This window comes from Lathamus discolor, chromosome 6 (genome assembly GCF_037157495.1).
Source record: "Lathamus discolor isolate bLatDis1 chromosome 6, bLatDis1.hap1, whole genome shotgun sequence".
Classification (NCBI taxonomy): Eukaryota; Metazoa; Chordata; class Aves; order Psittaciformes; family Psittacidae; genus Lathamus; species Lathamus discolor.
In genome coordinates this window covers 58,412,045-59,565,477 of record NC_088889.1, presented here as the reverse complement: position 1 = coordinate 59,565,477, position 1,153,433 = coordinate 58,412,045, and the positions used below count along the sequence as shown (strand labels likewise).

At 39.3% G+C, this 1,153,433-nt stretch overlaps 17 protein-coding genes, 6 long non-coding RNA genes, 2 other non-coding genes and 1 pseudogene across 58 annotated transcripts; 16 read left to right on the top strand and 10 right to left on the bottom strand.

The window, feature by feature from the left end:
- The first annotated feature begins 45,327 nt into the window (after positions 1-45,327).
- On the top strand, positions 45,328-45,446 carry LOC136018019 (5S ribosomal RNA; annotated as a pseudogene).
- A 24,950-nt stretch (positions 45,447-70,396) lies between these two features.
- On the bottom strand, positions 70,397-88,036 carry LOC136016223 (uncharacterized). The gene is made up of 4 exons (XR_010613542.1): positions 87,545-88,036; positions 86,758-86,887; positions 85,198-85,345; positions 70,397-70,525 (listed from the first exon to the last, which is right to left on the bottom strand). It is a non-coding gene; the product is annotated as an uncharacterized LOC136016223 (long non-coding RNA).
- Positions 73,569-85,597, top strand: LOC136016222 (uncharacterized). The gene is made up of 2 exons (XM_065683064.1): positions 73,569-75,265; positions 85,533-85,597. Exon 1 carries the CDS (start codon positions 73,645-73,647, stop codon positions 74,740-74,742), a length of 1,098 nt encoding a protein of 365 aa, XP_065539136.1. The 5' UTR covers positions 73,569-73,644; the 3' UTR covers positions 74,743-75,265; positions 85,533-85,597.
- A 99,745-nt stretch (positions 88,037-187,781) lies between the features above and the next one.
- On the top strand, positions 187,782-201,869 carry EIF4G2 (eukaryotic translation initiation factor 4 gamma 2). The gene is made up of 23 exons (XM_065685808.1): positions 187,782-188,051; positions 188,165-188,203; positions 190,001-190,065; positions 190,207-190,272; positions 190,676-190,801; positions 191,174-191,276; positions 191,814-191,945; positions 192,033-192,099; positions 192,183-192,334; positions 192,750-192,860; positions 193,275-193,358; positions 193,469-193,567; positions 193,794-193,935; positions 194,022-194,182; positions 194,619-194,732; positions 195,523-195,648; positions 195,787-195,891; positions 195,977-196,192; positions 196,888-197,146; positions 197,439-197,643; positions 198,085-198,296; positions 198,441-198,562; positions 198,828-201,869. The coding sequence occupies exons 1-23, from the start codon at positions 187,782-187,784 to the stop codon at positions 198,891-198,893; spliced, it is 3,042 nt and encodes a 1,013-aa protein (XP_065541880.1). The 3' UTR covers positions 198,894-201,869.
- LOC136018032 (small nucleolar RNA SNORD97) lies at positions 194,774-194,931 on the top strand. Its single transcript, XR_010614196.1, has one exon. It is a non-coding gene; the product is annotated as a small nucleolar RNA SNORD97 (small nucleolar RNA).
- A 14,431-nt stretch (positions 201,870-216,300) lies between the features above and the next one.
- Positions 216,301-237,210, bottom strand: CTR9 (CTR9 homolog, Paf1/RNA polymerase II complex component). Its single transcript, XM_065683044.1, has 25 exons — positions 237,074-237,210; positions 235,356-235,454; positions 234,480-234,719; positions 233,923-234,040; positions 233,174-233,263; positions 231,539-231,687; positions 229,503-229,610; positions 228,920-229,027; positions 228,565-228,801; positions 227,722-227,811; positions 227,493-227,621; positions 227,213-227,396; positions 226,109-226,197; positions 225,639-225,824; positions 225,375-225,462; positions 224,978-225,126; positions 222,783-222,899; positions 222,530-222,675; positions 220,968-221,039; positions 219,639-219,774; positions 218,974-219,120; positions 218,343-218,500; positions 218,094-218,190; positions 217,659-217,771; positions 216,301-217,393 (listed from the first exon to the last, which is right to left on the bottom strand). The coding sequence occupies exons 1-25, from the start codon at positions 237,116-237,118 to the stop codon at positions 216,985-216,987; spliced, it is 3,504 nt and encodes a 1,167-aa protein (XP_065539116.1). The 5' UTR covers positions 237,119-237,210; the 3' UTR covers positions 216,301-216,984.
- Positions 237,211-237,326: 116 nt separating this feature from the next.
- On the top strand, positions 237,327-351,043 carry IRAG1 (inositol 1,4,5-triphosphate receptor associated 1). 9 transcript variants are annotated; one of them, XM_065683039.1, is made up of 21 exons: positions 237,327-237,484; positions 305,909-306,095; positions 310,732-310,832; positions 313,620-313,690; positions 319,546-319,719; positions 320,683-320,760; positions 321,156-321,205; positions 321,650-321,691; positions 325,838-326,425; positions 328,568-328,646; positions 331,260-331,380; positions 335,052-335,082; positions 336,151-336,291; positions 338,392-338,523; positions 339,300-339,441; positions 340,085-340,134; positions 341,985-342,092; positions 343,237-343,304; positions 346,283-346,402; positions 347,321-347,452; positions 348,762-351,043. In XM_065683039.1, the coding sequence occupies exons 2-21, from the start codon at positions 306,027-306,029 to the stop codon at positions 349,000-349,002; spliced, it is 2,538 nt and encodes an 845-aa protein (XP_065539111.1). In that variant the 5' UTR covers positions 237,327-237,484; positions 305,909-306,026; the 3' UTR covers positions 349,003-351,043. The 9 variants fall into 9 exon arrangements, with proteins under 9 accessions (XP_065539111.1, XP_065539112.1, XP_065539108.1 ...); XM_065683040.1 differs by lacking the exon at positions 237,327-237,484 and adding an exon at positions 243,553-243,571; XM_065683036.1 differs by lacking the exon at positions 237,327-237,484 and adding an exon at positions 277,095-277,324.
- Positions 351,044-354,136: 3,093 nt separating this feature from the next.
- Positions 354,137-365,047, top strand: LYVE1 (lymphatic vessel endothelial hyaluronan receptor 1). Its single transcript, XM_065683028.1, has 6 exons — positions 354,137-354,385; positions 359,188-359,347; positions 359,453-359,592; positions 362,078-362,377; positions 363,151-363,229; positions 363,960-365,047. Exons 1-6 carry the CDS (start codon positions 354,304-354,306, stop codon positions 364,141-364,143), a joined length of 945 nt encoding a protein of 314 aa, XP_065539100.1. The 5' UTR covers positions 354,137-354,303; the 3' UTR covers positions 364,144-365,047.
- A 1,326-nt stretch (positions 365,048-366,373) lies between these two features.
- Positions 366,374-368,432, bottom strand: LOC136016215 (uncharacterized). 6 transcript variants are annotated; one of them, XR_010613536.1, is made up of 3 exons: positions 368,028-368,432; positions 366,687-366,846; positions 366,374-366,604 (listed from the first exon to the last, which is right to left on the bottom strand). It is a non-coding gene; the product is annotated as an uncharacterized LOC136016215 (long non-coding RNA). The 6 variants fall into 6 exon arrangements; XR_010613537.1 differs by lacking the exon at positions 368,028-368,432 and adding an exon at positions 367,758-368,021; XR_010613534.1 differs by lacking the exon at positions 368,028-368,432 and adding an exon at positions 367,667-367,751.
- RNF141 (ring finger protein 141) lies at positions 367,768-380,420 on the top strand. Of its 5 annotated transcripts, none has more exons than XM_065683030.1 (6): positions 367,768-367,874; positions 369,740-369,940; positions 371,430-371,538; positions 372,603-372,784; positions 375,935-376,042; positions 377,681-380,420. In XM_065683030.1, the coding sequence occupies exons 2-6, from the start codon at positions 369,798-369,800 to the stop codon at positions 377,829-377,831; spliced, it is 693 nt and encodes a 230-aa protein (XP_065539102.1). In that variant the 5' UTR covers positions 367,768-367,874; positions 369,740-369,797; the 3' UTR covers positions 377,832-380,420. The 5 variants fall into 5 exon arrangements, with proteins under 5 accessions (XP_065539102.1, XP_065539101.1, XP_065539104.1 ...); XM_065683029.1 differs by having other exon boundaries at positions 367,784-367,874; positions 369,737-369,940; XM_065683032.1 differs by lacking the exon at positions 367,768-367,874 and adding an exon at positions 368,086-368,210 and having other exon boundaries at positions 369,737-369,940.
- A 3,374-nt stretch (positions 380,421-383,794) lies between these two features.
- On the bottom strand, positions 383,795-417,792 carry AMPD3 (adenosine monophosphate deaminase 3). Of its 3 annotated transcripts, none has more exons than XM_065683026.1 (15): positions 417,566-417,792; positions 414,165-414,390; positions 411,779-411,974; positions 411,168-411,333; positions 408,740-408,959; positions 406,153-406,282; positions 397,340-397,534; positions 396,966-397,097; positions 395,927-396,090; positions 394,646-394,772; positions 393,689-393,852; positions 391,718-391,838; positions 389,608-389,781; positions 388,422-388,532; positions 383,795-387,525 (listed from the first exon to the last, which is right to left on the bottom strand). In XM_065683026.1, the coding sequence occupies exons 2-15, from the start codon at positions 414,383-414,385 to the stop codon at positions 387,349-387,351; spliced, it is 2,298 nt and encodes a 765-aa protein (XP_065539098.1). In that variant the 5' UTR covers positions 414,386-414,390; positions 417,566-417,792; the 3' UTR covers positions 383,795-387,348. The 3 variants fall into 3 exon arrangements, with proteins under 3 accessions (XP_065539098.1, XP_065539097.1, XP_065539099.1); XM_065683025.1 differs by lacking the exon at positions 417,566-417,792 and adding an exon at positions 416,988-417,382; XM_065683027.1 differs by lacking the exons at positions 383,795-387,525; positions 388,422-388,532; positions 417,566-417,792 and adding exons at positions 389,122-389,387; positions 416,988-417,383.
- Positions 417,793-456,130: 38,338 nt separating this feature from the next.
- Positions 456,131-459,247, bottom strand: ADM (adrenomedullin). The gene is made up of 4 exons (XM_065683023.1): positions 459,127-459,247; positions 458,396-458,506; positions 457,997-458,137; positions 456,131-457,489 (listed from the first exon to the last, which is right to left on the bottom strand). The coding sequence occupies exons 2-4, from the start codon at positions 458,491-458,493 to the stop codon at positions 457,180-457,182; spliced, it is 549 nt and encodes a 182-aa protein (XP_065539095.1). The 5' UTR covers positions 458,494-458,506; positions 459,127-459,247; the 3' UTR covers positions 456,131-457,179.
- Positions 459,248-460,187: 940 nt separating this feature from the next.
- Positions 460,188-464,481, top strand: LOC136016208 (uncharacterized). Its single transcript, XR_010613531.1, has 3 exons — positions 460,188-460,470; positions 462,297-462,617; positions 464,022-464,481. It is a non-coding gene; the product is annotated as an uncharacterized LOC136016208 (long non-coding RNA).
- Positions 464,482-465,354: 873 nt separating this feature from the next.
- On the top strand, positions 465,355-737,519 carry SBF2 (SET binding factor 2). Of its 5 annotated transcripts, none has more exons than XM_065683018.1 (42): positions 465,355-465,671; positions 521,448-521,536; positions 586,641-586,778; positions 600,540-600,650; positions 602,328-602,438; positions 604,187-604,292; positions 621,260-621,392; positions 623,128-623,236; positions 623,856-623,969; positions 624,752-624,829; positions 627,119-627,232; positions 627,745-627,873; positions 628,631-628,729; positions 632,477-632,681; positions 634,830-634,939; positions 636,441-636,590; positions 662,117-662,185; positions 675,464-675,634; positions 677,756-678,018; positions 679,229-679,401; positions 679,669-679,742; positions 680,132-680,327; positions 681,509-681,636; positions 683,953-684,128; positions 685,036-685,181; positions 689,047-689,245; positions 691,178-691,374; positions 696,433-696,570; positions 697,651-697,746; positions 703,453-703,637; positions 706,368-706,544; positions 710,065-710,166; positions 711,381-711,566; positions 720,684-720,810; positions 722,170-722,297; positions 724,202-724,435; positions 730,808-730,912; positions 732,315-732,508; positions 732,887-732,974; positions 734,530-734,661; positions 734,956-735,102; positions 735,239-737,519. In XM_065683018.1, exons 1-41 carry the CDS (start codon positions 465,617-465,619, stop codon positions 735,052-735,054), a joined length of 5,634 nt encoding a protein of 1,877 aa, XP_065539090.1. In that variant the 5' UTR covers positions 465,355-465,616; the 3' UTR covers positions 735,055-735,102; positions 735,239-737,519. The 5 variants fall into 5 exon arrangements, with proteins under 5 accessions (XP_065539090.1, XP_065539093.1, XP_065539091.1 ...); XM_065683021.1 differs by adding an exon at positions 700,768-700,839 and having other exon boundaries at positions 734,956-737,519; XM_065683019.1 differs by having other exon boundaries at positions 521,451-521,536; positions 734,956-737,519.
- A 7,157-nt stretch (positions 737,520-744,676) lies between these two features.
- LOC136016201 (uncharacterized) lies at positions 744,677-806,925 on the top strand. 3 transcript variants are annotated; one of them, XR_010613530.1, is made up of 12 exons: positions 744,677-744,706; positions 776,165-776,241; positions 778,211-778,314; positions 790,089-790,222; positions 795,434-795,541; positions 795,774-795,868; positions 795,958-796,461; positions 796,833-796,978; positions 801,853-802,028; positions 805,873-806,009; positions 806,095-806,239; positions 806,472-806,925. It is a non-coding gene; the product is annotated as an uncharacterized LOC136016201 (long non-coding RNA). The 3 variants fall into 3 exon arrangements; XR_010613529.1 differs by lacking the exon at positions 801,853-802,028 and having other exon boundaries at positions 795,774-796,461; XR_010613528.1 differs by lacking the exons at positions 744,677-744,706; positions 776,165-776,241; positions 778,211-778,314 and adding an exon at positions 789,563-789,731 and having other exon boundaries at positions 795,774-796,461.
- On the bottom strand, positions 797,891-844,631 carry SWAP70 (switching B cell complex subunit SWAP70). Of its 2 annotated transcripts, XM_065683007.1 has the most exons (12): positions 844,433-844,631; positions 836,058-836,198; positions 828,581-828,754; positions 816,559-816,786; positions 812,228-812,374; positions 811,859-811,967; positions 810,398-810,579; positions 807,055-807,162; positions 805,317-805,483; positions 804,335-804,533; positions 802,654-802,750; positions 797,891-801,931 (listed from the first exon to the last, which is right to left on the bottom strand). In XM_065683007.1, the coding sequence occupies exons 1-12, from the start codon at positions 844,529-844,531 to the stop codon at positions 801,822-801,824; spliced, it is 1,761 nt and encodes a 586-aa protein (XP_065539079.1). In that variant the 5' UTR covers positions 844,532-844,631; the 3' UTR covers positions 797,891-801,821. The 2 variants fall into 2 exon arrangements, with proteins under 2 accessions (XP_065539079.1, XP_065539080.1); XM_065683008.1 differs by lacking the exons at positions 836,058-836,198; positions 844,433-844,631 and adding an exon at positions 830,711-830,830.
- A 9,984-nt stretch (positions 844,632-854,615) lies between these two features.
- WEE1 (WEE1 G2 checkpoint kinase) lies at positions 854,616-865,586 on the bottom strand. Its single transcript, XM_065683003.1, has 11 exons — positions 864,789-865,586; positions 862,546-862,754; positions 862,050-862,116; positions 861,794-861,966; positions 860,729-860,850; positions 859,924-860,070; positions 859,298-859,393; positions 859,132-859,217; positions 858,719-858,889; positions 858,483-858,628; positions 854,616-855,997 (listed from the first exon to the last, which is right to left on the bottom strand). Exons 1-11 carry the CDS (start codon positions 865,362-865,364, stop codon positions 855,847-855,849), a joined length of 1,944 nt encoding a protein of 647 aa, XP_065539075.1. The 5' UTR covers positions 865,365-865,586; the 3' UTR covers positions 854,616-855,846.
- A 7,826-nt stretch (positions 865,587-873,412) lies between these two features.
- On the bottom strand, positions 873,413-917,097 carry ZNF143 (zinc finger protein 143). 2 transcript variants are annotated; one of them, XM_065682999.1, is made up of 16 exons: positions 916,945-917,097; positions 903,769-903,899; positions 902,903-902,995; positions 902,359-902,442; positions 901,896-901,976; positions 900,602-900,798; positions 896,689-896,763; positions 892,339-892,458; positions 891,282-891,357; positions 889,597-889,722; positions 886,513-886,692; positions 885,176-885,403; positions 883,816-883,964; positions 881,958-882,119; positions 876,564-876,710; positions 873,413-875,386 (listed from the first exon to the last, which is right to left on the bottom strand). In XM_065682999.1, the coding sequence occupies exons 2-16, from the start codon at positions 903,890-903,892 to the stop codon at positions 875,303-875,305; spliced, it is 1,926 nt and encodes a 641-aa protein (XP_065539071.1). In that variant the 5' UTR covers positions 903,893-903,899; positions 916,945-917,097; the 3' UTR covers positions 873,413-875,302. The 2 variants fall into 2 exon arrangements, with proteins under 2 accessions (XP_065539071.1, XP_065539072.1); XM_065683000.1 differs by having other exon boundaries at positions 903,781-903,899.
- Positions 917,098-919,285: 2,188 nt separating this feature from the next.
- IPO7 (importin 7) lies at positions 919,286-959,540 on the bottom strand. Its single transcript, XM_065682998.1, has 25 exons — positions 959,307-959,540; positions 950,537-950,618; positions 948,791-948,944; positions 948,284-948,442; positions 945,435-945,591; positions 944,733-944,822; positions 944,181-944,275; positions 943,993-944,077; positions 938,373-938,507; positions 937,758-937,857; positions 936,643-936,719; positions 936,166-936,282; positions 935,271-935,360; positions 934,581-934,746; positions 933,761-933,921; positions 932,757-932,885; positions 930,462-930,528; positions 930,258-930,383; positions 929,867-929,964; positions 928,395-928,490; positions 927,186-927,406; positions 926,875-927,080; positions 924,992-925,198; positions 924,517-924,633; positions 919,286-922,264 (listed from the first exon to the last, which is right to left on the bottom strand). The coding sequence occupies exons 1-25, from the start codon at positions 959,388-959,390 to the stop codon at positions 922,167-922,169; spliced, it is 3,117 nt and encodes a 1,038-aa protein (XP_065539070.1). The 5' UTR covers positions 959,391-959,540; the 3' UTR covers positions 919,286-922,166.
- LOC136018021 (small nucleolar RNA SNORA23) lies at positions 934,901-935,082 on the bottom strand. Its single transcript, XR_010614186.1, has one exon. It is a non-coding gene; the product is annotated as a small nucleolar RNA SNORA23 (small nucleolar RNA).
- Positions 959,541-959,761: 221 nt separating the features above from the next.
- On the top strand, positions 959,762-971,029 carry LOC136016196 (uncharacterized). Of its 2 annotated transcripts, XR_010613526.1 has the most exons (4): positions 959,762-960,337; positions 961,504-961,587; positions 968,270-968,359; positions 969,164-971,029. It is a non-coding gene; the product is annotated as an uncharacterized LOC136016196 (long non-coding RNA). The 2 variants fall into 2 exon arrangements; XR_010613525.1 differs by having other exon boundaries at positions 968,270-971,029.
- An 11,573-nt stretch (positions 971,030-982,602) lies between these two features.
- Positions 982,603-989,321, top strand: LOC136016197 (uncharacterized). Its single transcript, XR_010613527.1, has 3 exons — positions 982,603-983,251; positions 984,558-985,049; positions 988,619-989,321. It is a non-coding gene; the product is annotated as an uncharacterized LOC136016197 (long non-coding RNA).
- A 1,069-nt stretch (positions 989,322-990,390) lies between these two features.
- TMEM41B (transmembrane protein 41B) lies at positions 990,391-1,002,957 on the top strand. Its single transcript, XM_065683001.1, has 7 exons — positions 990,391-990,605; positions 992,186-992,303; positions 993,425-993,553; positions 995,290-995,383; positions 996,234-996,338; positions 998,253-998,391; positions 999,292-1,002,957. Exons 1-7 carry the CDS (start codon positions 990,512-990,514, stop codon positions 999,459-999,461), a joined length of 849 nt encoding a protein of 282 aa, XP_065539073.1. The 5' UTR covers positions 990,391-990,511; the 3' UTR covers positions 999,462-1,002,957.
- A 6,024-nt stretch (positions 1,002,958-1,008,981) lies between these two features.
- Positions 1,008,982-1,081,374, top strand: DENND5A (DENN domain containing 5A). Of its 3 annotated transcripts, XM_065682996.1 has the most exons (25): positions 1,008,982-1,009,243; positions 1,028,933-1,029,004; positions 1,029,643-1,029,752; positions 1,030,427-1,031,087; positions 1,039,410-1,039,597; positions 1,048,306-1,048,623; positions 1,050,797-1,051,012; positions 1,051,938-1,052,172; positions 1,052,670-1,052,820; positions 1,053,510-1,053,603; positions 1,055,699-1,055,806; positions 1,057,131-1,057,262; positions 1,058,855-1,059,007; positions 1,059,816-1,059,920; positions 1,062,179-1,062,263; positions 1,063,674-1,063,758; positions 1,064,718-1,064,846; positions 1,068,773-1,068,894; positions 1,071,046-1,071,191; positions 1,071,759-1,071,877; positions 1,073,059-1,073,240; positions 1,074,108-1,074,190; positions 1,075,167-1,075,290; positions 1,076,297-1,076,465; positions 1,077,206-1,081,374. In XM_065682996.1, the coding sequence occupies exons 1-25, from the start codon at positions 1,009,135-1,009,137 to the stop codon at positions 1,077,387-1,077,389; spliced, it is 4,080 nt and encodes a 1,359-aa protein (XP_065539068.1). In that variant the 5' UTR covers positions 1,008,982-1,009,134; the 3' UTR covers positions 1,077,390-1,081,374. The 3 variants fall into 3 exon arrangements, with proteins under 3 accessions (XP_065539068.1, XP_065539066.1, XP_065539067.1); XM_065682994.1 differs by lacking the exon at positions 1,055,699-1,055,806 and having other exon boundaries at positions 1,008,983-1,009,243; XM_065682995.1 differs by lacking the exons at positions 1,055,699-1,055,806; positions 1,059,816-1,059,920 and having other exon boundaries at positions 1,008,983-1,009,243.
- A 4,719-nt stretch (positions 1,081,375-1,086,093) lies between these two features.
- On the top strand, positions 1,086,094-1,125,650 carry SCUBE2 (signal peptide, CUB domain and EGF like domain containing 2). 4 transcript variants are annotated; one of them, XM_065682990.1, is made up of 22 exons: positions 1,086,094-1,086,213; positions 1,088,424-1,088,546; positions 1,088,999-1,089,124; positions 1,092,309-1,092,443; positions 1,099,106-1,099,231; positions 1,099,648-1,099,764; positions 1,100,664-1,100,753; positions 1,102,457-1,102,561; positions 1,103,512-1,103,634; positions 1,105,476-1,105,592; positions 1,108,032-1,108,154; positions 1,108,647-1,108,763; positions 1,109,381-1,109,467; positions 1,110,054-1,110,158; positions 1,111,350-1,111,505; positions 1,111,861-1,112,064; positions 1,118,425-1,118,592; positions 1,121,166-1,121,327; positions 1,122,487-1,122,684; positions 1,123,301-1,123,453; positions 1,124,489-1,124,568; positions 1,125,329-1,125,650. In XM_065682990.1, exons 1-22 carry the CDS (start codon positions 1,086,111-1,086,113, stop codon positions 1,125,479-1,125,481), a joined length of 2,871 nt encoding a protein of 956 aa, XP_065539062.1. In that variant the 5' UTR covers positions 1,086,094-1,086,110; the 3' UTR covers positions 1,125,482-1,125,650. The 4 variants fall into 4 exon arrangements, with proteins under 4 accessions (XP_065539062.1, XP_065539063.1, XP_065539061.1 ...); XM_065682991.1 differs by having other exon boundaries at positions 1,102,445-1,102,561; positions 1,123,358-1,123,453; XM_065682989.1 differs by having other exon boundaries at positions 1,102,445-1,102,561.
- Positions 1,125,651-1,141,198: 15,548 nt separating this feature from the next.
- On the top strand, positions 1,141,199-1,152,907 carry NRIP3 (nuclear receptor interacting protein 3). Its single transcript, XM_065685906.1, has 6 exons — positions 1,141,199-1,141,372; positions 1,148,149-1,148,328; positions 1,149,109-1,149,191; positions 1,152,085-1,152,224; positions 1,152,654-1,152,706; positions 1,152,806-1,152,907. Exons 1-6 carry the CDS (start codon positions 1,141,199-1,141,201, stop codon positions 1,152,905-1,152,907), a joined length of 732 nt encoding a protein of 243 aa, XP_065541978.1.
- The last annotated feature ends 526 nt before the right edge of the window (positions 1,152,908-1,153,433 follow it).

Below are 1,153,433 nucleotides of genomic sequence, written 5' to 3'. Positions count from 1 at the left end.
CCCTTCAGTACCTTTTTCTTGATATAACTGAAGCGCTAAAATTATTTCATTTTAAGAACTACAAAACTGAGAGAAATACTAGCAACTATCTAGGCCGCCTCCAAGAGTGAAAAGTACCCTGTTTTACAGGATAAAGCAAGACAGTCTGCACCAGTCTGTTCCAGACCTGCTTTCCAATCACGTAGGAGTAGTCTTTCCCTAAAACTTAAAAATTTAACCTACCCGGAACTTGGAAATCAAAGTGACATATTTTCATAATAGTGACAACTGAAAATTTTAGCTACAGTTTTTAGATAAGTATATGGCCCATTTGAGGAGACTCAATTACGATTTGCTAAAACACTGAGATGCAGCCCTCTTCACCCTTTGCACTCACCTCCCAAATTCCCTGAAATACAGTAGCTCAATCAGTATCATGTTAAATCTCTTATTTTCTGTGTTCAGCATCTTCATATATTAATACTAGTCCAGTATTCAGAGAAAAGCAACCATTTTGTTCTTAGACAGTAAGCTTCAAAATTGGTAACACAGATTCTGTTTTATTTGAAAGAACAAAACACAAGCCACTAATACCAAGAAAATAAAAACAAAGCAAAAGAAACCCCAGCTCTGAAATGCTTTGTAAAAACGAAATAAACTACCTCTATACTCTAAAACCCAAGGAAGGCGTTACATCTATGGAATGGTTAAAAGCCTTGCCTCCGTAACTGCTCGCTACTATTTCCTTTCCTGTTGCTTTGTATCTTAAAGCAAATTAAAGATTCCTCTGAATGAATCAAGAGAATAAGTGTTTTAAAAATCCACACTTACTGATGTATTTTTATAACATTCTTGTTACAAACCATCCTTCTTTAATCCTATTAACACCACTTAAAGAAAAACACTCCAAAGCACAGCAAATAAAAAAAAGTCAGGGTAACAGTCCTTTAGAAACAATACAAGGACATCAGAGTAATAGACTGGGTTTGGTAATTACTGCCTTTTAATCCAGTGTCCCTGCTCCAGCAATGAGGCAGGAGATTTAAATGAGATGTACAAACACTAAAATATAGGAAAGCAAATTTTTCCAACAGTCACTAGTCACTAACAAACAGTCACTACAGTTTGTAGGAAGAATATTAGTAGCTGCCTGATAGCCTTAGCAGTTTGACAAAACAGCTCTACTGTTAAAAAATACATACACATGCATAGACAACCTAAAGCCTACAGTTCATCACTATGATCCAGTACAGAATTTTCTTCCAAATTTGCCTTTCCATATTGGAAGAGGAGAAAACAGTGAGAACTTGAATGTACGGCAGAGAGCTGATAGGCAGACACAGAAGACACATAATCCATCTTTTGAAATTAAGTCTCAAAAACACAGGAGTTAATTCTGCTACAAGGCAGTATGGAGTATTTAAAAAACAGGGTCTTCACCATGCCAGCTTATTATCTGAGACAGACCAATAATTGCAGCCCCGTCTTCCCAGGAGTTTGAGCTACAAGCCCAGATCTTCAGAACTTGCTACATTTCTTATTTATGAATTGAGACACTCTGATCAGCCATGACAGTTACTCTTTCCTCCTTCCCATTTTAATCTTTCAACAGTCCTGTGACAAAATTCTGTTTCAGACAAATGTATGGAACAACATTATATCCAGGGCAATTCTCTGAAGATTATTTCTTATACTAATTTCAGAGACAGATAATAATCAAATAGATGCTGTCACCAAATTTTCATGACAGCCCCTTCCTACTTACAAAAAAGCCTAACCACACTCTATAAAGATTAAAAAAAGCTACATCCTTGCACCCACTTGGGGAAAATGTTCCTCATCTTTCAACAGAGAGAATATGTAACAAATTACATGATTCTAAAAGATTTCACCAAAACCTCACATAAAAATCTATAAGAGCTATAAAAGCTCTCCAAAAGCCTATCTACTATGTTGCCTCTGAAAGACTGCAGCTTTTATTTTACTGTTTCATAGAGCTCCTGTATTTTTACATGTTTAGTTAACAGTATCAACTCATTATGTTTTGTTAAATTCAAGTTGATTTGTTATTGTAATGAGTAATGAACACCAGATAGGAAATGTTGCAGTTTTGTAGAAAAAATCATCAATTTCAGCTACTTTCCCCAGGAAGAATCTGAACTTTACAAATTGCCCAAATGAAACACTGCAACATAAAATACTTTGGTTTTCTCACTTTCTGTTGGCCATCAAAAAACTGTTCTTGTGAACTTTGTGCTTATATAGCATAATTGTTGATACCCAAGTGCTCTGAGTTATCTACATTATCATTTAATTCTATACATACCTGTGAAGTATCTAGCACATTTTTGAATGCTACTAAAATTAACACTTGAAGAAGCACAGTAAATGACTGTCCTGGGTTCAGCAGTAGCAGTCATTTTTTCTCCTCCTTAGTGGCTGGTGCAATGCTGTGTTTTTGATTTTTGGCCTGGGAACAGCACTGATAAGGCCGATGTTTTCAGTTGCTGCTCAAATGTTTGGTCTGGCCAAGGACTTTCTGAGCCTCATGCTCTGCCAGGGAGGAGGGGAAGCTGGGAGGAAGCAGAGACAGGACACCTGACCCAAACTAGCCAAAGGGGTATTCCGTACACAGCACGTCATGCCCAGGATGTAATGGGGAGTTACCCGGAAGGGCTAGTGGGACAGGAAGGTTGGACGAGGTATCGGTCAGTGCTTGGCTGGAGGGGGTGGGGCAAGTTATCGGAAGGCTGGTGCTGAGGTGTTGCATTCTTTCCTCTTGTTATTTCCCTTATCATTATTATCATAGGTGGTAGCAGTAGTGGTTTGTGTTATACCTTAGTTACTAAACTGTTCTTATCTCAACCCATGGGAGTTGCATTCTTTTTGATTCTCCTCTCCGTCCCTCCAGGAATAGAGGGAGGGAAAGAAGGGAGGGAGTGAGTAGATGGGCTGTGTGGTTTATGGCTAACTTTGTTTAAACCACGACAATGACTGAGTTAGCAAAGTACGATAACCCTTTCATAAGTGCAGCCAGTTTATAATGCTATGTGACTATTATAGTGTAGTGTCGGTAGATAGCTGAATAGTTGAAAGTTAGTTCACTTGGTAACACAGTTCCGTTATTTTCTTTCCTTCCTGGGGAGCAGAAGAGAAGTAGAATGAAAGAGAATGAAGGATGAGAAAGATGGAGCAAAAAATCAAGCTTTATTCTGGAAATTCTGAAACAGATGTTCTGCTATTTCCTTCAGATGTCATTAATTGCCAGGGAAATGACTACTGGAGATAGAATGTATCTGAACAAGTTCTTGGTCCTAGAGAACTTGCCAAGCTACAGAAGGTAATAGTCTCTAGAGAAAGGATTCAGGGCAGGCTTTGGCTCTCTAAACACTTCAACAGACCATGTTACCCCTGAAATTTGAAATCAAGTTGCAAATACTAGAAAAATATTTGAGCGGTCACACCACTTCATTATCAGAAATTAATGTTATTTAATGCTAAGCAGCGTAAAATACAGATTCTACTAGATCTGGATAGAATATTTCAGCTATTGCCTAATGCATGAAAATTGCTTGTAACTTAAGATTGGTCTTTTCCCTTTTGAAAGGCAAGAACTTTTTGTCCAAGCCTTGTAATGATAAAATGTCATAAAATGCCTCCTCATCTATGCATTTAGCCTAGTATGACTTTGGCCAGTACCATTTTCAGACAGCCAAATGGATTAATTTCTCTCTGCTTGCAATTTATTAAGAAAAGCACAGTGTTCCCAAATAATACCTAAGATTGGTAGTCCTGAAGGGCTGTGTATTGACATACACAAATCTAGTCATAAATTAGCAATAGTCAGTAATTTGCAGACAGCAAAATGAAATACAGTTACTCTTTGCAAGTCACCCAGCATGAAATTTATCATCTCTATATAAGTAACAAAGATTGATGGCTTTCTTATGCATCAGGTGCCACATATCCATACTCTGCTGAAGCTCTTAGACAGGAAGGCACCACTTGGAAAAATGGAACAGTGTGCACAGTACACTGAAACTAGTCTTAGATAAGAGTCTCCAACCTGGCCCCAAAGTAAGGTTCTTCTCTGTCCCAGTTTCCTCTGTTCTTGTCTCCTTTGTGCTTCTTCCCTCTCGTCCGTCTCTGACTCTTAACCCCATATTTCCCTAGGTATTTTATTGACTTATAATTTCCCCAAAGTCTTACCTGTGGACTTCCACTTCAGCCCAGCAGTTAAGGTTAATAGGTTAATACTGATTCATAATAAGATTAATACTGATTCATGACAACTAAACAAGAATCTGTCAAAGGACAATGACAACCTCATTCTTATGAACTTCACAGAAGACAGTAGTACCCTTTCTTTTTTAGGCTATTGATTCAGAATGTGTAGACAAGAATAAAACAGCTCATGGCTGCAGGAAGAGCTGCACAGAGCCAAAAGGCTATTTTTCTACAAGATTATGTTTTCTTGTGGAAGACAGCATGGATGTCTTTCTTGCTGCTTGCATGGTATCTCTGAGCAGAAACACACTCAGCCATAATTTCACCAGTTTCTCTTTCCTGCATGTTGAAATCATTTAACAATGAATCAGTGGTTCTAGGAAGGCTGTGGCACAGAAGGGAATCTTGAGATGGAAAAATGAGCTCAGATCCCAAGCCCAGCTCCCGTCCTGATGTACTGATGGTATTTCATGCAGTACTCACCAGCTATTCAGCTATATGAATAGACTGACTAAATTCATTTCATTATTCTGTTTGGCATTATTTAAAAAAAATAATAGCAATAAAAAACCCCAAACAAACAACCCCCCCAAAAAACCACACCCTGTAAAGAATTATAAACATTTCATGCATTCTAAAACCATTGAATATACTCAAAAGAGTCCTCTGGAACAGAAATGTTTTATACAGGGAGAAAAAGTAAAGGGTTTTTGATGTAGGTGTTGTTTCAGTGTTGTTTTGTTTGGTTTGATTGGGGATTTTTTTGGGGGGGTCACGTAGTAATCAAAAAGAAAACATTACTGCAGTTTCACAGACCACAAACTTCCATAGCTTTCCCTGGAGTTTTGGCATTTTGCTAGCACTTGAAATCACTATTTATCTGAGCAGGGTTTTTTCTTTTATGTGGGACAAAAGAAATAATATTCAAAAGTGTCTGAATATATCACCAGTTTTGCTGAAGTATTGCCTTTTCTCCCTAAGCATTAACATACTTCATAAATAGACACGTGAATGGAAAAGATATAAAAATGCTCATAAAGTCATACAGCAGAACAGGAAAATTTTTAGGTTTATTTTCCCCATTTTCCCATATTTGGAATAAGCTTAATTTCTTATCCCTCTGGAAGTTTCTAATTCTCTTCTGGCATTCACTGCAGTCTGTTCAGAGTTGATATTTCAAAGTGAAAGACTACTGCAAATCAGAATATTATATTGGTTAATATCTGAGAAATTAATTCATGCACTGGGAAAGAAGTTGATTTCACTCCAAAAATTATCTTGTATTCAAACTACAATTCACCTCCATAGTTTATACGTGATACAGCCCATCCTCTTCAATATTGTTTATTAGCACATCACATCTTTCCCCTTTAATTTTTTCATCAGCTTGCTGCTACATCACATCCCTGCTAACCTCTCTCATATAAATGAGAGAAGACTCTAGAACTTGAAAAACCTTCCTTGAAGATAGAAGCTGCTTTGGAGAAATTGGTTACCCCTAGAGAAAGCTCTCTAAATGCAGAAAAAATGGAGACTTGTTGCAAAGGAACTACACAGAATTGCAGGTGTCTATCTCTGAAATCACAACCTGTCCAATAAAGCCACCCAACCCAAAAACACCTATAAAAAAGCCTCCACATAAACTGAATATTAGCTTTATACCCAACATTATTCATCCTCTGGATGCTCATGTGAATTGAGTACTGTACCATTCATCAAGTGCCTACAAATCACAGAATCACAGAATCCCAAGGGTTGGAAGGGACCTCAAAAGATCATCTAGTCCAACCCCCCTGCAAGAGCAGGGTAACCTACAGTACATCACACAGGAACTTGTCCAGGCGGGCCTTGAATATCTCCAATGTAGGAGACTCCACAACCTCCCTGGGCAACCTGTTCCAGTGCTCTGTCACTCTTACAGTAAAGAAGTTCTTCTTGATGTTAACGTGGAACTTCCTATGCTCCAGTTTACACCCATTGCCCCTTGTCCTATCACTGGATATCACTGAAAAAAGCCTAGCTCCATCATCCTGACACCCACCCTTTACATATTTGTAAACATTGATGAGGTCACCCCTCAGTCTCCTCTTCTCCAAGCTAAAGAGACCCAGCTCCCTCAGCCTCTCCTCGTAAGGGAGGTGTTCCACTCCCTTAATCATTTTTGTGGCTCTGCGCTGGACTTTTTCAAGCAATTCCCTGTCCTTCTTGAACAGAGGGGCCCAGAACTGGACGCAATATTCCAGATGCGGCCTCACCAAGGCTGAGTAGAGGGGGAGGAGAACCTCTCTTGACCTACTAACCACTCCCTTTCTAATGCACCCTAAGATGCCATTTGCCTTCTTGGCCACAAGAGCACATTGCTGGCTCATGGTCATCCTCCTATCCACCAGGACCCCCAGGTCCCTTTCCCCTTTGCTACTTTCCAGCAGGTCACCCCCCAACCTGTACTGGTACATGGGGTTGTTCTTCCCCAGATGCAAGACTCTACACTTGCCCTTGTTAAATTTCATCAAGTTTCTCCCCGCCCAACTCTCCAGCATGTCCAGGTCTCGCTGAATGGCAGCACAGTCCTCTGGTGTGTCAGCCACTCCTCCCAGTTTTGTGTCATCAGCAAACTTGCTGAGGGTGCACTCAGTTCCCTCATCCAGGTCATTGATGAAAATATTAAACAGCACCGGTCCCAGCACCGACCCCTGAGGGACTCCACTAGTCACAGACCTCCAGCTAGATTCTGCGCCATTGACCACAACTCTCTGCCTTCTTCCTTTCAACCAGTTCCTGATCCACCTCACTACTTGATCGTCAAGCCCACACTTCCTTAGCTTATCTATGAGGATGCTGTGGGAGACAGTATGAAATGCTTTACTGAAATCAAGAAAAACCACATCTACCGCTCTACCATCATCCCTCCACCTAGTCACTTCCTCATAGAAGGCTATAAGGTTGGTCAAACATGACTTTCCCCTCATAAAACCATGTTGGCTGTTCTTAATGACCCCCTCATCCTTGATATGCCTAGAGATGGAGTCAAGAATAAGTTGTTCCATCACCTTTCCAGGGATGGAGGTAAGGCTGACCGGTCTATAATTACCCGGGTCCTCCTTTTTGCCCTTCTTATAGACTGGGGTGACATTTGCCATCCGCCAATCCTCAGGCACCTCTCCCGTCTCCCACGACTTACCAAAGATGATGGAGAGTGGCCTAGCAATGACCTCCGCCAGCTCCCTCAGCACCCGTGGGTGCATTCCATCCAGACCCATCGATTTACAGATGTCCAGATTGCATAGCTGATCCCTAACCCAATCCTCATCTACCAAAGCAAACTCCTCCTTTGTCCTGACTCCTTCTGGGGCTATAGGAATCCAGGGCACCCAGGGAGAGTCTGCAGGAGTAAAGACAGAGGCAAAGAAGGCATTCAGCACCTCTGCCTTCTTTATATCCTCTGTCTCCAGGGCACCCACTTTGTTCAGCAGTGGGCCTATATTGCCTCTTGTGTTAGTTTTATTTGCTATGTATTTGAAGAAGCCCTTTCTATTGTCCTTAACCCGACTAGCAAGATTAAGCTCCAAGGAGGCCTTAGCTGTCCTAATTGCCTCCCTACATCCTCTAACAACTGTCCTATATTCCTTCCAAGTGGCCAGCCCCTCCTTCCATAATCCATGGATTCTCCTTTTCCATTTGAGTTTGCCCAGCAGCTCCTTGTTTAACCACGCCGGTCTCCTAGATCCCTTACTTGATTTCCTACTCATTGGGATGCTCTGATCCTGAGCTTGGAAGAAGTGGTCCTTGAATGCTGACCAACTATCTTGAGCCCCTTTACCACCTAGTACCCTTTCCCATGAGACTTCCCTTAGCAGTTGACTGAAGAGGCCAAAGTTGGCCCTTCGGAAATCCGGAACTGTGGCTTTGCTAGGTATTCTATTCCTCCCACACAGGATCCTAAATTCCACCATCTCATGGTCACTGCAGCCAAGGCTGCCATTGACCATCACCACTTCGACCAAACCCTCCTTGTTGGCGAGTACTAAATCTAGCAGCGCTGCTCTCCTAGTTGGTACGTCCACCATTTGCATTAAGAAGTTATCATCAATGCACTGGAGGAACCTCCTAGACTGTGAATGATTGGTGTGTGAGCCTTCCAGCAAATATTGGGGTAGTTAAAATCCCCCACGACGACTAAGGCATGTAGTCGCGAGGCTACTTCCAGTTGCTTGTAGAAAGCCTCATCAACTCCTTCGTCCTGATCAGGAGGTCTATAATAGACCCCCACAACTGTATCACCCGTGCCAGTCTGTCCCTCAACATATTACTAAGGTCTTTTGTCCTTCATACTTATTTATGCTACAAAGCTTCAGTGAGTAAAAACAGCTGCATATGGGAGATACATCTTGTAAGGCTGATAGTCTGGTAAGGATTACCCATTCTTATAAGGGCAGTGAGCCTGAAGTCTCCATTTCTATGAAAAGAACAGTCCAGTTCACAATACTGTCATGATTCGTGATGCCACCTGTATTTTAATTGGAAATCCAATTCAGATTACTCTTTTCTAGTATTTTTACATTTTTTCTATGTGATAAATAGATTCCAGGGTTTCAGATGCTTAGACCATGGGGCTCGCTTTGAGAAACCTGTTTTCCTGGGGCTGATGGGGTCCATCTATCAGAAGAAGAGCATCTTAGATCATAGGCTTGCCAAGCTGGTGCCAAGGGCTTTAAACAAACTTTTGCCTTTTCAGAGATCTGCTTAGTATAGAGTACCATGACATAGAGCCCTGGAGGTAATTAGGGTCCCATGAGAACTAGGTAATACTCAAGGAACATGTTCTCCACTGCATCCTGACAAGGAGAAAGTCAGGCAGAAACACCAGGAGGCCTGTTTGGATGAACGAGGGGCTCCTGGACAAACTCCACACAAAAAGGAAGCCTATAGAAGGTAGAAGCAAGGATAGATAGACTGAGAGAATACAGAAAAATTCTCTGAGCAGCCAGGGATCAGATTAGGAAAGCTGAAGCCCTGACAGAACTGAATTTGGCCAAGATGTGAAGTGCAACAAGAAAAGTTTCTATAGGTACATTAGTGATAAAAGGAAAACTACAGAAAATGTGGGCCCCCTCTGGAAGGAAATGAGAGACCTGACTACCCAAGACATGGAGAAGGCCAAGGTACTCGGTAACATTTTTTGCCTTGGTCTTCAGTGGCAAGAGCTCCAGCCACACAATCCCAGATTGCGTAAAGTAAGTGCAGAGACTGGGAGAATAAAGAACCACATACTGTAAGAGAAGATCAGGTTCAAGACCATCTAAGGAACCTGAAGCTGCACAGATCTATGGGACCTGACAAGATGAATCCACAGGTCATGAGGGAACTAGCAGATGAAGTGGCTAATCACTGTCCATCCTATTTGAGAAGTGATGGCAGTGCAGTGAAGTTCCCACTGACTGGAAATGGGGAAAGATAATCCCCATTTTTAAAAGGGGAAATAAGAAAAACCCAGTGAACTACAGGATAGTCAAATCTCAGAAACATCATGGAGCAGATTTTCATGGAAAGAATGCTAAGGCACGTGGAAAATAAGGAGGTGACATGATTTCCTCATAGTATTTTAAGAATATTGCAGGGCTGCAAGCAAAGACAGAAGCACTCAGAAAACAAGTTAAATATATTAATACAATATATTTACAACACCAGAGAGTAAACATTTGTAGAACTGAGAATAATAAACTCATGTATCTTCGATATATAGGGATTCAATGGTGGTGACTTGCTCATTACGACAGTAGCTGCAGTGACAAAACTTTTATTCTTTACCAATGGATTATCTAGTCAAATACTCAATTGGAAAGCTGGCTAAGATATTCTAATTTCAACATGTATTAGCTACAACTCAGACTTGTTGAGGAATAGGAAGCAGAAGTATAAGTGAAGGAAGACATTAACACATTAATAAAAAAAGGACCCATTAATGTTACCAACTTGGTTGGGGAATTTTGAATAAGGTTACAGAAGGAATGGTAAAATATATATATTTTATATATATCTAAAATGGAAGCGGTTATAGGCCTCCAGGGCATGATGAAAAAAGAAAATCTGCCAATGTTTATACATCTAACAGAGGCTTTTAAGGAGAGTGTATCATTGATCATATGGTATTTCAATTACCCTGAAACTGACCTTATGGATAATGGCATAATATCTTAGGCAGGTTCATGTTTCTAAATGTAAAAAAACCCCTAAAAAACAGTTTTCCTGCACAGTGTATTGAACAGTCAAAAAGATCAAATGTAAATTTTTAATTCAGTCAGTTCTGGAGAAATAATATGGCATGACAAAGAGGACATGCATCAAGGAAAATCAGGGGTCCAGATTATCACATTGTAAATTTTCTTGCATACAAAGAATGGAGTTTCTTTGCCTTTGAAAAGGCAATAAAAATGGTTGAAAAACTGACATTGAAATACAAGAAACATTCCAAAAGAAATGGCAAATGTGGGTGACAGAAGTGTGATGCTATCTCCACAAGGAATACCTACTAGCAGCAAAACAAAGTGGTTGATTTTTATAATTTGCCTGAAGTCTGTATTGCTGGAAAGGTACCAGTTTCTGCTTCCTGACTATCTTAGGTAGATCTCTTATAAAGGAAGAATCCCAATTTTGCAGCAAAAAAAAAAAAAGTGGACAGCATTACTGTTTTGAAAATTATTTTTTCTCACATTTCAGGGCGATCAGACAGACACCTGCTTTCCTTTTTTGTTAATGCAGAAAAGAAATAAACATGTAAGATACCTTAAAATAAAAGGTCTCCACAGCATTCATGACAAGGATAAAAAGACAGTACTGCAGTTCCTCTGGCTCTCTCCAACTGGATAGAAAGAGTAGGCCAGTTCTAGCTGCCCTTTGGGACTTTGTGGCTTTAGGCAGAAATATGTGGAAGAGAGATTTCTGCTTCTGGCCTGAATTCAGCCAGTTGCTCTTCAGAGTTGATGCTTCACACCATTTTGCAGACCCAGTTTCTACAGTAAATACATCTCTAGGAACCTGTTCCCAAGATGGCTCATTAGCATAAAATTTGTCCCTTTAAAGGTCATGTGGAAAGAGCAGATATATGTTGTACCTGTCTCAGACATACTATAAAGATGTCTTGAGGAATACTGCCCGAGATAGCTATTTAGTCACAAAATTAACTGCAATAGTTTGAAAGGAAATCAATTCATGCCAAGGAAACTGTACTGCTAACTGCAGCATGGACCCACTCCAAACTATTTTTTCTACTGTGATGACATGAACAGCTTCTTAGCCACCTCCATATGTGGGCTATCACTGAGAATGCTACTAATAGGCCTTCACTGTTGAGTCAGCTTGAATGCCAGAACAATACAAAATGCATAAACCTTGATACCAACCTACTACTGGGAACACTAGTGGGGGGGGGAAGGAAGTGAAGAAATAAGTGAGGTGCTTTCATATATCCTTAAATTACCACTCACTTTATCATGTTTTCTGATAATGCTTTCCTAGGATTTTGAATCTTCAGTAAGGCAGTACGACACCAAGCACATGGCTAGGATCTCTCTTGGCTCAGAAGGTAGAATAAAAGTGAAGAGAAACTTAATGAGCACCAGTGGATTCGTGTGTGGTCTGTAAAAGTTTTGTCATTCTATGAATAAGCTTGAAAAATGGGAAAATCCAACAAGTGTTGTGTTGGTGGTCAGGCATTATCTGACACTATTACCTGATTCTTTCTACTTCACTACAAGACAATTCTCTTCTTCCATAGATGAAGAATAGGTGTATGCTAAACCAATTAGCTTCATAAAGAAAATCCGATAAATACGAGGTCCGGATTATAACAGTCTAGAATAACTGTTACCATAAACACAGTTTACTTCCAGATATCAAAAGGGCTTTTAAAAGCCCAAGTGAGAACAAAGATTCCCTAGCTTCATAACTGCACACACACACACCTAAACAACAGGTTCAAGACTTTTTAAAAAATTCTTTCTTTCTACACACCAACAAATTTCATACATTTTCATGTAAGTTTCTACCCTTCATATCATTTACTTAGATGGCTTAAAATATCAGTTTCCTAGGCACAGCAGTGGGAATCTTTCAGAAGTCAGGAACTTCAGCATTCAATTCCATTTACACAGTAAACTGGACAGACATTGCAGTCCACTATTATGTCGTCTGACAAGGTCATCTGTACAATATGAGTTATGGGGTAATAGGAAGTAAGTAGCCTCCTGGAAAATCTAAATATTCTGCCTTTTAGCTGTATCTGAGCAAACTACCCAACCAAATTCTTGGATATCCACATTTTTTTTTCTCTGCAGTATAAAATAAACAATGAGAGGTTTTGTTCCTCTCCCATCCCCTGCCAGGTTCATTGTGATTAAGAAAGCAACACTAGGGCTAGGTGTCATGTCACATACAACCAGATGTCACAGTCTGAGCAGATGAAAGTTTGTCAGATCACATTCTGATGAAAAATTAAATCCTTGACTCAACAAAGTGTTTCCTTTGTAGTGCAATAAAATCCCACCACAGAGGCCAAGCTCAGAAACCTGCCCTATACAGCTTTCCTCTGTAACTTACTCTGGCTGGATTTCAGCTCAGGACATTGTGCAGGTATCAGTAACAAACCGAAACCAAGCAAAAATTACAGTAGATAGGTGAATAGTTTCCCTGAATATTATTGCTGGACATAGTTTATACATATAAGTTACAGGGCTATTAAATTAATGAAAATTCCAAACTTACTGCTACTACGCAACTTACATTTTTCTTTTGGAGAACAACTCAACTTCAAATTTCCCTGCACAGAGGTTTTGCTTGATGTAGCAGCAGAATTTTGAGCATTTGCCATTCCTTCTTTCCAGTTGTCTACCACATCTCTGTTGCATCCACCGTATGTGAATTAAATAATCCTTCTTATCCAATTTCTGTAAACATACTGAAAGCTTTTTCAGAGTGTCATCCTTACTGTCCCTTAAGGGAAATAAAAAAAAAAAAAAAAGCTGTCTGGATTTGTTCTTATATTTCATATTTAATAATTAATTTTTATTAAAGTCACTGTATTTTTGAAAAGTTTAACAACATACCTGCATAACTCTTCGCTGACAACCGTACTACATACAAACGCAGTAAGAAATAGTAAAAAATGCATGTAAAATCGTACTACAAACTTAGTAAAAAAATAGGTGTCTCACAGTTTTAACTGAAGAACAGAAGTATCACAGTAATAAAATGCCACACTACAGCAAAGAAATCTCAATGAAATTATGATTTCCTCAAGCCTTCTTTGGGCAGGAGTAGAATGTTATGGATCATCTCAAAATCAGTTAGGACATTCTGGGAATAAAAGTAGCTATTATGAACATGGCATTCCCTCCCCTCATAGTAGCCTTACTGAGTGAAGGAAACTGGTTTATACTGCAGATTTAAGGTTGGCAGATGGATGTAGTCTTATAAATTACAGTTACTAACTGCAGAATGCTACATAATTAAAAGTCGTATTTTTATGCAAAACAACTGTTCTTCCAAATATTACTTGGATTTTCTTGATTAAATATTTACTTGATTTATGTGATTACTTGATGTAATTCATTTAATAGAGAACAGGAACAAGATCTTGGCAGTATAAGAAAAAAATCTCTTACCACATTGAAAACTGCAATGATTTATGATTCATATACACAGAGTAATCAGATCTGAATAACTAAAAACACTCTGAAATTACCTGAACTATGCAGCAAGGAAAAGCTCACAGCTCTAACACCAAGTTCAAACTGGCAGCTTCGAAAGAGCATGATGCTGTATTTCCAAGAAAGGATAGTATATGATGGTGTTCACATCTCAGCCTTAGTCAGAAACCTCTTAATGTGATTCTGACTATCTGAACAGAAAGCACCAAGAGAATGCAATGCTTCTTCCTCATAGTGCCTGAAAGGATACCTCACACATTCAGAGGGAAGAAGAGAGATTACCAGGCCATTAAATTTCCTCAGAATTGATCCCCATGACACTGGAAATGATTCTCTTTCTGTTTTGTGTTCTGCTGCTTTCAGCTATCTCACAAGAGAGTTAAAATTCAGGTTAAGATCTCACAGTAGTTCCTAAAAAAAAAATTGCACTCTTGTTCCTCATTTCTGCACGTCTATTTTGAAGCAACTGCTTCTGCCTCAAGCAAGTTACTTGCTCAGAAGAGGCAGACAGGCCTGTAAACTCTGCTACTTAAATCAATTGAAAGCAGGTCCATTGATAAAACTTCCACAGTCCTTATCCAGATTAAAGTGTTTAGCACTTACTTCGTTCAGGCACCACTCCCTTCTCCCAGACTAGACACTATGATTATCAGCAATGCCTTGATACCATCGTTCAAGATTCTCTCTTCTAAGGAATTTTTTTTGGCCCTCCTGTAACAAATTACCAATTTCCTCAGGTACTAGGGAAATGCAGAAGCAGAGTCCTGTCTCCAGCTCCCTGCACCATAATTATCGTGTTGCCTTGCTGCCTTTGTTTGGTAATCCCACTATGTCAACTTTAGTACATTCCCCAGTTATCTGGAGGCTGTTAACCTAGTACCACTTCTTCATTTAAACGCTTGAAAGCCAAGTCAACAGTGGATTCTTTCATCATCTTAATGTAGTCTTGTTGTATTTGAACTGACATCATAGAACTGGACATATTACTTGCTATTAATGTATAGCTACAATATTGCAGTTGCATAAGCCCATATAAAAGTGATTTTGAATGCATAAAAAATTAATCATTTACTAATAACCACATTCATTCTGGTGCCTTCCGATTTTGAAGTGTACTAATACTAATATTGCTGTGGTGACAGAAATTACTGCTATCTTGGGGTATCTTGAGAGCTGGTTAACTGACTTTTTACTGGCAGGTAAGTGTCATTAGCTTGGGATGAGGACGCACTAATTGTGCAAAGTAGTCAATTGCAGTAAGTAGCTTTTCCTTTCTGGAGTATTTAAAAGTAATTCAGGGATTTATTGCCATAAATGGCAACGTTTGTGCATGCCGAGTACAAACAGCACTGTAGAAGTATCTCTGTCTATTTGATGTTATAATTGGAACAGGGAGAGTGTTATGAGCCAGTTTATGAACCAACCTCTGATTTAAAATCTTAAATTAAAGAAAAAAGTAAAAAGAAAAAAGAAAAAAAATAATTTTATATGCCAACTGAATCTTATTTACATTATAGACAGAATCAAATAATTTCAGGTAACTCTGGAAATGCTTAATATATCTCACTAGCAGCTGTAAACATTATTCTTCAAAGGCTAATTTCTGCGTAACTGCACTTAGCATTAAGGGCTGACTGAACCACTGTAATACCAGGCAAGTTTAATTTGGCCTAATTTATGCTTGAGGAACTATTCAGCCTGTGGAAAGCTAACAGTTTTACACATCCAAGAAAGTGGCAGATAAATACACAAATTTAAAAATCATTTTAACAATGACACTTGTTTATACAGTTTGGAATGAATTTGACTAATATTTCAGATAGCTGTTCACTATGTAGTTCATCATGAATCTGTGCTCATTAATCCAAGTACTCTAAGCAAAGGTCTTCAGAATTCTACTGATCTGCCCATCACTACCTATGACTTCTATAGGAAATTGTAAAATAACTTAACAAAACCTATAGTAAAAGGAATTAAATGCCTTTAAAAAACAGTAGGCCCCGATTCAAAAAGCTCCAGAGAGATGTATTTGAACCAGGTGTGTAAGTAAAAACTGCAGGTAATTCTTCAGGAATTTAAGAAATCAGAGTCAAAGTTTCCCTACAACCCTAGAAAGGATTTTGGTGTAAAAAAACCTACTGTGTTAAAAGGGATTGCTTTAAAATGCATAAAATGCGTGCATGTATGACTGGGTTTCCTAAAACTATGAACTATGATATGATTAAAGAATTGTTACTCATACAGTTCACCACAGCTGCAGATCAACTGAAGTCTAACAGACATGCTGGGATTCTCATGCCTCTATTAAAATATAAGCACCACTCAAATACTTACAATATTGTTTATATTAGAATTTGGATTCTGGGGATGGTTGAAAAGATGCCTGGTTTGAATGCATACATTTGTTTTTACGATTCACACAAATCGATTTTTTCTGAGAAGAGCTCACTACATGCTGACCATGCCTCAGATGTCATCAAGCCTGCCTATTAGAACATCACCTGCACACACATTTTCTTTTAAATCATCCTCCTACAGAAGACCATGCTTTAAAAAGAAACCACACTCCAAATCCCTTCAGATTCAGAGCAATTACCTTAAAAGCATTTATGCTAAAGAAAGTACTATCGATTGTTGCATCAGCTTTCAGGTCATGTACAGTCAACAAAAGCAGGATTAAATTTAGCTGTCTAATTACGAGGGATGGGCTGAATTACCAGAAAACAATGCAGCAGCTCATTTTCAGAGCACATATTGCTTATCTATGATATTTGACAGCTGGAGTTCAAACTGTGTATCTATCAATACGGGTGTCTCCATTTTTAAGACAGTTGTAACATGCTTTTTACATGTCCTATAACTTATAATATATGAAGCTACTGCTAGAAGCTAAAAACTAGGACACAAATCTACCTAATATAAGCATTAACTAAATATGCCAGGTTATTTAAAACTGAATTATATATATTATATATTATGTACCTTTGGCTTCGCATTATCGAGAGACAGTGAAAAACGACTGGCAGAGACACTTGTTGCCTAATAGGCTTCAGTTTTGAAGCAAACTTGATGATAAAGTTTTATTTACTTTCATGATTTTGGCATGGAAAAAAATAGTTTAACAAACAGTGTAATTCAGTTTTGCTCATCAATCAAATATCCTATATTAATGGTGTTTCTCTGATTACCCCCATTGTAGGAGGTACCAGTGATTGAAGAATATCTGAAAATGTATAACCTTCCTATGCAATAGAAACTTTTGACAAATGACATCTCTAGTGTCTTTCTTTTAGGCTGTAAGTCATTCATCTTCCAGCTATCTTAGGTGTAAATGAATACAATGAGTGGACTCCAGTGTGAAATTAACCAACATGCAGGATCATACTCTGGTTTTAACCTCCAGTAATAACTAATGCATTTTGATGGCTACACTTCAGTGCTAATTTGTAATTAAATTCAGGTGCTTCTTTGATCTTGCTGATATATTTTGTCCCTATTTTCTTATCAAGAGTCTCCATGCAGTCTGTAATTATGCTCCTTAGTGTGACAGCAACTTTGAATAAGTACATGCATTAATATATGCTCTGGGAAAACACCGTCTGAGCCAAAGCAAGCTCTTATCACTGAGCTGGAGTACCATCTGAAACAGTGCTGATTAAAAATGTAGTATTATATATTTTATCAGCTCATAATAGATTTACCATAAAAATAAAACAAAGATTCTCAGTTTTAAGGTAATGGATGATAGAAGCAGTGCAGCTAGCATCCTTCCAACGATACGTACATTAATGCAAACAGAGCATTAATATCACAACACTGCAAAAATGCAAGTGTCATGTTTTATGTTCCCAATGTGGTCACCACCTTTATACTTTGGGAGGTATATAATAAAGGTGCTTAGCAATTTCACATCTTTTTTCTCCTTCTCGGGTGGTCAACCTGTGAAGGAGACATTCTTTTACCCTCCTAGCCCCCCTCTCAGACCATTTACAGCATCATTTGAGAGTTTTGAAGTTCTTGAATGGCCTTTTAATATTGTTGAGACCTGTTTGCCGATTGTGATGGGGATTACCATGTTGGCATGCATACAGAGTGTGTTTTGCCCACAGCCATTTCGTCTGATTTCAAGAGTTAAGCAGAGACAGGTTTGGGCCTTGTCTGGGGTTAAATGACGATATAGGAGGACCAAGAGATTTTCCCCGGGGCTGGACAGCCATGAGTGGCAGGGTGTGTGGGATAGTATGGGCAAGTATCTAGGTCAGTGGGCTCCTCCAGTACTTTGGAATTTCACCACCGAACAAGTGCAAAATCCAGAAGAATTAGTAAAACACTTAAATGAAGTGTGTGGTCAGTTTGGCCATACCAGAGACGGACAAATCACGGCAACGTGCTGGGGCTTGGCCCCTTACAGGGCCTTGTTCAACACTATCCAGCACCTTCAAAAGGAAAAAAATACCCCTGCATCTGAGGGCAAAGCAACAGTCAGCGCAGCTACTCCAGCTCCAAGCACAGCAGCTACACCACCCCCAGTGACAAGTACAGTGGCTACCCAAACTCTGGCTGCAACAGACAGCACAGCTACCCCAGCTCCAAGCACAGCAGCCACACCACCCCCAGCGGCAAGTACAATTGCTACTCAAACCACAGTGATAATCACTGCAGCTAAACCAGAGGACCAATTTGTACCAATATCAGTTGCCCCTGTACGCAAGAGAAAAAGCAAAAAGGAGGCAAGAAGGGTGAAGCAAGATGAAGAAACAATGTATTCACCACCTGGTCCAGTATCTGAGGAGGAGTCATCATCGCATGATGACGAAGAAGAAGAAGAGGTGACTTCTCGACCTCGGACCTCAACTGAGCTACGGAATATGCGAAAAGATTTTACCCGTCAACCAGGGGAGCACATCATCACCTGGTTGCTCTATGCTGGGACAATGGGGTCGATGGTCACGAACTAGAAGGTAGTGAAGCCAAGCAGCTTCATGGGACTCTTAATCTCAGGGTCATGGGTTCAAGCCCCACGTTGGGCGCCAAAAAGAACTGTCGTGGTTTAAACCGATCCACACAGCTCGTCCACTCACCCTCCCCCCCCCACCCCCGACCCTCCCTGCTCCCAGAGGGATGGGGAGGCGAATCAAGAGAATGTAACTCCCACGGGTTGAGATAAGAACAGCCCAGTAACTGAGGTATAACACAAACCACTGCTGCTGCCACCAATGATAATATTGATAAGAGAAAATAACAAGAGAATACGATACCACAGCCAAACGAGTTCGACCCCCTCGAAGAGAGAGTGTGCCCTTCCGGGTAACTCCCAGTTACCTCCCTGGCCATGACGTGCTGTGGTATGGAATACCTCTTTGGCTAGTTTGGGTCAGGTGTCCTGTCTCTGCTTCCTCCCGGCCTCCCTCGTCCCCAGCAGAGCATGAGACTCACAAAGTCCTTGGCCAGAATAAACACTACTTAACAACAATTAAAAACAATTGGTGTTATCAGCTCTCTGCCCAGGCTGGAAGTCAAAACACAGCATTGCACCAGTAACTAAGAAGGAGCAAAACAGCTCCTGGTAAACCCGGGACAGTATCCATCTAGGCTTTTCCTCTAAAGAGGAAGATATTTAAAACTTTTTCTGAATAATGATATATTGAACAGAAAGATATTTTAAAAGTGTTAAAATCTATTGTAACAATACAGTGATACAACCTAAGCCTCCTGAAGCAACAAATAAATACATAATGCAAGGAAGCAGAGACATATAACTCATCTACCCAGCTAAAGAAACGATCTGTAATCCTGAGAAGACAAACTCTAATCTTGTATTTTCAACACATAAATAAGACATACACCAGAGACAACATAACTGAGATCCTTTTATTAAGCACTTTCTATCTGAGAAACATGAAATAAAAATTGCAAAAGTGCTAGGGGGTTTTTGTAAACACGTCAATCTACAGGTACAAATTGAGGCTGCTACGACTGTCCAGTCATGAAACTGATGCTTTACTGATATGCTACTCCAAAACTCAAAAATGGCCACAATTATGGATGCATAACTTTCCCCAGACAGAGAAAGTCTGACTGCTCTAGGACACTTTTATGATAACCACACGAACTTGCAGCATGGATGCATGCACAATTATATCTGGCTAGTTGGAGAGGACAAGAGTGGAGAGGTTGGTAGTACTGTAACATTGTACAGTACAATCTTCTACTGCATAAAAGTTGCAAGAAAACTAGATTTACACATGTATTTTGTGATGTTATTTCATGAAGTTCTGGCTTTTTACTCATTGCTAAAAATTTCAGCAGCACAGGTACATACTGATCTAGACATACTGCATGACTACTGTTTCAGCTAACACAACTTCCCCAATCTAGGACCACTTCAATTCAAATCAGTACTTGTGACAGCACTTGAGAAACCCATGAATCAACTTTTTGAGCTCTGACAAAAGGATAACTGCATCATTTGTGTGTTCGTATCAAACAGTATCAGTACCTACTCTGTCCTACCTCTCCTACCAGGTTCTGAGATACAATGCAGAAACTGGACTGAACCGTATCAGCGTTGAGTTCCCTTCCGAAAGGGAGAAATGTCTGATGCAACAGCACTAGATCCCTTCAGCCTCTGACTCCTTCGCAGTAGAAATGGGAGGCAACTTAACTAAAACCAAAGCAAAATAATTACATTTTCACTGCTTATTTATCATCTGGAGTACCCCACAATTGTGCCTTCCAAAACCAGCCACAGAATCATGGTCAGGAAGTACTGCTATATTAATATGAAACACCAATATGCCTACTCCACAAGAGACTAATGCTTTTTGTGGAAACAAAATCATTCCATAAAAGGTGGAGAAAAAAAAAACAAACACCAGAATGTGTGAAATTCATAAGCTGAAGCTAAGACTGATGGGTGGCTAAACATGAAGCCACATCTTCCATTTTATTAATTTTCCTTCTGCACAGCTGAGATAAAATCAGACAAAGTGCCACAGAAATTTTCTAACATCACAGATACAGCAGTCTTCTTTCCCATCATACATCATCAGATGAAAGGCATGTTGTGCTTATTTTACTGCAGATCCATTCACTATTCTACCTGGCAGCAATCTGGGTTTTTTTAAAATAAATGTCTCTAGTACAGTTTTATAGTCATGCCACACAACACAAACTGGAGTTCTGCCAAAGTGCAAATCAAGTAGTTTGAGGAACCTTTTTCCTATGCCAAGGGAAGCAGCTGTCCATCCTTATAAAATCTATGCAGGCTATTATATTCTTCTGCCTAAGAGACAGTATTTTGTTGTCTTTCAGATAAAAGGTTCAGTGTTGTCCATCATGGAGCTCCCTCTTTCACAGAGCAGTACTCAAGTACCCTTATAAGAACACCTGAAAGGACCTTGCCAAATATATTTTGAGAGTGAGAATCTTTTTAGTCTATTTAAAAACAAATCCATTTGCTCTTTTCTAAAGTGCTCTCAAAACCATCACAATTCTTCTTGAATTATCACGGCTCACATTTTGATATTATCATAAAAAGCTTTTAATAAGTATTAAGAAAATCCACATGACAACCTATTCAGAATGTCTTCTTGTTATTGACTCTTATCTTAGTCATTGTAATTTCTTTATGATTGTAACATTAATTTATGTTTACAATGTTTATTTTCTTATGGTATGACAACCTTTTTCAAAATACAAGTGATACCTCCATGATACATGTGCATGCAAAAAGAACTCCATTCATATTTTCTGGAACATCTCTTAGAAATGTATCAGCTATAGTATATTTTTACATATGCAGATTTTTTTAGGAGACCTTCAAACAAACAACTGTGTAAAACATCTGTGTTAGAATGTACAAGAAACTATGCATATCATCAATAAAATTATTATATATTCACACAAAATTAAAACCAAGTATGCTTACTTTTAATCCTTTTGGACTTAAGCCTTTGTTGAAGAAGTAGTGTTGGGAAAATTACACTTAACACTATTATCCTTCAGTTCAGCTCTTTCATATTTTTCACAGCAAATTTGGTCTATATCTGTTACCCTATACCACTAGAAATTCACTGAGATCTGGGATACTTAAGCATCACATAGATAGAATGTTTGAGGGTTTTCTTACAATTCAAATCTGTACAAAAGTATCTACCCAGACGGACAGTATCTCAACCCCCCCACAATTAACTATTCCAGAGCAGAGCTCTGAGCAGAACAATGTAGCTAGCAACCATACTGCTATGATGATCATTAATGGTAAAACCGTCTGATGTGTCTTGACTACTTCTACACAGCCAATGTACATAAACTTTGCCCGGAATTCTTGTCTGTGTGTCTAATATAGTTCACTGTTGCTGTTAACACCAAATAAATGCTAGTAATTTTGATCTGTCAATGTTCAGAAATCTGTACCTGGGGTTTTCTTTACCACATTTTCTTTCAAAACACTCTTTCATGCAGCTGCACAGGGATAGAGAAAATAGGGAGAAAATGGGTTTTCATCACTACTGAACTTGCTACAGGTGACTGCATTTCCTATTCAAGTAGTTTTGCCCTATTCCAGTATCTAAGAGGAGAAGATCAAGAAGACAGAAGCAGGTTTTACTGAGGTGCACGGCAGGAAGTTCAAAGACAATAGTCATAATTTGACACATGGAAAATATTCAGCTAGAAGACAGTCAAACACTGGAACACACTGTCCAAAAAGCTTGGGGAATATCTGTCGTTTGAGGTTTTCTGATCCAGGCTGGATAAGGTCCTGAGCAACCTGCTCAGAATTCACTTGTTACCCTGCCTTGAGGAGATGGTCTGGATATTTAAAAAACCAACAAACAACCTCCCCCCAAAAAACACCAGGAGAGCAACCAACAACAACAAAACAAACTATCAAAGAAAAATATATCAATCATTAACTGAAACTAAGACAAATTCAAATGAGATATCAGTCTCTAATTGGTAACAGTGAATGTGACATTTCCTTAGGTTTTCTAAGTCTATTAACTACACAATGCTAAAACCTGTGATGTGGGTTTTTAGATTGCCTTTTTTACAAGTGTCCTCTTTTTCATAACTAACTTTCAGTAGTCACTGTCCACCACAAATATTTTTGTTGAAACCAATCATATGAACAAAACAATGTTTGAGCAGCATCTGCAGAAAGTGCTGCAATATAGAAAAAAAACTCCAGAGAACTGAACAGATTACCCATAACTAGAATGGCTCATTTCCTTAGCGAATTATACAACAGTCTTTTGGGACAGAAAATTTCAGCTCCTAAGTTTATCAAAATAAATGCTTGTTTTCTTAAATGCATTACTACAAATGCAGTACTGCATACAAATGCAGTAATGCATTTAAGTAATGCATTTAAGTAATCTTAAATGCAGTACTACAAAGCACAAACCAAGAACTAGAGTGAAATGAAATAATTCAAATAATCAAATTAGTTAGATTCAGTATGGTAACACTTTTGTGGCTCAGTAAGGATATGATCACCTGAAAAGTTGTCATGACCCAAACAAAGGTATGCATGTACAGCACCTCAGCTAGTTAGTTATAGACTACTGTTACTTACATGCTACTGTTCTGTGGTAAGAAATGTCACATTAGTCATGAGGTGAAGCCAAGCACATAGGCGGTTACCAGAGACGACTAGCACAGTAGAAAATCCATACTTCACTTTACTCATGAGGTCTGCTTTATATGTTAATAACTTACTGCATATTTTGGAAGCAAAAGCTTCTAATTAAAGCAAATTTCTTCTCCAAAGTACTTGTAGCTCTGGAAGCATGAACACCTTATCATAATGAACCTCTGCCTCCTCTGAGGGAAAAGGTGTACACACAACAGTCAGCAACAGAAAACAATGCATCCTCTTTGCACGTGTGGTACTAACAAAACTTGTAAACACTGCAGCGATCTTATGCATTTCTGCAGCTAAATTTTCAAGAGAACAGATCAAATACTTTAGAAAAATTCTTGCAGCCCCATAAAGAGGAAAAATGCAGACTGAATCCTTGTGGCTAAACTAGAGGGCCTCAATATAGACATATACAATTAGCATCAACTGAGACAAATAACTGATTAGACTGACATCACCAGCAACCCAGTATCTTTGAAGACATATGAATACACATTTAAATCAAGCTATTCAGGAAAAAAGTAATTTGTCAGCAGCAAACATTAAGGTTACAATTTATCCATAAAGCAACTGAATACTTGCCTTTGAATAGAAGTCCCCATAAAAATCTAGTTATCTTCCTCCAAAAGTGGTGTCATTGCTGAAGAAGAAATAATCATGAGACAATAAAGCAAGGCTCAAGTTAGCTCTGAGGGCCTTCCACAAAACCTGTGATAATATTCCTGCTGAGTTCAACAGGGCTGCATCTTCACTTGCACCTTTGCCTGTAGTCTGCATCTCTGGGCATCACTTTGGGCTACAACTTAAAATCATTTGCAAACTCAAGCCACAGCAAAATCATCCTATGCGTTACTACAACAAACTTCTGCCTAATTCCTGAAGCCACGCTGCCTTCATGAGTGTTTCCACTGTGCAGCCTCTCTGTGAGAGGTCACTTCTCCATTTCATATGTATTGACAAAACAGAAGTGCTGTAGAACAGTGGCACTAACAGACCCTCAGTTTAAAACCTGGAAGGGGCGGGGGGTAATACATGAATACACTGAACTATAGGTTTATTTCCATTACAGTTGACAGTGAGTTGTTAGAGGCTGTACCTCTAAACCTTACAGTTTCCTTTGTTTAGCAGAACCATGTGAAAGAACTCTACAGCTATGCGGATAGCAGCTGAACATGTTGCAGTCCTACAAAAACAAATGGACTAGAGAAAAAAGCAGTATGACATGAAATGCTACAAACCATACACGTTTCTTTGTAAGGGGCAGACAAAAGCAGCACCCTCCAGTATACCTATTTTCATCAACTGCTTTCCCAGTGTTCATAAAATCCCTACTTAGCAACAAAACACTATGCATCCAAGAGGCAGTTAACACAACTGTTTCTGCAGCTTTTCATCATCTTTGGTTAGCAGGTCAGAAGGAACTACTATCATTAGAGAGGAAGACCTCTGTCTATGGGGTGGCTGTCTCCCTGCACAGCTGTAGCAAAATATGATGCTGCTATCTTTATTCTGCCTTAACGCTGCAGATAAAACTGAAATAGCTGCCATGAATAAAAATACATTCAAACCACATCTCAAATGTGAGGTTAAAATTCAATTTTTATTCCAGAATAGAATTCATATTTTCAGCAACTCTGTAGAGGACAGCCCTTTTTTCACTCTCACAGACAACTATAGAGAGAGCTTTGCTTCACACTGCCCCTTCTCTTCAGAGACTATTCAGCTGCAGAACATTCTATATGCTCACACCTTCAACTTGAATCCCTGTATGGCAGTATGTCACTCCACAAAGACAGTAACCGTAGCTCCACAGCATTTCTGTGTTTCATATATGTAATTCCAATCGCATTAATTAAAATAAAAAGCAAACTATCTTTTTCGTACATCATCCAGTCACATCAAACAAGTTTTTAGCAATATGTCTATTTGCAAGAAATGCATATTGAGCCACAGTCTACCTCCAGCTTCCAATAACTGAGGGCAGGTATGAGGCAGTGTAAGATAGGATGTGACACACCATGGAAGTTTTAGGGAAGATTTATAAATAGGGAATCCTTTGTACCTACACCTGGAGTGCACAGAGTATACAGACTCAATGCACCTCACAGCATGCTGAAGGCTGCCTTACTTAGCCACCTGTGTCCTGCTTTAACACACACACTGATGTAGGAACTGATTTTTCCTACAGTGATCTCCCAAGTACTCTTAATGCAAACCTCTACCTCCCATACCAGCTTGGGCAACATGCTTGCTTAACACATTAAAAAAAAACCAACAAAACAAAACAGGCTTGAACCCACTTCCCTGGGTTCCCTGCCACAAGGCAGTGCTGCAGGCCTAGTACCACAAAGTTCCTCCCTATCTGTCTACTCCACAGCTTCTCACTATAATGCATATGGGCCTGGGAGCAGAGGACCTTGTGGCCCACGGTGACAGCACACCTCAGTGAAGCAGGTTGCATGCTGCAGAGCCCTGTACACCAGCCTATGGGGGAAGCCACAGCAGAGCTGGAGCTGTGCTCCTGAACCTTCATCTCCTCCCCAGAGGAGCAGAGATGCAAAAAGTCACTATAGAGCAAAATTTATGTCTGTTGGTTCTATAGTTTCAGTTTTGCTGGGAAACCACCATTTTATGTGCACATACTGGAGGATATTTGCATTCAGAACTGTATCTACTCCCCGCTGGAGGGCTGTCAGCCATCTGTTGGTCATGAATTGGCCACATTTCCTGACCCCAAGTAGTATTTCATTTCATCAGGGCATAGCAAGGGTTACCTGCTCATCCCATGGGCTTGCACGCTTACTCTCCTGAGCCAGCTGACAATGTATCCATGCTGAGCCTGTCCCCTGCCCCTCGGCACTGTGTGCAGGTGGCCTCGCATGCCTGCCAGCTGCGCTGCAGGTGTGCTGGCTTGCTAACCTGGCTCCATCACAATAAGCCACCAGGCAAGGTCTAACTCTGAGAATCATAGAATCTACTAGGTTGAAGACTTGTAAGATCATCAAGTCCAGCTGTTACCCCAGGAAGTCCAACCATTACCCCCAGGAAGCAATCAGGCTCAACATCCAAAACTGAAGTTCCTATTCAGCCCTATGCAGACACAAACTTAGACATTAAAACATTTTGGTATAGAGAGTTTTATTCTTATATAACTAAAACCTCTGTGTGTTATCAGCACTGTTCTCAGACTGAAGCTAAAACACAGCACTACAGCAGCTTCTAGGAAGGAGGGAAAAAATAACTTACAACTGAAACCAGGACATTTTGTCAATTTAAGATTTTTCTGAGACTTTCATTCGGTGAAAAGTTTTGATACTTGGGACTTTTTTGTTAGTTCAGGCTGAAAATGATGTTAAAATAGCATTTCCATCAGGAGAGATTCTACTTTTTGGTCCTTTCTGGTTATTATATTAATCATGACTCTTTAAAATGGCCTAGCTAAGCATCAAACTGGGAATTGTTAGAGAAAGTATGCTCTCACTGTTTCACCATTTCTCAAAAATCCATTTACAGGGTTGCAAAGGTATTTGCTTTTATATGCAGTCAGTGTTTCTTTCTGCTCCCACAGCAATTTTGCTCTATGTCTGAACCAGCACTTTAGGAAAATGAAAATCGAAATGCTTATTTTCTGCCCTTAGAATTAGTCTTTAAACTTTGAAACATTCTCAGTCTTACGTTTTTAAACAAGAAATGGTACTTGGTTCTTTAAGACCTACTTTCATTTTACTGGGGGTATCTTGTGTTTCTTTGAACTCTACTTTTACTAAGAAAGTGTTCCTGAAGTGCTTTCATAATAAAATGCGTTACAGTTCAGATGCAAGAAAATATTTGGCTTTCTTCTTTTGATACCAACACTGAATTATAACCTACACAGAAACTTGGAGCCAAAGCACTTCAGTGAAGCTGGCCTGGTTCAGCAAAACACAGAATAATGTATTTTTGGCTCACTGAGCCAAAGTGAGGACAGTGGGAAGTGTAGACCTGAAGTAATATAGGTACAGATATACTTAACCACTCATAGCACATAGCTAAGTACCTTTTCCCGTAAGCTGCACTGGCTCATTTGCCATTCCTATCCAAAACAGTCATTTCTCAGGAAACTGAAAAAAAGTTGGTCCTTGTATCTACATAGTTTAGAGTTTGAGTACTTGCACTTCCATTTGTGATACGCAACTAGACCTAATAAAAATGGTGTCTTAATATATCTATGAATGTAATATCTGTAAAGAAATGTCATTTACAATGCAAGAAAAGAATTGCTAAAAACTTTCCTCTGTCCGAGTTATTCCAGATCAAAGCTATGCAGTGAAAACCTGTTAAAAGAGAAATAGATGAAGAATCACAGAATCACAGAATCACAGAATCCCAAGGGTTGGAAGGGACCTAAAAAGATCATCTAGTCCAACCCCCCTGCAAGAGCAGGGTAACCTACAGTACATCACACAGGAACTTGTCCAGGCGGGCCTTGAATATCTCCAGTGTAGGAGACTCCACAACCCCCCTGGGCAACCTGTTCCAGTGCTCTGTCACTCTTACAGTAAAGAAGTTCTTCCTGATGTTAACGTGGAACTTCCTATGCTCCAGTTTACACCCATTGCCCCTTGTCCTATCACTGGATATCACTGAAAAAAGCCTAGCTCCATCATCCTGACACCTACCCTTTACATATTTGTAAACATTGATGAGGTCACCCCTCAGTCTCCTCTTCTCCAAGCTAAAGAGACCCAGCTCCCTCAGCCTCTCCTCATAAGGGAGATGTTCCACTCCCTTAATCATCTTTGTGGCTCTGCGCTGGACTCCTTCAAGCAATTCCCTGTCCTTCTTGAATTGAGGGGCCCAGAACTGGACACAATATTCCAGATGCGGCCTCACCAAGGCTGAGTAGAGGGGGAGGAGAACCTCTCTTGACCTACTAACCACTCCCTTTCTAATGCACCCTAAGATGCCGTTTGCCTTCTTGGCCACAAGAGCACATTGCTGGCTCATGGTCATCCTCCTATCCACCAGGACCCCCAGGTCCCTTTCCCGTTCACTACTTTCCAGCAGGTCAACCCCCAACCTGTACTGGTACATGGGGTTGTTCTTCCCCAGATGCAAGACTCTACACTTGCCCTTGTTAAATTTCATCAAGTTTCTCCCCGCCCAACTCTCCAGCCTGTCCAGGTCTCGCTGAATGGCAGCACAGTCCTCTGGTGTGTCAGCCACTCCTCCCAGTTTTGTGTCATCAGCAAACTTGCTGAGGGTGCACTCAGTTCCCTCATCCAGGTCATTGATGAAAATATTAAACAGCACCGGTCCCAGCACCGACCCCTGAGGAACTCCACTGTCAGGCAAATCAAACCAGCCAGTGGTAAAATGATAAAATACCGAAATAACTATTTAAAAAATGCATCCCTAAAACCTTCAGCTAGATGAATACATATTTTAATACTGCTTGACAAAGTGTGCTGTCTTTCATTTTTCTTCTGCTACATAGTATGTATAAAGAAATTCTTTTCAGAAATAAATGTGTTCACCAGCGTCTTCATTTTTCATTGCCATATGTATCTCAACACTCCATCCTTTTGGTATGAAAGAAGCTTGTTGTATTCACAGAAATTTGGAGCTGGAACCTAACGCTTTATTTATCCGCATATCATAAAAAGTTTCCCCATCATTCTTGTATGGTGACCCCTAATCCTGTTCCCAGAGAGGAATGTACTGGTGATGGTAGACAGCAGCCCTCTCTGTCATCCTACCTTTTCTTTTTTTTTTTTTTTTTTGGTAACTGTTCACGCTTTGGAAACTTCTGTATGTTCTCTGAGAGAAAGTAGGCTACCCAGGAAAATCTGCTATTAGAAATGCCCTTTTTCTAGAGCCTAATCAGAAATATCCTATTAGAAGCTCTGTGTGATCATTACATCATTGCCTAAATGTTATTAAATAGCTGCAATAATTTTATAATGATATTTAATTATTAATAATTTAATATTTTTATGTTATTAACATATTTTTCATTTCCATTAAAAAATGTTGGTTCCTTGTTGGAACAGATTTGATTTCCCAGTTGATGACTTAGGCCACAGTCTTTCTTCACAATTAAGTCTTAAATTTGAATTAGCAAAGACAGGAGGATTTTGATCCTCAAAGGCAATTATTTTTAATAAATAAGAACAGTGTGTATTTGAAGTAGTTTTATGACTCAACATAATGCCAAACACCTAAGTACTGTAGCATCCTGGTTTCCCTGTACATTGCACCTGCTGTACATAAGCTGTTTGTCTGTGAGTGAACAATATATTCTCTGAAAAGCGTGCACGAAGTGGCCTCCTTGCCTTTTTGGTTCTGCATTCAGAACTGCATGTTGCCAGTAATTAGATACACAGACAGTTACAATGATTAGGAGGCAACTTAGAAACAAGGTAGCACTGGAAGACCTGAACCCTCTAATTCCAGTAAGTCTCCATTTAAACCAGATGACTTGGAATTTGTGTTCCCTCAAACAAGTAAAACAGGATTAATGATATAGTTGAATTATTAATTATTAATTATAACTCCAGTTTACATGTTGTTGGGATACTGTCTTAACTCATTAGGACATAAAAACTGTGCATCTAAATTCAATATATTGCATATTCACAAGTATTAGCATACAAAAAAACCTACTAAGTTTTCTGAAGTTATCAACCTTATTTCAATACAAGCTCATTACTACCAGCACTCCAACTGACATCAGTGGCAGTGCTTTATTAAACTAGACTGTAGTCTATTAAACTAGACTCTCTGTACTTGCACACAGGCACATACATACAAACAAACATACAAGCACAGCTTCAGGTAAAAATTATTTGTGTTCTCTACTCTCCTCAAACATGAGATAGGTAGCAGAAAACAGGTTCTTTCCCTCTCCAAATGGAACAGAGAAAACAATGAGTCCTCTTGCTTCACTGTTTTATCTCGTATTCCAAACACAAACTCACATTCAGCTTTATCCAGTTTACTCATTAATTTGAGTTAAAATTGTAGGTATTTTCACATGACTCTTAGGAAAATCAAGCCTATAAAGACAACATGTAATGCATACATTAATAATCTAATGTATACATGTAACGCATACACGTACTTTGCAAAAATAGCATGAAGAGTGATCACTCACACATCTGCTATTTTTAAGTCACCTATATTTTCCATCTGAAGGGGTTTTCATTATTCTTATTACTGTTATTCTTATGTTCACATCTGCTATTTGTAAGTCACCTATATTTTCCATCTGAAGGGGTTTTCTTTATTCTTATTACTGTTATTCTTATGTTCATTTAATTACCATTATAAGCTGCCTCTACCAGGAAAACTTTTAATATTCTATGCTTGCTGGCCCTAGCAGAAAAAAAAAAAAATCACTTCTATGGGATGGAGATGATAGGTTTGTTTTCAGGTCAAGCAATCAGATGCACTTCTTAAACATATCTTCCAGCTTCATCTATCACTGCTAGCCTTACAGGAACTTTGTTGCAGTGGGTCAGCCCCACTGGGCACTTTTGTTACCACAGACCCATAGTACGTTTAGCATCAATATCGCCAACCAGACTACACCCAGTTTTCTAGTAACTTATTAGGAATGTCATGTTAGCTAATCTGTCATAAAATATTTATTCCCCTAGAGGGATTAAGAGAATGACATGCTCCTGTTGTGAAAATATGAACAAGAAAAGCAGCGATTTCCCTGACAGGCCTGGATGGCTTTCATCAGTTCAGCAATATTAATGTATGGAAAACAGATTCTATGCTCTACTTTGGCTAGAACATGTCAGTCTATCATGTTAAAAATATCCATGACTAGTCAGCAAACATAAGTACCTTATCCTCCTGCCTCTGATCTTAAAGCCATATTCCGCTGGACTACATCTGCGGAAAGACTGGACAGAATATTGAGTAAGCATAAAATTACTCAAAAACTCTGTGAGTCTCTGTGTGTCATATTTCTTTGACTACCATTAGCAAATCCCTCCTGTCTATGTCAATGTCAGCTATGTAAGCATACCTTAATCTAGAAAATTCACTTGAATACCATGGTATTTCCATGCCTTATGCAAATAATAAGGACAGTAAAAGAACTGATGTATACAGGGCACATAATTCTTCTGGCAGATCCTGCCTCTTAGGGAAAGTAAGAAAGTTTTTTTAATAATATGTGTATATTTCCTACTAGCTATTTTTACATTTTAGCTGTCAGAATGAGTAAACCAAATACTTTTGAAGAAGGAATTAGAGATCCATTTGCGAAGCTGAAGGCACTTAGCATTCCTGTCATATCATATCTTTATTGGAAAGCCAGGAAAGGATAACAGTTATTAGACATTGCTCTTATTTCAAACCTTATGCTGTTAGAAATATTTCAAATAACTTTTCTATCTCAAAAGACCTCGGAGTTTCTAAGATTTTGTCAGAGATTAATGAAATAGCTTCTGAGAAGCCACAGCATTTCTTTTCTATTCCTATAACCACTGAACCTGAAACCTACAGGTTTTACAGCATGGGAGCCCAACACCATGTATGCTTCTTGTATAAAACACAGTTCCAATTGGGATCAGATTCGTAAACAAATAGCGTAGCCAGGGTGATAAGCTGTTGCCACATCACCCACTGTTTGAATAATTACTTACAAGACATTTTTATCCCCCAGTGTTCCCACCAATCCTCAGTAAGGCATGGAGTAACTTGAAAACCTACTGTCTCAGTTCCCTCAACTATAAAAACCTCACTCAAGATCTTTTAAAGAGTCGGGGGGGGCCGGGGGGGGGGTGTGTTACATATTTGTGAGAACATTCATTCATCTCACCTAACTTTAGCCATTTAACTGAAGCACCCGTGTTGAGGATAAAGTCCAAGCTAAGACTGTCCTGCACGACTGTTTGTAATGTTACAAGAACCAAGAAGAAAATGCCAGAACTGTATCTGTAAGTCAGTTCCACTGGATAGTGTACACTTACAGGTATCATTGAAATTAAATGTCTCAGATAAACCATGCAAATAATAATGCAGCTGTCTCTATCTTAAGAAAAAAAAAAAAACACCACAAACAACAACAACAAAAAAAAAAGACAAAAAAAAAAAACAACCCCAAAACCAAACAAACAAAACCCAAAGCAAACAGAAAAACCCACAAACAATAAACTGTTTAAATTTTGCAGGCCTTGTGATCAAACGCTGTGCTTGAATCTTCTTCCTTGCAGGCAGGGCAGATGTGAGAATGCTTAAGGGAATGCAAGGGTCTGCTCTACACACTGCGTTATTCCTGAAAGTAAAGAAATGTTTCTGCTTTAGGATATCCATGCATAACTCAGCCTTCTCTGTTCTTCTACTTAGGTCTCCTCATATTTCCTACTCCTAGATATTTCTGGACTCTGCTCAGTTTGGCTGAGCCCCTTTCTGATCCTCTCTGTAGGCCAAAAGGAGCACAGTTCATACATCACTCTTGTAAATTAATTACCTTATCGGTTGAACGAATCGTATCGTAAAGTGTGTATGAATGCACCTCTGAAATCACCTAAGCCAAAAGGCTCTTTCCTTACACAAATAGGGTCGCTGTTTCTGAGAAAGCCTGAGGCAAAACCCGCAGGACTGCTGGGGTTACATCCCATTGGCTTCCTTATTCAGTAAGTCAGCGTCAGAAATACTAGCAGCTCTGTAGCACATGGAACCCCCCATAGAGTCACTTTTTTTTTCTTTTCTCTTTTTTTACCAGCTTCTGGCTCCACTGTCTGTTAGTGCAGTCATTCTGTGTTTCTGCTTGTTGAACTTGCTGTCCCCTGTTCTCTGCCTACACCACAGATACACACATGCCAAACCACAGCAGTTATTTTAAAATCCTTTCTAACCTTACTGACCTTGTAACAAATAATACTGCTCTAGGCACTGAATAGCCACACTGTTCCTTGTATACATGTGGCCAAGCAAGGTGACTAGGTCAGAAGATGCTCAGATGTGTTGCATCTGGGAAACTGCATCTGGCCAGCCTGTTTCTGTGGACCCCAGCAATTGATATATGTAACTACTGTTTTAAGGGCCACTGCAAAACATAGCTTCTGAAATTTACTATTGTACATTTTCCAGACACAAGGGTTCCCTTAATAAAATGTACCATTTTAAATGTACTTTCTTTTCAAGCCAGATTCCTGGGTAAGTTACCTCTCTAACAGTAGTATTTACTTTTTCTGCATGCCAGGGAAATAAAGCAGAAAGGGTAAGAAAGCTAGCGTAACTAATAAAATCAAGTAAGAACAGCATAGCACAATTTATCTCCTTTGATAGAAGGAAGAATCAGGAGGGATTTAATTCTTGAGGAGTGGTGACCATTTTACTTGGCATCCTAAGGCTATTCTTACATTGCAGGAGATTTTCCAAAATGAGAATGAATCTTTAGTCGAACTTTAACTATAGGGAATCAAACTACAAGCTGAGGGAAATGGAGAAATAACATGACAACACTGCCAGTTCTTTTTGCAAGAGACCTGCGGCATGTCATCGCAAATGAGATGTCAATCCTGTAATTAGCAATTCACTCAGTATAAATTGTGTGTATGTTACTGCACATCAATCACTGTCATTTCCATGTAGTCAGGATGTTTTATAGAACCTAATTTGTAAACAATATGCAAAAGTTTAGCCCTCTTTAAATTAAAATTGTCAAACATCTACATAACCTTCAGTGAACACAGAAAACTATGCGCAATTTGGCTCCTAAATGGGAAAAGGGAAAGTTTTATCTCTTTGTTTCTACAAATAGACTTTTAAAATCCTAGTAGGTCCTAAGGGAAAAACAAGCATGCATTAAAGGCTACTAGTCCACATCCAAAACAACTGCAACCAATATGTAACACTTACTTTCTTGTCAAGGAAAACACAAAAACTGAAAAAGCAGGGGTATGAAGTTGAAAGTCAAAACTCATTCCAGGAATACATATTCTTGATTTAAGATGCGTCCAGTGAAGCATAATCCATGGCTTCCTTGGCAAACAGGGGGGTCCATTTGTTTAAGTAATATTTAATTCCCCGATTCCCAATTTGTCAACTGCAAACATCATAACTTGCTTTGATTTTCATCTGACAGATATCAGAAATCGCTCCATAGGAAAATTATATTTGTAATACATTATGAGAAGATATAAATTATATTTCTCATATAATGACTACACAACCACCCTTCCACCTTAAATTTGATAGATTAAGAAACTGAGCTCCTGGAACTCTTCCTTTTTAATACATTTTTTCTTATGCTTTAATTATTCCACTGGCTCTTCTCACCAGTGATCAACAACCTTTCTGAACTGTGAACATTAGTCTTTCACTAAGAGACCTCTGAAAGTGCCAAATGAAACAAAACTTATCCTGAATATTCTCAGGATTGCATTAAAACCTTTGCTGCAGATTAAATTCTCTCCTAAACCATAGCTCCTGACTCAAAATGAATTGCTCATCCATTGCTTGTAAGTCACTTAGATCCTATGCTTAATATGGTCAGCAGGTTGCTTAGGTATGTTTCTCGCTGTGAGATTCATAAACACTGAAGCACAACAACCGTAAGAAAAATTTTCCTGTGGCTAAATGAATGTCATGAAATTAAATGAATCACAAATTGTGACTCTGTCTTCAGTCTGCCTCCTCTGGAGGGCTCAGGCCAGACCAAAAACTGTAACTCTTGCACGAAGCTGCCAAAAATGCAAATTCCAAACTGGCTACCAGCTTTTTTTTTTCACTTAGATGCAAGCTTAATCTAAAAAGCATATGCAATGCACAGTTTAGGCATGGTTTGCACAGTTTTCAGGTCAACTACTTCTTTACAAGTCAAGCTTTTAAATAATCTATTGATTTTATGACAGAAAATACCTATCTACAAAAGTTGCCAGAAACAGAGGGGCAACTTTTTATGTGTGGTATCATTTTTCAATACCTTATGCCCTTTCTTTACCCCCAGTTTGGGACTCAGAAGCCATCAGGTTAAAAATGCTACCTAGAAATAGTCGCCCTTCATTGGCTTCAGACAGAATGAAGGTGATGCACCTCACTGGTCCTTTAGCAAATATGCATTTTCTTTTGACAATCTAGCAGATATGCAAAAACCAAAAACTGTGCTGTATCTGCTTAAAGCATAACAAACATACAATGTTCATAAACACCACTGCCGTTATAATAAGAAGGTGCTCATACAAAGAAGACTACACACCAAGACTTTAGTGTATAGAAGTTTTCACCACAGGCCTAAGCTCTGAATTCTTTACATGCAAATACAGTGTTCTCTTAATTAAATGGTTAGTACTGTACAAATGAAATTAACATTAATCTGAGATTAGGAAAACAGATCAAGGCACATGTCACAAAGTTAGAATAACGATGTACTGGATATGCTCACAAAAACAAAACTAAGATTTGAAGCGGGATGGCTACAGTCAAAGTACCCAGCTCCCACCAAGGCTGATGATTTTCTCCATTACCTACATCTGGAACACATATGTGTTTCACATCAACGCAGGTGGTTCTTGGAGCTTCTCCAAAGAAGCTGTTCTTTGCAGAATGAACAATCTCCTTGATCATGTACAGAGCTAATGAATGAGAAAGGATAGAGCCTTCCACAATAGAATAAAATCTATCCATGCTGACACCTTGCATTATACTCACATATATTCTAGAAGGAAAAACACAGGATATAAAACTTAGTATGAGATGAGTAAAGTACCTTCCCAACTAAGGAACAGGAACATATTCAGTTTACTTAAATATTTTGTATTCTGATAGGCATATGTATCTTACACCAGTTTTTACTGTTACCTATAAATAACTAATGATTTACTTATAAAACACCCTTACAAGCTTTGTAATCTCTTTTAAAATATAGATAAGATAATGGAGGATATGACTGTACTGAATAAAATCAAAAAAGCTGAAAAAAATACGATATTTTTTTGATGATGCAACATTCATGGGAAAAAACATATCAGATCAGTAATTTACTGTGCCTATTTTGTACACTAGATGTAGTATTGCAAAACAAAAGGCCCCCAAGGAAGCCTGAGCCAATATTGTTCTACATTCTGGGGTAGCTGTTTAGGAAGATACTTAAGCATGTGGTTGGCTTCCAGCATGACTAACCTTATTACTTTCAATGGAACTATTCAAATTCTTCAATTAGGCCTCCTGAATGAAAGTATGTTCACACAAAGTAAGAGGGGAAATAAAAAATAGAAGATCACTGCCTTCCAGAGTATCACTTGTTCACAAAAGTCATTAAACTAGTATTTTGCTATTATAGTTTCTGCAACTGGCTGGCCTCAAAAAGCAATACAGTAATCTTACCCCACTGAGCTTAAAGCAACCTCTAGTCCCTCCTTTTAGTTATTTTATTTTTTTTTTCAGAACTTTTTTCATCTGTTATGATTGGATTCCTTGCATTTTCCCTACTTCTCACTTTGGCCTCCTATACTCAGAGGATGGATCTCCACTGAGAATTAGCTTTCTCATGATTCAGAGCTGTTTCTCACCAACAACTCAAGAGAGCTGAAAATACGGTAATGAAATTCTGCTCTTCTGAAATTATGGGCTCTAAAAGGAGTCATGAATTAACACAATATTTTTTCACTCTGCCCCCATATACTGATGTCTGGCCATGCATATGTTACCAAGTGAAAAGTCTGGTAACACACCTGGCTGTTGCTTTGGTATGCCAGGATCCATCAGTAGAACTGTGGCATCACCTCCAGATATAATCTCCATGCTTCCGCCCCCTCCTCCAAAATTAGAAAAGTAGATTTTGTCCTTTTGTTGGTTAGAACACATGCTGTTTCACAAGTGATAAAAATACTGCATCCAAATTGCTCATCTCAGACAGGAATATCAGAAATCCACTGAGGCAAATTCTTCCTTGAGTTCAGATTAAATTCCACGAGATAGAAATATTGACATTCTGCTCTAAGTGTAAAGACAGCTTTCCAAGGAACTAGAGGACTCACCTAGAACATAATAAAGTGAACAATAAGCTATTAAAATGTCCTGGAAATTTGTAGCAGCTACTTTACATGGATGCTGTGGTATTAATAATCTTGCCTTGCATATACAGTTGAGTGACGTTGCGCACTGCTTTGCAACATTCCTTCTTCAACAACCTTGTCTGCATAAGCTGAAGTTGACATCGGAGCTAACAAAAAACTTTTAATGCAAAGGTTTGTGATTAGCTTTTGTATCCAGCAGCACACACAAATACAGTAACAGATGGAGGATTACTAAAGAGTAGAAGAGAATGAGTTTTCCATGTCATTATCTTTCAGAAATGAGAAGTACAAAGCCACACCTATTCTATTACACGTCTGGCACAATGAGCTTCTGTCTTTGAGCCAGATGTGATTTACTTTTTAAAGAAAAGTGGAAATCTAATTAGAACATACTGTGGATAGACTGACCTTACACTCATCTGAGTTTTCATTAAAGTAGCTATATAAAGCCCTTGATATGTTGCAGGCTGCAGCTGTCAGCTTCAAGAGGTACTTCTGAAAGCCCTAAAGAATTAATTGCAAGGTAATGATCGCAGCAATGTGGTTAGTGCAGCTTGCAGTTCCATTGCAAGAATAACCATTTAATTACCAACAGTTAAAAGAGGCTGCTCCTCCAGACTCTGAGTCAAATTTGAGGAAGTGTTAAGCACCCACAATTCCTATTAATTTCAGAGGACTTTGCAAGCGTTTATCACTATCCAGGATTTCACCTAGTAATTGGATTTTTAGACCAATACTTTCTTCTGAAGTTTCAGATATCCAGCCATTCCTCTAGTAGGGCACTTGATAAGGTCATTTGCTTTTCTCTCTCTCTTATTTTTTTTTTTTTTTTTTTTTTAAGGAGCATTTGCTATTAAAAAAGGTTTACTTTAAACAGCCTGCAGGTCTTCATTTAAAAATGCAGTGTATTTTTGGACAATGACATCAATATGTCTTATCTGCCAATTTTGCCCTTCATTATGCAAAATGCCTTGAGAGGATGTCACAGAAAGAACTAAGTACAGAGTATTTGCCAGCTCATCTTCCAATTAAATTCATAGCTTTAGGAATCCAGACCTTTTCCTTGATCTGACAGGTAGCAGAATAAAGCAGTTGTATTTTAGGTGTTGTCTGTCACGTTTTATCTGACAAAGACATTTACATACCTCAACAATGCCAAGAACACAGGCTTCCAAAGTCATATACAAACTGGTTGCTTTCATTAATCACCAATTAACTAGGCAGCAATCCAGAAGAGTAGCTTGCTCTGAGAGTTTTATACCAACTGAACATCCATCAACAGATTTCTAATATGTCGGAGAACATTTTGTAGTCCCACTAAAAATTTCAGCAGCAGAAATGTCAAGAAGAGATTGTAGTAATGAATAATTATTTATTGCTGCCAGTGAGTTAATATACTAATGGATCTCTATGTTATTACTCACTTGTAAGCTAACTGATTGTTAATGCATGTTTTACTGTAGTAACATTACTCAAACTCCAAAACATGACATTACTTTAGCAAGGAGATTCTGATACTTTGCTGAGTAAAAACACTGTAGTGTAGAATAAATGCTACCATTCTTTTATTGCAACACTGCAGTTCTGCAGTAACCTGTTTTAAAAGCTGGTGTCTCATGAATATTGAGTTTCTAAATTAAGGTGTATACTGTAACTGAATGCAGAAACATAAAATAAGCATGCAAGAAAAGTTTATTTGTTCTATTTTCCACACAAAAAGTCTCAAGAGAGATGAAATAAGTCCTTTACCAGCACATAGTGTCCTGTAGTAAAGGCAGATGAGCCTAAGCAAGGAGTACAGAATTGTCAATGTGGGTAAGAGTGATATAAAACTTGCCAGATGCATAGTGATATTCACCTGTTCAGCAGGTCTGCAGCTTCATTCTTTGAGAAAGCCTGTTTCTTGAACAAACCAAGCCACTGCCATTGAAAAACATTTATTATGCTGTCCCTAACACTAGTACTTCACGGCTGCATATTGGTAGCTATGGGCACAATGTTAACTAGAAGTTTGCCCTCTACCTCTTTGCTAGGTAAAAAGCTGGCTAGATGGTCAAGCCCTAAGTGTGGTGGTGAATGAAGTTGAATTCAGTTGGCAGCTGGTCACAAGTGGTGTCCCCCAGGGCTCAGGACTGGTGTCAGTTCTGTTTGGCATCTATCAATGATCTGGACAAGGGGATCAAGTGCACCCTCAGTAAGTTGGCAGAGGATACCAAGCTGGGTGGGAGTGTTGGTCTGCTTGAGGTAGGAAGGCTCTGCAGAGGGATCAGAACAGGATGGACTGCTGGGCAAAGGCCATTGGTATGAGGTTCAACAAGGCTCAGTGCCCGGTCCTGCACCTGGGTCACAACCCCATGCAACATTCCAGACTTGAAGAAGAGTGGCTGGAAAGCCATTTGGCAGAAAAGGACCTGGGGGTGCTGATTGACAGCTGCTGAACACAAGCCAGCTTGTGCCCAGGCAGCCAAGGCAGCCAGCAGCATCCTGGCCTGTATCAGAAATAGTGTGGCCAGCAGGACTAGGGAAGGGATTGTCCCCTTGTACTCACACTGGTGAAGCCATGGACCTTGAATACTGTGTTCAGTTCTGGGGCCCTCACTACAAGAAAGACATTGACATACTGGAGTTTGTCCAAAGAAGGGTAAAGAAGCCGGTGAATGGTCTCAAGAACAAGTCTGAGGAGAAACAGCTGAGGGAACTGGAGTTGTTTAGTCTGGAGTAGAGAAAGCTCAGGGGAGATAGTATCACTCTTTGCAACTACCTGAAAGGAGGACAGAGAGAGGTGGGTATTGGTCTCTTCTCCCACATAGCAAGTCATAGGATGAAATGAAATAGCCCCAAGTTGTGCCTGGGGATGTTTGGATTGGATATTAGGAAAAATGTTGGTTTTAACAACTTGAAAGGGTTGTCAAGCATTGAAACAGGCTGCCTAGGGAAGTGGTTGAGTCAGCATTCCTGGAGGTATTTAAGACGCATAGATGTGGCACTTAGGGACATGGTTTAATGGTGGACTTGGCAGTGTTAGGTTTACAGTTGGACTCAATGATGTTAAAGGTGTTTTCCAACCTAAATGATTCTATGATTATATAAATCAGAACTGCATTCAGTGTCATCCTTAAAGCACTTTTTGATAACTATGCTGCCTCTTCATATCCATAAACCAACAGCTGCTTGTACCTTTATGTGTTAGCATATTTTTCTGTATTATATTCTTCTGCACTGATACTTCATACACTTCATTTCCATCAACACAAGAAATAAACTTCAGCTACCTGAAATACAAACCAAGAAACATTTGTGTGTCCTGAAGCACTTATGATACATACTTCCAAGTAGCCATCAATCTAGCCAGCATAGCTAGTTTGGCTGAGGTAATATAGGTTCTAAGTTGTGCTTAGTGATGATGTGAAACACATCACAAAGATGCTACAAGAGTTTTATGAAAGAAGAAAGAGAGAAAGAGAGAAGGAAGGAAGGAAGGAAGGAAGGAAGGAAGGAAGGAAGGAAGGAAGGAAGGAAGGAAAGAAGGGAGGGAGGGAGGGAGGGAGGGAGGGAGGGAAGGGGGAAGGGAGGATAAGCTTGTCTGGCACAGACAACAGCAGGAATTCCAGGAAAACAGTATTTCACTTGGGTGGGAATTTTCTCCATTACTGGGAGGTGACAGATACTTGCAAATCACTTTAGCTCTGATTATAACCTGACCTACCTCTTGATGGAAAAGAAGCAGATCTTTTCTATTTTACATTTTTTTTAATAAACACATGGAGTTTGTGGATGACTATAGGAATGGTTAGATATGAACTACTACTTAACTATACCCCAAGAAGACGAGTGGTCAAGAAAGGGAAAAGACTAGAGCCTTAACGTCATCTTCCCATTGCACAGACTAGTACAGAAACTCCCTAATTTGCAGATTTTACAGGCCAGAAATTAATGGGTCATGTAGGGATCCAGGACTGGTTCTTGAGAGAGCAAATACTTTGTTTGGCAGACCTGCTGTATAGCACAGCTCTTGCATCACATACCTCCTGCTTTAGTTCAAGCCTCACAGGACAGTCCAGTCCATCAACTAGTGAGGAAAACCAACATTTTGTCCAGTGAGCAGCAAAAATTATTCTAACTGCCAGCAAAATAAACCAGCAAGTTTTTCAGCCCTGTTGCACCTTCTTCATAAAATCACAGGCAATTCTGCAGAGGTAATTTTGCTCATCTTTTTTAGAAGCACTGAATAATCCTCATATTCCTCCTGTGGGCAGGAAACTATTAGTATCTGCCAATTAAAACAAGTACAGAAATAGAGGCATGGAGAAGCTGTAAGAGCACAGTTCAGACGTTCTGAGTCAGTAAGACTGCCCACGCATTCTTGAGCTACAGAACATTTTTCTTCATTTGAAGTTCTGCTTTTTTCCTGTGCTTTGCCAAGAGCCAGTGTGATTTTTATAAAGATGGGGCTCTTACTCTTCTTCCCTTCCTAATGCAGTTGATGGTAATAAATACTTAGAGAGAAAAAAACAAAAGGCTCTGAGCAGCATTTGGAGCATCAGCTCTGTTTTGCTATCTTTTAAAACTCACTGATAAAGGGTGCCTGGCCAAACATCAAAGAGAAACTCAGCTGTGCCTTCTTTGGAAACACAGTGAATTCATTGCAGCTCAAGAACAAAAAAATAGAAGAAATGGGGCAGCTCAAGAACAAAAAAATAGAAGAAATGGGGCATGCTTATCTCTGAAAGTTATATCCATAAACATGTCTCAATGTACTGCTTCCTGCAATAAAGGACTTTATCCTACTTCGAGTGCATCAGTACTGAGAAAATACATGAGAATCCTTAAATATTTCCTGGCTGCAGTATTCTGAAAGATAAAAAAATTATGATAACTGTGTGCAACTCACATTTCTGAGAACCTATGGTCCATCATGCTAACCTGCTCTTCAGAAAAAGGTATTCATTAACACACACAAGTCAAATCTTGCCTGCCAGTTGTAACAGAAGGAGGAGAACTGGGGGAAGATACTAATTTTTCACTGTTGAATCCTGAATCAGACTTTGGACAGACGGGGAAAAAAAATTGGAAGTGAAAGCCAAATTTTACTGCCTAAACTACAACTTCTGCCTCACAGCGGAAAGAAAAAGAGCTAAGATTCACCTCCCTCTGGCTACAGATGTTCAGTCAGAACTTCCATCACAGGCACTCACTTCTCCCATAGGAGTTGTAAAAAAGACACCTAAAAGTGTTGGAGAGCACATCAAACTGATCCTGACTTCTCACATTGCCCCAGTCAGATAGATGTGTGATCACTCTTTCATGGCTTTCACTTCTTTGTAACAAGAAATAGTTTGTCTACTTATCTTCGCTAAAAACGGAACTATTTCCCTACTCCTGAAGGTGAGATCTTTCATGATCATGAAAGTTAGGTTCAGGCCTGCTTCCACCTAGCGTGATCAGAGGTAATAGTAACAATCACTGAAGGGAAACACCCAGAAAATCTTAATCTAATTACATCTTAATTTAATTACAAACTTATCTTCCAAAACCTTTTTTAAAATACGAACAACAGCTTCAAAACCTGCAGTCTGAAGATATTTGGGGAAGCATGGACTATTTTCCATGTCTACAAGACATACCACCAAAGGAAACGAGCTTATGCCAATAAGATAAAACTAATTACAACACAAACCATCACTGAGAAATGGTCAGAGGTATGTACACCTAAGAAGTTTGAAACTTTCGCGTTAGGGTACTTTTTCATCAAATAATGCTATTAGATATACAAATCACTGTATTTAAAGATGTATCAGGTCTTACTAGTTTCATGCCAAGTTAAAGTACTTGCATTTTTGTTGCTTGCTGTGTCACCACAATTTTACTTGCTGTATTTTTACATCCAAATGATTCCACAATGCATAGCAGATCTAGGTGTCATATACAGTTTCACAGATCACTGAAAAAAATAAATGTATGTTACTATAATGAAATCAGAGGAACAGCTGGAAGCTCCAAACACTTACTCTAACATACATCTCAGTTGGAAAGGATCTGGAAAGAACACTTGCCTTGGAGGGCTGGTGGGAGTGTGATATTGTCAATCTGCCAGGCCTCCCCATATTTATACTTCAGCCATCGTCCTCCATTCCAAAGAGGCTTTAACTGTTTGGCTTGTTTAATTGCAGCTCATGTTTCACACTCATTAATAACCTGGGCAATAGTGTCTATTGTTAAGTCCACCCCTCAGTCGAGGGCCCATCTATATGTTACATCTCTGCCCTGATGGCCTGAAGTGTCATGGGCCCACCGGGCCAAAAATAATTCACCTTTATGTTGCTAATCTAAGTCCATCTGAGCCACTTCAATTTTAGCAGCTTTATCCACTTGGTTGTTCTGGTGTTCCTCAGTGGCCCGTCTCTTGGGTACATGTGCATCTACATGGTGTACCTTCACCAACAGGTTCTGCACCCGGGCAGCGATATCTTGCCACAGTGCAGCAGTCCAGATGGGTTTACCTCTGCGTTGCCAGTTGCTTCGCTTCCATTGCTGCAACCACCCCTACAGGGCGTTTGCCACCATCCATGAGTCAGTATAGAGATAAAGTACTGGCCACTTTTCTCATTCAGCAATGTCCAAGGCCAGCTGGATGGCTTTCACCTCTGCAAATTGACTCGATTCGCCCTCTCCTTCAGCAGTTTCTGCAACCTGTTGTCGAGGACTCCACACAGCTGCCGTCCATCTCCGATGCTTTCCCACAATATGGCAGGACCCATCAGTAAACAAGGCATACTGTTTTTCACTTTCTGACAGTTTATTATATGGTGGGGCCTCTTCAGCACGCATCACATCCTCCTCTGGTGACATTCCAAAATCTTTGTCCTCTGGCCAGTCCATGATGACTTCTAGAATGCCTGGACGACTGGGATTTCCTATTCAAGCTCATTGTGTAATCAGTGCAGCCCATTTACTCCATGTATCATCAGTTGCATGATGTGTAGAGGAGACCCTGCCTTTGAACATCCAGCCCAGCACAGGCAGTGAGGGTGCCAGGAGGAGTTGTGCTTCAGTGCCAATCACTTCCAAAGCAGCTCAAACCCCTTCACAGGCTGCCAGTATCTCTTTCTCAGTTGGGGTATAGCTGGCCTCAGATCCTTTGTATCCCCGACTCCAAAAGCCGAGGGGTCGACCTTGGAGTTTTCAACTTATGATAGTTTCTTTGCCACTTCTTTTACTAGCTGAGAGAAAGGAAGTTAACATAGCAGCCTTCCAGTATCTGAAGGGGGCTTATAAGGATGCTGGGGAAGGACTCTTCATCAGGGACTCTAGCGATAGGACAAGGGGTAATGGGTTAAAACTTAAACAGGGGAAGTTTAGATTGGATATAAGGAAGTTCTTTACTGTGAGGGTGGTGAGGCACTGGAATGGGCTGCTGTTGTGTATGTTCGACTTCATCTGGGTCTATGGGTATATTCCCGTTATTTGGCTTGATGTGGTGGATCATCTCTATGATGGCTGATTCCCTCAGAGACTGGATGCCTTTGTCTAAAGTAGTCCACTTGGCTGAACAACTCATAACATTGTCCTTGTATGGAAAACTTTCTTTCATAGCTGCCAAGAGCCGCCTCCAAAGACTGAGGGACTTTTTCTCTCTTGCAATTGCTTTGTCAATTCCCCCTTCTCTAGCAAGTGATCCCAGCTGCTTGGCTTCCCTACCTTCTAGTTCGTGACCATCAGCCCCAGTGTCCCTGCATCTGAAGGCAAAGCAGCCTACAGCCACACAACCCTGAAAACACCCGATCTCGTCTGATCTCAGAAGCTAAGCAGGGTCAGGCTCAGTTAGTACTTGGATGGGAGACCACCTGGGAATCCCGGGGGCTGTAGGCTTTAAAAGAAGTGTCGTGGTTTAAACCAAGCCACACAGCTTGTCCACTCACTCCCCCCACCATTTTCTCCCTCTTTCATTCCCCACCCCGCCTCCTCCCCGCTCCCGGAGGGATGGGGAGAAGAATTGAGAGAATGTAACTCCCACGGGTTGAGATAAGAACAGCCCAGTAACTAAGGTATAACACAAACCCACTACTGCTACCAGCAATGATAATAATGATAAGAGAAAATAACAAGGGAAGAGAATACAATACCACCGCCAAACGAGTTCGACCCCCCCTAAGAGAGCCCATGCCCTTTCAGGTAACTCCCAGTTACCTCCCTGGGCATGACGTGCTGTGGTATGGAATACCTCTTTGGCTAGCTTGGGTCAGGTGTCCTGCCTCTGCATCCTCCTGGCCTTCCCTCCTCCCTGGCAGAGCATGAGACTCACGAAGTCCTTAGTCAGGGTAAACACTACTTAGCAACAATTAAAAACAATCGGTGTTATCAGCTCTCTTCCCAGGCTGGAAGTCAAAACACAGCACTGCACCAGCTACTAAGAAGGAGAAAAACTGACTGCTACTACTAAACCCAGGACAATTGAGAAGAATGGTATTCTACCTAACAGGGAGAGGCAGTACGTTTCTCAAGAGCTTCACATCACATAGCAACCAGCACTGACCACATGGGATACCTGGGATGCACAGCATTGCTTAGTTACAACTCTGGCATGAAATAGATCTGTCACCTAAAAATTGCTTAGTTGTGCCATTATTTTCAGTATTGTTTTCCAGAATGAATATTCAATCTTTCTTTCTAAGTGAGAATGGAAGATACACACACTGTGTGTGTGTGTGTGTGTGTGTGTGCATATCACATGTTTCTTGTCTTCCCTCCCTTCTGCATTCATGATATGTGTACTTGAACTCCATGTCAGTCATTTATACCTCTTCATTTAGCTACTCCTCAGAGGATTCAAACCAAGGCCACTTACACAAATCAGCTCTCCTGGCCAGCTGCTATGCATGGTCCAAAGGCATTCTTATATCCCAAAGTTTTCTTGCAGAGCCTACCAACACAGAAGTCACACAGTGATAAATATATTAGAACTACAACTTAAGTCATTAAGAAGGCATTTCTCACTTTCTTTTGTGCAGCTAGATCCCCAGTCAATAGCCAGGCAGAACATAATCCTAAATCTGCTTTCTACTGCACTTGGCTTAGCTCTTTATGGTGTGGTCTTAAAATCAGCTAGAAAAGAAATGTATTTGAAACGGCATAGGCAGAACTGGAACAATTCCATCAAGAATTCTTGAAGCAGGAAGTTTCATAGAGCATTCTGCCCTGATGCCCTGTCAGATTCTGAGAAATGGAAAACAATAAAGTGTAAAACCAGAAGAATTTAGCATAAACTTTAATACATATTTTAAAATGGAGTTCACAGTAACTCATCTCCAGCCTTAATGGCAATGCTTGTATTCACTGTGCAAAGAATTCTACCTCAGATGAAATTTGTGGTACTGCCAGGTTCTTGCAGATAGTGGAGTCTACTAAACAGTGGCAACACTGAATTTGTTTTTATGATTCCTATAATAACAATGATATTTTTACAGAGATGCAGCATGAAAAGACACACTATTAGACTATTTTCTCAACATTTTCACTCAATTACTACACTAACCAAGGTCTGTGGGCTTTCTGTCTGAAGTCACGAATCATAAAATAACATCTTCCTGTTTGGTCTCCCCACTTTCCTTCCCTGAATGTTTATTTTAAGGTGAAGATACACTCAAGTATCTGCATTACGTACATCATAAGCCATTTGAATGATAAACTTTGAAAAGAAAATAGGATGGTCCAACAACCAACGTTATAACTCAGACTTCAGTGCTTATCAGCCTTACTATACCTTGACCATCTAACTAGTCAGAACAAGGATGGTCTGACAAGTATCATAGCACGATAATGACTAGAAAAAAATAGCATTAGTTTATGATCCTCTAGTTTAGTAAACTGGTAAATGGACTGATTAATTGATTACTGTTCATTCTATTGCACTAAGGCCACAAGCAAGTGAGCATTGCCCTGTAGAAGATATGTAGTACATTAATATCTTGCAAGACAGTCCTCTCTCCTTAATTAACAAAACAAGCCACAAGGTAGAAAACAGAAGAGACTTACTGAAACCAAACAGCAGACAAATGACTGAAAAGATCCTAAGGCTCCTAAAGTCTAAGTCATCAGTGTGGCTACCAGATACAAGGTGCTCAAGATAATTTTCTGTGATTACAAACTACCATCTCCAATCCCAGTACTAACAATCAGTAAGAACAAACAAAACAAACAAATAAACCCCAACCACCTTCTAGAAATAAACTCTGAAAATGCATTGGGGAAATCTAGCAACGGTTATTTACAAGCAGCCAAAGTAAATGCTTTATGTAGTTCAGTCTGCAGCAAGATTGTGTCGTCTTTTACTGCATAATAGTTTGCACAGCTACAATAACACAAAGCGAAAAGTGAATTGCCTATGTACATTTTGGCTAATTTATTGCTGAGAAATGTGTGCTCTGTTTACTGTGAATTCCATGCTATCCTTTGGGTTGCCAAATGCATTTCTTCTCAGGGAACTGCTTTGTTTGTTACTGTGCTTTTGTTTGGTTAACAACATGTCCTCATCCTGTTCCTTTTGAAAACAGTGATAGGTTGCAATGTAATCGATAAATACACAGTGAAGTTTGCAGACCTGTCCCAGAATGCCACAACACAGAGACGGTAGAAGTTTTACCATATAATTACTTCGAATGCCACTGGAATCCTAAGAACATACTTCACAGAACCTCCCTGACTGAAAAAACTGCTACAGTTATCTTAAGAGTAAAGATTTTGAAAAAGAGTAAATCTTTGAAATAGATTTGTTTTCCTTCCATAAAATTGGGAAGATCCCTCTGAAACCACCCTAATATACTTCATGGGAAAGGCTTGATTCCTGCAGTCATTCTCATCTGAATACCTGCCAGTGTTCTGCAGCTTTAACAACCATGTGTAGAAAAAGAATCATCTGTCAGCCCTTTCTAAAACACTAGTTTAGTAGCCTGTCATGAGGTATAACAATCTCTGAATCTCAGCATCTACCCCCAGTTATGACATAGCAATATCTAAGATAACACAGGGAAAGAGATACCACCATGTACCAGCTGCAAGCATAGTAGGTTTTTATGGTGATAAAGCTAGTGAAAAATCCTTATAAGAAAATATATGTACAAAAAGGAAAAACAGAAAACAGGAGAGAGGAAGATTAGAGGGAGATTTGTAAGAAAAATAATGTAGAGAAAATGGCAGCTGGAATAAATCTTGAAATAACAGGAGGAAGATAAAAGGCCAAGTACAGGAAAAAGAAAGAAGAGGGTTTGGAATGGAAAAACAGGCAGAGGCCAACAGGAGGTGGGACACTTTTTCTTTCCTTCTGACTAGCTTTTGGACCAACACATACGAAGTTAGGATTCATTAAGGGATTTTGAATAGTCTAATACATTAGGAACATTATCTAGTCTGTAGGGTACATATGGCCGATGTATATTAATCATAATCTTTCAGTCTGTGCTGACTCAGCTGGCATTCTGAATCACTTACACAAAATAGAAAGGATTTTGCATATATATCTAGGCGTACACAAGCATCTATCAGATTCTCCCTTTCCCTTCTACCAGCAAGAAAAAAAAAACCCACACAAAAAAAGAACCAACAAAACAAAACAACAACAAAAACATTACAGATTTTGCATTACAAAAAGTTATACTACTAGTAATTTCTTTAAGTGCCTTCTCTATTTCCATTTGGATATATAAATTAATGTTCTCTCCCATTATTTCCTCTGAAAGTGTTTTGTTTTGTTTTTTTTTTTTAAAGCTCAGAACAGTAAGAGAAATCCTCAGTATGTCAAAAGGCTTAAACTAGGATCTAGAAATACATTTATATCCAGGAGCTGGAATTTCAGAAGAGCTGAGCTCTGTTTCAAGTAACAAAAGAGGGCTGATCGCCACATAAATTCACTGTAAAGAGTGAGTACCTTGTAACAGCATCAGATGCTGAAAGATGAACAGGCTAATATTTAGCATTTGAAAATCAGACCTATAACGTTTGCTGTAGGACAGGGCTTTCTAAAGTGTTCTGTATATGCCACTAACTATATGTGAACCACACCAAAAGTTATACACAGCTCAATTATCCAAAACCTGCCTCAACTGCCTAGTGTTGTCTCCTAAGACTGCCCAGAAGCAGGCAAAGCTGAAATCTGGGATCTCAAAAGAGAGTGGGTAAAGGCTCACTACCTTTTCTCCTTCCTGCTCATCATTTGCACTAGTCACAAAATTGAGGAACTTAAGTACACAAAGTGCAGAAACCCAGATGAAATGTGTTCTTAAAGGTTTGCTAGTGAACAACTAAAACAACTTGTAATAACAGAACTATTAAATACACTAGACTTCTGCATAGCACCAACTAAAAATTTGAGACACATCACAGTCAATCCATGTATCATTAGCCTCAGCCACAGCACACAGTGAGGCAACAAATACTTCAAAGCTCATCAAAACACAAAGTCATTTTTCCTCAGGTAGCTGTAAATGAGTTTTCAAAAATGGTGTCTGCTTCAAAATGCATACATTTACCTACTATACAAAATTATTCAAAAGTTTTCTGGATGTCCAGCCTGTGGTACCTGAAAAGAGCCTAGTTTTCAGAGCACAGGTTTAATACTGAGATCAATTCCTTTACTCAAAATGACAGTTTTGGATTCCAGTGACCGGAAGCTTATATAACTATCTATTGTATCAATAAAGATACAATAATCATGGTCGTTATTATTCCTGTTACAGATATCTCTAGTTCTTTTTTTGCTATGATAGGTCACAGCATACCAGAGCAGAACCTCCTGAAAAACATCTCCAAGTAAGAGGTAGCACCAAAAAATGAATTTCTGCTACTGCAGGGAAGGCAAGAAGGCAATGGATCATGAAAAAAAGGGTCTGGAATCAATTTCAAGAAGTCATGTAGACCATCTCTCTGCCTGAAGTCAAGGTCAGCTATGCAGAAGCTATTTCTGACATACTAGAAAACCAGCTTTAAATGCTACTGGTTTAAACACTTCAGCTGACAACCACCATCAACAGCTATCAAAAATATAGGCCTTAATTTTTACCACTAATATTTACAAAGCTGTCTCGGGTTCAAAATAAATAATTACCGAAAATGAAACCAACTATTTCCACTAATAGCATCGTGACAGATTTGTGGGCCAAATTCTGATTTCAGTCAAAATTAAATCCAATAGAACTATTCTGGATACATGCTGGTTACTGAAGAACAGAACGCCTTCCTGCAACTTAGGTTATATGTCCATCTCAAAATGCAATGGTATATGCACGTGTGTGTGTAGCATAGAGTAAGATTTTCCCAACATGTTCTCATTCTGCGCACCAACCTGCCCCCAAAAATACCCATGGAAAATGCACTTGTACAACCTCTCATCTATTCTGATTACTGAAACAATTCCATGGAATAGTTTTGCATGCCAGAAGCATACCTGTTACACTAACTTACAAACTAGTAGCCTTTCAAAGCTGTTTCAGAACACTGCCATGTAGACATACACACACAATCTTAGCATGAAAAACAACTTTTCTGTATTAAAAATAGAAACAAGAACAAATCTAGTTTACATGTTACACTGTTCTGCTGTATTTTTATAACTTCCATATATGCATATTTATTTTATTGAGACCATTTTTAATGTAAGAGTAACAAATGTTTGCCTCTCTAGAGGAGTCTTTTATCCCTTTGCACAATGCAATTTATATACACTAATTGCTAAACAAAGAATAACAGAATATGGTGCTTGTCTTTCTTGCACAATTAGTTACAGATTATGTGAAGAAGCTATGCATTCACAGCTAGGAATGAACAATAAAACTCATAAAGGAAGATACAGCAAGTCTTACAATAGACATTCTCTGTGTTGTGATAACTGAGTTAAGCAGAGATGCAGATTGCATATGCAGAAAATGGAATAACACATAAGTAAAATTAAGGAATGGCAATTACTTGACCAAATTTAGATTAAATTCATGCTGCATGTATCAGGGGAACTGCAAGTTCTCTGTTGGAATATTAATTCCCAGTGGCAATGATGATTCAGAAGTGATTCAGGGTGTCCAGGACCGAAGAACTGACAATAACAGCACAAAGTGTGAGCATAGGCAGCTGCATTTCAAAACATACAGCATATTTTATGCTGCCATTATGAAAGGTTTACCTTTGGGCAGGTTTAACTGTAGAGGAACAGCTGGTGCCTGTTAAAAGTCAATATCCTTCTAGATGAAATATCCTGGGTAAACCAACAAAATATAGAATAAAAATCTGGCTTCAAACTTGTAATGCTGTGAAATATGATCACCTGAATGGGACCTACATCACAAAAAGAAAGTGTGATCTATGTCTCAAAAAGGCTCCTATATGGTCAAAGTGATGCTTCGGATTTGGTGCAAGAAATGTACCTGAGATTGACTTCCTTGTCATTTTGCAGGTTGCTGAACATCTACTCTGTGAGAATTTGGCCCACAATGGAGCAGTATAATTAAAGAAGTTTTTCTGTCCCATCACAGCATAGAAACAAGGTCAGAGATTTTTTTTGTTTCTGATCCATCTTGTAAGCCATAATGTGCTTCAATAATGGGTGAGTCCATGATTACAATATTGAGTCAGTATGAAATCCTGTCAGTGGAAAGAGAGAATTTGCTGAGCTATAGTTCTTTTCTTATCATGACTCATGCTGCTGGTGTTACAAACTATCTTCAGGCAAGCAATATGTCTGCTTTATGATAATTTTGCTACAAAAGGAGGTGTTCTATTTTTTGCTGATTAAAATACCTATATAGTTAGTCAAGAATCGTTAGAAGAGGCAGCATCTTTTCTTACACTGATTGACAACTGCTGGAAAAAAAGTCAGATTTTCAGATACACACCCTCTCAGATTTGCTTCCTCGCTATCTGCCATTTCATCATGCCACTTAGAAAAGCATTTTTGACTTCTGGCTATCATCAAAAACAACAGCTTGATATGCAGTGTCGTATTTGCCCAGAGTCTGTTGACCAAACCAGGCTGTGAGCAATGCAAAGAACGTAAAGAACACTTAACCCCTGCATATACAAGTTTATGTGGGTAAGTTGCATGAAGACCAACCTTTAGTGAGACTTGCTGAAGTCTTATTGTTAAGTTCAATTAAGATTTTCCATCTGAAACATTACTAGGGAATTGTCTTTGGGCTTTAAGTGCACCCAAGGGCTTTTGTCTCACAAAAAGAGTTATCACCAGGTTGTGCCAAATGCTGCACATAGGAAAGAGGCAGACCCTACACTGAAAAGCTTATAATGTGTGGAACATGACAAACTGTAAGAGAATCCCCGTCACCCTTTTGATGCAGGACACTGAGGCACCACAGATGAAAAGACTTGCCCAAGGTCATGTTGAGAAATTCCTACTCGGTTGGGAATTTACCTTCAAACATCTTGAATCGTAAGCTTGTGCTTTAATCTCCATACCTTTCTTCTGCTGTACGTAAGCAGGCAAAGCTTAGGATCCAGTAGTGAAGTGCTTCAGGACTGAAACAGAATTTTTGCACATTTTGCCTCCTGCTTTTTGCCGCAGGATTTGAGGTCTTGGCAATACAGGTGATAGTTTTTGTTTAGAATATATTTATGATTCCTAAGGTTAAATTCTTTCATTACTACTCAAGCAATATTGTAACTGCATTTGCCACTACACAGAAGCAAGTGCTCAGTGTTGTTATTGTAAATAGTTCATCCACTTTAAGCTATCCACTCCCTTTATCAAGTGTATATACTTGAGTAATAGTCCATATTTTATCATTTTCTCACTATTCTGTGTCGTATTTTATTAATCAACATACTTTATTTTCATTTCTAGAAAAACAACTGAAATGTGTTTGGAAAATATGACTACTAATAACTTGAATCTTAAAAAAAATCCCCAAACCCTGGTCAAAAGGAATATTGAGATATGCCCCTATATCCTTGCAGAAGATATTTAAATCTATTTTTAGATTAAATCAGTCAAATGCTTCTTCCAATTCACTGATTAAAATAATCACTGTCTCTAACCAGTGCAGAAAATTCAAATTATTCCCAACCTAATGATTTTATTGTTTAGCATAATCATCTTTGAGCTATTCCAGGAAATCACAAGCCTACTGCATGCTTATGTATAATCTGACTCAAACCAGGTGTCTTGCTAAAGAAATCCATATAGGAAGCTGGCATAGAAAATAAATTCCAAAGTAACAACCACTATAGAAAAAAAAAAAAAAAAAAAAAAAAGAGACAACATCTGGGAAAAAAAATTGTGCCTGGAAAAACAGAGGAAGCTTCTAGCAAAGCAAAATACATGTCGGCAGTGGGCCCATTAGTTTCAATACTCATGCAACAATAAAGTATACAGGATAGACAAGACAGCTTTTTTTATATAGCATACCTGGGCCTAATTTTCCCCTACCTGGGAAAAATTTGAGCCTCTGAAATAATTAACTGGTGGTAAGAAGTCACTGGTGAGGTTTAACAGGAACAATGTATTTTATATATATATTTCTCTTAACTAAAAAAAGAGCAACAGAGAGATGTGCATGTTTAGATGATAACCTTAGTCTTTAACTTTCAAATGCTCGCTTACCTTTTAGTTTCTAGTGGTATGCCAAATTTGTGTCCCATCTGAAGCATGCAGACTGTCCCACGAAGTCAAGAATCTTCACTCAGCAATGACCGTATGTACTATAGCCAAACAGAAAACGGCACTTCCAGTCACTCATATTTTCTGCATACAAATAATGTGACAAACCTGGATCTCACAAAGATGGTTGAGCTGAGTGTTATTCATTGCTTAGTACCAATTACTTTTTTAAAGCTTAGAACCTGACACTTTCAGAAGAGCAAAGATTTTGGAAAGCATACTTGTTAGCTTGCATGCATCTCAGTTATAAATGTATTTGAGGAACTTATTTATATAAAATTTAATAGAAATATTATTTTACATTGAAGCATTTCAATTAACATGACCATTTGCTGTCTGGCATAGAGCAGAACTAATACAGCACAGTATCTGTAAAAATAGGTTGTCTTTATTCATTTTGAAACCATATAACTACTTCTTTGTATAAAGTAGATATATTTTCGTGTTAAATATAACAAAAAAACCAGGGTTACACTATAGTCTCATAAAGCTAATTATATAGAAAATCAATTTAACTGACTTTGCATTGCTTGACTTGATTCAGATTTAGAAAGAATTTGCTTTATGTTTAGTTTTCTAACTCAAATGAACAGGAAATGCACACATACACAATTTTTCTCTAAACCTCTAAATCAGTCTGTTGAGCTTGAGACTGTTGCTGTTCAATAGGCAAAGAATCGCAGTGACCTCCGTGAAACAGCACAAGCATAAGGAGCTCTGTGATAAGCAATAACTGCAGAACAGGGCTTTACTTCATCCTGGCTTTTACTTATCTGGCTATACTTCTAACTGAATTACCACACTTGTGTATGGTCCTAATTACAGTATATGAACTTTTGGAAGCCCTGCAGTTACACATTTTTTCTGTCATTGAGTGTAATCCTAATACCATGAGCATGAAAACCGACATACACTTCGTGTTTTACAAATGATCTCTCAAGAAACTACATGAACTTGATGGATGGGACATGCTGGTTTGTTTTTTTTTCCTTACTTGAAGAGTTCTGCCTATGGATATTTTCCTCTTTCACAGATAAAACAAGATGGGAAAGATTATGGAGAAATCTCCTCTCTCCCCCACCTTTAGGAATTAAGACTGCTTATTTTACAAAAAGCATAACTTAAGAAAGGCTCAAGCAAGTCTTAAGGGACTACCACTGGGCTAGTCTTACAAATGTTTTGATCTCTCCAAAGTTTCTGAGGCAGCATGTCATATCACAGCCTTCCCAAAAAATAAAACAAAACCAAAAACTGAAAACAACCAAACAAAACCCTAAACAAAAAACCCAAAAAACTCCACCACAATATTTTTGAGAATTGACCCTCTCAAATCTAGCAATTTTAGACTCTTTTATAAGGGAGGGAAGACTAGGGTGAATAAGCTCTATAGTGAAAGATGTTATGCTACCTGTTAAGATGAGATAACATCAATTTGTTTACAGATAAGAAATGAGATTATATATTCTCTGTACATTATAATGCTTTGTAGAAACCTTGAATATATGTAGTGAATGTGTGCAGGATACATACAGTAATTATTGAATGATTAAAGGTCCTCTAGTTCCAACTTCCCTTCCACAAGCTGGGACACCTTCTACTAGACCAGGTTGTTCAAAGCACAATACAGCCTGGCCTTGAACCCTTCCAGGCATGGAGCACCCACCTCTGGGCAACCTTGCCCAGTGCCTCACCGTCCTCACAGGGAAGAATTTCTTCCTAATATTTAAATACCTAATACCAAAATCTCCCCTCTCCAGTTTAAAGCCATTACCATTCTCCTATCCCTACATGCTGTTGTAAAAAGCAAGTTGAATTACTCCAAGTGGCTACATTGCAAAAGAATAGAGGAAGGTTTGTTTGTGGAAATGAACTTTAGGAATAATGTCCTTCATGAGGCATTTAAGGAAAACACATTAGTATTAGGTTTGTCGTATCTGATATTACAGTTGTGATAAAAATATCATTATTTCTGATTAAAACTTTCACAAGCATTCACAGGTACCCAGAAAATCCCTCAATAATTGTTGACTCAGGATATAAATGCGCTGTCCAGAATCTTGAAATAGAACAGGGGGGAAGCTTTGACTCCTGCCATCTTTTGTGAGAACAATGGTAGCAGCAGGTGATGTGAATTTCTGAGGAAGCCAATGTACAGATATGAATTCCAGATGGTAGTCAAGAGCTGCTCTGAAGATGACAACTATAGTAACAGGAAAACTATAATGACACATTTGGAATATAATCAGTGATCGAGTCAAAAGAATCACAGAACAGACTTCTGCAAGAAATTCAAGAATAAAAAGAAGTGGGTATGGTTTAAGACTTACAAGAGAACTGAGTGTGAGCAGACAGGCTGGCATGACCTCCTCAAAATAACCATGATCTGTTGCAGGAATCAAGCTACACAAAACAATAGTACAAACTAACACACAAAGTCCAGAATTATCATGACGTCTTGGAAAAAAAATGAAGTGTAACAGAAGGAAAAATACTGCAAAACATTATACAAGTACTAATATGTGAATAAAATTACACTGACTGAAGGGAAGACTGGTAGAGAATGGGGGGAAATTTTCAATTTCAAAAAATACATCCCTAGAAAGCTCAATCTAGTACTTTGACAAGTTATTTGATACTGAGATTGCTACAATGCAATTACAAATAGCTATTTTTCATTAATTATCCTGAGGAAATACAGCTTCAAAGTGATCAAAATACCTATCAGAAATAGCAAAGCATCTATTGTTGATAGTGTTCCCATTGAAATAGTAAAAGCAGTAATAAGGAGAAATAATACATAGCAATAATGAGTATTAATAGGTAAAAAAAATTTTACCAATTAATTCTGGGAGCCTACACTACAGAAACCAAGCCAAATTACAGTACCACTACAGAGGCATCCTCTCTTTACAGCAGCTTTTAAAATCCTAACTGAATAAATAGGCTATGCAGTAAAGGCAGAGGGAATATCAGTCTGGTAGATGTCTTAGCACAGTGTTGTGGAAATGTTTTAAACTCATGATGATTCAAGGAAGGAAAGGAAAATGTCAGAATACACAGTTGTCAGGAGAGAAATAAAAAAATAAAACAGAACCAAACCACAAGCCAAATATGTTGTGAAATAGTCCTTATATCACAGCAGGGTATCAAAGAAACATTATTATATATTAAGAAAGCACAACTGCTTGTTTATGAAAATTGGTGTGTGGGAAAGTAAAATCTTCTCCTATTTAATACCATGTCCTGGGTTCAGCAGTAGCAGCCATTTTTTCTCCTTCTTAGTAGCTGGTGCAGCGTTATGTTTTTGATTTTTGGCCTGGGAACAGAGCTGATAACACCGATGGTTTTAGTTACTGCTTGACTGTTTAGTCTGACCAAGAACTTTGTGAGTGTCATGCTCTGCCACATAGGAGGGGAAGCCGAGAGGAAGCAGAGACAAGGCACCTGACCCAAACTACCCAGAGATATTCCATACCACAGCACGTCATTCCCAGGGTGCAACTGGGAGTTACTGGGAAGGGTTAGTGGACTGCGGGGTTGGACTAGGTATTGGTCGGTGCTCAGTCGGAGTGGGACAAGTTATCAGTCGGCGAGTGGTGAGGTGTTGTATTCTCTTCCCTTGTTATTTCCTTTATCATTATTATTATTGGTGGTAGCAGTGGTGATTTGTGTTATACCTTAGTTACTAAACTGTTCTTATCTCAACCCATGGGAGTTGCATTCTTTTTGATTCTCCTCTCCGTCCCTCCGGCAGTAGGGGGAGGGAAAGAAGTGGGGAGGGAGTGAGTGAACGATCTGCATGTCTGGGTTTAAACCATGACATACCAGTATAAAAATAATGAGGAAAGATTCCCTATCCTTGATACTCCTGAACATGACCATGGAAAATGTAATGCCTTCAGTACGTCATTTTCAGAATGGGTGAATTCAAGCACATTGAGCTGACAAGTGCTAATGAACTGCCTGCTTTAGCAAACTGAAAATACTATGCAGGCTCCAGGTAAAGGTGAAAGAAAAAATTACTTAAGATCGAGATTGTTGCTGTTGACATAATTAAGAACTATTAAACAAGTAACAATCAATCAACAACCAAAAATCTTAGCATGTTACTTTAAACACAAAGAAGGAACAATTACTAATAACAGCTTGGAAAGGAAACTAAGGCAAAAGTTCAGATCAAGGCAACCGACTATTTTTCCTTTATATACAGAATGTAAGACATGGACACTTACTAAAATGGGAAGAACTGTAAAGACTTTTATAAACAGGGTGAAAGGGTGATAGGTGGAAGAGAAGTTCCAAAAATATATAGCATAAAAATATATATATCTGTCCATCATATTGGAAAAACCATGGCAGTCAGGTAAAGTTCCTGATGACTGGAAAAAGGGAAATATAACCCCCATTTTCAAGAAGGGGAAAAGGGAGGACCCAGGGAATTACAGACCAGTCAGTCTCACCTCTGTGCCTGGCAAAATCTTGGAGCACATTCTTCTGGAAGGCATGCTAAGGCGCATGAAAAACAACAAGGTGCTTGGCGACAGCCAGCATGGCTTCACTAGGGGGAAATCCTTCTTGACCAGTTTGGTGGCCTTCTATGATGGGGCTATGGAACTGATGGACAGGGGTAGAGCAGTTGACGTCATCTACCTGGACTTGTGCAAAGCGTTCGATACCGTCCCACATGACATCCTTGTCTCTAAACTCGAGAGATATCAATTTGATAGATGGACCACTTGGTGGATAAAAAACTGGTTGGGTGGCCACATGCAAAGAGTTGTGGTCAATGGCTCAATGTCTGGCTGGAGGTCAGTAACGAGTGGTGTCCCTCAGGGATCGGTGTTGGGACCGGTCTTGTTCAACATCTTTGCTGGTGACATGGACAGTGGGATTGAGTGTGCCCTCAGCAAGTTTGCTGACGACACCAAGCTGTGTTTTTCGGCTGATACGCTGGAAGGAAGGGATGCCATCCAGAGGGACCTTGACACGCTTGTAAGGTGGGCTGGTGCCAACCTCATGAAGTTCAACTATGACAAGTGCAAGGTCCTAAAGCTGGGTCGGAGCAATCCCAGGCACGGCTACAGGTTGGGCAAAGAAGAGATTCAGAGCAGCCCTGCAGAGAAGGACATGGGGGTTCTGGTCGATGAGAAACTTAACATGAGCCAGCAGTGTGCACTCGCAGCCCAGAAAGCCAACTGTATCCTGGGCTGCATCAAAAGGAGTGTGACCAGCAGGTCGAAAGAGGTGATCCTGCCCCTCTACTCTGCTCTTGTGAGACCTCACCTGGAGTATTGTGTGCAGTTCTGGTGTCCTCAACATAAAAAGGACATGGAACTGTTGGAACAAGTCCAGAGGAGAGCCGCAAGGATGATCAGGGGACTGGAGCACCTCCCATATGAAGACAGGCTGAGAAAGTTGAGGCTGTTCAGCCTGGAGAAGAGAAGGCTGCATGGAGACCTCATAGCAGCCTTCCAGTATCTGAAGGGGGTCTATAAGGATGCTGGGGAGGGACTCTTCATTAGGAACTGTAATGATAGGACAAGGGGTAATGGATTAAAACTTAAACAGGGGAAGTTTAGATTGGATATAAGGAAGAAGTTCTTTACTGTGAGGGTGGTGAGGCACTGGAATGGGTTGCCCAAGGAAGCTGTGAATGCTCCATCCTTGGCAGTGCTCAAGGCCAGGTTGTACAGAGCCTTGGGTGACATGGTCTAGTGTGAGGTGTCCCTGACCATGGCAGGGGGGTTGGAAGTAAATGATCTTAAGGTCCTTTCCATCCCTAACTATTCTATGATTCTACAATTCTATATATGAAGAACTAAGCTTAGAAAATGCATACAATCCTACTGACTTCATAGACAAGGCTTACAATAAGGATAACAGAAAGCTGGTGTCCTTGCAATCCTATGTGCCTCTTGCCAAAAGTGCAAAACCACCCAACCAAACTCAAACTGCTCTTGAGCTTGCAAACAGGAATATATGCTTCCTGGAAAGGTTTATATTCTTCATGTTTTCAAAGGCAAGCCTAAAACATCGGAATTTATCAGACTACTTACTCAGATTTTGCTTCAGATTGAATATCCACATAAGGCAATCACAGAATATCTAAGGATTTTAACTTTTTGCTTCGTTAAACTTAGGCTCAATTTATGACTTCAGCTAAAGAGAATTCCCAATATTCTTACATTTTAACTATAGAAGTGTCAGATTCGTTTGACCAATCTTGTGACACTTAGAATTTAGACATCTAGCCTAAGCTGGATGCTTCTGCTTAGGGAGGAAGATCTCCCTCTCTAGTCAACAGAGAAAGAAACACCAGACACTTACAGAGCAAGACTAGTGCCAGCTTTCTCTGACATTATTGTGGCTCATTAAATACTCAGTAATGTATGGCTACCTACAAGTAAAATCTAGACTCTAACTATAAGCATGGCTTGCTTATAAAACAGTGTGCCTATCAGGTCTTTCTTCCATTAGAACAGTATTTTATATCTCAAGAAGAATGTCATGGATGTATTCACTTTCTAAGCTGGGTTATTGCATACCATTACAATACATGGGCTCAGCACTAAAATGTCCATCATTCTAATGTGTTGCTATTTATCAGACAATAATTAACAGCTTTTTGGTCATCTTAAATAATAATACATTCAAAAAATAATTGTCACTAGTTCTGCTCCTTTTTTAATTTATTATTTTCGTTTAGAAACTTTCAACTTCAGCAGTATCTTGTGACAATATCTTACTACACTGAAAGCAGAACTGCAAATTCAGCTGGAAACAGACAAATAGGAGTTACCCTTTCTCCCTTAAACACAAGCTGACATCTTTCAAGTAAATCAAAAGCTAGTGCTAAAAATTTCCACTATCATTACTCTTGACACTCAAAAGTCAGCAACTTGTGTTGACAGTGAAGACAAAGCAACATTTTAAAAGGCAAAAATAAAGGGTGGCTGTTTAGCAAAAATTGCCACATGAACTTTGGTGTAGTGGCTTCAGGGATGCTAACTACCTACACTGAACATGCAGTGCTGTTGTAGTCATAGATAGTGATATGTCAAAAAAGTGAATTCAATTAGTTTATGTCAAAATAAACAGCATTTCTGTTACTTGTTCTCTTCCTACACTTCCCTCTGTTGGCTTCATTTGTCTGCTCTACCTAGTTGTTCAGACTGTATCTGTTGAACACTGAGAAATCTTTCTTATATATGCCTAGTGCATAACTACACAGGCCTCTGACCTGGATGCAGCTCTGATACATCCAGCTCAAAAAATTGAAATACTAGTTAAAGAGTTAAAGTGGCTTCCCATTCTTGCAGCCTCTCTTTAGTCTTTGGAGCCAGCTGGCATGTGCAGCCCTTTACACCTCTCCTTGGGGCACGAGATGCTTTCAAAAGAACTATCTTCTCTCAGTTTTAAAGGTATTCCTATTAAAGCTTTAATCTTTCTAGAAAGTAACTTGAATCTTGAATAAAGAAGTTCTTGAATTTGGGATCAAACCGGTCAATATGTTCAGCAGATACAGGAGGTGTAAAAAGCTGTGTAACTAGAAAGCCAACATCATTTGTCAGGAACTTTCAATATAATACTTACCACAATGGCCATGGAAATTTAAAAGGTTATCAACCCATATCACCATAGGCGTGGAAAAGAAAATGTATTTTTTAAGCACTGGTTTTTTTTTAATCACTCCTTAAGATTTTAGGTTGAGCAATCACTGCTTTTATCAGCACTACTAAACCCAATTGACAAATTGCACTCCATTAGATCCAGCAGACTCCCTTTCAACCGTGTTCCTTCTAATATTACATTTCCAGTGTCCCTTCCTATCTGAAAGATCTCAGCAGAATTTGACTCATAATACCCATTCCTAAAGCAGGCCAGAGCCTAAATATTGCCTTTGTAAAAAGTGGGCTGACACTTTACTCTCTGAACACATACATGCCTCTAAATGGAAGCTACCTAAAACTGTGGGTTAACAACAACAAACAAACAAAACCCCCAAAACCCAACCAAACAAACAAAACCCCCCAAAACCAACCAAGCAACAAAACAAACCCCCCCCCAAAAGCCACCCCCCCCCCCAAAAAAAAAGCCCAACAAAAAAAAGCATTTTATTAAGCCTCTAGTGGAATAAATTTGCTATTAATTGAAGCCTATTTTTTCTTTTGATCAATAGATTCTTGATTCTTAGAAAATAACAAATGGGATAAATAACTGTATAAGCACATATGTCCAGAAGTGCCTCAATTTTATGGAATTAGCTATTGTAAAAAACAAAACTAAAATAGATCCATCAGACATAACATAATTTATAGTGTCTGATGATAAAGTGGTTAATAACTGTTCTGAATTGTTTTTTTCCTTTAAATCACAAAGTCACCTTGATCATATAATACATGTTCAGTAATATTTAATATCTCTTCAGAACAGAGCCTGTCTTTGATACTAAAACACAATGTACTACTAAACAAGGTAAGACTGTTTCAATGTGAAGAGGAGGAGTTTTTTGAGCATTATCTATTGAGCCCCCATTATGTTAGTTCTGTGATCCACATAAATTACAGAAACATTCGACATCTCCATCAGAATCTGCTGAAGAGTCAAAGGAAACTGAAGAGTAAAATAATACAGAGTGAAACATATACTGCTCTCATCCGTCCTGTTTCAGCCTGTTAACATTTCAAATTTTTGTTTAATTCCAGAGCTACTGAAATAAAGATTAAAAATCAAGCAGGGAAGAAAATGTAATTTCTGCCAGCCAAAAATGTGCAGTTTCTGAAATGCTGTTCATCACAAACAACTGTCCTCTCCACCTGAAGACAGTTTTTCATGAAGTTTAACTTGGCAAAAAAGTTTATTTTGGAAGTAGCAAAGTATTCAGAGGGGAAAGCGTTAGCACAGACTGCTTGGCTTATTTTGAAACAGCTGAAGACAAGGCCAAAACCTACTAGGCTGTTGGGCTCTGAATATGAACAGCATTTTCTTTCTCACTGCTTTGTTGTAAGAAAAAAGTAAAGACCTGGACTGTAGTTAGCTCTTAGGAAAACCTTTCCTTTGAACACTCTCTGGAGTGCAGTGCCAACAGACCCACAGACACAACAGGCTCAATTAGGTCCTGACACAGTGCTGTTCTGGCTGAATATGGTTTCTAGATTCTATCATGAATTTAGCCCAAGATTAATAGAATAGTTTCTACTTTGTTTTAGTACTGCCATCGGGTAGAATGTACAGATGAACGAATAATAACATTGCAGAAAATAGTTTCTGATTCTATGAAAGTCTACTGCAGCTACCAGCATCTGAATATTCAGTTTCATTGTTTCTGCATATTGTCAGAATTATACAGAAGTGCCAGCTTCACAAACGTGCTAATTCTTGTAGTAAGACATTACTTTCTCAAATGTTAGGGGGAAGACAGCCATTTACCTCCTTTGATGTCTGACTATTTGTCAAACACTTCAGCACATTTGCATTTTGTTTCCCCAGGTGATCTCACATACTTGCTTGTTAAGCTCAAATCTGGGAAAAGACAAATATATTACAAAAATAAGATGCTATGAAACAAGTATGCGAGCTAAATGGAGGCATGTTGGTTCTGAAGCATTGGGAAGACCCATAAAATCAATCTTCAATATCATATACACTGGCTAGGCAGACATTACACAGTAAAAATGTTTCCACTATTCGGGAAGAAAGATATAAGACTATGAGAGTTTAAAACGGACCAAAAAGGGATTTGTTTTTTAATAGAAAGAACAAGGAGTTCACAGTACCACATCAGTAAGCATTTTTACATAGAAATAAAGCAAAATATTTAATTAAAACATCAGAGTATTTAAATAAAATTTCTAAAATAACTTTTTAAAGATAGTATTTTAAATGGAAATTTCAGAACAATAAAGGCAACAAAATAGTGTAAAATGTGGAAAAAAATCCAATAAAGGATACAGCCACTTCAGACACATTTTCTTCACTAATCATTGTACCAGCTATGGAATATATCCCACTAAATGTAATTTTAAGCTGATCTTTCTTGGAAAATTAAATACAGCCAGCTTAATCCACCCAGCTGTTCACAGTAATGTGTCTCACTTGGAGAGCCAGACTTCAAAAAAATGCAAATGGATGTGAGCACTGGAATCCTAAGAGGACACAATGCATGACACACAGAAAGACTAAGTAAGTGCACAAGGCATTCTATAATCTAAACAGGAAAGGATGAGAGGAGACAAGATGTCAAATTTATGAAGAGAAATTAACAAATCTCCTTGTCCTGCTTAGACAGACAAGAAATAATGTGTTTCAAATGCAAAGGGGATGGGGTGTGTTTAAAATCAGGCTACATAAAAACATGACAATGGAAAGAATAAGGAACTACAAGACAACGCTGCCCAGCAAGGTTGTGATTCTCCATTGCCACATGTTTTTAGAGAGCAGACCAAACACGTTTCTGTCGCAAGTTCTGTACGAATAGCTCATCTTGCCCTAGAGAAGAGGAATAGACTATATGATTTCTTGATGTCCTTTCTAAACATATATTTCACCTAAGACCATACAACACAGGCAATCTTTTTTACTGCCCTTCTGCAGTACTTTCATAAGCCAGGCTGTCACAGATTCTGCCAACATAGGGTCTGAAATAGAATTGTCATTAAAGTTATATTAAACTATCTGAAATATTGAATACATTACTGAACTATAGAGTTCTAGTCCCCCTCTGTAAAGGACATGATCACTGAAATTAGACTCTAGCATTCCTTCAACACAGGAAATGCAACATGTGCTGTCCAGATAATACCCCTATGTAGCATATATTTACTATTGATTCAGGCAATTGTAAACCAAGAAAACCAGACAGACCAAAATCTAGTTCTCTTCTTACATCATTAAGAAATTATAAACACTTCTAGTTGCTCTTCATTGTTAATTTTTTCAAGAGGTTTCTTTACAGAGGGAATTTAGGAGTTCAGTGTACTCCTATGTTTTAGCCACTTCAGAAGGCGCCAAACATACTAGCGCCGTGCAATGTTCCATTTCCTGTCTCCATCAATGTTACCCTTACTTAAAGAAAAAAAAAAGTATCTAAACAATGACCAATTTTCTCTTCACATATGGTAAGCATCCCACTGAGAGTCTATCATTAGAATATTAGTTTTCCCATCAGAACAACGTCTTATTTATCAATCCAGTTAGAAGAAATATTTTCTAATCCTGCTTATTCTGTTCTTCCATTCTCATCCTGTGCAAACCTTTCTTCAGTACAACAATATACAGTAGTGGGATTCAAGTTTGTTATTACCCTAATCTTTATAATGAGTTTGGAATTTACTTAATATACCTAGAAATGCATGAACATTTGTGCATAACAAAATCACATGTGGAGAGTAACAGTGCTGCTTCATTAGGAACAGAGACGTTTAAGCCAGTTTAACTACATCCAGATATTATTATGGCATGAGTATTGAAAATTTTGTTGTAGTCAAATTCATGATCATTTAATTCAGGTCAAGTGGAATGTATCCACAATGAAAGGAAAATATGAGTCACTGTACTGCAGAACTAGGCAACATAGACTATTAACATGGCAGTTAAAGAGCTGAGAATATTTAGGAGACTGAAGGTTGGCTTAATGGGTTTGGAATCTGTACTATGGAATTGAGACTGTATGTGCCCCTCCCCAATACCTCCCTCAATATTCTAGATGCAATTTAGGTTTTTGCAGCCTCCTCACTGTAATTCTGTGCATGTATACTTCTGTTCAGGATTCATGTCAGGGTATATCTAGTATCATTTTGTCTCTAGTTCAGATTGCAGGGCAACATTAAAAAATGCAAACCATTATAATCCATTGGGATCCCAAGAATTTTCATCCCCCCCCCCCTTTTTTTTTTTTTATGCTGAAAATAAAATGTTCACTAAGTTCAATGAAAACCACACTATAAAGACTGAGGCTATGAAGTGGGCTGATGAAAGTCCTGCAAAGACTTTTACAGAAGCCAAACAGCCTGACTCATGTAATGGTCCCACTGCAGCAAACACAATTACTTAAATGTATAAAGTTGTGTATGTGCATAATGACTGCATATGCCTCTACAGAATGTAGCAGCTATTATGGTAAGATTGAAAATTTAGGTATGTATTAGTACTTTTCATCTTAAGCCTTTGTCACATATTGTTTGAAATTTTTTTTCAGTAATTTTCCCAGAAATAACGAATAAAGTAATGCAAGTTTCCATCAATTAAATGATTCAGAAAATTCGAGCATTTATGACATAAATATTTTTTTGAAGAAATCCATAATGGCTGAGACTTCAGATTACTCTGAAGCTAAAATGACAGAGAACTGGAAAGCAGAAATCTGGCCTGAAGAACTACTTTTTGAGAATAAAAGGTCTTTCAAACATTCAGAAAAAAGATGGTTTTGACTTACTAAGACTGAAAGCTGTTTTCCCACTAAATTCTTATAGTACTCAGCTAAGAATGCCAAACAGCACATGAAGCTAAGTGAAACAGTAAGTTAAAAAGCTATAAAAAAATATAAGCAAATATGTTCAAAACAGAGTTAAATAAAGCCCTAATCTTAGCCAACGAGTATTATCATTACCTCTGTGATAATTTATATTTCAAGATTTTAATTCAAACTATTTACATCAAGAAATCCTATGGGAAGTTTTAGTTTATTTCTCCTTATAACAACATTTTCTCACAAAAACAGGGTTTAAATTAAAAGACTTTCACCTTTCTAAAGCAGAAGCTGCAAAGTAAAAATATGCTTTCATATCCACACACACCATTCCTACATTAGTTTGCTGTATGTCTTGTGAACACCTCAGAACAGCGTACAATTTTTTCCCTCACCTGCAGCCTGAGAGCTATGTTTAAGATGAAATTTAACATTCTCTATCCAATCTGCTTCAAACCAGAATGACCCCAAAGAACCACAGAATACCAGTGCAAAGCTCAACAAAGTAAACTCAAGATGCATCTGTGCACACCCCACCATGGCCTTCCTGCGCCTGCAAGACAGTAATGATGAGAGAGCAGTCTTCCAGAGTTTTGTCCTCCTCAGTAACAGAATGTGACTCCACCTGTTAACTAGAACTTCTCTCTGTTTAACTACAAGGGTGTCTTAAGTGTAGAAGTTTACACAGATGCCACAGAGGACATTCATCCTGGATGAATGTTATTTTACATCTCTCTAGCAATATAATAAGGTTTTCATTTACATGACAATTAGGTCCTAATCACACTTTACCTCAAGGAGTTAAACAACTGTAACATGAATATAACGCACATGGCTATATTAAAAGCATTTTTTGACCATAAAACCTTGAAAAGATAACAGAGTAAGGGAAGTTTTTCTCCCACTGTCAAACTGACTAGTAAGACTGAAGTTAAAAATAAAATCCTGCTTTATACCCTCTACCTTCTCTCAGCTGAAAATAAATTACAGCATAGATGCAATGCTGGAGCAGCTAATATTGCAAGACATTTCTACCAGGTTTTATGCAGACAAGAGAAGATACAGAGACACTTTATCCCCCTGCAGGAGGCTATTTTTATCTTAATTCCCTGGATGCATACACAACAGATGCTGCTGCAGTTTTGTAAAATCATTAAAAAATATTTGGATCTACAAAGATAGCAATGCATTTACTTTATATTGCATCTTGCAAAGCTCAAACATCATTGGTTACAGTATCTTCCATGCTGTAGGTACTTTAAAGGGAAGAGAAGACATACATTCTGCCTACTGTTTCCAGTCTAAACATACAGAAATAATCTGTCAAATAACTGCATGGGCAGAGAGAAACAATTTTGTTTGCGTAAAGCACTGTCTGGAACTATGAATATATATGTACACACACACACAGATACATACTTGCTCCTTCAACTGTTTGCACAAAGTTTTTATCATGACAAGTTCTGTCCCATACTAAAACTATCAGGTTAAAATAAATACAGCACACGCTATTCATTGCTGTTACATCCAGTTTGAACCTTCCAGACCCATGACAAAGAATAATGCAGAGAACTGATATTTAAATAATTTAAAAGAAAAAGAAAATAAATGAAAGAAACCACTTTGCTGAAATCTGCTGGAGTTCTACCAAGAGCTGTAGATTTCTTCACAGTTGTTTAAGATACAGCTTGAGATGACAGGCAAAATTTTATTGGGTGTATGTTTCTGCAACCAAGGTAACTGCTGAATAATTCAGTCTCTCTCTTTAGAGAGCTGGAAGTGTCAAACAAGTACACAAGGTACTTTTTTTCTGTAATATTTTTAAAGCTACCAAATTTTTGTTTTGCAAAAGACCTCATTCTCCCTCTTCCTACATCACCCTATCCCCCCCTCGCCCCAAGCTCCAGAGTTATAATTCACACAACACCATATCCTGATACTTTTAAGATAATGGCAGAACTCTCACCAATTTGTACAGGGACAAAATTTGATCCATTAACAAACTACAACTGTAAACAAATAAAATTAACATGTCCTCAAAATCAGAAATAGGACCCAGCAAACAAACCTCCTGGAGTTATTTTTCATTTCAGTATACAGTTATCTGTAGAAACTAAATTGGATTGTCTCAGTCTAAGTGAACAAAGAAAGTTTTAAAACAGTAATGCCAAAATAGCCCTGCATTCTTACGATTTAGAAATTTAGAAGATTCTCTCCTGCAGCCAAGTGTTACTCAACACCTCTGAGGCCAGAAAAATCTTTGACAGCAGGTTGCTGATGGTGTATAGCCCAGCCAAAGTTAAAGCATCTCTCAATTGCTTTTAAGCTGGTATCAGCAGAGGCACAGGTCCCAAACATATACTGCCCTTTGCCCCTGAGGAAAGCCTGGATTTCAACTGACAATACTTCAACAAATTGTCAGTAATAGTCTGTTTTCACATTCTAGTTCCATAGAAAATGTGAAGCAGATCAACCACAGTGATAGTGATGCTGCATTTACCCAGAGGTCAGAGTATGTACATACATAATTATTGTGGACTAACTGATGCAATATATATTTACTTATTGTATGGAAAGCTAAGGTGCATTCACATGCACATAAATCTTAAATCCTGAGGATGTCTGCTGTTTAAAACTTCTTAGTGTTGCTATGCACAAGAACAAAGTGTTACAGTGAAGTCCAAACCCTTACTTGAAAGGTCTTGCTTTTGTAAGTACTTAGTGCTGACAAATCTATTGGCTGCTTAGTAGGTCTACTCTGAATAGTGTAAAGGTTATTCAGTGCTTTCCTACAGGAAACAAGGAGTCAATAAAGATCCTAAAATAGCGTAAAGAATTGTAATACTGAAAGAATAGTTCATTAAAAGCAGCACTGGTTTGTATTGTGATCATCAGATATCTAGAAGTCTTAACAGTCTACAGTAAATTTCTAAAAGAGTAGGCAGATGCCAATAAAATTATTAAAAGCTATAAAGACCATCAGACCATGTGTCTTAAAATAGTGTTTTGCATAGATTTGACTACAGAAACTATCACAGAAATGTTCTAGAATGAGTGATCTCTAACATCAAGTTGTGTCAGTTTGAGGAAAATAAACAGAAGCTTGTTTCACAAAGATAAGTTTTGCCTTACCTTGGTTGCATTCACCTAATTTTCAAGGCATATTCTTTGTATCTGTATATATTCTGTTGCCATATTAGCCATGTAGAAGGAAAAGGGAGGTAAATATAGAACAACTTGTACAACTTTCTATTTCAACTCTTCATCCTTTTACAGGACACAACAAAACCCAGGTCTTTAAATAAATTTGCAAAGGTATTATACTGCCTTTTCCAGTATTCTCTGGGAAACTATATTTTTTGTTAGATATTCCACAAGGCACTGAGTCTATAATTGTTTATCCTGTGTGCATTCAGAATATGAACTAATGAAATGTCTATTTTGGCCCATCAGATATCATAGGGTGCTTGCTCTACTGAAAAAATTAAATCTGTTGAGCTGAATGCCTGATTAGGTTTACATTTTACAAATTATTGAAACAAACAGAATCAGAAGTACAAACAAATTAATTTTACTTCTAAGACCGACAAGTCTATTCTGATAAAGCAGTAAAGCTATGGCAATATTAAAAGCATAATTAAACTGTAGTTGGAAAGTCTTGATATTATTTTCAATTATTTGAACATATTACAATAAGCCTGGAATGGAGACTATAACTTTTAGAAGCCTTGATACCACCTATTTTCATTAATTATTCAGTGGCAAGCTTCATTAGGTTTTCTGGAAAGCTGGCCACTGCATGGTTCTTCTTTTTCTCATTTTAAGGATGTCCTGGGGGAAAAAAAAAAAAAAATGATTAAGGAAAAAAGCAAAAAGGGATTTACACTAAATGAAATTTTGCTTTTGGAAATGAGCGAGCTATGCTGTATCACTCTCTTTCTGCCTTTTCTGATGGATTGTTCCTGCATTTAACACCATTTAAATTTTGTCATTAATTTTCAATGAGCTTGGGATAGAACTTAAATTCCCAAGGCAACAAACCCTGAAGCTCTTAACAATCAAGAGTTAAATTTGCAAGGATGGGCCTGGTTTTTCACAGCAGGAAGTTTCAAATTCTTTTTCAGAGACAGACATAAGACTTCTTGCATTCAGTATAAGATAGAAGATACATTACAATAAAAGCAAAAAATCAGGAAACAAAGGAAGCTAAAATTATTGGCACACAGAAAATATAAGAAACAGAAAGAGATGGACAAATGAAAGAAGAGGAAAACCCAAAACTCTAAGTGGCATGTAAAAAGCAGAACTGTAGCACAGAATCAGCAGGTACTTAGACGTTGTTACTTTGAGTGCTCTGAAACAATGCTGACCAATTAATGGACTTTTCACAGAATCACTGAATGGCTGAGATAGAGAGTGACCTCTGGAAATCATCTTGCTACCTGCTTGCTCAAGCAAGGTCACCTACAAAAGCTCACTATGGATTATGTCCATGTTCCACTCTGGGAAACCTGTGGCAGCTCTGTCACCCACTGTTTTCAAAAGAAATACTTCTTTTCAAATTAAAATGGAGGAGAGTCTTCCTTAATGGAGTGCAAACTTCCTTAATGAAAGTCGCTTCAAGTGAATGAACAAGAAATGTTCCTTTTCAAAAGAAACAATTTTCAAAACAAGACATGCTTTGAAACATTGCCACTGTAATAAAATTATTTTGAATTTCTATGAAAATGTAAAGCCAGAAATAACATTTAAAAGCAGCTTTGACTGTCATTGCGTCGTACAATAACCCTGACTATTGGAGTAATAACTGTGAGTTCCCAATTAATATTACATGAATACGGAAAATGGTTAAAGTGTTAAATATTAATATTTTTCATGAAAAGGCCACTGGAAAAAAAAAAAGGAAAAAGTTCACTGGAAACATTCTGATCACTTCTACAGCAAATAAAGGAATTGTTCTCCTTGCAACTCAGGTCCATATTGCTCATTTTCAGTCTGAAATGCAACTCTTCTCCAGGAAGCATACAACTTGTAGAACTTTTCAAGGAGTGATAGTTGCCCTGTATTCAGTTTGGTTTAGTTTCCTTAGTTTTTCATGGTCACAGCATAACTTCCACCATTTAAGTGCTGCTTAATCTCTTTACCACATTGTAACGGTCTAATTCGATTGGATTGTCTCCATAAACATCTATAGACGTTTGGCCTCTGGAAAATTGCAAACTATTAGAAGACTTTGAGGCTATCTCTTATCCCCATAGCTGTAGAGAATATTTCAGTTCTTGCTCATATTATCACTTATGTTAGCACTCTAAATATATTATGTTACATTAATTAGAAGCCAAAACCAGTAAGTGACAAAATCAGCTGTATTAGTATATCTGGAAAAAAAAATTATGGAAAGCTGTGGGATTATAAGCAATTGTTTAAAACTGAGCATAGTTATCACATTGCTATTTCGCAGTCTACCCTTTTCAGCTTTGTTGGCTCTTATCACATCTGCATTCTTCATAAAATATATTCACTGATTTTCATACAAGATGGAATTTTCATACAAACATGATTTACAAGATTAGTCAAACTGCACACAATAAGCTGTCTAGAACAGGATGGGATATAAATGCTGCTTCCTTAATGCAAGTGTTGTTGAAATTGCTTGATGCGAATGAACAAATTAAAGCAAATCCTAAGGAAGCTAATTTTCAGGCAATTCTGGAAATTATTGCTGATGACTAGGTAAATTGCTCCTGGCTGCAGATTTAGTTAATATAACATACATGATAAACTAGGTGTGGTACCAGGAGACACCGAAGTTCAAATAAGGCTATGTGGCAAGGAGACGGTTCTTTTTCACCTTTTTCATCTACATATCAATAGCTTTAATTCTAAGGCAATGTTACAGTTTTGTCAGGTGGTTAGGTGGCAGCATGCGTGTCAGTGACAACAGATACTGGTCCCTGGTGAAACACACAAAAAGTAGAAAAGTACTGTTTGGCATGGGTTGTGGGAACATAACCTTGAAAATAGGGGAGTTAACACCACTGTTAGCCAAAGGGAGTCTTATACCAGTAAACATCTGTTCACACACTGGCCCCATATGCACTGATGTTGCAACAGGTAATTTTCCAGTCCAGCCCAAGAGGGGATATAAGGACCTGTGCAGGGAGGGATGGGTGAGAAGGCCATTTGCGCATCCTGATTCGGGGGACGCCCTGACAACACACTGCCTACCAGCCCTCTGACTGGACAACATGTTCCACCTCCTTCTCCTGCTTGGCAGCATGCCATGCAACCAGGGGTCGGTATGTATGTAACCTGCTGTCCTGGGTTGAGCAGCAGCAGTCATTTTTCTCCTTCTTAGGAGCTAGTACAGTGCTGTGTTTTGATCTTTTGGCCTTGGAACAGTGGTGATAACGCCGATGTTTTCAGTTGCTGCTCGAATGTTTGGTCTGGCCAAGGACTTTCTGAGCCTCATGCTCTGCCAGGGAGGAGGGGAGGCCAGGAGGAAGCAGAGACAGGACACCTGACCCAAACTAGCCAAAGAGGTATTCCATACCACAGCACATCATGCCCAGGATGTAACTTGGAGTGACCTGGAAGGGTTGGGTCGGCAGGGTTGGACGAGGTATCGGTCGGTGCTCGGCTGGGGGGAGTGAGGCGAGTTATCGGTTGGCTGGTGTTGAGGTGTTGTATTCTTTCCTCTTGTTATTTCCTTTATCATTATTATTATTGGTGGTAGCAGCAGTGGTTTGTGTTATACCTTAGTTACTAAACTGTTCTTATCTCAACCCGTGGGAGTTGCATTCTTTTCGATTCTCCTCTCCGTCCCTCCAGGAGCAGGGGGAGGGCAAGAAGGGGGGGAGTGAGTAAACGAGGTTTGTGGTTGGGTTTAAACCACGACAGTTCTTTTTGGCGCCCAACGTGGGGCTTGAAGGGTTGAGATAACGACGGAGATGATCAGATTAATAGTCGTCACAGTGCTGATTTATTGGCTCTCAAAGTTGTTTCTCTTGCTCTCAGAGCTTCAGAATGTAGTACATTACTTAGAGCCGGTATTCCCTGTGTTAGTGTTTATCAAGTGTGGGGCTTGGGCTAAGGTTTTTGTTTCACTGTACTTTATGGCAATGGCTTGTAATACGGTTGGGCTCCAGCAGCAGGGAGAGATGGACGTGGCCGTGGACTTGTACCCGGCCGTCCCGCTGCTCTTCACCGTCCTGGCCCTTGTCCTCGCCTCCGTCTTCGTGAGGCTGCGGGGAGCCGAGGGGGAGCGGCCCCGGGAGCCGGCGGCGGCCGAAGCGGCCCGGGAGAGCGGCCCCGGGGACCAGGCGGCGGCGGGAGCGGGGCCGGAGGCCGGGAGGAAGGCGGCTGCTGAGCGGCGGGAGGAGGCGGCCGAGGAGCCGAGCCCAGCGGAGGAGCCGAGCCCAGCGGAGGAGCCGAGCCCCGCGGAGGAGCCGCACCCTGCGGCGGCCGAGAGCGTCCCCCGGCAGCCGCCCGTAGAGCCGCAGGAGGATGCAGGAGCCCAGGCAGCATTTCCCAGCACGGCAGGGGAGGAAGAGCTGCACCCGGGAAGAGAGAAGCCGGTGGTGGGAGAGCCGGCAGGCACAGCAGCGACACCAGCCCCAGGGACAAGTACAGCAGCGTCATTGGAGAGTTCTGAAGGGTTCGAACGGCCTGTGGGTACCCTTGGGACCTGCCTGCTGATTGTGACGGGGATCAGCATGCTGACACACACACAGAGCGTGTTCTACCCACGGCCATTTTGTCTGATCTCAGAAGTTAAGCAGAGTCAGGTTTGCTTCTTGTCTGGGGTTAGACAACAATATGGGAGGACCAAGAGATCTTCCCCAAGGCTGGACAGCCATGAGTGGCAGGGTGTGTGGGACAGTATGAGCGAGTATCTGGTCCACTGGGCCCCTCCAGTGCTTTGGAAGCATTGGAGATGGAAGGCAGCTCTATGGAGTCCCCAGCAACAAGCTGCAGAAACTGCTGAAGGGGACAGTGAATTATTTCGAGCCTGGTGGGCCATGACACTTCAGGCCATCAGGGCATAGATGCAACATAGAGATGGACTAATGATCGAGGGGTGGACTTAGCAATGGACACTATTGCCCAGGTTATTCATGAGTGTGAACACTGCACACAGCCTCTCCTGCTCTGAGAGACTGTAACAAGAGATGGAGCCTGACATCATGGACCAGATGGACTCAGCAGCTTTATAGGTCCATGCACTAAGAAATGATGTTTTTCTCTGTGTATATGTAGATGTATATATATATGTAAGAGTGATGGCATATTGAAGATGTGGGATCTGAGCATGACGTGAATGGTATGGAATAAGGGGTGGATAATGTCCTGGGTTGAGCAACAGCAGTCATTTTTCTCCTTCTTAGGAGCTAGTACAGTGCTGTGTTTTGATCTTTTGGCCTTGGAACAGTGGTGATAACGCCGATGTTTTCAGTTGCTGCTCGAATGTTTGGTCTGGCCAAGGACTTTCTGAGCCTCATGCTCTGCCAGGGAGGAGGGGAGGCCGGGAGGAAGCAGAGACAGGACACCTGACCCAAACTAGCCAAAGAGGTATTCCATACCACAGCACGTCATGCCCAGGATGTAACTTGGAGTGACCTGGAAGGGTTGGGTCGGCAGGGTTGGACGAGGTATCAGTCGGTGCTCGGCTGGGGGGAGTGGGGCGAGTTATCGGTTGGCTGGTGTTGAGGCGTTGTATTCTTTCCTCTTGTTATTTCCTTTATCATTATTATTATTGGTGGTAGCAGCAGTGGTTTGTGTTATACCTTAGTTACTAAACTGTTCTTATCTCAACCCGTGGGAGTTGCATTCTTTTCGATTCTCCTCTCCGTCCCTCCAGGAGCAGGGGGAGGGCAAGAAGGGGGGGAGTGAGTGAACGAGGTTTGTGGTTGGGTTTAAACCATGACACCTGCTTTGCATTTTTATATATATATATTTTTTTCTTTTTTTTTTTTTTTTGCTTTGCACTAATAACTCAATGAATAGACTAGAGTATTTGATTGTTTACATTGTGTTTGGTGTACAGTCTTTGTACATGGGAATCCCACGAACCTAGAACAGTATGAAATCCTTTTGATTGTAGTGAATGAATACATTTCTTACTGCCATTTGTCTCAAAATCTAGAGAAAAGAGCAGCGTGAAAACCTACATCTTTCCATGCAAAAATCTCAATAAAAGAAAATATTAAATCTGGCTAATGTTAATAGACCTGACTACCACTCTATTACACCAGCTTAATGCAGACTTCACAAAACTAATACACTGACTCCACACCACAAACGTGAATTTAAACTTAAGATTTAAGATGTAGCTAAAACACTGACCTCTCTTCCACTCACAAGCTTGTGAAATAAACCTTCAGCATGGTATTAGAAATAGGTGTGTTGATTACTCATGTAATTCACCAGCAAACCTAAAAGGCTACACTGATATCATGAAGACAGCTAAGCATATATTTAGGGCTTTAACATTTCTTATCTGCCCTGCCTTTTTAAAAATAGTCATCAAACTCAGGGCCAAACGCAATTCACTGGAAGTCCTTCTTCTCCCCTTAGCTCTGGCTTCAGTGTGGTCCTACTTCTCACATAACATCATGTGTCTGCCCCTCAGGAACCACTTAATGACACAGTTGTTTTCATTTGTTGGAAAAAAATTGATTATGCCGATTTTTAAGGTTTTGTTTTTCTTTTTCCCCTATTAGCTAAAGGCAAAATTGAGTGAGTAAGCCATGTATGGTCATACAGAGAGGATAGCTAGGAAAAAAGTATTTCAAAAGTCTTGGGGTACCTTAGAACAATCCCCCTTGAGCCATGGAGTTCAAATCCCCACTGCGCCACATTCTGGTTATTCCCTTTCTGTCTGATGTTGAAAATCTCTTCCTGATGTAATATAAGAAATATTTTAACACCTTGAAAAATATTCAAAGCATATAAAAAATACTCTTCTCTGCTTTCATTTACCAGTGGTCCTGCATTATTTAGTCTCACCTATTTCATTGCTTGTTTAATTTAACACAGCAAAATGCGTTAACACAGCAAAATGCATCAACACAGCAAAATGCGTCTTCCAGGTTGGGGTACACTAGCCTTTCCAAACAAACATTCAATTACATAAGGTAAAGATTCTATTCTCATGAGTCTGTTTATTTAATCTTAAGCATTTGCATGTTTGTTTATTCAAAATTCATGTTCCATTTCAAATACATATGTCTATGGAAGAAGTTTTTTTTTAAATATGATAAGGAATTGATTCTCTACTGACAATAAAGTAAATAGAAGCAGCTTAATATTTTTCCACTATTTCTGTGGCCTGCATCTCAAATTCAGAGTAACTATCAAAAAATTATTTCACCACAGGCAAAATCCCCCTTAAATTGCAGCAACCATCTTACTTTACTGCTTATCTGCTATTAAAAGAAAGGTTTATTTAACTTAGAATCATAGAATAGTTAGGGTTGGAAAGGACCTTAAGATCATCCAGTTCCAACACCCCTGCCATGGGCACAAACACCTCACACTAAACCATGTCACCCAAGGCTCTGTACAACCTGGCCTTGAGCACTGCCAAGCACTGCATTCACAGCTTCCTTGGGCAATCCATTGCAGTGCCTCACCACCCTCACAGTAAAGAACTTCTTCCTCATATCCAATCTAAACTTCCCCTGTTTAAGTTTTAATCCGTTACCCCTTGTCCTATCATCGCAGTCCCTAATGAAGAGTCCCTCCCCAGCATCCTTATAGACCCCCTTCAGATACTGGAAGGCTGCTATGAGGTCTCCAGGCAGCCTTCTCTTCTCCAGGCTGAACAGCCTCAACTTTCTCAGCCTGTCTTCATATGGGAGGTGCTCCAGTCCCCTGATCATCCCCGTGGCCCTCCTCTGGACTTGTTCCAACAGTTCCATGTCCTTTTTATGTTGAGAACACCAGAACTGCACACAATACTCCAGGTGAGGTCTCACAAGAGCAGAGTAGAGGGGCAGGATCACCTCTTTTGACTTGCTGGTCACGCTGCTTTTGATGCAGCCCAGGATATGGTTGGCTTTCTGGGCTGTGAGCTCACACTGAAGGCGGCTCATGTTAAGTTTCTCATTGACCAATACCCCCAAGTTGTTCTCCTCAGGGCTGCTCTGAATCTCTTCTCTGCCCAACCTGTAGTTGTGCCTGGGATTGCTCCAACCAAAGTGTAGGACCTTGCGCTTGGCATGGTTAATCCTTAATCCTCTTCGTCTTTAATCCTCTTAATCTTAATCCTCTCATCTTTGAATCGTAACAGAATATCAAGTCTGAAGTCAGTTGAAAACCTGGAATAATCTATAATTTAAATGCACCTCTGCATACATCATTTTCTCTTCAGAGATCAAGGAAAGACAGGCAGAAACACAGCCTTGTTTCTAACAAATTATGCCCAAACTAGCAGAATTCAAATGATCTCTCTATGGAGCATAGAGGTAGCTATGTTGGTTCCCTTATAAACATTTCTGGACTGATTTGGACAAAAGATTTTGTAACAAGGAACCCAACATTATCTAAAATATTGGTGCATATTTTAGAAAAAAAATTAAAAACAAACAAAAAACAACTGAACCAAATGAAAACAAAGAAGACAGTCCAACCTCATAAAGCTATCACAACATATTTATATAAACAGATGTGTTAAAATTACGTTTAACATGTCCCAAATATCTGTCATTCTAGATAAGTATTCTCCTTGAAGTGCTAAAATTCAGGGGCTCCAGCGAAGACCAAGTTCCCAATTTGTTCTAAGCACACAGTGAAAGAAAGTCCTTCTCTAAGGAGATTACTCTCTGCAGGAGAGATGGCAGGGTATGGGTCAGGATCCTCATCCTGCCCCACTTACATGTATCAAGGAAAACAAATGTTCTGCCAAATAAAATTACTTACAAAACATGACAGCTGTGATGTCTCGAGATATTGACACCAGTGTCTAGAGTTTGGATTAAGAAGTCCCTGACGTTTCTGTGCCTGAGCACTCATATCTCCTGTTGCATTTCAGTTTTCTTCTCTTGGCTGCAGTGACACAGCTGTTTCTGAAGCAATGTTGTAAATCAAATTACTGAAATGATTCATACTAAATATAACCTGGTTTGTGTTTGAAAAGGTCTGAAAGGTCCTTATAGTTTTAATGGTAGAAGAAGGGGAAGACAAAGTAGGAGGGGAAAAGTCCAGCTTTGAGTGGAAATGTTACCTAAGTTTCAACTGGAGAATTCAGAGCCAGCATATTTCAGCCTCTCACAGCTTCATTACACTTCCCCTCCAGCCCTACACCTTTCTATAAAACAAGGGAGGAAGAATAACTAATTCAAGTGATTGTCACTTTTCCGTTCTGAACAGCCTAATCTGGTTTGACACAGCTAAAACAGATGTCCTTAGACAACTGCCAATCTATTCAATCCCAGTTTTAGTATTCTTTCTGATAGCATTATAATTTTCATACCTCTGACTATAAGGGGTGTGACAGGAGTGTTGCACATTGTAATCATAAAACATGTTAGGGATATCTTTATTTTAGGCCAACGATCAGTTCTGCAGATTTCAAAGCAGAACTGATATTACACAGATGGTTTTCATGCTCATCAGCAAGAGCAGCGGGTCCCAATGGAATTCTAAAAATGCACAATGGGAACACAGAAAAAAGCTTGAATCTACAGTATCAGTAGTTATGTTGCTGGGAAGGGAGAATTTTTACATTCTTCACCCAAAATGCCTAAACTCAGAAAAATTATTCAGCTGCTAACATAGAGAAAACTTGTTTAGCTGAAATTCCAATCCTATAAGCCTCCCTTTCTAACGTAGGGATGATTTCATAGCCTCTTGCTTCATTGGGTTTAAAATTCCCTCTGTTGTAAAGACTTCTCTAAGCTGCTTCCCTTCATAAACAGTAGATTGCAGGGAAATATTTTCTCTGCAGTATTTTCTTAATGAAAACATCCACAAATTGATTTTTCACACTTTGCTCCCCCTTTCAAGATACAAATTGAAAATAAACAAGCCAGACTGTCACTGAACATATGTACATCTTATTCCTCAAGTGGATTTATAACAAGGCAGCATAAAGTATTGGACTTAAATTAATAATAAAACCTACATTAATTTCTCACAGAAGCATTGGGTGGTTTTATAAAATTTCACATAAAAACTCCAAAAAAATTAAAAAAGAACACTACACTGGGAAACCTGAGAAGATTTAAAGTGTTTCCTCCATCATAAACTAAAGGAAGGAGTTAGATCTCTTGATCCAAAAACAAGTCCAAAACAACCAAAACATTTTGCTATGACATTCTTAACATTGTAATAGTTTTACAAATCTGCTTGTGCTATGTATGCTCCGTACTTAAAATATCTCATCCTGCCACTATGAGATAGGAAAGAGTGCACTCTGAGAGCAAATCAGGACTCAAACAAATCAAAGCATTTCATGCACTTAAAGAAATTTCTTAAATGACACCTTGAACTGAAGTCCATGGATAGAATATATTCCCTCAAGAAAAAGTACTTGTAACTGTCAGTTGCATTCCAGTGAACTTCCTGACTGCAGCCTAGACAGTTGATAAAATCTGTTAACGAAATGCCTGTTTTTGAGCTAAGCAGCTATGACAACAAAATGTTTGGAGATATTTTCAACATACATGACATTTCTTCACAAATAGATCTATTCATACACAAAAGCAAAAAAAAAAAAAACAAAATAAAAACAAAAAAACCCCCAACAAAACAGAAGTAAAACACCCCCATTTGTTACTGGATGACTTGATGACTTTGCACCTGATACTTCATTTTAAAGAAAATGTAAAATGCAAACCGTATTCCTGTGTTACTATGCATAAGATTTTCATAGTGTAAGAGACATCCCAGTTTTACATAGGTCTGAGGATCATCCTAGAAAGAATGCATTGAAAACTGACACTCTGTGCTGCTGTCCACTGACCTAGCTCTCACTCTCATTTTGTCCAAGTCATTCTCCCTTTTTCTCTCTGAGTGACTGAACCTTTGTACCTGCAAAAATGAGATTATGATAAATATGTACCATCACAGAGAACTGGTGCGACTTAATGCAGCATTTGGAAAGCCATCTGTAGTTCTAAAGCACTACCAATTGCTAAAGTCACAGTTTTTTCTTGTGCAGAATATGTAGTGACCTGCAGTACTTGAGAAGAGAAATACGTGAGGCCACAGTTGCAGGCACCCACTGTTTCAAAAATATTGCATGCCATAAGTAAATGGCATTTTGCATCTCTATGACCTACATTATTACACCTGATATTCAGAATAGTTGCCTCAAAAAAAGCATGTGTATGTAACCTGTAGTTTGCTGAAATATCTTCCTATTGCAGCAGCCTATAAGTGGTCTGAATTTGACAACTCTTATGACAACTTATTAAGTGGGAAATCACTAGTCATTTCAAACATTCAATTACACAAGCTAAGGATTAGATTCTTACAAACTTTCTATTTAAGACTGAGCATTTGCATGTTTATTAATTTTATATTAGAATTCAGAGCTCTGTCTGAACACCGAAGCTGTCAATCTTTTGATACAAAATAAAAAGGTCTTTAGTCTCTTCACTATTTGTACTGTCCACAAGTCTTTCATTTTAAAGCCTCCCTCACCCAGTTGGCCAGCCTGCTGCCGAAGATTCCCTTGCCTCTTCTAGACAGCTGGATCCCATCCCTCCCTAACAGGCTAGAGTCAAAGAATGTCTCGTTGTCATCAAAGCCAAAACTCATGATGGCAGCAGCCGCGAAGCCAGAAGTTGCACTGTGTATGTATTTCTGGCTGCCCCTTTCCTCTAACTGGTAAAATGGAAGAAATTTGAGCACCACTATTCTTCACTTTCACCCTCAGGGCTCTATGTCATTCATGCCCATATGAAAGAACAGCAGTGGACAGTAGTCTGTGCTCTTGAAAAGTTGTGGCACCCTCTCAGCAACATCCTGAATCTCACCCGATGGAGGGAGCACACCTCACGTGACTCCCTGTCAGGCCAGCAGATGGGCACCTCAGTGCCCTTTAACAGTCACGCACTACAAGCACTTGTTTCTTTTTGCAGCGTCCACTGTGGGCTGCTAGTGTGGTTTCTCCTTACAGGCCTTGCTCGTGGATGTCTACAGCTGTCAAAGCTTCATACCTGTTTTTGCTTGTGCTACTGGAGGGTGGAGACTGAAGCAGAGTCCTGCTTTCATGGGTCACCAGGGTCCAAGGTGCCTCTTTATCTGTGGTATCCATTACAGGAGAATGATTCTGAAATCATCTGTCTACATCTCAACTCCTCTAACATTGCACAGCCCTTTAACTGTTTCCTGCAACTAGGCCACCTAACATAACAGATTCTCAACCTGGGCACACCTTGTGCAGGTACTTTACCTTTTCTCCAGAAGGGTCTGGGCATTTGTTGCAACTACCAGCTGTACTGCTCCATCTGTGTGGAAGCATCAGATGTCTCAGGGGGCCTTTCATTGCCAGATCCATATAGTAATCTGAATTCCTCCAACTGCTTTCAGAAGTTTAAAGACTCTGTACCATACTGCAAGGAGTTCCTCAATAGGCTGAGTTTTACAATTCCTGCCTTCTGAAACAGAAATGTGATCCTTTACAATACTTAGTGTTCTTTTAGTTTCACCCAAAGGTTCTGAAGGGCGTAGCAAAAACAGATGTGGAAGAGCCTTTCACACACTTTCCTTCACTTTGCTAGTGAACCGTCTCATTCAGATTTTTCTTTTATTGACAAACCCCAGTAGTCAACACTATGTCCCATCAATAAATTCACTTCAGTTTCTGCATTATCATAAGATGCCAATAACTGACCTATTTATAGCAGTAGGTGCCCTAAAATACTGTGAACCTCACTGGTATCTAACTATTTACCTGAAGCCAAATTCTACTGTTAAACCCATTATGACATTTTTCAAGTACTAGCTTTCACTGTAGGTATTTGCTATGGCAAATAACCAAACTGCTAATCTTCAGATTCCCTCCCACTATCAATTTTTTTGACTCTCTAGGACATCAAAGGCTGTGATTTAGAGGCAAGGGGAGCATATTAAATATATGCAGAAAACCTGTTTTAAAAGCATGTATTTACACCAGTACTCTACACCCAAGCATTATTTTAATCAGGTGAGAAAAACAGAAAAGAAGGCTTGTGTGACCAATTAGAACTAACCAACACTATTTAAATATTGTGTGAATAATAGTTACCATGCACTGAAAAGTTTGCAAATCATAACCTATTCCTAGATATTGATAATTATTATTGAAAGACTGATAATTTCAAGAGAATACTGCACTCCTACACAAATTGCAAAAAAAGAAAAGCGATGTTGAATTAGTTAGAGCTATAGGATAAAGTATGAATTATTTACTAAGCTTGATTCATATGTGCGTAATTCTTCACAGTCAAGCACGTAAATCAGATCAGGTAATTTCACACAATCATATGATTACTAATTCCATATGCAATTACTTCATCAGTGTCTGTGTCTGTAGCTGCACTATTTAGAAGTACAAATTTAATATATTCTTGCTTACATATTATTCAGACAGACAACACATTTTTAGAGTCTATGTGGATGTATAAAGAGTTTTAATACCCAACTTTGATACTTCAGCTATTAAGATGAGGCTATATACTCATAACATGCTTTCATCTAACTGCAGAAGAGTACTTGCAACTTCTATCTTTCTTTGGTTTGTAACGCAAAAATAGTAGTGTTACAGAGCAGAGGGATTTTTCTTAACATCAGATAATGTATTTCAATATTCACTGGAGGGAAGGCGGATAGCAAATGCAGAGTAGCTTTCTACTGAAGACCTAACATTTGCTACCATTATGAATTAAGTAACAATCAAATAGTTGTTGTTTTATTTGATACATCACTACACAGGTTTTTTTAGAAAATATTCTTTTAAACTTCCTATGTAGGTAGGAACTTGATAAAACTAATCAATATTCAGAATTTCTGCCCATGGTTTTATTCAACAATCTGTTCTTATTCGCAGTTTCTATGACTACAATAGCAGCACTAATTTCTTCAGACTGAAAGGAAATGGAATCTAATTTGAGTATTTAAGCAAGACCATGCACAATTTTCTTTGAAAGCTATTCCAGCAGAAAGAGGATATATATACGCATACATGCATACCAAAAAACACTGGTATATATCATCAAGTTCACATTTAACAAAGAAGAGAAAAAACACATTCAATTTTAACTACATATTTTTAATGTAATATAAGGAAATTTTAGCCAGCATTTAAAGAATTCTACTTTTACCTTTTCCAAATGTTTACTACAAGACATGCAATTATTTAATTTTTTTTTGTGGGTCAGAATAATACAAAGACCAACATAAACACTGTGTTTCTTTTTCAAAGACTTTTCTACGCATTCAATATGCTTTCATCTCGCAAAGCTTCAGATCACTTCTTTTTCTTCTGCATCACTTCCACCCATTACTTAATTTTAATTCACTGACTCTAACACAAGGAAACACTAATATATATGCAGATGTTGTGAGATTATGATTCATCATATTGATTTCAATGGTACTACTCATACATTTGTGTAATATCTTTCTTAGTAACTCCAGTTCTTTTAAAAATATTGTGATCTTAGCCACAAGAAGTTTAATGACACCAGGAAAGCATAGTGCCAGAACAAGCAAAATTTATCATACCTACTGAAGGAATTTTTAACTGAAGAAACTAGTTCTCTCTCATGCTATTCCTATATTTTTTACTTTCCTTTAATCCATCAGCTTTTAAAATAGATTTACTTCAATTTAAGTATGCACCTACTAGTTCCACATTCAAAAGAGTCCCTCAGACAAGAAAATTTTAGGTACAAAAAAATTATCTCTTTAATAAGCCTCTCTGCTAAGCAACTGGGCAGCCACACAGGCCCTACCAGCTAGGCAGCCAGCACACAAGACAACTTGCAGCACTGGATGGCCTGCACAGCTGCTAGTTAGGGAGCTCTGGGTTCTAGATAATCACAGAGCCTCTCAGCCAACTAGCCTGACATCCTTGTTTCATGCCAACTAGCTCAGTTTCATACCTTCTAGCTCACCTGTCCAGTTTCCCTTCAAGTATTGATAAATTGACATAAAGCGTCTGTTAAATCAACATTTTTCAAGGCACTGCAGTTCTGCCAGCAAAATCATGACCGGATTTAAAATTAAGTACTGGAAAATAAATTAAGATTTAATTTTCTGATTTAAGTCAAAACATTATTGAATCTATCCTTTGTCCTCTAGTAATTCTCTCATCCCAGTTACCGTTTGTGTCAAATTACTTCTTAAACATCATTCTGCAACCCTGAGTCTGACTATGTACTTCCATATATACATCTTAAGACACACAAAAAGCTTTCCCGGCTAACAGTAAAAGATAGTTTCTTCTTTATCAACCCCTAAACTATCCATTTCATGTATCATTTGCACAGTTATGTGGAGATAGCTCTTACCTTTTGGTTGTCCTAAGAAAGAAACGTCAAGGCCAGTCACCTCAAGAAAATACAGTCACACAACACTTGGAATCACTGCTCAACAGAACGGAACACTTCAAGTTTAGTTGGCTGTTCTGAAATAGCTCTCAACACAGGTCTAAGCAAGCTAAAAGCAAAGAAAAGAAATATTTTTAAGAACAGGTAATAACCATTACAATAGCTAGGAAACAAAGAAAGGGAAAAGCCACATATTTTTACAAGCGTTTAGATGAGTGCTTAAGTTAGATCACTAGGTTTCTCTTACCCTATAAAATTTAGCTTATTTGCTAACAGATGCTTCATATCATTCCTAGGTGAAGGCTGTGATATGCATCCAGTCCTATGCCTTCCAGTTACAGGAATGGAAAACAGTTCGGACAGAGAAGCCTAAATCTCATCTAATTTTGGTAGAATTGAAATAAAATCCCTTTGCCTTCCATTCTTGTTCCTCTCCCATCATTTAGCATGCAAAAACCTTACCAGGCTTTATAGAATCATATAATGGTCGGGGTTGGAAAGGACCTTCAGATCATCTAGGTCCAATCCCCCTGCCATGGCCAGGGACACCTCACATTAAACCATGTTGCCCAAGGCTCTGTCCAACCTGGCCTTGAGCACTGCCAGGGGTGGAGCATTCACAGGTTCCTTGAGCAACCCATTCCAGTGCCTCACCACCCTCACAGTAAAGAACTTCTTCCTTATATCTAACCTAAACTTGCCCTGTTTAAGTGTGAATCAATTACCCCTTGTCCTGTCACTACAGTCCCTAATGAAGAGTCCCTCTCCAGCATCCTTGTAGGCCCCCTTCAGATACTGGAAGGCTGTTATGAGTTCTCCATGTAGCCTTCTTTTCTCCAGGCTGAACAGCCCCAACTTTCCTAGTCTGTCTTCATATGGGAGGTACTCCAACCCCCCGATCATCCTCATGGCCCTCCTCTGAACTTGCTCCAACAGTTCCATGTCTTTCTTTCTCTTCTCTCATGTCACTTTCCACCTTAACAATAGTCAGGTAACATTGGCTGAACTATTTTTTTTTCCTGTCTGCTCTGATGAACAGAAAACTTGGTAAATGCATGGGAGAAACCAGTGTTCTTTTCACTTTATTATGTCCATCCAATAGTCTTATTCCGACTAATATGGAAAAACCAGTTTTTGGTAAGAACTGTCCATATATTGTCTTGTCACTTCTCTAAGCGCTCAGAGAAGAAACTCTATATTTGACATTTGTTACCACAGTGCAGTTCACTCCAATCTCTACAAACACTCAAGTATTTTTTTCTAACAGAACTAAAAGCTTAAGCAACAAAATTTCCCTTTTTTACAGATTAAGTACCAATATACTGTTATGAAATAAAGAATAATCAAACTATGTATGTATATTATCCACACAGTGACAGTATTACTGTGGTCATTAAATATTAATTTTATTCCCCCTATATTTCTTACAAGTCAGAGTAAAATCCATGCATTTCAAAATATTTTTGTCCCATTTATTTTAATTATACAAGTTAAGTATCTTCTATTGGATTGGAAACTTACTTTGCAACTTACTTTTGTCATCCACATCTCTTTCACTGGTTATCAAATAGCTCCTGAATCTGGCAATTCTTTGGGGAACGGACCAAAGCTAATCACTTGCTCCAAGGAAGAATAAGGTTGCTGGGTTTGCCTATATCACATGTAATACATGAACCTAGTTAGCACCATTCTGATATTGTATTTCCAAGATACACACAAACAATTTGCTAGCACAGGCTTATCTCTCACTCAAGGCCTAAATACAATTATGGCTCTAGGGTAGAAACGGAAGAGCTTTCTTTAAGCATTGCAATTGTAACACAGGCTTCATTGAAGAGGAAAGTAGGAATCTTGACAGATATGAAATACAAGAACTTCTCAGGCAATAATGGCATATCATGAGTATTAAAACAGCTAATGGAAGTTTTTAAAAAGCAAAGTCGCTCCTTCACAAGTCAAAAAGAATAACACTGACTACTGTTTAGAATTTGCTGTCTTAGCAATCTAAATAATAAGCTAACAGGAAAAGCACATGTTATTAATTACCATCAAAAATAAGTATGCAATTTTCTTTTAAAATGCATCTACTTAATGTGATGTTATGCTTTACTCTGAAAAACCTTAGAATTTTGCCCTTTAAAAAAAGACCCTTAATATTGGAATTTCATAGGCAAGAAAACCTATGATTATCCAGGAAAAGCAAACAAACAAAGCTAAATGCAAAGAAAGAAACAATAAAAAGAGTTGTGAAATTAATCAGTCAAATGGTTAATGTAAGGATAAACAATTCTGCTCAATGTGGACTCACAATGGTAGATGACTTCCATTGACACAAACATTGTTTTAAATATATTCCAAGAGCATTAGGTGTTTCCCGTGAATCTTCATCTTCACATGGCAGAACTTCATCTAAATCACAGCATCATGGGCAAACATCATAAATTGATAAGACCCATTCCTACCTGACAGTGTATTTCATCAGTCTAGATAGGTTGTCATCTACTCTATCTGAATAATCAGTGTGTAAAAGTTACACATGGATGATGGTGATGGGACTATGCCATTTTGAATTATTGGGTGGGAGAATCCATTAATTTACCCAATTGTAGTGGAGCATAATTATTGTTAGGACATTTAGGACAAAATCTATTTCAAAACTCTAAAGGTCACAAGAATTTACAGCTGGTACATCTGGCATAAGTTCCGTACTCTCCTAAGATAAACTTTATTGATAAACTTAGGCAGAGGGACCTTTCTTGCAGATAACTGTTGATATTCCAGCAGCTAGGTTACAATCTGTTACAACCCTTTGATGCTTTTTGGCTTTATGCTATGCTGCTTGTACTATTCTATATTCTTAAGTCTATGTCCTTTATATGTTTTCAGAGATTAACAATTCAGTATTACTGACCTTCATGAGATACACAATAGAATGGTCACTAAGTCACACATACTATACTACTTATTGTTTAAGGCCAACAGGTTCACTCTTCAATGAATTGTTCCTGATCCAGTGATACATCAAAACCAATCTGTTTGCTATCTCTTGTAGAAAGACTCCCTCCGGTGACTACCACAGTTACAAAGTAACTGAGGCGGCACACATTTGATGGTAAGGATGAAAACAGCAGGCAGGAAAACAGAAAACAAAATGGAACTTCAGTTAAAATGTTAGCTTTCATTTCCATTTCACATTATGATTGTATCACTGGCCCAGAATGTGTCTTTTCCACTTTTTTCCTCATTTCTTTTTACTCTTATTTTGGGGGGGGGGGGGGGGCTGACTGCCCAAGGAAGAGCTATTTTTAACAAGACTTACTTGTTCCAGCTTCTCTTTCCAGGAGTCTGGTTTACAGCATAAACATTCACAAGCAAAAAGCAATGGAGTATTCTAATCATAATACACACCGGGTGAGACAGAGATGAATTCTGAATGGTAAATCCACAAGAGTCTGCCCAGGTTTCCTGATGGCACCATTATCCACCAAATTTATTAACAAAAATGAATGACAGGTATATTTCTTTAAGTAACTAAGAAAATATCAGTCCTTCCCAAGGACTCTCTTCATTAGGATATGATTGAGGCATCTGTAAGATTCTTCAGTATTTGTCACTATAAATCACAAAACATTCCATGAACTGATGTCTTCTAGCCAGAAGAATTAAGACAGGACCAAAGTACATTTTCTCATCACGAATGAGCATGGTTTACAACACGCGGCTCTTTCTCGACTCAGAACGAGCATGTGTTTTCCACCACAGCCCGACGCCTGCACAGCTGTGTAGCTACGAGGGACCCTGCCTGGGCCGCCAGGTCCTCCCTGCTCAGCAGAGGGGAAAGACCTCGCTGTCCCTGCTCCTTGCCGAGGGTACGCCCCTCCCGGGCCCCCTCCCTTAGGCACGGGCCGGACCCTGCGCCCTGAGCGCCGGCCGCAGCCGCTCCCAGCGGAGTGCTTTATCCGCCAGGGGGCAGTGCCGTCCCCGCTGCCGCCGCCCCCTGCCGGTCACCGCTCGCACAGCGGCGCTGCGACTCCGGTCGGGGCCCGTCGCGGGTCTGCGGCTGCCCCACGGCGCTGGTACGGCAGGAGCGGGCTCCCGAGTGCTGTCAGCCCCACGCCCCGGTGCTCGCGGTGGCCTCGCCGGAGCTGCTCGTCTCGGCAAACGCCTGCTGACGGCCGTCGATAACCGTTCAATCCGCCGCCGTCCCGCCTGGCAGCGCCAGAGGCTCATGCGCGTCAACTTCCCGTCTGGCACAGCAGGGTCATTCCTGCATTCTTAAATGACTTGGAGAAAGAATGAAAACGTTGCTCTCTCTGAGCACCCCAGGAGTCATCACTGAAGCTCTGATTCAAAAACCTTCGGTGTCTGACTCCCGTATCTCCCAGAATTCCCGTTTCAGCTCAATTTTTAAAAAGGTTGATGCTCTCAGTCAGCGAGGAAAAGATTCTAAATAATTTTACCCTTTAAACTTACAGCATTTAAACCTTGCCATGTTGCTGCTTTCCACTCTTTATTTGCGGCTGTTGAACACTCCATTAAAATACACAGGCCTGCTGTGAGTACATTAAATTGTTTTACCCTCAGACTACTGGCACAGTTGTAAAGTATGAACCAAGATACTTCTTTTTTTCTAAGTTTCTTAAATTGCTAATAAAATATCTTAAAAATAATAATGAAAAAAAAATTAAAAAATATATCTTTTGGGATTGTAGAATCCCAAAAGGAAACAAAAAGACTGCATTTGTCTGGCTCCCTTTCCCCAAAGCAACAATGTATGTAGGGAGGAGGCTATAAGATACTTGAAAAAGAGCTGGGGAGCTAGCTGGTCTATAGGAGGCTGAGTGCAGAGCCAGCAGTGTGGCCAGGTGGACAAAAAGGCCAATAGTATCCTGGCTTGTAACAGACATAGTGTGGCCAGCAGGACCAGGGCAGTGAGCATCCCCCTGTACGTAGGCTGATCTAAGTGATTCTATGAAATTTGAAGCTGGTATTCAGCTTCTCAGAAGTGCATCAGGACCAATAATTCACAAGTGAACAGAAAATAGTAAATATATACAGCTTTTGAAAATGTATAAACTGGTTCAGTTCTAAACATTCAGCTACAGTTTCAGTTATACACCATTCTACTTACCTGATCACAGAGTAGAAATGGATCAACTTCAAAGAGGTTAGGGTAGCATAAAAAAGTAGAATTATTAGGAGTCTCAGCTTGTGAAGAAATGTGTCAGCAGTTCTGGCTGAACTGATTTCTTGGGTAAAGCAGCAAATCCATTTGTAGCATTAGCAAGGTTTAAACATAAATAATGCTTCTTTAAATGATATACTGTTAAGCAAGCAGTGGCAAATAACAGTGCTTACTCCTCCAGATGTGCACTTCATACACCTACATTTACTTCCGTGTATTATTCTCAGTGCACAGCTAAGCTCAAGTTCCATCATTATCAACAAAGTCACACATAACCAGATGACTCCTTTACATTGCCAAAATAATAGTGAGGAGCAACATGTACTTCCTGCTGTTATGACTGTGAAAGAAATGCACACTTCCCATGTCATATACAGACTTTGCCACAGAAGGGGGAAGATAAATACTGTTTTTAAATGTATCCCAAAAACTAGGAATGGCTCAGAACATAGAAACTAAATTCAGGGCTTTCATAAAATCTTTTCAATAGCTCTCTGTTTCCCTTGTACAACATTTACTGCACATAAGATCATATTGCAGACTTTACACTTTGTTGTAATCTGCATCACTTAGCAAGTAGGGAATAGATTCCAATTCTTGAAAATGGTGAGAAAGACTACTCCTTTTGACCAACTAGCCATGGTCAACTACAATTAGCCCTGAAAAAAAATCAAGTTTGTGTCATCAGTAAAGCACGTATTATAAAACCTTACCTGCTCCCACAGACTGAATTCAACAATAATTATATTTGATTCTCATTGAAGTCTGTAAGAGTTGTCCCGAGGCATTTAAAAAAGTGTAGCTATAAGTTTAGGTTTAACAATAAATTGCAATGAAAGAAGGAGAATTCGTGTTACCATGAGATAAAATGGAAATGTTATCCCAAGAAAAATAATAATAAATGCAGGCTGAGAAGGAACATGTGCCCTTTCATTTTTCTCTTCTAATTTGTTGAGAACTTTCTCATTTCATTCATTCTAATTATTCTAAAACTTCTGCTGCCATTATTAGCCATAAGCAGGGAACTGATGAGTCCAGACAGTCAAAAGCTCAGAGAAGCAAGTTTCTAGAAGATAATTTCCAATTCTTAATGTGAGTCTGGCTGTTACTTACGTTGATAAAGAAGTCTTTCCTCTTATCATGCTCTTATTTTATCCTCCCTGAGGAGCTAGGCATATCTGAATCCTTCTGGGTCTCGTATCTTTTTTAATAAGGAATAAGTCTCGATGGTGGAAAGATACAACATGAACTAGACAAGGATAGGAAGAAATCCAAAGATATGAGAAATCCGAAATTCATAATAAAAACCTCTCACTCTCTACAGCTATATATCAAAAGTACATGTTGCATAATTTGGAAGTCAGCTCATTATTAGATCTGCATTATACAACGAAGCATAAATTTACTTTTTTATAGACCACAGGGTATTTGATCTTTTTCTAACAGATCACCAGAACTGAAACACATCTGGTTCAAACACTTCTGAGATTTCTTGAAAATATTTCATAACTCATAAATGTCACTTAGCAAAGTGCAATTACATCACTTCTTTGCCAGCATCATCATTTGTCCTCATCAGTAGTTTTCTGCCCTATTCCAATCCTTTTTTCTTCCCCTCTCCCCTCCCCCCTTATTCCTTATTAACCCATAAAACAACAGTGAATCAGAAACACTATGACACATTGTTACTTGGCTAAATATTTTGCAAAGACCTTTCCAGCTAAGCAACTAAAGTAGAAAGACATTAAGTTCCCAGGTGCCCATCTCTCACCACTTTGCAGGAAATTACTGCCCCCCTGCAGCCCTGCTTCCCAAGTTCTCCACATAGTATGCTAGTACCAGCTTAGTATCAACTGAAAAGCTAAGCTGTGAATGAGAGTGGCAGAAGTGCTGGCACACAGCTCACACTTCCAGGGCAGGAACTTCTGGCAAGGGCTGGAATGCAGAAGGGTGACAGCAGAACTCCTCACTGCTCCCACTAAAATCACCCAAGTCCATCTGTCAAAGTCTCCAAATTGCCCGGTATGTCTCTAAAATACTAGTCCAAGTTTTGGAAGCAGAAGAGCCAACAACCATGACACCCAAAGGAAGTTTCTCTTTAGAGTTATCTCAAATGCTGACACCATGACTGCTACCAGCATAAAAGACAGTTTTGAACTGTGGTACTTTACAGGACAGTGAACTAAAAAGCCTGAATGCCACTGTCCACGGAGACTTCAGTTCCCCACTGCTGATCTAAAAACACAGCAAATTCTTAAAATCACTGTGTTTTTGGGGAAAAAAAGATAGCCCCTGTGTACTGGGAAATGCAACTTTAAACAGTCAACATTTCTTAATGATGAAGTGTCCTAATGTGCATTGTCGGAGACAGGGGGAAAGAAGAATGGAGGGGAACAGATCCAAAAGAATTGTTACCCTCTTTTTCCTGTCTCTCGTCAATTTTAGACAGCCCTCACTACCGTCTCCTCTCACACACCCTTTGGGACAGGCAACACTGACTACACTACTTGAGGAACAAGCCATATAGAGACTGCATGCCTGCAGGCTGGTGTATGTAATGTGAGAGAAAACTTCCATTTCTGTAGAACAAGGAAAAATACCAAGAATTTCAGGAGACAGGCTCATCCTAGCATAACTGCTCCATCTGCATAAACACCTTTAAGCTTCTGCAATGTAGAAAAAACTCTGACATTTCAGACAATAAGAACCTGCTTATCTTTCAGAATAGGAAGTTCCTTTATATCTCAGAAGAATATGCTGATCTAAATCTTTTAAGGATTCTTAGACTTTCTCACAGTAGGTATAGACAAACACAATAAAGACATTTTTATTCTACAATAAAATCTGAGTTTTAATAAAAAATTGAACATATTCTATAACTGATTGACTATATAAAAATCTTTTCAATGTTACTCTGGTGCATCTCTAATGCAGAGGTACTTCTTAAAATATTAAAAGCAACATTAAACCATGTCAATAACAAAAGCTTTTATAATAGACTCAGTTCCCAAGAGTTTATTAAATAAATGTTTGTTCAAAAGTTCCACTTCTCCAGTCTCATAAAAAATTGCAGTCAAGGTACTCACATGTAAAGGTACTCAAATGCCCAGAAAAGCAAACCAGAAAAGATGGAGAACACTAACTGGATATTAGAGATGTTGATGCTCTATCAGTATGGGAAAAGACGTTTTCAGTACAAGCGAAGCGAACACTCAGACCAGCTGCTCTACGTTTACAACCTATAATTAATCTCATTCATATATGGATATTTTTGGATATTTTTCCTCCACAATACTAGCCTTCTTTATTGAATGGAAATAGATCATCCTCAGAGTAGCTAAAAAACAAGTGCAGCTAAAACAGATTTTCTCTGATCTTGTACTGCAGTTATAATAAGTTAGATCCGACTTTATGCCTCAGAAAGCCAAAAGTGTGTTAACTTTTCTATTTGAAAAGCTGTTAATCAAACGTCTAGCTTTCATTAGCACAAAGTCAGCATTTGCTAACATTTTAGAAAAGATAAACTACTTCCAAAATTTGATTCAGGGAAGTAGTCAGATGCGAAATCCAATTCATTGGTACCACAGCAAATTATACAAATACGCATTTCTTGCCATCAACACCTGAATATAAATAAAAGCCAAAGATACACATCAAAATGCCTAAAAGACCCTTTGAAATATTGAAACCAGTAATAGGAACCCTTCTGCATCAATTTTTTTTCAGGTAGTGAAAACATTTTGACAGATTTTTTGTCATGTTATTCAGTTTTAGAATTGCTTGGTTTGGGTACAGCAGATGCTGCATTAATAGAGTATCACTGCACATGTTCAATCTTCTCTATATTCTCAGTGTCCATTCCTAAAAGGTGAGATTTCTATGTTATTAAAATGCTTTCATTTCAGTCATATGGGTAAAAAATTAATTTGGTAGGATAGCATTACCAGAGTGGATTTGAAATGCATTTACTTTAAAGAATATATTTTCCCCTATGTATTCATCCATGTGCATGCACACCAGCACAAACATTTATGTTTTATAAAAGCACAGTTGTTTACTCAGCTTGCCATAGTTACAGATGCCTCCCAGAGAGCCATATATAACCACAGCTATATACCTCATAACCAAACCTATACCATCAGGAACTTCTTACAACAGCTTTGATTGAAAGCATCATCAATGTAAAAGATGAGAAGCAGACTTAATCTTCCCTTCTCCTTCCGATATTTGTTCATGTAATCATAGACTATCTAGAAAGTACTCTTTGTTTATCTTTCCTGGCTGTAGCCCAGCAGACAAGCAAAGCTAAAACACTAGTTTTGTCTCCTGGTGCACAAACAGTACTGTGGTTTTGGTTCAGTTTTTGCTTGGGGTTTGTGGGGTTTTTGTTTGGTAGGTTTTGTTTGTTTATTGTTGGTGTTTTGGTTTTTTCCTTTTAAGAGCTTAAGTCCAGAGCTTATCAGATTGTTACTTTGAGTGGATCCCAGTTCTCTCTCATGAGAAACAAGTTTCTTAAGCCTTGTGTTAAGGAATACCAGGGACATGAGAAACAGAAAACTGCTGTGATGATGTTTCTGTTGTGTGAATAAAGGATGAAGATTCTGATGTTTTCTGATCTAGTGGCTTTGCACTCACTGCAAGGATTTTAATTAAAAGATAAATCAATAATATCCCTTTGTCTACAATATAATTAACCTGCTTTTTTCACAAATTAAATGCACTGAAGTAGAAATTGTTTTGTTGTTTGGGGTTTTTGTTTGTTTGTTTGTTTAATGAAGCTATTACTTTCATTCTCTTGGATCTTTCCCATTTCTTGCACAGATTACTTTCTTGCATTACTTTCAGTTTCATCCTTCCTGAGAGGTGACCCATTAGGTGAGTTACTTTTAATAATGCTTAGGTGTGAAATTAGTTCTAAAGCTTCTGCAGCACTCACAATCCCTACCACAAGACAAAAAGCTGGTACATCTAGATCTGAAATGGTGTTCAAAAGGATGCTATCAATTTAAAATTCACACTGAGCCACATCCAGGAAGCAAGAGTTTCTTTCTGTCTAAAGCATGTAGAAAAAACACAGAAGTACAAGACTGAAAAAGAATAGCCATAGAAGAAATTGGACGAAGACTACCATGGAAGAGGGAGTACGCCAGATTAAATTATGAGCTGAATGGAGATGAGCTGAGAAGAGGGGATGAGAATAAGAAAATGGAATATACTGCAGCAGGATTGTGGAAAATACTGAAGACAAAAAAAAGGTAAAAACCAAAACAACAGTAATAGGAAGAAAGTCATCTATGGAAACACAAGACAACACTACAATGTGAAAAAAACACTTCCTCACATTGCTGACTGGTTATAAGTAGTAGCAGTGGCTTTTTGAATGACTGATAAGCAGGACTGAGTTAAGGGCATTCCTCACTTGTCCTTCAGAAGTCATGTATACTATAGATGGAAATGATCCCATTATATTCTGTTAGCTTCCCTACAATCTATCAGATCTCTTTTCTCCGAATCCCCTTCCCTTTCTCTCTTTCTTATTGTTACCAAAACTCTGTTGAGTGCCTCACAAGAGAATGCTCTTGTATAGGCACGATGCAAATTCACACTCAAAAGAGCGCCTCTAGCTCACACCACTAACCCCTAGTGACCTGCAGTTCTTAATCCAGCAGCCATCATCATAGACAGTTCCATCAGAGACAGAGGCTGTTCCATTTTGACAGCATACTCAGCACAACTTTCAGTCTAATTTCTGTGAGAAGTGGCACCTGTCAATCTGAGTGACAAGTCATCCAAAATTTTACTATTGCTCTGGCACCAATCCCTTCTATGAGGTTAACAAACAACTGCTTCAGCTTTCTCCTTGTAAAAAGTGAGAAATTATCCCACAGGAAGAAATATGGGCCAGTAGAAAGTACATGCCAGAGCAATTATGTTACTTGATAAATCTTGAGAAAACAGCAATGCTCTTCTGATCGGTTTTATAATACTTCACAGATACAGGTCTCTCCATAAGCAGAAGGACCCTTGAGCATGACTGCTTATAGTATTTTATTGTGGTGGCAAAACCTGTGTACAGCAACCATGAAGGAGTTAAAATGAGGTCAATTGTAGAGTTAAACTGAAAATTGTAACAAATTAAGTCCCAAAGACACGTAAGCCAGTAAGAGTTAGAAAGGTCTGAGGGTCAAGCAAGTCTCAAATCTGGGTGGACTACAGTCAAGTCTAAGCCCTGCTGTCACATATTCTCAAGATTTCATAGAAAAAGTATTTGGCTGGTTTCCTGAGTCTGTACTTTTCAGTGCCTGTTACAAGATACTAAATGCATATCCAACTTAAATCAGCTACCTTTGTTTTCCCTCAGAGACTATTAAGGATGTGCCAGTGGCTACAATATATTGCTTTAGAGACTTGAAAGTAAATTCCTGGTCAAATATCAAGCTTTATTCATCTTTTTCTTGTTGTCCTTAAACAGAAGAGAGTTCTGGAAAAATCTTTTGGGAGGCATAATAAAGACCATGCAAGCACCAACAGGGTTGATAAATCATTTATGAAAAAAGAAAAGGGAGAACATTCTCAAATGCCAGTGAAAGAAGTATTTCCATTAATATATGAAGCATAATAAATACACTCCATTTTAAAGCAGACAATTAGAATCATAGAATCATAGAATAGTTAGGGTTGGAAAGGACCTCAAGATCATCTAGTTCCAACCCCCCTGCCATGGGCAGGAACACCTCACACTAACTTCCATACCCAAGCATGCAAAACAGTGGGAAGATGTGAATTATGACTAGCAGAAAGCAAGCAATCCAGTGATCATTCCTTAAGAGGTAACTTTTCCAGTGGGAAAATAGGAGTCCACCTATCTATTATGATACAACTCAGTGGATGAGTTCAAGCTCCTTGAGAAACACCCTCCAAAGTTATTGATACAGACTACTGAGCTTCATTAAAAAATGAACCATACACTTGCCTTCTTTCATCAGCTGAGGAGACTGATGTTCATCTACTGATACTGTCCACCCATAGCAATCAAGAGATATGGGTTATTTTTATTTTCAGAATTTCCTTCATCAATAAAGCTTTTTTTTTTTTTCCACAGGGAGTAAACAGAGTACAGACAGTGCCATAAGAATCGCATTCTTTCAAAGGTCAGATCTTGCTGTCTCAGATGGTATGCTTTAGCACACTCACACCGATTTCAACAGTATCACCAGTTCACTCTTATAAAGGATTCAGCCCATGACTTTACAAGGTCACATTAACTCCAGAAAAAAGAACTGTCCTTTAAAAAGTTTCATCTGCTGTGAAATACCAAGAGAAGCCTTTAAAAGAGTTACCACAGAAGTGGATGTGCAGTTACCATCTTTGAAAATTCTTATGCTCAATGGATATTCAGGAGTTAACTGCAGACTCAGCATCAATTTCTTTCACAATTAATCAAAGACTTCACATTAATAACATTGGCAATATGTAGAAACAGTTACCCAATTTCTATGGACAGTGTTACATGAATGGAACCGTTCCTGCCTTTGCATATGTGCTGAATGGTGACTTTTACAGAACATAAAATCTTTGTTGGGTATGTTTAGTTTTGCATGTTTTATAAATATTAAAATTTACTGAACTTTACACAATTGGTCATGACATTGTAGAATTATTTGCCCTTTGTGTTGCCCTCCATCAACCACTCTGATTTTGCACACAGTGAAGCATTTAAATAAATTTCAAATGTATTCACAGACCTAAAGCTATTGATAGGATTTTGTTCAACTTTCAATACTTCATGAGTAAAACAAGTTAACTCACCTAAGAAAACTACAGGAGTCAGCTGACAATCTGGAACTGGGATTAGTTTGGTGATACGTTCAAATTCTGAGGTTCGTTTGTAACGAGTCTGATCCAAGCTCTGCTTAAACCGGTGAAGAGAGTATCTTGTTCCTCCAGATGCATTTTCTATCTGGCTCTATATTCTCTGTGAAGAGAACAAGCCCATTTTTTACTTTAAAAAATGAAACACTATCTCTAAGCAGAACAAAATAAAGCTGTCCTCTACATTCATCAGCTGGAATTGATAGAAAGACATTAAGTAATTTGTTAACAAAGCAATGAAACAACTGTGATAGCAAGTTGCAACCAGTAGTTGGGCTAGAAATCCTTCTACATTTTTTCCTGCAATGTGAGTATCTGTATTGTACAAAAGCCCGTAGCCTGTTTGAATTACACAAAATTGACTGTGCCTTTTTCAGAAGGAGCCTTCCAGGAACCTAATAAAGACTCAGGAAAAGATCACACAAACAGGCTTGACCTCTTTCCTACTTAAAATCCATAATTTCACTGCAGTGTCAAACAGCAAACCAAGCTTAAATAATATTCTTCTTATGAGGATTAAACAAATGAGTAAGTATAATTAGTAAAGCTATAATTACCAGTACAATGTTCCCATTACAGCAATAAAGAGAGAGTGCCTGTGGAATGAACTTTAGTTTCCTTCCTTCCAGGATAACCAACCACTGAAAGAAATGAGAAAATCATGAATAATTCAGGATTTTGCTTGGTTTATGTAAAAAAGGTCCCTGCATGTAAATTTCAGATGAATTCATATTCACTGACAAAGCAACTAATTTACTTTCAGAATAGTAAATGGAGAAAATAATTTCTTTTTAGACAACTGTATGCTTGTTTTCACACTATTGAACAGTCAGTGAAAGATTAACTGGTGTAAATATCTCAGCCCCTTACTCCAAAGGTGTGAACAGCACTATTAAGAGCCTTCTTCATCTCCAATTTTGTTTTTTTTTATTAAATAAATGTACTTGCATAGACAATATTGTCAAAAATTAGACAGCTGAACATATTAAACTATAAACAAGTATAATTAGATCATGTATGAATACCACTTTCTGTAACTTCAATGAGTGGAAGCAAATAGTGTGACAAGGTCTCCAATGCTTTTGTCCCTGAATCTAATTCTGTTAAGCCATTTATTCGCTTGCAAACAGCTACCAAAAAGTGAAAAAGAAAAGCATCCCATATGATGCATGATTTGTCCTGAAATAGAGTCTTACTGAATACACGAGGGAAAACATCAGAGGACTTGCTAATACATCCTGGTGTCCTTTTACAGCAATCACCAAACTGGACCAGGTCCAAGAATGACCTCTTCCACATGTCTCCGGCAGCAGATCTGGCAAGTACAGAAGCCTGCCCAGTCAGAATACACTATTGCTGCTGATGAATTCTTTAGTTCACATCTCTGCAGGATTTTACACTAAAAGCAAGCATCCTGTGATGTGCTTTAACTTTTAAACTGCTGTGCTAAACGTGGATGTAACTGTCAACATGAGAGGCTGCAGCACATTAAGTGCCATCAGTACAATCCCTAGGAGATAACCCCAGAAAGCATTTTGGGTTTTCTTCAGGATTAAGGCCACAACATTCTCTTAGTCACGATGGAGATTTCTCCATGTCTACAATTCAAGGTGATTCTCTCAGCCATGCCCAACAGACCTTATTATGTTCCTGAAAAAAGTCTTGTTTCCAAATGGACGAGTCTTGTCACTTGTAATTCTAAGCGTACTCAGGAGTCTGATCTTGTTTTCAAACAGTTTGAACCAGTCTTAGAAACTCTGAACCCTAAACTTTTTATGGCATCCTACAATTGGTGATACAATCTCATACCTGTTGCTGTAGCATTGGGATGCATGCAGAATCCAAGACACATTTTTGCAGTGCAGGAAGTGAGAGGCATTAGCTCCATCATATTCTTACTTCCTTTGGTTGCAGTCACTAAAGTTTAATTTTTACTTGACAACATTTAAAAATATCTGCAAAAACTCATATTTTGTCCAAAATCCAATCACTATTTTAATCTGTTTTGAAAATACCTGTGCTCACATGAAAAAGAATCATTAAACAACTGAAATAGTTTCCCAGTTGCAGGATTCCTGGATATAAAAGTTATCGTCTGCATCCTGAGGCAAAAATAATATACAAGCTTAGTTCATGGGACAGTGTCTGAGAAGGTATTCCATTAATGCGTTTAACACAGGTCTGCAGCAGAGAACTAATAAAACCTAAAACATATTCTGGGCTTCCTATTCAGAACTACACCATTCTACTGATCCATACGGGTCCCTTCCAACTTGAGGTATTCTATGATTCTACTCTGGAATGCAGCTTACAAATTGACCACAATGACCATTATGATCAATGGCTAAGTCAGGTGAAAGGAAAGTCACAACAGCAATCAACAGTACTTTTTACATGTCTATTTATTGTTTAAAAACAAACATAATAGAAACTGTCTTTTGGCTGAGGACAATGGCACCTGAAAGAAGGTTGAAGAATACTTTATTAAATGAAGATTAAGGGTTCTCATCCCCTTAATTTCCTCTCCATGCAAGAGTGTTGCAGGTAGGAAGGAATGACAAAGAATTCAAGCACATATCAAGCGGCAATTTCTTCAGACAGGAAAAGGCAGGCCGTATGCAACACATTTCACAGTATTTCATCTGTATCACATACAACTTAAAAATTCGAACATTCAGATAATGAAGAAATGATAGCTGCTTAGGAGAGCTTCCTGTTGTAAACTGTCTGCAGCTGCCTGCTTATGTATTATCTGCTACTCACTGTCAAGTGTTAATAGCCTCCATCACTTAGGTAAAATAGGACAACCAAAAATTATAGGCACATTAACAGAGAGAAAGAGTTCTAGGTGCCCTAAAATACAGAAAAGGACTACTGGGGAAGGAAGGGAGATATAGAAATTCCATCATCTTGGTTCTGTCACTTTGTATATGCTTAAAAGAAAGTCAGAGGCACACATGCTAGATATTTTTTTCCTATAAACACCTCAGGAAGTCTTCAGAGCATAAATAGACTGTTGCTCCATTTCATTTGTAAGAGCTCAACAAAAAGGCCAACTGCTTATGGATTTGACTCACTGAACTCAAAAAGCTACAGCGAGTCAGATGTTCCACACTCACTGTGGAGTTGTCAAAGTAATGATTTCTTCTGGTCATTTTTCACATGATTCCATGGGATGGACTATGCTTAGTTCAGCACTATATATCTACAGTAGGCAAGGGAATAGCTTTGCAACTTTTGCTTTTCCCTTCACTCCATAGAAAGCATTCTTCCATTCAAACAACCGTTAGAGTTCCTACAAGAAGTGATGCAGTTACTATAGACACATCGGCTGGCCCAAAGCAAGAGAGAAAACCTAGTTTACAGGGCCACAATCAATTTATACCACCCAAGAATAGTAAAATACCTAATTTATACTCAGGTATATGCATACGTATTCCAAAGTATAAGTGAATTGCAACTTGCCTTTAGGCATAAGATCACGATTCTCTTCAGTCTTTTGTAGAAGGCCTATCAACTTCAGAAACTGCTAAGTATGGTGGTATGGTACAGTTACACCTTCACCATGGTTCACACCCTTACATTAGCTCTTGTTAACTGAAAAGAACGGGGATACACAGTGAACATTTTCTAGCATCATGTTTTTATTTACCATGTACAGAAAGACTTAGAAGCAGCACATGGAGAATTCCTTCCAGATGCCGCAGTTATGGTCTTAGCTCTTTCAGCAGTCTAATATGCTGGCATTGTTGGACTTTTCTTGTCTTAGCCCCTAACTTTCTCACCTTGGAACTGCCCAGACCAAAGATCTTAAAGTATGTACCCTGGGCATAACTGTTCTTCACAAAAAAAGAAACTTCAGGTAGGTTTGCCTGAATCCAGTTTTGATTGAAGGCCTTAATCAATGCAAATTCTCTCTGTGATTATCAACATTCAATTATTCTGTGGGTTCCCTCATGTGAAGATGACTTGGTTTAACATTAAATGAGGGCTTGCTGTTCAAATATTTTTTAAGACTGAACATTTACTATGGGATTCACACAAAAATATCTGTCCATTTAAAATCAATAACAATAAACTAAGGATTGAATTCTCTCTCACTAACTCTGCTTGCTTTTCACAACTGAAACAGTTGTGAAACTCCAGTGTCAGAAAAGAAACTGTCAGGGCAAAGTTAGAGAAACAAAGCGAAAATAGACTTAGTTACTGAAAGAATCATGTACTTCAGGAAAAGAAAGAACCTTCTGGGTCATGTATCTTATATCCCTAGACAACAGGATGGCTGCTGCATGGTCTCTAATGTGTTTTCATTGATTTTTTTTTTTTTAATTTAATACTCCAGAGAGACAGCATCTCACCAAATCACCCATGAGAAATTTCTCTTTGTCCACTTAATTTACTATAGAGCTAGAAAACATTTCTTAGTGTCTGCAAGCTTTCTCTTCATTTATTATGATATCTTCAAAGTAATTAAAATAAAGTTCCTTTCTTTTCTGATTGTAAAGTATATTCTGACTTCAGAATGCAGCCACACCATGTTTCTCACATGAGAATATTTGTGATCTGGAGTTCATGAACTGCGCTGCAGTTTAATACAAGAAATGGTACTTTAGAACGTTCTTTTTAGAAGGACAAGCAATCACATACTTATTCAACTGTATTAACGATCAAATTCACCTGAGTGTTACTTATTTAATTTTACATTTTCCTGTCATCCTCATTATAAAACGTTTCCCTAAATAACAAATGTTGCAGACATGCAAGATTTAAGAGCCTAAGGCAGTATCCAAAAGCCAGACATTTTCAAATTTGGCTGTTCTCAAAGATTTAGAGGCTGCGCACTGGCAGTTTACTTCACAAGTGATCGCTGGTTCATAAACTGAAAACCACAGTTTCATATTCACCCCCAGTTAGCAGTTAATCCAGTATAACAGTGGCAACCATTACTGACAACAGTACAAGAAACGATAAAAATAGGTGTCTTTAGCAGGTACAAGTCACCTATTCAGGCAGGAGAACACAGCTCAAAGTTCCTACCCATAAGCAACCATGAGATGTAGAGACTCAGTTTAACTTTGAAATGTTTCTATATTAAATTATTGTTCCATAAATGCAATAAATCAGCTTTCACAATCTATCAGAATTTAACATCAACTGTTATTAATATAAAAGCACAGAAATTGGTAATATGCAGAAGGTCTAGAATAAAAAGGAAAGAAAAAGGCTAAGACAAGCAAGTAACAGTGAATTATTCAAACTTACAGTCAGACTGTGTCAGTTGATTGACATATTAGACTAAGCTTTCCTAACTTGTAACATAAAAATCTTTTCATATAGCTTTTAGAACATGAGATTTTCTCAGGCTTTTGAGAAGTTTGCTGCCATTCTAGTAGCATGTTTCTTAATCAGAGTTACAAGAATCTTCCAAGCCTACTAATGCTGCGTGGATCCAGGCCTTCAGTATTACACATCATAATGTAGACAGACTTATTCCAAGTCTTCAGGAATAGAAAAACACAGTTTACCATTTTGCTGCTTGAAAAAGTACATCAGCTACCTCTTAGAAAATTTTCTTAGAAGAGATAGAAAAGTGTCAAGCTGCTTCTTAAGCCAGACTTGAGAGAGGAGATGGAGCATCTGCAGAAATTTTCAGGGCAGATATATGCTGCAACCATTTTGCAACACACATGAAAAACACCTGCTGCTCCCAATGAAAAGCATGAAGTGTCCTAAACCACTTAACATGATATAACCACCCTCAAAGTAGATATGCCATCCCTCAACAAGGCAATTCGAACACCAGATGAAAGCCCAAACAGGGAGCAAATACCAGTTGCGCTTCTGTGACTGGGAAGCTCAACTGTGAGAGGGACAATTACCGAACACCAGCATGGGGCTTCTGTCTTGTTCTGAGATGTGCTTATAGCAAACAGCAGTGTCCAAAGCAAGTTGTTCAAATTACAGCTTCACATTTTTGCTTATGAAGGACTTCATCTTTTCAGCCACATATTTCAAGCATTACTGTAAATTTAGCACCTGGAAAACACGCATACTGCATACACAAATGGTCTTACAAACATTTCAGTATGCAAGTTCTGCAAGTGCTCATTCTCTGTTGACTGAAATTAATACAATAAACTGGAACTGTAATTTTTTTCTTTTCTTCCCACATAACTCAAACATCATAATTGAAACCTTACAAAACCTGGCAAGTTATTAGACTCAAGACAATAAATGATGACCCAAAATGCTTTTGAGACATAATCCCCTGAAGGTAAATATTCCATATAAAGCCCCATAGTCCAAATTTCAGAATTAATTACTTTTGTCATTTCTGACAAGTATCATGAATCTGATTTAATTATATTAGGAATGTCTGTAAGCAGAGCAGACTCAAAGGACATTAATCTTTTTGATAAAATTTGCTGTGCATTTTTTATGCTGAAAAAAGGGTCTGGTTGGGGAACTAAGCTAAATTTCTAGAGAAAATTAATTACACAACATTGCCTCTGCTGGTTAATACATTTAAGAGTCTGGCTTGTAACAGATTGTCGTGAGAAAAGTGATCTATCTGATTGAAAACAGTACAACAAGCAATACTGAGATCCTAATAAGCATATTGCCATCAGTCCTAGAGCAACTCCGGTACAACACTGATAGTATTTATCAACTTCAAGGCTTGTAAAAAAGCACACTTTCTCTTTGAGAAAGGATGCAAGTGTCCAAACTTCCTGCTAGAACACAAGCACAACAAGTGCTCTGAGGTACAGAAAATAGATTTATTTGCATTAGTATACTTAGAAGTCCTACTATAGTAAAAACATATGATGGGCTTAGACTGTTCAAATAAACACTTACAATGATCTCAGAAATCTGTCATTGTCTCAAACCGTGCCATCAGCACATAATATTTAGTCCTGGACAAACGTTTCAAGATTTGACTCATTACAGCAAGCAGAGATTTTTTATTCTTTTTTTTAACTGAAAAATTTAAGTGCAGTAACTTGAAATTATTCATCAATCCTCAGAGCAAATCTTTCTTTTAACAAGTATTTTAATTAGGTGCCATTTTAATTAATTTAGCAGCCAACTCAACTAACTGATCTGGGGAGTTAGCCTAGCCTTTTCCAAGCATTGTGCTGGAACTTTATGGTAAATTCTAAACACTCAGGTCCTCAAACAGAAGTCTGTTGAGATTGCATTAAAATTTACAAGTATATTAGCCAAATTAAGATGACAAACCTCTGAAGTAAAACATTCTATGCCTTAGCTGGATCCAAACTGATGAAGCATCGATGTTCATAGAGGCTCAGCACTGTCTATATGAAATAAAGATCAGGTGTGTAAGACCCAAACTGCAAAACACCAGAAATGACTGAACAGATTCAAATTATCCTCCTTATTGTGAAATCCTCAGTACACAGCTCAACTGCAGAGGACATGGTTATGTCCCACTGTCCACAAAGATATCATTGCTAGGTTTTAGAGGTGTAGAACATACAAGAAGTAGTCTGAACGTCAAAATATTTGGACTTAAGTGATACCGGAGAGCACACCAGCAAACTGCCAGTCTTCTTGCACAATATAAATGAGATTCAAGGCGAATCAGTTCACTATAGTTCTATCCTAATTTTAAATGTCTTCTATTGTGCAGTATCTTTCCTCTTTCCTTAAGTGGGAAACCTAAAATATTGAAAAATGGCTATTAGTCAACCTGAAAGTAAGTTAAATTTCTTTTGACTTCTTTAAAGGAAAATCTAAAGGCCATTTCTTACAAATTAATGGAATAGTCAAATAATTTACTTTCTCATTTTTTGAAAAATCAAACTATTCAGACTATTACAGGTGATGACCTAAGTCTCCGTTTGTCACCTGTGGTTTCCCTAATGCAAATGGAATAGAGTTTTCTGGGTTGGAATCAGAGGACATAAGGAACTTCAGAACAGCATAGAAGCTATATGGAATTTTTACATTAAATCCCAATAGCACTGGCCAATGTCATAGAATCATATACTGGTTTGGGTTGAAAAGGACCTTGAGATCACCGAGTTGCAGCCCCCTGCCATGGGTAGGGACATCTCCCACTAGACCAGGTTGCTCAAGCCCTGTCCAACCTGCCAAGCACTGCCAGGGGTGGATCATTTGGTTATCATCAAGTTTCCCCTATCTTCAGCAAAAATTATTTCTGCCCCTGTATGTCAAAAAGTTCCTAGTAGATTGCTTATTTGTATAAAACAAAGCCCTTCACATGGGTATGAAGAACTTGGAAAAAAAAGCAAGATCAAGCACCCAGATGAAGATGAAAGAAGAGTCTGCCTGCCTTCTTTTTCAGTCACTGGGGATGAAAATCAGTGCTTATTCATCTAGTTTCTCTCTCATTGCAGAAAGTAGTCTCAGGAATATACTTTTTATGGAGTAGCAAGCAGATCAACCTCATACACTACGGAGAAGTACAGTGATTCCAAAAATTATGATGAGTCTTGCACTGTAAACATGAAAACACCCCAATGAAGTGTGTATCTCCCAAAGCAGAAACCTTTTTCCAACATTTTCTTCTCCAAAGATGACCTATTAATCCCTGGCTGCTGTCAAGAAAGATTCTCTATAATTTGTTACTCTTTGCTTTTTCAACAAATATTTTACAAGCATCTATCTGAGACAGCCCATTGAGCAGTCTTACTCATCAAGATTTCAAGTACCAAAGATCAACTTCTGCTCTCTCAACAGCATAAGTTAATTATATGCCTCAGTGACAAGAAATACACATGTAAAACGAAAAAATCAGGATACACATAAATATATTTTAATGTTAGATGTTTGCGCCAGTAGCTTCTTTCATAACTGCTAAATTTGTCTTCAGAACATGAACCTATTCATGCAAATTATAATTCATATGTTCTTTCATTCACCCACTTGTATCCATTTCTAATATATAATAAAGAATTATCCATGGGATAAAATGTCCAGTTAAAAGTCCAGACTAGTCTTCCAAAGCTATTGCTGCTATCTCATTAGTACAACGTAGTTTGCATTTTGCAGTACTGTTCTATCAGAATTAAATCAGGGCCACTTTATTTACTTGTCTGCAAAACAGGAATGGAACACCATCATTTTGATTGCAGTCTCTTCAATGCTCAATACACATTTATGAAATATGGTGAGTACAGTTTTAAACCACCATTAGTAAATGCAACAATTTGACTTTAAGAAGGTTCTAAATAGGATGAATCTAGGTTCTCATACTTCATAAATATAAATAATGAAACTTTATTATTTAAATAATAATACTTCCATTACATGCCAAGCAAACATCCCAAAGAACAACTGAGTATTACTGCAGATCAAAATATTTGCTTACATCTAGGAACTATTGGGACCAATTTCCGAAAAAATTCAAAATGCCACATTCTTATAGTCCTACTATGGACGCTAGTAATTTTGTATGTCAGTGATCAATAAAGATACAGTTGCTCAAGCCTCTATCATCTCACCAAGTCTTAAGACTACATATATCCCCCAAATTGTTATTTGAAGAGCACCAGAGAAAAAATGGTGACGTATTTTGGGAATCCAGTGTGTGTATATTTCTGGTTTGGGTGGTTTATTCCTTTTGCATTTAGTCCAACAGCCAAATTGGCCTGAGGCAATTCCTATGTCTGCAAGACATCACAGCCTATTGTAATATATTTCTTTCTATTGCCTTGCCAGCTTTTCACCTTTCTGATCATTGGGTTTTAGTTTCCAGAGAAAATGGGAAAGAAAAATAAGGAGAACTTAAAGGATCTATTTGTTTTGGTTTGGTTTTTGCTCAGTCTGCCATTAGGCTATTGCTCACTACATCACTTGCAAACCCATTCAAAATTTGTATTACTCCTCATACCACTTTGAAAACTTTGAAATTAATGATCATAATGGCATCTCTAGTCCAGTATCAGTCCCATTTGTTACCCCTACACTCCATTTCCAGTTTAGCAGATTTTATTGATGAGGGAACCATCTATACAAATCTTATATAATGACAATGGGAGGGCTTTAAAAAAGAAATAAAACTACTTCTAATTTATTTCTTTCAATTAGTTCCTTTGCCTCTCATATTCCACTGATTCTTTTATCTTCATACACCTACTTTAACATTAATGAACTTGACCTGTAACATCAGCTGCTGCCCTTATGCTATTGTTTTTTTCAGCCTCTAATGGTGTACTCAGTGGTTTAATGCAGTGGATTTATATTCTCCACCTTTGTTCAGGGACTTGCAAATACTTTATTATAAGAGTTGTTTCAATGTCCAAACTATTTTTGGAATATGTGACACATTAAAGTAAGCCAAAGGCTGAACCTCCTTAGGAGAATTAATCAAAGAAGAGAACGACTTTTCAGGAATGATGAAAAGCCTTTCTTGTCTATGAACATAGATCATACATCATTAAGTCATCTGGTCAGACACAGAGCAGTACATGTGCAAAAGGCTTCACTGTAGAGATCACTTTAATGACATTGTCAATATGGAGGTGGGAGGAAATTTAGTAAAGCACAGGGGTTGAGAAACATGATTCACATTAACAATTAAGGAAGGCCAGTCTTGGAGCTTAGCTTTTAAAACATAACAGCCCAGTATTTTCTCTGAATACTTTGCTTATTATACTAGCATCACTAAACTCACTAGCGCAGCACAATGGATTCACACTAGTTACCCTTCAGTAGACATGTTATTTCAAATGGTAATATAGTTTTCTGGAATTAAAAACAGGCTTTTAAATAAGCAGCATATAGAAGCCTACAGATTTTCTATGTTGAAAGGTAACAAAGTTTTGAATAAATCAGTATGATCTTGTTGCAGACTGTTGAATTTGATTTCCACCCAAGTTCACCCATTAGAAACCAGCATTATTTCTTAGAGAAATTTGTCTTAACAACGTTTTGCTTCATCACATTTGAAATTTCCTTTTTTAACAGACAAAAGCTTTTGAATAAATCACCAGTAGTGAAACTATGGCTTTTGAAGAGTACTGAGGATTTTAAAAAATAAAATAAAATAAAATAAAATAAAATAAAATAAAATAAAATAAAATAAAATAAAATAAAATAAAATAAAATAAAATAAAATAAAATAAAATAAAATAAAATAAAATAAATCTGTGATCTGAAATTATAAAAACACTCAATTATTTTTAACAAATGTTGAGGAGATTATGTTTGTTCTACTGTCAATGATGGGATAACAATTTCCTTTATTAGGAAAAAATTAAATGCAGAGATACCAAAGATGATAGCCAATAAATAAAACTCAAGCTTTGTCTTTCAAGAACAAAGACTATTGCCAGATCATAATAAAAAGTCTTAGTCACTAAATAAAAGCTCTTTATTTACCTGCCAGGCCATACACAAAAGGCTAACTCCATAAAGGAGTGGCTAATTTCCCTTAGTATTCCAACAAGCAAAGTCACAGAACAGCTCAAGTATTGTAAACAGACTGGTAGCAATTCAAAGACTTTGTGAGTATGTCATGGTTTAAACAAAGTCAGCCATAAATCACACAGTCACTCTCCCACTCCCCGCCCCTTCTTGCCCTACCCCTACTCCCAGAGGGACAGAGAGGAGAATCGAAAAGAATGCAACTCCCACGGGTTGAGATAAGAACAGTTTAGTAACTAAGGTATAACACAAACCACTGCTGCTACCACCAATAATAGTAATGATAAAGGAAATAACAAGGGAAGAGAATACAACACCTCACCACCAGCCAACTGATAACCTGCCCCCACCCCACCCAACCGAGCACCGACCGATACCTCATCCAACCCCACAGTGTATTAGCCCTTCTGGGTAACTCCCCATTACATCCTGGGCATGAAGTGCTGTGGTATGGAATACCTCTTTGGTCAGTTTGGATCAGGTGTCCTGCCTCTGCTTCCTCCCAGCTTCCCCTCCTCCCTGACAGAGCATGAGGCTCACAAAGTCCTTGGTCAGACTCAAACATTTGAGCAGTAACTAAAAACATCGGTGTTATCAGCACTGTTCCAAAGCCAAAAGTCAGAACACAGCACTGCACCAGCTACTAAGAAGGAGAAAAATGACTGCTACTGCTGAACCGAGGACAGAGTACTAAAGCAATACTCCAAAATAGTACTAAGAAGCTGTTCCATGAGTTCTCCTTCAAATGAAACTGGGAAAGCACTCCAACAGTTACTTCAATTAGCAGTAACACACATTTTCAAGGTTTTTTTCAGTGCTCCAACTTGTGTCCCACAAAAGGTGGGGATTATAGAAATACAATAAATGTTAACTGCTGTAGTGCACATATGACATTGGTTAATAACAATCTGTGGTGTACCATTTAGAAAGAATCCACATACTTTGGATTACAAATCAAGCCCACCTGGACAGCATGCTTACCCTTCATTTAAATAGCTGTCAAAAGCAACATAGAAGCATGTCACTACCCCAAAATATGAAACTATTCCAGTATTTGGATGTTATTCAGGGGACTTTCCCGCTGTTCCTGAGCACAAGAGACACATTTTGATTCATGCTAAATAATGTGTTAGAGATAAGAATCTATCTGGCTTAATTCCTGCTGTTTCGATTGCACAGGTTAAAATATCAGAAACTAGTACATAATTCAAATCAAATCAGACGAACAAGAGTTAACCCTTTCTGGAAAACTGAGCCAGGTCACACTTGGCAGATCACTGGGTTTGTATCCAAAATCACCATATTGAGAAAGTTACTCTGAAAGTTACAGTGGAAAGTTACAGTGGAAAGATGTATACATAAGCCATACAGGATTTGAGGTAACCTTCACTTTTCAACCTAAAATTAATATTCACAAAATGTTATTGCTAGTGACAGAAAATAATGTATTAAGCTTGCTGGCAGGTCTCACAATTTTGCAACTCTTGTCATTTTAGTTGCAATAGAGCTAATTTTCTTCCCAGTAGCTGGTTAAGCGCTGTGTTCTTTGGATTTAGTAGGAGGACAACGTTGATAACACACCACTGGTTTAGTTGTTGTTAGTAGCATTTAACCTGGTCAAGGACTTCTCAGGCTCTCAGGCTCTGCCAGTAAGGAGAGGCACAAGAAGCCAGGTGGGAGCAGAGACAGGACACCTGAGTTGTGCTGGATACAATAAAGGCTCACTGAATGCTTTTCAAGTACTTTTGATTTAAAGTTTTCCCTAGCTGAGGTGGAGGTTTGTTTCTAGGTTTCCTAGTTATTCCTCTGTTAAAAATTAACATTTTTTATATGAGGAGAGAGGTCTTTTCATGTTACATTTGTGTCCATAGTTCTTCTCTCCCCATTAAGTCTTCTTTAAAAAAGAAAACAAAGACAAAAACCAAACCACGAAACCACCCACACTGTTCTGAGCCTCAACCTGAACTCTCATAGCATCTTTTCTACCCCTGTCTCATAGCAAAAATAGTATTCCATTAGTTTGTTTCTTGCTCAAGCTGCTTTCCTTTATTTCAGTGATTCTGTTGCTCAAGTTTAACCAGACTTGTACTTCTTTCAGCATGACATTGTGACAGCTTCTGTTTGATTGTTTCAATTAATAGAAGTGTTTATATGCTTTAACCATTTAAGATGTGGCAGATCAGTGTGTCAGGTCTCCTCAGACTTTTTTTTTCTTAGCCTCTATCTCCTTATTTTAAATTACACTCACATTTGGAAAGATTTCAAATCACCGATAAGCTTTCCCTACTTAAGTCCCTACCCTCTTCTCTTATTCACTTAAGAAATGTCGTGCTTAAGGGAAATGCTTTGCTATTGAATAAAAGTAGGAAAGAAAGTCTTAAAAAAAATTTATGTGTACATGGCTTAACTTTGATATTTGGTGTTCTTAAGCTATAAAGCATAAAATATTGTTTTGTTGCTGCAGCTCTGTAGCAGCAGAAGTGCTCCTCTCAGAAGAAATATTTCACTAAGTTTGGTTTCAACCCAATACAAAAATAGTGAAAGTTGATTTATACTTGAATTAATTCAGAAGCCTAATACAGCTGATCACAGAATGACTGAGGTTGGAAAGTACCTCTGGAGGTCACCTACACCCTCACAGTAGAACAGTGTTCCCATATGTTCTGACAGAGCCTCCCGTGTTTCAGTCTCTGCCCATTACCTCTTGTGCTGTCAGTGGGCACCAGTGACAAGAGTCCATCCATACATCAGCTATGCGTATTTTAAAACATGTGTGACAAACATTGTTCTTTACAGTGCTTCAGTCTACAAATTACTGCTATCCTCAAAACATGAAAACATGCTTTTCCACGTAATTTTCAACTGAAGCTAGGCTACAATATTTTGAGTTTGAAAACCAAAGTAAAGAAGATTAAACACAATAAACCAGAAAAACACTACAAACGCAAGAAAATGTGCAAAACCCACTAACCTTCAAAAACTCACCACGCAAACCCACTGCAAACAAAAGCAAACAAAACCCCTCTACCCCAAATTTCCAGGATATTTTTTTGTTTGTTTCTTAACAAAGACACTCATCATTTCTACAGACTCTGTGGCATTCTTTAAATATACTCTGTGTTCCTGAAAATCAGAAATCTAAAGATATTAACCACAGAAGTCAGCAGACAAAATAGCTCACCAGCACTTAGACATAACAGCCAGAAAAACCCTCAGCCTCCTCTATTGGATCCAGCTTCAAGTTAGAACTTTAAGACTTTTTTTTGTAGGAAAAAAAGTACACCTTATTTCCCCATCATCTGCACTCAGATGCCTCCTGAAGCCTGGGTTAGTGTATATACACCTATTTTTCTAATTGTTTACAATTATTTGTACACTATTAACTTGGCAGAGCTGAATTAAACCAGTGCTAAAGCACTGATCTTATACCTTTATAACTTTATGAGAGCTGAATTTCTCATAACCTATTTAGAGGAACACAGTGCGTGGCCAGAGGGGTGGGTAGCACACCAGGGAGCAATGTTCAGTTGGCAAACCATCATACTGCAATATAAACTTTTGAAACAACAAACAAAAAATGACAGTAGAAAAGCTTCTTTGTTATCTCTTCAATGCTCACCTGGTGTGAGTTTGCCATGGTTTCAAATAATTTCTGAAAAACTATTAGGACCAATACTGGTGTTTATTGCTCTGTTACTTGTTTGTTTTCAAGTTTAATAAATCTTTTTAGTAGTTCTTCCTTCAGTGTAAAGGAATATCACTATTATCCCAGCTCATATTTCCACCAATTTCTATGTTACCTTCATCCTTCCACTAAAAGGACATAAACAATACCAGAAATGTTCAAAATGAGGTATTTGAACTATTACCTTTCTGTGCTGCCTCAAACACTGTGCTTTCCTACTGAATCACCAAAATTGTAATTTTAACTTTGCTGATTAAGTCAGTTTAAATCATCTCAACATTAGTCATATATAGGAAGAGGTCATGAAGAAGATGGAATCGACCTCTTCAAATGGATGCACAGCAGGAGTACAAGTCACCAGGCATAATCTGCAGCAACATAAACCCTGACTGGATATATGAAAATGAGAAACTCTCTCCCCATTACAGCAGTAAAGCACTGGAACGGGTAGCCTAACTTACAGTCTCCACCCTTGGACATCTTTAAACCTGACTGCATTTTGTGTTGTTCTAGGTTTTTTTGTGCTTTGTTGTTTTGTTTTGTTCTGTTGTTGTTGGTTTTGTTGTTTGAGGGGTGTTGTTTGTTTTATTTGGGGTTTGTGTTGTGTTTGTTCTGTTGGGTGTTTTTAGAAAAAACCTAATAGCCGAGCTCCTTAGAAGCCTGAAATCTGTATACCCTCACTGTGTCTCTGACAAACAGAAATGGGGAACAGGAAAGCAGGAAAACCTAGGACTGTATTTTTAAACTATTCTGCTACCCAACATACAAATAAGAGTCTACCTAGAACACTAGCTTACCATGACTGGACACCAGTGACTTTATAAATTCACCTATGCTGTTTGTGGTGGGAAAGAGGCAGAAGTTGAAACTTAGTCTATCTACTTGATGAACCAAATCCAGAGCCGCCTCAGCTAACATTGTTCACCACAGTGGCGTAACACAGCAAAAATGGGACACAGCTGTGTCACTTGTATGCTTATTTATAGCTTTCCAGTATTCTCCATAGAAATTAGTAACAACTACTCTGATTCCCAGATAAAATGACTTGTCCAGAAAGCAACAGGTGCCCCAATACTATACACACTATTTTTTTGTTGCTGTTTCTGTGGCATCTGGCATATAGTCCCATCAGCTGCAAAATTATCATGCAGAGTATTTTACCCAATGCATGAGCCCCTTCACATGGAAATGGTGGAATTAGAGAGTTAGATGTATCCCTTTACCCTTTCCTCTCCCATACTTAAACAGGGCCTAATTCACCCTTCATTATCAGCAGTCCTTATGTGAAAACTTAAAGATGCTTACATGAAAAATATTATGAGTAATAAAAATTTAGCTTATAACTTCCGAATATATTACAAATACTCTATGATTCACTGAAGCTTTCATCCAAGGAAAGAAGAGGAAAATATAGTCATATACCTATTGAAAAAAACCCAAACCAGATATAAATAATTTCTAATTTCTTAGAAGCTAAAACAAATAGTAGCATAGAAGTGTTACAGGACACTATGAAGCATTACCGTTGTGCTATTTAATTTTTACTACAGAATCTAGCACAGAATAGCTATAGATTAAGTAAATAGCTTCTGCTTCAGCCTCCAAGTCTGTACTTTAGATATCATGAATTACAAACCAAACTTAGAAGTCGTAATTTGGTAAAAGTCACACAAAAAAAGTTAAAAGTACAAGCCACGCGAAGTCTGGGAGACTCAACCTTTCTGCTGGCGACTGAGAACTGGAGTTTCACAGTTGAGTTCAGGAACATACAATTAGCGCTATCATATGATGGCTTGGCTTGACGAACAAGGATTTGTGAAGGTCTTTACCCACACTTACTACAAGTGCAATGATGACTAAGAAGGCAATGTGGGATAGGCAAATCCAGTTGGAAAAAAAGGCTGCTTAGTCATTCAGGATGTTTCCAAACAAGACTGTCATCTCCTGGGTCAATCTTGAGCAACCAATGTCCTGAACCGCTATCATAACTCTACCACATAGGAATGCATGGAACAACAAAAAAAGGTGGCAGTAGCTCTGACAGCAAAGTGTGCCAGTACCTTACCCAGCTGATACTCCAATACACTCCTCTGAATTCACAGGACTAAAATACATCTTGAAGTAGTTTGGCATTACTACAGGATTTTAGCTCCTCTGATCAACCTGGCAACATAGATTGCCAATACAGTTCTATGGAAAAGGTGTAAATGACTTCTGATCACCAGGCAAGGTCAAGTCCAACTGTCAGAAAACATGATAATGTTTAATCACTGTGATTTGCATTGTGAAAGAGCATTTCTCATACCACTTACCTTGAACTCTAAACAAAGTACAACATCATATCTTTCAGTATATGTATTAGCGAAGTTACCCATATGTTGTGGTTTAAGACCAGCCGGTAACCCAGAACCACGCAGCAGCTCACTCAGTCCCCCACCATTCTTCACCCCTGCTCCTGAAGGGATATGGAGGAGAGTCGAAAGAATGCAAATCCCACAGGTTGAGATAAGAACAGTCCAGTAACTAAGGTATAACACAAACCACTGCTGCTACCACCAATAATAATAATGATAAGGGAAGTAACAAGGGGAGAGAATATAAAACTAAAAAGGGAAAAGGAAAACAATAAACACAAGTGCTGGACAAAAGTGCTCACCACCTGCCAACCGATACCCAGCCTGACCCGAACAGCGATCTGAGCCTTCAGGGTAACTGCCCCAGTTTATATACTGGGCATGACTAGTGCTTTTGACTAGTTTGGGTCAGGTGTTCTGTTTCTGCTTCCTCCCAGCTTCCTGTGCCCCTTCTCACTGGCAGAGCATGAGACTGAAAAAGTCCTTGATCAGAGTAAACATTACTGAGCAATAACTGAAAACATCGGTGTTATCAGCATTGTTCTCAGACTAAAGTAGAAAACACAGCACTGCACCAGCTACTAAGAAGGAAACCACAGCATATGTAAAATTCTGAACCCTTTTTTCAGACTTTCCAAAACAGTTCCATTAAATACTTTTTTCTAGCAAACTCACGAAGCCAAAAACTACAATAATTAAAAGCTGAATTAAATTATTATTAATAATAGCTCACTGCCCTGGACTTCAAGAGAGCAGATTTTGGCCTCTTCAGGAACCTGCTCAGTAACGTTCCAAGGGATATAGACCTGGAGGGCAGGGGGACCCAAGACTGTTGGCTGATATTCAAGGATCACCTGCTACAAGCTCAGGAGTGCTGCATCCCAACTAGAAGGAAGTGCAGCAGGAGGGCCAGGAGACCTCCTTGGGTGGATAAGGAGCTGCTGAGGAAACTTAGAGGGGAAAAAGAGGCTTATAAAAGGTGGAAGCAAGGACAGGCGGCCTGGGAAGAACACAGGGATGTTGTCTGGGAAGCTAGGGACCAGGTTAGGAAAGCTAAGGCCCAGTTAGAATTAAACTTGGTTACAGATGTTAAGGATAAAAGGAAGGGATTCTATAGGTACATTGATAATAAAAGACAGACAAGGGACAACGTGGACCCTCTCCGGAAGCTCTCAGGAGAACTGGCTACCCTGGATTTGGAGAAGGCTGAGGTTCTGAATGAGTTCTTTGCCTCGGTCTTCACTGGCAAAGGCTCTGACCACACCACCCAAGTCCTGGAAGGCAGATGCAGGGACTGTGAGAATGAAGACCTCGGGCCCATTGTAAGAGAGGATCTGGTTTGAGACCATCTTAAGCACCTGAACATACACAAGTCCATGGGACCTGATGAAATCTATCCGTGGGTCCTGAAGGAGCTGGCGAATGAAGTTGCTAAGCCACTGGCCATCATATTTGAAAAATCATGGCAGTCAGGTGAAGTTCCTGACGACTGGAAAAAGGAAAATATAACCCCCATTTTCAAGAAGGGGAAAATGGAAGACCCAGGGAATTACAGACCAGTCAGTCTCACCTCTGTGCCTGGCAAAATCTTGGAGCAGATTCTCCTGGAAGGCATGCTAAGGCGCATGAAAAACAACAAGGTGCTTGGTGACAGCCAGCATGGCCTCACTAAGGGGAAATCCTGCCTGACCAATTTGGTGACCTTCTATGATGAGGCTACAGAACTGATGGACAGGGGTAGAGCAGCTGATGTCATCTATCTGGACTTGTGCAAAGCATTCAACACTGTCCCACACGACATCCTTGTCTCTAAATTGGAGACATCAATTTGATAGATGGACCACTCGGTGGATAAAGAACTGGCTGGGTGGCTGCATGCAAACAGTTGTGGTCAATGGCTCAGTGTCCAGCTGGAGACCTATATATAGGTGTCATGGTTTAGTGTGAGGTGTCCCTGCCCACAGCAGGGGTGTTGGGACTTGATGATCTTAAGGTTCTTTCCAACCCTAACTGTTCTATGATTCTATGATTCTATGACAGTGGAAATAAAAAGACACTGTAATGCAAAACTATAGGACAAGTACCTGCTATGGCAGTTGCGACTCAAAATCATAGAATAATAGAATAGTTCAGGTTGGAAGATCATCTATTTCCAGTTTCCCTACCATGGGCAGGGACACCTTCCACTGCACCAGGTTACTCAAAGCCCTATCCCACCCGTCTATGAGCACTGCCAGGGATGGGGCTTTCAAATGTATAATAGAAACTCAGCATTTATTACATTATCAAGCTATTTCAAAACAATAGCTTCTGCTGTCTTTGAACTGGAAGTAATTGTCATGCTTTTGTACAATTTACTGAAATAATTACATCTGTGTAATAAACATGCATGGGATGGGAGTGTGGGGAATGTACTGTATCATTAAGCTTCTTGTCCTGCTAACTTTATCCTGTGATCTTTAAAATAAAGGTTTCACCAGGCTGTTTATTTCTTTGCGATCAGCATGGCTATCTCTTTTCTTAAAAACAATCACTCACAAAGAGAGGACAAAGCTTTGACAGTCTTGTCTGAATTGCGTAAGTCTTTGAACTTTAAGGAAATAATTGTTTTGATTTTTTAATTTAACTTGAACAAGAGTAGTCTCTTGATTTTTATTTTATTAAATAACAATGTAGCCTGTAGCCTACATACCTGATCAAAAATGAGAAGAAATAATTGTTTCTAGTGAATCTTGCAAAGTTAGTTATATCAAGTGATGGTTATTAATGCTGTGTGAACAGCAAAAAACACTGCATGGTTTCTCTTTAGGCTAATAATTATAAAAATGTATAGTAAATTTCACAGCTGCATAGTTTTCTGAATTTGAGTAGGCTTCAAGCACAGAAAGAGCAAGCATTCATAGATTCCGTGTAAAGTTAAACTCAGGTAAAGTGCATTGAGAAAGTAACGAGATTCCCACCACCCCCTGCAATAAGGGATGATGCTATGTGCTGAAGTTTAATAAATGCATTGATTAAAACCAGCCTAGACATTTCAGTCCTAGTCCCTCTAGGTGACTATCATTGCATTTTTCATACTCACAGGTTTAATTACTGGAGTTTAAAATGCAGCACAATTTTTTCAAAGGAGAAAAGTAGATTACTGTGAAGAATATTATTGTTTAACTCAGAGATATAAAAGTAAGAATTAGGTGTGTAGTTTGTCACAAGAACAAAGACTAGGTAACCAACCAGTCCGACATCCTATTACTGAAAGAAGATATTGTCAGAAAGAGTCATGAAACCACTGCAGCAGTGAAATATTGAATCCTAGACAATGAAAGACTTCTGTCTGGCATTATTAGGAAGGGGTATTTCTTTGAGATCTCCTTTCTTTTATATGACTAATTTCCCCTCTTACTTTAAAGAAGAAGAAGAAATATAATGTATCATGGGAACTAAATCTCATTACTTTATAATAGAAATATTAGTTTAATTCCAGTAGCATCTCTTATCTCCAAAAAGAGATCTATTCACTCATAATCATAAAATCAGAATCATGGAATAGTTAGGGTTGGAAAGGACCTTAAGATCATCAGGTCCCAACACCCCTGCCATGGGCAGGGACACCTCACACTAAACCATGTCACCCAAGGCTCTCTCCAACCTGGCCTTGAACACCGCCAGGGATGGAGCATTCACAACCTCCCTGGGCAACCCATTCCAGTGCCTCATCACTCTCACAGTAAAGAACTTCCTTCTTATATCCAATCTAAACTTCCCCTGTTTAAGTTTTAACCCATTACCCCTTGTCCTGTCACTACAGCCCTAATGAAGAGTCCCTCCTCAGCATCCTTGTAGGCCCCCTTCAAATACCGGAAGGCTGCTATGAGGTCCCCACGCAGCCTTCTCTTCTCCAGGCTGAACAGCCCCAACTTTCTCAGCCTATCTTCATACGGGAGGTGCTCCAGTCCCCTGATCATTCTCGTGGCCCTCCTCTGGACTTGTTCCAGCAGTTCCATGTCCTTTTTATGTTGAGGACACCAGAACTGCACACAATACTCCAAGTGACGTCTCACGAGAGCAGAGTAGAAGGGCGGGATCACCTCCTTTGACCTGCTGGTCACACTCCTTTTGATGCAGCCCAGGATACGGTCGGCTTTCTGGGCTGCGAGCACACACTGAAGCCGGCTCATGTTCATTTTCTCATCGACCAGCACCCCAAAGTCCTTCTCCTCAGGGCTGCTCTGAATCTCTTCTTTGCCCAACCTTTAGCTCTGCCTGGGACTGCTCCAGCCGAGGTGTAGGACCTTCCACTTGTCATGGTTGAACTTCATAAGGTTGGCATCAGCCCACCTCACAAGCATGTCAAGGTCCCTCTGGATGGCATCCCTTCCCTCCAGCATATCAACCGAACCACACAGTTTGGTGTCATTGGCAAACTTGCTGAGAGCGCCCTCAACCCCACTCAATCCATGTCACCAACAAAGATGTTGAACAAGACCAGTCCCGACACCGATCCTTGAGGAACACCACTCGTTACTGCTCATCTGATGCTTTTATTTATTTAAATACACAGATGTGCTCTCATCCCTTAAATTCATCATCAAGCCACCTAGTTTATGTAACCAAACAATCCCACCACTTCTAACGCTTACCCATTTTGCATTTGCAATACCCACTCACTATCTGTATTTACTGTGTTTAAGTTTACAATAGCAGTTCCCATCCCATAGCCAGCTCTGCTCTACTTTCTTTCCCAGTGTGCTGACACCCACCAACTTCAGCAGATCGGAGACACAGATCTCAAACTCTTTCTGCATGCATATGTTTACAGAACAAAGGCCAATGACTTAAAAGATCTGAGATACAGACATTTGTGTGATCACATTGAGCTCTTGGAAGTCTGAGCTCTGCCTGGACAACCAGGACAGGAGCTAGAATAACTGATAAAGCTCACATGGATTTCTTATCTAACCCACCTTTCAAACATTTGCAAAGTGTTTTAGCTGTATAAAGACACGAGAACTAGCTGACAGCTACATTAGATATGGATCATTTATCCAAAGCCCTAATGTTGTCAGAATTGTTTACAACAAGTAGTTCATTGCTTCACAAATTTTCCCTGACAGTTTCAATCAGTTGCTCAATGATCAAGTTTAATGGTATGCAATAGATATCAAGTACAGTAGATAAAATCTGTAGGTATAACTGAGCTGGATAACAATAGAGGCAATTTTTGCCTTCAGATAATTTTAAGAAATTTTCCTAAAGTTTATGTTCTCCATAATCAAATCTTGTGACTCTCTAGGGGAATGACTTGCTAGCACATAAACTGAATGAAATTCTGTCCCCTTCTGACGTACCTGCCATTCAAACGGGCTACTGATTAATCCATTAAGGCCATATATCAGCACTGTTTCTCAAACACGCAGTCCAGGCTGGCTCAAAACCCTTGGTGAGCACCCACAGCTCAAACCAACCTCCGATACAGGGGTAAATTATTCTTAGGATTGGTCACTGTGCACCATTTCATGAGGTGTTACCCCAAATTGTCCCTTTTTTATATAAAACCAGCTTGGACTAAGCATTTTTATGTCCTGATAACGAGAATACCTTCACAAGCAAGATATTTTGTCTCACTTCTTCCTCCCAAAATATTCAATGTAAAGCCAAGCCATGTTAATTAAAAAAATAAATACAAGAGCTTCAGTCTTTGCCTAGTTTCTATGATTCTTCCCTGGGCTTGATTCTGTCCATATAGCCCCTAACTATATTTTTAACAGCCCTGAGACCATTATATGTTTTATTCTGACAACTATTATCCTTAAGGTAAGGATAAGATTGTATTTTTTATTATTATTTATCTTTATTCAGATAATATATAATAAATAGATAAAGATTAGAAAATCAGTTGGCAAGCATCTCCAGTTTAAGTGTTCAGCATTTATGTGATGCTTTTCCCATTAAAAAACCTCCAGTAACGATGGGTATTACCTTTAACCTTTACATGTCACTACTGTTCCCATCAAATTTCACAGTTCAGATTCTATACTCAGCCACAGTTTTGAGAAAAAGGAGTAATTTGACTCAGATCAGGTTCTGAAAGCACTAATTTTGTGACAGAATTGAAGCAGGATACAGTACATTTCTGATATTTGATAAGTTAACAAAGAAATGGGGGATATTTTCAAAAAATATTAAAAAGATAGAAAAGCTCATCCCTAGAATATTATCAGCTGTATTTCTAAAGGTATTTCCATCCTAACTGATAGCTAAGCAGATTTCCATTTCTTAACACAGTCAGTCATACTGCAAATAACACCATTATTGGCTCACTAGAACTTAGACTGAGGAAATAAACTCATTTCACAGATGCTACTCACAATTCATGACCAAGCTATCCCAAATCCCAGGCCTGGAGTGGAAATAAAGATCTCTGTAGCTCATAAGAAGCCCTTGTAACAGCCCCATGTCATTCATAAGAAGATTTTTTAATTTTGCATTTTCCCAGTAAGATTTACACTGTAATAAAGAGCCAACATTTTCAGAAAATCATAATTTTTTGAAAAGTATTCATGAAGAATAATGGATTAGATCCTAGAACACCCCTGCTAAGCCAGTTGTAGGTTTAACATAAATCTCAATGCAATCTATTTTAATCTAAAATACTTATTTCAGTGCATTCAGTGAATATAAAGCAATATCCAAGCCTTCTGCTCTTCATGACAAACTGTACTGCTTCTATTTAGTGGCTAGCTGGCCAAAACCCTTCAACAAGTCTTTAATTAGTCCTGAAAAAGAAAGCAGCGCTGGATAAGCATGTTAACATTTGGCCAGCTCAAGGCTTGTCCAAATACTCCTGCCAGGAAGAAGTCTTTTCCTGGAGGGTCACAGAAAAGTGTCTTTAAACAGAACATCACATAGAATTTAATAGAAAATTCCACATTAAGCTATGGCTTTGCAAAATTAACCCCCATTCCTTTCATTCTATGTATAAAAAAAAGGGGGGGGGGGGGAATTTGATTAAGTGTTTTATAAAACAAAGAAATTTCATTAATTTCTTCAATTTTAACTACTTTCATTTATTTTAATTGTAATTTCTTTAATTACTTTCTTTATTAAAAGAAATCAATGAGTCTTTCCTCTATTTAGTATCACAGCATGGAGTCATAAAGAAAATGAACAGAGTTCAGAAATGTACTTCTCTGAGCCTTTAAAGAAATAGCATTAAAGACAATATCCCATAAACATATCTGATACTATTAAGTTCAGAGGGTTTTGCCTAGCTCATCTGTTGCCTGAGCAATGTCTGATAGTACGATCCTCATACAAAGAAAAGAATAGTTAGACTTGGGGGGGAAGGGGGGAGGAGGATTGGGGGAACAGACAGCACACTTATCCAAATAAATCCACAATCCAAGAAAAATATCTGGATCTGCTGACTCAAAGAACATCAAGAACTTATGATGTCAGTGACCCAGAAGATTAAATTCCTCTTTGAAGACATTTAATCATATTTTCAGATATGCAAGGGAACTTTCATAATATAATAAAGGAGATACAATTTTTTTTATTTAGAAAATGATGTTCCAAACCTCTATGACCCAAGGCAAAGATACAAAACTAAAATGACTGTGCTTTCATGAATAACAGTGTATAGCATTATGTCATTTAGCACAGTTATTAAAATTCATTTCAAGCGCTGATATTGACTACAGAGAATACACAAGTTCTTCCCCTTGCATGATTTAACTTTCACAGTTAAGAAAATAGCTATTTGATTAAAAAAAATACATGACATCTTCTGCTCCTACCCATGTCAGCAGAAGCTACAAATGTCTCTGTATCTTGAATTAATTCCAATTAGAAGCTTAATGTATGCTTATTGATGTCTACATTTTGTACAATGTATATAAATTTACCCTCTAAGTGCCATATGTGGAGTGATTTATGAACCAGGGATTTTGCACATTAGTTATATTAAGACATCCTTTTTATCTTCAATGATACGCAAATAGGTATCATAAGCATGTAACACAAAATATATTCATCTCATATAACAAAGGCCAATACATTTTATACTTAGTCCTTGGCACTAACATTAACTACTGTTTGGGAGTAAAATATGAACATTTTAATATGTGTCATCTGATCTGACAAGAGGTCTGACTACCTTGCAAACAAAACAAATTTTTACTGTCTTTCATAACATAGGCTATTCGAGCTATAAAAAAAGTAATTTATTACAGAAAGATGCGCATTTCCCAATCTGACTCCTTTGTCCTCTATGCATTCATTTCAACTACTCGCTCTACCATCACCACCATCAAGCACACTGTGAAGAACAGGGTGTGACATGTTGGGGCATGAAAGTCAGAAGGCTGACTTTCCAAGACAGGGTGTAACATGAAGACAACACACGTCAGAAAAAGAAGGTGGAATTTTTTTTTAGTCAAATGCTAGGTGGAACATTAGCAACTGTTGTTTGTTTGGGTTTTTTTCCCCAAAGGAGCTGGACTTCCTATTAGTCCAGAAACACTGCACTGGGATGTTTGCTATGTAAGTTCTGTCAGCTTCAAAGGCATCTGCTGTTCCACGTCAGTGGTAGGTGCTAAAAACCCCAAATCAAACCAGCACAACAAAACCCAAAAACAAACAGGAAAGCCCAACAAGGCAAGGCAATCTTTGAGAAAACTTTGTGGCACTGAGCCACAATCCCATTCACACTCACCTAGCAAAGCAGACAACAAAAATTCTGGATAGAAACTATGAAAATAAGGGTCAAGTAAAAGCCAGGAGCATAACAGGTGACAAATTATGCTAGCTTTTAATTTTACTACCCACTCATATATGCATTCTTGTGAAGTGTTATACAGCTGCTGATTGCATTTTTGGTTTAGATTAAGTTCATCTTACTGATGCCAAATTCAGACAGTTAACCTTTACTGTTTATTTTTAATAGATTTGATGCAATACATTTTTATTGCCGAGATAAGTATTGATTAAAGCCTCTGCTTCCACTCATTTTGATTGCCTCATGTAATTAGGAAGTCTAATAAGATTATGAAGTACAAATAACATTTTACATTTGCATGTAGATTTGTGAATGACCTTTACGAATTGAATATACTTGGAAATACACCTGCCCTTGAGGTAAAGGACAGCAAATATACAGTAGACATCTCAAGGTATAAATAAGGAAGACTCTGTTAAGTGATGTGGAATAGCAAAGTACCTTCAAGGTCCAGACAGAATAGAAAGGTTTCCCATGAATCAAGTCTAACCTGCCCTGCCTAATGCAAAAAGCTAAGTTTATACCATTTAAGAGGCTATACTCCTGGTATTTTAAACAGTGATTTGAATTTTTTTAAGCAATGTATCAATTCCAAAACTCCAGTCATACTCAAAGCTGTAAGATGTGCGTGGGTAATCAGGCAGCTACGCTAAAATAGTCAAGTGTTTATGTAAGTGCAGAAACACAACCACAAAAAGAGCAAAGTCAAGGCCCAGGATTTTCAAATAGGCAGAGATTTGCCATAACTGACCAGACTGTTTATTCATGTTAGCCAACATCTTGCTGGCAGCAACTGCCAACACTTGTTCATTCAGCTGGGAGTATGAAGAGGAGGAATGCCTGATGATTTTTTTTCCCCCTATCTTCTGAAAAATATATATCAGGTTTTCTCAGATATAATCTCATTTGTTAGATGATCTCCCAAGTGACATAAGAAAGTTTAATGGCATTTAGCTTTTATGGACTGGCTGATTAGACTAATTACAAGTGTGAAAAAGAAGACTTGAAAATATATTCTGTGACTGGATGCGGATTTTTTTTTTTTTCAGATAAAGCATTATTATTCCCCAAAAAATGTTTAATTCATTTTATAAGGTCTGCGAAATCAGGTTTGGAAAGTGCCAAACAGGTCCGTTTTCATTCTCTCACCTGGGATGGGATGCATTAGTCATTTACTGTACTGCACTTTTTAGCCCTGTCTCATTTTAAGCACAACTTCAAAGATATGAAGCATCCCACATGTCCCTTGGGAAACTATTCCAAAATAGTACAGAGGTTTATTTCTGACATTTAATATAATCTCTCCTCCTCAGATTCACCCTGTTACACTCACTCCATCACCTTCTAAAAGAGTCTGAAAATAAGCAGAGAGGGTTGTTCTGAAATCTTGTTTAAGTTTTGGACACTGCCATCCATATTCTGAGGAAAACATGTTACACGACCCCAGATCTATCTTGACTTATTTCTGAAATGCAACCCCCAAATCCACACAGCCGGACTTACAGCCACTTTCCTCTCTCAAGGAACTTCAGTGGAAAAAGGATTTTAACAGCTTTCTTCTATAGTTACGGTTAGGAAAGGCTATAGAAATATGATTGCAGTCATGACATTTTTCTATAGCCCTTCATCAATCCAAAGCAAATTCACCTACTAGAGACTTCTGGTGATCCATAACAGAGCAGGAAAACTTGGTATCTATTTTTCACATCAAAACGTTTGGTTATCCTGCTGTATGAGTGTCCTGAATTGTTTTTCCAAAGGAAATACGATACATCGCATACTCTATGACAGATTCATTTGACAACGGTATCCAATCATGGGGTGGGGGTGGGAAATCAATGAGATAGGTTATGGGGACATCTGCTCAATATGAACAGCTGAGGCTTCCAGCTCCCTGACCGTGTAACTGCTGCATATTGTACCACAAGTTATATAGCAGAAATTTTGCTTTTTACATCTGACGGACAAGAAAACAGTATTGTTCTATCCAAACTACAAGTGAAATCAGGAGATAAAAGAATTACAATGACATTTCATGTGGAGGATTTTTAAGAATTTATTCCACCATTTAAGTTATCCAAAATGCCATCTTTAAAGCAGCATGCAGGCTCTAGGATACCTTTCTCCACTGTGCAAATGTTTATGGAAAACAGAAATGAAAAGCCCTTTAATATGTAACTGTTCTGTAAGCTCCAGATGTGCCACAGGGAGAACCTACATACTTCTGCTCCATGTGCTTGATAACTGCATACCTTAATGGGGATTTGAAGGCACTTTAGTGCACTGAGTTGCACAAAAAACCTACAGTGAAACACAGCATTTATTTACAAAACCTACAAAACCACCAGACAACAGTTAGTAAGGTCTAAACAGCCTCTATATAACCTGGTTGTTGTGGTTTAAGCCCAGCCAGTGACTCAGAACCATGCAGCCAAAGTCAAAACCATTCTATTGTTACCCATGGAGCACAAGGAAGAAGACTATCATCTGAGATTTTCTTCTTCCTCCTCAGGGAAAAAAAAAAGGTCTATCGCAATTCTTCCCTGTGTATGTTGTCTGACCTGCTGCTGTAACTACAGTGTGAAGCATGCAGGCAGAGAGGTATCATCAAGGTTCTGCCCATTCTCTGCCCTCTAGTCCTTTCCACATTGACACACAAAAAGACAAAGGTCTATGCAAGCAAAAATGCAGCAGCTAGTAACTGACATAGTGACATTTTCCTGAGATATTATAGAAATCCTATAAAATAAGAGAATAAAGAAAAAAAAAACAAAGCAGACACTATGAATCCTTGCATTGGGCAGAACTCACTTAAAGGGAGTAAAGTTTGATCTTGCTTTCCTTAATGGAATTTATTTCCTGCTAATACCTCTTTACCTCAAGGAAACGAGTGTCATGAGATGACAGAGACGAAGGTTTTCTCTGTCAGAAGCATGGCCTTTTATTGTTTTTCAGCACTACCACTGAGCTCAGAAGAAGTTCAGGAAGAATGCCTGTACATTTTCAGAATCATTATGGGTTCAGCGAGGGACTGGTACCAGATTTGGGGTGAACTGATGGCCCTCTCAAATTTTAAATTAATTCTGCTAGGAAGCAAGAACTTCACCTAAAGACACAAAATAAAATAAATTTTTAAAGAATTAAAAACTAAAACCAAACTTTACAAATAATCTGTTGTCTGACTTACCCGTTGCTTTTACCCTTGAATATTTTTTTTTCTCTAAAAGAACAGCTCAGACGCTACCGGTTGCAATAACTTCTTCTAACACAAAAAATGATGATCCAACTGGGAATTGTTTCAAGGGCTACAGCAGTGCACATATGAGGTTTCCAGATTAAGAGGCAAACAACGTATCTACAGGTACTAAACAAAGTTAGGGATTCAGCTACATCAGTGGAGGTTTTTAATTGTGTGCTAGTACTATACTGGAGTAAGATTTTTCTTATAAGACAGGAGATGAAAAAGAGTAGTATTAAAAAAAATAAATTAAAAAAAATAATTACCAAGCACAAGATGACTGCCCAATGTTTTTTCCAGGAAGACATCCTGACTCTACACGGAGGGCCTTCAGACATGCACATGAAAGTGATCAAATTATATGGCTGCCTATAATGGCTAAGAAAGATATCTAACATGGTATGCAGTCCCTTATAATGTAAAGTTCCTCTAGACATTGCAACTTTGATAATAGTTTCTAATTCAAAAACATTTTCTTCACATAATATTATTAAAGTGGACTGCTTTGGAAAGGATTCGGAGCACAGAAACGGAAGCTGTGTTTCCGAATTTCTGAGATGTTTTAGTTGTCTAGATTTACCAGTCAGGGACAATCTGAAGAAAAAGTCACCACCTGTTACATATTTTCACTTAATCTTAACATTCACATTAGCTTTTCACTGCTTTTTCATACCTCCTTGTTTCAAATATGCCTGCGTGCAGAAACAGAAATATACTCAGAAGTACAAATATGCTCAGGCATACTTTGAAAGATCAAGCTTTCAATGGGTATGGTATTTAAAAGCTTGCTCACACCTATCCGTGCAATATTCTGTGAATTCTTTGAGGCATGATTGTGGGCTGTGATATCTTTACCTGAAATACACTGGTACAGACACTTGGTACTGACAAAATAATACTGACAAAGTCAAAGTTATACCATGCTATGAAAATAGTGCTGAAGACAAAAACTAAAATAATCAGAGACAAGTGTATACCACCTGCAAAAGACTGATGAACATGTCAAAGGTAAAAAGCCTTATGGACACTTACAGACTTCCAGCAGTCTGCCTACAGATTTTGTCAAATCAATGGGCATGGACTGAGAAACTAGTCACGAGACTGGTTTCCAGAACAGAGACAAGTCTGTTTCACTGGTTTTGCAGCCTTTGATGTTTAATTCTTAGCCAGGCTGAAGGTTGGAAAGACTCAGTTATCAGCCACCTAAAATTCACACACTCAGCTTGGAACTCTCTACATTCCCCAGAGATTGGGTTGATTTCCCTTAAGTGTAGGCACAGATAGTCACAGCAATGAAGAATTAAACATTATGACATATCCCAAATAAAATCAGACACACATCAAAAACACTGCAGAATTTCTAAGTGAAGAACTGCATGCTGGTGCACTGAGCTAGGCTGTGTGCGCTTTGGGGCACTCTGATAAAATTAGGGAGTAACCTGAGGTGGAAAGGACCTTGGAAGATCTTGCAGTCCAGGGCTTTGGCTGCTCCAGTGCTTAACTTTCCTTGTGGTGAACCTTATGATCAGTCAGAACGGCTCTTATTTCTATTTATGCCCATTCAGTCATGCCCTCCCAGACTTCGTCTTAAACACATGGTTTTAAAGAATCCACCTCTGTTCCAAGTTTACCTTTGCATTTTGAAATAAAATACTTAACACAGTGTACAAACCTGTATATAGAAACATATGCCTTGACTATAGAATAATTCCTTCTTTAATATCCAATACTGATCCTAGGTCTTGGGGCTTAGCTAGTAGCCTACCTGTACTGCTGCCAAAGGGTTCCAGTCTAGTTGCTGCTTAGGTCACCTCTTTTCCCAAGAAACAGCTTGACTTTCAGGACAATAGAAGCAACAGTAGAAGGAGATATTTTTCATTCAAGAATTGCTTCCTGGAGAAGTCATTATCTAATTTGATTAATGTCCCTATACACATGGATAGTGCCTTTTTCTCTTATCCTGTTTCCTTATATATAACGTTGCGATATATTGCCATCCTTCCTGAATTTTGACAGATAACACTGATGCAAATTATGCATCTCAGTAAAACTGCACTGCTGAAATTGAGATAACTGATACACAAACCTTTTTTTCCTTTTCCCGCATTAAAATTCCAGGGTTTACATAACTGTTATGTCCAGAGACAGAGATAAATGGATGAATACATAGAAAGCTCTGTAGAACACATGCATGAAATAACTTTAGAAGACAAGACAGAATTAATAGTTGTTCTCAAATTGATAACAGTCCTAAAATGCCAGCAGCGCTTTGCCTCTGCACCCAGCTCATCCTTTTATTTATGCATCTGTAGCCTATAAAAGAAAAGCTAATTTTAAAATCCACTCATGCAGAAATTTTTAAATTTCTTCAAAAGAGCTTCTAGAATACTAAACACGCCTACACACGGAGTTTTGGTCTGATGGAACTTTTCTGTTCTTTTACTAATCCTCAGTATTAACATAGTTAACTTGAAACATGTAGGAATGTTACATTTCAGTGTAATTATGTGATTATAGACATCTCATGCCCATGGACTCTTTGTACACAGATAGTTCCAGTTTATAAAGCTAAGAATGCAGACAGGAATCTGACAGCTGGGACTTCAGAGAGAAGCATTTGTGAACTAGCACGCAATTTTCGTGAAGTCTTAAGCTATGTTCCAATAAAGCAGCTGTAAGTTCGGATGCTGAACCAAACTTCATCCAATGTCTCTGCCTAAAAAAGCCATCAAAACATTTACTGTAAAAGCATGATGAATATCAGTTACCGTCTTTTGTGGGAGAGAAATTGCACAGTAATAAAAGGGAAAGAACCTTCCTCATTTCCAAAACACACCCAACAGCTGAGCAAACTTCTGAAAATATTCAGGACTCGATACCTACCTCCTTCTCTGGAGGTTGAATAAATTCAAAAAATACACTCTTTCATGAAGGTTTTTGTATTATTCTTTTTCTTTCAGCAGTAGCATGCAAGTGCAGACTATCTTTTGGTTTAGTTAAAAAGCAAGACAATTAAAACAAGCATTTTCCTTTAATATCTAAATTGTCAATGTGTAAAATCAAGGTATTTTGCTTGCAGCATTCCCATAAGTAATGTTTTATTATCTTTTTTTTAAGAAATCCTTCTCACATCATATAACAAAGGGTCAAGACTGAAACCACCAGTGTAATACTTATTTGTGCACAAGTTCCTTTAGAGGAAAAAAACAAAACAAAAATGAAACTCAAAGATGGGTTTTCAATGAAGTAGCTGAAGACAAAGTAAGTAAATTAGTTTGGGGATTTACCTGTCACTAGTGGAGAGTGTTCTTTCAGAAATCAAATCAGAAGACTGAAACATTAGAAGAGCACACACATTCCCCTTCAATTTGCTGTTTTATCAATCACAGTTTTCAAGCCGTTTTTCTGTAATTGTTTAAACTTAAGGAATAAGCTGACACCTGCTGTAATAACCACTGCAGAACACAAAGTGTAGTAGGGAAATTGTAACCATACTACCAGCAGTGTCCTGAGAAATACGTTCTATAAGCAAATCTGTTCTTTGCCTGTTAAAGCTCACGATCCTGTCTGCCACAGACCTTAGTGTTGTCTGTCTCCATGTTGGCAGTCACAACTTCCTACTATATCACAGTGTTGAAAGGGGATACTGGGTCATACTGATCTTGCAAGATGTAAATCAAAAATGTATTCCCCCTTTGCAATATTTCAGCACTAAATTATATAGGAAGTGCCAAGAACAAAAAGTAATTCCCAGTATATGTTAAAAATAAAATATAAAAAAACAATGAAATTATATTACACAAATTTATGGTGTAAGATAACTTTTTCCCAGATGAGGTGAATAAACACATGCAACTTCTTTTACTTATCAACAGAAGAAAAACATTTTGCTTGGGCCCAGCCACACATTAATGTGCAAAAGCATTTGTGCTAAATGACATTTCTTGCATTTTCAATTGCGTTCCTAGTATACAGCCAAAGAGATAAATCCACTTATTCTGTCCTTTGCATGTTGTACATGAAAGAAGGAAGTATACCAAGATTAAAAAATCCCATAAAAGATGAAGTAATGTCTTCAAACAAGGAAGTCAACTCCTTTTATTATTCTGGAATGGGTTGTAGGCAAACATGTTGATTCTTCAGGCTAGTTCCTATAAGTCATTACATGCAAGTAGTTGGATTCTACTGACTACACTAGTAGGCAGTATATCTAGTGTACACAGAGTAATGCTATTTGCTATTTACATATATCCGAGTATAAATCTGAAACTGTTACACCACAGAGTATGTAATTTTTCATAGTTACTGATGCATTGAGATTTCTAGAAAAAGGAACCATTTAGGATAAAATCTGTCCCAAGACAGAGGAAGTAATACTCCCAGTTTTGTATTCCCTAACCTTTAGGATAAAAGAAGTAAAGAGCTGTAGCAGGTGACAGCCATCACAGAAAGACACAAGCAAGGAGATGCATCATCCCATTTCCTCTTTCAAAAAATCAGTCAGCATGGGTCAAAGCAAGAAGAGCTGTTAAACAGATTTTTGCTGTTGCTGTTGCTCTGCTTCCTTGACTTTGCTGTCTGAATCTCCAGGCTGTCTCTTCTGTCAATCACAGTAGGTGACCTGCTGTCACTCCTCTATCATCTGTTAGGAACAGTACGACATCAGAAAGCTTTATATTATTCAGCTGTATTTTATTAGGTGATTCCACCTACAGTATATTTACTGTTACATTTTTCATTTCTCCCACATGCATCTCATGGGGCTAGGATGTTCCCTTTTGTACAGGCTAGTTTCACCAGGTATCTTGGACTCCTAAAGTCATTCAGCTAGGGGTTTGAGTGGGTTTTCACACTATTTCAGTGCAAAGTTCTATTGTAAACCATCACCACACAAATTACTTCAATTCTCAGCAACAACACCTATCAAAAAAATAGTCTCCTACTTCACAAAATCATCTAAATAAATATTTTCATGTGGCTTATAGCTTTACTGCTAGTGTTTCACAGCACAGCAATCCAAAACTTCAATGTCAATGACTTTCCAAGACTACTGACACATTATTACAAAGATGGAAAAACTGAAGTACCAATATTAGTTCATCTATCCCAAAGCATACAGGCATCCAAAACACATATCTGGGATGATCTTAAGGTCATTTCCAACCCTAACTATTCTATGATTCTATGTTATACAATATAGTCTGAATTTTAGAGGAGTAGGCAAATACTTTTTTTAATAGTCAGGGAGGGAAGATGAAGACTACACTGAATAATCATGTACCCTTGTGGCACAGATGGTAACTTATCAGGTGGTCTACAGAAAAAAGAATCCAGAAGTCATTAACAGTTAAACAATCCTAGACCTCAACACAGCAAGACTTCTTCCACCCCATCTAGCTAATTAGTGTTGTAACCGCTGCAGCACTTCGTTCTTATGATGACATCAGTTTACATAGCAAACAAGGTCAAAATCACAGTACCTAGCCATCACTACGAAATTAAAATGTAATCTGAACACAAAGGAGCCAAACCAGAGTCAGGCTTCAGTTAGGTGAATCTCTCAGCTGCACAAAGGTGAATCCAAGCCTCTTGGAAACACCCTCCTGGCAAATTGGCTGGCTTATGTCTCCCTCTTCATAGCATAAACACATTCTTCCCAATATGCCACTAAAAAAACCCCAAGTTCCTGAACAGTTAGCATTAGAAGTACTGCCTGTCTATACAATGCAAATTTTGAGAAAGCAAAACACACTTCCTAAAAATTATTTGAGAAGTAAATCAAGTATGTTTTCACTTTTACCAAGTAGTCACAGGATAATTATGGTACTTAGCTTGAAGCCAGGCTTAATCCATGTAAAACACCTTTCTTGATTTATCTTTTTGCAAGTATGTACTACTGTACAGTAGTGGAACAAAGAATATATATCAAAAGCTGTCGCTTTGAAATAAAAGCCTAACCTATTAGACACAAACACATTCCGCTAAAAGGCACAATTCAGATGCTTTCTTTCCCCTGTGTACAGTTTATCTGCATTAAAAGTTGTCTTAGTTTCAAAGCTGTACCAAAGCCTACCCAGAATCATAATCTGACTCTTGTTATGTGCCAGAAAACATTCTAGATTCACATGCAGAAAAATAAAACTATGTGTCTTTGCTAGAATGGCCCTGATAATCTCTACTAGTAAAGTAACCTCCGAACTGGAGTGATTATTTGCTTTCATACTCCATAGAGCCAACTTGCAACTTTCTGTCCCCAGATCCTTTACGTCCTGCTTTCAGGAAAAAGGAAATCACAGATCTATCATCTGAGAAGCCATTAGCTTATCCCTAAAAGTAGTCATTCGTAACACTTTGACAAGAACAATCTCTCTCTTTTACTGGAGCACAGGAATGACAGTGAGAAGACGTAGCCCAGAGAAGATGCTGCATGAACATTTTGCAGAAAAATGCGTGTTATTGGAAAGACCAGAAAACCAAGGTATGACCTGTTTGCATAACATCACTTCCCTGGAACTGCGCATAAACAGAAAGGCTCACCTGAACCTCAGCATAACAGCATTTAGTAATGATTATGAAACAGGAAAAGGCACACTCTCAGTGACACAGCAGCTTCACAGAAGGCACCACTCAACAGCTGACATGTGAGAAATGTTTGTGTATGCACAGCTTATGTTAGGGGGTGAAAACACAGTGGTAGGGACTAAGTTGTACTGCCAGTCCATTATTCAGACAGATCATAGCACATAAGAAGAGATCTTAAGACTCTCACTTGACATCCCCAGCACTACAAGTGATAACTATCCCAGCAGTCTGTTAATGATGCAGCAGCCAGATCAGCCCAGCGAGAGCCAGAAGCCATCCCTGCACCACAGAATTTTTGAACAATTAGGATGTACTTGAAATAATAGGATTGTGGCATGCAAGGTCACAAAAGCACAGTCCTTACCACTTTTTCTGGTTACCAACAGTATCTCTTAGAGAGAGTGAATCTAAGGACAGGGTGTCCAGACTGCAGGAATACACAGGAACACCCCAAGTAAGCTGCCTGCACCAAACTTTCTAAAGCTAAGACAATGTGGCTGTTTCTGGAACTTGTTCCCAAAGAAACCACCACGAAGGCTTTGAGAAAGGAAAGTAAACACAGATCAGTTGTACAAACTTTTCTCCGTGACCCAATGGCTAATGTTTTCTACCACTGAAGGGAGTTGCAGGAACAACCTAAGGCACAGGTTTTATCATCTTTTCTGTCAGTACTAAAGCAGGTCAGTGAGAAGATTAGGGTCATTCATGCTCTGTTATCTTTCTTCTATAACAATGGCATAATAGGCATAAATATGATTCCAAGTGGAATCTTAAAGTCCCTAAGTCTCCCTTCCAAAACAGGAACTCTTGAGAAGCAGCCAGCTGATAAAACTACAGTTTTTAAGTGCAAGAAGCATTTTGGCAGTCCAAAAGCTTGCACGGAGAATTACAGCCAAGTCAGTGTTTACACACAAGCTATAAAAATCAAACTGAAGCATGGCAGTAGGCTTAGCCGCCACAGTGAGAAGGATTGTGCAGGAACACACTCATAAGTTGTCAAACTAACTTACAGAAAATCACCAGATTCTCAACTCTTCCCCCAGCCCCAAAAAGCTTACACAACACCAGCCCTTTTTGTTCTGTTAGATGAATTGGTGCATCGATTTTTGTGTTTGAATTCCACAGTCTCCCACTGAAAAGCTCTTTCAATAATAAATCCAGTTTCACAACAGACTTAAAGTCAAACTTCCATTGTCCTGAAAAAAAGAGGTATGATTATCTCAAGTATGCCTTTTGCATAAGTATTAAACAAATTGAAGGCCTGAACTAGTTTGAAGTCACTTAAGAAATAAAGCATAAGGATACTTCTTTAGCAAGAGTCTCCCTATCCACATGTGCACTGAACTTTGTCATTTTTGTGTCACAACTTTAGTCAGCAGTCAGGTACTCTGTGCTGGATTAGTACATGCCAGAGCGCATGCAGAGCTATGACATGATCTTTCTTGCACTTAGCATGGGATTGGAATTCTTGTAGCATCATGAGAGGATAGATTTAGGCATCCTTCTGTATCATTCTCTGATTTTATTTTGAAAATTACTTAATGTGTATAAGCCTAGTAGCCTGAGAGAAAAAGAGAAGTGCCTTCTTAGGAACACCCTTACAAATAAAATCCAGTTCTCACTGCTGCTCATCAGTGCCCAGGAGGGTTGCACATGACATCTGACACTATAGCAACTGCTTTGCACTTCAAGCAGCCTTGAGCTTTGTAGTTGAGAGATTCTGTTAATTGTAAGGGATGTTAGTGTTATGACCTTCATATGACACTTTAGCTATTAAAAGAAAGGCACCTTTCAAGCGTGTCAAGATCCCTCTGGATGGCATTCCTTCCCTCCAGTGTATCAACCGAACCACACTGCTTGGTGTCATCAGCAAACTTGCTAAGGGCGCACTCAATCCACTATTCATGCCACCAACAAAGATGTTGAACAGGATCAGTTCCAGTACCAACCCTTGAGGGACACCAATCATTATCCTTCTCCAGTTTGACATTGAGCTGTTGACCACAACTCTCTGCATGCAGCCATCCAGCCAATTCTTTATCCACCACATGTTCAATCCATTAAACTGATGTCTCTCTAGTTTAGACAAGGTAGTCATGCAGTACAGTCTTGAATACTTTGCAGAAATGGAACAGACATCTTCCAGTCCTTCCTACGCCTGTTCCAGCATTCATCAATTCTACTTCTGTCTCCTGACAGTTCTCTCATCTTGTAATTTGCTATGGATTAACTACGCAACTTTAATGTTATTCTCAATTTTTGCCTAAGTAGTCATTGGTATAATTTGACCAGAATCAAACATACGCCAACTAACTGCAACTGGGTGATGTGTCAGTTTGTTGGGAGTGAAGTTCATTTTCTTAGCAGTTTCTTGACATCACTTATTTCTATGATGAAGATCGTGCTACAGCTGCCTCAGCTGGCAGTGTGCTCAGGTGGCCAAGCAGGACAACAGCATCCTGGCTTTTATCAGACATAGCATGGACAGCAAGACTAGGGAAGTAATTGTCCCCCTATACTTGGCACTGGTGAGGCTGCACCTAAAATACTATGTTCAGCTCTGAGCCCCTCAAGACAGACATTTAGATGCAGGAGCAGGTCCAGAAAAGGGCAATAAAGCTGACGAAGGGTCTGGAGCATAAGTCTTACAAGGAGTGCCTGAGAGAACGGGGGTTTTTTAGCCTGGAGAAGAGAAGGCTCAGGGGGGATCTTAATGCTTTCTACAACTACCTGAAAGGAGGATGAAGCAAGGTGGGTGTCAGTCTCTGCTTCCAAGTGACAAGTGATAGGACAAGAATAAACAGCCTCCAGCTGTGCCAGGGAAGGTTTAGATTGAGTATTAGGGAAAATCTCTTCCCCGAAAGGGTTGTCATGTATTGTAACAGGCTGCCCATGGAAGTGGTTGAGTCAGCATTCCTGGAGGTATTTAAAAGACCTACAGGTGGCACTTAGGGAAATGGTTTAGTGACGGACTGATATATCTAATCTGAGTTCTGGTAGAACAGATCAAATTGGATGTTTGCACGGTTTTAGTGCTCACTGGCAAGCCATGAGTTTTATGTCACTTCTCCAGGTTGTTGGGCAAACAGAAAGCCTTTTGTAGACTTTCACATGATCAAAAAATATGCTCTTTCCCACAGAAGCCCTTCCATGTGGGAAAGGGCATGGCAAAAGCACAGAGTTTGTCCCATATACCACCTAGGGCGGCAGGCAAAGGGCTAGGCCACTGCCTACACCCTGTCATGAGATTAAGCCAACTGCAGAAGATGTGGAAAGCTGCTGACCTCAGCTCACAAATGGCAAAGGTGAGAAGCTGATGAGTTACAGACAGTGCTGGAAAGAATGACTGGTCTTCACAGCTGGTGACAGGGAAGATTCATGAAACACAGACGGAGTCCACTGATGACTGAAGGAAACTGCTGCAGACTGGACAGCAGAATTGTGCTATGCCAGCAGCATTTAGGTAACTATCAGTAACACCACAAAAGGCTGGGATTATCTAGGTAATGCTATCAGGAATGACAAATCTGGATATAGATACAAAAAAAACAGGGCAAAAAAGCAGGGAAGGAATAAGGCAAGGCAGGGAATGCAGAAGACTAGGCTGGAGAAATGGAGGCATGTGGGCAGCAAAAAGGAGGTCTAGAAAATGGGAAAATGGATAATAAGGTATGAAAGTCTTGCTGCCTTCATGTCCTGGTTTCAGCTAGGATAGAGTTCATTTTCTCCCCAGTAGCTGGTGCAGTGCTGTCTTTTGGTTTTAATCTGAAAACAATGCTGATAACACACTGATGTTTTAGTTGTTGCTCAGTGGTACCCCAATCAAGGACTTTTCAGTCTCCCATGCTCTGCCAGTGAGGAGGGGCACAAGAAGCTGGGAGGCAGCAGAGACTGGACACTTGACCCGAACTAACCAAAAGGGTATTCCATAACACAGCATGACATGCCCAGTATATAAACTGGGGGGAGTTACCAGAAAGGACCGATTGCTGCTCGGGTAAGACTGGATATTGGTCGGCCGGTGGTGAGCAATTGTATTGTGCATCACTTGAGTTTATTGGTTTTTTACATTCTGCCTTTTAGTTTTACATTCTCTCCCCCTTGTTACTTCCCTTTTCATTGTTATTATTAGTCATAGTATATTGTACTTTAGATATTAAACCACTCTTACCTCAACCCATGGGGTTTACATTCTTCCGATTCTCCTCCCCATCCCACCGGGGCAGGGTGGGGGAAAGAAAGGAAGATGTGAGTGAGCATAGTGCCGAGTTACCAGCTGGGGTTAGAAAACACCACTTGTGTGCTTGCTGGGAAGCATTGTGTTCGATCATCTCAGCCTAAATCAAGACAATAAAATAAAACCTGTTGCTCTGGCCATGCCACACATGTGAAGCCAACTCCCATGGTTAGGGGACAGAGGAGGAAAGAAGTACTTTCCATAGCAAGCAAGGGAACCCCCAACATACAGAGTAAACATGGTACTATTGTGAGGGTGCCTGTTCCAGCAACACCTCATAGTATTATCACTTCCTTAAGAGACTATCAAATGTCTTCTGAGTCCTGAAACTCTTGGTTAAGTAAACACTATTGTGACAATTATTCCAATGCTGCTGAATCCAGCTACAATACAGAAACTAGCCAAAATATGTTGCTTTTATCCAGTCCCTAAATTATCAGATTAATAGAGGTCTTAGAAAACTTCCTACCCAAAATGAAAGGAAATCTAGACTCTGAAATTTTCTGCACTGCAACCATCACTTACTGTCACGAGCATGCAATTGGTATAAAGACCCTCTTATCTAACACACTTGCAACCAGGATGAGGACAACTTGAGGTCCTTACAACATAACTTGCAAAGCAGTGAAAAGCTGCATTTTGAGATCCTCAGAACTAATTATTTACAGATTAACTTTTTGCCTCAATGGACAAAGCATGTGACTAATTCAGTGCTATAACCATCACAGTACTGAGTTTAACTACTGGCTCAATTTAGAGTTCTACCATCCAGCTATACCTGACACACGGTTGATGGCTGTATATAAATGCCAATTTTAACACTCTCTGACTTGGATTTTTTGTACAAACATCATTTGCTTCTCACTCTCTGAAGCAGGAGGAACTGCTAGTGGCTGTGTGTGCCAGACATTAACATAATAATAACATTCACAGGTATTCCACATTTTCCTCTGCATTTCTAAAAATCCCATTTTATGGAGCTTGTATAAATATATGGGTGAGCATCTGCATCACAGGCCATATAACTGCAGAACTGTTAGACAGTAATAGTGAAAATATCTTTTCATCTGAAAGAACCCATTCTCACACTTTGCTCAGAAAGGATCACTTTCCATAATGGAGGCTGCTGTTGGCCAATAGCCTCTTTTCAAGCCAGATTGCAAAGCAACAATATAAGCAAGAGACCTGCTTATGCAGTCACATAGTGTTAAGTGAAGAAGAGATTTATACATACATATATATATATATTTTTTTTTCTTAAGAAAGGCAAATATAAACCATTCAGTATGCCAGGAGCTTGCATGCACCCAGCTATTTTAGGTTACCTAAGCAATGACATACAAAAAGGTTCTAAAACAGGGCCAGCCTCTAAAGGACCACAATAAGAAAGAACACAAAAGGCAGCTGTTTCTCCTCTAACCACTGCACACAGCTATCAAGGCAACCATAGTCTCTCCCAAGGATCCTCTAGTCATAGCTCAGTGATCAGCTGGACCTGGGTTGACCAGGAAGATGTAAAAAGATTGAATCACACTTTAGCTTCAAGGCTGGCAGCCTAACCATGTTGGGGGGCAGTGGTGGGGAAGGAGGAAGTCTGGAAAACCTGGAAAGGAGGAGAACATAGTTAAATTAATGGAGGAATATACACAGAAACTCATAAAAAAGTTGTACACAGGAGAAGTGTGTTTCTAAATTCATCTAGGAATGGTAACCTCAAGGCTTCTGCAGCCATTTTTCCTAACATACTTCACTGTCAATCTTTATTCTTTACATGAATTAATATAGAAAATCACAGACCAAATTAATGAAAGCAACATAGTAATATTAATATTTCATGTTTGATGCAATGAGACTGTTTCCTGACAGTGCTTAGTTGAAGTGGAATGATCATTTTATTGGAAGTCCACCAATTGCCTTTCCAGTTACAAAAGAAGGCAAGTTTGTCACGCCCCATTTCACTTTTACGAAGCCAAACAAACCCCACATAAACAGTTTCATAAGACACCCTGCAGCATAGCCCTTTCAGATGCTGCAGAATCAGACGCATTACTTAAATGTCGTTTTAAAATAGTACTGGATACAAAAGCACTAAGGTATGCCATCTCCACTGTTTGAGGAACAGGAGTCATTCTAAATACACTATAAACCAGACATTTATGCACCAGCATCAAGCACTGGAGACAATCTTCTCACCTAGCAAGAAACCATCAGGATTTCTCCAGGGTACAATATAGGGTTTTGAACCATCAATCTGGAAATACTGCAGACAGACTCCCTAACAGGAGTACTGCTGCAGCCCCACATACCTTTTCTTGAACGCTTTGTGCAACAACTGCTACTAAAAAAAAGATAAAAAACTGCTTTCTCATCCTTCATCTCCAACCTCACAGACATTTTTCTTAGGTCCAGGAAATGCAAACAAAACCAGAGATTTCAAGATTCTTTTTGCATGTTGAAACGTTGCAGATACTCAGTAATCCTCAGTTCAGACATTGAGAAGTGGCCTTAGGCAAATTTAACAGAGCTTCAGTGTTCTTTTTAAAAAGCAGCATACTACTGAAACAGGAAACTGCTATGTACTAGTTGCCAAGAGTACATTATTAAGGAAAAAAAGGAGTTGAGTTCTTGAAATGTAATGAGAAGGATTATAGCAACATGAAGCCACCCTCTTATAACAGATTATATCTGGAAAAGAAATCAAGTCCCATTAGAAACCAATGGGAGCAAGTTTAAAAGAGATTGCAAAGTAATTTTCTTTCAAATTACTTAGTTAATTTAAACGTATTAAACCATTAAATTAACAGAACACATTTTCAAGTGATAGAACCTCCTATAAAGTAACTTTGAAATCAAATCTCATTGGATTCAAGTATGGTCTAAAGGTTATTTAGTTTTAATTACCACAAAAAAAAATAATAAAAAAGCAAGCCTTTAAGCCTGAACGTGTTAGGGCCCATTATCCCATTCCATACTATTTGATTCATTTCTTGGTCACACCAAGATCACCTGATTGAATAAAAAATGAGATAGTACACACTAACAATACAGTCTTCATCTCCAGTAAAGCCAGCGTTGAGAAAACAGGACTAGAGCAAAACACTTGGATAGCAGAACTAAGAATAACAATCAGAATCATATATATAAAAGTATGAGGAAACAACTGAATTTTCATTCCATCAAATATACCTAGTACCTTAGATAATATCTAAGAACAACTATTTTTCAAAAAACTATTCCAGATGAAAACACGTGGAAACAGATAATTCTAGGATTTATGTTCACATACACATCCATTAAAATAGAATGAGGGTCTCCAATGTAAATCACTAAGTTTAGCTTTATTTTGTTTTCTACCTATGCACACTGCAAAGCAAAAAGAGAGAGATCTTTAATAATTTTTTGCATTGTGCAACAAAGGATCTCTTACAAAGGTAAATTAAGTGATGTGAGCAGTGTCGTTCCTGTCAGTGGCACCATTAGGAACAGCACTGAAATTAATGAATCTCACAAATTTAAGGCAGATTTTCCCAAATGCCTGGCTGTGCTCTCACTATTTCAACCTGATTAAAATCCATTGACATGGAAGCTAGTTTGCTGAGTGCAGACTCCTACACCTGCCTGTAACCCCTTCTATTATTATCTGGGATAAACGAGGTCATTCCTGTCACAGGCAGTTTCCTGAACACTTGCAATTCCCAAGCAATTCTTCAGTTTCTAAGTACAGCTTTAGTAACATCTGAAAATATAAGGAGAAAATGATGCAAGCTAGCTGTTCTAGCTACCTGTGTTCACATTAATTGATTTAGGACCTTCTATACTGGAATCAGAATTACCTGAAACACACCAAAGATTACAGTTTAGTCGTGTTCTGATTGAACAAGAATTTCAAAGCTCAGAAACCAAATAGGAAATAGGCTTAGAATGTCTTGTTACTCTCATTTGGGTTAATAGCGTAGTTATGATTCACTGTCTTTGCTGTTTGTTGGACTCGATCTGCAGCTTGAGCAGCATCACAGTCATTTAATTAATATAGTGCCAAGGAAAATGTAAATGCTGTTTAATCTTATCTAGAAAAAATGAGTTTGTAATACTATTGTCAGCAAGCAAGCTTGGCTAACATCCTTTGGATCAACACACTAGGAAACTTCAAGTTGACTCAATTGCACTTCTCACAGCACTAGCAGCAATCCAGACATGCATCACTGCACGCAAGAACGTCCACAAAATCTTCACAACAGCAAGTTTCTCTAGAAGTCAACTGCAAACCTTTTAGGTTATTTAACATTTAAATTCATGCAAAAATCAACGTAACTTCAACAATTAAGTCCAGCTTTTTACAGAGTTAGATTATTATTTTCAACAATTCTAATTTTAGATGTTCCTTAGAGCAAGTGTGAGCTTTGGCTATGAATGGAGGCCATTTCTCACTTTTTCTAGAGCAGCTAGTATACATACCCTTCTCTATACAGAGGGAGTCATATATATGTATATATCCTGTAGGTTCTGATCATTTCATAAATATCCTGCTGCAGCAAGCCAGCTTCATAATCCAAGTAAATTGGTCATCAAAGGAAAAGTCAACACTAAAACCAGTACGATAACCCAGGCAATGGCACTGGATGCACCTCTCAGCATGACAAATGCCACTTTATTATCAGAGGTACAGATTAGGACCATAGCCTAGAAAAGTTCAGTGGTTAAATCATCTCCTCAGAATGCAAGAGAAATGCTGAACAAGATTTACATCCAAACATTCTTCTCCATTGTACATCATATATCAAGCAGTGATTGACTTCTTTTTTTAATCCCAGGGAATATCCAGTTTGAGAGGTTTTTTATTTAAAAACAGAGATAAACTGGGGGGGGGGGGGAAGAAGGAGGAAGGAAGCTATCCAAGAAACAGCAGATGAACAGGGAACTAAGTCTTTAAAAATCCTTAAAAGGTCACAAGACAGGAATGTAGGTTTTCACCTGGGCCTAACTAGCAATAATTAACTAACTAGCTTTGATAACATAGACCCTTCTATCTTCAAGATAAGATAGGTGTTTAAAATGTTTTCACTCATTTGCCTAGGAACAGTGGCAATCTCTTTATAAACCAAGTCAGCTAGAAAAAGAAAACTCCCATAGTCTTATGAGGGAAAAAAAAAACCCACAAAACCAAACGCACAAAAAACCCAAACTAGTGCCAAACAAATCAAGACTATCATTCCCTGGTATTCTATGAAGATAGTAAGATAGCATTGTAAGAACATTGACAGAAAAGCTGCAGTAAGAAGAGTTCAATCTCTTTTTTAGCTATAAAAAATGACTAAAAATGTCAGAAGTTGATAGCTTTCCCGAAAGGGATTCTAAATCTTCTGAATTTATGTCAGTTGGTATTTCTGCATTCCTAGAAGACCAAAGAACTCTGATGTTAAACCCTAATTCCACAGCACTGCTTTGATGATCCCTGTTTAATGAGAAAAGCTCAAAGGTACTCACTGCAGAACATATAATGCAAACTAACAACACAGATGCCATAATAAAGTACCAACAGAAGTGCTAACTGTTCCATGTGAAGAGAACAATAGTAATGCAACACGGATAGAAAATTAAGTAAACTGATTTTACAAAGCTTGATTCAGTAGCAATCCATCAGCCATTTTCTTACTACACTATCATTTAATTCCACACTCATTGGAAATCTTGGGAAAAATAATAATGTTGGCACAGTAGGGTCATTGTTTTTTGTTCTACAGTCTACTTCAAAACAGAGAACCTGTTTCCTCTTCTTTCTACTGCTAACTTCCCCATAGCATAAAGTGATTAGTAAGCTGTCAACTTTTCATGATAATAAAGAAGAAAAAACCTTCAAGACTCGCAATCAGTTGCTGAATGTACCTTAGGAGGAGAAATAATGAAGCAAAAAAGTAAAAATAAGTCAATACTATATTTAGGGCATTTTCAAGACAGAAATGGTGCTTTTTTTAATGCAAATAAAATGCAATTTTAATGCAAAATGTCCTATACTTCCATCTCTTCAGGAACCCCCAAGCAGAACTAGGAGTCTGATTCTTTTTTTCTTTTTATTTTATCCCTTTGCTTTTGCCGCCTTTCCATCTTTTAATTCTCTAAGGGCTCACACTGCTTAGAAGTAACATATTCCTGGACTCCTGCCTATACTTAATATTTCAGATATTTCCAAGGAAACCAGAAGTACATAGATTCCTATTGCTGTATTTCCTGTTTCAGCTCTATAAAACACAGCATTGATTCCTGTGTGTTGTATTAGATTTGCCAAACGTAGAAATTCTCCTTTTCTTCACACATTTAGCACCTGCTAGAGAGCAGCAATTCATTTAACCCATGTGTCTTAATCCTGGCTCAGTGAGAGCATTTCTAAGATGACCCCTATACACAATTCAAATTTTAACAGTTTAATCTGTGAAGTAGTTAAAAGTGCTAGTGAGAACAGGGCTTGTCAGAACAGGATTTCAAGTACCTGCAAACAAATTCAGTGCCTAAATATAGTGTCAACACAGTTCTTGCACCCTACTGTTTCACATTTCCTAGAGCCACCATAGACAGTACCTACAGTTCAGGAAATTATCTGATACTTCAGTTACCACTGCCTTCTTCCTTTATATGATGTCAAAAGCATAGATGTGGTTAGCTACAGCAACTAAATAATTTCTCAGACTGGTATGTTTCATTCATAAATTGATTCCCACAGTGAATTGGGACAGCATACTGGACCAGTCTGGCTCTTAGCAACAAACTACTGCACTATCCAAGATACACTGTGCTACTGATTCATGTGTTTGGATCACTATCCACAGCAAGAAAATTTACACATTGCCAGTGGGTAAAAACATCTAAATGCTACTCCAGTATTTGTTTATGAATTGTAGTGTGATTCAAGAGAAAAAAAAAACCTGCTGTTCAGGGAGATTCTTGCCATTCATTTCCAGAGTAATAGATAAAACACAGTCCTTTATATACACTGTTTCCTGTGAACCTATTTAAGCCCTCTTCCTTCCACACTTTCATTTATCTGGATATTTCAGATGATTTACATATTTTTTCCAGTACCTAGACACAGTCTGCTGTTGCTACCACATTTGCTTTACTGCAAGACGCATTCCCAAATGTAAGAAAAGAGAGTGCAACTTCTTCCAGTTTAAAACTATAACAAATCCATTACAGTCTAAACAAAATACTAAATACCCTGTTACTGAAGCATAATCAAACTTCAGAAATGAGTAATATTTAATGGAACAACTGATCTAAGTGAACGCATTGGAAAGCATCACTGTATCTCCCGTTAAGCTCCAGGCCTGCATGACTCCATCAGCTCCTTAGGCTTCCCTCAGGCAAGGTTCTGACAATAGTCACACATTAAGGGATGCTATTTCAGCATAGAAACAAACACAAAGCACAATCTGTGATATTATCCTTAAATTGCATCATTTTTCTTTTTATCAGTGGTGCAGAGTTTTGAATTCAATACTGGAAATTTAAAGAAGTTTACATTAATTTTTTTTAAGTCTTAACGAGCATATAAATGAATCTACAAGTATTGCGAATACAACAGAAGAGCCTTCCTCTACTAAAACTGATACCAGAACAGTTCCGTAAAGCTATAATATGCCATTCAACTCACGTCTCTCTATTTTTTGCCAGGGGGAAGGTGAGAAAACTTCTTTCAACAGGATGAATGGTATTATGAGATAATCATACAATCAAACCCATCAACAATGTGCATTTCAGTGTCTCAAGCAAACATATTCAGGATAAGATGAAATAACCACACTTTATTAAAAATTAAGCAATTACGAGTGGACACAGAGAAAAGGGGTTTAGGTTTACTATCATACATACCAAATGTCTAAAAGAACCTGAGGGAGGTATATTTTCCAGGTGCACAAATACCTACATATTCAAAGTGTCTCTTCTCATCAGTAAATGCCTGTTTGATCAGACTGTATATCAGCTTCCCATTTTCAGTGAATGACCCAAGCTGCCTTGTACTGTCTTTCACCTCTAAACTGGACAACTCCTTTTTTAGGAAGATACCAGGCATGAAAACATGCTGCAACATTTGCCCTCCCACCCCCTCCAAATTAATCAGGCTATAAGTTATGAGGTGCATTTGTAGATCCTGAATCTCTACATACTGAATACTATTAAATACAGTAATCGTTATAATTGCCAACATTTTCATCAGAAACCTCAAGGAAAATGCAATATTAATATTAAAAGTATATTCTTCCAAGCAGGAACAAAAAGTCTGTATAGGAGTAACATGAAACCAAAGTACCAGAGTACCAAATCAATTCACAGAATGACCAAAAAGATCCTAGATTCCTCACTGCATTTAGTAGAGCAGATGCTGCAAAAATAATCCAAGTTGCTGCTCTCTGGATAGGATGTTTCTTGGTGTTCATGCAGATGTTTTACAAGCACGGGTTCTAAACCCCATTTGCTTTTTCATTATCCTTTCATTTGTTCCCCATTCCAGAGGCTGTACAGGGTGTCAGATGACCATACACAAACTGTCAGCCATCCCTTTAGCAGACACTAACAAGAAATCAGCCTTGTTAGTGCCTAAAAGACCGAAGCAAGGAAGGCAGCCAAAGCCTGTGTGTATAAGCTGCAGTAATTTAGACCTGCTTATGTTTGTATAACTCACAGATGAGACTGGAATATAAACACGTTGATTTGGCATTTATGGCACACACATGGCATAAGCATTACTGACAACTGAAAAACTTTGTAAGTTAAAATAGACTGGCATACTTAACCTCTGTATTGTTTCTAGCTGTTCAGACTAGCTCTGTGAGAGCCAAAGCCAGCCATAGTACACAACTTCCAAACTCAAGCCTTGATGCTTCACTTTCAGCTCACGTGTTTACTGTAATATGCAGTCACAGGGAAGGGAGAGGAGGTTCCTGCATCCATATAAATTTTGTCCCCTCTGCTCTGACTTTGAATTAAAGCAATGTGACATTTAAGTATCAAAGACATGAACTTCACAAATCACCTTAAAGGAATGTTCATTTCAAAACTCATTTGTGGCTAATATATGCTGACATTGTTAGCATCAAGCCAAAGAGCCAAACACCCAGGTTCTGTCATTGAAATGTAATTACAGAGGGTCAGCTATGTGCTGGTTTGTGTGACCCCGAGGGGCACTGCAAAATAAAATGCCACAGAACCAGAAGCATCTTGTGACAGCTTAATAGAACACACGCTAACAAAACCAATGTATAATATATTTTAAATTGCTGCTTCTAACAGATCATTACAGAATGTCAACTAATGAGCAGTTTAGCTCATTGGCATAACCTAAAATGACTTTCAGGAGTATATTTATGAAGGTCACATCTCTCACGTATACTGAATGTACGAAATGGGCAGCAAGTGATAGAAAGGAATGCAATTTTGCCTACACCAGCCACTTCTGTCTTGGGACTGTAGAAAAGCTACATCTCCCACATGTCACTTCATACTGGAGAAAGGAATGGCTTTATTTGTGGATGCTTCAAATGAGACAGATAAACACATACTTGTGTATGCAGAGACTCCGCTGGGGATTAGGAGATGCAAACACTGTACTGGCATCCTCTCATCCCACAGTATCCCACTATGATCCACAGAGATCCAAGGGCATTAAGCAGAAATAGGATTGGCAATGCTGAAACACTCTTTAGTCTAGGGAGGATGCCCATTCTGTGTCCACAGAATAATGCTCCCTGCAACCACTGGAAGCCATTCTGTAAGCTATAAACTAGGAAGTTCGATGTCAAGGATTAGTGAGTATAGTGATATACTGTATGGCAGGCTGCTACATTTTCCCCCTAGAAACAGGTAAAAAAGAAGCTATCCTTTTCTTTCTGAAAGCCATGTCAGACAACTAACATTTTTTTGTCTTATTACACATTATTTTATCCACTGATAAAAATAAAGATGAATAATAATGAACACAGCATTTAATTTACTTTTTGAGATTAAAAGCACATAGAATTCATGAGAACACAGACGAGTTTACAAAGCTTTAAGACAAAATTGAGTTTTCCATTGATATCCATCTGTATAGCTAAAATATCATGTTTTAGCAGACATCTTTCTAGCAGAATCTTTTTATTCACCAGCTCCATAAAAAAAAAAAAAAAAAGCCAAGGAGACTAAATAAGAAAACCTTAAATGTCAAATGAAAAAGAAAGCCTGTTATGGAGTATCAGGTCTACCAAGCACAGAGGCTTGCAAGCCTCATATTAATACATCCTGTTCACCCCTGAAAATCTTATCCAAGTACTTTGCTATATTATTAAGTTCCACAAATGCATCCCTATTCAAAAACACACTAGAATCATGCAAGTAAAAACTAACTCCACAGATCATCATTAACATTTCAAGCTCTTTTTCCCCCTAAAATACAATTTTTATACATATATATACATATGAAATCTTAACAGTTTCTATAAGGTTAAATAAACCTCTTTAAAAAACACTAACCAAAACCAAACAAACCAGGTATCAGGTTTATGTAGACAATGCCTTAGCATAAGGCTACCAAAGTTCTAAGCTAATAGTGACATCCAGTGGAAAGACAGTAAGACAGTCTATATTCTTTCCTTCACGCTATTGTGTAGGCAGTTTTAAGTCAGATAAAACCCATAATAATAACTTTAGGTTATGAATATTCAGAAAGGTAGGCCTATCTTGTATTATATATGTCACTGGGAAGGCAGAGGTGTGCCACAATGACAAATATGGCTGGATTTCCACAGAGGTAAAAGTTCTGCCGCACCTTGATTTATTTGGCCCAAGAGACAAAATTCCTAACACTGTTTCACTACAACAAATAATCTGTCTTAGAGTTAACTATTAAACCAGGGAGCAACTGGACATTTTGCATTAAAGAGTTTACAGGCGTCTGATAACACATTTGCACAGGTATTTATTGTCTTAACTAATCAAGTTATCCTCAGGCATACTCTATCCAATATCTTAGTGGCAATTAATTTTACAAGGAAAAAGAGATACTATAAACACAGAAGCTGCTGTGTTTTGATCTAATGGAAGTGAACTATGAAAAAGCTAGGTGAAGGTTGACAAAATGAATTTTTTTCGTAACAAGATGGAAGCTAATCCCTTGCATATGAACAAGACTGTTTCTCTGTTTCTCTGACTCAGCTCTTTGGATGCACACTCTTCTTGAGTGAAGGGGAGAAAAACAAACAAAAACAAAAACATAAAACCCTAGACACCATGCACAAAAAAACCCTGCCTCAAAACAAAACACAGACACACAAAAAGCACAAGAAGAACACATCCCATCCAATCCATGTACACTTGAGATGTGGGAGAAGTGAATATTTAACAAAGCGAAATGTGCTTCACATCACCAGAATCCTTTTCTCTACTTTCTTTCCTATACACACAAGAAGGAAAAACAGGCACCCATGATGCTATTCTCCCTCTTCCTCTCTGGGTTTCCCAATGGTTCCAGCAAACACCGGTTCTTATTCCGTTATTGTCTGATCAGAGTGGGAAGAGAGCTTCCCACTATTCCGGCTCTATTTTAACAATCTCTGCCTTCTACCGTGCAGCAACTAGTTGTGGGAATAAGCGTAATGACTAAACAATATTGCATAATAAAGTGTATTTTAAAAGAGACTAGAAATCAAGTAAAACAGAACACTGAAATAACCCCTTGTAACAAATAGAAAGTATGCATATCTTCTAATTATTGGAGAAGATAGAGCTGGTTAAACCAGAACACGACTGGAAATGTGAAATATCTGAAAGATCTTTCTTCAGAGACAGAAATAGTTGCTATATAATCGAGAATGATTATGTCATAGGACATTCTGGACTGAAAATATAGAACACAACATAGATAAAAATAGAAGGGCATGCCTTGATGCACTGGGTATGCTATAATTATGAGTGGAATTTTCCTCAGTAGAGGAAAAAGAAAAACTGTCCCTGATTACTGAATCTTTTGAAAGCAGATTGTCACTTCCCTCCACTCCCCATCCATTTATACCTCAGTCCTGCAGCTGGAGCTGCATGAAGAGACATTTATTCTTTTTGTATTACATCTTTATTGGAGATTTCATTTCCTTGGAAAATATATCAGCCTTAATATCTAGCACTTTTATGCAACAGCTCAAGAAATATTCTTCTTAAGGACAGAAAAAAAAAGAATATATAGTCCTACTTCTCAAAAACAGAAAAGTAAAAAGAGATTATGAACCTAGTACTGAAATCATCGAGCACAACTTAAATCGCAAGCACTGCAAATAGCCCCAGTCATTTTTCTGTGGCTACTTTAGTAGCTACAACATAGCATGTACAATTTGAGAATCACAAAACATTAAAAGCAGAGGACAGTTCTTTCATTGGTTTAAAGCAAAACAATTTCATTCAAGTCAATAAAACTATGAATACTGCATCAGTTCAAATGAGAATCTGTCATATTGAGACAGTTCATTACAAAACTGTTGTTTACACGTTTTACCCTACCACACCAAAAAATTACATAAACAGGGAGCTGACACCACTCCAGTAGCCAAAGAGAAGACACAACAGATTAAACAAGCTTCAAGCTACAAACAACAATAACCAGTTCCTGAACCCAGGACACTGAATCAAACAGCAATCCCTACAAAGCCAATATTGTGAACGAAACAGAGGAACAGAGCAACAAGACATTAGGAGTGACTTGCACAGGCAGCATAGAGCAAGGGACTAGAGTCCCTCACTACAGAGTAAGAAGAGGTCAGAAAGAGTAAGCAGTAGACAATAATGTTTCTGGTCCTCAAACCTCTCTTAACAACAGAAGAACAAAATTTTCCCTCTGATCCAAATTCTGCAATGAGCAAAGGGAGGAAAGATAACTGTCTGCACCAAACTTCCATCAGCCTTGGCTGAGCTTCTAGACACCCAATGATTTGTCAGTAAAAGCTGACAAAAAATGTAAAGAGTAACTATGCAGGGCAGAGGGCAGCAAATTAATAGTAAAGAAAGAGTTTAGTAAATAGATTTAAATTAATACTTAATAATATCAATTTAAAAATATATTTAATTGTATATTAAAAGACAAAAGGAATTAAATTTCACAGTGTAAAGCACACCACCTAGGGACAAACCAAAAGAAATAACTAGATATTAAATAAGACAACTGTACTGCAAAGTTGGTAAAAAGAACAAATGAAGCTCCCTGAAGGCAGTTACAGTAAGTTACCAGCTCACACTGACAATATGAGAGGAAAAATGGGTACAAAGATTCACTGTCTTCACAGAAAAACAGTTACAGAATATAATGCAATTCTCAGGGTAGGTTATGTTGTTGTTAAAACAAATTCTGGGTAAGCATGATCTGTGTTTCCTTACTTGAGGTTCTGAAGCTTTGAGGGACAAGTAGTCATTAAATTCAGAGCTCTAGGTTTTCCCAGTACCTCATGCAGCATGACACACAAATCTGAACGGGGACCCTTTAGCTATTCACAATAAAAACAGGAGGAAGGAGAACTTTTAAAGTATCCATCTTTTCCCTCAATTATTTTTTCTGCATCAGGAATGTGGCCTGAAACACTGTGAAAAACACTATGCATTAAGTCATTGTGTTTTACTTGTCCAAACAGTTTCAGAGGGAATGCAAATCAGACTTTCCCCTCTTACAGCAAGAATTCCACAGAACTAGAATTAAAGACGGAAGCAGCAAGATAAATCTGCCATTGGTACCAGGAAAAGCTTAAAAAACATCATGAAAATAAAAATAAAACAGAAAAGAGGACACGAGCCTTCTAACAATAGAACAGTGGGGAAAATTGTCAATTTGCTGTAAATTATAGCCTTGATAGAATACTGCACATTAAGTAACAACATTGAGTGACTGCTATAACAGGCATGAATTCTCTAGAAGTGTCCAGTACTACAGCACTGACAAGCAAAGTGAGCATCTCTAAGGCACTCAGGAACATACCATTACAGGAATGGTCACTGCAGATTCCTTGTGCACAACAAAACCTAATGAATTCAAGTAGTAAAAAAAACCTTGATCTGCTGCAATTGCCTTACAATTAATGGTCCAGGTTAATGCACACCATGAGGATCATAAGGGCATCAAGAAGTTCTGGCATGCTGGGGTGGAATTCGGGGTTTCTTGATGTTGTTTGTTTGCTTGTTTATTGTTGTCTTGGTGTTTTTTTTCTATATGTACAGCAGCATTTAGAAGCACCAGTAGAACTTACAGCTCCATCAGAGCAGCAGAGCACAAGGTAAAAAAATTAATTTTATACATAGATATTTATTTATATATAAATAAAATTAATTATATATATATATATTGGTGTTGGGACTGGTCTTGTTCAACATCTTCATCAGTGACACAGAGAGTGGGATGGAGTGCACCCTCAGCAAGTTTGCCAATGACACCAAGCTGTGTGGTTCGGTTGATACGCTGCAGGGAAGGGATGGCATCCAGAGGGACCTCGACACACTTGTTTGGTGGGCTGATGACAACCTTATGAAGTTTAACCATGACAAGTGCAAGGTCCTGCACCTGGGTCGGAGCAATCCCAGGCACAGCTACAGGTTGGGCAGAGAAGAGATTCAGAGCAGCCCTGAGGAGAAGGACTTGGGGGTGTTGGTCGATGAAAAAATGAACATGGGCCGGCTTCAGTGTGCGCTCACAGCCCAGAAAGCCAACCGTATCCTGGGCTGCATCAAAAGGAGCGTGACCAGCAGGCCGAAAGAGGTGATCCTGCCCCTCTACTCTGATCTTGTGAAACCTCACCTGGAGTATTGTGTGCAGTTCTGGTGTCCTCAACATAAAAAGGACATGGAACTGTTGGAACAAGTCCAGAGGAGGGCCGCAAGGATGATCAGGGGACTGGAGCACCTCCCATATGAAGACAGGCTGAGAAAGTTGAGGCTGTTCAGCCTGGAGAAGAGAAGGCTGCGTGGAGACCTCATAGCAGCCTTCCAGTATCTGAAGGGGGCCTATGGGGATGCTGGGGAGGGACTCTTCATTAGGGACTGTAGTGATAGAACAAGGGGTAATGGGTTAAAACTTAAACAGGGGAAGTTTAGATTGGATATAAGGAAGAAATTCTTTACTGTGAGGGTGATGAGGCACTGGAATGGGTTGCTGAATGCTCTATCCCTGGCAGTGTTCAAAGCCAGGTTGGACAGAGCCTTGGGTGACATGGTTTAGTGTGAGGTGTCCCTGCCTATGGCAGGGGGTTGGAACTAGATGATCTTAAGGTCCTTTCCAACCCTAACTATTCGATGATTCTATGACTTTACATATATATATACATATATATATATATATATATATATATTTCCATTCTGAGTTGATTTCAATGAAGGGAGAGGTAACTCCTGTGAAAAATGTCATAAAAGTTCCAAAAAAATAGCCCAATTTATCTTGAAAAGATTTCAGATCCTCATTTAAAAGCTACAGGTTTCATTTTTTGCCTAAGCATGTGGCAGAACAGGAGACTTCTGCAAATAATTTTAATTATGATGAAAATAAGTTCTGTGCTTAATCACTGGTTAGAAATTTCATAATCTTATTTAAAACATGCTCTAATTACAGAATGGAACAAACACTAAGGAAGCACACAGAAATTGATAGCATAACTATTGCAAGTATGAACTAAGTTGGTACTTAATCATCTTTTGCAGCATTTGTAATATTTGCTTGTTGCAGCCTACACTTCACTTAAACTGCCAGTTTACAGTCCCTCAAGGACTGGTAATTTCTAACCTCAGAGCCATGGTAAAATACAAAGCAGTAGCATTTAGAGAATTTAAGTTGCTTAATAAGCCAAATTTGGAGATGCATGAGAAAGATCTCAGTAAAGGATTAAACCCATCTTTAAGGGGAAAAAAAAAAAAAAAGTCAGATGAAGGCACATTTCACATTTTCTGTGTACTGAAATGGGACACAGACTGAGTCTCCAGAGACCCTGGAATGCTTGTTCCTTTGACATTGTATTCCCTCAATCATTTCACTGCCATGATAATTCTGAAAGTTTATACAATTAAATATCAGTATCACTGTTTTCTTGCTAATTATTGTACTTTAAAAAAAAAATCTAGTTGAGGACATCAGCCACTGTTTGGGATGCCTTCACTGTGCAGACATTGCAGAACACATACTACTGCAGGATTGCGATGGTAAGAAACTGGGCGTTCAAGACATTATCTTTCATTCTAGCACAGAATGATGCAATTTGGTAATTCACATTTGAACAAGGACTTGATCCTTCAAATAACCTTTCTTCCCCCTGCCCCCTCCATTTCAACACTCGGGAAATAATTTGGTGTTCTGTGATATAACCACAATGGAAATGTTGAAAGTGACAGAAATACAACTTTTCTGCAGAGAGCGAAGGGTGGGAAAGCTAAAAAAGGCTATAAGAAAGCAAGCTTACTTTTAGAAATTAGTATCTGCTTTTCTGGAGGGTTCTTTCACCAGATATCAAGTAATTTAATTTATTTTTGTTGGCTTGTCTGAAAGTTTCTTCCACTGCAATTTCCCCTTTCAGATGTATTAAAAAGAAATCCAAATATTCAACAGAAAGCAAACTAATTGCTTGGTAATGACCTTTTAAGTGCCCAGATTAACCTTAATGGCTTTAAATGGAATTTTAATGAGTTATTTTGAGTATAAACAATTATTTACTATTTATATGCATAGACATGGTCAGAGTATTGTTGATTAAATTAATTTTAGATGTTGTTTTAAGCTTCATTCTTTGCAAAGAGATATACCACAGGAGAAGCATACATATATATATTTTCACATACACTTGTGCTCTGACTTGATAAGCCTGTCTAACAGCATGATTTGAAACAGAGGATCCATATTCAAGTCCATGCTCTGCCTGACTCTGGATAATGCAAGATAAACTGCTCTGAACCAAGAACAGAGATTTAAATCTAAATCTCCCACATTTCATGCTAGTGCTCTATGCACAATACGCATATTGGTGACAGACAAAAGCACGCTTCCCAAAATGAAAAAGCTGAAATTCTGACTTTAACAACCCAATTTCATGAAAATGGTCAGAGCGTTTCATAGTACTCTGGCATGAAAAAGAACCTGAAACACCAGGAGCTCCTGAAAAAATAGAAAATAAGTGTATGGAGTGTAGATTTGCACAAGTGCCTGACTATGAAAAAAATCCATTTTATCTTCTGGAGGAAGGAGTTAAGCAAGCCACACCTGCCAGAGTCCTCATTTATTTACCCTCTCAGTCAATTGACAACATCAAGACATGAGGTTTTGCTTTGCTTTTGATGTGGGTTTATTTTTTCAAAGGGATAGTAAAGCTATACCTCTTTTACAACTTTGAATTCCAGTCTCGGCAATTCCAAGGGTAAAGACTGAGGCAACAGACTGCTACTAATAAAATTTACAAAAGCTAGAGAGAAGAAAGAGAAGATACAGCATTAGAAGTTTGCTTACAAGCTTGGGAAGGAGCTGAAGAACAGTGGATGTTTTGAAAAACTGGCTTCCTTCAGAAGTCTATAAAATCAACTCCGATATGTGCTATAGCACAGCATAAATGTGGACATAAGTACTAGTATTCTTGAGTCTGAGCTTGAACATTTCTATATCTTCCAGACTGAACTGTCAAATGAGCTTCATCCACCTTCATTTCAGCTACCCTAAAAATAAGTATCAAAATGTTTTAAATAAGGCTGCATGAAATTGCCTTTAACTGAGAGCATTTCACCTCACTATCACAGAAGTTCAAGATGAAATAACCCCAAAAAATTGCAGATAATTGAGTTCTACTCTCTTGGTCTTAATTTAGATTAATTCGCTCATTTTTATTCTACCTCTCATTAAAACAAATGGAATATCTCATCTTGTATGACATCTGCCATCTAAGATGTTTATATACAAACACTAAAAGATCTGAAATTTACTTAAAATATCTATGAGAAAGTGACTTTTTCCCATTGGTTTCCTATATGATGAAAGTTTTTACACACCAAAACAAACCAAAATCAGTTTTTAAGCCACATTTAGGAAAACTAGTAAATAGCTACATTAATTTCTTCTCAGGAAGGTAGACTCAGCAACTAAAAAACAAAAAAAAAAACAACCAAAAAAAAAAAAAAACCAAACACAACAAACAAACAAAAAAAAAAAATCCACACACAGGTACGCAGGTGGGATTATTTTACAGGATTTCAGAAAACAGGTATCAAATTTGGGAACCTAGGGCTAATCACCAGACATTTAAAACATAAAAACAGACATTTGCTTCGATTACAGGAGCATTCCGCTCTGCTTTTCTGGCAAGATACCACCCTCATTGTATTTCCTAACAACAAAGGAACCAGGAACAGGAGTCAGCCACAATCATTCATACCCTCACCTCTTCAAAATTCTTAATTGAAATTATTTACAAAAATATTTGGGGGGTGAGGGAGGAGATTTAACTGTAGTTCAGATTACAGTAACATCTCAAGTCAGGTATTCTACCATGATGTCTAACAGGTATATCACACTACACTAAAACCAATGGCCAAGTTCCTTTATCACTCAGATGACAGCTTTTATGGGCAAGATGTTTTATAATGAAGAGCCTAGCCACAACAGAAGAATATAATAAAAAAAATACAAAACAAAATCATGCCCTTGAGACAGAGTGGGAAATATGAGGGCAACAAAATACAGTTTGCATGAGTTAAGACACTGGAAGAGCAGAATTCAAATCTTATAAATTATTATAAAAATAAGATACCACCCCCCAGACACTACCAGATTCTTTTTTTTTCTTGGTCAGTGTATTAAAACTTAGTTCTGCATAGAAACTTTTCAAACAGAACTGAATTCAGTGGGAATTACAAGATCTGTTCATCCCTGTAACAGTTAAACAGAAAATCTTCAGAGGAAAACTGTGACTAAAATCCAAAACTTGAGTTTCCAAAGATGAAGTGTTCCATTTTTGGCTTCGAAAGTGACTGAAGACATTTCAGCAATTTCAGTATTAGTGCAGGCTTTTCCTCATTGCTGCACTACCCTTAACTTTTCATTAAAAGACTTAAAATTCCTTCCACTATGGATTTTTTTTCTGTTGTTTTTCAATATTCATACGAACAGTTTCAAAATCCCATGAGTTTCATGTTTTATCATTAAAAAATATTCTAATGGAAACGTTACTTTTCTGTATGTTACATAATTGGTTTTGCATACATAAATTTGTTACTGTGTTCAGCAATCTTCATCCCTTTATCTTTTCATATTTATAAAATATGCTTCTGGCTACAGTAACTTTTCTTAATTACCCTCCAAAACACATGCAAATGTCAAACAGAGCTCTAGTTTTAGTAGTTCTATTAAAAATCATGCACTGACTGAAATAACAAAAGAACTCAAGTCTTATTTTCACAAGCTTTGTAAACTGGTTCATACAGTTCTCTAGAACAAGAATGTTAAAGTAATTTCTCATACCTTTAGGTAGCTAACAAAAAAGCAATGCAAGTTTAAGAGTCAGCTTTATAGACTCTTTACAGTAACTGTCAGCAGAATTCCTCCAAGTAGCAGTACTTGCTACATTGTTCTGTCATATTTCTGAGAGTAAAGTTATCTTTGAAGTCTGAGAAGTTCACTGGACAAATCTGGGTGCAGAACCTTTCTAAAAATAAAATAAAATAAAATATAATAAAATAAAATAAAATCATAATATAATACTTTGGAGCACAAGTAGTGAGCAGAGAAGAAGGACATCTAGCCTAAATCCTATGAGGACCTAGGTTCTCACTTACACAGATCCTGTATAGTCATTGTTACTGATATATCCTGATACCCTTAATCTTCAGCAGGGCTGATTATGAGGCTGCAATGTACAGAATACTTTTTTATTTATTTGGAAGTAGAGCTGTTCCTTAGACAAACATGTATTTGCCATCATGCCAGACAGTACAGCAGTACATGTCCTGATACTAGTAACAATAAAAATAGCTGACTAGGTCTTCTATTTTCCTGTTCAGTGAAGGCAGAAAACAAACAACAAAAAAAAATTCAAGCTTTTTCATTTGCAATTCTTCTAAACATAGATACAGTATAACCTGAAATTAAAAAAATAAATAAAAATGGATACTCATACACTCAGAAAAAGTTGTAAGTCTGTACCAACATTTGAAGAGCTATAACACTGCTATATATCACAGAATTCCCATACAGTGAATACCAGTACAGTGCTATTAATACCACTTTCAATTTCATGGTTAATTTATGAAATCTTCATTTAAATCTCCTTGACACCAAAGGGCTAGCAATTCCAGATTAATAGAGGTTGGTGGGGTTTATTTGTTTTTTTGGGGTTTTTATTTTCAGTACAAATTAGTCATATCTTTGGTAAGTGGATCACAGGAATCTGTACGGCTTGGGGGTGGGTTGGGTTTGGGTTTCTTTAAAACACTCCTTAATATCGTCTCACAATTTCAACACATCAGCCTGTGAGGAAGAGCATCTGAAAATCACGACATGACAAAAATAAAAGCAGTTCAACAGTAGCTGCAGAAGATTCCACATTAAGTAAGCATAATTAAAGTGTAAACAGAATAAAGTGATAAATACAATAAAAAGCTTACATACAGATGCTGTAATAGGTATATTTGCCATTGCCCTCAAATCAGAGTCCATGACCTTCAGAGAAGTTGTCACATGACCTACACAGGGCTCAGGAAGGGATAAAACAAACTTAAGTCACCAGGAAAAGAGTGGCATTGCTAAAAGCTAGTATAGACAAAACTTTTTTTATAGACAACAGTATGTCTCTAAATATCTTCTTCAGGTTTCATGGAAAGTATTTCATTCTCTAGAGATCCATAGCCTACATCTCGCTCCCCCAAGAAATGTACGTATTTCTTAAAGAGCCGATTGGCATCTGTTCTACTCCTGCAGAACATGACTTAAGGAAAAGTTTCTAATGTTCATGGAAGAGCCTCACTATCACCTATGAAATAAAAAGCTCAGCTCTGATTTTCTCCTGAGAATGAGGGAGCTCATATTCACATCCTCCATTTTCCCAGAGAATGCATTAACAAGCAAGCTGGAAACTATTCTACAACATTCAGCTGAAGCTGCACTACTGTGAGGAAAGTAATTCAAGACTTCTCAGGCCAGGCAGAAGGATCACGTGAGAGAGTGCAGTTCAGTGTCTCATTAACAATTCTTACATTTGTTCTTAGTCATAGAAACTTCACCAGAAGCCAGAACAAACACTCAAGATATTCCTCTTACACAGATGCTCTATTGATGGGAACACAAAAATAACTTACATAGGCCTTTAAAGCCTACTCACCATATGCTTACACAAAAGAGTAACAATACCTTTCTGTAGTGCTCAACTGGTCAAAACTGAAGAAGTTTTAGTTGTACCAAGGAACAAAACAAAACCAGACTCCACATGCCACCAGGAAACACTTGAAAGCATTTTCAGAATTACAATTTAAACATGCAAATTTGACAAAAATAACATCTTTAAATGCCTAATGTTTTGAGAAAAGGAATAAGATTCAGGATTTTACTCTAAGTGAACATGCACAAACAGAAAACAGTCACAGAAAAACAAACAAACAAAAAAGCACAAAATCCAAAATGTTACAGTATGCTATAGTCTTCCACTGTTAGTCTTCTGACAGGGGTTTGGTGTTTGAAGAGATTAAAGGTCAAATAAATCTTATAACATTTAGCAGGACCAGAGATGGGTCAGTCAGGAAATATGCAAGTTAAATTTCTACCTTGTGTAGTCTCATTTTCAACACAAAATGCTACAAGGAAACAGGCATTTTTCCATGTCTAGACCTTAAACACCATCCTTCCTCCAATATAAACTTATCAGGGAGAAAGACGGCACCAAACTGACATCCTCAGGTGCTAAAAATACGTCATTTCTGCTTCCCTACTGCAGCTCTATGGCAACTGAAGCACGGACTCCAGTTGTGATGCAACCAAAATCATTTATTGAGCAAGCTTATAAGCTTTTTATAGACCCCTGCCCAGCGGTTAGTAACTGTTAATATCAGTTAGTTTCTTTTTAGTACTTTTTGCAACATCATACACTTTTCTCAACCAATCACATTATTGTTCATGCGCCTTTGCTTGAACAACTTATTTGTTCTCAGATGTATAAGCACATTTCTCTCTTACCACTTTCTGCCACATTATTACTTTCCATTTTCCTTGAACACACATACTTTTGTCCCCTTAGTCCACACCGGAGACTTTCATTAGCTCCTGGGAAAGTCCCAGGCACATTACATCTTTGTCTTCAGTAACTTCTTTGTTTCAACATCAACAGTTCTCAGAGATTATCTTGGTCTTCCAACTTTGACTCCTCTTGACTCCCAACGTTTGCAGCTGATGAGGGTCAGGATGTTCGCGCTCTCATTCAGGTCTGCTGCTGCAGCTTTTTGTGCAGCATTTCCCACACAGCTCTAAGCTTGACACTGTTCCATAATATTTGTTATCATCTACTGGATAATGGTATTCTTTCTCAGCCATAATGATGAAGAGAGTTTTGAAGCTAACTTTCTGGAACATCTAAAATAACCCTGTATTTGACAATTGCAGCAAAGGTGCTATGTGGAGGGGAGACAAAACTATGCCCTGTACCCCTCGCAGGTAGCAACTCCAACATTTTAACCTCACTTGTAGAATACCTGCAGAATGGGAAAACAAAGGGTTTTATGCCCTGTAAAAATAGCAGTGTAAGATCATTAACAGTAGACCAGACACAGACTTCCTAAAGAGGCAATACAACAGAAAGTTCATTTAAAAATCTCCCCCAGTTAAGTGTTCTTACTTCAGGTTATTAGATAACTGCCTGACTAGTAAAGATATCCAAGAGAGTAATCAAACAATTGGACTAACAAGGAGATAAATACTACCATTGTTTGATGGAAAGTTAATTTAAACCCAACAAAATTCATATATATATATAAAAATAAATAAAATCTGTTGATGCTATTAAACTAAGGAAAATATTTGGCATTAAACATGCTCAAACTGTTTACATTGCTTTGTCACAATAACATTCTTGATAAATAACTGAATAAATCTCAGTCAAGCTCAGTGTACTGCCTCTAAGGAACTAGAGGCTCATTACCAATATCATTATCTAAACCTAATTAGTAGTTTTATTGATGATTGGTGATTGTAGCCTGCTGGCACTAGGAAGCTGATTAACATTCCTCAGAAACAACAGGGCTGGGATGGGAAGCAGGTATTTCCCTTTTGCTCAGCCTCAGTAGAAAGGGAATTAAATAATTAAATATTATACCTGTGCACACTGAAGCTCAGTTTCTTTCATTCATCTATAAAACATGGTGACATTGAAAGTGCTCGAGGCATTTTCATTGCTTGACATCTATTGAATTCTGAATATTTTTGCCTGGTTGAATGACAGAAATAGAAAACTTTAAGTGTAATTAAACATTTCATTACCATTGTCTAATTAAAAAAATACTGGATTAACTTGTCAACGCAGATTTCATTGGAATGCTAGAACAGCATATTCATTTTTCTCCTTGAATGTAATCTGTGCCTAAACACTGTGATGATTAGTATAATTACTTTAAAAGTACTAGCTGCATTCAGAGGAGAGGGATGGACCAATTACTGGGTATTCCACGGAAAACACTTCCTTTCATTTCCCTAATATTACCCTATGTAACCATTTTCCTCCTTTCTTAATTGAAGAATGAGTTCATTTAAAACTCCTAAACTGAAGTTTAGCTTAAACTTAAGTTCTGTTTCAGAAGAAAGCCCTGTAGTGTGACATAGAATCATAGAATCACAGATTTGTGTGGGTTGAAAGGGACCTTAGGGCTCATCTAGTCCCACCCAACCCTCTGCCACGGGCAGGGACACCTTCCACTAGAGCAGGTTGCTCCAAGCCCCGTCCAACCCGGCCCTGAACACTGCCAGGGATGGAGTAGCCACAGCTTCTCTGGGCAACCTGTGTGCCAGGGCCTCACTATCCTCATGGGGAAGAACTTCCTAAAACGTAAGCCTCAACATCTTATTTAGTGGACAAAGAGTCAGTTTGCACAGAAATTTTTAAAAATTTAGCTATCTGTATTGGAAAATTTTCCATTTGCTACTATCCAGCCACCGTGTAAAACTTATAAATAGTTTATGCCCAATGTAAATCCCTACTGTAGTAAAAGATCAGATGAAAAGGAAGAGGTGAAGTTTTACTTGTATGTCTGTTGGTGTCTATATGGCGAGAAATACGAATCTATGCACATATATTAACATACATAGACACATATGGATAAAGTATGCAAAGAAAACACATCTGTCACCTCTGCCTCAGACAAAGCAGGGTGGGGCTTAAACTCCTTTTTTTTTTTTTTGACAAAAAAGCACTAGATTTAATCACTGTGACACAGCTGGGAGGAGTCAGTGCTAAGCAGCACACTGCGGGACATTACTGACCTCCAGTGGATGCAGGTGTACCGCACTATCATCAAAATTCTTAAGGCTTCTTCTGAAGGAGTCTTCTTTAGTTTAAATATTTTCCTTTACTTGGGATGGGAAGAGGTGGGATTATCTTTTTATTTTTAAGTACTGAGAGAAAGCTACCATTCACAAAGTTGTAAGTACACAAAAATATGCTACATTAGCATTATAAAGTACACTTGTTTTGATAAAAAATTAGAGCAAGAAATAACCATGACACAAACTAAAGGACAAGTAGTATGCTGTTATCTAAATCTAAAGTCTGTATTTGTGATATACCTCAGCTACAAGTTCTAGAAATTTTAGTCAAAGTCATTTATTTATAACAAGATTAATTACAACTCACATATTGTGTACAACATTCAAATCAGGCCCTAGCGCTAGAAATACACAACAAGAATGAAATATTTGTATAATGGACTTTGTTCATCAGGTTAGAACAAAATTAAAACCCTTATGTTTCTTAAGCTTTGGATTTTAATGAAGGTATTTATAAGGCTGCATTTGTACTGTTCAGAATCAGAAGAAATTCAACATTCATATGCAGCAACTGAAAAAAAATTTACATGGATCTTTCTGATTAGTCTGTAAGCAGATTGCTACCTTTCATATAAACACACATGTGAAAGTTACAGAATTTTCCAGTCTAAATCGGACTGCCTGCATTCAATTATTCTAACCTAGGTTAGGAGGACATCATGTGGCAGAATAACATATGAACGGACCCTGTAATTCCCACACTCAAAAAAACTTGTCTACAGTTGTTACCCCTTGCAACCAAAAATATGAAAACCTGTTGACAGACTCTGTGACGCTAGGTAAAAGAGAGGATTATTAAAATGACCTACAATTCTGTTACAAATGTGTGGATGAACAATTGGACTCAGAGGAGGTTTACTAAGCCATAAGCAGACATTTTAAAATTTTACAAGTACACAGTTCCACTTACAGGATAAAATTTCACCGTTCTATGCACTTAGCTCAAACCATCTTTGCAGAGCCCTGCCAAAACCAGTAATTAGTGCATCTGTGACCTGAAAGCACCAATAAGCAACTCCAACAAATACATGAAAGACTCCCATCCCACCTCATCAGCAAAATCTCCCCTGAACGAACCCCATGATTACTAGCACATGAACTCAAAAAATACAGTGCTAGACAGGTATTTCTGAAGCTATGTGGTTTATCTTGCATTTCTCTAAAAAAAATCCATATTATTTCCCTTGTCAGAGTCTGATAATAAATCCTTAGAATATCAGATGAAGATGCAATCTACTTAAACCTTATTTTTTTAATGAAAAATAAAGCAATTCATTTTAGTTAAAATAGTCATAAATTATGGAATCTATTCAGATTGTTATGGTACCAGTTCAGGAAATCAGACAGAACTGAAAGAACAGAGAACAATTTAATAGCATGGCTAAGGATGGACAAACCTCTACATGTTTAGAATCTCATTGTAGATAATCACTGAAGACAAAGGAAGATGTGAATCAGAAAAAAAGCTGGAAATCAGAAATTCTAAGGAGATTTTTCTGTTTCCCATTTCTGGCCAGAAGACATAGGCTCTGGTTATGCTATTTCCTTTCACAGAATCTTAGAATTGTTCTTGAAGTTTTGGTTTCTTTTCACTGAACTACAAAAGCTGACTTAGCGGTAGTGCTGTTGGAGATAGGGAAGTTCATTATGAAGAGCTAGCAGTGAGCAGAGCTGAGGCCTTTGGAGTTCAAGAACAGCATTTTTAAGAGTAAGATATCTCAGTACAGGTGAGGTGGGTGTAGAGGTAGTTTCAAGACTGAGTTTGGTTGATTTTAGAGGGATTTATAAAATGTGATGCCTGCTGCATCAGAGAGGTGGGTTCTATGATTCAAAGAGACACTTCCGATCTCATATTCCTATTCTACATGCAGAAACTTCGGAAGTATTGGGAAACTAACAGTAGCAATTTGCACCAAGATCATAGTTCTTCACTGCTTTGGTCAGAAACAGACTTTAATACAAAAGAAACCTGCTTTTCAGATTACCCTGACAGGGAAAAAAGAAAAAGTGCATGACTAAAATCACACCACATGAAATGGGTCATAAGTTCATGATATCTCCCAGTGGCTACATAAAGAAAACTTCTGACTCAAGAAAAAATTATTATATTTACCTGCTCTCATCAAACCTGCCATTGAGTAGTCAACAGTATAAAGGTGCTCTTCTGACATACTCACTTCATCTCTTCTACTTTATCTGCTTTTGCTTCTCCCTAGACACATACATCAGTAGACACAATATAGAAAAAGGAAAAAATCAGTATAAATGCAATCACATTGGTACATTGGTATTGCAGAGGAGGCATGTACTTGAGCAACAGATCCCTCCAGATCAATTCAAGTCACAGAGGGATTACAGAGAATGTACCATCAGCGCATTATTTTCCTAGGGAATGAGGAATGGAAAAGAGGTGTATTTACAAATGAACATACCAGTTTTAGAACATTCAAGGAACACCTCCCGAGGTCCACCTACCAAATACTTCCTGTAAGGGACAGAGGACTCTCTGCATGCCAGCAAGGGAGTTTACACAATGGGATTTGTCTTGCCTGCTCACTTCAATCCTGTCTGGTAAAGCTAGCTGGGTGAAATGCAAAAAGTAGGAATGCAAATTTCTTCAGTCACAGTGTTCCGGCAGCAAGGAAAAGGCTTCTATCAGCCAGCATCTAAAATAACCTAAGGTCAGATTTCCTGGAACTCAGCTGCAGTGTGCATGCACTTGAGCACACAACCCTCTGCCATTCTTGTATCTCTTGATTCTCTCCAGGCTACTGATTTACATCTCCCACCTGCTGGGTAATCATATGCTATCAGTAAGATCAGTAAGATTTGTTCACACTGTTGCATGGATTGCTGGTTTTAATCTCTGGATTGTTAAAGTCCAAAATCTCAGGTGACTGCCCTCTGATACAGTTCCAAATGTTAATCTGAAAGGAGTTTCCAGTTGCCTAAGTCACGATTGTACAGGCTTGCTTGGCAGGTATTTTGAAAGGATTTTCCATTTCATCTTGTTGCCTGTCATCAGTCAGATGAAAAATTTCTTGAGCATCTGGGATGACATATATTTGGGGTTTTACACTTAGTCAAAAAATATTTATCCAACAGATGGAAACATGATAAACTAGTCTCTAAAGTAAGTACGCCTTTTGAAAATCTCATGCCTGAGTCAACATCCATAGCTGGCAGTAGGCTGCTACAATCTCAAAAGCGTCACTGCACACAACTAAGAAAATGTCAGAATCAATCTTCCTTCTTTTTTATATAAAAAACAATGTGTTTATACCCTAAGAAACATATGGGTAATCTGAGTAATTGAGAAAAATCTAATACCTTAGAGGAGCTATATATTCACAGAGTGAGTCAAAATTACATTTGCTTTATGTACTGTAATAAATTAACCCAATCTTTGCTAACATCCTCAGTAAGGCCTGATGTAAAACTCAGAGTTTTTGCCATCCTAGCCAGGTTGAGTAGGAGGATGACAGAAAAAATCACAACCCTATTCAGTACTTTTATGCATCAATGTAATACTTCAGGCACTCCATGAAGACATAACTGTATTTGAGAAAATAAAATTGCTTTTGAGTTTATTCTATTAAGCTATAGAGGCAAAAAAATTATCTGTTTAAGTTGCTTTTATGTGAGTGGAGATGGCCAATATAAGCACAGAAAACTATGTCAGGAAACAAAACTAAACACTGGACCTAAACTAAACAACAAATGTAGCATTTTTGTTAAATTGGTCATCTTTGGTATTTAGTTCCAGATTTGAACTTTGCAGACAGAATTTTTATCTAACTACTAAGAGGAGGTACAGCTGTGTTTGTATTAGCAGACGCAAATTATTACCGCAATTTCCTTTACTTCCATCACATATTGTGGCCTTAGAAGTACAGAGAACTTAAAAACCTCCTGGGCATGAAGACATAACAAACTCTCTCCTATAATAATGAACAAAGATTACAGGGGCAAAAAATGTTGTGAAGTTATTTGTTCTCCTAGGTCTCAGGTCAGCTGGCAGTAAAATTCCTGGCCCTTTCTGTTGCAGTTATCCTATGAAAGGTTGGGGGAGGGAAATGCCATTTTGGTATTTTACTGTGACCATTTTTGATTTTTTTACCTATAGTTGCTTAGCTGCTGAATACATATGAACATGCAGAAAGATCCAGAAAACCAGAGTGGGAGTTGAAAAGAATACAAAGACCTGCAGGGAATTAATTAATTCTTACAGATGTTATGGCCTAAGGTGGGGTTTTTTTCCAAAAAACAACCCTGAGGGACCAAGCAGTACTTAATAATCAAGCAACAGTTAGAATTACTCAGGCCCTAAATATGATTAAAAAGTAGATGTTCACAGTAAGATATTAAAGCTCAAATATTCAAGAGGTCAAAGACTTTTCAAATGTGTTGCGCTAGACTATGCTCTTCTTTGCCAAATGAGAAGCTGAGGATGCTGGCAGAAACCTAGCAGAATTTTAAAACTCTTCCAACTCAAACAAATGAAACACTGTTCACCAGACCAAATGATCTTAAAATCAGCAACATGATGAAGGGACTTTCCAACTCCTAGATTTCTGCTGAGTTCTGAAGAAGATACGGGTTTTCTTAGCCAACTCCCTCAATATATTATGGCTACTAATCCCATGTTAGCTCTGCTGCCAGCCTTTCAATAATATGCAATAATGGCTTGATGCTCTAGACTGCAAAACTCTGGCAAAACTCCCACTGACCAGCAGACATGCTGACATACTGTGGAAGAAAGTACCACACATGGAACCAATATATGTGGTTCAGAAAATGGGAAAGTTTGAGTTTAAAGAAAGCGTGTACAACTTTAAAATTATGGATTGATTTCCTTTACATAAAGCCAATAATACTCATGTTTAAAGCTACATAAACGCTTCAGCTATTGTGTAAAGGTTTGTAAAAGGCTTGGTAACAAACTTCAATATGGTTCATTATCTCCATTCACTTGATCAACTACCTCTTTTTAGCAAAGTCTGCATAAAAAATAAGATGGCCTCTCATTTTTGGTTTTACCTATGTAGTATATATTATGTTACCAATTTCCACTGAGAACCATACCAAGCGTAAGTGCAATAAAGCATCGTGAATTCAGTTATTTCAATAGAGTTTGAACACTGAGATGGAGGGTTCATGCTTTAGTATTCCATTATTAGGCTACCTCATGAAAATGAATGCATTCAGTGCTCAGTCCTGATTCATATGAATAAGATTGCAGAATCAGCCTCCTCATATCATCTTTCTTCATGGCTTCTGTACTAGAGCTCCTGTAAACAACCACAGTCTCAGAAGACAAGCCTTGGCAACAAATACATAATTCTACTAATTTCACAAGTGTTTGCATTACATGACCTTCTTCAGTTCCATCATTATTACAGAACTATCATATTTCTCTGCATTCACTGCTGTAGCATTTTACAGTAAGGACTCAGAAGAATAAAGTTAGCAATAGTGTCCCTGTATTGTCTGCGATTAATGTTACAGAATTACGTGGTGTACTGGATTTAATGTAAGGCCTTAAATTTATCAGTTTTCAGATTGTGGAAATTAAAAATTTCAAAATTAGGGAAAGTCCTCTTAATTGTAGTTTATAAAAAAAAAAAAGGTAAACAGTGAAGGCTTTCAAACAGTGATATCACTTACACAGAAGACGCATTTCTGCCCATGAACCCTCCATTTTAGTTTTGAAACAGAATGTCTTCACTTATCAGCTTAGTCCTTTGTTATTAACCTAACAAGTAGCTTCCATTGTGAACACCTTTATATTCTGTTTCCCTCTCTCACCCTAGCACAGAGAATTCATACTGGCATAATTTCTTTCTTTAAGCATCAGTGAATACAGAAATAATTTATTTTCAAAGGGGAGAAGGTACTAATTCCCTGCAGCCTGGTTGAATGTGTTAGCTTTTCAAACCATCCAATCAATGGATGCACCTACATGACTCTGTAAGTTCAGATCACGAGTATGCTTTTGAAGTGAATCTCCTATTCAGTCCCTCTTACCTTACTTTGTTTTATGCAGCACAGGTTAGTGTACAGCTAGATGTCCCCAAATGAAACAAAGCTGAAAGATGTCCTCCACAGAGCATATAATGTGCTCCAACTATTGATGGTCTTTCAGTTTACAGGAGCAAATTGTAGCTAGTTCAAAGCAGATTCCCATCTTTTACCCATTCACATATAATGTGGATATCAGGTTTTTGGCACCAACTATAGATTGGTTCTTACTGCACAACCCTATTTGTTAATATAGACATGGCAATATTAAGCTAATATTGGTGGTGGGAATGCTGGAGACAAATTTTGTGTGTCAGGATGTATTTCCTTCTTCCATCTCAGCTTTCCTCTTCATAAAATTTCCTTTGATGAAATGATTTTAAAAATAGAACTTTTTGTTTGCATGGGAGTAATGGATCCAAGTTAGATTCATATGTGTCAGGAAGTCTGAGATGAAAAATCCAAGTTTCAGCAATCACAGCCTGACACATTATATGTATATGCATGCTACTGGCATGTATGAAGACGGGTGGTTTACACAGTTCTTTTTATCATGTTTAGAATCTGCTATGACGCTTATCCTGTGACTCCACTACATTTTACCTGAAGTTTAAAAATCCAGTATTTATTTCAGAATATTTTGTGGCAAACAGATTCATGTCTCCATTGAAGTACTGTATTAAAAAACAAAACAAAACAAAAAAAAAAAACCACAAAAACACAAGTTTGGAAATCACAGCTATGTCACTGAGAGAGAACTAAGAAATCTGCTAGATTAATAAAATGCACTTATTTAGTCTGGGTGTGAAGTCATGATTGAGATGAGTTTTGCCATCTCTGAAGCACCATCATGGAAAGGCGGAGGAGGGTGGATGAACAAGCTCTATTAGAAGACTCAAGTGTTTTTTGAAAATAACATACATTTTTCTCTCAAACCGTAAAATAAATGTATGAAAAGAACAGAACAGCACATTTCAATTGGAAGGAACTTACAATGATTATCTAGTCCAACTGCCTGACCAATTCAGGGCTGCCCAAATGTTAAAGCATGATATTAAGGGCACTGTCCTTAACACTGACAGGCGTGGGGCATCAACCACCACTCTAGGAAGCCTGTTCCTATTATATTTTCACAGAATCTTAGTTCACAGAAAATGTAGATACAAGTTTTTATGGTCTATAGATATGGTGATGTAGTTAAGAAAATTGTTCTTTAAGAAAACAAAACCAACAGGCTTTTTTTAAGTGAAACCAAGCTAAAATCACAAAAATATTGGGGGTTTATGGCATAAAATATAAAAGTATTATTAACATTGGAGGTGTTATATGTAATTATTTAGTAGTGTACTGTTTTCATGCATTCATCTGTAACATCTTAGAAATAGCTACAAAATAGCCAGTGTATAATATTGTATCAATAATAACATTTATAGTAGATGCAGCCTGGTTGGATGTAAGAACATGAGATTTAAATTTATAACTGAACAAACAATATGAAATATAATAACCTCATTTTGTGGATATTGGGCAGCCTAGTGGATTCCTAAATGGAGGATGCAAGCCTCTCTTTAACCTGAAAGCTGTTTGATGGCTTATATAGAATACACCTGTGTTTGTCTAGTTTACATCAGAGATGTACATCGCCACAACCAACATGTTTTGCAGCTCAAGGAAAGGCTAATCCCACAGATGTATGTAAGAGTGATATTTCCTCTTCAGAAGTGCTCTCTTCCATGAAGAAATTGAAACTTAATTTCCACGTGTTCTGTGCCCTCTGCCTTCTTTAGGGACTCAGACAACTGATACATGATGACCACAAACTGTCACATGGACTAGCCTGAGAAACTGCGCTGTCACCGCAATCAGCACACTTAGCCCCATCAGCCTGTGTTTTCCTCCACTCAGGAACAGTGTCTCTCCAGTACAAACACCTGAGTCTGCGCATACTGCCAGTAGAGGAAAACTGAGTGGGCTTCAGCATCTCCCTTCTAATCTCCCACATCCTTGGCACAGCTGACAACATTACTAAATACTAAGTATAGTGCAGACCTACAGTTTTCCCACCTCTCCTCAATGGTACTTGCCAGATTGCCTCAGTTCCTAAATACAGCAAGTGAGATTGAAGAGGTGAGAAAAGCAGTGGTGCTGTGTGGGAAATGCAAATAATACTGGCGCTATGACAGCAAAGCAGAAAAAAAGGTTTAAACCCTACCTCCACCTGAAGCCCCATTCCATGGGATCACCCACAGCATGCGATCATTTCTATTTATAAATGCTATATTTTCTAACATGAGTCAGTTACACATCTATTTCTGATCAGAACAGGAAGGACAGGGGAACAACTTTAATCACAGCTGAACCAAAATTAGAACTGAAGATGGATCAGTTCAGTTCCTTTATTTATACTAACCAACTCTAGGTGTGCCTATGTAAGCCAGTCAGAATAAAAAAAAAGAGCTGCTTCTGCAGATACCTGAAGATCAGAAGTTGGCTTAAAGTGTAATTCAAACCACAGAACAGGGCATTGGAAGGCTCCTGTTCTCTCCAAAGCTTTTTCTTAGAAAACTGGCTATGTAATTCAGCCAGCTAAATCAAGCGCTCATCTAAGGGGTGGTGACAGTAGCATGCCTAAGCAGCGCCTGTAAGATCCACCTCTCCGTCACCTTGGTTTCATCACAGTGTTTGTGTGAATCCAAGCACACTGAGGCCCTGGCAGAGGTGGGAGCTTCTAAACAACAGTACAGAACAGGGGAGCACGTTGAACGTGAGTCAGCAATGCTCTTCCACAGTGATGATGGCAAATCACATACCCAACCTCTTTAGCACAAGCATAACTAGCATACTGGGGGAAGCCATTATTCCCCTTTAATCAGCACTTCTGAGGCCACCTCTAGAATATTCTTACTGGAATATTGTGTCCAGTTTTGGCACTCAGTATTAGACGAAAGAAAGACAAACTGGAAAGAGTGCAGAGGCAGCCTCCTCCAATGTCTAGGGGACTGCAGCACATTACATGAGACAAGACTAAGAGAAATGGGTTTATTTTATTTAGCAAGAAAAAAGAAAAAAAAGCTACAAGGAACCCAAATGCATTTTACTGCCACCTGGGGAGCAGTTACAGAGAAGACAAAAGCAGACTCTCCAGTGGTGCAGAGGGAAGAACAAAAGGCACAAGGAAAAAAGTCTTCATCACAGGACCGCAGCAAAGTCCTGGAGGGGCTGCGCAGACTTCATCTGTGGAGATTTTCAAAAATCGAACAGGAGAAAGCCCTGAATCTCTAAGATTAAGCATGCCTTGAGCAGGACTGTGAATGGGATCACCTCCACACATCCTTTCTGACTTTAATTCTACAGTTCTAAAACTGAGACTCGGACATCACACATACGAATATACACATTGAAAACATGACATGAACTAGTTAAAAATCAATATAAAAGTTTTTTTTTAAAAAGGCCATGCCAATCTATGACATCAGAAGCCTTTTTTTCCATGGCAGAGCAGTGATTCTCTAGCTACAAAATGATGCTGATGAAAAGAAGACTAAATCCTTAGTAATAAGACTATGATGTTAATGAGAACATCTTATCAGAAGATCAACAAAATAAGATGGATGGCACTGGAAATGCAATCAAGTACCAAGATAACAGATATGAACTCATTAAAATATTAAATATATAGGCTTTCTTAAAACTTCAGAGAGGCTGCTGTCTGTACAATCTGAAGCCCTGCTGTTGGGTTTTCAAACTAACTCCTCAGCCTCATAGTTGCTTTTGAAAACCTGCAAAAAGAGAATTACAGTAATCAAAATCTTACAGAGACATTAATAAAACTGTGGAGGTATCCTGATATAAGAAAACAAAGATGATAGTGGTTGATATATAAATAGCTCTCCTTTTAATAGCCCAAATACAAAAGTAATTTTCAGCACTAACAGTGCCCTTACAGCTAGTTGCACATGAAGGAAATACATCTAAAAAGGGGGAGGTAAAAATCCATGTCTTTTTCCAAGCTATTTTGACCACTAAAAACTCAGTTTCAAGATAAATTCAATATGTGTAATATATACAGCATGTTTACATTTGGTGTTTACAGCTGCACTTAGGTAATTTTACAGATGCATGTATAGATAAGCATAGGGTCAGACACGGATACAGCAAACTGCTTAATACAGAGATGGAGCCTTCTTGTTTAGTTGCCTAGCAATAAGATCTGACTCCTGGAAGCTAACAAATATGGATTAGAAAATTTAATAGAATTATTTCATGTATCTAATGCATCATACAAAAAGGAACATAAGGCTATTGAAGAAGGAGAAATGCTAGGGCAGGAAATAAAAAAACCAAAAACCTCACAATTGTGTCCAGTGGAATCCATTCAGGAAATATGTGACAGGAAGAAACTACAGTATCTAAATTAAAGAAAGCCTCAATCTGTTCACTCTGTCCATATTTTTCATTGTTATTTTTCTTTTAACAGAAAGTCTAATTCCATCGTGGCTAATGGATCTGGCTTTTGAATTGCTGTCTTTAGTTTTGTCCAGCCCCCTCAACAGTGTTTGGAAGCTGGAGAAAGAGATTTTTTCTAATTGCACTCTGTGAACATGATGGCATTTCTCTTCTTGGAAAACACAGCATGATACTAATGGAAAGTCAGATGACATTTACTATACTGGTGAAGAGGCAAAAATCCACACTTGCGTTTTATTTGTTATGAAGAGCTTTAAAATTGCACTGATGCCTTTTAACACATTTACAAGGTCTCTTCTCTCATTTCTTTCAGTATTACAAACGTTTTTCTCTCAGTACCTCAGAGGTAGAACAGGAAGGTCACAAGCCAAGGATAGGTAGCATAATACAAGTCCAACGCACTGGAAGTACTTCATTTTTTTGAGCAGTACTGACATTGATCTTAGTCCCTTACAATCTAAATTTAAATAGATTAATCTGCATTAAAACTGAGAAAACAGAGGCCACTGGATAGTATTCCAGCATTATAAGCAGTGTGGACTTGTCATGCACTCTTCATGCATTATTTAAACTTGAAACACTCTTTCTGCTATTTCCAACATTTTTTAAAAATCTTCTTTAACAAAGCCTTTAAAAGAGTACCTCCCAAGACCTGCTTCTATGAGATCTGTCAACAGTATTCCATCTGCTTGGGAGAAACAGACTTAAAATTTCTGTCAAGTGTCCTGCTACACCAGCATAAATCTAGAGGAACTCCACAGACTTCCTGTGTGACACACTTAGTTGGGGTTTGTCTACACAAGGAAGCACACATACAGGAAAATCAGCCTCAGTTCAGAGCACAGTACCAACTGTGAACTAACTCCCAGTATAAACATTCTTACCACCCAGAAAGCAAAGGCAGCTTTTCCCACTCAGAAATTATGATTAAAATACATTGAACAAAGACAGCCCTAACAAAATTTAAAGGTGTAATCACATTCCACAACACAAAAATAAATTAAAGTTTTAATATCAGAAGCAGCATGTCTTCCATCTAGTCATATATGTCCTGCTTCTCAAATGTTCCCTCTTTTATTTAGGGGTAGTTTTAGATACTATACACAGCTTTGCATTTTGGCATGAAAATACCCTTTCACTGCCCATAACATACACTTGTACAGAATAGCCCATAACTTCCTACTTAAACAGCACTCATTTTTCCATTAAGACAATGTCTTTATTTTTTAATCTTCCTTCTCCAGTTGCAGAGACTGCTACACAGACTAATTAACTACATTTTGATTTGGTCTTGTATTGTGGCTCCTTTGTCCTTCTTACAGCAATGTGAAACATCCTTCAACAGGACATAAATTATATTTACTACATGAAAAGTCTTGATAAAAAAGGAATTTATATTAGCAATTTTTCTATGTTGTGCAGACACTATGATGATAGAAACTACAGAAATACCTAGAAAAGCAAAATCAGATTAAAATGCAGGACATGCAAGTGAACATTACCATGATATGAATCACGGTAAGCAATTCAACTAGTGTTAATTTCCTGAGATGCAAATTCATTAATGTTTCATTACAGTACCTTCTATATAATAGTAATTTACAGGTTTCTAATAATTGACTCACTTATGCTCCTGCCATCTATATGTTAAAAAAGCTAAGAGACAATAATACTTACTTGCACACATCCCTTAGCAGACACTTGCTGTTTACGGAGATCTGCCAAAAAAGAATAGATGGTTTGGGATGAAAAGCATTGCTCCTAGCCCTTTCTACACACATATGCCATTTTGAGACTGTACAAAAGCATGCAGTCAACCATCTCTTCTCATCTCTCTCACAGATCCCCACAACAATCTGGCACTAAGGATAGCCACATGCTCAACATAAAAAAATCATCTCATTGGAGAGGCAGTAGGGACAGAGTTGGTTCTGATATCTTGCTGATTCTCACAAGTTTCATACACATTCCGTGGTATAAACGGTGATTTCAGAGTTTCTGAAATAGAAAAACTTGAATAAAAATCCCCCAAGGTGGAAGTAATTAGTTTCTTTATCTGAGGCATTGAGGCAATCTTTGCAGCTATTCTCACACTGTTAAGTAAAGAGTCCAACTTTCACTTTTTTTCTTATGCCATAAGAAGTAATAGCTTGAGCTGCTAATGGGTATGCAATTCACACCTGTAACTGAGCTCTGCTCTTTACTCCTTATTTTTTCATCTCTTTTGAAAAGTCACAAGGAATTTAACATACTGAGTTAGAACTCAAGTGAATTGTGAATTAAGAGTTCTGTCTACCCCACTTCACTGTCTACCCCACCTTCCTATTTCCGCATCACTATTAGCTTAAACAATATTCAAAGATCTGCTGACAATTACATAGCAAAAGATCATGTCTAATTTGTAAAATGAATTGAAAGGAACTGGTGTTTATGAACATATTTACTCACAATACTACCACCTGCAAACAAATCTGTGTTGCCAATGTACAAAACACTGTTTCTTGGTGTACTGTGACAGTAACAGGTTATTCTGCATTTGACATTTTTCAATGTTTCACACTGCATGAGAAGTAAAAATGCTTCATCTTCCCAACCAAGATCCAGTAATCCTGGTTACTTATGATTACTCAAGTGTGGAAAATGTGAAAAGGAGATGTGCTGGTTAGCATGTATACACCCCTTGTACGAAGTGTGACTACTCTTCCCTATCTTTTTTCTAAATTATACACCAACAAATAGTAAAAAAAAAAACCCAAAACCAAAAACACCTACAAACCAAAACCTGTTATCATATTACACATATATATATATTTATACACATATATACCGAGACATTTTTTAGTCTGGCTTAACAGCAAAGGTTATCAAGCTAAATGCACCATACATTCTACCTACTCACAGTATCATAAACAAGGTAGTAATGCCACTGTTTCTTCAATTAGATGTCAATATGGTGCATATCACTTCAAGTAGTCTTACTGTCTTTCTTTTTTACCACCCAAACTACAGACCTTGCTTTCGGTGTCTAAAATTTCTTTCAAAAAAAACAGTGATTATAAGGCCTGCATAAATTCAGCAACTGAATAACAAAAAAAAAAGACATTTTGGAGCAAGCATATCTTGTATACTTTTATCTACAGATTTGGAAATTTACATTCCTTGTCTAAGCAAGCATGCTTAAAATTGATATAAAGCAAGTGGCGTACTTTCTCACTCTAAGTAGGAAATTCACATCCCACTTTTTGTGTTTATTGTCCTCTTAGCAAGGTATGAGGCAAGATGTTGTCCTTTAAGCAAACCCCTTTGAATTCTTCCTCTTAAGAAACAGTCCATGAAAGCAAAAAACAATATTACAGTAGTCTGACTGTAATTTTTTAGATTACAGTTAATTACAGTTGTTATCTGCAATAGGTTGTAACACCATACAGAGGAGATGGCATCATGAAGCGAGATCATCAACTGACATCAAAAGGAGGCCAACAGTGTTCTCAGTTCTTTTTTTTTTTTCTAGGCAGCCCCAGTTGCATTAGTAGTGATCTCCCTTCATGAGCTAAGTGACAGCAATTCAGAGAGTGGACAGTAGAAGTGACAAATTCTTGCATCTTGTAAAAGCACAAACTGTTTGAAACATTAATACCAACCCTTTTAAGATCAGCTCTAGCAAGACTGAGGAGTGAGACTTCTGACACCAGGTTTTTTTGATATTTTGCAGGAAAATTGTACATGCAAAAGCTTCTTTTGAGTCCTGAGGTTCACCGATTCTGAGATCTTCCTGGCCTAGAGTATAAATACTGAAGCTTTTTTTTTTTCTTAATAGCTGGCTAAACCCCAAAGAAAACAACAAATGCTTCTTAGTGATATTTACAGGGATTGGGGGGGAAAAAAGATTACATTTCACTGATATAATAAACATGCAATATTCTTGATATTAATTCATATCTCAAAATTTAAATACCATAATGGTTACATTTTTAAAAGAAGCCTAAAGACTTCTTTTGGATTCTTTCTGCCTAAAACATGGAAATCAATGAAACAGCAGTCTCAATAAAGGAGCAATAATTTATAAAATTTTCCCATACTAACTAGGATGTGCTCTCTGCTGAAACATCCTAGATCTTGATAAAGACTTGCAGCTTGTGAAACACATCTGTCCTGCAAAGATTTAAGGAAAGAGACCACTACCAGTATAAAGGAAGTCACTAATGAGTTTAGTATATCAGCGACACAAGTATCAGGTCTTCAAATGCTTTATCCTACTCAGAATTTCTGCCAATCCAGGGAGTCACTGTACCTGAATGTGAATTACAACTTCTTTTAAAAGACTTTTTGTTCTTATTTCCATTGAGGAGTGACAACAATCTCCAGCAAGTATAGAGTTAAATTTCCTCTCCTCCTTTCACACAGGTGCTCCAGGTAGGTTAAAGAGGCTGCACTGAAACTAGATAAGATTATACTCAAAGGTTTATGGTGTTTATTCAACTTTGATAAGAGAGAAAGGACTTCAGAAGTATCCAAAACATAGCTGCTAGAAGGTAGAACACGTGCTCATGTGAGTTGGGGGTTTTTCTGTCTATATTCTATCTGATGTTTCTGTAACATTTATGACACAATTTGGGCAGGATGAAGCTTGCTACAGATAAAATCTGTCTTCTGTAACTTGGCTTCTACTGCTTTGCAACTTTCGCTAACACATAAAGAAAAAACAGTTAGAGTACTCTGCACCCAACGTTCACCTTCAGTCAATTCAAATGGAGTATATCTGTTCTTGGCATCTTTATTTGCCTTGACTCTTCAAAATTGCAAAGCAATTACATTTGTGTGCAGTCCTCTTTAAAAAAAATAAATAAATAAATTACGTTACTTGTTAGACCAGTAAGGAGTGGTGACCCTCAAGGATCGGTGTTGGGACCAGTCTTGCTCAACATCTTTGTCGGTGACATGGACAGTGGGATTGAGTGCACCCTCAGCAAGTTTGCCAATGACACCAAGCTGTGTGGTTCAGCTGACACACTGGAGGGAAGGGATGCCATCCAGAGGGTCCTCGACATGCTTGTGAGGTGGGCTGATGCCAACCTTATGAAGTTTAACCATGACAAGTGCAAGGTCCTACACCTGGGCCAGGGCAATTACCCAGGCACAGCTACAGGTTGGGCAGAGAAGAGATTCAGAGCAGCCCTGCAGAGAAAGACTTGGGGGTGTTGGTAAATGAGAAACTTAACATGAGCCAGCTTCAGTGTGCGCTCGCAGCCCACAAAGCCAACCACATCCTGGGCTGCATCAAAAGGAGCATGACCAACAGGTCGAAGGAGGTGATCCTGCCCCTCTACTCTGCTCTCGTGAGACCTCACCTGGAGTGTTGTGTGCAGTTCTGGTGTCCTCAGCATAAAAAAGACACAGAACTGTTGGAACAAGTCCAGAGGAGGGCCACGAGGATGATCAAGGGTCTGGAGCACCTCCCCATATGAAGAGGGGCTGAGAAAGTTGGGGCTGTTCAGCCTGGAGAAGAGAAGGCTGCGTGGAGACCTCATAGTAGCCTTCCAGTACCTGAAGGGGGGCCTACAAGGATGCTGGCAGGGACTCTTCATTAGTGACTGTAGTGATAGGACAAGGGGTAACGGGTTAAAACTTAAACAGGGGAAGTTTAGATTGGATAAAAGGAGGAAGTTTTTTACTGTAAGGGTGGTGAGGCACTGGAATGGGTTGCCCACGGAAGTTGTGAATGCTCCATCCCTGGCAGTGTTCAAGGCCAGGCTGGACAGAGCCTTGGGTGACATGGTTCAGTGTGTGGTGTCCCTGACCATGGCAGGGGGGTTGGAACTAGATGATCTTAAGGTCCTTTCCAACCCTAACTATTCTATGACTCTATCATTTCATAATAATAGGTATCTTTTCTGTGAGTAACCCTCCTGGCAATGCACTATCTCTAAATACAGTTGTGTGTTAAACAGGAATAGTACCACGTTGGCTGATTACAGGTAGGAAGACAGATAATCTCCTATACATTATACAACGTAGTTTTGTACTAGTTCTTCCTCATCTTAGTCAATTGATGAGACTACACCTGTTGCCTACCAACCTTAATTATCTATTGCCTCGAAAATAATGCTACCACTGAAGAAATTCATGGTATCCATGGTACATACTAGGAAAATACAGAGGTTAAAGATCCCACCCTAAATCAGTTGTTATAGAAACAAATGTACATTAAATTTTTACTATTAACTGAAAGGCACAAATATGAAAATAAGGAAGCTGTATCCTTTGGTTATGAGGATAATTTAAGTCAGGAACAGACAAAAAACATAAAAGAAAATTGAAGTTCATGCTAAAAAAAGCACAAATGATATGTTTTCCAGGTTTAGTGCACACAAACACCATAGCCTATGTCATTAATACTTCTGAAGGAACAATATACCACTTGTTTTCCCTCTTGCATATGTTACTATTGCAAAAAAAAAAAAAAAAAAGGCATTTTTCCCTGTACATATGCTATCTAAAATCAGTCCTTTATAGGTTCTAATTGCCATGAAAAGTGAAACTAGGAAACATAGCTTAAAGTAGTGAAAATAGAGAAAAGTTTTATAAATACTCCACAGAATATAGCTGTTGTTTTACTCCACTTTAAAGCCCGACAGCTTCAGCCCTTGTTTACCTATCGCAGGTGAACTGCTTTTCTTAAGCCCTTGGACTCTTCTCTCTGGTTTCTATGTAGGTGTACACAGGAAAAGTACTCTTGGTTATCTTTTTTTTTTATTACCAGTTAAACTGTGCGATATTTCTAGATATTACTATTGCTCAAAATTAATCTGGTTTAACTCTTGGGTTGTTTTTAATTTATCAGCAAGTGCTTTAATAATTTAAGACACCCAGCTTAAAGAATCAAAGTTCTAATTTTAATTAATCCATAAACTCTGAGCATTTGGACTCATCTTCCAGAGTGTTCTGATGACACATCCTCAGCCTTGTTCTTTTTCTATTTGTCACTGTGCTATCATGATTCTGTATGTTTGGCAAAAAGACATCATGTGAGTATATTTGCAGTGTGTTTGCTGGAAGCGATATGAATGGGGAGCTAGCTAAGAATATATTTATTACTTAAGCAAATCAGGACCAAGGAAGAGAAGGACGAGTGTAAGGAACACCAGAAAGCTTTTACCAAGCTGACTGAGAATGGAAATACCCATTGACAGGAATAGCTGTGACACTGTTTCTATATGTTTTGGCTTCTCTAGGTATTTTAGCCCCTTAGAGGAGTAAGAATCTGAACTCTTACTGAAGTTTCCTACTGCTTCTAATCTGCAAAGCTGGACAAAGCTGTCTCCTTTAATCAGAACAGGCTTTAAACTTAAATTATTGACTCCTATTTTTCTTTAGACATTCCACGAATGTTCATTCAGCAATGTTTAGGAAAACAACTGTAATTAACCTGTTATTTTCTAATAGAGCTAGATGAAAATCAACTTGTATCTTTGAAGCAACCACCCTATAGCTTTGCTCCCAGCTAATTGTCTGAAAGCTGCTGCATTCAATAAGTGAGTCAATAAAGTATACAATATGGATAAAATGCTGAGTCAAATTAATCCCTATGAAAATTAACATTAAGTCAGTAGTTATAAGGCTATGCCCTTTTGTGTTTGTTTACGGCCTAAACAGAGGTCCACTTGCCAGAAATACAACAGTAGGAGTCTATAGAAGGAATAAAGGCTTTTGATTAGCTCAAGAGTGGTTTTTAGGTCAGTCTTTAAATACTTTAATTCCAGCAGGCTCAGCTCTCAGTATCTGAACAATACTGAAACCAGAAATTATCCAGGAACTTAATCTCTAGAAAATGTTATAATTCAGCCCACTATTATCTCAATCTAGGGATTCAGCTATTTACATCTAAAACAAACACGTGCGTGGGCAGATGTGTTAACCTGGGATTCACTGTATGTGGGACTTCTGCTTGACACACAGCATGTAAATGATAAGCCTGAAAGGTTTGTAAAATGAGAATAACTTCGGATTTAACATTGTCATAGAACGGGCTAGATTGGAAGAGACATTTAAAGGCCATCTAGCCAAAACACCCTGCAATGAGCAGGGACATCTTCAACTAGAGCAGGTTGCTCAAAGCTCCATCCAACCTGGCCTTCAATGTTTGCAGGGATGGGGCAGCCACAGCTTCTCTGGGCAACCTGTGCCAGTGTCTTATCACCCATCTCATATTAAAAAAATAAATAAAAAAAATAATTATTATCTTCCTTAGCGGCTGAGTCTCTCCTCTTTTAGTTTAAAACCCTTACCTTCTGTCCTATTGCTACAGGTCCTATTAAAAAGTCTGTCTCCATCTTTCTTACAATCCACATTTAAGGACTGAAAGGCTACAGTGAAGTCTCCTTGGAGCCTTTTCTTCTCCAGGCTGAACAACCCCAACTCTCTCAGCCTTTGCTCACAGGAAAGGTGTCCCAAACTCGCATGCGAAGAATGGCAATATAAAAATAATCTGCAGAAATTTAAAACAATTTTAACACACTAAGTAAACTGGATCTAATAAATAGGTCAAACAACGGAAAACCTGTTTATCACAATCTAATGTTCTTCAATCTATTTAAAAATACGGGTTTGTAATAACATATGTACAAGCATTCATCTTTTCATATTAAGGACAGGTTTTGAATTTTTCAGGCAGTTAACAAGGGAAAACACACGGACTTCACTGACTGCCAAAAGGTTAACCTGGATTTACTATCTGCCTGATTTCCCTGTATTTTTGCTTCCTCTTGATGGCTGAAAATGCTAAGTAGCTTTTCCTCACCCTTCTAGCTCAAGTGCACTTTTGATCACTAAGTAACAGAAAATCTGGCCCTTACAGAAACCTAACAAGAGTATTAATGCTATCCTTTGTCATTAACAGAAATCGTATTAATAGCAACCATTGGTAACTGTTATGTGTGAATATACTTTAAATTGTGAGAAGACACACTACGTCTCTGCCCATGGGTAAACAGCAAGGAGTAGCTCACGATGTTCAACAAAAGCCCTTTTCTACAAACAACTAAAAGTATATACATGTTCTGTGGTATATTCCAAGTGTTTTCCACACACACAAACCATGACACAACATTTTCTGCTATGAAAAGGTAATATGAAATTATTTTGATAATTCCAAATGCAGCATTTTAATAACAGTAATATTTCTATCCATGTTTCTGATTTCATCAACAATCTATTTTTATAAAGTAATGCAATGCAGCTATAGGACACTGATGCTCTTCCAACTCAATCAACTGTAATTTGTGTTCAGCTCCAGCAGATGTTTATGAATATGATAAATATTTCATATAGAAGATGACTGCCACAAAACCACTTAAGCAGGCAGGTTACAGTGGAATCAAGCCAATACTTTTTAAAACTGATAGGATTATCACTTCTTAAACACCACACAATTAAACCACAGAACTCACAAAGACGTGATACTGGTAAGACCCAAAGGGTGCCAAAATTGGATATCAACCTAGAAAATGAAATACTACTAACTATAAAATATGCTTTAAGGTAATTCAAACATGAACTGGCAGTGGTTAGGAGACAGAAAAGCTCTTCTCTTGGCAAATGATGAAAACGATAAATTTTAAAGCTTTCTCACTTTACTGTAAATCTGGTGCTAACCAATGTCAGAAACAGAACATTGCAGTATAGCGCACTCACTCTCTTGATGCTAAAGAGTATGAACAAATCTGTCATTTTAGAAGACTGGAGAATGTAGAACTTTTGCAGTTTACGTCTTCCACTGAATTAAACCTGCTGAGAAGACAGCCACCGTTGGGTTTGCAGGTTTTTGTGGGTTTTGGAGGCGTATTTGTTTTTTGTGGGATTTTTTTTTGTTTGTTTGTTTTAGGGTTGGGGTTTTTTTATTCCCTAAACCACTCTGGTAATACATATGCAATCTTCCTCTTTGAAAGATATTATTATTATGCATTAACATAATTGTATTAGCTAAAAATATTAACTGTTCTAAGTAAGACTCAGAAAGCAAAGCAAGCTGTATTGTTATGAGCACCGCCTCACTTTAGCTGCCTGTATAAACATGTACTGATCAAGTATCAGTATCTCTGACACCTGAATATTCTAGGCAGTTTTCACTGGCTGACTATAAAGTCACACCCCAAATATCTCTCCAGCTTTCTGAAAAAGAACCACCATAAGAGTCCTGTGCAATTGTAACTGCAGACTAATTGTTATACTTAAGAAATCCAGCTGAAACCAGGACAAGGGTCTTAAACAGAGAGTAAGATTTATTTAATGTGTCTGGTAAAAGACTGGTTCTGAGCAGCAGGAAATCCAGGTCCTAAATTAAGCTGTAGGAAAGAGCATTTCAGAAGACAAACGGATGAAAGCAAAATCATGGGTTTCATTAGACAGAAGACTCACTGAAATCTACAAAGGATTTTCCAAAGAAAGGGAAGAAGAGAAGTGACCTCCCAGGCAGTTAGAAGTCCACCACTGTTTTGAAGGGTTGGCATGCTTTTGCCTCAGTGAGTATTGTTAAATCGGCCACACTAAAACTCTACAGATTTTCAGCAGTTCAATACCAACGTATACACTGCAAATTAAAATCCTGTAGAGTACAACATCAATGCTTTCTGCAACACTTTCACACCATCAGTGCTATACTGCACAAATTAGGCACATAACCAGTGTATCAGTGCATTTTTCCAAAACATAATGCAAATAAATCTTATAATAGTGCATCTGGACAGTATAAACGAGTTTTTCGGTAACAGCATTCTGCTTCAGTAGAAGTGCCAAAAAACCTGTTTAAGTGACAAATATAGGTGTGTTTTTTAGTTGGGGTTTGATTTTTATTGTGTCGTTATCTCCCCCACCCCCCCATCTGTCCCCAGGCCTTTTTTCTACAGAACAGCTCTCCTTGAGACAGACTTCTATCACAGCGAAAAAACTGTATGCACACATTCGGTTAAATGTTCATGACTGCTTCATTCATGAGGTGGGTCACGAATTATATATGCATGGCTTTGGAAAAAAATTAGGCTCACTTAGAAAGGCAGGCAGAAAAACTATTTGGAAAGTAAGAAGGTGCAGAAAGTGTTTATGTTGGAGAAATTAGCATGGAGTAAACTAGGGTGTGGATTTTCAGTGAATTACTCCAGATTGGTTCACATTACATGCACGTCTATACTACATTAACTGGGTGCTCTGCATAAAACCCAACCTAGGAAGATCCACAACCAAGTACAGTGATGAGATGCAGTATTTACTGGAGATGGTACAGTGCCACTGCTACAGCTACCCTGTCATCAGCACTGTCTGGAATCTCCACCCAGCAGGGCTCAGCTTTGTAATCACTCCAATGCCAACATACTACACAGGAAAAGTTATGGCAATTGCAGCTTGGCAATAGTAACAAAAAATTCCAGTTCTGCAAAGCTCTTTTCCCAAATTTTATGGCTTGTTTTGGTAGACGACAGCAGCCAGTTCTGGTTCTGAGCAATGCCATATGCACTGCAAGAGATATTCCTCTTCCTCTCAGACAGATGCTGCATCTGTGGTAGCAACTCCTGCATCTGTGCTACACAGTCTGCAACACAGCAGGTTCCTCATGACACTTCACAGACAACCTTTGTCCATCAAATAACCAGTGGCAGTGCAAGCAAGTTGGAATTATGCTTAGATTCTGCAAGTTCAGACTTGTAGAAACAAATCCAGAACTACCACTATGTCAGTTGTAAAACAGCTTATTTGAATTAAAGCATCACTGGTGTTCAGGGCAAGCAGAAGAAAGAAAAGGGAAAAAGAGGGAGTGGACACTAAGGTGACTGATGGATGCAAAGTGATACTGAAACTGATAGCTATTAAATGCCATTTGCTGATTTTTTTAATTATTTTGTAAATCAAGGAGACATTGAATAAGATTCTGTAGGTAAATTTGTTACTGAATAATCATATGAACAATTGGGCTGCGGCATTTTCAGATACAAATAATGGTGTATTCCACATTAGTTCATGGAATATAAAAAGCAGACGAAATGTATAAAATAGAAGTTATTTCACAATTTTTCTTTACCTCTGTACTACAAATCATTGCCTTCATCAATTATACTAGTGCAGTTGGTCTGAGGCTGACAAAGCATGACACAGATGTACAAGAAAGCTATGTGCAGCCAAGCACTGAAGCTTCTTAGGCTCCCTCATGCCAAAGTCAGTGTGAGATGCAGAATAGCATATATCCTGCTGATGCAGGATTGAGTCCTAAAAAAACAATTAGAGTTTTAAGAAAACAGTGATCATTTGCTGCTATTCTCTTACTGACCAAATGTTGGTGTTTTTTTCTGTTGTTATGGGAATAAGTATTTTATAGTATGCTTTCAAACAAACAAGATGATACTCTGGTCTGTCAATATGTACCTACCATGTTTTGCAGATTTTCTATTCTCTTCTCTCATGTCCCCTCCCACCCACCACTCCCCCCCCCCCCCAAAAAAAAAAAAAGATAAATTCTCCTTGATTTTCACTCATGGGTTCTCTAACCCAAACAGTGTTGGAATGCTTATGCTAGAAATACTTTATGAGATTATTCTGCAACCCAGTGCAAAACAAAATCCTTACTCTCACTTCTGTTTTTAAGATTTACAAGTATTTTTATTAATTTATTGAACTGAGAATGTTTTGTTCAATAATATTAACTGGGTTTAATATTGGTTTAAATCTTGACTTTGCTGCTTTCTCTGTGCCTATTGACACCGTCTTTCAAACCTGATTCCATTGATTTTGACTGATATCCAGATGGCTCTGTTCTTGCAGATTCACATCCAAGGTCCAAGCTCTTGCAGTAATATGACTATGGTTAAATGCAAGAAAGTGTCATTACATAAAAGTTCTAGTATGACAAGTACCTGTCATAGTTATGTTCACCCTTATGCAACATATACATGACTCAAAACTTACTTTCAGGTAGTTTATTCAAGATTTTCCATAACATAATCTGGTAAGTAAACCGTCCTTAATGCTTATGGGTATGAGATAGGGAAACCTACCTTGAACAACCTTCACCCCAGATAAGATGCAACATAAGAACTCCTGCATGACAGCACCCTTTAGGTCTTACATAACCCTTGGGACATTGTGGCACAGTTTGTTGAAAGCATTAGGAATGAACCTGGCTATGGGAAGTCCAAGTTCTGAAATATCATTTGTTTGGACTCGCTGTGTATATGCTTCAAGAGTTACTACCTGGATCACTTTCTCCCAGTCATCTGAATTATGAGTCATACAAACCGAAAGCGGAAGGCATGTGTGAGAACAAAGCAGATGTGGATGTTTGTGGTTGTAAGGTTTACTTAACTCTTGTTTTCTGTCCTGCCCCATCTAGGGCAAATAAGTCTGAATCTTCGGCAAGTCCAGGCAGCTGCTACCTCAGTGACAATCTAGGACTGAGACCTTACTGTTAAAGAATAAAACCTGACATTGATAAATCTCTGGAGATCTCCCAAGACTCAAACTTCCACCTAAAGCGTAAAGCCTGGCCATCTTTTGTTTTCACTGAGCAAGACTAAAAAAATCCCACCAGCTGCATGCTTAGCATGATAAATCTATAAAAATTACTCTACAGAATCCTGGTTGTCCATGGGTTGCCTGCAGGATGCCCTGCCATGGACAGGCCAGTTACCAGCCAAAAGCACATGCAGAGATAGAAATAGTTTCCAAATCCAGAAAGCAAACCTGAAATTGGATCCATAGAGACAGGCTCTAGAATCTCAAATGGCAAGTCTCCTTCTTTGAAGAAGCTCAAGACTATAGTCAACAATCCGCTAAATTCTTACCTCAACCAAATTTGAAATGTGGTCTGACTGAGGGAAAACCTAAGCTTAAATAAATTTACAATTAAAAAAACCCCACAAAAACAAACCCCAAGCCAAAAAACCTATATATATATATGTGTGTGTATATATATATATATATATATTAAACTAGCCTTCTGTGAACGTGACAGAATTGTAACTCACACTCTAGGCCTCTAGAAGTGGGGCTCTCTGAAGGCTGAAGCACAGGACCTAACAGCGAAAGCAAGACGCATCCAAGCTGCCGCCATTAAGCGGCTACGCCACTTGCGCAAATTTCCCTTCACTTCTAGACCCTATCGCCAACAACGTGGCGTAATGGCTTTCACGAATACGGATGCTGCACTGCGGCGATGGTACAGTTCAACCAAACTTCCTCCCTCATCTGCCCACTTGGGCGTTAAGGCCACCCCCTTTCTCGTTTGTGATTGGCAAGACGGGCGGAGCCCTTAGCGGCGATTGGTGGGTGGTAGAGGAAGGTGGGGTAGGTTGCGTGAACGGTAATAAAGTTAGTGGGGCTGGCTCGGTGCGCTTTAGACGCGGCAGCGAGCCGGCTCTCTATGGAGGTGGCGGAGGGAAGCGTTGTGCCGTTGCTGCTCCTGCTGTGGTGACTCGGAGGCTCGCCCTGTCTCGCGCGCTCCCCCCTTCCCCTCCCCAGCCCCGGTCCCCGGCTCCCTTCCCCTCCCCCCCCTCTCTTGCCTTTTCCCCTGCCCTTGGTAGCCGCCGGGACCCGGGGAAGCTGACAAGGCCTTAGAGAAGGTGAGCAACGCACGAGTGGAAGAATGATCTGGGGCCGGGAGGGGACGGGTACTGTTGCAGCTGCCGCCTAAAATGGCGGCTGCCCTAAGCGGCCGCCATTTTCTCGTCGTCTTCTTGCTTTCTTCCGCACAAAATGGCGGCCTGGGTCGATGGCTACTTGTGCTTGTCGCTGTCTGGTTGCCGCGGGTGTTAAGCGAAAACGTAAAGGAAGTCGGCAGCCCCCCTAAGTGCGGAGGGGAAGCTGAGTAGAAACGTTTGAGGTCGGAGCTTGCATATTTGCAGCGAGAGAGATGGGGTCGGATCGTGCTGTGCCGGTTGGTAGCTCTGCTTTTCGGGGGATCGGATCAGTTGGTACATCCTGGTCCCTGCCTGAGGTCTTCGGCGGTCCCAGTGCCCGAGCGGTTTGCCCTTGAAGGGGGATAGCTTGGGGCCGCGTAGCTGTTTGCCGTCTTAAGATCTTTCAGAGTAGGTGTTGGGGGAAGAGGGGGCTGCGGAGGGACAAGTTTGTATGCAAGAGCCGCTGGTGAAAGCATACGTTTATTTCTTTTCACTCGTTTATTTACTTCTGTTTCTCGGTGGTGGGGAAGCAGACTAGTGGAGAAGCCGTGTCTGCCGGCAGCAGCCTCGCCCATGTTTCCTGCTCAGACTTAGGCGACGAGTAGCGTGAAAGCGCTGCTTGAGCGGGGGCGGTGATACGGGGAGGCGATACCGGCAGCTGCCTTCCCCTCCTTTTTCCGGGCTGACTGGGGCGGGTGCCGCGAGTGACGGGCGCCGTTTTCCGCCGGCGGCGGAGGAGGAGCGGAGCCCGCTCACCTTCTTCGCGGAGAACAAAGAGCCGGCTGGCCTCCTGGCGGCGCCTGAGCCGGGAAACGGGCGGCGCCTGGCGGGGGAAGGGGAGGTGGCTCGGTGCGCCCGGATCCGCCAGCTCCATGCGGCAGGGAGGGCGCCGCCTCCTGCGGGGGGCGCTCTTCCCGCTTCCGCAGCCCTTTTGTTCGGTGGCCGCCATGTTGAGAGCCGTCCCTCGTGCCCCCGCGGGCGGCTTCTCCGGCAGGTTTTCAGAGGAGGTGACTCTGCTCGGTGTATAGTGTCTCGGAGCAGATCTGGGATGGAGGCTGAAAATGCTTGTGGGGTGCATTTATATGATTCTATCCCCGTGACTCGCTTTCTGCAGCGTTAGCAGGGCAGTGAAAGTCTGATGCCTGTCGTGCAAGCTGAAATCCGGGGTGGGGAGGGGTGATATTTTTTTCATTATACAGAGACATAATTGGCCGTTTGGACTTGGATGTAGAATGCATCACTCTTGCTATATTAATAGTGTGTATTTTGTGGTCTGGAACTTCTCACTTTGAAAATTGACTACTTCGTGATGCTGCAGTTAGTCATAGTTTGTAAAGCATGGCAATAAAGGATTAATTTAATTGTATTGTACTAGCAAGGGAAAAAAACCGCTTCAGTTCTTTTCTGCAAGTGCTTTTGGGGGGGTTGACAGGGTGAATTCGAGGCACTTACTTTCGCGGTCTGTGATTCCATTAGCTCTGCTCCCTCACCCTCGTTGGTGAGCATGGTTATAATGAAACTGGCCTTTCTGTGAGTATCCCAAGTACTGCACAAGTAAGAGCTTTATATGTGTTATGAAGTTTAGTGCTTGAGGGCTCTCCTTCTCTAACTAACGTTTGTATTTTTATTGTAAGGTCGATACTATGGATGCTGGTAAAACAACTATAATATAAACGCTTGATTTGTCTTTCTAGGTTTTGTTTTTCCCCACCCCGTCAATTTAATTTTATTCTTTTGAAGATTCTTCGTTGTCAAGCCGCCAAAGTGGAGAGTGCGATTGCAGAAGGGGGTGCTTCTCGTTTCAGGTACGAGTGCATTTCTGTTTTGTTTGAGGACGCTTAGTAGTGGGCACTGTTATTTGGGGAGAATTTAAATTTATCTTAGGTTTATACTGAAAGTGACATGTAATTTGAACTCATGCAAGATTTCATGGTGGTTTTTAACAGTGCTTCTTCAGGCGGAGGAGGTGGTAGGGGTGCACCTCAGCACTATCCCAAGACTGCCAGCAACAGGTATATCATCTTGCTTTTTGATTTGGCATGGTTTTAAAAGCAAAGACTACTTGATGGTGAATGCTGAATTGAAAATTAAGTCTTCTCAGAGTTCTACAAGGAATATCTAAGGAGTTCGTGACATCTTAGTGTTCTGTTGTCTGTGGCAGGATAGCATGTGATCTGTTGAAAGTGTGTGTCATGAGTGGTACCAGGTGCTTAGGCTTTTTCATGCATTTCACTTTAGAGGGTTTTCTGTGGTTTATTATTGTTGAGGCAATACTATGCAATGGATGTTGCAGTATTTGTAAGTGCATGCTCTTAACAAAGCTAGCAATGGAATTAAAGTAAAGCAATACTGAAAGGCTGGACTGCCAGTTCTTGAAATTGTTTTTGTGTGACAATCATATTAAAAATTTTACAGCGAGTTCCTGGGAAAACCCCCAGGGCAAAACGCTCAGAAATGGATTCCTTCACGAAGCACTAGACGAGATGACGACTCCGCAAATGACAAAGAACGACATGATGCAATCTTCAGGAAAGTAAGAGGGTAAGTTCCCTAAAATTATTTTTCTAACTGTTTTCCTTAGCAGCATGTATCTAATAAATAAATGGGCTGAATTAAAGGAAGACATCTGAGTCTTTGAGTTCTGTGGTGGGTGGGGGGCGAGTATGTGATCTTCTTTGGAAGGAAGAAGGCAGAATTTAATAGGCCAGCCAGCAGCAAACACTGGTGAAGTAAATCTTGAGGATTAGTTTTTTTAGTAATACTTTACACTATAAAGATGTCTCAAAAAAGGGGAAAACCACACTACAATTTGTGTTACATAGACTGAAGAAATAAAAATAAACTTCAGTCTAGTGTTATTTGTAGCATGCTCGTAATATCTGTAAATTTTTATTTTTGTTTGATCCTCTTTAGCATACTAAATAAGCTTACTCCTGAAAAGTTCGACAAGCTATGCCTTGAGCTCCTCAATGTGGGTGTAGAATCTAAGCTCATCCTAAAAGGGGTCATACTGCTGGTAAGCTGGTCGCATTTCTTTTAACTACGCTTTCCTTGCATGTTAAAAATGGAGATTGGCTGGTCTTGAGATACAGAAGTAACATTGCTAGTGTTAATAACCTACGTATACAGAAGAATCACACCTGCTTTTTATGTGAAAAGGATATGCTTGGGAGGAGGTGGACTTAATGCTCTAACTTACTGTTATAGGAGTCTCAAGAGTCACCAAGCATGATTGGGTGGGGTTTTCTTTAGGGGTGGGTTTTTTTTGTTGTTCATTTGTTTTGTTGGGGGGGGAGGTGTATTGGTTTGGGGATTTTTTTTTTTTATTTATAACCTCTTTGTAACACAGAGTGGCCTTTATCTTTTGCTTCAGCATTAAGAGTAGTGTTAAAACAGAATCCATTATTTCTGTGTGTTTGAAATAGCAAAAAAGAGATGTTCAAGATCATATAGAGCGGTAATACTCCATTGTGTGTCTGGCAGCTCACTTAGCTAATATTAGTTTGCATCCTGCTACATCTACCTACATGCTACCTTACTTAAATTTATTTAGATCGTAGACAAAGCCCTTGAAGAGCCCAAGTATAGTTCACTGTATGCTCAACTATGTCTGCGACTGGCAGAAGATGCACCCAACTTTGATGGCCCATCAGCAGAGAGTCATCCAGGACAGAAGCAAAGCACAGTGAGTTCACCTTTCAACCTGAATGATAATCTTGCTAGTATGTGTAGTTGCAGTGACTAACTTGTTTTCTTTGTTCTCTCTTTTTAGACATTCAGACGCCTCCTAATATCTAAACTTCAAGATGAATTTGAAAACCGAACCAGAAATGTTGATAGTAAGTTTTAAAACCATTCTAATATAGAATTAATTGATCTTGTCTTTCCACAGCTGCGTTAAACAGGCTTCTTTGTTTTCCAGTCTATGATAAGCATGATGGTCCCCTCCTCCCTGAGGAGGAGGAACAGAGAGCCATTGCCAAGATTAAGATGCTGGGGAACATCAAATTCATTGGAGAACTTGGCAAGCTTGATCTTATTCATGAATCTATCCTTCATAAGTGCATCAAAACAGTGAGTATTCAGATCAAGTGTGAAATAGAACTTCTAAACAAGCAAAAAAAAGCAAGTAATGTCTGTGTTGCTTTGGGAATTTTGAAGCATAAAATACCACAAATATTTTCTGTAAATTGTCTGCCCCTCGGTGTTCGAAGTAGTCTGTTGATGTGAATAGAAAGTAGTCTTAGTTCAGTCATGGGAATTGTCTCCAAGTGAAGATGAAGCTTGCTCTGTACAGAAGCACCACAGGCACTTCAAAGCATAAGCACTTAAAAATACTTCGGTATCAGTTCTTGAAAACGAGTTTAAGTCCATTTAATGTCAGAACAAGATGACATTTTTTTGCAGGTGCTTGTATAGAAATTTGTCAATCATTATAAGTTATCATTTATAATACGGTGAAATACCTAATTCCCCTTCAATGTTTCAGCTTTTGGAAAAGAAGAAGAGAGTCCAACTCAAAGATATGGGGGAGGATTTGGAGTGCCTCTGTCAGATAATGAGGACAGTGGGACCTAGATTAGACCATGCAAAAGCCAAGGTATGTGTATATCCACTGCAGTCAGTCATTTAACCGGTTAAATTCTATGGCAAAGACCTGTAATTGTCTCAACTTCTATGTTCAATAAGTATAAATTGAGGTCTGAATTCCACAGAACAGGAGTGCCAAGTACTGCTCCTGCATCAAATCTCTTGATTGCAAAAGGAGCTGATCGTTTAAATGGTTTTAAATGTCTTTACCGAATGCAGTTAGGTTCATTGGGGAAGTGATGAAGCTGAGAATGCTGTCCTCTAAATATTGCCTGAAAAGATGTGCTGAGGAACTCTACTCTGAGTTCCTGAGTGCAGTCTTACATTTTATGTTGGATGTCTTGAATGTGGTCACCTTTCCTGAAAATACTCAAGACATTGATAGATTTAGTCCTCACTTGTAGTCTCATTTCTGTTCCTCCAGTCCTTAATGGATCAGTACTTTGCCCGTATGCGCTCCTTGATGTCAAGTAAGGAATTGCCAGCAAGGATTCGTTTCCTGCTGCAGGTAGGATGATAATACAATTTACTATTTCCTTTTTTTATTTTTTAATCTTTTTTTTATTCTTTCTGCAATGTTGTCTTGATGATTTTTGTAATAACTCATTATGTCCCAAGGATACTGTGGAGTTGAGAGAACACAACTGGGTTCCTCGCAAAGCTTTTCTTGACAATGGACCAAAGACTATCAATCAAATCCGTCAAGATGCAGTAAAAGTAAGTGTTGCATGTAAAGTCCTCGTGCTCAGCTTTTGCCTAAGTTAAAGGTGAATCCTTATGCTGCTTACTCCATGTCACAAAACTTAAGCTGTGCACTTAGAGTGGTTCTCACAGCAGAGTGTAACAGTAGAATCAAATGGACTTTCATAGTTCAGAGTTAAAGTTTGACTTCTGAGGGACCATTACTCCAGACTGACCCAAAATGGTAATTCCTGTTTTAAAGGATCTGGGAGTTTTTATTCCTGCTCCTATGTCTCAAGGGATGAGAGGCGACTTTTTTCTGGAGGGACCCTTTATGCCACCCAGGATGAAACTTGACAGGGACCCACTCGGAGGACTTGCTGATATGTTTGGACAAATGCCAGGTACACTGAAACTGCAAGGCTGTTTGGGATGACTCTGGGTGTGCTGTACTTAAGAACTAAAATGGTCTTTTGTCTCTATAATACAGGTAGCGGAATTGGTACTGGTCCAGGGGTTATTCAGGATAGATTTTCACCCACCATGGGACGCCATCGTTCCAACCAACTTTTCAATGGCCATGGGGGTCACCTCATGGCTTCTGTTCAATCCCAGTTTGGAGATCTAGGCAAATCTTTTCTGAAAAATCAGGTAAGGAAGATGGTGTTTGCAGGATGACTTCAGCTTGTTTAGAAGCTCTTCTACAGATGCGTGTGCTATGGATAATAGTCTGCTTATGTTGGGAGACTTCCTCAGAATTTATTCTGATAAGAACTGATGCTCAGCTGATACAAAAATTCTAAACCACTTTTTAAAATTGTGCAAGCGATTCAAGGAATACACTTTTTTTTTCTTTTTACTGCAAGAAAAGGTGCATGTGGCTTTGGTGGGTCAGAAAGGTGTGTTTTAAATAAGATAGCCCTGTTTTTAGGGATAGATGCTACTCTCCCACCACCCCTGCTCCTTCTTTCTCCCTTCCTGGCCAGTAGAATCTTTGTGCCTCTGGTCCCTCTGGTACTACTTACCATATGATGTACGCCACTCCATCATCTGCACTTCTTTCTCTATATCTCCCTTTCTGAAATAGGGGCAAAGCCAGCTCTACCATAACCAGAATCAGGGACTCTTATCCCAGCAACAAGGACAGTCGAAGGATATGCCACCTCGGTTTTCTAAGAAAGGACAGCTTAATGCAGATGAGGTACATGACATGACTACATTACTTAAAGATTATTTTCAATATTGCCCAATGATTATAGCAAGACGCGTTATTATGAGGACTAATGCTGGAACTCTTTCTCCTCCTCTTCCTCCTCCTTTGTCCCTTTCTCTTTCACCTTACCCCTCATTTTCCTTGGGGTATCCAGCGTCCTATGAGCAAGACTGAGATATGAGGGCAATTTCTTGGGGTGTCCCTTCCTTCCCCTACACCTCCCCAAGAGCACTACTCTGACATCATTTCCCATGCATCGTACTGAGAACAACACATATAATTAAAACTTCAGAAAATCCTGAACTTCATAAATCCTGAAATGCTGGACCAGGCTAAATTTTTTTTCTTGTTTTGTTTTTTAGGATTGGTTAATAGGCAAAATTCCAAATGCATAGTAAACTGCATTGTTGTTTTTAGTGTTAACCAGACATGTATCCTGATTTCTGAGCAATTGGTAGAGTTTTTATCTCTGCTGTAAAATACATCAGCAAATGTGTTAAGTATGTTTTTAGGGTCTGTAACACACTGCATCTAAAAGGAGCAATTCCAGGTACACCAGCGGAGCTAAATACTAGTAACTTCCACCAAGCACACAAATCAAGTTGTGCTTTTGGGGGGAAGTGAGTACATGTGGCTTAATCTGTATCCAAGTGTTAACATTGTAGAAATGGAAGAGTCGTGCTTCAGTGCGATCAGTTGGTACTTTGTCCATGGCTGTGTATTCTTAGTCAGAATAATTGAAACAGTTTGAGGTTTTCTCTGACTTATCTGTTTACAGATTAGCCTGAGACCTGCTCAGTCTTTTCTAATGAATAAAAGCCAAGTGCCAAAGCTTCAGCCCCAGATAACTATGATTCCTCCCAGTGCTCAACCACCACGCACTCAGACACCACCTTTGGGACAGGTAAACATAAAAACTTACTTAATGCTGGTGGCTGTATTTAATTGCTTCATGCATTTAAAACTTAAGTTAGTGTTCTTAAACTTCATAAAAATATAGGTAGATGTACTGCAAAGAAACAAGTTCTGGTATCTTTTTCAGCCTCCTCAACTTGGTCTTAAAACAAATCCCCCACTTATACAAGAAAAGCCTGCAAAGACCACCAAGAAACCACCTCCTTCTAAAGAAGAGCTGCTTAAACAAACTGTAAGTTAAGTAGGTAGTGGTGCTTCTTGAAGCCTTGTGTATGTATGCCTTTAAAAATGAGGGTTTAACTATACTCTTTTTCTAGGAAGCTGTTGTGACTGAGTATCTGAACAATGGAAATGCTAATGATGCTGTCAACACTGTGAGAGAAATGAGGGCTCCAAAACACTTCATTCCTGAGATGCTGAGCAAAGTAATCATTCAGTCCCTAGATAGATCAGATGAAGACAAAGAGAAAGCAAGTACACTGATCAGCTTGCTCAAGCAGGAGGGAATAGCCACAAGTGACAACTTTATGCAGGTAATGTGGTTTTGTAGGCGCACAGTCCTTGTGCTTGGCTGTTTGTGGTGCTTACAGAATAGAATCATAGAATAGTTAGGGTTGGAAAGGACCTTAAGATCATCTGGTTCCAACCCCCCTGCCATGGAGAGGGACACCTCACACTAAACCATCTCACCCAAGGCTTTGTCCAACCGGGCCTTGAATACTGCCAGGGATGGAGCATTCACAGCCTCCCTGGCAACCTATTCCAGTGCCTCACCACCCTTACAGTAAAAAAACTTCCTCCTTTTATCCATTCTAAACTTCCCCTGTTTAAGTTTTAACCCATTACCCCTTGTCCTGTCACTACAGTCCCTGATGAGGTCTCCATGCAGCCTTCTCTTCTCCAGGCTGAACAGCCCCAACTTTCTCAGCTCGTCTTCATACAGGAGGTGCTCCAGTCCCCAGATCATCCTCATGGATGATCTTGCACAAAAGTATGCAAATTCTTTAAAGTTCTGAGTGGTGACATAATGTATAAACATATGAGGGGCATAAGAAATGATGAAAGGAAGAAATGCAGGTACAGGACTTCAGGAACTGGGAAGGGAGACTGTTCGGCAAGTCACTCAGTGCAGAAGAGAAGCATGAAACTCCTGTGTGTAGTAAGAGTGTTACTGTGCACAAGGATAGAATTGCCCTCAGAATTTCAGCGTGTGTGTACTGTTTCTTAGGCATTCCTGAATGTATTGGACCAGTGCCCCAAACTGGAGGTGGACATCCCATTGGTGAAATCCTACTTAGCACAGTTTGCAGCCCGTGCCATTATTTCAGAACTGGTGAGCATTTCCGAACTGGCTCAACCACTGGAAAGTGGCACCCATTTCCCTCTCTTCCTGCTTTGCCTTCAGCAGTTAGCTAAGTTACAAGATCGTGAATGGCTAACAGAATTGTTCCAACAAAGCAAAGTGAATATGCAGAAAATGTTACCAGGTAAGAGTTACCACATGGCTCTTCTGACACCTCATAGTGATGAGTATGCTGGATGGTTTTTCACTAGCTTTTTACACCAGAGTGAAATAATACACAAAGTTAAATAACTTTGATACTCAGTATGATGTATGTACTCAGTATATTTACTCATATGAGTATAACTTGGTATAATGATAGAGTGTCATAATTAATAGGAGTGGTGTTTCTTAATAGGTTGTTAAACCCATGACCCATTGACTATATCTTTTGATTAGCACTTCAACTAAGTGTGTCTGTCTTGTTTACTTGTCAGAAATTGACCAGAACAAGGACCGCATGCTGGAGATCTTAGAAGGGAAGGGGCTTAGTTTCTTGTTCCCACTTCTGAAACTGGAGAAGGAACTGCTAAAGCAAATAAAATCGGATCCATCCCCTCAAGCCATCTATAAGTGGATTAAAGATAACATTTCACCGAAACTTCATGTAGATAAGGGATTTGTGAATATATTGATGACCAGGTGAGATGGCATCTTGATGTAGTTCAGTAAATCTCTTAGGTCTATAAAGGCTGACATGTAGCTCTGCAGAAAAACATGTAGTACACAGGAAGGTAAATGGGTCTGAGTGAACCTCCCCTATATTTAACAGCTATTGTACTTGATACATAAAGCAAGTCTCCAGGTTTGCGTCAGTGTGAAGTGTTGTGGCCTTTCCTTAGGAAGGAAAAGTCTAGACTAGCATTTTTTTTTTTTTCCAGAATGCTAGAGCCATAAGGGAAGCAAAGCTAGGATTTTCATAGTGCAGTCAAACTACAGTGCTAATCCACTGTGTATGCACCTAACTGCTGGTACAAGTGGGAGGGTATTTTTAGTAATAGCAGACTAAATTTGAGAGTACTTGCTGGTTTATAACATTGTCTAGATGTTACATCTTGGTTTACAGAACTTCTTTTTGTCCAGTTTCTTGCAGTATATTTCTAGTGAAGTAAACCCACCTAGTGACGAATCAGATTCTTCATCTGCTCCATCTAAAGAGCAGCTAGAGCAGGAAAAACAGCTGCTTCTTTCCTTCAAGCCGGTAATGCAGAAGTTCCTCCATGACCATGTTGATCTGCAAGTGAGTGCTTTGTACGCGCTCCAGGTGCACTGCTACAACAATAACTTCCCAAAAGGTATGTGCATCAGATCTTGCCAAGATTCAGTGTGCGTCTGCTTGGCTTTCTGTATGGCTTTCTGGCTTGTTGCCACATTTCTTGAAGTTGGTTAAGCTCTTCAGAAGGTTATAAAGCTAACAGAGTTCACATTTACTTCCATAGGCATGTTATTGCGCTTCTTTGTTCATTTCTATGACATGGAGATCATTGAAGAAGAAGCCTTCTTGGCATGGAAAGAAGATATTACTCAAGAGTTTCCAGGGAAAGGCAAAGCTTTATTCCAGGTAAATTTGCTAATGAAGTAGAGATTTGTCTTCCGTACACTGTCAAAGTATTTAAGACTTGTTAATACATAGAAACTTCATGGAGTGTTCTACTAGGAAGGAGTGACAAAAGATGAACTTCCATCTTTTTTCATTTTGCCAGCAGCCTGCATTTAGTGCAAATTGACTGAAAGATTTTTAAAATCAATTGAGGGCGGGAAGCAGTGTTTTACCAATGTACATAGTGGGGAATTAATTCCTGTTCCCTTAAACCAATTCTTTGTAGGTAAACCAGTGGTTAACCTGGTTGGAAACTGCTGAAGAAGAAGAATCTGAAGAAGAAGCTGACTAAAGAACCAGCCAAAGCCTTAAATTGTGCAAACATACTGTTGCTATGATGTAACTGCATTTGACCTAACCACTGCGAAAATTCATTCCGCTGTAATGTTTCACAATATTTAAAGCAGAAGTATGTCAATAGGATATTCTCTGCAAAAGGTTTTTGTAGTATGTCTTAATAGTCTACAATAAAAATATTTTAGAGTATCTTTAATGTTTAGGTAACAGTGTATTAGCAGCATGCAATAATTACATCATAAGTTCTCGAGCAGAAGCAGTCTCTTGCAAGGGTCTTCTTTGCTGCCAGTTATCATAGGCTGTTTTTAAGTTAGAAAACTGAATAGCAACACTGAATACTGTAGAAACGCACTTTGCTCAGTGTAATACTTGAGTTGTTGCAATATTTGATTATCCATTTGGTTGTTACAGAGAATCCTTAACTGTAATCGATGGTTGTTGCCGTAATAGTATATTGCCTGTATTTCTACCTCTAGTAATGGGCTTTATGTGCTAGGTTTTAATATCCTTGAGCCTGGGCAAGTGCACAAGTCTTCTAAAAAGAAACCTTTTACTTGCACAGAACTGATCAGCTGAAAAGATGGTTTAATGCCCTTTGGAAGAGGTTTTCGTGGGTGTGAAACATGGCATGGTGAGAAATTTGAATTGGCCCCTCTATAGTACTGAAATTAAATTACTTAATTTATCAAGACATGTTCATGCCCTGATTTTATATACTTGTATCTATCAATAAACATTGTGATACTTGACCTGTTTCTGAATGTCTCCCAGTAGAAAACCCTTGACTGGCAACCAGATTACTTACGGAGGGACCCAACAGTGGGAGTCAGCTAAGACTAGGACTATCTTAAGATTCTTTCTATAACAGTTGTCTGAATATGCAAACAAATTTAAGTAAGGTCACAGACAAGTTTTAGACACTACAGATGTGTTGTGAAGGGAGGAAAACTTAAGAACTTCTGCAGAAGAACTGGTAGGACTTTGCCTTGTGGTCCAGTGTATGCTTTATCAGTGAGTATGTGCTTTTTAACTTCCTAATGCTTTGAACTTTCCCCAGGGCAGATGCATGTTTTTTAATCAAGTGGCATTGACTATTAGCTGTTTCTCAAATTGGCAAAAAAAAACGCAGAAGAGTTCAATATTGTTGCATTGTACAGGCTTAAAAGTGTCATCTATTAAATACTCCAAAGTACCTTACTTCCTAGAACCTCGTCCCTAGTGAATTTTTTCCTGATTGATACTCAGACTAACTATTGAAAAATGTATTTGTAACAGCAAAGCAGTAGGGTCTCCTTGACTGAAACCTGGTGTTGCCAGTGGTGGAAATGCTTCAGGCTTGAATACTGTCCTCTGCATCATGGGAGATGGAGGGAAGTATGAGAAAACAGATCATAAAGGGGCTTGCTTTGAGGGGAGTGATCGTGTGCATTTATGTACATTAAAGTGCTATGACGGGGGTAGGTCTGGTTCTCCAGTTTAGCTGGCAGTTGAGTATGAAAGACTGTCTTCCTAACTATAATTACAAAGTAGTGGCCCCATGGATGTTCAGTTCCTGTAGGGAATTTCTTCAGATGCCTCAGTAATTTGCTTTACAATGTGTAGCCCAGTAAATCAAGGTACTGTGCTTCTGTAATCCCAATGGCATTTGTCTAGGATATTGAACTTCTTGAATTGCTGACAAAAATTGTGACGCTGAAACAACTCTGTATTTCAGAAGTGTGGTGTATCTAGCAGTCCTTGTGGATTCTAGCACTAACTACAGTTAGCTTGAGGTCAGGAGCTGGCTGCCTTTTGATAGAGCTGTAATTTGTGTGTAATTGGCAAGCAGCAACATTGTGGGGTCTCAAGTTCTTGATACTGTTGCTCCTAGTCATGTTGCAGAGTAATCTTCATTTTATGAAAGTATTTCCTATCTGTAGAATAATAGAGTTGATTGGTGTATCTACAGGGCTGCAGGGTTTACTGCTCACTTCAGATGCTTCTCAAGTGGATGTCCTTGATAGTCACTAATGTTTTGCAATTAAATGCACTTTATTGTGTTGGAAGAACATGAGTATTAGTTTCAGGGTTTCATTTACTCTGAATTCTAAATGCTGCTGTTTCAGAATTGCAGTTTTGAGTGTACTGACATGCAGCATTGTTTCAGTAACAGGGTTGTGTTTCTCTTAAATCTGCTAGTTTTATTGGGATTTAATCTTTGCTGTGTGCCACTATAATACTACCTTTTGTGTGCTTCAGCTACAGGTTGTTAGATAAACAATGCACTTCATTCCCATGTGCTGCAAAGCTGAAGATGGGAAAGTACCATGAGTCACAAAAAAGTCCTAACCAGTAGTTTCCAACTAAATTTAATGTAGAGGTGAGAGAAGAGGTAATAGTAAAATAAGGATGTGCAAGTAAAACAATTCCTAGTCAAAACATACGGAAGTATAGCCACATCCTGCAACTAATTTTTTGCCAAAGCCTTGTATTCTTGCCCAGTCTAAAGTGTAGTTACTATCTTAGGCACCTGTGTACAGAGGCTTTGCTGCTTGGCTTGTTTGTAACTAATCACAATGTTAGGACTGAAAACTATAGGATAGAACCATGAACAAAAATGTGGACTAGAGCATAGGCAGTAGAAAAGCCACTAAACTGTAGAACTACTCTCCATGAGACACTTCTGCAAAATCTACATGCAAATAATATAAGCACATCTGGTTTTATAGAACTGGTCAAAAGGCTTTTGTAACTGCAGTGATACATCACAATGGTATTTCATAGGAAAGGGGAGCAGCTTAACTCTGTTAACTATTGTTTTCAGTGGTTGACTGCAGTGCTTGTGAATAAGTCAGTCTGGAAAAGGGGATGGGTATCCAGTTGGTCTGACTTACGTGTGGCTTTTAACTGAGTTGCATTGTACTTTAAATAGAGTGTGCTCAAATAGTAAAGTCACAGTCAAAATTAAACCAATATAACTGATCAATGATAATGGCTTTTATTAGTGTTTTGTTAACTGTTGGGTGTAACAGCTGCGCTCACAGGAGCGCTGGAAGAAACTGCACACATATTAAGCACATTTCATACCAGCTAGTCACAAAATTTTACCTTCTGAAATGCTAACTAAACTGCAGTCCTCATTTGGGAAGCACCCATTTCCGTTATGTCCTGGTTGCCTGATGTACTTGGCAGCCATGTGCTTGAAGAGCACGTCTATCAGATTTAAAGGTTCCTGCAAGAGAAGATACAGGCTGTTTACTGGAAATGGTCACCTTTTCCAAGAAATAAGCAGCATAATAGTGGGATCCTGTCAATTCTCACTGTCATGCCAGTAAAGGATTGTTATCTCACTTTTTCGAGCTGTAATTGTACCTAGTCCTTTGTTATATTAAATTTGGGTATTTAAGGAAAGTGGTCTGATGAAAGCTTCTAAAAGTCAAAGCATCATAACACCATGTAGATGCTTTATTTTGGGGGAAATTGCAGGAAGAGAGGCCTGGGGGAGAGGAGGTTGGGAACAAAGCAAAATCAGGGTGAGCTGACCTGCCTTTTTGCAGAAGGAAGTTTCCACAGTAATGTGATTTGGATGTGTTTTTCACATAATTTCAGCACAGTCTTGAAGAAATGATGCTGTAAGTTTTAAAATGCATCTGAAACAATTAGCAAAGCTTACATTGAAGTCCAGGTTAGCAGCTGTAAAGACTAATAATTTATGCCTAGTTCTCCAAGCATAAATTGGTTCTCTAAGATGCTGGAGAGAGGTGGTGCAGTGAGGGGGAGAGCTGGAGAAACCTCAGTCTATTAGCTGTTGCTACAATGTTCACTTCAAATACTGCTCACATAAAGCTTTGGCTATTTGGCTATACAAACATGCAGGTGTGGAGTATCCTTGTCCTGTGTGCAAGGGTGGTTGTGCAGCAATGGCACCACTGCTGTCATGAGTACTCCCCTAACCTACAATTAGGAGGAAGCGGTGGATGGTTGGAAAGCTGATGAATAGCAATAGTGCAACTTGTACGTGCCCCTATGTTTCAATTTGCTCTACCTCACCCCCTGCAGCATGGGAAGTGCTGTGGGGCTGTTGCAGGAGGTAGTACTGGTCCTGCTGCGTGTACAGCCAAGGTGGGCTGCAGCACCAACCTGTGTGAGGGAAGCTAGGGTGACTGGGGAGAGAGCGAGCAAAGCAGCAGTAACTGCACCCTCCTGAAAGAGGGCCAGCTACAGTGGAAAAGGAGGGTGGTGGTGGATGTCACATTATGTTGAAGTAATGCAGAATTGCTGAGGTGTAAGTACACCCTGATTAAAACTGGCTATACTTGAGTGTTTTTTGACTGTTCTTACCATTTGAGACCCATATGTTAATTTTGAACAGTTGCTTAAGTAATTGCAGTACAAACCAGTTTTGAAATCGGTGACTTCATACAATTACGATTTGAACAAATACAGAAAAATGGAAATTGGAACTTGAGACTTAGTGACAGAATGTGTCCAGATGTCACATGACAGAGGGAGTACTTAGTTATCAGATGCATGTGTGTGAAGCTGCTTTTCTCCTCCCCTCACATAAATTGCTGTATCCTTCTAAATCTGTTGCTGCTTTTTATCTTGAGTAATGTTGGCCACAGACCAGAAATATTCAGGAGTTGTCTTGATTGTACAGGCAGATGTGGTCTCAGGTTTAGGGGAGAAATACCTGCTTATAGGCACATTGAATAGGTGTGGTTACTCATATCTTCAAATGTAAACTAGAAATAACTATATATATGCAGTTGTGATTTAAGCTGCTTACTGTAACAGGAAAAGAAGAAGAGGAATTGTATGGCAGAGTAGTAGTTGTAGGTACTGGGGTCTAGTAGAATGAGTGATAGTCATTTAAAGGAGACTATCAGCATGGCTCTTGAGATTCCTGCTGAGTTCTTCTGCATCTGCTTGCAGAAAAACCAAGACAGGCCATCCAAGAAGAGCTTACTGTTGCTTAAAAAATAGTTGCGTGGAAAAACTTGGCTATCTAGTAAGGTACACACTGGTTACAGGACCTCCCTGGATCCACTCCTGTCCAGGAACATGAGAGTAAGCTTCACTTATAAATGGCCAAGAATCCTCTGGAACAAAATTGGGCATTTACCTTTGAAGTTCAGGCCCTAAGATCCTTTAGGTGGAAGGGGCTCCTTGAGTGGTGTGGCTTTTGATGTGGTGATGTTGAAGCAATAAAGGCTTATCTGGATTCGTTTTATAGAGCCCACATCCATTTTCTCTTAACAGATTCCATATGGCTGGTAGTTGGAGACTAGTGAAATGTTATTTTTAATGAGCTGGCTAAGCAGCCATGACAACAGTTACACTGGGCATAAATACAGGGCTGGAGCGAGGAAAGCAACAGTCTCAGTGGGATATTTATCTTTAAATATTTTGAAGTTTATAACAACGTAAATCTTACATTTAGTTTTTGTTTGTGGTAGGAGTGGAAATGCCTGAAGGATCTGATGTGTGAGGTATTCCCAGAATTTTATTATCTAAGCAGCTCTGCAGAACACTATGATCCCTTTTTCTTTCACAAACTTAACTGGTTTGATAAGCGTGGGGAGGATGAAGAGGTTATAGAATTTGTGCTGATGAAAAATAGGATGGTTTTTTTTGGTAGGACACGGTGAAATTTGAGAAATGAAGGGTTAAAATATAAATACAAGTGAAGGCTTGATTTGTGTTCCTATGGTGATTCTGTTTAACCCTTTCAGGAGTAAGTGCATATTCTTTCAGACTTCATGGTCAGTTAAATATTTTTCTCCAGAGTGTAGAATACCGGGCAGCTATCCTTTCTGAGAGAGGAATCTTACAGAGTTGAACTAAATTACACCAAATTTAGCTTGCTTTACTTGTGCTGTTGGCCACGGCTAGTACTGTCATCTGCATCAGCTCAGGGCCCCTGTGGTGTAATCAGATACTTGAAAATGCATTTAACTGGAACTGGTCTCTTACAATTTTTTGCATGTATCAGTCAAGTTATAAACCCAAAGTCTAACATGTCTTTGTGTTGGGAATTTACACTCTGAGGAAATTAAAGTTGCAGCTTCCTGTGACCCTGCACTGCTGCTCTGATTCGGTGATGAGGTGACATCATACAGATACGTGGATGGAGAATCACTTCACAGCTGCTGCTTTGGAAAACAGTTGCTCTCCACAGCAAAGGAATAAACAGGGGACTAAGCATGCATGTTAGGCCCTCTCTGTATTTCTTCCAAGCCACAGGCATCAAGCAGAGGAAGGCCCCATTCTTTTTTCTGTACATATATAAACTCACATAAATGTATATTTATTTGTTATGTACATATCTATCCCCACTTATTCGTGTTTTGTTCCTTTCAGACAAATGTTGTTCACTTACTCAGTTATTTTCAGCTTACATTGCTTGCTGGTTAGTAGTACAGATTTTGATTAACAGTAGAAGCACTCATACTAATCCCCTCTTCCAGTCGTGACACAACAAACCATCAGGAACTCTGTGTTCCTGCCATTTTAACCTTAGATATTCTCAAAACACGTAGTGTGGTGAGCCAGCCTGAGAAGTGTAGGACCATCTCAGTTTCATATGAAGAAAACTGCTTTAAACTAGAGCCTGAGCTAGGGTCAGCGCATGGCATTTTTCAGGAATATCTCTGATAAAATACATCAGTATTACAAGTCATGTGGAAGAATACATTATTTTACCAGCCATCCTCGCTGAATTCTTGCCATTTCAATTCCATAGTAATCATCATCAAGGGCTGAAACAGAATTCAGGATGTGGTCCAACATGCAAATAACGTAATATTTTACATGTTCTCCTACAAAACACTGCACACAATCTGGTTTGTAAGAGGAAGTTTCATTGATTCACACTCTCCCTCTTTCTTTTACAAGATGGGCTTCTCCTTGGTCAAACAATATAAATTCAGGTAATACTGTTATTTCTGACATCATACAAACTTCGGATTTCATCTTTAAATAGGGAACATTCAAATAAAAAAGGTTGAGTTGAATCCTGGTAATCCCCCTATTACCTGTGCAGTAAAAGACATAACCAGCAGCTGGGAAATCACACACTGTGCCCTGGAAACACATGCTAGAACCTCAGAGACATCAGCCTGGGACCTCTGTGACACCAGTACATGCACACCCACACTCAGAGGAGTTGTTCCCCCACGCACTGCCACACTGTCAGTCTGGGTAAGTTACGTGCTGCACAGTCTGTGTACTTGCCACAAAACATCCGAGAGTTCCAGCTTGCTTCCTCAGACGCTAGTTTGCTAGATACTGTAGGAGATGCGCAAGAGGTAGTTCTTCAATTTAGCAGATGCTATGAGAAAAAAGCTTGCTGTTGACTGAAATAGAAGACCTAACACGTAATTTGGGAAAAACCTCCAATGTAACAAGAAAAAGCTATCTCAAAAAAAAAACAAAATATGAAGGGATGTGGCAGAGGGATACCACCTGAGTGCAAGCTTGTTCTTGGAAAGCCCCCCTTAAGTTTTAGAGTGTGATCAAGCCTCAAGTAAACTTGATCCTACCCAATTGTTCTTGGGGCAGAGAGGGGAAGGAGAGAGGCAAGTTGAAAATAATAGAAATGTCTGAGCTACTGTTTTTCTGGCTGGGATTCCTCTTAAATTTAACTATCCAAATGCTGAGCCTCTAGACATCTAGACACGCCTTAGGCAGCAGACAGAAACAGGTTCCTCAGAAGGCGAGTCATTCCACCTCCCTTAGGTAATTATCTCAGGATAGAACGATTAGTCCTGCAGGGATGCCAGTCCTCGTGCCTGTACAAGGTTTCTAGACTCCTCAGTTTTAGATGTCTGAAGATAAATTCTATTTATCTAAATCACCTGGCCATAGAGCACTGAAACAGAATGTACCGTAATTCCGTATTAACACGTAACTGTACTGTACGCAAAGTGTGTGCTGCTGTTGAACTCTGCCATGAGGCAGCACAGCCGTATTTTTGACACCTGCTGAAGGCACATGAGCAGGTGCCTGCTGGTTATCAGGACTGAGTTGTTAAAAATACATTTATTGTGGTTTGATGAGATGAAATTAAATGTGGGAACACAACAGGAAAGAATATACATTGAAACCCAGTTGCAAACTGTGTCGGTGGAACCAGCTAAGCCTCCTGCTTCTAGCAGTGCTCTAGAAAGACGAATGTCTCGATTTCCAGAATTGCTAGAAATTTGAACAGTTAATTCACAGAAGTTGTCATTTCTTTTAAACTTTGTGCTCTGGAAAACCTAAGACCTTCTCTGGGGCCTGGCTGGGAACTCTTGACATTTTCCTACTTGGGTGTTCTCCACCAGTTTTTAATTACTTTCATTCTTAAGAACTCGTGCCTTATTTCCTGCTTACGTGACGTTCAGCTTTTAATCACTGAGCCTTGTCTTCCTTTTGGTGGTAAAGGAAAACTCAAGAATCCAACCGATCCAACCTTCAGTTTCTTTTATTTTTTTTCTGATCACAGTGTTAGATTGACAACTCGGCTTTAGATAAGAAGCTTAGAAATCAACACGGGAATTTTCTCTACACAGCACTTACAGTAACCCATTTAATTAGCATGTGAAATTCAGATAAATGACCTATAAGAGAAATGAGATGTGATGCAGGAAATGCATATATCTACAGGAGAGAAAGAATAAGTAGCAATACACACTAAACCAATCTTGACTATAATGGCCTTTAAAATTACTATTTTGAAGTATCTCCCTTGCAATGCTCATTTTATTGAATTAGTAATCATTATATAGAGACTTACTTTGTCTTCTTGTTTTATCTCCTTGATTTTCCTTCTGGAGACCTCAGGAGTTTATCCGAAACAGCTACAGGGCTACTGCACTCTGCCTCTGTGGCAGTGTGCGTGCCAGGTCACACTGCTCACAGTATTGGTTGTTTGGTAGGTTGGGTTTCTTTTCTTGTTAATACAATATCCCATGAGCTACTTAAGGCATATACAAGGAAGTATCTTCCACATGTCAGCCAAAACTGTCATCCCCATCAGAGAGATGCAAATCCGAAGGATTTCTGCTTTTAGAGAAAGAAATCTATTTGCTACAGAACAACCAGCCTTACTGTATCATTTCTCCTACATGCCTAAAGTTAGAACACAAGCTCATTTTAGTCATACCAGATTGCTAATTCTTAAAGAGAGATCATAAAAACGCATTCTCAACACAAATGCAGACGTCACATGGAAGTGATGCCTGCATTTGTAGCAATTTACAACATCCTAAGAAACTTGACTGGAGAGTTCATAACAAGATTACAAGTAGGTGTTAAACTAAATCAAACTAGAAGGCAGGAGGAAGGATACAGGGATAAGCCCATAGGTCTAGGGAGATACATTCACTAGGCTGCATCTAATGCGGTTATAGTTTACTGATTCTGCTATCATCTGTGATCTTGTAGGTTTGTCTAGTGAAGTTTTTGCAGCTAATCCACATAACAGAATTTATATCAGGCAGGATCTCTACAGCTGTTTGAAAGTATTCTTGATGTGAAGGCTGCTCCTCTCTGTTCAGCTGCTTTCTTCTTTTAAACTGTCCCGAGCACAGTTGTTTTTCTCATCTCTGCTTCTGGTTGTAAGCTTCTGCCCAGAACTTCTCTGCCTCAGCTAGAGACAGAGACACCGCCGTTAAGTGCAAAGCACCAATCTGCTTTCTGCTGGGAAGCATACAGCTCTGGCCTCAGCCACAAGAGGTCCAAAAGAGAAGATGAAAATTTCTATAACCCAGCCTCAAGCATGACACAAATACTGAGAAGAAATCTAGGTAATTGTTCAGTTGGGTAGCTTCTTCAATGAACACTTAAAGAATCATTTAAGCTCAAACACATCTGCCACGTCCCCTGCTGTTGGGCAGGACTGGAGCCCTTTTTATCAGCTATCTCTGAAGTGCTGCAGAGCACTGCAGACGCCAGTGCCAGAGGAACTGGAACCTTAAAAGCCTTGGTTACCTCAGAGAAGGCTTAGTGTGCTACTGGCACCAGGAAAACATCTCTTTCACCTCTACACTAGAAAGCTAACTACAGCATGATACTTCCGATGCAGTAAGTTGGCCAAGTTTCCCAGTGATTTACAAGCCACTCTGTCATAGTCATCTGCTTTTTGGGAGGTTTTTTTGTGGGTTTTTGGTTCAGCATCTCGTCTCCCCCCGTGACTGTTTCGGGGGGTTGGGGGGGTGAGGTGTTTGTTTGGGGGGTTTCTTTATTTGTTCTTTTTTTTACCAAATCATCATGGGAAATTTCCACAAACAAAATAGACACATGGTGATTTGGCAACCTCTGTGATTATGTAACTATAACCACAGCCTATGCTGAAGCTTTCCAGAAAATATTGATTAATTGCCTACAAAAAGTATTCTGAACAAACCAAATATATTGTAGCAGTTTACTTTGGACAGGAACTGAATCAAGGCACTGCTGGGCCAAAACCTAGCTCTTCAATGTGGAGATCAGCAATGAAAGTTAGCTTTTAGAAATAAAGTTTTAGTTTTGCAAGACAATTCTGACCCTAATTGGTTTACAAGTCAGAGTCTTGGCCAGGACATCGACCTTTCTAATTGTAAAATTATGTGTTTATATTATATTTTTCTCTTTTTAAATTAAACCATACAAAACCCAACCCAGCTCATTTTCACTGGCCTTTCCCCTATGCAGAAGAAGTTGTAGTACATGTTGGAGATAGTAATCTATTATTAATCAAACAATGCCTGTGATTTTATAAATCAAGAAAGATACAGTTTATGCTCCAAGGATACTGTAGATCAGTTAAAAAAGTGTCTGATATGAACTACGGGACACTGCATTCTCCTGTTAGGAATTAATGGCTAAAAAAGATTGTCATCTTAGAATCGGAGGGAAAACACTGACCCAACATGTATTCTACTTTTTGCAGTGATTTTTTTTTTCCCTTTGCCCATGGTAAAGCTTATACATGCTTTCAATAGTCTAATTAAAGACAAGAAAATAAAATGGTTATGAACAGTACAATAGTTTAAGAAAAGATGTTATTGCATTATTATTAAAAACAATAACCATAAAACTTTGAGAAATAAATACCAGTTTAAAATAACAATTAGGTACTGTACAACTCAGTAAGAAATCATCCTGGCCCAAAGCAGCCTAAATTCTACTCAAGTCACATAAACTGTGAAAGGGGCAAAAAGACTGATTGCTCCTGCACACAGAGGTATCAGCCAGAACATACTACCTGCAATTCAGGTCTCCTGACGTACAGGATGGAGCCCACCTCCTTGCCCACTATGCTTTCTTACACATTTCTTAAAAGAAACATCAGACAAACATATGGAAGCAGTAAGAAATACTACATCACTTCATCTGGGATAACAAAACGAGACATTCTGAGGCAGTACAGTTGAAGGTATCTGCTAATGTTTTTAGACAATTTAGACCAAGACAGTGGACAAATTAAAATCTGCAATTTCTTTTTACCAAGAAACATTTCTACGTAAATATCCTACAGATATTACCAACCTTCCTCTTCTGTACAAGCTTGCACTGCAGCCAGCTGATGTGAGCCTTGAGTTCTTCTTGGATGTCAGCACAATTTGACTGAACTGGAAAAATCTGCTTAGATCCACGATGTTGACAGACTATGGCAGTTGAAACAGGTGGCACCAAGGTGTGTTTTAATCCACATTTTTAATTCAAACTTAAATTTCCTTTACAAATGCATGTGACACCACTGATAACTCTGCTGCATACACAAGTACCTCTGCAACTGCATGGAGTGTTGTTCCTGCATGCTAATGACTAATGACTGCCTGTCTCTAGACCATGTATTTTGTGATAGATTTCTAACTTTTTATGTGTATTTTGCTTGATTTTACTGTTCAAGTTCCACTGTCTGACAGTGTCGTACAGTCTGGTAGACCAATAGCTCTTGCAGCTGAACTGAAAAAAAAGTAAAAAATCCTTTCCTTTGCCTTGTTTAAAGACAACAGTAATGCCTGGAAAGGGTCTTGAGGAAAATATGTGTCTCTTTGGGCATAGTTATAAGTAAGTGAGTGCTGGGCAAAAGAGTCAGAATGGAAAGTCCAAGTTTGAAACATGGAGACCCAAGTAATTAAGTAAGAAGATCATAAATAATATCTATTTCAGGCACTGATCTGAGACATTGTTTCTTTCCTTCCCTGTTCAGTAATACCATTTTGTTTATATAGCAACACCTAGTTACCTTATATCCCTAACTCAGCCAATGCCTGTAGGACTCTCCTGCCTTGGACAAACCACAAATGGCCTACAGACTGAAGGAAGAAATAAAGAACACTTTGAGAAAGAGTTATGGGTTAAAACTCCTGCACGTACACATTAATTCCCCTGATGCTGTGACCATAAATCAGAACAGATGTATGAAGATGAAGACTAGTCTGTATGAACACTAGGCGGAAAACCCAGTGCATCCAGGTATACTTCTGGGGAAATGTTTTCTATTGTCTAACCAGAAAAGTCACCCTCTATAAACAGCATTTAATAGAAACTCAAGTTAAGTGATAATAATCTGAAAGAGATAAGATCTGACCAGAAGTAACAGCTCTGATATTGAGGGACAAATTCCAACTTCTTGTAGCTCATGAGGAGAGCGAGCAACTTGAGTACCTCTTTTAAGACATCATCAAAAGCAGATGAGTATTCCCCAGAAGCACTCTCTACCTATCACAAAGTGTAAGAATCCTTAATAAGGATGTCCTTGCTGAAATCTAGAAATAGGTGTGCAGGTGGTTAAAAATGTGCCTGGAAAGTCAAGATCATTTTGACTAAAATCACCAACTTGAATTTGTGCATGAATATGCCTAGTTCCTGCAAACCCAAATGAGACATAATTCCGCCTTCCTTTTTAGTGCTAGAAAATAGCTGCTGACAATAATTCTTCCTCTCCCGCTGGTCCAGGACAGCTTCCCACAAGAAAAAAAGAATGCTACCTTTTGCTTAGTCAGAGTCCCACGAGAATAGGACATGTACTAGACATCATGTAGTACAGCAGGGCAGATACAGACAGAAGAGCCAGTTTAGAGCAGTTTGAACAGTATAGAATTGGAACAAACCAGTTATCTGTCTTGAAGGAATGGAGATGGATGAAGAGATGTTTCGTATTATCTGATGCATCTACAAAATTGGTAGTAAACTGTCACCACTGCAGGGAAAGTGAAGACTGGTATTTATTAGTATCTTGCCTCTGCTTCAAAGAGTCCTGCTTAAAACAGCCTATTGATTTAGCAGATAATAGTCAGAACCTTCAGGTACAAAGGTGAATCCAAAGACAATTCTCCTAACAGATTTGTAGAAAACAGCCAGAGGAAATGCAGCACTGCTACGACCTCCTCTGTCCTACTGTTACAGAATGAGCAGCTACCAAAATTAAGTTCTCTCTTACTAGCTCTGTAGCCTGAATTAGAAAGTCACTTATGCATTAGAAAAATCAGTCTAAACCAGAAAGTTCCAGGCTGTATCTATCACTGAAGGAATTATGCAACCAGTGAACTGCACTTTTGACAGAGATCAGTGATCTGAGCCCCAGATGCTGGAGTGGACCCATGTGTCCAAGAATGTGCTGGCTGTTGCAATTAGCTTTAGGATATCTACACAGTCTTCAAAAGAGGCCAGAGAGCATATTTATCTACTAAGAACTCTGAAGGGTTAAAAAATGTTCAAAGACCCAGAACATTGCCTGGACCCTTTTAAGGTTACAGAAACCACGACTGAAGTCACTGCCATGTGACTAGGTGCTAACAGAAACTCTCTGGTTAAAGCAGGGTATTTGTATTTTAATTGACAGAGAATGGGTAGGAAGGTACAAGACTTGCACTCTATTGAGCCAAACACAGCACATACGAAATTCAAGCAACACCATAAGACATTCAAGGCCAGGCTGGATGTGGTCCTGGGCAAGCCGCTCTAGTTAAAGATGTCCCTGCTCATTGCACGGGGGTTGGACTAGATGGCCTTTAAAGGTCCTTTCCAAGCCAAACAGTCAGATATGGGACATGCATAAGATAAAGATGATACATAGTTAGAAGCAGCAACACAGACTCTACAGCATGTATTGTTTCAAATGGAGCCATCAGAAAAACAAACTCAATCAAGTCTGACAATTTGACCCAGTTTGCAGGACAAATACTTTGCCAGTCCCAAACTCTGGAGGTTGCAGAGAAAGGAGGGGTTTTGGCTAAGAGTGAAGGAAAACTATAGAAGGAAAACAGAACAACCCAGGGGGGCACGTCTATCCTTGACAATGAAATAAATTTAATTCAAAGAACATAACTATGATAAGCATTCTTAATCTCTCTTGCACTTACAGACCACAGGAAGAAAAATACATGAGCTACATGACTAATCAACTGTACTTTCTACAGGTTCTTCCAAGACTAAAAAAAATAAAACCCCATTTCTAGTATCAACAGCACGAAGTTTGGGTGGATGTGGACTGAAATTCACAGGTAGAAATACTATAGGTTGCCAGTATACTTACTTTCAGTTTTCCTCTTAAGTAATCTCATATTTGGTATTCCCTTAGATTCTGTCTTCAAATCCTCTTCTGTAGGGCAACTACTGTCTTTAGCTAAATAATAAAAGACTATTACTAGGAGAGTAGTAAGTACTACTAGCTATGAGAAGAGTAAGTATTTGGTTACATACCCTTTTTCACATTCCCTTTGTCAGCTTCTTTTGTTACCCATATTAATACTGAATTTGCCCTTGCTGATGGCAGCTCCAGCTGTAGGAATTTTTCCAGGTACCTTCTGAATTCAACGTTCATTTATTGCAAGCTAGCTACTATCAAACAAGTAAATCATCAGAGCACTATATCCTCAGAAACTGCACACAACAAAAAAGGGAGGAAACTTGTTTCAGAAAGCCTGCAAGTTTTAATATGTTGACAGTGTAACTAATCAACCCCTAATGTGACAGTTTAAATCTGTGCAGGAGGAAAAGGCCTTGCTACAATAAACATCACCTCTAAACAGTGAGATACTTAACATGAAAAGCAACTTATTCCCAGAAAGAGGCTCTTCCTTGTAAAAAGAACTGATAGCATTTTAGCTGCAGTGTTCCCACCCTATGTTTTTCTTTGTCCAAAGCTTTCCTTGGCAGCACATTCCCCAACACATTCCTGCACCTTGCTTCTTCTACGTGTACAGACTACTGTTGTTGAGTTAAATTAGCAGGAAGTGAACATTTAGAAAGACAATGTATTAGTTTACATACAAATGCCTTGCTGTTCAGCAGCGACCCTACTCCATCCACCAAATACTGACCTTGAAAAGTTTCTGAAAGGGAAAAACTTGAGTAGGTCAATTAAAATAAAACAAAACAAAAAAAAAAAAACCCACAAAACCCCCCAAAAACAAACAAAAACCGACAAAAAAACCCAAAACAACAACAAAAAAAAACCAAACAAAAACCCCCACACCCTGAAACCCACAACTCCTCAGCAACTTTTTTAAGTTATATTTGAAGTCTTGTTCTGTGAAAGGCCCACTAAAAATTTCTATTTCAGGAATAGGATAATTTTTTTAATGCAGCTGCTTGCTAACAGCAAACTCTGCACGATCCTTTCATGTATTCTAGAGCAGATGAGCTCACATGTGAGGAGAAAAAAATGCCAAGCTGCAACAGAGCTCAATAGGAAACACTTTTCATACAGTCATGCAACTTGTTACTGGATGCATAACAGAAACTAGGAATAACACACTTCTATAGCAACATAGTATTCCACTTTTAAATCCCTCTATTTTATTCTGAACTAGTTTACTGCTATAAATAAAGGAACGTAATAGCTGCAAGCCAACCACCTACTTCAGAAAGCAAAGAATGTTGCCAAGAGAGAGAATGACAGCAACATTATTCCACTACTGCACTTTCAAAAAACAAGCATTAGAAACTATAAATTAAGCTAAAACACTGCTTTCTCTCCAATTACAGCAACATGTGACTTTTTAAATAACCTTAATCCTCCCACTAACACTCCTAATCAAAGGGAAGGAAAAAAAAAAAAACCAAAACAAAACTGGAAAGTGGACTTCTGGGGGGTTTGTGATTTTCTGTTTGTTTGTTCCCCCCTCCTCCTTTTACTCAGGAAAAGCAGAGGAAGAGAAGCAAAAGCATCCTGACCCTTTTCTTTGCCTGCTCATTGGTCTCTTGTATGTCTTACTGTTTCAGTTACTGAAAATATTTCTCTCCAACTGGATGTTAGACCTGAAGACCCATTCAGCATTTTATCTAGAGCGAACTTTTACCTGCAGAAAATATGTTCTGCTATGTACAGCACCAAACCAAGACCTTTAGACCTTTCAAGATACAATTAATAACACGATAGAAAAGGCTAAGGTAGTGGAGACATATTTGGGACAGAAAAGTTTCTAAGATCCCACAGTAAGTACTATATATTTCTTTCCTTCCTGTTGTTAACAACTGGTTACTCTCATACTTGCCACTGCTCCATTTGTTTCACCTTGCATGTATTAATTCTTCTTAGTTGTACTGATTTCCTCACACTTCTTCATAAGTAGTGGCACATCAAGCTTACATACCTCATTTATCCACTGCTTCTTTGTGATTCTGAAAAAGGTGAGCACTTGTGTCGTAATTCCCTTGACAGGAGAATCACTTCCTACAAGGGTCACAAATTTTCCTCAGGTGCATGTTTTCAAAGTTATCTAAGCTTCCAGTCTTAGACTGTCACAAGTCTTCCAGCTAAATGACTATATCAGCAAGAAGACTGAGTTAACATTCACGACAAGCACAATAGCTGTTCTTCTACTCTAATGTTACCAAGCATCTAAGTTTAAGGTAACACCATATACAGAAACTTGATACCAAAGTGAGCCATGAAGAGGGACATCTCAACTGCTCTACATTCTGCTCTGTCTGCTATGGTTACCAGCAGCCCATAAACACATGAAAAACTCCCTTACACAATGAGAACAGCTAATGCTCACAGCAAACCAGAAATAGCACCATGGGAAACTTAGCTTTCAGTTAGTAGAAGTGAAGTATCAGCAGAGACCATCTAGACCTTCTAAAAACAGAGCAACAGAGTTGCGGCTGTACAGTCCATCAAAAACAGTAGAAACCACTACCCAGATCTACTTAATATTCTCTTAGCAAATGCTTAAGATAGGACTTCAGCAATGAAAAGAATTAGAAAAAAAAAATTTTTAGAACTGGCACGAAATGCTGACTTCTTCAGAGCTGCAGGGAGAAATCAGATTCACTTCAGTCTACAACATAACCATTTGCCACTGTTGTTCCTGTACACATTACATGAAAGTACTTAATTCCAAAAGCCACGTAATTAAGCTAAGATAAAGCTAAAACTACTTCCTCAAAACAGATCCCTTTGTCAAATTTAACATTTTAAAATGAAAATAAATCAATCAAAGTAAATAAGCAGGAACAGTTTATTGTGATACCGGCAGCTTTACCCTTCTCAAGTAATACGGAGTTCTCTAAATCTATTCCTTTTTTTTTTACTTGCCAATTTAAATACTTCATCAACATCATTACTTTACAAAATTTCTTTTGTATCTGCATCTTTTCAACTGATTTAACACAAAAACAGAAGGAAAAGAACAAATTCTTGTAAACACAAGGAATTGCATCATGGCAAATGTATTTTTTAATAGAAAGTAAGAAAAACCTCCCTACCGACCTTTAATCAGAATGAGGACAAAGAGAAGTATCACAGCTCTTTGTTCCATTTGGTAAGATTTAAAGATCCATCTATGCATATATAAGCACAGAACACACAGTTTTAGTCACACTGGAACCACCTAAGCAGAGATGTCATGTTCCATAGTTTTTACATGCATTCCATCCTTGGTGTGCTGATTATAGTACAGGGATTATGTTCACTTACAGCAGTTGTAATTTAAGAATATACCACAAGCCAATTCAGAAACATCCATCAGTTGCTAATAGAAAGAACCACAGGAAGGTCTCACAACAGTCTACTAAAACATTAAAGGTTTTTTAAATCACAGTTTTCAAATATAAAAATCAGATTTTCCCCTACAACTGAAATATATTTACAGGAACATTTTTGAAAGATGGTCTCTAATTCAGATCTAATCACTCTCATCTGAACCACCTTCAGACCCCTCATCATTGGATCCTTCCGGTTCAGATTCGTTACCAGATCCTCTGCCAGAACCCTCGTTGTCAGATCCTCTCTCAGAATCTCTGTCTGAGTCAGCACTGCGAGAAGCTGGGCGAGACTCATTTTCTGAACCACCAGAACGACTTCTCCCCGACTGCACAGACTCATTGTCAGACTGCTCTGAATCTGACTGCCTCCTTTTTCTGGCCGATCTGTCACTGTCAGAGTCTTCCTCAGATGGGTGGACACTGGACCTTCTCGGACTACCTGCTTCACTACCAGATTTGTTTCTGTTATCAGAATCACTATCAGAAACAATGCGCTTACTGTGCTGCTGTTCCCCATCATCTGAATCACTGTTGCTATTCCTAGCACGTCTGTAGGGGAAAGAAAAAAAAAAAGAAACAAAAATAAAGCATTAAAAGATGTTATCTTTAGCTTAAAACCAAATGAGACACCTAGATTTGAGTAATGCCAGCGTTATCTGAATGGGAAGAACGAGTGGAATTAATCTGCAATGGAAAGTGATGCTCTGACTACAATGAAAAGCTTCTCATAACCTTCACATTGCCTTATTAATATTGCAGCTCCTACTGAAAGCATGCATAGAAACTTCAGTACAAAGTTAATTAAGGTTCTCACCCCTCATCAGCAATTTTGAGTTTATCCTCATCAGAAGAATCATCACTTGATGAAATGATGGCTTTTGATTTGATCTTCCCTTTCATTGAAGGAGGCAGACGTTCTGGTTTGGGCTGTAGAGTGGGATAAAAAAAAAGGTTGCTTATTCATGTGGCTGGCTAAAGTACAGCCCAAATGTAGAAACAGACTCAGAAAACCAAACATGCTTGTAAGAATTTTCCATTTACAGCCACTTAATTCTAGATGGCTTCAGAAATACCCTTTTTATCCCTGAAGTAGCAATAGCAGCAGTGAAGGAGGATAAAAATAAGGTCAAGGGCAGTTACAACAAGAAGTTTTGTGATTTTCAACATTAAATAAATCTCTTGAAGAGAGTAATGCTGAATTTCAAATGCATACTTAGAAAGTGATGCAGTTACTCAGGGTTTAACTTACAGCCTTCTTTTTCTCTGCTTTGGGTGGACGTCGTTTTTTAGGTCTTGGACCATTTTCGTGTTCTTCATCATCACTCCCCTCATCTGCCTTCTGGGGTCTGAAACAGAAACATATTTTATAGGATTTAAGGAGTAATATCACAGAAAAACTTAACACATGCAAAACTACAGTCTCAAGAAATGTCCAGTTTATCACGTTTTATCACGTGTTACTCTGTTTTTCCTCAGAGAAGTCTGAAGCATCAGTTACCTCCTCCTCTTCTTCTTCTTCCTCTCACTCTCCTCCTCTTCCCCATCCTGTTCACTTCCACTGCCCTTCCTCTTCTTTTTCTTTCTAGATATGGGCAAATCTTCATCACTGTCATCATTGACGAACTCATCAAATTCCCCTGCTCCTTTTTTGGAACGCTATAATAAATAAAAGCCCCATATTACAGCCCATTATTCACCTTCCACTTAAAAAGCTGTCAAAAAAAAAATTCAAAATAGAAACTTTATCTGAACACATTTTCAAAGATATGAAAATACAGACATTCTTATGCCAACTTTCCCATAGTCTCTAAACTGATATAATTTAGGAACTGATTCCAAATTCACACATAATAAAATAATCCTCTTCTGTTATTTTAACACTTGAATAGGGCAGATTTTGGGATGCCTCCATGCTGGATCTTTTAAGTATTAGCTTCCAATTATTAAACCTGAGTATTAAACCTGAGCAATTTCACTCAACAGCACCTAGGATCTTGAAATTAAAAACCTGTGCTATTGCAAGAGACCATATACAAAGAGGTGAAAATCAAAGAAATTTGAAAAAAAAAAAAAAGAAAAAAAAAATAAAAAAAAGGAAAAAATAAGGAAAAAAAAGCATTGTGTTCTACCCTGCCTCCACCGCCACCACGTTTTTTCTCCTTTGATCCTTCTACTTCACCAGTGAACATCAGAATATTCTTGGTTTTCTCCACATATTGAGCTCTTTGTTCCAGAAGTTTCTTCTGTTCTTCTTTTTCTCTTAGACGCTTCTCTTCCTGAAACAAAAAGAAAACAAAACATTACTACTGTATATGCAGCATTGTGGTGATTATAATCACAGGCATACAAGTGATTTGCTGACAATAAATTGGGAAGCTGACTTTTGACAGACTATGTCATAGCAGAAGGTCCACATGGAAAACAAAAAAAAGTTGTTTTCTACAAGCCCATGCTAGAGTAGGCAAAAGTCTGCAGGAGCTGTCGCACCAAGTGCTTCCTCATCCAGCCTGTCAGTACAGAAATCTGGTGGCAGAGCTTCTGGAGAACTAATTTTATTTCATTATAAAAATAAAAATCTAGTTCTGAGACTATGGGGAAGAAATAGTTATCACCTGTCAGCTATAACATTCTCTGCTAGCTCTTACTGTAAGAAAAATGGTTACTAGATGTTTTATCTGTAATGCCAGGTACCACCACAGAGCAACAACAGCATATGTGATTGTAATATGTATACTTTTTGTAAGTAAAGCATACCTAAAAAAATATATAGTATATGAATATAACAGAATAAAACCTGTTCTTTAAGTAGTTTTTGGCGAAGCAGCTCCTTTTCTTGCTCTTGCTTTGCACGCAGCTCCCTCTCTTCTTCATCCTGCTTGCGTGCCCGAGCTACATGGTACTGGGCTTGACTCAGTAAATCAGAGCATTGCCTGTAACATGCAATGTTTTCAAGTCAAGGAAGGTGACAGACACATACTACAAGAATAAACAGTCTTATAAAAGGCATGCGTCACAACACTATATTCATATCACCAACAAACAAAAAAAAGCTACTTAAAATAGCACAAAATAAGAGTAGTACAGATTTTAAGTAAATTAAGCACTTCCTAGTAAGCTAATTTTTCTTGCAATGTACAATATTAGAACATATTGCTCTGAGCTTAAAATTTAGCCAGTTCATATACAGAAAAAAAACCACACGAACATCAAAAGAATCATCCCAACTAATTCGGACAGATTTGGAAGTATAGTTAATAACAACTTGTATGTAACCACAACATACTTGCAAATATAAGCAGGAAAGTAGGTAGAAATTCTATCTTAAAAATTCCCAACTGTTTAAAAGTTTAGGTTGCATAAAGTGTTCAAGTCTCATGAAACATTAAAGGAAGGCACTTTCAATACCCTTTTAGCTAATGTTACAATAACAGTTCTTTTAATATTACAATTTTCTTCTCTCTACAAAGTGCTTTAATGATGCCCATTTAAGATGCCCAGTGCATGATGGCCAACAAATGTTACTTGCATATGGCTATAAAAAAAATCTCAGAAGAATGTGCAATAAATGAAACTTAGGACATACTGAGTGAAACCCTAAGAAATAAGCTTACAGTGAAAATGGTTTGAGTAGGCTTGTGTACAAACTCATTACCCTGAGCAAAAGTTAAAGAGGACCAGTCTCTGCAACCCAAAACCTTTTCATGTTTCAGTAACTGTCCCATGCTACCACCCATGAACTACCGCAAAAAACCTCCAAGAAATCAATCTCATTGTTCAATTACCAAGTTTAAAGTCAAAACAGTAAAGACTAGAGATGTTTAAGTAAATGTCTCTGCACTCTCATTGATGGAAATTTTGCCATTAAAGCAGTGTCGTATTTTGCAGGCTCCAGCTAATAGTATATACCACAAGCTGAGGCCCGCAGGCTACGCGAAAACGTTAGAAAGCGAAGACAGGGATAGGGAGGAATCCTGCACTTGTATTTCTACTGTTCTAAGAAATTCCCATTTTAAATTTAGGAATCCAGTTTTAGTATGAAAAAAACCCAACCAAGACAAAAATATTCCACTTGGTATCTGTATGAAGGATTTGTTTGTGGTTTAGTTGTTCGGGGCTTTTTTACCTGGCTTCCGTAGCAGCAAGTGCCAAATCAAATCTCATCTTATCACCTACTTTACTCAAGTAACTGAAGTATCTGGAGGAAAAAACAAACAAAATTGAGCATATATGGCTTTATTTACATGTTTATTGCAATTTTGCCTTAAAACAAAGCATTTGCTCCTGAATGACAATCCTCTAAAACTCAGCAGATGAAGAAACCTCACCGATTTTCCCTGTGCGCAGCCCCTTTTAATACAACAGTGTAAAAGTACAAAGTTCTCCAAACATGAAACATTTAAAACCACTCCAGAGCAGAACAAAAAGACAGAAACATTCTGGCTTATTAAGAATTAAATCTTAAGAATTAAGACTTCATTTACTGTTTCCAAGCAGTGAGTACATTGGTGACCCCAGCAGATTTATTCCTTATCTGCCATAGCTTAAGTGCCTGAAACCAGCATAAGGAAAGAAAATTAGAAAAAAATAAAAAAATCCTTCCTGAACAGGCTCCTTGATCCTACCTGACAGGCTCTTGTGAATGTAACAAGCCTTCAAGTAGATGGGTAAGCTATGATGACCAGAGTTCTGAAAGCAGTCTCTCCAACCCATTTAAAGGAAAACAGCTTTCTAATTTTCAAGATTGACAGTTTCCTCCCACATTCCACAGACATTTTAAATGACCTGATTTTGTGCTACTCTGAACTCAGATTCTTGTGCATATGAAGAAAGTAATTCCTCGCTCAAGTTTTAGATTATGGAACATATTTTCCAAGATGTGATAGATATCTGAATTTTTAGTTAATGAGTAAAAATAAAGGCTTTCATGCAACCTTCTCAAGATAATAAATAACAAGCTTCTAACTTGAATTCAAGTTAGAATTTGTGTTCAAACATTTAGTCTGCATTATGTAAAGCACTAGAACTGTGAAATGCTTGCTTGTATGAACGGCTTGCCTTACTTGACAAAATTACTGAAAAGCAGTATCTACCCTCCACATAAAAACAGCTAAAAATGTATAAAGCAAGCATCAGCTACCCCAGCTACACCTAGGAGCAGAATAAATGATTGAAACTTTCTGTTCAATGACAGCGATGATTGCATTGGATTAATCACAGTTTTCTGACCATGAAAACACTTTGGCTTTACTTGGCAAAAGGAGGGTGAAATTAGTTATCAAGGATTATCAGTCATTAAATAAATGACTTATATAAATAGATACTGTTTCGAGCCTTATAGTTTGTTTTGAAGGAAATCATCAAAGTAGTAAAGAGTATTGATCGAATATTTTCAATGGCTTTTTCAACTATTCTCTTCCAGGAAGAAGTACATCTTGGTCACAGTAACACAAAGCACTTTGAGAAATACATTTTGGCCACATGGCCAAACACAACTGGCTCCAGCACAAAGCCTGAATGCACAGTTTTGTCAGGCCCAATCCTTGTTTTCCTGCTAGAAACTCCAGAACTGCATAGTGTTTCACAGAAGATGATTGCTCTTCTAACCAGTCTTGAGATGTATAACGCAAATTCACGGTAAAGGAACAACAAAATAGATTTTAATAATTAGAAATGAGTCATCTTTACCTGTGGGCTAGCTCCAGTTCCTTCACAGCATTAAGGACCTCCTTTAGATTGCTTTTTTCATCTTTCAGGACAGAGGTAGCTAGTCTTTGTAGCACTAAAGCCACATTAAACATAAGGACTGTGTCACTTGGCGCTACATGCCTGGCCTGTCAATGAAAACCATGCTTTAAAAATATGCTACAAAGAATAAATATCATCATTTCAATCCCACACTACTGAATTTAAAGACACACATGTTGGTTTATATTTGTACCTTTAACAAAGTTTGTTTGCACTCCTGTAATTTGCCACACTTGAAGAGAGCCCGGGCCAAATATAACAATACTTCTGTATTTTGATGCTTATAGAACTTTCTGAGGCAGTTTTCATACTGAAATGAGACAAAAAAAAAAAATTAAAATTCAGAGGTGACAATGGTTATTTTAGTGAGCTAACTCCAGCAACTGTTTCTATTCCTAAAAGCCATTACTGCTAATGTACAATGCACTAAAATATTGCCTTTTGTTTTTTTTTAAAGCAGCATGTTCTGCTAAATGGATGCTTCCTTTTCACTGGTCAGAAAATTGTTTCTGCTATTCCATAGCAAAACCCTGATTTTCTGGAAACTGGCAGTATTCCAGGAGGTTCTGCAGGTCTTAAAATACAGTAGAATACTTTGCAAGTACCATCTATTGTAATAAAATCCAATAAATCTGACTCATTTTAAGAGAACTCCATTATTCAGTGCAGTATGTGGAAGAAGTCTATTTTCTTTATTCATACAAGATATGTTACAAGTTAAAATACATTTAATATAGTAATTCCATATATCTGATGCAATTAGTTAAAAAAACCCACACTTTTCTGATATATCAACATCAGATTTGTCCTCTCCACCTAGCTGAGTAACTTGGCATGCCAAGGGGTATCTGGTTGTTCTAAAATGTAAAACTAGACTTGTCACTATAGATTTTGTGGGGCTAGAATGAAAGCTTCAAGCAGTGATGAAACCTTTCATTAACGAGCATCTAGTTGTTTGACATACTCTTTTCTCAAGGAATCATTCAACCTTTCTAAACTTCTAAAATAGCAAGAAATACAAAGTAATTTTTATTTCCAGCTCAAATACAGAAACTGCCCTGAACCATAAAGCCTGAAGTCACTACTCTTGGATCACACTCTTTTGTGAGCAGACAATTTTCACTCAGCTTTATTGTAAAGGATTTTGTATTTAGCTTAAGTCTTCCCCAGATTTGCAGGCTTTATGATAGAGAACTCACTAGGGTAGTTGTTGTGGCTGCAGTTAAGCTAGGGTATTAAATCCAATTCATTTCCCTTTGGGTCCAATATTGTGGCTTGTACTGACCGCACAGCAGAACCCAGGGAACAAAACACCTCAGTGAATAAACACATTTCTATTAACAGTTTTACTTAAAAACATTAGTAAGTGAATACAGTATTCTTCAAACAAATCAAAAGGTGAAAGTGATACCCAGTTTCCCACTGTAACTGACGGGTTAAACACTGCTAAAATTAGACTTTGCATTAGGCTCTTTGTCAATAAAAGTGAGAAGGTGTTAAAACAAACAGACCCCACTCAAACACAACAGAATGAATCTGATTTTGTTACCAGAACTTGTTCACTGAAGGATAGCAACTACTCAGGTCTTGATCAGATAAGAAAGGCTCCAGCATCTCTTCCTTACAACCATCACAAAAAGCTTTAAGATGCCTCTGAATTAAGTATTTTTGAACCTCCATGTGAAGTCAGTCTTACTGAAACACATCTGTTCTGAGCTTCTATCATGTCCCGCAATTTGTTTGTTTTTTCCTTTTTTTTTTTTCTGTTTTTGTTAAGCTTACTTGTATGCTTTTGATCAACTAATTGAGTCAACTGAGTTACAAGAGGTTGATATTTGGAAGCTGGCTTGCTTAAGCAGGTTGAACTAGATGATATAAACAGATTTCTTCCAACATCAATTACTCTGTGATGTTAACTGTGGTGAAGGAAATCATGGCACATTCAGCTCTTCAGACATCTCTGTTATTTATACAATCATTAACAAGAACAAAAATAAGAAGTGTTGCTATTAAAAAAATCCCAGCAGAAAACTGTATTTGCTTAGTTCACTAACATCTGAATTTAAATCACGTACAGTAATTATACTGACCGAAACCTCTCCAACTAAAACTTAATTTGAAGACCACAATGCTAAGCCAATTACGGTTTGACTCTGCTACCAAAATAAAAATAAAAAAATTCTCCAAGTTGGTAGGTGCTTTGTTACTCCTTACCCACATTTGGCAGTTTGTTTTTAAATCTAGACTTGACAGCCAATGGCAAGCTAGAAACAGAACTTTAGCTTGTTAAAATGTTATTCAGAAACTTTTGCAGCTGCTAGGACAGCAGAGAAACATCCAGAAATCATCTAACCCAACATATTATATAGTCCAATTTAGAGATGTTACCATCTGCACAGCACTGATGTACTGTTTCTGTTCTACGTAGATATGTGCCAAATTCAGCCACACATCACTGATATCTGCTGTTGCCTCTCTCACTTGGGCAAAAACATCACGAGCTTCACGGAAATATCCTTTGTGTGCCAAGACAGCTCCTAAGGGGAAAGTAATATGTATATCATAAGCTTCCAGGTTCATGGACTATGTCCTTCTACCAAAGAAAATGAAACATTGCCTGAATAAAGTTACCCATCAAAAACTAAGTGTGATAGCTGCCATGCAAAAGCTATTCTTTCCTGTGCTCCAGTATGCAGCATTCAGGGCCTGCAAAATCAATTCTGCATTAAAGCATGAAATATAAGAATATCAACACCTCTGAAGGAAAACAGAGTCTAATATTCACCTATGCCATTAGCAGCATACAAATTTTTTGGATCATTTCTGAGTACTTGCTTGTAGATTGCTAATGCACGGTCTTGATGACGCTTCTCCTACAGAAAAAAATATACCCCAATTATTACTCATTTCTATAATAGGGTACTGCAAGATCTACATGGAAGTTTTGTGTACTATAAGATGCCAAATACGCATCAAGTAAAGGTCTGAGTAGATAACAGCATATAAAAATTAAATAAAACCATACAGAGGGCAGAAAGACGCCTATTACCTTTTCTCTGTCTCTTGTGGGTTGATGAAGAGTCTGCAACCAGACATTGCCAAGAGCCAGCATGGAGTAAGTATCATTTTGTGTGGAAGGCTGTTTCAATATTCTTTCAAATTTCTTCTGTCCTGGACCCCACTCTTGTTTAGCCAAGTGAAGATTGCCAATCAGAGACCAGGCATCTGGATGGTCCTAAATAAAAAATGAAAAGCACTCAACATTGCAAAAGCACCGTTTTCGCTTCCAAGCTTACTTTTCTAAGAATAAAATGCTGTTTTTCTTAAATAGAATTTCATACTAAAAAACGAACAAACAAAAAATAAACCCCTAAAAACCAAAGCACATAGTAGATTACGGTAGTTCCCTCCTAATTCATATGAACAAACAAAATGAAAACGCAACAAAAGGAAAATAAAATTTTAAGTTGTTAATATTTCAAGCGTTTTAAAACTTTAAACACTTAAAGGGTTACAAACCTGATTTATCTGAAGTGCTTCTTTAAACCAATCAGAAGCCTCATAAAAGTTTCCTTTATCCCTAGCCATAGCTCCCAAGCGTAAGTAGCCTAAAATAAAAATAGAAAATACTATAAAAATCAGGAAACAGGTTAAAGTCATCTCAAACAAAGAATTTCAAAAGCAATCTTCTCCTTGATCAGCTAAGGTCAGCAAACATTAAGATACCCTCCATATTCTATTCATACTGAGACACACCACGTGAAGAAGAAAGTCCATCCACAACAGTGATAAAGTTGCAGATTTCTAACAGTTAAAGTAATATAAATGTTTTTAATTGGCTTCCTAAGTTAAAGACAACTGAGAAACCTCAAAGGAAGGATAAATCAGTTACATTATTTTCTGCCCTTCAATTTAAACAGCTCTCCCTTCTCCACAAGCTTTGAGAAGAGTACCAGCTAGCAAGGTGACAACAGAAAACAAGTAGGGAAAGGGCTATAGATTAGGCTGGGGCATGCTGTGTGCTGCAGCTTGCTGAGCAAGGGATATTACCTCACCTTTGCAGAAAATATCACGCGGCAGCTACCTGGGGGCAAGATGAAGAGCTGAGTGAGGACTAAAAACAGGTATGCCATAGAAGGTGCGCTGAGACTCTCAACAGCACTTCGTCCCTGAAGGAAGGTCAAGGTCCAAGACATAAAGTGATTCTCCGAAAGTGTCTCCATTTCCACCCATGTAGGTAGAGCTACAGAGCCTGGGCATATCAATTCGATGGCCTTGACTGCACCCGAGTGCTGAGGTGCTAACTCTTTGGTGTGGGTGCGGAGCAAGTAAGCAAAGGCATGCAAATCTAGAGAAGCTAATAATGCCAGACTTCTGGAGTATAGTATGATTTACCGAATAATCAGAAGGCTTAAAGCTGGAGATTAGACTGTAAGGATGATGCTGGCCCAAAAAAAAAAAAAAAAAAAAAATCCAAAACCAAACCAAACCAAAAAACACACAACAAAACTGCTATGAAATAAAGTGAAGACAGATACAAGGAGACCAGATGACACAGAAAATGGGAAGTTTTTTGGGTATTGTAAGGAGGACTGTGCAAATAAAATACCAAATGTTTCTTACAATCAACATAATTAGGATGTTCTCTTAAGATGTTTTTATACAGCTTTTCCGCTTCGTGAAATTCACACATAGCCTCATATAGTCTGGCGAGGTTATAGGACGTTGTTACAGAGATAGCATTGTAGTAATGCTCATCATGTTCAGCTTCTGCTTTCGCACGATCCAGTGATGCCAAAAAATATTTCTAAATTATAAAAAGAAAAAAGAATGAAGCATTCCAGAATATTCTTAAAGGAAACCTTCTGGGTGAACTCAACTCAAACTCAGAGCAATTATATACCTTTGCTTCTCCCAGGTTTCCCAGTCTGAAGTGCAAAGCACCCACGTTATTCAGTATCTCAGGTGGGACATCAGCCTGTACTTTCTCTTGAAGAATGCGTGTAGCTGTACCATAGGCTGACAGTGCACCCTTCACAAGGAGAGAGAAAATGGATAAAAGCATTAAGAGAATGAGCTCTGTATGCTCTTATGAAAAGCACACAATTTATCCAGTATATATTAATAAATACCTGTATATCTGTCTGTTCTAGAATTTGGGCTAGCTCAATCCATGCCTCTACATCGTCAGGATACTGTTCTGTGACTTTTTTTAGATGCCCCTGAAAACCAGCAGAAAACAATTAAGCCTCTTTGTGGACACATAAACTGTTTAAAGGAAAAAAAAAATCAAAATCAAAAGAGTAAAGGTATTAATCTTAATACTAAAATGGACTGCAAAAGAAACTATCCTAAACATCTGCACAATTTGGTCACAAAAAATTGCATTAGTTTCCTTCCTTTGTTACTGTATTTTCCTGTAGAACATAACACCTTATGAGTACATATTTTCTTAAGCTTAAAGTCTTCGAGAAACAAACTACCACACCAATATGGGAAACTAGTTTAACAGTGATATCTACGATTCTTTGCATTTATTTACCTGAGATTTTAAAAACCGTTTCATTTTAAAAAAATAACAACACTGTCATTCCATATAAGCTAAGATAAATATTTTCTGGAAATCACTAGCTAATTTGCTGTCTTCAGGAAATCACTGGCTAATTTACCATCTTCACAGAATTTTAACATATATAGGAAGAATTCTGCCCTTTTCATACTACTAAATACAAGCATGAGGCTGGGGCTCCTCTAAGTTCCTGGATTTGCTTTAGCTAGAGCCCAGTAGGAGCCTCAGTTCTGTTCAGAAGTGGTGACTCTCCACAGTTCAGAGAATCCCTCTTATGACAACCAATATTAAATATTCTGCACCTACAGCCAAGTAATCCTGAGTTTCATGCAACATAAGATACAGTCCGATTTTCAAGCTCTACTCTTGTATGCAAAAGTACAATGATGGCAGAAGCAAAACTCACCTTCGCAATGTCCCGTTTCTCCTGATCTTCTGAAGCCGCATAAAGAGATCCAAGGATTTTCATAGTCTCATAATTGTTAGGATAGGCTTTCAAAACTTTTTCAAAACATTGTGATGCATTCTCTTTGTCCCCTCGATAAATGTACATTTGACCCAACCCAAAAAATGGAAGTACAAAAGAAGACGAGGCAAACTGAGTGGCCTGGTAATAATACTGGAAAGCTTGATCATAATCTTCCTGTTAAAAAGAAGTGAATAAATGACAGGTAGTATATTCACAGGTAAGCTTTGTGTAAACTTTTATAACAGATATTTTTAACTGTAATCTCAGAGGAGGCTTTTAAAAACTGCCCTACCTGTACATGAAAAGACCTAGCCAGCTGATAACAACTCTCTGCTTGCATTGCTTCAACTTCTGTATTATGGAAAGCGTGAAGAGCCAAGTGTTGTACTTTACCATAGTCCTGAAAAAAAGGAAGTTAAACGAGATTAAAAACCTTCATTATTTATGGCAAAGTGCTTTATTATTTAAACAAAAATAGCTTGCAAAGACAAGAAAGCTTTAGCCATAAAACTGACTAAATTATGACATTTAGTTTTAGTGGTTGTTTTTTTCTCTATCTCATATTTTAAAGCATGGATGGCTAGCGGGGATCAGGTGGGATGACACCCAAACAAAAAAAAGACCAACCAAAAAACCCCACATCTAAAACCCCAAATGCATTCAGGACACAAAGGCCACCTTGAATTAAGAAATAAGTGTACCTTTTTCTGGCTTTCTTGAAAAAGATTTATACACAATTTACACTTGTCCACCTAGGTTAACAGTTCCATATTAGACACCACTTTGCCTGATGAGATGAGACTGAATCTAACACCAGAACCCTTGCTGTTCAGAGTTATCAAGTATCTAACTATAAAATTCCATAGACTTTTTACCTTCTTGAAGAAGAAGTGATTAGCCAAGTGATTCAACACCATTGGATTACTGGGATCAATTGTGTAAGCCCTAGAGAGGAGCTGAACACCATTCTTGATGGAATCAGCCTAAATAAAACATTGACAGGTATTAGAAGCATCTCAATAGCTGTATCTTATTAACATCTTCAAAACTATTCTTCAGTCTGCACTGCTGCAAGAAATCTGACAAAACCTTGCTGGGCTCACAGAAGTAAATTCAGCTATTAGCTTTTCTCCCTGCAGCATACAGATAGAAAATGGAAAATTAGGCCACTACACAGGGATGGAAAAAAGCAGAGCAGTGAAAAATAAAATGCAACCTTTAATCTTGGTGTCCTTTGACATTTCATACTCACACCCTGAAATCCTTCCTTCTACTCTCCAATGTTCCTAGCTCCTGTTTGGTGTCAGTTTCAACCTTTAACACAATTCATTCAAGAGTGAAATGAAAATATTCACATACTTGAATTCTAAACAAGAATTTCAGATGCTGAATTAAGAGCTACTAGAACTTAAGTTCTGATTGAAAATGGCAGAAGTTTGCGGTATTTACACAGGGATATCATTATATCAACTTAAGTCTTTTCTGAAGAAATTTTAGTTTAAAGAAAGTTTTCCATGGATACAAATTTTACCTACCAACAAGTTCAAACCCATAACTGATAAAATAGTTGCCATTTATTTGGAACACCCATGAAATCTGTATCACAAGCATGTCAACTTAATTCTGTATTTATTTCTTAACAGAAACACCACAAATGGTATCTAATAATCATGTAACATCTGTGCTTTACTTTGCAATTGTTATCAGCAGAAAGCTATCTTATTGAACAGATCAGATCTTATGAGGTTGAGACATCAGATGAAGTCAAACAGGCAGCAAAAAAACGCACTACAAGTTGTGAAAACACAAGTAGAAAGGCACAGATACTATGTTTCTTACAAAGAACACAAAGCATATTTGGGTGGTTCAGCTTTTAATCACAGCTTTTGAAAGCTTAAGGTGAGCATGCTCATTCCTTGACTTCAGTCAAAAGACCTTCAGGAAAAAAAAACCAGAAAGGAAGATACCAGGTTTCATTAGTTTCTCACCCATAAAATTACTTATTAAAATCTGACCTAAGAATATTTTTGGTTGTCTTTGCAGTTTTATGAAAAAAACCTCTCTACCCATGTATTCTGGAATTCTTGATGGAAGTCTTCACAGTTGTTTTTTTCCCCACCCCCCTGTGAAGCAATGAACTAAGTAATTTTCAGACAGTCTGTGCTAACAGAAGACCTTTCTAGGGATGTATGTGTTCTATAGATAGCATAACGCTAAAGTTTGGTGACATACAATTATATGTATTTTTTTTATTACTTAAAAGTCTCATCCTCCACTGATAACTTCCCTAGCACAGATTAACCATCTCAGATCTCATGATCCCAACTAAGATAAATGAGCATACATATTTTAGTAGTGATACAACATCTGGAGAGGTAGGATAACCACTTCGCTGTGGTTTCATCAGCCTAGTTATTATTTTTTCTTGTCTACTCCCTGTTTTACCATGTGGCATACATGCCAATGTAGCTTGAGTGCATCTTTAACACTTGTTTGAAAGCTTATGCTCCTGAAAGCCCAGGACTAACCCCCTGAGACTATATCTCAGGAGTGATATTTTGAAATCAGCACTTTTGGATTTTTTTTTTTTCCAGTGACATGAATTCACACAGATATCTCACCAGGGATTTTTATTATTTTAATTAATATTGTTAGCTTAGCACTGCTTTTCTTAACACCTCTACAAGAAACAGAGTTTAAGATTTAACAACAGAAGAAAGCTATTCAGAATATGGTGCTCACATAACAAGTATATACCTATATCATCATTCAGTAGTGACACAGACTTAAAACAATTTAACCACAAAGGTTATTGCCCATTTAAAACATGGACTAAATTTCAAAGGATAAAAAGTTTGCTTTTTCAGATAAGAAGTAAACTGAGTATGGATTCTTGTTAAGCCAGACACACCTCTTTATTATTGAGTTCCAGAACAGCCAGTCCAACCAAAGCCCCAACGCATTTTGAATTCAGTTCCAGAGCCCTGCTGAACGCTAAGCGAGCTTTTTCCAACTTGTTCAGTTTCACGAAGCAGTGGCCCATACCTAATCGAACCTCAGCTAGAGAACAAAATGACATCATTAAGAATCCCAAAACTTCAACTTTAAGACTTTTTTTCTTTTACATTCTGGACATCAATGAAAGTAAAAGCAGAATTTTTAGTATTTCTTTAAAGCTGGTAAATCCATCTAACTACTTGCTGGTTTTAAAGGCAGCCTCCCATACTTGGCAGCAAAACTAATATTAACAGATTAGTAGGACTTTATTTCTTCATCCACTCTGGAACACTGGCCTAGTATCTCCAAAAGACACTGATACTAAATAAATAAAAAACTGCCATTATGGAAATTTACTTAAAAGTTAAATAAAGACATTAAAAAAATGCCAGATCAAAGAACTGGAAATTTCTTAGGCAGGGTAAGTTCACCCCAGACTAGACAGCCTTCAGAAATCACAGACAAGTAAGTTAGCTCATACAATCAACTGATTCACTGCTAACAAAATGCTGTCTATCATCCTCTAACTTCCATGATCAAACAAACTAATACAGAGAATTTACATCATACTGCCCTTTCAGACTGCTTGTGAACTAAGAATGCAGACATTTATGAACAGCAATGTGTGTCTGTGTGAGAAATGGGAGTAAACCATAGAATCACAGAATACTTAGGGTTGGAAAGGACCTTAAGATCACCTAGTGCCAACCCCCCTGCCATGGGCAGGGACACCACACACTAAACCATATCACCCAAGACTCTGTCCAACTTGGCCTTGAACACTGCCAGGGATTGAGCACTCACAATTTCCTTGGGCAACCTGTTCCAGTGCCTCACCACCCTCACAGTAAAGAGCTTCTTCCTTATACCTAACCTAAGGCAAGGCTTGCATTTCTAAATGCACTGTTGCAGCAATGATTCTTGCACTAAACCAGACTATAGAGTACACATCAACTTTGTAATAAATTTTTTTTCAGATGGGTTATGGCTAAGTATACCACATCTCTCAAGAGACTTTAGGGTATTTATGATTCTAATGCAAACATCCTGGACTAGTATCTTCAAATTCCATGCAACACTTTTACAGCCATTACTAATAGCTTTCCCAGATTTTTGCATGAAGAAAAATCATACAACACCAGGAAGGTCACATCACATACTATAAGCAGACTTTTAATTTTCCTCTCTTGTTTCACTGTTAATGCTAACATGTAATTTTCTTAACCCTTATTCCAAGGGCTCAGAGACAGATTCTGCAAAAATCTTGAACAGGTCAGTTCCCCCAAAGTTTTTACTTCTCTTACATACATCTTCTCATTTTCAAATAATTATTTTCAAAAGGTAATAATTAGAAAAAATGAAAAGTATAAGTATTTTCCTAAACACAATTACCTTCTCTAACAACTAAGGAACAATTCAACAAACACCTTAACTCCTCCATAATGAGGGTTGGGTCTTTTTTTGACAGCCTAGGTATTTGAATTAGGAGGACCTGAGTTAGTTTGCAAGCACAGCAAATACTTCCACTCACGAATACTTTCTGTGTTACCTGGGCAACCTGGATTGGTACGCAATGCTTTCTTGTAGTAGGCGAGGGCTCCTCTATAATCTTTCTTGTTGAAAGAAATGCATGCTTTACCTGTTAATAACATACCAGTTACAAATAAATCAGAACTATAAACATAGCAGTTACAAATCAGAAGCTCCTAAGTATTAAAGTTATACTGTGCTGATTTTCAAAAGTTACAGTTAAAACCAGAAAATTCAGACAACTACAACTTATTATTTATGACAATGTTAAGCATATGGAAAAAAAAATAAAATAATCAAACACGGGAACATACTAAGTTACTAAATTTACTTCTTCATGGGTTTCTGCAGAAACTTAATTCTTTCCTGGTCCAGAGGAAAGACATTTACTAAAACTAGATTAATTAATGAAGAAATTGAAATCCATGTGTTACAGCCCATCACTACTGTTATCGTCACCGTCAAGAGAGTCTACAGCTTCACTTGCACCATCAGGGAAATACAAGTAGTTGGACTGGATATACACCCATGGGTCTCAGAAGATGCTAGCTAACAGTATACTTTTTCCTAGCTCTTACTCCCCAAGTTTAAAACTCTGTCATGTGTTTCTGGTCAAAACTGCACACTTCTTGTTCACATTCTCATCTCACATATGTACTCTTCTTAAGCACATGATTCATTCCAAAACTGGAGAGACTAAGCTTTTACACAAATACACAAAAATTACACAAATACAAATTTTACACAAATACACAAATACACTCATACCAAGAAGGGCGGGAATATTATTTGGAGACTGGTTGAGCACGAAGTGGAACTGTGCATCAGCTTGGTCCATCTTATCTCCTTCGAGCAGACAAAAGCAGGCTCTTCCCAACAAGTGATTCTATATAAGGAAAAAAATTGTGACACATTTATCTTTGTAAAATATGAAGAATTAAGGCTACCTGAAACATTAACTGGCTATGCCATAATGTCTTCTACGATTAATTTCTCTTACATCACGAAGGAAAACAAAACAAAAAGGGTCTTTATCATCCACTTCTAAAGATCACATATTATCAAAATAGTAACAACCAATCCTTCCTCCCCAACCAACCAAAGTTGACTGACATAGTTTATCAGGTGTCCCAAGCTAGAGATAATTATTCCTGGTGGCACTGCGCACATTTCAGATACTTAAAAGTTTTGCTTATATATGCTACACTAACAGACTTTAAAGCCTAAGCAGTTTCTATTTTTCTTTTAGTGAATCAATACTTGCTTTCTTTACAATCACTAGGTAATTTAAAACTAGGTATTTTTAAATTTACTTTGGTTTTTACCTGATCATACATGATAATTTTGTCAGCCATAGTATACAACAAGGTAGCTTGTGTGATGAGCTCCTTCTTGTTATCTTTGTTCTTCTCCTTCCGAGCCTGCTGTACATAGTATGCTGCCAGAGTATCCAGACACGTCATTTGATCTTTTTCATGGTCTCTGTAGTCCAAGTTACCATCTATACGTGCAGCTTCCAACAGCTTTACAAAGTCTTCTGTTTTGCCTTGTTTGTAGTATTCCAGCTATAAAACAAATAGTTTTATCAGACAACACTACTCCAGACAGTAAGTAATATAGCGAGTTGATGTTTTAGGTGCTACACAGATTCTTTTTCCAAAATGTAGAAATAAATCAGACATAAATGTAGGGATAAATCAGACATAAACATATGGATAATCATACAAAGGCATTCTGATACCACAAAATATTTTTCTCTCATAGTCCCAACTTTGTATTTTTACATTAAAACACAAGTCTTACAGCTATTTATATGTGAAGAATGAACCGGTTTTCCTCTGAACTTCTTTGACTTTTTGCATATTTCACCATATCTATGGTATAGATACTGCATCCTCCTCTTTTATGAGGTGCGAAATCAAAGGTACAAACCAGAAAACTACGGGTTGAGGGAAAAAAAAACCCACAAAAAAATCAAACTTAAAAATCAGGCCTCGAACAGCACTGTTTCAAGAAAAAAAGTGAAATTAAAATCTTTATATGCATATGTCAAATCCAAAATATCTGGCCTAGAACCAGCAACTGAATAACTCCATTCAGTTCCTTCAGAGTTCAATTATCCCTGGTCATAACAGTAAGCAAGTTGAAGTTATTATTTGATTATTTGAATATTTAAATATATAATCTGCATATATACTAACCGCTAAGGCAATCCATATGTGCAGCTGAGTGTGTTCCTGTTTCAGGATACTTATAACTTCATCACCCTCAGGTAACTGATCGAAGTCGAGCTCAATAACCTAGAACCAAACAATACAGATTTTCTTTTTAAAAAGCATTAACAATCATAAAGCTCAAAGGAGCTGAACATTTCACAGCACAAACCAAACAATTATTTGTGTTTAAACAAGGTTATGGACAAAGAAGGAAGTGATAATATATCATATTCTGTACAAACAAAATTGATGGCTTTTCACAAATGTCAGAGCAAAGACAGCTCCATGCTTAGGATACTAGTTAGAGAGAATAAGCAGAAATGCTTTCATATTAGTCATCTATGTTACAATTTAATTTTACAGCAAGGAAGAGGTGCAGTTGTTGTACGCAGGCTTGTACCCCAATTACCAGCGCAGGGATTCTTTCTCCAAAAACTGGATTAGACCAATCCAGTTCATAAGGGCTTACAGCTTTGACTATGTAAAACTTGAGAGTACCAGCAAAAATATTTCTGCTACTATTGGATCCACTGTTTGACAGATAATGACGTTTTTAAATTGGGGCAACTCTTGTTCACAATCTAAAATAATTATTAATGAGAAATAGATATCACCAACACAGGAAACAAATGCGGAAGTTAAAAAGGGCTGTAAAAAAAAAAAAAAAAGGGATTTTATAGCAATCTATAGCGATTAATTCAGAACTTCAGCATCCAAACAGTCCTAGCCATAACTCGAACAGCAGCTCCAAGAACAACTATTCATGTTGACACCTGACATAGAAATTCCTGTCACAGAAGAAAAAGCCCTCCAACATGTAGTCTCCAGACAGCAAAGTACCTTTCTGAGACTTAACTCAATGGAAGTTATACAGAAATTTGTCAGAGTACGGATACACATGTTCACAAAAATACATTCTTCAACTTTGAGGCAGTATATTGCATTACATTATTCAGCTATAGTATTAATTTAGTACCAGCTATGGAACGATTTAACATCAAACTTTGTAATACCCTGTGAGCTTCCAAATATTTTTCTTAAGTGTTTTTAACCTTGGCTTGTGACAATCTACCTTAACTAAAGAAAAATTAAATAAATTTCTAAACCAACACTGAAGTAACTTTATAGAGTGGATCAACTGTTCTACCTGCGTCTATATGCTGATTTAGGAACATGCACACTAGTTACAAATCAGCACAGTCAGGAAAATCAGCATCTAACGAACTAGGGAGAGAATTTAGCTGGACAAGGCCACTATACACAAGCCCAAACTGAAGATTAGACACTGTTTCCTGCAGGGCCATCATTCCTGAGGGTTGCGTATGCTTTAAGTATGTATTATCGGAGGAGAGACTGCCCCTTCCTCACCAACGTGTGGTACCGATAGATTCCGGACAGACTGACTGCCCCCCGCGGCTCTCCGCCACCAGCAAGGCACCAGGCAAGCAAAGAGATGACTCAGAGAGAGATGGGTCACCAGGTGAACCGAGGTTTCGATTTCTCTCCGCAAAGCAATACACCTGTTTGAAGCAACTTCTTCCGCTCAGGGAAGGGAGCGACCGTCTCCCTCGAGCCCGAGACCCAACTAGAAGAGAAAGCGACTACAGCCTGCGCCCCATCGCATAGCACACAGCGCGCCCTTTCCTTCCTCCTCCTCCTCCGGTCCAGGCCGCGCTACCGCCACCCGCCAGCCCCGGACTCGCCTCATCGGTGTCCCGGAGAGGGATCTCAATAGACCCCCGCGACATGATGGCGACTCCACTGCCCACCGAGCCGCCTGCCCGCAGCAACCACCACGCGCGCACTTCCTCTCACAAGCACCGGCTGACCCGGACGTGTTTGGGCCTAGCGGTAGGGCGGAGGGGGGAGAGGAGGGGGAGGAAGGCTCCGCCCCGCGAAGCGCAAGAAGCCAATCGCAGCGAGCCTCGGGGGTCGCTTTGCTCCCGTGCGCGTGCGGGGCTTTGTTGCTAGGGCAACGGCGGCCTCGCGGCCGCCCCTCAACAACGAGCCGGACTGCTGGCGGGAGTGTTGCGTTTGGAGGAGTGAGGCCGCCGCTTAAAGCGGGAGCAGGCTCCTCAGGATGGAGCGAGGGCTTCCTGGGGCCTTGCAGGCAGGTATTAGTCCCGCTAATTTCTGCATATAGACCGCTTCCCTACAGAAATACGTACAATACCCAAAAGTAATGCTGTGGGTTTACACGCTCGTTAATTTAATAGATTTACACCCGGTTGCTCTCTGGTCTTCATACCTTGACTCCCTCAGGCTGTGCCTCATCTCATGTAATTTTAAAATCGTTAAAGATTTCCAACTAAGGGCATTAAAATGTGTGATTTTTCCCTGTCTTCATGGAAAACCAACCAGTGTATAAATCCAAATACATATCTGACTAACTTATGTGGTGTAAAATTGTTATCATATGTTCGCAAGATTTTTAGCCACAGTTTGGCCACCTCTTTTCAAATTGTCTATTTTTTAATTAAAAATACTGAATCTGATAAAATTCTGAATCCTGAACGTGGGTGCTGATCCTGAAGCTTATTTTCTGCGAGGCCTTCAGCCATATGGAGCTGCATGAGTAAAGAAGGAATTATAAGATGGGGTTCCTAAATTATTTCTTCCAATGGTGATGGCAGATGCGCTGATGTATTTAGATAAAACACGTTGTGCACAGTAACATACAGCCAATCTTAGTTATTTTTGCAGCTGTATTAAAGGAAAAAGAAAAAAAGGTAGTAAGACTAAAAGATCCTCTGGCACATTTCTACTAAGAAGATTTAGAAAAAACCCACATCTGTGATGTATTAGTTAAAAAGCCTCTTAAACCCTAAAACAAACTTAATTTTGTCCCACAACTAACCATCCACAGAATACTGAATTTTGACTGAACTGATAGTCAATTATATTATTACATATATTATATATAATTATATATTTATATATTATATAAAGCATTAAATTACTAAATTTTATTATAAAAAATAATTATGGATTACTATGGTACTATATATTATAATAGTAATGACTAGCCTACTTGCAATGTCACCTGTTCTCTGAAGCCAAAGCAAGTAGTATTTTTAATTATTTGACGTTTTGAAGCTCAATTTTTTATTGTTCTTCATGCACTAATTACTCTGAACTAAGTTACCTGGTCCAGTGAAGTGTAACTAGTACTTCTTTTACTCATAAAGTCTTGGAGTAGGTATGTGCTGTAAATACCTTTTGTAAGGAAACTTTTGCCTGTGACAGGAATGCAGGATGACACTAAAATTAATAGGAGTCAAATAGTACATTTCTTTCATTAAAAGCATGCCAAAACCAACATTATGCAGAACAAGAGGCTAATTAACAGAGTTCCTAAGCCTGCTTTTCTGATTTATATGCTGATTTTTCACAAACAAACTACTTTTTCTTTTTTTTTATTTTATTTTAATTATTGTTGAAGTAATTTGGATGGAAAAGGCAATCTGTCCCAGAGGTTTGTTAATCAGTTAGTGTCTGTAGTAAACTGCCTTTCCTCATGGGAAAAAAAAGAAAAACAAAAGCCAAAGAAACCCAAACCCCAAAACCCACCAATAAATGATTATATAAAGTCAGGCCTTAAGAATATTAAACCAAAGTTAAAGAGGGAAAGCAATTCTTACTTCCTGGTATAAACCTACTAGAAGCATTTTAAGTTGTTTCAAGTTTTATTACTCTACTATGCAAGCTATTGCCTTTATATTGTTTGAAGGGAGATTCATTTTTTCTATATACACTTATAACAATAAAATGTTTGCCAATTAACTGGTTGCTAGCTTTTATTAGAACTCTAATTTCTATTACCTGTATGCTTATTTGAATTCCTAGCATCAGAAACGCTAACAACAAAGTGATTTGAATGGCATGAAAAGTTTCTTTTGTGCACTGCAGACTGAAAAGGTGTTAACTACCCTCACTAAAAAGGGTGTAAGGTTGGCCTTGGTCTCAGTACTTTGGTATATTTTGTAACACATAAAACTGTTATCTTGTAGATCCCCCTCCTGAGTACTAGCAAGCCAAGTGTTTAATCTCTGTATAGGTCTACTTCTATTTATTATACTATTGGTTGTAGTTTACTGGGTTGCATAAAATGTAAGCTCTTTCTACTCAGGAATATTGTAGAGCTGAGATTAAAGCTGCACTTCTCTTTGGTGCTCTTTTTTATGTGGGGTATAAGGAAGCCTTTCTGTTTTTCTGTGGATACAGAACCTGATCTGACGCCAGTACAGTTCGTGGTTGGTTTTCGAAGTATGATTTTTTTTTTCTTTTGCGGGGGTAGTTTTTGCCCTGATAGCCTTCCAGCTTCTGTGCATTGCATTTAGCTGTGATTAGTATGTATAAAATGTGGTTTTAAAACAATCACAGAAAATGTACGGTCTTGCTTTGCTTTATAGAGTTTACCTTTTAAGAGGCAGCTGTAGGATGCAGATTTTCATTCTGTTCTTTGTGGTACTAATGGGAAATGAACAGTGTTTTAAAAAGTTAGCAGTAAAAGTGCAATTCTATAATTTTAATACTTAAAAACTTTACATTTCTAAACATAAAACTGTTGATGTAATGCTTTGTAAGTACAGTATCATTACTGCCATCTTCAGGCAACAAAAAGAGTGATTCGTTATCAGTCACAATCCAGCATTCTATGTGGAGCATACTGTGGAGTACAGTATTTTTCCTAGTTACAACACTGCATTTACCTATTGGAGTCATCTTTTTTTCAGCCATGCACTTAGTTGTTCCCGCAAGCTGTAATTGATAAAAAGCTGATTGTTCAATGATAGATTTCATTTAAATGATAAAACCCTCATGTATAAAGTACTTAGAAAAGGCAGATTTTTTTTACCCTTTCCCTTCCTGGTGAAGGCTTTTTCAGGGATTATGTAACAGCATTACAGATTTAAAATAGATGTCAGCAATTAATAGGACAAGTGAGAATTATGCATAAGATTGTAGAGGTATCAGATAAAATTGCAGCGCTGAAATGTAAAGAATGAAAGTATAGATGGTTTGCTAGGAAAAAACAGTGTCTTTAATGAGATTTAAACCTAGAGATTATTTTTTTCTTAATTTATTATGAACTTCAGGAATCTTGCCATTCTGTATTCTATCTCTTTTAAACATACTTAGTTTTAGTTAGTTTGTTAGTTTGAGATGGAGACTACAATGATTATTCTTTGCCGGAGCTTTCTTCCAGGAGGATTCTTAAGTTCTGATGCCATGTTCTTTGAAATGAAATAGCTCAATGCGTAAATCAAAACTACTAGTGTTTTAACAGAAATATCAGTAGCTAACCCAAGAATGTTGGGATCTAGCGCCTCCATCATCCTCTAGTCTCTTTGATATATTATTTTTCATAAAATCTTTTTTAACAGGTACTCTAAAATAAAATAATGACATTTAATTATGACCGTTATATTCCATAAAATGGGTAAAATATGCTATCCATATTCAATGGAATGTTATTTGTGTACTGAAAATTGAAGGTAAGAAAAAGCTATAGATCAGGTACAGAAATCAGTATCTTCTGCTACTAAAATGGTAACTTTGAAAATGTTATGGAAGTAGTGGACAGGCTACATCAGTTAAAATATCTTCTCCTTGCTTTGTATCATTTTTAAAACAAGTTTTTCATTCTGAAATCTGTGCATGGTCCATAAACCCCAGGCTTTTAACAGAAAGTTTAAGGAAAGGAAAATGCATTATACAAGCAAGTACTTGAGTGTAGAAGTTGGTTCCAAAAATAACAATGAACACTTGAACTGAAATTCTCAGGAAGGATGAAGCCTGAGAATTGGCCTGAAGATGAAGAAAGCTTTTGGGAATATGTCAACAAATCTTTCTCCATTTCCTGGGGTTGGCTAGTTGCTTTCAACATCCTTTTTGTTAATGTGATTCATAATATAAACTATATGCTGACTTCCATACATAGAAATTGAATAGAAAAAGCAATTAATTTTCATGTCTATAACATTCATATGTATAATTATATGTACATGGAGATATAGTTCCCTTCCTTACACATGCGTACATAATATTTAATGTATAATATGCTTTATAATATTCTGTGTAATACATTTATATATACATTTAAAACAATAACCTGTAAGTAATCTATGTCTTCTAGTTACATATCCACGAATGTTTCCTTTGACCTTAATAGAAACACTGCTAGAATACATAACTACAGATTGAACAATATTTACTCCTAACCATAGTGTTAGTTATCAGAGATGTTGGGACTTTGTTAAAGTTTACCTTATGTTCTCACCAGGGCGTTTTCATGTAACTTTGCCTACAACAACTCTTACTTTTTAAATACAAGCACCTTCAATTTTGTTAGGCATACTAGTAATTTTAGGTCCTGGGGAAGCAGGGAATGTTTTGGGGGGGGGGGAGGGGGGGAATCCCTCTCTCCTTTTTTTTTTTTTTTCCCCTCTTATGTCAGAAGCAATTGTTCTACTGGGTCTAATTACAAGCTGTTAAGTAGGTATATTTCCTGTAATTTATTTCATCCCAAGAGGAAAAAGTGAACTTTTTAAACTTTGCCTATATGCTAGTGATTATTTGTAGTATCTTAACATGCATTCTCCTAATAAAGGAAACCACTTTATTTTTTATCATCTTACCTTGTGAATGAAAAACATAGATCAGATTACCTTTGAAATCCAGTGTAATGGCACAATGTGTATCTAGCTGTTAACTTACTGAGGAAATGTCTGTTCTGTGTTTCCTTCTATCACTTGATGTGCTTATTTCTACATTTTTCTTAGAAGGCCAGGGATGGGGTTTTTTCTTCGTTATTTGAGATGTAGTGTGGATGGATGGCTTACTTAAAGACTGTTTTCATACCTCCTAACAATATGTAACTTACATTTAAAATTAACTTGATCATGCAAGTAGAGCCATTGATTCTTGACTAGGCATATGTCTAGTTATCTTCTTGAATTAAGGGCTCAGATTGGAAGAGAACCAGTAATTGTTATCAACCAGAAACAAATGTTATTTCAAGATGCAAGGAAGTATTCCAGGCTCTGGTCCACTAGATAATTTGGAACCTATTTCCATGTATTGCTCTGAGTATACTTCATGCTGGACTTCTAAAGGCATGTGGCAAGTGGATAATGCTGATGTGTGAGCAGCAATGAATATGTTTAAAAGTAATTTTACAGTGCAAGTACCTGTTAAGTGTTAAGTTCCCAGAAGAAGGTAACAACACTTAGAAAGAAAAATAAATAAAAATAACAAAAATAAAAAAACTAAAAAATTAGTTTTATGTTTTCAGACATTCCTTCCTCCTTCTGAAGGCATATCTTAAAACCAGTATTCCCTGATATGAGATACAGGACTTAATATTCTCATCCCATGTTGTTAATGGAGTCTAGGCTGGAGTTCACAGCAGCAGCAAATACTAGGCTAGAAATACTGTATTACAAACTGCCTGTAAATTCTTGGGTTTTCATATTAATAGAATAATATCTATCATCCTCAAAGTAAGACTGAATAGTGGGAGGAACAAAGTTAGCCTCTTGGTAAGTTGCATATGGATGTCTGCCTGGGGTTCAGAGGTGATTTCATTTGCCAAAGAGCAGTAGTGGTACTTGTTAGTGTTTTCTAGTCCTCTACTGCTGGAATGGCTATCCATGATGCAGTATGTTTATAAATAAAACTGTTCCTATCTGCAAGCTCAGCCTGGGATGTAAAGTCATGCTGTGTTCTTTCAGGCTTGAACATCACCACTAATAGAGCTGCTGCTGGAACTTAGTCAAGAATTCTGTTGATTCAGAAGCCAGTAAAGACTCCCAGAACTATGTTGCAAGTATGAGTAAAAGTTTATTTATATCAGCCAACTGATTGTGCATGCATACAGATCAGATCATTTAAATGAAGGAAGATGCAACTTTCACAGGTTATTCCTTCTGGTTATTATCTTGCTGGGTAAAGAGGGGCTCCCATTTGCACCTCAGGGGATTATTTTGCAATTATAAGTTGTATGTATGGTAACTATTAATGTACTGGAAACATAAAACTTCTAAGAGAAATATTTTTACCTAATAACTAATTATTGTTCAGGAATAAATCCTGTTTGTCAAATGTTACACAACTCAAGTACAAACTCAGCAGCTCGTGTAGGCAGAACTGGTAAACAAAGTACACTTTAGCTATGTGACTCAAGTCTAGAAGAACAGGTATGTATGCCTTGGATTGTCCTGGTTTTGTGGGTTTTTGTTTTTTTTTAGTCAGATGTACTTCTAATATGTCATTTTTAATAGTGCCATGGGTGGTTGTGTTTTCTAATGTGATCCTAAAAATATATGCTTCTTTCTTAATTTAGTTGTGCCATTTCATGCTGAAGCTCTACACAATACTGATACTAATCTGTCTGAAACTAGTGCTGGAAACCCTTCAAGCCTTGTCATGATCCATTTCATTATTTAACTTTGCTGCTCAAGTTTTTCGGGAAGCTTAGCCTACATTTTCTTTGCTGATGTTTAATGCTGTTATGTCCCATTCAGCAGTACATAGAAAAAGATGAAAGATGTCTCTCTACCTTTTTTTTTAGGATAATCTGTGTTTTACCATGGCCACATAAATGGAGCAGTCTGTTTCTTTGTAAACAGATGCTATTTATGAAAGCCTTCTATATACCATCATAGGAGATGTGAAAACCATGAATGCTTTGAATTCATATGCATGTGATTGGTCATGTCACTTCAGCAAACATTTCTTGTAATATTTTAACTCTATGTGACTCTATTACTTCCCTACACAAAAGTTCAATCATGGTGATTTCCAAAAGGCTATTATTAACTAGGGAATACACTCAGTTTAATAAGATCTCTTATTGGACATTGGGATTGTAGAAATACACAAGAAAAAAACAAATTTAGGCACAAATTTAGCAATGATATGTCTAAAATAAGAAAAACACTTCTGCAGAAAGCTTCAAAGATTGGATATTAAGCATTAGAGAAGAGAATATTATGGAAAATTTTAATAGAAATTAAGTAGATTAGAAATTTCAAAGGGAAAAATTTTGCATCCTCTTGCAAAGCTTTATAGCAGTTTTAATAAAATTTAATTCTCGTACAACTGATAAATCTCTAAAATAGCTGCTCATGATCCTGCTGAGTGTTTGGGGAACCTGATATTCTGTTGTGTGTTGCATTGTTTTGTTTTTTACATATGTCCAGCTTAACTGAGTCTTAAAAGCATTTTTGATGTTGCCCTCTTAAGTGACCTGTAAAGAGTTAATGATAATAAATTAGACTAAAATCCTTTCTTTACAAAAGATTATAAGTAGTTTACTAAGTTCTCTATCATTTACATGGTTTTGTATATGTAAAATCATAGCTCAGGCAGCTGGAAATGAATGGCTGCTAATTCATCTGGTTACTCTGATCTTCCAGGTTTGTGAGGTTTCTCTACCATGTGCTTTTAAATCTCACCCTCTAGGTTGAGGATTATGTTCATCCTGCATCGACTTGCTATTGTTGTAGCAAGGAAGGCTCATAGTTCTCTTTGGAGCTTTTTACATGCTCTGGATAGGGTTTTGTAGCTCTGAAGGTTACCCTGAAGCTTTCTAAACCTTTTTGCCATGAGGGAGAAGAGACCTACCTTGACCTTAAGCAGATGTATATATACTTTCCAAACTGACCTGGCAAAGGTGTTGATCACCTCAGTCTGCTGTACTGATTTGAATACAAGAGAACAAGACCATTGTTCAAATGTTTTCTTCTTTCATTTGCAGGAAAAGTGTTAAAACACTCAAGTTAAAAAAAAAAAAAAACCCCTCACAATTTTTCTATGCAAATAATTAAGCACCAAATCAATCAGCAGAGGGCAGTATTGAGGTATAAATAAAATAATGAAAAAATTGACATAAAAAAGTGTTGCCATGTGTTTTCAGTTTCCCTTCATAGATTCACAGAATAATTTATGATGGAACGGGTCTGTGAAGGTCATTGGGTCAATCCTGTCTCAGAGAGCCAAATTCGAAGTTAAATACAATCAATATGGTCATGATAATGTGTCTACATTTTTGAATATTGTGTAGCAACCTGCAGTCAGATTAGTTTTCTCTCCAAACCACTTTTATATCCAGTTGTGAGACTGGATGGAAAGCATGCCCAGTGCTGAAGTGTAATTAATTTGTCTGGATAATACTAGGGGAGGGGAAAAAACCCAAGTGTAGCTATTTTTGTTTACAAGGTCTTTAAATAGTCTTTTTTAACAATTGCTCTTATGTGTTCCATCAACTTTAATAATAATAGGCAAGCTTGTTAAAAAAAATAATAATAAAAATTTCAGTGAGTATCTTGTCTGTTGCTTCTGCAAGGCAAGATTGAACAGCATGGTTGTATCTACGTAGCTTCTGTTGAAACTATGTCTTATTGTTGGTTTGGGGTTTTGAAAGTATAGTGTCTATAGTATTTGCTACTAAATAGTGTGATTTTGTTGGTGTTGTGAGATTTTTTGTTGTTTTTGTTTGTTTGTTTTTCCTGCACCTTTGAGAGCTGAGATAGTGACAGGAATAATTTATAAAAGTGAACATTGCTGTCATGTTTAAAAACTTTTTCAAGATGTGCTGTACTGTATTTGTGAACAGATTTATAGAAACTGGAGGCTTCTCCAAATCAGCAAGTTTTAATAATGATTTTTTTCTTTTTTCAGTATAAACACAGTTCTAGCCTGTCATCATTACTTGAATTGATTCCAGTTCCTTTTTTTCCAATCTACTTGCTTATATTAGCTAACATTTTATTGGCTAAAATGGTGAACTGTTGAATTTTGTAGGATACAGCATTTTCCTTTATACAATTCTGCAATGCTTTTCAAGAGTGTATTTGAGTCAACATTGCAGATTTCTGAGCTGTGGAACAAATGTCTATTGTAAAATACTAAGCATAATGCTACATTACTGAGTTTAGTGACACTCATGTCACATAAAAGCAATTCTGACATTTACTTAAACCATTTAGATGCACTAGTAATTTGTATGACTGACTTTAAGACTTTAAGATGAATGTTTTACTACTGTCTTCAGGCTGAGAAGCAGTATTGCATCTCAGCGTCTAGTTTTCAATCTTTTTTTGATAAACTTATTTACAGTGTTTATTCAGAGAAAATATTTGTGACTCTACATATTAAATAGAGCTGCTAAAAGGAGAACATGTGTGTTTAAAATTCTTTTTGCTCCTGGAAAAGTGAATGCCAAGAGTATTTTAAAATCACTCCTATGAGTAACACTAATGTTGGCTTGTTCCAGTTTACCCTCATTAGGAGTAAGTCACAAAGAGCTTGTTGGCATCTTAAAAGTACTTTCCCCTCTCAATTAAATCAACTAGGTTTGAAAGCTGTTTAGTTAGAATTCTAGCTCTTCTCAAACGGTTAGCTACCCCTTTAAGATAAGCAGTTGGGGTTTAGTTAAATAGGCAGTTTAGATTCTTGGCAACTATCCAAACAAATTAGTTTCAGCTAGCTCAGTCAAATGGCCACAGGAACCACATGCATTTTTGAGTGTTGCTGTGCATATCCTTGCAAGAGAAAATACCAGTTGGTGTGGAATTTGGTGAACCCTATAAATTGCTGCAGGGACCTTAGGTGGATGCAGACAGAGCCTGAAATGGTGTGTTATCAGTGTCCAGCACAGCTTCAGTATGGTATGTATTTTGGCTATGATCAGAACTTTGTCAGGGATTATGTGATGTTTTATAATTGTAGTTACAGCACTTCAAAGCCTGTACAGCTTGGGTGGGCCAAGCTCACATATCAGTGCTGTGCTTCCCAGTATCTCCAGTTCCTGAAGCAGCATGAGAATGCTCTTTCTGCCACTGTTAAAATATCTGAGTGTAGAAGTGAGGCAGGTCCAAAATGAGTAGACAGTATATTTTTGCCACTGATAAGGAGTCTTCATCTTTGTGGCTGGGAGTGTTTGTCATGTAGGAATAATAGAAAGTCAGAAAATGTACTCCCTATTAGTATGCTTTTTAAAAACATAACAAGTATTTTTTAAAAATCTGAAATATTCTTAGTTTCAGAATGTTAAATTTTTTTTTTGCATTTAGATAACATCAGTGGGGAGCTTTTTTATTTTATTTCAGTAATAAATACTTTGTATTAAACATGCAGATCAGTAATACTAGCTGTAGAACAGAGGTAGGCATCAACATCTGTGAAGGTAATGTAATAGTAGAGTGTGATGGAAGATGATGGCATGGAAGTGAAAAGTACTTCTGCAGTGAGTTTTAAACGGTGTACAGTGTGGAAGATTTTGGGCTTTGCAAGGTACAAAAGAGGAAAAATCAGTTTAAGACAATGCTAATGACAATACTGTCTTTTCGGAGTATGAGACTATATGATGGCTGAGCTTAAAGCAACACAATTCACAACTTGCTAGTCCCAGTAGTGCTAATGTGGGAAGGGCCCCTACTGTAAACTTGTATCTCTCCTGCACAAAATGCGGCTCAAAAGGGTTTATCAGGGGCAATGATGAGGGGCTGACCAAACCTTAACAACATGGACCTTATGAATGGCCTTTGTTTAAATTATTGCTCTTAACTCCCAAGGTACAGTGGTGAACATGATTGTAAACAACAGCACATTTAACACTCCTGCTGACCATCCTTGCTGTGGGTGTTTGGAGTGTTCTTGGTGAAAAGGAATGCAAGGTTGTGCATTTTATCATTCACTACTAAAAAGAGTTGGGATGCATGAAATTAAGTGGGAAAGTGGCAGAATTATACCTGGTAGACTGCAGAAGGAGGATTTCCCTAGGGCTTTCAGGCATCTTTCCAAATCCAAGTACCTAATTATCTACAGTGAACTTTCTAAAAGCAAACAGATTAGATCAGTGTATCTTATAAGAGAATTATGTGTGTGCTCTGCCTCTGATCTGGAAACAGAATTGGTGTGATTTTGCATTTATTTTGGTTATACTGACTCTGGTAATGGTGGGGTTTCTTACTAGTGAAATGTAGTCAGAGCAACTGTATAAAAGAAGCAAGCAAGCCTTTTGCTTTGCATTCATTAACTTCTTTGTAAGAAATGGTGAATTACTTTAGTAGTTACGTTTCCAAAAGTTAGAAGGCATGTCTGTACTTGGCATTATACAATGCCTGTCTTAAGGGGCTTCTGAGCTTGGATCAGGTTTGTAAACTCTATTTAATTCTTTCAGTCAAGTTCTTAACCAGTAACTCAGCTCACAGATGCTCTAATGGCATTTTTTTTGCAACACTGCAAGTAGAAATGGAGGTTTAGTTCTGAGCAGATGGTACAGCACTCAGGAATAATTGGTGACTTTATGTTATTTAAGTGATCTATTTTTAAAGCAGTATTATTTTTCTTATTCCTGAGATTCTGTAAAAAAGAAATCCAAACCTGAAATTCTGCAGTGGTTGAATGCCTGGGTATTTTGTGTATAACTAGAGCAGTGGGCATAGGCTACCTTATCTTGCTGTGTGGCAGTAAGCTTGAGTTTTGTGTACTATCGATAGCCAGATCAGTTGTGGCTTTTTCCTAGCATTTTTTCATGTCTGTGTTCTGAAAACTCAGAAACACCACCAGTTGAAGGACCTTCCAGCAAGTGTGCTGTATCTTGACTTGGTAGTTCAAACCCATAAATTTTCAAAGGCCAGTGCTAACCCTGCTTGCTTGTGAAAAAGGTGGGCCCATGCATAAACCTGCTAATATATTCACTAACTTCATATAAGTGCTTTTGCACTTAGTATGTTCTATACAGTACATGTTCTGTGTGACATCAGAACAACCAAAATGTATGTCATGGAAAGAATCAATATTTTGGAGGGAAGATTAGGAAAACAAGATGCTTTACAGTCAGGGAGAAAAGGGCTTACATGGGAGTTAAATGCTTTGGAATGTAGTGCAACTTACTGCAGCTCCTAAAATCTAAATGTGTACATGAACTAAGCTCATGTAATCCATGAGCAGCCATCTCAATGATGTCTTGTGATGACTACGAAAATACTAAGGCTTTTATTAGCATATTCACAAACTCTTGTCAACTTTGTAGAGTTATTGCAATGTTACATGCAGTGCTGCAAGCACTGTATTTGCTTGAAAAATGCAAACCTACTACTGATGAAGGGGTGGGGGGGGTGGGGAAGATGGATTAAATTCTATGCTGAGTGTTTCAATGTTGCACCTTCTTGTTAAGCATATGAAATGATAACCAGTTTGTTAAATGCAAATCTTTCTACATGGGCGTGGCTTTTAGCCAATGCCCATGCTGGAGGCTAGGAAGCGTCAGGCAGCTGCTTCTGCAAGCAAGAAACTGGAGCCAGCAGTACAGAATATTCAGAGTATTGGCATCTATTATATTGTTTGTCTGGACCATGTTTACTCCCTCATTAGGTCAGGTCTGAAGAATGAGGCTGACTGTGGTTTAAAAATGGCTTTGTTTCCCAGATGCAGAAAGCTTGGAAGAAAAGGACAACAAAGCAGTAACATAGTAGACACACTTTTCTGAAGAGGGATAGGAAGGGGAGTCTGGCTTCTTGTGGGCAGGCAAAAGATGGGAAATCCTACCTCATACATATACTCATATATATATATATATATATACACGCAGACACATATATATCTCACACATAAGCATATGTATATATATGTGAGGGAGGTGGGGAGGAAAAGCTTCTCAGAGAAGGAAAGCTTTGTGCAGAGAGGTGGTAGAGGGTGGTGGAGCTAATTTTGTTGTTCTGGGAGATTGGTTGGGAGATGTTATTTTATACTGGTCAGATATGTTTGGGAAGCTGAGGCTTGAGTTTTAGAATCTTAAGCCTAGAAATTTAGTTCTGTTCTAAGATTAGATCTGCCATAGCCATTTTGTTCTTGACAGTATTCATGTTTGCATGAAAATAATTGGATGCAAAAGTTGTAGGTATTCTAGCAGACTGTGCCTTGCCCCATCTTAAAAATCAATTAAGTGTATTGGGGGCTGTTTTGCTGTTGATGGTTTTTGTGTTGGATCTTTTTGTTGCTTGGGGGTTTTGTATGTGGTTGGTTTTTGGGTTTGGTTTTTAGGTTGGTTTGTTGTTTTGTGGGGTTTTTTTTTGGTTTTTTGTTTGGTTGGTTGGTTTTTGAGGGGTTTTTTTGGTGGTTGGTTGGTTGTTTTTTTTCCCTGGATTGAACCGTGGAAGCTGAATTTTCGTTCAATTATGAAGCATCTGTGAAACCATTAATGGCATGGCATAGCCTTAGCCTCCTTTTTGATTCTGCCATTTCTATTCACATGAATGTTAGACATTAGTGCATAAATGGCTGCTAATGCATGTGCTGCCTCATGGTTTATAAAATGCCATAGGACATGTCTGCTAACCTTTGTGTTTGTTTTTGTTTTCTGATTTTTTTTTTTTTTTTTTTTTTTTTTTACTTAAGTTTCTGGGTAAGGCTCTAGCAAAGGAGCAACAATGAGTACACACGCTAGGGGTATTGCATGACTAGTACATTTTAAGGACTGCATATTATGAGCACTCCATTCTCTGCCAGCTAATGCAATTGAATTGCAAATTTATGCCTCCCAGTTTGGGGTGTGCCATTGGGGGACTTATGTAGGTAGATTGCTCTCTTCACACCTCCCCTTCCTCTTTTTTTTTTTTTTTTAGGCTCTTACCTTAGTAGTGGCTGCTAATCTACTTCAGTCTTTCGGTTAAGCAGACAAGTGCTTTGTACCAGCATAGAATTTTATTAAACTTACAGATGGCCAGGTAATTGCTTCATGGTAATAGCCTATGTGGATGCATTGTTCTTAACAATCTGAAAAATTCATAGTACTTGCCTGAATCTAGAAAGAGAAGTGTGCAGGTGTCTTTGGGTGTTGCTATTTGATGTTTTATTTGTCTTTTTGAACAACTAGGAGCTTCAAATGGACATCAAAGGAGCATTGGTCATTTCTACTAATAGGCCCTTTTTCAACAATCTGACTGTCCAAATATATCAGGGTAGGCTACTTACTTGAGTACTAAATGGTGATATCTGAATGGAAGAAAGAAGTAGAGACTTACGATCTTGAAGGCAATGCAGGTCAACCTAGAGAGATGTGTGTGAAAACAGTGTTCGCAGTACTGTTTAATTTCATTAACCAACACCATTCATACTGTATAAATTCTGTAGAGGCTGCCTCCTGGGAACAAAGACCTGGAAAAAAAATTATAAACTTCAGAAGCACTCAGTTTTTAGTAATTGGATATTTGTATTTTCTCCAAAACTATAGGAGAAAGAGGCCTACGCCTGTGAGGAATGCTATGGAGGGATTCAGGTGTATCAGTAGTTCATCCCCTTTAAAGGCACGGGAAGTAGGTGGAGTGAGAGACCTTGGCTTAACTGCAAGCTTCTGAGTCTTCTGAAAACTGAAAGAGAAGCATACCAGAGATGGAAAAGTGGATGAGGACCCAGTGAGAACTACAAGGACATTGCCAGGATGTGCAGAGAGGCAGTTAAAAAAGCAAAACCTCAGCTTAAATTGAAATTGGCCAGAGATGTCAAAAACTACAAGAAAGGGTTCTTTAGAATGTAAACAACAAGCAGAAACAGATGGAAAATATTGCTGGAGAGGGGAATTAGTCACCGACAACACTGAAAAGGCAGAGATTCTTAACACTTTCTTCACCTCTGTCTTTACCAGCACTGTTGAGCCCCAGGTCTTGGGAGCAAATATCCAGGTTGATGCAAACATAGATCACAGTGAAGGAAGAGTTGGTGTATGAACTATTACAGAAGCTTGACCCCTACAAACTGATGGGCCCTACATTAGCCACCCAAGGATATTAAGAAAGCTGGCTGATGTCATTGTCGGACTGATCTCCATGATCTTTGAGAAGTCGTTGAGATCAAGGGACATCTCAGAAGACTGAAAGAAGGCTAATGACACTCCCATCCACAAGAAGGGTTTGAAGGAGCTTCAGTCTCTGGGAAGCATATGGAAAGAATCTTCCTAGGGGCTATCACAAGTCAAATCAAACACATCATCAGGAAAATCCAGCATGGATTCACCAAGGCCAAATTGTGCTTGACAAACCTGATTTGTTGATGTGGGGTGAGCAGTGGTTATTTCCCATCTGGATTTCTCCAAGGCTTTTGATAGTTTCCCAAAGCCTCCTCCTAGAGAAACTGGTACATTACAGTCTAGATAACTAGTTTGTGTGGTTGATGGAAATGGTTGACAGATACAGACATAGCAATCAATAGAAATAGTAATGATTCTATGAAAGCTTAAGGCAGACAAATTTACTGAAAGTTCACAGTGATTATCTTTATTAGACTGAAAGCTTTCTCTTTTTACACATACCAGAGACTAGAAGTGCTTGCATGCTTGAAGGCTCATTTTTGCTCCTTTAAGTTTTCAGAGTAATAAAATATGTCTTGCCCAGGAAATTGAGTAGTAGCTAAAGCAGTTGCAAATCCAAAATAGCAGTAGGGCTTGTAAAGCTGTCAGTATTCTCTGTAAAGGGAAAAAGTCCAGAATTCTCATTAAGAGTGATATTTGTCAGACAATGGCTTGATGATGATGAGACTGAACATTCAAATACCTTGCAGCCCAGATATAACAATAGCTGCACCCCACTGGAGTAGGGGAAAAAGCAGACTCTCAGATGGTAAGCTATTTATGACAATTTCAACTTACAATATAGTGAAGCAAAAAAATGTAAGGAAGTGAATAGTAGAGCTACAGCTGAGAAGTTAAGAAGACTGTTGTCTTTCAAGTGTCACAGGGTGCAAGTTTGATCCTCTGACTGTTGTATTGATTGCCCTTTTCCTTTTGCTAGGTATTCATGAGTAGTTTAATTCTCAACATTAAAAAAAAAACCCAAACCAAAAACAACCTCTCAAAAAAAAAAGCCCCAACCAAATTACTAAAAAAGACTATCCCCCCAAAATATTTGAAAACATTAAAATGAATTCAGAATTTTGCTTATTTTTGTCAAGACAGTTTTTAAAGCTTTCATTGGCTTAAATTTACTGAAACAGTTACAACTCTAAGCATTTGTAAAGGGGGCCTATCATGATTGGATTAGTAAACACATTTTAATGATTCAATGCTTAGCTATCTTCCCTGCCACTGCTGTCTCCCAGCCTCCCACCCCATGCATGGTCTTCCTGACATTACCACTTAGCAGGATACTTGTAAATAAGCCAAGATAGCTTTGCCTTGGCACTCTTCCATTGACTTCATTTGGGTTTCAATGCTGAAACCCAGAGATTGAATAGAACCACAAGAGTTTACCAGTCTGCTAATAGCAGTGCTGCAAAGCATCAGATGTATAAAGAATCCTACTACAGTAAAGTAACTTTCTGACACAGTCCTTGTTGAAGAAGTTGTTTCTGTGGGTCTTTTTGTGTGTTTGGATTTCTTGGTTTGAATTTTTTTTTTTAAGCTTCGAGTTGAACTGCAAAATCTGTAGCATGTTCAAACCTTAGCTCTTGTAACTGAATGTAAAACAGCAATGTAAGAATTTGTGTATCAAGCTAGTAGAGAAAGGCAGAAGCTGTAATTAAGTAGGGGTTTAGAAATCGGGTACTCTTAGTTTATAGCGAAGAGGGGATTTGTTTGTTTTTTGTCTGGTTTGTTTTTTGTGGTTGCATAGATATTTTTGTTGTTGTTGTTGTTCTTGCTGTTAAGCAGTCTAATATTTCTCCTGCTCATAACTGTAATAGAATGAATTTTTCACAGAAATACAATTGTGTTACAGCAAGTGTAACAAAACCCGGGAGTGCTAATTAGTGTTACAGCCAGTTTATTTGTAGCTGGTAAGGCACACTTTGCACCTATGTTTTAGTTGTCCTATCACACGCTCATTAACATAACAGACATGCTTGTATTTTCCTAAAGGAAGCAGTTTGATAGATAGTAGACATCTCAAGCAGCAAAGGGTGAAACTTAATCCACTGTTTAACTGCTCTCACTTTTTTTTTTTTTTTATGAGAGGAGAAAATGAGTGATAACTAAGGGAAGAATAAGATAAATAAAAGCTGCTCACAACAGCTAATAATAACAGCTAATAATAAGTACCATTGTGGTCTTAGGATCTGGCCGTCGAGAATAGTACATTTAGTAGCAACATATCTTGTAAAATCGTGAGAATGAGTGAATGCAGGTATTCCTGCATTTTGAAAAGTGTGGGGTTTTTTGTTTGGTTTTGTTTGTTTGTTTGTGTAGTGAGCTTTGCATAAGACTGTGAACAGGAGAGTAATTTTCAAAGCCTCAGGTGATGAAGTACATATCCAGCTCTCACTAAAATTCTGGCAAAATTCTTTACTGACTTTGTGAAATTGTGAAATTTCTAAGTTCCAAGCACCATCATTTTTTCCTTCCTCTTCTGCTTCAACTGCCAATAGAAATGTTCAGTCAGTGTATCCATATGTGTCTATTCCAGGCATGAATTTATATTAACTTCATTTAAAGGTACCATAGTGTGTAAGCATATATTATGATAATTGCAATTCCCTCCACTTAAATTTCTTATTACCTTAATTTTGTAGAATGTGTAAGTTAGTGTTTAGTAGTGAAATATGGTTATTTATTTTCCAAGGCCAGTGACAAAAGGGAAAATATTTTAAGGTACAATTACTCTTTTCCATTTTGGTGTACAAGATAATCATAACAATTTTGATTAAAAACTTGTTGGGACAGCTATACATAAATGCTAAATGATGTGGTCTGAATATTAATAGAAACGGCTTTGTTCTAATCAAGCTTTGCTTCTATTTAAAGTGAAGAGTGGTGATGCAAGCTTGTTCAGTCATTTTCAGGAAAAAAAAATACATTTACAACTTTGTCATTATTGCTTTTTTGAAAACAAATCCAAACAACTTAAATAATGAGGGAGAAGGAAAAACAGGAGAGTGAAAACTTTTGATCCTACTTCTTCATCAGTGTTCCTTATTTAATTAACAGTAGGACACAAAGATCCTAACACTGTCTTTTCTGACAATGTAAAAATAACACTGTCCCTGTCCTAAAGATCTTGTAGACTAAACATGCTCCCTCTGATATATTTATTTGTTATTAAGTTGAAAAATATCTACTTAATTTTACCAAGCAGATGGCATTGCCAAGTAAAGCCGCTTTAAATACTTAAAAGTAAGAGGAGGCATTATCAAAGGGACATAGATGGCACGTACTGGCTTCATTCTCATTCTCCAGCAGACTCTTTATAGGTGACTCATGGAGATCATCCAAATACCTAGTTTATTGAAGGACTTCAGTATTGTTGGGTTAAGTCTAATCAACTACAATATAACAAGCCATTGGAAAAATACCTTAAGCTAACGAAGGTGTCATTTGTGATTCAAAATGAGCACATAATAGTGTGCTCAGAGGGCTCACTTCTCTACTTTAAGGAGAAAGAAGATTTTTTTTTTTTTTTAATGAAAGTAACTACTGATAAATAATTTTGCGTTATTTATACACCAGCAAATATGTCAAAAACCAGACTCTGTTCTTGGTAAAAATCAAATGCAACTAAGGATTTACCAGAACAAGGTAGAACAAAAGCAGAAAATCCAACCATTACTTAGACTGATAAGAAAAATTTTCTTCTGCCATCTTCTTAGGCCATGTGAACTTTAGTTATCAAACTAAAATTAAAATCCAAGATCAATTGTCATCTCTATTTCACACCAGATAAAATCATATAGGAGAGTTCTTTAAAGCTGTAGAAGGAAAAATTGAAGACTGGTATGCAAATGTTTCAAGCAGCAGAGTTGTGGCTTTCTGACAGGGAAAAACTTAGACTTCCACAATGCCTGATAAAGGTCAAAATCCTTTTCAAAACAATAAGGAAGGAGAGCAGGTGTATAGCAAGTAGAATGTATAAATAAGGTAGAAATATGTCTTCCACTAAATTATTGCCAGATACGTTAATTTGTAGGACTTCAGCTAGTGTAAATTAAAAATATGCATTCACTGGAATGGACAATAGAGTTTAGTTGATCTCATTGAAGCCATAACATCTTAAGGAAGCAACCAATTTCTGAATATATCTAGAAAAGACTAATGTGCTGAAATGTTTCAAGTAGAATACTTATCAAACAGGTAATTTGAAATATGTATAAAGATTTTTACATAAAACTTTGCAAATAAAGAAAAAAATTGAGTGGAAATACTTTTTTCCAGTCCTAGCAGAAGTGTAATATTGCTGCTTTTTCACTATATAATAGCATATAAGGCTTAAATTGTTATGAAGCCTGCTTTTTTCAGGTGACAAATGCTACAACAGTTTTCCCTTGGAGATATTTCCTTCAACCATCAGCATGCAGAAGGTTTAGCCGCAGGTATTGTATGTGATTAGTAATAATTTCATCCCCCAAAACCTTCAAACAAAACTAATTTTCAATGAATTCAAAGACAGTAAAATCAGGCCCTCAGCTAGGAAGTGATATTTTGGTTGCATTTTTGTTAACATCTGCTTAAAACCTCTTTAAGTAGGTGTTAACTAGTGCAGTTGCAAACTCTTATTTTGTGTGTATGTTGTATAGCTTATATTGGTACCCTGAATTTTATAAACAATTACAATTCAAAGACATTCTGACATCATACTGTTACTCATTGTCAAGCATACATTTTTATTCTCAGTGCTTTTGCATTAGTTAATATTATCTCTGTTTAAAAGGAAGGAATATTTAACTAAGCCTTCAAAATCTCTGTTAATGTCTTTTATGGTACTTGCTGGTCCTATACCCACACTGCTCCATATCTTTCCAAGACATATCTGACCTTGGGCAACCTTCCTAAGCTATTGAATTTTCAAGTTTTATAGGGGGGGGGTTAAAAAAAAATAAAAATAATTGCATGCCATTTCATGGTTTTGGTTTTGCTTGCACCATGACAAAAGAGAAGGTCTATTGATCACATCTTTGTCTTCCAAGCGTCACAGGCCAACGTTTTTGTCCCCTCAGCTTTCAGCTGAAGAAGATTTATGCAACTGACCTTCACAACTTCTTTTAAAAGAAAATCTTTACTTTGGGATCTGGCACAAAACCTAAGTATTGAAATGAGTGCTGTATTCCATTTGGATCGTTGTCCTCCAAAACATGAATAAAGCTGGAAATTAAAATCAATACAACACACTAGCACTTAATAACAGTTTTAAAGAGGAAAAAAGAATTAATGGAGAATTTTCAAAGCACTTACTATTGTAAAACTGCTTTTTTTTTTTTTTTTTTTTTAAGAAAGGATCTAGCATTAACTTGATTATGGTGGAGGCGTAACTGTGGTGCAGCATGAATTTCCTGTGACTTCCTTATTTTTCTGAGTATCTTTTAAGTAAAATCAGTTTGCTGAAAATGTAAATGAGTTTTATAATTTCTCTCTGCTTTGCAAAAGCAATTTTGGCAATACAGTGCAGTTTTAATTTGTGAAGCAAAGTAATACAGTGCAGTTGAGCGAACACCTGAGATTCCTGAGCTATACTTTTAATCTTATGGTCAGGTATTCAGCTTCTGTGTATCTTAGAATGAAGCTTCCACATGTATGGTGGTGTTCAAAGTAAATATACTCAGTCTGCTCACTGGGTTTGTGTATGTGGGGAAAAAAAATATCAGCATGTAAAATGGTTTGACTATTGGAAGAGTACTATATAACAAACAGGCAACCCTGTTCAGATCTGCTTCAATAAGTACTCCTTCTGCCTATAGTGAAGTTTTAGTCCCCTAGGGATAGATTGCTAAGTACCAAAAACAATTTTCAGGTTTTCTGAGATAAGTCACAGTTCCGAGTTTAACAGGGACTTTAACAGTACTTTAAACTTTGAATTGGAAAACCAATTGTTTAATTTGAAGTTGAAAACTATGCTGTCTGGAAAGTGCAAAGAAGTTGTTTATTCTGGGTAAAATAGTTAGAAAGCTGAGGAAAGGCAAATAAAGAGAGATGAAATCATGAAGAATTATATAAACCAGAAAATGGAATACTGTATGGGATGGCAAGCAATATTAGAGAAACTATTAAAGGTCAGAGTTTCAAATCATCTTATTTTGAGCTAAATGTATGAGTGATACAGTCTTGTTGGGGAGAAAGGTAGACATCTGCAGTAAAGTTAATTAGTGCAGTGACTTGAGGGGAAGTTCAGGTTAGATGTAAGGAAGAAGTTCTTTGCTGTGAGGGTGGTGACATGCTCAAGCAGGCTGCCCAGAGAAGTGGTATATGCTCCATGCCTAGCAGTGTTCAAGGCCAGGTTGGACAGAACCTTGGGCAACAACATGGTCTAGTGTGGGGTGTCCTTGCCCATGGTAGGGGGTTGTAACTATGGCATGGTAGCTGTCCCGTTGCTTAGGTTTGGGGTTTTTTTTTGGTGTGCTGCTTATCTGGAGCTGCATCTTCACTGAAAGAATATATGATGTGGTATGGATAATATAACCCAAAAAGCCAGGTCAGTGAGATGGGATATTCTGTATTGTAGAATTTATGCTCTGTGTTTCTGGCTCCCAACCCACTAGCTACACATAAAGTCTATAAAGCCACCTTCTATGGTCAGAAGGGTTTGAAGAAAGGGTAGGATGACTGAAAAGCATGTGATGGTAACTCTCCAGGCTCAAACACGCAGCAGTTGTCACATGCCAGCTACTTGAAGTAATGAAGTATGTGCTTACCTGCAGCTAATGATAGTGAAACAGTGAAACAGGTAGTAAAACAAATTGCCATGTGAGCTAAAAATGATTTGCTTAAACCTCATTGAGGTATAATGGATATTTGATTACTCATTAAACTATCATAAGACTCATAATAATTTTTTCTTTGAACTGAGTCTTTAGGAGAAGTCTAAAATGTCATAAGAATCAGTAAAACCTTTTACGAAACATGTGTCTGAATAATATTCTCATATAAGGGTATGGCAGGCTAAATTTTGAACCAGTTCTCAGACCTTTTTTCATTCGGCTGACGTAATGGCTGTTTGATTTCCTTTTTTAGTTGCTTGCTACTTCAAAGCATGCTATTGCTCTGTTCTAAAATTCACAATTATTTATCTGTTGCTGCCTTTTATAGTCTAAAAAGAATGTCAGGCTTGCTGTGAGAAATGCAAGTACTACAAGGAGGTGATGAAGCAGTGACTTCTCTCCTAAAGACAATGCTGTATGTTCAGTCTTTTCTTAGGCTTGCCTTTCTATGTGCTCACTACAGAAATATATGTGAAAACAACATGCAAATTTGCCTCTGTATCAAGCATACACAAAGGCAATAGCTGGTTGGTGGTAATTGTAGCTGTGTAGCTTACATCAAAGTGAGGGTTTGGTAGAGTGTTGTGGCAGTAGTAGACTGTTTTTCCCTCTGAGAACTACTGCTAATAGTTTATAAATGTGTTTTCTCCTTCCGAGATCATCTCTTTTTATTATGAAGTAGAGAGAAAATAGCATTTGCATCTTTAATTTACTATTCAAGTCAAATCTGTTGAATACACACTCAGGGCTAATAATAAAAGAAATTGGCCAGCTTAGCATGGATGCTACCTGCAATCTCTTGGCACCACTCATATGATGCTTATTTTTATCCATTATTCCCTTCCAAATAACAATACCACCAATATGCCTATTCTGTATTACATCACTTGTTTAAGAGAACCTTAGTAAAAGATAGCTTTCAGCAAGCTTAAAGAGATCATTGGTCATTGTAACCACCGAGTCTAACAGCTGACACAGCTTTCACTGGCTTTTTCCTAGTCTTTGAAGTACTGAAGTTGTGTTTCCCAGACTGGAAGTTTGTGCTCCCTTCTTATTGAAATTTCAAAAGCAGTTGAAAAGTTCATTAGGTAATGCTTGTTCTTTTTCTGTGCTGCAGGGGCTGCTGTGTAGATTCAGTTAAATATAGTTCAAGAATTGCAATACTTAGTGCATAATCAATATAACCTTGTCTAACACCCTCATATTTATATAAGGTTATTAACTTTGATTTTTAATGTTTGTATTAATGCATGCTTTATTAAATATGTTAGTAGTCTCTAAGAAGATATATTTAAGACACATCTTCCCCCCTGGACTTCGCAAATGTGCTGCCACTTTTTTTCCCTGTTTTTCTTTGCTCTGTGTGTGATAGGTAGATGCAACCCATTTGTTGTCAGATTGGTGCTGTTCATTTTCTATGTGAAGAACTGCTTGAACACTGCAGCAGAACTGAGTAACTTTCAAAACACTAGGGTTTCTGGAAGGAAATGAGACCTGTAAATAAAATAAAAAAGGATATTGAAAAGAATTAAATCTTAAGGTACATTAAAAGCTAAATTAAAAGTAGCCATGGGAAAGTATAAAAGGAACCCTTTAACTCCTATCCATTCTTTTTTGCTAGGCCATTGTAGTCTCTTTAGATGGGATATCCCAGCCATTTGGAGCAATCTTTGTATTTGCAGAGATGAAATGGGGAAGTATGAGCTATCTTTCTCAATCTACAGCAAAATCGGCTCTAATGCATGATTTGTGATAAAAATATTCTTGCCCTTTCCAAATGCTAGAAGGGTGTCTTCTGTGCAGACACTGATAGCAATGTATTGTTCCTGTTGGCATGTTGTGTTTTTGTCCACTTGAGTAGCAAGGGATGTTTTCTATGTGGGTGACTTCCTTTTCTGCTATAGGTTTGAAGGAGACTATCAGTTTTTTTCAGTCTTATGTCTGAAGTTTCAGCACAGGAACTAGGCAGTGAACACAAGCTGGTGGTGATTGAGATGTGTAATCAAGCCGGGAACAATATTTGTACTTTATTGGCAAGGTATACTGCAAGGTAAATTTTGAGACGAGAATAGCTAGACAGATGTGGTCAGACTTTCAAAGCTGTGTTTTGTCTCCAATTCAGTAAGAAAAATTGGCACTGTGCGTCTGTGTGTATTTGCAGGGCTATGTTTTGTACATAATGCAAAGCTAAATTTACTCACACATAAGACCTGTTGTTAGGCTTTTTGTTATTCACAAAGTCACAGGAAAAATATAATGAAGGGAATACAATCTATTGCGCATGAAATGTTTATGTAGCTTCGCAGCTCTGTTGTGCCTGCTTGTGAGGGTGCTATCACCATAAGGCCTGTTTCTTAACGTTTCTTCTAGTGTTTCTTTCAGGACAGTGAGATCATAGCATAGTATCTAATGCTGAGTATCAAATCTTGTAGATAATGAGTTTGAATCATAGCATCAACTGTTTTGGAAAAGACCTTTAAGACCACCACATCCAACTGTTATCCCAGGGCTGCCAAGTCCACTGCTAAACTGAGGGCTTCATTTACACGGGGGTTTTTTTTGGTTGGCTTTTGTTTTGGTTGTTTTTTTTTTTTTTTTTTTTGGACACTTCCAGGGGTGGTGATTCCACTACTTCCCTGGGCAGCCTATTCCAATGCCTGATCACCCTTTTGGCAAAGAAATTCTTTCTAATATCCAGTCTACACCTCCCCTGGCACAGCTTGAGGCTGTTAGCTCTTGTCCTATCACTTGTTACTTGGGAAGCCAGCCACCTCCTCGCTTCTCATCTCATTTTCCTTTTCAGAGGAGCCGTGCGACTGCTGAAGTTTCCAACAAGCCATAGTAGTTGCTCCCGTGACCATTGAAATAAAGTTTATCCAAAGCTCTTTATTATTGAACTCATGTTCTATAGTTTGATTTAGTAGAAGTTTGGCTTCCAAAGTGGGATTAAGCTCTGCAGTTGCAGAGGTAGGGAAGCCAAGATTTTGCTTAGCAGTACTAGGAATCTATTAAATGTTTTGAGTGAACATAATGCAGGATGTAGTGCATCAAGTGGTTTATTGGTGTAGTGATTTTAATCCTTATAGTTTTTATATACAAAATACAAACCTTGACAGGACTGTTTGTAAAATATTAATGTAATCCACCCAACGACATATGTCTAAAAGTTATAACGTGCAAAACAGTAAAGGTAATATTTTAAGTTCTCAGAAAGGTAGTGTTGTGTAAGAGCTAACTGGATCATTGCGAACAAAAATAGAGGTCCTATAGTTCAGTGACACGTAACGTCTTACTTAACTGTATGTAGCAGATTTTTGATCATCACTTCCCAAATGAGTAAATCTGGCCTATCAAGTGGGATGATAGAGAGATGGATGCTAGATCTAGTAATTTTAATTACCTGGATTTCTTCCATTGAAATGTGGTTGCCAGGATATTGTTGCCTGAGATATAGAGAGACAAATACAGATGCTATATTCTTGCTCATACAGAGTATAAGGATGACGTAATTTACGTAAAGTTTTCCCATCTGAACATTTTTCATACAGTTAAAAAATGTTTGCCATATCTGTATACTTGAAGTGTTGTATTATGTCTGCTTCTTAATGTGAACAGAGAAGTTATTCTGTATGTGAAGAATCCATCTTAAATGAAAGAAACAAGAGAGACCTCAGCAAGGTAAGAGATTAAATTTGAGACAGGTTTTTTCATTTTCTTTCTGGTTTTATACTGCTATAAATCAACATATTCAGATCATTAACTGAGCATACTGCTCCACCAATCTTAAGAGTTTTATAGACTAATGCAGGATTATACAAGGGCTAAATTGAAGTAGAATAGTTCAAGCTGCTTTTTCAGATTACCTGCCTTGCAAGAATTTATAAAACTGTAGCCCCTGTGCACTGTAGGCCGGAGTGTGGTTACCAGTACAAAGGCAGCACAAATAACCTAGCATAAGTTATGAGCAATGGCAGCACAAAGCTAATTAGGTTATTGCAATGCCCAAAATGTCTTCAATATCTCACTTAAAACTGGCTTAGCTATATTTGGCCTAGGGTGTTAGGACTGTACAAGTTTGGAAGAGGAGTTCTTTTTTAAAAATCAATTAATGACATTGTGTTCCTAGGGAAAAGAGTGAAGTTACTCCTGCAGGACGAACATGCAGTTATCCCATGGTAGATAAGACAGCACGTGTGTTCAAATGCTAATAGGCATTAAAAAGAACATCTTTAGTTTATTTCTTCCTTCCCTTTCTTAAATTTGCATATATAGATTATTTGAATGTAGAACATATGTGGGTTTCTTTAATCATGTTTTATTAAAAAGAGCATAAAATGTATCCTGGGATTAGAAAACGTTGAACTGTCTTTGATCAGTGTCGTTTAAGGTCTATGCATTTGGATCACACTTCAGTGATTTTAGATTTTTCCTCTTCTGGTTAATAATTCTCATGTTGCTGAAGGCTTTTGGGGTTTGGTTTTTGGTTTTGTGGTTTGTTTTGTGTTGTTTTTCTCTTTCTTTAATGCTTCATCAGTAAAGCATTCCATAATCTTACTTTTTAAAAAAGTTTACTTGTGGTCAGGATTTCTAATAAAATTCAGGTTGTATCCTGGGAATTATGTCTGATTAACATTCTGTTTTGCAATACTGTAGCTTCATTCTCCCATGCATATGCAAACAACCCTTCTTCCTCACTTCTTGGTCCTGTTCCTTGCAAAAGATAAATTCTTCTTACAATCAGAAGAATTGTCCTGAAATTCCTGTGATTTGCTTAAGAAGTAACATCTTATTAGCATAAGGCTTTCCTCATGGTCAGGTTAAAGGAGATTTTTATTAAAAAAATAAAAAAATTAACAAATTGTAAAATTAAAGAGCTCATTTTATAGTTAATCTACTTGACGTGTTTGTACGTTATATTTTATCAGCATCGAAAATTCTTTCATGCAGTTTATAGAAAATGGGGGGAGGGAGGGAAGGGAAAGAGCTTGGAGGCTTTCCGTGGTTGTTTTTCTATACTTTGGAGGGATTTGCAGCTTTCTATTGAAAGTCTGGATTTCAAAGTGATGCCAGGGGACTGTATGTTTTGAGGCATCTTTAGTATTCCAAAATATATACACAGATATGTCAATATTTCACATTTCTCTCTGATGCAATTTGTTAATTGGTGTGTTTTTCCTGTCTTATGTGGGCCTTTCCAGCAGCACTGGGACATCCATGTGCTGAAGGGTATGTTTTGTCATTCTCAGTAGCAACATGTTGGGATCAGGTTTTTCATAAACCCACTTTATTGTCTGGGTAGTGAAGAAATTGCAAAATTTTCTTCTGTTAGTTTGGCACTGTTCTGATAAGGGAACCATTTTGTTTTTCTATAGTGCAAGTGTAGTTTGGTTTAAATCATGTTGAAACTTGCACCTTTTTCATTCTTGGGAAAGCTGAGAAATAGACAGGAATTCGTGTATGTTTTAGCAAACAATATATACTTGTATGAGGTGCCTCATGACTTACTGCTTATAAGATTTTAAACGTATGATCTGCTCTTAAATTGTGATACAAATGTGGTCATACTCTTCTTGTTCAGGCTATTGTTAGACTTCTGTACTAAGCCCACAGGGCCTGTGTACAGTGAGCATCCAAGGATTTTGGTATGCACTGACAAGCTTTCCTTTGGCTCTGGCATTTTTTCTTTGCTTCTGCTTCACAGTAGTTGGAGTCTAAATCCCAGATGTTTTGGAAACATCCTGCATGTTTGGTTTTTCTGTCTTGTTTGAGGGCAAGTAATTGACTAACAGATTCCTCACATTACTCCATAGATATGTTGTCTAAGGACTATAGTTCAACACTTCCAAAATTGATAGAAACAGTACAAGAAACAATAGTTTTGAGGGAGTCCTAAACCAGCATGAAGCTTTATTTAATGCCATGAAAATACTCAATTTCAGTATTCCTTTGCCTTTGTCTTTTCTCATTTGCCTGAAACAGTCTGGGGGATGAAAGATGTCCAGAATCTCTGTCATCGTTATTGTTTTCTAAATCATGAAGTTCATCCAACATTTTATCATTCATCATTTATCATCAATATTATTTAGTACATTTTATTCTGACTAGGTTTTTGCTACTTACTTGCTTGTTTCTTATTTTCTTTTCCTATCATTGTGAAGTCTCTTCTTTGTTTCTGTGCATTTAGTGCATGACTTTTTTTCTTTTTCCTTGTTTAAGAAAAGGTGATTCCCATCACATCAGTGATAAAAATAAAAATATTAGCTCTCTCTAACTCTAGCCAATATCCTTAACATTCTACTTTTTTTTAGTCAGAGCAGTGGAGAAACTTCAGCTTTTTCCATTGTTCCTAGGTTGATTAATATATATGCTACTAGCAGAAATAAACTTGTTCTATGGATACAGTAATTTTTATAGTGATATTTTATGATCTATTGTTCCTCAGTGATACATGTAACAGTTCCCCAAATCATTACATATGGTCCATGGACTTCCACTTAATTTGCATGTGTAAACTTGGTATGTAGTAAAAAATGTAGCAGAAAAGCTTAAAAAGACTTTCTAAGCAGCTTTTTTTGCTTGTCATAAATTCTTTTTTTTAATCCGTGACACAAGAACAATCGCACATCACTCCAGCTGGATTTATATTGGTAAAAAGGCTTATTGCCACAAATCGAAGGAACCTCAATAGAATTTTGTATGTAAAATTCAAATTACTGAGGCAACTTCTGCACCTTTTCTGTTGCCAGCTCCTGATGTAAGGTGTTTTAACAGTTTAATCACTAAACCACATGTGTAAACATCTGTTTGTTGCCTCTTCTATTTGATGGTCAGCTTCTCCCTGGAAGTAGTAGCTGGCATTGTATTTATAGTTTAAAATTAAAAGTATGGGAGGGATAGTTGGTCATCTAGTGATAGATGGTACCAATTATTAATTATGGTCACTCTACTTAGTTTAAACTGGCTACTAAATCTGGATTTGAGAGGAATTTTCCCTAGAGTCTACAAACAAGAACCTTTTGTTCTTTTGTATGTAAGTTTTATTGTTTCGACAGAAGGAAAAGCTGCTAGTTTGTGTTTATTGGTTTTGGGGGGTTTTTTTGGTGTTTTTTTTTTTTCTTTTATTCTTGTGGGTTTGTTTTTGGTTTTGTTTTTGTTTCTGTTTCAGGTGGTTGTGGTGGTAGTGATTGCTTGTCCTTTCCATCCTGAATTTAGGATGACAACGTGTAACTGTTTAAGAGCAGAGCCCAGGTAGGGGCCTGAATGCCAGCCCCCACTCCCCTTCTTTTATTTCTGTTACCTATATAGTAGGTTACTGGGTATTTCAATTTCAATTTCAAAACACAAAAGATGCTTTGTTGCAGATTTGAATGAATCCCTGTGAAATTCAGGCTGATGAAAATCTACTGAAGCTTCTGCAGAAGTCTAGTGTAGTTTAGACTCTTTTATATAGCTATATCTAGCTCTATCTAATGTATCCTTACCAAAGGAAAATGATGGAATTATGCAGAGCATTGACTTAGCTAAATATATTTTCTAATTTCTATATCTTGTAAAATTGCATGGTATTCGTACATGATTAATTAAGATTTCATTTCCTATTTTACAGGATATCAAGCTGATAATGAGAATATGAGATTCCACAACTTTTTTTTTTGTTTAATTGCCCAATGTCAGATAATTGTGCATATTCTCTCCTGTAGCAGAAATAGCTTCTCTGAACTTCATTGTCCTATTGACTGAATCATTTGCAATTAATCCTCTTCTTTCTCAATTGGTTACTTTCTGCTGAATGTTTTCACAGCTTTATTTCAGTTGGTGTAAACTCAGTCACTTTAAGAAACCATGTGTGAAAAGAGAAATCTTGAGTTAAAGATTTTTTTTTTTTTTCAATGCATTTTTGGCTATAAAATTTTGTCAAAATAGAAATAAATCAAAAGCAGTTGGGAAAAACATTTGCCAAATAGAGCATTCCATTTTTCTCCTGCAAACAGTGTAGAACAGCAATAGCTGCGTCAACAAATACCAATACACATTTTTATGTGATCAGACTTTGAGGAGCTGGTAAGAAAATACAAGAATCTATCACTGATTCAAGAATACAAGGACTAGCTTTTAGAGACTAAAACTGGAACAGAAAGGAATCTAAGAAATCTAAGTGTGAAGAACATATAAATCATTGAATAGAACAGAATGAGCATAGTAGGTTTTTCTGAGGTGGCATCAAGGCAGGAATAGAAAGCAAGTTTTAAAAAGTTTATCAGAAGGTATTAGCCAGCTGTGCATTTCCCAAAAGAAGGATCAGATACTGGAGTGAACAAATGTCCCTTTGAAGCCCAATATTTTAGTATGGATGCTTAGCATGCTCTTTGTTGTTGTCCTCTGGCAAACTTTGCCTTACAGAAATCAGTAGTTGAGGTCTATAAAAAAGCAGCTGTCCCTATAGTCTAAAAGGTAGATATATAAATCATGTTATTTAGTATGAATTACATCACCCAACCCTATTTTGCTGGGATCAGGGATGGGAGGATGACTTTCATGCCTAATAATACCCTTGATTTTTATTGTCTCTTATTCTTTTAAAATTATAATTGTTTCTTGTCAAAACTGCAACTGTGTGGTTTTCCAAGAGGACTAAAATTTCAAAAGAAAGAATTGTTTGCTTAGTGACATATTTTTTAGGCAAATGACTTTGGTATGTGGTATTTCATGCTTATATCTGAGTGTAATAATTATTTTATATATGTTTTTAAAGACGTAGATGTCCAGATAAATAATCATATGTGAACTGCAGTCTATAGCTGCATAAATCATAGAATCATAGAATAGTTAGGGTTGGAAAGGACCTCAAGATCATCTAGTTCCAACCCCCCTGCCATGGACAGGGACACGTCTTACTAACATTAATTAAAAAAACCAAAACCCAAACAAAAATATTGTGATACCAAGCATCATCACAGTTTTAAAGCAATTTTAAAATACTGCAATACGCAAAAATACAAAAATACAAAAACTTTCAGTTCATGGCATAATATCCAGCATAACTGATTCTGGTATGAAAGACCACCATGTGGATTCTGAAGATGAAGTCAAGAAATGAGGGTTATTTTACTGCATTTACACTGAGGAATCAAACAAGAAAAAGTATTTCTCTTGGCATCTTGGGCAAGTTCCTTTATCCTGTGCAACTGAACACTTTCTAGTATTAATAAAACTTTAGAAGAAATATGCGTTTGAATGCACAAAGAGAGGTAAAAATTATCAGGTAATCTCCTTGATGAAATAACTGTTTTTCAAACTCTGTATTACAGTTAAAAAAAAAAAAAAAAGTCAACTTACAATTGGTGTGGGGGGGAATAAAATATATGTCAAGCAAGGTTTAAAGTACATTGCCTGAAGCAACAAGCTGGGGAAGGGTGAACTGCATTTAAATCTCAGGCTACCTGGGATGCTATAATTCAATAGCTATATAATTTGTCTCTCTCATAATGTCATGCAGCTCTGCATTTTGGCTATGAAATTGGCTACTTTATAATTGATACTGCTCCTTCGTTTATTTCTCTGCCTGCAGCTGCCTTTTATTGTCCAGGTCTTCCCACAAAGAACATGTACTTGAATTGCATTGTACAGTAGCCAGACTTCAGAGGGAAGGGAAAGCAGAAATACTTTGCAGCTCACAGTAAGGGAGGGAATCATAAGCTTCAGTTGACAAGCTGCTTTTGAAAATTATGTAAGTACCTAGGACAAGTATATGAATTGTCTGGAAAATAGAGACAGTACCTAGGGTGCTGTGAAGTCATGCAATTAACTCAGAAAAGAGTGGGTGCATTTGTAGGGAAGAGGAATGCTGATAGTCATTTGTCCTAACTGAAGCAATCCACTGCAAATGCTATTAATTCTGTCAGTCAAGAGAGAACTATGAAGCAATACAATAGTTTTCTTTTTTCCCCTTGTGAAAGCTGTGCAGCTTGTTCTAGAGAAAACATTAATCTTTGAAAGCCTACACCACCATCATCTCCATCACTGTGTGGAGGATTGAGGCATGTCTTTCTCCATGCTGTGTTTACATTCCAGAGTATAATGAAGTGTTTCAGGGGATTTGAGCACATGCTTGTATTTGAATCCCTTTCAGGGTGGAAAAAAGGGGCTTTAGATGTCAAGCTGCTACCAGCTTTTCTTGTCCTTCTGGTAAAAGACTAGATGTTCTGATGATGAACATATGTGGGATAGGAGGGCAAAAGTGGAATGGCTTTCAACCTGCTGTGTTTGATCTGTATTATATAATTAGGAAAGCTGTTTCCACTCTGTTCCAACCCTACTGGAGGAAGAAAGAGGTAATGTGAGCTTGCTACCAGCCTGGGACCTGGAGTACTATGCACTTGTGAATATTGATAACTTATGCTACAGCATCGACTTCAAAGACGCAACACCCATCTTTAATTCATATATATAGGTATACTTGTTGGCACAGTTGTATATCATACTGTCTTTTCTTTTTTTTTCTTGCTAAACTGTATTAATACGGCAGCATCTGAACATAAACTGGCCAGACTCAGTGCTAATTAATACATTCATGTTTAGCTAAACTCCTTCAGTTCCATGATTATTATATATTATCAAAGTTATGGGATTCTCACATATCCCCTATAATTTATATGTTCTCTTCAGGAAGATACCTCTAAACAATATTGGACTTGTTTTGGATTTATCTTGAATTTGTTGGGGATTTTTTTCTGTTATGGGATAGTAGGTGAAAGGTCTGAAGCAGTTTTGGATGGGCATTGTATATTTTCAATAAAGCAAACACTATCTAAAAAAGTGGAGTCACTTTCTCTGATGAAAACACAACACTGATGAATGTTTCATTGCTTTATTGCAGTATGGCATGATCCAACTCTGAATATGGATTTCCTACTAAAAGCATGTCAGTCTCTAGTTTTGTAAAAGTTCAGTATATCATAAGGTGACACCAATTTTTATATGTAAACATAGGTTAGGGTATCTGCTTATCAGAATTTTTTTTTGTGCTGATTTTCTTTATACAAGACTGCTGTTAGAATCTTTACATTTCTTTTGAAAGAATAGAAAAACAATTTTTATTATGCTGTGTGTGATGAACTTGTCTATAAAAATAGGAAATCTTGCTAATAACAAAATCCCTTGACTGGTGTTTCTGAACAAAAACACTTGTGTCTTTTAGAACTAGGATATTCGCTTGAAGAGAATCCTAGAAATAGAACTAACAGAAAAACAGGTCACCTACTTGCCCATTAAAAAACATCCACCAGGAAATTATTATCAGACTGAAGTACAGGAAGAAATGTAGAGAGGGGCTATTAGGTTTCAGATTTGAGTTGAAAAACAGTGTTAACCAGATGTCAGAGTGTTAAGCAGATGTAAGGATGAAAAGGGGAGTGTGAAAAGGAGCAGTCAGAAAAAAAGATATTTTAGAGTTTCATGTTCTTACTGGTATATCTTTGCAATAAGTCATAGAACTGTGATTTAGCCAGCTCTGGAGGCAAGACAGATATGCAGTGTGTTTTTACAGTGATCTGGCAAAAATTCTTGCTGGAAATGCTTTCCTTTAGACATTGGCAAAGAACAAAGCACCAGTCTTATGCCCAACAGCTACTTCTCTGTGAAGATAGGAAAAAGTAGAAATTAATGATGCTGTTAATTCCAGCTTTCTCCTTGCAATGCTTAAGGCAGCCAAATATTTAGCTGTGTGAGCATGTAGTGATACTGAGTATGCACAATCAGTTAATGTTGTATTCTAAAACTGACAAACTCTTAACACATGCTTAGTATAAATGTGTTGAGACTTCAAAAAACTAGAAGATTTGATAATTCCAAAAGGGCAAGCAGAAGTCATGGTTGCATTCACAGGGTGAATGACCTTACTGTAAAACATCAAATAATTTTAAAAGTTACCAAAAATGTTCATACATATTGTCATGGTTTAAGCCCAGCCCGTAACTCAGAACCACACAGCTGCTCACTCAATCCCCTCCTATCTTCCTCTCTCTGCTCCCGGAGGAGGAGAATGAAAAGAATGTATCTCCCACAGGTTGAGATAAGAACAGTCCGGTAACTAAGGTACAATACAAAACCACTACTGTTACCACCAATAATAATAATGATAAGGGGAGAAAATACACTTTCTCACCACCCGCCGATCGATACCCCGCCTGACCAGAGCAGCAATCTGGGGCTTCTGGATAACTCCCTCCAGTTTACATGCTGGGCATGACATGCTGTGGTATGGAATACCTCTTTGGCTAGTTTGGGTCAGGTGTCCTGTCTCTCCCTCCTCCCTGCTTCCCCTCCTCCCTGGCAGAGCATGAGACTGAGAAAGTCTTTGGTCAGAGTAAACATAGCAACAACTAAAAACATGGGTGTTATCAGTGTTGTTCCCAGGCTGAAAGTGAAAAACACAGCACTGCACCAGCTACTAAGGAGAAAAATGACTGCTACTGCTGAACCCAGGACAAATATATTCAGCATATATAAAATTTTACCTTTTTGGGGGCAAACAGTTGAACCATGCTGGCTGAAAATCAGTGTTTTATAGCAATCATTTTAACTCAATCACAATTTTGTCATATCTCAAATAACTGAGACTGAAAAACTGCAGTGTTACAGTGAAAAGTGGGAATTTTATCTATAGACATTGCTATTGATACTTTTCTTTTGCTTTTAAGTGCCCTCCATTAAACTTTGAGGAAAAGTACAAAGAGGCAAACTATTTCATGAACACTGCAACAGTGTAGCAGCAGCAGTCTTCCACTCAACAGAAATGTGATTTAGAGCTTTTCTCTAGTATTCAACTGGTAGAGGTGGAATAAGTTTCCTATTTTTTTTTTTATTTTTTGTTTTGTTTTGTTTTGTTAACAAGCTGCTGGAAATATTAGAATAAATGACAAAGAGTGAAATTCCAGCATTGAAAACAAGTATCAACCAAAATCCGTCTCTGCTCGGGTTTTGTACGTACTTTTACTTTCTGCTGTAGGAATGGAGAACACTTATTCTGTCCCTGATAAAAGCCTCTCTTCTTACCTCCTAATAAGTTTATTTTTACCATGTGGTAAATGTACTCTTAATTCTGCAACTGATTCTCAAAATCAAGGGTTCTTAATTGAGTCTGCAAGCATTCTGGATCAATTTGGTACAATATATGCTGATATCAAGTGTGATTAAGAGTTACTGTTTAGGTTAATTCAGTGAGGGAATGTCATCTCAAAGCCTAAAAAAAAATGTCTGGTTTGGGGTGTCAAAGTCTTGCTTTTCTTTCTATGGATTAAAGTACCTTCTTGTAATATTTTAGTTCCCCATTTCTTTGACTGGAATAAGATAAGAAGTTCAAACTTCAATATGCATACTGAATTCAAAAGAAGTATAGCTTTACCATGTTGGCCTAGATAGGAAGTTAGTCATAGTGAGTATTAACCTCTTCAGGTTTCTGAAAAGATCCCCAGAAAAGCAAATACAAAATTTCATCCCTCCTTTTTTCCTGTAATTGCGCTATTGTAGATCCTTTTTCACACAGCCTCACCCACCCCAAAATCAAAACAGAAGATGAACTCCAACAGAAGGTGTTCTCTATGCATAATTATTCACCCTACGGCCATGATTCTGTCAAGTCTTCTGAAGTACTGTCTGTGATGGAAGAACTTTTTAAACTTCTTCCCCTTCTTTGTTTTTTTTTTTCCCACCCTTCCAAAAGTATCAAAAGCACGAGGGCATTTTTTGTTTTTCATTTGCATCATCTTCCAAAAAGGTTTCCCATAGAACACAGGACAATCGTTTAACAATGTATTAAACACATTACTTGTACCCATGCTAAGTTTTCAATTACTATTAACAGAAATTAAAGCTGAACCTCAGAAAATAATGCATGAGAGTAAGGGAAATGCATCAGTGACCTTGGAAGACTCTATGTGCTAAAAAGTATTAGATATGTTTAGTTTCTTGGCAGGCTAGATTTAAGGTAATGGAAACAGAATAATTTCCTTGCCCACAAAGGTTTAGAATTCTGATACTGTTTTGCTTTCCTGTAATCTACTATAAATGTCTTAATATGGTGCTTTTATTGGAACTTCACTTTTAAAACCACTTTCTTAAAGGGAGAAAAAAAAAGATAAGGAAATGATAATATGATGGTTTCTGTAAATGTTTTGTGTAACACTTAGCCAGAAGGACTTGGCTATTTAAACTGTGTTCATCAGTTTGGATCATTTGGTTGATTATCTGGCAATGAGTGCTGGTAAACAGATTGACATTTTGTTTCTTGGACTTTGTTTCTCATACAGAAATTATTAGCTGGCTATTTTGAGACTGAGAAAAACATTAGCTTTATAAATAAAAAGACTCGTTATGGTTTAATTAGTAGAGTTTTTGCAAGCGCTTTGGGTACTTCTCTAAGTTCTCAAATCTCCGCATAACATGGGCTTGTTTACAGGATCATCTGTTCTGCATGCTCTTCTTTTATTCTGCAATTGTATGGAGATTGAAGGAGGTGATCCTCCTTCCAGGTCGAAGGGGGTGATCCTGCCCCTCTACTCTGCTCTCATGAGACCTCACTTGGAGTACTGTGTACAGTTCCGGTGTCCTCAACATAAAAAGGACATGGAACTGCTGGAACAAGTCCAGAGGAGGGCCACGAGGATGATCAGGGGACTGGAGCACCTCCCATATGAAGATAGGCTGAGGAAGTTGGGGCTGTTCAGCCTGGGGAAGAGAAGGCTGCGTAGAGACCTCATAGCAGCCTTCCAGTATCTGAACGGATGCTATAGGGATGCTGAGGAGGGACTCTTCATTAGGGACTGTAGTGATAGGACAAGGGGTAATGGATTAAAACTTAAGCAGGGGAAGTTTAGATTGGATATAAGGAGGAAATTCTTTACTGTGAGGGTTGCCCAGGGAAGTTGTGAATGCTCCATCTCTGGCGGTGTTCAAAGCCAGGTTGGACAGAGCCTTGGGTGGCATGGTTTAGTGTGAGGTGTCCCTGCCCATGGCAGGGGGGTTGGAACTAGATGATCTTGAGGTCCTTTCCAACCCTAACTATTCTATGATTCTATGATTGTCATTAGATTCATACGAAGTGCACCTCTTGCTGTGGAAAGTTGGAAGTGAAACTTCTGCTTTTCAGAAGACTAATCTAGAAAAGTTGCTGCATAAACATTATTACCAATACCATAAAGTTTTGTTACATTTTCCATTAAAAAATCTAGCATAGCTGCTCAGCTGACTGGCAAAGTGAATACTGACTAATATCATCCTGTGGAACCAGTATACATTTTAGTTCAAGTATTCCAGTTGTAATTTAGTATTCAGTAGAATAAGTGACTCCCAGATGTAGAAAGCTTATTGCATGTTTTGCCTTGGGTTTTGTTTTAGTTTTTTGCTGGTTTGGGGTTTTTTTTTTGTGTGTTTTGTTATCAGAGCTGTTCTTGTTGTGTGTTTTGTCTCCTGTCTGGATGAAGCTGGCTGATCAGTTTGCCGCACAGTTTTTGTTGCATACATAAATGAGATCTGCATGATGGATACCAGTGTGTGAAATAAGATGACTTCACTTTTGTGTTTCATTATAGCAGTAGCAACATACAAGCCAGAAAACCCACTGAAGCCACAAACATGATGCAAGATTGAATGTTTCAAGTAACAAAAAAAAAAAAAAAAAAAAAAATCTGTGCAGGAAAATGAAGGCACGCAGGATCATAAACTTGAACTTGGTTAACTAATTTTTCTACACAGTTTAGGAGAAATGAGATGATGAGGATGGCTGATACAATTGATTCAATAAGCAAAATTATCAGTGTTCATTAGCATTTATGCGGAGGACCTGCAGTTGACAGAAATGCATTCTAGATGTGGTAGGAAAAAAGCCCTAACTGATAAAAATACTTTGGGGATGTTTTTAAAATTAAATATGGAAATTTATGTCATAGAACTCCAGTTTTAAGTGTAAATATAATTTCTGCTGCAATATTTAGCCTGATTAATAATTTAATATTTTAGTCACTGAATAAAGAATAGAGAATATAAAATCATGTGTTGTCACTTATATTTTGTAAGCTATAGCATGCTGCTTTATTGCATGGATAGCAATTATGCATAGGCAGAAAGGATAATAACCAACATTTTTAATACAGTGTATTTTGAAGTCTTGAAGCATAAATTCTTCAAAATAATCACAGAATGGCTGAGGTTAGAAGGGACCACCAGTGGTCATCTAGTCCAATCTTCCTGCACAAGCAGGGTCCCCTGAGCGCATTCCCCAAGGTTGTGTCCAGATGGCTCTTGAACATCTCCAGGGAAGGAGACTCCACCACCTCTCTGGATAACCTATTGCAACGCTCAGTCACCCTCACGGTAAATTTCTTCCTTGTGCCCAGGTGGAACTTCGTGTGGTTTAGTTTATACCCACTGCATCTTGTCCTGTCTCTTGACACCACCAAGAAGAGTCTTGTCCCATTCTCTTGACACTCTCCCTTCAGATACTTACGCACATTGATCAGATCCCTCTAGAGACTTCTCTTCTCTAGGCTGAACAGGTCCAGCTCCCTCAGCCTTTCCTCATAAGAGATTCTCCAGACCTTTAGTCTCCTGTCTGGACTGGAGATCTTGGCTGGACTTGGTCCAGATGCTCCATGTCTCTCTTGTACTGTGGAGCCCAGAACTGGATGCAGTGCTCCGGGTGGGGCGTCACTAGAGCTGAGTAGAGAGGAAGGACCACCTTCCTTGACCTGCTGGAAATGCTTTTCCTAATGCAGCCCCAGAAACCATGTGCCTTCTTGGCCACAAGGGCATGCTGATGGCTCACGGACAGCTTGATGTCCACCAGGATCCCAAGGTCCCTCTTCTAAAAGAAAACAAGCAAAAAAGCTCAATGAAGAATGTTTAGTATGGTTCATGTTACTATGCCATGCTTATGCAAATTTAACCATCTAGTTAAAATTTTTAGATGCTAAATTTCACTCATTTAAAAGCTTAGATTTTTTTGCTAGGAAGTTTCACTGCATTTGGCCCAAGATCACTCATGTTAAATCAAATCTTGAGCAAAGCACCTGTCAGCGCATGGAGCATGCTATAGGATATAAAAATACACAAGTAGTTTCAGGAGCTGAATATTGATGGAAGCATCATGTTTCCTTCATTACTCCGCTATGGAATGTGTTTTCCAAATGAAATAATCAAATCCTTACTTTGCTTTATTTGATCTGTTTCTGCTTTGCTGCTCTTACTAACCATTATGAAAAGGAAGTTAATTTAGTATCATTGTTTGCTTTGTTCTCTTAAAGCATCCCTAATATGTCCTCACCAAACTTACTATATAATGGTTTTGCATACATTCTGATGCAATTTTTTGGCATATCCCACCTTCAACTCTCTTATCTGTACTTGAATTGTGACAGTTTTTTTAAACAGGGTTTGGCTTACTTGTATTTAATAACTTTACAACACCTGGTGTAAGTAGAACTCTTACTTAGGATCTGTGGATGTAATTGTAATACTTAAAAATGAAGAAGCTGAATTGGTTAAAGGGCTGCAGTAAGATCTATGTGTGTTTCAGAGCTGAGAGCTCTGAATCATGTGCATGTGATTCTTCTGCAGTTACCTGAATATTGTGTGGTAAATGTTTTGCGTTTCTTTTCCCTCTTCATGCCCCATTTGTAGTTACATTTTCTCATGGGATACAAACAGCTTCTGTGGACATCAGTGGGAATTATTCATACTCTGCGAGTGGAGAGCAGAGCCCATGACTGGACTGAAGCCAACATTCTTTAAAAGTTCACATCTTGTATTGGCTGTCTAATTTAGAATCCTTCTGACCAACTAAGGGGGGGGAGAATGTGAATAATAGCAGCTGTTTCCGTAAAAAAATACAAAGGGTTAACAGAACATGATGTAAACTGTTTCATCTGTTCTTCCTACTTGTCCATTTTAATCAGAAATGAGTAAGTAGAGCTTATATGCAATGAACTTGAAGAATGCTGGTGGGGTGCCTGCATCATGTTGTACTCAGAGTACTTACGCCAGAATAGGAAAGCCTTTAATTCTGTAATTCTCTGAGGCAAGAAAGAGGCTTTCTGAAGAGTTACTTTAAATTTAAACTCTCATTCTAATGTTAGACAGCCTGTTGGATCTCTGAGTTAAAAATTGCTTCAGCTTTAGTTACTAGAGCCAGATGTAACATTGACCTTAAATGGTAAAAGCTCCCAAGAGTGAAAGAGAGGCTGGCCTGAGGGGAAAAAGAGGAATAACTGAAGTTTTAGGTAAGCAATCTCTGTAACTGAGAATAAGCTCTTTTTCAGCCGTGAAACAGAACGGAACCATGTTCCCTCCTTAAAGGTACAGTACCTTGTTGTTGTGATACTGAATAGTTGGTTCTTTCCAACTTTCCTCCCCTATGCCCTTCAAATTCTACCTCTTCTTCAGATTTTAGCTGTTTAAGAAGTGAGTGTAGTTAATGAAACCTAGTGCACTGTATGTACTGTTTGGGAATGTACAAGAATGAAGACGAAAAGGCTGTGTTAAGTATACCGAGACTTGATTACTGAAAGTTCGTAGTCAGTAATTCAAGGCAACCTGACTCACAGATACGGTTAGCTGTATTGTGCTAGAGAGTCTTAGTTAGCAGCAATACAAGTTATAGGGAAACAGATTTATTTATTTATTTATTGCATGACTTTCCTTCCCACAAGCTTGCTTTTAACAGTGCCGGTGTTCATTTTGATGGATTACCTACTTGTTTCTGGAACTTATCTTTTAAAAAGGCACTTCCAGAGCTTTTTCTTTATGCCCTGTGTTTGGTTTTAATCATATTAGATGTAAATTAATACCATTAAGTGTGTCTAATTGGAATGTTGTACAGAAAAAAACCCAGAACCAAATCAACCTTCAAATGTTACAGCATGTTTGCTCTAATATGAAAAATCACAGTATTTACATTTCCTGGTATTTTGTTCTTTAGTTTTATCTGTGCCATTTGGTAGGTGCTCTGCACTGAAGCGTATTACATTTTCTTGGCAAATTAAAAAACTTTGTCTTACTAATGTGTATGTCAAGCTTTTTTTCTCAGACAGTAGTATGTAAACAACATGAAAGAATGAGGTCAGTTCAAGGAAAGTGGAGGCTGGGGGTTCTGTTACTAACTGATATTAGTAACAGCTTGTGTTAGTTGATTTTTCAAATTGTATATAGAATGATTGCATCTGGTGAAAAAGTCTTTTCAATCAGCTGCAAGATTCCATCTTTGAGGAGTGATTAGACAGTAGACTTTAGTTTATGCTATGCAAAGATCAGATGAATTTGAAGTTCTGAGCATAGACAGTGTTTCTGCAAGTGCTAACAGTTGCTGCAATTATATTTGATATGGTAGGTGTTTTGCATACTTTGAAGAAAGGTTACTTCATCCAGGTTCAAGAGAATGTGGTAAATGAGTCTTATTTGTTAAAGCATTTCAAATCCAGTTGCAAAACTTATTTCATTTTCCTTTTCTTTTTCTCTGGACTATCATTGGTAAATATCTTAGTTTTATGTTTATCTCCTACCTAACCTTTATGGTTTAAATAAATAATTCAGATCATTATTAAGATAAAATAATTCAAATTTAGATCAACAAAATATCCAAAATCAACAATTATACCGAACTTGCAGCTTGACAGTCTAACAATGCAACCCATAGAAATCTAAGTTTATTAGAACTAACACTGGAAATGGCTTTAGGTGCCCCTGCCTTGGCATGGGGGTTGGAACATATGATTGTCAGAGGCACCTTCCAATCCTAACAATTCTGTGCAATTAAGAATCAGCCCAATATAGTAAATGCTGAATACTAGAGAACCCTCCCTATTTTAATAATCTTGTGGTTTTGTAGCCTCCAAAGCCACTTGTTCTGGTTTGCTGGTCAGGCATGTGTTAGTTTACTTGTGACATTTTGTGCACCCCTTGTGCAAGGATATGCAACTTTAGATGGTGTTTAGAAGGTGTTTAAGTTTTAATTAGTTATTTTTAATTTTGTATATGGACTGAAATAACTATTCAGTGTCTAACTCCTTCACTTCTGAACTAAATATATGTTTCTAATATATCTTGTAGCATTTCAGCAAGTATAGTTCTTAATGCATCCAATCCTTTTTTTTTGTTTGAATATATAATATAGTGCTATGTGTAAATTTCTCATCAGTGAAGATGTTGTAATGACAGTAAGTGTAATTTAATACAAAAAGTACAGGTTGTTTATTTGTACATAGTGAAAATTGTGTGTTAACATCAGCACTATGGTAAATTACACAGGATTATCAACGTGTTTCATTTATATAAATTCCTCTGCTTTACATCCATCTGAATTAAGCTCTAAATTGATTGAGGACATTAAACCTGAATACGTCACTACCACCTATCTTCTTATACATTTGAGTCAGTTTTAATAGTTTTAATAGTTATAACTTTTTTAATAGTTTTCTATAGTCCTATTTATTTGGAAGCAAAGCAGTGGAAGTTAAGTATTACCTAGCAGTCAGATTCATAGTTCCAATCTTGAGCACCAACCTCTTCCATCCTCCTTTCAATCAGTCTGCTTTCTGACAGCTTCTAGTCATAGTATGGTGTCAAACCACTTTTTGAAAAGCTGAGTTAGAGTATGGCAAGTGAGGTATAAAGAACTGAGAAGAGACAGATGTTGAAAGCTTCGTATTTCAAGGATCATATATGTATGCTCTTTACATGCCATGTAGTTCTTTTGCTTTGTCTATTTGCTCTTCTTAATGAAGTGTGTAAGTCCAGGAAAAAGAAGCATCAAATGGCTTGTGAGTGGAAGGGGAAAGAAAATCCTTCCTGTTTCAAGGTTTGTGGGCTATTAAAAGACCTGGGGGATTTGTGGGCAGAGAGAGATCTTTTCTGACCTAACTTGCAGCCTTCCTGTAAACTAAGCAGAATTTCCTTGTGGTGTGTTCTCCACTGGTACATCCTTTGAAAAGTGGGTCAAAGAGATGGTTTGGATCTCAGTATCACTGATAGAAAATCTGAGTGGGTGATGGATCTTTGTAAGCTTATAAACTAGTGACGCAAGACATGAATTGTTGCTTATGTACATGTGGAGTTGTATGTTATATAGAACTGTAACTGTTATGGTAGCACTGAAAAATAATAACTCAGTTTCTCTCCCTGGAAAGTAGGTCCTAAGAATTCTGAAGAGGATAGAATGATCTGATACTTAGAACAAGCGGACTTGTAGCCTCAGGTTTTGTTGGAGAGCTTAGGCTCTAAAAGCATTCCTGGATTTAATTCTCTTCATTAAGTAGATGCAATATTTTTTTTAATTTTTCTTTACTTTTGTTTATTTCAGTGTTTCTATTGTTACTTTTACAAAATAATTTCAGAAATTCGATTTTATTTATGAATTACCAAATGTATTAAGTACTGAAAGATTTAAACAACAGTATACCCAACAACACTGACACGCCACACCCACACTCCCCTCCCCGCAAAAACTCAGAAGTGCCATCTGCTAGAACTTTCACCTGCCCATAAAATGTACAAAAAACCCGAAGTTTTTTGGTATCATAAGTCATGAGGAACCCCTAATGTTGTTGATGTGATCACCTGTGGGTTTGGATAAGTCAATCCTGCAGATTTTTTTAATTTTATTATTGTATTTTATTTTATTTTATTTTATTTTATTTTATTTTATTTTATTTTATTTTATTTTATTTTATTTTATTTTATTTTATTTTATTTTATTTTATTTTTAATGCTAACGTGAATTGCTTGGATCAGGGAGCATGAGAGAGGCAGGGAGGGATAGGACAAGGGGCAATGGGTGTAAACTGGAACATAGGAAGTTCCACGTTAACATCAGGAAGAACTTCTTTACTGTAAGAGTGACAGAGCACTGGAACAGGTTGCCCAGGGGGGTTGTGGAGTCTCCTACACTGGAGATATTCAAGGCCCGCCTGGACAAGTTCCTGTGTGATGTACTGTAGGTTACCCTGCTCTTGCAGGGGGGTTGGACTAGATGATCTTTTTAGGTCCCTTCCAACCCTTGGGATTCTGTGATTCTGTGATTCTGTGAAACATGCAAACCTGGCAGCTGATGTGTGTCAAGTTTGTATGTAAACCTGAAAGTTTTTTTCCCAAGCTAATGCTGAATTATGTTTTGTTGAGTTCTGTCATGGCACGAAGTTACACTTTGGTTATATTTTAGTTATACTGTGCTGTCCTCTAATTTACCTGCAAATGCACTTGGTGGATGTCCAGCACAGCTATCTTATGGCTATAAAATAGAGTCCATTGGGCTAGTTACTGCAATTTCAGCAAAGAACAAAGGAGTTAAAAAGTTCATATTACAAAGGGCAGCATGAGGGAGCAATTTTATTTTGGAGTTGCACACTTTTTTTCTTACCAGTTGTAAGGATTTGCATCCTGGAAATGAATACGTGGTAGAAATTCTGTGCTGTTGGGTCAAGTGCAGCAATTAGTTTGGCCTAGGGGCTTGCCCTCAGAGTAAAATTACTGTTGTTTATATAATTCTGCAGAATGTTTTGTAACACTGGAGTTATACATGGGGAATTTGGCTCTGAGCCTTTGCTTTTAAAATCAACAGCAAAGTTTCCATTGACTTCAGTGGTGACAGATCAGGCTCTTCGCAAATACCATAAAGGTAAAGGATACATTAGTTCTCATGAAATAAAAGTCAGAAGTCTAGGAGAATTTGAGTAGAAGCAGTGGGTCTATTTTCACCTATCTTATATTGGACTTAGAGGGATACACTAATAAATGGTAGGATCTATAGAATGAGACCTGTTTCTGAAATTTTGGAAGGAAAAAATCTGCTATTTCATTTTCAAGTGTTCCCCTAGTTTCTCTGAAGTGTTCTCTGAAATGCCTTTTCAGGCCTTTTTTAGAATGCGGTGTGTATGTGTGCAAGTAGTAGAACATAAATCAAGTGTGATCCGTCTATTGACATTTCCTGTTAAAACTTCTGAAGCTGTGCTGAACTGCGCTCTAACTGCTGAAGAGAAAAAATAGAAATAACATGTCCAACCTTAATTTGAAGGAGAGCTTGTGGAGAGGAAGAGAAATAATTTAACAATGTATAAAAATACACATATGCTTCACAATTTCAGCCACTGAATTTCCCATAGTTTTCTTCTTCAGTAGTGAATTAATGTGACAGACCTCTGGGCTTATGAAAATAGCATGATTAACTAGGGGCATAAATCACAATGGAGGGTGGAGTTCGCCCCCAGGAGGAGGTGCTAAGTCAATTTGATGCCATCTCAGACTTTCCAATGCAAGTATAGTTGTGCATATCATCTTGACTTCTTTGAGGGCTATTGCAGTTAAACTTATCATTCCTATTATTTGATAGGTGTAATTATCAGCATTGCTGTAAAAGCTGTTTTCAGTAAGTGCCATAGTGGAGCAGACTGTAGAAAACCAAGCAGATGTATCAGAATTCCTAAGTACCTTAGACTCTTAAAGCAAGATTAGAAGACTTGAAAAGTGTTCTGTATGAAAATATCTGAGGGATAGGGAGAAAGAATTTGTGGGATATATTCTAAAACCTCACCATATAAACCTCAATTTTTATCTGCATGTTGAGTTTCTAGGACTTGCCTGAAGTCTCTTCTACATAAACCGCAACATTAAAATGTCCCTTCCAAAACATATATATTGTGTGCTAATGGAATAGATTGACTGGAATATTAACAACCTTATACCCTTAGAAGAAGCTGTTGACATTTCCTGTTGGATTCATTTTTTAAGAGTCTTTGACATTTCCTGTTTAAAATGTTGGGGGGGAGGGGGGGGTGGTGGTGTTGGTAAAATGGCAAGCATCAACCATTACACTCTCTAGAAAGCTGACATATAACTGTAACAGAAAGGTGAATAATACCTAAAGATTCCTCCAGGAAATTGTCCTGTTGCTGCTTGTCATTTCCATGTCTAAGGATGTGTCCAGAAATTACATTAAACACCAAGCAATGTTTTTCACTGATCACTTGCAGAAATGATACAGAACTTAAAGGACGCAGAGGAAAATACTATACTAGAGAAAAACAGTCTTTTTTATTATGAAAATGATAAATTGTATTTCCTTAAATCACATAGCAAGTCAAACTCTCACTATTTGTAAATAACTGTTGCTGTGTTTGGAATGTACACAGCTTTGCCAATGTGTGTGAACTAAGGGTCTGTCTCGGTGGATTTTAATCCCTCCTTGAGAATCTGACTCCACTTAATATGAAGACAGTTTCCCTTTTCCTGTTGCTTGACAGGTAAATATCAGAGTTGACGGAAAGTTCTTCCCTTCAGAAAAGGACCTTGTAAATTTCTTGCATATCTTTTTAGAAAATGGGCACAAATCAACAAACTTTTCACCTAAACTTGTTCTCTGCTTTCTCAGAACAAAATCCTTTAAACTCACAACATGCCTTACACTTATCTGTCTGCTTATATGATTCAGAGGTTGTAAAGTTGGGAGTTTTTTAAATTTATTTTGAAGGTGGATACTGTACGATCATCTTGTGTACTTATCTCCTGAGCATCTGCTTAGAAAATAAAACAGCATGCCATTTTGACATCCAAGAAAGAGCTATAAAAAGTCTGTTGCTATGTTTAAATGCCTACACTCAGTTGCTATAGCAATAAAAATATCAAAAATTATGTACGAACTGCATAGTGCATTACCAGCCCTTTCTGGGACAGGAAGATTTTGGGACTGAGAGTATGAAAAAGGTGCCAGCATATTAGAGTGTGGAGCTGCCACAGATTTCCGGGTGGCCTGTGCTGTTATTTGTGTGCAAAATGCGAAATGTGTCCAACTGTATAAATCCCAGTGGCTCTGTCAAAAGGGAAAGTCGGACCCCTTCTAATTCATTTTTTTCTTCTTGGCTTGTGTAACAATTCAATACTTTGAGCAACTTCCCATTTGTCTGCAAGAGAAGTTGCTGAAAACATTGACCTTTCTCTAAATTCTTACAGTCCCATGATATCAAGTGTGAAAATCGGCATACAGAATGCATCGGACTGTATAGATTTCCTCTCTGTAACATTGCAACAGTCATTCTGAAATGCTCTTGCTGCTGAGGCAGCTATGGGAAGCCTATCAAAGGGAAAAGAAATAGTAGCTAATGGATTCCTTAATATCTCTCTGGGGCTCAAAGCCTTGAATGTTAGATTGCGTCTTGAAGAGAGCAGGAAATTTAACTTCCCTCATAAAATATAGCAAGTAATGGAAGGCGTGTTGTTTTGGCAGCTATAAGTTTTCTTACAGAATTGGATTGTTACTTCAGGCATCTCTATGCCTTGTTCTGTCTTCTACTGAGGAACAAGTTAGGGGAAAAAATTGGAAAAAATGGAACCTTGTTTGAAAGCAATATAACTGTTCTGTTCTCTTTATTCCTAGTTGCTTGAAGAATCCTCAAAGTTCAAATGAGATTGGCTCATGCTGCATAGCAGGGTACTGTTCAGTTTTATGGTAATGCAGAACAATCACATAATTATTGCAAGTGCTTTCCTCTAACATACAGTTTGAATTCTAATGGAGACATCTGGTATCAAGACTGTATCAGTTGTAGAAATACCTTTTGTTTTTTTTTGTTTTTTTTTTTTTTTTTCCAGGTAGTGATCAGTGCTGTTGTCCAAGGGTCATTATGCTGGTAAACATACAGATGAGGGGATTTAGATGAGGGAATTCTTAGAGGCACTATGGTACTCTGTAGTTTGAGGGCACACCTAAATCGTCTAATATTTCTAAGTATTTTTGAACTACTTTATTTTTGTAAAAAGTCTGAATAAACTACTACAATGTACAAGGCAAAAGAGTTTTTCTTGAAACAAGAGTTGAGATGTCACATAGTAGCACCCGTCTCATTTCTACTACAAAGTAGCTTGTATTTGCAACGTAATTACAGTATTTTTATGCAATGAATTTTAAGTATTTTTGGAATTAAATTTTAATGTTTCAATTTTGCTTTTAACTTTTGAGAAATTAGATGTTTTGTAGCTTTATAGCTGCCCATGTAGAAGCTGTGTCTTTCACAACCTCTGTGTGGGTTCTTCATTTACCTTCCTTCTGGACTGTTCTGTGTGAAGTACTGGAAAATCACTTTCCAAATGGTTTTATCCTGAATAGGACTGAGTGTGGTTTTGGTTTGGTTGTTTGGGGTTTTCTAACAGATCTCATGGAGGAGTCCAAATGTTAGATCCATAAATATTTATTGATAGTTGTTTGTTACAATTTTCTTAGAATTCCAATTATTATCTTTTAGGTCAAGCTCTGGAAATGCTCTTGTGGTTACACACAGTGTGCCTGTAAAATTAGCACATCTATGTTTCATTTACAATATTGTAACTTTTACTGTTTACAATATGTAGTTATATGAATAACCAGATCAAGGAGGGGAAGAAGACAATGGGAGGAGGAGATGTGTGAAAATTATCAACTGTAGCTTTTATGTTTCGTTAAACTGTCAGGTACCTGAAATACAGAAACCTGATTTTCCTTAGAACTGTCCTCACCAAAATTGTTATGACATCAATTTATTCTAGATTTCAAAGCTATTCTATACAGTCTCTGTTTCTGATGCTGTACCTCTGAACTTGCATCTGCCATGGAAAAGCAAACTGACTGATACATGCCATACCTGGGTCAGCTTTTGCTGAAGCTGGTCGCCAGCTTCAAAACCTATTGCAGTGCAGGAGTCGAAGAGGGAGAACTGAACAGATAACATAGCTACATAAGCTTTTTTTCAAAGAATAAAGAATTATATGGCTATTGGTTAGAGACACATTTCCCATTATGTGTTGTCCACTAGCCTTCTTTAAGTGTTAGCTATGTATTTATTCTTTCCAAAATCTATTTTTGGTCTTGTTTTCCTTGGAATAAAAATTATTCTGTTATTCTGGTTATCAGTCAACTATCCTTTCCCCTTCTTCCCTGCCCTCCCTTCATTCCCTCTCAGTAGCCTTTGAACTTATCCAACTTGTTGAATTTGGCAGGAGAGGATCTCAAAAGTATTAGATTCCTACAAGTGAAAATCAGTGGTGTGGTAAAAGAGGAGAGACACAGCTTCGTGCTGCTAAAGGGGAAAGGCTCCACTGTGAGCTGATATTATCATTGATTCTGCTTGATCTGCCAGCTGGCAGCCTGGCACGTGTGAAGCTTAAAACCAGTCACAGCAAATGCTATTTCTTGTCCCTTCAGACTGTCAGGAGGCTAGGAGACAAGTGAGCTTGTTATGAAGGAGATAAGATATAAAATCATTAAAATCAAATACTTAAAGAGCAGGTTCTGTAAGCTCAGCTGCTTAGAAAGAACTTGATTCTTAATGTAGAGAGACATAGGTTATAAAAGTGTCTGTTTATGCACCGATAACTTTATTTTGGAAAACTTTTGCACATGTCTTCAAAACATTGTGAAAGCTACATCATGTGATTTCATGCTGATTTCTAATAGTTAGTGGCAGTCCATATGTTTGACTTCTTCCAAAGCAGTGCAGAGCACTATTAGGTTGTAAAACAGATCCTCATCTATTTTGCAGACTTTTCCATCAAGGCTGCAGTCCCTAAAGGGAAAAGATCAGAGGTTTCTGCAGTCATCTGGAACAGGCTATAGCCTCTACTCAGTGTGCTCTTCAGGCATGTCAGTCAGACTCACGGTAATGTTGTTAGTGGACAGGTTCTTCCCATGGTGAATAAATGTCAGCTGTCTGGGTAGAGGCAGCCATTCTGATTAGACTTCCCTTACGCAACAGATGGTTTGAAGTTCAGCCAGGGAGAATACAGTATTAACTAGAGACAGCAGCTCTTATCTGCTTTATGGTCATTTGAAGAAGGCAGCTGAGGCTCAAGAATCTGTTCTCTGAAGATTTCCTTGCATCTGAAGTAGTTTCTCCACTAGTGATGTCCCTTTGTGCATATAAGAGGTCAGTGCGCAAGCTTGAAGGTTGATGAAGCTGCAGGAGTTGCACATCATGGACACTGCTCACTTGCACCTGCTCCTTTAGGTGCCCTTTTAGTCATCTGTCATATATGTAGTTTTTGTCTTGAAAATATGCAGCAAAATACTGGACTCCTTCTCTGAAGATTACTCAGAGTAATGGATCAAGTTTATGGATAAGATCCAGGTTTATAAATCAGATCATGTGTACACCCATGATTCATGGCTTTTAAAAAACATTGGGAAAACCAGAAACACTATTCAGATGCTTACAAAACCAAAAAGAGATACTAAACCAAAGTGCTACTTCATAAACAAATTTTAATTAAATTGTTCATGAAAATAGTATGAAAACTCTAGATGAGAATATATGGAAAACTAAGAAAATATTTATATAACACCCGTTTCTGTGTTAGTGCACTATTGAGGCCAACAATGATAGCTTACTGCCTCTGAAAATGTTAATCCTTTGCAGTTCCAGATCAGAAACTTCAGTTAATGAGCTAGAAGATACAGATAAAAATTGTTGAATTGCCTAACTAATAACAAAAAGCTGTATTTTTGTCCGTAACTTTCAAACATAATTCCCACTGAGTTCAGTGCTCCACCTAGACGGATGTAGAGGGATGGAAGTTATGTCATAAAACTCAGTTGTAACTATGCATTCTTTCTAACTGGTAGTGCGGTATGGTTTGGGTATGTGACATTTAGTTTAGAAATGCAGAAGAATGGACAGTTACTGTTCAGTAATGTAATGAGTTTTGCCATAGTGAATTTAATAATTAGGACCTATCCTGAAGCAGTATTACACAATAGCAACATCTGATAAACAGTTCAGGTGAAAAAGTAAGATATAGTGGCTGGTTTTACTTAAGAGCATTTGGGAGCGATCATTGCTTCTTCACAGTGATAAATCTTGGCTGCATTAGCGAATGTTTATTAGGAAAAGCTGAAGAATAGTGTGGCTAGTATTTTGAATGTTCTATGGTTCTTATATAGGTCTTCAGAAAAACAGAATAACAAGCCTCCAAAAACCTCAGCTTTCCCAAAATATTTGCAGGATATAGTGAAAGATGTGCTGTTATACAGTGAAAATATACACTGAAGAACCAGATCTCCTGAATAGTTCAGAACTGAATGGTTGCATCGCTCGTTTTCTTAAACACACTGTACTAGTATTTTCTACTGCATCTGCGCTAAGAAATAATGATTTAAATTGGTGACATTTCAATGTTCTGCTCAGCTTTAAAGACTGAGTAATGTATGAATGCAAACCATATTGAGCATGGTTTCAATATACTGACCTCCCTAAGCAATGTTAATGCATCATAGTAAGGGTTACAAATATGTAGCTTTGTGGAAGTCAATTGAGCAAATAATTCTGCCAGCCTTTGCTGGGTTAATTGACTAGAAAGTTTATGTGACTTACTAGTGCCTGAGTTTTAGCTTGATATAGTTGCATAAATACAAAATAAGACAGAGTATGCACCCAATGAGTAAACTAAATAGAATACCATTACTCCACTGCTGCAAAAATTGAGGAAGAAATACTAAAAGCAGTAATACTGTGTAATTGGTTACTTTGTCATTAAATATTCATGAAGCCCTGCTGTACAATGTTCAGTTAAGGTATTGGTTGCAATTAAAATGAGCTATGTGATTGAAATTTGCTTTTTTGTTTCATCTTAGTTCAAAAGCATGCTTAACATGCATTTAGAAGTGTTTTTTTCTCTCACGTGTATGACAGAAAAGTGTGGTACCATTCACCCAGGTTAGCAAATTAATTGTCATGGAAAGTATTGTAGTTGCTTTGTTTGTTTATCTTCTAGATTCTGTTGTTTCTTCAGAAAATCATTTCTGTGTTACCTGGATAATGAGAATACTGGGGGAAAAAATAAAAATCATAGCTGGCTCTAAACTTAAATTTAAATATTTCTTTTACCAAAAGACCGGCATGTTCAGTGAAGTAACTCTATCTTCTTCATTCTGTGAAAATATACTTTCTTTTTTTTTTTTCTCTGAGAGGATTAAAAACAAAAGCCTTAGAGGGAACACTTAGAAATTAATTTCTAGGTTGCAGTTGAGCACCATGGAAATTAAAATAAATATTGTTCTAACTAAGAAGCATTAACAACAACAAAGAAGTTTGTGTTGGAAAAAATCTTTACATGTCTTAGAAACATGTTCAACACAATTTGACATCATCTTATTTACACAGATCAAACAGTATAATTGCTATTAATTTATCTTTACGTAGATCTTTTTTGCATATATATAGACATTATATACCTTGCATGTTAAGCTAGTTTGGCAAGCATTACTTCTTTGTAGTGTGTTATTACATATTATAAGAAAGAAATAAAGGAAAGATGTGAAAAAAGATTAGTGGAACATACATTGTTTATGAAAAACCTAGTAACTCTAGTTGTAGCTTTCTTATTTCTTGCAATTTGTGAGGCAAAACTATTAGCAAGATGGTTTCCTAATAACTGCAGCCTGGGATATGGATAGAAGACTAATAAAGAGAATTAAGATTTTACTTCTTAAGAATTTAGTTGCCTGGCCAATGAAATTAAGAACTAAGACAAGGATAGAAGTGCTCTCTCTTTAGCCCAGTATCCCTTCCCCTGCCCCAAGCAAGTTATTTGGAAGGTAATCTGTAGTAAGTAATTTCAGGAGAGGATGTTATCTAAAAAAAGGTTAATTTTAGCCCAGTGAAGTTTATCTCCCTGGTCTTCCCCTGTAGTCAGCTGAGAAGAGAGAGGTTCCTCCAGAGTACAATTCAGAGAGCCTAAATTAAATTCCTAATTTTAGGGTAGGATCATAAGTCGACTTAAAAGCAAACAAAAACCCAAGCCAAGCAACCAAGCAGAAAACATAGGGAGACAATGTCCTTAGGATAAAGTGAGTCTCCATGGAAGTTCCCCTTTGTACATATTGTCATGCCTTTCAATCTTTTGAAGGCATGTGGTATTACGATAAGTTTTATTAAAGATGATGTACAGAATGGAGTAAGTCTAGGCTGGTTTTCACCTCTTTTTCCTTACCCCACAGAGAACATCAAATTTGGCATTACTGCGTTGGGTAGAAACATTTGAAAGAAATCTTAGATAAGTATTTAGCAACTGTATCCAGCTGTAATGGTTTGAGCCCAGCCGGCAACCCAGAAACCATGCAGCCATTTGCTCACTCCCCCCCCTTCCTTCCTCTGCTCCCAGAGGGACGGGGAGGAGGATTGAAAGAATGTAACTCCCATGGGTTGAGACAACAGTCCAGTAACTAAGGTATAACACAAACCACTACTGCTACCACCAATAATAATAATGATAAAGGAAATAACAAGGGAAGAGAATACAACTGCTCACCACCTGCTGGCCGATACCCCACCCAACCTGAGCAGTGATCTAGCCCTTCCGGGTAACTGCCCCCAGTTTATATAGTGGCCATGACGTGCTGTGGTATGGAATACCTCTTTGGCTAGTTTGGGTCAGGTGTCCTGTCTCTGCTTCCTCCTGGCTTCACCTCCTCCCTGGCAGAACATGAGACTGAGAAAATCTGTTGCTTTAATGACATAGAAAAAATTATTTTGTAGCGTAATTAAGTGGAATTTTTCTTAAGACTGTTTCTCTTTACAGCCAAAAAGAATAAATATGGCAAAACTCTAATGGAAGCAAATAATTTTTAATAAATTAGTGACATAAGGCTATTTTCTATCCTCAGACATAAATTTACAGTTTCTGTTTTGAGAATGCATGTGCAAAAAAGATCAAGCCTGGCCTTAGCTCCTCTATCAGTATTATGAAAGGAGTGCTGCAGTTTTGCAGGACAGATTCTCACCACTGAAAAATTTATACTTTGTGCGCTATAAAGGTATAATTCAACCTGTGTTTGACCAATCTCAGTTGCAGAGGCAGTGAATTTGAACAGTGTATTCCTGTCCAAACAAGTTCTGTGTAAATACTGTTATTCTATTTTTGTATGTCCTCTACCACAATACATTTTAAAAGCTTTATCACCAGGGTTTGAAAATATTTGTTCTCAAAGCAAAACTTTAATTGCTTTCATGTGCTGTTTCATGTGTAGCTACTAGCATGCAATGTGATACACAGCTGAGGTTGTTCTGCAAGGTAACAAGGGCCATAGTAGACAACAGAATGCACGTATATGGTAAAAGCATGGAAAATTACATTTTTTTTATCTCCCTGTTTATCCCCATGTTTTCCTAGAAAACATGATGTTTCGTGTTTCATTATTTGGTTGAAAAAGGAGGCAGTTTTGTAGCTCCTTATTGGTCTGTTATCAAGAGATGATATTTTCTTTCCAAATATTTATACTGGCTATATCCTGAGTAGTCAATTGAAGCTCTTGTGATGTCAGTAGGTAAGAATTTTGGCTTTTCATATTTTAGAAATTATTAATCACTTTAAGTACCTTAATGTACAATTATTGTGCTTATATCGAGAAACACTCCCCTTATACCACCCCAAAAGACAGATACTTGCTGCTTTCTAGTAACTGTTTTCTGAGTGAAGGTGATCATGTTATTCAGAGACCATGAATGAAGCATAATAGCTCTTTAAAAATGAGAGTCATCCCTGCTTGGTAACATTGCTGTGCTTGTCTGTACTGCCAGGATTTGATGTTAATAAGCTTTCCTTGCTTGGTTCTGTCCTACAGGCCTAACAACAAGAGGACAAGATGTTGTTAACCCCTAAGGTTAATGACATGATATTTGACTTAGTGTTACAGTGACCCAGCACAGGGAAAACTTAGATGCAAATGAAATGTACTTTGAAGAGTCTCTGTCTTCAAATCCTTTCTGCAGTGAGTGGAAGCTTTGATTGTGCTTTGATTGTGATTACTGGAAAAGAAAGCAGATGGCTTAAAACGTTTGATAGACAAGAATTAAATTCAAAGTAAATTAAAAATGAGTTTGCTTTGATCTTGTTTATCTATGATGTTAGAATCTAGCAGTAGCACATGAAACATTAGAATGATATGTATTATGTATTTGTTATTAAAACAATCTCCTTGTGGAGTTTTCCTTATATTACTTATAGTGTGAAACAACTTTTAGAGTTGTAAAATCTGTGGCTGATATATAGTATGTGTAATATTTTTTTTTTCCAGAATTTGAATGCCTTAAGAGGGAAGGCTCTCCACCCTAGCTGAGACCAATCTACATTTCCTTGCCTACTGAGATCTGATTTTTATAGTGATTTGAACTAGAAAGAAATATTTGAGAAAGAGATACTTCCAGATTCTGTCTCAGAAAGTTTAATTTAGTTTTTTGCACTCTCCTGGTATAGACTCTGTGGAAGAAAAACAGTGGGAGTTGCAACAGCATCTTATAACATTCTCCCAGTTTGTATTACTGATTTGAGAAGAGATTATTTTCATGTTTTTTTCTGACTCAGCCACATGTGAGGCATTGGGAGCAGGAGTGTGGGCAGTACTGTGCAGCTGAAGGTATTTGATAGGTAAGGGGATGGCAAAGGAAGAAAATGGTAGGCTATGATAATAAGAATGAAAAAAGACAGAGAATGGCAATAATCCTTTGTGGTTGAGGGGTGTGTAAACTTTTGTGCCAGTTTCTTGATCTTCTGGGAGAAGACGACTATTGGTCATACTATTAAATACTATTAAATAGTATTGCAATCAAATAGAATTTTCTTTATACAGCTATAAAATTGGGAATATCATTTGGTGTGTCTGTAAGCAAATGTGTGTTATGTATATGTAAGACTGCAAAGTTTGAAAAGTGCTGGCTCACTGTCTTTTTTCCCTGTAAAATCCAGTACTTCTTGGATTCGTCATACAAGAATTCAACATTCTTGTATGATAAATCTTAAAGAACTGAAAACACTTTCAGTGGCTCGCAACCCAAACAGCCTCTTAAAAACATCTGAAGCTTGTTCATATGCAAGAATCTAAAATGTGACAAAGCAGGGAGATGCCAGACATTCTTCAGACTGAGTTATGTTTACTTCTTCAAGAAGGCTACTTTAGGAAACCAGCGTAGTTCCATCCTATGGCAGCAATATCTTAGTCCTGGCTGTGATCTTAGCATGCATTGTCCTGTATTGACTAGAAAAATGGAAAAAAACCCAGAAGCTTTCTCCACTACTTTCTTCTCTATATTTTTCTATCCATCCCTTCATCATTGGTAATTACTCATAATGGGCATAAAGGCAATTTTTCTTTGTCAATTTTTCTCATAATCAGTTTCTTTCAGAAATGAAACCTGCTTCCACCAGAGAACATTAGAACTGCATATGCATAAGCAAACCATTCACTTAATCCCACATGAGGATCATGTTTACATTACTCTAAAACTCTCACTGTTTTCAACCATCTGCAGGTTAGGGCTTTCCAGATCCAGAGGTTGTATAGTTAATTACCACTGTACCTCTCCTCTGGATACATTTAATCTGCCTTCAAACTTGCTTATATGCTCTTTTTACAACTTTCTGTGATAACAAATTTGGTTATTTAATTATATACTGTTCTGAAGGAGCTTCTTTTGTACTTGAACTATTGCCTTTTGACTGCTTTTGGCATCTTCATCCTTGTGTACTGAGAATTGTGAGCAAGTAGTGGCTCACCCTTTCCAGTTTGTCTGTAGCTTTCTAAAATTTCTATCCTGTTTGCTTTTTGAATTTGAAGTGATCTAGTTTTGTTTTTTTTTTTTTTGTGTGGAAACATTTTGCAATTTCTGAAAATTCTTTCTTCTATGTATCTTTTTTATTTGTGTTGTGCTTTTTTTTTTTTTTAGATATGATTAGAACTGTTTTGAAAATCTGGGGATAATATGATCCTAGTCTGTCTTGTTCTCAGTTATTTTTTACTAATTCATAATATTTTTGCATTTTGGGCTGCTGCTGAATGCTATTTTCAGAGAGCTATCTAAAATTACTTAGATATCTCTCCTTACTGGTAAAACATAATGATGAGCTCTGACTTAGCTAAGCAGTAAACAGACTACAACTGGAGTGGTATCTTAAATTTCTATTGCAAATTTTGACCCGTATATGTATGTCCTGTTTCTCTTTTAAAGTCTCTTCTATGAGTAACTCTGCTCCTTTTCCCCCCTTCTCACCTCTCCCATTTTCATTTTAGGTTTTGAGGGCAAAATTGTAAACCCTAGGAAATAAAATGTAAATCCCAAAGTAATTTTCTGATTTAAGCTCACCTTGTTGTTAGGGGCTCCCTGTGCACAACACAAATAAAACCATAATAAATGTGAGGGTTTTTTAGGTGTTCACGAGATTATATTGTGCATAAAGCTGGTATGTCAGGTTTTGGATCAACTCCTGGATATAATCAGTTATGGAATGCTGTTGGCTAAATAACTTTATGGATACCATAATGTGGGCTGCTTGCAAAAGGGTTTGTCTGACAAAGCTCACTAAATATTATTAATGACTGTGGTTTAGATCAGTGCTGTGGTTGCATTATGAAATACCCTTCTAAAGAATGCAAATGAATATTTTAATGTGTAAGATGTAAGAATACCCACATCATGAGCATGCCTAATGGTACAATTTCTGTGCTAACACACTATTTCTGCATGATGTGTGAAGTCTGGAGTATTTATTTTACCTGAGTCTTAATTGCTGCGTCATCCTGTCTAATAGAATACCTATGCAGGCTTCACATAATTAAATCAAATACTTTTTGTTGGTTTCACCTCAAAATTAGCACAGTTAGCAGGAAAGAAAACACAACTAAGGAACTTGTTACTGTTTCACCCAATATATGTACCTCATTGGAGAGTCATCCAATCCATTGCTGACTTGGCCAGTGAAATGCATATAGAATTTCTTCACCAAATTCAGCAGTAACAGTGTGGTCTTTCTGTCGCTAGATGTTGTGGCTCTTTGTTTTTAAATCCCAGTATGAAAAAACCCACCTTCCTCCAAACTACTGAAAGTCTGACTTTATATAGTACATAAATTGAACTGTCCAGTAAACACTGCCTTTTCTCATCATACCTTTTAAAAATTAATTTTAAATTAAAACCAAATTGCTTAGGGAATACTTACAATAACAACTTCATAGTGTAAAAAAAATACTATATGATCACATCTGAAAGGTACTCTTCAATATATTTTTAGTATGGTCTCAGAAGCATACTGTCAGGAGCAAACAATAACACAGTCCACATCAAACAGCAGATGTGGACAGGCAAAAGACCTTCTGCAAAGTATGTTTGCAAAATCTTGTATTGCTTGAATAAATCTTTTGATCAAGAACAGGATTTTGATCAAGATTCTGCATTGACATCACACCCAAGTGAGACATAGAAATTAGAATCATAGAATGGTTAGGGTTGGAAAGGACCTTAAGATCATCTAGTTCCAACCCCCCTGCCATGGGCGGGGACACTTCACACTAAACTATGCCACCCAAGGCTCTGTACAACCTGGCCTTGAACACCGCCAGGGATGGAGCATTCACAACTTCCTTGGGCAACCCATTTCAGTGCCTCACCATCCTTACAGTAAAGAACTTCCTCCTTATATCCAATCTAAACTTCCCCTGTTTAAGTTTTAACCCGTTACCCGTTGTCTTATCACTACTGTCCCTAACAAAGAGTCCTTCCCCAGCATCCTTACAAGCCCCCTTCAGATACCGGAAGGCTGCTATGAGGTCCCCACGCAGCCTTCTCTTCTCCAGGCTGAACAGCCACAACTTCCTCAGCCTGTCTTCCTACAGGAGGTGCTCCAGTCCCCTGATCATCCTCATGGCCCTCCTCTGGACTTGTTCCAGCAGTTCCATTCCTTTTTATGTTGAGGACACTAGAATTGCACACAATACTCCAAGTGAGGTCTCACAAGAGCAGAGTAGAGGGGCAGGATCACCTCCTTTGACCTGCTGGTCACGCTCCTCTTGATGCAGCCCAGGATATGGTTGGCTTTCTGGGCTGCGAGTGCACACTGCCAGCTCATGTTCATTTTCTCATCAACCAACTTAGCCCCATAGCTCCTTTTGGGTAATACTCAAATGAAAAATCATCCTTTGTATGAATAATTTAATATATGTTTTAATTATTATGACCTTTTTCCGAAGATAGTGATAAGAGAAATTGTTGTAGCTGCTGGCTTTTAAGTTGTTTCTGTTTCCAGCAAAAGAGATTAAACTACATTACAAAATGTTATTGCTTATGCACAGTTCTACATCTAGCTAGCAGAGGGAAGAGGTGTATGTGCTGGCTTTTGCTTCTTCACAGACAGCCAGGCCTGCAGAATCAATGTGTAATTGAGGGATAAAGTTGGACTGTTTCTAGCCAAAGCAGCAATTCTTGTGGTCTAAGATATAGCATCCCTGTATTCAAGTTGGGACACTACAGTCTACCAGATCAGTGGAAAAAGCAACTGAATAATTGGATTCAAATAATGTACTTCATTCATACTACTTGGCATGTACTGGCCAAGTGCAAAGTGTTACACCTGGGTTGGAGCAATCCCATGCACAGCTACAGGTTGGCCAGAGAAGAGATTCAGAGCAGCCCTGCAGAGAAGGACTTGGGGGTGTTGGTCAATGAGAAACTTAACATGAGCCGGCTTTGGTGTGTGCTCGCAGCCCAGAAAGCCAAATGCATCCTGGGCTGCATCGAAAGGAGCGTGACCTGCTCCTGGTTGAAGAAGGTGATCCTGCCACTCTACTCTGCTCTCATGAGACCTCACTTGGGGTATTGTGTGCAGTTCTGGTGTCCTCAACATAAAAAGGACATGGAACTGTTGGAACAAGTTCAGAGGAGGGCCACGAGGATGATCAGGGGACTGGAGCACCTCCTGTATGAAGACAGGCTGAGAAAGTTGGGGCTGTTCAGCCTGGAGAAGAGAAGGCTGCATGGAGACCTCGTAGCAGCCTTCCAGTACCTGAAGGGGGCCTATAAGGATGCTGGGGATGGACTATTCATTAGGGACTGTAGTGATAAGACAAGGGGTAATGGATTAAAACTTAAGCAGGGGAAGTTTAGATTGGATATAAGGAGGAAGCTCTTTCCTGTGAGGGTGGTGAGGCACTGGAATGGGTTGCCCAGGGAAGCTGTGAATGCTCCATCCCTGGCGGTGTTCAAGGCCAGGTTGTACAGAGCCTTGGGTGACATAGTTTAGTGTGAAGTGTCTCTGACCATGGCAGGGGGGTTGGAACTAGATGATCTTGAGGTCCTTTCCAACCCTAACTATTCTATGATTCTATGATTGTCATCAGATGTGGTTTACCACATTGGGCCCTCAGGATGTTGATAAACTTGAGCAAATTCAGGGAAAGCTACTCTGTCAGGAGGCACACATTCTGGGAGGGTATCGTGAGGGAATGCACTGGTGCTGCTTACCCTGGAGAAGGAACTAGTTGCAGTCTTGCAGTACTTAAAATGTTATTACTAAAAAGACGGACTCAGGCGCTTAACAGAAGTGCATGCCAGGGGAATGAGACAGTGATCGTAAAGTACAAGGGATGTTCTGACCAGACATAAGGCGGGGGGGGGGGGGGGGGGGGGGGGAGGGGATCGCTGTGGGTGTAATTGAACACTGGATCAGATCTACCATAAATTCTGCAAGTTTTGGCCTTGGAAGATTTCAAGTTCCAACTGGGTAAACTCTAAAACAACTTAGTCTAGTTCCTTCAGTGCTGACCCTATGTCAAGGAGGAGGTTGGTCCAAATGTCCTTCAAACTTGAAGAATTCCATAAGTCTGGAAATTGAGCCTTCAGCCTAGCCATTGCACAGTAACATAAAAGATACTCTCGTCAAATGATCAGTCAGCAGTCAAACTCCATACAATGGCTGAGTATTTGAATAAGTTGATAGTATAGTTATTGCTTTCTTGGTGTACAGCAGTATTTAAAAAAAGAACCTCAGTGGAATTTAATTCATAATTCTTTTTTTCATAAAAAAGAAATGAGACTTTCATGCTTTTTTGGGTATATTGATTTTGCAATGCAAACAAAAACATGTACATCTGGCCCTAAAGTAAGCAAATGTGAATCCGATTTTGTCCAGAAAGCATAAAAGGAGAATAAAATACTTGCCTTGCTGCTTTGCTATTTATCTATGCAAGATGGAAAGCTGACTATAATCTGCTTGCTTTAAAGACCACAATTGCATTTTAGAATCCTAAAGAAAGCTATTTATTGTGCCCTCTGGGATTACACTTTGTAACTGGGAAATAAAGAATTTTGATTAATTTCTTCATTTGGAAATTGTTTTGCTTGACTAGCAACAAGACTCTTGGGTCACTGAGCAATAGTGTTCTGCCCTAATTGCCTTCAACTTATTTGCATTTCTAAGTTAGGCTTTTGGTACTCATTTTTTCCAAATTATATAAAGTCAATATCCAGTGATCCTGGAAAAGAGAATAGTTTGTATAATGCTTCTATGTAAAAATTGCATTTAAAAATTTTACTTTGTGTAATAACCTGAAGGTTTTTCTTAAAGAAGAATGAATTGACACCAAAGGATACACATTTCCCCTCCTCCCACCCTGATCTTATGTCTCCCTTCCCCACAAGCCAATTTATTCTCTTTTTATATTAACGCAGGATATAGTCAAGTGGCAAATTGAGAAAATATCATCTCAAGCTCCCAATTCTGCCTACATGATGGACAAAAATAAATGTGTAACTAGAATGTGATGTATAATGCATGCAGTGCAGACAGTAGAAACATAGGTTTCTCTGAATCTGTGAGGAGAAGAAAAAGAAACCCAAATGACTCTGTGTTACTTAGTGTATGATGCTTATTTGGGCAAAAGTATGTTTTGTGGTAATACTACCTCTTGATATTCTTCATACTACTATCAGTAGCAATATCTTTTGGGTGATTTATCAGTGCCTAGGTCTTTCATGACCGTAACGCTTGGTCCAGTCTCCTAAACAAATTCTCATGCTTCTTTCAAATAGTAAGTTGTTCAAATAGTAAGTTGGAGGAAGAAGAGAGCAATATTTTTACTCACTTGAAATTTTTTTATTTTCTTCTGTTTTATGGTCACTGCCTTTCTGTTGTAAGACAATAAGTTTTTTCCAGATACTTTCTAGTTCTAGATGCCTTTTTGAACTACCCTTCTGAATAACACTCAATGTACTGTTCTCCCGCTCTTATCTTCACACTTTCTTATACGCTGTTTGTTTTGCTTAGAAATACTTATTCTCCATGCCAAATATCCACCCACTCCATGTTCTCATTTTCCCTTTAAATTGCATTTCCTTAACGTCTATCAAAAATAATCTGTAAGTTAAGAAACATAACTCTGCCTTGGGTTCTGATACTCTTTTGATTGTCAAATTTGCTACTGCAGGCTGAGTACTTCAACTTGTGCTGCTGTTCTTGTCACTTTAGGTGATGGGAAAAAATGAGGTCAGTAAGAAGTAGGATGAGTTAAAATTTTTGTTTGCAAGGTAACAAGGGAAAGAATTTTTGAAATGGTAAAAACAAATTTATTTAGGAATGATTAGTTGGGGTTTAAAATGCAGGAGGCATACCTAAACACTTCAGGATGGTAAGATCCGTTAGGCAGTTGTGACTATTTCATGACGTAGTCTGGTATACGGCATGCTTGTGCAAAGGTTTGTTATGTGGTTTGGAAGACACTTTCTTGTGAGGTAGAGGATCTACTGTAATTAAAATTTGAACTGGTTCAAGTCTGGAGAGCTTTCACTAGGGATTTGAGCATAAACCTTCAGTAAGCTCAGTGAAAAAAAACATATAGCTTTCTCTGGTATATTTTGAAAGACTGAACATATGGCTTTGTATTTACTTCAGCTTCTACTTTCTGAAGAAGCTTCCTTGCTTTCGGCTAAGAAATATGCATGAGTATTTGGAGAGCAATAAAAGAACAAAACAGGAGATAGCAAAAAAAAAAAAAAAAAAGAAAGGAAAGGATAGAGATATGTGCATTGTTTTCTCTTTTGCCACAGAGACACAGAGCCACAGAGTCCTTGGCCATATTAGTTCTCTGCTCTGGAGAGTATGTCTTAAAAATGACCCTGGAAACAGCTCCCAGTTAAATTAATGTAACATTAGTTCATGCTGGATGCAAACCGTTGAATGAGAAGGAATATTCAAGGCCCGCCTGGACAAGTTCCTGTGTGATGTACTGTAGGTTACCCTGCTCTTGTGGGGGGGTTGGACTAGATGATCTTTTGAGGTCCCTTCCAACCCTTGGGATTCTGTGATTCTGTGAATAGATGAGTAAAAGTCTTCAGGTCTGGAATCCCTGAGGAAGTGACACCTTCCTTTGGTTCTTTTTCCACAGCTGTCCTGTTGTCTCCAGCACAGGGATGTGGGGAGTGCCAGGTTCTTGCAATGGCATGACTGGAAAGGAGCCCGTGCTCTAAAAGCCTTGCAAATCTGTTCTTTCCCGTAACTCCCTTTGGCTGTTCTTTCCACACAAGAGCTGTGTTCAGTATCTTAGGCACATACTTAAACAGACAAAATTGTATTATTGGAGTTTTGTCTTAAGCTGATTAGTTCAAAGAAAAAACCCAGAATGTATAAAAACTAGAACATTTTTTTTTTTATGAACTTGTGTACTATTTTTAAAACCCTGTTTTCATGGGGAAGAAATGCTACTTATAACTTAATTTCCTTCAATTCTTTTTTGTGCTAAATAAAAACAAAAAAATGGAACTAAAGACTTGCATCCAAACCAGAATAATTTATAGGAGTTTGATTCATGAAATATTAACTCCTAATTGCCCCAGAAACAGAGGAGAATCAGGAAACTTTCAGGCTGCCAGAAATACAGTTACCTTACAAGAAAAGAAGTGGTATTGTCTTCCATGTCTTTACTGTCAGGGTGGTGAGGCTGTGGATGCCCACTCGCTGGAAGTGTCCAAGGCCACGCTGGACAGGGCTTGGAGAAACCTGGTCTAATGGAACGTGTCCCTGACCATGGCAGGGGGCTGGAACTAGATGAGCTTTAAGGTCTCTTCCAATCCTAACCATTCTATGATTTTACTTTCTACAGTTGTATATATATAACTCAGATTATTATAATTATCACAGAGAAGCCTTTTATTAGTCCTGGAGCGATGACTTTTGTGTTTTGGTAAACTGAAGCAACATCTTATTATCTTGCAAGCTTCAATATCTAATATGAGAAACCACTCTCAAATTAGATGCAGTAGGAAACAATATTTTCTGTGTTGCAGACAATAAAGAGTATTCCAATTTCCATGTAGTATCTGTCATCATATAGGCCAAGAATGTAGATGAGTCAGATTTAGTTGTGGTTTTGTTTTTTTCTTTTTGCCTTTTTTTTTCCCAGTGACTGTATCTGTTATATCAAAATTTTGAGGTCCTACTGCAAAATCTTAAAGATTTTCTGTTAAGATATTCTGGATCTGTTTGTTTGTTTTGTTGTATTGTTGTAGTTTTAGATATTTTTGAGGTAGCTAATGAATGCCAACAATTTCTTGTACTCGTTTATCGTAAATTCTATAACTGTGCTTTGTGTTTGAAAACTTATTTTATGGTACAAATGTACGAAAGACCCTGTTTTGCTCGTGCTCGGTTTGCATGAAGTAAGTTTAGTGGGGTTTTTAAGTACTTCTAAGCTGCAAAACATAATTCAAAATACGATGTGAATTCCATATGCTTTTACAGCTATACAAAAGGAGTGCAAAATGATACCTTTTTAATACAGTAATGTTTTACAACCACTTTGCAGGACAATAAAGAAAAAAGTTATAAAAAGCAGCTCAGAATTGTGCAGTTCAGCTGTGTTCATGAGTATGCAACTCCCATTGTTGACAAATGACAGTTTCTTTACTTGACCTGGCACAGTATGAGGTCAAGAAATATTAATAAAATGCTTTCTTAACTGTTTATTTCTGCCTTTTTATATATATCCTTGTTGTGACATGGCAGAGCATTTGAGGTTAACTGCCAGGCTACCAGTGGGGTATGGAGTAAAGCACCTTTAAGCTTTTGCTAACGTGGTGCTTGGTGGTGATTCAGAGAGGGTAAGTTAACTGATTATAATTAGCTTTCTCTGCTATGGTAAAATGAGTTGCATAGAGAACACACTGAAAGCCAAGGGCCTCTAAATACTTTTCCCTTTTATGGAATGGAGCTCCCAGATCACCATTTCCTGGAGATTGTACTCTAAGCCTACACAGTGGTAAAAGAAAGTTCTCTGTATTCACTGGTCTATATCTGACTATGTATTTGAGCTCATGGGATCATTTTTTTCCTAACTATTTTAAGCAGTAAGTTCACAATAACAGAGCAAAACATTAAGAAGCACTTCATCGTCTTTTCTTTCTTTTTTTTTACTTTTTTGTCATTACATTGTCTCATCTTAGTGTGGGAATATGCAGAATTTGGTGAATAGGATAGGTTATTTGTTGTTTGGGGGTTTTTATCTCATTTTGTAGGTACATAAAGCTCGTGCAGACTAAGATTGTAGATCTTTGCCCACATCCACTTTTCTTGTGACATGTGAGTTAATCTCTACAAGTATTTAATTTCAAAAGGTAATTTTGAAGCTCTTGCAATTTCTAAAAGACAGGAATTTGGGTGAGGGGATTATTTAAGCTGATAAATCACTACAATAATAACATGACATCCTTTGGTAGGTTAGAAGTAGGCCAGGCAGTGTTTGATCAATGCCTAATGAAAGAAACAACAGTATCTTGAAACTGTTGTATTGACTAGATGCTAACATGTGCTTATACATCTTGACTGTTTTTGAAGTGCAGATTTTTTTTTTTTTTTTGTTTGCTCTTTCAGTATCTTCAGGGACAGTAATTACAGTTGTTTCAGTTGGTTTCTCACTGTATTGCATGTATTGTTAACATATCATTTCCTTCTTTGACTGAAACATGTTTATGCTTGTGGAAGGGAGATAAAACTGGCAAAGCTAATGGTAGTATGAGTCCAAAGGTGGTTCAGCTGGCAGATGAGCCAGGCTTAGAACCAGGATAGTCATGCCCTTTGCACTGTGGTTCAGGGTTCAGTAAGGCTGTAAGCTGCATTTGTAGATAGTGGGAATTTTGGGTTCAAAAGCTGTAGTCCTCCCTAATGCTCTACTGAAGAAGTAAAAAATGCAACTTCCAGGAAATGAACTTTCTAAGGACATTTCTTTCTTTTCGTCCCACATTTGTGAGATGCAGATAAGCTCCTCTAATTCTTGTTAGAGTGTTCTCATGAAGCCCCCTTTTCTTATGTTTTGACTCTCACTGACATTTACTGGGGCTATTTTCATTGCCCAATCAAATAGACATAAGGTCACTTCAGCAGTGATGGAAGATCATTTATTCACTAGTATCTTAAGGATCTATCATTTCTAACCATTCGCCTTTCCTACTAGTATCAGAAGGCAGTAATTGATTTGGAAGATAGCAGAACTCCTTGCACGGTAAATGCACAGCATGGCGCAAGAAGGTGGCTTCATTGAATATCTCCACTTATATTTACAAAATTTGATGTTTGTGCTTGTTAAGCACCAGAAAGTCTTTAAGAGATCTGGACTACTGATTTTAAGAACACTGCACAGTTTAAAAATAAGCTTTTAGATTGAAAAATAATAATTCAGGAGTTATAAATCATAAAGCTTATGAATTGAACAGTGCCCATATATATTTTGTTGAGATACCAATAAGTACTAACCCTTGCTTTGGCACCATAAAGGACTGCAGCAGTGCAGTCAGCATGTGCAAAGGCAGAATGTGTTTTAAGAAGCCTCAGAATATGAATAACCGTATGCAGCCTTTTGGCTGCTCCAGTAGAGTCCTCAGCACTGGGGTTATCTGGAGACATGTTAGGGAAAAATGTAAAGTCAGAAGAGATTTTCCTACTGATCAGCACCACACAGATATGGAGCTTTTTCCTAGTTGCAAGATAGCTCTGTAAGGAAATCAGAGAAAGGTTCTAATTGTGTCACAGATGGACTGAACTCCATCCACTCCAAATCTGGGACTTGTTAAGGTGGCGTAAATTCATCTTTCTACCCTCCGTTCTCTCTTGGCTGTACTTTCTGTGCTGCATCTCTAAGACAACATAGCTCGGGATTTGTCCCTTTCTATTCTTAGACAAGACTGCTGATTATTTTCTTTTTCTTTTAAATTTTTGTTTTGCTTTTGAAATGTGAAAAATGACCTGAAACATGATGGGCTTCATAGCTCTTTCTTGTTTCTTTTCTTTTCTTTCTTTTTTTTTTTTTTTTAATTTACTATGTACTAGGAACTCAGCTAAGACTAGGAATAAACCACCTTGATGCAATAGCTTATACAGCTCCACACAGGACTGCAGACGCTCATTGGTCATGACTTGAAATAATCCTGATTTTTCAGGCTCAACATTCATTATCAGAATCCTTATAATTTCATAAGGCAAACATTAAGAGGGATTAGATGAACAGCCAAATTTCTATCTTCCGTGTTAATACTTGTGTAGAGATTGTTTTTACAGTCAGATAGATCTACATTGAATTTCATGTGAGGTGGCCCTGTATTCTTCTTCTAGTAAAAGAGAAAATTTAGTTTCTAATATAACGTGAAATAAATCTAATAAAAGCATGGGTCTTAACTGCTTCTGTAGTCCAAAGTTTTCATGCATTCTCCAGGTTTTACAACACCAAAATTTTTCTGTGAAAGCTGAGGTGAAGAACTTGTCACTACTGAGGCTGTTTTAGTATTTCCTGTGAATGGGTTTTTCTCTTTTTGTTGGTGTTGTTTTATTTGTTTTTAAATCAACATCATAAGTATTTCGACAGTTTTGTCAGCTTCAATAAACTGACATGTTCCTGAATACATTCTAAATACATTTCTTTTCCCTTCCCTGAAATCAAAAAGAAAACTCTAGAAGGTTAATCTTTCAATGCTGCTAAGTGCCTTGAACATCAAATCGTCTCTTCATCTTTAACCTCCTTGCTCCATCTATCTTGATTTCCAGAAAAGTAGAAGAATTGAGATGAGATTAGTAATACAGATTTGGGAGAAGATAACATGTTTTGGAAGTTGAACTCTTTGGCATACTGTTAAACTTGTTATGTTATTGTTTGAGTGTATAACTCCATTCTGTACACAGCTGTGAATTAACTGTAAAGAGAATATAGTTAACTATTAGTAGTCCAGACAGAAACTTTGCACCAGATTGTCTCTTTTAACAGCGTCGTCTGTCATCTGTAGGCATTGCCAAGGAGCCGATTATGAGAGCTGTTCCTTAACTAGCCGGTAGGTGTCATAGTAAATCTTGTAATACGTAACACTGTAGCTACAAGGATTAGTTCTCAAAATTTCGCATGACAGAGTGCTGTGCAGGCTTTAATGCTAACAATATCCTTGTGAAGGCAGTAGCTCCCATATATAATAATAAGAATCTTCTCAGATAGTGGGCAGTGATTTTTATTTCTTTTTTTTTTTCTTCTTTTATTTGTGCATTACAGCCTTTTGGCCTCTGAAATGTCCGTCACAGCATTGTCTTGTGCAGATGCACACCAAGTCTTTGTACAATCCACTTAGGCCTTGATCTTGCTTAAAGGAAGAGTGCCACCATCTGGGTTTCCAGTTTTACTCCTTTCTTCGATATCTGAGCTCATGCTATGTCGCATTAGGACTTTGCTGGTTACTAAAAGGCACATTACATATATCCGGGGTGCTATTTCCCTCTTACAGGATTTTTAGAGGTAGTTTGATCACAGGCAAAACAGTCATAGTAACAACAACAACGAAAAAGAATAATCTGTAAAATAGAGGAAAGAGATGGAAATAGTTTCAAAATGGAAGGTTATCCATTTTTAATGTTTTTACTAAGTTATACTTGACCTTGAAAGCTTTAGGTAATAAACCAAAAGATAGCATTTTTAATTTTAAACTGCAATTCTATATGTTATTGTAAGTGATCTTGGCGAATATAGAGTTTTAACCAGATTTTATTTGTTTACTTGTCATCTCACACAGCCTGCAGATCACGAGGCCTCAGTACTAATGCCTTCATGCTAACTGGAACCAAATATTCTCAGCAGTGCACGGTCCTGTTAGTCCACCTTGCAGTTCCACGTGCCTCACACTGCCCACCATGCCAACCTTACCTGAAGACAAGGGACAATCAGAAGAGGCACAACACAACATTTCTCCTCCAGCCAAAGTAAGCACTCTTACAAAGGTGTTTTCTGACAGTTCTTGGAAACCTGAGGTTGAAACCTCTGTGTGTATTTAGGAATGCATAAAATAAAATCTAATCATTGCTGTGTATTAGTATGTTTTGATTAATTGATGAAGCTATGAATGACCTTTCAGCTGATATTCTTAGAATTCTTCAAATATTTTATAGACTGAGGAATGTGAACTGAAGTTGCTCAAGCATTTGTTTATCAAATTGATCTAGAGACTTATGTGGCTGGCTGTTCTGAACCAGTTATATATGAAAGCTGTCCAAAAATGTCCATTGTGGTGCTATTACAGAAAACTTCAACCTCTGAGAAAGGAACTTAGACTTGTACAGTAGCCTTCAAACATCTAGTGTTGTCTTTACAGATTTAGAAGATGCTATGCAATTCATGTGTGTGTGAAAGATGGGAATCTGCTTTTTGGTTTCTAGTCTTTCTCTGTGCTTTATTTGCCACAGCAGTAGCTGAACATATACTGGAACTACACAGAGAGCAGGTGGGTGCTCCCCAGATTTTGCTACTAAAATTTGTGGCATCTGCATGTTTTTACATATTTTATGTGCAGGTAAATTTTTAAAAAATCAATAAAACAGTATCATTCTCCCTTTTGAATAATTCAGACCACTGCTAAAAAGTAATTTTATGTTCTAATAAAGTGAGAGGGTTTTTTTTAATTGTTAGATTAGGTGAAGTAAAGAATCTTACTGTGATTACAACATCACTGGTTGTACAGATCATCCTGTTTAATGCATACTGGTATAAAGAAAGAAAGGATTTATAATCTGGCACATCCTCAATTCAAAATGTATGACTGTCACTGAGGACACTATATTCTACATTTTAGGTGAAAACATCCGCTACTTTAACATTGTTGGAAAATATTGTCAGCAGCGAGCCCTACACTGATTTGTCATGCATTCCATCCAAATTGCACATTGTGCTGAGTATTAGTTTCCTGTCTTCAGATAAACACCCCAGATACATGCAAGTTAATTAGACTATTAGCTGAGAACATATATTAGGTCAAGAAGATTTTAAGATTTTTTTTTTTCCCTTTCCCTCCCTTTTTTTTTAACTCACCCATGTGAAGAGTATTTTGGTAGAAAAGACTTGCTGGGTCAGATATACCCAAAGAGAAAAAAAATGTGAAAGGCTAGCAAACATTAGTGAATCTAAGGCTGAGTGTGCTTGTCAAATGGGAGACATGAAAAATTCTAAACACCTAATCTAATATATATATATATATACATTATGCAAGCCTTTTAGAGATAGGTCTTGAATGAACTATGATAATGTGATAGTTTGTGAATCAGTTAACTGTGCAAAATGCTTCTTTTTAGATAAATTGGGATTTTTAGGCACAAAGTAACAGTGAAAGGATTTTAATCAACACACCGTTCATGAGCCTACTTAAGGACTGCAACTAGTCAATGCTGTGAAGTATTCCATCTTGTTCATACATTTTACCACTCTTGGGTCTTGCTGCAGTCCAAGTTGTACAGCATGGCTATATAATATGGAAAATAGCTTATCATTGTGTGATAAGGACTTGCAAGCAAGGGGAGGTCATCAGAGGGCACACACAACTGGTGAACTTGTTTTCTGCATTAAACAAAACTTTCCAAGTCTGGAATCTCATCTTATCTAAAGTGGTGTCTGGTGTCTAACAATTTCCTCATTCTATTTCAGGAGATACTTCCCCACCTTTTCCCTGCATGCACAAATGCGCACACATTCACAAAACAGTTCTGAGAAAATGAACCTTAAATCACATGTAGTTTCTTGTTTACTCCACGTATCTTTTACGTGATGGGAAGATCTAAAATTAAAGTTATGTAAAACTCCATCTCATTTAAAAGACTGCTTTCTGAGATATATAACTTTTCTGAGGCCTTTCAAATAAGTGCCTGTTTCAGGCCAAATTTGTTCTGAAATTCAGCTGAGACCTTTAATTAATTTCTCAGAATATGGCCAGCTGGCAGAGGGTTTTCTTCTTACTATTATCTTAATTTTTTTTCCTTAGTGCTTTAAAGAACTGAGGTGGTGTTACAGGAAAGCTTTCTCATCTGACTGGCCTGGCGGGGTAGCTCTTTTAGCAGAGATTTTATTTTTTTTTTCCCCACCATTACTGTTCAAATCCAACCAAATTTGGATGGATTATAAAACACCTAAAAATGCATTTCATGTATGCTTAATGAGGACTTGGTAGAGCTTAATAGCTGGAATGTCTGCAGATCCTATCCACCCTGTGTATCCCTGAGCCTTTTGGTTCTTCTATGGGCCATACTGCTTTTGCCATCAGCCCTGCAAAAGCCTCCCTGGTAGACTAGATGCCACATGACCATCTTTGTAGAGCATGTGGATCAGTTCCCACCTAAGTGATAGAGGTGGAGTCAGTTTTACCCTACATTTTTATAGAAGCGGATTTGGACAAAAAGGAAGCAAAAACTTGGTAGCAGGCAGTCAATGGGAGGGTGATGGAAAACTTCTGTATCATCTTTGTGTAGATGTACAACTCTAAGCTGTGAGACAGCTTAAGCTTCCTGTTAAAGCTTCTCTTCCAAGATCTGCATATAGTAATCTTCTGAGTACTCTTCAGAGTATAAAGATATCTTTTGGGTCAAGCCAGCTGGCCCTGCAAAGAGCTTCATGCTCTAGCTCTTCCTGCCCCTCTCCTGTGCAAATGTACAGTAGTTCTGGACAGTGGGAGGCATGTGTCTTCACCTAGAAGCTGAACTACTGTAGCTGTTGACCGAGGTTAATAATGTATTCTACCTGACCTGAACTAGCCTTGACTACAGCAATTTTCTTGGGGTTTTTTTTGTTTGTTTTTTATTCTTTTTAATAGGCTGGTTTTAGAGTCCTAAAATGGACTTGGTTGGCTTTAAAGCCGATGTTACATCATTCAAAAGCTTTTGCTTGTTGGTAGTCATGAGATTAGTATCAACAATGTGCTTGTGTACTCAGCTGCTTTGCCCTACAAGCAGGGCAGTCACCTGAATTTTTGTCATTGACTGTTAAGCAAAATACATTGTTACTTAGTAGCATTTTCTATAATATTACTAAAGATTGCTTTCAAACTATTATCATACAATGTCAGCTGTGAACTTGGATCACATATCATGCTTTTACATTCTAACATTTCCAATATTGCAAGGATATTTTCCTTAAAGTTTAAACTTGTTATTGTTTTCTTGGCATATTTCTGATTGTTCTCTCTTGTGACTGATAATCTGGACTTGCCAAGGAATGTCATATAAGAATTATGAGCATAGAAATGTGGAGCTGTCCAAGCAAAGCATATTTTATTGCCTTTGAGAGGAAGAAGGGTTATGTTATATACTTTAATATTATACCACTTTCAAAATGCTTCTCTAGTTCTTCAATGTTATCAGAAAATTATTTCAACAAGAATAAAATGCAGCACTGGTCGCGATGGTGAAAGGAGTTCTGTTGTATCTGATATATATTAGCAGTCACATAATCATTAGCTTTCTGTGTGTATGTAATTCCATTTCAATTTCTAATCTTGGCCACTTGTTCATTATGACAAACCTTATGACTATGCTAATTTCTCCACATGACAGTAGTAGACCGAAATATTCATTGATAGATTTTGTTTCAAATAACTGAAATTATTTAATTTTCTGTGTTCTAAAATGTGAACTTCTGAAACTGTGAGCCATTTTAGATGCTTCGTTCTGTAAATGCCTAAAGTAGTGCTTGTAACAGCTTTATTACCTGCCTACTTAATGTTACTAAAATAAATGCTATTCTGAATTCATTACACTTGTGTCAACTTCTAGTAGGCAAACATCCTTAAAAGGAGTAATCAGAATAGAACAGCAAATGTTCTATCAATAAAAATAAAATTAACGGTTGAAGGTAATTGGCTTTTTGCCATGGATAGCAAACATGCTCTTTTAGAAAATCAGAAGCATCCCTTCCTTGAGTAGTTCATGCCAGGCCTGTCAGTGTTTAAGAGGCATTTGAACAAAGCCCTTAATACCATACTTTAACATTTGGTTATCCCTGAAGTGGTCAGGAAGTTTGGACTAGATGATCATGGTGGGTTCTTCCAACTGAAAATGTTCTGTTCTGTAATCTAATCCAACGCCCACAGAAGTAAAAATTTCTTATGAAACTTTGGGATGCTATTTCATGAAAAACTGAGATTTTAATAATTAAATAAAATACTTGTATATACAAGTGCCTACCAGGAGCAATTAGTATTGAAGGATTTAGAAGTTATTCTGTAAATTTTACAAGTTGACTGATGGCAGTCCCCTGGCACTTTTGGGAATCTTTCCCTCCAGCTATAAATACTCACAGTACTATGACATGTTCTACTTACTTCATGATTGTACCCTAAAATAAAAATTGCAGCTTCTAACAGGTACCTACCCTCCCTCATGATTTTATGTGAATCGCTTTTCAACTTCTTGACTAACTGTAAACACCAGATTGCTTCTGTAGCCTTTCAGTGGTGTAGGTTGATTTTTTTTTGGGGGGAGGGAATCTGAATGTAGCAGATGCAGTACAAGTACTATTTTTTGACTACATACTTTAAATTTCTGTTGAACTGCATTTCTGTATTTGTCACAAACCATCCAGGACACTATTGTTGAAGGGACAGCATGCAGTACACCTTCTATTGTTCTTCCAGAGAATGCTGTAGCACCAGACATGGAAATTGGTAAAAATCTGGTTAACAGGTACTGTGTAATACATTACTGAACTATGCATGACTTGTGTTTCTAAAATATTCTTTGAAGTGTATATTCTAATAAAACATTATCACTGTATCTCTATTTGTAATTTTATCATATTGTCTTTGCATTTTGATGATTATTTTTTTGATGCAGGAAAGGGGGAAGGAGCAGGAATATTATTGATACTAAAAGAGTAGTTTCATATAATACAAAGCCTGCCAACCTGACTCAGTATACTTTCAATTTACATGTACTTTCCTATCTTTCAGAATAGTATAATTTGAAACAAAAATTAAAATTAAAATTTTGTGTAATTTGGACCAAAAGCTGTAACTTTTGAAGTCCATCCTTGTGCTAGCAAATAGAATATAGCCTGATGAGGGGAAAATTGTTTGGTCGAATCCTTTTGTAGGCATACAGTGGTGTGCATGTGCGCTACAATACTACACCTACTACAGGGATGACTGACAGTTTGATCCTTGTGTTCTGTGCGTGGTAATGAGCAATAATTTCCTTCTGTCCATTTTAACCTTTACTTAGATACAGTCAGTGAGCAACTGGGACCAAAAAAAGTACAACTGAGCATTTTTATGTTTCCTGAAGTATTCCCCACCTTGGAAATTTTTCAGTTCAGTAGCTAAATCTTAATTCTGGTCTACTAATTATATAGGTACACCAGTAGTGCTGCCTTTACTCATATAAACATTTCCACAGAACCAATAAGATCTTTGTAGACTTATGGACATTTAGGCAATTAATCATTATAAGACTTAAAAAATCTACTGTTTTTTAAGTACCGAAGATGTTAAGTTCCTCAAGGTATGGTCAGCCATCAGTGTTAACTCTCACAATTGAGTGTATCTTATATACAGAGTCCGTGTTGTCTGGTTCCTTCTTGGATTAAGGAACTAGCTGTATTACCATTGTATGACAATATTTTTAGTATCGCACTGAAAAATAGACATTGTAGCAATAATATTTGCTATCTGTTGAAATTTTTTTGTCTATTGAAAGGAAAATGCAGCAACAAACTGCTGTTTGCTGTGTTATTCCTAAAAATAATCTGTTTGAATGATCAACTGAAGTTTGTTTTAATGAAGAAGGAATGGTTTTGGCAAAAGATAAGCTTGCAATGTATTACAGTTTGTATGATAAGGCTTATTTTTGAGGGCAGAAAATTTCTAAGGAAGGCTTATGATCATAAGGTGCAATTTTTGCTAACAGTTTTTGCAAGTATTTTATTCTTTATACTTAGCATTTTATAGTTTTATGAACTGCTGGAAATCTTCTTGACAGGTTTAGCATATTATACATATCTTTCAGAATAAATTTACCTTCCAGTCAGTCTTGAGGATATTATCTTGGTATTGACTTAGAACACACACTGTTTTACATAACTTAAGATGATGCTGGTGAAGCTACTGAGCAGGGATATCTTCAACTAGATCAAGTTGACCAGAGCTCCATCCAGCCTAGCTTTGAACATAGACTGACACTGCTGACTAACTTTGTTTCGTAGGACAGTATTCTGAGGTATTAGAGTACCACAGTATTATTAGCCAGCATCTTCTAATTTTTTCTTCTAAAGCCAGTTAAGGTTGCTCACTTCTTTTAAAGTCCTGAATTAAAAGCATTGAAAAATGAATTACTGGACTATTTTTTTTTTTCCTATCTAAAAAACAGGTGCAACAACTGCAGGCTTCTTTTCCAGCTCTCTTCTTTCCCTTCCTCCCTTGTATCTGTTCAGTCCTCCTTACTGTTTTAATGAAGCTGCAAAAAAACCTTCTGCAGCAACTGTAAATTGGGATAGGACCACATTCCTGATTGCTTGAAAGAAAATAGGTATCAGCTGAAGATTCAAGAAGATAATGTTTCTGAGCTAGACTGCTGGACAACTTAAATGACTAGCTTGAATATTATAGTGCAGTAAGTTTTAAAGCAGATATTTGAGCCTGCTCAGGCAGACAGGGCAAGAATACCACCTTGAGGTTAAGCATATGTGAAAGTAAGCTGTTGAATGGAAATAATAATTCTGTTTGAAGTTTTAAACTTCAATTAAATTTTGAGTTGCTTTAAGGTTATTTTCAGTCTTCTGATAACGCATACTTCTTGACTGGGATTCTTGAGTTATTGACCTGCCATTAGACTTAAAATATGGGAGAAAATTGATCAGAAAGTATTGATCATAAATCTATACTATAATATCCTTTTATTTTTAAAGTGTCCTACACAAAATCTCAAGATTATTTAAGAGTGAGTGTTACAATGCAGCCATTTAAAAGCAGCATTATTTGCTGGATCAGTGTTTAATTTTCTGCAGTCATTTGAGACCTTCACCTGGTTTTCAATCTAGAAAGTTCCTAGATTGCTATATAGGATTGACAGTGTGGGGGCAAAAGAAATTCTTCCAGTCATAAAACTTAGTTTAGGAAGCACTAAAAATTTACGAAGACTTTGTTTTTTTTCAATGTACCATATTTACATGAGTTCTAATTAATGATAATGAACTAAAGAAAAGTAGATTTTTTTGAGAAATCAAAATTCGCAGTGTATGAGTTTATCAGAACTCCTTTGTGAGAGCAATTTCTATAATTTTCTTTCTTTCTGCAATCTTCCTCCATTTTCCAGTTGTTTGGATATGAGAGGATTTACAATAAATTCTTTTAGTTTTACTATTTTTTTAATCAAAGAAAAGTGCTTTCTTTTTATTGATACTCTTTTTTTAAAGAGAAGTAGAACGGGTTTTGGTGGCATACTCCTATAATTTTGTTTGTTCTTTTTTCTCTCTAGGCCTCATAGTCCTCATAGGAGACATTCTAACCGTGCCACTAGGAATCCAACAAGTTCATTGACTTCTGTTGGTAAGAAGTAATTCATTTAAGCCAGGATGTTTTCTCAGAAAATGTGATGTGCAAAAAAGGCCTAAATATAGAGTCTGACTGTGTATTGGCTACAGCCTTTTTCCTGTGCATACTGACTGTAATTGCGTACACAGGGAGGGAATACTGCTAGCATGTTGAGTTGTGATAATGAGTTTATGATCTATAGTGGATTTGCTGCAGACAGAAGCAGGGAAATATGCATATTGTTAGTTTCATAAAGTTGTTAGGTTAGTGTGTTAGCTTAGCAATTTTAGATGGCTGGAGATCTACATGCTTAAAATTCTTGTTGTATGCAAAATGTTTAATAATACTGGTTTTGTTATTTTTGAACACCTGGAATTTTATTAGCGAGGACCTTAAAAGACTGTTATGTCTCCAGTTAGAATCATAGAATAGAATCATAGAATAGTTAGGGTTGGAAAGGACCTCAAGATCATCTACTTCCAACCCCACTGCCATGGGCAGGGACACCTCACACTAAACCATCCCACACAAGGCTTCATCCAACCTGGCCTTGAACACCGCCAGGGATGGAGCACTCACAACCTCCCTGGCCAACCAATTCCAGTGTCTCACCACCCTAACAGGAAAGAATTTCCTCCTTATATCCAATCTAAACTTCCCCTGTTTAAGTTTTAACCCATTACCCCTTGTCCTGTCACTACAGTCCCTGACAAAGAGTCCCTCCCCAGCATCCCTACAGGCCCCCTTCAGGTACTGGAAGGCTGCTATTAGGTCCCCACGCAGCCTTCTCCAGGCTGAACAGCCCCAACTTTTTCTACCTGTCTTCATACTGGAGGTGCTCAAGTCCCCTGATCATCCTCGTGGCCCTCCTCTGGACTTGTTCCAACAGTTCCATGTCCTTTTTATGTTGAGGACACCAGAACTGCACACGATACTCCAGGTGAGGTCTCACGAGAGCAGAGTAGAGGGGCAGGATCACCTCTTTCGACCTGCTGGTCACGCTCCTTTTGATGCAGCCCAGGATACGGTTGGCTTTCTGGGTTGTGAGCACACACTGACGGCTCATGTTCATTTTCTCATCAACCAGCACCCCCAAGTCCTTCTCTGCAGGGCTGCTCTGAATCTCTTCTCTGGCCAACCTGTAGCTGTGCCTGGGATTGCTCCGACCCAGGTGTAGGACCTTGCACTTGTCATGGTTGAACTTCATAAGGTTGGCATCAGCACACCTCACAAGCGTGTCAAGGTCCCTCTGGATGGCATCCCTTCCCTCCAGCATATCAACCGGACCACACAGCTTGGTGTCTTCGGCAAACTTGCTGAGGGCACACTCAATCCCACTGTCCATGTCAGCGATGAAGATGTTAAACAAGACCGGTCCCAACACCGATCCCTGAGGGACACCACTCGTTACCAGTCTCCAGCTGGACATCGAGCCATTGACCACAACTCTTTGTGTGCGGCCATCCAGCCAGTTCTTTATCCACTGAGTGGTCCATCCATCAAATTGGTATCTCTCCAATTTAGAGACAAGGATGTCGTGTGGGACAGTGTCAAACGCTTTGCACAAGTCCAGGTAGATGACGTCAGCTGCTTTACCCTTGTCCATCAATTCTGTAGCCCCATCATAGAAGGCCACCAAATTGGTCAGGCAGGATTTCCCCTTAGTGAAGCCATGCTGGCTGTCACCAAGCACCTTGTTGTTTTTCATGTGCCTTAGCATGCTGTCCAGGAGAATGTGCTCCAAGATTTTACCAGGCACAGAGGTGAGACTGACTGGTCTGTAATTCCCTGGGTCTTCCATTTTCCCCTTCTTGAAAATGGGGGTTATATTTCCCTTTTTCCAGTCATCGGGAACTTCACCTGACTGCCATGATTTTTCAAATATGATGGCCAGTGGCTTAGCAACTTCATTCACCAGCTCCTTCAGGACCCACGGATGGATTCCATCAGGTCCCACAGACTTGTGCGCGTTCAGATTTTGAAGATGGTCTCGAACCAGATCCTCTCCTACAGTGGGCCCAAGGTCTTCATTCTCACAGTCCCTGCGTCTGCCTTCTAAGACCTGGGTGGTGCAGTCAAAGCCTTTGCGAGTGAAGACCGAGGCAAAGAACTCATTCAGAACCTCAGCCTTCTCCAAATCCTGTGTAGCCAGTTCTCCCGAAAGCTTCCTCAGGGGGTCTATTTTGTCCCTAATCTGTTTTTTGTTTGCTACGTACCTGTAGGATCCCTTCCTGTTATCCTTAACATCTCTGGCTAGGTTTAATTCTAACTGGCCCTTAGCCTTCCTAACCTGGTCCCTCGCTTCCCGGACGACATCCCCGTACTCTACCCAGGCCGCCTGTCCTTGCTTCCATTTTTTATAAGCCTCTTTTTTCCTTTGAATTTTCCTCAGCAGCTCCTTATCCATCCAAGGAGGTCTCCTGGCCCTTCTGCCTCACTTCCTTCTAGTTGGGATGCAGCACTCCTGAGCTTGTAGCAGGTGATCCTTGAATATCAACCAAGAGTCTTGGGCCCCCCTGCCCTCCAGGGCTATATCCCATGGAACCTTACTAAGCAGGCTCCTGAAGAGGCCAAAGTCTGCTCTTTTGAAGCCCAGGGCAATGAGCTTGCTGCACGCTCTTCTCACTGTCCTGGGGATCTCAAATTTGACCATCTCGTGATTGCTGCATCCAAGGCTGCCCTGGAGTACCACATTCTCAACAAGCCCTTCCCTGTTGGTGAGCACAAGGTCAAGCGTGGCACCTCTGCTTGTCGGCTCCTCTATTACTTGCAGAAGGAAGTTGTCTTCCACACAATTGAGGAACCTGCTGGATTGCTTGTGCCGTTCAGTGCCATCGTTCCAACAGATGTCAGGGTGGTTGAAATCCCCCATGAGAACAAGGGCCTGCGAGCGTGAGGCTGTTCCTATCTGTCTGTAGAGTGCTTCATCCACAGGTTTTCCTTGGTCAGGCGGCCTGTAACAGATCCCCACAGTAATGTCTCCCACGGCTGTTTTCCCTTTAACCCTGACCCACAAACTCTTTGTAAACTGCTCACCTGCCCCCAGACAGAGTTCCATACTCTCCAGCCTATCCCTAACATAAAGGGCAACTCCCCATCCCCGCCTGCCAGGCCTGTCTTTTCTAAAGAGCCTGTAACCTTCCATTCCATTAGTTTGGATTTAACTTCAAATGAAATCAGGCTATCCAGGGAAAGATTTTCTTCAATTCTTCACTTTCTAATTAATCTCTTATGAAGTATTTAGTTCTGTTAGTTTTCTGGTAGCTACCTGTGGAGTAAATTGTTATTCAAGGGGACTAATGTTGTGGATGCAGGTTTGTGCGTACAACAAACTGAGGTAAATGCTTATCCTGTTAAGTGAGTGGCAGAGCTCCCATTAGTTGTTAGTCTTGGTATGTTTGCATTTGGAGTGTTACTTGTCTCAATTTATGTATTTAATGTAAAATAGAAGTTGAACAGGGCGGACGGAATGTTTATTCTATCATATATAAAGGATGAAGGAATAAGGATATGAGAGCTCTTGCCAATACAAGATGGACTGGAGGGGAAATCAGAAATACAGAATAAATTTTTTAAATTCTTTTTATCTTTCCAACAATGTTACTTTTTCCCAGCAATTAATCTGACTTGAGCCGTTATCACTGCTGTATGCTGTACGTATAAAGAACAACTTTACACTCACTACAGAGTCAAGCATTGGAACAGTTTGCCCAGACACGTTTTGAATCTCAATCCCTTGAGGTTTTTCAAGTCCAGATTGTCCTGAAAGACCAGTAACCTGGTCTGATTGCACCAGTCATTCTGTTTTGAACTGGTTGGACTAGATGACCTCCAGTAATCCTTTCCAATGTGCATTACTCTATGATTCAAGATGTTGCTTTTCAAAGTTAGGCATTTTCTAATTGAACCTTCTCAGAGGAAGTCTGACTTGCCTGAAAGAAACGTAATTTCATGGACATGTACAAAATCATAAACTTGCAGACCTGAAATAATCAATAACTGATTCTTTGAACACTTGTCATTTGTAACTAGCTGCTGAGATGGGACACAGGAGGAGAAATTAAAGGGAATTTGATGGGGAAAAGAGAAAATGGCAGCGAAAGGGAAGGGAAACAGAATTGTGGTGACGGGGCAGAAGGCAAGGCAAGTATAAAATGGCAAAGATGTTGAGTATAGTGAGGAAAACATATCTGTTTAAGGAGGATAGAAATTACCACACCTTGCAGCTTTCCTCTTTTTCTGGCCCAAGGAAAGTGGCATGGGAAGTCCTTCTCTCAAATTTTCAACACACAAATCTTAGTATAAAAGAAGACAGATATTTCATTAACAATAGATTGCTTTAAGAATACCCTGTGTATGGGCATGCTTTCTGACAGCCTTGAAATTTGAATAAATCTATGGAAATTAGAAGCAACCTCCAAAAAAAAAAAAAAAAACCATCCCAACAAACAGCCCCCCTCTTCTGTCTCCAAATAAAAATCCCTTGACTTTTTGCTGCTTACTTATGTACTTAGCTTTTCTGAGGACTGATTGTTCTGTAATTGATCTTGTCAAATCAAAAAATGTTTTTCTTGTATTACCTGATGACTTCCCATCCCCTCACCCAAGCTGTTCTTTAGTAAGTTGTTCTTATTGCAAAACAGTGTTAGAAATTCCCTCGTCCCTAATGGAGGCATCTGGCTGCGCAGAGACAGTCACAACTGGTCTTTCTCTTTTTTCACAAAGCTGTTGTTAATGTGATCAAGTTGTTATTAATACCAGATAACTCTTCACACAATACAGTCATTGATTCACTCATACAGTTCACAGATTTTCTCATAGTTACCTGAGCATAAACATCTGACTTGCAGTCTGTTGTTGATGCTAGCGTGTGTCAGTGGCCTTGAATGGATTGAGCAGACTCTTGGTCATCTATGCAGATCGAAGAAGCTTGTTAGCCTGTAGAGTTTTTCAGCCCCTAAAAACCCTTTGCTTAATCGTAGTCTGGAGAACTGTAAAAATCAGTGTTCTAATTTAGTGTTTTTGACCAATTTGGAAGCCAGAAATTAGTGGGTTCTTTTTACAACTAAATAAAAATTGTTCAGAAAATAATGTACTAATCTAATGATCTAAGTGTAAGGCAGTGGCGTTCAGTTTGTGGTCCATGTATTCTCTAAAATATCAACATAAGTGGGCATGAGGAAAAGTAATCTTTAACAATCTTTAACCATTGGATATTCTAATGAGATGTGCAATTCCTTTGGAAAATTCTTGCGTGTCCCCCACATAGTAAAGTTTGATTAGCATTTTGAGATAGCTTTGCAATTCTCATGAGTTAGCTATTCAACTTCTGCCTGCATCTTTGCCAGATGCAACTTTACTGTTGTTTCTTGCATCTGTGCGAAAAGCTCTTCTATCTTCATAGAATAAAATCTTCGTACTTTCAAACTCTTCACTTGATTTTATAGGTTATTTGATGGCATCACCTCTATGTTAGAACTAGTTGCAAAGTGAGTTTGTAGGACCTCAGCCTTAAAAAATGACAAAGAAAATCCACGCAAAAACTGGGTCTCTGGAAGAAATGATGTGACTGCTAGCTGAGATGAATCTTACGCACTTTTACTGATAAATTAGAAAAACTTTATTAGAGACACAGCCAGAAAAGCCAGTTTCATATATCAGAGCATCTTTGGTCATAGTGACTTAATCTTAGCAAGTTACCAGTGGTTTTTGAGGACTTGCTCTAAACTTGAGGATGTAAAAATATTAGAAATGAGCAGACATTAATTCTTGTGAAATGCAGGCTCAAAGGTGTGCAGATTTGTTTCATAGTTGTTACCCCAAAATGCCACAATGTATCACAATGTTTTTATTCTGATGTTTCAAACCAGATAACAGCGGTCATGTGATTGACCTGGTAAATGATCAGTTACCTGATGTAAAAATATCAGAGGAAGACAAAAAGAAGAACCTTGAATTACTAGAAGAAGCAAAGAAAGTGAGTGAGAGGTTTCTCATGCGCAGAGGCAGAAAGTCAAGAAGCAGCCTTCCTGAGTCACCCACAGGTAGGTTAAGATTCTGAAAACAAGATTTCACATTCTACTTTAAAGATCCTCAAAGGCAGAAACAAGCGTCTCCTGTAATACATACACAGCTACTGCGTACTTACACTTTATGATTTTAAGGTCAAAATCCTTCTGCCCTTCCTCGCAATTCCATATAAAACAGAGCTGACCAATCTCTATATTCAGATGTAAAAGTGGAAGACAATGTAAAGTTTTTAAGTGCCCAAATGACACACTGCAGACACTGTAATGGGAACACATGCAGTATTTCTGTTGAAATGTGAAAAATGGTCACAAGTTCTTGTTTGTGAAGATTTTCATCCTAAAGTTCCTATTGCATATAAAATTATATTTAAATGGCAAGATACATGCTGCTGAAAAAAACTTTCCCATAGTTACACAGACTTTTATTCTGAGCTTATTCATAAACTAAACTGAATGGATCAGATCCTCCTCTAAAAACAGCAGAAGAAAATTTTTTTGTTTGAGATTGTCAATCGAAATTATTTTTCCCCTCATATGAAGTGCTTGAAAACTAGGAGGAAATGCCATTTTATCGTGGAGTAGGGCTTTCATTTAGCTTTGAAATACCATTTCAAAACAAAGTTATGTCTTAAAATCACTTGACACTTTCTGGAGGGGGGAAAAACAAGAAAGAAAGAAAGAAATACACTTCAAACTAAATTTCGCTTTTTTTTTTTTTTTTTTTTTTTATTTCTTGTGAATCCTTCTCTTATGTATACTTCTCTGCAGAACTTCAGTCAGAAAAGTGAGGAGAATAAGGATTCTGTATGCCAACAGAATCTCAATTAAAATGATTTGTCAGGTTCTGGACAAACACACGACTGACGACAATGCGATTCATGTTTTAATCTTAACTGAATTTTGAAAATTCAAAAACTAGAAACTTGGAAAGTAAAATTACCTTGTTTTGTTTTTGTTTTTGTCTTTGTTTTAATGAAGCAGTTTCCCCTACACTTAGTCCTAAAGTTTCACCAGTAGCATCTCGGAGCAACTCTCTCACTCTTCCAGTTCCATCAGGTAAAATGATCTATGCAGGCTCAAACTTCAACTTAAAAGCTCACAAAAAATGTATTTTTAAATATTCCTTGGGAAGTCAAAATCGGTAGATTCAAGGATCTCCTGAATATGTCAAAGCTCATGAATGCCCATATATATATTTTTACATAAATATTTAATTGTATTACATGTTCTGGTTTTTAATTCTTTTCAATAATGGAGTTTTGAGAAGCTTTAATGATCTTTCACTTACTATCTTTTAGATATTTTTCCCTCCATTTGAATGATATTTTCCACATTTAAATTTTTTCTTAATATATTATGTGGAACTGCGTATCTGTGTGTTTGATAATGCTGTAGTAGTAAAAATTTTGGGCAAATTAGGATGTGCCCTAATTATGTGTGTGTCTCTCTAGGGTCTGATGGATGCACAACCACTAGTGTCGAGTCAGTATGTCTAGGGCAGGTAAGAAAGAGCTGAATAGTCTGTACAGTAACCTGGTTATTACAGTACTACATTACACTATGCTTGTCCCTGAGGAAAATGGGATGGGTTTAATGCCGTTTTATTTACCTGGACTGTATTACTAATATGTTGGTTTTTTTCTGCAGAGTGAGGGACTAGTAAATGTTTATTCTAAAGACAAAAATCCATGAGGTAATAAGCACAGAAGGATCATAGAGATCTTTTAACTGTAGAAATGGAAAGAGATCCAATATAATCCTAATCCATGGAAAAAAACTAACCACTAAAATAACATCATAAAGAAATAAATACTTCTTAAATAAATGTGACAAGTGTAAAAGTTAAAAAATTCAAAGTTAATCTATTAATGTCTGTATCTAACATTTACAGCATAGATGTGGAAGATAACCTTGTAAGGCAAGTTTTTTCTTTCTTTTTTGCTAGAATAACAGAACTGTGAAAGAGGATGAGAGGCAAACTGTAGAGGTAAGTGTTTCATATTGTTTTGAACAAAATTCACCTGTTTGTCTTGACATATATGATTTATTTATGTGACTAAGAAGGCTAAAAGACTGTTTGCTGAGTGACAAGAAAAATTATGCCATTCATTTGCACCTGAAAATGTAGCAAAGGACAGTGGATAGGAGGATGACCATGAGCCAGCAATGTGCTCTTGTGGCCAAGAAGGCAAATGGCATCTTAGGGTGCATTAGAAAGGGAGTGGTTAGTAGGTCAAGAGAGGTTCTCCTCCCCCTCTACTCAGCCTTGGTGAGGCCGCATCTGGAATATTGCGTCCAGTTCTGGGCCCCTCTGTTCAAGAAGGACAGGGAATTGCTTGAAGGAGTCCAGCGCAGAGCCACAAAGATGATTAAGGGAGTGGAACATCTCCCTTATGAGGAGAGGCTGAGGGAGCTGGGTCTCTTTAGCTTGCAAAAGAGGAGACTGAGGGGTGACCTCATCAATGTTTACAAATATGTGAAGGGTAGGTGTCAGGATGATGGAGCTAGGCTTTTTTCAGTGATATCCAGTGATAGGACAAGGGGCAATGGGTGTAAACTGGAACATAGGAAGTTCCACGTTAACATCAGGAAGAACTTCTTTACTGTAAGAGTGACAGAGCACTGGAACAGGTTGCCCAGGGGGGTTGTGGAGTCTCCTACACTGGAGATATTCAAGGCCCGCCTGGACAAGTTCCTGTGTGATGTACTGTAGGCTACCCTGCTCTTGCAGGGGGGTTGGACTAGATGATCTTTTGAGGTCCCTTCCAACCCTTGGGATTCTGTGATTCTGTGATTCTGTGGAGTTAAGTAAGCCTTTACATCCTATCACGCAGTTTGCTTTAGATCTATTAAAATCAATATATTAAGTAACTTTATAAGTAAGTTTAAAGTGCCTACTGTAGCTACTTTGGTTTATGCTGGTGTTTTAGACAGACATCCTCTTCCTTTGATTCAGTGGAAGAGGTTACTGTACCTCACATTCTGTACCTCTGATGGGATGTTACTGCTCCATACAACTACTGGTGAAGCAGTTTATATGCATGTTTCCTGATTTGTTTTAGGTAATATCAGATGGCACTTTAAAAAGATGTTGCTGTGAGTGCATTGATGATAATTTCTTAATGCAAATGGTGGACGTACCAACTAGGGGAGCAGCGCTGCTAGATTTAGTACTCGCCAACAAGGAGGGTTTGGTCGAAGTGGTGACGGTCAATGGCAGCCTTGGCTGCAGTGACCATGAGATGGTGGAGTTTAGGATCCTGTGTGGGAGGAATAGAATACCTAGCAAAGCCACAGTTCTGGATTTCCGAAGGGCCAACTTTGGCCTCTTCAGTCAACTGCTAAGGGAAGTCTCATGGGAAAGTGTACTAGGCGGTAAAGGGGCTCAAGATAGTTGGTTAGCATTCAAGGACCGCTTCTTCCAAGCTCAGGATCGGAGCGTCCCAATGAGTAGGAAGTCAAGTAAGGGATCTAGGAGACCGGCGTGGTTAAACAAGGAGCTGCTGGGCAAACTCAAGTGGAAAAGGAGAATCTATGGATTATGGAAGGAGGGGCTGGCCGCTTGGGAGGAATATAGGACAGTTGTTAGAGGATGTAGGGAGGCAATTAGGACAGCTAAGGCCTCCTTGGAACTCAATCTTGCTAGTCGGGTTAAAGACAATAGAAAGGGCTTCTTCAAATACATAGCAAATAAAACTAAAACAAGAGGCAATATAGGCCCACTGCTGAACGAAGTGGGTACCCTGGAGACAGAGGATATAAAGAAGGCAGAGGTGCTGAATGCCTTCTTTGCCTCTGTCTTTACTCCTGCAGACTCTCCCCGAGGGCCCCGGATTTCTATAGCCCCAGAAGGAGTCAGGGCAAAGGAGGAGTTTGCTTTGGTAGATGAGGATTGGGTTAGGGATCAGCTATGCAAACTGGACATCTGTAAATCGATGGGTCCGGATGGAATGCACCCACGGGTGCTGAGGGAGCTGGCGGAGGTCATTGCTAGGCCACTTTCCATCATCTTTGGTAAGTCGTGGGAAACGGGCGAGGTGCCTGAGGATTGGCGGATGGCAAAGGTCACACCAATCTATAAGAAGGGCAAGAAGGAGGACCCGGGTAATTATAGACCGGTCAGCCTTACCTCCATCCCTGGAAAGGTGATGGAACAACTTATTCTTGACTCCATCACTAGGCATATCAAGGATGAGGGGGTCATTAAGAACAGCCAACATGGTTTTATGAGGGGGAAGTCATGTATGACCAACCTTATAGCCTTCTATGAGGAAGTGACTAGGTGGAGGGATGATGGTAGAGCGGTAGATGTAGTTTTTCTTGATTTCAGTAAGGCATTTGATACTGTCTCCCACAGCATCCTCATAGATAAGCTAAGGAAGTGTGGGCTTGATGATCAAGTAGTGAGGTGGATCGAGAACTGGTTGAAAGGAAGAAGGCAGAGAGTTGTGGTCAATGGCGCAGAATCTAGCTGGAGGTCTGTGACTAGTGGAGTTCCTCAGGGGTCGGTGCTGGGACCGGTGCTGTTTAATATTTTCATCAATGACCTGGATGAGGGAACTGAGTGCACCCTCAGCAAGTTTGCTGATGACACAAAACTGGGAGGAGTGGCTGACACACCAGAGGACTGTGCTGCCATTCAGCGAGACCTGGACAGGCTGGAGAGTTAGGCGGGGAGAAACTTGATGAAATTTAACAAGGGCAAGTGTAGAGTCTTGCATCTGGGGAAGAACAACCCCATGTACCAGTACAGGTTGGGGGTTGACCTGCTGGAAAGTAGTGAAGGGGAAAGGGACCTGGGGGTCCTGGTGGATAGGAGGATGACCATGAGCCAGCAATGTGCTCTTGTGGCCAAGAAGGCAAATGGCATCTTAGGGTGCATTAGAAAGGGAGTGGTTAGTAGGTCAAGAGAGGTTCTCCTCCCCCTCTACTCAGCCTTGGTGAGGCCGCATCTGGAATATTGCGTCCAGTTCTGGGCCCCTCTGTTCAAGAAGGACAGGGAATTGCTTGAAGGAGTCCAGCGCAGAGCCACAAAGATGATTAAGGGAGTGGAACATCTCCCTTATGAGGAGAGGCTGAGGGAGCTGGGTCTCTTTAGCTTGCAAAAGAGGAGACTGAGGGGTGACCTCATCAATGTTTACAAATATGTGAAGGGTAGGTGTCAGGATGATGGAGCTAGGCTTTTTTCAGTGATATCCAGTGATAGGACAAGGGGCAATGGGTGTAAACTGGAACATAGGAAGTTCCACGTTAACACCAGGAAGAACTTCTTTACTGTAAGAGTGACAGAGCACTGGAACAGGTTGCCCAGGGGGGTTGTGGAGTCTCCTACACTGGAGATATTCAAGGCCCGCCTGGACAAGTTCCTGTGTGATGTACTGTAGGTTACCCTGCTCTTGCAGGGGGGTTGGACTAGATGATCTTTTTAGGTCCCTTCCAACCCTTGGGATTCTGTGATTCTGTGATTCTGTGAGTGGGTTAGGTAATACTTATAAAAAATAGTGTGGCAGCAGAATTTTGGAGCAGTAACTAGAAAGGATGGGAGAGTAGCAACATATCAAAGGCAGAGATCACAACTAGGTTTTATGTTGGTTGCCTTAAATTGCTCACACAGGTGCCCTTAGGCAAAATACAGATTCTGTACCAAAGTAGCCAAGGTATAGGCAAACATTCTTTTGCCAGCTGTCCTGTGGAGATTGCAGCCAAATTATAATTTGTGGTAGTGCACACAAAGAGAGAAATGACAATAGTGTACAAGTCCATGCTTTTTTTTCCCTTGGGAGGTAAGAGACTAATGGAAAACAATCAAAAGAAAGTACCAGGGCTATAAGATACAGCCTTAAAGGCATATGCTCAGACAACCTTACATTAAGATGGTGAGAGACTTGGCTATATGAAGATTGATATATTGCTGTAATGGACTCTAGGATAAGAGGACATTCTCTCAAAAGTTCAGAAAAGAGATTCCCAATTCAGTGTTCTGTCAAGTGCATTTTAAAAATTATTTCTCTCATCAGCAGCACATGTTTAAAAGCAAAAGTAATGGCTTTTTATAGTGAAATTCTATCCTTGGGCAGAGAAAAGAGAAATCTGCATTTGTTTCTCTATCTTATGTGTGTCCCTCTACTTTCAGAATGCTGCAAAAGGACTAATTGATCGAAGGCAGAATGATCAAAGAAAGATTTCTCAGGGAAGGTTGGTTCCTCGTTCTGCTGGTTTTGAAAACTCTAAAGAGAAGCTCTCAGAACAAAAAGAAAACTTCGATCCACGTAAACACATGGATACTTCACCTAAATGCTCCCCTTCAGGTGGTGATGGTGGGAGAATGTCTCTTAATACTTACTTAAGTGTTTGTGAAAATGAACTTGGAAAATCGTTCCTCAAGAAAGCAAAAGAAAATGATGTTCCTCTAAGAACCCATCTACCAACATCAGGAAATATAGACTCAAAGCTAAAAATTCCTGTTCAAGAAATGAGGGACCATAAAGTTTCATTTAAACCAGAATTTAAACTGTGTGGACTTCGTCCTCCTCTACTACGGGCTGTATCATGGGATAGCTTGGAGCCTGGACAGAAAGATAAAACACCTTTAAAATTACCATCTGAGGAAGATAAAAGCTTTGTCATTAGTAACAAATCCAGCAATCAGTTAAAAGCGTTCAAAGACCTTCAAATCCAAGTTCAACCAGTTCGAATGCAGAAATTGACAAAGCTCAGAGAGGTGAGTCCCAGTCATCAGTCATTTCCTGGTTTAAACTTATTTTCCTATTTTACTAAACTTTTGATTTGCTTAGCATTATTTTTATAATTGCAAGAAACATACAGTAATATAATGGGAAACAGTTTCAGGAAAATTAATACAGAATTGTATCATGTTTTTACTTTGCAACTTTAATAAATTGTAACCTGTAGCTAAATTCCATGGAATTGTTCCATTTCTTAGTTGTCTTTAAATATGCATCAACTGCACTGTGGTATTGTCAATATGCACATATATGAATGTGCATATGCTCTTCCACGTGCAGGTTTTGGCTCCCAGGCATTAAAAAAAATATAGTATTGGTGTCAATAAAGTAGTAATTGCTTGCATTGTGACAGAAAGGTGAGTCTAAACCACAATACATCTCATAGTTGCATCATCTACATGACCTATAAACAGGAAATGGTTGATTAACAGTCATGTCATTTGTAAAATGTACTTGGGACTAAAGTGATCTATTTCGATTTCAAAAGTATTTTAGATCCGAAGAGTTTTTCCTTCCTTAGGATGTAACAACATTCTTTTTAAAAGTGTCTCTTATGCTCTTTTACTTCCTTTGCTTCCCTGTAATATGCTTTTTCTGCTCCTTCAGAATTGTCCTCAAATTCACAGTCTCCCACAGTATATTTGAGTAATTGACAGATTTCTTTATGTGTGGGATGAGACCTGTGTATGAACAGAAATCTTTAACTGAAGTTTGTAGACAGTTACTATACTCTCGTTTAAGTGCTTACAAAGTCTCTGCATATCATAAACTATTGTAAACTTTATTTGGATTTTAAAAATCCAAATTTTCAGCTGAGTGGTTTCGAGCCCTTTATTGGTTGGTATTCTCCCTTCTAAGGGCAGTAGTCCTGTATTTCAAGAATACTAGCTTTTGCAATAGCATTACATTTGCAAGTCTCAGGGGACGGGAAATTGTTTTGGTATGATCTTTTGCTTATTGAACATTCTCAGAGAATGTCTTAGTGTCCAGGGTTGTAAAACTTTACATCGTGCAAATGTGTCAGCTTCTTGAAGGGTAGAATTGGACTGTGAAATCTATAAAGTAATCTATTGTTAAAAAAATGTCTATATGATTGGTTAAAATTAAGAATTGAACCCTAATAATTAATCAGGGTATTGAAAAAAAGTCAAAATGAAATGATAACCCACCATCATAAAGTAACCACCATGTGTATAGCAAAAATTACTTCGAAAGGAAAAAAAGAAAATAGTAGTGCTTACTTTACTTAACAACCTAATAAGACTATTTTCTTTGACTTCCAGTAGTTAATACTTTAAGATGAACATAAGGCTGACAGGTGAGGACCTCAAATTCTGTACTTTGGTTAATTTGTTCCTAGTGTATTGCTTGGAAATGGTAGCTTAGTTGTTCATGTTTTTCTGTTGCTATTGCACACAACTTCTTTGCATATGTGTACTGGAATTCTTGATTATAGAGACACGTGAGCCATATGATTTTGAAAGTCCTAGAAGGTGTTAAGCACAAATAATATTTAGAATCAGAAAAATAATACATGGTACATGATTCTGGTTAGGTGAGATTTGAACTCTGGTAGGAATTACCTACTTATTAGCAAAAGCAGGTGTATGTGTCTTTTAAACATATTTGAGAATATTAAGGTAGAAAATCAGAAGATGTGTACACTTTTCCTTACCTGTAAGGAGTGGAAGCAGGGTACAGTAACAGTGAACTATTAGCTTGCAGCTGTAGCATTCTCTCTCTTTTCTGGGATACTTAATTATTGCTGTAGCTATATTCAAAACTGCTTTTTTTGCTGTTATTTACTAAAACTCTCATTTACCAAAACCTCTTTGAGTAAGGGGCACCTGCTGCACACCTCTGTCTGCATGACAGGAATCTTTCTAAGTAACAGGTGTATGAAATTTGAAGTATGTAGTATTTAAGATGTGTTTGTGAATGTATATGTGTCCATGCAATGTAGCATGTGACTAAAGCAATATAACTATAACAATATAAAAATATCCATTCTGTTTATTAGCTCAAATAAATGTTATATTTAGTGTCCACATGGCAGAGATCTTTAAATTGAGATTTCTAGTAAAGTTACTTAAAAATGTTATTGTTTTTCTTAACAGGAGCATATTTTGATGAGAAATCAAAATTTAGTTGGACTCAAACTTCCTGAACTTAGTGAAGCTGCTGAACAAGAAAAAGGTGCAGTATCATAAAACCTGGAATGAGTGTCTGTTATACATGGATTTTTATAACTGACTAATATGGAAGGGAATTCAGTTGCAATAATTGTGTAATGAAGCAGCCATGAAGAAGGGGACTAGCAGTAGAAATACCTGAGTTTCTTGATGATCTGAGGCAAGAAGATGCTGTAGGTATTATTACAACCAAATTAAAAGATTCATGCCTGGAACAGAGTCTAGGTTGTACCTAATAGATGAAGGACTGTCTCAAACTTCAGCCACATTCTGAAAAAAGTTTCAGCATTGATGGATTCAACGGATGTGACCTCTGCAAGATATTCTGGCTATAAGGGGGAATTTGATCCTTGAAAGTATTAATAAGAGATGGAATGCTTTATTCCTGCTTTATTATTCTACTATATGTGTGGCAAATATTGATATGGCATGTCCACTTTTGGTCCACAGCTCTACATCAACGTGGACAGGCAAGAGTAAGGCCAGAGAGGAGACATAAAAGCGATTGAAGGATTGCAAAAATATGCCTTGCAAGAAGTGGGGCTAGAGGGTTTTTTTAACTCAATTAATATGATTTTTAATAAGAATAAAGCTAAAACCTCTACATAGATTTTCAAATCCAACACAAGCAAATGAGATTTGATGCCTGTATGCTGCATCTAAAAAGATTCAGAATAGAAATAAAGAGCAAAGATATAATCCTGAGGACAATTCAACAACTGGAAGAACCAAATAGCAGTAGCTCTGAGTGATCAGTTGAAAATATTTAAACCAAACCTGTATATTTTCTTGCAAGTAGTTAAGTCAGAACTTGTTCAGAGTGTTTCTAAGGCCACATTAAGTGAAATGGAGAAAGTGAAAGGAGCTGAAACTGATTATCCAAGATATAATCCAAAGAAAATTTCCATTTTTCCTGATGCTGTTCATTTTGCTAATTCATAGATTTGCTTTGGGACTGTTTCATAAGGCCTTAGAGATTCTGTCACACAAGATGACAGAGAAATTACATTTCATGTTAACTCTGGAAACAGACTCATCATGAGTCTGAATGAAACAAGATTAAAAGAGGCTTCTTGTCTTCTTCCTGTATTTAGTAATCTTTGAATTCTTAGGTATGGTAATATTATTCCTGTCACTATGCTAATTTATTGTTTCCCAGAAATTATTTAGCATGCTGTGTTTAAATGTAAAACAGTTGCCACTTTAGCAGCCTGTTACATAATTTTGGCAGACTTGAAACTTCTGAGGAAGCCATTATGAAAAGCTAAGCATTATTTTATCCAACTTTTCAACCAAGATCTCATGAGCCTCACAAGTTTTTTTAAACTCTAGTAATTTATCTAAATGATAGCCAGAACATTAAGAGTCAACTCCTTGTCCCTGGTGGGGAAATCAAGTGAGGGGTCAAATCCTTAGTTCATTTGTTAGGGAGACTTACTTCCTTACATTGTCATAAAAGCCACCTTGTAATTTTTAACTGGAGTAGTAATTTTGCTTAAACAATAGGAAGTAGCCAGATACTTCATTATTACTGTTATGAATCAAATATACTGGCTGCATCATGCCAAGTTATTGTGATCTTCTGAGTAACATTCGTGACTGTTCTCAAGTCAATACTGAAATTTTTATGCATAGAACTAAAATGCAGCTAGAAAGAATCTCCTTTTCTGTCTTTCATTTGAATACTTTCCACCTTTACAAAACTTGAACTTTGTCACACAATTTGTTTTGCAAATTTAAGAATCTTTGTGTTATACCAAACATCAAAACAGCTATACAAAGATATCTTCCCAAGTCTGAGATTCAGACTGAGAAACCTGACTTTCCTATAGAAGAGTCCTTCACTAAGTTCTGGCAAGATAGGAGAATGTAAGGAGTTACTATACGTGAAATTAAATAAAATGAAAAAAATTAAGTAACATGAATTAAAAAAAAAAAAGTATTAGCTGTATGTTGGTACTTCTTAAAGTTACAGAAGTAGAGAATGTAATTATAAACTTTATGTGCTGTTTCAGTGAACATGTACTGCAAACAAATACATGTTGTAGACGCATCAATGTAAACCATGCACAAAAATCTATAGTATAGTACTAGGCTTCATCTTGGCAGGTAGCATTTGAAGCCTTAGAAAATTACAGTACTCTATTAAAAAAATCTACTCTAAAATATTCCAGAAATTATGTAACTGTACTGGTAATGCAAAATGTTAGGTTAGATGTTCCAGTAACAGAATTTGGGTTCCATTTGAATTCTAGGAAAAATATTAATAAAATAATTATTTTTCAGTGCATTAGAAACTGTCAGGGTACTTATTATTTCAGTCTTTCTTCATAATGGATGACAATTGTACTGATTACTTTTGTTGCCAATGCTTGAAAGTAAGGGAGTAAAGGCGAGTGATGTATCATCATACGCAATAAAGGAACTATCATTCTCCATGAAGGAATGAACCTTTTCTTGTCACTTTGCTCCCAGTACAGCTGGGGTGAAAGGCTCGTTGACTTTAAAATGATACAGGCTAAAAGGTCTTATTTGGCTCTGAGATGCTGCCTATTAACAGTTAATGCATGACTTTTCAAATATCCTAAATAGTTTTTTTGTCCGACAATGTCTTTAGGCCCTTCACCTCTCCCTTCCCCCACTGAAGAGGAAGAGACAAAGAGTAGCTCTGATGTCATGCCCAGCATTCCTGATGTATTGCTGCGAAAACTACGAGTGCACAAATCACTTCCGGGAAGGTAAAAGCTCATTAGAAGTAAAAAGACATCATCTGGGGGAAGGCACACTAATGGTTTCCAGTGAACACCCTTTATGGAGTTCCATTCATATGGGATCCATATAAGTAGCGACTGAAAATGCACAACACAGATTTTTCAGAAAAATTTGGGGAATGCACGAAGTTTCAGTAACTGGCCAACTTTTAAAATTAATTTATAAGGTCTGTGTAAAAAGTCTAAAACCTAACTTGCATGCTACAAGTACATATTTGTACAGATTTCTTCCACTGGTCTGTCCACTCCTGGTTTTCAGGATTGCTGCTGCAGATACAAATTTTTGTTGAAAATGTTACTGTTTCTTTTCCCCAGAAAAATAACCAGGTTAGATAATGCTTTTCAATGGTAACATTTGGGCAGAGAAGAATTCTGCAGTTTTTTCTGCAAGTGACAGTTTTTCAGGGAATTTGAGTTTATTTTGCAAATTTGTTGATCTTTTGCTGTGCAAGACACCATATTTCAATTTGTATTGCATTAGAATAAAGCTAAGCTTCTTCTGTATTTCTACATAAATCTTTTCTTTGAGAGAAGTAAAAGAAATAAGCTTTGTTTGGTTGGTTTTTTATTAATTATTAAAACAATTCCAAACATGTTTGGCCAAAACTATTCCTAAATTCACCCATATATTTTAATACTATAAACACCAGAGGCTTTTAATCATTTGAAGCAGTCAGTAAGTGTTCTCTGTGCAGTTGGAATAAATATTTAGCATTTGTTGTGAAGGAACTGTTGTATAAATTGATGTGTGATGTGAAGAAGTTCTAAAAGACCATTGCTTCATTGTAATTAAATACTGAAAAGAAAAACAATTTCATAGCTTAGTACAAAATAGGTAAATGCTGCTGGCTTTGAGGATCAGGTAATACACAGATCTTCTGTTTTTCAGGCAATATTCTTTAATCAGTTTAACCTTTTGAATAAATACACACATTACTTTTCATTCTTTAAACAAATTTCTCAGAACATTCTTGGTAAAAATCAAGACATTAATTTACCATTCTGTGCTGTGTTGTATGACGCATGCAGATGCTCAAACTTTCCTCTAGCACTATTCCTTCTAGTAGGCTTCCTCCTAGAATAACAGTAAGTAGTATGAATAATAATACTTTAGGCACAGAATGGTTTTCCAACACAGGGAACATATTGGGCTCCTTTCTTCTAGTCACTTCTCTATGTATTGTCATCCTACACAATGAAAAATATCTGCTGCTCACTGGTGCCAGATGAATTGATTTCTATATTTGGAATTAATGATGCAATGAATATTACAGTAGTATTTTAATTTAAACTTAATTTAATTAACTGTCCATCAGATTTGAAAAATCACGGCAGTCAGATGAAGTTCCTGACAATTAGAAAGAAGGAAATATAACCCCTATTTTCAAGAAGGGGAAGTGAAACACCCAGAAAACTACAGACCAGTCAGTCTCACCTCTGTGCCTGGCAGGATCACGGAGCAAATTCTCCTGGAAGGCATGCTAACGCACGTGAAAAACAAGGTGCTTGGTGACAGCCAGCATGGCTTCACTGAGAAGAAATCCTGCCTGACCAATCTGGTGGCCTTCTATGATGGGGCTACAGAAGTGATGGATAGGGGCAAAGCAGTTGATGTCATCTACCTGGACTTGTGCAAAGTATTTGATACTGTCCCACACGACATCCTTGTCTCTAAACTGGAGACATGAATTTGATGGATGGACCACCTGGTGGATAAGAACTGGCTGCATGGCCACATGCAGAGAGCTGTGGTCAAAGCCTCGATGTCCAACTGGAGATGGGTAACAAGTGGTGTCCCTAAGGGGTCAGTGTAGGGACTGATCCTGTTCAACATCTTTGTCAGCAACATAGAGAGTAGATTGAGTGCACCCTCAGCTTTGCTGATGACATCAGCCTGTGTGGTTCAGTTGATACACTGGAGGGAAGGGATGCCATCCACAGAGACCTTAACATGCTTGAGAGGTGGGCCAAGGCCAACCCCATGAAGCTCAACAAAGTGAAGTGCAAGGTCCTACACCTGGGCCGGGGCAATGCCAGGCATAGCTACAGGTTAGCCAGAGAAGAGATTCAGAGCAGCCCTGCGGAGAAGGACTTGGGGTGTTGGTCAACGAGAAACTCAACATGGGCCAGCTTCAGTGTGCACTCACAGCCCAGAGATCCAACTGTATCCTGGGCTGCATCAAAAGGAGCTTGACCAGCAGGTCCGAAGATGTGATTCTGCCCCTCTACTCTGTTCTCATGAGACCCCACTTGAAGTACTGTGTACAGTTCTGCTGTCCTTAACGTAAGAAGGACATGAAGGTGCTGGAGCAAGACCAGAATAGGGTCAGGAGGATGATCAGGGGGCTGGAGCACCTCCTGTATGAAGACAGGTTAAGAAAGTTTGAGCTATTGGAAAGTTGGACCTCATAACAGCCTTCCAGTATCTGAAGGGAGCCTACAAGGAAGGGACCCTTCATCATGGACTGTGGCAACAGGACAAGGGGTAACGGGTTTAAACTTAAACAGAGGAAGTTCAGGTTAAATATAAGGAAGAAGTTCTTTACTGTGAGGGTGGTGAGGCACTGGAACAGGCTGCCCAAAGAAGTGGTAAATGCTCCATTCCTGGCAGTGTTCAAGTCCAGGTTGGACAGAGCCCTGGGTGACATGGTTTAGCGTGAGGTGTCCCTGCCCATGGCAGGGGGGCTGGAAGTAGGTGATCTTGAGATCCTTTCCAACCCTAACATTCTGTGATTCTATTCTTACAATTTTATGAGTTTTCTGACAGTATCATGCCTGTGCAGATCATGATAGATATCGGCTGGCATCCACTAGAATTTGTATTTACAGCTCCTGTCATTTCTTTCAGGTGTTTCTCATTTCTATTCACTTGTATGAAACTGAATAGCCTCTGATGTTTGGGAGCAATTACAGGGATTAAGAACCTGTAAATTTGAACCTAAAGATTATTGTCTTTAAGTGAAATCTTGCAATATAATGTTGTCTGTCTCATTTTTATTTGTTCTTTAATACCTATATATAGTATTATATGAAACTGCATTTTGGTAACTTTTTCTAGTTTTTATATAGTCGGTAATCATTTTTGTGATGGAACGTAGAAAACTTGTAAAATTCAAACATAAAATTTGTCAGTGTCAGAATAATTGTTAGCTAACTTCTAACAAAAGGAGCAGCCAGACCAGAATAGTTCAGTAAACAGTGATCTGGGCTTTGAATTCCATACATCTGTGGTTATCTGTTAATGGAAGGAAAATGGGTAAAGATAAAATTCCAAAGCGTAGCATATTAAGTCACCCACAGCTCCAAAAGGGTAACTTTTGTCTTGCTCTTGTACTCCCAATTTATCACAGTGCAGTACAGATAGCAGTATTGGTGGTGGCCACAAACTTTGGTATGGTTTTGCCAATACTCAGGAGATTCTCTGCTGTGCTTAAAAAACCCAAAAAACAACACAACATGGGGTTTAGCCATAACAAGTACAATTTAATTAATTAAATACTGATTTCACCTAAAGAAACCATAACATATTTACAGGGAGGATGGAGATTTTTTTTCTGGTTTTGGTTAAATATAAGAATAGCTCTGGTTTTAAAGGCAAAAGTAATTAAAATGTGATTTCTGCTTGCTTTTATTTCTAGCTCTCCTCCACTTACTGAAAAAGAAGTTGAGGTAAGTTTGTTCTTAAACTCATTACTTTAGCCATATGCCTCAATTTCAAGTGGTTACTGTAAGCCTAAAGGTTGTTACTAGAACCAGGTAATGGGATTTTTATTTCCTAAAAATGTTTCTCAGAAAAGAAGCATATTGAGCACAATCAAAATAACAATTCTGTGAAATATGAGCAGGTGTTGGAGACAGTATAAACTGTAAAAAGGCTTACAGTAGGAATAAACAAAACACTTGTTTGTGCATTCTTCATAGTGAAATACAATTCATTACGAAAATTATTGTAATATACATAAAGCAGTAAAATAGAGATTAAATGAGACCAGAAATTAAATGTGTTTAATTGCATTTTTGTACTGGCCAATAGAAGCTTTGGGGCAGTTTTTGATTACATCTTGCAATTTACATAATTTTAACTTTTTTTTGTGGGCTGCTCTTTAGCTTGCTGGCTTTTTGTCTTCTTTTTTTCCACACGCCAGACAAGAAAAAGGTCTTTATTTGCATAGCTGCAATCTAATGAAACTGTTGGTACCTTGTGCTTTGCAAAGTATTTATCCTAAGAAATAATACATCTGGTGAACAAAGAAACAATATTTAACAGTTGAGGGCAGGAGAATAAAAATGTTAGCACTTAACCTTTTGCTGGCTTCAGTGGTAGGTATTTGTCCCTTATGTGAAACAATGCTAATGGTGAGCTCATCCCTGGACTTCCTTTGCACAGACTATCTGTTTAAAAACCTTGGGGACCCTTGGAGGAAGTCCAGCTAGAAAACAGGTCCATTGTGACTCTGATACTTCTGGTAGGCTACTTCCGTCATTGTGTCTCTCTACTGATCTAGAAAAAGATTCAGAAAAGAGGCAGCAAGGCCTGTTGAATATTTATTCATATTTTAAAAGTAATAAAGAGAAGAGATTTTTGAAAAAAAAATTCAAAAAATATTTTAGATTTTCTCTTTCGATACTTGTTTAAGCACCAAAGTTTCTTAAATACATACCAGATAAGTTGTTACTGAAAATGACATTACTGTGATATGATACTTATTAAAAAATGCTTTTTTTAAATCCAAACAGAATGTATTTGTACAACTTTCCTTGGCCTTTAGAAACGATAGTTATACCTTGGAATCTAGAATTAACCAAGCAGAGCGAGAGAGAAATCTTACTGAAGAGAATGCTGAGAAGGAACTGGAAAGCTTTAAAGCAGCCATTACGGTAAGAAAACAATAATTATCTGTAGTGTACATGAGAGTATGTACACTTTCGAAATATGTGAAGCTAGGTTTCCTTATGCCTATTGTAAATTCAGCCCCAGAACTTCATTTTCTGCTGCCTGAGCTCTTTCCCATGATCTGCCTACCACTCTGCACAAGAGGGAGCATTTTCTGCCAGCAGGCCACCATTGCTGGAAATTGCCCTATGTCTAGCAGATTTCAGGAAAAAATGCTACAATTTGCTGTTCGCTACTTGGAATAAGCCCTTGACAAAGCTAAGGGTGTTCAGAACCGCGGTTTGAACACTGATCCATGCTGTCCTGGGCAAGACCTTTTTTTACACTAAATTTGAAGTGTCTAGTAAGGGGAGATAATGAAATTACCTAAAGCATGAATCCTGAGATTTGTGACTTGAAAGACCTCTTAACTGCAGACAACGGAAGGCGATATAAGAAAGGAGACAGCAAGAATTTCTTGAGGAATACATGCAACCTCAGGATCAGGTTATGGGCATTATTACACTTTAATTCCAGCTGTCCCTGGTTTTCTTTTATCAGCAGTAGTTTTCAGTCCTTTTTACCAGCTTTCTCTGAATTTTCTAATTCAAACGACAAATACTTTTTTGAGATGTGTCAATTTATGTGCTGCACACATTTTTGTGCAAATAGGAAGGGATGCTCAGATACCATGGTGCTAAATGAAATACCTGTAGACCCAATTTGAATATTACAAGGAGGTGCTGCCATACTTTCAAGAAATAGGGGAACATGATTATCCCATTTTCTTTATCAAGAACATCATCAGGTAAGAAAAGACACAACTAAAAAAAAAAAGATTGTGATATTTACATCTTTTCATCTGGAAAATACTTATGTCTTTTCAAAAAATATTTGCATCTTTTCAAATCTGCATTTCCAGACTACTGCTCCTGTGGGAAAAAAAAATGAAGTTTTTAATGTTTTGCTGCTCTTCACTCTGTTCTCTCTTTAGAGAACAGGCAGAAGCAACATATTAAATAAGGGGGTTCAGACTGGAAAATGTCTGTTAAATTTGATCTCTTAAGAATCCCTAATTAGGCACCAAGGGTCATGTTGCCTGCATGAAACAGATGTGGTTAGCTTTTTCCTCCTTTGTGCAGTTTGCACGCTACAGTCTGGCTTTTACAAGCTTTTCTACATAGTTTATAAGAAAGTAGAAACTGCCATTCATATGAAAGCTTTTGTTCTATACAATGGAATAAACTAACAAGCAATTAAATGAAGTGATGGTTTCTGTGTAATCTGTATAATATTAGACCTAGACTTGTTTCTATCTCAGTACGAGGTTATCTTCATTTCTGTAGAACAGGCACATTCTATGGCTCAATGACAGTGTTACCAGTCTTCATGATTTTTTTTAATCAATCTTACGATAATTGATGTTTTATTAAAAAACACAACTTCAAGAGAAAGCTGATTTACATGAACTTCAGATATGTTCGCAAAAACTAGCATGTTACAGTTGCCAAGCAAAACCTGAAAATTGGAAATTTTGTGCATGTATTTTTCAAGCAGATTCCTTTATGCCTTCATGGGTCTTACAGTTGCCATTTGATTTACAGGCAATGTTATTTTTTTATTACTCTCTTACACTTGGAATTCTTGAGACTATAATTCCTTTTATAAATAAGTGAAGTATCACAGAACTGAGAGAACATGAATGGCCGCTTTAACACCTTGGGCCCAGCAAATTGAAATGTTTTTTGTATTTTGGCAATAATTTGTAATTAATAATTCAAATAACCTTGGCATTTGCAAAGTTCACAGGTAGCCAAGCACCATTCATCAGTAATTTCAAAAAGAAAAGTGTTGCAAATGTGTTTAGCCCTCTTTAACTCCTTGTAAGGTATGTCTGCAGCATGCAGTGAAGCATCATTCTGACACACAGTAGCAGAGCTGTCTAGGTTATCTATGGTAACAGTGGTGGAACTCCTCCGGGACTAATTTGTAGTCCATGTGTAGTTCTGCTTAGACATCTCTAGCCTGCTTTTGTGGCTCAGGCTACTTTATCTGAACTAAAAGTGGCAAGATATGATGATAAAGTTTCTGTATTTTCACTTCAGTCTTCAGCTCACTTATGGCATCATTATGAACACAGAGAAGCTTACCAGAAGCTATTGGAGGATATTGCTGTTCTGCGGCGTTTAGCTGCTAGACTATCTAGTCGTGCTGAGATGGTTGGAGCTGTTCGCCAGGTAAGAGCACCCTGGTGTCTAACACATATCCTGGCTGCACATGTTCACTCTTTCTCTTTTTCAGTCATACCTGGAGGTTATATTAGCCCTTTGAATTTTATTTGCCATTTTCTGAGATTAAAGATATTTATTATAATGTCAGAGAAGACACCATTTCAGTATGGAAATATAATTCAAAAAGAAGGCTGCCCATGAAGCTATTTAACATCTGTGCAATAGGAGCATACATATTATTCAGAACTATAGCTGCATCACAATAAACTTATCTAAAATCAGTGCAGCATGAATAAGAAAACTTTCTGGGTCAAAAAGCTCATCTAATTCAGTCACCTGCCTTTGGCAATAACTTAGTCAGGCAACTATAGTGATAACAGAGCAAGTATAAATCAGAACACAGCAATATCCTCCCAGATTCAAGACTGTTGCCTATTTCCTTGGAAAAAACTAGACTGATGCCAGTGACTAAGACCTTTGAGAGTTTGAAAACAAATGTACCTATACAACATAACTAATAAGATAGGCACACAGGCAGAATGTAGAAAGATATGACAAAATAAATTATAATATTCTGTGAATATATATGGATGCATGTACATTTGTGTTTAGTTAGCTTCAGAATTTTCAGACATGGAGGTACCATATATTTCTTTAAGAAATACCAAATATTTCTTTAATAGCTATTCCAGATTTGGCCCTGACAGGGAGCATTCACAGAGGCAAATAATTTGTTTGAGAAATTTAGAGGTTCCTGAGTATTCCCCTCTTTTCTTCCTTAGGAGAAGCGTATGTCAAAGGCAACAGAAGTAATGATGCAGTATGTGGAAAATCTGAAAAGAACGTACGAAAAGGATCATGCTGAACTAATGGAGTTCAAGAAACTTGCCAATCAGAATTCTAGCAGAAGCTATGGGGCATCTGGTAAAAAAACCCAAACATTTAAGGGTTTGTCTCGCCTCTATATGGAAAGGTGTTGGTCCTATTAATGATAAAAAGTGAAGTATTGTGAAACCTGTTCATGAAGTTCTGATCTACAGGAATAGATTTCAAAAAACTACAGATGTAACTATTAAGATATTTCATAAAAACAAACAATGCTATAGTACAGTAATTTAAAATCACTATCACTTCACAAATTCTGATGCAATCCAGTGACATTTTTGTTGGCCTCTCGCACATACACATAACTTGCACAGTTTCAACACAGCTGTCTAGATCAGGTATGATTGCAGAATTTCATTATTAAAAAGTTTTTTGCTTTTTCTAAACTTTTCTTTCCTAGCTTGCTGGAAACTGAAATTGAGTATTTTCTTTTGCCAGAAGCTGTATATGGAGGCAAAAGATAGTAAAGATAGTAATGGTTCATTTTTTTGCAATTATTTCAGATTTCTTTTGTAGGTGTAATTGAGATCAGAACTGTATGGCAGATAAATATGCGGTCACTACAGACCTTGTATAAGTATACTACATCAGAGTTTGAAATATAAGCAAGGGCTCTATGATTATTATTTATATAGACACTCATATAGTGTAAGACTGCTCTTTATCTACTGTTTTTTTGCAGAAGATGGAGTACCTCGTTCAACTAGATCCATGTCTCTTACTGTTGGAAAGGTATTTCTATAATATTAAGAAAATGAACATTTTATATAGTGAAATTTCTTTGTCTACATACACTTACTTTCTTAGGCTGTGTTCAAAACACAGTGCCGGTAAATATTCAGTATTGTTCATGCAAGTGCTTAGTAATTTTGGATACCTGATTAAGTATGACTTTGTGCAATAATGATAATGCTTGCTGTGGAACCATAAATAATAAAGGGACCTATTTATTTAGGAATAATTGTATTCCAGGCCACATACCTATACAGAGAATGGCTGAGGTCCTGTGCTTTATTCTAGTTCCTCAGTGAGGAAGCTGAACACAAAACTTACTAAGTGACTTGGGATTCCATGGTCATACCATTTTCATTATCTTAATAATTATATCATGTTCAGAGTGCCTTACAATGTAAACAGTTATTTCTAAGCACTGCTCATTTTTCAGTTCCCATGGAAGTATCTTGTTCGGTTTGACAAAGCATCCAGAGTGAGCGATTATGTCAGATGTATTGGCTTGACCAATAACATGGCCAGAGTTCCATTTCTGTAAAACTTCCAAGTGTTGGACATAAAGTTTATCACAAAACTTCCTAAAACAGCCAGTGTTTTGAGGGAACTAAGTCCCAATGTGACCATTATGAAATTTGGTCTGCATTATATGCAGTCTACTATTTATTTTCATATTTTTGTTTGCTTGGGTTATAGTTATTTGGTTTTAATTTATTTCTGCCACCTCTGAGTGCTGGATAGAGAGAATTAGAGCACAGAGCATGCTGAGGGCAAGACTGGCTTTAAGAATGAGAACCAGATCAGCTGAAAGAGAGGTCCAAAAAAAAAAATTAAATTTAATAAGAACAAGTCCAAATTATAAAGGGGAGGGGACCCCAAAACACTAGGATGGACTGCCTAACATGGCTGCAGACTCCCCAGTATAGTTTTCAGGAGCACATTAGATAAACCTCTGTCATTAATGAATAGGCGTATTGGTTTTGTCTAGAACTGGGATCATGGAGTAGGTAACTCCTTCCATGTATTTACTAAATCTATGTTTCAGTCCTTTCCTCTAAAGCTATCTAGAGCAGAATCTTAAAGCGTTTAGATATGCGCTAACACAAAGCTGTCAGATGCTGTAAGTGCTTGGATTTTTTTACTCAGTTGGAAGCATAGATTTTACTATGTGTACATCGTTGGATGAAACAATTGCCTATTGATCTGTACTTCAGCTAGAATATATTGTGTACAGCTAGTGTGTGTTTATCATATAAAGAATTTCCATGGTCTTTGGGAAATGTAAGCAATGTTGCATGATGCTAGATAGACAGCTAACAACTCAAGGGTTGGGGAGAAGGCTCTGTTCTTTTGCAGAGGGAACAGATGTTATAACTTGTAGGTTTAGAAATAGTTGTGGGTAGAGCATGTCATAGCGGATACAGCATATCATAATGGGTACATAACAAGAGTTTCATGTGTAACCATTATCCAGTCACTGAGACACTGGCACTTTCCCCCATATTATTATACTTCTGATTTAACCATGATAATAGCCTCTGATAAGAACTGACAGTATCAACTCAGAACATATCTGTTGTGTGACTTCGACTGGGCCTTCAGTGTGGAAGGAAAACAACAGCATCCCTGTACAACATCTCATTTCACACTAAGCACTTGACATACCAGCTACTACTAGAGGAGGTTTTGAGGAAAACTACAGCTGTAACAGCCATTCATCTTAGTTTTGCTTCTAACTCTCCTTTCCCCGAGGCACATTAACCTACCTGTTTGCCACCCCTATTAACCTGTGGTATTGTTCTTCAGTCTATCTTGTTGTATGATTAAAAAGAAATAAAAATTGTTTCTCACAGAATATGCCTCGGAGGAGAGTCAGTGTTGCTGTTGTTCCTAAATTTAACTCCTTAAACATTCCTGGTCAGTCACCGACAGCTTCACCTATACCTTCAGTGCCATCCCAGGTAAGTAAACCCCACGTTTTAAAGATACTGCTTTTTGCTTAAATCATTTTTGCTTAGGGCAAAGCTATAGTTACTAAAAAAAAATAAAAATGTAAGCCCTTTTGTTGGTTTAACTTGTTTTGAGTCCATCCGAGTGAAGGAGAGGGACAAAGGTAATTCCTATTATGTAGGGAACATATGCCTTCAGAAACTGCCTCCATAAATAATCACTTTGGACACAGAGCCAAAAAAGGCTCGCTGATGATTCAGAAGCATTAGACATTAGTTGAGGCAATTTGCCTTTTAATCTGTAGTAACATACTGGGAAGGAGCAGTAAATATAGTTGTCCACTGTATGAGAGAAGTTTTAACTAGAAACCATAGAAGATGGTTGGACTGCTTCTCTTCACTGCCGAAAAGTCCACTAAACAGAAAAACATATAATTAATGTACAGAAATATATGTGGTACAAATTTAGATGTTCTGTGACGGAACTATAGTGGAACTATCAGACTCTGTCTTGATTTTTTGTTTATAAAATTTTAATAAATTAAATTAAAATCTATATAAATACTTTGATGGAAAGATCCAAGGCGTACCAATTGTTCAGAGATGAGCTATGATAGCTTGTCATGAAAAAAAAATACATGGTTTTCTGTTTAAAATATAAGGCTATTTAAATGAGGGGTTTTGCTGAGAAGTTAAATCCATTGTAGTTTTCAGTTTTAAGGAAACAATCTGTGCAATTTAGGTATTATGTGTGCAGAGTCAATTGTTTCAGAAATGAAATGTGTTTGTTTACCATGATTTATTATGATTTAGTTTTGTTTAAAATTTTCCATTGAAAACTCAGCTAACAAACTCATGTTCCTAGGATAACATGGAGAGAAGCAAATAGAGTAGTTTTGCTGTTAAGTTATCAAATATATGATGAAAGACTTTTCTTGGGAAAAATAAACAAGATGGAAAGGAATGTCACAGAAAATTCTTTATAGTATGCAAGTCCGCTCTTTACTCTCATTAGAGGGAGTAATTGAGAAGCTCTATACCAAGAGCTCTTGCCCTTGGGTGTGGGAAGAAAACCTAAGCAGCACATTGACTTTGTCATTTTATTGAAGACTCATTTGAAATTAATGTAACATTTATTGCTGTTTTTCACTGACAGTCTGAATCACCTAGTAATGGAAGAAGCAATCTAACATCTACTCCTGTTCTGCCAGCACTTTTAGAAAAGTGAGTTCTGTCTAGGTCATCTCATTACCTATTAAATCCTAGTATGAAATGAAAACCATATTATTTCTATCTTTCTTAATAGAAGTTACACCAAGGTATTGAAATCAGCAACACGATACTGGTTAGGTTGATTCATGGTCTGGTAAATGTGTTTTACTATGTCGCCATCATATGGTTCTTCTCATGTTCAAAGAGTTTACAAGCAGTATCTCAGAACTGTGTCGAGCTTGCTATGATCACTAAAACTTATCAAGTGAAAAATGCAGCAGAAGATCATGCATTTACACTTTTGAGTAGGCCTGTCTTCAGAACTTGACAAAATTAAGAATATGACATAAAATGCACATGGCTGGGTTGTGGGGTTTGGTGTTTTTTTAATATATTTCCTGGAACAAATTAATGCTGTACCTACAGTTGGCCATGACCACTCCTGAGTATGAATATTCGTTAACTTGACTATCCCAGTAATAGACGTTTGTGTTCTGCCCTTGCCTTTTCAACATGTTCTAGCTGGTAAGAATTATATTTTGAAATACTCTGCTATCCAGTGTCATGTAGCCTTTTTAATTTGCATGAATAAACATAATATACAAGATTCAACAGTATAACTTATAATATTAGATAATCAGATTATTGCAGAAGTCAAAAAAATTATTGAGTAGGTATTCTTTTCTTAGTATAAAATGAACATTCAGCCAAATTAAAGCATTAGGTTTGAGATTTTAGTTTTAACATCCTGAGACTTTAGTTATAACAGGCCGAGATGTATGCATTTTAAAATTAAAAAATAGAGCTACAAAAGAGGGGATTTTTTTTTTTAGCCTGGTAACAATTAAATACCTCAATAAGTATTTTTCTAGTACCTATAAATTGCAAAAATATTTTTTGTTAAAACAGTTGCCCTTTTGACTCTATATCATTTACCACTACTATAGATGTCCACACTAGATTAAGGTGTACTGTAGTTATCCATTTTACATAATATTTATGTGAGTCATTCTATGGGTTTAAATAGTACTACTTTAAGAGCAAAATAATAGCTATACGAACAAGGAAAGCAGATAATTGCTTTGCCAGAAAGAACATCCATATACACATTTCTGGAAAGAACTTTTAACTTCTTCCAGTTGAAATTCATGTAGGTCTGTAATTTAGTTTTATGCAAGTTATTGAAACATAAAGCCCCTGCAGTAGCAGAGTACAAGGGTGGGCAATAGGAAAACATGTGAGACTGGGATGAGAACAGGAAGGCACACCTAAGCTCTTCTACAAGGTCTTTGTAAACAGTTACTGTTATGGATACAGGTACTGTTGCATTTGCAAACCCCTGTACGTATAATCCATCCAGAAAGCAACAAAAAAAAGTGTCAGGCATTTTTCCAAATACATATCTTTTTCAGGAAATGTTGTACATTCTAAGGAAGTTGCTTGCTGACATTTCAGAAGTAAAACTTACTAAACCATCACACCAATTTTTGTTGTCGTTGTTACTACTTCTACTACTACTTTGGTTGTTTAGACTGTTTACAATACCACAATAAAATATCTGTAATGCTAATTTAAATTAAAGTTTATTAGAATGCTTTAAACATGCAAATTAAAAGCTTTAAAATACACAGATCTCACATCAGTACAGGATATTGAATTTCATGTATTTTAGATTAGTGCTGAGGGAGGACAAAATTTATCTTATGTCTTTATTTTGTCTCTGTGCTTTACTAAGAATGAAAATACGCAACAATTGGAAAAACAAAACCAGTGAACTATGGCACTAGTTTTTACAAATCAGCAGAACTCTGTAAGATTTAGACCATCTTTTGAAACTGCATAGAAATTCTGAAAAACAAAACAAACCAAAGAAACAAACACAAAAAAAAAAAAAAGCAAAAACAAAAAACAAAAAAACCCACACCAAAACCAACACCCCCCAAAAAACTTCCTAGTATCTGGTAGGTATCTTCCTGGATCTTACGAAAACAAATCATGCTATCAAGTAGTAGAACTTTAAATTCAAGTTTGGCATAAGTATGTATGTGTGAGCCAGCTGCTATAGTAGTGTAAAATTACATAGTTATCAGAGTTTTGTATACTTAAGCAGTTCAAGCTGATACTTAGGATTTCTTTAAAGTCCAAGTGAAAATAATGTGAATATGACTTCTTGAGAGAAAATCAATTGCCCACAGATAGTGTCAGTTAGGATATATTATTATGCTATTGATTTTAGTGCCAGAGAAATAGGGCCTAGAAAAAGGGTTGGATTCTGTAAGTGGGAAATGAATCCACTGTTGAGCTTATTAAACATTGACTTGATTTGCTAAGTCATGTCTGAATCACTTAAACTCTTTGTCCCAGCCTTAAATAAATAAGGACAGGTGAGCACTGCAGAGAGAAAGCAGTATAAAGTTGCTTATCTTTAGGCTAAATTCTCACAGCTTTCACTTAGGAAAAATTTCAGTGACAAAAACTACGCATGTGTTTGTATTTTTTTAACCTGTATATTGGTTCAGTGTATAAAGTCAGCAGAGGGGAGTACCTAAAAGGCACATAAGAAAAATGTTTTGTTAAATTAGAATTTGATATTATTTCTGTTCTTTTCCTCTGAAAATAATAGCCTACAATTTCTAAGATGATTTTTATAAAGTTGAGGGAAAAGTTTTCAAGAATAGCAAATAAATGCCATGGATAAGCCAGGAAACAAATGCTCTTGTCTTTTTTTAAAGAAGAAACACAATGCAAGTTCTAATACCTTAGAAACATCTTAATTACTGCTCTTCAATTACAACATTTTGAAACGAAAATATTGCTTAGTGTTTAATTTTTCTCTTTTGAAAGACATTTCATTTCTCAGATGTGAATTAAAGAAGAAAAATCACAAGTCACAAAATTCTGTGTGTTTGTTCTTGTTTGGTAGTAGACTACAAATAAAATTTATTTCAGTAGTGTTGTTTTCTATGTGATTGTTTCTTTTGTCTTGGCAGTGGAAAGAGTAATGGAGAGCCTGACTGTGAAACTGCTACTTCTGTGCTGACGCACAGTGGGTTGGAAGAGATCAATCCTGAAACTAAAGCCAAGATAGAAGAGGAAGCATATAACAAAGGGTGTGAATATTTTATGTGCACTAAATCTGTAAACGCGTGCTATGAGATGAGGGCATATGTTTTTATAATGTAATTTTAAATGCAAAATGGGTGGCAATCAATATGAGCTCCTATACAGTCATAATTGAAGGAGTGTGGGAAACAATGCAAGTGAACTTTATTCACTGCATTTGCATAGTAGCAGTTCACTTTCATCCATTATTAATGTTAGCCAGACTGTGGGAGGGCAGTTATATCAGAGATTCTCAATTGAGTGGGTGTTCTTATCTTAGTAGTGTTCAGCTTCATGATAGGATAATTCAAAACAACTTTCTAAAATGTTTATTCTGAAAAGTTTACATGGAAATCAGTAAAGAGTAAGTATCAACTCTAAAACTTGTGTTGTTTGAGTCACAGAGTGCTTTACACAGCATGTTTTGGGGCACAAAAGGCTGTTTTACCCAGCTTTGGCATCTGTTTCTGAATATCAAGCAAAGACCTTTTTAATAAATGAGGAGTAAGACAAAAATTTTTATCATCTCTGGCAGAATCCAGCAAGCCATCAGTCTTTGGCATTGATTCGCACTTATTCTGCAGGAAACAAAAATATGTAGAGGGTGTTCAAAATGATTGTAAAATAATACAGAAATACATGCCAACACCTTTATGAAACAGAGAAGTTGAGCTCTCCTGAGGACTCTAAGCTGTTTCTTTTTCAAGATGACAAGCTTAGTAACAGAGCTAATGTAATTCCCTATTAAGGAAGGGTGTCTGTCTGTCTGACATACATTCTTCAGCTAATTTTTACTCTTGCCCAAGTACTGCAACACTGCTAGTTGTGTTTTACGGCAAGTCACAAAATATGAAGATAATTTTTCATTACATAAGAACAGGCTTAGACAGCATGCTAGACTAAGAAAAATGTTCCATGTGTTAAAGTTATCAGGAAGGCTTGAAGAAAACCAAAGAACTTCAGGAACTGAAGGAAGAGGATGAAGAGACACCAAAAGAAAGTCCTGATGAACATGAAGAAAGTGAAAATGAACATGAGATAAAAACCCTGAAAAGCAGGTGAGACAGTGGTGTAATATGTCCGTACAAGACAGGGTAATTTTTTTCCAATTTGTGACAGCCAGTGAAGTGTTTTGTACTATTATCTTGACATGCTTTCTTCCAGTGTAGGGAACTATACTTGAAATAACAGTATTTTCACAGTAATGCATATTCTGAGATAAATAACAGGTGCAAAATGCAAAACTTTTTATATTTCAGCTAAAATTGTGTTGACATCAATATGCTTCATCTTGATGGGGCTGGGTTTTGATTTGAGGTAAAAAATATTCCACAAGATTTCTTTAGATGCCAGAATGTATCTCTCAGTAGGCATGTGTAGTCTCACAAAAGTTGTAATTCAGGAATCTGATGCCTGTATTTGTGCCATATGTCATTCCCAAAGGGTCTTCACAGGTGAGTCTTTCAGTACATCTACAAGGTGAATACAGATTAAGACAAGCTCCTGAACTACACTGGACTTGCTCTGGCTTGAACAGGCAGGTGCTTGCTCCCTCTGCAAGCTGTGTAGAGGCAGCAGAACACTATTATGCTGGAGTTTCCTGCCTTGCGGCAATGACATTTATTGCATTCATCTGCCGAGTGTTCTCTGTCTGAATCATCTGCTTATTGTCTTACCTGAAGCAATTGATGCCTAACTAGAAAACTTTTCTTCTTATTATTATTCTTATTATTTTCTTATAATTATTGAGTCTCCTCATTGGTTCTACCACCCATTTCAGTACACCTGCAATGTCCTTCATATTAAAAGCAGTGAGAGAGGCATTAGAGAGGCATTAGAGAGGCATTGAATGCTAGCCAAAGCAAGTAATATGTCAAATCCCAGGATAAGGTGGGGATCCTTACCTGATCCAGAAGAATTAATTTCCATTCCATAGCCATTACAGTTATAAACATCTGTAATTTGAGATTTCAGCCATATTCAGAAAGGCGGCTATCTCAGTAGTCATGAAACTCTTAGGAAGAAATGTTTACAATACGGTCTAATGTTGAGTTTAGTTGAGCAAGGTATGAACAGTGCAGAATTTTACATCATATCAAGCTCTGAGATTTGCCAGTTGATGGGTCGGAGAAATAGAAATCAAGTTTTTGGTCTTCAGCTGTCTTGCAAATATCACCCATATCTGAGTGTACAGCTCTTCTTAAAAGAACTTAGTAGTCTGATTCTTCTTTGACAAGGTGTTTGTACTTGGAAGAAAAGTGGTGCACCTTACATCTATCCATACGTCTATGAAAATTCTCAAACTGAAACGCTGAAGATAATGTTTGCATATGATTAATATATAACAGTTTTCTTTTCATTTTACAGCAGACTTGAAGTCATCATTAATTATTTACATATACTGTACCCCAAACTGTGTAAGCACTGGAATGTGGTATGGCTGGTAGTGGCTGCAATAATAATTTTTGCTGTGGTGTTGGGAATCTACCATTCGTTCAACTCCTGTGATGAAAAATCAGAGGGACCTGAAGGGAAGGCTAGCTGTTCTGCTGCCCATCAACATTCCTGGTGGAACTCAGGATTTCAACATGAGCAACGCACTGAATAATAAAGGAACAACCATGTACTTATGGTACCTGAGCAAGTATGCATATTGGAAAACTGTTGTTAGAGGTAGTGCTTAGTCATCCTTATAGCTGTTACATGTGGTCTGTTAAACAAGAGAGTTACTCCACACCATCAGGTTTGGGGATACACTGTGAACATACCTTATCAAAATGACAATTTGATAAATAATCCTATCTGTCTTTTTAGTGTATATGACTGGTACAAATAAAGTAATACTGAATCATGGTAAGGTTGTGGCAGTAATCAGCCATCAGCAAGACATTTAAAAGAAATGGTTTGCACAGGACAGTACTATCTCTGCTATGACTTTGAAGAAAATCATAAACCTGTATTTGCAGTTAGTGCTTTGCATTCCCTGAATTTATTAGTGATTGTTGGAGTACTAATGGCATTTAAGTCCTTTGGGTTTCAAGAGACTAATCTGCTTCCTTTTTCATGATTATTGGGTAGGTAGAAATAAAAGCTCTTCTATGGAAGGTTATGGTTGTATTATCAGACTAAATGCCTTGCTGATAAAGTTATTTTAGAAGAGCAATTATCTGTATAATTATTTAAATAGAAAACTAAGTACATGCATAAATGTGTGTTACGGTATACTTTACGAATTGGACCACCACTTTTTTTAAAAAATAGGATACACAACAAAGTGTGTCTAGGTGGCACAGATGATACTGTCAAATAAATGTATCAAAGTGCTGAGACCAAAATGCATGTCACTAAAGGTATACCATATGTACCTGCTGAACTTCAGTCATTTCTGATTGAAGATGAACTATGTCTTTCTGCAACTATATGCTTGAGCGTAACCACAATATCAAAATCAGTTTGATACCTGATTGCACTTGTGTCTTGCATTCCTCTGGCAATTTCTGACTGATTAACAAGTCTGTTTACAGCTGAAGGATAAGTATGTTATGAAGTACTGTTATTTCAGTTCAGATGCAGTTATTATTGTCTTGTTTGTTGGTGTAAACACTGAACCTCAAGTTATCATAGAAAACAGGTTTCTAACTCAGAAATTTTATTCATATATCTGGCACTAGTAACAAATATCCTGCTGGTGAATTTTATTTGTTACATCTTTTGCCATTAAAAAAATTTATAACAAGTTTTTTTAAAAAAAAAAGAATCATCACTTTTTTTTTTTTTTTTTTGGCTGGGGGAGTTTGGGGTCTATAAGCAGTTGGGAGGTTTGGGTTTTTATTTTAAAGTACATGCTGTTGAGGAGTATGCTTAAGAAAGTTCAAAAAGGATAATGGGAAAGTGTCATTTGGTCTAAAACTGTAATTGTTAAAGAATAAGACAGAAGATAGTTTCTTGTAAATTATTTGGTATCTGGTTCAGTTGAAACATCTGACTATGAAGAACTACTGTGACATTTCACATACTTTCAGTATTTTAAATACTTTCAATATTTAAAGAAACTTGTCAGTTGCTCTTTGAATACTTCTTTATTAAAATCAGCTTCTTTAACTTAATATTCTATACAAATAGTGTTGATAATAAGGCAATAAAAATTGAAGGTAAATAGTCCTGAAGATTCAGAATCCCCTGTGCCAAAAATTATGATGTAAATTTGACTATGTGATTGTGGAAATGTTGGACTGCAATTAAGTAAAAATAATTAACAGTGCCTAGAATTAAATTAATTTGCTCTAATTTACATCTCCATTGATGTGGGTCCAACACATTATTGTAAAGAAATGTAGAAAGTTATTGATATCAACCAGACACTTGAACTGCTTCATGTTAAGCATGTGCTAAGGTTTTTTTGGTCAGTGGGTGAATAAGGTCTCCATCCTATCTTGAAATTCAGCACACTTTTTGTGGACTTAATGCACAAAGGCAGATTTCTATAAGTAGTTGTACTGATTTGAACTGAACTACTTGCATGTCTAAGGCAAGTATAATTTATACACAAAGTTATTAGTTGTTGTGGGGAATGTACTGAAAGAGTCAAGAGATTTTAATAGGGATGAAAAGATTAAGATAAAGTTTATTTATAAAAAAAAAAGGTTGTTCTTTTTTTTGAGCAAACTGTCCACTAAAACAATGAACCACAATGACTAATAGCACATTAAATACTTTTGCTTATTTTTTTCAGTTAGTTAATGAAGACACATTTTTAATAAGAAACTAGATTGAGCTCAAAACCTATTCTAAATATAATTTTATCTGTTGGATATTAGTTTGCTTTATCTGGAAAAAAAACCACCAAACAATCTCTTCTGGGTTGAAAGATCACATCAGATAACAAGAAATAGATCTATTATTTATGCTATTAACACTGAAATAGTTTTCTTGAGGTGCAATATTTATTTTTCTGCGTTATCAAGACACATTTATTGTTTTTCCTGCACAGCACAGATGTTTCTAGTAAAAGGAATTTTAAAAGGGCACTATTTTTGTGTATCATATTTAAATTTGTACTATTGTAAGATTTTGCACAAGTGTGCTAGTATTGTACTGTATAGTATCACATACTTGAGTTTTGAAATAAAAGTATGGTTTCAAAGTCCTCAGTGTTGCTACTTTAAAGATTTGGTTTTTTACATGTGCTCTGCCTGCATATTAATGGCTGTCTTATACATACTGCCTTGTCTAGTGAAGTGCCATGTTACACACACCAAAGATTCTGTTCTTAGTCTTTCTGTTCTTCAGGAAAATTATGTAGATGAAGCAAGCAAACTCCTGTTTCAATAGAGAAAGTGTTTGTAAGCAGGGTCATCCCTGTCATACCCTAAAAAGATGAGAGAGGAAACCGAAATATCCTGCAGAGAGTTTAACTCCTGCTTCTGAGGGATGCTGCCTTTCACTGAGGATATTGAACATGGAAAGCCACAAGGGAAATCTGCTACTAAAAGAGACTGAGTGAAAGGTTAGGATTCTTTGCTTTATCTTCTTGTAGGCTTGAGAGGTCTGCAAAGCCTGGGCTTTGTGGAGAGCTGAATGGCCATACCTAAGGGAAGGAGACAACGCTCTATTCCCAGAAAGAACAGAAATGTCACTTCAGAATCTTTTCTGTTTAGCAACCCTCATCGGCATTTTAAAACATGCTGACAGGAGATGTTGGGAATTTTCCTTACAGGTTACTGTAAGTATTGAGGTCACTTACAGCCTTATACTGAATGTTTAATTATCTTTTTTCACCATTCAAGTTATGATGAAGACCTACAAACCTTTTGTACTGTTACAGTCCACATAGCTGATTCTTCCACACAGTTTTGGAACAGTTGAAATATAAAAAAGAAGAAACTGGCACCAAAAAAAAAAAAAGTTTATTTTAGTCACTTCATCATCCCGAAAGTCTTTTCTCCCTCTCCTAATCTGTAGTTTGCTCTTACAAATCCACAGGAAGGAGCTTATATTTTTGTTTGGTATTACGAAGGTATTTATCTCATTTTTGCATCTAAAAAGCCTACTAAACACCAATAGCATGGACAGAATTTGACTAAAGGAACTTTGCGACAGTAAGGATAATAGGCAAAGAAGTGTTAAAACATGGCAGGACCCAGCTTTTGATTTCATGGTGGAAAATACTTAACAGTTCAAGGTAAGCATGGAGATGGTAAGATTTTGTTTCATGTTCTCAGTGTTTTACAGACACCACCTAGTAGTTTCTGAGAGCCACAGAATAACTATTAGTTTCTGTTCCTATATTGTAAATGCAAGTGAAGCCACTTAGAACTTGCTTCAATGAGAGTAAGTCTGATTACAGTATTTCAGATTGCCATCACTTTGTAGAGGCAGGTAAGTACAACACAATAAAGGAGCGACTAGAAATTGGAGCAAGAAATTTGTCTTAAGACCTCAAGGAGCTTTATCACCATTCAGTTCCAAACTGCAGCCCAAACACAATCTAATTTTCATTTATTATTGCTCAAGGAGACATCATTTAATTAATCCACCGCATTCTCCAGTGGTCCCTGTAGATGCCTGTCTAGGTTATTAGTATACCCATAACCATGTTATATGCTGCTATAAGAGATTAGGTATGTGCCCATACAAAAACTACTACTATCTTAATATATTAAGCAGGAACTTTCCACAATGCAAACCACAGTTTAAAGAGGTAGCTACTGTTACACTTGTGTTTACAGGACCTTGAAAACAGTCTGGGGATACAGGACCTCTAGAAGTTCACTGTATCACAATCTAAACATGATGTAACAAAATCATCCTGTTGCAAAAAAAAAGGCTTGTACCATTCTGAACTGTATAAGCAAGTAAAGTAATTTATTAATCAGTACTTGGCATTAGCAAGGCCTCAGCTAGAGAGAGTGAACAAGCTGGGGTTTCTTAGCTGAAAGAAAAGTGGGAGCGGAGGCATAACTATGCCTCTTCACTCACTTTACCTTTTAACAGTAGAGTGAAGCACTGGAATAGAGTGTTTGAGGACACCTTAGGAATTTGATACTGGAAGTCTTTAAGAACAGGTTAAATAAACATCTGTCAGGAATAACATAAATACAGCTGATCCTACTGACAGTAAAGAGAACTAACTGATCTCTTGAACTCCATTCCCGCTCTGTGTTTGCTGGAATCTCCACAAAAAACCTTTGAGTTTCTTTGGTAAGACTTCCTGAAGGTTTTCCATTACAGCTATAAGGATCATCTGTATTTTGCGTGAGGCTATTGGAATCCCTATTTGTTTCAACTTCACAAAAGGCAGCAGGAACCCCATTTATGGTAGCGTATCTCCAAATCTGTTCAATACTAGATATCATATTATCTCTTTTACGGTACCTATTTTTGAATTGGAAGTCTAACTTAAAGGAAGGTAGAAATACTGCATCAAGATGTGTAGGATATGGGGGAACGGCTGCCGTTTCAATTCCAAAAGAAAACTCGTGCCTGGCATGCTGTAATACAATAGAGAATTTGTTTTATTTACCAGATGAATAGACAACATGAGTAATGAGCTATTAGTCAGGAAAACAGGAAAAAATAGCAAAAGAAAAAGTTCTTTCAAAGTGTTTACTGACTTAGCAGTCTAACAGTCTTATCTCCCTTCCTCAGCTGTGTTTTCTGAGTCAGCAGTAGTTAAATTTTCCAGCAAGCCCTACATGAAAGAAAGCGTAAAGGGTCATTAGGGATTTCCAGTACGTGACCTCACCTTTGAGTGGGACAGTCAACACATTGGCTCTGACATTCTTTCTACAAACCAGTGCAGTGACAGCTGAAGGCAACTCAGAGGTGATCTGACAGCATCAATACCTTAGCTTTTCTTAGCAGATGAGACAAATCACCTTGAATTTCTTTATTTTCTGAGTTGGTAACAATGGCAACTTATTTTGGAGTTACTTCTGCAGTGTTTTTCGTCTGGGTTACAACATTCATGGCTCAAAATTACTTTATAACAGGTATGTAAAGTTCCAGTTTTTAGTCCCCTACTTGAACAGTAAAGTACTTGGAAAAAAAGTAGCTAGGTTTGCAAACAAAAATGGGGGGAGGGGGGGGAGAGAGTGTGTGTAAACTTGTTTCTGGCATAGGAAACCACAGGGTTTTGAGAATACAGTGCATTGAAAACTACTCTAGCATATAGGGGAACTTTCATTGTTAGTCTGATTTAATTACTGTCTAAATGCTGTAGCATTATGGGATAAATGCTACAGAACTGCTTCTTTTAAAGATCTGGTATTGCATTGAGGATTAAGTTCTGATCTATTGAAACGTGATTTTATTTTGCATTACTTAAAATACAAGAGCAAACAGTTTCGTACAATCCTCAAAGAGCAAAACATGCATGAAACTAATTGTGTGTGTCTCTGCTAAAATGCCATCTTTAAAGCAAAGTGCTTTTCTCCAATTTAGCAACATCCTGATACTGTCCTGATTTGCAGGATTAAAGGAAACATGTGTCAGGGAGCTTGTTCATCTCCAGACCAGTCACGCCTGTCTCTGGCTAATACAGTACAAAAGTTCCTATTTTGTCTAAACTATCTGTTTGAAAACATAAGGAACAGCCAACATCAACTTTATCACACAGTTCTTAGACAACCCTCAAACATTATTATATAAAACTTTTTTTTTTCCAATCAAGGTCATATAATATTCCTTTCTTCTATATGTTAGTAAAATTTGAATGTCTTCTTCTTCAGGCTGCACAATTGATGCAATCTATTCTAAGTGCAGAGGCTACTAGGATATCTTCAGATAACTCAATGTACATCAGATGTCTCCAGATGTTTCACTGTAATTTGCAAGGAGTAAATGCTTGTTCTACCAGTGTAAAAGGGCATACATCATTGTTGCAGGCAATGTATTTTCTGATCTGCTAAAAGGCTTCTGAAGGAAACCTGGACTGAGAGAATTAGACACTCAAGTCTTATTGTTTGTAGTCTTATCTCCAGGATGGACTTTCTGGATGACCTCTGCATCTGATTCATTGTCTTGCTCTCTCTGGGGCTGCCAGTGAAACCTGCCACTGTCACCACTGTTCAGGTACTATGGGACTGTGCCATGGTCAGTGATGTGTGCACTGTGCTGTGGTCACCTTCAGCTCCTGACTCCTCTTTCCTTGCGGGCCAGCCTCGTTCTTGCTGCTCCCTGACATCAGCAGCCAAAGGAAAGTCTCTAATAAAGTAGAGTGAGGGCCTGGTGCAGGACAAAAGTGACAGAAACAGCTTCCCCCAAAACAGCAAGATGAGAAATAATGCACAATAGAGCCAATACCCAGAGCTTACAAAAATCACTTTTCTTCCTGTCCTATGACAACTTTGTCATCTTGTGAGATTCTTCTGTCTAGATCTTCCCACCTTTCTCAGTAAAGCTTATTTTTCACACAAGATCAAAATACTGAGGAGAATGTCCTGTTATTTGCAGGTTAACTAAAAGGAGCAAAGCTTAAAATACAGCTGTGTTCAGCTTGTGGATCATAAAGGATAATATGCTTCTCAAGGATTAGTCTGTTTCTCATAAAAACTCAGCCATCTTCACAACAGAGTTCAGGTGTGATTTAAGAAGAAATAAAAAGACTTGAAGAGGCTATTGTTCTCTTTCTGGCCTTCTTTTTCACACTGTAAACCCACCTAGAATTTAGATTGAAATTGGTAACTTTTCCAAAACATTTATTTTACTTCACTGTTTTGTTTTTAAAAGGCTTAGCAAATCTCAAGGTCAATTTTGGTCCATTTCCTATACAGTCCCTTTTCTTATCCCTTAAGATCCAATTTTATGGTACTAAAGTTTTATATTATGCTATGTAATAATGCAATTATTATGTATCATGCAATTCTCATATAAAAATATTTGTGTATGTTTGACTGACTAAACACTGCGACAGTTTACAAGTATCTAGGGAACTTTCTGAGGTTTCAGGAAATTCCATTCATTCAGCTGCTCAGCTTTATTTGAAATTTGTAAAGTTGGTCACTGAGAAACTTCCATTCTCGACATTACATTTTTTAATAGCTATATTGAGTCAAATCTGAAGGTAGGAAAATAACTGACTAACTAAGCAACAAGAAGGAAGTCTGAGCATGAAAAGGAGTAATTAAGCATAAACCCTAGAAGAGGAGTGGGGTCGTGGAAACTAAGAAAGAGAAATTGCGGGGTGTGCCCCAGCAGCTAAGACAGGGAATTATTCAGGAAAACAGAAATTATTCTCATGAGGACTGGGAGAGCTGACTGTTAGCAAAAAGGAATCGAGAAAACTTAACACTGGAACACCTAGAATAGAATAGACTATTTCAGCTGGAAGTGATCTACCATGATCATCTAGTCCAACTGCTTGACCAGTTAAGGGCTGAACAAGTTAAAGCATGTTACGGGCATTGTCCAAAAAGCCTCTTAAACACTGACAGGCCTGGCACATTGACAATCTCTTTATGAAGCCTCCTCCAGTGTTTGATCTCACTGCACAAGACTACTTTGGCCACAGTGAAGAGATGCAGGAGGACATTCACAAAGACAGGCAGACTGAACGGAAGAAATGTGACAGCGTAAGGATGATTCACACTGGGACTGTCTGGGTCGACTTGAGGTCCTTGATACCTAAAGACGCATCTTCATTGTGCAATGTGGCTTCTCTGCATCCTTATGAAATATGTTTGGGCTTGTCTTATATTCAAGTTGGGGCTGGACGCAGCCATGATTTGGCTATGGGGAGCGTTCAAGTGTTCAGAGGCTCAGCTGCCGTGTGATGACCTACACCATGCCAGGAAGTGTTAATGGGAGGCCACAGCCTTCATCACTGCTGAAATAAATCCACCTAACAGTTCAGTGACTGCTCTTCCAAAAATTTAAGTCCAATCAAACTGAGTGTAAGGACAGTAGAGATGCATTTCTTGCCAGAAACCATTTCCAATCCTACCGCACCCCATGGGAGCAGGAGTGAAATGCTTGTCTTACTTGGAACACTCCACACAAGCTTAGTCATCTTTCCATCCCCTTCCCATCATGGGAGTGGCTTGGCTGCTAGCTCATCTTTTCATTCATAAAAGTCAATATAACTTCTGCGGCTAAGAAGTCATGTGGTGAATCTGCAGGCATCTTTTTATCCTGCCTTGAGAGTTGTGGATTGCCTGTATTCTGATGCATAGATTTTTATGAATTATTCATTAGTTTACATACCTGGTGTGCACACAGTCTGAAAAGCACATTGAGCACGGAAGTAACACCTGTGGCTGTTGGTGTCATGGTTCAAACCGAGCCACACTGCTCATCCACTCACTTCCCCACCTTTTCTCCCTGTTTCCTTCTTCCCCACCCGCCACCCCCCACCCCCCGCTTCCCCACTCCCGGAGGGATGGGGAGGAGAATCGAGAGAATGTAACTCCCACGGGTTGAGATAAGAACAGCCCAGTAACTATGGTGTAACACAAATCACTGCTGCTGCCACCAATGATAATGATAAGAGAAAATAACAAGAGAAGAGAATACAATACCACTGCCGAACGAGGTCGATCCCCTGAAGAGAGCCTGTGCCCTTCCGGGTAACTCCCAGTTACCTCCCTGGGCATGGCGTGCTGTGGTATGGAATACCTCTTTGGCTAGTTTGGGTCAGGTGTCCTGTCTCTGCTTCCTCCCGGCCTCCCCTCGTCCCTGGCAGAGCATGAGGCTCAGAAAGTCCTTGGTCAGACTAAAACATTTGTGTTACCAGCGCTGTTCCCAGGCCGAAAGTCAGAACACCGTGCTGCACCAGCTACTAAGAAGGAGAAAAATGACTGCTACTGCTGAACCCAGGACAGCTGGTTATCTGAAATGTTTGCAATTAAATGTTGAAAGGTTTCATTTAATATGGCAATTACTGTATGTAACTCAAAAAAAAAAAAAAAAAGAAGAAATCTGTTTTCCAGTACATGCTTCTGGTGAAATATGGAGGCAAAAGAATAATATCCTTTCTCCTTGATGTGTCAAATCCTACGTCCTTAACGCAGATTAAGAAAGTAGAGCAGGTGTAATCAGATCTAAGGTCTGCATTTCCTGGTGCACGTGTCAGGAACAGTGTGCCAGCTGTGGCTATCTAAACACCTGGACGAACTGCCTATGGAGGAAAAATGGGGAAAATGGTCATAAATTCACCTGGCCTACCCCCTCTTTTCCTGCCGCCTGCCAAGCTTTCAGTAAATTAAACACTTCACAGCGACTGAAGGGTGGAAGCATCGTGCCAGCTAGGAAGAAAAAAAAAGTTTAGGAGCCATAAGGAACATAACAGATGATAAATCTTTATAGGTGTATTTTCTTATTGGCATATTAATTCCATGAAAAATTACATCTAATATCTTTGATAGAACTCATACCGGTAGGAGTGGTGTACTGACAGAATCAGGGCTGCAGTGCAACTATTAGTTTCATCATTTTAATAAAAAAAGAAAAAAAAGGAAAAAAAACCCTTGTATGATATGATTACTCCTTCCATTTTGCATGTATATGTAGGACAAATAAGAGTGCCTTTAGTAAGAAACTGACACCAGGTAATGACTCAAATGCCAACTGTTTATGCCTTTAGTCTAATAACAGCCAAACCTCTTTAAACTCTAGATTGTGTTAAGAAAATATGTTCTAAGGTATGTCTTCTTTCGCTAGAAATTTGTTTTCTACTACCCTCAAGCTAGAAACTTTTAACAGTGTTCAATTCAGTTCAACATGATCTTAAATTCTTCAGGAGGAATAAATGTTAATATGCAGATACTAACCTTGAATATTTATGTCTAAATTACAGGTTCCATTCTTTCACCTTGCAGGATCAGAGGTGTAGGAATTTATCTTGAGGAAAAAGTGAATTTCTCAGAAGCAAGTAATGCATGTCATCAACTGAATCTACAACTGGCAAGTAGAGATCAAGTTGAAAATGCTCTGAAATATGGCTTTGAAACGTGCAGGTATATGACATTTGTTAGTGTATTGTTACCTTTAGTGAACAGCTTTACACACATCTGAGGCTGGAGATAAATCTAATATTTAAAGGACTGGTATTTTCGTTGTAGCTATGGATGGGTGAAAGACGGATTGGTTGTCATTCCTCGAATAACATCCAACAAGAAATGTGGCAAGGGCAATGTTGGACTAGTGCGATGGTATGCCGAACCCTTCAAAACATTTATGGTTTACTGCTTCAACTCCTCAGGTATGTGAGCATGACAACTACATTTTTTGTGTTTTGGTTTTATTATTTTTTAGTATCTGCATGAAAAAATCATAACGAGTTCTTACAATCTGTTGGCACTTCCCCCCAGTCTTAAATGTTGCCAAGCTGTACTTAGCTCTGTAGCTTTAAAGAAATACAAAATGGTCACTTTAGTTAATCCAAATTAATAATCTGGTGCTGCCATGAAAGCTCCTGAAGAAGAGTTGCTTTTACCATTCCGTAATGTCAAGACAATGCTCTCAGTACGTTTTGATTATTTACACACATGAATTTGAAGGACAGTAAATCAAACCTTTATCCAGGGTGTCTGTGTGTGGTGTGTGTTTTCTTGCAAAAAGACCAAGAGTGGGGTACTTCAGGAAAAGCTGACTGTTTCATGATTAAAGGAAATTCATCCATTAAACTGAATTAAAATATAAGGTAGAACAGCCAAGAGACCACAGAGCTAGATTCCCAATCTATTGTCGGTAAAGCCAAACAGCTTTCTTTAATAAGCATCATCCCACCTGTGAAAAGACCTGTCCTTCCCCCTCATTCTTGACTGCCTATTCCCTGATTGAAGACACAACAATGGAACTTGGGCCTTGATATAAGTGAGATCTTCTCAGCACAACAGATCAGTATTTTGCTTAATGACTTGTGTGGTACTGACTGAAAAGAAGTATTTAACTAGAGGCATTGTGTTCCTGCTGGTGTCCCCTATCTATGGTTATTATCCAACAACTATCCCAGTAATTAGGCCATATACACAGGTTCAGTCAATTATTTCTTATCAGTCCCTAAACCTTGTCAATGACTTTTAGATGACAAGAACAAGACATTATGTACAAAATCCCGAAATTTTTCAAGAAAGATATCTGAACAAGAGTTGGAAAGACCAGGAGAAAGATAGATATGCAAGACATGCTCATGCAAAGATATAAAGATCTATGTGTCTAGTGACTGTGGACATTGGAGCTTATGAAACTGAGGATAAAGCTTTTAGGGAAAAGGTCATGCCTCCCTCACTACGACTTTTTTCATGATCCTGGGCCATTTTAGTGTATGAAGGTAGGTAATGTAAGTAGCTGGCTTATTAAGTGTCTGACTGCTGACAAGAAAGCACTGCAGAGAGAAAGCACTGCTACACACTGACTTATCACCTGACCTGTAAAGTTAAAAATTACACGATTAGGCTAACTTACTTTTTCTCTATAGAAAGTCCATAGCTTTTATTGATAAACGCATAGGTGAATTAGTACTACGGCAACATCCTCTAAAAGAAGCTGCTCCTGTTGTTAGTTATTTTTTCTGTTCCTATGCAACACGGTGTTTCAGTGTATGAAATACGTGTCATTCTGCATCAAAAATGTAGGGTAGGTTGGCTAATGCTAAGGAGGTAGCGAGTAATTCCAAATTATTTGCTTTGTTTACTATTACAGTATGTGAAGAAAGTTAAGCTTGTTGAACGGTTAGAAAATAATGTATATTTAACATCAGGTTTATTCTGCACTTTATCTTATTTGCTTAACTGTTGCCTATTCTAGGCATTTCTTACCAAAAAATATTTGCCAGAAGCTTTTTCTGTCAATTTTCTTCATGCCAAAGAAATGCCAAAATCACTTGAAAACTATTGTGGAAAAAGTAAAAAGCCATTTAGCTTTTTATTCTGCGAATGTAACTGCGTCATCAGGCTTCCCATGGGGATTCATGTAGAGAACAGTACCTACATCATTTCCCTGTTATTTATGTTGTAATCTGCTTGTTACTTCAGTGAAATTTTTATAGCTTTACAGAATATAGAAAACTTCCAATTTTCACATGAGCCTGATTCAGAACTCAGCTTTTTCATTTACATGTAAAAGTCCACTTGCACCCATATTTTTACATAGACAACATCTGCATCATTTAAATGACTGGATTTCAGAATGTGCCTGAAGTTTGCTTCTTTCTAGCCCCTATTAGAATTGTGTCACTTTTTTATCGCACGCTGCTGCCTGGTTTACCTGAAAGTTTTATGGGCTACTTTTCTTTGGGCTATGATTCATTAAATCGTAGTTTTCCAAGGATCAAGAGTGCATGCATAAATTTTGAACATACATGTAATACAATAGAAATATCTTTTTAATCTTGGATCTGCAGGTAAGGCTCCTGCTCTGCAGGGTGTCATCCTGTTGGTTTTATATGCATTATTATTCTAAGTACTTTTCTAAGAAATCTTGTTCTTGGTATGCATTTATAAAATGCACACTGCATATGCTCAGAAAAAGTGTTTAACTATGCGAGCAATTATAAAAGGTAGGTAATCTGGGTTGTAGCCACATGTTTGAAATAGGTGTGCCTGATTTGGGCAAGGCTTTTGTGAATAAACAAATAATAATTTCCAGAAGGGAATAACTGAGGAACAATTTCAATAAACATGCGTGCAGTAAGTACAAAACTAAAATCCAACACAACTCCTACGTATTTCTTTTCCCTGCTGCAGATGTTCAGATTAATTCATGTATACCAGATCCAACTACAACCATGCTACCTTCATCAAGTGCACCAACAGATTTAACTGCATCTTCAGGCTCTGATTTGACTGAGAACATTACAGCAGCGCCCAATGTGACCGAGTCAGAACAAACCCTGAAAAATATAAAATTTCGTGTAATATGTATAACTGAAACTATATTGCCAACCGAGGGGACTACTACGAAAATGCCAGAGGAATACTCACCAATTGATTCTCCTAATTATACTTCCCATGCTGCTTTTAAGAACGATGCTGTTGTCTTTGGAGGTAAAGGCTGTTTATGGTAACTATTTAATCAGAAGGGCTACCTATGCAGATGTTAGTAGCAAAACTGATTACTGTTATTTTTGTTTGCTGCTCCAGCATCTACAGAATATGAGTGTTAGGGTTTTGCAAAAGCAAAGCTTAGAAGACAGAGGATCTTTAAAAAATTTTAAAGTAGAAATAAGATCTTATCTCAAACTTTTTGTTAATATTTTAATATGAAATGGTGGAAGCTTATTCTGTTTAATGGCATTTAGGATGAATACATTTCTGAGAAACGTATTAGCAAACACCATGTGCTCAGAGTAATAATGGAAAACTCAGAAGGCTCTTAAAAAACAGAAGAAACCTAGAAAGTTTTAAGAACTGCTGTTCTCCAAATATGGAGGTGCTCTTGAGCTATGAGCTGTGAATAAGTAATTCTAATATACAACCACTGAGAAATGGACTAAATATGAGAAAAAGCATTATAACTGTAAGGACAGCTAATCATAAACATGTGTTCTCTGGACAAGCTGTAAAAACCGTCCAACGAGCAGGTTAGACAAACATCTGTCAGGGATTACCTAAATACCTGGTTTTAGTCTTTTGAAGAAAATGAGCTGTAGTATAACTAACCTTGTGAGATTCCTAATGCCTCTATTATTGAGTTGATGTTTATGTACTTCTTACTCTAGACTGTTTTTAGACGAATCTGGATTTGTGCTCATGAGCCTTTAGAAAGTCAGAATTAAGTACATATAAAAACTCTGTGCCTACCCCACTTTTATCTCCAGGTATCCCTACTGCACTTCTTGTACTGGCAGTCATATTCTTCATTATCTCAGTTGTTCTAGCAGTCTGCTATATCAAAAAGTAAGTACTTCATTTTTTCATCTTTTTTCTCTTGGACTGCCTTAACCCCTAGAGTACAACCAGTGAATATTTTAAATATATAGCTAAAGAGCAGAGAATTAATGGTAATAACAGCTCAGCACAAAGAACAAAATCTTAAACCCCGCTGTTATGCAGATAAAGTTTATTGTTGCTGTCACCACTCCCTGCCTTAGAAAAGGAACCAAAGACAAATATTGCCTATTTTTGATTAGTAAATCATACCTAGCATGAAACATTTCCAAGTGTGCCAAATAGTAACACTGAAGTGTCCATCAGTTTGTATACAAGTCTGTTTATGCAGTTTTCTTCTTGTTTCTTTCCATGTCAGACTCAAGGTAAAAGTTTTTATTCTTGGACCATGATTGTGTCCAGAAAAAACAATCGAGCTCATTTATCAAGTGGGAAGATTTTCACCACAGTGCATCACTAAATTGTATCAGAAAGCTGTGTGCATTTCTCACATCCCAGCCCAGATAGCTTTATAGTTACATACCATGAATCCTGAATACACATTGTCTGTTTCTGAAAAAAAAATCAAAAATATGGCTTTAAAAAGCACACTGCTTGAGAAAGCACAATGATCTAGCATGCCACTACTCTCTGTGAGACTTTTGCTTCAGTATGGCAAAGAAAGTTAATTCTAGGTATTTTTCACTTTATCAAACTATGTCAGTGTTTCTGCTTCACTATCCTTTTTTTCTATGCAAAGGTACAAGAAAACCTTCCCATTTTCAAACAAGAATCAGCAAAAAGAAATGGTTGAAACAACTGCTCTTAAAGAGGCCAAGTCAAATGACAAAGTTGCTGAGAAGGAAACGAAGAATGGTAAAAATACAGAAGAGTCTAAAACCAAGCCTGAGGCCACAGTACAATGTCTAGAAGCAGAAGTTTAAGTGGAAGAATGTACACTGCTTGACAGAAATACGAAACGAAGTGCACTGAACTTCACAGTGCTTTTCAACATTGGTGATTGTAAACACTCATGAATATTTTCTCTATCTTAACATATGAAAACCTGGGGTTACATCTTTAGCTATAAATACTGTTGCAGAAGAATATGGAATATTGTTTACTTGAAATAAAATAATCCATGATGCAGCTCATTTTTCATCTTTAATAAAGAAATAGTTAGGAATATGATATTAATGACATGCAGTGTGTTAACTATTTCCACAGAATTCAGTTCAATATGTAATGAAAAGCGGGTTTTTTGTCTGGCTGGAAGATCTCGGCTAACTTAATGTCGATTATCTTACTTCCATTAAGTAGTTACTTACCTTTTCTAAAAAGTCTCTTTACAAACAGAAGAAGTAAGTCTGGTTACAAGTGAGTAAAAATATCAAACAACCCACTGACTGTCATGCAAATACCCAAGAAAGGGTACAAAGATGCCAATGTCTATATACATAGAGCACTGTATAACTTTCTTGGGTATCTTCATCATATCATAATTCAAAGTTTTATTTATTAAAACCTGTATCATTCTTCTGCGTCAGATATTTGATGGGGGGGAAACTTTAACTGTATCTCAACAGTTATATTTAAGATCTCTTATGTAGATTTAAGTGGGGCTTTCACAATAAAGTTCTCCAGTGGTATGGGACACTTACAGTACTTCATAAAAAAATAAAGTACGGTAGATATGTTTGTCTGAAAAGTTTATTCTTATTAAAACTGCCTCACAGTAAAAAGAGCTCAGATAACCTTAAGGTTACAGAAATAATTAGTTGTTGTAAAAGAACAATACTAGCAATTTTTCAATTTTTTTTTTTTTGAATAAATGGTTTGGATAATTTATTTTTGTATGTGAAGAAGGTTATTATGGGCAAGAAAGTTTCTTTATAGATCCAGCAGCCTGAAAAACATACTCTTAAATAAAATAGTAATAGAACTGCTCACCTATACTGTGTTTTCTATAATGTAGGATACTGGGTTATGAACTGGTTTTTATCCAGAGGTATTTAGAAACTGGCCGGTGGTTATACATTCCACTAGATAGTGAGTTATACCGTATTGCAGAGCTTTCTTTTTTTCTTTTTTTTTTTTTAATAGCTCAGAAATATTTCATGGCTCCAAGACTCTGGCCTGTGTTGATACACAGTCTACCACTGCCATTAAAGCCGTAATACTACCGAACGACTGAGTCAGTACAGGTCTAAGAAATGCTAATTTCAGATGTCCACCAACAGAGTTTCAGCAGGACAATGTGCGACAAAGGAAAGCACTAGACATAGCCTTCCGATGCAGTTAAGTAATGCTCCTCCTTGCAAAATACTGCAGTAATGTCATGTATCTCTCTTGGCAACCTGAATGAAAGTGCTGTGTGCCGTATGGGCAGCGAAAGTAGACAGCAGGAATAAGGCCACCACGAAGGGCCACAGACAACACTTGATATGATGGTGTCCTTAAGCAAACGGGCTTAAGGACACAGGCAGCACTAGTGGATTCCAGGTAATTTTGAACTTTTTTGTGACCATTTCCCTTCTGACTCTCTTTTCCATGTTTTAGATATTAGACATTACCTGTTTATTCTTTCCCTCTCCACCAAGAGATAATTATCTATCACTTCTCTTGATTGATACTGCTAATATTACCCCTGCTCCAGGTAGAATCCATAAGGTATGAACTTCCTTTTCTCTCAGATTGTCTATTCATGCCTAAAGACATTCAGAAAATTTTTCTCTAGTTCCACTCCAGCTGGAAGTTCGCTGCTTCCATTTTAGAGCTAAATAAGGTGTTTCCTTCCCCCCACCTGCCCCACAGTATTTGCTTTCTAAAAAAATCTATGTTAGCTAATATAATAGGATATTGCCTTAACCTGTAAACGTCTTGTTTTATCATGTACCTTAAACACTCAGCTAGCTTTCGTCCCAGCCTTCACAGTGACACCTGGCCAATGCACAGTTTGATCTGCCCCTCCTTTCTAATACACAGTTTATGCCAACACTGCAAAGGCTAAAAGGAGCCTGTTACACTGTTCTGTAAGAAGTAAAAGACATCTGTAAGGACTAATCAACCAGTACTGCATTTGATATTCTCTGTATATAATTAGTACTACTCAGTCACATTTGCATTGGAGTACAAAATGTTCTTGCTTAGCATTTAATAGAATTGCAAGAGATGTATCACTACAAAGCAAACAGGAAACGTTTATTTAAGTCCTAGACAGAAAGTAACAAAACCCCCAAACCATTAAACAGTAGTAGCAGAAAATCAATGAAGGATTTCTCTTAAGTCTCCAACTTCTGTCAAGTGTTGCGCTTTTTTTTACAAGACGTTCTCAACAGCTATGAAGTTCACTGATGTCTCAGAAATGGCATTGTGCTTAAGCGTCTTGGACAAATAATTCTTTCCCTAGGAGGAGATCAGTTTGCATTAGCCATTTGACAGTAACACCACCCAGATTCCCACACTGAGGTTACAGATGTTTGCTGACCTTAGGCGAAAGGGCTAGTTGGCCTGCAGGAAATACAGCGAGGTTCCCAGTCCAAGCCAGTCCCTGTCTGGGATACAGGGTTGCCTTTGTCATGCGAAGTGCCTTTGCCTGTGTGTAAACAGACGCGGGCAGGAAGGGGAAGTACTACTCCTTTTCTCCTCTTCAAATTAAAAAAAATAATGAAAATCAAAACAACAAACCTCTAGAATTAAACCCTCACGCATCAGGATACAGCTGACCTAGAGGATGTTCTAGGATTTCTGTTCTTAGTCAGATTATTATAATTTATGGGTGTTGGGTTATTTTGCCAAAAGGTCAGTGACCACTGACCTCTGCCGCACACATCTAGCTCTCACATCCTTCACGTTGACGGGTGCTCTCTTCCTCACCCGTTAGAGCAGGGAGGAGTAGTAGTTATGCTAGTAGCAGTTGCTGGCCTGTGGTGATCCCAGCACGGTAGGCACTCGGACCCCAAGAAGCATCATTTAAGCTGCTATTTATCAGAGCTCATAGAAAAGAGTGACAGTATAGGCAGTCTTATGTCCCTTCAGAAGCCAGGAAAGCTGAGGTGCCCATAGTGCAAAGCAACCTTCTGAGGACGCAGTATGGGCCGTTTGCAGCAGTCCCCCCGTGTTGATTATTCAAGCAATTATAGGACTTTTCTTACAAGGAAACAGCTCTGTACAACATCCTTACTGCACCCCGGAAAGGATGCTCGGGCGGGCTCCGCTCCGCTCCGCCACAGCCCGACCGCCGACTCCCATGTGCGTAATGCTCCTCCAGCCCGGGTCGCGCCGAGGAAGGCTGGCACGGCCCCGTCAATACCGCCTCACCTCTCACTTCCTTTCCCTTTCCCTTTTCCTTTTCCTTTTCCTTTTCCTTTTCCTTTTCCTTTTCCTTTTCCTTTTCCTTTCCTTTCCTTCCCTTTCCCCTCCCTCCCGTCTCCTCCCTCCTTATCTCCCGTCCTCTCCCCGGCCTACAGCTGCCGGGGGTCCCTCCGGGCTCCTCGCCCCCACGGCCGCGTCCCCTAGGTCCGGGCAACTGCGCGAGCCGCGCCCTGGCGTCACCGACCCGCGCCAGCAGCAGCAGGCGCCGCCGCCGCCGCCGTCCCTTGCGCCTGCGCTGGAAGCCGACAGCCGGGTCGCGGCGGGGCGGCGGCGGCGGCGAGCAGGATGCCGGGGCGCTGGGGTGAGGTTTGCCGGCTGGGCCCTCTTCGTGCGCGGCCACGGAGCCCTGGGGGAAGCGGGCGGCCGCTGGGTGCTTTCCGTTGTGAGCAAAGCCCGGCCGCCCACCTCAGCCGGGCCTCGCCCGTCGGGGCGCGGAGGGTCGGTCAGGGCTTACCGTAGGAAACGGGGGGGTGCCGGGGGCGGGCGTGACGCAGGCGGGCGTGTGCGTGCGGCCCGTCTCGAGCGCGGCCTTTGGATGCGGTTAAACTGCGAGGTGAAGGCGGGTGCCGTGCCCTGGGCGCTGGCGGCGGCAGGCAGCGCCCATACCCTCGTCCCCTGCTTTCGGAGAGGCCTGATGGTACAGCGGTTTATCTGTGTATGGCGTTGGGTATTGCTGGTCTTGAGGGCGGCACCAAAGAAAACACTTTGCAGGCGTCTTTGCAGAGGTTTTTTCGTCCAAACTTTTCTGTGGTAGGATCTCACTAGCTCAGTAGGCTCACACACGGCACTTGGCTTCCGCAGGAAGGTGGGTTTTCAGCCACAGAAACCAGAAGATAAGGGATGATTGTGTTCGAAGCATCACAGATTATGCTGCGGGGGGGTTGTGAGTCAAGTGTATCTTTTGGGTGTTTGCTCAGCAAACACAAGCCCAGATAGGGGGGAGGAGGTTATTGGAGGGCTGTTTGGAAGGAGAAGTGTCACTTGAGTGGGAACACAGGTGCCCGAGAACAGAATTTGGTCAAAATTCCAACATTAAATTGGAAGTTTATTGTTTTGTGTGAAATACCAGAACAGTTCATAGAATGTTCTGATAAAAACTCACTTCATGTGTGCTCTGTTTGTCTTACCCCAGGGCAAGATCTTCATAGCTGTAGACTGTGTTGCTGGGCAGTTTGATGCCCAGATGCAGCTATATAGTTACACATGCAGGATGAAGATCTGTTTTTCTGTAATGTCTTTCTCATAAAGTGTTTGTAAGGTACCTAATGTCAGATATTCAGTGTTTAAGTTAAGGCTGATATTCTGTAATTAGCTTACTATTGCACACCTCTGTCTGTATAAGTCTTGAAAGGGTACTGGTTTGGTTTGCATTACAAACTATGAACTCTGTACAAACAGAATTCATTTGCATGCCTCTGCCATTTTGAGACAAAGAGCCAGGAGGAATTTTGAAGAAATGCCAAATGTGAGGGCTCAAGGGGAAAATAAGGATAAAGACTCAGAATCAGAAGACATAGAGTAGATCCTTATGCAGACTTCTTGGGGAAAAAGATACAAGTGTAAGGGAAGGTTAAAATAAGTTGGAGGTTTGAGCATGCCAGTTCTGTAACACATCCTGAATTTGAGTGGTTTGCGCAGATAGGGAGGTTTCTAAATTGATTTATACTGATGCCATTCATTGGCTTACCAGTTTAAGAATGCTGTGAGAGTTACTTTGATCTGCCGGTATCAGTCTGATGTAAGAAAGCTAATTCCTGATGTAATGTCTGTGTATAAACATTGATATGCTTATTTATAGACATTCTGACTTTCACATGCACAAATATTTAGGACAAAAGTTGTCGTAACTTATCACTGTCATCTTAAAATTTTATTTTCCATTCCACTGGATTTACGTATCTATATGTGTGTTGGAGCTGCTGAAGAACCTGCATGAAAAACTATCTCACTTTAATATAAGTATTGCTGTAATCAAAATAGTACTCTTCTGTAAGCTGTTAATGCCACATTCCAGTCTCTTCTAAATGTTCTGCTTTGACTGTTCAAGTTGTGTTACTGTAGAGTAATTAGACTGTGTAGTGGGTAGTTAAATTCTTACACTAAAAGAAAATGAGAGAGTAACCATTTGTAAAGCACACAAATGTAACTCTAAAATATTTTTAGCAGAGACTCTACAAGTGAATGAAAACTTTGTTCTGCGGAACTGAGGTGAAGAACTTCAACCATGGGTCAACAAATTTCAAACCACACACAAACTGTAATTAACAAGTTGCCAGAAAAAGTAGCAAAGCATGCCTCTTTGGTTCAAGAAAGTGGTTTCCTAACCTATGAAGAGTTTCTGGGAAGAGTAGCTGAACTTAATGATGTGTAAGCCCTACTTTGTTTTCTTGGTGTTTTTAGTGTTTTACAGAGACCTTGTATGCAATATATCCCTCTGTGCTGGCTAAGTCAGGACTGGCCATCTTGTTTTGAAATGTTTTCTGCAGCTTTTGAAGTTTCTGTACTGGTTGTAATTAGACTTCAAAAAGACAGCCGTTTTTCCTCCAGAAATTTACTTTTTCTCCAATACTCTTCTTCCAGCAAGCGTTGCTTCTCTCTTAGCTCGCAAGAGGTAGACATTTAGCAGTATCTTTTTGTTAGTGTTACCTGTCTCTCCCTTAATCTTCCCCCTCCACCAGCCATATAAAAATGCAATGCTGCTTCCTCTCTGCCCATCACTTTTCATAGGAAGTGGCAATATGAGCCTTTTAAAGACAGTACAGCTACACTAGGAAGGTAGACCTGAGACAGAACCATTTGTGACCATCTTTTCCACCTCTGAGGACAGGCAGTGCTATTCCTCATTAAAGATGTGGCATGTCTTACTATCTGAATCCAGTGACCAAGATAATTGCAAACAAAAGGCTGCATAAGAAATATTTTTTTGGTGTGAATTTTGTTTGACTCCACATTGATGTAAAAAGAAATGAACAAAAATACAGAGTTGTCATTTTTACCCAGTATTTTTAGTATAAAATTATAGGAAGTAGAAGCATACGTGCTGAGAAAGAGCTTTGTAGTGTGGGGGTTTCAGTCATGTTTGACATTTGACTATAATGTGAATTTGTATTCAGTTTAGAAATTGTCTTGTAGACGGTCATACTTTTATGAATGACCTTCAAGAACAGACAGGTGTCTTCATCAATAGGTTTTGAAGGACATTACTTCATGTTTTGCCTGAGAATCTAGGAATATATCAGTATGATTAACTCCCAAATACCATGGTTATTCAAGGGTTTTTCTTATTTCTCCCAGTGCTTACTTCAGCCTGAATGTAACATAGTTTGAGCTCCTTCTTATGGAATAGACTTTTGTGTCTGTGTTCCATTAAAAAAAAAAAAAATACAACACCCCCCCCCCCAAAAATCTCAGGGTCACCTGAAGCTTTCACCTGACTGCTTCATTGTTAATATATACTAACAAAAATACACCTCATCTGCATTTGTTGGTACTTGCAAGTTTTTTTTACATACATGGTAAGGAAATAACCTTTTTAGATTGGACCACAAGATTGTATGATTACTATAATAAACAGTGAAAGCACATAAAATATCTGTAAAGGATATTTGCTGATGCTGGATCAAAAGACTTGCACATCATTTTCTGAAATTTACTGTGCAATTTAAAATGAAATGGATGATATTTTATATTTAATGACATGCTAAGAAGGTCATCTATTTCATGTCTCTGGGAAATATTGATAAAAATCTCTTTAACGATAACACATAGGTGAACAATAAATAATACCAGAGTAGCTAAGGCTGCTGATCTTTGCATGTCTAGCATGTGCTATAAACTGGATGATTCTTTATTTCAGTACTGCAAAATTGGCTTCTGGACAAGACAAACATCTGTTATTTGAAGTGCAGCCTGGTTCTGATTCATCTGCTTTCTGGAAGGTGGTCGTTCGGATAATATGCACGAAAGTAAGACTGTTGAAAATTTTAATTTGGTGAGGGGGCTCGTACAAATATTTGAGGATTGTCACCTTTACTGATAAAATCTAACACCTGCTACATACATTTTGAATATTAAATATTATATAATATAAATTGAGTATATACAGATTATTCTATATATCTGTAAATTGAGTATATACATATACATATATATACACAGATATATATTCAAGGATACTATTTGAGGTAAATAAATTGTGAAGTCTTAAGTTTCTGCAAAAACCAGGTTAACAAAAATATTTTCATAACTAAGTTTAAAGGAGTATCTTCCAATGCAGCACTTACGGCCCATTCGTTAGGAATTCAGATTACTCGTGAGGTCATGTCATGGTAATGAAGTAGTACAACAAACTGGGAATTGTATAGTTTGATAGAGGTTAATCAGCCATTCCAAGCATTATTAGTTGAGCTAGTGTAACTGTGTGTATTCTTATTCCTTGGAAAACCAATCTAAAAATTAAGTGTTTAACTAACTGAGTAAGTTTTGTCATGGTCTTCAGACTAAGTTTGCTCTTTCTAATGGGGAGATTATTCCCCTCTGTATCTTATCAAGTAACATCCTTAAATGGTCCTGAGCAACCTTGGCATGCAAGTTTCAAGCAAGCCAACTCTCAAACTTGGTTTGAAACTGACAGTTTGTAATTTTCTGTTTGCTCTTGGTTTTCATTAAGGCAGCCATCATTGTAGGCTATTTTAAGTTCAAATATGAAATAACTCGTTGTTCTGTCCTTTGTCTTAAGTTTAGTCCATTTTTTTTAGGCATTAGGTCCCTACTCATAATTTAATTCATTTGAGTAGTTATGGTAATTTGTCTTGCCTTAAAAATGTAGTCCTAACTGTGGTATTCCTTATTATAAAACAACTGTGTTTTCAGGTCTTAACTTTATTGAGACAGACTGCAGTTTGCTAGTGTAGTAATGGACACTTTGGAAGGTGGCTACTGCCATGAGAATTGCAGTGCATTAAAAGAATTTTGAGCAATGTCATGTAAAAATCTGATATATAATTGTAAACAATTCTTATATCTTAAGATAAATAAAACAAGTGGCGTTGTGGAAGCTTCCAGAATCCTGAACTTGTATCAGTTCATTCAACTTTATAAAGACATCACCAGTCAAGCAGCAGGAGTTCTTGCACAGAGTGGTACTTCCGAAGAAGCTGGTGGGAGTTTGATGTCTGTGTCATCTTGTCAGGCCAGCTTGTGGATGGGAAGGTATTTTGATATACTCTAGCTTCTGACCACGTTTACAACAGAAATAGTTTAGGATTTGTGTGTAAAACTTGAGCTACTAACACCTAATGATCAAAACCACATACTCTTAGCAGATGCAGACTTTGTATCATCACAGACATGAATAGCATGCCTTCTCTTGTACCAGGAGAGCAGTAGTGTACTTGAGTGAAATGCTGTTGGTGCTACCATTCCTTAGCTTCAGAGCAATCATTTTAGTGATTAATTCTAATATAAACATGATATATGTTGAACCTCCTGAATAAGGAAACAGGAGGAAATGGAATCAGCTGCAGCTACAAATTTAGGGGGTTTGACAGTGTTTGTTTAAACAGATTTTGTTATTGTTCCACTTAAACTTTCTCTTCCTCTTTTACGTTTTGGCATGTGAAAGTTCCCATCTGTTGCCACTAGACACTCATCAGTTATAGTAATAATTTAACTTGTAAGGCTGGAAAAATGTGAACTGTCTCACACATGTTGACATCCTGCTTTGTTAACTAGAGGAAAAGCAAAAGATTAAGGTCAACACCTGCAATAACTTCAGTTCAGACTGGATGGAACAGCAATAAGCTTGTCACCCTTAACCTATGTGGAAATGTTGCTACCAGTAATTCCTTACTTTTAACTTTCTGAGTTAGTTCAAAGTTCTACCTCAGTTTTAAGTGAGATAGAGGTTTCATGAGAAACAGTAGTGAATGGTATAGTTCTCTGTATCAACCAGTGAAGAACTGGTAGCCACGTATTTTAAAAGAACAAGTTTCTGAGCTACTTAACTGTCTTTAGACTGTCACACTCCAGCTGTTAGAATGAGAAAGGCGTTGGCTGTGTTGCCATTCTACAGATACAGCCCACTTTTTTATGTCAGTGGATTGCAGATGTGTTCTTTTCATTTAATTTCCTGATTTTCTCGTTTGGGAACAAATAATCTTAAAGTATTGGCTGTTCTGAGTTATTAAAATGCTAGAATTAGGTAGCAAATTGTGAACATGTTTGGAAAGCGTATTTTCCTGCTCTTTCTCAAAGATACATGGTTATCCTAGAACACATGTATATCTGGAAATGGCCTTTTACTTCAAACAAAAAACCCACAGGTGCTTATGCAAAACAGCTTTATCTCTTGCTAAAGTCAGCGAATAGATAGATTTCATAGCTGAGTTTCTTGGAGTTTCTTTTTCAGTTTGAGACTTCAAGATGGGGGAGATGAGCACCCTTTGTGTTTGTAAACTTCATCACTTGAGATAGTATTAATGATAAATAACAAGAGAAATCAAGTATAATGTTCTAATATGCTGGAATTTAGTGAGCTTGTTTCTTACTAAGTTTTTCAAGTCATTAAACAAAATACAGGCTGAGGCACCTTCAAGTATTTTATACTGAGGAAATATGTTCTGGTTGGTTTTCTGTGATGTCCTCCCATTTGCCTAAATTTTTCTCACCTTGAGACATTTTTCAGCTCTGTGAGAGCTAGCCACCACTGTCCAAAAATAGCAATTATTATCTGTTTCATTCGTCTTCTTATCTTAACTTCTTCCACTGGAATAATACCCTAGTTCTCTAGAACACCCACTTCCTATTTGGAGCATTCAGAAATATCCGTAAGTGTTTTATGCTTTCTGATAACGAAGAGACAAGCATTTCCTTACTTTGTCACTCTTGTATTTTACCATTTTTTAAGAAATTTAGTCATATGGCTAAATCTGAGGTTCCAGAAACTATAAATAGGACATCTGTTTTAAGTATAATTGCTTGTATATATACCAGCAAGTCTCGAAGTGTTATCAAAGGTTAGTACTCAGAGTTTGATGGGGAAAGGAAATGAAAGGGAACAACTCCAGAGAACATAGTGAGCTAATCAAAAGGATTTTTTAAACAGTTGTCCTCACTGTATGCAAATCACCACCTGTAATTGTACAAAAAAAATAAATCTCCTAGCATTCCAAACCAATTTCTCAGAAAGTAAGTTGACAAGGAAACCCCAAGGACCTACTGAAGAATAAAACAAAAGCATGTTAATTGCTGCCTGTTGGCTGGGTAATCTCTACAGTTAAAAAATTCCTCTGTATTTGACAGGCTCCCAAGATTCCTAAGCAAAAGCAGTCTGGTCAATAGTAATTAAGGTGGACTGTCTCTGCCATTCTTTCTAGACTGCTACCTTTGTGCCCCAAGTTACAGAAGGGATTCCAGAATTGGGAATTTTGTAAGACCTAAAAATTTCAGAACCCCTCTTGGCTGAATTGGAAGTGAGCCATGACTCTAAAATTAGAGAACTTTACATGTCTAGTTAGGTCAGTGAAAGCTGAGGATTTTCTGCACATTTTCATTCTTGGGAATCTTGATAATGCAAATATGTGAGATACTACTGCTAGGAACTATAGATACAGATAATCTGTTATTTGGGGAAAAAATGAAGACGGATAAAATGAAAATGTCTGTCCTCAGGAGTGATCTAATTTTTAAACTTTTTTTCCCCTTCCCTAACAACACCTAAAAGCTTACCTGGAAATGCTGTGGCAACAGTCAACTTGAGAGTTCTAATTTGAAGGAACCATGAGGAGTGTATTACAACCTAAACCCATCCTTTTCGGTCTAATGAGCAGTTTAGCTGATGGCATGTGAAACGAGTGAACATGCATTCTAGTGATCCTCTTGACATGTGTTTTTATCTACGATATAAGCCAGCACACAGAAATTTGACAGACATCATTATGAAATAGTTCAGCCTGACACTCTCTGAAAGGAAGGCAGATCTGCCTTCAACATAAACAGTGTTCCTGTTCTTTTGCCTGGTCATGTGATGTTTAACCATTACTTCTCACGCTTCTTTGTTGATATGAAAAAGGATTTGCATAACCCATTGCAACACCGAAAGCACCATATGAAACCAAAAATAAATGCATGTTCTAATTTGTTTAGTTTATTTACTGTTTGTTGGTAGCTTGAGGCTATGTCTGACACACTGGGATGATGTAACTAGTCCATTCACAAAATTACGTGTTCCTTGAAGATAAGCAGCGGTGTTCCTTTCTGTCCATGAATTATATGAAAAACATAGTAACTACTGTAGTCACTAGGGCATAGATATAAAACCTACTGGTTATGTGGAAAAACCCCCTGTCTTCTCTTCTGCAGGGTTAAACAGTTGACGGATGAAGAGGAATGTTGCATCTGCATGGATATGCGTGCTGATTTAATCTTGCCATGTGCTCACAGCTTCTGCCAGAAATGCATTGATAAATGGTAATACATATGAAAGTATATTCATTATTTTATAGTATATACTGGTTATCTGACATGTTTCTGTTTGGTCGACCAATTCCTTAGTTCCCATACAATTTAACGTCTGAAGAGGCTAACAAGATAATGATACATATGATACATAACAAGTTTGAGTAAAATCAGACTGTAGCAGAAGGAAAAAAGGATTTCAGAATTTGTGAACACCGCATGAAGAATTTCCTTTTGGAAAAAGATATGTACAAGTGCTTTTTGGCATTTGTTATGTGATTTCTTACCTCTGTTCTTATAAAATTAGATCATATTCGTGCTTGCAAACTAGAGAAAACAGAGTATATGCTGATGCCAGCATGTTATGCTTCGCAAAATCTCATTAAAAGCTGCTTTTTAAGGCAAAAATCAGTAGTTTGTAAGAGTGTGCAAATACGAAGGCAAGTTGTTTATTTGGGAAATAACCATTAGAGGGATTTTTTCCCACATATTATGCTTTCTTTTCAAATAAATCACATACAATTTACTCATTTAAATATATTTTCCAAGAAAAGATTTCTTCTCAATAGCAATGCCTTCAAATTTATGTATAACATGTACCTTACAATATTGTGTCCAGCTTCATAGTAAACAGAACAGCTTTTCAGCTTCTGCATCTGTCTAATGCACAGGTTGTTGGAAAACTGAGAAGAGAATTGCTTTATGGAAGAGCATAGCTCTTCTCTGACTGTGCAGAAGACCTACAAGGATTAAGCAGCTGTTCGGCAGTCTAGCATTAGGTGATACAGATATTTTCAGTTAAAGGCCTTTTTTGACTAGTTAATGATTATGATTTTACGTTTAAGTCACATAATTTGTGCATAAAAATTTGTTCTGTGGCCTTTTCAAAGGCTTGTCAAAGAAGTTACTCTTAAAACACCATGCTCCCACAAGGAAAAAAGGTAGTACAAATCGCTGGATCTCACAGTATAACTTGTCATCTCTCTTTTCAGGGAAAATATTTTAACGTCTATCAGCTGCTTAGGTTAGCAGCTGTGGTGGAGAGTGGATTATTCTACTTTGGCTAATGAATCAGCTAATGAATCTTTAAGTTGCAGTTACACCGTTCTTTTCTTACTACTCAGTTTATAAGGCTCATCTCTTCTTAACCTAGGCAGACAACAGAGGCTCCCAGCTCAGAAACATAACTATTTGGGACCCCTGAGTTAGTCACTGAAGGAGGATGGCACCCTAAGGACCAACTCTAAACCTCAGTGGTCTGAATGACCAGGTTCCTTTTTCTCTTCATATAGGAAGCTTATGGGGACTAGTTTCTGAAGGACCTCAGCTGAGTATCTAAAGACAAGAAGAATTAACTAAGATTAATTTAGATTTCCATTTAAACTTTCTGGACAGGTAAGTAGATGCATTAATGAGGAATATGGCTCCAAATTTATTGCTCAAAGAATGGAGCTACGTTCAGAATTGTTGGCCAAACTTTCTCACAAAAAAAAAGTTTTCAAACAAAAAGATATATATAGGTGGTCTAGTCCAGCTAACCTGATCATTGTTAAAGTTTCCATTGTGTTCTGTTGTTTTGTCTGGGGGCTCTTTTGGCTTTTGGGGGCCAGGAAGAGATGAAAAATACTCATTTCTCTGGCTTTCTAACAGGAGTGATCGTCACAGAAGCTGTCCTGTTTGCCGTCGGCAAGTGACTGGAGCAAGTGATTCTTGGGTGGTTTCAGATGCACCTACTGAAGATGATATCGCTACTTACATACTCAACATGGTGGATGAGGTTGGCCAGCCTCACAGACCCTGACACTGGCCACAAGCTGATAATAGTACTTGGAGTACTTGGAGCTTTCATTTTCACAAATATCTGTTTTTACCTCTCGTTGCTGTTCTTCCACAGTCTGTCTTTTCTTCACTTCTTGGCTGCTGTGCATCTATGCTGTTCTTCTAAAGCACAGGGTATATGAGCCAGTGTATGTGTGGGCAGTCTTAATTATTAATCTGTACTTTCAGTAAATTCTTCGGTCACTAACAGTTTCTTTTAACAACAGTCTTTGATATTAACAGTTTGACTACTAGATGAAGCAGTTTATAACAGCACAGCTACAGCTGCTAACTGCTGTTTCAACATCACAGAAGATGAACCGTGTCAGGTGGCTTGACCTCCCAGTTCTTATCCTCAAAAGCACTCATGTTTAGTTTCATGACAAACATGAATAAAGATGATGAGTTAGCACTAGTGATTATTAATTTGAAATTTTACTTCTGAAACTTGAAGACATCCCACTGCCTGTTCTTCAGTAGCCAGTTATTGCTGCTCTTAGAGTTTACAAATACTGATTTCAATCTGATCTGTTAGGAGTTGTAGTAGTAGTTTAAATCTGCTTTGGAGAGTGTGGGCAGCTCTGTAAATGTACTTGTGCACTTCTGTTTATTCTTCTAACAAGATTATTATTATAATATTTTTTTAAATATTATATTTAGCATAATATTAGGTTGGAAATACTGAACAGTTTCATACACAATCCTAAAAAAAGGAAATCAGTTTCTGTATAGTTTTTGATAAAGAACAGCCCAAATTAGTTTTAAACATAAGGCGTATCTATAAAGAATGCCATTATTTGAATTAGCGGTTCAGGTGTAGTTTAGTCGGATGCTTTGGTTTTATCTGCTGCTTTTTGAGTTTTTGAAGTGATGAAATCAGTTATAAGGTGATCTAAGTAAGGGTGCTGTGCTTTATAAGTGCAATATGCTTTTATGTAGCAGAGAGAAACTTCCTTAATTATGTTGCTTGCAGTGAGATGTGCGTGTGACAACTTGGGAAAAGGGATATCGCAACTGGAGTGCAACAGTATTTCTGTCTAGCAGAACAAAATCTTTAAAGTGCTGAGTTTAGACAGTCTAAAATAAATTGTTAGTATTCAGGAAACCCATCTGCAGCCTTACTGGCATAAATAGTCCTATGGAAACCAACTGCTATTGTAGAGAACTCATTTTTTTTTATTATTATATGTATACATATATTAACAAATACTACTCTCTTGAGGCTATTGAGTGAGAAATACTCAAGTTTAGCATTTGAAGGGAATACAGCTTACTGTAAGACTGCATTTTTCTTACCATACTTGTTAAAATTTGATGATGCCATAAGGCTGGGGCCTTTTATCACAGACAGGTCCTGAACTAAAAGGCATGTGCCCATGTGGATATGCACGTTTGGGTTGTGTTTTCATAGTTGGCCACAAAATAATTTAATTACATTGGGGGCAAGATCTTGGCAATTTGTCTATTATACTTCTTTTTGTTAAGGAATGTGTGCAGCATATGGTACCCATTTGAGCTTGGCTTTATGGCACAGTTGTCAAATTGGTCATAGGCATGAAGACAGATAAGCAACAGACTCTTGTATGTATCATCTAAAAGCCAATATGGCTTAGTGTGTAAATCTGTATTATTGAAAAAATCTGTTTATGGATGTATATAGCTTAGAACTAATTTTTTTTTCCTTTGTTAATCCTTCGGTATCATGAGGTGTACTTAAGAAAATACGTGGACTGTTTGGTTGCATATAGGCAACAACTAAAAATTGTTAATGGTCAGGGATTTTCCACTAAAATATTTGCAAGTATTCCTAATCACGTACCGGTTTGGTTTCTTTTTGCTTTTTGAGCTTGCATTAGTCCATGTTCAGAACTTTGACCTTGGAATTTTTTAAACTTTTTATATCACTGGAACGGAAAGAACATCTAAATTAAAGCTTCAAGCTAACTTTATTTTTCAGGTAATTCAAGAATTATACTTCTGAACTGAGATTTTATAAGTTGACTTTCTGCTGAGAACTTACATGAACTTTTAAAAATGTAATTTTGTAATGATGCAAACAGGTTGTTAATTGCAGCATAGTAACACTTCCAATTACAATATACTCGTGCAAAAATTATTTAAATAGTGAAAAAGTAAACTTTGTATCCTGTACAGCTTTTTTTTAATTAAGTTGCTGTAATTCACACTACTGTGATACAGGTACTGTAATGTGTGCCTTGTAAAATACATGTACTGTATGTAACATGGGATAGCAGGTCTCTTAACACTGAAAAACTAGTAATTTGCTACTGGTTGGTATTGCCTAGTCTTAAGTGCTACATTTAGCAAACAGTTTTGGAAATGGTAAAGGAATGATACTGGCCCAGACATGGCAATGGGCTCCAGAAACTAGTCCTTGAAATGTTAATTACTCTGAATAGCTGTTAGTGGGGGCATTAGAACAAACTAGACTTTCTTGTGTTAAGTGATGATTTCTTACTGTTGTAATGTGAAATTGTAATTTAAACATTTTAGATTGTATTAATAGCTAGGGACATTCCAGTATATTAAACTTTATGTTTGAATGGTGCAAGTTACTTTGGAAGAAATGTTCTTTTAAGCTTAAGGGATCTCTTGGCTTTAATATCACAAAAATCTGAAGAGTGAATATTAATCTAAATACAATTCTATTGTACGGGTGGTGTGGTTAAAACGATGCCACACCAGGTGGGTCAGATATCTCTTAAACTTTGCAGTGTGGTCCTGACAAAGTAGCTTAAATGCAGATCTGCAGAAAAGACCCACTCTGATTCTCCTATTTTTTGTTTGTCAGAACAAATTGGAACATTCTGCAGGGATGGGAAAAGTTAACCGAACAGCTGTACTTCAAAGGACAGTACTGAGGAGTGGGTTTCTTTAGAAAAGGGATTATTTCTTTTTTTTCTCAGAGAAGTTTGATTCACTTTTTTCCCAAGTTATTTCATCATGTTTCTGAGAGTATTTTAAACCTTAAGAATGCCAAGGTTTGGAATATTCTGTCTTCTCAGATTTTACCTGTTTTTAAATAATAACTGCAGTATATAATTAATATAACTGTTTCCTCTGTCTAGTTACTTGGTTTATCTGCTTGGATCTTTTGAAGCCAAGTGAAAAATGGGAAAGGAATTCATTATAGCAGATGAGGAAATTAAAATTGGAAACCTTACCAGTTGACAGTCACACCAGGAGGTGGGTGTACTTGAGGGATTGACAAGTGTTGGTATTTATGAGGTTTCAAGTTTAGACACCTTACTAACGTAATGTGCGTGTTTCTTTTTTTAGTGGGAAATGGCATATCTGACTCGCATATCTTTCCTTTGAAGAGAATTCTGTCTGTAATTAAAAAGGTTTTCTAATCCATACTATTTCCAATTTTGGAAACACAAGGTAGCCAGCGAAATCTCTGTGCTACAGGTTTGAACTGAGCTGTTAAATCCACTCCTCCTCTCCCCCAGCCCCCCCCATAGCTGTACATGCCAAGTGCATTACTTTTAGAAGGAACATCTTGGCCATGGTTCTCTGTGCTTTGTGTCCTGCTGAATCATGGAATGGTAGCCTTCTTGGTTAGCCTTGAAGATGCTGGGTGTAAATAGGAGTTGTATGTGAACCTGTCCGGCCTTAATACTGCATACACATAATTCTTTAGTTTTGTATCCACTAAATACACGTGCTCTAATATCACTAATTACAGTAATTAATTCTTCTCTTTCTTTTTCTGTTGTTAAACCATTCTTGAAGATAATTTACCATAATGTTTTATCCTCACCTGTTTGGGTGAATAGAATTCTGCTTTCTTAGAAGTGTGTCTTAAAAATTAGTAATCTCAAAACTGGGTTTTTTAAATTGTCATGTCTTCAACTGCTTGGTTTTAATGTTCTAGAATTTATCACAGGCAACATAGTGTAAAGATGGAACACTTTTCCTGTTGCTGTGCATAGCTGAAATTAACCTGAGTGGGACAGTGTTGATTTTTCTTTCCAGTAACTGCAGTGTAGATAATGGGTTTTGCTGTGAACTAGTCATGTTCCAAGGAATGTCATGTCTGAGGGATCTGATGACACATTCTACTTTCATATCTGAGCTGACACAATGTCAATTAGCATGTGATTGCTTACCTCAATAACCCATCAATCAAGGTTAAAATACTTAATGGAGGGGCATAGGTATTGTAGGCCTGAAATTAAAAACACAAACAAAAAGCCAACCCTTTTGAAAACTTGGATGGAACTTTGTCCAGTATGTATCTATCTCGTAGTTTGAATACCATCCAACAGGTAATTAAATGAGCTCTCTTCTTGGGTTCAAAGTGCTATTTGAAAAAACAAGGTATTATTATGAATTAAGCTTAAATTAGTCAGAAACCTGCCCTTCTGGAATGTGGTTGTATATATGTGGATACAAGTTTATGTTTCCATGTTAATGTGGTTCCAATCCACTTTAGTAGACCTCCCAAAAAACATTTTTCATGTGAGATGGTACACACTAGTCATGGTTAATAATTAATGAGTTAGTTAGCAGTGTTCCTGTTTCATTATTACATATACCATTACTCTGTGCTGCTTAACATTGATAGTGCTTTAAGAGGTATGGGTAAGAAATACACATTCTTCATTTATAGATGGATCTGTCCTCCCATGCTTCCTAAGTGCTGCTTGTGTACAGAAATGGTTTCTGTACAGGAAGAGACACATTTTCATCTTCATCTAAAATTATTACATGTACTGAAGAAAGCAACTTGTGTTAAAACTTTTTTTCTCACAAGTCATCTTGACTGTAGCAGAATGCCCATGTTGATACTCTTTTCAGTTTGTCACTTGTTGGCTCTTGTGTTTTGTCAGGTAAAGCTGTCCTGTGTACTGCTTACATTGTTTCAGCTGTGACTGTCAGAACTGCTTTGCTGCTGCCAAATGCAGCTGGTTTCACTCTGGTTAATAGCAAGGTGAGGTTCCAGCATCAGGAAGAGGTGCCACATGCCTTATCCTGATGGCCCAGATGGAATGACCAGGGAACCAGGGCACCAAGAGACAATGGGGCAGCCCTATAATACAGTTTCACTTCAGGACTTACTGACAGGTCTTCTACTGGCACAAATCAGAGCAGGTGTTTTTTTATAACATTGAATTGCTTCAAGTCAGTGTCCTGTGTTCAGCAGTAGCAGTCATTTTTCTCCTTATTAGTAGCTGATGCAGTGCTGTGTTTTTGACTTTCAGCCTGGGAACAGCGCTGATAACACCGATGTTTTTAGTTGCTGCTCAGTAATGTTTACTCTGATCAAGGAGTTTCTGAGTCTCATGCTCTGCCAGGGAGGAAGGGAAGCCGGGAGGAAGCAGAGACAGGACACCTGACTCAAGTTAGCCAAAGAGGTATTCCATACCACAGCACATCATGCCCACTATATAAACTGGGGGCAGTCACCCAGAAGGGCTAGATCACTGCTGGGGTCAGGCTGGGTATTGGTTGGCTGGTGGTGAGCGGTTGTATTCTCTTCCCTTGTTATTTCCCTTATCATTGTTATTGGTGGTAGCAGCACCAATAAGGTATAACACAAACCTTAGTTACTGGACTGCTCTTATCTCAACCCGTGGAAGTTACATTCTTTCGATTCCCTCCATCCCTCAGGGAGCAGGGGGAGGAAGGGGTGGGGGGGGGAGTGAGTGAATGGCTGCGTGGTACTGATTTACCAGCTGGGCTTAAACCACAACAGTCAGCTAAGCTTTTAGCTCCATCTCCTAAATATTGGTTATTATCTTTATCTCCACTGCAGTTTTATTGTTGGTTGTGGGTTTTTTTCAGTATTCATGCTGTGGTAGTCCTTAGTTTTGGTTTGGGCTCCTGTACTGCTAACAGGATTAGTTCTGCTTAAATGCAGAGATCCTCAGCAGCTACATATCTTATTGAGAGGTATACACAGACAAAAGCTATACCATATTATTTTATAACATTTATTATTTTAATGTTTAATGCTTCCACAAGAGGCAAAAGATAAACATGATTTAACCCAGGCACAGAAAGAAAAAGCAGCTTTACAGTCATCCTTCCCCCCACCCACCTTTTTCAGACTTAGATTTTAACTAGGCAAATAGAACAGAAAGTTTAAGTGACAAGTAAAGAACAAAATGATAGAAGGTAAGGTGGCTCTGATGTGGACTTGCATAACCCAGCAGCAGAGCAAATGCCTGAAGTTTGCTAAAGGAATATAACAGAACGGAAGAGCGTGAGTAGAAACTGTTCTGATGGATATGTTGTAAACATCAAATAACCATAATTAACCATTTTACATGAAAGTATAAAATGCTCTGAGCACACATTTAAGGAAATCTTGAATAATGTTTGAACCTTAACACCAATGAGATGATGAGAAAATAGGATAGTCTCCCATTCTGAAGCAACGGCCACCCCAATAACCACCTACAGTGATGTTCTTCCAAGTCCCTTTTTGTTTGAGTAAAACACAAGCTGTGACGTAACCATGTTTGGTCTCAACACTGTGGGGGCAGGGAGAATCAGCAACTGCCCTGGCTTGCATTAGAGTAAATGTTTACGACAGTAGTTCACACTGGACCTGCCCTTCATTATACACATCTCCTCAGACTGCAAGGTTATTTTGAACAGCCATACATTAGAACAAAAGTGCAACCTGGGAAAAAAAGCAGCTGAATTTTAAACACTAAACTTGGGAATCAGTAACTTTTGCCTAATTAAAAGATGACCAAAAGAGGTGTAGTTATGGAAGCAGGAAAGGATGTCAGGTTTGTTCCCCTAAATGCAACACTATTAGCTCAACTTATCCTTAAAAGCAGCTCACATGGAAGTCCAGAAAGCAGAATCTGTGCTCGTGGCCATTTGCATGTTATTGTCAAAATCCTAATTACCGTCCATTAACTGTATATTCAAATCCAGTTTGTGTTTTTTTCTTTAGTAAGAGCTACAGACATATTAGAACCTGATGAGTTTGAGGTAAGGAAAGATGAAAAGGTATTAAACATACACAAATTTAGTATAATAATAATAACTAAGTAAGAGATCTAAGTGACAACAAAAGCAACGCTAGTAGCAGTATTAAGGTGAAACAACCCAAGTACAGTAATGTTTGTCAGATGAAAATACTTACAATTTAGATTCTTCAAATCAAGCATGTTACTTATTTCACCTGGACACAGATGCTTTTCTCAGGTAATTAATGTTATGTTGATAACAACTGATTAGTAAGTTGTACTAAAGAAAACAAGGTGTCTGAATTTTATGCAGCTAAAATGCTTGGACCACTGTTTTCAGACTTTGTCCTAAGAAAATTACATTCACCAATCCTGGTAATGGATTATATGCTGAAGTTTAACAGTGAAGCCAATAGGTACTGTTGACTTAAGAACTTTGGACCATTGCATTATTGTACAGTTGAGCAGTGTAGCGCAGTTTTTTAGCTGCACAAGGAGTACAAAGTCTGGCAGCAGTTGAACACTGCAGACATTAGGCTAGGCTGCTGAAGAGCTGAAGTAAAGTCTCCCACCACCTGTCAATATGCAACCATATTTTAGATTAACAATGCCTGCAATCACTGCAGCCCCCATGCATGACACACTGTAATAGTGACTGGATGGCCAGAACTCTGCTCCTGTGACTTGGTCTCCCTCAGAACAGGCTTACTTCCAGGTTGCTTCCGAAAGCTGTTTAGGTTAAGTCTCTTGTGGGGCTCTTACAGGGCTGCACAGCTACAGGAGGTGATAGGGAACTCCTCCTTCCCTTACTTTGGTGCCATTTCCCTGCAATCACCATTTTGGCACAGCAAGTACCTTTAAAACGTGTCCTTGTAGGTATTGCTTTGAAGTGCCACAGCCTAAAGGGATAGTGTATGTCTTCAATGCCTATATACATTTATGTCATTAATGAGTCATTTGCTACTGGTGATGTCACCACTGCTACTTCTGGCTGCATTTACAAGGAAAAGTGAGACCTGATCAGCTCTTTAAAGGAAGGATGTAGGTGCCCAAACCCTGGAGGAAGGGCATGGCCTAAGGAATAAAGTGGCACACATTGTCTGATGTAAAACATACAGGGTTCTAAGTCCAGTGAGGCTTGATTGGTTAGTATTCATTATTTGCCCTTCTCGTGTGTGAATTTTCAATTACTGTCTGAAGCTGCCTGAACTCCCTCTCTATTACCTGAGATCCCAAAGGCTCTAACCATAGATTTGTTATTGTAGCTTAGGTATCTAGGTCTCAAGAAGTGCAATGTTGGGCTTAAAGGCATCAACATCCTCTGCTGCCCCTAGCCTCAACTCTTTTTGGGTGTGAAACTACATGCAGTTTCCACAGTACATAAATGCTATCATGACCTTTAATCTTTTCTGAATGTGTAGTACTGTGTCTTAAGAAGGATGAGCAAATAGAAAAAAGAGTGAAAGTGATAAATAAATATTCCAGTAGCTGTATTTTACTAGCCACTCCATCATAAATAAAAAGTTTAACATAATTTGAAATGCCATGTTTCAAGTGGGCTAACTTCTGTACAAATAGACAGTTTGACTTCTCATTCAACTCTAACCAACTAAAATACAAACTAATGCAAATGTGTAAAAAAGATGTCAGAAGTAGGACCAGAACCCAGGTCTGGAGTTTCTACCACTGATTCATAAGAACACTTCCTTTGTTCAAGTAAAAAATTTCTCTTTACATGCAACCAAAATTATCTGCATAAATTTCTAAGTAATTTGAACTGGCATATCCACATATTCCCATTACAAACCAATAAAAAAGTATTCTCACCTTTCAAGGCAAAGTTTTCAGGATATAATTAGACCCATTATTACAACATACAATAGTGATGAATTTGACACTATGTTTTCTACTTACTAGATTAAAAAGCATTAATCTGCTGTTCTTCACAGATATCCTACATGACAACAGGAAGTAGTTATTAAACAAGACTACCTGATTCTGGGTTTTCTTGTTTTCCAGTCTGAAACATTAAGATAAAAACTGTGTCAGAACACCTTCCAGAACAAAAGGCTAGCCTCAAAAGTATGCACCCCATACAAACTGCTAATGATAAAGGGTTAAACTTACAAGTGCTAAATGCCATGACTGCTGCTGAGACTAGCAGGACAAAAACAGATGGATGTGTACTGTCCACATCTGCAGAATCGTAATGCGCATATGACAGATGTGCTACGAATATGCTCTGTTGTTTTCCAAGCTACAATATAGTGTACAGTTAAGACAGCATGAAACAAATATTGCATGAGTCTGAGCTTGCATTTAGTATTTACAGCCATCTTACAAAGCCTAATGCTGATAAAAACGGAAGTTTTTGCAACGAGAATAATGCATTAAAAAAATCATGGCAAACACTGTTTACCTTCCATAAATAGATATTCTTTGTACTGTTCAGTTATGTCTTGGTAGCATCAAAGACAGATGATTCAATGTTAGTCAGCAATTTTTCCTTCTTAGGAGTGGGATGTTCTGGTTTCTTTGAGTTTGTAATTACTTTGTCAGAGTAGAAATCTCTTCTGTTCTCATAGCATCAGACAGGAAACTAAGTTCATTGCACAGTGTCTCATACCTGAAGGCCATCCGGATCTGTGCAACGTTTGTCTTTCGAATGTCATTTCCCTCAGGCCCTTCTTTACAGTAATTCACCCCTAAGAATTTCTGTTTTTCCTGTGAGTGGGATTAAATATAAAAAGGAAGAAGTCAGTTCAACTGATCTGATTTACTGGCTGAGAGTTTGTTAGCCGAATGACTCCAGTGCAAGTGAAAAGAGCAGCTTCAACCAGCTGGCCACTGATCTTTGCCTCAGAGTCTTAACCAGTTCTGGAGATTTTATAGCCAAAGTTACATATATAATTACTCAGCAGTGCATTTAGTCTGGTTTGCTAAAACCCTCTGTGCTAGCATTTGGTCTTCACTATTACACCTTTCATGTCAGAGGTCAAAAAGAGGCTTAGATTTCTTTTGCGAGTTAAATATTGCACAAGAGGAAAATCTATAGTTGTCACTATAGAATACTGGAAGAAACAGCAGAACATATTAATAAAGCTCCTTCACATACCAGCTCCTTGGAGACAATGTTTTAAAATGACACAGAAGTAGAAGATGCTCTAAAGTAAGTCGTAGAGAAAACCACGGATGTATAGAAATTTTAAGCCAAAAGGGATTTCTGTAGTACTCCCCCTTCTTAGCAAACACATCTTGCTTTTGACAGACAGTTTGTTTTTACTCAATGCAACACATGATGTATGAAATTGCCGGCAGAGGGATATCACCCAGATAATGAAAGGTTTGGGACTGGAGGCAGAATCAAGTCTAAACATGCACCTGCTCTCTGCATGTTTTAGGAATTCCAAAACAAAGCTAATGAGGAAAACATGTAATGTTAATACTTTTTAAAATGTAAGACTGCACAGCAGATGCTTTGTGAAGATTTCTGGAAGAGATAATAGGGGTGTGTGTAAATACATCACAGAAGCACCTACTATTAGATTTTCAGACCACTGACTTCTCAGTTCCTGCTTGCCCTGATTCTTGCAAAAAGGGTTTTTTTCAGCCATAATTACCTTATCTGACAATCCACTCTGTAGTACGCTGTTTCTTGCTATTTCACACAAGTCACAGGTACTTAGTTTCCACACCTGGGCTGCAATAGCATATTCTTCCATGAGAGCTTCCTGTATCACCAAAATATGTTTAATATTAAATTAGATGTAAATAGGATGTATATGGAGATATGTACTCATTACTAAAGAAATGCATATGCTCTTTAGATAGCTGTGAAAAATTAGAGATTTGAAGATTTTAACATGACAATTCTTGATTTCATATTTCTCAAGGGCAACTGTTAAATAACAGGCATGGGGTATCCAGTTATCTTAGGCTAAGAAATTGTAGCCCGCAGTCAGGATCCTTAGAGGCATTTCAAATGAGATCCCAGGGAAAATAAACACCTTAGAGGATCTAGTCTTGTAACTATTTAACAAATATCTACATAGACAGATAACCGGGCAATTTCTCACTTCTGACCTTCCACACAAGGAGGTTGGGTCTGACTAATGAATGGGCTGTCACAGCTTACGGTCTTCTCACTATGTGTAACTCTGCTGGTGCTGCATTACATCCATGCAGCAAGCCCTCACAGAAGCTGTCTTTTCTAGCAGAGACATGTCATAGGCCAGAAGCCTGAGTGAAGCACACCAGAGTGCAGCTTGTCCTCACAACTCAAGAGAACTGAGCAATGTACAGGCCACTGTAAAGCATAACATGACTCAAGTCAGTGTCAACCATGAAACAGGAGCATCAGAACCAATGACCAGGCAGTTCTGTCCTGCCAGGCCACCCAAGGGCAAGAATCAGTTCACTGAGCAAACAGCTGTCATCTTCAGAGATTCCACATTGTGTTTTTGTAATGTACTTCCCCACATTTATTAGTAAGGAAACTGGACTTTCCTGGCACTCTAGAGGATTGTTTATGAAGGCTCAAACCTCCCTTCAGCCTCATCCTTCATTCTATACTTCAACAGCCAACACTGGAGAGGCAAGAGTACAAAAGAAACATAATTAGGAAATCAGACATTTCCCTCTGAAACCTAACAGTGAGTAGACTGAGAATGAGGAACGATAATGAATGAAGTGACCGGAAGACATGAAACTTGATATCCTAAGCAATGATATGAAATAGCTTTCAGGTCATTCTGGGCCTATTTAGTACTGTTGCCAAATTCAAAGACAAGTGCTTCTTGTTCTTACCTTTGTGTAATGAAACTGCATAGGATCATCCGTTGAGAGAGAGACGTGAAGTCCCTTATGTAGAAACTCCCGTAGTGGATTTTTTGAGTACTCCAGGAATAGGCTGTTGTTACTAAGTGGGGACATAGCAATGGGTATTTGTGCAAGATAATAAAGATACTGGAGGACAGGACTCTGCAAAACAAAACACAGTCAGCCTTTGATGGTACTATGGGCTAATGAAAAAAAGGATTTCCCTTGGATAAAATGGAAACAACATTACAGAGGGAGGAATAAGATCCAGAAAATTTGGATGACACTAAACTCTGACTTATTTAGAAAATATTTTAAAGTCTGAGTTTTAAATGTTACTGATTTTTATAAAAATAATTTACATTCTTCAACGTATATGTCATCCTTTTAAAAATACGGTGACTAATGTTGCTGTAGATTAATAAATATATATGACTATGCAGGGCACTGTATTTAATACAAACTGCATACCTTCCCCCAAAACCTGAAAGTCACAGGAAACAGATGTGTAAGAACTGCTAAGTTTTTTCAAAACTGAAGTCCAATAGGTAAATTTTAGGTGCAGAAAAGGTTTATTATATGTCATGGGTGGCTGTTGTACATAAGATAAATCTTTTGTGGTCACCTCATCTTTATTGCTATTTTTTACTTAACCAACGTGTAAACCTAGTAAGTGCCATAATTATTATCATTGTTGTTATTACTATCATCTGCTATGCCAGGTTATTGCACCGGGCTAAGCAGGAGAGTGAAAACAAGAATGCTTTGGTCACATACAGCCTTAGTACTACTCTGGTTCTAATATTAGGACTTACTGGTTCTGAGCATAACGTCAGGCATGATTTTAGGCAAGATTTATTTTTTTTCTTGTATATGTTAACAAACAGAATTTTACAGCATTAACCAGAAAAGCCAACTTACAAGAGAATGCTTCCCAAAAAATTACAATAAACTCAGTGCAAGTCTGCCACCCACTGACCAATTATTTTAATTACAGGACAGTGGCCTGGGGATGACTTAAGTGAGGGTTTTCATTAACTGATACACCAGGAATGATAACATTTGTCCTGTCACAAGTGGCAAGCTGTAAATAAAATATTACTGTGCTATTCAGCTATGTTAAATTTCTTGATCAATTGATCCCAGTTACTCTAGATGTAAATAATCATAACCTTAATGAATTTCAGAATGAACCCTGAATTACAGGGATGCCAGTCAGGGAAAATGACCTTTGTCCCTCTGCAGAAGAAACCAGAGCTTGTCTTAAGTTCTTCTGGGATCTAAACCAGGAAGTAGCAACGAGTCTAAGCAGTTTTTTTTCATTTTAGCTCTGCTTGCAAGTGCTGTCAAGTCCTTGACATATCTGAACAGTTGATCTTCCCTATAAAGACATAGCTTTAAAATAATTCGGAAAAGATTGGTTTTGTAGCTTAAATAGAAAATTCAGCTGAGCTTATTTATTTCACAGAATGGTTTGGGTTGGAAGGGACCTTAAAACTCGTCTAGTTCCAACCACCTGCCACAGCAGGGGACACCTTCCACTAGATTAGGTTGCTCAAAGCCCCATCCAACCTGGCCTTGAACACTGCTAGGGATGGGACAGCCACAGCTTCTCTGGACAACCTGTTCTAGTGTCTCACTCACCCTCACAATAAAGAGCCTCCTCCTAATATCTAGTCTAAATTTACCCTCTTTCAGTTTAAAGCTATTATCCCTTGTTCTGTCACTACATTCCCTTGTAAAATGTCCCTTTCCAGATTTCTTGTGGCCCCTTTAAGTACTGGAAGGCTGCTCTAAGGTCTCCCCTGAAGCTTCTCATCTCCAGGCTGAACAAGTCCAACTCTAGCAGCATGTCTTCACAGCAGTGCTGCAACCCTCTGATCATCTCCCTGGGGCCTGCTTCAGCAGGTCCACATCCTTATGCTGGGGGTCCCAGAGCTGAAGACAGTACTCCAGGTGGGATTTCCAACTGAAGTGAAGAGTTACTTGTGCCTTGCTAAGAAAAACTGATTTTGGGCTGCAAGACAAAGTCAATTTGGCGACTGCTGTTTGAACCAGTGACTGATGTCTAAGCAGATAGTGATTAGTTTAAGGTTACCTTCTTCAGTAGCAATCCGTGAGAAATGTTGTCTGCTGTCAGAAAGGCTGATACAAGGTGTGTGATAGACCCAGCTTCTCCACAGTGCGGTCGAAACAGAAAAGTACACATGCCTCTTTCCCTAAGGAGATTAAAAGCAAGTTCCACTAACAAAATTGCACTGTTAATGCACTGGTTTTCATCTATTTTTCATATAATTAGCATTAATATGGGAATTAAAAAAAGTTACACATTCTCATACAGTTTGGTGTGACATCTAATCAGGCTGCTGTTGAAAGGGGCAGGTCCCTATACCCAATCCCCTGCCATCACCTAACATATTTGTGCCTTCCTTCTTTTCTTCCCCAGTTATATCTCATTTAGCAATTGTTTAATACTGGCTGAACAGTTATCAAACTGTTTTCAGCTGCGGGAACTACGGGACGGAAAGCTAAGTGAACTGATGCAACCTATAGCTGCATAATTCCTAGATTCAAAATGAAGGAAGCAGTGGAGGCACATTGCCGAGAGTTAGCGAACACTATGTAGTGCAGTGACAACCTGCCATCTCACCACGTTAAGTGTAGCATGAAGCCACAGCCTCAGCTGCACAGGAGTGTTAGTTGTTACACTAGACTTAACGCTATAATTTCTAAAACTATTTTAATCATCTGTATTAAAAATTATGCTGAGTTTTAGGTTATAATGGACCCTATTACTCAGTGAAGACAAATGTTCCATAAGTATTAGATATTTAGATATATTCAAAGCAAAGAATTTCAACAAGGAGTGCTAAAGTAATGAGGAATTTCTAGGATGGAAGTTTAGTCACGTTTCTTCTGAAAATGGATGCAAGGATATAATCCACCCTTGCTGACTTTGCTAATATTACGAACAGTATAAAACAGTCTTCTAATGGACTGGCTGTGATGCCTCAAATACTCAGTATATTTAACAGGGTGAACAGTTTTATTGACTCATTGATGAATTGTGTCATTATCTCACCTAGCTATAAAGAATATTTCATTATTACCTAGGGAGATTTTCAAACAGTAGTTGAAATGATTTTGAGGTAAGAAAGAAATATGTGATGAAAGGGATGACTTGGCTATCAGCTGCTGTACTATGTCCTTTCCATTTGATGTTTTTATCGTGAGTTTTGATTCTATTGGGTGGTCAAGAGAGAAATGCTTGAGGTAACAGTGGGAGAGAAGAAATAATGTTAACTTGAATAAGACCTGTGAAAATGACAAGTCTGTGCAACTCCTATAAGAAAATCCCAAAATATTTTGTAAGTAATAATGAACCAAATCCTTGCAAACTATGTGATGACACTGTAACATCAGTGGATAACCTCACTGTGCCTCAATTTGAGTCAGTTGTGCAGATCACTCAGTGAGTCAGCCACAAAGTTGGGAACATAACCTGATGTTGAATTTCAGGCTTTACTGAGCCTGATGCCAAAATCTGCTTTTACAGTCATGATCTCACATTCAGAATCATACCTCTCTGCATTACTTGCCTAGACATTGGTCTCAAAGGTAGTAAAACTGAATGAGTCAACATGCATGCTAAAGTAAGTTAGCTAGATGTGCAGTTTATAACTATGTCCTCCTTTGTCTATCTTTGGTAACAGCAGCAGCCCTAAAACCAGTATTTCACAACATAACTTTGTACCTCTTAAATTACCAGGAGACAGCAAGCTACCAATAGGTACATTATATTTGGAAATCCACTATGAATCCAAGCCAAGGTCAACAAGTCAGTTTTGTGTCAAACCAGTGTATTAACCAGATGCCTTTACAATTTCTGAGTATTGCATTTGAATTCATTTTGCAGTTAACATTTTCAAAATAACTTGTGTGCTCCTTTTGGACTCTTTAAAATAATTCAAGATAACCTTTGCTTCAACGGATGTATGACACTGATTTAGATTAAGACAAAGATTACTGATTTTTCTTTCTGAAAGCTTGCAAAAAAATGACTACTTACCTTCTGAGGTTGTTTAGCAACATGATGTTCACATACATATAATACAAATAATAGCTATACGGGGGATTCTTCTCACTGGTCCAGAGGTCAGGGTTAAGGCTTTTGTCAGAGAACATATGGCCGCTATGTTTGGACTCGTCGTCAACACTGTCAAAGCCAGTCACCTGGTGGGAGAAGAGACTAACAGAAATCAGTATTTTCAAGAAGCAAATGTCAATGTTACTTTTCCTTCAGGACTTGCTTGTACAAAGCAACTAGTCCTCTTTCTTCATTTCCTGCTTATGCTAGCAGTCCTGCCCTCCTACCACTCCCTGCAGATAGCAGGAGTAATATGTTTACTTGAAGGCAGTTTCACACATACACACACACCCCCCCTTTTTTTTGAGACAAAGAGGAGGCCCAGGTGCACAAAAGCCTGTAAAATTCCTTCAGATCCAGATTAGAATCCTTTAAACTCATCTGGTTTTGTTATCTGAAAAGCAGCGGAAGGCCAGAGGATCCCAGGAAACCTCAGAGTTCTGAACTGGGGCATTCTTGGAAATGGCTCTTTTAATCATGTCCCAGCAGCTACATCCTCGCTTCTGAGTCCCATCAGGATCTACACTATACTTCCTCTCAGTTGCCTCCTTTTTGAAGGCCAGACCCAGAGGCAAGCTCCCAGTGCACATCCTGGATTACTGTGTTCCCTCTGCACAAGAGCATTCAAATGTCTTTTGGTCATAGTGAGGATTACTGAGAGGGCAAGTAAAGAGGTGGCAAGCTGTTTCAGGGAAATAAATAGCAACTACTTAACAACAGGACCCTACCCAGCCTTTTATTAAATTGCCAGTAAAACAGTAATACAAGTCATCTACGGAGGAGGAAGATCTTAGTGTCTGGAAACAGCTGTGGACAAACAAAATGTATGAGTAGGAGAGGATCTGTTTCATGTGAGACAGAAAATCCAAATATACTTACATATTTGAGGAAAAGGTGCAATTCTTTGTGGTCTTTGGGATTGATTGTTGCTTCAAACAAAGGTACAAATATGTTCTCCAACATCTTCCCAAAACTAGGCAGAATATTTTTTGACCTGAATATGTCACTGAAGAGGAAAAAATACACAGTTTTGACCATTGTTTAATAGGCTTTTATTTTTCCTCCACTTTCACATTTGTTGTTATTTGAGTTTATCCTACACCTTCAGTTCTGCCAGGATTAAGAAATTAAAAATTTATGTCAGGGCAGGGCTTGTCTCTGTGCTCCATTTCCTGCACCTCCTGCCACTCAGCTTTATCCAGGCTCTGCTGGAGCTCCTGAGTGCTCCAAAAATAGACAGTATGCAAGGGTAGATGCTCTGTCAAAAAGCGTGACCCTTTCCTTTACAGCAATCCAAATACCAATAGGTGAGATAAGGAATTACCTCTCCTGAAAGATTCTGTTTTCCAAAGCTGTTAACTACTTCAAACAAAAGTAGAATATTCATTCTGCTTTAGTGAGCCTCTCAGAACAGAGGGACAGTACTTCAGTGTGTCATTAAGTGCATAACTTAATGAAGGTGTTGATTCTGCTGTGTACATAAGAAATCACTAAATAAGAAATTACAGGACAGACACTTTCTCCCTAATGAGAAACACACTCTGGGGGATATATGCAACCATGACAGCTCTTTCTCTACTCATATTCCAGCTGTGCAGTTTCAAAACACGAAGTGCAGCTTTAAGACTTGACAAAATTATCATGGGACACTATTATAATATATGTATTAGAAACAAAGAACCATTTATTAAAGTCCCAAAGGATGCTTAAAAACTAAGAAAAACTTGTATTGATTTAAGTTTGCAAATCAGCAATCAGTGTTGCGTTTCCAAGTTCACTGTCATTTAGTCACTGATCTTAAGGAAGTTTGGTGGCAACAGTTCTTATTTATGGAATTCAGATTTGTTTTAACTTGCCCTTGAATGCAGCTTAAATTTCACCCAGTTGTAATTTTTGATTTTTAGTATCTTCAGACTTACAACTAATTCACAGTAGTTTTGAATAGCTTCATAAAGAATAGATTCAAACCCCATCTCCTGTCTTCCACCCCCACACTGTCAGGAAAATTGCAGCAATAGTCAAAAATAAATTTCCCAGGCTGTTGCTTATAAATAGAACTACAGGAAAGCTCATAAACCATCTAATAAATATCAGAAATTAAAACAAATCATTGGTATGATTTCAAACTATTAAAATTACCAAAAGCTCCTGATTACTTACTAGATTCTGGGAACCTGAATTATCCAGCGCATATTAGGGGAATAAACTTTATGCTTAATGAACCATTTTGCCAAGTTCAGCCATTCATCTGGAGACCGTCCATAAATGGATAAGCGGGGTTCTGTATACTGGTACTTACTTTCTTCTAGTTCACGGGCTACTTCCTATTAAGTAATAAATATATTTGCTTTAATATGGACACTGAAGATCATTTACAGCTAGTAATATATTTATCATTCTTTTTTCCTCAGACCAGACGTAATTGTATTTTCACTCTTTAAAGATAAAAAGGAAATCTTTTGTCTATTAATCAATTATTTTACTTTAGGCATTTAAATGTTCTGCTGGCAAGCTATCTCAGAATCATTTTACTGTAACTAACTGTAACACCTAGATTTAGAGGACAATATTGTGCAGTTATTGCTAACACCTTTGTAAGACGTATGTTTAAAATTGGTAACTCAGAATGATACTATTTAAACTGTAGTAAGTGACTACATAAAATATGCAGACCAATAGAGAATCTGACCCAAAATGCATGGCAGTAAGCAATTTTAAGGCTGTTAATTTTAGACAAGCACTTCTGTATGTTTAAGAAAAGCTGACATCTAATTCATGAAAGCTACTAATTCTTTGGTTGTAAGAAATTTGAAGCCTGTGCATACATGTGCAGATACAGTTTTATGCAGAGGCACTGCCCCAGCCCCTCCTTCCCTAGCAGCTACCACTAGCCTACTACATCCACACAAAATATTAAGCCAGTGAATTGACTTTTGGCTGCTCTCCATTAATTTGAAACTGTACCCAGCACTGCTTTGAACTTATACACAGGTTATGTGTATGAGTTTCTACCTCATAAAATGATTTAGAAAGCAGCAGTGGCTGACTTAGCAGAGGTCTTTCTCTGATAAACTGCCAGAGCAAGCCCAGTACCTGGAATCACTTAACCATAGTGTTAGCTCAAGATACAATTATGACATCACGTACCTTTTACAAACCTTAATTTCTCTATAGCTGGAAAAGCTTGAAACTTATTTACCTTGACCATACGAGCAAAATATTCACCACCAATGTAGTTCTCAGTTTTCAAATACAAGTCCCTCAGCTCACTGGCACCAACTGGATTGTACTTCGAATTGAATTTGTCAAATCGATGAAATGTTTGACGACCCTGGAGGAGGAAAAAACCCAAATAACCATGGATTTAAGTACACACAATAGTTTATAAATTAAATTGCCTAGCAATGAGAGGCACATACAAGAAAAAGCCTATGCTAATTTATGTCAAACATGCAAAGTAATGCATAAGTTCAAATTCTGATTTGATAAGTTATCATGCAAAAACTGTAGAAACCAGAATTTCACACTGAAAAAAACTTAGTGTTTTCTTGTTTGTCAGTTTGATAGACTTACTGCATGGACATCTAAAGAGTCTACAGTGAGGTCATAAGGATCCATGTGAAGGCTTTCAAAGACTTGCTTTAAAGTCATCTTCTTGCCTTTCTTCTCTGCAACAATCCTGTCAGGCTCCGTTTGATATGTGTGTTTAATAAACCTTAATAAGTGTTTCTGGTTCATGCAAGCAGCAGCATGGATATGAGTATCAACCTGAAATAAAAGAGTTATTCATGCTCATCATCCATATACATGAGCTTAAATTAGCAAAGTATCTATGTCAGTGACAACAATGACTAAAACCTTCTAAAATATTCTCCAAGTAACAAAAGGATTAGTGCCTAAGCAAGTCAAAATGTTTCAGAACCCTGAGATTCTAGGTTTGGAGGAATTATTCAACAAGCAGAACCATAAATGAAACAGCCCTCAATTAACAGTTCCCTCCTTATATATTTTTAAACAAGATACATTATAAGTGCCAATCACAGAACTTGGGTTCAGATTAAATTTTATACTTCCTTAGGCATTCTTTAGTATTCTTTACTTCATCCATAAAATGACGATGTCTTTCTAGTTTACGGACTGTAGTCAAAACCACCCTCTCTGGCTGAAAGAACCTGGAGTTCTTAGCCATTTCCAAAAGCATAATTCATGGTTTTTTTACTTCAGCCACATAGAACAGCTTAGGTCACCAGAACTGCAAAATGTACACATGAGAAATTTTGCCACTATTTTTTCCAAGTTTAATTATAATACAGCAACTCATAATGCTGACAGATTTTTCACTTTCTTCTGATCTCTTCACACACCAAGGGAGGTGCAAGCTTCACAGAAGGGCTGAGAGTACTCCTGCAGTTTTTGTTGAAGTCCCATTTAAAAACAAACAAACAAAAAAACCCCATAAAGACAAGAACCAAATGGTTTCCACAGGTATGTTGCTTTTTTTGCCCAGAGCCTGCATATCTTTTTGAGCACCTATATTAGAACACAATCCACAGAAACAACTGATGAGACTGGGGGTTTGTTTGTTGACTTGAGTTTTCCCTTCAGTATGTATGCCTTAGTGTTGACAGCAGGTATGTAAAATGAATCCACTGTAGTTGCTTGCAGTCAAGGGTTTATTATCTTAACTATACTGAGAAAGAAGAAAATCAGGTATATTCCCCAACTTCTTCTTGCTTGAAAAGGAAGATAATACTAATTGCAGTTCACAAGGACCAAGCATCTGAAAGGTAAGAATATGCCTTAGCTAGGATAACGGCCTTAAGGCACCTACCAGCATAGCAATACCCAGTACATGGAGCAGAATGCTCAGACTATTTCTAACATCTTCCTTGTGTACCAACAGACTGGTACTGGAGACAAGTCTTACAAGACCAACTGACAGAATGGTTCTGCAGAAGGAGTCGGAAGCCAGATAATGAGTTTATAATACAAGTTTCAAGACGATGTATAACAGGGACAGGACAATTCAGATAGTAAGTCTAAAAAGCACCATGCAGTACTGCCCTACGTATTGGTAGGTGATGGTTTGGAATCATAAAAGTTAACACTTGATCATGAGGTCCTATGTAAAACTGTAGTGGAAAGGGCTGCTCTAACTTCTTATACAGAGTAAAAAAGAGCTTCAAAGCAGAAATAAATAATCTGCTTCTGCACAGCACTGGTAATCCAGCTGTCAGAATGCACCCACAGTTTTGCTGTCTGAATTTAAAGGTTTTAAAAAACCCTGAATACTGACAATGTTCCTAAGAAACGTCACAAAAGGAAATAGGAGATTTCAGATTTCGCCAACATAAGTAGTTGACATCCCATTCTGCTTTTAAGGATCAGTAGGAAACACATCACTGAGTACTTGAACAAATAACAGCCACACTCCTGCAATGTAAAACTCAACTTATGCCATGTCATACACTCCACAGAAATGCCACTGGTTTATTTGGCATGTGTAGTCATTCAATTTCAGTTTATACATACAGAATTTGTTGCAGTCTTCTAAGGGTAAATCTATTTCCATATGAATGTTAATAGTGTAACTAAAGACCAGGATATAAACTGAATCCTAAACATGAACACTTAATTGTTAATTGCTGCCCAGTTCAAATATACTAGACACTTTACAGCTAAATGAAAAAGCAAGAGACATATTACTGTCTTGAAGTACATAACATGAAGTATATTACTAATGCACAGTAAACAATGCTGTGTCTAAAATAGTCAAAACAGCTCTGCTTAATATTATTACACTCCTCAGACTACTTATATAGATACTTGAACCCAAGTGCACCTCTGTTTTAGAAACAAATATTGTTTACTGTAAACACTTTCTTCACCAGTGAAATATTACAAACTACTAGGCTTGGTTGACTCGTGGGAGAATGAAATAATTAATAGATGCCCTCTAAGCTCTAAACATTCAAAAAAAGCAAGTTACAGGTATAGAATACCAGGGTTAGGGAACTTGAATAAGAGTAGGTTACTGAATTTCAGAATGCACTAGTTCTAGTGGTGGCTCAGCTACTGGAATTAGTGAGTCTTGAAAAAACAAAACAAAACATTTCCTCTCTGTTTACATCAACATGAATTCACCACTGTTAGGACGGAGAGGACACAAAGCCAGGAGACTTTTCGTTTCTTTTGTTTGCTTGTGTGAAAGGATCACATGACACAGTAGTAACTGCATTTCTTTTAAAGTCATGCTTCCCTCTCATAAATAATTCTCAAATGTCCCTTAGCAACTCAGTAAGCTCTGTGAAATCTTGCCCCATCCCCACAAGCATATCACAAATAGCTCTATAGCTGAGCTAACCACATCAGGCTTATTCTCCAAGAACCAAGATTTTCCTTTATATTTTTTCCCCTCCTCCGTCTCCCTAAACAGAATTATTTCTCAAGGGTAGAAAGATTTTCCTGGAGTCTCTTTCATGCTTTCTCCAGAGAGCCTGCAGTACTTTGGCTACCTTTATTAACTACTCAGTATATTTTGACCCTTAGGTAAGCATCAACTTCACTAAGTCTTAGAGTATCACACAGCTTTTTCTTCAATTGCTTTTAAAAGGAATGCAATTTTTTGGAAGTTTTAATGACCTAAGTTTTGACCTACCCTAGCACATAATTAATCAGTGTGTATGCTTTTGTGCATTTTCACAATTCAGGGTGCAAGCCTATCTAAATGAAGTACCTAAAGGCAGAATCCTTAGACATAGCGTTTATATGGTCTGATTTGGTTATGGATTTTAAAATTATTATTTTTATTCGAAGTGCTGTCATGCTAAGAATTTGTTTCTAATTTCATTGTTATTTGTTATGAAGGGCATCTACTAAAGGAATTTTAACAGATTGAGTTCATGTAAGTGACAAATGCCCCCTCTGCCTCCTCTCTCCCACACAGAAGATAAAACCAGTCCCAGTTTAAGCTATTGCTATTTTGCTCTTCCTATAATACATGAAGTAAGCTGAGGCTTTTCTGGGCTGTGAGTAACAACCCTCTGCCATAAGGTCTATTTGTGCTGTTTGCAAACATTCTGCTTGCATTTCCAAATTTGATACAGTGCCACTTCAGCTCAATTTCCCCTTAGTAGAAAAAAACCTCAGCTGCATGCCCTTAGCCAAATTTCCTGTTGCAGCTATTATTGTCCCCTCCCACAGGAGGAAACTTTTTACTCAAGGTCACCTTAATCTTCAATGAAAAAAAAAAAAAAAAAAGAAACAGAATGACTGACAGAAATCTATCTTGGACCACTTAATATGCCTTCAGTGAACTCACCTTTTTAACAAATGAGTTAACAATTGTTAACACAAAGCTCTCCTTAATTCTTTAAACTCCATCATCTCATTCAAGCAACGGTGGGCATCAGTTTTCTTGCAAATAAAAGATGATGACTCAGCAATTCTCCATATAACGAAGCCAGCCTGTCTTCCTTGGCACCCTCTCAGTTCAGGCTAGCCCCTTCCTTTTTGACCTGACCACCCAATGCCATTTTCTCTTCAGTCTTTGTGGATGAAATGCTTGCACTTCTTAGTCAAGACAGTTACATGTGTGTACAACTTCCCGCTTGAAGGAAGCTCTCACTGGCCTCCATAACATACCTCGCCAGCACCAGCTTCCCTGAACTACTCTGCCTCCCTCATCTTCCTGCATTACTTTTCTTCCACTGTCTTTCAGTTCTCCACAAAAGTCTACCTCAGGGCTTCTCTGTGCATGTCAGAAATAGTTTTGCACTGAATTAGGCATATGGTCTAGATTCAAAGTGATAAATACAGCAAAAACAAATGCCAAGGGCAGCCTTTCCAATGATACTGAAATTATCCAGTGCATAACCCAGTGCATAATCCAGTAAGTAGTATCCACACTTGCAAACTACCTGATTTTTGAACACATGAACTTTAACAGAGAAACATTTCTACCCCAATAACTCTGGGCTTCAGGAACTTGACACTGCAGCCGTTACTTCAATGCTGGATTGAAGGGAAATCACTCCACATCCTACTGCTGGATTCTGTGCTCACCAATACATTCATACAGCACTAGCTTTTTCCGATAGGATGCAACAGCTTTATAAAATGAGCTTGATTCTTTCCTCACAGCTCTGTAACAGGCATAAGCGGCAGGAGACACAAAATATTCTAGCCTAGCAGAGGGTAGAACAGTAAAGCTCCTGGCAGCTGAAATAGTCCCTAAAGCCAGGCACTGCCCCTCAGGAGCTTGTCTAATTCATACTTATGGCATCCAGAGCAACCCCGAAACCAGGAGAGACAGGAGATGCAAATCCCTGTATCTCCAGCTTCTTGTGTGGCTGTACGCATTGCAAATGCACAGAATCAAGCCCTGTAATGTTTGTATTCACACAAATACAGAAATACACTGCTGAGAAGTAAAACTAATTTCTTTTTCTTTTAATTACTAAAAAAGAGGATAGAGGAAAAGCTTTTATTATGGTCTCTACAGAATTTTTGCTTTATAATGATTGATGGCTTTCCCTGTTCATTATTTCATGCTTACTTTGCAAGACTGAGGGTAGATGTAAAGATTTACCTCAGCATCTCTGCAAGACCGGAGGGGAGAAGTAGTATGCACTGTGTTTTGAAAGCACGAAGTACAGCTTTAATGCCAGTTAAGAGTGGTAAGGCACCATTACATGTAATACTAAGAGAAGTGCACAGAGGCACTCCTGTCCTTTGAATCTGGTGCTGTCCCATAAGTCTTCACTTTCATTGTCAGTAAGTAGCTACAGGAGGGAAAAAAAGATTCAACCTCAGAATCAAAGTTCAGGGAACTTAAGTATAAATTCACTGTTCACTAATAAGGCTTTTAAGGCTTTTAATTTAAGGCTTTTTAAGACATCTCTTAATCTCATTTAATATTTTGTGAGATCTATAAAATTTGCAAGTCCATAAACCCACTCAAACATCCTTTCTTAGAAATAACAAGTGGTATTTCAACCCTGTGGTCACAAAGAAAAGCTAGAATTTATTTCTTTTTTGTCTAACCAATACCTTAAAAGAAAAAAAACAATCAGTTGTGATGATCTAGACCAAATGGTACATCACAGCAGCCATCAGCTACTGCAATGCGTAATTCAGAAGGGCTGTGTAAGCCACTCTAGAAACTGCATTCTTGCATTGATGGCTCCCTTGGCCTGCCACACAAGGCCAGACATCTGAGCTAGTGAAGCTGTAGGCAGAAGAATATGACATGTAAAAGTCACTGCTATGATACACAATCAGGTTTGGTTTACTGACAGACTGAAATAATGGCTAAAGAGAGGAAGAATATGGAAGGAGGCTTAGGTTGTAATTTTCTTCTTTACAAAACTGTATCAAACACAGAACACAGATATATGTTATAACGACAGCAAGTGTATGTTAGGTAAACAAGTAGCTTGGCTTCACCTTTTTTTTTTTTTTTTTTTTAACAAAAAAAAAAGCACCAACCTCCCTCCTAGAAATAACAACTGAGACAAACCAAAGTTCCTAATAACAAGAACAGCTCTTGGTCCCTTACTTTGAAGGTGTATTTCAGCTTAGAAACTGAATTATCAACCAGCTCTGAATTACCAGAGGCTGTTGGGCACAGTGGTCTACTGGAAGCCCCGCTCAAAAAGCCTCACAGACATGCTTTGTAAGGCAAGACACCCTAATAGACAAACTAAAACTCAGTTCTAAGTTTGTGTGCCACAGAGCTGCACTCTTGTTGCTTAATTTCATCCTTAATGCAGGCAACCCAGGAGTTATGTGGAAAACCTATTTTTACTGCATTTTTCAGTTCATCAGCCAGAGAAGGTGGGAGAGCCCTGCTGATGGTAAACTCAAGAGTCTTCTGTAAAGTTAGCATTCTCCAACTCAGACAGTTGTCTGTCTCCTGTGGGGAGCCAAGTGGAGCCAGCCAGTCTTTACCACCTGTGGATTTTTGTTTGTCTATAGATGCGTCTGTCAGGTTATTAAAAGGCACTTTTCCAGTTCCAGCTTGATCAGTGCAAAACATATCTTTGCTTGCATCCTGGTTAAGTCCACTATGAAATATACTATGAAATATGAGATGAGCTCACAGGAGAACTCCCATAAAACCCGGAAAAATAGGGGAGAAGGAAAAAAAAAAAACCCACACCACAATAACCTTTGTCACGCCAACAATATAATGCTGTCCAGCTTCCTGTACCTTTCTAACTACAGCAATACATGCTCACTGATTGATCTTGACTCTACATTCATAATTGTTTTAATTTGGGCATTTTCCATCAGTTACATTGGCTCTTTTATGTAATCAAATGGATTTTACCAGGTTTTCCACACTAGTGTCTGAGGGATGTAATAGACAACTTCACTAATAACTCTGTTGGGAGGTGAATCTTATTTCCTGCTTTCCTTATGAACAGTAGGCATTGTTTAATGATTGACTAACAGAGAGACGACCTGCAAATGTAGGCCCTAGAAGTGTGTTTCGTATTACAAGTTTCACTGCTAAAACTGTTATTAGGAAGGAAACACTTTGGGGAAGTTACAGATCCAATCATTAAATGAGTTAGCAAGACAGGGAAAACAAGATTATCTGGGGACTTGCAGGAACTCTACAATGCAGTTTAATTTTCAGAGTGCTTCATAAAAATACTGCTTGTAAGCTTGCTTCAGAAGAATACTATTTTAAGCAAGCAATAACTCTGCAGCAAGCAATAACTGGCAGTAGGAATGACCTGTGGCAGAGAAAAGTAAGCTTGTTCCTGCACTCCTGAATTTGAGTATTGCTAGAGTGTAAGTGATGGAAATTTTGTGGTTTTGAACAACATTAATCCATTTGTAGATTGCCTTATTTAATAGCAAATAATTAGAAAATAATTAAGACATGCTCAGAGACATTGAACATTTGCTTTTAAATCAAAGGCTGAATTTAGCAAGTACAATCCTGTTAATTACAGCTTCTCAGTAATCAAATTGACTGTAAGGCAGTTACCTGATCCACAACTCTGTCCTTCACACCTCTCCATCACCATGTGTTTTATTAATGTCTGTCACCTAGTGAAATGTTTTCACTGAATGAGGTATGAAGTAAGTATCTTCTCCAGGGTTATGCAAGAAAACTGTTATGTTACGAGTCAAGCCTCTGCCACTTGAGTCCTGCTTTAAGTGAAGTAGCTCATAGATCCTCCTGTTCATACACTTAACAGATAAAAGTGTGAAATTCATTAGAATTTACCTACCAACCCATCTGCTTCTAGCCTTGTGATAGACAGGAGTACATCCATCAAACACTTGTGTTTAGCAGATTTTATATTTGATTGTTTTTACCACAACAGTGGCAAACTTTCAACAGCCAGCACACTGGACACTATTGGAAAAAGCAAAAATGACTTCTTGGTGTAATTAATTAAATTACACTAATTAAAACATAAACAGAAGGATTAAAATATTGATCTAAACCCTGACGTTACAACATAAGGACTATGTCTTCCAGTTGCATATAGAAACAATGCAAAATGGGTCTGAAGTGGTTAAAACCACCAGCAACAATTACTGCTTTGTGAAGAAATCTCACCTATCAAAAAAAAGCATTCTCTTTCCACAAACTTCCTCTTAAGTTCAAGAAAGGGAAGCAAACAGAAGCAGGCTAACACTGGTGCTTCCATGCTTTGAAAAGAAAGCAGCTCCCCGGGTGTGAATATATCAGGAAATTAAATCAGCTCACTCCTTCCCCTACCTGTCTCCTAATTACACCCCCAGCTTATCTCAGAGACAGCTAAGAATGTAACACAAATAACTTATTTCAGATTCCACAGACATTTTTTACCAGATACTGATGGCAGCACAAACCCTCTGTTCAGTTTCTGTGGGAGGTCGTTTTAATTCTGACACGTATTTAAATGCTTATTTTCAATATGAAGTTAAATTTTCATCCAAAACCTATACAGCTGTTCCTACTACAGTCTAGTATTACTTACCTACATGAAAGCAGGAAAATGCATTTGACTGACTTCAAGTGAATTAATTAAAATAAATTGAACTTCCATGTGGATATTTCTATTCATAATCCAAGTGAGCTTCATTTGATTAACTCTGTTTCACTCCTTTGAAGCAATCTACATACAATTAAGCTCCTTTGATTCTGGATAAGTAAAACAGATGAATTTAGCCTAATCCAATTAATCCACTAACATTCAAGTTCATTTTCCTGGCATGTTCCCATGTAGAGCAATTTTAATACTCTAAAAATAATGTAGTTCAATTGAGTGTTTTTACACACATCACTTCATGTATATAATTTACACCTCACACAAAAAAAGCAAAATTGCTGGAACTCCTACTCACAACATCATGCCTTTAACCCTTTTCCCACTTACCTTTCTCACATTATAAAAGTCTCGATGGGGATTACTCTTTAATTCTTTAAATTCCGACATTTCATTTAACATCTCATGTAAACTAAATTTAGATTCTAAAAAGTTAAGCCTCCGATGACAATATGTTTTTCTGTAAAAGAAAACACAAAAGTCAACTTGAAACTATTTCTACCTTCAGTTCAGAAAGAACTTGAAAGTTTTCACAATAATTTTTTTTTTTTTTTTTAATGAAGACCAAGACAAATCCATTCTTCTTATCCTACTGGTTAGCAATCAATAGCCAATATGATTTCAGACCAAACCTCAAACAGAACTCTACAGAACTGTGTTATGTCCTTTAAGTAGTCCAAGTATTTATCACTGCATCTGTGCATATAATGCAGTTCTTTCAATAATGATGATCAGAGAAAGCATAAAGCCTGTAATGAAATGCGATGTCAACTGCTACGACTCTGAAACTATGCCTTCAATAGAGCAGATCACCTTATATATAACAAACCACAAGGAATCCAGACTACAGATCACTATGGGTATCATGAAAAAACACAACAACAACAAAAAAAGCAAACTCCCCAGGTTATTTGCTTTTTCAATGTGAACATCAGAAGCCAAGCTATGATCCAGTACACTTACATTTTTTTATGCCTTAAAACACATACATTGTGTAGAAATACCTTTTTTCTATATTTTCTTTTGTTCTTCTTTGAAAAAACCATGCATTTTTGTTCCTGCTTGCCTACTTTGTCTTCACTTTCATCTTCTGTTATGGTTCTCTTTCTATTTTTAACCAATGACATGTTTTTTCCCTTCACCATCTGTCAACTCTTAGTGAATCTACAATATTTTTGTAGCACTAGTCATGAAACAGCCTTCTTTTTTCTGCTTTATTGTTGACAGTCTCTCCTTAGTGGGACACAAATCCCATCATGCACTTGAAAGTCCAATTCAAACAGTCTCACTGTATCTGATATTGATCAAAATGCATTTGCCCACTGCAGGGCGTCTTTGTTGGGTTTTCTGATATTCAAGACACTGAAAAACTGAGGAGTACAGGTGAGATTTTCACCAGTTAAAGAACAGTAAAGCTTAAAGAGTAGTGGGTTCTTGATCTCCAAGCAGCCCCACGTGTGACAGGCATAAATGGCAGGAAAGCACTTGCTAGAAACAGGTAAACAACACCACATGAAGAGCTTACGCTCTTTACTTCCAGGATTACTGGACTCTTTCCTTTTGGTTTGTGTGTATTTATCAGGAAATGTGAATCACCCTGCAAAAACTCAATCTGAAGAAGTGAAAGGAGTAGATAATTGCTCCTGCATTCACAAAGGTGCTGGGTGTTCTAACATCCTCCAAGGCCCTTCTTACGGCTTCCTGATAAACGCTGTTAACAAAAGCTGCAAAAAGAAGGGTCTTCACTATGACTTGTGTTTCAACGTCTTCCTCCTTGTCCTTTATCTTCTCAGTATCTGTCTCTTGGAATATAACATGCTTAAACTGGAAATGCATTTCCCTATTGCATACTGTAAACAAATCATAATCCAACTAGCTTTGATTTGGAGCAACAGTGCTGATAAAGCTGACAGAAACATAGGCTTTTGCTCTTGAAAAAGCCCTAAGGGAATGGGGCAGTTCTATTCAGCCCATCTGCTGTGTCACTATCAATATGCAAGGCAGACAGATCACACTGCAGGTGTCAGACACAGAGTCAAAGGGAAAGAATGCACCAGGTGGGACTAACTTGTCACATTGTAAGTGATGATCTTCAGCTGGCAGGACTAGAAATGTAGCGCTGGCAGGCAGGGCAAATAGTTCAAAGAACAGTCAGATTCCTGCTTTGTTCCATCTAAGGGTGGATTCTTTTCCTTTCCCAGTGTTGAGGCCATGAGAAACCCTGATGTTTCCAGTCCTCAGCTAGGAAGTAAACTGAAAAACCTGGATGTACATGTTCTCATTAGGTACTGGACAAGGACATTGCTTTGTTGCAAGTGTGTCAGTGATTATTCTAGAGTTGTTAAGTTTCTAGTTTTTAGAGATTTCCCAGGAGTTTGGTGGTTCTGGGAAATTTCAGACCTATTTTGATTGTGCGTGTGTAGATCAGTTTTGCAACACATGAGCAGTTAATTCACATCTGGAACAAATCAAACTGAATATTTATGTTTCTGAGCTGTTCTGTATGCTCTACAAACTCAGGGTTTCTCTTCATGCAGCAGGAGTAGAACAGACATGAAGAAATTCCAGACAACTGTTCAAAACCCTCAAATTCAGTACAGGCCAAAACAAAAGAGGCAAGATTCAAGTTTCAGTTTCCATGCCTCAAGAAGTTTGGATGAGATCTGACTCCAATGGGAACATTTGGCCAATTTCTTACTTCTCTGTTAACTGCTTCTCATTTTGCCACGGCTGATGTAGATAAACTAAAGAAATTAAATATATCTGTACTTGGCTTTTTTTACTTTTAAGTATGCTTAAGAGGAAAACAAAACAGTATTTTATAATGAGTATACTGAGGAATTAGATATTGCAAAAGTGAGAAGTATTAAAACAAGGTAACCAGCAGCCTGAAGGGACAGAGAAGAAAGAAACATACGTTGGACCATCTGCAATTAGAGCAAGAACGTGGCTCAGGTCAAGGGTATATGTCTCAAGGTCAGGATATGGCAGACTCCGAGGCTCATTGAGTTCCATCATTTCTTTGTTATTGTAAACAAAGGGAATGCCACCTTTTATCTTGATAACATAATCCAAATTGTCTGGAGCATCATCAAGATTGTAAGGATCTTCATTTTCTTCTGGGGGTGAATGGAAATCTGGAAATAAATTTACATTAGAGAAAATAGCTTGTGTAAAAAGCAAAGTAATTACAAAAAGGACCTTCTGCTTCTATAATGTTTCATTTCAAAAAGATCTTAATTTTCCTATTAAATTCACATGTTCAGTTACTATAAGAGACCTGTTGTTACAACACAGCTTTATTCTGAGAGGCTTTAATTGCAGTCCCTCTCTAAGCTAAGTGCCTACCTTATTTCAAATATTATGCATTAAGAGTTCTCTGAATCAATGTCTAAATATATTTAATACTATTTTTTATTAATGTATGACAGCACAAGTTTCAAAATAAGTTCTCAGAAGGACTTAAATTAGTATTGTTGAAAGTACAGTTGAGATTTTTGAACAATAAAACAGTTGTTAGCACCCACCATTTTTTTTCTACCTTCTGACTCACTGTAGTAATTTTATTAGTTTGTATTTAAGCACATAGTAATGCAGTTGTTCTCATCTTGAAACATCTGTCAGAAAAGAACAGGCTGTGCCTTACTTCACCTCTGCCATTCCCACAATCCAATGAGCAGGAAATAACTTCCGACTCAGTGCTTCTCACTCTGACCAAGGCAGTGGTTGGTTTGTAGGGTTTGTTTGGTTTTGCTGTGTTTTTATTGGTTTGGTTTTTTGTTTTCTTTTTTTTTTTTTTTTTTGTGGGGTTTGTTTGTTTGTGTCTAGGGTCTTTGTTTGCTTTTTTTAAATAAAACTCCTTACTTTTAATTATTTTTTTTTTTTAGTGGAAACAAGAAGTGTAGAAGCCAAGGATAGAAAAACACAACTACAATTTTCCCCTTGGCTTTCTGATCGTGACCAAAATCATAAAGTACCAGAAGCACAGTTGAGATTTGTTCAGTGCAATTTTGTAATCTCTTTACAAAATAACAATTTTGGGGGTTTTTTTTGAGAATCAGGTAAACGCACACACTTCTGGGAGATTCAGCTTATGTGAACACTTAAAACACTATTGCTCATGTTAGTGAATTATCAGTGCTACTTCTACAATATCTTGCCACTGCAACCAGCACAAAGTACATGCCTCAACCACATTTATGTTGACTGAACTGCATTGTTGGGGTCAGACTTGTCAGGCTACTTCTTTTACCTATTCAGCTAAGCCAGGACAAAAAAATAAATTAACTGGTCCTTTTATTCACTTAAAGCATCTGAATGTATGGTATAAATACTAGAGATAGGAATGGTATTAGTTTGTAACTATCCAGCTCAAATTTGTGCCAATTAAGACACTGTGTGATGAGATAGAAAGCTTAAAAATTATAAATATCTGTAAATAAGTTAATAATTAACTTAATAATAGCTTGACAATATCTCCCTACTAGCTGTTCCAAAATATCTTTCCTGTTTTGAATATTCTTTACATTCTTTCTGCATAATAAAAGCTTGAGAAACATGTTAATTCATTCACCCTCTTTAAACCACTGAGCTAGAGGGTGCTTGATTTAAAATGTCACTTTATAGCTTAGAATACATTAAAAAACACAATGGACACATCTACAGTGGCACATCTGTACAGACCAAAGGTTACTCCTCACACACAAATCCAAAACTAGCAGTGACAACAGTTTAATGCACAAGCAAAGCTTTCAAGACACAACCCACCTAAGCGACAGATATCACTCATGACATTTATCGTGGGGAATATAGTCAACCTAATAAGTCTTGCTGAGTGATGAGTTTATTAAACTGGGCAGAATGCCCAAAAAATATGACTATACAGCTTTCAGCCTTGACCTGGTAAGGGCACCATGACTGTGAAATTACTGACTCAGGGCTTGCTAACTGGCATGTCTGTACTGTGCTTCAGTTTACAATGAAGATGAGCTCATAATCCCTTTAATTCAGTACGCCAAGATCAGGATAAATGACTCTTCACTTTAAACCATATCCATATAGCTTTTTCCTGGAGCTACACAAGTGTACTCCTTACAAAAATAACAAACAAACAAATCAAAAATATCAATGAGTGTGGGGGGTTTTAGCTTTTGACAGCTTCAAAGTTTCAGATTAGACACAGGATTTATAACTCAGGCCCATCAGTAATTCTCCACCACTTACTAATAGAATAAACTACAGAGCCAAAGACACTCAGAAGAGATCATCACAAAAATCCAACTTACCTTTATGACAGCAGTGCATGGGTTTAATTCTACATTTTTAAAGAGAACAAGGATATTCACCTGGATACACTTCATCTTCAACCCTCCATTTTTCATCTTGCATGCTACACAAATACTGAGATGTTGTTCTTGGAAAGCGATGGTAGGCAAGACGAGAATACTTTTCTCGAATGAGAAGAGCTTTCACCAGGCTCTTGGCAGCTTGTTCATAATCGTCAACTGTAACCTGAAAGGAAAGCCTGGATAAATACTGACAAAAACAAAACAGCAGTTTTAGCAACAAACTGAATCCACACCAGTAACAAGGAGACTGAATTTCCAGAAAGGTTAGTGTATCTGGCTTGACAGTATGGATCTTGCCCAAAATCTCAGGAAGCCAGTGACAGTATCCAAATACAATGTGCAAAATACACAGATTTTTTCCTCCTACAGTATATTACCCACTTATTGAATGCCTGATTATGCTTTTATCATAAAAAACTAAATCCAATAGATAAAAAGTATAAAACGACCTGACCTTGACTTTAAGTGGTTTACAAATTGATGTGTTCACAAGGCAATTTACAGTTTGTGGCAGAGAGACACACACTATCATGTCACACTTTATATACATTAGCTGCCCATGGTTTGGCATTCACCCTCCTCCCCGCAACATAAAAAAGGTTTCTTACCCCTGCACAGTAGTCCCCACTAATTGAAACTCTCTGAAACTCTGGTACATTGTATGGCACTTGAACTGGCAGAAAAGCACTTGGAACAACTGGTGTTGCAGGAGACAGAACAGGATTGGCCGATGGCGCTTTCCATTCCTGAGGTGGAATTTGCAATGACAAAGACTGGGATCGAATCATCTTGAAACTTTTCTTCCTATAAATTCATGGTATAAAGCATAAAAATAAGCCATGGTATAAAACACTGAATACACTGGAAAACTCATTGCAGCAAAGAAGTCACCCCCTAAGAAATTTTACAAATGCTATCTCTCATACCACAGGAAAAAATATTAGCCACAAAATATTTGTGCTTCTAGCTTTTTTCTATTGACATTTCACATGACATTGATACACACAATTGCACTTACCCTCCACATGAACACAGTATGACAGAATTTATTTACAATCCCTGTAAGACGCCCTACGTTTATTTTGTTTCTCTTCTTACAAATTTAGCCATGTAGTGCCCTGAGGGAAGGAATGGACTTGTGTATCAAAGCCATGCTATGTTATATTACTCTGATAACTAATATTAGCCTTTTGCTCAAGTCTCACCAAACACTGCCTAAGGAATAACTACATGCTCATCTTTTTTCTCACAACTTTTACCTGAATGACTACATACAAAATTTTGATGCAACTGTGACAGACGTGTACCTCTGACAAACCAGCTAAAAAAAGAATGTTGTGTTTCTCTGTGAAGTAATATCTCAAGTGAAGTTTTGGAGTATCTCCAAAAATTTATTTTCCTTACTCTCTTTACATTTATTTAAATGTATTTTAAATACTCATACAATAAGTAACTATGTTATAAACTAGCTGTGACATCACTTTCACACTGTAGAAATAGTTCCTTGCTTTACAAACCAGATGCCAAAACATTAAAATGACAGTAAGACCACTAAGAAAAGGAAAGGAATACTGGAATACTCTCTGGAGGTTGCATATTCTGTGAAATTCTGAAGAATAAGAACATGGAGTGCTAGTATAATTAATACTCTATGATCAAATTCCATCCTCGCTTAAGTACTTGTAGCCACCTTAGAAATCAGCATGGAATTCTTCAAAGGCAGTGCTGGATCAACTACAACTGACACCAAAAGAAGTTTTAATCATGTAACTGTCCTTGAAGTACACTTCAGTCCCGCAGGATAGGGATGAATACTTGCTCTGTTCCCACTTGTAAAGAACAGACTTATAGAATCCCACTTCCCACAGTTAAACTGGTACAAAAGTTGAGGTAGTTTGACAGAACATATTTCTGTAAGACAGTTTCCCAAATTAGAAGTGAAACTTCTTAAATTCAGGAGGAAACAGATACCAAATAGTTATTTGAATGAAAACATCTTGTTTTCCCCTTCTGTGCTTGCTTATGTCTATGAACATGCCAACTGGGAAATCCACTTGCACAATTCAAGACCAGAAGTCTCAGCCTGTATCATCAGTGTGTCATACCTTAACTAAATTAACTCTTCTCCCTTCTGTTCCAGAAATATGATGCCAAGCATTGCCCAACTGATTGTCTGCAGCTAACCTAGTACATGTGTTTAGCTATCACTTTCAAAGGCTTCCTTGTTTGCTTGCATTTTGTAGAATCTGTATATGTCCAAGCCATTTGGTGTCAGACTGCTGCTGAGCTCATGTGACTCTAGGGAATAGTCCAGCCAGTCCGCTGAAGTTCAGATACTGGAACAGCCTGACACCAGGATAAGGCCACCTCTTTCACAGGAGGTTTGGCTTCATTACATTCACGGGTGGACTGGACTTTTTTTTTTTCTCCTGAGAAAATTCAAGATGTCTGCTTTTATGACTAATAGTGTTAGATTTTTATCTCTGAGTTAAGGAAACCTACAGATAACCTTATTATGCCAATAGCGCTTTTCACCTTCTCCCTTGATGCTAAATGCGATGTCTTCACTTTCATCTATTTTTACAGAGACTAAAAGAAATATCATACCACTGTCATTTTCTCTGTGACAAAGTTTTCTGATTTTCCAAATTAAACTAGAATAAAGGAGGGAGCAGAAAGTGTTTCTTCTTCTGACTAGAGTCTTTGGGTTGTGCTCATTTCTACCCGGCTATGCTATCTGTTAAACTTGCATAAGCAGTATCCATGCTGTTGCTGGAAATGCAGCTGAGACAACCTCACCAATCCAACCTCCCTAGGACTCATCCCCACACCTTCTGCACAGCAGAGGATAGTACACAGGTGCCCTTGGTACCTGCTTGCTGAACTTTCTCCTGAAGTAATAAGAGGCAGGATGTTATTTGCCAGTTATTTCAATATTAACTCAACCCCATTTAAAAAACTGTTTTCCACTAAGAAAGAAACTACTGAACAAACCTTTTAGCTGTTTCCGCAGACTGTTGCTCTGCCAGTTCCTTCTGCAGCTCTCTTTCCTTGGCCTCTTTCTGCCCAATAGGGCAGTCTTCAGGCACGGTGAATAGTGACAATGCATCTTTGCTGTCTTCTTCTCGGAGAACTTTAGCAAATACTTTCTCTGCTAGAAGTCGTACTTGCTCATCAACCTCAGAGATGTTCAGCTTTGGAAATTGTCTGGGCATCTCAGCTAATAAGGAAGACAGTTGACAAAGTTATAACTACAAGAATAAAGATGTGTGAGGCTGGGGGATGTTTCATGGTACACCTATCAAAATTAAGAGCTTAGAGCAAAAGCAGAATAAAGTAGAACAGCTACACAGAATTTAAACCAGTATGCAGTACACGAGAACCACAGGTATCCACTAAGAATCTTTACTTGTGTAGCCATGCCAATTTCTGAATCAGCCACTTCTTGGTCTTAAGACATTCTTAAGATATGTATGTACAGATTTGCCAGTAGATTCCACTTACTTGCATTGCCAGACTATATTATTTGTGATATAATGTATACATAGCTGTACACACTTGCACTGAACTTGGAAACCACATTCACACAGTTTCCCGCCCTGCCCAGTGACTTTGAACGAATTTGAGAGCCACAAACAGGTTAGAAGAGCAGTTTGCACATATCTACCTCTCTCCATCCTTTCCACAAATAAGAAAGTCATGGAACTGCTTTGAAGTAAAATGCTTGCACAACAGGAGCAAATATGGTGTGACTTCTCCCACCTCCCCATTTGTTTTCAGTACTTTGTATCCTGCTTTTGAATTTAATGTGGGAAGCAGAGAGGATATGGGCTTTATACATATCTGGTAGCATTCTGGAGGGTAAAAAAAGACAGGCTTTGTAAGCTACTGACCAGCATTATTCATTATGTACTATAAAGCTTTTTGAATGCCTTCAGTATGATGGAGCTTGTAACAAATAAGATTAAATTCTTATTACCAAAGTTAAAAATAGCGATGGACATGTCACAACAAATGGATCCAAGCACTGTCAGAATGTGAAGTCTGGGTCCAAAACTGGCATTTCACAATCTTTTGGTTACAAAAACACAAGCATATTTTATAAGATAGTATTCATTTACATAGTGATGTATGCTGAAAGTGAGCATGACAGTTTTTAATCGCTCCAGGCATAACTTATCAGGGCCCCCACCACAGCATTTCTGCAGGCATGTTGCAAGTTTCAGATGTTGATATGTGATCCTTTTGATATGTGATCCTGTTGTTTTCAGCCTAAAAGATTCTAATTAATGTCCACCTGTTTCCAGTTGCCTTGAGAACACTTATGCTTTTATTCTAAAAGCAAATACAGTATGAAAATGTGACAAGAGATATGCTGGCCCATAAATGGACCACAAACATGGCAATGTAAAAATCATCTACATTACTTTATATTCTTATTTTGTAAGAACTACCTGACATCCCAGCAGAAAAACACCACTGGTTTTAAAGAACTATGGATCTGACTGCAGCTTTTCTGCCTGGAAAGTATTTGTTTTGCAATTAGCATTAAGTCTTCATAAAATCAAGCACAGCTATTTAAGAAACATAAAAATACCTACGCATTTGGCTGAATGATTCAATGACAATGCAGTATGATGTCTCATAAGCATCCAAACTTAGATTCGGTTTCTCAATTTCAAAACTCAATGAAGTCATGGAAGCCTTTCCACTGACCTCAGTGAACACAGTTGTCAGCAACAGTAACTGCCATACATGCAGTTCCCAGCAACAAGGGCCACTTTAGCCATCTCAGCCATGCAAGAACAGTATAGTTACTTGACCACATTAAGAGTGCTAGCAATAATAGTAAAATGTGGAATTATAATGCTTCTCCTGGTTCTAAATCAGCAATCAAAACATCTGCACTACTAGCTGACTAAGGAAAAATCAATTGGTTTTATGTTCATCACTGGCTGAGCATTTGCCTAGTGTAAGTTAACTTTCTCTGAGAGAACTGTAACCAGAAACAAAATGCAGTCGGAACCACATTACATGAGCAATCATACTGTATTTTAAATCTTCACAGTAATACAGAAGTCAAAATGAAGTGACACAAGTAGTCTTCTACCAAGACCAAAGTGTTGGGTATTTTTTGTTTCTTACAGAACTGATCTCTTATTCCCCACTCAAACAAATGAGAGACCAGGGCGCAAAACACTTTGAAAGGTAGGTTCACCCACATCACTGCTAGCTTATGTCACTGAAATGAGCTTAATAAACCTAAAATAGTCATGAGGCGCTTGACACAATACTCATGCAAGCTATGCCACCCTGAACTGCAAAAGCGATGAGGATCCTTCTATAAAAATGCTGTCCTTTACCCAAGGTGAGCAACTGGAAGAGCAACAACTAGACATACTAATGGGATAGGAAGGGGGTATGAATGCCATCCAGCAACCAACAAATGCTCTTTCCCTAAACCACTCTCACAGAAAGACTGCTTAGTTGTTCTTTGGTTCTGCACCTCCGTAGAAGAAAGCTATTGAAGCATACCGCATAAAAAAAAAATGATTATTTTAAAAGCAACTATTGATCAGGAATGTAATGGACTTGAATATGTAATGAGCACACGCCATGAAACAAGAACGACAACCGCCGCCGCCTTCAAACCCCCACGTACAGCCAGCTGACAGCGCAGGGAGCCGCATCCCGCCACCGCGAGAAGGTGGGGCCCGGCTGGGCCATGGGGTCCGTTCCCGCTAGGGCGGCTGCCAAGGTCACCACCACTACCCCGGGCCAGGCCGGCACGGCGCTGCCGCCCGCCTCGGGACTTACCTAGTGCCCCGGAGAAAGCCATGCTGGGGCAGGGGTGGGTCGCGCCACCGGCGCTCCCGCCGGATGGAGAGACTCTGTCAGAAGCCGCTGCCGGCGGAGAAGGAGGCGGCGGCGGCGGGAGGGAGGAGCTGCTCCCGGCAGATGCCGCCGCTCCCCTCTGCCGCATTCCCCCACCGGCCGGCCGGCCACCCCGATACCGCAGTGCCGCGCGCCCTTTCCCCGGCCCTTTATGGCCGCCACGGCCCCCGGGCGGAGAAGCCCGCCCGCCGCGCCCCCGGCCCCACCGGGGCGGCCCGCTGCTTCCTGGGCGGCAGCATCACGGCCCGGGGCGGCTCCGCAGCAGGTGGGGCCGGGAGCTGGCGGATGGAGGGCACTAAGGGGGGCGGCGGCGGGCACAGGTCGGGCCGGGCGAAGCGCCAGCCGCAAGGATGACTGCCGCCTCTCTGCCCGCGGGTCCGTTGGGGTGGGGGGCGCTTCCCGCCCCAGCCCAGCTCTAGCGTGGGGGGGGGGGCGTCGCGGGGGGCCGTTAACGGTCGCCCTGACTGGGCGGGGCGAGGGGGCGCGCGCCCTGTCCGTACCTCAGCGACGAGACTCCCGCCCAGCGGCGGGGGCTGTTTCTGTGTGGAGGCGGCAGCCGCTGCGGGCACTGCCCGGCGCCGCTCGCTCTTGTGGTTGCACCTGAGAGAGTGGCGGAGGCAGGCACGGCGCCTCCCCCTTGGGGCCGTGGCTTCAGCGGGAGCCGGAGGAGCGCAGGGAAGCCTTCTCCCTCCGCTTCCCCTTCGGAAGCTTCAGGACAGAAGTCGCTCTGTCACATGTCTCCACGCCGGTGTAGGAGGGAGCTACCCGGGCCGCTCCTCCTCGGCCCCCCTCGGCTGTGGGACGTTCCGCGAGTGCCGCCTTCACAAGCGCTCGTTTCAAAACTCCTCAAAAAGCGCTTTAATGTAGAAAACTTTGGTTTGAGACCAGAACGTCGTGAGGTTGGTGCAAAGATGAAACCCGCTAAGTAAGTTTGCTGGCGGTGTAGCCCTGTCAGAAGTTTTCTCAGAAATGTCCGCCCTTCAGCGCAGCGACACGGCTCAGGTGTTCAGGTGTATTTTTTTAAATAAACATACCGGATAAAGAGCTCAAGACAAATAACTGAAGGTCGAAACAAGCATGAGTCAGCAGGAATGAGGATTATAATATGTAAAATAATTTGACCTTATTTTGAGATATTTTGGGCCCTAAAGTTGAAAGGTTTATGGATGTTTATGGTAAATTTGGGTTACAGTACTTGGAGTCTAATCTGAAGACGTTTTAAATATGAAAGTATCTGAACAACACAGAGAAGCACTGGGAAGGTAGCCACTGAAGAACAAGGCTATTTATGTAGAGCAGGGTAGAGGCAGATGTCCCAGAACGTGTGAGGAATCAGGTGGTTCTGTGGTAAGTGTGCTGTCCCCATGTCCTCCCAGTTTGGTACAGGGAAAAATGTTCCATGTGTAAATCTCAGAGGTTTTTGGCTTCAGAAATTCATTTACTTCCCACAGCTGGCGAAGAAATGGAAGTGAAAAGAAAAGTAAGTAACCACACAAATTTTGAGTTGCAAAGAAGAGTTGCAAAAGTTTGCATAGTCTGAGTTGCAAACAAGGGCAGATATTTTGACTAGTATCAACACAATCACCTTTATGTACTTGTAAAAAAAGATAAGAATTATGGTCACAGCTGTTTTCTGAAACATTTACCAATCCAAAGCATTTGAAAATGAGTCACAATCAAATTTATTTTTTTATTTTGATTTTAAAACAGTAATTCTGCTACTAAAAAAACCCAGCAAAAACCCGACATTGTTTCTTAGCTTGGGAGAAAATCTTATACTGCATGTCCATGTTTCTCCCACAGTAACTCTGAATGTCTTCATCAGCTGCTTGCAGGCAACACCCAGACAAGCCATCTGCCACCCGGAAACTACAAACTGTAAGTGTCTGTAAGTCTGACTCATGGTTGCCCTGCCCACAGGATATATGAGTAAAGGACACCTGTTACTGCTGGCCATTCTGTACACCCATTCACTGCTGATCTGTTAGTCCTGCTTCCTTTCTCCTGTTACCCATGTCCTTTTTTCAGCTGCCTCTCTCAACTTGCCCAAACTTGCCTTCTTCCCATCATGGAGTCTGCCTGGCAGTCTGGGCACCTTACTGGCCCTCTAATCATAGTTGTGCCCTGCCTGCTGGACTCAGGTATCCCATGGCTTCTTGGATTCTTCTTTTCAGCTTGGCAAATAGGTCTTGCCTCCACACTTGATTTAATCTCTCTTCTAACTGTGGAATGCAAGAGCCTGAAAGAGTTCCCTCCTGTGCTATTCCTGGCTTTCTACCAACTGCAATGAAAAAATAAAGGCCTTAAAGATAACTGAGTTTCTACAGTTTTCTTTCATGGAAACAAATGGCTCTGTAGACCACAAGTGAGAAAACACTGCAGTGTGAGTTAACCTTTTATGAAGGCCAGAGAATTCACACAGAAAGAAGACCTTAAAAATGCCTTAACAAAGAAAAACCTTTATGACCACTGAAGTACAAAACCATAAGGGTGTCAGACACTTGTACTAGGTGACCATGACTATTTAAACGAGCCTTCCTTTTGTAACAAGTTGGAAGCCTTTAAAGGCCAACTGAGATCATAACTTAGTAAATGCATCTGTTATAATTCAAGCATTAAGAAAATACTGTTCCAAGACCTGTAATAATGTCAGGATGGACTGTAAGACTAGGGTAGTGGTAATAAAAAATGGTAGTAAGAAAATACTTCAGGTCCTCTCACATTTAAAAAGCTGAGAACAGTGAAATAGCATATTTGCAGTAGTAGGTATTGTGCACTTCCATTAGCACCTGCAAAACATAGAATCATAGAATAGTTAGGGTTGGAAAGGACCTCAAGATCATCTAGTTCCAACCCCGCTGCCATGGGCAGGGACACCTCACACTAAACCATCCCACACAAGGCTTCATCCAACCTGGCCTTGAACACCGCCAGGGATGGAGCACTCACAACCTCCCTGGGCAACCGATTCCAGTGCCTCACCACCCTAACAGGAAAGAATTTCATCCTTATATCCAATCTAAACTTCCCCTGTTTAAGTTTTAACCTGTTACCCCTTGTCCTGTCACTACAGTCCCTGATGAAGAGTCCCTCCCCAGCATCCCTATAGGCCCCCTTCAGATACTGGAAGGCTGCTATGAGGTCTCCATACAGCCTTCTCTTCTCCAGGCTGAACAGCCCCAACTTCCTCAGCCTGTCTTCATATGGGAGGTGCTCCAGTCCCCTGATCATCCTCATGGCCCTCCTCTGAACTTGTTCCAGCAGTTCCATGTCCTAAAAACATATAGCCCTGAACTTCGCATCTAGACTTAGAACACCCCAGTGATGTCAGTCAGCACCTTGTTAAACACTTACCATACGGCCCATGAAGGAGTCTTTCTGCCAGTCCAGTTTTTGGGTAGATTATACTTCTATAAACTACATTGAAAGTAGTGCAATTATCTCCAGAGCCATTTTCAATTCTGATTCCTGCATTAAATGTCAGTACTTTCTGAAGCCATCTGGGTTTTAGTTCACTTCTCTTGTGTAGCAAGCAATTCTCTCAGGTAAATTTTGCACTGTGTAAAAATGTATTGCTTTTTATCTTTTTAATCTTATTTTGCAAGAAAAAGTTATCCCCTTCCTTTTACCACAAAATTACAACTGATTACAGGTTTTTTACATTATTTTTAAAATTCTGTATTTCTGTTGTACCTTCAACTTACTCTAAGCCCTACTTTAGAGATTATTCTTTTGGTGACGGTAGTAAACTCATGATCATTCCAGTGTACATGGTATTTGGACTGCTCTTTCGCAGTCAGTCTATTTAAAAAAGGAAATGCAATAAAAGTTTTAAAGCTATGCTTGCATGTCAGTATCTCCTGAGGAATGAAATAAAATAAAGAAAACCCTAAATATACATCTGTATTATTAATACTTATTTTTAGAAATAGACACATCTTGTCTAGGAGATGATTATAGCTGGAATGCATATTCATCAAAATGAGGGAATGGTCTCTCATTCTCACTTGAAATAGTTTCAGTTATAATATACTGCTTTCGTTTGAACAGTGCCTTAAAAACTAATGGATTTTGAGTTCATTTTTTTAAAATAGATTCATATTACTGACAGTGATACTGATAACAACAAAACTACTGATGGATCAAATGAAATATTTCAATCTGTAACATACCCATTAGTGGCTTACAAGCAATATTAGTTGTAGTACTTGCTTTTCTGATCTTCAGTCATGATGCTTGGCACACATGCATTTAGTTAAGAGTAGCTGACATTCCAGCAGCAAAAAAGTCTTTTGATTTGATCATTTGAACTCAGTGATTGAAATGATACAAAGCAAAGCATATCTGTCTGTTTTATGAAGTCAGCAAATCAAAAAGCATCATCTTTCTTATCCGCTGCTTTTCAAAAAACTTGTAGGAATTTTGACATACAAGTGTTCAGTCCTGTATGTGAATTAGACTCAGTTAGGAACTCTTGACACAGATGACTGTGTCTTTCTTAGTATTGAGTTAAACTAGAATTTGTAAATCTAAAAGTTTGGTTCCTACTCAAAATACAAGCAGCAGATTTTCTGTATTTTAGAGACTGCTCAAGGCCATTCCAGAAAGTATGTGAGAACAGCAACAGGGAGAAGAAACTTTGATTAGACCAACTCTTTGTAAGCTCCATCTTGGATAGTTGTGCTGTTCGGAATATGTACATATAAGATACATCTATGCTTATATAAAATTTTAAAATTACTTGCACTGACATTTAAACTGATAGCGAGGTTGGAAGCCTGTTTCTTGGGTTTTTTTCAGTAAATGACATTCTCCTTTCTGAAAGGATACCTGCAAGTACAATTGTCCTGTAGTGTGTTATTCTAAGAAAACATGTATATAGTATGCAAATATAAATCTGATTATTTAAAAACTGAAATGGAAGTGGGAACTATAGAAATTACAAAAGGATGTGACTGTTCAGTGGCTACTTTGAAAATAAACTAGGAAAGTATCCGTGCAGTCCTAACAATCTGAGTCTGAAATAACAGAAGTTTTCCATGAGTTTATAAATGGAATATTCTGTAATACTTTGTTGCACAAGAAAGGTTTACAAGCAAGATGGGATGCTGTGGTTTGTTTGGAATTGTAAGCTGTCATTCAGATATTTGGAAAGCTTTCTTTCCAGCCAGTTGGCAAATTCTCTGCTGGCAACTACTAACTGCCTTGTTTTGTCACAACAGCAGTGTAAAAATTCTAGTTTAAAACCAGTTTGTCTCAAACCTACTTAGCTTGGATTTCACAAGTATTTACTTTTGATGGAGGACTGCCTTGCTCTGACATTATACATAACGTATCTGAAATTCTGAAATTGTAAGGAGGAGAGTTCTGACTGTATTGGACAAACCTGTACATGGAGCTGAAAGGCTTTTAGTCTGATTTATAAAATAAGAATTTTCTGAAAGTTACATTTCACACCTGTTATGTGATCTGCAAATGAAATACTTTTTAACTACTGCTGTACAGTGTTGTTTTACTTAGCTTTAAGAGGAATTTTATTTGGTCAGAATGAACATAAACAGTATTCAGCAAGCAATAGTCTAATAAATTAGTCCCTGCCAGTGCATGATAAATAATGAAAGAGTGTCATTACAGCTCACAAAGGGGAACTCCATGGTCAGCTTTGGAAACTGCTAAAATAAAAAATATTCTGCATTATTTGATTTCTGCAGAAATAAGTACTGGAATTTAAATTGTATGAATAGAATTAGTTTACATATGAAATTTGCAATGGAAGTGCGAACAGTTCCGTTAAGTGATACTTGGGTCTGCATTTGTATTACATTTTGATGACCACTAAGTTTTTTTTGATGATCTGAAACAAGGGTTTGCATCTGGCTTATTTGGCACTCAAGTCAGAAGTTTCATTCCCAAAGAACAGATATCTATGTGCTGCAGGTGGAGCACATAACTGTCCAGAAACTGGGATATGCAAGATATGGTTTAGACATAACCTTACACAGACCTTACATAACCTTACACGAACTTTACATAATTTTATTTAACTCAGGGCTAGGTGTCGGTGAACAGCAGCCTTCCCTGTCCTCACAATATTCCCATCTTGTCGTTGTTTTACAAGTGTATTTTCCAAGTCTCTCCTTTTACAAGTGTGGGTGAAACTCTGCAGCCTCCAAAGCCGGGAGTGCATTTGTTCACAGGAATTTTTAGGGGCCATTTACAGCCCCAAGTAAACCTACTGTATGTTGCTTGTGTAATGCTAAGCAGGGTCAGTTGGCTTGGTCAGAAATCCAAGTCCAGATGTTCTTATTTTTATACAGAAACTTAAACTTTCACCTGGGGGAAACTGCTTTATTTTATTAACCAACCTGCTTGAGTGAAAAATGCCATGGCTAGGCCTGCACTTTTAGGCAGAGTGTCTTAGAAAGCCCCTGTCTTCCTTCCATAAAGCTCATCTGAAATCTTACGTACGGGAATCTACAGCCTGTGAAATTCGCCTTCTGTTTTGCTGCCCTACAGACAGCAGCAGAACAACGCAGTATGTTTTCCGTGGCCGCGGCTGCCCGGGAGGGCGGTGTCAAGCGCCCGCTCAGCGCCCGGCTGCATGCTCCACACTCCACCCGTCAGAGCCGGGACAAGGCCTGCCGCAGCGAGAGCACCCGCCCTCCCCGCGCCTCCCGCCGCCTTATGTAAACTGCCGTTACGCAAGGAATGCGGATTTCACCTTACATAACCGTTGACTCCTAACACAGACTACTTTACTGGTGCCATTAGCGGCCATACATTAAAAGGGGGGAAAAGTGATGCTTGCATTATTAGAGATCTCTCTCTCTCTCTGGTTCCAGAATGGCTTGGTGACCTGTTTGCTGCTGTGGTACTTTTCACTAAGGCAATCGCATGAAACTCCCATCTCTTCCTTCACCTGGAGTAAACTCCCTTCTATTAAAATAACAGCACACAGGCCATATTTGTGCCCTTTCCTGGGTGTCTAAGAGAGATTCATAGTTATCACATAGAGTAAACTTAATCCAGTACAAAGGGAAATCAAGATCTGTGTATCTCAAGCTTTTTATTTCAACTAATGCCGCAATCAGAGGACCCGATTCTAATGTCTGTGTGCAAAGGTAAGATTTCCAAGTGCCTAGCTACAGGGCTAGGCAAAAGAGCCCTGTAAATCAGTACTCTGTCTTTAGCGGGCATTAGGAGAGATCCCAGAGATGAGTGGGGCCTGTTTCTGTTCCCTTGTCCTCTCGAGTGAAGGCAGAGCATCATCGGGTGCTGTATACCTGGGATACTTTCATGGATTAGTATATGCTGTCAGGGTTTCTGCTTGATGCTTTGCTCAACTTCCTGTATTCTAATTTTTGATCGTACAACTCTTACATACTTTTCCTTTTTTTATGTAGTGCCCTTGATAAGTTGGGAGAGGGTGTTGTGTGTTTTGGGGTTTTTTTTGTTGGTTGCTTTTATGTTGGGTTTACCCCCTGCCCCTTACTTTAGCCTTTTTTCTCTCTGGAAAGTCCTTGAATTCCACCTTAAAGGATCAGTGTACAGGGGTGCCCTGCTCAGGGTTTTGCTCTGGTTCTCTACTTACATATTTTTGATGGTACACCTTCATACCCCTTTTTCATTTGTTGTTAATGCCCAGCCAGCCCTAAAAGAAAAATACAGGATGATCAAAACCATCAGTAGATAGTTAGATGGTGTCAAAGAGCAATCATTTTCCAATTGTGCCTCACCTGTATTGCTTCATAATCTTTATGAATTGGAGGTGGAATCTGGACTCGCCTAACTGATTGTAATCAGCCAATGAATGCCTTCTAAGAATGAGTCCAGTTTCATTTTTAACTGTCTCTGTCTTGGTGTCCACAACATCCTATGGTAGTGAGCTTGTTCTCCAGCTTCATTGTGCACTGTGAGCCAGCTTTGATCCAAAGCTTGTATGACCAGAAACAGCACAGCTCTGTGAGCTCTTACCTTTTGTTGGCTAAGACTACAGCTAGTGTAAGCTCATGTCTTTTCCAGTATATAGCAAAGACATCCTCTAACTGATGCTTAGACAGGTAACAGCAGTGCAGTATTGAACCAAAGGAGTGTATATAACCATGCTCAGGCATGTTGTGCTATGGTAAGACAATTGATCTGTGGGGTGGGTCTCTGTACCTAATAAACCACTTTGATATGTCATGCAGCTGAAAATAAGTAATTTGCACAGGAAGGAGGACAAACATGGGCAAATTTCTTTGATACTCAGGCAGCTGATCGAGATTGTAGCAGATGAAAGTAAGTATGAAATGAAAGGGGACCTGCTAGGTTAGGCAGCTGTTTGAATGGCTGATTCCTTCCATCTCCTCTATGATCCAAAGGGCATAAGCAGGGAGTAAGGGAACAGACAGACTTCTTCAAAACTCAAATTATGTTATTTCATATAAATGAAATACGAATTTTAAACTATTACATATATTACCTCCAAAACAATGGGGAAGATAAATTTGCTGTGTGCATATATGCATTTAGTGATTTGGTACTGAGGCTGGATATTTGGTTAAAGAGCAAGAGTAAATTTCATGTACATTCTCTTTGTTTTTCCTGATATGCTTTAACAGTTCCTAGTATATTGAAACTGTTAATACAAAAGATTTCTGTTGTTGATTACCAAAATACCTGGCAAGGACTACACCAGTGATGAATTCTGCAAGTGAAAATCATGCACCAGGGAAGAACAGCAAAGTTCTAAATGCTTAACTGTTATGACCAGGTCCAGGGTGTCCTGCAATGTTGCTGAGGAAAAAAATGAATCAACTTGTTTTCTAATGTAAGCAAGTGTACTAAATGTGCCTAAAAACTAGAGAAGAAAGGGTTGTAGATCTGCAGCACCTCTGAAGGACATAAAATGTTTTCATAGTCCCAGATTAAATTAGTAATTGATTTTGCTGATTGATAATGTGGAATCAGTTTCCCCGCAAATTAAGGTAGGTTTGGGTCTCTTGTTCTAGCAAGAAGCTATCTGACTGATAACTGAAAGAGGGTAGATTTAGATTAGATACTGGGAAGAAATTCTTTACTGTGAGGATGGTGAAGCACTGGCACAGGTTGCCCAGAGAAGTTACGGATGTCCCGTTTGTGGCAGTTTTCAAGGCCAGATAAGATGAGGCTATGGGCAACCTGGTGTAGTGGAAGGTGTTCCTGCCCATGGCAGGGGGTTGGAACTAGATGATCTTAAAGGTCTCTTCCAATCCATCCCATCCTATGATTCTGTCAATCTATGATGACTGGTATAAGGTGGTTCAAAAATTGGAAGAGTGTATCAATAGTTTTAAACCAGTTTCGCCAACTTTCTCCGTGTATGGGGTCAGCATCTACAGCCTTCATTTTCCCAATTTTAGTCACCACACAGATATCCTGTGGGCACAATTAACTGTGAAAATTTGGTAAAACACAGGGGAAAATCTTAAAACCAATGCCTTTTTGCCTGTTGCTCTGGTTGGCAGTTCCAGCTTGGTCAAAGGCTGAAAACAATTCTTTTTGATTTTTTTTTATAATAATCGCTATGTTTTCTTGTGATTGTTCACAATAGAGGCTTCTAGAAAAAGTCACATAGTCCAAAATGACTGCCAATGGAGCACATCTCTCCGAATCCTATCTGGTTTTCAAAACCAGTGCTGGCTTGGAAAAAGCTGTGCTTTAAAAAGGCAACAGAGCCACCTAGTGTTTAAATTAAAAGTGTACAGTTTTGAGTGTTTTGAACTATGTGCAAGAGCAAGATCTAGGTGCAGTCTTAAAGGTCAGAGGAGGAAAACAGCTCATAGTCTTTCATATTAATCCTTGACAGTTGTTTCTCACAAACTCTACAGTTATTTGTGCTAGAATTCAGTGTTAAAGTTCTATGCAGAGATTTCTATTACTTCACTAGAGAAACCCAAGACTAGTGAAAAAGTTTCCTCTCATGTTTAGCCTCAGCCACTTTGGTGTTACTATTTTTAGTTATAAATTTTCATTTCTTCTTGGCACATAAACCTTTCAGATACCTGTTGCGTGCTGGTTCAGGGTATATACTTAATTGTTTTCTGGGTTTTTTGCCTGCCTTCTGTGAACTCTCTTTTTGACAGTCTGGCATATCAAACTTGTTGCAGTGCTCTGAAGATGGTCAGAAAGCTGGGAAGAGGCCACATTGAAGGTTTCTTTTTTCCTCAAAATGCTGCAACTAGCTTCAATGGCTGCTATCTCCCTTCCCAGTAATCACATTACATGCATACAACAGACATGCACACAATTTACACTGATTTTTGCCTCATCATTCCTCATGGTGAGCTCAGATAAAATTGCTCATAATTTGTCATCCACAGTCATTTACCTTATTGCATATTCATGTTATCATTTTCTGCCTCTACAGATAACTTCTAGAGGAAAAGAAACATGATTTTTATAGTTATTGTGTAAATAGTTGGGCTGGGTTTGTTCTCCTTAACGTAATGTAAGAAGGTGAGTGCAGATCAACTAATGACTACTCAACAAACAGGTAAAACAGAACTTAACTGCCCTATGGCGAAAAGAATGGGGTTAAAGCAGAGCTGGGACCATGTGTGAGCCAACCTAACAGCTTATGCTGGCGTGGGAGATGTAAGACAGAGGGCAAAAGAGGTCACACTGGGAAAAGCCACTGATGTTTCTGAGACAAACCACCTCTTCCTGGGTCCATGTCAGAAGTCATTGCCCCATAATCATTCTCTGTTGTTGTTTTTTTTCTGTCCAAGTCTTATCTAATAGTATGGTTTCCTTAGGCAGCATGCAGAGATTCATTTAAATCCTAATTTCCATTTAGCAATCTAGCATATGTGTAATTCAAAGGTAGGACAGGCTTTGGGCATGGGAACTTATCTGACCTAACTTCAGATGTTTAAAAGATAGTTGTCTAAATCTAAGCTAGTGTTCTAAGATTCTTTGTAGCCCATAAGAAATAAACACTGTCCAAAAAATGGTTTCTTTGGATCTCCACATAGGTGCCCAAGAATGCTGGAGCAAATCATTCTCAAGAGTTGAATCCCATGTAGTCAACAGTAACTACTGAAAAACAGTCATTTAGCAGAGCAAGGCAGAATTATATTAGTTTCAAAGCTACTTCTGGATGGCCATCTTAAACAGGAGAGAATATGTAATGAGAATGCTGCCCTTTAAAGGAATCAGTTAACAGCTGTATTCCTTTCAGTAATTGCCCAGTTTGCTCAAGATAGGAAACTGAATGAGTCTTGTGCTTGATGAATCTATTTTGCTTATTACTGGTGATCCTTCTGCCCACTCTGTATTTCAAGTTTTTAAAAACAGTTAGGGTTTCTTCAGTCATAATATTGCCAAAGGTCAAAATAAAGGTTCTAATAATATCACAATGTATTACTGCTGTATTCTGTTTACTGAATCCCTTCAAAGGGACTATCATATTATTACTATGACCTCAAAAAAAATGTTAGTCTTGTTTAATCATTAGAGCAAAGAGCTGAAAGCCAGAAAGATCATAATACAACAATTAGGGACAGAGAAGAGCCAACAATGTGGTTCATCGAAAACAGGCAAGAAAAGACCTGAGTCTGTAGAGTGTTTCCATTTCCCCCAGCTGATGTACTGCACAAACTCATGATATACCCAATTTCTCCAGAATTTAAATTTACATTCAAGTAGATCACATGCCAAGCTGTTCTGTTTACAAAAGCTTTTGTCTACACCAGGAAATTTAGCGATACAGCTCTCATGTCATAAACTATTTTTGAGTTATTGTAAAAGCTGCAACTAGTTATTTAAGAACAATTATTGCAAATAGCCTATGCTACAGTGGTTACACCCATCACTTTCCCTGGAGAGAAGAAAATCCATTACAATATTCCACACATGAACTCATAAACTTTTACAGTATTTTCTTCAGGTGTCTACAAATGGGCAACTTGAAATAATATTCTGAGTGATGTTAGTTGTCCTTGAAAAGTTAACTCTCAAATCTTTCTGATTGGAGGTAATTAGAATTAAACACAAGGAGATATTACAGGGAGGAAAACTCCAAGGGAAGGGAAGACAGAAAAGAGGACTGAAAGGGAATGATTAGCAGCACAAGGAGAACTGTAAAGAAGAAAATCGAAATGCAGAAATAGCTGTGGAAGTCAGGATGGGTGTGTTTCCCCAGGTGAGGAGCAGCCCTGGTAGGAAGGCTGAGTTAGCTACCACAGTTCAAAAGGATAGTGTATCCCCTTAATGCCAGTACCCCACTGGTATCAGTGTGCATATTGCTGTAGATTAAGTGTATTGTATAGTCCAGAATTTAGAGAAGCAGTCATTAAACATGGAATTTGGCCTTCTCTGTGGAGTGACTTTGCATATCCCTCACATAGGTCTCAGTGCCACGTTTGTTCTGCCAGCCTTTTCATTACTTGTTTCATTTACTCAGAATATATCAAATTCCAGATCTGTGACATTTCAGTCAGAGTATCATTTAAAATAACTGTTTTTTCTGTTTGTTCAGAACCGTAGAAAGCAACTTGCTGTTTGTTTCTCTCCCTGTGGCTGACACTTATTTCTAGGAGACTTAAATACTATGATAGATTGAAGGAAAAGTATGTCATTTCCACATGTATGGCATGAGCTGTCAAGGAGGTGAAATGACAAGGACACATGCTGTCCAAAAATTGCTGATAAGGACAGAATAGGGAAGCAGAGCCTGTTCAGAGCCTCAGGAAGCTACCTGTCCTGAGATACTGTCTGAGATGGTGTGCCTTAGTCTATTTGATTCCCACACAAATCATATATGGGTTTTGCACATCCTTACAGAATCAGGACCTAAAATGATTTTACAGAAGTATTGCTTCTTTTAGTTTCAGGAGAGAAAAAGATGAGAAAAGATTAGCTTGATCAAAAATATCATTAACCAAAGTTGTGATAACTGAGGGAATGTTATCTAATAGAAACTTTTGCCTGTTTTTTAATGTTTAGGTGCTTTTTTAATGCCTGCGTACAAATGTGTATCCACATTTGCTAAGAAAGCCCTTCTATCTGAGATTTGGAATAAAAATCCTTTGTTTTAAATCTTACAGTTTGACCAGACAATTAGTCAAGGAGGTTAGATGCACCTTTTACTCCAAATGTCTCTGCAGGGGAATGACACTTCTGCAAAAAAAAAAAAAAAAACCAAAACCAAAGAAGCCAGGTGCTGTAGATGGGTATATAAAGTGGAAGAGGCTCGAGCACATGTACATTAAAGAACTAGAGAAAGAAATGAAAGGATTTTATATGGGATTGAACTGAAAACATGCGACAGGAGGTCTGAGTTAGCTGAAGGCAATGAGACCTGAGGAAGTTAGCTGGACAAGAGAGACTCTTGAGCTTTCAGAGCAGGATTCTAGGTAACTCCAGATGATATGGTATTTACTTGTAACAAGTGACTTGGGATGTGTCAAGAAAATACACACTGTATTTCTTGGGTTATCCAAATAAAGAGCAGTAATGTTTTAAAAATGCATGCCATGTGTGTTACAGCGTGTATACCTTCCGCCTTAGGTACTTCCTAAGGTATAAAATGTAATTCCAACTATACGTTTGCAGAGAGTGCCTTGGAGTATTCTTGGGATTCTGGAAACTGGAGACAAATCAGTTGTTGGGCTTATTTCTATGAAGGGGAAACAGGGAACTGTATGTATGGACTGTGGAGGCTGATGGAAGAGGTAATGATGTAGCCTACTGAGAAAAGCTTATTGCTACAAGTGGAGGGAAATCCACCACAGCAGTTTGGGGAGCACATATTGGTGTAGTTTGAGCAGACCTACAGACCGAAGATGACTAGATGAGTTCACAAATAATTTCTCTTTGTGAAGTTGTCAGGGACATAAGGGCTCATTGAGAACCAAAGGCTGTAAGGTGAAGCCAGCATGTTCAAATGAGAAGTTAACCATGCTTTGTAACAGTATGTGTGATTAATCAGTGTCAGGGAAGTTGCTGATTTTCTACCTCTTGATGTTTTCACTTCAAATCAGTGTACTTTTCTGGAAGCAATACTTCAGTTGAACAGATTTGCGGATCTCAGTATAGTAATAGATGAGTAAAATGTAATGGCCTTGACAAACAGGAGTCAAACTAAGAGATCTGTTGGTTCATCCTGGCCTTAAATTCTCTGAATCTGTGAAGTTTCTTAGACAACTTTGACTTCCTCATCCTGGATTTCATATTGTTTTTTTCTGCTTTCAGTTTAATGTTTTAAGTTCATGCCTGAAGGCCAGAGGCACTTTTTTCTTGTTTGAAAACTAACTAGAAGCTGAAAACATTTCTGTTTGTCCAAATCTGGAAAAATGCAGAATGATTGTATTACCAAAGGGAGAGAGGGAAAAAAAAAAAAAAAAAAAAGAGAAAGAATACTGTGTACCCAACAAAATAGAGGCAAGAATGCAGGAATGTAAATGTGTTACAGGCTGTTATAAGGATTTTGGATGCAAAAATGAAACTTAGAAGACTGAAGAGTTGAACAGGCATAATAGTATCCAATTTATTTAGACTACAAATTGCCTTCTGCAGATTGCTAAGGTGACAGGAAAAAATTATGAAAAGAAGGTAATCATATTTAGTCTGGCAGTTTCCACTAAAATGCCTCTTTCTGCGATAGTTTGGGTTTGGGTTTTGGTTTTTGTTAGCTTGTTTGTTTTTTTTTCTTGAAGGAAGTACCTTGGGGAATTACTAGAAAAATGAGCTTTATTGAGTGTTCATGGCCATATGAACTACCCACCCATCCAGTATAAATGTGTTCTGGCAAAACAAGTGTTTGTGTTGCCATGGCCTTTCCCGTGATGTTATTTTCTCAAGCAAAAGCATTTTTCTAGCTGAGATCTTAACAAGGACACAGGCAAGGTGCCATGATTCAGTCCTTGAAGAGAAAAATAATGATTTGGAAGGAATGGTGAAGGAAAGAGATGGTTTCAGAGGGAGTAGAACAAAGGAGTTATGTATCTGGTGACTCTTTTGCCCAACAGAAGCAAAAATCCCTTCCACTAATCACTCCAGTTCTGTGGGAGAGTAGTGCAGCCTCCACCAGCCCTGCAGAAACACTGATAGCCCCAGTGCTAAGATGCTCCTGGAGCATCCCCAGTATAGACAAAATCTTTTAAAAATAGTAGCTGAATTGTTACTTGCTAAGCAAATCACATGTGTCAGATACAGGCTTCCTCAGATCAAGTCAGAGGGCCCTTAGCTGTGCACAGGTACAGGGACTCCGCACAGAAATACATCCCCAATGTCTGTGTGGATCCATGTGATATATCTGCAAGATGTGAACTGTTCTATGTACTGCCTTTTGATTTTTCCTTCCTTTGCCCTGCATAATCACTTAAGGAAGGTCTCTCCTAAGAATTCTTGTTCTCCAGTGAATACTCCTGCAAGTTAAAATGATTGTGAATTTTACATTGCTTATTGAGTTGCACTCTGGTTTTAGATTAATATCAAAGCGTTTTATCATAAAAACTAGTGAGCTGGTCACATAAACATTGAACAACATTGTGACAACATTCTTATATAGTACACATCACAGTGACTAAAGCAAGACTGATGGATGCTTACCTAAAGTGCATAAGAAAAAGGCAGGTGTTGAGTCACCGTTTTGAATATTGTATATGTATCCAGTCATAATACAGGAAGTTATTGTATATGTATCCAATTATAATACTGCAAGCTATTGTAAACAGATGCAGACAACAGTATAAAAAGGTTAGATGCTTTGTAATAAACAGCTTTTGTCTGATCATATTGATCTCTGACTGAGTCCATGATTTTTTTGCGGCACTCTTTCTCGGCAGATCTTTCTAAATTGCAGCAATCACCAGTTTATGAGGTAGAGGTCATACCTGAATCCTTCTGCTTCCCATCCGCAGGGCCACAGATTTCTTTCAGAAGGAATAAAGGACAAAAATAACACCTCCCTCCAAAAAAACCCTAACCAACCAAACCAACAAAAAACTCCAAACACCAAACCAAAAAACAAACAAACAAACCAACCTCCCAAAAAACCACCAAAACAATGCCTCCAAACTGAACAGCAGGACCAAAGGCTTGGCCTCAGCTCTCATATTCATACATGGGGCTCTGCTGAGATTTGGGCATTTTTCTTCCCTTAGCTCCTGTGACAAAACTCTTCTCTCTCAAACTGCTTTCATATCTACATAGCTCTGGAAATCACAGAACATTGATCTCACCAAAGAAAATAAAGGGAATAAGGTCAATGAATACTAAAAGTAGGTTCAAATCCAGTAAAGTATCTATTTATAGGAGAGAATGCATAACAAAAAAACAAGTAATGAAAAATAAAAATAGAATAGACCTCTTGGGTCATCTTACCCTTCTAAATTCAATTTTCTTCGTAACACAAACCACATCATGAGGTGCTGAGCAGAACACCTTCTGTTTGAAGCAATGCAGTCCACATCTCACTGACACTTAACACACCACCATTTTAGCAAACAGATCAGTTACAGACCCATTGCAAACAAGCAAAGCAACATGGAACGTTTTGTTTACCTTTAAATAAATTAATTACCTGGAAACTAAGAGAGCAAGTAGCATTTGACAGAAGTAACAGAATATACTACAACTTTACTCCAAAAAATGTGTGTGTTCTTTAACTGCTCAGATCCGTTCAGTCTCATGCTCCTGCACTGAGGTTACTTTTAAGAATCCCAAGATCAGAGCTCTACTCAGTCCTCTGGGAAGCAGTTCCTCAGCCTACTACCTGCTGATAAGTTCTTCCTGTTCAACTCAACATGTACCTGCTGTCGTGTTGATCTTGTTGGAGTCTTCAGTAGCTGTTGTTTCTCGTCTTTCATATCCATATCTACTGGAAAAAAATCACAAGATATTTTATCTAAAGCTACAAATCCACCCAAAGGATTGCAGAAAGCTTGCTTTATGCAAATAGTTACTATGAAATTAGAAGGCTTCTTAGGGGAGGGAAGCAAACTCACACCTTTGTGTAACATCAGTCCTGTCTTTATTTTTTTTTTTAATATGACCTTTTGAAAATTAGATTAGAAAAAGAATTCCAAATTAAAATTAAATCAATGAAGTCTCTTGCTCTTGAAGTTCAGGAGGGATGTATCTCATGCATAAGGCAATACTGGAACTGCATATTGTGGGATGTATCTGAACCATGATCCTAAAGTTGTTTTAGTTGTCATAGTGTGATGTGGGGAGTTTGTATGCTGATAGGATGAGGAAGTTGGGGCTGTTCAGCCTGGAGAAGAGAAGGCTGCATGGAGACCTCATAGCAGCCTTCCAGTATCTGAAGGGGGCCTATAGGGATGCTGGGGAGGGACTCTTCATTAGGGACTGTAGTGATAGGACAAGGGGTAATGGGTTAAAACTTAAACAGGGGAAGTTTAGATTGGATATAAGGATGAAATTCTTTCCTGTTAGGGTGGTGAGGCACTGGAATGGGTTGCCCAGGGGGGTTGTGAGTGCTCCATCCCTGGTGGTGTTCAAGGCCAGGTTGGATGAAGCCTTGGGTGGGATGGTTTCGAGTGAGGTGTCCCTGCCCATGGCAGTGGGGTTGGAACTAGATGATCTTGAGGTCCTTTCCAACCCTAACTATTCTATGATTCTATGATTCAGCAAGAAGAGGGTTGATCTGGATAATGATTCTAGAGCAAAGGGAAGGGGAACCTGGTGCATAGAATTACGAGGTGGCTGGGAGAACAAGAATCACTAAGAACTTAACATCATTTAAAGGGAGGCATTTCGAAGTTGATGCTGGCAGGATTTCAGAGATATGGGGGAACTGAAAGAGATCCAGAGGCTGAAGATACAACTACAAATGGAGTTACTGGTGCTTGTCTGCTGTCACAGATAGTGACAGTGATTTATAGGTGTACCTCAGGGGTCAGAATTCCCCCTGGTTTCTTGTAAAAAATCTTGAGAGATGGTCTGTTCACATGCATTCCTCTCTTGAAGTTTATGGTCCGTAGAGCAGGAAGTGCTTAGTGGAGATAGTGTTCCCTGCTTCAGCTACAGATGGGTGTATTAGCAAGAGCTGCTTCTGGTTTATCTTTGAAAGGATCCTTCTTCTATTTGAGACTGCTGAAGGCATGGATATGCATTTAATTCAGCCATTCCTACTACTGAAGCCATAAGCCCCATGGCTGGGTTGGGCCATACCGTGTGGAATGGCATTGGGAATGGCTATAGTCACTTGTATTGTCTCTGTCTGCATATGTGAGTAAACCTCCTTAGAATGTGATCATGGAAAAAAAATTCCAATGACTTCAATATCTGAATAGAAAAAAAAATGAAAGCTTATTTATATGTGATGGGAAAATTAAGCTAAAGTAACCTCATGAACAATGAAAGCTTAGAAAATAGTTCACCTCCAACAAAATGCTAAAGAACACAATGTAACTACAATGTAGTTCCATTTAGTACATTTAGTACTTTTTTTGTCATGAAAATTCGTAGTACTTTTAATTAATTTGGAGTTACTGGGAATGACATGCTTTACTGAAGAAATAATGATGAATTCCTGAACATCAGAGATAAGTTTTGTGGTTCCTATGATAAAATATTTTTAGCTGACAGGCATATGAAAGCATTTAGAATTGTCCTAGTTTCTTTAATGGAAAATAATTTATTTCATAAATACTTTAAAATTATTCTTACATAAGTTGGAGGGAACTTACTGGGGTTTTATTAGGTTGGAATGTTAATCAAGCACACGTATTGCCTAATCTTAAGCCAAATAGAAAACAGCACATATTCTGTAACTTTGCAGTATGTTATATACTTCCCAATGTGGATGTGGGATCAATCAGATCCCCAGTTCTCATATTTCCAAATAAGCTATGTGATTCTAAATTTTTATTAAAGAGAGATCCAGAACCTCAATTGTTATGTAAATGAACAGTAAGATAACTCTTCTGTTTATGACTAGAGGAAGGGCAGTGGGACATGTGGGTTCTAATTCCCAATCTGCCTTGTTAATCACAAAAAAGCTGTTAAGAACCAACCATTTCTTTGTTGTCTTGGTGGTTTGTCTGACCCTACATGGAGATGTAAGTGAGCATAAAGTGCCCCCTTTATTTCTTTCTTGAGCTTAATCCTACAAGTAAGAGAGGTAAAGCAGGTTCTGCAGAACTATAAAGCAGTCTTTGGTTTACTTTCTGAGATCATATGTGAAGATCATTGTACTAAAGAGACTTCAGTTTCATCTGATGCAAGACTGGAGCAGTTTTCTTAGTTTGGGGAAACAGGAAACTTTATGCTACTAATTTGATCAGGGCAGGTTACAAAGTGATGATCCAGTCCTAATTATGGAGGGTTTGGGTGTTTTTTTCATCATTAAGTAAACTAAGGCTTAAGAAAATGTAAAAACTAGGTTTAGTCTAATTTTAAAACCTTGGTTATAGATGGATAGCTTTAGGTTACATGGTTAAAATGTTGTAAATCTTTATAAAAACCTTAAGACAATTCTGACCTAGTTTGTGTTACATTCAGATACTGGTGTAAGATGAGTTGCAATAGTCCAGTTTTATATCCCTTATGTTTTAGGTGAGAATGATCCAGTCATGTATTTCATTTCAAACTAGTAATTGAATAGCATAAGTTCGACATTTGTGCACGGCATTTGAAATGCCAGTGCCAATGTATATTGTAAATAGCTGAAGAATAACTGTCACCATTGGTCTGTCACAGAGAGGTAGTATTCATTCCCAAGTCTTTGAAAGAATTAAGTCCTCTGTTGAGATTTATGAGCAATATACTGTTTATTTCTTGTTTAGAAATGAAGACAACTGTTAATACCCAGCTGTGGCACAGTGGGATTCAGCACAGTGGGATCGAGCTGGAAGTGGAGGCCTTCCTACTGCCTGTGACTTGCTTCTTCCAAAGATTGTCACCTGTACTTCAGGAACAGTTGCACTGTGTGCAAAGGTGCTCCCAATCAACAAATCCTATAACATATGTAGAGACAGTTCTGATTTTATAGTGATATATAGTGATATATAGACATGGCTGGATGGATTATTCCATTTCCCTGTTGTGGGAAGCAAAGAGCAATCATAAAGATAGGCATCTGAAAGCCACCATCAGCTAAATCTGCTTGTTTGTGAGTCAATACCTTCACATATTAGAGGGGGTAAATACCAAACTTTAAAGGAAAATACTAACATGTATCATGGCAACTGGCAATCACTTACCTGCAGCAAATCAGTATAGGTAACCAAAAGTTTGGGTGTATGCTCAACGTTGCCTTCAAGATTTCAAAGGGCTGAGAGAACTGACAAACCTGTCAGTATTGGGTCTGATTTGGATGGGATTAATTATCCCCATAGCAGCTCTCATAGTGCTGTGCTCTGTGGCTAGAAAGGTGTTGACAGCACACCAGTGTTCTGGCTACTGCTGTGCAGTGCTCACACAGCATCAAGGCTGTCTTTCCAACAACCCCCCTCACTCCCAAAGACCAGTAGGCTATGGGCAGGCAAGACCTTGGGACGGGACATAGACAGGGCAGCTGAGCCAAACTGACCAAAGCGATATTCCATACCATATGACATCTGCTCAGCTATAAAAGCTTTACAGAAAGGAGGAGGGGTGACATTTGTTAGTACAACATATGTCTTCTGGAGCAACTGCTACACATACTGAAGACTTACTTCCCAGGAAGTGGTTGGACATTGCCTGCTGATGGAAAGTAGAAAATGAATACTTTGTTTTTCCTTTGCTTTCATATCCACCCTTTGCTTTTGCTTCATTGAACTGCATTTATCTTGAGCCATAAGTTCTTTTCCATCTTATTTTCTCCCACCCTGTCCCGCTGAGGAGGGAAGTGATAGAGTGGTTTGGGCACCTGCCATCCGACCAAGGTCAACCCACCACATTATGAGACAGATGTTACAGAAATGTTGTGATGAACTTTGAGTTGGATGCATTTTTATCCCTGTAAAGATCATGACATGGCCAAGAAATGGAATTGTATTCTTGTCCAAATTCTGTGTTTGTCCTCAGTGTCTGAAGGACTGAGGGACACTTGCAAACTATTCAGTTGTTGATCAGAAGTTGGAAGAGCAGCAGGAATATAGTCCCCCAATACTCACACATGATATAATTTCAAGTATGATGTTGCCAGCTTTTGAAATAGTGCTAAATTATCTACATGACTAGTATGATCCAAAAATTAACTACATTGTGAACCTAATCAGTTACCGTGAAGGAGAATGGCTACCTTCAAGCACTGTGATTCCTCACTGATGTCACTCAGAAAGTGTTTATGGCAAATGATCTCTGATTTCAAACTTCTAGAGAGAATTTGAGAAGATGGATCACAGATCGCCCGCACAGTGGTGGATAATCATCTGCACTGATAATGTGTTTGGGATGGAATCTTGGCTCTGCTGATGTCAATGCAATTTTTCAATTGCTGCTTAATAATAAGACCATACAGCTGAATGACGGGTGGTAGTTCTTCAGGGTTTTTTAGTTGATTTTGCCCTAACCAAAATTAACCATCAAGGTGTTGCCAGTTTTGTGAAACAGTGAAATCTCTTGTTCTGTTCTCTGGGATTTCCTGTGATTGAGTGAATGAAAAACAGAGAAAATGGACTCTGTATCTTGGAGCCTTCAGAAAGGGAACTGAGGCCAGTGAAAATATCTGCTCCTTTCAGGAGATTTTGGTGTGGTTATGAGTCTTGGGGATCAGTTTGAGTTCACGTACTATCTAATAGACAGCAATTCTAAAGTTAAGCCACTCGAGGTCACGTCAGTGTTGCTACACACTAGACGACCATGCTTCTTGCTGCTAGGCCATTGTGCAGAGCCTGCCTTGGGAAATATCCCAAGGATACCCGCTGAGTATGAAAGGAACACTTGGCCAAGAAAAGCAGGAAAAGTGTTTTTCTGAAGTGGGGGAAGGGATGGTGTTTGTTTTCTGGTTTTAATCCATGGAAGTCCAAGAAAGGGAACCAAAAAAAATGAAAGAGTAGGAGGATTAAACTAGAGGGGAGGGGAGTAGAAGTATCTTTTTACGTCAAGAATGGCCAGAACAGACCACTGTTTAAACCTTGGAACTTCATTATTCTTGATCCAGCTGGCAGTCTGCTGGAAGAGTTGTCCTGACTCCTGGGTATCCAGGCAAGTTTGGAGAAAAGCAGGTTTTCCCCTTTCCACTCTTGCAAGAGTAACAGTTCCTTGCCAGAAGCACTGACTAGTGGCAAGCTGCATATCTGCAACTAGGGAAACACAAGAGAGAGCTGAGCTGCTGCTTCAGGGGCCCAGAGGAGATGTCTAGTACACAGCCAAGAAGAGTCTGTCAGTGCTGGTGCTGCAGACAGTTAAATGACTGCATTGTGTCAGTGTTCACAAAGATTCCCTCAAAGTACCCTACTAATCAAAGCCTCTGCTGTAATATACAAGCTAGAATTCCAAAGGTTAACTGCTCTCTACCAGAAGAAACTGGTTTCTGTCTCATTGTTTCCTGCAGAGCTTTTAGAAACAGGACTTTAGCATGTCACCAGAACCACAGGAAGGGGTGGCTTGTCTTGCCTGGCAGGCCCTGAAAACCCACCTCCTCTGGCAAAATGCAGGGAGATAAAACTGTGGTGCTGCCTGAAGAAAAGAGTATATCAGCCATGGCCTTTTTCCAGTGGCCAGTGACAAGCAGAGCAGTGATTACAGATCTTCAGGTGAAGTGAAGGCTTTGCCTCTTCCCTGCCATAGTTGATCAAGGCTAAAGTGTGCCTTGATATTGCAGTGGTACCAGGAAGTCCTTCATGTATTATCTGTATTCTTTTCAGTGCCTTCTTGTAACCAAAAAGACAGGCAAGGGATCCATCAAATGGCACATGCAGAAAAAGAGAGACACATGGGGCAGGAAAATACACCTTTCTGGATAAAAACTGATATTGTGGGGGCTCCATTTGGTTAATTGTGTTGAAGTCCCAAGGTAAACAATAAGCCTGTAACTTCTAAAAAGAACATTCTCTGTTGTAGCATGTAACAGTCTTTATGAACTGTTATCTCTCTCTTACCACTTTGCCTTTCAAGGCATTTTGAATTTTAAAGTCTTCTGTCCAAGTGAGGGTATATCTGCATGCACCACCTAACCTCTTTAACCATGTATATATGCATATTTTTAAGAATTGTATGCAGAGGGAAAGTAACCAAAATAATAGAGAATCCTGGAACCTTAACATAATATTTTTGTTTCCTTGAAAATTATTTGCAGATTTGCTGAAGAAAAACATGAGTTCACACAGAGTACAGGTTCTTACAAAGAGGTAGCAGGAAAAAGGTTCTAAGTTGATGCATTTCCCATTTTCTTAAACTTCCAGCCAGCTTTTTCCAAAGCTGAACAGCAGCACCTGAACACTGGCACAAACATACAGATTTCCTTTAGAACATGCAAAAGTCAGTTCTGAGCAACTGACTTTTGGAAATCCACTTAGGGGCACAGATACTGTTCTTGGACAGTAAACAAATGAAAATTGACATTTATGCCTCTAACTGAATATTCCACAAACTTACAGTGAAGTCCATACCTAAATAAGTTTTAATATTAAGTATTGTGATATTCTGGTATTCTATACATTTTATAACTTTTTGTAGCAATAAAAGGTATCTTTAGCCAGATATGTCATCTCTTAATTCTTAGATCTTTTGGATTAGGCACTGTTATACATAATATGTGCTATTATGCACGTTTATTTTTCTGGACAACTTTTATTGCACTGTTCTGGGTTCAGCAGTAGCAGTCATTTTTCTCCTTATTAGTAGCTAGTGCAGTGCTGTGTTTTTGACTTTCAGCCTGAGAACAGCACTGATAACGCCGATGTTTTTAGTTGCTGCTCAGTAATGTTTACTCTGACCAAGGACTTTGTGAGTCTCATGCTCTGCCAGGCAGGTGGGGAAGCCGGGAGGAAGCAGAGACAGGACACCTGACCCAAACTAGCCAAAGAGGTATTCCACACCACAGCACATCATGGCCAGTATATAAACTGGGGGCAGTTACCTGGAAGGGCTAGATCACTGCTTGGGTCGGGCTGGGTATCGGTCGGCAGGTGGTGAGCGGTTGTATTCTCTTCCCTTGTTATTTCCCTTATCATTGTTGTCATTGGTGGTAGCAGCAGTGGTTTGTGTTATACCTTAGTTACTGGACTGTTCTTATCTCAACCCATGGGAGTCACATTCTTTCGATTCTCCTCCCCATCCCTCTGGGAGTGGGGGGAGAAAGGGTGGGGTGGGGGGAGTGAGCAAGCAGCTGCATGGTTCTGAGTTACCAGCTGGGCTTAAACCAGGACGTGCACAAGGAACCTGTGTTGCTCTTCTGTAGAAGAGTATACAACACACCATGTTTCCCTGCAGACTAATGAATTCCTGCGTTTCTCCCGTGAGAACTGACTTGTGTACCATACTTCCTCTAAGCTGCTTTATGTCTGGCCTGTCTCATTCTCCTTGCCTATCTGCTCCCAGTGTCCACTCTTCTGGTTTTGGAGTCAACCATGTTCTCATTTAGAGACCGAACCCTGGCTGGTTGTAATCCAGATAGTCCCAGTTCTGCAACCACACCCCAGCTGTCAGCACAGACATAGGCAAACACTCTGCATGACAATGTAGCAGAATGGGCATGAACAACATAGAACTGCTTGGCTCAGGGACCAGAGATTGCTCCTTGGAGGAGATGATATAATCCATTAAATGTAGCCTCTTTGCATCCACTTGGCTCCCATAGTCCCCAGAGTATCCTTGTTTCCTGTTCTCACCTTTAATATAATTAGTGGTAACCATTTCCTTGCCCAGTGAGTCCTACTCCTTTACAAAATGAGTGTCCTGTATACAGTAATACAGAAAAAAAACCCCACCATTCTGTCTCCAAGCCCAGGAAGAGTAGGGTTTTGCTAAAGGAGGTAATTTACCTTAGTAAGGCCTAGAGAGAGATGTCCCCACAAGTTTAGATTGTGGCATTATACAGTATGAGGTTTCTAATTCTGTAATTACTGAAATATTTAGTCAAGTGTAGTTGTATTGCAGATTAGTATTTCTATTTTTAGGTTATTTGTGTAGCCAAATTCTTCTTAGGTGGCAGTGAAGCAAGCGAGTAATTGTAATTTCACATTTGGAAAGTTGGTGTACATTTTTATGTCAGTTTCCCTTTTTAGCTAACTGCTGTTTCAAAAATCTTCCATGTTAGACATGGATGAAAATAACTTAGAGATAGGAGGAGCTTTTCAGATAGGAGTCAACAGAAACAAAAATCCTACTCTGTCTCTGCACAGTACAAGCAATATTTAAAAATTCCAGGCATTTTCATGATGGTTTGAGTTGGAGGAAATCTGGACTAAACACAGACCGTAATCTTTCTAATAGCATTTTAAATTCTATGTTGAGCACATTGGCAGTTAGCCAGTTGTTTGGCAATATTACAGGAAAGAGGTTAGGTCAGAATGACCTAGTCGCATGCAGGAAAACCATTACCTTCCCAAGGCATTCTGCTTGGGATAATAGTTTAGAACTGTGCAACAAGGAATGGATTGTGTCATAGCAGTGAGTTTAGGAGGAACACCTGGGCTAATGAGTGCTACAAATGTGCAACAAGTGTTGATGCTCCATTCACGACTGCTACAAAGAAAGAGCGCTAAGAGGCTGAATGCTGTTAAGTGGAAAAGCTGGCAGCATGTCTGGGAATGTCTTTGCCTTTTGGCTCAGGATTAACACTGTCAGGCAGTACCACCAGGTGGGCTTTTGGGCTCAGTGGGAAATGCTGTGCTTCCAAAGTGCAGTATCACTTTCAGGCTGGGAAAGAGCAGCTGAGAGAAACATGACTGAGCACAGTTACTACCAGACTGCTCTGAACAGAACAGAAAGCTCTAAGGTTATGCCATGGCCTGAAAACTTCAGTATGGTACAGTTCCATCCCAGCTGTCTGGGGGACAAAGGCACTCTGATCAGCCATTTGATCCATTTACTTTTCTCTCTCATGTCTACGACACTAAATGTTTGAGAGAAGTCCCAATAAAACCAGAATAAAACACTGAATGTATCATGGTAAGCAAAAATATTTTTTCTCCTCTTGATTCTGACCCTGTGAGCTAAATCATGTTTGCTTTCCTTTGCCATCTACTGCTAACACATAAACAAAACAACCACTCTTCTGTTGCAATGTGTCTGAGGTAGCTGTAGTCACCATGCTGACTGCCAGTAACTGGTATTTGCTTTGGTCAGGTTTAAAGTCATGCTAATTAAAACTGATCTTCCTACTCACATACTAAAAGAAACATAGTATCTGGAGGCAAGATTAGGCATCTGAGGAAAACTTAATAAATCCTCAGGCACCAATGCCTGCCTCCCTCAGAGCTGGCATCAGTAGCCTCCATGCTCCAAATGAACACTTGGTCATGCTCCCTAGGGTCTTGTCCTCTCAATGTGCATCAACAGTTCTACTAGTAGGACAAGGACAGCTTATTGCATTAGGTAGCAAACCAGCAAACATTGTCAATTAGGCATTTCTGTTACAGCCAAAGATATTTACTATTTTTTCTGAAGTTTCCTTCCTCCAGTACTTCATTGGAGCACTTTCCTAAACATGCCTAACATCATCAGAGACCTGTAGAATGGGGAATAACTACTGAAATTAGAGGTAGAACTAAGGAACACAGCGCACAGCATGCAGTTCCTCAGGTGTGGGCTTTAGTCAGGATATTGGAATCAGTACAGAATAACTAACAAACTCTTTAATTACGTAATGGTTTAACATTGTCTTAAAGTACCTCAAGTATCCTGTTGCCACCCATGTTAAGTTGGTTTATTATGGAATCGGCAGAAAGTGCTCACCCTGCTGAAGCATTAGCGCACTGCCTGCTGTGCTGGTTCAGCTGGTTGTTGTCCATTCAGTCACTCAGCTACTGACATTTGATGAGATTGGAGTAAGAGGCTCCAGAACTACAGAAGGTCTTTGTCTTGTAACCTCTGCTCAATAAAAACCTCTGTAAAGACTTTCAGGTATTTGAAATCTTGCAAAATGGTTTGCAGAGGGCACCTTGCAGTTTCGTAAGATACTACATGTTTTCACTTACAAAAACTTGAAATAGGTGCCAGGAAATTAAGAGCTTAAAAATCAGATAAAATAGTTTTCAGTGAATTTTCCAGGATTCTTCCCTCTTCCATTTTCTAACTTGTTAATACAAATGCTTCTGCAAGAAGAAGTCAGTACCAAGCAGTTATAGTGTTTATGACTTGTACAGATTTAATTAATGTTATTTCATCAGTATTTTTTAGAAACTACTAATAAAACTAAAGATGTACTTGCTTTGACATTTTCCTTAAGATGTTGCCAAACTCACATCAAGTACGTACAAAGATTTTATAACTGAAGATACATATGCATCAATTTATGTATGCTGTCGTTTGACAGCATTGTCATAAAATGCTATTTTTAGTGCCACTGTCATCTGCTTCAATTATTTGAATTTTGTTATTCTGGCAAACATAAAACTTGTCTGAAAATAATTGGGTTCTGATATGAGAACCACAAAAATTGTAGTTTCCAAGAACAAGATGTCTTGATTAACCCAGATTTACAGCATGAATGTTAGCTTTTTCATTGTTCTGTAATAAAGGACCATACAAAGAAAATGTACTTACTATGTTAGTGTAAGGTATTTTGATAGTTTGGTAGAGATTGCATTCCTCGTTTCTTTCCTGTTTTGTATGGCATTGCTGTCTTCCATACCATATAGTTGTTGCATAATCGCTCCCTTTCAAGCATACGGACAATGAGGTCAACTTGAGTCATGTCAAATAACTAGAGCAAATGCCACATATGAAACCGTTTAAGATAACAAGTCATGTGATCACATATTATCTCTCGCCTGGATTTTCTGGTTCATACTTGAAGTGTGTCAGAATACACAAAAGCAACAAAGCTTACCATCTGACGGTTTTGCCTATGATAAGCAACTGATGAGCAGTTTATTGCAAAGTGTTTAACACAGACAAGTTAGAATTTAAAGATAGCTTCCTCTAAATCATCATGCTGCTTCTTCAAACTGACCTTTTCAAGGCAAAACTTGTATTTTCCTGCAGGGGAAAAAGTAAAAAAACAACCAACATGATAGGGATGAAGGTTTAATTTTATTTTAGTGGGTTTAATAACATTCAGCTATGTTACATTTTAAAGCTGCCTAATTATCAGATGTAACATCTGGGATACAGTATCTATCAGACTGTGTTTTATCCAAACTGGGCACAAATACAAGAAAGTGTTATTTGTATTTATTAAATGGAACATACAGAGAAAGGTCAACATTTTCCCTATTTATCCTTCAGCAGCAGAGACTGGTGAGAAGGCAGGGTAAAAGTGAAACTCCTTAATCAACAAGAACTTGTGACTTCAAAAATACGCAAGACACATGAAAGCCAAGAACAAGCTTCTTACCCGTGCATTTTTTCTTTTATTGTATATTATTCAGTTCAGTTATACTCATACACAGACCTCTGCTGTTCTTTACTGGTCAAAAGAATTGGTCTCTCTTTTGCTACAGTGGTTGACAAGAAGAAAAGCATAAAAACACTGTTCATAAACAAGCAATTAAGAGAAAGCAGAACATGGTTAACACAATTCCCATTAATATGTTTTATTCCATTCTGGAATAATACATAAATATAAATTAATATGTTATTATTCCACCCTTGAGGTAGTTAAACTGGTCAGTTGCTTCTATAACCCTCCCAACTGTTTGTGATAGTAATTATATTTACTGGCCCTTCAATGCAAGTTCTTCTGCCTTGTGTCTAGAGGTTTTGTGAGTCTTTCTTTTTTGTTATCTACACTGCAAAGCCTCACAGAGAAGAGTTAAGTCTCTTCTAACCTTATGGTCCTAGAGAGTTTCAAGCTGCTGCTGGAGGGTGTGTGGACACATAGGTTGAGCAAACCTGTTGGTATTTCTTACCTTGTAGAAGTGTGTTTCTATACCTATATGCTCTCATTAGTCAGTTTTTCAGTCATCTGCTCCAGCACTGGCACCATTTATATTCCCAATATAGCACAATGAAGTGGCTTTTCTTGCGTGGAGGGGATTCTCAACACAGAAGCATTATTCACAATATCATTAAAAATGCCTGACTGGGTTAGAGTAGTAATCTGTCTAGGCCAGTTTCAGTGAGTGCCCACCCCAGCTGAATATTGCAGAATTTGCTGAATGGCACTTCTATGATTACCTTATCCACCATCTTAATTATTTTGTAAACCTAGAACACTCCTCAGCCTTCACCTGTCCAAGTGGAAGAGTTCTAACCTTTTTAGTCTCTCCTCAGAAAGCAGCCACTCCATTCCCTTGACCCTTTTAAGTGCTCTTCTTTTTGCCCTCTGTAGATTGATCCCATGTCCTCCATGCAATGTAGAGATGAGAACTGTGTGCTGAACTCAAGGTGGAGGTGCACCAATGTTTTATACAGTGCCAGACTGACCCCTCTGTCACATTCTCAGTAACCTTCCTGTTAGGGTGGTGAGGCACTGGAATGGGTTGCCCAGGGAGGTTGTGAGTGCTCCATCCCTGGCGGTGTTCAAGGCCAGGTTGGATGAAGCCTTGGGTGGGATGGTTTAGTGTGAGGTGTCCCTGCCTATGGCAGGGGGGTTGGAACTAGATGATCTTGAGGTCCTTTCCAACCCTAACTATTCTATGATTCTGTGGTGTACAGCATACTGACTTCTGGCTCCTGCTGGACATAAAGCCACAAGGTAACTTCCCTCCCTCAGCATCTCTGATTTGGCCTGCAGCATCTATTCTCTTTCTAAAAGGACTGGGCTTTTCCAGTCCCTTTCTCTGTTATAGATATTTCTTTCATTTTCTTTCCCTCCAGTCACATTTACTTTGAATACTCAAGAACTGGCAGAGTTAAAATACAGACTAATTCAGTGACTAAAGGCTTACAAACTGCTGTGTTTTTAACTGGAAAGCAGAACGGAATCCTAACCGGAAGCCAAAACCAGATCTGAACAGAATTTGAAATACCATTTTGAAGCCCTTTTCAAACATACATCTATATAAGACTTACTGTTTCTGGCATCCCTTAGCACGTATTTGTACAGTATAAGGACTGTTTAGACTAGGTTTTGCACAAGCCTTTGTTTAAAGACTGTAGCAAGGGTGCACTGGCTGCTCTGTGCTGCCCTTTAGATTCTCACTGAGCTTGTTCACTCAGGGACCTGCCTCCTAAACAGTCTTTGGTAGAAGAGGGCTGGTAATAGAATCATAGAATGGTTTGGGTTTGAAAAAACCTTAAAGCTTATCTAGTTCCAACCACCTGCCATGGGCAGGGACACCTTCCACTTAGACCAGGTTGCTCCAAGCCCCATCCTACCTGACCTTGAGCACTGCCAGGGATGGGGCAGCCACAGCTTCTCTAGGCAACCAGATTTGCCTAGCTTTGATTCCTGTCCTTCTGTATCTGTCAACTGTGTGGTTATTACTAGTGACGTGCCATGTGGATAACAGTAGGCCTAAGTTTCTCAAGCCTTTTTTTGTCAGTCTTATGGTGCGCCTTACTGAGGTAGGTGTGTTTACATGAATGCGTTTCTGTGCTTCCATGATCTATATTTATGTGTGTGCATTCATCTATTGGGTAGTGGTTCCCTACTGTTCCTGTTGTGGTAGCCTGTTCATTAGTCCTGCCTCCCACTCCTCTGCCTGAACTGCCACTAGCTGCCTGCAGTGCTTCACCTTCTGGCATGGGAACATGGATGATGTCTGTCCTGAGACAAGGAAGCAAAGACGTAGGCTGAAGTAACTTCCTGTCTGAAGGTCCATGCTTCAAGTGTGCCCCATTCATACATTTCCGTTTTCATATTTGTAACCATTTATAATAGAGTACATAATATGTAAACTGGGTGGGCTAAATGAGCCAACTAGTAAATCACTGTATACCCAGTATAGAGTAAATTTAACCAGCACTGATTCCAAACTAGAGGTAAATAAAAAGTATACCATTTCAACTGTTTCAAACCCATTATGAATAAAGGGCTGAATGTTGTACATGGGCATCATGCAGTATATATTTTTTTGAAGAAACTCTGCAGTCATAGAGATGAAAAGAAATATTTTGATGGCTCATTTTTCAATGTCTGTTTGGGTTACTCAGGATTAAAAATAAAATTGTAAAAATCCTTCATATAAGCCAAGAGAACTTTACAATCTTTTAGAAGTCATCTCTACTGTCTTTAGCTTCCTCATGTAGAACTTGAAGAAGCCTTTCATACCAGATACACTACTTCCTTCTTGTGTAAGTGTTGTTGGATTATGTGTTATAATAAAACCACTTTGCAGCAGGTTATTTATTAAAATACTTGTATTATACTAAGTATATATAACTTGCATAACTATATCAGGGCAAATACAACTGTGATTTCAATCCAGTATGAAAATGTCATTGCAGAAAACAGTCCCTTCTGTTTATAACAGAGGAACAGCCTCATTTCTGTGACGGTAAAAGCTGACAGCTCACACCTAACTACTGCTAAGGTGGTGCATTGTTTATGCCTTATTTAGATAAATGGGAGAAACAGGTCAGTCTGATTCATCACACTGTTCTTATCCCTGCCTTTTAAAAAGCTCTCTGCCTAGACATAAAGAGCATGTTACATCTCTCCAGTCATAAGTTCTCCTGAAAAGGCAGTACCGGTCTTTCTAACTTCAGCCTTCTTTACTTATCAGTAAATAGGTAATTCCTGTAACACACAAGAGCCAGGGTTCTCTCTTGTTCCCTTCATGTCACACCTTGAAAACATTATTTTCTCAAAAAATGCTGCTGTGTTCTCTATTTCCTGGTAGCCCACAGTGGCAAAAGTGGTATGAGGATAGAAGAAGCATCCAGCTGGGCAAAGGGCAACCCCTGAGTTTACTTAGAACAACAGAAAGAATAGAATAGTTTCCTCTCTCCATCTCTTAAGAATATGTAAAGGCATTGCGCTGTTACTGCGTTTTCTGAGTAAAGCCCAGGAGAAATGAAAAATTTGAGTCTCTGCCTTACTCAGCATAGTGAGTAACTAGCCCAGGCCAGATACATAATTGTTGTAAAAGCAGGCCTCCCTGCTGGCAGAAGCAGTGTGCCACTTTGACATACAGCAATAATTTTAAATGAGAGTGATTTATTTTTCTTTCAAAGGCAGCAGATGGCAGCAAAGTTATACAGATGCGCCAGACTACTGGAAGAAGAAAAATATCTTAGTACACACACTCTAACGACATTCCATGGAAAAAAGCTATCATTTGTTTCTGTCTGTCTTGCAGTGTGGTTAAGAATATAAATCAGGTTTAATGGACCTCGTGCACTTGTAACGTGAGGGTTTTTTTCCCCATTATGAGTAGGTAATAAAATCAGATAGGGCAAGTTGATGTGAATTATCACTCAATAAATTATCTTTGTCTCTGCAGGAATCACTCGTTTGTGTAAATCTTTTTAGATCCTTCATTAAACAGATACTGATTGCCTTGTGCAAATATTATCACAAAGTGCTACACTGTCTGTGTGTGCACCCTGACCAATACAAGAGCCTTGCCTGCCACTCTCTGCTGTGAGCTGTGTACACCACTCACTCTCTCACTTGAGTTATTTCTGGGTGCATCCTTTTCTGAGGCTCCCGAGTAGGTGATGAGATTTTTTTTTTTTTAAGTAGAGAGGAAAGAGAGAGGAGGAAGGAAATGCTGCTATGTAAAATCATAGTGTTTAAAACGCTCCAAAATCCTACTGTACGGAAAAACAAAAAAACAACCCCGAACTCTGGGGTTTGGACAAGAATACTGAAAGTTTCTGGGATTTGATCCCTACTCGTGAACACATTTAGCACCACACTTGACACATGTATGTTGGTTGAAGTTCTCATTGCCAGCAGTACTACGCCACATCCATTTAAGAGGAGCAGCAATTATCATACATTGTTGAACTCATTTCAGATTGAACTGAGAATGTGGATTTGAGTTACATCTTTTTGAAAGAGTTCCTGTCCCTTATTTCTACCTTTTAGTAATTTCTTCAGTCTTCAAAGCCAGAACTTGTGAATAAAGTATAAAGCAAAGCTTACAATACAATCTTTCAGTATAAAAATAGACATGGTTTTGAAAGAAAGCTGAGTCTTAGATTTTCATTTTTTTTTTTTTTTTTTTTCCCTCCTGCTGAAGCCAGTAGAAGTTTTGTTTCAATTAAATGGGATCAGTCTCAGGCCTGGGATTTGGTGTTGAGATTCCTATCTGGCTTACTAGTTCATCACCACCAGAATGTCTGATGTCTGTAGGCAGTAAGTAATGATATATGCCAGTTGCATATTTCTCATGTTGTTTATCAATAAAGAGCCAGACTATGAATTTGTTCCTTATGGAGAATGAGATGCAGAGCTTCAAAGCCCCAGGAAAAAAATTACTTAGAAAATGTGACTTAGAAATCCATCACTTTTTTCTTGTCTCTAAAGAGAGCAAATTTATACAGCGCAGCTGTCTTCTCCCAGTGTGCAGACTCTGATCTGCTCCTGAGTCCTTATATACAGGGAGGGAAGTGTAATGGCCTGCAAGAGTTTACTGCTTTCTAGCGGAGAGCCACAGTAGAGTCAGGTCATGGAAGGGTAAAGGAGGAACCCACGCACTCTTTTGTCCTCTCCTGTAACAGCAGCGGGGTGAGTTACATGCTGGCCTTTTCCTCTTACAGTGTTTTGGTTTCATGATAACTCCTGTGACAGTAACCACCTATTAAAAGGACAATAATCATGTTTGTTTGATGAACAGCTTAGTTTGCTCCTGAGCTAGCAGATAAGATCTGTTATGTTTGTTCTCCCATTTCTGCCAACACTGCTGGACATCAGAGATTAAGACCTGGACATTTGTTTGTTTATTTTTACACCAAATTAGCAAAGTATGAAGAAAATATAAACCATTTTATAACTGATGGAAAAGTTGCATGTAATTGGTAAACTGACAGATCTGGGAAGTGATGACTGAAAGTATCAGAGGAATATTTATTTTGCAAACCTATTCTGAGAGTCAGAATTTATTACAAAATATTTACCTTCAACTAGGTTGGACTGATCTTTCCTGGCTTTTGAAAAACCCAGGCTTTTTAAAGTGGATGGGAGCCTCAAGAAGGTCTAGTTAAATGTTAGGTAAAAGTTATCACAGAATCAAAAATGTCAAAAGATTTCATTTGGCCTCTTTATTGCTGTTGGTGTTGCCTGGAAGTTTGTGGGCAAAACACTCCAGTCTTATCAAATCATTAACATTGATTCTAGTCTTAACAGAACCATTTGTTTTTCATTTGGAAACATTACAGTTATCAAGCATTTCGACTAGTGTACATAGCATGTAGTAAAAAAGGTTTTTACATAGCAAAGTTCTTTACCTCATGAACAAATTATGCTCCTTCTCCTCATGAAGGATACATGGCCTTGCTCCAAAGAATTAAGTATTTAAAAATTAAAGCAATTTCAAAGCTGACACAATTATTTGGCGAAAAAAAAAAAAACACCCTGTTCTTTAAGAAATATTTGGGTAATAAAAGCAAACCCTTGTGAACACAATAAACAAATTTTAGTTAGGCATAATTGTATTTAGTTATTGCTTGTAATCAGTCATTCTGGATTTTTTTTTCTGCTGATGCCTGTGTGCTCTACACTACTTAACTATAATGTGAGATAATATAAAATGGTGTATTGACGGCACAAGGAAAATATTTGGATGGCTGTCTGGAGTTGCCATTATTGGCTTTAATTATGACTTGCTGTCCTTTGGGTACTAAATGAGCCAGAAAAGGTTTCATATGTGCCAAAGTATTCATTAGTATTCCCCTTTCTGTCATTGTGCTTGCAGAAAAAGTTTATATCTGGCACCTGACTGCAGTTCTTATTAGCACTCACCAAGATGCTTTGCAGATTTCGATAATCATCTGAAAGTACACCAGTGTCTCTACTTTTTGGATACAGAAGTTGTTCCTAGGTAACAGTGGCAGAACTCTTTGACCACATTCTGATGTAACTGGAGAGCAAACAGTTTTTGCAGTTCTCCATGTGATGCGGCTGCTTAAAGTAAGATTTGTGGTACCAACTTGTCGTGGCTTAAGCCCAGCTGGCAATCCAGAACCATGCAGGCACTCGCTCACTCCCTCCCTCCCCTTCCTCCCCCTGCTCCCAAAGGGATGGGGAGGAGAATCGAATGAATGTAACTCCCACAGGTTGAGATAAGAACAGCCCAGTAACTAAGGTATAACACAAACCACTGCTGCTACCACCAATGATAATATTGATAAGGGAAATAACAAGGGAAGAGAATACAACTGCTCACCACCCGCCGACCGATACCCGGCCTGAACCGAGCAGTGATCCAGCCCTTCTGGGTAACTGCCATCAGTTTATATAGTGGGCATGACGTACTGTGGTATGGAATACCTCTTTGGCTAGTTTGGGTCAGGTGTCCTGTCTCTGCTTCCTCCTGGCTTCCCCTCCTCACTGGCAGAGCCTGAGACTCAGAAACTCCTTGGTCAGAGTAAACATTACTGAGCAACAACTAAAAACATCAGTGTTATCAGCGCTGTTCCCAGGCTGAAAGTCAAAAACACAGCACTGCACCAGCTACTAAGAAGGAGAAAAATGACTGCTACTGCTGAACCCAGGACAGTACCCACCCTTTATTCCATACCATTCACGTCATGCTCAGATCTCACATTTTTCAATAGATCATCACTCTTGTCTCATATATATATATATATATATATACACAAACACAGAGAGAGAGAGAGAGAGATCATTCCTTAGTGCATGGGCCAATCCCTATAAAGCTGCTGAGTTCATCCGGTCCATGATGTCAGGCGCCATCTGTTGTAACAGTCTTTCAGAGCAGGAGAGGCTCTGTGCTGAACCCAGGACACAACTGGAGAAAGAAGAATGATTACTTGTTTCCCTCCTTCAGGTTGGGGGACCTGCACTAGGTCTTTATGGGAAAGCACTTGTGTATCAGCATTTTAGGCCCCTTGCCACCATTCTGTATAGCATTAATAATGGAGCCATGAAAGTCTTTCTGAGATAAAAATAGCCTTTGGAATCTATTTTGGTAATAAAAAAATTGTCTATATTGAAGTAGTTTTTCTTTGCCATAGGGTGTCTCTAGAGTAGGAATAAAATGAAATAATAACTCATAAAGAATATTTGAAGAACTCTTCTGACACTTCACTGAGGAGGCTCTGCTGAGACTGGTGACCACTCCTTTGGCATCCACTCTTGAACAGACTGGTGAACAAGGATGAATTCCTCCTCCAATACATGTTTACCGTTGCAAAACTTGATTTTAATTTAGAACTTTGTTTGAACTGAACTTACAATCATGTTTTAAGCAGTCTTTGAAATGCTGGCCTGTGGGACACCAGACTGTTCTTATAAACTAATATTTTAATTAAAGCAGTGCGTAAACAAATACTCCTGATTTTGAAGGCATCTGATGACATTTTCCACTTCTCATCTGTCACATTAGAGCATAAGCTGGACTTGACATAAGCACACAGCTATTCTTGAGCTTCTATGACTTTGAGAGGATTCTTGCTGATGGGCTGATACTGTTTCATAGTCTTGTTTTCCCTGAAGCCTCAGGGGTTTCAAAATCCTCACACTCCTCAGATTTTAATCTAGCTCATGGATGGATTTCAACCGTTTAAAGGCTAGTGCCCAACATTTTGCTTTGTGGGATGTTCACAGTGAAAAGATGTTCAGCCAAAATTCTCCAGTAATGTCACCTGCTTGTGCAGAAGGAAGCGCTTTGACCTTGACTCACCTGGGGTGACTCACCTTGGCTGCTATGTGGGGCGAGTCACCTTGGCTCCTACCTGGGGCAGGTGCAGAAAAGGATGAGGAGGAAGAATGCTGACTGTATGTTTTAGCCCTTACAGCCCAGTTCCCCCAAACCTGGAACTCAGTTTGGGATATGGGGCTAGCTCTGTAACTGGAAAGAGTCCCTGCTTGCTCTGTCATTCTCCAGCCTATCTAGCCTAGCCTAACTAGGTTGGCTAAAATACACGGTCATAGTATTCCCAGGGTTTACTTTTCAGCTCCATGCAATCAAAGAACATGCTGCTTTCCAGTCATAAGGCTACTCACTACTTTCTAGCATGTCTAATTCAGGTCTTTACACTTTCAAAGATATAGTTTCAAAGATTGGGAGATGAGGAGTGGTAGGGGTGGGAGTGAAGGGAATTAAAACAAGCAAACAAACTAGTTGCTGGGGTGGGGGGGGGGGGTGGGGGTCACCTACAGAGTTTTGCTTCTCCCTACAAGCACGGCAGGTGGTGCTCTTGATCCTTCCAAACAGAAATTCTAGTTACTAAACTCCAGTGAGGTCAGAATTATGCCAGGCAGCACCAGCTTGCTAGTTTTAGCCCTGACCAGCTAGTCCAAGGATCTTTCAGCTCTGAGTGAAGTGTTTTCTGTCGGTGAAAGGGAAAGGAGGGAAGTAAAAGTTATTTTAGCGGAGACTGGCTTTTGGCAGTAAATGAAGAAAAGATCAATACAAACAAAAGTAGCTAGTTGGCAAGTACATACTAACCATACTCTAGCCCAATCCAGCCTTACATGGCAAGTTTAGATGACAAAGATGCTAGCTGTGTAACCTGTAAGTAAAACATTGTAGCTATTAACTTGAGTGGTTCTGTTGAAGCTATTTCAGTTGTGCTCTTGTACTTTTAAGTAGGATCTGCTTTCACCTACACAATGTAATTTCCCACTGCAAGCACCCCAAAACTTACAAGCTACAATTACTCTAATGTCAAGATCTTTTGTGATTTGAGAATAGGCTCTTGCTTGTTTTCCAGCTGGCAGATATAACCTGTGCTGAAGATCATGCATTTGCTGTCACCCTGAACAATTTGCAGTCTGGACCAGAAAAGCCACTGGCAGTAGAGGTAAATTCTCTTCCAGCTGTTAACAAACAGATGATAATTGAAACTGGCAAATGTCAATATATATATATGAATTTGGGTTTTATATAAAAAAGGAGAACATTTCAAGTTGAAAACCCATCTCTCTATTCCAAAATTTAGTGGAAAATGCTTAGGAAGTAATTAAAAATAGACTATTCTGAGCAGAACTTCAAAACTTTGGGGAGAAATCATTATGAATATATGCCAGGCATCGAGTCAACTAGATTCCTACCCAAGTTTTTTTGCAGCAGTATTCCTGGAAAGGTGTCATTGCCAGTTCTTTTGAAAGTTTCTTGTAAAGATATGCTCCGTCAGCATTTAGTATTAGGTTAAAAAATAGCCCACTTCATTTATGCTAGCAGCATTTAGTGCTGCTGTTCCCAGAACTCTACACGTTAACTACATTCAGAGATACTGTAAAACAGGAGAATTTGAATATTTTGCTACCCAAGATGTTATTAAAATACACTTGTGTAGTTTTTAGATTTTCTTGGCATGCAAAGAGTAGGCACCAATAGATGGTGCTATTGGTGCATTAATAAGGTTCAGTTCCCATTTGTTTTCTGGTCTGTGGCTGGAATTTGTTAAAAAAAAAAAAAAAAAAAAAGAAAAAGGAACAAAACAACAAACCCCCTAATGCTAAGCTTTTATCCAAGATGTTCTGCCCACCCTGAACTGGTCACCATTTAACTTTAACCTGAACTGTGGCCCAGGAAATCCTTCAATATAAATAACCTTGGAAGCTGCCATGACCATTTTTGGAACACGCTCCCTCAATAAATCTGTTATTTTGTTGTGCAATGTTGAAGTGTGCAGTTGTTTCCCTGATTAATTAGGGCAAAAAATAAACTTGCACGATCAATCCAAGCTGTGACACGTTTCAGCCCTGGCTGGAACATGTGGATAGGAAAGGCCTCAGAGCCTTTTCTACTGATCTGACCTGGGATTTTAAGATGCATTCTTGCTTTTGGGTTTACTTGATCCAGCCAGATAGGGTGGCTGCTAACAAAGTCTGTAACTGAAGAGGTTTGGTCTGGCACAGAAGGGCCAGGCTAGGTTAGCAAGGGTAGGGCTGAACACAGTGCAACATCATTCATCTTGACCACCTGCCCCCACTAAAGACAACATAAGAGAACTGGTTTATGTAATAGTGTTTATTTCACATATTACCCGTGGAGAACAGCTGATACATTCTCTACATCTTTCACGAGTCTGGAATGCAAGATAAAAAAAGGTATGAAAAAAAAGGTAACATTTGACATTCATGATATGAAAAATAGAGGGGATACAATGTTTTAAAATGCCCTTATGCAATATATATATAAAACGTATAAAAATAAAATATATTTTCAAAAAAAAAAAAGGTACAAACAGGACATGACAGAGGACAATCTTAAATATCGATACGTATCTCATGATCCACACACACCGCACTTAAAATTAACGAAAACCACGTACAATTGCACTTTTCCTCTCTGGAAGGTTCAAGTATATTGCAGTCCCCGCAGGGACTAGTGAGTGTCCGATTCCCTGCCGGGTGCAGATATCGCAGAGGGTAGAGCAGATGTGGGCGACATGTCCTTGCCGAGGGCCGAACGCGCCCCCCCAAACACCCAGGGGCGGCGGGCGAGGCCGGGGCCGCGGTGCCAGGGTCCGGGGCTGTAGCGTAGCGGCCGGCACCAGCCGAGGGGTTCCCCCCGCAGCGGGTCTCCCCTGAGCAACCCCTCTTCTGGGCAGCTCCGAGGGCGGCCCGCCGGCAAGAAAGGCCCGGCCCCCCTCCCGAGTGCAGCGGCGGGGCAGGGGGCGACATGGCGGCCGGCAGGGTAGAGGCGCCTCTGGCGCCTTCCAGTCCCAGGCGGCGGCGGGCGCGGTGCCTCCCCCGGAGAGTAGAGCCAGCGGCCGGGCCGCCGCTGCGGCGGACGGGGGAGCAGCCCCTGCGCGTTCCCGGCGGGACGCGGCTTTCACAGCTTCCCCCGCGGGCCGCAAAACCGGCTGCTCCACACCCTGCGGGCCCCGGCAGCGCGGCCCGCCGCTCCGCTGCCCCGGGCCCCGGGAGGGAGCGCCAGCGCTCCGCCAGGACAGTCGCTCTCCGCGAATCCTGGCGGCGGCTGCCGAGCAGCAGCGGACCTCCGGAGAGTCCATACTTAAGTCCACCCGTCCGAGACGGCCTCGGCCGGTAGTACAGAGTTCAAACCCCGAAGACGGCGGCGAGGGACTGCGCCCGTGGCGTCCGGAGGAGCCGCTCGGCCCGGGGGAAACGCGCCGGGCCGCGGCGTTCGGGCAGGGAGCGCCTCCTGCGGCCGTAGCCCTGGGGACTGATCTTGCTGGCGGGGGCGGTGTCGTCCTTGTCTTTATCGGTCAGCTGGTAGATCTGGTGGGCCAGCTTCTGCACCGTGCACGTCCCGAACCGACACCCCGTGCGGATGGCTTGGAAGTGGGGGAAGCTGTTAATGCTCTGGCGGTAGCGCTTGACGCGGATGTGAGCATCCTCCCGAGTGCTGCGAGGCAGGAAGAGGGAGAGCGGGCATGAGAAACGCGCAGTGGGGCTTCGGAGGAGAGGACCCCGTGGAACCCGTGGGGAGGGCAGGGAGCCCCCGGGCTGGAGGTGGGCCCGCCCCGACGGTGCAAAACTCCCACCCCCCGGCTTTGCCCTTCGTCTGGTGGCGGGAGAGGAGCGACCTGGTCCCAGGGCAGAGCCACAGCCTGCTGCCGATGTGAGAAGGGGCCCCGCCGTTTTATGGCGGTTACTTTATCTATGGATCCAAGTTACTATTTCTATTTGACTTTCACAGTAAAAGTTTTGCTATCTCCGGCCAGCTGAAGACCGCGGAGAAAGGGAAGCGGGAGAGTGCTTTCAGCGTGCTGTGCAGTCCGGGCAGAACCTGCCTACCGGACCTGGGGGGGATCTATAGCGAGATTAAGCCTAAACACCCGGAAACGAGGGGACTCTGAAGCTTCCCGCTGTCTCGAGCAAGTGCCCGAGACCAGAAGGGGCTGGTATGTACCTGGGATGCGAGATTCGAGGTTCCTCCTTCACGTCCTGAGTCCGTACGAGCGGCTGCACGTCGGCGGCTGCCCCTAGCCCTCGGAGCGCGCCTGCGGGCTTCACGTCCCGCTTGGCTCGGCTCAGTGCCCATTTCGTCCATCTGAAAGGAGCACAAGGGAAGAGGACAGCCTGTTAGCGCAAGCCTGCAGTGCGGAAGCCAAACCAAATAGATTCGAGGGGCGATTATCTCTGCCAGCGCCGGGATTTTTTTAATTTTGTTTCCTGAAAGGACATGAGGCCTTTAAGGCGCTGTGCAATTCCCGCAGGGAATTCAGTCCCGCCGATCGCGGACGGAGTCCGGCGCGGAGGCTCCGGAGCGGGACTGGGCGCTGGCAGGAGGGCGCGCTCCGATACTCACTTTCTTTTGAACTCTGTCGCTACGTTCACCCTTGCAGCATCCATCCCGAGGAAGGTCACAGAGCCTAGATAGAGCAGGGCTACGTGCACTAGTTTCATTCTGGCTGGGATCCTGGTGGAGGTAAGAAGAGAAGACTGTAAGCACGATTGCTAACATATGTCAAGTAAGGACCGTCCTTCGTTTCTGGTGATGCCAGAGAGCTCCTTTACTCGGAGAGCCGCCAGACTACCGGGGACTGTGTGCGGTATGAACCAGGAGCTAATATTTACTCAACAACTTATCACAAAGTGAATAGCAGAGCCTCCAAAGTTTACGTTTGTCGAGAGTTTTACTTGCAGAGGAGGCTGAAACCCAGCAGGATTTCCAGAATACCCCCAGCGGCTTGCACTAGGATTTAGCAAACCCATGAGATTAGAGGGAGTTGACTCTCAGACGCATCGTTTCCAAACTCCAGCAAGTGTTTTGCTGCCTGGAAGCTGATCCCCTGATAGCTCATCTTCCCACTTCACACGCAAAACCAGCTAGCTCTGGATCTTATGTTGTAAACTGCAGCTGATGCCAAAAGCCAGTGCAAGGCTCTGCAGCATAAGTCCAGGCTCTTCAGAGCAGTCCAGATTTAGTAGACTTTTTACTTCCTTTCCAGCTCCCCTGCATTTTATTTTTTTTTTTTTTACTGGAATTATTGAGGAGGGGAAGAGAAAAAAAATAAATAATAAAAAAAAAGCTCTTACCTGCCAGTGAGGATAATCCACTGAGACAAATGTTTTTGTAGTAGCGATCCGAACTTGCAGGGTTTCCTGAGGAGCGAGCACTCCCTCTTTGTGTGTCTGAAGTAACCACTGCAGAGCTGCGCTCCACCGCTCCCTTTTATAGAGCGGCGCGAGGGAAGTGGGTGGACCTTGGCGTGGCTGGGCGATTCTTCATTGACACTTACCCCCACCCCCACGTCCTGAGCACTTCTTGAACATTTCAGAGTGGATTTTTTTCACCCTACCAGAGTAAAAATAAGAAAATTATTGAAAATTGTCGTCGACAACCCCTTTGGAATTTTGTTGATTACAGCGACAGATTTTAGGTGCGGATTCAGAGTCGTGACATAACTTGCAAAATCTGATAAACCCCTCAGTCTGTTTCATTGCGCACAGAGGTTTTAACTGCCAATATATGGTTACGTTTACATGGTCTGTAGTATAATCTCTCATTCTAGGCGTCTTGACTTCAGGTGGATGGAAGCAGGGGGTTAGGAACCAGACTCGATCAATTTCAAAATCCGTGCAAATCCATCACATCCTAAAGTTCCAAAATTAAACCCATATTTGGACAACGTGAATTATAATGAGTGACTGTAATGAATGCCAGCCTTCTTTACATAAGTAAGGAGGTGACAAATCAGACATCATTAATATTTATGACTCATCGGGTGCCCTTTTATCTAATAAACTGTATTTGATTTACTTGATCGATTCAAATAAATCACACCTCAAATGGGTTTGGGAGATGGAGGTTAGGGCACACTGCTGTACCTCTGAACAAAGAAAGCTGTATGGCTTTGAGGCAAACACAGACTCACTGACATGCGTGGGGATCCGGACCGGGGGAGACCTGCCTGCCCTCCATTTAGCCCCATTCCTTGAACCTTTATATATATATATGTGAGTGCACTTACTTCTCCGGTCATGAAGCTAAACCAGCGCAGGATCAAGGTCTCTAACAGGCTTCCCCGGCTGGCCAAAAGCAAAATCTTAATCTGCCACTTTTTTTGTGTGGTGCTTTTCTTTTCTTTTCCTTTTTTTTTTTTTTTTTTTAGCTTACAGTCCTTAACATCTTTACTCTGTGGCGCCTCAGCAACGCAGAGCTCCGGCTTCGCAGGGGTGCTGGAAGTCCGCACCAGATGGGCTGTTTCTCTACTGTCGCAATGCAAATTCAGCAGAGCCGAGGGAAATGCCCAGGAGACCCGTGCCCTGGGGCGTCAGGGTCCCCTTCCCAGCGAGAGCTACTCGGAAGGAAGGAATGAGCTGGCATGTGCGAGCTCTTTCTCTCACATCTTGCCCCGAGCAAAGTGTTTCAAAAATCAGGTGAGTTTGTACTCGTGACTCTGCCTTTCTCGATAACCGCGGTATATAACAACACCCTGGAGAGGTATGTGCAAGGGGATGACGGAAACTTTGCTGTGCACGGCTGACTCGGTCTAAGGTGCTCCTTCCCTCGCCAGCAGCCGCCTGGCAACCGGAGGCTTCTGTCTCCGGCATCTACCTGTCCGGGGCCAGGCTGGCCCGGGGGCCGCCATCCCGCCGGGCTGCCCTCACCTGCGCTCCGCCGGCGCGCACTGTCACCCGCCGGTAGGGAGGTTCGGCACTCACTGCAGCCGTTCCCGTCGGATCCCCGCGCTGGGCACCTTTCCTCCCCGAGACCCCGGCGCGGCTCCCGCATGGCGAGCCAGTTTCCCCGGCCGTAAGTTGCCCGGCTCCGCTCCTCCGCCTCACCTGCCCGGCCAGGGCGCGGGGCGGGACACGGCGGCGGGAGCCTCAAGCGGGGAGCGCGGAGGGGAGCCGCTGTCCCCAGGCTCTCTCATCCCTACCAGCCGTCAGCTCGGACAGCTACGTGGAGCAGCCGTCCCGCTGCCCTCCCCGCGGACCGTGATCTAGAGCACGAATGCAGAGTGCGAGAGACTTGAGGTGTAAACCCAGGGAGGAAGAAATGGGAAGGTTGGTGGTCTAGAACGGGGCTGTATCATGACCAGGGCTGCACAACTGCATCAGACCACAATGACTGGATTATCTTGACCTCATGAGGCAGCTCAGGCTCAAGCGAGTTCAAGCATTTCCTTGATCTGCAGAAGTTGAAACCGAATCTAACATTTCCAAATTAGAAGGCAAGATTCTCTGTGTTGAGCATTACTTTGAGTCAAATTAAGTCTCCTCTTCCAGTAAAAAAAATAACATACTTCCTCAAATGCTGGAAAATCCCTCATTAAAATCCTTGTAAACGGGAAGCTTATTTTTGTATACTTTTTGGCAAACAGTGCAGAAAGAATCCTATGCTGGTTTAGGAATAGTAACAGTAGGGGTAACACAACTCACATGTGGGTTCCATACCAACTGCAACTGTCATTTTAGTGGCACAGAATCAGCTTGTTCAAGTTCATGAGGTAGCAAACTTTGGAATATAAATCTATCAGTTTGTTGCCAATGTGATTTGTGAAAGGGCTTCATCAGGTTCAAATCCAACACAAAACATCATGTTCTTTGTTCTGATGCTCATGTTGTTCTTCCTAAGCAGTTGAGTTCCTGTGCAGCTTGGAAATGAGCAATAGTCACTCAGTTTGTACTATGAGGTAACAGTGACCACTTCTTAAAAATTATTTTGTGAATTGTGAGTTATTTCCATTAAAAAAAAAAAAAAAGTGACACAAAATGTTCCAGGGAAATATTATTCACAAACTATTTTTCTGAGGCAATGCCAAGCAGTTCACATAGAATGGGCTCTCCTTGGACATGCAGGGTCTCCTCTGGATGCTGCCCGATCCCTTGCGAGGAAGCTGGCCTGGAAGAACTTCCAGCTCTTGTACTTATTTACTGATTACCTTGGGCGTGTCACTTAACCTGTTGGTGTCGTCTTATGTACCAAAGACTTTACAATATGTATCTACTCTGGCAGGGAGATTGTGAGGATTAGTTGCTGTTTGTACAGTATTTTATTAAGGTTGAGTTTTATTCCAAAAGCAAAGATCTAAAATGTTGTAGACATCAATGGGGAATCAGTTTGAGACAAATGTTCTGTGCTGGAATGCAAGAAAATTGTTGTTTGAAGCCAGTGGAAGGACTTTTGTGTGTTTCCTTTAAGGTTTAAATTTTACTGTGTTTGTACACCACAAATATGAATATACTTTATTATATTTCAGGTTGTATGAAATCAGCAGAAAGATGAACTTCAAGGCCAGGTTGGACAGAGCCTTATGTGACATGGTCTGGTGTGAGGCATCTCTGCTCATGGCAGGGAGGTTGGAACTACATGATCTTAAGGTCCTTTCCAACCTAAACCATTCTATGATTCTGTGATACTAATAGAAGAATGATAATGCATGAATGATGTAAAACCTCAGTCAAGCTCCACACAGAAAAGCCTGGTTGTTAGTGCATGCACTTAGCCAGCTTTGCCTGTGCCAAGAACACAGTGACAAGTGGTGATTCCATTTCTGGTAGTCCCATTGGAGGTGCTTTTGGTAAGTATTACATCTGATAGGTTTCAGTACACCAAACAATGTCTGCTAAATGAGTGTAGGATGTATATTGGCAGGGGAAAGCCTGGTTTGGGTCATTTTGGTCATGGCTGCTTCCCCATGGGGTGGCACGGGGTGATACTGGATTAGGGGACAAGAGACAGAGTGTGACCTTTATATTTCATGAAGTTGACTGTGGAAGGTATTGTGAACTTTCACACTTTTTTGGTGGTAAGCACACAGTGAGTGTGGCAATGCTCCTCGTGTGTTTTCAGCCTCCTGAAGGGGCTGCAGCCCCACAGTTCTTCCTCTGGGATAAATATATGACTGCTTACTCAGTCTTTCTGGAGACCTAGGACTTGGTGTCCTCCCAGAGCCACTGCTTTGTAAGCCCCTGCAGATCGCATGAGGAGCCAGGCTACTCTGCTGCAACACAGGGAATTACGGTTTTGGTGGTCTGGATGAAAGTTCAGTTTACCTTGCATTAGACTATGTGAGAAAACAATCTGTCTGCTCCACTTCCTCATTTATCCTGTAAGAACATAGGATTGCTCTATACTTAAGGGACGTTAAGGAAGTAAGTTATGTGTGACTTTTGCTGTCCATGCAGGTACTCATCTGTGTTCAAACCCAAATGAACAGTGACCTTCCTATTATATGAGTACTTAAGGTGTGATGTTTTTTATTACATGCTTTAGAAACTAACCAAGCTTTGGCTTAACTGGTCTAGATGGAAGAAGGAGCAAGGGTGTAAAGTGGGTGCTAGTAGTATTGGGGAGTCAATAAGTAGCATCTTCCTCTTGATCCAGCATTTGTTACTGTCCTGGGAAGGTGATGTTCTCATGCTTAGAGGTGCCTGAACAGCAGTGAGAATTACTAAGATTTGTTATTACATATTGAACCTTTCTATGAGTGCAGATACAATAACCCTAAGATCCCATTTCAGCTCTAAATTAGGTAATTTCTTAGTGTCTCTAAACTCTCCTCCCCACCCCCCCCACCCCCCACCCCCCCCGTTTATCTGTACAGAACATCACCCCTTGCTTTTGTAAACTCTTGCATGCCCAGCCTTTGTGCTGTTGAAAAACTGCACTGTCAGAATGATGGGTAATGTGTGACTTCATTAAGATTTGTGTTCCTTTGTTGCTACTTCAGAAATACTTTTAATCAAAAAGCTCAGTGTTTTGAAAAAATCTTTGTGGTTTTCAGTCATTAAAGACTACAGGATCATGAACCAAACTGCCTATGCATAACGTCAGAAAGATATTTATTATTCTCCTCCTACTTAGTATAAGAAGTGATGGACCCCACAGATTGCATCTGTTTCTCACAAGTATATTCAGCCTTTTTGACGTATATAGTATGCATTTTTCTTTACTCCTAAAGTTAACAAGTAATTTTATTAAGTTTAGGTCTTTATACGTGGCATCTAAACATCATTCAAAACAGTTAAGCCATGAAGTTGATTACTGCAAGGAGATTTTGCCCTCCACTGAGAAGGCACAAGCGAGAAGACTGTCATTGATTGCTGAAGTTTCCTGACTTCTGGGTTATCAGCAAGACACTGTATCGATATGTCCCAGCTAAGCAGGAGGTGTAAGAATTGCATGTTCGAAATAGAAATCTCTCTGTGAAACTGCTAATGATTATCTGCTGGGTCCCTTTTGATGGTGGATGGGCAGGAGCAGATTCTGTGAATTTGCTGTTTCTGTACACAGCCCAGTACTCATGGCTAGGGCAGCTCATCACTGTACCGCAACTGATGCCTTTTGCATTGTTTATTCTCTTTGTGCTATCAAATAGGACGTACTTGGAACGTTTCTGCAGACTCCACCAGTTAACTAAGCACTGTACTGACTGTCAGACACCAGCATCTCTGCAACTGCTGGCAAGCCCACCGGGCTTTCGAGAGTGAGAATCCCAAAGGTGTCGGCCTCATCTGTACGTTAAAAATAGCAACACGAAATCTCCCCTCTGCCCCGCTCCCTGGCAGCCACCGGATGTACCCACACAAGCATGTCAGGGGCTAGGAGGGCTACGTCGAAGCGCTGCCGCCCGTCAACCCTGACAGCAGCCGATGGCACCGACAGGCTCCCACCTGCAAGAGCTGCGGCCCGCATGGAAGGGGGCACCCTCGTCGGCTGGAGCGGGCAGGAGGACGCGCCATGCCGCGCACCGCACCGCGAGGCAGCGCAACCTCCTTCTCCGCCTCTCGGCTGCGTGTCACAAAGCCCAGCCGAGCCGTCAGAGCCGTTAGCGCCCAGCCGTTGGGGCCGTTAGCGCCGCGGAAGCCTCCCGGGCCGACTTCCCCCACGGTGGCACGTTCCGCACATCCCGCGCAAAACGTAAACAGGAAACATCCTGGAAATGTAAGTCTCGATTCCCGAGGCTGAGCTCCGGGGGCTGGGGTAAGCTCGCAGCCGAGTTTTACCTGGGCACAGCCCGAGAGGGGCGATGCCCGTTCCCGGCAGCTCCTGTCAGGAGAGGTCCCTGAGGGGGTGCGCGGTGAGGTGAAGTCCCGCTCAGGCACTCGAATTCTCTCGGGCGCGCAGACCGGCCGGACCTGCCGCGTTTGTGTTTAGTTTGGGCTTTTGCTTTTCCCAAGGGAGAAACCGCTCCAGAGTACAGACTCCCGCGTGGGTACTTCACAGGGAGGCTGCGAGGAGACAAAGCCCACAGCGGACAGGGAGGGCCCAGGTGGGGGACGGCCCCGCCCGGGGTGGGCTGCGAGGCGGTGGCGGTGGCGGTGGCGACCCCCGCGGACAGCAGAACCACACCGCCTCACCCGCGTGCTGCCCGAGAGCCCTCAGCCCACGCCCAGCCCGGCGGGGTCACGGCGCAGCGGTCCCGGCGGCGCGCAGGCGCATAGCGTGTCCGCGCCTCCAACATGGCTGAGGCGGTGCCGCTTCTTTTGCGGCGGGTGCGGAGGGGAGGATGCTGAGCCTCCCGGGAGCCGGTGCTGTAGCAGGGGTGGCGAGGCCTGAGGCGGACTCCTTTCAGCCATGGCTAGGCTGGCCGACTATTTCATCGTGGTGGGCTATGACCACGAGAAGACAGGTAGGTGTGGCTGCGCGCAGGGCTGCCCCGCGGTGCCTGGCCTCTTCCCCCCACCCATCGTTGCTGTCCGGCCCCGGCCCCCTCCCGCCTCCCGGTCGGGCCGCAGGAGGAGGAGACTGCCGCGCGCACGGGGCGCGTGCCTGGCTGTGGGGAGGAGGGCGGCTGAGGGCAGCGGGGCTGGCCTCTCTCGTGGGGGGGCGCGGCGGTCTGCAGGGATGGCGAAAGGGTTAATGCCTCCTTCCTGAGGTGGAGCGGGCCGGCGGGAGAGCCGAGGGGCTCTTGTATCGTCCGTAGGCCGGCTGGCCGGGCCCTGGCCTCTCCGGCGGGGCCGGGACGGTCTTTTTTCTGCCTGGCGGCCTCAGTGCACCTGGTAGCGTTGCTAACCCGGCTCACGGTGAGCGGGGCACGGTGCGGGGCCAGCCAGGGCGTATCCCGCGGCCTTGCCCCACTGCTCCGGCCTTTGGAAACGGGCCACGGTTCCTTCCAGAAAGCGGGGGTAACTTAAAATGTCGCCCATGGACGCGCACAGCACCCGACCCCCCGTCCCGCCTGACAGCCGGTGCCCACGGCTCTGCTCCCGCTAGGCAGGCAGCGGGGGCCGGCTGGGAGCCGGGGTGTCGGTGTGTCCTCGTTCCTCGCGCCGCCTCTGCAGAAAACGGCGGTACTAGCGGTTGTTTCCCCGCCTTCGTGCTGATGGCTGGGGCACGTTCACCAAGATAAAAACAAAGACTGAGGGCTCTTGGAAAGTAGTGGGGCTTTTTGCCCGTTTTGACCGGGGTCTTACAGCTTATCGCCTGTTGACAAGATGCCGCCGGTAACACCTGGGGAAATGCTGTTGCTCTTCGGGAATGGCTGCTTTCCTCAGCGAATTAAGATATTTTGTGTCTGCTTTGGGGGAAGCAAAGTGGTGTTGTCTACTGTAGTGTTGTGGGTAAACGAAGAGTGGTTTTATATTATGTGACTTTCTGTTGTAATATGACATTCGTTGCCGGAGTGACCTTAAATCAGTATCTAAACTGATTTGAAAATTAAGTGATTGTGAACTGGTATGTGTTCATGATGGGTATTTCAGAATGATCCTTTGAATGTATGTTGTTAATAAATGCTATTAAACATTTGAATGTTCCATAATTTATTTGACTATGCATAAACCAAACAACACTCAAGTTTGTTACTCTGAGTAATTCTTTGAAGTAACAATTGCATGTAATCTCTGTTTGCTCATTCTAAAAGTGTAGCTAATAAACTCTTAAAAAAGTGCTGTTTTTTTTTTTTTTGTCAGAGAAATCATTGCATGCATGTGTTTAAAGATACAGTGGGTTACAAAATTCTGCTAAGGGCCTTCTCAGTTTTACTATACCAATACTATTATTCCATTAATTATGGTGTGACTCCCCCTCCCATCTCATTTGGGGACAGACTTGTCCTGATTGTAGTGAAAAATTATAGGGCATGTGAAATAATTTGTTAAAATTCATGACATCCCCTTGCCCTTCCCTTATTTAGAGCATCTTCCCCAACAATAGTAGCACAAATTAAAACGAAGAAGTAACCGAAAAACCCAGGGGTGCTTTTAAGAAGACTTTAAAGCAAGTAGGCTGCTGCCTTAAAGAGTATGATCAGTCTGACATAGCCACTATGTGGGGTAAAATTACAGATTGCATTAGAAAGCTTTATGTTTGTAAAATGTCTTCATCACCAGCACTTAAGTATGTGTGTAACTTCCTGTACATAAATTGTTTCATTAGGTTTAGTAGAATTGCTTGCACAGATGAAATAGAGCAGATTCAGTAATAACTTGAGAAGCAGAACCTTAATTTGAAAAGGTCATGCCCAGAAAGTAACTATTTAGACTTCATTATTTAACTTACTCATTGGTACTTTAATGCTTCATACTAAAAATGCTTGAAGGAACAGCATTCTGTTGAAGACTAGGCATGCATTGTTTTCCAAATTCCTTTACCCCCGCATACAATCCCATAATACATGGAGTACTGACCTTTTGTTTTCTTGTAAAAGTGTTAGTTTCTTGATACATTTATTATGCTTCTTTCTGTGTGAAAAAGTAAGGGCAAACATTTCTAAATAATAGACTTATTACCCATGAAGCTTTTAAATTGTAAGTGTGCTTTTTTTTTTTTCTTCTTCCCTTCAACAATATTCTGGCTTGGTTTTAATATGTTTTATTTTAATGTTGAGTGTAATTATGTTTTCTAGTGGTTTTGTTTTATCCCCTCCCCCCCATAGTCTGTGGAATATCCCTTTTAAACAAGCAAACAAAAATCCTGTAACCTTCCCCCCTTCCCCAACCTGTTTGTCAGCAGCAGTGTGGATAATATGCACTTGTGGTCGGTAAGGAAGGATGTTTATAGTAATAACTGTTCTCCCAGAAAAGCCCTACTGCCTCTGCTATCTCTCTATAGCAGCTGTTATCTGCTCTGACTTCACCTGTGTTAGATGAATTTGTTTACATGTGCCAATGTCTGCAGTATACTGAAAATGTGGTAAAGGTTTTGGTTTCCTGTGCAGGTTATCTAGCTTTATTAGAAAACATTCACTGTAAGTATCTAAAATGCTGCATTTGTTCACTTGTGCAATTTAGGAGTGGGTATCTTGTTTTTTCTTGTTGTGGGAAAAACTTTGTTATTGATGCCAAAAGTTTTTACCCGACATAGTCTTAAGGGGAAGTGAACAATTTTATTGCTCTCAAATAAACCAAAGAGAGTATCCTTTGGGGGTCAGACATTTAAAAGTTCATTCCTGTTCCAGTCTAGGCCTACGGAAATTGACGTTACAGCAGTCCAAGTGCTGTCATCTCTATTGTGTTAAATCTTCTTTTCATTTTCAGCTTGTTTTAGGATGCTGGCCTGTCAAAAAGACCTTTCTTGCTGAGTATTTTGCTTGTGTCGCTGTATTATTTTTTTCTCTGGGTTACTTTTCTGCTAATTTTTCAAATTTTGGCTCACCAAGATGCCAGATGAGGGCCAGTGTCAGCATAAAGGAGAAGTAGGAGCATGCAGGAGGACAGATCATTGCAGCCTGAATTTTTATCACCTTAGATGGTTCTAGAACCTTGGGCACAAAGATGTTAATCAGGTACCTTAGTCTCCTATGTGCTCCAAGGAAAGTAATGGGTACCTTTGAGTAGTTCCAGTAACAGGCAGTTATATTTCTGGTTGGCAGGATTCACAGAGATTCAGCCGGAGTGGAGAATGAGCTTTGCCATGTTGATAAACTTTCAGGCATCAAGGAAGTTAAGTCTTTGCCTTGTAAAGGATGATCTGGTTCACCTAGCATTTTATGGATTTCAGATACAGCTGACTGTACTCCTGCTTAAAAGTTACTTAGTTTGTATCTTGCATTCTAAAAGCGATTTTAAATATATCATAGTTTTAGTTGCTGTTGTGTATTTTAAAAACTCATTCTGAGCCACTACAAAGAACTGCGGTAGCATTAGGTATTCCCATTGGAAGTTCATGTTCAGTGTCTTGATAGAGTTGGAGAAACCAGATGTAATAAATTCCCCAGACTTAATAAAAACCCTTGGTCAGTTTTCAGGAAAACGTGAAAGGGGCCTTCACATTTTCCTTCTTTGGAAATGTGAAGGAGTTCAGTGATATACCAAGGTTGATTGCTTTACCATGTTTATTTTGCATTCAGCTGAACCTTTACTAAGGTGGACAACCACATTTTTCTCCAATGTATCAGCACAGTATAAAGCTGTTACGTAACTTGCTACAAAAGGCATTTACAGAAGTCTCTGAATTGACCAAGGTGCTAGAAAACATAGGCACTCTGGGTTAAAAGCTGGAGAAAATCCTGGAAGATGTTACTGTGTATCCATTTTCTTTTTCCATGGATTTTGAAGTGTTCGATGTGCTTCACCAAAAATTCCCATTTAATATGTTTGCGTAATGAGATGTGGATGGGATTTAGGAAGGGCACAGATACTTGACAAAATCACAGAAGGGCATAAGAAAATGCCATTTGGTTTGGTTTTGTATTTGCTGGTATAAGCCAAAATCATAAATTTATCCCTAGAATTTAAGAGTGGTTGTACTTGAAAAGGGTAGAAGAGAGAACTTTGTCTTTCTTAACTCAACTGAAATTTAAGGTTAAAAAAAGAGAAAACTAAATAGTGGATTGGATTAATTTGCACGTACGTCCCTAGCAGCTCCCCATAGGATGCTGTCGTGTACCCATCAGTTAACTCTGAAAATCTGTGAGGTGGAACAGCGTGTTTTCTGTGAGATTCGGTTGCTGTAAGAAGATAGACTAATGGTTTTTGTTCTTGCTTGTGAATGCAGTTGCAGCGTGTATGCCAGAAGGCTTGCAACTGTATAGCAGTTTTATTTGGCTGTTATCATAACTGATAAATGTGGATATAACATGTGTAGGCTTTGTTGTGGTTGTTCCTATACTGATTTTTATCAGCTTCTTTTCAGGGAAGCCTTTCTCGTCTATCATAGCTTTGTAACTTTGTGGATTTTGAAACTAGGCAACTGATTGATGATAGAGTGGGAGAAGTTACTAAATGCAGTTTTTTCTGTGGGCAGATTTTGTCTGTGAAGAATATCCTTTTTTATTTAATGGGGGTAAAGGACATATGAGGATTTTTTTTCATATTTGTTGTATATTCATAGTTGGGCATTCCTCTGGCTGCTGTGTGTGTAAGGAGTGGATTATTTCTTGGTGTCTTGGTATGCAATCTCTTTAAAACAGAAAATGTAGAAAAATAAGGCAATCACACTGTTCCTTCAGTGGTTTTGTTATCTGTGCTTGGCTTAATGTGAATTTCAAGTGCAATCTAGGAAATTTCAAAGGGAGAAAAAGCCCCAACAAAAAATAAATCTTTTTGTGTCAGAAGGGTTCTGGTATCTGTAATTGAAACATCAAGTGTACTGTCAGAACTGAAGCAGAATGCAGATGTGTAAGTAGCTGTGTATTAGTAAGAGATTACTGTAGTTGGCTGTGACTGGAGGAGGGTATGGGTGCCAGAAAATTTCCAAACAAGTTAGTTGTTCCAGTGTAAGAAATTATCTCCTTCTACAAAGCTTGTCCTTGCTCAGTTTAGTTTTCAAATACCACAGTCTCCATAATACCATGCCAAACCAGAATGTGAAAAGACTATTTCCATTGTCTGTATGGCTTTTTTTTTTCTTTTTTTTGTAGCATATATTTTTAAAATGTATTCAAGCAGTTTCTTCTAATATATGATGTTGACTAACAAAATTGTTGTTTTGGAGACATCTTAAAATCAATACAGATCAATAGAATTCTTCTTTTTCCTCAAAACCTCTAATTAATTTCTCTAAAAACTTGCATTTGAAACTCTTTGCTCACTTGGTCTTGCTGTCATAATAACAGCAGCAATAAAAATACATTTTTTCCAGCCTTTCAGTTTAAATCACACATTCATGGAGGCTGAATGTTTACTCTGTAAGCTCTCTTCATTTATCCTAAAATGCAAGGACTTAGATTCTGTTGGAGGAAGTAGCATTTAATAATTTTGGCGATATTTTAAGACTAATTTATAGTAAAGAAACTCTCTCTCCCCTTTTCTGGTCTGTATCAATTTTGTGGGTTATTTGACAAAAGGACACTTTTCCTCCAGCATGTTCATGGAGAACAATTTGTTATTCACGCCTGAATGCTATTTTGAGTGTTGGTCTTCTATAATGGCAAGTGTATTTTTCAGTGGGAGGACAATAAGAATGACATTTAACTACTCCAATGTCACAAACATAATAGTCTTATAACTCTGAGGAAGATAATTATGCTGCTATGGTAGTTCACTAACGTGGATTTAAAATACCAGCTCCTTCCCCAGCTACTGGTACTTACAAAGTAAAAAACAAAGGAAAACCATGGTCATTATGGAATCATTTGAAAATGTGGAACAGTAGATTCACTGTTCAACCTTGATAAATGCCAGTGAAAGTTGTATCTTACAAATATATACTGATAATTAGGAAGTCTTCCTTTAATTCATCTCTTCTACTCCTTTGCAGTAACGTGAGATTCTCAGGCTTCTTGCTTGTATAGTGAAAAAAATATTTCTAACAATAATGATATCATTATTGATGGGATTAATTTTCTTCTGCTTGGTGTTTTGGGAATTGTATTCCAGTTACATGTACTGTTGAGATAAATTATTCGTTTGGTGTCAGTGGTATATTCTGAAGTCAAGGACAATCCAATTAGTGTTGATTGGGATTTGGCAGCTGAATCCCTGCTCATTGAGCCAAGAACATGCTTGTTATTGCTTATCAGTTAGTGACTAGATACATCATGATTTCCTGTCTGTAATGTAACGATTCTTAATTTTCACTCTTCTGCAAATTGTATAATATGACAAAATGCGATCATTGAACAGGGTTTTAATTCTTTATTTTTAATACTCTTGTGGTCAAGGTTCAACAAAGTAATAACCACAAAGTTTTCACTAAATTGGATGTAGGTAATAGACTCTTAGTACTGCAGCCAAAACCAGTAGTTGGTGACAGTACAGTCTTGGGCTTCGTATAGCTGTAGTGGAGGAATGCAAATATACAGAAAATAAAAAATCATCATAATTCTAGTTATAAATTCAGGACAGCTGCATACAAAACCACATTGGACCCTGGGAGACCTCATGGATAAAAAGAAACAAAGGAATGTTACTGGGGTCACACAAATCACTCAGATTTAGTTTTTTTGGTGTGTGTGTAATAATGGCCTTTAATGTGGTTTATATGTTATTTTCTAGGTTTTAAAAATGCAAACCCAAGAAAAGTCACTATCTGACACTTGGATAGGTCTTCAGCAAGATTGGAAATATCTCATTAAATGGTAGACTTATACTTTGGGCCTAATAGAATAGGAACTGGAAGGAAGGTGAGATATTTTGGCAGAGAATTTCTCAGACACTTGTGGATGCAAAGGAATGATGACTCTTCTTTCTAGATTTTTTTACTTCAGTCGTGGAAGGCTGTGCTTTGGAAAATGGGTTTAATTGAGCTACTTTTGACAGATGCCATAAACACTAATGCCAAGAGTATTGAGTGTTGTCAGTTGGCAGTGTCCCCTTCAAGCTTCATAGTGGGCTGCATATTGGTTCCATGTGCTTTGGGAGCCCTCACTCTGTTAGAGAGTGGCTGCTCTGCCTGCTTACTCTGATATATTCTGGTGTTTTAAAATTCTTTTTGTCTAGTTTGGTTTCCTAGGTTTACCCCAGGAGAATCTCTGACCTTAGTGTCTGTCTCTGTTTCTCCCTTCTTTCCTCCCTTTTCTTTCTCTTAATTTCTAAACATAGCCATTTTTATCTGCGTTTCTCTGAGATGGAGTCCTCTTGTCTTGAAAATAGCTTTAGAATAGAGGTTAGAGGGCCCTGAATAATGCTTAGTGGTGGTTAGCTATCTGCCAGTCCAAAAATAGACTGTATTTGTACATCTTTTAGTTCCTTATAACTGCATAAAACTTTTAGTTTGATTGCTGCATTGTTAAAACTCTTGCACGTTTTATATTTGTACACTTAACACGTGTATTTGTGCTTTGGACAAAGAAATACGGACATGTCCTTTTTTTGTGACTATTCTTTTATGAACTATAATTCTTAAGTAGCAATAAGCATAAGCTGACTGTATGACTAAGTGCTCACGACTTTCAAAAGGACAAAGCTGGTTGTGAGCTTGTCGCAAATACATCTGTAATAGACTTTTAATTCTTGAAATAGTGTTGAATGGGCATACTGTACTTTCAAAATAACAAAAAATTAGGAAATCTGTGGGGTTTTATAATGCTCTTACACAGCCTGCTTTTCATAAAAATGCAAATTGCAGTTGCATTAAAAAGAAAGCCACACGTGTTGTTCCTGCAGAGCTGTTTCTTCATAGTCTTTTTTTCCCAGAAAAATGTATAGTAGTTTTACAAGACTTGTGTGATGACTAAGCTGTTACTGTTTTATATTGTCAGAATATGCTATTTTTAAACTAAGTGTAACACAATTCTAGTAGAAGTTACAGGAGGATTTTATTTTTCTTAGTAACTTGTAAAGAGAGAAGTAGGCTTCACATTTTTGAAGAACTTAGAATTTCTTAAAGAAGATTTCAAAGGCAAATGGATTATTCTTTTCCTTCCTAAAACACAGGATTTAAACCCACATTTTTCTTCATACTATATTGGTAATTTAATTTTTCTAGTCTGTCTCTTTTTAGGCTGTGTGTTCATAGAACCTTCAGTCTGTGAGAATTGTTTTTTTGTTGTTTCTTATTTAGTGATGGACATAGCTCTCAATGCTGATTCTGTAAGAGCTGGTAGCAGATGCTAATGTGGTTGATTGAAAATTGGCATTGAATTAATTGTGTCTACTAGAAGGGTCTGGATTTGCCCTCGATATCCTTTCTTTTCTAGCTCTGAGTACTCATAGTGCTTGTAAACCCTAGAAACAGCTTTTGTGCAGTTCAGAAGGTCACTGCTCATTGGTAGGGCAGTGGGTCTTTCTAGAGGATGCTGGTGCTGTGGCTTTCATGGCTGCTGCTGGGCTGCTAGGTAGAATTTGCTTTTTTGTAAAGTAGGTTAGCCTGGGGCTTCTGCCTGGGCAAAAAATAGTTTGTGTCCAACTGCAACTGAGGAACTGAGGAACTGTTAAGGGAGGGAAGAGCTGCTGCCTGAGCGTTGCCTGTGACTTGGGGATTCACCCCATGTTTCTTATACATACAATTAATTTGCAAAATCGGAAACTAATTAGTGCGTGTTTCTCATGATCAGCAATTTTCAGCAATGGTCGAAAGCTCAAGGTTTGGAATGGATGTTATGTATAGTATTTCCAAAATAGATAAGATAACAAGGCATATACACAGAATAAAAGGATGTTTTCTATGGTAATATATAGGGTGTAGAGTTTGTGCTCAGAAATTCATGCAAGTTACAATTGTTGAAAGTGCTGCCGAGAAATGTTTCCTTTCTGGATATTTTATAGTGGCTAAAATGTAAGTGCTTAATTGAAGTAACAACTTCTGGTCCACTTTGCTTAAGGGAGTTAAGATAATGCCTTTGGAAGTCTCAGATTTGCCTTTTAGCTGGAGGCAACTGCTCTTACAGCAGTTTTAGACATTTCTGCTGGTTTGGTGCTAGTTCCACTAAATGAGCTGAGCTTTTGACTCAAGTTACCAGTAAACATGCTTTAAGCTGAGACACCTGGATGTGTATCAACATGACTGGGGGCACCTGCTCCTTTTTTCCAGCTCTGAGGGTTTGATCGTTCCTAGCAGAGAAGCAGCAAAACCAACTAGAACATCCCAAACTCTCTCAGTAGATTGTACTAGGACTAGAGTGTCAAAGCTGTGGTCTGTCAGCTGGGATGGCATTGTAATTTAGCAGGACAGCCAAAGTAAGTGTCATGTTTTTTCAGTTACAGGCAACTGCAAAGAAAACAAGACCATAGAGAGCCACATGTTTGTGATTTGGAATTCAGAACTCTTCTTTTAAAAGATTGTCTTTCCTGTTTGATTAATCTGCATAAATAATGACACCAGGTTTGCCACTGAGTAAATAGTGTTGATGAAGTAGTGATATTTTTGTAAAGTTGTTGTTTCAGTACTGTGTTTTCCAAATATTTTGCTTATAATGTTTATTATGAAGAGAGATGAGATCATACATATTTAACAAAATATCCTTGTGGAGGCTCGTTTTATTATTTTGTTCTCTTTTGCCACATGGCCTCTTTTTGGAAGAGGCAAGACTGACACTGTAACATTTTATTTTTTTGTGAGAAAGTAGTCTTGAAAAGTATCTAGAAAGCACACTTTCTACCTTTCTGACCTTGTGAGGTGTTTTTGCATTTTAAAATAAATTTGCTTGCTTATTGTTGCTTATGGGTTTATTTTGCCTTTTTGTGTGTGTTTTTTGAGAAAATCTGGTCCACTTTTTTAGTAAATGCCCCATTTTTAGAAAATTGCAGTTCAAAACTGTGTGGCTTTAGTGTCTCTAGACATAATCATCAGTAGTCACAGCTGCTGCTCTTGTTAGTAGCCTGGCAGAATACAGAAAGTAACAATTTACATCCATATTTAATTCTGACAAAAATGGAGTTTATTCCTTGTTGCAATGAGACTGTTTTAGCAGCCTAACTCAGAAGACAATTGTTTTCACAATCTGTTGTTTTCTTGATAGTATGCTTACCATTATTTGAAGTTAGACTACTCAGAAGTAAGACTTGTATAAAAGTACTACTACTAGTAATAAAGGCCTTAACCTTGGACTGGGTCCGTAGTGTTGAATGTCTTAGGGAAGTGACCTTGGAAATATTCCCTTTTCCAAACTTGTGATAGCTGAAGGTAGAATGTTGAAAAATAAAACTCGTGCAACTCATGTCTTCCTGTATTAGTTGTGTGTGTTCTGTTTATTCTTAATCAGTGTGCTTAAAGTTATAGTAAAAGTTTGTGGATCCCATTACTACCCTCTTTCCTCCTTCCCCTCCCTGTTCCCTAAAATATCAGTAGTTTTTCTTGTTTCACATTACTTGTAAAACTTAGGTTATGGAGGCTAATAAAATACTTGAAGACTCTCGAACTGCATCATATAGTTCTGTATTAAAAATCAGTTCCTGTTTTATAAACACCAGTTTTGCTCATTCTTCTTTGGGTTGAAGAAAACCAAGCCTATGGATAAATATTTCATCAGACTATAAAAATCTTTCAAATATGATGATCAGTTTCTGTCATGCATTCTTATGCTTGGTAATCAACTTTATGATATAGCTTTTTTTTTTCTGTCAAACTATATAGATTTTGTAGCAAGAACTATTATTCTGAAAAGCTCTTCAACCCTATCCTCCAGCCCCAAAAGGAGGAGCATATGGTTTCTGTGAAAAATCAGATAAAGAGGTGTAGAACTTTTTAAAACATCCCTGTGTGAAGTCTAAAATTGAGCAGTAGGAATTCCTAATGACTTACTGTCGAAATCTACTGTGTACTTCCTACCTAATGTTAAGTTTACTTTCTTAAAGGTTTGGAAATAGACTTGTAGAGACAAAACCATAAATTCTAGTGGTTGTTGGGTTTGTTTGTTTGTTTGTTTTTTAGGTTTGTTTGATTTATGGCTTTCTGAAGACCTTGGATCTTTCTTTATTCTTATGTATTTGACAATTACCAAGAAGAGATGTGGCCTATAGTAATCTTAATATTTTTCTGCAGTAGTAGAAAACATCATCTGCTTTTTTAGTTTTTACAGCAAATGGACAAAGATTTTTGTCGACGCTGTCTTGCCTGTCTTAACTTTCAGCAAATTTCCATATCTGAGCCTTTTAAAGGATCTAAGCTGTTGCTGGTTAAATGGCAAGAGTCTGAAGACTTATGAGCGGATTGAAGGATAGAAGCAAGTGGTCACTAGTCATACATGAACTTGATAGCATTGACTTCCAAAGTTAATTTTGCTGATGCTTTTTGTTCAACTTGTAAGTATCTGGTGAAAGGAGAGGTGAAATTAGGTAGGGGATGAGACTTGCAGATGACTTAAAAAAAAAAAATTCAGGATAGCCGAATCTAAAGCTTATGGTGAAGGACTCCAGAAAGAGCTCATGACTAGATGTTAAATTTTGGATGAAATGCTGTTTTTGTAACTACAAGCTAAAATACAAGCAGTGGTGAGAAAAAATTGTCCTAACATACATTCACAACAATGATATCTAATTTAGCTATTGTCACTTAGTGAAAAAGTTCTTGGAATTTGTTAGGGCAGTTCTCTGTAAACATCAGCTTAGTGTGTGGCGATAATGGCAACAGTAAACTCAGAAATAAACAGTATGGAATTGTGGAAAAAAAGCCACCAGAAAACATTGTGGTGCTGGGACTTGCAACCTAGGGAGCAAGAATTGATTGGGTGAATCCCTAGAGGTCTTGTGTATCCCTGGTTTCTGTAGTCCTGAATCTTAAGGAAGACTGGACAGGTCCTCTGGGAATCACCTCCTCGCCTTCTCACCCAGGGCACAATTAGCTGTAGCCTTTGTTGGTTAGAGTGCGTCTTTCTTTAACTGGTTCTTAAACCCGTTCAAATTACAGCACTTTCACAGCCTGCTTTGTGAGTCTGTTCCAGTGCTACTCTGCCCGACTTCTAGAAGGGTTTTCATAATGTTTGAGTCAAGTGGGTTTGGGTACAGTGTTAAGCCTGTTGTTACTGTTCTCCTCCAAGTGTGTGACCAAACTGGATGTGGTAACTAACATAATATCTTACCAAAACTTAGAGTGATTTTGTTATTTGCTGGTTCTGCTGGCAGTTCCATGCATAGACATCACTCAGTTTTGTTTATTTAAAATTTATTTTTCAACATTGGAACACTGAGGGTCACTTTGTGGTCTGCTTTAAAATGTACATCCCTTTTAACTGAACTGCTAACTGTTTGGCCATCTCATATACGTAATCAGCTGTTGTGACAACTCTGCAGCTTTACAGTTCACCTTAGTTATGCTCTGACATTTTTTCATAATTTTTTTCCAGTCTTTCAAAATAACTTTGAATTCGAATCTTGTCCTCTAACTTGCTTATCATCTGCATTTTCTGAAATCGATAATTTTTGTGTATATGTAAAGTATTTGTGTGTATATATGCTTATGTATATAAACAGAACAGCTTCAGTTCTATTTTGTCTTTCAGCGTGCAGTGACTTTAATTAAAAACAAAACAAAAACCACCCCAGAACAAAAACTGAGCACTGAACCCCATAATTACTCATGTATCATAGCTGGGAGATGGAATAAATGTTGCTGTAAGTATGATTGAATGCGTGTAGTGAGTCAATTTGCACAAAGTCTATTCAGTTCTTCCTAGGCATACTAAATTGGAGGTGCTTTGTTGTGTATTTAAGTAGGGCTGTATTTTAAGAGTTGGGGTACTTGGGAAAATAAGTTAACAAATTATTTCGTAAACAACAGAACTAGTGACAAGTTTCTGCACGTTTTTGTCTTTTGTCTGGAATGTCCCCATTAGTACTCTACTGAACAAGAAACAGGGTGTCAGGAATAATTTTTTTTTTCTTTTCCAAACCAGGGCCACTGGGCAGTACTTACATGGGTTAATGGTAGTTGATCACATAGGTTTCCTACAGAAGCAAGGTTTATAAGAATCATGAAATCATAAAATGGTTGGGGTTGGAAAGGACCTTAAGATCATCCAGTTCACACCCCCCTGCCATGGGCAGGAATGCCTCACACTAGACCATGTCACCCAAGGTTCTGTCCAGGCCGGCCTTAAACATTTCCAGGGATGGAGCATTCACAACTTCTCTGAGTAACCTGTTCCAGTGCCTCACCACCCTTACAGTAAAGAACTTCCTCCTTATATCTAACCTGAACTTTCTCTGTTTAAGTTTAAACCCGTTACCCCTTGTCCTACCACTACAGTCCCTAATGAAGAGTCTCTCTCCGGCATCCGTGTAGGCCCCCTGCAGATACTGGAAGGCTGCTATGAGGTCTCCACACAGCCTTCTCTTCTCCAGGCTCTACAGACCCAACTTTCTCAATCTGTCTTCATATAGGAGGTGCTTCAGCCCCCTGATCATCCTCATGGCCCTCCTCTGGACTTGTTCCAACAGCTCCATGTCATTTTTATGTTGAAGACAGTGGGGTTGCGCAAGAGCAGTGGGACAGGATCACCTTGTTTGACCTCCTGGTCGCACTCCTTTTGATGCAGCCCAGGATACGGTTGGCTTTCTGGGCTGCAAGCGCACACTGAAGCCAGCTCATGTTCAGTTTCTCATCCACCAATAGCCCCAAGCCCTTCTGTTCAGGCTGCTCTGAATCACTGCTCCACCCAACCTGTAGCTGTGCCTGGTATTGCCCTGACCCAGGGGCAGGACCTTTCACTTGGCTTGGTTGAACTTCATAAGGTTGGCATTGGACAACCTCTCAAATGTGTCATATTGCCTCTGGATGGCATCCCTTCCCTCCAGCATATCAACCAAACCACACAGGTTGGTCTCATCAGCAAAGTTGCTGAGGGCGCACTCAATCCACTTTCCGTGTCGCTGACTAAGATTTTGAACAGGATCAGTCCCAACACGGACCCCTGAGGGACACCACTGGTTACCCATCTCCAGTTGGGCATTGAGCTCTTGACCCCAACTTTCTACTTGTGGCCATCCATCTGATTCTTTCTCCACTAGGTGGTCCATCTATCAAATTGATGTCTCTCCAGTTCAGAGACAGGGATGTCATGCAGGACAGTGTGTCCTGGGTTCAGCAGTAGCGGTCATTTTTTCTCCTTCTTAGTAGCTGGTGCAGCATGGTGTTTTTGACTTTTGGCCTGGGAACAGTGCTGATAACACTGATGTTTTTAGTTACTGCTCGTCTGCTCAATTGTTTAGTCTGACCAAGGACTTTCTGAGTCTTAGGCTCTGCCAGGGAGGAAGCAGAGACAGCACACCTGACCCAAGTTAGCCAAAGAGGTATTCTGTACCACAGCACGTCATGGCCAGGATGTAAACTGGGAATTACCCGGAAGGGCTAGTTCCCTGCTCGGTCAGGCTGGTTATTGGCAGGTGGTGAGTGATTGTATTCTCTTCCCTCGTTATTTCCCTTATCATTATTATTATTGGTGGTAGCAGTAGTGGTTTGTGTTATACCTTAGTTACTGGACTGTTCTTATCTCAAGATATCTCTTATTCTTTAGATTCTCCTCCCCATCCCTTCAGGAGCTGGGGGAGGAAAGGGAGTGTGTGTGAGAGAGCAGCTGCATAATTTATGGCTGAGCTTAAACCACCACACAGTATCAAATGCTTTGCACAAGTCCAGGTAGATAATCAACTGCTTTGCCCCTATCCATCAGTTCTGTAGTTCCATCATAGAAGGCTGTGAGATCGGTCAGGCAGGTTTTGCCTTTAGTGAAGGCATACTGGCTGTCACCAACCACTTTGTTGTTTTTCATTGTTTTCATGGTTTCCAGGAGAATCTGCTTCATGATCCTGCCAGGCACAGAGGTGAGAACTGACTGGTGTGTAGTTTTCTGGGTCTTCCATTTCCTCTTCTTGAAAATGGGGGTTATATTTGCCTTTTTCTGGTTGTCAGGAACTTCACCTGACTGCCATGGTTTTTCAAATATGATGGCCAGTGGCTTAGCAACTTCATTTGCCAGCTCCTTCAGGACCTGTGGACGGATTTCGTCAGGTCCTATGGACTTGTGCACATTCAGGTTCTTAATATGATCTCAAACCTGATCTTCTCCTACAATGGGCCTAAGGTCTTCATTCTCACAGTCCCTGCATCTGCTTTCCAAGACTTGGGTGGTGTGTCCAGAGCACTTGCCATTAAATGAATATAGCATTCTTTCTTGAAAGGACATGATTTGCTGACACTTAGGAGAGTATCTACTTTGTAATAGATACATCCTAATATGCTCCAGTTAGAATTCTGGGACTGGCGTAACATCAGAAGGGAGAGGTTATATTCTATTAGTTTATTATCAGCTCGTAGTCAAGTGACATTTAATTATTTACTAGGGTATGGGTGCAGCTCTATTTTCTTCAGTTATGCTCTAATTTCAAACAGCCACTTCCTTCAGTTTCTTACTTGCAAATTATGGATCGAGGATTTATTTTAGTTATTTTTACTGCTAATGGTGTATGTACTGGAAGCACAGTTTGATGTGTAAACTCTTGGCAGTGTAGCTTACTTGTGGGGTGAGAAATGACACTAAGGAAATAGGTGACTTATCACGGAATTGTAGAATCACAGAATGGGTTGGGCTGGAAGGCACCTTAAAGCTCATCCAGTTTCAACCCCCTGCTGTGAGGCACCTTCCCCTAGACCAGGTTGCTCCAAGCCCCATCCTACTTGACCTTGAATACTGCCAGGAATGGGGCAGCCACATCTTCTCTGGGAAACCTGTGCCAGGGCCTCACCAGCCTCACAGTAAAGAGCTTCTTCCTAATTTCTGATCTAAATCTACCCTCTTTCAGTTTAATTTAGCACGTAAGCAGAGAATCATAGTTAGTTCTTGCATTGCAGTTTTAAAAGAATTACCTGAAAACCTGAAAGAATATACTTGTTTAAAATAACAAATGGATGTTTATTTTATTCCTTTTTATTTGTTGATGTTTTTGTTTTATAATTGCTTAAGTATTTAACAGCATTTGCAGTACTGGTTTAACTGTGCTTAGAGATCAGGTGAAACAATGTTATGCTACAGAGACAAGATATAATTCACATTATACAAAGTTCAGCTTTAGTGAAGACTGTTGGTGTTAGAAGACATATAAATGCACACTAATGCTTCTGGTGTTTCAAAGTTCACATGTACATTTAAAATAAATTTGGATACAACCTACTATTTTTCAGTGTTTCTTACAAAGGACTACATTCTTTGTGTTGATCCACACTTAATTTAAGTCACTCTGGCAGCTGTGTTCTTAGGAGAGGAGGGAATGAAATAAACTGTTAACCTTTGAAAGCCAGAACACAAACAAATAGTGTTTAACTTGTGGACATTTGTGGCTATTTAAAACAATGGTGTTAATTCTGGTTGCCTTTTTGAAGTAGACCTACTCTTTTTGTTCTTGTTTCGGAAACTAAGCATATTGTTCGGAATTTTTCTGCAGCTGTGAGGAACAAAGTGTCATGCAGTAGTTTGGTAAGATGACATCATGAGATGATTCTGACTACTGTGCAATCTGCTCGCGTTTGCCCCTGTGTGTGATCACTGGCATGTATTTGTTTCCGTTTGGTTTAAATCAAGTAAGCATTGATGGAATTGCTTTCTATGGCTATTGGCTTGATCCTGTTGTTCTGGGCTGTGGTTATTTTAACCTCAAAAGCATTCTGTTCGATCTCTGTTCCAGTTCGTTCTCCTAAAAGGTGCTTCAGGTAGATCCTGTTATCTTTAGACAGCAGAGCATTCGTGTAAGGCAACATTAGGCTGTCAGTGGGTAATTTGGGGATGTTTGAATGATGATACACCAGTTGTTTGAAATTCTGGTATGACAGAAAGCCGATAATGGCAGAGCCTTGTGCACACTCCCCATATCCCTGTCCTGTAGAGTACTGGAGAATGCAGATCAAAATATGTCTAAACTCTTGGGCCAAACTCTCTTGAGATCATCTTGTATTGCTTTACAGTACTGGCTTGCATGTACTTGTATAGGGTTTAGGTGGTAGGTACAATGAGCAGCCTGAACACTGGCATTATTGCCATTCTGTCAGATGGGTGAGAAGCTGATTTTTGCTAAATACATATGGGCCATAAGATATACTCACAGTTACTGGAAACTCTTTGTTTTTGCTGTGTGTTTTTGGTCTATAGTCAGTCCAGACAAAATATTTGGCCTACCAGGATACGTGAATCATTGTTGTTTGTAAGGCTTCATTTATCCTCTGTGTTCTGAAAATGGTTTGTGTGAGGGGAAACACTGAATGCACTCAAATTTTATTGTTAATGTGCGTTTTTACAGCTGTTAAAAAAAATTTTGCTTTGGTAAGATCAAAATATTATTGAATCATTTTAGCCTATTGGAAACACAGGAAATATAGAGGGTGGGAAACTCCCAAGTGACTCCTCATTCTTCATCACCTGTAGGTGAGCAATGGCATGCAGACTTAAAAAAACCCAGAAAAAACAAATCTTAGCAACTGGTTAGTTCTGGGAAAAAAAGAGAAGAAAAGTTGCTCCTTTGTCCTTTATGCATTGCTAATACACTTTGAGAAGAAAAACTGCTTTAAAGTTAGTTTTGTCAATGAAAAAATACATGTACAGCGCAAAATTGGTTTTAAGGATTGAGTGAACATACAGACTTGTGGTGGTGTTTTGTTGTTGGTTTTTATTACTTTTTATTTATTGTTTCTTTGTAATCTGCTTTTAAATAGTACTGAGGGCATATGCGTGTGAATGCAGGTGAGGAGGGTACTGTCTGAAATTCTATATGGACTTGCACTGTGCTTCTCATCACGTGAGGGAATACAGCAGTTGGTACGCAGTTGAGGGGGAAATAATGTCCTTGTAGACAGTTGAGATGATCTTCCAGTCACAAAATTCTGTAAGTTTTGACCAATTTTAAATTAAGTGTGACATGAGGAATTTTGATGATGATGACATCTGCTGGAGTGTGAACGTGTACGTGTTCCAGTTCCTCTTGCCAAAGTGTGGCTCTGTAAATGCTTAGACGCAGGAAGCATTATAGAAAAATGGGTATTTTAAATGACAATAAGAAGTGAAAAAGGGCAGAAGAAGAGGAGCTGAGAGATGCTAAACATTGTTTTTCAGAAAGCCCAAGTGCAGTGTGCAGAGCTAAAATCTCGTGAAGGTAGTGGAGAGGTAATGAAAGGACTTGGGAGTTGAGGCAGCTTCTTATTACTGAGCATTGAGAAGCAGATCAGGAGAAAGTGAATTTCAGAGCAAGCATCCTGCATGTTGAGATGTGCTGAATTATATTTACAGATTGGAGTTTAGATGTGGGTAGTTTGATCAAGCTACAAAACAGCATTTTGCAGTGATATGCATATCATATTACTTGATTTAAGGGTAATATAAGGCATTTGGGGAAAAGAGTTAGGTGAATGACTGTATTTACAGACTTCAGACTTGGAGAGGAAGGTTTTGATATGGTGCAGGTGAGGAGGAGATGTGTCTGAAGATCCTGCTTTCGAAACAAGGAAGTGAAGGACAGAAAGGATTTCTCTGTGTACTGCCTCAGCTAGGTTGTAGTTCATAAGCACTGTGTTGAAAATTTCAAATGAGCTGACTTGGTGATGTATTGCAAGAATATCTTGAACTTGCAGAGATGCTAGTTTTAAACATAGTTGGCAAATACTCTTCAAAAGCAATTTTATATTTTTGGAGGTTGTAATTCCCTAGTTCTAGAGTGGCAGTGTGTCCAGTGTAAAACAGCATTAAGCTACATTGATACTGTAATTTAACAGGAAATGTGGATCTTTCAGATAAGTTTTGGATCAAACATATATTTCCTTTGATTCCAAGTAAGTGCTTTTTACTAAAGCTTAATGTTTTTTTTTTTTTTTGTGTCATGGAAATATTTCTCTTATTGGTCAACTAACCATCCTGGAAATGCTTGTAGAAGTGATGATTGTTTTGTTTAAATGTGTGTCAATACCAGCTTCAGCATCTTACACTTTGCTGTTCCTGTGGAGTATCTTTCTGGTATTGACAATAACAAACATAGACTTAAAACTTTGTTAACCTTCACCTTGAAAATTTCAGAAAGCACATTACCTATTGTATAAAGAATGTTATTTATGAAGGGCTCTTCTGTTTATTGTAAAGCAAGATGCATTTTGTAGAGCATGCTTATTTTGCCTTCTGGTTTATTGGCTCGAAGAAGGGAAGTTTTTTTTCCCTGTTGTATTTTTTACACAGATGTGCATTTTATTTCTTGCTTAACTTTACTGTAATCCTTCATGTGCATTTGATGACAAAGAAGTAGCAGAACATCCTTTAAAAAGCATTTGGACACTTTTCTGTGTACCAAATCGTCACTTTGAACTCTGGGGGAAGAATGAGTATAATGAAACAGCTGAGATCCAAACATGTCAGAATTGAGCTTGACAGTAAACATTCTCCGCTTTCAGCTGCTCTGTGCAAAATAGTCTTTTGGAACGTGAAATGTGTAATTACTAGATGTGAGAAGATGCAAAGGTCTTCTTATTTGATGTAAACACTGTCATAATGTTCCATGTTCTATTTTACTCCAATGCTGATAAGTAATTACTTACACTTTGTATTTTTTAGTAAGAAGACATAAATAACTTTTAAAAAACCCAACACGTAATGTTCCAGATTATCTCGGATAAAATTGATTTTTCTTCATGGCAATCTTTCCATATTTATGTGGGAAAATATGTGTATTGTTTAAAAACCAGAATAGTTTTAAAATAAAGCCTTTGCCTTTTCAGTCACTAACCAGGCATGAAGCTGAAATCATCAAGTTCACGGAAAAAAATACTGCTCTCTCACAACAGAACTTGTCATTCTGATAGAGAGAGGTCTGTAGTGCTGGTCACCATAGCCCAAGGCAAATCCTACCCTGTCAGTAGGATGGTACTATGAAAGGATTGAAGGAAGCTGTCTTGGAGGATTTGTCTGTATGGGGTCTCCACTGTGGGAGTTGCCATGTAGGGGATATAGTCTGTATAAGTAAGGGAGTCGTATCCTTAATTAAAAATGCTCTTTTTCAGGAAGTGTAAGAGAATACCTGTGTAACAGTACCATAGCATGTTCTGAGGTAATAATTCTTTAAGAACTGTTTCCCCTGCTGGATAGTGCTGAAATGATATCCATATTAAGTATCTTTGTCTTAGTAGCTAGTACAGTACAGTCCACAAATTTAGTTTTGGCTAAAGAGTTACAGTTTAAAAGGTCAGTGGAAAAAAAAAAAAAAGCCAACCCCCAAACCAAAATGCTTTCCAATAAAGCCAGCTATTCTTTTCAGCTTCTTTCCCTTGGCCTTGTTCCCGTGCCAGCATACCTCAAACTTTTCATGGGTGTACCTTACTTAACTTCTTTTGCTTGAACTTCTAGTAAAATCTAACTTCAGTTTTCAAATAGCAAGCAAATGATTTTGTGTATGGATAGTCACTGCTCCTCACATAGACATGATGTCTAGATTGTACAGGTTCTGAGAATTTCGTCAGATTTCGTGCTTTATAGTGAATTGTGGTAGTTCTCTTTAAACATCTTTAGAATTGTGAGCTCAGGTTAAACTCAATATTCAATATCCAGTTGTTGGACATTCTTTGAGAGTAGCCTGAGGATGCAGTAGTTATTCTTTCCAAATACATTAGTTAAGGAGAGTTAACGTGACAGATAATACGGTTACTTATTTGCTAGTAGCTTACAGTTCTACAGGCGTCTTCCCTACAGTCAGAAAATGTACATGAGAAGATGTAAACTTATGTATCTTCTGTTTTATTGTGGACCTTCTGGATACTCAATGCAATGGTTGGGTTGAGCTTTGCTGTCTGTTGCCTGATAACTTTTCCTCTGAGGGGGATAGTAGTAGTGTCTTCTGGATAGTGGCTGTGTGCTCTCCACTGACAGAAATACATGTGCCAATGTATTTGAATGCCACTGCAGCAGTTGCTTTCCTATCTTTGTGCCTCTAGGAGATTTTTAGCCTAGTGCAGATGCACAAATGTAGACACCCCTGTTCCCTGTACAATCCAAGTTTGTCATACACTGATAGAATTGTAGCTTCCTCATATGTTTGCTTCAGACTAAGACAGTGTGCTTCTCAAGTTTTTCAGCAGCTGTAGGAGACTTGTACTGGTGTAATGAACAATGTTTTCCTGAGCTGTTTTATCAGATGGTTTACCATGTAGTCCAAGAAAATTACCTCATTTAGAAGAAGAAAGCTCTGAGGGGAAACTGAGGTACTGTGCCCATAGCTCTGCATTCATGAGTTCACCACTGTCATGTTGACTCCCTCTTCCAGCCTCTTTGTGTGGTATAAATAATCCCTGTGTCTCTCTGAAGAGATAAGCTTTCTAGAAAGACCTGGAAAATCTATAAACATGCAGCTCTGAGGTAGCAGGTGTATGTGGAGTGTATATGGAATGCCAAAAAGAATGTGTAGAAATGCCAGGTCTACATTACAAGTGTGTTGCTGTAGATGAGGGTACTGGGGAGCACGCAGAGGTTACTGTGACTATTCAGAGTTGCTCTGGTGGGTTCTGTTCTACTATCATCTGATCTTCAAAGGAAGATGGTGTGAAGCTGGGCATTTATGCTGCCAAAACACAGATCATATGATTATGGGCTTATGCTAGGTCTGTTTTATTTCTGTCTGTAGGGCTGCCTTATTGGATCTTGCAACACTGAGCTGATATTCCGGCCTAGCGGGGAATATAAGAGGAGTGGCTTTGGCTTCTTCACTTTAAATTGAAGGCCATAATTAACTTTGCTTAATAATTGTCTGTTTGGTTGTGTTCTGGTTTGAGTGATGAAGGAGTTCCTGAGTTGCCTTTTATATTTACGTGTTCTGATTGACAGTAGAATTGGGGTCTGGTAGGATTAGTAAAGTAAGAAGATTTCTTGTCAGATAATCTTTTTGTTGTTGTTGTTTGCTTATTTTTTGCTCAGAAGGAAAAATAATAAAATTTAATTTTCTTTTAAATTAAGAGTAGGTGTCCTGCTAAGTTCATAACTTCCTTTTCAGTTGTATGTAGCAATTCTTGTACCTGCATCAGAAAATTGGATTTTTGCCATTTATAACAAGATTTGTTGTTTCCAAATCAATGGCTAAAAATTCTCATTTTTCTGTTAATGCAAAGCCTTAGTGTTTTTATTGTTTTTATTTTTTTAATTTTTAATTTTCAAAGTAGATTTTTACCTGTGAGTACTCAAACTTCAGAACGTTGTATCTCCAGTAAATACATTTCTTGTTTTCTTGTTGACAGTAGCACTTAAGAATGAGGCTAAGTAAATGATGACAGGTACAGATATACTTTAGGGTAATAGAATGGTGTGTGCAAACCTCATAAATTTCTATTTTATAAATATATGTATAGAAAATTTCTATTGAAAAAATTTAATATTTTGAAAATTGAAAAAAATTCTATTGAAAATTTGTATTGAAACATGTAGTTATTAAGTAATATAAGTCCTCTGAGGCCTAGTGTGTGGTGTGCGTGCATCACTTGAAACTCATGGTAATGCCAAAAAATATTGGAAATTCATATTAAAATTTGAAAGTGCTTTAACTGTTTAACTGGACTCAGACTGTACTCTAAAGCCAGATACTCGTTCATGGCTGCTGAGTTATCCATGTAGTATTTGTTGAGATTTCTGAAAAAACAGCTTCTGTTGGAAGACTTGAGGTTCTTACCAGTTGATAATAAATTATTTCTATATGACAGTTTTGCTAAAACAAGAATGGCAACAATTCACAAGAAAGTCTGCATCTTCTCAGTCTGCAGCTCTTCTCAATGATTGTCGAAATATTTTTATTCTTCTTAGAAAGCATTAAGTAACATGCTTCAACTGCCACTTGAACAAAAATTGGTGCCAAAAGCCCTGAGAAGTTACATAAAAACAAGAGAGACCTGAAGGGCAAACAAATAAACAAACATTACCACAAAAAACCCGAGACGATGACCACCAAACCCCATAAACTAAAAAACAAAACCAAAAACCAACTTGGAAATCACGTGTTTAGATTTCTTTTGTATTTTCTATACAAGTTTGGGGCCTTCCCATCCACAAGTAATTTCTCATTTAAGTAATGGATGGCAGAAGGTTTTATTGTGCATGTGATCAGCCACTTGAGGTAATACAGTGAAAAGCATGAGGATGAAAAGGTAAGACCTACTTCTGCCACTCAAGAGATTTTTTTTTTTTTTTTTTACCTCTGCATCAGGAAGAGAGTTTTGCTAAGTCATGTCACCCTCTGTACGGCTGAGATACTGTTTGGTGATAGGGCAGTGATATGTGGAGTATTGACTCTTGTTGCACTTCTGCAAACTTGTGTTCTTAACTGAAGCATAATAAAACTATGTGCTATGCTTGGTTTTGCATACTACAGATATAAATTAAAATACTCCTGGATTTCTAGTTTCCAGGATGGACAAAGGAGAAAAGTAGTAGAGATAGTATCTTGGGTGTTTTGTTGGTTTGGTTTTTGTTCTTTTTTTTTTTTTTTTTTTTCCTTTTTGGGGGGGTGTTTGGTGTGTGGATGGTGCGTGTATGTGCCTTCTAAGGATTGTTTTGGACATGTTCCTGGTTTATTTCATTATATTGCTGCATTTAAATATCTCCTGCTTCTCTTAATTTTAAGTTAATATAACTTAGGATTGTCTTGTGCGTAAGTAGAACATAACCTGAAATCTGGCTGCAGTATATATGCAAGGTTCTACACCTTGGTCGAAGCAATCCCAGGCACAGCTACAGGTTGGGCAGAGGAGAAATTCAGAGCAGCCCTGCAGAGAAGGACTTGGGGGTGTCGGTTGATGAGAAAATGAACATGAACCGGCTGCAGTGTGTGCTCGCAGCCCAGAAAGCCAACCGTATCCTGGGCTGCATCAAAAGGAGTGTGACCAGCAGGTCAAAGGAGGTGATCCTGCCCCTCTACTCTGCTCTTGTGAGACCTCACCTGGAGTATTGTGTGCAGTTCTGGTGTCCTCAACATAAAAAGGACATGGAACTCTTGGAACAAGTCCAGAGGAGGGCCACGAGGATGATCAGGGGACTGGAGCACCTCCCATACGAAGATAGGCTGAGAAAGTTGGGGCTGTTCAGCCTGGAGAAGAGAAGGCTGCGTGGAGACCTCATAGCAGCCTTCCAGTATCTGAAGAGGGCCTACAAGGATGCTGGCGAGAGATTCTTCATTAGGGACTGTAGTGACATGACAAGGGGTAATGGGTTAAAACTTAAACAGGGGAAGTTTAGATTGGATATAAGGAAGAAGTTCTTTACTGTTAGGGTGGTGAGGCACTGGAATGGGTTGCCCAGGGAAGTTGTGAGTGCTCCATCCCTGGCGGTATTCAAGGCCAGGTTGGACGAAGCCTTGTGTGGGATGGTTTAGTGTGAGGTGTCCCTGCCCATGGCAGGGGGGTTGGAACTAGATGATCTTAAGGTCCTTTCCAGCCCTTACTATTCTATGATTCTATATGGAAAACTACTTAAGTTTAAAGACAAATTACTTGTAAAAAAGTTGCATCTTAAAATATTTATGATGCGATACTGTGTTTTTATCATATTCGTCATAATTGATTAAGTGTGATATAGTAAGTCTGTAGATGGTCACCTTACTACCTATCCAGAGTACCTTCATGATTTGAAGAAAAGCCTTAAAAAGTCATTGGTGGATTTTTTTCCTCTTAAATTCTTTCACAGCTCATCAGAAAATAAGAAATAAATGAGGCCTTTTCTGTTGCGGTGTGATAATAGTTACTCTTCATGACTGCAAGAAATTTAAAGATGCATACTGAGATGAATTGCATGAAGTTGAGACTGGGGTAACTGAGAAGCAAAAATAACTGAAAATAGATGTATGTAGGTAGTGTTCTGGGTAGAAGGTATGTGGGCTGAGCAAGGTGGGTAAAAGTTACCTTAATAACAGTTGATACTAAGTAGATGATGTACGTTTAGTAACCTGGCATGGTCTGTAGTAATGTTGTTATGCATCAGACTGGTAGCTTTTGCTGTTTTACTAGTTCTGATGCTCCTCAGACTTTCCACATCCTGACGGAGAGGTTCTGGTTTTCCTCTTAAATCTCCATGGAGACTTTTTGGAGTTAATTTTTGCAGATATTATGTATGCACAACATTGTCTTGTCATTCATAACTTCTCAGCTCTCCAAACTAATCCCTAGCATTTGTTATGTGTGTGATGGCTAGATTGTAATTGTAATAAAAGACATCTTAAAAAAAAAAAAGAAAAAAGAGAAGGCTTTTTGGCTTGGATGATATTTTTGTGCCATGCTCGTTTGGTGTCAGGGTTCTGACTGATACCAAATGCTGGCTAGATTAGTGAAGAAGCTTTTTTTTTTTTTTTTTTATTTTGTTCTTGTGGATCAGGCATCTTGTATTAAGGTGCCTTTCATAGAAGGAGAACAATTTTAAAAGTGTTATATAGCATATTTCCTGAGATTTGAGTCTTAAGTTTACCATAGTTTCTTATTTCTAAAATAAGATACACGAATATATATATTTGGGAGATATACTATAGGTGCTCTTGTTGTGTATAAATATTGGGAAATATTGTCATCCTCAACAATCTGACAGGTCATAGTAATTTGTTTTTCTTCTTCTTTCATGGTCTTTGTGTCAGTTGTTTCAATGGAATCCTCAGTGGATAAAGCAGTTAAGTAAGATCTTGGAGGTCCAGTGGAGAGATCTTGGAGGTTGGTTATTATTATTCTTATGGAATGATAAAGCTGTAAGCTTCTACATTCTATCTGCAATTAATGTGACATAGGGCGCTCCGGTTTTCAGTAGATTCAGTAACTTAAAAAGGAGAGATTTTGGACTGTCTGTGAACACTGATATATTGGGTTGTAGTATGATGGTAGCAGAGTTGAGTGCTAAATTTGTCAGGTTAAGGAATGCAGAGGGCCAGAACTGTGTTGATGTACAGTAATTTTATAGCTGGTGAATCATCCCTGAAAGAAACTGTTCTGCTACCATGCTGTTTTGGCAATTTTCATCTTGTGTAACAGCCACGTGAAGGGCGTTTAAGAACAGCCCTTAGGCTTTTTGTATGTAACACTGAGAATCGGTCTTATTCCTACCAGGCAAAGGGTAAGGGAAGTGGAAAGGTGGCTTATAACCAACTTCCGCTTGCCCTCTGGTGCTGTGCTGCTGCTCTGGGGCACCTGGCCAAGCATACATAATGGGAAAGACTTGCTAGTAAACTGTGTTATTTGAAGGGAGACAATATAGGCAATTTGCAACAATTTGTACATATTATGGAAAAGGTTGCATGTAGTAAGTAGCAAAGAAACGAAGCTGTGTTATGGAATTGCTTAACACTGTGAGTATTTTATAATAATGTGCAGTTTGCATCTCGGTAGTCTTAAAAAAAATTGAAGTAATTTCAGACATGTTAGTCTCATGTGACAGATTCTTCATTCACCAGAAGTCAAATTCTTGTTGATCCCTCCTAGAAAGTAGTAGCTCCCCTCTAGTTCCCTCATCCCAAAGGTATTGTGCATTCTGAAGAATGTGGAAAGTGTTTTTCAAAGTAAATTCTTTTGTGCTCAGAGAAAGTATTTTCTTCCCCTGTTTAAATATTTAAACTTCACTGAAGAACAAAGTAGTATTTTAGTATCCTTTGTAGTTAACTCAGATTGTGTAATTCTGATTGTCCTATACATTTTGTGTGGAACATTTTTCTACTAGTTTCAGTTTTTAGCTTGTACATCTCCCTTGTTCCTAGATCTAAAATATGCTCTTCCAAAAAAAAAAAAACCCGAAAAAAAAAACAAAACAAAAACAAAACTCACAAACCAAACAAAACCAAAACCCCCCAAAACCAACCCAGAAATCAAAACCACTCACGCCTAGAAAGCAAAAACCCCTCCCAACCTTTAATGTTGTTAGTCTCTCATACTATATCTTTGTTAGCTCAGATGAGGCTAAAGTCATTCTAGCATGAATGTTCACAGGTCAGTGTGCTCTCTCCTTCCCTTTCTGTGCAGGACCCTTTCTGTGGTCACCAACTGAATACTGTTTTCAGCTTACAAGGACCTAATTTTGCCTTTATTCACAATTATTAATTTGTGTCATTTGAAGCCAATTTTTAAGTATTTTCTTTTTGGCATCTTGAGCAACAGCACTAGCTGTTCTCCAGAATATAATTAAATGATTGGAAGTTATTACAACTAAGGGAGAGAAAGCATCCACCATTTATCCAAAATTAAAACATTATTATGATTCAAGCCAAACAGAATATTTTAGGGCTATTTATCCTATATTAAGTGTCTAGGTCAAGTGTCTAAGCTTTTGTCATGAAACTTGTTGGTATGTGTGGAGGTATTTATAAGTGCTTCAGTGTATTTCTTTAGACCTGACTTACATTCAAAGGCTTTTATTACTTCTACTGAAAACAATAAAACTCAGTGCTGGTATGCATTGGTTTAAGATACAGCTTACTTATTAATACGTCCAACTTCTATGTTTTTTTTCTCTTCAGGCTTGTTTTGTAAAATGCTGTGTGATGCGAAGTGTTCCAGTGCTTTTACCCATGCAGAACTCTTCCAGAGGGGTCTCTGAAGTTGAATCTGTTTGTTGAGTTGCTGTGCAGTATTGTGTGTATGTGTATCTCTCCCAAATTGGAATTGATCTAATAAAGAAGTCTTTGAGGTAGTTCAGTAGAATCCACAAAGTTGATGAAATAAATATGCAGCTAATATGGAGTAATCGCATCACCTCTGAAACTAAAAGCAATGTGATATAGGTGAGGATTTAAAAAAAAATTATTATTTCATAAGGTCCATTTTTTATTTTTATTTTTTACTTTTTATTTTTTTTAATGAAAACAGTTTTACTTCTTAAAGTAGTGTTTACTTTTAAATGTATGGCTCTAGATAAATCTCCCTTTAGATTGTACCCTATCTCAAAGCCATATTAGGTCATTCATTCTTCTGCTAATGAATCACTAGAATTATTTGACAATGAATCACAAAGCAGGTTTGAATGAAGCTTATTGAGGAGTGCATTATTATAAAATTTGCGTCACAAATGCTGCATTCTTAAATATATTTCATTGGGTTTTGAGTTATTGATCCTGTTCTTCTTTGCTGCTTCTTTCTGTCCTCCCTGCCTCATTTTATCACATTCGCTAAAAGGACGGCTTGAGTTGAAGCTTACTACATCTGACAGCCATTGCATTTTCTATTGCTTTAGTGTGATAATTTGCTAAACCCATCATTTTTGTAGACAAGAATCTGGTCTAGCCATAAAGTGTGCTTTTTACTCAGAATAACACTACTCCTTACAAGTTTTTCATTAAAATTGAAATCACTTGGATAGATGTTCAGGATTCTGTGAAAAGCAAAATTTTACAGTTTAAAATTAGCCAAGACTGTAGATATTAGTTTCTAGGTCATGGTAAAGAAAGATGAAGTGCTAGTGCCTGGAAGTAGTCTATGCTGTGGAGGTGTATCATTCAAGTTTAGGAGTTAAATTATTGTTTGTTTCTAATCTTCCACTTCTTTCTGTCACTTGATCATACAATCAGTTTTCATGTGAGTCAGATTTTTATTACAGGTTCATTCTGATTTTCAGTAATTTACAATAATTCTTCAAGAGCTTTCTTCTGTTCTTCAAGCTGTTGCAATAGTATGTCCCTGTTGTAACAATATTATCAATGGCATCTTAAGTGGCGTTAACAGCACTTGACATCTCTGAGGAAGCAGGGTTCTGAACATGTTTATCCAGTCAATAAAACCCCCAAAATATGTTTTCTGTTATGGGTATGCCTAGTTAGTTTAGCATTTCTGGCTGTTTCTAAACATGCTTGATTCTTGGTAGAAGAAAATCAGTTAAACTGCTGTGAAGTAACAACTGTACATAATGTGTTGAGATTTTAATTTATCCTGCTTCATTTTGTATGGTTCATAATGCTCTAGCTAGTTGGCTGGAGGATGTTCCTTGTGGAGTCATGAAGGTTTAGTGCTCATAACATTTTCAGTCTTAAGAGAACTGCAGATTCTTTATTTGCTTTGTTATTTGCTTGAATGTGTTCTAGTTTTTTTGTAATTGCTGTTTGTTGTGGTTTTTTTCTTTTTTTACATGGAAGAGGAAAAACATACAAACAGCAAAGCAGAATAACAAAGTTTCAATACGATATAGAATTTGTGTGAACAAAAAAGCCAAGTGTATGTGCATTATATTAACAGGCATAAGTTTTAGTTTACGTTTTGACACTGTTTATGACTTGTTTCTACATAGGCATTTTTTTTCCCCTGAAGACCTCTTAGCTAAACAATGTGCAATCAGGATGTGTACTTTTTTACCATGTTCATATCTTTTTGCTTATCCATCCACTTGTCAGGATGTACAGAGTTTAGCCATGGAGATGTAGAGTTGTTTTCTAACAGGTGTGATAGTTGGGTTTCTTCTTGCTAGGCGATGTCAATGCTTTCAACAGTCTCTGCTGCCCTCTCCTGCTGTGCTTTCTGGCTTCTGTTCTTGGAAAAGTGAGTGGATTTCAGGACGGAGCCAGGACAAAATGGGCTTTTCCAGCTTTGGAAAATGGTAGGGTGGAGGTTCCATGCACCCTGGTGCTCTTCTATAAAACTGAGATATTTATAGCTTGATACATGTTCCCCTATTTCCTAGAGCATATCAGTGCTGGGGAGAAAGAGCTTAGACACACTGTTCATATTCACGTGGAGGTGAGTAAAAACCGCATAAAATTGTCATGCTACTTGTGATGGTAGCATAGAGCTTCTCACATTTGAAGTGGTAGGGTTATCTTGCATGTTCAGGAACTTCTAATATACCTTTTCAGATTCCTGGGTCATGGGTAGTAGGAAAAATACCCACAACTGTATTATTGTTATCAGTGGCACAAAGAAAAAAAAAGAAAAAAACCAGTACTGAATATGGAAGTTAACATTTTGTATGGAATTTGAGTGATGTAGGCAGTGTTTGACCAGATGCAGGTTAGAATAACAGTTTGCTTTCTTTTTAAAAAATACATATGCTCTCCATTTTTTTTTTTTTTTGCATATATTAGAATGGAGAAAAGTAGTATGGAAAGGTTGGAAAGTGGAAATGCTGTATAAAGATATGTAGTAGGGTATGGGAACTATTTTGATAATAATTTCTCTAGGAATTAATTGCTCTGAGGGTACTTGGTGTGAGTGTTAAGGAAGGGATTAGAAGCGTGTCCTGGAAAAAATTGTGGGGTTTTGCATGTATGCCATTAAATAGTGTAACAGTATCTTTAAGGGCTCCTGTTTTGGATAACAAACACAGTTTAGAGAGAGTGTTTGAGAATACATTTAATTGAGTGTTGTATAAATATGCAGTGAACATAAATAGGACTTGGATGACATTGTGCAGGACAAAGAGTACTTCAGTGCAGACCTCTGTGGGAAAAGTAATGTTTACTTCAGAAAGTATCATCTATCAGTTTGACAAATAAAGCTTAACTGGCATCAGTTTCTGTTATAAAAATCTACTTATGTAAAGACATCACCAGAATCTAGTTGAGTAGTGAAACCTATCTGAATATATTCAGCTGAAACAGTAAGTATGTATTCTGTCATTTTTACACATTTATTCTAGCTAGCTATACTACAAAATATGTTTTACTTATCCAACATACTTCTGACTTTCACGTTCTAGTACAAAAGGCTACAGCACTTCAGTAAGTATGTGTCTCGGGTGGAAATTGGTCTGAAAATAAAAATAACATGTAAGCTGTTATCTCTCCTCTGGGGAACACTGTAGGTGCATTTACGATATTATCAGTGACTGCTGGCAGGTGGTTGACTGAGCAGGCTTTAGCTGGGTCATAAGATCATATTCTTCCCACAGCTGAGACAAGTTCCTTTTCCTCCATGCCACAGGTGATGAGGAACTTTACTAAAGGTTTTATAAAGGCTGTGTGTTCTACAATAGGCACTGAGTAATTAATTGCGTGTCCAGTGCACACTGACTGACTCTTATTTTTTGGGTCTAATTTGGCTCAAAACTCATGCTAGAAGATAAGAATTCTGATGTTTTAAAAGTAAAGCTGGATAACAACTTGTTTAGACTTGGCATGGTAGGCTATACTGCTTGACAGAGCGTTTGGTAGGTTTTGGATAACCCTGACACAAAAAAAGAAATCCCTACTGAATTAAGTTGACAACATGCATAAGGAAGGATATCTTGGAATAGTTTGATGGGGTATCTTTTTGATGTGTCACTTCCAGCGTGCCGAGAAATTCTTTCCTCTTCGTAGTTGTGATGATCTGGAAGGATACATTTTAGAACAGTTGGAAGTAATTTGGCAATTTGATACTCAGACTGTATTACACATGCAAGTCCCACAGGACTTCAAAGTTTGTAGGGCTTTTGCACTTTTAATATCCTTTTGCATGTAGTGGCAGGGCTGGATAATAGCGTAGTACTTTCATTTGGAGGTTGCATGTGAAAGCCAGTGGTGCCTGTAGCCCCAGGGGGTCTTCAGTGATAACCTTCTAGGTCTGGAATTTGGGAAGCAGTGCCATAATAATTTGCTTTTATTTTGATTTTTGCGTTTTAAAACTGAAAGTGCCACTTCTAATTAAGGAATTATAGTGGACTTTTAGTTTTGTGATAGACATCTGAATAAAATCAGATGAATAAACTCTAATGTCTGGTGCTGGGTAATGATCCTGAATACTTTCTTAACATTTATATCAAGTGTTATGATTGTAGTATATGCTGAATCCAGTTCATTCCAATTTTTGTTGATTTATATGTTTAGACGCTCATAGATGGCATGTAGATTAGAGAGAAGGCATGCTGGAGTCATAGCCAGCAGCTGGGATTGGAATATGGTAGCTCTGTCTGTATATGTGAATGCACCTTTTTTTTTTTAGGTTTTTTGTTTGTTTGTTGGTTGAGGAGGGGGGAGTGTTTTTTTTGTTTGTTTGTAGATAGCATAGTTTTAATAGCAACAAACCTGGTATGCTGCTGTTCTTTACCATTTTGGAATATGTGTGTATGGATTAGATGTAAAAGTGAAGCAAGTCCTTGAATTTTCTAGTCCTTAATAATTTATATCACTCTTGTGGGATTTTTTTTTTTTCCCCAACATATGTAAACTAATAGCTCAGAATTTAATGCAAAGACAGCTCTAGTGTGAACCGTTGTTCTTTATATACAGGTGAATTTATTTCTAGAAGAATTTTAGGATAGTCTTTCCACACCTGAACTCCTGTTCAGTGATTTTTATTTTTTTTTTTCCTTTCTAACTTGGGATACAGTTTTCATTTAGTTTCTTTTGGGAAGTAAGAGTGGAAGCATTGGCCTTGATATTTTTTTTTTTTTTTTTTTTTTTTTTTCCCCCTAGACAAGGCTTTTTCCTTGTTTTGGGGTTTTGGTTTTTTTTTTTGTTTTGTTTATTTTTTTAAATCAGGTGTTGTCTCTGAGTGACTGCAGCTTGTCACTGATAGATAGGCACCTCTCCCAAATTAAATAGTTAAGGTTTAGTCATGTTTAATTATGTAAAGCAGATTTTGCCTAAATGTGCCAGAATGACAAAACTTACTCTGATACATCTGGTTCTGTTCCCCTTCAAATTCTTGTAGGGTTCAAAAATAAGAACAAAAGGTAACAGAGAACAGCAGTAGAGAACATTTGTCCCTGGTTGTACTTTTTATGTCCTTTATTCCAGAGAGATAAAAATCCTTTTGGGTACAGTTGATACAATTTTTCTACAGAATTGCAGTTATAAACAGAAGGATGGCTTCCTGAGCCCTTTAATAATATTTCTTTTATAATGCATTTTTCATTTAAAGTACTACAGAACTTGTGGTTCTGTATTTGAATGTAGCCCACATGAATACGATCACACCACTTACACTTGAAAACCTGAGAATAGGAAATGTTTTCCATGTACAGACTTTGTAGATGGAACATTCATGCTCCATGCGTGGAGAATGAGAGAACACGTGGATGTGTTAGCTGGAATGCATCTGGCACATCTGTTCCTTGGGGAGATGAAGTGTTCCATAGCTGTGAGTTGTTTTCAAAGTGGCAGAAAAAAATTGCTCTATATTTGTTCTTTATCCAAAATATTCTGGTTTTCCAAATTCTTTTGCAACTTGAGAACTGACTCCATTTTGTACTCTGCATATGTTGTATCCCTGTTACCACAGAGATGGAAATGTTAAGATTCTCCACCAATCGTTCTTTGCCAAAACAAAAATGACCAAGGTCTTTATACTGGAAGGTTGATTTCTTGAAAAGGCACTGAACATCTCTCAGGGTCTCAGTGCCTGTGGCTGTTTAAAAGTTGGTATCACCTAAAGTCAGACCATTTAGCACTGTCTTTAGTGCTAGATACGTTCTTGTCAGCAAACTCATCAGATGCTGCTATTCTAACAAGTCCATTTTGAAGATGCTACCTTTCTTTCAACGTGATAAATTAGACAGCCTATTTAGCATCAGGTCATTCAGTAAAGTTCAGGAAGAAAAAATTAACATATGCTTGAAGTGCTGTGTTTTCAAGATCTTACACCTTGGAGAGTATTGATTGTGCCAGGGAAATTAAATTAAGAAGCCAGAATTATGACAGTAGCAATTGTACTCCTCATGTGTGAGTTCTAGATTTGCTTCCATAAGACCCCCACTCTTTCTCTGTGGCTACAGTTTAGTCATTCAGCCAGTATGTATTGGTTAGAATATGCTATCACAGAGTAAAATAGTGTAAATTTATTCTAAACAGGTTCATCTTTACTTTTACAATGAAAATTCCTAACCTTTATGGAAGTAGAACCTCAGAACATTTTCCAGACAGTGATCTCTAGAACCATTATTTTCTTCTTGGGAAAGGTGTACTGCAGTGATAAAACTTGCTAAAATGAGTAGAGGGTGTCCTTCAGTGTGGAAATGGAACTGTGTTTTGTGGTCATGTGGTCATCATCTTTCTACAGCCTGGATGTCATTGCCTGTTAAGGAAACCTGATGAACCTCCTGGATCCTGTGTGGTGGGTGGACACTGGCCAGTGACTAAGCCTTCACACAGTTTTCTTACTCCTCTACAATGGGATAGGGGAGGGAATCGAAAAGCCAAAAGGGAAAAAAACTGTGGATTGAGATAAAGATGGTTTAGTAACTGAAGGTAGGAGGAAGAAATATGTTGGGGGGGAAGTGATGCAACTGTGACCAGTCTCCATGTCCCACGAACGGAACAACGTCCAGTCTGTTTCCAAGCAGCATCTACTTTGGTTGGAAAAACTCCCTCAGTTTTACTGCTGAGCATGACATTACATGGTATTGGAATCTCTGATTGATTTGGGCCAGCTGTCCCAGCCATGTCCCCTTCCAGTCTCTTGCCCACCGCTAGGCCTACTCTCTGTGGGAGGCAGAGTGAGAGAGAAGGCTTTGGTGTTGTATGATCACTTTGACCAACAGCTAAAACATTGGGTTATTATCAACACTGTTTTAGTCACATGTCTAAAATGCAGCACCATACGGGCTGCTATGAAGGAAATGAGCTTTGCAACTAGAGCTAGTACGTATCCCTGAACATCTCCAAATTCTGTCATTTCACTGCTCACAGGGTAAATCGTAGAATCATAGAATAGTTAGGGTTGGAAAGGGCCATAAGATCATCTAGTCCCAACCCCCTGCCATGGGCAGGGACACCTCCCACTAAACCATGTCGCCTAAGGCTCTGTCCAGCCCGGCCTTGAACACCACCAGGGATGGAGCATTTGGCATTTAAAGAAAAAATAAATTCCTGTGTTGTGAGACTTTTAAGGAGGGTGGAAACTCCAACAGAAACGGCCTGCAGAATGTGACTCTACTGCCACAGTTTTTAGTAACCACTGCCATAAAATAACTTTCTAGCAATAATAATTTCAGGGACGTGAACAGTTGCTAAAATTATCAGTGAGTAATAGAGATATTGGGGTAAGGGTTGGACTGGGTGATCTTAAAGGTCTTTTCCAACCTGATTGATTCTATGATTCTATGATTCACAGCTTCCTTGGGCAACCCATTCCAGTGCCTCACCACCCATACAGTAAAGAATTTTTTCCTTATATCCAATCTAAACTTCCCCTGTTTAAGTTTTAACCCATTACCCCTTGTCATGTCACTACAGTCCCTAATGAAGAGTCTCTCGCCAGCATCCTTGTAGGCCCTCTTCAGATACTGGAAGGCTGCTATGAGGTCTCCACGCAGCCTTCTCTTCTCCAGGCTGAACAGCCCCAACTTTCTCATCCTGTCTTCATACGGGAGGTGCTCCAGTCCCCTGATCATCCTCGTGGCCCTCCTCTGGACTTGTTCCAGCAGTTCCATGTCCTTTTTACGTTGAGGACACCAGAACTGCACACAATACTCCAGGTGAGGTCTCACAAGAGCAGAGTAGAGGGGCAGGACCACCTCCTGTGACCTGCTGGTCACGCTCCTTTTGATGCAGCCCAGGATATGGTTGGCTTTCTGGGCTGCGAGCGCACATAGAGAATACCGGCTTTTAAGGAAGTGAATCTTCTTGGCTAAGCCTTCCGGGTTCAAAAGCAAGCATTTGAAGCACAAGGCTGCTTTCAGCGAAGGCATTTGTTATTTTGCCTCAGAGCAGTTGGGCTTTGCCCCAGTGCAGTTGGACTGTCAGATTATTTCACACTGTTTTCCTGAAGTGAACAAGCTGTTCTTTGACTTCCTGTCCACTGAAACCAGACAGAATTCTTACTGCAAGTTGTCTTCAGGTTGTCTCTTTGTATTAAGAGACCTAGATGATATTAGTCTGTGGAGTTAGGTGTTGTGCAAAAGCTGAACAATGTACCAATCCAAGTTGCGGAACAGCAGGAGTTATTCTTAAATCTTTAGCGAGAAGGGGTCTACTTCCTATAAAAGATTGCAGTCCTTAAGTTTGGTTCTGTGATTACATACTTGGCTAACCACTATGGTAAATCAGTATGTCTTCCTTCTAAGACAGAAGACCTATTTACCTTACATGGCTCATTGCATCAGATGTTACCTCAGATGACTTGAAGTATCGGGAATCGTTGTGGTCTCCTGGAAGTCATTCCTTTGGTGAGTGGTCAACACTGCTCAGATTAGCTGTGATAGTCTTGTTTGGCACTTGTACTTCCCTGAATCCTCCAAGAAAGTGATATTAGATGTGTTCCATGGGAGCTGGGAAGATCTTTTCTGCTGTCATGTTATGCAAGAACTATGGGTTTGGTTAGAAAACGTTTTACTTCGATGCCCTAGGTCTCTAGAGTCTTGGAAATGATAGAGAGCTTAGGTATGATGGGCAATTTCGCTGCCTGTTACTGGGTTGACAGGTAACATGATGCAGAGTAATTTCTCTTTTGATAAGCAAATATATATTTTGGGGATAGGTACATGGAAGTTAATCTGTCAGTAGTTTATCCATGTGCAGCTTCAAATGCTGATATGCAAATTTGAGGTATCTTGCTCCTAAACCATGAGCAGCAGACATAATATTCTAATTACTAGCAAGAATTACTTGGAAGTGGGGAATCTATCCGTTTCCTTCATCCCACAACTGGAAGCTCTTCTGCTTTGTAGCCAAACTTCCCTGGATACACTCCTAATTATACCAAGGTGTCTGGCCATACTTACATTTTTCAGTTTCCATTGTCTTTGAGTCTTTCTAGCCCAAAGACAGGCAGGGAATGTTGCTCTTGTTTGCTTCTGGTTTGGTGGGGTTTTTTTGGTGGGGTTTGTTGTTTTTTTTTCCTCCCCTTAATATACATATATAGGTGAGAAGACTTTGATACTTGTACCTTCTGCAATTTTTGTCTTGTGTGAAAGGTAGAGAAAACTCAAGGCCCTGATTAGCCTTGATGTCTTTCACATATGTATATGGACCTTATTTATCAAGGCTGTTTGAATGCATTTTGCATTGTGTGTTAGAATGTTCTCCACTCTCAGGTGACAAGGTATTCAGCACTCTGTGAGCACCATGTCGCTCAGGTTTTGATTCTTGCTAAATAAACTTCCTGTAGTGATATTCTAGCTCTGTTGTTTCCTGTTATGGGTGAAATGCAGTAGTCTGTCTTTGGTCCCAGTAATCTTCCGTTTTCTGTCTCAGGTAACTGAATTGTGAGGCTTTCTGTAAGTTAGAATTCATATTAGGTTATTTAATGTATGCTGGGGCAGGGCTTCAGAAGCACATAAAAGGGTGTTCTTGGCTGATGTTTTCTTCAAAACTACTGTATAACCAAAGATGCTCTTGGAGAATCACCATCTAGTGCCTTTCATACCATTGAATTCTTCTCACTATTATATTAAGATGATGTTCTGTATGTGGGCTATATAAGAATATGTTGCGGTTAAAGCCCAGCCGGTAACCCAGAACCACGCAGCCACTCGCTCACTGCCCCCCTTTTCCCCCCCACCCCACCCCGCTCCTGGAGGGATGGGGAGGAGAATCAAAAGACTGTAACTCCCACGGGTTGAGATAAGAACAGTCCAGTAACTAAGGTATAACAAACCACTGCTGCTACCAGCAATGATAATAATGATAAGGGAAATAACAAGGGAAGAGAATACAACAGCTCACCACCCGCTGACCGATACCCAGCCCGAACTGAGCAATGATCTAGCCCTTCTGGACAACTGCCCCCAGTTTATATAGTGGGCATGATGTGCTGTGGTGTGGAATACCTCTTTGGCTAGTTTGGGTCAGGTGTCCTGTTTCTGCTTCTTCCCGGCTTCCCTACTTCCCTAGCAGAGCATGAGACTCAGAAGATCCTTGGTCAGAGTAAACATTACTGAGCAGTAACTAAAAACATCGGTGTTACCAGTGTTGTTCCCAGGCTGAAAGTCAAAAACACAGCACTGCACCAGAAGGAGAAAAATAACTACTACTGCTGAACCCAGGACAAAATACCACAAAACTAAAGAGATTTATGTATTAAAGTTTAAAGAATGTCTATTTTTAGGCTACAGCTGAGAACAGGTTATGGTAAGGATTGTTTTGTGTGGCAATAGTACTACTTCATAAAAATGCCTTTTATGAGTTTATCTGTGTGGAGGCACAGGAACTTAAATCCCTTAGTGGAGACATTTTACTCAGACATAAAGTAGCTGTATGGGTGTTTCATTTATAGCTTTGTCACTTACTTGTGGTTTTGAGCAATAAGTACTTCACCGAATACAAAATGGGGATGTCCCTGTTTTGACAGGTTGCCTGTCACCATGGTAACCAAAGATAGTGAACTCTTTTATTGGAAGTGTTGTGGTGTGATTGTGGAAAGTATTTTCTGAGTTGGAGCATTAAGTTTGTTTTTCTGACATCTGGCACAAGAAAAATGTTTTTTCAGTACAGCTGTCAGGCTGAAGAGAAAACAGTAGGCAAAATCTTTGAAATCTAATCAGTCTGTGTTTCAGTTTAATGGTCCAGGATAATGATGCATTCAGTAGGTGAAATAAGAAGTGAGAGATGAGCTATTTGCTTCCCCCTCTGTGAGTCATCCATGATAATATAGCCCGATGCTACACATGTTCTTACGTTGCATGATGTGGCCACTGCTATATGTACCCTGTTTTCTGCACTGAGAATCAGGGCTACATCTGCAGTTGGTGTAGGATAAGTGGTTTATATCATGCTAATGGAGCAGCTCAATCAGCACAGGAGTAGTCATTGTAAGATTCTGAAATAAAACTTTGTGGTGTTTGTTTTTTTTTTTTGGTTTTTTTTTTTTTCAGAAACTGTAATAGTAGACAGTATGGATGCTACTCTTTTATAAAGTGGTAGTTCCTGACACAGTTGCCAAAATTTTTCTCTTACAAAAAATGCAGTAACCAAAGTTGGATCTGTGTGTGCATGTTAACTAACAGGATCTCACCTGTTCAAGTCTGTAAGGTCAGGGTAATCTGGGGAAAAGCTGAGGGACATTAACTTGTAGTTCCTCCTTATTTATGAGTGTCTTAAACATTCCATATTAAATATGAACAGTGTATTTTTACTTTCTGCATTTAAACCAGCATGCTCTTGCATTTCTTCTCCTGCCTCCCATTAAGGAACTTGTGTGTGATGCATAAGATTATTCCTTCCAGTTTTCAGTTGAGATCTTTATGTGAAATGGAGTAGTGTAGTAAATTCTGTGTAGTGTGTTGACCAGAGAGAGGATGATTGTGATGGATGATGTGAGTTACACCTCTCTACCTGGTAGAAGAGTTAGAGGAGGCTCTTTGTTTATTTGTTACTATAGTAAGCTTACTTTATTTGCTCAGTTAAGTTTGGCAGTAGCATCAGACCAATAAAGATGTTAAAAAAACAGATCATGCAGGTCTACCTCGTTAGCAAACTGATCTTCCAGATCAGCTAATATAACTTAACACTGTACAAAGAGCCAGCATTTTAGGATGCATGAGTAATGTTTCAGGTAATTTACATAAGAATTAGAGATCTAGGTAATGACAAATGGCTTGGCTTTAGAACACTGATTTGTGTGTTTTGTTGACTTTTTTTAAAAGCAAAGCCCCTTTTCTTACTAGCTTTTTGTACATTACAGATAGCTGCAAAATATTATGTCATAATATTTAGAAAACATTCACAAAAATAACTTAAAATGCTGTGACTGTTTATCTCAGTATTTTTGCTTGGAGGTCAGATACATGAAGTTGTGTAAACCTGTTAACTGTGTGTTTCTTATCACACCTATGTTCTTTACGCAGGTCAGTTTACTTTAAAAGGTATGTGAAGATCTAGAGAAGGGTAGAATGTATTCAGTTTAAAAGGGGAAAAAAAGTGATTTGTAGTGAAGATTAATCTTTTACTTAATATAGAGTTCAAACATCTACTTCAAATAATGTGAACTTGATATAGCTAGAACTATGTTCTAATGCTGTATTTGCTGTTCATCATGGGATGGAAAATTGGTGCCGAATCTTCTTTCTGTCTCAAAAAATGTGATCTCTGCTCACTTATCATGGTCTGTATGTTGGTGAGCGGCCCTACATTGAACTAAAGATATCAGCCAGCTCTGGGAAGTGTTTTGCTTACTCTTTTGCAACATTGCATTCCCTGCTAATTAGATACATCCGACTCCTTGGTGCCTTTGAAACAAGTCAATGCTTGAGAAGATATGTTTGGTCTTGTACAGTGACGGTTTTCCTCATCAGGAAAATTTTCAGGTGATAATTTGCACTGGTAATCTAATTTTATCTTTTTCAAAGATAGACTGTGGTAGGGATAAGGTTCCTCATGCAATCTGAGTATTTGCTTGAAGACCTTCTGGTCTTAAATGATGTTACACAAACCACTGTAATTTTTGGAGAAAACAAAGAAAGTGTTCCTCTTAGTGGTTGGTTATGAATTTCTTTAACAGGGAAAGCATATAATTTTATATATGTTTAGAGACACCCATATGTGCATTGTTTCCACTTCTCATTTAGCAATACAGTAGGTGTGAAATCTTTGTCTTGCTCTTCTGAATCACTGTTTTTGAGAACTTGTTTCAGGGCTTTTTGACTGAATTTGAGCTCTGTGGCTCCATCCCTCAAATGAAACCAGTTGTTCAGACCATTAGGTACAAATGTGTGCTTGAAGGGAAGTCTCATTGTTTGCATTAGAAAGAAGTCTTTGTCCAAGAGTTTATACACCTTTTACAAAAGGAGACCCAACCCCAAACTTTGTGTATGATTATTCCACCCTGTATGTCCAGCTAGTACGAGCCTTATCCTGTCAAATAGGCTGTATCTAGTAACATTCTGGTAGAACATAAGTTAGTTTTAGAAGCATTTCTTGAACTCATGACATTGTTTCTGCAAAATAAACTTTCCCTACCTGGATCTTAGTATAATAGTAGGTGTTATGGTGGTTGGAGTTTAATAGTAACTTCATCTTATTAATGTATTTCAGGTTTTGTATTCTTACTTTTATTATGTTTTGTAGCTAAAAGCTGAAGGGAGTGGAGAGAAAGACTTAACATTCACAGTGTAAGCCTCATTTCCTTAGGAAACCAGCTGGGGAAAGGTGAAGATATCCTGTTAAAGCCAAAGAGCTAGCAGTTCAAAAGATGCTGCAAGAACTAAGTTCTGATAAGGTTTCTGGAAGTCATCAGCCAAACAGAAGAACTGTAAAAGTATTCAAAGTTAGAAAAAGCCGACAGTACAATAAAAATGTTGTTGGCCACCAGACTACTGTGGAACAGATGTTACAGATGAGATAAAAATTTATCAGTGCTCAGACCTTGTTAGGCTGAGATTCTAATGAGTAGGATCACACTCTCTTTAGGAATTCAAGCCTCAGTAACTTGTTGCTCACAGGGCTACTTGTTCCTTTCCTCATCCAGAAATTTCAAAGGAAAATTTCAAGGTGGAGCTTAGTTTTTAATTGTTGGGTATATCAGTTAAAGATAAAGGTGGTTGTTGGTGGAAGATAATTTACTGAAAATAGAAATCAGATTTAATAAATAGGGCAGTGTTATTTCTAAAGCAAAGCAATAGACATTCTTTGTTAGAACTGAGAAGCTGCCTAGATTTTCTTTCTTTCTGTGAGCAGTCTGAGGAACTCTGACGCTGATTCAGGTTACAAAGCTGAGTACAGTTTTGTCATCTTAATTTTTATACCTTCCTTGAAAATAAATAAATTTTTTTCCAGGACAGCTGGGAAGTCTTGTGATGACTTTGGTGTGTTCAAAAGAATGTTTATTTAACATAGAGTGTTTATTTTGAAGTCTGTTCTTCCCTTCCTATCCAGAAGCTGGCAAAAGTGATTTGTTTGCAAACAAGAAGGGGAATTGTCGGTGAGCAGGAAACTTTCTCCCTGCCAGCCTCCCAAGCTTTCTTCCAGTTTCTTGGATATTATGCAACTGTTGAATAGGGAGTAACTTGAAAATGATATAATATTCACTGTTGTTTTCTTTTGTCTCTTGCTGCCTTTTAAGACTTTTGCAAAGCCATTATCACTGTCCCCCCAGCAAAAATAACAGTATGTGTGCAGAAGTTCCAGTTTCTTCCAACTTCAGTTTGGAAGGAAGAGTTCTGAGATCCAGCAGTTACAGAGAGGCTGTATTCACTGTATCAGTAACTTATCCAGATAAAATTTTGGAGAATTGGAACCCTAGTGAAAGGTGGGAGATGATGGTACTGAAGGGTTCTTCAGTAGTAAATGACGCTTTTGTAGGTCCCAGTGCATAAATCTTTCTGAAGGACATTTCCTGTTATTGCAGAAGTTCCTCCAGGGGCTTTTCAAATCGTAGGATCAACTAGGTTGGAAAAGACCTTTAAGATCATCAAGTCCAACCTTAACCCCAGGACTGCCAAGTCCACCCCTAACCCATGTCACTAAGCGCCTCATCTGCATGTTTAACACTTCCAGCGATGGTGATTCCACCACTGTCCTGGGCAGCCTGTTCCAGTACCTGATCATCCTCTCTGTAAAGAAATTTTTCCTAATCTAAGCCTCCCCTGGTGTAGCTTGAGGCTGTTCCCTCTTGTCCTATTACTTGTTACTTGGGAGGAGAGACCGACCCCCACCCCATTACAACCTCATTTCAGGTAGTTATAGAGAGCAATAAGGTCACCCCTGAGCCTTCTCTTCTGTAGGCTAAACAGCCCCAGTTCCCTCAGCTGTTCCTTAAAAGACATCCTCCAGATACTTTACCAGCTTTGTTACAGTAGATGTAACAGCAGCAAAAAGAAATAACTTTTTGCAGAACTTGCAATTCAAAAATGTCAGTAGGTCATTACATTGATCAGTAAGGTTTTGGTCTTAATCACAGATTTCAAAATGAGACATGACTAACAGTTTTTCAGGTATAATACTGATGTGATGTTGTTTGGTATGTGACTCTTCAGAGGGACTAGAAGCTGATGGATTCCTGGCTGATCAAATCACTGTGTGCACCATCGGTTAGTGCTGTTGTGCCTGATACTGAGCAATATTAGAGGGACATCATTGCAGTAGATAAATAATTCAACTAACCTATGGTGGTGATGAATCCCTATTTATTCCCTCTTTTTCCTCTTCATTCTGCCCTTGCTTCCCTTTTCTCTGATTTCCTCCCTCTTCTGTTTTTTTTATGGTATTTATCCATTTTCATTTTGCTTTGCATTGATAGAAGTTCAGTGGATGAAGATCATCCTTAAATTTGACTTTTTCCTGACTTTTCAAACCTATTTTGGAGGTATTCTGAGTAGCAGTTGCTAGCCTTCTCTCAGCAGAAACATGTTTCTTGTACATCCTCTGGGGGCATAGAGCACTTCCCCTATGCTTCCTTCATTTCTGTGTAGGATGGGTTAATGGCTCTGCAAAATAGAAAAGTATCAGAATCAAATAAATATTGGAGCATTCAGGAATTTGGACCATCCAAGTATTTCAGGTAGTCCTCACTAGCAGTGCTTGTGTATTTGGGGTAAGGTTGAAATACTGTGTTGTTTTCCAAGTTCAACAATTTTTTTCCTGTTTACAAAGAAAAGGGCTTGGGGATCCTCTTATCCTATTATTTGTTGTATCCTTGATGATATGGCAAGCCTCTGGAACGCCTGTTGTTCAAATTCCCAAGATTGTAGCATGCATTTCTTTGACTTGATTAAGATGAACTGACTCTGAATTTTGCCAGTTGTACGGTTAGTGTCTGTGGTCATTGTGGGAAGCCTGTCTTCACTCTGTCTTCCTAAAAGTACCAGCATTTTGTTTAACCTTTTGTGGCTGTTGAGCTGCAAAGAAGTCTTTCTTCTCTGGAATACATCAGTTAAAAGCTTTTTACATAAATGTCCGTGTTCAAGCTACTTTAGATGTTAGGAAGCATGTAGCCTGTGTTTGCTATAATGGGGTTGAGCAGAATTTTTCAGAACTTCATGCCATGTGTTTTATGCCTATCAAAGAAATATTTGTCTTTCAAGGTATTCAATGTTATTTCTCCTTTGGTCTCTTGTTCAGTTCTAGCTCTTGACTTCTGTATAGGGACTGAGTCAAAATGGGAATATCTTTTGTGGTATTTTCTGTCTTCTGGCATCAGGATTTCTGTAATGATGCTTTTAAAGGTAGGGGAGACCTCAGGTATACTTCTGTCCCATTTTACAGAGGCCTAAGATGGAATGGGAATTGTCTTCTCGCTTCCATTAAGAGCTTTTCCAAAATCCTAATCAGTGACAAGAATGCAAGAATCACAGAATCCTAGAGTTGTTTGTGTTGGAAGGGACCTTAAAGATAACCTGGTTCCAACCCGCAGTGCCATGGGCAGGGACACCATCCAACCTGGCCTTGAACGCTGCCAGGGATGGGGCAGCCACAGCTTCTCTGTGCAGCCTCTGCCTATGCCTCACTACTCCTATAGTGAAGAATTTTTTCCTAATGTCTAATCTAAATTGCCCTCTTTCAGTTCAAAGCCATTTCCCCCTTGTCCTGTCACTTCATGGCCTTGTAAAATGCCCCTCTCCAGATTTCTTGTTGGCCCCCTTAGGCACTGGAAGCTGCTCTAAGGTCTCCCTGGAGCCTTTTTCAGGCTGACCAGTCCTTGGTAGTTTAAAACTTTTGCTGTTTCAGGTTGCTTGAGAACTTTGATATGGAAAGGACTTCACAGCAGGTTTTAGTGAAGTCTTTAGCACAAGGTACTGTTTTGAAAGGATAAAGCGGTACTGTACTCTGCCACCTGTGTCTCTGTATCTTTCACACTGACAGTCTGTTTCTAACTTTGAATAGGTAGAGTTTTACTTCTGAATACTTGAAATTATTTACTCATTAACTTTACATGCAGGTTCTATAATGGTAGATTTAAAGTATTTTAAGTGGCATAATTACTGATGTTTTGGTCTGTGATCTGTAGTGTTTCTTCTGTGCAGACCTGAAGATTGTTGATCTGCTACAAAAGATACAAAGTGCTTATATTCAAGGCTTTGTATATATGATTAACAATACTTACAGCTCAAATGTATTTTTATCAGGGGTTTGTAAATGAAAAGGGAGTTTATCACCGTTCTCATTAATTTGGAATGTAAGTTGCATTAACAGCTTGCTTCTGGAATTTCAAGGGCAAGCAAGAGATGGCATGTGACCTTTCAAGGGGAAGGATTTATGTAAGAAGGGAGTTTAGGGGACTAGGGTTCAGGAAACAGCAAATTATGCCAAAATTTTAATGTGTTGCATGTTTGTATTGTTTAAAGAAAAAGATGGGAAAAGGGGAAGGAGAAAGAGGGAAGATCACATGAGGCTAGCTGGGGAGAAAAGTTGCTTTTTCCTTTGTAGCTTACAATACAGATTGCTCATTGAGCATTCTTTAAGGCTGAAATTTCAGTTTTGGTCTTGGGCAAATTCAGTATGTGTATGGATTGTACTGGGACAGGGATGTAATGTCTAGAAGTTTGAAGCCTGATTTACTGTGAGGTCAGCTTAGATTCTTACTGGATTAAAGAGTTAATCCATCTTAAAGGTAAAGATACTATTGGATGATAACAATTATTGCCTGGCACCCTTCATGAAAATGAAATTGCAGTTCGTTGCTGCAAGTGTAAAGTTACAGCTTTCAAAATATTTCAGTATATTGCTGTAATGTATTAATGATATGGGTAATTCACCCTTAATAAAGGGAGCGGAATGAAGAGCAAAACCTCTGAAATCTTTGTAGAACTATGATCTGTAAAATGTACTGGCAGGCACTAACTGCGGAGGTTACTGTTGGTGTTCACTGGCTATTTGGGGGGTGTGTGTGTGTTTTAAAAGTGGTTTCACATTTTGTTAATTTGATTTAGTTAATAGCAATTTCACTTGACTGCTGAAGAAATGTCCTTCTAGTGTTAAGAATTAATAAAAGGGGCTTGAAAGATGACTTTGGAAAAGATAGATGCAGAGTGGATGGAAAGTGGTTGGGATCTAAAACTTACTAATGAAAAATCTAATTACCTAATTTTTTGTATCAGAAAAAATAGGCGAAGGCTGTTACTTGTCCAGTGGAAGCAGTAGAGATCAGAATGGGATAGAAGTTACTGAGATACCTTTGGTTAACCAAGTGAGCTGTACAGTATAATGGAATAGGAAATGGCAGTCTGTCACAATGTCAAGTGTATTCACTTTTGAAACCCACCTAATGTATTGATTCTCAGTCCATGTAAACTCAGAGTAACTGTACCCCTAATACAAAGTAGAGGAGACCAGTGGATACATTAAATGAATACTGAAGCAATAGGCTTTACTGGAAGGGCAGAATTGTATATGTAAGTGTTCTCTCTCCTCCCCACCTTCCTGGTTTAGATTTTCTAATTTGATCTTTAATGGAGGTCTTGAAATTTTGTTCAGTAATTATGGTAGGCTCCTTTACATATAATAAAATTTTGTATTATTGATTAAACATGCTTTCAAATACTTGGTCAGAAGAATTTAAAAACCCCAACAACCTCTGTGCTTGAAAAATCATTAAAAAATAAAGATATGAATGCAACCTGATTTAACAATGTGAACATATGGTATGTGGCCTTGGTATTTTTGGAAAGTTGTCAGTAGTTATCAGTAGCTTATATTGAAAGAAATGATAGCTGTTGAAATCACATGATCTGATCTTTATTTCTTTCTGCTTGTTTTGCTAAACCAGTTGCTAATGTGAAATCACTTAAGTGCTGAGTTGTAGCCACCTCTTGAATGATCTGTTTTCTTCAGACATAACTGCTCTGCTGAAAGATGAATGGCTTTTATGTAGTCAGTTGAAGGCAGATAGTATCGATACCCCCTTACCCCAAGCCATAGGATTTAGGGACTTACTACAGTTCTGCTGTTATTTAACTAGTTGGATTGAAAAACACCAACAGAGAGTCAACAGTACTTACACAATAAAGTACTGGAAAACAGTGATGAGCATACTGTACTGAATTGGGTTTATCATTAAATGGGAGCGCAGCTACTAAGTCTTAAGTCTTTACTTTGCAGTTGGAAACATATAAAACTGAGATTTTGAAGAACTGCACTGATTTAAAAAGAGTGCAGATGCATTAAAAAAACCAAACAAACCAAACAACAGGGGACAAAATCTTTCCTCTCCCCTGCCTGAAAGCAAACCAAATTCTGGACGGAAGAAACTGTTTCCCATCTATCCCATGTAGTTTATACAATTTAAGAAGCCATGTGAAATAGTTAGATTTTAGGCATTATAAGTAGATTTGTAAATCTCTATCACAGGATTTCTGTGTGGAAGGATTAATGGTGCTTGTTTTGGGGTTTTTTAATTTTTTTTATTTGCATTTTTTTTATTCATATCTGTTGAATGTGAATACTTATTTTTCTCTTTTTTTTTGTTTTTCCTGATGCTCATATCTTTGATACAGAACTATCAACTTTTTATTTGTTCTTTAGAATGTTGCATTTCAATGGTGTATTCTTCACACATCCTTCCGTAAACTATTTTTTCCAACTTCGATCTTTCTGAAGATTCATTTTAATTGGTCTGGGCCTTAACTTTGTTTAATATCTGGAATGTTCTTGAAGGTCCTGTGCAGAAGGTTCCCTTTGTAATTTTTTTGAAAACTTGGATACCAAATCAGTGGCACTTGAACTAGGGGTAGATGGAATGTGTTTCTTTTTTCCAGAGTGTTTTCCCAACAGTGGCCTCTAAGATGGAAAAATCAGGAATAGCTGTACTGGCCGTAAATTGCCAAGTTTTGGAGCAGGGTGCAAGTTGTTTGAGAGGAGGTTGGGAACTACCTTGTGCCAGTCACAGCTGCTTAAAGCAAGCTCTGAAACAGGTGTTTCAAAAACAGAAGTGAAGCAACCTGAACCAGTTTGTGCATATTGTTTGTAGTTTTTGTATGTCTTATCTCAATAAATTGCTACAGTTCAAAGTACATTATTAGATTCAAATTTAAATGAGGTGGTGTTCAATAATTTCAAAAGTATGACCTCAATTAGACCATGATGAAGCGGCCAGTTAACAGACAATTTTGAAAGCATCCTCTACCTGCTTTCAATACTCTGGATAAAATAATTTGAAGCATGTAGGAATGTTGTACCAAAACTCTGTGTTTGGTAGTAGAGACGAGTAAACAATTTGAAAGTAGAAGGTTTTAAGGGTCCATGCTAAAAATCTAGTTGAAGGATTCACCACGGCATTGACTTGAAGAGGAGAATAACGCACTCACAGAAAACAGCAAAATCATAGAATCATAGGTTAGGGTTGGAAAGGACCTTAAGATCATCTAGTTCCAACCCCCCTGCCATGGGCAGGGACACCTCACACTAAATCATGTCACCCAGGGCTCTGTCCAACCTGGCCTTGAACTGATTTTTTCTAAATAGTGTTGGAACACTTCATACATAATGATTTCAGGGTATTGCCTCAGCATGTGAAACTTACATTTAACTATTAGATATTTTGGAATGATTTCTCTTTGATCCTAGAAATGCCCTGAAGTGCAAGTTCAGGTAGTGTTAAGAAGTTCAGTCTCGCTTTCGGAAAATATTCAGGGATATTTTTTTTTTTCTCCAGGTAAATTCCTACTGAGGTTTATAATCCTTCTTCAAAGCAAAATGGAATTACGTGCAGTAAGGTCTTCTTACGCTGGCGGCCAGCATGAGTGTCCTTCTAAGGGAAGGAGTCTAAAAAGACTTGTAACATTTTGACATAAAGGAGTGAATATTAAAATTGCATTACAGAAATTGTACATCTCTTAAGACTGAATTAAAAGAAGTTCCAATATTGTAACCTAGAGAGTGTCTTTCTAGCAGTATAATAAAAATAGAACTAGAAGGATTAGTAGCTTTAAAATGTAATAAAGGAGAAGAAATTTTGAGCTGCTTTTATAGATGTAGTTGGTAGTGTCAGAGGTCTCAGTCTTTTGAGAACTGGGGTGGATTCAGTGTGAAAAAACCTGTCACCTGTTTTCCCATAGAGAAAACTTGGGGGACTTAGATATAGCAGGGACTGACCACTTTTTGCTGCTGTAATTCTTTGATACTTCCTTTCCGGGAAGTCTTGGTGTCTTTATTCACTATGGTCCATCTGCCCTTTCTTGCTGTTTGCCTCTCAGCCACAAGTTCTACTCTGCATGGAGGGCATTTGTGTGCACTGCTGTTGGATGCATTTGTTGGCTGTCTCTTCCTTGCTTTGCCTGCCAGCTTTAGAACAACTAGAGGGAGAAGAGATTTGATTTAAGCAATTTATGAAAAGCAGATAACATGGTAATTTGAGATTTTAACTCAACAAGGGAAGAAGTTCTGATACTGAGTCAGTGAAGGAGGAGTCCTGTCGGAATGAAAGAGGGGTAGAGGCTATCAAGTAGGTGACTACTTAAAGGAATGGGAGGAAAGACAAGTTCTCTGAGTGGGTTACCAAACATAAAGGGTAAGAGGAGAGCATAGAAGGCTAAAGGCTGTTTAAGGCATGCTAGCAACAGAATACGTGTACATTTCTACCATATCTAGTTGAAAATGTAGCTGTTGTGCTTTTTTACATGGAAGAAGGAAACAGGGACTGGATGTCTACAGAAGAAAAGAGGAACACAGAAGTGTGTTTACCTGCCTTAGGAGGGGAGGGTGTGTGACTGCTCTTCTGAGAGCTGTTTAGGGAGGGATTAGTAAAGCCTCTCTGTTAATGCCTCCTATTTTTAGAAGGATGTCATGATGAAATGGTAGGGGCAGAGGAGTAATAATTCAGTAGAAGATGCTGTGTAAGTGTAAGAAAGAGTACTTGAAGCAACACTTGATCTTGAACAAGTGAAATTAATGATTGATGACCCTATTCAGTTCTTAGAGCCTTAATAGATATGGAGCTCTCTTTCCTTAACAGGAAGTGCAACTTGTAACCGTATCTGTATTTGTTCCTTGGTTTCTGCGGCATCCTAACTTTGCTTTCTCAGTACCTCTGCAGCTTCTTTTTAAATACAGTATCTCCTTTGCCTTTTAGCTTGCTGGTTGTATCTCTTAGTGCTACACATCTCCTAGCTAACCCAGTCTAATTGCAGTTCTTCAGCATGCTGCTTTGGGGAATCACAATCAGTGTGTGCTGTCGTGAGGGTAAGATTGTGGTTTGGAGTTCACTGTGTGTAGTTTATATGCCCATTGGACCAAGAACATCTATTCCTAAATTGTTTTCAGGAGAAAAATCATAGAATGTTATGTGTAAAAATACATAAAGTCGAGAAAATATCGAATTGTCAGATTAATTCTACCTAAATGCCTTGTAAAATTTATTATGCGTTTTAACATAGTGGCAAACTCCAACTGAAAAATAGCAGGAAGCTTAGAGAAGGATATTTTTTTCTACCACAACATTGATTTATAAATTGCTTTATGCTAGCAGACTTGAGTTGTGTCAGACTGAAAATTGGTTTTTATGCTAAAGCATAAAATATTTTTTATGCTAAAATATTTTTTATGCTAAAGCATAAAATAGTGTATTTGTTGCTGCTGCTTGGGTGTCTGTAGAGGAAGCAACACATAGGGACTGCTATTGCAGAATTTTTTCATTTTTGAATCAAAATAATTTTTAAAATTGTTGCAAATTTCAACTTGGCCTTTTAGGAAGCTTTATGTGTAGTTTAATAGAAAAATTATTTCTTCAGTATGTTTTTATTTTAAATCAGATTTGCACCCATGCTTGCAGTGATACATACTTGCTTCCTTTATCTCCCCTGTTTTTCCTGTGATCTCCTTGCTGGCTAAGGGAATGCAAATACAGTGGGTTTCTAGAGCTGTGAGTATTCTGCTTGCTTGGTTTGAATGTACCTTCTGGTTGCCTGGGAGGGTGCTGCCTTACAGTAACTCTTCAGCTCTCCTACTTTTGCTTTCTCTTTTTAGTAGGGGTAGGAACTTGGGCATCTTGTCTCTGTTCAGTGATTGACTCGTAAACATGTGTGTTTTGTTCGCTCATTTCATGTTTGTGTTCCTGTACCATTCAGAATGACAGGATGCTACAGTTGAGTATTTGTGGCTTCCTATCTATAGCATAGAATCATAGAATAGTTAGGGTTGGAAAGGACCTCAAGATCATCTAGTTCCAACCCCCCTGCCATGGGCAGGGACAACTCACACTAAACCATCCCACCCAACGCTTCATCCAACCTGGCCTTGAACACTGCCAGGGATGGAACACTCGCAACCTCCTTGGGCAACCCATTCCAGTGCCTCAGCACCCTAACAGGAAAGAATTTCCTCCTTATATCCAATCTAAACTTCCCCTGTTTCAGTTTTAACCCGTTAACCCTTGTCCTGTCACTACAGTCCCTGACAAAGTGTCCCTCCCCAGCATCCCTATAGGCCCCCTTCAGGTACTGGAAGGCTGCTATGAGGTCCCCACACAGCCTTCTCTTCTCCAGGCTGAACAGCCCCAACTTCCTTAGCCTGTCTTCATACGGGAGGTGCTCCAGTCCCCTGATCATCCTCGTGGCCCTCCTCTGGACTTGTTCCAACAGTTCCATGTCCTTTTTATGTTGAGGACACTAGAACTGCACACAGTACTCCAAGTGAGGTCTCACGAGAGCAGAGTAGAGGGGCAGGATCACCTCTTTCGACCTGCTGGTCACGCTCCTTTTGATGCAGCCCAGGATACGGTTGGCTTTCTGGGCTGCGAGTGCACACTGAAGCCGGCTCATGTTCATTTTCTCATCGACCAGCACCCCCAAGTCCTTCTCCACAGGACTGCTCTGAATCTCATCTTTGCCCAATCTGTAGCTGTGACTGGGATTGCTCTGACCCAGGTCTAGGACCTTGCACTTCTCATAGTTGAACTTCATAAAGCTGGCATCAGCCCACCTTACAAGCATGTCAGGGTCCCTCTGAATGGCATCCCTTCCTTCCAGCATATCAACCGGACCACACAGCTTGGTGTCATCGGCAAACTTGCTGAGGGCGCACTCAATCCCACTGTCCATGTCAGCGACGAAGATGTTAACCAAGACCGGTCCCAACACCGATCCCTGAGGGACACCACTCGTTAGCGGTTTCCAGCCGGACACTGAGCCATTGATCACAACTCTTTGTGTGCGGCCATCCAGCCAGTTCTTTATCCACTGAGTGGTCCATCCATCAAATCGATGTGTCTCCAATTTAGAGACAAGGGTGTCATGCGGGACAGTGTCGGATGCTTTGCACAAGTCCAGGTAGATGACATCAACTGCTCTATGCCTGTCCATCAGTTCCAGGGCCCCCTCATAGAAGGCCACCAAATTGGTCAGGCAGGTTTTCCCCTTAGTGAAGCCATGCTGGCTGTCACCAAGCACCTTGTTGTTTTTCATGTGCCTTAGCATGCCTTCCAGGAGAATGTGCTCCAAGATTTTGCCAGGCACAGAGGTGAGACTGACTGCTCTGTAATTCCCCGGGTCTTCCATTTTCCCCTTCTTGAAAATGGGGCTTATATTTCCCTTTTTCCAGTCATCAGGAACTTCACCTGACTGCCATGATTTTTCAAATATGATGGCCAGTGGCTTAGCAAATTCATTCGCCAGCTCCTTCAGGACCCGCGGATGGATTCCATCAGGTCCCACAGACTTGTGCGCGTTCAGATTTTTAAGGTGGCCTTGAACCAGATCCTCTCCTACAGTGAGCCCAAAGTCTTCATTCTCACAGTCCCTGCGTCTGCCTTCTAAGACCTGGGTGGTGCAGTCAGAGCCTTTGCCAGTGAAGACGGAGGCAAAGAACTCATTCAGAACCTCAGCCTTCTCCAAATCCTGTGTAGCCATTTCTCCCGAGAGCTTCCTCAGGGGGCCTCTTTTGTCCCTAGTCTGTTTTTTGTTTGCCACGTACTTGTAGAATGCCTTCCTGTTATCCTTAACATCCCTGGCTAGGTTTAATTCTAACTGGGCCTTAGTTTTCCTAACCTGGTCCCTAGCTTCCCAGACAACATCCCTGTACTCTACCCAGGCCGCCTGTCCTTGCTTCCATTTTTTATAAGCCTCTTTTTTCCTTTGAATTTTCCTCAGCAGCTCCTTATCCATCCAAGGAGGTCTCCTGGCCCTTCTGCCTCACTTCCTTCTAGTTGGGATGCAGCACTCCTGAGCTTGTAGCAGGTGATCAACCAAGAGTCTTGGGCCCCCCTGTCCTCTAGAGCTATATCCCATGGAACCTTACTAAGCAGGCTCCTGAAGAAGCCAAAGTCTGCTCTCCTGAAGTCCAGGGCAGTGAGCTTGCTGCACGCTCTTCTCATTGTCCTGGGAATCTCAAATTCGACCATCTCGTGATCGCTGCAACCAAGGCTGCCCTGGAGTACCACATTCTCAACAAGCCCTTCCCTGTTGGTGAGCACAAGGTCAAGCATGGCACCTCTCCTTGTCGGCTCCTCTGTTACTTGCAGAAGGAAGTTGTCTTCCACACAATCGAGGAACCTCCTGGATTGCTTGTGCTGTGCAGTGCCATCGTTCCAACAGATGTCAGGGTGGTTGAAATCCCCCATGAGAACAAGGGCCTGCGAGCGTGAGGCTGTTCCTATCTGTCTGTAGAGTGCTTCATCCACAGGTTCTTCTTGGTCAGGCAGTCTGTAACAGACCCCCATAGTAATGTCCCCCATAGCTGTTCTCCCTTTAACCCTGACCCACAAACTCTCTGTAAACTGCTCACCTGCCCCCAGACAGAGTTCCATACTCTCCAGCCTATCCCTAACAGAAAGGGCAACTCCCCCTCCCCGCCTGCCAGGCCTGTCTTTTCTAAAGAGCCTGTAACCTTCCATTCCAACACTCCAGTCATAGGAGCCATCCCACCATGTTTCTGTGATGCCTATTATATCATACCCCCGTAGATGTGTACACATCTCTAATTCCTCTTGTCTGCTCCCCATGCCATGGGAGTTTGTATAGAGGCATCTGAGCGAGCTCCAATTGAAGCTGGCTCGTTGGCTGGAGCAGCCAGAATGTATGTACATTGTTCCGAGCATTCATTATAGGTGCTGGCAACTGACTGGGTGTGTTGGGACGGAATGATGCCCCCCTCCCCCAACACATCTAGTTTAAAGCCTCCTTGACAAGCCTGGCAAGCCTCCTACCAAAACTGTTCTTCCCCTTCTTTACCAGAGCAGCTCCACCAGCCCCCAGTAGATCTGGCCTACTAACTTCAGTCCCGTGTTCAAGACACCCAAACCCCTGACTGTGACACCACCCTTTTAACCATTTATTGACCTGGCCAATCCTCCTAGCTTTTTTTAGGTCCTCCCCTGTGTCCTGGAGAATTGACGAAAAGACTATCTGAGCTCCAGAGCCCCTAACCACCTCTCCCAGGGCTCTGTAGTCTTTCCTTATGGTCCCCAGTCTACTGCTATCTATATCCCTAGCACCCACATGGATCACCAGGAGCGGGTAATAGTCTGTGGAACTTAATAGAGCAGGCAGCCTCTCTGTAACATCCCTGATCTGTGCCCCTGGTGGGCAGCACACCTTCGAGACGGGGTCAGGCCGACAGACGAGTGCTTCCGTCCCTTTCAAAGTAGAGTCCCCTATTACTACAACCCGCCGCTTTTTCTTTGTAGCGCCAGTAGAGATCTTTACCTGTGCATAATCCGGCTGTTTGTGGTGCAAGTGCGTTTCCTCGTTAGTCTCCTGCAGGACAGCAAAGCAGTTCTGTGTGGGCACAACAGATTTAGGAGGAAGCCCCTTGCCTTTAATTGTCCTTTTCTTCCTTCTTTTGTTATTTGTCACTAATTCCCAACTTCCCGGGTTCCTCTCTGCTACCCTGACATCTTGAAGCCCACTAATAGCATTCCGCAGCTCAGCCACCTGCTGCAGGAGGACCTCCGCCAGGGAGCACCGAGCGCAGCCCTGCCCGTCGTGCTCCTTTCCCTCACCAGACCGGTGCAGGCACCCTCTACACTCCGACCTCTGCTCTGCAGCCTCCCCTCTCATCGGCTCTGTCGGGGTGCCTACTCTGGGCACCGCCGGGGCAGCCAGCGCAGAGCCCCCAGAGCGGGCCCTGGCCATATGATGGGTGCTCACCTGCCCGCTCACCTGCCTGCGCGAACTGCCTCGACCCGCTCTGTTTGCCCATTCTGTTCGCCTCGCTCCTGGTTGCTCGCGCTCCCTGAGGCTGCCGGCTCCTGGGCAGATCCTGTCAAGGACTTGAAGCTCCCTCGGTAGCTCTGGCCGCTCTGAGTTGAGGCTCCTGGAGGCTGATCTCTCCCCAGCTCTGGTGTTAAAGGCGTCCTCTCTCGAGCTGCTCACCTCAGCAATTGACTGGCAACGGTTGGTGATGCCCGGTTTGAATCTCCCGCCGCTGTAGCTTTAAGAAAAAGGAGAGAGTATAGAAAAAATAAAATGTCAGTTGTGTAGTTTTTTCTCTCTGTCTTTCTGTGTAGAAAATCTGTGCTGACTTGTCCAAGGAACGAGCTAGAAATACTGGCAGGGAGCTAGGTGTCCTGGATCAATCATATGGATTTTTAATCTATAGACTTCTTTGAAGACCACTTGTTGACAAATGCTAGATTTCTGTTTTAATATCACATTATCCATTATATTAGTTTTTAATTTTTCTACTGTTTGTGGAAGGAGACTAGAATTACCAGTAATCATCTGTCACTTTGAAAACATGCATGATGAACATAGGCTGGATGCAGCTTGCAGCTTCATTCCATACAGTGACTCCTTGTGTCACTACTGGAGAATATTAAGATTGTATTTATTATATGACTTACAAGATACATTTGAGGAGCCTGTTCTGCCTCTTGTTGTGAAACATTTCCTAACACTGGGTATATTCTGAAAATAATCTCAAATTTATGGCAATTTAAATTCCACCAGGATGACTTTAAGTAATTAAATTTTATCTTTCAGCAGGACCAACAGAAGGCTTGGGAAAAATAATACAAAGATTTCCTCAGAAGGACTGGGAAGATACTCCTTTTCCACAGGGAATAGAGTTGGTAAGTTTGCATTACATTTTATAACTTCTAGAATTTTTTTCACATACAGTTGGAAGATACATCTCCCTTCATGCAATTACCTGTATTATCTGACCCGACAGGGAATGGATAGAAGTTGAGTAGAGGGGATAGGTAATAGCTTTAAGAATAATAATTTTGGCTAACAGAAGATAACTTATTCTAGTCTGTACCACTAAGTAGATATTCCTAGAGTACAGAAAAAGTGCTGCGAATTTAGAAACAGTGTATTTAAAGTAAATGTTATTTGTGTCAGTAGGTTTATCATTGACTGTTCTTATAAGCATCCTTCAGATGGCAGATGACTTTTTATTATCATGTTCAAATAAATACAAATGTGTATGTTAAAGAGAATTAAAAAGGATATCCCAGTAAACTGGCTTGATTAAAATGGTCAGTCTCTACCCAGTATTCTGACCTTGACAGATGGCATGATAGATGCTTACAAAACCAGTAAACTGAACAAGGCCAGTGTACAGTGATCTATTTTAAATGCCCTCTCTGAAAATTCACTAAAAGCCACTTCTTTCCCTTCCTTGATGTCATATGGGGATTCATACTCACATTGGGTAATTAAAAGGTATATCTCAGACATCTGAATCACTGATTTATTAAACATATGGGTCTAAAAATCCTGTAGAGAAATTAAATGCTGTGGTCATACTCTGCAAATCATGTTTCTGAGAAGTCAGAGTGAAATTCTTACTGCTGTGAACTTAGGAACCTCTGTGACAGGATGCGCTGGAGAAGGAGATGGCCTGTAGGAAATGTTGCAATAGAAGTCTTTGTACTGCGGGACAAAATCAGCTGCAGAGGACAAAGACACTGACTCTTCACTGAATTTATCACACATATACAGCAAACATAGCAGGATTTTACCAGTATGATACCTTTTAGCCACTGTTCAGCTCACTTGCTGAGTCATAACATACCATTGGCCATGTGTTGTCTTCTCCAGTGAAAGAGAGGGGAGGGGATCTTGGTGTTTACTGCTTGCTCTCTGGTGTAGCAAAGGTTTATGCTATTCACTGTGTGCTGGTGTATGCGACTGGTTGCTCGTTTTCTTCAACAGTGTGGTTTTCATTTCTTCATAGTCAAGCGTAAGCCTTATGTTTTGGGGGGATGTCATACATTAATTACTGGTGTAAGCATTATTTTGGATACACGTGATGGATAGTTGCAGTGCTTGTGGTACACTTGCATAATACTACATTTGGCAATGTGGTGCTGTTCTGAAACAATGGAAGCTCCTGCTTTCTCTGAAGTGTTTCTACTACTGTTACAACATTATACCGCTCTGTATAGCAACTGCTTTCTGCTCTAGCTGGTTGTTCTCTACTTAATATATGCCTAGCCAGCATGTGCCTGATGGTTGCTGACCAAGTTCAGATAAGTGGCTTTTTTTATATAGCACACACAGTTGTAGTTCATTAGAAGAGAAGTAAACTTTGATGACAAGGCTTAGGGGTGGTTTTTTTTTAACCTCTCTCTTGGGGTTGAACTAGGTGGTTTGATCTTGCCTTAAACAGCTGCAAGAATTTGAATCATACTAAAATTTATTTTCTCATACAAGTCTTACCTAGTTTGAAGAAAATAATGCATCTGAATTCCAGTGTTGTAATGAAATAAATGAGCACAGCTTCTCTTAAATCAGTGAAGTGTCCTAAGTGATACATCTGTACTCAAATGTTATTTCTCATTGATGTTTAATTGGATGTTGGCACTACAAGAAATACCTGTTTAAAGGAAGATTTCTTCATTTAACAAACCTTTTCTGTATCAGTTCTCAAATGACTTGTCAGGCAAAGGCATTAGGACTTTGGAGTTTCCAAGTTAAATGAAATCTGATGACTTAAAAGTTAAGGACATCTATTCAGCCAGTTGGCAAAATAAGTGAAATTTTGATCTGCTTTCCAAATGTGGTAATAAAACTTTAATATTGCAAATATCAAGTACTTACAGTACTTATATTATAGTAAATCACTTATAAAAATCAGATTTTGTCAGGATGGGTATTTTTTTTTCCCCCAAGGTTTTGTATAAGTGTAAAATGAATCAAGACTAATTCTTGGAAAGGAAAGAATAAAACCCGTGTTACCGTTTTCTGTTTGTCATCTTAAGGGCAGCTTTAGTATCATTAAGAGGGGAGGGTAGCAGGCAAACCTTGAGGGGAAAAAAAGGACAAAGAAAGTAAAAATAGTGTGGCTGACAAAGTTATGTGAGACTGAAGGTAGACATAGTTATGAATAGAACTTAGTTCTGTGAGTAGTTCAAGTTAACATCCTCTTTAAGTGTAATTCCTCTCCTTTGAGTGAAGGATTTTTATTTCTCTGAAGTGGAAAAAAGCCCATGGTTTGTATGTGAGAAACAAGTTTAATCTCTCCCCACTATGTTTTCTTGAAGGAAAAAAAGGCCAAAGCTTTTCATGCCTAGCAATAGGATTGAAGGAAGATTTTTTTGAGTCTTGTCTTCTCTCAAAGTTAGTTCTTCTGCCATGAATCATTGAGATCTTCAGCTGATTATCAGTGAAGATAGCGCCTCTTAGGCCCCCTCCACCTTTTTTAGTGCCAAATCATATAGGTTTAATGAGATAATTTGTCTTGGCATCTAATAGGTGATATGATCTAATAGTGTTTCCCATTCATATTGTTAATGGCATCTTATGAAACAAGGGTGGTGGTGGTGGTGGGAAATAGTGGAAAATACCTAGGCCCACCCCTCAAGCCTTTAAGATGGAAAAGTTTAGGGGCCTGTTTGGACCCCTTGTGATTTCCATAGCTTATACAGATGCCATTAGCCCAAGCTCCAGCCGAAAACTAATAGACAAAATCCTCTCAGACTTTTGTGGAGGGCTTTTCTCTTTCCTGAACCTTGCGTGCCCCCTACCTCTTTGGGCTTGAATTTGTATGATCAACTTTATGAGACGTAAGTTATGATAATGTACAGGGTGGAACTGTGCAGGTAATCTCTAATTAAATAATAAAACCACTGTAAATAATGTGTTTCATTTTGTTAAGCCCAGTTTTGAAAAATGGGCTATCATGGCAAAAACTGTGCCTAATGGACCTTGCCCTGGCTGAGTGAAAGACAATAATTTTGGGAACATCTTATCCAGGAAAGATAATGACCCAATTTTAACTTTTAGTTTTAGCCTTGATAATGTTTGTGGTTTTGTTAACTTGACACAAATATATAGAAAATTCAGTCATTATAAAGTGTAATTGCAGTTTGAACTTGACTGAGAGTGTTACATTTGGTGTATATATATTCTGTATTGAAGGCTTAATCTATTAAATTGTTTCTATTTTGATGTGTGTAGCATGTTAGCTATGCTCTGGTCTTGTTTAACAAACATAAGTTATGGAATAAATACATTGTCCAAAATTCAGCAGGAATATAGTTTATGAAATGTTATGGAAGTATTCTAATTTCTCAGTAAATAAATTGCATGTCTTCTGGTCGTCAGTGGTAATTGATCAACACCGTGTGTTTCTGTTGATGGAAAGATAGTACGAGTAGGTCTCGGTCAGTGTATCTTCTTAGAGCATCTACTTGCCTGCCTCCCATCAAATGACCAAAATAGATTTTTCTTAGTCTTGCACTCCTTGCATTTGCCATTTTTTTTTTTTTAATGGCTTCACAGCTTTGTTCTGTTTATAACTGAATACAGAAACTTTGCTAAGTGAGCCACCTACAAATTGCTGTGAAACACACCTGAATTTTTTTGTAGTGGATTATGGTTAATTACAGTAGGTACTGAAGGCCCTAATAATTTTTCTTTTATTTTTTACGCCATTCGTTGAATTGTATCATATAACTGAGAGTAAGGTATGATATTTGTTAATATTATATATCATACATACTCATGTTACTTCAAAAGCAGCAAGATGCTCTTCAGTTTGCTAGAAACTTTTGTGGGCTATTCAAGAGGAATGTAGGAAACATTTTTAATAATTTCAGCTTTGAATCTGAGCATCTTCAACTTACAAATAGCAGTCCATCTGCAGTTTATTGTGAAATACAAGTCAAAGTGGCTATCCTCAGCTTTCCTGGAAGTAAGCTGACTCTGAGAAGTAGAGAGTGATTTACCCATTCTTAAAGTTAATCTTTGGCTCAGAAAAGCAGGTAAGTAGTTGAGTGCAGTTAGAGACCAAACTCATAGTTGCCCCCCATCATACTTTAAATGAACATGTTTAGGTGTCCTTGTCCATAGTCTGACTGTTTCAAAGAAATTATTCCAGCTTTACAAGATACTTCTTAAGTTTAAAAATAGCTCTCTGAAATCAGCTGAGACATACAGAGCAGTTTAAAATGAGGATACTCAAACTTCTTGTTCTTGCTGTGTAGAAAGAATGCTTGAGAGACTTTGCTGGCTGAATGAGTTAGCCTTATGTATCTGCATATTCTTCTAGTTTATAATCCAGTTTTAATTCTGCTGTATACCTTTCTAGACATCATAATTAGTCATACATCAAAGGAGGAAGCTTTGGTATGTAATGTTACACTATATAGTAATTTTTGTCCCACGGCTAAATTAGCTAAACTAAGTGTCATCCGCATTACTCAGTGTTGGGAGGTTTATGCTAATTAGGCCAATGAAAGTCATACCTAGAAAAAGATACATTGTCTTGAGTTTATACTAGATATAGTGTGTTTGTGCAGTTAGTGGGAAATTTTCTTCCCTTGTACTCACTGTGGCAGGTAGTGGTGGTAGTAGTAGTGCCATGAATTACTAATTTTCATTTCAAGTGTGTGCAAGTATACATATGAACATAAATTCTAGATGAGCTAATCAACTATCCAGGTAATTACTTTAATTATAAAATGCAATTGTAAATTGTAAAAACTGTTATTTAATACAAGCTTGCATGAGTTACGATGCTAAGAGGAAAGGCTTCTGAAGAGAGGCTGGATGTGTCCAGTAGAGATCTGGTAGGATGTTTGCTTCCTTCTAGAGGAGGAGGAGTTGGTTGTTGCTGGAATGAGCATTTTACTTCTTTCTGTAGAACCTTATATTTGGTGTAGACCTTAGCATTTTTGCACCTTTGGGGCTGCTTCAGATCTAAACTCTTAAATAAACATAAAATATGCCTTTTATGAAATACTGGCTTCAACTCTTAAATTCTAACTAACCTGAGAGATGAAAAGAAATCAGATGAGGTTAATGAGCGGTGTTTACGTATTTTCAAAGTATATCTGTATTTTGACTGACCTAGTAGAGCTCAGTCTTTGGACAAAAACAAACTTTGTAGTCCTGTCCAGAACTGTCCACTTCGTGATAACAAACATAACTTATAAGTGACAGGTATACCTCTGCGATCTTAAGTGAATGTACACTGCTGATGGAGCTTCACAGTTGGGCTGAGAAAGCTATCACACCCCACACCCCCCCCCCCCCCCCAACAAATGTCTTTAGGTTTGCATTGAAAACCAGAATTTTTGTCACTCAACTGAAGACATTTTACAGTAAGCCAGATTTTTAAGTAGTGAACTCCTAAATTTTTGGAGATTCCCAGTACAGGATCTCAAAATCATTATGCATGCTGTCAAAATAATACTTTCAAAATTCAAGTGCTAATCATTTAGTGTTATTTAGTGTTAGTACCTGTTTATTAGTGTTGTTTATTTATTAGTGTTATTTATTTGGTGTTATTACCTGTTTTACCACTTTGGTGTGAATCAGCTTTTCTAGGGAACGAATCTGGTGTTTGAATGTTTTACTTGTTATTTTAAATCAGACTTAAGAGACAAACTGGGTTGCAGCTTAGCCAGTTACGGCTTGAAGTGATTAAAGTTTTAAGAGAGTTAATCTTTAAATGCCTCAGTCTTAGCTAGCTGATCTGTAAGCCAATTTTTCTGCAACATTAATGCTTTTAAGGACCTGAATAAAGGATTCTCTAGAGCATTCATTTAACTTTTGAAGTGCACATGGTTAGCTGCAGAGATTTTGGTTTTGTGTTTGGGTTGTTGTTTTTCCTCCCTTCCCCTGAAGAATCTCTCTCAAGAATCATTAAATATGTAATTATTTAATGAACAATTGCATTACAGAACTCAGTGAAAGATTGTTCTTTCATTCTCATTTTGTTGCAGTACAGGTGGTTTCAGCAGTTAGTGGAAAACAGATGATAGCAAAAATATGGCTAACTTTTTTTTATTGGAGTTCTTATGAACACAGTTTATATTCCTTTAAGTTGTCTATATTAGCCTCCAGTGGAAATCTTAGAGCACCATAAATGTAGTATGTTTTTACAGTAATGTTTCTGCTGTGCTGTAAAATACTTGCATTCTGGTTTTAGAATCCCATGGTATGTACTGAGTGGATTTTAGCTGCTGGATTTTGTAGACTAGTGGGGTAAAATAATTTGATATTGAAATCTAAGGACTTGCAAGTAGTCCTCGTGTGGCAAAACTTGGTCTTACTTGCCTAAATACTGTGAAAGGGTGCAATTAATGTTTTATGCATTTTGTTTGTTTGTTTTGTTTACAACTGGGGAAAACTGGAACAACTTATAATACAGTCAACATTTTTAGTAAAAACGGTGAAATATTGAAGTGGCACCTTTTGGAGCTTCAACTTCTTTCCATGGAGATTATTCAAAATAGAGTGCATTGAAGTGTAACCTTTTTTAAAACTAATAAGGTGTTCCTGCCCCTTCTGTTCCTTCCCCCTCATATTTTAAGTTAAATTCTTTTAAAATCTGCTGGAGGAGAAAAGCATTTTAAAAAGCTTTCGTAAGAAATGCAGGTTATTTGTAGAATTATAGCATTATTTGGGTTGGTTTTCTTTATTCTTGGTATCTTTCATCCCCTTAAATAACACTTTGCTGCAAAAGATGATCTTTTCCACTTATGCTTTGTGTGTGATTCAGTATCTGCATGAGTATCTGCATAACTGTCCATAAGTTGGGTTTTTTTTTTTTTCATCCTCTTTAAAAATTAGAGGAAAGACTGCAACATGGGCATTTCTATGAGTTTCTGCTTATGGGGCTTTTGCATAATGGTCAGGCAGAGGAGATTGAGACTTACGGTTAAGTCGTGTTGCAACATTAGCAATCTCCAGGAGTATTTTGGCATCTTCAGTATCAGGTATGCTCAACTAATAGACTCACCTGTGAGAGGTCTCCTGGAGAACCTGTTTTTTCCTGAAGGTCCTGAAATATTGATTATTAAATATTTTTTGATGTTCCTTTAAAAAAGAAAAAGTGTATATGTAAGGGTGGAGATAGTGGAGATACTCACTGAATGTCGTGATGCAAATATGATTGTTTTTCATTTAAATAGTGTTATAGTGATGGAAATCTATCAGCATCATCATTCTTACTCTTTGAGATCCCTCTCTTGTTGGATATTTGAGAATGACCTATTTTCTTCTTGCCCTTAACAGCCCTGTCTGCCTGCGTCCAGCCAGTCTAGGATTCTTAACACACGTGTGGTGTTTTTTGTCTCCCCCTATGCTTCTCTGAGATTTGAGAGTCTGCAGGGGTATGAAGCATTCTTTGCTCTTCAGTATCATAGGGTACAAGGCTAGTGTGTATAATACCTTTGGAATAAATGGGTTTGTAGCTAGTATGTTTCACTAAGAATTTTGTCCTTTTCAGTTTATCCTATTACCTGTATGTGCTCAGTGTGAACACATAAACATTTGTGAATATTTTTCATGCTTATTTAGAGGAACTAAGAAATAGTCTGGAATAAAAAGGGAAGGCAATGTATAATTCACTCAATATGAAAATGGGGTGTATCTCCAGAAACCAAAACTAAAGAGTAGGTATCTTATTATATTTAATTTTTTGAGAGGATAATTTCTGGGCAAATTTTTCTTTTTAAATTCTTTTCAGCTTTATTTTCCTTGAACACTTTATAGAATAGCCTGGTTATGGATGTGCTTTGTCCTTTTCCAAAAATGTTTGTTTGTACTTGGAAGTTAACTTAGATGAATGCAACATATGACCTTAAAGTGCTGTGTGGTTTTGAATAGCTGAATATGTTCTTAACATCAGAATAGGTTCTTCAAATGACTTATTCCACTTTGGGCTACTAATAATTGAAAATTATTTCAGCATAATTCTACATGAAGACATATGGTCTAAGTTTGGAATGCAAGCAACAGAAGAGAAATTTGTCCTGAAAGACACAGAGCAGTGTATGCTTATAAGCCAGTTAAAATACTGTAAGTGCTGTACCTTCTGAGTTTACAGCACTGTTTCGATATTGTCCCGAATACACATAAAGGAAGAGAGATGTATTTAAGTGCACTATAACATCCAGATCTCTTATCATACAAAGCTACTGTTTTCCAGTTGTGCCATGTGCAGTGGGCTGTCCTTGTCTAAATCAGTAGTATACAGGTGTAAGCATGTCTCTGTCCTGTGTCGTGGCAACCGAGTGTTGTGCATCTTGAGCTATGAAGTTTAGCTTTTGCATAAAGGTAGACACTATCCTGAGATGGCCAGAGGTTAGACATGAGAATACTTTAGATAAATAAAAGGAATAAACGGTTCTCCTTGTCCTTTGAGAGTAAAGAGAGTAATGGTGAATGGATTCTATAGCAAAATAGATTTAGTCTAAACAGTAAGAAACATTTAGATAGATGGAGCGCACACTGCTTAAAATAAAATTTTTGCACAGTGTTATGTGTTTTTAATGTTAAGACAGCTATGACAAATGACTTGTGTGAGGCTAACGGTAAGGCATGAAAAGGGGAGTAGCTTGGATATTCTCCTGAAGTTCTTTTTAGATTTATTTATCTGAAAAGCTCTCCATCTGTGTGCTTGTTTGTTTCTCTGCAGAGGGAGATGGTAGTAACTCATTGGGAAGATACCAAACTGAGACATCAGAATGGTGATGAATGAAGAAATCTGTGTGGATTTCCATGAGAGATGAGATTTTGTCAGGTGTTTGTCCTTGTTCACTGCAGCAAACTTACTTTTAAGAGTTCTTTATGTCACTGAATCAGGTTCCTGTAACTACCAGAGATGAAGAGAAAAAATTAAACTTGGACAAATGTAAATCCAGGAAGGCATTGAAGTACAACAGAACCACTTATATTGTTTAAAATTCCCATGTTTTGTTTCACTTTATTATTACAGAAATTTTGTCAGCCTACTGTAAAAAAAAAAAAGGCACTTTTCTTATGCTTGAAGTGCTGTAATTTAGGTAATCTTTTTACTGAAGTTTTGGGGAGGGGAGCGGTGGTGTTTGGTTTGGTTTTTTTATTGTGTGCTTGTGCAGAGAGCTGAGAATTTGTGTGGTTTTGGAGAGAGCCAGAAAGCAAGACTGTTGCCTATTGAATTTATAACTATATATCCAGTTGTCACAGAGCTATCCTTTCTAGAGTTGTGTGAAGGAGCAGAAAGGCAGATAATGTGCATCTAATCAAACACAGTCTATTGGGCTGAATACAAGATTGTGAAATTTGAACTGGGTCATCGAATGTTCTGGGAATCCAGAAATAATTTATCTGTGAGGTTGATTCCTATGACTATAAATCAGTTTGGAATGTTTTCTAATAGCTCAAGAAAACAGGCTAATGGAAAATAAAGGCTATTGTACATTTGTCTGAACAGATTTGTTAATGGTTTGTCTTTTGTTAAAGCTGATACTTTCCATGCTAAGAATTTCTAATCAGTAGTGTTTGGAGATCATGATATTCCCCCACCTCCCCAATTTGACCAACTTGTTGATTTGCACTCTGTATAAATTTTGTTTGTTGGATGCAGGTTTCTTGTGCTGGCTTAAGTTATCTCAGCAATTTTAAAGCCTTACTTAGACTTGAAAGCTTTAGTGATGTCTTTATACAGTATAAGTGTTTATTCAGAATAAAAAAGAAAAATTTAAAAAACCCCGAGTAACATAACCCTTCAGAATTCTGAGTATTGTGTGCTGCAGCTTATTGCACCAGCCCTTATATTATCCAGTTAGAACCCATACCAGAAAACTGGTGCATAGATGTTTTGCTGTATCTAATTCGTATAATTCCTGGTTTTCCTTTCTGGACACTTTACAGGGCAGAGCGCCTGTGTGCTCTAAACATACACCTGAAACACAAGCCTACAATAGCCTGGGGAGAAAGTGGCTGGCTGACTGCTTCAGTATCTGACTGACTGTGCCATGCAGAGTCCTAGGGAAGGGACTTGGAGGCTTATTTCCAGTTTTTGTCAGAGCAGCATGTTGGCCTCAAGCACCGTCACTATCTTAAGTATGAAAAGGAGTTGAATTTATAAATGCTGAGGCTGAGGGGTTAGTTTGTTCATAAAGCAGACTACTTAATATTGTTTAAGTATGGCGTGTTGATGCTCTCTTCTGACTAATTGCATGGAATTGGCAAAGCCACTTTCATATTTATCAGCTTTTATTGTACAGACTTTTTTGACTCCTGTCTATTCCTTAATAGCATGTAGCATATTGTTTTCTTTTACACAAAACCTGGTATTGGTAGATGGGTAGAGGAAAAGTTTATGAATGAACTTGCAGGTTAGGAGATTTAAAAGGGAGCTAGGCTAGTTAGATGACCCTCTTCCGCCTGTATTTTTATTTAATAATATGGTCTATAGTAACTTCCAGTATGGTTTTGATATCCTGATTTTAGTAAGGGTTTAGTAAATGACAATGAGAATTTTAGTGAAGAAACCTCCTTATTTTAAGTAAAAGTTAACAAATAGTAATTTTATGGAGCTTGCTTTTCATCATAGTAAAGTAAAAGTAAATAAATAATACACTTCTATATGCAAAACACAATTTGTATTAAGAGGAAGAAGAAAAATATAAGTGTACAGATACATTTTGTAAGTGTGTATTGTAAGGCTATTCACTGATGGAAGATTTTTATCTTTGTATTGAAATTCTCCTGAATGGGGATCTGTCATAAACTTAAAACGAATTCTGAGTATGGAACCAGTATTGTGGAATCAGCAATTTTGTCAGCAGTTTACCTGGTCTTATCCTAGCAAATCCTTCTCTTTTCTCTGTCTTCATTGCTCTGTCAGTGTCAGAAAGACACTGATGCAGGCCAAACCTCTAGAAGTGGCAGATTTTTAAGATGAGCGTGTTAATGCTGCAGTCTGACCCATGTAGTACAACTTTATTTAATTTTGCTGACAGAGATCTCTCTCAGGTATGTTTAGTTGCAGCGTCGTTATGTTTTTCAAGGACATGCTGTGAAATGATCACTTGAACAGGTGCTTTTTACTTGGCTGTAATGGATACCAGGATAAACTAAAAAGAAATTTCATTTCTCTATCAGCACTGGAGTAATAAATTAAGCAGTTGAACTGGCCTCTAGTACGGATCTCTGAAGCTCCAATTTTCACGGATTTGGAGATAGGGCAGCTCAGTCTTTAGCTGTGGTAAATGTTACTTGTATGATGATCCTTTTACAGCTTGTAGTTCTCTTTCAGCCTGCAACTCATTAAATCTGAGCTGAAGAGTGAATTTAGGCAAAGAAAAAAAATAGTGATACCCAAATCTTCTTTTGAATGGCTTTGGGAACTTACTCTCAACAGCTTCTCTGACTGGATAGCTCAAGTCTTGCAGGTTTTAATGCAGGCTGAGTTCAATGAAAAAAAGCCAACCAACCACCCTCCCCCCCCAAACAAACAAAAAAACCCGCCCCTTTCCCAAACACACCCCTTCCTACCCCTCCCCACACATTAAGAGCATAAGCCAAGGTACTAATGAGGTTTTCTAAAGAAACTTTTCCATACAGACTTTGTCATACAGGTGTCCCCAAACTACTTGCTCATCTCTTCCTTGCAGTGCATGGTTCCTTAACCTTCACGAGAAACCGTCTTTTATTTATGTCAGCAAAAGAAGATAACGAAAACCAGATCACACTCAGATACTGGCCAGGTTTTCAGTTATCCTCAAGTAGAAAATATCTTTGTTCTTGAAAGTGTATTCTGGATGCCAGAGGGGTACTCTGCATCAGGGACTGCAGTGATAGCACAAGAGGTCATGGGTTCAAACTTCAACAAGGGAAATTTAGGTTGTGTAATAGGAAGGAATTTACTGTGCGAGTGATGAGATGCTGGAACAGGCTGCCCAAGGAAGTTGTGGATGCTCCATCCCTGGAAGTGTTCAAGGCCAGGTTGGATGGGGCCTTGAGCAAGCTGGTCTAGTGAAAGGTGTCCCTGCCCATGACAAAGGTGTTGGAACTACATGATCCTAAAGTCCTTTCCAACCAAAAGCATTCTATGATTCTATACATATTCTGACTTGAATCTCTGCCAAGTTACTTCAACTAAAGCAACCAGTATATATGTAAAATTAGGAATACAGCAATTTTAATGTAATAAATAATGTGTAATAGCACTCTGCACCCCCAAATAAAAGGAACTGCTGTTTTACTGAGCTGCAAATTTTCCTATTGTCATTCTGCAATAAATTGTGAGGAATTTAATATAAGAACTGGCTTTAATTTTCTGTTCCCATCCCCTGTTTCGTGTTTTCTGATCTTGAAGATTTAGCTCTTGCTTAAGTAAATGCAGTTCAACCAAAATTCATTCTAGTGAGTGTCCCAAACTGGTGGGACAATGGCAGATTATGTAACTACTTTATGTAGATTGCTGCATTAAATTACACTGTGCTATATTCAAGCAAATATGCTTCGGTGTTAAAAATGCCAAATGCAGTTATGGTTTTGGTGCTTTATCTTAGGCTTACGTAAGAGTGCAGGGAAACATGCTTCTATTCTAAAAAATACAAATCACAATTTTTGTTCAAGAAAGTGTGTCTTCTTTTGTAATTTACTGGAAAGTCTATGTTATAGTACATTAAAACCAAGCAATACTCCCCTTCTGTAAATGGCATACACAAAATCAACCTCACTTCATTTTTAACTGTATTGTTTCCTTTTCCACGTGTTACAGCATGTGGACAAGAGACATGTTCATTGAAATCATGGCTTATAAGCTTAGAATGAAGACTGAATTAGATTTAATATCAAAGTAGTGGGATAAGAAGTGGGTACTAAAGTTACAATGTGCATTTGTGACCTCAGTGTTTTTAACATTCTTCAAATACCAGATTTGTCTAGTTCTCGGCATCACCTCATGATTATTCGCTATAACTGCATACCAGAAAAGCCTGTTTCACAATGATTTTCCTCATTTTGGCCCAGTAAAATACATGTAGAGACTTGTTGGCATTTGCAATTTTTAAAATTTGTTGTTGGACCATTTTGTATCTGTTTCGTGTCTTGTATATTGAATTTGATCTCCCCTCCCAAATAACAGTGGAATTGGCAAGACCTCTTGAAAAGTGGGTGGAGAGTACGTTCTCCCCCTCAACCTCCCCAACCCAATTTTGAGCAGCAGCAACTTCTATATGAGGGGCTTTTCTGTATCCACAGTGAGTTATCATATTTGCACTGAGGAACAAAAATTGCTTGTAAAATCACTTACTGTTTTTGGTTATGGCTGAATCACTTATATAAGCATGTTTTCAGAGTTTTCCATTTCAGAATTCAAGATCTGTTTCTTGTTTCGCTTTGATCAATACTATTACTTAAAGGGATGTGTTTTGGTCATTTCATGTCTGAATGTCTTTCATCTGAAAGATTAGCAGTACTTCCAACTGTGTAGTTGGAAAACTGTTGGCGAATACTGTAATAAATGAATATCTACAATTTTCTTTGTTCTTGGGTAGTACAGTTGTAAAAACTTCACATGAATTGGGAAACTTGTTCCCAATTTATATAACCAGAGAGATGTTAAATGAGTGGAAATCCATTACATAACAATCATTTTGTCAAGTTTGATCAGGCTTGAAAGTTTGTTGATGTTAGTTTTTTGTAATAGTATGCCTCAGCTGAAGAAAGTAAGTAGTTGAGTTACTTTGAATATGCCTGAGAAAGTGTATTGCAGTAATGGATTTTGTGGAATCATATGCAGGTAATAAATATTTTAAGTACCTTTCAGTTGGTTTTGAGAAGAAGGCCTTGAATTTTGTGTTGATTTTTGTTTATTCTGGCTGCCACAAACATGATTTTGTTTGTATTTTGCATGGTAAAGGCTAAGTAGATAGTATTCAGTGTTCAGTAATATATTTTCCAAAATGTTTCAGTTTACCTCCAAGGTAAACAATGATATAAATAGGAAAAACCTAAGCAAATGTCTGATTTCTGTGCTGACTTTGGGTTTAGATTGCAAGTAGTATAGTGTTGTTGTGGAAGAGTTCAGCTAAAACCACTTAACTCCTCAGTCCCTGAGTTCAGATTGTGATTTAATAGAGGTAACTGAAGTTGATTGATCTTAATAAACCACTTTTTGGGTTGTTAAAATGGAAAGGCAGAAGCAGTTTTCCAAGAAAACCTAAGAACCTCTTTAAAGATTTTAGCTGCACCTTGTCTTTCTAGGCTCACCATTATGATTGCGAGAATATTTCAAAATTCCATAAAACAGAGATCCTTTTCAATGGCTCTCCGTCCCGTTTTAACCCGTTTTTGTAGGAATCATGAGTGCATTTGTTAATGCAAGTGTTTTTTATCTGCTTATATTTGTAATTTGATGATGATGAAAAGAATGGTTAGAAATACTTATATTTGGTATAATTCAGTTATATTACATGGAATACTTGGTGGCATGTTTTATATTGTGGTTTTCTTTTTTTATTGTTTTTTAATGAAACATTTTGAGATTATCAGCTGCTAATTAGGCAGCTTTTCTAAGTGTTCTAATTTCATTTGTTAAATACATAGATGTGATCTATACTGAAGCATTTTAGGGTGTGTAGTATGGGATAATAATGACATACTTCTTGTATTATTAAGGTGTGTCATTATTACGGCATATGCACACCCTTTTATGTCTTATGGCTTAAATATGACAGTGCTTATAAGCTTTCCTTTTAAAGTATTCATTTACTGTGATGACTTAGGTAACAGCATATCTATGTACATTATTTTACCTATTATGGATGATAGCTTAGTTGTGGGTTGCAAAAGCAATACTACAGTGGAAACCTTAATTAAATTAGGGATTGAATTTAGTAATGGTTTCTGAAGTGTGTTAAAGAAGTAAACTTAATGACTCTTGTCTCTTCAGATTACCAATTTAAAATGTGACACAAAAGAACATACCTTTATAACTTTAGTTTCACAGTATTTTATGTCTTGCAGTGAATGAAGTAAGAATGTAGTGGTCCTGAGTCATCTAGTGTTTTGTTTTGATACAAGTTACCCCTTTCTTCAGGTTTTTGTGTTGAGAGGATGAAGCTGTTCTCTCTGCAAGTGCTGATACAGTGAGAGAGGAGAAAGCAAACTACCTAACTTGAGCTTCGGTCTAGAAAGGCATAAACAAATTTTTCAAACTTACGTATTTCAGACCTCAGTAAGGGAGAGGGTGCAGCTAAGATGTATGTGTTCTACTGAGATCTTTAGGATAACTTACTGTTTAAATTTCAACCTAGTGGCAAAAAGCTGACTGTATGGTTTTGGAAGGTTGTATTCTCATTAGTCTATGTGTTATCTTCCACTTCCCTAAAGTATCGGCTTTACTGTTGTGGAAACCATATATGATTTAGAAGGCTATGTTTTAAACATTAATGTTAGCAGAGTAACATATCAATAGGTTTAAATCTGTTTACTTCTGCTACAGCTAGAAATATTATACTATTGATAGCTGATCTACCTTTCATGGTCACATAAGTTTTATGGGAAGATGCTGAAAACTGTTGGCATTCTGAGGCCATTAATGAAAATAATGAAACCCAAGGTCAGAATAGAAGTTGATCAAGCTTATTGTCCAGAATCCAACAGGAATTAGTGCTGGATAGTTTTGGAAAGAGCATAAGATATCATGATATGACATACTGTTGCTTCTTTTCATGAATACACTGGTGCATGCTACTCCAGGCTTAAGAGGCTTCCACAGTGATAGGATACATTTGGGCCAACATGTATGCTAGTTTCTCAGGAGCTTGTCCCCCATTACTCTGCCTGAAAGTTTTTAAGCCCATTATTTTTTCGTCCTTCATAATAGTCCATGGCAATGTGTTCTGCAGTTTCACTGTATTTTGTGAAAGACTTCCATATGTTCTATACCGACACATGATCCTTTTATATATATAATGCTCTCTGATATTTCATGAGAAATAATTTATTATTCTGTGGTTATATTATTGATCCTATTCATAAATATGTAGGTGTCTGTTCTGTTCCTGTTCTAGAGCATTTTTCTTCCAAGATGGAGAAGCCTCTCTGATGCAGTCTTTCCTTGCACAGAAGCTCTTTCAGGCCTCTGCATACTGTTGGTTTTGCCTGTGACTTTTAGTTCAAATTTATCTTTTTTCATTAGCAGGGACCAAAATGACAAGTCTTAGCAGTGTATGTGTACCTCACCTCCCAGTTCTTTTCCTGATAATTTTGAGTATTCGAATTTTTTCTTCCATGGTTACTACACGTTAAAATGAAACACACTTCAGGTTGTTTCCTGAGAGGTAACAGTGTAGTCTGCTGTTGCATATACACCTTAAGGATTATTTGTTCTTCTTACACACGTTAGCTTCCTCTTCTCAGCTAGGAATTTCTTGGTATTGTGAGACCTTTTCATGTACTATTACAGAGGACTTCAGCAGTGACTGTTCCAAATACTTGATATTCCATAAACTTGACCGATTCACTGTTGAACTTTTCTGGTATGTTCAGAAATTGTCTGTAGAAAGCAAAACAGAAAACGTAAAATCTGGGAGCCCCTACTGCACATGAACGGATCCCATCAGAGATCTTTGTGAATATTGTTTCTAATCTGCCTCCATTGGGAAAAGATAGCCATTTATTCCCACTTTCAAAATTGGTTATTAGTCCAGAAGAGAACTGTTGTCGTATACAATGACAATTTACTTTACTTGAGGCTTATTTTTTTTTTTTTTTCAATGTTCTTACTAAAAATTTCGGGGTTTTTTTGAAAGGTGAGATGTACTGAGTACATCCATTTGCTTTTGTTGAAGAACTGTTAATAGATGGATTACTCATGATCTTGGTGTAGAGAAGCCTTTCTGATTCTTTTCCAATATAATTTATTTGTTTGTAGGGTTACTGGTTCTATAACTTGACATTTTCTGCAAGTTTGGTACATGTAGAGCAAATACTTTTAGATAACATCAATGCTCTTTAAAAACAGGTAAAACATTTACCTGCCTTCCAGTAATCCACTACTGTCCCCAGGGAAAGAAAGTTAGAATCACAGTTTATAGCTCTCTACTTTTCTATTTTGTTTACCTGGAACTCTTGCAATAATATGGTTTGTTCGCGGTGGTTTGATACTTTCATTTTCATTTTCTATAATCTTTCATATTTTCTCCTCCAAAATACAGGCACCTCTCTAGGGAAGAGTAATGTAGGGAATTCTTACTGTGGTTGATCTTTTGGGTTTGGTCCTCATGTTGTGGTTTTTGTTTTTTTTTTTTTTTTTCCTTTGGACCTCTTGATTACTGTGATTGTAAACTTACAGATTTTACCTTTGTCCTTATTTTACCCATTATTGCCAGGAGTTGCTCAAGCTTTTACTTCTCTTACCTTTTGAAACACATTTTAGTAGTCATTTCATTCCTTAGCAAGTTCCTCCATTGAATATCTCGATTAGTTTTATTGGTAGTTTTCCATTTAACTGACCGGAGTTTATGTACACTTTTCCTTTCGTTAACTTGGACAAGACTTCTTTTTTTTCTCCTGATGGTTAATTGTATTGTTTTCAAAAGTTAGTTATGGCTACTGTGTAATTTCCTGAAAATACTCACAGTATCATATTCCCAAAAAGATTCCATGTGCATCTCTTGAAAAGCGTGTTGATCTCGACAGACTTCAGATAAATCACAACTTCTTTAGGAAGAGTCAAGTCTTTGTGAGGTTTGTCATGCTGACATTCCACAGACAAATTGCTACAGGTTCATGCTGGTATCCAGTTATATTCCTACTTTAGGAATATAAGAATTTATAGAATATTGGAATTTTAGAGAATTCTAGGAATTTAGAGGTTGCCTTTCCTTAGAAGCTGGGTTTGTTGCTACTGTGAGAGTATTCCCTACTGAAAGATGTTCAGGGCCAGCAGGGTGTAGGTCCTATCTCAGAATAATGCTCTGCTAACGTGAGACTTCTCTGTACTGAGAAAGAAACAGAGGCTTGAAGTGAGACCGTTTTGTGTGGCCTTGCTGGCCCAGCATGGTCTGGCTGTCCTGCTGCTTTCCTGGCAGAGAAGCAACTGCATTGCATTCAGAGGAGCACTACCTGGGTGTAGCTCACCAAGGGAGCTGTGTGGATCACCTTGTTTTGTAGCCTGGGATGTGACAGAAGGAGAAGGGAAGACAAAATGGTTATTCTGGGTGCTGATCTTTCAGCTCTTACATACTTACTCTCAGTTTTTTATTAGCTTTCCAATTGATATTTGGTGCAGGGACATGTAATAAATGCTTAAAAATTGAAAGAAGGAATTTTAAAGAGTTTTACTAAGTAGGGTTTGCTTTTTTCCTCTGAACGTTTCCAACCTAGTTGCCAAAAGTGTGTTTTCATGAAAGCCTGTGGCCAGCCGACTTCTGTTCATTTAGAGCTTGTGGTGCTTGTCACTGCTTAAATTTTCCTCAGTAGGAACAGTTTTTAAATTCCCATACTAAATCTCCTGCTCCCAAACAAAATCTTTCCTCTTTGAAATTTTTTGTGTTTTTACTACATATTGTATATTTGTACCATGTTTACCTTTTCTTCAGGTTTACTTGGAAATGAAGTACCTCTCTTGAAAATATTTGAAGTGATGAAAATTGGATGTTAAACTTCTCTTGCTCAGATAGACATTTCAGGTATTACAGTAAAGATCTTTCCAACAAAGAAATATTGAAGTTATTTTTATCCTGGAGTGGTTAGACTGTACATAGTACTGTTAAATTTGTGTGCTTGTCTTAGGAGTGGTTCATACATCCTCTTTGTGATGCAGCTGTGCCTTTAGAAGTGGTTAAAGCCTAGTCCAGCTGTAACTCTTTCATCAGCTCTTTGAACTGGAGGCCACACATACTGTCATGCTCTTAAATAAGCTGGCAGAAGATGTCAGAAAGTTTGCATGTTGATTGGCTTTAGTTTTATTTTAAATGAAAAATTTAGTATCATATTATCAGGTACTAATGCTGCAGTCATAAGGATATTTGTGCTTGCTATAGTCTCAGCGTTAAGTAATTTCTAGTAAGAAGAGCAGTCCAAACCTTCCAGCGTGGATCTACTTTAAGTTACAAAATACTTGAATTTGTATTACTTAGCCCAGCATAAAGTATTGATATGTGGAGAATGTTAAAAGATCTCATAGTTCTTGGTTGGCAGGTTCTAACATAGTAGGATTTTCTTTCTGTCTTAGCTTTAAAAAAGATAAATAGAGCGAAAGACCCGAACGCTACATCTTTTAGTTTGAATGCAGAAATTGTTTAGTAGAGTCGTAATTTTGAAAGTGGCCCATGTATGTTCTCTGTGACATCCTAGGTGGAGGTGGGGAGAAAAAACCCCTACAAGAGGCATTTCCAAGACCAACCAATGCATTAAAGGAGAATGTATGTGTGGTTTATATCTTCCTGCAAATGACTGTGGTGTCAGGGGCTGTATATGTGGAGTTTTCCTCATCAGCACTCTTTCATCCCTTGTTGAGAGTCAATATTGAAGAGAGCAAACAATTGAGGTCAGTCTCCTTCACTGAGGAACCTGAAGAAGATTCCCAGGTGCTTGGCTCACCAAGAGGGGCAGTGGGCAAAGAAGCTGTGCTTCTTTTGAGTCCTGACCAAACTAGGTAGTCCTGAGAGCTAGGAAGTGTATTAGTCCTCATTGTCAGTTGATTTTACACTTGTGGATTTTTAACGTGATGGGAGAACAGAGATATTTTACTTAAAAGCTGTAGCAATATTGTGATACAAAAGTACTTTCAGGAGTGTTGCATCCCAACTAGAAGGAAGTGCAGCAGGGGGGCCAGGAGACCTCCTTGGATGGATAAGGAGCTGCTGAGGAAAATTCAAAGGAAAAAAGAGGCTTATAAGGGGCGCAAGCAAGCACAGGCGGCCTGGGTAGACTACAGGGATGTTTTCTGGGAAGCTAGGGACCAGGTTAGGAAAACTAAGGCTCAGTTAGAATTAAACTTGGCTAGGGATGTTAAGGATAACAGGAAGGGATTCTATAGGTACTTTGCAAATAAAAGACAGACTAGGGACAGTGTAGGCCCCCTGAGGAAGCTTTCGGGAGAACTGGCTACTCAGGATTTGGAGAAGGCTGAGGTTCTGAATAACTTCTTCACCTCGGTCTTCACTGGCAAAGGCTCCGACCGCACCAACCAAATCTTGGAAGGTAGACGCAGGGACTGTGAGAATGAAGACCTTGGGCCCACTGTAGGAGAGGATCTGGTTCGAGACCATCTGAAGAACCTGAAAGTGCACAAGTCCATGGTTCCTAATGAAATCCATCCGTGGGTCCTGAAGGAGCTGGCGAATGAATTTGCTAAGCCACTGGCCATCATATTAGAAAAATCATGGCAGTCAGGTGAAGTTCCTGATGACTGGAAAAAGGGAAATATAAGCCCCATTTTCAAGAAGGGGAAAATGGAAGACCCGGGGAATTACAGAGCAGTCAGTCTCACCTCTGTGCCTGGCAAAATCTTGGAGCAGATTCTCCTGGAAGGCATGCTAAGGCACATGAAAAACAACAAGGTGCTTGGTGACAGCCAGCATGGCTTCACTAAGGGGAAATCCTGCCTGACCAATTTGGTGGCCTTCTATGAAGGGGCCCTGGAACTGATGGACAGGCATAGAGCAGTTGATGTCATCTACCTGGACTTGTGCAAAGCATCCGACACTGTCCCACACAACATCCTTGTCTCTAAATTGGAGAGACATCAATTTGATAGGTGGACCACTCAGTGGGTAAAGAACTGGCTGGCTCGCTGCATGCAAAGAGTTGTGATCAATGGCTCAATGTCCGGCTGGAGACCGGTAACGAGTGGTGTCCCTCAGGGATCGGTGTTGGGATCGGTCTTGTTCAGCATCTTTGTCGGTGACATGGTCAGTGGGATTGAGTGTGCCCTCAGCAAGTTTGCTGATGACAGACACCAAGCTGTGTGGTTCAGTTGATATGCTGGAGGGAAGGGATGCCATCCAGAGGGACCTTGACACACTTGTAAGGTGGGCTGATGCCAACCTCATGAAGTTTAACCATGACAAGTGCAAGGTCTTACACCTGGGTCAGAGCAATGCCAGGCACAGCTACAGGTTGGGCAGAGAAGAGATTGAGAGCAGACCTGTGGGGAAGGACTTGGGGTGTTGGTTGATGAGAAAATGAACATGGGCCGGCTTCACTGTGCACTTGCAGCCCAGAAAGCCAACTGTATCCTGGGCTGCATCAAGAGGAGAGTGACCAGCAGGTTGAAGGAGGTGATCCTGCCCCTCTACTCTGCTCTTGTGAGACCTCACTTGGAGTATTGTGTGCAGTTCTGGTGTCCTCAACATAAAAAGGGCATGGAACTGTTGGAACAAGATCAGAGAAGAGCCACGAGGATGATCAGGGGACTGGAGCACCTCCCGAATGAAGACAGGCTGAGAAAGTTGGGGCTGTTCAGCCTGGAGAAGAGAAGGCTGCGTGGGGACCTCATAGCAGCCTTCCAGTGTCTGAAGGGGTCCTATAGGGATGCTGGGGAGGGACTCTTCATCAGGGACTGTAGTGACATGACAAGGGGTAACGGGTTAAAACTTAAACAGGGGAATTTTAGATTGGATATAAGGAAGAAGTTCTTTCCTGTGAGGGTGCTGAGGCACTGGAAGGGGTTGCCCAGGGAGGCTGTGAGTGCTCCATCCCTGGCGGTGTTCAAGGCCAGGTTGGATGAAGCGTTGGGTGACATGGTTTAGTGTGAGGTGTCCCCGCCCATGGCAGGGGGGTTGGAACTAGATGATCTTGAGGTCCTTTCCAACCCTAACTATTCTATGATTCTACTTGTGGGTTGTTGTTTTTTTTTTTTTAGGAGGGGTTATGGGATTTTAGTTTCTTTTCTTGTTTTTGTTTCTTTTAGGATTTCAGGCTCTAATTTTGCTGCCACTTGCAGAAGATGGCAGAGTGTATGCAGTGTTTTCTCCTGCAATAACATTATTAATAACCTCATCTAGAAACAAATTACAGTGCTTGAGGTCCTGAATCTAATACTTAAAACACCATTAATCATGATCAGATTTGAGTCAGTGTGACTATGAATATGTGTACGAGTATATATAAAAGTCTAATAGGTTTTTTTTTCCTCATATTCCTTATTTTTTAGAATTTCTTTCTAGTAAAAGTGACTGAGAGTTTTATCGCAGTTTTACTGTGGCATTTTAAAATGCATGTAAATGAGTACTTGCATAATTTAAATGGAAACAGTATAAATGCATTGAGTGTTGTTCACTATTTGTATCTAATATACGAGCTATCTCAATAAGCTCTATTAAATTAATACAATAGCGTGTTCACTTTTTAGTGTCTATCTTGTATAATTTTTGTCTTTGAATCAAATTAATCTTGTCCTTGAATTCTGTTTAAGATAAAAAATTTGTGTAATGCTTTGTTTGGGATAAGGGGAGAAGCTTGTTAATAGATGCTAAATACTGGTGTACATTTCCACAAGTCTTTGTGAATACTTTCCTGTGGATTCATTGGAAATGACCAGACAGAATATTTTTCATAGGCACCCTCCCCTGCCCCCCACCACCTTTAAGTTGGCAGTATTTGCTTCTAATGCTTTTGTAAGATTTTTCCTTTACTAAGAATACTATTTTTATATTACAAAACCAAAAGTCTATTGTCTCTGGAAACAATTATTTTAGATGAGATATTAGAATTATGCAAAATACGAACACTTCAGTTTTAGCTATTAACATGATCATTTACTCCTGCACTTTGAAGAGTAAATATATTCATTACTCTTGATGTCATAATTTAGTCTTTATATCACTATCAACATTAGTTTTGCAGAATAGAGTAGCAGGCCTTATGGGAATTAGTCATGATTTCTGTTTGCACATTTTCATGTAGCATGTAGTGGAAACATGTAGGAACACATTATCTTGTCTTGTCCCTTTTCTTGTTTTCATGCTGGCATTAAGGAATATATTTAGTCAGATATTTGCAATCTAAGGGTATTTTCACTGCCTCATTTCAAATATCGGACCCTTGGTGCTCCAAACTGTGTCTTCGTTGAAGTGAATTGACATTTAAGAACCTTTCTGTTAGAGTAATCTGTACAAGTTGATCAGCATCAGTAACATGAAGAAACCACAATAATCTGGCTTCCAGCAGATACGAGAATCTGGTACTAGAATGTAGGTTGATACAGTCAAGGGCAGGGCTGCCTCTCCAGTGGAACTTCTAGAGGTTGGAGGAGTGAGCCGATGGAAATACTGTGAAATAAATAAAAATGCAAAGCCTTGTGCTTGGAAGGGAAGATCTGTGTGTTGGAAGATCAGGTTGGAGACAGACTGGCTGGGGAACATCTTTGCTGAAAAGGACCTGGAGATCTTGCTAGACAGCAAGCTAAACATGAGCCTGAAGCGTGCCTTGGTAGCAAAGATGAACAACAGCATCCCAGGCTGTAATTAACAGGCCCACATGTAGGAGACTGAGGGAAGTGATTGTTAATGTTATTTACTCAGCACTTGATAGGCTCTTCTCAGTGGCACATGATGGGAGAACAAGAGGCAATAGGCATAAATTGAAATGAGAGAGGTTCCAGCCAAATAAGGTGAAAGCTTTTACCATAAAGAAAATCAAGCATTGGAATAAGTTGTCCAAGAAACTTTATGTGGTCTCCATGCTTGCAGGTTTTCAAGGCAGACTGATCAATCTGGTCTGAATTTAGTGTTTATCATACTTTGAGTGGGAGGGTGGCCTATAGACCTGCAAAAGTGACTTCCCCACGATCTCCTGTGATCAGCACCATATTACATGTCATACATGTGCAGAGATTGGTGATGAGAAGGAATAACTGTGTGGTGAGATTACATTTAAGATAAATCTGCATCCCACCTTGTGACAGGTGACTTTACTGAGTTACGGCCTGTTGGTATGAATAGAATCCCTGTTGAGGAGTCAGTATGGGGTAAAAAGAAATAGCACATCTCCCATGTTCTTCCCTTTCTTGCAAAGTACAATGCACTACTTACAATGGGTAAGTAAAGGAAAAAATGTAGAAATCACTGTGATTTGGGTTTAAAGTAGTTTGAGTTTGTAATACAGTGAACTTATTTGCATTCAAATATCTTGGGTTTCTTTTGATATTAACCTTAATTCTTTATTTATTGGCCAAACATTTTTCCCATCATCTGTTACTGATCCATATTTCAGTTTTTACCTGTAGTTAGGCAATGGTTCTCCATACTGAAACTTTTGGAAACATTTCAGTTGATATATCCTTATGTATTTCAATTGTGGATGTTTAGATAAAACAGTGGATGGTATTCTGAATAAAAGAAAATGATGATATAGTTCCTGGTACAGATGTAAATGTATTTAATTTTGCAAAAGTTTCTTCCTTTGGACATCATATTCTTTTTGTATAATACTTGGTGACATATTTCATGGTAGTGCATTTAACCTTGGAATTTTAGTGGTTCGTTGGAAAAACTGTACACTGGAAATCTATCTTGCAATTCAGCTAGCTTTAGCTAGTTTGTTGGGGGTTGCTTGTGTGTTTGTGAACTATATGGCAAAGCTGTCTTTGGAGAAAATGGTTTGTCCACATATTTATGTAGTACGTTTTTAGATCTGAAGTGTTTTGAGGTAGCTTAGCTCTGTAAAAACATGTACAAGGTTACTCTGCAACTTGCAATATCCCACAGCATAGCAAATAAGTAATATTTGTTTTGCATAAAAAGTGACACGGCATTTTCTGTAGTCTGGAAAGAACTTTTACAGAACAAGATGTAATTGTTCCACAGACCCCAGAAGGTATTTTCTCATTGAGACATGAAGTTGCACAGGGCCAGGACTTTGCATCTGCCTTTATTGAGCATGTTGAGGCTACTGACCCAGTCTGTTTCTACAAGCTGAGCAGGTCCCCTAGATGAAGAGGCCTATTTGCTAGTCTATCAACTGCTCCCTCCCCACCCCACTTGGTATCATTTGCATTTTTGATGCAAATGTGTCCATGTATCTGAAGGGTTGGCTGAAACAGGAACATGAATTAGAATTGCAAAGGCAGTATTGACAGATCTATTCAGAAATGTATTTTAAATATCTTATGTTTTAATATTTTGTTCACTGCATAGATAAATACTCTTCTGTCTTCTTAAGCTTAGATAAATGCAAACAGTCATGGAAAAAACATTCAATTTGCAACTGTGAATTGTTGATTTTTTTTTTTAATGTCTTTTTTCATATATCTTAACACTACAGGAATAAATATATTCGTTGGTTTCATTCCATCATTTGTCTTACAGAAAAGTTTGTCATTCAGGCAACTGTTTCTGTCTCTTGTCTTTATCTCCTTTTTGTTTTCTTGTACTGTTTGGTTTGGTGTTTTTTTTTTTTTTTTTTTTTTTTTTTCCTCCATGAGGTGAAAATACCTAAGAACCTGAGAATGGAAATTTAAGAGTACAGTGGTATGCTTGCACTGCAGTTTGGTTTTAAATGTTAGCAAAAAAAAAAAGGGGTGGTGGTGGTGATGGAGCACAGCCACTGCATTGCAAAATGGCCCTACTACTGAGTAAGAAGGGCAGAATGATCCCAGCATGTAGCTCACTGAATGACTAGGTAGGCCACACACATCATATGATTAACTCTGTAGTTGGTTTCTTGTAAGTGACAGTGCAGAATTGTTTGCCAGCTCTCCTTGCTCTCCCTGCCCAACATCCTAAGGGTACTCTAGTCTGGAAACTGGTTCTGGCTGCCATTCCTCAGTCTGGGCCTCAGTAACAGAAGGCTTCCTTCAGCTGCACAGAACAAACAACTGCAACTGCTGATGTGACCTGTTACAAACCAAAGTGCATATTCCAGAAATACCTTTGAAAGGACCTTATTAGGAGTAAGTAAATTTTAAAGAGTAAAATGTAATCAACGTATCATATAGGAGATAGACGTATTTATTAATTGCCGGAAGAACTCCAGCATCTTGGTGTAACTGGTGGCCTATTGCACGAATCAGTCAAAGTGAAGAAGAAAGCAACTAATTTAAAAATACAGTTTTCCTTCTTAATCTCTAAGTTATTGATAGGCTGTTTGCATTTTATTATAGCGCTGTTTTCACTACTGTATCCAGTCACTTGATTTCTGTGTCTTTTTCCCGGATATGCAGTATGCTGGTTTCAGTTATTGCTGTGCTGTTGGTTTATGGTATTAGTCAACAGCATCTGTTGTTTTATAGTGATGTGCAGTGTTCCTAGAAACATGTAGAAGGCAGAAGAAGATACCACTTCTAGCTTGCCAAAACTCTTTGTCTAAAGTTATTAAAGGCCTGGAAGTTCTTCCTTGTATGTCCGCCATCAGTCCTGTCTAAAACCAGGATATGTGCTTCATCAACTCAAGATAGCTGTTCTTAGGTTAACTGATTCTGACTAGTTGGCGGATGGCGTGTTTGTTAGGAATTTTGTAGGTGAATGTGGCTGTCTAATGAAAATACAATGAAGGTAGCAATGGCAAACTTAAGAAGCTGTCAGTTTCAGTATGTTTTCACATTCTGTTCCAGAAGGACTGTATGCCTTCTGCTGGAGGTAAGGGAGGTTGTGGTACATGTAGTGGTCTTTCTCTTAAGCACAAGTCTGTCACCTGTAGTTAAAGCTGCAAAAGATGGAGAAATAAATTCACGTGCTTTATCACATAATCACTTTATTTTCTGGAATAGAAATCCCTAAGCAGTAATTTATTTCACTCTTACTTATTTTCTTACGTCTTCTATAAAAGGTGTCTGTTAGTGGCCAATAGGCAAATATTTCTTTTCCTTTAAAACTCCTTGAGAAACTTAGTGGGTATAACAATGTGATATTTCTTTTGCCTTTTAATTTTTTAAGAGAGCGAGGTTTTAATCAGATTAACTCTGTTTTGATTATGCAACATTATTTTATATATTATTTTTTAACTTTAGGAAATAATGTGAAAGATGAAGGTGTGGTGTTTTGCAGTTATCTATTACCTATATGATACACATTTTTTAAGTGACTCTTTTTACATATCGTGAAATAAATGCTCAATATTTAAGTGACGCCATCTATTGCAAGAGCTTTTTAAATTAAAGTAACTATGTTGAAGAAGCTTCTGCCTTAATACTAACTGCTCACTCTTTTCGTCTTTAATATCAGTATGTTTTGTGTTTACAGAATGCCTATTAAAAGTTTAATAGGAATTGCTTTGAAAGATATCTGGATACCTTAAAGATGCAAATTGTGAAAATGTGTTTTTGTGTCTTACAGATGGAATGTAATTAAACTGGTCTTCCTCCAGTTAAAAATATGTGGCTTTTTAATGTGCTCTCCTGAAAAAGTGTTACTGAAAAGTAAAGAGAAAATATCTAAATATTTGTGCTCCCTTTATTAGTACTGGAAGGTTCTTTTAATATAGAACAGGAGTGCTTAGAGAACTTTAGGCTAAGACTCTCTTCCAGTGCAAGTTTCAATAATTTTGAGGAATAGGCTCCATGAGGGAACTGAGAGTGAAACTTAAACATGCGCTGCCTCTTCTTCCTCCCTTCCTCCCTCCTCAACCCCCAGGCGAGAATGTGATATAGATAAAGGCAACTTCCTGAGTAATCTACAGTTGATGTAACTATTTTTTTATTTTTTTTTTTAAGTCTGTCCTGTTTCTGTGTTTTATTTCATGTGAGGTTTGCAAGGCAGACCTGACTGGGACTTCACCAGATAGTTATGTGTGGAGGTATTTATCTGACAGAGACTGCTTGACTTTTTAAACTCTTCTCATTGTTATAATACAGTCCCAGCTGTAATGTGGAATGCAGCATGAGCTTCCGGGAAGTACTCAAACACAGCTTTAAAAAAATGCCTAAATAGGAGTATCATCAGTTGGTGACTAAGGGTAACTGAGCTCAGCTTAGCAGTTCTTTAATTCTTTTGTTTTCCTGTCTCATGGTGAGACGTGGTCTTGGCGCTGGGTGTTGCGATAAAGGAAAGGTGAACGCTGCTCATGAAGCAGGAACTGCAGGAGGCTATGTTTGTTTCTTTTACTTGTTTTGTAATGAAAACTGTTGTTTCAGTGAATAAGCAAGAGGCAATGACATGTAGAATTGCACGTTCTAGTGAGATACTGACCTGCCAAGATTCCTTTCATTTACAACATTTTCCAGAAAAAACTTTTGACCAGAAGCATCATATTACAGCTTAGTAACCTCATCTTAAAACTAGAGAATCCAGTATTTCTGAAACTACAGTTTAACATCTTAGTGTAAGAGGCTGGTGTGATGATAAACAGGAGAGTTGCTTTGTTTATGCATTGTTGTAAAATTCAGTATTTTACATGTTACAGTTACTGCACAATATGTTCCTTAGAGTTGCAATATTTGGTCACATTGTAGTTAAGTTTTAAAAATTCATTTCAGGTTTTCTGCTACTCTTAAAACCTTTCATGTGACTGGCAGTACTGATTATTTTTCTTTGCATCTTGAGAGGTTTTTTTTTGCACTGTTTTACTGATGATGTATTGCAGTTGGAATTCATTGCAGTTCATAGCTGTACTTTGCTGATGGTAAATTAAGTACTCATGTCTTTTATTTAAGCGAGTAGCAATGTTTTCATTACACAGTAAAATTTATGGTTATGCATACTAGCTGCTTACATGCTTTTAGTAATACAGTTACTGCTTACATATTTCTAGTAATTGAGAACACAAAATCCTGCAGGAAAGACATCATTACTACATAAAAACACACTGATTGATTTAGTAAGTACTCTTGTACTCTTGTGTGTTAGGCCTTAATTTCACAGGTGAATAGAACGCTGTTTGGAGATTGAAATGGATTACTTTTCAGAGACCATCTAGTGCATTCATTTTGTATTAATAAAGCTGAAAGTGGCATCAGCTCGTTCAAGTGTGGGCACTGAGAAGATGGGAGAACTTGTTAGAACAGCTAATTAAGGAGCAAAAATTGTGGTGTTTTTTTTTTGTGTTTTTTTTTGTTTGTTTGTTTTTTTGTTTTGTTGTTTTTTTAAAGGAAGACGAACAAGATACGCAAGGCAAAAAGGTTAATGGTTCCACAAAAGACAACTCTGCCTCGTGAATCTGTTCGTGTTCGAGTGCGCATTCAGAACTGGGTCCAGCTGTAGTGCAGATAGAGAGACTGCTCAGTCCATGCAGCTGATCCCTTTGTCTTGTGACGTGGAGTGTATGACACATCAGATAAGGGATTCATTCCTGTCTCCTGCATTCCATTTCAGTAATCCTTCCATGCCAGTCACCTCATCCTAAGCACGGTTGGTGGTGGTGTTTTTTTTTTTTTCTTGTTCTTTTTGTCTGTTCTGAAGTTATTTAGGGAAACTCCAAAAACAACGTACACAGACAGAAGGATGTATCCTGCTGACAAGCTTTTCCTCTTCCAGGAACTGACGTTCTCTTCACTTTGACTGACAAACACAGATATTATTTTAATAGTTCTGTGAAATAAAATAAAAAGGGGGAGGGAGGCTGAAGTATTTGAGAATTTGAAGAATAACTTCAGTTACACTCTTGGAAGTTGTTTAACTTTGTAATTAGACTACTAATTAAAATATGGGGGTTTAAAAAACTAGCTGAAAAGAATACAGAACAGAATCCTCTTGATTCCACAAAGGAAAACTGTGCCTCACTAATCTATTAATATTCTCTGAGTGCATAAACCAAACAGTGGATACAGCCGAAGTCACTTACATCGTCTATTTGAAGATTCCAAGTCCTTTGCCAAACTCCTTCAAAATAGGTTGGGGAAATTACAAGGCGAGGGCCAGTCGGTAATAGGTAGTGACCAAGAGAGCTGAAAAAAAACATGAGATAGCTGCAAGTATTCACCACAGCAAGGGTGTTCCCTTTTAGAGATGAGAATATTTATATGCAGTAAATGTGAGAAATAGGATTAGCAAAATTGCACATACTAGAGTTACTTAGGATCAGAGAAAACCCTTGAGGGAATTTTGGGGGAGCCAGTTAGTTAGAGGAATAGCAAGATGGCAGATGAAATTCAGTGCTGATAAATGCAAAAGCATGCATATTGAAGGAAGTAATTTGAACTGTGCAGAAGCTTTACTCTGTTGTGAATTAAATTTACAAATTTAGAAGATATCTGAGCAACAGTTTGGAGAACAGAGTTGAAGATCTCTGGCTTGGTAGGCAACAGTGCTCAAAAAAAAGCTAAGTCTGTTAGCATTGTGGAGATAAAACACAAATGAGTAGTTCCACTGTTGCCTGGAACTACAGAGACAGGAAATTTGGGAATGATTACTAGAATGGCAGGGTAGATGAAAAGCTTGTGGAAGTGTGTGTATCATCTGAATATTTGGACTATTGTGTCTTCAGGAGGTAGCTGTTTGAAGTTGCAGAAAGTGTGCAGATTTTGTATTGGAAAGCTGTGATACAGTGCTAAGAGACCTTTCTGCTCCTGTTGAGCAGGAGTAGTTGGTAGAACAGTCCACTTGTGAATGCAGACCCCTCCATTAGGTCTGTGTAGTGCACAGCTGTGTTCTGATAGCTATTCCCAGGGGCTGATTATGGAGGTGAAGAATTCAATGAGCTTTTTAAAGAATTTCTTTGTAGTAATGGCTCAAGAGAATGAAATTTGAAAAGATTGTAACTTCTGTGCTTATGCAAGAAGTCCAGCACATAATCACTAATTGTTGGAAGGAAGCCTTTATTAGGGCATGTTTTTCCATTGCAACTCACTGGCTGGGCTTTTGTTTTGTAAGGTGGCACTGAACTGCTACTCAGATTTGAAATAAGAATGAGAAGTAGCCAAGTTGTTTGAAATTACAGACTGTGTACCTGTTCTATCATTTCACTTTGTTTCTTGAACGTTTTACAGAGAAATACTGCTTGAAACATTTGAAAATAAGTCAGGTATCATCTCATCTTCTGTAACCTGGTATATTGTTGTCTTTTGTATAACAAAAGTTATATTGACAGGTCTGAAGGCAAAAATTAGAAGCAATGTTCAATGCTCAGAGAAACATTTTTTTGAAATAGACTAAGTAATTGTAAGATCCTGTGATGTATGTAGGAGAATAAAAAGTTCCTTCTTTTCACCAAGATAATCTTATGTTTCTGTTTTTACATAGGAAGCATTCTCTTTAGATGAAGAATTTGCAGGTTAGTGAACAAAACCTTTTTAGTTCTGCAGCAGTAAATTTTTTCAAATCCTTTAACTCAGATAAATTTAGTTTTGGAGAGAAATTTCATGTGTAGGGGAATGGGTTGTTTGGTTTTTCCCCCCTTTTTCCCCCCTTTTTCCCCCCTTTTTCCCCCCTTTTTCCCCCCTTTTTCCCCCCTTTTTCCCCCCTTTTTCCCCCCTTTTTCCCCCCTTTTTCCCCCCTTTTTCCCCCCTTTTTCCCCCCTTTTTCCCCCCTTTTTCCCCCCTTTTTATTTTCCTTTTTTTTTTTTTCCTTTTTTTTTTTTTTCCTTTTTTTTTTCCTTTTTTTTTCCTTTTATTTAAGAACAAACAAACTCCAGTAACCAAGTACCCTCCCTTTCCCCCCTGACTCTCCACTAATTTTGTCAGGACTCTGAAATGAGTCCTTTGTTTCAACAGCTAATAATCAGTGGCATAATGAAATATGCCATTTCAAAAATAACTAATATAATTGCTTGGGAAATAATTTGTTACCCTAATTATTGTAGTACTCATAACTAATTGTAATTGTGTGGCCCCTAACTGTATTTGCTGTACATTGATGCGTTTGCACCATAGTACCTGTACAGCACATAAGATGGTGTTGGGTGTTGTATACCTACTACATCCTCACTTTTTTTTTTTCAATACTCATCTTTGTGTCTTAGACGTTGGTGGTGGCCTTTTAATTTAAAACTCACAGCTTATTAGAGGAATTATATCTGAGCATCCTCTTCCTGCTTGGAACAAATGAAGCAGATGTCATTAAAAATAAAGTGCTAATTAATGGATTTGGTGCTTCTGATTTTAAATCATGTTTAGAAGTAAAACCTCTGTAACACTAAACAAGCTTTGTAGGTCCGTAAAAATAAATTTCGGCTTCACAGTGTATTTGCAGCAAATACACAGGTCTCATTTCTCAGTAGAATCATAGAATTACAAAGTAATTAGGGTTGGAAAAGACCTTAAGATCATATAGTTCCAACCCCCCTACCATGGGCAGGGACACCTCACACTAAACTATGTCACCCAAGGCTTCGTCCAACCTGGCCTTGAACACCTCCAGGGATGGAGCATTCACAGCCTCCCTGGGCAACCCCTTCCAGTGCCTCAGCACCCTTACAGTAAAGAACTTCTTCCTTATATCCAATCTAAACTTCCCCTGTTTAAGTTTTAACCCGATATCTGTTGTCCTATCACTACAGTCCCTAATGAAGTGTCCCTCTCCATCAGCCTTGTTGGCCCATTTCAGATACTGGGAAGCTGCTATGAGGTCTCCACGCAGCCTTCTCTTCTCCAGGCTGAACAGCCCCAACTTCCTCAGCCTGTCTTCATACGGGAGGTGCTCCAGTCCCCTGATCATCCTCGTGGCCCTCCTCTGGACTTGTTCCAACAGTTCCATGCCCTTTTTATGTTGAGGACACCAGAACTGCACACAGTACTCCAAGTGAGGTCTCACAAGAGCAGAGTAGAGGGGCAGGATCACCTCCTTTGACCTGCTGGTCACGCTCCTTTTGATGCAGCCCAGGATACGGTTGGCTTTCTGGGCTGCGAGCACACACTGAAGCTGGCTCATGTTCATTTTCTCATCGACCAACACCCCGAGTCCTTCTCTGCAGGGCTGCTCTCAATCTCTTCTCTGCCCAACCTGTAACTGTGCCTTGGATTGCTCCAACCCAGGTGTAGGACCTTGCACTTGTCATGGTTAAACTTCATGAGGTTGGCATCAGCCCACCTTACAAGTGTGTCAAGGTCCCTCTGGATGGCATCCCTTCCCTCCAGCATATCAACTGAACCACACAGCTTGGTGTCTGTCATCAGCAAACTTGCTGAGGGCACACTCAATCCCACTGACCATGTCACCGACAAAGATGTTGAACAAGACCGATCCCAACACCAATCCCTGAGGGACACCACTCGTTACTGGTCTCCAGCCGGACATTGAGCCATTGACCACAACTCTTTGAGTGCGACCATCCAGCCAGTTTTTTACCCACTGAGTGGTCCACCTATCAAATTGATGTCTCTCCAATTTAGAGACAAGGATGTCGTGTGGGACAGTGTTGAACGCTTTGCACAAGTCCAGGTAGATGACATCAACTGCTCTATGCCTGTCCATCAGTTCCAGGGCCCCCTCATAGAAGGCCACCAAATTGGTCAGGCAGGATTTTCCCTTAGTGAAGCCATGCTGGCTGTCACCAAGCACCTTGTTGTTTTTCATGTGCCTTAGCATGCCTTCCAGGAGAATGTGCTCCCAGATTTTACCAGGCACAGAGGTGAGACTGACTGGTCTGTTGTTCCCCGGGTCTTCCATTTTCCCCTTCTTGAAAATGGGGGTTATATTTCCCTTTTTCCAGTCATCAGGAACTTCACCTGACTGCCATGATTTTTCAAATATGATGGCCAGTGGCTCAGCAACTTCATTTGCCAGCTCCTTCAGGACCCACGGATGGATTTCATCAGGTCCCATGGACTTGTGCACTTTCAGGTTCTTCAGATGGTCTCGAACCAGATCCTCTCCTACAGTGGGCCCAAGGTCTTCATTCTCACAGTCCCTGCGTCTGCCTTCCAAGACTTGGGTGATGCGGTGGGAGCCTTTGCCAGTGAAGACCGAGGTGAAGAAGTTATTCAGAACCTCAGCCTTCTCCAAATCCTGTGTAGCCAGTTCTCTTGATAACTTCTTCAGGGGCCCTGCATTGTCCCTAGTCTGTCTTTTATTTGCAAAGTACCTATAGAATCCCTTCCTGTTATCCTTAACATCCGTAACCAAGTTTAATTCTAGCTGGTCCTTAGCTTTCCTAACCTGGTCCCTAGCTTCCCAGAAAGCATCGCTGTATTCTTCCCAGGCTGCCTGTGCTTGCTTGCGCCCTTTATAAACCTCTTTTTTCCTTTGAATTTTCCTCAGCAGCTCCTTATCCATCCAAGGAGGTCTCCTGGCCCTCCTGATGCACTTCCTTCTTGTTGGGATGCAGCACTCCTGGGCTTGTAGGAGGCAATCCTTGAATATCAACCAACAGTCTTGGGCCCCCCTGCCCTCCAGGGCTATATCCCATGGAACCTTACTGAGCAGGTTCCTGAAGAGGCCAAAGTCTGCTCTCTACTAGCAGAAGAGCTATTTTTAAAAGATTATCCTGCTGAACTGAACTTCTGCTAACAAGTATTTTTCAGCTGCCTTTTCAACAGTGAGAACAGTTGTTATTAAAAAATATGCTCACCAGCATGGCTGTTGCGTACCTCTCTAATTTAAGGTCCTCACTTGGCACCATTGCCAAAAAAATAAACCTTCACAGAGATGCTTGTGATCCTTTGTTGAACCGTGCAAATGATTGTAGCTAAAGCATGTAGTTCTGAGATAAATGTACCTGTTACTGATAATTCTGTTGTGCTTCTTTTTAGTGTATAGTTGGAGTAACCTTTGTTTTGTTTTCTAGAAATTGTATGTGTTGGAGGAGAAACTGCCTTTAGAACTGTCTGCAGGAAATGACTTTGGAATCAGTCTGACTGTATGCTATATCAGATAAATACCACTGACCAACTTTTTGAGAAGAATCTCTCATTCTTGAAAATAACCATTCTTATGTTTCTAGCTGATACAGGATTTTACTATTTGGTTTTCTAAAAGTTTGCATCCAAAATGGAAACTTTTTGTACTTAGTGTGTGATGGTGACATTCTTATGCTAGGAGGTGTAACTAGTGAAGTAAAAGCTTGGATAAACCACTGCTGCTGCTTGATTTTGATCCAAGGTTAACAAATGCTTGCCAGCTTTTATTTCTGAACATATTTGTTTTGTTTTGTTTTTTGTTTGTTTGTTGTTTTTTTTTTTTTTAATCCAGTATGTTTCACTTCACTAAATAATTTTAATTTTCATTATGCTAACATTTCTTCTGTGTGTATCTGTTTTACAGAAGTTGTTAGAACTGAAAGGCTTTGGTTCTGAGGATAGTTGGGAGTGTAGCTCTTGCACACTTACCATTAAGGATGGCCTTCACTGTTCAAATGCTTTTGTAATATAATGAATAGGTATGTAAGGAGCTGAGTGACCGCTTTAATTTTTCTAGTAGTTAATGTGGCAGTGTGGGATAGCAGACAGAGAAACAATTTCGTATAAAACTGGATGGAATTAAAAGACCATCGTAAAATACAAACCAACGTGTTGTAGCTCTTTCTGTTCTACAGTTGAGAAAAGGAGCAAGGAATACAACAATGAAACTTGGGTTAGTCATCAGCCGATTCTGATAATTCCACAAATGCCGAATACAGAGCTGTAGTAAGTGAAGGAATGTGGTGGTTGGAGGATATTGTCATACAGGACATTCTGGCCATGAAAGGAAAGAGGTGGGTACCTGGCACTCTGTTATAATTCTGCTGTCCATTAGGTTGTTCTTCCAGTTCCATTACTGTCACATTATCCAAAGAAACCCAGGATGCAATTTACCCCAGGAAGGGTAATATTTAATGAGTAAAATAATTCCAGTTCTTAGGCTTGATGAATCTCTGTTCAGTGTTGTACAGTTATATTTGATAGCCTCAAACTCAGGTTGCTTTTCACAATGTCTTTCCTGCGTTTTGCTGCGTGGATTAACATACAGTTTACTGACATGTCTACAGCATGTTTCTCTAAAAAGCAAAGTGTGCATATGCTGAATAAAAAGCACATAGTAAGTTCAGAGATGTGCAGTTAGGGCTTAATATTCCCAGTTGTTTACAGAGTGCTCAGCTACTATAGCATATCAGTTTCCCTTTTCAAGAGCTGTGGACTTTCTCTGAGCTCCCTGAATGCCCTCATCAGTTAGCCTTTAATTCTGTAATTGGGCTGTTTGACACTTTGTGTCACAAGGAAGCAACTCCTCTGAGCAGCTTCCATGCTCCTCATTAGATAGCTTCCCCTGCTTAGGTTGTCATTGATTTCCTAAAGAAGATACTGGGTGCACCCCTTTGTGACTAAAGCTGGATGTCTTTTTTAATATTGATAATAACTGTAATAAGGGAAGATTTTCTGTAGGGAGAGGGGAAGATATGGCAGCATGATGCTACAAGTTAAAAATGGAACAAAACAGAGAAACCCGCCATCACCAGCATGAAAAACCTTAAAAACCCGCAAGACTTTTCCTCAGTAAGGTTGGCAACATTATTTGAGCTTAAAGGTGTATATATAATGCACGTGCCAAACCAGTAGCTTGTATGTGCAGGTAAGTGTGAAGTACAATACAGTTAGCATTTCTGTTGGGCAGTATGAAAGCATTGGTAAGCTGTGGTATTGAGTTAGTTCAGTTGGATGGTTTCTTGAATTTTGGTATCAGTTCTATGAGAATTTTGGTATCAGTTCTAAGAGTGTACAAGAATCTGTTTGTGTCATAAAGAAACTTCTGCTTGTAAAGCTGAATTCAATCTATATATGCTTATGCGTGTTTAAGTAACGTAGAAATGATCAGCCTCTGTGAGTTACCAGCTGGTTTTAGTTAGAGAAAATCTAAGGTTGTCTGAAGTTGTATTTTCAGGCCTCTATTTCTTTTACAAAAATGCAGGCAGGAGATGCATATTCTTCTGTCCTAAGAATACCCAAAGGCTACATTTAGGTATCTTAAATTCTTGTGCACATTGTACTTAACTACGTAGTCAAACTTTTCAGTCTTTAATGAAGACTAAATACTTTTCTCTGCATAGCTGGTTAATATTTTTATGCTGTTGTGAATGTGTGAATTTCAGATCTGCCTTCATGACCATTGCTTTTTGAATCATGTTAGAGTCACAATCATTGAACAGTTAGGGTTGGAAGGGACCTTAAAGCTTTTGTTCAGTTGACAAATTTAGGAGATGAGAATACATCTTTGTATGTGTAATTTTGCTTATGTCTGCCTCTTAAATCCAGATTCTTATTGACCCTTATTAATGCTGATACTGGAGGGGTTTTTTTAAGTGTTATAATTAAGTGGAAAAGCCCACTTGTCCTTTTTGTATTGTATCAGTTTCAGGCAAGAGTGGCTGCTGCTAAATGTACTCTGCTAGTTTAAAATAACATCTCTGTTTAAATATTTACAGTACTTTATCTTGTACAGACTAGTGATTTGCACCAAGGCAGTCATATTGACATATTCAAGCCAGTGGCATAATTTTAAGCATATATATTGCTTGGAAGATTAAGTGTTCCTTATATCATGGAGTTCTTTATAAAACAAAGCAACTTCAAGGTTTGGAATGTAGTCTCTAGTATCACATTGCCCATTTGTCTCTGCGCTGCTTATGCAACTGCTTATGCTGTGTGCTTTTTTTGTCAGAGAGGAATGTATGGTGCTTAATTTCAACTTTTGTTTTCAATTTATTTGTTTTATGAGTATAACCCAATTATTTGTCCTGAAAGAGAAGAAACTAAAGATACATAGACAAACATCAGAACTATGCTTTTAAAATTCTGACATTATTGTGCATGGTAAAACCTAGAAAAATTGTAATTTTAGTGAACTGTACCATGTGTCTCTACTTTTGATGCTGAAACTTGTCAAGGAACATCCCTGTTAACTGAAGAAAGGTGTATGTTGTATCCCTCATCAAAAGTATAAAAAAATGTGTGTCTGGAGGAGGCAGACTGCAGTGCAGTCAGATTTGCAGATGATGTCAAACTTGGGGTGCAGTTTGATGCACTGGAGAGCGAATGCCATTCAAATGAGCTTGGACAGGCTGGAGGAAAGTACTGACAGCAACCTCATGGAATCCAGCAAGAACAAGTGGCAAAACTTTCATACTGGCCATCTCCATCTGTGTAAGTTTTTAGAGCTAAACAAAACTATCACTCTTGGCCAAAACCCCCCTGTGTTATACTCTTACACCTAGTTCAATTATCAATTCCATGATGTATTTAAAGTTTTTAGAGCAGTTCATCTTGGCTTCTGTCTTTTGGAGTTTGGAAACCCATGAGAGTGTCCTGCCAAGTTGCTGTCCTTTTGAAAACAGCCGTGCTTCACTCATCAGCAACTCCCAGAGAAAGGACAAATGGCTAAAGGTGCAAACTCTTTGGCTTCTTTGAGCTTTCTACTCCACTGTTAATAAACTCTCACTTGACAAGGTGTGCTGCTTTTCTTTGTACTTCTTGATAGAGTCCCAGTTTCTCCTTTCTCTCTGTTGGGTTTGAGGTTGTTTTTTTCACTTCAGGAGCCTTAGGACCACTGAACAGCATGGCTGGTTGTGTATGCCTTATCACTGATAGAAGCACATAAGATTTTTTTTATGTGCTGAAGACTCTTAAAGCTAATGAGTAGAGACTTCACTGTAGCAATGAATGGTTCCCATTAAACTGCTGGGTTTGACTGACTAATAACTGATACACAGAATTTAGAGTGTAGTATAATTTTTGTGTTTATAAATGCCTTTTTCTTGATACTAAAAGTGGAAGTTAATTTTTCATCTGTATTTGCTGAACTTGAAAAATGCAGAGTAGTAAAGATTACAGCAAGACTATGATGTGCTTAATCAATATAAAAATGCATCTTGATGGTTTTATGCTTTAGTAAGGTCTGCTAAACCTTCAGCAGCCCATTGAGAATATTCCCAAGTGAATTTTCATTGCACTTACCTAAACAATTTTTATAACCTGAGCAACTCCATTTTGTGGTTTATGTAGATGAATAATGCAGAAAATAGCTGCTTGGGAAAAATAGCTCTTTAGTTTGCTGTCCTTTTCAATGTTTGTCTATATATTTATTGGTACTGTGCTCAGTAAAATTAACTTTCTTCGTCAGTACACACAGGGTAGGTATGTGTTTCAGAGATACTTGCAAGCCCAGCTCTCCCTGAGTGCTCCTTCATGAGAAATTCTGGAGCAAACTGAATAATCTCTGTTGTCTTTTCAGCTCTTCTGGCTGTTTGGTGTTTTGTAAATCTTAACAGGAAACTTTCTCATGACTGCCAGTTTTCCAGCATTCATCTGTGGGCTATCCCCTGTAGAGCACTGAAGACATTTCATTGGGGAAGGCATAACATGGCTTTAACGTCTCTGGCAGACTTTAAACTATGCATGGTTTGTGAGATTATTTTTCTATAGACATTTTCTCAATATTAAAAGAGAAGAATATTCTTGGGAAAGGCTGTTGTTTTCAGGCCTTGTGCCTAGAGGACTTTGCAGTGGTATGTCTAGGATCACTTGAGAAGATGGGAGGTGGCATAGTTGGGCAGTTTGGAGAAATTGGACCCTGTTGGAATGCTTCTTCTTTCAGGCTGGTCTGCTTTCCTCTGTTGTCTAACGGAGACTGGGGTTGTGACAGGGAAAGTGTTTGTTCCTGGGGTCACTTGATTTTTTTGAACTCCAGATACTAGAGTATTCTTGCTCTTTCTCCTGGTGTGTGAGCTTGAAAACTTACCCATGTGCTTGCTGGGCTGCCATGAATCCTGTTGTCAGCTTTATGCTACACTGAGCTATTTGAATTGCCGGTGACTAGTGGCATTCCAAAATTGTAGTTTGAATAGTGGAAATGTGGACTGTAGTGGAACTGTAGATTTGAACTGTGCTGCCGACCTGAAAAAGAAGGCATGCCAATTATGTTCTGTATTCTTTTAAACAAATGTGGTAAAAGGGCCACGTTTGCATCTTCAGGGGTTTTGTCCTGTTTACGCTTTCTTCTCAACAGAGGAGATTCTAATTCAGGTTACTGTAAATGGAGTTAGACTAGCCAGATTCTGTGAAGTTGAGGTTTTTTTTTTTTTTTTCTTTGTGTTCTCCCTGCATTTCATTTCTTAGAAGTTTAACCCACAGCTACTGCTCTGTGGAGCTTTCAGTGATCGGTGGTAAGAAGTAGGGTATTTTCTTTAGGAACAGAATTGTGGAAAAGCAATTTAGGTACAAGTTTAAAATGTTGTAGTGCAAATGATGTGGAATGCTCCATATGATAGAACTTCTTGCAAGAGGAAAGAAACAGTAGAAGAGGAAGAAGGGGTGCTTGGACAGTTTCTTATGGTAGTTAACAATACAACTGTTAAAACCAGATTTATATTCAATAAAAATAATGCTACCTCAGATTTATAAAAAAGATACGTATCTCTCTATCTGCATGCACATTTCTTAGTATGGCAAGAGCTGTGCTGTGCTTCCTAGGGAAGCAAACTGGCAATACACAGCTGTCCATGCTTTGAGCTTCTGAGTTGCAGATTAACAATGGCCTTGATGAAGTTCTATGAGGATGCTACTTTACAGTTTCTCTGCTAGCCTGCTTTAGGAAACAGTACTGCACTTTCCTGCCTGTGTGGAGAAGTAAAACTGGCTTGGGGCTGATTTTACGTAGAATCTGCTGGGAAGTCTGTGCATTGTGTTTCAAGTTCTGGAGCAGTGGAGGATGCAACACAGAAATTATCTCAGTGGTTTCTGCATTGACAGCTAGAGTCTCATTGAGTTTGTCAGCTTCAGCTATGAGCTCAATCCCAGTGAGACTATTCCGACAGCATTCACTTTCCAATGCTCAGACTTGGGCAAGCTTTCTAGCATTGAGGTTGCATGGTCACTCTTGAGCTAAAGTTAGTCAGTTCCACCCTGAAGACAGTGTAAAGGTTCTTTGCAAACAGCAGCGTGTGTTGTTAAGGGTTATTGATCTATAACAACTCTTGTTATTGGTTTGTAAGCTAACAGTGAAAAATAGAAAATTTGAGTCTCTGGGTAAAGTCAAAAGAGGGTGGATTTTTTTTCTTTTTTGCTTTGTTTCTGGGCTTAGAAAGGAACGTACTCTGAATTCACATCTGGTTGGCTGATTTCTTCATGGAGAAACTCCAAATTAATTGTGAAGATTAGAATAAGCGTTCATGGGTTTTCAGGATTTTGAATGGAATTTGAAGTATTGTGTTTTCAAGCAGTGGACAAATCAGTTTTCTCATAGGTATTTGTTCATGTTCTAATTTTGGCATTTCTTTGCCTCCATTCTAATTTTAAAAATTGTTTTATACTTCATGTTGTGTCTTGGGATTTCGTAATGTGCTCACTCTTCTCAGATATGCACATGAATTCATTGAAGTACCTCATGACAGAAAGTTCTCATCTAAAAGGCATTGCCAAGTTAGTTGTAATCAACTTATTTATCAAAATAAACTGCTTATAAATGAGAATGGAATTTGCAAATCATAAAAAAAATCATGAGTATATTAATATGCAGGATTTGTTTTTCGAAGAGTACAAACACGCTATCTTACTGTTGCCTTATTTTCTTCATAATAATGGTTAACAAATGTATCCAAAAGAGGTCTCATGAGCAAGATAAAGGAAAAATAGCCAGTAAAATATGCTTGCCAGCTATAAATGTCTTTCTGCTCAGCCTTTGTGAATCCCCCTCTTTTGTATTTAAATTCACAGATAGCAAATTATGTACTTTTTTTTTTTTGGCGTAAATTGCTCTGGATTTTTGGAATATCCAGCATTGCAAAACTTTAGAGTTTTCCACAATTTTAGCATTTCATTATTGACTCATTTCTGGCATTTCTTTCCACCTTTATGCATATATATTTCTGGTAAGTGTATTGTATTCCAAGAAGGTCAGAAACTGGAATCTCCCATTAAACTTTTCCTGATCATCTCTATTTGAAAAATGATTTTTTTTTCCTTGATTAAAATTAATTCAAACTAGTGCCTAGCTTTGAATATTCTGGTGCTTTGTGTTTGAGATATCTCAGTGTAGCATAAAGCTGACAACAGGATTCATGGCAGCCCAGCAAGCACATGGGTAAGTTTTCAAGCTTACACACCAGGAGAAAGAGCAAGAATACTCTAGTATCTGGAGTTCAAAATCCTGTCTACGCATCCATCGGCTTATACAGTAGCCTAAAATTCTCTTTGAACCTTTGTGCTAGGTCACACAGGCAGACCAGTTTGTCTGCATTATTTCATATGAAAACCCAATCCTTTGAGCCTTCAGGTTGATAAGAATATCCAGGGGATAAAAATATCGTGTCTTTAGTTGACACTTACTTTAAGGATACATAAGAGTGGTATGCAGATATTACTAATCCTTAAGTACTCACTTTTATACTTGTGATGCAAATGGCAGCCACATAAAATGATTATGTGGTCAGATTTGATATTTGAATTGGTTGGTTGAAGACATGTTTATTGTGGCTAAAGAAGAGTATAAAACTTGAGATTGGAAGGTAATGTTCTAGACAGCCCTGACAACATTTTGGGTTTTTTTCAAACTTCAATATCTTTGGTGTCAGCAGGAACTTGAATACTGTCAACAGCTTGTTGCAAAAACATCTGTGGACCAGGAATGTAAAGATCAAGTTTAAGAAAAGCTTTTGCTGCCAGTTCCAAATGTTTTTATAAGGAAGACTTGAGGAGGCTTAATTACTGTAAGCTTTCTGGGGCTTTTTCCCCATGACTTCTCCATGCACATTATAAAAAGTCATTGTAGGAGGCATTTCTCTAAAAAGCTTTAGAGAAGCTATAAAGTCTTTGGTTAGCCTTGTCAAAAGAGAAAAACTTTCTTGGGATTTTTGTTACAATATGTTAATCTAGAGACAGAACTGCCCCAAACAGTCACTCAGTAGATTGTTTTTCTAATTTCATTTTAATTTTCGCACTGTCTTGGAAGGGATCAACTCCACTCTTGTTTAGGCCCTTAATTGGCTCAAAGAGGAGGATACCAATATAATGATGCTGTTTTGGATTGATGACCAAGTGTTACAAATTCTCCCTCTGGTGTTGGTCTGGTGTCCCTTAAGTATTATCACCACTGAGCTGTCACAGTTGATGAAATACACTGGTGTGTGTGTGAGAGAGAGAGGGTGGAAATCTTTTAGAACTTTTCTTTTCATTCTGCATAGAAACTCAACCAGGCATCATAGCAGCCTTCCAATATCTGAATGGGGCCTACAAGGATGCTGGAGAGGGACTCATCATCGGGGGCTGTAGAGATAGGACAAGAAGTAATGGGTTCAAACTAAACCAGGGGAAGTTCAGGTTAGATATAAGGAAGTTCTTTACTGTGAAGGTGGTGAGGCACTGGAACAGGTTGCTCAGAGAAGTGGTAAATGCTCCATCCCTGGCAATGGTAACAGCCAGGTTGGACAAAGCCTTGGGTGATATGGTCCAGTGTGAGGTGTTCCCGCTATAGCAGGGGTTTTGAAACTTTATGATCTTAAGGTCCTTTCCAGCCCCAACTGTTCTATGTTCACCAAATGAATCACTATGAGCGCCCTCAGTTCATTTTGGTGATGTTTCCATAATTTTTCTTAAAATTCTGTTGGTATGTAAAGTTTTTTGTTCCAATAGAGGTAAAGAATCTATTTGCATTATATTACTGTAGAGACAGGTTTGAGGCATGACATTCCGTAACCTTGTTTGAGAAGTAGTTGTGATCACTTTGTCCTGCAGTTCTCCCTTTAGAAGAAGGGTGTGGGTTTTTTTGTGCTTCCATTTGTAAGATTTTTTTCCTGGGAGAAGTATTAGAAAGTCTAGACTTTTTATTGATTAAAATGAATTTTAGTTCAATACTCAGACTGAAGTAGTGAATACCTTAGAGATGATCAAGAATGAGTAGGATTAGTCAAGATCCTCCAGAAATCGAAACAGTCATGTCCTACTGCAGCCTCTGATGAAGGCTATTGTGGAAAGGTCTAAAGTCACTTCCTTTGCTGTAAATGGTTATTTCCTGACACAGGGGGCAGTTCCATAGAGCTGCTGTGTTCAAGACTTATATCAGAACATCATGTTTTATTAAGATTTTAAATCAGTGTCAACTTTGCCAAATCTCTAATATCTGTGATCCAATTTTTTTCATACTAGAAGTATTGCTGAGTTTCCTGACAAATGGAAACATTTTCAAAAGTATGCTCAGCATTTCTGGAAGTCTGGCCCTGTGACATGGTGTCCACTTGTAGCAGTTAAGGAGTGTCTGTAAAAAGTGGGCTTTCAACATCACACAGAAAATCAGTGGTGGAGGCACAGGGTTATGTGCATGTTCTTAAAACAGCAATTGGTCAGCTGTGTGACTGATGAAACACATTTTATTTTACCATGCAAACACTTCTCTTGATTTCTGCTTATAATTGGCCACCTATTTCAGCTGTTATCTCCTTCTCTTAGAAGCTGTGAATGTTCCTTGGAACATTTGCATGCTTAGAGGGAGAATTAAGAAACCACCTTTAAATTTCAGCAGTGTCAAATACAGAGTTATGCTTTTGTCTTCCTTGTTTTACCACTACTTCACAAATACTTTTAGAGCAAGGATTATTATGAAATATGTTTGAATTATTTTTGCCTTTTGTCTCTGTTTGGTTTCGCGGGGTTTAACACTGATAGTGTGTTGGGCCATAAGAGAGAGTGGCCATTTACCTGTTTGCTTTCATGGCAGTCTTCATTTCATAGTCTTAGCTGTAGGCAGTTTTAGTTTAATTACTTAGGTTGTAAGTGGAATGTATCCCTCAGTGGTCTGGGGTGCATATCAGCATGGTTCTGCCACAACACAGTTGTCTAAAATCCGCATCAACTGTCAGTGGAACTTAGCTGATATATATGAAGCTCAGTGTGTGTTACACTGTCGGTGATTTCTACCCAGCTCATCTCACTTCTTTTAACAGATGTTATGCACAACTTTCTGTGCTCTTTCACTTCAGAAGTTCATTTTGTGCACAAAAGGTGACATATTTACAGGTAATGAATTTGCTAATAAAATTGGCTTGCTGTGCATCAATTAATTGTGAAGTCATCCTTATATACCATCCAAATGTGCTAATTTCTATAACATGTTTCTAGTAAACTCATTAGCAAGCGGTTGTAGTTGGCTGTTCAGAGAGATGAGTAATTTCCCGCTCCCAGATTTTTATTACTGGGAAGTAGTAGCATCAGTTTATATCCTGCTTTCTGGAGTTCAGAACAGTTTCCAAATAAGTGTGGAAATACTGGATTTGAAACAATGCTCTAGTTTTGGACAACTGAAAGATGCCAAGTATGTCGTAGAGCATAATCTTGTCTTGAACAATAGTTTTGAAGTTAAAAAAAAAAAAAAAAAAAGGAAAAAAGACATTTTATAATTCTGTAATGGTTTTGGAAAAGTGCAAGGCATTAGAGGAATTGAAAACAATTTGTGTTGCAAAACAGTGTGATAGGTTGACACTTTGCATGCAAAGTTTGGTGAAAACATTAACAAAGGTGAAAATATTATAGTGCAACTTTTAAATGCATCTTGAAGATGCATTTAATGTTACTTGAGGGTTTAGAATGTTAAGAATATTGGCATCAAATCACAAAAAGTTAATTTCCATCATGAAATTACTCTGGTAATCATACAGCTGTTAGCAAGTCACAGGTTTTAAAGGGTATGATCAAGGCTTTGTGTTTGTAGCATTTTCTTTCCCTCCTGTTAGCTTGCCTTGCAAAATATTGAGTTGCAAGCTGTCATTCATAGATGGACACTTACTTTTTTAAGGCGCATATAACTCATAGTATCAAAATATGTACCGTTTTGTAAATAATCTTGTTCTCAGCAACAGTTTCTACTTCACGGAGGACAGAATGTAAACCTTTAGAAACTCATAGGAGTATCAGTCAGTGTAAAGATTCCCCACTCTTTCGGTTCATTGCTAATTTAAATCTTTTGAAACCCAAAGTAATTCTGTATATATATAATATAGTGTAAATATATGTATAATACAGTATTATTATATTATAAGCCACTATTTTGATCTTTGTTCTGTGTTGTACTTTTTCCCTTATTGCGCAAGCATAGCTTTGCTGCATAAGCTCTCTTTGTGGCTGCTGTTGAGCAGTTGGAGACAGAAGGAGGAAATGGACAGTAGAATGACAGTGGACCTAAAGATTACCGAGATAGTAGGAATAACTTTAATTTTAATTGTAACCACATTTGGTGGCTAAGGTGCTATTAAATATCGTTGTATCTGGGGATTTACATTAAATCATGCAGAAATAAATGCAGTTTGGTTTGGAGAAAGAAGAGCTGTGTTTTTTCTTGGTGAATATTTGAGACACAATATGCTAACATTGCACTGGTAGGTGTGAACACACCTGATAGAATATGCCACTTTCTCAGTGTTGTGGGCTTCCTCTGTTACTTTGTTATGTTTTTACCACCAAGTAAAACAGAGAAGTAAGGAAAAGTCTTCAACAACTGAAATTTAGGATGTTAGTGAAGATCTGAGTTACTTCATCTAAGAATATATATAAAGTATTCTTAAAAATATGCAAGTTTTACTGCATTTCACTAAGACAAATGCACCTTACTAAATCCATGGATGTGGAGGAATGCCTGGATTGTTCAGATCCCATCATATCATTCCAGAAATTGTAATCACTATTATTACGGGTAGAGGGTGGGGTCAGTGTTTCAGGGGAAAGGCCAAGTAACACATTGCTGTGCTGGTTCTGTGAAGAAAATGTTAAAGATGATTCTGTGAAGATGGGTTTGTAGAAGTGGACAGCGTTAGGCAGTTCAGTTTCATCAGTTTGAATTGTACATAATTTTGTTATTGAAGTTGCATGTAGGAAAAATCTTTGTCATGTAATCTACAACTAAAGAGCTAAAATGCGTGATGTTCCTTATTGCCATGATTTTGCATTTATGGAAAAGATAATGGATTCCTTTGTTTCTGAGGCAAGATTTGAGATTTTCTTTCTGCAGCCTACCAGTTTCATTTTTACAAGGTGTGAATTCCATCTAGGGATTGTTAATCTCTGAGACTCTTTGGGGTAGGATACTCAATATATGCAAAGGAACATCAAGTAAAAATCAGAGCGTACAGGGGAGAGGAGATGATTCTCTCAGGATTGAATCATGGCTACAGCATTGCTGTCTTCGTGGGTTTGGATTATTTTTTCAGTGAGACATAAACCTGAGGTCTGCCTATTATAAACACTAAAGATCCATCCATGCAAATGTAGGAGTGTTAGCCACTTTGTTTTCTTTACACTTCTATCCTGAGTAATGACATTCTGCCTACGCTTCTCCAGCAGCTTTCCTGTGATGAAGTGTGTTGTGTCCAGCTTTAAAATAATTTTGAAATTTCCTGAATGGATGAAGAGAGTTTCAGAAAGGGTGTGTTGCTCTTCACGAGTGGGATACCACCAAAATGTATAATCAAAGTGAGCCCTGGTGAAAGTCAAGCTGAATTGAATTGCAAAAGGTAGTGGAGTGAGAGTTCTTTAGCTGCATTTCTGCAGCTAAAAGAAATAGCAGGACTCTGTTAGACTGTAAAGTTTGGATTAAGGTGAAATATCTTTGTACAGTCCCAAATGAAATTGTCTGGTGCAACTATCTGTAACTGCAGTGGTAAACATGGCTTCAAATGCAAGGTGACTACTGAGAAAAGAATTGGAAAGTGGCATTGCATCTCGCACCTCATTACTAACAGAGATTCGATTTTAAGATTTATTGCACTGCTGCTGGTGGCAACTAGTTAGGCATATACTGCTTGAATAAACTGAAGATTTAAAGTAAATACTGCTGCTAAAGTGAAGTAAAATCCTGTACAGAAGTCTTAATTTAACCAAACTGTTTCATAGCAGGAGAGCTCAGAGATGAGAAGGTATAAGGCACACATGAAGGCTTTCCAGTATATATTGATTTTTGAAAAGAGTTGAAGAAAATTAAAACCTACATCCAAAAAAAGATGTTATTCTCAAGTGTGTGATTAAATAAGAAAAATAGTAAAGAAAAGTAGTGTGAGTTAAGGAAAAAAAACCCAACCCAACACAAAAATCATGTACGAGTTTGTGTAAGGGGAAGGTAAATTCTTGGTCTGGTTTTTAAAATCTTGACATTGCTGCATAAGAGAGAACCCAAAGGAGGTTTCTGCATAGGAGCCAATATAGTTGGAGCAAGGAAAAGCCGTTGCTCAGCAGGATTTTTGAAAATCAGTTAAAATTATAGTACTTTAGTTCTTCAGAATAGTGATCAAGGGATGTGGTGTCGCAATGTGCTTATCAATAGAATGTAAAATAAAGACATATATTTATTAGAGCTTATAAAGGAAATGGCGTAAGGTAAAGCAAGATAGAGTCAGAGGTAAGTGAAGAATGGGTCAAAAAGATACAAGTCACTGGGTGACAGGAAGAGTAGGTGGTCAGCTATGGGTGAAAATTACATTTTCCTGGATGCTGGTGGGAAGACCAACTGAAATAGATTTTGTGGATAATGATTCAAGTTTCGGTCTGCAACTCAGTCTGCAATCATGTTTATATATCCAGTTCTTACTCTGAAGTGCTGATGTGTCTTTGTATGTCGCTAATTTCTTTTGGCTTAACAGTAATGAAGTAAATGACATCTTTTTGTGGACCTTTCACTCTCTCCCTAGTGTGGTTGTTATCTCACTGGTTTTAAAGCCTCTGAATCAGTGAATTGAGGGCAGGGAGATGTCAGTTCTGTTACTTGCAATGTGGACAGGGCTGTTTGACAGCTTTGCCGTTACATGTCAACATTTGATGGCAGCTTCTGTGACTTGGAGTTAGCTGTTTAGCTGTGGTTTTCAAATGAAGAACACTAGTCTGTGAGCTCTTTCATAACCTATAGTTTCAGATAACATTGTCTAGATCCTGGCAGAACAGTTCTTTCCATTCCCTCTGATTAATTTTGACCTGGTATTGTGGTATGTTTTTCTTTCCTGTATCTGCTGCTCATCCACTTAAGTCACTTTTCTGTTGGATTCACTTGTTTATTTTATTACAATTAAGAAAAAAAAAAAAAAAGGACATGTGGAGGATTGTTTTTAAAATGCGTCAGGCCTTCCATGGTAATACAAATGAAAGTTTTGAGGTTAGGGTATGAGAAGAGAGTTCAAAATTTTGATAGTTTATTAGGTTGAGGTAATTGCCTGGGGAAGGTTACAGACGTTTTCAGCAGGCTTGTCTGTCAGCCTATCTTCATTTGCTGTATCGGATCACTTCCCATATTTGAAGGGAGACAGAAAGTTAAAGCAGGTCTTCAAAAACCACTGCCCAGTAACAATTAAGTCAATGTACTTGTATAGCTTTCTTTTGAGAAATTCCTCCCTGGTCTTTGCAGGACTTTGCTTTTTGCTTTGCTGAACTTCTTGAGGACTTTATATGCAGATCTAGAAGAATGCTTGGATATAAGTTGTTTGGGCCCAGGTTAAATATTAGAAAAGAATAAGTCAGTATAGAACTACAATGTGTCATCTAGTTGGCTCTTTCAGTATATGCATAGTACAGGTTTCTGTTATTTCAGTGTGGGCTATCTGAAAATACAAGCTTCAGTCTTTCAAACCAGCAACGCCAGCACAACTTTTTTTTTCATAAAAATGCTAAGAGGAGCTGATTCTTTTTCAATATATTTATTTTGTAGCCCTAGGCAAAATTTTGCAAAAGATGAAATTCATTAGGACATTTGACTTTCAGGCTTACGCTCAATTATAAAGAAAATAGAGCATAGTTTTGGCTTTGCATGGAGAGTTCTTTTTGTTCTGAGTGAAACGCCGTTTATGAAATGAAGTACAGTAACTTTCTGACTAGTTGCAGCGATGTGTAGGCCTGTGTTTATGACTTGGTCTCTACACAGCCAGTGTTTTCAAATTGCTGAGGCTGAAGTTTTTAAGGACAGAGTTGTTATTCTGAATATCTGGGGGGCTGGGGGATACTATTTCTTGAAAAACAGTCTGTTGGTTTCTATTTTGGTACAAATCTGTGCATAATTGAAAAATCATTTTGGCAATCTACTCTGAGTTTATATGTGTGGGCCAAACCCGTTTGGTAGTATCTACTGCCATTCTGCTTTTTTGTAAGAAAAAGAAATTGTTTCTTAAATTGCATGATGTTGACTAGCAAATAGGAAAATAGCAGAAAATTTCTGTAATGTTTTAAAGGCTCCCTGAACCCCCCAGTACTCTGAAAAAGTGTTTTTCTTCAGTGCTGTTGTAGGTTGAGTGTAGTCCAGTGTCGTTAGCTGTTCTAATGTCACAGGTCAACACATGTTTCCTGGTATGCAACTGTTGAAAGGGTGTTGTTTTTTTTTTGTTTGTTTTTCAGTTCTCTTTTTTAATGTAACCCATACACACACTGTCAAAGCTCATATATTATTCTTCTAATGTTTGTCCAGTACTGCATAGTTAGTTTAAAATTTTCACTTAATTTGTTTGGAGTTTACAGCAAATATTTTTCATATTATTTTTCTTCAGTATGATCTGTTTCATATTTTGGAGACTTAGGAATGTAGGAAACATTGAGGCATCAGGAAATGCTGCCTGCAGTAGGGTATTTCTGCTCATCTTGTATCATTACTCCTGAGACAAAATGATGAATACTCTCATATTTGTAGTCAGCTCTGCAGTCCTTGCTGCTCAGACGAGACCATCATGTCTGAGGTGTTGTCATTTTCGGCACTTATAACATAGTCGTCATCTTGCTGAAACGGGTTGTGTCTTCTTGTCATGTTTTATAAATGTCTTCCCGATATAATGAATTTTAGCTATATATTCACAGTAAAATGAAGCTGTATGTTATTATTTCTCTTTTGAAATGTTACCTGGTGTTTTCTGTTGTCTGAAGAAGTGGCTTCAAACTTTCATGGCCTTATACGTGTAAATGCTGAACTACAAATGCATTGTAAACCTTTGGTTTCAGTCTCCTTTCAAACTGGACTGTAGCAACAGTGATTTGCTTGGCTGTGGGTGACTTCAGATAGTTTCACAGTCTTCCAGAGATGGCTTTTGCCAATATAGCAATATTTTACTTTAGATGAGGGGAAAAATAAAAGAACCGTAAGTGGTTCAGTGTTTCACTGAAACACTAGAATTTATTCTTAGTAGCTAAAACAGCCCGAAGGTTTTCAGGTGATTTTTGTTGCCTGTAGCATGAAAGAGTAAGTAGTAATTCTTTTAAAAGAACATGCTGTCCTTTTGGATAGCTGTATTGCACAAGTGATGTCCAAGTCAAAAGTGTGTTGTTATTTTTTTGTTTCGTGTTGCTTTTTATTTTTCCTGCAGATGGCTTCCTCTGGGGTATAATTTGGAATAAAATTCAGTACTGTTAAGTGTTTTGGCTCTTTATTTTATTCAAAGTATGTAAGACATTACAGATGCCTTGAAATATTTCTGTTTCCTCTGTATGCTTATGGGACAGTAGAAGGGAACCCCTTATGGTCAACTAGCGATTCTATTTTTATATATACATGTGCCACTAACATTTGATTAATTCGGGGAAACAGTTATTTAATGTTTTCAGTGAAAATGTGATCTTTACAGTATAATTTCCCATGTTTTAATTCCTACTGTTCAATAGCTTCTTCTATTGTGTAACAATTATTATTTGATAAGTTTACCATATGTACAGTAATAACAGCAGCAGTGTATTTTCCCCCTTCTTTAGTACAATTTGCATGGAAAAGATGTGGTTTATGTTTCTATTCCCTGTATTTTATGAGATGCTCTTTAATTGATGATGTTCACTTTGAAAGAACTATAAGGGCAGCCCAGGTGTCTGTGGATGTAAGAGACTGGAATTAAACTGAGAGGAGGCATTTTCTGGACATGCTGTCACTGCAGAGGACACCTGTATGCAGCTGAAATGCGCAAGTATGCTTGTAGAGGTATTTTTTCCACACTTATTAGCTGTCTTGGGACAGAGAGGGAAATGTGTGGCTTTTTTCAAATTGTAAAGTTAACAGCTTACATTTTGGTAGTAAATTACCAGTAACTGTCATCTTTAAGCAGTAGAATATTTTACAAGTCTGACCCATTATTTTGCATTAAATTATCAAGCCAACATAGAATCAACTAATCCTTACTGATCCACCTGAGAAATACGTATTCCTTTATATGTAGTCTTAATCAGTATTTTCCAAGAACCAAATTTTATGATATGAAATGATACGATATTTTCAGTATGTTGCTTTCTTTTTTAGACATGTCAGTTTTAAAAAAAGCCCTTATTTTTATCCTCTTACTGGCTTCACAGAGAAAACCATATGTAATAGAACAGTTTATTTTGTCTGGCTGGAGACTGTTAATTAGCACCACTGATCTGTGAAAAAGTGCCCAGCAATTCTAATAACCCTAACTAGTTTCAGAGCTAGTTTCGGTTCTGTCCAAACTGATAGTATTCCTGAGATTAGGATGAGACCAGAGCATCTCCTGAGCTTAGGGGAATTGATTGCAGTGATGATACTAACATGCCATATGTTATAAATGGGAAACAAACAAGCAAAAGAAATCCCTGAATCTCTCTCAGCTTGATTTGGTAGAAAATTCCGTCTCAGCCCATGGTTTTGCATGCAACATGTAGTCACATAAGCAAGACAGGCTAGCCAGACTTCTCTGCAGGATCTGCCAGCCCCATGAAGTGCTGGGTTGCTGCCACTGGCTCTCTTGCAAAAATTGAGATGTCCAATTAGGTATTCAGGTGGAAATTCTGTCTAAATCTCTATGCTTGAATGGTTGAAGCTCTGAAGTATGAGATCTAATTATGATCATATCATAATGTAGAGCTTCAAGTGTAATGAACATGTTCAGGCCCTGAAAAGGAAAGAACAAGAGGTTTCCAAGTCTTACAGTGGTCTGGGCTGACTTGTGCTGACACACATGGACTGAATAATTTCTTCCAAAAGCTGTCAAATTTTACTTGAAGAACTCCAACTGAGGGCAACCTGACTCTTACCCTGATAACCTGTTTCAGTTTTCTGCTCCCTTCACTAATTAGAGGGTGACATCTTATTTTGAGGTTTGAATTTTTATTATGATGACTTCTGCATATTGTAATACACTGGATCTGGAACACTTACGTGAAATTTGCTTACTAGCAAACACTTTATCTGCATATAACTACTCCACAAAGTGCTTCTCAACAATAAACTAAAACAGATGAGCTCTTTTAAACCCATCACACGACACTTGTTTTTCAGCCCCAGGGTGTTGGTGGTTTTGGTTTTTTGTTTAGTTTGATTGCATAATTAGCTACACTGTATTTCTAATACCCCATTCCTCAAATATTGTTTTAATGGCTTGTTTTCTACAGAAACATACCAGTCATTATTCTATTTGTATCTTTGATTTTTGTATCTGATACAGGTTCAAATTACCTTCTGTTAATTTACCTGAGTTGACTGTTGTGCTAAATCTAAAGTCTATAATTTCCTATTGATGTTCCTTTACCCATTTTGAAACATAGGAATAATGTCTGCAGTCTCCAGACCCCTGTAAGTTCCCATTTTTGGAAAAAATTGTGGAATATTAACTTCAGTGGTCAAGAGCTCCTTACTTCTTTCTTCTTGGATGCAAGTTACTTATTATGAAATCATATATTCAAATCAGTTGGAAAAGACCTTTGAGATCATCAAGTCCAACCTCTACCCCAGCACTGTCAAGTGCACCACTAAACCGTGTCACTGAGGGCCTCATCTGCATGGTTTTTGAGCACTTCAGACTGTGACTCCACCACTTCCCTGGACAGCCTGTTCCAACACCTGGTCAACTTCTCTGTGTAGAAATTTTTCCTAATAACCAATCTAAGCCTCCCCTGGCGCAGCTTGAGGCTCTTATTTCTTGTCTTATCACTTTTTATGTGGGAAAAGAGACCAGACACCTCCTTGCTCCACTCCTTTCAGGTAGTTGTAGAGAGCAGTAAGTTGCTCTCTGAGCCTTTTCTTCCCCAGTTCCCTCAGCCATTCCTCAAAAGACCTGTGCTCCAGGCCCTTTACCAGCTTTGTTGCTCTTCTCTGGACCCACTCCAGCAGCTCAGTATCTCTCTTGTAGTGAGGGACCGAGTCAGTTTGAAAATGTTGATTTTTATCAGAGGTCCTCACGTTCTCCCTTGTAAATTCCTTTTTTTAATTCCAGTAACATCTTATGACAAAAGCATGCTCCTCATAAGAACTTCTAATGCTCTATTTTGTTATGTTTTAATTATCCTGTGGTTGAGAATGAAGAGCATGCAAGTTGCAGTCTTCTCATGATTATGCAAAATTCAAATTTAAGATGTCTTCCAAACATGGAGTACACTGAAAATGTGCCAGAAGGCAGGAAAACCAGGTCTCATGATTAAAAGTACAAACTTTCCTAGTGCTAAAGCCCTCTGAAGTTTCATTTTGACAAGCTTTGGAATCTCTTGGTATCTTCTTAATTCAGACACTGCTAAATTCTGAAACCCTATCTGGAGGAAATAGAGTCTTTTCATGAAAATAGCCACTTACTGGCATGCCAACAGTGCATATGAAAGCATCTGCAGTGGCACAAAGCCTTTTTGTTTAGACTGGAGCTTATGCCAGACAAACTCTCTTACCACACCCATTGAAGACATCCTGTAATGTAGTCCAGGAGTAATGCCCACTGGTATAATAACATGCCTCAGCAGAGGACAAGTATATCTCATGCTATTGGTCCCATTTTTCTGCACAGGAAACTGAAACTCAGTGGAAAGCACCAAACTTTTCAGCTGTCTTTTCATGCTACTTCTTTCAGTGTGTTCTTGATGAGAGTGCTGACAGGAAATGCATTTCATGTTTTTCTTAATTAATTATGTGGAAATGTAAAATTCAGCAGTAGCAGCCAAAGTACAGAACTTCATTAGTGAGATACATTCATATTGCAATCTAGTTTTTGTTTGTTTTTAAGTTCAGATCATTTGGCTTTCATGCAATTGCAGATACTTTTTTTGTGAGGTTTTTAGCTACATTTAATTTTCCTATTCTTATGTACTTTCTTTTCTGTACATGCTTGCAAAAGGGGAAATCAGTTGTGACTGTAAGTGGGAAATAGTAACAAGAAGCATATAAGAAATATTGTAAAATTCTCAAACAGACCAGCTATATACTGCCCTTTCTGTAATTTCTTTTTCTTATTTTTAATTTAATCCTCTTAGCTGAATAAAGCTCTAGGTGTAGTGAACTGTTGTAGTTATCTCTGTGCCTTGCTTCTCCAGATGATGTGAGGATGATGGTGAGAAGGCAGCGTGAGATGTAGTGCAGTGGCTGGTGGGAATGGTTTCTGTGACAGTGCGTTTGGCAAGGTGGCCAGTTGTTGGATGTGGTCCTGGACATACTCTCTTTTTCAGGCCTTCTACTGCTCACATGGTTAAGGGGGTATTGTGCTGGGCTAGGTGACTGCCAACCCATTTAAACTTCCCCAGGCATTCCAAAAGCCCCTTCCCTGTGCCAGCCGTTCTTTCCTCCTTTCCCTTGATTTCCCCTTACTAGGTGGAAACATTGACGTTGAGATGGATGCCCTGTCTCTGGATTGAACTGGCAGAAAAGTGCTTGGGGCGTGTTGTCCGTGTTCCAGATCTTGGAGGCACTGGGATAGATAAGCAGCACCATTTTGCTGGCAGTGGTTATCTGCTCTCAGAAAACCTGTTTGTTTCAGTCCATGGAGAGAAGCTATCAGGCAAGGCAAGATGCAGAAATTAGCTGAATCCTGTGCAGGTTGACTGTGACAAAGCCTGTCATTCTGGTTTCCCATCATTCACTTTGCTGCTTCTTTTGGAGCTCAAGGTGAGTTTAAAAGTGAGTTGCCGCATGAAAGGGTATATTTAAAAAAGAAATTTCTTATAATTTTGTTTGGACTGAGTGCATTTTATTCAAGGGTTTTAAGGTGTATATATTATCCTTTTTGTGTGTGTTTTGTGTTTTTTCTTTCCTGTAAGCATATTTTCTTAGTCTAATTTCTGCTCTCTATGTTAAGAGTAAATTCTGATTTTTATTTTTTTTTTTAATTCATTGCAATGTTCTCTGTAGTATATACTTCATTACCATATACTTGCACTTGTATTACCACTTACACCTTTTTTTACAACTGCTAGACAGGAATGGAATGTATTTTCAAACATGGTAACAAGGCTGTATGTGAGATTAACAGTGTGGTTTAATTTCTGATTGTGCAAGTGTAAGCTATAAAAATAAGGTAATGTGGACCTTGTGTACTACAGTAATGTTCTGTATAACTTGGACCAGTTCCTTTGGAGGAATGCTTAAGCATTAAAATGTCAAATCAAAATTTATGCTCATGTAGTGCCAATTGTACTTATTGAGTGATGTATATTAAGTACCCTGTTGTCCGTTCTGTTTTCTTGGGTTTTTTTGACATTGAACCAATGCAGTGGTATGTATATTTTGAAAGATAATCTATAGTCTTAGCTAGAAAATGAGTTGGGAAGTAATTAAAGACAAGAAAAAGTTTGTAACTTGTTTCACTGCAACAGGTGGTTGTAACACAACTGTGAAAAGTGAAAGAAAGAAGGCAGGGAAGAGAGGAGGAGGAGAAAATGGGGCATTAGGCAAGGTTAATATTTCATGCTTGAACTGATAAATATGTATATAATGCTCATTTATAAATGTTTCTAAATGGAAATTGTTTATCTAGGCTTGTGACTTGAGATGACTACCAGTCCCCTCAAGTGTATAGACAGTGGTCAGTAAAAAAGAAGAAAAAACAGACCAAAACAAATCAGCCATTTTCTTAATGTCACAGTGAATTTTGGAAACCACTCCTGAGTGCTGGTTGAATAGGTTAAGAGACACAAAAATGCTTCTTTATCAATTTTGTGCTGAATATTAAATCTCAAGTACTTAATACAAAGGATGAATGATAATGATGATTTTAATTTTTTAGTGTCCTTCTTTCAGTATTACTTCAGGAATATTCTGTCAGATGTTTTCCATCCATGCTGTCTTTTTTGTCTCAAAAGCGTAATGCTATAGACCTGTATTTTTCAGACTGAAGTATAATTTACTGAAGTAGTGTCTTACTTGAATTTATTGCTACATTGAAATTGTCTTTTCTGCTTTCGTGTTGAATATTTAGTATTGAGACTTCTCATTATTCTTTTCACCAACAGTATGATTGACAGCAATTATTGCTGACTAAAAAGCATTGCTTGGACATTAAAATTTTGGAGGCAGGCTGTGTTCCTGAATTTCAGTTGAAAGTCCTCAGTGGAAATTCGTGACTTCTTAACTTCTTGATGAAGTTTAAATTGCATGTTAAAAAAAAATAAAAATTCTCTAGCATAAAATGCCTGCTTCAGATACCTAACCCATTTGTATTTGGTTTGACATACTGATATGTGTCTGAGAATTTCTGGTTACTGTCCACAGCTGTCTTACTCTCTTTGCCTGAGGTAGCCCAGAACATGGTGGATATCCTGGTATCCTGGGCTGCATCAAAAGGAGCGTGACCAGCAGGTTGAAGGAGGTGATCCTGCCCCTCTACTCTGCTCTTGTGAGACCTCACCTGGAGTATTGTGTGCAGTTCTGGTGTCCTCAACATAAAAAGGACATGGAACTGTTGGAACAAGTCCAGAGGAGGGCCACGAGGATGATCAGGGGACTGGAGCACCTCCCGTATGAAGACAGGCTGAGGAAGTTGGGGCTGTTCATTCTGGAGAAGAGAAGGCTGCGTGGAGACCTCATAGCAGCCTTCCAGTATCTGAAGGGGGCCTACAGGGATGCTGGGGAGGGACTTTTCACTAGGGACTGTAGTGACAGGACAAGGGGTAATGGGTTAAAACTTAAAACAGGGAAAGTTTAGGTTGGATATAAGGAAGAAGTTCTTTACTGTAAGGGTCGTGAGGCACTGGAATGGGTTGCCCAGGGAGGTTGTGAGTGTTCCATCCCTGGCAGTGTTCAAGGCCAGGCTGGATGAAGCCCTGGGTGGGATGGTTTAGTGTGAGGTGTCCCTGCCCATGGCAGGGGGGTTGGAACCAGCTGATCTTGAGGTCCTTTCCAACCCTAACTATTCTATGATTCTATGATATGTTGGGTTTTGTTGGGGGTGGTGGTAGAAAAAGATTCTGGGTCCAAGGGTCCCAGAATTTTTAAACTGCTGTGACTTTATCTTGATGGGCACTTAGCTGAAAACAAGAGGAGGTAGCTTAGTTTAAGTAAATGAATAAAAGTCCATGCAATTAATTGTTTGCACAAGTGCACTGGTACCGGTTTCTTACAAAACATGATTAGAATAGAGATGTTGGAAGTTCATTTCTAGAAGAAAACCTCATTCAGAATGTCATTAGTCCTGTCCTATTTCTGAAATAAAGGAATAAGTGTGCAGTAGTTAGTTGTATATCACCACATCTGTAGTCTAGGGTGGCTTTGTTCAGAAATAGTCAGAAGATTATTTGACAGATTGTATTTTATATTTAATAAGCCGTTGGACTGGAGTTATTAAGTGTTCTGAAAACAGAAAAAGAAACTGGTTTCCCAGGGGGTGTAGTTTTCTTTCTAAAAGCCAGTTCAAAAATTGTTTTCACAAGACAAACTAGGAATACAGTCCCTGTAAACATGTTTTTTTGAAATTCAGGGTTTTCAGCATAGCATTCATTGTGAAAGGTGTTTTAAGTTGCACAGTGTTACGAGTTTTTTAAAACAAAGAAATGAACTTGAAACTTTTGTGTGTGTGTGTGTGTAGATGCACACCCAGGTGTATATATCTACTGCTATGCATGTAATTTCAGAAAAAGATTTCTCTGCCTGCTTGACTTAGGAGAATGAATTAGCTGATTTTAGTTGAGATGTTCTCAAATATTTTAACTTTACTTCTTTTTGTGAACTTCTGCTGCAGGGTCTCTGTGCCAAGCTTGAGTATCTGATTATTGAGGATCATTTTAATCTGTAGCTCAAATTAGAGAATACCTTGTCTTATCACTTGTGCAGGAATTTGTGCATTGAGAGATATTTCAGCAACTTTCAGACTTAAGAACCCCAAGAATGCATTTGAGGATCTTTTCGTTGAGGGGAAGTATTTCTTAGTGTCTTTTTTGACATGTTCTTTATGTTTGAAGAGCCGACTACTGAGGTGGAAATTTCTATAGTATGTCAGGAGAGTCTGTCACAGGCAAGGAGGGGAATGATTATATTCCCCTGTAATTCTTCTTGGACAGTAATGTCACCTGTGATCACAACCTTGCTGTTGGTTCTGATGTAATTCCCCAAAGTATTTCACCCAGTTTCAGGCCTGAGAGGCTAAGGGACAGGTACTGTCCAGCAACACCAACATGTGCAGGCACCTGAGTGTGGTTTTTTTTCAGTTGCTAAGAGGAGAAAGCAATTCTTTGATTTCAAATGAACACTGTGTATTCACACTCCTTTTGCCTTTCATCTGTCTCTGGTGTCATAGGTTAGAAAGTCTGAAATTAATGAAATATGTTAACGTTGGCTTCTTAACCTCTTTTCTGGTTTCAGCACCCCACCAGCTTCTGGGCTGGTGGGACAAGTGGGCAGCTGGTTTGTGCACATCTTTGAGGGGGTGCTTCTGGCATCAGGTCCCAGTAATTCACTGGTGCCACAAGGTGATTGTGTAAAGGTTCATCTTGGAGAACTTTGGATTTCAGTAAATTTCAGGGTAGAAAAGACCTTCATATGTCTTTCAGGGTTAAGAGCTATTTTTATTCTTTCTTTATAAAGGAGTTGAATTGTTTACAGTTAATCATCAGAATATTCTACAACCCTTAAAATGGGCTTGTTACCTGGAAATAATTTGGAGTATACTTTAAGTGCACTAGTTTTATTTTAGACTTGGCTAAGAATAAATATGCAGTTTCTTAGATATGAGATCGTGAAAGGCAGGAAGATGTTATAAAATTCAGTGTATATTTTGTATTCTGTTTATATTCAGAGATATCCCCAAATCTCCAAGCATTTCCTCAGATTTACAGCTTCATAACATTGCTTTTTTATTATGCCAGTGAGCACTGTAATTGTTTTGTTTTAAGTAGAGGTATGCATCTGAAAAAGAAAATTCCCTTTGCCAAAATTCCATACATAAGTGAATGGTGAAATGGTGAAATACTCAGCAGCTGGTGCTAGGTCATGCAAGTCCAGATGGAACAAACTTCCTTCACATAATGTCCAGAACATGGTCCTTTTATTTTCAGGGAGGTTTGTAGAAAAGATAATGATGTTGATACATGTTAAAAACAAAGCACAGTTATTTGAAAAGTCAAAGAAAGCCCACAGAAGCAGACAATAAAATGAAACCTTATGCCCAGAGTGATCCTATGGCGAATCAAATGTTTGGTGAAAGAGTTAAACTAGAAAGGAAGGTGAATATCTATCAGATGTGTTAAATTGTAAAGTCATTTTGGGATCTTTTAATTCAAGTGTTGCCTATAGAGTTCAAATGTTTTCTATGTGCATCCAAATAGTTTTGGATTTTATTTAAGAAATACAGAAATGTATTTTGAAGAAAATATATAGTGTGGGAATATATTTTTAATGTCATTATTTAATTAAGTGCAGGGTTCTGTAGTGGTATATCACAGACCTTGTCTTCTGTTCTGTATAAACACTTCCAAAAATGCTTTTGAGAGATGTCTTGCAAAAATATATCATACAGGCTTTCTGAACAAGCTTCCCCCAGCCCCTTTCTGCTCTGGTGGTGCCATCAGAGGTAGTGAATTTCTGACAGACAGCTGACCAGATCATTGATACAGAAAACAATATAAAGTTCAGAGAGAGCAGTCTTCTTGTCTGTAGCTACACAGACCCAACTAGAATATTGCTGTGGACTTGGTTGTACTTAGGGTGGAACCCCAGATGTAAATGACAAAGTTCTAACATGCAACTCAGCACGTAAGTACTTTCTGGTCAATAGATATGGAGGGCAGATACTATTGTTCTGCCATGGTAAGGAAACAAATGACTAAAATTTTTCTCTAGATTTATATATATAATTATTGTTCAGTATGGTAACAGTATTTGGTCTTCATTTCCACAGTATGCAATGAAACTTCTTCCTACGTAGTAATTCCTCCAGTACTTTAATAGAAATTGTGACTTCAATTTTCTTCAATTTTTCAACAGCTTTAGTGTGTTCCCCAGGGCAGTGTCATGGCGTCAAGCCTGTCAGTTTTCAAGAAGCATTTGGACAATGCTCTTAGATCCATGGTTTAACTTTGAAGTAGCCTGCTGTGGAGTTAGAGGAGTTTGACTTGATCCTCATTGGTCCCTCCCAGTTCAGGATTCTCTATGATTCCATGATTCTAGACAACAAAGCTGTATACAGTATATCTAAGGTATATGCTGATTTATGCAAATGATTTATTTTAGAAGAGAAGGACAGGGCAAGTAGTAGGAGTACACCTACAGCTCTAGGTAGGAAAGAAGGAACAAATTTCTGCATTACGCAATGATGACATGTTTGGCGTACAAAAATTAGAAGAAACAAATGTCACTTCTAAACATTCATTAATCATGTCTACACTTTAGGGAGAAGGCTTGTGGTGATGACATGACATATGAAATTTTTAAAGGTAACAAACCCAGTTACACTGTTTTAAAATACTGTGCGTCATTTAAAAATCTGTCTGGTTTCTTGTTTAGTCTGAAAACATTTGTGGGAATAATCAAGAGAAAATTCTTTGCTTCACTGTGAACCTGCAGTTTCAAACACTGCTTGAAATGTCATTGCAGCACCTTGAATATAACATCTCTTACATATTCTTCAGCGCAACTTTTGGATATTTTCACCAGATTTTAGAAGGGAATCAGTTGTAATCTGGAGTTGATTTTAAGCACTCGCCACCATTAGAGGCTTATTTCTATAAATAATGAGTTGGACAATCTGATTATTTCCAATTTTCAGTGTCTTTAGTAGAAGTTATACTCTGGTTCCAAGACTTCTGGCAAATAAGTGAAACAATATGGGAGCGTGTTCATTTTTAAACTCCTGTTTTTTTTTTCTTGTTTACTGAAGAAGCACATGACCTTTGAATTATATTCACAGTGGTGCTTTTGTCTGTTTTGGTATAGCATCTGGTTTGGTAAGGAAACATTTTCTTGTTCTTAGTGGCCAGACTGTGCTGGTAATCATACTGGATAGTAGCTTGTATTTATACTAGTTTGGACATTCTTCTCAATGTTGTTTGCATGTCAAATATTACACTAATATTTATCACCTTATTTTAAGGAAACTGAGAATCATTCATTGTTTAATTTCTTGGGGGAGCATGTTGACTTTATCCTCAATCTCTATATTTATAAATTCCTTCCAGTTTATTTGAAAACACAGATTCTCTGTGTAGCCAGTCGGTGTACTCTACTTTGGCTGTTTTCCTTAAAAATCACTAACTGTTGTTTTCTAGTAAAACAGTTACATCTAGAAAGCATACCTTACGCACAAGATCATTTTGAAATAGGGAAGAATTCTTACTGACATGAGTAGGGTTTAGGCATGCATAAAGATCGAGAGATTGCTATTGAGAGCAGCCTGCCTACAACAGCTATCACTTCTGATAGTGAAAAATTCAGCTGTTGGTTTTCCCTTTGCATTTCCCAGTTTACAGGGTAGATGTTGGGATAAAATTTATGCAATATTCCTGCTAATAAAGGCTTATTACAATGTATTTTATTTTAAAATAAACACAAAAAGTATATTCAAAGTTAACTTAGCAATAGCTCGGAGTTCAAAATTGATAATCTGTGTGTATCATGTGGAAACCAGCAATGCATGAGCTACACATTCCAGGCTCACGTATCTGTCATTTGGGTGCAGAATATATTGTTTGTGGATTATCTGGATATACTGGCTCTTCTGTGCCTTTAGTAGGTTTAGTTTAGTGTATGGAGAATAGTCTTTGTCCAGGAATTCTGTACAGCTAAAATTCCATATGAGATGGAAAATTGCCCATAAAGCTAAAGGGCAGTGGCACCAGCAAGGAGCTCCTGTCAGAAGTGGTAGGCTTGACAGGTCTGAAAGAGTGTTGATTTTAAACTCAAGCATTCAGAGCTTAAGAAGTGCCAGATCTAGGACTGCATGAGCAACCTTAATTTGTATGGATGATTCCATATTAATGGTATACTGTGGAAATGTTTCTGTTATTAACAGAATCTTACTGCATTCTTTGCCTTTTGTCTCATACTTGTTGAACAAATAGTTATTCAGAGTTTGGGGGTTTTTGTCTTATCTGAGCTACAGAATCCAAGCTTCATTTCTGACACACCACCTAAACTCTGCAATACGTACAAAACTCCAATGATTTTATTGTCAAACTTTTAAGTGATGCTTTTGTTGTGATGTCATATATATTGACCATATTGCATTATCTTTATAGCAGCCCTGCAGGACTAATAGTGGTATCTTCTTATTTTTAACTGACATGGGATGAAAACCAAAGGGAGATTAGGCCAGTATTATCATGGACTAATACTGGATGCTTTGCTCGGGATGACTAGAATGTCTTTTCTCAGAGTACTTTTTGATGTTCAGAACAGTTATTCTTAGATGCAGGAGGGGTTGCTTAGCACTTCTAAGGATACAGACTCAGAAGTGTTAAGCTGACTATCTAGAATTTGAAGAATGTAACATGAGAAAACTTGGGTTTTGAAGATTTTCCCAGGATTGTAAAATAAATTGTATCACAGAGGCAGAGTTTTAGCTGCTGGTCACCTAAGACTACCCAGGTTTTATTGCAGAGGTTCTAAAGATGAATCTGTAGTAAATGTTTGTTTACAGCTTACTCTGCATGCTCTTGCAGTTTTTAACAGCTGTACAGCAGAAAGAAGCAGATGCTGGAAACAGGAGATTTTGACCTATCTCTCTGGCTCCTTTGGTATCCACATTGTTTAACAATTCTAGAAATGCTTGGTGTGTGGGTGGTTTGGTTTTTTTAGTTAATTTTTTTTTTATTCCTAATACATACAGGGGCTATTGCCTTCACCACATGTAAATTCTAAGTTTATAATTTTGCTAATGGTAATGTACTTGTGAATTTTTCATGTATGTGACTTCAGCCTTGTAGTAAAAGAAACAGTGAATGCAAAATTCCATACAGGCCATCTCATAAATCTTCAGCAAACTGATTTGTGAATTTCAGCATCCTCTTCTATTACAAGTTATTAACTGATGATGCATGCTAGTAATTTAAAAAAACAAAACAAACTGAAAGCATACACTTTTCACTTGCTTTTGAGCTGTAGTTGTCTTTTTCTTCATGCTGTTTGTGGATCTCCCTTCTGAGGTCAGAGCTGCTGTCTTTGGTTCTGATGACTTGCACTGCCACAGCCCTGGTCAGCTTGACAGAACAAATGCTGAAAGGACTTAGGCTTATTTGATGTGTGTTTTAAATATTGCAAGTTTAGTCTGCTCACTGCTACAAAAGCTTGGAAACATGTAGTATTGAAGTACATGCAAATTATTTGGAGAACTGCAGCCTATTTGAATCCAAGAAGCAAGTGATTTTCTTTGTTCCTGAGAAGTCACTAAAGTCACTAAGAAGTCACTAAACTTGAACATATTTTTCACGGGGTGGGGGGGGTGGGGGTGGGGGGTGGGGCAAAACTTAGATCACTGCTGTGATATGACTTCTTGTAAAATTTCAAATACTCACCTGAAATTTACGGAGGTAGTCAAGAAATGGATGAAAAATAATGCTCTGTAAGTAGTCTTTTGTAGTAGTAAGTGTTGAATAATTTTGAAAGTAAGTGAGAGTGGAATATCTTTGTTTGATAAGGTAAATTAATGGAGAAATAAGTGGAGAAATTAAAAATTTATAGAGACATTCCAAGACACAACAATTTCAGCTTCAACTTCTAACCTGTTCTCCAAATGAAACCTGACTGCATAATGTGTCAATTTATTTCTGTTGTTACCTGTTAAACCCTGCAAAGATAATCTTGAATAGTGAATTCAAAGGAGCACATCTTCAGTTTGTAGGGTTTATTATATAGACCTTGAGGTCTATAGAGCTAGATTTGTATCATTCCGACCAACTCCAAGACTTACTTGGTTTGCCCCATTTTCTCTGTATTTGCAACCCTGACTATGTTTGCTGTAAATAAAATGAGCTTCTTGTTTCGGATAGTGTTTTGTTGTATTGTTAAAAAATATTTTTCATATTTCTTAAGATAATTGATATTACTGCTTAACTATATGTGTGTCTTTTTTTTTTTTTTTTCCCGTTAGTTTTGCCAGCCTGGAGGATGGCAGCTTTCAAAAGAGAGAAAACAGCCAACATTCTTTGTGGTGGTTTTGACTGATATAGACTCAGAGAGGCACTACTGTTCCTGCTTAACTTTCTATGAAGCAGAGATTAACCTACAGGTAAAAACTTTACAATAATTAACAAAATACAGAAAAAGGTATCTAGAAACAATAGATGAATGTTATAGAGGACAAATGTAGAAAATATTTTGTTGTTTGTGGTAGGGGTGTTTTTTTTCTAGCATATGCAAATGCATGTATTTTTGTTCAAAGGTAAGCTCAATCTACTTCCTTGTGTTTTTGTTTTACCTGCTTTAAAAAAAACACACAACAACAACAAAAAAGCAAACCCAACCAAAAACATTTCATAGAATTCCTTTTTCTCCACTGCATTTTTTTTTTTTTTTAGTGGGACAGCCAATATTATGTTCCTTTCATTTACTTCCATGCTTGACATAGCATGAATGATTCTCATCTTTGTTCTTGGAAAAATTGTTTATTAACTTCTGCTCCCTCTGCTGGCCAGCTCTTATCAGGCCAGCAAAGGACAAATGTATACAAGCTATGCTGTAGGTATATACATATTCCTGTAAGTACATGTAGTGTGGGTGTAAATGCCATGATTTTAAAACAGATAGAACAATTCTTAAGTTTTTGTGTAGGTTGGATTTGGGGTGTCAGCCACTTGGAAGTGTTGGTTTTAAACATGTATTTAATTATTTTTTGGGCAACCTCAGTCTTTCAAAAAGAGACACTTTGTTTCCCATTTGATGTAAAGTATTTTGCAGAATCTCTGCTATGACATAATCTGTTATGTTATGCCATTGTTATGTTTTTGGATGTTTTATTTTTCCCCATGTGAAAATTATAAAATAAGTAAAACCTTGGCATTAAATATATTAAAATTAATTACTATTAAATAGGTGCTGACTGAAGTAGGTTTTTTTGCTTTATTAGTATAGTGTAACATTACTGATTATGTGCTTTTAATAATCCAAATGTACTTACTCTGTTTTATTTTTAGAGCAATTAAAAGATGTGGCATAGTAGTATTCTTTTTCTGGGCACAACTGGAAGCCAGAGTTGTTCTTATTTCATTAATGCTACAGTTTAGGTGGTTTTTATTTTTTTTTCTTTAGATTATTAAAAGGAGTTAAAAGCAGAAATATAATAAAAAAATAGATGTATTTCAGTCTTAAATTTTAGTTTAGATCAGCTGATACCTTCCTGGTAAAATTTTTGCCGTTAGTTAATGTCTCTCATTTTTCCTTTATTTTATAAATAAAGAGCGAAGTATTCTATAGTAGTTCTTTCCCAGCTGATAAAAATTTACAATGGGTGATTCTTCCTTCACTCTATGTATTTCATAATATATACTAAATTTAGCAAACTTGTTATGTATCCTGTGGTTTCTAGCAGCTGCTTTTGATTCAGTATTCCCATCTTTGAAGTAATGCTCATCACAAAACATCCAGTATTAACTAAAAGGTTTTGGTTTTTTTTCTTATATTGCCTAAGTATAAAAATAAAATAATAACAACAACAAAAAATTAAAAACCTGAGTGCAGCAGGATGTTGGTTCTCCTAATGCCATTCCTGGCTGGGTTGAAAAGAATGCATATTTTTCAGATGAACTTGCTGTGGTGAAATTTATTCTATGACTGCATTGTTTATAGCGAAACTTCCTGTTTCTTTCTAAAACCCTAAGAGAATAATTGAACGTGCCCTGTTACATGGTCATTAGACAAAAATTCAGCACATGTACAATCTGTAATGAAACATAAGCTTATGAAGCATTGGGCTATGAAAGTAATATTGATTTAACCTTTCAGATGCATGCCTCATTAAATAAACAGTCCATGAAACATGGTGTCCAGGGCTTGAAATGAAATCTGGACAATACTTTTCGCAGTTATACTGTTCAATTTTATATTTTTTTATGTAATGATATAACTTACTAAGACAAAAGTAAGATGAACTTTCAAAAAAAGAATTACTTCTATTTCAGTAGCCTTCCCCAGGTAAACCTTGCTGATACACAAGATTGGTCGAAAGTCAGGTGAAGCAGAATCTCCTTGGCAAAATCATCTTCACAAAAACCTGGAATTAACCACTTGAAAGTTTCTGTGGTTAATTAAACTGCATAATGAAAATAAATGAAGTTCTCAGCTTGTGAATGCTAGAAGGGAACTATCAAACCTTTTTTAGCCTTCTGCATAATAATACAAGAACCTTTTTCATGCAATTGATCAAGCTGGGTCTGAGAAGGCTACTTCTGTCATACTGGTTCCCTTCATTTCTGCTTTATCTGTTTGTTACAAGATAATATGTAAATAAGTGCTATCTGTAAAGCAAGGAGGTTGTATTTGCATGGTATACCTAGGTGGTACCTATGATAGTCTGGGGTGTAAGATTAATACAGAAACAGTAAAAACTACCTAGAGAAAAGTATTCTCCCTCTCTAAAAGCCCTGCATTCACTTTAATCTCTTGGCAGTTGCGTGTCATAAGTTTTCCAGAGAAAATCACAGGCTCTAGTAATCAGCTGATGGCCTATTTTCTACTTCCTACTCCTGAAGAGAAAATAAAATACTGTTTTATTTGTTGACATCTATGAATCATACTTTGCATTGTTTCAGTATTGTCATTCTGAATTGACCTGGCATTTATTATCTGCATGGATGCTGGTCAGTTTTATTGGTGATCAGCTCTCATAAAGTTGTGACAATATATCAGAAAGATTGATGTTCCTTTTAGTCTCGTCAGTACTCCATATCTGTACTCACAAGGAAGGTGAATACGTGTTATTCCATTAAATATGGGAATAAAACTCACTTGATGCTACGGATGCAGGTGATACAGCTTTTTCATACAGTCCTTCATGAGCTGTTCTGTTTTACAATGCTAGTCTCAGTTGTCCAAGTTACATTTCTTAAAGCTATACGAGAATATGTTCCTTGTCTGAGATTAAAACGAAACATTTGAAAATTTGACCTTAACAGGAGTCTGTCCTGCGTTCAGCTGTAACAGTTATTTTTCTCTTTCTTAGTGGCTGGTGCAGTGCTGTGTTTTCGACTTCATTCTGAGAACAATTCTGATAACACACCAGTGTTTTGGTTGTTGCTAAGTAATGCTTACCCCAATCAAGAACTTTTCGTTCTCATGCTCTGCCAGTGAGGAGAGGCATGGGAAGCCAGGAGGAAGCAGAGACAGGACCCCTGACCCAAACTAGCCAAAGGGGTATTCCATACCACAGTGCCAGTATATAAACTGGGGGGAGTCACCCAGAAGGGCAGAACGCTGCTTGGGTTGGACTGTGTATTGGTTCATGAGTGATAAGCAATTGTGTACTGTGCATCACTTGAGTTTGGGTTTTTTCCTTCCTTTCCTTTTTAGTTTTATATTCTCTCCCCTTATTATTTTTATTATTATTAGTGGTGGTAGTAGTAGCAGTTTTGTATTATACTTTAGTTAGTGGACTGTTATCTCAACCATTGGGGTTTGCATTCTTTTGAATCTCCCACCCACCCCACCAGGAGTGGGGTGGAAGAAGAGGGGGAGTGAGTGGCTGCATGGTTCTGAGTTATTCTGGCTGTATTTAAACCATGACAGAGTCTAGAGTTTGGAACACGAGTATGTGACTAGAGCCAGTCTGATAATGAGTTAATGATAGTAAAGCTGTTGTCATTTAAAGACTTCCTTTAGTATGTTTCAGGGGAGTTCTGTGTGCAAGATTTCTCTCCGACCTCAAGTTTCTACCAATAGAAAGTGTAAAGAGTTCTGAGATACTGCACTGTTTTCTCCTTCCAGCTTTTTATGTCTCCAGCACATGCTTGGTCTGATCCACATTTCTGGCTGGCTTAAGGCACCATTTAGATGCTCTAGCGGATAGGGCTAGATGCCATACTGACTTGTATCTGCAGGAATTAGGAGGAGAATACGTCAAAACATCCCTATTTCTTCTTCTGTCATAGTGACTTGAAGAATTTTTTTTCTGGTGTTGGGTACCCACCTCCCCATTACTGTATTCTAATTCTTGTTGTGACCTTCAAATCTCATTGGTTTCAAGAAAACTTTGTCCCATCAGCCAAAGAAATAGTATACCTAGCTTATTTTAATGGTGACAGAAGCTGGAAGCTGTTGAGCAGCCAAAGGGTATTCAGAAGACTCTCAAATCAACAGAATTTACCTATAAAACTAATATACTCTTTGTAACTTTAGCCATCAAAAAAATGCATATGTTCATAAATACATGTATACGTATAGTTCTGTGTGCTGTATACACTGTCTGCTAAAAGGTTCTTATTTCTAACAGCAATTTCTGGATGTTACACAAAGACTTGATTTAATACACTTGACTTAGCAGATACTTCTGCTGACCTCAGCTGTGCTTCTTACCAGTTGCACAGTTAGAATTTATACTAACAGTGCTTGGAAGAGCACCATAGATAGAATCTTTTTTAAAAATGTTGACTCGCTTCATTTGGGAACTTAATGGTCAAATTGTATGTTGCTGTGCACTTCAAAAGATATTTATCCTCTCTCCCCAACCCTGCCATCAACAAATTGGAAAGCGATTTATGCCGGTAACTGAGCCTGTGCAACTGCATTTCTTGCATTACGAAAAATCTGCTCAATGAGGTCAGCACAAAACCCCAAGCATTCGTTTATAAAAATCTTACTACAAGATTGTATCATTCTTGTGTGTTGACTTAAGGATGTGTATGTTAAAACACTGTGATCACAAAGTTGCTAAGATTAAATATATCCCTCTGGAAAATGCACGTAAGTAATAATTCTCAAGTCTTCCATTTCCATTTCCTGCCATTCACACTGTCTTCCTCTCTCTGCTCCTCTGCAAAAAGAAATCATAAAAATCCCAAACTCTAAAATGTCACATTCAGAACATTCACAAATAATTTTCTGAATCAAGGGAAAATGCTGTTGCAGGGTGCAAAAGCTTGTTTTGGAGAGATTTAGATTGGATACGAGTAAGAAATTCTTTTCTATGAGAGTGGTGAGGCACCGGAACAGCCTGCCCAAGGAATTTTTGAATGCACCATCCCTGGTGGTGTTCAAGGCCAGGTTGGATGGGGCTTTCAGCAACCTGGTCTAGCAGGAGGTATCCCTGCTAATGGCAGGGTGATTGGGGCTAGTTGATCTTGAAATCCTTTCCATCCGAAACCATTCTATGATATGTTTGCAATCTTTGCATAATTTTCTTTTTTATTGATAGAATACCTACTGTGCATTGCTATAGGTTTTTTAATCCTGTTTTGAAATGACACCAAGCTGTGTGGTTTGGTTGATACACTGGAGGGAAGGGATGACACGCTTGTGAGGTGGGCTGATGGCAACCTTATGAAGTTCAACCATGACAAGTGCAAGGTCCTACACCTGGGTCAGGGCAATCCCAGGCACTGCTAGAGGTTGGGCAGAGAAGAGATTCAGAGCAGTCCTATGGAGGAGGACTTGGGAGTGTTGGTTGATGAGAGACTTAACATGAGCTGGCTTCAGTGTGTGCTCGCAGCCCAGAAAGCCAACCGTATCGTGGGCTGCATCAAGAGAAGCGTGACCAGCAGGTTGAAGGAGGTGATCCTGCCCCTCTACTCTGCTCTTGTGAGGCCTCACCTGGAGTATTGTGTGCAGTTCTGGTGTCCTCAACATAAAAAGGACATGGAACTGCTGGAACAAGTCCAGAGGAGGGCCACGAGGATGATCAGGGGACTGGAGCACCTCCCGTATGAAGACAGGCTGGGGAAGTTGGGGCTGTTCTGCCTGGAGAAGAGAAGGCTGCATGGGGACCTAATAGCAGCCTTCCAGTATCTGAAGGGGGCCTGTAGGGATGCTGGGGAGGGACTCTTCATTAGGGACTGTAGTGATAGGACAAGGGGTCCCTACCTTGAGGACAGAGCCTTGGTTGACAGGGTTTAATGTGTGGTATCCCTGCCTATGGCATGGGGGGTTTGAACTAGGTGATCTTAAGATCCTTTCCAAGCCTAGCTATTCTATGATTCTGTAAAATCAAGATAATTTCTTTTGTGCTGGTATAATTATTCGAGTACAAGTTTAGCTGCAGTGGTGTGATTCTGTGCACATAGACAAGCCATGATGTTGATCCATTCACCTGTGGTTTTAGTTCAGTACAGCAGATTATAGGAAGGATGCAGATTTGTATTCTGGAGGCATCAGCTGAGTTTATTTTAACTTTCATCCATGTGTTAGAATTTATTGGATACGTGTGTTTGTATTATCTGTAAAGTAAATAAAATGAATTGATGATGAATGTTTTTTGGCCTTTGGTTGTTAATAAACCAACTAAGAGTATATTTGGCTGCAAATAAGACCAGCAGAGAATAAATCACATGGAGAGAAAGGGATCTGTCCCAAATGAGCAATTGGCACAACATTACTAAAGCAAACTTTAAATAATTTTTCTTGAAGTAAGAAATTATGCATGGTTTCTAAATCTTCTTTGCTGAGCAGTTAGTAGAAAAACAGTGGGCTTGCTGAACTTGGCACAATTTCACTGCAAAATTTTGCATGGGGCAAACTGGTTTTGGCAATCACAGTGATGTACTAGAGTGAAAATTTCGTAATGAGATGTTCATTCTCTCTCTAGAACTGGATGAATTAATAAAAGTACAATTCTAATTTCACTTTCTGTTCACATTTGATTTCGAGTTTCAGAAAATGCCTGCCAGCTTCCACCTTCACAACTGCAAAGCTACATCTAATGATATGTGTTTTCTAACTTTTCTTTTCGTGCCTCAGTTTAAAATTTTCTTCAGTTTGACAGGAAGAGAAACCTAATTTTTCTCTGCTCAACATTATTAAGAACTAAATCCACTGACTTCAGTGGCATATGCCTCCGCCGTGGAAATGTATGGCCAGCATGCCTGGATTGTCTTTGTATCTGGAAGTGAGTCACAGTTCTAACAAAGGCAATTCATAGAGATGGTTCAAAGACTCAGAAGGACATAGTGGTTCCCACTGAAGGAAGTCAGAACCAGTGTAGGTGAAGACTGGGTGGACACCCGGTAGTCTTGGAGAGTTGGATAACAGTTTGAAGTTGCTTTGTCTAGGAACCTTCAGTGTTGGACATTTGATAAGTGACAGATTTGTTCATACATATTCAATGTATTCATATGTATCTTAATACACTAACTTCTGAAGTTGGAGGTGAAAAGACAGGAAAGGAAGGATACTTATGGTTCATGTGTGCAAGAATTCAGCTCCGTGTTGATGCAGGAAATGCTGATGTGTTCTCAAGCTGTGTAAGTCCCTTAACCTCAACTACATTCAGCAGTAGAAGTAATTTTTTTTTTTTTACTATATTGGTGAGTCATTTTCTTATTTAAAAATTGACTTCAGTTCCTAATGTAGATTTTGGCTAGATTGTTATTTTTAAGAAAAATGTCAATATTTGGAAGCAGAGCTGACATCTTGAAATGATTGTTCTTGCAAAATTATGTTCATAAAAGTTCAAGAGGAAACATGAAAGCTTGAGAGCTAGATCAGAGCAATGTTGAATAAAAAAAGATAAGGATAATATGAGTAAAATTGTCTGCTGTCATTTGTTTTCTTGGTTGCCACATCTTGTCTTTTAAATGAGTTGCACTTTTTCACTGGAGTAGCACAAAATCAGTCACCTTTTTTCTAGTAAAAGTTTTAATATAATTTCTTAAGCTGAAATTGAGTCTTGAATAAAAATGTCCGTTTATGTGCTGATTTTGTACATGTAGCACTTAAGGACATTCAGGGTCAGCTGAATACAATTGACAGTAGGGATCTTGTACTTGCAGTGGCTTTTATGTGAGTGGGTGGGAAGCAGAGAGTTACGTTTTGTAATCCACTGCCACAGGAGGGAGAACTTGGAGTGTGAGACCAACCCTTATCAGATATTGGGTGATCCACAGATTTTTTTTAAACTTTGACATAGATCTACAGGAAATGAAATGAATTCATAGCTACAGAGAACTATTTGCTTGTAATGTGAATGCTGTAATTTTTTTTTCTCTATTCCACATACCTGAGACCAAGTCTAAAACCACGAATGATACTAAGTCAGTTTAGGTTTTAGATATCTATAAATGCGTAAGAGTTTTTAATGTCCTTAAAGACAAAGTCCTTCAGTCAGAGAGAAAAGAAAGAAGGAAATAAAAAAGAAGTTTGTAATCCCTTAACCCATTTCCTGCCCCATGTGTGTGTAATTTAGGTATCAAGAGAATGAATGTGTCTTGAAGCTGTTGACTACCAGTGAACACTGAATATAATAATATAGCTGAAAAGTTGCACTATTTTATAATCTAAATAATACTGTGAAAGTGCATAATTAAATAAGATACATTGAAATACGTTACATATGTTACTTGGAAGAACATAAGAGTTATCACTTGGGGTCAGAAGGAAAAGACATCTTGCACAATGTTTTGTCTCTGTGGATGGTTAGGAGTGAATGTCTAGGGATTAACAGAGGAACACAGCATATATAATATATTCATGAGTGGTCCCTCCGCTGCCTCTACAGTTCAAGGACCCACTGAGCCAAATATACCTGGTGTATGTTTAGTAATCTCTGTGACTTCCATTAGCTTGCCCAGTCTTTATGTGACCCTATCTGCATTTTTATTACTACCATTCTGTGGCATAAGAGTTTTTTTAAGTCAAATAACCGTTGCTTGAAGAGATACCACCAATTGTTTGTTTTGAGCCTATTTCAGTTAGCATGCTCATCATGGTGGCTGTTTGTGTTGTTATTTCTTGATACTAATTGTGAATGACCATTTTACTTTGGTGGTTTGGATTTTGGTTTGATTTTCAGGAGCCCAGTTTATATGTGAGATTATTGGTGCCAGCAGTAAAAAGTATATAAAGAGTAAAACAAAGCAATAAGTGTAGGACCTGCTGCAAAGGACTTTCTAACAGCTTTGCTGTCAATTCAGTTGGTAGAGCTTTTGTCATGTTTCATGCAGTGTTACTACTTCTGTTTTGTCAAGCCAGCACACAGAATATCTCTAAAGAAATTTCCTATGCTCTTTGGTGCTAAATGTAGACACTAAACACTTAGGCTGTTTCTTGTCCATACAAGATGTCATCTGAAACTCATAGTTTTCAACTCTGAATATATATTTGTGATAAAGCAAAATGCATCAGGTACAAGATGTCACAGGACTACTTCATTTAACCATTGTGCCTGCTTAATTTATGCTGAGTAGTGCATATAGGGCATACTGGAGAAGCAGGAGACTGCAGTGAAGTTTTGAAATGGTATCAGTCACATGTTGTTAAGCTAAGCATGTGCACTTTGTATTGTATGACTTCATGGATTTGCAGTGTTCATTACGTTTCCTTTAATGTCTCCTTAAATAGCCTGGTGTGGGTACTGATTTGGCACACCTACATGGCTACACTGCTCTCGTGAAACCTCACTTGGAGTATTGTGTGCAGTTCTCGTGCCCTCAACATAAAAAGGACATGGAACTGTTGGAACAAGTCCAGAGGAGGGCCACGAGGATGATCAGGGGACTGGAGCACCTCCCATACGAAGATAGGCTGAGGAAGTTGGGGCTGTTCAGCCTGGAGACCTCCTGTGCATGGAGACCTCATAGCAGTCTTCCAGTATCTGAAGGGGGCCTACAAGGCTGCTGGAGAGGGACTCCAGGGCTTCTAAAGCAAAAGGACACCAAATTAAACAAAACCGTATTTAATGTGTATAAAACCCAGAAGTATCTGATTTTAACTGTATCTATTAGAAATATATTAAATCTTTTTCTAACCTGTGGATCTGGAAAATCATGCCTGATCTGTTGGTAGGTAACTCCAGTTGTCAGTAACTTCCTCATTAAAAAAATTCTTGAATAATTAGTCTGAATTTGTCTAGTTTGGGCTTAATGCCATGAACATCCCTTGGCTAAACTGAGGAACAAGTTGTGCTCAGAAACCAAGCAAACAAATAAATAGCAAAGCGATGATGAACTGCTGATCACAGTTAATTTTTCTGAACTGTTGGTTGTCAGTCAGGGGATTAATGTGGGGTTTTTTTAATTACTTGGTCATGTGAACTTGTATTATTTTGTGAGATTTTTTCAAATGCTTGCACAAATGCATTCATTAATTCAGATATTTTTATTGACTAAGTTTATAAACTAGAAAGTGATGCTGTTAGTTCAGATAGTTGGTTGTCGTGCATTTACCCCATCGCTTTAGGTCACAAGTATGTTAAATGGCTACTTCTAATGATACAAGAAAAAAGGCAACAATCTAGATGAGAGATATCAGGGAAGCCCCATAACAGTGTACTAGGTACCATTGTCATCATCTTCCAATCAAAATAAGTACAAAAAACCCCTATAATAATCAACTAGATTAAGGAAAAAAAAAAAACCCAGTATTATCTTACCTAACCAATTTAAATTAATCTTTCAGTTTATGTATCCTTAACATGCAGCTATTCTTAATTTAGTTGTAAATGGAATGCTATATTTATAAAATTAAAAGGTATTGATTGAGGAAAAAACCTCAACTAACTCTTTTATTAGTTTTTATTAGAGAATATTTTCTCCTAGATGAGAAAAGGGAAAAAGATGAAATTTACATGTGCCTGAGCAAAATTGTAAATTGAAAGAATTAGGTTTATGGTTTTACCACTTTGCATTTAGTATTGCTACAGAATGCTTATGCTGTTAATTCTTTGCTTGAAAAGTATGTTATAAGTCATGTGTTTGAAATGATTATCTACTTAGTCTACTGACTCCTAATAATGTGCCTGCGTGCCTGTCAGAATGTTGAGCTGTGGAAGAAATATGGCTAGTCACGTTACATTTTCCTGTAAGTCTTTTATGAAGTAAGAGATTGTTTTTGTAGTATAAATGATTTATCCATTCAATATTGTGCTGCTGTTGTGCCCATAAAGTTTTAAATTAAATCTAATTATGAATTAATTCAAGACTTGATCTGATGTTGAGTGGATTTTATGAAAATGGTCTTTTATTCCCTGTCTATGCACCCTTCATTTTCATTATCTTAGTACCATGTGAATATAGAAAAACTTCCATATTCCCTTGCCTTTAGAAATGTGGAGTATGTTTTAATTTCATTTTTCCTAATATTGTCAGGCTAGCCTGAAGCTGTTGCTGTTATGCCTAGAATTCATAATTGACTCTTTAGAACAGTTGGTACTTTTGTTGGTAAACTTTTGTTGATTTTTATCTTTAGTGGTGTGTAACCACTGATCTATAACTTAAAAATTCTTCCTGCATTTTGGGGGTAGAGATAGGGAACTGTAATTAATGTAAAAGCTCTCCCTGTCAATATTATAATGGATGGAAGGAAATAAATGAATGTGTGGGGCATGTGACTGTTGAGTTACTGTGTTTCTCTATTAATTTATAAATCACAAATTCTAAACTAGAAATGAGATGCAGTCTAGACTAAGTCTGTACATTGTGTATGTAGTGATTGCCATTTAAGTAAGAATTTATGTACAAAGCCAAGTATGTGTATATATATTGCTATGCCAATTGTTTTATATTTGGTTTGAAAATGTTATACATAATCTTTTAGGTAACTAACTTGGTTATTACAAACCTAAGTACTCTCCTTTTAAGCCGTTTTTACTTAAATATAGAATTATTTTTTAGATAGTAAGCTGTCTCCAGGTCAGGGCATTCCTGAGCTGCTGGAGGTGGGGAGAGAATGCACTGGAGGAATGACAACACTAAGCTATAGATGAAAATTTTTTTCTGGCTCAGTATAGCCATCCTTATATGTTTGGATTTGGTGTGTGTGTTTTGGGTTTTTTTTAAATATCTTGCTGAGAAAAAGGATTTTATAGAATATATCAATACCACTTAACTTTTATGGCCTGAAGAATCACAGTGACAGTTTTACAGGAACTCCAGAATCTTGTTTAGTTTGTGTATAAAACGCATATTTTTAGTGTTTCAGTTTCTTTTGGTGTACATGTAAAAAATTACATGCCCTTTTTTGTCTATATGATAATGAAAATAGAGCACCAAGGTGCATGTACATATACACATACCTATGTATCTTACTCTCGGAGGGGTGTGTGTGAGCAGTGCTTTAGCATAGGTTGACACAGAACTTGATTGTGGTTGAGCAGCTTCCAAAAGAAACATGCCCATGTTCAGGATGCAAAACTGAAAGGCCAGTTCTGACTTGGGTGAATGGGCCATGCAGGTCAGGTTAGGAAGTAGCTCTTCAATGCCCTACAGCTATCAGTGCCACTTGTAGCTGATATCCAGCTACTGGGCTTTTTCAGAGTGACCTTTTCAGTTTGGTGCTAGAACTGAGGAAAGCATTTATGTAATAAAACGCAGGTCTTGGTGTGGAGGCAGAAATGATTAAGTGGTTCATGGATGATGATGATTGCTAATGTCTTCAGCTGCCACCATTTGTCTCTGACCAAGGCACACAGGACTGTGCAGACAGGACTGGACAGGGTAGGACTGTTATATATTATGCTTGAGTAGAAAGTAATTTAGGTTAGTTAAAACAAAACTGCTCTTGAAGAAAGCTGCTTAGTTTCCAACTAGAACAATTATGCTGTAGGGCAGTACTCTTCCAACTTTTTTGATTGTACTCTCCTATCAATAAAATTCCTACATGAAGCTTACTATAACTGAACGTTTTTCATAATTAAAAGGATTAAGTCAGCTTTTTAAGTACTTATATAATTGTTTGAACTGCTTTTATTTAGATACATGCGTTTGCTTAAAGAAACCGTACATTCTAAACTGAGATTGTGAAATAAAGCACATGAACTCACAGCATTCCTGGCATTTAAGAACATTTCTATCAGGCTTCTTCCATTTAGTAGAAAAGTGATGTTGGATTGTTGTTTTTTTTTTTTTTTTTTAATAAACTGAAATGCTGACTGGTAACATGACAAAAATAGAAGGCAGGAATGGAATGTTGTCATATGGAAAGGGAATGGAAATGGAAGTAATTTTTCTCGTAGTCCTAATTAAGATAGTGTAGTGATTTTTGCTTAGAAGAATGCTTGGTGAGGAACAAATGAAGTATTTAGAAATTTGGTGGGTGGTGTGGGAGTGGAGAAAATTACATGCAAAAAATTGGAAAGTGCAGGCTTTCTGTCATTTGAAAACTTAGTTAATCAATTTGTCAAAGATTTGTGGAATTCTAGAAATGAAAATATTTAGTGACATCTTTAGTTTTGGCCATGAATAATAATAAAATATTTGTGATTGAAATGTCAGCACTGGCTAGTGGGTTATAGCAACTTGCACAATATCATTAACAACTGCAAGGTTATCTGCACTGAACCTTTCCTTTTTTGTCTTCTTTTTGCAACAGAAACTTGGTGTCTTAGAAGTTGGAAAGATTTTGTTGAGAAATCTGAATTAGTTTTCTTGTGAAGAAATTCTAGATTCCAAATTCAATGGGTCAGGCTGGAGGTTACTTCATAGATCGTTTTAGTTGTGACATTAGTGGAATTTCTGTAAGAAATTTAATACATGAATGTGTAGGACAATGAAACATTCTTTTATGAAATATGTTATTTGTGTGTTTAGATTACGGTTGATGGCAAATCAGCCAACACTTTGATGTGAAAGGATCCTATTCTGTAATCAGTTTCACTATCTAACGCACGAAAACAGGGAGCATTTAATGTGAAACTTTGTCATGTTAAACTGCTGTCTAGAAGAACTTTATTTTACGTACATTGATGCATGAATTCCCAGATGAGTTTTAACAACTCCTGTTAGTTGACTTCATTACCAGTTTCAAATAATGCATTTTCTTTAATAAAGCTTTGAGAAATGTTAACTTTTCGTGAGAATGCTAACATTTCAGCATGAGATTTCTTCTTATTAATTGAAGTGTTTCTGTTTTCAAGGGAAAAGAAATTGAAGGTGAAGAGGAGTCTGGTTTAATTCCACCTGCAGAAGTATTTGCTCCTAAAAGTCTGGTGTTGGTGTCCAGACTAGATTATCCAGAAATTTTCAGGGTAAAGAACTTGCAATTGCCATTTATGATATATGCCAGCAGACAAATCTGGTTTTAATGAGAAGCAGTGACAGTACTTTTGATTTAAAACATCTCAGGATTGAATTGGGAATTTAAAAGCAAAGGTAGTCTTAGATTGAACTAGATAAAATTCAATGTCTGTGACAGTATAAATAGCCCCCATAGGTTAAAGCAGTGCTTTTTTACCCTCCAAGCAGTTTTAAATTTTCACAGAAGATGAAATAGAGATTTTCATTTTTTTTTCTGGGCTCAATTTACTGTATAATGAAGAAGGGAATTATTAGGACCAAACCATTCTTGCTCAGGTAAAAACAAGGCATTTACAATATTTGATTAAATATATAATGGCAAATGAATGGCAAAACTCTAGTTTTTCTCCGTATGAGAGGTAGAATGTCAGAGCCTCTTCTAGGTCAAATTAAGATGCATGACAGAGATTTAGAATCTTGGATTACTTTCAGCTGATGAAATATGACTGATCTGAGATAAATGAAAAGCTTAAATTTTTATTAAGCTAATACATATTAACAGAAACAAATATAGTTCAGTTTACAGATCAAAGGGAGGAAATCATTCAACAGCTAAGTTGTCATGAGACATTAAGAATGATTGTACCAAGTGAGATTAAAAGTCCATGTAGTCCAGCATTTTGTCTTTGATAATGGCCCATGGCAAATGCAAAGCAATGTGTGAAAATAGGGCAGCCTGTAGAAATAATTCCACAAAATACTTTCCTAATTCAGTGTGAATTATAGTTAAATAACATCCTGAACCAGAGGTGTCAGTTGTGTGGGTTTTTTTCGTATAATTCGTGCAGTTTCTTAACGCTTAGATTTTACAACAACCCGTGGCAAGGAGTTTCACAGCTTAACTATGTGTTATATGAAGAGTTACTGTTGGAATTATTTCTAAGAGAATTCCTAAAATATTTACTGATTTATCAGAATAACAATAGATAAAGGACACCAAAAGGATGCTAATAACTAAGTAATTTATTTCATTTTTCTATCAAAGGCTTCTTAGAATGCAGTGTTGAATCATCTTGTGTTAAAGTATTAGTAAAAATGATAGTTGTATCTGACATTTCTCAGTCAAAACCGGATCCATGAAAAAAAAACCAACCAAAATGCTGAACTCTAAATATACTGTTAATGTTAAAATGTACTTACATTCTTAATTGTTTCAATATAAGTTAAGTGATGTATGGAAGTGTTGATCTCTGATGCTAGTCTTTTTGAGTCTGAAAAGCTCATTGATTCATCAAAGTCTTCTGCTCTGGAAACAAGTCAGTTTTAGATCCATAGGATTCAAAGCACAGATAAAGCTATACTGCTTTTGTATTTTTTAAAAGTAACTTCTAGTAAAACACTTTTTGTGTGATGAACGAAGCACAAATTTTAAACGTGGTTTTGCTTTTAAACAAAGAATATACCTACACCTGCCAGCACCATACATCCTTTCTAAATAGCCAAATTATTTTTTAAAACGGACGATTGCTTTTGTAGCAAATTACCCTGTCTTCACTGGAAATCACTCCGCTACATTAACAACTATTAAGACACACGCATTTTAAAAAAATTATATGCATAGATCTTCAAGTAATTTGACATCTGCCTTCCCCGTATAGCAGTCTAATGCATTTTGTGTACCTTTCTAGGCTTGCCTTGGCCTGATCTATACTGTGTATGTGGATAGCCTGAATGTGTCACTAGAGACACTCATTGCGAATCTGTGTTCATGCCTTGTCCCTGCTTCTGGAGGGTCTCAGGTAAGTGGGGAGGAAAAAAAAAAAACAAGTATTTTTCCAGTTAATTTAATTTATGAAGAAAACAAAAAATAAATTCTTGAAATACTTTTGAAGGAAAAAAGATCATAGTTCAGCTGGGTGCTTTCACTGTGGCCTGTGAGGGCTTTCCCTGTGGCCTGTCTTCTAAAGACAGCAAAAATTCCATTCCAAGATAAGGTCAAAGGGTTAATTTTGTCACTGAGTTGGCTCTTTACAAGCCACAGTAACAAATCATGCAGTTTGCATAGGTTTAGTTCTTAATAATAATGAGCGTTCAGGAATATTTCTGCTAGCTAAAGATTTTTTTAAAGGGTTTTTTTCTTTGCCGTTTGTTAACATGTCCTTCACTTTAGTCTATTTCCCCATGTCTTCTCCTTGATGCAGTTCAGGATTCTACTGGTCTTTTCTTTGGTAATTAGTTTGAATATCTGTTTTCATAAAATATGGAAAAAACACTTAAAAAGTAACTTAAATACAGTTTTCTCAGAGGTAATTAAATATTCCAGGTAGCCGATGCATTAAAAGTAAGAAAAAGTTTTTTTAAACAAAGACACTTCTTTCTGTGTTTTACCTATGCTCTCTGTAAGCAGAAAGTCAGGTTTGTATGTTGATTTGATTTAAATAAACTATTCTTCTACATTTGTGTGTTTCTGACAAGCCAGTTGGGTCTTAACTTGTTTTGCCTTCACTTTAGGCTGTAACAGTACTGGGAAATTGTATTCTTATCATGAAATGCACCTGGAAACTGAGTATGCAAATGGCAATATTCTAAAGTCAGTTTCATACACGTTTTCTCACGCTTCCCACCCTACCTATGCATTAACAACCTTCTTGAAATCTTACAAATCCCTAATTCTTTTCTGATTTTCCCATAGCCCTGGCTACTTTGGAATTTCTCTTAGTGCTTTAAGTGCCAAAATGTCCTCTCAGCATAGTCTCTACCCTATTACTCATCAGGCAACCATTTTTTTTTTTTTTTTTTGCATTCTCAGCCTTTTGGTTCTGAAGGGAAGTAGTTAGATTGTATCTCCTTATCAGAAACCCTCTTTTCCAGTGGTATTTGAACCTCATATTACAGGTTTTGGTGATTCACTTGAGCATCTAGCTTCTCTTCTGTCCATTTCCACCCAGCCCCCCCTCCCCTCTGTCTAGAAATGTAGCTTTACCCAGGAGCTCTTCCTTCTGCTAGAAGAGGGACAAAAAGTCATGCTTGTCTGCTTTAATTAAAACCAAAGTTTTACTTCTACTTTAGTACGCAGAGCAGGAACATAGGGGTAGCAAAAGTGTCCTCTTCCCATGTATCACAAGTATGTTCATATTTAAAACGTGTATGCAGACAGTAGATATCGAAAAACTTCACTTAGAAAATAAGTTATTCCGGTTTTAGTAGTTGGGAGGTTTGTGTTTTGGTTTTGGGCTTTCTTCTGGAAGGTTTTTTTTTTAATGTATTATTGAAAATGTAATATTGAATGTTTTCAAAGCCATTACTACTTAACTAATTAAATGTAAATGCAAGGAAGGCACAAACTAATGCTAGTCCATTCAAGGAGCATTGTCCTGAAATTGTATTTCAGATGTCTGTAGGTCAATTCAGTTATTCTTACTGACATTAAACTGCTGTATGAAAAATAAATAATTTGTGCAGGATGAATCACTGATCTGTATGAAACAGCCTGTTTATTCTATATAAATTACATTTATACTCAATTAAAAAGTAATTCTTTCTACAGAAGTTGTTTTCTTTGGGAGCTGGAGACCGACAGCTGATACAGACTCCTCTACATGATAGCCTTCCTGTTACAGGCACCAGTGTGGCTCTTCTCTTTCAGCAACTGGGTATGTCTAGGTCTGCTTTGAAAAAAGTCTATTTCTAAATTACAGAATGAGGTGTTTTCTGTCTCATTCAGTTCAGATCATGTGCTGGGAAAGCTACATAGTAAATATTAATTTCTTTTGCCTGAAAAAATGACAAATGGTGTTGTTATACCCTCATCAGACATTCATATAACCTTTTTGTAAATCCTGCTTGTGGTAGGTTATCTCCAATATTATCTAGTATCTGTAAGTGTACTGTGAGCAGGAGTAAGCCTGGCCTCTGTTTAATTATGAAAACATTCATGTGAAAAGATTGCCCACCCTTTCAATACTGTAGAAACTACAAACAAAACCAAGGAAGTTAATAATAAAACTAGTGTAACTGAAAAGGTTAGTAGAAAAAAATACCATGAACTGATATTGGTACCAATGTGGAATTCGTATTATTCTGTTGTTACCTGTTGTTCCCTGTCTTTCAAGATCATCTAACACAATACTAATAAAATTCTTTACTTGTTTGTTACAATTACAACATTGTGTCGCTATTGTCTGGATACCTCAATACTAATCTGATATGTCTCATTAAATTTTAACACTCAGTCATCTTTCCATGGGTTTATGAAGTGAACTTGAAGCAGAGACCTGTAGCAGTCATTAACCTTGCTTAGTCTCAAATAATCAAATGGCCTCAGAATATGTGTCCTATAATAAATGGACTATGAGAATCGATGCAGACTCAAAAAAGAGCAGTAAAGAGGAGTAAGGGCTTACGTCACAGGAAACAGTACCAGATCTGATGAGCACAATGCCATGTACTACTGTTAAGATATAATTATATCCTTACAAAAAGAATATTATTCCAAAAGGAATATTATTATTTTGTTGATAGCAGTTTAAATTAAAAAGCACGGCTAACATGGTATAGATGTTTCTTATCCTCACCACAGTCCCTGAGGTTTTACTTGGCTTATTATGTCCAAATTCATTAAGATTACTCTGATCAGATTGCAGGTAATGTTTTAAACATGGATAGGCCCGACAACTTTTCCCTTTTTCTGAAGATATAAAATATGATGTGAAGTACCATATATGTAGTATGATCACCATATGGTATGGTGTGTTTGTTCTACAAGTGTGGTATGTGATACCTAAGTTGAGGTAGTTGATTTTGGTGATTGTAGTGAAAGTTGTTACAAGTTCATGGTTGTGAAAATGTTAAAGAAAGCAAAGTAGTGCTTGGTTAGGCTAGCCACCATGTCTTGGCTTTTGTAAGGCAAATTGAGATTGTAGTACTTTGTCATGGGATCAGTCTGAGAAAGACAATGAAGGCAAATAATCTGAAGTCATTGTATGCATCACATTTATAGAGGGGAATCTCTATAGAGTGGGAATGTAAACATGGAAAAGAAAACTGAGGACCATCTTTTCTTTGGATTCTCAGTAAGAGCATGTTTGCAGAATGGGGTTTTAAAAATTCCTTTCTTTGTGTATAAAACTGAATTATAAAACTTTCATATGAGAATGTAAAATTGTTTTTGCACACATAGGATTTAAGTAAATATTATTAATCATATGTTATTAATGGGAAAATGTATACAGATGGATGTTATGTAACTTTCTGAAGATACGATAGCAGAGTACTGAAGAGTTTGGAGTGTAAACAGAACTCCTAGATTGTTGTGTTAGCAACCAGTGATTTTTTACCTTTGTATTTTGAAATTGTTTAATTTCTTATTAGCTCATATACGCTTTCCAGTATCTGTAACACTAGTTTACTCTTTGTTGACCATCTCATCTTTCTTTTTCTATTCTCCATTAGCCTTTTTGCTGTAAACAGTCTGGTTTCTGTGGGTTTGCTGCTCTTCTGCTTTTTCTTCTTCCCCTTAGTTACAGTGGATGTTTGGAGGTGCAGTCTTTATTGGGTTTTGGTGGCTTATAAGAAATACAGGAGTCAGTAAGCCCATGCTGACCAGGTGCCCTTTCCAGTTACGGTTCAGAGAATGATATGAAAATCAGCAGAAGGAGGGGGAGACAAAGGGAAATACAAAAGGAAAATTGTTCACAGTTCTGTTCAGTGACACTTCATCTGGCCTGAAGAAGAGAGAAATTCAAGAAAGCATGTGATTATAAAACTCGGCAAATCTTCAGAAAGAGAAGCTATAGGCTTGTATCCTGTTTCCCAAAAGGGATCGTACAAGTTTGTAGAAAAAAGAGAGTTGTGTCAATACCCCTTCTTTTCTGCCATGGCATAGTAACTATCAGGAAGAGCTTGTCCTAATGGTCTTGTGTAGATCTTCCTGTCTGTATCCTGTTCTTTGGTGTGATGAGGATGGTAGTAGTTGCTTGGGAACAGGTCTGAAATTAAGGAACAGGCAAACAAGTTGACAGGTACTTTTATTTATTTATTTTTTAAAAGCAGTTACTTGAACCCTTTGCAAGAAGGACTTACTTCTCCCATCTCCTGTTTCTGACTTCTGCTTTGTTAGTTTATTTCCTGCCGTTATTTTTGAGATTGTGCCTCAGTTCTCAGCTGATATCCAGTTCAAAGTTCTTGTGTTGTTTAACTGTCTGGGACTATAGCACAATGGTAGAATCGCCTTTAAGGACACAAAATATGTTTATGTTTTCATAGTATACATGCTTTACAGAATATCACATAGTTCCTTTCACATGTAGGTGGTGGACTGTCATTGTCTTCTTAAGGCCAAGGTTTGTTAATGCTGCTAAATTTCTGTTTGGATTTTAAAAAAATAAAAGAAAAAGTCATTAATACAGCTACATATGTCTGTTTGCAATGTTTTTTGAATATAAAAAGAGGACCTGGAAATATGGACAGACTGTTTCAAGTAAATTCTCATTTATTCTCATTTTTCATGTAGTCTTATGAAAAGATTAGAGGCAGTGAGTCCGGAAGGATGTGGTAGAACCTAAGAGCTCATCCTTTGCAAAAGTTTAGTTTTCTCAGACAAGGCCTAATCCTTCACTCTGGAGGTCAAAGTTGAGCTTTTGAGAGGCTTCTTGTGCTTTTTGAAACTATATTCATACTAGCTCTATTCCTGTCATTCCATTTGAACAGCAGCTGACTGCAGTTATCTCTACCAACCTGGGCAAAAGCATTCTATTTCTGTTGTCCAGTGTGGTGTTTGATAGTTTGGTGACAGCTGTTTTCCCATCAAATGCTTGTGTTTAGGACACAATTATTTACTAGGCTGTTTGTCAAGTAACTACATGTTCAGTTATTTCTCTGCTGGTACAATCCTATTTAAATTATTATGAGGAAATTGAAGAGTAGCTAGAAAAATATGTAGGAACTGTACAAATTACCTGTTTAAAAATAGCTCTTTCTTTGAGGAAGATGGGCAGAAAGACAAAATTCAGCACTATGAATAGATACAAAAGTAATTTCAATATTTATTTTGAGAAATATTGTGCAACAGTAGTCTCATCATGGTTTTTCTGCTTGGCAGGATAATACTGTGTCAGTGGATGACCCTCCCTGTATTACCGAGTTTGCAGCATATCTGAAAATAGACCTTATTTTTATTTCGGCGTTAAACTACAGTTGGGAAAGACATCCCCGGAGATTTTAAGCGGAATAATAAGACACAGCAGTGCTTGACATGTTAATTTTTTTTTTTTTTTTTATTATGAAAAGATTTGTAAATATATGGGAATAACATGACGAAAGCCAGGCCTGTAGCTGGATCACTGCACGTAAAAATTACCTCATCAACAAGAATTAGCTCAAAAGACAGTAATTGTAAAGTTACTTTTAAAAATTATCTGTAGTAGCTGTAAGACTTTCAGTACTCTTCTATTTCTCATTGTCTGCTAGTAAGAAGGTAGGTATGTATAAAAGTTTCAAAACACAGTAGTCTTCTTCAGGCTCTCCCAAAGGATGTTTTGGTTATATTTCACTTCTCTTTCACTTTATTGACAATACATTCCTGTGTTTCTGCTGTAAGCTCTTTATTTCTCCAAACCTCAATCCTGCTTGCCTTCTCCATTCTACTGGCAGTATGGTTACTCAGTGCTGCCATATTAAGTCATATTTTATCATTTTGTGTGTTCAGAAATTTGTTTTGGGAGAAGATCTTACTTAATTACAACAGCATTATTTTATTTACTTTTTTAATGTAGGTGTGCTGTTCCATCTCTATTTGGAAGTAGATATTTTACATGTAGATGGATTTTGAACTGATGACTTGCACTTTACAGGTTTTGTTAACTTATTAAAACCCACTTTTTTTTTTTTTTTAAGTGGTTCTGTTGTTGTACCAGTAACATTCAGCTTAGGTTTTGCTCTCTCAAGACTTGAAATCTCCATTTAGGCTGATAATTCAGCAGGCTCTGTCCTTGGTTCTTACAAGTATTTCCTTTGAAAGCTAGTGTCAGGGCCCTGAGCTCATCATCAGCCCAATGAACCTCTACTTGCAGGGCTGAGCTGCCTGTGCTCAAGGTCAACGTTGATGTAGCACAGCTGTGCAGCTTTCGTTCTCACTGTTGAGGAAGGAGCTGTGGGAAAGATGTGAGAATGAGGGGTCTGTTGACCTCTTAGCTTGGATGCCATACTGAAACTCAGGCTATGGCCTTGGTCCTTGCCTGAGCCATGTTGCAAAGATACTTTTGCCTGTCAGCGTACCTGTCTGACCCAGATCCTTACCTATGGACTGGACATCAAAACACCATTTTGCATTTCTGATAGTCAGTAGGAAGCAGGATGCAGATATTTTGCTTTTTCCAGAAGCACAGCCCAATTGTGCAGTTTTATGCTTGTGGATATTGGTTCCAGTCTCTGTTCTCAGTGACCCTGGAATGTGACTTTCTTGTAAGCTGGCATAAATCATCTTGTTGCTCCTTCACAGATAGTCTTTAACTTTCACAGTTGCTGGTTCTTTTAGCTTTTTAGAATGTGTAAATCAAGTAGAGGAACTGTATTCTGGATTACACAGTGCTGTTTGACAAAGACCCCAATTGTGTTAAAAGATTTCCACTTCCAGTACTGTGACTGGAACTACTTAATTCTTCAGTTTCAGAGGACAGTAGAGTTCAGCATACAGAACCTCAATGCTGGCTTGACTATAAGTGAAAGGGTGCATGTTGGCTAGTGGCATATTACAGGAATGACACTCGCTTCTAGTTTCTTTTTGCTGTAAAATAGATGTATGTGGTCTTTAGTTAAACTCCAGGATAATTATTCATAAAGAAGCATAAGGTTAGTGACAGATCATAATGTGTTTAGCTGCTAATTACTCCTGCTTATATTATTGCTAATAACTTTAAATAAATTTTACCTTTTTTTCTTTTTAAGAATGATAAACCCAGAAATTTCCTCTGCTAGCCCAGTACACAGCTAGCTATGGTGGCTGAAGTTACGAAAGTAAGAGCTGGCAGTCATGGTTGTGAAAGGTTAATCTGCAGTAACCTGTGAAAGTTACTGTGAAAGTCAAAGGTTATCTGCAGTAGTTTGTGCCTAGGGAAAGCAAAGCTGGTTGTCTTGATTGACTGGGCAGTTGATCCTTCATAGAAGGATTAGATGCCTGAATTCCTTGGCTCTTGCCATGATGGAGGAGCTTGTATAGAACTATAAATAATATAAGTTGGAACAGACCCCTGAGAGTCAAAAGGTCCAACCCTGTACTCTAAGTAGGCCTACTTTAGGGACAGATCAGGTTGGTCATCTAAACATGAATTGTGGAACAACTGATACATATTAATGTTTAGGAGTTTGAGTATTTCTTCAGGCTGTGGGTAAAAATATGTGAAAAGTTTTTACCTTTATGTCTGTAAACATAATATCTTGGCATGTGGCTTAATCTTTAACAGCCCACTTTGATATATAGCTTGGTCAATTCTTGTTCAACTCTCCCAAAAGACCTCTGAGTCTACAACAATTTTTCTTCTTCAGCTTAATGTTTAACTGAACAGGGGTATCCATGGCTACCTGTTGAAGTCTCTTTGACTTCACTTTTTATAGTGAGAGTTATTATTTTATATTATTTTATCGATCTGCACTCTTACTTGTTACACCTTAAATACTTCCTGAGGCAGATGGATCTTATATAGAAATACATTTAAGATGAAGCTTGTTCAATTTGGGGTTGTCTGATATACTCCTGATGGAAAAAGGCTAGACTCTTTCACTGTTTATAGATCTTTCAGTCCCATATTTCTATATCCAGGATATATTAAAATATCCAGAATTTTTGCTTTTGACTATATTTGTTGACATGTTTAAGTATGTTTTCTGTAATATAATAGTTTCTCATTATTTTAATTCTGGTTTGGGGGAGGTACAGTGTTCAGCCTCTTACGTAGTGTACTTTATGCCAAGAGATTACTATATCAAATTACTGTATAAATGGGAAAGGACATTCCTGATAAATATATATGTGTATTTGTATGGCTGGGAAACATTATGAAAGGGTCACTGCACAGTCAGCATGTGAGCTGGCTTCAACTTGTTGACTAAGAAAATCCTAGTGTCTTCAACATAGAGCAAGAATTTTTTGCATTTTAATACTTCATTATGTTCAGAAATAATGTAAGGGCGGCTAAGCAGTGAGAGATTTAATCTGCACAGCATATGAAGGGACCAAATACAGCATTTTCAGTATAGTAGTGCCTCAAAGTCTGAGATGCACAAAGTGTGGATGTGGTACGCTTTCTGCACATACCTCATGTTTTCAGTCACATGAACCAGATTTGTTTGTTATCTCTGTCAAGTTGTTTACAAACTTCTTACCCAACTCATTCAATTTGTTTTCTTTCCATGAGATGTCGTGTATCTTGTAATGAGTGTATATATACATCCTTTGTTGGAATTCATGTATGATTAAATTAAAGGAAGACAGTTTTATTGAAGTATATAATCAAGAAACTTCTAATCATTCTTTGATCTTAATGAGTTATATGCTCTTCAGGCTGTGGAACCTGGCACCACATGTTGCATGAGTGGATGGTGCTGGCTTATGTTGTAGTTTCAGTTTAAATCCCAATGGTCAGTGAGCTGCGATTAGCTCTCTAACCCAGCAAAAGAGAATTTGCCATTCAAGCTTTCCACGTAGATTTGTGTAGTCTGTCAAAGAACAAATAGATTACCAAGGGATTTGATGTGGCATTTACTGGTAATGGGCCCTTACTGCTGCAACAGGGGAACAAAAAGGAAGTATTCTTTTAGATGCTGTTGGAAATGAAAGAATATTGTGGTAGTGAATTTAGTACAGGGACTCTTATGCACTCCCAACTAGGTGCACTGCATGGACAGTCACTGAGGCTTCATTTCCCCAGCAGCATAAACTGCCAGGCAGCTGACCCCATTTGTGAATGTCTATATCCAGCTGCATAATCTTGACCCATCTCCTGTGCTGAAGTGGTACTTGGCTCACCCATCCTGGTGTTTTGTCTCACCAAGTTTACAGAAAATATTTGAAGGGTGTAAGGAGGAAAAGTCACATCTGTTTTCTGTCAGCAGTCTCATATTATGGTTTGATGCTGTGGTTAAATTGGTCTAGTAGTCAAGTGCTGTCATGAAAACAGATCCGCCACTCTTCCATCTTGAACTAGCTCACCTTGGACTGCTTAAGCTTTAATGCAGCGTGAAGAAAGCAGCAGCATCATGTGGGTGGGATAAGACCATCCCTTTCAATGACAGCCATTAGAGCAGTTTGCAGTCAGGTAACATCAAACTATTCCTTCAGTACCTGCTGCTCAGTGGTTTTGCATTTGTTTGGCATGTGTGGATACACTAAGAGCTCTGTCATCTACCAGTGTAATGCTGATGCCCTGATGCCAGCTGTCAGGAGGCAGGATTCTGAAATGTGTTGGCAGTGACCAATATTTCTTGCAGTGTTCGCTATTTTGCAGAACAGCGGAGCACATGAAATAAGATGCTCGCTTACTTTTTACCCAGTCCAAACTTGTTTTACTAATGCTTCTGTTAATGAAACAAAATATGTAGTAGCTGATTTTTAAGAAAATTATAAGTCTCAGAAAGAAAATTTATCTGACATAAGTAAATACTACTGTGTATTTAGTAAAGTGCTGTAGTTAATGAGCTGTTTTGTAAAAGGAAGCTTCTCAAGTAAGATGAAAAATGCTAAAATGATATATAACTTTGCTCTGTAACAATTAGATGAATTTTTAAACTCTTAAGTGAAAATTTCTTTTGACATATTTGAGAAGAGACAAGTTTTCTATTTATACTAGGACTTCAGAAAACATCTCTCAGAAAAGTGGAAAAAATCTGACTTTCCAGTGAAGAGCAAAATGTAAACTCCAGTCAGCAAATATCTAATAAAAGACAAATGAATTTCAAAAAGGCAAAAGAAGCTTACCTCTGCTTGTAGAAAATACTGAAGCAGTTCCTATTCAGAACAAATTACTTTCTACTTTTGCTGGTATGAATGCGGAAATAACTTTTCTCATTATTCCAAAGCAAACTTGATAGCAGTTAAATCATAAGACCTTGCAAATCTTTAAATTTCAAAACTTCAGTGTTAATACTTGTGCTGAGAAGAAAGGAAAAAAAGTTCTATAGGAATTGCCTTCCATATATTGGTGGGTTTTTTTCATTTTTTAAATAATTTTTAAAGTATTGCTGTTCAGTTGCAGTGTGGGTGAAGGTATCACTGTCTCAGGAGGTCAGGAAAAGCTCAGATAATTTCACAAAGAAAGAATTTTTAAAGATTGCTTAACATTTTGCAGAGAATCCAAGTAAGATCTTTTTCGAAAATAAAGCAACTTCCTAAATTATTCATGGTAATGGTGTTTCACAGTGTCCTTAATTGAATAATTGTGGGTTTATGCTTCATGAGTATGAACCAGTGGTGGCTTAAGATAGCTCTGACTGAACATCCTAATCAGTCACCTCTTTGTTCATGTTGTCTTTGCATTTATTTGATTCCATTAATGTAATGCTTCGGTAGTTATATCCCTTGAGAAAGACTTTATAGTCCTTAGACAGGAAACAGTATGTTTGCAGTTTCTTGTGTATCCTTGACCATTTTTCCTGTGTACAGTTCAAGAATGACAATACTCTTCTCATTCTTAGATATTTTCTTTCTAAGGATCATAATGGTATTAGTCTTGCCCTGCATTGTTTTGTTAAAGGACATTTTTCTGCTTTAAATGAATCCAGTCAAACTATGAGTACCCATTTACTCCATAAGGATTTAATTTGGAGTATTTCTACTAAGAATATTTTACAATCTCTTGCACATGGGGGTCTTTCCTATATATTATACTGTTCATTTTCTTACTGCAACTAATCATAATATTGTGAGTTTAATTCTCTGTTTTGCCTGTTGGCTTTATTCCTAGCTATGAGTGAAATACTTGCGTTTAAATTTATGTAAATAAATAAGCCATGTATTTGTCTGAAATTAGTCATTGTAGTTTGATTCAGATCACTCGAGAACTGCTGTTTTATACATAGCTGCAGAGATGACAAAAATATCCATCACCAAAGTAGAAAGTCATTAAGTATTTTCATATGCTTCTTGTGTTGATGAAAGTAAAATGTACTGAATTCATACCTTTAGAATATACCTGTATTTTCAGGAATTCTGGCTTGCATCTTATGCGTATGAGTAAATAAAGATTAAGCTGTCAAGATCAGGTTCTGTGATATGCTGGTATGTTAAGTGTACATCACCATGGCAGATTTTTATGCTACCAGCTAACATGGCTAAGTCCCATAAAAAGGCTCTTATTAAAGTGTAAAGGTTTTTCAGGCTTTATTCCAAGACAGTTTTTAATACAGTGAATTGTTGAGATTGACAATGAGTGCATAAATATAAGAATTTCATTTTGATATGACACTTTCCTGTTAGGTTACATACTTCACTAATTAGCTTATATGCAGAATAATTTCCAATACTCTCTAGAAAGTTATGGTTATAACTTTGCTTTCTATTCATCCTGCCACAGCTTTGAATCTGTGGTCAGAAAAGGTAATATTTCTTTGTTGTAATAGTTCTCCTGATTCCTAACATGAAATTTTAAAACGAATCTTGTTGTTTGAAAAATATTTACTGCTCTTTCTTTTAAAATGTAATGTTGGTGACTAAGCAGAAATCCGCCTTTACTTTCAAACAGTTTGCCATGTAGGCATCAGTTTGGAGGGCTGGTAAATTCACATCAAATTTCGATTTTAGATTTGCTATTAGAATAAAGGAAAATAATTTGGGCTAATTTATCCACTATAAATAATTTTTATAGCATGCGTTTCTTTTTCCAGCATATCTTTTGAGGTATCTGGGGCAGAAGGTTTCACAAAATATTTGATACAAACAATAAATTCATTTTTCTTAAAAAGGCATTTCTAACAAAGGAAAGTCATCAACAAAAATCTCTAGAAATGTGGGAACACTTCAGTAGCATTCTCTCGCCTTTACTTAGGGAAATTGGGCAGAATTTCAGTTCATTAGTGTGTATCTGTTATCTCAGTCTGCTTGAAATTCTTTTACAAAATTCTTTCATTGAGTTTTGGTTAGCATGGGCCTGGGAGGGTTGTACAGAAATTCTGTATCCTGATAGTAGTTTTGTAAAGGATTACTGTAATCTCTAGTTTTGACTTTTTCAGGGCTGGAATACTAGATATTTGTGGGATAAACATCCAAACCAAATAGCTTCCTATTTTAGGTATTTCACTAGACAACTAAATAACTAAGCAGAAATTAAGGTGTGAAAATAAATCCTATTTCAGCTGAATAGACTATTACACAAATGTTAATGCCTGCATGCATATGGAGACGGACAGTAAGAGAACAAATATTTCTCTTTTAATCTGATAGTTAACAGTTCATATTGAGAAGTATTGCTTGCCACCCTCCCTGTAGGAGGTAAAAACTTAATCTCATGTTTGATTTGCATGATTATCGTTCCCCTTAACAGCTCTGAATTTAATTTTATATGCAAACCTACTGACATTGTCGTGACAGCTATTCTTTGCTGGAATTTGGTTTTGATGTGTGTTCAGTAAAAAAAAAAAATACTAAAAAAACCCCCAACCCAACATGTAATACAAAGTAACTAAATCTACTTTTAGTAGCACATACGAAGCCTGCCTGCCTGAGTTGCAGTAAGTTGCTGATGTTCAGTTGGTAATGCAGCTTTTGCTGCTCTTTAAGTAGGTCTTCAGAGGGATTTCATGAAATTGGTAATAATGACGTGGTACCAACATGCGAGTGATAGGCATCACTGTATGTCTTCCTAAATAGATCGTATTCTGTGCTTAATCCGTGTTTCTTTGTGCCTGTGTAATTTTGAGTTTGGGTAACAACCATCTGCTTCACTCAGTGTTGACAGAGCACAGCTGATAGTGTTAAACTTTGGGGGAGTGATAGTGATAGGAATACTTATCCATCAGCTGAAGAGATATTTTCATATATATTTACTCATTTCACTCTCTTTGATACACTGTTTAATGATCAGTTGGCTTTTATGGCATTTATACCAGTATCGTTATGGTCCTTCTGTTCCTTACCTCTTCCCATCCTCCCCAAAAGCTGGTTTGCAGAGAAGCCTTCATTCTGCCCTGCTTCTTACAAAGAAAATGCAGCATTCATGGTTCAGATACTGAATGGCCTTCAGTTCCAAAATCAAAAGTTTATCTTTAAAAACATGTTTTGATTTCAGTACTAGGTGTCACATACATATTTTCTACTATGAGCTCAGAAATTAGTCTGAACATGTTATTTGTGAAGTGCTTGATTCTTTGAGGGAGTCTTAACTGAAGGCTCTGTGCTTCAGAGGCTGCTTGTCTTCCTTTTTAGTCTGACAAAGACCTAATAAATTAATCTCATGAGGTATGGGTCTGACTCATTTCTCTGTTACACAGCCAGATAGCAGGATAAACTAACCCTCACAAAACTGTCTGCTTGCATAGCTAGATTGCTCCCCTTTACTGTCACACTTTATGAGCAAGTTTGGCTATGATTTAATCATGTAGCGTGCAGTGTAGTCATACTCTAACAACAGACTGCATGCTTTTCTAAATGTGAATTGATCCTTAACTAAGTAACATAGCAATGTGGGGGATTGGTTTTAACTGTGTGTAGTTGATTGGAGATACTGTGTAATTTTTGGATTGATGAATGGAATTTGGCAAGGATTACATATGTGAGTATTGAGTACAATTGTTGCCTCTTATTTATTAAAGCTTGTATTTTGTTCATTAGCAGTGCTATGCAGCTACATCTAAAAATAAAAATGAAAAGAGTTTTGTTTTTCTCAACTTCTTTCCCCCAGTTATCTTTAGAGATTGACACTGCCTGGCACAGAACTTGTACTATGCACTCTCCAGTGGCCTTTCAGAAAGGCTTTTCAGTCTTTGTTGACCCATTTCCTGGATTAGTCTGGCTAAGTTATGGATTATTTTCTCTATTGAGCTTTTTCTTGTGTCCAGTAATTCAAGAATGGCAGATTGGCATAATAATGTATTCTGTAGCTGAGCTTCCAAATCCATGTTTATAACTCTTTACAGAAGTCTGAAGAAGTTAGTGATAATATTTTGATTTCTTGCAATATAGAAGACAGCTAATAATTTGTCAAGTACACTTTGTGTTTGGGTTTTTTTTAATCATGCTTGAATAAATACTTAAATTCTGGAACAACAGGAAGTAGGCAGAATGATACATTTGTTGCTGTAGGATGTCAGATAATTTAGTACAAATTACAGATTCTTTAAATACTTGCAAACAGCGAAGGTCAGGAAGCCTCCATTCAAAATTTTCCAGCATATGTATAATATTTTACAGGATGTCTGGCTTTGGGCTGCAAAAGAGTAATCTGTAAAAATCAACTTGTTTATTGTTTTTCGTGTTGTCTATTTATGCCCTGACAAATTAGCATCGGATGTAGTGTGGAGTCTCAAGACCAGTATACAGTTCAAGGTTATAGACTGACACGATTGTGTCTTGTAGCATAAGGAAGCTGGGCTCAGGCTGTTATTCGGAACTGTTTGTTTTCAGTAAACAGCATGCAAGGCTGGAAACATCTTGGTGGATTGGTCAAATAGTTTAATCAGTAGTTTAAATGGTTTAAAAAAGAAAGTAATTGAAAGTGTTACTATTTATAATTTGTTTGATTCAGTCATATTGCTGATATTCCTGAAAATGTGTATTGTGAAGTATTTGTGGAACAATAATCTTGTATTGAGTTAGTGGTGGTTATCGTGAAAACAAGAAAGCTCCAGATTAGATGTCTGTATTGTACACTTGATTTTATTTATCTCATGTTCTTCTGTATTGTATACAGAGCATTAAAAAAAAAAAAAAAAAGGAAAATAATAATAAAAAAAAGAGATGAGAACACCTGGTACCAAAGAAACTGTGGGTTGTAACAGTTTTTCAGTCAGTGGAAGTGGTTAGCATGGGTTTCACTGTCCAAGTGTGTTTCCAAACTGAGTAGCCTGTTTTCAAGAAATTGGTCAGTATTGGTGATTAGCTTAACAGAAGAGCACTTTTATTGTGCAAAACAGGCCCCCAAACAAAACTTACAAAACTTCAGACCTTCTCATTGGGTATGTATCAATTTTCCTTAGGCTGTGAAGCTTTCATTCAGGAAAGGGTAAGGGCCAGTGAAGTTCTCCCTTTAAACTGGTTTTTGTGAAAGATACCTTGGGGAAGGGAGGGGCAAGGTGAGGTGGGTGGGGTGGTTTGGAATTGTATTCTTATTTCTTGGAAGTTATTTATGCATTTTAAAATGAGCTCTAAATATGCAGGACAAGTCAAAGACTGTCATTGTCGTATATTCCTTTGTATTGTAGGTACCTTGGAGAAGTGAAAATAATATTGTTTTCAGATGCAAGTGCACAAGATTTCTTGTCTCTTTTTCTGTTTCTGCTGAAACGTGTCTGGTTTCGGTGAGGTGACTTTCTGCTTTTTAGGCATTTAGAATGTAGATAATGGTAGAGAGAATCTAGAAATAGCACTTAGATAAGAGATTCAATCCATTGAAAAATCCAGGTTCAGCTTGAAGTTAACATCTGTAAAGTTCTGTTGGTTACGTTAGGTAATTACCTCATGTTTCCCACACAGGTTTCTTTTAGAATTTGGAATTAGCCCAGCTGTGCAGACAGGGCGTGCCAATCTCTGTCCTGCACTTGGCTCTGCTGAGGTGTTTCCTTGTGCAGGGATTTTAGCCAGCGATAGACTGCATGGCAGTAATGTGCACAGTTCACTGCTGCTTTTAACTGCTTTTCCCAAGGACCGGCTTAACTTGGACATGTGATGGAGATTGCCAGAGTGGAGAGACAAATGCTGTCTATCCCTTTTGATATGTGAGCAGTTGGCCAGTGAGCTTTCCTTGTCCCTAGCAGCCTGTCTCCTTGCTTTGGTAATGTGTTTCATTTGTCCCTGTTGAAACTCAGAGAAGAGGTTGGATATTTCCTGGTACCCTTACTGGTTTTTTCCTGCTATTTCTTAAGAGACCTGCTGATTTATGAGAGAGATGTGTTTAAAATCTCTCCATTTGGTTTCTTTCATAAGTTATGCAAATAAAGCAATGCTTTTGCTTAAGTCAGCAAAGCTGGGGCTACAGCAAGTGCATTCATATCACAGCAAACATTTCAAATTAATCTTTCATGGCCAGTTAAAATGTAGTGAAGATCTGAGAGACTAACTAGCAGAATGTAATAAAAACTTTGCAGTAAATATTCTATATGGCATAAAGTTTATACATGCTAAAAATAGTCATCTTCAATATCAAATTATCTTGGTGCTGATAAAGTTACAATGAGAAATGCCTTTGAGAAGTACAAACGGAAGCTTTATCTGCAGCCAGTAATATGCAGGCAAAAGGAAAACAGAACTAGTTTTCCTAGTGAAAGCCTCACAGACTGTCACCACTGCTTAATAGTTTAAATTAAAAAATAAAAAAATAAAAAAAATCTTTTGTTTATTTCTTATTTTTGCTTCACTTCTTTTTATTACAGTAAGTGTTGGCTTTTGAGTATGGTCCCTTTGTCCTCCAGTAAAACCTTGAAAGGAAGATGGAACTTGTGAACTCCAGGCATGCTGTAATTAAGTTCAGATGACAATCCTGTTGTTGGGCAGTTTTGCATAAAAAGGGCAGTTCAGGTTTTTAAACTCTTGCAGGGACTTCTTCCTAACAGAATCATAGACTTATAGAATCATAGAATAGTTAGGGTTGGAAAGGAACCCAAGATCATCTAGTTCCAACCCCCCTGCCATGGGCAGGGACACCTCCCACTAAACCATGTCACCCAAGGCTCTGTACAACCTGGCCTTGAACACCACCAGGGATGGAACATCCGCAGCTTCCCTGGGCAACCCATTCCAGTGTCTCACCACCCTCACGGTAAGGAACTTCCCCCTTATATCCAATCTAAACTTCCCCTGTTTAAGTTTTAGCCCATTACCCCTTGTCCTACCACTACAGTCCCTAATGAAGAGTCCCTCCCCAGCATCCTTATAGCCCCCCTTCAGATACTGGAAGGCTGCTATGGCAGCAGTTTATAACTTTCTGTTCAGTTGTATACGTATCCTCATGCATACACAGAAGAAAGGTTGCTATTTCAAGTTAGCTTCTGATAATTCACTGATGGATGCTGTTTCATTCACATGAGGAAACTAGTTTGATTTTTTTTTTCTCTTTTAACACTATCCATACCGTTTGTTTTACACTAACACAATATTAATTATGGCCCTAAAAACAATAGTAAATAGTAACTCGCATGGCGTTACAACAGAGCCTTCTGTCCTTGAGTCCTCTCAAGTCTCTGACGTTGATTTCATGAGCCTGTCCTTTCAAATCTTGGCGAATGGAGTTTGAAAGCACAAGCCATTATACTATTGACTTGTTCATCCTAAGAATTAAGTCTTTTTCTCAACAACTCTCTCTGAATCCTTGTACCTTTATACTGAATCAAGCTCCACTCCAGGGAAACAAATCTTCATGCAACATCATAGTAAAAAGAAGAGTTGTCAATTTGTGTAATAAAAATTACTTAAGTGAAACAAGGTGTTAATTATCATGTGAATATAGTGGCTCTCCTTAGTCACACTTCTTATTGGGAAGATTATTGTAAGATAAGCAGTAGCTTTATAAAGGTAATACAGTCTGTCTTACTGATAACACAAGCTATGTCCTCAGGGAAACATCAAACATTCCAGCATATTTCAGGAAATTTCATAAATTTCAGCATATCTCGCATCTCAGACATGTCTGGTTCTCAGGATGGGACTTTGTTTTAAAGGAAATGTATTTTTGGTTTTCCCTGAAAGCACATGGGTTTGTCCCTTAGGTAAATTATATTGTCTCAAACCCCACCCCTCACTCCCACCCCCCATCATCTGATTCATGTGTGCTACTCTAAATCTCGTGGGGCTTGTTTAAACAGATCTTCTTTAACATATTCTTCTAATGACTTGTATGCTCTTACTGCCCTTTTTTAACCTTGTGACTCCTAGAATGCTACCCATGGATAAAGTGTGAATGTATTCCTAGGAAGTCATTGTCATTTTCTTTTGAGCTTGGCAGGGTGTTTCTTTTGGTTTGGGTTTGGGTTTTTTTTTTCCCCCATTGAGATACATAAAGGTTTAGAAGTTAAGCCTGGATCAGTGACCAGAATGGAATTTTAGATACACAGAAGGCTATGCAGAAGGTACACATAATAATGTTTAAAGTCATTAAGCATTGCTGGGATTTGTGCTGAGAAGAGGAAATCCTTGAAAGTGGTACTGAAAGGGAGATATGATATATTTGAAATGTAGAACTATATTCAGGTAGTATTTTAATAACCTGATGAATAGAAGCTGCATGAGTTAAATAAGAAGTAGAAGAACTTGGGGTTTAGCAGTTTATGAATTTATCCTATGCTTTTTTGAAAATTTCTCCAGAAAATATAATGAATGTGATTTTGATTCCTCTTCTGATACATTGTTATTTTTCTTTTTTCTTTTTTCACTTTTCCTTTTCCTTTTTATTTTCCTTTTTGTTTTTCTTTTTTTTTTTTTTTGTAGGAATCCAAAATGTACTCAGCTTATTCTGTGCTGTGCTTACGGAAAATAAGGTTCTCTTTCACTCAGCAAGTTTTCAGAGGCTCAGTGATGCCTGTAGGGCTCTGGAGTCTTTGATGTTTCCCCTCAAATACAGGTGAGTGCAGTTTTGATTCTTTGAACTCTTCGACTAATTTTATAACCCATTTTATAACTTAAATTACGTTATCCTTAACAGAAGGAGCTATGCTATGTTTGTTCAAATAAGCAAAGGTTTTCATAATCATATATACAAGTCCTAGTCTGTACACATCATTTATAAAAGTCTGGTTGCATCACAGAATAGAATAGAATCATGGAATAGTTAGGGTTGGAAAGGACCTTAAGATCATCTAGTTCCAACCCCCTGCCATGGGCAGGGAAACCTCACACTAAACCATCTCACCCAAGGCCCTGTCCAACCTGACCTTGAACGCTGCCAGGGATGGAGCATTCATAACCTCCCTGGGCAATCCATTCCAGTGCCTCACCACCCTAACAGGAAAGAGCTTCCTCCTTATATCCAGTCTGAGACCAGTAATGAGTGGTGTCCCTCAGGGATCGGTGTTGGGACCGGTCTTGTTTAACATCTGCGTTGCTGACATGGACAGTGGGATTGAGCGTGCCCTCAGCAAGTTTGCTGATGACACCAAGCTGTGTGGTTCAGTTGATATGCTGGAGGGAAGGGATGCCATCTAGAGGGACCTTGACACGCTTGTGAGGTGGGCTGATGCCAACCTCATGAAGTTTAACCATACCAAGTGCAAGGTCCTACACCTGGGTCGGAGCAATGCCAGGCACAGCTACAGGTTGGGTAGAGATGAGATTGAGAGCAGCCCTGCAGAGAAGGACTTGGGGGTGCTGGTTGATGAGAAAATGAGCATGAGCCGGCTTCAGTGTGCGCTCGCAGCCGAGAAAGCCAACCATATCCTGGGCTGCATCAAAAGGAGCATGACCAGAAGGTCGAAGGAGGTGATCCTGCCCCTCTGCTCTTGTGAGACCTCACCTGGAGTATTGTGTGCAGTTCTGGTGTCCTCAACATTATGACAGTGGAAACAATTAGAGAAGAAGCGTCCTACCTACAAGTACAATAGAAACCCTAGTCGAAATATCAGTTGGATGGTGCAGCGCGACAGTGGTGATCCGTGAGTAAATGCATGGAAAAGATATTGAGGAGATTTAATAATAGTCTGCAATAAGAGGAGGGGTTGTGGAGTCTCCTACACTGGAGATATTCAAGGCCCGCCTGGACAAGTTCCTGTGTGATGTACTGTAGGTTACCCTGCTCTTGCAGGGGGGTTGGACTAGATGATCTTTTGAGGTCCCTTCCAACCCTTGGGATTCTGTGATTCTGTGTGTGGCAGCAAAAGAAGAGACTGGAGTCATAAATTGTAGCAAGGGAGAGAGAGGCTTCTGACTGTACACAGGGAAAACATTTTTGATTATGAGGATAACAAATCAGTGGAACAGAGCCTATGGAACTTCCATCCCTGTAGGCTTTAGGACCTAGCTGGACAAGGCCCAGTTGTGGACAAATGCAGCATCCATATAACATAAATGTTACAAATATAAATAAGCTTCTCTTATTTTGCAAAATACATACATTTACAATAAGTTGTAGAATCTATAATACAATGATTTCTGGAGTTTACATGACACATGTTCTTTTAACAGCATGACAATTTATAAAGAATCATTTAATTAATATTTTCATTTTTTGTTTTTAAAATACAACCATTTATAGTAAATTTAATACATAACAGAAGGATTTTTTTTTTTCCTCAAGAAAAAAGAGTGTCTTTGTAAAAGGATAGTCAGAAGCTTTTATTTTATTTTGTTTATTCTTTTCACAGTTATCCCTATATTCCAATTCTTCCTGCACAGCTATTGGAAGTTCTCAGCTCACCAACACCTTTCATAATTGGCGTACATTCTGTCTTTCGCAATGACATTCATGAGCTTGTAAGTATGTTTACTCAGCAATATGTATAGTCACAGTGTTATTAGTCATGTTTAGTTGAAGAGATGTATATATGGACAATTCATATATGTTTAAAATATTATTGTAGAAAGCAAGGCAAGATAGGAGGAGAAAAATGGAAAAGCGTCAATTCTTGTTGAAATATAGTGAGACTATAAAATAGGAAAATTATTTGATTCTAGTGCAGGATGGGAAGGAATGGTTCCATTTACAGCTTTGCCATGTGCTGGGAGAAACTGAACCAGGGCTACAGAGGTGTTTAGAAACCTGTAATTCTACATACAGTTGTCCTCACCATGTCCTTTTGCAAACAAACTTTTCTGTATCTCAAATCACTGAACACAGACCTGGAACATCCAGAAACAGAAGTCAGTTTTGAAAGGTTGGGCCAATTTAACTTGCTTTGGTTTCCATTCATTTTTTATGGCTAGATTCAGTAATATGAAGTATTTGGAGTATTTACTTTATCAAAAACATTCTGTACATCGAAGTTAGTACTGGTTTGTTTATTTTAACTTATGTGCAGAACATGAAATTTGAACTGTTGTGTCTTTAAACTATGCTCACAGTATGCACTGCTGATGTGTTTCTTCCTTACAGTTAGATGTAATCATAGCAGACCTGGATGGAGGCACAATTAAAATTCCTGAATGTATTCATCTTTCTCAGCTGCCAGAGCCACTGCTACATCAGACTCAAATGGCGCTTTCTCTAGTATGTTTTGATACAAACCCCATTTTCCACTCTCTTGCCTATTCTAAAAAAAATGTAAAAATGAATTTCAGTATTAAATCACTTTCATACACATTAGAAATGAGATTTAAAACCATGATTCATGCAAACGTTTGTGATTTTAGAAGAATTTGCTATCTACAGTCAATCACTAAGTTTTTTCACCATTCAAGAGATACGTAGTGATTTTTCCTTCCTAATAATGACTTTTTAATAAGAATTCAGCATGGGTATTTGAGCAGAATTGTTACCAGTTTAGCTGCTTTTCTGTTTTTATAAATTCATTTCAACTGTACATTTTCTTGAAGTTTAACGAATGAATAAACATTTTATTCATATGTTACCCATATATCAGTATTCAAGAATGATTGATACAATGTAAGGGAATCACCAAAAATGTAGTTCAGTTTGTCTTTTTACTATCATTGTCATAAGTTAGAAATCACCTTATTCGGAGGCTTCTGAACAGATCTTCTTGTCTTAAAGAGAAGAATCTTCTGCCTGTTAATCTGTTTCAGATGAATCAGCCCTAAAATCCTCAAATATGACTAGCTTAATTGACTGTAATACAGACTTTTCATAACGAGCTTACTTATAGAAACCTGTAGCTGAGAAATGAATCCCACTTTTATTTCCATACAGTCTTCATAATTTAAATCAGTTTGTTATTTGAGATCCTTACTCTCAGTGGACTAAGAAAAAAATTAATTTATCCTTTCCTCAGCAAAATGAGGGAAAAAAATTTTGTTTAAAAATTTCTCTAGGTTTTGCATCCTGATTTGGAAACAGCAGATTATGCATTCCCTCCCCCACGAACAGCTTTATCACACTCAAAAATGCTGGTAAGATTTCTGTGTTATGTCTGACTTAAGGAGAAAACTCTTGAAATTTTAGATTAACTTCTTTTTAAGAATTTCTGCTTTGTGTTTTCTTTTCCATATGCATATTCTTTATAGTATTATTGGTGAAGCAGATAAATGCCATTGGACTTTTCATTCTGCCTTCTAATAGCATTCTAATAGGATGGAAATTTTTATAAGCATACTTGTATTAATATGGAAGTACCTTATTTTCTTTAAATATTTCTATCTATTGAGTTGAATCTGTTCCTCCTCTGTTTCATAGACCAGTATAGCTGCAGAATTTTACGTGAGTAGACAAAGTGGTCTTTTTATCCATTTCTGTAAATATTAAAATCAACTTCTCTTACAGACACCCCCCCAACTGTTTAGAAACATCAGAAATGTCATTCAAGATGTAGATTTTTAGACTAAATTTTAGTAAAGATAGGAGTGGTAGCTGTGTCAGCAAAACATAAGTCACTGGTTTTACAATAATAATGATAATTATTATGCACTTTATGCTTGGACATGTTGGGAAAGGTGTTACATGGTTTTTAACCATACAAAGTTAAATTGCCTTAATGACCCCCAGCCTGAATTTAACTACATGTAATTGTCTATACTAAAAAAAGTCTGTAGAAAGTTTTCTAGTAAAATCTAATTAATTTAGAGTAATAGTAGTATGAATTTGTGATAACAACTTGGTAAAGCTGCTGGTTTAGGCTTGTAGGAGTGTCTAGAGTTGAACTTGGGTTGGTAGTCCAGACTAAAATCCTAAAGCTTATTCAACTGAAGACCATACGTTATTTTTTTTTTGTGTAGGTGTATTTGAGAACATAAAACTCTTCAGTTGTACAATATATTTGTTGTACTTACTTCTTGCATAGATTTTTTTTTTTCATTAATGAAGACAGGGAATGTCATCCACTTAACTAATGGCAGGAGTCAGCTAAGATCTCACTTTGAATAGTGAGGTTATAAATAAATATAATTTTGTGTCAAAGTAAAAATTTTGTTATATCTGAAAGAAACAGCCATGTTTTCAAGTAGTTCAAAAAGTCGGGGTACAAATGTACCTGTTAAAATCCTGGACACAAAGAAAATGAGAATCTCAGTAGTGAGTCCCTCCAAAATTAAGTTACAAATACAATAAAAGTTATCATGTTCCAGTGAAGAATATAGAGACATCTAGTAAAATATCCCAGCAGGACAGCTTCATAGAATCTTACATATACCTAAGTTTGTTTCTTTAAAATGTCATTACAAGCTTTAACTTAGGTTGTATTTACTTGATTAGCTAATCAGCTGTTTACCCAATTATTTAATTTAATATTCTTTGCTGTGTGTAACTTTACAGTTAATTTGTTTAAAAGGTTCTTTAAGACACCATAACGCAATTTTTAGGACCTCGGTTTTTAAACATGACTGTAATCTGCGAAGGTACTTGAGCTAAGATAAAGTAATAAAGTAACATGGGTAACACAGGATTTGATCACTATCTTTGCATCTGGGCCAGCTGAAGATGTCACTGCCCCAGGTCTGCCCCCAGCTGTTCACAGCATTTCCATTAATATGTCAATGTCTATGTAAGCACCTTGTTACTTATTTAAATCAAAATATACCAGGTCATTAAAGATCTACCACATCTTTAAAGATCCAGAACCCTGGCTTATTTTGGTGGTGGTAGGTTGTCAAGTGAAGACATGAGTTTGAAGAGTCCTAGACAGGCAGCTGAGCAAACTTAGAGCAGTCTCCTCAGCTGGCAGAGCCACAGTGAATGGCTGTAGTGATGCCTGCAGTGCTTTTAGCCTGGTTGTCGCAGCAGCAGCAATGCCAGCTTAGGCTCCTAAGGTTCCTTGCTCCTCTGCCCACACTGATGGCGCTGCTTGTGTAGCGCTACAGAGACACTTATTTTGAGGGGTAAATCCAGGCTAAAGTACCCTCTTCCCTTTATTTAGCAGCAGTTTTCTCTTACGGCAGTTCTTTCATGTGGTTCACCACATGACCACCCCAAAAGCTGCACTTGCATTGCTTGTTGTGCAGGCAAAAGAAGATCAGCAGGAGTAAAGGGGTGAATAGGTACTAAATCTATCATTGCTGTCTGAGGACAGGTCAGTAAAACTGTAGCCTCACATAAGAGAACTTCCTATGTGTAAAAGTATCTGCCTATGCTATACTGCTACATTGTTTGATGAATTTATAGGCATTTCTCAGATGGCTTTATATAAATGTGTGGAAAAGTTTAAAATGCAAAATTGTTTTGATAGCACATTCAATTACTGCTTACAGGACAAAGAAGTGCGAGCAATCTTCCTTAGACTATTTGCGCAACTTTTCCAAGGATACCGGTCGTGTCTTCAGCTGATCAGAATCCATGCTGAACCAGTGATTCATTTCCATAAGGTAAAAGAGAAGTAGTTATGTACATTTAGTTAGTGTCATGTTACTCCTGTGAGCTTGCCTTTTGAACAAGTGTTAAAGTTAAAAAAAAAAATAAAGTAATCTACACTTGGTAAGCAGAGAATTCTGACATAACACTGTATCAATGCATTTTAGTGGGACTAATTGCAAGGACAGTGATGAAATGTGAAACAGCATTAATAGTAACATTTAATACAAATAAACATGAGCAATCATTATGGAATTTTGAAAACATATGTATTGAATTAGAATGCAATACTTGGAAGTGCTAGTTTTCTATTTTATTATCTGTGAGATTTTTAAAATGTTTGCATCGAACTTCCTGTTCACTCCTGAATTTAGGTTTAAAATGATACTAGCTAATAGAAAAGATTTCATTACAACGTGCCACCTATTAGTAGAATCTGGCAAAAATATTTAACTGTCAGTACATAACTGAATGTAGTTCTGATACTGATAAAAGACATAACATTTTTTTTCTTTGTTTATTGCAGGCAGCCTTCTTGGGCAAACGAGGCTTAATTGAGAATGACTTTCTAACCAAAGTGCTCAATGGAATGGCATTTGCTGGTTTTGTGTCAGAGAGGGGTCCTCCTTTCAGAGCCTGTGATCTTTTTGATGAGGTTAAAACTGTTGCTATATTCCTAAGTAAATTAAAACGTACCTATGGTATTTCAGCATGTAAAAAAAATACCAAAGTGCTTCTGTATCCTCATTGTTTGTTAAAGTTTATATTAGTCTTTTAAATTTCAATTTCTACTAAGTATACATTTCCAGCTTACTTCCATAAAATTATGCCATACTCATATATATGAAGTTAAACAGATGTGTAAATCATGGTAATGCTGCTCCTATTGTCAGGTTTGGAACTTCATAATGCATCACATGTGGTAGTACAGAACTATTTTGAGTAATTTAATTATATTCTTAGAAACATTGAAAAAAGTAATTGAGAAATAGTAAATTAAACACATACCCAAGAATATAAACTGGGGCAAACTCTTTTAATTTTTTCAAAGTAATGCCATATTTTTTCTGTTCTGGTTTTTATTTGAATGTAGAATACAAATAGAGTTTGATATTAATTCTGCTTAGTAGTAGTATATATGAGAAGTATGAATTGTCATACTAGAAATGTTAAAGGAATGCTTTAGGTACATAGGAATTTCTGTATTTGGTAGGACTATAAAGTCTGGTAACAGAAGCTGTGTATGAAAGTGAAAATATCTCATGTTCCAGAGCAGTGTGACATTGCACATTTTCCAGTGTTTAGTTTTCTTTGCTGAATTTCAATTTAAGATTAAAATTTCATAATTTAAATACAAAAGAAATTCTTTTTAGTTGAATTGTCAACTTTTTTCTTTTTTATTATTTTTTAAGTTGGTAGCCTTTGAAGTTGAAAGAATTAAAGCTGAGGAGGGTAATCCACCAAAAATTATAAAGCATGTTAGAGAACTTGCAGAACAGCTCTTCAAAAATGTAAGTTTACTCTATCTGCTGCACTTTTAAAGCTGAGATAGTAACATTGAAACTTCCTACTTCTGAGATTGATCCAGTATATGAAAATGAAAGTGAGTGCTTCTGTTAGTCATTGTACATTATGACGGAAGAGTTTGGAACTTGAAATGTCATCAATTTTGTACATGTGATGTACTTTGATGGAAGTTCAGTATACTGATACTGGTTTATTAATGCTGATATTGATTTGTGTATAGGTACTGCTACTTCCTTTTTTTTTTTTTTTGGTCAGTATTCACATAATGTATATCAGCTGTTATATTCTCTGCTGCAACCTGTCCGTGCCTCTAGACAGTTTTCCATGTGAAAACTGTACATCCAGTTTGGCATAATATGTATTTTCCACAGACGTTTTTCACTGTACAACCCAGTCCTCACAGTTTGTGTGCTCAGCAAATGCTATTTCTTACATCATGTTTCTTGAACTCTCGGTTTCCTGGAATACCATTTCCAGTTTCATTCTTGCCTTCCTCTCATGCTTCTTTATGTTATGTGTTGCTTCTCTTTCCATTCATTAGCTGGTTTTGTGGGTTTTCTTTGTTCTCTCTTTTTTTGAGGGCACATCACCTAATCTCCCCCCACCCACACAGACTTCCTGTTTTTTTTCAGACTCCAGAGAGCAATATCTACTACATAATCAGTTAACATCTTTATCACTCTTTCTATTCTGTATCCCTCTTCCCCAAAACTATGATTTACATCTACATTTCTACTAATACCCCACAAGAATTACTAAATACTGTTATGTCCTGGGCTGTTTTAGGGTTTCTTTTGGGTTGTATGTGTCTGCCTTCCCTGTGCCCCCATGAATGCCCTTAAGGACTTTTTTCACTGTCACTGTTATTTTTGTTTGGGGTAAAATTAGTATCTTTTCCATAAGAAATAAAAAAAAAATTGACAGCCAGTGCATTCAGCAGTCTTTTTTGACAGTAGATTTTGGATGGAAAAATACATCTATGTACTTTAAGTAAATTAAATGTGTGAATAGTAAGGGGTGTTAAATGAGATTAGTCTGGCTTTAATTAGTTGCAAAACTTGTGTGTCTGTTTTCAGAGTCTCTCACATGCACCATCTCTCTTTTCCTCTGAAATTGCCAAATGACTGTTACACTTATTCTGAATTAAATCATTGATACACATCTTAATCTAACTTGATTATAGCAGCCATTAGAAGAGAGAGCAAATACATCACTGTGGACTAAAACCATTTCACATGTGACAGTGCATGTGAAGTGTTGTCTCTTGTCCCTTTGTGGTATGGCATACTTACTGGAGTATATTAAGACTGGCATCCTTACACTGACACTTCAGACTTAGAGTCTGTATCTTGTGGAAAATGAAGAGAAACATCAGGCATCAGAATTTTTGTTACATAGATTCATTTCATCCATGAGATTTCATTTGTAATAGAATATTATTTATTCAATGGTATATCTCCGCATTCAAGAGCATTCTCTTAATGATAAATATTGGACTCATTCTATTTTCTACTTAGAATGAAAGGGCGTGTAAAGCATAAGTAAATGTGCATATGTGGAACTTTCTGTTCTTAAAATCAGTGTCAAAACTATTTCATTTAAGTCATTTCTTGTGATGAGATTTGTTATATCATTGTGATGAGCTTCCTACTTCATTAACACTAAGTAAATGGCTTAGTGCATTTACAAGTCAGATTTTTGATAGTTACACATACACCTATCTTTTGAATAAAGCATTTGAATAAAGCATCTTATTTTGAATAAGATGAGTAACATTGCTTCTGTAAGTTATGCATAGAGCTGCCTGATTTTAAACTCACTGCATGACGTATTTTGACATCTTGTTCCACAGTTTTAATAGTTTTAATAATATTGTAGCTGTGACAGTCTAGATACATGATGGAGACAAGGTTTGTTACGGGGAGATAATGTTTGTTTTAGTCTAGCTGGTACAAGTGGAAAATCTAGACAAGTTTTTGGCATATACTGCTTTAGTAGTTGAAGACATTAGACCTACATTCCTCATAGTGTATACAGCTGACATTATATTTGTGATGTCCAAGATTAAAGTAACTCTATATTTCCTCTGGATCTCTCTTCTCCATGAAATGGAATGTGGAATAGTTACACTCCCTTTCTGGCTTTTTCTGTTATATGTCATCTGTTACCCCCTGCTGAGATTGTGTTCCCTTTCTCTGCCTTGCTTCTCTTGGCATCTGCTGCTCTCATCCTCCTAGCTAGGTTTTTGGCTTGGTTTATTTAACTTTCCTCTGCAGAGAATTTGTATGGTTAAGTAGCTGGTTTGTTTTGACTGCTATTTCTCAAGTTGATGCATTTGATCCCTTCGTTGCCTTTTGCTCCCTTAAACAAAAGTTTCAAACTAACTCCTGTTTGCAGGTTTTATTGCAAGCTAGTTGTGCTTCTACAAGAGAAACCTAACCTGGTTGAGGAGCACTCTTTGGCAGTGGTCTATAGCCAGTAATAAGTAATAGCATAGAGTCAAGTTACATAACAGTAAATTAAAACATGATCAATGATAACCCCTGGTATATGAATGGAAAGCTGAAAACTTCCTATTTTGTTTGATTGTTACAATCCCCAAGATGTGAGATGTGATCCTGTGGATGGTGGTAGAATCCTTGTGGATCTCAGCTGTCTTTAGGAAAAGGTACAGCCTGAAGCCAGGAGTTAAAAGAAAAACAAACCAAAAACAAAGCCACAAATAGAAAAGATTATCAACCATTTGAGGGAAAAAATGAAATGATGAATTTTCGTATCATGTTGTCTTCAGGATATCTTTCTGGAAAGTGTGTTTTAAACATGCTAAAATAAATTTGCAGACAGTTGAGTGAAAATTAGTGGTTTGTGATGTATGTGGTCTTTCTGATAGCTGAACACCAGATGCAGAAGATGCAGTGTAAAACTGACTTTTAATTTTTTTTCACTTCTGAAGACCTCTGCAAGAAAACCCAAAAGCAAAGATAAAAACTTTCTTTGGGGCTACTTATTACAAACCATGAAAGAGTGAGTGGAGATTCATTCAGGCAAACATTTACATTCATAATGGAAATGCTGATAGATTTATAACAATAAAAGTCTTTTCTATCCTGTGTGACCATGCAAAAATCTGATGTGACAGCTTTTTTACTTTCCTTGTAGTTTAGGCGTATTACTTACTCTCTTTGATCACATACATTAACTTCTTTATTTTTTTTTACTGCAAACAGTGAGCTTTGTGGTGTATTTTTATGGGACATACAGAAGAGAGAAAATTGGTGTCTAATGAGTTTGTTACAACATGGTACAAAAATTAACTTTTACTTCATAGTCTTAATCAAGATGAGAATATTTCTCAGTACTCGGTGAAGAGATTATATGTATTAGTACTCTTTAACTCTCTCTCTAATGAAGAGATTGATTGTCAAACTGAGTCCTAAATATTCATTAAGCTACATAAAATCAGCCTAAGCAGTGATTCTCTTTTACTCTCTTTCTTTTTGGATTTTGCATTTTGACAAAAATGATTTTGTAAAAGCCTTTAATGAAGTCGAAAGTATTACAGATAATCAGGGTGATATGAATATGAAACATTATATTAATGAGCTGCATTAGATACTCTGCTTCTTAATCATTCAGGTATGACAACTACACAATACAACAGTAAAGTTGAATAATACAGATGGTAACACTGTATAACACATTTGTGTATAACCTCTGCTTTTGACCTGCAGGAGAATCCCAATCCCCACATAGCATTCCAGAAAGTGCCACGGCCCACGGAGGGCTCCCACTTGCGGGTTCACATCCTTCCTTTCCCCCGGATCAATGAGTTCCGGGTGCAGGAGCTCCTCCAGGAAGGCCTTGCAAGGAGTCAGGGTGCCCCCCCTGCCACTCGAGGGGACAAGAAGTGTGTTGTTCCAGCGGGTCCCCCTGTTGGTATGTGTACTCCTTCCCTGACTTACCTATTTGTCATCCTATCTCATGAGCTGAACAAACAATCAACATGGCTGCAGTGTGTTGCTCCCATACTCATGATGATTCTGCAGTTTTAGTGATGTTGGTAAACTTTAGTGCATAGACTTGCCAATTTGCCTTTGCAATTTTGAAAGCCCTTTTGTATCAGCCTTTACTAAGAGATCAAATATTCATAGTGGTGTAATTACTAACAACAAAAAAGGATTTTATCTGAGTTAAATTGAACTATTAAATTAGATATTGTCTACTCATCTAGGTTTGATGAATATCACCACAGGTTACTTGTAGGACTGGCTGATCCATGCTTTGAGCTGTTAGGATTTCTGCTTTGACATTAGTGGAAGACATGTAAATTACTGGAAAAAGCCAAGGAACAAACATATTCTCTGTCTCAAAATAAATATACCTATATTTAAATGTAATGAGCAGGTGTAGACATTGTAGGCCTGTCAATTTCATTTTAATGCTAGAAAAATTCTATTAGTCATAGTCATATTCATTGATGTGAATGATGGCATAAACAAGTATGTTTAGTAAACTTGCAGGACACATGAAGCTAAGCAGAGCTTGCAAAAGTTTTGAAGGATGGCATTAGAATTCAGATAAATCTTGAAAACTTTGAAATCTAGTTTCTGAATTTTGTACTTCTCTACTGCCTTTCTTCAGATAAGGTATTGATTGCATGGGCATGATCAGCTGACTAGGCAACTTCAGACACTAATTTGGGAATTATAGTGATCGTAGGGCAAACATGACCCAACTGTGTCAAGCTATTGCAAAAAAAGACAAACATCTTAGTCGCATGTATAAACAGGAGTACAGTCAGTGAACCCATGGAGAAATCCTTTCGTTGTACTCAGTAAGAACTCAGCTGGACTGTTTGTATCCATTTTTGGACACTAGAAGACTGTCTCCATTTTTGGTTCTGTTGGAGGGAGTCCAGAAGCAAGCAACAAGAATGACCAGTGGTCTGGAGAATGTGACCTAGAAGGAAAGATGGAGAATTGTTTAGACTGAAAAATAGAAGACTAAGGGAACACATAGTAGCAGCCTTCAATTACTTAAGAGGCTGTTAAACGAAAGGGAATAATCTGTAGTGATAAGAAATAATGGATTTAATTGCAGCACGAAAGTAGAGTTATTTGTATGGAAAAACTTGGTAAAATGAGAATTGTGAGACAGTTGAACTGATTTCTTGTGAAGCCATGGAGTCTCTGTTATCACAGAACTTTGGGAACATATTAGACAAACATGAGAAATAACATAAATACAGTTGATCCTGTCTAGGGACAGCAGGATGAACTGGATGGCCTCTTGAGGCCCGTTCTAGGCCTCTTTCTCTTTCCATTTACTAAGAATGGGATAAACTCTCTTCACCTGCTTTTGCTGTTGACTCTTAGTTTGGTTTTGGGTTTTTTTTCCCCCCAAGGAGCAGCTCTCACACTCATACTCCCTGCTGTCCTGTGTGTCAAAATCCTTTGTTATTGGAGTTCATTGTTATCTACAAGAAGGGCATATTCTGCATTTATAATTTATTTATTTGATACCAAAGAGGAAAAGAGTATGTTAGCTCTTCCATTCTGAATTCTCTTGAAAATTCAGAGCTAAATAAACACTGCATTCAGAAAACAGTCTTTAGATATCAGCAAATTGGAGTCTAGGTATGAGAATATGTCTGTCACAAAATTCTTGCCATGGCCAATGAATTCTCTAGGAAAAAAATAGTTGTCGACTGCTACAAAATATGCAAGGCTACATAGTTCACTGCAGAACACATACGTATATAAATATATATCTATTATAATTTATATACTTCATTAGTATGTTAGAAGTTGGAATCTCTTTATGTCTGTATGAGACAAATAGAACAAGTAGTAAAGAAAATCAACTGCTGTACTTGAAATTCACAGCACTCACTTCTTCAGATAGTATGGGGAAACCAAAGATTTAGGATCTTATGTTCCCACCCCTATATGCCTACTCATGGAATTTGCTTAACAGACCAAAGCTGAGGGCACACTTTTCCTTTTATTTTAAAAGAACTTTCAGGTCTTTGTGGCTTTTGCAGAAGACATTTCATAGATGTATATTCTTCTTTTTCTTTGTTAGTTTCCATAATGGAAAAAGGAAGCACAGTTTTCAACAGTGCACAAAGGCTGGAAGTTGTTAGAAATTGCATCTCGTTCATTTTTGAAAACAAATTTTTGGAGACTGAAAAGGTAATAAAACAAATTTTTAACTTTCCCAAATAAGCTTGTTCTGTTAATGAGCAAATGGAGACTGACCTTGTCACAAAGTACATTTTGAAGTCTTTTTCAAATGCTAATGATTATTTTAACTATTTAAATGAATGAAGTAAGCAGTAAATCTAGTTCTATGAATGCAATACTGCGTGTAATCTGAGGCTAATGGATTTGAAAACGTGTTTGTAATACTACATGGGTGTGTTGAAGCTGTTTTTTCTGCTTTGTTACCATTGTAAATAGTATTGTCCACATAATTTGTTTTTAAAGCAGTGTATTACTCTGGCAGTATTGGCTGGGAGGAGTGCAAACAAAAGGCATACACAGACATATAGATCTGCAGTGTTTATCAACCAATGCTCTTTTGAAATTTTCAGTACTGTAAGTTTTGGTAGTTTTAAAAATCAGTAATTATATAGAACTCAGAGATGAATGTAAAGATTTGCCATGTCTGTCTTTACTTAAATGTACTAGTGAGTTGTCATCCTTGACATGCTTAGTTTTTCAAATTACTAAGTTGCCAGGTTTTATAGATTCTGCCCATAGAGTTTTCAATTATTGATTCTAGAACCTACACTGAAATCTAATTCTATATATGAAAATGACTGTAAAATAATTTTAAGCACTTTTTTTTAATATTTGTCAGAGAAGTATCACCCATGCATCTCTGAGGCTACACAGCTCAGTGAGAAAGTGGGCGTTTTTGATTTACAAGTTATGTTATGTAAATGCGTATGGGAGAAGTTCTAATAAAATATGTATCTCTTTTTAAAGAGTTTTGATGCACGTGTAATATAGTAGTATTTAATATTTTTTAAATTACACACACTTGGAAAAAATCAGTAAATTTTTTGTCCCCCTGAATGGTAAACTTGTCCTTGGATAAGACATTATTTATCTGTTATCACCCATTAAATCTAGTCTAAAGGGCCACAGTTGATAATCACTGATGTAGCAACTTGCTGCATCTTTAGAACATTGGCATAAATATTTTATTGGCACTCTCCTAGGGTAAACTGTGTAACAGTCTTGTGACCTCATTGCTATGAGAGGTATGCCACTTCTAAAACCATTTGTCATTCAAGGCTTTTCAAAAAACATGCTGGTTATCCTTAATATGCTAACTTGAGGCCTGGCTTGGCTGGTGCAGAATAGAGCACTTGCTTTCATGCACAATAATCCATTTCTGATTTCACATCCACTCGATGTCCATCTGTATTCAGTCATTTCTATTTGCAGATTTAGGTGAGAAATGTTGTTTAATGCATTGGAAAAAAAAAGGGAAGAATTTACTACTTAATGACTCTAGCTAAATCAACCAGTATGTGAAAGTGTGATACTCAAGCTAATGAGTCATTTCCAAAGTTATTGTTTAATATACTGTCACTTGGAGTTTCTTAATAAAGAATTAATTATATTCTGTATGAATGGTGCCATTCAATTTCATTTTCATAAAGGTAGATTTTCTTCTCTCCAGACCCTGCCTGCAGCTCTGAGAGCCCTAAAGGGAAAGGCAGCTCGGCACTGCCTGACACAGGAATTAGCTTTGCATGTTAAACAAAATCGAGCAATACTGGACCATCAGCAGTTCGACTACATTGTGCGAATGATGAACTGTGCTTTGCAGGTACAGTGTGTGAAGGTTTTGTTCTTTGGTTGTCTTTGTTTTGCTATTATGATAAGCAAAAAATTGTTTAGAATGATGTAAAAAACCAAAAAAATTAAAGGACAGCTGATATACTTAGTGGTGTGGCAGAAACTACTTAACAGTGGATTTAAGATATTTAAGATATTAGGCAGATCTATACAGATATGCCTGATTTAAAAAAAAAAAAAAAACAGAAAGAAAACTCTCCATTATTGACAATGTAGATATAACTTGGTTTTTTAAGTATTGAAGTGATTTGCCTTAATGGCTTGGATTACATTATTAGTGAATGGGTGTTAGGTTTTCCAGGTCATTTGCTACTTCAACCTCCTGAAGTGTGTATCACCCACTGCTCAGTTAAAAAAAAACCTTAAGTTTGTCCTTTTTGTTGACATAAGTGTGAACATATTTCAAGAAAAAAGCATGCTTTCTGCTCCTATGGTTCATGGTTGTAGTTCTACTTGTCACCGTGACATCTTAGTTTGTCAGAGACTTGCTGAAGGTGTTTGCAGTTCATCTCTTAAGTCACTCTACTGATAAATGAAATAATTTTGTGCTGAAAAAGCATCAGCATATGGTGGCAGCTACCTACAACAGTAAAATATATAGATGCCTTCTTTTGACTTTCATTTGGATGATTGTTTTGGTCTAGCTTAACTTGCTTACAGTTCATTGTCAGAAATATTTTATAGACATCAGTGTTTTCAGTCTGATATCTGAGAATGCAGTAGTATTTTTTTACTTCGTAATGTGATCACATTTGGTTGCAATTTGCCTCTTGTTACCCCTAAGTTATTGTATCAAATTAGGGGTTTGAGACATTGGTATTTTAAGTGCACTCTCCTCTAACCTAAAAACCACTGAAATTACTTTGCAGCAGTTTGTTGACACAAATTTTTAAAACAGTGACTGCTAAATACAGCTTTCGTTTATGTGTAGATATAAATTAACACTGACTGAGCAAATGCTACCTCAGGTCACCATCAAATGTAAGATTTGTTGTCTGTCGTATTTCTTGTTTGTTCACAGTAGATGCTTTTCTACTGTTTGGGACAAAATTCAGCTTTGCCAGAGCAGTGGTTTTGGAGTAAAGTTACCTGCAGTTAGCAGATGATAACTGAAGTCAGCTGGCTGAAATTGTGTGGCATGTACCGAAATGTCCCTTTTTTGGCACAACCATTGGTCTTTTCCAAACTTGAAGGTTAACTTCAGTTTTGCTTCCAACTCTGAGGCTATCTGTGAAACTGTATTTCTCTGCCCAGTGACCAGTGGAATATTGACCTGCTGTGTATTCGAGTTAGAAATTTCCTTTCAAACCAGAAAGCAGGATTGTCTAAATGTTGTTTCCACTTTTTTGATTGTTTGTGGGGTTAAAAAACCCTTTATTTGCCGTATCTTAGTACAAAATAGATGGCAGAAGAAAATGGGGAGTTGAAGGAATTTCCTTTCCTCAGGAAAGAAATGCTAACATCACCTTTAGTAAAGCAATAACATCCAATTTTTCACTAGGAGAAAAATATTGGTTTTCTTTTCAGTGATTTAAGATCCAAAAAAGACCTTAACGTTCATAGAAATGAATGTGTCTGAAGTATTCCTGAAGTTAAACTAGAATAGGGTTTGGTTGTTTTGTGGGGTTTTTTTGTTGATTTGTTTGGTTCTTTTTTCCCCGAACAGAACTAATGAACATAACTCAAATCATACAGAGCAAACAGATCCAGTCAGGAGGCACAGGTTTTATGTTTTTTTCCCCTCAACATTATTTTCATATCTGTGAAAATATAAAATGGAAATTTCAGTTTCTTAGGTGTCAGCTTGGCCAATATGAAAACATCTGAACTCCTGACATTGGGCAGCTAGTTGGAAGCAAGTATTTAGAACATCTACTTTTATGGTGTATGAAATGATGTATGAAGTTACAAGCATGATTTATTAAGATAAAAGGATGATTTATAATTTGTCTGTCCACTTTGTTCTACTCTATTACTTGGAACAGCACGCAAATTGTGACACTTTGGAGCTTCCCTGTATCAGAAAAAAATACATTATCCACAAGTTAAGTTTGCCCTTGCTGCAGTGGGACTCAGCATGTCAGCATTTTGCTGTAGAGACAAGAATTCTGTTGGTTGCAGGTCATAAGACCAAGTCATTTAAACAGTGTCTGTTAAAAAGATACAAAAATCTAATTAAAGAAATGCGGTCTTAGCTGGAGATGTATTCAAGCTTTAAGGAAATACCACATTAATTACAATTGAGTTTTTGAGAGAGAGTCAGATTGCAGTACTGCTTTAAGACCTCACTGAACTATCAGAGTTGTAGAAACTGTCTCAGTCATACCACTGAACATCTTGCCACAGATTTTTCTGTTAATGTTACTGTATATTCCTGTTAGCACCCATAAGATACAAACTAAAATATTGCTGTGACCAGAGGGCTGATACAAAAGCTGAGAGGAAGGGAAGGCACCAAGCAGACTCAATAGGTTGGACATAGCCCTGGCTCTCTGCTGTACATGCTGGTTTGATCTCGCATGTGTGTGCCTGATGGTTTTCCCTGGGAAATACCAGTATTCCCTGGCTCACTTGCTCGTGTGGGAATAGGAAATCTGATGCTCCTCAGCTACCAGACCTCTGCTACTGATAATGTGAATTGTTGCAAACTATAGTATTTCAAGAGATATAGGTTGACCATTTCTGAAAAGTGTGTTTTGAGCAAGAAACTGCATTATTGTCGTGTACTGAATTCTTTATCTTACTGGGAACAGTGGCACATATTAGAAAACCAGGAAAATTACATTCTTCAAGTTTATTGCAGATCACTCTGTTACTATTCAAGATTTTCCTGGTTGCCTAGTGTTAGGTTTTTTTTTCTTTTAATAGAATTTATTGTCTTATTTTACTTGAGCCCACAAAAATAGAGGTTATATGCTTTTTTAGAGCTTCCGGACACTTGTTTTAAGGATGAAAAGCAGTATGTTAACAAAATGTTAGCAATAATCCCGCAATGCATATTGTGGCTGGTTTCATTATATCTGGTGAGATGTGTCTCTTACCACAGTGCTTTGGAATAGATTAAGGAAGAGGAATAAATTACTCGTACCGTTGCTTCAAGATAACAGCTGCTTTATTTTAGCAAAAACTCAGGCTGTATTTCCCTAAGTATCCAATCTCTAGCCATTTTGCAACTGGAAGGAAAGGAGGGTGGTATCTCACTGATTTTTCTAGAGCTGGCAAAACTTGGGCTTGCAGGTTCTCTGGTCTTTTATCAGTTTGAGTCTCTCAGTGCAATCGTGGCATTCTTTGGAGTTGTTGTTCATTAGGCTGTTTACAGTCAGGAGGTAATGGGCACCTCACTGCAAATTTTTGATAGGCCTGTGATCTGAGGAATAGTACAATAGAGTTTCTTATTATTCTGCCGTATTTAGCAGAAAGGCAACTGCATGTCAAGCCTTGTGGTAGACTTTAGGTGGCTTTAAAAATACAGTTAAGTCAGTTAATGATGCAGTAAGTCAATACTGAAGTGTTAAAAGCATTCATTGAGTCTCTTTGTGACTGGGAAGTACTGCTACTAAAATGAAAATGTGAAAAGTATTTCTGATTGTTCTTAGCAGCAAGAAGATCAAAATTGCATGGAGATTGTAGTGCTCATTGAGTAAAGCAGATGTCTTCTGATGAGGGCAGTTAAATCCCCAGTTGTTTGCTTTTATCTCTGCTAGGAGTTGTCATCGGCCACTTGCCGATGCACTTTGTTGTCTTGCCCTAAATAAGAATTTTTCCCCTGACAAATCACATAATCCGACAAGCAATAAAATCAGCCTGTATTACAATATTGATTAATATCTGTGATAGCAAAGCAGAAACATTATGTTTTGTTCCATATAACTAAAATTACTGTTAAAAAAATCTACAGTGTTGCAAAAGCTTAATATATTGATTGACAATTTATGCATGCAGATGGCACTGTAATGTGAAAAAGGTGAAATTATTTCTCTAGAAACTATTTCCATCATGTTTGCTATCTGCTGCTGAATTTACATCAGAATTATTTGCAATTACACAAAAATTCTTGTTTTGAAAGTTTTGTATTTTTAATTTTCTGTAATGTAATGCTTTTCTCTGACATTTCAGAAAAGGCTGCTTAACATTTTTACAGCTAAGAAGCCTCTTTTTTACCAGAGAAGTATTTGTTCTATGTAATTATATTTCTAACAGGACATTGTATCCTTAATGCTTGTTAAGAAATAATAGCAAAACCAATCTCAAGGCTCAATTTGCATGCTTCTCCATTAATTTGTTAGAGACAACATGGCTTGTCCAGATTTTCAATTGTCTCTTTCTTCTGGCAGCACCAAGTGAATTCTTATTTTGAAACATAGTAGCACTTAGTTTGATAAAATGGCAGTCAAGGCAAAAAGGGATGAAGGTTGTAACTTCTCTGCTTGTGTAGGTGGAGAGTACTTGATGAAAAGATATTCCAAACAACTTGCATAAAGTAACAGTAACAGTAAGGCTTTCTAAAATAAAAAAAATGAGGAAAGATCCTCTTTGGAGGACTGTGAACTAGCTTCCTTTGGCGGTTGGGACAGATAAAACTTTTCATTTAAAAAGAAAAACTCCGAGTCTCCAGTGTTGCAATATCACATTGCCTCTGTAAGATGTCACTACTATTGCCTAATTTCATATTAATGCTTTGGCAAATTTGGGTCAAATTGGAAAACACATGTGCCCCGGACATCTGGAGTACTTAAACTAAATGTGGTTAGAGTGGGAATAAGGTGCATAAAAACTGTTAAATGCATAAGTGCTTTCAAAATTCTTTTCTTCAGCCGTAGGAAAGAGGTAAGGTCTTCTAAATGATGTGATTTAATCTGACAGCCTACGAAGTCATGAATGCTGTTTTAAGACCAGTTTCACATCTGTGTGAATATGTGGTGTTGTAGACAAATTATTAAACATTTTAGTGCTTTAGATAGTTTCTAATAGACCTCTAGGGCTTTCCATACTTGCAAAAAGCAGATGTTCATCTTTCAAATAGAGTATACTGAGCACTCTAAAAGTATACTTACAATATACAATATGAGAAACAACTGCAGGAAGTCTTAGTAGCAACCAGAGCAAAATTAAGAATTTAGCCTGTGTTAGGTTACAACAGAGGTATATCTGGGCCAGCATCTGTTTTCCAGCAATTGCCAAAACCGGACTAAAGATATTACTGGTTAATTGTGCCTGTAAAACTTTGCTTGTGACTCTTCTGTATCAGTTTGATATAATAAGGGTCTCTTTCTAGTGCTTACTATGCAATCGGTGGAGAAAGAATCTTTAATATGCAAAATTAAAACCAATGGCATTTTGTAATTAGTATTAAATTTATTTTTCTTATGCAAATAACTGTTGTATTGTGTTCTGCCACCAGATAAAATTTAAAAATTGTCAGTTCTCAGAATTCAGGGGTTTGCAAATGCTGTCCAATAACAAGAAATATTTTATTACTCCTGAGAGAAAATAAACCGTGTGTGTATGTGTCATACAATTGAAATTCTTGGCAATATAAAGGTTAAATGAACTAGTATTTCTCATATTTTATGTAGAAAACTATGTTTCTAAATGTCTTTATTTCAGAGGCTAATAGTAGATTTCTCTTCTTTCAGACTTTTTTTTCATGGCCTGCCTTTTGTTACTCAGTTTGACTTGCATTCTTGCAAGTAAAGAGTGTCAGAGTAATGTTTGAACAGTAATAATATTTGGAAGTATTTTAAGGTCTTTTAGAGCATAGGAAATACATATTAAAGAGAAGTCACTGTAGTTTAACAGGGACATAATCCTATTAATTTATTAGTTATTTAACAATTTGATCTCATCCTGTTAGATGTAGTTATGGTATTATTTAAGTGAAATAATGGAGATTCCAGTATTTAAGGCTTGGACTTTAAACTTGCAGATTAAATCCCATATTGTCACAACGGGCACTGTCATAGTTTCTGTGGTCCATGGTTTATTACCTAAGAAGTCAAAATAATAGGGTTTTTTCCATCCTGTTAACTTTTCAGGAGTTCACCTATAATGTTCTGGACTTAATAAAAGAAACTGCTCTTTCTGAATATTTCTGATGACCTTTCCCATTCTCAAGAAATTGTGAGATACTAGAATATCATTGCACATGGCTGAACTGATGGTGCTCACATAATTTCTCTAGGAAAAAAAGTATATTATCAAAGGCTGTATTGCTGATCTGTGTTTATTTTTCCTTTTTTTGCTCTGAGGAGCATACTGTTATAGCCATCCCATCTCACTGGATGGCCACACAGCCCATGAAAAATCCATTCACAGGCATATATTGATGAAATCCAGAAAACAGAGTTTTTTGTGGGATGGCCCGTGTACTTATTCATGAAGTAGGTGTATGCATACTGCTATTACTGAATGTTGCAAACTTTTTAGTTTCATTACTGCTGCTAGAAGACCAGTCCACAGTTACCTACTTGCAGGTATCAAGGGAGATGACCATCTTGCATAGCAGTAGCCATTCTTCATTTGGCTTGGACTCTTCATGAGAAGGCACTGTCCAAGTAATTCTTTTTTGCATCACTTGGGGAGATTTGTTTGTGCAGTGATCTCCACAGAGCTATGTGGCTCGTTCTTCATGTCCAGGTACCAAGGTGTTTGTCTCAAGCCAAGTAAAACTGCCTCTGTGGTTTTAATGAGGAAATGAGGCAGCAGAAAACCATAGCTGCTTTTCACACTGGTGCTGTGCCGGTGGAGATGTTCAGAAGTGAGCCTGTGCATTTCCTAAATTAATGTTTCCCTCCAGGTTTCGGAGACCCTACTTCTGTTAATGTGGAAGTGTTCGTAACTTCTGCTTTGACCTACCCTCCATAATTATAGCATGAGACTGTTACTTTAAGAAAGGAAAAATAGGCATTAGAAGTAATGAATCCCATGTCATGCTGTCCATACCTACATCTGCCTTCAGCCTCCCTCTCTCAGCTGCTCACCAAAATGTGTTGTGTTCACACACTTCCTCCCGTCCTCTGTGTATGTACGTACGCATGTGCATACATGAGGCACAAGGGTGATACAGGTATCTATGGCTACTATAATAGAGAAATATGTATGCACTGATACACATAAATATAAACTTGGTAGTAATGTAGAAGTTAAAATAATCTGCAAGTCTTGCCATGATCACAGCCTGTTCACAGTATGAATGAATGTGCATCTAGAGCATACATCATCTCAAGTGCTCTGGTTGCAGGGAATCCCTTGGTTACACAGGTTTCTGACTGCTAACGTGTAAAGGAATCAAAAATGTCAGAATAAATATGTGAAAGTACCCTCCTTTCTGTTGATACAACTTGTCGTAGATACTACTTGTTTTCTAGGCTGTGGGAATATTGATTATCTCTTTGTTACATTTCTATGCAGTTAGCAGAGAAAGATTCAGCCTTGTTTTAAGGGTCTCTGCTTAATATTGTATTACAGTTGTCAAATAATAGTGGGGATTTTGGTTTAATACAAGAATAAGCAGGAATACATGTGAGCAGCAGTGCCATGGCCTCCTCTGGCTGGTTGCAGCTGTGGGGCCCGCGGTGGGGCTGTGGTGGCCAGCCCACGGCACCCACCATCTCGTTCTCGCCCTTACTGAGGCATGGCATGGTTGAAACCAAAGCACTTGAAACAAACCAGCAGCATCAAAAATAGGTATGTTAAGAGCTGTGATGATTTTGAAGAGCTTTTAGCAGATTTTAGCAGATTTTTAATGACATTTACATAGTAAAGTAGGCGTTTAAAAAAAAAAAAAAAAAGAAAAAAGGGTATGGTATCCAAACTGCAGACACAGCTGGTCTGTGTCTGAGCTATGTTGATTTCAGCCAGGTCATATCTGACTTACAAATAGATAAATAAAAATGTGATATCCTTGTGGACACAAATGTAAGCGCTAGAGCATTAGACGCTGAATGAGGGTGTCACAGCAAGTAGTTCCCTGGCAGGAATAAGGAGAGTGGTGCAAACCCCACATCCCGGTTGGGTCTCTGCGACATTTGTCAAGTAGAGCACTCTATAGTCTTAATGGATGTCTCCATCTTTCTGGGGCCTTTTGGGCCTTTGTTCAGTCCTCCAATATTTGCTGTTCATGCAGGGCATGCTTGCGTGTGTTTGGGCACACATAGGTGCCTTATTGAAACCATGTAGCTTCTTGGAGCATGGTCGTGGTAGGCTCTGACTGCTGCTAAGCGTTCATTACTGTTAATTGTGGCCTTGTGGTTGCCAAGTGTTCCTAATAACTCCGTGTTCTAAATATTTTTGGTCATCTTGATGAAAAGCAGACATGTGCTTGTAAGCTACTCACTGCTGTAAATAAAACAAATCTTTTTTAGGAATTATGTTATACTGCTGTGTAGTTGCTCTCCAGCCTGCCTCTGAAAGAGGTGGACTGATGAAAGGTAGTGAAAAGGAAAAAACCCCGAAGAGTCTTTGATGTTTAAAATTGTTACTGATAATAAAGTTATATAAAACTAGTGACTTCTTTTGTTAGAAGTTTTATGTCTAACAAAAATATGAAAGGAACACATGCAATTTTGTTATTTTAAATTTTATGTATGTGTATAACACGTATTTCAGTACAACTACCTAATTCCATATAGATCTGTGTATAACACTGTTAGGTATGTTTACCTGCGCTCAATCTGTATTGAGTGTCATTTTATGTATACATTAAGTAACAAGATACTACACAGCATTGATGCACTGTACCCACTCAGTGAGCATAACTCTCTGGCCACCCATATGCACATGTGTATTTAGCTTTATTGCAGTTTTTATTACTAAAATGAAGGGAAAGAATTTGCATGTCACTCTGGTCTTTCCCCCCATGCTTCGCGCTTCAAATAACTTAAACTGAGGTGTAGTAGAGCACTGAAGTGGAATGCTTCTCTGCTCTGTGAGCAAGGCGTGTGCTTCCTTGGTCATTGGTGGTGTTTAACTTACTAGAGGAAACATGCCATATGGAAAACTAGTTTGTTGTTTTCTATGAGGAATTTTATGAAGTGGTCTTGTTTTCAAATGTTTTGTTTTGCAGGAATTTGCATAAAAGTTGCCAGTGGGTGGCTGCAAGATCGTAATCTTTATTTTTCACTTACAGTCATTTCTAAAACAAAAAGAACATTGAAGTACATTCAAAGTTTTCTGATCTTTTGGTTGCTATAATATTTGTATAACCTTTGGCTTAAACAGTTGAAATCTTGGCAGCTTGTGTTCAAAAAAATTGAAGTGTGATGTTGAGATACATAAAACACAGGCCAGTTCTGGGTTTTGTCAGTTATTTTGTGTAAATTTTGACAAACGCTTTAATATGACAAACAAAAAATAGTGAACATGTGGCATTTTAGAATGATTTTTTTTAAGGGAAAATGCATAAGAATAGATTTCTATATAGCAATAGACCTACATCTACTGTTACATAAATAGAAAGTGTGTGAAGTTACAGAATAAAACCAGAATAAAGGTGTAAACAAAAGAATGTTTGACAGTCTACAAGAGTGCTAAAAAAATCTTGCAGCTGTTAACATTTATTTTCCATATTATAGCCCAGATTTATGACTCAACATGAATTGGTTTTTAGGATGCATGGGAAAATACCGTTTAAGTATGATGTGGTGAAGATTGCTTTTAGTAATTCCACAACTCTGTACGCAGTCAGTGGGTCAGGCTTTGGTATCTAGTAATCCAGCAAAGTATTTAAAAGTAACTTCTAATGTCTACAGATCAAAAATCAAACAAACAATTCCTGACCGAAAAAAACATCGCCAACCCGCTTCCCCTCTCTCCACCAATTCTTAAACTCTAAACTTCAAAACTCCACTTGGGAGCTAGGAATTAAAATTTGAATTGCATGTTTAATGGTCTAAATTCTCACCATGTTTGTGAGTGTGCAAATATCTAGTTCTATCTAGGTTGATTGTCTTTTGAGGACAACAGCAACTTATTTTGATAAAATTAATTCCTTTGCTCAGTTGAGCATCTTGTAAAACCCTTGTTTTCAATCTTAATTGATAAAGCATCACTTTAGAGAATACATATCCTTTCTCGCACCTATATAAGTTGCATACAATTGGCATGTAATATTCTCTATCCCTTCCAGGTGTATGGAATGAAGTATCTTGAGATCATCTCTTACTCTAACTGTAGTAATAATACACTTAAAATCAGACTGGATTAAGAGGGTTTTGTGATTTTCAGCACTTCTTTAGAAACTTAATCTCTTTCCTTGCCTGCATTATAATACTCTGTCTACCTCTGAACCATAGGCATCTGGATCTTACGTATTATACATTCCTTCAACAGTACTGATGATTTTGATCCTCAAAAAGTTGTTGTTTTTCTTCACTTTTAACACCTTAATGTAATTGCTAATATTTTATATATTTTCCTATACTTTCAATTCTCACGAAATCTGCTTCTATAAATATCATACATGCTCTGTCTTCCACTTGTGCAAGAACATTAGCATTAGTGCAGAGTAGATTTCATGGATGGCACAAAATATCATGCTATCCACAACATATTTCTGGATCAGTGTCTGACCTGTGTGCCAGAAGAAGCTGGGGTTCACAGCCTTAAACTAAGTAAAGTCTTTACTGAATGATTTTTTTATTTTTGTATTAGAACAGGCAAAACAAGTTGTTGTTTTAAACGTTTTTTCTTTGTAAGAAGAGGAAAACATGTTAATGCAGGCAAAGCCAATGGACTAAACAGCCTTTAATTTATTGTTTCAGACCAAATTCAAGATTCTAGACTATCGATTTCATTGGAATTTAGCCTGTTATATTTATGAAGTTAAAAGGTATAATCGCTTTTGTAAAAAAAGAAAAAAAGGAATATGCTTATTTTAATGGACTGTTTTGGATCCTTGCCTTTGTCATTTGGGAATAGCTGAAATACTAACCATATGTGGTTCTGTTTAGAAGCCACAGGCCACAACTACAGTTATGTTAACACAATTTGTTACTCAGCCTTTGAATTGCACATGTAAAAGTCATAGACTTTGATCCTAACTTGATTATGATTGATGGCTGTTACCTTCCCAATCCTCTGTCCTGATTGATGGATGTTACCTTCCCAATCCTCTATCCATGTAGCCCGCACCCTTACGGAGCTAGTTACTATGTAAAACATGTTCTGGGAAGAAAACTTAGTTGTTGGTAGGCTTGGGTTTTTTCGGTTACTTTCACAGCCTCTCAGGCAGTCAGTAGACCATCACTGTTGGGTGGATCAAAATATGAAAACCATAACTACAGAGAGAATCCAAACCAGGGTGCTGAGAGGTGTTACAAGAATCACTTCTTTGATCATTGATACTTTAGCTGAACTTTAACAAAGGGACTCAGACTGCCATATGCATTTTACAGAAGCTCATTGCAGAGAACTGCTTTAACATGATTTAGTATATGTACCATATAACAAAAATTTGACTCCTATTAATTTTGTCTAATTTCTAATTTCATGAAATGGAAAGGTGAATGATCCTATCTGCAGTTTTCTCAGAGTGCCATTGGCGATATTCATTCCTGTCTTCAAATCTGGGAGCATTCTGTACGTAAAGAACAGAATATACTAGAATATATGAGCATTCTGATTCTCTCTTTCATATGGACATTCACTTTCTTCCATAGCCTACTTAAATTCATCTCCTCTGAGATCACCTAGGAGTAATCAAAACGGTGGGGAGAACGGCTGATTGTTGGATACATTTTTCCACAAGAGCATGCTAAAGATAGTTTCTGCAGCCAGAAATTTTCTGAGTATTCCACAAACATTTTTGAGATTACATGTTGTCCATTTATTTTATTGATCACCATAAATACGTTCTTGGAGAAAGGGATTAGGATTTGTTTGGGGGGGAAATAACTTTTTTTCCACGTCAGCTGGAACCCTGTAATATTTAACAAATTTACCAAAGTCAACATATTTTCTTATTGCACATTGTTTGCATGACAGTTTGAATTTTTTTGTTTCAGTTATTGATAGTACACACTCTTGGGAGCATGAAGAGAAACAAAGATGCTTGCTAGGAGAGAGAGGTACTATTAAAGGGAGTGTCATATGTTACCTCTTTGTCAAGGGACTATGTTCCATATTTTCCATCTCAACGAAAAATTTACATCCCTTACAAGTTTTCCTATCTAATTTTCAAAATTTGAAACATAATTATGTACTAAAAATGAACAAGGTATAGCACAGTTCTCTGATCACTAAAAACAAGGGGATCTTAAAGGTCCTTGATGGAGTTGAAATTCTGGTGAAGCCTGTAATGTCCATGTTAGTGATGAGAAACATCTTTGGCTACTCAGGCAACATTCTAGTAACAAAGAAATAATGATCAAATTAATTTTCAGTGGAGGCGTTTGAAGTCATAACCTAATTACTTTCAAAATTCTCCAGTAAAAGTTTTCTTGAAGAAATACTTTCAAAAACTTCTGAAAAGACTAAAACCAACATTTGACAGTGACTTTATTAGCTAGTGCAGAAATCTTTAGCTTGTACCATACCACTGTAAAGCTTGGTTCTGTCACAGTTTTGCATGAAGGTGTAACTTTTTTAGAAATAAATTTGAAGTACTTACTCAGAAGTGAATTTTGGTTAGCAGTCTGTGCAAGAACTATAGTGGCAAGCAGCATTTAAAATCCATATTATTACCAAAAAATGTTGATATATTTCTTTTCATAGCCAGCATGCAGCTTTCAGTTCAGGACAGATGCCCCTTTGGAAGCAGCTAAAGCAATGTTTTCTGTGCTTTCTTGGTCTCCTTTTCATTCTTTTCTTTATTCTTTTCTCTGTGTTTGGTAGGTATCCTTTGCAAGACATTTTTTAGCAAATACTGTATCTCTTGCATTTATTTTATCATGACTCCACTTCGCCAACTTCCCTCTCCCCCTCACCATAGCAGAAAACTTTACTGATCATTATTACAAAATAGTTGAATCTTTTGAGTATGTTTAGGAAATCCTGTCAGTAAGTGATGTATCTGGAAATGTGATGTTCTGAAACTTTCTGCAATTCAACTGAGAAGTGTTTCTTTAATTTAAAATTTCTTCATGTCTTGATTTGAAACACTGTTGGGTTATGGGACTTCTGCGTATTCCAGGACATGTTTCAGGACTGCAGTCTCCTATGATCATCTAATGATTACCAGCATTACTTAGATTTAGTTTTTCTTGCTTCTGTGATTTCTGGTACACTAGTAGAAGTCAGCAGATAATATGCTTTTCTGAATACTCTGTCTTTAAATTTGGATTTTTTTAACCCTGTGTGCTCAGATGAGGTGAGCATATTTTAGGTATACAAAAGCTTCCATTCACATGTCAATCTTGGTAAGTACATTACTGTTGTGAGATGAGTTACCTCCTGTATGAAGACAGGCTGAGAAAGTTGGGGCTGTTCAGCCTGCAGAAGAGAAGGCTGCGTGGAGACCTCATAGCAGCCTTCCAGTATCTGAAGGGGGCCTAATGCTGCTGGGGAGGGACTCTTCATTAGAGACTGTAGTGATAGGGCAAGGCGTAACAGGTTCAAACTTAAACAGAGAAAGTTTAGAATTGGATATGTGGAAGAAGTTCTTTACTGTAAGGGTGGTGAGGCACTGGAATGGGTTGCCCAAGGGAATTGTGAATGCTCTATCCCTGGCAATGTTCAAGGCCAGGTTGGACAGAGCCTTGGGTGACATGGTTTAGTGTGAGGTGTCCCACTTGATGATCTTAAGTTCCTTTCTAACCCTAACTATTGTATGATTCTATGAGATAGGGTAATCCTTATTTTGTTGTGTAGTGGCTGTAGCACTGCCATTATTAAAAACCAAGAAAATAAAACTGCAACACATAGTATATCTCTGTATTTAACTCAGTCAGGATGAAGATAAAGGATTTGGGTCCAACATTTAATGGCAAGGTATTTTCTAGAGATTTTCATCAAAATCAGATGTGCAGCACCTCCATGTTATTGTTACTGCAATGGTGAATTTTGGCTGACACTTAGCTGTCATATTTAAAGTCAGAAAAAATTATGTATTTTGAAGGCAATAGTGAATTCTTTCAAAACTTAGGAAAGTATTTTTGTAGCTGCATTCTGGATAGTTGGTAGATTATCACAAAAACTAGGACATTTTATCATTGCATTCTTATAATTGGTAAAAATTTATCAAGTTTAACATACTTCTTGAGACAGCAACTGTATCTAACTGTTGGATGCATACCGTTAATACAGTAAATCTCACAAGACATTTTTCCTTTTAATGTAAAATTCTGGTGCTTATCAGTCAGCTTTTTACTCATTTTATTTCAAAAATAGATGTTTAGAATCAGCTACTGTAAGAGAAAAACGCTGTATTTTCCTTTTATTGTTATAAAAATACAATATTAGCAGATTACAACCATACAGTTATTCTAGCTGTCAAGTTAAATGAAAATATTTTAATCTGGTTTGAACTTCAGTGGTAGCCAAGGGCATCGGAAGAGAAGAGAGGGTGTTTTGAGATGAGTCAGACTAATGTGAGTATTTATGAGTTTAATTTAGTAACTCATTGGTATAATAAAATAGAACAGGTCAGATTATGTGCAGATTGAACTGTGAATGTAAAATGGTAACTTTTTTGACAATTGGCATACGTCATTTGTGTCATGTTTGTTGAGACAGAGGAGTTTTGCTCAGGTAGAGGTGGCTATTATTATTGGTGCATCGAGATAATTTCTATTCATACCATTGTGTATTTGGAATACATTACCTCGCAAGATAGACTGTTTTCTGCACCTCACTGAAAATGCAGCAAGTTCACTGTTCAGTTTATTAAATTGTTGAATAAGATCACCTAGTGGGATGTCTGACAGTACTGAATCAAAAGCTACACTCTTAAATCTCCTTACAAAACAACAAAGAACGAGATCCAAAATTTCAGCAGCTTAAGGAGCTTGGACAGAATGTATTCATGGGACACTAGCATGGTACTGAAAGAGAAGGCAATGGGGACAGTGGGATTCATGTCAGCTCTGATAGTGAAAGTCTTACTCAAAGCCTGAAGATTTCTTTGCTACTTACAATTGCAGGTAAGATAAAAGGACTGAGAAGATAGTAAAATGTATCATGATATATGCTCATATTTCTTGCTAGGAGGAGACAAAGATTAGAAATATTTTTATTTTGAGTTATCACATTTATGTTTATTGCACATGATAGTTCATGCTGATACAGTGTGTTTCATTCAGTACACACACTAGATAATACCATGCTGTCCAGCATGGTTTTAGTAATTTGCTGTTGCATTCTCTGGAATTGGAATATTGATCTTTTTAGGCCACTAAAGCCAATGCTAAGGCTTAAACTTCTCACTTTTCAGTAGCCACACTTTTTTTCCAGCCATTGCAATCTGGCTTATCCCTCTGGAAGCGCCAAATATTAATTGTGTGGAATGAATTTCAAACAGCATGAGTGTAGTTGGGATTTAATATTCCACTAATATGTCACTGTATCCCAGGTTTCCTTTTATGAGTCTTCTTTTGCCACTTACTTCCTTAGCAGAACTCCCCTTTTTGCATTTTTCCCTATAATTTCAAGAAAATCATAAACATAATAAACCAGAAAGGTGTTTGAAATAAAATCCTCAGGAAGAAAGATCAGATAGCCTAGGAGATGATCCGTCAGGGTTTTAAAGTGGATTAACTGACAAAGAAGGATTTCTCTGTGGCTAGTTTGCTGCATGTTGCTGCTAGCAATGATTTAGAAGGCTATGGAACAGGAAAGAATTATACGAAGCTTTCTTACAATTTGTATCAAAGGAACTGTTCTGCTAAAAGGCAGTGCTATGCCACAGTTCCCTACACTTCTTCTTCTTCGGTCCACACAGCAAGCTCAGGGATTTTCCTTTCCTCTAGTAGTGTTTGCCCTGCAGAACTGTTTTTACAAAGGAGAGGAATTTGTTTCAAGGACTTTCAAACATGCCCCTTCAGCTAGATGACAAACCAGTACGTTTTGGGAGCTTACTTTTTCACTCCTGGAGGAGTTACTTCAGGGAATTCTGACCTTCATATTTCCTAGACCGTGTGAAAACCCCGGAGAAAAGTATCAACTCAAGAAGTTTTAAAACTTGAAAGATCCAGAGGATAGTGTCACAATTACCAGATCAGAATTGTTTTAGAGTTTCTTCCATTGCCTTTATCTTTTACCAAAAAATGTTTCACACTTGTTTTAGTTTGTATTCTTAGAAAATACCCACTTTATTATAAATATTAAAGGAACAGGTTTTTTGTGTAAGTTTCGTAAGAAAGTTCCACATCTCACATGCATTTATCATACTTGTATTATTGAACCACAAAAAGCGTGAAGACTTCAAATAAAATCTGTATCCCTGTGAAAGAAGCTGCTGCCCATGCATTAAAAAGTACAATCCGAACACTTAAAATACTTCACATGAAGTTAAATAAAAATAATGTAATTTTGTATGTATTCTTATCCACAGTTTAAATACTTGTTTCAGAATGTATATATTTCACTGATGAATGAGATCTTGAAGGGAGAACTTCACTAAACCAAGCAGCTTTTTAAATCTCTGAAACTCTTGGGCTTTCCAGGCTTTGCAACACCATTCTTCCTTGATTGCACAGATTTGATGTGTTAATCAAGGTGGACACTGCTCTGCAGTATGCTACCTAATCACACAGAACATAGCTCCTTCAGTTTCCCAAATTTGCCTTACTGGCTGAATTAAAGATTCACAACCTTATAATAAGCAGAATTACCTCAAAAAAACCACAACCCCCCCTCCCCCTTTGTCATCCTTGAAATTCTGCAGCCATCGCAGGTCATCCCAGAAATATCCTCTTCCAGCAGCTGACACTTGTTTAATTAATCCAGAAATGGAGTTGCACCAACAAAGCCGATCCAAGAAAACTTCTTCCAGAAGCAGCTGGTCATTGTCGTTCTTCTTGTCCTTTGGTGCAGCTGTACACAGACTAGCTGGTGCCTTTGCCAAAACTGTAGCAATGCTTCTGAGTATATCAAGGTTGGCGTAGAAAAACTGAAGTTGTCAGGCAACAAGATGTCAAATACGTATTGAAAAGAAACTCCACTTCTGGCAGTTTGTGAAAAATGCGTCTCCCAGAGGCAGTGTTACATGCACACAAACATGTGCTTCAGTTCCCAGGGGCACCTGCCAGAACCCTGCAGATGCATTTGGTATATCTATATTTTTAAAATTAAAAAAAAAAAAAAAAAAAATTTGTTATCAGCTTTCTCTCCAATAATTTTTGTCTTTGCTGGCTAAGCACAATGTTTTCCCTTTATATACTTAAAATCCGGGTGTTTTTCAGTTCTGCACTCCTGATAGTTTCCATCTCTTGAATGAGATCTTTAAACTCTCTGATTATTTTATTCTTTTGCCCTTGCTATGATGCATGTATCTCTTGGTGAGACTAATGTGTTAAACATTTTTGACTTTGGTACAAGGTATTCTTCCCCCTGCTGTCGGCCTTACACATTGTTTCCAATTATTTACTCTTTACCTCATATATTTCTTTGAGAAACTGAATATCACTATTCTAAATCTGTTCAATTCTTCTGCCAGTTACTAGTCTTATAACGTTGGGGTTTTTTTCTCTGATGTCAAGGTACTTCATATTATTTCTATTTCTTCTCATTATAAGTGCCCATTAAATTCAACTGCAATGTTACCCATTTTACTGTTTCTTTAGAGTTGTCTATACTGTACCGAGTTTGCTCATATCTGCAAATAGCAACAAAGTAAGGTCATTAATTTGTGCATTTTTCTGAATTTTGAGGCACAGCCTTGGTTTGACATGTATCGCGCAGCACATGGTTCCAGGTGCTGTTCATATGTAGCTTATTTTTTTGCATGCTATTACCCTGTCTCCTGTGCAGAACTTTGCATTTGTCTTCATTGAAGTTCAGGAAGTTCTTGTTAGTCTTTTTCTGACAGGCTGTGATGCCAGTTAGTAGCAGTCCTGTTATCCAGTGTATTTACCACTTCCCCAAATGATGAAGGCGCATTTCATGCCATTTACCAGATCGTTAATGAAAACATTTTCTGGTAAACTCAGAACCATTAACTGCTGGTTCTTGAGTCAGACAGTGCAATCAGTTTTCCATTCTTTCATCTAGACTGTATCTCTCCAGCTTGCCTACTAGGATACCAAAGGAGCCTGTGTAAAAAGCCGTGTTAAAGCCATGGTAAAAAAACCTGTGCTGCTCTTTCCTCAGCTGCAGAGCTTGTTATTTCATCACAGAGGTTTCTCTTGGTCAACCTATGCTTTCTGTTCTCAACCACTTTCTTGTTCTTCATGTATCTGGAAATGCTTTCTAATAAAGATTTGCTCCCTACAGTCTACCTATAGATACCTTGAACCTGTTCCTTGCTTTCTTTGACTTGTTGCCCAAGGTTTTATCTGTTTCCTCAGCAAATCAGTTATAATTGACAAGGTACCCGTAACTAGTCTACCAAGAAAGAAAGAAAGCTGAATGTAGACTCTGCATTTTAGAAGACAGATGTAAAATTCCACTTCTAGCCAAACTTTATTTTTTTCTGAAGTAAAAAACTGATTTTTTCAGTGAATCGCTTCCCATACATGTGGAAACCTGGCCTTTTTTTAAAAAAGGTGTTAATTCTTATTAAGTTGTAAAAATTGCATAGAATTGCACCAATGATGTGAGGTATTGCTATTGAAAGTATATAAAATTAGAAAATTGCATTAGAGAACAGTAAAATTAAATTAAGCAAGATGAATGTATTCTCATGTGTTTGAAAGTTTGTGACTGCTTGTAATTTAGAAGAGACTCTACTGTGCACTGAATGAATGCGAACATGCATAAGAATGTGTACTGTGCACTTGTGAGCTGATCACTAGTAGATAACTGGACTGTACTGGAATACTGCATCTATTTTAATAATTCTTCTAATATTTTAAGCAATTTTTTTGTTGTTTCCTAACTCTATTAGCGAGGCTGTCCATAAAGTCATTTATGAAGTATCCTGTCTGTGTTTCACAATCACGGCAAAGTGCTTTGGTCTACTAGGGCTTGAGGAGTACATTGCCGTCTTTATATATATATATATTCTGAATTAATCGCTCCTTTCCAACTGAGCTGTTAATGGATATTGATCACTGTTTTCTCATGCACTGTAGTGTATTCTATCATTTGAATGTTGTTTGTCAAATACTTCTTACAAATTACTGTGCAGGACCTTGTATCACAGCTGGTGTAGTTTAAGGTTTGGACAGAGTCACTGTGAATGAAGCCCTGCTGTGAAATAAAAGTCAAAAGGCATCTTGGCATCCCAACCATTTCCTTGGGAGAAGATTACAGCCCGAGTATGTTGAACTTTATTGCCATGGGCCTCATGACAGTATTCAGAAACATGCATGGCATTTCTGTTAAAGAAACTCAGATGTGCTTAGACGCAAGGGATGGCATTCTTGTGTTCATCATTATCTTGCAAAAAAGTTAAATGTTTTTACGCTTTTGGGGTACAGTAAAAATACAGTGAAGAATGTGTAATTTATGCACATAAAGATTGAGGTTCCTGATTTCCTAAACATAATTTGTTACGAGAAGGAGGAAATGACTAATGTCAACCCAAGATGGAAGTGTATTTATTGAGAAACAAGGCGGGGGGTGGGCAGGAGGGAGGGGTTGAGGTGGTGAGAGGGGTGGACGGACTTAACAGCTCTTCTTTGAGTAAAATGCTGTTTGTTGTTTTGGCTTGCTGTAGGATCAGAAATACAATGGATCTGCAAAGAGAGAATGTGCTGCACCCATTAACTTGTGAACTTGTGGAGTAAAGCAAAAGAAAACTTAAAAATCAATGAACATTACGTGTTTGTGTAATTCCATCTAAATCGTATCAATTTAATTCTGTTCCTTATGCCACTGTGTTTCCAGGATAGGCGGACATATGAGAATTCAGGGCCAGGTAAAGACAAATATGAAGCTCTTCAGGAAGTAAAATCCTTCTGAATGTCATGCAACCTGGAATGGCAGGCCTATAACATCTTGTGTCCTATTGCTGACATAATAGGCTCCTTAGCCAAATCGGCATTATGATGGCTTCTAGTCAGGCAGAAAAACTACAAAGTCAGAACAAATAGGTGAGGGTTTGGTTTCTGGATTTGGTTCAGTTCTTTTGTCTTTTGCATTGACACTAGTAACGAACGTAATGGGCATAGAGGATGTAGAAAGCGTTAACATCTGGCATAATTTAGAGGACAAGTGAAATCTGTGTAATACAGATTTTGTGTTGAATGACTGCTGTCAGATAGTAACCAGGTAACAATCTGAGAAGTTGCTCCTCAGAAGTCCAAGGGTGGTTCTGTTCACTGTTAAACCTGGAACCAATAGGCAATACGAGTGTACAGTTTTGTTTTTATTAACTGAGAATCATTGCAACAGTGAACAAAAATTAAAAGCTTGTGTTAATGAGTAACACTTAAAATGTGCTAAGGTAATTTATGAATGAAGAGGTGGTTTTGTGAGTTAATAATTTGGAAGAACTGTATATATCCTTACCAAAATAAGAAGTTGTGAATGTAATGAGAATTACAGAAGGCAGTATCTTCTGAGTTTTGAGTGTGTTCTTGTAGTTCTGCTGATAGGTAAGTTCACAGATAGTCAGCTGTATGGGCCTTCTAGGTATGTCTGTCTTCCATTCTGTTTCTCAAGTCCTGGAAGAGTTGCATTTAACAAAATTGTAGCTGTTTCAGTAAGGTTTGATTTGAACTTTGGTGACAAAACAAAGAGAAAACTTTGATCCCATTGTAAAGCAGAGCAGCAGGTAGCAGTGATGTTAGCTTCATTAGGCAAAACGGTACAGGAATGTTAGAACAAAAGTAACTATACATTCATTTTCACTGAAAAAAAATTTGCTTATGATTTCAATAAGATTTCAAACTATGTTTTGAAATTAATTATCCACTGCTAGTAATAAGTAATGCAACTAATTAGCAAAATATGTCATTTTGACTGTTGCTGCAGATGATGGCTTCATCTGTGGAATTAAAACTTGTAGTTTAAATACTTGTAAAATTTACACTGGAAATTCAAAATAGGACCTTTGTTTTAAGGCAGTTTATATTAGATACAGTCAGTACATTGCAAAATTGACAGTTGGATTTTTAAGTCTAAGATTGAATATAAAGGACATTGATTGTAGCATTGATTAACATAGAATAGGCTTTCTTTGATTAAAAACTTCCATTTTCAATAGTTCAATTGCATTAATATTGTATTTATATATGGATGCATAAACATTATTCAGGTTGTCTAATGAAAATGAATGATTTTTTCTAAAATTGACTCAATATTCACTTGTAATTTTGAATTACATTGCAGTTCTACATGGTGAATCCCTGTTCCTTTTAAGATTTTTTCTAAACTGGACTGCTAAATCCTCGCATTACCAAAATCATCCGTTGATTCTGGAACCAGTGTTTCACCTGTAATTTGTAGCCAGTGTGCTGCACTTAGTTATAGTTACCTTATACGCGCTGACTTAACAGTACTTTAAAAGCACACATGACCCTCAGGTTTCTGGCATTTTTTTCTTGATTCATTGTGAGCTTAGTCCTGCATGGTGATGAAGGCTTTTGGCCTTCATGAAAATTGACAACATTCAGTACTTCTCAGGAGGCACAATGCAACACTGATAGTTACTTTAGCAGTATTTTCAATAAAGCATAGATGCAGCAGACTGTACTGCCAAAAAAGTGTGGATAAAGAACTGTCATGTTTAGCTTTTCAGTTTGAAAAGTTTGAAGGCATTCACTGCATGCTACATTAATTTCATGTGATCGTCAGGCCTGCGGGAAATTCCAATCATTTATAGTGCTGCTGAATGTAAAGCAAAATTGGGTCCCAAGTTTTCAGCTTACTCAGATTTCTTTAGATTATTTAAAATGTGGTGTCTGATTGAAAAGCTTACTGCCCAAAGCAGAATGTGGTTTAACACAGGAAACATACTGTATCAGCTAGCAATTGATGAGTGAGACTATTAAGATGGATTTAAAAAGGAAATTGCACTCCAAATGTTATCAGATATTTAATATATATCTCCTAGATCTTTATCATGTAACTAAGTGAAAGCAGAAATCCCTCAGTATCAGTTGTTATTTACTGCAGCCTGTTCAGGAAAATGTATAAGCTTATGCTTGGCTGTCACTGTTTCACTGACTTCGGCTTGCTCTTGTAGTCAGTGGGACATTAAAGGGTGCTTAGGGGCTTTATTGAATCTGGGCCTGCACCTTCAGTAGCAGATCAAGGAGAAACCTTTACCTGAGGTGGCTCTTCTTAGCTGTTCATCGCTAGGATCAGATTTTGGAGGACATCTCAACTTAATGATAACATACAATACCTAGTTTTCCAAACAGAAGTTCAGGTTAGTACTTGTTCTGAAGTCAAGATAGAGGAGAAGGGTTGCCTCTCCAGTACCAGAAGCCTAATCCAGTCACCAGATTCCAAAAGCCAGCTGCTGGCAGTCCCATGCATCCATCCAGGCAGTCAAAACTTCCTGGCTGTCAGTTTTGCAATGTAATGACAGTATCTAAATGTTGCATATTTAAACTGAGAGGAACATAAAAATAAATCACGTCTTATCAAAGTAAGTAATGTAAGGAAAAACATTCTTGTTTTATTATTCATGTGTCAATTCAATCTGCTACTGAGTTTAGCACCAGTCTGAATATATAGTCAGTATGACCAGAATAATGTGCCAGGTCTTCATTCAATTACACATGGATTCAAAGTAGTACTCTGCATATGGCATGGTGGAAGCCTACATTTCACTGTCTAGGATATTGGGTTTTATTATTGGAAATTAATTTGCTGATAATTTTTGTTTCCCAGATGTGGTTTAGCTTCATTTCATGTAAATGAGGGGGAACAGCTTCAATTATTTTATGGTATTTGATTTGTCTACTTCTGTAGCAGTAGTAAGAGATATTTTTCATAGTAAGACATTATTACATATAAGGCAGATGGATTGCTTTGTTTCAGGAGTCTGAATCGATTGCATACTATAAATATATGACATTTCTAGTACATTGGTTTGCCTGTATAATTGAGAAACTAAGATTTCAGTGCAGCATCTCTGTTAACTATGGCATTGTCTTGCAGCTACAAAGCAGATGAACAGTTAATTAATTTCACTATTCTTAAAATAGCAGCATTATACTTTATTCCTAGCTGAGATCATTTTACATTTCTTGTCATATGCTGGAGGAGAAAATATATAGAGAGATAATAATTCCATACTACAAGTCCAGGGGGTACTGCTGACATAGAATATGTGGAGAATTTCATGCTTGTAAGAAGGAATGGAAAAATAATCTACTGTGTTGTTTATGTGGTGATGATATATATCTCTGAGACATGTGTTAGCTCTTGGAATATTGAATATTCTCTAGGTGAAGATACATTGCTCAGTTTTTATAAAGATATTTTTGTGTATATTTTGGGTAAAAGCCAAAGCTCCTATAAGTAATTTGAGCTAAGGGATTAAGTAGAATAACTTGAAACAATAAGGATGGATCATTTTATACCTGGTTATAAATAAGCACCTGCTGAAATAAGATATGTGCTTTTCTGAAAACTGTTGAGCATTCCTAAAGGTTGTTTTAAATGAGAAGTTTTCTGATTAAGTGAAAAAATACTGTTTGCCATATCTTTATATTAAACTCCAAATACATGTGCTAAATTGTGATTGGGGGTTAAGGAATAGATAACAATAGGAAATAATGGAGAAATTTAAAATTAAAAGAGGATGAGTCTGTGTTCTTTAATCTTATTAACATTTTACAAACTAATTTGGGGGTTTTATATATATGTCACAATACTAAAAGGCATCATTAGAACACACATTGAGTTTCTCTGTGTCCTCTTTTCTTACTGCTTTCCTCTACCAGATTGGAATGTGTTAGGAAGTGCGGGCACTTGCACACTTTTTGTTTTCCATGCATAGTTAGCATACATGAATTTATGCAGAGCTACACACGTTAAAATGTGAAGTAACTCTGTGCAGAAATAAAGTTTCACATCTGTGAACTTGTACACCTTTTCAAAATACACCTGTAAGTAGTTTTCTAAATGCTACTGTATTTAACATTATATGGGCATTGTTTTTTTCTGTTTAGATGAGCTTGATTGAAGTAATCAAAGATGTTACTGGAAAATCAGAAAGGATTAAGTGGATTTTTAAAGTAATGAGAAGCAAAATAGTCTTGTGATTCTTTTTTTGTTTTTGTCTATTTTTTTAAACCTCACTCAGTAGCGATTTAAGAAAGAAGAGATGAATACAAAGAGCATCCTCATGATCCTTAACATGATTGTTCCTGTAATGCAGATTTAGTAACTCCGCTATCAGAGTTGGCTAGTGCCAACTTTTTGCTAGTTGGGTTTTAGAGAACTCTGATACGAGATGAAGGCATGAATGAAAAGTCTGGCAGAGGAACGCTTGAGATATTTCAATTTTGGAATTTGGTCAGATGTTGTAGATAGCTAATAGGAGTGTGGTTTCAGTTGGAGGGTGCCCATTGTAAGAATGAATGTTAGAAATATTCAAATGAATTGTTCAAGTGGAAATGTTGTATCACAATGGTGATTCATTTGTCTAGCAGAACTATGCACATTTTGTTCTTCAGTGTTGGCAAAAAGAGCTAATGGAAAAAAATCTAGTCACTTTAAAAAGAAAAGAAAGTATCTTTTAACTCTTGAGTATTTTTGGTTTTTTGTTTTGTTTTGTTTTGGTTTTTTTTTAGTCTTAAAAATTCAAGTAGTTTGTTTTTTAATATTAAGTTACATTCCAATTCTGGTTTCTTTTAAAAGACTTCCGTAATAAAATCACCATTTTCATCAGTGCAATTACTAGTTGATTTACTTTGGCATACCCTTTTAAGCCTAGAGAGTCACGAATGACACACTTGACTGTTGAATGAGGCATTCCGAGACTGTGAGGAGAATGGGTTTTCATCTTTTAAAGTTAACCTTGTGCCAAACGTTTGTAGAGGTTGTGGAGGTGATCATTTCATATTAAGTAAATGTCAATTTCTTTGTGTAAACTCTTTGAAAGTACATTCTTTGGTCATCACATCAGTTCCATTTTAGTCAGATTTGGTGTTGACCCAAGTGGAAGCAAGCTACCTTTTTATTGTTTCCTAAATGAGGAATACTTTCCTTTCTCTATGTAAACTGTTGGTGAAATTATATTTCAAAAATGTGAGTTAGAAAGGTGCTAATAAATTCCTTAAATGGGAGGAATCATAGCAATACCTATCTAGCAGAAATAAGAAAATATATGTATATGTACACACATATGTAAATATGTTATTCATGTTATTCATACATGAAATTGATTAAAAGTTACAATGTGTGTAGGAGGGGCATCAGACTCCATAAATCAGAAATAAAATTATAATGGATAACATTGAAAATAGTTTTGCTTATTTTCTTTGTATGTTTTTCTTGAAGGATTGTTCATCTTCAGAAGAATATAACATTGCTGCAGCATTGCTACCCCTGACAACTGCTTTTTATAGGGTAAGTTTTTATTGAAAACCACTCCAATTTTGTATTGTTTTACATTACATACATTGTTAAAATGAAGAAAACGACAGCAAGAGTTACATGGAGGGGTAAGAGAGTTCATTCTAAAATTGATTAGTGTCAATGAAAGTCTTCTAATAGGCTGTTATGAACATTGCTCCAGAATTACACTTACTGATGTAGGGTGATGATGCTTATGATGAGTTTACCCAGAACTAAGTGCAGGCTTATAGGATGGGTTAGAGAATTATTGAATTATAATTAGTCATTAGAATAATTGAAAATAATAATTTCTGATGTTATTGTGTAAAAGCTGTTGTTGGAATAATTTTTTGTTTTATTTGGCATGTGAAGTTTTCAGTCTGTGGAGTTGTTAACTTTGGAGAATATTATGAATGGCTTATTTTAATTGTGTATTTGTTTTCCATTTCTTATGCTTGTTTTTTGGTTTGGTGTTTGGGTTTTTTTGCTTAATGTTTGATAGTGATGAGATATAATATGATGGTAAATATGCAGATGTAAATAAACAAATTCTGCAAGCAGTTATTTCAAAATATTTGTGTATATGGCTGTTGTTATTTCAGTGTGCCAATATGGTAGCGTTTTCACCGCTTCTAGTTGGCTTAGGTCCTGCTTTTCAGGGTGTATGTATCTGAGGAAGTAGGAAGTGCAGAACATGGACTTTTTTTAAATGTGAATATTGTTGTACAACTTAGTTTGGGAAATAAGAGTAGTCATTGGTAATTGGTACATCATGTTACTATAAAATTGTAGTTACTATGGCAGTCTAGGTAGACATTAACAACATATGATAGAAGTTAAGAAAAATATAACCTTCCATCCTTCAGATGGTGTGTGAGGCATTTATGTGTAGTCATAAATAAAATGAAGAGAGATTCCTATGTTAGTCAAATAGAAACTAAACAATGAGCTGAGAAATCAATCAGTGCTTTTTAATTTAAACTATCCATTCTAATTGGACAATTTCTGATTGTTTTATATTAGAAATTGATTCTGTGATGTGACTTTTAGAATTAAAAATGTGGAACTTTACTAGTCATAGAACCTGGAAACAACTGCTGAAGGCAAGAACAATTTTATGTGCATAGCAAGTTTCTTGAAATCTATTTAAGCCAGTATTTACTACATATCTAAAGCATAAAAAAAATTGGTATATTTTCTCTCTTGCAATCATTTAAACCATGGAGAAGTTTTATTTAAATGGGATTTATTTTAGAGGTGTACATAATACCCCAAGGCTGCTTTCTGGAAAGTCTGTGGAGTATTTTCATTCTCATATTAGCTATCATGATTAAATTTTTCAATCCCAGCAAATAATTTTTTCCCCCTTTTTAATTACATGTTCAGTTCATTCTTTTCCATCTTCTATTGAGTCCTTGAGCAGCAGCAGCAGCAGAATCATGAGTTGTTTGTCATTTGTTGCTGGCACTAATACTTAAATACATTTTGCTATTTTATTTCTTGCTACTGCGTTCATCCTCTATTATGAAGAAAGATTTACTTTAATTTTGTTTAATTTTATGATTTTTAGTTTCTCTAATAAGAAAGGCCAAGAAAGTCCACATAGCTCTTTACTTAGAGAGGTACAAATTATTTTGTAGCAGTTCTGTTAGATTTCCACATTTTGTAAAGTTTGCTTAGGTATTGATTTAACTCTAAAGCTATAAGCCCTGGAAACTGTGAGTCCCCGGATGTAAGAAACGTGAGCAATTTTATTTTTCAGACCTGAATTGAAAATTAAAATAACCTGACTGTTAACTTGCAAAAGGCAGCTGTTCATGCATAATAGAAAAAGAATTTTGTTTTTCCCAGATCTAATCCTCAGGTTCAGTGATGACCCCCTTTGGTATGTCCCATTAGATACAATTCTTTGGCAAAAGTACTTACTTTGGTATAAAACTATTCATACTAAATACAAACTGATATCTTTTTTAGAATGTAAGATCAGTTGAGAAACTTTGCTGCGATTAGTTAAAATTAACAGTTTGAGATTCTATCTGGGATGTATATAAAAACGAAACTTTTTTGAGGACTTTTCAGCCTCTCTAGAGGTTTTCAAAATTGTATCATGGACTAGAGTATGTTCTACCTGACCTGAACCTGTGTTAGGAACAGTGGTCTGTATCACTATTCTTAAAGAAAAACGAGTATAGTTTTTCCACCCCATAACATCTCTGTAACCCTTTGGACAGATTCCTGCTCTGGAGTTACACTAAACTAATGTTGTTCTTCCCCTCTTTTGGGGAGAAATCATATCAAGCCCTGCTGCTTTACTTTTCTCCCTTGAGCTGCCTGCTTTCTAATGTGTTAACAGTTCGTAAGTTCTGTTTTCACTGGATTTCCATTTACCCAGATCTTAGCTAGAATGATTAAAGTTTTGTTGCTTAACACAGCATATTGCTGTTCTGTCTCTGGTAAGTCCACAGGAGTGTACAAACTAAAATTAAGATCATTTGGGGGATTATTTGGGTTTTTATTAAAATACCTTAAGGAAAACTGGTATGTGTGTGCTGTCAAACTATGTCATGCCTTTTCCACTGAGTTGCTTGTCAATTTTACTTTAATTACCGTATACATTAGTTTACGTGCGCACTTGAAGCTGCATTTCACTTTTCTGGAGGCAGAGTGCAGATATTGCAATACTGTTGCTTCAATATGCAGAACAGTATTATCTTTGTTGTGTGATTGTGTTTATGCTTTCCAAAAAATTGTGAGGTGCTTCACAGTCTGTACTTGTTTCTGTTGATGTTTCAGTTATCAAAATACCATCTTTAATGCCAGCAGCATATTAAATATTACCTCACAGAGCCCTGATGAAACTGCACAGTGTTCTTGGTAGCAGGTTTCCATTTGTGTCTGCATTGGTATTACTGTGCATGTGATATTCCAAATCAAGTTATCAATGAGAAATCCTGTAGTGAATCTACAAATGTAGAGTTATATCAGTAAAATATGTATTTTGCCATCTGTATTTGCTATAGCATTTAGATGGGAAATTTTGATGGGATTTCATGTCACAAGATTTTATCATTAATGACATTCCTGCTGCTTCAAATGAAATAATAAAAAGAACTTAACCAACAGCCTTTATGAAAGGATTATTGTGTATATAAATGTTGTTTCATTTTATTTACCAAACACCAAGCAGATCACTAATGAAACAATTACCTGTTCTTCATAAATAGCTTTCTTCTACATTGCCACCCAAGTGCAGACGGCAGGTGTTTAAGGTGTATAAATAATGAGAAGGATGTATTTTAGTGGGAGTCCAGCAGATGAAAGTGAGCAAGTGATGAGTAGTAAGAGAAGCATACTTCTAGAGGTGATGTTGGAAGGTTCTGGAATGGTCTCCCCATGAAGTGAGGTATTTTAAAATATTCTTGTGAAAACAGTAAAAAATGTATAGAAAGGAACAAGCTTGCATGATTTAACAGGTCTTAATGTCTTTGCTTGCATAAAGATGATTTCTACATATAGCTAATTAAAATAACAAAAGCATTACCCTGTGTACAGCATTCTATCAGCTCTTGGGATGTCTGCTGAAATTTCAGAATTCCAGCTCCTGAAGTCTGGTGAGTGATCTGTTGTGAAACTTGATTAGCAGGAGTTGGTCCCGCTCTAACTCATAGCTGGTGGGATTAAATTCATAGACAGGAAGTCAGTACTGGTTGCATATTTGTGGCCTGGAATAATAATTGAATTTTCTAGAAAAAATAGTCAATGCTTTTTAAAAATTTTTAATATTAGACGTGAGTTGTTAGCAAACTGTGACTCATCAGTGACAGTGGACTTTGGTGTGTACTGTTAATGTCACAAAAACAAACACATCTTTTCCTCCTGGGTTAGAAAAAGGTTTTAGTTTACCATAAGTAATACTGTTGGAATTTTGTTTAAAATTGAAACAATATAAATAAAATGCCTTTATACATGAAGATAAAAGAATTTTTCTATGTTTTTTTGGTACAGATGACCAATGCTTATTTCCTGTTCAGTGATTTTCTCTGTGTATAAAACAGAAATGTAGTATTCCCTGATGCTGTGGAAAAGAGGTCTTTTTCTGTATGTGGGGAGAAAGGACAATTTGAAAAGAATATATTTTGATTATATTTCCATTTTATTAATCCATCAAAGATGGCAGTTTGACAATTGTATTATTGGCCTTATCAGACTCCTAGGATTTGGGTACTGTTTCAGTTACATCTCTCTGCCGAAGTGGCAAGATGTCTGACTACACTGCATTTCTTGAAGTTCTACTTTGCAGGAAGAGTGATGATCAGTGGCAGGTACCAGTTTCAGCCTGTCCACTGGACAGCAGACAGAGGAAGCAAAAGCGTTTTCCTCAGTGCTGTTCTATGCCAGGTCATGGTCAGAGTGTCCACTTCTCTATCTTCCGTCTCTTTTTCAGCTTTTCAGGTTTGGCAGTCAGATCAAACAGTCTTTCTTGCATCCCTCAACTATTGTAGATGTGTATGCGCAGCTCATAATACAACTTATGCACTTTTGGGGGATCTTTTTCAAAATGTTGTAATTAATACTTTATTGTACCTCATTACACAATAGATAGCAACACATTGCAAACTTGTTATCTGGCATTCAGAAGTGACAGTTCTGATCATGTGTGTTTAAATAAAGGAAGTGACATAATAAAAATATACTATTATAAAAGTAAAGTTTGTTCTGTGTACAAATAATGAATGGCTTCCATATTTTATAGATGAGCTTGTCTTTAAATTGCAGTAGACAGAGCAGTACCGTTTTTCAGAATCACAAATATTTTATTTAAATTTCTGAATCACTTATTTTTAATGGGTTGATGTTGTGCTGATCTAGTTTCAGCAGAAATAACCAAAATACAGTAAACTGTCTTAACAGACTGGATGTAGTTCATTAAAATTTACATTTGTTATTTAGCATAATGCAGTTGGAGACTGCTTTATAATTTTTCTATGACTAATTTATAGAATTCTTGAGAGGGATAGAAGGAAGAATTGATTTTTTCTTAATTACTAGTATTATTTCAGTGCTGTAAGCCACCAAACTTTGAATAAAATTTCAATTGGATACTGATAATTTTATTCTAGAACTTTCAATGAAACATCAGAGACATATTTTGCAGAATAGTGATAACTGGAATCTTTAATGTATGCCAGTTGTTTGTCTGTTCATCTGCAGTCTCTTCATTTATCATTTGTAGTCCATTTGTACACCTTCAGCTTCTTTATTGAGAAGGAAATAGAGTTACCTAAAATAGAAGAATTGCTTTATTCAATGTTTTTTAAAGATTACCAAAATATGATGAATAATTATACTTAAAACTTCTGAATATAGTACAGAACATCTATTCAGGTCATCTTAGGATTCATCCTAGTACCATTTACAAATTATGAAAAAGATGTTAGTCTGTGTTTATTGGAAGTGGGGTTTTTTAAGGTTTTTTAATAATCTTCAAGGTGAGCACAAAATTGTGACTTAATAAAAAAAACTTGAAGTTAATGGTAAAATGGTAAACTGGAAGAATTCCATATTAAGACACAATATAAAGAATTCTAATGTTTTCCACAGTGAAATATATATATGCTGCTTTGTAGAGCTCAGCAATAAAATGAAATTAATTTGAGTATATATTTTCCTAGTTGAAATGAGTTACCAAGTTTCAGTAACAGTTGTAACAGACGTTCAGTGGAAGAAAGACTTTACTCCTCAGAATGCCTAAATAAATGACCACTTTCCTCCAGAGTGTGTTAGGTGTGGGAGGCATTCCCAGCTAGAAGGATAAGGGCTTTCTCTGAAGGTTAAAGAGGCAGTACTAGAGAAATTCAGAGTGGTTTATCATATTTTAACTATTACCATCAAACGTCTTTCCAAGAAAGACGCTATTTAAGGTTGCTTCTGTAACAGAAGCATCATAATTTGAAATGTGCTGTCTGTTGTATCAGCTATGAAGTCACAGAGAAGCTACCTAATGGCTGATGTGGGTATCTGTGATGATGGGTGAAGAGGTATTGACATTAGTCTTTATCAGGAAATTTTGCGGCTAGTATCAGCTGAAATAAGTGGAATATTGGTCCAACTGTACTGTGGAAAACAGTGAAATATTTGGTACTGACATTTATCTGTGTTACTTTGTAACAAATAGTATATTAGTCTTTATTTTAGAATTTGTGTAAATACCAGGGGGTTGTATATCGTTATTGGATGATACAGTTAATTTTGAAAACCAAATTAGTGTGTTTTTTTACATTTAACACAAGTTTTCTTTCTTAACTTCTATTTTTTGCACAACTGTGATTGGCTCAAGGAATTCTCATAAGCATCAGTATACTAGTAGCCTTCTCTAAAGCTAGAAGACTTTCTGTAATGCGTTAGCTTTCTATGCTGAATTTTTTTCATTCTTACGTCTAGTTGCTATATTTACTTCTAATCATTTCTGTCGTACTCTGATGTGCTTGTGATGAAATTGCTTCTGCTTTAAAATTCTCTACTCTTGAATTGCTGGCTTTAATTTAGGAAACTCACATCCTGAAAGACTTGCTTTATTGTCCTGGCAAGAAGTTGTGTCTGCTTCCATTAATTTTCTTCTTGTATCTCTATTCTGCCACTTCTGATACTGCCTTAATCTTATCCATTCTCAGAATGGTAATCCCTTAAATGTAGAAATATGTTAAGTTGCCTGCTTGAAAACCAGCAAGAACATGCCTGTGTCATGTATTGTTACTATGGAAGAAGCTGAACCACAAAAGAAAATATATGTAGGCAGACTTTATGTGGTTTCTGTTCTTACATAACTATTTTAAAACAAACAGCAGTGAATTTGAGGACATCACACAGAACTGGAGAAAGCATTTTCTGCAGTAGATCAGATGAAGTAATAAGTATCAAAATAACATGTATTAGCTTTCATCATTGGATTTGGCTGTTCTTTCAGTATTGGAACCCTAATGCTTCTTTACATCAGCAGAGATTGAAATGTTTCAACTCCAAACAGCAGTCTGACTTGTTAGGAAAAAGTGAGGGGTAATGTTGGCGAAAAGTGTAAAAGGGCATGATACACATGCAGGGGTAGGCTTGGATGTTAATCCTTTTGGGTGATTCATATTTTCTAAAGAAATTACATTTCAGAATTCTTCATGATACTCTTCTTCCTGGTTTTGCTCATCCTCTCTCTTTCACCTTCTGAACCATGCAGTATATGTAATTTGCATGCCAAGACAAAATCTACTACAGTGGTATTATTTTTTTATTAATTTGCAATTTGTATTCTGTATTGTCCCCTTTTACCTCTCTGACCTATTATGCTCATCCTGTTCTTGAGGACTATTTGAGGATGTTCAAATAAGGGAATGCTGTATCTTGAGAGAACTTCTGAGAGAATTCTGCCAGTGAAGACAAAGTTGACATAGGAAAAGGAAAATAGTAATTAAAGAAATACTAGAATGAAAACTTGAAAATAATTATTACCCTTTTGGGGATTAGTTAGATGCGCTATTAACTGGGCTTCACATCAAGACATCAGTAATTCTAAGAACCACTATCGGAATCTAAGTAAAACCATAAACTTGTGAGATTCACAGAGTTTGTTTCTCAGTGCAGACCTGAATAACAACTTTGCTGCTGGAGGATTATTTTTGTGGGTAGAGCCAATAACAGTATTCCAGTGCAGTCACACAGATGCACATCCACTGCTGAGCCACGTGATGCCAAAAGAATATGGTGACATTTTAGAAGATTTTCAAAATAGCTCTGTCACAATTTAAAACTCTTCAGATGGATTCACCGCTGCAACTGAGAATCTGTGATATCTGTAACTTAACTAATGGATTTAAACCTTGATGAACAGTTATGGCAATCTCTACAACGAAAATAGATTAAAAAAATAAAAATGTGATGTACTGTAGATGGGAAGAAATCAGCATATCCGTATCTTGGAACTTAACCTTGTTTAGAACTGTGAAGGTCTGAAATTCTGGTATGAAAATGTTGGGGTTTTTTGCGGGTTCTGAACATCCCTCATCCCAGATGATTTTAGTTTCCTCAGAGTGTTCCATGTATAACAGAACTTCATAAATCGTTTTGTTATCTTTTTGAGAAAGAAGTAGGTTACTGTGCATTAATTAATGTTATGTGTAACTTGGTATTATATCTGTCTGTATTGGTACATCAGTAGAGAAATCTGAGGTATTCTGAATGGCTTTAATTAATCTATTGTAAATTATATGTGATCTTCAGGAATCTGGGATTAAAGATCATGAATAGTTAGATATTTAAGTCACTTTTGCTAGAAAATGTATATACTAAATAAAGCTCCATCCAGAATTGCATCCCAATTTTGCAAAATCCTAGAATTCTATTGCCCTCTGCTGGTTTAGTGTACCTGTCTGTGGCTTGGTAGCACTGAATTAGAAGTGAATTGGCCTGCCTTCCTTTTATTTTTCATGGTGAAATTATAGTAGATAAAAAGTGTAATGAACCAGTTTGCTACTCACACTTTAATGTATCATAAAATATAAATCAGTCTTGAGTACAATCTTTTTTGGTGGCTTTCTGAAGTTACAAGAGGTGGCAAATGCGTTTCTTTTTTGTTGCTGAGGTTTTCAGGTTGGAGAAGCAGTTTGATTTAATATGTTGTCTTTTTTTTTTTCTAAAGCAATAAAAATGAAAACTAAGAAACAACAATGGAAGCCTCACAGTTCTTTCTTTATACTTTTATGACCTTTCCCCATATTTGTGTTTACAATATATTTGAGTATAATTCCACATGGGAAAACCGTTTATTGAATTGAATTTTTTGACTGATGTTATCCGTACAGCACCACGACTAACCCTTTAAAGTAACACTGTTGCTATGTCCTGGATGATCTGTAAGCTTACGCTTGCGGACTTTTTCAGGAAGAACCTTAACCACTACAGGATGGGAAATGTGATCTCCTTTAGTAGGCAAAGAAGGTAATTTCTCAGGTGTTGCATTAGCTTTCTCACAGTGGATCAAGTGGATAACCCATAGCACAGTAATTCCTCAAGGAGCTGAGAAGAAAGCTATTCTTGGCATTCAGCAGCAAGCTCCTTCTCACCTCTTTCTTTCCTCTCCTCACCAAAAATATCCAAAACCATTAACTGAGGATAAAAGTTGGAGACAGAAATCCAGTTAACTTCTGAAGCAAACTGGATTTCTCTAAAAAATAGTGAATGGTTGAGTTTGCCACTTTGTTTCCATAGCTAAGAGACGTGCAATCTAAATAATACTAAATAATACTATGTCATAGAGAGGCTCTCTGAAGAACTGCACCTTACAGTAAGTTTGGGAGTCTTGGACTTAATGCACATTTTTGACTGAGCCACGAGTATAATTTTAAGAATCAGAGTTATGCAGTGTCAAGAAACAGAAAAAAGTCCTGGACAGGCGTTATCCAATGCCACTTAGTGTGTTGGAAATAATGGAAAGATGATTCCTGAATTCAGGAAGTTGCGTATAGCCACACACAGCAAGTCACAAATCTACCTTGTGTTTTTACAAACTATAGGATGTGATTCATTATTTTGGTATAGGTAATGTCTGTTTCATACATAATTTGGGATGGGAGTGTTTGGGGTATTTTTAAATGCCATTAGTTTATTGAAAATAACTCAGTGTCCTTTTTGGGAAGTTAACTCATTTCATGTTGACTATTATGATTTACACCTTTAAGCTATCATAGGACAGCTTTAGAGTAAGGACTTTATCAGTTCAGAACTATTTTCATTATTTTCTTCTGGGGTTTTTCTTAAGCTGTCAGTCCCTAAATCCTAAGAAATCCCTAAGAAATTCTTTTGCTGCCTCCTACATTCATTCTGTCTGGCAGAACTGAATTAGGACAGGGACAGAATTGGGACAGGGAGAAAGAGCATAAATGTTGGTATAAGTTTAGCTGTCCTGTGGAAAGATAGGTGAAGATTTGGTTTATATATGCAGTATTGCTTGATGAAAAAACACTCAACTACTGTTTTACTTAAATTGGAGGAATCTTGAGCGAACTCTTTAAAATGCAGCAGTAAACATTGGGGCCATTTTAATATATTGGATTAGTTTCCATTCTAGTCAAAACAGCTGACTAAGCACTCCCAGAGTATATAGACACTGCTTATATTTGTACCATGTATTAGTAGTCCCTGGATTTTGACTGCGTAGAAGCAGCAGTGTGCTTCTTAAGGTTGGTATTCATACTGCTTTTTTACAAACAAACTAACCAAAAGAAGCTGAAAATCCGAAGTGATTTTGCCTAAAATAACCAAGAGAGCTGAGCCCTGAATTGCACATCCTGATTTTGATTCTGTGCTCTGGCCACTATCAGGTTTTATCATTTGTTTCAACACATGCAGGTGATAAGAATAATAATGTTTATTAGCATTTTGATGGATTTTCTTTCATCCTTTTGCAAACTATTTTTACTTTGCTTAGAAGTTACTGTCAGTGTTGATTTATGTCATTATATTTGAATATATTGTTTAAAAATTTTGTTTTGTATGTGGCTGTTCATGGTTTTAAATTATGAACACAGGAATAGCATCTAAAAGCCCCATAGCTTTCCTGTTGTATTTGTCCCATGTGTAAATAATTAATTTTGTTTATATTTCTGTAACACTGTTACTATGGAATCAGGGTTATGAGTTATTTTATTTTGGGTTTTACCTTACTAGGTAAGGAAGACCACCCCTTCCTTTACCTAGTTTACACAATTACCTGTCTGGGGCTGGAGACGTCAAAGGCAGCTGGACAGGTTGATAGTCAAATCACTCTTTCATGTGGCATTTACTATACAAGTTGGCATGAGTTAACTATACCAGCTAGCTAGGCTTGAACAGACATTTTACCTTTTTCTTCCCCTTTTTTTCCCTTTTCCTGACATCATAGTCTCTTTTTGCAGCTGTATTGTGACAGGGAATTACTGCCAGTGACAAAAATAAAGAATAAATCAAAGTAAAAGTCATGATACAGCTTTAGCAGTAACTATTGATTTCAAGATGTGTTATCCATATCTATATTCCATGATTTACCTGTTATCTCCAGTCCTCTGTAATGTAAGTTTTGTGTATCTGGATTTTGAGTTAGGTGAATGATTGGGCAAGTTCTATTCTGTGGGCCTGTGTTATTTATCACAGCTGAACAAATTAAACCATTTTAAGCCAGCTGTATACACACCTGTAACAGCGAAAGTTCTGAAATGTGTACACCTCTTAAAGAATTTTGTAAAGCAGGTGGCTTTACAAGAGTGTAGAGGTAGTCTTCCTGTTTATTTTCTCATTTTACAGTTGAAAGACTCAATTTCATGTACAGTTAGTTGTCCCACTAATTAACAGGCTTGACATAGTCATGAGTTAGTGTATATTTTGTATGCCTGAGGTTTTGTCAAGGCATCCCCAGCAGTCAGTACAAAGATCAGTAGGATGCTATTTGAGCTGTCCTGTTCTGCAATTTAACAGCTAGATCAAGCACAGGATCCATTAGTGTGTGATCAGTTGTCCTTTCCTCTGAGCTACCATAAACTACATCACATCTGAAACTTGGGAATCTGTTAAACAAGCCAGCTGTCTTCTGTTTCAGTATTGGGTAAGCAAAGTCATACGTAGTGCAGTATGAATCTTCCATGAACTTAGATTTCTTAACAGGTTACCAAGAAATTTTGATTAAATTCTGCATGATCAAATAAAAATTATTTTTCTCAGTTTTTCATGGTTTATCACAAGAAGGTATTTCAGTTGGGTAAATTTTAGTAGCATGTAACATATAATTTTCTCAAACATACCATTTCAAAGAGCTTTGTCTTTCATAGGGAATGAATACATGGCACATGATCAGGACTTTTAGTTCATGATGTACTTGGAAGAGCATAGTGTGGAAAACACAGTTGGAAAAATTGCAAAACCAGAAATTTGTAAAACAGACTTTAAAATTTTCAGTTGTAATTTCCTGGCCTTCCACTTGAATACCTAGGTCCCTACTAGGGAAATACTGTGCATACTGGCTGTTACATACAATTATACATCTATTAATATAAGTTGAGTAGATTTAATGCTCTGCAGTAAAGTGGTTTACAACATAATCGTAGTATAGTTAAGGTTGGAAAGGACGTTAAGATCTTCCAGCCCCTTGCCATGGGCAGGGACACCACACCCTAGACCATGTCACCCAAGGCTCTGTCCAACCTGGCTGCGAACACTGCCAGCGATGGAGCATTTACTACTTCTTTGGGCAACCCATTCCAGTGCCTCACCACCCTCACAGTAAAGAATTTCTTTCATGAAAGTAAAATTAAACTTCTAGATGTATATTTCAGGTATGAGTAGTGTGTTGAGTGAAAGTCATTAAATGAGGCAGCGAGTAATGCACTTTATTCTTAAGTTCTCCTGCAGATATAATAATAAGCAGCTATTTAGATAACCTATTTCTTAGCTATGTGTGGTATACAACACAATTTTTTGGGTTTTTTTTTTTTTTGCAAAAAAAGTAAGAATGCATGATAAAAGATTTTATTCTTCATGATTCAGGTCATTGAAATTTATTTTCCTGTCATTGTATGTTGTTATCAAGAATATAAAGCAACTCACTGGAACACTAGTGCTACCAAAATAAATAGACCTACTTGAAAAAAGTGGCCCATTCATAATGAGTAATGCTGTAACAATTCTGGTTTTGTTTGAGACCTCACAGGGATCCTAGACCCTTGTGACTTCAAAGAGCATACCCAATTTAGCAATCTTTCAGTAGCTGGGTTTGTGTCATAAAGTGCAGTGATAACAATAAAAATAACAGTTGGAAGGACTTAGTTCCCACTTAAATTTAATTATCATAGCTCTGACTTTGAAATAAAATGAGAAATAATTTTCGTCAATTTGAATATTGATATCTGTGTTATGGGATTAGGTTATTAAAAATACTATATTGTTGGCAAGGAAGATATTTTATATTAGAAATGTGTTCTGTACTGTCATCACAGAATCCTTCCTCTCAGTCTCATTTTCCTAACTGTGAATCAAGAAAGCCATGCCTTGCACTGGCATTAGATTTGTATGCAAGCTTCATGCATGTTAATTCCTTTAATGGCACAGAATGAGATAATTTCTCTTTCCTATATTGCAGTGCAAAAGATGGCATGTATTGCATATTTCATTCTGTAGAACTGATTTTATGTATATGTATTTAAATACTCAAGCCATAGCCTTTAAAGGAAATTAAATAATAGGACTAATATGTCAATTTTGCATGGTTTTTGCTTTCAGAAATTAGCACCTGGAGTTAGTCAGTTTGCTTACACCTGTGTGCAAGACCATCCTATCTGGACTAACCAACAGTTTTGGGAAACAACCTTTTATAGCAATGTGCAAAATCAAGTTCGCTCCCTCTACCTTTCAGCCAAAGATGACATCCATGCAGTACAGTTGAGACAAAAGGTAGGAGAATATATTATAAACTAAATATCAAGGTAGTAGTTTTATTCACTTTTTAATTGTCTGCTAAGTTGTGGAGCGGTAAGTTGTGGTTTCTCCCATTTAATGTATTTTTCTTTCATTTTTGCCATATTAAACAGCATAAAATAACATTAAAAATAGCAAAAAAATACATTTATCTGCAAAGCATTATAATTTGGTGTTGCTCATGTGATTTTTGAAACAACCACTTTTTGTATAAATTTCCACACTTTAAGGTATATGTTTTTCCTGAGAGTAGTAACTTGTTGTATAGCAGTGTTACAAACAAACAACAGTTCTGTTATATGAAAAACCTAAGTTAGCAGCAGTTTTCATGCCCAGTGTTAGATTATTCCCAAGCCCTGGGATGGTTTCTGTTGAATGGCACTCAAGTCCACTTTAGTGCAGTTGAACAGATCTTCCAGAACACAAATTATGTGTCTCAGTAGGATGAAAGTGCATCTCTAATGCAAAAACATAATGGGAAGCCTTGCATGCTAAAATAACTTTTTTTTTTTTTATTTTTTTTTTTAAGGAGCATTACATACACATAGGAAAGAGCTGTTTGTAATCTCTCTTCTTGTATGATTATTATCAACTATGTGACTGAAAGGTGTATATGCTATCCAAAGTCATGCAGCACTGTAGAGACAGGAAGTAAAATAGAGATATCCCCAGCAATGGAGTCAGAAAGAGGAACAGAAAAGGCATTTCAGACATATGAGGGTGTCGTGGTTTAAACTCAGTCAGCTATGCAGTCTCTCTGTCACTCCCCCCAGCTTCTTCCCCCCAGCTCCCAGAGGGAAGGGGAGGAGAATCGAAAGAGTGTAGCTCCCACAGGTTGAGATAAGAACAGTCCAGTAACTAAGGTATAACATAAACCACTGTTGCTACCACCAATAATAGTAATGATAAGGGAAATAACAAGGGAAGAGAATACAACCACTCACCACCCGCCGACCGATACCCAGCCTGACCCGAGCAGTGATTCAGCCCTTCTGGGTAACTGCCCCCAGTTTCTATACTGGGCATGACGTGCTGTGGTATGGAATACCTCTTTGGTCAGTTTGGGTCAGGTGTCCTGTCTCTGCTTCCTCCCGGCTTCACCTCTTCCCTGGCAGAGCCTGAGACTCAGAAAGTCCTTGGTCAGAGTAAACATTACTGAGCAACAACTAAAACCATCGGTGTTATCAGCGCTGTTCCCAGGCTGAAAGTCAAAAACACAGCACTGCACCAGCTACTAAGAAGGAGAAAAATGGCTGCTACTGATGAACCCAGGACAAAGGGATAAAGAGTGAGGGACTGTGGGACTGTGTATGGGGACCCCCTTAAAATCCGATTTTGTGTTAAATATGTGGAGAGTAGTAGAACTTCAAGCATCTACTTTAAACCTCACATGTGTCCATATGGAAAATTTGGTCAACTTAAATTTAATATAGAAAAAGCATTTACAAGATATGTAGTCCTTTAATAATTTAACATCAGGCATTATGTCGGTAATACCGGCTGCCAGATTCCTTTATTCTGACTTTCTCAGGCTATAATACAATTTGACTATGTGCAACCTATCTGGTTTGTTTCAACCAAAAGCTAGAATTGGACTCAATATGTAAAAGCATGAGTGTTTCAGCTGGTCTGGAAACTATTTATGTAAAACCTTGCTTCACCTGACTGTCCTAGGAATTTGGAGAATATTACCTGCATGAAGCAATGTGCTTTTCAATCCAATTTATGTGTGCTTTTATGTGAGCTAAATGGATAAGCTAATGAGAGCAACTATGTTAAAATCAGTAAACCGCTCTGAATAAACATGGATGACGCATAAAAGTCATCTAGAAAGAAATTGTTATTTAGATCCGTCTACATTTTGCTACTTGCATGTTTCAGTGAACTGCTTTCAAAGCTCAGTTCCTATAATCATAACTCTTCTTAAACCCTATTGAGTGTAGTTATTTGGTTTTTCTTTTAATATTAATATATAACTTACTGAAGAAGTTTAATAATTTAATAAACAAAGTTTTGACTAAATATTTTTTTTATTTTTGACATTCCAGCTCTATTATTTTTCTGTGCTGTTTTTATTTCATTCTGCATGTCTTCTAGGAGAAAAATTCTGTAGGTTCAGACCAAGATAAGACAGCAATGGACCTGGCTGCTGAGCAATTGCGATTATGGCCAACTCTTAATAAGCAAACGCAGCAGGAGCTCATCCAGAATGAGGAAAGTACAGTTTTCAGCCAGGCAATTCATTTTGCTAATCTCATGGTCTACCTGCTAGTACCACTGGATACAAGTAAGAACAAGTTGTTGAGAACATCGGCTACAGGTGACTGGGAGAGTGGAAGCAACAGTATTGTCACAAACAGGTGGGCATACAGCTTCAGTTTGGATGGGTCACAGTTCTCAAAAGCTTCTTAGTTTTCAGGATTTGTTCTAAATACCAGATTATTTCAGTATCTTCACTTCTTTTTAAGTTCATTAATTAAGGAGAGTAGTCTAATGTGGTTCCTCTTAAAATAACAGAACTTAATCTGGAGCAATCTGCCACCCTTTAAAGGAACATGAAAGTTTTACTGTTACATTAAAAATTTGTAATCTAGTAATGATAATGCTGAAGGCAAATACATGATGAAAAAGAAAAAGCAGCCCAAAGTGTATATTATATAACTTGAAAAACTCAGTATATGAACCTAAAATCAAGAAAGCATTTGTATAGAATCCATAAAATCCCAATTTCAAAAGCTGCAAGGAAGAAAGGCACTGAAGTCACAAAAAGCAAGAGGGCTAAACTACTATGGCAAAAGTTAAATTACTAAGGAGGCAGGAGGAGTATAAATGCCAGTTACATTCCCTTAGCATACGAATCTATAAAATAGCCTTCCTTTCTCTCTATTGTTTTCATTATCACCTATGATCTGTCAGAATTCCCACCTGATAAAATTGTAGAACACTGGCATCACGTAAAGTATAGGCTTCCTACCAGTACCAGACTTCCCATGACCGCTAATTTCTGCTGACTAAACACCTCTAATCTCAGGCATTAGGATGTGCTCAGGAAACAGGTTGTGGTGTATGTTGTATGAATCTGACCCTTAATATTATTTTTAGACATTCAAAGTACATCTCCCACTGACCTGCTTGCACTTTTATCTGATGCACAAAAAGCTATTTTTATAGTCTTTCTGCTTTTGAATGCTCTGCTCTGCAACCAGAATATTCATTTAATGTCTGTGTAACTGGATATTTTTTTACGGTGGGTTGCAAATAATGTATTTGACTCCATGAAGAGAAGGCGTAGAGCTCACATCCAAGCAGCTTTTTTTCTCTTGTGGGCCCATCTACACTGGATTCATGGAGAGAAAATTCTCCTACGTCATCATCCACACAGTTCTAACAGTGTTAATAACAGTGAAAATACAATGTTAACTTTGGTACCACCATACGCTTTTAGCAAAGTTTATGTATTGTAGCTAGGAAAAAAAAAACCCGCAGCTTGTCTGTGTCTAGCCAGGTATCACCTTTGCATCACCAGCTGAAATTTTCCACACTTGAAATTTCTTTTATTTGTGTCCATAGTATTGCAGGCAGTGTTGCAGAGAGTTATGACACTGAAAGTGGATTTGAGGACTCTGAGAACAGTGATGTTGCAAATGCAGTTGTACGCTTCATCACGAGATTTATTGACAAGGTTTGCACAGAGAGCGGTGTTACACAGGATCACATCAAGGGTCTTCACTGCATGATACCTGGTAGGGATTGTGATGAGTGGTTTGTAGTCTTTCTTTTTTCTACTTTTTTTTTTTCCTAGTAAGAGAAATGCACTCCTTGGTTTCAGTTACTTTCACTGAAGTTACAAGGTTAGATTTCTTTTCTAGACTGCAATTCCTGTTGAATTTCAAGTAATAATTTTTTTAATGTTTAAATTTGAGAATTTCAGAATGTCAGAGTTTAAATTAGATTGCAAGTTTCTCTTTCATATTATGCGAGTCTTCATTTATGGTTTTACTGCTTTCCAGGCATTGTTGCAATGCACATAGAGACCTTGGAGGCTGTCCATCGTGAGAGTAGGCGGCTTCCACCAATACAGAAGGCAAGTGTTATGAAACATATTTGTATTCTTTACAAGTGTTAGAATCATTCAATTTAGTCATATTTTTTCCCTCTTATAATGTTACGATGAAATATCAAAACATTGAAAGTAAATTTTCACCAGTGATAAATAAAATGCTTGGCTTTGGTCTCATGAAATATGAACTTATGAAGCTAGTAGAGCCAAACTTCTGATTATAAGCAAGCTGTTGCATGCCCACTGTTTTTTCAGAACCATTTCTCTTAGTTGAGTCCAAGCTCCATCTCCCTTCTTTGGACTCTGTCTCATAACAATTTTGTTTTGAAGTTTTTTCAGCCAAATATTAGAACTAGACAGAGGTATAACACTAATATCACCATTACACTAATGCTTTCATTTATTTGCATCAGCCCAAAATTCTACGACCAACTTTACTGCCAGGAGAAGAATTTGTTTGTGAAGGTCTCCGTGTGCTACTGGATCCTGATGGCAGAGAGGAAGCTACAGGAGGACTGCTTGGAGGCCCTCACATCCTTCCTGCTGAAGGAGCTTTATTCCTGACCACTTACAGAATTATATTTAAAGGCACTCCTCATGATCAACTGGGTAAGAAAAATGAAACAGTAATAGTTGTGGTCCTTCAGACAGGCAGGACTTTGAGCTGGCCTGTCCACCTAGTATAACACCAACATCAAAATGTATATACCTCACAACATAACTTTTCATGTTTATCAGATAAGAATAATCACTTAATATAGGTTTTTATTGCTAGATATGACAGTCATTGACTTTGGATTTACATTTAATTTAACTAGAACTTATTCAGGTAAGGCATTAGATGCTAAATGTTTGTTTAATCATTGGTATAGTATTCCTGTCTTCAACAATTTATGTAATATCATAAAATTATGAATCTGTCTTAGAGGAAACTTCAGTAGCCTGTCCCATGGCATTATGGGTTTTTGCAGACTACCTAAAGTTGGAGGCAAAAAATAAGGACATTCATGACTATATTTTAGTGATTTCTGTAGACTTTTGAATGAACAAAATGCTTAGTATATTTATATTTCAGTTCCATCTGTAAAGTTGGTCTGATAATGCTGCTTTACAGAGCAGTATTTGTAAGCTTCTTCACCGCTAAGGGAGAATATATATACTGTGCGAGACCTGCAGCTTCCACTGCCCCTAGCTTTTCATTAAACAGGGTTTTTTCAGCCACTAGAAGTCTGTTAAATGAAACATGCTCGTGAGTTCGTATTCTCTCAAATACCTATTAAAAAAATCAGTATTCCTTTTAATACACACTGGAAATAGCTCTCCTGAATGATAAATTTTTATATTTTGACATCTGCCATTTCTAAGCAGATTGTCTTTTAGAAGTATAAATTTATTGTGGAATGTTCATGGTCATGCATAAAGATACCAGTGTATATCATTCGTTGTTTATAAGTTGTATAATGGAATATGAAATTTGAGTAAGATTGAAACTGTTTCTTCACCCCCATCAACCTAGATTTTGGGTGCACATTTCCATCATGTATACAGACTCAGAAGGAAGGAGAATATTTTTCTAATCATCCCATCTGTAATTAAGCAGAAATTCAGATTACTAGTAATACTTTAGGAACTTACCTTTTCAGGTATTTTGCCTGAAATGTATTAGGAGCCATTATTTTTGTGTTGCTTTGTACTCCCTCATTCCTATCTATTCAAAGTACAGTGAGACCAAACCAGATCTGATTCTGTGATCTAATAAGTATGTGTAAATACAATATTGTGGTCCTCAGTTGGAGAGCAGACAGTGATCCGGAGCTTTCCTATTGCATCTGTTACGAAGGAGAAGAAGATCACTATACAAAACCAACTGCAGCAAAGCATGCAGGAAGGACTTCAGATCACTTCAGCTACCTTTCAGGTAAAAGGAAGCTTTTTAAAAATTTATGTGACAACACACCTCAAAATATTTCAGAGCAGCACTTTGTTCTGATATTTGTGTTCAGTTTTCTGCTATGTAAAGTCAATAGAAAATTCAGTCCTCTCATAGAAACCCTGGTATTTCTTGGCCCAGGTGATACCTAGAGGATTACCATTTTCAGATTTGATTTTTTTTTTTTACTCCTTTCCTTAGCTTTCAATTTTGGATCCAGTAAAGGGTTATTTTGGGTCCAAATCTCTTAATGTTTAATAAGTAGAGGCCTAGGCAGGCCAGTGGAAACACGCTTTCTCTCTCTTTCAGCTACATGGAATTTATATGGAAAAACTATAAATACTGCTTTCTTCTCAAGACTTCTCCTTTTACCAGTATTCTGTAAAAATCCATGGCAGAAAGTCATGGTGCACCTCACAGGGAAGCTGCACTTCCAGGAATCTTTAGGCTCACCACCACTGGCCAGAACCAATAAGCCTCTGTGTGACTTGCACAGATCCTGACTTCTGTACAGATCCTGGTAGCTTCCTGTCTGTGTGTTCAGAAGCAGGGTGATTGATAGGGGGGGACTTCTAAGAGTTAGGAAACTTGAAGTGTTTCCTCAATATTTTGTCCTGGTGGTGATCTTGAAGGTAGTCAAACCCTAAAAGATGAGAAGTTGAAGGCAAAGAATTTTATTTTGTGGATTGAAAGTAGACTGCAGTACTTAAGATGTGAGATATTTGTTGGGTTAGGTGACTGCAGAAGTGTATTTTCATTGAGAACAAAAACTCTAACATTTGAACACATAAAATAGATCATGAGCATTTCACTAGTTCCTTAAATAATGGACATTATTTAGCTAATTGCTCATGATTAGATATTATGACAAAATTCTTCAGTATGAGGGTGGTGAAGCACTATACCTGGAAGCGTTCAAGGCCAGGTGGGATCAGCTATGAGCAACCTGGTCTAGTGGAAGGGGTCCCTGCCTGTGGCATGGGTGTTAGAAGTGGATGATCTTTAAAGTCCTTTCCAACCTAAACCATTCGATGACCCTATTCAAAAGCATACGATTAGGAATAAAATTGAGTAAAGCAACTGACAAAAAGTTCTTGTTGTGGACTTCCCAAGGACTTCAATTTTCCAGTAATCCTTTTGCCAGAATAGTTAGCATACTTCAACGATGTGCTAAATACAGACACAGCTCAGTGTTTTCTGTGCTGGATTCTGGTAAAACATCTTTGCTTTTGTTTAGCATAGTTTTGGTTTAGGTTGTGAGAACAAAAACAATCGGCAAACAGTTTACTTTCTGTTCCCTTTGTAACAGCTAGAGTTCAGTACAGTGTGAAATAGCCCCTCCTCTTTGCTTATTAATTATGACTTTCAGGTGTTTGCTGCAGTTATGATATTTAATCTGTTTAAAACTTCAGATCAGTGTGACCCCTACAGATTCCAGAGCTCCTTTCAAGGAGGTCCTAGAACAACAGTTATTAGTCATTTGGAAAGTATTTAAAAAACAAGTGAAATTTAAAAAGCAGTGATGAAATGCACCTTCTAGATAGCAGAGAAAAAAACATTGAAATGGTTTATAGGTATGCCTTCAGAAATAAAGCTCTAGGATATTTCTTTGTTTGCTGACTCCTCTTGGCTGAGGATGAAGAGATGGGATTCTTTTATTATTCTTTTCCCTAAAAAAACGTTTCAAAAAGCATTTTTAGTGGGTAGATAGATCAGGATTGAATAGCACAAGGTTAGTCCATTTTAAGGATTGGATTTCACTATTACATTTTTATTAGTAGTAGCTTTTTATACTTTGCAAGGTGTGGCAAAAATTGGAATGGCTGAGTAATGGAAGTATAATGGTTGTGACTTATGAATGCTGAAATTGTGGTTTGATGATACTCTTTGAAGTGCATTACAACCTTAGTTCCCAGTATATGGGCAGAGCTGGCAGAGTATTTCCAAGCTAAACTGTCCCATGTGACTAGTATTTGAACTGTTGTAGGCATCTTAATGCCAGCAGTACTACTTGGATTTACCAAAATATTTGGTTGATATGATTAAAATTCTGAATGTTATTTTTAGTGAAAATAACTTAATCTTAGGACTTAAATGTGAAAATTAAGTTAAAAATTAAAAACACGTAATATCCCTCAAAACCAATAAGATATATGTACATATATTTGTATTTTTCCAGTGAGCATAGTACTGAATGTATGCAAGTATGGGAATTTTTGCTGATGTATTTTACGATCTTTAAATTTCTTTAATTCTATAGGGGTTTTTCCCCCGTTTCTAACATGTCATATCTTTAATACGCAGTTAATTAAAGTAGCATTTGATGAAGAAGTAAGTCCTGAAGTGGTGGAAATATTTAAGAAACAGTTAATGAAGTTCCGTTATCCTCAGTCTATCTTCAGCACTTTTGCATTTGCAGCTGGGCAAACAGCACCACAGATAATTTTACCAAAACAAAAAGAAAAGAACACATCATTCCGGTATAGTCATTCTTCTTCTTTTAATTATTGATGTTCTTGCTGAGTTTTAGTCAAATGCATTGAACAGTCTGAAAGTTTTGCAGAAATGCAGATCATTCAGGCACTTTTCAGGAAAGTCAAAATAACAGATTGGTATTCCAAGTGTTTGTTTTTGTATTTCCAGAATAAAAGGTAGATTAGTATGATATGCATGTCCGTTTGGTATAAATATATATATTGTTTATCCAAATTTCTGGCTGCAGTAAATTCATTACATTTTGGAACACATGTAAGTAGCATCTTCAGTTATCCAAACTATGCCAACATGAAAAATAGATTTCTTGTATGTTACTTTACAGATTAATAACCTAATGTGGTTTGTAACTGATTTGACCCTTAATACAGTCTGCACAGTTGTCCTAGTGTGTTTTTACTCCAGAGTATGAGCTTTATCCTCCTTTGAAGCTTGTGATATATACATTTTTAGTAGACTAGATGGACCATTAGTCTGTTCTAGAGTGGTAGTTCCCGTGATTCTCTGTTGATTATTACATTGTTGACACAGGAAAGTAAAATCCCAAGCTAGTCACGGAATCCTAAACCAGCAATTTCTGTCTTTCCTGCCTTTACTTTGTGAACTTTTTAGATATATCACGTTGCTAGCAAAATACAGATACCTAAAGAAAGATGGTGGCTGCTTATTCTTTATCATTAGACGTAATAGATACAAATTTATCTCAAAGTAATAAAATCGGGTTTTAAAATTTAATATAGGAAGTAAATTTTGATTATAATTTTTGTCATATTAAATGAAAAATTACATGAAATACATTTTATTTGGGTAAGTGGGTTCATCATAAAAATCTACACGCTATAGGGGAGAATCATATTCATCTTTCTAAATATTTTTATTGCTATGAATTTATAGTACCTTCTCAAAAAGCATTGTGAAAGGAGCAAAACGTGCTGGGAAGATGACAATTGGACGCCAATATTTATTAAAGAAGAAGACAGGCACAATAGTGGAAGAAAGAGGGAATCGCCCAGGCTGGAATGAAGATGATGATATCTCTGGTAATAGTGAAACAGTTTTTTCCATGTTGGTTGATAAATCTATCCTTTTATGCTTTCATTCAAAGATTTTTAAAAAGAAAAGTATTCAAAAAGAAATTGTAGAGTCTTCCTAGACAGGAAAGGTAAAGGTTTCAAGTATGTACGCTCAGTAACCATTTTCTATTGTAATGATCCAGCAAAAGAGGAAGTTGACTTAATTCAGTGGTAAAGCAAAATACTAGATTATTATCTTTTATCAAAATATTTGCATATAATATCTTGTTATAATTTTTTACATCATAATGTAGATGGAAGAGCACAGAAGAATATCGTAACTTCCATTTATCTTTAGACATCATGATGACATCTGCAATTAGTCTATGACGAGAAAGCAGTAATTGGTGAGATTCAACGAAGAGCAAATACTATGGCAGACTTTCAGATGTGGAAGTGACAAATGATTTCTAAAACCAGCAGAAGTCATTACTACTGGAAATACAATTTTTCCAAATTTTGGTTGAAAGAATTTTGGGACAGAAGGTAGAAAGTGATTTGGGCACTTTGTGTAGTTTGTGTGATGGTATGGAGTTTGACTCTCTTCCAAATACTTCTTTTCCTACCATGTGCTGCTGTCAGTATATCCTTATCTGGACCAGTGCTAATTTATAATAAACCACTAGAGGGAACCAGATTCTCCTGTACATGAAACAGGTATTGTTTTGTCATACCATTCTTTCTTTTTTTTAAAAAAAAAAGGCATTTCGGATAATGAAGTGTTTATCAAACACTAATAATCTCTTCAAAACATCAAAAAAGCCTGATTTTCCTTTGGAATATTTGGTCAGTGAGCAAGGCAACTTATATGACTTATGAGCAGATACATGAACACATACATAAGCAGATAAAAGTTGTCTGAAGCAGGACCATCTCACTGCACTGTCGCTATTCTCTCTAAAATGGAAGAAAGCTATTCCAGGAAAGCTAAAAAATATTGTTTCTCTTCTGTCATTCCAGATAAAAGTGGTGAAAAAGGGGCAAAAAGAAAGGATTACAAAACACAGGGTGTCTTTATAGAGTGCTGAAAAATGACATTCTTAATTTAATTTTTGGCATCTTCCTTAAGTGCTGACTTAGTATGTGTTCTGATGTTGCAGATTCTTTGGGTCAGAAGCCATTCTGCAGGCTGTACCTGCGTGATTTTAAAACGATTTTGTGTCTTTCACCCAGAGAAACCAAGCATAAGCATACCTGTGTATTGGTACTTCTCTTGACAATGAAGAAATCTTTAAGAATTTTTGCATTGCAGATGCACAAACCAGCTACATTTTTCTATAAGCACAGGTGCTCTATAGCCATTAACGATAGTAACTTTTTTACTCCAATTACAAAGCTATGAATTGTGAAGCTTTCTACCCACCACTTTCCAGCTGTCTTGACTGGGAGCATGTAAAGTGGTCAAAGTCTGCCAGTTTGCTTTTCTCTTCATGCTGCACTGACACCCCTGGTGTAATCAGCTGATAACAGTGGTAACTCTTTGCTTCAGACAGAGTACAAATAGCCATAGGAAATTTGCTTTTTAATCACTGCAATTTCTTTTATATTGGCTGCTGTGAAAGGCTTTTTGTTTGCAAGTCTCAAAAACTGAAGTATAGGAAACTATGCAGCTATAGCAACAGTTAAGCCAATTGAAGCTATCTGAAGCAGGTGACGCCTTTTCTGAAAAAAACCTGTTAAGAATTGGAAGGAACTTCAAGAGATCATCTACTCCATCTTTGTGCCCCACAGCAAGATCAACATACTTAATCTATCCCTCACAGATGTTTACCTAACTTTTTCTTAAAAGCTTTCAGAGATGAATGTTCCACAACTCTCACTTTGTACTAATGCTTTCACCATCCTGTTGCTGGAGAAAAACAATCAACTTCCTGATATTCAGGCCTAAATATTTCCTTGCCCCAATTTAAAGCCTTCACTTCTTATTCTGCCACCACATACATACAGGAGAGATGATTCCCTTCAATCTGATTGCAGTGCTTAATGTATTTATGGACTGTATTGTCCGTGTTTTCTGTTCTGTTCTAGATATGAAATATCTATAGTTTTTAGGGTTTTGTTTATTAGTCTTGATAGACTTCTGATCATCTTCATTGCTTTTTTCTCAGTCCTCTTCAGGAGGTTCACATATAACTTGCAGTGTAGTTTCCAGAACTGGGAACAGTAGTTATTATTTGCTACTAATGAATGCCTACTTTCTCTCCAGTTCCTCCCCATCTTTTTGTTTTCAGAGTTTAGAATCTCATCACTACTAAATTCTGTTTCCTATAGGTGATCATACTGGTGTGTTCTATAAAATGGGAGACTGTAAAACTCACTTTTACAAACAGTTATATCTCAAGAACATTTTCTTTTCAAAATTAATTTTTAAAAAAACCTAATTTAAATTTGAGATAACAAAACATCTTCATTTCCTTCTTCAGGTTATGGATACTGGCATGAGCTATTATAATCTCTAGCTTTTAATGCACAGGAAAAGGTTTTGCAAATTCTGATCACCAGTATACCTGCTTTCATGAGAGAAAAAGTCATTTAGAAAACAGTACTTAAAAAAATGCACCCTCATCTTACTTGGATCAGTTATACCTTTCCATTCAAATCTGTTAAATACCAAGTTTCTGTATGCCTCAAAATAAAATTCTTTCTGAAACTCATTTGTTTCTTGATGACACACTTTATACTTGTAAATGTTTTGTAAATTCATTCTTACCATGACAAATAGGAAAACACGTAAAAAAGAGGCTATCCACAGTGTTAAACTCTGTATTATTTAGATCTGATAGAGCATTGTTGTTGTTTGATGAGCTGCAGGGCCAGTAAAATTATTCATTTAACTTTTATGCTAAAATGCACACCAAAAAAAAGTGTACGGGTTCTACTCCTGTAAATTTTTAACATTGTCTACTGCAAGTAAAATTTTAATTTTACCGTACTTTGTATTTTTTTAAAAAAATCTGATTTCCACTTTTATAAAATATTGTTTTAAATTTAAATCCTTACGTACCTTTTAGTGCCTCATTCATGAAGAAGTATTTCACCTCATATGCACATATTTCCGTGTTTTACGTGGTAGCAATTGATACATGCTGTAAATACTAAGTCTGCTTTCAGAAGTATTTGGAAGTAGCTGGAAGTGTCAATAACAGGCAGCTGATAGGTATTGCACAAAGACCTTGCTTGACTTGAATTTCAGTGTAGTTTGAACTTGTGACATGTTTTTTCTCTCTCATGGTTGAAGGTTTTTCTGCTTTGGAAAGTGCTGTTGACATTCACGGCTGAAGAAAGGTGCTCTTTGACACTGAAACTGAGGCATTAAGAAACTTTCAGTCATCTGTTGTGAAATTATGACACAGAAACATTTTTTTTATTTGAACTAAGCCTAAAAATGTTTGTTGTATCTTTTGAAGGTATTTAAAAGAATTGTGAGGTCCATTTTAACCTGGAGTTCTAAGAAATTTATGTGCACAATTTTTATTATTCTGGCTTGTGTATATCTTTGTATAGCAGCTGGAAGTTTAACAGGTTTTCATAAATTGTTGAAAGAAAGACTATCTGCCTTTGGTTCCATTTAGATGAATATATGAAATAACATTTTCTAGGATTTTAGCAAGAGAGCTGTCAGCCATGCCAGTCACAAGTGCAGTAGGTAACTCTGCAATATATTCAGTAAAATACTGTTTTATTACTTACAATTCTATAAACTGTGGTTTATATGTATTAGTTCTTGTAATTTGTCACTGGCAGTAAAACAAACTAGTATTTTGTTCAGAAGAAAACAGCATCGTTTTCTTGGCTTTCCCAATAGCAAACTCTTAAAGATTTTTCACTTCAGTTTCAGATGACAGCGAGATGCACACAAGTGGTACCCTAAAGGCATCAGAAAAATCAACAATGGAGCAATTAGTAGAAAGAGCCTGTTTCAGGGACTATCAACGGTTGGGACTAGGGACCATCAGTAGTAACTCTTCACGTTCAAAACCAGAATACTTGAGAGTAACTGCACTGAACAGGATGTATTCACTTTGCAGGAGGTGAGTTTACCAATTCAGTGAAGTAGTGAAAATGAAAGTGAAGTGAAAATAAAGATGACATAATAAATACATCCTATGATGTATCCATTGAAGCAACTTATTGTGAGAAAATTTTTGTCCATAGTAGGAGAGTTCAACCAGCGACCTTGAAGCTATTTATATTCCACTCAGAGATTTGTCTTTGGGTGGCTGTGTATGTATTCATCAGATTCGGAAAGACTGCCAGCCGTGGTAGCCAAAAGTGAACTTTTAGAACTACCCCAGAAGCTGTGTCAGACAACACAAGTCTTCCTTCCTTGGTTCTTTCTATAGCCCATGAAAAGAGAGTGCCCCTGGGGCTTTTGGAAGAGCCTAATCTACATACTGTATTAAAGGCGTTTCTCTTTCTTGGTTTTCTCTACTGTCTAAATCATTAGGCTATTTGCATTAAAATATAATTATGCCTAAGTGAAAAAGCAGGCCTTAGAAACCGTTATACATATTTTCTTCATAAAAAATATATTTTAATATTTATGAAGGTATCTACACTACTTTAAAAATTTGTCCTGTGCTGAAAGTCACGTGCTGTATTTTAAGACATGAATGTTAAGACATGTATTTTAAGACATGAAGACTCCTTTTTTGGTGTGAAAGCTGTTGTAGTTAATGACCACTACCCATAAAAATTCTTTTTAATACAAAAGGCCATCTGCGTGGGTCATATTAGAAGAGCATTTGCATTCTCTAAAGCCAGTTTGGCTAGACATTCCCTTCATTACGGATAATGAAATCTCCAGATTTTCATGAAAGAAGAGCACGCAGGAAAAATAATGGAGCCTGTCTTGTTTTCTGACTTGTCTAGAAAAACAGACTAGTAACCAGTTTTGCTCCGTCACCACTGAGTGATTGTGCAGATGAAAGCATTAAATCTACATTTTCATTATTCTTTGAACATTATGCAGACAACTCTTTCCTAAAACCACCAGGTTTTAATATTTGGTACGATTTTTTTAAAAAGATAATTAATATCTGAGTGGATTAAAAATCTCAGGATATAGATACATATCTAATGCTGTATTAGTTTGGTTACTGTGTTTTAAGTAGACCATAAATAGTATGTACGTTAATTTTGTATGAGGGCAGTTCAATAAATGTCAAAGAATTTAATTTACAGGAACAAAGCTTTAGTAAGCACTAACTTAGTTTCTTCTCAACATATGAAATCAGCACTTAAATTGAATTTTTTTTGGAGGAGATAGATAATCTTTCTTAGTGCTTGAGTACTTCTTCCACTGACATGAACAAAACTACTGTCTTGCTGGGGTTTCTATTTTTAAAGGTATTGTATCAGTAATTTCCTAATCTGTCAATGTATTGTGGTGTTTTAAAAAGTACACAAAAACACAATTTCAAATTCATTGTTCCAAGGAATCTGACTGAAAAATTTAAATGTATTTTGAATATTGGTTTAATTGTGATACTTTAGGCAATCTAACATTCTTTCAATTCTCATGTTTCGTATGCAATTGCCAGAACAAAACTACTGCATTATTTGAATGCCCCAACATTCACTTTTCTGTCATGCTCAAAAATATGGATTTATTAGCCATGTATAGCCACTTATAGTGATGGAGAAGAGATACATAAGAAGAAGAATACTACCAAATAAAATATAACCTTAAATGGAGAGAGACTAGTAGTGATAATCTTACTTTTTTTTCCTTTTTTCATTGAAGTTGTTTTAAAAATGCATTTTTCTTTACAAATCAATGTATTTGCTAGGATTGGGCTGAAAATGAGAGTTACTAAAAATAAGCGTAACAGTTGAGGTATATTTTCAACAAGATGTATATTCAGCTTGTAATTTTTGGATTTTTTTTTTCATTGTTTAAAATTTTGAAAGCCATTTTAATATTTTTCCCCCAATTTTTTTCTCCATTTTGTCAATATAAGTTATCCTGGGCTTCTGGTAGTACCTCAGTCTGTTCAAGACAGCAGTCTGCAGAGAGTTGCTCGCTGTTACCGTCACAATCGCCTACCAGTTGTTTGTTGGAAGAACACTAAAACCAGTACTCTTCTACTTCGATCTGGGGGCTTTCATGGAAAAGGTGTTGTTGGCCTCTTCAAGTCCCAAAACACACACACTACAGGTGAGTTGGTGCAGTTACACTTTCTGTATATGTAATTTTAGAAATAGTTACTTTTCTAGTGGAAGTCAGTGATATGATTGAATCAAGTCTCAGGATATGACTGGTTTTCTGTTATTATATTAGTTCAGTTTAATTACGGTATGCCAAGAAGCAGATCCTGAATGGTATGAAAGTGGTTAAAAAATGTCAAAGAAAAATTTAATCAGAGATTATGTATGTACTAAATGTTTTCTGCGAAACATAATGCACACTTACTCTGTTTCCCTTAAACTAATGTTTTCCTTTGCACTGGTTAATATAATGAGTGTGTGGTGTTTCTTTTATTAGAGGGTTATACGAAATACTAGAGAGACTATTATCCACTGTTTTTTCTCAAGTTTTTCATTGTAATACTAGTTTAACTTTTACCTTCCTTTCATAAAGAAAGTGATAGATAGTTGAGGACTTTGGATTAAGTAAATCTCTTCTTTTGTGTGATCAAGATTTGACCACCACAAGATTTGTCAAAATATTTTTTTCAGAAGAATATAACCTTAGGGCGACATGAATTTTGGAAAGAACATTAGTTGACTTTCATCAGTCACAGGCAGTGTTTAAGATACTTATTTACGACTACCTGGATTTACCATCTCTTACGCTGATAGTTTCTTCAGAGTTAATTTCATGCCAAGAGTGAATTTGGCATATTGCTGAAAAAAAAAGCCAGTCTTCTCTTTAATCACAGTGATGGTTGTTTAGAAATTATTCTAAAATTAGGCTGTATTTTTTCTTTTTTGAGAAAAAGAGACTGTGACGTAAAATTGGAGTAACAGGAGCTCATTAAGGTAGCAAAGGAATTCATCAGTCCTGTTTATTTTTGTATTTCACCCCAATAAAGACTAAAACACAATTAAATGGTATTACTCTAATGAGGAGTTTGTTCTATTGAATTTTTCAAAACCTATAACAAGCATACTATACAAATAAGTGCAAGTCATGTGAAAGTAGTTTGAAGATTACTGAATCCTCAATTTTTCCTTCACTGAGTATCTTTATAAAAACCACAATTTTCCTACTTGTAAAGAATAGTTTATATCAGACATAATGCTTACCTACATGAGGTTTTGTATATATCAAATGCACCTTTAAAATCTCACCATTTTAGAGATACAAGAAGAACATTTTTTGCATCAGACAGTGTCTGGGCTTGCTATTAAAACTGATTTGTGAATTAGTAATTATCAGCTGAATATTCCCTGCTTTAGCATTGCGTCAGTGTGTTTTGTGGGGTGTTTTTTAGTTGGAGTGAGGAGCAAGATAATTATTTTTTATACAATTCATTTTTGTTGGAAAGATTCATAAAATGATCAGCAGAGTACTACCAGTAGTTAGCAGAGCAACTGCCAAAGCTATGAGCTACACCAGTTGTTCACAGGTTTATGGTGTGAATCCTAAGCATGGTAATTGAAATGTTAGTCTTATAAACTGATCTAATACTGATTGTTTTAGCTTAAATACGGGCCAGGCATCTTAAAGCTAGTATAAGTGGAACAAATTGAAAAAAATCTGCAGGAGTAGTCTGCAAATTATAGCAAGACAAACACTTCCATGTTTTCTGTTGTAGCTATCATTTCTATGTGCATGGGAGTATACAAGCCTTCCAAAACAAGATCTTCAAAGCCTGACTTGTTAAATCATGTTTCTTTTGTGTAATCTCATCACTTTTGTAGGTGGTTTCTATTTTTAATTTTATATAGTCTTTTATATTGTTATTGCGTACTTCCAGCAGTATTTTAGGCAGTAGATAATCTGATGGACAATGACTGTCGGTCAGGTACTAGCTTCTGGAGTTACTGTTTCTTTTAAAATGTGAAGAAAATGGAGACTGTTGCCAGGAAGGTACTGCAAGGGAAATGAAAATATTTATAGGATATTTAATTCAGAATTAAGTTGAAGCTTGGTGAAACAAAACTTCATGCATCGTTATACATGGGTGCATGTGTTTGACTCAGTAGGAGTTGTGTACAGTGAAGGAGAGTCTATATTGAAAAATGCATTGTGGTGGAAACTAAGAGGATGAAGATAATCATAAATTAAATTAGTGCTGACAGGTACATACCTTCCTAAGCAGAGGTTTCATAGGAGATTTTTATTATACAGAAACAAAGAGGACCTGCTGGAACTTCATAAAATAGTTGTGATTTCTTATTACATTGTGTGTTAAGCAAGTTTTCAAAGTATAGTTGGGAACAGTATGTCATATCAGAAGCACAAAACTTAGCTTCTTAGAGAAATTATGCACAGTACTGAATTGCTGTATGGAACCAAACTACATGTGCAATGGAATTGCAGTTTTCTAAAGTCTGTCCATAAAGGATAATTGGCAAGTGTTTAAATATGAAGGTGTAGACTATACAGGTCTTTTCAGAATTTCTTTTGAAACATGAAATTTGGTTTCTGAATTCCACTTCAGCCTTTCCGGGTATTTTTTAGCAGAGCATTTTAGTTCTAAGTATGACATTCTGCACCTGAACTGGTTAAATGCCATCTAGGAATACCAGTTATGTTTCTTGTATATAGTAACACAGTCCAAGAGGACAGTTATTTTGATACAGGCTAGATTGTTTACTGTATTGGGACCCATCGTAAGATGAAGATGGATTCTCTCAGGCATATAGAGAACATATTAGCAGCTGAGGCAATCTTACTGCATTGCCAAACAATGCATTTCTTTCCTGGGATTTAGAATATTACTGGGATCTCCATCTCTTTTGCTCAAATCCATGCTGTTGTGATGGCCTTCATGCATGATACAGCACTTAAAAGGTCAGTAATTTTGTAGAAATCCCTGTTCAGCTGTGCAGGTAAGGGGTTAATGCTTTGGTCACCAATTCATTCCTTTATACTGCTGTTAAGCACTGTGTGAGGGGATGATTGGTGATTAAAGACGAAGGGCAAAATTTTCCTCAATCTTTAATTCAGGTATCTGCTCAGTTCAGTAAGAGACTTTTGTCCAAGTCAAGCTGTTCATCTCCCCACTGTCTTTCCTGAAACACACACACTGTTCAGAAAATAACATTTTATAAGTGCTGGTGGTAAGGATGTTATCCTTTCATTTAGACATTTCATTTCCTTTCTTTTAACGAAATTGTTAAGACCTAAATTGAGTTTTTGTGGCATTGCTTCAAGGACTTGGGGACCCAGAAATCATATAAGCAGATTTCAGGATGTGTAAACCCTGCTTAATAGTTGAAAAGAAAATAATGTTTTCCTTCAGGCTTGTTCCACTTTGTCAGACAGAAACAGTGTGATATTTCCTGCATGTACATTTTCTAATCATTCCGTAATTGTGCTTCCAATTCAGACACTAATTTTAAAAGGGTCATTTAGATGCTAATTTTAACAGAGCTGTCTTGAAATTTCTTTTGCCACCTCCAGCTAATTAGGTTACTGTCTATTAGTCTCCAGCATAGAATCTGATTGGATCATCACTGAAGAAAGCTATTTATAAGTTACCATGGTGGTTCGTCAAAATGTGCTCAAACTCTTTGACTCTATCTCTTAGTCCAAATCTTGGCTCTTGAGGTTAAGATACCAAATCCTGGTTTAAGCAGCTGACGTTTTTGTCCTAAAGTGAGTCCAGATGTGGCTTGCAGCCACAAAATGGAATTCAAAACTTTTTGTTTGGCATTTGAAACAAAAATCTAACTCTGAGACTGGACACTTTTTGTTCACCCTAGTATGGTGCAGGACCTGACCTTCATCTCCTTCCCTTCCTTTAGGTCCCTCTACCTGGACACAAATGGGTGGAGTTCTTCTAATTAAGACTTTTTTTTTTTTTCCTTATTTTTTGAGGTTTTTTTTCCTTGATTCTGTGTTTTGTTATTGAATTCTTAACTTCTTAAAGTCTGAAGATTGTCTTTAGTGCACTCCCTGTTTAACCTCAGTATTTTCTCAGAGCATCCTACTTTCTCATCCTGCCTTTTTATTTTCCCTGCCCTGTGTTTTTAAACTGTTTCCCCTCTGGCTTTGCTTTCATCCAGTCTTTTGCAGCCACTTTTCTCTTTTTGACATGATCCTTCTCCATGTCTCCAGCAACTTAAGCAACGTCAGTAACAACTGAAAACTTATTCTTTTTCTGAGATCTGTAGAGTATTCATCTGAAACTGCAGGGATTTAAAGGTTTATTCAGCGGTTTTCAGAGCAGAAATTGTGATACAACAGTGCGGATACCTCACCTCTCCCACCCACACACCCCCCTGCTCTAAATGAACTAAGCATGTAGGAATACACTTCCTTAAGTCCCCTGCTGGTGAAAGAGCAGGTGGACTTGTTTCTAGGGAACAGGAGCATTACTTTTCAAAATCAGAGATCCCTCAACATGTGTTATCCAGGTGTGCATGCAGTGTCCATCCTCTTTCCTCTTGTCTTCATTCTATTAAAAAGGTCAGATTCTGGGAGCAGGTTACCTGAGGGACATGTAGGTTGTGTCTGTTGATGCAGCAGAGTGCATGAGCGCTGTTGTCTTTTGAGATATGTATACTTTCAGTGAACGGGCAATATATCTCAAGAGATCTCCATTTATAGTTAAGTAATCTTGCTTTACTGGAATGAAAAGAGCTGGTCAATTATGGTTTTAGCTTGCTTTTTTTACAGAAACAATTCTAACTGTTCTGTACACATTTTCTTAAAAAGGGGGAAATTTGCTGAAAAGTAGCACAAACTTAGACATGTTACTTTTCGTTCTGCGAGTGAAGGGTAAACTGCAGTTTCCATTCTGTTGTATTCATCACTGGCTAAGGATGAATGTTTTAGGAGTGACCATGAGGTAACAAACTCTTTCAGGAGTTTATCTTTGTGGTGTGGAATGCAAGAGAACATTGCTGGGTGCTGCTATCCAGCAAGGTAATGAACATCTGACCATTCTTTGTCATCAAAGGAATGGCTTTTTGAACCTTTGATAGCAAAACATGACATTTTCAATATTCTCCTTTACATAATAAGCTTTTTATTATGCTATTCTATGTATTTGTAAATTTATTTGTATTTTAATGTATTTCATTGTTCTTGTGACTGTAGCTCCTACTTCTTTAGAATCTTCAAGCAGTATAGAACAGGAGAAATACCTACAAGCCTTACTGAATGTGATATCCGTCCACTGCAAAATGAATGGCAGTAACACTCTTACTGCTAGACCAACAATTGCTCTGTCTCCAGGTAAAATTGGTTTACATAGTGCTTTTCTATGATTAAGTTTGAAAGTGAGTTTTCTCTGATTTGGTATTAATTTAGTGACCTATATGAGTTCTGTTGTTTCTTTGCAGTTGCACTTACACATTTATAATTTTTCCCAAAATACTTTTTGGTATTCCTAATCTGACAGTAAACGGCCACCTGTGGGTCATAGTTTTTGAAGAAATCACTTGAGTGTGGTGGTCAGTCGTGAGGCATTAGTAATTTATTACAATTCTGGAACAAATAAAGTTCTCCAGAATATCAAGATGCCAAAACTTTCTAGGGGTTTCTTTTAATCAAGTGCAACATTTACATTATATAATAGAATCAAAAGGAAATATGCAGTTTAAATACTTTCATAACAAATTAAGTGTATTGAAAACTGTATATTGAATAAGAGACCGCTGAAATTAAGAGAATGCAAAATACTACTCTGTTTCCTGTAATGGAAAATATGAGTTTACAAGCTCAGATTGTACATGAACGGATACAGTATTCAGTTGCAGCAGCAACAGAAGCAATACATAGGCATTTTCACATGTGCTATGTGCTCATAACAGGCATATAATGTCATTTTTAAGCATAGTTTTACTTGCAGTAAAATCTTTCAATAATACTCTGGAGTTACGCGTATGTGGAACCATGAGGAAATGAATCTATTTCAGTTATTCTGTGATGAAACTTGGTAAGGTTTATGTGGAGGTGACCCCAATGTCTTAGAAAAAGGAGTATGTCACTTGAAATTGTGTCTGTCTTGTCTTATTCAGTTGGTTGCAGTTGGCCTAATATAGCCAAAAAATGTTTTTTCTTGTAAAATAACACCGTTCCCAAAGTGTGTATGCTTTGCTTTACTTACTGTAAAATATGTTGATTGCTTAGCTGTATCTAACATCTCCATACTGTTGCCACTGTACATGTCTTAAAAAAATCAATCTGAAGTACAAAACTAGCAAGAATTAGCTGTATTGTGTGAAAAAGGGCATTTTATTAGTTCTGTTAAGTATTAGTCTGAGTAACACTGTAGTTTTTTAATCTTTTGTTCTTTTTTCTGGCCGACTTTAGGCACTGAAAGGAGGGCTTCAAGAATGTCTACTGTGTTTAAGCAGGTAGTGCCAGGACATTTGGATGTAAATCTATCCAATAGCTTTGCTCAAGGAGGTTAGTAAGACTAGCTCAAAGTCTGTTATTTAAAGTAATAAATGCTAACAAAATGGTAGTGAAATAAAAATAATTACACTGCTTACCGATTCATTACTCCATGAAACAACAAAATAGAAATCACAGATTAGCTTCAGTCCTTAACATTATTCAAGTATCTGATTTTTGTTTAAGTCCTTTACTTACCATTGAAGTAAAGCTTGTTTCGTGTTGGAAATCAGTGGAAAATTAAGCACTTGATTATGACTTAAGTGTCTAAATATTTCGTGATTCATCAGTATTTGTAATTTGTCTAAAATGTATGTCCTGAAAATGCAGATTGTATATTACAACTGAATGCATTTTAGAATCTCCAAGTAAAGATCATACTGGCATTTTGCTAAAGGTTAGCTGATGGTTCATAAAGTTGTAAATGATCTGTTGAATAATATTAGTCTAGGTAAGTGGGGGGAGTTATGTGGCCAGGCATAGTAACTGGGAGATAGAGTCATTCTTAAGTACAAGAGCTCATCAGTGTCATTTCTACAAGTTTTCATTTTATGAAATGGATTCCAACTACTTTTGTAGTCTGATGAAGTTGTCAGGATTTTTGATGTGCAATGCATGCATAAGTTAGCAATTAAATTCCTTAAATATATGTTTGTTAGGATAGAAATTCTTATATAAATTGGTGACTGTGCCCAGCTGACTTTGTACTGGAATAGTGAAAATGCTGGGTAGCTGACAGCAGATGTTTTGTTGTATTCCATCCCTTCATGTTGGAACAAAAGCACCAACAGCGAAGTGGCGCTGAGGGGCAGTAAAGGTGCTCCTGATAAGTATGGGAAAGCTTGCTGGTTGACTGTATGGAAGTTGTCTTTTGAAGACAAAAGGATTACTGAAATAACTGTTGCAGATTTCTGGGATTAGAGTTTGTGGTAAGTGTCATAGGATGAGTTTGTAGCTACTCAGTGAAGAAAAAAGTATCAATATGAAGAATGAAGAAAAAATATTAGTATCAAGACAGTATTAGATCACAGATGTGTTGTTATGTTGGACATTGAACTCTACTTCTCTTGGCTTAATTTCAGCAGTAATCAGGAAGAAGGCAGAGAAGTTATCTTGTGTCTTGCTGGGTTTATGCCACACCTACTCCATATATCTGAAAGGTGTAATTACAGCCCAGTATCTGCAGTCTGTTCACAGTTCAGCAGGATACATGAGGGCTTTGCTGGGACATAAGAATGTTTGACAAGTACTAGTGAAGGTGAGAAGTTGACAGGGTAAGACAGAAGAGGGAAAAGGAGTATCCCTGTAGAGAAGTAAAAACTAGTTTTTTTAGATTAGCTAACATAGTTCTAGAAGAAACTAAAATACGTGAAGTATATAGAATCTCTAAAATTGCTGTTCTCAAATAAATTGATTCACCTGATTTATTATTTCAAATTTCTTTGCTACTTTTTCAAGCGAGCTCCATTTCACATGTGAAGTAGTGTTGAGACTGTATGTAGGACCAAAATACAGAGTTTTGGTCAGCTGAAGAACCAGACTTATACAGGCAGTCTAAAAATGGTGATATCTCTCCCCTTCATAATACCAAGAACTCAAAAAGAAAAAGGGCAAGGGGGTTAGCTAGTTTCTACTTTATCAAGGCAAGTGACTATGGATTGTGCACTGTACTTCACAGAACACAAACACAGTATTTTTTGGGTTTGATTCTGAATCCTCCTTTCTTTCTGTGTTTCTATTGTCACACATACTAGGGCTCAAAAGTCAGGTTCAGCTATGAACAGTAATTGAAAATTACACTTTCTGGTTTTTGTGCCAGAGAATGTATTTTTAATACACATCTTTTTAAATTCAAGTTAGAGGATTAGAGCCAGTGCTTGAATAGTATTTCTCATTTTTAAAAATCATCATTGTTCTGAATACTCATCAATTGTCCTAAATTTTTGTGTCCATGTCAGGTATGTTTTTTAACTTTATCTGGAACAATGTTAACAAAGTATTTGCCTAAAGCTCAGTTAAGCTGTTTCTGATCTGAAGTATTTGGCCAAATACTTATATTTCATAATATATTTTCATTCTTGGACATTTTTTTTTGGCAACACTTTAGTTGATATCTTTCATAGGAATTGTAAGTTCACTCAATACATCCCTTTTTTTCTTACATTATTTATAGTGTGGTTCTGTGGAACAGCAGTTCTTACCTGGCACTTCTGTGGAATTTAATAGAATAAAATGTTTTTTCAGTATGGTTTGCTGCTGTTGGAAAAATATGAGGGTATTTACAATTAATGAATACAGACTCAGGCGTTTATTTTAAAAGCAGCAGACATTAACACTTTGAGTATGTTTTAATAGAATATTTGTGATAAAAGAAGTCGCTTGTGTTGATGTGGCTTTTGAACCAAAAATACACCCTCTGGTAAGCATCCAAGGTTCCCACTGAAAATGAGAATTTTTGAATCTTTGTGCGATAGATACTACATGTTTTCTAAATCATACACTTTTACACAGTTCTTAAAAATGTTTGTAGGTGTATAAAACTAACAAATTGCACTCTGATTTGATCTTGAGGCTCATCCAATTATGTACCTAAAATAGACTAAACCATTTTTTTTTTTAAAAAGCACTGAGGTTGAGATTTTTAATTACGCTGACTTTCAGCTGGACAGAAGCTTTCGATGAAGTATTCAGCAGAATGATTTAATCATTATGTTTCCTTTGGTATTATAATTACGGGAAACCACATGATGGCTGTGCTACATGTTTGAAACTATTGCAATGACAATGAAAATTACTCCTTTTTGATAAATGGGTACTTCCTTCCCATTTTATATTGGTTTTCTGGCTTGATTGATGTTTTGTCTTGTGATGACTAAGATTTCTGCTGTCTGATAAATCATGTACTATAAAGAAATTCAATATATGCTAGATCTTTGGAAATTAATAAGTAACCCTTTTCTTTTCTCCTGCAATGTGTCTCGCTCCAATGTGCATTCCATTCCTCCTTCTTCTGTCTTAACTGTTATCTACCAGTGCTTGGGTACAGAGATAAATGTTTCACTCATTCAAATTCCAAATCAGCAACTAAGGGAAGAGTCTATCAAGGTACTGTATTCTGTGTCCTGAAAGCACATTCTTTTCTACCATCTCCATAACTACTAACTTATCTTAATACATACTAAAGTGGTACTGATGCAAAGCCTTGATTTGGCATTAACAAGATTTTAGGGCCTTAGTTCAGTGTTGTGGTTTGGTTTAGTTTTGGGGGGCTTGGCCATTGAATGTATGATGCAGTGACAGTGATTTAGTCACATGCTTCACCAGGTTATTCTTTTAATACTGTTATGACCTAATGTGGAATGATCTGTAGAAAACTTTGTGTGTGAAAAAAATAAATTTCTGCCAAATTAGAAAGATGTACTAAGAATGTATATGCCAGATAATGAAAGCTGGATACTGCTAACAAAAGATAAGATAGTAGGCAAAATTAGAACAGAGATAAAAATGTCTTTTAATCATTGTTATGCATCACTGGTAAACATGTTCATCTTCATGTGTTTGTTGCTTTTGATATGCTACAGGCACTAATGATGGCCTGCATACATAAAATTTTGGAAAGTGACACTGTATTTTTGTAAATATCATCTTTGGGTACAGTTGTCTGTGATGAAGCTAACATCTTTTCATACCTCTTATTATATGCTTACTGTGATTTCTGTTCGCTGAAGGCTTTATTATTTCATCTGTGGTCGTTGAGATGTGGAACAAAACTTTATACTGAACATATATACTACTTTGTGAAGTATTGTATAAAACTGGCTGTCTTTGAAGTGGAAGTTATTTAGAACTGTTAGGAAGTCATAAGTTCCTAGCCAGCCATCCTCAATTACTCCTGTTTCTTTGCTCACATCTAAGTCTAGCAGCCAGAGAGGCAGACAAGCTAAACTGTACAGACAAGTCCCTGCTGACGATTACTGTACAGTATTATTCCTTAATAGAAACATAATCTTGCTTTTAAAAATCAGAATAAAATTATTTTGCTGGTTGAGATATCTCAGTGGGATTTTACTGTTACCTGCATCTTTTTCCTTCTGTGAAAGAACTGTTGACTATGCATATTACTGGGTTTTCCTGAAGGAGCTGGAGGGGGCTTTTTTTAAAATTTCTGTGGCTACAAGGTATCTCTGGTGCCTCTTTTGGATATCTTGTTTCTCAGATTTGTGGACAAGAGTCTCTTCTGATAATCTGATTTACTGCATAATGGGGTTAAAGAATTTCACACTGCCATTTGAATGCCAAGTTTAGTATACCTAAAGGATTGGATTTTCAAGTAGTGCTATTTATATTCTGAAAATCAAGAACCTTTCACATACCTCACTAGGACACACAAAAACAGTCTCACAAAATCCTTGCTACTAAGACACAAGAAACAGAAAAATACTTTTGTCTTTTCCTCTGCTAATGCTGAACAGGCCTTGGCAATGTGATTTATCACTACTTTATCTTATGTTAAAAATCACTAAACTTTCTTAGGCGTGATCTGAGCCTGTAGCGCACGTATCTGTGTGCTATAGGAATTTCCTCTTCTGGAAATGACAGTAGCTGCATCAGGAAGGCACAATATGCAAACAAAAAATGCTGTCAAGAGGCAGAGGTAATTAGGTTGGTAGGCTGCCATTCGAATATTGCCGTGCTGCTTTCAGAGGCAAGCCTGCGGCTCCACGTCACAGTGCACTGTTTCAAGTCTGTGTTGGTGCAGGCTTTGGGATTTCTACACCATGCCCTGCTGCCAGAGTAATGGCGTTCTTACTGCCAGATTAAATTGTAAGACTGTGGTCTACTAGGCATCTCTACTCACACAGCTGCACCATAGTTACTTCTGCTAGAATACACTCATGAAACACATCATTAAAAAAAGAACTTAATTTTCATTTCTACCAACCAAAATTCATGCCATTCTGCATTTTAATCGTGGCATTTCAAGAACAAATATGAAATACTTTACCCTGAAATGTAATACTGATCATCCTTTTATAGATTTTCATTATCATACAATACGCTTGATAGTTTTACATTGTCTAGGGCAAAAGAAACACAAGGATTCTAGGTAACAGGAAATTTTAAAGTGATACTATTTTTGTTTTTGAAGAAATTAATTATATAATACTGTTACGGGTTAGACTTCCAAAAAAATATGCCTTTAATGAGGAAATACATCAAATTTTTGTCTCTGCTTCTCAAACAGGACTAGCAATTTCATTTCCATACACTTAAATGGATGCTAATTACTTGCAAGTTGTGATTCATTTTATCATTATATTACTGATAAAGAATCATAGAATAGTTAAGGTTGGAAAGGACCTTAAGATCATCTAGTTCCAACCTCCCTACCATGGGCAGGTGCACCTCACACTAAACTATGTCACCCAAGACTCTGTCCAACCTGGCCTTGAACACAATCGCAACTGTTGTCTTTACAATAGAAAGAGCTTTGCAGTGTTTGATTAGTTTCTTAGGTTAAATCACAATGCAGTACAATGCTTTTGACAATTTTTGGTATGAAAATATTCCTGTGCTGTTCATTATGTCCTGTGGGGGATGTAAATGACGTGTTTAAGCTTTCTACTTTCCAAATTATGTTTTAGCATGTGCCTTTGTAATTATGATCTCAGGTGTGTCACACAAAGAGGTTTTAAATTGTTTTTCATCTTTGTGAAGGTGTCTGGGCAAGTCTTCGTTCAAGCAATCGATTTATCAACACTCAGACCCCATTCATTGATGTTGGTGCAAGACTTGCGGGGAAGGATAACACCACTTCCTACAGCAGCAGCACTTTTCTGCAAAGTCAGCTTTTGAGGCGGCAAGCAGCCCTCTATATATTTGGAGAAAAATCTCAGTTACGGGTAATGGCATTGTTTCTTTTTCTAATGTTAACATAGTTTTTATTTGGCTTGTTTAAAAACCCTCATATTCTTGCAAAACTGTAAATAATATTCTACGTAAGGCAGATGGATAACTCCTAAAGTTGTACACTCTTTTGAGGATTATTCCTGCATGCAGAATAAGAATTAATGCTGTATAACTCAGTTGTTGAAATGCTGTATAACTCAGGGGTTGAAAATTGAGCTCTGCAATCATAGAATACCACAAAGTTAACATAAATTAAAATATACTAAATTATCTTGCAAAACCAGGCACAAACTCACAAGTTTTGTGAGTAGAGCCCTATTTGTCACTTCTGTGCTGATGTGTAGTAGATCTAAGAGAGACAAAGATGGATAACAGATTATTAGAGGAATGGAGTAGCTTTTGTATAAGGTAAGAGTATTCAACTTGGGAAGGACATGGCTAGAAAGGAAGTACATTGCTAGGCCACAGAGGTTCCAGCAAAGCCTTCCTTCATATTCAGAAGTCACCATCGCTTCACTGTTTTAACTGTCTGCCTGCATTGACTTTGCAGGGAACAAGGGCAGCAGAGTTTAGCTGCTGGTATAAAGATTAATGATGGGAATGTAGAGAGTGTGAGTAGTGTAGCAGCAGTGGAGCTTTCCTTTCCAGAGACTGTTCAGAGCTATTGCAAGGGAAGTGCCGGAGTTGTGTATCTGCAAGTTCTTGCTTTCAGAGCCATGCTTAATTACACCTAAATGCATACTACTGTACTTTGGTTCTGCTGACTACTCATCTAATGTTCAGCTGAGTTGCCATCTCAGTGATTTCTACATTGGGAAACATGAAACAGACTTATTTGGAAATTTTAAGGGCAGTTTTATTTTACCTGATGTGTTGAAATATGTTACAAAGCAAATGGAATGTTGTTAGTCAGGAAAGCAATTACCAGAGAAGAAAACCTTTGTTAGTGAGAGCAGCAATTAAATTCACGTGAAACCAAATTGATGTGAATAAGGACAACCCAGAAGTTTGTCCGTCCTGATTTGATTACATGAAAAGGACCATGATGTCTACAGTTTTGGACACCTGTTTGGATAGATTGTAATATTTTAGATGCAGTTGTATAAGAAACAAGTATCCTCTGCATTAATTCTTGGTAGTTTTACTTTTTTTCCAGAAAATGTTTGCAGATTATTTTTTTTAAATCTCTGCATTCGAAGACTGAAAACTCAGTTGTTTTCTACTTTCTTATTTGAAATGTGAACATACATAAAATTTCTTATTTTTTGAAATACATATGCTTCCAAAAGCAATTATTGGTTGTAGGAAAACACATCAGTGTTCAGTTCTTTCAGAAATTATGTTCTATCAAGAGACAGAAGCATCTGTATCAAAATGATGAATCAAAATTCTTTCAAATATCGTTTCTATTTTGACTTTTTATATTTAACTTTTGATTATTTCACACTTCCTCTCATTGATTAGTGTCTAGTCTATAAGATCAGTTCAGCTTTTGGTTTTGGATAAAGAAATTGTGTTGGGTTTTTATTATCAAGTATTTTCCTAGCTTTGTTAGCGTATACTAACTTGAATTTGCTGGCTTTATAAAGGGCTTGGCAGAGCATCCGTTACTGATCTTGATTCATATAAGAACCTGTTTTATCCTGCCAAATAGCATTTCATACAAATTGATAATAAAAACAGAATTATCATTTTAAGGAAAATGTGCTACTTTTCTCAGTTGCTTTTATCATATATTATTACAACATAACATTCAAAAAAGGCAAATTCAGTAGTTGAGCTATTGAATTTATTTTTGAACCATGTCAAAGTATACATCTGGGCTTTCACTTTCCTCCATTTTTGCTTGGCATCCTGTGAAGCAGCTTAAACTTGGCTTGCAAATAATTTTCATTAATTCCATGAAAGAAGAATTTCTGAAGAAAAATTAAAATGTTGGCTGTAAAGATCTTCAGTGATGCTTCTTATATGAGAATTGTTTTGCCTAATAATGTAGTTTTCATTGTAGTTTGAGAGTTTTTTGGGGTTTTTTTCAGTTAGCTAACTTGATCTTCTAGTTCAGTCCTCCTCTTATTTCCCGTTTTGTAAATGCAGTAAGTAAAACAAAATAGGAAGAAATCTGCTAGGAAAACCTCACATACTTCTTGGAAATTATATCAGGTATTCCCTAATATGACTGCTACTCTGTGTTGTACTAGGTACTTCAGACACACAACTGTCTCCATGTGCAGTGACCACTTAGATGAGTCAGCTAGTTTGCAGTTTTGGGGGTTCTCTTTAGATTTGGGGATTACTTTTTTTTCTGCATTGTTGCATACTAGGATCTGTCCTACACTGCTGCTTTGTCATTCATACAGTTATTTTAATTTTTATTTATTTATTGTTAATTTACTTTAAAAATCATGAAGTAAGCACATTACGTTGTGTATAAAAAACTCAATAGATTTATCACTTTGGGGTTTTACTACTATTATTTATTATTATTATAAATGTGACTGTCATGCAGTACATTTTGCTGTTATGGGTAGTACTTTATTATCGTATATTTTGCAAGTGGTGTAAGGATCTTTATTATCCTGGGAAGGTGTTTAACTAAACAGTTTTTTAATTAGGAATCAAAATATTTAGCAATAAAGCATGCAAGATGTTGAGATTTAATGGGACTGTCAGTGAAAAATATGCTTCCCTTTTAAATTGCATCTGCTGATGTCCTTTTCATACAGGGATTCAAACTTGATTTTGCTTTGAATTGTGAATTTGTTCCTGTTGAATTCAGTGACATCCGACAGACAAAGGCAAGCTTTAAAAAGCTGATGAGAGCTTGTGTTCCCAGCACTATTCCTACAGATTCTGAGGCAACATTCCTTAAAGCACTTGGGGAGTCAGAGTGGTTCCCACAGGTAATTTATATGACAGATATTTCTAACAATCTATATGCAGTTCTGCTTACACAAAATAAATTTCAGGCTCTCCTGACAGAGAGCTATTGTGTTCTAACCAGCTGTTCTTCTTTGTTTATTGTAATTATTTTGCATATTATCAATTCTGTCGTTCCATAAGCATTATTATTTTAACACGGTCATAACACGTACAAATGTGAGAGGCATTTTTTATGGCATAATTTATGGCTTATAGCGTGGAACACATACACAAGTAGAGATGACTGTTTTTTCTGTCTATATAAATTTATGATCTTGGTTTTTGCTGCTTTTTCTTATATAATAGAAATATAAATATAAAAATTAAAGTATAGAACAATAAATGAACCTTTTTATTTTAAACTGATATACTGCTCTTCATAAGTGTTTCATTCTGATTTTCCATATGCACAAGTACTTAGCAAATAAACTAGCGTCTGTTATCTGTTGTTGGGGTATGGCAAAGTGTTTGCAGGAGAGAGGGGATTCTTTGTGTGTTAATCTGTTTTCTCTGTATCTGTTCCTTTACATCCCTGTCCCATATTCCCTTACACAAAGATTAACCAAACAAAAACAGGGCTGGAAGTAACTGCAGGATTCAAATTATGAAGGATGCGGGACAGTCAGCTCTTTGTATATCTAAAAATGTTTCAATTATAGTGAATGTTCTAAGCAGTTTTATGTTATGTTTGGAATATTCTTCTTAAATGCATTTAATCATAGAAAACAGAATAGACTCCTGTGCTGCTTACTTAAGGAGGAAATAGCATGTAACACAATCATTTCAGTAATTATGCATTAAAAAATATACTCCTGATTGAAATGTGCTACACAGTGCAAAGACTGCCTTAATTTCTTCCCTTGAGGTGTGATCACTCCATAGAGAGCACAGGAGTTAGTCATTGCTGTGTCTGGCCACCGTATTCTTCAGGAAGGGGGGAAGTGGGAAGAGCATGAAAACTTGACTCCATCATCATGTGAACGTTTTCAATCACAGAGTAGTTGAGCAAGCTGATAAATTTGGTAAATGAATATCACTTTGAAATAAACATGTCCCTATGTCACCATTTAAATGAGGCGGTAACTCAATACCACACAGTCACTCGCTCACCCACCTTTTCCCCCCTCCCTAGTTTGATGGGGAGGAGAATCAAAGAAATGTAAAACCCGTGGGTTGAGGTAAGAAAAGTTTAATACCTAAAATACAATATCATGATACTAATAGTGATAATGACAAGGAAAATAGCAAGGGGAGAGAATATAAAAACCAAAAGGGGAAAGGGAAACAATAAACAGCAGTGATGAACAATACAATTGCTCACCACCTACCAACCGATACCCAGCCTGACCTGAGCAGTGATCAGTCCCTTCTGAGTGACTCCCCCCAGTTTATATACTGGGCATGACGTGCTGTGGTATGGAATACCCTTTTGGCTAGTTTGGGTCAGGGGTCAGGGGTCCTGTCTCTGCTTCCTCCTGGCTTCTTGTGCCTCTCCTCACTAGCAGAGCATGAGAGACTGAAAAGTCCTTGACCAGGGTAAGTGCTACTGAGCAACAACTAAAGCATTGCTGTGTTATCAGCATTGTTCTCAGACTAAAGCAAAACCACAGCAAAACTGTACCAGCTAACTAGGAAGAAAATTAACTCTATTCCAGCCAAAACCAGGACTATAAGAGCACAGAGATCAAGGGGAGTTTATAATATTCAAATTACTCTCTTTTGCCATATTTTGGAGGAAAAGTAATAGTGAATCTTTCTCTGCTTAGGACTAGATCATAATGTAACACACCAGCTGTATTCATTTAAACCACATTTCTATGGTTTAAATCATGTCATATGTGACTTATGTAATAAAGTAAATTTATGACTAATTTGACACATTTTCTACTACTCCTGTGAAAGAACATAGATCTGTCATTTTGGAAATGTGTTTTTATTGTGGTAAGCTTTCCTCTCCTGGACAATAGAAGTTACACAGTATTGACTTTGGCACTTACAGGCTAAATATTTGTTTATAAGGGTGTGAATTCATAAGAAGAAATTTAAAGTGCTGCCCTGTTTTCCTTATGTAAATGATAAAAATGGTATTTTGCATTTTTATATATTGAATCTGTATAATCAGATTGCATATTAATTTCTACATTAAGGATGCAAAAAACAGCATTTCTTCTATTCTCCTGCCTAAAAGTATGGAACAATAAACAAGCCACTTTATTTTAAAAGTGGTGCTCATTTCAGTCTTTTCCTATTAAAAATTGCAGGAAAATTCGTTTCTTTTATTTTCTAAGCAATGGCTATATGAATGTTCAGAGGAATGAAGTGGTTTCCATCACAATTATATATATATATATATATATTGGTAATATTCATAGGATTGGGTTTTTTTAATATTGTTCTCCCTGACTCACTTTCCTGTGTCTTCTGTACTTTCCAAACTTTCCTTTTTCCTTGCATAAATGACCTTAGACATCTCTTGCCATCTTTTTTTTTCTTTGGTTTCCTGTACTGCTTTCTCCCTTCTTCCAGGCTTTCCGCTTTCTTATTGCTGCTATTGGTTGAATTGTATTCAGTGCTCTGCAAGAGCAGTTTCATTCTGCTGTAAAAACCTGAATTGCTTACATACTGTCTGTTATGATGTTTACCAAGAACGCTATCATAGCATGACAAAAATAGTACAAACATAACAAATGTTTTCATTATAGTAATAATAATGTATAGTCTCATAGTAAAATCAAATCGCCCAAATTCTCCTAATTTTTCTTTTACCTGCTTATACCTATCATGTTTGAATCAATCTCGTTCAAGTCAATAACCATTCTGAGATGAATAAACTACCCCATCTGCTCGAGGAATTTTAGTATCACTACCTAATGAATATTAAATGCAAATACTGAATTTGTCCTCTTTCCATATGTTTTAACCAGTCCACCCAAATATAAGAAACACTTTAATCTACCTGAACTATTTCCAGATTATAGAAATAGCATATTTCTGTGGTTGTTTTCAGGTTTGGGGATTTTTTTCATTCTTACTGTTATGAATTTCATTGCAGACCTTCATGGGATTGAGCATTAGAAATACTATCTTGTAAATATCTTACATGGGTTCTCCCATTAAAGCACTTAGTGACTTTGTGGAACCTTTATATTCCCCAGGAAGTTATTTTAGTGTTAAGCCCAGGATGGAATTTCGCTACAATAAATCTGTCAAGGGTGTTGTTCCCATTCTCCTTTTTATGACAGCTATTTTATTACAGTACTCATTGGTTTTAATAGCTTAAGTTCCTATCTTCAGATCTTTTCTCTGTTTTGTTGTAGTTTACATTAAAATCCTGAGACTGCTACGTTTTATAGCTTTCTGATCTGTTGCATCAATGCATTTCTCTCCACCATATGTAGATTTTGGAATACATATTTAATATTAAATATGAAAATGTTATATTTATTGATAACATCTAGAAAGTTATACTTGAATATGTTACTTATTTGTGATACTTTATAGCTTCACAGGATAATGCAGTTGGGTGTCATCATCTCTGAGCTCCTTGAAAATGGTTCTTCTGTTATGGTTTGTTTGGAGGATGGCTGGGATATTACTGCACAAGTAAGCTTCTATTAAAACCTTGAAATAGCTAAATATAAAGAAAAAACCACCAAACAATAGTGGCTGATAATTTGGCTATAACATTAATCAATTCGTGTTGTGGCAGCAGAGGAAAAACTAGAAAGCATGAATCCTTGTATTCGTTTGCATTTACATTATAAAACAGTTTCCTAAAATGAATTTGTCCCATAGGTCCTGATGGAATTACAGCTCTAAGGCTTAGATATAAAATGTGCATTCCTGCACCTGACCATATACGACAATGAAAGCTGAAAGTTCTCACAACTTTTCTCTTTGTAAACGTATTTCACTTTAAGCATAGGAGAGAAGGAGATGAATTCTTTCTCTTGCTGTTCACTTTCCATAAATGAGGTTAGGAGACCACACATGGAGAGAAAACGAAATTTCTGCCAAAGAGACTGTAACACCTGCTGCAAGAACAGATCAGCACAACAGATAGCTTTCTGAATCAAACTATAAATTAGGTGAATGAAGACCTGCTGCTTGGTTTAATGGACACGTTGTGTACATGTAGTTGTGTCATATTCCAGAAGATAAACACAGATATCAGTAATTCTAGTAAATAAAAACTTAGCGTGCAGCCAACACCCTGATGGCAGGTAAACAAACCCACAAAAGAATGCTAACGTAATTATTGGAATCATTGTTGGAAAATGAAGAATAGAGATAGGGACATAAACAGCTGGAAGTGAAAGAAGTTGGTGCTGCATTTTAGTCTCCTGAAATGCTGTGTATAAAAACAGGCTGAAGTTGGCTAGTGAGCACCATAGCATGACAACACTGCAGAAACTCTAGTGTCACCCTCAGGACCAATTCTTTAACACTTTCTTTGCTGGGGTAACCAGTACTATTTTATAAATGTTTATTATCCTGTTTTATTAACAAAAGTGGTTTTATTTCAAATGTAATTTAAATGTGGTAAGCACTATAATGACTTCCAAAGTCTATAGTTGATCAGGTTTGACTTTTACAGTATTGTAAAATCTCAGTTTATTTGAAGCTTTTTCATGTGAAATATGATTTGGTTTGTTTTATAGAACTACTTAATATATTTGGTAAAATACTTGTAATTGAGTTTATATGAAGGCCTCTGTTTCCTTGAACTATAAACAGTTTATAGAATATTTATATTAATTGACTGTTCTCCTAAGTTCTGTCACTTTTTACACAGTATATCCTGTCTTGTTATCTAGGTAGTATCTCTGGTGCAGTTACTCAGCGATCCCTTCTATAGGACTCTTGAAGGCTTTCGAATGCTGGTGGAAAAAGAGTGGCTCTCTTTTGGTCATAAATTCAGCCAACGTAGTAGCCTGACTCTCAATTGTCAGGGTAGTGGATTTGCTCCTGTTTTCTTACAGTTCTTGGACTGTGTGCATCAGGTAAGTCAATCTCTAATTTTAGTTTACAAGAAGAATTAACAAATAAGTGCATAGATGTCTCTATTCCAGATGTTATAGCTGGTGGTTTGAGAGAAGACTAGCAATCTCCTTCTCTAGGTTTTATTGAAGTGAATGAATTTCACCTCAGAAAGACCTGGAATGGTTGCCTAGAGGGGGCTGATCCACCCACACAAAACAGACCAAAAGGGATGGTTGGCATTACAGATCTTCTAAGGTCATTTATGCAGGTTTCAAACAGAAGTTTTTTAAGCTTAAGACTGGCTTTTGGCAGCCTGGGGCACGAAATTGACTGACTGTTGGCACAGTGACTAGACAGTTTTTAATTCCTTGTGCTTGACAGTGAGTTTTGAAGAGGCCTTATACGCCATCAGTTCTGGAAGAAACAACCTATAAACAAGGGGGGCCTGAGATGTTCTTGTTTTTATATGTACTGCATGTTCAAAAGAAGGTGAACACCAGCAGTTACATAGTGTATGAGGAAGTTAGGTTAATGTCATGGTTTAAGCCCAGCTTTGTAACTCAGAAAACACACAGCCCTTCACTCGCTCCCTCCCCTTCCTCCCCCCACGCCCATAGGGATGGGGAGGAGAATCGAAAGAATGTAACTCCCATGGGTTGAGATAAGAACAGTCCAGTAACTAAGGTATAACACAAATCACTGCTGCTACCACCAATAATGATAAAGGAAATAACAAGGGAAGAAAATACAACCGCTCACCACCCGTGGACTGATACCCAGCCCGACCAAGCAGTGATCTAGCCCTCCCGGGTAACTACCCCCAGTGTATATACTGGCCATGACATGCTGTGGTATGGAATACCTCTTTGCCTAGTTTGGGTCAGGTGTCCTGCCTCTGCTTCCTCCTGGCTTCCCCTCCTCCCTGGCAGAGCATGAGACTCAGAAAGTCCTTGGTCAGAGTAAACATTACTGAGCAGCAACTAAAAACATCGGTGTTATCAGCGCTGTTCCCAGGCTGGAAGTCAAAAACACAGCACTGCACCAGCTACTAAGAAGGAGAAAAATGACTGCTACTGCTGAACCCAGGACAGTTAAGAATATTACACTCATTTCAAGTTAAAGTCTGTCCTTTTCTTCATCTCAAACCAGTAAATACAAATGCTTTGGAGACATTAAATATGAGCAACCATCATTGTTGCTGTCTTGCAAGTTAATAACCGTATTCTTGGAATTTGGTTTGATTCCTATAGCTTTCCCCACTAGCAAACGGTAGAAGTATGTGTCATATCTGTTTCATCAATCTATTTCTCAATGGCTGTGTTCCTGAGGTTTTTATTTTAAATGGAGAGATTTCTCCAAAGATAAGTTAATCTGCCCAATTGTCACACTAATCCTTACAACAGCTTAAGGTTATTGCTCCTTTTCTGAAGTAGAAAAAACAAATCCTTGGTTGCAGTGGCTGCAACAGGACAGAATAGCTATGTCTTCCAATACTGAAACCAATCTGCTTGGTGGTTCATTCATTTCTGTGTGTAAATCATTTGTCTGGTGCTGTATTCTGTCTGCTGTAAGATGTTGTCCTGGGTTGAGCAGCAGCAGTCATTTTTCTCCTTCTTAGGAGCTAGTACAGTGCTGTGTTTTGATCTTTTGGCCTTGGAACAGTGGTGATAACGCCGATGTTTTCAGTTGCTGCTCGAATGTTTGGTCTGGCCAAGGACTTTCTGAGCCTCATGCTCTGCCAGGGAGGAGGGGAGGCCGGGAGGAAGCAGAGACAGGACACCTGACCCAAGTTAGCCAAAGAGGTATTCCATACCACAGCATGTCATGCCCAGGAAGTAACTTGGAGTGACCCGGAAGGGGTAGAGGGACTGCAGGGTTGGAGGAGGTATCGGTCGGTGCTTGGCTGGGGGGAGTGGGGTGAGTTACTGGTTGGCTGGTGTTGAGGTGTTGTAGTCTTTCCTCTTGTTATTTCCTTTAGCACCATTATTATTGGTGGTAGCAGCAGTGATTTGTGTTATACCTTAGTTACTGGGCTGTTCTTATCTCAAGCCATGGGAGTTGTATTCTTTTTGATTCTCCTCTCCGTCCCTCCAGGAGCAGGGGGAGGGCAAGAAGGGGGGGAGTGAGCAAAAGAGGTTTGTGGTTGGGTTTAAACCATGACAGATGTCTTCTCCAAGCTTTAATGAACTGACTGAATAAGTCTGTGTATTAGTAGAAAGGAGTAAACCTATGTATGATTTCAAGCAGTAGTGTAATTTTGAAGTAAATCCCTCCAGCATCTCTCTTTTCAACGTATTGATGCCCTTTTGGTGCGTGTGTACTAGATTTTTCTTAGAAGAATTTAACCCCAAAGTTCTGCTTCTGGTATGTACTGAATATTCAGCATCTCTTAAAAGATGATTCATTACTCAGCTTAAAACTATTGGGGTCGTCAATGTACAATGGGGTCATCAACTCAACCGGACTAAATCTGGTCCAAAGTAAAACAAAAAATACGTAATGGAGCTGCAGGGACCTCAGCACCAGTTGCTTCAGGCTGTTTACTCCTTTTGCTCCAAATTACTTGCTTATGTAGATATAGTCTATGTCCTGTTTCTCACCCTAGAAATGCTTTGCTCCAGTTTTACTGTAATAAATCTTAGAAAGGTGGCGTAAAGAAAAGCAAGGAAATTATCCACGCATACCTGTAGAGTAATTTTTTCTCCAGTCCAGAGGTCACACAAACTTTGGAAACAAACAGGTTATCCAGAACAAAGATAAAACTTAAATTCAGGATTTTGGTTTGTTGTCATGCAACAGAATGTACTATGTTTTCTTCAAGTCAAAATATTTGATTTTTCTCTAAGTCATGTTTAACACAATCTGGAGTTCTAAGAACATGGAATAATAAACATCTTGTCTTAAAAAGTTAGGATGAAATGTAGAGTGGGATAAATCCCTTTTGTTAACAAATGTCAGGTGTGATTTTGTCTCAAGCTGCAAGATACCTAAAACATTCTACTATAGATGTGCATGTGTCAAGGAAATAGAAGAAAGTTGCCATGGTAATTCATCTCAGCAGCTTTAATGCATGTCACTAGGTAGCTGACTCTTCTCTATATCCTTTAATATCAAGTATACAAGTTATTTACAGATAAATTTTACAGGAAGATCTGTATTTTCTGGTTTTTGGTCTTAAGCTGTGACCAGCTGTCCTGGCTGCAGCTCTGTTAGCAGAAGGATTGCCTCCCACAGGCCCTCTGAAGCTATTTGTCACTTCTTCACTGGTGGAGATACTACCCTTCCAATCTGTTAGCAAAGGCGTTCATATGAACCTGCCTGCCATTTCCTATCAAAATAGTAGAAAAATACTGGTAGAAAAGGCTATCTTATTTTGATGGGTGTCAATTTAGAAGTAGTTCAGCACATCAATCTGAAGGAGGCAGTAACTTCTCATGAGGGAAGGTAGGGCTGTCTAGGGGTTATAATCTTTTCAGCCAGTGTTATGCAGCTTTACTGCATGATCAGTGTAATATATATAATATAGACTTGTCTGTTAGAAAAAATCTTTCAGCTAAATGACTTACAGTCCTATTTAGAATGCAACTCTGAGTAATTTTTTCTAGAAATGGACTTACAAATGTTAGTTTCCTAACTCATGACGGCATAGTATTTATGTACCAAATTCCAACAGTATGGTTGTAAACTCTAGGGAAGACTTTTGAGATAAAATGAATAAATAAAGTTTCACAGGAATTTACTGTGAAAAATAAATTTACTGAAGATTTAAACTTGAACATTTCTGTTAAGTTTCCTTGATTTCTGTGCAACTCATTAGACAACTACGGAATCCAATTAGACTGCAACTTGACCCTGAAGTGTAATGTATTATGATCAGGTGTTTTAAAATCACCCATTCACCAGAAATAAACATTTGGTCCTTTCAAAATATTTTTACCCATTATAGTCTCAACATGCTATGTTCGGTAAGAAAGTCACCATAGAACTAGTATGTGCATTAAATGTCATGGGTTAAACTAAAGATTCAGAGAAAACAAATGAAGCAGTAATTCCTGAATTAGAACTGCATCATCATGTAAAAAGTCATTGTTTATGCCAATATCTCCAGGTGTCAGCTGAATTATTAAATCAAAATCATTCTTTCACCATAGAAGCATCTGGCAGATTCTCTGTTTCTAAGACAACTGAGTTTATGCATGTGATGTCACTGCAGGAAGCTTTTCTTATTTTTCTTCTGTACCTATGTGGTAATTTATTGCATATAATTGAAGTGGAATGATTTTCTAGAACTGACTTCTTTTAAGCTCAGTAAGCAGCTCTGTTACAGCACCCCGTGTAAAGGGAGGTGAGGGTGCTACTCCCATGGTAGATGTAGTCAGTTATTCCAGTATTTGCAGGAATGCCCTCTTAATGGTTACTAGCGCAGGAGATTTTGGAGTGCAGTATTTCTTACTTAAACTAGGTACATATTGATATCTAATGGGATTACAAAACCAAAATGCATTGGAAAACTAAGGAAGGCTGATAGTAGTGTAAGATTATTAAATATATTTGGGAGATATTTAAGTTAATTGGAGCATGTAGATTTGAAAAATAATTAAAAAATAATGACTTTCTCTAATCATAATATTAGAAGCACCTGTTGGTTTACTCAGATTGTAATTGTTCATATCATATGGAGATTAAGCATTTTAAAAGATGATGCGGTTGTAATTTTCAAAGATACCCCATCCCTGTAGACTTACCTTTGTAGGTGGTATGTGTTGAAATTGTCAAGTATGAAACATTGCTTCTAATTTACATATAAATTTTGAGTATATCCCTTAAGATCAGTGAATTAACTGAAACAGCAATAAAGAGTTATTGGAGAGAAACCAGCTATATTTAACTTCAGCTAAGGTGGTTATGTTGTCTACAGTATGGGTGTAAACGATCGAAAGCTGTAGTGAGTACTAATGTGGGTATCCAGACTGAGCCTTCCTGCAGACATGCAGCTGTGCAGGTCTCTGGCTGCAGCGAATGCCTGAGCCTGGCACTTGTATTGGAGGGAGCCAGTGACACTGCTTGTGTTCGCTGTGAGCAAATAAATGACCTGCTCAGGCAGGTGGCTGAACTGAGGGAGGAGGTAGAAAGGTTGAGAGCCATTAGAGAGTGTGAAAGTGAAATAGATTGGTGGAACCACACCCTAAGGCAAGGGCAGAGGGAAGTGGTTCAACAAGATATGGATCCCCTTCCCTCCTACCATCAGACAGAAGGAGAGAGCTTAATGGACAAGGATGGATGGAGGGAGGTTCCTCCTCGGAGAGGTAAGCGAAAACCCTCACAATCCCTTCCTCCCTCCCAGTTGCCCTTGAATAACAGGTATGAGGTCTTGGAAATTCAGGGCCAGGTGAATGGAGATGGTGAGGCAAATCTATCTAGTGAGTCACCCAGGGCTAGTCACTCACCCACATGCCTCAGAACTTCCCCAACCAAGAAGAAAAGAAGAGTAATTGTGGTGGGTGACTCCCTTCTGAGGGGAACAGAAGGGCCCATTTGTCGACCGGATCCACCACACAGGGAGGTCTGCTGCCTGCCTGGGGCTCGGATTAGAGATGTTAAAAAGAAGCTCTCTGAACTGGTGCAGCCGTCTGACTACTACCCACTGCTGGTTTTTCAGGTTGGCAGTGACGAAATTATTACGAGGAACGTAAGGGCAATGAAGAGAGACTACAGGGCCCTGGGACGGCTGGTTAAAGGGTCTGGAGCGCAAGTGGTGTTTGCCTCCATACCTGTTGCAAGCGAGGGTGAAGGGATATATAAGAAGACTCTGCAGGTTAATGTATGGCTACGTGACTGGTGCCAAAGGCAGGGGTTTGGGTTTTTCAGTCACGGGCTGCTGTATGGGACACCTGGTTTGCTGGTGACAGGCGGGATACACCAGTCCCAGAGAAAAAAAAGGGTTTTGGGGCAGGAGTTAGCAGGGCTTATTGACAGGGCTTTAAACTAGTTAGGAAGGGGGGAGGGGATTTAACTGGGCCTGTTGGGGACAAGCCCAAGAGGAACATGCTAGGGATTGAAGGGTGGCGGGCTAAGGAGGACTATCAATCTCTTGTTTCACTTGTGGGAAAGGATAGCTCTTTAGACCCTGTCCCGCAGGGGAAAAAGAGTACTAGGACTGGCTCCCTGAAATGCCTGTACACCAATGCACGCAGCATGGGGAATAAACAGGAGGAGTTAGAAGTCTGTGTGCGGGCTAAAGGTTATGATCTAGTGGCGATTACAGAGACATGGTGGGACAGTTCACATGACTGGAATGTGGTCATGGATGGCTATGTCCTTTTTAGGAAAGATAGGTCAGCGAAGCGAGGTGGTGGAGTTGCTCTTTACGTGAGAGAGCAACTAGAATGTATTGAGTTCTGTCCGGGGTCGGATGAGGAGCAAGTGGAATGTCTGTGGGTACGAATCAAGGGGCTGACTGGCACGGGTGATACAGTTGTGGGGGTCTATTACAGACCTCCTGATCAGCACGAAGGAGTTGATGAGGCTTTCTACAGGCAACTGGAAGTAGCCTCGCGACTACATGCCTTAGTCGTCGTGGGGGACTTTAATTACCCCGATATTTGCTGGAAGACTCACACAGCCAGTCATTCACAGTCTAGGAGGTTCCTCGAATGCACTGATGATAATTTCTTAATGCAAATGGTGGACGTACCAACTAGGGGAGCAGCGCTGCTAGATTTAGTACTCGCCAACAAGGAGGGTTTGGTCGAAGTGGTGACGGTCAATGGCAGCCTTGGCTGCAGTGACCATGAGATGGTGGAGTTTAGGATCCTGTGTGGGAGGAATAGAATACCTAGCAAAGCCACAGTTCTGGATTTCCGAAGGGCCAACTTTGGCCTCTTCAGTCAACTGCTAAGGGAAGTCTCATGGGAAAGTGTACTAGGCGGTAAAGGGGCTCAAGATAGTTGGTTAGCATTCAAGGACCGCTTCTTCCAAGCTCAGGATCGGAGCGTCCCAATGAGTAGGAAGTCAAGTAAGGGATCTAGGAGACCGGCGTGGTTAAACAAGGAGCTGCTGGGCAAACTCAAGTGGAAAAGGAGAATCTATGGATTATGGAAGGAGGGGCTGGCCGCTTGGGAGGAATATAGGACAATTGTTAGAGGATGTAGGGAGGCAATTAGGACAGCTAAGGCCTCCTTGGAACTCAATCTTGCTAGTCGGGTTAAAGACAATAGAAAGGGCTTCTTCAAATACATAGCAAATAAAACTAAAACAAGAGGCAATATAGGCCCACTGCTGAACGAAGTGGGTACCCTGGAGACAGAGGATATAAAGAAGGCAGAGGTGCTGAATGCCTTCTTTGCCTCTGTCTTTACTCCTGCAGACTCTCCCCAAGGGCCCCGGATTTCTATAGCCCCAGAAGGAGTCAGGACAAAGGAGGAGTTTGCTTTGGTAGATGAGGATTGGGTTAGGGATCAGCTATGCAAACTGGACATCTGTAAATCGATGGGTCCGGATGGAATGCACCCACGGGTGCTGAGGGAGCTGGCGGAGGTCATTGCTAGGCCACTTTCCATCATCTTTGGTAAGTCGTGGGAAATGGGCGAGGTGCCTGAGGATTGGCGGATGGCAAAGGTCACACCAATCTATAAGAAGGGCAAGAAGGAGGACCCGGGTAATTATAGACCGGTCAGCCTTACCTCCATCCCTGGAAAGATGATGGAACAACTTATTCTTGACTCCATCACTAGGCATATCAAGGATGAGGGGGTCATTAAGAACAGCCAACATGGTTTTATGAGGGGGAAGTCATGTATGACCAACCTTATAGCCTTCTATGAGGAAGTGACTAGGTGGAGGGATGATGGTAGAGCGGTAGATGTAGTTTTTCTTGATTTCAGTAAGGCATTTGATACTGTCTCCCACAGCATCCTCATAGATAAGCTAAGGAAGTGTGGGCTTGACGATCAAGTAGTGAGGTGGATCGAGAACTGGTTGAAAGGAAGAAGGCAGAGAGTTGTGGTCAATGGCGCAGAATCTAGCTGGAGGTCTGTGACTAGTGGAGTTCCTCAGGGGTCGGTGCTGGGACCGGTGCTGTTTAATATTTTCATCAATGACCTGGATGAGGGAACTGAGTGCACCCTCAGCAAGTTTGCTGATGACACAAAACTGGGAGGAGTGGCTGACACACCAGAGGACTGTGCTGCCATTCAGCGAGACCTGGACAGGCTGGAGAGTTGGGCGGGGAGAAACTTGATGAAATTTAACAAGGGCAAGTGTAGAGTCTTGCATCTGGGGAAGAACAACCCCTTGTACCAGTACAGGTTGGGGGGTGACCTGCTGGAAAGTAGTGAAGGGGAAAGGGACCTGGGGGTCCTGGTGGATAGGAGGATGACCATGAGCCAGCAATGTGCTCTTGTGGCCAAGAAGGCAAATGGCATCTTAGGGTGCATTAGAAAGGGAGTGGTTAGTAGGTCAAGAGAGGTTCTCCTCCCCCTCTACTCAGCCTTGGTGAGGCCGCATCTGGAATATTGCGTCCAGTTCTGGGCCCCTCTGTTCAAGAAGGACAGGGAATTGCTTGAAGGAGTCCAGCGCAGAGCCACAAAGATGATTAAGGGAGTGGAACATCTCCCTTATGAGGAGAGGCTGAGGGAGCTGGGTCTCTTTAGCTTGCAAAAGAGGAGACTGAGGGGTGACCTCATCAATGTTTACAAATATGTGAAGGGTAGGTGTCAGGATGATGGAGCTAGGCTTTTTTCAGTGATATCCAGTGATAGGACAAGGGGCAATGGGTGTAAACTGGAGCATAGGAAGTTCCACGTTAACATCAGGAAGAACTTCTTTACTGTAAGAGTGACAGAGCACTGGAACAGGCTGCCCAGGGGGGTTGTGGAGTCTCCTACACTGGAGATATTCAAGGCCCGCCTGGACAAGTTCCTGTGTGATGTACTGTAGGTTACCCTGCTCTTGCAGGGGGGTTGGACTAGATGATCTTTTTAGGTCCCTTCCAACCCTTGGGATTCTGTGATTCTGTGATTCTGTATTTATTGTCAGCATTCACAGGGGATTTATTTTGCTGTCATAATTGCACATCATTATTTTTACACATCTCTTTGTATTATATCTCAATATACTTTTTTTTTTTTTTTTTTTAGATTCATAACCAGTACCCAACAGAGTTTGAGTTCAATCAGTATTATCTGAAGTTTCTGGCTTTTCATCACGTATCGAATCGATTTAAAACTTTTCTTCTGGATTCAGATTATGAAAGACTAGAACATGGTATGTGTGATGTTTGTTTATTGCATATTGGTTTTGTAGTTGTCAGGAGTTTTATCGTCAATATTTGGTCTACAAATTTGCCTAGTTTGAGATAGTCCAATAATTGCATGGTGATGATGTAATGAATTCCATTTGAGGAGCATAAATCAAAATTAGGGGGAAGAACATGTAGAATTTTCTGTATTTATGATTCCTGAGCCATGCTATTGATGGGACTAAAGAAAAGAAATTAGTGTCATGCCTCTGGGTCTTTTAGCAATTTATCCACATGATTCAGTTTCCCCTACTAATTACCTTATTTTAACAGAAAAAAAGTCCTTAGGAATCTTCAGCGGATGCATGAGGTTTCAGGAGAGGAAAGCTTTTCCATCTGTTATCTCTCACTTCTTTCTCTTGTTCTCTTTCAGTGTTTCTCTTCTTTTGTATTTCCTTTTACTGCATCTGTCATGTGCAACCTTACTGCTTCCAAGGTCTTATCTACTCTCAGTGCCCTTTTAGTAAGACCACACAACCACAGCTGAGGCTTTTCTTGGAACTTGTTCACTGAGCAAAACACTTACATGCTCTGAATTGCACTGCTTCATGGGGTGGTTCTTATGGCATACAGTCAATTTGAATGCTTCTCTTAAGAACTCTAGAAACTGTGGAACAGGCTAAACTTGAGCAACCATTTTATTTTACAAAAAAGTTAATTTCCATTATATGTCTCCATTCGAACAAAAGCAAGAAGTTGGAATCAATGACCTCTGTGGTTCCTTCCAACTTGGATTGTTAGATGGTTCTACAAGGAGGTAGAAGGGTTAGGTGGGAGGTGGTATTAGTTTATTTAAGGGTAATTTGCTTTCGAATACCATTTAATGCAATATAAAATCCTGTTCCAGTAGATTTTGGATAATCTGTATGTCCTTTCAAAGTAATTTCAGATAACACAAATATATGGCTAACGTGTTTACACTAGTCTAATTTGTTTTCCCTGAAATGAGTCAGCAAGTAACTAATTTTAGGGAAATGAGTTACTTGCAGGTAAGTGGTGCAGCAGACTGTAACGGCTAGTCACTTCAGGTAGTGTGGGGCAGAATCAGCAGGGCTTGGTGATCTGCTGAGTCAGCATAGCTGCAAGCAGAAAAGGGCATTCATAAATACACTTAAGTATTTCTGTAGATTTCAGAACAGGTTTATAAATATAATACTACTGAATAGTTGCAATTGCAAACCACTGAAGTTATTTCATCAGATACAATCTCTTCTTGCAGTGGCATTTGATAGTAGATTTAGTCTGTGAAATTCCTTTTATCTGTGCTTTACTGCTTGTTACTTATTATCATAAAGCTACCTTGTTGCCACTGTTTCTTTCTCTAGGGACATTATTCGAAGATAAAGGAGATAAACATGCCAAAAAAGGAGTTTGTATTTGGGAATGTATTGAAAAGATGCACAAAAGGAGCCCTATTTTCTTCAATTACCTCTATGCCCCTGCTGAAATAGAGGTATGATTTTTTAAAAAACAAACAGGTGGTTCGTTACTCTGAGTGATTCTGTGAGTACATTTTGCTATCTTAATTGTTCTCAGCTGAATTTGATGGACAGTTGACCCAGACCCACATTTGTTGATTGGATCAGTGTCTCATAGGCTTAGTTATGGAAATGTCATTTAAAGAGCCACATTCTGGAATATGTATTTATGCATCTTGCTGAAGTAAATGAGGATCCTTTCATTTCATTTAATTATATGAATGATTATAAAAATTATCCTAAAGTTTATGCAGACGGTTAAAAAAAAATTACATGCTGTAAGCCATAATTATGGAGAAATGAGTTTAGAGTGATAATGAGATACATTTCATAATGATCCGATTGAATCACTATCTATATCACTGTCTCATATGATATGTCCACTAGATTTGACTGTGTCTTGAATAATTATATAAAATTCACAATACACTTGCCATTACAGAATTGTGCAATAGCCAGGGAAGCAGTCAAGATACCTCAGAAACTGCAAGAAAAGGGTCTGTTTTTACTGTAGCTCAGGGTGCAAGGCTGTTTTTAAGATGCCCCTGCCATCCACTGCCCCACATGGTGTTTATTCCTGTGCTGTTCTCTCCTGCTTTGGCAGTAAGCTTCATCCTGATAAATCATTGTTTGTATGTCTGTCCACTGCTGGTGACCAGAAAACATAACGACAGGGCAGTCTCCACTGTCTCAGAGGCCAGGGCACACCAACATTTTTGTTGGTGTTTCTTGGTTTTCCTTCTTCCTCGAGTTGTTTCACTACATTGTATTTTAGCACACATAGCACCTTGCACTCAAATCTGCTATATAAACTGATCTCATTTTAAAAAAGGGGGAAATAATTATTTCCTTTAAGATACTTTGAGTCTGCATCTGATCTTTATTGCAGTCAAAGGTGCTGCTCCCTTCAACCCACACACACACACACCACATGCACATGCACTTATACTTACCTAATAAAGTGGTAGTGCAGAGGAAGGATGGAGAGAAAACAAGAGGGTGGTATTCAGTGAACAGAAAGTGCTGCAGATATCTTTGTTTTAGAGAAACATCTATTTTTTCTGTAGAACCCTCACTGTGATGAGTTTGGAGTTTGAATGATTGCCTGTTCACTGTATGTTCTATTCATTTTGCTGTAAGCGTACCCTGATTAGTAAGCAATCAGGGGTGGTTTTTGATATTTTTATAGTGTAAGAAACTTTCATATGAAATGCTGACATGGTAGCAGAATTAGTCATAATAGCTGAATTAGTCATTATGACTAAGCATCACTCTTCAGACTTTAATCTTGTCTGTTCACCTGAGGTAGTAACACCCTTCAGGTAAGGTGCATGCAAACTGAAAATCTTATTTTTTTTTTTTTAAGGAAAAAAACAAACAACAACAACAGAATATTGAATACAAAGTGCTCTGTTTTAAACTATTCTGAAAGATCTGCAGTCTCTGTCTGCCTGCTTATTACTGTGTTTTTTCCAAGTAGCATGTCCACCTATGTTAGATAGCTTGTGTCCTTTCTCTCATGGTAGAGTCTTAGATTTTCTGCTGAGAAAAACTGAAGGGTGATTGCTGTCAAGTACCTTTTGTATCTCTAACAGGACACACAAAGACTGTGAAGGTACCAGCGGCATACGCTGAATTAAAGTTCTTGGTAGGCACTTGGTTTAGCAGAAGGATAAATATGAGCAATATATTCCCAAAACTAGTATTACTTTTAGGTTTTGATCTGACTGAACCAAGTGGAAATTACCAAACTGCAGCACAACTGACCGAGTGCAATATACTGTTCAATTTAGAATGATCTAGAAAAATATAAGCATCGTATTGTGAGTCTGAAGCTCAAAGACTTTCTGTCATTATAACAAAACTTTCTTTCAAATAGGCACTGAAACCAAATGTAAATATGTCCAGCCTCAAAAAGTGGGATTATTATGTGGAAGAGATTTTGGCTACAGGTCCTTCCTATGATTGGACCATGGTAACTGCCAAATGCAATGTTTCAGAGGAAACTGACCAATCAGATGGTTCACTCTCTCAAACTAAGAGGAAAATAGTATGGCCATGTTATGATGATGTTAAAAAAATACAGCCTGATGCCATCAGCAGCCTTTTAAATGTAAGTACATGCATTACACAGAACAGTAAGTTCTTTTATGCTCGCGAAATTAACATTTACTTTTTAAGCTAATGCTTTATAGATATACTGTTATTAAAAGGATCATGATAGATGTGAAAACAGGTGTTTAGTAAAACTAAGTGGGTGATGTTGAGAAGTGATGGTTGGTCTGGAAATCAGTTGGACTTCTTGCAAAGCTTATGTTGTTCTGAATTAACACTTTTCTGGGAGTACACTTTAACAGTAGTTAATAACTATGAGAAAGCCAGTCATGGCTTCTGTCTTTTTTAAATAATAAGGTACGTAGTATAATACATTTTTAGGTTACCTTTTATAAGAAATACAAGAACTGTTTTTTTAACTTGAGCAAATGTGGAATCTAGCTTTTCCTCTTTCTACTCAGTTTAGAGTAGGTGTGTAGTAAAATGACTAAGACATAGATTTCCAGACAGATAACAAAATGTGACACTAGTTGATTTTAACAAGTAGGAGACAGATACACAAACATAAGCTGAACATCTTGGCCCAAATTTCTCAAATAGCTTTCCATGATTGCTCTCAATTTATTCATGTTTGCCACGACCAGAATGTAAACTTAGATTCTTTAGAACATTTGGGTCATATATGCCAAATATGGTAATAAAAACTTGAAATATATGCATGATTTTGGCTTTTTCTTGTTTCAGCTTATGTAGGTTGCTTAGGTTTTGTTGTTTCTTCATTAGAAGACTAAAAAGAATCCTATTACCATGATAATTGTTGTAGTTGATTTAATATCTGTATTTTCTTAAATGTTTATTGGTTGACTATAATTAATTAACAGTCCTAATATTTATATTAGTATCTTAATTGATAGTGCGGGAAAATGACAAAGGCATTATTCACTTCCTGGAGCTATTGTTTCAAGCTACCTGCATATTCAGATACAGATCACTATATGCAGTTTTTCACTTTGAAATCTATTTGCAGAATTTACCTTCTATTAAAGCTAGGATTATAGAGGCTAATACCCCCAGTGCTTGGAAAATTGGTGTATGCTGTAGGTCCCCAAACTACCCTACAGCAAAGATGATATTTAGCAAAGTTTTAAGGCAGGAAGTTTCTGAATGGATTTGAGTCCTTGAGAATAGACTTGCTTTTGCTAGAGAGTTAACTTTATTCTGGCACATTCCTGAAATTTCTTTTGTTCCTTTCATTCCAATTATAATTGATCAAACACAGGAATAATGCCCAATTAAACAATAATAATCACTTGTAAAAGTCCCCTTGACTCAAAATAAGATAGCCAGAACTTCTCAGAGCTTACAACTTCACAAATGCAAAGAGCAAGCTGTCTCTCAGCAGGGGTCATATCAGGAATTCTTTAGGAAAAAAAACCCAGAGAGTTTTCATATCAGGTAACTAGAGGTCAGAAGTAAAACAGGAATAGAGCAACAGTGTTCTTCTGCATTTCTTCCTGGGGTAAATGCCAAACTATCCATATCGACAGCTGTGAGAAACTGCCATATAACAGGGAAATTGGACATATAATATTCTAAAGATATGTAGGTCAGGTTTTATAGAGTTGAAATGTTGTTTGTGAATTAGATTATAGTAATAGAAGATAGTGATGGAGAGGAACATTTGGAAGACTTTGAAGGGGTTGTATAAAGGTTACAGAAATATTCTTGTAAGTTCAAAAAGCAAAGTGAACTTTCTTTTAAAACAAGTTGTTAATTTAGGGCTATTGCAGATGTAGGAGAAAGACCTCTCTTGAATCATAAATCTATTGAGAATGTGTTGGTATCCAAAAAATGTTTGAACTGAAACCATATTTAACAATTGTAAATTACTAGGGAAGATTGATTCTCCCTTAGTTTGTAATGATAAGCCCAAATTTGTTTGTTCTGAAGATATTTTTCAGTTGAAAACTAGATAGTGCTCTTCAGGATCTAAAACTGAAGGAGAGTAGTTAATGAGTGTCTTAACTGAGAATTTTCCTTGGTAGAATGTGGTGCTCTTATGTGAAGAGCAAAAGGTGTAATTCTTTAGCAGTAAATGTTCTAATGTGTTTTGGGTGCATAACAATTCACCTTTAACCAGATGTGTGATGGCTCTCTTGTTTCCATAAATCCTTATGTTTCTGAGTTTTAGGAAGTTGACCACTTAGCACATTTCATTCATTTAGTCCTAAATGAAGCCTTTTAAAGTTTGCTGGTGATAAAATGCATTATAAAATACAGATTTCTGTATAAAGCTTCTCAATTCACTTCTACCACATCAGAGACAAATATGAGCTGTTATTCTCAAAAGTGTACCCTGGAGACATAAATGTTCAAAAGCAGATCCAGACAGAGGTGCTCCCTTTAAGACCATTTTCTGATGGCCTTTCTGCATAATAGAAATCAGAAAGAAGGTACTGATGTTAAGAGTAGCTACATAGCCATTTTTAAAGAAAATGAAAGGTAATTATGAAACAGCATACCTATGCCTTTATTTTCTTTCAGAAATTAGTTACAAATAGTTTTAGCAGAATTTTTCCATTTAAAAAAGGTAGATTTTTCCATAAAACTTCTTTTTTTTTTCCCCTAAGCACTTGCTTTCATTACTTGAAAAATTCAGTAACAGCACAGTGTAGTACATCCAAGAGCCATGTCTTCAGTACAGGGTGAAGTTCTGGGTTAAATGTTTCCCATGAAGACTAGCTCTTCAAATGATCCTTTGACATGAGTATGTTGTGATACATTATAAATGAGCTAACTTATCTAAGTGATGTTCAACAAAGGAAAGTGCAGAGCCCTGTGGCTGGGGAGGAGCAGCCCCATGCACCAGTGTACACTGGGAGTACACAGCTGGAAAACAGCTTTGCAGAAAGGGACTGGGTGTCCTGGGGAACAGCAAGCTGATCATGAGCCAACAACATGTCCTTGCAGGTGCGATGGCTAGTGGTATCCTGGGATGGATTAGGAATATTGCCTGCAGGTTGAGGGAAGTGATCGTTTTCCTTTAGCCAGCCCTGCTAAAGCCAAACCTGTAGTATTATGCCCTATTCTGGACTCCTTGGTACAAGAACAAGATGGTGCTACTGGAGAAAGTCCAGCAAATGGCCACAACGACGATCAGGGGATTGGAGCATCTCTTCAATGAGGAAGGCCTGAGAGAGCTGGGACTGTTCAGTCTGCAGAAGATAAGGCTCAGGGTAATCTTACCAATGTATATAGATATCTGAATAGAATGTGCAAAGAAGACAGAGCCAAGCTCTTTTCAGTGGTGCCCAGTGACAAGACCAGAGGCAGTGGGCGCAAACTGAAACACAGGAGATTCCATCTAAACCATCAGGACACACTTTTTCACTGTGAGGGTGACTGAACGCTGGCACATATTGCCCTGAGAGGTTGAGTATCTCCATCCTTGGAGACACTCGGAAGCCGTCTGCGGACAGTCCTGGCAATTGGCTTTAGATGGCCCTGCTTCAGCAGGGGAGCTGGACCAGATGACCTCCAGAGGTCACTTTAGGCCTCAACCATTCTGTGATATATGCCTGATTGCCAGTTGTTTCAGAGGTAGTAATCTACTGATATTTTAGTGAAAATACAAGTCAAATCCTGGAGGGCAGACACATCTCCACTGTTTCCTGCTGATTTGCTGGCATACCTAAAAAGGTATTCAGTCTTCGTAACTCATTCAGATTCCAGTACTTTTAAGAATTGTGAGAGGTGAACCTACACATTCTGTTATTCCAAATAAGCAGTTACATCACTTAACATAAGATGGTGATTGCTCAGCAAGAGGTTGGCAAACTCAAAAGATGCCAGTCATCTAAATTAACTCTGCTGTAAATGTACACTGTAAAGAGCTAAGGCTGTATAAGGGGTCAATGAATAACCAGCAAAACAATAAAAATAGTTTAAAATAGGTGTGAGCTTGCAGTTATGTGCCAGAAAGACTGGTCCATCAAAGTGGACCCTATACCATGAAGTTTATTCCAAATACTGAACGACTAGTCATGTACAACTTGTTGCACATGCAAGTCTAAACGCTTGACAGAGGCAGTAATTCAGTCACTGGATACACATTCAGTATCTTTCCATTTGTGATCAAAGTCTTGGAAGTCTTCTAGCCCAGGAGTTATATCTACTGACAAGGAAGGGCTCACAAAACAGGGTGCTTTGTCACGGTCAAAACAGCTGACTAGTGAAGGACTTTATCCAGATTGTTTTGTGTGCACAAACTCATTGTGGTTTCAAAGGAGGTGATCGGTCTCCACAGTTCTGGAGTGTCTCCAAAGTTAACTCCAAAGTTAACCCCAAAGTCTGTACCATTCAGATATTACAAAGCAGATTACTTAGCAGATGCATCTTTTGAAAGGCACAGTAATGCTAATCGTTAGTATTAACTAATTTCGGGAAATTGATACTCATATATCCACAGATTGTATTTGCTACAGCCTTTCTTTTTATATGTATTGACTTCTGCTCCCATAAGTTTAGGCAACAGGGAATGAACCAGAAAGATAAATTTAAGGCATTTTTCTCTCAAGGAAATGCAGCTATTCATAGTCCATTCCATATGTGGAAGAAAAAAAAAAAAACCTGACATTTTCAGTAAAATTTAGAACTGAAGGAACAAGAGTAAATCTTAATGATTTATTGCCATGTAAGTTTTTTTACATGGGGTTTATTAAAGGAGAATGTATTCCTAACTTTTCAATTTATATCTAGGAGATTGTTGAAAGGTTTTCATTTTAAGTTCTGGAAGCGCTACTCATTGTAGAGCCAAAAAAGAAGGAATGTGACCCAGTTGCTAAGTAACAAGTTTCAGTTACTTCCAGAATCTGCAGAGAAAGACTCATACTCAGAAGTCAAGACTAGGGCACAAAGAATGATCAGATTAAAACCTGACTAACTTTCAGCGCAAAAGAGCTTGTATCCTTTTACAGCAATTTGGAAAGCGTTTTACATAAAATGTCTGTGTTAGATTGATTCAGTCATTTGTATCTCATCAGGAAGCATTTTACACTCAGCACTTTGAAAGAGGAACAAGTAATCTAGAGAAGCCTTTAGTATGGCTTGTGTTCACCACTCCTTATTTCGTATCTACCTATGAAGATACTCCAAACAAAACTATTCTGGTTTTATTTCTTGGCAGGAAGAGAATCCCAGAATATTTAATGTATATATGGCTTTCAGCTCTCTTCAGTATTTAAAACTTCTTGTTTGAGTCTTGCTGATAAGACAGATTTCTTATATCTAATTTTACTTTTGCATTTTCTAATTTACTTTCAGCAGGGAAGAGTTTGGAGAAATGTTTTGTTAAATACTGGTATTTTTTTATTTTCAATTCAGATATCAAGATTTTTCTGGTCAAATATAGTAATTTCCTGTAAGTCTTTCAGTCAGTAACAATACCTTGAAGAAACTCTCATTCTAAAAGACCATTAGGAGTTGGAGAGTATCATGAAATCTGCTTTAATCACTTGGTGTAGTAGAAGTAAAGACAGAGACTTACTGTCTCTCCTTTGAAAATAAATGCCCTGGGTTTTAGTTAGTTTTTATATAGCATGAGAATTCTCTCTCTTATGGCAGGCTTTGGTTCCATCAATACTTAACTGGATTTCAAAATTGAGGTTTTAATTTTATTTCATTGATATTCATATCTTAATAACAATGTAGTTGTTGAAAGTAAAAATATAGAAAGGAAGCATGGTGAGAAATATGGACCACATATCAAAGTAATGACAAATGTATTGATGAGTGTTCAGAAGTAAACATAAACTAATGAAATTGCCTCTTTTTATTTGGCATGCACTGTCTTATTAACAGGAAATTACCCTAACTGGAGGTTATCGACATAGGTCATATTCCCAAGTTCCACAACAAGAACATGTTGTTTCAGTTTGGTGTCCAAACTGAATAAATCTTTCTGTTTCATTTCCTTCTTTTATTACCGCTTTGTATCACATGTTATCAACCAGGGTAAATGTTAATATTGGCAATGTACAATGTTGGTGTCACAGCACAGAATTTGTTCTTTGTAAATATTTTTATAAAAATATAGCCTATCCTTACCATTGTCATGTTTCTATTATGGCAATTGGTACTGAATTTTGTGTGTTCAGGAGAACTGGCAGAGAACTGAGAGCATAATGGCTCTTCCAACCTGTGACATGCAAGAACAACTTTGTGGATGATGCTGTACTTGGTTGCTTTTGACTCCTGAGTCTGGTGGATTTCAGTGTATAGCTAGTTTGACAGAGGTTTTTCTACTTTACTGGTCAACACAGCCTAAAAGTTACCTGTGTAAAAATATTGACTAGAAAATGGTTGTACAAAAATGATTGCAGGAAGTGATTCTGTGATTCTGTGATCAGAAAACTCTTGTTGTTTGTTTCAGGAAATCGAAAAGTTGGAAAGTAAATTAAATCAGAGCCCAGAAAGGTGGCAGCTTTTGTGGGAAAGAGTCAAAATAAGTCTAAAAGATGACACCAGGCAAGACAATGTAAGTAGTAAAAGAGCTCATTCAACAGAGCATTCCATTCCTGCTATATGGGCTACCTGGGGCTCTAACAAAATCACTGTATTTCTTGGAGTAAAATACTGCTTTCAGAAATGTTGTTCTAACCCACTACACTGACTTTGTATTTCTGTATGTAGAAAAACATATTTATGCTTGTGCTATTTACCTAATGGCTTTACCAGAGTAGATTAAGATACACAGACAAAATAAGCGTGAGCATATGACTTTATATACTGGAAAGATTCTTGAAGTACAAAAAACCTAATTTCCTAAAATTAGCCAAAAGGACATAACAGAGTTTCAGAAGTGAGTAAAGATATTTCCACGTCTAAATGGAATTTTGGAACTGTAGATTCTAGTAAAGGTCAGAAGCGTTCATGCTTGTGTTTCCAGTTCTTGACTGTGGTAAAAACAATCGCTAACAATATAGATATTTTCTAAGCCAAAGGCTGCTTTTTTTTTAATCCATGTTCACTAGGAAGAATGGTACTGGTTTTTGCGAGTATAAATCTGGCACAATAAGTTGCCAGCTCAAGACTGTACCTTAAGTCTTCAGCTTCATGTGCTTGTTCAGATTTGCCAGCTTTCATGTAGTGTTTAGTCCACAGCACTACTTCGTTATTTGTCCTTTCCTCTCAGAAAAGGAATCTGCTTTATGTCTGTCAGTCATTAAAGCTCACTTTATACCCTAGATAAATTCAAGATGAAAAAAAAAATAATAATTCTAGCAAAGCAGAGGCTTTTTTTATTGAATTGGAAGCAGAATAGAAAATGCAAGTATAAATATACCTGGTATCAGTCTCCTGTCCTAGCTGTTATTTAAGGATTCTCAGATAAATGCAATAGCTACCGTCAATCCCAAAGAACTCTATCTCTAGGATGCTGTCATTTAGGTTAAGACCAAACTTAGGATGCCTCTTACTCCAGGTCATTGAGAGTCTATAAAAATAATTTGTATTGGATCTGTAAAGTAGCTCTTGGAAACTGCACTCTTTGCCTTCCATCTCTCTCTCCTTTCTTTCCCTTCCTGTCCTTTTCCTTCCTTCTCTATGAAAGTAGGGAAATTTATTGTATCCAAATGTCCTGACTAATTCGAATTCTCAAGGGAGACATTGTTCAAGATTGTGTCACTGGAGTATGCAAGGCTTTTTTGAAATACTGATTTTTCACACCATGTGAACTGTTATGCTTAAGAAATGCATTGAATTGCCATCCCTCTGACTTCTTTTCTGAGGCAGTACTGACTTATAGTATGAAGATTTTTTTGGTCTCATAGTAATTCTCAACTTGTGTTGTACCACATATTATCAGTGTAAAGTTGAGACAGTCTCACAATGCAAGACACATTGTGTTACGTTTCTTCTTTTATTTTCATATTATTTAGCTCCGAAGAGATCCTTCTGGCTCCTCGGGAATGATGTCAGCTAATCTACATTCCTATCAAAAGAGGTCTTTGTTGGAAATACCTGGCAGTGGGCTGGGTGAGGAACAGAGTGCAAGTATCTCTCCCTCTAATGGAGTAGACAGAAGAACAACTACACTGTACAATCATTTCACATCAAAGAATGATGAAAATAGGTAAACAGAATAATTATAGAGTGTTTATGGACTTTTTATTAGATAGGTACAAGTCTCTGTTCAAGGAAAAAAAATTGCATTTTCATATGCACAGAATGCTTTATTCCTTCATAGTGGGGGTTTTTTCTCAGTTATCTTGATGGGTGGGCCTCTTTCTCCTAGCAGTAGCTTTCAATCTTCCTCTCTATATGCACAAGCAAGTTGTAGCTGCACATTTAATGCATCCAAAGTACTGAAACAGTATTCTGGTTTAAAACAAATTTGTTTTACTGCAGTAAAAGAAGTGTTTCAGTATGTATGTAGTCATTTGGGGGCTTTTATGTATCATTAATATTCATATTATAGAATCAAGCCTTCTGTGTTTTCTGTACCTTTCAGATCTTTTGAAGGTACGCTATACAAAAGAGGAGCTTTACTAAAAGGTTGGAAACCTCGCTGGTTTGTGCTGGATGTGACAAAACACCAGGTAAAACTTATTCAGATAATGAACTTGTTTATGACTAGTTTGCTGCTTTTTTTATTGACTGAGTTTGTATAGATTGAGTTTACAAATGCTAATAATGATTATTTTTAGATGTGTATTTATGCAGTGTGTGTGTTACATCATTATAGACCATATATCTGTGTTTATCTTGTGTATCTTGTAGCAGATACAGCATTCTGAATGGACAGAGGTTTTTTACTATTTTGGGGGTTGGTTTGGTTTGTTTTAAACAGTAGTACATGTTTAGCATATAATCATAAAAGACTTTTTAGACTGGAAGTCATGCATTATTGTTTGGGTATAAACATTTTTTTTGCCTGCCTCATACCTCAGGAGAAAAAAAAAAAACAGGTAGTGCCTGAGGACATTTTCTGGGCATTAAGGTACACAAGCAATACAATCAATTTGTTAAAGCACTGAGCACTGTTAACTCTAGAATGTCATTGAGGAATTAAGTGGTAAGCATAATTTATTCTTTAATATGACCAAAAGAACTAAAAGCTCTTTCTGAGTGCTGGGAGCTAATATGGTAACTGATAGCAAGTTTCGTTCAGGCATTCATATAGAAACAGTAGTAGTTATTGTAACCTCGGTGTGGATTTTGCAGTCTCTTTGTTCCTCAAGCACTTTGCCATTAGCATTTTTCCTTGCAAACAAAAAGATATGTATACTCTGGGTATATAGAAGAAAAGGTTCCATTTTGCAGAAGAGAAAAATACTTGTAAAAATTGTGTATAACCAAATATCCTCCTGAGTTTCATGGTTGTAGGATTAATATAGGTCAGTCTTAGTTGGAATTCTGTTGTTTGACCTTGCTGTGAAGGTTGCTTCATTATTTTGCATTGATTTCTGGGATATTTTTTTTTTTCCTCACTTTTCTTTAAGTAAGAGATTTTCTCTTTTGGAACTTGTTTGCACATTGGAGCCCAGTTTGCAGAGTGGTTAGCATTCATACCAAAATACCTTTGCAAGGAGAGAAAAAAAAGAAAGGCAAGCTTCTTTCAAACCACTAAGTGCAGTATAGCAAAATGAGAGTTTTCTGTGCAGTTTGTAATTATCTAAAATTATACTTAAATTTTTTCTGATCATTTTAAATCCTTGAAATGTAGAGAGTAATTGTTTCGTTAATTCCTTGGTGAAGTAAAGCTTTTGTATTTGTTTCAAAGTAATGAACAGTGATTAGGTGGTTTCTGTTAGAAAAACTGATAAGGAATGCTGAATCCTAAAGACTTATGTTCCGCTTTCAACCTTCACACGTCCTCTGACGAGGCGCAATGCAGGAATATTTGAAGCTTCTCTTCTCTGAAAATCTGGTAACAAAATGCTCCTTCCCCAACTCCATGTCTGCACAGGAGCAGATGGTGGAGACTTCTCTGTTCTCAGTTTTGTCTTAGAAATTTCCCATGCCTGATGTCTTTGGGTCCTAATAACACTTGTGCCTCTCAACCTTACCACTCCATGTTGTATCCAGGAAAACAGAAGTGAAATGTCCATCTAAGTAGCATATTTGGAATTATTTTTTTTCTCTTGTGTCAAGCTGCGATACTATGATTCTGGTGAGGATACAAGCTGTAAAGGACACATAGACCTTGCAGAAGTAGAAACTGTGATTCCTGCTTCTCCGACAATTGGAGCCCCAAAACATGCAAGTGAAAAAGCTTTTTTTGATGTAAGTATTTCTGGGTTTTACTTGATCTTTATGCGAAAGCTTCTTTACTTGGTGTATTGAACCTACTACTTTCCATCCTGCTGGAAGGTGTGAGCTAGGAAGGAGCAGTCATGCCAACTCAAGACAAAAAATTTTTGTACAGCTAGCATCTGGCTCTCACTCTCAACAGCAGAAGTTAAACAAATGGTACATTCAGACCCAATTAGTGCATTGAATATTACAGCTTAAAGTATGCAAGTTTCATTTTCTATTTTATGTGTTGCCTATCTTCATGTTCTTATTTTTCCTTTGCAGTTGAAGACAAATAAACGTGTATATAATTTTTGTGCCCAAGATGCACAGAGCGCTCAACAATGGATGGATAGGATCCAGAGTTGCATTTCAGATGCTTAGAAAGGAAAAATGTTCCATGATAAAGACACGTTTAAAGCATCTCTTCCTGTAAGAAGCTAAGTTCTGAAATGTTACTGACAGCCAGCCTTCCTTACATTTCAGCCATAAAAGTTCATAATATGCTAAAATTCCCTTCCTATTCAATAATTATAACCACTGTAACAGCTATTTTTTTTTTCTGCAGGGAGGCCTTTGAAAAATAATCATCCATTTATCCTGAATTTCCACTTTCTTCAGCACAATTCCTAGCTATAAAAGTGGTCTGTATTTGCACTATCACCTAATCCTGGTTTTATCATTTCAGAGCTCTTTTGTTAGGAAGCCTGTCCAGAGGAAATTGTAGAAATTTTCCCTCCAACAGGAAGTGAACTTTCACTTTATTTATATTTTCAAGCAAAATGTTCTTATTTCCAAGCTAGTCATGCATAAGAGGGAACGTATCTACAGTTCCTTTAAATGAATAAATAAATGAAGCCTGAGAGTCCAGTGACACATATATCAGGTTGCCAATTTTTATAGACAATTGATACTTTTAAAGACCAAAAAGTGAAATTGCCTGATACCAGACTTCCAAGTGTCTTACCAGTGTGAAGGTCATTCTCTAATGTTGTGCTTTATTGAGCGCTTCTGCAATGTGGTTGCTCTATTTCAAATTCTAGGGATTATCTGAAGATCATAGCACTTTTTAGATTCTATTTGCAATGGTATAAATGAAAGAAAACTGGCTGCCGCTATCCAGGAGAAATGGAAAACAAACTAGGAATTCAGTAGAAGAAAGATCTCTTATGTGTGAGTTGTGTATGTTAACTTATATGCTGTTCTGCTCACTGTAAAATACAAAATGACAAACGTAATAATGCACTAAACAATGAAGCAAGCACTTGCACTGAAATCTTTAAAATGCAGACATTTTGCAGGACAGAGCTAAGTTATTTATAGCAGAACAATATTAGCTCGTTAACAACATTACAGATATTAAATATGTACATAATCAGGTTTGATGTGTCATGATTTGATACTTTTTAAACATTTTTGCACATGAATTGGAAGACTGTTTATAGATTTTTACATTTGATAAAATTGTGTTTGTTCAGCTTAAAATCTTGGCAAAACATTTTTAATAGCCCCAAGATAGTAAAAATTTTACAATCTGCAGATAGTGGTGACATTGAGTAGAGTATGTAGGTAATTAAGCCATTGTTTTTATTTTAAAATGTTAATATTTTAAATAGCACACTAATCTTACAAAAGGTTTGTATATATGATTCGCTATTTTCTCATTTTTCCAGATGTTCTGCTTGTAATTTACTGTCAGCCTAACCAAACTGACTATACCTATAAGATTTTTCAGTTACTAAATTGTTTGTGAGTTTGTTTGGGGTTTTTTTTATAACTAATGTATTTTGTCAGAAAGGAACATAAACTTCTCACCACACACAATAGGAAATGCAGCTGGTTTTAATGCATTTACAATTTCAAGACAAAAATATGAAGGATTTTTCTAGCATTTTTCAATTGACAAACTTCCACCTGTGACAATGGTGTTTGCACATTTGTATTTTTCTTTGTATATGAAGTACTTTTATATGTACTTTGTAAAATACTGATCCTGTTCTTCAGTTATATGAAAATATACATACCACTCGTTATTTTGTAACTAGTTAATTTTAAATCTTGTATGTTATGTGATATATGTATGCTAACCATCTTGTAATAAATACACTTCTTAAGGAAAAGTAAAACCTTTCCTTTTACTGTAAAAGAGAAAAAAGCAAGACCCACATGTTGAAATATTTCCACAGGCACAAGACAAATCCTTATTTACTCTGTATTAAGAATAGTGGGTGTATTAAAAACTATGTGGTCTTTTGTATACTTGTAAATATTCTTACATAAGAGTTGCACTTGAGCATCCTTAAACATTTGTCAACAGTAACACTAAAGACTAAAGAAATCAGAATTTAAAGCAAAATTACCATTCTAACAAGTGTTTACTAAAAGGCTAAATACATATAATGTTCATACTAAGTTATTGAATAATGCTGTTAATTTTTTATTATTTTTTTTTAATCCTATTTGGTATCACAACATAAATCAATTGCATACTTTCACCCTGGCATGTATCTCACTCATTTATATCACCTTATGCAAAAATTATCTAGTTCATAAGAAATAAAATATACAAAAAATGACAAAGTCTTACTTGAGAATATGCATCTACATTGAATTACTGAGTGTAATGTGGGATAGCATAGTTAAAATGGAAAGGGAATGTGTGACAGAGGTAGGGGACTTGTGACAAATCTTGGATGCCGTGGTGCTTAAGTGGTAAGGTTTGCATATTGAGCTTGGCATGGATGCTAATGTTGCCTTAAATGTTGATCTCAATTTTTAGTGTCTGTATTGATGGACAATGGACTTGAGCAACTTAACTTAAAAATACCTAAATAAAAGCTTAAATGAGATTTTTTTATATTTGTGGTGTTTATATAAGGTATACACAAAGGAATCATAGGCATAGGCTCTTGGTGTGAAGACACAAGGTTTGCAGTGCCCCTGGGGGTCTCTTTTATACAAATTGAAGGTTCAAACAGAGACTTAGACAAAATGCAGAGAAGTTAGCAAAGCATAAGCTATGGGGTTTGTCAGTGTGTTTGAGTTGTGGCAGCAGAAATAGAAAATTAGGGACAGAGAATTTCTTTGGGAAGAATTCTTTGTACAAAGGGATCCATCTTCATATTCTGTGAAAACCTTTCAGAAAAAGGAACCCATCCAGTTGGGGCTGAGGTAAACATGTGCTCCCTCTGATGTGTTGTATTACTGTTTCCATACTGTGTATCATAACATTCCCACTGTAGAAAAGAGAATTATCAGAGGCTTTGTGTAAAGGGGTAAGATTGGTTGCCCTTCTCTCTGTTGACTATCAAAATGCCCGCATAATAGGTGACAGGATGAACTGAATTTACATTTTGAAGGGTTGCTACCAGAATATTATATTAGTAATTACTCTTTCCTATCTAACATACAAGTATTTTCTATAAAACTCCTTACTTTTGATGGAACTTTAGAATTAGTATTCTAAATAATAACATACTTAGCATGCCACATGTGTGGGTCACTGGTTATGTAATAATACACAAACAGCTAACAGACACAGGAACAAATGTTCAAAATTTTGTATCACATCCCACACACATTATTTGCATCTGATATTTTGTCAATTGCAGACATAACAAGAATGTGGTGATCTTGTCCAAATACTGTCATTTTGCCTTTTCATCCTGTAATATTCTTGGAGTATGTCTCAGTGGCTGCACCACATTTCACATTTTTCATATTTGTGATCATCCAAATATTTTGTCTGTTCATGATTATCCTGTGTTTGCTTTGGGGAGTCAGAAAACTGAAATGAATCTACCAGTTCCCTGGTTATGCTAAAGTTCATGCAGCGTATCATCGTCGCACCTACTTTCTGAGGTTTTGTCTGTATTTGATCTGTTTCTTCCCAGATTTTTGGCTACCATGCAAGCCAATGGCATTATTAGCATCCACATTCTCATTTAGGAAATTTTCATCTCTGATTTTTTTCACATACAACTTTTTCTCAATTGACTAGTAAGGGTGCTTTTTCCTCTCATTACTGACTAGTCCAGCCACCATCTCAAAGGAATAGATTACTAATACAAATGCTGCTGATAAGGATTGGTTTTGTGTTTCTTTTTGCATAATACAAAATCTCCAAAGACTAACTTTCCTTTTTTGTTTATCTGCTGTAGACCTTTCCAACCTCAGCTAATATGACTTTTCCCCCAGAGGGACTCTATCTTTAAATTTCTGTTGAGGAAATGTGGAGTAGGAAAAAAGCAGCTTATAGAAGATGGAGGCGAGGACAGGCGGCCTGGGAAGAATATAGGGATATTGTCCAGGAAGGTAGGGACCAGGTCAGGGAAGCTCAGGGCCAGTTAGAATGAAATCTGGCAAGGGATGTGAAAGATAACAGGAAGGGATTCTATAGGTACATAGCAAACAAAAGACAGACTAGGGACAATGTGGGCTCTCTCTGGAAGCTATTAGGAGAACTGGCTACCCTGAATTTGGAGAAGGCTGAGGTTCTGAATGACTTCTTTGCCTCAGTCTTCACTGTCAAATGCTCTGACCACATCACCCAAGTCTTGGAAGACAGATGCAGGGACTGTGAGAATGAAGACCTTGGGCCCACTGTAGGAGAGGATCAGATTCAAGATCGTAAGAACCTGAATGTGCACAAGTCCGTGGGACCTGATGAAATCCATCCGCTGGTCCTGAAGGAGCTGGCGAATGAAGTTGCTAAGCCACTGGCCATCATATTAGAAAAATCATGGCAGTCAGGTGAAGTTCCCGATGACTGGAAAAAGGGAAATATAACCCCCATTTTCAAGAAGGGGAAAATGGATGACCCAGGGAATTACAGACCACTCAGTCTCACCTCTGTGCCTGGCAAAATCTTGGAGCAGATTCTCCTGGAAGGCATGCTAAGGCAGATGGAAAACAGCAAGGTGCTTGGTGACAGCCAGCATGACTTCACTAAGGGGAAATCCTGCCTGACCAATTTGGTGGCTTTCTATGATGGGGCTGCTGAACTGATGGACAGGGGTAGGGCAGTTGATGTCATCTACCTGGACTTGTGCAAAGCATTCGACACTGTCCCACAGGACATCCTTGTCTCTAAATTGGAGAGACATCAATTTGATAGATGGACCACTCGGTGGATAAAGAACTGGCTGGATGGCCGCACGCAAAGAGTTGTGATCAATGGCTCAGTGTCCGGCTGGAGACCAGTAACGAGTGGTGTCCCCCAGGGATCGGTGTTGGACCGGTCCCAGTGACACCAAGCTGTGTGGTCCGGTTGATATGCTGGAGGGAAGGGATGCCATCCAGAGGGACCTTGACACACTTGTAAGGTGGGCTGATGCCAACCTTATGAAGTTCAACCACGACAAGTGCAGGGTCCAACACCTGGGTCGGAGCAATCCCAGGCACAGCTACAGGTTGGGCAGAGAAGAGATTCAGAGCAGCCCAGCGGAGAAGGACTTGGGGGTGTTGGTCGATGAGAAAATGAACATGAGCCGGCTTCAGTGTGCACTCGCAGGCCAGAAGGCCAACCGTATCCTGGGCTGCATCAAAAGGAGCGTGACCAGCAGGTCAAAGGAGGTGATCCTGCCCCTCTACTCTGCTCTTGTGAGACCTCACCTGGAGTATTGTGTGCAGTTCTGGTGTCCTCAACATAAAAAGGACATGGAACTGTTGGAACAAGTCCAGAGGAGGGCCACGAGGATGATCAGGGGACTGGAGCACCTCCCGTATGAAGACAGGCTGAGAAAGCTGGGTCTGTTCAGCCTGGAGAAGAGAAGGCTGCGTGGAGACCTCATAGCAGCCTTCCAGTATCTGAAGGGGGCCTATAGGGATGCTGGGGAGGGACTCTTCATTAGGGACTGTAGTGACAGGACAAGGGGTAATGGGTTAAAACTTAAACAGGGGAAGTTTAGATTGGATATAAGGAGGAAGTTCTTTCCCGTGAGGGTGGTGAGGCACTGGAATGGGTTGCCCAAGGAAGTTGTGAATGCTCCATCCCTGGCAGTTTTCAAGGCCAGGCTGGACAGAGCCTTGGGTGACACGGTTTGGTGTGAGGTGTCCCTGCCCATGGCAGGGGAGCTGGAACTAGATGATAAGGTCCTTTCCAACCCGAACTATTCTATGATTCTATGATTCTGACAAAAAAAAAAATAAAATCAAAATTTAAGACAAAAGTAGCTCGGCTTCTTCCTCTTCAGGCTCCTGACACAAAGAAAAGCTTGCAGTGTCTCCTGGTGTGTGTAGCAATGCCTGAAACCCTGGAAAATATCCCATCAAATGCTAATGAACCAGAGCCAGGAATAAATTGAGGAGTTAGTTATGTACAAATGTGTAATTAACCACTGTGTATTTTGTATGTTAGCAGTGTCAGGACAGGCTATAGGTCTTATTTCCAATCTCAGGAAGTATCATAACATTGCCTCAGCAATCAGACACCTGTTTTTAACGCTAAAATATCAAAGTTTGCATCCTGTTCTTCCTGCAGAAATGGTCTTCTGAGACTTTGTCTCTTTAATGGCACAAATCTCTGTAGAGAAAATATTTTTTAAGATAAACTCATTTTTATCAGTTATTATTTCAGTTGTTAAAACCACACAGCTGACCACACAGTGGCATATGTGACAAGTTTCTCAGCATGGGAATAAAAACCAAACGTAGCTGTTTACTATGGTACTGAGCGGGGTTTAGTTCAAAGAATAATGCACACAGATTTTTGTCATGCAAGCAGATTTTCCATTTTTGCTGTCAAAACTAAATATTGCTATCAGTAAGGTCATGTATATCCTAGCAACTTGCTGTGGACTGCCACAATTTTTTTTAGCTGTTGTTAGAAAGGCCTCAGTTAAAAACACTTCTCCCTTGTCCTAGGTTACTGCATGCACGTTGCCTTATGATACTCAGATATTTCCTGAAAATACAGTTCTGTGCAAACTTTTCCACCTTTTCTCAGACCTGTTCACCATTTCACAGTGAAACATTAGGCATATTTAAATTGTTTTAAAGTAAATTCATATAATACTTGAGATAGGGACTGTTTCCTTATTTGGTGATGGTATCTCAACACAACTTGATAACTCTATTTGAAAAGTTATTATTTGAAAAAGTTATTTATTTGAAAAGTTATTTATTTGAAAAGTGAATATGTGCAACCAAAACAGACATAGATCCTTCAGTTTATCTTTGGATTCCATCTCAGTCATTTGCAGTCTGTTCATTTTCATTACCAGTCTGAGTTACATGAAAGGGTAGTGAGGTGTTCAGTGACATTTGACATTACAAGTGACTGTATTACTGTTCTCACTGGTGTTTATTAGAAGATAGGAATTTAGATTAACCTTTGCATATGTTTTCTTCTCACCAAGCCAGGATGAACAGAGATGAAGAAGGACATGAACTTCAAAAAGTAGAAAGATGCAGGGAGAAAGCAACCCCTGGCTGGTAGTGCCTAACATAGCAATGAGTTGATGCCAGTGTAAAGCAGAGATCAAAATAGCACATGTAAGCAGTTTAGTGCATATTCATCTATTGGACAGATGATCAAGGAATTAGAAAGGAAAAAGCCAGGTATCTGTAACAGAATGGAGTGTTGGAAAGCTCATACTACAACTGGGAAGAATTTCAGGTAAGCAGGCCCTGGAACTGGATCCTGTACACCCACATCTCTAGTAGCAAAGGAAGACTTCGGATTTCTACTTTCCTCTGAGTAGTTGCATTATCTGTTCACCAAAATCTCCCTCTGTACTTCTCTCCCTGATTTGTGTTTTTGCCCTCTACTTGTCTGATCATGTCTAAATTTAGGTAAGAAATTTCTGAGATGCAGAGATGATCAGGGTTGTTCCCTAGAGGTGCCTAAAATACTTGCAGGTGCTATGATGTGATTAAAGCCAAAAGGGAAAGAGTCTTTGTTTTCCAAAGTGCTCTGAAATATTTGTACATCTATATTTTGGAATTTTGGGGGAGGTAGGGGAACCAAACGGGTGATTGAGTTTGGCCTGCCTTAAGGGATAAGAGGCCAATTTGTAAAACTGGATCTAAGCCTGGATTTCAAACACTCTCAGTACTTGACATGTGATAATCGCTCTTTGGAATTAGATTTAACAGCACTGAGGAAAGAGGTTAACATGAAGCCAACGTCAAGTATGCTGAACTCTGGTCATTGGAAATACCATCGCTAATATAAGTGTATTTCCAGTAGAACATCACAGCTTTGTTTATCAAATGCAGGCTTAGCCAAGTTAGTATCAGCTGCTGGAGATGGGTACAAAGGATGCACTGTCGAGTCTCTGATTTCCAAATTTGGGCCCTTCTTTCCATGATGTAACATACTTATCTGTTATATGACACTCTCAATGTGGAATAATTAATAATATAGAATTTTATCCATATAGTAGAATATGCATGCCTTTAGTTAATGTTTGTTGCTTTAACCAAAACAATTTGGTTATAAATTTTCTTGCACTTTTTTCAGTGTAGCTGAGCATTAATTACTGTCAAAGCACAGAAGGCAAAATGGTCCGTGGGCTGACTAAAAATTGCTAATACAATGCTGTGTCTTATTACTGGGGTAATTATTGCTAATACTATTTTGAGCTGCTATGTAATTAATATTATTTCTTGTAAGAATGAGACAATTCTTGGCCGTTTGAAACACAAACAGCACACCTAAAACAAAGTCTCCACTGATGCACAATGTTTTTCAGCCAGAAACCATGCAGCAAACACACCTGTTCCATTTTATGTGGATAGGGAAGAAGCAAAATGCCATTCAAAAGTGGGCCCAGGTGTCACTCACTGGTGCTAACAAATATTTGAGGAATGTGATGCTACTTAGAACTGTTACCTTTGCTCTTTTTAAAGGAACTTAATTTTTCATAGACTCTTAATGTGTGGTTAAAATAAACCTGAGATTTGCTGCATTAAGTAAAGCTGTTCCTTTTAAAGAAACAAGCACAGTGACACTATGTACTAGACACTGTAAGAAGAAATAGTAATACAGCCCTTAAAAAAGATAACAGGTAAAACGCTACACATCTTGTGATCACTATCAAAATCTGGTTTGTAAGGCTTGAAGAGAATGGGAGATGAGAAAACTAGTCCTTTTTTGAGAATAAAGATGGATAGTCATTACAAAGGGAGATGTTTACTTGGAAAACAAGCCTTCGTATTGGCCACCATCTGAATTATTCACTGCTGGATTAAAAATTAAATGCTAACATGGAACAAAATTCTTCTTTCTCAAATTAGGCGTGTTATCCTGAATTTCAATATTAAATACAAAAGCCAGGCCTTTATGAGAGGGCATGTACAAATACAGCACGTGCAAAGAAAAGTAAAGTAGATCCTAAAACTGTTAGCTCTTGCCTTGTTACACAAGGTAGCATTAAATGAGGAGGAGAGGGGAGAGGGGACAGAGATCGAGAGCTGGCAGAACGGCAGCCAGGCAAAGGCAGAAAATGGGAAATTACTTTTTACCTGCAAAACGTGAAAAAGGCTGCCCTGTTTCTTGATATTGCACAGGCCTCCACAGAGTTTAGAAGAATGAAAGACTAAAAATTTCAAGCACAGAATGGATAGAAATTGCAGACTACGTTTTTATCCAGGGGTTGATATGTCCAAATTACATTGCAGGAGCATGGACAAGACTGAGAACAAACTCAGAGGTAGAAAAAACGTGTGATTCACAGTAATTTTGCCATTTTAGTGGATATCATTTAATTCTACTGGATATTACATATTTTAGTGGATATTATTTAATTTAATATTTTATTTCTGTGAAAGGATAAAGAGGATTGTCATCATTACAGATTACTAAAGCCCTTGCCAGAAACACACCGTGGGTGGATGAAATGCCATCTTGTGCACCAGAGGAGCTGCCCTGGGATGGTGGCTTGGAACAGTTGAAATTGCAACACAATACAAATGCTGGGTAATGGTTAATCAGTATGAAAGTGTCTGCAGCTGCAGGTGGCCGTGGTCAGCTCAGGGCAGGGGCTGACTGCTAGCTGTGCATGGCGGTGCTGGGGAGGAGGTCTCCACAAAGGTAGGTCTTAAATTCTTTTAAAAGGATAGGCCCTCACCTGAACAGAGATGGTCGAAATGTTCCTAATGCATCTTGAAACGCACTCCTCATGCCAAGTGGCATTGACTCCGGCTTGCCCTCTCAGAGACGAAAGGGTGCAGGTGTGGCTGGTGTACAGCCCGGCTGGGGCAGCTGCCCTCATCACTGCCACCTGCACCTGTCTCTGGGGCAGCCCTGCCTGGAGCAGAGAAGAAACAGCAGTGGTGGCCATGCCTGTGGTTGTGCTTTGTTCCTGCCTGGGCCAGGGGAAGGTGATGGACTCCTGCAAGAGCACTGCTCAGTACCTGAGAAAAGGTAAGGTTGTGGGGTAGGGCTCAGCTGCCTGAAGAACTCCTTTTTATTAGGGAAAACCAAACAAAAAGGCAAACCAAACCCTAGGTCCTGCGGTCTCCTCAGCTAGGTGTGAGGCTGAAAACCTAATGGAGAGGTTTGCGGACTGTGGCCCTGGAGGTACATGGCCCAGTAACCAAACAGCCACATGGCTCTGGATGGTGTTGGGAGTCACTGAAAGGGAAGCAGCATATTGATTAGAGCTGAGGCTGGGCAAGGCTTCCTGCACCACAGCAAGGGCTCCCTCTCTTCTGCCCCTTGACTGAGAAGGGAGCAGGAACTGCCCCACTGCCACAGCATGTGAGGTGTGACCCAATGCTCTGAACGTGATTCGGCCAAAGGAGGTTCCAAAAGGCAAAGCAGGGAGGCATATGGAGTTCAAAGGGCAGTGCTGGAAGTTTTGATATGATGGTGTAATTCCAAGAATTACTGTCCTCCTGAAACTGCTAAAATATAAGGGCTTTTGAACAGTAATGACTCAGTACACAGCAGACTTTTACTGTGGTATTTGGGGAGTACGGTGTTGCTGTACTTAAGGGTATGTTCTGTTCTGGATGGTTTGCCTACAGCCTGTGTTGTGATGATATTCACAGATGGCTTTTGTACTAGAGGTCCTACTACCTGAAATGAAGGAATTCCCAGGTGGGGTTTTTTGTGTGCCTTTTGGTGTGTAACCTTCAGCCTGCTTCATAGGGAGCTCTGAAGTACATGGTGTAAGACTCAAAGACTGTGATCCAGGTGATGAGCTCAGCCCTGAGAACGGAAGTTTCTACTTACTATAGTTGTTCTAAGGCCAGCTGCATGACTTGGTGGTTAGTAGCTGAGATGCATTGTACCAGTCTCTCACAGTACATTTTATGCAGTTGTTAAGGAAACGTGTGGTACTGTATTCTGCTTGAGCTGATCTCTATCAATGTTGAAGTATATTCAGAGGTGGTTTTCCTTCTTTAAGTGATAAAACCTAGAGCTTTGCAAAGTCCTAGCAAAAACTATTAACATGGTATAGAAATAGAAGCAAGCCAAAACGTGGCTGCAGCTGTTGTTTACTGTATTATTACACATTTTGATTCCATATGTGACTCTGTGGAAAAGAAGTGCCTCAGAATAAGCAAATAAAAATCAAACAAATTGGAGAAAATAAGTACAGCTAACCCACCTTTAGCATCTAATTCCTACATTACAACAGAGATTTTCTGTATTCAATCTCAACTCCGTGAAGGATTTATTGTAGATCAGAAATGCCTCTGAGGCTAATCATGTCAGTGGAGTTTTTCCATAGAAAAATAAAATACTAAATTGCACATATGCTGAATGTGTTGAAGTTGTGTAGAATAAAAGAAAATTTGGACATTGCATTAATGTGATGGAGAATATTTTGATGATTTAATTTGCTAAAAAGCACGTGTAAGTAATTGCTGCTTGAGACACTGAAGTCAGACCGTTCACAGATGAAATGTTTCCACCTCCCAAGCAAGGATTCCTGATTAATGTTGCATTATAGTGTGTTATAAAGCACTGATAGGTCCTCAGCTTCTTCCTGTTGTTAACTATGTCTTACGTTTTGTCTGACAACATTTCATGCTTCTGTCATCTTAGAAAATACATTTTTCTAAATTCTGGTGCCATTATGAGTAACAAGATACCTCCTGTGCTCAGAAGAAGGGGTAAGATGTTCCTCTATTCTGATCAAGAGAATAGGATACTTGCATGCTTTGCATTTTTTGCATTACATGTCATTGACATGTATATGACATACCAGTTGGGGCAGAGTTTTTAGATGACATTGCCCATCCAAACCGCTCACACCAGGAACCATGGTATGATTTAGTATGTGACTAACTGAAGAAATCCCCTTTTTTCAACCGAAGTTGCAGGTGAATGCTATAGGTGGATTTCATGTAAGTGGCTGGTTTGAGAGACAGAGTAGGATAAAACCTACATTTAGCCCTCTTTCTGTGTGAAATGGGATGACTGCATCATTTTAAATCACTTTTTAAATACCCCCCCAGCTACTGTGTTTTTATAGTTACAGCAGTAACTTCAGATAAACCTACCATCTTAAACAAGATGGGTCCTTCTTTGCTTTACTGCGGTACTTTGATGTAGCTGACTCTCAAAAAGGATCAACTGCTCTGCTCCCAAGTGATATTGTAGCTAACCAGAACATTTATGTCTGATTACACGAGTATAAACAGCGTATATTGACTATTACAGTACTTAGTTTGACTTATAACTAACTTCCTGGATATTTTCCTAGCTTCTTGGCATATTCTCTGACAGGTGTGTTTCTTTGCTGTCATGAGCAGCAAAATCCAGGAAAACACACAGCTGAACAGCTGTCATACATGTGAGACCAGCAAAAGGGCTATCTTTAGTTCCTTTGAGTTTTTTTACTCTTGCTCCTGAATTCTTTTTCAAGGGTGAAATTGTAGCCTCCTTAACTCTTTGCAAAGCTCACCTCAAGTTCAGCAAAACAGAGATTTTAATCCTCATGAAGGTTATCATGTCTATTAAATTGAGTTTGAGCTTTTGTCGCATAGAAAGCAGTGCTTGCTGTTGTTATTAAAGTTGCTTTCCTTTGGAATCGTGTTTCTGTCCTCTCTGGCTTTACCATCATAATTTCCAAAATACTGTGTTTTGGAAAAAGAACAAAAATAATACATGTTAATAACCACGGGATGAAGGAAGCTTCAGCAGGGTTTGAAAGTGACACCATAAATTGCTTTTAATTCAGTGGATTTATGATTCCACAAAAGAAATTAAGAGATAATGTTTGTTACAAGTAGTAATCAAAATGAACGTATGATACAGGGATCATTTTTTTGCAGAGTCAGCTAGTTTGACTGTAGCTCTTCCCTAGTGCAGCAACTATAGAAACTAGTTTGTACTTCATATGCAATGTGTTCTGATTATCTGTAAAACACATACAAAGCTTTTATGTCAAAGCATTCATCAGTCTGAGTGCCCGGCCAAAGGAGTGACCCAGAGATCTTGCTCAGGTGGATTATGTTTACTGTGTTAAATGGGACTCGATCCTTCAACCTTTACTTACAGAAACATAACACAAGCTAATGTAGAGACATAATTTATAATGTAGGCTACAGGTTTTTTCCCAGTCATCTCTGGAACTATTTATAAGTAAAACATATATGCCTAGATGTCTGGTCAATATTTGATGGTATGAAGTATATAAAATTCATACTATCTATAATGAACAGCTGTCCCTGAATCCACAGTCATTACTCAGGGTAAGCTGCTGAGGCAGGATGCAGCTCTGTAGACCTGTGGCTGTGGGGACATGAGCCCCCTATCTAAGCCTGCCAGAGGCGGAGAGTCTGTGTCACCCAGTAAAGGAGCAGGGGCTCTAGGGGTGGTTAAAGTCTCCTGTGGGTACTGCGGCCCATGAATTTGAGGCTTCTTTCAGTTATCTGAAGAAGGCCTCATCTGCTTATGCCCAGTCATATGGTCTGTGGCAGACACCCAGCACAACATTGCTTATGTTGGTCTGCCCCTAATTTGACCCATAGGAGGTCAGCTGCCTCACGGCAGAGGTCCATGCACTCCTGATGCTCTCTCACACAAAGGGCAACTCCCCCTCTTGATCTTCCTGGCCTGTCATGCCTAAAGAGCCTCTATCCATTCATCACAGTACTCCAGTCCTGTGGGCTATCCCACCATGTCTTCCTGATGCCAGTGAGATTGTAGCCCTGCAACTGGCTGCAGACCTCTAATTCTTCCTATTTGTTTCTGAAGCTGTACATGGGTGCACATGCACTTCAAGGAGGCACCTAGTTGTGTTGATTTCCCAGAAAAAGTACCTTAGTATGTAATAACTACTCTCAGTGTCACTGAAAATTTTAAGTTGGACAGCTCTAGTAATAGAAAGTGTAGGCTGGCTCAGTGCATAAGATGGGAACCTGTTCCTGGACTGATGTGCAGGGCAGCTCTTTGGTTTCTAGTACAGGCTCTTACAGCGAGCATCATTATTTATAGCTGAAGATAAACTTCAGCAGGGCTGTGTTTGCTCTCCTGAAGTCCTGTGCTCTGAAAGATCTGCCTGGATAAGTAATACAGCTCAGAACTTTCCCTTGTGTCATGATTCAGTGCAGAGCTGGATTTGATGAATCCCTCCAGTCAAGTTACAGCCAAGCAGTTTGAATCCAAGAAGTTCTTTAAAAGCACACAGAAATTCAGATATGTTGTTCTGGTTCAAGTCAAACTCTAGTGAAGCCATGTGATGTAACTTAACACCAGTTTATGGCAAAGAATTTCAACACTCCACATATTTGACAGCTAGGTATTTTTTACGTAAGTTTGATAGGGTGTGCAATGTGACGTATGTCCTGTTCTACCTTGGTTGCCAGCATCATTTGCCACCAATATTTTTACTGTGGAAGCAAGACATGCAGTACTTTCAAACTCAGTTTTGCCGATATTTCTTTACCTCAAACCCTTCAGCTGGAGATTTTTCATATGGCTTGCATTGAAAAATTATTTGCATTGCATTTCATATGGTTTGCAATGCATATTCTGCATTGCTCTGTATTTAAACATGGCTTTGTATTGCTCAGTCCTAAGGTTCCATATAAGTTTTCTAGTCTGTCCTTACAGTGTGTCACAGATAAAATTACTGTGTCAAGACACCACAAAAATGCTTCTGTGTCTTTGGCATCAGTGCTGTGCATGCTGGAATCATTTATTTAATTTATATTTTTTTCCATTATTTAGAATGTAGAAACAGTAGCACATCTTCCTTTTAACTCTGGCTTTGATAAAGTTAAAAATACTGCTTCTGGAGAGGCTCTGTTCATTGGAAAGAATCAGAATTGTTTGGGTTGGAAGAGACCTTCAATATCATCTGGTTCCAACCCTCCTGCCACAGGCAGGGGCACCTTCCACTAGAGCAGACTGCTCAAAGCCCTGTCCAATGTGGGCTTGATCATCTCCAGGGATGGGGCAGCAACAGCTTCTCAGAGCAACCTGTGAAGAACTTTTTCCTAAAGTCTAATCTAAATCTCCCCTGTGTCAGCTTAAAGCCATTCCCCCCTTGTGTGTGTATTTAACCCACGAAAAATAGAATTAAATCTGGAAGTGCCAACTAGAAACGGTGTTCTGCAGTTAAAAAGAGGAAAGACCTTGTGAATCAAGAAGCAGCAGCAGTAAAGAGTCATACTTGAGTATCCTTTGCTTTTAAACTCAGCAGTTATTTTTCTCAGAAACCAAAACTACAGCTGTATACCAACATCAGATGTGATGAAGCTGAAACAGCGCAATGGATGCTTGTAAATGAGAAAAATCACAGAAGGTCTGTAATTGTTCACTGATGCAGAGACATCTCAATAGAAAGCATTCCAAACTCGGTGCTTAGCAATATGGGCAAATGCACTGTCTTTCTAGACTGTCTGTTTCTTTACAAAATACTTGTGTTGGTAATACCAGAGAGCTTTTGTGGTCTCTAATGTCCTACAAAGTATCTTGGTGCACCAAGGTCAGGCTTTCAGTTTTGCAATGTGATAGTTTACTCCTAATTTTTTTTTTTCCTTTCTTATCCAAATGTTCTACTTATTTTGATTATCCTGAGTTTCTCATCTTGTCCTCATTATCTGGGGAGGTTCTTGGCTCCTAAAAGATGATTAAAGCAAAAAGCTACACTAGCTTTTCTGGGTGGGCATTTCAAAAAATTTGGTGTATTTGAAAGTTATTTATTACCTTTGTACTAGATCTTTTGGTCCTTTGCGCAGTAAAACCAAGATACCAGAGAGCGCAGTGTATTTTTTCAGGTATAGCTCTATGCACTGTTAAATTTTTTATGCAAGAGATCTCCTAATTTACAAAGAAGGTGGCTGCCGCTTTGGGGTGGGTTTTCTTGGGTGACATTTTTTGTTTGTTTGTTTTTGGTTTTGTTTCTTTTTGAAGTGCTTTGTGGTTCGGTTGATACGCTGGAGGGAAGGGATGCCATCCAGAGGGACCTTGACACGCTTGTGAGGTGGGCTGATGCCAACCTTATGAAGTTCAACCACGACAAGTGCAGGGTCCTACACCTGGGTCGGAGCAATCCCAGGCACAGCTACAGGTTGGGCAGAGAAGAGATTCAGAGCAGCCCTGCAGAGAAGGACTGGGGGTGTTGGTCGATGAGAAAATGAACATGAGCCGGCTGCAGTGTGCACTTGCAGCTCAGAAAGCCAACCGTATCCTGGGCTGCATCAAAAGGAGCGTGACCAACAGGTTGAAGGAGGTGATCCTGCCCCTCTGCTCTTGTGAGACCTCACCTGGAGTATTGTGTGCAGTTCTGGTGTCCTCAACATAAAAAGGACATGGAACTGCTGGAACAAGTCCAGAGGAGGGCCACGAGGATGATCAGGGGACTGGAGCACCTCCTGTATGAAGACAGGCTGAGAAAGTTGGGGCTGTTCATCCTGGAGAAGAGAAGGCTGCGTGGAGACCTCATAGCAGCCTTCTAGTACCTGAAGGGGGCCTATAAGGATGCTGGGGAGGGACTCTTCACTAGGGACAAGGGGTAATGGGTTAAAACTTAAACAGGGGAAGTTTGGATATAAGGAGGAAATTCTTTCCTGTGAGGGTGGTGAGGCACTGGAATGGGCTGCCCAGGGAGCTTGTGAATGCTGCATCCCTGGCAGTGTTCAAGGCCAGGCTGGATAAAGCCCTGGGTGACATGGTTTAGTGTGAGATATCCCCATGGCAGGGGGGCTGGAACTAGATGATAAGGTCCTTTCCAACCCTAACTATTCTATGATTCTATGCTTTTTCCCTTCTTAATATGAAGCAGTTTCAAAACTTCAAATATGACCTTGTGCATTATAGGAGATAGGTGAGGAAAGTATCTGAAGGGAGAGTGTAAAGAAGATGGGGCCAGACCATGGGATAAGAGGGAATGGGCATATACTGAAACACAGGAAGTTCCACCTGGACATGAGGAAGAACTTCTTTACTGTGAAGGCAAATGAGTGTTGGAGTTGGTTGCCCAGAGAAGTTGTGGAGTCTCTCTCCCTCAAGACATTAAAGAGCCTTCAGGACACAACCCTGAGGAATGCACTTAGGTGACCCTGCCTGAGCAGGAACGATGGACTAGATGTCTCCTGGTGGTCCCTTCCAGCCTCAACCATTCTGTGAGTGTTTGGATAAGCGGGGTTTGGGTGTCATTTTTGGTCGTTTTCATTGATGCTTTTTTTGTCTTTAGAAGTCTTATTTGAAAGACACTCTTGTCCTAAAAAATCCATTTGCTGTTAATAATGTCTCTGCAATCAAGCATTTATGAAAGTGCTGCAATATCTGGTTTGCAACAAAACTGTTACTGTTTGGAAGATGAATCATTTTGTTTAAATACTGATGGAAGTTTTTGTTTTGCAACCCTGTCCTTAAGTGTAACAAAATGAAAAGTTGAGAACAAAAAGGTTTGAGAGGTTAGCTCTATGAATGTCTTCCTAAACGAATACTAGAGCTATACAGTGTTTCTTAATGCTTTTGAGGGTCTTCCTAGATAGGACTTCAGATTGTTAGACTGTATCATTAAAAAATGTTTGCAAAAATACTTAATATACGTTTCATACTAGTGAGTGAAATTCACTCCATGCTGCTAGATAGAAACAAATAATCTCAATTTCTAACTTTTTAATTCCTAGAGAAATAGGTTTTATGAGGACTCAAAACTATCCCTATTTAACTTGCTCAGGTTTCCCAAATATCTTATTCCAGATGACAACTGACTGTCTTTATGCCAAACTCTGAGGTATCTGTAAGACTGGATTTCAAAGTGTCAGTGTCGTTATAGAGTATACATCAAATTTGGGGCAGGGGGAGGGAGGGAAGGAGAGAGTACAGGAACCTAGCTTGTCTCCAAAGAACTTCACACACTCCTGAGGCCTGGGACATACCTGAGGTCATGTTTCATTAGCCTTTGGCAATAAATTGTGTTTAGCTGTCACTGGTACTAAATAGTGCTGATCTAACCTTGTCTAGACATGTTGGTTGCAGGGTTTTTTCCCCCCTAGAAACTTACTCCATTCCCCACCCCCAAAGTTTAAAAGTATTATTATACTGCATATGGGTATTTATGCTCCAGCAGGGCCTTGTGAAATCTTCCACAGTGTGGTTTATTTAGGAGCGGACCATCTGAACCTAATTCAGTCTCTTGTTTTCAATTTGTTCAGGAATTATTATTATAAACTCTTCAATGTGGAAATAGTCATTGACTTTTACAGTGTTCTAACCATGTCCTCTTTTTGCCTCTTTTAATAACCTCATTTAATGAACAGTGTCGCTTGCTGGGATATGGGATTACCTGTGGTTATCACACTGATTCCCACAGTGTTCATGACAGGGACAGTCCTAGTTCACAGCCTCTACCTGCAGCCTAGCTTCCTCTCTCAGTTCTCTGGGCAGCTGATGCCTACTCTGCCCAAAACCAGAAAGGACAGTAGCACAGCCATGCTTCACTGATAGTGAGGCAACCTTTAAAGTCCAGTCACTCTGCATATGTTCGTATTTTTGTTTAGCTTTGTATGGTTCTTCCCTGTGGTGGTCAGGGTGAAGCAAAACCTTAAGAGGTATTATCTTTCTTTAAATTAATCTACCCATATTCCATAAGAGGTTTCCAGAGTCATCCAGGAAGTTATGAAGATGTTCCTGCGTGGTACTCTGGTGCTTGCTATTAAACCCAACTTCAACAGGCCTAGCTGCTCCCTCTCAAGTGTTACTTTTCTTTAAAGACTACTAAGTGGGGAAAAAAAGGAGATCAAATTAATCACATTGGCACAGGACTACCAAGGCATCAGAGGGAGAGCTGTGCAAAGTCTTCAGGTACTATCTTGGTTGTTTTTCATCAGTGCACGGTTCAATCCTAATCTCCTGAGCCATTTGTGCTGTTGTCCTCAGCTGCACCTCTCATTAGGAGCTCACTTGTATAGGTCCCATTAAGTCTGAAAAGAACTGTGAGTAGGTACTAGCTTTACACAGTGGACATGATACCTTCTAAATAAGCTTATCTAATATAGCATAGTGATTTTCAAGAACATTCACTACTACAGCCTGAAATGCAGCTCTAGTAGAGAGTCTTCTGTTAGTTTTACTCTGATGTCTTTCCTCAAGGGTAAAAGATAGCATTCTGCAGTGTATGGAATACAAATGCTTTCACCGTATCAACACAGGGAAGTGTGTGGTGTTCTGCTCCGACTTATTTGTACTGTGATAATGCTTTTGGAATTGGTTTTAGCTCTCCACAGTGCTCTAATTGTAATAATAGATGAAAATGCAAATGTTACTGTTCAAAACAGCAGTATGTTCTTCTAACTCAAATGGAACTTTATTATGATAGGTATGTATTTACTGCTGTCCTGGACTGAGGTCAGTAAGACCTGGCACTGTCAAGATTATTTTTTTATTTGGATGCTCAAAATGATTTATATAGGTGAAAGGAAAACTTGGGTTTGTGTTGAGTCCTAGGCTACTCAATGCTTTATGATTTATTCTCTCACGGGAGAGCTCTCAGTATATTTTAAAGGATATAGTTATGAATTTCTATTCTTGTGCACTTCTTCAAACCAGCCTGATAGGTAAAAACTGCTGCTTATAAATATTTTCTCTGTTAAAGAGAGATTACAACTGCATTTATTTTATTTCATTCAAATTAATGTTAGAACTGTGCCTCAGTTGGAGGCAAGATTTTTGAAAGTTTAGGAATACTCCTGAGCACCTCTGGGTCTTCAAGGGGAAGGAACTGTGAAGCTTGAATTTGGACTTAAATGTTTTGAAAGGGCAGACACAAGCTGTAAGCACTATAAGACTGTGGAAAAGGAGAGGTGTCCATTTGAAACCTCTTGAATTTCACTGTTAATGGCTGTACCTGTTCATCAGACTGCATTAATACGTGTGAATTTCACCTTGATTTATGAAACAGGCCATTTTCTTTCAGCAAAGGAAGCTTGTAGGGGGGAAAGCAGTCCTGGTTTTCTATATATACTTGAATACTCACGGATACTCTGTCACACCTTGCAGCCTTTCAGCAGTAACAGGCCCAAGTCACAGTAAGCAGAAAGTACAGTCTGGCTGTGCCCTTGATGAGGGAGCTGATCTTGTTATGCTGTGGTTTGTCTAGAGGAGCTCAAGCCTTATACTCTGAGGGTGGCATTTTTCTTATTTATTTGTTCTCTCTTTAGCCCTGCATTTTTTACTTGCTGGCTGCAGGTCAGTCGCTGCTCAGCCAGCAGCTGTACTGGCCAATTCAGAGTCACTAAGCTGAACTAAAATGTTAGCTTGTCTGTTTGTCACTAGGCTTCCCAGGATTTCCAGCAGTAAATCTGGAAAATACATCTAATCCTGCTGAGGCATTCTCCAGCTTTTCTGACATGAAGGATCGTGTAGTGACCATTGTGCTTTGTGGGTAGCAATGGGACACAAACCAGTGATGAGGAGCCGTGTGATCAGGGGGAAAAGGGGGAGTTTATTTGCTATTTCTGGGTTGGGGAAGAAAGGCAGTTAAACTTTATATTAATGAACTGACTACAGGAAACAGACCCAAAATCCAAAAATCCTGCCAAATGTTAACATTTTGTTGACTGTAGAATTTTTTCAGTTTATACACCTGCTGTAAAAGTCCTTTTTATCAGAAGTTGGCTCATTTCCAGAGATGAATATAAGCCTCTGGCCAGTAATGGACAGAATAATAGAGAGAAAAAAAAACAACATCACAAGCATCTGTCCACAATGATTTACTCACATTTTCATCCACATGGAAAGCAAATGTTTTCATTAATTTGCTGCAAGTTTACTTCTGTTGTTTTCCTTACCATTTTTCTTTAGTATTGGTTTTACATCTTAATACAAATAATCTGATCTATATTTAGATATATAGAATCATAGAATAGTTAGGGTTGGAAAGGACCTCAAGATCATCTAGTTCCAACCCCCCTGCCATGGGCAGGGACACCTCACACTAAACCATCCCACACAAGGCTTCATCCAACCTGGCCTTGAACACCGCCAGGGATGGAGCACTCACAACCTCCCTGGGCAACCCATTCCAGTGCCTCACCACCCTAACAGGAAAGAATTTCCTCCTTATATCCAATTTAAACTTCCCTTGTTTAAGTTTTAACCCGTTACCCCTTGTCCTGACAAAGAGTCCCTCCCCAGCATCCCTCTGCACTTGTTCCAGCAGTTCCATGTCCTTTTTATGTTGAGGACACCAGAACTGCACACAATACTCCAGGTGACGTCTCAGGAGAGCAGAGTAGAGGGGCAGGATCACCTCCTTCGACCTGCTGGTCACGCTCCTTTTGATGCAGCCCAGGATACGGTTGGCTTTCTGGGCTGTGAGCGCACACTGAAGCCGGCTCATGTTCATTTTCTCATCGACCAACACCCCCAAGTCCTTCTCTGCAGGGCTGCTCTGAATCTCTTCTATGCCCAACCTGTAGCTGTGCCTGGGATTGCTCCGACCCAGGTGTAGGACCCTGCACTTGTCGTGGTTGAACTTCATAAGGTTGGCATCAGCCCACCTCACAAGCGTGTCAAGGTCCCTCTGGATGGCATCCCTTCCCTCCAGCATTATCAACCAGACCACACAGCTTGGTGTCATCGGCAAACTTGCTGAGGGCGCACTCAATCCCACTGTCCATGTCAGTGACGAAGAGGTTAAACAAGACCAGTCTCAACACCGATCCCTGAGGGACACCACTCGTTACCGGTCTCCAGCCGGACATCGAGACATTGACCACAACTCTTTGTGTGCTTATAACAACGTAACTGGAAAGAAAGATGAAATTGAAGATAGCTACCGAGGTACCATAAATTATAGTTTATCAAATTTGTTTTCAGATCCCCACTGCATCTTAACTATGAAAGGTAGAAACCCCCCAGATTTTCATCATAATTTTGTTTTCCTTGTCATAGAGGTGGCTGTGCTGACAGGAAAGTTGAAGATGGCAACGTAAACTTTAAAAAGGAGAGAGAAATACTTATGGTTTCTCAAAATGGAATGAAAGCTGATTATTTCCGTCTGGTGTACAACACCTTTCTGTCCATAGAAACAGTACACAGTGGAAGCATTTGGCTCCAGAATGATCTTGCCAGATAAACCAGAGGGGGGATTTGAGAAGCCTGTTCTGATGCTGTAACTCCTTGTGAACTTGGACTTTCTTGCACAGCTGGTACAGAAAACCTGGGAAGCCTCTGTGCAGAAGCAGACAGATACTCCTTGCTAGGCTTTTTTATTTAAGTGTTCTGAACTGCTGGATCCAGCTTCGGGCAGAAACTGAGGAAAATCTAAAGTGGTATTGCTTGAGATCTTGTGAGTTTTTTCCATAAAATCTATGCAGTTGTATGTTTCATATATTGGAATAAACATGTCGACCTCTGGGTGATTCCCTTTGGAAAATGCCCAGCTCTTAACATCTTTTCTGATTTGCTCACTGTTAGTGCTTTCACAGTTGCTGATGTGGAAATGAGTAGCTCTCTCCCAATTATCTGAAATGAGCAGTGATGCTTCTGTTCTTCTTCTCCTTTGCTGTGTGCTGGGAACAGGTAGCTGGCTCTGGCAGTGTGTGCCAGCTGCTATCTGTCTGCTTTCAGAGCAGCCAGCCTCCACTTGATCTTCTGATGAGCATCTCCAGAAGAGGTTTGCCAAGGCAAAATGCATCCAGGCTTACCTTTGCTCTCCAGGACAAGCTAAGCAATACTTTACAATTGTTTTGATCCACCGGAAGTAGCTCTGATTTATTTAAATGAATAGCACATCTGGCTCCCCTGTTTGCTGTCCGAAAAGCTGGCTCCTATTTTCCATGGCCTCACTCCTCCGTCCACCCCCACTCTCTCCTCCTTCTCCCAGAGGAAGACAGAGCTGCCATACGCCATAGCAATCCTCAGCGCTGGAAGTGGCCAGTTCAGGACAACTGGAAAGGAATTTGAGCCATTACTGGAATTCTAATCTCAGACTCTTCTAGAAAAGCGCTTTACAGCTTTTTGCTTGTCCTCTTGGGTCTGATGTTTGACAGGAAATGAGTTTGAAGGGTTCAGGAGCAGGTCACAGAACTGCCTTGCTGCCAGCTGCTCTGCCGACCTTAACAGTGTGTTTGCAGAAATCTGATACACTTGCTTATTATTAAAGCCTTTTCTCTGAGAAAAATTACTTCCAAAGCCAGGTCCTACCAGACGTATTGCTAGCATATTGCATCCTCGCCTCTCTGAATTCTTCTCCACTGACACTTGTTATGACCTAAGACTCTAGCCATCTGAAAAATGCTGTTTTGTAATTCAAGGCAGAGTGAACAATTGTGTTTGCAGGCATGTTTATGTTTGTCTTTTGCAGCACTCATTTTGTTTGTCCCTTATACGCCCATCTGTGGGACCTCAAAGAAGTCCAAGTACTTTCCTGATCTTGCATAATTAATGTTGGACTTAATAAAATACCTCAAATCTGGTCTCAAGGAAGCAATTTTAATGGATGGGTTGACTGTTTCCTGTGTAGCAGCTGAGAAGTATATTCCCAAGCAAATTTAAAAATAAAGCAGCCTCCATACTTTCTTGGAATCCTTTTAGCAAGTCAGTGTTGTTCAGACTAGTACGAAGTTCAAATAGGCCGTGGAGACTAATGGCATGTCTCACTTTCTTCACTGTGTTTCTGATTTAGAAATTGCTTTCCAAATGCAAAATACCAGAGCGGGGCAGACCAGATCAGGACAGTGTGGAAGCCCCATAACAGAGCTATGCTGGCAGGAATATTGCAACTAAAAAGCTATAGCAGGAGTCCCCTTGATCACCTGCTCTCTGTCTTCCCAAGAGGACAGTTTAGCAATTCTGTACGTTACTTTGTAAAGGGATGTGTATAGAGAACAATCCTTGCACAGAGCCTCTACTTCAAACACAGAAGGCTTGTTTTTTACGCTTTTCTTCCAAGAAGTTTAGGTGTTCTTGCAAAAATAATTAAGGAGATTAAATTAAAATAACACAGAATTGGTAAGACTGGCTATTTCATTGTCCTTTTTTAGCATCTTTGCCTTTTTCTTTCTCTTATGTCTTCACTTATGTAGGAATTTGGCTCATCTGCAGATTCTGCTACTTTAATATGTTGGTCAGTTTGCACTTCAGGTCAGCCTTCTCAAGTGTCTGCTGTCTCTCCAGAATCAGTGTGCCCTGGAAAACTGAATTGTGTGCAAGTACACTAACAAAAGTCAGACACATGGGATACATAAATGTACCATTATTTTAACTTCTTTGTTTAACTGATGAAAAGTCCTCCAGAAATCTTGAACAACTGAAATGGGCTTGCTAGCCCAAAAGACATATAATATGTGGATCACAATACTTCAGCACTAATCACTTGTGGCTCCTGACACAGTTTAAAAACTAATACACAGGCCAGTCTACTACTAATGCAGAATTGAATAGTAACCATCTGATTCAACAGTATGATTACCAGACTTGACCGCACTGAGTAAAAATAAGATGAACCTTTTGCTTCAGAACTACATACGTACAGCACTCTATAGAATGGAAAAGCCAGGAATTAATAATAAGGAGGATTTTGATTTAAATGTTTTTCTTCCCCTTGTCTTCCCTAGGGGTTCTTAAAAGTCCTGCTGCCTATTCTCAGCTGCACTATTTGAGAGGAGCTACTTCTGTCTTAACAGGAGCTCACATTTAAATAAATGAGTTGAAACGTGGCAAAACTATTACATTATTTGTTTGTGCAATGGCTGCTGTTGAGTATGGGTAAATAGAACAGGTCAGGAATGGCACAGATTATGCCAAAGCCAGTTGAAGAAATTAAAGCTTATTGCCTGCTCAGGACCTCCTTCTTGTTAGGATATAGTCAGGGCTTTGTATGTAAGACCTGGAAAGAGGGGAGGGGAGAAACCCACCATGTAAAAGCAGCAACAAAAGCCATCAGTGCTCCAACAGTCAGGTGCTTTTGCTAGTGCATCCTTCCCCAAAAAGAGAACAAGTTCTCATGCTGCAGGAGCTGTAACAGACTGCACAATTTCCCATTAGAGTACTTGGGAAATTTAAAACAGTGAACAAGTTACTTGGAAGGAATGCTCTGTGCACCTCCTTGCTACTGGATGAGGCAGAAGTCCTATCTACACGACCCCTCGGATAAAACCTCCAGCACTATAAAGTGGCAGCTCAAATTCACATGGGATCCAAGCACTCACTTTCATGTCACAACTGGGTCTTCAAAGTAGAGGACATGTGGGCACTAATAATCACTGACCTTTATTTATGAGTTTCTATCCTCTTCTGTGGTATAACAATAGTTTTGGATGCTCCCAGTGCATCAGGAGAGATACATTTAGCATGTGCAAGATGAAAAACTTTGGGGTAGTGTGGGTAGCAATTGGGCACACTGATAGTGGAGTAACTATGCACATGACATGCCTCAAGATACCAACTATGTTAATCCTTTTTCTAGATGAGATAGACCATGGGACCAGCCTTAGCAGCAGGAGTCAGTACTTTAGAATCAGAAAAGAACATGTAATTTGTTTCTTTTTTTAATTGTTGAAGGATGCCTTGTTGAGATAAGCCTAATGAAAATATTTTCTTCCATAAACATCACTATTTCTAAGACCTGTTTTGAGTATGACAGGGGAAGCGATTTGTTTTCCACATTTGTTTTGAACAGTCGAGCTAATGAAGAAATGAATGTGTCTGTTAGTACAGCAATAATGGAGTTGTAACATACCTCTGTAATAAGGCTGGATGTATCTGAAAGAGCATCTGTTCTAGTCATTAAATGAAGATAAATATTTATTCTTCAAAATAACAATCACAAAAATTATCTAAATTAATAAAGCACTTCTGCCTAATTCGTTGGGAATATCATATCCTTCTTATTAAGGAAATGGAAAAGTTGACTTGGTTTCATCCGTAGGTGGACTCATGTGAAGTATGATAAAAGCAACGAGACTTAAGCTTGGCTTAAGCACACTGAAGTGAGAATGAAGCAATTGGAGGACAACAAATTTAGTGCTAGGGGAAGAAATGGGAATAGAGACAAAACCTCATCTCAGTAATTTGATTTACAGCAGGCTATGGTGGCAAAAGCCACAGTAGCCTGGTTCTTGGCCAATGGTGACCTGCTAAAACCAGCATGCAGTACATTGTTCCTTTAGGCCATTTGGCCACGACTTTGCTGACAGCTTTCATAAACTCAGTGTTAAGGTGTGAGAATCAAAAGGTTCTAAATCCTTACTGAAGGGGTAGTCAGCCTTCCTGACCGTTTTACCAAAATATCTATGTGGCAGGGGACACAGGACATATTTCACTTCTACATCTGTATATCCAAACCCAGAGAACGGATAACCTTCAAAAGCAGCTCATGGAAAGAAGAGAGCAGGAGCTTTCCAGAGACCTTATCTTCCTGTTACAGAGGCTGTGATTATGTTTACAGCTCTCCTTAATTCCTGCCTCAGCACAGCACTGCTGTGGTGGTGTTCTCCTGCGTGCAGTGCCCTGGAAGCCTGTCACCTCCATAGGTTTCCCTCTTTACCCATGTGAACATAATTAGCTAAATCTTTTGATCATTCAGTTGCTCCTCTGCATCCTAAGGAGCTCAGAACTGCAGCTTTTAACTCCCTCTTTGCTAGCTGAATTTTTCTTTAAATTTTTAGGCAGATTAGCCAGGTACATTGAAGAAATAAACATCAAAAAGGAAGCTCAGTCTTGGAAAGGTTAAAGACAGGCTAATGGCTGTATAGGAGCCTCAGAGTACAACTACTGACCCAGTGAAGTCACCTTGATGGAACCGCTGAACATCACTTCGCTGCATATGGTATGGCTTTGGGAGATTCTTTTGCTTATGTTTATGTGATTTTGTTTTCTTAAAGAAGAACATTCCATCTTACCACAGTGGAAGCTGACAAACCAGTACTGCCCTTGGCAGGGCCTTTGTTTCAGATAGTTCATATCAGAAAGGGGAAAAAAAAAAGGAAAAAAAAATGTGACCCAAAAGATAATAATGATTCCAAGAATCATTAATTTTCCCCTTCTGGACAGAGGCCTGAAAAAACTTGCTTGTAAAGGCAGAATTTCAGGGGAAACTCCAACTTAAAGAGTCATCCTTGACTTGCAAGCCAAACAACTGTTAATGATGAATTAAGAGCAGTTTTAAGTCAAACCTGCATGTGGATTCTCCCCGTTTTGTCATAGGCTACCAGCTTTTCACATTTAAAGGTTCTCTTCACTGTTGTTAAAGAGCTACACAAGAATCAGAGGAAACAAAGAGCTTGACTGCACAGAATGTTATCAAATGTACAAGTTCACTGGGGTGGAGAGAAGGAGCACAACAACGCTATTCTGTATAATCACCTCTAGTCATCCTGGGTATGCTGTTAGTAAATGGGTGGAAAACAATGTTGAAAACAAATGTTTTCTTGAAGTGATGTTATTCACGGAAGTTCACCCTTGAGTGCTGAGGCTAGATGCACTGAGGTTTTACTGCCCCATGGGGTCTGTGATTACCCTGAAGGAAAATGCTGATTAAATATCTCTTATCTGAAACAAACTCGATTCTTCTTGCAGAGCTGCTTTAGTAATCATCTCTTGTGGCCCGATCGAAAAAATCCAGTGGAGCTGCAGTGGGATTCGTTTCATTGACTTCAGTAAGCTCTGGATCATACCCATGAGGAATGAAGAATGACTCTCCCCTAATCTCTTAAATTCTTCTCCTCTCTTGTTCCAAAGCAATTACAAAACTGATGAAATGGAAGGAATAGTTTCTCTTGGTCTCGTGTTCTTCATCAATCTTCGGGTTTATTTTAGGCTATAAATCGCTCTAATCATGGATGCTTTCTTGTTTTTGTCTTACAATGTTTAGCTACAGAAGGCCAAAATGCATGTTTACTGCCCTTCTGCAGCTGCTGTTGTACTGAGATTGTTTATCTGCTTAGTGCCTGTCTGCTGTGGCTTCTTAGGTATTTCACAATCTGAGAAGCTCAAAACTCTACTGAAGAGTTTTCAAATTGATAAGAGAACTGAACCACAATGTTCAGGGCGGGGGGGGGGGGGGGGGTATCTATTGGTCTGAAAAAGCTAGGGTTTTTCTCCTTTTCTGAAGGCAATTCTGAGGGCCAGCGTAAAAATAGCAATTTTCTGTGGCTGTGCTGTCTGGTGGTGCTACATGGTCCATTTCATTGCTGGCAGAGCACAGATGTGTGCAGCAAAAGCTTTGCTTAAGGGTTTGCATCAGGCTACTAACAAAATACATACAGTGATTTTATATAGTTGAATTGTATGTCCATAAACATTGTGCAGTGAATACTGTCATTACACAGCCAAACCACTCTTAGCTATGTATCACTACAACTGACCAGTGTTTCAGTGTTTCCAAACAAGCACTGGGCTCTTCAGCCAGGCTTCCCAAGATGCTTTGTCACTGCTGTGTAAAATCCTGGGACTTTACATACTGTGTGTTGTGGCATCCAACTGCAAGATGATGGAATTTTGAGGCTTGGAGTGAAATTTAAATTCCCATGATTCTTCCTATCTCACATCCATCTCTGTTTTTGCAACACAGCCAGCACCAGTTTAAAAACATTGGCAAGTACCAAGATCTTCATGAGTATAAACAGGCTGTTGCAAGCGTGTCTGAAGACATGCAAAGTTTTCAGGACCACGGCAATAAAGGCAGCCAAGGAGGAGTCTGACACCAGGCACACAGTGCCACCCCTGCTGGGGCAGCCCTGCTCAGTGGAGTGCGGTCCATCTTGGGCAGTCAACAATGACTGGTAACAGGTTAGTTTTATAGATATGGGATTGCAAATGGGTAAAATCCCCTGTGACCAAAGCACTCTAGAGGGGCAGCTGGGCAATCATTATGTAAAGGTAGTTTTCCCTTTCTTCTCTGAGCTTAAGCATGCCATGAGTTAGCCACTGACCATCTGTGCCAGGCAGAGCAGCTGACTGACTACTGCATAGGAGCCATGTGCTCAGTCATGAAGATGTTTTAGGCTGAACAATCCATACTATGTACTTGTAAGTCTGTCTGTTTGTGAGTCCCCAAGTTTTCTGATTTGGTTGACTCTGTTGCTTACCCTTGGAGCCCCCGGAATAATTCTGTAAAGAAGGGCCCAGAGAGCCTGCGATTGCAGGTTCACCTCTATTAAGGCATAAAGATCTTGAAAAGCCCCTTGAGTCAGGCTTCCCACAGCCATGCTTACAGTTCTTGGCCTTGTGGCCTCTGGCTGTGTCCCTCAGTGCTACTGCAGAAAGAGTGATTAGTTTGTTTGCCGGTTGCCTCCGTGTCAGGCACGTCACCACCAAACTTTACAGTGACTGCATGAGCACTTATGCACAGGTTTTCTGAAAGAAAGGGCTGCAGCCTTATGCAACAGATGGGGGGAGGAGGCTGGTAGACCCTAAAGGCAGATTTACCCTGTAGCAATTCAAAACACTAACCAAACACTGCCTCAACTGGACTATAGTTGCTCATGCTTCTGCTTTGAGGATTAGGGCTGCTCATGGAAAAATGTGCTTTGTTTGGAACTCATCCCACATGTTAATGTTGTGATGTATAGCCTCCATCCTCCACTTGGAGTGGTGAACATGCAGAAATGTTTTATATGGGGGAGGGTTAATGCTTTGTGGAGAAAGAGATTTCTAATAATAAACACATTTTGTGTGGGTGTGTGGTGAGTTGTTTGTTTGCTTGGCTGTTTGTGTTTTTTCTAAAGAAATTATTTGTGAAAGATCATAAGTATGTGTCCTCAGTGCACACTGGTCATTGAATGCTAAACTGTCCTACTGGTAGGAGCTGGCAAAAGGGCTCTCCCTGCACTCAGAATTCTTTTTGCCATTGCTTTGCTACACAGAAATGCATGACAGTGGAGGTCAGGCAGCAGCATGCGATGTGCCCCGGAAGAGGATGGTTGCAGAAGCAGGGGCTTGCAGAGGATGCCCAGGCTTCAACTGGTAATCTGTGGTGGGCTCCTAGAGCCTGAGTGCCTATCTAGATGAAGCAGGCTTGAGTCTTCAGTTTCTGCAGCAGCTCTGTCTGTAAGGCCACTTCTCTGTGCCCTGTTTTTACTTCAGGAACCCTTTCCTCCACTGCTCTGTCTCTTTATTTGCCTCCTGGGATGCTGTTGCAAGCATTTTAAACATGTCGTCATCTCTGGAGCTCTTCTTTTTCCTACATAGATTGGACAAGTATTTGCTTAATGACAATAGCAGCCCTGTCCTTACTTGCCATGAGTTGTCAGCTGTTGGGGGGAAGGAGAAAATGAGCTATTGTAAGAATGATGCTTTCATGCCGACTGGAACAAAGAGCTTGGGTTGCTCCCCCTTCCCCCTTTGTTTTAGCTTTCTGGTTCTTCCCAGTCTTGGAGACAGCATGGCGTTTTCAAAATCTTTTGCCTCTGAAGAATGACGGGCATCAGCCTACCTTGAGGAGAGGTGTTTAGAAACAGTCAGTGCAAATCAAACTAATGTCCACATCTGTTCTTACAGAGTGTGCTGTGGCAAGGGAAAAACAATGATGCATGCAGAGGCAAGGTGGTGTCTGTTTGCACAGTGGTACTGCCTGTCCTTACTTATGCAGGTATCTCTTTTCCAAAAGGCATCACACAAAGCTGTTGCACTGGAGTGGAAGGACACCACTGGCTCTGAATGGTATCATCCCTCATGAGTCACTTTGAGAGAACTGCACTGCTGTGCAATTCTCTTCCCTAAATTAGATTTCCTTAAGGTTGCTCTTATTTTATGGCTCTCTTACCTTTCCCAACAACTGCAGTCAGCATGAATTGCACAACAGTTAAATGACCCAACAGCCCAGGAGGTGGTATGCGGAACCTTAGTCGTGCCTTGAATCATTTGTATTTTTGCAATCTCTGGCTGCTTTTTTTAAATCCTCAGCTGCTTCTTTGCTGCTACAGTTAGAGCTTGTATTTCTGTTAATTGGTGCAGTGCCGCAATCTCCAGCTAGGTGACCATCTAGGGCGGAGAGGAAGAGAGTGTTAAAAGGAAGATGGTGTAAGCAGCCAGATGGCACATGCCAGAACTGAGCAAGTAAAAGTGGTCTTTCCCAACCATCATTAAGGGCCATCCAGAGAGCCTGTGCTTTTTCCAGCATGGCCTCTACTTGGAGTGAGAGATGCTGCCTTTTGTTAAAAAAGAAGGTGGGGATAGCGTAGATGAATACAGCAGCCCTTGTAGACTACCTGGAAACAGGCTGCACTAATGATACAACCGGAAGAGCAAGAGTAACTCTGACACATTAGAAACATTCCCATCTTCAGTTCTGTGGTGCATCTTGTTTCGCTGATAAGCACTATGGTCTTCAGAGCATCTCTTCTCTGGCTGCACATAGAGAGGTTGAGGGTTTCAGTGTTGTGCTGGTGCTGTCTGGCTCCTTAACCACCTGTGGCAGGGACAGTTTTCTTCTGTAACACCCACAAAGTGCTGGTATTGGCTTTATTGTAAGTATATTTCAATTCAGGGAGCAGTAAGGTCTGGGTTTCTGCAAGCACTCAGGTCACCTGGGGCTCTGTTCTGTCCTGTTGGCCACCACTGGCCACTATCACGTGGATAGCTGCTTTTCCACATCCGTTCCTTACAGTGGGTGTAGCTCAGATGTGTGATGCTGCCCACCTCTCCCCAGAGCAGGGAAAACAAAGGTCTGGGTACTGCCTTGGACAGGGGCATGAGCCATGACTGCCTGCCCTTGGTGGGATGGAGAATGCAACATGGGAATCAGAAGATCCTGATGACTGGATCTGCAAAAGAAGGTCTCAGCTGGCCCATTGGCACGGTCTGATTGGTGATGACATGAGGTGACATCTGGTTGGGATGATGGCAGTGCTTTGACATGCCTGGCAAAAACTATACAGGTTGCTGGGAAATGAAGGGAATGTGGGGTGAGACCAGCCTCCAGCTTTGCTGGGAGGAAACTGAACTCCCATCTCCCTTGCGCACAACTGCTAGAAAAATCACAAGTAGCAGCAACAAACTTTGAATTCACAAGCTACTTTGGGGGGGTTGGGGTATTTGTATGTGTATTTTGTTGTTGCTGTTTAAGTGGAATTCTCTTCTGATCACTGCATGGTAAATTACAGCTACAGATAAGTCCTAAAAGATTATAAAGTGTAGATTATACAGTCTGCTGATAGAATCCAGGCACAGGGTTATATTAAGGATTTGTCACACAACGATCATACTTCAGACTTTATCCGTTATAGTTTTAGGTCCGATTCCTAAAACTGTAATTTGTGCATGTGATCTTTTCTCTCCCTGAAGCCTCATTAAATGTGTATTTTAGTAAATTGCTTTATGTTTCTAAGACAGTTGACCGACCCCTAGTGCTTAATGGAATTTCTTCTGACTGGAGTGTTGAAGCTGCAGTGGGATGATGAATAGCATCAAACTTTAGGACAGCTTGAGAGATGCATCAAATGTGAAATCAGAATGTATGCACGTTTGAGGGACAAATGAACTCCAGCAATAAAAATAGTTCCCTATTGCCATATGGGTTAGTATGTCACAAGAGCAAGGTTTATTCCAGGAATTATTCTAGGGCCAAAGGGCAATCTGATCATCAGCAGAAGGATACTGGTGCTGCCAGAAACAAAGCTGCAAACAGCACAGGAATTTGAGAAAATGCATTCAGTGCTGTGTTTGTGATGGATTTACATATTTGTATAACTGCAGAATTAATTAATTATATTCCCACTGCTTACAATGCAAGAAAAGGAGAAGATAATATTTTCCACTGATGGTGATAATAAATATGGTCTGTATTAAGTAGTTAAAATGTATTTAGGCCAAATCTCCATAAAAATTGGCAAATCATGTATGGCCAGTTTTTGCTGACAACTGGCAAGAAAGTGAATTCAAGGAGTGTTGCTGGAAATCTGGATGTTTAGATATATTTATAATGCCACTGGAAAAAGCCAGGAGTTTTTACATTGGCTTATGCAAAAATATGTAACATGATGAAATGCTACAGGAAACTGAAGTTATTTCCCCACCACCTTTATGTTGCTCAATGCCAGCCTCTCATACCGGGGCCAGGAGGCACGGGTGCTTTGTCAGACCCCTGGGTTCCTGAGCTGAGCCGGGGTGCTGCGGTTGCCTCCGGTCTGCACCACCAGCCCCTGGTGCCTGGGAAATACCTCCTCAAGGGCTCTGCCGGTGCAGAGATGTTTCTTTCAGACTCACGTGGGAGTTTTTGGTATTTCCAAAATAAGGGGGTTTTCCCCCATTGATAGAGAGGGGAAGCTTTCAAAATGAGAAACTTTCAAAACCTTGTGTATATTTATGTGGACATATAAAATAAAGATATCCCAGTATATTATGTTTAGAGCTATCTGTATCTGTAAAATAAAGGTATCTCTAAACACACCTATTTAGAGATGAGACTAAAGCCAAATCTACCTTTCAAACCCCAGATTGCCTGTCCCTTTTCAGCTGGCAGACACACAGCAGAGCTGTCTGCAGAGATAAGAGTCAGCCTCCCTGCGGCAGAGTGATTAAAACCCCCTGATCTGAACTCCCACAGACTCCCTGCACTTTTGATCCAGATCTGAGCTTGGTGGCACAAGCCTGTTTCTAGCGCTAGTGGAGATAGCTGAACCACTGCAGCAATCACAGCTGAGCGCTAGAAAATGGAAGAAGTGAGTCACATGAGGGAGATGAAAGCCAACGCTAAGTGCTGTGATTATTCTATCAAATGACTGCTATAAACATGTCTTTAAAAAAACCCCATAATCTTTAGCTAAACAATGTCATCAGGTGATATTAACTGGTGACACTTTCTAATCTGGGATTTTAACTATCTGGCTTTGTGTATGCTTTGCTTTGCAGCAAACTGTCAGGGGCAGAGGGGTAGCAGCACTCACCAGGCTGGAGGCCCACTGAGGTATGAAACACCAGCACCGGAGAGAGGCTAGCAGCCCCCTCACCAGCTGCCACACAAAATGATTTGCGCTGGTACCACCCTGGAAATGGTTTTGCAGGTGCCCCAGTGAAGGGCAGAGGCACTGCAGCGGGTGGGGCACCTAAGGAGGTACCCAGCTATTTCTCCTCAGGGCCCTGTGTTGATCCCTGCCTGACAGCAGCAGGGCAAGAGCACCATGCCACGGGGCTGTGGTGGGAGGGGAGTGTTGGACCAGGCACGTAAGGCTGCTCACTTACTCCTTAAATGGGCTCAGCAGAGATGGATCCAGGTGCGGTTATGTAATCTAACAAATTATTTGCTGCCAGAGCAGGAGACCTAGCCTGTAATCCCCAGCGGGATTTTGTAACAGTGCTTCCTGTACCTGTGCTACCAGCAGCCAGAGGTTCAGCACAGCCTGCAAAACCTGGCCAGAAATCCAAGTCAGCTTCTGGGGCCTTGATAGGGATCATTTCTGTGTTGTTGCTTGGGACAGTAGTTTGAAATGGGTTTTTATGTCTCTACGCACACTGTGTATACATTGTTTGAACTGTGATGTTGATATAACAGGCAAAGTTATGCTTGGGTGAATTCAGAAGTGTGCCGTATTTTGGTCCAACACCCCTGGCTCACAGTTACAGCTACTATCACACCAAGAAGTCCAATTAGTTCTGTGCTTGGTGGGTAGATGAAACCCACTATTTTGCCGTGGTGGTTGCACTTGCAACTGCTGTAAGTTCTGCTCTTCCTATGTGCTTTGCCAGCAGGCTGTTTTCTGGAGCCCTTCTCAGCATGAAAAGCCTCTCTGTAACCAGAGATCTTGACTGCCCCCCTCAAAGAATTCAGGGACAGAAAAGGAAAAAGAAAGATTTCTCACACCACTGCCTCTCTCTTCATGAGACCAGGAGAGTTAAACCCTAAAAAGTCCCTTTAAAATGTCAAAATGATGTAAGGTACCTGTGTCCCACCCTTCTTGGGTGTCCTTGGCTCCACTGTCCTTGACCTGAGTAATTTCAGTGCTATTTGTTTTGAGTAATTTTGGTTTTGCTGCTGCATGTCCCTGTGAATAAGAAACAATGTTTCTATTGGCAGCAGTTAGTTCTTCATCCACCCATGTCTCCTGAAGCATGATAAAAGCACAAAATGAACTCTCAGTCTCTGACCTTTCCCTTGTGTGTGTGCATTTTGTCACCCAAGTGGACCAAGAACAACTTTTCCTCCTTGAAATGTTCACATGTCCATGCTAATGGGAGAAGTCATAACATTTGGGTCTAGACTTTGAAGATATCTCAGTATTTGGATTTGGAGGTTTGGTTGATGCCATTTCTAAAGCCAGCTCCAAATTCTGTAACTTGAGAACTGGCAGTGTGAAATCACTGGGAGCTCTGCCATGCCTATTTGGGTGTTACAATTTCATACTCAAAATTTCCTGGGTTTGAGAGTCAGTGTTTCTATCTGAACCAGCTTTAAGTGGGGAGAAGCAGGTTATTAATGAGGTTAGCTCTTCAGGGATTGGTTTTTTCCTTTGTATGTTCACGTTTCTGGGAATTCCACACTGCAGAGCTTTGGACCAAAGGTCATCTCAGGTTTAAAAAAGCAAGAAGGGTTCTTACAAGTCTCTGGGAGGCATCTCTTCGGCATTCATATCCTCTTGGCTGCAGTCTTCAAGCCCACTGGGAAATGAGTGAGAATCTAATGTTCTGCACAGAGAATGCCTGCTAGCTTTAAACTTGCATTTTTAAAACTGGTTATAATGTTTTCTGTTTAAGAAGAATGAAGCTCCTAAAAAGTATGTCTGCTGCACATGAGAGGACTGCAGTTCCCGTAAGTTGCTCCAAAACCTGATAGAAGTTCCCTGCAAAATTTGTAAGCACACCCTCTCAAGTTCTGAGTTATGCAAAGTATCTCTGTTGAGTTCAGATTTCATAACTGTTCATTCCTAGCAGAGATTATAATTTGTTTACACTTCACTAAAATGTTGAATCACTAAATTCATAACATTTACTGATGCCTGTGACTGCAAAAGGTAGAAGCTGTCACCTACTAGCAGTGTTAATAGACATGTTGGATAGCTTTGTGGGATGCCTAGCTTATTTTTGTTCTGCAGTGCTACACAGCTATGGTTTTTATCTTGCTGTATTCCTAGAACCAGTAACAGGACCTGCTCTTGCATGTCCCTGCGTCCTCCTTTATGGCCTAGAAAGGAAAGTGTAATGCTGTTGCTGTTCATGGTGGTGCACAGCTCTGTGGTAACAGGGGTGCATGGGGATCGTGACTAAAGGTCCTTCTGTGACTGGGCATCTGCCCCGCAGCATGTTCAACTCAAGATCTGCTTTCCTTTTCCTACGTGGGATAATCCCAGTCTGTGCGAGTGTAGCTACTTCTTGATATATGACTGCAGCAAAATACTTATCTTCTAACGTGATATTCTTGCTGTGCCCAGGACATAGGTTATTATTATTCCAGAACAGAAAAGTATATATAAAGTATATACCAGAACAGAGAAGTACTGGTATTATTTGCAAGTGAAATGAAGTAAGGTTGGAGTGATTGTTTCGTTGTAGGCTCACCTGGGTCTTGTTTCCTTTTTTTCCTCCCCTTAAAAAAGCAGTGAGACTATATTAGAGAAAAGAAATCCCTGAACTTTTTGTCAGGGTCACATGGTGGTTACATGATAAAAAAGGAATGTATATCCATGAGCAGACTGTGGCTTACTTGACCTGGTGAAATCTTAGGGCTTGTGGTCCCATGAGAATTAGACAAACTGTGTAGCGGAGTTTGGACTTTTTCCTATGCATCCATGTTATTTTGGTTGGAGGCTCCTTTCACAGTTCTGCTGCTTCTATATGACCCTGCACAAATCCCTCAACTTCTTAGCTCTTCAGTCTGCTGCTCAGTGAAATACAGAAAATCTTGATGTATTTCTTGCCTCACAGGGTTAACATGTGACTTGTTTGCACCGTGGTGTGTGATCCCCTGATGAAAGCTATCATGTAAACTCTGATAATCCAGCAGGCCCATACTGAAAAGCATGCAGTCTGAATAGTTGTACATGCTTTCTTCTCACTTTCAGAGCAGACAAATCTTTCAACATGTTTTGTTTTCAGATTTTGATCTTTAACCTTGATACTTATGATGGTCGGAAAAAGGAGAGGGTTGGCAAGTGTGTTTCTGGTAGAGATTAACCAGACCAAGACCAGTGAAGCAGCTGGGGGGGATCCCAGCTCTTTCCTGCACAGCACACCTAGCCCAAGAGTAAAGTCTGTGTCATGTCAACAAGGAAAAGATCTGCCTCCACTTGGCAGCAAGTTCTTAAAACTACATTTGCTTTCTTGCTGTTCTTCCTCTCAGTATTGCTGGTATTTTCTTCACCTTCCTCTGTCAGCTTTCTTCTCCAGGCACAAGGAGTTTCACCACTGTGTTCTCTTAAGAAGTAATGCTAAAAGTTAGTCTTTTAACAGCACTTAAGAATCCTTATTTCCTCTCTTATTAGAGGGGAGAAGATGATGTGGGGAAGTTTTAGGATTTTGTTTTGACTTTGATTTGCTGAGGGGTAGAAACTATATGAAGCAGCCTGGGATTTTAGTTTCATTTGTTCTGCCCTCTGATTTTGTCATTTTGGAAACATAAACAATGCATAATAGTACCTGGTTGCAACATCTTCCGATAAGACCCATATGAAATTGCCTTGGTAATGTGATCGGTTTAAATCCCTGTTGCCCGTTATATTCTTTCTGATTAAGTAATTCAAAGGCATACATTCAAATCAAGATGTTCTTGATCTCTCTTGTTGCCATAGTGGTTTTTGCCATAGAAAAGACTGTAAGACCTGTTCCACTTTCTGCAGTGATTGATTGGTCTGCACTCCTGCAGCTTGAACGTTAGCACAAGATTTTAAAAGTGGACGACAGCTTTGTAACACTGGGTTAAATGCTGTGGCCGACCTCCGCTCCTTGGCTTGCCCCACGACAGGGATAGGGTGGAAGGGCAGGGCCCATACCTACCAGGCTAACTCTTGGATGTGCAGAGAAATGCTTACTGGGCCTACTGCGAATGATTCACACCTACATACCAGCAGTGTTCTTCGTTAAGAGAGGTTTTTCATGTGTCTGAACAATTTCCTGAACAAAGCCTTTCATTTGTAAGTCTGATAAGTGTGGTATATACCAGTAGTGCTATGGTAATAAATGACAGTTCTCACAATTAATGCCAGCACATGACTAGCCTCTTTCAGACTAAAATAAGTAATTCCATGGTCTTGTGAGTGCAACTATGAGGAAAGAGATTCCGAAATACTAAGAACTTGAGGGGATTAGCAAAAAAATGCAAACGTTTGTCTTTCAGGTTAATAGCCTGTGTGGATGCTGTCATTCTGCCTCGGGACCCTGTGGGTTGGCATCAAGGCTGTCTCTGAGCGTGTTGAGAGAAGTTGAAGTATTATTAATATGGGCCACATTCCACTGATGTGCAGCTTCGAGGTGCTGAGGACGCCCTTGTTAAAAACTTGGCAGATCATCACAAGCATCTTCCATGCTTTTGGCCTGAGGGAGGTGTTCCTTTATGAGCTGCATTAGTCAGGAAAAAAGGGGAAGGTTTCAAAACAAAGCCAAAGTTCAAACTCAGAAAAGAAAAAAAAAACTTTTGCCTCTTTAAACTAGCATATGGTTCTGGGGCATGTAGTTGCAGGCATGTGCAAAGCCACAGGAGTCGTAAGCAAGGTGTAAGGCTTGCTGAGAAGGGAGCTCTAGAGCTCTCTGCATGGTCTGACAAGTACTGACTCCTCTGTTAAAGACTTTGCAAGGAAGTTTTCCAGCTCAAGTGGACATGTTGCTAGCAATGAGGAAAAACAGCTTACTGAACTTCAGTGAACTTTCAGAAACTATCTAAATTTTTACAGTAAAAGCCTTTTCACCATGCAAATGAACAGAACATGTAGGGCTTTATAACTAATGGCAAAATCTTTAGAGCAAAATGAGGGTGTCAGATGTTCAAATGTGCTCCTTAGCACCTGGCCTGCCCAGGAGGCTGCCTCGGGGGGCATCCTTTTTGGTTGGCCTCTTGCAGGCATGCTTGAGGAACATGTTGAGAAGTGTTAACATAATAGATACCAGTTCCACTTGCTCTTGTATGAGGGATCTCAGTGGGTGGGTGAACACATCAGGATCGATGTCCTATGCTGTCTTACCCTACTAGTCCCTGTCCTTTAAAAGTAGGTTATATACACATGAATGTTAATTACCAGAAAAGGGAGCAGGCAAAATAACAATTTAAAAAGCACTGTAGTAAAAAAGAATTCCTGTGACACTAAAACTTTATATCTGTTGTGCATTTTAACAAGAATGCTGGAAGCTGGTTTAAATAAGCATGCATGCTTTAAGTTCCTCTCTGCTTTGTACTAAGTGTTTTCAGCTTTCACGTAAAGGTAGGTAAGTCCAAAGAAAATGTAATTACAGTGTATAGTTAGCTTTTCTCCCTGCCTCAAAGCTTGGAATCTGGTCATTTTTAAAGTCTGTAAAAATTCATAATGTTGTTCAGGCTTGGTGAAGCAGTACTAACTGCTCTGTAGCTGAGAACCTTCATTCCCCACTCTGCTCTTCACAGGAGGCAATTCCTAACCACTGTAAAGACTCAGGTGGTCCCTGAAGCAGTCACCAGGTCAGGCAGGGTTGTAGTTTGAATGTTGCTGTGTTTTTTTATGCCAAAACTTCCTCATGGGTGGGACAGCAGGTGAACCCGCAGGTCTGCTCTGGCACTGGTGATTGTTCTGCTTGGAGTAGGAGGTTGGGCTGGGTAACAATCCAGGGGTCCCTGCCACCCCGTGTTTTGTGGTAATTCGTGGAGGTGATGCTGAGGTTCAGTAACATGCAAAGCCAAGCAAGCAAGCAAGATGTGGAAACAGAATGAACAATTACATTAGCATTAGGCCACAAAGGCGTGTTGAGGGATGGCAGTTGGGTTCACATGCCTGTACATATGCTGGGGTTTGCCTGCTCCTGCTGAATTAAGCTAGAAGTGAAAAGATGTAATTCTCCATCTCAAGAGATATCCAGCCTGCTTGAAATATTTATCGCTGTTAAAGTTTCTCTGTTCAGAACAGGCCAAAAAGATTGGTGTGCTTTGGATGAGTGTGTCTCTATTCATATTTTGAAAAATGCCTGCATCTTAAATTACCTTCTGCAGCCTGCTATGAAGAGTGTAGTGTCAGAGAAAGGCCTTTACCATTTGTAAAATGATACATCATGCTGATTTTATATTTGTCATCTGATTTTGAAAAAATTAGCACAAACAGAGGAGGGAATGTTTCCTACTTTAAATCTGTTCCGTTTTCTGTGAACAGTTTATGAATCCAGTTGGCCTGCAGTGAATCTGGGAGCGATTCTTTGGACAAAACACTTAGCGTATTTTGTACTGTTATCACTGAAAACAAGTGATCTTTTGAACTATCCACTTTGAGAAGTTGTTCGCTGGCTAAATGAAAAAAAAAACCCAACAAAATACATGCACATTGCAGGGTATTAAGAGAGGTCTGAAAACAACAGTATTTGCTGTTTAGTGAAAACTTTCATCAGGGTGAATAGGAATGACTTGGAATTGATACTGAACTGTAAATTATTTCTGGAGGGCAAATACAGTGGGGAACAATCAATTCTGCCCCACAGCTTTTATTGGTAAGTCATTGCTAAAGAGCTCACTTCACAGACAAGAGAAACTACAAAAATTATTCATAGAATCATAGCATGCTTTGGGTTGCAAGGGACCCTAAAGCTCATCTAGTTCTGACCCCTCTGCCATGGGCATGGACGCCTTCCACTAGAGCAGGTTGCCCCAAGACCAGTTCAGCCTGGCCTTGAACACTGCTAGGGATGGGGCATCCACAGCTTCTCAGAGCAACCCGTTCCAGTGCCTCACCACCCTCATAGTGACTAATTTCTTCCTTATACCTAACCTAAATCTACTCTCTTTCAGCTTAAAACCATTTCCCCTTGTCCTGTCCCTAAATGTCCCTGTAAATTTCTTGTTGGTCCCCTTTAGGTACTGGAAGGCTGCTCTAAGGGCTCACCAGAACCTTCTCTTCTCCTTGCTGAACATGTCGACTCTCTCAGCCTGTGTTCATAGGAGAGGTGCTCCAGCCCCTCTGATGTTCTTTGTGGCCATCCTCTGGGCTTGCTCCAGCGGTTACAGAATTCTTGTTCTCTCTGATGCATTTGCAGGGGGACTTAGTGGTTCAGCAGGTGAAGTCTGAAAAGCTTGGTCATCACTCCCATTTTCTTCCTTATGGGGCCTTCAGGTAGGTATAATGCTGTACTCCCAACCATCAGCCTGCGCTTCACTAACATCCTGCAACAGAACTCCACATCCTGGGGGAAGGTAAGAGCTCTCCTACATAGGAAGCAGCACCATGTTTGCAGCCTGCCAGAGCACATGCATTGGTGGCAGCGACAAGCACATCCCCAGCAGTCGTGCTGGCTGCAGCCAGCACTTTGGTGCTGGAGGGTGGAAGGTGGGGGGGGAAGCCACAGCCTTGCCAAGCCTGACAGAAGGGAAGTGTCCAGCCCACGCAGGGGAGAGCGATGGTATGCTGGGGTGGCAGGAAGGTCTGCTGCAAAGAGGAGTTGTCCAGCCATGACAGTCTCCCGCAAGAAATCTAGGGCATGTTTAAAGTTGTTTTGTTTTTGCATCTGTCGGAGGTAGACCCAGGAGCCCTGCTCTGTCCCTGGGGCCTTTGTTGGGACAGTCAAATGGATATTCAGGGGTATGCTGGAGCAGAGCTAAGCCCAACAGCACACAGCTGTTTTACCATCGTAGAAAGTCCAACTTAAAAAGAGGAATTTTTCCTTGTTGATTTGTATGCTTTTCTTTGGAGATGGATGGTCCTCTGGGCTCTCTGCTTTTTCACTCATCTGTTAAAAAGCCCCATTTTGGGACATCCCAATTCTCCCAGCCAAGAAAAGCTGGATTCTGCTCCTGGCTTGCTCAGAAGTGGTTGCTCAAGAGCAAAATGAAGCATTCCTGTCAGGAATTGGATGCACAACATCCAATGTGCTCCTGGGGTCAAAGAAATAGGTCTTAGGCTGGAAGAGAAATCCTCCGCATGGCAGTACATTACGTCAGTACAGAAAGGGACCATCCAATTTTGCATTCCAATACGAAACACAGCAGCAGGTGATACGTTCAGCAATATGCAAGTTTAATAAACTTCCTGTTCAACTTGTGGACAGAATAAATAGTTCCATGATGTCTGCTTAACAAAGCCAAATTGTGCACCTCTCTGTATTGCAACTAAAACCACTGCAGTTAAGGGACTGTCAACATTTCCTGTCTGGATGGATGATTTAGCTGCTTTGCTTCATATCAGGGCTAACTTGGCATTTGACTTACCAAGTTCTGCTACAAGATTCTGTTTTACTGATTATAATTTGTGTTCAGTGGCTACGTCATTCTTAGGCTTGGAGAAGGAGTTTTAAGCAGCATTAGAGTAGAAGAAAAATGAATATTAAAAAATATAATTTTGCAAATCCCTGGAGAATGAAAAGAAACTTAGAGACAGATGTACACAGAGTTGGGAGAAGGCAAACATTTCCCCACTCCTTGCTTTTGAAAAGATCCATGGGATTGTACTATTACTTATTAGTGTCTGGCCCCTGCCTGCAACTTTCTGTTTCTTACCGGATGTGCAGTGTTTGTATGGAAAGCAAATTTATTTCACCGTGTAATAAGATTTGAATGCAAACATTTAATTAACATTATCTGTTCAGAAGCATTGCTTAAACAAAAGTTAACCTTTCTGTGCCAAAGTTATATGAAGCTTTGAAACTGAAGGTTAGTTTTTTTGTTCCTTTGACTAGCACCATGGATTGATGTGCTGTTGATACAAACACTTTCTCAGGTTTCACGTGTGGAAGTCTATGTTGGAATAATAACTTCATTAATTTGGCCCATACTGATTCAGTTGAATACTAATATTTTGACCTTATTCCCTAGGAAATATTCTTCCCGCTGCACAAACTTGGAAAATGTGGCCATCCCTGTGGTGTGAGCCACATTTATGACAAACTTTCAGAAAGATATTTCACATGTAAATACATGACTCTTGGTTCTTAACACTTTCCATATTATCAGAAAGAGGTAAAATGTGTAAAAAAACCTCATTGTAAAATCTGTGAAAAAACCTCATTGAAATGTGGTTTTTCACTGTTCCTTTCTTTCCCTTTTTTTGGTACCCTGAGATTTATATTTCTGTGTGCCCTCTAACCCAGGAAAGACAAGGATGTGAGTCCTGTGCACAGCTGACCTCACCTGAGCTGATGCAGTTTTGAACCTTGAGTCTCCGCACAGAGGATAAGGATGCACATCTGCAAAGGTATTTAAGAAGCCAGCTCCTTTAATGCCTTTGTGTGTCTAAAGCCATGGAGTGGATCCACCAGCCTCTAGTAAGTAGGTATGTGGAGAAGCTGGACATTGGTTACATGTCAACTGACCCCGATAGTCTAACTCAGTAATCACTGAGGTAGAATCTTCCTGGTTATCTCAAGGAGGAGGAAACTGGGCTAGGAATTATGTTTTGTTAAAATACAATACAAATTCCTAACCCAGTTTTCAGTCAGGAGAGCATGTTATTGTTGAACAATTGCTACCACTTCGTGGAAGCTTATTTTCTGCGCCTTAAGGGAAATTGAATTAAGTGACCTTCTATTTTAAAACACTGCTTTTTCCTGTCACCGATGAAGCAATAACAATTACAGAACATGGGATTTTCTGGGAGTTAGTTGTTTGTTCTCATTGATATGAATTTTGCTGCCTCTGTTTGAATCTTACCTATAGTACTCCCTGAGGCAGGCCACTAGAGACTGATTTCACTGGTGACTCCAGGCTGGCCATTAAGGCAAGAAGAAAGGCATATCCCACAGCTTCAGAAGTTAGTGCTAGAGCTGCGATGGACCTGATGAATAGGGCTGTGTGCATGACGGTAGCTGAGGTTTGTGGTATACTGTACCCACGGGCTGTTGCTGACATCCAGAGCAGCTGCTTTTTCTACATAGGGAACTGCTTCTGTTACTAACCAGCCCAGAAACCGTAATGTTCACAAGTGGTGCAAGTCCACTGTCTAGTCCTTGCCTTTCCACACTCATTACAGCTCAGCAAATGCAGAGATTTGAATCTAACATGACAAGAAGTGTCAGAATTGGGGATTAATTCTCTGTGAGATAATTTCTGTGATGGGATGCTGCTAGGAAGCTTGACTCTGCATTCCTTTGTCACCCCAGATTCCCACAAACTGCAGGGAGAGGACTCTGTGGGCAAGGAGTGCAGCATGAGCTTGTAATCTTTTCAGCTACAGATATCTTAATATATAAGTGGGATGCTTTCAAGAGCTTGCTGTGCCAGAAAGGTGACCCTTCTAGAACTGGGACCATTTATAGAGTACTGATTTTTAGTGTAGAGCATGGTTTTATAACTGATTTCTATAAATGTAAAATACCAGGCCAATTAAGCTTGAAAGTGCTGACAGAGTCTTAATTAAATCAGCGTGAACAATATCAGTCTTGCATAACTCTGTTTCCATCAAAAGCATCAGAAATTATGATTATTTTTTTTCTTTGTCCCTTGTAAGAGATGAAGTTCTGACAGCTTGTTCCCTTTTCCCAATACTGCTGGTTCATTAATTTGTCCGTAAGTCTGATCTTTCTACTCCACTCCCATTTCCCTTTGGTTCCTTGTTTTTCTTCCTTAGTGTTGACATTTTGGCTCATTCACTACAATACTGTATATTGACTACAGGGAGTTCAAGTGTGCCTTTCCTGTAACCCTTCTGTCCCTCCATTTAGCAGCAGAGGGTACACCGCTGCAGTACTTCAACAAGGGTGGATTTTGCAAAACAGTGACTACCAAGAGCTTGTATTTGGTATTCAGCACTTTTTCTTTTTTTTTTTTTTTTTTCATTTGGAGACCAAATCCCTAGGCAAATCTGTCATTTAAGCACAGCAGAAATTCAACATGCAAGTAGACTGCTAAGCAAGGGCTGCTCCAAGATGCCGGCAGTCCACATGACTTCTGTGAAATGGGTGCTGATTAATTACTGGGTATGTGAGAGTTAAAGGTAATGTAATGTCTGGTCTTGCTGTCAGTCTCCTACCTGTCTGCCCATGCACAGAGGGGACTGCTTGCATGCCAGCCTTTGAGTCATGCAGCAAGACAAGGGCAGCCACAGGTGTGAAGGAGCACAAGCTAGGGCAAAGCCCTCTGCTTTCTGCACGGATGAGGGGCAAAAATACTGGTAGTAGATCTCTTCTTTCTCTCATTTTGATACCTGCAATTCGAGACCCACCAAAGGAGTTATTACCTGAGGTGAAGGCAGGAAATACTTGTGGTTTTTTGCAACTTCAGCCTCCTGGACTTCTCCCCAGGGGACAATGCAGTTTGTCCATCTCTGTCTAAACAGCTTTGGCTTTATGCTTAAATGCTTCATTAAATTTCACAAAACTACTCACATCCAGCACTGCAGAACAGACAAACAGGGAGAGGAGTTTAGCGTGTATAACAAGCTGAAATTCAACTGAAAAAGACTTAAAGCCTGTGATCAACTTGGTGACACAAAGGGATCACCAAGGGTGGTCACAAAGGTTGACTTGAATTCTGCGCTCCCTCTCTCTACTGCTTTCTTAATCCCATTTACATCCTTGATCTCAGACTTCATCACTGTGATGTGTGTGTCCCTGCCCATGGCGGGGGGGTTGGAACTAGATGATTCTGGGGTCCTTTCCAACCCTAACTATTCTATGATTCTATGACTTCGGCTTGATCAAACCTTCAGCTCTTGTGAGTGTTGTTTGTATCTTCAGGAAACATGTGGATCAAGTTCTCAGGGTCTTGAAAGTGCAACAATATAGTAAAATCCTATTTCTTAGACTGCAGTTCATCATCTTGTCTGTTCTCCGTTTAGTGCCATGTTGATTTGTGTTCGGAATCAGCCCTCATGACATAGAATGCAAATAAACAGGTTTTGTGGAAGACTACTAGAAGATTGTAATCTTCTGGTCTTATCTCTCACTCCAGACGTATCCTGAAATGACTTGTTCTGTCTTCTCTTTCTGTTTCACAATGTAAGCATTTCGCAGAGGAGGTGACATCTTTCAGTGCTTTAGCATTTCATCTCCCTATGCCTTCACATTTTTTTCCACTTTCTCATCTGGATGTTACCAACTTAATTAAAGTGCACAATGACTCTAAAAATACAAACTCTGGCAAAGGCTAAGGAGGATGTTTCTTGGCATCTGGTCATTGTTTTGCCTTGGGCCCATAGCTTCGCTTGCCACTCTCCACTGAGTATTGAACCCATGCTTGTGTTTAAGGATAACAGCTCCAAGCATGATTATATCACAGTTTCTGTGTGCGCTTTCAGGAGGGTTTAATGCTGTATAAATTGCCCATTATAACCACATTTCCAGACAATAGCTGGCTGCAGAATACAGTGCAATAAAGCAGTAGCAAATCTTGTTCCTGTTCGTTCCCTGTCATTATATTTAGGTTCCAACGAGTTGGTTTAAGAGCACATAGGAAAAAAAAAAGCGCCCCACAATGGGCTCAAAGCAATGGCTGCAAATGTAAGCAGTTTTCTTAGTCCATAAGCAAAGATGACATGGCCTCTAGCCGAGTTCTGGGATATTTTCCCATCTGAATCTGTCTGCCAAAGCAGCATAAGCTTATCTAATCATGCAGTTGACTAACCATGTTGATTTGACTGGACCAGCTTTCAGTGAAGGCATTGGAGAATAACTGCAGCAGCTATCATCTTTCTGTGTGGGATTTCAGGTAAATTTCTGCAGCTCAATGTGCCTTGCAAGTATGAGCAAGCAGAGTCTGTTGAGAGCAAAGGAAGTTTCCCATTCTTACTGTCAGACCTGTTTTCCACAAGCAATACCACAATGCTAATTACTTCTGTAGCAGAGCAATTTGTGATTCACTTTTCTTCTATAAGCGTTGTTAGGAGATGAAAGAGTCAAATTCTATTCAACATTGAGCATAAGTGACTTTGCCTCAGTTTCCTGTCTTGTTGAAGATATAGCTGATATTTAAAGAGTTGGGAAGTCATGTTCCTTGAAAGACCTTTCCTTTGAATTTCTGTGAACAGACATCTTTGATTTCTGAGTGCCGTGTGCCAGCAAAATCCTGAAACCATGCTGAAGGCATGTTATTGCCACATAGGTGCATGGGTCAGAACCATCTTTTGCAAGACTAGAAAGTATCTGATCTTGCCTCAAATTGTACTCCTGGTTCCTAGAAATACTCTTGCTACAAGATAAGCAGACTTATGTAATCATGGATGTCCATTGGGTATTCTGGATTGAATGAAATCGTCCTTGTGTACCATGGGAATAGTCATAGAATAAAAATTCCAGATAGGCTAATCATAACAGAAACATTTATGGAGGTTTCCAGCTGGGACATCTGGGAAAACTATGGAGCACAATGCTAAAAAGAAAAGGTGGGTCCATCCTGACCGTGGAAGGCTCTTACATTAGAGTGGCCAGGGCCCTTTTCTGAGGAGAAATGCCTTCTTTCATTTGGCCAGCATTAATTAAGGACAGGATTTCCCAGCCAGTCCACTCTTGGGCTTGAAGGTGAGCTGATGAAGCAACCTGCTGCATGGCCGGATTTGCTTCTAGGGAAAGGCATCATAGAAATTCTTGGTGCCTGGATAAGGCTTTAGAGTGTTGTCCCCTGTTTGTCTTCATCAATGTTTAAATTAATTGTGTGGAGAACAGAGCCTTGAGCTTACTCTATATGCAGTCTACAGGTATCTGGGTGAGAGACTTCTCCCGCTGAAGCAGTCTTTATGCTTTGCATTAATGTAAACAGTGTGTTTAGAAATGTATTGTCTGTGGCAGATCTGACATCACAACCAAATTCTTTAAAATAAATGTTTAGGGGCAGTCGTATGTCAGCTGCTTAGCACTGAAATGTATGGAATGGAATTAAGCAAACCTTTTCTTAATTAAAAAATGAAAATGGATTCTGAACTTTATCTAAGGGTCACTTTGGGATGATTTCTAGACAGAAAAAATCTTGGCTTTCTGGCAGGACAGCTGTGAGGGAGTGTTCTCTTCATTAGAACACAATTTGTCCAAGAAAATAACGTTCCAAGTCCTAATCAATTTAGATGAAAACTTGCTGGACAGAGTTCAGGCAGGCCAGTTATGGAGTCTCATAAAGCCAAACCCACATGTCTCAGTGGGCAAGAGGCAAGATAATCTTAGCTTACAATGGAATGTTTAAATTTATACAGCTAAGACACTGACATAGGCACAAGGTTTGGTTCTTTTTTGTTTTGTTTTTTAACCAGAAACATGTGAAGAATTAGAAATTTTAATGAGAGGGAATGTCCCTTGAAGATACAATCACTCACGGTGAATGGACTGTGGCCAGATTTGCTCTTGCTTTAGCATCTATAGAAAGATTTTTTGGAAAGGACCAGTTTCCAAAACACTAGAAACATAGGTGTGCCTCTAAATGAAGGTCCTTGGCATCACAGGCTCTTGCACAGTTTTATAATTCCCAGCTGCATAAGGATTCTTTTTTAATTAACTGCTTCAGCAGTGGAAATTCAGCAGTTTGGAGAAGCTGTTGCACAGTTAGCCCTTGGGAAGGTGACACCATGCACGGCATTGTTCAGCCGTTAAATGTAAGCTCTTTATGATGACACATCACTACTGAGCACAGAAAACCACAGGATAACACACCCCCAAACCTTCTGGTGTTAATGGTAACTATTTCAGGGTTTGCTTTTCTGTCATTCAGTTAGTTTCTCCATTATTGCAGCTAGCTTTCCAGGCTGCAAAAGGGTACTTAAATAACTTTCAGATTTGCAGGTCCATGCTAGAAATTCTCGTAAGGATGAGATATAACCTGAGCAGTCTTTAACCTGGGGAGTATTTCATTTCTTAACTTGAAATGGTTTTATAACTTGCAGAGTCTTAGCCAAGGTTAATCTCCACTACAGTCATGAATAAAGTATGTCTTTCACGGTAACTGTCAATGCTTGGTAGATAGCCACAGCAACGAGTTGATGTCTGAAGTGCCAGCTTACACCTCCCTCTTTGCTAGTGAATCCTCTGCTCTCCGGCATCCATTGCTGGGAAGTTACAAACACACCATTTCTCCCATGTCATCATTCTCTTCTGGCACTTGACAACCTCCACTGGCTCCAGGAAGAAAAAAAAAAGAGACAACAATTATTTTCTAGCTGCAGCTCGCCCTGTCTACGGGACAGTCACTCAGTCCCTCACTTGTTATTTACTCACCAGCCCTCTCTGTCCGGGGACCAAGACCTGAGTCAGGAGCTGTCTTTTCTCAGCATGACTCCTGTGATTTCTAGGGGCAGTGAAACATCCCCTCTGCTGGACCTCCTCCTCCTCTCAAACAGCACTATCCACAGCACCATTCGTGCACCTGCGTCCACCCTCTTGACTCAAAGGGCAATTTACCCACATGACTGGGGCTGGATGTGAAAGAAAAGGAGCATACAGTATTGTTAAGCAACTTGTGGTTAAAGTCAAAACCTCTGGAGACTCCCCGACTACTGTAAAACGCCAGGAGTTTGTTGTCCCACAGCCTCTTCCTTCCTTCACGCCCCGCTCCGCCAAGTTGGCCACCTGAGACTCTGCTCATTGCTCTTGTTTTCCCTGGCTCTTCTCACTTGTTTACTTAAAAATCTCTTTCCCTCCCCTTCTCTTCATTTGAATTTCTTGCAGGAGGGTCCTATAAGGACACCTACTTTAATCAGAATTTCCTGTGAGTTAATAGGCAGCTTTTTTGGTTTTGGTTTGGTTTTGAATGTTTTGAAATAAAAATGTAATAATTTCTTAAATGCCCCTTTCCAAAACTCTGCTTTAAACCAAACACTTTTCTTACAGAAAGTAATGGTTTTAAAGACCCCGTTTAAAAGACAAACTCTGTACTGAGAAGGAGGAGGAATACTTTGAATGCAGCAGGACAGCCTGTCACCCAGGGGAAAACGGCTGACATGCTGCTAAAGCTGACTGCATATTTTCATTTTCAGAAAGCACTCAAGACTAAAACCACCTGTGAGTCTAGCCTCTCCAGCTGATTTAGTAGGACCTAGAGCAGAGTGTCCTGTCAAAAGGCACGCTTATTTTCACAAGGCAAATGAATCAGTTTTTATGTGGCAGGGCTACAGCTCATTGGGATGAACTCATTAAAACTTTGTAAAACAAACTGTGAGAGGTGCAATATTTCATTATTCAAACTGGGAGAATAGACAGGCATCCTATGGAAAAGTGAGTCATATTCTCTGTGGTACATGCTGTTATAACAAACATGAGTGTTTGTTTGCTAAGTCCATTAGCATCCAGCTATAAACTTGATTAGAAGGACAAGTTCCTCAGCCTGCTGCTGGGATAGCATGTGTATTGCCGTTTGATCGCTCTGTTGTATAACAGCACCAGTCATGTCGGTCTGCCATTCCAAAAGGAAATAACAGCACTTTCCTCTTTTATTTCAAGTCCATCAAAAATTTCTATTAAGGACATCAAAGCAATGACTTGAATACTTTCCATGCTTTCTGAATGACTCATCTTTTAAAGAAACTGCTGGGAAATAAGGCACCACTAAGGTTCCTTAATTTCAGGGTTTGAGACTTTTAAGAACCTCATGGAAAACAGTCAGAACAAGAAGCAACAAACCCACCTTCTCATAAAACCCTTCTCCGTATTTCATATATTAGTATTATTTCTGTGCTACTAGTTTTACAACCTGCATGCCAGAAGATAAAACAACTCATTAGTCTGGCTTTGTGACTGTGGAAGGTAAGTTAACAGATCAAGTGCATTTATTGCTACCATTGATGGAAGATGATGGCCAAGGGAACACCTTTTAAATAGGATGATGATTGGCTGCATCTAAAACTAGTAGTGAAATAAGGGATTGTCTGCTGGAGGCAAAGGAACTTCTGGGAAGTTTCTGTGCAGCATAAACAGCATTTTCGAAATCTGACTCTTGCCTGGTTGTAAGAATGGGCAAAGTTTCCAAATTTTTAAATGCTTGCTGCATTTCTAATGACTGTAGATGGGGTGGGAGGCATTGCTGCTGACTTCAGCAGGAAGAGACTTGGAGATTTGCCATGGGTTAGGAATTTGTTGGGTTATAGTTTGAAGTGTTTCATCTATTTCCATAGAATCACTTGCTGATCACAATTATTTGCCCAGCACAGTGCTTCAGGAAGTGAGGTTACTATCCTGCAATATCTGAAAGGAAGGGCTGAGGACAATGAGTATCCACTGTTTGGCTCTGGCATTCCAGCTTCTGGAGTGCATGATGGTACCCTTAAGACTGCTCATCTTGCTGACCTTTTTCTTCCACCTTCTATCCACATGTCAACAGAGCAGTGGCATGCAGTTGCAGACACACTCTAGCACAAGATGGAGCATGCACTGAAAACCTGTGGAGTAACAGCATGAGACTACAGGTGAAATAGCTGCTTCACTCCCCAAACAGAACTTACGTTGAGACACTCAAGTAGAAAATACAGAGTCTTTTGTCTTTTTACCATGGCAAATATCTGGTGATAGTTTTAGGGCTTCTGTCTGTCTCTGATAATAATTTTTTTAATACATTTATCTTCAAGGTATCCAATTAATAAAGTCCATTCCTCTATTTAAGTCCCTTATTGCAGGTATTTTTAGCAGTCAGGGAATAAGCCTGTATTGCCCCTCCTCAAGATCTCTTCAAGCCATTGTTCGCTGAAGTGGAGAAATGCTTCAGAGCCATGTCAGATGCTTTCACCATGCAGCCATGTGGACAAGCTGGCCCCAGGAGCCAGTCCAGTTCCAGGTTCCCAGAAAGACGTCTCACACCTCTCACAGTGAATCAGCAGTAGAAAGCTCTCCTCACCCACTGCAGCACCTCAGGTTACCTCTGTGAGTCATTCATCCTATAGGAAATCTTGTAACTATAAATGGGATGTTTAAGAAACCTGATTTTATTAATCTTTAGGTGCCCATAGCTATTCACAAAAATAAAATACACAGTCCAGCATGATCAGCTTCATGCTGGGAAAAAAAATACATAGCTTTGAAACATCGTGCTTGAGCAGGGTCAGGAGGTCTCCGTGGGTTCTCTGGCAGAAATGAACAGTTGGCATCGCATTTTTCTCAGTAAAATACAAGAAGTTTATCTAGTAATAGAGCCTTTTGAAGGCAGAGCAGTCTGAAGTCTTGTAACACCCCCTGCATACACAGGCTTGTGTTGCAGGTGAAAACATCGCGCTTAAGAAATGAAGACTTAATTTCTGCTATTTATCCCTTACTTTTCCCTGCCAGTAACTGTCATCTTCTTATTGTGGAAATTGTCACCCTGTGGACATGCGGTTGAAGTGGTTTTTGGGTTTGGGTTTAGTTCGGGGGTTGGTTTTTTTTCTGCTCTCCCTGGAGAAAGGGATGCTGTATATGTGCGGCTGCCTAGACCAAAACTGGGGATGCTGGGAACTGGAGGTCCCAGTCTTTGCTGTGCCAGTCCTGGTGCCGTGTGGGTGCGTAAGGCTATTTAGTATGTGCCACTGCAAGAAATACATCTGCAAGCATGACATGATATCTGTGGGTGCAGGAGTATCTCTTTGGGAATTCCAGTATTTGGTTTGCTGACAGTATTGCTCCAATGAATAGCTTTTAGTTGCTTCCCAACTCAGATGATTTATCTGTACAATGGAAATCAGGCACTTCCTAGCGAAACCAGAGCTAAATTTTGAATTATTCATAGCTTTTTGCACACCCTTGACTGGAGTATAAGCTGTAAATCTGTGAAGATGCATACCAACATTTCTGTGGTTTAAGCATTAGGGAATCCCCTTTTCCAAAGACACTGCTGTATGTTTTGTGGCGAGTCTGTGTTCAGCGCTTCAGCCCACAGACATACAGTCTCAGCACCTAGACCCCATGACCCCTTCCTGTGTGCAGACCCACGTTTTTATTTTGTAGAACCTGCTCTGCTGGGGGCTGCAGGCTTGTACTTAGAGCTGGGTAGGTGCCTCTCACGTGCTGTGTCTTTGAGGTGCAGAAAGCAGCATCTAGCATATCTAGACTCCATAAACTATCAGGGCATAACCATAATAGGTACAGGTAACAGCCCCACCCCAGCACTGACACTGCCCTCACCCATGCCACAGCCACACTCTACACACAAGGCCCTTCACTGCCAGGGCTGTGGGCATGCACAAGGGTCTCCCAAACAGGCTGGAAGGTTGGCTGGGTCACCCCATGCCTCTTGGTAACAGGCCCCACTGCTTTGCCATCAGCTCCCAGGAGGCTGTGACATTTGAGCTTACACTGGCTGCCCCAGCACAGGGAGGTCAAACAAATTGAATTGCTCTTCAAATTAGCTGGATGCAGCTTTGATCGCTGTCCATTTGAGATCTTGTGTGTTTTAGCTGGAAAAATGCACGCCACGTTCCAGCCACCTCCTTCAGCCAGGGGAGCAGTGATGCCACTGGCAAATGCGTGCGCTTGCTGAGAGTTACTTAGCTGGAAAGTTATCACTGAAGCGTGTCCTCTATCGAGAACTATCTCAGCTTCACTGGGCCTATCTCTTACAGATGTTAATTCCCTGCTATTATCTTTACAAGTTCCAACAGCATAGTAAGCTGCAGTAAAGAGAGGGGATATGTTCAATTTAAGCAATGAGATTACTATGTTCTGAATAAATCCACTTTTATTAATAATTACCTCTCTGCCATGACTTTAAATTCAAACAGCTGGACAGCCTCTGCTCTTTATTAATTTCCTTGGATCCTTTGGCACGCAGCCCTCAATTCCTGTGATGTAATGGTATAAAAAGTTGGCTCCTGCCTGAGCTTCCACCCACAAGTTCTAAATTTGGAGCATGGCAAATTTCTGCAAATTCCAGAGACAGGCTATGCTCAAGACGTGCTGATGCCTCCAGTCCCATCCTATTGCACCAAACAACAGGACTGTGTGCTTTTTATAACCAGGATCATAAATATGACTCAGATGCACATGTTGTCTATGTAAGCACTTGGGGTTGGCTATCACTTTATGGCACTGGGAGAAAGCCAAGCCAAATAAAAATTGTTTTGAGTAAATATTACATTTCTAGAGCATGAATAAGTTTTCTCTTCAGCCAGCGTGTCACTAATGGGAATAAGGAAGAAGTCGGGGTGGGGGAAAGCAGTAACTAAATCATCCCACTAAACACGGTCTGCAGCAAGACCTGTTGTTTCGACTCGTCTGGGGTGTAATATCCCAGATAATTCGTAGCAGGTCCCAGCAAGGCCACAAGTGACGGAAATAAAAATAGCTATATAGTTTAGCGCCATGCTGCTGCACAGCTCTCTCTTGGGTGGGATCTCCACCAGTGGTATGTAAAACAGGCAACCAAAGAACCAAGTGTCCTTCTCTCCCCCGCTCCCAAATGTGCAGAGGCTCAAGCATGTGGATTGCTCCACAGAGATCAGTGTTGCTACTCACATGCTCAGCGCTAAGCGTGTGCACATGTCTATTCAGGATTCAGGCCAAAAGGAAGGATGAGTTTTTCATCCTGTGACTTTGGGACCCCGGGGGATGTCTGCATTGCAGAACACGGGAAAACAGAAAATGAGTCCATATGCAGCTTTGTGCTGCTGCACCAGAAGGTGAAGCAGCTTATTGGCAGCTCTCTGTGGCAGTGATAGGACATCCCACCACCAGCAGACACCATGCAGGGCTGGTTCATCGTGGCTGTTGGCTCTGCTCCAGCACTTCCAGCAAGCTGGTATGTCTCAGCTCCTCCTCACCCCCCAAAAATAAAATTACTCCTGTCCTTGAGCAGGACTCAGTCAGCAGCATCTGAAGTGCTTCACCTGCCTGAAATGCAAAGGGATAAAAGCAATTTTATTTCTGTTAGATATTATCAGGAACAGTTTCCTGATAGAAGGAATCTTAAAGCCTCCCAAACACAATAGCCAGGAAGAAAAGCGAGAGTCTAGCTTTGAAAATCATTGGTGGCTTTCCCGTTTTCCTAGTAGGCATATAATCCTGAGCGTTTTGCATTCCTTTGTGTTGCACCTGTGTGCTTTTGCATATCTGGTAAGTGCTTTGCTGAACTTTGCTGTCTTGTCTTTTTTTATAGGAAGAAAACCTGGCTTTAAAAGAGGAGCTCGGACAGGAAAGCAGCAATGTTCCAAGAGAATTTCCGAGTCAAGCAGAAGAGCAACTGGCTTCTCAAAGAGATCCCTAAAACATTCAGCTACGCAGTTGGAGCAGGTGAGTGGGAAGGCGTCAAGAGCACTCGACATTCTTATGTCCCAGCCATCCCTATCAAGTGTCTGAAGAGCTGTTCTGTGCAGTGGGCTGGACTAGGGCTTGCAGATAAAATGTTTTAAGGGCTGTAAGCCCTGCAATAACAGCGACAGCCCTGACGTCAGCAGACCTGTACCTCCAGGGACTAGCACTGAGAAATCAGTGCTGATCTGCCCAGCGGAGGCAGCTTTGACTGTGTTTCCAGGATCTGGATGATAAGTCTTTTTCCATGCCTTGCAAGCTGCCAGTGGTGGTCATTTTCTGAAAGGATAGCAGCTCAAGCAGTGTGTGAGGGACTGGCTCCCTCCCATTTGTAATGCATTTTACAATTCAGAGAAACTTTTGTAATATAAGAAAGTGTTTTTACATATTAGAGCTTCTAAATTGTTTAAACAGTTGGAAAATCCTAATTGCTGTTAGTAGACAAGAAAAAAACCCTAAAAACAGTGAAGAAAACACCTTGGATTGCAGAATTAACAAAACTGGGAGCTGAGGATCAGTTTCCAAGACCAAAAACATTTTCAGGGCGTCCTCTTGTACATGCAAGTTTAACACAAATAGTCAAGTCTTCAACAAGTGATTTGCGCCTACCTGCAAAACTTGTTGCTCAGAGTTGCAGAGCTTTAAGCTCTGAAAATTTTCCAGAGATGCAATGTCCAGGTCAGCCATGGTTAGTTTTAATCCAGGATCTTTCTGGGTCTCCACTTGCACGAGGGAGGGGAAAACCTACCTGGGATTGATTCAGCAGCCTGAATTAGAGATGACGAAGGAAGCACAGTATGGCTTTATGACTACTGGCTTAATTTTCCTGACACTTTGTGGGTAGCTATGTGGTGGTTTAGCTCCAGTTAATTAGAGAGCTAAAGGCTGCTTCAATTTGTGGTTGTTACCCAAGAGCTCACAGGAGGTTTTCTGGCTGCCAGGGATCAGGCCTAAAGGTGGAGGAGCTAAAGGTGATTCTGTGAGCGGCTGGTAGGGAGTGGTGCCAGAGGCCTCTGGCCATGCAGGAGTTCCCCTGGTACACATGGCCCTTTCCAAGGCCTCATGCAGCGATCGCTGGTTTGCACCTTGTGGACACAGATTGCAGTTTATCATGGTATTGCTTAAAAAACTCTCTTTTTAGGGAATAGCTGAATATTTTGCAGATGTTTGTGAGCTTTTTTAATGGGTAAATATCACTCACGTTTCATCAACGAGCAGCTGAGGCATAAGGAGGTTGAGGGACCTAGCAAAGGTGATAGCCAGTCAAATTGTTTGGAATTTTGTAGCTCTGAAATATCATCTTTCTAGAACAGAAAACCCTCTCAGGAGTAGTAGGTTTTCCTTAAAACAACAGTTCAAACCTGTCGATCTTGATATATCAGGAAAAGGAGGAATGTAGAAAATGTGAGAGTTAGCTTAGTCCCTCTTGAACTAAACCACCAGGTTCACGTTCCTATGGAGAAACAAATACCCTGCAGGCATCTTGGTGTCTTTGATTTATTTTTTGGAAGTTGAAAACTCCCCCTTTTGGTGTCTGAGCTAAGATGAAAATGGATTTTCTGGGCCACCAAAAGGTTTCTCGAGTAAAAACCCTCCAATCCCACTTCTCAAGAGTTTATGACATGAGCAGCTGAGCTAATGTAATCGCACTTAGCCTCCCCTACATTTCAAAATTGGATTAAAGTTCATAAGTTGTTGAGGGAAAATGTTACCCAACAGAGTAACTGTATGACTCTCAGATTAGCGTCAGGCCTTTGCAGCTGTGGGTGCGGGCCCTGGTTTCAGTCACCTGAATAAATCAGGGTAACCAGCATGTCCAGAGCAGAGGAGGGGATGGGGTGCATCACTGCTGCTCAGCCTTTGCAGCCGCTGGAAGCCCACCAAGCTGTAATGACACCTTTGTAATCTCCTTGGTCCTCCGTTGTTTTGTTTTTTTAACTTTTCTTTGGCAAGGTAAGTCACCCAAACCCTAAGAAAAGGGTTTGGTTGGGTGTTAACGTGTGCCTTCCTTGCAAAGGAAGAGTGGGTTTTTCCTCCGGCAGTAGCAGTGTGCTGCTGCACGTACACAGGTGACGCAGCTCCAAGCATGCTACCAGCTCAGCTGTAAAAACCCCGGGTAGTGCGGCACCTGTGTGAATCCGCCTTTCAAAACAGGATCCTCAGATGTGATTAATTACAGCCTGCCGCCCGGGCGCTTCGCTCCGGTGAGCAGCCGCAGAGCCGTGCGGCGGTGTCCGGCTGCCATCTGCCGTCCGGCGCCCGGCGGGGGCCACGGCGGGGCAGGGACACGCGAAGCATCCCCCAGGTCACCCCGGCCCGACGACAGCGCGGTTGAAGTGGCAATCTCTGGTCTCCGTCTAAGCCGTGAGCAAATCCTGCTCAGACTCACCAGGGCCCCCCGCCACGGTATCTCCCGCATTCCTGCGGCAGATCTGGTATTTCTTATTGTTCTCCCCGTCTCTGGGGGAGCAGCTGCTGCTGCCTGACCAGCCTGCCGGGGCAGGAGCTGGCGGAGTCCTGTGCTGCGGGTCCCAGAACTTGCCGGGGGCTTTGGAAAAACCGTGTCAGTCTTCTCGCCCGGCTTCGGCACGCTGGCAGTCGGGGCTCATCAGGAGGGGCAGATAGAAATGAGAAAACAACGGAAAACTGGAAAAGCAGCGAGTGGCCGTGCAGCACCACTCTGCTGGAGGTGCTGTGGGCTCGGCACAGGAGCTTCCTGCTAAAACAGCTGCGCCAGTCTGCAGCAGCAGAGCACGCCTGGTCTGCCGGGTGCAAACTGGCGCACCGACGGCTGCGTGGCTGGGCCACCAGCAGCAGTGACTGGTCCGAGCAGGGTGGGCAGGGGAGGCAGGGGCAGAGCTGTATAAGAAGCTGGGCAGGACGGGTCCCTGCTCTGCAGAGACGGCAATGCGGGGGAGCGGCCCGCCCCGGCAAGGACGTTTGGCTCCCGTCGGGTTTTTCCTTTTCCCTGCTCGTTTGGTGAGCTATTCTGCCAAATTGGTTCTAGTACCGCGCCCCGTGCTTGTGCCCAGCCCTTGGCTGCCCATCCCTTGGAAATACGTTTTCAAGGAATATACGCTCTGGATTTTCTCCTGCCGGGGCAAAGGATTTGCTGGGTGGGGGTGGCCTGAGAGCAGCTGTGGGTTTGATTCTTGCCATCTGTAATGGTGACAGTGAAGGGAGCATGCGGAAGCACGGGCAGACAAGTTTCTTTTGCAAGCAGGGCCACGCACAGCTGTGCTGCGAGACGAGGCTTGGGGTGATGGTTGTTTCTGCCCAGCTACCTCCTCGAGATGCTTCATGGGCCAGCAGCGACCCCCTTGGGCATTATGCAGCCCTCACAGGCAGGCAATGGCCACGCTAAAGCAAAACAGCAAACGCCAAAGATGCCACCTCCATCCCCAGCGAGAGCAGCGCCACACCACTCAGCATTTTTGGGCGGGAGCTGTGTGTGGGCAGGCTGTACGTCCCCATCATTTCCCACCTTCTGTCCGGGAAAAGGCAGCCCAGGGCCAGCACAATCTTTCTGTGGTGGGGCAATCTTGGCTGTGAAATGGGGCATGCTCCTTCTTCACAGGCAGATGTGGTCATTTTCCTCATGGCTTGGAAAGAGTAAAATGCCCCAGTGCATCACTGGCAAAAGAAATGGCTGGGAAAACACAACCTCAGGCTGTTCCGAATGCAAAATCTCAATCCCTGCTGTGCTTTGAGAGGGAGTTTCTAAAGGTGTTTAAGCAGAGCCTGAATAGTTTTGACCTTAAATAGCTTTTTAAGTGTTGGGTTTTGGTTGGGCGGTTGGTTTTTCTTTTTTAGTCAGGACTGAGGAGCCAGCACTCCAGAGGGCCTGGACCTCCCCAGCACTCACACCTGTGTTGGGGCTGAGCAGCACAAGCTTTGTCAGAGTGGAAAGAGAAACCCCCATGCTCTGGTAGGCATCGAAACAGCTAATGCACACCAACACTGAGGAAGCCCAGGCTGCTTTTGAAACTATCATCTTGTGTCACTGCTTGAGCTTTTAATCCCGTCTGAGTAGTATACATGCTAGTGTATGTGTTCAAATTACGCTTGTTGGCCAAGTTGGGTGAAAGGACATGGGTGTCTTGTGCAGCTGCGGGCAAGAGTAGCCAACACAGGACTGTGCGAATCACACTCAAGCATCCACACAAACACACAGGTAAGTTCCCCATGGTGAAGTCTGCATTGCCCGAGCAAATCACTGCTGTGTGCTGAGGAAACAGGCAGCAACAGGAATAACAGCAGGTTATTTGAGCGTTTGCACAAAGACATTATTAGACCAGATTCTATAAAAGCTGTTTGCGTGCTGTAGCCATGGCAAGTAGCTCTATTAGTAATTGTATTAGTAACAGTGTATAAAGCTGGTGCTAGATCAAGCTCCTAGATGAAGATGGCCAATGATGGAAAGTGGAGTGCAACTGTTCTGGGGTTTGTGATATTATTTTTTTCCTTTCTGTCAACATTCTGCCCAGTCTGCCATGGGCTTTTCCAGGCCAACTGCTCATATTCTTTTACATTACCCCTGAAAATTAGGCTGAAATACCAGAAAGAAGCAGGGAGAGGGGCTCGTCAAGTGGTCTTTCTGAGTCTGTGCTTATAGGTGTTCGTTAAAAACCACCTCATTAAATCTCCCTCTCAGAACTTTTCAGGATGTTTTTATCTTTTGTTTTGCATCATACTGTTCCAGTTTTAATTCTTTGGGAGGTTTGAATCAGTGACCTTTTTCCATATCTTTTTTCCTCTGAAGTGTTAAAACAGCCACAGGCATTTCCATCTTTTGAAGGAAGTGTACTTTTGACATAGCCAGAAAGCCACTTCATAAAACGGTGCTTCTCTGCGCTTTCACTTCCCTGGGGTTTCCAAGTAGTTGAAGTTCACAGTGAGACTCAATGCATGAAAGTCGCTGTAGTCTCTAAAGTCATGTAAAGTCCCAAACTTTGTGTTTTATTTTGGAACTCGTGGCCACATGAGCAGGAACAGGAGTCCTCAGGCCATGCTGTCTATGGCTGCTCACCTGGCCAGGCAGGGAACCCCAAGGTGTTCCAAACCACAGGCTGGACTCTTCCCACCCCTACCATGTCTCCCCTCCCCGTTTTGTGCCTTGAAGGGATGAGTTTGGGTCAGACTCCCAAAAGGTGGTGTATGTGGGAGCTGACACATTGCACATCCTTCTCTCAGCCTCCGGGACTTTTATCCTGCAAGTGAGTGAGCACCGTTCAGAAGAATGAAGAAAAACGGGACTGGGGAGAAGGATGCACAAGGCAGCTGGGAAAGCACTATTTTCAGGTAAGTAACCTTCCTTACGCGTTTTTTCTTTGCCTGCTTTACTCCCATTAGGAAGGTTGTATGGCAGCCCAGGCTTTGTGCTGCAGCTGAGAGCTTGCTGGGTGGTGCATCCAGCTGTATACACTGTCTTTCCGTGGTGCAGGGAAAATATGCCTGAATTAGCTTCAAGCCTCTCTGCATAACTTTATCCAGGCCAGTGGTAACACTTGTATTGTAAAATCCTTTTTCCTAGGCTCACGGAACGGCTCTGGGATCAGATAGACTGTCTCTGGGATTACAGACCGAACTGGCTCGTGAGCCCAAGGACAACGTGCTACAACAACAGCAGTGAGATAAGGGTAGCACAGCAGAGACCTGGTTCACTTCACGTTTTTCCAGCCCTTGTACAGCATTGTACTTCTCTCTGTGTCTCGCAGACGGGTGCTGCAGTTGCTGGAGCGGAATGAAGCTGACGGGTGGTTTCCACAGTCCCGGGCCACGTTCGCAGGGGAACGAAAAACCCTGTTAGCGAGGGAAGGTGCTGCACCCCGGAGCTGAGCCACCACCAGATGGCAGCCGGAGTCCAGGGATGAGGCAGCCCCAGGGCTGGGCTCTTGCGCCTGCTACTGCCACCCCCCGGCCGCAGTGGGCACGGCACCGGGACGGAAAAGATGTGCGTGTGTGAAGAGAGTCACATTGTCAAACAAGCAGCGTCGTGTAGGCAGAGTTGGAAAGTCCCTAACTAATGAGTGGGGCGACTAAAATCTTGCTGGTGCTGTGGGAGAGTTTCATTCTGTTAGAGATGACAGCTTATTCTTCTAATTCCTCTTTTTAGTGCCCTTTGCTCTATGAACAAATAATTATCTCTCTTCCTGAAGCAGACAGAAGTATGGATACCCCTTTTCCTGGCCAAGCACCACTTTCATCAAAAATCGTTTTGTGTAATTGTTTTACCTATTGGAGATGATAAAAATCAGAGCAGTTATTTTCGGGTCACTTTTACTGAAGTGGATGGTGCAGCCACTGTTCTGGTGGCCTGTGTGACCAAGCAGCTGCTTCCTGCAGGGGGTTGGGTGTCCCATCCCCCCCACCCTGGGATGCGGATGTTGTACTTACACACTGCTGCTTTCCTATGCAGGACAGTTAACAGACGTGGTATGTGCTGCTGCAACCAGGCCTGTTAGACTTTGGGAATGTGTGAATAAGCATGCAAGTCTCGTAAGTCAGCTTCATGAAACGGTCACAGGGTGGAAAAAACATCCCGGTTTAGGACTAAAATACCCAAACATGGTACTGTGCTATTGGTTTGCAGGCCTGCTCCACCACCAGCAGCAAGTGAACCTGACTCATCCAGTGGACAAACCCAGTGGGCTGAGCCCTCCAGTACATCTCCTTGGGGATCAAGAACAGCAGACACAGCTCTCCACTGGCCTCTGCGTAGCTGAGGCAGCTGCACAGGTAAGGTACTAGGACTTTACATGGCTCCTCGGGTGGAACAGAGATGTCCAGAGCAGCATGTCATTGAGGATATCCTTACCCCTAGCAGCCTGACTGGTTTCTTGGAATAAGAAAGAGTGCTGTGACCCTTGGCTTCACAGGAAATCGCATGGCACCAGGGTGCAGTTTTCCATGCTGCACTACTTCATGAGGTGTGGTGACGCTGACTCACAGCTCTCCCCTCTCCTTGAATGCTGTGTTCAGTGAGGCTTTAAAGGGCTTAATTCTGAAGTGGTATTTTTTCTCAAAACGCGATAGGTTTATTTTTAACCAACCTCTTCCCACACTTTTACCTCACACAAAGCTTTCCGAATGTGTCAGATCAAGCTGGGACAACAAACCTAAAACCAGACTTTCTCATTTCCTCTTCTAGTAGTGACTAACTCCAGAGGTACACAGATGACATTTTAATGAAGGGCTGTTGTGCCTGCAGAGGCACAAGTCTGTGTGTGCCAGGGTCCTCTCATGCTGCAGACACGTTTCCCCATTAGCTCGCTGGCACAACAGGTCTGCTCTTGTTCCAGTGTAGCACTCCATTAGCGTAGACCCAACTTCCCATCTGGTGTGCTTTGTGTTTCAGCAGACAGCTAAACTGCACCCTCAGGATAGTGTTACTGAGCAATTCTGCCTGCAGTAGCTGAGCATCGTTTTGTATCAAGGTGTACTGAGTATCAACATCTGAAGTAGTACTGGTATTATCTGTTACCACTGCCTAATAAAGATTATGGCTTTAACCCAAACCCCATCGATCAGACCATTAAAAGTCAATTTCTTCCATCAAAGTGATACTTCCATACCACAGTTACTGGATATTAAACTCCAGTAACCCAAAAGAAACAAATACAAAAAAAGACATTAATTAAGAAATGTAAATGACTTTATATTACTTTATTAAACAGCCAGTTCTAAAGAACAGTAAAAAACATGAAAACATGCATCATTTGGTGTTCTTAAAAAACATTTGTCCAAAGTAAAGACTGTTAGAAAAATTAAAGTTTAGCCCCAATACACCTGCTCTCCAGATAAAGGATGTCTGGTAGTTATAAATACTGTTCTATCTCCTTTAGCAAAGTTTAACAACGCATACATTAGTACTTCTGTTATAGCTTGGGTTGGGGTTGGGTTTTTGTTTCACATTTCTTCTGTAAACATGATCAATTTAAAAAATGCCTTGTTAGCAAGCTTTAAGGACTCCTGTTTTCCTGTACAGTAAATACAAATAGGAAGATCCTGGACTTTCCTTCTATTCTAATCAGCGCTTCACTTATGGAAATATTTAAGATTTCAATTAGTATAAAAATACAACCAGAGAATAAATGTCTGAGAGAAGATTCAGTATTTGAGTGAGTCTTAGTTAATAGGCAAATAAAATGCGTTGACTTCCATAGCTGACTATTACTTCTGTACAGCTTCTGCCCTTCTGAGACCCAAGTATCCCAAATACACTGGTTACACATATGAAACAGTCACTTCTTATTTACTAAAAATAATTTAACATTTAGCTGAACTAAAAAGCAGGTGCTAAAAGATGGATGCCCACATTCAGTGTGCATACAAAGATCAAAGTTGATGAACAGGCTACACCAAGGGACATCCGCTCTTCAGGAGGGGGACTTAGTTCTCAAAGTGTCTGTACAATTTAGCAAGAATACGACTTTATTTAGCAATAGACTGACTTCTTGTTTGGTGTGGGAGATCTACAGAGCAAAATCACAGACTTGTTCCTTTTCCCTGCGGAGACCGAAATAACTGGCTTGGTCCCTGGAGAGAATTCTGAGGCAGAGCAGGCAGCTCTTTGGGAAGCCTTGTCACTGGAAATGCCAAAATTATTTTATGGGAATTTAATAGGAATTAATCTTTTTCTAAGGCAGTTTTGCTACACATTGCTCATTTTTATCTAAAATTAAAATGTCAAATTTAAGTTTCCCTCTTGATTTTTTTTTTTTAATTTTCCTCACAATTTTAGAGTCAGACAAAAGCGGTGCATCTGAATGAGTGGTGTGTTATGATGGAATTTCTTGCACAAACATTACCTTGATGCAGATAACATTTGGCCCGCCTGTGCTATCATCTTCTATTCATGGCCTCCAGAAATCTGTGATTTTAAAATGCATCTTTCACACTACAATAAGAACAAAGGTTTTTTAGCACTTCTCAAGTATGAAACGGTACAAGAGCAATCTCGTATGACTATTTTTCCCAAATGTTTTAGAGCAGCATTTTGTACCTGCCTACTTCTAGTTCTTTTGTTTGGATTCCTGAAAACAAAAGAAAATTGGACACAGAATCTGACCAGGCAGCAGGTATCCAGTGAAGCTGATCTACCCTTGCTAGGGAAGAATGTGTCTGAGCATTCAGCACCATGCGAAGAGCAACAGCTGGACAGGGCAAAACCGAAAGAAGACTAAATGGAAGGAAAGGTAATGAAAGGTGATGCTCTCTCTGAGTTGGACAGAACCTCCAGGGCTGATTTATCCTGGGTTTAAAAAGAGGCTTATAAAAAATGGAAGTAAGGACAGGCAGCCTGGATAGAATACAGGAATGTTGTCCGGGAAGCTAGGGACCAGGTTAGGAAGGCTAAGGCCCAGTCAGAATTAAACCTAGCCAGGGATGTTAAGGATAACAGGAAGGGATTCTACAGGTACGTAGCAAACAAAAAACAGACTAGGGACAAAATAGGCCCCCTGAGGAAGCTTTCGGGAGGACTGGCTACGCAGGATTTGGAGAAGGCTGAGGTTCTGAATGACTTCTTCGCCTCCGTCTTCACTGGCAAAGGCTCTGACTGCATCACCCAGTTCTTAGAAGGCAGACGCAGGGACTGTGAGAATGAAGACCTTGGGCCCACTGTAGGAGAGGATCTGGTTCGAGACCATCTTCAAAATCTGAACGCACACAAGTCCGTGGGACCTGATGGAATCCATCCGTGGGTCCTGAAGGAGCTGGCAAATGAAGTTGCTAAGCCACTGGCCATCATATTTGAAAAATCATGGCAGTCAGGTGAAATTCCTGATGATTGGAAAAAGAGAAATATAACCCCCATTTTCAAGAAGGGGAAAATGGATGACCCAGGGAACTACAGACCAGTCAGTCTCACCTCTGTGCCTGGCAAAATCTTGGAGCACATTCTCCTGGAAGGCATGCTAAGGCACATGAAAACAACAAGGTGCTTGGTGACAGCCAGCATGGCTTCACTAAGGGGAAATCCTGCCTGACCAATCTGGTGGCCTTCTATGATGGGGCTACAGAACTGATGGACAAGGGTAAAGCAGTTGATGTCATCTACCTGGACTTGTGCAAAGCGTTTGACACTGTCCCACATGACATCCTTCTCTCTAAATTGAAGAGCTATCAATTTGATGGATGGACCACTCGGTGGATAAAGAACTGGCTGGATGGCCGCACACAAAGAGTTGTGGTCAATGGCTCGATGTCTGGCTGGAGACCGGTAACGAGTGGTGTCCCTCGGGGATCGGTGTTGGGACCAGTCCTGTTCAACATCTTCGTCACTGACACAGTGGGATTGAGTGCGCCCTCAGCAAGTTTGCTGATGACACCAAGCTGTGTGGTCCAGTTGATATGCTGGAGGGAAGGGATGCCATCCAGAGGGACCCTGACACGCTTGTGAGGTGGGCTGATGCCAACCTTATGAAGTTCAACCACGACAAGTGCAGGGTCCAACACCTGGGTCGGAGCAATCCCAGGCACGGCTACAGGTTGGGCAGAGAAGAGATTCAGAGCGGCCCCGCAGAGAAGGACTTGGGGGTGCTGGTCGATGAGAAAATGAACATGAGCTGGCTTCAGTGTGCGCTCGCAGCCCAGAAAGCCAACCGTATCCTGGGCTGCATCAAAAGGAGTGTGACCAGCAGGTCGAAGGAGCTGATCCTGCCCCTCTACTCTGCTCTCCTGAGACCTCACCTGGAGTATTGTGTGCAGTTCTGGTGTCCTCAACATAAAAAGGACATGGAACTGCTGGAACAAGTCCAGAGGAGGGCCACGAGGATGATCAGGGGACTGGAGCACCTCCCGTATGAAGACAGGCTGAGAAAGTCGGGGCTGTTCAGCCCTGAGAAGAGAAGGCTGCGTGGAGACCTCATAGCAGCCTTCCAGTTCCTGAAGGGGGCCTATAGGGATGCTGGGGAGGGACTCTTCGTCAGGGACTGTAGTGACAGGACAAGGGGTAACGGGTTAAAACTTAAAAAGGGGAAGGAGGAAATTCATTCCTGTTAGGGTGGTGAGACACTGGAATGGGTTGCCCAGGGAGGTTGTGAGTGCTCCATCCCTGGCGGTGTTCAAGGCCAGGTTGGATGAAGCCTTGTGTGGGATGGTTTAGTGTGAGATGTCCCTTTCCATGGCAGGGGGGTTGGAACTAGATGATCTTGAGGTCCTTTCCAACCCTAACTATTCTATGATTCTATACTCACTGAAGCAATGAAACAATTGCTCCCCTCACTTTCTGGAATGAAGTGATGCTGCTTGAGCAGTTAGGTACTGTCACATGGTTACAGGCTAGTAGAGAAACAACTCTGTCACAAGCTACATTTAAATAAAGATCTTCAGTTGAAAAGTTTTGTATAAAAGAACAGAATTTCTGGAAACATGAGGGAAAACAGCAACTACTGTCAGACACCACAGTGTAATTACTGAGCTCTGAGTAGACACTCCTATGTGGTAAACAGTATTTCCTTTGTGGAAAGGCCCAACCTGCTGAGCAAGCTAAGATCTTTGTAAGCGAGAAGCTGCTCTGTGCAAAGCAGAATGGAGGAAGGCGGGCTTCTATTCATGAACAATCCATCAGCTAAAGTCTTTACTCAGAAGTGGCTTTCTTCCCTTTCCAGCTCTTTTGTCTTTGCTCCAGTTCAGCTTCAGTGAAAGCAGCTGGGCCCCAGTTTGTGATCAAGTGAGGATTTTTGGAGCCTGGAAGACAGAGTACAATACTTGAAACAGGTGTTTCTGATGGGCCATCGCTCACCCACCACTCCAGGGACAGACCATGTCACCAGAAGATAATTTGGTAAGGGATGTCCCTTCTGTGACTGGAAACCCTCTCAAAGGTGACCTGAGGAGCTGCATAACTGAGAAGGTGCTTAGTGTGAGAAGCTGTCAACTGCTGCAATCTTTTGCATCCTTATCTCCCAACTCCCCCTGACAATAGCTCTCTATCTTAGTAAACCCCTTTTCTTCTTGCCTTTAGAGACATCCTTGAAAGAACTCGATCTCTCCAGCAGTGTATTACACAGCCACATTCCTCTGGGCTGGCACACTATTCATTAAGCTTTTCCCAAAAATCAAATGTTTTAGCTACTTTTACTTGATGTTTTTGGCAGTTAGCATTTACACTAACTGCATTAAACACCCAAAGGATGTAATGTTAAGGTTGATCCTTGTTTTATTTAAAATAAATAAATAAATAATAATAGCATTAAAACTACTAACAATAATAATGTTATAGTAGAGCTGGCAGAGGTAAAGAAGACTTGAAAGTTACCATCAGTAGTTCTCACAAATGTGGTATTTACAGCCTGCCATGAAACCAGTAAGCTACAGGGAAAGACATACTTCACTAAATCACTAGGTGACCTAAGCATATGAGATAGAATGAAAACATGCTTTTGGTAACTCTTATGTTAAGAACCTACCTGGCTCTATTAGTCGAATTAATCCCTCATGATGAGCTACTTTATCTTTCCAGCTCTTGGTGTTATTAGCTGCTGTTTCCAACTTCTTCTTAACCTCCTGAAATAAGACACAGCCCATTTGAAAATGAGAACAACTTTACTGTTTATATAGAAAGAAAAAATCTCCTTTAAAGTCTCAAGACAGAACCAGGCTAATTCAGCCAGCACTCCATTTAGAGTAGACAGGAGAACTTCACTTCTAACTATCCTAAGTCATTTAGTTGTTGCTGGCTGTATAAAAGTAAATTGTCAAACCAGAGCCCCAAAGTAACTCATTTTTACAAGATTCTGTAGCTGTGCAAGTAGGGGCAGCCCTCATGAAGATTGAAAGCATAAACTGTAGTTTTCAAACAGAAAGATGCACTTTTTGTTCCAAACTAAGACCAGCTACTGGGTATATCTCAACTATCAGAAATCATAAAATGTAAGCTAGGAAAGGACGGCTGCAGTTACACCCAAGCAAGAAAGGTGTTCTTCAGTCTAAAGTAGCCTTTTGGTGAATTCTAAAGAGAAGGCCAGAATGTTTAATCACTTCTAAAATAATGAGTCAACAATCACAGTGACTTACTCCATCATTTGTTTTGTGGATTTTTTTGTTTGTTTGGGGCTTTTTTGGTTGTGGGGGTTTTTTTGGTTGGTTTTTTTTTTAATGTCTATTGTATTCAGCAACTCCTTTGGAGCAGTAAATGATGTTTCACATACAAAAAGACCAAGATGTCATCTAAAAAAACCAAAAGTTAGCCAAAAGCAATCTGAGGACAGTGTTAGATGTAACACCAACACAGTAAGTTGTGAAGTACCCAGAACTCCCCCACCTGGGCCCGTGCTTGCAGTCACTGCAGCATTTGTATTCTGTGCCAGACGAGACAGCGCACTACCTTGTCCTTCACAGAGCTAACCCTAATGGCAGGGAGACAGCATAAACACACTCCCTAGTTAAACAGAAATCCAGTCATGTTTTGTTTCCTGACCTAAATACACACAGGATCAACACCTCCCCAGCCCTAGAAAGTATGCAGCACTTCACACTCCATAATGGAGTCTGACTCTTATTTCTTCCATGAATGCAGCTACTGGCCTTCACCAGAAACAACAGAGCAGAGAACAGGCCTGCCATTTAGACCACAAGGCACTGCTACATCCTGAGAATCTAAGCTAATTCCTAGCTATCCTTGACATGAGTTCAGTGCTTGAATACTTGTTTGAAGAGCAAGGGCCTATAGTAACACATTGGTTTTTCATCTGTAAAAGCCAGAATTGCCCTATGACATCATCAAACCACTGTAAGAACACTTAAAAAGCATAAGGCATTTAGTTATGACAGCAACAGAACTGCTCAAGAAGTTAGTCTGTACTAGAAGACAAATAGTATACAGAGTATTTCAGGGTATGACTGAGCTGGCTTGCATGCAAATTGAGACAAAAAAGAATACAGGAGGTGGTGTGTTTGAAACACCTCCTCTTCTTCAAATGTAACTACTGGTTTAAGCCAAAAAAACTCAACACATAACTATCCTACCTGTTGTTATCATTTTTGTGACACACTAATCGCTAAAGAAAAATCATACTGATGAACTTCAAATTCAGTTAAGCTACTGAATACCCAGCTAAGTATGAGAGGGTAATGCACAGAACAGCTCACCTCATATTGCTCAAGGGCCTCCTTCCTTTCCAGTTCAAGTTGTTTCAGCTGCTGCATAGCAACTTGAAGAGCCTGTTCCTTTATCATTCTCTGGTTTTCTAGCTCTTGTTTCTCTGCTTCTGTCATCTGAATGGTCTGTTGCTGCTGTAAGTGCCATTTTTCCAGTTCAGCTCTCTTTGCTGACTCCTCTTCCAGTAATCTACAATGGGGATTGCAGTTTTAACCGCACTTTAAAGTAAGCTGTATCCATTATGTAGCATACAGATAGGCAGCCAAGGTAAGTATTTTCTATTCCCCACCCCAACCCCTTGGGAAGCAGGGAAAAAGTTCTTGCTTGTTGGCTTGTCTTCAATATAAAGCTGAAAATCATGCCAGCAGTGCAAACAGTCTGACTGCTACAAAGGGCTATTCAGAAAATTTAGTCAATAATGCACATACACAACACTGAAAACCACAGAAGAAACAAGCATGCATATGTTAGTTACTTTAATTGTCTTAGGAGGCCTGAATATATGATGAAATAAACCACACTGAATAAAGCCCATATGAGTAAGAGGAGACTTAACCCTTTATCAATTACAGTTTAAACCTGTGATAAAATACAGCAGAAGGTCCTATTTATAGTTACTGCTTTATAAAATACATGATTGAGAATTCTGTACAGAGTAATCTCAGTTTTTCAAGTGCTGACATGCACAACACCTGATGGAAAAACACAAGTGTGCCTGCTTTTCTGAAACTGCTGAGCACTCCCTCTGCTCAGGGCTAATCAAACACATTAAAAAGTCATAAATAGCAGCTTCAGCCTTCATAGCTTAAGGAAAAAAAAAAAAATCTATCCTGTGCCTGGACTGCAAGCTAGTCTCCCTCTTAAGCACTGCATCCAAGATGCAAACACTCTTTACTGGTATGGCACAGTTACCTGTTATTGCAGGAGGTGAGTGGGGAATTGAAATAAATTTCTACTAAGTCAAATCCATACCTGGCTTGAAGTTTCCTTACAGTCTCTTCATCCTGACGTGCCTGTTTCTCATCCTCCAAAGCTCCCTGTAGCTGTTTATACATTTCTTCCAGTTCACGTACTCTCTGTAAATACTGTTCCAGTTCAGATGATTTCTGAGCAACCTGCTCTTCCATTTTCTGTCTTACCTAGCAGCATAAATCGGAGACACAGATGAGCTACCGTTCAACTCACATTTCCAATTTTTAAAGGAATAGCCAGGTTTCCTCAGATAATGTTTTCAGAGACAACCCTTTTCCTGCTGTCTGCAGAGCAGAACTGGTAACATTGGGTCTAGATTTGTAGATGTGTAACTAAGAGCATTTGAAACAAAATAATAGTACAGATTGCTTTATATTGCCCTAGTTCATGCAGCACAGGTTTCTTTACAGGGGTTTAACTCTAACTTCAGTCAGTTTGATGCTGTCACTTAGTTTACAGATGATACACAGTAAACCAAAGGAAAAGAAAGCTCATTGAGTGCCCAGACACAAAGGTCAGTCTAGTTTAACTATACTGTTTCCACTCCTTTCCTCAGGCAAGTCCTCCCTTGGCAGCAGTGTATGTCACATACTTAGATGTGGATGATGGCACCATGACAGCACAGGATGGATGGCTGGAAATCAGCTAAGACTGGTTTTCCTAAGAGATGAGCAACTATAACAAAAAACAAAGGTAAGGGATAGATGAAGGTAAGAGGATGCTGCACATCCACAGCCACCCAGTCTCTGATCCTCGTTACTCCCCTTTCACTGATCAGAGCAGGAAGCCAGAGCTGTCCTGTCTCACTCAGCCCATCACGATGCCAGGGACAACAGCAGGCAGCTGGCTTTGAACTGAGTCAGGATAAAGCACCAAAACAAAACCTTGGCATTTAGCAATATGCAACATGTACTTCACAGAAGGTAAGCACAGCTCCTGAAGTCAGCAAGAAAGGCTTGCTGTCAAGTAAGGTAGGAGAGCATGTCCTGCTCTACTAGTCTGCACTCTGTTTGCCCTCCCCTTACTAAAACCCACTCACCCAGCAAGTGATCGTATTCAAGAATTCACACTTCAGCCTCTAAAGGGGCACTAGATGCATTTATGTTCCGAGACATTCCAGCACATTGACTTGACTATTTCTACTTTTTTCTCCAGCTAACAAAAGCCTGTTACACCCGATAAAGCCCTTGAGGACTGAAAATTAGTTCTTTTGGAAATTCTGTGTGGATCCTAGTAACAGCATTATAAACCTACAATATGTCTTTCATTTTTTTATGTTTGTGTGTGTGTGTGTGTGTGTGTGTGTATAGATGTATATACACAGTATAAAAAAGCAGTAGTTTTAGGAATACATTCAAGTCATAAAATTCCTAAAATGCATTTTGATTATGCCTGTGTTCATTTCACATATTCTCATAGCATGTACTGGCTGCAGGTTCTCCATCTCTGAAAACTGCAAGGATAACTTCAAGTCTGGATTTAGTTTTCAAACAGTCAATTTTTTCCCAATTTTCCAATAATATTTAAGCTTTGAATGCTATACAAGTTGTAGGCAAGGTGTTCCAGTGTTTGCATTCACTACATCTCTATGTAAACTCTAATAAATACATTGCAGGTTGCAGTCTCCAGCCTCCTGCAAAATCTGCGGAATACTTTCAGTGCCTGCCTGTGAGTAAAGTCAGTGCTGAGCGCATTGCTCACTGTATAATCACAGCAAAACACCACGTGCACTACTCACCATCTTTTCTCTCTCCAGCTCCAAACTGAAGCGATCTTGTAATTCAACTTGAGTCTGAAGTCTTTTCTTCTCTTCCTCGGCAGCACGAGCAGCTGCTGCTTCCAGTTGCTGGAAGAGAAGAGCAGGGGGTGGGGAGAAAAGAGAGGGGGAGAAACAATTTGTCAAAACTAAGCCCTTTGGAGGGAACAGAATATTAATTAACAATTTTTGGTTTTAACAGAAATGGAGGAAACGTTCAAAAGCATTAAGGCACTAGCATTTGGGGTTTTTTAATGTCTGAGGCTATTCCCAATCTCTAAATGTACTTTTAAATCTTGTTATTTGCAAGCCAATTTTAAATTTACCAATGAAATTACCAGACCTCCTCCAAGTTTCCCTTGAGTCCTGCTTTGCACAACCAACAGAAACCATTATTATGTCCTTCTATACCTCATACGGGATAGAAAACTACTATGGAAACCCACATCCCAGGCAGCAGGACTGCACAGGAGTTCCAATAGTGAAAACACGCCTGCGTGCATACAGCTCGTACAGAAACAGAAGAAACACTAAATTGCCATGGGAAAGCAGAAGTGCCACAAACTTTGACTATAAGTGAGTGTTCTATTGTGAATCACATCCCTTTGACATCCCCTAAATTGCCATGTAAGGAAAATAAAATCCTAGTTGATGATCATCACTTGCAATTAGGGGGAAAATTAGCCAAGGCCTGGGAACAGCTGCTGGTACCTTCACACCTTCTTGCCAAGTTATTTAACTTCTTGGTGTCTTGATCTTACAAATAAAGGCAGTTGTCACAGTTTTATATTTTATCAGGATTTTGATGAAATGTATTTTTAGACTGCAAGGAAGGTCAGAAATACACAAGTACCAGCCAAAACTTTAGCAATACTGAAAACAAAATAATTCTTTCACATAGTTTTTCTAAGAAACTTATCTGATGCTTCAGAGGAAATAGAATGCAAGCACCCGTCTTCTGTAATACACCAGGCTTTGAATTCGTTTCCACAGACCTTCAGTAAGAGCAGAACACCCAACATCTGTAGTATTTTTGGAAGGTACTGCATTTAGCCCATCTTCCCTCACACAACCCAGATGAACTAGTGAGATGCCTACATGATTAAAACTGCCAAGCTAAAACTTTCATTCCTTTAAGTGCAGAAAAAAAATGGGAACTAGAGGGGAAGGCTCCTAGTTCCTGTTTTTAAGCTGTAGAATATGATTGATAGCGCAGAGCTGCTCTCCTTTGAAAGGCTTAAATGATGCCAACCTTTCAGAGGTAGTATTGCTCCTCTGCCAGCACATTTAAAAGCATGTAATTGTAGTCAGATCCAAAACACCTACTTCAGTGAAATTTTCTTTTGGTTTCCTTCCTACTTTGAAATCAAACAAACATTGCCAACACTGAGCTGAGAGAGCGAACGTGCAGCGCTACAGGCAAGGGTGGGTGCTAGGCTTCTGCCAGAGCTCAACAAGAAAATACACTGCTTGTCTACTCTGTCAGGAACTTCCTGCTTAATTCATGTCAGAGGACATCAGTTCCTGTCAGGTAAGATTACCCACAACTGTGCAGGCTAGGGGAAAGTCCCAAATGTTGGGGGTGCGTGGAAAGGGGGAATCCACAGGAACACATGATTCCAGCAGGGGTTAGCTAGCAAGCACAGAGTCTCCTCTCTGGAGACTCTCCTTTGGAGTTGCTCTCATATTATCTTCCCCCCTTTTTCTCCATAAAGTAAACTCAACACAGAAATCCAGCCCTATGATTTCTGTTAACAGGTATATTACTTACCAGCAACTTGCAGGTAACACAGGTTATCCTTTAAAGCATATTTTACATTCCAGATTTTAAACACGTTAGATACAGGTGATCAAATTAAAAATGTTTTCCCACTGTCAGACTCCATTTAAGGCAAACAGAGCAATACCCGCATCAGTGGTGTCAGTGCTAAGGTAACTGAAAAAAAGACAAATTTGTCTTCACCACAGATTGTGTCTTAATGACAAGACTTTTTAAATGATACATTTTGGATTATTTTATTTGCTTTCTAGACTCAGCAACTCTAACATGTTCTCACAATATTTATAGCTTCCCCCCACTGCAAAGATTAAAGCATCTTCTAATTGAGGGCTAACGTTAGTGTGTTTTATTCATGAAAAACTTGGGCAACGATGCACACTTGTCCTAAATGGGAATGCAAAAAAAAATAAAAATTATCAGTTTAGGAAGGCAGTGAATGAAACGCTCCTTAGACCAAGCACAGAACAAAGACCTGGACTGCTCTAGCAACAGGGACTCAGCACCCAAAATGTTAGGCAGCAGTGGCGAGGGAGGCATTTGATGGTGATCTAGGCTATTTCCAAGGCACACTCCTCATTAAAAGGTATCATAGCAGTAGAAGCCATAGTGACTCTTCCTGCAAGCCTTTAAAAAGAAAAGATAGAAAGTATATCTGGATACTGATCAAGTCTCTGGAGAACTATTGCAGAGATAATTCCAAAGATCCATAAACATGTGCCATCTACTGTTAAGAGTGTGCAGCCACAGCAATGGCACCTCTGTGTCTCCTGCCAGTCGTTAGACTAAAACACCGTCTACAAAGAACATAATGCATTCAGCAAGTCTACTGCTAATACTCAAGAGATTTCTAGGCCAATTCTCAGGCTTTCAGAAGTCAATCCAGCACTTACAAGGAACACACATTTAAACAGTTTATAAATGGTTACCATGTGTCTCAGCTCTGTAAATCTTTTACAAACTACTCTAATAAAATTACACCTATACAACTCACAAAATCACTTTGCACCTTTGGGATCCTTGTAAACTAAATTTCTATCTCTGAAAAGAACTACAGTGTGAAAAGAACAGCTCCCCACGCATACAATTCGCATATTGTAACTTTGGAAAAATATCTAAGAAAATCTTAATGTAAAGCCCCAGGTTTGACAGACATGTGACACAAAAAAGAAAATCAAAACCCCCACAAGTAACTGAAAACACTAGATTCTCTAGTCCCCAGACACCAGCCACACAGCCAGGGCTTTCTTCTACACTAGCTTCACAACACCCCCATAAATACAGGGGACACGGCTGGGCCACGTGATTTACCCTGAGCATGCTAACAGTGCTTACAACCTGCTGTGGTCAGTGTTGAAGGCTTTACTGCAGCTCAACCAGCAGATCTACACGCTTAGAGCGCTGATGCTTACACAAGCTCACCTCCTCTGGAGGCGTTCACTCATGAACACCTGAACAGGAAATAGGTGCCTAATTATACTTCAAGAAGCCCAGCTCAACCACAGAGATCAAGCTTGAAGTTTGAAGGTCAGCAGCTCCCACTCCCACCTTTCGCACAGTCTCCAGTTCCTTCTGCTTGTTCTCGTTGGCCGTTTGCAGCTCTTTCATCTGCCGCTCCAGCTCTTCGTGCTCAGCTAACAGCTTCTGGCGCAACTCTTTTCGTTTCTGGCGTGCCTCTTTGTGGGGTGGAGGGCTCCCCGCTCTCAGAAGGTTTACAGTGGTCTGTATGGCTGGAAAGGAGCATGCCAGACAAAGGGAGAGAAACAGAACACCAGTGAAGGGAAATGCTAAACTTTTGGGATAGCTTTAATGAATAAATACTTGTGGTAGCGTGTTATTTGTTAGTTTGGGGGTTTTCTCAATGTATTTTTAAGTCAGAAATAACTGTTGTCAGTTCTAACTCTCATTGGGCTAGCTATCAACACAAACCAAAAGTGAAAGACACACAGCTTTCAGTATTGGCTGTGTGCTGCAAGGATAAGGTCTGGCAATTCCAATACTGATTTCTAATGGGCCATGGAGGTACAAGCCACTTGTACACCTAGCTGTAAAAAAAACGCCAAAACAAATGAAACAGCCAAAAACCCCAACACTTCAAGATTTCCTACTACCCAGATTCAGCAACTCTAACGAGTTAGTAAGATGTTATCCAACATACAACTCATCCTCAAATCCTTGGTTCTTACTGATACTGCAAGGGAAAAGCTTCTCCCAGTAAGCCAGTTGCTCTCATTCAGTTACATTCAATGAGGAAATATTCAGGGAGTAAAGCTGGGGAGCAGCAGATGAATTCAATATTTTATTCACCAGCTACAACTGTGAAAACGTATCTCCTCTTGGAAGCAAGTAATCGTTTGTCATATATCTGACTGGTGCAATTAAACATGCTTTAGGTAAGGAGGGAAGTGCAAATGAAAGCACACAGCTCTAAATATATAAATGCTGCACATACTTCAACAGCAGTGGCAACACTGTCTTTGCAAGGACTTCTACCTTATTCTGCAAAAGATGCATGTAACTGTCATTTGGCACATATGTGGGAAGGTGTTACAGAAGGTGTCAATTTCACTGTGGGAATAGAAAAGAAAGCCCTAATGGCCAGCTGTATCCTCAGCTCACCAAACCATACTACCCCAAGCAAAACAGTAAAAGCAAAGCTAGTATTTTACAGTGCTGAAACGAACAAGCTTTCCCCTTCTTCCCAAAAGCAACAATTTACAATGTATTTCCCTAGAAGTACAGTCAATATGGAAAAAGCAAACAACAATAACTATCCATTTCACTTTGGTTATGGCTGCCTAAATTAAGGCACCTAAATGACAGAAAGACAGTCCCTTTACACATATCCTTAGTTCTTCTAAATCTCAGACTCCTTAAAGATCCTTTCCATGTGCCCAAAACTGAGACATCAAAACTCACCAGACCAAGAATTTCAAATCTGAGTAAAGCACAGCTTCGAGACTTCAGCTTACCTTAACTTTCACATAACTAAGATTTTTGAAGCCTCACCTTGAATCCACTCCTGCTTCTTCTTTTTATCAGAGGCACTGATCTCAAAGCTTTTATCAAGACATTTTATGAGAAAAAGGCATTTCTTTCCATCTTTGTCAGGCAAGGCCTAGAATGGGTAGCAAAAGGATTAGCCCTGCAAACACTGAAATCTAAGTTATATGGTTAAGTATGCATACACATGCACAGTTATTTGTTACAGAGCCACAAATAACAGCACTAAGAGCCTTCATTAAGTGCGTTTATGAACTGGGTTTTCTTAAATGAAGTAACAAAAGCTGTGCTAACGAAAGATATCAGAAGTCCACCCCCACACATAAAAAGGATTCATTCTTATCACAGTTTGTTGTTTGGTTGGTCCTTTTTTACCTCGACACAACAGTTGCCATCCAGGATGATGTCTCCCTTCTTGTCCTTCAAATCTTCACTTACATAGTAGGAAATAATATTGGGTTTTAGCACAAACCATCGTTCCATCCAATTTTTCCTTTTGTGACCTTTTTTCAGCATGTAGCCCTGGTCAAAAGCAAGAGATCAGCTGAAATGCCCAGCCTGTGCTGAACTGCCTGGTCTTTTGTTTCTATGGCTTAAAGCTCCAATAAAGCACACAGAAAAGTCAGCTCAAGACCCTAAACACTTCATCTATACACTTCCATTCCTAGTACAGGCACACTGCTAATGGTTTAGCCCAGGAGAAACTACTTACTGTTCTTCTGTCCAGATTTTAAGTAACTGGGTTACCCGAAGAACTGAACAACTGTTATTATTACACCATTATCGAGTCATTGTTATGATTCTTTTTGATGCTGAAGATGGATGAATGAACTGCAAGGTGGTGTGTCCACTGCTACCGTGGCAACTCCTGTGTATCCCTGCCCAAGTTATTTGGTTCTTAAATTGTAGGAACCTGTTCTGACCTAATGGTGACATCCTATCAGCCCACAAATATGTGCTTTTAATTGAGGTACCATTGCTGTGAAGCAACAGAAAAAGACAAAGAGTCCCCTGGGCAGAATCAGCACATCCACACAGCCATTTCCCTGAAATCATAAAGGAGCTAATGATTACTTTCAAGTTTTCTTTGTTAGCCAGAGTTAACCTTAAGTAGCCTTCAAGAGTGCACACTGCATATGAAGTATCCAGCACCTCTTATATAGCAAACAACTCTCAAAAGTACAGGAATGAGAAAACAAAAGCAACAAAAATGTACGCGAGAAAGGCAGGAATGTCAACACATCATTTTCTACCTTGAAACAGTTTCTTTTCCATTTCTGTCTTCCAGACATGATTTTAAAATAGTGAATCCATTCCTGGCTAATAACTTCAACACTGATAAATACTTGAATCAAAATTTCCTTGTTTATTTCCCCTCAGTAACTTAACCCTACTGGCAATGTCTATTAAAATCATAAAGCTGGCACTTTTGTATTCCCACCACCAAATACACACTGGAGTTAACTCTGAAGTCAAAGACACAGTTCATCCTCTCTCCGTAACTTTAAAGCACACAATACTCCATTAAATTAGCCAGTAAGGACAGTGATGTCGTCTTTGATGAGCTTTAATATTTAGTTTTCTTCCGTCAAGCAGAGATGTGTTCAAGGTCATATTTATGGGGCTTGGAGCAGCCTGGTCTAGTGGAAGGTGTTCCTGCCTGCAGCATGGGGGTTGGAACCAGATGACCTTGAAGGTCCCTTCCAACCCAAACCACTGTATGATTCTATGACATTTGTCATTGCTAAGACTCACCTGTAATACTTTAATGACAGCTGTTACTAGAAGTCAGTTCTGTGTGGATGCACACACCAGTGACAGACGTCAGCCTGCATCTACAAACTGTAAATCCAGCCTGTTATGGGATACTCCCAGGGACAAAGCAGAAACACCTCTGTCCTGGGAGTGGCTCTACCCTGCCAACATACCTATTTAACTGCCCCCCACTAAAGAAACGATTCCATATAGGATACTTTAATGTGTATGTTAGAGAAACTGGTAACAGAACCATATTCCTGGTATCTTTTTTGGATGGGATACGGGAAGACTGGGGTGCCTGGATTTTAAAGGAACAGAGTTGTACCTTGATTTAAACAACGCCAAGTTTTCACTCACAATGTTTAATTTTCTTTGAAAGATAATCCACTTGCAAGCCTTAAGAAAACTATTTCGAAAGAAGATAAGCCCATACTTTGCCACCAAGCTTTATATATGGATAAAAGAATAAAAATTAAAATCTTCTATAATGACAATAAATAGGCTGGTATTATGATCAAATCATCCTAGTTGACCTCTGTTGAGCATTAACATATCTAAAACAAAAGTAGCAATACTAAGGGCAGTTACACTAGTAACCCTGTTACCCATTACCTGGTGTTGCTATGGCGATTCAAAAACACTCTTATGGAAAAGGATGCCCAGAGAATGATGTAATAATTGGTCATTCTTTCAGGCATTTTTAGTGATCTTATCCAGGGCACTGCTGTGACCTAGTCAGTTTGTAATCCAGAGTTTTGCTAGTATTTCTGCTATGTTTGCCCTTTCTGAAGCCATAATCCCCGATTATTTACATACTCATGACAGGTTTCTAACTTCAGAAAAAAAGTCAAATCACAGATGAAACTGAAACACCTACATCAACATAGCTATGAACAAGCTGTACAGCAAGCACTATACTCCAAGTATTCCAGATTAAGAGGATGAAAGAAGTTGGAAAGGAGACCAAGAACCATTTTTCTGTAATGGCTTTTAGCTACAGCATTTTTTGACACAAGACAATGAATAAATGTGTTGTGACATATTCAAGTCACAAGTGTCTTTCTGTAGAGGTCTGAGGGAAATTACAAGTTAAGACAGTTGGAGCAGCTCTTTTGCTTAAAACACTAAACAAAAAAAGAAACACCCCCTACACATACAGCTTATCTATGCTCAGCTCTTCTAGCCCGTTAAACGTGGCCAGAAGCACGGCCGTGCCTATTCCCCTGTGCCATCCCACCCCCGGCTCTAAAGCAGGAATGTGCAGAGAAACAGCTTTGTCTGCCGCCTCCGCACTTGGGTCTGAGGTCTGGGCGGTCACAAGGGCACGTGAAGGACTCCCACAGCTTCAATCTTTCATGCCTTCAGTACAGGTCATAGCCAGGTGCTTCCCCCCCACACACCCCCTGACACACTGAATTTGCTTTCAAAGCCAAGTCAGACCGGTATTTTCCCCTCAGACTGCTGCAAAATCTTTACCTATTATTTCAGTGCATCAGCAGCTTCTCATCTTGCCAGAGCCCACTGACAACCCCTGGGAATCTTTTCACACCAACTATCATGTGACAGGACACCTCTTTCACAAATGTAACTATCACTGCTACCCTCTATAGAGATCCAGGGTAAGTGTACAATAAAAAGGGCAGTATGACACTTGACTACAACATGTCATTCGTTAATACCTTGAAGTAATCATAGACTTTAATAAACTGAACCAGATGCCTGTAAGTCACACAGGGAACTCCATCCTCCATTAGGCTAGTGACTGTCCAGGAGGTGTTGGGCCAAATCTTGACACAAACTATTTTTATGTGCCAAGGAACTATTCAAAGACACTCAGACATCCTTGGGAAAGAGGCGCAGCCACCAAGAGAGGAAAGGAAGGAGACAGTAAAAAAAAGGTGGATAGGGGGGTGAAGAGAGAGTCACAATGCAGTATGAAAACTGAAAAGAAATCCGACTTCCTCACAAGCCTCAAGTGGAAGGACTGACCTGACACTGGTTATTTTATTTTTCATGGTATTAAACACCAGAATGACTTCATTTTGCCCTCAACTGACTATGTGCCCCCAGCCCTCACCTCTAACAGGCAACCAGCAGTTAACAAAAATAGACTTTCACATTGTTCTGGGGATATTCTGAAAGAATTTCCTGTGCCAAGACTTTCTGACGATTTCTTCAGAACAGCGTAGGAAAGCCTGCCAAGAAAACCTTTGTTTCTCTCCTCACCAAGAATCTAAGAAATCAAAGATGAAAAAAATTCTCTGTCAGGTAAGAGTCAATTTTAAAGAGTTCTCTAGGTAAGCTCTACTGTGACAGGTATAGTTTCCATTAAGGAAAATGCAGTTTTAAAAGCCATTCCTAAACTGATAATCCAGCCACTGGAAATCCAAAGAAACTGATGATTGACAGATGTTTGGTAAGAATATGAAGGCCAGAATGACTTCTCGTGTTCAAGAATGGATAAGCTGTCAGTCACGTAGCCTGCTAAGCAGAACACAAAGAGAGGGAGGCTCTGGAACTCTTCTACACCTTTTTGCCCAGTTTGAAGACAGACAACTTAGAAGCAGACCTTTCAGCTGGAGCAATACTTCTGTCCAGAAGACCCTGTTTGCATACAGAACTGACAACATGTTGCAGCTATTCTGTCAGCTAACAAGCAGTTCATACTAGTATAAAAAGGTCGTATTTCAAGACAGAGCACACGTCTTTTAAAAACACTCTCCCAGCAAGCAACTCAATCATAATAGTGCAATGATTACAGCAATCTGAACAGTAGCACAACTTCTCTTTTACGAAAATAAACTCATATTAAAGGACCCTTTATGTCATTTACCTCATTTCCCTTGCTCATTATCCATCAGGTAAAGAAATTTCAGTACAAGTTGAACATTTTCTATTCATGCAATACATTTTTCTACTCCAAAGCATTATTTCTCTGTGGTTCTTACCTGTTTGAGTACATCTAATATGAGCTCATTAAAGACTTCATTGATTGCCATGGACACCGTCTGTCGGTCCATTCCTTTACTAAACTGCCCGCTGCCAATGAGATCAATCAGCTCCCATGCAGAAAGACCTTCTCGACTGGTGTTGAGAGCAATCTTGTAATGGTCAAACTGCTCCTGCTGCCAGCCTGCTCCCATTGCTTCAGTGAGTTTTTTAAGTAAATATTCAATCTGTACAGACACACAAACAGAAATCAATAATTTTCAGCAGGAATGGAAACCAAGTGCTTCAGAGGTGTAAGCTAAGCTTCACTAGACTATGATTACAGCCGGATTCCTGCATTCACATGTATGCTTCTAAGCGTAGGTGGTTTAGTTAGCAAAGAGTTTAGGTTCCTGTCTCAGTCGAACTTTTGACTGCCAAGCCCTTCCTGCAGCTACTCTCTTCATTGTAAAGAAACAAAGAATTGACCTGTCAGCCTCTTCTAACATTTTAGATTCCTAGAGAATACATGGGACCTTCCCTGCAACAGCTTCCAAAATACGGTTTGGAGCCATGGCTGAAGTGTGAGAAAGCAAGAAGTCCCAGAAAGTATTCTGGTGAGATAAAAACCAAACAAATTAGAAAAAAGCAAGAAAAGATGGCAGTTTGCACAAGAAGTGAAATGAAAAACTACCAAGGTATGATCACCTATCTTAGCCTTCACCTGACCCCTCTTCTCTAGCTCTCAAGCACTCCACCACTGGACACAATCTTGGCAGATTGCATCAAGAAAAGTAAAAGGAGAAATTTTTCACGTCCAGTTTTATTGTTTCCTAAATAAAATCTCCTTTTCCTTTCATCTTTTATCATTCTGTAAGCATTACCATACACAGGGTAATAACACTAGTCAAAATAAACACAAGAATGGAAAAGAGGAAAAGAAGGCTGGGTTTCTTCTTTTGTCTAGTTTTTTTAATGTTTTAAACTCATCACTGTTCACCCTTTAAACTAGCTCCCAATATTTTAAACTAAGCCCATCTACAGCTTTGAGCACATGCAAAATGCTTTTAATGGCTCTTTAACAAAATAAATGGTGAAAGCCTTCCTACAAAAACCTCTACACAACAAAATAAAAGCCGGGCTTCTAATTTTATAGGACTGAAGTCAGAGCACACCAATTAGAGCATTTAATCCATTTTTGAAGACAGACCAAGCTAATGTGGCTGCCTGCCATCTTGGGTAATGGCTCACACTGTGTTTCTCCACTTCACTACCTTCAGCAACCAGCAAAGCCACCTGCACCCTCCCTAAGGAGGAAGCCTGGGGTGAGGGTGCTCAGTAACCCTGCACCAGCCCACTGCAGGGACAGGGGAGGACCAGCTCCACCAAGGGCTGGCCTTTCTCTCCAGTCACAAGACAGCACTGAGCCATTTCTGGGAGGTCAGTCCACAAAACCCCAGTGAGGGCTCACCTCAGCTGCCCTGCTTCTGTACAGGCATGACGGATGCCACAGGGAGGGAAATGGACAGTGCGTGGTGCACAGACATGCAGAGGGAAAGCAACACGATCCTTTCAGGTTCTGCCTGTGCACGTAGAAGTAACTAAGGTTTCCTCAAGTGCTGCTTTTCTGAAGTTCAGTCCTTCAGGTCGGTCTGCTCCACTTTCAGTTTACCTATTTTAGGTGTGGTTTTGGAAACACCAAGTGACTCGGGAGTCTGAATCTGAGTTGCAGAGGGAAGTGATAGACAGGCTGAGGGAGTGGTGGTCTTCTGCCTGGAGAAGACTCCAGGGAGACCTTATTGCAACCTTTCAGTTCTTAAAAGGGGCCTATAAGAAAGATGGGAAAAGACTTTTTAGCAGGGCCTGCTGCAACAGGACAAGGGGTGATGGTTTTAAACTAAAGAGGAGAGATTCAAGGCTGGATAGGACAAAAAAATTCTTTACAATGAGGGTGGTAAAATACTGGCACAGTTGCTCCTCATTCAATTCTTACTCACAAAGACATGACCTGAACAGAGACCTCTGCAAAAGCAGCATTCAATCTGTACACAAGTGCTAACTGAGAGAGAGTACAAGGTTTTTCATGATCAGCAGAGATGACTTTCAGCTCAGTGCCTGCCACCTGAGGAAAGCATCCCTAGAGACAACACACCTGCACAGCCGCTTCACCCTCTCCATGCAGGCTGTGCATCCAGGCCTCCTCCTCACAGTGCCAGGGCTCTGCTTGCCATGGTCACCGCTGCTCACCATCCAGACTCTTCAACACAAGTCGTAAAACCATGCTTAGCACTGGTTCCACACACAGCTGCGAATTACTGACATTAATATAATCACACGAGAGCAAGGAAATTTCAGCATGCCTTTCCAAGCAAACAACATGGAACTTTTACTAGATTTTCAGTAACAAATCCCTTAAAAAAAAAAAAAAAAAAAAGTCTTTAAAATGTGCTTTGCTGATTTTCACTGTCTGACATCCTTAAGTCAAAAAACTAATCCAAGGCTTTTGAGCACCAATTACAATAAATCCTCAGCATTCAGTTAGGGGCAGGAAACAGCTTACTTCCTACTTCAGACAAGTATTACAGGAAAAAAAACCCAAAACCAACATCCCAAAAAAGTCCTTCCCGGCATGCAAGAACAGGAGCACCGTGAACTCGTTTCAAAGCAAACCTCCTAAAACCTGGATTTGATGAGCTGAAACAAGCTCTGGCATCAATGCAGAAATAACTTTTTTTTTCCCCACGTTCAAACCACGTTCTGCCACTCAGCTCAGTCCCTCTGAACAGCATCAGTTCTGAACTATGATCCCGTACTTTAGCTGAAAGGAAAGCCAAAATTACTGAGGCTTAATTAGGTACATAATATAACTGCCCGAATTCTAAACAGTAATTAAAAAAAGAAAGTGATTAAAACTTAATGAACTTCAACTTTAAAATACATCATTCCAAGATTTCACAACCTGTTACACTGCTCGAGGCATGCAGCTCTCGAATTCCTTTGGTTAATTATCTCGAAGTACTAGGACTCACTTGCAGATAAAGGGACACACACATGAAATCATACCCAAATAGACTTTTTCACTTTTTTGCTTAAGCCACAGCTTAAAGAAACGGTCTGGAGAAGAAGCAATGCAAAACTCTTGGCTAGTACATGTTATCGTGTAATGCACTAAAAATGTGTCAACATATCCTTTCCTTTAATGTCATCTGTACACATTTCACCTTATTTTGATTATGAGAACAGATTTAAACATTTACCAAGTCACTAATATGACCACAAATATCCTATAATCCCATTAAAGTACATAAAATATCGCATTATTTTAAAATACATTAACTCTTCTTAAACGAAAAGGACCTGTGCATATTACAACTTAATTTCTAAAAAACAAAACAAAACAAAAACAAAAACAAACACCAACCCCAAACAAACAAAAAAAAAAAAGAACACCCCCCCCCCAAAAAAAAAAAAAAAAAAAAATCAATCAAGCTTTATCTTGCATTCAGGAAAGTATATGACTAACCTAAGTCCCCAGAAAAGAATTACCTAACATTATCTGCTCAATAGCAACAGCGAGTGTTGCAGTGGGGTATAAATGTGGAAAAAAGTGTGAGGTAGATATAAAGAAATAAGTGGGATCAATGTGGAAGCAAATAAGAGACTTATTTGACGAAATTATAAGAGTTATAACAATAAGAGACTCATATGAGGAACTTCTGAGAGCAAACATTTCCCCTTCTCCACAAAGAGACATGTCAGCTCAGCAAATAACTGACCAATTCAGTCTACTGACTCAAACGCAACCTATTTTCGTGGTTAAAAAGTAGAGTGTCAAAAAGCAAGCATGAAGCAACATTTGCTGCTATTCTGACTGGACCTGACTTCTGGATACAGACATAAAACCACGGGGTATTGCTAACACTGCACACACAGGCATGGACCAACTGGTTCACAGTATGACAAACAGCTTCCATCTCAAATCAACAGAAGATTTTCAGCCAGAATTTTGCCAAAAGAAAACAAAAACTGTATAAAGAACAGCAGCTCTTTAACATGAGCTATGCAGTCTGCTCGGAATCTTCTTTCAGAGGGCACCTGATTTTCCTATGTTTCAACACCCATTTGTTGTTCTTTTCCAGGTATTCTTGGCACTACACTCCATATGGAATGAAGTATTATAGATACTTCACATATTTCTCTGGTATAAAAGTGTGTCTCTTGGAAGATGAAAAATGAAAAATAACATCAAGGAGGCCTTCATGCCCAACAAAGTATGGCAGACAAGGCCATTCTTGTCTGTATGAACTATTCTATAATAGTTCATACTATTTAAATAAGGTTTGTGATATTAACAGAGGAGATGTAAAAAGTCTATTCACATTGTACAGAATTCTGTGGAAACGTATGTTACTGAACAAGAGACATAAAACCAGTCATATCCCCTTTTCATAGTCATCATCAATTCCTTCTTTTCATCCCATCAGAACATCACTTTTAAGTTAAAATGTTCCTTCCTTTCCACCAAAAAACTATGTTCATTGTCCACTGTAAACCATTAACTTCTGTTTTAAAGTTAAATTAGCATTAAATAGCGCAATAAAGTTCAATTAAAAAAACTCTGTAACATGTAAATCATAAAACCAACCTGCTGCATAAGCTAAAAACTGTCTGACTTTTTGCATCGAGTACAAGAGTAGTGAAATGGGAAGAACTGATGCAAGTTGTGATGAAAATCTTTCTAACCGCCATCATGAACTTGTACAGATCATGGGTCAATTAAAACCCCACACAAGGAGCTTTCATTCTAGTTGTATCAGGTTTGATTTTTTCTGAACAGCCAAGCTTCAATTCCCAGTGTTTCATTCACTCTATCAGTTTCTGATACTAGAATGCAGAACAAGGCAGCAAACATGGCCACAACAAACCTTTTTCTGCAAGAAATGCCTCCAGAACAATCACCACTGGACAGCTTCAGACTTTCACCTCCTCAGTCTACAAAACATTTTTTCATTTTCAAATACACAGAAAGCCTCACACATTTTGGACTCTCTTTGTCCTAACTAGGAGGATTAGAAATGACACATATTAAAACATTTGAAGGATACAGGACAAGTAAAAAATTAATGTGCAAGTCTCCTCTTTTCAAGAAAGCAAGCTTAAAAAGGAGAGACAACAAATACACTTGGCTTACCTAAACCAAGTTATGCAGACACTAGGTTACAACACACAAAAACTGTGCAGCTTGCAGTATACATATCTGCGAGTTTCACCATTAAGGATGGCCTAGAAACACAGCTAACCACATACCACAGGTTTCAGGTGATAAAGCATTCCCAAGGCTGCAGTCACATGTCCAGAAATAAGAAAGGGGAAATGCTTGGAAACCTTTTTATCAAACTGAAGATATCTGGTTAAAAAATACCAAGGCACACAAATGAGCCTGGAACAACTAAGAGGAGAGTTGCCAGGAAAGCTCATGACACTAGAAATATTTCTCCTCTTATGGCTACAGCTCTCTCCACCTTTCTTCGTTTTGTTTTATCCTTCTGGTGGAACAGATAATATCTGTACAAGCTGAAGGAAACACACACATCTGGGATGTCTGCATCTCTGTAATGGAAAAGATTGGTTGTGAGGATTGGAAGGATCCCACCCAGCCCCCTGCTTTCCAGATGCATTAGCAGTATAGGTGCTTGGTAAAGCTCTGCCCATTGCACCAGGAGGCAGATCTGTCGTTAGCTGAAAATTGTATTAATTCAGAAAGCTGTCCAACAGTGCTAACTTTAATTAAACCAAACAAATACAACACAGTTTTCCTCCAGTCCATCTGAAACTCTCTGCGGATACCACATTTACTCAGCTCACATAAGTATTTTACTCTGCACGTACAAGGGCTCATCACCTGAAAGAGGAGGGAGACTTTCAGATTTTATACAATTCTCTATTTCCCTGGGACATGAGCACCTGTGCAAAATTAACATTCATGGATCTCTCTTCTTTCTAACTCTCCTAGCTGCTTCCAGCTGCCCACCAGTAATCACAGTGGTGCATGAGGCCACTACCAGCTGAGTACAGTGCCCCTGCATAGGCACCAGCCCCTGTCTCTTTGTGACTTGACTTAGAATGATAGGATAGTTAGGGTGGGAAAGGACCTTAAGATCATCTAGTTCCAACTCCCCTGCCATGGGCAGGGACACCTCACACTAAACCATCTCACCCAAGGCTCTGTCCAACCTGGCCTTGAACACTGCGAGGGATGGAGCATTCACAGCTTCCCTGGGCAGACCATCCCAGTGTCTCACCACTGTTCAGTAAAGAACTTCTTCCTTATATCCAGTCTAAACTTCCACTTTTTAAGTTTTAACATGTTACCCCTTGTCCTGTCACTACAGTCCCTAATGAAGAGTCCCTCCCCAGCATCCTTCAGATACTAAAGTATCTGAAGGCCACCTTCAGGTACTGGAAGGCTGCTATGAGGTCTCCACACAGCCTTCTCTTCTCCAGGCTGAACAGCCCCAACTTTCTCAGTCTGTCTTCATACGGGAGGTGCTCCAGTCCCCTCATCATCCTCGTGGCCCTCCTCTGCACTTGTTCCAGCAGTTCCATGTCCTTTTTATGTTGAGGACACCAGAACTGCACACAATACTCCAGGTGAGGTCTCAGGAGAGCAGAGTAGAGGGCCAGGATCACCTCCTTTGACCTGCTGGTCACACTCCTTTTGATGCAGCCCAGGATGTGGTTGGCTTTCTGGGCTGCAAGCACACACTGACGACAGCTCATGTTCATTTTCTCATTGACCAGCACCCCCAAGTCCTTCTCCACAGGTCTGCTCTGAATCTCTTCTCTGCCCAACCTGTAGCTGTGCCTGGCATTGCTCCAACCCAGGTGTAGGACCTTGCACTTGTCATGGTTGAACTTCATAAGGTTTGCATCAGCCCACCTCACAAGCATGTCAAGGTCCCTCTGGATGGCATCCCTTCCCTCCAGCATATCAACCGGACCACACAGCTTGGTATCATCAGCAAACTTGCTGAGGGCGCACTCAATCCCACTGTCCATGTCACCAACAAAGATGTTGAACAAGACCGGTCCCAACATCGATCCCTGAAGGACACCACTTGTTACTGGTCTCCAACCGGACACTGAGCCACTGATCACAACTCTTTGCGTGCAGCCATCCAGCCAGTTCTTTATCCACCGAGTGGTCCATCCATCAAATTGATGTCTCTCCAATTTAGAGACAAGGATGTCATGTGGGACAGTGTCGAACGCTTTGCACAAGTCCAGGTAGATGACATCAACTGCTCTACCCTTGTCCATCAGTTCAGCAGCCCCATCATAGAAGGCCACCAAATTGGTCAGGCAGGATTTCCCCTTAGTGAAGCCATGCTGGCTGTCACCAAGCACCTTGTTGTTTTTCATGTGCCTTAGCATGCCTTCCAGGAGAATCTGCTCCAAGATTTTGCCAGGCACAGAGGTGAGACTGACTGGTCTGCGATTCCCTGGGTCATCCATTTTCCCCTTCTTGAAAATGGGGGTTATATTTCCCTTTTTCCAGTCATCGGGAACTTCACCTGACTGCCATGATTTTTCAAATACGATGGCCAGTAGCTTAGAAACTTCATTAGCCAGCTCCTTCAGGACCCACGGATGGATTTCATCAGGTCCCATGAACTTCTGTACATTCAGGTTCTTAAGATGGTCTCAAACCAGATCCTCTCCTACAGTGGGCATAGGGTCATCATTCTCACAGTCCCTGCGTCTGCCTTCCAAGAGCTCTAAATGAAGCCGGCTCATTGGCTGGAGTGGCTGGAATATCTCTACATTGCTCCAAGCATTTATTATAGGTGCTGGCAACTTACTGGGTGTGTTGGGATGGAATGATGCCCCCCCCCCCCCCCCAACACATCTAGTTTGAAGCTTCCTTGACCAGTCTGGCTAGCCTCCTACCAAAACCACTCTTCCCTTTCATTGTCAAGACCAGCTCCACCAGCCCCCAGCAGACCTGGCCTCCTAAACTGGGTCCCGTGTTCTAAATACCCAAACCCCTGACTATGACACCACCCTTTTAACCATTTATTAACCCGGGTAATCCTCCTAGCCTTTTTAAGGTCCTCCCCTGTATCCTGGAGAATTGACGAAAAGACTATCTGAGCTCCAGAGCCCCTAACCACCTCTCCCAGGGCTCTGTAGTCCTTCTTTATGTACTCCAGCCTACTGCTACCTATATCACTAGCACTCACATGGATCACTAGAAGTGGGTAATAGTCCGTGGGACTTATTAGAGCAGGCAGCCTCTTTGCAACATCCCTGATCTGAGCCCCTGGTAGGCAACACACCTCCCTTGAGACTGGGTCAGGCCGACAGATGGGTGCCTCTGTGACTTCTCTGCGTAACAGACAGATCCTCTCAACCTTGAAGTCGCATCCCAAAACTGCACACCCGAACCTAAGCTCGTCCCCATGTGGGACTTTACTGACTTTATTTCCCTCAAGTGCAGACCCGCCATCTCTCCCACCACGGCATGTGAGAAGCTGTCTGGCTTTCAGTATGGTTGTTAAAGAAGCAACTTCTCCCTTATGAGGAGAGGCTGAGGGAGCTGGGTCTCTTTAGCTTGCAAAAGAGGAGACTGAGGGGTGACCTCATCAATGTTTACAAATATGTAAAGGGTAGGTGTCAGGATGATGGAGCTAGGCTTTTTTCAGTGATATCCAGTGATAGGACAAGGGGCAATGGGTGTAAACTGGAACATAGGAAGTTCCACGTTAACATCAGGAAGAACTTCTTTACTGTAAGAGTGACAGAGCACTGGAACAGGTTGCCCAGGGGGGTTGTGGAGTCTCCTACACTGGAGATATTCAAGGCCCGCCTGGACAAGTTCCTGTGTGACGTACTGTAGGTTACCCTGCTCTTGCAGGGGGGGTTGGACTAGATGATCTTTTTAGGTCCCTTCCAACCCTTGGGATTCTGTGATTCTGGCCCTTGTGTCACCTCTCCATTGCTTTCAAACCCCTCTTTGTAACTGCTCTCTTCAGCCTGAATCTAAGGAAACCTATGTCTCTGTAGCCTGTTTTCCTTTCTCTGGTTGAGCTACAGCTGTTCCCAATTTGCTGCCCATTCAACACCTGGGCAGGGAATCAATAGTTAACACTTTGCAGATGGAGGTAACAGCCCCACCTAATTTCATCTAAAATGAAAGGCCTAGCACAGTGGCACTAGTGCAAAAGTACACAACATAGGCAAGAACAAAGGACAGCAGCCCCCATCTTTGGTCAGTGCAGTTTAAATAAAGTTTCACTGTGTTTGCACTGCACTTCTGCACCCAAACAGGAGAGCTTTCCAGATACAAAATTGTTTAAATGAGTACAGAAACCACTTATTAAAAAAAAAAAAAACAAAAAAAACCAAACAAAACAAACCAAAAACCCAAACACCAAGCTCCACCAGAAAATGAGACTCCCAAGTAGGTCTTAAAGAGCAGCTCCTCCAAGAAAGAGGAAGCAAAGGCATCCTCACAGCCACATTCACTGGAGACCTAAAAAGTTCTTTCTGGTATAATCTTCCCATTCACAAGATGGACTGTAAAAATCTTCAAGGGATCACCCCTTCTAATCCGAAAGTATGAGGCAAGTTTCCTAGTTACTTATAAAGGGAAAACAAAATCTGTGAAACCCAAAAGCCTACAAGGTGGAAGGGAGGGAGGAGGGGAAACAGCTGGATCCCACACAAAGGATTCTGAGCCAGAAACTGCAGTTAATTGTGTGTTGCAATATTCTCAGCCAACAGTAAGAGCAACAGACAGGGAGGGAACGAAAGCTTGCTCCCTGGCTCAGAAGCTGTAGTCACCCATGAGAGGTTTACATTGCCCTCACCAAAACATAAACATCACAGAAGAGCGATGCTTCCATCACCCTTCTCTGTTCTTCACTGTGCAAAAAATCCCCTCAGTTTATACATGATGTACAAGTCCTTTTGTAATTAGGCTGCAATATAAAATAGCGAGGACTAAATACAAAATCAAGCTTTATTTTTAACTCAAGAGGCATAAAAAGTAAATGGAAAGAAAAATACCTTTACTAGGTGAATCTGGAGGTTAGATTTTACATAAGAAAACCTCAGACATAAGAACTTAAAAGGCAGATATGAATGGTCACACAGAGAAAAAGCAACACTGACTTCACATTTTTACTTTTGGAGTTTTGTGCGAAAGTGCAAATGAGCAAATGTGGAATTTTCTAGAAGCACAGAGAACCTCATGGAAAACCAATGCAAACAGACAGCATTCTTCCACCAGCTGATTACATTACCTGTGTGGTCTAAGGCAAAAGGTTAGCGTGAATACAGGCATTGTGTCTGATAAGAACAGAGCAGCCTTTCTTTGCCAGGCTCTTTAAGCTTTCTTTAAACAGTATTGCGCAATTTAAACACTGCCGTAATCGAGGAGATGCAGACACAGAGCCACCCTAAGAATTGCAAAAATACTCCAAATAGAAGAGCCATACAGGTCAACCCTGGACATTAAGGATGGGAAGGAGAGAAAACAAAGCAGTTATGACATCTGGAAAACCTCTTTTGGGCTCAGAGCCAACTCTGCAGCTCATTTGCCAGCAAGACACACTGCCATTACCCAGCATCAGCTACAGAAGGCAGCATGAATCTGGGGGCTTGCTTAGGGGATGGGCAGGGTAGCAAGTGAGCAATGGCAACACCCCAGAGCTAGCAAGGCTGAAGCTTTTAACCATGCAAACAAAATAAGGAGATGTGAAATATCTACCCTCAGATAAGCCCGGCTGCACAGTGGGGAACACAATGACAAACCAGAGACATAGATCTGAGTCCCAGTTCTGACAGTGGCTCTGACCTTACAAAGCCAAATCTGGCACCAATAACACTGTCTTAGCTTTTATAACCATTATGCCCATCTCCCAGAACTGTCAGAAAAACCAGAAAAGCAAGGAAAGAGACTGTACCATTTCTTACGGGAATACAGCACACCAGGTGGGGCCCTGTCATCACCAGTCTGGCAAAATCCAACACACTGCAGAGCATGCAAGTCTCCTAAAAAGTGAGTTATAAGGAAAAACCCAGCAGTTTATTTTGATTGGGGAGTTATCTGTACTTCATGGTTTGGCACAAGAGCTTGGAGTCCAACGGTTATGTCGCAGTGGCATGTAAATCAGACTGTTTTGATTCCTGACTGTTCAACAATTTGCAAATACTTATTAATCAGTACTCCACTGCTGAACTGCAAACCCCTGGGATTTCTGTATGCAGTTTCAAAAGATTATTTATGCCTACAGTTCTGATCTTCCTGCTTCTTCCCTCACCCCTCCTGAAGCAGAGAATAGTGGAGATACTGAAATCTTGCTTTAGGGTTAAAATACCTATTTGAGCATTGCCCATACTTGTTCACAAATTTATAGTACAGAGAGATCTCTCTGGTATTGTTCTTTCAACAATTTCAAGCAAGAGTGTTCAGGTGGCAGCTGTTTTTGATCAGAAATAGACATCACCAGAAAAGTTCATACTTCTCCTTTTCATCAGGAGGGTGACATGAGACTGAAGACTCATCTTGCAAGTCATGGTAACACAGAGCAGAGGGAGAACTTATTTTCAGAATCACACTGATGCACCAACTGTGCAAAATCTTAAGCGCACAGTGACTAAAAATCAGATACCTACACTACTCATGAACGAAGCAAAAACCTCAGCAGCTCCAAATTCTGGCACAGGAAATAGCATCCCCGTCACCAGTCAGTACTCACAAAAAGCAAAATAAACTATTTACTGGGGGACAAGAAGCATGTCCCATTTAGTCTAGGCTGTTTAAATGACACACAAAGATAGCCATCAATATGTAAAGTAACCGGTGGGAATCTTACATGTGCACCCTTGAGGACAAAGAAAAGCATCTGAGGCCTTATGTTATCAAAAGAGGGGAACAAAAGTTTAATATAAAACAATTATTTTCTCTGAAATCAACATATTCAACTGGGACATGAAGCAAACTGGTGTTAAACAGCTTAAATTTTTGTTTCTTACCTCCTCAGGTACTATGATTAAAGGGTATTTGTCCTCCGATAAGAAGTTAAAAATGACCCACACTTTAAATGCATCTTCATCACTAATCAGCAAAGGACTTTTAGAGAGGTTCTTTTTAGCACAGAGAGTCCAGCACATCCTGTTGAATTCAACTTTGTCAAAGTTTCCTTGAACCTAAAATGAAGAAATTGAACAACAACAAAGAGATTAATACACACAAACGACACAGAATGACAGACAAAGTTTAACAGGCATACAAAAATGTCATGCAAAAAGCACTGACAAAATTCTAGTTTGCAAGAAACATCAAGGCCCAAAAGAGAGCACAGTAGAAGCCTGGTCTGACTTCCTGTATGGGGTCAACTAAGGAATTTCTTCCAGCAAAATCTACATCCAAACTCCCAATTTCTGGTCGAGTTAATAACAGAATGACTTCATGTGAAGGAGGCTATACTGCATTGTGTTTCCTCTAGCATGTTAGGTTTCGCTTCCAAACCACCTTCATAACTGCCTTAAGTTTCCAAATGCCCTTCTATTGCACTGAGTTACTGAAATTTTATACAGCAAATCTGGAAACCAATATAGCCAAAACCACATGTGGATATGCTAAAAGGCATATTGGAACAATAGCTGGGAAAGACCTTTAATATGTTTTTCTACTTCATGTTACTCGAATGTAACTCTTATAGGATATTTATAAACATATAAACATTTTTTCCTCAAATGCTGATCCACTTAGAATCTTTTGGTTTTCCTCAGACTTACAAATATCCACCTTGATAAAAAAAAATTCTCTTTTTTGTTATTCTTTTTCATACTTAGCAACTGTAAACATACCCATCTGTGGATTATTTACATACATGAAAGCTTTCATTTCCTCCATTTTCTTTTTAAACCCTCATTTATGTTTGAGATTTATCTCCCTACGATATCAATGCTCCTTCTTCGCCAGTATGCAACTGATAAAGGCATGCTCTGTACTGTAATGGAAGTCCCTTGAGATTTTGGAAAACATGTCTAAATAACAGGTTCTTGTACTTCTTGTGGTAAATGTTCAGTGACATTTTCTTACGATGGGCAAAACATGCATCATTGTGCAGACGCTCCAAGGACACCACTGCAAACTGTATGATCTCCCATCCAGTGTAAGAGGTCAAACATAGCAGAGGGTGAGCCACAGTGGCTAACTCAAAGACAGGCTAAGGAAGGGGATGAAATTACGTGGGTGGAGGAAAAAAGAAAAAAGAAAAAAAGAACAAGACAGAAGTAAACAGAAAGCCAACCCTATTTTAAGCAGTACTTTACAGTACAGTTTACAGGACTAAAAGTGAGACATGAAAGAAAGCCACAGATTTTGCATGCTTGCAGAGCAGGCCACCAATGTAAATGATGGTGCAAGAGGCCAGCTACTCTGCTCTGGAGAAGGTGGAAGCTGTAGGAGCTATAGCTGCTGTAGTCACAAGCTCAGCATACCAGATGTTTGTACAAGAAACACGGGTCTTAAATAAAACACCAGATAAGCAAACGAATTCCGTTTGGAACAAGGGCTAGAAGTCATGTTTCCTTCTCCTTCCTTCAATCTGCAAGCACAATCTTCCCTTGGCCCCTCTTGCCTTTGCTTCTTCCTATCTGTCCTCCCCACCCTGCACAATGAAGATTAATTTCTTTTCTAAAACAGCTTCACCCACTCAAATGATGAGCAGTTCCACTGTGGAACGTCCTAGTGGTTATGCTACTCCCAAGGAACATGCCGATGGGGTGCAAACTCTCCTTTCCTCCAGCCACCATCCGGCAAGTGCTCTAAACTATATAAATACAGTGGGTTGCTCCATGAGCTGCTGATGTTTTAAAGCATGGTAGCAATCAATGACCAAAGGGACACAGGTAAAGAAAGGCACAGGTCTTGGCCAGGTAAAGGAAAGTGCATGATTTTTGCTCAAACAGCAAAGCCAGACTGTGTGTACTTCAGAAGCTCATGTCAAAATCCAGGCCACCTACAGCACAGTACTGCCACCAGGATTAAGCAGCAGCCACACATAAGGTTTCAGGACCATTCTGCCACAGAGGACTAAGTTGCACAGTGCCAGGGGTCTCACTTTAGACATTTCTTTTTTCAGAATCCAGACTTGCCTCCGAAATGGACTTCATGGGGCCCATGTGTCATCCAGAGCAGAGACACTCCTTAGGAATTATTCAGGAACAATAATCAGATAAGCACCCAAGACTCAGCTCTTCAACATAACTCTGATTCACATCTGTGGTTCTTTTCCTAAAGGATCAGACTGGCTGTTAAATAAAGGACATAATCACAAAATTGTTGTTCCAGAGACATTTGAAATCAGGGATGGAGCTAAATATTTCTATTCGATGAAAAACAAAAATTTTCCTATGCAAGTCCATGAAGCAGTGCCAACTGTTCCTGGTACCTTCCTTTTACAAGTACATTTGTATGGGGTGGGAGGGGAAGGAAGGTGAAAATCCTGCAACTAAACCCAAATTGCTTTAGAGCTAACCCCATACTACAGAAGTCTTGGCTGTGCTATTTTGGCTTCCTTGACGGGCAACACTCTACGACATAGTAGCTACACAATAATTACTCCGAATAAAAAATTTCTCTAGATTTATGACAGATTATTTCTAAGCACAGGTTCAGAAATTAAAAATATTTGTTCGGTTTCTAAGTTATACTGGAACTTGTGTGCAAAAGTACTCCCAATTTGGTTAAGAAACTATTAAAAGTAGAAAATTTTCAAACCATCATCAATATTGTACCAAATAAATCTAAAATATAAGAAAATACAGAAAATATTTGGCTTAATATTTTAAGTAACCCAAGCAGCTCCAAAAATATAACAAGCACTGGTAGTGTAACATTCACTAAATTATTTGGAAGATGAAATAATCTGAGGTCTAGAACTATGTCCTTCCCCATTTGTCTCTTTCCTGCTACAAGTAAGGCATACTGTAGAATACCACCATCTCACCACCATTGAAAAGGAAATATTTTCAATTTCTGTTAAAAGACATACATTATAAATAATGGAACATGCTAAAATATGGTTACGAAACGAAGTAAAACAAGTTATGAAGACAGTCCAGGCCAGGTTGGACAGAGCCTTGGGTGACATGGTTTAGTGTGAGGTGTCCCTGTCCATGGCAGGGGAGTTGGAACTAGATGACCTTGAGGTCCTTTCCAACCCTAACTATTCTACGATAACAGCAAGTCACAGCTCCCTCCTGAAGGCGACACTTACAGAACAAGAGCAGATTTTGTTTCAAATGCAAGAAAATCCTAGATACATCTACCTGCTAAGCAATAAGCAGCACCATACTAGAAATCACCTATTAGGCAATACTAATTATTCAAACTATTTATTCAAACTCCCTATTTGGATAAAGGAAATTAGTTGCAACCAGTTTGCCTCATTATACTATTGACTTGTGCCACTCCTGATGATTCCTTGGTTCTATATAAAGAGGCTTTATTTAGGGTAACACAGGTAAGCCAGCACTAAAAAAATATAAAAAAAAGCTGTAACTATTGTTTTTAAAGTACAACAGAAGTTCTTACAAAAGGTTCCAAAGTCCTCAATAAAGTTCTGTGTTACAGTTACGTATCTGTTTTAAAAGAAATCTAAGGATTAATTCTTTAAATATTTTACTAATTTTTTAAAGCAAGTTATCTGCAGATTAAAAACAAAAAAACAAAAAAAAAAAAAAAAAAACCAAACACACTCTCTTGACCAGACTGCTTTTGCTCAAATCAATTGATTCACTAGAAAACATATGACTGGAAATTGAGAGAACTTGCTCTGTATTTGGGGGTATAAAGCACCAGTCCTTTAGTAGCCTTGCTTACTAGCATAAATTAATAGCATTTGTTGTGCAATCACCGCATCCAAAAGAACAGATTATGCCCTGGGCAAATGATAAAAAAAGGGGTTTCTTGTTTGCTTTTTTTGCTTGTTTTCTTTAAACAAAGGAGACATGCTATGAACCAGTGACTTCATTCCACTGTATCTTGCCTTTTGGCACTGATATAAAGTCATCTCTAAAAGATGTCACAATCAAGATTTTTCCGGTCCTAAAGGATAGCCTTCAGGCTAACGAATTTCACCCATTTTTAAACGGTACATATCTAAACTGTTTACAAGCTTTTAGTCAGGATTAAATAACATGAAGTTACAGATAATCCTGTTCCTTAACATTTTCATCTTTTAAAATGAACTAACGGTATGGGCATATCAGACAGTTATGGGAAGCCAGATCAGTGGATGACTAAAAGAACACAAGAAACTACAGGCAGTCATGCTCTTTCTTTTCCCGAGAAAGCAGGGTAGCTTGACCTTTGTTTCTAAGGTGGGGTAAGAAGGTGCTCCAGAGCATCTAAACAGTCTGAATTCACACCAACTTGCTCATGCAGCCAGGTCTTTCATTTTCAAATTAAGGTGTAATTCAAATGCAACTGCTCCTTATTTCTGTAACTACTTGTCCTGGTTTCAACCCATCCACAAACCTCGTTTGCTCACTTCCCCCCCTTCTTGCCCTCCCCCTGCTCCTGGAAGGACAGAGAGGAGAATCGAAAAGAATGCAACTCCCACGGGTTGAGATAAGAACAGTTTAGTAACTAAGGTATAACACAAATCACTGCTGCTACCACCAATAATAACAATGCTAAAGGAAATAACAAGAGGAAATAATACAACACCTCCACACCTGCTGACCAATAACTCTCCCCACTCCCCCCAGCTGGGCACCGACCAATCCTCCAACCCTGCAGTCCCAGCCCTTCAGGGTAACTCCCCGTTACATCCTGGGCATGACAGGCTGTGGTATGGAATACCTCTTTGGTCAGTTTGGGTCAGGTGTCCTGTCTCTGCTTCCTCCTGGCCTCCCCTCCTCCCTGGCAGAGCATGAGGCTCAGAAAGTCCTTGGCCAGACCAAACATTTGAGCAGCAACTGAAAACATCGGGGTTATCAGCACTGTTCCCAGGCCAAAAAATGAAAACATAGCACTGCACCAGCTACTAAGAAGGAGAAAAATGACTGCTACTGCTGAACCCAGGACACTACTCTTCCTAGAAACACCCTTTAACAATAAAGCATGTTTACATTTGAAAAAGCCTTCCTTCTATTTTCTGGTTTTTGGGGTTTTTTCGGTTGTGGTGGGTTTTTTTGGGTTGGTTTTTTTTTTTTTTTTTCTTAATGGTTGCTACTGCCTACAAACATTATCAACAAAACCACTGTGGTTCAGACTTTGTAATCCTCTGGTCAAAATAAAGTAACCCTCTTTTCCAAAAATTCGTATACGAACTGCTTGGTCTCCACTGAATCTTACAGGAGCTCAGACAGCCAACAAGAAGTGGAAACTAGATAAAGTTCTTAGGGACAAAGCAAGATTCTTCAGTATCAAACAACCAAGATGCTAAAAGGGTATCTTTACGTGTATTAACGGCCCACAACTCCCACACATAAAACTGGACACTGTTAGTGGGTATGAGAGAAATACAGACTAGAGAGCCAGAGGAGCTGGTAAGGCTTAGTTAAATATAAGAAACTTCTACTGTTTCCAGGCTACCAGACTGCATTATATGCATCATCTTTTCATAGAATCATAAAATGTTTTGAGTTGGAAAGGATCAACACCTCTGCCACAGGCAGAGACACCTTCCACTAGACCAGCTTGCTCAAAGCTGTGTCCAACCTGGCCTTGAACACTGCCAGGGATGGGGCACCCACAGCTTCTCAAGGCAACCTGTTCCAGTGCCTCACCACTCTCATAGTAACTATTTTTTTCCTTGTATCTAACCTAAATCTACCCTTTTTCAGTTTAAAGCCATTCACTCTTGTCCTATCCCTACATGCCCTTGTAAAAAGTCCCTCTCCAGCCTTCAGTGCTGGAAGCTGCTCTAAGGTTTCCCCAGAGCCTTCTCCAGGCTGAACATGCCCAGCTCTCTTCAGCCTGTCTTCATAGGAAAAGTGCTCCACCCCCTGATCATCTTCATGGACCTCCTCTGGACTCACTCCAGCAGGTCCACATCCCTCTTATGCTGGGGGACCCCAGACCTGGATGCAGTTCTCCAGGTGGGGTCTCAAAAGAGTGGAGTAGAGGGGGACAATCACCTCCCTTGACCAGCTGGTCACGCTTCTTTTAATAGATTGACTTTCTGAGCTGCAAGCACACATTGCCAGGTCACATTGAACTTCTTGCCAACCAGCACCCCCAAGTCTTTATTCTTAGGGCTCTTTGCAATCCAGTTTCTGCCCAGCCTGTATTTGTGTGTGGGACTGCCCTGGCCCAGGTGCAGGACCTTGCACTTTGCTTTGTTGAACTTCATAAGGTTGGCACTGCCCCACCTCACAAGTGTGTCAAGGTCCCTCTGGATGGCATTCCTTCCCTCCAGCATACAACCAAACCACACAGCTTGGTGTCATCGGCAAACTTGCTGAGGGCGCACTCAATCCCACTGTCACTGTGATCAACAAAGATGTTGAACAGGATCAGTCTCAACACCGAACACTGAGGAACACCACTCATCACTTGTCTCCACTTGGACATTGAGCCATCGACTGCAACTCTCTGAGTGTGGTCCAGTACTTCCACCAGTATTAAATGTAGATCAAAGAAGCAGCAAAAAGCAGCGAACAGGGCTAAGGAGTTTCCATAATCAGCAATTGCTGCATTGGACTTTCAGCAGCATGAAAGTTCAGGACTTCTTAGCATTATAAAAGAAAGTAAATATGTATCTCTGCAGTCACAATATCAAAGTTTGAGAGTTTCTGGGGTAGGACCCCAAGTTTACAAGAAATCAGCGGTACTGAAGCTGGTATGTTTGCTCTATTATGTGGGCTGGTTTTTACCAACTAGACCATTATCTCAACAGAAATTGTTGAAGATAAGGGTTTTTTAAACTGTCAATCCCAGTGACTAGCTATCATACAGTAAGATGGAGAGGCAGGGGAAACTGCTGGATTTCTGGAGCATCCCACAAAACAAGGCACAACAGAGAGCCGACAGTGGGCGACAGAGGAAGTGTCACCCACTGTAATTATTTGAAGGGATTTATTTATTAAATTACTTTCTGAATAACTAAAGATATTTTTGTCCTTTCTGTTTGCAAAGGAATCTATAACGATATTCTGCTATAGGTACAGTATAAGGTGGGGCAATCTATAACGCCAACATACTTCCAAATAAATTCAATTTGAGGTACTTTATTAAGATTAACATGGTTCTGCATGAACACACCTTAGACAATGACCAGATGTAAAATGAAACAGAAACCAAGGAAAGGAAAAAGAAAGAACAGTACACCCTTCCATTTTAAAGCACAGGCTCTCCAGAGTACCCAGCCACCACACAGCCACAGTCAACCCCCAGTGCCTTCACACAGCACGCTTAGCAGAAGTCTACTGTAAAGACACTAACACAAAACCTGATAAAAGAAAAACCAAAGCACAAGAATTCAAAACTTACCTTTTCCAAGATGAATTTGTTTAGATAAGGCATGTAACCCTGATTGGAAACTGGTCCTTCATCATCATCCCTAAAGTGCTCTTCCAAGGCCACTGGATCATGGGGAACATTTAACACTGTGCACAAGTTGTGAGAAAGGACCTAAGGACAGAAAAGAAATCCATGACAATGCTGTTGGCACTAACCATGCTGTGTTGGCTCCAGAGCAGGCCTGTGTTTCACAAAACCATGTGCAAAGCCACATGCTCCCATCAGCACAAGTTGTAGATTTGTGTCAAAAAGCAAAACATAACTAAAAAAGTTGACTCCTAGGACTCAATGGCTTGAAACAGTTGCGAGTTTACAGAAGTAATGCAATCACAGATAGGTCCATTCCTACAGAAGGGCAAACACAGCTACAGAAGCTACCCATTATCCATATATACTTATGCATTGAAAACCAGCGGAGGCATGCAGAAACGCCAAAGTAATATTTACAGAGCGAAATTAGAGAGCTACAGAAAACAACCACAAACACATAGCCTTTGAAATTATAAATATTTACTATCTAGTGAAAATGAGTAACAAATAGAACAACTCAATATGTACATTCAGTTTACAAAGAAATGACCACTCAAATTAAAGCATTAACCCATGAGTTTCTCTCATCTGCTTCCCAACATTCACCCCGTTTCAGTTGGCAAAGTACGTTATAGGAAGGGGAAGGGTTTGATGTGCTTCTCAAATTTTTATTTTAAAAAGGTATTTGCATAAATTATGTCAAGAGCTTAACACCCACAAGCACTCATGTCTGTTCTTGAGAAATGACCTTCAAGAAGAGGCTACACACTTGATTAGTTTTGAGGAAGCACTGAATTACTGAAAACTAACTGATAGCAAACACATCTCAACTTCTTCAATTCAGGCCAAGTTTTGCATGCACAAACTAACACCTTGGTACCAACAACAGGAAGGCAGAGCCTGGGTACCAGCATCTCCTGTGTCACCAGCACTTTCCCATCCCTTTCATGTTCACACTATCTCATGTCAGGTCAGCCTGTAACATGCTGACCGTTGAGTCTTAAACACGCAGTCACTCAGGAGCTGTCTCCTCTTTGCATGATACAGAATGAAGCCTCTGAAGATCATGTGCTGACTACAGAAACTGGGTTAAGGATTTAGCCTCACATGCCCAGGAATGGTCTGCATTGAAAAAAATGTAATTAAGAACCAAAGGCAAAAAATAGAGCAAGAGCAAAATCAGGCAGAAGTAAAACAGGCTGTATTTTAGGAGGATGAAGCAAGGAGGTAGCTGGTCTTTTCTCCAGCAAATGACAGGACAAGAGGTAACGGCCTCAAGCTGCACCAGGGGAGGTTTAGATTAAGTATTAGGAAAAATTTCTTCACCAAAATGGTTGTCAAGCATTGGAACAGGGTGCCCAGGGAAGCAGTGGAGTCACCATCCCTGAAGGTATTTAAATACACATAGATGTGGCGCTTTGGGACATGGTTTAGTGGTGGACTTTGGCAGTGCTGGGGTAACAGTTGGCCTTGATGATTTTAAAGGTGTCCTCCAACATAGTTGATTCTGTGATACTATGATTTTGAAAAGGCACACTGCTTGTGGTATTTGTTTGCTTTAAATCAACAACTAGACTGGACAAACTGCAATTGAATTTTGTTTTTTACTTTTTCACTGCGCAGCATAAAATAATAATTAAAAATAAAATAGACCCAAATGATGCATAAAGAAAGCAGTAAAAAAATGTGCAGAAAATTTACACGTGGATTCTTTAGGCAAGAAGATCTAAAGTGGTCGAGAAGAGGTAGCTGAAAAACAAGAATTGAAAGTCTGAAGTTGTCAAAGCCGAGGAAATCAAACCTCGGCCACATACTTAAAATGTCTGGGCTGCCACCCCCTCCATCATGATGTATATTTACTTTACATATGATATATTATAAAGAGACATGTAGAATCTAAGTGCTAGCTAGCATAAAATCCTACACAGATAGCCCAAGGTGCAAGTTCAATGAAGAATTCCCTTTCTACCTACCTCCAAAGTTATTTTCTTTTAGAAAAGCACACATTTCCATGAGTAACAGTTACGTTCATTGCCATATGCTAACATTAGGCCACTGGAGCTAACAAGGTGCAGAAGTTTAAAAGCAGAAAAACAATAGCATCAGTCACACTAAAACAAAAGTTGTATTTCCCAAAGTAGCAAAATAGTATTCAGAAGTTACCACATCCCACGCTACCCTCCATCAACAGTGTATTTTCTTTCAATCTATCCTTATCTTTAACCACTGCATTAAATCAAGTATTTGAGACCATGTGATTTACATATGGAGTGAGGAAAACATACTATCATGCGTGTTTCCCCTTCTATTTAAGGCTTCTGTTATTTATAGGAGACTGAGGGATTCTTGAATTTCTGAGACGGATGAACTCAGTTTTCCAACCAGACTGTAGTTGCTAAAACTATAACAAAAAAAAAAATCAGCTAATAAAAATATTCCAAAAGCATAAGTGATTTGTGCTTATTACTCAAATAACTTAAAAGTCCCAATAAAACACTTTCTGATTGTGTCCTTCCTACATATTTCTCTTCTCCCTTCTTCAGCCTTCTTGCTATGTTGGGCTGCCAGAAACTTAGGTGGTTTCCACATCAAGCACCCGATTTACCAGGAACGAATTCCACTTTCAGTCATTTTCTAAGATCTGCCTTATCTGAGATCTCTCCTGTGCCCAGTGCTCTCTTTTCATAACTCAGGAAATTCCTTGGTGCCTGCCAAAGCCTGCCATTCTCTAACACGGCCAAGTGCCAGCTGAATTCTTCAGTTGCCAGCTGAGCCTGACAAATTCTGCACTGAGGTCTCATTTGGTTTTGTTCTCTCAAAGCACATTATCTGGACCATAGTCTACTCTAGTTTAATGATCAATTTGAAAAAAAAAAAAAAAAAAATCTAGCTGAATACTAGGGTAACTGGGGTATGAAAAATTGCCTTCCCTTGCAGAAGCTCTGTAGACCATGAGAAAGTTTTGCAGCAGTAAGGATTATTCCCCTTGTGCCCACAGGGTTGCTAGGCAGCTTTTTCATGTTGCTAGGAATGCTCAGGATGCCACATTTAACAATTTACCTTCATGCCAGAGTCAGCTCCTACCTTAGCTCAGAGACTCATCTCCGTGCTACAACAAATGGGTACAGCAACAGTCCCCAGACTGCAGTCCACGAGACAGTACAAGCAGTCTGCAGAGGGTTCACAAAACCAGCGCTCTCTGGGCACAATTCTTTCATTTTCAACGAGAAACTCTGTAAGAAAGATGCTTAGTGGTGCCCATGGAATACTGAAGGTGTTCTGCACCCAATCTAAATAATCAGAGGAAACAAGCAAGCTGAACACTAAAGGTCATTACAGACTATGGATTTGCTTTATTTATGGCCAGTCCCCTGTCACTTTAACTGAACTGCAGATCTTCAGCCCACCTATACTCTGCCACAGCAGCTCCCCTCTGAGCTACCACTTCCCAAAATTGATCTTCCAAAACTTTAAGCACATGTTGAATTGTTACCATCTGAGTATTTCTGTTTAACCTTGTCCATGAAAGTGATCTGTGTTTCTAAAGGGAAGACCTGCTAGACTACTTACTGCTCAGCAACAAAAATTTGGCCCAGATGACAGGCAGGAGCATTAAGAGGGCAGATTAATTCCAGAGCAGTTACTGTCAGTTTTTTCAGCACTTTTTTCTTTTCCATCTTTCAGGGGGGTCTCCCCCCTCCCCCATCTCTTTTTCAGGTTTTAAAATGTTGGCATCACATATCCCAACAGCTCCATTAAGTGGCTTTGTGTGAATTCATTCCAAGACATTCTTGGCTCATCTCTCCCTGACATCCATGTCAGCAGCTAGCCAGCCAAAATAAGGCTACTCAAGTACCTTCCCTTTTCCTTTTTTGACCAGTGTGAAACTAGCATCATATATGTCACTTGTCACTGGCACAAGGTCTTTTCAACCAAGATGCATCTTAAGTATACAGTTTCTTGCATCACAGCATCTCCAAGGTACAGCTTCCTTATCCACTCAGGTAGCAGTCTAGAGTCTTATCATTCAACATTAGAGTCTCCTTATTTAACAACAGGGTTAAGTGCATCAACCTCTCTGCCAGTTGGATGAGTGTATTCAAGCCTGGCATCCACAAGCCTGATACTAATGCCCTTTGCTCACATCACAGTTCTGTTCCTTCATTTGCTCCCTCCTCCTTTGGGCACTCACAGACCCTTTGTTACCATTTTGGACAACCACTTGCCTTCATTATCAGCACACTCCATCTGGCCCCCACACTGGTGCCAGCCTGCATCTGTCCATTTCCCAAGGGAATTGCCTTTCTGCCCTGCAGTTCCCAGTCCTTAAGAAGAGCTCCTGGTAAACATGCTCCATCTACTGTGTCTTTCTTCTACATCTTCCTTGAAACCAATTGACAAAATCTCAAGGATAAAGGCTGAACAGGCTGCTGATCCACTGGCAGATGCTCCTCTCAAACACAGTGTCATGGACCCATCATTACCTAATGTCCCCTCTTTGGTCTGCCTCTCTCTTTTGGAAGAGAGGCACCCCTCCCCTCACACCTCATAGACACAATTCCTCATGGCTACCCTAATACAAACACTTCTGAGTCCTGTTAATAATGTCAGAGTACAACTCCCTCATGTGAGTCACAATGACTAATTTCCTACCATCCCTCAACATTGTACAAAGTCAATTGTCCGGCTGGGGTCCTGCCTACTCATGACAGGCTCTCAACCCTTCCAGTGCCTTGCTACATTGTTCAAGGTCTTCCTCTCCATTTGGACCATCCCTCTTGCCCCTGATTACACCATTCTTCCTCTTCCCACTGGCCACTGACTTCCCATTTAGTAAAAAGACAAAGCAAAGATAAAAGGTGTAATAATCCTATAACAACCCAGATGTAATTGCAGACTGGTATAAATTTGCTAAGCCTAACTAGTAACTTTGGCCCTCATATTAAGGGCCCAAATGAGACTGTGTTTTCATGAGGTGCTCACCCATCCACATTCTGCAGATACCACACCAGGAATCCAAGACTTAGAAAATCCAGCCCACTGTAGCACACAAACCAAAAACAAGAACAGTCAAATAACCCCATTGCCTAAGCACAGACGAGTCATAAAGCAATGTAAGGAAGAGAGAGTGTAAAAACTAATTGGTATGTATTCTTTCCAAGATCAAATCATACACACCTACTACAAGGGGTTTTGCTGCCTGTTAAATATAATCACTTTTAAAACCAGTGTTTCAAGATCCACATGAAAAGCAGATTTAATGTTGGCACACTACAGGAATTTTTAAAATAAGACAACTTTAAAATTGCAGATTGCAAGAAAGATCAAAATGGATTTAATTACAGGAAAACAAGTATTTGCATGTCGCTCGTGCTCGAACCACATCAGCAGCTATCACTGCATACACAGAACTTACACTTTATCCTTCGTATATCAGTGCTTGAAAGCACTGAAACATACTGACAAAATTATTGTGTCCATATTTAAAGGTGTATTTAAGAATAGAATATGCAAGTGTTTCTGCTAATACAGAAAAAAAGGGTACGCTCTGCAGCCAGCATAACAGTAGAACTTCTGAAGATCACTGATTAAAGGAAAATAAAATCAGAGCATACTGGAAGAAGATAATACTCGAAATTGCACAGACGACTGATTTTAACTGTCTCCTCTGAGCAGCTTAGACCATATACAAAAAAATACAAATAGATAAAAGACAACGGAGGAAATCCTTACTATTCTAAGCAAGTCCTAGTTTTTCCTCCAAGGGTGTGCTGTTTCTCCAGACTACAAAACAGACCCAATTCACTCACCATCCCTTTGCTCTAGATACCTTAAAAACGAATGTGTGATGCAAACTCTTCACAGCAGGGTCTCAGCTACATAAGATTCATTTTTCTCATAGTAGTTAATGAAGATGATGTATTTTTATGGAAGGCTCAAAGATCACTTCTAGGTAGAGAAACTAGAAATCACTTTCTTTAACAACCAACATGTTACACTTAGGACCTTCTGTTCAACATGATGGCAATATGTTATACTGGATTATACAACTCAGAGCTCCATTATGTTTTCTCATTGAGGAAGGAAGAGTTCAGCAGGTTACAACACTGCATGCAGTTATCAGAAAACAAAGTTTTTTACCATCTTTTTAGTAACAGGAGTTTCACTAATTAATAAACATATTTTTCTAATGCCACAGATCTCTACTAACCTGTTTATCTCCAAGCTCCATCTCTCCTTTTTACAAGGGTTCTGTATCTTCCTCATGATAATGTGGATGAGAAATACTTTATCGAGAAACGCTTTCTCAATACAACATAGGCCTGCATCAATCAGATAGGAAGTTCAGTTTTGATGTCCTGTCTACCCTTTGTGCTGCATCCATGTAGGGCTACTGCTGTAACGCATACCCAGCAGGTCTATCATTTTGACATCACATTCATCATTTGCCACAAAAAACCTATGGAAGTATACTCTCTACCCCTCTGTATTTCCTGAAAATCTTGATGGCCATAGGAAAAGGCAGCAGCCTCAATTCAGACTTGTTTCTCCATTCCAGATCCCCCACTTGACACTTCCCTTGGGAGTCTTTATATCATAGACAGAACTGCACAGACCCAAAGAGACCCACTTTTTCTTCATCCCTTCTTTCTCACAGACAGACAGAATGAAACATCAAAACTGTTTAGGAAGATGTTTGACAGGTAATGAGGGGACAAATTTTATTTTCCCTTTCCTTTTTTTTTTTTAACCTTTTTTAAACACACAGCATTGGAGCCATGCTGCTCTAGTAAGACAACAGAGCATGACAAGACAGGTAACTGTAGTTCAATTTGGAAATAAAACTGCTGCTATAATCCACCTAGGTCAGTCAATGATCTTAAAGAACTGATGACACCTCCACAAGAGCAACTGTGCTTGCAAATGCTCCACCACAGCATCCTGGCTGCTTCTTTAGCCATTTAATTCACCTTAGCACGTGTATGACCACGACAGCTTCTGCCCGACCAGAATGACAACACATGTTGCCAACACACCTCCCAGCTGAACATACTGAGTGCACAAGGTGTGGTATTGTGACAGGGAAACGGGATTCCTTTGAAAAGCAGGACAATAAAAACACCACTCTGCAACCTATTTCAGCTAGTCCTGCAACACTGCAATGTAAGTACCTGCTTTCATTGTGCTACCTGTAGAGGACAGAACCTGCACACATTTTCAGCTTGAGCTCACAGTCAGGTCCAGCCTCCTGCCCCACAGTCACTTCTGGATGAGTTAGGCTGTATCGCATGGCCCGATCACCCGGAACAAAGAAAAGGAGAAGAGGAAGAGGCTGCTTGCAGCATGCTGTGGGCACTTATTACATAGCAATGCTGAAAACAAAGTCCATTAGCTACCAACCACACATGTAAATACTGCCTGCAGCAAAGCCACTCGTGCGCGTGGGGTTGATCCCACCAAGGGTGCAAACTTCAGCTAACTGCTGCGGCTGACACAACTCCAGCGCTCAGTACAAGGACCCACAGTCTTGTATGTCAACAGGTGTCGCGCTCTTATTCAAAATATTTATTTAGCTAGATTTCTGCTATTATTTCCAGGCCAAGATGGTCCCATAAAGCAAGGCCAAGATGGGATCAGATTCAGCGAGCTGCCTGAGAGCTCTTTTAAGAGCACAAACATTACTTCAGCATATAAGCTGAAGAAAGAATGGCACAGTTGGAGCCTCTTGACTAATTCTCCTGTTTATATCCAAATAAGAGAGCACTGTGAAACCCCACTCTCCCCTTGGCAAGCTATGAATTTCACTTGAATGCAGCCAACCCCTATAGATGGGACCTTGTGGCTACCCGTCAAAAGATTTTGGCCAGAAAAGGTACCAAGGACATGCGGTTGAATGCAGACCAGAAGCACAACAAGGGTTTGTGCATGCACTGACATCTTGGGAAGATGAAGCACTTGCCTGGGCAGAATGAAAATAAGCCTCCTCAGGCGTGAGGAAGGGCCCATGCGAGCTTCCCCTGGGATGGAGGCATTCAGGAGCCACAGCAGCTGGTAACACCATGTGATGAATGACAGCCTCAATGGAGCTAGGGCACCCAAGTGGGTTTTGAAACGGGGGGCTGTGACCCATTGCCCAGCTCCAAGTGTGACCACCTCAGGCAGGGCCCCTGACCCAGCACTCCCATGGCCAATGTGGAGGCAGCTGGTGGTGACAGCACAGGCCCATGTCATAGCCCCTCACACCCACGCCAGGCCCTGGCCCCACACCGTGTCCCCTGGGCTCACCACCCCTCTCCCCTCACTGTCCCACTTGCCTTAAGCTGGGACTTGGAGACCTTCCCGCTGCGATCGAGGTCGAGCGCGGTGAAGGCGTGCCAGATGGACTTCAGCAGCTCCTCCTTGAGGCCCACCATGGCCGGCCCGCGGCTGCTACCGCCGCCGCCGCCTCGCTCCCTGCGCCGCTCCCGCTCTGCCTTCGCCTCGGCCAGCCCCGCCGCCGCCGGGGGCGGGTGCCCGGCCCCGCCCGGCCTCGCAGGCGCCGCCCCGGGGCAGCGCGCGGCCCGCCTCGGAGGCCGGGGCTGAGGGGCCGCCTCCGGCGCCCGGGAGAGCGGGAGCTCGGCGAGGGAGGCCCGAGCGCCTCGCGTCGAGGTACCTGCCCCGGCAGCGCCGGCTCCGCGCCTCCTGGGAGGCGGCGGGTGACTGCGGCCCGCGGCTGCTGGCACGGGGGACACTGCCCGTGTGCGCCGTAGGGTACGCTCACACCGACAGAAGGGACTGCCCTCAGCTGGCAGGGCAGGCTTGCGTGCGGCTGGAGCGAATGGGGCCAATCGAAAATAGTGGGGGGAGGGCCAAAACCCCCCGAGTTCACCACTGTTTGTAAACCTGGAGTGGCACAAAGCGTCATCAAGCGGAATAAGCTTTGCTGTTGAGCTTTAGAAGGTGTTTGTGTGGTGGGGGCTTGGGCGGTTAAATCTCACCTGTTGCAGGCTCAGACTAAGCAACACTGAGAGCAGTGACTGGGTGAGGACTTCAGATGCCCCCACAGTCCCTGTGCTTTCCAGCAGAACCCTCCGCGGTGTTTCTCTGCTAACAATAGGGGTACTTGCGTCTAGGCCAGAAGAGGCAGGAAGATAATGGTGAAGTGTATAATGCTTTGAATACCGCATCCAAGATCATTCACAGTACACAGGTCATGGTCAAGGTAAGGTTTCATTCTCGAGGATTTTAAGCCAAACCATTAAGATCCTGCATTCGAGATACATAACAAACAAAACAAACAAAAGATACTCACTTTTGTCCAGTTTTAGCCTTCATTTAACCGCATCATCAGAACGAAAATAGAACACTGCAAGTGGCATAGTTCTGCCAGGTACACAGGATGATTGTTTTGCATCAGATGGTGCTGGTTCGTTATGATCCCAGTAAGAAAGGCACTCAAACTCTCAAGTATCACATAAAATACCACTTATTTGAGCTAATACTAAAATAGAGAGGACAGTAGAGATAATCGTACATTTCTTCAGGTGCTGGGAAGCCTCAGCAGCGTCAACCACATCTCTGATCAAGGTGCAGCATGTCACACAGGCCTTGCCCAAGGTAAAGTTCCACCATTTTGGTCATTTAAGCTAATACAGGGTTTTCTTACAAGAAAACAACTCTATACATTGTTTCTAGTGCCAAACAGAAAGGATGTTCACATGTCAACCTCTTGCTGCATTTTCAGATAATGGGCAGACCATACAGCAGGTGTAATCACAGGTACGGAGCAGGAGCTGGCTGCAGGCTCCTCTGGTACAATCACATCAATTTACCCCATAGCCATGGGGCACACACAGACCCAGGTGGGCCTGGAGGCCAGGCTGCATTGCCAGCACAGTACAGCACAAGGTTGAGTAGGCACAGGCCTGACTCAGATGGGTCACTAATCCTCAGTGTACAATGGTCATCTGGTCAGGACCACTACAGATAAGCACATAGCCAAGTCCACTATAGGAAGTACTTTCACTTCTCATATGTGGTAATACATAAAATGAGTTTTCTGTATGTGGGAAATTGGAGACCAGAATCATCCACAGATTTCCAGTAATTTTAGTTCTTTAGTGTCTTCTTTAGCTTACAGCAAGCAACAAAAATGTTCTAGCAATGCAGAGACATCATAGTCTCTCAGTACCACAGTGGGCATATCCTTGCAGCCTTTCCCCCTCATTTTTCTTAACCTTTTTCCCCCAGAATTTATTCAGGACTTTGGAATCCACAATTATTTATACTTTTTCCTTGGGATGGGTGCTGAGAGCTATATAATTAACAACAGTTAATTTGATTAAATTTCTTAATGAACCTGATTTGCTAACATTATAGCTGTTAGTATTACCAGAAAAATCTGTTATTGTGAAATAGATATCTTACCACTTGCAGCTAAGGCATTTCTCCAATTTGACCACAGCTATTCCACTTAAGGAGGAAGGAGACGACTTTTGTATATGCAGATAACCTAACAAACCTATTTTATTTGGTAGCCAAGCAACCACAAGGTCACCAGTAAATAAAGAACATCCCTATTAAAGTGCATTAAAATACAGTTAGGTTCTGGGGAATGTTGCTGAGGAAAAAGCAATTTGTAGAGTTCACACATGAATCTCCTCATGGCAGGGACAATTTCTGTTTTGAACAGACATCAGTGATTTTTGGCAGCTCATTTTTATAATAACAAAAGAATGGAAAAACAAAACTAAACCAAAATGCCCCACAAAATAATTGTAAAAACAACCCTATGTGCTTTTCTTCATTTTGCCTTCATTCTTTTTGCTGGCTTCTGTTATTCCAGATTTAAATGACATGCTGAAATCCTTTACCAGAACAGAACTTCTTTTCCACTAAGAATATAAATAGTTCCATTCAGGTCAATAGGTTAACAGTCAATGCTTGAAATGTTTCATTAACTTGAGTAGTTTATATAAGCCTCAGCCACTCCAGCTTTTAGTAGGGTAGTCAAAAGGACACTTACAAGTTATGCATAAAACTAGTACAACGTGTAGGATTGAGCTAACTGAGCAAAACCAGATAAACTGAAGTTCATAGGCAGACAAACTTGCTGTTGAACAAAACCTTTCTTTTTCTTACTTACCCAAAATAGCTTTAGCAAAGTTACAGGACTAACTGCATCCACACCCAAAGCGTGAGTTATTTTAAGCAGCTCTTCTGTTTTAATATGCTAGTCTAGATCTTTGCTTATCAAAGACTTCACATTCTAAAGCTTTGAAGATAAGATTGACATATAATCCACAGAACATTAACTAACAGTGATCACATTAACCATTAAGTCTTTGATTTCACCACATAAACTCCAAATGGTTTGCATGGTACAAAAGTAAGTTCTGATGCAACTTAACGTACTTCTGCTTTTCTCAAAAGTTGTCCAAGATCTCAGCAACTTTATTTAAATCTGTGCTTATTCTAATCTTGTTTGCTTACCACAGTCAAAACCACGACTAAAGAGCAGTGAGGAGATCAGGGAGGGAAAACTGGCTCACAGCACCACAGAGTGACTCACAGTTTCAGGAAGAAGCTTTAGACCCTGCTGAGGATCAGCTTTAAGACGTCAGTCACTTCTCCTCGCTGCAGAAGCTTAATTACTCCTTGTTAGCCAAATAATAAGTATTTGTCAGGGAGGTTTGAACCAGAGGAAAGATTACGCATTTGAACTGTTACTAATTTTGTGTTATACCACTGAGTCAGTTAAACTGCCATCAAGGAAAGAATTCAGACACATCAGCAACTCACTGTTTTCTGCTTCCTGTTAGCCCGGAGAAAATCTTCCTGAACTGTGGAATGACCAGTCATTTTCATTCTCCAGAGGAAAACTTAATTGAAGCAAACAGAAATTGAAGATCATTAAGCCAAGTTTGTATTAAACTGTGTTTCCAGTATCTTCCATTTAGCAGCAATGTTTCAGTAGAAAACAAAATTAAAGCAAATGCCAGTGTTCATTATCAGCATTATAGTTTGTGAACAGAGCAGTCCAACCATACATATCAAAGAAGCACTGAAGGACAGTAAGTGTATTTGACATTATACCATAGCCCAGTCCTCAAACCGTTTGAGGACTTTGGTTTTTCTCTTATTTTTAAATAGTTTAACAAGTTTTATCTCTGTCCTTAAACACATGCCTCAGTCTCACTAGAACTATGTAGAAATTGAGCACGAAAATTATTTTAGGTGAAACAGGAAGTAGCATTAGATGCTGAATCAGAATGGCAGCTCAGTGTCTCCTATAAAAAAGAAAGTTGATTTTCTATCCACTTCTAAGACTTCTAGAGAATCTTCAAAGCAATTTCAGCAAAGCACTCCTGCTTTACTATAGTTTTCTGCTATTTATACACACATGCACAACACATACATTTCTATTCAAACTTGATTGAAAAAACATAATGAAGAGGTAAACTACAGAGCATTAACTTACCTTTCTGGTCCTTCCTGATAACACACATCTTACTCTCCACTTGCAGCTGATAAAGTATTTCTCACCAAGTTACAGAACTAATCATAGAACAGAATACCACAGATATCTTACTTGCAGAAAGAAAGAGGAAATTAAATCCCAGGTGTGTACTGCAATAACTATCTGGGGATGGAAATTGGAGAAAGAAATGGTCAATGGAAAAAGCTGTTAAGCAGGGTTTGTGTAGAAAACTGACAAACAGTATTGACTTAGTTACCAAAAGAAAATTAAAATCCCATTTGCTAAGGTGCGGAACAAATATATGGGGAGATTCTACCCTAAACATCTTAACACTCAAGTAGCTGAGAATGAAAAGAGGCAAGAGGAAGCAGCAGCAGATATAGGAAGATCACCCAAGGTTGCTCATGCTAAAGGTTGGGAGTAGGATGCATTTCTTCTGTCCCCCGCATCCCTATCCCTCAGAACACCTTGCCTAAAATACTTTAATTAGGTGCGTATTCTGTTGTCTATACATCAATAGATGGACAAGATCATTAGGATGCATGCTAAACACACAGGATCTTGTCCTGAGCATAAAAGGTCAGTCAGTGACAGCAGCAGTTCTTAGCCCACTAGCCCACTTATCTGGCAGTAACCCTAGGCATACATAGACCATTGAATAGAAAATTAAGCCAGTTATTCTGCTTTCTTCTTGAGTCAAACAGAAATCAGTTTAAGCCAGCATGATTATTCAGATGTCATGCTAAGTATTGATGGTGAATATTAGAAGGGAGTCAAATGACTGACAAAAGGAAGATCTTTGAAACCAAACCTTCAGATTTTTCAAGGCTTTCCAGAATATCAGATGATTTTTAAGCGTGCACAATCTCAGATCTCTGAGCATGTGTTAAACAGTAATAAATTGCTTCCTGTTTAAAAAGGCACAGCAATATTCTCTCCTCAGGGCACCTCCCTTTCCTCTACCCCAATCCCATTATACTTTGGGAAGATAGCATCTTCTTCCAATTCCAACTGTTTAAATAGAAGCAGGACTTTAATTTCCTGTGTGCTCTCCTGCCCACCACTGCTTCTTCCTGCTTTCTCTGCAGAAGCTATGCGTCAGCTCAGCAGCCTGCAACCAGGGGACCTTGCAGCTCTCTCTCTTTCAGGTGTTCTCCATGGTTTCTGAAAGAAGGTAGAGTTCAGGCAGGGAACAGTCCTGCTTTTGACTCTTACTGACCATCGCTTTAGTCCAGAGTCCTCAAGCACAGATGTATCAGTGATATTAATAGGTAGCACACATACACAGATCCGTTAATTGTTCACACATGTTACGTACCAATTCACATATATGGTGAAACCATGAGGATGTCTTTTCCAAGCCTATCAAACTGAGGGGATGGGTGTGGATGAAAAAACTAAGTCAACACTTACCCAAGCTACCTCTGGAAAGGGTGTTCAGTCACTACTGCAGAACAAGATCATGGTTTCTAACAGTCAGGCTCTAGCATTATACTAGCACACAAGCACTCTAAAGACAAAAATGTAGTGTACAGTTGATCATTTTGTCCAGCAGGTGTTGCTGGAGACTACAAAACACATAAAAGACAAGGTCAAGCTGGTCATCTTTTGGGAAGGGGTCAAACCTCCCCCTGATCCCTCCCTCCAGCAAGTTCAACAAGGGTGGAGTGACTAAGTATACTTTTATTAATGAAACGTTTCAAAGTTACAGTCTACAGTAATGCAATCCATGAAATTGCTGCCCTATCCCTGGCAGTGTTGTTCAAGGCCAGGTTGCACAGGGCTTGTGAGCAACCTGGTCTAATGGAAGGTGTCCCTGCCCATGGCAGGTGGCTGGAACTGGATGAGCTTTAAGGTCATTTCCAACCCAAATCATTCTGTGATTCTATGAAATTGAAATCCTATTTTCAAATATACAAGCAGTGCCTACCTCCATTTCTAGGTGGAAGTAAAGCTTATCTATAACTTCATAAAAAAAGCCAAGTAGTCACTATGTTTTTCAGGTTCTACATCTTACTAATTCAGATCTATCCCAACTCAAATAAAACATGTTATTAGCTGTAGTCATCAACAGCTTGTATCCATGGGTAGGTGGGGGAGCAGGAAATCTGTGCAGATAGGACACTTGGAAATAGAAAAAAAAGCAAGCAACCAATCAAACCAACCGCACAACAACCCACCACAAAAAAAAAAAAAAAAAAAACAAAAAACAAACAAACAAAAAAAAACCCAGACAAAAAAAAAAAAACCAACACCCAAACCCAAAATCCAGAAAACAACCCCCACCCACAAAACCACAAACACACACACAAAAGCCCCCAAACCAAACCAAACAGTAAAAGATTACCTTAGTAATTCTAGCTGGTTAACCCTGCGTGAATTTGTGGCAAAAATTGCTGGGAGTTTGATATGTAACCTATGAAATTAGAACAGCAATTTCTAGTTTGCTACAGTTTCCAACAGGAAGGTGCTAACTTCTCTTTACAGACATACTTTTTGTCCGTCCATTGGTCTTCATGGCTACAATGGACCAGTAGTATGCACGACATCACAGTGGTGTTTTCTGGAAAAAATATTCTCCAAGTAAACCCAACTGTGTTTCAACAGTAATGGCACAAACAAAATTTGATGTAATATTTGAACCACCATGTGTGCCTCAAAATATTAAAAATTAAAACAGAGCATTTATGATTCAATTATAATGGTTTAGCCTGCAAAGCAAAGAAAAACTACGGGCCATCAATACTTCTACAGGTAGTCCATGGAAAGGTTTGACTGACAAGACTAATTACCCAGTAAGTGAGTCAATCCTTGGTACTTGAAATTCACATCAAGTTGGATAGGTCAATGCTTTTTATTTGCTTTTTTGTTTCCAACAGGAACTAGTTTTGTACAGTCAAATGGAAGACAATTCATCCACAAATAAATAGATGGAACGATTTCAGGATACTCTTCAGAAACCAGCATTAAGTGGTGTCCTGTCTCTATGGGAAACTTAATTCTGCAAAAACTTTTGTCTACCACAACACCCACTCTTTGGGCAGAAGGTGAAGCAAGACTAAGCAAGACTAGACAGGTAGTGTTGTCCAGTAACCTATCATTAGAAAATGGATTATAGACACTGCATCTATGTGCACAAATAGACAGAAGACAAATAAGCAAACAAATATCTAAAGGAGGTGGGGATATGAAATGCCTGCTTTCAGTTACTTTTAGGGTCTCTTTTTATGTAGTACCTCAGGAAATGAGGTACTCTGATCAAAAAAAGTTGAGGTATTTTGCTATCTCTGTATTAGAAAGTTAAGCTAGATGAATTCACTAGAAAAATTGTTAACTATTTAACTCATTTAGCTTCTTAAATTGATATGAAGCTTTCTTCTTAAAGTGCTAAAGCTTACCTTGTTGCACGATGCTTGGCAGAATTCCTTCAAATGACATCTGACTTTCTACATTTTGTGAGCAGCTAGTAACTTCTTCCACCTGAAAAGGTGGCTTGCTTAACTACATACTTTTCCCAAATGTTGTTTTTGCAGTAAATTCGTAAGATACCAAAATTACTGTGAGATTGTTTCTATTAAAAATGAAAAACCCTTCTTTGTCAATAAATACTATTCACTCAGCAAGCATCTGAATCATGAATCACTGGATGCTGGGCATATTCGTGGGAAGCATTAATGCACACGTTCCAAATTCTCTGCCTCTTCCCACTGGCCACTGTTGGGCCAGAATTCTCAGCCTCCCCATTGTCCTCAAGAAATCTTATGAAAATTTGAGATAAAATGGTTACTGCTCCTATAAACTATTTTAAACTCCTGCAGCTCCTTGTTTAAACACTTTACTTGGCACACAGGAGAAAGAACATCCAAAGACACTTCAATTACGTGGTTTTGGTTGGGCATCCCTTCTATGGCAGATAAAAACACGGGACCAGCAATAGGAGAGAACCACAGAATCATTTATGTTGGAAAAGATCTTTGAGTGCAACAGTTTACAGCACTGCCAAGTCCACCACTAAACCATGTCCCCAAGTGCCTATGTATCTTTTAAGTACCTCCAGGGATGTTGACTCAACCACTTGCCCGGGCAGCCTGTCCCAATGCCTGACAACTCTTCTGGTGAAGAAATTTTCCCTGATACCCCATCTAAACCTCCCTGGAGAAACTTGAGGTCATTTCCTCTTGTCCTGTCACTTGTTTACTTGGAAGAAGAGACTTAACACCCACCTCACCACAACCTCCTTTCAAGTAGTTGCAGTGAGCGGTAAGATGTCCTCTGAGCTGCCTACTCTCCAGACTAAATACCCACAGTTCCCTCAGCTGTTCCTCATCAGACTTTTTTCCAGACCCTTCACCAGCTTGGTTGCCCTTTTCCAGACCTGCTCCAGCCCCTCAATGTCTCTCTTGTAGTGAGGGGCTCAAAACTGAACATGGTATTCAAGACACAGCCTCACCAGTGCTGAGTACAGGGGGACAATCCATTCCTTAGAGCTGCTGGTCATGCTGTTTCTGATACAAGCCAGAATGCTATTGACCTTGGCTACCTAGGCACAAAAGCTGGCTCATATTCAGCCAGATGTCAACTAACACCCTAAGTCCATTCTCTCCAAGGAGCTTTCAGTGTTGCAAGGGGTTGTTGTGACCCAAGTGCAGAACCTGGCACTGAGCCTTGTTGAACCTCATACAGTTGGTCCATCAGTCACGCCTGTTCAGGTCCCTCTGGAGAGCCTTGCTACCCTCAAGCATATAAATATTCCAGCCCAACTTGGTGTCCTCTGCAAACTTACTGAGGCTGCACTCAATCACCTTATCCAGATCATTGATAGGTATAAACCAGAACTGACCCCAATCCTGAGCCCTGGGGACCACTTGTGACCAGCTGCCAACTGTATTTAACTCCATTCACCACCACTCTTTTGGCTTGGCCATCCACCCATCTTTTTATTCAGCAAAGAGAACGCCTCTACAAGCTTACCTAGCTACTGTATATGGCTTGTTTGCACAGCAATACCTGTATTGATGTCACAAGCCTCTGAAAATGAGTGATGCAAGAGCATACTATTATCATAGGTATGTCAAGTCTATTTATACTATAGGGGAAGACAGGCTTATTACATTTGTTGATCCCCCACCAGCTGATGACTGTTAAGAAAGTGTGTTTTAAAAGCAGTCTCATTTAGCATAGATGAACATTAAAACACTGCAACAAAACAATGAGATCTTTTCTCTCACAAACAAGACAGGACTATTTTACAAAGTAGAAACTTAAAGGTATTCCAGTCTATCAGTTTTTACTGACAAGAATTGCATACCCAGAGAATATTACTCAGATTACCTAAACCAAGCCTCTGAATTAGTCATATGAATAGCACTTACAAGTAAAAATTCTAAGCAGCTTTCATTTGCTGACTGCAAAATTATGACCACCCATTAAACCCACATACAGCTTGTCTGACAGTCACCTGCACCACTTTAATACATGTAAAAGCTTCCCCAACAGACTAATCTGTTACGCCTTTATTAGCTTTACTGCATCGCTCCTTTTCATGAGGGACAAAAGACATGTGTATTTTATGCCCATGCCACAGAACATGCAGTCACTGTGTTCCCTAGACTATTCCTATTTCTCCCACTGTTCTCTTCCCAACTTCTAAATAAGTTGAATTTATTCAACTTCTCATCCTCAGCAATTCATCAGTTTTCCTCCTTACCTCAGACCAGGTCTTTCATCACAGTTTCATCTAGTCCACCCATCTTCACAGTCATGGGTTCCACTTCAAATCTTCCAAGGGCTTAATCTTCCCAACATGTAGTACCATTTCTGAAACTGCAGAGACAGACTGACAGATACTAATGCAGACTGTGGTGCTTCCCTCCTACAATAACTATCAGAAAGTATGTCATCTTCCACTCTCACTAGAGGGAGCCACAAGCATTACACAGGAGCAGGAAGCAGATCTAATCAGGTCTTGCCATAGGTATATTCCTAACTCAGTATTTTATTTCCACAACTATAGGGCTAAATAAGCATAAAAGACAATATTAAACAAAACTTTTAACTTTAATATTCAAATTCAACACTAGTAAGAACAAACAGAGCACAAATGGGAAACACTGTTTAAACTAAAATTAATGAAGAGACAAGCCGGTAATTAGAACAGTTCTATTTTTTTAGCAACATCTGTCAGCCTAGGTCCAACATCAGTACAGATTCTGATAGCCACTTCCTGTTCATTCTGGAACTTTGAATACTTAATCTTTGTCTGTTGGCATGTCAAATTGCAGTTTCAGTAAAGTATACTATAAACACCAAACTTATGTACATAAACAGTGAAGAACAACTTGAACACTTACACTAAACAATTATTTACAAGTACTCCAACATTAATAAAACACCCCAAACATAAAATAGCCTCAAAGAATGGACAACTGAAGAGAATAAAAACACTTAGAGAACCTTATTAGAAAGAATTACAAAACATCAATAACCAAGACATTAACAACTGCACTACACTAATACAGAGCCCAAATATTAAATTGGTGCATTATTTCACAATGCACTAGCTTTGAGAGAAAAATGCTGCCTTCACTAAAACGCAGCTTAGATTTTTTTCACGTAATTGTTTTAACAAGAAGCCTATTAACAAAATAATGATTGTTTTAATGCTACAGTTTACAGCAAGGACAACAAACTAAAAATAGCAGCAGTTCCACTTGGCACTTAACTCCACAGGTTTCTAAGCTGTGGTTTATGCAATGCCTACAAAGTGCTCCCAGTTGAATATACAAATAAAATTCACAATAAAAGTCTACCTGACATCAGGTACATTGAGTGTAGGTGGCCTTAAAGCCAAAAACGTATTCCCCTCTGCTCCAAAAATATCAGTAACTACCAAAGCAAGGCTCCCTCCCTCCCTCTTAAAGATCGTCAGGGATATTACTTGTTATTACAATGCCATAACGCTACAAAGCAGCACACCACTATAGTGGTTAACCCTGGGATGATGTAACATCTAACAGTATAACTGAAAAGCTTATGGACTAACATCCAGGATCTTCTATGGACAAGACAGTAACAGAGTCCATTAACTCAAATGGTTAATACAGCTTATCAGCCATATTATACAAGAACGAACCCAGAAACAATTCCTGTAAAACTAGTGACACTGATCAAAGACAGGACAAGAAACCAGGAATTGAATTCTTTCAGTTCCTTGGGCTTCAGGTCTGGCGGAGATGCTTAGCCATCCTCAGTAGTTCTTTTATACATCAGTTAGTATATAGTAAGACTAACTGAGCGGTTCATTTTCTTTCCAATGAGTCGAGATGGTCTATTTTGTGTTGTAGATCTAGTTGTCATTCTGTCAGTGAACAGTGCTCGCTCCTCAGCTGCAGCCTTTGCCATCTGTGCCTTCTTCAGCTCTCTGAAAGACATTGAGAGAGTCACACATATGCAACAGTAGCAGTAAGGACTATGGGCGTATCACAGCAAAAGCATTTCAAATTAATTACAGCAGTTTCAGAACTTAAGATCTGCCACCAATTTAGGCCATACTAAGACCATTATAGTTTGCATCTACCTGTTTACAACCCAGAGGACAGAGATGGGATGTCTGTTACTCATCTAGATGTTATTTCTTTTAAACAAGGGAAGGAAATGTCAAATTCACGTAACTTGGTCAGATTTTGAAACCCATCCTTTTACAAGCAGCTCAACACTTCACTTACAAGAACATGGTAGGATGCTGTTTACTTTCTAGTACAAGCATGTGAAAAATCACCGAAGAGCTAGTTACTGAGGTTTGCCCAAATTCATTCACAACTGAACTTTTGAGGAAGATTCAGAAAGAGAGACACACGCTTAGATTAACAAAGAAGAACATAACCAGCAACAAACCTCGGGAAGCATCCTTTTCCCTTTGCATTACTCACATCAAAGCTTATCACCAAGTAAATCTTTTTTTGCCTAACAAATAAATTTGAGCCCAAACCTGCAAGGCTGAGTCACTGAAGGTAGCATAGGTCATTGTCCCTGTGCAAAATTCTCTGAACTATTCTGTTTCATAGAATTACCTGTATTCAGTCTGAGAAGAAAGTTACATAAAACTCGGGGGAAAACTATTAAATAGTCTGAGTAAAGAGCAAAGTTATCTTGATCAACTACTTCCCCACACACTCCTTTTCTCCTTTCCCTAAATGCTGACTTATGGACAAGTGTAGTATTTCCTCATATGCTTTTCTTTCTTCTATCCCAAACTACTCCTCCTCAAAGAATTTTCTCTACCATAAGAACTAGCATTTGTAATGTCACTTTAAATCTGTATTTAAAAGCAAGATCATCAAATTTCACAAGCTTGCTGCACATTGGTGTAGGTGTATTTAGTTTTAAATTACATATTTTACTTTAAAAAAATACTCCTGTTCTTGTGAGCCGAAGTATTATTCACTAACATCCATGCCCCACCTAATCCTCCCCACATTAGCACTGTGTCAGTTCACTGCAAGAGAATGCAATCAATTTTTGTCTTCCCTAAGGACTAAACATCAGTCACAAACACATGCATACGTGCACAGCCACCCACCACACCATTACCAGGACGTAAGTTTTATAATATACTTCCATTCTTTTCTAGAAGTCTGATCTTGAATTCTCCCTTCCCCTGAAGAAGACAACACAGTAGAAAAGCATTTCCCTACAAGGATTCCTTTCACTGATGGTAACTTGCATACCAAAGTGGTATCTTAAATGGGTCAAAATGTAAGAGAGTTAAAAATAAAAATCCCAACAAACAAAATAAAAACACCTCAACTAATTTATAGAACACTACCCCTGCAATGCTAATAATTACTATGGAGAATTGTTCTTTTTAAGTAATTTTTGGACTTACAGTTATAAGGATGTATCCTACTTGATGCCAGGCAAGAAGTAGTCTTCACAAAACATTAACTTTGCCAATTTCCCCTTTCACATATGATACAAGAATATGTTGTCTTTACACAAGCAAGTTACCTCAACAAACTGACCAACAATCTGCACAAACTGTCAAATTATTCTTTCTGCAGTCAGTGTAATTCAAAGTAAGATTATAAATATAACCATCTGAAATGGCAAGTCTGGCTACATTCAGACTGTAGCAGTGGCAAGATAAGCAGAGAGCAACGGAGAGAATCCAAACACAAAGTTAGTATCTTTATTCAAAGTGAAACAGTGTGTAAGTAATCTTTTGTTGTATGTTCCCTCATAGAAACCTGCCTATTATGCATAACACATGCAAGGTTAACTGTAGTGGAAGATTTAGATGACTGTTTCTTAACTTACTAACTCTTTCTCTGAAACTTATGCAGAAATCAGACTTTCCTTAAGGGAAACTCTTCTTTAAAGCTTTAATTCAGAGTTGAGTGTTTGAGCAAGGGTAGGAAAAGATGAGCTCCCGATAAAAATGATTCTCTGGTAACTGAATAACACTGCTGTATACAAGTCATATTAATTCAAAAATATTCGTGATGTGCCATTCCACTTAAGTTCAAAACAGGTCATTTAAGTCACGTTTTCCAACATGTTTCAAGTACAGACTACCTAGGAAAATATATAGATGTAAATTACACTCTACCTGTTTTGAAAGCATGGCTTATGCTTGAAAGTTTTTTTAAAAACTGCAATGTTTCTTATGCTCTGAATATTAAAAGTGTAGTTGTGATTCCCTTAAGAGTGTTCAAGAAGTTCCTTCTGTGAAGAAAGTTCCTTTTGAAGTTACATAACCCATTTTGTACTCTCAGGTAAGTACATACATACAGATCTGTGGACTTCATGCACAAACAAGGACAGTCCTGCTTTACCATCACTCTACTATCATATGAAAATCCATCAGAAATTTAAGTTATATTTAAGGTCCCTGAGGAACTACTTACTTCTGCAAAAGTGAGTTTTTGAATTTTTCAGCATTCAGTTCTATCCGGAGCTGCTCTGCACTCTTTTTTGCAGCAGAGAGAAGCACTGAATGCTTGACTAGTGCCACAGCTGAAGGCCTTTTCTCTGGATCAGGATTAATCATAACCTTGGAAAAAAGAAAATAAGGCATTCTAGTTAAGGCCAGTAACACAGTAAATTACACTAATAAGTGAGCCACCAATAGAAGAGTTCTTACTTTTAGTAGGTCTAGTAATTCTTGAGAAAGCACTTGCGGTATTCTAGGTATTTTTCCTTGTCGAATTTCGTGCCACTGGTCCCCATTAGATGGAAGTGGTTCAGCCCCAGCAGCACAGACAACAGTCAGAGCAAGAGCAAAAATATCTGCTTTTGGCAAATGAGTGTAGTTCTTGAAAAATAAAATAAAATTAAAAAAGAATATTTACTAAACATAGCCCCCAGAAGAAATTTAACAAACAGCTCAACTATTCAGCACTGAACACATCTACAGTATTACAAGTACCACCAGAGTTCAAAGGGACACCATTTACAAGTTTCCCCCTCAGCAAGGAGGCAGCAAACAGCAACTTACTACTCTAAGGAAAACAGCATGCAGACTAACATCACTGTTTTCCACAAACAGAACATTACCTCCTGTAGAACTTCATTTGCAAGAAAACGGCTATCACCTTCCTCCACTTGTGGACTAGATACTCGAGTTACATGACCAAGGTCACCTACAAAAACGGAAGAAAGTTATTTTTTCAGAAGACAAACAAACGATGCAATTCTTTTTGGCACGTGTGCTGCTTCTCACCTATTTTAAATATGACTCTATCAGATGACCAGTCATCATCATCACCTTCTTCTGAAGTTATGCTTGGGACTGATGTGCGAGATATGAAAATATTACCTGAAAAAGAGCAGACTTGTTAAAAAAAAAAAAAAAAAAAAAAACAAACACCAAACAAACAAAAATACAAAAAGCCACAAGCAAAAGAAAAAAAAAAAAACAACAAAACCCAAGAAACAAAAACAAAAAAAAAAAAAAAAAACAAAACAAAAAAACCCAACAAAAAAAACCCCACCACCAAACCACAACTGTCCAATTTCTACTTCATTCATTCAACTGTCCCACTTCTGCTTCACTGCAGTAGTTGTGTATGTACACTGTTTTGCAAGAAACCGTAACTTACTCTGGCCCCTCTACTGGGAGGGGAGCCAAGTGTTATGCAAGTAGAGTCAATTACACAAAAAGGACCCAAGATAAATGCAGCAACAGTTCAAGTTTGCTAGCCAACTTTATAACTGACATCTTTGTACTGCTGTTTAGAACTTCAGTGAAGAATTTACAGTTAGTAAGGTGTGGCTAACTGCTCATTTTTCTACAGCAGATTAACTGAGGAAGTTGTCAATACAGAGCAAAACATTTCACAGACTTACTCGGTTTGATATCCATGTGTACCAGTGACATTGAATGAATGTACTTTAAACCACGAGCCACCTGAAGTAGCAGGTCCTTCAGTTCTGGTTCAGTAAAGTAACGCATATTCCTGTAATTTTCACTTATGGCATCTGCTAAGCTGCCACCTAAAACAACATTAAAGAAAACAACAAAATTATTTTACAAATAGTTGACAAAATGACAACTTGCTTCCAAAAGTAAGTACAATCGGCTCCCAAAACAAACAGTGAATATATTATCACCAAGAACATGCTCGTGATGCACAGGAATGGTGAAATCTAGTGCTGCACCCCCCTTTTGTAGCCATAGAAAATAATAAAATTATTTTTCTGCTGTAGTTGCCTTGCAAATTAACTGGATACCAACACAAGGAAAAAGATCTCTTCTAAATCTCTGGCAGGGTATCAACCATAGCAAATGCTCCAGAAACCAGGGCCACCTCCCTCTTAAAAAGAGGCTTGCTGGTTAATTCTCTATTCCAGCTTGTACTATTGTACAGAGAGAGAACAGTTTTGCTGCCTGCAAATGCCTCACTGTATTTCCAATATTCCTGAATGCTTAAGACTTTGTCTAAAATTTCGTGCAGGTTTTGCTTCATGTATCTGATATGCCTTTTCAGAACAACAGACACGTTTGAGACAATAATATATGTGCTATGTGTAGGGCAATCAATTCCTAATTAGTGCTAGTGCTACGGATTTATAAGGACACCTATATAACTTCAAAAATTTGATTTTTTTTTTTTTTAAATCAAGTTCAGAACAAGCTGTAAACTTTACTTACCATTGCAATATTCGTTCTGTATAAGCATATGATCATCTTCTGCCCACGCTGAGTAGTATCTTACTACATGAGAATGCTGTCCCAGAACTGCATGCGCATAGACTTCTCTTAAAGCATTTTGCCTGGTACAGTCATAAAAATAACAGCACTCAAAAATATTATGAGGTTGAATTAGCCTAATTTCAGCTTCACAGAAACACTCATGCCCCACTGCAAGCTAAGGTTTCTAACAAAAACCTTTATATTCAGTTCTGAGGCACCTTAAGCTGGATTTGTATTTATATGCAAATAGCTAACATAATTAACGTTGCATTGAAGGTCTAAGCGTATAGAACCCCACATTTTGTTGTAGATAATTCTTGAGGGATCTACCACTTCCACGACATACTTTCTAATCAACAAGCTTTGAGAGGCATCAGTAAAGACTTGGGAAAAAAACTAATGATGAACCAAGAATATGACTGAACTCAAGATTCACAACTTTTTGTATGCAAGTCTGGTAAGCAATTTTGAGCAAGTCAAACGTGGAGTTTTATATTAATAGTTACTATTAGAACATCTAATTATTCAATAATTATTTGATTAATAGTTACTATTAGAACAGTGAGGAGGGAAAAAACGTCATTAATCACAGGTCCTTCACAAATACCAAAACAAGTCCCAAAACTGAACTGACATGTCAAGTTCACAAGGATGAGGACCTAGTTGTGAATATTGCTTTCCTTTCATATGCCAAAGGATCATCACTGCAGTTTATTTGTATAGTCCCTCCTGCCACCAATGCAAGTATTATTCTTACTTTGCAGATTAGAACAATCTGTTTCCGCACAGATAATTGGGACAAGTATCTGCTAGAAAAAGACCATCCAACCTGTCCTCCACAGTACTGCACACTACTCATAAAAACACATAAGTGACTTAAAAACTGCATCTGTTTTACATTTAATTCATGCATATTTACAATTTTGCCTTAAATCACTTCCCTAGACACCAATACAAAGAGACACAGGAGGAAAAAAGTACCAAGAGGTGGCTTTTAACTTTTAATAGCAGGAAACAACTCACTCATCCACTGAGCCAGCTAAGGGTTTCTTGGACCGCTTTATTGCATAAATACAGCCGTCAAGTCTCTTCACACATTTAAACACGGAGCCAAATTCACCAGAGCCAATCTTCTCCAACTCGTGAAATTCGGTTGCATACCGTGACTTCATATTACTTTCTGTTATTGTTATCCTCTGTAAATATTAGAAAGGAAAATAGTTAGATCTGGAGATACACAAAATGCCAAATGTAGTATCAAGATCTAAAGATTAATCACCTTAGCTGGTCTGATTGTTTCGTCTTCAGGCTCTCCATCACTTGCTTCCATGTCCTCTCCACAAGAGCTGAAATTCACAAGTTATTTTTGCAGAAGTAATGTGGCTTAAGTAAACTTAAAACTGAAGTCTAGCAGCTGTTGGTAAAATTAGATCTCAGTGAAATCATTATACCTAAGTTTAGCTGAACTAGTTGAATGCTAGACATTTCGTAAGTGCGAACTCTTACATAAGGGTACCAGGTTTTTTCCTCCTCAAGAAAAGACTGTGTGCATAGTTTACGCAGTCAGGTAAAAAGACTGTAGGTCACAGCCTTGTCTATACTCTCCATATATTAATCGGAAGATCTAGTGCTAAATGGTTAATTCTTAATATCATCTCAAAGCAAATACTTTAAAAAGCTGCAAGGAAAAATACTTTTATAGAATCAATCAGTAACAATTTTTTTCAGCTAGAAGTAGTTTTAAAGATAAGCTTAACAAAGGAAAAGTTGCTCACTCATTCCAGTGTGTTCTCTTCCTCCTACGACATTTTCCTTCAGAGTTATGAAGAAACATGGAATCAGGAGTGAAGGGATTGATGTTCACATGAGGTGTTCGTCTAATATCATCATCTTGCTTCTCCGATTTCCCAACATTCATAAACAGAGAGCCCCCTCGAAGTTTAACTGAGCTGGAGCCTATTCCTTGTGCTTTAGAAAGCAAACTCTGAATTTATAGGAAAAAAAGACGTTTATAAAATTATTAGGCTTTACGCTCCACACAAAAACAGTTAAATGAAACACTGAATGTTAGAATAGTTTTTAATAGACAAGAAAGATTACAAAAGCAGTTGTTTTTCTATCTTTAATCATGTCATCACCTAAGCTTCCTGGACAACTCTTTGTCCATGAAATAAACACAGAAGAAACTCACAGACCATTCTGTGCTGTATCACCGTGATTTTCACATACAAGATTTAGAAATCAGATCAGACATACGAAATTATCTTTGGTGACTACAAATTTAGGTGGTGATTAATACTGATGCACAGATGCCTCTTAATACAAAAGGCTGCTCAATAACTGACACCAGTGTTGTGCTGTAAGTTCAACATCCAGGCCAGAACTTTTGGGTCATGATTTGTCAGACCAGGTGTGTTCCAGGCACATGATGAAACTCCCCCAGTTTGCACCCCCAGTCTCCTGCATCCTGGTGATGATGCCAAACGCTGACCTACCAGATCCTAGTGCCTAACACCTTTCAAAATTATGAATTAACTTAACTAAAGCCTAAAGGACCATAGGAAAAAAGACTCAATGCTTGGAAATCTCAGCTGCACTCTCCAAATCTGGAAGAGATGAAGAGCTTTAAATCACTGTTTCAACACACATTTCAGTACTTCCACTGGATACCCTGGCCAACGGATTCCTCCAGATTCCAAAAGTAACCTCTCCAAGATAACCCCTGTAGAATTTGGACACCTAATTTAAAAATCCCACTGACAGGCAGGGTCAGGACCTTGTTTTGGTGTCACAATCAACAAGCCTCTTGCATCTGTAAAGTGTCAGCTCCTTACTCGATACAAGGCCATCACCAGTTTCACGATTTCCGCTCATTTCTACCAGTGAAACCTCACATAAGATGGAAGCTGTAGAAAACCAATTAACAAGGTTGCCTTCCTCGCACCTTAAACCAGTTGTTTTCGATCTACAGTCTACAGACCTCTGGGAGATTATCCCTGGGGATTATCCCCGGATTACTTCTAAAGGGCTATATGAAAAGTAATGAGGAAAACAAGTCTATTGTCACTAGATTTAAAGTCACTATATCGTGTTTTACATGAATGTCGAGTTCAACAGTTGAAATGCCTTCCAAAAGTTTGTTATTGCCAGAGTTAAGAGCTACCCATCCCTTTAAGCTTTCAAATCCATTAGTTTAACAACATCGGCTACTCAAACAGCCTTTTAAGTTTCTACGAGGAGTGCAGGCACTGAGCTGATGCTGGCACACCGCGCCACAACAGCAAAGGCACTCGAACGAGACGCATCGATTAGACACACAGGGCAAACTCCAACTCAAGCTTTAGCTTTCTGTTTATTAAGGGACAAATGCCCCAACAACACTAAAATACTTATTTTAAGAGTTCACTATTGTACTTTCACCTTCTCTAGTATTTTTCCCACAAAACACAGCAAACGCAGCGTACTTATCGAGGCATAAATCATATATATCAAAGCGTAAAAATGTTTTTACACGTGTATCTTTTATGCGTATGGCGGGGCGTGCCCCAAGCCCCGTTACTGTACGGGACAAAACGCGGCTCCGCGGGTCGCGGCCCGCCAGCAGGCAGCCAGCGCTGCGGAGCGAGCCGGGCGGCGCCGGCCCCAGCGGGGGGCCCCCGCCCGGTCGGGCTGAAGGAGCACCGCAGAGAGCAACGCCCACCCGCTCCCTTCCTCGCCCCCCCCTTCTCCCCGGCTGGGCCCACCGGGCCGCGCGGCCCGAGCGTCTACCCCCGGCGATTACATAACCGTAACGGACGGCCGTGGGCAGGACCCGCGGCTGACGCCAATTCGCCGTTGCGGCCAGGCGGGGTGGCGCAAGCGGCTCGCGGGACGGGCCGCGAACCCGTCCGGGCCCCACCGCCCGTCAACACCCGCATTTCAACCGCCGGGCACGGCGCCCCCGGCCCAGGCTCCCCCCGCCCCGTCGCCCCAGGCAGGCTGCCCCTCGGAGGAGACTGCGGAGCGCCCGGTGCCTCACCTTGGGAGTGTGGGGCGTGTCGAAGAGGCGCAGCTTGCGGAAAGTCTTATGAGGCGGCGTGCCGGGGTAGTCGGGCAGCGGCGAGCTGGGCTCTTCGCTCCGCGCCCGGTATCCGCTAGCCGCGGGGCGCGGCGGGGAGCCACCGCAGTAGCGGCGGCCCTTGTGAGGGGGAGGCGGCGAGGGCGAGCCGGCCATGAAATAGGCTCCGGGAGACTTCACCGGAGAGGAGCCGAATCCCTCCTCCTCCCACGAGTCCCCCTCGTCCGGCAGCGGCGCCGCCGCGGGCTCCATCTCCTCCTCCTCCTCCAGCAGGGGCGGGTCGCCCCGCGCCGGGGTGCGGGCAGCCGAGAGCGGCGAGTCTGCCTCCTGGAAGGCCGAATCCGCCTCCTGGAAGGCCGAGTCCTCGCCGGTGCTGTTGCAGCTGCTGCCGCCTTCCTCCTCCTCGTCCTCGTCCTCCTCCTCCTCGCAGTCGCTGTGGGCGCTCAAGAAGAGCAGTTTCTGCCGGATCGGGGCAGCCGCCCGCCGGGCCGAGACCCGCCGCGGCGGCGCCGCCTGCTGCAAGCTGAGGAAGCTCATGCCGGCCCGCTGCGCACCCCGCCGAGGGCCGCGCCCGCTGTGCCTGCGCTGCCCCAAGCCCGCCGGGCGCAGCACGCACCTGGCTGTAACGCTGCCCCCGGGCACGGCTCGCCTCGCGCTGTTCGGACTCCGCGGCTTTCCCGCGACCGTTAATCACGTGGCACGCGCGCCAGCCAATCACGCCCCCCCACTCGGTTTGAAAACACGGAGGGCGGGGGCGGAACCACACACGGCCGCGTCACCGGGTGCTTTGGCGCGAACGCCGGGAGCGGTGGGGCGGAGGAGGCGGGGCGCGGGCGGGGCGCGGGCGCCCGAAACCGGCCCCGCGGCGGGCGGGCGCACGGACGTGTCAGCTCGCTGTGGCGCGGCGCCGCCGCCATCTTGGCCGGGCGGGGACCTCTAACCGCCCTGCCCAGGTTGGACCGGCCGGCCTCTGCCCGTCCGCGGCCGCAGCGGCCCGCTGCACAGGGAGGCTGTTCTGCTCCCGTTTGGTTGCTTGCAATGCACAGAAAGCTCGTGGCGCCCCAAACCGTTAGCAACTCCTATTAGGCCGGTTAAGGACGGCATTTTTTAGCTAAGCCTTAAAACCAGTACGTTCCAAATAACTCGACTGAGGTGATTTAAAATGCAGTCAAAACCACAGGAGCCTCAAATACAATACCTCACTCTGTTGGCAACAACTCCTACAAGACACCAAAAGGAATTCTGCACAGCAAACATGACTTAGAGTAGACGCCATTTATCAGGCTGTCTCCCTACACATGCCAAAACTTAGTCTCTTGGCTTCATTTTCCACCTCTTACCACCCTGACGAAATGTATCACAACAAAGCCACCAATCTTTCTCCTGTACCAAATCACCTTAAAATTACCCCCCTGGGTAATAAAGGTCCTGAAAAATTAAGCTCCTTCCAGCCACAGGAGCTGGGAAAAAAAACCTGGTGCATGTCACTGTTGAGTTTCCCTGTCCTTCCCCACGCTCTTGGGGCAGCGCAGCATCCCCCGGACGTGCAGGTAGCATCAAGGGTTTGCCTCCCTGGCAGCTGAGGGGCACTTGGACTCCACAGCACAGCCCCTCTTCTGCCAGCCTGTGCCCCTTGCCAGCCTCCTTCCCGAAGGCTGCCCGTCGCGCCTGCAGGGCGAACCCTCCTCTACTGCAAATGGCACTCTTCTGCACAGAGCAGCACGGTCTGGCTGCGAGTCTGAAATCTGCCAAGATAACAAACCAGAACACCTAAGACCCAGACAATAGGAAGCAGAAGTTTGTACTTAACCATGTTTCTGTTGTTTGCTGATCTGTTGCTGGGTCCCTGATCCTCCATCTCCATAGGCAGAAGCCTCAGAAACAATCTGGGACATGGTTCCAGCTCCCATGGCTGTAGCCGAGCTACAGATGTTGCTGCTGCTGAAGGAAGAGCTGTGATCAACAGCAGGGCTCAGAGGCTCTCTTTTTGCTGCCTGCTGAAACGGGACACCTGTATGTCCGTCAGGTAGTTATTTGTACACAGAGTTTCCATTGAGGCACAAACCAAAAATACCAGAATACATTTTTATCCTTTTTCAACACCAGTACTGTTAATGTCACTGCCGCTCTCCTAATGCCCACATGCTTTCAGGAGGTACAAAACAACACGGGGATGCTAGTGTCCTATACTCTGCTAGCAACTCCTACTTTTTAAACCTTTTCTATGTGAAAATACCCACTTTGTGGAGGGCTGCTGTGCAGGGCAGTGTAACTGTCTCCAGCAGCTCTCACCAGTACTCTGCAGGGGGTGGCTGGCTGTGCCACCCGTGCTGCACCAACCTAAGAGCATTTGAAATTAATTTGGCTAAGTGGACCAGCCATCAATGTAACTCTCTACTCACACTCCCCATGCCTGTGCAGTGAAGTGGCTTTGCTTGGAGCTCTTGTCACCTTGAGTCATAACCCTTTTCTTTTGCAAGGCCTACATAGAAACACTTCTGCTTTAGTATCACATCCCTGCCTGTTCCTCACACTTTCAATGGCCTGAAAGCTAAGACAGTTGTTTTGGAGTTTTTTTGTTTTTCAGGACAAGCAGTGGTGAGCCACAAGAGCACATTTCTTGACATTATGGAAAAATCCTGAAAACTAGTTTCAGAAAGCTGAAAGTAACCAACCTAACCTATGAAAACAGAATTGGGCAGCATTTACAGAGGTACAGCTACATCAGACTAAGTGCTGTAAAAACACTTTTTGTGCAATAATTCAGAATCACACTAATGTCCCATTAAAAAACCCAATGTTTAAAACCAAAGTGTGCTGTACAACAAATACTAAAGCATTCAAGTTTTAGAACAGATGATGTAAGAGAAGGCTATTAAAAAATACAGCCTCTATCTCCTCAGTTAAAGTCCACAGATGGAGACGCAAAGCAGTTCCTAAAACATCCCAGCTACCATCTGCAGCTTGCTTCAGACGTTTATGAAGTTTTCTTTTCTTTAAAAAAAGAGTACAGAATTTAAGCTTTTGATAAACCCCTTCCCCTGAAATGTCAAAGTTTCCTTCCCAAAATCAACCTAAATAGAACTGGTGCTGCTTTGCTTTCGGCAGTCTACTAACACAGGTATTTAGTGAGGGTAAGTGGCAAAATGAAATTCAGCAGCCCTATTGTATGGACTCTAACTAACGAATTGCTAATAACTTCAACAGTTTAAGTGGGACAAAGTCAAATGGAACAATTCCGAATTTGTACACAGAAGGAAGTATTTCTGAAGACAAGACAGCAGAAAGGAAAAAAGGAACAGAGAAAGAAGGAAACACCAGTAACAGCTTAAAAAAGAAAGTTTATTTCCAAACTGAGAGCAAATAAGAAAGGGAAGTACTGAATAAATACGTAATTATAACAAAATGCATAGTTGCTATATAAGGACAGCATTTGTAAGCTTTATAAATGTGCTGTTCTGAATTTGCATCACTTGTTTTTTTTGCTGTGGTTTCATGGGACCATAAGCGGTTGCATTGAAGAGATTATTTTTCCCCCAGACAGTGGCAACTCTGTTCTCTTGCCCCCCATGACACCACTACAATGAGCATCAGCAGGCTTACAAACAGCCTAACTAAAAAGCACCACAGACCCAATTTGCTTAGATAGCGCACTAGCAACCATCACAGGAGAAAGAGAGGTGAGCAGGAAAAGAGCTCTGCAGGCTTCTCCTTTGCCGTACTCTAAGCCAAATTCATCACAAATTCCCTGAAGCTGAGAACTGCACCTTTGAGCCTTACAAACTAAAGCCCTGATCCTCCAAATGGATATAGCAGCATGTAACTTTATGTCTGGGTGGTGCCTGACTGATACTCCTGCAAATGCGATCAGTTTAAGAGTTTTCAGGATATATTTGCAAAACTTGCTTCTGTTTGGTTTTTGTGTTTGTTTGGGTTTTTTTTTTTCAATAATAGTTGCTTTTAAATTAAAAAATAAGTATATCAGTCTGGTGCACTGAAGATTTTGCTACCAGAAATACTTATCTGGGGCAGCACACATTCACCAACAAACAACTGCTTTTAACTAGAAGTTTGCAAGCTCAAGGGAAACAGTTGTTCCCTCTTTTGTGGGTAGCAGGGGAACACAAATAATGATGAATGGAAAAGAAATGGAACAGTGGCTCATTTGTCTGGCTGTCTGAGGGAACTGCCACAGAAGATGGTACACTGCTATCTTATCAGGATTTCCTGAACTCACAAGTTCATCTGCAATCCCCCAAAATCTCTTTGATCAAATTAGAAAAGTTCTACCAAAAACTGGATTAAACCCATTCTGCATCAGCCAGCACAGTTGTGAAACTACAATGAGTTCATCTTACAAGAAGGGTAAATGGAGTGAAAAACAGAAGAGAAGGAAGGTCAAGTTGCTTATATAAAAAACAGAAACACTACAGCCACCTGTGCCAAAGCTGTTGCTGGAGAACTAGGATCAGGGACAGATCTGTGCTGTTTCTGGCTTTTCTCTTGGGTTTCAGCAGGTACCCAGGGACCAGTGCACTTGTCACCAGTGCCAGTCATGGCATTCCAGTGTTCATGGAAGACCTGGTATATACAGGGCTAATGGGTCTCAGTAGTAGTGTGCTAACTGGGAGATGTTGTCTCCGGACCACCAAGAGTTTAAAGGTTAGTCTATCTGAGGTTGTGCTGCTAACAGCTGATGTCAGCTGGCAACCTCTTTTCTTCATTACAAGGTACAAAATTGAATGGGTTCTCCATCAAAGGTGGACTTTGTGTCCAAAGACATGCCTGTAGTTGATACTGCCAGGCCTTTTACTCTTTTTAGCCTATAGTTTGCATGCAGATAGAGCATTTCTTAAGGATGTATTCACCCAGGAATTATAAATAGTAAGAGCAAGAAAACAAGGTGGAGAACAGAATGGGGAATTTGACAGCACCTAGGATGCCTCCCAAAGTAAAGAGCAGCTTCTGGGCCCAAAACCTGGGAATTTAAGGGAAGATTTGAAGATAGTCATAATACACAAGGTACATTAAAAAAAAAAAAAAAACAAAAACAACACAGGCTTTGCCAAGCAGTCACATACAATTCAGTATTTCTCTGTGACTATGAGAGCACACTCTTTTCAGTGACTCCATTTTTGCCTGTACACCTGCCTTTTAACACTTGAAATCTCTGCTTACAAAGTGGCAAAAGAATCTATTTGGGAGTTGTATTCAGACCATCAATTTCCTCCATAAACATACTAAAAGTTGAAGAGACAGAAAGATTGCCATGACTGAAAGCAGGTACAATTTGAATGCCCCATTCCTTTGCTGCAGTGAAGTTAAAGTGATCTGAATAGAACATAGATTTGCAATTAAAAACCTCAAAATATCTAATGCACGTAAACTAAATAGTCACTACTAGTTTCCCAGGATCACTAGTTTTCTTTCTTTTCCTCCTTCAGGGAACACGTAAAATCATAGAAGAAGTACTTAACCTTTTTTTCAAGTTTACTATTATAGTATCTCTTACACATTATCATGTAAGGTGTTTTTCCAAGCATTTTTAGGGACGCAGATAAAAAGATATTAGCCTAGTAAAAGTTTCAAGAAGTTCAGACACCTTCTTCCCACTAACATCATCCTTAGGAAGCTATGTACATTCAAAAACCTACCTCTTATATCTTGAATATATGGTTGAAAACAAAAAAAAAGCTAATCCTGCCTGTCCCAGTCTTGTACTTTCAGGAAGTGCAAGACTGACAAACCTGTCATGTAATTTATGACTTCTCAGTCATTACAACCTATATTCAAAGCCTGAATTAGCTCTACACCAAAGCAAAGAGATCACTAGAGATGCAGCTTTGGAACAGTCTTCTCCAGGAGCTTTCTACGGTCATGTGACAGTTTCTGTTACACCAGCAGACCTGCTAGATGTTAGGCTTCCTTTCCTGTCTTGCCTCACTAAGACAGGCTCAGAAGCCTCTCAGGTGAAAACTGTAGAATCAAGCAGAAACATTGTGGAGTCTAACACTCCCCAGAAAAATAAGTAAAATACAGCAGTCAGTCAGCCTAAGGGCTGGCAAGGGACTTAAAGGAAAGAGGAAAATGCTAGTGTTTTGACAGTAACATAGAACACTTTTTTTTAGAGGAATAATTCTGCACAATCACTTCTGCCCTGAAATCGTAAATATTTTGCCATTCCTTTGAGTAAAAGGCTCAAATAATCAAACCAGAACAAAAATAATCCAAATAAAATCTCTTAACTGCTTCAGAGCCTGAGATGGATGGCATTTAAGGGGGTTATATTTCCATTAGAGATAAATGCGCAAACTGCATAGGACAGAATGTTTGCTTGTTGATAAAAGCTTGTATGTTTATTGGGATAATTAAAGTCTGCTTTGAGTATAACCTTCAGTTGAAAACGTCTGGTATCACATTCCCAATAGGGTTAGGTGTCAGCCACTTACTGCTAATGGTGATGATCTAATTAGACTGTTAAGTTTTCCTTTGGCCAACTGAACTTTGCTAGCAGAATTAAAAACGAATGTCAAACTGCTGGCAACTCCTAAGCTACATTTTACAATACACATAACACAAAGAAAAATGCTTGTTTCTATGTATTATTTGGAGTGTACTTTACTATACAGGACACGGGAAATGACAGCAGCTCTTGATTTTTTTTTTTTTTGTCTTTTGTAGTAGGGGTCCATAGGGAAGTTTTTCCATTGATGGAACAAAAAATACTTGGGGGGGATCTAGTGTTCAAATATATATATTGCTTCGCAAAAAAATAGGAATACCTTACTATAAAAAACCAGCTGGAGTTTGAATTTATGCATCTGCAAAGACAAGGCATGCGTTAATTTCTATCCTTTTTCAGGACAAAAGATGCGTGCTGTATTTTTAAAGTTCCAAACAACTGTAAATAAATATTACCGATCATTTCATTGTTTTCATTCAATGACAAACTAAGAATGAATAGGTTTGTTACAGGGCACTTGGTCAATCCAAGGTGTGCAATCTGACTAACAGCTGTAGCACTGAAGCTGCCAGATCCCAAAACACTGTTTACCACATCCTGACTCCATGCCATCTTTTCCTGGTGGCTGATTACCATTTAAATATCTTCCTGTCCTTTGGAAGGATCCCTGACTGCACTCAGAGAAGTACACAGCATGCAGTCAAACAAGTGACTCCCAGCAGTATTTGAGGGGTTATGAGGGTTTGAAACTAGAGTAAAGTTTAGGAAGAACATCCTTCCAAGCTCTGACATTTTGTTTATTTGGATTATCAGCTCTGACCTTCTCCTGCATGCTAAGAAGACACAACATGCTTTATCTTCTACACTGTGCCTGAATATCTCTGGTATCGGTCAGCTGATCAATTGCTGAGATTAATTATACCATCAGGGATTATGGCCGTTTACAACTTTAAACAGGCTTCAGGATTTACTCCTATAAAAACACACTCTTCCAGCCTCAGCTTATTCATGTGTTCTTTGGCATTAGCTCTTTAGGGCAAAGACTGTCGTATTGTTATGCGCAGTGTTTGTGACACAATAGGTCATCAGCCTGGAGTACCGAAAATAACTGCCTCTCTCTTTTTACTGTCAGGAGAGGCACTCAACTATAGTAACAAAAAGCAAAACCACAGTGGTGAAGAACTGTAGAAATATTTAAAAGGGAAGAGTTGACTGCAGAGTCTAGAGAAAGTTTGGTTTTATTCCCTTAAGGGAGGAGTTTGTGTAGGCTTGGAATTCAAATTGAAAGAAAAACTCTGACTGGGAATGCTGGAAATGTGGCAGCCAATTTGTAAGTGGAAGCGATATACTGAGTTGCTGCATTTTATAGGATTCCTCTTTGATAAATTATTTCCTTCTAGTGTGCCGAAGCATTCCTGTTGAATAAAACTTTCAAAAAGAGGAGTAAAATCTGTGGGGAAAGGATAGAGATTTCTACTGCCAAAAGCAGTATTTTGTCGTATTACTTGTGTCTTCCTGAAATCCCTTCCACCAGTATTCCTACCTAACCTGATTTCATCCTGTCCAGTTTCCATACAGGACCTTCCAACACCATCCGGCAGCATCAGCTTACCAAAACAGCTCCTTCCACTGCACTCTGAATGGAAGCAGGGCAGAAAGTCACACAGGTCTCTCTACTCTGAAAAGAAGTCCATTATGAATACAGGTCTCACAGCTAAGACACATGTAGTCACCTCAGCTTCTCTTTAAACACTAAGCACCTTAAGTCAGTCTGGCTTATTTATTCAGTAAGTATGTTTTCCTTTAAAGGGGTAGCTAGCACAACATGGAAGCACAACCTTTGACTTGGGAGTTTTGCAAGACTAACAGGTAAGATACCAGTAAGATAAATAACTAAAAAAATACTGCAGCTTTTCCCAGCTGAGTTCTGAACGCCTTGCAGCAAACCAACTAGTATGAAAGAAGAAGAATACTCACATTTGTAAAGTGGTCAAAAAATGTCCTGGGAAATGAGAAGAAGTAAGAACTGAAGTTACTTCTTTGCTAGAGTCAAAACCACTGTCCAGCCACCATTTCCAGAAACTATTAAGCAATAAAATGTAAGCAAAAAAGCCTTGAATGATCTTGTCAAATGATACATCTTTAATGTCTAAAAGGTAATAAGTACTAAGAAACTGATCTAGTTGACAGGCAACGAATCCTCCTTGCATAGTACATTTATCTCCATGGGATATCAAGAATTACAACACTTTAGGAAAACTGGCACCTAGGTGAGCGAGCAGCCTCAATCCTATACAAAAGTTACAGAAAACCCCCAGTGTTTCCAGGTTTTACTTTGTAATAGATCCACACCTATCCCACAGTACCATATTCTTTCACTGCGCTTTTCAATTGGTCATCTGTATGAAAAACAAAAGGCTGCAACCCACTCTGATACAGTAATTCATGATAAATTAGCTTCGTTCTATTTAAACTTGGCCTTTTAGAGGTCAAATACGTTAAGGTGTGTAGTTATGGACTTAATGTAAAATGTGTACCTCACAATACTTATAAAACGATTACTTCATTAACACTTCATCCAGAAGATGTTTACTCCTTCCCTTGAGACATAAAAGATGAAGCTTCAGTTTCAGAAGTGCTCTTGCCACTCATCTAAAATAAGCAGTGAATTTTACATGAAGCCAAAAAATTTTAACAAGCTTACTAACAAAAGACATTTTTCCATATATAAAAAAAATTTACTTTTTACTGCTTGTGTTAGACATATCTACAATTGACTTTTTCCCTTTACAGAATGATAGGCATAGAGAGGCATTGTACTTACATCATCATTAACTAATCCCTTTTTTCTAGTAACTTGTGTCCTGATTTTCAAAAGCACTGATTATCAGCACAACCTGGGTACTGAATGGTAGCAGCAGGCACTCCGAAATGTTGAAAATAGACTACTAGGACTTGTACTTTTGCTGCAAATGCACCATTTGAAAAGTAAACTTACCTCTTGAAAACAGGTATCTTTACTTTATAAGTCAAAATCAGTTGCCTAATTACTAATTACTTACTACTTTAATCATTCTTGTAGTGCTTTAGAATGTTTAAAGTAACTATTAACAATAATTACTTAATACACTATAGTGGATTACGATCAAAATTAATACGTCAGAAATGAAGTTTATGATTAATCAACTTTGAAAAATTTATACATGGCCATAAATAAATAATTTGAACTTGTCTCATTAAAAAGTAAACCAGTATGTCACACAACAATATCATCCTATCTAGACAATACAATCTTGCTATATTTTATTGCATAATAATTTGAGAGTAACATCTTAAGTAAAATATGTAGAGAAACAAAAATCATTAGATTTACTTCCTTTAATATTGAACAACCAAAGTGTCGCCTTTGTACATAATCCAATTTAAAGATAATATAATTAGCACTTGCAGCATTAACAGTCTGTATTTACAATGAATGAGACGGGGTAGATAATCCAAAGAGTATTCAAATCCATATGAAACAAATCAAAATATGAAGATTTACAGTTGGCTCAAATCCAAGACTTTTCCATTTATGGAATGTAATTTAAAAGGCTCTGTCATCTTTATTACTTGTAAGGGTTCCTGAAATGATGATTTTTTTCAATAGTATTTTAAATATTTGAGTTCTTCAGTAATGCCTGCATTATTCGCACATGACATTAAAAATTAATTCCAATACTTATATTCAGCTTTTCATTTGCTTGTAGACCAGGCTGAAATCTGATGAAAGGATAACAAGGAAATTCAATCCTAATTACATATTCCTGAAAATACAACAGATGGAAGCAGATGATGTCAGTCCATTCCAAGGGTTACGTACACAAAACTTACAAAATGTTCTTCACTCTTGCATAAAATGTGTACAGTTTCAGTGAGTGGGGAACTTCAAAGTTTTTATGGGCTGCTGCTGGCATGGACCTTTGATTGAAAATAAAATACCTTTCTATTGTTCTGGTAGCAGTTTTAGAAGTTAATCATCAATCCCTGGTGTTTCACCCTGTTGTATTCTGGAGGCTATTCGAATGGCTTCTTCCAGAGACTGTTGTTCTCCAAGCTGAAACAAATGCATTTAAACATAAATGAATCCAAAATGTTACATATGGATATAAATGTGTAAAAAAAAACCAAAACAAAACAAAACCCAATAAACCCAAACAACACAAAACCAAACCCCAACAAACAAATTGAAGATGAAGGCAAAGATCTGGATATGGATCAGTTCTTCCACACAAGTGTGATCAGGAGTCACACCTCTTCTGGGTAATATATACTAGCAGCTATCTAATCAACATGGCAATTAAGCTAGCTTCTGATAGCAGATTAAACCGAGTTTCTATGTATTTACTAAATAAATTTTCTTCAAAGAACTGCTGCATGGTAAACACATTTCATGACACAGAACAGATGATATTTCAACTTGGCAGATACAACAAAGCTAAGATAAAGCTTTCAAAAGTCATGGTGGCTGCTGAATGACATTTTAACACTGGTAAACAACATTGGCAAACAATCTTCATTTTTCTTAACTCTTGCAGAAGGTCAGCTCTTTGGAACACCGTATGACATTGATATACATAAAAAGTTTAACTTTATTGTAGAATCCTGACTAGATAGGAAAAGCAGTCATGATGACACTGATTCTACGGTAGTTTAGGAAGGAAGTACAAGGCCATTAATGTATCTGGCATGGTCAGAGGCAATTTCAACTAACCCTGAATAAAGACACAATTTTGCGAAGAATATGTACACCATGCACACAAGTCCAATGATGGGAATACTGAAGACAACCTCAACCTATTAAAAACAAAGCTGATCATTAACCTGTTGGCTCAGGATAAAGCTGCATGAGAATGTGAAAAGAAAACCAGATTATTTGGCAGATGGACTTAATGGGACAGTTCGAAATACTGCTTGTCATTTAGTCACTAGCTCTCACATTCTGGCGCTACTCAAAGCAAAAGCAGCTCTGTTATCACCTCCTTAGGACTTCAATTTGGCTATCAGGCTCCTGGCTTTATCAGTATTTAGAAACTGAATGAATTCATTTGGAAAATCAGGTGCTTACTATTCCTCTTCCTAACCCTATATATTATTTAACATATGAGATCATATGGTTATGGGGTATTTTTTTGTAGGGGAGCCAAGCTTATTAGAATAATTTTGTTGCATGACTAAGAGCTTCTAGTTCCAGAAGTAAGAAACACTTCAAAAAACATTTATCACCATCTTACCTGTACTGCAATTTGTGTTCCATTTGATGTAGCCAACAATGTGACAGGTCTAGTTTCTGTAGTCACTAAATGGTGCCCATGTTGCTGATGTCCCATGTCTGATGAGGCGCTATGAAATGCTGCTAAGTCTTGAGCCACAATAGCAACCTTCAATACCAAAATAAGAGAATCAGCTGGATGACGGATCTGTTACAATGGTTATCTTCAAAGTTAAAGTTAAATTCAAAGCTGTGATCATGCATGAGCATGATTTTATTGTGTAAGAGATAATTTTTTTAAGAAAGGTTGCCATCATTGTGCTCTCAAAGTTACCTGTTAGCTCTCAAAATATGAATTTCCTGAGAACTGCACAGAAATTCAGTAAATGTGTCTATAAGCCTGTGATTATTTATACATACAGAGCATAGTGATTAGTAAGTATATTCATTTTCATCTGGTGCATTTTTTGAACAGTGGAATCCATTATTAAGTTAAAGTTTTAAAATTATTCACTATATTTCTACTTTAAAAGCTAGGTATTGTATTTGTATATGAAGAACAAACCCACAAATACATACTTACACAAACGCTTCCTATTTGCCATATTAACTACAGTCCCATAATACTGATAATGTTACAGTTCATGCTGGATTCTTTTCTTAGTTCTGCCACTCATAGACTACATGACTTTGGGGGAAACACTTAACATTTCCAGGTCTTATTTTACATGCATGCACCTAAATGAAATGCCAGCCTGGTACCTTAATTTTTTTCTTGGTGGCCAATTGTTTTTAGAACATTCTGCCATATGTTGATGTACAGCAGTGGAGTAGAACAGATCATATGCATGAGTGTGAATATGAATAATCATTCCCTTTATGTGAAAGGAATGCTATGGCCAGGTGTCGAAAACTGCTGTACTTAAGATAAATCCATGTCAATGACAGAACTATGATGGCTTAGATAGAATCATAGAACAGTTAGAGTTGAAAAGGACCTTAATGTCATCTAGTTCCAACCCCGCTGCCATGGGCGGAGTCACCATACACTAAACCATGTTACCCAAGACTCCATTCAACCTGGCCTTGAACACAGCCAGGGATGGAGCATTCACAGCTTCCTTGGTCAACCTGTTCCAATGCCTCACCACTCTCACAGTAAAGAACTTCTTTCTTGTATCTAACCTAAACTTCCCCTGTTTAAGTTTGAAACTGCTACCCTTTGGCCTACCACTACAGTCCCTAATGCAGAGTCCCCTTCTGACACCGGAAGGCTGCTATGAGGTCTCCATGCAGCCTTCTCTTCTCCAGGCTGAACAGCCCCAACTTTCTCAGCCTGTCTTCATACGGGAGGTGCTCCAGTCCCCTCATCATCCTCGTGGCCCTCCTCTGGACTTGTTCCAGCAGTTCCATGTCCTTTTTATGTTGAGGACACCAGAACTGCACACAATACTCCAAGTGAGGTCTCACGAGACCAGAGCAGAGGGGCAGGATCACCTCCTTCGACCTGCTGGTCACACTCCTTTTGATGCAGCCCAGGATACAGTTCACACAGAATCACACAGAATCCCAAGGGTTGGAAGGGACCTAAAAAGATCATCTAGTCCAACCCCCCTGCAAGAGCAGGGTAACCTACAGTACATCACACAGGAACTTGTCCAGGCGGGCCTTGAATATCTCCAGTGTAGGAGACTCCACAACCCCCCTGGGCAACCTGTTCCAGTGCTCTGTCACTCTTACAGTAAAGAAGTTCTTCCTGATGTTAACGTGGAACTTCCTATGTTCCAGTTTACACCCATTGCCCCTTGTCCTATCACTGGATATCACTGAAAAAAGCCTAGCTCCATCATCCTGACACCTACCCTTCACATATTTGTAAACATTGATGAGGTCACCCCTCAGTCTCCTCTTTTGCAAGCTAGAGACCCAGCTCCCTCAGCCTCTCCTCATAAGGGAGATGTTCCACTCCCTTAATCATCTTTGTGGCTCTGCGCTGGACTCCTTCAAGCAATTCCCTGTCCTTCTTGAACAGAGGGGCCCAGAACTGGACGCAATATTCCAGATGCGGCCTCACCAAGGCTGAGTAGAGGGGGAGGAGAACCTCTCTTGACCTACTAACCACTCCCTTTCTAATGCACCCTAAGATGCCATTTGCCTTCTTGGCCACAAGAGCACATTGCTGGCTCATGGTCATCCTCCTATCCACCAGGACCCCCAGGTCCCTTTCCCCTTCACTACTTTCCAGCAGGTCACCCCCCAACCTGTACTGGTACATGGGGTTGTTCTTCCCCAGATGCAAGACTCTACACTTGCCCTTGTTAAATTTCATCAAGTTTCTCCCCGCCCAACTCTCCAGCCTGTCCAGGTCTCGCTGAATGGCAGCACAGTCCTCTGGTGTGTCAGCCACTCCTCCCAGTTTTGTGTCATCAGCAAACTTGCTGAGGGTGCACTCAGTTCCCTCATCCAGGTCATTGATGAAAATATTAAACAGCACCGGTCCCAGCACCGACCCCTGAGGAACTCCACTAGTCACAGACCTCCAGCTAGATTCTGCGCCATTGACCACAACTCTCTGCCTTCTTCCTTTCAACCAGTTCTCGATCCACCTCACTACTTGATCATCAAGCCCACACTTCCTTAGCTTATCTATGAGGATGCTGTGGGAGACAGTATCAAATGCCTTACTGAAATCAAGAAAAACTACATCTACCGCTCTACCATCATCCCTCCACCTAGTCACTTCCTCATAGAAGGCTATAAGGTTGGTCATGCATGACTTCCCCCTCATAAAACCATGTTGGCTGTTCTTAATGACCCCCTCATCCTTGATATGCCTAGTGATGGAGTCAAGAATAAGTTGTTCCATCACCTTTCCAGGGATGGAGGTAAGGCTGACCGGTCTATAATTACCCGGGTCCTCCTTCTTGCCCTTCTTATAGACTGGTGTGACCTTTGCCATCCGCCAATCCTCAGGCACCTCGCCCATTTCCCACGACTTACCAAAGATGATGGAAAGTGGCCTAGCAATGACCTCCGCCAGCTCCCTCAGCACCCGTGGGTGCATTCCATCCGGACCCATCGATTTACAGATGTCCAGTTTGCATAGCTGATCCCTAACCCAATCCTCATCTACCAAAGCAAACTCCTCCTTTGTCCTGACTCCTTCTGGGGCTAAAGAAATCCGGGGCCCTCGGGGAAGAGTCTGCAGGAGTAAAGACAGAGGCAAAGAAGGCATTCAGCACCTCTGCCTTCTTTATATCCTCTGTCTCCAGGGTACCCACTTCGTTCAGCAGTGGGCCTATATTGCCTCTTGTTTTAGTTTTATTTGCTATGTATTTGAAGAAGCCCTTTCTATTGTCTTTAACCCGACTAGCAAGATTGAGTTCCAAGGAGGCCTTAGCTGTCCTAATTGCCTCCCTACATCCTCTAACAACTGTCCTATATTCCTCCCAAGCGGCCAGCCCCTCCTTCCATAATCCATAGATTCTCCTTTTCCACTTGAGTTTGCCCAGCAGCTCCTTGTTTAACCACGCCGGTCTCCTAGATCCCTTACTTGACTTCCTACTCATTGGGACGCTCCGATCCTGAGCTTGGAAGAAGCGGTCCTTGAATGCTAACCAACTATCTTGAGCCCCTTTACCGCCTAGTACACTTTCCCATGAGACTTCCCTTAGCAGTTGACTGAAGAGGCCAAAGTTGGCCCTTCGGAAATCCAGAACTGTGGCTTTGCTAGGTATTCTATTCCTCCCACACAGGATCCTAAACTCCACCATCTCATGGTCACTGCAGCCAAGGCTGCCATTGACCGTCACCACTTCGACCAAACCCTCCTTGTTGGCGAGTACTAAATCTAGCAGCGCTGCTCCCCTAGTTGGTACGTCCACCATTTGCATTAAGAAATTATCATCAATGCACTCGAGGAACCTCCTAGACTGTGAATGACTGGCTGTGTGAGTCTTCCAGCAAATATCGGGGTAATTAAAGTCCCCCACGACGACTAAGGCATGTAGTCGCGAGGCTACTTCCAGTTGCCTGTAGAAAGCCTCATCAACTCCTTCATGCTGATCAGGAGGTCTGTAATAGACCCCCACAACTGTATCACCCGTGCCAGTCAGCCCCTTGATTCGTACCCACAGGCATTCCACTTGCTCCTCATCCGACCCCGGACAGAACTCAATACATTCTAGTTGCTCTCTCACGTAAAGAGCAACTCCACCACCTCGCTTCGCTGACCTATCTTTCCTAAAAAGGACATAGCCATCCATGACCACATTCCAGTCATGTGAACTGTCCCACCATGTCTCTGTAATCGCCACTAGATCATAACCTTTAGCCCGCACACAGACTTCTAACTCCTCCTGTTTATTCCCCATGCTGCGTGCATTGGTGTACAGGCATTTCAGGGAGCCAGTCCTAGTACTCTTTTTCCCCTGCGGGACAGGGTCTAAAGAGCTATCCTTTCCCACAAGTGAAACAAGAGATTGATAGTCCTCCTTAGCCCGCCATCCTTCAATCCCTAGCATGTTCCTCTTGGGCTTGTCCCCAACAGGCCCAGTTAAATCCCCTCCCCCCTTCATAACTAGTTTAAAGCCCTGTCAATAAGCCCTGCTAACTCCTGCCCCAAAACCCTTTTTCTTCTCTGGGACTGGTGTATCCCGCCTGTCACCAGCAAACCAGGTGTCCCATACAGCAGCCCGTGACTGAAAAACCCAAACCCCTGCCTTTGGCACCAGTCACGTAGCCATACATTAACCTGCAGAGTCTTCTTATATATCCCTTCACCCTCGCTTGCAACAGGTATGGAGGCAAACACCACTTGCGCTCCAGACCCTTTAACCAGCCGTCCCAGGGCCCTGTAGTCTCTCTTCATTGCCCTTACTTTCCTCGTAATAATTTCGTCACTGCCAACCTGAAAAACCAGCAGTGGGTAGTAGTCAGACGGCTGCACCAGTTCAGAGAGCTTCTTTTTAACATCTCTAATCCGAGCCCCAGGCAGGCAGCAGACCTCCCTGTGGGGTGGATCCGGTCGACAAATGGGCCCTTCTGTTCCCCTCAGAAGGGAGTCACCCACCACAATTACTCTTCTTTTCTTCTTGGTTGGGGAAGTTCTGAGGTATGTGGGTGAGTGACTAGCCCTGGGTGACTCACTAGATAGATTTGCCTCCCCATCTCCATTCACCTGGCCCTGAATTTCCAAGACCTCATACCTGTTATTCAAGGGCAACTGGGAGGGAGGAAGGGATTGTGAGGGTTTTCGCTTACAGTTGGTTTTTGAGTTGCAAGCGCACACTGAATCTGGCTTATATTCAGTTTCTTATCGACCAACACCCCCAAGCCCTCCTCTGCAGGGCAAAGATGCCTATTTTAGATAATCCTATAAAGGAACATTACACATCTATACAGGATTATATCTTACCTGTTGTCCTTCAGCGCCTTCAGCAGTAACCATTGCTACAGAATGTGTTCCTGCAGAAGAGATGACAGCATCATGGGCAGGTACTGTGATGGTGGTGCCATCTTGTGTTACCATAGTGATAGTATTGCCAATGGCCTGCATATCTGCCTGGGTTATGTTGACCTGAAACACAAAATAGTTCCTGAACTAAAAGAAAAAGGTTTAATTGCTGCTCAAGTCATACCTAGTCTTAGGTTTTGGCAACATATGTTTTTAAGTAAGGTTTGAAAAAAAAAAACAAAAAAAAAAAAATCAACCACCCAAACCTGATGATAAGCATTTGAAGTGTAACAGCATATATCAAACAAATGCCTTCTAGTTGGTTCAGCAGGAATATTCCTGGCTAGCTTAATTCTTCATTTGAAACAAAATGTGTAGCAATCCAGAACAAAAAGCCTATTAATAATGAGGGAAAAGTCTTTTAAGCTGGTCATAATTAATATACTGGCCAAAAGATATAGTAGCATTACTCCACATCCTGACCAGCATGCTCATGCATTCCTCGAGAATCACCGTGACTCTTTGGCCAATTCCCAGCCTTAGACAAAGAGGCATCATCACATTCATCTTACTGATCAGGACCTAATATTCCATGACCTTTCAGATTATCAGTTTACAGAAATAAAAATATGGCTCTCAGTAACAAGAAAAAGAATGCATACTTGTGCCCAAAGACTGCAACTCCATGTTAATCAGATCATACCCCAAATAACTGTGTGATACGTTATCTATGTGTCTCACACAATGGACAATGTGATTCAAGGCAGTAACACTTGACACATGTGATCCTCACAGAAATGCTAAAGGCCCTCCTAAGGCTTAGAATGTAAGCCACAAATAAACAATAAAAAATTAACAATATAAATTACTAATGTCTCCAGTATAAACACATTAGGGCATCAAATAAATGACTTAATGTCTGACTTACAAGGTAATAAAACATTCGAGAACGAAAGTCAAGCTGAAGGATAACTTAAATAAATGCAAGAACTCCATGTCAAGACTTCTGGCCTTCCTTTTAGAGGGTAAAAATGCCAGTTAGTTAGTGCTGCTGCAATTTTCAAGGCTGGTAATATTTAATTTCCAATTTGAATTTAGGAGATACCTTACATATGCTACTGGCATTTCAGCTATATTTCCAGATAAGATATAAACTTTTTCCAATATGTCTTCAATATATTACCATAGCTAAACAAATGAGTTGTGCTGAAATCCCCTCTTAATGAAATTTCATAGGAAAAACCTTAAAAAATATATGCTTGGGAATCCTTAAAAAAATATATCCATAGGAATTTTCAAGTGGGGGTAGTTCAAAGCATTCCTTAATCTCTTGTTTATGTTAAAAATGGGAAGAACTGCACAATACCAAACAGCTTGTAAAGCAGGCACCTGGACTAGAAACATTTCCCAGCCCTCCATCCCAACAAAGCACATGCAGACAAAACAACAGTGAAGATAACTGTCAGATATTAATATATTGTATTAATTAGGGAATTTTGAGAAGCCTCAGAAACTAGGCTGTAACAATTGTTATGCCTGCTTTGACAGTGACGAAGATAACAAGGATAGCAAAAAATAAAATAATCAAGCTTTGTATTAATGCAGCTTCAGATGTCAGAATATGGGGTTTAATTTAGGTATTCCACAGGAGGCTCAACCCTAAACATATCCTAACCCAGCCCCAGAAAAGCTTCTGTTTTAGAGAAACCCACATACATATTTATCAAGAATCCCAAATGATCTTAGAAAGCACGTGAGTATCTGCAACACCTGCCTCAATTCTCCATGTATTTTTGTCAGCTCTTTACTGTTTACTTACATGTTGGGTTCCATCCTGGGATATTAGTGCTACTTGTTGACCTAATCCTGACTGAGTAACTGTAGCAACCTGTGCAGAAATTACATCTTCTCCGTCTACACCTGTCACATAGGTTATTTGGGAACCTTTGAGAACATCTTCACCTTGACCTATTTGATACAAAGAAGGCAAAAGGGTAGTTTATATACTCTAGATGCTGCCAGGAAAGCAAATGACAAGGGTTAAATGCCAGCCTGGTTTGAAGGTTTTAAACACTCTGACAGAAAAAATTTAGTGGAAAGAAGAGAAAAATAAAAGCAAGTCAGAAAGTCTGTTTTAGGAACATGGGGTATAATCTTTTAGCAGTGAGTTTTAACACACAAATACTATACATAAATAAAATATACACTGAGTTTATTAGCAAATATTGAAATGATGACAAACATTTCTAACTAATTCATTATATGTTAACCTCTCCATACAAGATGCTCCATGCAAACACAACCGGCAGCTTTTAAAGAGTTATTAATTAACAAGCATACAGAAGAACACAGGGATGCCTTTGTGTGACTTAAGTTCAGTATCTTAATAAATGTTTAACCTCAGCAAATGAATCTTATAATTCCCTGAAAAGGAATCGGATTCCAGCAGATCTGCTTGAGGCATTCAGTGTAGTTTCCCACATACATATAGGAGAGCAACTTCTTTGACCAAAACAGTTTGTGCACTTATTTCCAATCTTCAGTCACATGTAAAAATCACAGTTTGACAAGTGGTATTTGTCCTATCACAGTACTTCCTTCAGTCTGATCTTTAATAGTCATAGGATTCAGTACTCATGATACCATGAGTACTGCAGCAAATGAACTTATTTTCATCTTTGCTTCTAGGACAGTTTACATAAACTGCTATTAACCACAGCAAAACCAGCACAATATCAGCGTAGTGCAAAGACGGGTTTTCCTTTTCTCGAGGCAGCGCCTTTGCTCCTGCACAAAAGACTGTCACCAAGCATGGTGTTCTAGATACACTCTTAGAAAAATACCCAAGAAAATATCAGTAGCTTGCAAGCATAAGCATTTTAGATTCTCCCAGGTCCCTCCCCACAGTAATTTTTATAGCAGGTTTGCCAGGACTGCATCTCAAATTTCTCTTATCTCCAAAACTGCTGTGAATGATTTTATGATCTGGTCAATTACTCTCTCAGTTTCTGTTTACAAGTTGCCTACCAGACTAAAAAGTCTTACAGAGAAGTTAAACAACTTTATTAAGTGCTTCAGATTTTTATCTATGCTTTCATTTCCTTGGTTATAAAAAAACCCAGCAAAATATTATCCAGCCATTTTTTTACCACACAAAATTCCACAACTGAAACTCTAACCTGGAGGTGGCTCAAAAAAAGCCTCTTGTTCTTCTTCAATGGGCTCTGTGTCATTGTGCGCTGTCCGCTTATGCATAGCGAGTGTAGAAATCTGCTTGTATGTTTTCCCACAGTGATTACAGTTATATGGTTTGGAATGAGTATGTACAACATGATGCTTGTATAAACTAGAGTACTCTGTAAAACGTTTGTCACAACCAGGAACTGTACAGACATAGGGCTTCTCCCCTGTATGGAAAACAAAAGGGATAAATAGAACTTTATTCAGGAGGCACAGAAAAAAATTGCCCACAAGTGATATTTGGTGACACAACTTCATTACCAACCACATGTCAATTTCAAAGCCAACAGTGAAGATCAAGCTCACAGAGTTTATCAATGCAGCTTCTCACTGTCCTTTTTGTAGAACAACTGCCGGTAAAACTTAGCCCCTTTTCTCTCCGTTCCATCTAAAACATCCTTCTGATGAAGACAGAAGGATACAGGCTGAAAGCTGCAATGTCGGTTTAGCATCATATTGAGAATTTTGTTCTTTTATTACTGGAAGCCCCACACTTCTCCTCAGTAATCAGGTATGTTGATACCCTAGCACGATTTCACTTACTTTTGAGTCTTTAAGCTCTGAAGAAAGCTTATGGGAAGCACATGTTTAAACAATTATGGTTTCATATAAAAACAATTTTCATTTAAAAGTCAATGAAACCAATGTCCACATTGTGAACTAAAAAGATTATCTGAGATACAAAATGTACCTCTATGAAACCTGTCTGTGCTTCCATAAAACACCTAAGGCTACCAAGATGATACAGTTATAACTGGCTTTTACATTTTAGAACCTTTGAATCTGTGCTGATTATTTCTGCTAACCTATCAAGTTGGATATATATTTTCACCTCCACTCTATAGAAAGGTTTTGACTACTGCTCCAGCAGCAAGGAAAATACAGCTGGGATTAAACAATGACTCACAATGATGAGCCCAAGTCATACTCAGACTTGTACTTTACTGTTATTTATTTAAGAAGCAGCTCACAATGGAGGCAAACCCCAAAACCATATAAGGATGTAGCCCAATATCCACTGAAGATGAGGTTTTGCATACATTTAAAAGAACTATGTATCCAAAACAAAATTATTCTGCTTTGACAGCAAGGCAGGAAACCTAACCACTCAACTGCCCGCAGCTCAGGGTAGACAAGCCCAAATAAAAGTGCCAAGCCAAGTCACGTAAACATGATTAAACCTAATTACAATGTACCAAAACGGTGTTCACAAGGAGAATGACAAAGCCTTTCCCAAGCAGATTCCACTTCAAAATACAAAACATCGCTCATATACCTGTGTGTATTCTCACATGATTCTTATAATTAGTTGCACTGGCGAAAGCTCTCCCACATCCTGGCTCAGTACAGTAATAAGGCCTTTCGCCTGTATGTGTCCTGATGTGAACCTTTCTAATATTAGATGTTGTGAATGACCTGCCACATCCTTCAAATGGACATTTAAAAGGCCTTTCACCTGAAAAATAAAGAAAAAATGGCACACATGCAAAAATTATAAAAGAACAAAAATCTTAAGTTACACTTAAGACTGAATGTAGAAATCTAAAGCTACCTAATTCTCCCTTTGAGACTCAGTGGGAAACATCATGAACATGCCACTGTGGAGTGTTATACAATTTAGCCAAAACTGTCAAAATTCAGGAGAATCATGCCATCTGTAAACTAAATTATGAAGTATTTCAATTAGTACTTTGTGATAAAACAGACTGTTGCTTGGATTAGCTTCCACACTGTCCATATTCTAACATGTATTTAACACCAACCCCCCATTCATACATACATTACCCAAAATAAGTATATCATAACATTTTTACATTTGTCAATTGTAATTCATAAAACTTAAATAAATAAATAAATAAGACTCCTTCATGATTTAATGTATAACCAAGATACAAGTGGATTAGTAAAACTCACTATAGAGAACACTCTTTAAGGACAGATAGCCCTGAAATTCATTTCAAGCCCCCAAGGCAATCACAAATACAGGTTATTTTAAAATAACTCTATTAATGCAATATAAATCTAAGCACAATAACATCACTGCACCAAAACGTTTCAGTAGATAAGGCCAGACCCTGTCTAATATCCCAATACCCCTGACCTTTCAGGTCTATTAAAGCACACAGAGCAGGAGAGTGAAGGGGGTTAACTGTGCTGTCCTGGTGTAATTTAACACTTCCTAGAGCTATGTAGGTTCCACCCACTGTACTGCTTACCAAATGGAAGAATCTGAGAGCTGGAGAAGACAGATTACCACTACAGACATAATATTAAGTACTTAGAGACAGAAATAAAAAACAAAGTCCTGATAGAGACATTAATACCATGAAACTCTGAGGTAGTTAGTTCCTTGGCAGAGGAAACTATAATTCATTCCTTAGGGCAGCAACTGCTTCACAAGGTTTTTCAGCTTTCTGCCAAGTCAGTGTGTGTCTGCATTAAGCATACATGCCTCAGTGTTGTGTTACCATAGCTCCCCTAATCCTTGCTTCAGCACAGGATCTCAAGCCTGAAAGGAGCAGGGCTGCAGAGTCAGCCCTGCCCAACAACAGACCCTGCCTTAGAAACTAGGCCAGAAGACTCCTAAAGAATGCTGGCAAGAATGTCATCCAACCAGTTGGTGAAGCCAACCTCTTAAGTTTCTAATGCACTTGTTAGAAAAGCGACCTGTTTCCAGGTAACAGAGATTTCTAGCACTAGAAATGCAAAGCAAGTCAGAAGCTTTCAAGCTCTTCCCCACAGCAGCTGTGAGGAATCATCCACTGCAGCTTTTCCGATACTAGAATGTTATGTCTAGGGAAGTCATGGAGGACCCTGGGCAAGCATTTGACAGCAAGAGAAAGCGAGACTGGACTGCCACTGAAAAAGAGGGAAAGAGCATTGGCTAAAACAGGCAGAAAATGAAGGAAGTGCTACCCTGCTCTATATGATAAAGGAATGTAAACTTTTGGGAGCCCTGTGAGAGTGGGCAGAGCCCAGGCTTACCTCCATCAGGTGCACTGTCAGAGGTTGCATAGAGGTGTATGTATCCATCTGCCCAAAGGACTTGGTGCAGTTTTCTCATTTTTCTGGTTTCCTGAAACTACTTACACATCTCAAAAATGACTCCCCTGGACTGCTGGGAGCTTATAACTGTATTACTAATATTGTTTAACTGTGTAAATGGTTACACATGGCTGGCTCAAGTCTTTTGTCTCCACTGCCAGATTACATGAAAGTGATTAAATTATTGTACAACTTCTGTGGCCATAAAGAAGAAAACATTCTACAGCTAACCAAGTTGTTGTCCATACTACAGAAGTCTTCTAGTTCATAGTCTGTACTTGATGTACTACATAATGTCGAACAGTTCTCTTCTAGAACTGAAAACAGATAACAGTTTTCTGTCTTCATTCTGATGACCGATTTAACATCAAAACAGCACTAATCCCAACAGACTGTCCTTGAATACAGAAGTCCAGCAGAATTTTTATTGCCTGCTTTTACCCTCCCCTGCTTTGTTCTTTTTAATATAAGGGAAAAAAAACATTTCTTTTGCTCTTTTTTCCTCTCTAAGATTCAGAAAGTTTAGTGGAAAAAAATGTTGGTGTTCTAGCAGGCAGGTAAATATACATAATAGAATAAGTGACAGATTATTCTTCCTACATATGAGGTTTGGGTTGGGTTTTCCTTTTTTTTTTTTTCAATTGGAAACATCAGGAACAGAAGAGACGTTGTGGAAATTTGTTCACACATGTGTGCACCCATAGAGTTGGCCTTTGTCATGTATGCTGTGTAGAATTCACTGGTGTTTTGGCTTTCAAATTAATCTTTTTGAGACAAAACATAAGACGTTATTTTCTTATGGATGTGAATGTTTTGATAACAGCTGTTTTTCTGTGACATTTTTGTTCATTTTTCTGCTGCAAGAAGGGAGGTCAGGGTAACAAGCAGCTCAGAACTGAATACCTTCATGAAGCTGGCATGCAAGTTATTTTAAAGCACCAAAACTTAAGACCACTGCCATTTCTAAGAGGCAAGCCATATTACTGAGGAAAAGCTCCTTGTTCTGTTACAGCTGCAAATGAAACTGTAAGGGCATCAAGTAACTCAGTGACACACTGACAGAAGTTAGTGCATTTGCAATAGCAGTGTGAATGCTTAAGCACTTTTTCCAAGATAAGCATGCTGGATTTGCAGTAAATGCTTACCATGCTGAAATGCTGTTTTGCTCACCGGGCTTCAGAAAGAGAATGTACACAGGCTGATTTCATAAGTACAAAGTCACAGAATGAGCAAAGAAAAAAAGTCCACTTAACTAAAAAAAAAAAAAAACCAAAACCAAGAAAAAATAAAAAACTAGGAGGGGTGACAACAGTACCTGTGTGGGTTCGGATATGTTTCTGCAGGTCTCCTGAAGTCTTGAATGACTTGGTGCAATTTTCCTCTGTGCACCGATAAGGCTTTTCACCAGTGTGTGTTCGGACATGACTTTTTAACCCATACCCTGAATATTAGAAAGGATGTTATAATAGTATAATCACAAAATTAGGATATCATAAACCATCACCAGCAAAAGCTATGCTTGCCATTCCAATCAGGAAGCTCCCTGGTAAGTAAAATTTGCTCTTTCACTCTTTACAAGCTGTTCATTCTACCATACAGAACAGCAGAACTCAAGATACACTTCAGAAATTCTTTCATCCTTCATTTATGAAGTAATTACACATCCATAATGCTCCTTCCCTTCAAAAGGATAAACTGTAATGATTATAATGTAGACAAACATGTGTTTTGTCTTCTAAGGAAGCTGTATAATCTGTATTCCACATACTTTTTAATCTCCTACCAGTAATGTCATTAAAATGACAACTAATTATTTGCTTATACAAAAATCAGTACCATTAATGAAGTCATCACAAAAAGCACTGTTGTTACCTAGGCTTTAATTACGTTAAACCATATTATTAACATCATCACATACAGGTACCAACTGACAGCAGTCACAGACACCTGTTCCCTTTAAGATTACTTTTAGGAACTGATTGTTATCAAGAACGCTACCAGTCTAAAGCAAGCTTCAGATCAGACCCTCTGTAAATTACTCTACAAAGACCATTTTACCAGGATTTTTCTTTTGCACTTCCCTGAAAACATCATGACTAAAGAGCCCTGAACATTTCTAAAATGGCTGTTTCAATCTGTTGCACTGGAAGAGAGTACTTCATTATGCAATTTTGAAATCTCTTTACACGCACTATGCAATTAAACTTGGGTGCAACTGTTTAAGGATGGTTGTTTCCCTTTTGAACTTTCTCATCAGCATTTCTTTTGCTTTTTTATATTCAAAGAAACAGTATTTTATGTATTTGCTGAGATTAAGTTACTTTACAATAATACCTTAAGGGGTTTTGTTGTTCTGTTTTGTGGGGGTTTTTGTCTATTTTTTTTTTTTTAAAAAAGACCTTAACTTTTCCAAGCATCATGCTAGTTTGCATTCAAAGTAAAAGAATAAAATTTAAAGCAAGATTTGTTCTTTCATTTTCATCCATATTTCATTCTTCTTAACTGCATTTTGCATAATAGAATTCAATCTCAGGAAGAGCATCATTTATAAGCAGAGTAGTCTGTACGAAATGTAGAGCTCACTTCATGAGAAACATCACTGATACAAATTCAAGAAAGATCACTTAAAGCAGCTTCTTCCATCAAAGTTCCTTTTAAATGTGGAACAGATCAGGTACTTACCTCATACTAACAGGTTCAGCTTCTTATTATCACCTCAATTTATACTATTAGTTGAGAAAGGACTATTTAAAAAAAAATAAAAATCTGACTATAGCATGACAAGTGAACAGTAAGGGAAAATGTCAAATGTTTCGTGTCATTCCTCTTTCAGTAGCTAAGAGTTAAATCCCCGGTACTTTCTATACCAGCTGAAATTACGACCTTTTTTTTTACTGCAGTTCTCCCAACCAAGTTTTTAGCAGTTTAAAAAAGGCAATATTAAAAATTTACTTTAAACAAGCACTAGCAAGCAGGAGGAGCTAGTCTACAAAAGAGTACCTGTTGCAAAGGCTTTGCCACATCCAGGATGTTCACACTGATACGGCCTGTCTCCCGTGTGTGACCTTTCATGCACCTGTCAAGACATCCAATATACTTAATGAAATGTTGTATTTGATTATTTCAACACAGAAACAGTTCATTCTCAAATACAATGTGTTTTATTTCTCTTCGTATGATTCACATTCAAGTGTCTTCTTTTTAAATCAGTGAGGATAAAAAAAAATAATAAAAAAAAAAAAAAAATTGGTGACAATGTTTTCCCTAAAACTAAGTATGTTTTACATTTCTGTAAATACACGCAGAGTTGCCACCATACAAGTACATTGAAGACAGTATGCAAACATGCCTCAGAGCCCACTGGCTGATTTTGTTTTTGACTCCACTGAGCGCATCTAATGATCCTCTTACATTTCAAGAAACCTCTACAGCAAGGACGCAATTTTAGCGCAGGATCCATAGCGTCAACTACTCACTGTCTCCAGTGTTTTGTCAAAGACAAGGCAGCACTGCAAGGAGTTTACTTCATCGGCAAGTGATCACCTCAGCCTAAGCTGGAATGTGAACAGCTCTACACCCTTACTGTTTCAATAATTCCATTACTGAATTTAAAAAAGGAAGTTTCCACCTGTAAAGAAAAGATGTTCCAGCTTTTCACTTTAAATGTTGGATTCTTTTGAAGAGTTAAACTTTGTATCATGATGGCAAAAATCTTCCCAAAAAATCAAAATTTTTGCATGATTGTGCAAATACTGGAAGGAGATACGGTGAACAGTGGATTTCAGTTTCTAAAAGCTATGTCCCAGAAATTCTATCTCAACAAGACATTTCTTATGTGCTGGCAATATAGGAGCCTAACATGATCCTACACCTGTAACTGTCCAAAACACTAAGCAAAATCAGCAAAGCACCTGGGACAACCAATTATCAGATATAAAATCAATCCAATAAACATGATAAACCAGCAAAATCACAACTACCTCTCTGTTAATTTCTATTACTTTTAACCACATAATCGTGACCGCAAAGTAACCACACTCATTTTACATCTCATCACCTTAAGATGGTGAGCTGTTGTGTATAGTTTTCCACAGCCATCATAGTCACAGCGAAAGGCTTTCTCTCCACTCGGCTGAGATTTTGTATTTACTCGTGTTCCATGTCCTTGCAAGACAATCTTAAGTTTAAAACAAAACAAAACACAACAGATCAGAAGAGTCACACATTTCATTTTATTATCAAGCCACAGATGATTCTGACAGGTTTTCTTTTATCTTTCTCTGCTATACCATATATTTCTTAGTCCTCAATAAATAAATAAAAAGCATAACATCCGATGAAAGGAAGGAAAGAAACTGTAAAATGTATTTACTTGTAGCTAGCAAATTTAAATTCATGCATTAATTAGCCAAATAATAACAAAGACAAAATAATTTGAAATATAAGCCCAGTGGCAAGATGACCGAATTAATAGACAGAAGAGGCTTAAGTTACATTGGATACAGGATCCATTCCTAAGGGAGATTAACCATAAATCAGACCACCTTCAAAGATAAGTTCATGCAAAGGCCAAATAATAATTAAATGCACTTATAATAAGCACTTTTTGAAAAAGAAGGAGAGCATTTTGCTCTTTGTCAGTGATGCATGTGTTTTGATCACACTAACTGGAGCAATTTGAGCTAGGTTCTACTCTTCTTTCTCGCATGACACAACAGGAAAACATACAGAACAGCTTTGCAATGCAAAGCCCTTTTAAAGGCTTCTTCATACAGACTCAAGAAAGAGTCAGAAGCCCAAATGTAAACATTTTAATACAACTTTACACAAACTAATCCAGACTTTTTTAAAACATCTGTCCTTCTTTTAAACCTCCCCTCTTTTCTTATGGAAAAGTGTGTTCAGAGTATCTCTAAGGATGGAAATTCCTGAAAGCTGCTCCCAGCCTTCACACTCCCAACTAATTCTTCTTATTAAGTATGAGGTCCAGCAGTGTCTCACCTTGCCAGTGCTCAGTAACCTGCTTTAGATTACCAGTTGCTATCCCTGAATCCCAGAAAGCTCCTCAATTTCATGTGCCCTGTTTTGATGCTCTTCCAGCAGATACTGAGTTGGTTAAAATTCCCCATGAAAACCTAGGCCTGTGAACATGAGGCTTCTTACAGTTCTCTGAAGAAAGCCTCATCATCTTTCTGATCAGGCACTCGGCAGCAGGCAGCACCATAATGACACACACACTGCTCTGCCAGCTAATTCTGACCCATCAGCTCTTGACTGGCTTATCACTTATCCCAAACCAGAGACCTATGCAGTCCTGCTATTCTCATATGAAGAACATCTCCCCCTCCTCTCCTTACCCCTTGGCCTTATTAAAGAGCCTGTACCCATCCATCACAGCAATCCAGCTGTCCTAACTATCCCACCACATGTCCTTCATCCTAACAAAAGTGTAGCCCTGCAATTGCACATATGCTTCCAATTCCTCATTCAGACAGACCAGCTATTTGATTGAGAACAACTTCCTATGGATTCTTCAGTGAAGATGTGCACTGTTACCTTCAGACTGTTCTTAAAACTAAAGATGCAAAGTCAAATGTGAAATTTTTAACCAACTGAAATGTACAACTCTACCACTTCAGAAAAGCTTCTCTGGAGCAACGGAGCAGAACAACCTCATGACTCAAGAAACCCATTACTAATACTACTGTTTAACTTATGATATCATGCATCATTAAAGTTGCTTTAATACATTAAATATTGTGAAGAGGAGGCTTGGTTGAGAACCTGCACTGGAGCACTGATTTGTTTTTTCTGTCAGTAAACCTGCTAGTATTTCTTTGTTGTTTCGGCATATAAAATACGCATATAGTTGCTAAGATCTGATATAAAGCTGAAGTACGCCAAAGAATAAAAGAAAATTACAACAGTTCTCTAATCAATGTGCTAATATCTGTAAGAAAATAACCAGACATAATTTTAAGATTGATACAAAGTGGAGGGACAAATAAAACAAACAGAACCCTTAGGAAAAGATTATCTGAACACTATGAGCATTTGTGTGTTAAAAAACTTCATAAAAGTATGTGTTTCTTCAGAATACATTAGCTGGTATGATTTGAAGATTCATAAGAAATCAGTCAGCATTATCATTCAGCAAGGACAGATACAGCATTAAAATTACTATTCTTAGAAGACAATACACTCTAAAGAAACAAAAAAATCAGAAGTTAGAAGGCACAAAGTCAGAAGAATGTAGCAAATAAAGCACCTTTGTAATAATGTGAAACATCGTGAGGAGCTGTGTACTTCAAAATACATTTAGCTAGACAAAATTTACCCCCCTCCACTTTTAAAAGAATTCACAAATGCATCCTGAATTCACACAGGTAACAGGAGAATAACAAAGGTTAAGATCTCAGGTACGATTTTGGTACTGTATACACCCAAACTTCAGTCACATGATTCTGCTTTTATTATGAACAGATGGGTACGGCAGGTTTGAAAGGTAATAGCATGTGATATCCATTTGGGCACACAGTCTTTGTTTTCACATGTAGAAATCACAAAGAGGTTTTATGCTTTTTTCCTTTGGTGGATAAATATCTAACCACATGCAAGACCGAATGACTATTTAAAATATGACATCTGTTCTGTTCTTGTGTTACCTGTGGACTTAAAACTTTATAAATATACACTTATTTAATACCATATCTAAATGTAAGACTATTTTATCCAAAGTAATATATTATTTCAGAATGAGTTACAACTAGGTATCTACTTAAGACATAAACACGACTAAGATTTTCCTACATAACATAGTTTTGGGACCCTTCAGTTGGTCAGAATTTGAGACTAAACCTCAATGCCTTTTGAAATACCAGATCTTGTTTTGTTTGGAACATATAATGCTTCATAAGATTGGCACATTTCCATGCGGCATCTACGTTGCCATACATGAATAAGATAAAGCCACCTCCAGATTAACTATGATTTGGTGCTAAACCTGAAATCGACATGTAACTTGTTATAACAAGTTATAAACAAGTATATATATGATCATGTATATATATATACATGATTTATACATGATCATGTATATAACAAGTTGTTATAAACAGTTATAGATAATTTAGCTTAATAGACTCTTATTTCCAGGTAAAACAAACCAAGATCTTATCTTACTCTTTCTTGAAATTTGCATTTCATTGGAGTTGTATCCCTATTCCAACATACAAGTGTGCAGACCCTCTAAATTTCTTGATTTCAGGAATATATTCCAATACCATAAATAACACATATTAACTGTTCTCTCCTTTCACTGTCATGACACACAGGCAACAGTAGAGTGTCTGCATCTTTAAATACTCTGGGACCTAGCTTTAAAATAAAAATGAAGAATAGACACTTTTGAGGTAACTGTCAGAGGTAAGCATATAATTCTTGCTTTCACAGATACTGTATTTTACCTTGGAAGATATTTTTCCTCTTTGTCTAGTTCATTATCCCTTAAATCAGACAAAAGGGAAAGAACAATGAAATGACTTTGCCATTTCTGCTTGTAATTTAAGCATGTGAGGGAACAGAGAGAATAAAAAAAATTCTTATTTTTTGTTGGTGGTCATAATTCTTTGAAGCCCAGAATATGTTTTGCTTTGTCATTTCCTTTAACAAAATATGTTATGATAACAAATGCAATTCTCCTTACATAATTTTATGAATCACAGGTAAAAAAAAAAAAAAAAAAAAAAAAGAAGTTGCATCTGTGTTTTCCATTGCCCTTTAAACTTTTAAGGTAATGTGTTCACATTGAAAAGGTTTTTATACTTCTATGTATTAACAACATGAATACAAAGATATGGAAGTATTTTTCTGCTGCTTTAAGCATTCACTAGGAGTAGCATTCTTACCTACTGATAACTTACAAAACCTGCAATAAAAGTCAGGGGCTTTAACAGGGCAAGTGGAATAAAAAAAAAACATCACTAAAGAGAGAACAGCTCCAGAAATATGCCTGGAATTGTCTCTCTTGAGAAGAAAATACTTCATTAAAGCAGAACAATGCTGACTCAATTAAAGACTATGAAGAGTCAGTTCATTCTCTGGAAAAGAACTTCTGAAATGCTTACACTGATAAAATATTCATGGCAGGTTGAAAAATCTTAGCAGTCCAACATAACTTTTAATTACCTTTTAAAAGAATCCCCCAGAAAACACTAATCATTAGAAGATCTTTCTAAAATCCTGTGAAAGGATCTTGTACAAAGTGAGACATATGACCTATCTGTATAGGTCTGAGATCTCAAATGCCTGAAAGGTAGCAGCAGACCCTAGTTCATGGCCACATAGGACTATCATGCACATTGCTGGGCAAAGACAACAGAAGAAATACAGGTACTGGGCTACATACCTGCATTTTTTTATCTTGTTCATTTTCACCTATCATTCCTGTGCCACTAACACCATCATTTCCATCAATAGACACCTGAAAAACAAAATTGAAATGGAAAACATTTACAGCTTACTTTTATTTATCTGAAAAACAGAGGCTTACAGACAGTTCCTGACAGTTTATTGTTTCATAGCTCTCTAGCTCCCTCTGGAAAACATGGTTATCCTACATTAGCTTACATTAGCTCACATGTAAACTTACATTAGCTTACATAGAAATTACCACTTGTAGCACCTGCATGATAGAGTATGTCAAATGAGTATCTCAAAGTTGTCTTAAAACAAGGTAGGAAAAACTGCAAGAACAAAGTATGGTAAATTAATAGACTGAAAGAAGTATTACTTAATTTTACAATACTTCATTCTGTCAAAAAATAAAATGTTTACTTTTATAATAGGGATAGATCTCTACGCTCTCTCTTAAGCAGAATTTACTTGTTTCAAACAGCACAACTCCTTTGTAATCAAAATACATACGACAGTGTGTTACATCACAATTTGGAATTGCAACAGCTACTCAAATTAGTCAAATTACAACAGCTAAGCAAGACTTGTGTATTTCTCCATAGGTTTATTTTTAAAAAACAGGAGGAGAAAAGTATTGCTGCTTTCCAAGGAGTTTTAAATATTTGAAAGAATATTAGGTCTTAATTTGAAACTTTTATTTAAACAAAAATACAACTACTCAGTTAAAAAAACCCAACAAACAAACCCTCACAAACTCTCTCACAACCATTAACTCAAAGAATAGTGTCTTATTAGGCACTGCAGAGAAAACTGAAGTATACTTTCCGTGGTTTCCTTAATTGTCTCTGTATTGAGAATAGGCGTTCACAATACTCTCTGCATCCATGACACTCAAGCCTGAGACTGATGCACCTAAATCTAGTCTAAGTGATTTTATTTTTCTCTAAAGTAGTTTGGCAGGAACATGACCTCTGTTACGCCGGTACACTTATGCCCTTCCACTAAGGAGGTCATAGCAGGCTCCTGCTGATGCTAATGGTTGTGTAAAGTATCTTGCTCAAAGCATCAGCTACCAACATTTACTTGAACACTGAAGATGAACTTGTCCCATAAGAGATTTTCAGACTGTGCTATCTTTCTAAATTAGACCATTGTGAATAATATACTTTTGACAACTTTTAGCTAAAACACTAACAAGTGCCCATGCAGAGGCAAGTTTACATTAGGGAGACTGCAAAGAAACCTGCAAGCAAGTAATTCTCAGGTGGTTCGGTTTTGTTTTTTAAAAAAGGAAACAATAGCCATTTTGGGGCCTTCTGAAGAATTTTTTAAGGAAGGGGAAAGAACCTGCACTGACAGGAGACTTGAATCAGTTTACCATGAACTTCCTGTTGTTCGTTAAGAAACTGCTGACATGAAATTAAAAGTTCATCAATGCCACTTAAAACAAATGATCCAAATGGGATATGCATGCACATGTGTAGACATACAGAAATCCCAGGAACTGTACTTTGCCAGCAGCTGCAATATTGCAAGAAACAGCTCATGGAGGAAAAGTATGCGTTGTAAACTCTTCACAATTCTATTACATGTCTTCTGACTTTAAGTTCACTGAGAACAATGATTTCTTTCCTTGGTTGCTTTGGGAGGAAGGTAGCAATGACTTAGTCCAAACTTACAAGGACTCTAGTTAAAGTCCTCTTAGCTAGATGTGTACAAGAGTACATCTTGCATGTACTCTGCAAGATGTGGGAAAGTAGTACTATGCCTAAAGGAGAAGCAAGTGACAATGAAAAATGTATGTTTCATCACTTCCAGTGAGCTTCTACACAGTCCTCCTGGATCTCTTTGCATGAACTCTCTTACAGACTCTTGACACCGATCTTGAGCAGCCTACTGATCTCGGCTACTTCTGCCTGTTACGTAGGCCAGGAGAACAGAGAAGAATCACCATTCTCCGAATCTGCATTTAAAATTTTCTTTGCACTTTTAAGTTTTGAAGAGAAAAACCTTTGAAGTTAAAAAATTCAAGACACCAAGTTTTAAACTTCTTTTTTTGCAGTACTGGGAGAATACTGGAAGGATTCCAAGAAAGATCTTAGAATCTCTCCTAAATGCCTATCTATTCTAAAGAAAGATTTAGTCTGCCTTCAATTAAGAACATAAGAGCACCTATACTGAGTCAAACTAAAGGTCAATCTAGGGCACCATTTTGTTTCCAGCAACAGCCAGCAGCAGAAGGTAGAGAAGACTAAAGAACAGATCAAGCATGTAGTGATACCTTGCCAAAAACATTCTTCCAACCTCCAAGCAATTTTTGGCTTAGGAACTTCCTGAACTAGAAGTCACATGTTTCTACCTAATAGCCCTGGATACGTATTTCTTCTATGAATTTATCCCTTTGAATCCAGGGACATTTTAGTATCCACAATATCCCACAAGCAGTGCCAAGGTTTAACTTTGTGCTCTTTGGAAAAGTATTCTTCCCCTATTTTTATTGAACCTGTCACCTGAGAGCTTCTTCTGATGTTTCCCAGTTCTTACACTGGTGATAAAGACAATGACAAGTCACTACTCTTCTTTGTGCTACTTAGAATTTTATAATATTCTATCATATACTTACCTCATGTATTTCACTTGTTTGGTTGTCATTGTTGCCCCTCTTTCTGTACCTTTTTCAATGTTCCTATACTAGCTGCTATGAAAAGTATACATTGCTTCACTATGAAGCATACATGGACATGGAATAGAATCACAAAACCACATTTCTCCTTTTAGAAGAAATATAGGGTTGTGACAATTGAGCCGTTATTTGCTTTTGTACTTAAAACAGGCGTGACACTTGGAAACTCATTTCTACTGACTTTCCCTAATTGGTTCTAGCAGTACCTTTCACAACAATGTTCTGAGATGAAAGCTTAAAGAAAACAATCAGAATTTTTCCTAAACACACACAAGTACACTATGGAAAACAAATTCACATTACAGAATTGAAAAAACACATGTTGAGATAAATAAGAAAAATAAATTTGCATTTCTTCTTTCTTCTCCACCTTCACAAAACAGAAACTTACACCGAATTATGATTATTATAGCTCCTTGTTAAGAAGGACAAAGTTACGATTGATTTAAACCTAAATTAAATAGTAGCTGGGGACGGTGTAAAAGCTTGTCACTACTGCTCAACTGACCTCAAATTACCTTTTATTTTATGAAATGTTAAAGCACAGCCAAACACAACACAATCTGACTGGCTCTCTTTCTTTGTCTCAAGACAGAAACATAATGGTAAGAATAGAATATAAGCCATTTAATTATCCTAACTGGCCTTCTCCAAATATTGGCAATTCTCAGTGACACTAGAAGATAGATTTTAAAATATATTCTACTTGTTTTTTTCCACAGCAATACAAGCACCGATGGTGATCATCCAGCAACTTGGACACTGCTAACCTATAAAGACATGGAAGTTGCACCACCCATTATTGTATTTGCATCATGCTTCAGAGAAGTCCAGTAAAGTGGACAACATGAATTCTGAGCATCATGCTGCATTTTACTATTGAAAGTATGGATCAAAGAATTTTTTTCCAAACTCAGTAACTAATTGTCTGGTTTACACTTCATATCATGCACCGTCCTTGCCCAGTATACCAGGCCCTGCTCTTCCCAATGCAAGGGGGAAAAAAATAATCCAGCAGTAGTGCCTGAACAAGAATAATTAAACTTTGTCCTTCTTTCCGAACAGTGTCCTCTGAAGAGACGCCTTTCCAATGCTGTATTTTAGAGAAAATTATTTCTTAATTATAATTTTAATTCTTAGATCTCAATTGGCTTTTGCTGCCAAGGATCTTATGATGGTACATTAAAACTTTATGGATAGAGAAAACGTTTTTTCAATATACCTTGGCTGCATATTGCTCCAAAGCACTGATGGTATCTGGGTCAATGGCAGCATCTCCTGTATGAAGACCTGCCACTGTGCCATCAGCTTGAATGGCTAAAATGGTATCTGACTGTGGCATTTGCACTGTGTGGTGAATGTAGGCCGTAGTTCCATCCTCCAGCTGGACTGCTTGTAATGCACTCTGGTCGTAACTGTCTGAGAAATAATATTACAAACTGTTATGGAAGAAAATGAATAGCAATGTCTGCATGTTACACAAGAATACTGCTGCTTAGGAAATGTCTCCAAAAGTCCTATGTATGTGTGAAATATATAACCACTATAGATGTGAAACAAACACTTAAAATATTACTATGAATAGCACTGATGAAACTTTTTTCAAGACAGCACCTCCCATAGCTTTATTTCAGCATGCTTTTATAAAAGTGCAAAACTAATTTTATATTGGTCTACCTTTATTTACAAAGGAAACCAGGAACACAAATAGGTTTTCCGTTCGTACCCACCCATAACAAAATGAAAATAATGTAACACATATTCTGATGTCAATACATCAGATTTTAGAATTCATACATCTGATCATTTTAAACACATAATCATGCAAATATGCAAAATAAACACCCAAAACACAGAATGACTTTTAAGGAAGACATTCTTTATCATACCCTATCCTCCTAGTATTGCTGATTGTAGAATGTACTACTTGCCACATGAGTTTAAATAGACTTAAAATATCTACTTTCTGTAGAGAAGTAGTACTAGTTCCAAGACTAGTTTAACCATTTACCTGCAGAAATCCGAGTTATTATTTAAAATAAAGACATTTGCATTCTTGACTGCCAGGGGCAATATTTTCTGCTCTGCTACCTAATGGCAAAATCATCAATAGCATGCTCTTTAAAATGTAAGTCAATCTCTACATTCTTTAGCTTAAGAGGGATTGATTGATACTTACCTGCTCTCTTTTCTCATTTTCACATGCAATTATTGCTGAAGTCTGTTTAAGGGCTTATATTCTCTACTAACATGGCATATATTTAGTTTAATGAGATTCTGGGCTAAAAAAGGTGAAATACACTAGGTTTGATTCTGTAACTGTTATATGAGGCTCAAATAAGGAACTGAACCGGTTCCATTTCAACAATTTGCAGATGTCACAAAGTAAAAGCAACACGAAATCTTCATCAGGAATCACACTAAATGACATCAGTCTACTAACAGTACCGTATTTCATACTGCTGAAGTTCTGTTTAATGCTGATGTAATAAATCACACTTTAAAAAAAGAATTACCTTTTGAGGTGTGATGAATAAATGCTGTAGTTCCATCCTCCAGCTGAACTGCTTGTCCATCTTCCAGACGCAAGCTGTCTCCTGTTTGGAAGAAAGAATTACAATGCTCCAACAACAGTCTGAAAAATTGATTAGTTGGAAAGATTAAACACTAAATAACTAGGATTACTAGGATCTATTCACAACTGTTGCCATTAAAGTAAAAAACCAAGCTATTATAATGACCATTAATTACTTAATATAAATATTTATCAGTAATACACTATTCATAGAATCACAGAATGGTTTGGTCTGGAAAAGACCATAAGATCATCAAGTTCCAACCCCCCTGCCATGGGCAGGGACACCTCACCCTAGACTATGTCACCCAAGGCTCTGTCCATCCTGGCCTTGACACTGCCGGGGATGGAACATTTACCACTAAATATATTTTAGAATACATTTCTTTCATTATCACACTTACTGCTTTTAGGCATGGATACATGTTGAACATAAGCAGCAGAACCATCTTCTAATTGAATTACTTGTCCATCCATTAACTTACCATCTGAAACACAATTAGAATTCTTAAAAAATATTTTCTATGACCCACCACAGTTTAAACACAGTTGATACTTTCTGGATTAAAATATCAATAAAATATCACCCCAAAATAATGTTTGTTAAAGACTAAGTACAATATAACTATACACAGGTTTTAAAATTCTGGGATAAATAATTGGAAAAGGCCTGATGTCCTATCTAGTAGGTAGAATGCTGATATTTGGGGTTTAAGCGTAAAGATCATCTCTCACTTTTGTTTGACTTATATTCCACATTTGATACTGCATCTTACTAATAGCAGAAATAAATACTTACAGTATTACTGTAATACCTGTAATTTCCAGCTGGAACTGGAACTACATAAACATTTTGCCTGACTTCACAATCCCAAGGGGTTTACAATCCAAATGGTCAAAAAGGGAAATCTGATTTGAATACCAATCAGGTTCTAGTCATTTACCTACCTTTAGAATTGTGCTGTATGTAAGCAGTGGAGCCATCAGCAAGGGTAACTGCTTGCAAACTTACACCCTCCATGTTTTCCAAGTTGTCACCATCTAGCAAGGAAAAAAGTTAATATTCACTATTACCAGCATCAAGCTCTAAATATCACAACCACCTCTAGAAATCACTGCATCCCCTTAAGGCATAATTATTTAAAAATAATAATAGGAAATAGGTCTTGCTTTCTATTTTTGAACTTTAAACATACACTAGGGTCCTATGTTCAAGATCTTGCTTTGTAAAAATGACAGCTACAATGTTACTTTCCTTAACTAAAAAAATTACAATGACACTGAATAAATAACTACAAAGCTGAGGTTCTAGGAGAAATAATAATTAGGCCATGTATGTCAACAGTGCAGTAACAATATATATACTTGCATTGATAACTTCCTTTTGCACACTACTACCTGTCATTAGTAACACAAATCTAAGTGGAGTAAAACACAGATTTAGGAAAAAGTTTTTAATCATGTAAAATCATAATGAAGCTGTCAGAAAACATCGAGTTTAAACCAGCCCTAGATCACCAATATACTTTAAAACTCAACTTGTTTAATACATACTTAGATATAAAAATAAGTTACAAAGGATAAAAGAGTAAAACTATAGTGAGAATAAAGTCAGATTTTATGTTTCCTATTTTGGCACATTTATTCTCCTGTTACCTTAAGATACCATTTCATTTCAGAATTAGTGAACTTAATCTCAGTTAACTAAGAATAATTTGTTATATATTTCCTTTAGAATACACTATGTGGGTTTTAGAGTTTTATCTAAATTTCAAACAGGAAAAAAACCCCAAAAATGTAGAAAGATTTTTAACCTGGAGATTCACCTTGCACAGCTACAGCTTCTGTTAGACAGAGAGTCACATGCTGAGCCTCCATTCCTCCTCCAGAAAATTCAGTCATGCTCTGAGAGTCTCGATTTATCTGAGCTAATAACATTGTCTACCTAGAAAGAAAGGATTCACAAAACACAGACAGAAAATTTAAATACAGAACCAGAAGTAAATGACAATTTAAGTTTAATTAGATGTTTAAACAGCTGCTACAGATATTTTATGTTGCATTCCACATAAAGAAGATACAGTGAATGACCAACTTACCTGAAAAGCACTTCAGCAGGAAAAAAAAAAGTCATCTGAAATAGGTTAATATTACTACCTCAATTAACTCTGCTGTTAAGAACTTCAGGTAGTAGTTACTAAATTGAAGTGCATCAACCACATTTAGATTTCAGTTAAATATTAATTATTCAACCAATATATAAAGAATAATGGTGGTAATGATGGTATAAGTAATGATATCTTTTTGTCCCCAGAATTAAAATAAAGCTGACAATTCACCCATGGTCACCCATGACAACAACAGGGCTTTAACTAAATAAATTAAACATTTCCCTGGTGCCAGTAAGAAGTTTAGAATCTATCAAACACTGGGAAATACACTATTAGTAAGTCTGAGTGAATGATCCAATTATTTAACTAAACTTCCCAGGAAGGTTTCTAGGTTAAAAAGAAAAAATCTTTAATACTTTAATAAAGTATTTCATGACAGAATGACAAAATGTATTAATACAGCAACAGGATTAGCGAATGACCACATGCATCTCACAGAACCAGATACAGCCCGCCCTTTGAATACCGAAGATTTTACCCATGCGTGTTTCCATATGGGAAATTAAAAAGCTTACCGAACCTGAAAGGCTGTTACTAATTTTTGGTATTATTAGATTAAGAAGCTATAAGGGAAATACGTAACATTGCATTTTACTAACTCACATGTTGGCTTACACCATGGGCAAGGAGGGGAGGAGAGGACACACACAACCAACACAGAAAATCCCCCTTAAAAAACCAACAACAAAAATGCTGGCCCTTGAGTTAATGTAACATTAGATGTAGGGAAGGGAGAGAAATCATGCGGAATTGCAATCTAGGCTACGCAGCATTAAGGCAACTTTCTCCCCACCACAATCCCTTGATAGTCAAGACTTTTTCTTACAATAAGAAGCAGTTAGATAATATCCCAAAAAGGTTACAGATAAACAACCTAAGTTTTTAATCTTAGTATGGTTCTATGACCTGCTTTTTCTATAATTCAAGGCCGAGAAGAACAATCTCATTTTTTAATTCACTTACATTTCTAAAAAGCTGAACTGCTTTTACCTCTAGAATCCAGAAATCTGAGCTTGAACAAGCAGCTCAATGATCTCAAAAGACCACCGAGAAACTCATGCTGACATCAAAACTAAAGAATAATGAAAGCAGAATTAGACCATTCAGGTACTCCACCGTGCCAGCAGTATTTAAAAGATTTGGCACACTAATTTAGTAGTTGAAAATTATACCTGAACAACATTTCCAAATACATCCAAATGACTATGAACCAGATGATCTCCTAGAGAGGCAGGCATCTATACATTTCTTAGCAGAGAAAAAGTGGACCCACACCCAGCTGCTGTAGCTCTGCTGCTTTTGCTTTAACCTGAGTGCTGTGCACAAAGCAGATGGGTCAGTTATGGTCCAAACCCTGCCAACTTTTAATGTGATGTTAAACCAAGTACCCACATTACCTCCTGAAATTGACCCATAGTCTAAATCGACTTGGCATATATGAGAATATTATTGACAATTTAGTTAACTGTTAAAAAACCAATTAATGGAAGAGGTATGGTCTATTAAAGAAAATCAAAAGCTTAACTTAAGGAAGGTTTTAAGCCTCCTGTGGAAAAAAAGCAAGTTTTTTTTCACATGCTACTCTGAAAATCATATAAAATGCTACTAATAATCACCAATTCAGTGAGAAATATGCCTTCTAAGATTAAAATCCTACATAATATCTGAAACTTTAACTAGAATATAGACTTTCAATAAAAAATGGGCACCTTAAACAACTCTAAGCATTAAAAAGAAGATACAGTTAAGACAGAAACCAAAATATAATTCAGAAGAGGTGTGAGAGATCCAAAGGAAGATAGGAAATTCTTGTTCCCAGTGAACTTTTGGTTATAAAAGACAAGAAGCTTTCATAGCAAATGAGGTCTCTTAAAAGAGATGTAACACAACCAAAAAAGAGCCAGAGCAGAGAGCCCATCCAGACTAAATTGCATTTATACTAGATTTCTTAAGAAAATTAAATAGCTATTTATTTTAAAGATAATATAATATAAGGGACAAGGAATCGCACAAGGACTTAAGAGATCCTGAGTGCAACCCATTCCTCTGCCTTCTCTACATTAATGACTTTGGACAAGTAACTTCTTTCCCTATTACTCATTTATCCCCCCTATCTCAAAATAGGGACAAAATGCTTCCTTAAAACACACTTTACTCGTAAACCAAAAATGGGACAACATGCCGCAGCTACGAGATCAGCTTAAATAAGCACTGAAGTGGCCCTACCCTCAGCACTCATGTACTGTGCAGCAAATAAAATGAGAAAATGGATGCAGTTAAAAAAATAATCTAGCACCAACAAAAAAAAAAAAAAGTTTTATTCCAGACCAGTCTGCAGGGACTGCTGCTCTGGAGGTACTGCCAGCTTGTAGCTAGCAAGTTAAATTAAGCCATTACTCTATAAGCTGCTAAAGGTGCATGGAGGCTGTCTGTCTTCTTAACTGCTAACAGTGTTCTGTGTTGTCAGTGTTTTCCATTCAATTTTCAGGACACCTCATGGAAGTAGGCTGCAAAGCAGGTAGACCATTTCACACATTGAAGAAAGGCTACAGTAACAGCAGGGACTGCACCTCAAAGGCTTTCAGCTCAGGTCTACTTTAGAGTATTCCCTCTCAAAGTACCTTTCAAGAAGCCCCAAGCACCTTTAATACACTATCTACCTTTAAAATAGAATAATATCCTTCCTCCAGGGCTTATGCCTCTTCTCTCAACTTTGAGAAAGCAGAGAGGAAGCCAGTCAATAGAGACAACTGTGAAGTCCTGAAAGAGTCAGAGTAGAGCCATTCACTTAAAGGGTCAATGGCTATTTTGGAAGAAAAAGAAATCTAATGAAAGATAAATTCAAGGGCTAAAGGAGCGAAAGTATCAGTTTAAATGATTTTAAGGTGTTTGTTATTGTAGCGTGGCTGATCAACAGTTATCACACAGTAAAATAAAAATAATTAAAAAAAAAATCAAGAGTGAACTGCTGCTGCACACAGCAGAATACTTTCATCTATTTCAGATGATCTGGACAACCACGCGCCGCGACTTACACAGACTTTTACTGTTTTCTCCCAGTTCCAACACCCTCAAAATTATCCCTTCCAATATATCCTCTTTTCAATCCTCTGCCCTTCCACTAGCTTTTTATCCCCAGCTCCATCCCTTCTCCTTGAAGTACCAGTTTCCTTCTTCAGGTAGTCTTATGGAACCAAATTTCCAGCACACCCCTCTTCTCAAATACAATCCTATCTTTCTTGTCAAAATCATCTAGAATACTTCCATGTTTAAACCAACTCCTGCAACTAGTCCCTAAGTCTTGTCTTGCTGGTAGTCTGCTCTACATGTCCATCACACCATTGCCCATCACCTTCTTGCCTCTTTGTCTCAAGACAGTTCATGTTCAGACCCATCTCAGAAGCACATCCCCTGTCATGGAGACTGCAGCACTCCCAAACAGCAAAACCACAGCTTTCATTCACTCTTTGGTGATGCAGTAGGTTTGCTCTGCCATTCTGCTGTGCAGGGATGAACACCCTCAGCCAAAAGTGGATGTGCTGCTCGCTTTCAGCCTCTTTTCTTCCTCCCCACTGAAGAAGACAGGCTAACCAGACAGGGCTGTGAGCTGAGGAAAACGAGGGGGAAAGAACCAAAGGAGCCTTAAAGTTGGCCTATGTTTTCGAGAAATGTCTCTACCACAGAGATGTTGCTGCCACAGCATTCCTTTTTTTTTGCTGTATGTGTGGTCACACACAGGAACAGGTTGCCAAGAAAGGTTATGAACTCTTCATCCTCGCAGGCCTTCAAGACTCCACTTGACACAGCCCTGGGCAGCCTGGTCTCATCACAGCTGCACTGATCAGGGCTGAACTAGTTAATTTCTGAAGGTCCCTTCCAACCTGAAGTGTTCTGTGGTATCTAATAATTTTGATATTGCATACATTTAAAACAGTATCACCATGCTGTTGGTACATTATCCGTCCTGCAAATCTAGCCTCCTATCATACTTTTATTCATTTGCCTTGCTTTTTTGAAACCAATCTGTTCTTACAAAATTCAGGTCTCTTCCCTTACCTCACCTTTAGTCACTCTTTTCCCTTTCTTTTCTGCTAACTTGCTTATACACTGCCTTCTCCTCAGCTTCCAGCGAATTTGCCTTCATCCTTTTTCCAATCTGTATCTCACCATCTTCCTTCCCTAGTCCACCTCACTGTGTTTATTTCTGTGCATCTGCATCACTAAGCTTTTTCTTTAAACCTCCTGTCTGCCAGGAATTTCGTCAGCAGGAACCCGGGAGAGAAAGATTTCCTTTACCCACTTCAAATAGTGCACCTCATTAGTCAAAAAGCAGCTGAAAGCATTTTTAGGAAAATATACGAGTCCTAGGGTAGGGCCTTGGATGGCTGCTCAACAAGATTTGCTCACGTGTATGCTACTTGATCTCAAGAGCTGTCCTACAGAAAAGAAGCAAGTACAGGCTTAGTCATGAGGTGCTCATTGAAGTGAAAATTTGAGACCTGACTTTGTGAAGTCTTGCAAATCTTCACAGATGATACACAAGTTGCAATTTTCAAAGGCACATTAATGACCACATTCTGGAAGACTTTCACAAGGACAGTAGTGCAAAACTGCATTCCTGAAATGATTAGTCACCTAAACACTCCTCTGGTATTCATGCAAAGAAAATCTTACCATCCTTTAAGATTGTTATGATACTCCCCATAAAAAAATTCAGCCTGAGACAGAAGATGATTGGACTGAAAAAATCTCTGAAAACAGTGGAAGCAACAGCCAGTCACAAGAAGTGATGCTGCAACAAGTCTCACACTATTACAAAACAAAAGCAGTTCATGATGCACACTGCAGACTTTACTATGCTTTTTGACAAAAGCTGCACAAGCGATGTAAACCCCAAGTATAACGTTGATGCGTAAAATATGCCATCCAGTCTAGTACAGGTGTGATCTGTATTTAAAAAATCCACCAAGACCCCCAAATTCTCTGAACAGAAAAAACTGTGAACTCAAGTATGCTTTAAATTTTCAACACTCAGAAACCAGGCAGCGGTGGGGAGGAAGGTAAAGAAGATAATTTGGCTAAACATTACGGATCTTTCATGAAGACTTCATCAAGTTGCCTATCTACAGAGCACCTCTTGTATTTTTCATATATTTTTCAACTCAATCTAGCAACTGGAAACAAGAGTCTCTGCTGAAAACTAGGAATCAAACAACTACGATCAGGTGGGATTTAGGCAGATGGAAAGCATAGTCAGTAGAAGGCATGCTGCCATGGAGCACAAAGTGGGTTTGGAGCACCTGGGAACTCTGGCAGCTTGAGGACAGCATGAAGAGACCCCATACAGTGGAGCTTGTGGCAAACAACAGCTGGAAAATAGCAGGAATTTGCCATTTAAAGAATAACTATGCCACTGGACAAGGGAAAAGATCCGCAGTGACAGTAACAGAAACTCCTCAGAGAGGGGGGAAAAAAAACAAAACAAAACCCAAACTAAATAAAACAGAAAGATACTGCTGCTTAGAGGATGATTAACATGAAATGGAATGAAGCTTGTAATAGCAGTCATGGAAGAAAACTTATGGTTGTAAAATGCAATCTAGAATGTGCAGGAAGAAAGAACTGGAAAGGAAAGTCAGAAAAAAATGCTACTCCAGACATTCAGCAACCTTGTGATTGTTCACCCTCCTTGTGCAGACAGCACTGGGAAGTTTAAAATAATACCCATTTGTTTCATTTGAAAAGAAATATCACTTTTATTCTTTAATACACTTCTAAGTAATGTACAAAACTGGTGTAATTTTATAAAACTTGTAAAAACAACAAACGAAAACAAAACCAGGACAGCAGAATGGCAAATAACACATAACCCCACAATGCTGAAACTTTCATTAAGGAATTTTAGGAAACTGCATTCCCATGGTGGACAAAGCTGGATCCCAAAAGAAGTTCAAATATGTCAGCACAGTAACATAGTCTCATCAACAAATATTTGAAAAATCAAAATAGCACCTACAATTAACATTCTGGTTAAACACACTTCACCTGGTAATTAACATGCATTACAGCCTCCTGGACCTCAGTGCAAAAACCAACTATGTAGCTGAAAAACTGACTGGCCATGCAAAGTTTTTTAGAGGACTCAAGTGCTACATAAAGTAATTTGACAGCTGTAAGCTTGGAAATAAAAACATAGCGGAACTAAGGCTCTCTAAAGTCTTACTTCTTTATATTCCCATATACACCTGTATGACAATCTTTTCCAGATTTACACTAGAAATCTGTAGCAGGATCAGAAATGATATCCAGATCCTGGGGATGTTTTGATCAAATGCTTCAATACATGATACATGGATTTCTTTCTTCGTCACCAGCCCTCACCTTCTTCAGTATCTTACCACTGCACTGAAACACTGATTTCACGCTATAATTTGTCAAATCAACCTTTAGTGAATAAAAATAAACTGTTAGACGTTTATAAATTTCTACATGCTTTCTCCTATAATCTTAACATCTTTTACTGTATTTTTTCTGGTCTCTTGTAAAGGCAAGCAAAACATAATTAAAAAGCAATTTCCACCACATCAATCCTCCATGGTATAAAAACAAAGCTGAAATTCGAAACAAAAACCTCTACTGAAGAATATTATAACAGCAGTTGGATTCAGATAAAGGGGTAAGATGCACAGTTTATTAGTGAATGACAATTATTTTCTAGACAGCGAAGAACTGTTGTGAATTATGAACCACAGGCTCCAACCGTGGCCCTGGAGAAGAACCTGAGGCTGCTAGCACTGTCAGTTGCATAAGTATGATGTATAGCCTATGAGTGGCAGCACAGCTAACTTGCAGGGATTCAACTCAGAACAGAGGTTTGCCGTCAAACTCAAGGCTCCTTTTTGCTCATTTTGCAGAAACCTTTCTGTTTCACCAGAGATACCAAACTGTGGCATTGAATTAGGATGTATCTTCAGAAATAACACATAAATGCAAGAACAAATTTATTACTGCCGTAACTAAGAACAACTCTTCTGACTTCAGTGTGAACAGCAAGAACCATATTTAGCCACACATAATTACTTTATGTTCCAACAACCTTTTTCCCTTATTGTCATTAGCATATATTCAGTTTACATTGTGAATGTCAACTACAAATTGTGAATGTTAAAAGTATTCTCAGAGATCAATGCCTCCATTTTATAAAATATATTTTAAAAAATCCCAAACAAACAAAAACCCAACACCAGTGCAAATAAAAAATGTTTACAAATCCTTACTCTAACATTACAAGATCATGCATTCTGTGTGTCATTTCACATTGTGGGAGTGCTAAAACTGCTCTGTTTTTTGAATACATGGAAGTAAAAAAAGACCCACGGATCAGAAAACCACCCACTAAGAGGTCCTACACATGCAGAGAAGGCTCAGGTTGATGCCAAATATGACTGCTAACTTCACACATTCCTTGAACGTATTAAAGAAGAAATTACTGGTTAATCAATGGAGGTCAGAGTAGTTCCATCAGTTCATTAACTGTCAGAAGTGCTGACAGAAAGCTAATTAAACTTATGCTGCAGCTCTGGGACTAGGAAACGCTTAGCTCAATTATCACATTTGCTTTTTCACTATTGCAACAGCACTGCTTCTAACTGCTTCAACCATCAGCACAGCCTCCCGAGCCAGAGATTTGAAACAGATCTGGAAGCCTTCAGAGTGATCAAATTCCAAAAATCCTGCATGAAAGGTAACAAGCAATTGAGATCCATAGAGCATCATTTGCAGAGGTACAGAGATCAGGACCTGGAAAATTTTATTGAAGTACAAAAAAGTATACTAATGCACCTGGTTAGTGATCAAGGCACTCATGAGACCATTATTCTTAATACACTGCTGTATTGGCTTGCTTAAGAGTGGGACATATAATCTGTATAGAAGCATCAAATACGACCGAAAACACACATCATTCCAAACACTTGTGTGTGTGTGTATGAGATGGTTCACAGGTGTACTGCAACAGGAATAATGTAACTCACCTACCAGAACAAGTCAATGAGTTTCTCTCAACTTAGCCAAACTTGTATAACCTATATGCTCAGTCTCTTTTCTAAAAGGGAACCCCATTTCCTTACTGCAGACCGAATACTAATAAATTATTTTTGTTTTAGTAGAAAAAGCAGTAAGGATAAATAATTATATTATTCACACTCAGAAAATGAACGTTGGGCCTCAGATCAGAAAAAAGCTTAAGCTATGACAGGTGATCCAACTTTCTGGTTTGTATTTGAAAAACACTTATAAACTTCTAAGGAAAAAGAAAAAAAAAATCCAGCAAACTAACAAAACCAACCAACCAAAAACCTTTAAATAATTTTGGCACACATTAGTGAAATAAAGCACTAGGTTTCATTCTACGTGGCTTTTCCCCTAAGAAGTCACACAGTAAGAAACACACTTAATCAACAAACCTGTGTTTTCAAAACTACTGGCTTTTGGGGTCCTTTTTTTTGTGTGTGTATCAAACATATACACACAAAGTCCTGGCTATACAAAGAAGGCATATAGATGACGCATGTCAGCATTGTATTCAAATTACTCCTAGAAATGAGCACTAATGCCTATCTACAGCAAATAAATACCATTAACTTCTGAAGCATGTCAGGATTAATCCTTGAACCATAAACCTTCCAGTTACACTGGTGAATATTTTAAATAAAACTAGGAATGCTTGGAGAATAGGTGGATATTTAAGGGCTAAAAATCCAAAAGAAATGAGACCAACTATTTCTATCAATGTTTTACTGTCATGTCAAACAGACTTCTAACTCTCTTTAGCTGTCAAGAAATCACAGAAATGTTTACATCACCTGCAAATCCACTGAGAGTGCCAACAAAACAGGGAATTGAGTGGGTTGTTTTGTGTGGTTATGAGTTACCTAGTAATCTAATAACTGCGTTAAAAATGTATCAGTCTTAGCCATAACAGTTAACAGCAGTGGTTTTTTGTCTATGCTTGTATTTCAGGAGCTAAATGAACAGCCAATGGACTGCCAACCTTTACCCTGAATTACAAATGTGAATTGAAAAATGGTACATTTGGATATATTCTAAGAAACTCTGTGTAGTGCCATGCTAGCTCAGTATGAATACAATTAGGGTATGGGCGACACCAACTAACTTGCAAAAACAGATCCATCTTCGAATTCTAGACGCGTCTGTCATCACAAATGAAGTCCAAGAGCATTAGCTCAAGAAGTGTATACAGAGGAAAACATTCAGCAGACAGTAAAATGCAGACTGAGGGAAGCACCAAGTTAGCTGTAAATTAACACTGATGTCAACTTTGACTATCGCAGAACTTGCTGGAACTATAAATTCCCTTCAAAACTGAGAATCTAGTTTATTTAACAAGTATTATCTTGGTGGAACAGAGTACCATCCCACTATACAATTAAAAAAGCAATGTAACCCAGAAAATTTTAGCAGACCAAGTCCTTGGAAGCATTGACTAATTTAGTCCAATTCAGGTTTTAAGCACCTGATGCACAGAGGACCAAAACCATACTCCCTTAAGTTAAACACAACTATGGGCAGATCAAGTTACAGACTTCAGGTAGAGGCAGAACCCCATAAACCCTGTTGTGCCATGAATGAGGCTTCTTTCCCCAGAAATGTGGTGTTCAATGGACAGGCACCTCCCTCTGATTCCTCAACTCAACCCTCAGAACAATACCTATGCGCACTTCTGTTTACAGGAACTTGCATTTCAGAGCTGAATTCTCACATTCCAGAAGAGGATCCATCTGTTCAGATCACAGTCCATCCTAAGGATCCATAATCTAAGCAGAAACCTTCTTTCTGTGTTTTCGAACCTTTTGTGGCACAAGGCACAGAAACAGACTACCCAGTTCATGCTCTCTTTCTTCCAGCCCAGAAGAGATTAAAACCCGAACTACCGACCAATTAGCACAAAAAGAGCAGAAAGCCCGCTCTTGAGCTGTAGAAATGCACAGAAGATTTAACACAGGAATAAAGCCAGCAGCAAAGAAAAGGCAAAGGTTGGTCTGAGATGCTATGGTATGTACAAGCACATGTCAGAGCCAGCAGAAGTTACAAAAGAGAACATCAGAAGTAGAAATCACACGTGTGATCAAGGAAGAGGTTACAAGTCAAAATGCAGACAGGAAAAGTCTAATGAAGGAATTGGGACTCCAGGAGCACTGGATCTTCCTCGTGGGCACTTCCCCTTCGTCCATTAAACCGCTTGAAACTGGAAGAATTGCCCTGATTATTAGGAATGTGCTGTTTGCTTTGTGTGTGGAAACTCACTCAAATTCAGCTGAGCCCTACGCTTCGGAAAACAACTAGTTTCGCAGGTGCCAATTAAAGACTCCTCAGGATTTAATAACAATGTTTCTCAGAGACTCCAACTATGCTGAGAGCATGTTTTAACCCAAACCTCTTAAAGCCAAAATTTACATGCAATAGCAAGAAAAGATCAACATCCCACACTCTAAATGAAGCCAAATTACACTGTAAAGAAGCAACCCAGTTCAAAACTGTCATCTTTTCAGCTTTATTAAAAAAAAAAAAAAGCTACACATTTTAAGACAAATGCAAAGTTTGCACGAATACACACACACACGTTTTAAGCTATGCCCAGAAAACAGTGTCCAGCGAAATACCATTTCCACAACCGAAGCGAAACAAAGGGAACCCTCAGCCTAATCCCTCCACACATCCACCAGACCCGTGGGTGAGAAAGCAGCCCTCAGGAAGCCCACTCCAGCAGTGCAGCTGTGAGCCGGCACAGCAGCAGCCTGTGACAGACCTGTGCGCCGCACAAAATACCAGCCCCCTTCTCCTGGAGAGTACATAACAGCAAAGTGTGGGCCAGCAGCAGACTGCTGGGCTGAAACAGTACATCATCTGAGATATTCTAGAAACAAACATTTTGGCGTATATTACGAGGGACTATTCATCACTTCATTATTGCTGTGTTTGTCTCCTCTGAGAAAAGGGATTGCCAGCTCATGACAGAAGTATTTAGATGCTGAAGTATCAAATGCTACACAGGCATGACAGAGTGAAGCTCGTGTGACTTTCTAGCTAAATAAAATTTTACACTCGGTTAAGCGTTTACTTTATTTGAGCCTTTAATATAAGGCAAAATAACTCTTCCTCAGATAGGATACTAGAAATGAATCATTATTCCATTACAGCAACAAGAATAGTTTATGTAAGTTATGGAATTTGAAACACATTCTCAAAATTGTTAAAAATGTTTTATTTTTACATCTCATTTAAGCTGCATTCTATTACCAGTCATATATATTATTTGACTACGTAGTCCTGAGTTTCATTTTCTGCAGTGATTCAGACTAATAGCTTCTGACATATATACAGCTTGAAAACTCAAGACTTTAATGCATGAGATACAAAGAAACAAGCCATCAAAATACAGTCGCATTGTACTCTGCCATTCTAAAGCCCTACGGCAAATACACAAAGAAGCTGAAATCTACAGCACAGATACTACTTCTCTTGAAAAGCTACTAGTTAAGGACAAACCTAATTTTCCAGGTACAATCATCCTGAAGCTACAATACCTTGCACACAGTCCTCTGCGGTGCAACAGATTTACAACACCTGAAACCGAATCACGAGAGTACTGCATGACAAGAGAAAACGTTTTCTTTTAAAGCCTGTCAGGTTGAAGCTTTTGTACCACTGGAACCAGGAATAACGTTCCTTAAAAGTACTGATATAGCTCTGCATATAATGCCAAGTGTACTTCTTTGACAGATCAAACCAAACCCTTAAGAGATTTTATACACAACTGGAACTGCTCAATCGCAGGCTTGCTTTAACAGCAAACTTAAACTAGTACGAAAGTCATCTCCTTTTTTCTTTAAGAACACCGCATTTAAGACCTCATTAGGAAAAAAGAAAAAAATAAAAAAAATCTTTGCGTTACTGCAGGCAATTTTTCTAGAGAAACACCTTCTCGGTATCCTGTTCTATGAGAAGTTCTAGACAAAAACCGACGAAGGACACGACAAGAAAAAGCAGCTGTGAAACGCTCAAAATAATTTTGCGTGGTATTTTCGCGAGTTGAGATGAACTAAACCAGACGGCTTCACAAGCTCCGTGCAAGGCCCTTCTCCTGTGCTAGCACGGCATCACAACACCGCAACGTCAAAAATAAGCAACTTCGTGCGAGAAAAGCGCACTGCTCCTTCCCAAACGCGTGCAGGTCGAGCCGCACGGTAGGCCGAGCAAGCTCTGGAGACAATTAACGCCGCTTTGCAAGCTTGCTCTTCGTCAGAATGGAAACGACACAATAAAAAACGGAAAAAGGAAAAAAAAAAAAGGAAAAATCGGTCAGAAGCCAGATTCGAGCGCGGTGGGAGCGGGGCAGGGCGCGCAGCAGGACAGCCCTGAGGCAGCGGCTAACGGGCGCCCCGCACCCACGAGGGGGCGGCCGGCCCGGGGCGGCCCGCGCCCCCCGAGGGCAAGGCCGAGGAGGGGGCGGCGGCGGCGGCGGTGCGGGCCGCCGGCGGGCAGGCGCGGACAGGCCCGGTGAAGGAGAAAGGGGAGGGAAGGGGCTGGGCCGCGCGGAGCAGGCGGACGGAGGAGCCGCCGCTTTATTCGTGTGGGTCGGTGCCGGCGCTGCCCCCGCTCGCTGCCCCTCGCCGCCTGCCTGCGCTGAGCGCGGCGGGCGAGGCCCGTGCTGGCGGCCCGCGGCGGCGCGGCGCCCCAGCCGGAGATGGCGGTGGTTAGAATAAGGCACACTGGGTAAAAACACATTTATATACTAACCTCGCCGAGAAATTTTCCAACAATTCCTCCGTCCGACCACCATGCACCAGGACAGGAAACGGCCGCCTCAACGCCCGCCCGGCCCAGCACCGCCCCGAGCCGCGCGGGCGGGCCTCGCGCACGGCGCCACCGCCGCTCCCATTGGGAGCCCCGCGCCCTGCGTCACCGCCGCCGCTCACCATTGGCAGCCTCCGGGCCCCGCGTTAATGCCCATTGGCTAGGCGCTCGCGGTCCCGCCCCGCAGCTTCATGGCGTCTCTGTTATGCTGGGTTCGGGGCCGCGGCCGCCATTTTGTACAGCGGGGAGCGGGGCGCTGGTGCGTCAGCAGGGGAGCGAGGGAGCCGGGCGCCATTTCCTGCCCGAGGGAGGCCGCCCGGCTGCGGCACGCAGGGGCGCCGCGGGCCGCTCGGTGGGACCGCGCGGACGGAGCGAGGGAGGGAGGGGGATGCGCGGCCCCGGGCGCGCCCTGAGGCGGCTGCCCCAGGCAGGGCGGCGGGCCCCCTGCGGCTGGCCCGGGGTGGCGCGGCCCGAGGACATGGACGCCTGAAGCCGTGCCGCCGGGCGCTAGCGCAGAGGGACCAGCGGCTCGCCCGCGGCCGCCGTGGGCTACGGCCCCCACGGACGGCGCCGGTGTGTCCGGCTGGGCCTGCGGGGACGCCGTCTCCGCGGAGGCAGGCGGTGCGCGGAGCTCCGAGCCTCGGCGGCCGGAGGGAGAGGCGCTCTGCGGCGGGGCTGCCCGGGGCACGTTATCTTCTGCCGTTTCAGCCCCGCTCTTGCGGATAAGGACTCTTCTTACAGCTACGTTGAGAATCTTTATCCTTAGATGGAAACGTGCACCAGCCCAACAACGGCTCCTCGGGCAGTTAAAGGATATTACAAATAGTTCGGTAGATAGTTGCAATTAACATGAACTGTCACCACTGACAGGACAGTGGGCCCGGATCTGTAGGGCTTACTTGAAGTTTTTGAACATCAGACATTAAAGCATTTAAGATTTTTCTGCCTCCAGAATAATAGCTCTAAATTCTTGCAGCCAGACAACAACACCTAAACTAGTTTATTCCAGAATAGGGCTAACAGCAGGTTTCCTTTCTTAGTTTCAAGTTTTCCTTCCTGTTTATTAATTGGAAACTTTCACCCACCCAGAACACAAACTACTGCCATCACTTTGATGTGACGTACAGTACCAGACCCAAAGACAAGATAAAATTGTGGTTTGGGTTTACCAGCTCCTTTATGTTAATAGATCACTCATTAACATCTGTCAGATCTTCAGCTCTTGTCCTGTTCTGAAGTGCTTGCTGTTTCTAGCATCAACATTTTGTTATAAAAAGCAGCAATATGACAATACCAAGGCAGTGATACACCATTTAAGACAGAAGCTACATATTGATAGTAAAGTAACTAGTAATCGGTATCACACCACCAGACAGCTTTTCCACATTCCTGGCTCTGGGTTATGTGGAAGACCCCACAGAACACAGGGAAGAGAAAAACCCAGCTCAAGGAACTCAGCTTTGGCTGTTACACACTGTAAAAGGAGAATAAAGACAGCTTTGGATGTTCCAAACGTCCAAATTTTGATAAACTTGTACTTTTGCATTCAGGTGAAAACTTGGGGTACTGAATTGAGCGGAAATGCGGAAACTGCAGTGCTCTACCTAACTACATTTAACAAAAATAAACCAAATGCCCACTTCTGCGTAGATATTCAGAGGTGGTGGTCATACATTGGTGATCACATACCAAAGACGAAAACAAAAGTGAGAATAGTTAACAAGAGAACGTATGTATGAGGAAGGACTGAAAAGGAACACACTGGAAACGTGCCAAAAAAAACCCCACTGAGAAGCTTCATGATGTTTCTATTTGAGAGCTGATGGTGGCAAGAAGAAGAACTTTCCTTTAGAATAAAAATCAGTCCATAAAACTAATGAGGTTACTAAGCATTATTAAAATGATCTGCTTGTTTATTGTGAGGTATTTGGTAATTAATCCACTGCAGCCTTCTTGAATCTTGCAGTAGTAATTCTAGGCTACAAGAGATTTGAACGGAGCTTTGCTGTACTGTGCTGACAACCACGAAAAATTCTTTTCAGGGTAGTGATTTAGGAAAAAAATGTTACTAAATTTATCCAATATGGCAACATTTTAAAAAAGTGTTTGAGAAAGCCTTTTATATTTAACACAGTCAAGAGAACTGTGGTTGTGCCTGACATTTGCCTGAAGAAGTATTTTAGAGAGGAAAATAGAAAGCTTACAGCTATGTAACTAGAACAGGACTCCAAAGTACTATAAGAATATAGCTAAATTCAAAACACCACACTGAGATGACTGAAGATAAGGATTTGCTTTAGATGTTTATTAATCCAAGATCTTCCATAATAGAAAAAAAACAGAGGCTTTAAATTTCCCACCTCTTCCTTTAGAGTTGCATTATCCTTGAAAATGGAATGGATAAGTGCAAGTTCTAGGAGGAAGATCAATTTTAAATGTGACATAAGTGTTATCACTGAAATTGATATATATTGCATCACAAAATGCACTATCACCACCAACAACAATGCAAAATTGTTTTGCAATTTATATAAATACATTTCTTGGAGCAAAAGAAAGCAAAGTTCTAAATCCATTCTTAAAAAATATGCTCCTTGCTAACCAGTCTAGCGACACATAAAAGCACCCTTGAATTAAGACTGTATTCCTCACACCAAGATAAAATTCTTCCCTTGACTCATGACTTGAAAAATCCAATTGTTCCAGAAATGACAATGGCACTAAAATTGGTGATTTTCCCCTCATTTTTTCAGTATGCTTTGTATATGGAACCTTCTCACTCCTGCTCTGTTGCATCTTCCACTGTGAGGCAAAGTGTCTCATCCATCCTAAACGGTTCTCCTACATTTCTGGGGACGTGTAACAAGATAAGCAGATACCAACAAGCAGATGTTCAGAAATTATTTATGTCAAACTGGGCATTTTTCAAGGTCAAGGAATGCACAGGAAAAGGCATGCTGTAATTATGTCTGTCACTTTTTGTCTACAAAAATAAAACCTTGTCTAGAGATAATCTTGAAGCCGGTGTACACCCGTACGTGCTTATGAGCTACACATTTACAAAAAAAAACCCAAACAGTTCTGCTATATGCACTTGGCCAGTCAGCTAAAGATTCAAAAGTACTACTGTGGTACTCATACCACTACTGTAATGGATACTCTCATTCAAGGCGTAATTTTTTAGGCTTTTCCACATCAGGTGCAATATCCATCCTTTTAAGTCCACAATCTGCTTTTAAAGTATCCCTTTGGTATTCGGCTAGGGCAACGTGGCATTATAGTCCTGGCTCAGTCTCTCACATAGCACTGTGTGCGCAGGGAATTCTGTTTGCCGAAGAAAGGCAGACCAGAGAGGAGTGTCTGGAAAAACCCATTACACCTGCCCAGAGAAGTGCTAGCGGTTGTGCAGCAAATGGAAGGCAGAGCATGGTGCTGGTCATCAGCCTGTCAAGGAAACCCCAAACCATCAATTCCTGCTACTCTGCTGATGCAAAAAACCACACCACACAAACCAATTTTCTGAAGACTGCATTTTGAGTATCATAATATATATATATGTTCATTTCATTTTTACAGATATAAACTCAGTTTATTTTAACCTGTATTTAAATTTTGGAGGCTTACATTAAATTAAGGTAGCTTGTTTAATATCAATTGTAACAGCAGGTGACATTTTTATATAAAAACAGCCAAAAGGAAAAAAAAAAAACCCAAAAAAAAAAAACAAAACCCCAAAACATTTGATTTAAAAGACCTGACACCAACGATCTCAAGGGAAGATCAGAAACCTACGGATTTTTGCTTTTAGAAAAGAAAAAGGGGGCATTTAAGCCAACCCATTCACAGCATCTCCCTGCTGGCTTCTTCATACAGTGGTTTTGATAGTGGTCCCAGAGGGATCTGTATTTTGCCTCTCTAGCTAAAATACTAGTTACTATAGCAACTTTGAAGGAAGAAAATTGTGGCTTCAAAAATGAAAGATTGGCAAAACTTCAAATACACTGTCTGGATCAGGCAGACAACAGCACACACGAATACTGGGAGTGCAGAAAGAGGGGGACTGAAATGCAAGAGTAGTGCACCAGCACTACTACACAGGCTGGGGGAAAAAAAAAAAAAAGAGTATTTTGCAAAATTAGGGGGAAAAATTACCTTCATAGATCATAGCCTAGATTAGCCAAATTAAACTGCTGTGTTTTTAACAGACTGCATGTACAGATGTTTCATCCACACACTTCAATTGAGTCTGTAAGAGCAGAACTTCACACACCTTATTTACCTGCTTTACATATCTGTATCCAGATTTTACCTTGTACAGTGAGATCTTTAAGAAAAACAAAGGACACAGAGGGTGTTGCTATTTTTTCTTTAGCAGCAATGAAATATCACTAACCCCTTTTTACATAACCGGATTCAAGTCACAACCAGAGGTGACTGCACCGCAAAGTCACCAGGTACAAAACTGCTAGTTCATTTTAAATTAATACCTGGAAATTATTTCCCCCAGTACATCCCTTATTTTTTATTTTTATAAACAGCAAACATTTTGCTATTTTTGTACATAGGCTAGCAGGCTTGTTTCAATATGAAAGTGCTAATTCATTTACAGATTTATCAGTTATGTAGTGCTACATTAAGTGTCCAATATTCTACATATGAACAATCTTTATAAATGGAAATGATGAAGATTAAGTAAGGCTATCTGATTACCTTATCTTATTTACATTAAAAGAATAGACACCCAATAGGAAGGGAGAAACGGGAAATAAATTGGGCAAATACTCATACTGCCACAGGTGTAAAAATCAAGTCTGCCTTTTAGCTTGTACTGTAAATGAGACATTTTAAATAGTCCTGCAGCCCATGCCTGTATTTTTTCTTCAGAAAAAGAAAAGCTGCCTTCATGACGTCCCCTCTTGATTTCTGATTTCCAAAGTGTGTCATTTGAAGCTTTAAATTCAGATTCTTCCTATCTTCAATAAAACCTCTAGTTTGCTTTCCAGTATTAGGTTGCATGACCAGGTCCCTCTTCTGGGGCTTTTGTCCAATCTATTTATCAATTAGCTTAGAGTGAGTTGTAGATAACATGAACCAGTTCTGGAACCACTATTGGGAGGAACACAAGCTCTTCACTACAATCACACAGTAGCAGGAAAAGTGATAATTCAATTCATTCCTGGGGCAGGGCCTCCAAAATTAAATGAAGTTGGCACAACCGGAGCATTGAACTTGTATCCTCCATGTTTTTCAATCATTTTGGATTCTAAAACAAAACAAAAAAAACAGAAGGAAGATATTTTAGTGTGTGTGTAGGGGGGAAGACAGATTAAGATTTTGTGACTGACCGTTTTGAGTCTCTCAGAGATAGAGGTTTAACGTGGGGTTAGCCAAGAGAGTGATCAGCACCCACAAAGTGGAAATGTGCCAGGCCCCAAACAACAGATGGACTATTTATTTATTAATATTGTTAGAGCTATACTTAAATTAACTTATCTTTTAAAAGCCCACAATTCAGCTTTTGGACACAAGTTGGTTATTTTTCACATTTCAGAAATAGGACCTGAATGGAAGGTGGACTTCCAAACTTGCTAATAGTCACCCAATTCTTTCTAATTAACATTAACAGACTTTTCAATCAAATCAGTAACAGAGCACATGTACAAAAAAGCAGTACATAGATATTAACTAAATACTCCAGTGTTCCTATCTCAATTCAACAATACAAGCAGAGATAGCCACTGAAGCACATGAAACAGGCATTTTAGTATACCCGCATTTCCTCACCTGTAGCCAGGCAGATAATCTGCAGTTTAGGTTACTAGACCATATAACACAATTCTGAGAGAAAACTACCAATTTTATCCTTTTCATTTTCAACCAAAACGTAAGATATTTAGGCATCTGAGGCCCACATATCCATCGCTGCAAACAACAGTGATAGTTAAGCTGTCTGGTTTTAGTAGCTGCATATTCCGTCCTTCAAACGTTACTGTAACACTAGTTTTCACAAGCTCTAATACATGGACAGCTGAAAATTAGACTGGTAATTTATGTTGTACCTCTACTACAATCTAGATAATGCTGAAGGTGGTTTATATTATTCCCAGGTCAAGATAACAACACTTATTAATGTCTTATTTCTAGTCTATGAGCTTTCTCCTACCTCAAAATAGTTGTAATCTCTCTCTGTCTGGGAATACATCTCATTATCTAGAGGACCTGCATTTTGTCTCAGTTTCTTTGGAGACAGGCCAGAAAAGTGCTGCCATGGCTAATGAAGGACAGGAGGAGAAGATGACCTGGGGAGCATTGCTTTGTTCCCTCCTGGCTCCATAGTGCACAGAAGACAAATCTCTTAGCTTACAGAAATTCTTCTTACCTACATTAATGGGAGATGATTATATTCCTTCTAACAGGATGTCCCCATATGTGGTAGGTAGCCTAAATGGGGTATCACTATGCTCTGATAGTAAACATGATTTTCCTGTAATAATCTAGTTGCTCGAGTTAAACTTCACAGTCTGAACTTAACTTGCACTATGAATGAGCAGCTGAAAACAACAAAACTCAAAAGAATTTTTTTCATAAAATGCACAAGTAGAACATATCCTCATCAGTATGATGTCAAGAGCTTGACAGAGGTCACAGGGAAACTATGTTATAACCATTAAAAGTAGATCATTCTGGACACTTTAAAGCTTTGTGAGGCAATTTAGGCTGTTTTCTGACAAAAAGTACTTATAAAAAGTGCATTCTCACTGCCAATCTTTTATTGGCAGATTTCTGAATTTCTCTTTTTAAAAAATCTTGTAGCAATTGCTCAGTAAAACCCAGGATATGAGACTGGACCGATCACTCCAAATTTAGCCTTGACTTTAAAAAGCGATATATATATTGTCTTATCTCAAACACCTGGGAAACTGGCAAAAAAGCCCCCAAACCAACCAACCCCGCCCCTCCCCGCCCCGAAGATCTGCCCCCTTTCCTATATTTTTAAATCTGTACTATCTGTATTGAAGAATAACAATCTGAAATATTTAACAGGCTTGATGATACAGCTTTACAGATGGATTCTACTTGCATAATTTGATATTCTTCCACCCACTGTCTATCAATATCTATCCCAGCTGGACTAGGTCACATCAGGAAATAAGTTATCAGCCACTTGATGCATCTTTTACCACAGCTAGAGTTCATCCACCTTCAGGTAATCAAATAATTTGTTTCCAAATCTAAGCCACTATGACAACTACACTTTTATTTACTTGGCCACTTGATTAAGTCATTTCTATCATTCCTTACACCTATAGCATGCCAGACAATTTGTGTACTGAGGCTTTGTGACCTGACAGTTTTAAGAGATTTCAAACACTTCTGGAGTGTAAAGCAACCCTGCTTTGCTGAAGACATTATCAGGTTTGAATTACAGACATTTTCTGTGTTATGCTTCTTGAGCACATAAACAGCATTCAAGCAGTAAAGGAAGCAGTTAACGGTAGAAAGGGGAGAAAATACCATGTGCTGCCCGCCTCTGATCTGCCAGAGTTGCTATGTCCTGCAATTGTTTTCTTTGTTCTTCATTAAGACCCTGTGTCAAGGCTTGGTACCATGCAGGGTTACGATTCTGAATTGCTACAAGAGAATAAACACGTAAGCAAAAAGGAAACCGTTCATTAAAATGTTCCGTAACTCAAAGCTTACTAACTCACTCCCATTTTAGTCAGAATAATATTCAGTTAGGGTTACGCAATTCAAGATGTTTAAAAACTTAAAAGAACCTCTGATCTCTTCCCTCCCACCATAAATTCATTAAAGCATCTCCTCCTGCTCTTAAAGAGTAATGATTGCTTCCCCTTTCCAAAGACAGAATTTGTTCAAAGCACATACTGAAAAGCCTGTGTGGAAGCTTTCAACAGGTTCTAGTTTACAACAGTATACACTAAAGTTAAAATAAAACTTGTTAGCCAGGAAATGAAATAAAGTTACTTACTCTGAAAAATTGTTTTAAATATCTGATATTCATCAATAGGGTTGTCTTCATCATCAATAATTGTGGAATAGCCTTCCAAAGCAGTCTCTTCAGCATCATCTTCTTCCCAGTCTTCATCATCTCCATCTTCACCTGCCTGTTTTGCTAGAATTTCTAGGTATTCTTGACCATCTTCATCAATGTCATCTTCATCACTCCCCAGTTCCTCTGAATTTAACAGCACACAAAAATAAAGTTTATTTCAAGAACACCAAGAACAATTCTGTAGGAAGATGGCCAATTATGCAAAATAAGCAATGTAACAGCATTGAACAGACTAGAAAGGTGGAAGGCTCACTGAACTCGCCTCCTAATGCCTTTATCTACCCCACCCAGACACTCTTCCCTCCCACCAACTGTGCTAGTGGGAAAATCTAATTATCACAAAAAAGTATATAGAAAAATGTAAATCCAGATAGTTTGGAACACCTCTTGATAAAACTTTCAGCAAAACAATATTCATGCTCCAAAGAAAGTCTGAAATAACTTAAAACACTTTTAAAGGCACATTCAAATGGGCTATTGAAAATAATGCTTGAGAAATACAAAATGTAGTAGTATGAATGACAATATGTTCAAGTTACGAGACCAGAATTCAGCAGCAGAGATAAAAGAGAAACTCGGCTTTAAGTAGATAGATGAAAACAGATATTCCTTTGAGTATGGAAAACTGTTCCAATCACTCAGAAAGACACCAAGTTGATGATGGAAAGATGAAAATAGGAAACATGAACTAAAAGCTTAAGAAAAGTATAGGGAAAGGTGGAAGAAAGCAGCAGGGAGAAGTTGTAGGTAATTCTGAGCTGCATATAAAGAAGATGGCAAATAATGCAAAAGCTTGTGAAATAACTATATGAAGCAAGCCTATAAAGGCCGATGAAGTTGAGATTGTGTTAGTCCAGGGCAGATGGGGGAGGGGAAAAGCAAAATACCTCAAAACCTAAGAACTATTATTTTCCACACACAGCTAGAACACCAGCAGCTCATGGGACAGTTTGTAATATATAGTCCAAACTGCACAATGGATTAGGATGACTCCTGGAAACTCCTTGTGCTTACTCTTAACCCCTCACTCAAATGGGAAACATGTCCCAGGAGTAATTCCTTTCAGCAATGACAGCATCCACACATAAAAGCTAGCTCGATGTGACTCTGAAGAGACAGCCTAGGAAATTACTTTCCAGCTCCTCTTAAAAACTAAGTCAGACAGACTTGAAAGTCATTAAAACATGTCCAGTGTTACACCGCAGCTTTTGATTTTTGGAACTGGGGAACTCTGAAAGATTCCAAAAAGGGAACTGTCCTGGCTTCTGCTGAGATAGAGTTAATTTTCTTCCTAGTAGCTGGTGCAGTGCTGTGTTTTGGCTTTAGTCTGACAATGATGCATTGGTTTAGTTGTCGCTTAGTAGCACTTACCCTGATCAAGGACTTCTCAGTCTTTTGTGCCCTGCCAGTGAGGAGAGGGGGCACAAGAAGCCAGGAGGGAGCAGAGACAGGACCCCTGACCCAAACTAACCCAAGGGGTATTCCATACCACAGCACGTCATGCCCAGTATATATACTGGGGGGAATCATCCAGGAGGGACCGATCGCTGCTCAAGTCAGGCTAGGTACTGCTCCACGAGTGGTGAGCGACTGTATTGTGCCTCACTTGTGTTTATTGTTGGGGATTTTTTTGGTTGTTTGGGGAGAGAAGTGAGCGAGCGGCTGCGTGGTACTTAGTGGTCAGCTGGGTTAAATGACAGCAGGAACTCGGCATCTCCATTCAAAAATTAAAAAAAAAACCCAACAAAAAAACAACAAAGAAAATACACAAAGTAACCGCAACATTTCAGCTTCCATACCTGTCTCCTCATCTTCTTCAGCTTCATCATCATCATCGCTGTCGTTTTCATGTTCTGCATGACAGGCATATGCTCTTTTCAATCCATTAAATAAAAGGATAAAAGCTGGCAGGATCTGGCCAGCAACTTGATTTAAAACCTGCGGTATTTGCTCCAGATCAATAAGAGCACATAAGCCAAGCACACACATCTTTCTATCATGAAGTCTACAAAACAAAACAATGAAAAGGTTGCAAGTTTGGTTACAATTTACAAGCAGGCAACAAAAGGGTGTATCACAGAGAATAATTTTCCAAACTAGAAACACTTACCCCAAGAAACAGTCCACATCACTAAGCCATTGCGTTATGAAGTGATTAGTGACAGGCTCCACATTATTGGGGAAACGAAGATTTTCCAATGTATTTAATAGTAGATGAGGATTGTAATACAAAGCAGCTATGGCAACCTGGAGGCACATTGTTCGCAGTTCACTTGTTTTCACTTCTCTGGTCAATCTCTCTAATGCAGCTTCCACAAATAAGGGTATGCACTGAAGAGTGAGAAATGTTACAAATTTAGTGATCAAAAATGAACTTTGTAGTTCTGTGTTTCACACTAAAGCTGAGAAATGGCATAAACCCAATGAGGCGCATAAATGCAGAGGGCAAACAACGCAAATAATTCTTAAGTGCCAGCAGAAGTCATATACAAAAAGGAAATGTAAAGGTGAAAAGATTTTATCTACTCCGGGCACATGGATTTTGTGACATCATGCACAGTAGATGCAATTCCTGGTCCTGTAATCCTGTGTGACAGAAAAGAAAATAGAGGAAACGTGTTTCCAGAAAAATCAACTTAGTGTTTTTTTTAATATCCCTAACAAAGTCAAGAGATAATGCTAACATTCCAAAGAAAGAGCTATTCAAAGGACCAGTCTCTTCAGAGATGTCACACTAAAAATAAGTTTGGTGTAGAAGGTTTTCTTTCAAATGAGTTAAAAATTAAAGTTTCCAGGGACCATATCCACAATTATTAAAAAACATGCAAGTGTTTAAACAGCTATTATACAGTGCTGTCATGCTCAAAGCAGAGGCACATGAGTTCCTCTCTCAAATTCCAACTTCCACATGTGCATAATGAAGTCCCTGGTTCCTCTATGACGTTGGGATTCTAGGAATTTCATTTTCATTCTTATTTATTTCAAGGCTATTAACTTGACAGATTGAATAATTTTCACCAGAATTAACTTAGAATGTAATTAATCAACTTTTTGAACCAAGATGCTCCTAAAACAATACTCTTCCAGATTCACAAAAACTTTCACAGTTTTACAGTGTCCTGGAGTTTTCTGGAGACAAAGTGTGTAATCACAGCCTCTGCGGGGCTGCTAACTGAGTAACACTGAAGTAATAGGCAGGATTATTAGCTACACTACACAAACTTCTTGGAAGAGAACTGATGTTAATACATAATCAATTCGTTTTCAAAAATAAAATACATTTTAAATAGTAGTTGTAACAACCAAAGCTGTTACCAACCTGATCAATGCCGCGCCCTTTACACTGAAGAATAATTACTTCTAACAGCTTTGCTGCATGACATTCTGCATCTTCTCCAGCAACTCCTGTAAGGACCTGAAAAAGAACAATTACTGTTGATGATACCCCTTCCAAAAGTATTTTTCATCCTCTGCTCTGCTTTGAAAAGCTGACATCAATTTACCCCCTCTATTACAATGCTACCATAAACACCCATCAGTACAGCAGCCAAACCTAGAGCAATGGCTCAGTATCGCAAATAGAGACTGAAGCACTGTGGTATGTGAGTAAAACTAATCTACATGTACAAATACTCAACAACTTCATAGAGGCAGAGCTTACAACAGTAACCATGTAAGCATCAGCTGCCATTTTGCAAAGGTTTATTTCCGTACACAAAATACTTTTCTTACGCATTCAAATACTGAATTTGTAAAAACTGCACTTGCAAATTTGGGATATCTAGCAGGATATATAAATACCTAACAAAACAAAACCCAAAATTTCTGGGTTAAAGATTTACTGTGCTCAGGTAATGAAACACTAATCACTAAGAGGTTAGAACAGCTATTTTTTTTTTATATATATATACTGTTCAAGCATTTATAATCAGCCTGGTTGCAACTTGTTTTCAAAGACGCTAACAAGAGTTACTCACTATAGTATCTAAACATCATCAAAAGAAATTACTCAGGAAATACCATGGGCAGGGCAGCTGACAAGTACCCCTAGTTCTTACACGGACACAACACATGATATCCAGAACTGGAAAACTGAAATCCCCACAAATCACTGTTGGAGATTATAAAACATTAACACCACCTTACAAAATACTATTCATTTCCTTGCACAGGGCTAACATTCTGGAAAGCTCTGTATTCTATATATTGATTGGATAAAGAAAGCCCAGTTGGCAGCTACCTATAATACAGAGACGCTGAGAAGCTAAATACTGCCCCAAAATGACTGGACTGAGTCAAACAACTCCCAGCTTTCATCACCAACTTTGCATGAACTTGGGAAAATATCTTTCTATTCATATCCCTCTACTTTCCATCCCTGCACATAGATTTAAGACCTTTAGCATATGTATGTTATGTGGTATCACAGTCATAGTGAGGCTACAAATCTCAGCTAAAGAAACTGTCTGCCTTTTGCATTATGCATACACGTTTTGCATGCCTGTACGCACAGTGAGTAAGACACCAAACACGCGTGCACAAAACCCACTTAGGGTGTGTACGATTTATTTTCCCTTTTTAGCAAAAGCATATATCTGACATTTGATGCAACCCCTTCTCTGCAATAACTTAATTTGTGGAATCACAGAGGATGCTAAATAGCATAATGCTGTAGCAGTAGATGTCAAAAATTCTTCCGTTTCAGAGTCTGCTGTTGTGGAAAACATTACCCAGTTTGAGTGCATAACTTCAGAAATCACCAGTTTTGTTATCACAAAGGAATCTGCTTACCTTCTTGCACATACTGTAGATCATTTCAAGATATTTTGTGTCTGACAGAAGTGTGTCTGTATCAACAGTAACATAATTATGCAAGAGAGGCATCATGTCTGTATTAACAGAAGAATGATCACAGTTAAGATACTGTCTGTATGTTCTATTAGATGAGCTGTTAATATCAGGTTGAAATCTATGTATTAATAAGTTAATTACAGTTCTTGCTTCATGTTTGTCAAGATAAGCATTTATCTTTAGCAAAATAACTCTGGTTGCAGCATAGCAGAAATAAATACTTTAAGCGTAAACTCACTTCAGTGTTCTCCTAACACTGCAATAAAGATGCAGTTCACTGTATGGTTGAAATAACTTATATGAAACCATTTGTCTGATTTATGTTACTTACCAGTAAAATAATCAAAGCCGTCCTGCTGAAAGACTTCAAAAACAAGAGGAAGTAGCTGCCACATTTGTGCAGAAACTTGTTGACAGGTCAGACTATGAGCCAAAGAAAAGATCTCCTCATAGAACTCTAAAACAAACAGAATCCAGGTAAATTTAATGCCTCTCCCATACACCTAAAAAAACAAGCCAACAAAAGTATATATACCTAATACATGCTGCTGCAAAACTGTTCCAATCACTTGCAAACAGATCCCTTCCAGCTGCTGGGTAATCTGCAAAAAAAAAAAAGAGAGATTTATGACTGTTTTCAATATTTTTGAGTTTAAATTAAACACATTTTAAAATAAAACTACGCAGTTTCTATGCAATATTCTATACAATATTATCTCCTAAAAACAATTCAAAATTTGTCATATTTTAGAGGACTAAATGTGTAAGAGCAGCATTCTGGCTAAGGACCTATAAAACAGTTTTTAACACAAAGTGGTTTTGGAGTATTCTTTGAATACTGGAAGACTCTCATTATAAGGCATCCAACCATATCCTGGGCTGCATCAAAAGGAGCGTGACCAGCAGGTCGAAGGAGGTGATCCTACCCCTCTACTCTGCTCTTGTGAGACCTCACTTGGAGTATTGTGTGCAGTTCTGGTGTCCTCAACATAAAAAGGACATGGAACTGTTGGAACAAGTCCAGAGGAGGGCCACGAGGATGATCAGGGGACTGGAGCACCTCCCGTATGAAGACAGGCTGAGAAAGTCGGGGCTGTTAAGCCTAGAGAAGAGAAGCCTGCATGGAGACCTCATAGCAGCCTTCCAGTATCTGAAGGGGGCCTATAGGGATGCTGGGGAGGGACTCTTCATTAGGGACTGTAGTGACAGGACAAGGGGTAATGGGTTAAAACTTAAACAGGGGAAGTTTAGATTGGATGTAAGGAAGAAGTTCTTTACTGTAAGGGTGGTGAGGCACTGGAATGGGTTGCCCAGGGAAGTTGTGAATGCTCCATCCCTGGTGGTGTTCAAGGCTAGGCTGGACAAAGCCTTGGGTGGCATGGTTTAGTGTGAGGTGTCCCTGCTCATCGCAGGGGTGGTGGAGCTAGATGATCTTGAGATCCTTTCCAACCCTAACTATTCTATGACTCTAAAAAGAAAAGCTTGACAGTAACCCCATGCAACAGTTCAGTCCATTAAGACACACAGTAAGTAAATATATATATCAGAACAGTAAAGAATGGAAGTTGCAGGAAGCATCTGCTGTTCCAGAAAAGAGAAATATAAAAAAAATAAAAATAGAAACTAGCCAATGAACAAACATAAATCACCTCCCTAACCCAGCTAAGGATGTTCACATTGTATGCAGACAGTAAGTGTAAATGCTGGGCTACAGATTCAAACACTCGTCCTAGTATTTATTAGTCCACTTAAAGACAAGTCCACCAAAACAGTCTTTAGCCTGTTTAGAACACTTACCTCGCACAGACAAATAAGGGTTGAGTTTCTGGTCTTAGCTATGCAGAACAGGATTTGAAACTAACCTGCTAAATACCCTTATCTCTTGCAACACTGGTCATCATGTGTGAGATGTCTCTAAATACAAATGTTTACCAATCAACATTTTACAATTGAGTTCCTCAGGAGTAGCATACTGTTACACAATTTTTTCATTTAGATAGCAAGAATTTGCTGACAAAACCAAGTATATTACAGGCTTGCTGAGCAGCTTTAACAAGTAAATGGGCTGAACTTGTCCCTTGTTTATTGCATGGCGGCACCGTATTGCACCCTTGGGCATTCAGAATTCGTATTATGCTGCTCCCTCAGTGAAGTCTTCAGAGCCCTGAGAGTACAATTTATTACTGCTTAGTCACTAAAAAGCTATTATGTATTTATCAAAAAACAGTAGCTGACTTTGTCAAGAAGGATTTTAAATCAGCATCTTTCAAGCAAGCTGTACTCTGGACAGAAGTTAGTCCATCCAGTATAACAAAACTAAATAACAAATGTTTTAATCCCACAGTGCAGATTAGGCATGTAAAAAAACTATCATTTAGCACAGCCACAACAGCTGTATTTACAGACATTGATTCTGCTGCAGAGAGCAAACTAAGGCAGCAGAATCAATGTTCAAAGCTAACTGACGTTTCATCTATTTTCTTTGAGAGGCAGACCTCATCAAATCAAATGGGTTCTTCCAGCTGAGCTGACAGTTCCATCTGTTAAGAGACACGTTTCCTCTCCCATTTGAACAAGGACCTACATTCTTGTGGGAAATACTGTGGCAACATTTATGCTTTATTACTCCATGTATTCTGTTAGAAATGCGACCCACTCTGTTACAACTTTGTGCCATTAAGTACTTCACTGCTTTCTATTTTAAGCTTTTTTGGTCAATAGGATAGTTTTTCAGATAACAATGTTTCCAGGAACACTGGAACTACAGAAGACTTTCAGTGTCTTAGACAATACATATTGCAAACATGTAATTAAAGTGATTTCTACTTACTTCCTTGTGATCTTCAACTACACTGAGAAGTGTATCAATAGTATTCAAGATTCCCATTGCTGTCACTGCTTTGTCATCACTGCCCTCCTCATCTGGTCCAGTCTGGATCACCTGGTTAAATGTCATTGCCTGCATGTAACAGCAAAACAAACCATATATATGTCGTTTAACAAGGACATGCTTGGAGATGAACAATTGTGCAAGTCTGGTACTCTACACAATTTAAGGAGGACTTCTGCTAATAAAATGTATACAAACATTAGAAGTTGACTATTCCGTTCCAGAAGCTGTTTTCAGGATTGATGAAATTTGAACATTAAGCCCTTTAAAGTGTCATCCTTTATCTACTCATGAATAAGAAGATGCAAATGACATCACTTTTCAAGCAAAAGAATACGTTTTCTGGAGCAAGTTTTTCTGACACAAGGTTTAATTGCTAGCTGAACTAGCCTGGACCACTATGCAGGCATTCCCAGAGAGGACATACAAACAATTCAAACTCCAAGGCAAGGGCCTTCAATAGAGAAGCACTGAGCTGACCTCTGTTTTTGAAACCATTGGTACAACTTGCTAGATATGGCCATTCAAGTTCTGCATTTCTCCTGCAGAATCAATTTCATTCTCACATTACATACAACATATTTTCGCACCGGATAATTTCATTAAAAAAATCTGCTTTTTAATTTCCTATTTTAAAAAAGAAAACCTAAGTCACATTGTAGAGACTACCTCAAATGTGCCACTGAAATTCATTATTAGCATTATAGTGAAAAGATACAAAGATTTCTCAAACAGTTCTATAATCATTCTAATAAATTTCCATTTAGCTCAAGTTATGAAGCCACTTTTGAGAAAACAGTCTAAATGTAGAAGAAAATTATCTGTATCACCCACTGCACTTAGACTGGGGAAACAACAGGTATTAATTGATAGACAACTCTCTTAATTTTAAATACCAATCCTTCACATACTAAACATCTTCCTAAGTCAACAGAAATTCTTACCAAATGCTGTGTCATTTCTACTGCAATTGGGGTAACTTCTTCACTATATTCACAGATCATCTTCTGAATCACATTAGTAAGATCATCATTTTCAGTCTCTCTTATAATATGAAGTAAAGCTTGCATTACAGGTCTAATGAATGGAGTAATATATTCTTTAGCTGTAGAACAAGTGGAAATATTTGAATTTACATTCTTACAAAACTACAGTATCAGAATATGAAAGTCAATATATACTTTTGAGTGCTGATGCAATATGTCAAGACCATGGGCAGTATAAGACATTACAGCATTACTAATATTCAGAACAATTTTTAAATAGAAATATCTACCAAAAGGAAACTAACAAGTATAAAAATCAGAGTTCTACAGTCTTTATGAAATGCAAGATTATGTATCAATGCAAATTTTAATTGAACAGGAATGGGTACATACGCATTTTTGTCAAATTAGACAAAGTATCTGATACAGAATTTATATTTGCTTTGTGGTGTTTATGCCAGCTTCAGGAATGCTGAGCAACAGAAAGCCTGACAGGATAAAGACAATTTTTTTAAAAAAGATAAATACATGCTAACAGATATCCTTGTACTGCCACTGTATTTCTGATTCAATGATCAGGTGCTATAAAGTGGGATGTGTTGTACCATGAAATTGTAATATAAAATTTTCCAGTTGGAAAATTACAGTAAGTGGTTACAAATTACAATTTTAAGTAGTAAATTATCATCACGAAAGAAGAGAACAAGTCTCCCTGAACACTGCAATACTAATGCCTATTCCATTAAAACTTGCTGCAGCTTTAAAAAAAGGGAGCTACCTTTCTCTTGATTACTGATCAGAACTTGAAGTGCTATTGCAGCTTCCACTTTCACAGGCATTTCCCTATCATCTATCAGACACCGTCTTGTGAGTTCTAAGGCTGTCTGCAGATTCTGGTCACTCTTAAATTTGACTTCACAAAAATAATGAAGGACCCAACAAGCCTGAAAAAAACCCAAACACATTGAACAAATTCAGAGTTACAAAAAAGTACAAACAGGATTATCGACTACTTGTATACCAATAACATATAGAAGGTATTAAACTGAAGTACAACTACTGCTGAATAAAGATACTGTAAAAGTTTTTAACAGATGAAGATGTTTGAGAGTATGGAGGCTGGCCAGTGGGAGGCTTGTCTTTCAGACATCACTAAACCAGTACTATGATCTCAAGTTCATCTCTGGCCACAGGTTTTGTGTGAGCAGTACAGTCTAAATGCAAAACACAAACAGACCATACCACCAGACACAGATGGGAAACTATGCACACAGTTCTGCAGCCATTTTAAAGCTTCACAGTAGCTATCTATAATCACATATAAAGACTGATACTAGAAATAAGCATACAATTTATTACAGAAAAGGTACAGAAAGGAGCATGTTTTTTAAGAGAAGAAAATATAAAGCATATTCCTGAACTCTTCAGTTGGAACAGTGTCTTAAAAGTAACTCTTACACTTTCTTACCCGTGCTCTCATATAACCCAGCTCACTGCTGAAAAGAGGGAACACATGATTCTGCAACATATATTCCATCTGATCTTTATATATCTTCTTCTGTTAGAATATGAACAGAAATGCATTAGTTTAAAATTCATATAAAAATGCATTTCTAAACCCATAAAAAAAGGTTACATGTAAAGTGCGAGCAGTGTTAACAAAACCCTCAGACTTCTAACTTTCCCCTTCATTAAACTGCACTAAGCAACAATGAAATTACATATTATAATGAAACTTGGATCCTACACAGACTTTTAGAATTTTCAGTCAAAATAGTGGCACTTCCTTCCTGTCATTTTTTGACTCCTACAGACACCTTTTGCTTTGCAGTACAGTACTCTGGTATGAAAGCAACAGTGGTCAGGGCAGCTTCTCAGAGCCATGATCCAAATATCATAGCCAAGTCCATGCCTTGCATCTTTTCTGCTACAACTCTAATAGAGCAAGGTTGCTAATTTCCTCTAATTTCCTCTCTTCTATACACAGAAAAGCCTTCATGAAAGCAACAGCCTCTCATTGAATGGATTTCCCCCCCCCCTTCCTTTCTTTCACAAAAAGAGAACGTAGTCAAGTGCAACCCCGGAAACAGTGTAGCAATTCTTATTAAAAGCAGAGAACTTAAAAGGAACTTAAAACAATGACCTGAATTTGAACACGACCTAATAAAACTTGTGTAATTTAGCTGACAACAGAACAAAACCAATTCAACTCAACAGCTTTAAAAAAAATAAAATAAAATGGCAGTGGTTCAAAATCTTGAATACTCACAGAGCTATTCCCATTTTTTCTAAGACACTATATGCAAAAGAAAGGAAAGGAGGCAGGCAAGAACCAAGATAACCACCAGATCTGCTATGCTTACTTTTAGGAGAATTTCAGCCAAAGAACCAATCATATGTAAAGCACCATCTTTCTTACGAGGGTCAGCATTTGGCTCCGTAAGGATCTGATAACAAAAGCCCATTGTCTTCTGCAAGACCTAAATTACATGTAAAGTTAGTTGAAGTATTTCAATCAGTCATCTCAGGTATCATTATTGGTGCTCTGAAATGCTTAAATTGCTGATAACATGTTGCAAGTCTGGAATCTGGAGAATGTTTTAGGTCTTTGTTATCAAAACACAACATTCTTGCTAGGTCCTATGGCAACTGGCAAATACAAAAATCACATAATGATTAGTGCTAAATAAATCTGAGAGAAATTATAAATTTTAAAGTGCTACGATATGAAACAGAGCAGAAAAGTAAAACTTTCATTAGTAGGTCTATTAGCAAAGGGAGACTATAAATTAGAGCTATAAGCTAACGCTGTATTTAAGTAAAATCCTCAAATAGTTTACCTCTTTCCTTTTACTACATGATGTAAACAATAATGTCTGAGCAGCAGTTGTTGGAGAAATGAAGTCTTCGAATACATCTATGAAGTAAACACATAACAGCTATGAAACTTGGTCCTTTACTACAGTTCATGATCCTAATTGTAATCTAATGATTTAATATGAAACCAAAGAGCAACAATTTTTTTTCCTCAGGCGGTTAATCATCCTTTCTTAAAACAGCTATTCCAGCCCAAACAACAGCTACACATGGCTGAAGATCCCCAATATACGTTTCACCTTTTTCATGATAACTAACTCTCTACATGTCTGATATGAAATTGTGAAATTGCCTTCCTTAAGATGAATCTTTTTGATCAGTAGAAGCATTGACATACATGTTATTTGCTGTGCAGGCAAGCACACGTAATTAAGTTAAAAATGCTCAGTTTCTTATTTCTCTGCAGAGGAGGATTATCAGAGCCTCGTATAATACTTGTACTGTTACAGGTCTGCCTCTGACTCCCAAACCCACCAAGATTTCTTGTCCTAGACACAGAAAAGTTCTAGCAGAGGGAAGAATTTGTTCAGGAAGACTGAATTATCTTCCTTCTTCCTCATTCTGAAAGGGCTGCATAGACTGAAAGCAAACCTCAGCAACAAAGTAGCAAGCCACAGAAGACAAATCTGGAATGCTAGGCTTACTCCATAATGTTTCATTTGCCATTATGGTAAATCTGTTCTGAACTGTGCCATGTGTGAATTTCCTTAAGACCGTAAAAACTCAAGGGCTTGAAATACTAGGTGGTGTAAAGCATAAACTTAGAACAACATTAAACTTATGCAATTATTGTTAGCAAGACATGGACTGTTTTAACTAATAACAGAAACTTCGTAACTGCCAAAATCAGCTACTTTTTCAAGTGCAGAAACACCTGTTGACTATGTTGTCTGTCATTTCTACTATTATATCCAGAAGTTAGCTATATGAAGCTGTATTACTTGGTTAATATGAACTGATTTTATCTCTTCTTTTTATTTTATTTTAAAGATTAAAGCCACCCCCATTTTCACAAAAAGCCCCAATCCTGTCTTTGTGTGAAGTCGTATTTTCACATGAGAAGATTTCAAATTCTCACCGAATTTCATGCGAATATATTCATATGGATCTTCTTGCCAGAGCTCTTCATCAGCATCTGTATAGCACATCAATGGAAAAATAACATCTTGAATAATTCCCTGCAATAAAAAAGAAGGAGTTGAAAACAGGCTAAAACCACTAAATCAATCTTTATATCCTGCCTTGTATTTCGCAGATTTTGCCACCCCATCACTTACTCACTTAAAATATATTTGGACACTGCAGTGCTACCTTAACAAAAAGGAAACTTTTAAGTGAAGGAAGAGCTGCAATGCAGCACAAGCTATTATATTTGCTTTGGATAATGATATATGGAGATAATTCAATGCCATAAATTCAGTAGGTAACACCATCCCCAAATTTGTTGCATTTCTGTGTTACACTGTAATCCTTCATATATTAAAGCACAAAGGACTGACAACAAAAAAAAGACCATCACCCAGCTCTTGCTCATGTACCAGAGTAACCTTCACCAAAGAGGTTTAAACACTTTCCACCAGTAATTTATACCATAGGTCGCCAAGAACTGAATTGTAGCAAGGCCAGAAACACCATACAGACTGACTAATGTACTACTGAGTCACCTAAGCATTAAAGCCCAAAAATGGTTTACTTGAATATGTGGTTTCAGATTCTTCCATGTAACTGCATGTGACACTCCTTGATTGATGTAATTCAGTGTTTGCTGCAGAACTCTAGGAGCCATGTACTGCTTTTCCTTGTATTGATACAACACCTTCAGCAACACCTAGAAAAAATCAGATCTCATCAGTAGCTTATACTGAACACAGACCATTTTAACCAGAAGAATGTGACCCTCCCTCACAATCCCACAAAAAAAACCCTCTATGTCCAACAAAAGAAACCCCTCTTTATTCATTACACTAGAACGGGTACTGACTAATCCTTCTACTAAATGTCATTGTTAATTTTATAAAGCAATTTGCAGCTTACATCAGATACTGCAGAACTTTTAAAAATACAATCCTTTAATGAAAAATCCTGGCAGTCAGGTGAAGTTCCCAACGACTGGAAAAAGGGAAATATAACCCATATGCTCAAGAAGGGGAAAATGGATGACCCAGGAAACTACAGACCAGTCAGTCTCACCTCTGTGCCTGGCAAAATCTTGGAGCAGATTCTCCTGGAAGGCATGCTAAGGCACATGAAAAACAACAAGGTGCTTGGTGACAGCCAGCATGGCTTCACTAAGGGGAAATCCTGCCTGACCAATTTGGTGGCCTTCTACGATGGGGCTACGGAACTGATGGGCAGGGGTAGGGCAGTTGATGTCATCTACCTGGACTTGTGCAGAGCATTTGACACTGTCCCACACGACAGGAGGTGGGCTGATGCCAACCTCATGAACCTTATGAAGTTTAACCATGCGAAGGGCAAGGTCCTACACCTGGGTCGGAGCAATGCCAGGCACAGCTACAGGTTGGGCAGAGAAGAGATTCAGAGCAGCCCTGCAGACAGGGACTTGGGGGTGTTGGTCGATAAGAACATGAACACGAGCCGGCTTCAGTGTGTGCTCGCAGCCCAGAAAGCCAACCGTATCCTGGGCTGCATCAAAAGGAGCGTGACCAGCAGGTCGAAGGAGGTGATCCTGCCCCTCTACTCTGCTCTCGTGAGATGTCACTTGGAGTATTGTGTGCAGTTCTGGTGTTCTCAACATAAAAAGGACATGGAACTGTTGGAACAAGTCCAGAGGAGGGCCACGAGGATGATCAGGGGACTGGAGCACCTCCCGTATGAAGACAGGCTGAGGAAGTTGGGGCTGTTCAGCCTGGAGAAGAGAAGGCTGCGTGGAGACCTCATAGCAGCCTTCCGGTGTCTGAAGCGGGCTTATAAGGATGCTGGGGAGGGACTCTTCATTAGGGACTGTAGTGACAGGACAAGGGGTAATGGGTTCAAACTTAAACAGGGGAAGTTTAGATTGGATATAAGGAAGAAGTTCTTTACTGAAGGATGGTGAGGCACTGGAATGGGTTGCCCAGGAAAGTTGTGAATGCTCCATCCCTGGTAGTGTTCAAGGCTAGGCTGGACAGAGACTTGGGTGACATGGTTTAGTGTGAGGTGTCCCTGCCCATGGCAGGGGTGGTGGAGCTAGATGATCTTCATGTCCTTTCCAATCTTAACTATTCTATGATTCTAAGACAAAACGTACATGCTAATTTACCACCAACACAGCCCAGGAGATCTTTCCCTCAGAGATTTCTCTTTCATCTTGCTGCTCTTGGGGGACTGAAATTCATGCCGAAACACTGGATTGATAAAATACACTCACACAGTCTACTGATTCTTGCCTATCTGCAGCCTTACAGCAGTGACACTGAATGAAGAATATACGTGGATGAAGAATGATGAACTCCCAAGCTCGCCTTGGCTTTCTGGAATCAATTCTTCTTCTGAGGTAGCATTCAGAACTATACAGAGTTATTTACATTTGTTGAAGTCCATGGCTCTCCAAAAATAAGGACATGAAATGGTCACGAGACCACCGCGAGTGATTAAGTTCCAGCTCACTGGAAAGTTTCGTACTGATAATGCAAGGGGGTTTTCCTTGCAGCCCAATCCAAGTCAGTGGCAACACTGCACCTTTAAAAGCAGCAGCACCAACTAGAAGGAAATGACAAATCCCATTTCCAGGCTTTCATTTTTCACGTAAAAAAAACATTTAAAAAATCAAAATCTGAAAATATATCTATCAATCTGTATCATCACCAAGAAAACATTTTGAGAAAGAGATCCATTATTTTGAAAAGTTTATTACATAAGCACTGAAGACTTTCTCCCAAAGGTGATGTCTCACACAAGTTTAAAGAAGATGCAGTCACGCACCATGAAATTCTTGGCTTTACAGATGGTTTTATGCTCTAGATGCGTGCTGACACGCCCAACGGATGGGATGCCACCCAGAGGGACCTGGTCAAGCTTCAGAAGTGGGCTCATGAGAACCTCATGAGGTTCCACAAGGCCAAGTGCAAGGTCCTGCACCTGGGTCAGGGCAACCCCCAGTATCAAAACAGGCTACGGGATGAAGGGGCTGAGAGCAGCCCTGCTGAGAAGGAGTTGGGTATACTGGTGGATGAAAGACTGGACATGAGCTGGCAATCTGCACGTGCAGCCCAGAAAGCCAATTGTATCTTTGGCTGCATCCAAGAGATCAAGGCCAACAGGACAAGGAAAGTGATTCTGCCCCTCTGCTCTGGTGAGATCCCAGCTCTGGAGTCCTCACCACAGGAAAGACATGCACCTGTTGGAGAGGATCCAGAGGGGGTCCACAAAAATAAGCAGAGGGATGGAGCACCTCTCCTACGAGGACAGACTGAGAGAGATTCAGCTGTTCAGCCTGGAGAAGACTCTGAGAAGACCTTATTGCAGCCTTTCAGTTCTTAAAAGAGGCCTATAAGAAAGATGGGGAGAGACCTTTTAGCAGGGCCTTTTGAGGGCCTCGTTGACAGGACGAGGGGTGATGGTTTTAAACTAAAAGAGGAGAGATTCAGGCTGGATGAGAGAATTTTTTTTACAAATAAGGGTGGTAAAATATTGGCACAGTTGCCCAGAGAGATGGTGGATACACCACCTCTGGAGACATTCAAGGCCAGGCTGGATGTGAGCAACCTGCTCTAGCTGCAGATGATCCTGCTCATGGCAGGGGAGTTGGACCAGATGACCTTTGAAGGTCCCTTCCAACCCAAACTATTCTGTGACTTAAAACATAAACACTAGGGGTTGTTTGTTCTAGGTGAAAGTAGTAATGTTGGGTCTTTGGCAAAATAGACCATATTATAATACAGTCTTCTCTGTGGAAAAGCTTATACAAGAAAGTCCAGTTTGCTGGTGTACTTAAATTTTAGAAAGATCTGAATGTTGGGTTGTGGGTTTTTTTTGAAAGAGAGATATTATCCATTGTAACAGGACACCACACAGAAAAACCGGAATTCATCAACAGTCCTTGAAAGGATAGGGAATAGTCTTTGGAAATGAGGAAAAAGCTGAGGCCTAACAAATGTCTTAGCAGCCATACTACATAGGACAAATCTCTTGGTCCTCTCTTTTCATAAATCTAAGCAGTTTCATGATTCAGATGCAATAAGAAATTAAGAAGATTAAGAAAAGGTTTAAGAATTGCAGTGAGGGAAAGCAGAATGTGGGACGGAGGGTCCAGGGCAAATAAAGCAAATTCCACAGCTGTGCCAAATGAACAACCAGGCAGTAGTGTTCAACCGAGGCTTAACTGTGGCCATTGGGTCTTTCAAAAAGGGATAAAAATCAAGGTATTCCAGCTAGACAGCTCAGCCTGTTTTGGCTAAGTTTAAAAAAGCTTAGCTGGAACTACTGCTGCATGTACTGGATTTATTTTTGTTGAGGGGTGTGCCAGATGCAAATGACAAAAAGATAGAGTAGATAGAAAGAATAATCAAAGTGATTATGAGAATATTATCATCATTATGTTTCAAGGTTATACTTGAACAACCTTTAATCCCGTACTACATTTATCTATTACTCCTTTAGTAAAAGGGTGCACACACTTTGGCAAGTAAAGAGCTCAGTGAAGCATGTTATCAGTATTTGTATTCCTCAGTATTTCACAGATTTTCATTTTTTGTACAGAAATACATCCTGTTAAAATTTTTTCCATTACTTTTATCTGAAGGATTCAATTTCTTTCAGCATGCATCCCAGATCTATCTTCTGTACAGAAACAGACAACAGCAATAATTGAAATAATCTTTCTAAACAAGTTACATTATTGTACAGGAAGAAACTGCAAGCATTTTAAGGCACTGCTTTTTAGCAATTTTCTTTAAAGACTTAAATTCTTGGTGTTTCTCAGATGCAGTAAGGATCAAAACTGATTCAAAGAAAATGTAAAGAAAAGACACAAGGAATTTTGTTGAACTGTTTAAACGTATCTTTTCAAAGACTTCTTTTGCCCATACAGGCTTTTGTCAGAACTTCATTTATCTTGGAAGTGCAAAGCAACCAGTAATGTCTTAAAGAACATGTAATAATTATGTCTGACGTCATCTACAGGTGACAGATGAGCACCTCAGAAAGTGATGCTGACTCCACTTGTGTGAGTAGAATGTTGGGATATATTTCCTAACACTTAATGTGACAAATGTCCTTTTCCTTTTCAATACTTCAGATGTCCTTCAAAAACCATGTATTTAGGAGATAACTTCCCAACTTTTGAAGTCCTGTAATGCATCATGATTTCATTAGGGATGAAAACTAAGAAAACTGCAACTGATCTAAGATCTGTTTTCCTGATTAAAATAAAGGCTTTGAAGAAAACACTCCTGTCCCCGAGATTTTCATGAACTATTTACACTTGCAACCTTATCACCTTAATATAAACACATTTATGAGCCAATATGAGGAAAATTTACAAAAACTACTTGAAGTTTTTTAATAAATAAACTAGCTTCAAAAGGAAAGAAATCAACAGGAGCTGAGACTCCGATCCAAAAATTGCCCAATACTGATCGGAATTTTCTTGCTAGTTCAAAAAGTTCAAATTATTGACTTTAAAAACACATGCACTATAAGTGAGGTAGATGACAATTCCTGCCCCACCAATCCATCCTGTCCCTTCCAGAAAACCTGTAGGTTGCTGCCACATGTAGGACTATCTGAATCATGAACTTACTCTAGTTTGGCATAACATTAATACATCACGTTAGAAACTGCTATAGCCTAGAAGATGAACCGTGTATAACAGACCCAGTAGAAGTGGCAGCTCCCAGATAGGGAGATGAGTGGAAACTGACCATCAGACATACCTGTAAGTGAACCTTTGCTTGATCAAGCTTTTGCAGAAAGCTAAAAGCTTAGTATTTACTGACTTCAAGTCAAACAACTTATCATCAGAGGTAGAAGCTAAGAAAGCAAACTACACCACACAAATACTATACCTCTCTCTTCCAGGAAGAGAAAAATTGGTAGCATTTATCTGAAGCTCATCTGAGGGCTTGTTATATGAGACTTATTTACAGATTGTCAATGCTACATAGGCTATTTCTAGTGGATTGTCCTATGTGGTAAGTTAGTAATTGTTTTTAATCACTCTTTTAAACCCCAGATGTCAGTGCTTTCCATACCAATGTACTTTAAAAACCCACAGCTGTGAAGCAAGGAGCCTTTAATAAAAAGTAAGAAAATAAGAAATCACTACTAGCTCTAAACTTATGTTAATACCCCCCACATTCAGTGTTTCTTACTTGCTGAACACCAACAGCAAATGCCTTCAGGAACACTTCAGCAAATTCATTGTACTCCTTGGAAACATTACCAGGGCTTCCATACCTGGAATTAGTAGCACATATGCAAATTAAAGGGTGTAGCAATATTATTGACTTGAATATTTGTTTCTTTTCTTTTTTTTAAATAGCAATGGAAAGTAAAATACCTCTCAAAAAGCCTAGCTAAGATATGTAAAGCCCACTTCTTGCATTTCCACCAAGGCAACTCAGGTCTATCATCTTCATCAACTTGAAGGGTTTCCTTTAGGGGAGGAAAAAATAAAAAAGGGGAAGAAAAAATAAGAATTTACCAACTATTCACAAAAGCTCAAATTATACATATTTTGAATAACTATATAGCGTATTTTGCTTTTAACCTGCCAGTTGCACTTCTAGCTTAACAGAAGTATAAAGTACGGCATATCTAAAAATACACTGCTTGATATATGCCACACAAATGATGAACAAGTTCTTGAAACAAGAATCCAAAGTAATATACTGTAATTTGCTATAATGTGCTAACTTGAAAACAACAGAGCTCCCATACAAGCTACACAATTTCAAAATTTGTCTAGTCTGTTTAAAACACCCTATTTAGCTTAAAAAAATATTTTCTTGGCATCTCTTGAGAAAAAATAATGCAGAGTTAAAACTTTTAACCATTCTAGGGAATGATAAATATTTAAGATTAAATTCATAAATAGCCAAAAGCCACTTACAGCTGGTACATCCCTATCGACCACAGTCTTCAGGATTTCTATCCATTCAGTCAGGTTTTGCTGATTTATCAACTCCAAAGGTAATGTGTACTTAATAAAAAAAAAAAAAGGGGTGGGAGAATTTATTACAAAACCATTTGAAAATAATGTTACTTTCACAGTTTGAATTTCGGCTCTTCCAAATCTTTGTTCACACTAAGCTACCATTAAAGATTAGCAAGTTACCTGGAAAACCAGGCTGAAGAACTTAACACACCCTAGTCCATATCTTCAAAATCCTCAAAGGTGCTAGAAGTCTTTTCTCCAATTCATTCTGCTTATGCAATACTAAGATTCTACTTAAAGAGATGTTACACTAATTTCTGAAGCAATTAATACCATATTCATAGTTTCATTCCAAACTGCTGCATTTACACTGGTAATTCTATATAGGCTGGCCTCTCGTTTTCCAGCAGACACTCTACCTTAGAGGATTAGCATGCATAAATTCTATATCATGTCAACCAGGAATATCGATATACAAAAAGTACAACACAATTAAGCATACCAAAAACCTGCGATTCATACCACTGTTGAGTAACAGGGGAAATGATTCAAGTGTAATCTAATATTGTTAACATTTCTGTACTTCACAATTTTACAGAAAAGTGTATGTTTTAAATTAAATTACTGATGAAGTTCATGCAAAGTTTATTTTCTTACCTGGACAAGGGCATAAAATATTTTGAAGATCTGTTTCTGGATGAGGACAGACTGATCAGATGGATCATTCAAGAGCTGAATAAAACTATCCTTCAGAACTGGTAGAAAATGTTGCATTGCAGCTATCAAAGGACTCCGCTCCTCTGGCTTCTTGTACCTTTAGATAAGAACAAACTAGTTTTGTAGCTGCTTTTGTAGCTTTTGAAATTTAAAAGTCCACCTTTCCCCAGTGCAGACACAAGTAGGTTATATTTACAGTTCACAACAACATACAATTAAAAAAAAAAAAAAAAAACCCACAAAAACCCACAAAAAAAAAACCAAACAATTTGCCATTTCTTCTCACAGATTTTGAAATAAAGCTAAGCCAGACAGTATTACAGCTGCTGCGCTAGTCAGTAAAATTCCAGAAAGACATTTATCAGAGTTCACAATTTATAAATGTATTTCCAGAAGCTGGGTTACTTCACTGACATTAACCAAAGTATACTTTCACAGCTTACCATTGATGTCTCTCACATAGAATGGTTAGGGCTGAGAAGGACCTTAAGATCATCTATTTCCAGCCCCCTGCCATGGACAGGGACACGTCCCATTAGACCATGTCACCACAACTTGCCATTTAATTTGCCCAAATCTAACAATTTTGTAGAGAATGTATGTTTCCAGGTTACGCAGCAGACTGAGCAGGCTTTGACTGCAGCCTCCCCTGAAATAGTACTTCAGACCTTTCCATGCTGGTGACAGGCCACCAGTTTGCCTATGCTGAAAACAGAGCTCTATCTCCCTTCTCAAAACATTTCAATATACCTGAAAGGATATGAATCTGGATTTTGAAATCTTCTCCCCAGTTTTCAATTTGTAAAGAGGAAAGTACTTATTGACTCAAGAGTTATCACAGCAGAATAGGATTTGTCCATACTGGTGATAACAATAAGAACAAATTGAAGTATCACTTAGAGACTGTACAGCTTTATTCTTTTATCAAGAAATTAATAAGCCTTATTTTTTTAATAAGAAATTAAGAAACTAATGCTGTAATACTCTTTGACTCCTGTGGGAGACTTTGGAGTTGGAGGATTGTGTTTTGGTTTGGAGGTTTCTTTGGATTTTTTAATACATTTTTGGTAGACTTTTCACTAATATTAAGTATCGATACTCATGTGTATCAATACTTAAGTATAAATACTGCCAATTTGCAGAAATATAAGACAAAGTCGAGTCAATCTGCTGCCAAATGGCATGTTCTGTGAAACTACTAGAGACCACTGAGCTCCAAAATCCCGTTCAATAATACAGTTTACATGTATTTTCTGAAATAGAAACCTAAATATAAAAGGATTAAATGTTGCTCAGGAAAATTCGTTTTCTCATTTCCACAAAAAACACAGTTAAAAAAGACCAAAAAAAAATTGCTATGCAGAGGGAAGCAATTCAATCTTGCTGGTTGGAACTAGAAGGTGAAAAAAGTTTAAAAGCCCCAAGATATTTACTTTCCAAAAAACCAGTTACTAAATGTTCCTATAACTCAAGCAGTAAAAACTTGATCAGTCACAATGTTATACAGTTTCCCCCCAAAAATGACATGTTCTTTAACAAATTTTACAGTAACCTGCTTGCACCCATATTGTTACTCAATTGAAACATGCATATTCCTACATGGCTTGTAAAACTGACCCTTGACTTCACCACGTAGCTAAACAAGTATGAGCAGATGCTTGCTTCAGCTAAAATTCAACTTAGTTAATCAAGCAATGACTGAGCTCGTATCAAAATTCTTCCCCGAACAGGGATGGCTGTTCACTAAAGTGAACACTTCATGTTTTATATCTCACAGATCTCTGCTGTATATTTAGTTAAAAATGTTCAACAGGTGAGAAATTACTTTATATTCCTTTCCCAACAGAACTTCAATTTTCAGCCACTGAAAAAAACCCAACACAGGATTACAGAGGTCTTTATAGCATTTCTGTGGAAAATAATTTTTGAGAAACTGGTATTCACCTGTTTTATTCTAATCTATATAAAATTCAAGGAATTAGTGAAATTTTTCAACGTAACATTTGAAGTACCTGAAACAAAAATGTTACACACGACAGTGCTTTTAAAGAGTTAAGTTGTGGATTCCATCAGTTCCATTACCACAGTTCCCTGACTCCAGGTTTGCATTTTAATCTCCATCTTAATTTCACATGAGCTTCCTACATGTCAGCAGCAGTAGGTAAGCTCTATATACCTCAAGTGCAACCTCTACTTTAAAGCCCTGAACATAATACCAGATACAAAGAACATTAACCTACATCATAGCCTAGTACCTTGCATACCAAACAGCAGGCTTTCATAGACTTCCTACAATGGGTTGGATGAGGCTATCAAAATGATTACACAAAAGTCTGTAAAATAACTCTGAACTTCCTACCATTCAAGATTTCACACATTGAAATCTCTGTATGTTTACTGTCACTGATAACTAAAGTACAAATTAGGAGTCTAAATCTGGTTTAAATAAATAATAATTTTCCACAAAAGTCGTGATTTTGGGCAGACTTTCTTACTGTGATGAGTCCATAGAGAAACAACTACCAAATTAAAGCTTTAATACAGTCTTTTTTTTCTGATCTCAAACCTTTAATGAAGGCAATTTTTCTGTAATTTTTTTTTTAGTGGAGAAGATACATGAGCCAACATTTGCGTAGCAAGTATCCAAAAATATTTTCTAAAAGTAGATTTCTATCACCACTGTGCAATCCCATATGCAGTCCTACATGGTTACAATGCACATACAGAATACCAAAAATACACACAAATGTATTAATTCTCTGCTTTTTCATATGGCAGAAAAAACTTACTCATAGTTCTTCACAAGTTGATAAAGACAAAGAAGAATTCCAAGCCAGCAAGCACTGTTGTCAGACTGAAGATAAAATCCAATTTTCTCCACAACTGCAGTCCAGCGACTAGGATAATCGTGCTTGATAATATGGTGAATGCAAGTAGTAAGCTGTACTCTAGAAAACAAATGCACATAAGTAAGTTACTACTATTATTTTAATAATTTTATAGTAGTGTTGAAGCAGCCAATACTGCCCAAACTTAGACTAATTTCAAGTTTTGTTTAGAAGGTTTAGTTTCTGTTCTTTCTGCTTAATATTCTCAATATCCTCAATTAGTACTTGAGGAACTTTAAATATCTACATGCCAGACAAGCTGAAAACTATTTTTTCCACTTAAATTAATTTAACACTCAGAATACAAAGTGTATGACACTAATGCTTAGCATGCAAGTGATCTTAGTTGTGCGCAAGAACAAACCCCAGAAACCACAGCCAGTTCATGTACAGTTTATAACTGTATACCTGATCAGCTCAGGAGAGTGTATAATGGCTTCTACAATATTTTCACGAATACAGTGTCTATCTTCTTCTGGGATGGAGTAAGGTGGAATCTCTCCTGGTGCAGTTTCACGATCTGGCCAGTACTGGGTTATCATGTTTTTCAAGTAGATAACCCCTGTGAGACAGAAGTGGCAAATCAGCTGATAGCCATTCAAAGAACAAACACATTTTGAAATAAATAAATAAATAAATAAATATATATATATCTATTTTAGAACAAAACTGATTGAAGGGACTCATTCATTGACCATTCCTGAGTAGGAGACTCAAAACACATAAACCATGCAAATTATTAACCTAATAATCTACTAGTTGATATCCTTTTACCCATTTATTGTGATGTCTGTATTTTTAGTTCTGTAAAGCATGTTTTCACATAAAAATACGAAGCACATTGCTCTTACCTGTGCTACAGATAAACAGTTATGCAACATTTTAGCAATACACTTCTGAAAAATCCATGGTAATTATTTTCTTGGTATTTTTATGACAACAAAGCTAATCAATACTAATGACTAACTATAAACACTCCCTGTAAGCAAAAAAAATCTAATTAAGTTTGTGATACCAGAGTGAACGCTAAGAAACAGAGCCCTTCTATACCAAGGTTATGGGCCACAGTAGTTTGTAGCAATCAGGTTGCTGGCACAAAAGCCTACATTTGCCATTTGACAACCGAAACCAAACTGCTTATGTGGCAAAATACAGATGATAGCCATTGGAAAGAAAAGGACTTATAAAATGTAACAGGAAATCTCAAATGACAAATTAATAACAAAGTTACTATTGATCTAATTCTATGTACAAATCCAAAAAGCAAATTCTCTTCCCAAATTTCATACGCATGTTTTGAAGATTCATAAACTAAAGGTTTCTGAAAAGGTCTGCAAATGAAAGAAACATTCAACAGATACTAGCTATTGCAAGACTCAAATGATGCAGACTTCAATCTGTCCTCAGTGGGATTTATCATGCCATTAATTGCTTTGCAAAATATGCACTGTTTGTAAGCTATATTTTTGTTTGAGTTGTCTCCACTCTCTACAGATTTTAATTGGGTTTTAATTGGTTTACACTGAAGTCAGACTTATGGTACAACTTTGAATAATTTAATATGCAGAAGATCCAAATAAGTGATCTTTTGCCAAGAAAGGTTGGACCAGATGATCCTTGAGGACCCTTCCGAACTGGTACTCTATGAAGATCATACTTCCTGAAGTGTCAGAAAAAACACTGAAATACCTTACTAAAAACCCCTGTCAAGTAATCATAGCAGCTTTAAGATGATGTCTGGAGTTGCTAATATTTAGTATGAAATTTTACTGATAGCTCATGAGCACATCAACAGGATTCCAAATGATATTATTTGTTTTCTTCCACTTAAAATGCTTAGAAACATTAGCATTACTAGTACAAGGTTAAATTACCTCCTTGCACAAATGCACTAGCATTATAAACCATTCTGTTTCCCCGAAGACCAGTATTCACTAGAGATAAAGGGAAGCAATAACTGAAGAGCCAGCCACCTTTTCTGTCTTCCTTATTCTGTGTATGGCGCAGAGACAGTGCATGATGACTGCAATTCAAGCAACTCCTAACTTCAGAGTATTTGAGATTAAACCCAATAAGATTCTTTAACAGTATCCTGGTGTGTGTGCACCATTAGAGTAGACAGAATATGAAAAAAAGAATAATTTGAAAACTTGCCTGCCTGTCTCACTGGTAAATCCAGTTGCTCAGACATAGTGATCTGAAGCAGAGTTGAAACAAAGTTCACTGATTTATGAGCCTGTAGAGAAAGAGGAAAAAAAGAAAATAATATTATTTAGTCATACTTTGTTAAGTTTTAGAATACTCCTGCTAGGTTTTATAACATCTTTATCATGAGGTAATGCAATCAGTAGAATACCAGCAACTCAGACAGTTTCACAGTAGTCAGCTAATCAACCAAAGCATTCCAAAGCTTCATGCTTGTTATATTCTCAAGACAACATGGGGGAGGAAAAACAGTACTCTTTAAGGTAAGCGACTTGAAGGAATCATTAAACAGGCTTCAGAAATCAGCCTTTCAGTCCCCAGACATTTTCTTCATTCAGAACAAATACTTGAAAGAATAATATCTAAATAGCTGTAAAACCCAAGCACAGCAAGTTTACAGTGACCTTTAACAAGGTATGAATTCATTATAAAATAATCTAAGAAACAGATGGCAACTACATTTTAAAACTAAGCCCAGCCTTAAGCAAGCCTGTCCAACTCACAGTACATCTTTCTGGAAAAAAGAGCTTCAAGTGACATTTTATGCACTATTGCATCAACTGTTACCATAACTATACACCATAGTGTTAACATAACTATACAGCAAACTAACAGTAACGAGACCTAAATGGAGTGACATCTGCAGAGTATCAGTCCTGCAAGGATTTGCAAGAGTTCACTTACAAAGAAAACAAAATACAGTGGTGTTTGGGTTTTTTTCTTAAAATAATGACAAATGTCATCGATACAGTAAATAATATTGCATTTTCAATGCAAGGAAACTAACCTTAACGTTATTATAGCATCCTTTACCCACCTTCCTAAGCATTAAAAACTCAAGATGTTAAATGAATTTTGCTGAGAAAAGGAAACTGTGATCGTTAAAAAATAAACTCTACTTTTTATAACTGGAAAACACTTTTACTCAAGGTCAAGAGTCAATGGACATGAGCTGCAGCGAGGGAAATACCTATTTTTCAAAAGGAAAAAGAATTCCTACTTTTCACAAGGGCAGCCAAGGTCCAGCACATTCTGTGCACAGTGGCTATGGGACCCCATCCTTCAAGACATTCAGAACTCCACCGGGCAAGCTGAGTCCTAATCTACCTCACTTAACTTCCAAACAGCTTTGCTTCAGGTAGCTGGACCAAATCCCTTCTAACTAACTACACCATAATTCAAATTGCCAAGATACATTTCTTCTTTATCTTCACTTAAAATTTATTATTTTCATACATTCTGTGCAGCCTATCAACAAGGAAAACTGCATAGATCTACATAACTTTACCTGTTAAACTCTTGGGAAAACACCTCTTATCTACTTGTTCCTCAGTTTACTACTCCTTATGTAAAGGAAATAAATTAGTATTTTGAAAACCACTGAAACTACACTATCCATTTATAAAAAATAAATTACTGTCTCAGTTACTGCAGCAAAGCAAATACATAAAAAGAAATAATCGGAATTTATCTCCTCTTCCAGTAGGACTAAAGCTCTTTTGACAGCATGAAGTAATGTCAGCATTACTCAAGTGTGTAACACTGCCCAGCTCACTCCTACAGCACCAACCTCTTCTCTCCAACTTTACCTTTCCCTAGGAAATATCTCCTATACATTCTAGTATAAGCCAGTGTAAAAGGGAGAGTCTTGGACATGACATTTTTTGGTGCATTGTACTAAGACTTGACTAGCATTACTTGTTTTTTATTGCCTGTTATTTAAAACTGTTTTTAAACAAAGAATGAACCTGACTTAAGACCTCCCCAAAATATCGAAACACTGCTGTACATATCCTGTGCACTAAAAAATCTACAGGCTATAGCAAACCCACAGAAGCTCACAGACCCTCACATCTGGTCCAACTGACATGTTTATTTTGTAGAGTGTGTTGTGATGAATTGGGTGTAACTGACACTGCGATATCAGCATGAATCTTTCTGACCCACATCCCTCCAATATATCCAAGATCATGAAGAAGAAAATAAACTTTCAAATAAAAAGAAAAAAAAGTACTTGTTTCCAACTCCCAAGTAATGGCTGAATAAATGCATTTAATTCAGTTGTTGGTATTAATCTCTACTACAGCTCCAGTCTGTTAAGGTCCTTAAGTAACATTAACAGACATGTCTGCCACACATACCAAATGACATCAGACCCTAATTCAGCACAGTATTCAGTTATATGCCTAACATTAATGTCAGCGGAAGTACTCCTGTACTTAAGTGTGTTACTATGAACTTGCTGAAGAAAGCTTTCCATTTCAATAACCTTTAACTCACCTACGAATAAGGTCACATTATAGTCTGCATAAAGTGGACTTAAAAGAATATGATAAACTTAATGGCTACCTTTTCTATAGTAAAAATTTGCAATGTATTTCACTATTTAAAATGAAAAAACATTTAATCCTTCAATTTTTAAAAGGACTGCCTTCCTTTTTTCATGATGAATGACAACTATCCTTTTAATAAAAAAAAATTAAAATTTTAATTTTAAAAGCAAACAACAACCAAAAGCAGACAGTGCACACTGCCACACTGCAATCACATAAAACACCAAAATCTATTCTTCATTAACAAATTATGACATTCTTTATGGAATATAAAGGACTTCCAAACTCTTCACAGTGATCACCTTCCCATGTCACTGAAAGGAAGGTTGATTCCAAAGAAACTGAAATGGAAATGTGGGGGTCATGAAGGACAGCTACAAGAAGGCATCCATGTAATGAATGGTCAAACAAAACCCCAGCATCTACAATAACCTGTCACTTGCTCCCTTGCTTTGCGTTACTATTAAGAACATTCAATGTTTCATTGTAACCCAGAAAAAACATCTGAAATTAAAACAAGACACCACATAGGCGCTGATTTTGTATCTACAGCATTAAGAAACACTGAACACCCATTCATTTCAGCTATTTTAATCATTAGTATTTTTACTCTCCAAAGATGACTGCCTTTCGGGACATCATGTTCCTCTTCACTGACAACACTGCTAAAAAAACCCAACCAAACAAAACATACCACACCTACTTTATGTACATATTCTATGCAAATACTATCTTTTGGGTTTAGTGCATTTGATCAGCCAGAATAATCTGCTATACAAAAGGTGAGCTGCAAATGAAGATTTATTAGAGGTCTATCAGGGAACCCTATTGGAATGTAGAGGACTCTGCTGGCCCTTGCATGCCACAGTCTCCAGAAGAATTGGGTGCACTGATGCAACTTCAGTGAAAGCCACTGGCAAGTAGTGTCATTCTACACAGAAATCCCATGGCTCCAGGATGCGTGAATTAAAATCAGGATCTCACAGTGGTTGCTATCACATATCTAAACCACATGGAAAACCAAAACTATTTCCATAACTTTAAAGTTTTGACATTTGTAAAACTTTGTCTTTTATCCTCTTGCTCCCTTGTCTACAAATAACCCTTTAAAATAAATATTAAAATTTAGAGAACTTACAGCAACTGAAAAAAAAAAAGTTCTATCACAGTCAAAGTCTGTTTCCCAACATGTAACTCAACATTTAAAAAAAGAAAAAAAAGAGAAGCCAAAACCAAAACTCATCTCAAGTCCTCCCCCTTTACAAATTCTCCAACATGCCGTGTCACTGGTATGACTTTGTTGTCTAAGAGCCAAAGAATTCAGGGACTGTTCCCAAGAGCAATCTTTGCTATGCAGCCTCACTAGCTGAGGAATGTATTCTATCAGACCACAAACGTTGCACCACTGTCTGTTAATATACTGTCTGCACCACTGTTACAGAATATACAATCGTTTTGCATATTTCACTGCAGTTTTTCCTCGCACAGTAGGTTTGTTAACCATGTGCTAAAACAGTCTGGGAAAAGTGTTATGCCAGCTATATAATCTGAAATATAAATCAAGTTTGAAGTTCACTTTCAAGAGTCCAGTTTGTGGCATATGAACTATCAACAGCTAATTATGATACAGAAAAAGCATTTTTTCCCCTATAATGATGCTCACTAAAATCAATTACATTCATCTGTAATACTAGAATTACTCATATCTCACATAGCCTGCAGGCCACTAAATGAAAAAAACAACAAGCTTTATCTGAGGTATGAAGAACTTCATGCATTCTTCTTAGACGTTAAGACACTACTACAGATACCTCCTTTACTGTCAGCAAAAAAAGCAAACCAGAAGAGTAATACTTATTGTATGTTGCTGCACTAGAACCCTAGGCTATTTATATAGTTATTCAAAGTAGCACATACATAAATAAAGGCTACAATTTATTTTTGAAGGAGTTAGAAATGTAAGAATTCAACACAATTCCCCCATTTCAATTTTTAAAACAATCTACATGCAATTTTTAAACTAGACCATAACAGAACAAGGGAACCACAAATATCACATTGAAATGAAACAATTTGTGTTTCTTATAGAAAGGTAAGGTCAGGAACTGTAAGGCCGCTGAATCAGCCAACTGCTCTGTAGCACTCTTTCAATTCTTTTTTAAGAACTCAGCAGGTGTGGAAGTAATTCTGACCTAAAGTTTTTGCAAGCTAGCTCTGCCACCTCTTATACAGCTAAAATGTATAGATAAATCCAGTTTAAGGTCCACAAAAAATAGATAAATATTTATCAGATTTTGCAAACGTTCCTGATACTCATTTCATCAGAATACTGCTTGCAGAGGAAAAAGGCATGTGCTCTGAGCAAGGGCTAGCTAAGTACACACAGTAACTATTTGCTAAGTCATGAGAAAGTGGCAAGTTGCCCTGTCTGCTAGCATTTTACCTTGTACTGGTAAACACGCATCAGGAGTGTAACTTCTTCCTAATGAAGACAAAGTTCCCTTGGTTCCTTACTGCCCTCAAGGGGTTTTCCAGTGTTGGACCAGTCTTGATATGTACAGTTTAAAACCATCCTTTCCCAAAGCATCTCCATCCAGCACGCACCAAAATATACAGATGGAAGATAACGGAAATTAAAATCATCAAGTACTGTCATCCCAACAACTTTAAAGGGAACCCGTGATCTGATAATCAGAGCCAGGAAACTCATGTTCTGCTCCTACTCATACTACAGTTTATAGCCGTAAGTGTTAGACATGAAGACCATGTTAGAAAATATTAAAACCCAAAAGAAATCTATGATGGGGATAAGCACCTACTCCCAAGTATCCAAGCCACAGCATTTAAACATTTGAGAATTCCTGTGTGAAAGGCACTGTGTAATAAGCACCTTGCTTTTTCCCCTTTGACAACCTTTCACTCTAAAGCTCCCAGTAGTTACTATCCAATCATTTAATCATTCCATCATTATGGCATTTTTATTTATTAAACAGGCAATCAAGGGCACTGAACTAGGCCCTGCTACATTTTGTTAAACCTATGGTGTGCTACAGTGACTAGTCAACAAGCTAAAGCATTTTTCCTTTCCCTATACCTTATACTAACACATATAACAAGAGAAACCTTAAACATAACTTCTGAAAGGCACTTTTTCAGTAGAGCAACAGGAGAACATTTTCCTAAACAAACTCTGTTAAACTTTGTCTTAAAAAAGAAATATGAATTGCTGGGGATTGCTCCCCCTCCCCCCAGTACTCTCAGACACAAAAATTTGGGTTTTAGTCTAAACCGATGTCTTATTAGCTCAAACACACTGGGGCTGATCACAGATACTTGCAAGACACACGTAACAGTTAAGTTATAAATTCCCTGGAATTACAAAGAAATCTGAAAAGAAGGTATTATCTAGCAACTGTGCTTTTATAAATATGTTGATATTAAAAGATGGAACAACACTGTGTATTATTTTCAGAGTGTCATTCCATAGCTGCATAGTTAAAAATATCTATTTTCATCACCATTTCTGAGAAACACTTTATACATGCAGTGCAAAGACTGTTTCAAAAGGCAACAACATCTCCTTCCTGCTTTCCAGTAGCTTACTTGAAGTGTCTGGCTCTAAGCCCTTGTAAAAGACAGCTTTCCCCTGTAAGACAGGGACAGAGATGGACAGTCACCTCAGGGTACATCATAAGCTGGAAACTACATGAGAAGCTGCTGGACCAAGAGCTAGTAGTATCATTACCTATAATTTATTGCCACTGTGAGGACTGAAATATTGTTTTTGTGGTTTTGTGGGATTTCTTGGTTTTTGTGGGTTGTTTTTTTTTCCCTCTTTTTTACCATATCTCAACTCTGAAAGCTCTCACAGCATTTTATGTGCAGGTAATATAACTTGATAAAACTTCATGAGAAGAAATACAGCATAGAAAAAGTCATGACTTAGACAAGATCAAGGGAAAAATAACAAAGCCTGGATAAATCAAAAATTCATACAGCCTGGTTCCACTCTCCAGTCAGCAGAAACTGTTGATTGATAGGGTATGATGAAGATAGATCTAGATACTTTACTCTTCCATTAATTAGGAATATCAATTACTGACCAGAGCATGCTCTTTTCTGACGAAGTAAAATGACCATTTGACTGAAAACCTTTCTCATCAGCTCAACAGAGACACTTCAGACAAACTAAACTAAAAGGTCAACCAAGGACAACTATTCAATTATAAAAACACTTGTGTGTGCTTGGCCATGTGCAAGTACAGCGTTCGCTGCTGTACAGTTTCATCTTTACAGAGAAAGAGACCCCCGTACCTGAAATAGAATATTAAGTGGTAACACAAGTGCCCTAACAGTTAACAAATTCAGACCAGTATCCTGCAAGCAAACGTGTAACTGTCGTCAATAAACTTATGAAAAATTAGTGACCAAAACTACATACAATGCTTGCAGATTTTGGGTTTAATAAATATTTTTATCACAAGAGGTCTGTGAAAGATCAGCAAGGCTACACTTCCAACAACAGCAATTCCTATGCACTGGTCCAATAATGTCCAGTGTTTTTAAAGGGGCACAGATATTTGGACTTTATACCAATCTAATACTTGTGTAGTACATGACAGACCATGATGCTTTGATTCAAAGTGTGAACAAAAGCTGGTTGCTGGTGAACATGATCCTTTCATGCAACAGATTTAGCCATTTGCTGAAGACCCCGACTGGCAGAGAATTTAGTTTCCTGGACGTTCAGCAACTCAACACCTGCAGAAAATAGCTAAAATAGATTTCAAGCAAGTTACTGTATGTAGATATTGACATGCATATAACACAAAAAATGGCATTTTGAGGCCAGCTTAGGGTTACATATATATTATTGTCTTTATAGGCAATTACATTATTTTCTTTTGTTTAAATAAAACCCACTAGAATTCTTTTTACGAAAGCACATGGATAAGACAGCCAGCCACTTTGTACAAAGCTCAACTAAACATTGAGTAGTTTTCACAGCTACCTCTTTCAAATGTACCTAATATTTATTTGCCATTCACTTACTACACAGCATGCAGGAAATTCAGCTGAATTACACCTTCTTATAACACAAGAAGATATACCTTTAGTTTCTGAAAGTTTCTTTACTGCCAGCAGAACATTTGGCCAACCTTCATCTAAGCTCTGCTGAACATCTGTTGCATTACATGCATTTTGTTGGGCCTAGTCTGCTTAAAAGCTACAAAGAAAGACATTTGTGAAAAAGGCCAACTAAAGGCACCACAAGCCTGCTACACAGGCTTATCCCTCACCTCCTCCCTCCAGCTACCACCTTCTCTGAGTCAAAAACTAGAACACCCTTTTCTTCAAAATGTCTAAGTCTCATAGCTGTGTCTCATCAAGAAAGAAAAGTTTTCATCTGCCAGATAGAACAAAAATATAGCCTTCTTCCAAAATTGAAACCTGTGCAACTAGGACCTGCTGGTTTTCTTATATCCCAGTGTGACAAATGAATACAGTCTAAGCAGACGACATACCTGGGTTGGGAACTCTGTCTTCCCCCGTCTTTCAGGCACCTGTCGATACTACACCCAGAACGCACACCTACCTTGGAAGAGCTGCTGGAAGAGCCGGAGCCCACAGGATTTGTACAAACACCAAATAACGCCAGGCTGTCGGATTTGCTTCCCAACTCAGCCCAGGCCACTCTTACACTAATAGGCTGCTCTGCTTATAAAGTGATGGGGTCTTGGTGCCTCCTTTCTCAAAGACAAATTACTGCCCTTCCCATCCACAGCCTACCCCCCTTAGATAGTCCCAGGCAGAAACGGTCCAGCCTCTGAGCCACCGGCGGCCTGCACCATCGAGAATTTTAAACATCCCTCTACAGATCACCCCTTCCCCGACTGAGCAAGAAGACAATGGAAGTAATTTGTTAACCACAGGAAAGGCAACGGGGGACTCCTCCCCAATGCCGACCGCTTTCCTCCGCTTACCCCATCCCCTGAGCAGCCCCGCCCGGTACGGCATGGCCTGGCCTGGCCCGGCCCCGGCTGGAGGCCCCGCTGCCATGTGCCGGGGACAATGCGAGCCGGGTGGCCGGGCCCAGCCTGCAGCCGGCGTGACTCCAGGCCGGGACCGCCGGCGGGAAGGGGCCGAGGGAGCGGGGAAACGGGGCTCGGGGTGGGGGGGCGTGTGTGGAACCCCGTTCCCGCCGCTCCCTCAGCCGCGTCTCCCGGCGCCCTCACCCCTCCCCGCCGGCCCTGCCTGGCTTCCCCTCACACAGGCCTGCCACGACCCCACCGTCCGCGCCCGCCCCCCCTGCCACGCACACACACCCCGCTTCCCTGTACAGCAGCGGCCGTGGCCCCGGGCCCAGGCCCCGCCGGCCCCCTCACCTCGTTAAGCTGCCTCTCGGCAGCTTCCCGCAGCGCCGGGTCCATGGTACCCCGCAGGGCCTCGATGATGGTGTTGGGGTCCATGGCGGCGAGGGGAAGAGGAGAAGGCGGAGGGCAGGGGCCGGAGCCGGGGCCGCGCCACTCCGTGCGCACATGGACCCGCCGCCTCACAGCGGCCGCCGGCGCGAAAGGAAGACAGAGCGGCAAAGGCCCGGATAGAGCTGCCCCGCGTCCCCGACAGGGGGCGCCGCTGCTTCCGCCGCCCACGGCACGCCTCTGCGCCGCACGGAACCATGGGACAGGTAGTATAAGGGCCACCACCGCGCCCCGCTCCGCCCCGCCGCGCCAAACCGAGGCAATGGGCAGCGCGTTTGCTCCCTCACGCTGAGGGCACGGGCACGGGCACGGGCACGGGCACGGGCACGGGCACGGGCACGGGCACGGGCACGGGCACGGGCACGGGCACGCATCGCCGCTGCGTTCCCTTCCCGGTGAGGGGCTGGCCCGCGAGGAGCGGCGGCGGCCTCGGCCTGGCGGTAGGCGCTGCTGGGGGCTGGGCAGGGCGCCTCTGAGGGCGGGGAGGCCTGGCACATGCTCTGCCCTGAGCTGCGGTGCCCGGAGCTCCTCGGCCGCGTCAGGATTAAGTGGGATCGTTGTTCTATGGAAAATACCTCCTTCTCTCACGCACGCTTCCCGATTTCGGAGCGACTTGGATGGCTGGTGAGGAAGGAGGGATGCGTTCGTGGAGGCATGGGGTGTTTTGAAGGAGCTTGCTTTATAATGGGCACAGGACGCAAGCAGTTCTCAAGCACTTGGGAAAATACAGTGGTTTGTTCTGTTAGTGTTAGTTTAGCAAAAAACAACAAAAAAACCGTCCCGAAGATGTGTCAGAAGTTTGTCTGAAAACGAATGTAACCAGAGCTGTCATTTGCAGAGGGGTTGACTCAGTCACAAAGCCAGAATTGGAGTGCTGAAGCTGGTCCTCTAAGCCACTTCTGCAGGCTTTATCTTGCAAGCATGGAGACACTGAGGTAATTTCACTTAGATGACTAATAACAATAAAATAACCAATGCTACTTATAAGTTAGGTGCGTAGTGATTTGTAAGATGTAATTGGTATCCAGAGTCACTCACTGTCATGTCTTCATTTGTGGCGTGACATGCAGCGAGGTACTTGAACTTCTGAGAGTTCCTCATGCAAGAAGAATTTATTGGACAGTCAGATAATCAAGACAAATGTCTCACAAACATCCCATCTGTAACATGAAATGAAGGCACATTAACAAAGAAACTGCGTAACAAATAGAAAAGCAGAAATGCAAATTGATACAGAAAAACACATAAATTTTAAAGTGATACAATTTAGAAAATTGGTGAAGGACTCTTGACAAGGTTAAGTCAAACGATTTCAGGAAATGCCACACATTACAACTTGATTCGCTTTACCACTGCCCTGCTGTGTTGGAGGTCTTGCAAATGTTTCCTTTACACAGAGTTAGCATGGACCGCAGGCCATTCCCAGTATGTAACCTGGATGGACCCAGCTTGGTTTTGCAGGGCACCCTCTCTCACTTGGCCACCATCCCATGAGAATGGCCCAAGGCAGGCTAACCAGTAGCATCTCAGCTGGCTCCGTCTGCACTGGTCAGGTTTCTAGAGTGTCTTTTCATGTACAAAACAGCTTAACAGAATTGCTTTTGTATAGAAATTTTCCAAATTAGTAAGTTTCCACAATTGTTGCTGGACTAAAAACCAGATTTATCAGTTTCTATTGCTACTGCTTTGTTGGGGGGTTTTGGAGGTTTGGCTTTTTTTTTTTTTTTTTCATAAGGGTAAAACCTGTGATTTACAGTACATATCTATTGTTATTATTATTACTACTACAAGTATGAAAATGAGTGTCTCATAAATCTAAACAGTGAGGCTGGCTTTGTAAATAAGCCCAGGAGACACACAGACCCAGACAACCCAAGCAACAATGTGGCATAATGTCAGGACATGATGTCATAGGATGTTCTATAAATTGCTCAGATGTGCAGTCACACTCCTGTTCTAGATGTTGCCCAAAATAAATGTAAAAAAAGGTGGAATACTGTAGATTCAGTACCATTGAAAAATGTTACAACAAAGTCTTTTCCATGCTTTTGACTGACAGCACAGATAACAAGACCAAATCTCAATGTTCTTTGTATCCAAGGAGCAAAGCAATAATGCCAGAGAGAGCATAGATGCTAAGCTGATCCCACAACTTATGAAACAGGATGTAGCTCTAAAAAGAAAAGTAAGTACTTCAAAGGACAAAGGGCTCATGATGTTCTGGTTATACATAACACTCTGCCAGATACACAGGTGGAAATGCTGCTAAGAAAAGCACATGGGATGCAAAGCATTGTCAGCAGAGGTGCTGTGGCTTAAGAAGCCTATTGCCAGAGCTGTTACCACCTGTATACAAAAGCAAGGAGGACAAAAAGTTATGCAGAAGAATGTGTAAACAATTGTGCACAGTCTGAGTCCTCTGAAATTAAAACATCATATGTTAAGGAATGTTTGCATTCACAAGCATGTTTGCATTTGCATCTTTTCTCAGAAGTAATAACAATAGCTAACCTAACAGCAGGATTTATTCCATAAATGATTCACAGAAAATAATGCATACAAGATTCAGTCAAGACGGACATTTCATGTAGACTAGACATCAGCTTTAAGAAGAAACATCCATTAAGTTAAAAAAGAATTTATCACAAATCTGAGCAATTTGTTGATAGTTTACATTTGCCACAAGTAATTTAGTGTTGAAAAGGGAGTTGAAATAGTAAAGATCAAAGAAAACAGGCACACTAGCACTTTGAAGCAATCTAACAGATGACAACCAACATCAAAGTACAAGGGAGCGGTGAGCTTCAGTGAGCTTCTTGAACACTGAAATTTTGTTGGGATTAAATAAATATACCCACTTCTGTTAGATACTTTCTTTGAACAGTATTAGCAGGACAAAAGAGACTTAAAAGTCTAGCCACTGCAGCATAGCAATTAGAGAGAACTTTGGCCAAAACTGATTAGCAAAGGAGGCAAAAAATGACCTACCAAAGCATAAATAAATAACTTGCAAGATGCAGCAGATGAGTTGATATAAAAAATGTATTTTTTAAGTCAAATCCTAAATCACGAGAGTTAATGCTGGAGAGAAATGTATCCCTTAGCCAGAAAAGCCTCATCAAATTCTTGATCTCAGAACAGGAAAAAATCATAGAATCATAGAATAGTTAGGGTTGCAAAGGGCCCCAGGATCATCTAGTTCCAACCCCCCTGCCATGGGCAGGGACACCTCACACTAAACCATCCCACCCAAGGCTCTGTCCAACCTGGCCTTGAACACTGCGAGGGATGGAGCATTCACAACCTCCCTGGGCAACACATTCCAAGGTCTCACCACCCTAACAGGAAAGAACTTCTTCCTTATGTCCAATCTAAACTTCCCCTGTTTAAGTTTTAACCTGTTACCCCTTGTCCTGTCACTACAGTCCCTAATGAAGAGTCCCTCCCCAGCATCTCTATAGCTCCCCTTCACACACTGGAAGGCTGCTATGAGGTCTCCACGCAGCCTTCTCTTCTCCAGGCTGAACAGCCCTGACTTTCTCTGCCTGTCTTCATACGGGAGGTGCTCCAGTCCCCTGATCATCCTCGTGGCCCTCCTCTGGACTAGTTCCAGGAGTTCCATGTCCTTTTTATGTTGAGGACACCAGAACTGCACACAATACTCCAGGTGAGGTCTCAGGAGAGCAGAGTAGAGGGGCAGGATCACCTCCTTCAACCTGCTGGTCACACTCCTTTTGATGCAGCCCAGGATATGGTTGGCTTTCTGGGCTGCAAGCACACACTGAAGCCGGCTCATGTTCATTTTCTCATCAACCAACACACCTAAGTCCTCCTCCATAGGGCTGCTCTGAATCTCTTCTCTGCCCAACTTGTAGCTGTGCCTGGCATTGCTCCGACCCAGGTGTGGGACCTTGCACTTGGCGTGGTTAAACTTGATGAGGTTGGCATCAGAACACCTCACAAGTGTGTCAAGTTCCCTCTGGATGGCATCCCTTCCCTCCAGTGTATCAACCAAACCACACAGCTTGGTGTCATCGGCAAACTTGCTGAGGGCGCACTCAATCCCACTGTCCATGTCACTGACAAAGATGTTGAACAGGACCGGTCCCAACAATGATCCCTGAGGGACACCACTCGTTACTGGTCTCCAGCCAGACACTGAGCCATTGACCACAACTGTTTGCATGCGGCCGTCCAGCCAGTTCTTTATCCACCGAGTGGTCCATCCATCAAATTGATGTCTCTCCAATTTAGAGACAAGGATGTTGTGTGGGACAGTGTCAAATGCTCTGCACAAGTCCAGGTAGATGATGTCAACTGCTCTACTCCTGCCCATCAGTTCCGTAGCCCCATCGTAGAAGGCCACCAGATTGGTCAGGCAGGATTTCCCCTTAGTGAAGCCATGCTGGCTGTCACCAAGCACCTTGTTGTTTTTCATGTGCCTTAGCATGCCTTCCAGGAGAATCTGCTCCAAGATTTTGCCAGGCACAGAGGTGAGACTGACTGGTCTGTAGTTTCCTAGGTCATCCATTTTCCCCTTCTTGAGCATAGGGGTTATATTTCCCTTTTTCCAGTCGTTGGGAACTTCACCTGACTGCCAGGATTTTTCAAATATGATGGCCAGTGGCTTAGCAACTTCATTTGCCAGCTCCTTCAGGACCCGCAGATGGATTTCATCAGGTCCCATGGACTTGTGCACGTTCAGGTTTTTAAGATAGTCTTGAACCAGATCCTCTCCTACAGTGGGCATAGGGTCATCATTCTCACAGTCCCTGCATCTGCCTTCCAAGACTTGGGTGGTGCAGTCAGAGCCTTTGCCAGTAAAGACCGAGGCAAAGAAGTCATTAAGAACCTCAGCCTTCTCCAAATCCAGGGTAGCCAGTTCTCCTGATAGCTTCCAAAGAGGGCCCACATCGTCCCTAGTCTGTCTTTAATTTGCAATGTAATTATAGAATCCCTTCCTGTTATCTTTCACATCCCTAGCCAAGTTTAATTCTGACAGGGCCTTAACTTTCCTAACCTGGTCCCTAACTTCCCAGACAACATCCCCGTGTTCTTCCCAGGCCGCCTGTCCTTGCTTCCACCTTTTATAAGCCTCTTTTTTCCCTTGAATTTTCCTCAGCAGCTCCTTATCCATCCAAGGAGGTCTCCTGGCCCTCCTGCTGCACTTCCTTCTAGTTGGGATGCAACATTCCTGAGCTTGGAGCAGGTGATCCTTGAATATCAACCAAGAGTCTTGGGCCCCCCTGCCCTCTAGGGCTATATCCCATGGAACCTTACTAAGCAGGTTCCTGAAGAGGCCAAAGTCTGCTCTCTTGAAGTCCAGGGCAGTGAGCTTGCTGCACGCTCTTCTCACTGTCCTGAGGATCTTGAACTCGACCATCTCGTGATAGCTGCAACCAAGGCTGCCCTGGAGCATCACATTTCCAGCCAGCCCTTCCCTGTTGGTGAGCACGAGGTCAAGCATGGCATCTCTGCTTGTTGGCTCCTCTCTTACTTGCAGGAGGAAGTTGTCTTCCACACAATCGAGGAACCTCCTGGATTGCTTGTGCTGGGCCATACTGTCCCTCCAACAGATATCAGGGTGAAATGTATACATGCTGCAGATGTCAGCTGCCCAATAATGTTCTCTGCTATATTCTATATGAATGCTTGTAGACAACCTCAGGCCGCTGTGGGAGACATGCAGATGTGGTATTGCACAGGCCTCAAACAGTGGATACAGATCTTCTGCAATTACTCCTGAAGATAAACATGCTCTCACACACTGTCTTGGGTTTAGCACTTACGTATACTTCCCTGGAAAGTTAGAGCAATAACAAAGACAGTATTTGTCAGCTTTAATAAAGTAGTATACTCCCTTGGAGCTGAGTGTAGAGCACTGCTTAGCATGTATGACTTTCTAGGGGACCATTTTCTTTACAGTAAATGAAAAGCTAAGAGCCAAAAATTGTGTATAAAGGGAGCACATCTATTAGAGATCCTCCTTGAGCCCTGTCAAATTTGGGTGCTTTCACCAGATCTTTCTAATAAATTTTGATGCTATCTACGTATTACAGCAACAAAAAGAAAAGTAACTGATAAATGCTGCTATCAGCTCTTCTGTTCTGGAACACGTTTGAAAGCAGCCAAATTGACTCCAGCTACACAAAGACAGTATATTCCTGCATCGACAGCATTCAAAATACCAACCCAAGATTTGGAGAAAAATACTTGCATGTGAAGGTACCTACCAATCCTGCACATCCTGAGGGAGTTTGGACATGGAATGAGTGGATGAATCACCAGTGCCCAGAGCTATTCTGGAGCTACTTCTGGTCAATCAAAGGTGGCAATAGGAAGAAAAAAATATGCACAGAAATATTGTGCCAATATGCAAAGTTTGCAAATAATTATTCATACTGGTCTTAAAAACCTTAAATGGGATTCAGGCATGAAACCACAAAATGAAATTATAGTCTATGTGTTTTGATGAAAAATTGTTTGAGTTCTCTAGTTTGGCTGGGGAAATGGTGCAGAATATACAGACTTCTTTGCTTTAAAATATCACAGAAGGCTATAATGTAACTCTGAGGATATGTTGGAGGGGTTGAGAACTGGCTAAATCGTAGTTCTCTGTAAAAAGGTAGTAAGTAAAGAGCAGCTATTTAAGGGACCAGTTTCTATTGGAGTTCTACCAATACCAGTAGCTGACTCTAGGCTATTTGATACTTTAAGCAGTTTTGAAATACAAAAATTACTGCTGATAATTATGAGGATGATGTAAGATTATTGAAACAATCCTATATGGATGGGATTAAGCTGGTAACCTGAACAACAAACAGAATTGCACTTTAATGCAGCCAAATGTGAAGTTACATATTTAAGAACAGAAAATGCACACAGGTTTCTGCTGAGTGGGAAGGTTGTTGGGAACACTGTGGGCATGCAGGTTGACATGAGCCCCCAGCAGGATGTTTTGGCAAGACTTTGTACAGTTTTTGAGTGGAATAGAGGTCTGGGAAGGGGGAGTGGGGAAGTGATTTGTCACTCCCGCTGGTGCTGGAGAGACAGATACTACATTACCAGGGAACAGCTCTAGCATTTACATTTTTAAGTATTTACAAGCTGTATTGTATAAAATGGCCACAAAAATTATTTGGGATGAGACCTATTTGAAATGTCTGAGTTAGGTTTAAGACAAAAGTTGTGAGGAATCCTGATTAGTGAATGTCACTGCTGTAATGATGCGATAAAGCAAGAGATACAGTGGGCAGCGTAAAGGATGCTTTTCATGGAGGCCCTGCTCTGAGGTTGGCTTTCGCTGAGAGAGCAGGGTGCTATAACGTGCGTGGCCTGTGGTTGCACAGCTCCTTTTAACCCACTGCAGCCTTCTGGGAGTTGGCTTCACCTCTAAAAGGAACTTTGGTGAAGTTTTTTTCAGGGTGGATATAAAGAAACCACTGAGCTTCTTGATGCAGTCATGAGCTCAGTAGTTGCTCCACCCTGTCAAAAAAATAAAGCATAAGCCACCCCCACCCCCTCCAGCCAGATGGCAAAGCTTGATGCTAAACTCCACATTCAAACAGGGTTCCCAGTGGACAGAGGCTGAAAACAAGATTCGCTTGGAAGCTGGTGGAAGTGTGTGTGAGTGGAACAGCAGGAGTAAAAATGCTGAGATGAAAGAGCAAAGAAACAGTCACTGTAATAGAGCGAATGATATTAAGGTCCCGAGCAACTGCCAAGGAGCTAGAGCTTTTATAGAGCTTTAATAGAGCTTTCAGACTAATGGTTTATAAAAAAAGCCACCCAAAACTAAAAACCAAAAAACCCCAAACAACAAAACAATGAGCAAACCCCTCTGATGTATGGTGCTTACGAGTTCAGAAAATCTGGAGTTCTAACTTCTTTCAAATTTTATAAACATTTCTTCAAAGGTGCAGGACTCCCTCATCGATTCCTTCTTTTAATAGTTAAGTCTGGGCAGCAAGCTGGGAATGAAGGGTGACAGTATCTCCTCAAGAAGAAAATACTGGGTACCGAACAACTGTTGAGTGAAGAAAGATGCAATAGGATCAAATGTCTGAGTGATGGAAATAGAGAAGCACTGAAACAAACTCACAGCAGCAGTAATCAGTACTCTGTCTCTCAATGTCTTCTGACTGAGACTAGATGCTGTTCTGGAAGATATGTTTTAGTAAAAACACAAGCTGTGCTTCAGTCAAACTGGTACAATTAGTGCTTTAATAAAAAGTATATGCAGTAAAGCTTGAATTGCTAGTCCTATACAGGATGTTGGACTAGATGATGTGATCTTAAACTGCACTATGGTTTGGGGGTTGCTGTTCACTTTCAAGGTAGATGTGTCTGCTCCTGAAGGCTCTGTTTCCACAGCGTGAAAGTCCAGCTAACCCAGCCCAGTACCTGCTTCAGGCTCTGTGTGACAGGCAATGGAGCAGTAGCTGTAGCTACAGTAGCTTTACCTCCTCCTCCCTCATGTGCTGTTTTCCAGCCTGTATTTTTATATTTGTGTGTGCATCTATGCTTTTAGCTTTCCCTTACCGCAATGTGGAGTCCTCTCCAGCTTGGTAACTCTGCTTCTGCCAAACTATGTAAAAATGTACTTCACACAGGGAAATAGCAAGAGGCAGTTTCAAGTAAGCCTCAGTGGCACATAGATACAAGCAATGAATGTTGGACGCTAGAAAATGGTGAATTCTGTTGCACAAAGACATTGAATTTCATGGCCCTTAGGGAAAATGCCAAACTTACAGAGATGGAGAACAGCAGATCTATGACACTCTGGAGAGATAAGCAGGAGATTGTAATGGGTACTTGCAGCACTAAGATGGCACTAAAAGTTTATGCTCTTCATGTTTTTAATTCAGTTGCACAACCACAGAAGTTACAAATGCATTGACTGGAATGTGCTATGCTACTGTGAAGTAAAAACTCATGCTGAAGATCATGGATTTGTGGCAAGTGTATACAACATGTCCTCAGAATAATGACTGTGCTTACTGTTCTCCAAGAATGTTTTGTCTTTATATGCATTATGGGCATGGTTTTATTGTATTTTTGAAAGGAAGCAAGCATGTCCTTTCCTTACTGTTCCTTAAGAATAGTAAGATAAGTCCCAAGCTCATCTTATTTTTCATGATTGTTCCTAAGAGGGACACCTGTGGATCAAATGTAATGGGGGCTTCAAATTTTAAGGAAGCGAATTTATAGAAAATCTTAAGTATAAGGGATGCTCATCCATGATTCAGTAGTGTTCCAGTGGATGCTGATTTTTAAAACACAAGCTTTTTAATGCTGTTTTGACAGCCAAGATGCAGCAATAAACTGAAATTGTTCAGAAATAGCTGTGTGTTCAAGCTGGGGAACAGGCAAAAATGTCTGAAACTTGCTAAGAGTGAAGAAGTACGTTTAAGCTGTATCTTCAGTTGTATTATTAAACGAGTTCAAGTGAGGCTTGTGCAAGCTATATGTGCATCTATCAAAGTATATTTCTTTCTGTTTAATAAGACAGAGAGTTCAAGTTAGTCCTGTTTGGAATAATTTTAGTCTTTATAATCATATCCTGTTTCCATTTAAGTTGATTAAATAACAATGTACAGTAGAACAGGACTAGGATTTTATTAGATTAAAAATTCACTCCACATAAATTCTCAGCAGTTAGGAAAAGCTTTTCATTTGCAAGGAACTACATACATGCATTAAGAATTCTAGTAATCTAGTAACATAGCATTCAGTTGATTAACTCATTCCCGTCTGTACAGTTTTAGGCAGCTGTCTCCGTAACCCACCTGTGTTCAGGAAGTGTGCCAGCATTGCTCCGCAAGCAGCAGCCCTAATTGCCTATGAAGCATTTGGGAGGCCCAGCAGCCAGGGAGGTTGTAAGGTGGTCAGCGGTGGGCCAGGCCATGGTGAGGAGCAGCCAGTGTGCTCAGGGCTGCCCACACCCTTGGCCATCAGTTCCTAATGCTACTGTGAGGTGATGCAACACGATTTGTAAAATATATTTTTTTGTTGTAAAACCAGATTATTTCCTCCTTTTACTTGCATTTTAGACGTTATCTGATTAGCACTTCTATTAGGTGACTCACAGTGTTTATTATTTGCAAGTCTTTACAATTTACTATTGCTGTCCAAATGGGATAAATATGTTTTCCACTAGGTTATACTGTTTAAACACTGGTATTTTCTTATTTAACAGAAGAGGTTATAATGCTGAAGGGTAAACACAGGACCCCTTCTGACCTGTATGTAAATTCCTAAAGAAATAGAGATATTAAAACAAGCACTGAAATTGCTATTATTCAACTTTATATTCTACCTGTGGGCACATGTATGTATTTCTTGATGAATGTTGGTGCACCACTGTTTATATGGAATACAAGATGGGTGAGCTGGGGTGTGAGTTCTACAGCTAAGTATCACACAAACACATAGGACACAGCATTATCTTAGTTACCTTCTCCATGTGCAACAGCCCAGGCATATTAGCATTATCTTTGACTGAAGCTGGCTGAGTTAGTACAGCGCTGACCCAGAAATTCATACTCCTTTGGCTTCCAGGCTCTTGGTAACCAACAGCTAGATTAAAATTAGCTCTGTTAGCCTGATCTGTGGGACAAACATACCTCATGATTGCTGCATGCTAATTCCAGTAGCTGCAACTGCAAAGCAGGGAATGTGCGTGGAGATATGAGAACCTTATTGCCACTGCCCATGTCTTTGGCTGAACAAGACTATGTCTTTTATGTGTGTTTTTGTGAAGTAACAAAGTGGAAAACACTTGTCCCTCCTTTCACCTTTTGAAGGCACATGAATGAAGCATGCAGAGCAACACTGTGTTCTCAGGGTAACAAAGAGATGTGTCAGCTTCCTCCCTAGGCCCTCCTGATACACCTTCGTTCCTGCTTGCCAGCATTCTGCTGTTCTACTCCTAGCCTTTACTGAGCAGGATTACGTGCTCATGTTCCTTCTAGGTTGGCAAGATAAAATGATTAATTGCTACAGCTAAATCAAGCTGAGAGTTTATTGAAGTATTTGCATGAAACTGTGTCACCAGTACAGCAAGTAATTCCACACAAAAACGCAAATATGCTGGTTCAGCTGTAGTGAAGATTACTACAGAATAATGGCATACCAGCTATTTTAGTTCTTATAAAACTGCTTATCAGTCTTCTTGCGGATTCCTTTTATTTTATCTGTACTAGCCTTGCTTATTCAGAAACTATTACATCATATTAATAATGTCTGACATAGGCATCTGACATTTCTGCAGTCATTGGCTTTAAACTATTTTGTTGCAGAAAGCAGACCAAAAAAGATGATCCTATAGTCTGTTCACAGACAAAAGGAACTAGTATTGTGTACAGTACAAAACATGTGCGCATTGCCTTATCACAGATATTTGTAGGTGTGGATTTCTGCATTCAGCAAACCTATTTGACAGAAAACTTGTCTAGGACTGGATGCATAATGTTCAAGGTTGAAACAAAGACGTTTCCTTCACAGAGCTGCCTTAGGTGAAAACAGTATATCCTTATCAGACTGTCCCCATTTAATCTCTAATCCTGATTATGAACTGACTCTGTGAAGCTCACATATTTTGATAATAAAATATGAATTCATGCTGACTAGTCCTACCTTCTTGTCTTCCATGTGCTTAGAGATGGCCTCCAGATGAGCTGTTCTATCACCTGTCCAGGGATTGAGGTGAAGTTGACTGGCCTGTAGCTCCCAGGGTCCTCCTTCTTGCCCTTTTTAAAGACTGGGGTGACATTTGCTTTCTTCCAGTTCTCTGGTGCATTTCCTGATTGCCTGACCTTTCAAAGATCATAGAGAGTGGTCTAGCAATGAAATCTGCCAGCTCTCACAGCTCTTGTGGGTGCATCCTGTCAGGGCCCATGGACTTGTGGATATCAAGTTTGTCTAATAGATACTTAATCCAATCCTCCTCAACCAAGTGAAAGACTTCCTTTCTCCAGACTTTCTCCCTGGTCTCCTGGTGAGAGATTCCTGAAGGCTGTCCTTGGCATTGAAGACAGAAGGCATTCAGTACCTCTGCCTTCTCTGTGTCCTCTGTCACCAGGGTCCCTGCTCCCTTCTGTAATGGGCACACACTTTTCCTGGTTTTCCTCCTATTATTGGTGTATTTAAAGAAGCCCTTCTTGTTCTGCAGTTTGCCACTGCATAATACTGCTCTAATAATGACCTGAATATATTTCTTAAAAACTATCATCTGTGTGGTTGTATCTAGCAAGAGTGAAGGGGTTTGTTCCTTGTGTATTGGTTATTGGCCCACTCATTATGAATGGTTATTTTCTGGGAGAACTTAGACCTTAGAGGCTAGATCAAGACGAAATACTGGTCACTCTCACTGCAGACATTTTGTATCTTACAGAAAAAGCAAACCAGAAGAAAATATAGAATGACATTTGCACATACCCTGATTAGACCATGCATTCTTAGATTGTGAATTGTGAAACACATTGTAACAGGAAAAAAGTTTCAGCCTATTAACTTTTGCCCTGCTAATCTAAAATACAATTAATGCAATTTATCTGAAGGTTGCTGGGACTCCCTACAATGTAGGGAATATTTAAAAGTTCTAAACATTGTCACTGGAAGTTTTGCTCTTTTTTTTTTTTTTTTAGATAATGATGGGTTTCCTTTTTTCCCTTTTTTTAATCCTTCTTTTTTGTACAGTCTGTTTTGCACTCACATATTAACCGTACACATTTCTCCATCTTCCTTTCCTATTAAAATTGTTCCAAATTTTCTTCCCAAATCGTGAGTGTAACCACTATGTAATTTTTTCCCAAATTTTTCTGTCTGATCTCCACTTCCAAAGATGCCAAATTCTTTCTCTCTTCCTCCTCTAAGATAGAAGAAAATTTCAATCAAAGTAGAAACTCTGACTTCTCTATTCATATCTTCTGAGATCCTTGAGCAACACCTGGAGATAAAGCAAAGGATCAACCAGGCTGCAGTTCTTCTGCCTGCAGGCTAACCAGCAGTTCATTGATGACTGTAAATAACTGCTGGTCAGGCTTTTAAATCTGAAAATTATTAATTCTGAAAAGCAAGGAGCATTCATTTAGCTTTTTTAATATTCATTCAGGTTTCCAGTGCAAATTAGGAAAAACTGCAGAAATAAGCCTTCAGGTACTTGACTGTAATGTTTTCCTGCATTACTTCCATACAGCAATGAAAACAACTATCTCTCAAAGCACAAGCAGTGAACGGCTTTAAGCATCCAACCTGCTGCGATTCGTGAGTACATTGATGATGAGAATAAATTCAGAAGCAACACTAAAAGCAGCAGAACTTCAAGCTGATGATTTCGTAATGGTTGGAAGTGCCTCTGTCACTCATCCACCCAGTGGGGTGTGTAAGGCCTGTGTCATATGACAGGCTGCTTCTGCCATCAGACCAGAACTGTGTTCCCCCCATGTGACATAATATTGTTTACCAAGTTATGTAGGTAGGAGAGAAATGTATTGTGGGAACATAAGATCCTGGGAATGCAGTGTCATATGACATAGTGCTATACTGAGGCATTCTGCGCTGAATTTCAGAGAAGCTGAGGTCAGAAGTCAGATACTCAGAACTTTTGAAAAGCTCTGTCTTTATAATGTCTCCTTTGCCAGTCATTATTACCACAATCTGGGTTGCATTGCTTAAAGTCATTTTGTTATTCAGGTAATTAGTGAGAAGACATGCAAATCCTTCCTAACATGAAGCAAGTGTTAATTTTTTCATTTTCTGATCTGTTTTCCAAAACTATGCACCTGTATTCCTGATTTGCTCCTCCTTTTCCAAGCCAAATGCATTTACCACTTAACATGAAACGATGATTAAAACTGTGCTCAGAGCACAATGGGGAAGATGATCACTGACAATTTAACCATTTGACTCTGCAATACTTAGGCAGTTGGCTGTTGACATACCCTTTCTGCTGGTAACCCAGTTCAGGTAACCAAGTAGTGTGTTGTGTAAAGACTACATTCCAAGAGAGCTATAGAATAAATGAGGAATTTGGACTGATTTTTGTTCAGATGTCAACATGGTCTCATTTTTTTTATCTTTCACCATATTTACTCTCTGCTTTGCAACTTATTAGTTTTAATTACTTTTTGTAAGCACATATTCTCCTCTAACTTCTTTCTTAGTGTTAGGGGACAGAGCTAGAACCTTAATTCAGGGCAAATTAGAATAAAAGAAAGCTTTATGATAGCGTAACCCACTTAGCCTGCTTGAGTAAGAAACCAAAATGCAGGAAGGAAATGCCAATAGGTAGTCACAATTATCTGACTCGTCTACTTTTTAAGAACCTGGCAGCAAAAGGAGATCACTCAGGCCTTGGGAAATTCCAGCATGTGTTCCACTTGGGACTTTGTGACAACAGGGAGAAAAGCAGCTTAAAAACACCTGATTGCACTCTGCAGCATTAATTTCTGTCACTGCACCAGCAGATTAGACACTGTGAAAGCTACACACCCAAGTATGTGTCCAATACTGGTACGTGACCTGAAGCTGGCTGTCCAGACCAAAGATCTTTGAGAGTTACCTTCATAGAAACCCCAGGCTTTCCAGGTAAGGCATATTACGGGCCTGTATGGCTGGATACTGCAATGTGGTTATATCAGGAACAGTGACATGGCCCACAGAAGGGTGACAGTATATGATGGGGTTGTGAGTGGATAGAACAAGCCACAGACACAGGCTGTTTAAATGGGCATTGCAAGTCTCCATTTCTGTTTTTTTCTGCCAGTATACCATTCCCAGTGTTGCTTTTAGACAACTTTGTGGCCATACAGGAAAGCAGTTCAGGAACTAGTCCAACAAAGAATAAACCAGCAAAAAGAAACACAGAAACAGTATTATTCAGTGAGATCAAAGGTCCCTACTGAGGCTCCCTATTCACACCCTCCCTCTTGAATTTGTGTGCCCAAGAACAAGAATCAAAAGACAGAAACTTCTGCCAACACCCCAGCATATATCCTGTGCCTCAGCTTAACTGAGCTGAAACTCCAATTCCACACTTGTAGAATCTGTAGAACAGCCTGAAAACATTTTAATAGCATCTAAAGGGAAATTAAAATGCATCTTTGATCAGATTAAAGATAGTGTTTTTATCAGCGTGGAATAACTTAGATTTGGAAACTTTCGCCCTTCAGATAGGAATGTCCAGCTATCTCATTGCTCCTTCTCCTCCCTCCTTCAATCCTTGAAGGGACATATTCCTCCTTAAAAGGAATGTTGGAATTTTCAGCTATGTCAGTATAAACTCAGCTGCAGACAGGGTATAACTGATTGTTACAGTTAATCCTAACCTAGTATTAAATGTGAACCATGCTTTGCAGGTGTATCCTAGAACAAGGACATGTACATTCACTACACGGAAATGTATGTATGTGATAGTTATCACAAGTAAGAAACACCAGATTATAAATACCTCAACTGCAGCCAAGTGCTGCATGGCTGAAGTATTTTGCAGCTGATTTTGAAGCAAGGACACTCCTTGCCACTCCACTTACTTGCTCTCCTCTGGGGCTGTCTCCCTTTCTCTGTGCTGTGGACTGCTGCTCATGTTGGCCACCCCTACAGTGCTGTGCTAAATGATGTATGGGTTGTGCTGGGCTTCACAGGAGTCTGCAGAGAGATCTGAGGGAGATAATAAGCAACAATAAGGTGCAAGGAAAATTTTCTTGTTTTCAAAATATTTTTACCTCCCTTGCTACCCCTCTCAAGGAGCTGACATTGGCTGAACTCTTCAATGTATTTTCTGCCTGAGCCCATTCCCAGAACTCAGACGCTGAAGGCTGTTGGGATGAGGCATCTGACAGACTGAGGTGGAGTTGTTCAGCCTTCTTCCTGCCACAAACACTAAGTTACTTATTTCTGTCAGGAGGACACTCAAGATTCCCTGTTCTGTAATGAAAACTCCTGCTTTTCCAGACGCTTTTAATAAAAGCTTTGACTTTTTACTGTTAGTGCTTTCCAAGAATCAGAAGTAAGGCCTCTGAAGGTTGGTACTAGATTTAAGGAACCTGACAGAGCTTTCATGACCCTTAGTTGTGATGGCATAAGCTTATTACAGGGTATGTTTTACTCCTAATTTGCAGCAAGACAAAATAACCTTTAATTCCCCTCTTCTTGCATTCAAATGTAGGATATGAGTGGACTAACCAGAAAAGTTTCTTTTCCCATTTCATGCACACCATTAGCACATGCAATAGACAGAGGAAAAAAAAATGTAGCTGGCTATTTAAGGTGATCTATGAACTATTAATCAGGAGCAAAAGCTGCATCAGAACTCAGAATCTGGCTTTTATTTTCACCTCTGGGGACAGAAACATGATACCTATCTATTTTACTGTGTTTCTAATTAATTAAGCAGTAATGAAAATAGGTACATACTATTAAAAATGTGCATTTTGTACATTTGTACATAAATCTGTGTACAGTGTATTGCATGTTCATAAAACAGACAATAGGAATTAAGAAATAAACCTTCTATTAAAAAAATACCAGGAGAGAAATGAATGTGAACATTTGTGATTCCCAAGTTCAGATTCAAATAATTTTAACACTTACAAGTTTTGCTCTCACTTGCTGTTTAATTAATTTCCCAGCTTCTGTCCTTGAGCAGTGGCTTTTATAAATAAAAACATTCATTAGCTCTACTTCTGCTCCAAGGTCTTTCCAATTCTTCACTCACACAAACAGTTATCTAGCTACAAGTATGTGTTTATTTCTACTTATCTCACTTGTTGGTGACTTTTTTCTGTTCACGTAAATCAGTGCATTCCATCCTAACTTAACTTGCCTTCTGTGCAGATGCTTACTCACCACTTAAATCCTCAAACTCTTTATCATAACTAATGAAAGAATGACAGAAATATGACAGAATGACAGAAAGAATGACAGAAAGAGTGACAGAGCACTGGAACAGGTTGCCCAGGGGGGTTGTGGAGTCTCCTACACTGGAGATATTCAAGGCCCGCCTGGACAAGTTCCTGTGTGATGTACTGTAGGTTACCCTGCTCTTGCAGGGGGGTTGGACTAGATGATCTTTTTAGGTCCCTTCCAACCCTTGGGATTCTGTGATTCTGTGATTCTGTGAAAGAATGAGCTCATCAAAACATGCAAACCCCATTCCTTGAAAAGGACTTAGGTTAATTTGGTTTAAATCAGAATTTGCATAGAATGACAATAAAATTTAAATGTTAGATGTTTGATTTCTGACAGATATTGCTTAGCTTACATAGTAGTTGAATATTTTTAATTGTACTCCATACTCCATACAAACCATACTTAGGAGAACTGGGGACAAATAGGCTCTTTCAGAAACCCTGAGCTCAGTTAAAGCTTGTTTATATGGGAACATAGCAATCATATAGCTAAATTAACATAGATGTGCTTTAATTACATTGATGCCAACTTTCAGAATTACTTCCATATACCATATCATCATTAATCAAATTCGTTAAAGTTGGTTAAAAAAAAGGTAACAAAAACTCTTCAGGTGATGTGTACTTGTGATTAGTTTACCAATTACATCAGTGCGGGTGATGGGATAGAAATAGGTAACAAAATGGATCCAGGCCTTATCATAGAATCATAGAATAGTTAGGGTTGGAAAGGACCTTGGGCAGGGACACCTCACACTAAACCATGTCACCCGAGGCTCTGCCCAACCTGGCCTTGAACACCGCCAGGGATGGAGCATTCACAACCTCCCTGGGAAACCCATTCCAGGGTCTCACCACCCTATCAGGAAAGAATTTCCTCCTTATATCCAATCTAAACTTCCCCTGTTTAAGTTTTAACCTGTTACCCCTTGTCCTGTCACTACAGTCCCTAATGAAGAGTCCCTCCCCAGCATCTCTATAGCCCTCTTCACACACTGGAAGGCTGCTACGAGGTCTCCACGCAGCCTTCTCTTCTCCAGGCTGAACAGCCCCGACTTCCTCAGCCTGTCTTCATATGGGAGGTGCTCCAGTCCCCTGATCATCCTCGTGGCCCTCCTCTGGACTTGTTCCAGCAGTTCCATGTCCTTTTTATGTTGAGGACACCAGAACTGCACACAATACTACAGGTGAGGTCTCAGGAGAGCAGAGTAGAGGGGCAGGATCACCTCCTTCGACCTGCTGGTCACACTCCTTTTGATGCAGCCCAGGATACGGTTGGCTTTCTCGGCTGTGAGCGTGCACTGAAGCCAGCTCATGTTCAGTTTCTCATCAACCCCCAGGTGCTTCTCCACAGGGCTGCTCTGAATCTCTTCTCTGCCCAACCTGTAGCTGTGCCTGGCATTGCTCCGACCCAGGTGTAGGACCTTGCACTTGGCGTGGTTAAACTTCATAAGGTTGGCATCAGCCCACCTCACAAGTGCGTCAAGGTCCCTCTGGATGGCATCCCTTCCCTCCAGCGTATCAACTGGACCACACAGCTTGGTGTCATCGGCAAACTTGCTGAGGGCGCACTCAATCCCACTGTCCATGTCAGCGACAAAGATGTTGAACAAGACCGGTCCCAACACCAATCCCTGAAGGACACCACCCGTTACTGGTCTCCAGCCGGACACTGAGCCATTGACCACCATTGTTTGCATGCGGCCATCCAGCCAGTTCTTTATCCACCGAGTGGTCCATCCATCCAATTGATGTCTCTCCAGTTTAGAGACAAGGGTGTCGTGTGGAACAGTGTCACTTTGCACAAGTGACGCTTTGCACAAGTCCAGGTAGATGACATCAACTGCTCTACCCCTGTCCATCAGTTCCATAGCCCCATCATAGAAGGCCACCAAATTGTTCAGGCAGGATTTCCCCTTAGTGAAGCCATGCTGGCTGTCACCAAGCACCTTGTTGTTTTTCATCTGCCTTAGCATGCCTTCCAGGAGAACCTGCTCCAAGATTTTGGCAGGCACAGAGGTGAGGCTGACTGGTCTGTAATTCCCTGGGTCTTCCATTTTCCCCTTCTTGAAAATGGGGATAATATTTCCCTTTTTCCAGTCATTGGGAACTTCACCTGACTGCCATGATTTTTCAAATATGATTGGACAGTGTCTTAGCAACTTCATTTGCCAGCTCTTTCATGACCCACGGATGGATTTCATCAGGTCCCATGGACTTGTGCATGTTCAGGTTTTTAAGATGGTCTTGAACCAGATCCTCTCCTACAGTGGGCATAGGGTCATCATTCTCACAGTCCCTGCATCTGCCTTCCAAGACTTGGGTGGTGCAGTCAGAGCCTTTGTCAGTGAAGACCGAGGCAAAGAAGTCATTAAGAACCTCAGCCTTCTCCAAATCCAGGATAGCCAGTTCTGATAGCTTCCAGAGAGGGCCCACATCGTCCCTAGTCTGTCTTTAATTTGCAATGTAATTATAGAATCCCTTCCTGTTATCTTTCATATCCCTAGCCAAGTTTAATTCTGACAGGGCCTTAACTTTCCTAACCTGGTCCCTAACTTCCCAGACAACATCCCCGTATTCTATCCAGGCCGCCTGTCCTTGCTTCCACCTTTTATAAGCCTCTTTTTTCCCTTGAATTTTCCTCAGCAGCTCCTTATCCATCCAAGGAGGTCTCCTGGCCCTCCTGCTGCACTTCCTTCTAGTTGGGATGCAACATTCCTGAGCTTGGAGCAGGTGATCCTTGAATATCAACCAAGAGTCTTGGGCCCCCCTGCCCTCTAGGGCTATATCCCATGGAACCTTACTAAGCAGGTTCCTGAAGAGGCCAGTCTGCTCTCTTGAAGTCCAGAGCAGTGAGCTTGCTGCACGCTCTTCTCACTGTCCTGAGGATCTCAAATTCGAATTACCGCCCTGGTCTGGCTTAAGCCCTGGGAATGGTAAAGAAAACACCAGGTGCTATTGTCCTTGTAGGGCTTAAGCCTTGGGAACAGTGAAGAAAACACCAGGTGTTAATGCCCTGGTCAGGCCTAAGCCTTGGGAACTGTAAAGAGAACAATGAAGGGTAAAGATTGGTTAGCCAAACAAAGCAGGCAGTTTGCAAAATAAAGCAGGATGTGCATCTCAAAGACAGACCAAACAGTGTGAGTATTTGTAACCCTTAGTAGTTTTGCTAAATCGGGATGATAAGGGAGTAAGAGTGGAATGTGGGAATCGCTGGGAGACAAGCTCATCAGATGATGACCGACTAGTCTCCCGGCGATTCCCACAAATGGTGACCCCGACGTGATCCCTCGAACACCACGGTGGGACGACGTAAGTTCTGCTCGGGTCCTGATCGCAGCCACAGGATGGTCAAAGCGCCAAGACCTCAGGATTTTAAGTGCCGGACCCTGGGTGACCGTATAGACGAGCCCGGCCGATACGCGCCGCCGAAACCTGAAGGGGCTGCAACAAGTGTGCAAAGGTATGGAAAGGCAAGCGGCGTATGATTTATTTACTGCCTTCTTACAGAAGCGGCAGGTTAAAGGGATCGACCTGCAGAAGGATCTGCAGGGACTGTTAGCTTATGGACAGTCTAAGGGATGTTTTGTTAACCCTCACACTGTCCATGAATTAGCAGAATGGTGAAAATTTGGAGATAAGATTTGGCAAGCTATATATAATACCCTGTTAAAACAAAAGGCTGGGAAGACAGCAGGGATCGGGAAAGCTCCGAAGAATGCAGCCACGGAGGGCAGTGACACTGTGAAACATTTGTTGGTCATTTGGAGAACTATTTTAGAGATGTTAAAGTCAAAAAGTGAGATCGTGGAACCCAGTGTTCCCCCCCCACCCCTGACCACCCCTGAGCCTCTGCCAGTTGCCGTCGCGGCTGCAAAGTCTGAAGACAGAGATGAAGACACTCTTTTTGACCCGGACCCTATTGACCCCAAGAAAGAGCCTGTGCGTGCTCATCAGGCTGCTGTTGCTGCTCCTGAAGTTCTGACGCCTGTTAATTCTGATGCTGACCTGGATGATCCTTTTGACATGGAGCCGGAAAAGAAGCCTAATTTATATCCCCCAGATCCTCATGATAAATGGACAGCTGTAAAGGGAGAAGCGAGATGGGTGTGGGATGCAGATGTATTGTGTGCTTTCCCTGTGATGTATGTGCTGGATCAAGACCCGCGGTGGGAAGGTCTCGTATGCCCTTATCAGGGGTATCGGGAGGACTGTGGTGGACCGTGGACTTGGGGTCCCATATACAACTCATTTGATACAGTCTGTCTGTGATACTCATGTACTAGAAGTTAGCAAATATGTCTATGATTCTATTGATGCTTGGAAACCTTTGTAGATATTGCTGGCCACTTCTTCTGACATAGACTGGCCACCTGTGTCAGAATGAGTGTGCATTTTGATCAGTATAAAAGCCCAAGCCTCAAGTGATGTGAGGGAGGCAGAGCCTCTGCGAGGACGCTCGCTAGGGCTGAGCCTGCCACCTCACTCTGGGATGATGCTTGTTGGAGCTGGTTTCCTGATAGTCTTCACAGAGTCCTTGTGCCACGTTCTGTATGTGGGACTTTATAGTGCGAGTAATGATTGTCTGGATTTTGTGTTTCAAATACTGTAGTTGTGTGAAATGTGCTTGTGGGATCCCATATGCATACGTATGTGTGTGTGTGTGTGTGATGAGAGCAGATGGTGTTCTATGTATTTTTTTTTGTTATCGTGTTCATGTAAAAGTTTTTAACAGGTAGTGGTTTAACATTTCAGGCAAGAAAGGGTTCATGCAAAAGTGCGGTTGCTGACAGGTATTTATGGCTGCTGCTGAAGCAGGCAGGCAGCTGTAGCTGCTGCCGAGCAGGCTGCTGTTTGTAGCCGTGCAAAGCAGAGTGAACAACTTTAAAAAAAAAAAAAAAAAAAAAAAAAAGAGGTGGGGAGAGAAGAAAGGAAGGTAAAGTTGCAGAGCACAGGTAGACAAATGCGAATCCAGGTGATAGACTGGAAATCTATTCAGAGAGAGGCTCTGTCAAACAATGATTTTGATTGCTGCAGGAAAAGATTCTCGCCTTTCCTGTTAAGTACCAGATTAACGCTCAAGGTCAGGCAGTAAATGCTGAAATGTCTCCCTTAAATTGGAAATTGCTATCTCAGTTAAGGCAAACTGTTATTTCTACAGGCATTCAGTTTGAACCCACTAGGCAGATGTTGTCATATATTTGGGGAACAGATTTGCTGTTATATTAAAAGTATTGTGAAATTAATCCTCACCCCTTCGCAGTTGTTGTTATGGAACATGTATTGGCAGAAAGCCTGTCAAGAGGCAGTTGCAGTTCAGCGAGGCCAGGGAGACCCCCTGATTGGGGTGCAATTACAACACCTTATGGGAACTGGACAGTTCTCCACTAAGGAGGCTCAAGTCCAGCTAGGTCCAGAATTGTTAAAAGAATCTATGAGACTAGCCTTGCTACTGGGGAGATCATCACCTGCGTTGAAAGGACTATTCATTGTTCCAGGTGTCATCGATGCTGATTATATGGGTGAAATTACGTTAAATTATTTATGCATCTTTGGTGATGAACAAACTCCAGCTGTTATTAAGCACTTTGTACAAACACAAGCGCAGAAGATAAAGCCTTCTTTTAAGGTGTACTATCGAGATCCTAATACAGATTTGTGGCAGGGACCGGCAGAAGTAATGTATCTGGGCCGTGGTTACGCCTGTGTTTCTGCTCCTGCAGGACCCTTGTGGGTACCATCCAAGTGACTAAGACCGGCTGTTGCAGAAGCTCCAGTGACGGCGTCTCTGAGCTAGTGTATGGACCCTGACTCGCAGACCCAGGAGGAGCGTTGCTTGCGCTGAGCGCTACAGCCACTAATAGAAGAACTTAACTCCTTAGTCAACACAGAGCTTTCATTGAGCACGGTCGCCCTCCTAGATCCGGTTCATGGCCACAGGCATATAGTGGTACAACTGAGATTGGTGATACAACAAGTGCTTCGATAACTCTGTGGGTTTTGTCATCAGTGTGACCCTACAGTAGACTTATATTGTGGTGGTTGTCAGTCTATAAGGCATCTTCGCCAGAGTCAGCTGAAACAAAGTCTTTTTGTATAGTCTGTCAAATTATCTTTTATGTAACCCGCTTATAGCGCTTCAGAAATATTTAGCTGACTTTAGAAGTTTCACTTCATAGAGCTGCATATACGTTTGCTTTACAAGCTACTTCGCTGTTATAGGTCTCATAGTTATAGGGGGTTTGTTACTTTGTTATGCTTTGCAATGTTGTTCTGCTTGTTTACAACGACTCCTGACTCAGTCCTTATTCCTTTATAAAGAAAAAGGGGGAACTGTGGAGGATTGGCTTGTCGAAAAAGGTCAAAAGGTCACGTTCCCATCAACGAGCTGAAACAAGACGTCTGTGTAGAACATGGTGCAAACCTCTCACACCAGATAATGAGGAAATGAAGGACACCGGCAAACAGCAACATACTATGACCAATCACAGCCAAGGCCACTAAGTGATAAGTGCATGAGAAGGAGAATGGTGGGGGGGTGCACAGTGTAGCTGCAAAAATGTAGAAGCTATAAACCAATGATCTTGTAACATGTAAAAGCTATAAGCCAATGATCTTGTACCATGTAAAAGCTATAAGCCAATGATCTCTTTATGCAAGGTATATAAGTATCCATCTGCTTAGCAATAAACTGAGACTAGTCGGTCATCATCTGATGAGCTCGTCTCTCGGCGATTCCCACAAATGGTGACCCCGACGTGATCCCTCGAACACCACGGTGGGACGACGTAAGTTCTGCTCGGGTCCTGATCGCAGCACAGGACGGTCAAAGCGCCAAGATCTCAGGATTTTAAGTGCCGGACCCTGGGTGACCGTATAGACGAGCCCGGCCGATACGCGCCGCCGAAACCTGAAGGGGCTGCAACAAGCGCGCTAAAGGTATGGAAAGGCAAGCGGCGTATGATTTATTTACTGCCTTCTTACAGAAGCGGCAGGTTAAAGGGATCGACCTGCAGAAGGATCTGCAGGGATTGTTAGCTTATGGACAGTCTAAGGGATGTTTTATAAACCCTCACACTGTCCATGAGCTAGCAGAATGGCAAAAATTTGGGGATAAGATTTGGGAAGCTATATTAGATGATGACAAAAATGCAAAGAAGTTAGGTAAATTATGGCGGGTGGTACATAATGAACTTTTACAATATCAGGCAGAAAAGAAAGCTGCTGAGCAGGCACTCACGGCTCAGGCAAAAAACAGAAGTTATGAAATTGACTGGCCTTCCTCTATTCCAATGCCATCTGCTTTTTCACAAGTAATGTTGCCATCTCCACAAAATGCAGATGACACCGGAGCAAGCCCCTCAGTTTCGGAACCAACAGCTCCCCCCACCACTACGACTCTAAAATCAGAAAAGCCCTCTGTTAACCCTCTTTCAAGCAATGAGCCTATCCCTGGGGCAGAAAGTGACCTAGTGGAGGCCATAGCTAAAGAAAGAAGGGAGGCTTGGGCAGCGGTGGCTAAGGACAGCCTTGAAAAGGGGGACGATAAGGTGGCGACTTCGTTGGCATGCCCGGTGACTTTTCAGCAACACCAGGGTGGTTTGATGGCAACTGTTACCCCTTTAGATTGGAAACTGTTGTCACAATTACGAGCGACGGCCAGTCAATTTGGAGTCACCAGTGAGCCGGTAAAGCAGATGTTAGATTATATCTGGACTGCTCATATCTTGCTACCATCCGATTGCAAGAGTATTGCTAAGCTTATATTCTCACAACATCAGCAGTTACTTTTCAACGCTCATTGGCAAAATCTGGCTCATGGATTCGTAGCTATACAAAGACAACCTGGGGATCCCCTTTACGGGGTAACCCTGGATGAGTTAATGGGTAGAGGACCGTTTTTTAGAACCGAGGCACAAGCTTTATTAGGACCCGATAAGTGTAGAGCAGCTATGAATTTGGTACGACAAGCCAATCCTCCACAGTGGAAAGTTACTGCTTAGCACTTAGTAGACTATAAAAGGGATACGAAATAAAGGTCTTCAGATTTCACTAGGACTGGAGTCCATCTTTGATACGCCACACATCAGGATAATTGTATATTTTATTTTGTCTTGATTTTCTTCCCAAGTGATATAAATGGAGCTGAAGAAACACCCTTCTGTAACATAACATTTGCACAACTCTGCTATACTACAGACCTCCTGTAGTTACCTCAGAATGATGTATCACTCTTCTTTGCCAGCTTCTTTCCAGGCCTATGCTCCAAGACTGAGGCTGTTGGCTACCCTTCTTCCTGAACTGGTTCAAGCAGTGAACTTTCTCTTTCACTGAGATCACTGTTGTATTTGGAAAGTCACTGTCACCTCAGCATGCAACACCCAGCACCCATGCTGAGATAAGTCTGCACCATCACTGAACAGACTCAAAACCAACCACAGACAATATGCTAAGTGCTCATAAACATCAGGCTTTGTCTATCGCAATCTTAACCAGGCCAGGGAGTAAGTACCAGGAAGAAAGCATCTGTACAAAGTCCTTTTGGAGAAAAGTGAGGAATGACATGACCCATGATGCCCATCTCTGCGCATGTTTCTGGTAGAACAACTTTCCAGCTCTGCGGTGGCTGACGAGGAGCACAAGCCATAAGCAGGCACTCGGATCCCAGTAGGCTGTCCAGCTAAACGTTACAGCCTGGTCCTCCACCACATTCCTGGTAACTGTCTCTGGCAGGGAGGTGTGTTCTGCTGTCATATACCTTTCAGGCTGTAAAAAACTTCTTTTTCCAACCTACTGCCTCTCTCATATGCCAGCAAAGCATCTCTCTCTTCTGTGTAAAGCAAAATCAGCTGCTTTATCATGAAGTTTAAACTGTTAGTTAGAACAGCATAATTTCTTGCTGTAGTTCATAGAATCATAGAATAGTTAGGGTTGGAAAGGACCTTAAGATCATCTAGTTCCAACCCCCTGCCATGGGCAGGGACACCTCACACTAAACCATGTCACCCAAGGTTCTGTACAACCAATCCTTGAACACCACCAGGGATGGAGCATTCAAAGCTTCCCTGGGCAACCCATTCCAGTGCCTCACCACAATTACAGTAAAGAACTTCTTCCTTATATACAGTCTAAACTTCCCCTGTTTAAGTTTTAAAGTGTTACCCCTTTTCCTATCACTAAAGTCTCTAATGAAGAGTCCCTGTCCAGCACCCTTCAGGTACTGGAAGTATGTGAAGGTCCCCTTCAGGTACTGGAAGGCTGCTATGAGGTCTCCACGCAGCCTTCTCTTCTCCAGGCTGAACAGCCCAGACTTTCTCATCCTGTCTTCATACGGTAGGTGCTCCAGTCCCCTGATCATCCTCGTGGCCCTCTGCACTTGTTCCAGCAGTTCCATGTCCTTTTTATGTTGAGGACACCAGAACTGCACACAATACTCCAGGTGAGGTCTCAAGAGAACAGGGTAGAGGGGCAGGATCACCTCCTTCGACCTGCTCGTCACGCCTCTTTTGATGCAGCCCAGGATACGGTTGGCTTTCTGGGCTGCGAGTGCACACTTCAGCCAGCACATGTTCATTTGCTCATTGACCAACACCCCTAAGTCCTTCCCCATAGGGCTGCTCTGAATCTCTTCTCTGCCCAACCTGTAGCTGTGCCTGGCATTGCTCTGACCCAGGTGTAGGACCTTGCACTTGGTGTGGTTAAACTTCATAAGGTTGGCATCAGCCCACCTCACAAGCGTGTCAAGGTAACTCTGGATGGCATTCCTTCCCTCCAGCATATTGACCGAACCACACAGCTTGGTGTCATCGGCAAACTTGCTGAGGGCGCACTCAATCCCACTGTCCATGTCACCGACAAAGATGTTGAACAAGACCGGTCCCAACACCGATCCCTGAGGGACACCACTCGTTACTGGTCTCCAGCCAGACATTGAGCCATTGACCACAACTGTTTGCATGCGGCCATCCAGCCAGTTCTTTATCCACCGAGTGGTCCATCCATCCAATTGATGTCTCTCCAGTTTAGAGACAAGGGTGTCATGCGGGACAGTGTCGAACGCATTGCACAAATCCAGGTAGATGACATCAACTGCTCTACCCTTGTCCATCAATTCTGTAGCCCCATCATAGAAGGCCACCAAATTGGTCAGGCAGGATTTCCCCTTAGTGAAGCCATGCTGGCTGTCACCACGCACCTTGTTGTTTTTCATGTGCCTTAGCATGCCTTCCAGGAGAATCTGCTCCAAGATTTTGCCAGGCACAGAGGTGAGACTGACTGGTCTGTAATTCCCTGGGTCACCCGTTTTCCCCTTCTTGAAAATGGGGGTTATATTTCCCTTTTTCCAGTCGTTGGGAACTTCACCTGACTGCCATGATTTTTCAAATATGATGGGCAGATAGTTATAGATATGATGCACAGATAGACATAGTTTTACATAATAAACATATTAATGCAGTTTTCTTTGAGGTGGTCAGAAAGGGGGCAATAAAGGAAAGCAAGAGAAAAGAGTTCTAAATCTGCACATGTGAAGAAATTATTCATATAATTCACTTATTGATAAGTGCTCTTGGTTTTCGCAATTTTCAGCTAGAAGCTCTCAGGCGTAGGATTACTCTCAAGTCTCCCTTCACCCTCTTGCTGACAATTAGCATGAGTCAGACTCCAAAGCATCAGTTTCAATGACTCAGCATGTGACACATCGGTCCATCCAGGCATGATTTAAAAAAGAAGCAAATGCAAAATTTTGTACTGTGAAAAGACAGCTTTTTCAGTTTGATAGAAATAAAACATTCCATTCAACCACCCACAGAAGGAAGTGACCACTTAGCTGCTGTCCTAGTAATTGTCAATGTATTTTGTTTCCTTTAGGCAGCTCAAAAAAGCATGTTTCCTTTTGGTTCACATATAATTTGAAAGAATTCATATTTTGAGTTTAAGGTATATTTAAGAAAAAAATAAATTCTTACAGAGCTTGTGGGTGCTTGCCCCATTCAGTCTATAGCCTCTCCAACCGGAGACCATAGCACTTTAATCATTATTTCCCTGCTGAACAAAGTATTGTGCAGCATGTCTTCCATATCAGGAGGGGCTTAGAAAGAAGCTCCAAGGACAGAGGAGATTTTATTTTGCTTACAAAGTTATATATTATGTATAGGGGTCACTTTGTACGTGAAGAGAGTAAATCTATTGTCAGTCAGCAGCTATCATTCTCAGGATGCTGCAGAATGAAGCTCTTTCTTGCAGAGCTGGTTTCAACCATGTGTCAGAAATTGGCTTGATCACTCACTGAGTTCCAGTTACCAAAGATCTTCTCCTCTGAACACATAAGGGATGTGGCTGACGGTGGCATTTTGCATTCTTTGTTTTCTTCCTAGTAGATGAATCTAATTTAATGTTTTAAATAGAGGATCTGAGTTATTTCATTTACAGAGTGAGTCCTAAGGAACATTCCCCAGATATGTTCCTTTGTTTCCTGAGTGAATGGAGAGGTTATGCTGATCTTTGTTAGATGTGGGCGTCTTTGGAGGTGACTGTTCAGATTGTCAGCAGATACTAAACACTGCTGACAGTTTCAAAGTTCAGTAAAATAGCCAGCACATTCACAACAGCATTCCCCTCCATGGAGAACCAAGAACAGCATAAAATAATCTAAGAGTCTTCCGATAATCTAGTCTAAGAAATATCACTTATGCAGTATATTTCAACTTTAAAGTGATCTAGTTAATGAACCCTTAAATTTCATTCTGGCAGCAATTCATAAAGCTGGAGCTCTGTCACACTGAGTTAATTGGAGTTAACATCTCTATTTTTAATGAGACATATACTATCACCAGGAGCTTACTGTAGAATCAGCTTTCTGGGAACCATCTGCAGGCCATGATTTTGTACGAAATAGAATGAGAAACATAGAGCAAATTTTATTGCTCTAATTGTTTGTTGTACGCCTTACAGTGGTGCCTTGGACAGTGGGAACTGTAGAGAATCTAGCAAGCGTAATATGTTTCCCAGTCTGTGCTATCAGATTACCTGCATTTGGGTGACACAGAGGGGCTACAGAATACCAACAAGTTAACTAGAAGGCAGACGTGCACTGAAGCGGACTCTGCCTGACTCTTTTGCTCTGAGTGATTACTGAGCAACAGTACTACAATGCCAGACTACATGGATTCATGCCCCGCCACACAAACTACCACACCAACATGAAAGATAGCCCTTGCAGCATTTAGAATCTATTCTACAGCTTTTAAATTCTGGTATATATTTTATTTATATCTTTCACTATGTACTTTTTCTCCTCTATTTCAGGATGACTTGGTAAACATTTTCTTGCACAATAATCTCATTTACAATTTCACTTCCAACATTCTTCAGTTTAGTACCTATTTGATGTTTTATCAGAAATTATCCAGACAAGAAAGAAGTCCCAGTGTTTGAATCATTTTACTTGGAGTGCCAGAAACAATGGGATCAGCAGAGAGACATGACAAACATGATTTGAACTTACAATAGGGGAAAAATGCTATCTGTTACAATGTCAGCGATTCCCATCTTGCTAGTATGTACAATTTTCTAGTGAAAGGGCTTGAAAAAACAAAGCATTCTGTCATCTGGCACCAGTGCCCAGAGCAACAAGTTCATAGGCCTGGCTGGCTCCTAAGGGCATTAGCATTTCTGAGCTATTGATTAAAAATATTAGTGAATTACATGACTTAATGAAGTATTTTTAAATAGTTAGATTCTAAATGTAGGAAATTCTGAGTAAAGCTTCATGTGGAACCTGTCAGGAGTTGAAGCTTTACTTGGAATCTGACTGCAATTTATAGTTTGTATTATTTCCTCCCACTGGATTTGGCAGGGGCTGTACTTGTTTAATGGCGTATTAGGGTATTTAAATCTTTAATGAATCATCAACTTCCTGTAGAGACACTGTAACACAAGCGGTTTTGATACAGTGTAGCAATAAAGCAACACTTTGAAGAAGTCTGCTGTGTGCTGAACTGCATCTTCCTTGCTGCCTTATAAATAACTATGATGTCAGGAAGTACAGTCTGTAAAATCCTGCTGTTATAAAATTACTTAGCTGCTCTATCCTGTACAAGCAATTTTAAAAGATATATTTAAACATGGTATAAGGCTAGTTGCATCAAGAGTATTCAGATAAATGAGGCTGAAGTTAAATGCCAGAAGGATGTCCAGCTCACCCATTACAAAGCCCTGAGGAAGGGCTGGAGATTTGTAAGCAGATACAGCTGGAAAACGGGAGACACTATCTCCCTCGGCCAGCAAGTCTGCTAAGAAGCTTATGCAATGCGTGTTCTTTGCACGGTTTCAAAGTGTACTTTGAAGAGAGCACTTACTGTAACACTTACTGGTTGGGGGGAAGAGTTGAAAGGTTAAGAGCACTACTGCCATAAAACTGTATGAGGAAATAAGTGCTTCGAGGTCAGATTCAGCTTGAATGCCAAGGGATGTGTGGACACTGGGACATGACCCTCCAGCTTTTATGAGGGATTTCAAACCTTCTTGCTAACAGGAAGAGACACAAACAAAATCCTGATACAGCTGGCGGGGTTTTCTTTCCTCCCGGGAAAGAGCAATCCAGCTCTGTGGAAATAGCACGCTGAAACTTTCTTCTCGAAAGAAAGGAACAAATCAGATCGAAAATCAAAACTGTAAAAATCAAGTAACGAATGCTTCTTCCGCTCAGACCCCAATGCTGTTCCAGTTCAACTGAGGTACAGCCGTCTGCCGCGGGGTTCTCGCCACCCTCTCTGAGGGACGACGTAGACACACACGGAAGTAAAGCCGCTCCCGCACCTCACGCCGTTACTGAGGTAACACGAGCTCGCACAGCCAAGTTTTACCGTACTTCCCGTGAGCACGGCCGGCCTGCCCCCAACGCTGGAGAAACCAAACTGCACTCCACCACACTGCGGGGGGCACCCTCGCACGCCTTTTAAGCCGCCCAAACCAACGACACTCTGCTGTCGCGCATGCGCCGTGCGGCCACGGGGGCGGGAACGCGACTGCGACCCGGTGGGGTGAGCAGAGCCGAGGGGAGGAGCGGAGCGGAGCGGGGAAAAGGGGAGGAGTGGCCGGTCTCAGCCCACCTTCTTACCGCGTCGTTCGGTGCCGGCAAGGCCTGCCCTGGCCCTGGTTCGCCGGTCGGCGGGCGGGCCCGGGGGGTGTCGCGGAGCTATGGCGCAGCGGAGGGCGGCGGAGCGCGGGCCTTGCCAAGCGGCGGCGGCAGCGGCGGCGGCGAGCGCCAAGCAGCAGCGGCAGCTTCTAGAAGGTGCCGGGGGTTGGGGCAGCGGGAGCGAGCGTCCTGCCAGGGGTTAGCTGCCCGCACAGCCGCCCGCGCGGGCCGGGGGCGGTGTCGGTAGGCGCAGAGGGTAACGTCCCCGGCCCGCGCGGGCGTTTGACACGGCCGCTTCAGGGGCAGCCGGTGTGTGAAGGCCTCGCGTGAGGAGAGACTGCGGGAGCTGGGCCTGTTCAGCCGAGAGGAGACTGAGAGGGGATCTCATTAGTGCGTAGAAATGTCTCAAAAGCGGGTGCCAGGCTCTTGTGCAGTGGTGTCCAGCGACAGGATAAGGAGCAATGGCCATAAACTAAAACGCGAGAAGTTTCACTTCGACGTGAAGAACAACTTTGCACTGAGGAGCACTGCAACAGGGACCCTGCTCTCGCTGTCCCTGCTTTGGCAGGCGGTTGGACTAGATGATCTTTAGAGGTCACTTCCAACCCCGATGATTCTGTGATTCATGCTTGTAACTGCTACATGGATGTCTCCTTCGGTCTTAGCTCAGCCGGCACTCACGCTGACCTCAAAGCGGGTAGAACTGCCAGCTTGTCCAGGCGGCTGTTTTGTCTGTGGGTTTCATTATCCTTTCACTGTGTTTTGCAACAGTGAGCTGGCAGTTTGACCCGCTTGAATGTTGCGCCTTGGCAATTAGTCATGCGACCTGTATTTGGGAATTAAAATACAGCCTTGCTATTTTTTTGTGTTCTTCACGTGGCCAAGACTGATGCTCACTGTGAAGGTGTGCTCCCCTGATAGTGTCAGAGTGTTTTAATACATACGCACCCTAGTGTGGGTGCAGCGAGTTCTGTCTATTCCTGTTTTAAATTCTGTGTGGGTATAGCTGTATTTGTGCCAATTGTTGTACTGCATGTATATGGTCATATTGGTAAAAATCTAAAGTATAGAAGCAGCCTAAAATGCGATTTTGTCACATATTGAACTCCCATTGCTTCCTTTATACGAGAATTCTAAAGCTAATAAAAGCTTGTGTAGACGTATCCAAGAGAAGTCTGTGAGTGTAAAATATATGTAATTCTGAAGTCTTGAGAACTGTAATCCTTATATCCCAAGTTGGTGTGTGTTTACATATGTTTTTTCCTGATGGGTCTGTCCTGACTGGCTACTGGCTCTGGTGCTCTTTCTTAGGAGGGGAAAAAATATAGTGAGCATGTCCAGAATTGCATTATCATACTGAAGATTTAAGTTTGAGTTAAATCTTTAGGTAACCAGACTGGCAAATGTCTGTCAAAAAAGTTAAAAATACATATGGCTTATTTTGTTTGCTCTGTTTTACTTTTTACAAATTTATTAATTGATGAATTATTATGAATTGTAGAAGTGGACTTCTACAGGATGTTTGCCAGTGTAAGAACTTCAGATGTACTTGAAAGCTTTCAGGGAATGTGAGCAGTGTGTTGTATATATTATTGAAAGTATTGGTGGGAAGATCATGTTCACAGAGAGCTTACCTTGAAGTTTCCTTATAGTTTGAAGTTTGAAGTTTGAAGACTGTTGTGAGAGCAGTGGTGTTTTGGTTTGGCTTTTTTAACTTTGTTATTGTTGGATTTCAGGAAAAGCCCAGGCAGAAGGTGGATCAGCTCGAACATCACTGCTTATATTAGTGTCCATCTTCTCATCAGCTGCTTTCCTTATGTTCCTGGTATATAGAAATTTCCCACAACTTAGTGAGTAAGTATGGCAGGAAAAGTTAATTTATTTGCTTTTCATTCAGTACCAAATTGTAGAGGAACCTACATGGGGTTAAGTGATCTTTAAACTGACATGAGTTAATTATAGACAGAACCTAACATAAATGTGAGCTTATAACCTGCAATGTGAGGATACAATGCATTAATATTGAACTACTAACTGGTAGGTTCTGTGAAAACAGAGTTGTACTTGACCTAGGATTACTCTGCCACCGTTGAGATACCATGTTTTGAAAAGTTGCTTGCTGTCACATTAGCAATGGTAACTCACTATGTTCTTAATGCTCTTCAGCTGAGAGGCAAAGCATGCTTGGGTAGGCCTAGGTTTGAAAATTCCTTGTGCGCTGGCATAACTGGAGGCTGTCATCAGAAGGGGACATCCTTCTTCTTTCATATCTGAGCTTCATGTTCTTTTTTTCTCCTTTTTTGTTGCATCTAGTACTTGTGTTGGGACGATAGATAGTTTGACAAGATGGAAGTCTGCTTGTCTGACAATTTTCTTTTTTTCTTTTAGTAGTTATTTTTCTGTCTGATTAACTTGCTCAACAAGTTCAGTTTGCAACAATCCAGTCACTAAGTCTGGTACAGCGGAAGAGAGGACACTCAACTGTGCTGCCCAGGGTTGCACCAGATTAAGGTGTGACATGAGATTTTGCTCTTAAAGCTTTGTTTGTTTGTGAGGTAGAACTTTGCTGCTGCTCTTGCTGCACTTCAGATGTTAGGACCCTAGTGCTGAGGCAGTTACAGTTGGTTTTGGCTGAAACGTTGAGCGCTGTTCAGTTGCCATGGTTTGGTTTGCGTAATTATTTGATTTTGATCAGTACTTGGTAAGAAAAAAAAATTCTAGGAATGAATCAGGTTATTGTAATGAATAAAGAAAGTTTGCAAGTGTCTAAAATTGAGGATTTTCTAATGCAAAACACATTGTAAATATTGTGTTCATCTGAGAATGTTATCATAATAATTCATGTGGTTTGTTTGATGAGGCTGCAGTTTAGTGATGTAGTGTGTCAAATTACCTATATATTCAGTAACTAATTTTATTGTACTGTTTGATTATACTTACCACCATTTCTGCCCTTTTTTTTCCTTTTTCTCCAGAGAAGAAAGAGAATGTATAAAGGTTCCTAGAGATATGGATGATGCAAAGGCCTTGGGAAAAGTCCTGTCCAAGTATAAGGACACATTTTATGTTCAAGTGTTAGTGGCTTATTTTGCCACATACGTTTTGTATCCTTTTTCAAATATAAAGAGCAGTTTTGATGTCATATTTATCTCAAAGAGAAATCTTGTATGTTATTGATTATGGGTGAAGGTTAACCTACCTAGTGTGGTTATAGACACAAATATTCCAGAATCTTTGAACTTAAAAACATTTCTTTCAAGTTTCAGTATGTTTTTTGGACTGCAAGAAAGGATTGAGTAGAAAGAAATTGGTGCATCATCTATACTACTAAATGGTGGTGGGGATTTGCATGCAGCTTCACCTTGACTCTGTCTGTTATGGACAATATTTTTAGCTTTGATACTGGACTCGGTCTCATTTTACTGATTTTCTAACTTTTTAAATTGCAAACTGAATTTCCAGTCAGAAATTACTGTTGATCCTAAGGAATACTGAGATTACTGCACTGCTTTTCCTTGAGATGTTCACAAGTGCCATGTCAGGGTAATGTACAGAATATTTTGCAGCATTTCTGAGGGAAAGTGTTTTGAGCCTTCTTTCACCTCCGCAGTGCCCACATTCAAAATAATTCCTTTTAGAGAGCTAAATTTCTGAAGTAGTTTCTGCCTGGGGAGACAACAAAGACTACCTGTGTTCTTTGTTAATTTTTTTTCTGAGTGCTGTATATATTAATTAATCATTAAACACACTCTTAACCAGAACACTTAAGTGAAGGTCAATAACTTAAAAGCTGTGTAAGAGGTCTTTTTTATAGTTTAATGCAGGAGGCTTTTGTAACTCGGAGAAAAATCAGCATTGGATGTGCCATTATTAAGTGTCCTCTAGCTTGGTCTTTTTAGGTGTAGTTCACAAGTAATAGATTTATAAAGAAAATTAAAATGTTAGTTTATATATTAACAAGAAGTGGAACAGAATTGGCTGTTTATTGAATTACTATAGCAGCTGATATGATGACGCTTACTGTCTTAGCAGTGGACTTGTGTTCAGCTGGCAAGCATCTTACAGTTATTTCAGAACCTTGACACTTAGAAAAAGTTGTACTGGTTCTAATGGACTTAAGGAAGATTATTGGGCTTTGTGATATTTCAGTCAATTCAACTCAGATAAAATAGTTTGCAGATATAATTTTGCTTTATATTTCTATCTGAAGTGGGCAATACGTCCTAGTCTCAAGCATACCTAGCAAGCCTTAAGCTAAAGGGCCTGTTTGCTTATGATGCAGAAACTTAATTTTTGCCTCTTTGAAAAATTCTGACTGAAATTAGTGATCACGTGTCCTAGTTTTATCTAGTGATTGCACCATATCTATTTGTAAGGAAGTAGAAATTGCCGTCATGTATGTCTGTCTTCCACAAAACTCCTAGTAGTTAATGGGCTTGGGCAGTTCTGTGAACATTTCAGAGAGAATATCTGAAATTTACATATCTCTAGTCAACATTGTAAAATCGGAAGTATGTGTTTCCTGTAATGTTATGATAAAACTTCAGCGTCAATTGGAGCACAGAGAAAGAAGACTGTAGTACAGCTTTTATTACTTAGTGAATAATTTTTGTATGTGTAATGATCAATCTACTGCTTGTTCCTCTTCGGCTTTATTTGCTCCTCTGCAAATGTGTTTTGAAATAAAGATCTTTAGAAGCTATGCCTATTTATATTTATGCTTTTTCAATTGTAATATATATATCCTGACTGCTTATAAAATTAAGAAATGGGTAGCTTTTAATTTTGGTTAGTTTGTTTTCTGGTTTGTTTTTCTTTTTTCCTTAAGTAATGGACCCAGCTTGCAAACGTTTGCTATTCCTGGGTCTATATTTCTCAGTATCCTGTCAGGGTTTCTTTATCCCTTTCCATTGGCCTTATTTCTTGTTTGTCTGGTAAGTATGAAAACTAGTTTGTGAGGGCATGTATTTCTGTCTATTTGGAATATAACCAATCATCTGATCAGCTTCCTGTTTGAAATTATCAGAGTCTGAGTGAAATAGGGGTGTACTTCTGTTTCTGAGGAATGAATAAGTTCTCAATCAGGTCTGTTGTGAGAATGGTGTTACCCACAAAATTCACTGTAGCATCAGGTGATGATCCAAAGGACTAAACTGTTTCTCCAAATGTCCTTAATAACGGAGGCATCTGAGTGGGAATCAGCCAGAGTTCCCTTTACATTTGTTTAGCATCCACCAGAACCCTATTGTAATTTCAGAACACAATTATCGCATAGCAAAACACATTTATTTTTAAATGGCTTACATACCCAAAAAGCTTCATTTAAGATACAAAATGTATGTTAATGACAAGCTTCAAAAAATACATAAAAAAGATGCAATCATAATGAGCTGTAGTACATAAGAATGAGATAATTGTGTAGGTGTAGAGGACCAAGTTGATGATTTTTCAAGTTAACATCTCTTTAATGCTGTTGTGCCCTTTATTTGCAAAGCTTTCACAGTTCAAAATCTTAAAACTGTAGAAGCACTCAATATTAACTGGTAAGTAATCAGCATTGTCTACTTTGAATTTTGATTGATCTAGATGCCTTGGAAATAAAGGAACAGTCTTGTCCAAGAACAGCATTCTTAGAGAGTGTATATACTTCTGAAGGAGAGCCCCTCAGCCCCAGTGGAGGGCTGCATAGGAGCAGGTATTATGCAGCCATGTAGTTAACAGGGATATAAGGCTAAGATTAATTGGACTTTCTGCTCATTTGTTCTTTATTTTTTTGTTTTTCAGTGTTCTGGACTTGGAGCTTCATTTTGCTATATGCTTTCATACCTAGTGGGACGTCCTGTTGTATATAGATATTTAACAGAAAAAGCAGTAAAATGGTCAGAACAGGTAAATTTTTTTTTAGAGATGCTGAAATTTGTCAGAAAATGTGTAGTATAATAGCATAGAAAACCAGGGCTTCATGCTTATGTATCTAGTTACAAACAAAGGATTCTGCCTCTTTTCTGACACTGTGTAATTACTTTCTCTGAGCATTTTTAAACAGCGGGTAGTATTCCTGTTTTTATATTTCCTGTGAGGAAGTTATTTTTACCTAGGAAGAGTTTGCAACTGATAACCCCCCTGATTTAGCTGATGTCAGTAGGAAACCTCTCCAGTTTCAATTTAAAATAATAGCTCTCCTAGCATCAGAACTAATGAAAGCTGGGTTTGTGTTATTTATAGGGGAAGAAAACCCATAGCTGTATGTTTGATTGCAAAACCTTAATTTGAAGATGATGATGTGGTTGGAGCATTTGGAAACTTTCTTTTACAGTATCTGATAACATTACTTTCAGCAAGTGTTAGTTGTCAGATGAAGTTAAAAAATTGCAATTCAGAATCATAGTGTGATTAGTATTTGGCCTCATGACTCTTGCTTTGATACTGTGAAACATGAGTTGTTTTTTATGGAGGGGGCAAGTATGAAGCACGACTTACAAATGTACTCTGTTCAAGATTTATTTTTTTTAAATTCATGTAAAAGTGGTCTAAACTTCTTCCCTATGAGATAAGATGTGGAACTGAGTCTGATACATTTGAACTTATTAAATAATACTGTAGTATTTTGACTCTTGACCTAAGTAAATCCTGGTATCACAGTGTAATCTTGAGGCTGTTCTGGGTAACAAATGATTACTACTTCCACTAATAGAACTGGATATGTGATTTCAAATTATGTGATTACATGTGCAGCTCGTATCTCACTGTTTGCAGGTTAATTGGACTATATCATGCTTGCATTTTGAGGACTAAGATGCAAGGTTAATCAAGGTTTAAATATTTGTCCTTCACTAAGATTAAAAAACCCACAGTGGTATTACTGAACAATAGCAGGGCTACTGACTTCAGTGTTGTAGTTAGACCTAAAGCTGGGGGGGAGGGAAGTTGCTGCCTGAGATTTAAGATGGAACTGCAATCAGACCAGGTTTGATTTCAGTTGTCTGGGGCCAGATGACCATGTTTAGGCTTGGCGAAGGTCTGCCATGCTAGGCCAGAAATGGTGGATGTTTTGCTATTCTTAAAAGTTGGTTTGAGGTTATAGTTCTCGCTTGAAAGGGCTGATGTACTAAAATAGGCTGGAAGGAGAAGAGACTTTGAGTCCTAGTGTAATGAACTGGGCTAGGCTCTAGACTTGAGAATATAACTAAGACTGTACATGAGGTTGAGGCTACTGTGATTGCTCCTGGGTGAGTAATGCTGGGTGTTCTGACTTCTGGGTTAGATAGGTTTTGCAACTGCCTTGGCAGCAGTCACCTGATAAACTTCAGAGCCATGACCTGGGTAAGTTTCCAAGAGAAGAATACAGCTGTGTTTCAAGTTTGATCATGAGTCACCATGGAATGGTTTAGGAGCAAATGTCACTGCTAGTTCCTGCAAAAGCTTTAGGAATAGGATGACAAGCTGGCCATGCTGATTTGGGCTACAGTTAGGCAGAGGTTGCTGTGTTCAAGTTAGGGTTAGGTCTGCTGCTGTGCCTGATTACTTGTTTGCTGTTTATGTTGGCTGATTCATTGCCATGCTCCACTATAGACTGGTATTTCCAGACTAACTTCAGTACTGCTTAACAGTTGATTCACTGATGACTCTTCCTTGAGTCACTCATTGTTTAGCTGATTTTTGTTTGCAACTTGTAACTTTCTACAAGAGATACTAAAAAAACCCCTAAAAATACTCTAGTAGTAGAATAATTGTTTAACTATTTCATGTATTTTCAAGGCAGGCATTTTTTTATTGATTATGTTGTTGGTTTTGTTTTGGCAGGTTGAACGACACAGAGAACACCTCATTAACTACATAATATTTTTGAGAATAACACCTTTTCTTCCCAATTGGTTTATCAATATAACATCTCCTGTAATTAATGTGCCATTGAAAGTATTTTTCATTGGCACTTTTCTAGGTAAGAATTCTGGTTAGTGACTCGCGGTTTGGGGTAGCCAGCCAGTGGTATTATTTGCACCTGTGTATGAGTTATTCAGCAGAGATCATCACCTAGTGGACAGACAGACGATTACACAAGAATATTTTTGTATTTCTCGATGTGTGACGCTTGTACCGTCAAAAGATTTTTAGTAGTCAGGACTATTCTGATGCATTGAGTGAGAGGTAATGAGCCCAGTCTTAATTACTTGATTAAGGAAACATACATTATAAGAACACTGTACTGGTAACTTCTTGTTTCACTCAATGACTAAACACCTTCCTCAACTTCTGTAAGTTCCTATTTTGAATTCAGTATAACTGTGTGAGGATGTATGGGACTTTGATCTGAGGGATTTTTAATCCCCGCTCCATTTTGTTCATCATACTATATCTTCCTAGGAATGAATTCATAATTTAACTAATGTAGTGCTAAACACTTTAGGTTTGTAATTGGCATATTTTTGCAAATGATTTTTAATCTGCTTGGGAAACTATCCATATTTTTCCTTTATGCACTTAAAATTGGTTTGTAGAGAGAGCTTGAAATCTGCAGAGTCTAAAGAGCAAAGATGCTTTTATTAGTTACCTGTGTTTGGTATTAAAAATATTTAAAATGGCATAAAGCCATTTCTTTTGATAAGGGTTTTTTTTGTCTTTGATTTTATATTTACACTTCTCTTAAAAAAAAACGCAAAAAAACCACCAAAAACAAAAACCAAAAAAACTCCAAACGTGCAAGGCAACAGAAGCTGAAAATTTGCATCTTAAAAGTTTGACTGATTTATGTTTTGTTTTGGTTTTGTTTTTTTTTTTTTTTGCTGACAAGCTGGTTATTTTTATTCCTTTGCTTTCCTACCATTCTAATTCCCCACTCCAGGTGTGGCACCACCGTCTTTTGTAGCCATTAAGGCAGGAACAACGCTGTACCAACTTACAACAGCAGGGGAAGCTGTTTCGTGGAACTCTGTTTTTGTTCTCATGATTCTAGCCATCCTCTCCATCCTACCAGCTGTCTTCCAGAAGAAACTGAAACAGAAGTTTGAATAAGGATCAGACTGGACCAGAATTTCCCATACTTCATCTCAGGATCAGCACTTCTGATATTTGTATATTTGCTTTTCTATTGGATCTTAAGCAATTAAAGAGGAGGCTTGTAATTGATAAGAATGTCTTTAAATGAACACATGGCCCAAAACTGAAGGAACTGTGTTCAGAAATGTACTACATATAGTTTTGTAACCAAACCATCAGTGTTTTACTTTGGGAGGGGGTGTATGTGGCACTGAGGATGAGGGAAGTGTAAACACAGATGTAATGTTTTGCTCTGATTATATGCAGAGCAAAAAGTGTAATGTAGACATAAACTACAGATAATGCTTTCTAAAACTTGCAGGAAACCTTAATTATTCAGTCCAGTTTTGTAATATTCTCTGTAGGTGTGCATGTGATCTGGTCTGAGTACATTTCCTCATCAACAACATTTCTGGGTTTTTTTGCCTTTGGGAGTTCCAAAATAATAACAATATAATAACGGTGCTCACTCAGAAACAGAGGGGGTTTTGCAGTACTTTAATTACAGTGATATTCTGATTGTTTACTTCTACTTACTAGTGCTGTGTGGATTTAAATACTTGAACCAACATCTTCTTTAACAGATTTAACTGGATTAACAAAGGCAAAGTGTCACATCATTCCCTCTTGTCCTCTGTAAAGTTTTATTCTGGGAAAGACATGAAAAGGGAGAGAGCAGGTTAGAATTTTGATCGTGGCTGGTTGATGATTTTTACTTTCTAATTTTTATTTTTTTACTGTTGATTATTTTGCCAATATTTCACTTGCTTAGATTTATCCTGCCACTTTAAGAAAATGATTGTATGATTATATAAAACTTTCAGTTCTCAAAAAATTTAAAAATGTTTAAGCAATTGTTATGGTTTAGCCCTAGCCAGTAACTTAGCACCACGCAGCCACTTGCTCATCCTCCCTTTTCCCCCCCTCCACAGGGCAGGATGGGGAGGAGACTCAAAAGAATGTAAACCCCGTGGGTTGAGATAAGAACAGTCCAGTAACTAAAAAAAAAAGTAAAATATAGTGATAAGAGAATACCAACAATAACAACAAAAATATTTATAATAGGAAATAATAACAACAAAAAAAGCTCAGAAAACACAGTTGCTGACAACCTGCTGACCTATACCCAGCCAGGCCCAAGCTGCGATCTGTCCCTTCTGGGTGACTCCCCCCAGTTAATATGCTGGGCATGACATGCTGTGGTATGGATGTGGTAACCCCTTTGGCTAGTTTGGGTCAGGGGTCCTGTCTCTGCTTCCTCCTGGCTTCTTGTGCCCCTCCTCACTGGCAGAGCATGAAAGACTGAAAAGTCCTTGACCAGAGTAAGCACTACTCAGCAGCAACTCAACCATTGGTGTGTTACCAGCATTATTCTCGGACTAAAGCCAAAACACTGCACTAAAACTGAAGCACTGCACCAGCTGCTAGGAAGAAATTTAACAGCTGAAACCAGGACTGTATCTGCCCCTTATTCCATACCATTTATGTGAGGCTCAGGTTCCACATTTTCCAATATACCAGTATCTTTTTTGTCTCTTTTATATACACACACACACGTATCATTCCTTAGTCCATGGACCATCGCTACAAAGTTTGCTGCATTCATTCAGTCCATGATCTGTTGTAACAGTCCTTCAGGGCAGGAGACATGGTGTGTGGTGTTGGATTGTTGTGTGATGATGTCACCACTGAGCTCATCTGGTCTCATCAAAGTTCATTCGTTGTTGGGGTGATGATCTGAGGGAAGTCAGTTTCAGTGGATGGTGACCTGAGGACAGTACTGGGAGACTCCTGCTGCTGCTTCCAGTTTTTCCCATGACTGTTCTCTGCTGATGTTCGTGACAGTACGTATTTTCAGAGCCCGGAGTGACAGAGACGGGCATACAGCTGATGGGCTACAGAAGCCTTATATAGCAGGCAACACGGTGTAATTGAGTTTATTGGCTGTTTTCCCCAAAAATTAAATCCCCTTGAGGTACACACCAGACTTCCGCATCTTCTCACATTACCCACAAAGTATATCCACGTTCCTGAACAAAAGCAATCCTGTGAGTGGGTTTGCCTTTACCTGAAGCAGGAATAACCCCGACTGTCTTCCCCAGCAAATTCTTTATGTGCACCACAGGAACTTCACCCCCCTCTGCAGTACATAAAGGTTCTGACTGGGCTGGGCTAGCCCAGTTGACAGATCCCCTAGTGTTGACCAACCAGGTGGCTTTTGGTAAATGTGTATCCCAGTGTGTGAAAGTCCCACCGCCCATTGCTCTCAGTGTAGTTTTTAACAGGCCATTGTACTGTTCAGTTTTCCCAGAGGCTGATGGGGATGTGCTGTGGGGATAGTCATGATGTGCTGTGGTATGGAAGAATCTACTAGGAAGAAACTTAACTGTTAAGCTGAAACCAGCACAGCAGTGTAATTTTAATTACCATTTCTCAAGCAATACATAAAGAGTATAAAATTTTCCATTGCAGGTTGATTAGCTAGAAGAAATGTCAGGTAGGCAAATTGCTGCAATTCTTACTAAAAAGCTGATTCTGAGTAATATTCAAAGCATCACATAACGGAAGGCTTTTGTGTTAGTGTATGTAAAATTGACAGGATCATTCCGTAGTCTGGTAAGTCAGTAACTGGCAAGGGGCAACCAGCTATGATTTACCTTTAAGAAGAAGTATATATATTCACTCAGTAAGGTATATGATACCTCTCCTTGTATGCTTATAACTGTTGTAGCTTGTAATGTTAGTGGAATTCCATGAAGTGATGCCCTGATCAGCAAGGAACTGGGGTGTGCATTAAAGTTTTATCCTACTGAAACCGGTGCTGCTTATATGCTTTAAGTTGGTGCCCCTAAAGTATCTTGCTGAAATGGCAGTCGGCACATTAGCATATGCTCCAATTCAATCGTTTATTTGTGTCTTCATGTTATCATATGATAGATCATTGTTAGCAGTTCCATAAATGTGATAATGTGGAAGGTACTGCTACCTTAAAGGGTTTTGGGTTTTTTTTTTGTAACATAATGTTAACTGACTCCTTCAATTCATCACAGTACTACATGTAAATATTCAGTAAATATTATTGATACACTGTCTTTTATTTAAATCCAGGCTGTACAGTAAATGGTATTTTTGACATAGATGGGTAAAGGAATTCATATCACTACTGTTTGCAAGTTTATCGTAAGATCATTTAGCTTCAGCAGTTGGTTTGTTACTCGAATTTACTCTAAAAGTGTACTTTATTGGCATTTAAAACTGAGCAGTGATTACTTCTGTTGCTGCAGTTTTGATGTCAGAGGTCGCCTACCCAGGGGATTTATTCCATAGTAAACTTTAGTGTGAATTTAGCTGTTGTAAGCAAGTGTCTCCTGGACTGTTGGCGTGTGAAGTTGCTGTACATTTACAGCCTACTTTTCTGCATAGTTAGTTTTTCATGCAGATGAACTGTCAGAATAAACTACTTACTACTTATTGCCCAGTGTTTTTTCTTAGAATTTGCCTCAATTTCTGGTCAATTACAGATGCTGTTGTGAAGTCCTTTCTGTGGTGTATAAAGCCAGTGTTTGGTGGAACCAAGGTTCTAAAGACTAAAGAGGGAACACTAAATGCTAAAGAAGGAACTGAACTTTTTCAGTTTAACATGAATCATGCTATTGCTTGACATTTTCACTTGAGTTATATTTCACTGTGTAGATGGGATCAGGCTATGTCATTGAAAAACCTATTGTGTTTCAGCCATGGACTGTGTTCCCATCACAGTGGCTAAAAGGCACTAAAAGACTAAAAAGGTCAAAAATAAGGTTCTTTCCTTTTGCAAAACCTTAGTGTTTTGGGGTTTTTTTAACCTGTTCCTTCTATGTTTACTTCAGCTGCCAATGGCCCCAAGCGGTTTCCTACCCCACAAGGACTAAGGGTGGTGAGGAGTAAGGAAGGCCTTGTGGAAAAAGACAAAAAAGCACTGTGTTGTGGAATACTCTACTACCCTACAGTTTTAGGGAATCCAGCAAGTGATCCAAGAGATAGCTGTAATATTTTAATAGGAAGAAAGTGACTACCATGAAATGAACCAGGACAGGCAGGTGTAGCTTGCATTTTACTTGCAAGGAGTGACCTGTCTATCTTTTGGAATGTTTTGTGATACCTGCATGGCATCATCACTAAATGCCTCTTGCCATTTGATAATAAAGCTATTACATAAAACATGGAACGTTGTATCTTCTAGTACAATGAAGAATACTAAACTTCACATTAAGCTTATCTTTTTTGTTGACCTGTTTAAAAGGGATGAATTCTTCTTAAATGGTGTTTTTAATGACTGATTAAAATTAAATGGAGCTGTTTACATGTGTAGATGAGATTAGTTTCTACCTCTATTTCAGGATATGTAGATAAACTTGACTTTTCTGTCTAATTTCTCACAACAGTAATATTGAAAAGTTTTTGTATTTTGCACTGAAAGGTGTAATTTGCTTTTTTATAAATTCTTGACGAAAGGCTCATGTGCTGAAGTTATAATTCATCTTCCCTTTATATTCTGTTCTTTCCAGTTTATTAAATTCTTTTTGTGCCTTGTATAGAAAATTGATGCTGAAAGCTTGCCAAAAGCTTAAGAAAACAGAAGTAAAAGTTAAAAGGTGTGAAGTCTTTCTTAAAAAGTTAGTGAATGATGCTATTACGTAAAGTCAAAGCATGGCTTTTCTTGTTAGGTAACTCTGAAAGATTTTTGTGTATTGTTCCTGAGCCTATTCATCCTGTATAGTTTCTGTGATAACCTATTTTTATGACAGTAACTAAAATGCAGTGTGGATTGCTCTGCTTTGCATAAGAACTGGTGTATGTTTCCTGCCTCATACTCTGCAGTTCACTGGGATTAAGCTGCCCTACCAGCAGAATAGACCCAGCCACGTAGCTGATCCAGGACTGAAATACCCAGCAGTTACTGCAGGTACGATTTTGTGAATGTACAGACTAGCTGAAATAGGAGCCTTTGTGAGAGTGTTGCTACAGGAATGAAATTCGTACCTCCAGTGTTTTGCACTAGAATTTTATTAAAGGAACAAACCAGGAAATGCATTTCTTGTTCAGTCACATACTTTTTTCTTTCTTGAGATAACAGTGGAGTAATAACTCTGGGAATTATGGGAGCTGAAGCACTAAGAATCATGCCTTCTAGTCAAATTCCTCTGTTCAAAATTAAGTTGGGCACAGAGAACAAATCCTGCCCCAGAAGTGCTGCCTGAGTGCCTGTCCATTTCTAATCACCCACTACAGAGCTGTGCCAGAAAGGGGAATTCAAACTATCCCTCAAATATATAATACTCTATTTTTCATAATGTAGGACAATCACTTTTGCAAGATTACAGAATAGTTTTGTGTGGTTGGGGTTTTTTTTTTAGTTTGTTTTTTTTTTTTTACCCCTCCAGAAAGCTGAAAAAAATACAGGTCAAATTGCAGAAAACATTTCTTCTGTCGTAAACGGTGTGAGGTTTGTGAATCATGTATTTCAGTATAGCAGTGTTAAGAGGGAAAAGTTTTGACAGGAATGTGGGATCCAGAGTGAGCTCTTCAGATTTCCCCTCAAAGAGAAGTCAGTTATTCTGATTATTTCTATGACCAATCGGTATCTTGCAATGATAAACATTTCTGTTTACCTCTCAGCTAGTGGCTCTATAGCTCCAGGTCACCCAAACTGAAAGCAGTTATGGCCTTTAAATAATGGCAATTAATATGAATAAGAGCATAATATGTTTACTAACATACCATAACTCCCCGTCCTGACCTACTGTAGTAATTCATATTTCATTGTTTCCTAGTACACAAGGGAGAATTTGGGTCTGGATTATGAGAGCTAAATCAATGACTGGTGTATAACTACACAAGAGGCCTTGTAAAAGCTTCTTTCTGTAGAAGGTCTTCAAAGCACAGAAAATTCTGCTTCTGCACATTTCTAGGACTTCAATATCATCTTCATAGCCTCAGGGGGTCAGCAGGCTCTGCAGAGGAGTGCCACAGTGGGACATACCTTTGAAAATTTTGCATTGTAACTAAGATGCAATGTTACGAGAATAACTTCTGATTCTTTTTTCGCAACACTTGCCCTTGAGCAGTTGTATCCAATAATTTGGAATTTGCAGTGTTTACTGTACTTGGAAAAATTCCATGCCATGAAAAGGTGCTTTGAGCAAATCACAATTCCACAGACTTTCTCAACATCATAAATAATACTTAGGTGTTCTTGAGTAAGACCACAACACTAACCACTACATTATGAATTCTTCTAAGCAATTCACAAAGTTTACTGACAAAATTGCCATATTTTGGGTGTTTCCTGTGATGGGAATGTTGCTCAAGAAGACTGGCAGATTAAAGCTACTAGCCTTTGAATTAGGCATCAGAGATTCTGCTTGTGGTCACTAGGCAAGAGTATTTCAGAAATTAAATAATCATGGGGTAGAAGATACAATAAGAGGAATGGGAGGAGGAAGCGCAAACTGTTTAGGTACATGTACTGGATCGTAGAATCATATAATCATAGAATAGTAAGGGTGCGGAAGGACCTTAAGGTCATCAAGTTCCAACCCCCCTGCCATGGGCAGGGACACCTCACACTAAACCATGCCACCCCAGGCTCTGTCCAACCAATCCTTGAACACTGCGAGGGATGGAGCATTCAGAACTTCCTTTGGCAACCCATTCCAGTGCCTCACCACCCTTACAGTAAAGAATGTCTTCCTTATATCCAATCTAAACTTCCCCTGTTTAAGTTTGAACTCGTTACCCCTTGTTCTATCGCTACAGTCCCTAATGAAGAGTCCCTCCCCAGCATTCTTGTAGGCCCCCTTCAGATACTGGAATGCTGCTATGAGGTCTCCATGCAGCCTTCTCTTCTCCAGGCTGAACAGCCCCAACTTCCTCAGCCTGTCTTCATACGGGAGGTGCTCCAGTCCCCTGATCATCCTCGTGGCCCTCCTCTGGACTTGTTCCAACAGTTCCATGTCCTTTTTACGTTGAGGACTAGATTTAAGAGATACGAGGCTGTAAGCTGGCTGGGAAAGCAGAGAATTCATCTGACAAAGTATGAATGAGCTTGTCCCTTGCCTTGTTGCATAGCAAGGCATCTGTGCATTCAAATATTGCTGCTCAACAGCTTTTCTAGTAATCCTCTGCTTGCTTACAAGCCCATCTAACTTTATTTGCTAAGTCTTCTAAATATGTGGTTATTGCTGGAAATGTTAAAATGCAAGTAAGAACAATTCTTCTATTTCCCCATTTTAGTCTTTATTTGACAAAAACCCCCACCAATATCTGTGCTGTTTCCCTAGACCTTCTTGCAAGTCCTTCCAAGACTCTGAGGCTGTGACTTTTGCTCATAAGGGTTGACTTATGAACTACAGTTCAGGCTTACTCAAAAGAAGTTTACTACATGCTGCATATTGTCCTTTGCCACGCTGAAAGCAGATGGAGAATCAAAATGTGCACAAAATGGCTAGAGAACACAGCAGAATAAGAGCAATCAGTTCTAGCTAGTTTTGTTCTCTGTTGCTCAGTTCCGCAAACCACCAGGCAAGCTCAACACAATCTATATGTATGCGCTTACTGTAAAGCTAACATGAGACTTTCACTCTAATATTGCATCTAATTATCCTGCTATCTTTATTGAAATTTCTCCTTCGGGTTCACTATTGGCTTAAAATTGAACTGCCAGAGCTGTCAATCAAATCTAAGCAATACCTTCATTCATTGATAACCAATTCTGTGGCACATACAACCTTAATCAAGTGAATACCAACAGTGCCAGTGCTTCTTACAGTTTTTCCTATTTCCCAGAAGGATTGAAGGGCTGTCCACAATTCACCAGGCAAAATGGCATCGAAGCTTAGTTATTGTACTGTAAAAGGCTGTAGACCATTGACAGTGAAGTCTTATGAGCTGCTCTCTCTTAATGTCCACAAAGAACTCGGTCTGTAAACTCATATATGAGAAGATTTTTATGCTTGATATGAAGATTGGTGTCTGATGAATTCAGCATTATGGATGCAACCTTAACTACTCAGGCAGTCCTAGATAATAATCCTAAGAGACTGAAAAGTTTTAATTTCTCCTTTTATAAGCCCTACAGGGTAGGGAAGAATTCGGATGTGAAAGCCACAAATAGAGAACTGAGTGAGGAGGGGAAGGGGAACTGCTTACAGACCTAATTTTAGTCTAGCAAGGCCATCTGAGGCCCCTCTATGGTCAGTGGAAAGAAGTACAGTCAGCTCAGAGCATGGGTATGTGTTACCAGTCCCTCAGCAGCTTGGTTTGAGTCATTCGTGTTCTTCCCCAGGGGAACAACCGTTTCCTTTCCATGCTGGGCCCAAGGGGAGGGATTTCACTCAGCTGTGCAAGCCTAACTGTTAACAGAATTGTCTGTGATGTTAATTCAAATGGAAAAAAACCCCTCCAACAACCAAGCATCCAAATGCCCTAACACCAAACAATGCCAAAAGCACTTCCCTGGCAGCCACCCTCTCTCCCCCAAGACCTGGGCTAGTTTCAGGGTATGGCTGCTCCACCATGCTGCTGAGTCACAACCACTGGGGCAGCAGCCTTCAGGGAGCAGGGATGAGAAGCTGTAGGTGACAGAGAAAAGATGGCACTGGTGAGGCTGCGCCTTGAATACTGTTTTCGATTCTGAGCCCCTCACTACCAGAGAGACATTGAGATGCAGGAGCAGGTCCACAGGGCAATGAAGCTAATGAAGGGTCTGGAGAACGAATCTGATGAGGAACAACTGAGGGAACTGGGGTTTAGTCTGGAGAAGGCTGAAGGGAGACCTTCTCGCTCGCTGCATCTACCCGAGAGAAGTATGAAGAGATGGATGATCTCTTCCCACATAACAAGTGATAGGACAATATGTAAGAGCCTCAAGCTGCGCCAGGAGAGGTTTAGATTGGATATTAGGAAACATTTCTTCACTGAGAGGGTGGTCAGGCATCAGAACAGGCTGCCCAGGGAGGCAGTGGCATCACCATCCTGGAAGTGTTCAGAGACCAAGTAGATGAGGCCCTCAGTGACATGGTTTCGTGATGGGCTTGGCAGTGCTGGGGTAACGATTGGACTTGATCTTAAAGGCCTTTTCCAACCTACTTGATTCTACGGTTCTATATGCTTCTGAAGCACCACCGCAACTAAACCGTGCCCTGAGTGAGCAGCCCCTGGCAGAGCCTTCTCGTCCTCTCCAACTGCAGAGGGGGCAGAGCCTCCCTGCCGGAGGAGAGCCTCTGAGGGAAGCCCCTCAGCCCCGAGGCTCAGACAGGTGCCTGCGGTCCGCCCCAGGAGCGCCGGGGCACACCCGGCAGCGACCCGCCCCACCGCACGCTCACACAGCGCCAGCTCCGCCCGCGCCTGCGCACGCACCGCCCCCCGGCTGGCCCGGCAGCATCACGTCATCGGGGAGCCCAGGGCGCAGGCGCAGCATTGCGGTTCCCGGCCCGGGCCGCCCCTCCGCAGGAACCGCTGGGGGCTGTACCCACAATGCCGTGCGGCGCTGCCCGCTCCGCTCCGTCATGGAGGCGGCCGGCGCAGCTGGCGCAGCTGGCGCAGCCCTGTCGCCCACCGCCTCCCGGTCTCTCACCTCCTGAGTGCCCCGCACCCCTCGGGCTCCAGCATGAGCGGCGGCAGCGGCGGCGGCTCCTCGGCACCCGGCCGCTTCGCCGACTACTTCGTGATCTGCGGGCTGGACACTGAGACCGGGCTGGAGCCGGACGAGCTCTCCGGTGAGTGGCAGCGGGGCTGGGGGGCGGCGGCCGGCGGCCGTCAGCGGGCGGCTCGGCCGTGGTGGCGGCGGCGGCGGTTCTGGAGGCGGGGTCCAGCCCCGCCGCCTCTCTGCTTTGCAGACCCCGCGGCGCTGCGGGGAAGCCGGGGGAGCGCCCCCCGCCCCGGGCACCGGCGCCTCGGGATCTGTGTAGCTGCCCTGAGTGCTCGACCTGCAGGAACGGCCAGCTGTGCGCTGCCGTGCGTGCGTGGAAGCGTACCCAACTTCTGACAAACCCGGCAGAGAACCGCTCTTAGACGGATTTTTCGACGGGAAGGCGCTGTGGTGGCCGTGGTTATCATTTTAGGTCATCTCTGTCTTAGCAGTGATATACTGCCCTCCTCTTGGAGCTTGGCTGTATTTATCAACTTTTAGTCAGGCTTTTGGACGTTTGAAGCCCACAGGGAATCTTAATGAATCAGGTTCTGGAGAGAAAGCAAAATACTTTTTGCTTGTTCAATATTAAGTTTTGTTGTAGCATAGCGTAAGGATTCTATTCCAGCAGTGTTGGAAAATAAATTAGATTAGGAACTATTTATCCCGTTAGATGAGAATGATCACACCAAATACGCAGCTAAATTGTGTCAGACTGTGCCACAACACTGCGTCAAACCTGTATTTCTAAGGCTAAAATCTGTTCTTTGTTTTAGCAGCAACTTGCTTCAGCTTTAGTTTCAGTGTACTGGCTTCAGTTAAATTAGATTGTTGCTTAGTATCCTTAGCTGTCCAGAAAGATACAGGAACGCAGTTGTGAAAACCTGACCTAACATCAAAAGTTATTTTGTGTATTTGAGCTCAGAACTTGACCCGTGATGTGCTCTTTCTCCCCTGCCTTTTTTAATTAGCTTCATATTTACAAGATGTCATGAGAGTTTTTTTCCATCATTGTATTTAAACCCTTCCTCACTAAATAAGACCTTGTTTTTTGTGGAACTGAATTTGAGTTACTAGAACTGACTTACATTGAACTCACCTAAACTTTGGCTATCATGGAAGCTTCTTTTTTTGTTGTGGTTTTTTTGTTTTGTTTTATTTTGTTTGTTTTCCCTTCTAATGACTTCAAACAAAATTTCTCATCCTGAGCAGTATCTTACCCTAAAAGAATTCGTGTTTGTCTGATGTTAAAATAACTGTAGACTACAGTTTGAGTCTTAGAGACTGAATACAGCATATTGGTCAGTTCTGTAGTGACACTTTAATTTACAGCATCGATTTGATTTAAGAAACTCCAAAGAAGATAATGCAATACAATTTAATTGAAAGATACGTGAGGTTCCACAGATTTTTCTTGGTGAAATCACCAGTGAGCAAAGTTTCTAGATTGAAAACAGTTTCTGGTGTTGATTTTGTTATTCATTTATTATATGTATGTTGATTTTGTTATTCATTTATTACATATCTATTTGTGTAACATAGTGCAAGGCACACTCAGTAATACTTTCTGGTCTTGATAGAAATGTAAATAACTTTCCTCATATAATTAAACATAAAAGCAGCAGTGTGTTATTCTGAGCCAGCTATCTAATAGGAAACTGGAAGACATCAGTGCTTTATTTAAAATACTCTGTTTGAGTGCGCAGGTCTGAAAGATGGAGCATTTGAGGTCTTTCTTATATTTACTTTCCTGTTCAAGGACTGCACCTACAGTACATGAAACTGTAGTGTGCAATGTATCTTGGATTCTGCTATTCCACTGTGATACAGTAATGGTGTTGCTTTTGACAAGGTGTGGGGTATGGGGGAGAATAGGTTTTGTTATTTGTGTGTGAGACTGATTTTTGCATGAATTTAGGACAGGGTTTAAAAAAAGAGGGGGAGAAACAAGGGGGAGGAGGCTAAATTTATGATAATGTCACAGTGTATGAGCTAGCTGGAATTTCAGTGCCTTTTCTTGAGTTTATGTTATTCATAATGCATGATAGTGTGACTGATAATGCTTTCAGATTGTGTCTTAGGGTACAGCCTTCTCCAGTGTCCACCAATATAAATGGAAAGGGCCTCTGTTGATTTCAGTGGGTTTTGGATCAAGCTTTGAAATACTTTGTACTTCCTGGAAGGCTTTCTTGTTCGAATGAAAGAGTTATTGTCCGCTGTTTCGCCCCCCTTCCCCCCTTCTTACTTCTGTGCTGAAAAATAGATTCTGAATCCTTGTACTGTTGAAACAATTTGCTTCAGAAGTGTCCATTGTTGGCAGAGAGGCACTGGCACTTGAGCTGGTGGGCAGGGTGGGGACCAGGGTGCTCCTCAGCACGGTGGAGCCGGGCACACTGGGTCTCTCCAGGGCTCTGTGCATTGGGGCTGCCGGAGCTCAGACTGGCATGATGTCATCGCTACCCCGCTGCCGGGGCCTCTGGGGATGCTGCTGCCACACTTTGTTCTCACCGAGCTAATGAAACTGTGCATTTCAGGTATTCAACCTTAGTACTGATGATACAGCGTTTTCTGCAGGCTTATAAATGAAGTATAAGATCCTGAATTGATGCTCAGTCTAGGTCCTTTTCTTGTAGAGGCAGCTCTGATGGCGTTTTTCTTTGTATGGTGGAAGCTTACTAAATAGCACAGCTGTAGCACCTTTTCCTGGAAAAGTTGGCTGACTGATGGAAAATGCACAGTATATGTATATATATATTTGTTTTCTTTTAATCTAGTGAGAAATGCTATACAGGACTTTGTAGTTATTCTCTATTGCTAGGGCACTTTTATCCCCAAATTTAAGTGATCTTTTTTATTTTGGTAATTGTGCTCTCACTGGGTGACCTGTTAAAGCAGATATTAAAAAATAAAAAATTACTTGGTCATGGTAAAGCCAAACAAACAGCAAAAGCCCCCCACAGCTCAAACCAACAACTTGGACAGGAGAGGAGCTGAGGCACAGTTTCACTTTTCCAGATGATGTTGATGTGCCAGAAGTGATGACAGAAAATTCTAAAGTATGCTGCAAAGGTCTGTTACAGATACATTTCTTTCGTAGAGGAAATCACAGAATGGCAGATGTTGGTCCAACCCCTGCTGAAGCAGAGCCACCAGGAGCCCAGGACAGCATCCAGATGATTTCTGAGTATCTCCAAGGATGAAGATACTCAGTCGCTCAGGGCAACCTGTGCTTAGTCACCCTCACAGTGAAAAAGTGTGTCCTGATGGTGTAAATGCAACCTCCTGTGTGTCAGTTTGTGCCCATTGCCTCTGGTCCTGTCATGGGGTACCACTGAAAAGAGCCTGTCTCTGTGCTCTTTGCAGCCTCTCTTCAGGTGTTTATATGCATTGTTAAGCCTTCTCTTCTGCAGGCTGAACAGTCCCAGCTCTCTTGGCCTTTGCTCATACAAGAGGTGCTCCAGTCCCCTAGTCATCCCCATAGCCCTCTGCTGCACCATCTCCAGTAGCTCCTGGTCTTATTTGTACTGGGGAGCCCAGAACTGGATACAATGCTACTCACCAGGGCTGAGTAGAGGGTAAGGATCAGCTCTGTCGACCTGCTGGCAGTGCTTCAAGTAGTGCTGCCCAAGATAACATTTGCCTTCTTTGGAGCAAGGGCTCATGGTCAGCTTGGTGTCCACCAGGAAATGCTGAAATACATGGACTACCAAAAATTTAGTGTGTAATATAACTTACTGTAGTGCTGCAACGTTATGATAGGGTTTCTTAATTTAGACTCAATGACTGTGCCCTGCAAAGGTATGGAGAATGAAGTCATGCCTCAGCTTATCACTCAGCTGAAGTCTCTTATCTGTTAAGTTAGTTAGATGTGATCTGTGTGACAGTTGAAATGCTTGCACTACATGGAACTGCTGGGGTTTTTGTTCTGTTTTCTTTTTCACCCAAGATTTTGGTTTCTTTTCCTTCGTGATGGTGTGTTAGTTTTTAACAGTCACTTGTCAATAGAGTTTGTTTATTTCAGAGTGGCAGAACAAAGGATGGTCTTGCCATTGCATTATACTGTATGTGAGATTGTAATCTTGGAGTTGCTATTACAAAGTATGGAACTTGGACCCAAATATCTGGACACCGTATTCTAATCTTAAGATTCCCTATTGCACATGCCTTTGTTGTCTTGATTATAATAGTTATTTTAGAAGTAAGTGTTGCAAAAAAAGAAATAGTGTAAAAAACAAAAGGGGGGGGGAGAAAGAAAATGCTTATAATCTGTGAAGAAAAGATTGATTTAATAGTAGGATAGGTTTTAAAAAAGTCGTAGTCTGGAAGATTAAAGCCAGTGACTAGTCTGTCACCTGTATTCCTTTCTGACTTTCTTCCAAGTCTGAGCTGCTCTTTTAAGGTTTAGTCCAAAAATTAATTTGTACAATAGATAGACTCATGTTCCTTTTGCCAAAGTCCTTATCATGGTGCTTTGAGTTGTCTGTCTGATCACAAACTTCATCCTTAAGGGAGGATGAAAATGAGTGTTAGCTGAAGCCCATGCGTTCAGGAAATACTCTTCCTGAAGACACCCTTTGTTTGCCTTTGGAGAATTCATATTAGATCTCCTTTTGCTCTAGTATATGATCATGTGATACCATTTTAATTGTTCTTCATCTCTCATACCTTTTTTTTTCATATTTTGTTTTTAATGGTTTGAGGCAAGATCTGTGTGTATGTAAGTAATGTAGCATAGCAGGACTGGTTATGAGCAAGGCGTCTGTGCTGGCACAGTAACCGTTTGGTGCTGCTGTGTGAAATTCTAAAGGAAGATGCTACCTGGTGTATAGTGTTCACCTAGCTCCACTCAAAATTAATCTGACAAACTGATATTAGAGTAAATGTTTCTCCTCACCAGTAAAATAGAAATGTTGTCTCACCCATTCCTCTTGTCTGTAGTTAAGTGTTGTTATTTTTCCGTTTTGTTGGCTTTGGATTTAAAATGACAGCTTATCTTCATATGTTTCCTGGTGGTAGGGTTTATTTTAACAGGGGTGTGGTGAAAAGATTGAAGGCATTTGTCACATAGATAAACCACTAAATTGCTTAGTATTTCAAACTAGGGTAGTATTTTTCTATGTGGTATTCCATGTAGTAGTGCTGTTCTCAGCACCTGTGTTAGTTTCCAAGTTCAACAGACTTAAATAGTTGCAAACTTAAATGTTTTGCTTTAAAGGCACTTGGAAGGGATAGTTGAAAGAGGAGGAAGAAAAGTAAGCAAAATTAAAATTTTCAGATACCATTTTCTGACGTATTTGACCTGTTTTGCCTTTTCCTCTTTTGGGCATTTTTATCATGGAATTAAGACATGGTGTTTGGGTTAGAGCCAGCTGTGTTTCTTGCAGTAAACCTTTTCTGCAATACTGGTTATTCCTTGGGTAAATAGTGTGTGACTAAATGTCTGTCTTTGCTATGGTAGAAGTACTAATGCTTGCTGCAGAAGTGAAGTGTGCTGGTGGGAGCCATTGCTTGATTTTTGCAAAGATTGAAGTGTTCTGTGATTTTGTGAGGTTTGGTTTAGGTGGTTTTTTAACTCTCTTCCTCCCTTTGTCCGTAATATGGATGGTATCAGTGCAAGCTTCCCACAGTTCCCAAATGGTGTGCCTCTTTCCTCGGGGATTCACTCTGAGACTGAAAAGGAGGTTTTTCAGTTTCTTTGCTTTCCTGAGATTGCTAACCAAGATGTTAACTCTGTGGGGGGCCTCTCCAGTAGCACCGAGATTGAGCCCACACACTGTTTTCACATAGGTCACTGTGGATGGGCAGTAGGTAGCAACAACTTTTGGCTGGAATAACACTGGCACATGTGAAACATTTTAATCTGGATAATAGTTTATTCCACTCCTCCCTACCCCCTCTATCTTTTCCCAAGAAGCTGGAGCTGTTTGCCATGTTTGACTGCCAAAAAGATCTTTTGTTTCTTTGGGAACTGAGGCAGACGTGCTACGGTAGCTGATATGTAGAATAAAGAGCGGGAGAGCTGATGTAAGGGGGAAGCAGCTGTACTTCACTGAACTGCATTTGAAGCCACAGTTTATTAGGTGATGTTTCTATAGTGCCAATCTTGTGATTCCCATATTTGTATATTGGGTTGATTTCAGCTGTGTGCTTTACAGAATCATCTCCCTCAACCCCCCCAAAACTCTATTTTTCCACCCTTCAGTATTCAGTTACAATTTCAGCTTACTTGGAAGGCTCTTAGGTAAGGTGTAGGGGGGAGGAGAAGCGTTAGAGGCTCTTGATTTGAGAATAGACTAAAGATCTACAAGAGTGTCTGAAGAATTAAAAGCTTACAAGACTGACTTTTGAAGCCCTCAAAAAAAAAAAAAAAAAGCCGTAGGAATTTTACCTTATTAAAGCAAGGCATACAAAGAATGGTTGATTTGGCTTTTTGTTCCTTTGAGGTTTTTTTGTGGTGTTTTGTTTTCTTTCTAGTTTCTTTTGTAAGAGTGAAACTACACAAATGGAACATCTTAAATTGATTGTATGGGAAATACTGACATTTGCAAATAATAAAACAGCCCCCACATCACCTCACCAAATCTTCAAATTATTGATCCTGCAGTTACAAAATGCTACTACTGTTTTTATCTGCCTTTTGACTTAGAGGTGCCCTACTTGACTATTCTTGGCAATGACTTCTCATACTTATCTTTTGAATTCCCTCTAACCTGCAAGGCTTACATAGGAGAAATATGATGCATATGAAGTGACAATGTCAGAAGCAATTACTTACTGATGTATTCTCTTTGAATTTCTTGACAATCCTTTCAGATTCATGGTCAAATTCAGCACAAACTGACGAATGATGGTTTGCTTGGAGTGCTACTGCTCAAGACATGTTTTCTTAGCCTTTCTAGGAAAATGTTACTTTGCTTATGGTTTGGTGGGAAATGGACCTTTAGTTTCAACCTTTCCCATAGAAGTGTAGAGTATTGCCTTTTTTATTTAGTTTTTTTGGTTTCTATTGGCTCTGAGACCAGCTGCAATCAGGTACGATGTGTACCTCTGTATGAGTCATTTACATACTGATACTGAAGCATCCTGAGAAAGAAACTTTATTGCATTCACATATAAGTGATCTGCAGGCAGATAACATGGCATTCATAAGCAACCTTTTCATTTTCAGATATAGAAACATTTTGGTGTTTGAGTGAAGGGAAAAAAGATGGGTTTTATGGAAACAGATATTCTTTCAGCATGACATCGAATGAGTTTGGAAGAGGTTTTCTGCAATTGTAGTTGCTGGTGCTTGTGTTTACAGTTGCACTCTGTTGCAGAAGTATGTGTTCAGAGATCTCAAGGTTGCTGCAGTGTACTGATCTCTGCATTGCTTCCGTCCTCTACAAGCATAAATTTTTATGAGCTATTCTACTATTTGTATATATTACTTACTCCTCCTTAACTTGCTACTTTCAGCAAGCTCCCTTACCAACTGTTATTTCCTGATTTTGCTGTCATTTAAAAGTTTTGCTGAAGGTTGGTAAAATTTCTATTTATCAGTATCTCTGCTGTTTCTGAAGATGAATCTGGCATTGATTTTATGGCAGCCCAGGTTGTCATGTCCCTTTCCCTGTCCTTACCGTGGTCTTGTGCTCATGCCTTCTTCCCTTGCATGAGGACTAGCTAGTCCCATTGGACATCGTTCACTGCAGCAGGTTCCAGGGAGTACCAGGCCTTGGTGTGAGGAAAGAGATTGATAATGCATAGCCATTGATTAAATTGATATAGGTGCCCTGAAGCACAGCTCCATTGGGGGCCGTATTCAAAGAGTTCTTTAGACTGAAATCCACGTCAATGATCTGCAGAAGACTGACCTGATGTCTAAAGGGTTTATGATCCAGAGAGCAGAAGTGACTTATGCTGTGTGAAGTTACTTTAATGCTGCAAGGTCATTGCAATCTCCTCTGGAAGTATGCTTAGGATCCATGAACCAAGCTTATCTGTGCAGAGATCTGCCGTTGCATGTGGTAGCACGCTTGAGAATGGCTGCCATTTCACAGGTGAGGCCTTATAAACAGGGCCTAATCTTGGCTTGGAAAGGTGAAGGATTCTCGATGTATCCACTGAATGAGGTGAATTGAGTGTTCTTTTGGTAATTAATTCCACAAATAGTCCTGAGTCTGTTATGCATGGGTGATAGTGTGCCCTGGCAAGAACTTGTATGGTGTGTCTGTGTTATTTTATTTTTAGTTTTATTTCCATGTCTTCCCTCCCCTCCCTCCCCCCCCCCCCCTTTTCTTCCTATAAGGTCTTCCAAAGTTAAAACTATATACAACATGTTCTGTTTTACTCAAGTTCGAGCAGGGAAGGGTTTTAACTCATGCTTGTTTCTGTGGAATCATGAGCCATCATGTTTGCTTATGGCTTTGTTCAAAGGGATGATAAGCAGTTAAAGTTGGTTGACTTGGATCTGTGACTTTTTTTTCCAGGACTGAATAACTGTACTCGACTTTCTTCTTCCTATTCTAATCAGAGTCTCATATTAGAAACTTTTTTTAACCAAACATGAATCATGTCTTGTGAAGAAGAAAGGTAAGCTTGATACGGCACTTGTAAAAGGAAGAATGCTCGAGGCAAGTGGTTGGTGAGGTGATAAAGAAGGATACAGTCACAGCTAAGACTAACTTCAGAGTTAGTCATATTTGGTCATATAGACCGAATTGTCAGTATATCTGATTAATTTTCTGGTATTAGAAATCACTTCTATTTAAGAAATAGAGAATATCTCATCAAGCCACTTGATGACTTCCTTACAGAACATTTTTTGGGGGGTGCGGGGAGTACAGTCCTTACTGCAAAACGTTGATTTCAAAGAGTAGATAACAAAGTGAAACAGACTGGACAGGACTCATATACTGGGATGGTTGTATAGCTAAACTTTTCGTATTTTGCTGACCTCTGTATGTCATTGGAACCTGCTTGGAAGGTTTCGTGTCTGAAATAAGGCTTTCCTCTTTCACACAAAACCTCAGTGGTCTCCCAGAAGAATAGAAATACTTGGTTAAAGGACTGGACAGATGCTTCAGTAACGTTTGCTCCTTGTGCTCTTACACAGGCATGTTTCCATCAGTGCTCAGAGCTGGAGCTGTGAGGGCAACGGTAGCACACAAGGACATTTAACTGAATGGGAGGTGTCACTGTAAAAGGGTGTCCAGTGGTTCAGAGGGGTTGCCTGAAATTGTCTGTGCTTCTGTTTGCTTAGGCTTTCCTGAAGCAGTCTCACTGGGTCTGCCAGTCTTAGATGAGCATGAGGAGAACAGCTGATTTCTATATTAAATATGCTTAAAATATGCTTGTCTCCACTTCTGTTCTATATTCTATTTCACGCAAGCCACCCTTTTCCTTTCTTAGTGTCTTCTGTTGCTAGATCTATTGTGTCATGAAAACGGCTTGTCTCCCCCCAACCTCCATGGCTGAGAACATGCCTGTCATTGTAATTTTGAGTGCTACTTCTGTTGTTTAGTTGGAAATGGATCTAAATATCTTTCCCTATGTCTTTTTGCTGTGGCTAGAGCAGAAAAGTAGTTTAGTAAAATAATTCTGGTTTTAAGACCATTTCCTTGGAAATTTCTGCCAGGTGGCCTTGATTAAAGCCCATTGTGTCCATCTGCCTTCTTGTGTTGCATGCAGAATAGTAAAAAAACCCCAAAGCTTTAGGATGCTTTTAAAGAAACAAGCTGGGGACTTTTGGGGTGTTTTTTCTTGCTTGTTTTTTAAAAGCTGCCCTAGATTCTTGATGGTTTCTTCTGCCATTTCATTGTCCCACCTCTTCCCGCCTTCCTTGAAACAGTACCAGGAAAATAAAAAACAAAGGCTTTTGGTTTCCTGATGTTACAATCACAGAATGCAGATGTCCTCAGCTGTTTTTCTGCAGTGCTTTACATTCATTGTTGCAGGGTTTGAAACTATTCCAGTGTGTGTGTATCGATATGTTTTGTTATCAACTGAATGAATGCTGAAACTTAAATGATGAGTGGATTGCTATTAACTCCTAAATTTTCATTTGCCATAGAGGGCTAGGAAGAGTTTATTCTATCAAAGTGGCGGATGATCGAGAGATTATTTGTATCCAGTGGTTACAGATATCCAGTTAGTGGAACGAACTTTTTTATTTCAGTTTACAGTGGGGTTCTTCATGTTACAATTCTCGAAACGTTGCAACTCTTGAATTTTGGAAAGCAAAAGCCCGGAAACAACAGGATCTTTTACAGTTGACATATTAGAGTTAACTTATCTCTTTGTCCTCCCCACCTTTTTAGCAACTGCAGTAGGAAGAGCTGTATTGTCCGTTGAACATTCAAACGTATGTTGTATACTGGAAAGAATGAGTTCTCATGGGGTTGGGATGGGGGTTGTTGTTACAAGCAAATGCAGCTTCCCTGGATGACAAATGGGCAAAAAAAACCCCAAACAAAAACCAACCAACCCCCCCCAAAAAAAGAATGAAAGCCTGGAGCCCTGGAGCCTTTCCTCTCTCTGATTTTCTTCCTCTTCTCTCTACTTCCTCTAAAGAAAGTCCTCCAACTTTTACAGATGAAGGATGGCACTCCATGCAACATACATTCCGGTTACACTTAAGATAGATACCTAAGTTGAGAGCAGCGTGTCTGTAATGTGTATTTGTGTATTTGCACTTTAGTTTTAGAAAGGAAGATAGTGGGCTTCCTTTGCCTTTGAGCTCTTTTGTCAGGGGAAGTGGAACAGCAACTTGCATAAAGAAGTTTTCAGAGGAAGTCACAGGTGCGAAAATCATAGGTGGTAGGTGTGTTACAAATCCAGAGGAATGACAGCTGCCTGAGACAGTGATTGAAATACTGATTTTTTAGAGGCAGTGGATGAAACCCCTGATTCTAGTTGCTTAAACAGCAGTGCTGCAGTAAAATTAAAGTGATCATGAAGATTTTCTCATACAGATAACCTGATCTGCTTTGAAAACTGTTTAAGTCCCAGTTCCAGTAGTAAATTAGCTGGTCAAACCATCAATTCAGCTTGCACTGTGGCAGGTGGTCTTGCCAGCAGGGGGAGGGGGAGATAGAACTGCAGGACAGAGGGTTTATGTGTTTCAGGATAAAAGAGAAGAATTCTTTTCAGTATCAGAGGAAGAAGTTTGCTGAGTCCTCTCTAATGAGAAATACGTGCAGTTCTGCTGAAGGAGGAGGAACTGGAAGGAAGGAAACAAGTCATAATCTGAAGGCATTTGTCCATTGATGGAGTGTCTGTTTGCTTACAGGTTTGGCAGCTGCAGCTTTTCTTGAATCATGGTTTTTATTCCAAGAATTCATGTTGAATGAATTTCTTACCTCAGTCTGCCAAACTGTGGATGTTAATTTCCTACATTGTAGAGGGGTGTTTTTGCACTTATAAAGAAGGAATTGGAGAAATGTACTGGTTTTGTTTTTAAAATAAACTGTGTCTAATTATTAGTATATTAATAGACCTTTAGGTATTTATTGAAGAGACTTTTCTTCAATATCAGAATATTGGGTTCTCAAAAATCAGAATGGTGTTGCTCTGCAGAAGACTAGGTCTGAGGTTTTTGCCTTTTTTTCCCCTTGTCTATATTTTAAGGGCTAGAATGAATCAACAGATTGCCACCACATTTTGCATCTAGTATGGTACAGGTACAACTTGATTAATTGTTTGATTATCCCAGTTTTGCTCTTAAGACTTGGAAATTAAGTATTGGAAAGCTTCCCTTGGCAAGTGTGTATATGGCAAGTCTTATTTTTAACAGAACTCTTTTGCCTTTGATTTTAAGGTATTTATTCTTGGCTTGACTGTCCTTCTATGCCTATGTGTATCTTATGCACCTGTATTTGTTTCTGCAATGTAACCACATTAACATTATTGGTCATTTGTCAGTTTGACTAATCAAGAAGTGCTCAAATCTCTCAGGCTACATGCCACCTCCCTCCAGTGGCCCCTCCCTCCAAAGTGCTCTCTTTTGCTCAACACTTGCATTGTTTCTACAGTGTGGATTGCAGAAGTATGCACATTTTACCTGTTTTGCCAGCCAACTATTTTTATTTAGACCATGAATTTTAAAGCTGGAGTAATTATGTCTTTGGTAAACATAATTATTTACCATCATATCTGTAGCCTTACTGCGTGTACTGAGAATGATTGCTGGCTGAACTGGGAATCCTGCTGCTGTTTATGGCATTAGCTGCTGGCTTTAGGTTAACTTAATTGTAAATGTGTTGTGGACTGCTGCCATTCTTCTATCTTTGGAAACAGTTCAGACTTTTTTCCTTATGTATTAGGCTCTTTGACAGGTACGCTGTTGCAGTTATCATGTCTTCATCCAAGATCCAAGAATGAGAAAGATTGTTTTCAAAATTATGTCAATTTTCCATGATGTCTGTTTTCACTTAAGTATGGCTTTGTGCTTCATTTTATTTTTAATTGAAAGCGGGGTAGAATTAGACTTCTCTGGATGGTGTTTGTAATTCATGCACTGTTCAAATCCCCTTGTTAACTGACTCCTGACTTGCTGCCGGCACTGGGGAAAACCTCTGCTCTTCGGCTGGCATGGTCAGCTCAGTCTCAACTCGCCACCCTGCACAAGTTGCAATGAGTCCCACCACTGCAAGGTTCTTTGGACCACGGTGTAGGAAGTGCGGAGGTGAAGGGTATGGTTATAAACGCGTTCTATAGGGATTTTTGAATCCCAAGTTCAGTTCCTCCATTGTGCTGCGTAGAACAAGAAAGCTGTCCTAAGTGTATAGTTCATAGTATCTGTTGCTGGTACAGACTCTCATTGTTCTTACTCATTTATTTAATCACAGCAATATGACTGTTTCATATTGAAGCTATTTTACATTTATTTCATTAAACATTCATTTTAGTGGCAGCAAGAATTGCATATACAGCTTGCATATGCAGAAAGATTTCTGTAAGAGAGTCCTTATGTGGAAATATAAAGTTAATGTTTTGATTGCATGCTGTCTAATATTTTTTAATTTAATTATATTTATAATATAATGTATACAATAAATGCACACCGAGACCAAATAAATTTAATTAATAGCAGGCTCTGCCACAAGAATTTAAAGGAGCACAGTGCTTGGCAGGGTGAAAGCAGCAAACCACTTAATCAGAATCAGTAGAAGTTTCTGTGTGTCGTTGTTTTGTAATTATTTTGTGCAGATCAAGAGACTCCATGAACAAATGATGGTGGCAGTATTAAAGATTCTGTAAAACCAGTGTGCATGACCATTTAGTTCTTTTATCGGGCACTTTTTCTGGTAATGAGGTAGCTTCTTCTGACTTGCTCTCTTTATTGTCATAGAGGGAAAATTGAGCTGGACCCTACCTCTGAAACACCTGCTTAAAGACTTTTTCCTAGCTAAAGTGCAGAGAGAATTTCCTGTACAATTCTCAGTCTTACATAATTTTTACAATTGTGGCACTGCAGTCACTTTCTAAAAACTAAAACCAAATAATGAATTAAGAGCATATACAAAAGGCTGTGATTCAGTTTTAAAAAGCTTTGTTTGCAAAGTATCCCTGGCATCTATTTTCTTTTTTATCAAGTTTGACCTTTCTAATTAAGGACAACGTAGGCCACGCTTTTCTGTTCTGTACTAGAGAGAGCTTTATTACATGAATGGAAACTTTTTGTGTCAGCATGGGGGTCACAGAAAATGATTGATTGATTGATGTATTGAAGAGAAAAAAACCATCTAGGGTTAGAAGCATACTTAAAAGGAACAAACTACTCGGCAGGGAAAAATAAATTATTACAATCAGGGAGAAGTTTTCTTGGTAATTAGCATTAGAAATTTGCAAGCAAGCCAGCTGGGTATGTGTTGCTTCTGTTGCTGTAAGCTAAGTGAGAGGATGTATATGATTATCAGGCATAGCCTGAATTTACAGTGTATGTGTTAAGAGGTTTCAATACAAGTTTAGCTTATTTTGTGACTACACATGAAAGTTTGATGGGAAGTGTGTTATTATGTAGCATGGTTACATGCAGCTAATAATGGCGATGACAACCGTAAGCTGCGCTTCCCCGTGGTTCGTAGAATCATAGAACAGTTCAGGTTGTAAACAGATCTTTGTAAATGGCATAGTCAAAAAAGAGAAGGGAGTGGACTGTGAGGTGTGTCTCTGAGGTGGTAGGGTTTCAAGTCTGAATTTCCAGCCTTTAAAAAAAGTTTTGTCTTTCTTTTTCATTGAGAATTCATAATTTCAAATTTTTCACCTGCAGTAAATCCACTTTTCAGTCAAAACCAATGTAATTGTTTTTATGTTATAGTGGGAGGTCATAAGTAATTGAAACTCCAAGTAGTTTTTTCCTTTCCTTCCTTTCTACTCCCAAAGAGGGAAAAAAGGCAGTGAACCGGATTTTTCTCTGGGTGAATCAGGAAAGAGCTACAATTAGACCTTCAGAATTCATTCTATTTATTCCGTCTCAAAGCTGAGTAAAGCTTGGTAGATAGTGTTCAGGTTACTGAGTTGAAGAATGCTTAAGTTCATTCTAATTTCTGTAACTTTTTTCCTACTGCTGTGTATGAACTTGTAGAAAAGTGATATCCATTGATATGGATAGTTTCATGCAGATAGTTTCAAAGTAATGCTGCACTGTGTGATTGGAAACTCCATGTAGTATCTCTGAGTTTGTAAGTCCTAATTTTCATCAGACCAAGACACAGACACAGCTGTTTTCTGCTCGCAGGTTGAACAGCAAGAAAAGTAATAGGTAAGATCAGGGAGGTGCATAAAATGACAGAGAGGTAGCCAGTGTTCACTACAAATCTGCATTGTGATATGTTCAGTGTCTGGTGACTCAGTAAGATATCATACAATAAAATGAGGTATAGTTGTTAGTTCACGTGGAGTGCATGCATTAGCTCTTCTCTTGTGCTTGTAATTAGGAAGTCCAAATAACAGACACATACACCAGCATCATTCAAGGTGCTACAAAATAATGTTAGAACTGAAGTCAGTCTGTCCTCATAGTTCCATATGCTGTGAGTTGTATTAGATGACTGTTAGAGGAGTGGTGTGATCTTCAGTGCAGATGTGAACAAGGGGCTGGTTTTAATTTCGTATTCCAACTAAATGTGTTTCAACTCCTTGATAGTCTCAAGCAGGTGTGTAGTTTCTTTTGTGCATGCAGACAGTCCATCAGGGTCAGTTTACGGAAGAGATGTATGTGAGAGGGAGGGACTGGAATAATTACCTGACTCTTACGTGAGATTTAATCTGGACAGTAGGGACCGTACCTCACTCCAGTCCAAGACTGCTGTGAGCTGAGCTCTGCCTGCTGCAGGAAGAGCTGGGCTAAGCTGAAGCCTTGGTAGCAGCAGTGCTTGATGTCCTGGATGTCCTTCACCCAAGAAGACTGACTCAGAGGTTATGCCTAGCCGGTGATTTCTCTTTTGATAAGCAAGCTTATTCTGGGAGTTTAAGTCTTTATGCATGTCTTTTTAAATTACATGGTAACAAAAAAGGAGAGAACAATATAGGACTGTGAACAGTCTGACTGCCTACATAGTGTCATAGGGGGAATAGCTTGGTTTTGTCACAGTTTAGATGGATAAAATAAAGTCACTGACTGCTGTAGCATCTTTGCTCCTTTTCCACCCTGTGGTGGAGTCTTAGAGGGTTGATGAAGTGTGGAAGAAAGGAGAGGAAGGAAAGGGCTTGCAGATGGTGGTTGCTGGTGTTGAAAACTATTACCCATCATGGCAGGACCCAGCAGGTGGGCAAGCTGGGCCTTAGGAGGAGGAGCAGCTTTGGGAGTGCTTTAGTTACCCATGTAGGCTATTAAAACTACTCTAGTCCCATATTTTCTTCAGTGCACCACTTTAAGAACCTCTGTGTCGGTGGTTTAATCTTTGCTTCCCTCCTGTTTTAGGGACTCGCTATGATCTCATTAAGCTGTTTGTGTGGACGTGGGCTAAACTGGATTAGTGAAATGTTAATCTTTGTTAATGCCTTCTTCATTCTCTATTTATTTTTAATCCAAATAATTTCACTGGTCCTATTTCAAGTGGGGTGCCACAGATAGTGTTTTTTCCAATGACATTCTGAGATTCTCTGCTTTGCTGTGATTCCTTTCCTAGGTGCAGCACTAGGTCTCATTCTAAACTGGTGTTTGTGAGTCTGTACAGTGCCTAGTGAAATGGTGTTCCTCTATGCTACTGTGATACTATTTACATTGCAAACTACAAGGGGATTCTTACTGTTTTGAAGGTTTGATGTTGAAAAGCATGTTGGCCTGAAACTTCCTGAAGTATTCCTCTTTTGTTTTCCCTTTTCCTGGAATTTTTATATGTGTGGATTTTGTGTTGTATGGCAGTTCCTGGCAAATAATCTTATAGCCATTTGATTACCATTCTTGCTTTCAATCCAGATAATTACAAGTCTGTAGTCTGTGTAGCAGTTTGCATCTTCATTTTTTGTAGAGCTTTTCCTGTAGGAAAAGTGAGGATTATCAAGTCTTCAGCAGGCAATACTGTGTTCCATTAAGAAGTTGCTTTTGTGTGGAATTTGAACAAAAGAAAGAAATTATTTACAGAGAAATCATGTTTGAAGACCTCTTTATAGTAAGTTGGATCAGTAGGGAAAGTACTTTCTAGCCATCACTTCTGCTAGAGGAGAGGAACCTTAAGAAAAGCATGATCTGATAATCACAGTCCTTTGATATTCATGAAGTGTGGGCAGTTGTGCTCACTCTGAAGCTTGTGGGATACATCATATTTTTATCAGTTTATCTTCTCTTATGTCGTCTTTTTCCTTTTCTATTCTAGAATAAGACTTTGACCACTTTTGTTGGTGGATTTGTCTCCTGCATTTGTTAAACCTGCTCTTGCCTTCAGTGTTTTTATCAAAACCATGTCAATATAAGCCATTTTATATCAAAACCAATAGAATTCTATGCTTCTATTCTATGAATTAATCAGACGTTTGAATCACACACAGTCAGATCTTGAGATCATGAGTTATTTTTGCCTACTGGAGATGTGTTGCAGTTGGTGCTTTGCTGGAGCGTAGTGTTTGAGGCTTCTAACTATAAATTTAGGGTTAATTACTTTTTTGACTCTGGATGTAAGCAAATATTGTTTGAGGATTCTCCACTCATCTGTGGATGGTTGTCTAGTGACAATCATTAGCTACTTAGTGGGAGAAGTGAAGGGGGACCCTAGGCAATGGACTTGTTTGTGCTTGGGTTCTCATTAGTTGTAATGGCAAGAAAACAGGGTGGCCAGTTTTCTGGAGTTTCACAGATCACCTTTCTGCTCCTGGATTGAACTTTACAAAAGCTGTAGGTGAGCTGTCACTCGAGATTCCCTGACCTGTCAGTATCTTTGGTAGTCAGCATTGCCCAATCTGAAGGTCCAGTGGTTTGCTGTATTACAAGCATGAAGGCTGCTTGCTACAAGAAGAGGTAGCTAAAGATGGAAGACTGTGCTGCTGTGAAAGACTAAATGAGCATTGCACTCACACAGAAATTAACATGACAGATACAGTATCAGAGTAGTATGGCTACAGGGAAGAAGTGTAATATGGATGCACTCTGTCAAGAGCAGTGTCTGTGCAACAGCTGTATTGTTTGATGAATTGTAAGTATTGCCTTATGTTTCTCTCTGGATCAGGACTTGGTGGGTTTCCAGAAATCAAGTTCAATACTTTCATTATAGACAGGCTTCAGGTTTAAAAAATTTAAGTGTGTGTTGGAGAGGATGTCTCCTGGGAGGAACTGGGGCAATGCTTCTTAAAATACATAAGCATCTTTCAGTGTTTGCTTTGGGGTTTTGTTTGCTCCCCCCCTGCCGTGTGTGTGTGTGTGTGGTTTTTGTTGTTTTATTTGTTGTTTTTTTTGTCAGAAGGGAAGAGCAGCATCATATATTTTGCAATATTTATCACATTTATCACCTTCATGAAGACATCTTCTAGTAACGGATTTTCTTTTTATTTCTGAAATATGCATGACCTTGCACATAGGTGAACTCAATGATTGTAGTGTGAGGTTTTCAAGTTCAGGAGAAAATTTAGCCTTCTTTTCTCCCTTGTATGTATGTGCAAGGGAAAAACAAACTCAAAAGGGAACAAAACAGCTTAGTAAATGTCTGAGGTTTTTCCTCAACTGTCTAAAAGTTGACATTGCATCATCTGCACAGATGCAAATATAGAAAATAGTAGGTGTGTTAAATCTCCTGGCTTATTTTTAAAGCCTCTTTTACAGAGGACTTTCTTTATTTGACTGCGTGTTTGTGTCAGTAAATAGAGATGTGACGTTATGTCCACTTTTCTTTCTCTGGAAGATTAGAAGTTTCTTTAAATGCTTGTTTTTGTATTTTACGATTGTTCTTGGCTCCTGCTGAAATGCTGCTGTGTTTTCTGTCATTGGCTCCACTCTTTCCAAAGATGGTTTTATTTCAGTCAAGTTGTGTTCTTTCTTTTCCTAACTATCCCTCTCTTATATACATGTTTCAGTTTTTCCCAAATGCATTTTTTTTTCTCTTTGAACAATGATATTACTGAAGAAAAGGTAATAAATAATGTAGCTGAGTGGTTTTGTATGAAAATCAGCTGGGTTGATTTTTTTTCAAAGAGAAAAAACGATTCCTCTTTTAAATTCCAGTGTTAAGCCCCAGAGGGTTAACAAAATGCATGTGGGTATTTTGGGTATTGAGACCTGTCCTAGGTCCTGATGGAGGGTAAAGTCTCTGTTTGAGGTGATACCTAAGACTTGGTTTAAACCAAATCTGGGGTTACATGACTTCTCACCTCTCAAAGGACTTCTTAAACATTCCGTGGAAATGAGGTTTTATTTGGTGTGTTTGTTAGGTTCTTTATTGTCTATGGGCAGGGTTATAACTGTCTCTGTGTATGGCTACTTTGTGGAAGTAAATGTTACGTGAAATAAAGCTTCTAAGTTGGCTTAGAAATTGGACTTAAAATATTACTGTAAAAGTACTGAACAAACCCAGCCAATTCTGAAATCAATTTCTATTGCCATGTAATTGCTGGATGTAAGAAAACAAGTGAGAAGTTGAAGTGTGTTTTCTCTCTTGCAGGTGTTGCTGGAATAGTTCAATTTATTTAAAGCATATGATTTCATGCAATTGTGCCTGATTGTTGGTGCAGCTGTCAACAGCTGCATGCTCATTTAGCTAATTGCATTCTAGTAAGATAGCTAAGCTTATTTTAAGATACGCAGTTGTGCACTTAATTTTTAAAGCAACTGCGCACACTTGGAAGATTCACTGCAGGAAGCTCTGTGCTATCACAGTCAACGATCATTGCTCCAGAGAAAATTTGAGAGCTCAGAAGCAAGACTGTATTAGCCAGTTTAGTGTATGGATGGCATCTGTCAAAAGCTGGACCATGCTACTTAAATTCATATAGTTCTGAAGGCCTTGAAATGATCTTGTCCTAGATCAATCATCTGCTCTTTGGGAGTATTTTATAGTTTAACATGTAAAACTTTATTTTTGCAAGCAGCTAATTCCTGTTGCTGCATCGGTATTCTGATTGTGTATACAGGAGCTATGAGTATGTTACATGCTGATCATCTCTTTCAAGAAACATGCACTTGAAGTGAGGTATTTTTATGAAGTTGTGCATGTGTAAAAAGCATATTAGGAGAGTAGATAATCTGTTATGCATGCTAGTCCTGTATAACATACTTGTATATTTTTTTACTGGTATGTGTTAGCTGTGTAATTACAGTTGACAGTATGAAATGTATAATGCAGTGTTGTTTTTATTTGTTATATAGCTTTATGCCAGTATATACAGGCCTCTAAAACCCGAGATGGTGCCAGCCGTTTCATTTCAAGTGCAACAGAAGGTAAAGGAAAAAGCGTGGGGTAAAAAAAAGCACAAATCTTTGTTCATCTGATACCCTATCTTCATGGGCATTTATGTGGTTCTTGATCTTTTAACCTTTTAGACTCTCTTCGCAGCTAACTTCTTGTAATAGATGGTGGATACCTTTTTTTCCTAAGTCATGAAGAAGAAATTAAGTGATGCCACTTGTATGTCAATCTTAACCTTGCATCATCTTTGCATCTTGTCTATTTGTGCTTTTCTTCATTAACAAAATTCCACTGAAATTGAAGCTTTAGCTGTGCTTTAACAAGAATCTGAAGTATCTGAAGAGTAATTAGAAAAAAGAGTAACATAGAAAAGAATAACTTAGAAAATTACTTAGCAAATTTCTGTCACAACCACAATTTCAAGATAATTGAGCTTAAGGAAAAGCACAGATACTTAACAACATAGAAATGTTACTATGCTAATCCTTGCTGATATCTGCAGTCTGGTTATATGCTGACTAACTGTCTTGCATTTTCTGTTTCTCTTAAAAGGAGTGTTTGCTTAATTCACTTATCCTCGCATCTACCTGCTGATGTCCTGCTATTTGGCCTTGTTTGGGCTTAAAAAGAGAATGAAATATTTATTTATGTATTTTTCTTTCACCTGCAGGGGAAAACTTTGAGCAGACTCCTTTAAGACGCACATTTAAATCCAAAGTTCTTGCTCGCTATCCTGAGAATGTTGACTGGAACCCTTTTGACCAGGATGCAGTGGGAATGGTCTGTATCACTTAATGGCTTCCTACCTTAACAATTGAAGGCATTCATCTGTATTTTCTTTGATGTGAAAGTGTGATATCTGTTATAGATAGAGAAATTCAGTATTGTTTCCAAAATTATGCAGACTCAAAAGGGGCTTTTCATTTAACTGTGCTATTGTTTTAAAGGAAATTAAGTTACAACTTGTAAGTGATAAATTCCTAGAAGAGTCTTTTGTTCTCCTACAGTTTGTTGCATTTTAGAGAATTGGTAGAGAAATAAATTAGTCTGCAATTAGTGAGCCTTCTTTGTGCATGATTTTTCTGTTAAATAGAATGTGGTGTAGTTTCTTTCTTTAGATGAAATATAGAACTTTTCTCTATCAGGTTTCTGGTCTTGGTGACCAAAACACTTTCCTTTATCTGCATTTGAATTCTGTTATTCCCATTGAGATTGGTAACAAAATGGTTATGAGTTTCAACAGAAACTGGATGTAGCCCTTGTAATATGTTCCTTTAGTTTTTCTGATGTATGCATATTATTGTATTGTACAGAGATGTAACATTTAATAGAATTGAAAGTGAAATGTGATGGCAGTCTGTGGATTCTAAATCCTGTTTTCATCAATGTTTCTGCAGGCAAGGGGAGAGAAAAGTGTTTTAATTGATATTATCTCCCCTCCCCCTTTTTTATAGCTGTGTATGCCTAAAGGGCTTGCTTTCAAGACACAAGCAGATTCCAGAGAACCTCAATTCCACTCTTTTATTATTACTCGTGAAGATGGCTCACGGACATTTGGATTTTCTCTCACGTTTTTTGAGGAAGTTACTAGCAAACAGATCTGCAGTGCGATGCAGACATTGTATCATATGCACAATGCTGAATATGACATTCTTCATACTCCACCCACAAATGACAAAGATAGCTGCAGCAGCACTGGAGACTGCAATGGCACTTCTGTTTCAAAGCTGCAGCGTTTTAACTCCTATGACATCAGCAGAGACACTCTTTATGTCTCAAAATGCATTTGTCTGATTACTCCAATGTCTTTTATGAAAGCTTGTAAGAAAGTGTTAGAACAACTTCACCAAGCAGTGACTTCACCTCAGCCACCGCCTTTACCTTTAGAAAGCTACATCTACAATATTCTCTATGAGGTTCCTCTTCCTCCAGCAGGAAGGTCATTAAAATTTTCAGGTGTTTATGGACCAATTGTCTGCCAGAGGCCAAGCACCAGCGAACTACCATTATTTGATTTTCCGGTTAAAGAAGTTTTTGAATTGCTTGGAGTAGAAAATGTGGTTCAACTCTTTACCTGTGCCCTCTTGGAATTTCAGATACTGCTTTATTCACAGCGTGAGTACTTGTTTTTTGTTGTCTTCTTTTGTAGTTGTACTGGCACAAGGTCTTTTCATTTCCTAAATTTTAAAAACCACACAAACAGAAGTATAGCTGCATTAAAGTGGCATAAGCATGCTAATGCAGTCCAGCTTATCTGTGTGCAGGTTTTAATGCGAAGAAAAGAGCTGGAGTTCTTTTGCAAAGAGAGCATTATATTGGCTTCTGGTTTTAGACACCTAAACTTAAAACTTTGGGCTGTCACATAAACTTCCGTATTCATGGTCTGACTGTCTCCTCTGTTGTTGTCCCTGGAAATGTGCTATTGGATAGAGTAGTATGCCTTCTCCATGTTCCTCTCCAACTGCTTAGCTGAATTGCCTCCTAATCTCTGCCAAAGTATCCATGCGTTTTGAGAAGTTACCTAGTTAATTATGTATGGTTCTGAAAAAGAATTAATGTTGCAAATATATTTTTTCTTTTGAGTACCCAAAGTCAGATTTCAGGTGTTACTTTGAAATGAAATTAGCATAAAAAAGTTTTATTTGAATTTAAATCCCAAATTTCTGTTAGGGCCTTGAAACAGTTATTGCTGAAGTCACATTAATAAAGCTTGCTTTGAAGAGGCTAGGCAACAACTAAGCTGAAATAGTATATGTTTATCAATTAATAAGTAATGTGGTTATGGTATCCATTTTCTGTGTTGAAATTCGTGAATCCTCAGCTCCTTGTTCTGCTCCTGTTACTCTAATACAGAGTATATGCAGTTATGCCAGAAGATAATTTTTCGACGCTTTTCCCCCCCCCCCCCCCAGGTTGGCTAACATTAGTCCAGATCCACCTATTCGTAATGGAATGGTTTAAAGTAGGCAGACTGCATTTTGAATCATAGAATCATAGAATAGTTAGGTTTGGAAAGGACCTCAAGATCATCTAGTTCCAACCCACCTGCCATGGGCAGGGACACCTCTCACTAAACCATCCCACACAAGGCTTCATCCAACCTGGCCTTGAACACCGCCAGGGATGGAGCACTCACAACCTCCCTGGGCAACCGATGCCAGTGTCTCACCACCCTAACAGGAAAGAATTTCCTCCTTATATCCCATTTAAACTTCCCCTGTTTAAGTTTTAACCCATTACCCCTTGTCCTGTCACTACATTCCCTGACAAAGAGTCCCTCCCCAGCATCCCTATAGGCCCCCTTCAGATACTGGAAGGCTGCTATGAGGTCTCCACGCAGCCTTCTCTTCTCCAGGCTGAAAAGCCCCAACTTCCTCAGCCTGTCTTCATACGGGAGGTGCTCCAGTCCCCTGATCATCCTCGTGGCCCTCCTCCGGACTTGTTCCAGCAGTTCCATGTCCTTTTTATGTTGAGGACACCAGAGCTGCACACAATACTCCAGCTGAGGTCTCACAAGAGCAGAGTAGAGGGGCAGGATCACCTCCTTCGACCTGTTGGTCACACTCCTTTTGATGCAGCCCAGGATACGGTTGGCTTTCTGGGCTGCGAGCACACACTGAAGCCGGCTCATGTTCATTTTCTCATCGACCAGCACCCCCAAGTCCTTCACCGCAGGGCCGCTTTGAATCTCTTCTTTGCCCAGCCTGTAGCTGTGCCTGGGATTGCTCCGACCCAGGTGTAGGACCTTGCACTTGGCGTGGTTGAACTTCATAAGGTTGGCATCAGCCCACCTCACAAGCGTGTCAAGGTCCCTCTGGATGGCATCCCTTCCCTCCAGCGTATCAACCGGACCACAATATCATAAATCACTGTTTTAGTAATGGTAAAGAAGCCTAGAAGACTCCAAGACAAATCTAGGGATATTCCACAGTGTTACTTAAATCTGTTTGTGATAGTTTCTTCCAGTGAGATGTGACAGAATAGAATGTAGAATACAAATGGTAGCTATTTATAAGATATAACCTGCAGTTATTAGCAACATTCTGCAAGCATGAAATATGGATGTTTGTGTGTTGAGATGTGCATAGACTAAGGCCAAAGATAAGTTTTGTTTGTATAGTCAAGGTGATTAAAAGTGTATAATGCCAGCAGGGTGTTATATCACAGTTGTTGCATTGTATAAACAGTTAACTGTGACAGAAAAAAATATACAGTAATTAAAAACACAGTCAAAAAACTTACTATACTTGATAGTGGTTGCTGTCTTGGATTTAAAAGCCAAATTGCTTTGTTTACTATTCATAGAAAAATCTAGAAACACTTGCCTAGCAGGCAAACTTCTTTTGTATAATGTATTTCTGTAGAAATCATGTCTGAGATTTAGGGATAGTTTGTCAGTGTGGATATCTGTGTCCCATTAGTAGAAGATTCAAACTTCAGCTTTTCCATGTGCAGAAGAAAGCAGTCCAATTGGTCGGTAGTTGTGCTTTAGAGCTCCTGTGCTGGAAGTGCGTGTGCCTGACTGGTTGGAAGCACTGATGTGTACATTGCCATATCGGAACAGTATTCCCTGATCTCTTTTCAGGCCATTATTTTATAAATCCTGATTTCTCCTGGGATTGAACTCTGCTCGCTTCTGGACTAGTCTTCTGTACCCTGAGTTCTCTTTCTAAGCCGTATTAATATGTTCAGCCTTTTTTCTTGGGTACTTTCCAAGTGTGTCTGATCAGTGGCTAATTAAAGAAGTTTAAAATAGCTTTGGAACACTTGAGTTGCTTGTTTGCACATACAGACATATGGAATTCAGAGGGATCTATGCAGCCGAAGGCCTGCGGGCTTGTATCTTTATGTCCAGTTTCTGTCCAGTGTTCTCCTGCCTCACCGCAAGGTTTGGCTAAGTTGGGCTGTGTAGCACATTATGAAAGTGTCTTGTCTCTCTATCAAGTTCTTGCCTACAGTTTCTGGCTGAAAAGTCTTCTCTCAGTAGAAAAAGAATATTACTTGTTTGCTGACATCCAGACCTCAATTTTGGTGAACAAGGAGTGGCAGTGACTTAATAGCAGCGACTTAATAGCAGCCATAGTTTTTTGAAATGTAGCTTCTCTTCTGTACTTGTTAAGGGATCTGATCCCTGAGGCTTTTTTTTACCTGCTTTTTTCTTTTTCTTTAAAACCGCTTTGGTGCAGTTTCCTAATAAACAGTCAGAACACTTTCAAAACTTCTGGTGACTTAGAAATAGAAGTTACTGCGTCCTGCTGGCATTGCCAGTAGGCAAGTCGAAGAAGCCATTTTCTAAAATGTTTTTAATACTCGTACTTTATTTTCACATGACTTGAAATGGGAGCTTGAAGTATTTGGAAGTTCTAGACGGTAAACTTTTTCTGCCTGTAGTTTCTGTTTTTGTCTTTCCTAACCATGATATTCTGTTTTCTTCTGTGTGGCATCAAATTGGATAATTGTTTAGTGAAGTGATTGCTTGTATTGCTTAGAAGGATGATATCAGTAGGAAAATTGAACTTCTGACTGAGGTTCTGATTGTCTTTACCTGTACTTAACAGTTTCCTTCTTTGTTTTGATTTCTTTAAGTTTATGTGGAGGTTTTTGTTGTTGGTTGGTTTTGTTTGGTTGGCTGGGTTTTTTTTTTAAAGCAGGAATATGCTCTTAATACATTTTGCTCTTCTCTATTGTCACCTAACGTCAGTGTTTTGCAGTTTGTAAAACAGGGAATGTTGAATGGAGATACAGGTGAAGGTTCACCCAGTTCAAAGTGGAATCAGGAATTTCTTGAACTTATGTAAGAGTTTGTGCACATTCTTGCATGTGCGGTAGTGTAAGGTCTAGGTTGTCCTTCAGAATATAAGTCTTACACAAGTGTCCTATGGGTTTGCTAAATCTCTTGGTGCTCAAATCTGTGACAGTGGAGTTGGTGAGATCATTTCTTGTTCTCTTGTTCTCTTAAGTCAAATGAGATTGCAGTACACATTGGATTTAGGTTTAGAACAGTACATGACAGGATCAGAGGGTTTTTTTATAAGATTTATTTAAAAATCCCCAAACATGCAAAAAACCCAAACCCAAAACTCTTGGAGGACTTTGCTGACAGATGCAATTCTTCTTGAAACAAATTGTTTAGCACTTGTAAGTTCCAATTAGTCCTTGGAATAGAAGTAACTTCACTTGGCAGTGAATGTGTTTTGCTTTAAGATTCCTTTGACATGTTTCTGACTTTATGCTTCTGGAAATTCATTTTTGTCCCACTGTAATGGCACAGCCTGCATGTTTTGGATCAGTGTAATCCAAATGTAGGGAATGATTGCCTGGGTTTGCTTGTCCTCTTGAGAGACTTGTCTCCCATTTGGAAGAGCGTTAGAGGAATGCAGGTGACTATAAAACAGTGAAGAATCTGAAGCTACTCCTAGTGCTGAGCCAGTGCTGAGTAACTCCGGCAAGGAGAGTGGTGCTAGGGACCTTCAGTAGTACCTTCACCAAATTACTCTGCAGGAGATGGTTTGTGTTCCTGCATTTTATTTTGCTCTTGTATCTGTGAAATAGAAATATTCCTTATCTCTATAGAGCACCTAGAGCTCGTCTGAAAAGTCTGCACAGAGTTAAGACAGTTGTGAAATCTGCTTGGAAGCTATTTTCCAAGCTGAAAACTATAGAAGGAGAAAGGTAATACAGCACAGACTGTGATCTTGAACAGTTTTTATTTTCTCGCTAATTGCTCTCTGCGGCCATTTTTGAACACAAATGAAGTTGATGGGGTGCTTGTCTGCTTTGCTTTGCTTTTGGTTCTCTCTTCCCCATCATGTACTTAAAATTATGTTCACTCTGGAGTTACAAAGTATTAGTTTTACTTCTTTGCAGTATTAGTCCTGTGTTGCCCAATTCTCATATCTTACATAGGGCATTTTCTTCTTATGCCTGAGTTGGACACCTGCTGCTTGGTGTAGGCTCTTTAATCAGCCAGTCAGACACAGAGGCAAACACGAATTGCAAGTACTTTGACCCGCTGCTTCTGCTAACCTCAGTTTGTCCTTACTGCAGTTACAGAGTTTTCGAAGTGAAGGGCCCAGTTGAAGAAATGTATGTTTTCTCTAAGGAGTCTGATATGCTGAATACCTGTGCTCAGAAAAATCTGTTGAAAAATGTTTCTTTTTCACTATGCTTTCTGCTACAAACAGGCATGCCTGAAGTGAACTCTTGAGGTAAAAGAGTTTGCCACCACTGTGGCTGTTGGCTCAACTGCATCGCATGATACCTGTCCATAGGAACTGTGTTTATTATTTTTCTCCCCTTCTGTTCCCCTTCAGACTAAAGAAAAGCTTAATCCTGGCAAGTAGCCCATCTATCTGGTTTATCCATATACTTCCTGAAGATACCTAGCTAGACTCATCTGTGGTAACAGTCTGCCACTGTAGGGGCAACTCTCTGCCTTAAAGCAGAATATGGGAATTGCATGTGGAATGGAAATTACTTGCCAAATACAACAGTATTTCATTGTGATCCATGAAGTAAGATGATGAGAAGGAAAAACATATTCCAGAAGGTAATCATGTAATGGTTTTAAACTTGGCCAAGTCAGAGAATTTCTGTAGGCACTTGATAGACTTCTTGCTGATAGAATGTGAGAATAGAGATGGAATCGTGGTTCTTAGAGCTGCCACCTTCCTCCCATCCTGCTGCTCTCTTTCCAGTCCTGAGACTCCTTAATTCTTCTTTTTCCTGGATTTTACTTGCTTTTTACAGATCAACAAAAATGTCTACATATACTAAATATAGATAAATACTGGCGTAACTAAATTCTCATGCATGCTTTAAGGGATAAGGTATTTTACCTCCAGTAATTGGTTAGAAGAACAAATCAGCCTTTTTTGGTGTTACTAAGTGGCCATGTTAAGGTGTAGTGCATTTTCTTTTCCTTGCACAGTGATCAGCGAAGTACTTTCCAAACTAACAGTGCAATAATGGTATGTCATTTTTCCCTACCAGTGCCCTACACTGTACGCTGCCAGTACACTACAAGGCCAAAAGACTTTGTCATTTGTACCAGAATAAGTATATTCTGGTTTTAAAACTAAGAACAAGACCACTACTGAAGCACTTCTTCCCTCTCTTAAGTTTTTTCTTGTTATTATTTTTAAATCTTATGTAGTACCCTGGTACTAGGTGTGCTGCTTGCTTCTTTAGAAAAATTGAAAAATAATTCCATACCATCTCAGGATAGGTATAAGAAAATATTTAAGTTAGTTTGATTTATATTTGCAGGCTTCTTGACTTTGTCTATGCCTTTTGCCAACTGCTCCTGACATGTGTAAAGCCTGCAGAATGTAGTTATTGTTACTTGCAGGCTGCAACCATGCAGGCCAAACTGTTGGGAATGGCTTAAGCTAAGTGGATATCCAGGATCAGAGAGCCGCATTTGCAGATAACCTGTTTGGAGACCATAGCTGCTGAGTGGATAGAAATTCTGAATTGTTGATGTTACTTTGTAAGTAATTTGAAAGGGTAATAGTAAAGTTAGGTTAATGACAGAGGGATAAGTTGTATTTGAAGTAGCCAGCAGGATTAGACAGGGAGGTTTTGTGTAGTAGGAAAACACTGTTTCTATTTTGAGACTTGTTCTTTCAAATGAACAAGCTGAATACAAACCAGCTGGAGTGTTTGTATATCTATGGCTACATTTAAAGTTCCTTTTAAAGATGAAGAAAATAGAGTATGGAATGGATTTTTCCCAAAGCTTATAATTAATTCATCACTTTTTTTTTTTTCAGTCAGGCTGTGATTAAAGCTGCAAACCAGTAAGTAACTGTGTAGGCAGAAACTGGTGTGCAGGCAGAATAGGGGAGTACTCCTGGTGATGTTCATTGATTGTTCTTGAACGTGTTTCAGTCCAACTAAGCTTCTGGCAGAAACTTTGTAAACTGTTTAAGCTATTCTTGCTTGTTTTGACTATAGGCTCCTAATCTTTTCTACCAGCGGAGCAAGATCTGAAAAGAAAAATTAAAAGCCTAGATTGCAGGATTATGGCTGATGGTAGCAAAACCTGTGCTGGGTTCCTCTTGGGTTGTGGGACTCTTTGCAGACCTCCAAACTCTGCAACTTTGCCCTAAAACAAAAATGGCAGGAGCTGAATTTCTTGTCCCTGTCTTCTGCTCTCTAAAGTCTGAGAGGCCAAAGGATAGAATTAAAGCCATAACCTTAGTGCACAGTTGAGCTTAATTTTTCTCTAGAGCATTTGTCTTGAACAGTTGTTACTCTTGCAGTTTTCATCTGCATTCTTCAGCAGTGTTCAAGAGCTTCAGAAACCTCAACATCTGAACCTATGCATTCAAGTGTCTTTTCCAATTTCATAGTGTCTGTAGTTCTATGAACTTGTTAGGAAAAGACCACCCCTCGCCAGCACACATATGGAGAATATGTGTGTACATTTTTTCTTCCTTCTTCGTGTTTCCCCCATTCTTTCGTGACTGGAATGGAATCTTGCTTGAGTATCATAAAAAAGGCATCCTGTGTTTCCAGGCTGTATTACATTTATAGCTTGACTGAAGGTAGAAATTGTCGTAGTTTTGTGAGCTCGTTCTATACTCTTTCTAGCCTGGCAGCTTGAAAACAGTCTGAATGTTTCAGCAGTTGTGTTAGACCACACACTCAGGTCATCTGGTGTTGCCTTCTCCTTTGTGGTGCATAGATATCAAAAAATGTTAAAAATGATCCTGCAGTATAAAAGAGGAGGATGATGTGTTGGCCCAGCATACCGCAGTGTTAACTGCTCTAGCCACCAGCTGCTGAATAAAAAGATCTTTTCGTATGCATGTTGCACAGGTGCATTTAGCACTGTTGTTCAGTTCCGGGAGATGAGTTGTTTTTACATTGAACTGAGACTTCAGTCATACATTGCAAAGGGTAAATGAAGCTGATGCTTTTTATTTTGTGCCCAGTTATTTCAGTCACATTATTGGGTTGGCTACTGTACAGCATGCTTTATAGACATTTAAACATGCCCTTAAAAAATGTTTATCTGAGAGACACCAGGTGCCTTGGGTTTCATCCAATGATTCCATAGAAAGTCGTAAGTGCAGAGAAAAGAAATAATTTCTGATGTGTTTCTTAGCTGATTACAAGACTGCTTCCATACTCAAACTGGTGTTCCTGGTAACCCTGGTATAGGTAGCAGAAGGTGACTTAGTGGATGCTAAGGCTCAATTTGCTCATTTCCATATGACTTGTAGACTGACCTACTTTGTGTTGAGCTCTCTTAGTTGTTTCAGCAAAATGTGCTTGGGTGTACAAGTCTGGGCTTTCATCAGGATGCTGCTCAGTTAGCACTGGGGTTTGTGGTTTCTGTTTTAAAGCAAGCTCTCATTTCTTTAACTTAATTTACTTGAAAATGTTTGTGAAAGAAAAAAATATTTTTTGTTTCTTGATCTTTTTCAGATTATCAGAGACTGATGACTGTGGCAGAGACCATCACAGCACTAATGTTTCCATTTCAGTGGCAGCATGTGTATGTTCCTATCCTTCCAGCATCCCTCCTTCATTTTCTAGATGCTCCGGTCCCTTACCTCATGGGCTTGCATTCTAATGGGCTGGATGACAGGTCTAAGCTGGAACTTCCTCAAGAGGTGAGAGGAGCTTGTCTTGATTAAGTATTGTACATGACTATGAGGGAAGTGAGAAATGAGCCAGAATACTAGTGCTAACTCTAACAGACATTGTGCAGTTCTTGCTGGCTCAGTATAGCTGTTAGTTTATTTTTTGGAGATGCTGGAGAAAATCTGGTGAAGTAGATAAATAAACCCATTTTAGAAATTGTATGCTGTGATAAAATTAAACTAATTTTACATCAGGGTTACAGAAAGAACATTTTTCTGCAGCAAGGCCTAGCCCTGTAATGCTAGGAAATGCAAGAAAGTGCAGTGTGAATTCACCAGGTGTGGCCAAAAGGCCATACAGCTGCTTCTACATGGTGCCGAGTGAGCAAAGCTCGACTGATGTTAGTGCTGTGCTGTGCTGGCTCCTGACTGCAGGGGATTAGGCTGAGTTTCCCTGCATTGCATTTCTAAGTTGGAGTTGGCTTACATGGACCCGGCCTGTCAGTTGTCTACACCAGAAGTGTTCTGAATTTTCTTCTCGAATGCACTCTTCAGTGTGCAGCAAAATGTCAGCGTATACTTGAGCTAGCTGGTGCTGATCGGGATAGCGCTCAGGAAGTCCTCCCTTGTAGTGAGGCTCTGTTAACACCAGGCACTGTATGAAGGAGAAACAAATGGTCTGTAGAGTTTCTGCAACTCATACATGGGGCTGGGACTATGTTCATACTGCTTAGAGGTTGTTTTTATTTACTCTATCCCACTGTTCACAGATATTCTTTATAGGGATGAGCCAAGAGAGAATTTAGGAGCTGATTGTGAGGATCAGGGGACCAGGAGCTGTTGAGCACTACCTGAGGTAGCAAAGGAAATGTCTGCAGGAGCCAGTAACCAACCTTGGGAAGTATGTTATGTGACTGGTGTCTGGCTGGCTTGTGAGGCGGTTCCATCCATCATCTGAATGACTTCTCTCATTGAGCACCATTGAATGGTTTATTTGCTTTTGTACGTAGAAAATGTTGAGTGTTACGTATTGGTCTGGTTAGCTGTTGTCAAGAAGCTAGATGTCACCATTGGGTAGCCTTGTGGGAAGCGAGTGCTTGCAAGGAACAAGGCAGCTCTGGCCCCTGCTGGAGTCTGCTTTCTTGCAGGTGTAACTTTGCAGGGGAGGACTGGGAAGCACCATGGTAGAAAAAGCATTCTCTAGTCTGCCATTTTCCTTGGTTGTCTGTTTTCTTCTATTATCATTTAGGTTGCTGGAAAAGCAGAAGTATGGCAGGCAGAGGATTCTGTGGTGGTGGTTGTGATTTTCATTATCGGGCAGCACTGCAACAAAGCTTGATGCAAAAAAAAAAAAAAAGAAAAAAATCCTAAAAAAGCTGCACGAAAGTAAAGATGATATTTTTGTGAACCTCCAGTCTGGTCACCATGCCAACATTGCTCTTTTTGCAAATCCATATGCTAATAGTTTTCATTTGTTTTTCCTGGCAAGTTCAAAGGAAAACTTCTCTTCAAATTGTGTTACATTTCCTATGAAAAATAAAGTATTTAATCTCTTGATTTCTTTCTTTTCCCCTCTTTTAAAATTTTTTTTCCCTCCAATGGCATAATTTCTGACAGGTTAATGTATATAACTGCCATGAAAGCAGTTTATTGCTTTGGCTTACTACATTTTTACAAAATTTCATGTCCTGACAGGCCTAATTAATATGGTTAGTGTACTTTTTAGAGAGAATAGTTGGTGAAGGAAAATGCATGTGTGGATATGCATGTTAATGTGCACCATGGATGTTTCCACTATTATAACAAGCTTCTAAAAGAGTGTTCTCCTTTTGTAAAGAATTTCCTCGTTTTAAAATCACTGTAGTACTTCCAACTGAATACACATGCTTTAGTTTCAAATAGAAATTTCAATTATTTAAAGGGTTAATTCTTTTGAAGAGCTTTATCAGCTTACTTTTGAGGTTTAAAAAAAGGCAGTTGGTCTACTTTTGAGTGTTAAAAATCAAACCAAAGTGGTATTTAAAACATAATCTGACACCTTAATTTATATTTTGCTTTTCAGAAAGCCTTTTATAGGGGGTGGAGGAGTAGATTTTTGATAGTATCTTACAGAGATCAGAATTGTCTGAGGGCAGGGAGGGGAAGACACACAGGTCTGGGATATCAGCAGCAATGTACCCATGTAATGGAATTTGCTACAGGACTAAACTTATCCTTCCAAACCTTCAGCTTTTCTCTTATTCAAAGAGTGGGCTCTTTAAACTTTGAACACAGTAAGTATGACTTAGTGTGAGAAATCCTCTTGACAGTCGTTGCTGAGTAGGGTTCCTTATGAACTGTTCAAGTCCTTAGCACTACAGGCTGGGAATGTAGCTGTGGCATAGAAGAAGACTTGAACATATGCTAGAGACTTCAAAGATGACTAAAGAGTTATCCCATACCAATAGATTTGCTTATCTGAGAAGCAAAGTAGACTGGGGAGAACAGGAGCTCCCTATTGCTGAGATTTTCGTTGTAGGGGGTTTACTACTCTTGCAACAAGAAGTAAAATTACCATCTTAAAAGTCAAGCAGAATTCAAAGTGCATGCTGGTCTCATTAAGTGAAATAATTGGTCAGTGTCAGTATTTCTGATATTATTAATTTGATGGGTCAACTTTAATGTAGTTAGCACTGCAGATTACAGGTTCATCTCAGACCAACTTTGCTTTATGATTAGGCTTTCAGGTACCCCCCCTTAAAGAGCCAGAGAAGCTGTACACTTAATTCCTGACCTGTAGGAACATGCATAAAATGTGTTGTTGTAGAACAGCAGAAGAGGGCACGTGGAATCTTATTATTTGTGTAAAGACAGATTTATCATAACTAACAAAAGGGATGTTAATATTTTGTATTGTTTATCTCTGAAGTTTGGGATGTATGTGATCCTTTGTGAAATCATCGGGGTTATATGAGGAACTTAATTTCCAAGTCCTGCCTTTAGGCTCCTGATTCGTAGCTACAGTAAGTATCAGAATTTTTCTCGCTTACCACAAAAAAAAAAAAAAAAAAAAAAAAAAAAAGACCTGTTCTATGTTCTAATTTATTCTGAGTTCCGCTGTCTTGAAACTGTATGAACTGCATCTGTATTGCTAATCTGTTTGCATGGATGCATGGGACAGCTGCTGTTAAAGAAGGCAGTATCTATTTAGGCAAGGGCCAAAATGAGCTCTGACAAAAAATCTAGTTAGTGCTTCTCAGTTGAAGGGAGTTGTGAAAGGATGCCTTGATGTCACTGTAGACTTCTCAATTGTGGTTTTATGATGATGCTTTTAAAAGACTAACTTGCCTTGATTAAAGTGTTTTAGGCTAGTATGTGTGAAAATACTAGCTGTCCTAACTCAGGTGTGGTTTAAGTCTTGCACATACATATCATAAGGCTTGTTTTAGTTTGTTTGTGGTGGCAGTCTCCCATATTTTGGTCACATCTGGTGCTTTAAGGGAATGTTTTACCATAGGAGCATGGAAACCCAGCTGTATTCTGGAAGTTGGTGCTTTGTCAGATGATGATTAAAATCTTCAGTGAAAGTCTACTGCATAAGTAGTTTAGACCATCTGTTGGGTACATCAGAAAACAGTGCCGGGTGGGGAATTCATTGAAGTTCACCAGTTACTTGAAAACATGACTCTCTGGCCCAGTAAAATTGTAACAAAGGCTGGAAGCTTACTGTAGGGTTGAGTTTCTTGTACATGTCAATGATACAGTGCACTTAAAAGTTATTCTTGCTCTTATTTTGCTGAGGGCTCTTTTTGTATGCCTGAGCATCCTTGTGGTTTCACTGGTGGCTGCATCAGAGGGTGGTAAGGAACTCAAAAGAGAAGAGGGGAGCATGTGAGAACCGTGGCATAGAGTAAGGTGCTGCAGAAATCAAAGGGGAAGGGAAGAACATGTTTCAGATGTTGCTGGCAAGTGTGGTTTGTTTATCGGTAAAATTGATCAAAAACTGGCTAAACGAGCTTTCTTGCAGATCATAAACTCAGCAAGTACTAAAATAAGATTGGTTTTTTGATGTGTCTTTTGAATTTCCTTTTAAAGAAACTTTTGCAATGCTGTAGCAATATGTTTTCAACAAGCAAGTTAATCTGGGCCATTTCATGCTATTGGATTTGTATGTGCATCTTGCCACTCTGTAATGCAGGAGAATGGTGGAAATTAAAAATATTTTGGGTGAAAATAAGCCACACAGAATCTTCCAGCACTGGTTAAATCAAACAAAAGTAGCATTTTATTATAAAAGCTTGTTTTTAATGAAGTCATCTCAAGGGGCTTGGGTAAAAGCTTTTTCATTTAGGAAAGTTGAAAGATTTTGAAAGCTGAAATCCAGCTCTTTGCAAGCATAAGAAATATACATTCTCAGTATTTTTATTTCAACCATTAAAGATGTTATTCAGTGCTAAATCTTGACAAATTCTGAGGGGCTCTTATTTTTGTATGTTGCTTTAGAAAATAAGGAAGATACATTGATGCCAATACGTTTAGTCCAGACTGGCCAATATAGTTATTTTGAAAGACAATTGCTGCTTCGTATGCATTCTCAGGCTTTCTGCTGGTGTGATTAAATCCTTGATAATGCTGTACATTTATTGACAGACTTCAGTGTTACGTTTTTCCTGTATTTCAGTGTTAAACAGCCGCTTGAGGAGTAAAATTCATGTTACTGAAAGCTGCAGCTGTAAATTATTCTCAATCACAAATCGTGGGTTGGCATGAAGAACAGTAATGCTGAGAATAAATGCAGAAGGTTACCATTTGCTTACAGGAATGCGCAGGAGCATTCCCTTAGAATTTAGGACCAATGTAAACACACTTTCCAAAAGCCAGTTGTGTGTGTATAAATTTACATATTCATGTTTTCTGTGTGTTAAGTGAGGTGGGTGGTTATTTGCAAGGTTGGGACCTAATGCACAAAGGTGACACATGCTGTTGATGAAAGGGTTTTAGTTTTTCAGTGCTGTATTCAAGGAGAAGCCTTAACTCAGAACCATGTTTCAATCTGGCCATTTAAGAGGGCATTTGAAAACCCGTATGTGACCTATACCTGAAGCACTGGGGCTGCGCAGAGAATTGAAGTGGTGGTGATTGTGCTGTCAGAACTAACTGTACTGAATTGCTCTAGGTGTCTATTTGCATACCATGTAATTATATATTATTGTTTAAAATCAAGCATATTTTTTCTTTAGGATGTCAGTGGGGTGGGACCTTATTAGTGAATGTTACTTCCTCCTTAGACATCCTTTGGGCAGAACCTAAAGTATTTCCTTCTACATTTTTGAACAGAGCTGAAAGGAAGGATATGGGTTTGATGCAGGCCTCGCTAGGTCTGTATGTGGGTTTGGCTCTTTCTGAGGTCAAACTAAAGAATTGCAATTGTCTTCTGCCTCTGGAATTGATGGGTGTAGTCCAGACCGCACTGAGCCAGTGGAAGGTTGTGCTGTTGACCTCAGGGGACCAGGCTTTGGTATCAGATACATAATCATTGACTGACTTGCGTCCACATTTCTGAGGTTTGTCAGACTTTCACCTGGACATCCCATTATTTGTGATGATAATAGTCTATGAGAAGAAAGATTTTAAATGAGGATGTATTACTCTTGTTCCTTGGTGTAGTGTCTCAGAAGAATGTTTTATTGTGTGATGATGTTATGTGTTCTGTCTTGTAACAATCTGCTGTTAAAGTGGTGCATAACTATGTGAGGTTTCCTTTTGGTCAGAAAACTGATACTTCAGCAAGCAAAAAAAGAATATTTGACTGTTCCAGAGACCTGAAGTACCAAGCGACTGAGTTAAGGATATTCTTCTTCTCTACTTACACATGTTGTTAAGTGGCTTGTCTTATCTAATTTAATTTTGTATGTGTAAAGTCATGATCCATATGTCCACAGACACAAACAGCATCGTCAACAATTCACAGCTCACTCAGTGATGCTGCTTCTAGAAACAAAATAACTAAAACCTTGTGATCAAAGAACTCCCTTATTTTTCTAGTTTATGTACTTCACTAGTTCCTATAATGCAAAATGCTTTGGGTGGCCACCATTTAATAAAAAATAAGTGTCATTTCATTTCTCGTGCTTTTTAAGGGAGGGGCCCTTCCTGGTATTCATTCTGTTGGATCTATAGTATAGCAGTGTTGTGAGATTTAGTGTTTTGGTGTCTGTTACTGGTGATTTATTTACTTGAGATTGCAGTTTCACAGAAAAATGTTGTTTTGGTACCTGTTGAAGGGCTCGTGAAGTAAGGTGCCTTTGCCATTTTTGTTCCTCGGGGAGCTTATGCAATTCTTAAGGATGACCTCAGTCTCCCCAAGTTAAAAAAGGTGAAAGCCATCTACTAAGTCTTATTTGCTTATGCTGCTCTGGGTAATCCTCTACCTTATGTGTTGAAAACCAGGCACTCAGTAAGTGTAGTGTCCCCAGAAATTTTCTTTACACCCTTTAGAGTGTGCACTAACATACTTATTTTTTAATTCTATATAGGGCAAATTCTGGGAAATGTGATAGTAAGTGGCTGATAAGCCATCTTCATCAGTGGATTAGAGAGTTTAAACTATGTGTGTTGCTCTTAGAGAGAAACTCTGCAGAAGAGATATTTGACTGTTGGAAGAATTACCCAGATGAGCCCAGATAGTTATAAGGAATTTCAGCAAGCCTTGAATTTGTCTTTTTCTTCATTGGCAAGGAGTTTATTTTTGGTGTGAAGACTAGAATCTCTACACCAGTAAGGTTAATGTTTGGCTACTTTTTGGCCAAGCACTTTATAGATACAACCAAGCTTAAACAAGAGTGATGTTTTCTGCAGAATCTGTGCTAAGGTAAGATGATCCAAAGAATAAGGAAAGTTGAATTAAAGGAAGTAACACAGTTAAACTGTTTGTAGAGTTTCTTAATGAGTCTGTCTTGCCATTTTGCAGACTGCTTGTGAAAAACAGTTTTAGTTTTTCCCTCAGCACTGACTGGTAGGCATTGTGCCTTGTTTCAGGGCTTTACTTCTCTCATGTCTTGAAGTGCTTAGAGTGTTCCTGATAAACATCAGCTGACTTGACTTCTAATTATCACGGAACCATGTGTATAATGGGAGTCTTACTCCTAAATTCAGGTGCTTACTTGAAACACGAGAGTACTTGTGTACATGCTGTCCCTTTATGCCAAGTGTTCCTTTGAATGAGGAGACAGATGCACACTGTGTGCATCCCTTGCCTACCACTGGAGCTGCCTTGTTAGGTAGGTACACACTCCACCTGCTGTGTTTGAGCAATTTGATACTGGGGAAAGCTGAGCAATGACACCTGCCCTCTTCTAAAAATAAGAAACTTCTTGTAGGGTGCACCAGAAGCTGTTTCAGAATCAAGCTCTCAGTTGTATTTATTGACTTCGAGTGCTTTTGCAACGCCTAATTCAATTTGTAATTTACTTTACACAGCTTATCCTAGTCTGCTTATGATCAGTCCCACAGCAAAATCCTACCAGAACTACTTGGTCCTTACTGATGATTTGCTGCTTGTGTACATTGCTCAAATTTCTGGCATCATGGATTCAGTGTGAGGTTAATCTCTTCCAATTGTTTCTTTCCTGTTAAACTGTGAAAGTGCTTCCATCCTTCTGCTCTTAGTGAATCATAAGAAGTAGCTGGAGATCTGTTAGCTCTCATGACTTGATATGTATTCTTGCTGCAAAGCCATAGTGAGACCTGAGTTCAGATGTGCCTCCTAGAATAATGCGATGAAGCTAGATTGAAAGTACCCTGTAATCTGGGTGAAGGGATTTTGTATAGAGAAGGCTAAACAGACAAGTGGCAGTCCATGCTAATTCTGCAGTGAAGAAAAACTGAAATGCTTCTACAGAAAAGCAATGTTTCTTTTGTATACTTAATTTTCAAAGCAGATTTCTCACGTGAATGGGGTTGTTGCTGTTATGTATGTGATTATGTAATGTCATGAAATCGTTTGATACAGATTTTGCAATGTAGGGTGAGGTAAACCTTGAACATAGCTTCTTTTGATGTTGCTGTGGAAACCACATAGGTGGTTTTCCTAATTTTTTTTTTCCTTTTTTCTTGGGTTTTTTGATGTAAAATGAGAACAGGAAAACAGAATTGAAACTAGTTCAATTATCATTTTCCCTTGGTAACAAACTTCTAAGCTCATTTGAGGAATTGCATTAGTTCTCAAATTGTTTACAGAAAAGAGAAGGTAACTTTATTGCAGCTTCTGCAATGTTCTATGATATTAGTACACCTTTTAGAATGGAATTCACCAAACCTCTTAGAAGTATGGACTGATAATCTGAGAAACAGGCAGTCGTATGCATGTGTATGAAGTAGTATTGCAAATATCCTTTAGTTAAAATCTCGCTGTATGTGTATGAAAAAAATCGCCCACCTGTACCTTATATATGCTACAATCTCTTTTGTACCTAGTAAACAACTTTAAAATTAGTTTTCCCTCTTAGTTACCTTGTTGAAAGACCTGGAAGTGTAGACCTTATGCTGCTTTTCTCAAAGTCAGCCAACCAGTTCAGTTATGATTGGGGCAAGTGTGTTTTACAGAATAACCAAACAATGCAATTTGTTTCTGTTGGGTTTTTTTTTTTGATTCAGATGCAATTTGAATCTTTTAATAAGCACAAAATCCAAAGGTGAATAAAACATGACCCTTATGCTTAGTAATATTGTAATGGTATCCTTTTCTAAATTAAATCCAGGCTAACCTGTGCTTTGTGGATGTAGACAACCACTTCATCGAGCTGCCAGAAGACTTACCCCAGTTCCCAAATAAACTTGAGTTCATTCAGGAAATTTCAGAGATACTAATGGCTTTTGGAATTCCACCTGAGGGGAACCTTCACTGCAGTGAAAGTGCGTCCAAGATGAAGAGCCTCAGAGCATGTGACCTGGTTTCTGATAAAAGAAATGGGAACATAGCAGGATCACCTTTGAATTCCTATGAGCTGCTAAAGGAAAATGAGACTATTGCAAGACTTCAAGCACTTGTTAAAAGAACAGGCGTGAGTCTAGAAAAGGTAAGCTATGAAGGTATCTGCACTCTCTGGACCTTCAGTAGTAGGTTGTCTGAAGTCATGGTCCAAAGACATTGTTTGTCTGTCTTCACCAGAAAGAACTTTATGGTAACATGTTCACAAACCTTGTGAACATCTGAGAGACAAGGGCAAGCTTGGGGGAGAGAGAGGGTGGGGTTTAATCCCACATCATCTAGGGAGACCTTTGGCTATTCTCCAAGTGTTTTTTTGCCAAGATAATGTGTTTTAAAAAACACCTTGCCTTGTTTATTCTTGGTTTTAAGATTTAGTCTGAATTTACACCACTTTCGAACTGTTTACATGGCTAAAACTGACATCCATATAATCCTCAAGTTAGGATCCAATTTTGGTTTCTATAGGTGTCTTTCTGTGGGAAGATGTAGAATATGTATATTCTACACCATTCTGTATGTAGAATATGTATGTAGAGCATGTATAATTTTGCTTTTGTATGTTTTCCAGAGGGATACTATGATGCTTTTTTCTGGTTGATACTTTAAATTGCATTAAGGTCTGATTCCCAGCAAGTGGATGTGCACAGCTCATGGTGACCCTGGTTAGATATTTTTTTTGGCAGTCAGAATTGGGGAAAAAAGTTGTGTCCCTTTTTCATAAAAGGTATTGCCTGAAAGACCACTGTGGATTTTTTGAGCCTTTGTGGAATGCAGTGAAGATTTTCTCAGCAAACTAAGGTTTTATTTCTTGCATGTTTAAATTATCTTGACCAGGTGTTCATTGCTGAGTCTGATTCCTACTCTGTAACTTGTACTACAGCAGGTGCCAAACATATAGAAATTGTGTGACCTGTGATAGGCTGGAGAGCTTCTTTGTGGGGAGGGAGCTGCAGGGTGGTTACAAGAAGCAGCATTTGGTTACTAGACCGGATTTGGTGCTCAGATCAGCTGTGTTCCTCTTCTCAGGTTTTTCTTTTGCATTGTTTTATTCTTGTTGAGGGGAAAATTGCTAAGACACATTGGCTCCTTTGCTGAATGGATTGGGAAGTAATGGGAAAAGTACAGGTCTTTTTAATTTTTGCACATTCAAGCCTCTTCTACTCTTTTCCATAGCAGTTAAAATCCCATTTTACTAGCCTTTTTTATGATGATAGGAGTGTATAGGTTGTAACTGTCAAAATTTTCTCAAATATGTAATTAAAAAATCTGCTTAATGCCAAATACCCAATTAATGAAGAATGAATAGATGCCAAGTGCTACTTATGAGAGTCAGCTAGAAGAAACGGCTGAATAGCAGAGCACTCTTTAGCAGTGAGCATGGCTATAGGATGCTATTTATAGCCAGCCTTAGACTGCTATAACCAAGGTGCTTTAAGAAGCATGGGACAGCTGCAGCAAGTGCATCATTGTGCAGATGTTGTAAGCTCTGGATATTATGTCAGTTATGTGTGGTGGTGCCTCTTATAATAATTAACGAAGGCAGGGGTTGTAAATGTGTATTCAAACTAGTGCATGAATGCATGTGGCTTGGTTTTTTTTTTCTTTTTTTCCCTAAATACCCAATTCCTATCAAAACTAATATGAACTGAATATCTGAATCTCTTAATGTTGTTTTCATAAATCTTAGCCCATGTGTTTAATGAAATGTAATGTATTTTCAGTTAAAATTACTCTGGGCTGTGTACTGATGAATTGTGCATTACATTGCTAAAGACTGAAGTTACAAGACATTAGCTACTAGACATGCATGGCTTCTTTTTACTGTGCATTTCTACCTTCATTTGAAAGCTGGTAGGTATTAAACTGTAACAGAACTAAACCTGGACTTGTATTACACCAGACAGGAATATGTATTTGCTTAATATGCAGGGGTAGTAAAAACCTCTAAAAGGCCTATGCAGGTGATTCAAGGGTAGAATAAAGTATATCAAATATATGGCATACATGGCATGTGTATGGTTGTTATCTATCCTTTTTTACTGCTAAAGTAGGTTATAGTTTATTATTGGAATTAGAATTTTTATAGACTAAGGCTTTTTTCTAGATGTCTTTGATGTTGTTCTATTACAGTGCTCAAAACTAATTTTTTTTTTTACTGGAATGTTGACTTGAGAGCTGAATGGCAGATTAAGAGCTCGTATACCTGGAGTACCTCACAAAGCAACAGTACCAATATTTTGTGTGTTCTCTTACTTTCTCAGTTGGAGGTACGAGAGGAGACCAGCAGCAAAAAGGATCTTAAAATTCAGTGTGATGAAGAAGAATTCAAGATTTACCAGCTGAACATTCAAATCCGTGAAGTTTTTGCCAACCGCTTTACACAGATGTTTGCAGATTATGAAGTGTTTGTTATTCAGCCCAGTCAGGACAAGGAATCTTGGTTTACAAACAGGGAGCAGATGCAAAACTTTGATAAAGTAAGTTGTAAAAAGAAGCTATGTGAATTTAAGGAGTAAAACAGTGCTCAAACTTAAGACTTTGTTTATTGAGCCATAAAATGAAAAACGGTACTCTCAAAATTGTAATTTCTTCCTTAAATTTCAGTGTTCTCCAAAAATGTCACATAATGTACATAGAAAAATGCATGCATACACATGCTAGGAGAGATAAGGATAGGCTTTTAAGGATAGCATAGTAAAATACTAGTAGTTTGTATGTAGAAAAATAGTTTAGGAAGCCTTACTTGAACGTTGATACGCAGGTTAGACATTAATATCACTAGTAAAAATACTTTGTTTATTTTACTTTTTTAACTAGAGGAATTGCTGAATATGTTAATAAAGCAGTGACTTCACGTGACACTTACATACACGTGTACCAAATGTTTTCCTAGCTCTATTCTAGGGAAACGCAAGACCCAGTTCTTCAGATTTTACTACTGTCTTCTTTACTGGAGATCAGGTAGTTGTCAGCAGGATAGTTCACATGGGTGAAGATTATGTTGTAACATTGCCTGCTAAAGTGTTAATCTGATTCCCCTCAAATCATATGAAAAGATTCTCATCAATGTTGTAGGCTATGGGTCCAGCCAGAAGTACATAATATCCACACCTGTGGTACTGTTGCTGTGGTTAGCTGGGATTCTGTTGTAATTTCTTGAAAATTAAGTAAATACTAAAATCACAGTTAAATAATTGGTGTGCTATGTAATGGGTGATTGTTGTGAAGTTAGAGATTTCATATAGAATGCTTGTTCTGAGATAGACTTGACACATGTAATAAAGCTAGGCTTTACGTGGCACCAGAGCTCTATAAAATGGCATTGATTAGAAAAATATATACTTTTGGTGGATGTATCTCTCTGAAGATTCCCAAACTCTCTTATCTCTTCTTGTCTGTTAGGCATCTTTCTTGTCAGACCAGCCTGAACCTTACTTGCCTTTCCTCTCAAGATTCCTGGAGACCCAGATGTTTGCATCTTTTATTGACAATAAGATTATGTGCCATGATGAAGATGATAAAGACCCTGTTTTGAGAGTATTTGATTCCAGAGTGGATAAAATTAGGCTGCTAAACGTTAGGACACCAACTCTGCGAACATCTATGTATCAAAAGTGCACAACCATTGATGAGGCTGGTAAGAGTAATAAGCCACTTTCTTGACACTAAAGAAAATACAACTAGTCAGTGCTTTTTGCGGTAGACATTAAGTAATGATTCATGCTTTGAAACCTCACCCCTCCCCCCCCCCCAAAAAAAACAAATGAAAGGACTGAAAAACCTGAGGTATAAAGTTTAAGGGGGAAACTGAATGTTGTATTGGAAGCTGAGATGTGAGATGAAATTCATATAAAGTTTAATTGAACTCAACTATTTTCCTGCATGTTTTGTGTGAAAAATGTTTGACCTTAAAGAGGATAAATCTTTTTCTCCTTTTGGTGGCAATTCTTTGATTTTATTTTTTTTTATTTTTTTTTAATGCACTCTTGCACTAGTGTACCTGTTGGGTCACTAAGAAACTTTCACCGCCTTTCTTAAATTTGACATCCGCTTTTAGTTGAGGATGTGTGATTATAGATACTTGTCTGATTAAGACACCTTTAAAAAAAAAATCTAACTTTCTTATTGTTTCAGAGAAATCTATTGAATTAAGGCTAGCAAAAATAGATCACACAGCAGTCCACCCACACTTACTGGACATGAAAATTGGACAAGGGAAATATGAGCTTGGATTTTTTCCCAAGCTTCAGTCTGATGTTTTATCCATTGGACCAGCCAGCAACAAGTGAGTAAGCTAGGGCAACAGGTGCTGGATCTTTGCAAGATCTATGGAATGGTACTAAAGCAGAGATACTAGAAAGCAAGTCTGGTATCTTTTTGTGAGCACAAATCAGATGATGTGGGTGGGTTGTATGTGGAGGGTTTTTTGTTATTTGCCTTTGTTTTTTTCCCCCTCTTCTTTTCCTTATTTTCCTCTCCTTTTCCTTTTTTTCCCTGCTCTTTTTCCCCTTTTCCTCGCTGCTCTTTTCTTTCTCTTTTCTGAGCTTCCAGAAGCAAATTTAGGTAAGAAAGCCCTATTAAGTTTGAGGTTAAAATTGATATATTTTGTGTTACTTTTAATTACTGTTGATGTAAAAGCATATCTCCTTATTTGATCTCAGTTAAGACCAAGCAAATATTTTAGGATATCTTCTTCTAAAAACTTTGAAGGAAGAGGAAGGGGGTGTAAATTGGAACTAGATATCACAAAGGAATAGAAAAATACAAAGCAAGTGAGCATGTTCTGGTTTTTTTAAATACTTTGGTTGCCTCACGTTGGATTCTTCTACAGAGTTTCTTTTGTGTGTATTTGCAGTTGCACTTTGATGTAATTAATGTCAAAATGTTCAATATACAATAAGATAGAAACTTATTTTCACCTCTGCCCTTCACCTCACTCTTGACATTTGTTTAATAATATTCTTTTGTCTGTAGGTGGACAAAGAGAAATGCTCCTGCACAATGGAGACGGAAGGACAGACAGAAGCAACACACAGAGCACCTGCGTCTTGACAATGATCAGAGAGAGGTGAAAATCGTTCAGCTATAGAGATCTGATAATTTTACCCCCCTTAATTGCCTGAATAATGCTCTGTAACACTTATGAAATGTCTAGACAGTTACTTGCAGTCCATCTCTGCTCTCCCTTATGTGTATTTAATACAAATGAAGGTCCTTAGCAGATCAGAATTTCTTAATTTGTCTATTCTTAAGTTAAGCTATTTTTACCCCCTCTCAGGACAAAATTATTTCATCCCATGTACAGGAGAGTTCCCTGAAAATGTTTTCACATGCTTTAAAATTCTGTGGGGTGGTTTATTTTTATTTGTCATTGTGTTTTAGGTGGGTTTGGTTTTGGTTTTTTGTTTGGTGGTTTGGTTTTTTGTTTGGTTTTTGTTTGGGTGTTTTGTTGTTTTGGTTTTTTTTAATATAAGGGAGGGGAGGAAGGGGAAATTAAACTTAAGTTTTTAGTCATCTATTTCCTATTTCTAAATAAATTAGTCACCCTGTGCTGCTTTTGTGTATTTGATGGAGATAATACAATCACTCCAGAGAGTGATTAATTTAATCCTAAAATCAGAAGCATTGCCTTTTGGATTGCCTGGCTTTTCTCTGTAGATCATAAAGAAATTCGTAAGGTGGCAGATTGACACACAACCTCATACTAAGGTGGGAATGTAAGCCCCATCCATACTGTCAGGTTTGTGTCTGCCTGTTTTTACACAGCCCAGGCTGGTGCTCATTTAGCCACCTTCTGAACTGATAATTTCTCTAATGACCGTTACTATAGCTGACAATTATTGTTTGTGGTGAAGAGATTTTGAAAGATCTGGGTGATGTGAACTAATTACAGTACAGTTTCTGATTCGTATGATACAGACTGTGAACTGTTATACCAGGTGTTGATTTTATGGGTAATTTTGAAAATAATCTGGTTTAAAATATCAGATTTTTTTTTTCTTGTTTAGGTAACCCAAAGCTTTACTTTTGTTTAATGTATGTTTTTCATTGAAGACAATATTCTCTTGCCTTGTTAAATATCTTCAGAAAAGCTTCATTTGGCATTTTATAGTCTTGTGTCTGTTAGGATAGGGCTGTCGAAATCAAGGATCTTTGCCTGTCCAGTTCATTCCTTTATGGTAGTGATGAGTTTAATTGTTTTTCCAATGTACTAATTTCCAGAATTTTCTCGCTGGTTTCTTAAAATTTGTTGAAGTATAGTGTTACCTATGTCATTCATAACCATGTAACAGAAGAATGCCTGCATAATAAAAGCCCACCTACGAGTAGTTTCTGGCTTTGACATGTTCTCTATGCTCAGATAACTCTAAAGTACTTTTTACTTAGAGGTAACAGAATTGAAGAATAGTTGATTTGTAACCTCATTATTGTTTTTAACACTTATGATGTTTAGCATGTGAACTTCTGAGATATCAATTAGGTTATCACAAAGGCAAAAGTCTACCTCTAGTCTCTGGGGGCTTTTGTTTTGTTTTTTGAACTGACCCTTCACAAGTTGATTATCCTGTAGGAATTATTCTGTCACACAAGGCAAATAATTTGTGAGGAAAAAGCATTACAAATACTGATTAACTGCCAGGTTAATCTGTACTGGTGTTTTAGGGTTGTATGCAGTACCTTTTTGATTTCATAATACTGACTGAACATTGAACCCCTCTCCCAGGTGAACCACTGACTTTCCTATTCAGTGTGAAAGAATGGGGAGGAGGCCAATCTGAGATGAACACTGGGGATCAGGCTGAGGAGGAGGCAGTGGTTTCAAAGTGCAGTGTTGTGAGTTGTAGACATATCAAAGCTTTGGGGCAGCCAACAAAAATCCGTGGAATTGAAGCTTAGTGGTTTTTAACTTGCAAATATTTGTGCCCAGTGGAGGGCAGAGTTTAAACCAGTCCAATGACTAAACACCATCTTTTCTTTTTTCCTTTCAGATTCATTACTTACGAATTTATTTTTATGTTGAATGCTTGGGAGTTCTGCATTGTATTATGTCTTCACTCTCTTCCTTTTCTGTTTTGCATGCTTGCTTTTATTACTTCGTATGTGCTTACCACTTTCACTTTGCATGGTCTGCTTGGCTTTTTGCTACCAACTTGTCCTACCAGCACCTGGACTTTTCCATGTCAGAACTTCAGTTGCGGTTATGTTTAGTCTGGGACCAGCATGATTGGCCCTTCATGCCCTGTATAAAATCTGTGTCAGAGCGTTATCTGGTATGTCCAATGCACAATATGACTGTAATCATAGTCCTGGATAAAGATGCATAATTAAATGTATATATCATAGCTCTTTAGTGTAAGGCTGATAGAGTAGGTGTGGTTTTCCCTCTACAAAGATTGTACTGTGTTTGAGAAATCTATCTGTGTGGATAGGCTGAGTGGAGACCTCATAGCAGCCTTCCAGTATCTGAAGGGGGCCTATAAGGATGCTGGGGAGGGACTCTTCGTCAGGGACTGTAGTGACAGGACAAGGGGTAACGGGTTCAAACTTAAACAGGGGAAATTTAGATTGGATGTAAGGAGGAAGTTCTTTACTGTGAGGGTGGTGAGGCACTGGAATGGGTTGCCCAGGGAAGCTGTGAATGCTCCATTCCTGGTGGCGTTCAAGGTCAGGTTGTACAGAGCCTTGGGTGACATGGTTTAGTGTGAGGTGTCCCTGTCCATGTCAGGGGGGTTGGAACTAGATGATTTAAGGTCCTTTCCAACCCTAACTATTCTATAATCCTATTATCTATTCACTGATGTTTCAGTTGGTCATTATTTCAGTGTAAGCTAGAGAAGTTGCCTATTAATCTGAAATATGTACTAATCCTTAGCATTCTGTCAGTGCCTATACAGGACTTTATAACTTATTCATAGTTGGCCATGCCTCAAACAATCAATGATCGCCTGGCTTTCAAAACATTTGTAATAGTATCCTTGTCTCTGAGGTGAAAACAATGGCAACTCCTTGGCAGTAACAGGAGCTGAAAAGCTCTTTTGAGTATATTGAGTTCAGGGAAGTATTTTGCTCAAAACTGCAGATACTTTATAGCTGAGAGCTGTTAGTATCATTTTGAAGCTGTTTCTGTAAGAAACAGAATTTCTTCAGGAATGCAGGGCATAGTACAGATCTCAGATATTGTCAAGCTCCAGGCAAACTTTTCTTGCAGTCCTCATGTAGACTGGTCTGCCATTTGAACAAACTTGGTCTGGGTAATTACTACAAACTTCCACTTTATATGAAAAAACAACAAGATAATTCTCAGTGGTGGAGGGAGTAATTGAATCTCTATGCATCTAGATATCCTTGGCAGTTTGTATTGTGTTTTTGTTGTTCAGCAATGTATGTTCTAATACTGGTTAGGTAACATGAATGGGGATTTAACTCCCAGTGAACTAGCACGCTGAGTGCCCAATATAATGCTGAAAGAGGATGTGATCCTTTCCTCCTCGTTGCACAGGGGTGGGTTCTAAAAATAAGTTTACCTTTTTGTCTTGGCAAAGTAGTCTCACGTGCACTTTTATCTGTATTTGTCAATTTTCTACCCCAATATAGAAGTATATCCAGGAAGCCAGGAATCTGGGCAGCACCATTCGACAGCCCAAACTGTCTAACCTCTCTCCATCGGTAATTGCGCAAACAAACTGGAAGTTTGTAGAAGGCTTGTTGAAGGAATGCCGAAATAAGGTAATACAGAGATAGTTCTGTTCTGTTGCACCTCATATTGATCCTTTATGGACCATTTTGTGGCCAGTATGTTTGAACTCTCCTGTTCCATCATCTTTTTCTGCTTTATTCATATAAAGGATTTTGCGTTCTAGTGAGAAATTCAGGCAAAGATAATGTATTTAGCAGTTCTGCAAGGAATGGAAACTTTATCAAGCAGATTTATGATAGAGAATGTAAAACAATAGAAAGATTGAGTATTGTGATGGGTCTTTATCACCCCACTGCCTTGTCTATTATAGTATATTTCAGTTATTACTAAGGAGACTATACTATTTCAACAAGAGTGAATATTCCAAAAGAGGAGGTTCTGGTGAAAATACAAGAGCTTTTCTCATAACTAAAGAAAGTGGGTTAACAAACTTCTGAAATAGAAGTTTTCAAGCATTAAGCAAATAAATTTGGCATTAGTTTGTAGACATGGTTCACCAGTATGTATTCGACAGTATATTAATCAGAATTAAATGTTAATGTTTATACTAACACAGTAAAGAGAATAATTATCAAGTAGAAACATTCTTGCCTTAAGTCAGTGGAGGTAATACAGCAATTGTATATAGCTTTGTGAAACTGTGTTGGATACATGCATCTACTTTAGTTTTCTGTATATATGCAACTGTCCAAATAATCCGCTTTATAATAGAGGCATATGATGATGAAAATCCTTGAAGATAGACAGTGGGAATGCAACTCTAGTGAATCTAGTGAGCCTGCTGTTAGAAAAATTACCAGGGAAGGTGAGGAGAAGAAGCTAGAGGCTAACTGGTGATTCTTCATCTCAACTAAGGCTGTGTGTAGGTGCCTAAGGGAGTATTACTCATTTGAGGGATACTCTAGAATAGCAACAAAGGTGAAAAAATGTGTAAGAGATGATCAGAAGTGATTCCCTAGTAATTTTCCCTCCAGGTCGCTATACATTGAATATTTTGTGACTGGGAGACTGTACTTCTAAATGTTGGTGAGAGCTTTGTTGACCAGAATGAAACTGCGCATGATTTAGGAGGATGTGGCTCATCAGGAAACTCAGGAGGTGCACTCCAGAATGGGTTTGGTTTAAACACAAACACCCTTCTGACAGAATGGGGTCTCACAAGAATAACATATCCCCCTGCTACTTGGAAGCACTTGTGCATGTTCACCTATGCTCGGAAGATGCAGACATAGCATATTGCTCTCAGTCCAGCACTCATCAGTCTTCAAAACCACTCAGGACCTGTGTTGCAGGGCCTTGCTGCTAGGCCTCTCACTTGTCAATGTATATCCTGCTGTTCCCTTTATTCGAGTTACTCTGTGGTAGCTTATGTGCCCATTTGCAAGCCCCCATTAGATAGATGGAGGAGGCTGTAAAGTAGTCAACATTGCTGCAGCCATGGCTTGAAAGCTAGGATAAAAGAAATACAGTCATGCACTAGCTTCAGAAATACTGTGTATACCCAGTTACTCTGCCAAATCTTTGCTATGGTGTACTTCCTTGTTGGTTATTTAAAAAGTGTAAGTGATCTTGGAAGTTTCTGTGGAAAGAATTAACTCTTTCTTGCCTTCTCCTATTTGAGACCAAGAGGATGTTGGTTGAAAAAATGGGGCGAGAAGCTGTGGAGCTAGGTCATGGTGAAGTGAATATCACAGGTGTGGAAGAGAATACCCTGATAGCCAGTCTGTGTGACCTCTTAGAAAGGATATGGAGCCACGGTCTGCAGGTCAAACAGGTGAGGAACAAATACTCCTGTATGTTGCAGAGTGCACTTTCCTGAAGTCATGTTATGCCCTTCCAGTTGTTTCCCTCCAGCCTTTTTTATGTCAGTTACTTCCCCCTTGTCTGTCTCCACTTTCTGCTCTGGGGTATGTGCATGTGTGCATGTAGATGTGTTCCACAGATGACTTCTTGGAAGACTTTCTTTCCATCTAACCTGGGGTTTTGGTTTGGTTTGGTTTGTGGGTTTTGGTGTTGGTTTTTTCTTTTTTTAATAGGATGGTAAATTAAACTTTTTTTTGTGTTCTTAATACTTTTGCTAATAAAGTTGCCTAGGCTAGAATGCAGTGTATGCTAGAGATGCTCTAAATGGGATATGGTATAGGGATTTTGTTTTCATGCATGTTAATTTAGTTTTTAAGAGTAAAACCCTTCCTATTTTTGTTCTTCCTGAATGATGGAGGGATAGTTAAGTGATGTTTACAAGATCACCAGTTAGGGATGTTTTTTTCCTATGAAACTCATGATTGTCATGTTCTTCTGTTTGGAATGACTTGTGGGACTAGATGGATTTTGGAAGGCCTTTATCTTTTCCTCCTCCTTTGTACAAAGGAATAGCAAGGACAGTGAGAATGATAACTTACTCTTTTTTTAAAGAATATGCAGAATAAATATACATAGTCCAGTCAAACTGTAATTCAGTATCTCTGTTCCCAGCACCCAAGCACCAGTGTTTAAATCTGCTCTCCTTCAAACTACATAGCAGTTCTCTATGTGAAGATTTATTGTGTGATTCTCTCCCTTCCCTCTTGTATATCACTTAGGATAGAAGCTGTACTGCTTTCATCTTAGAAGACAGAGCATCAGTATACTCTGCTTCAACTCAGATTTGGGCCTTTCAGACCACCAGACGGCCAACCCTACATAAGGTTAATGCTTTGGATTGATTGCAGATGTTAGCAAACAGTGCTGAATGGTGGAATAAATAGAGTGGTGGAATATAATAGAGGCCTGATGGAGGAAGTGCAGCGCATCTTATATTATGATCCACCACCAATTCTGTGTGTGCTCTGGCCTGTATTAAAAATGCAAAAGCCTGCTGGTCTAGACATGGGTTTTATTTTATTTTTCAATACGGAGCCAAGTAAGACTCTTCTTTCAAAATTGAGCATAGTAATAAGGATGACTTTCCTTCCACCAATGCCTGCTTTTACCTCTTCCCTGCTGATGAACCCTGAAAATCCTACATTAGCTTCCTGCCAATTCTTCCACCTGCAGAGTGAATCCACACCTTCCTTTGCCAAGAACAATGCAGGAGAGGTGTCAGATATAGGATGTAATGACTGAAGTAGTCTGAACTTTCAGAAGGCTATGTTTATTCTGTTGCCTGTTCTCTGTCCCACTGCTTCCCTTAGGCTGTGTGCCTTTCCCTTATACAGCTTGCATCGTCATTGCTATTTGGTGAAGTTAAAGGAGAGTAACATGACAGTAAAGGAAGCGGGCAGATATATATACGCTGTACGAGTTCTTACATTCATCATATTGTTGACATCTGTTTGCTGCAGTACCCTTTGCTGCTTTATGTGAGCTGTTGCAGTGTTCCTTGCCATGGCGACCAGTTGCTGAACACTAGACTATGCATGCATGTGTGTGTTCACTGGGAGAAATACCATTTTGAATGTAGCAGTTCCCTGGTATTTTTCATGCTCCCTTTTTATGTTTTTATAAGACTTGCAATTTTGGCTTTCCATGTTGGATCTGTCAGGTATACACATGAGATATTGAGCTGCTCTGAATTTTGTTAAAAGTTCACCAGTGAATGCATATTTTTAATAGATTTCTCTCAACACATATGTTAGAGACACTCCAGGCATTATCTTCTGGAGGCAGGCCGTGTCTGGAATAATCCCTCATGGTCATTAGTTCTTTATGTCAGCGAGTGAGCTATACTATTAAAATTCAGAGATTTTTAAAGGTAGTGTTTTAAAAGAAAGATATTTCAGAGATGAGCTATAATTACTGCACTTTTAGGAAGCCACTTACATGACTTTAGATGACATTGATAATGCAGAATTGACAACTGTTGCTTTACAGTCACAGTTTCTGCACAAAGTTGTAAAAAAAAATATGGCTTTATAACATGACTGCATTTCTGAATGCAAAACTGCAAAATCTTTCCTGGGATTTCCAGTTCATATAATAATTTAGGGTAATATTAATAAATTTCCTCTCTAAGTAATTTCAGTCAGTGTCTTTGAGAGCCCCTGTTAGATTACTGCTGCCTTTCTGTGGCTTTGCAAGATTTTGGTTTATTGTGCAGAATATTTTAGGATGAATCCAAGAATCTATTTAGTTTGCCAGCGAAGGAGTTCCTCAACTCTGCATTAAGCTACCAGCAGTTTAAGAAAGCAACAATGAGCAAGGTGCACCTTTTAGCATCATTTGACGGATTTACCTTGGCATAAATACTACATCCCAAGCTGTAACTTTTAAGTTGGTTTTAAAATGTGTAGCATTGGAGTATTATTGGTGATGTGCTTTCATTGTCTTATTTGTGTTTTGAGTTGTCATATTATGTGTGTGATTATCCAAGTCCTTTGCCTGATGAAATAGAGGGGGATCTTTTGGGGTTCTAAAAATGGACAGCATGCAACTGTAGCCCTGTATTAACCTCAAGAGAACAAGGCTTGATCTGGGTATAAGATGGTTTACTCAGGCTGGTTCTGTATCTCTTGTCACTTCACTGCTGGAGCGGCAGGGTGGGAAAGACACATAGTACATGTTATGTCTTCAGAACTCTGCTTGCACACAGTGTTTTATAAGCATTTAAATGTTCTCTTATGATGTTAATGAACTATGAGGAAGGAAGTTCAGTTGGCTTTTTTCCTGTTACCAGAATCGTTAGATCCCAGTAGTTTGACTCTGGTTTTTCTTTCTCAACCTCTTTACAGTTCCTCCACACAGCCAACTTGTGTCTCATTTTTGGCTTTTACCAATGGCTTTGTAGGGAGAAACATATTTAAATCAAGTCATTGTTATGGCTGGTACTTTCAATGGTGATTTAAACTTTGTTTTAGCTGATAGTGATTTCTTTAATGAGTTAATTTCTCTTTAGTGAAATTAGTGAATTAGTGAATTTCTTAATGATTTCTTTTGTTTTGGTTGTTTTTTCTTTTTTTAATTTTAGGGAAAGTCTGCTTTGTGGTCTCATCTGTTACACTACCTAGAAAACAGACAGAGAAAAACTACATCAGGCAGCTTTAGTACCTCAGGTAAGGTTGGATTCCACTTCAATAAGATGATTAAAAGTTGAGTAAGAGCTGCCTGCAGATTTGTACCATGCGGAGATTGTTCCCTTGGAAATATCCTTGACTCAGGATAACTGAATCAAGTAGTCTATCTGCTACAGAAGTAATATGGACCTGGTGCATTGTCCCAGTATATTTTGTGAAAAACAAACTTGTTTGGATTGAGCCCGGTTTTTTGGGTCTGGTGTCTGGCTACTGCAGATACCAGAAATATCTGATGTTTCAGAGATAGGCTTTACAATTTATTGCTGTGATATACCAGCCTTCATATGACACATGGTCACTGCATAGCTGGCAGAGCACGTTGAATTATGGATGGGAGTGGAAAACAAGTATAAAGAAATACAATTGAGCTCTATGTACTGAAATTTTACATTCTGTCTTGAAAAACAGTTGAACAGTAGGCTTATTGTTTAAAAGAAAAATACATGGACAAAACTGCAGCAAAACCAAGAAACAACAAAAAATACCGTAGAAACATTTTAATTTTTGTTTTATACAGTGATGCAATAGCAGTAATATTACAAGGTGTTTCTAAGGTTATTAATGTAATTTTTAAGCACTGCTACTTGTGTCAGATGTGGGCATAGGGTTATAATACAAGTTATAACCTTTGTGTATAATTCCGAAAAGGGGTATAGATGGTTTTGAGGGAGGCAGTGGGTGCTGTAGGCAAAAAGCTGAGCATTACTAACATGCACAAGGTCCTGTAAGTAATCAAAACCAAAGATTTGGAAAGTATTAAGGTCTCTTGAGTATCACTTGGTCCTTAGTGGTTTTGCATATCAGACTGAAGTTGCAATTATTTTTATGCTTTCTAATTCTGGATTGAGGGTAGGGACTGTATTTAACATACAGCTTGATTATAGAGTGGAATTTGAAAGATAAGAGTAATAATGTTGCTTAAAAACCCCAAAGTGTTCTATTTTTAAATGATAGATGAGTTTCTTAAGTGATAGATGAGTTGAGTATGATGTGTGGTGTACCGAGTGAAACACATTGAACGCAGTTTTCTGGTGTCAATAGTGCCAATCATTTTTACTTTATAGAAAGAAAATAAGGTTGTCTTTAGAAAATAATACTTGATTAGTATATATCTTAAGCCATTTGATGTCATACCAATTCCAGTGTAATCTAAGCTCATTAATGTGTTTAATGCTCAGTGTATGCTGATCTGCATAACCATCTGTGTAGCATATTAGATTTTCCTGTCACTTGAAGTGGAAATATGCCACAATATCTTCACAAAGCAGTAACTTGCCAGTAACTCAAGAGTGCAAGTTGATGTTAATTGACCTTTTTTATATGTATATATATTGATTTTAAAATCTTTACATGAATTTATACTAACAAATTCTGTTCTTCTGAGTCTAGGAATACTTCTTGATTCAGAAAGGAGGAAGTCTGATACCAGTCCAGCCATGTCACCTCTTAGAATCTCTCTCGTCCAGGATATGAGGTGAGTTTAAGCTATTAAAACTAACACAGAAACTTAAGAGGTTTGCATACTTGTTTCTGTGTTTCATACAGCAGGGGGGGAATGTGGGCAAGAAACCTGCTGAAGTGTTTTAAGGTACATAGTGCAACCTTTTTACTGACCTTTACAAAAACATTTCATACGGTTGAGATTTTATATTGTTACAGCTACTGCTTATAGAAATACCCTGGCACAGTTTTAATCTTTTTTTTTTCCTAAGTATGCTGTATTGTTTTATTTCCACAGACATGTGGGTGTAGTGTGTGTGTTTTCCCTTTCATTGACAAGTTGGTTGCATAGCTCTGAGCTCATTCTTGATTCTCAGTGAAGAAAGCAGTTTAAAGGACTTGTTTGATATAAAGAATGGGTTTATCTGACAATCAGTGCTGTAGTGTGAATAAAACTATAACTTACGCTCAATGCCTTCTTTTCAGTACATCAAAAAACAATATGCATAACTTCTAAATTATTTTTGAAAGGCTTTTTTTATCCTCTTTTTTTCCTTACCAACATCTAATTTTTTCAGTAGGGAGGGGTGAATTGTCAAGGGACATGCTTGTCCTTTCAAAATACACCATTTGTTCCTTGTATGTAAGGAAAGCTACTACTGAGCATACAAAGACAGTATTTAATTTTACAAAGCATTCAGCCATAAATACTGCAGTGATAAGGTCCAGAATGACTCTTAAATCATGTGAGGCAATGGGCCTGCTTTAGAATTTTGTAAATAGGGCACTGCATTGCAGATATTTCCTTTTCGGGCTCTTACTCTTTTTGAGCTAGATCTGCAAGGAATTTAGATAGGGCTGAATGTTTAGGTGATCATGTCTCTTTCTCTAGTAGTTTGCCTGATATTTTGGATTGATGGATAGCTTGATTCAAAAGGGCTGTCACACTTTGAAAATACTGGACAGTGTCTTTTGTTTGTTTTTCCCTCCCAGGCATATCCAGAACATTAGTGAGATCAAAACAGATGTTGGCAAGGCCAGAGCCTGGGTTCGTCTCTCTATGGAAAAGAAGTTGCTCTCTAGGCACCTAAAACAGCTGCTTTCAGACCATGAACTCACAAAGTAAGACAATTTATCTTGGACAAAGCTTTTAAAAAATAAAACCTGTTCAGTTGTTTAACTTCAAAAACTCAGAAGTGCCTATTCTTCCATCTGCTTAGCAGTGTGCAAAAGCAGTAGAACTCACTACCCTTTCAAGTGTGTCTCTGCACCTGTGTGTTTGGAATTATGATTCAGTGATGGCATTCTTCAGATGCAGAATCAGTTCTGTTGGACTGCCTGCAACTTTGAGGTGAAATCTTAAAAAATTGCTAGGGATTAAATGAAACAGGGCCTAAGTCCAAACACCACTACTTTGCTGAGTCAAGCTTTTTATTTTGGCTCACTTTCTGTAACTGTGGGATATTTTGTGTTCCTTGGATTGTTTGTGTGGTTTTGCAGTGCATGGCAAAGTGCAACTTAGGTCCTGGTAGCAGTTGAGTTGTGGTATGGAAAGTGTAAAGGCACATCCATATTGGTTTTTGTGGTTCTGATTAGCGTGACTCAAACTGACTGCTCCTTAGCTTCTCACTTCTGTTGCCAAATCTGAGACATTTTTGTAACTCCTTTCACAGCCATGTAAAATACTGTAGATAAACCACACCAGAAGTTGATTTTAAGAAAGCAGATGAATAGTGTACATGCATTACCTTGGAGGGGACTAGGAGGGCTGTGTTAATCAGTTCTTGAGTCTCATTCTGGGGCCATAAGCTTAAGATGAGATCTGGTAATCTTTTGAAATCTTCCATCTAAATTTTTCAGAGCATGATTGTCCACATCTCTAGTTCAAAATGACAGTGTCTCAGCTTTGTTCATCATCTCCTGCGCAATAAAGGTTTTGCATTTATAGCCTGCTTAAGAACATAAAGTAAAATCTTTTCATAATAGTCAAATATTTGCTATTATGATCCATTTTTTGTTTTATTACTTCTCCTAAACATTTCAAAATATGTCACTTCCGATTGCTCATACACAAAGTCATTAAAAAAGTATGAAAAGACCCAACCATGGAGACCAGAGACCCGACCCTACTTAAAGAATAATTGTGCTATGGGAAGTAAAGGGGACAAGTGTATGAAGTATGAGGGGGAGAAAGATGTGAAAACTGAAGACATGAACCTATAGAGTTCCAAACACCACTGTCTTAAACTCTGTCTGAAGTACTCTGTGCTAGTGCTTCTTAGAAGTACTCGAAGAACAAAAGGAGAAATGCTCAGCGCAAGGACCTGTGTACGTGAATGTCCAGAGCACATGCGCATTATATTGTCTTTGTAAACATAATTATTTTGTAAATGGTTGCATAAATCAGAGTACAAGCCATATTTAATACTAATTTTTTTAGGAGTAAAGATTTGAGATTTATTTAGTATAAACTGTGCAGGAAAAAAAAAAGGACTGTGAGAGGACTTTGAGTATATTCTCCTCCTCCCCTCCCTCCCCCCCACCCCCAAGAATTAAAACCCCAGCTGTATCAGACACATTCTAATTCTCTAGAGTAGACTGAGACAGTTACAAAAATATGTTTAAAATGAAAGTGACAAGTGAAGGAGCAACTCGTATAGAAATTACATCAGTTCTTTGCAATCCTGTGTGCCTTGTGCTACATATTTAGATACCCTACTTAAAAGTGCTCTGTGCAGCATGGATTTAAAATGTGCTCCATTTGGTTTTAGAGGAAGCACTGCCAAGGTCAGTGAGGTACTAAAAGTAATTGTGCAATTGCTGACAATTTACAGTTAACATGATTGTATTTTGAAGCAACTATTAGATATTCTGATTAACTCATTTGCTTCACTTGGCATTTGCTAAAAATATACAAAACCTGAAATGTTTGGTTTCTTTCTAGTCTGCAAAGGGACTAGAGTTAGGGAACAGAAGGAAGTCACATTGCTTCACTCCGCAAACACCATTGTGTGCCCAAGTAAACTGAGAATCTTACACTCTGAAATGCAGGGCAGCACATGCCCTTGTAGACAGGCTGTCTAAGCACGTGGTTCAGGTTGTTCAAATGAAACATGGACAATATCACCCACGAGACCTTTGTGGGTGTCCTGGGTCCAGCAGTAGCAGTCATTTTTCTCCTTCTTAGTAGCTGGTGCGGTGCTGTGGTTTTGACTTTCAGCCTGGGAACAGCGCTGATAACACCCATGTTTTTAGTTATTGCTAAGTCATGTTTATTCTGACCAAGGACTTCCTGAGTCTCATGCTCTGCCAGGGTGGAGGGAAAGCCGGGAGGAAGCAGAGACAGGACACCTGGCCCAAACTGGCTAAAGAGGTATTCCATACCACAGCACGTCATGGCCAGTGTATAAACTGGGGGGAGTTAACCAGAAGGGCTAGATCACTGCTTGGGTCGGGCTGTGTATCTGTCGGTGGGTGGTGAGTGTTTGTATTCTCTTCCCTTGTTATTTCCCTTATCATTGTTATTGGTGGTAGCAGCAGTGGTTTGTGTTATACCTTAGTTACTGGACTGTTCTCATCTCAACCTGTGGGAGTTACATTCTTTTGATTCTCCTCCCCATCCCTCCGGGAGCTGGGGGAGGAAACGGGGTGGGGGGGGGCAGTGAGCAAGTGGCTGTGTGGTTCTGGGTTGCCGGCTGGGCTTAAACCACGACAGTGGGATTGCTACTCCTGTGACTACAAGCAGGTTATGTTGATTTAAGGCTCAGTATCTTTATTTCCTTTGAACATTTCCTGTCCATCTCTTATGTTACATTTGTTATGCAAGTGAGAATATGTGTGTGTGTTAATCATAACTGATCTGCTTTGCAAATTTCTGGCTTGTGAGTCACTTGCTGGCTTTTTTGTAATTGATGTCTGAAATTGAGGGGAGTTGTCAGGATGCCCACCTGGCAGGAAGAACCTGGACACGGCTGTGTCAGCATTCATGCATTCATGATGTTTTGAATATTCCTTTAGCATCAGTCAGATTTTGATGCATCTTGGAATGCTCTTTTATGTTTATTCACCAACACTGGTATTACTTGTTGCATAATTAATGAAAATAGTGGTGATTGCTATGTACAAGTGAGTAACTTAAGAGTATTTTTGAGTCAAAAGTTTGGACTTAAAAAGCTTGAGATTGTAAATTCATTTCAAGGTTTCTCCCTTGCAAATTATGCAGTGTTAAAGTCTCTAAGGTGTTTCAATAAGTTTAAAAGATTGTTTCCGTTAACAGTACATCCTTCTGCATAGGTGTTAGTGTCTGTATTAGTAGAGAAGGCTACTGAGCTACATCTTTTGATATTCCCACTTAAAAAAGTTGCACTTCTGTTCAGTGTTGCAGTCTGAGGAAAGTGTTTTTAACCCAGTAGAAGGCAGCAGTAGGACTTTAAGCCTTTAAGAAGGACTTTAGACATGCAAGACTTTGCGTATCTATGATTTTGTTCATCAGGAGCTGTGTACTGTCAGCACTGAAGTTATTCCCTGGATTTTGTGCAGATTGTTGTAGGCCCTGGTTATCGCCTGTAGTCTAATAGAAGCATATAGTCCCAGTGTTTGCCCTGGTGTCCTTTGAAAACAGTCTTCTAACTGTCTTATGTCATGTTCTGGTGTACTCTCCCATGGCACAATCTGCTGGGAAGTAACTTATGAGGACTCTCTTACTTCAGTTCTGTCATTCTACATTGCCAAAGAGTAGTCAGAGAATACAAAATTACTTTTTCCATCTTGGGGTGTTGGGTGGGAGAAGACCCTTAGGCCACTCCAAACTTTGATTTCAAGGGGCTGAAAATAGTGTGGACTATTGGACTGATACACTTGGGAGACTTCAGACTCGCAGAATGTCATCATACCTTGGCACATTAAATACTGTTGGCTCTACCAGAATCACTTGTCATTTGTAATTGCTTGCCCGTTCTTCATAGTTTACCTAATAAATAAGCACAGTAGAAAACATTACACTGAAAGTATCTTGTTGCTATAACAGGCCATTTGTTTTGCTTTGTCAGAAAACTCTACAAGCGTTACGCATTCCTCCGCTGTGATGATGAGAAAGAACAATTCTTGTATCATCTCCTGTCATTCAATGCTGTTGATTACTTCTGTTTTACCAATGTTTTCACAACAATCCGTAAGTATTTGCTTTCCCTGGAACTCTGATTTCCAGATTTGGTTGAGTCCTTAATCAAAATTCTAAATGGCTCTGAGCAACATGCCTTAATGTATTTGTTTGTCTTTTCCTGGTGTGCATCTGAGTGTGCTGTAACAATGTTTCTGTGATCTTCTCTGGTGAGCAGTCCTATCTCTGTGTCACTAAAGGCTTTTGTTTATAACCTTATAAAATAAGCAGCTTTAATCCTTTTAGTTGAGAGTTCTCAACAGCAAATTTTGTGGGCTTGTTTCCATGATGCTAAACAAGAACCATATGGATTGCTCATTATCACAGTAAGAATATTAACACCTACTCGGAATTAAAAGAAAACAAAAAAAATCTTTCCCCTTTCATGCTCAGCCTACTTTGCCATATGCCTGTCTCTGAGTTTCAGGTAACAGTGAAATGCCCATTGAGGGCTGCATCAGAACTCTGCAATGCATTGAAGTGCTCATTTTGCTTTATTTGCTTTCTTTTTTAAAAAATAGATGCCCTAGAGAAACTTTTAACTCGTTGTTGCTCATGCTTAAGCATACTTTACTGTAAGAGTGACAGAGCACTGGAACAGGTTGCCCAGGGGGGTTGTGAAGTCTCCTACACTGGAGATATTCAAGGCCCACCTGGACAAGTTCCTGTGTGATGTACTGTAGGTTACCCTGCTCTTGTGGGGGGGTTGGACTAGATGATCTTTTGAGGTCCCTTCCAACCCTTGGGATTCTGTGATTCTGTGATTACAGAGTCCTCATGCATTTGTGTACCTGCTGCCACAGGACCTCACTAGTAGGGAGGAATAAGGAAAGACTTTAGCAAGGCTTATAAAACTGGGGATGGGGGAGTGTGAAAGGACCCCTGTGGCCCCATGGTAGGAGCTACCCTTGATGGTATGTTATGTTATGATCCATATTTATGTGTATGAAAGACAAAGCAAGCAAACATCTAAAATGTATGTGAAATGATTTGAAGCAGAATGTGTTTTGGTGGTCTTGTGGGAAAGTTCTGGACAATGCTAAAATCCAGTCTGCTGGATGAAGTTAAATTGTCACTTACTTTAAGACTATCAGCACACAAAATAAAAAGGGAAACGTATTAATTCATTCTTGAATGCTATGAGCATCAAGCTTTTAAGAAAATCCAACCACCAAATAGTTTCTTGAGGGCTCTGACAGCTGAGGAGACATTGAGAAAGAAATGTATTAAATGCCTCAGCTGAAAAGCTCTAACTGCAATCCATTTATGCACTACAAAAGAAGGGCAGATTGCCAAGAAACACAATGACCGTTCAGATAATCGGATTTTGTTATAAAAGTTTGGTTAATAGGGGGCTGTGTATGAGATGCTAGACAGTTGAAGAGCATGTGCATTTCCTCAGGAGCAGATGCCTCCTGAGTCAGAGAAGGGGCTGTAACTTGGGCGATACTATGTTGAATTAGTCACTGGTAAACCAGGGGACCAGGAAGTGTTTGAGGAAGTCTGGTGCCAGTTACAGGGGAAAAAGTTGTTTATTCTTTTTAGAGTCAAGAAATCTTACAGATAGCATAATTAAGAGCAATATGGTACAGAGAAACTTTCAGCATTATAAACTATTTTCACTGAATTTGTTCAGCCACAGTAGTGAACACTGGTGCAAGAAAACCCTGCAAACACATGCTTTGGTTAGTAATTGAGTGGGGATTGGTGTTAGCTGTGTACTGTGCGTACATGCACAAACGAAAACAGGCAGTTAGGAACTGAGTATTGAGTTGCATGCTGAGCTGCAATGTAGTCCTAGATACATGAATATTCTGTCTTTGCTTTCTTGTCTCTAAGCTGGGGACGAGTAACCATGATGTGTTTTGAGGCTGGTAAATGAAAATTACTTACATGAAGGCATTGTACCATCCGTACTTCTTTTTCCAGTTGATAGTGTTTTGCTGTCAGCCCTGCTTCTTAATGACTGCTTTATGTACGTTTCCTGATTGTCGATCAGTGCTTAGTACGCAGGTGTTAGCATGATTAAATTTGCAACTCTGATGTTTTAACATTTCATGGTGCTGCAGTATTATTTTGACTTACCTTCCCCCCCCCCCTTCATTAAAGAGGTTACATAACTATCTTTCATTTCTGAAGTGTAATTTCTTCTTGTGTTTGCAGTGATACCGTACCATATATTGATTGTTCCTAGCAAGAAACTCGGTGGTTCAATGTTTACAGCCAATCCTTGGATCTGTATCTCGGGAGAACTGGGTGAAACAGGAGTACTGCAGATTCCCAGGAATATATTAGAAATGACTTTTGAGGTTTGTATTGTTTGAAATAAAAAAATGCTTTGGATGTTCTGTTTATTCAGTTTTAAATTCCCCCTTTGCTGTACCATCTTGCAATACATTTCATATCATTAGTCTGTGTGGTTAATCACAAATGCTTCCTGTGCCTGTACATAACAAATTTAATCTGTATTTAATAACATGTGGAACAAAATGACTGACGAATCCTTAATGCAAATAGAGAGACTATCTTTATATTACAACTTTGTGCTGTTATGGTGGGGGGTATCATATTGTCTTCTGTTGGAAACGAAGTTATTCTGCGCTGATTTTTGTGTGTGTGCATGCATCGGGTAAAATTTAATTGAAAAATCTAGTTTAACTGTGTTGTTTCTGATTATTAAAATAGCATTTAACAAAGAAAAGCAAACAAAACCAAATAAGGCAACCTATACCTAAAAAGTCCGGAATCAATCATGCAGTGAGAGAAGGGGAACCACATTTCTGATTCCCTCTCTGAGCATGTTCTTTAATAGTTTGTATCTCCAATGTGCTGCTCTTTTTCAGTTTGCACTGACAAATTCTTTGTTTAACTTGCAGTGCCAGAACCTGGGAAAACTGACCACAGTGCAAATAGGACATGATAATTCAGGGCTGTATGCCAAGTGGCTAGTGGAATATGTTATGGTCAGAAATGAAATAACAGGGCATACTTACAAGTAAGTATCATCCTGAAATTTCATATTGGGTAAGTAGAACTTCTGCGGGGAGCTGGCACAGTAGCACTTGTTTGATTAGAAAGGTCTTATCTCCTGGGACTTTGTGTCTACAGTTGCCGCTACCTGAAGGCATAGAAAGGTCATTCGGCTTCTGGCATTAAACAAGTTGTGATTCTTATCAAATTAAGCAGTTTTCAGTTTGCAGATGCTCATGTCTAGCCTTAAAACATTGGTGGAGAAGCTGAGTTGTGTGTTGTACATATTAAAAATAATCTCCCTTGAACCCAAGGAAGAAATAGCAAATTAGAACTTGCAGCTCATCAAATATGGGTGGTATTTTATGTTAAGGCTGAGTGCCCTAGGTGTTACAGAGAAACCTTTGGACACATTCTGGGACACAGGGGCTTACAGGTGTTGGAAACCTGTGTTTGCATAGCGAAAGTAAAGGAATGAGATTTACAGTAAAAATTAAATTAGGTACAGCATAGTTTGATGCCCTGTCCTTTGTCGGAGAAACTGTCAGCCTCATTCATGTTGATGACAAACTGGTGGGTGAAGTCCACTCAGTTTTCCATGTCAGCTTGTTTGTAATTAAATGAAGAGGGAAGATTCTAGTTTTGGATGCTATTCAGTTTTCTGATTAATCTAATTAAACTGACATCAACATTGATTTGTAGAAGGTGATGATAAGCAAGTGAGCATGTGCGCTTTCTGTGTCTGATTTAATATCCCAGTTTCAATAGATGTATAGGTGTTTTGGCCTTTCAGTATATGTTTGGGTTTTTTTTGTTTTGTGGCTGGCCTGCTATGTAATCGGTGAAAGCATAGGAGTATTTCACCACCTTTTAATAGTGTGTAGTGGGTCTTCCCCTTCTACCTCTATTTCCTCTGCAGCCCTCAAATCAGATATTACATACAGGACAAGACAAAATCCGCCACTCTTTGCTTTGCAAATAATTCAGTGTAACATTTAGTACAAACTTGAAACTGAAAAACTGGTTTATTTTTTATGCCTCTGCTGACAAAGGCCAAATCCAAGTTTTTGTTGCTAGATGAATGGTGTATTTCTAGTAACTATACTAGTAGAATGTGGGACTTATGCAGCTGCAGTTGAAAGTCTTTGGCATGGGGTTGAATCTGGGATGAAGGACTTGATCCACGTATCTCCTTTATGCTTTTAGGTTTCCCTGTGGAAGATGGCTTGGAAAAGGAATGGATGATGGCAGCTTAGAGAGGATCCTGGTGGGAGAGTTGCTGACTTCCCACACTGAGGTTGATGAGCGGCAGTGCCGAACCCCTCCTTTGCAGCAGTCACCAAGCATGATCAGAAGATTTGTCACTATATCGCCAAACAATAAGCCAAGTGAGTGGTGGAGCTTGTCTTGTCGTGTACTGTCTGCATCATTACCTGAGGAGAAATGCTTGCAAACAGAACTGTAGTTTCCTTGTATTTTAGAACTGTAGCTTGGAGAGAACCTGGGAAATTCACTTAGCCCAAACCCATGCTCAAAGTCCAGCTAATTTCTGAATTACAATCCTGAGCAAGCTGTTCTATCTAACCAAGTTCTGAAAGTCCCCAAGGATGGAAGGAAGATATCTCTGGACTCATGGTTCAGTGCTTAGGAGCCCTAGTGGTGTTTTTGGTATTCTTGTCTTTCATCTGTGGAATGAATGCTGTGGAGGAAGGTAGAAATCTGCTGTCCTGTCTTTACCTGTCCTTCACGGACAAAAGCCTTGCTAGTGGTTTCTATTAATGGACTTCAGTTTTCTATTGAGATTGTTCTGGGCTGTCTTGTTCCTGATAAATTAGGAACAGGTGGTTACTTTTCTCCCAAGCACGGTTGGGTTTACAGTGAAGCTATCACAGGAATTATTTCTAGGACATCTAAGTTCTGTGGTGCTAATCAAAGCACAGCTTCTTTTCTTAGCTTTGGGCCCTGGTCTGAAATTTCATTTAATATGTAAAAACCCTTTCCATCTGTTGTTGCGTTGAAACACCAGTGTTAGTTTTGGTATAAACCCAAACCATCTCAATTTCTATCTCCTCCACAGTAAGTAAAAGTAGAAGTAGATTTCTATTATCCATAGTCCAGCACCTTTTCACTAACAGCGTAAGTTATGCTGGTTCATGCTCCTCTTCTCTTTTTTTATTGTATGCCTCACTGCTTGTGAAGAGGTACAATTTCTAAAGCTGTTACAGAGTGACTGGATATATTTTTGTATTTTGCAGAGTTAAATACTGGTCAGATACAAGAAGCTATTGGTGAAGCTGTAAATGGTATTGTTAAGCATTTCCACAAGCCAGAGAAGGAGGTAAGGAGTTGTTTGTGTAGTGGCACTCCTGTCTTAACTCTCAGTAACTGTAACATTGTCAATTTCAATGGTAACATTCCGGTATTGGAAATAGTGTAATTCTGCCAAGGGTTCTACCCATACCACTATCAACAGTGTGGCCTCCTGTTCAGTTTGTTCTAGGTTAACTGAGATTTTACATCTGCATTGAGTACTGAGTAGGGTTTTTTATGCCTGTTTTGCATTATCTGTGCTACTTAAAACATGAAAATCCGTAGGCACTTTAAAATGAACAAACAAGATGCACACCCAAACACCTACCCCACACACAGACCCTGCCCAGCAAGTGCAACAGGAGTGCTCTTAGAGACTCAGGTACATTTCTACATTATACATATAATCATCATAACAGAAACTGCAGTTATTTCCTGAAACAGGCTTAAGCAGCATGCCTCTCTTAAACCATCACAATCCAGCCCTTCTGAGCCAGAGTGGTCAGAGCAGTGCTGGCTCCTGTATGGATATCTCCTGAAAGTCATTAATTTTATTAAAAATAGGTCCTCCCATTCCTTCTGCACCAGTCTTCTTGAAGTTCAGTCTGAGGCACCTGTTGCAATAGGCTTGTGATCTTTATTACTGAAGAGGAAAACAGTTTCTTAATTTTCTGTGCAGTGGTCAGTATTATAGGTAAAACCTGCTCAAAACCTGATCTTTATCATGGCCTTTTCATGGCTTCATTTGATGATGATGATGATGATGATGAGACCCTGAAACTGCTTTCTTCAGCCTCCTTCTTAGAGAGGTCACCACATTTTTGAATGCTCAGGACTTGTTGAGAACTGGGCTATACTCTCTGGGGCCACTGTTTAACAGTAGACTGTAACTTTGGGCATCTGTTTAAAAACTGGCTTCGGTAATAGATGCATGAGTCACTTTGATGTCCCAGACTTCCAAACTGAGATAATAAGTGTGTATGCTTCATGTGTGTGCTTGACAGAGAGGCAGTCTGACATTATTGCTGTGTGGAGAAAGTGGACTTGTTTCAGCTCTTGAGCAAGTGTTTCAACATGGATTTAAATCACCAAGACTCTTCAAAAATGTCTTTATTTGGGACTTTTTAGGTAAGCAGGAGAAAAGACTCCAGAGCCTGTTTGTGACTTTAAAATATATCCATCCTTGTTCCTTATTCTTGCCAGTGCCTCAGTTGGTGAAAACAGCATATTTAGCTGCATCTCTGCAGCTGAATTGCCATAAGAGCACTTACTTTCTTGTACTTTTGAGAGAAAGAGCATCCATCTGCCAAAGTTGATGCTGTACTTAATAGAGTAATTAGGCTTTATTCTTCTAGTAGTAATAGTGTAAAACAAACTTAGTGAGGAAGAATTCTTTAAATAAGGTGGTGAATGGACATATGATAACCTTGTTATTAGTTGAGCATAGCGGAAGCAATAAATCAACTTCTAAAAGGCAGAGTTACCTTATAAAGCACAACAGGTATATCTCGTGCTCTTGGTACTTAATGAATGTTGTTATACAGGGTTATAAACATACATTTTTCACACAGTGGTCTAGATCCTTTGACATTGAGCTGAATAAATCGACTGAGTATGCAAATGCCTTTTAGGAAAGGAATTTTCTAATAGTGTTTCTGTGTTTTGAGTAGGTACTTTGACATCACTCTTATATCGTCATTTTACTGTAGCATCTCAAAACTCAGTAGATAGGAGAACCTCTTTAGCACTGTTCAGAGGGAAGGAAGTAGAATCTCAGTTTTAGACATGGAGAGCACATAACTGGATCATATGGAAAGAAACAGTGGCTAAACATAATCATTCAGGAAATTCATGGATGGGCTTTGAATCTAGGCCTTTCAACTCTAACTGTGCCTTCCATGGTACAGACAGTCATGCTGATTTGCCAGTGGTCCAGTATGAGCTATCAGATAGCTCATATAGATTTGTAAGCATGCTTACGTGGAAAGTGAGGTGGTATTAAGTTTAATCATCTAAATTTCAAGGTCACAGTGCCCGATTATTTTATTCCAAGCACAGCAGAATCATATTTCAGTTATCTTAGGTCTACTATATGCACTGATAAAACTTCAGTATCTCCCACCATTCTTTTAAGAAAAAGCACAAACGTACTATGAGACCCTTGAGCAGAATGAGATGGTTCCAGAGGAGAACTGGCAGACAAGGGCCAGGAATTTCTGTCGCTTTATCACTGCTATCAACAACACCCCTAGAAACATTGGGAAGGATGGCAAGTTTCAGATGCTGGTGTGTCTTGGAGCCAGGTATGAAAAAACTTCTCTATTATTATTGTTGGTTTTATTATTGATGCTTTACTAAAATTAAAAGGATGTTGCATATTAGTACGATAAAGCCACACAACTGCTGGGTTGTGCAGTTGGCTATTGCTTATACAGTTCTTCGATGTAACTATAGAAGAATCAAGTGAACTATATCCTGACCTGTTGGGCAAGTGAAGTGTGGGTAACCTGACATATAAAACTGAGTATCTCAAAGAGCTGAGCAGCTGAATCAAGAGAGGAAGGTAGTAGGCTGGTGTGAATAGTCTTTCCTCCCTTTCATTTACAGCTAGCAAGATCAGAAGGTAGACACAGAAAACCATCCATCAGTGAGGCCTCTCCTGTTAATGGCTGGGTGAACTCCCCATGTTCCACCTACTACTCATTGTAGGAGGTGGGTAGGAGGGAAGCTGGCACCATGTAGAAGCCTCTTCACACAAAGGCAATAGAGCAGGCTAGTGACTTTGGGCCTGCTTGGGACTTCCAGGCCTCCTGGGAAGCACCTTTTGATGTGACAGGTGGAAAATCTAGAAACATGTCTGTTGCACATTGTTCCTGTTTAAACTAGTTCCACAGATAGTATTTCCTCTTCCCTGTCTTATAAAAATATGCAGAGAAGGTAGTAGGTCTGTTTAGAATGCAAAGAACAAGAATCACTTCAGTGTAAACATGAAATTAACTTGGCTTTATTTTTGTTTCCAAATTGCAAATTGCCACTTTGTCAGAGACCACCTTTTGCATCACTGGATCGCCCTGCTTGCAGACTGCCCGATTACAGCACAGATGTACGAAGACATAGCACTGATAAAGGATCATACTCTTGTGAATTCTTTGATTCGAGTGCTGCAGACCTTGCAGGAGTTTAACATTACGCTGGAGGCATCTCTTGTCAAAGGAATCGATATTTGACCTCTTGTCCCACAGGAACAAACTGTCTTTAAAAGCAAACAAACAAAAAAGCAACAAGGAGTGAATCTCGTTAGTATGCAAAAGTTCTGTCTTGCCAGTACATTGTATCGTGAACTTGTTCATGGCCCAAAAATGCAACTTTGACTTTTCTTGAAGGAAACTCCAAAAATAGTACAGGCACATGGATAGAAGCTGTAAACTCAATGTAAAAAAGAGGATTTTGGTATAAATCTATTTTAGAGTTTATTTGCCGATTTGCTTTTTACACACTTTCATGTGAAAGAGATAGAGATGAGTATTGTGCAGCTTATTTTAAAGCTGCAGTATTTCCTTGCCATAGAAAATGTGCAGTGAGCCTTTCAGCATTCTGTGAACTTGCCTTCAGATATGCTGTATGTCATAGACCCCAATGTATACACTCCATTTCTGCTGAGAAGGTCATTCTATAGTTTTTAAACTAATATTTTATATATTAACATTATTACCAATGTTTGATTTTTAACGTATTGGGTCATGTTCTGCTGCAAGGGAACTACAAATCTGATGTGTGCTTTTTTTAATAGCTCCAAAGCACTGATTTGTCAACAGATCTTTTTTTTTCCATTTATTTTTGTTGTCAGTATTATTTTTAGTGAAATCCAGGAGACTGAACCGTGAAAGGTGCAGAGATCAAAGTAATATTTTTCATATTGGTACGTAATTGCACAGATGAAATTAAGCGTGTTTTTTAACTGATGTTTTTTATTTATTTAACCTATCATTGTGTTTTGTAAGTTTGTCTTTAAAAAACCCAAGCAACTTCTATGATACAACTAGCTGTATTATGTTGCAATTCTGGATTTACAGTGCAGCCCACTTAAATGAAAAACCTGGAATAATGGTTCATATACAAAAATGTTTCCACTTGAACCAGCCTTCTGAAGTTTGGTATATAGTTGCTGCTGGTAATTCTCTTAACTGCTAATAAAGAGGGGCATAAGCTCCCCAAATGCCAGATGACTAAATTAATGTTTATTCCCCCGTGAAATAATAATGGTATACCTTACTAACACATATAATGACATCTTAATTTTTCTGAAAACATGGTGAGTGGTAAGGTTTTTTTCTTTTCCTTTTCAATGAATATATTCTGAGTCCTGTTGTCATAGTCTGCTTCATTTGGGATGCTTTTGTTTTTAGCAGAGAAAGCTTTAGTCCACTTCTACAATAAAACACAAACATTCTGAAAGCTTAATTTATTGGAGATCTGGAACTTGGCAAATGCCTAAAGGCATCTCTGTTCATTTGGATCCTCTGATAAAAATCTCTTTGAAATGAATATGTGACTTAAGAACAGGCTGATTTATCAGCATCGCAAATGACTGTACAGAAATTCAGGGCTATGTATTTAAGAGGTCTCCACTGTATAAACTTATCTCAGTATTGTCTCTGTTTTGAGAAGCAGAATCCAAGTGTTTTAACTCATACAATGTAGCACCTTTTCTTTACCTACATCTTAGTCACATCTTGTGATAGTTTTATTTCCATAATTTATAAGTATAGAACATGTATTAAATTTTTGGCTATTTTTACTTTTGTCTTATTTATTTCATTATTAAACTAAGAAGTTCCTTTGTCACTACTTATCAGAGCAAGATTCCTTTTTTGATGTCAAAGTAACACTGGGAAGTTACAAAGGCAATGTCTGAGTCACTCCTCCTGCCGGGTGGGCATGAATTCTTCCACAGTCCGGAGCTTACAGCAGTATTTCACAGAAGTGTTTTATGTGTGCAGGTTTGGGTTTTGGGGGATTTTCCAGCTTTGGAAGGGCAAAAATAAAACAGATGTCCTTTAAGAATTTCATGTATTTGACTTAATATGTTGGGATAATCTTTATATGCCTGCCCCAGATTGCTCATTTATGTATTAAAAATTACAGTGCTTCCAGCTGTATTTAAAACAACTTTACTAGGCCTGTGTATTTCAGGGGGAATATGTCTAAGTAAGAAAGGAGGATTGGATTAATTTTGACCTTAGCAGATTAGCTGATCCTGTTAAAACCAAATCTACCATGGTATTAAGTATGGATTAATTTTCTCTTGCACAAGGTAGTTAACCCTGAATTTCTGAATTAAGGTGTTGGTTTGATTTCGTTTTTTCTTCTTTTCTTTGCACATGTTCACCTAGTGTGGTGTGATACCGTTGGTTTAATGGCTTGCTTTGGTGTGGTTCTTGGCTTCATTATGACAGTTAGTGGTATCTGGGATGGACACAGTGTGTGGATTGCTGGTTCCCAAGTGGTGGGTTCTTTGGCTAGCACATGAGGATGAAGCTGTTCATCAGTAACGGCACGCTCTGTGCTAGCTAGATGCAAAAGGACAATGCAGAGGTCATCTTCCTAGCTCCTCAGTTACTTTATTTTGACAGAAAAGACCGCTTTATGACAGAGCCTTCCTCCTTCTCTCATAGGAGGTCTATGCTTAATCCTGTTAGGATTCAGAGCACTTTTTGCTATGGACTTCCAAGTCTGTGAGGATTTTCACCACTGAAGGACCAGTAGAAAGTTCTGAAATGCAGCAGGAAAAATGTTGGTTTTGTTGGATGCAGGGACTGCCAGGGAAGACTGAGATATTAAATATAGCTGCATGGTAGCCCGTGCTAGGGTTCTGGGAGGAGATATGTTGGCATATCTAAGAACAGTTCAGTCTGTAGTAGTAGCCATAATCCCTACCACTCTTCAGTGTTTACCACAAACTGACCTACTTCTTTCATTGATGTAGCTAGCATCAGTCCCACAGAATAATGTTAGGATCCAACATTTAATCTTTCTATGGATGGATGACTATTAAGAGCAAATGGTACAGCCAGCATCTTTACTCTGTAACTAGAACTTTGTAAAACCCATCTCCCTTTTTAAAACTTGCCTTGGCTTTTTTTTTTTTTTTTGTTCAGTAATGAGCTATAGAATAAAGCAATTGTAACTTTTTTCCCCCATTTACTTTTCTAAAAGAAGGGGGCAGGTCTGGTAGATGCAGGTTTATGTGGTTATGCTATTTTGTTGTTTGGGGTTTTTTTTGGTAACAGTTAATGGGAAAACATATATATATATATATTTTAACAGCGCACATGCATTCTGTAGAGAGAAATATAATGATAAAAAAATGTAGTTCATAATGTAGTAAATATGTAGTGCTAAATTAGCCACAGGCTGATACCTGGTTTGAGGAGAAGAAATTGAGTTATAGGCTATTGATTGTTTATGCTTCTTTGGTTAATGCTGCCAGAGTTGATGCGATAATACTTTATACAAAAAGACAATGCAAATTAATAAAGACTTGGTTTAAATGTAATACAATAGTTTATACAAATATACAAATAGTTTTACAATAGTTTATACAAAAAGAAAAAGCCTTTACCTGCCATAGACTTCAACATCTGACATTCTGTAGCTGAAGACATATTCATGAACTGAAGACTATTCCACAACTTTTTCCATTACGAAGTGTGATTTTCAGATTATTTGAATGGGACCTACTAGCTGGATGATCCGCAGTTTTTGTGTTTTGAATTCATGAATATGTTTGTAGATTTCTGCAGTGAAACTATTCAGAGTTAACATTTCTGTATATTGTGAAGTGGTTCTTCTCTGTAGTGCAAGATACTATAGGATACTTGAAAATACTCAAGGATGTTGGACATGTACTTCACATCTTTGTACTTCTTTATTTTATACCTAGAGACTGGCTGTTAGACCAGGATGAAACATCAATACCTTATCAACTCTATATTTTATACTTGAGGAAATGACTGACTAGTTGGTTTTTATTTTTAAGGGTGGGTGTTGAAGTCTACATTATGATGACAAAACCAGGTACTGTTTTCCTTTTTTATTTTTCCTCTGACATTTCAATCCATTGGACATTAAATGTGAACTGGATATATGAAGCAGTTTTACAGGTGTAGCTCATTTGCTGAATTGCAATAAAATTTGTCTTCTAACATGAAAGATAGCATTAATGTGCTATTTCCAAAAGCCTTTTATTATAATTTGGCTAATCATCTTTTCTTTTCCTGACTGAAGGTACGTATGATGTTTTAGTGTCTAATTTCAGGAGAGGCTTTTTGTATGGTTTTGTATCTGGTATGTTCAACTAAATGCCTGCCTCACACCCAGCACCAGTGTCACAAGCAATTGCTGTCAGTCAGACTGCTACCAGTGGAAGAGATGCCTACTCAGTAATCAGGGAGTGAAGAGAACAGGAAGGCAGAGGGACAATTACAGATCTTGGAAAGTGTCTGTGAGTACACACACGCATATGTGCTTCTGTTCACTCTGTGTCAAATTGCGAGATTGTCACTGGATGCTTTATTCTGTTAGGGAAAACACAGAAGGGAAGGAGTTTCATCATTATTTGAAGGTATCTCCCTTTGTTTCTCCACACACACACTGTATTCTGTGGTGGAGACTTTTAACAAAATAAAAATAAAAGGTGTCAAGATCTTTCTTGGGGGAACCACGTCACCCTTCCTGAGCTTGCGGTGATTCTGCACTACTAACTGGTGGTGTCATCCTGCGGTCTCACTGGGGGAGACACTGAGACAGTGAACGCAGCCTGCTCCATGCTGAGGTGGTGCTGGTGGCCTGGGCCCTGGACAGGTTTGGGGGACTGCAGTTGGTCCCTGCTGCAAGGCATGCTGCGGTTGTGCAAGATGCCAAACCTGCCTCTTGGAAATTGAGACCATCTCAATTCCCTAGGCTTTATTAGACCTGGTGCTTCTAATTCCTCTGCAGGGCATTACGGAGATGGACACGGGGAAGGCCCTGGATGCAGCTGTTGGGTAAGCCCAGCTTCAAAAATACATTCACTTCATCACAAGTGGCCTTGAATCTTTCAGGCTTCTTGCAAGGGGAAGGAACAGAAAGGACAGGGGTGTTGGTGAGCGAAGTGTGTCATGGAACTGCAGAGTTCATAACGCTTCCAAATGTCAGTCTGAGGTGGTTTTATAGAAAGTGGTGTTTATTAACATCTGCTGGAGAGTTTGAGTGTTAAGCAATGATAGCTGACTAACTGGTCCAAACGTGTTTACAAATGTTATCATTTGTTATAGTGATGACTTGGAATGTTCTCACAAAGAAATACCAATGTCAAAGAGCTGCACTAAGCAGATCTTTGTTTAAAAGTTATTTTACATGGCAAAAATTCTCTTTTTTTTTTTCCCTGTTAACCTGAAGATTCATTAATAGAACAAACTGTATTTGGTCCTGCAGTAAATGGGAACTGTTCTTCATTTCAGTGACAGAGGCATTTTAAGATGCAGATCCTACAATGTTTAAAATATCACTGGTGGATCTGATGTTTGTTTTGAGGGAAGTTTTTCTATCAATCAGTGGCATAAAAATACACAAGGAGTGTAAATTACATGAGAGGGTCTTTTAGACTTCTTGTGACTAGGAGAACCCCAGATTACCTCTCTGAGATTTAAACCATGTGCAGGTCCTGCTCCCAAGGAAAGCTACCATTACCTTGCAAAACTGAATGCTGAATACTGAAATGTGTTATTTTACATAAAACTCAATGACCTGTTTGGTAGCTTGGAAAACCCTTGGATACAGATGAAAAATAAATGCAAAAGTTTGAGTGATTCATTTCGAAGGACAATTGTTCAAAGCCCATTATACCTACAGAGGTGAGTAAGACTTAAACTACAGCTCTGAGGCATTGTGTGTGAAGAAACTTCGGAATAATTAAATATTTGAAGGTATCTCCTGACTTGTCTGTTTGCCCCTTTCCCTTTTTTGTCTGGCATCTCTCCTCCTCACCTCCAATTGTTTTCAGCTTCTGTCACAAGCACTCATTATGCTTGCTCAGTTGTGTTAAATTTTGGGTCACTATATATAATATAATGACTGATACAACATATGACTATATAATATAATGCACTGTTCCTCAGCACAGTGGATGCACTACTTCTCACTACATTAAAGTACAAATGAAATGGCAATCTAGATGTCTTCAAATAATGTTTGCTTATTGCTAAATAATAAAATTTAACAAGGGTTATAAAGCATAAAGCAGTTTTTATCCCAGATTTTCAGACAAAAGTATTCAACTCAGGTGCAGAATTTCTGGAGCAGTTTTTACATCCAGCTGCTCTGTAGTGGCTTAGTCTTGATCTCTCAGTGTGAGGCAACTTCAAGTAATAGTTAAAGTGGAGGGCTGGGGGGAGTGGGGTGTCGTATCTATATGGAAGTGTTACTTTGGAGCAGCAGTGTTCGTAGTGTTTTGCTCCTGGCAGTCCAAATAGAGCCAACTGTGTCAATGGAAAGAAGTTCTATGTTTTGCAAGACTGTAGGGCAGCACACACACACTGGTACTATTGGAAAAAGCAGACAAGTTTTCTGATGTGATGCCTTTTTCCAAATGTGAACCAGCCAAACCTTGCTCCCTTGCAAAGCATCTGTGACATGTGGCTGAATGGGACTCTGGTCCACACAACTGAGAAAATTCAGTTCAAGACTGAAGTGCTGTGTAATATCTGCATGAGCAAAAACTTTGGTTTTAGGATTGGTATGCATAATGTATGAAAATCCTGCTTGCATACACTTCTTGCAGATACTTGCCATATTTGGCAGATATTTGCAGGCATTTTCATCCCTTAAACATTGTGATTTCATTTTATTTTTAATTGCCGGAAAAAACCAAACAAACAAGCAGTTCTTCGTGTACGTCTCTTCCTCTTGAACTGCTCTGGGATGTTTGTTTTTCTTTCATCATACTTAGTGCTGAAGTCGAGTCTTACGAATCGTTCTAGTTTCCGTCTCCCAGTAAAGATCATAGTACCCAGTGCAGTCATCTGTCACTGTGACTCTGTAGTTGAATAGAAATAGTTGAGAAGGCTACCGAACGACATCTGGGTTTTATCTGAGCTTCTGTCTGTTTGTGACTTTACAGAGATATTTTAATGGCAATTCTTCATCATAAAAAAAAATGAGTGCTACATGTGAAATAATAGCTAGGATCCTTCCCAAAGCACTTTGAGATTTATGTATAAGATGGTTTCATTAACTAAGATAAGTTTTATATTGTTCTGTTTGTTTTCCAAGCTGTGTTGGGATCTTTTGATCTAACTCATGCATTCCCAAATATTTATGTGTCCCTTTATATTTTAGTTTACAGAAGTAAGAAAGATGCTTGGCTTTTATGGTGTCTCAGAAATCTTCAGTTGCTTGGATATATGGCTCTGCAGTGTCTCCTCCTGGTTTTTTTTTTTTCTGTTACACTCTTCATATGTAGATTTTATGGGTTTTGTCAGATCTTGTGATTGAATTTAATTGAATTAATATTAATCTAGTTCATTGAGGAACCTCAACTGGAAAGTGCCTCAAATACCAACAGCTTTTCCATAAGGTAGCTTGTAGTTGTGTGCCTCAGTGGGAGACGGCTCCTCTGTGCATCTGGAAGATGTTTGCAGAGACACCGTGACTGCTGCTCCTGTGTGAGAGGTGTGTGGATGTGCAAATTCTAATTGCAGGTATGATTGTTTATTCATGAGATCATGGAAACTGTCGGGAAAGTCTTCATTCATTTATTACCTTCTGTTGGTAAGGGGAGGCTGGGGTATGGTGTGGGGCTGGAGAATCCTTGGAGTGTTTAATGAGCAGCTCTCTGCATTTATAGATGAGTTTGACTAAGACTGAAACCATCCAGGAGATACAATAGGCTGTTTCTCACTGGGTTTTAGAAGAGAATAACTTTGATCATTTCAAACGCAATGAAGCCTGATGCTCCAGTGAGAAAGGAGAGTGGTAATTTATAGCTACCATTAAGGAAACAAAGACAAAGACTGAGGGAAAGTTTCATTCTGAAGATTTATTAATGTGTATAAACCACCCTTACAACTAGAAATAGCTTGGTGTTTCTCACAGAACAAAACAAAAGACAAAAGACAGCGAAATGGGGATGGGAGGGAGAAGTGGAAAGAATACTGCATGCTTTGGCTTGCGCCCTGAAAGCTCAAACAACATTTAGGAACTTATAATTTCAGTGAATAATGGATAGGCTGCTTTTACCTGCCAAAGGAAGGACATCCGTGGGAAATCCCTGGCTGGGAAAGGAGGTGGGATGGGGCTTGGGGCCGGTGATGTGGTGTGGGTTCGCGCTGGTACAGTGTGAGAAGGGGAATGCGTGTGCTGCAGTGGGGGGTAATCACTCGGTAAAGACTGTAATACTGTGTGTGTGAAGAAAAGCAAGCAAGGCTGGAGTGCGCAGTGTGTGCGTGTATGTGTGTGTATATATGTATATATGGGTTATGACGGGATGCCGGCACAGGGTATCTTTGCATGGGCTTGTCTACTAGAAAGAGACCGTCTTCCGGGCCCCTACAGGAAGGGTAGCCCCCGTTCAAATACACTTGCCGCTGGCGCTAGCAGGCTGCGTGTGCGGTATTTCATGTACCTTCGGGAAGCGCCGGCTCCCCGGGCCATCTGTGTTTGGGGTGCTGTGCAGGTGTTTGAGCGCCGGTGCCGAGGGTGGGTGCGCTGCTGCGGTCGGTGGAGGGTTTTCATGTGGGATGGGGCGGGCAGGGAGGCCCGGCCGGCCCGGCCCGGCCCGGCCCGGGGAGGGGAGGCCCGCCCAGCCCTCGCCGCAGCTCCCCGCCGCCCCGCGCCCGCTGTCAGACACCTCCCTCCGCCGCCGCCGCCTCCTCCCGCCCGGCGGCGCAGCAGCCGCCGCAGCGCCATCGATGGGGTCCGGCGGCCGCCGCAGCGCGGCGGGGGCTCGAGCGCTGCCGCTGCTGCTCCTGCTGCTGCCCGCGCCGGGCGCCCCGGCCGCCCTGCCCCTGCCCGGTGAGTGCCGCGCCGCCGGCCCGCCCTCAGCCCTGGGCAGCGGCTCCCCGCGGGGCACCTGGCGCTGCCGGCGGGCGGGTGTCCCCCCGTCCCGTCAGGGAGCGGAGCGGAGCCGGGCGGGCGGGCGGGCGGGGGGCGCCGCTGGCGAAGGGAAGGGGAGCCGCCGGCGAGCGTGAGGTGCGGCCGTTGGCGGGGCGGGCGCGGACCGTTGCCGGAGAGGGAGGTTGCTCTTGGCAGGGCCCTGCAGGCACCGCCGGTGACTCCGATGCCGGTTCCCGGGAGCACGGTGACCCCGGGGGGCACGGCGGGCGGTTAGCGCGTCGCCTTTGCCGGAGTAGCGGGGAGGTAACTGCGCGTACCAGGGCTCGCTCTGCCTTCGGCCGCGAGGAATAACGCCGGTAACTGCCTGCAGCCTCCTCGGCGGCCGCCCTTACTGCCAAGTTTAAGGCTGCGATGTTTGCTCACAGCCTCCCTTCTCCAGCTCAGGATACTGTCATTGCAAAAGGAAAACTCCTTCCCTGTGCCTGCCGATTATTTTTCCAGCCCTTTTCCCCATACTTCTCTATGCGCTGATGCTGGGGTTTTTTTTGCTGCTGTTCTTTCCTGCACAGTGCAGACCGCAGAGCATTAGTGTAAAAATAAACTAGCAAAGTGGCCACTTTGCCGCTGGCGTGAGATCTAGTTAATGTCTCTGTGTCCTGGCTTTGAAGGAAGCCCCCTCCCTCGTGTGCGTTTTCTGGGCTCTCCTTGCTGGGGCTGCGACGGGGAGAGCTTTCGAGGCAGGGGCATGCAGCCAGCACGTGTGGCTAATGCTTCTTTCTGCCCGCTGTCTTCCCTTCCCTACCCATCCTTTCCTCCTGCCCCACCTGCCTGAATCCCTACAGGGGAGGCCTCTCGGCTATTCCCTGCTCCCCTCCTTGCATCTGGCTCTCTCAGTTCACTGCATACCATAATTTTAAAGACTCGACTTTTCCACAGAGTCTGCTTCCCTCTTTGTCCCATGTTCCCCTCACTTTCTGGTGGTGGTATCAGGGGACCCCATCACTGCTGTCGGCTCTATGTGCACCTGAGAGCCAGGAGATCACTGCTGCTCAAGCACTGGCTCTTTGCCTTGTTTCCAGCTGCCAAATGCCATTGGGAGTTAAAACCAAGTGAATACTTTCTGCAGTTGGCAGCTGCTGCAGTAGCTACAGGCATATTTTGTGACTGGGGGGGGGGAAGGAGATGAATGCCATAATTGTTAATGGGAGAGGTGCTGGTTGAAATTCCCCTTCAGAAGGTGATCCCCACTATAAAAAGTTGACTGTTTTAAGTAGAGTCCCCTCCTGCCATTAGTCCTCTTGTTCTAGGAGTTTGTACCAATATGGGGTGCTGCTTCCGCAATTCTTCCTTTTAGCCAGTTGCTGGAACTCGTCTTGTTACTGTGTTTGAATTCTCTTCTGCTGTATGAAAAACTTCTGCTGATGTCTTCTGCTGCCTATAACTTTCCTTCCTCTTCCTCTGTCTACACTTCTCCGTCTCCAGGACTTCTTCCTGCTGGTGTTTCCCTCTCTCCTCATTTCCCCTCCTCTGAAGTTTCCACCTGGATATTTTGCTTCAGTATGTTGTGCTTTGTGATGGCTGGCCAGGTGATTTGGCAATGCTGCTCACCAGCTACTATTCTTGTATTTAAAACATTGGTATTACCTATAAGTTACACATCTGTTTAACGGTAAGTCAGTTTTTTAATGTATTGATGGTTGGATGTGACTTTTAAAGTACATTTCTGTAAATTCCCTTTATTAGTTTAAATATTATTTGGCTTCCTGAGGGTGATGTCATGGATGTGCTCAAGAGCTCTTTCAGTAGCTGTTCTTTGTTAACCGGAAATATTAACAGCCTCTAATGAATCTCTGTAAAACTGTCAGCTAAATCTCACTTAGAATCTAATCCGTAATACCTTATTTTGGGTGTATTTATAGGTGGGTACAGAAGCATAACACAAACTTATCTGAATTGCATACAAATACATCTGTATGCAAGTAGAACTTTATCCAAATTAAAGTTCAGATATGGTCTCTGCACATTTCTGTCCTGACTCTCATATAATATGCACAGTTGCACCTTGAGTGGGTGCTCAGCCGTGTGTCACCTCCTCAGCAATGTGTGCTGGAGCCGTGCTCTGTGCTCCACCTTCTGACATCTCTTCTGAATCTGTTGTCTTCCCACAGATGTGGATGAGTGTGCTGCGGGGCTTGACGACTGCCACCCAGATGCTATTTGTCAAAATACCCCAAAACTGTACAAGTGCATGTGCAAAGTGGGTTACACTGGCGAGGGGAAGAAATGTGAAGGTAAAGTGAGCCAAGCGCTATGCTCTGCCTGTGTCTGCATGAGATATTGATAAGATAGAACCATTAAAAATAATGGCTTGGAATATGGAGGGCGATTTGAAATCAAAATAGTCATTGTTTCTTCACCCTATTTACGACTTGTTTGCAAAATCAAAGGCTAACAGACTCCGTGTTTTTTCATCTAGTAATATCACTTGGTCTAATCATTAGTTCCTTGTTCTAATAATTAGTTCCTTAACCAGCAGCCTTAGAAAAATCTAAGGTAAAGCTAGATGGGAATCTGAGGGTGTTTTGTCACTTTTTAGAAACATTTGGCAAGTAATTTCTTAAATATAGTTTATCTACAAGACAATGATGACTTCGGACAGTAGTTGCTGCTCACGTTTACACAGTTGCATCTCTATTACACTCAAGCAATGATCCATCATATTGACTTTTGCTTTATTCCTTAGACATTGATGAATGTGATAATGACTTTAATGGAGGCTGTGTCCATGAGTGTTTCAACATTCCAGGAAATTACCGCTGTACTTGCTATGATGGCTTTATGTTGGCTCATGATGGCCACAACTGCCTGGGTAAGACGTGTGTTCATGATCACTGTGAGTGGGGATGCTAACATAACCCTTTAGCTGCCTTCATGGGAAATGCATGGTGATATGTTGGGCTGAATCGGCTCAGCTAGAAAAGAATGTTACAAGTGGGACTAAGGAATTCCCGGTACCATATACAGTCCCAGTGTGGCTCTTTCCTTCTCTGTAAATGAGGAGGATAATTGTGCTACATTTCTGTGAAGTGCTTTGGAGTAAAATGTGTGAAGTGCCATTTATTATTATGCTAAATGAGTATATGTAAACCAGCATGTGCTATCATTGTCTTTTCTGTTCTAAAGTTAGTTTAGGATCAGTTCTCAGGTGTGTTTCTAGGCTTAGAAATCTTCTCACTCCTGCATCTATAATGTGTGCATTTCTCATTCTTGCTGGGTCTGAGTACATACTCACGTGCAAGCTGTAAGGAGACGATAATTGTGAGTGTGCAGTAGCTGTATATAATAGAGGCCATTGAAATACAGAAGGAAGAAGCCAAGTGCTTGGAGTTTCTCTAGGTGGTTAATATGAAGCAAAGTATGCACCCCTGGAAACATGTTCAATCCTGGCATATGCTCCCTTGACACATATTCTCTCACAAAGACTTTGACAGTTTCCTTCTTTTTGTGTGCCAGCAGGTGAAAAATCTTTAAAAATGGGTAACAAGTCTGTGGGATTTTTATCCTTCATCGCACAGTGAAGCAGCGTACAGAAATGCAGGAGTTGCCAGCCTGTTGGCCATGTGCTATGCAGTTGGTGATATATCCTTGGGACAGAGCCTCATGGTGATGAAGCTATACTGTTTCCAGGACACACACTGGGTATCCTTGTGTGGCTCTGCCCCATGCTGTGGTACCTGCGCTGTCTACTTTTTCAGAGATGCCTCTCTTTTTCTTTTCTGCTGCACTGAGTGTGAACGTGCCAGGACAGGCTCCCATCCCCATGTCAGGCAGGGAGAAACTGGCTCTCACAGCCTGGCTGGGGTATTTCCCACCAGTGTGTGGTATATCAGGTGGGAGATGAGACCATCCCTATGCTGTATCTTATGCTGGAACAAATCAGAAAAGCTCTGGGTTCCGCTGGCATTGTGTTGGGTTTTAGCTGCTGGGAACCTGGTGCATGCCCACAGATTAACTTTGTTACAGTGTAAGTGGAGGAGAGGATGAAGTTACTAAGTTCCAAGTACTTTACCAAAGAAAGCAGAGAGGGAAGCCAAATATCTGCTGATACTTTAAAATAGTAAGAAGGGTATCTCGTTTTTCTCTAGTGCATTTGTGTAAACGTGGTGGAGTTCAGGTGAGGTTACCATGAAGGGCTGAATGAATGAAAACCTTGCCTCTTATACTGCCACCAAAGGGTGTATTCTCTTTGTATCCGGTAGCCTCTCTAGAGCATACTTCAGCTGGCTTGTTTGTGATCGGTAAGACCTAGACATATCTTTGACCAAAATCTGCCACCTGCTTTGTTACTGAGGAGCTGCTCATTATTACGTGGCAGACTTGTCAGAATAAAATAAAATGTCATTGACATGCAATGAAGTTTTTACCACTGACCTGCCAATTTTGAGATGTGGTGTAAATGTTAATAAATGTTTTGGTATGCAGCAAATTGGATCACATCTTCTCTTAATCTGTTTATTTACTTTGTTCAAGCCAGGGTTGCCCTCCTCTCACCCTTATTTTTGAAGATCTCGTCTGTGCGCGCCTGGGTTTAAGCCAAATAGACAATTACTTGTTGGAAAGATGATTTTTTTTGAAAGCTTTCCAAGATCTGCAAGACAGAAACATCTGCTGGAGTTCAAATCTGTAGTACTAAAGACCCATGGTGGCTGTTTATTCATGATTGTTTGCACATTCACATCACTGTAGAACTCCAAAATATTCAGCTTCTTTGTGATGGAGATATGTCAGCCGCTCTTTTTGCTACAGCAGGTCACATTCTTTTGCATCCAATTGGCTTACTCATTGCCTTTAGTAGAAATTAAATCTGTTGTAATACTATGTTATACTGCTTACTAAAAGCCTTTCTCTTTCTCCTTTTTTAAGACAGCTGTTTTATGCCAGAAATGCTACAATGTTAAATTAAAAACACTGTACTATTTGCACAGGAACAATGAATAGAACAGGGAACAAACATGATGTTCTATATAAAGTTGCAAATGAGACCAGTGCTTTGCCTCAGCAAGGTCTTGTCCTGGTTTTTAAGGGACTGAGCATTTTTACTTCCTGTTCAAATTGGCATTTCTGATAATTACAATAGGAAAATTCATTGCTTGTAGTGGTTACAAAACCCGGCCCTTATGAAGGGGTAAAATTCCAGACAATTGGAATTTGACATGAATATCCTGTTGTTCAGAGGCTTAGCTAAAGTTTTGCTACTTTTTGTTTCTCTTGGTTGTCTGGAAAGCAGAGCCCTCCTTCTATATTCTCTGGTATTGCTGAAGCTCTGCATGTTGCAAAATCAGCATTAAAGCTAAAACTTCTGCTGTTGTCCTTGACTGCAGTCAGGCAACACAGCAGCAGCCTGGATGGTAAGTGGTGATGATCTAGAGCTGAGGGAGGAGGATTTATTATCAATCTGAGCATTAGAACAGATATGATGTGTGAATTCTAGCTAGAGTGAAAATAAGGAGCGAGGATAGGTTTTAAGCTAAACTTATTTTGAGTTTTGTATTTTTCTTGTTCAACCTTTGCTTCAGAATGGGGAGCTTTCTGTAAAAACACCTTTTATAGCTTGATTGTGTTGGGATGCATCCCACTAAAGACAGAACCACATATGGATGCTCAATCTAGATGTAAATATGCTAGGCTGCTGAGTGGTAGTACTAACCAGCTATGCTGAGAGACAGAGTATTTCACATAGGTGGTATGGAGCCCTGCTTCTGACTCCACTGAGGCTGCTTTGTTGTAACCAGTAGCTCTAGTTAGTTGGCCAGCATTTCTTGGAAGCCCTGTGACTGATGGGGAAAACTGCGAGCAGGGAAAGAGCAGCAGCAAAAATATACTTTCCCAAGGGTGACAGCAGAACATCAACAGCTAGCCTGGGTGTGTAACGTACCTGGGTGGTTACGTGCTGAGTAGATGTCTATCTGTACTGTACACTGAGTGGCTGCTGCCAGTGTGAGTGTAGTGGTGTTAGTACAAAGCTGATATCTCTTTTTTTTTCTTTTTTTCAGATACAGATGAATGCATGTACAACAATGGTGGTTGCCAACATGTTTGTGTCAACACTGTGGGGAGCTACGAATGTCGCTGTAAGGAAGGGTTCTTTCTAAGTGATAACCAGCACACATGCATCCACCGCTCAGAAGGTATTGGCTGCTTCCCTTCAGGCACCAAGCAGGAGTTTTGGACAGAAGCTAACTGCAAAATCTCTAAAGCATCTTTAAAAAGATTTTTAGGTTGAGTTTTTCAAAGCTGTGAAGGGTCTTGAAGTCTCAGCTCCTTTTAAGAGTATGTCACAATCTTCTGAGTGACTTTGAAGACTCAGCATCCCTTCTGCCCCTTTGATCCTACCTGTATGTCTGCAGTGCTGTGTTTTGTTAAAGGCTGTACTGCTCTATTTTCAGTGTACTTTATGCTCTGTTGTGCAGCTAAACTGTGTCCTAATCCATGGAATGGTGACAAATTGAAGGCCAGTGAGTTCTGACCACTTCTATTGCCTTTAGTTGGTTACAGGGCAATACCTGCATTACCTTCAGGTACCTTTTAGGTTCCCTCTACAGTGTTTAGATTTCAGCTAATGGATTTATTGTTTGTCAGACCCAAGGGTATTCAAATCACATTCTTTGTTTTGAATGAAACCTTTATGAAGTAACCTTTGAGAGATCAGAGAGCCTTGGATATCTAATTAAACTTCAGATTGAACAAAATTATTTTGGATGCCCTTGGGGAATACTTTAAAGTGGTTGCTCAGATCGTGGAGTTGTCCATTGAACTGTACAGTGAATCTCTTACCAAGAAGTATTTTAAACTGTAAAGCTTTCTTTAATCTATGGCTTATCGTTGGCATGACTGTAAGAGGAATCTGAGCATGAATAAACAAACCTTACTTAAAAAATCCCCATAGTGAAAAGATCAACATTTACAGATGTAGATGGCCATCACTGATGAGTGCACTGAGGTGGCTGTCATCGGCTTTATAGCTGAATTGATCTTTTGTTTGAATTAAGAATTTGTATTCTCAGCTTCCCTGTGTTGGGCTTGGTGTCGCAGGGGTCTGCTGATGCATGGTGATTTCTCAGGCCATTGCTCAGCTTGCCACAGCAGGAGCTGAGCCAGGAGTGGGGACAAGCAGGAAGGCTGCAGTGGTGGGGCAAGACGTCTCCCTTCATGTTGCTTTGCTATCAGTGATGTGTGTGTGCATGAATTATGAATCTAAGGATGAAAATCAGTGGCTTCCACTTCTTGTCTTGTCCAATACCAAGAGAGGAAAATCTTCCAACTCTTTATTCTGACTTGCGTACCTTCTACTCTCCAGAACTAACAGCAGCAGCATTTACTGTCATTAAGAGTTGTTCCCTAAATTGTACCTTTGGAATTTTTTCAGGTTGTGCTGTGACTATTTTCCTCCTGCCTCCCTGACATTACTGTGAAGAATCCATGGGATTCCCCACTTTTTTTTCCTTGGGTGGGCAGGTCTGTTGTAAGCCAAATCTCATTGCTTCATCTTTCCCCTCACTTTGTTCTCTGCTTTTCTGCTTGTTGCTAGGTCTTCTATTCTCTGCCTTGTGTATGCATCTCTGAGTGTGTATACTTTATTAGTTCTCTTTTGAGACCTCTCAACATTGATTGAAACAGTGTTTGGCACCTACTGTCTAGACCATCTATTCAGTTTTGCTTCTTATTTGTAATGTGAGGTAGTATTTCCTTCCCTGTCTCCCAACCCAGTTAAGAGAGTGCATACATTAGTGCTTGAGAGACCTTTCTAGTGGTCTGCAATACTTTACATGCTCAGAAAAAGAGTGAACTGGACTTGAGATAGGAAAAACAGAGAGGCTTGGAGCTGTTGTAGTCCTCCTGGTGTATGACCTGAGTAACTAAGAGTCATCTGCCTTTCCAAGTTTATCTGCAATTATTGTCTGGGTTCCCTGTCACCTGCTGTGACATGGGACTCAAGGTCAGGTAGCTATTTAGAGGAGAGTTTGATAATTAAAATTGATTTTTCATCTGATATGACAGTGTTGGTCTGAAGCACAGTGCAGTTCTGAGAGGGCTGAATGGTTCTGCCTAGCCCCCTCCTTAAACCACAGGAGCTCAGAGTATCCTGGGACGTTGTGCACAATCCTATTTTTTTTTCTCGACTGGCTGCTCTGAATGAGCTCTTCTTCACCTATGTGTGGAAGAATGGGTTTACTCTGGGAGGCTGTTACAGTAGCTGGCAGGGCAGCTATGCACATTAGCTTGTTTCTGGTTTTAACTCGCTACTTATTAGAGAATACAAAAATTTGAAGAAAAACAGTTTTTCACAAGTGAATATGTAGTACATCTTGTGGTTGCTGTTGCTATAGGTCAACAAATCTTGCTGCTCTTCCTTGTGGTATTTCACAGTCATAGTTATCTACTGTAGGGCTGAATCAGTGGTAGTGAACTGGATGTGCATGTTGAAAGTCGCATTTGAAATCACTGTGTGGACTGAAAGCTTGTACACAGAAGACCATCTTAGCTACTGCTCTTAGAGCCCTCCAGGCTGTGGAGAACAGTCAGACAACCAGCAAACTTTTAGAAAAAGTTGCCTTAACCCAAGGGTGCACAAAGCATGAAAAAAGACTAAAGTGCTCTTGGCATGTCCTGTTCTGCTGACAAATGCTCCTCGCCATTTGTCTGTCAGAGGGTGCCTCTGAGAATCTCTGGTATTGCTTTGTACCATTGCATCCTCTCCCTCTGTTCTATTGAGCACCTGTTTGAATGTGCCCTAAATGGAGCGTTAATGTTCTTAGCAGGTTGGTGGTCATGTCCCTAGTCTTCTGTGTAAAAAGTATTTCAACACAGAGATTATTGTGACCTAATAGGGAAATACTGTGCTGGCTTTTTGCCTTTGTCTTGCCAGTGCCGAGAGTGCTCAGATCTCACTGAAGCTTGCTGGGTAATTTCATGAAAGTCTAGTCATCAGGAATGGCTTGGGGTCCACTAGGCGAGGCAGGCACTGGGTTTGGCTCTCTTGGCTGTGTGTGGTGACCAGGAGACTCATCCTAGACACTTGTGCACCGGTAGGGCAGGTTCTCCTGCAAGAGAAACTGTGTGTCTGAGAAGTATGTGGTGGGATTTGACCAAAATTTGCTTGGGCTTTGGTTCTGGACTACAATCTGCCATTGCAGCAGCTCAGGAACAATGTGACCTGGGAGCCTTTGTGTCCATGAAGGAGTTCACAGTCACACAGCATTTGTGGTTTCACAGACATTTCTTATATACAACCTTATAAAGTGGGGCTGAGGAGAAATCGACCACATTTGGAAACAAGCAGCAGCTTCATAGTAAACACTATATTTGCTATGGGTCTTCTACGAAATGCTGTCTTTTGGGTCAGCTAAATTTTGGTGGGTTTGGTTGGGTACCTTGTTACACAATGGGTACTTTGTTATTAAAACGTGCCCAGGTTTGGGAAGTGCAGTTTTAGCTTTCTCTGGGAGACCTGGTTGAATTCTGCTCACTTCACTTAGAATGGAGAGTCTGAAACTGGGCATTTAAGCCATTTGTCTGATGTCAGTGAACTTTACCAAAGTACCTGCTCGAGCAGTTTCCCCTTTGGTAGCTCAATAGAGACAAAAGAATAACTTTATTTACAGAAACCAGGCTGCTAATTCTGTTAATGCTTTCTAAGACCTGTGAGCTAACAGACCAAATCATACTGCATGCTTAAGAACAGAAATGTCACAAAAACACTAGAGTTAATGAAGCTACTTTGTGGCCTCATAGGTTGTCTTGTTCCTTGACTGACAGCACAATAATGGATCACAGCTTTCATGTGGGCTCTTTAAGCTGTGGCTGTGTGCTGCAGGATTTGAAGGGTCATTGTCTTGTTAGACTTCTACAAAGTCTTCCCTGTGGGAAAGGAATCAAAAAGCCATTACAGCAAAATAACCTAGGATCTGCAATATCCATTATTTTGTTGCTTAAATCTGTCTTAATAGAGAACGGGTAATGTAGCTTGTGCTTCAGATGGCCCTGTGTAGGGTAAGGACCTAACTGAAGTGTAGTGGAATAGTGGTGATGAGCTGACCTCTGCTTGCCAATACAGTGTTTTTGTTTCACTGAGTAATAAGACTGTGAAAAGGGCTTGTGTAAGTTTAAAAAATATCTCGGGTGTGGAATTGTCCAAACAATCCCTTTTTAGCAGCACAGTCACCTTCTCATTCTCTCTGATTGTGCATCTGCTCAACTCAGGAGAAGTTCACTGTGGTACTCGGTCTTCTCACATGAAGTATCCTCACCAAGGAGGAAGAGATTTTGGTGTAATATGTCTTGTAAGAGCCCAAGGCAGAAAATTCGATGACAATGGTGTGTTTCCCATATAACTGAGGAGAGCATTCAGTTGCCTTCTCTCCCAGTTTTGTAGCACTGTGGAATACTACAGCAAAAACCTTTGGTATATTGTTAGAAGAAAAGCTGTTCTTGTAATTTGACTTAATGATCCCAACTATAATCCACCCAGCTGCTGTATAGTTTTAAGTTGTGTGTGTACAAATTGTGTTACCATCTTGCCAATGCAAAGTAAAAGAAGGTTTTGCAATAATTTCAGCAACAATTCCTTCCTATTTAATTGACTTCAACTTTTTGCAAAGACCAGAGCAAACACTTTGGCAGGCATTAGGTGCTGGTGCATGAATGGCTCGTAACTGTCAGAAACCAAAATGACAGATTGTTTTTAGGAGGTGAACCAAAAGGAAGTAAGTCACTAGTGTAACGTAGCTTTTTCATTTGGTTAAAACAGGCACTGGCACTTCCAGCTGGGAAGGTAGAAATACAGAATGCTGTGATAATCCCCAGTGGGGTTATTTTGGGAGGTATTTATTGAAATCAGAAAAAAATTGAAAATGAAATGGTAATCAGAAAAGAGAATTGACATACAGCATATGTACAATCTGTATGTCTGCCTGGTCTGTACTTGGTCACTGCTGAGGTAGGTTATGACTTTGGGAATCTGCTTCATATGCCAGTAATTGAAATAAGAATGACTTTTGTGACTGTTAGCCTAGGCATTCCTGTGTCTGGTGGCTGCTCTTCTAAGCAGAGAAATAAGAGCTTCACTTTAGGCTTTAATTTTGCAGGTATCAGCCACCTTGCAGTTTTTATAACAGACGCGAGGAGGTTTTACAAGCACTGGTATAGAGTGAGGGCATTGGATGAGAATGAAGATGCTGTACAGATCTAGGGATGTTGCTTTTTCAATTTGCAGTCAAAGAATATGGGCACAGAAGATCACAGATGGAGAAATCTTGGAGCCATTGACTTTGCAGGACGGGACATCCTGCCTTTCCTGTCTTGTAAGCTTATAATTCTTGTCCTAACATTGTGCAGTCTTCCCACATGTAGCAGGCTGTTGCCTGTATGTGTATTCAACTGATTTTAACTCTGTGCCTGGAAAAATCTTGGAGCAGATTCTCCTGGAAGGCATGCTAAGGCACATGAGGAACAAGAAGGTGGCTGGTGACAGCCAGCATGGCTTCACTAAGGGGAAATCCTGCCTGACCAATTTGGTGGCCTTCTATGATGAGGCTGTGGAACTGATGGACAGGGGCAGAGCAGTTGATGTCATCTACCTGGACTTGTGCAAAGCGTTCGACACTGTCCTGCATGCCATCCTTGTCTCTAAATTGGAGAGACATCAATTTGATAGGTGGACCACTTGGTGGATAAAGAACTGGCTGGACGGCCGCACACAAAGAGTTGTGGTCAATGGCTCAATGTCCGGCTGGAGACCAGTAACGAGTGGTGTCCCTCAGGGATCGGTGTTGGGACCGGTCTTGTTCAACATCTTTGTCGCTGACATGGACAGTGGGATTGAGTGTGTCCTCAGCAAGTTTGCCAATGACACCAAGCTGTGTGGTTCGATTGATATGCTGGAGGGAAGGGATGCCATCCAGAGGGACCTTGACACGCTTGTAAGGTGGGCTGATGCCAACCTCATGAAGTTCAACCATGACAAGTGCAAGGTCCTACACCTGGGTTGGAGCAATCCCAGGCACAGCTACAGGCTGGGCAAAGAAGAGATTCAGAGCAGCCCTGCGGAGAAGGACTTAGGAATGTTGGTCGATGAGAAACTGAACATGAGCTGGCTTCAGTGTGCACTCGCAGCCGAGAAAGCCAACCACATCCTGGGCTGCATCAAAAGGAGCGTGACCAGCAGGTTGAAGGAGGTGATCCTGCCCCTCTACTCTGCTCTCGTGAGACCTCAGCTGGAGTATTGTGTGCAGTTCTGGTGTCCTCAACATAAAAAGGACATGGAACTGTTGGAACAAGTGCAGAGGAGGGCCACGAGGATGATCAGGGGACTGGAGCACCTCCCGTATGAAGACAGGCTGAGAAAGTTGGGGCTGTTCAGCCTGGAGAAGAGAAGGCTGCGTGGAGACCTCATAGCAGCCTTCCAGTATCTGAAGGGGGGTCTACGAGAATGCTTCATTAGGGACTGTAGTGATAGGACAAGGGCAACAGGTTCAAACTTAGACAGGGGAAGTTTAGACTGTATATAAGGAAGAAGTTCTTTCCTGTGAGGGTGGTGAGGCACTGGAATGGGTTGCCCAGGGAAGCTGTGAATGCTCCATCCCTGGCAGTGTTCAAGGCCAGGTTGGACAGAGCCTTGGGTGACATGGTTTAGTGTGAGATGTCCCTGCCCATGGCAGGGGTTTTGGAACTTGAAGATCTTAAGGTCCTTTCCAACCCTAACTATTCTATGATTCTATGACTTTATGTGACTGTTGTCTGCACACAGGGATGATGAGGATGCTGATGTTCTTGCACTTGTCCTGTTTTGCAGAAGGTATGAGCTGCATGAATAAAGATCATGGCTGTGCCCACATCTGCAGAGAAACGCCCAAAGGAGGAGTTGCCTGTGAATGCCGACCAGGATTTGAACTGTCCAAGAACCAGAGGAGCTGCATTTGTATGCAACATTCTGCATATGCTTATGGTTTTCAAAAAAAAAACCAAACCCAAACCCAAAAATATTGTGCTGTTTGCAGTGGTATGGGTTTTGGTATGGTATAGCTAAACTGGCATGACATGTCTAGAATGTGTGTGTTTGAATTAAACTAAAATCAATGGCTTTACTGGATGCTATCCCACCAGTCTATTGGTTGCTACAGTCTATTGGTTGTAGTTTGGGAATTGCACCATTGTTCATAATGAGAGGAAGTTTGGCTCCACAAGAGAGCTCTGCAGTGTTTAAGTCTCACAGAGGTCTTCAGGAAGGTGGCATGTTAGAGGTGTGTTGGATTTTCAAAAGGAGACAAAAATTGCACACTGTCTTTCAAAGATGCTGGAAGTACTTGTGAGATGTAACATTTATTTTCTTCCTAGTAACATGTAATCATGGAAATGGTGGCTGTCAACATACATGTGATGATGCTGATAATGGGCCTATTTGTGGATGTCACCCCAAGTACATCATGCATGTAGATGGGAAAACCTGCTTGGGTCAGTATATGGTGGGGGGAAGTAGTCTTCTGTCACCAGCTCTAACTGGTGTGGTGTTGCTGTGTGTTCATGATTAATGCTTCTCTTAATAGTATGGCTAGAAAATATCAGGAATCTAAAACTAAAAAAACTGCTAATGCATGAGTGAATTAGTTGGGTCCTGGCAACTATTGCTTCCCTGTATAAGTAGCTACCTAATATTACCGCAGCCTGTAATTATCATAGGGTCCCTCTGAAGTACAAGGCTTGTCACTAACCAAAGAAGATTCCCTTCTCCTCAGGATATTTTAGGTTCAGTTTCTTGTATAGCATGAGTCAGAGAGTGTAACTAAGACGTATATCTGTTAAAACCAGAACTTGGGAGTCAATTGAAGTGCAGTTTTTGCAAGGCTGTTATCCAGACAAAAAAACACTGAAGATTTATATAAAACCCACTTAAGATTTATATTCCAGTCTCTGAAAGAATTTGTTGCCTGTTGACTGAAATCACTGAAATGCTCCGGCATGACTGGTTGGTCCCTCTATTAGTCCATGATAGATGAGGACAGCATGCTCTTAACTGGGCAGTTCATGACAGTTCAATTAGTTCTTTCATCTTGTTGCTGTTCACTACATCCATAGCACTTCATCTGCTTTATTGCAAATACTGAAGCAAACATCAGTTGTAAAGAAGCAACAAAAGCACAGAAGAAGAGTATTCTCATGGTTTGGACTGAAGGGTTGACATGATTTTCATTATTACTTCATTTAAAAAAGAAAAAATTATTTCTGCCTAGTCTGTTCTGACTGTGATAATTCAGCATGCGATGCAGCTGATTGCATGTGTGTATGTATTGGATATCAGGTGGGGCCTCTGGTTGGGCACCTTTACTCATTTGCTTTTTTCTTGTTCCTTACAGAGAGGGAAGAAACTGCTGTTGAAATTTCTGAGGGAAACACTACAGCAGCAGCTGATGTGGACAAGAGGGTGAAGCGACGGTTGCTTATGGGTAAAAGTGCTTATCCAAAATGATTTTGCTATTTGCTGAAACCTTTTAGAATGAAGAATCGTTGGGGCTTTTTTTACTGTAACCATCATAGCTCTTAGCTGAATTCTGCCTGAGATGTTCCAGTCCATTTTGAGGAAATAATATTATTCCATAATGTATAAAAAACTAAGTATGTTGTTCGTGGCATTCAGTAGGAGTTGTCAGGAAGTTGCTCTTGAAGTAGCGTATATTTCCATGATTCTAATTCATCTAATTCATCAATGCAGTACAATTAATTCTCTGCCACAGGTTTAAAGTGATTGTGGAGGAAACTGTTTTTAGCTGCTTATTTTCAATTGAAAATACACTTCTGCATGGAAGACAATTGGGCGCAGTGGTGGATCCAGAAAGACATGTTAGGATGCAAGGACATCTTATTCTTCCTAGGGGTGTTTGCATCTGGCCCAGCATGCCAGCCTCTGAGACTCTGTCACTACTGGGAAGGCACTGGCATGGGAAGCAATCACTGTGGTCTCAGGGCAGCTGGGTCAGTGGATGTCCACCTCTCAGATGCCCTCACTCCAGGCAGTCAGGGTGATTTACCATGCTGTCATTTGCCACAGAAGTGCACTGGGACATGGAGGTGGAAGAAGAAACTACCAAAAGTGTAGGGCTCTGAGCTCCTGAATCCATATTTAGACATGTAAATTAATAGCCTCATTTAAAAAACAAAACCAGAAAGTCTCACAAAACCAACCAAGCATAAAAAAACAACCAACAAACCCCCAGCAAAATGTTTCTGTGGAAAGGGGAAGGAAGAAGAGTCACTCTGTCTTCACATGCAGGTTAGACACAACCTCCCAGCATTGAATGTGAGGTGGGAGACTGGGGGGAAATAAACCAGTAAAGACCTCAAAACTTGAGAATAAATAGCATATGCTGATGCTGCAGAAAACATGGAGACAGAGCTAGAAAGAGAGGATTTCAAAAAGCAGATGGAAGAAAATGATGTTTGCATCTCTCTGGATCAGTATGTGCTGGATAAAATTGCATTTGGATAGCCAGTGGAAAGGCTGTTAGACTGGCTGCGGTGGTTTGACTACAAAAAGATGAATGCCAAATAGTGAGTTATTTCTGTTTAGTTGGATGTGAAAGAACTGTATCTAAGGGGTGTTCAAAAGGTTTGGTGAGATTTATACATGGTTTGCATAGGGGTAGTTAAAGGAGCATGAGATTGAGATGGCACCTGGCTGAGAAGGCAGAAGGAGCACTCAGTGTAGGTGTAATCCACCATGGCTGGGAACACAGGTAGCATGTGAAGGTGTGTTGGAAATGATTTAAGAGAACTGCTTTAGTCAGGCTGAGTGTAATCGGGTATCTGAGCGTTGGTGGGAAATGTCAGAGTTTCAGCTGGGATTAAGTGTGGGCATAAGGGGCCAGACTGACAGGAACAGATGAATCACTGAGGAGTGGGGATTTGTGTTTGAGGATGAGAATATTCAGAGACAATATTTCAGTTTGTAGAGTCTGCAAAACATGGATGTAGCTGAGGCAGGGATTTTGCCAACACATGTATTTAGTAGCTGCTCATGTATACTAGGCTAAATGTAGTTGAATAGCAGTGTGCTTGGAACCGTGCCTTCTATCACATGATGTTTCTTGTTGCCATTATAATATCCCTGAGCAAACTTCAGCTTTATCTTGTTGGCTAGAAACATGTGCAGTAAATAATGGTGGCTGTGATCGTACGTGTAAAGATACATCTACCGGAGTTCACTGCAGCTGTCCTGTTGGGTTCACACTCCAGTTTGATGGGAAGACGTGTAAAGGTGAGTTTTATACTGGCGGACACGTACATACCAACACCTTACCGTAAGGTATTCATCTTCAAATGCAGGTAATCCAAGTCAGTATGTGTAATCTGACCTAAGAAAGGATGCAGCCGGGGTAGATGCACAGTTTCCATTGTGTCAGGTGCATCACACCACCTCACCGCTTTCACCCCTTCTGCCAAGTTGGCCTAATTTTTCACAGTAGGAGGTAATACTGGTGTGTGGTAAAGTAGAGGTCTTTACTGGGGGAGGTAGGCATGTCTGTTCTTACAGGCATATAGTTCAGTAGACTGCTATTTTACCCGCAGTCAGCTGGGCATTAGAGCAGTTTAGAAGCAAATATCAGTGTGTAAACGGGGATGTGTGAATAGAATTACTCATACTGGCCGAAGCAGCTCTGGTGAGAGTACTGGCAAGAAGCAAAGGGACATTTAGGTTGTATATTAGAATACATTTTCCAGTAATTAGATATTAACACTGTTCTGCTGGCAAAAAATGATGGAATCCGCATGCCTGAGTCAATTAATATCAAAGAACTCATTCTGATGTTGGCATGAAAAGGATGGGGTAGCTCAGGAAGTTTCCTCTGTCTGAGATTTCTGCAGGGTTTAGGGAGAGGAAATGGAGAGAATGTTTAAAAAGCTAAAACCTGTTAGAGGAGATTTAAGTCCAAACATAACTTAGGGAAATTATCTTTTGCAAATACATGTACCCAAGTGTAACCGACAGCAATATGTTAAACGAAAGCAAGTAACACTGTCATGGGGCTGAATGGGCCAGATCATTCATAAGAGCTGGATCTGATCATCCTTAAAATTTGTAGTAGTTCACTAGATTTTGTTTCTGGGCTTCATTAACCAATTGGATGTGTCTGTGTTCTGGATCCGGTAGTGGAAGCATGTTGGATGTAGTGTGTTTATTTGCTGAAGCACTTTTTTTTGTTACAGATATTGATGAATGCCAGTCCAATAATGGAGGCTGTGATCATTTCTGTAAAAACACTGTTGGCAGTTTTGATTGCAGCTGCAGAAAAGGATTTAAATTGTTAACAGATGAGAAGTCTTGTCAAGGTATGTGCACTGGAGAAGCAATAGAAATAGAACAAATCAGTGTGGCTTGGACATCTACTACAATGATGAAGTGATAATGGACTCCAGAATAATTTCCATGCTCAGTTTTGGGTTTTCTTGTTTTGTTTTGTTTTCTTTTCAGAACAGCTGTTGAGTTAATACATACAGTTGGCTTAATACTATTGTAGGAGGTATGTTTAATGGCACAGTGAACTATTATCTGGAAGCAACAGAAATAGCATCATATTAAAAAGATTTTTATGAGGATAATGCTCCCCCTCTTCTGTTAATGATTTTTGAGTAATTTACAGGGAAAAAATAGACAATCTCTCTCTATCCATCTTACTGATCTTACTGACTAGTTTATCATTGCAGTGACATTATTTTTTCTTAATGGGACATTCATTACGTAAAGAAAAAAAGACATTATGTGATCTATGAAATTACAGGCCTGTAGACACCCTGAAATTGCTATTCCCTAAAACATAGAACATTTGATTTTTAGGTTGGCATGTATTTTTCCTGTGAGACTTGCAAAGCATATTTGCTTTTCTGTCTAATGGTTTGTAAATATAGATATAGCAATCCTGTTTAAGCTCCTTAAATACATTAAAATGTAAAGATCTGAGTGGTATGTGGTTTTGGAAAAGCTACAGTATGGAACAATGTAAAGCTATCAGCCAGTTGGAAGGTGAATAATTCCATTTCATAGACAACCAACTGACGTTAATGATGAATTTCAGAAAGCTGAACTGACCAACAGAAGATAGTTTTCACCTGGGTTTTTGATGCATTCTTGTCCTTTCAAAATCAGACAAGGAACAACAACAATTTTATGGAACAAACAATATAAAAAGTTTTTGGTTGGTGGTGGTGTTGTTTGTTTGTTTGTTTTTAGTGGAATCTCTTTGTGAATGTATTTTTAAGATTTACATCTCCCTTTTGTCCCTGTCACTTCCCTAGATTGTTTCAAAAGTGGTATCTTGAAGCATGCCAAAGCCCAAGAAAAAATAATGATGTAATGTGTCAGTCATGCTGATGGGAACTTTTGTGTATCTTACAACATTCTTACATGTCATGCATAATGTACTAACACAGAACTTTTAGGTGCTTTTGATGGTATAATAGATATTTAGGGCTTCAGAGTGACGGGAATTTGACCACTTTTACCATTCAATTCGCCAAGATCATGATTAGGCTATTGTAGTAACTATGCTTTACAAAGATGCGTGCAAAGTGATTATAATGGCAAGGAAAACTGCCACTGGAGAAAACAGGTATCTTGGCAGCCTTTAGAGACAGACATTGAAGTCTAAATATACAGTATAATGGATCTGTGGAAAAATTCAACAAATTATTCCAGTCATCTGTCTTCAGGTGTATCTTGGAGAAGATGGTGATTTTCAGCAGGCTTAAATCAGGCATTGCATATTCACATAGAGTTAAAAATGTGACCTTTGCTTTCATTTATTGGGAAAAAACAAAGGCAATACTTTCTTTTGTAAATCTGTTTCTGCAGATCTAATATAGAGTTTTTGTTAATGAAATAAGAGTTCCGTCAGCGTCTTTTTTCCCCTGTAGAATAGAAATAATTTGTTTTAATCATAATTCTAAAATGTAGCAGCAGATTTTATGCTTGCCAAGAAAAAACTTGTTTGGCAAACTATTTGTTCTTTCAAAAGTTGTCATTTCATCATGTTATGTTATTTGCTTTAAAAAAATTCGCTTAGTTTTGTGCTTAGTTTACATAAATCTGTACGTCTCTGTGTTGAACTGCGTTAGCTTGTCAGTGCTCCCTTGTCAGGCTGAAAGATACTGATGTATTCCTTTAACACTTGCAGACATTGATGAATGCTCTTTTGAACGGACGTGTGACCACATGTGCATCAATCATCCAGGCACCTTTGAGTGTACTTGTAACAAAGGATATGCTCTCTATGGCTTCACACATTGTGGAGGTGAGTTATAAAAAGACACTACATGCCATGCTGTTGCCACAGGTCTAATTAGTGTCTGTGCAAGACACAAGCCTACGTATATGCCATAGGTGGACAGAATAAACTTTACTCTCTGCTGTGATAAGGAGGCACATCAAAAGTAGAAACTAATCCTGCTCATTTCTGTCTTTGGTCAAATGTTTTTCCCTTCACATCCTGCATCCGGAAAGCATCTGTGACTACTAGAGCAAACTGATGCATTTTGTACCTGGGTATGAAAGCTGTAATTTGATAGAATTTTCACATGCAGAAGTCTCATTGACTTCAATGAAAAGTCAGTGGACTTGCACTTAAAGAACAGGAAGCTCTGGGTGGCATAGAAAGTTATGGTTTCGCAGGTGCATATGTCAGGTTCTCATGTGATGTAGTTTTAAATTTAACTGATGTAGTACCACTGATTCACACTGGCCAGGATTAATACTCTTGAATCTTTATGTTTTTCGTACAAAAAAAGTTCAAGGAAAGAGAAAGATGTTCACAGAACCTCAGTTTGTGTTGAGTGTGAATATTTCTGAGACAAGTTCCCAGAATTACCATGAGGAAATATGAATAACTGGACACTAAATGAAATTAAACCTGTTTTATAAAAGCCTAGGCAAGACCTTACTGACTCCATGCACTTATTTAATTCTGGGTAAGGCTTACTTGTGCCTCACTCTGCCTCAGACATATGTGAACTTGGGGATAACTTTTCAGTGATTTCTGTGTGTTCGATCTGTTCTAACCTCTGCCTCTAGAAAGTCTGCAAAGAAGATTACAGGTACAACATTGCTGTGTTTTATCCTGATGAATAGGCAAACCTTTCGGATGGGAAGTATCACTGTTCATGTGTTCGAATTTCTAAGAGAAGTCTATTCTTATTAATTCTCCTGCATTAATTCCATTTCTTTTGGCCATCAATAAGGGAAATCACCAGTAAGGGAAAATTACAGTAAATTTTGCTGTTGGCTACTAATTGTCCACTTCATATCATACTCCTATGCAAAAGGTAGTAATCCTTGTACCATAGGAAGTCCTTAAGTTACTGGCAATCTAGGCTATGTGAAAGCTGGTAGGGATATTGAGTGTACACCTTCTGACCTATATGGAGGAAGTTCAATAAGTACTGGAGGTAAAAAGTTGCCATTGCATTCTGCATCCTAACAAAAAGTCAGTGAAACCCGAAGATTTGGGCTGATTCTGTGGTATCTTAACCAGTAGCACCGATTTGAGTTGTTATCTTTCTTCATTATTCCTCTGCTGATCATTCTGTCTTAGTTCTGTTAGCAGCATGTTTTTCCCCTGAAATCAGATCATTTCTGTAATCTGTTTCACGGTGTTTTCTACCAAGTTGCTACCTATCTAGAGGGGGGAACAGATGGCTGGGGAGAGCAGTTAGAAGAACTTGTTTTGCCATTGAGAAAAGTGTATGTAGAAATGGGTACCCTCAGTTGCACAAACTTTCTGGGGCTTGCAAGACATTTCTTGCTGGCAGCTTTCTAGGCTTATTGTATAATTGCCATAAAGCTACTGGAGACAAGGGAAGCAGTCATCAGAGTGTATCTGAGAAGCAAAGACATAGAACTTTGCATTTCCCTTTGTTGAAATTAATGAGATTCCTTTCGGGCCGTTTCTCCAGCCAGTCAAGGTCCCTCTGAATAGTGGCACAACCATCTGGTGTATCAGCCACTCCTCCCAGTTTTGTATCATCTGCGAACTTACTGAGGCTGAACTCCTGTCCCATCATCCAGGTTTAATGAAGAGAATAAATAGTATTGGCCCCAGTATTGACCCCTGGGATGCACCACTGGTGAATGGCATATTCTGCATCAACATGCAAGTTCGCACCAAAGGCAGTATGTTGTGTTGCCATTAGTTTCTCCTCCTGTTGGCATTTATTGGGTGGGGAAAGGCCCCGAAATTGGACAATTGGCCAAAAGGGGCAATGGTGATACAATGGTGTTATTTGCCCACATGGGGTCACATAGTGTTCCACAGCAGTTGTATGTATCTGAGCACTTCGGGGCATCGATCAGTAGGAATCCTGTCCATTTTGTCTGTCTTTATTCCAAATTAGAAATATTAATTAACCAGGCACAGGGCACTGCAGACTTGATTTGATCTCCTTTTCTTTGAGTTAATTTGTTGCCATATTGCTGAGGCTGAATATGTTTTTAGTTATATAGTAATGGTTTAAGACTACGCTTAACATCTCCCCTCTGACATTTGATCAACTTTGACATTTATCAAAGGATTTCCATGCAGAAAAAGCTATTTCAATGTAGGTGTCCAGATAGCATTACTAAAATCTTTTCCAAGTCCTACCAAGCAGTATTTGTGTATATTTTTACTTAGTGGAGTTAGAGTACAGATCTTGGACAAAAATGACATTTTAAAAGTCTTTTTACCTTTTCTCTGTAGATATTAATGAATGTAGTGTCAACAATGGTGGTTGCCAACAGCTGTGTGTGAACACACTGGGAGACTATGAATGCCTGTGTCACTCTAACTACAAATTACACTGGAATAAAAAGGATTGTGTTGGTAAGGTGCCTAATAAATACATTTCTACTCCTGATGTGTCTGATGGCCATGTGGTTATAGTCAAATCTGAAAATCTTGATCTGTCCAGTCAAGTGGTATGAGTCATCGTTCCTGGTATCCCACTTTACTTTTAGCATGATGGTACTGATGTTGAAACTGGTAAAAACAAGTGAAAAAACAACCCCAAAACAGGAGATACTTTGAGGGATTTTGATGCTTTCTTTCCTGTGCTTTTATCCAGCTCATGCTTCTATTTCCTTTTGTTTCTCTGCATGAGAAGGTTTGCTGATGATAGCTTTAACTGAAAGGAAATTACTTATGTGTTGTGATCTTCCAGTGATTTTATTTTGCTTTGATTTTCTGTCCAGACAGCATTTTTAACTGTGTGGGTGCTCTTGGGTACCAGCTTCAAAACCAGCTGCATGCCAATTTATTAATAAGGTGTGTATGTAGGTATTTTACTTGTGTGAGTATTTGCTTTATCCTATTTAGAGACAAAGGGTTCCTTGCCTGATAATGTGTCACCCAGGGTATCGCTGCACTGCATTAAGAGTGGTGGGAGTGATAGATGTTTCTTAAGCTGCTCTTCAGATGTCCAAGTATTTTCTGGTAAGTCAAAACCAACAAAAACAAGCATGTGATTCTGCAGAGTGTAAGAGCAGCAAACCTCTTAACTCTCATGGAAGCTGCAAGACATAGACAATCAACAGGGACCTTTCCCCTTTCACTATAGATAATAAAGGGTTATATCCCTGCCGGTGTCCCAAGAAAGCCCCCCTTTCCTTGTCTTTTATAACCACTCTACCCTCAGATTCCCTTCTCATGACAACTGTCTTTGTGAAGCTAGGAAGGACAGGGCAGAATTCTCCGTGTTCCCTGGGCCATTCCTTAATTGGCCCTGAGAGCTGCTGCTGAATGGGGTAAAGGCATTCCAGCCCTGCGTGGGGTCTGAGATTTTGCCCATACAGTCCCTCCACCCCACAGGACACAGCATGCAGACTTGCCTGGTGCTTATGGGACAGTTGCTGCTTTTCTTCCTGAACATTTTAAATTACTTAAGAAGAGACAAGTTCTAGTATGGAGTCTTTTATGAACAACATTGTTGAAAAAGGATGAAGATAATGATGCCAAACAACAAATTAAAAATGTCTTTTATACTACAGGAGTCTTCAGTCTGTGCATAGTGCTTGTGTCTTTACTGTCTGTCTGTATGGTCTGTCTGTTAGGAACACAAGATGCCTACACCTTCACCTGTGGCAGGTCGTCTCAGCTTAAGAAAAAGCAGCAAAATACAAATGCATCCAGCTGGCTGGGTAATCACTGGATTTACTGTTGCATGATTTGACTGAATTCTTTTAAGAGATAGCAGTGAAATAAGGGTGTTTCTGTTGAGTATTTTCCCTCTTCATTATACTCCCTCTGGTTTTTCTTCCTCTTCCTCATGATTGCAGTTCATGATTTCAGCAGGAAATTCCCCTTGCACTGCTTCATCAGCATCACTCAAACTGAGACTTATAAACAAAGAAATAGAAAAAGATCGGTAGTGAAATAAACAGCTAGGCTAGGAGTGTCATGCCTCTTTTTAGACACCCAAACTGGACAGTGTTGGCAGCATACAATATGTTTAGGTTGAGCTGTTAATGAAATTTAGAAAGTATTTAAAGCTGAACAGATAAGATTTTTTTTTTTTTCCAATAACATCTATCCTACTTTGTTCCAATTCCAGTTGTGAAACAGCTTCGCAGCAGGAGAAAGCTGATGTCTCTTTAGGCTTTCTGTGATGACCGCTTTTTCACTTTATATCAGCGTATTTTTTGATGTCATCATTATGATGTGACTTTATGGTTACCTAAATTTTCTATTCCTTTTTGAAAATAACGTCATTGTTTCTTTCTGAAGATACTTCTGCCATCAAGATAAGCGTAACCTTTAAATTAAATGAAGGAAAATGTAGTTTGAAAAAGACTGAGATGTTTCAAGAAGGTCTGGAACAGATGGTACCAGGTATGAATATAAAAATGCGGGTAAGCAGGTTACAGTCATATATGTACTTTCCAAATATGAAGTACACCAGAAGCAAAGCATAGAGAACTGCAGACTTTCTTTTCTTCACTGACCTCATGAATCGCACTCTTGCCTAGGTATGATTCTTGCAATAGTTATTTTATATCACGGGACTTCCCTGGGACAACATACAGCCTTGCTAGGAAAGCCTTTCTCCTTTGTTATTTGTATTACTACCAATAAATTCTCAATAAAATCAACCATTCTTTTCATTCTTTTGATTTTTCCTTTCCTTTCTCTCTTACCCTTCTTTCTGTTCTTTCTCTTCTCACCTGCCTAATGCCTCAGTGAAGAATCTCCTGGCCACTTATGCTGACTGTTGTCAAAGGTTATTCCTCTTTTCTTGCCTTCCTCTTACACTTCAGCAGGCCCAGATGGACACAGTGAGGTCAGCTCTTCCATCTGTTCCAAGGCAGAAAAGTATGGCCTGGGAATTCACAAAGTCAGCAGAAAATGGGGAGGAGTACATTAAAAAAAATATCTGGGGGAAGAAGTCATGAAACAATAAGATGAATCAGCATGTCAGTTTGTTTGTCCTTGCAAGAGTAATAGTGAGAGACTACAGTAGATGCTTCGTGAAGAATTATATACTCCAGAGCCAAAGCTTATTCTCAGTGTTTTCTTTAACTAAATTTATTTTCTTGTAGAAACCTTGAAAGTGATCTCCAAAAGGCACTACTTAATTTAATACACCATTATAAGCTAGCATGGTTTTCACACACTTCATATGAGTGCAGGATTTTTTCCCTTGAATAGCCTGCCTGATGCAGGCAGTGTCATGGTTTTAAGATGCTCTGGATAGCACAAAGGCAATTCATTAGAACCTGCTAGCAAAACCCAAGGGAAGCGGGCTGAGCGCTGCAGCCGGGCTCTCATCCTAGTAGCCAATGATGCCTCGGACCCGCTGCAGTGCCAGCGCCTCAGCCCAACAGTAGATCTGTAAGTGCACTGGAGTAATGATTTCATGTGAGGGTGTACCAGTTGAGAAACTGGCTAAATTGTTTACTGCCATGTGAAGTTAATCATTTGCTCCTCTTTAATTCTTCATGACAATAATATATACTGAGCTCTTTTGAATGTTCAATAATATAGCTGGCCAAGCTTTTGCTTCCTTTGATTTTGTTCATACAGAGAGACATAATTCAGTAATGGAGAGTTTCCACTATGTAAACCTAACATGCAGCTCTGGCAAGAAAGTTCATGGAGCCCTCAGCAGACTGACAGCAACTAGAGAAATTTTTATCACTGTGGACTTTGAGCTTGAAACAAGCCAAAAGGAGGTGACAGGTTGGTTGGAAAATAACCCAAGGTGCGGTTTGAAGCTTCTTGGCATTTGCTCCTTTATTTCTGTATTTTTCACTTCTATCTGTGTGCAAAATGATAATGAAAAGTATCTCCTGTTTTGAAAATGAATTTTACTGCTTCAAAAGAATGAGGGATAGATATAACTTCAAAGATCAAAGAGCTGCCCATTGATTAAAGTCTTGTGGTCTGAATTTTCTTCTAGCCTGGTGGTGTTGTCCTTAAGGATTTCAGATTTGTTCACAGAGTGGCTTTCTCAATTATTTGCATAGTTGGTCTTTTGAATTGGGATTTTTGTGCACGGTCACTTATAGCAGCTTTCACCCTTGATACTTTTCAGACACGTGTGATGTGCGCTGTGCTCGGAAAAAGACTGAAAAGAGGTTCCGTAAAACCATTCGGACCCTACGGAAGACAGTCAGCAGGGACCAGTTCCGCATTCGCGTCTCTGGTGTGGACCATGAAGTGGCTAGGAAGTCTCTCAAGCTATCGGAGCCACAGCAGTCTTGTGGTGTAGGACAGATGCATGTGGGTAACAGATGTGGTAAGTGAAAGTAAACTTGGAGCAAACCATCACATGCATTTCAGTTTTGCTGTGGTCTGATGAGCCTGGTGGGATCATGGGATGCTTATGAGGGACATAGGAGGGCTGTGTAGGAAGAAGTAGGGGTTACTGTTTGTGCTACTGAAATGTGCCCCTCAGTGTATTTATTGCTGGCAATTGCTGTGTTACAGAGTCCAGTAAGGCCTCAGTGTACTACACTTTGTTATAATTGATGCACAGCCTACAGTAAGCTCAAAGGTAGAAAATGTGGGAATAACATGAGGCACCAATGGGCTTGACATCATCAGTGTTATTTTTATGACTACATTTATATCCACTGTAACACTGTGTTTCTGAACTTGAGAACTCTCCCTTGTTCCTAAGAAAACGCGGGGCAGAAATTGAAACAGTCACATTCTCTTTGTTGATAAAGCTCTGAGTCTCAGAGAATCTTCATCACAGTTATAAATTCATGGAAAATAGGGGTTTTCTAGGTCAGTACTGAAAAAAATCTTAATTATCGTGGTGCTGTAGGGCACCACAGTAGTGTAGCCCATAATAAATGCTTCCAAAGCAGAAAAGTTAAGGAGATGGGTCAGATGTTATCTTAACAGGGGCCTAACAACCATGGCAGCTAATTCAGGCTGCATAAGGTAGGCGGCATGTAGGTGGTTTTGTGAATCAGCAAGCCTTTAAAATGCGTGCCAGATTGAATTAGTACATCTTCCAGCAGCAACCCATTTGGCCTAAGAATAGGTTTTCCAATCTGAAAAACTTGGATTCACAGAATAGAAAAATGAATTGGTGTTGTTTAAAACATCTGTGCAAGCAAGCAGACTAGGGAATTACTCAGGAATTCTGTCAGAAAAAAAGCTGCAAGTCTTCTTTTTTTTTCGCAATGAGTCTGAAAATCTTGGGAAAGCTCACCAAGATGAGTTTACATGGATGTTTTCAAGCTGTTGTGTTAGATGCTGGAGGATGGCTTGGACAAACTCTGTCTCAGTCTATGGTACAGAGCACAGTATGGCTTTCAAGCCATTTGTGATTTCATCTGGAAAAATAGCAACGAGTAAGCTAAAAATACTGCAGGTAAAGAAGGTAACATGAGTTACAGTTAGCAACTGGCACAGCAAGGAAACAAATTTGTATTTTTTCATGTAACTGCAGAACCAGTTTTAATTTCTCAGTACAAATGACCTTCTTACGTGGCATTTCTGTGCTAGTTCGGGGGAAAAGGGACTTTTGGAAAATACCTGGTAAACTCTTTGGTAAGGTGAGCACAGATAGCCTTTCTATGGTTAAACCAGACACTAATCATATGAAGACAAATGTTTTGAAGAACAGCTTTTAAAAAGCCTCTTCCATCGCTGAATTGGTACCACAGTTTGCTCTGTACATCTTAACAGGTACTGCTGTGAGCAGTGCAACTAACAAGACCCGATTCCCTGTGGGTCTCATGACTTTTGGTTTGATTTGCTCGTGCTTAAAAAAATGCAGTCACCAAATGAATCTTCATTTCTTCAGCTGTATTCAGACCATATTCGTGTGTAGATTTGCTGTGATCAAATAGGAGATGGAACTTGTACCACAGCTTTTGACTTGCATGGGTGCTAAGAAGGTCTCTCACCTCCACTTGCACATTGCTCACTTCTTTACATTAAACATACAAAAGCTTGGTACCTTTGAAACCTCTCTGCACCCTTTGTTAGACTGCTGGCAGTTGGACAGAAAGTTCACTAGCTGTCAAGGGGACATAAAAGTACACACAGAGGTGGTGTTGTTACATACGCCTCATTTCCTTAGAAAAAGCTGATTGTCCCAGTGTGCATGGTAAAGGCAGCACAGGGTGAGTGCTGCTGCTGCTGCTTTGACTGCCAGTCAGAAGGAGCCAAGAAATAGGCTGGGCAGAAGAGAATGGAGTGGGAACAGCGTGGAAGAAGACGAAGAAGCTAGCTCAGGGATGTGCGTGGGAGAGTCAGGGTGGATTGTTTTGTTTTGATCTGATTGTTTTGCAGAGCTGCTGAGAACATCTGAACAGGCCTGGGGACATGGTTATCTGGACATGCTGATGATTCTGGGCAGAAAGAGATACCAGGACAGCAGATTGATTCAGTGCAGGTGGTGGATGAGGTCTCTAGACAGGCAGAGAACTTTGGCAAAGGGATTTCACTCAGTCTGATCAGAGGAGTAGGAGGCAGTGAGGGAACTAAGTCAGTCTAGGGAAAGTCTTCTGTGGTGCAGACAGTGAGGCAAGTGCAGGTTTCAGTTAATTGTTTTCAACTACTTTTTGTTTGTTTGTTTGTTTGTTTTTAAACAAAATACTTGCAGTATGTCTAGGTTAGATACTGATTCAGACAGTCTTGTACTGGTCCTCTTCCTGTGGGAGGCTTCTCCTGGCACAGTACTGTCTCAAACATTAGTGATATTTCAGCAGCATAAGAGGGAAAGTCCAGCTTTTTCTCTGACAGCTCTTGTCTTGAAGAGCTAACCTGCAGGTGCAGCTGTAACCTAAACTTCATTTGGTTTCACACTTTTGGTGAGATAATTTTATAAAAATCTGACAAGAAGAAATGAATTATCAAATGGGAGGAGGGGTGCTATTTTTTTCTGCTAACATGCTTGCTCTGACAGTCATAGGTTTAAGACATAAATCCTTAGAGTATGTAACCATCTCAAGTGTCCTAAATATGTGAACTGCTACAACACAATAACTTAAAGGGTGCTTCAGGATCAGTTTGCTTCAGTTGTTGGTGATTTTCCTTGTAAAGTGAAGGCATCATTCTGAAGAAAGTGGTGAATTGGTGGATCATGACCTCCTTTATGAGGTTCACCTTCTCAGCCACTGAGATACTACAGCATTTGTCTATAGGAGCAAATACTCAAAGGCTAACCTGTTGAAAAGAGGGGAAGAGCCTTTAAATGTCTTTGTAACTGTTAATCCTGGTTCCCTGCGGGCCCCTCTCTTCCCCCTCCTCCCCTTTTCTTCACGTTTTTGCATCAGAAAAGCTTTCACTTTTTTTTCACCTTCTTTAAAACAGCTGCATGAGACTCAAGATCTGTTTTTTAGTGGGTATTGAAGACAAAGACAGTGGCTGCAGAAATGAAGTCTACTAGAGGCAATGGATTCTTTTGTTCATTTGGAGAAAAACAATCAGGCTTCTGAAAAAAGAGCAAGGCCAGCCAGTGGAATTCTGATTTAATGTCATTATTTGCGAATCTCCAGGTCTTGTTTCGGCTGGGTATTTCCCACGTGTCAGGTGGGACCGTGCAGTTTCTAGTTTTGTGAAATGTTTGGTTTCATTTAAACGGATGATAGGAAAAGTTTGAACTCTTAGGGGTGTGCCCCCCCCCTTTATTTTTTTTTTTGTGTGTTTATGTTAGTGGTTTTTCTTTAAAAAGGGCTCATTTGTATCACCCTCATTTCATGCACAGTCCTATGGATTTCCATGGGATGATTTCTGTGTTGACATAATGTCCCTATAATTAATGTTGCTATGATTGAACCTAACACTAAGTCTGTTTTGTTATGCTAAACTGGGTTCTAGTGAGTGTTGTGAGCTTCTAAACAGGCTTTTCTCATTACACCTGCTCTGTGCTTCAGTGGGGTTGGATGGGTGACCTCTGGAATATTTCTAGGTGGAAGATGGGGAGGAACTGGGAGCTGTTTACAGGGAATCGATTGGAAAAGTTTTGTTTTGGCCCAGGCTGATTTTACACACTTCCTGCCTTTTACTGTCTCAGACCCGTATTCCTTCTGTGGATGCTGTCACAAGCATAGCCTACCAACCTGCTCACCTGCCATATTTGACCTGCATCACAAATGACCTGGGGCAGCCAGTGCAAGTGGAAGACAGGAGGGAAAGAAACGGGGCCTGGAGCAGTTGCAGTGTAGCTCCAGTGAAGTGTAAGGGACCTCAGCTTACTGTGAGCAAAGTTGAAACAAAATGTCAGCCTTCTTTCAGTGCTCAGAAACTGTCAAATTGCAGAAATCCTGACAGTTGATCTGCCCTAATGCTTGTATAAGCATAGTCTTGATATCACCTTGAGCTTTATCAAGTAGTCTAGCTGCTGACCACCTTATTTGTACCCGCAAACACAAAATGTTAGAGACCTGAGATTTTTTTCTTATTGCTAGTTGGCTGAAGTGTGGGAACATACTATGATGGGGAATGAGAAACTTGTGTTTTATGCCATAATAAGACTTAACAGGATGAGGAAGCACAGCTAACTTGTAACTCTTGCTGCAGTCCTCAGAATCCTGGAAGCCAGAAACTAGCTGGAGTTCACAGTGTGTCTCAATATAGATGTAAGGCACAGAAACAGACTGTCTGGTGCCCCATCTTTCTCTTGCTCTCAGAATTCAGTCATGCAGTGCATCTAAGAATGCTCTGTATTGAGGATCTCACTGATGTCTGTGGAGATCTAAGTTTACTTTCTCAATGCAATTTAAAAAAATTAGTCATTTTGCTAAATAATCTTGGAAGATTTAGATTAACTCAGTTTTGTTCCACAGAGAACTCTATGATTTTGCAACATGCAGTTTCAAGGAAAGCAAGGCGCAGATGATAAAGGCGATGAAAGAGATCTGATGGGATAAGTTCTGAAATGTAATATTTCCACCTAAGTGGTGGGTTTGGTTCCTGCCTGGGACAGGTTTCCTTTGAGCTCTGTTAGCCAACCTACTGTTGTGCTGGAGTCTGAGCAAGCTCAGGAAGTAAAGTAGCATTCTGTTCAAAACAAAAACAAAACACACACTGAAGAAAAAAAAAGAGCCAAAACCAAACCACTCCAAACTTGACATGTGATTAGAAGGAAGGGTAAAAAAACAGGTCAAGATGAGAGAGCAGATAGCAAATAGTCTGCAGTCAGGCCACTCAGAGCTCTGGTTTCTCATAGAGCCATAGAGGTTTTTGAAATAAGTTTTGCACTGGTCTTTCCATTGCTTCTGGGTTTCTGAAGTCAGTAGCCACTTCTGAAAGTCACCTTTACTAACCTTGATTGTCTTTCCTTGTTATGGAATGGTAAATAGTGCTCTTTTCTTACCTTATTAGAAGTGCTGTAATGAAAGCCTTAATTCATTCATGTTTGTCGAGTTACACAAAGAGTAGAGAGATGAGTGTTCTGTAGGAATGTTTGTAAATGAAGAAAGACTTGAAAAGTGTGGGAGCAAATGAATGTGTGTCTTTATGAAAGCTGAAGTCATGTGTGGTGGAAAAAGTTAGAACCTAGAGCTAAGACTTCCTCATTAACTTTCATTGATAAGCTATGGAGCATTGCTTAACCTAGTGTATTTTATTTTTAAGCTAAGGAGGAACACTCACTATTCTACTCAGTGTATCAGCCATAAACAAAGCTTTTCATCATTGATCATGACCGGTAGTTAATGCCCTGCTTGTTGTTAGTCATATATCCTGAAATGAAGCCAAGGCCAATTTAACTTCCTAACAAAACAGCTATTCACTGAGTGATTTATTGGAGCTATAAACTAAAACTAACAGTTTATTATCGTAACAGGTCTTTAAAAGGACAGAATTTTTCAGCGCAGCTGAACAACTGCAACAGTGTTTTGTGCCTTTCTAGTGCAGGATAATTATTAAAAACTGGCACTGAACCAGTTCTTTTGTGAAAAGTTTGAAAAGCAGCATTTTTCAGTTACCCATAAATATTGCTGGAGTTGCTAGATAATATTGAGGTGTGTGTTTAAGTAAAATTAGTTGGATTGACTTAGTGCTACCTAGGCACTATTCAGTGCACAGATAATCCTTATTGAAGAACCAGTGTCAGAGGAATAGGAAGAATATTTGTGCTTTCAAAGTCTGAGGCACTCATACTGCTTAGTTTAGTGGATTTGCATGATTACTTGTTGCGCTTGAGGTTTTCACATAATTCAGTAACACCAAGAGTTTTGAAGTATGAATATTCAATAGTATTAAGAGTAGAACACTTATAGAAATCTGGAAGTACATTTTTGGCACCTTTAGGTTCAGTACTAATTATTTCATAAAGAGTTTTATTAGCTAGAAAGAAGAGGTAATCACTCTATAACTGCTCTGTATAGATGTATGGAGAGTACTGAACAGGCTTTGTGTCCAGCGTAGTCTAGAAACAAAGCAGAAAATCCATTCTAGCTCACAGAAGAGCTCACTACACCAGAGCGTATCAGTGTCTGTTTCAGTTTTACAGGGTACACTGTATGTATTGAGTTCTATCTCTTGCTAGCATTCAATTCTGAAATCCTGGTTCCCGCTCCCAGGTAGAGGACAGCAGTTTCACCTTTGAGTTTCAGGTCATGTGAAGGCTCGCTAATGTACTTTCATCTATAATGTACAGGTTAAAGCAAATGTGTTCTTCCTCATCTAGATCAGTGCTCACCAGGTGAATATTCTCCTGACGGCTTCAAACCCTGTCTGCCATGTCCCCTTGGAACATACCAGCCTGAAGCTGGAAGAGTATCCTGCTTTCCTTGTGGAGGAGGTCTAACAACAAGACACAGCAGTGCATCCTTTTTCCAGGACTGTGAGACCAAAGGTGAGGTCAAGATTTATTTGGTGAATTGTGTTGCTCCAAGGGAAAAGCAACTGCTGCTGCTACAAGTGGGGCATTCAAAGAAGGGTCATCCTCTTTTCAAGGACCTCTCCTTCCAGGGGTCTCATAGTTGGCTGGCCTGGCCTGGCTGCAGGGAAAATCAATAAAACCTCTATTCCTTTTATAACTGATTTTCATACAAGACTTGAAAAGGGGCTGAGAAGTACTTGGAAAGGGGTTGAGAAGTACATGGAAGTTGATCAGGGAAGTCATTGATCTGTGAAGAGTCGTATAAAGAAGCAGCAGGGAGAAAAAAAGGTCTCCAAGAAAATCAAGACCATGTGAAAATGTGAAGGAGGGGATTGCAGTTCTAGAGGATAAGTAAGAAAATAGTTTCTTCATGTTCATAATGAGAAACTGACTTGGATGCCTTGGGATATACCTAAAAAGCTAGCATTCAGGTTAACCGTGCAGTACCTCAGGCAGCCCTCTAAGTTTGATCACACTGGAGCTAACATGCAGTTAGCTCCCAAGGTTTTCCTCACAGGAGTGAAAATCAGGTAGGGGCCCTATCTTAAAATATGAAAGAATTTTGTTAGCATCTTAGTTACCTAAAATGTAAAAAGCTGAAAGACAGCTATGAAATTGTCCTTGAAAATGCTGTGAAAAATGCGTGTCTATGGAGAGAGATGAAATGTTGATCAGTATAACTGTTTACTCAGCATCTTAAAGCATGGATAAGAACCCATGACTTACATTAAAATCGCCTGAATAAGAAGTGTTAATAGAAAATCTACTGCTGTAGTTTAGAAATAAGGGACAGAAACATGTTCCTGATGCAGACGTTTGGTAGTGGTTTGGATTAAGAGATCTCCCTAGTTTCAGTCAAGATATGTTTACTATTGAGAATTGCAACATAATAGAAGAATTTTGAAGTATAGTTGAAGAATTAATATTACTGTTAACAATGGGATAGCTAATAGATTTCTTCAGTGAAGAATTACTGAACCCACAAATGCTGTTGTTTCATACTTAATTTTGTAAAGTTGAAGCACTAAAAAAACATGTTAAAAACCTTGGATCGAGATAAGAGGAACTGATTTTGGTTTTATATAATGTAAATAAAAACAGGTCTATAAATGAGGTTCAGTTTTCAAAACAGAGTGGAGATTAAAGGAATGTATTTGTATTAACTGGAATGAAGAGCTCAGGGATTTGCATGTGGAAGAGGCCACATGAGACATGGAATCACAGATGCAAGAACTATTTGGAACTTGTATCTGAAGCATTTGGATTGGGGGTGGAGCATGTAGGGAAGGACTCCAGGCTAAGCTAGCTTACAAAGCTCAGTAAGGCTAGGGTTATGTGGGAGTAAGCAGAGCTTAAAAGGAATAGAGAAAAGGGACTGTGCGATGCAGAAAACTACATTTGAAAGGCAAGTTAGTAAATTGTTTTGATGTTTAACCTGACAGAGGTAAACTTACCAAATGAGGTACAGGAATAGGAAAATATTTTAATTTATTTTAGTCCCACAAAGAAAAGGGCAAGGAAAAAAAAACAAGGTGGTGATAGAGTTAAGAGCAAAGATATAGCTGATGCTCTTGACTGCTTTCTGTAAGGTTCCAGTACAGATGATGATGGGCAGAGATTCAGATGCATAAAAGCTAAGCAAAATCAAATGAAAGGAAGCATATTAGAAATGTAAGCAAAGGTGTTTGGGGTCTCAGGTTGCATTGAGAGAAAGAAATCTTCCTGACTGTATGCAGAGAAGTAGAAAAAAAGGTTGCAGGTCAGCTAGAATAGATTTTTCTTCTATGTCTGTCCATCTCATGTCTAAAACTTCCATAAAATCTGTAATGTTTATGAAAGGGTTTGTATGTCAGAGTGGGGTCTCTTTGGTGATGCAGGAGGTACTCTCAGCAAGTCCTGTGAGGGCTATAGCTTACATGATGATTTATAGTAGCATGACATGATGAAATATAGTAGCAATGGATCTGGTGGAGGTGGCTGTACCCTGACTCACAGCCTGTTGTTGCAAAGACAGTGTGTGATCATGAGAGAAGAAGGCAATATATCAGTTTAGTCACTAATATTGATGCAATATGCCACTTGCAGAAGGACGGAGTCTTTCACCTCTGCTTGTGGTGAGCTCATCACCAGGGTATACTAGGATGGAGCAGCAATGCACATGCTGCTTGGCATAAGCAGGTGAGAAAGAAAGGTTTAGTTAGTGTTTCCACATACATTTCCACATAATTCCAGCTTAAATGTCAGTGACAAGGCCATTTGGTAACACACTGTTCTACTTGGTGTCCTGCTTACAACATCATGGTGGTGCATGATCTTCTTACTGCTTTCACACAGAACTGCTCTGCAGTGTTGCATTTGGGACTTTTGAACTTGCACGAAGTGACCTGACAAACTAAAATCTGTTCAGTTACTCTGCTTTATAACCCTCATAGTTCATGAACATGGCATTTCAGTTACTGAAATTATACTAGGTCCTTTAAAAATGCACAAGATCTCATGCGCTGCTGCCATTTTTTTAACATGCTGCGTATTTAATTACTATCCAGTTCAGTGTTCACCAGGCCATTTCTATAATACCACAACTCATCGGTGTATTCGCTGCACAGTTGGAACATACCAGCCTGAGTTTGGACAGAATTACTGCATTTCATGCCCTGGAAACACCACTACTGATTTTGATGGGTCAACAAATATAACACAGTGTAAAAGTAAGTATAGCAAGATGGTTTTGATGATCTCTTACAAATAAAAATATTGGGCCATTAATATTCAGAATGGCCCTAAGGTCAAAATTTAGCTTTGCTTCAGGGAGCTTGGAGAGAAGGCAGTGGTGTTGCTCCTCTTTTGCTGCCTGCCTGCATCTCATCCCACATGGCTTACTGAGGTCCATGAGAGACCATTTCTGCAGACTGGTTCCATCATTCTTGTTAAGGTAAGTGCTGATTGTGTCTTGTCAGTTGGTGCTGGGCCACTCTATATCTTACTATTAAATCTTTTATCCCATGATATAGCAGACAGAGTTTGTCGCCTTGGCACTCTGATTTCTTTCCCTTCTATTAAAAGGAATGGAAGGTGGCTCAAAAAATTTAATAGCTCTAGTTTTCTTCTGAGTAACAACCTTTGAAAGAGGCAATTACACAACCACTGTTACAGGTTATGGTAACTGTAGTGCAGGTAGCTGAGGGCAAATTAAAAAAGGAAAGCAGGGGTCAGAGAAATGATTCCTCAGAAGAACCTCTGGAGCCACTTATATACACGCACAGATGCATATCACACTTAAAGCATCTGTTCCCTGGGCATGTCACACCGGCACATCACTGTTACGGTGCTGTAGTGTCCTTGTGGCCACGGACTGCTAGGAAGCACAGGCAAAAACATCCTGCACTGGGGTTCACCCTCTCTTACTGCCAGCAGCGCTGATCTGTGCAGAGAAAGGGCCATCTATACTCCCTGTTTTATGCTGCTGCAGGCATGGTGCCTGAGCAGAGCACCTCAGACTCCAATTAGACTTCAGCTGATACTTCTATAAAGATGTTCTGTCTGATACAAGCAAGTGGAGCATCCTTGCTATACCATTTCTTTGTCCTCTTACAAATACCTTGCCACTTGGCTGTGACTTGGTTGATAGCGCCTGCCGTGTTAACCGTGACTGGTCTGTATTTTATGTCTCAGTGATGATTAAAACACAAAGGTAGATGCAGGCAGCAGCGTGAAATGAAGCTGGCGAAGGGAACTGTACCTGCGTCAGATGCAGACAGAAAAGTTTTTGTGTCTGTCACCCATGTCCTGTTTTCTGACAGTGATTGTAGAGAGAGCTGTAGGATGACCTCGCTTTGCCTAGTCTTGCATATTGTATTGCTTTTTCAGATAGGCAGTGTGGAGGTGAACTGGGAGATTACACTGGATATATTGAATCACCAAACTATCCTGGGGACTATCCTGCAAACACTGAGTGCACCTGGAACATTAACCCACCACCAAAGCGCCGTATTCTGATTGTGGTTCCAGAAATATTTCTACCAATAGAAGATGACTGTGGGGACTACCTGGTGATGCGAAAAAGCTGTAAGTCTGAAATATCTACTGAGGCATATGGTATCTATCTTGGTGTGCACCACAGGTTTCTTACATGCATTGCTATTTATATAAATGAAATGTAGCCTGGCTGACCTCTACTTAGGAGTAGAAATGTCTTTAAATGACAAATTGAGAAATCCTATTTGGTAACATAGCTCCATAGGTTCAGGTAAAACTAGGGTGCAAGGCCATGATGAGTCAGTGAACTCTGAGAGAAATACTGTTAGGAAGGGGTGGATGGTTCAAGCTGTCTAGATATGAATTATGCTAAGCAATTCTAGCCTGGGTTAGGAAAGGGGAGGTGCTTGCTAGTCCCTGCAGGTGGCAGGTGTGTGAATAAACAGCTTCAGTTTCTGGTATAGGCAGATCCCTTAAACCGTAGATTGTGGGCTTTTTTGTTGTTGTTGGTGTGCTGGTTTGGGTTTTTTTTTTTTTAGGAAAAGGGAGAATATTCTTTAACCCTGACCGTCCAGTAATGGCATGCCACATTTCAAGTTTTCTTAACACCAGAAAGCATTTGTTATGATAGCTTAACCTATTTTCTTATTGTGCATTAGTATGAAGCACTGTCAGATAACTGCCTATTGTGTGTTTTCTTTGAAAGCTTCTTCCAACTCTGTAACCACGTATGAAACCTGTCAAACCTATGAGCGCCCTATAGCTTTCACTTCTAGGTCTAAGAAGTTGTGGATCCAGTTCAAGTCGAATGAAGGAAACAGTGCCAAAGGATTCCAAGTTCCTTATGTAACATATGACGGTAAGCGGATGTGAGCAGCTAAGCCAAGGTGGAGTAGTGCAGCTGCAGCAGTGCAGAACTACTTAGTGGGCTAAGCAGCAGGGTTACCCAGTGCTCTCAGCAGTGTTGCTATGAGACTACTTCCAGTAGCTGTTCTTATTTAAGGAATTCTGTTTTGCACTGCAGTCTTAAGTCTCACTGTTTTTCTAGTCTTCCACAGACCTAAACAAAGAGCTGGGATCCTGGGCTCTGACCTGCATTTCTGTGCCTTCCCAGTTCTGGATTGCAGTGCACCCCCAGTTAGGAATTGGGCAAAGTCCAAGTGCCTCAGATTTATCATGTTGTTGCTACCATCTGTATTCTAGTACCAGATACTAAAATGTCTATATTGAAAAGAAACCTGAGGGGCAAGAGTTTCACTCTATCCTTGTCAGAGTCACCAGAAGTGAAACTGGAGCTGAGGCTTTGCGCTTCAGCAAAAGCGATATGGAAATGATAATGCACATTTGTGTTCACACTGGATTGATTGTGAAGGACTCATCCTTGCAGACTCATGGTCTGCAGGGTTTCATCAACAATGGATAATTATTTTTTTAGGGGAAACCTCTCATTTTGAAGCATTTCAAGTTTTGATTGACCAGGGGATATATAATTCAATATATCAACCTTTTAAGAAAGTTTCTTCTTACCGTTTGTTTGTGGGTTTTTTTTCCTCTTCTTACTGTAAAAGAAAAAAGCCAACACCAGGTTGTGTGTACTTACAGATAAGTTTCTGCCATGCAGTTGGTTTGAAGCAGGCTGCTTGGTTACAATGTGCACTACAGTCCTAAGTGCACTATGATTTCTTTTGCTTTTGACAGACTGATGCTGAACAGCTCAGCAGAGTATGCTGTTTTCGCAGTAAACGGTATTTGTAGCATATTTACAGAAGAACATTTGGAATATTTTCTAACTACTCATGTGAGGGTCAAGTAGCACTGGTTCTTTTGGAGGTAGGGCTTACATGTGTAACCAAAGTGAACCTGCAAATTACTCTCTTGTGTACATTCCCCATAGAGGATTACCAAGAACTAATAGAAGACATTGTTCGGGATGGCAGACTTTATGCATCTGAAAATCATCAAGAAATACTTAAGGTATATTGCTTCCACTAAACATGCTGGTTTTGATTGAAAATGACACTTTTATGCCAGTGAATTTGCTTTCTGCTCTGCATCAGATCTGTTCCTTGGTGCACTAGACACATGCCGCTTCAAGGAAGTGGGGTGAATCAGCGGGGTGACCCTTTGCTTGGGAAAATACAGGTGGATCAGACCTGCAAGGGAAATCTAAGGTGAAGATATCCCCTCAAGCGTCACATATGCTGTCCTGAAGGAATGAGTGGGGCAAACTGAGGGGCATGAGATTTATCTCTTGGAGAACCACTTGGTACTGCTCCTTGTAGCCTGTAAATTAGTAAGGGCTCTTCCTCCCTGGACAAAAAAAGAAACCTCTTTATGGATTTCCTTTCTTGATGAGGTGACAGTTGTATGGGCAAGTTCCCAAGTAAACCTTTCTTGTGTTGGATATCAGATCCAGTGTTTGTTTGTGCTTGTTTGGTTAGTTGGGGTTTTGTTCGTTATTTTTTGTTCGTTTATTTGCTTGTTTGCTTGTTGTTGTTGGAAGTATTTGGATGGAAGTAACCCTGGTGCTGGTAATAATAAATGTGAAACTCCAGTGACTTCGCTGTGGCTTGAATGTCAGCCTTGCTCAAGTAGTTTCTGAGCTTCAGAAACATTAGTACTCGAAAATTAAAATGCCCGTAATATTTTATGAATTAATCAGTCATTAAGATTTGGTAATCCCGACCCTAACTCTGCTGTGGAATTACTGTAAAATCTGCTTTCCTTTTTCTAGGACAAGAAACTGATAAAAGCCCTGTTTGACGTGTTGGCACATCCACAGAACTACTTCAAGTACACAGCCCAAGAGTCAAGAGAGATGTTCCCAAGATCCTTCATTCGGCTGCTGCGCTCAAAAGTGTCCAGATTTTTGAGGCCTTACAAATAGTTGGCACTGTACTTAAAAAGCTAACCAGCCCTGGGCATGCACAGAGGGGTTGTGGTAGGTGGGGCTGCTTTCCGTGTTCTACACACTGGCAGAGAAACTCCAGGGAAGCTTGCCAGCTCCGTTCTTGGCAGAGTTTGGCTTTCTCAGCTAATATAAATATTTTGTTGAACAGGATTTTGATTCTTTTCCAGATAATACCTTTTGGGTACCAAGGATGCTTCGTGGGTCTCTGAATTAGAGACTGTCCATCATTTCTGTAACTAAATGGTGCCAAAGCAGAAGTTTGTAGAGCTCTGCCCTATTGCTTCATCAGTAACTCTAAAAGCTAATGTGGACAGTCTAAGTAGTGTGGTTTGGGATGAACTCCTGGGCTGCTATTAATGCATGTTACCTCAACAAAGTTGTGTTCATGTTTGGTCTTGCTGAAAGTGAGAGCAAGATCAATGTCTCTCTTAATTTTTGCTACAAAGGAAGTTCAGAGCTAAGATTGGAATAGTTTTAGTCCAAACTGGTGAGTCCAAGAATTGCACGAGGTACAATTTTTCTCTGAACTATGTATTGTATGAGGCAAATGGAGGAATAAGCAAGAGTTGAATATTAGCTTGAATGCTCTGGGTCTGGATAAAAGCATATTCATCCATGTTCATGCTGATGGTCTGTTGGTTTAAACAGAGTGATACCAGAATAAAACCAGAGCACCAAAGTAATGGAAAATAGACCCTGACCTGCTGGACACTTCCGTTTTGAGCTGGCTGCAGATGTTACAGCAGAACAGATTCTTTGCTAAATCCCAATGCTCTCCTTGTACATAGGCCTGGGACAACATGAGGCATTGGCTTTTCCAAGTAGTATAAAAATCTGTCCTCTGAGCACCTGCAGGTGAACACACAAGCCCCATTTTAGATGCAGGCTTTGAATCGGTTATACTTTTGTACATCACTGTTTAAACTTGTATAAGGTTCTTATATAAGTCTCAGTCCTTATATTCCTTATCTTGTCTGAGCACCTTGCAATGACCTTGCGGAGCACAGAAGGACTGCTTTCTTGTCTTGCTGGAGAGAAGTAGCTGTAAAAAGGTATTCCTCAGCCAGACTGTGGCCACAAAGCCATCTCTGGCAAAATGCTGTTCAAGATTCCCAAGCTCTGTGTCCTTTTCCTCAGGTTGCATCTTATGTGACAGGCGGCTATACCGAAAGGGCCCGTAGAGAGAGCTACGTTGATCAAAATATTGTCTCAGTGCTTTTCTGTCCACACTTCCATTACAATACTGTTCTCTGGCCATGCAAACCATTTCCTTGGTGTAATGTACCTTCTGGGCCTTCTGTCTTGAAGGCAGATGGCTGCAATCCTGCTTATTTGGAAATGGACTTATGACTTCTGCCTTAGTCACTGGCAGTGCCAGTGGGCACCAAACTTCCCCTCTGTGCCCCCTTAGGAAACGTACTGAAACTTCACAGTGTAGCCAGGACAAATGCTCCCTTTCAGATCTCCCTGGGTTTCATTGCATTAGTATGTGGTATTTAACTGTTTTACATGAACAATTCTCTGCCCGCATTGCGACAGATGAAATCCTCAGCAAGAGCCAGGGTTCGAATCTCTTCCCTATAATGTTTGGAGTGAACAAATATTACCAAATGCAGCTTTGCTGAACTATTGTGGCGTGGTCGCCCTGTTCTATGGCATGTGTGGCAGTGCAACCTGTCACGTGGTAAGGACACGTCTTAATCATGCTGTGATGGGAAGGGGCAGTGGCCACAGGCTACAGCTGGGGAGCTGAGTTCCTTGGGATGGGGTTCATGTGATGCTGTGTTTCTTTTGCTACTGCCCTGAAAGAATTGCCATGCTGTGGGTGGAGAAGGGAAATGTCTTGTGTTGCTGCCAAGAGGGTGAGCTGTGTCCTAGCTGGCTGCTTTGGGGCTCCTGCTCCAGCTCGAGAGCTGCTTGCGGGTTTGTGTGACAGGGTGGTGAGCACCCATTCCAGGGATAGGGCTGCCAAGCCTGTAGTAGAGGGGGGCAAATGGCTTGGGCAGAAGAAGGGAGGCAGGAGGTGAACTAGTAGAACAGAAGGGAGGAGCCCAAGTCCTTGTGTTCCTGCCTGGTGTGTTTCATCCTGGACAAGGTCCCTGCTGCCATTATGGGGAGGGAGGACAGGGGTTATCTAAAAGAAGGTATGGGGCAGTGCGATTGGTGAGAGGAATGGCTGAGGGATGTTGAAACAAGAGGAAGGGTGTTGAGAAAAGCTTGCTACGCCTGTGGAGAAGCGTATTGTGGTGGTGAGATCTCAGGAAGGTATTTCAAGATAGTTTCCCTCTGGCTGAGCAGCCCTTATGTCTCCGCTCTTTGTGGCTTCTAGTGCCAGATGCAGTGTGTCAGTGAATTGCAGTGACCCACCAACTGTCTCTATGTGGCAATGGAGCACTTTGAAATGGTGAGACACTGCATTTCTGCTCTGAGTGCATGGGTTCTGCTGGTGGGGCACTGGGAGGAGAGGACTGTTTTGTGCCAGCTTCTGGGCCAAGCCCAGCAGAGTGGGTTTGCTGTGGTCTGTGTGCTCTCTGCCCCGGGGAAGCAAGCCAGTTATTGCTGTGTTCCCTCCCAAGAAGGCTACAGATCTGAACACTTCTGTTTTATGTTGCTGAATGACGCACAAATCAGAGTGATTGGTTTCAACAAGGCTTCAAGAAAACAGAAGCTGTGAAACATCCATTTATTTTTAATTTGTGAAATTGGGCTTTCTTGTTTTGTGCATGACTTACTGACTTGAACTCTGTGTTTGTTGCACCGCACCTCATCTTGTAGTCACACTGTTCCACCTCTGCCCAGCTGCTCTGGGACCAGTGTCTTTCCTTCAGTCTGTACAGTGGGTCTCAGTACTGCATCTCCATTCCCCCTTTGTGCACAGGACATTTTCATTGTCTAAGTGTGGCATACAGTTTCAGGCTGAGGAGAAAAACCTGCTCTTTCTTGAAGAATCCTTGCTCCACAGCCCTGTTCGTGTTCTACATAAAAAGTAAATGATTCAGAAGTGCTCCTCTTTCCCTTGATCTAACATTATGAATCAAAATTTCCCCTTTTACTGTTGATCCTGTGTGTGCAGTAAGAAGTGAAGAGGGAATTTTTGCCATCTTAAATGTTGAGAGAAGTGATAACTGTTGCAGAATGCTGTAACACTTGGCATTGTATCTTCATAGCGATGGTAGTGGCTCTGTAGAAATTTTGATTTCTACTTTCTGTGTGGTTGTAGATTGATGTTATTTTTTTGGCAACAAATGATTCAAAAAATGTTTAACCTTATAAAACCAGATTTAACTTTTGAGATAAGAATTAGTGTTAACTGGGTGACTTAATGTCACCTACGTGAGATAAGCATAAGGATCTTTTTTCATAATGTAAATTAATGTAAAATGTTTCAGACTGTTTCTTTTAATAACAGAAATAAACCAGTGAATTTTTAGTTGCATGAAAACCTTGAGTAATATTTTTAATTGTCTTTGCTGTCCTAAATAATAGTTTCGTGTCAAAATGAACGGTTGTGCAGCAAGTTATTGCGCATCAGATAGAACATCCTGGGAACATCTGCTTACTGTTTCATGTAATATATTATTAGCCTGCATCTATACCCATAAAGATACCGTTCTTTGTATGTTTAGTGGTGCGCATATTTCTGGTTAGTGTAATACTAGAATTATCCTGGTACCAATTTTAATAGTTATGCTAAAAATTTCTCCTGTGTGATGAGCTGGGCTCAACTGGCCTGTTGTAACCAGCACTATGAAGGCACAATGAGCTCCACAAAGTAACTCCAAAGTATTTTATTAGTTGGTATGTTAATCTGATCTTTTCCTAGAAAACTTGAAAAAGCAAACACCCTCCCAACCCCCCTGATTAAACTACAAATCATAATGAAACCAAACCAAAACAGGGTGAAAAGCTGTGTTAAGGCACAAACTCCCACAATGTTTTTAAGGTTACACCACAGTTTCGTCAGAGCTTTTCATTAAATCCACTGATTTAATTTCTTAGAATTAAAAAAGTCACAGGGAATGATAAATTAATGGATCTACAATAATTTTTAATAGTTTTTCTATATTTGTTTCTGTGCTTTACGTTGAGATTATGAACTGTAGTCAATCTACCAAAGTTTTAGAAAAATAATCACAATATTTTCTCCTTCATTTATTCAGATGTTTGTTTGACCTTTAGCTTCCATTGATCACAGTGACAAGGACTGATTTGCATTAAACTGAATGTAGCCATCTGGGTTCGTTTGGGGGCACTTTTGGAAGATACAACTGTATAATTCAGCTGTTAGCTGTAGAAAGCTGACATTGGTTTATACACAAAAGACAGCAAAGTAAATGACATACAGAAATACAGGGGTCATAGAAAAGTATGATGATTACAGGCTAATCACAGGAGAAAACTGTGTTATTCAGATATTATTCCTGACATTGTAACTACTGACACCTGTTAGATTGCAGTGATGGACACATGAACGCTCATATACCCTCCAGGACAGGGAATGTCAGTGTGAAATGTCTTGTGAACTTCCAGAGCAGTGGGAGCTGAAATGCTGATTGGGACCTTTGGGTGTTTACATGACAGAAATAAGTAATAACAGAATATAAAGAGCAAGGCTTGAAGCTTATTTAAATCCAAGGAACTGGAAGAGGTCTGATGTGGGTAAGCAGGAAGGAATGGTATTACAATAATCCTTGGTAACAGAATGCAAGGATAGTGGCCTGCAAATATATCTGAATTAAATAAACTTATATGCTAATGCTTTTTCTATCATGCATATAGATGACATCCTGTAAATGCATTAGATGCTGGAGGTAAAACCTGACACAACTAAAATATACTTCTTATCTTCCTTTTAATTCTGCTCCATTTAAACTGTGTGGAAGGCTTCTGCTGGAGGAGCAAGCAAGTACTTCTTAGAGAACTTAAACCAAATTTAGGGCTGGTACAAGTAGGTGTGTTTCTATGCATCCCTGAAACCAACCTGTTCTACAACATAGCTTTTTACTGCCCATTTAGTTTGAACAGTTCTTTTGCTCATAGGCAGGTTTTCACTCTGTTCTGGAGCTCTGCTTTCCACAACATATATTCTGTTGTCACTGTAGAACATCACTGTGAGCAGTGATGCAGATATAGCACCTGTGGGAAGACCAGAAGGAGTTAGAGTATTCAAGGGACAGAGTCCACTCTCAAAAGGTCAGTTCATCTAGCTTCTCTCCGAGTCAGTGCAAATTATGTGTGACTTTCTGCATGTTGCTTTTTTTAAGCTATTTTATTAAACCACTTTAAGTGTAGAAAAAAAAAAAGAAAACTCTTTGTTCAAATGTTAGTATAGCTTTGTTCTGATTAAACAAATTTGGAAGAGTAATAATGCTCTCTGAAGTCTGTGAAGTATAGCCTGTTCAGCACACAGTAAAAGAAATAGGTCAGAAATGTGACCTTGAAATCTTTTTTTACATATCAAACATGTCTATACATTTGAAATTCTTTAAGGAAACACCCTCACACTGACTTGATCCAGTGCAACCAAAGCCTTTTTTCACTGGGAAGTTTATTCAGTAGGCAATGTAGGCTTTCAGACCTGGATATTAATCATGTGCCATGAAGTTTCCTATCTGTGATGATTATGGGATCAGGAAATAAAGGGTTCATGGTTTTAAGGACAGAAAAAGATGCATGGGAAGCTGAAACATTCTGAAGTGGTCACTTGAGATGCAGTTTGTTGTTTAGTAGTTCAACTGTTCATATTATACCAAGAGCACTACAAACATCCATGAAACACTTATGTACCAAGCAAGTTTATGCCTGACTAGCTTTAGAGAACGCTTTGTCATTTTTGCCCAAATCTAATCTAGCAGTGGTAGCATGAATATGTTGTTTGTGCATTCTTTCCTGCTTGCTGTGCTAGAAGAAATGGAACAAAATAATACTAAGCAAGGAGCCTTGATGTGAGTTGGACGGAGAATCTCTATCTGGAAATAAGTTCAGGAGATGGAGAGGTGTAGAGGTATGTTAAATACACATATGTATGTGTGTGTGTGTGTATGCTCTGGATTTGGAGCCAGAGGTCAGGAGCTGCGAGTCACTGTGGCAGCCTCTGTCTTGCACCCTCTCTGTGATCAGGCCCTGTAGCTACACGTGTCCCATCACCAGTTAAAAGCTCTGTTGTAAAATGACAGCTCTGCTGGCTTCTGGAGGTGCTGTCTGGGGTAAAACCTAGTCATGGATAGCAGCTTAGGGCAGGAGAGGAGATTGTGATGTTTATGGGGTTTAATGTGGAAATTAAGAAAGCACTCCAGAAAACAGAATTCAGCATCTCTCTGTCCAGCAGACAGTCCTGCCTGTGATACAGCCCTGCTTGTGCATTTGGGTGGCCCCCAGGTTGCTGTTACTGATGTAGTGCTGGTGTGAGGGGCTGTGTGGAAAAGCTGAGAAACAGCAGTTACTAAAAACAGGACTGGCAGAAAAGTGCTCAGGGGGCCTGTCTGGCTTACATAGCATAACTGGCGCGCCCTGGCTCCCGTAGGTGCTAATTCTCTCAGCAAACTTACGAAAGTAAAACCCTGAAAAGGCTCATCCATGCTGAGAACAGCAACTTCATTCACTGGAAGAAGGAAGCTTTGCTCTAGGAACTGAACACTCAACACTGCAGGCATTGCTGTCTTCCTCAGCTAGTCCAGAAAGTCCCTCAAGCCACTGCCTGTGGTGTGAGGTTGATGCAGCAGTGCTGAAATAAGCACATTACAAATACCTGTCCCAGCTGTGCGTAGGACATATGTCCAATCTGACCATTTGCTCTTGGAGCTGGTAACAAAGGCCCATAGCGCTCTACCCCAGAAGGCTGTGTATTCTGCATGCAGTAATGGAGAAGTAAAGTTTGATGCAGAAGATGCTGTGGCTCAGGGATGCTGTGGGCACATGCTCTGGCACACCTGCATGGCCAGGGAGGTTGTGAGTGCTCCATCCCTCACGGTGTTCAAGGCCAGGTTGGACGAAGCCTTGTGTGGGATGGTTTAGTGTGAGATGGCCCTGTCCATGGCAGGGGGGTTGGAACTAGATGATCTTGAGGTCCTTTCCAACCCTAACTATTCTATGATTCGATGAAAATGCCAGAGCCTTGCCCTTCCTCAGACACCTCTCAGGATCCCTTCTTGTCTGGCATATTGCGGAGAGGCTCAAATAAGGAGATTTTTGAGGCTCTGGGGATCTGTGATAGTGAGGCACAGGCTGTGGTGGCTGATATGTCCCTGGGGATGTCGGTAGAGTGCATCAACCTGTGTTACCTGCCCTGTTCATACCGGCTGTGCCGCAGAGCTCGGGGCTGTGCCAAGGTAGCGGGGCACCATCCACAGGGCTCCCCACAAGAGGGCAGCATGTGGCCCTAAGAAGTGAAAAAGCCCTATTAAACCCGTGCTGACAAACAGCCATAGGTTTTGGGTTAGGTCTTTAGCAGCAGGACTAAAACAGTCGGCTGAAACCTGGGAGCTTTGTTAACTCCATGGTTCATGGTGTGCTTCTGTCTTCCTGCCCAGACGTGTGAATGTACCCCGGAAGATCATCTTGCTGTCTTGGGCTGGCTTCAGCAGCTTTGGTGGGTTCTGAAGGAGTATTTCCCCGTCCACTGGCAACTCTCTGTAGGACATATGCACCAAGGAGTGAAGTGTCCGTCTGGGTAGCTGTAACAGGAGCTCCAGGCAGCTTTCCTAAGGGCATTGGTACCATTAGCCAAAATACACACTTCAGATTTTCTTTGTTTAGCAGCAATTGGTTGTAAGCGCTGCCTCCGATCAACCTTTTCCGAATTACAAGCAAGGAAATGTGCCGGCTGCCAGTTGTTGGTTTCCAGGCAGACTAAACCTCAAAGGAAGCTGGAGGAAATGGGCTGTGAATGTCTAAATTCAGTTGCTGTTGTTTACTTCTAAGAAGAGTGATTGATTCTGGCACTCTGCCTGACCCCATCCTTCTCATGACTCAGTTCTAAGAGGTGTCAATAACGGACTCTGAGCATTTGTCTTTGGAAATAAAATTGTGTGTATAGTCAGCTACTGATTTCCTCCCTCATTTCACGGGAGGTTGCTCCGCTCGATCACAGCTTGACTCCGATCAGCGGTTGGACAGATGATCCTGCTGTAAATTATACCCAGGGTAGGGCAGGAACACCTCAAAGCGCCAGTTATCAATAGCACCGTGTGTCTCGTCATTCATAGCCGCAGTGCACATGCTCCCGCTCTCCTGGGGCAGCTGGCTTCCTTTTCAGACATAGCGTGAGCTGAAGTATCTTTCAGTTGACTAGACTTGAAGGTGGAGATGTTTAACCAAGCCACAACACGGCAAACACAACCCCTGTGTTAGGAGAGTTACATTGAAGTACTGTTGACGATTCCGTGTGTTAGCAAATATTAGCAGAGTATCCAGTAACATGGCTCACTAAACCTCACCCGTTACGAGTTGCTGCAGTTTTGTATGTGCCGTGTGGAGGGGGATACAACGGTAGCTCACTTATACTTGCAGCACTTGAGAGTGTTGGAGTCTTGGCTTCATAAAATAAACATAAGAGCTCCACAGAGGTGGGAGATCCTGTGTTTGACTAACACTGTGGTGACCTCCTCTCTAATGTTGGTGTAAATGATATTTTTATCTTAAATGGAAGCCGTAAAATATCTGAGGCTCAGATTTTGATTTAAAATCCCAAAATAAAGATATTTAGATATATTTGATGAACTCGGGATTTGAATGCTTTCAGTTCCAGAATTTTATATGTATTAACTTAAAGCATTTGAATTGTAAGTTCCTTGACCATTGGTTTGTTGGGAAACCAGAGCAATTCCAGGCTTGATAAAGAACCCGTACAGAGCAGCCTACCCCCTCTTTCTGTCCTCTGAGAGAGGGGTGCAAAGCTTAGATCTGAGCTCTGTAAGAAGGTGGAAATGTTTGCAGATGAAATCCCTGTGTGAATGCTCCTTCAGCTGACAGAGGCAGAAGAGGTGCACAGTCCGTCTTTTGAAAGGTACGGTAAGAACGTTGTTCTGTGGTGAATCCCACACTGGCATGCGTTGAAGCAAGCACCTGTTCTCAGGCCTTTTGCAGAAGAGCTGGGGAATTCCAGTTCCGTTGAACTCACTTATTTCATCACTGGAGCTCCTCTGCCGTCTTTGTCATCATCACCTGGTAAACTGGGTATGCCATGTATGTAAACTGGCACCTTTCAAAAGGCAATACTGCTTCAGCACGACCTGTGCTACTCCTGTTCCAGAAACAAAGCAATCCTTCAACTCTTATTTATTTATTTTTCCTCAGTTTCAAGGTATGTTTCGAGATTTATGTTCTCTGGAAGGTAAATTTCACAGAGCTTGCCTAAGGAGTTCCCCCTCCCTTTCCCAAAGTACTGCTAAGCTCCAAAGCATCTGGAATGCCTTTGCAGCAGATTTAGACTTGGGCAGAGGAAAGTTCTCTAGCTAGAGAGCAAGAGAAAGCTTAGTGCTGTTAAAAGGTTTGTGGAACTCCTTTCAGGACCAAGAGTTCCCCCCTGTGGCAGGGAGCTTTCAAGTATCTGTGCTTTGCTGACCCTGGACACTTCAATATTGATCCTGGAGCCAGGGTGCATTCCACAATGACAAAGACACGGGGTTGTGGGGAACACAACCCTGCACGTAACCACCTTGGCTAACAGAGAGTGAGGCGCTTCTTATATCCCAGTGGAAAATTAATGTGATGTGACCTTTTCCCGGCCCGTTGTGAGCACCTGCCCCCAGCACCAGATGTTTCTGAGGATAATGTATTCGTTTGAAAGGGAAGTGTGATGGGGAAAATGACAGCCTATTGCTCCATGCAATTGATGGGTAAACATTTAAAACTTCTTGCTGCCAAGTTAGAATCAGGGTAGTAAACTACTTCCACGAGCGTCGCCAGGCATGGATGTCATTCTGGGTAGCAGGTATCTCAGCTGCATCTCCACTAATGTTCAAGGTGTTGACTCAAGGAAGAATTTTTGGCCAGCTGCCTTATAATTAATTAGCCACACAGATCTAAAAGCAACCACAGATCTCCTGAGTTTCCCAGGGTGATGGATACATTAAGCTTTGGGAAAGCTTTGCTTCATACTGTTGCCCTAACAAATATCCCATATAATTTTGCATGCATACTGATGTTTTGTGTAGTAAGAAGTGACTTGTTGCTATGCTGGGAAGGAAGAGTTTTGCCCAGAGAGCCATTTGCTTGCAGTCCGTATTCAGCAAGGTATTTAAGCAGGTACTTCAGTGCGTTGGTGGATATTGTTGGATTGTATAGTGGAGTATTTAGACTAAGAATGGACTCCTTTGTGTCCAAACAATGCTGAAAAATTGCTGTCTGCTAGCACAGCTGGGGCTCTGTAATGGGTGCTGTGCAGAGCCTTTGTCCCTTATGCTGAAGAAAGTGAGAAAATTGCTGACCAGGCAAAGCAAATATGTGGGCTGTGAAAACAATGGCATATCTCTGCTGAAGCAAATTCGGTGCTGTTCCTACTCTTGCAATGGTACTTTATCGATGTCTTGGATACTCTCCTTTTTAGGTGTCATTAGTCCAGTGGCTAACGGTAGTCAAAGCATCTCATGGCTCCCTTAATGTGGCGAGTCCATAACCGCTTTGTCAGGGATGGCTGTGAACTATCTCAAGCAGCCAACAGGACAGCAAAGTTGTGGAGCAGCCTGGTGGGCTGGCTTCTCCAGCTAAAACTTGTGCGACAGCAGCTCTCCACTTCTCTTTGCTGCTTCCATCCGCGTATGCCTCACGAGGATCAAAGTAACACGCTGCTCAGCCCAGCGTGCCCTGTCGTTGCTGCTGAAGCTCTGGTTTTACAGCTTGTTGACAAGCTCTGCTTTGTCCAGGCGCTCTGAGCTGGGTCCGTGAAGAGACTGAATCTAGCTGTTGCACAGCATCTTCCATCGACTAGAATGAGCCGGGCATCCCAACCGCATTGCCTGATTGTAAATGTGACCTTTTTCAGTGCGGAACCCAGCTGCAAGGCTTTGTCTCCAGGGTCTCCCTGCCCTCGCCTACCTCTCAGAGCCAGCATCTCATCCCACCAGCCCCGTGCCTTTCGGGGAGCAGCAACAGGCTCTCTGTTACTTGTTAGCAGTTTCTGCTGGACTGCCATAGGGCTGATGTGAAGAAGAGCAGCGCCCTCTTCCTCTTGCCGTTAGAAGCTCGAGTTGTCTTGAGCAGCAGCATTCGTGCGTGCCTGGCTCTGCTGCTCCTTGGTCTGTGGGTGTCAGGCTTCTGGAGAGGCTGAAAAGGAGCGAGAAAATCCGTGTTTGTGTAGTGTGGAATGACTCGTGCTGCTTTAGCCTTAACAAGATCCCTTCTGTATCTTTAATGATCTCAGTGTAAAATTTACGGCGTGGAATGCCCCAGCAGCAAGAGGAAGCCTTCAGCACACAAACTGCCCTTTGCAGGACAGGAGGGGAAGTGGAATCCTCTGAGGTTTGGGAAGTCTGAATGATGTAGTTATGGTTGGCACTTTGAATGTATGTGCAGCTTACGTCAAAATACATATTGGCAGTTCAACTCTAGCAACATGTGGGAAGGTGAGAACTAGCATTAATGTATTAATGCTTCTTAGAATTAATCATTATGAAATCTTATGCTGGAATAATCTTCCTGTTGCACAAGATAAACAGAGGTTAGTATGGATACACACTTGGGAGAAATGTCACCTGCCCTCTGTGTACACCATTTTCTGCCCACCTGCCCGGGTAGAGTTCCTGAGGAAAGCCATACCAGCAGTATTTTGGGAGAGAAAGAGACGTGAATCTGTCCTTTTGTTTGAGAGGAAAGTTTCCTGGTGTCTTCAGCTCCATGGATGGCTCTGAAAGACCCAGCGGCCGTGTCTGTGCTCGTGTGAGCAGCAACAACTGAGTTGTGCACGGGTCTTGTCCTGGAGGAAACCAGCTGGTGAGCAATGCTGGGGGCAATCCGCCCGGTTTTCCCCTGCCTGTGGGCAGGGCAGCTCAATGCACAGCAGCCACTGTTAAATCCCTTAAGGGCTGTTCCTGCCCGTTCTATGATGCGGAGGTCAGGGGAGGCCAGGCTTTCTGTCCCCCATGCCAGCCCCCATGTGTATTCTCTTATCGCTTCCCCAGTTCTTGGCAAGTCGCCTGCCAGCTTCTCCCTTGCCCCTCGGCAACCTGTCCCAAATCCCTTGCCAGCACATGGAACCAGCTGCTTCTTCCCTGGCTCACACGGGACCTGCAAGGGGCTCAGCCCATTTTCCCTGTGCAACACAGTTACCAGCGTGGCTTGCCAGGTCTAGAGGCAGGACCTGTTCTTACACACTCCAGCAGCCACAACTAGCTTCTAGCCAGGAGTTGGCTGCCGCTGAAATACACAGTAGAAGATGCTAGGAGGTGAACCGCGTTTCCTTGACCAACTCATCCTGCGCTTTTATTTTGTTTTTAGAAGTGTGTTTCAGCCACTTCAAAACAGGAAAAATAAAGGTGCGGGATCTCTTGTAAGACTTGTCATTTTAATCTCTTGGTTTGACTCATGCGCTTTTTGTGTTCCTGAAACTACTGTCCTCCTGGTGTCTCTGTACATGAAGAGAACTCAACAGAGAAATGCAGTTCAGTCTCCTATTCAAAGCTGCACAATGTTGATTCCTCACCTAGCATCACCAGTGCCCCCATGCCGTGCCTGCTGCCACCAGCTCCTGCGCTGCAGAGGACGGGCAGGGGGAAAGGAGGCTGGAGCAACATGAGGGTAATTAGGGAGAGCTGCCGCAGGAATGGTTGTCTCCTGAAGCGCGTGTGATGGGGCTGTATCCCAGCCCAGGAGGTCCTTCCTCTGGTCAACACAGACAGTGGGTGCAGAGTTACTGTACAAAACGGGCCACCTCTCTCGGGAATCTCAACCTGATTCTGCCTTCCTATGGTATAGGATTTCTCCAGCTCTATCCATAGTCTTTGTCTTGCTACAAATGACGATAAGGAAGCTCACTAAATCCTTCTGTATTTTTGTATCAAGCCTTTCTAGAAAAGACTCTTTACTAGTCTCCAAAGCACTCCCGTTGCCTGAGTGTGCTAGAGCTGACGCTTGCGTGTCCCACACTGATGGACACAATAACTTATTCTTCTACAATTATTATGGTCTTGTTTCCTTGAGCTCTTCACAGTCTTCCCTCTGAAAACTGACTCTGGAGTGTTCTCTTCGTGCTGGGGTGAACTGCTCTTTCTGGGACTCTTGCCTGCTGCTGTTACTATTAAATTATACCTCTCTGTCCTTTCTTCTGCATTTCCTGGCGCATCGCTGCTTCTCCTCATGGAACGGCAGCCGCTAACAGATCACTTCTTTTAAGGAAAGATGAGAAATCAGAGAGAGGAAAAAATAAACAGCACAGACCCACTTCCTGCTTTGCTGCTGCTTTCCTTTCATCAAGAGAAGAGGTGACACAGGCTGTGAATGAAGCGCCACAGCTCTTCCTGACATCAGCCGTGATGCTCACCTGTGCAGAGAACTGCGTGTGCTGCTCTGGAGTCAGGAAGGAGCAAGGGAGGTGGTTCTGTCCCTTGGGATTTTCTGGAGTGAGGGGCAGTGCTCATGCTCAGGCCTGTCCCAGTGAGCAGCTGGGAACTTGTCTGAAATGTGTCCCTACCGAGCGAGACCCCACGCAGGAGGGAGCGATGCCCTGGCAGGTCTGCTGCGCATGAGCGACTGTCCCAGACATTAACCACGGGGTCTGCAGTAGCCAAACCGAGCCCTGTTCCAGCGTGGATCCTGAGTAATGTGAGCAGATGATTTCCTGCTCCTCCCCGCCCCCCTCTTTCCTAGGATTAAAAACGAAGATGGGAATTAGGGCCTTTATCCCATTCATCACCCTTGTGCACTGGGCAGGTTTTCTTCTGTTCTGGTGGTGCATTTATACCACACAGCAGAAGTGAAATTGTAGGGCTCCGACAAAATGCTCATTTGCTGAATTAAAAGGCAGGCTGCAGCCCTGGAGCTCAAGTGACGGGGGGAGTTGTCATGCTTCACCTGCTCTTGCAGCTTTACCCTTCTTGCTGTAAGCCAGCGCTGACTGGGCATGTGCTGGTGTTCCAGGCACAGCGCTGCTCCTCCACAGAGCTTTTGTATTAAAAATGGTCTCCTGGTTTCTGTGGCAGTCCTGCTGCTTTCTTCTGGGCCCCCTTGCCTTTGGGAGTATGATGATGCGGTCGTATGTCTTTATTAGTCAGCTGGGGAAGTGCCAAGTAGCTCCCAAGGTGAAAAATAAGGTTCTTTTTTCCTCCCGGGCATGTTTGCTTGTAATGGAACAATGGTCCTGTCGTGTAATGAGCCGAGTCAGCATGGGGAGAAAAAATTATATCCCCTTTCAGACTGTCAGCCCTATTATCCTTCTGCACACTGACATGCTCGCCGAGCTCAGGCTGGCCCATGTGTAGTGGCCTCTATGTGAGGCTGTGAGATAACTGGTTTGGGGTTTATTGTATTCTGCACTCTGATCTTTCATCCCCCCCCCAGGACACATGAGGGATTGCTGAACGTGTGCAGTCGGACCGTGACTGCAGAGCTCAGGTGTACAAGTTTACCCACAGTTGCTACTCTGGCATCACTGCAGCAGCTGGCAGCAGCCCTGCTCAGTGTCAGCACTGCACTATGTGAGTAACCAGGGCTGCAGGTGGGGTGCAAGTGGTGCAGGCACTGCTGCCAGTGACCCTCCTACAAAGGAGCAGTAGCTCCTCCTGAAGGTTAGGAGTGTCCTGGAAGTCAGGCTTGGCATAAAACCTGGGCAAACCTTTGCTTTTCTTATGCTTTATTTTGTGCATCGAAGGTCTCTGTTAGTTCAACAAGAACCAAACCCATGCAGGGTGTTCCCAGATCCACACTGCAAGAGAAACAGCAAGAACGCTGCAAAACTGTAGCTGCTTTGCGAAGTTTTACTCTGGTTAGTAAGCAGTAGTGTGGATGCCAGTGGTCAGTCAAATTGTGCTGTACTTGAATGTCTGATGGGTGTAGAAACCCTGTGTAAAACCACACTTGGGGTGCCCCAGTTTGGCTGGGAGAATTTTTGTGGCAGTCCTTACCCTTCCTGCGGACTTGAGTAGACAGTGACACGCAGATTGGTGACTGCAGTGCTTTGGCGAGGCCAATGGCATCCAGAGCCCTCCCTAACCCTGCTGTGTACACAGGCATAAGGTAGCAAACCCCAGTGTGGCCAGATACGCAGTCTGTGTGGGGCTGCATCACCCCAGGCCTGTGGGGCAGCAGCATCCAGGACTGCCAGGCAGCCATCACTTCCTGTGACAGCCCGGACTCCCTGTGCAGACCCAAAGAAGCTGTGCCTGCAGAGGCTGGCTGGGAGGTGTGCGGGCCCCTGGGGCTGTTTGCTCCAGTGCTCCAGCGTTGTCTTTCCTGCCTGTGAGGCTGCTGGGGGGCTTTGAGAGCTGTCGGATGCCTGCGGCTGATCTCACTTCAGGAGAGGCAGTGGAGAGAAACGGCGCTGATTTATTCGTCGGACCCAGCCTGAGCTTACCCGCCGCTGTTTGTGCGACCTATAGCAACGAGCCCAACCCCTCCTTTACTCGGCTGCGCTGGCTGGAAGTACCTGCCGGTCTCCAGACGTCACCAGGCTCGGGTTATAAAGCGCGGGCGACAGAGCATCTCCTCAGCTCCGTCTCTGGGAGAGGCACATCCTCGAGAAGTGAGCTGTACGCGGGGGGAAAGATGTTTTACTCGGGTATCCTGACAGAGCCGGGCAGGAAAGAAGTGGAGATCAGGGAAGCGGCATCTCTCCGCCAGCAGAGGAGGATGAAGCAGGCGGTTCAGTTTATTCACAAGGATTCTGCAGATCTCCTCCCTCTGGATGGGCTGAAGAAGCTGGGCACTTCCAAAGATACTGTAAGGCTTTCTACTGTGTTTGCTGGAAAGAGGCTTAAGAAGCGGGTAGGGCAATGTCTATGTTTTGTTATCTTTGTGCTTTTTTTTTCTGTCAGGAGAAGTTGATTGTTTGTGGAAATTGATTAAAGAAAAATGAGGCTTTTCTATGTAAAAGGAAGGGAGTAGAAACACGACACTAGTTATCACCAGGGCGCTTTTTGCCAGGAGGTGCTTTCAGATGGCTGACACTTGGGTCTGGAAGCTTTTAATTCTTTTATCCCATTTGCATGAAAATGGGGTGCTGTTTTCAGTACAAAATCCTCTCTGAATCAGAGTAAATCAAAATGGCTTCATGTAATGCATACATCTATACACGTATGTTTGCCTGTGATGCATATGTACACACAACATATAATCAGAAAAGATCCAGTAAAGTGCAGTCACTAGTACTTCAAAATGTGAACCTGCCAGGATTACACTTTGATAAAGGCTGATGCATATGTGGGGGTTTCAAATGAAGATACATAATTCTAGGTTTTAAATACTTACATATGCAATGGTCCGTGTGATCCTGTAGCTGACGTATGATGTTCTACATGATATTCTTCATCATGTCCAGGGGCTGGAGAGCATTTCTATGTTAATGTGTGCAAATGTTTGAGCTTTCTCTAATGGCAAATGATACTTCAATCTAATACATAGAATTATAGAATCATAGAATAGTTAGGGTTGGAAAGAACCTTAAGACCATCAAGTTCCAACCCCCCTGCCATGGGCAGGGACACCTCACACTAAACCATCCCACCCAAGGCTCTGTCCAACCTGGCCTTGAACACTGCCAGGGATGGAGCATTCACAACCTCCCTGCGCAACCTCCCTGCCTCAGCACCCTAACAGGAAAGAATTTCTTCCTTATATCCAATCTAAATACCAAAAGTTCTGATGTAAGGAGCAAAATGCAGAAAACACATTGTGCCCAGGAGAGCTCCTTTGTGGTTTTTTGGCCAATTGTTGCAAAATTCTTGCACCTTGTAGCACACAATGTTTGATTCGCTCAATACTTGATACAGGTTCATTGAAAAAAGTGAATCTTCTTATTTTTAGTGGTGTATTTCTGTTCTGTCACAGCCTTCCTGCTCAGCCGGACTAGGCTTGGCTCTGCCTGGCTAAGTGCAATGAGTTGGCTGTTCTCTGCAGTGCACTTGGAGGTGACTGGTTTTGACATTGCAAATGTTTTGCAGTTGTAGGGAGTGAAGTTCATTCCCAGGGAAAGGCTCGGAGGGAGCATTCCTGGTCACCATGAATGCCAACTCTCTGCTTGTGAGCTACAAAGTGCTGTTCAGAGTGTGATGGTGGTGTTACTACTATTCTCTGCAGAGTCTAAATAACACGCCGTGGCTCAGTGACCCACAGTGTATGGGGCTGGGACCCTGAAGCCTGGGGGTTCTGCTCTGCCCAGACAAGAGGCAACAGGTAACAGGAGCCAGGGGCACTGAGCACCTTGTCCCTGCAGCAGTGAGGAACAGGTTTGGTGCCGGCGGCAGAGGCAGAGCACGGGGCTCTTCACCGTGGCCCTGGTCACGGGAAGGCCATCGAGGTTTCCTCCCTGCTCCTGTGCCCGCACCATCTGAGCCGCGGCTGCAGCGTCGCGCCTGCTGCAACCACAGCCCCTGCCAGGAGGGTCTGGGGGAGGGCAGGGGGTTACTCTCCAGAAGGGCAGGGGCCCTGGGGAGTCCTCAGCTCCTGATCCAGGGACAATAAGGAGGTGCAGCATGGCAGAGGTGTGCTGCCTGCCCAGCTACCCAGCTGTGGGGTGTCTCTGGCCAGGGATGGGGTGAGAACTGAGCAGCCATGGGCCACCCCACTGCAGAACCCTTCTTGTCCCCATGCCACAGTAAGGGGTGATGGGACAGTGGGCACATCAAGGGCTCAGCTTGGCTACAGCCTTCTGGCCCTGGGAGGGGCCATGATGCTCCCCATCATGGGATGTATGGAGAGCCCCCAAAGTGACAAAACTAACCCATTCCCCCAGCACCATAGATGATGCCATGAATTCCAGAGTTGTTGCAGTGGGTTGTGTTGCAGCTGAGCCACACTGCCAGCACTTCTGTGCTCATGCTCCACGTGGCCAGGACAACAATGAGCATCGCCTCAAGACGACCCACCGTGTGGGTCCTGGTGCCATGGCTGCCTGGAAGTCAAAAGAGTTTCCCCCAGGATGAGTCGGGGGTTGTGCATCTCTGAGACTGGAGAAGCACCAAGAGCCTTCAAATGTGGGACTCCACCTTGGCATGGTCCCAAACCAGAGGCATTGAGCTGCGTGGTCGGGAGGCCCTGGGCATCAGGGGTGTCTGCATGTCTTTCCTGTGAGTACCTGCACACCTCCTATCAGAGCAGCACGTTTTCATGCCTAAAGCTGTGTGACAGCTGTGGTGATGTGGGTAAAGGGCTTTTGATGTGACTGGTGTTACTGATGCAGGGTTTCCCCACAGGGGTTTTCCAGTGACCTCTCCAAGGGAAGAGAGGAGGTAACAGCTTCCAGAGACAGGGACAGGCAAGGACAGGTCCCATCTGTCAGGGTGACAGCTGGCAGCGACCGCTCCAATTTGGGGAGAAATCCCTTTCTTTGTGGCAGCAGTGCAGGGAGTGCTGTGCACAGTGAGGAGGCAGCGGGTCACTGTGGCGGCTGTGCTGTGTCCCCACCTTCTGTGCCTTTATTCCTCTCCTGAAGCATCTGTCCTGGTGATGCCCCATATAGGCAGGTAGTTTCCAGTGCATTGCTCTGGATTGGACAGAACTCTTCTAGTTCTTTGCTCGCTTTACGTATTCCACTTTGCCTAGGATAAGACCAACCTATAGCATAGCATACACTGAATTTGGCAAACGTAGGGCTGGATGTACAGAGCAGAAATGGTTCTGTTTTGGTGCCTCACTGCCAGCCTCCTCCCTGAAGCCCAGAGAACTAGCACAGGATGGTGGTTAGGTGGGATTTGGTCTTCCTGGCACTGTAACTGCGAGCCCAGACCCCCTTGGGCAGGATGTGCTGGCTGTTGGCAGCTGCTCCTCATGCTCTGACACTTCATCCTCAACTGAAGAGCTGCCAGACTGGTTTTGGGGGGCTTTCCCCGGAACAATCCCCCATTGCTTTACAAGCTGGGAAGGAAAGTTATAAATAGAAACAAACAACAACAATAAGTGTTTGAGAACCTGGCAGTTGCCGGGGCACCCAAGGGGGTGCAGGAGAGCAGGGGGCATCTCGTGTCCCACCTTGTCCCCCTGCGCGAGGGGCTGACAGCACACGAATATGGGCTGCTCGTGGAGGAGGGGAATTTGGATGAAGAATGGGAAGAAGAGAGAGGAATTAATCATTTCTCAGGATGGGCTCCATTGGTGCATTAAAACTCCTTTTTCCTACTGTCGAGGTACGGAAGAGAGCACAAACCTCCCAGCACGGGTTTGGGGAGCGGAGGAGCTGGCACCTACCCTGGCTTTCACCTGCACCTGACTAAAACTGTTGTTGATGGGTCTCGTTATCCCCAGATCTAGAAGCCAAAACAGTTGGAAACCTTCCAGTGAGAAGGATGCTGCAAGCTGCAGCAATGCGCTTCCTTATAGAGAGGAACAAAACAGCACGGATTTACTTGTGGGTTTGACAGACAGTGGTAATTGGGTTCAGCAGCAGCTGGTGTCTCCGCTCCTTTCAGTTTCTTACAGTGACTTTTTCAGGGGATTACAGGTTTTTGCAAAGTCTCAGGGATGGAAAGGGAGACCCCTTATGATGAAAGTCCTGGTTTGTATTTGCATTGTGCTGAATGATGCTAGGAAATGACTTATTTGTTTTGCACTCACACAATGGAATGTAACATTCTATTTTTTTAGACGACTTTGGACAGTCATGTGCAGTGCACAGAAAGACAATTCCAGGTAATCCGGGTTACTTCAAGCACTGGTCCTGGCTGTGTGGCCAGCCCGTGCCGGATAGAGATCACATCCCATCGCAGTCACAGGGCGGTTTTCCTTCTTTCCCTCCCTCCCAGCCATGGTCTGCTTGCAGCTTTCCAGCAAAATGTGCGCTTGCAAATGTCCCCTGGCACATTATCTGTTCACCGAGTATGTATCCATCACTTGAGTCATCTCCGTGACTAACATCCCTCACTGTTGCACATGAGAGTCGAGGGAAATACAAGTGAAAGCAAACTAATTAATAGCCTGAGACAGGATGGCGCTTCAGGGAACCTTTCCAGCCCCCTCTTGCTGGATTATTTTTGTACTGGAGCACCATGTAAGCAACATTTGTCCCCCCACAGGCAGGATTTGCTGTGGCTTTCAGAAGAGCAAGCGTCAACAAAAGACAATCCCGTTGTGGTGGTAACTCATGTTTGCTGAGTGCTGGACTTTTTCCTTTCAGTGATGTGTCCCATATAGGATTCATAAAACGAGGGCCTGAAGAAACCCACATATGTAAGTGGTTAACAACCCATAGGAGAATGTGTAGTAGAAAACATTTAGGTTTAAATCAAGGGCAGGTGATGGATAAAATTGCAGTGATGTGCGGTGACTTGCTCTTCTCCAGCTTGTCCCTTCATAGGTGTCTGGCAATGTGATTGAGGCCCATCAGACCAGACGAGCATCCAGACTGCCCTGGACGATGCCGTGCAGAAATGGGTCCTAGGTCAGCAGGGGTGGGCACGAGGAGGTGACCACTACATGACTGGCTGCCTTCTGGCCAGCTGGGAACTTCACCCATCTGCTTCCCCAGTCCCCTATCCTGTACTCTGGGGTTTTTTGATGAAGAATTGTTCCTCCAGATGTGTGCCTCAGTTTCAGGCAAACACAAAGGGTAAGAAGGATGTCACACACTGTCAGTCTTGAGCATTTTTGCTTAGGTGAGGAGCCTTGGAGGTGAATTACAGTGCTGACTGTGCACCTACAGCCTCTGCCTCATGCGGGGGAGTCCTCGTTTCTACGGTGATTTGCTCGTCCCTCAGCACAGGGTCCACTGTGGAGCCAGTGTGCCTGCCTTTAATCTACTTAAGCGATGCTGGTTTCTGCTGTTCACTCTCCGTGGGAAGGCAGTGGTCACCGGAGAAGTGCTGGAGCTTTGTTGCTCTTTGCACGTGAAGGAGGCAAGACAGTGTTAGATCTGATCTCTTCCTGGTGCTGGGAGCATGGCTACGTTATCGTCTTTACACAGGACATGCTCCCTGGCATGCTGGTCACACACAGCACCTGTGACTGAAAATGGTCATCAAATTCTACGCCCTTTCAAGACGCAGGTTTTATGCAGAAGAACAGTGAAAAGTGGGGAAAAAAGATTACATGTCCTGGTGACCACTGGTGTTGGCTGCATCTACCCAATCTGATCAGTAAGGTCCAGCTTAACAGCAGGATCTGAAGCACTAACGTGGTTGCAGTTATTTTAGGATGATGCCAAGTTGCATTAGCCTGCTGGAAGTGCTGCTATTTAATGTGCCACAGATTCTTTTAAAGATGAGGCACAGCACTGCACGCAGAGGTGCATGCTGGCCACCTCAGGGGACCGTGGTCTGAGGTTTTCAAAGTTATCCTGATCCCACTGAAATTCCCTTGGGATGAAGAGGTTTGCTGGTTCAGATGTCCCAGCAGACACACAGGCATATTTAATATGGATGCAAAAATCCAGGAATAAGCCGGTAAGAAGGTCTCACTGTGGAGAAATGAGTACTGGAAGGCAAGGGCAGTAATGGGGTGTGTATGTGAGATTAGCCAGGCAGAGAAATGAGCAGATAATCAAGCAGTCATTTCACCTCCAGCGCAGTACGTGCATCCATCCGTGACAAACATGCAACATAAAAAGGCTTTTGGGAAAGCAGTTGGAGGAGATTTTGAGAGGCAACATGCTTCTCACAGACCAAGTGGAAATGCAGAGGAAGTGAGAAGCAGCCACATGAACTGCTGGGGGTTCCTGGGGGAATACCTACCTACCTTGGCTGATCTTACCCCTTCCTCTCGTCTCCTTTCCCTCTTGTGGTATGTCACCCAGGATTGGGCCCACTTACTCACGCTTAGCAGTTCAATACAAATGTGGGGGGAAGAGGGATGCAGGGCAGTTTGAGACCAAATTCTGATCAGCCCTGACAGAAGACACCATCTGTAGATCTCTTCTTGCAGCTGTGCCTTGTTCACATGCACCTGTAAAGAGCCAATGCACAGACAAACAAATCAGCTTCTTAAATTCTGGGTGAATTCACACCAAAAGCATTGCCAGAGGTGGAGGCTGGACACAGGTAATTCCTATGCCAGCAATGCCAGTGCTCAATGTAAGCATCTGTGTTCATTCAGTAAGTCCATGCACCTTTTCCATACTTGGGTGGAATGCCGATTTGTTATCTCTTAACTTTTCACTTCACTGCAGGATTCCCCATATCTATCAACAGATGATAGGCAATAATACAGCTATTTAGGCTGAAACACTACTTGGAAAAGCCTGATTTGTTTTGATTTCTACCTGAAATCAAACCTTGAGTTTGGAAACAGAAAGGCATCCCTCTAAATTCTAGTTAATATCCTGAATGGATTATTCCCTTGCCAATATGAAGCAGTTCTCTTTAGTCAAGGTAAGCCAGAGCTGGCAGGAGAGCACATAGATGTAGGCTACGAAGAGTACATGTAGTCTGGGCAGCAGGGAGACTTTAGGGCACCCCTCTCACAGGAGCAGTACCGGCCCAGGGGCACCACAAGCAGTCTGGCAATGCAGGTCACTTTGTGGCTTTCCTCTGACTTCACCCTACTCTTCTGTGTGTGTTTGTTTCTTAAAGCAACCACATAATATCCTGCAGAAGCGCCTGATGGAGACAAATCTATCAAAGATACGAAGCAGCCGTGGCAGCTGGGCTCCAAAGAGCGATATCTCAGCACAGACCAACAAGCTGAACCAAACCAAACTGGGCAGCTCAGGGAAAACAGAGGATGAGGAGCTCATAGTGGTGAGCTGCCAGGTAACAGTCCCTCCCCAGACTCCCTTTCCCCACCTCCCAGTGTTATTGCTGTGCTCTCATTCTCCACTTTTCCCTCCCGCGGCAGGGGCTGGAAGTGGATGGTCTTTAAGGTCCCTGCCAAGCCAAACCATTCTGTGATCCTATGGTGCTGCGTTTCCCAGTCAGGGTCGCCCTCCACCAGGGTTGTCACAGCTGTGTGGATGCTCTCCCTCTGCAGTTCAGGGCTGCTGCGGCACAGACACCCACCTGGGTAGCACAGGGAAAGCTGGCCTGATGGACGTCTTCCCTTGGACATCGGGGCAGAGGGAGTAGCCAGGCTGGGGCAGCATGCTGAAATGCCGAGGAGTAATTATGGATGGTGAATCCCTGTGCTCACAGCCAAGTTGTTTTCTTCAAGCACCATTCCTCTTTGCTTTCCCCAGGAGTAATCTCACATTTCTCCTCCTTACCCTCACGCTCCTTTGTATGTCCTGCACTCCACAATATCCCCCCCTGCCTGGGGCTGCCCCTTCTGCTGCTGGGAAGGGATCAGGACCCAACACCATGTTGTTTAGTAGCACCACCTTATTCAAAAAGCAGCTTAAGAGACACCTCTTGGGTGCCTGGAGTGGATGAGGTGATACCCTGTGGGCACTGAATGTGTGGTGGAGCGGAGATGGGCTGGCACAAGGAGATGTTGGCATTTCAGCACAGACTGCTGTGTGTGGAGCAGAGATCCCAGATATCCTGTGCTCATCCCGCATCCTATGCGTTATCTCCCATCTCTGCTTGCTCTTGCAGTGTGCGGGGAAGGAGCTGAAGGCTGTGGTGGACACTGGCTCACAGCACAACCTCATGTCGTCTTCTTGCCTGGACAGGCTAGGGTAAATATCCAGCTGGATTTCTCTTGTGTGGGAACTCGTGGCACCTGGCAGCACAGGCAGTGCTCCCGTGGCTGGGGCTTTGCTCTCACCAGCAATGGCCATTCTGGAAGGATTGCTTTGGGCTGTGCCTGGGCAAGCCCTGAGCTTCCTGTTACATCCAAATCCTGGCTTATTCATAAATGTCTTTGCAGGGAGCTGAAAAAGAAAGCCACTTGTACCAAGCTATTCACCTTTGAGTAAATCCCTTCAGAGGGTTGGATGCGTTCACATCTTTTCAGTGCCTGCCTTTTTGTCATTCAGTGCTTCAAGAAAGAGCTGCACAACCCTTACACCCCTGTCTTGTGTGTCCCCAGGGCAGCTGTGCAGCTGTGTGCATGCATGTGCTTGAAGTCTGCTGTCTGATGCTACCCCCAATAATAAATTTCTCCCAGTTGAAGGGAAATGTATGTACGTAGCACTAGAGAGCTGACTGCCATTTGCAGCAGAACTCCCACTGGTGTCTGAGGAGCAGGATCAGGCATAAGCTCACAGAGTATCAAGGAGATTTTGGCACTTTATACACATGGAATCATTGCTTTTTATCACTGACTTGCAGTGATTATACAAAACCCAATCACAGTTGCTCCCTGAGCACTACTGTATGGCCCTGGATTAATGGTGCCTGTTTTCTGTCCAGACAGTAATTACTTCTTTGCACAACAGTGTTCAGTGGCTGGAAGGTGGCTGTGTTTATTGCAAACTTGTCACAAACTGTGGAGCTTCTCGGCCTAGCTCCTGGATGACAACAGTGTGTTTGGAGTGGTCTCATCTTGCAAGATGCTGCATTGGCTGCTCAACATGTCTGAGTTGCACAGTGATGCTCTTGACAGCTCATCTGCTCTCTGTGCTACTCAGGCACACCCTCTGTAGCTTTTTCTGCACCAGTCTGCTTCAGCAGTGCTGCCTGGATTGTGCCAGAAGAGGTTTGGACTGGATATTAGTAACAATTTCTCCATGGAGAGGGTGATCAGACATTGGAACAGGCTGCCCGGGCAGTGGTGGAATCATGATCCCTGGAAGTGCTCAAAAACATGTAGATGAGGCCCTCAGTGATATGCTTTAGTGGTGGACTTGGCAGTCCTTGGGGTTAAGGTTGGACTTGATGATCTTCAAGGTCTTTTCCAACCTAGTTGATTCTATGATTTAAAGAGTGCTTAAGAAGTAGATTAGAGCCAGTTTCTGCTCTCATCTTATGGGGATTCCCTCCTGATTTGAGCGAGACCACCCTGGTAGCCATAAACTGGATAGCTGCAGATTAAAGGCCCATGTCCCTCCCCACTATTACTCATTGGCAATGAGTGAGCTTTGGTTTGTACTAAGTGGGACCCACTGACACTGGGGTGTGCAGGAGCCACGTTAGGCGTGCAGGCAGACGGCACGGCCAGAGCAGCACCCTGTGCCGCACGCACTGCCAGCTGACGTGTGCAGTGGGCATGGCTGCCTCGCAGGCAGCTTCCTGCAGCTCCTTTGCTGTTTGTGTTTGCAGGGACAGACACTATAAAGCCAGATTAACAAAGTGGGTCAAAACCAGGGCTTTGATGCCTGGCTCGCTCTGCCATCGCTGTGGGAGGTCCTGTGTGACAACAGGCACTGCTCCAGGATGTTTTACTTCAAAGCGGTCTCTCGCGTGTGGCACTGATAAAACACGAGCATTGCTTAAATCCAGCCCGGAAAGCAGCAGGCAGGAGGTGTGCTAGGCCATTGTGCTCTAGGTCCCGCCAGGGCAGGAGTGGACCCGCAGTGGTTTTGCCAGGTGCTGCTGCCTGCAGCCGAGGCTCAGCAGCTCTGGGATGGTCTCTGATGCTGGGGTCTCTGGGGGCCCAGCCCCTAAAAGCAGCATGCATGTGCCCAAGGCACAGGCTCAGTTCCTCCCTTCTCTTGCAAAAGTCTTTCTGCATCTTGTCACAGTGCGGTTCAAGCTCTTCCCCTCGCCTTGGAGGGAAGCAGAGGGGGAGCTTGGAGGTTGCTTGCCCCCGTGTAAGAAATCCCCTGTGGATGAGGGGGTGTAGCTGGTATGTGAGCACTGTTTGGGCCCTGGCTCCAGTGTCACGGCCTGTGCCCTGAGGTGGGGACAAATGGGGGGAAACAGACTACGGGAAGCTGGTCCCCCCAGGATGGATGGGCAGACACACACACTCCCTGCTGCAATGCAGCTCAGCACAGAGGTTCTCCAAATAGCCAAAAAGCAATACAGCTTTTATCCAAAGGAGAGATCACCGCCTTGAAATGCCTTGCCATTAGGTTCTTGTTCAGTTCAAAAGAGAAACTTAAGCTAAATAATTAATCAGTGTTGTCAGACTAGCTCATGGGGTGTAGACAGAAGAAACGACTGTACCTGAGATATCCCTGACAGCCTTTTTTCTTGTCTTGAGCTGAATGGGATTGATCTGTCCCTATTTCCTCTCAGTAAACCCAGCAGCAGCACCTGCTAACAAGCGTGGTTCAGGCATGCTGCCCTGGCTGTGAGGGGAGGACATGGTGTCCGTGGCTCCACTGTGGGAGCTGGAATATCCCTTCCTTACACCCACACTGCATTAGAAGCAATTTTGGATCAGCAGCTTCCCCAAGTCTTGAGGAAATGTAGGAAAAAAGATTCCCCAGGTAAAAACCAAAATCCAGTAAGGAGTTCTGCTTGGGCAAGGGCTGGGGCTGTGTCATGGGTCGTGCTATGGGCTGACATGTGTGTAGGCTGCTGGCTGTATGCAGAGCATCACAGAAAACCTCCCAAGGAAGCAGCTTTCTGCTAATGACATGGTAATATGAGCAAGCTAAGAGCACTTCCAAACCCTGTTTGCCCCTTGCTGGAGCAGCTGAACCATGTCCATGTCACGTCAGAAGTGTTTTCCACGTGCAGGTTAAAGGAGCATCTCAAAGAACTCCCTGACGAAGAGGAGATGCTTCCATTGCCACACAAGGTGGGGGCGATCGGCCAGATCGAGAGCCTCGCCATCACAGTGGGAGCGGTCCCCGTGCAGTGCAGCGCCATTGTCGTGGGTGAGTGTGAGTGCGCTCCTCACGCGGCTGGGGCTCTACTCCCTCCCACCCAGGGGAAAATGAAGCTTCAGAAACACGTTGAAGTTAAAATAGAAATACTGATCTTCTGCAGCACAAGCGCCTGAGGGCCCCTCAGATGGAAGGAGGGTGGGGGAGAAACAGGCAGGGAGGGAGGGAGAAATGGAGTGAGTGAGAATGGATGTTTTCGCAGGGCTGTGCTGGCAGCACCGGGCTCGCACTTTGTGAGGAGAGACCACCATGTCTCCCTGCAGGCGTATCCACCTGCTCTTGTTTGATCATGGAGTAACTCGGTCCCTTTATGAACAGGGCTCTGTTTAGCAGAGCCACCATGAAGGAAGGAGGGAGTCACTGACAAAAAACATGGGAGAGCATTTTGAATGTATAAACTTAAATGTTCCTATTTTTCAGAAGACTCTGAGAAACCCTTCTCCTTTGGGCTGCAAACACTGAAATCTCTGAAGGTAGGGGTTTTACAGCAAGGCTTTTACCCACGCTGGGGGAGCTGGGACCACTGTGAATTGCAGTTTTCCCTCTTACCTAAAAGCATCTGTTCTCTACAGTGTGTCATAAACATGGAGAAGCACCACCTCATTCTGGGGAAGACAGACAGGGAAGAAATCCCGTTTGCTGGCAGTGGCAGCGCTGCGGTGGGAGAGCAGTAAGTTGTCTCGGGAGTGAGCTATGTGGATGGCAGTGCCCCCCACCACGGCTGCACAGGAGCCCCCAGACCCTCACTGCAGACAAGTGAGAGCTCATCAGCTCATTGAGTTTTGAAACCGAGCCCCTGGCTTTTTCAGCAGCCTGAAAAGACACTTCCAGGGAAACGCCTTAGGAAATGTACTTTTTGAAGGTCACAAGGAAAATGCCATGAGTGCTGCTTTGAGAGTGTTCCTAAGCAAAATTTAGTCTGGGAAAGGTTTATGGAGCACGGCAGATCAACCCACATGAATGTTTGTAAAGTGCAGACAGAGATCCTGCCTGGAGGTAGCGGTGTTGCCACTTCCCCCAGCATCGCTGGGGCTGCACTCCTGCCACCTGCTCCTGATGTACGGGACTGTTTCAGCCTTATCTCCCTACAGAAAGAGAAATCTGTGCACATCCGTGCCCCTCTGGCACCTCCTAAATGTGTGTAGCTTGTGATGGCTGGCTCTGCAGTCAGGCAGGCAGCAGTCCTTCCAGGCACTGCAC

What these genes read in the sequence shown, in the direction of transcription:
- LOC136016222 (XM_065683064.1), top strand. Translation starts at nt 73,645, where the DNA reads ATGATCAGATTAATAGTCGTCACAGTGCTGATTTATTGGCTCTCAAAG.
- EIF4G2 (XM_065685808.1), top strand. Translation starts at nt 187,782, where the DNA reads ATGCTGCACTGCGGCGATGGTACAGTTCAACCAAACTTCCTCCCTCAT. An exon ending in CTGACAAGGCCTTAGAGAAG is followed by an intron (nt 188,204 to 190,000) that starts GTGAGCAACGCA and finishes ATTCTTTTGAAG; the next exon opens with ATTCTTCGTTGTCAAGCCGC. An exon ending in TTCATAAGTGCATCAAAACA is followed by an intron (nt 192,335 to 192,749) that starts GTGAGTATTCAG and finishes TCAATGTTTCAG; the next exon opens with CTTTTGGAAAAGAAGAAGAG.
- CTR9 (XM_065683044.1), bottom strand. Translation starts at nt 237,118, where the DNA reads ATGTCGCGGGGGTCTATTGAGATCCCTCTCCGGGACACCGATGAG. An exon ending in CCACAAGAGACAGAGAAAAG is followed by an intron (nt 225,463 to 225,638) that starts GTAATAGGCGTC and finishes TTTTTTCTGTAG; the next exon opens with GAGAAGCGTCATCAAGACCG. An exon ending in GAACTGGAGCTAGCCCACAG is followed by an intron (nt 221,040 to 222,529) that starts GTAAAGATGACT and finishes TTTTTCCTCCAG; the next exon opens with ATACTTCAGTTACTTGAGTA.
- IRAG1 (XM_065683039.1), top strand. Translation starts at nt 306,027, where the DNA reads ATGCCAACCTTACCTGAAGACAAGGGACAATCAGAAGAGGCACAACAC. An exon ending in AGCTGCTGAACAAGAAAAAG is followed by an intron (nt 328,647 to 331,259) that starts GTGCAGTATCAT and finishes CAATGTCTTTAG; the next exon opens with GCCCTTCACCTCTCCCTTCC. An exon ending in TTACTGAAAAAGAAGTTGAG is followed by an intron (nt 335,083 to 336,150) that starts GTAAGTTTGTTC and finishes AAATCCAAACAG; the next exon opens with AATGTATTTGTACAACTTTC.
- LYVE1 (XM_065683028.1), top strand. Translation starts at nt 354,304, where the DNA reads ATGGCAACTTATTTTGGAGTTACTTCTGCAGTGTTTTTCGTCTGGGTT. An exon ending in TCAAAATTACTTTATAACAG is followed by an intron (nt 354,386 to 359,187) that starts GTATGTAAAGTT and finishes TCTAAATTACAG; the next exon opens with GTTCCATTCTTTCACCTTGC. An exon ending in TTACTGCTTCAACTCCTCAG is followed by an intron (nt 359,593 to 362,077) that starts GTATGTGAGCAT and finishes TCCCTGCTGCAG; the next exon opens with ATGTTCAGATTAATTCATGT.
- RNF141 (XM_065683030.1), top strand. Translation starts at nt 369,798, where the DNA reads ATGGGTCAACAAATTTCAAACCACACACAAACTGTAATTAACAAGTTG. An exon ending in GTAGCTGAACTTAATGATGT is followed by an intron (nt 369,941 to 371,429) that starts GTAAGCCCTACT and finishes TCTTTATTTCAG; the next exon opens with TACTGCAAAATTGGCTTCTG. An exon ending in TTCGGATAATATGCACGAAA is followed by an intron (nt 371,539 to 372,602) that starts GTAAGACTGTTG and finishes TTATATCTTAAG; the next exon opens with ATAAATAAAACAAGTGGCGT.
- AMPD3 (XM_065683025.1), bottom strand. Translation starts at nt 417,153, where the DNA reads ATGCGGCAGAGGGGAGCGGCGGCATCTGCCGGGAGCAGCTCCTCCCTC. An exon ending in ACTCTTTAGATGTCCATGCA is followed by an intron (nt 397,098 to 397,339) that starts GTAAGTCTATCA and finishes TTCCTCCTCCAG; the next exon opens with GGTCGTCAAACATTTCATCG. An exon ending in ATTTTGCTCGTATGGTCAAG is followed by an intron (nt 396,091 to 396,965) that starts GTAAATAAGTTT and finishes ATTACTTAATAG; the next exon opens with GAAGTAGCCCGTGAACTAGA.
- ADM (XM_065683023.1), bottom strand. Translation starts at nt 458,493, where the DNA reads ATGAAACTAGTGCACGTAGCCCTGCTCTATCTAGGCTCTGTGACCTTC. An exon ending in GCGACAGAGTTCAAAAGAAA is followed by an intron (nt 458,138 to 458,395) that starts GTGAGTATCGGA and finishes TGCTCCTTTCAG; the next exon opens with ATGGACGAAATGGGCACTGA. An exon ending in CCTCGAATCTCGCATCCCAG is followed by an intron (nt 457,490 to 457,996) that starts GTACATACCAGC and finishes CCTGCCTCGCAG; the next exon opens with CACTCGGGAGGATGCTCACA.
- SBF2 (XM_065683021.1), top strand. Translation starts at nt 465,617, where the DNA reads ATGGCTAGGCTGGCCGACTATTTCATCGTGGTGGGCTATGACCACGAG. An exon ending in CAGTGATTCATTTCCATAAG is followed by an intron (nt 627,233 to 627,744) that starts GTAAAAGAGAAG and finishes TGTTTATTGCAG; the next exon opens with GCAGCCTTCTTGGGCAAACG. An exon ending in CCAAAACACACACACTACAG is followed by an intron (nt 691,375 to 696,432) that starts GTGAGTTGGTGC and finishes TTGTGACTGTAG; the next exon opens with CTCCTACTTCTTTAGAATCT.
- SWAP70 (XM_065683007.1), bottom strand. Translation starts at nt 844,531, where the DNA reads ATGGTGGGCCTCAAGGAGGAGCTGCTGAAGTCCATCTGGCACGCCTTC. An exon ending in ATGGCAACTGTTGTGTCGAG is followed by an intron (nt 811,968 to 812,227) that starts GTAAAAAAGGAC and finishes TACCCATTCTAG; the next exon opens with GCCTTGCCTGACAAAGATGG. An exon ending in GAAGCAGGAGTGGATTCAAG is followed by an intron (nt 810,580 to 811,858) that starts GTGAGGCTTCAA and finishes GCTCCTTTCCAG; the next exon opens with CCATACAGACCACTGTAAAC.
- WEE1 (XM_065683003.1), bottom strand. Translation starts at nt 865,364, where the DNA reads ATGAGCTTCCTCAGCTTGCAGCAGGCGGCGCCGCCGCGGCGGGTCTCG. An exon ending in TAGAGTCATATTTAAAATAG is followed by an intron (nt 859,218 to 859,297) that starts GTGAGAAGCAGC and finishes CCGTTTTTGTAG; the next exon opens with GTGACCTTGGTCATGTAACT. An exon ending in AAAAACTCACTTTTGCAGAA is followed by an intron (nt 855,998 to 858,482) that starts GTAAGTAGTTCC and finishes AATGTCTTTCAG; the next exon opens with AGAGCTGAAGAAGGCACAGA.
- ZNF143 (XM_065682999.1), bottom strand. Translation starts at nt 903,892, where the DNA reads ATGTTATTAGCTCAGATAAATCGAGACTCTCAGAGCATGACTGAATTT. An exon ending in TGTGCAAGGTGAATCTCCAG is followed by an intron (nt 902,996 to 903,768) that starts GTTAAAAATCTT and finishes TTTCCTTGCTAG; the next exon opens with ATGGTGACAACTTGGAAAAC. An exon ending in TGGAGCAATATGCAGCCAAG is followed by an intron (nt 896,764 to 900,601) that starts GTATATTGAAAA and finishes TTTGTTTTTCAG; the next exon opens with GTGTCTATTGATGGAAATGA.
- IPO7 (XM_065682998.1), bottom strand. Translation starts at nt 959,390, where the DNA reads ATGGACCCCAACACCATCATCGAGGCCCTGCGGGGTACCATGGACCCG. An exon ending in CAACTTGTGAAGAACTATGA is followed by an intron (nt 945,592 to 948,283) that starts GTAAGTTTTTTC and finishes TCTTATCTAAAG; the next exon opens with GTACAAGAAGCCAGAGGAGC. An exon ending in CATGTAGTAAAAGGAAAGAG is followed by an intron (nt 936,283 to 936,642) that starts GTAAACTATTTG and finishes CATGTAATTTAG; the next exon opens with GTCTTGCAGAAGACAATGGG.
- TMEM41B (XM_065683001.1), top strand. Translation starts at nt 990,512, where the DNA reads ATGGCGCAGCGGAGGGCGGCGGAGCGCGGGCCTTGCCAAGCGGCGGCG. An exon ending in GCAGCGGCAGCTTCTAGAAG is followed by an intron (nt 990,606 to 992,185) that starts GTGCCGGGGGTT and finishes GTTGGATTTCAG; the next exon opens with GAAAAGCCCAGGCAGAAGGT. An exon ending in CCTTATTTCTTGTTTGTCTG is followed by an intron (nt 995,384 to 996,233) that starts GTAAGTATGAAA and finishes TTTGTTTTTCAG; the next exon opens with TGTTCTGGACTTGGAGCTTC.
- DENND5A (XM_065682996.1), top strand. Translation starts at nt 1,009,135, where the DNA reads ATGAGCGGCGGCAGCGGCGGCGGCTCCTCGGCACCCGGCCGCTTCGCC. An exon ending in CACAACCATTGATGAGGCTG is followed by an intron (nt 1,052,173 to 1,052,669) that starts GTAAGAGTAATA and finishes TTATTGTTTCAG; the next exon opens with AGAAATCTATTGAATTAAGG. An exon ending in TCAGACCATGAACTCACAAA is followed by an intron (nt 1,064,847 to 1,068,772) that starts GTAAGACAATTT and finishes TTGCTTTGTCAG; the next exon opens with AAAACTCTACAAGCGTTACG.
- SCUBE2 (XM_065682989.1), top strand. Translation starts at nt 1,086,111, where the DNA reads ATGGGGTCCGGCGGCCGCCGCAGCGCGGCGGGGGCTCGAGCGCTGCCG. An exon ending in TGATGGGAAGACGTGTAAAG is followed by an intron (nt 1,102,562 to 1,103,511) that starts GTGAGTTTTATA and finishes TTTTTGTTACAG; the next exon opens with ATATTGATGAATGCCAGTCC. An exon ending in GCATGTGGGTAACAGATGTG is followed by an intron (nt 1,112,065 to 1,118,424) that starts GTAAGTGAAAGT and finishes TTCCTCATCTAG; the next exon opens with ATCAGTGCTCACCAGGTGAA.
- NRIP3 (XM_065685906.1), top strand. Translation starts at nt 1,141,199, where the DNA reads ATGTTTTACTCGGGTATCCTGACAGAGCCGGGCAGGAAAGAAGTGGAG. An exon ending in TGGGCACTTCCAAAGATACT is followed by an intron (nt 1,141,373 to 1,148,148) that starts GTAAGGCTTTCT and finishes TGTTTCTTAAAG; the next exon opens with CAACCACATAATATCCTGCA. An exon ending in TCATAGTGGTGAGCTGCCAG is followed by an intron (nt 1,148,329 to 1,149,108) that starts GTAACAGTCCCT and finishes TTGCTCTTGCAG; the next exon opens with TGTGCGGGGAAGGAGCTGAA.